Source organism: Trichomonas vaginalis, chromosome I, assembly GCF_026262505.1.
Source record: "Trichomonas vaginalis G3 chromosome I, whole genome shotgun sequence".
Lineage (NCBI taxonomy): Eukaryota > Parabasalia > Trichomonadida > Trichomonadidae > Trichomonas > Trichomonas vaginalis.
The window spans coordinates 22,596,355-23,647,269 of NC_067203.1; the positions used below are offsets into that span (position 1 = coordinate 22,596,355).

The window sequence follows — 1,050,915 nt, forward strand, 5'->3', positions numbered from 1 at the left end:
TCTATCGCGAAAAACTTACCGATTTCAATGACTCCCAAATGAAGATGTGAAACAAATAGTTCAAGATACGTTACCTCAAACACACTATGATATTAAAGGTTGTACAATACTTAACATTCAAAGAAGACTTAACAGTTACTGGAAGAAGAATATAAGCAGTCAAGTCATTTCTTTGTACATCCTATCAACTAACAAGTGTATGAGTGGTAGATGCCACTCCTTTTTTTTCAAGTCTTGACATTTACAATTGAAACTTTGTTCGCATAGATATGAATTCTGAAGAAGTATGTAGGGTCTTGGTATGACTTTGTCACTCCTCCATAGTTCATGTCTGTCAAACTTATTCCTGCCATGGACTCTTTCATAAGTTCCATGAAATCGTCTTCGACAATCCGGGGAAAAGTATTATGTCAGTAAGTATTTGTTTACATCCTTACTATAAACTCTTTGCTGTCTGTAACCAATATTACGACGAGATGTTAAAGTGTCTGAGCTTCTTAAGAATTCGACACATATCTTGTTCTCTTTTCTTTAAACAAAGGATGAAGAAGGCAAATCATCTAAAGATAGAAGACATCTATGAGGGTAAGTCTTCCTTCGTAAGATTGCAATTTCTTCGAAATGTATTCTATCTCTTTTCTGTTTGTTTCTGAAGTGTTTTCTTTCTCTAATATTCTCTGCATTTCCTCATTTTAGGTCTTTAAAACTTAGAATTTATATACTCATTTATAGCATTACTACTTCAAAACTCTTCTTTGGTACTTCTTTATCCAATCTAAACATCAGTAATCCTTATATACATACTAAACTCGACTTCTTTATAATATCTTTGAACGAATTGACGGTTGGTCAATTGACCGGAAGTACTAAAAGTACATACTAACTCATGAATGGGTTCTTCTCATCTAGTTCTTGTTGTTGTGCAGCATTTTAAGATAAAGTGAAAGTCTTACCAGACCCAGGTGGTGGCAATTAGACCTGTTATACCATTTCTGAGCAAATAAGAACTGTGTCTGTTATAGGCTTTATCTGAGCATTTTTCTAACTTCACCTTGTTCTTCTTTCAAAACATTCTCAATTTTGTCATGTCAGCAAACTTTTTTCTAACATTATTTTTAGAAAAATTAAAATTTTTTTCTTTAGAAAAATGTCTAGCGATTCGCTATCTATATTCGAGACAAACTTTTGACAGCAAACCATCTGTCGACACATAAATCTTACATAGTGTAAACAAGAAAGGTGAATTTGTTCTAAAGTTCTTGTTTCTGGGGAATATGACAAGACATAAACCATTACAGAGAGAGTCTTAAAATTTGTCAATGACAGACTTGTTGACAGAGATGACGCGCATCTGGAAAGATGAAGTCCAACAAAATTCTTAGAATGCAAAGAAGACACATGCCTGTTCTTGAAGATGAAATAGAAACAGGAATAGATGAGCTATTAAAGGAACAAAGAACTTTTACACAAATATGGTTCTGAGAAATTTGACGTACTCCACCAGAAAAGAAGAAGAAAGAAAAGAAAGAGAAAAAAAGAAGAGAGAGAAAGAACCTGAACCAGTTCCAGAGAAGGGGAGATATGGACATGTAAAAATAAAATTTATTTTAGAACATTTCTGGGTCAATGTCAATGTTTCTCTTCCTCTTTAGGAGTAATACACTGGCTTAGACTCTAAAATCTTTTACCCAATTTACCTTGAACTTCACAACTTTAGACTCATAATATTCATGTCGTCTGTCTTCTTTGGTTCATAAGGTTATAACAAGTTTGTATGCTTTGCCTTCTTTAAGGTTTGAGAACCTTCTGTCAAAACTTTCTTTGACTGTAACAAACCTTCTATGTTAAGTCTTCAATTTCGCCACCATTTTTAGTCACAATAGCAAACTTAACTAGGTTCGATGTTCCAAACTTGCTGAATGAAGACTTTTCAAATGGTAGAACGTAAAACATTCAAATATGTGAATGGGTCTAGTTCTTCTTTAAGTCCTGACATGTACTTGTTACTGAGATGAATTTGTCATCTTTTCATATCGGATAAAAAAATATTTTTTTTTAAATTTACTCAGAAAAATTTTCTTTGTATATACACCATTCCTGTAACGTCTAAAAGACTTTGACATTTGCCAAGAATGTTCGTTTAGAACTGCATATAACCATATCTTTGACAATATTGTTTTATATCCAAATGACTTTTCATCTAAAAACAAAGTCAGTTTCATCTATGAACAGTTCATATACACTCTTGGTTTGCTTTCTAACAATGTTTGTCTCTCTTCGGTATGTGGAATTTGTCTTGGATTGAACTTTGAAAATATCTAATGTCATGAAATATGAGAACAAGTGGTTGTAAAAGTCAGATGTCAAAGTTTCTGCTAAGTCGTCAAAATTTCTGTATCTTGCATATGAGAATCTGACGTTCTGACAACTACATATCTTTCTGTCAGAACTTCTAACTTCATCGGAACAGCATTGTTTTGAACCATAATGAAATTTTGCAACATTTTCCAAATCTTTTGTCTTTATATTTCTTTAACAACTCCAACTTTGTCTGTTATAAGGACTCTCTTCAAAGCATCTGAGTTTCAAAACTTTTGTTGTATCTATACTTTGAAGTTCATTGCAAACTATAAGTTTCATATTCTCTATTGAAGAGTTAAATTTTACCGCAGATGTTTTCTAAGTTTGTCATATTAGGGTTCGATAACCTTCTAACAGTTTGCACAAAATATCTGTAAAGAAGTATTCTTACCTGTTCCTTGTTTTCCAATTATAATGAGAGCAGTTTCATTTTTAGCACATTGGATGTTGTAAGATGTTTGCAAACCAACATAAGATATACTCATAAACCTTTTCGTTTCCATTGCATATAATTTCTTTGACATGGTCTAACAAGCTTCTATAATACTTGTTCCATTCTCTTGTTCGTTATTTATATCCAGTGAAGATAGAATAGAAGTTTGGAGAAGGTGTATAGAACGTTTATACCTCGAACTGAAAAATCTTCTAACTTTGGACAATAAGATATCCCAGAGCAATCTAACATCTTGCATTCCAAACTTGAACACTTTTATTTTCTTAAGTTTGTCTACATTCTTGTTCAGAACTATTGTTGCTCTTGGTGTTGTTAAGACAACATCCCATTCTTCATGACATAACATTCTGGGGCAAGAGTCAACATAAATGACTACCGTTTCAAATTCTCGACTGCTTTGTTAATGTCTCGAAATGGACACATATTTCTGAAATGTTTGGAAGTCATAAAAATTGAAACATCTATTCTGTACATTTTTATAAAAATAAAAAAATATTTTTTTTTTCTTGAGCTATTTGTTGCATTTGTTTGGCATTTGTTGTTCTTGAGCTATTGTTGTTGAAGTTGTTCTTGTAATACAATACTTTCACCAGTTGCATCTTCCAATTCGAAACTTTCTGCCGTCATTGACAAATACATAGGACATAAAAGTTTTACAGGAACAAAGTTTGCGTCAACTATGTCCAACGTTATACTTGCCAAAGTGTTTGAGTTCACTAAGGTTGAAAAATTCCGCATCGATGAACAATAGGCAAACCAGCAGAGAAAGTATTGTTTATACGCATAAGTATCTTTTGGTCATAATAGTTTTTCTGTCGCATTCGAATAAACACTTTGAACCTAAGTCATGAAAATATATAAGATTGAGGTGTGCTTAATTGTCAATGGAATAGACATTCCTTGTATGAACCTTTTTCCCCTGTTATAGGAACTGTGTGTAAAGAAACCAGAAATAAGTTTGTATTATAGCTCATATCTGTTTATAATAAACTTCAGTCGGACATTCCAAACATAATGAAACCTGGCTCTAGTTGCAGCACATGTTACACCCGTCCTTAAAGTAATTAAATAAGTCAAGCATAAACCGTTGGTGGTATATCTGAGTAAGTATCTTCAAAGAGATAATTTTTTACATTCACAACATAAAATCTTTGGATGTCAAAAACGAGCAAAACCCTTTAGTCGTCATTAGTGTTTAAGGTTTAGTTTACCAATATCGTCCTTGGAGGATTTCGTTAAGTTTGTTGTTTATAAGAATATATGCTCAGGTGTTAGTTCGTAATAGTATATACATTATATTTCTGCCATTACTTAGCAAAATAAATTTTAATGAAATGTTGTGAGTCGCCAAATATTTTTATAACGTCTGGGAACTATATTTAAGTTCAACGTTTCAACCATCCTTTTTTTTCATAACGTATATCTTGTTCAAGTTGACATTAATATAACACGACAGCAACAATGTCTGAAGTTCTATTTTCTTTGATGTTTATATCGTCTGCCTCTGTCAAAAGTTTTCCAATAGTTCTTTTCAAAACTTCATGAGGTGCAATACATTATGAGTTCACTTTTACAGGGTTGTTTCGATCGCAAGTTTAACATTATAACTTTAAAGCTTGACAAAATCTTCTCCTGAGTTTGAAGTCTTGTCTTTTCAGTTGTTGGTAGATGTCCTTTCGAATAATCTTGGCAACAGAAATTAAGTTCCTGTCTAACATTCAAGGATATGTTGTGTTCTTTACAGGAACAATTGTTATACCATCCTTCGTCTTCGTATTGGTTTTCCCCATCCTTCAACATCTCTTCCCTTTGACCATTGACAATAACACTTTGCTGTTTCTTTGAGTTGGTTGAAATTTAACTTCACTCTGCACACGCCATTAAACCTTTTTGAAAACACTGTACGTTCTATTTTTCGGAAAGAACATTTTTATTAGCATAAAAAGATGGACGTATTCGGATATCTTTCGAATTGGAAAGGCAAGAACAAAGTTTAAATCCCACCAAAACAATAAAATAAATTGACAGATAATAGTTCTTTAAACAAACAAATGGAAATATGTTATAGAATAGCAGTCTTTGCTGAAACTAAAAATATTTTCAAAGCAAAGAAAGTTGGTATAACTGAAATGGTGAAAGTTCTTGGAAGCAAGACAAAACTATAACAAAAACTTACAGCATTTTCTAAAGGAAAGTTATAATACAATTTATGTCAAAACTGCGTACTGCACATCAATTTGACGGAGAGAAGTCAGTTCAAGAACTTACTGACCTGCTGGCCACAATCTGCTCGATGGAAGTCTGTCGTTTTGCCAATCTGAAGCGCCCCAGCAGGTTTCATCGAAACGAATCTTCAAAAGAGCATCTTCCGTGAAAATCTATATTGTTTTTGTAAACTTCTTTGCTCTCATTCAATCTGAACGTCAGTCTTGTCACCAGTATATTGTAATTTGAGCGTACCAACAGTTTGAAATCACCCCATAAAGTCTTCTGAGTCAGAAATGGAATGCCAGCCAAAAGTTTAGAACGGTCTCCATTTGGATATGAGTTTTTTGACCTCTCCTGTATGAGCCATACTTTCACATTTGGCATAATAAGAAATTTGCATTTCAGGGTTAATGGTTGTTAGTGAGTTGTTGTTTAAAGTTCATAGCATCTAATGATCAAGTTGTAATGATCCTCATATCCTCACTGTAGAAATATTCTTTCCTTGGATAATATTTGCCATCTAATGTTTAATGAAGTTTAATACCAGGGTGTGTAGAAACAAGAATAGTCATTTTATAGTTCGGTCTGAACAGTACAAACATAGTATTCTGCGATGTTTCATTGCAGTTGTTAACAAATATCTGGTTCTTGCACTACGCGGTACCTGGATTTTGGTTTCCAACTTCACCTGCAAGTTTTGAACAGATATTTGGTTGTATTAGGGAACATAAGTGGACTGCATATAATTTGGCAGTAAAGCATTTGAAATATCTGGGTCCAACATATAAGACTGTAAGTCTGTTTTATTCTCTGTCATTCAACTGTTCGCAAATGTAAACTTTAACTGTGTCCCCAAGCAAGTTCAGCAGCATTGAAAATAATAGTTTACTATCATTGTTGAAGTTTGAGAAACCAAAAGTCTAAGTCAACTTTGTCTTTGCAAAATTCGGCGAATGACGTTTGATTTGTTCCTTACGTCTGTAATAGTGGACAAAAAAAAAAAATTTGGGGGTTTTTTCTTGTGTTGGGGGTTTTGGCAATGACTAAGTTATTTTTGCTTAGTAAGTTCAATAGAAATTTTTCCTGCCCAGTTTGCAAGTATCTTAAAAACCTGAGAATGAGGAAAGATGACAAAGGAACTATAAGTTTCAGTTTTACTTTGGTTACTGCTGCTGCAGTTTGTCCAGAAAAGGTTAACATACTCCTGGAACGTTAGGGTCAAGTCTTCTTAATTTTTCTCAATGGTGGGCAATACTGGTCTGTTTTTGTTCTCTAGCTTGTGGTTTTTACTGAGTTTCCTCAAAGCGAACCATTCATAAGTTTGCCCATGTTATGTTTGAACTAAGTCAGAGTTAGATATATCTTATATTCCCATGAAAACTTCTGGAGCATATTGGTATCCGACATAAGAAAATTCTATTGCACCTTTCTTGTCAGAACAACTTGCAGAAGGTTTTTTATTTCAATGGTCTTGTTCCACTAATAAGACTGAGTTGTCAAATAGATAATAATATGAACCTTCGCAAGCAATATCTACTGTTGTTGAAAACTTCTCGCAAACTCACCTACGTTTTCCATAAGAAACAGCGAGTTTGTATATTCGTAAAAGTTCCAGGAACTATTTTCTGGACCTTCATAATAGGGCAATTGGTCCGCAAAATTCGTTATACCATTCGGAACATTTCGTTCATGGCATCCAAAACTGTTTGGCGTTATATTCTGAGGGCGTACATTTCATAATGGTAAAAATATAGAATAGTGGATTTTAATATGTCAAAATAGAACCGCACTCGCCCAAGCTTTACTTTCTTCCTGACCTGAGTTTTTAACTGAATCTTTAAACTCTTCTTTTTCCTTCATTGCCCACTACTTTCACTAGATGAAGTTACTTCTTCACTACTTTCACTTTGTTTCACTCTTCTCTTCCTTCTTTGGTGTCGCTTTTGGTAACTTGCCCCTCTTGCTTCAAGTTGTAGCATCTTTGCCTCATGTTCACGCTAGTCAGTTGTATTAATTCCCATTGTCCTTTTGCCTTTGGGCTCTGGTCGCCCGATCTTCAGGTTTTTAACCTATATCCTAGAAGATTTTGGTCATAGTTTTGTTTTGAGTCTTCGCTTATTGTTTGCATGACTCTTTCCTGAGTTTCCCGGTTCAAGTCTTCAAACAGAGCTTGTCCATATGGATAAGCTCGTTTCCAAATATATGTTTTGGGTAGCATTCTGGTTTTCTTTCCACTGTAAACCAATAATATCTTTTGTGAATGGGAAAGCTTTCCCAACGTTTTGTCATGTCTTGGCCGTCGATTTTATTTCTGTAGTGGTTTTATTTGTCATGGAAACATGTTTTTCATACTAACATTTCATTTGGTACTGTCCATTTGAGTTTTTTCTTAAATAATTCATCCCTTCTCAGTCATTGTCTGCAAAGTAAGTTTTTATGAATTTTGCAAACTTTCGTTTTGCAAGGTCATGTTACATAGGTTCTCTTCTCTCTCTGCCCTAACTTTTTCTCTAAACTCTTCAACCAAATATACCATCTCTATGGTTCTCTGTGTAGTTCTTTTGAGATAAAATGTTCTAGAACGTCAGGTGTTATATTTTCCCTCAGCCATGTTCATTTCATACCGTCCAAAATATCTGCATCTTCATATCTTTCATGGCATTAAGCCGCGCTGAAAAATACCAGCTATATCTGGGGTTCACCATTCAATTCCATTGCGTCTAACAACTTCTTGGATTGAGGTTGGTAAAGTTTATGAACCACCTATCCGGATTAGCTTTTATGCCCATCTCATTGTATTCATAGTCTGCAGAAACAAAAGTAGGTTTGTTTCGCATATTGGTTTAGGTCTGGAATGAACCTTAACCAAATGTTTCATTTTCTTATAATGTTTTTGTTGATTAACCTTTTATTTTCACGAGGTTCAGCCAAGTTGAACGTTATATGGTCGTTAAGTAAAAAGGATTATTGGTATTGCGTCATTTTCTTTCAGTACTTCCATTCTATGCTGAATATTTTCAATCTGATGTTGGAGTCTTTTGTATGTCGGTGAACATTTCATTCGATATCCTTCTACTATGTCAGCCGGAATTTTTCTTAGATCTTGGAAAGATTCCAATATTCACCTCATACTCTTTGTTGAGGGTCAATGATTTTTCGGCTGTTCCAAATCTTCATCTAGTTTCTGTGCAGTTAGTTTTTCCCAAAGGGAGGGACTTGGTTTTGTTTCCTTCAGGCTCTTTCTTTGCTGTTTGTGCTGAACCTATTTCTTCCATGTCGGTTGGTATCCTGAACTTCTTTCCTGTTGAGTTTTTTCTTGTATTTCCTCATCTGCTGGTATTTCATATATTCCGAGAACCGTTTTTAACAAAAGTTCCTATCTAAGGTCATCCGGACTCATAACCTTTCTTCTTTTCGTTCCGTCTCTATTTTTTTACGGGCGTTTCATGAAGAGAGTTGAATTTATCATTTACTCTGACATCAAATATTCGGAGTAAATCAATACCATGTCATTTGGATGATATGCTATTAAATCATATCACTTTGCGAGTTTGTATTTTCCAGTTGAAGACTTTATATCCGTTTTATCTGAACCATAAAAGCTAAATAGGTTCGGGTTCAGTTATTTCTTTCCTTGAAGCTTTCTAATAGCTTCTATATATCTGTCACTAAAAGTCAAGAGTACTGGGTAACATAATCTTCCTTTAAGCATTTTTAAGAATTCTTTGGTTTCCTTTTTCTCTACTTCTTTTATGTCTTGCTCTGTTGTAGTGCTGTGGCAGGGTTTTGAACTGTTGGTTGCTGTGCAGGGTTTTTGAACTGTTTGGTTGCTGTGGCAGGGTTTTGAACTGTTTGGTTGCTGTGCAGGGTTTTGAACTGTTGGTTTGCTAAGGCTGGATTTTGAAACTGTTGTTGTTGTGCAGGGTTTTTGAACTGTTGGTTTTGGTTGTTGTGCAGGGTTTGAACTGTTGGTTTTTGGGTTGTTGTTGTTGTGCAGGGTATTTGAAACTGTTGGTTTTGGTTGTTGTTTGTGGTGCTGGATTTTGAACTGTTGTTGTTGTGGTTGGTTTTGGTGCATGCCCTGTGGTCTATGTCCATGTGCACGATGTAAATGTTTTAGGTAGTCTGGTGCAGGTGCCTTTCTCTTGGAGGGTTTGGTGGTATATAAGTTCCCACCAGCTGGCAACATATGTTCCATCTGCAGCATAGTGTCCCTACCTGAACTTTTCGGTCTTAAAGAAAGCCCAATTACTAGGTCTGTTTTGGTCTTGTTGTAAACTCTTTTTCTGACTTTCCACAACAGTTGCTGCTCTTAACGGCGTCATAGGCAACTTTGAAACTGCCTGTCTCGTTGCTGCATCTGTTATTTTCGTCATATTTTGTGCTACTTCTCTTAACTCTTTGTGAAACCTTACAGACTTCAAGTTTCCTTTCCCAGATGAGAAGTCGTTCAACTAGTTTCACCTTCTATGAAGAGCTTCGAAGGCAATTCTTAAAGTCAGCATTCATTAAAGCTTCATTTTGAACTGTCCTTCATCCGCTTGTATTTTTGTCCTTATTGACCCTAATAAAGTTGGGCTGCTTTAGCGTTGGGCTTGTGGCATTAACCAGTCATTATTAGCTTTTATATATATCTGCGCTTTTCATTGCCATTTTGCATGGCTGCCGGTCGTTTAATTTTTTAAACTTGTTCCTTGTGCTAAGTTTTCATAACTGTACGGTTTTGGTTTTGCAACTGTAAAAGTTTTTCTGCCTTTACATTTGCTTCAACTTCTTTTTATACTCAATCGCTATCCATATATGTCCTTCAGGGCTTTTTTGTTTTATCTCTTCATCTTTCAAGGTACTTTAATCATTGAGTAGTTATGGTTTTTCCCAAATTTATGACATCTTGTCATTTTTGCTACTTCTGCTGCTTTTCCCCTGACACTTTTTTCGCACCATATTCCTTCTGTACTTAGTTCTTTCAGTTTGTTCTTCTTTCTTTCTTTTCTTACGTTTAACTCAATTGAGTTTTCTTTGTCTGTCTGGTCCATATTCAACATAGTTTCTTTTCGTTTCACTTATTTGTTTCTGTATGTCTTATGTTTTGACTTTTTTGCAGCATCTGTTTTAATTTTTGATTTTTGGAGTGAACTCAAATCATTTGACTTTGAGGTTATAGAGAAAACCTTTCAACAAAGTTGTCGACCTTCTCATAATGTTTTACTCTTCATCTCTTGAGGTTTCTTAATGGAATATCCCATGTCGAATTCATAAGCAATTTGGGTGTGCATTGCAAGTTTGGGGTTTGAAGCTTTCCTAATATCATACAGTTGTTGTATGACTTTTCCAACTGTATAGTTTCCTTCCGGGAACTCACCATCTTCGTTTGGAATTCCAGTCGGATATATTGGACAAACCTCATGTATGCAGCGTTAAGGTCGACATAGTATATCTTTCATCTGAGTCGAACTTGTCGCAACAATTGGTCCAGTTTGTGGAAATTCAAGTGAGTCTTTATCTTCTGAGAAACTTCTCCTGTTATCTCATAAACAGTCGAAGGCAACCTGTTTCATATAAAACCTTCTGACCTAACTCAGATGCTCTCCAATACAATTTGACGTCAATTGGATGTCTCAATGGAAGTTTGTTTATAGCATCTTGAAGTTCTTTGCAACCTCATTGGAAGTTCTTCTGGTTCAGGTTGGTATCCGAACATACCAACCCTTGTGGAACTGTGTACTTCTTTTGTACTAGAACTTTGTCTGGAACAACTTTTGGTCTTGCTAACAATGAAAGTTTGTTTCGTCTTTTGGTACAAAAGTTTCTGTCAGCTTGTCATCTGGAATTGGTTCCAACAAACCTTTCTCGAAAAGAATGTTTACAGCTCTGACAATGTTGCACTTACTTTTACCAAAGAATGGGTTTGTAAGACTTTCGTTCAACATGAAGTGGTTGTGGACAATTACAATCTTCAACCATGGTAAGTCTTTGTCAACAACATAGTCGTCATGTGAAGAACCTTTAGCTGTAGGTATGTTGACTCGGATATTGACATTTGCCAACGGTGCAATTTTTGCCAATTGACCTCTGAGAATGTACCTTGTCTTCACACATGACTCAAGATACTTCATCTTCTCTTCTGAACAAGACCAGAGTTCCTGAGACATGTAAGAATGCAAGGTTCGTTGACAATTGTTTCAATTGAATTGTAAATTCCATACCTTGTCAAGTCAATGTCAGACTTATTTATGAACGGGAAGTATCCAGCATGTTGTCTGACTGCTTGAGGGTTAGGTTGGTACCATTCGAACTTGACACTTGCAATTCCTTCAATTGCATTCAAAATGTCTGAGTCGGAGTCAACCATTTGTTCTCTCTTTGTAGTCTTGAAAGCGTCAAGAAGTTTTGCGGCTGTTTGTTCATTGCCATGTGCATAGTAAATGTGACCATCCAAATACATTCTGTTTCTCCTCTGGTAGAAAACATATTCTGGGTCAACTCCTGTGTTCGCGTCATCTGCATAAAGTTGTTTATATCCCACTTCAGGGTTTGTATAAAACTCTTTCCATCTCATATTTGCATACCATGGTGGCAAACCTAACGCAGCGTCATTTGACATGGCAGTTTGCATTTGTACATCTGTTGGCACTTGACCATAGTTTGCCATTGCAGTTTGTATTCTAACTTCATTTGGAATATTCTCTGGGTTTGGTTGTCCAGGTTGCTGTGCATTCGCTAAGTTCTGTGCGTCCATTTAATATTAGATAAAAATATCTCTTACGAGTACATATGCTGAACATTTGCAGGCATTGGTTCATCTTCATATTCTCTGTACTTTTCTGCCACGTCAAATAAATAAATGACACAATGGAAAAAACTAAAACAAGTAGTCCTATTTCAAACCACATTTACTTACTAATAAAATTTCTTTATTGTGACACTTTCTCCAGTTTATAGGACCTTTCTCATATTCTATCTTGTCATATATAAACTCATAGTCATGTATGTCCTCTAACCATCTCATAACGGTTTCCAAACCACTTTTATCGATGTAAAGTAAAAGCATGGATGGTTATGTATAACGTCTAAAGTTTCTAAAGAGTCTCTCAAAGTCCAGTCTACTTGGTATTGAAAATCCATGTGTTATAGAACGGCGGTCCACTATAAAGAAAACATTTTCCTTGTCTTTATATTTTTCATACAACTCTGTCCAATGACATCTCACAAACTCTATACCCTCAATATATTTTTCTATGTCCTCTTTGAAAAACATTTGTATAGTTAAGATATAAAACTTTTGACATAAGTGTTTCAATGTCATGAACTCTTATAGCACCACTATATAATAGTCTAGCAGATATACTATCCCAGTCTATATATTCTGCTTTTTTTCAAAACCTCTCTCACAATATTTTTCTTATCTAATGGTATACGTTCCATCTTACCTATAGGTATCTTTTCTTTTAACTCTTTCAATATATTGTTTGTGTCTGGAATATGTTTGAGACGGTCCATATAGTTGTCGAAGTCATTGCATATAATCTTTGAGTCAGGAAATACGGTATGACATAAATGGGATATATAGAAACTTCCACCGAACAATCTCCAAATGTTAGACATTCGGTAGTTTTCTTAAGTTCTCTCAATATAATATCTTTACATCTACTCTTATTTCCAAAGAACGGTAACGGTGGTTTTGTAAAATTCATTTATATATAATAATAAAAATTTTACCCGAAAAGTGACAAAACATGAAAACATATATAATTTGTGAAAAGTGACACAAAAAGTGACGCCATTAATATGATGTAAATAACAACGGTTTTTGGTTTTGTCACCGGCTGGTCGGCTGGGGTTCGGTCCTCCTCTTGGGTCTTGGGCAAAATTTCTTATGGCTAGAGGGGCAACGCCCCTGGAAGCCCCACTCACGTGACTCATTTAGCATTCAGAATATCGTTATGGAGTATTATTGATAAACCCTAAGGTCAGGTATGTGGGGCCTCCAGGCACTTCGTGCCTCTAGCCCTGAAGATGTTTAGTATAACTTTTGTCCGGACAAGTAAGGGTCTATCGTCGCTACAGGAAAAGTTACAGGCGTTTCCAAGGAAGTATACTTTGAGAAGCTTCTTCTGGGTCGAAAACATTATATAATGTGTCGCTTTTCACAAATTATATATGTTTTCATGTTTTGTCACTTTTCTGTCACTTTTCAGGAAAAAACATTTTTATTATTATATATAAATGAATTTTACAAAAACCACCGTTACCGTTCTTTGGAAATAAGAGTAGATGTAAAGATATTATATTGAGAGAACTTAAGAAACTACCGAATGGTCTAACATTTGTAGATTTGTTCGGTGGAAGTTTCTATATATCCCATTTGTGCCATACAATATTCCCAGACTCAAAGATTATATGCAATGACTTCGACAACTATATGGACCGTCTCAAACATATACAGACACAAACAATATATTGAAAGAGTTAAAAGAAAAGATACCTATAGGTAAGATGGAACGTATACATTAGATAAGAAAAATATTGTGAGAGAGGTTTTGAAAAAAGCAGAATATATAGACTGGGATAGTATATCTGCTAGACTATTATATAGTGGTGCTATAAGAGTTCATGACATTGAAACACTTATGTCAAAAGTTTTATATCTCAACTATACAAATGTTTTCAAAGAGGACATAGAAAATATATTGAGGGTATAGAGTTTGTGAGATGTCATTGGACAGAGTTGTATGAAAAATATAAAGACAAGGAAAATGTTTTCTTTATAGTGGACCCGCCGTTCTATAAACATGGGATTTTCATACCAAGTAGACTGGACTTTGAGAGACTCTTTAGAAACTTTAGACGTTATACATAACCATCCATGCTTTTACTTTACATCCGATAAAAGTGGTTTGGAAACCGTTATGAGATGGTTAGAGGACATACATGACTATGAGTTTAGATATGACAAGATAGAATATGAGAGAGGTCCTATAAACTGGAGAAAGTGTCATAACAAAGAAATTTTACTAGTAAGTAAATGTGGTTTGAAATAGGACTACTTGTTTTTAGGTTTTTTTCCATTGTGTCATTTATTTATTTGACGTGGCAGAAAAGTACAGAGAATATGAAGATGAACCAATGCCTGCAAATGTCCAGTATATGTACTCGTAAGAGATATTTTTATCTAATATTAAATGGACGCACAGAACTTAGCGAATGCACAGCAACCTGGACAACCAAACCCAGAGAATATTCAAATGAAGTTAGAATACAAACTGCAATGGCAAACTATGGTCAAGTGCCAACAGATGTACAAATGCAAACTGCCATGTCAAATGACGCTGCGTTAGGTTTGCCACATGGTATGCAAATATGAGATGGAAAGAGTTTTATACAAACCCTGAAGTGGGATATAAACAACTTTATGCAGATGACGCGAACAACAGGAGTTGACCCAGAATATGTTTTCTACCAGAGGAGAAACAGAATGTATGAGCTCCAGTTAAAGAATGCTATGGAACTCAACAGGAAACGTAAGAGACTAGGCGGACATTAGATTTTTACATATAGTAAAATGGGTTTCTTTGGAAGAATAGGAAACTTCTTTCGAAATGTTGGAAGAGGTATATGGAATGGAATAAAAACCGTAGGAAGAGGAATTTGGAACGGTGTCAAAAATATTGGTAAAAGAGTAGGTCAGTTCGTTGGTATTATACCTAAAGACCCTGAACCAGAAGAACAAGCCCCTGTTATACAACAGCCTGAACCTGCACCACAGTCTAGTTGGCAACCAAATCCAACACCTCAACCGTATTAAAAAATTATATTTTTACCGTTCGATAGTAGTTGTATATGAAACTAAGTTCTAAGTAAAACGCATGGTATAATGGAACTATTCTCTTTCTTCCATCTGTTGTAAACCATACTTGAAAGTCTGAAATACTTCCACTTGGTGGTTCGTATAACTTTGTAGGTTTTTCGTAAAAGTCATTTGCCAAGCATAAAAAAGAGTTTTGTGCACCAGAAAATGAAGCATGAACTATAATAGCATCTGAGTCGAAAACATTTTCATATGTTCATTAGGGTTTTCGACTTCATAAAAGTCCGGGTGTACTGGATATTCTGCAGGCTGATTTAACATCCTCATAAATCTATACCATGCCAAGTTGTTATATTTTGTAGAAATATAAACGTTTTTCCAAGGTCTTCTATTCTTATTGATTTTAACAGTTGCATTTTTCCTGTCATATATAATATCGAGATGGTACTCTCCCTCGTCAATGTTATACTGGTTTGCATATTCGATATAGATGTCGTTTATTTTTTCTTGAAAAGCTTGAAGAGTTGTTTCTAAGTTTACAAGCAAATTCACTTGTAAAAGTTTTCCCCGTTCAAATTTCTCATACGTACGTTTTTCTTTGTTATAGTATCGAACTTCAAAACCGACTGTAAATGGGAAACCATGTATGGCTTCTGAAATGAACTTCATTCTACGAAAGCCAATAGCTTTTGTGACAGATGGGTCTCTTAACCATCTTAACGGGTAGTCAAAACGATAGCCTTCATGCTTTACGGTCTCTGTCTCAAACTTTTGACCGACATTCGTAAAAAGTTCATCTAATGGTTTAGTTGTAGCAACTCTTGAATTTTCTTTTTCTATTGAAAGCATATTTTATCTAGAATAAAAATGTCAAATGAAACAGCGTCTATGAGAGAAATACAACACAACCGACAACTCATTATACAAGCTCTAAATAAGAACACAACAAACTTTTCAAACTATTCTAAGATATCTGAGTCATTGAAAGAAGGAAACTTAAAACTGACTTTAAACCCAATGACAGATGAGTTTCTGTTTCAAGACAATAAGAACCATACTGTTTGTATAAATCCAACAAAAGGAACTTTAAACGAGAAACCTATATCTGAACTTCTTTTGAAAGCAGATGTTGACAACAAAGCAGACAAAACATATGTAGACGATGCAATAGCAAAAGAAGAAGAAAGAGCTGACAAAGCTTATGCAACAAAAGAACATACTCATCCTGAACTAGCAGACAAAACATATGTTGACAATAAAATGTCAAGTGAAGTGACAAGAGCTGAAAACGAATATTCTAAAAAGACTCATACACATACCATTGCAAATATTGCAAACTTACAAGAAACCTTAAACAGGAAAAGTGCCGTTGGACATACACATACCATTGCAAATATTACAAACTTACAACTAACTTTAAACAGGAAAAGTGACGTTGGACATACACATACCATTGCAAATATTGCAAACTTACAAGAAACCTTAAACAGGAAAAGTGCCGTTGGACATACACATACCATTGCAAATATTGCAAACTTACAAGAAACCTTAAACAGGAAAAGTGCCGTTGGACATACACATACCATTGCAAATATTGCAAACTTACAACTAACTTTAAACAGGAAAAGTGACGTTGGACATACACATACCATTGCAAATATTGCAAACTTACAAGAAACCTTAAACAGGAAAAGTGACGTTGGACATACACATACCATTGCAAATATTGCAAACTTACAAGAAACCTTAAACAGGAAAAGTGCCGTTGGACATACACATACATCTTCTGAAATAACAGACTTAAACGTTAGCCTTGAAAATAAAGCAGATAAAACATATGTCAATGAAATATACCAAAGTTTAGTTGGAACAAAAAATATTGAAACTATTGTTGGTGACTTTTCTTTCAATGAAGAAAACAAATATTTTAGATGGCAGTTTGTACATTCCTTAAAAATGGTATACGGTATAAACTCATTCCGAAAAATAACAATGAAATGTATGTAAGCTATAAAAAGAACGATGGTACACAAGTTAAAGTTCCATTAGACAACAACTGCTACTTAAACTTATATGGAGACGAACAAAAGAAATATTTCCGAGTTTATGAAATGACAGATATGACATTGCCTGACCCAGCTCCAGCACCATACTATTATGACTATGGAGATGACAACAGAACACCACATGTAGATGAACAAAAGCTAACATTATATTTAGATTTTTATAGATATAAAAGATATAATGCAATAGAAAAAACGAGAATAGTATACTATTATATAGATGACAGAAATAAATATTATAGTCAAGATTTTACCTACCCTGAAAACATAAGATTATATTATAAAAAATATTCTGACACAAACCAGAAGAAACCTGAAATAGTTGCACTATATTTTAAGTTCAAAAGAGACAATCCTGTAATGTCTCATATGTTTGATTTAATGAACCAGTAGGTTCTATTTATACATCTATGGAAGCAAGAGGTCCTCAAGTAATGTTTGGTGTTGGTGCATGGGAACAAATAGTCGACAGGTTTTTGTATTGTGCAAACTCTTCAAAGGAAACAGGTGGAAGTAAAACGATTTCAGGTGAAAATTTACCTGCACAAGTCACTACATAGATTTAAGTACATCTCAAGCAGGTTGGCATAAGCATAGATATTGGGATTGGTCAGGAATGACAAAGGTAAAGGATATGATGTTAAAGACGACGTTAAGTTTGCTATAAATTGTTACTGGAGTGACACTCAGGGAGAAGGAAACCATACACATTTCGTTTCAGGATATACGCAAACAACGGGACAAAGTAAAGACTACATGCCACCTTACATGACAGTTTACGCATGGTATAGAATTGCTTAGTCGTCATTTTCAACTTCTTTAGCATATTCGTCAGGAGTTGTCTTATATTTGTTAGGAACTGTCTTTGAAAGTATACCACCTTGAACTTTGACAAGTTTGAAACGAGGTCTGACAATAGTAGTTTTATCTTCTGCTTGCAGTCTGTACATTTTGCCATGTTTGCCTAAAACTTCATAATATTCTCTTGTATACTTTCTTCTATTTTTACGAACACGAACGTGAGTACCTGTCGAGTTCCCATTGTTGTCATAGTCAATAGTATTTTCATATGGGTCGCGTTTAGGTATTTCTATTTTTACTTTGTCACCTTTCTGAAGTTTGAAGCCCGGCATTCTTTCTTGTTTGTCTCTTTTGACTAAATTATTAAATATATAGTCTTTCTCTAAGTCAGGGTTGTTTTTCATTTCTTCGGGGAGTGGTTTCCCAAACCTTTTTGTTTACGGTTATTGTAAATATTTAAAACTTGTCTCATCTTTGCCTGGGAGAAGTGTCTATATTTGTCGTCATATGACATTTCATTTGCTTCACCACCTTGTGGTTGGTTTAAGTCTCTTAACATTTTTATACATCCGTCAATGACACCAAGAGCAGAATGGTTTTGGTCGACAATGAAATATTGGTTTACATTTTTTGAACGCAGATAGTTTTTTACATCGTCTGATTTGAAAGAACTTTCACAGTCAGATGTCAGTTTTGTTGGATGGTATTTGTCAACAAATATTGTCAAAGCTGCTAAGATATCTAAATATTTTTGGACTGTAATGGTATGGCTTCACAGTATCTTGTGTTTTGACCGACAAATATTAGCCAGTATGGTGGTCCATCTTCTCTATACCTCGGAATGTTTTCCAAGATATCCATAAACCAAGCATTTGGTGTTGAACTAAAGATTTTTACCATGAGTGCTTTCTTTGTCGCTTTAGAAACATAGGGGTCCTTGTTTGGATTCGTCATTTTTTAACCCATAAGAAATGGGTTTATTTGGCGCGTTAGCAGGAGTTGCATCTAGATTTTTGCCCGCAGTGGGAACAATAGCCAGAGGTGTATTTGGAGTTGGAAGGAAGATTTTGAGTACATTAGGTATACTTAAAGAGAAAGCACAACCTATTATACAAACTGTACAGAAAGGTTGGATGTAGCACGAGATGCAACAAATCTTATTCCAAATCCTGAAACAAGAGGAAAAGTTCAAGGATGGATGGACAATGTAGGAAGACAAGCAGGAAACTATTATAACAAAGCAAATGACTACTATAACCAAGCAGGACACTATATGGACCAAGGTGAAAGATTCTTTAACAGAGGATATAACCATGCACAACAGTGGGTAAACAATAACCAACCTCAACCGCCTCAAACGTGGGGAATGTAAAGTTTTTTATTGAGATGAAATGAACAATACAGCATTGAGACAAATGGGTTCAAGATGGATTTGTCGACTTCCAGCAGTTACACAACGTGTTTGTCAAGTTCTTCCTATACCTCAGGAAGTTTTAGACCGACTTAAAAACAACAACAACCAGTTGAAAACAAACAAACTAAAATTTTTACTGAGATGAAATGACCGAAGAAGTTGAAACGGTAGATTTGACACCACAAACAAAAAGTTCAGAACCATTGTCAAAACCTGTCAAAGAACTTACAGATGAAGAGAAAAATTCAATAATAGAAAGTGCCAGGTCTGGAAATACAAACCCTAACTACAAAGTCACTTTTCATAAAAATGGAACGGCTAGTATCTCAAAAAAGAAACAGACTCTCACAAATAAAATATTGAAGTCTGAAGGAGCTTTCGAGACAACAGATGGAAAAGTTTACTTCACTGACCAACAGTTCATTATAGAACATCTCATTGACTTAGAGTCGAAATATTCTAAACTTTACAACAAACACAAAAAGTTGAAAGGAAAACAAAAACAAATGGCATATGATATTTATGAAGATGTTGACGACACAACTATTCCTGCAGGTGAGGTAAAGTCAGCGGAACCGAAAAGTGACGAAAAACCGATAGAAGAAGAAAAACCAAAAACTGAAGATAAACCAAAACCAAAGTTTAGTTTCCAAACTAAACCAAGTCAACCTTCATTAGCTGGTATGGGTTGGCGTCAAAGACTTATGGCTTCAGGCGGTTATGTAAAGTAAAGAGAAAAAAAATATTTTTTTATTTTTATTTGAAATGTACGCTGAGTTTGTTGGAGAAGACCGTCAGACAACATGTTTGTTAGATGAGAAATATGAAGTAAAAACGTTTTTTAAACCATATATTTTTACATATATTAAATGCTTCAGGTTGAAAAACAAAGAACAAAAGTAGCAGATACAAAACCGTTAGACTATATCTTTACAAATGCTGGTATGACTATTTCAGATGAAGAAATTTCATCCCGAACATACAGGTTTGACTATCCAGTTCGTTGGCTTCAAAGTCCTTCAGATGCAAAGGCAATAGGATTTAGAAGAGTTTTGTTTTCAAATAGAACTAACGCGTTTATGTTCGCAGTATATTTTCATGGGCAGTATAAAGGTTCTGATGGTCTTATAGACAAATTTGATGAAATGAGGATCTTTACAGTTCGTTCAGACGAAAGTCTTGAGAAAACTCTAAATGACTTTCAAACTCAAATGAACAAATACTATTGGGAATTTCAAGAAAAATACGACTCTTTACTAAATGGAACACTTATATCTGAAACTAGAATATGACAAGATGAACTCCACCGTTTCATTTCAAAAGATTGAAATTAACCCTCCAAGAGATACAGAGTTTTTATTTTGGCAAGTAGACAAACGTTCTTGGGCACAATTTCTTCGGTTACTAAACCAGAACGAACCATTACCACCAGATGGTCCATTTAAATTTATACTTCCACCAGCAGATTTGACAGTTTATAGAACGTGTTTGACCCTCAAAATGTTATGTGTCATGCAAGTTTCAGTTCAAGCAACAATAGTTTTCTATGTATCGGTAAGGACTTTTATGACTTTGCTTCTAAATTCTACGAACCACCTAGTAACAGTTTCTCTGACTTTCAAGTTTGGTTCACAACAAATGGTGTGCAGCATATAATACCATTGTACTATGACTTTTATCTCGAATTGTCTTTCATATACAACTACGGAAAAGTGCTGAAAAAGTATTGAAAAATATATTTTAGGTGAAGTGGTGAGATCTCACCTCTTTTTTCACCTGTTTTTTCACCCGTTGAATTTTCATGAATTTCCTTAAGATAGAAAAAAAGTGAGTTAAAATGAGATGTTTACTGAGGGGTCCTCGGTCCTCGGTCCCTCGTCAACTAACATCTTTTTGAAAATGGTGACAACATGACATTTTGACAACAGTCGGGAAAATGTCAAGACTTCTTCATCGTAACGAGTGTAAATGAACCAAAAATATATTTTAGGTGAAGAGGTGAGATCTCACCTGTTTTCTCACCTAATTTTTCACCCGTTGAATTTTGTATAAAAACCAACCGCCGGAATTCCGGCGGTTGCTATATTCTTCACAAAATGCTTGTTTTGAGGTCGAGCCACTTTTGGCTCCACCTGTTTTTTCAACCAAAACTCTTGAGTTTTGTTCTGAATTCGGCAAAAATATATTTTAGGTGAAGAGGTGAGATCTCACCTCTTTTTTCACCTGTTTTTTCACCCGTTGAATTTTCATGAATTTTCCCGAAATAAAATAAAAAGTTGGTTTTTTAAAAAAAATATTTTTTATTTTGTATGTAAGAACAGAAATGTCAGTCGAAGCAAAAACGTTCACGAACAAATCTAATGGCGAAACATTCACAAAAGGCACTTACAACGGTATTGAAGTCTTACGTAGAGACAAGGATGGTTATATAAATGTAACAAATATGTGTCAGCAGTTTAGGAAAGACTTTAGAAAGTTGTTGGAAAATAAGTCCTGGGAAGAGTATTATAAGGCATTTTGTGAAGAATATAGCAACCGCCGGAATTCCGGCGGTTGGTTTTTATACAAAATTCATGCAGGAATTCCAGATGAAATCAAACAGGTTAGAGGAACGTATGTAGACCCAAGACTTATAAACTATATAGCAATGTGGGCTTCTCCAAAATATTGCATAGCAGTTGGAAAAATTATGGACTCCATAGACAAGAAAGTTCATGAGAAATTAGATGAAGAAGAACTCGAAGATACAGTAGAGAATGCTAACCTTTGTTCGAACAAGAAGTTAGAAAAATGCATGAAAAACAAATAGAACATGAACATGAGATGTGTTATGGTTATAAAGATTCTCCATACGAACTAGACCAATGGGAACAAGAAGATTTAAAGAGAGAATTTAGAGAATATGAACTCGCTAAGATAGCATTTGAAGCTGCAGAAAAGAAGTTAAAAGTTTGGGGTCGTTTTGTACAAAAATATTGTGAGTAAATGAACCATTTATTTTTATTGAATTCGGCAAAAATATATTTTAGGGTAGATGGTTTTTAGGTGTCACCAGGTCCCTCGGTTAAACGAACTTCTCTGAAAAAGTGTGACAACATGACATTTTGACAACAACACAGGAAATAAACTTCTTCGTATATGTTTTGTCAAGACTTCTTCGTAAATGTTTTGTCACCCGTTGAATTTTGTATAAAAAGCAACCGCCGGAATTCCGGCGGTTGGTATATTCTTCACAAAATGCTTGTTTTGTCAAGACTTCATCGTATATGTTTTGAAGAACTGAAGGTGTCACCAGGTCCCTCGGTCCCTCGGTCATTTTAACTTCTCTGAAAAAGTGTGACAACATGACATTTTGACAACAGTCCAGGAAATAAACTTCTTCTTCGTAAATGTTTTGTCATGACTTCTTCGTAAATGTTTTGTCAAGACTTCTTCGTAAATGTTTTGTCAAGGTTTCATCGTAAATGTTTTGTCAAGACTTCTTCGTATATGTTTTTGTCAAGGTTTCATCGTATATGTTTTGTCAAGGTTTCATCGTATATGTTTTGTCAAGGTTTCATCGTAAATGTTTTGTCAAGACTTCTTCATCGTAATGAGCGTAAAGGACCCAAAAATAAAGTTTAGGTGAAGAGGTGCGATCTCACCTCCTTTTTCACCTGTTTTTTCACCTGTTGAATTTTCATGACTTCTTCTTCGTAAATGTTTTGTCAAGGTTTCATCGTACATGTTTTGTCAAGGTTTCTTCGTATATGTTTTGTCAAGGTTTCATCGTACATGTTTTGTCATGACTTCATCGTATATGTTTTGTCAAGGTTTCATCGTACATGTTTTGTCATGACTTCATCGTATATGTTTTGTCACCCGTTGAATTTTGTATAAAAAGCAACCGCCGGAATTCCGGCGGTTGGTATATTCTTCACAAAATGCTTGTTTTGAGGTCGAGCCACTTTTGGCTCCACCGTATTTTTCAACCAAAACTCATGAATTTTCCCGAAATAAAAAATAAAGTTAGTTTTTTTAAAAAAATATTTTTTATTTTTATTGTAAGAACATGTTAGCAACAACAGCACCAAACTCGTTAGTCATGAACCCAACTTCAATGTTAGTAGAGATGAAAAGCTTCATTCCTTCTTCATATACTTTCGAAACAGAAATCCAGAAGATAAAGCAGGAACTTCTCCAAGGAGATTTAGATTGCACTGCAAAAGATGAAACAAATGAAGAATATCTTTATGAAATGCAGGATATTATTGACCATCTACCTAAACTTCCTGAAATACAACAACAAAAGCTCACTATTCCTGAATTCGATGAAATAGAAGTCAGACCAACCGACTCGGTAGAAATAAAGAAGTTCATACGAAAGGTAAACTATGAGTTTCTTGGATTTCATTGCAACCACAAAGTCATGGACAAAGACTGCGACATGGTATATAAGAACATCTCTGACATATATAAATCTGAAGAATTTAAGACCTACGACAACTTTGTTTCGTTAGTTGCTGAATGTGTATGGCAGATAAGAGATAAAGATAGAAGATGTAAAATATGGAACGAACAAATAAAACCCGCAACTTTTGAGTTAAAGAAAACCATTGACGCTATAGTTGTACTTGCAGGTCAAATTTCAATGTACAATGCTAAAATGAACCCACAATGTTCTAAATGTAAAGCAGCAATGAGGAAATATAACTACTCCGTCAAAGAGATAGAACGTATGCGAAACGACTATGCAGACTTAAAGACAGAAGCAGAGAAGCCAGCAGAAGATAAAATGGACATATTGGCATTTCTAAACAAAAACTATCCAACTGCTGACGATTTCCTTCTTTCAGATGTCAAGAAGAAATATAAAGATACATTCAATATTGTGAAAACTTTTGACATACTGACAGAAGAAATAGAAGCCACAAAATTGTTTAGAATTTCAAATATACATCGTACAATTCATGTAAAACGCTTATAAAAAAAAGAGGTGAAAAAACAGGTGAAAAAACAGGTGAGATCGCACCTCTTCACCTAAAATATATTTTTGGTTCATTTACGCTCATTTCGATGAAGTCTTGACAAAACATGTACGATGAAGTCTTGACAAAACATTTACGAAGAAGTCATGAAAATTCAAGAGGTGAGAAAACAGGTGAAAAAACAGGTGAGATCTCACCTCTTCACCTAAAATATATTTTTGTCTGATTTACGCTCATGTTTGACAAAACATTTACACTCATTTCGATGAAATCATGACAAAACATATACGAAGAAGTCTTGACAAAACATGTACGAAGAAGTTTTGACAAAACATGTACGATGAAATCATGAAAATTCAAGAGGTGAGAAAACAGGTGAGAAAACGGGTGAGATCTCACCTCTTCACCTAAAATATATTTTTGGTTCATTTACACTCATTACGATGAAATCATGACAAAACATATACACTCATTTCGATGAAGTTTTGACAAAACATATACGAAGAAGTTTATTTCCTGTGTTGTTGTCAAAATGTCATGTTGTCACCATTTTCAAAAAGATGTTAGTTGACCGAGGGACCGAGGGACCTGGTGACACCTAAAAACCATCTACCCTAAAATCGTGAAAAAATGACCAAATTTCATTATATAACTGTTATATTTTTACCAAGTGAACTTTAACACTTCGTAAAAAAATCCCTGAAATCATATCTTTTATACATGAAAATCGTAAAAAATTGCGATTTAGACTTTTTTTGGTCTTGCATAAAACACATGAAAATCGTGAAAAAATGACTAATTTCATTATATAACTTTTTTTTTACCAAGTGAACTTTAACACTTCGTAAAAAAATCCCTGAAATCATATCTTTTATACATGAAAATCGTAAAAAATTGCGAGTAGGGAAAAAAACCTGGTCTTGCATAAACTCATGAAAATCGTGAAAAAATGACCAAATTTCATGAATTTCCTCATATGTTTGCTTCCCTCGGAAAACCGAGGATAGAGATTCCATACGAAAATCGTGAAAAAATGACCAAATTTCATGAATTTCCTCATATGTTTGCGACCCGAGGAAAACCGAGGAACGAGATTCCATACGAAAATCGTAAAAAATTGCGAGTAGGGAAAAAAACCTGGTCGCCTAAAACACATGAAAATCGTGAATTTCCTTAAGATAGAAAAAAAAATAAAGTTAGTTTTTTTAAAAATATTTTTTTTATTTTGTATGTAAGAAACAGAAAATGACAAACACTGAGTTTGAAACAGTTAGAAAGATAGACAATGACACCAAAATGGTTAGAATTGGTGATTTAAACGTAAGATACTCAAAGAAATACAAGAAATATTCTTTGTCAGACATTTTATCTCCATCTGGAAAGAGAGCAATCGACTGGGTTAGAATTGCTTCTAGTCAGAAAATTTTGACAAGAAATCCTGAGCTTATGATATCAGTAGCATTCTATGGAACAAGAGCATATCTTATAGACAAAAGTCTTATACCAATAGTTTTGTTATGGTTAGACCCAGTTGTTGATATAACTTCATAACATATGGTTCATTCGATACTGAACGTTGCAGTGAAGGCTTACTTTACATCGTTCAGAAACCGAAGGACTTCAACACAAAAAGATATAAGATAGGAAGAACATAAATATAACTCAAAGATATGACAGATAGTCAATAGAGTTAAGGTTGTGTTTGTGAATGATATGAGAGCTGCTGAAACAGAACTACTTGAAAAGTTTGAGAAAATGTATGGTGCTCCCACGAAAGGTAAAGAAACGTTTGAAGTAGATGAGATAGATAAAGCTATAAAATTATTTGACGAAGTTGCTGAAAAATACATGTAAAAATAACGTTTATTTTTGGTCTTTTGTGAAAGTCAGGAAATAACGCTAGTTTTTTATAAAATATTTTTTTTATTTTGTATGTAAGAACAGATATGTCAACATCAGAGAACACAACAACTGCTATCGTTCATGAAGCCATAAATGAAGAATATGAGTGGGTTCAGTATAACAAACAGTTACGTCTCATTCGTTCGGTCAAAGACGATATGTACCAAGTGCAAAGTATTTTGAATGCTCTTCGTTCTACAAAGCAAGCATTCATTGGTTTGAAACCAGACAAAGAACTTTTAGAAGAATTTCCTCATATGTTTGCGACCCTCGGAAAACCGAGGGTCGAGATTCCGTACGAAAATCGTGAAAAATTGCCAAACGGTTTGAGAGGATATTATGTTCATAGGCTTCTTGTAAATGCTGTAGCAATGTGGGCTTCACCTCGTTACGCTTGTTATATTTTCATGATGTTAGATGAAATTCATAGACAAGAACGTGAAGAGATGGAAAAGAAACTTCAAGCAAAAGATGAAGTCATTGAAGCAAAGACAAAAACATACAGAAAAGAATACCACGTTCGGTACCAAAAGGAAAGGAAAAGACTATAAGTATATGATTTATACTGAAGAGTTGGAGAAAGAAGAAGATAAAGATATGGTTATGTTGCATTTAGTCAGAAGAAACAACAAAAGCTTTTACGACCTTGCTAAATTTACAAATCTGACAGAAATTGGTTCTATCGCGAAAACTTACCGATTTCAATGACACCAAATGAAGATGTGAAACAAATAGTTCAAGATACTTTACCTCAAACACACTATGATATTAAAGGTTGTACAATACTTACCTTCAAAGAAGATTTGCCGCTACTGAAAGAAAAAATAACAGAGTATTTTGACAACTTCAAACAAGTAGAGTAAATGAACCATTTATTTTTACGCTTGACTTCAGATGGCTCAGGTAGCTCTAGATGGTAAATTGTCTTGTCAAATCCTTCTGGCATTCCGAGTCCTTCCATCCGACATTCCGAGTCCTTCCATCCGACAAGAAAAAAATTTCCCGACAACTGGAAAAAAATTTCCCGACAACTGGAAAAAAATTTCCTGACAACTGGAAAAAAATTTCCTGTTGTTCGTCCGTAAACCATTCAAATTTTCGAAAATTGAGAACTTTTTGGTCGAACGACAGAAAAAATTTTTCCTTCAGACAGGAAAAAAATTTCCCGACAACTGGAAAAGTCCTTCCTTCCGACAGAAAAAGTTCTTCCTTCCGACAGGACACAAACGAATGTCCGACGTACCCCCAACCGAGTCCATTCCAAAGCCAGAAGAACCGACAGCCCCAGCACCACAACAGACTAAGACTAAACACTTACATTTTTCAAGCTTGACTTTTTACAATTTGAACTTTGTTTGCGTAGATATGAATTCTGAAAGAAGTATGAGGGTCTTGTATGACTTTGTACTTCTCCCATAGTTCATGTCTGTCAAACTTACCTGCCATGGACTCTTTCATAAGTTCCATGAAATCGTCTTCGGACAATCCGGGGAAAAGTACAATGTCAGTAAGTATTCTCTTTACATCCTTACTTAAACTCTTGGCTGTCTGTACACAAATGACAACTGAGATGTTAAAGTGTCTGAGCTTCTTAAGAATTCGACACATGTCTTGTTCTCTGTTCTTTAACAAAGGATGAGAGGCGAAATCATCTAAGATAAGAAGACATCTATGAGGGTAAGTCTTCCAATCGTAAGATTGCAATTTCTTCGAAATGTATTCTATCTCTTTCTGTTTGTTTCTGAAGTGTTTCTTCTCTAATATTCTCTGCATTTCCTCATTTGGGTCTTTAAACTTCGAATTTATATACTCATTTATAGCATTATACTTCAAAACTCTTCTTTGGTACTTCTTATCCAATCTAACAACTCAGAGTCTTTTATACATACTAACTTAGACTTTTTTTATAATATCTTTGAACGAATTGACGGTTTGGTCAAATTGACCAGAAGTACTACAAATGACAACTAACTCATAGAATGGGTTCTTCTCATCTAGTTCTTGTTGTTGTGCAGCCATTTTAAGATAAGTGAAAGTCTTACCAGACCCAGGTGGTGCAATTAGACCTGTTATACCATTCTGAGCAAATAAGAACTTGTCATGTATAGGCTTTATCTGAGCATTTTCCAACTTCCTTTGTTCTTATTTAAAACATTCTCAAATTTTTTGTCAATGTCAGCAAACTTTTTTTCTAACATATTTTTAGAAAAATTAAAATTTTTATCTTTTAGAAAATGTCTAGCGATTTCGCTATCTATATTCGAGACAAACTTTTTGACAGCAAAACATCTGTCGACCATAAAATCTTACATAGTGTAAACAAGAAGGTGAATTTGTTCTAAAGTTCTGTTTCTGGGAATATGACAAGAACCATAAAACATTAAGCAGAGAAGTCTTAAAATTTGTCAATGACAGACTTGTTGACAGAGATGACGCCTCTTGGAGAGATGAAGTCCAAAAACTTCTTAGAATGCAAAGAAGACACATGCACTGTTCTTGAAGATGAAATAGAAAACAGAATAGAAGAGCTATTAAAGGACAAAGAACTTTTACAAAAATATGGTTCTGAGAAATTTGACATAACTCCACCAGAAAAGAAGAAGAGAGAAAAGAAAGAAAAGAAAGTAGAAGAAGAGAAGAAAGAACCTGAACCAGTTCCAGAGAAAAAGAAATTTGACATGTAAAAATAAAATTTTATTTTTAGAACATTTCTGGGTCAATGTCAATGTTCTCTTCCTCTTTAGGAGCAAACACTGGCTTAGACTCTAAAATCTTTTTACCCAATTTACCTTGAACTTCTACAACTTTAGACTCATAATATTCATAGTCGTCTGCTTTCTTTGGTTCATAAGGTATAACAAGTTTGTATGCTTTGCCTTCTTTAAGGTTTGAAAACCTTCTGTCAAAACTTTCTTTGACTGCTAACAAACCTTCTATGTCTAAGTCTTCAAATTTCGCACCATTTTTAGTCACAATAGCAAACTTAACTGGTTCGATGTTCCAAACTTTGCTGAATGAAGACTTTTCAAAATGGTAGAAGTAAACATTCAAATATGTGAATGGGTCTAGTTCTTCTTTAAGTCCTGACATGTACTTGTTTACTGAGATGAATTTTGCCATCTTTTCTATCGGATAAAAAAAATATTTTTTTTTAAATTTACTCAGAAAAATTTTTCTTTGTATATACACCATTCTGTACGTCTAAAAGACTTTTGACATTTGCCAAGAATGTTCGTTTAGACGCTGTCATATAACCATACTCTTGACAATATTGTTTATACGAGTCGTACAATGACCTTTCATCTAAACACTCAAAGTCAGTTTCATCTATGAACAGTTCATATACACTCTTGTTTGCTTCTAACAATGTTTGTCTCTCTTCGGTATGTGGAATTTGTCTTGGATTGAACTTTGAAATATCTAATGTCATAAAATATGAGAACAAGTGGTTGTAAAAGTCAGATGTCAAAGTTTCTGCTAAGTCGTCAAAATATTCTGTATCTTGCATATGAGAATCTGACGTTCTGACAACTACATATCTTCTGTCAGAACTTTCTAACTTCATCGGAACAACATTGTTTGAAACCATAACGAAGTTTGCAACATTTTCACAAAACTCTTTGGTCTTTATATTTTCTTTCAACAACTCCAACTTTGTCTGTTATAAGACTCTTCAAAGCATCTGAGTTCAAAACTTTTGTTGTATCTATACTTTGAAGTTCGTTACATACTATAAGTTTCATATTCTCTATTGAAGAGTTAAATTTACCGCAGATGTTTTCTAAGTTTGTCATATTCGGATTCGAATAACCTTCTAACAGTTTGCACAAAATATCTGTAAAGAATGTGTTCTTACCTGTTCCTTGTTTTCCAATTATAATGAGAGCAGTTTCATTTTTAGCACTTGGATGTTGTAAGATGTTTGCAAACCAACATAAGATATACTCATAGACTCTTTCGTTTCCATTGCATATAATTTCTTTGACATGGTCTAACCAAGCTTCTATAATATTTTCTTTCCATTCTACTTGTTCGTATTTATATCCAGTGAAGATAGAATAGAAGTTTGGAGAAGGTGTATAGAACTTTATACCTCGAACTGAAAAATCTTCAAGTTTTGACAATAAGATATCCCAAGCATCTAACATCTTCATGCCAACTTGTACGACTTTTATTTTCTTAAGTTTCTGTCTACATTCTTGTTCTGAAACTATTGTTGCTCTTGGTTTGTTAAAGACTACATCCCATTCTTTCATAACATAACATTCTGGGGCAGAGTCGACATAAATGACTAAACGTTTCAAATTCTCGACTGCTTTGTTATAGTCTCTAAATGGACACATATTTCTGAATGTTTGGAAGTCATAAAATCTGAAACATCTATTCTGTACATTTTTATAAAAATAAAAAAAATATTTTTTTTTATTCTTGAGCTATTTGTTGCATTTGTTGCATTTGTTGCATTTGTTGTTCTTGAGCTATTTGTTGTTGAAGTTGTTCTTGTAATACAATACTTTCACCAGTTGCATCTTCCAATTCGAAACTTTCTGCCGTCATTGACAAATACATAGGACATAAAAGTTTTACAGGAACAAAGTTTGCGTCAACTAATGTCAACGTTATACTTGCCAAAGTGTTTGAGTTCACTAAGGTTGAAAATTCTGCATTCGAATGAACAATAGGCAAACCAGCAGAGAAAGTATTGTTTATACGCATAAGTATCTTTTGGTCATAGTAGTTTCTGTCGACATTCGAATAGCACTTTGAACCTAAGTTTGAAAAAATATATAAAATAGGTGTGCTTAATGTCAATGGAATAGACATTCCTTGTATGACACCTTTTCCTGTTATAGGAAACTGTTGGTAGTAAAAACCAGATATAAGTTTTGTATTATAGCTCATATTGTTTATAGTAAACTCAGTCGGACATCCAAACATAATGAAACCTGCTCTAGTTGCAGCACATGTTACACTCGTCCTTAAAGTATTAAATAAGTCAACAAAACCTGTTGGTGGTATATCTGAGTAAGTATCTTCAAAGGAGTATTTTTTACCATTCACAACAATAAAATCTTCTGGTGTCAAAAGAGCAAAACAAGCTTTAGTCGTCATTGTGTTTAAGGTTAGTTTACAATATCGTCCTTGAGGACTTTGTAAGTTTGTTGTTATAGAATTATATGACTCAGGGTTTTTAGTCGTAATAGTATAAACCATTATATCTTCTGCCATTTACTTAGCAAATAAATTTTAATGAAATGTTGTGGTCGTCAAATATTTTTATAACGTCTGGGAAACTATACTTTAAGTTCAACGTTTCACCTCCTTTCATAACGTATATCTTGTCAATGACATTATATGAAACACCACAGCAACTAATGTCGGGTTCTATTTCTTTGATGTTTATATCGTCTGCCTCTGTCAAAGTTTCAATAGTTCTTTTCAAAACTTCATGAGGTGCAATGACATATGAGTTCACTTTTACAGGGTTGTGTTCGACCAAGTTTAACATTATACCTAAAGCTTGACAAATCTTCTCCTGAGTTTGAAGTTTGTTTTCAGTTGTTGGTAGTCATTTCGAATATCTGCAACAAACTTAAGTCTCTGCTAACTTCAGGGTATGTTGGTTGTTCTTTTACAGGAACAATTGTTATACCATCTTCGTCTTCGTATGGTTTCCCCACTTCAACATCTCTTTCTTTGACATTGACAATAACACTTTGACTGTTTGTTTGAGTTGGTGAATTTAACTTCACATCTGCCACCGCCATTAAACCTTTTGAAACACTTACGCTTCTATTTTTCGGAAATGACATTTTACTTAGAATAAAAAGATGGACGTATTCGGATATCTCTTCGAATTGAAGCAGAACAAAGTTTACACACACAAACAATACAAATACATTGACAGAATAGTTCTTTATACAAACAATGGTAAATGTTATAGAATAGCAGTCTTTGCTGAACCAAAATATTTTCATAAAGCAAAGAAAGTTGGTATAACTGAAATGGTGAAAGTTCTTGAAGCAGACAAAAATATAACAACAAAACTTACAGATATTTCTAAAGGAAAGTTTATAATACAATTTTATGTCAAAACTGGCGTACTGTCAATATTTGACGGAGAGAAGTCAGTTCAAGAACAACTTACTGACCTGCTGCCAAAATCTGCTCGATGGAAGCTGTCGTTATGCCAATCTGAGGAGCCCCAGCAGGTTTCATCGAACGAATCTTCAAAGAGCATCTTCCGTGAAAAGTGCTATTGGTTTTGTAAACTTCTTTGCTCTCAGTTCATATGGACCGTCTCTGTCACCAGTATATTGTATTTGTACAGTACCAACAGTTGAAAATACCACCCATAAAGTCTTCTGAGTCAGCAAATGGAATGCCAAGCCAAAAGTTTGAACGGTCTCCATTTGTATATTGAGTTTTTTGACTTCCTGTATGAGTCCATACTTTCACATATGGCATAATAGAACTTTGCATTTCAGGGTTAATGGTTGTTGTGAAGTTGTTGTTAAAGTTCATAGCATCTAATGTCAAGTTGTATGACCTCATATCCTCAACTGTAGAATATTCTTCTCTTGGATAATATTTGCCATCTATGTTTATATGATATTTAATACCAGGGTTGTAGAAACAAGAATAGTCATTTATAGTTCGTCTGAACAGTACAAACATAGTATCTGCATGTTTCATTGCAGTTGTTAAAGCAATATCTGTTCTTGCACCTGCGGTTCCTGGATTTTGGTTTCCAACTTCACCTGCAAAGTCTTTGACAGATATTTGGTGTATAGGGAACATAAGTGGAACTGCAATATATTTGGCAGCTAAAGCATTTGAAATATCTGGGTCCAACATATAGACTGCAAGTCTGCTTTCTATTCTCTTGCATTCAAACTGTTCGCATGTAAACCTAACTGGGTCCCAAGCAGTTCCAGCAGCATTGAAATAATACTTTACTTCAGTGTTGAGGTTTGAGAAACCAAAGTCTAAGTCAACTTTGTCTTTGCAAAAGTCACAGAACTTGGCTCCACCAGTTCCAGCTACAGTAAGAGTGAATGGGTCTTGCGTTGGTGCAATGACTAAGTTATTTTTGCTTGGAGTAAGTTCAATAGAAATTTTTCCTGCCCAGTTTGGCAAGTATCTTAAAAACCTGAAGATGATGAAAGATGACAAAGGAACTCTAAGTTTCAGTTTTACTTTAGTGACAGCATTTCCATCTGAACCAGAAAGGTTAACATAAACTCCTGGAACGTTAGGGTCAAGTCTTCTTATTTTCTCAATAGTTGCATACTGGTCTGTTTGTTCTCTAGCTTGTGGTTGTACTGAGTTTCTCAAAGCGAACCATTCATAGTTTGCCCATGTTACTGTTTGAACTAAGTCAGAGTTAGAATATATCTTATATCCCATGAAAACTTCTGGAGCATATTGGTATCCGACATAGAAAATTCCATTGCAACCTTTCTTGTCAGACAACTTGGCAGAAGGTTTTATTTCAATGTCTTGTTCCACGTATAAGAATGAGTTGTCAATAGAAATTATATGAAACCTGTCGCAAGCAATATCTACTGTTGTTGAAGAACCTTCTCCAAACTCACCTACATTTCCATAAGAAACAGCAGTTGTATATTCGTAAGTTCCAGGAACTATTTCTGACCTTCTAATGGCATTGTCGCATTCGTTATACCATTCGGAAACATTTCCATTCATGGCATCCAAAACTGTTGGCGTTATATTCTGAGCGGCGTACATTTCATATGGGTAAAAATATAGAATAGTTGGATTTATATATCATAATAGAACCCACTCGTACCAAGCTTTACTTTCTTCCTGACTGAGTTTTTAACTCTTCTTTTTCCTTCATTGCCACTACTTTCACTTTGTTCTTCACTACTTTCACTTTGTTCTACTCTTCTCTTCTTCTTTGGTAACATGCCCTCTGCTTCAAGTTGTTGCATCTTTGCATCATGTTCACCTAGTATGTTGTAAATTTCCCATGTCCTTTTTGCCTTTAGGCTCTGGTCGCCCATCTCAGGTATCCTATATCCTAGAAAGATTTCGTCATAGTTTGTATTTGAGTCTTCGCTTATTGTTTGCATGACTCTTTCCTGAGTTTCCGGTTCAAGCTCTTCAAATATAGCTTGTCCATATGGAATAAGCTTGTTTCCAAATATATGTTTTTGTAGCCATTCTGGTTTTCTTTCCATGTTACCAACAATATCTTTTGTGAATGGGAAAGCTTTTACCCAACGTTTCAGTCTTGCGTCATTTATTTCTGTAGTTGGTTTTATTTTGTCAAGGAACATGTTTTTCAATACTAACATTTCATTTGGTACTGTCCATTTGAGTTTTCTTAAATATTCATCCCTTCTCAGTTCATTGTCTGCAAAGTAAGTTTTTATGACATTTTGTAAACTTTCGTTTGCAAGGTCATGTACAATAGGTTCTCTTCCTTCTCTCTCCCTAACTTTCTTTCTAAACTCTTCACCAAATATACCATCTCTATGGTTCTGTGTAGTTCTTTGAGATAAATGTTCTAGAACGTCAGGTGTTATATTTCCATCAGCCATGTTCATTTCATACTGGTTCAAAATATCTGCATCTTTCATATCTTTCAATGGCATTAAAGCCGCGCTGAAAATACCAGCTAAATCTGGTTCACCATTCACTTCCATTGCGTCTACAACTTCTTGGAATTGTGGTTGTAAGTTTATGAACCACCTATCCGGGTTAGCTTTATGACCCCATCTCATTGTAGTTCCATAGTCTGCAGAAACAAAAGTAGGTTTGTTTCCATATTGGTTAGGTTCTGAATGAACTTTAAACAATGTTTCATTTCTATATGTTTTGTTGAAATTTAACCTTTTATTTTCACCGAGTTCATCCAAAGATTGAACGTTATATGCTCGTAAGTAAAAAGGGTTGTTGTATTTGTGTACATTTTCTTTCAGTTCTTCCATTCTATGATGAATATTTTCATCTGATGTTGGAGTCTTTTGTATGTCGGCGAACATTTTTCGATATTCTTCTACTCTGTCAGCCGAATTTTTCTTAAACTCTTGGAAAGATTCCATATTCACCTCATACTCTTGTTGAGGGTCAAGATTTTTCGGCTGTTCCAAATCTTCATCTAGTTCTGTGAAGTTAGTTTCCAAAGGAGGGACTTGTTCGTTTCCTTCAGGCTCTTCTAGCTGTTGTTGCTGAACTATTTCTTCCATGTCTGGTTGTATCTGAACTTCTTCCTGTGGAGTTTCTTGTACCTCATCTGCTGGCATTTCATATATTCCGAGACCGTTTTTAACAAGTTCCCTATTTAAGTCATCCGCATTCATAACCCTTTCTTCTTTCGTTCCGTCTTTATTTTTTACGCGTTTCATGAAGATAGTTGAATTGTCATTTAGCTCTGACACCAAATATCTCGGAGTAAATTCGTTCATGTCATTTGGATGATATGCTATTAAATCATATCCCTTAGCGAGCTTGTATTTTCCAGGTTTGAAATTATATCCCATTTGGTGCTGAACCATAAAGCTAAATAGGTTCGGGTCAGTATTTCCTTCCTTGAACTTTCTAATAGCTTCTTTATATCTGTCACTAAAGTCAAGAGTATCTGGGTAACCATAGTCTTCTTTAAGCATTTTTAAGAAATCTTGGTTTCCTTGTTCTCTACTTCTTTTATGTCCTTGCTCTGTTTGTGGTTGTTGTTGTGCAGGGTTTTGAACTGTTGGTTGTGGTGCTGGTTGTGGAGGTGGTTGTTGTGGTGCAGTGTTTTGAACTGTTGGTTGTGGTGCAGGGTTTTGAACTGTTGGTTGTTGTGTTGGTTTTGGTGCAGGGTTTTGAACTGTTGGTTGTGGTGCATGCCTGTGTCTGTGTCCATGTGACGATGTAAATGTTTTAGGTAGTCCTGGTGCAGGTGCTTCTCTTGGAGGGTTTGGTGGTATATAGGTTCCACTAGCTAGTATATAAGTTCCACCAGCTGGTATATAAGTTCCACCAGCTGGCACATATGTTCCATCTGCAGCATAATGTCCTACCTGACTTTTCGTTTTTAAGAAAGCATTTACTAGGTCTGTTTTGGTCTGTTGTAACTCTTTTTCTTGACTTTCCACAACAGTTGCTCTAACGGCGTCATAGGCACTTTGAACTGCCTGTCTCGTTGCTGCATCTGTTATTTTCGTCATATTTTGTGCTACTTCTTTTAACTCTTTGTCGAAACCTTCAGACTTCAGTTTCTTTCCAGATGAGAAGTCGTTCACTTGTTTCACCTTACTATGAAGAGCTTCGAAGGCGTTCTTAAAGTCAGCATTTGTTAAAGCTTCATTTGAACTGTCTTCATCCGCTTGTATTTTTGTCCTTATTGACCCTATAAGCTGGGCTGCTTTAGCGTTGGCTTGGGCATCTAACCAGTCATTGTTAGCTTTTATATATTCTGCGCTTTTCATTGCCTTTTGCATGGCTGCGTCGTTATTTTTACTTTCTTGTGCTAAGTTTTCATACTGTACGGTTTGGTTTTGCAACTGTAAAAGTTTTTCTGCCTTTACATTTGCTTCAACTTCTTTTTTATACTCATCGCTATCCATATATGTCTTCAGGGCTTTTTGTTTTATCTCTTCATCTTTCAGTACTTTATATTGAGTAGTATGGTTTTTCAAATTTATAACATCTTGTTCCATTTTTGCTACTTCTGCTGCTTTTTCTGACACTTTTTTCGCATATTCCTCTGTACTTAGTTCTTTCAGTTGTTCTTCTTTCTTCTTTTTCTCTACGTTTAACTCATTGAGTTTCTTTGTGTGTCTGTCATATTCTAGTTTCTTTTCGTTTTCACTTATTTGTTTCTGTATGTCTATGTTTGACTTTTTGACATCTGATATTTGATTTTTGAGTGAACTCAAATTCATTTGACTTTGAGGGTTATAAGCTGTTCCGTCTGCAGCTCCACCATAGCCTGCCATTTTCGCTAAAAGTGCCGCTCTTAAACCTCCACTCTGTGCACCAAGAACTCGGTTTAAGAGCATAGGGTTGCTTGACATTTGTTGCAACATAGTGGGGTCATTCAGCATTTGTTGTTGCAACTGTTGTTGTGGTGTCAGTTTTACTATTGGATGTTTCAATGCTCTCTTCCTCTTACGTATATTCTTACGTAGCTTACGTGGCATTTTAAGTGAAGTTAAAAAGCGGTTTTTGACAGATGTTTATATGACACTTTTTGTTCAGCTCAAAAAACTACTCGGTCAAAGTGTTGTCAGTTTTGTAAAATAACGGTCCTATCTCATTCTATAAGGGGGAAAGTCTTCTCAAAGTATACTTCCTTGGAACGCCCGTAACTTTTCCTGTAGCGACGATAGATCCTTACTTGTCCGGACAAAGTTATACTATTTTGAGTGCTCTACAAAAAAAGTCAACGGCGACGACTCTCAAAAATTTTTTATGGGCTAGAGGGCGCAACGCGCCTGGAAGCCCATCCCAAGAAAAAAAAACTTCAGGGCTAGAGGGCGCAACGCGCCTGGAGGCCCCACTTCCTTTTTTTTTTTTTTTTTTTTTTTTTCCCTAAGTTAGAATCAAGTACGAAAAATTTTTTTGACAAAAAATTTCATAACCCTAATAGCAATTTGAGAAAGAAATGGGGGAAATTCATTTAAATGTTATGCAGACATTGAAATGCTCAATTAGAATTCATAGTGATTCGTATTCAGAGAAATGTAATCACCTTATTCAAATGAAATATTTTGATAATAAGATCTGATGAGCCAATTTTTCAATTTTATCTCTCAAACTACTGTAATAATATGTTGAAGTTCATGAAAAAAAATTCAATATTTACAGACTTTATATTCTTTCTCAAAAATGTTTTGAATGAATATATTGGTAACTAAGTATTTATCAATAATTTGTATAAAATTTTGATTTTAAAAAGAGCGTAAATTTTCAGAAGTTTTTCAATTTTAGAGGTAGGGCAACGATAGAAAATTTTTGGAAAAAAAGTTCGGAGATCTTAAACGTATCATATTCCCTGCATGGTTTGGTATCTTCCGCCATGCGTTGTGCCAAACATATTGACACTTTCCAATAATTAATTTATGGTATGAGTCACAGAGTTAGATTATAAAAAGAAAGTAAATAATTGCAATTAGAAATCATATATGTCGGAAATCAAATGTTGATGAGCAGAAACCTTTTACTCATCATAAAAGAGATAAATCACTAAAGATTTGTATACATTAAAATTTGATATTTGGTGCTCGAAAACTGTCTGATGGGACTCCTCCAAAATGAACCAATCTATCGCTGAGGACCAAATTAGATGATGTGGATGGTGTATTCTCTAATTCTAACTTAGGAAGAATGGGAACAAAACGAATGACGACAACAACATGTCAAACATAGATTAAATATCTATGAATCAATAAAGTATACGTGCATTGAAGGTGATAACGATCACTTGAGGCTTATAACTCTTTGACTAAATTATGCAATAATTAAATATAATCATTTTTATATTTTTATACTGATAGTAATTAATATACTATCCTGCTTAATAAATGATTTCGAAAAAAATTTGGAAAATCAAAGTATTTGATAATTAGTCAAATAATCAATTTACATCGTTTTTACTCATAAAAAACAACTAATTTTTGATTTTGATATCATATTTGATAAATACTCATTCCAGAGTTGACGTAATGTATTAATTATTGTTAGAGATATTGCTTTCGCAGCAAAATTCTTATTTCATGAAAGAAAAAAAAAATGATTTTATTCCAACAAAAACAAGTAAACAGATGAATGGAAACGTACTATATTTTCATAAATGTAGTAATCAGCGTGTCAGCTTTTGTTTATCATGTTCGAGTCAAAATGTATTAACTTGTAATAAGAAATATTCGAAGATTATATGAAGTATTGAGCATTCTTTGTAGAAATATTTGTAATTCATTACTAACATATATAATAAAGTTGTTTTTTTTTCCCTTATTGCAATAATTTTGTCTGATTTTAATAACTTTTCATGTATACGAGTTGTGTGAATATGCATCATAGTATGCGTAAATATACTTATTTGCGACGAATAATGTGGTTGCATAATGGAGGTGCTAAATTTTGATTTTTAATATGGGGCTTTGGTATGTATAATCATGTTCTTATCTCAACGTAGGAGTATTGGTGCAATATGATTAAAATTTACGAGGTTGATCTTAAATTGAATAATTCTGGAGTATAAATCACAATGCAGCTAATTCTATGTTAAAGATAGATACAGATTGTAGTAATCAATTAGGGAGTACAAATTCATTCTTTCATTTCTGTCGTATTGAGCAGAAAGGAAGAGATCATAACCCTAGGAAAAAAAGCCCAAATTTGTCACTTTTCATAATACGTTAAACTCAATTCGCTCGGCGAATGCCGAGCACACGTACTCATCATTCAACATAATATTCTCATTCTTTGGTTATTATAGTGCCAGACAACACAAGATTTCAAAGAATTACTTGAGTTTTCAATTAATCTTAATCCGATTTTAGATTTATCGAGAACTCCATCATCACAATCACATACTTCAGTGCGGTAACTACAATTATCCATATACAGAAGGAAGTTCTTTTCGAACAACTCATTTGGAGTCTGTTTTGGAAAGAACTTCTTTCTGTCCGACTTAATTTCATAGTTCCTGATCAACCAAAAGACAGAAACCACACACTATCTACTTAGGAAAGGAGTTCTTTCTAAATCTTCCTTAAATTGAGATTTTATGAGAGATAACCCTTCTATTGCACTTAAAAATGAACATTTTGATATCTTTAGTATCACACATGGTCATATATAGTATTTCATCTACATGAATACATTCATCTTTCGAAGTCTCTCATTAAATGGGAGGCTTCGAAAGATGAATCGTTTTATTCATACAACTTTAAATCTCGAACACATTTAGAGAGTGAGTATATCATTTTATTCTTGTTTTGAGTTTATTCTGATTCAAAATTGCAGTGAAAACAGAAGTTCACACATCATATCTGAATGTGAGCTCATCTATACTTATACGATCTCAATACCTCTACTCTAAGCATAAGGGGTGAAGTTATATAAAAATTATCAGATGCGTTGAAGTCTCAAAAGTATTGCCTGAATGCTTGTTTCATATTTGTCCAAGTAGTTTCAATGAATAAATGTATTGTTTTTTATAATTTCGATTTATTTTTAGAAAATATTCAATATAAACCTTTATTGTGTTATTTACATCTCATAAATTCTCTGTCTAAATCATATAAAAGCGCGTTTTACCCCTATGAATCAAGAAATTCATTCAATATTCATGGTATATTTATTAAATTTATACGATTTACTAATAATCAATATTATATCCTCATAAATAGCAATATATTTTGGTAATCTATGATAATCATATACAATATTTGAAATCAAATTTTCATTAGTTTAGGTTCCTTGTTAATAGTAAACCATTATATTTATTACTAATAATAAAATCTATGTGTCGTATTGAAATTCAATAAAATTACTTATTCAGTCCAAAAAAACAAATTAGATAAAATTTTTCTTTTTTTATGTAATTTTTGTTTTTCATTTTTCTCAAGATCCTAAGTTATGTTCTAACTTTTGACATCATATCCTATCATGCTAGGCTATATATTATAGCATATCCAAAAGGCAAGGAAATCTATCAGAGAAGCCTTTTTTAAAAAAATTGAATAAGCACAATTAAAATGAAGAAATTTTTGCTTTAACTGTTTCTACATATAATTTTTGAGATTTTTTATTTCATCTTTCTCTGAGCTATTCAATTATTTGATAAGAACTTCAAAAAAAAATAATTATTTTTCAAATGAATATCTTCATACATTCACCCGCCGGGACTGTTTTAAAGCTAATGTTTGAGCACACTGATATTATAAGAAGTATAGAAGATAGATTGAAATGCCAAGACCCTATAATATGCTTCCATAATAATATTATCCTTGAAAAACACTTCTCGTTTGACTTTTACGAAGTCAAAGATGGAGATCATATATATACAACATGCGAAAATGGAAGGTCAATTCTCAGGCTTTGTCAAGAATTGACAAAATCGATTACAATTACAAATCAACATGATAGATTTTCTCTTGAAAATTCATGTTTAAGGATCATTGATATGACATTTGTGAAAGCAGAAGGGTCCTTTAGTGCCAATCTTAAGCTTTCAAATTGGTATAAGAGCCTGCAAAAGAATGATAGCGGAATTTATCAAGTTATTCCAACAGTGATGCCTAAACGAGCAAAGAAACCTTGCTCAAAGCCTCTTCCTTCCTTTTGGTAAGAATTTTATTGATTTCATTTCTTTAGATAGTCGTTTGTATCTGTAATCTTGAAACATCAATTTTTAATTTTTTTCTTGTTTGATAAATAAACTTGTTGTTTTTTCTCAATAATCGAAACGATTTGCGAAAAGCAAAAGGAAATAACATATATCAACTTACAAAAGCTATAGTTAATTTAGAACATATTTAATGTTTCTATAGAACTATGTGAGATTCCATATTTGGTATTTCTTTTATATTATTTCTTGCAATGTCAAAAAATATAAAGCAATAGGAGAAAAATCATTATTCAAGCTAATGAAATGGTACTTTAGTATATTGTTTCTGCTTTATTAGATCATCGAAATGAAATTGATCTACTATATTAGAATAAAGCAATAAAGTACTAGGGACTAAAGTTCCTCCTTATTTTAAATTATATATGAAGCATATTTTTCCTAGATTTGCTCACTGAAAATATGATTAAGCCTAAAAAGGAGTTTGTGTTAGGCAGATGGAAAAAAATTTTCAGATACGGGGAGTCGAACCCCGCTCCAGCAGATGAGAACCGCTTATCCTAACCGATGAACGATGTCGGATTTAGATTAAACTTGAATTAAATAGTATAAAATAATAAATGACCTTATAGATTCAGATGGCAAAATTGAATTAATTTTATAAACTCAAAAATTATAATAAAAAGATGGTTGATATCATTGATACTTTAGCTTATAAAATATTTTTTTCAATTCAAATTTGGATGATCAAGTGTCACATTTCATAAAAAATTTTGAACAATTAATCATAAGATATTTTCCTTGATATTTTATTTTATTTTTTCTTCGATTTTTGTATGAATTCAGAGACATCTAACAATAATTTCAATTCAATCTATTGGCTTTTTTCAAAAAACCGAAAATATGAATTCAAAACAAAATTTCATTTTAAATGCTGCGATTTTCTGATAGTGAAGACGAAAACAGTGGAATCGTTATTGCCAAGCGACCAAGATTTGTTAGAACCCCTCCAGCTAAGCATCAAAGAAACACCCGTATGAGACGTTCAAATTCAATCTCCGAGAAAAAAAATGCAAATCCTGTCATAATTGATAGCAACACTGGATGCAGCGATGACGAACTCAAGAATGAGCAATCATCTTCATCCGAATCTGTTCATGATTGCTTTGTTATCGAGTTTTCTGATTCATCTACAACAGATTCCATCAAAGGAGAATTCCATTATACATCAAACATGATTCACCAAATTGAAGCCCATAATTTTAAGCACTTAGTTCATAGTAATTACCAAATTGATATTTCCGAGCCAAAGTATTCCAGCCAACCGTGCTGTGGATCCTTCTTCCTTGTTAGAGAAAAACGTTTCCACTTAAGATCGATGAGGAAATATGTACTCCAAACTTCAGAAAAAATTTTAATGTCCGCTAAAGATCATGGATTTTTAAATCCTGATATCTATATCAATGAAGGTGATGATGTTCATATCAAAGCCAAAGACTATAAATACAAAATAACCCCTGGCGAATCGAAAAGTGATTTTTTAGTTTACGATCATAATGAATCAATCGGATCATTGACCTTAGGTCAGGTGAGTGGGGCTTCCAGGCGCGTTGCGCCCTCTAGCCCCGAAGATGTTTAGTATAAATGAAGTTTTTATTCGGAAAATTGTTAGTCTTCTGGTGTGAATTCGGCAATTCTCGTGTCGAATGACCGTTGGATGTAACGAGGAAGATTTTGACGAACTTGGTATAAAGTTCTCAACATTATAAGGGCGTGGTGAGTGGGGCTTCCAGGCGCGTTGCGCCCTCTAGCCCCGAAGATGTTTAGTATAAATGAAGTTTTTATTCGGAAAATTGTTAGTCTTCTGGTGTGAATTCGGCAATTCTCGTGTCGAATGACCGTTGGATGTAACGAGGAAGATTTTGACGAACTTGGTATAAAGTTCTCAACATTATAAGGGCGTGGTGAGTGGGGCTTCCAGGCGCGTTGCGCCCTCTAGCCCCGAAGATGTTTAGTATAAATGAAGTTTTTATTTGGAAAATTGTTAGTCTTCTGGTGTGAATTCAGAGGACTCTTCTTGGATAGAGTCTTGTATTTCCTCCTCCTCTTCTTCCTCCTCCATTGCTTCTGGGAAGAAGCCTTCTTCTGGGTCGAAAACATTATATAATGTGTCACTTTTCACAAATTATATATGTTTTCATGTTTTGTCACTTTTCTGTCACTTTTCGGGTAAAAAATTTTTATTATTATATATAAATGAATTTTACAAAACCACCGTTACCGTTCTTTGGAAATAAGAGTAGATGTAAAGATATTATATTGAGAGAACTTAAGAAACTACCGAATGGTCTAACATTTGGAGATTTGTTCGGTGGAAGTTTCTATATATCCCATTTATGTCATACCGTATTTCCTGACTCAAAGATTATATGCAATGACTTCGACAACTATATGGACCGTCTCAAACATATTCCAGACACAAACAATATATTGAAAGAGTTAAAAGAAAAGATACCTATAGGTAAGATGGAACGTATACCATTAGATAAGAAAAATATTGTGAGAGAGGTTTTGAAAAAAGCAGAATATATAGACTGGGATAGTATATCTGCTAGACTATTATATAGTGGTGCTATAAGAGTTCATGACATTGAAACACTTATGTCAAAAGTTTTATATCTTAACTATACAAATGTTTTCAAAGAGGACATAGAAAAATATATTGAGGGTATAGAGTTTGTGAGATGTCATTGGACAGAGTTGTATGAAAAATATAAAGACAAGGAAAATGTTTTCTTTATAGTGGACCCGCCGTTCTATAACACATGGGATTTTCAATACCAAGTAGACTGGACTTTGAGAGACTCTTTAGAAACTTTAGACGTTATATACATAACCATCCATGCTTTTACTTTACATTCCGATAAAAGTGGTTTGGAAACTGTTATGAGATGGTTAGAGGACATACATGACTATGAGTTTATATATGACAAGATAGAATATGAGAAAGGTCCTATAAACTGGAGAAAGTGTCACAATAAAGAAATTTTATTAGTAAGTATAATGTGGTTTGAAATAGGACTACTTGTTTTAGGTTTTTTCCATTGTGTCATTTTATTTATTTGACGTGGCAGAAAAGTACAGAGAATATGAAGATGAACCAATGCCTGCAAATGTTCAGCATATGTACTCGTAAGAGATATTTTTATCTAATATTAAATGGACGCACAGAACTTAGCGAATGCACAGCAACCTGGACAACCAAACCCAGAGAATATTCCAAATGAAGTTAGAATACAAACTGCAATGGCAAACTATGGTCAAGTGCCAACAGATGTACAAATGCAAACTGCCATGTCAAATGACGCTGCGTTAGGTTTGCCACCATGGTATGCAAATATGAGATGGAAAGAGTTTTATACAAACCCTGAAGTGGGATATAAACGACTTTATGCAGATGACGCGAACACAGGAGTTGACCCAGAATATGTTTTCTACCAGAGGAGAAACAAAATGTATGAGCTCCAGTTAAAGAATGCTATGGAACTCAACAGGAAACGTAAGAGACTAGGCGGACATTAGATTTTTACATATAGTTAAAATGGGTTTCTTCAGTAAGATAGGAAACTTCTTTCGAAATGTTGGAAGAGGTATATGGAATGGAATAAAATCTGTCGGAAGAGGAGTATGGAACGGTGTCAAAAATATTGGTAAAAGAGTAGGTCAATTTGTTGGTATTATACCTAAAGACCCTGAACCAGAAGAACAAGCTCCTGTTATACAACAGCCTGAACCTGCACCACAGTCAAGTTGGCAACCACAACCGGTATATTAAAAAATTATATTTTTACCGTTCGATAGTAGTTGTATATGAAACTAAGTTCTAAGTAAAACGCATGGTATAATGGAATTATTCTTTTCTTCCATCTGTAGTAAACCATACTTGAAAGTCTGAAATACTTCCACTTGGTGGTTCGTATAACTTTGTAGGTTTTTCGTAAAAGTCATTTGCCAAGCATAAGAAAGAGTTTGGGCGCCAGAAAATGAAGCATGAACTATCACAGCATCTTGGTCGAAAACATCTTTAAATAAATATGGTTCATCTCTTGCATATCGACTGTAGATATTTGCTAAAGGAGGTTCAACTTTCTGATTTAACATTCTTTGCAAATAATACCATGACATTGCAGTGAATTCTGTATATATTTGTTCGTCTTTATTTGGATTGTCTTCGTAGATTTGAAATGACACTTGTGAATTTTGTTTGTCATATACAATTCTCACATAAAGTGTGCTATCGGTATTCGCATATTCATCAGCATATTTTGCATAACATGAATTTATTTTATCTTCTATATTTTTAATGCAGTCTGTAGAGAAGATGAGAGGTCAACTTGTATTAGCTCAATTTCTTCCCACATTTTTCGTTGCCCTTCAGATGTATAATCTATATGAAACCTTACAATAAATGGAAAACTTTTATCTTCTACAGACACAAACTTTATTCTTCGAAAGCCAATAGCTTTTGTGACAGATGGGTCTCTTAACCATCTTAATGGGTAGTCAAAACGATAGCCTTCATGCTTTACGGTATCTGTCTCAAACTTTTGACCGACATTAGTAAAAAGTTCATCTAATGGTTTAGTTGTAGCAACTCTAGAATTTTCTTTTTCTATTGGAAGCATATTTTATCTATAATAAAAATGTCAAATGAAACAGCGTCTATGAGAGAAATACAACACAACCGACAACTCATTATGCAAGCTCTAAATAAGAACACAACAAACTTTTCAAACTATTCTAAGATATCTGAGTCATTGAAATAGGGTGACTTAAAACTGACAATAAACCCAATGACAGATGAGTTTCTGTTTCAAGACAATAAGAACCATACTGTCTGTATAAATCCAACAAAAGGAACTTTAAACGAGAAACCTATAAATGAACTTCTTTTGAAAGCAGATGTTGACAACAAAGCTGACAAAGAATATGTAGACGATGCAATAGCAAAAGAAGAAGAAAGAGCTAACAATGCTTATGCAACAAAAGAACATACTCATCCTGAACTAGCAGACAAAACATATGTTGACAATAAAATGTCAAGTGAAGTGACAAGAGCTGAAAACGAATATTCTAAAAAGACTCATATACATTATATTAACCAAATACCAAGTCTTAAGGAAACATTAGAGACAAAAGCAGGTAAGACTCATACACATTCTATATCTGATATTACAAACTTACAAGAAACCTTAAACAGGAAAAGTGACGTTGGACATACACATACCATTGCAAATATTACAAACTTACAAGAAACCTTAAACAGGAAAAGTGACGTTGGACATACACATACATCTTCTGAAATAACAGACTTAAACGTTAGCCTTGAAAATAAAGCAGATAAAACATATGTCAATGAAATATACCAAAGTTTGATAGGAACAAAAAATATTGAAACTATTGTTGGTGACTTTTCTGTCAATGAAGAAAATAAATATTTTAGATGGCAGTTGGTACAGTCCTTAAAAAATGGTACACGGCATAAACTCATTCCGAAAAATAACAATGAAATGTATGTAAGCTATAAAAAGAATGATGGTACACAAGTTAAAGTTCCATTAGACAACAACTGCTACTTAAACTTATATGGAGACGAACAAAAGAAATATTTAAGAGTTTATGAAATGGTGGATATGATATTACCTGACCCAGCTCCGGCACCACATTATTATGACTATGGAGATGACGACAGAACACCACATGTAGATGAACAAAAGCTAACATTATATTTAGATTATTATAGATATAAAAGATATAATGCAATAGAAAAAACGAGAATAGTATATTATTATACAGATGACAGAAATAAATATTATAGTCAAGACTTTACTTACCCTGAAAACATAAGATTATATTATAAAAAATATTCTGACACAAACCAGAAGAAACCTGAAATAGTTGCACTATATTTTAAGTTCAAAAGAGACAATCCTATAATATCTCATATGTTTGATTTAATGAACCCAGTAGGTTCTATTTATACATCTATGGATGCAAGAGGTCCTCAAGTAATGTTTGGTGTTGGTGCATGGGAAAAATAGTCGACAGGTTTTTGTATTGTGCAAACTCTTCAAAGGAAACAGGTGGAAGTAAAACGATTTCAGGTGAAAATTTACCTGCACACAGTCATTACATAGATTTAAGTACATCTCAAGCAGGTTGGCATAGTCATAGATATTGGGATTGGTCAGGAATGACAAAAGGTAAAGGATATGATGTTAAAGACGACGTTAAGTTTGCTATAAATTGTTACTGGAATAACACGCAGGGAGAAGGAAACCATACACATTTCGTTTCAGGATATACGCAAACAACGGGACAAAGTAAAGAATACATGCCACCTTACATGACAGTTTACGCATGGTATAGAATTGCTTAGTCGTCATTTTCAACTTCTTTAGCATATTCGTCAGGAGTTGTCTTATATTTGTTAGGAACTGTCTTTGAAAGTATACCACCTTGAACTTTGACAAGTTTGAAACGAGGTCTGACAATAGTAGTTTTATCTTCTGCTTGCAGTGTGTACATTTTGCCATGTTTGCCTAAAACTTCATAATATTCTCTTGTATACTTTCTTCTATTTTTACGAACACGAATGTGAGTACCTGTCGAGTTCCCATTGTTGTCATAGTCAATAGTATTTTCATATGGGTCGCGTTTAGGTATTTCTATTTTTACTTTGTCACCTTTCTGAAGTTTGAAGCCCGACATTCTTTCTTGCTTGTCTCTTTTGACTAAATTATTAAATATATAGTCTTTCTCTAAGTCAGGGTTGTTTTTCATTTCTTCGGGGGAGTGGTTTCCCAAACCTTTTTGTTTACGGTTATTGTAAATATTTAAAACTTGTCTCATCTTTGCCATGGAGAAGTGTCTATACTTGTCGTCATATGACATTTCATTTGCTTCACCACCTTGTGGTTGGTTTAAGTCTCTTAACATTTTTATACATCCGTCAATGACACCAAGAGCAGAATGGTTTTGGTCGACAATGAAATATTGGTTTACATTTTTTGAACGCAGATAGTTTTTTACATCATCTGATTTGAAAGAACTTTCACAGTCAGATGTCGGTTTTGTTGGATGGTATTTGTCAACGAATATTGTCAAAGCTGCTAAGATATCTAAAATAGCTTTGGACTGTAATGGTATGGCTTCACAGTATCTTGTGTTTTGACCAACAAATATTAACCAGTATGGAGGTCCATCTGTTCTAACTCTCGGAATGTTTTCCAAGATATCCATAAACCAAGCATTTGGTGTTGAACTAAAGATTTTTATCATGAGTGCTTTCTTTGTCGCTTTAGAAACATAGGGGTCCTTGTTCGGATTCGTCATTTTTTACCCTATAAGAAATGGGTTTATTTGGCGCATTAGCAGGAGTCGCATCTAGATTTTTACCCGCAGTGGGAACAATAGCCAGAGGTGCATTTGGAATTGGAAGGAAGATTTTGAGTACATTAGGTATACTGAAAGACAAAGCTCAGCCTATTATACAAACTGTACAGAAAGGTTGAGATGTAGCACGAGATGCAACAAATCTTATTCCAAATCCTGAAACAAGAGGAAAAGTTCAAGGATGGATGGACAATGTAGGAAGACAAGCAGGAAACTATTATAACAAAGCAAAAGACTACTATAACCAAGCAGGACACTATATGGACCAAGGTGAAAGATTCTTTAACAGAGGATATAACCATGCACAACAATGGGTAAGCAATAACCAACCGCAACCACCTCAAACTTGGGAAATGTAAGGTTTTTAACTAGGATGAAATGAACAATGCAGCATTGAGACAAATGAGTTCAAGATGGATTTGTCGGCTTCCAGCATTTAAACCGATACCATATAGTCAGGCTCAGCATGTGAAACTGAATGATATTATTAAAGGAACCATCCCACCTCCACAACAACAACCAGTTGAAAACAAACCAAACTAAAATTTTTTACTGAGATGAAATGACCGAAGAAGTTGAAACGGTAGATTTGACACCACAAACAAAAAGTTCAGAACCATTGTCAAAACCTGTCAAAGAACTTACAGATGAAGAGAAAAATTCAATAATAGAAAGTGCCAGGTCTGGAAATACAAACCCTAACTATAAAGTCACTTTTCATAGAAATAGAACAGCTAGTATCTCAAAAAAGAAACAGACTCTCACAAATAAAATATTGAAGTCTGAAGGAGCTTTCGAGACAACAGATGGAAAAGTTTACTTCACTGACCAACAGTTCATTATAGAACATCTCATTGACTTAGAGTCGAAATATTCTAAACTTTATAACAAACACAAAAAGTTGAAAGGAAAACAAAAATAAATGGCATATGATATTTATGAAGATGTTGACGACACAACTGTTCCTGCAAGTGAAGTAAAGTCAGAGGAACCGAAAAGTGACGAAAAACCGATAGAAGAAGAAAAACCAAAGTTTAGTTTCCAAACTAAACCAAGTCAACCTTCATTAGCTGGTATGGTTTGGCGTCAAAGACTTATGGCAGCAGGCGGTTATGTAAAGTAAAGAAAAAAATATTTTTTTATTTTTATAAAAATGCCCCCATATAGAATGGACAGAAAGTCTGCTAGAATAAAAGCAGAGTTGCAAAGATATGGTTGGAGAGTTTCGAAGAAGTTTAAATATAAGAAAGGAAGCCCCATAAAAGTCTATGACAAACTGGCTGGTCTGACCTACGAATTAGATTTGGAAACAGCACGTGCCAATTATCCAAACAGACTAGAGAGGTTAGAAGAAGAACGTCTTATGGACATGCCTTTCGATGTTAGTGAACCTCAAGTTGAAGGACACGACGGTTTGACACATGCCCTATGTCATTTTACTCAGAATTTTGTGCTGAATTCAGCAAAAATAATTTTTAGGGTAGATGGGTATATCTAACCTAATTTCTACCACGAATTCTACCCTCATTATTTATAACCGTTTTACATGGTAACCGTTATGAATTCGTGAGATTCTAAACAGCTTCGTAGCTTCTATTTCTTCGCTGAGGATATCAAAAGTTTTAACAATGCCGAAGGTTTCTTTATACTTCTTCTTGACGTCAGATAGAAGGAAATCGTCAGCAGTTGGATAGTTTTTGTTTAGAAATGCTAACATGTCCATTTTATTTTCTGCTGGTTTCTCTGCTTCTTTCTTTAAGTCAGCATAGTCGTTTCTCATTCGTTCTATCTCTTTGACGGAGTAGTTATATTTCCTCATTGCTGCTTTACATTTAGAACATTGCGGATTCATTTTTGCGTTATACATTGAAATTTGACCTGCTAGAACAACTAAGGCGTCAATGGTTTTCTTTAACTCAAAAGCTGCTGGTTTTATTTGTCCATTCCATACTTTACCTCTTCTATCTTTATCTCTTATCTGCCATACACATTTTGCAACTAATGAAACAAAGTTGTCGTATGTCTTAAACTCCTCCGATTTATATATGTCAGAGATGTTCTTATATACCATGTCGCAATCTTTGTCCATAACTTTATGGTTGCAATGATATCCTAGAAACTCATAGTTTACTTTACGTATGAACTTCTTTATTTCTACTGAGTCAGTTGGTTTCACTTCTATTTCATCGAATTCAGGAATAGTGAGCTTTTGTTGCTGGATTTCAGGCAATTTGGGTAAATGGTCAATAATGTCCTGCATGTCATAAAGATATTCTTCATTTTCTTCATCCTGTGCGGTACAGTCTAAATTACTTGTTAAAAGTTCTTGCTTTATTCTTTGTATTTCTGTTCCAAAACTATATGAAGAAGGAATGAAGTTTTTCATCTCTACTAACATAGATGTTGGATTCATGACTAACGAGTTTGGTGCTGTTGTTGTTTGAATTGTTGTTGTGCCGATTGTTGAAATCATATCTTTTATACCAAATAAAAAAATAAATAAAAATAAAACTAACTTTATTTTTTCTATCTTAAGGAAATTCATGAAAATTCATGAGGGTAGAAATGAGGGTATAAATACCCATCTACCCTAAAAATTATTTTTGTTCATGGGCTATGCCCCGCCGCTTTGCGTCTTTATGTTAAAATAAATGGTACCATTAATGATATCATGACTGTTCTCGTTCATGTCTGATTTACATCTAATGAAAAAGTTTAGAAGAATTTTCTTATTCTTTCTGGCATATTTTTGTCTTTCCAGTACTCCCGCTCTAATGGTCCCAGATGTGTTGGCTTCGACTCTCTCAAGTTCTTAGATGGTATAACATCTTCAACGCCTCCTTCATATCTTACTTTATAAGTGTCATTGTTTGTGTTATAGCCAAGTATTTCAATAACCACTCCTCGCTTTGCTTCGTCAATGGTTTCAGCAAGTTTGCCATTACTACTTTCAACTAACTTATGTCGAGGGTAAAATGCTATGGAGTCGTCAGCAGCTTTTATAAGATATCCATTACCTTGCGTTGAATCTACTATATAATAGTTTCGACTTAACCTTAAACGTTTCTTTGTCAATGGTTTGTCGTCAAGAACTACACGAACTTTTGTTCCAGGAATGAGAGTAAATTGTGTTGAATTTCTGATATTTTGTGTTTGGCTTCGGTGCTTGTTCGGACATCGAAAAAATGAAGTGGTTTGAGAATGACGGTTTTACTTCAAAAAGCTGGTTATGACAGTTAAGTCATACAACAAGTTTAAAATAATATCTTGCTCTTCTTCTGAACGTTTGTTGTCTCTTCCGATAAAAGTTTCGAACATGAGAACCAAAAAACGTTTTTTGAGGAACCGAAAGAGTTCAGGCAAATTTTCATATTCTGGATATGTTGGGAGCAGTTCAAAACATCTGAGCTGACTTTCGGACAAAATTGGGACAATGTCAGAAAATTCATCTTTGGTCGGACTGCTTGAAGGTAAGTCCCTTACATGTAAGTAGCTCTGGTAAAGTCTTCTCATTTCTGCTAACTTTTGGAGTATAGCTTCGTAGTTTAGAAGTTTCAATTTTAATTGTCTTATTCCACTCTTTACTTCTAAACGGTAAGTATCCATGAGGTCAAGAGTAGCTTTGGTAGCTTTAAGTGGAGCTATCTCTTCTTTGACTTGTGCAATTTTGGTTGCAATTGTGGTTTGAGCTCCTTCAAGTTCGCCGTCTATGTCGTTCTCAACGCCTTCAACCATGGCTTGAAACTCTTCATCGGTCCATTGAGATTGGTGTGGGACGAATTTAACTTGCTTCATTCAAAAAATGAAAAAAAATGTTTTTACTCTAAACGTGCCATATAGATGGCTATAAGTGCTTTGTTATATGACTTCTTCTTCACATGAGTCTTTGGCAACTTGAGAGTTCTTGTTGGAGTTGGGTCTGGAATTTCAATTCTCTCTCGAGCGCAACAACAGATGTCAGAATAACATTCCCCACTGTCCTTCTTGCCACCATAAACTGTGTATTGACCGAACTTGCATTTGCAGGAAGACCGGTCACTACAAGGTTCACAGTTGAAATAGTTGTACTCATACCTGGTGAGTACGAGTGTGAGTAAAAACATAAAAAAAGTGAGTTAAAATGAGATGTTTACTGAACTGGCTGAATGTCGCCTTCTGTAGTTATAAAGAATGGTTGACCAGAGAAGTGAAGGAGAGACTGAATTGCCAATTTCATATGGGGTAGGGGGTTCTCCTTGTTTGGTATTTTTATCCAAGGACGTTTGTTTAGGAACTTAACAAGAGCTTCTCTTTTGGCGTCCTTTATGCCATCGTAGGCTGTCCCGTCTGGTATTTGAATTGGAATTCCAGTCGAAGTCTCGAGCTGAAGTGTAGACCTTCCAGAAATAGTGGTGAACTTGACCTTGGGCTTCATTACCTTGCGCAAGTAGTCTTTTACGCAGTCGTTAAGTTCAATGAGGTAAATTGCCTCGTCAAGTCTTTCTTGCATTCCAAGTTCTTCCATCCGACAGGAAAATATTTTCCCGACAAAGGGAAAAATTTTTCCCGACGACAAGAAGAACTCTTCCAGTTGTCCGTCCGTAAACCATTCAAATTTTCGAAAATTGAGAACTTTTTGGTCGAACTTCAGAAAAAGTTCTTCCATCCGACAGGAAAAATTTTTCCTTCCGACAGGACACAAACGGATGACTGACGTTCCTCTTCCTGAATGCCTTCCAAAGCCAGAAGAACCGAAAGCTGCAGAACCACAACAGTCTCCTCAGCAACTTCAGTTCCAGCAAGTACCTCCGAATTACTACCAATTTCCACCTCAAGGTTACTACCCACCACAAGGCTTCCCGAACTACCCTCCTCAGCCTATGCCTTACTTCCCCAACCCTTGGTTGTTCCAGCAAGCTCCACCCCAGCAATTCCAATTCCAATCTCAATCGAAGAGAGACCAAGACTTCGAAGAAGGTCTGAACCGCTTACGCAAAGAGTATGCTACAGCTCCAATGGAAGACGACAGGCTTTCAGTCCCTTCCCTCAAATCGACCGATTCGACTCGTACCACAGATTCGGTTCGTGACCGTGAAGACTACCTCAAGCAGTCTGAGACTCTTCATCCTACAACCATTTACAGTTGGAGCTCTCAAGAACATGCGCAATTACGAAGGTCAGACACCAGCTGGAGACCGCAAAACAGACGTACTCGCAAGAGCCGTCCAGCTCGTCAAAACAAAGACGGAGATAGTCGACTTCATACTTGCAGCTTGCCCTTACAAGTAAAAAAATAAACAATTACGAATTAAACTTTTTACTCTTTCTTTTCTGAGTTGTTTAGAGCTGGTTTCTCTTGTAGAAACCTTTCGTACTCTTCCATGGTCATGTAATTGCGAATTTGGTACGCAATTCCAGGTTCGTTGTTTTTGAACCTGATGTATGTAACGCTTCCATCCTCCTCAGGGAAGTAAGCTGCTAACATCTGACCAAGTTTTCTCGGTGACTCGGAGCTCATAAAAATGTTACTTTTTAAACGTTAAGTTTTTAGTCTTAATTTACCCTTTGTTTTTCAAGGTAGTATTGGAGTGCAATTTCTCCAAATTCTCTGTGTCGGAGTTCTTCAGCATTTTCCAAGGTGTACCTGGAGAACTCAAAGAAGTTGTCAAGAACATACTGCCATGCTGCTCTTCTGAGTTCGTCGGGATTTTGGAAGTGTTGCACCTTCGAGTCTTCGGACATGAAAAAAATGACACTTTTTCTATTAAACCGTTTTGGCGTTTCTCATGAGTGAGTATAGTTCTGCCGAACCATTGGAAGAGAAGAAGTACTCTTGCTGGCAAAAGACAAAAATAGTTGCCTTAGTTGTCATTGCAATTGTACTCGTAATTGAATTCATTGTACTTCTCTTCACGTACATAAAACTCAGCAATGGTATTTGCTTCGCGAAGAGATATCCTTACTAAGACTAAACACTTACATTTTTCAAGCTTGACTTTTTACAATTTGAACTTTGTTTGCGTAGATATGAATTCTGAAAGAAGTATGAGGGTCTTGTATGACTTTGTACTTCTCCCATAGTTCATGTCTGTCAAACTTACCTGCCATGGACTCTTTCATAAGTTCCATGAAATCGTCTTCGGACAATCCGGGGAAAAGTATTATGTCAGTAAGTATTCTTTTAACATCCTTACTTAAACTCTTTGCTGTCTGTACACAAATGACAACAGAGATGTTAAAGTGTCTGAGCTTCTTAAGAATTCGACACATATCTTGTTCTCTGTTCTTTAACAAAGGATGAGAAGCAAAGTCATCTAAGATAAGAAGACATCTATGAGGGTAAGTCTTCCAATCGTAAGATTGCAATTTCTTCGAAATGTATTCTATCTCTTTCTGTTTGTTTCTGAAGTGGTGTTTGTCTAATATTCTCTGCATTTCCTCATTAGGTTCTTTAAACTTAGAATTTATATACTCATTTATAGCATTATACTTCAAAACTCTTCTTTGGTACTTTTTTATCCAATCTAACAACTTAGTATCCTTTATACATACTAACTTAGACTTCTTTATAATATCTTTGAACGAATTGACGGTTTGGTCAAATTGACAAGAAGTCGAACAAATAACAACTAACTCATAAAATGGGTTCTTCTCATCTAGTTCTTGTTGTTGTGCAGCCATTTTAAGATAAGTGAAAGTCTTACCCGACCCAGGTGGTGCAATTAGACCTGTTATACCATTCTGAGCAAATAAGAACTTGTCATGTATAGGCTTTATCTGAGCATTTTCTAACTTCCTCTTGTTCTTGTTTAAAACATTCTCAAATTTCTTGTCAATGTCAGCAAACTTTTTTTCTAACATATTTTTAGAAAAATTAAAATTTTTATCTTTTAGAAAATGTCTAGCGATTTCGCTATCTATATTCGAGACAAACTTTTTGACAGCAAAACATCTGTCGACCATAAAATCTTACATAGTGTAAACAAGAAAGGTGAATTTGTTCTAAAGTTCTGTTTCTGGGAATATGACAAGAACCATAAACCATTACAAAGAGCAGTCTTAAAATTTGTCAATGACAGACTTGTTGACAGAGATGACGCCGATTGGAAAGATGAAGTCCAACAAAAGTTCTTAGAATGCAAAGAAGACACATGCGCTGTTCTTGAAGATGAAATAGAAAACAGAATAGAAGAGCTATTAAAGGACAAAGAACTTTTACATAGATATGGTTCTGAGAAATTTGACATATCTCCACCAGAGAAGAAGAAAGAAAGGAAAGAGAAAAAAGTAGAAGAGAAGAAAGAACCTGAACCAGTTCCAGAGAAAAAGAAATTTGACATGTAAAAATAAAATTTTATTTTTAGAACATTTCTGGGTCAATGTCAATGTTCTCTTCCTCTTTAGGAGTAAACACTGGCTTAGACTCTAAAATCTTTTTACCCAATTTACCTTGAACTTCTACAACTTTAGACTCATAATATTCATAGTCGTCTGTCTTCTTTGGTTCATAAGGTATAACAAGTTTGTATGCTTTGCCTTCTTTAAGGTTTGAGAACCTTCTGTCAAAACTTTCTTTGACTGTTAACAAACCTTCTATGTCTAAGTCTTCAAATTTCGCACCATTTTTAGTCACAATAGCAAACTTAACTGGTTCGATGTTCCAAACTTTGCTGAATGAAGACTTTTCAAAATGGTAGAAGTAAACATTCAAATATGTGAATGGGTCTAGTTCTTCTTTAAGTCCTGACATGTACTTGTTTACTGAAATATATTTCGTCATCTTTTCTATCGGATAAAAATTTTTTTTAAATTTACTCAGAAAAAATTTTCTTTGTATATACACCATTCTGAACATCTAAAAGACTTTTGACATTTGCCAAGAATGTTCGTTTAGACGCTGGCATATAACCATACTCTTGACAATATTGTTTATATTCATCATATAAAGACTTTTCATCTAAACACTCAAAGTCGCTTTCTTCTATGAACAGTTCATATACACTCTTGTTTGCTTCTAACAATGTTTGTCTCTCTTCGGTATGTGGAATTTGTCTTGGATTGAACTTAGAAATATCTAATGTCATGAAATATGAGAACAGGTGGTTGTAAAAGTCAGATGTCAAACATTCTGACAAAGCGTCAAAATATTCTGTATCTTGCATATGAGCTTCTGACGTTCTGACAACTAATATCTTCTGTCAGAACTTTCTAACTTCATCGGAAAGCATTGTTTGAAACCATAATGAAGTTTGCAACATTTTCACAAACTCTTTGGTCTTTATACTTTCTTTCAACAACTCCAACTTTGTCTGTTATAGACTCTTCAAAGCATCTGAGTTCAAAACTTTTGTTGTATCTATACTTTGAAGTTCATTGCAAACTATAAGTTTCATATTCTCTATTGAGGAGTTAAACTTGCCACAGATTTTTCTAAGTTTGTCATATTCGGATTCGAATAACCTTCTAACAGTTTGCACAAAATATCTGTAAAGAAAGTATTCTTACCTGTTCCTTGTTTTCCAATTATAATGAGAGCAGTTTCATTTTTAGCACTTGGATGTTGTAAGATGTTTGCAAACCAACATAAGATATACTCATAAACCTTTTCGTTTCCATTGCATATAATTTCTTTGACATGGTCTAACCAAGCTTCTATAATACTGTGTTTCCATTCTACTTTCGTATTTATATCCAGTGAAGATAGAAATAGAAGTTTGGAGAAGGTGTATAGAACTTTATACCTCGAACTGAAAAATCTTCTAACTTTGACAATAAGATATCCCAAGCATCTAAACATCTTCATTCCAACTTGTACAACTTTTATTTTCTTAAGTTTCTGTCTACATTCTTGTTCAGACACTATTGTTGCTCTTGGTTTGTTAAAGACAACATCCCATTCTTTCATGACATAACATTCTGGGGCAGAGTCAACATAAATGACTAAACGTTTCAAATTCTCGACTGCTTTGTTATAGTCTCTAAATGGACACTTTTTGAATGCTTGGAAGTCATAAAAATCTGAAACATCTATTCTGTACATTTTATAAAAATAAAAAAAATATTTTTTTTATTCTTGACTTTGTTGTTCCATTTGTTGCATTTGTTGTTCTTGAGCTATTTGTTGTTGAAGTTGTTCTTGTAATACAATACTTTCACCAGTTGCATCTTCCAATTCGAACTTTCTGCCGTCATTGACAAATACATAGGACATAAAAGTTTTACAGGAACAAAGTTTGCGTCAACTAATGTCAACGTTATACTTGCCAAAGTGTTTGAGTTCACTAAGGTTGAAAATTCTGCATTCGAATGAAACAATAGGCAAACCAGCAGAGAAAGTATTGTTTATACGCATAAGTATCTTTTGGTCATAATAGTTTCTGTCGACATTCGAATAACACTTTGAACCTAAGTCAGAAACAATATATAAGATTGGTGTGCTTAATGTCAATGGAATAGACATTCCTTGTATGACACCTTTTCCTGTTATAGGAAACTGTTGGTAGTAAAAACCAGAAATAAGTTTTGTATTATAGCTCATATCGTTTATAGTAAACTCAGTCGGACATCCAAACATAATGAAACCTGCTCTAGTTTGCAGCACATGTTACACCCGTACTTAAAGTATTAAATAAGTCAACAAAACCCGTTGGTGGTATATCTGAGTAAGTATCTTCAAAGGAGTATTTTTTACCATTCACAAACAATAAAGTCTTCTGGTGTCAAAAGAGCAAAACAGGCTTTAGTCGTCATTGTGTTTAAGGTTAGTTTACAATATCGTCCTTGAGGACTTTGTAAGTTTGTTGTTATAGAATTATATGACTCGGGGTTTTTAGTCGTAATAGTATAAACCATTATGTCTTCTGCATTTACTTAGCAATAAATTTTAATGAAATGTTGTGGTCGTCAAATATTTTATAACGTCTGGGAAACTATATTTTAAGTTCAACGTTTCACCTCCTTTCATAACGTATATCTTGTCAATGACATTATATGAAACACCACAGCAACCAATGTCGAGTTCTATTTCTTTGATGTTTATATCGTCTGCCTCTGTCAAAAGTTTCAATAGTTCTTTTCAAAACTTCATGAGGTGCAATGACATATGAGTTCACTTTTACAGGGTTGTTGTTCGACCAAGTTTAACATTATACTTAAAGCTTGACAAATCTTCTCCTGAGTTTGAAGTTTGTCTTTCAGTTGTTGGTAGTCGTTTCGAATATCTGCAACAGAACTTAAGTCTCTGTTAACTTCAGGATATGTTGGTTCTTTTACAGGAACAATTGTTATACCATCTTCGTCTTCGTATGGTTTCCCCACTTCAACATCTCTGTCTTTGACATTGACAATAACACTTTGACTGTTTGTTTGAGTTGGTGAATTTAACTTCACATCTGCCACCGCCATTAAACCTTTTGAAACACTTACGCTTCTATTTTTCGGAAATGACATTTTACTTAGAATAAAAAGATGGACGTATTCGGATATCTTATTGAATTGAAGCAGAACAAAGTTTATACTCACAAACAATACAAATACATTGACAGAATAGTTCTTTACACAAACAATGGAAAATGTTATAGAATAGCAGTCTTTGCTGAACCTAAATATTTTCATAAAGCAAAGAAAGTTGGTATAACTGAAATGGTGAAAGTTCTTGAAGCAGACAAAAATATAACTTCAAAACTTACAGATATATTACTAAAGGAAAGTTTATAATACAATATTATGTCAAAACTGGCCGTACTGTCAATATTTGACGGAGAGAAGTCAGTTCAAGAAAACTTACTGACCTGCTGCCACAATCTGCTCGATGGAAGCTGTCGTATGCCAATCTGAGGAGCCCAGCAGGTTTCATCGAACGAATCTTCAAAAGAGCATCTTCCGTGAAAAGTGCTATTGGTTTTGTAAACTTCTTTGCTCTCAATTCATCTGGACCGTCTCTGTCACCAGTATATTGTATTTGAACTGTACCAATAGTTGAAATACCACCCATAAAGTCTTCTGAGTCAGCAAATGGAATGCCAAGCCAAAAGTTTGAACGGTCTCCATTTGTATATTGAGTTTTTTGACCTCCTGTATGAGTCCATACTTTCACATATGGCATAATAGAACTTTGCATTTCAGGGTTAATGGTTGTTGTGAAGTTGTTGTTAAAGTTCATTAGCATCTAATGTCAAGTTGTATGACCTCATATCCTCAACTGTAGAATATTCTTCTCTTGGATAATATTTGCCATCTATGTTTATATGATATTTAATACCAGGGTTGTAGAAACAAGAATAGTCATTTATAGTTCGTCTGAACAGTACAAACATAGTATCTGCATGTTTCATTGCAGTTGTTAAAGCAATATCTGTTCTTGCACCTGCGGCTCCTGGATTTTGGTTTCCAACTTCACCTGCAAAGTCTTTGACAGATATTTGGTGTATAGGGAACATAAGTGGAACTGCAATATATTTGGCAGCTAAAGCATTTGAAATATCTGGGTCCAACATATAGACTGCAAGTCTGCTTTCTATTCTCTTGCATTCAAACTTTTTGCATGTAAACTTAATAGGAACCCAAGCAGTATTGTTGTCTGCTGTTCCTGAGATGTAGTAATTTACTTCAGTGTTGAGGTTTGAGAAACCAAAGTCTAAGTCAACTTTCTCTTTGCACCATTTTCCAAATGGTATGCTGGCAGCTCCACCAGCTGTATCTGTAAGAGTGAATGGGTCTTGTGTTGGTGCAATGACTAAGTTATTTTTGCTTGGAGTAAGTTCGATAGAAATTTTTCCTGCCCAGTTTGGCAAGTATCTTAAAAACCTGAAGATGAGGAAAGATGACAAAGGAACTCTAAGTTTCAGTTTTACTTTAGTGGCAGCAGTTCCATCTGAACCAGAAAGGTTAACATAAACTCCTGGAACGTTAGGGTCAAGTCTTCTTATTTTCTCAGTAGTTGCATACTGGTCTGTTTGTTCTCTAGCTTGTGGTTGTACTGAGTTTCTTAAAGCGAACCATTCATAGTTTGCCCATGTTACTGTTTGAACTAAGTCAGAGTTAGAATATATAGGGTGTCCAAAGGTGCGTTTAGCACAGCGCTCTATATGAGACTATTAAAGGAGATATATGCTGATTATAAATATATAATAAAAAATATGAATATATGTATATGATGAGTATGTTGTATTTTGGCGCCATGCCGGGATATAAAATGAATTTTGAGACAAGAGGCGGTTTCGCGGGAAATTTTGGCGGGATTTTTTTCATTTTTTTAATGAATCATAAAGAAAACATCCTCGCTCTTGCAAAAAAATGCAAAGACTGTAAAAAAATCTACGAGACCTTGGTAAAATGCTTCGGTATGGATGCTCCTAGCTATTCCACTGTAACGTATCATGTTAGGATGTATCACTTCATGAACAAAAAGGCGCCCATCATAAAAATTGACAAAAAATCGCCGGATCAAAGAAAAATCAAAGCAATTCTTCAAGCGCTAGATGAAGACCCAAGAGCATCACTCAGAAGGATAGAGGAGATGACAAAGATACCACGTACAACAGTCAGTTATTATTTGCACAATTATTTGAACTACAAACTAGCGTATACACGTTGGGTTCCGCACAACCTTAATTCAGTTCAAAAAAAATCTAGAGTCCAATCTTCGAAAGAGCTCCTCTCTATATTGGGTGCGTATCAATCCAAGAAGTTTCGCTTTTTAGTAACAGGGGACGAGTCTTGGTTTCAATATGCAACAGAAGCCAAAATCATGTGGATCCCGAAGGATGAAAATCCGCAAACATTCCCGAAGAAAAAAATTGACACACCAATGATGATGTTGTCGGTTTTTTGGGCGTGAATGGCATCATCGCAATTGATATTCTTCAAAAACCTAATACGATGAATGCTCAGTATCTAATTGACAATGTTCTTACTCAAATTATCAATTCTGATGAGTTTGAGAAATCCAAACAACAAAAACAAAAGTTTGCAATTCATTTTGATAATTCAAGAGTTCACAAAAGTCATAAGGTAATGAATTACTTGTTGGAAAACAATGTCAAAGTTGTTCCAAACCCAATTTATTCACCTGATATTGCACCCTCTGACTTTTATTTATTCGGCACGCTAAAAAAGAGAGCTGAAGGACGCGAATTCGCGAGTCCAGATGATCTTGAAAATTTTGTAAGAGAGCAATTTGAGCAATTTTCTCATGATGATTTAAAGCGTGTCTTTCAAGCCTGGATCGATCGCTGCGAACGCGTGATTGAATCCAATGGTGATTATATTTAAATAAACTTTATACATATGTAACTTGTTTATTTCTATTCGCAGTATTCAGGTTTGTGCTAAACACACCTTTGGACACCCTATATCTTATATCCCATGAAAACTTCTGGAGCATATTGGTATCCGACATAGAAAATTCCATTGCAACCTTTCTTGTCAGACAACTTGGCAGAAGGTTTTATTTCAATGTCTTGTTCCACGTATAAGAATGAGTTGTCAATAGAAATAATATGAAACCTGTCGCAAGCAATATCTACTGTTGTTGAAGAACCTTCTCCAAACTCACCTACGTTTCCATAAGAAACAGCAGTTGTATATTCGTAAGTTCCAGGAACTATTTCTGACCTTCTAATGGCATTGTCGCATTCGTTATACCATTCGGAAACATTTCCGTTCATGGCATCCAAAACTGTTGGCGTTATATTCTGAGCGGCGTACATTTCATATGGGTAAAAATATAGAATAGTTGGATTTATATGTCATAATAGAACCCACTCGGACCAAGCTTTACTTTCTTCCTGACTGAGTTTTTAACTGAATCTTTAACTCTTCTTTTTTCCTTCATTGCCACTACTTTCACTAGATGAAGTTACTTCTTCACTACTTTCACTTTGTTCTACTCTTCTCTTCTTCTTTGGTGTCGCTTTTGGTAACTTGCCCTCTGCTTCAAGTTGTAGCATCTTTGCCTCATGTTCACCTAGTATGTTGTAAATTTCCCATGTCCTTTTTGCCTTTGGGCTTTGGTCGCCCATCTCAGGTAACCTATATCCTAGAAAGATTTTGTCATAGTTTGTATTTGAGTCTTCGCTTATTGTTTGCATGACTCTTTCCTGAGTTTCCGGTTCAAGCTCTTCAAACAGAGCTTGTCCATATGGAATAAGCTCGTTTCCAAATATATGTTTTTGTAGCCATTCTGGTTTTCTTTCCATGTAACCAATAATATCTTTTGTGAATGGGAAAGCTTTTACCCAATGTTTCAGTCTTGCGTCATTTATTTCTGTAGTTGGTTTTATTTTGTCATGGAACATGTTTTTCAATACTAACATTTCATTTGGTACTGTCCATTTGAGTTTTCTTAAATATTCATCCCTTCTCAGTTCATTGTCTGCAAAGTAAGTTTTTATGACATTTTGCAAACTTTCGTTTGCAAGGTCATGTACAATAGGTTTCTTCTTCCTTCTCTCTCCCTAACTTTCTTTCTAAACTCTTCACCAAATATACCATCTCTATGGTTCTGTGTAGTTCTTTGAGATAAATGTTCTAGAACGTCAGGTGTTATATTTCCCTCAGCCATGTTCATTTCATACCGGTCCAAAATATCTGCATCTTTCATATCTTTCAATGGCATTAAAGCCGCGCTGAAAATACCAGCTATATCTGGTTCACCATTCAATTCCATTGCGTCTACAACTTCTTGGAATTGAGGTTGTAAGTTTATGAACCACCTATCCGGATTAGCTTTATGACCCCATCTCATTGTAGTTCCATAGTCTGCAGAAACAAAAGTAGGTTTGTTTCCATATTGGTTAGGTTCTGAATGAACTTTAAACAATGTTTCATTTCTATATGTTTTGTTGAAATTTAACCTTTTATTTTCACCGAGTTCAGCCAAAGATTGAACGTTATATGGTCGTAAGTAAAAAGGATTATTGTATTTGCGTACATTTTCTTTCAGTACTTCCATTCTATGCTGAATATTTTCATCTGATGTTGGAGTCTTTTGTATGTCGGTGAACATTTTTCGATATCCTTCTACTATGTCAGCCGAATTTTTCTTAGACTCTTGGAAAGATTCCATATTCTCCTCATACTCTTGTTGAGGGTCAAGATTTTTCGGCTGTTCCAAATCTTCATCTAGTTCTGTGAAGTTAGTTTCCAAAGGAGGGACTTGTTCGTTTCCTTTAGGCTCTTCTAGCTGTTGTTGCTGAACTATTTCTTCCATGTCTGGTTGTATCTGAACTTCTTCCTGTGGAGTTTCTTGTACCTCATCTGGTGGCATTTCATATATTCCGAGACCGTTTTTAACAAGTTCCCTATCTAAGTCATCCGGACTCATAAACCTTTCTTCTTTCGTTCCGTCTCTATTTTTTACGCGTTTCATGAAGAGAGTTGAATTATCATTTAGCTCTGACATCAAATATCTCGGAGTAAATTCATTCATGTCATTTGGATGATATGCTATTAAATCATATCCCTTTGCGAGCTTGTATTTTCCAGGTTTGAGATTATATCCGATTTTATGCTGAACCATAAAGCTAAATAGGTTCGGGTCAGTATTTCCTTCCTTGAACTTTCTAATAGCTTCTTTATATCTGTCACTAAAGTCAAGTGTATCTGGGTAACCATAATCTTCCTTAAGCATTTTTAAGAATTCTTGGTTTCCTTTTTCTCTACTTCTTTTGTGTCTTTGCTCTGTTTGTGGTTGTTGTTGTGCAGGGTTTTGAACTGTTGGTTGCTGTGCTGGTTGTGGAGGTGGTTGTTGTGCTGGTTTTGGTTGTGGTGCAGGTGCTGGATTTTGAACTGTTGGTTGTTGTGCAGGGTTTTGAACTGTTGGTTTTGGTTGTTGTTGTCGTGCTGGATTTTGAACTGTTGGTTGTTGTTGTGGTGCATGCCTGTGTCTGTGTCCATGTGACGATGTAAATGTTTTAGGTAGTCCTGGTGCAGGTGCTTCTCTTGGAGGGTTTGGTGGTATATAAGTTCCACCAGCTGGCACATATGTTCCATCTGCAGCATAATGTCCTACCTGACTTTTCATTTTTAAGAAAGCATTTACTAGGTCTGTTTTGGTCTGTTGTAACTCTTTTTCTTGACTTTCCACAACAGCTGCTCTAACGGCGTCATAGGCACTTTGAACTGCCTGTCTCGTTGCTGCATCTGTTATTTTCGTCATATTTTGTGCTACTTCTCTTAACTCTTTGTCGAAACCTTCAGACTTCAGTTTCTTTCCAGATGAGAAGTCGTTCACTAGTTTCACCTTACTATGAAGAGCTTCGAAGGCATTCTTAAAGTCAGCATTCATTAAAGCTTCATTTGAACTGTCTTCATCCGCTTGTATTTTTGTCCTTATTGACCCTATAAGTTGGGCTGCTTTAGCGTTGGCTTGGGCATCTAACCAGTCATTATTAGCTTTTATAATATCTGCGCTTTTCATTGCCTTTTGCATGGATGCGTCGTTATTTTTACTTTCTTGTGCTAAGTTTTCATACTGTACGGTTTGGTTTTGCAACTGTAAAAGTTTTTCCGCCTTTACATTTGCTTCAACTTCTTTTTTATACTCATCGCTATCCATATATGTCTTCATGGCTTTTTGTTTTATCTCTTCATCTTTCAGTACTTTATATTGAGTAGTATGGTTTTTCAAATTTATAACATCTTGTTCCATTTTTGCTACTTCTGCTGCTTTTTCTGACACTTTTTTTGCATATTCCTCTGTACTTAGTTCTTTCGGTTGTTCTTCTTTCTTCTTTTTCTCTACGTTTAACTCATTTAGTTTCTTTGTGTGTCTGTCATATTCTAGTTTCTTTTCGTTTTCACTTATTTGTTTCTGTATGTCTATGTTTGACTTTTTGACATCTGTTATTTGATTTTTGAGTGAACTCAAATTCATTTGACTTTGAGGGTTATAAGCTGTTCCGTCTGCAGCTCCACCATAGCCTGCCATTTTCGCTAAAAGTGCCGCTCTTAAACCTCCACTCTGTGCACCAATAACTCGGTTTAAAAGCATAGGGTTGCTTGACATTTGTTGCAACATAGTGGGGTCATTCATCATTTGTTGTTGCAACTGTTGTTGTGGTGTCAGTTTTACTATTGGATGTTTCAATGCTCCCTTCCTCTTACGTATATTCTTACGTAGCTTACGTGGCATTTTAAGTGAAGTTAAAAAGCGGTTTTTGACAGATGTTTATATGACACTTTTTGTTCAGCACAAAAAACTACTCGGTCAAAGTGTTGTCAGTTTTGTAAAATAACCGTCTTATCTCATTCTATAAGGGGAAAAAGGCTTCTCAAAGTATACTTCCTTGGAACGCTTGTAACTTTTCCTGTAGCGACGATAGACCTTTACTTGTCCGGACAAAGTTATACTATTTTGAGTGCTCTACAAAAAAGTCAACGGCGACGACTCTCAAAAACCGTTGTGTAAAAAGTTTTACCGTTGGACAAAAAAGTATATATAGAAAACAAAAAACGTTTATAGTTCATTCAATATTTGAGATAAACCGTTTTTCCAACGGTAACTATTAAATAAAATAAAAAATAGAGGGGGTACCGTTGACGAAAACGGTTTATCTCAAATATTTAAATATCTGTCTTTTTTGGTCAGTTCATTTTTATCTAATGGAAGCCAACGCTGTTAACCACAATTCAAACATTAACAATTCTCAACCGCTAACCAAAGCCAAAGCCCCACAACCTCCAAGAACTGGCACAGCGGTTAGAATAACCACCAAAAAGTCTAACAGCGAATTAAGAGAAATTCTTCAACAAATTTGCTCTAAATATCTCAAAGACGCCGAAGAAAACACACAACCAGACGCTACATACAATACTCAGTTCTGTGAAGTTCTGAACAAAGCAATTACTAGTTCAGTTGAACTTACTAAGACAATTCCAAGTCCAATTGAGCTTAGCGATGTCTTAGTTCAGTATTTTCCAACATTTACTAAGCTTATAATGTTGAGAACTTTATACCAAGTTCGTCAAAATCTTCCTCGTTACATCCAACGGTCATTCGACAAGAGAATTGCCGAATTCCAAGTCTTTAGTTACGGATATGACGAAGATGAATACGTTGACGAGTTCGGAGACAACTGTACAAAATGGTTTGAATGTTATACGACAACACAATTTGAATTCGACTTTCTCGAATTCAACGCAGCAACCATTCATATCATTGCTCTTTACCTTTCCGAACAACAACAAGACCTCGCAGATGGAGATGTTGTTACTGTCGTCATGAAAACTCCTGAACAATTCGGAAAAAAGAAGTCTCTAATTGCCAAATTCGTTCCAGGACATCAGCTTTTCCAACGCACAGAAGTCTTCTGTATTCCTGGAACTAAGTTCTTTGTCAGGAGCGAACTCAAAGAAAGATATAATGTGTCATTCAATTACACATTATATAATGTTTTCGACCCAGAAGAAGGCTTCTTCCCAGAAGCAATGGAGGAGGAAGAAGAGGAGGAGGAAATACAAGACTCTATCCAAGAAGAGTCCTCCGAATTCACACCAGAAGACTAACAATTTTCCGAATAAAAACTTCATTTATACTAAACATCTTCGGGGCTAGAGGGCGCAACGCGCCTGGAAGCCCTCCGAATTCACACCAGAAGACTAACAATTTTCCGAATAAAAACTTCATTTATACTAAACATCTTCGGGGCTAGAGGGCGCAACGCGCCTGGAAGCCCTCCGAATAAAAACTTCATTTATACTAAACATCTTCGGGGCTAGAGGGCGCAACGCGCCTGGAAGCCCTCCGAATTCACACCAGAAGACTAACAATTTTCCGAATAAAAACTTCATTTATACTAAACATCTTCGGGGCTAGAGGGCGCAACGCGCCTGGAAGCCCTCCGAATAAAAACTTCATTTATACTAAACATCTTCGGGGCTAGAGGGCGCAACGCGCCTGGAAGCCCCACTACCTTTTTTTTACCTTTAATAGCGATTACGATGGAAATAAAGGTCCTAGAAAAATCAATCTTAAATTTGGAAACTTAGAATTACACTCAAAGGTTCCAATTAAATCCAAGAACGGAATTTGGCGACTTCCATTCAATGGACATTTCACTATCCTTTCATGTCGTAATATTATAATGCTTGATAATGAAGAACAAAAAGTTTTATCTATTAGAAAGATAAGTTCCAATGTTCTTCAGGTAGATGTTTCTAAGCCATTGCCACTTTACATTGTAATGGCCTTAGGTGTTTCAAACTATATTTATATCGAATAATTTTTACGAATTATTCATTGTATGTTTATTAAAAAGTACCTTATAGAATGTTTCAAAAACTCCCAAAACGTCTTTCTTTTATTGAGTTTTGCATATATATAAAATAATTTGATAATTCGATCTCTCAATTTAAAAACTGATGCCATTTTCCATAAAATATGGATTATCGTTCTTTAATTAATTGCATTTATGAAGGAATTTCATTATGATAAATCTAATTATCCTTCGTAAATTCGGTCAAAACGAAATAGGTGTTAGTTTAGCTCATGGGAATAGAATACATTAATATCTCATCAATGCCTAATGAATAATTTAAAATATTAATCGATCATGAACAGAATTTCAATCGAACACATTAAAAAATTCAATTAATGATCTGTTATTGATTATATATTTATACATAAACATATAATTAACTATTCTATATGGTTTATATGATCTGAATTCATTTTATTCCCAAGGAATGGCATAATTTTCCAAAAAGGTTCAAAAATTTGACGTGTAAATTGAAAGTAAACTATTGAATAAAAAGCAATAAATTAATTAGAAGATTTTCTTTCACATTATATTAAGATAATCAAATCCTAATCTAACGTTAGAAATTTGATTAGTATTGAATTTTTTTTATAAATTTATCGGAATGGATTACCAAGAAGATGTGGATGATATGGAGCTTATTGATATTGAAAATCCTGGAGGTTTTGATGAGCTTAGTAGAAACCTTGGTTTTTCATTTCGAAATACATCTGAAATCAGAAATTTTCTTCTTTCAAATACAATCCACAAAAACAACATTCAACGCCTATTTGCTTGGCTAATTACTTTCGGAATTCTTCCAATTGACTCAACTAAATGGAATGATTCTATTCATTCTCTCTTTTCAAACTATCAAATCTTGATCAGAACTAATTTGATTGATGCTGAAGAAGATCCTCTTAAATTACTCAACCCTGAAGATGTAGGCGTTATTACAGCTGATATTACAAGGATTTTAATCTGGTTTAATGAAATGGCCGCATTTTTGCAAATTCCTGAAACAGAATGCATTCGTGCCAAGGTTCATGCATATAGAGCTATTACTTTGTACTATCAAACAAAGAATTTTAAATATGCCCAAGGTCATGATCGTTATTTCTTCATTGCATACCTTCTATCCCTCTTCTTTACATCAAAGAATGGCCTTTCAAGCGAAGTTGCCGAGTGTCTTTCTTTTCATCTCGCATATGCCTTAATTGAAATGGGAAAGCTCTCCAGATTCTTAGATAACCCTAAACAAACTCAGAAGCACTTTGAACATCTCGATGAAATGATGGAAGACCAAACTCCGGATATTTACGACGAATTAAACAAAATGGGCCAGTCATCAATCCATTTTGCTCTCAGATGGGAAGTATTGATTTTCTCTGATGAATATGACATTGAATCCATTTTTTACATCTGGGATAACGTAATTATTCGAAGAAGCTTATTAGAGCCATTTATGTACGCTCTTTGTATATCTCATCTCAAACAAATACCTCAGCCTAAAAGAGATGAAATGATGATAGAAACAATCCAACATTTTCGTAATTTCGATGCGAAGAAAGCAGTTCGTGATGCTGTTTTAATATACGGAGGAGATCCCGTTCCTTATTCTCCAAAGGCTGCTATTATTGCTATTGTTATTCTTGTTTTATTACTTTGCTTATACGAATTCATCAAATAATTCCATTTTACATTTATTTGTTTAATGTTTGATTAAATGTCTTTTTCTATCTATTTACAACATACATTTTTTAATAATAGTGATATATTTCGAAAAATGATTAAGCAAACATAACATGTCAATTTAGAATTTTTCATTACATGAGTATTTCTGCAATATATGTTTGAACCAAGTAATAAAACCTTGAAATTGAATCCAAAACAATAATGAAATTATAATTGGATTGACTTTTTAAGAAATTTCTGATGTTAAGAAGATACCCAATAGATTAAAGCAATAATACTTAAAAATAGAAAACTGAAAGAAATTTTTTTCAAATGAGTTCTAAGCAACTTCCAGCCTTTCCTGCATCAAAGATCAAAGAAATCATTACGCAAGATCCGGACCTCAAGGATATTCCAAAGAAAGGAATTGATATGTTACGTGTTGCAGCTGAAGAATTTGCAAGATATACATTCAAAAAGATAAACGAAGAATCTAAGAAGAAAGGAAAAGCTAAAATGACTTCTCAACACTTCGTTGCTGCAATCAATAATGATCCAGCTCTAAAAGCAATTCTTGGTCAATTTATAGTTACCGAAGAACAACAAAATCAACCACACCAAGAGGAGCAAGTTGAAGAAAATGAAGCAGCTAATGAACAAGAAGAAAATGAGCCAGAAGCTGAAGAAAAAGAAGAAGAAAAACAACCAGAAGAAGAAGCTAATGAAAATGAAGAAAAAGATAGTGGGGAAGAAGATCCGCAACGTAGTGAGCAACCATCTGTTGAACAGAGTGAACAAGTTTCAGATCTTGAAGATGATATGTGATAAATGTACATAGAAACAAATAGAGAATTCATAATTTTTCATGATTTTGAAATTAAAACGATTTTCAATACCAAATAGTCGATTGATGCAAGTTTGTGCATGAATGGAAAAAATTCAATTCAATTAGTTAACATATTACGCACATTACAAGGCAGAATTATTTACTAACACAAATTGATTTCATTCATAACTATACAAGTTCTTAGATGAAAAAAATACATGAAAATTTTGAATTATACCTCACATGTTTCGGTTGTATGACTTATCACATTATTTTACAATATATTATGTTTGAATAAAAAATTTAAAACTATGTTTAGATTATTCTCCCTTTTATATATCATTGTGAATTACCAATTAATTATGTTGAATAAAATGATGTGAATAACTGGTCTTTCCAGAATATGAACATTGCATTTTTCCCAATTTTATAACTTATAATATAAATATAAAAATTAACAATAAAATTCCATAACAAATAGATATTTTAATGAAAAATATCAAATTTTCATATAAAATATTATAATTTTGTTGATTTAGTTTTAATATTTAATAGGGAATTTCTCTGAAAGGAACAATTTGAATAATAAAAATTCCAAAAAGAAATTCGAAATCTATTTTTTCAAGATCTAAAATGTTTTATTTCAACGCATTTTCAGGATTTGGAATTTTTTTTGGAAATCAATCGAAGCTTAATATCAAACAAGATGCATGATCTGATGTTGAACCTGCTATATAAAGTCTCATTTCCGAAATTATAAAAATAATTTTAATAATTCAAGTTAATTAAGTTCATCAGAATCAAGGCCAATAATTTAAAACATGAAATATAATGATATATTGTATTTAAATCAATTTTAAATATCGATTTTGAAAATTTCTCAATTGAAGAAGTATAAATTAATAAGTATATTCAAATAATATAAGAAGTATAATTGATACTTGTTTTTAATATCCATAATCAAAAAAAAGAAGCAATTTAGATAAAAGCAACAGCCCATATCTTAGCGGCGGCATCTTCACCGACTGTAAGTAAGTGGGTCTCATCGATCCAGTAAGCGTCGTTGATTCTCTGCTGGTGGGCGCGCTCTACTACGACGTAGCGTCTCTTCTTCTCGAGAGACCACTGGCGGATTGTGCGGTCAGCGGAGACTGTGATGAGGTGCTGTCCGTCCTTTGCGAACAAAATCTTTGTAACTGGAAGTGAGTGAAGTGACCATCCAGTGTGAATTTCCTCCTTGAGGTTGTCGCGTGCCCAAACTGTGATATCCTTGCGGGCGGCAGCTGTTGCGACCTTTGTTCCGTCAGCGGAGTAAGCGATTGCGACGACATCTGAATCGTGGCCCTTTGCCTCTCCAAGGACAGCTCCCTTTGGATCGATGAAGACTGTAGCACCCTTTGGTCCTCCGATGCAGATTTCCTTGAATTCTGGGTGAACAGCGACAGCTGTTGGGCTGAATGGTGTAGCGATCTTTGTGAACTCGCCGTCGTGGAGGAGGAGAAGTCCTTCCTGGTTGTGGACAAGGAAGTCATCGCCAAAGTTGTAAAGTCCCTTAATTGGAACCTTGGCATTGAGTGTCTTCTCCTGATTGCCATCGGCAACCTTGTAAACAGTGATTGTTGCATCAGCGCGTGCTGCGTAGAGGTGTTCTCCGTCCTTGGAAAGAGCGAGAGCAATAACGTGTGGTGTCTTGACTTCTACACCCTCTGGATTGGCAGAAGCGTATGGAGACTGTCCGAACTTGCGGAAGAGAATCATACCGCGTGTATCTGCTGTGACGAATCCTCCTGGGATGAGGCAAGCAGATGTGATAGCGGCAGAGTGGGCGCGCTCTACGCGGACTTGGCCGTTCTCGAGGTAGTTGAAATCACCGTTGAGTGAGAATGAAATCTTGTATTTCTTTGTCCAGAGTGTACCGGCTTGTTGCTGCCAGATTTCACTGCCGATCTTGTACTCCTCGGCGACAGATCCGTCGGCGATGTTGATGACAAGAGCACGGCCATCTGTCAAGGAGATCAAGCCTTGCTTGGAATCTGGGCTGAAGGAGATGCATGTTACGCCGCATGGGAACTGGAAGACGTTGATCTTGGTGGACTCCTTGCCGTCGTAGATGCAGACCTTGCCATCAAGGCCGGTTGTGGCATAGACAGATCCGTCTGGAGCGAAACGTGCGCAGAGGACAAACTTCTCGTGGTCCTTGCAGGAGTGGTCGAATTTGAATGGTGGGCCCTTGTAGAAGACGTGTGTGAAGTCATCACCTGCTGTAACGAATCTGAATGGACGTGTTGGCTTAAGGCAGCCTGTGTTGACGACCTTTGTGTGGCCCATGACTTCGCCTTGTGCAGAACCTGTCTGAGCAGCAACAACACAGCCGAATGAGTTGTTTTGGCCTTGGCCGACAACAGAGATACGCTCGTTATCGCCAGTCCATGAGATATCGAAAATTGGGCCGGAAATTGGTCTTGTTTCAAGAAGGAGACCTGTTTCCATGCACTTTGGTTCCCAAATCTTGACATTGCCTGCTTCATCAGCAGAAGCGACCCAACGGCCGTTTGGAGAATATGTAGCAGCTGTTGTCTTGCCTTGGTGTCCGACATAAACGTTAACGTCGAAGAGATTTTCTAAACCGACGATATAAACAAGGTTATCGATGCAATAAGCGCAAGTGTTTGTGTTATCGTTGGCGCTCATGAAGAAACCATGACCACGTTGTGGTGTTGGGTGTGGAGCATAGGTTGTTTCTGGAGTAACACTCATCCAAAAAGTGAATTCACAACCGTCACGTTTCAAAGGATTGCATTTTGAGATTGTCCAGATCATCCTCTCTGCTTCGAATATTGATACGCACTATGCTTATAGAGTGTTATTGAACTTTGTCCCAAAAAATATCAAATCAAATCATAAAAAGTTTTGAGTTCTCCACAAATCATCATTTTCTTCTGAAAATCGCGATCGACATATGAATATTTTGAATTGTTACTGATAGCAGATATCGTTTATGAAAATTTTCTTTCGATTCTTAGCGTTTTGAATTTCATTTTAATTCTTATTTGTCCTTTCAAGGATGTTTAACATTCGCATAACAAAATTTTACTAATCTCTTGTGAGTGCAATATTCCAAAATGAGTAAATATCCTTAAAATTTCCAAAATTGAACAAATTATGATAATCCGGAATATAATCTAGAATATCTAATAAATTCATATAGTAGCAACAGAATTCAAATCCGGAGTAAAAGTTTATGCAAAATTGAAGAAATTTTTGTTGAAATATTTGTTGAAATGTAATGTTGAAGATAAATATCCGCATGATAAGTCCAGGACTTTAACAGATTAGGTCATATGGTCTTATCTTTTATTTATTTCAAATTTTGAAATTTAAAATATGATTTTGATGCAGATATAGAAAAGAAAACACCAGATAAATATAGTATTATTTAATAATAAACAAAGAATATAACATAAAACAATTATATAAAAAATATATTTGGAAACTAACTTAGATGAACCCAAAAAAAATGAAATGTATCTCAATTATTGATACAAACAATAAATTACAAGATAGATTCGCTGATTGAATTGAGATATTCGTCGGCACCTGAAAAATTAAATTCTCTTTGGTCGGCCTGTAAAGTTTCTATATCAGAAACGTCATCGCTATCTTCTCGTACGTAATATAATTCTTGAGCGATGAAATCAGCGACAAGTGGGTCAGGATTACTTGGAGGAGCATCCTGTGTTAAGCTAAATGACAAATCCTTCAGAAGAATTTGCTTTCCGCATCGAGGACAAATTGGTAAATAAGTTGTACAAGCGCTTTCGAAAATGCTTGCGGCATCTATATGACAGGTCACGCCATTAACCGAATGCGATGCTGGAATTACGTCTCCAATCAAGGCAGGATTAAATTGTGGATCATTCTTGGATAAATTGGAAACTACGTCAACCCAGCTACGCCGCGTGACCATTTGTATTACGAAGAATGTTAATATATTAGAAACTTCCGGTGCGAGCTCAGTTAATATGTGGAATTTTCCTTGCATCGGTTCATTTGAATGGAGAACGAAACATTCGAACGTTTCTCCGAATTTAAATGGTTGTATTTCGCGTCTTTTGTCTTTATCGATTAATGCAACTTTTCCGCGAGCTGGAACGTTTTGTATTGTAAAAAAAGTTCCTATTATCATTTCATTTTGCTTTTTCTCTCTTGGAGATGGTATATACTCGAAACCATCCTTTTTCGTTCTATAACAAATAAAATATGAAGGATATGTTCCTTTTGTTCTTTGAAAAACAGCTGGTAAAGGCGGATCGCGAAATGCATTAATTGCTTCTGGTTTCATGAGCTGGTATTGAGAGATCATTTTAGCAGCATCAGGAAAACTTTGATTTAATTCAGTAATCATATCGATAAACATCGCAATTCTTTGGTCTTTCTTTTTCTGAGGTATGTTATATATTTTGAAGAATAAATCTGCTAACTCATCTGGTAATTTTGATAAAAGTCCTTTAATTATGTCTTGTGGCTGCTGTTGCTGCACCAAATATGGTTGATGATTAAATGCAAATTGCTGTGGAGGATATGGATGCTTTTGGGGTTGCTGTTTGGCTCGTTTTTTCGACTGTTGATTCTGTGGAGGCTGTTGTCCAGTGGGCATAACAGGCTGTGTCTGAGGAATTGGAGGTGGCTGTGCTGCCTGAGATTGTTGTTGGTTTTGTTGATACATTGCGTGATATTGATTAATCATATTTGGATTAAATTGCCTATATAGTTGAGATGCGTTCGTCATTTGCTGCCGAAACATTGGCTGGCCTTGGGGTATAGGAAATTTCGCATTTTGCATTGGCTGGTTTTCATTCGGCTGGTGGCCGTACAAATTCCCGCCATTCATGGAAATATTTTTGATTTGATATCATTAAGAATATGCATTAAATCTTGATGTGAAAGCTATATTGTAATAAACAGAAATTCATCAAAAGTGACGGCTCTCAATTTTTTGACATTTGTAAATTCTAAATTGAATGAGAAAAATGAAATAATACTAAGCATAATACAATATTCTAGATTTTATTATAATTAGGAAAAAGTTAGTTTTGAGAGTACTTTTCATAGGCATATAGAATGAAATCTTCTGAAAAATAATATCACATAAACTCATATTATTTTCTAATATATAACTATTTTATATAAAAATCAAATTCAATGATCTTAAAAGCGAATGATAAACCTCAAAATTTACGAATATAATGAGTGGGAATATAATGCTTATCTATCATAAACCATATGAAATATCAATTTTTGCTTTACGCCTAATTTTTGACGACAATAGCAAAAAATGTTAAATGTTAACACTCAGTCCATTTGAATATGAAAAAAAAATTGACTTTGATTAAAATGTTTTTATTATCATGCAATTCTTCTTGCGACCAAAGATTTGAATAAAATTTCAAAAAATAAGATAGCTTAAAAATAATATACGGTAGTGTTTACTAATAGATGAATAGTATATAAATTCTATTAAAATGGATTTGATCCAAAAAAATATATAAAATTTGATCATAAATAAAAATCGTTTTAAATTACTTCTTCATTTAAATTATAACAATTATTTTTGGTTTTATATTTTTTTGGATCAAATCCATTTTAATAGAATTTATATACTATTCATCTATTAGTAAACACTACCGTATATTATTTTTTAAGCTATCTTATTTTTTGAAATTTTATTCAAATCTTTGGTCGCAAGAAGAATTGCATGATAAATAAAAACATTTAATCAAAGTCAATTTTATTTTTCATATTCAAATGGACTGAGTGTTAACATTTAACATTTTTTGCTAATTGTCGTCAAAAATTAGGCGTAAAGCAAAAATTGATATTTCATATGGTTTTATGATAGATAAGCATTATATTCCCACTCATTATATTCGTAAATTTTGAGGTTTATCCTTCGCTTTTAAGATCATTGAATTTGATTTTTATATAAAATAGTTATATATTAGAAAATAATATGAGTTTATGTGATATTATTTTTCAGAAGATTTTGTGTTCTTCTTCAAAATTTTATTTTTTAATTAAAAAAAATCTTTACAAAATATACATTTACTTTAATTAATATTTAAAAACGTGCTCTATCAAAAGTTCCAAAAATTCAATATTTTAGCTTTTCTGAGGTGTCACTTTTGATGAATTTCTGTTTACAACAATATATAATACAAACACAGCTTTTTATTAAATTTTTCCAAAATCATAATAACTTCAAATTGTTTTGAGATCATGATTTAATAGAAGAAATTGATAAAAAGTTAGATATATGCATAATTTGTAATTCTCAATAGTTAATTAACAATATATTTTCATAAGAATTTTATTAAGCCAAAGATACTAATTTTTGTGGTGATTTCGAAATAGTTTGACATAGACTAGAATTTGCGAATAGCTATTGTTTTATAATTTTTATTTTTATCTTAATGAAATTATATTTCAAAGGATATTAGTCTTGATAAAGGAGAATTGATTAAAACCATACGAAACATAACAAAATATTTATTATAAATTCGAAAAAAATTCAAAATATAATAACAAACAATTGAATGAGTTAAAAAGTATACGAATAGTTAATGATTAAAATCATACGAAACATAACAAAATATTTATTATAAATTCGAAGGAAAAAAGAAAAATATTAAATTATTTTTCTTTTTTTTTATGAAAATATCAAATAAACATAAATATATTACTATTATAGGTTATTCTGCCATTCTTGGTGCTCAATTGCGTACATCACTGCTTCAATTGATTTAATTGCAGATTCATGAGGAAGAGAGCCTTTGTCTGCAGCGTGGTGTTTCATTCCAGGGACAGCAACCGTTATCATCCACTTATGTAACACTTTTGCGGCACATTCAGCTGGAGGATCGTTTAAATCGCCCAAACAACACACGATACCTGTGTTCTCAGCCATGAACATGCAGTTGATGATGCTAGAACCTGTTGGAGAGAAAAAGATTTTGATTGGAGAATATTGTTTCACGGCTTCTTCCAAACTCTTGTATTCTGCTAGTTCTCGGACATCTATATTCCCTTCGAAATGTTTTTGACATGCTTTGACGAGTTCTGGAAATTCCAAGATATGTCGATTTCTGTTCTTTGGACGATTGTAGAAGCCAAGGAATTCTGGTTTTACGTTTTCACATTTAAATTTCTTCCTTATTGTTTCTGAAACTTTTGGTAATCCTTCAACAAAACAACCGTGAATTGATTCTGATGAAATTATCGTATGAAATCGCGAAGCAAATATAAAGGATCTTCCAGGACATAATATTTTTGAATCTTCGATATCGAGTTGTGTAAGAAACTCTCTGTAAACACTTGAAGTTGATAATATTAAGAAATATGAGTTCTTTCTGACTTCTAATGGTATGTAAACGAGATAAGAAAGGACATCTAAGACAAAGTGAGCAAATACATAACACCATTCATTTCCTAGACATATTAAATCATCAACTCTTTGAGTAACGGGTCCACTCTTAGTATTAAATCGAGGTACTCCAACCGTTTGTGGATATTGGATAATTGAACGTCCATCTGACCATCCGCCAGCTGGATTTACATAAACGTTTTGTAAAACGTAATAAGTAATGTTTGTTCTGGATAGTGATGAAAGTTGCATGAAGACCCACGCTGTAATTTTCCTTCCACCGACATTATTAACGTATTTATCAATTTTTTCTTTATTTCCTTGAATTATGAAGGATTTTTTGGTTAATGCTGTTTCGGGATAAAATGGAGTTGTATCAATAAGATTTAAACTCTCTAAAACGACAAAATTCGTTAAACTTCCATCGAAAATAAATTCTATTCTAAGAATTATCGCAAAAGGAAACGCTAAACACGTCAAAAATAGAACCATTAAAGGCAAGACAACATTTTGCTTCCTTCTTCTCGGCGCGTCAATCACGATTCCTTTAAACATTTGAACAAAACCAAAAAAATTTCAGAAATCTTTATTTCAGAATTTTTTTTATGTTTTATTTCATTTATTATAACAAATTTAATTCATATTTGGAACAAAAATTTATGTTATTGTTTCTGGTATCATTTTTGATCAGGAAAATGAAATTATTTTTTCAAATCCATCGTTTCAGAACGAGTATTTGATGATATAGATTGCCTAAAGAATAGTATTTTGCTCTTCTACTTCTTTAGAAGATTTTACATATCAAGTTCATTCACCAGCACTTCACAAAAATAGAAGATATGCTAACTTCCGTTTCATAGCAGGAATTAGTTTTATTAGATGATTCAACTTATTCAAAAGCTATGATACCGCATAGTGATTGTTTTATAAGGTCGGTGAAAGATGAAAACCATGTAAAACATTTTCAAATTATACAAAAATTTAGATTCAAAATGATAACAAAAAAAGTCATTTTTATTTTTTCTTGCAGCAAAATGAAGGATAGTTAGAAAAACATTATGTTTAGAACGATACCAGAAAGGAGAGTGAGGAATGCTTCTATTTTATCATATCTTCTAGCTTTTGTGGAGTTGGAGAAATGTTTCAAGAAAAATATAACGATGGATTAAAACACTGACTTTTCTTGATTACCATTATCAATGCTGCCAGCTCAAACTCAGATACATACTTGTGAATTACATTTTTTCGACAATTGAGGATATTTCTCTGTTGTTTTATGATAAAAAAAAATTCCATCACATTTTTCATTTGCTTCATCAATGTTGAATCTTATCATTCAGAAATTACAAATGTATCAATGCTTTTTATGAAATGTTGTCAAGATAAAAGTCGTAACTGTTGGCAAATAATCTGAAATTTATCTGAATTATTTCTATTTTCAGAGTTTTTTACAACATGTTTATTAATGAAAATATGTGTAGGCCACATTGATATTGAATAAAGAATAATTTCTTATCGTTTTATTAAAATTTCTTTTTACAAAAGTATTTTTATAAAAAACAATAGTATTCGTATAACACTAGTACAGACAGTAATTATATCTCATCGAAATCGATTTTTAATTTTACGACTTTTCATAATTTTTGAGGTATGAACAACAACACTACCACAAAGACGCATTACAACTCAATAATGGGAACAATGAAGGAGTATTATGATACATTCAAAGCTTTACATCTGTCAAATCTTGATACTGATGAAGAAGTTAACAGACTTTATGAAATTATTGAAAATAACTTGATCAAAACAAATATTTTCCAACCATACCAGGTAATTAATTTATACTCAGTTCTATTTGTGTGTAAAAACAAAAATAATGGATTATATTTCAGAATTTTCAAAAAAGTTTACGATAAATATCCCGAAGTTCAAAATGAGCTTCTTTCATCACCATTTTGCTATTATTTACAAAAGGATTACGGAATTCATGCAAAATCAAATGATAATTATGTTGATAGGGTTTTGAATGCTCTAAATCCTCCTTTAGGTGTTTTCAAAGACAACACAATCATGAAGGCAATTATGAATGATGATATTGAATCATTTAAAGAATTTGCCAACAAAGAAAATTTTGATCCAAATGAAACAGTAACAAACCATTTTATGGTAGAAGAATGCAAATTCTCCTATCTCGAACTTTGCTGTTATTATGGATCTGTTGAATGTTTCATGCATTTGAGGTCTGAATTCAATTCCAAAGTCACTGAAAAATGTCTTAGGCTTTCATTTCTCAGCGGAAAAGATCAAATTATCAATGAATGTTTGTCTTATCAAGAACCAAATCAAAAATGCATGGAATACGCGATATTTTCATACAATAAAGATTTGATAATGCTTTTAGCCAACAATTACAAAATTCAAATTGATATAGATATTTGTGCAAGAAGTTATAATGTTGAAGCTCTTGCATTATTAATGGAACAAACAAGCGATTACGACAAAATTTTGCCATTTGCAATAAAATTCCGTTCACTCGAGCTCATGAAGTATTTATCTCCATTGGTTCGAAACATCAATGCACAAGATATTGGTGGATGGACTGCTCTTGGTTTAGCGACTTTTTACAATTGTTATGATATCTTGGAATATCTAATTTCAATAGGCGCAAATGTCAATATTAGTTAGTATGGGTTAGTTGGGTACTGTGGCACTGCGCACCTACTTACCCATTATATGTGAATTTGACACTTTACGAAACCGCTAACGTATATTTTACAACACAAACGACAACACTAACTTAACCTTAAATATTTACAAAGCTGCCAACCACTTCACCCCACTAACGAACTCACTAATGAAAAAATAAACGTTCTCATAAATTTTCTTCTATATCTTCATCGTCAATGTTAACTCTATTGTAGTCATACTTGAAGTCATAAAGTTTCTCAAGTTTTGAAATGCATAGTCTTGTTAACTTACCTTCATCATCATAAGTTTTTATAAAACTACCATGACAATCTTTATACACAGTCAATGTATAGTCAACTGGTCTAGGATGAAGTGTAAAGAACATGTTATGCTCAGGAAGGAAGAATAAATGTTTAAATGTATGTTTGTTATACTGTGGAATTCGAATGAGTTGCTTTTGTTCTGTCATTTACATCCAAATAAAAAATAAAATAAAAAATAAACTTAAAAATTAATGATATCACCACCCTCACACGTATGAAAACATAGCACAAAAATAAATTTAGGTGAAGTGGTGAGATCTAACCCGATTTCTAACCCGATTTCTAACCCGATTTCTAACCTGTTGAATTCATTGCTTTATAACTCACTGTCGTCTGCTTTCTCCAACTCTTCTAACTTCTTCTTAAGTTCAGCAATGTTGTCCTCATGAAGTTTAATCTTTCTCAAAATTCCTTCTTTATCTAATGGTTGCTTTATCTTTCTAAACTGAACTCTACCATCCTTCATAGTATGAATGTAAAACCTTCTGGAATAATTCCTGATTTAATGTATTCTACCAAAAACTTTTGTTTCATTGCTTCAGTGACTTTAGTCGTCATTTTACTCTAAGGTGAAGCTAGCACAGCGATAATGGATTTCATGACTTTTTAGTATTTCATGCAATCTTAACAGATAGCCTTACAAGTACTTCCAGTGTCCCTAGCTGTCCCTCCTTTTTATATAACTCCATGACATTTATAATCTCGCGAAACTTAACAGGTAGCATAACAGATTAAAATCAGATGAGGTTTTGAACCAAATTTTCTAAGCAACGTTGTCAAGGATTATTTTGAGGAACTAGGGACAGAGTGTGGCAAAGTCCAAGATTTAATTTATCTTCATCTGTTTCATCAGCTATCTCATCTAATATGCCAATATTTTATTCATAACTCGTGGCAAACCCACTAACTTTCGTTATGTTCATCTGCGTGCTTCATCTGATAGAAAGTATGACTTTCATTAACTCTGTGAGATAATGAAAACTACTAGGGACAGAGACCATGACAAAGTTTATGACTTTCATTATTTCCAGAACTTAATGAAAACTACTAGGGACAGAGACCATGGCAAAGTTCATGATTTAATTTATTCTCTCACTAACAACAAACACAAACTCCAACACTAACATCAAGTACTAACCTCAGCACAAATGACAAACACTAACAACAAACACAAACTCCAACACTAACGACAAGTACTAACCTCAGCACAAATGACAAACACTAACAACAAACACAAACTCCAACACTAACATCAAGTACTAACCTCAGCACAAATGACAAACACTAACAACAAACACAAACTCCAACACTAACATCAAGTACTAACCTCAGCACAAATGACAAACACTAACAACAAACACAAACTCCAACACTAACATCAAGTACTAACCTCAGCACAAATGACAAACACTAACAACAAACACAAACTCCAACACTAACATCAAGTACTAACCTCAGCACAAATGACAAACACTAACAACAAACACAAACTCCAACACTAACATCAAGTACTAACCTCAGCACAAATGACAAACACAAACTCCAACACTAACATCAAGTACTAACCTCAGCACAAATGACAAACACAAACTCCAACACTAACATCAAGTACTAACCTCAGCACAAATGACAAACACTAACAACAAACACAAACTCCAACACTAACGACAAGTACTAACCTCAGCACAAATGACAAACACTAACAACAAACACAAACTCCAACACTAACATCAAGTACTAACCTCAGCACAAATGACAAACACAAACTCCAACACTAACATCAAGTACTAACCTCAGCACAAATGACAAACACAAACTCCAACACTAACAACAAGTACTAACCTCAGCACAAATGACAAACACAAACTCCAACACTAACAACAAGTACTAACCTCAGCACAAATGACAAACACTAACAACAAACACAAACTCCAACACTAACGACAAGTACTAACCTCAGCACAAATGACAAACACTAACAACAAACACAAACTCCAACACTAACGACAAAAATAAATATCCTCACTTCTTAACAAAGTAATATGTGCTTCTTACACCACCATAGCTCAAACGTTTCTTTTCAAACATCGATTGAAACTTATTTTGAGCCATTGGCTTTAGTCTCTTTTTCTTCAAATACGCCAAGAAATCTTCTTCACATCTTTTCACTTCATAGCCTTCTTTAAACTCCTCCTTGTTAAGTTCTATGAAATCCTTTATCTCATTCTTTGTTGCAATGGCTTCTTCACGAACGACATCGTGAACTATTTCATCATTGCATTCATGTATGACCTCCTCACTGTTCTCATGAACTATTTCAACACTGTTCTCATGTATGACCTCCTCACTGTCTTTCATAAGCGTTTCAAAGTCTCCTTTACTCATTACTTCAATCTCATGCTGTTCACAGTAGTACTTAAACTCACTGTATATGTCTTTGTTGTATGTTATATTGCTTCCCATGTACTCCATGAATTTTTCAAGCACTTCCTCATAATTCACTGTTTCTTTCTTTCCACGACCTTCTAATATCATACTTGCTTCGTAAATATAACTTCGTGCAGAACCGTCTCGCTTTCTACTTCTCTTCACAAATTCTCTCATCTTGCCGCCAAATACATTTGAACTACATGCAAAGAATTCATTCTCCTTCGCAAATTCTTTATATCTTCTGTAGCACTCTGTACAATTCCATCCGGATACAAACTTTTCATAGAACTCCTCGTAAAACATTTGGTAAGGTGTTTTGTTCATTTCGATGAGTTCTTGTTTAGCCCTGGTGAATGGTATCTTCCTTACATCAAATTCACTTAAATCTTTCTTCATGAAGTACGTCAGTAAGTTTGAATAAAACTCTTCATTAAAGCTTTCAATGAGATTTGAGAAATATTCGTAATTTCCTTTGTATCTGCTGCTTACGTCAATGACAACAAATCTTCTGTCGTCTTTGTCAATCTTTACTGAGTTGAAGTTGTTAGATATCATGATGATATTACAAACATTCTCTATCTTTCTTACTGGCTGACACTTCTGATTTAAGTCCAACTGAGTCTCTGTTACTATTGACTTTAGTGCGTCGTGGTTCATGACCTTAGACGTATCGCATGAGCTTAGTTCATTGCATACGATGAGCTTCATGTTCTCAATAGCAGCATTGAATCTACCAACCACATTCTCTATTGCCGTTATATTATTGTTGGCGTACTTGCTAATGAGCTCGCATAGAACATTACTAAGTACATTCTTACCAGTTCCTTGCTTTCCTGTTAACAAAAGTACTGTTCCAGTCTTTCCACAAGGATTTTGAACGATGTAGGCGAACCAGTTCAAAACATACTCATAAAGCTCTTCATCCTCATTACATATGACATCGTGAACATGTTTCAAATATCCTTCAATAATGCTTTCATCTACTTCATTCAGTACCTCATACTCATATCCTCTGAAATAGCTGTAAATGTCATCTCTTTCGTCAAAGAATCTCATGCCTGACTTCATAAGATAGTTCTTGTTCTGACCCGCTTCATAAATCATCAGTGCGTTCACATCCTTCTCTTCAATACGTCCTACATAAACACTCTTCATGAGCTTATTGAATTCCTTGCTATCTACTGACACAAGTGTTGTTGTGTCTCGTATTCCATCATAATCTTTCACTAGATATGTCATACGTGCTCCGTCAATAACGACAACACATCTTCTTAAGTCATTTATAACACTAACTATGTCAATACCTTCTTCACTCATGTACTTATTTCTTCTCAAGTCCTTTAGTGTGAAAGTGTCTCTAAGTTCTATTTCAAGCAATTCATTTACATCCTTTGCAATACTTCTCTATAAAATATTTCTGTCGTTCTTTACTAAGTTTCTTAACAGCTCTGAAGAACCATGTGTTTTGACTCAAACATCCTTCACAACTTCTCTCATTCATTCCTAGTTCTTTCATGTCATTATCTTCAACCTCTATGGTCTCATTGACTAAGGTCAAAGGGTTCTTAGTCATTGCTGGTCTTATCTGAAACAATGTTTGTGCAACAGGTTTAACTAGTTCAGCAACGTCCTTCCTTAATATGAATAGCTGTTTCCACTCATCTTTGCTAACAGTTCTTTCATAACCACCGACAGTAATGATTTCATTTGCTGACCTTAGACGCTTATGTTCTATCATTTGTATTGCTTTTGTGTAAGGCTTTCGTGAGCATAGGTTGTATATGTCATTCCTGCAATGTTCATTCATGCCAATAGTACTAAATCCTTTCTTTGCTGTTGAGTGCATAATATCCATTAGTTCCTGTGTTCGTATTGCTGTCTCATAAAATACAACAAGACCTTTGTCATCTATGACGTACTTACCGAAAACATTGCTTATATTCTTTAACCATGAAATAACATCCTCATTCATGCTGTCAAACATGAAGTAAGGTCTTACATACTCTTCACTTATAAGATACTCCACAAAATACTTGTTAAACTCTATGTCCTCGTGAGCGATTTCATTAGGTTTGATATTAGTTCCTTTTGTCATTGCTGTCATGTACTTCACTCTCATAGTTCCTTTCAATAGCCTAAAAATACTTCATTGTTTCATAACTGCTCTAAATTCTGTTCAAAATTCGTACAACATAACTTTTAACATTAGTGAAAGAACATGAGCGAAACAACAACATCTAACATTACAGAAGAAGTCAATGACAATGCCGATGAAAACATTACAGAAGGAGCTAGTGAAAATATTGACGAGTTCAGTGAGGAAGAAGATATTGAGGACGTCAATGAGAACGTTAGTGGGGAACAAACTCAATGGGAAACATTGAGAAATCATGAAGATTATGAGATTTGTACGACATATCCTTTTACTATTCGTCGAAAGAAAGACAAACATATTATGAGTGAATACTTAAATAATTATGGTTATATTGTGCTTAGTTTAAACAACAAAATGTACTTAAAGCATAGAATTATTGCAGAACAGTGGATTGAAAATCCAAACAATTTGAAAGAAATAGACCATATAAATCATGATAGAACGGACAACAGAATCTCAAACCTTCGTTGGTGTTCTAGATCTGAAAACAATAGAAATAAAAGCAAGTATGGCGATATAGTTTATGAGTTCGTTGATGAAATATCTGACGAAGCTGTTGAAATAACCGATTATGGTAAGCATTCGTTTGAGTTCTACTACTATGTTGAGAATGAGGACGCATTCTATTATTATACAGGTCTTAACTATCGAAAACTTCATATAAACTTTACAAAAACAGGCGCTGCTTATGTTTGTATGATAGATACAGAAAACAAGAGTGTAATCTTATTCATAAACAAATTCAAACGCTTGTACGGCTTCATGTAGGACAAACATTATTTTTCAACACTAACGCCAACACGTAGGACAAACATTCATGACTAACATTACTGTATAACATAGACACTAACTTCATCGAAACTAAACGTAAATGTTTTGTCATGACTTCATCGTATATGTTTTGTCATAACTTCTTCGTAAATGTTTTGTCAAGACTTCATCGAACTTAAACGTAAATGTTTTCAGTGTCACCACGCCACCATGTGTCACCAGGTTATTTAACTTCTCTTAAAATTACTGACAACATGACATTTTGACAACAGTCCAGGAAATAAATTTTATCGTAAATGTTTACGTTAATGTTTTCATTAATGATTTCGTAAATGTTTTGTCATGATTTCATCGTATATGTTTTGTTATGACTTCATCGAAACTAAACGTAAATGTTTTGTCATGACTTCATCGTATATGTTTTGTCATGACTTCATCGTATATGTTTTGTCATGATTTCATCGTATATGTTTTGTCATGATTTCATCGAAACTAAACGTATATGATTTGTCATGACTTCATCGTATATGTTTTATCATGATTTCATCGTAAATGTTTTGTCATGATTTCATCGAAACTAAACGTAAATGTTTTGTCATGACTTCATCGTATATGATTTGTCATGATTTCATCGTAAATGTTTTGTCAAAATTTCATCGTAAATGTTTTGTCATGACTTCATCGTTTATGTTTTGTCATGACTTCTTCGTAAACACTTTGTCAAGACTTCTTCGTATATGTTTTGTCAAGATTTCATCGTATATGTTTTGTCATGACTTCATCGTAAATGCTTCATCGAACTTCATCGTAAATGTTTTGTCATGACTTCATCGTAAATGTTTTGTCATGACTTCATCGTAAACTAAACGTAAATGTTTTGTTATGACTTCATCGTAAATGTTTTGTCATGACTTCATCGTAAACACTTTGTCGAAACTTCATCGTAAATGTTTTGTCATGACTTTGTCAAGATTTCATCGAAACTTCTTCGTAAACACTTTGTCGAAACTTCATCGTAAATGTTTTGTCATGACTTTGTCAAGATTTCATCGAAAACTTCTTCGTATATGTTTTATCATGATTTCATCGTAAATGTTTTGTCATGATTTCATCGTATATGTTTTGTCAAGATTTCATCGTAAATGTTTTGTCATGATTTCATCGTAAATGTTTTGTCATGACTTCTTCGTAAACACTTTGTCATGACTTCTTCGTATATGTTTTGTCATGACTTCTTCGTATATGTTTTGTTATGACTTCTTCGTATATGTTTTGTCATGATTTCATCGTATATGTTTTGTCATGACTTCTTCGTATATGTTTTGTCATGACTTCATCGTAAACTAAATGTATATGTTTTGTCAAGATTTCATCGTATATGTTTTGTTATGATTTCATCGTAAATGTTTTGTCAAGATTTCATCGAAACTAAACGTAAATGTTTTGTTATGACTTCATCGTATATGTTTTGTTATGACTTTGTCAAGATTTCATCGTAAATGTTTTGTTATGACTTCATCGTAATGAGTGTAAATGACTCAAAAATAATGTTTAGGTGAAGAGGTGAGATCTCACCTGTTTTTTCACCTGTTTTTTCACCCTCGTGAATTTACACCAAAAATAATGATTTGTCATGATTTCATCGTAAATGTTTTGTCAAGATTTCATCGTAATGAGTGTAAATGACCCAAAAATAATGTTTAGGGTAGAAGGTTAGATCTAACCTGATATCTACCCTCATTTCTACCCTCATGAATTTTCATGACTTCATCGTAAACACTTTGTCAAAACTTCTTCGTATATGTTTTGTTATGACTTCATCGTAAATGTTTTGTCATGACTTCATCGTAAATGCTTCATCGAACTTCTTCGTATATGTTTTGTCAAAACTTTCTCATGATTTCATCGTAATGAGTGTAAATGACCCAAAAATAATGTTTAGGGTAGAAGGTTAGATCTAACCTGATATCTACCCTCATTTCTACCCTCATGAATTTTCATGACTTCATCGTAAACACTTTGTCAAAACTTCTTCGTATATGTTTTTGTTATGACTTCATCGTAAATGTTTTGTCATGACTTCATCGTAAATGCTTCATCGAACTTCTTCGTATATGTTTTGTCATGATTTCATCGTAATGAGTGTAAATGACCCAAAAATAATGTTTAGGGTAGAAGGTTAGATCTAACCTGATATCTACCCTCATTTCTACCCTCATGAATTTTCATGACTTCATCGTAAACACTTTGTCAAAACTTCTTCGTATATGTTTTGTTATGACTTCATCGTAAATGTTTTGTCAAGATTTCATCGTAAATGCTTCATCGAACTTCATCGTATATGTTTTGTCAAGATTTCATCGTATATGAATTTTCATGACTTCATCGTAAACACTTTGTCAAAACTTCTTCGTATATGTTTTGTTATGACTTCATCGTAAATGATTTGTCATGACTTCATCGTAAATGCTTCATCGAACTTCTTCGTATATGTTTTGTCAAAACTTTCTCATGATTTCATCGTAATGAGTGTAAATGACCCAAAAATAATGTTTAGGGTAGAAGGTTAGATCTAACCTGATATCTACCCTCATTTCTACCCTCATGAATTTTCATGACTTCATCGTAAACACTTTGTCAAAACTTCTTCGTATATGTTTTTGTTATGACTTCATCGTAAATGTTTTGTCATGACTTCATCGTAAATGCTTCATCGAACTTCTTCGTATATGTTTTGTCAAAACTTTCTCATGATTTCATCGTAATGAGTGTAAATGACCCAAAAATAATGTTTAGGGTAGAAGGTTAGATCTAACCTGATATCTACCCTCATTTCTACCTCATGAATTTTCATGACTTCATCGTAAACACTTTGTCAAAACTTCTTCGTATATGTTTTGTTATGACTTCATCGTAAATGTTTTGTCATGACTTCATCGTAAATGCTTCATCGAACTTCTTCGTATATGTTTTGTCATGATTTCATCGTAATGAGTGTAAATGACCCAAAAATAATGTTTAGGGTAGAAGGTTAGATCTAACCTGATATCTACCCTCATTTCTACCCTCATGAATTTTCATGACTTCATCGTAAACACTTTGTCAAAACTTCTTCGTATATGTTTTGTTATGACTTCATCGTAAATGTTTTGTCATGACTTCATCGTAAATGCTTCATCGAACTTCTTCGTATATGTTTTGTCAAAACTTTCTCATGATTTCATCGTAATGAGTGTAAATGACCCAAAAATAATGTTTAGGTAGAAGGTTAGATCTAACCTGATATCTACCCTCATTTCTACCCTCATGAATTTTCATGACTTCATCGTAAACACTTTGTCAAAACTTCTTCGTATATGTTTTGTTATGACTTCATCGTAAATGATTTGTCAAGATTTCATCGTAAATGCTTCATCGAACTTCATCGTATATGTTTTGTCAAGATTTCATCGTATATGAATTTTCATGACTTCATCGTAAACACTTTGTCAAAACTTCTTCGTATATGTTTTGTTATGACTTCATCGTAAATGATTTGTCAAGATTTCATCGTAAATGCTTCATCGAACTTCTTCGTATATGTTTTGTCAAAACTTTCTCATGATTTCATCGTAATGAGTGTAAATGACCCAAAAATAATGTTTAGGGTAGAAGGTTAGATCTAACCTGATATCTACCCTCATTTCTACCCTCATGAATTTTCATGACTTCATCGTAAACACTTTGTCAAAACTTCTTCGTATATGTTTTGTTATGACTTCATCGTAAATGTTTTGTCATGACTTCATCGTAAATGCTTCATCGAACTTCTTCGTATATGTTTTGTCAAAACTTTCTCATGATTTCATCGTAATGAGTGTAAATGACCCAAAAATAATGTTTAGGGTAGAAGGTTAGATCTAACCTGATATCTACCCTCATTTCTACCCTCATGAATTTTCATGACTTCATCGTAAACACTTTGTCAAACTTCTTCGTATATGTTTTGTTATGACTTCATCGTAAATGTTTTGTCATGACTTCATCGTAAATGCTTCATCGAACTTCTTCGTATATGTTTTGTCATGATTTCATCGTAATGAGTGTAAATGACCCAAAAATAATGTTTAGGGTAGAAGGTTAGATCTAACCTGATATCTACCCTCATTTCTACCCTCATGAATTTTCATGACTTCATCGTAAACACTTTGTCAAAACTTCTTCGTATATGTTTTGTTATGACTTCATCGTAAATGTTTTGTCAAAACTTCATCGTAAATGCTTCATCGAACTTCTTCGTATATGTTTTGTCATGATTTCATCGTAATGAGTGTAAATGACCCCCAAAAATAATGTTTAGGGTAGAAGGTTAGATCTAACCTGATATCTACCCCATTTCTACCCTCATGAATTTTCATGACTTCATCGTAAACACTTTGTCATGACTTCATCGTAAACTAAACGTAAATGTTTTGTCAAGACTTCATCGTATATGTTTTGTCAAAACTTCATCGTAAATGCTTTGTCAAGACTTCTTCGTATATGTTTTGTAAGATTTTCATCGTAAATGTTTGTCATGACTTCATCGTAAACTAAACGTAAATGCTTTGTCAAAACTTCATCGTATAGGCTTTGTCATGACTTCATCGTATGTTTTGTCATGACTTCTTCGTAAAATGCTTTTGTCATGATTTCTTCGTAAATGCTTTGTCATGACTTCATCGTAAATGTTTTTGTCATGATTTCATCGTATATGTTTTGTCATGACTTCTTCGTAAACACTTTGTCAAAACTTCATCGTAAACTAAACGTAATGTTTTGTCATAACTTCATCGTAAAAATGTTTTGTCATAACTTCATCGTAAATGTTTTGTCATGATTTCTTCGTAAATGCTTTGTCATGATTCATCGTATATGTTTTGTCAAGACTTTCTTCGTAAATGTTTTGTCATGATTCATCGTATATGTTTTTCATGATTTCATCGTAAACACTTTGTCAAAACTTCATCGTATAGGCTTTGTCATGACTTCATCGTATATGTTTTGTCATGATTTCATCGTATATGTTTTGTCATGACTTCTTCGTAAATGTTTTGTCATGATTTCTTCGTAAATGCTTTGTCATAACTTCATCGTAAACTAAACGTAAATGTTTTGTCATAACTTCATCGTAAATGTTTTGTCATAACTTCATCGTAAATGTTTTGTCATGATTTCTTCGTAAGTGTTTTGTCATGATTTCATCGTATATGTTTTGTCATGATTTCATCGTATATGTTTTGTCATGATTTCATCGTAAATGTTTTGTCATGATTTCTTCGTAAATGTTTTGTCATGATTTCATCGTATATGTTTTGTCATGATTTCATCGTATATGTTTTGTCATGATTTCTCGTAAATGCTTCGTTAAATGCTTTGTCATGATTTCTTCGTAAATGCTCGTAAATGCTTCGTTAATGCTTCGTAAATGCTTCGTAAATGCTTCGTAAATGTTGCTGAATTCAGCATAAAAATATTTTTAGGTGAAGAGGTGAGATCTCACATGTTTTTCACTTCTTTTTTCACCCTGTTGAATTTACACCAAAAATATATTTTCTTTGAAAAGGTTAGATCTAACCTCATTTCATTCTATACACAGTTTACATCATAGACGATTTAATAGATATAATACTTTACTGTTTCATCTGATATAAACATTATTTGGTGAAAGTATCCTAAAAATATTTGATGGACTTTAACTAAAATAATTTTTTATCGTAGATGGTTAGATCTAACCTCATTTCATTCTATACACAATTTACATCATAGACGATTTAATAGATATAATATAGGGTGTCCAAAGGTGTGTTTAGCACAAACCTGAATACTGCGAATAGAAATAAACAAGTTACATATATATAAAGTTTATTTAAATATAATCACCATTGGATTCAATCACGCGTTCGCAGCGATCGATCCAGGCTTGAAAGACACGCTTTAAATCATCATGAGAAAATTGCTCAAATTGCTCTCTTACAAAATTTTCAAGATCATCTGGACTCGCGAATTCGCGTCCTTCAACTCTCTTTTTTAGCGTGCCGAATAAATAAAAGTCAGAGGTGCAATATCAGGTGAATAAATTGGGTTTGGAACAACTTTGACATTGTTTTCCACAAGTAATTCATTACTTATGACTTTTGTGAACTCTTGAATTATCAAAATGAATTGCAAACTTTTGTTTTTGTTGTTTGGATTTCTCAAACTCATCAGAATTGATAATTTGAGTAAGAACATTGTCAATTAGATACTGAGCATTCATCGTATTAGGTTTTTGAAGAATATCAATTGCGATGATGCCATTCACGCCCCAAAAAACCGACAACATCATCATTGGTGTGTCAATTTTTTTCTTCGGGAATGTTTGCGGATTTTCATCCTTCGGGATCCACATTGATTTTGGCTTCTGTTGCATATTGAAAACCAAGACTCGTCCCCTGTTACTAAAAAGCGAAACTTCTTGGATTGATACGCACCCAATATAGAGAGGAGCTCTTTCGAAGATTGGACTCTAGATTTTTTTTGAGCTGAATTAAGGTTGTGCGGAACCCAACGTGTATACGCTAGTTTGTAGTTCAAATAATTGTGCAATAATAACTGACTGTTGTACGTGGTATCTTTGTCATCTCCTCTATCCTTCTGAGTGATGCGCTTGGGTCTTCATCTAGCGCTTGAAGAATTGCTTTGATTTTTCTTTGATCCGGCGATTTTTTTCAATTTTTATGATGGGCGCCTTTTTGTTCATGAAGTGATAACATCCTAACATGATACGTTACAGTGGAATAGCTAGGAGCATCCATACAGAAGCATTTTACCAATGTCTCGTAGATTTTTTTACAGTCTTTGCATTTTTTTGCAAGAGCGAGGATGTTTTCTTTATGATTCATTAAAAAAATGAAAAAAATCCCGCCAAAATTTCCCGCGAAACCGCCTCTTGTCTCAAAATTCATTTTATATCCCGGCATGGCGCCAAAATACAACATACTCATCATATACATATATTCATATTTTTTATTATATATTTATAATCAGCATATATCTCCTTTAATAGTCTCATATAGAGCGCTGTGCTAAACGCACCTTTGGACACCCTATACTTTACTGTTTCATCTGATATAAACATTATTTGGTGAAAGTATCCTAAAAATATTTGATGGACTTTAACTAAAATAATTTTTTATCGTAGATGGTTAGATCTAACCTTTTCAAAGAAAATATATTTTTGGTGTAAATTCAACAGGGTGAAAAAAGAGGTGAAAAAACATGTGAGATCTCACCTCTTCACCTAAAAATATTTTTATGCTGAATTCAGCAACATTTACGAAGCATTTACGAAGCATTTACGAAGCATTAACGAAGCATTTACGAAGCATTTACGAAGAAATCATGACAAAGCATTAACGAAGCATTTACGAAGAAATCATGACAAAACATATACGATGAAATCATGACAAAACATATACGATGAAATCATGACAAAACATTTACGAAGAAGTCTTGACAAAACATATACGATGAAATCATGACAAAGCATTTACGAAGAAATCATGACAAAACATTTACGTTTAGTTTACGATGAAGTTATGACAAAGCATTTACGAAGAAATCATGACAAAGCATTTACGAAGAAGTCATGACAAAACATATACGATGAAATCATGACAAAACATATACGATGAAGTCATGACAAAGCCTATACGATGAAGTTTTGACAAAGTGTTTACGATGAAATCATGACAAAACATATACGATGAAATCATGACAAAACATTTACGAAGAAGTCTTGACAAAACATATACGATGAAATCATGACAAAGCATTTACGAAGAAATCATGACAAAACATTTACGATGAAGTTATGACAAAACATTTACGATGAAGTTATGACAAAACATTTACGATGAAGTTATGACAAAACATTTACGTTTAGTTTACGATGAAGTTTTGACAAAGTGTTTACGAAGAAGTCATGACAAAACATATACGATGAAATCATGACAAAACATTTACGATGAAGTCATGACAAAGCATTTACGAAGAAATCATGACAAAGCCTATACGATGAAGTTTTGACAAAGCATTTACGTTTAGTTTACGATGAAGTCATGACAAAACATTTACGATGAAATCTTGACAAAACATATACGAAGAAGTCTTGACAAAGCATTTACGATGAAGTTTTGACAAAACATTTACGATGAAGTTATGACAAAACATTTACGTTTAGTTTACGATGAAGTTTGACAAAGTGTTTACGAAGAAGTCATGACAAAACATATACGATGAAATCATGACAAAGCATTTACGAAGAAGTCATGACAAAACATATACGATGAAGTCATGACAAAGCCTATACGATGAAGTTTTGACAAAGCATTTACGTTTAGTTTACGATGAAGTCATGACAAAACATTTACGATGAAATCTTGACAAAACATATACGAAGAAGTCTTGACAAAGCATTTACGATGAAGTTTTGACAAAACATATACGATGAAGTTATGACAAAACATTTACGATGAAGTTATGACAAAACATTTACGTTTAGTTTACGATGAAGTTTTGACAAAGTGTTTACGAAGAAGTCATGACAAAACATATACGATGAAATCATGACAAAACATTTACGATGAAGTCATGACAAAACATATACGATGAAGTCATGACAAAGCCTATACGATGAAGTTTTGACAAAGCATTTACGTTTAGTTTACGATGAAGTCATGACAAAACATTTACGATGAAATCTTGACAAAACATATACGAAGAAGTCTTGACAAAGCATTTACGATGAAGTTATGACAAAACATTTACGATGAAGTTATGACAAAACATTTACGTTTAGTTTACGATGAAGTTTTGACAAAGTGTTTACGAAGAAGTCATGACAAAACATATACGATGAAATCATGACAAAGCATTTACGAAGAAGTCATGACAAAACATATACGATGAAGTCATGACAAAGCCTATACGATGAAGTTTTGACAAAGCATTTACGTTTAGTTTACGATGAAGTCATGACAAAACATTTACGATGAAATCTTGACAAAACATATACGAAGAAGTCTTGACAAAGCATTTACGATGAAGTTTTGACAAAACATATACGATGAAGTCTTGACAAAACATATACGAAGAAGTCTTGACAAAGCATTTACGTTTAGTTTACGATGAAGTCATGACAAAGTGTTTACGATGAAGTCATGAAAATTCATGAGGGTAGATATCAGGTTAGATCTAACCTTCTACCCTAAACATTATTTTTGGGTCATTTACACTCATTACGATGAAATCATGACAAAACATATACGAAGAAGTTCGATGAAGCATTTACGATGAAGTTTTGACAAAACATTTACGATGAAGTCATGACAAAACATTTACGATGAAATCTTGACAAAACATTTACGATGAAGTCATGAAAATTCATGAGGGTAGAAATGAGGGTAGATATCAGGTTAGATCTAACCTTCTACCCTAAACATTATTTTTGGGTCATTTACACTCATTACGATGAATCATGAGAAAGTTTTGACAAAACATATACGATGAAGTTCGATGAAGCATTTACGATGAAATCTTGACAAAACATTTACGATGAAGTCATAACAAAACATATACGAAGAAGTTTTGACAAAGTGTTTACGATGAAGTCATGAAAATTCATGAGGGTAGAAATGAGGGTAGATATCAGGTTAGATCTAACCTTCTACCCTAAACATTATTTTTGGGTCATTTACACTCATTACGATGAAATCATGACAAAACATATACGAAGAAGTTCGATGAAGCATTTACGATGAAGTCATGACAAAACATTTACGATGAAGTCATAACAAAACATTTACGATGAAATCTTGACAAAACATTTACGATGAAGTTCGATGAAGCATTTACGATGAAGTTTTGACAAAACATTTACGATGAAGTCATAACAAAACATATACGAAGAAGTTTTGACAAAGTGTTTACGATGAAGTCATGAAAATTCATGAGGGTAGAAATGAGGGTAGATATCAGGTTAGATCTAACCTTCTACCCTAAACATTATTTTTGGGTCATTTACACTCATTACGATGAAATCATGAGAAAGTTTTGACAAAACATATACGAAGAAGTTCGATGAAGCATTTACGATGAAATCTTGACAAAACATTTACGATGAAGTCATAACAAAACATATACGAAGAAGTTTTGACAAAGTGTTTACGATGAAGTCATGAAAAATTCATGAGGGTAGAAATGAGGGTAGATATCAGGTTAGATCTAACCTTCTACCCTAAACATTATTTTTGGGTCATTTACACTCATTACGATGAAATCATGACAAACATATACGAAGAAGTTCGATGAAGCATTTACGATGAAGTCATGACAAAACATTTACGATGAAGTCATAACAAAACATATACGAAGAAGTTTTGACAAAGTGTTTACGATGAAGTCATGAAAATTCATGAGGGTAGAAATGAGGGTAGATATCAGGTTAGATCTAACCTTCTACCCTAAACATTATTTTTGGGTCATTTACACTCATTACGATGAAATCTTGAAAAACATTTACGATGAAATCATGACAAATCATTATTTTTGGTGTAAATTCACGAGGGTGAAAAAACAGGTGAAAAAACAGGTGAGATCTCACCTCTTCACCTAAACATTATTTTTGAGTCATTTACACTCATTACGATGAAGTCATAACAAAACATTTACGATGAAATCTTGACAAAGTCATAACAAAACATATACGATGAAGTCATAACAAAACATTTACGTTTAGTTTCGATGAAATCTTGACAAAACATTTACGATGAAATCATAACAAAACATATACGATGAAATCTTGACAAAACATATACGTTTAGTTTACGATGAAGTCATGACAAAACATATACGAAGAAGTCATGACAAAACATATACGATGAAATCATGACAAAACATATACGAAGAAGTCATAACAAAACATATACGAAGAAGTCATGACAAAACATATACGAAGAAGTCATGACAAAGTGTTTACGAAGAAGTCATGACAAAACATTTACGATGAAATCATGACAAAACATTTACGATGAAATCTTGACAAAACATTTACGATGAAATCATAACAAAACATATACGATGAAATCTTGACAAAACATTTACGTTTAGTTTACGATGAAGTCATGACAAAGTGTTTACGATGAAGTCATGAAAATTCATGAGGGTAGAAATGAGGGTAGATATCAGGTTAGATCTAACCTTCTACCCTAAACATTATTTTTGGGTCATTTACACTCATTACGATGAAATCATGACAAAACATATACGAAGAAGTTCGATGAAGCATTTACGATGAAGTTTTGACAAAACATTTACGATGAAGTCATGACAAAACATTTACGATGAAATCTTGACAAAACATTTACGATGAAGTCATGAAAATTCATGAGGGTAGAAATGAGGGTAGATATCAGGTTAGATCTAACCTTCTACCCTAAACATTATTTTTGGGTCATTTACACTCATTACGATGAAATCATGAGAAAGTTTTGACAAAACATATACGAAGAAGTTCGATGAAGCATTTACGATGAAATCTTGACAAAACATTTACGATGAAGTCATAACAAAAACATATACGAAGAAGTTTTGACAAAGTGTTTACGATGAAGTCATGAAAATTCATGAGGGTAGAAATGAGGGTAGATATCAGGTTAGATCTAACCTTCTACCCTAAACATTATTTTTGGGTCATTTACACTCATTACGATGAAATCATGACAAAACATATACGAAGAAGTTCGATGAAGCATTTACGATGAAGTCATGACAAAACATTTACGATGAAGTCATAACAAAACATATACGAAGAAGTTTTGACAAAGTGTTTACGATGAAGTCATGAAAATTCATATACGATGAAATCTTGACAAAACATATACGATGAAGTTCGATGAAGCATTTACGATGAAATCTTGACAAATCATTTACGATGAAGTCATAACAAAACATATACGAAGAAGTTTTTGACAAAGTGTTTTACGATGAAGTCATGAAAATTCATGAGGGTAGAAATGAGGGTAGATATCAGGTTAGATCTAACCTTCTACCCTAAACATTATTTTTTGGGTCATTTACACTCATTACGATGAAATCATGACAAAACATATACGAAGAAGTTCGATGAAGCATTTACGATGAAGTCATGACAAAACATTTACGATGAAGTCATAACAAAACATTTACGATGAAATCTTGACAAAACATTTACGATGAAGTTGATGAAGCATTTACGATGAAGTTTTGACAAAACATTTACGATGAAGTCATAACAAAACATATACGAAGAAGTTTTGACAAAGTGTTTACGATGAAGTCATGAAAATTCATGAGGGTAGAAATGAGGGTAGATATCAGGTTAGATCTAACCTTCTACCCTAAACATTATTTTTGGGTCATTTACACTCATTACGATGAAATCATGAGAAAGTTTTGACAAAACATATACGAAGAAGTTCGATGAAGCATTTACGATGAAATCTTGACAAAACATTTACGATGAAGTCAAACAAAACATATACGAAGAAGTTTTGACAAAGTGTTTACGATGAAGTCATGAAAATTCATGAGGGTAGAAATGAGGGTAGATATCAGGTTAGATCTAACCTTCTACCCTAAACATTATTTTTGGGTCATTTACACTCATTACGATGAAATCATGAGAAAGTTTTGACAAAACATATACGAAGAAGTTCGATGAAGCATTTACGATGAAATCTTGACAAAACATTTACGATGAAGTCATAACAAAACATATACGAAGAAGTTTTGACAAAGTGTTTACGATGAAGTCATGAAAATTCATGAGGGTAGAAATGAGGGTAGATATCAGGTTAGATCTAACCTTCTACCCTAAACATTATTTTTGGGTCATTTACACTCATTACGATGAAATCTTGACAAAACATTTACGATGAAATCATGACAAATCATTATTTTTGGTGTAAATTCACGAGGGTGAAAAAACAGGTGAAAAAACAGGTGAGATCTCACCTCTTCACCTAAACATTATTTTTGAGTCATTTACACTCATTACGATGAAGTCATAACAAAACATTTACGATGAAATCTTGACAAAGTCATAACAAAACATATACGATGAAGTCATAACAAAACATTTACGTTTAGTTTCGATGAAATCTTGACAAAACATTTACGATGAAATCATAACAAAACATATACGATGAAATCTTGACAAAACATATACGTTTAGTTTACGATGAAGTCATGACAAAAACATATACGAAGAAGTTTTGACAAAGCATATACGATGAAATCATGACAAAACATATACGAAGAAGTCATGACAAAACATATACGAAGAAGTCATGACAAAACATATACGAAGAAGTCATGACAAAGTGTTTACGAAGAAGTCATGACAAAACATTTACGATGAAATCATGACAAAACATTTACGATGAAATCTTGACAAAACATTTACGATGAAATCATAACAAAACATATACGATGAAATCTTGACAAAACATATACGTTTAGTTTACGATGAAGTCATGACAAAACATATACGAAGAAGTCATGACAAAACATATACGATGAAATCATGACAAAACATATACGAAGAAGTCATAACAAAACATATACGAAGAAGTCATGACAAAACATATACGAAGAAGTCATGACAAAGTGTTTACGAAGAAGTCATGACAAAACATTTACGATGAAATCATGACAAAACATTTACGATGAAATCTTGACAAAACATATACGATGAAATCATGACAAAACATTTACGATGAAATCATGATAAAACATATACGAAGAAGTTTCGATGAAATCTTGACAAAGTCATGACAAAACATTTACGATGAAGTTTCGACAAAGTGTTTACGAAGAAGTTTCGATGAAATCTTGACAAAGTCATGACAAAACATTTACGATGAAGTTTCGACAAAGTGTTTACGATGAAGTCATGACAAAACATTTACGATGAAGTCATAACAAAACATTTACGTTTAGTTTACAATGAAGTCATGACAAAACATTTACGATGAAGTCATGACAAAACATTTACGATGAAATCTTGACAAAGTCATAACAAAACATATACGATGAAGTCATAACAAAACATTTACGTTTAGTTTCGATGAAATCTTGACAAAACATTTACGATGAAATCATAACAAAACATATACGATGAAATCTTGACAAAACATATACGTTTAGTTTACGATGAAGTCATGACAAAACATATACGAAGAAGTCATGACAAAACATATACGATGAAATCATGACAAAACATATACGAAGAAGTCATAACAAAACATATACGAAGAAGTCATGACAAAACATATACGAAGAAGTCATGACAAAGTGTTTACGAAGAAGTCATGACAAAACATTTACGATGAAATCATGACAAAACATTTACGATGAAATCTTGACAAAACATTTACGATGAAATCATAACAAAACATATACGATGAAATCTTGACAAAACATATACGTTTAGTTTACGATGAAGTCATGACAAAACATATACGAAGAAGTCATGACAAAACATATACGATGAAATCATGACAAAACATATACGAAGAAGTCATAACAAAACATATACGAAGAAGTCATGACAAAACATATACGAAGAAGTCATGACAAAGTGTTTACGAAGAAGTCATGACAAAACATTTACGATGAAGTCATAACAAAACATTTACGTTTAGTTTACAATGAAGTCATGACAAAACATTTACGATGAAGTCATGACAAAACATTTACGATGAAATCTTGACAAAGTCATAACAAAACATATACGATGAAGTCATAACAAAACATTTACGTTTAGTTTCGATGAAATCTTGACAAAACATTTACGATGAAATCATAACAAAACATATACGATGAAATCTTGACAAAACATATACGTTTAGTTTACGATGAAGTCATGACAAAACATATACGAAGAAGTCATGACAAAACATATACGATGAAATCATGACAAAACATATACGAAGAAGTCATAACAAAACATATACGAAGAAGTCATGACAAAACATATACGAAGAAGTCATGACAAAGTGTTTACGAAGAAGTCATGACAAAACATTTACGATGAAATCATGACAAAACATTTACGATGAAATCTTGACAAAACATTTACGATGAAATCATAACAAAACATATACGATGAAATCTTGACAAAACATATACATTTAGTTTACGATGAAGTCATGACAAAACATATACGAAGAAGTCATGACAAAACATATACGATGAAATCATGACAAAACATATACGAAGAAGTCATAACAAAACATATACGAAGAAGTCATGACAAAACATATACGAAGAAGTCATGACAAAGTGTTTACGAAGAAGTCATGACAAAACATTTACGATGAAATCATGACAAAACATTTACGATGAAATCTTGACAAAACATATACGATGAAATCATGACAAAACATTTACGATGAAATCATGATAAAACATATACGAAGAAGTTTCGATGAAATCTTGACAAAGTCATGACAAAACATTTACGATGAAGTTTCGACAAAGTGTTTACGAAGAAGTTTCGATGAAATCTTGACAAAGTCATGACAAAACATTTACGATGAAGTTTCGACAAAGTGTTTACGATGAAGTCATGACAAAACATTTACGATGAAGTCATAACAAAACATTTACGTTTAGTTTACAATGAAGTCATGACAAAACATTTACGATGAAGTCATGACAAAACATTTACGATGAAGTCATGACAAAACATATACGATGAAATCTTGACAAAACATATACGAAGAAGTCTTGACAAAGTGTTTACGAAGAAGTCATGACAAAACATAAACGATGAAGTCATGACAAAACATTTACGATGAAATCATGACAAATCATATACGATGAAGTCATGACAAAACATTTACGTTTAGTTTCGATGAAATCATGACAAAACATTTACGATGAAATCATGATAAAACATATACGATGAAGTCATGACAAATCATATACGTTTAGTTTCGATGAAATCATGACAAAACATATACGATGAAATCATGACAAAACATATACGATGAAGTCATGACAAAACATATACGATGAAGTCATGACAAAACATTTACGTTTAGTTTCGATGAAGTCATAACAAAACATATACGATGAAATCATGACAAAACATTTACGAAATCATTAATGAAAACATTAACGTAAACATTTACGATAAAATTTATTTCCTGGACTGTTGTCAAAATGTCATGTTGTCAGTAATTTTAAGAGAAGTTAAATAACCTGGTGACACATGGTGGCGTGGTGACACTGAAAACATTTACGTTTAAGTTCGATGAAGTCTTGACAAAACATTTACGAAGAAGTTATGACAAAACATATACGATGAAGTCATGACAAAACATTTACGTTTAGTTTCGATGAAGTTAGTGTCTATGTTATACAGTAATGTTAGTCATGAATGTTTGTCCTACGTGTTGGCGTTAGTGTTGAAAAATAATGTTTGTCCTACATGAAGCCGTACAAGGTTTGAATTTGTTATGAATATAGATTACACTCTTGTTTTCTGTATCTATCATACAAACATAAGCAGCGCCTGTTTTTTGTAAAGTTTATATGAAGTTTTTCGATAGTTAAGACCTGTATAATAATAGAATGCGTCCTCATTCTCAACATAGTAGTAGAACTCAAACGAATGCTTACCATAATCGTTATTTCAACAGCTTCGTCAGATATTTCATCAACGAACTCATAAACTATATCGCCATACTTGCTTTTATTTCTATTGTTTTCAGATCTAGAACACCAACGAAGGTTGAGATTCTGTTGTCCGTTCTATCATGATTTATATGGTCTATTTCTTTCAAATTGTTTTGGATTTTCAATCCACTGTTCTGCAATAATTCTATGCTTTAAGTACATTTTGTGTTTAAACTAAGCACAATATAACCATAATTATTTAAGTATTCACTCAATAATATGTTTGTCTTTCTTTTCGACGAATAGTAAAAGGATATGTCGTACAAATCTCATAATCTTCATGATTTCTCAATGTTTCCCATTGAGTTTGTTCCCACTAACGTTCTCATTGACGTCCTCAATATCTTCTTCCTCACTGAACTCGTCAATATTTTCACTAGCTCCTTCTGTAATGTTTTCATCGGCATTGTCATTGACTTCTTCTGTAATGTTAGATGTTGTTGTTTCGCTCATGTTCTTTTCACTAATGTTAAAAGTTATGTTGTACGAATTTTGAAACAGAATTTAGAGCAGTTATGAAACAATGAAGTATTTTTAGCTATTGAAAGGAACTATGAGAGTGAAGTACATGACAGCAATGACAAAAGGAACTAATATCAAACCTAATGAAATCGCTCACGAGGACATAGAGTTTAACAAGTATTTTGTGGAGTATCTTATAAGTGAAGAGTATGTAAGACCTTACTTTCATGTTTGACAGCATGAATGAGGATGTTATTTCATGGTTAAAGAATATAAGCAATGTTTTCGGTAAGTACGTCATAGATGACAAAGGTCTTGTTGTATTTTTATGAGACAGCAATACGAACACAGGAACTAATGGATATTATGCACTCAACAGCAAAGAAAGGATTTAGTACTATTGGCATGAATGAACATTGCAGGAATGACATATACAACCTATGCTCACGAAAGCCTTACACAAAAGCAATACAAATGATAGAACATAAGCGTCTAAGGTCAGCAAATGAAATCATTACTGTCGGTGGTTATGAAAGAACTGTTAGCAAAGATGAGTGGAAACAGCTATTCATATTAAGGAAGGACGTTGCTGAACTAGTTAAACCTGTTGCACAAACATTGTTTCAGATAAGACCAGCAATGACTAAGAACCCTTTGACCTTAGTCAATGAGACCATAGAGGTTGAAGATAATGACATGAAAGAACTAGGAATGAATGAGAGAAGTTGTGAAGGATGTTTGAGTCAAAACACATGGTTCTTCAGAGCTGTTAAGAAACTTAGTAAAGAACGACAGAAATATTTTATAGAGAAGTATTGCAAAAGGACATGTAAATGAATTGCTTGAAATAGAACTTAGAGACACTTTCACACTAAAGGACTTGAGAAGAAATAAGTACATGAGTGAAAAGGTATTGACATAGTTAGTGTTATAAATGACTTAAGAAGATGTGTTGTCGTTATTGACGGAGCACGTATGACATATCTAGTGAAAGATTATGATGGAATACGAGACACAACAACACTTGTGTCAGTAGATAGCAAGGAATTCAATAAGCTCATGAAGAGTGTTTATGTAGGACGTATTGAAGAGAAGGATGTGAACGCACTGATGATTTATGAAGCGGGTCAGAACAAGAACTATCTTATGAAGTCAGGCATGAGATTCTTTGACGAAAGAGATGACATTTACAGCTATTTCAGAGGATATGAGTATGAGGTACTGAATGAAGTAGATGAAAGCATTATTGAAGGATATTTGAAACATGTTCACGATGTCATATGTAATGAGGATGAAGAGCTTTATGAGTATGTTTTGAACTGGTTCGCCTACATCGTTCAAAATCCTTGTGGAAAGACTGGAACAGTACTTTTTGTTAACAGGAAAGCAAGGAACTGGTAAGAATGTACTTAGTAATGTTCTATGCGAGCTCATTAGCAAGTACGCCAACAATAATATAACGGCAATAGAGAATGTGGTTGGTAGATTCAATGCTGCTATTGAGAACATGAAGCTCATCGTATGCAATGAACTAAGCTCATGCGATACGTCTAAGGTCATGAACCACGAACGCACTAAAGTCAATAGTAACAGAGACTCAGTTGGACTTAAATCAGAAGTGTCAGCCAGTAAGAAAGATAGAGAATGTTTGTAATATCATCATGATATCTAACAACTTCAACTCAGTAAAGATTGACAAAGACGACAGAAGATTTGTTGTCATTGACGTAAGCAGCAGATACAAAGGAAATTACGAATATTTCTCAAATCTCATTGAAAGCTTTAATGAAGAGTTTTATTCAAACTTACTGACGTACTTCATGAAGAAAGATTTAAGTGAATTTGATGTAAGGAAGATACCATTCACCAGGGCTAAACAAGAACTCATCGAAATGAACAAAACACCTTACCAAATGTTTTACGAGGAGTTCTATGAAAAGTTTGTATCCGGATGGAATTGTACAGAGTGCTACAGAAGATATAAAGAATTTGCGAAGGAGAATGAATTCTTTGCATGTAGTTCAAATGTATTTGGCGGCAAGATGAGAGAATTTGTGAAGAGAAGTAGAAAGCGAGACGGTTCTGCACGAAGTTATATTTACGAAGCAAGTATGATATTAGAAGGTCGTGGAAAGAAAGAAACAGTGAATTATGAGGAAGTGCTTGAAAAATTCATGGAGTACATGGGAAGCAATATAACATACAACAAAGACATATACAGTGAGTTTAAGTACTACTGTGAACAGCATGAGATTGAAGTAATGAGTAAAGGAGACTTTGAAACGCTTATGAAAGACAGTGAGGAGGTCATACATGAGAACAGTGTTGAAATAGTTCATGAGAACAGTGAGGAGGTCATATATGAATGCAATGATGAAATAGTTCACGATGTCGTTCGTGAAGAAGCCATTGCAACAAAGAATGAGATAAAGGATTTCATAGAACTTAACAAGGAGGAGTTTAAAGAAGGCTATGAAGTGAAAAGATGTGAAGAAGATTTCTTGGCGTATTTGAAGAAAAAGAGACTAAAGCCAATGGCTCAAAATAAGTTTCAATCGATGTTTGAAAAGAAACGTTTGAGCTATGGTGGTGTAAGAAGCACATATTACTTTGTTAAGAAGTGAGGATATTTATTTTTGTCGTTAGTGTTGGAGTTTGTGTTTGTTGTTAGTGTTTGTCATTTGTGCTGAAGTTAGTACTTGTCGTTAGTGTTGGAGTTTGTGTTTGTTGTTAGTGTTTGTCATTTGTGCTGAGGTTAGTACTTGATGTTAGTGTTGGAGTTTGTGTTTGTTGTTAGTGTTTGTCATTTGTGCTGAAGTTAGTACTTGTCGTTAGTGTTGGAGTTTGTGTTTGTTGTTAGTGTTTGTCATTTGTGCTGAGGTTAGTACTTGATGTTAGTGTTGGAGTTTGTGTTTGTCATTTGTGCTGAGGTTAGTACTTGATGTTAGTGTTGGAGTTTGTGTTTGTTGTTAGTGTTTGTCATTTGTGCTGAGGTTAGTACTTGATGTTAGTGTTGGAGTTTGTGTTTGTTGTTAGTGTTTGTCATTTGTGCTGAGGTTAGTACTTGATGTTAGTGTTGGAGTTTGTGTTTGTTGTTAGTGTTTGTCATTTGTGCTGAGGTTAGTACTTGATGTTAGTGTTGGAGTTTGTGTTTGTTGTTAGTGTTTGTCATTTGTGCTGAGGTTAGTACTTGATGTTAGTGTTGGAGTTTGTGTTTGTTGTTAGTGTTTGTCATTTGTGCTGAGGTTAGTACTTGATGTTAGTGTTGGAGTTTGTGTTTGTTGTTAGTGAGAGAATAAATTAAATCATGAACTTTGCCATGGTCTCTGTCCCTAGTAGTTTTCATTAAGTTCTGGAAATAATGAAAGTCATAAACTTTGCCATGGTCTCTGTCCCTAGTAGTTTTCATTATCTCACAGAGTTAATGAAAGTCATACTTTCTATCAGATGAAGCACGCAGATGAACATAACGAAAGTTAGTGGGTTTGCCACGAGTTATGAATAAAATATTGGCATATTAGATGAGATAGCTGATGAAACAGATGAAGATAAATTAAATCTTGGACTTTGCCACACTCTGTCCCTAGTTCCTCAAAAATCCTTGACAACGTTGCTTAGAAAATTTGGTTCAAAACCTCATCTGATTTTAATCTGTTATGCTACCTGTTAAGTTTCGCGAGATTATAAATGTCATGGAGTTATATAAAAAGGAGGGACAGCTAGGGACACTGGAAGTACTTGTAAGGCTATCTGTTAAGATTGCATGAAATACTAAAAAGTCATGAAATCCATTATCGCTGTGCTAGCTTCACCTTAGAGTAAAATGACGACTAAAGTCACTGAAGCAATGAAACAAAAGTTTTTGGTAGAATACATTAAATCAGGAATTATTCCAGAAGGTTTTTACATTCATACTATGAAGGATGGTAGAGTTCAGTTTAGAAAGATAAAGCAACCATTAGATAAAGAAGGAATTTTGAGAAAGATTAAACTTCATGAGGACAACATTGCTGAACTTAAGAAGAAGTTAGAAGAGTTGGAGAAAGCAGACGACAGTGAGTTATAAAGCAATGAATTCAACAGGTTAGAAATCGGGTTAGAAATCGGGTTAGATCTCACCACTTCACCTAAATTTATTTTTGTGCTATGTTTTCATACGTGTGAGGGTGGTGATATCATTAATTTTTAAGTTTATTTTTTATTTTATTTTTTATTTGGATGTAAATGACAGAACAAAAGCAACTCATTCGAATTCCACAGTATAACAAACATACATTTAAACATTTATTCTTCCTTCCTGAGCATAACATGTTCTTTCAAATACATCCGAGACCAGTTGACTTTTCATTGACTGTGTATAAAGATAGAAATAGTTATATCATTAAACCATACGATGACGAAGGTAAGTTATGTAAATTGTACGTTAAGAAGTTAGAGAAAGTTTATGGCTTCAAGTATGACTACAATAGGGTTAACACTGATGATGAAGATATTGAGGAAAATTTATGAGAACATTAGTGAAGTCGTTAGTGAGAACGATAGTGAGAACGTTTATTTTTACATTAGTGAGTTCGTTAGTGAAAATGTTAGTGAAGTCGTTAGTGAAGTCATTAGTGAAGTCAGACGGTTTTGTAAATATTTAAGGTTAAGTTGGGTAAGGTGGAACGCAGTGCCGCCGTACCCAAGATAACCATACTAACTATATTGCCAAAAACGATGGAAAAACACCCCTCATGGTTGCAGCTAACTTAAACAGATACGAGATGGTACAACTCCTTGTTGAAAATTCAGCAGACGTCAATGCTAAAGATAATACAGGTTTATGTCCACTCCATTACACTGTCAAAAGTAATAACTCAGCGATTTTCGATTATCTTATTTCACACAGTGCAAATATAGGGTGTCCAAAGGTGTGTTTAGCACAAACCTGAATACTGCGAATAGAAATAAACAAGTTACATATATATAAAGTTTATTTAAATATAATCACCATTGGATTCAATCACGCGTTCGCAGCGATCGATCCAGGCTTGAAAGACACGCTTTAAATCATCATGAGAAAATTGCTCAAATTGCTCTCTTACAAAATTTTCAAGATCATCTGGACTCGCGAATTCGCGTCCTTCAGCTCTCTTTTTTAGCGTGCCGAATAAATAAAAGTCAGAGGGTGCAATATCAGGTGAATAAATTGGGTTTGGAACAACTTTGACATTGTTTTCCACCAAGTAATTCATTACCTTATGACTTTTGTGAACTCTTGAATTATCTAAATGAATTGCAAACTTTTGTTTTTGTTGTTTGGATTTCTCAAACTCATCAGAATTGATAATTTGAGTAAGAACATTGTCAATTAGATACTGAGCATTCATCGTATTAGGTTTTTGAAGAATATCAATTGCGATGATGCCATTCACGCCCCAAAAAACCGACAACATCATCATTGGTGTGTCAATTTTTTTCTTCGGGAATGTTTGCGGATTTTCATCCTTCGGGATCCACATGATTTTGGCTTCTGTTGCATATTGAAACCAAGACTCGTCCCCTGTTACTAAAAAGCGAAACTTCTTGGATTGATACGCACCCAATATAGAGAGGAGCTCTTTCGAAGATTGGACTCTAGATTTTTTTTGAACTGAATTAAGGTTGTGCGGAACCCAACGTGTATACGCTAGTTTGTAGTTCAAATAATTGTGCAAATAATAACTGACTGTTGTACGTGGTATCTTTGTCATCTCCTCTATCCTTCTGAGTGATGCTCTTGGGTCTTCATCTAGCGCTTGAAGAATTGCTTTGATTTTTCTTTGATCCGGCGATTTTTTGTCAATTTTTATGATGGGCGCCTTTTTGTTCATGAAGTGATACATCCTAACATGATACGTTACAGTGGAATAGCTAGGAGCATCCATACCGAAGCATTTTACCAATGTCTCGTAGATTTTTTTACAGTCTTTGCATTTTTTTGCAAGAGCGAGGATGTTTTCTTTATGATTCATTAAAAAAATGAAAAAAATCCCGCCAAAATTTCCCGCGAAACTGCCTCTTGTCTCAAAATTCATTTTATATCCCGGCATGGCGCCAAAATACAACATACTCATCATATACATATATTCATATTTTTTATTATATATTTATAATCAGCATATATCTCCTTTAATAGTCTCATATAGAGCGCTGTGCTAAACGCACCTTTGGACACCCTATATTTATGTCGAAGATGTTCAAGGTCAAACTCCATATGATTTGGCATGCGAAATGGGCAAGAATGAAATAATAAATTATATCAAATCGAAGGGCTTCAACATCAATCGATTAGATCGTTTTTATAAAGCGATGAATGACAATACTGGCAAATCTCCTTTAATTCTTGCAATAATTAATAATCGTGTTGATGTTGCGAGAAATTTGTTATCTCGTGGAGCAAATGTAAACTATGTCGATCGGTATGGTTTGAGTCCAATTCATTATGCAATTAAGGCTTCCAATTATGAAATGCTCGAATTACTAGTAGAGTATGGCGCCAATATAAATTAGACCACTCTTTTTCAACCTTTTGGAACTTCAAAATTCTTTTTTTAATTGATTTATTCTAATGAATAAACTTAAATTATTAATTTTACTTTTTAATTTCACACACTTTCCTATATCTTCATCATCCTAAATCTAGATTTTAAGTTTTTTTTGCGATGTACTATTGGGAAGGAACTAGATTAGATAATAATTTTTTAAGGGTGCACTTTTCTGACATTCTCTAAATTTTTCTGACATAAAAGTTTATCTCCAAATTATGTTCTTTCACAAAATTTTATCCAAATGAACAAGAATTTTAGTTAAATAGCCACAAAATACGAAAATCAATTTATCTATTCCTTTGTAAGAATACAAGAAGCCTAAAATTTGAGCATTACATTAAGATGTGAAGAATTACAATGAGATAGTTTTTTGATATTTAATATCAAAAAATACCAATTTTGCCAGAAATTGAGAGGAGCCGATGAGAAAAAATTGCATACGATATGGAATGTTTATTCTGAAATAGTGCCGACATTACTATATCTTGTATCAATATAGAATCGAGCAACTAGAAAAAGAATTATTTGATATTCGTAGCACCATGTTCAACTAAGAAATTGACAATTTCTGTTGAATTAGCTTTGCTTGCAATACCAAATACCTTTATTTTTTCGAAATATTACAACAGTAGCAACCTTACGCATTGCCAATGATAGCCAGAGTACTATTTTGGCATAAAAAAATTAAAACGATATTAAGACAACAGATTGACTAGTCATTCTGGTATAGTATCATGCATACTACTAGTTGATAAAATCTCAAATATCTTATCTTAACTTCCGTTTGATTATGAGATACAGATCTAAAGTTGCTTGTTTTGTAGCCATAGTCACTAGACGATAACATTATTATGATAAGAAGACTAAATGTGCGAGTTTAATATACATTTGATTCAGATTTATTATCGAAAATCAAATCACAATATATATCTTGAACTCATCTGTTAATAAAATCATGATATTATTGATTGTTTTCTGGATTTTTACAATATTTTCTAAACATGTGAAGATAATCCTTAATTTGAACCAGAAATAATTTTAAATTACTAACAATGGATGGTTATCTATATAGAATAATATATTATTTTTGATAGTAAACTATGACTGATTTATAATTTAGGAATATATACTTTGTTTCTATATCTTTGAAAAATAGTTATATGATTTTGCTGTATAAGTGATATATTTTAATAGAAATATTATAGAATAACAAAAATAAAAAGGTTTATTTCTCTCTAAATTATAAATTTTCAAAAAAATTAACCTCATTTTTCCAAAAAAAAATCGAGAATTGAAAAAAACGTTATCATTTTCTAGAAAATTGCATAGGCTTTTTCTAAAATGGAAAAAATTTGGAGAAACTCACCAAGGAGAACTTCATTCTAGGTGTCAAAAGCAATTGCTATCAGTCAAACAAACCTCGAAAATTTTAAATATTGATATCGATTTTCATCAATCACTTAAAATCTATTGTTTGCAGTCGATGCTATCCCATATTATTAAATTCTAATATACTTGAACATACTACAAATCGTTTTTGAAACTTATCAACATTCCGCGCAATTTAACAATACTGCAACTCTCATACACAGTTCCCATTATCACAGTCGCATTTTAAGAAGAAATAGTTAATAAAATCTAAGATCTAACGATTTAATTACCCAATTCGAATAATTTTTTTAATTATAAATACTTATTTGTGCATGTTTTATATTCAAATGTAGAAAGAAAAACGAATAAAGTGTTCCTTCAGAAAAATACCTGAAAGCACCCTAATCAATAAACAATTTACTTTTTTAGCATCGAATTTTGCTCGTCTTGAGCCATATTTTTTCGTTTAATTTTCATAATACGATAATACATATGGGTTATCAAGTAAAATATGGATATTCTAGAAGATGATAATATATCTCGAAATCAAACGAAAGTCATTCTATGAGTCCATACACACTATTACTATACTTCATATGTCAAGCATAATGGGAACAATTTTGGTCGATACCTTAGTTGTCGACGAAGTTCCCCCCTTTTACTTGAATTATATGATTATTATGGTGGTAAAACTTTGGAGCTCTAGATCGCTTTCTATGTCGAGTTGAATGATTTTTAAATTTTCTATGAAATTCTGAAGAGTATTCAAAAGTGAAAAAATTTAAAAATAGAATAATGTTTTTCATTATTTCCACTAGGATAATCTTTAATTGCAAGTAACTATTATTATTTCATAATAATTATGATATTTTCTCTACTCACACTAGAATGCATAACACTTTTTTTGGATAGCCGTTACAATTTCCAATCAATGCAAGAATGGGCCACAGCAATGTATTTTATTAACTATATTGTTTGATCTATATTATATAAGAATAAGCCATTTGTGATAATGATCTGAAAGTTGTATTAGAGAAAAAGGAATTATAACAAATTTTGTTCCTTATCTGAGGTAGTTGATAAGGTATTGTACCTCAGATGAGGAACAAAGACTTCAAAAGCTCTTAAGAAAGATCTTTTAAGTCTTTTGTCTACAATCAGATGTTGATTGTTAAGGATAAATGAAATTTATTTTATTTTTTATTCGAAAAATAGAAAATTTTAACATGATAATTTATTAACAGGCATTCCACAAAATGTTGACTTTGGATAGTTACAAGATACCTTAACAATGAAAGCCACTTGCTTATAGTTATTAATTGTATCAGGGATTGATGGATCACTTGTACCATAATAGAACAAATTAATTGCCTTTGAAATTGTTCCAAATGCATTTCCTATAAACTTGACATTGTCATATGCTACCAATTCTTTTAATGCATAACATTTATAAAATGCATCTGGCCATATTATACATCCTTGTCCAATAGTAACCTTTTGAAAATTATAACAATCTTCAAATGCATTATTTGAAACATTACAATCGTTAGGCAGAACAACTTCTTCAACTAAACATGACATGAAAGCGAATTGATCAATTTGTACCAAAGTTGAAGGAATGACAATTCTTTTAACATAAGACATTGCAAAACAATATTCTTCAAGATCAGTAAGTCCGTTTTCAATTATGCATTGATTTACATGACAATCAGTAAAAGACCAGTTTGAAAATTTTTTCATACTTCCGGCAATTGTTAGTGTATCTATACTTGTTCCTCTAAAGACATGTTGATCAACGGATTCAGTATTTGCTGGAAATGTAAAGTTAGAGAAATCTAAGAAAGCAAATGCAAATTCTCCAATTTTAAGAGAATTTGATGTAAGAGGTAAAATCAGAGTTTCCAGTGAAATGTTATAAAAACAATAGCTACCAATACTTGATAGTGGTGGAGATAATTCAATATATTTTAGAACACTTCCAACGAAACAATGTGAACCTAAACTTACAATATGAGGGATTACAACCCTCTCACATGGCATATTACTAAATGCCCACGATCCAATAGATTGCAAAGTTGATGGGAATGAAATTTCCTCAATAACACTCCCAGAGAATCCAGAGGTATCAATATTTCTTAAGCCTTCTGGCAAAATTAATTTCTTTATTAATGTTCCACTGAAATCTCCTGAACCAATATTTGTTATTGAGTTATTTTGCATAATAAAATTCTGGCATCTGCACCCACAAAACAAATTATTTAAGTGTTTATAATTTGTTGTTAATATTATGTTCGTAATATTACAAGAAGCAAATACTTTTTGACACATCCCTTCGATCGACATCGGAAAAACAACCTCTTTTAATGATGTATTTGCAAATGCTTCAGTTTCTATCACAGTTAAATTAAATGGAAATTCAATTGATTTTAATGGTGTTGAATAAAATGCTTGATAACCAATGCTGTTTAATGTAGAAGGAAGAGAAACAGCTTCTAAGAAACTCCATTGAAAAGTCTGATAGTTAATAACTTTGATTCCCTCAGGAATAGTAATATTCCTAATGTAACAATATTGAAAAGCATGACGAACAATGGTCTCTACAGATGTGGGAATATATACATTGTCAACTTTACAGTACAGAAAAGAGTTTTCGTATATTATTTTGATTGAATTTGGAAGTATGATTTCTGAAATATTTGCTCTCTCAAATGTATTGTATGATATTTGTGTTGGTCCATATTGAATTGTCACATTTGGAATATTTGACCAAGTAAATGCATAGTCAGCAATATACGTTATAGTGGGAGGTAAAATAAGCAAATCTAAAGTCATATACTGTAACTCTCTATGATATATTACTGTTCGGTTAACAGGGATTTCATATTTCCTCATTGGAGTATATGCCCATGCACATCTTCCAATCGAAATCTTTGCAGACAAATTGATTGATTCAATTTGTGAAAGATAAAATGCATTATCTCCTATAAATGTTATAGAACTTGGAAGAACAAGATTGAAAACAATGATGTACAAGCGTAGTAAGTCCAGTATTTAAACTAATATTTGCTAATTTATGACAATTCGAAAAACAGTAACTTCCAATCATTTGAACGTTACCTGAAATATAAAATTCCTCAAGATTTGAACAATGCTGGAAAGCTGCAATGCCAATAGTAGTTACAGATCCTTGAATTGTTAAAGATTTTAATTTGGAACTGTGAAATGCATTATTATTAATAGAAGATAGACTACCAATAATAATAACATGAGTTAGACTATTCGTATTTTGAAAAGCATTGTATCCAATAGAATCAACGTTTGAAATCGTAGCATTAATGATTGAATTCCAACCATTGAATTGATAATTAGATATATATCCATCCCTAATGATGAAACTACCATTAATATCCTCATAAACTGCTTGCGGCATTATTCAAATTAGAATCACAAATATAAAAAAGTGACTTCATCAATATTCATTATACTTATTGTATATATGAAGCTTTCTAAATACAGATTCACTTATTTTTTTTGCTAGTTGTAAAATTGAATGTCCGAAAATTGAAAGATAATTATTTTTCAATATCAATTTGAATTATTAGAATCAAAATCACTAATTTAATATGCATCAAATCTATAAATGCAGCGTTTTTTTTAATTAGATTGGATGTTTTGAGAACAATTGAATTTAAATTTTACATTTTATAGCAATCGATTCAATGTTAATACTAAGTAAATGCAGAATTTTAATTATCATCGTTCCATCACTTTTTGAGAATAAATCAAAAGAACTTGGATAATTTTTGAAACATATTATATTCTTTGTATTAAGTATAATTATAGCAAAATAATTTCAATGGTCATTCAAAAAGAATTTTGAAGTTTGATGAATTTGAGAAGATGTCTAATTTTACTCAAAATTTATAGGAAAATAAAATCTTAATTCCTACTGTATGGCTAACAAAAAACATTTTGTTATGGTATCTACAGTAGTTATTTTTACAAAATGTATCCTCCTCAAAAATACATCAATTTCTTATAATTGAAATCATTACCACATACCATAACAAATTTTAAAATTTTCCCAATAACCTTTAACGGTAAACTTTTGCGGATTAAAATTTTATATTGAGCGACACTTAATGTTCTTTTAAAAACCAGGCTTTTGCTGAAGAATAATAAAAATAACCGCCGTGATTTTCAATGAACTTAGGAAATATTTGACAATTTTCCATTTCCACTTATTATCTGAGTGACTAATATATTGAATAATTATTCCGCTTAAAATGATTCACCAACGACATTTTCATAGAAAATTATCGTTTTATTTTATTTTTTCTGTACCATGCAGATTGTTTCTTCAAATGAATGGACAAATATATCGGGAGGGGATATTCCAGATTACCGATTTAGGTGGTGGACATATTTTACATTTGTTAACATAACCAAAGTTCCTAAAATCGGAAATAATGCATTTGCTGAAATGACATCTCTTCGTGAAGTTCATATTTATGACACCACAACAACAATCCTAAACTACGCATTCTATAATTGCTATAATCTTGAAAAAATTCAACTTCCAGATACGTTAAAGTACATTGGAAACTTTGCTTTTGCAAATTGTTCGAAACTTAACGATATATTAACACCCGATGGCATGGAATATATCGGTAATGATGCATTTTCTAAAACTTCAATGAAAAGGTTTAACTATGCTCCTACTATTAAATTCATTGGAGCTAATGCATTTTGGTCGTGCGGCTTGAATAACATAACTGTGCCTGATGGTATTACTCGTATCCATCACTATTCTTTTCAGCTTGCAGGATTAAATACGGTATTCTTATCACCATCAGTAGTAGTAATTGAAGCTGGTGCTTTTGCAAATAATCGTATCAAAAACTTCACATTAAATGAAGGTTTAACAATGCTGAATGCTTCGGTCTTTTCATACTGTGGAAGTCTTGAAGAATTAGGAGTTCCAAATACTTTAAAAGTCATTGGTTCCAGAGCACTTGAATTCACACCATTATTTAATCTTACTGTTCCTGATACATTCGAAGAAATAATGGATTATGGACTTGCATATACTAATATTCATCGGATTATATATCCACCAAACACAACAATGGGAAGATATGTATTTGAATGCAGTGCATTGCAATCATTGGTTATTCCTGATGGAGCAACATATATTGGAAATTATACATTTGCAAATAGTTATTTAGTATGGGTCAAATGCCCTGAATCAATTACACAAATAAGATCAAATGCATTTGAAGGATCTAGAATTTCTAAAGTCTATATTCCAAGTCATCCCATTGATATTGGACCTGCAATCTTCAATTTCTCAATGATAAGACATTTCTCAATCTTCGAAGATTTCACATTTATTCCAGAATCGATGTTCAGTTTTTCACGACTATCTGAATTCGAAGTTCCTAAATCAGTAACAAGGATAGAAAGATGGACATTTAGAGGATGCAAACTTACATCAATCATTACTCCAGAAGCAACTACTCAAATTCAAGCAGGAACATTCATGGAGTCGCAATTATCCACTATCAAATTATCATCAACTCTAAAATCTATTGATTATTATGCATTCTATCAAACTAACTTGCAATTCCTTGATCTTCCTGATGGTTTTAGGACAATAGGAGACAGAGCTTTTGGAAGAACACCAATGGGAAACATTACTCTTCCAGAAGGAATGACAACAATAGGCACAGGAGCATTCAGAGAATCAAATGTATCAATTATCAATCTTCCAAGTACAATAACATCTGTTGAAAGTTTTGCATTCTTCAATTCATCATTAATAGCATTCAATTTATCAGAAAGAATGGGTGTTGGAAATTATGCATTTTCATGGACTCCAATGTCAAATATAACAATACCAGAAGAAAGAACAAGAATATATGATTTTGAATTTGCATATACAAACTTTTCTTATTTAATTCTTCCTGATAAAATTAGATCTATTGGCCAGCGTGCATTTGCTGGATGTTCATTTAATGAAATTAGAGTTCCAGAAGGTATGACAACTATCGGATCAAATGCATTTGCAGATACATGCATTAAACATATTTATCTTCCATCAACATTGACATCAATCAGCTCTTATTGTTTTTATAATGCAAGTTGTTTATTAGTTGACATTCCTGAATCAGTTAAATATATTGATCAATTTTGTTTTTGTTACAGTTCAATGCCATCAATAGTAATTCCAAATAATGTAACTCAATTACGTTACCAATTATTTGCTCATAGTTTGATTTATAATATAACATTATCAAATGCAATTACTGTTATTGATTCACATGTATTTTATAACTCTTCAATTCTTCTAGGATTAGAACTTCCAGATACTGTTGAAACAATTGGTCAATATTGTTTCCAATATACAACATTCAAGAACATCACAATTCCACCAAAAGTTGACCGTCTCCAAACTGGACTTTTCCAACATTCAATGCTTGAAACAATTTATCTTCCAAGACATCTTAAAACTATTGAAAATAATGTATTTTCTAATTCATCTCTTAAAGAAGCAGAAATGCCAGAAGGACTTGTATCTATTGGCGAAAATGTCTTTTATAACACATCTCTTTCTTATTTGCATCTTAAAGAAAACTTCACAAAATTATATCAATATGCTTTAGCTTCAAGTAACATTTCCATCATCAATTAGAGAAATTCAACAATATGCATTTAAGAATACATCAATTCCAAACATTATCATTCCTGAAGGTCTAACTTTAATTGGAGATAATGTATTCTATGATACAGTTATATCATTTATGGATCTTCCTTCATCAATTCAATCAATTGGTAAATATGCATTTAGAAATTGTTCTCTCAAAAAGCTTGTTCTTAAAGAAGGACTCCAAACAATAAATGAATATGCATTTTATAACAGCAGTATCGTTGAAATCAATATTCCTTCAACGGTGACTTCAATTGGAAGTTATGCATTCTTTAATTTACCTTTTGAAAAATTAATATTCCCTGAAATTGCAAATATTAGTTATATTGGTCCATTTGCTTTTTCTTATCTTGAATATACGAATATAACAATTCCAATTGGAACAACATTTATTGCCGATCAATCATTTAGAGGTTCATTTATTACTAATTTAACAATTCCTATTACATTAAATGATATGGGAAACTGGTCATTTTCAGATTTTCAATCAGATAATTTTTCTATTCCAAAAGGGATTGCTAAAATAGATGAATACACATTTTCATCTAGCGATATAAAAAGAATAACAATTCCTGATACTGGAATATTTATAGACACTGGTTCTTTTATGTCTTCAATTATTAATGAAACATTTATCCCATGTTATTCAACTATAGGTGTCAGTGCTTTTGAAGATTGCGAAAATTTAACATTAATGAACATGAGTTCACATTCAACAATTAATCAAATGGCTTTTTATAATTGTTATTCATTAACTAATATAACAACTGAACCTGATATTATGTTCACAGGAAATGCTTTTTACAATGTTACAAATGTTACAATTGTACATTATGGATTGATTGATTTTTCAACTCCAGAAACGAGAAGAAACTTTAATTCAATAGTTAATAATGCATATGTTCAATGCTGCTATCGCCATAAGAGTATAGCATATATGAAACCAAAGAATTACACAGTTTGCAATGAATTTGTCAGTTGCTATTCGAACGAAAAAGTTAATTATAGAGCTAATTATGGATTTTATGCCGCAATGTCATTGGGATTGCTCTAAGTTCTGTAGATAGTATCAAGAAGAGTTTGAGACGGAAGCGGCTCTTTATTTAGATCATTAAAATTAATTGATAAGAATCAGCATCTTGCTGAAACTTTTATTCAGATTTCATTCAATTCTCAAAATTGCGGGGTTAGATAATTTTCATCTTTAAAAATCATTAATCATTGCCTCATATAACAAACAAATATGTATTGATGAAATATAATTTATTATTTATTTTGTTAGAAGAAAGTAAAGAATTAAATATCATGTTATGCGATTAAATGAATACCATTATTTTACCCAGATTTTCCTTACTTTTACCACTCCCCATGTAATTTCTGGGGAAAACGATAATTCATTTTTTTTATGGATGAATAGATCGTTTTCCTAGAAAGGACCTCATATCTCTGGCTAAAAAGAGTGTCAGATCCTAAATAGATTATTGATCTAGTGTACAAATCCAATAAAAAGCCTATTTTTTGGCTTTTTTGGTGCTCATTTTTTCGAAGATCTACATGAATATGGGGAAACCATCGGATTTTTTTGGTTAACCCACATCTTCATGTAGTCTGGACTATCTTTCCTCGAAGGACCTCTTTACGGGTGTAAAAACTCATAAAGTTCTCAAAAGATTCATTCTCGATCTCCATGCTGAAAGAATTTACAATAAAAAAGAGATCTACGCATCAAACTACAGCCATAAATGAACTGAACCCCTAAAGCTCAGCTCTTAGTTTATCAAAAACGTCGAAATCCTTCTCATTGCAATCAAATTTTCTCAATAACTCATAAGAAAAATTGAATTTTGATTAAGCCGATGTTATAGGTATCACAAATACTACAAACTTGAGCAATATCGAAATTGCCAGCAAAAGTTTGAAATTGCATTGCTCATATTTGTTTTGTAAACTAAAAATCTGCTTATATTATTCATTAATTTTTTATATATTATTCATATACTTTAATAAAAACAATACTATTTCACCTTAAAAATGAATTTCATAAGTCAATATTATTTTTTTGAAAATGTATCAATTTTCGATTAAAACAACATGAGAATAAAATTTACGCAAAATTATTTTAAAAAATGGTTTTAAAAATTTACAATTGATTAAGAATAAGATTGCAAGAAGTTTTGAAGTTTAATTTTAAGAAAAAAAATTCGGATATTATTCATGGATCTAAGTAATCTGATATTTGAGTATCGGCACTATGCATAAAACATATATTTATAGTTTTTTTGGAGTTTTATGATTTTAAATATATTCAAATTTGGCAATCCAATAGATTTTTAAAAAATAGGTAAATAAAAATAGATTACATATGCAGCAGATTTAGAACATGAAACAAATTTTATAGTGACCCAAAAAAAAATTCATGATCCAAAAAAGAAAAAATTTGGCTAAACGGAAATCAAACCTTGGCATAACAAATCATTATGTCAGATGTTTCCACTACACTACACCGGCAGTTCGAAAAATACCCTTGGTGGTTCTATTTAATAGCTACTCCCAACGATAGGCGGTGTCCCCAGCTTTAGAGAGGTGGTAAAAGTAAGGAAAATCTGGGTATCTAAAAATAAATTCCAATTGGCATTTCTCTGGAGTATATATACATAAAATTAAAATCTATTAAAGGTGTAAATATTCATTCATATCAGTAACAAACATTAATCGATAGGAAATAAAACGAACTCATTTACTAGAAGAATAGACATATTCATATTATATAATGGTAATCACAATCAATTCTAAACACAGTAAGCAAAAACAAAGAACAAAATGAAAAACGGATTGATTACAATTCATAATGCAAACCTAGATCTTCAAGTATATTGTGTCTACATTTACTCATAGAAGGAAGTAAAAACATTTTTAATCATTTATCAAATCACAATCGATTTAATATGCAGATACACTATGTCTAGTTACTAACAACGAATCTTCCGTTGAACATTATCTATATGTACAAACAAGTCTACTAATACATAATAAGCACATATTCTATTAGAAGAAAAATCATTAAATCACATTATGCTTTAGTTTCAAACGATGACCCTTCCTTTGTTCATTATCAATATGTATAAACAACTCAACCAATATGTATAAACACATAAACTATTATAAGAAAGATATATTCTAATTATTAGAAAGGTAACTAAACTCCTTTCGCCGATCCGATTTGCTCCATATTTAAAATATAGCTTGCATATGTAGAAGAAAAGCTAATTTTGAAGTACGCCCGAAATCCACCAACAGGATTTCGAGCTACTAAAAAGGTACTTTTAAATGTGATTTTTTTTATAAAAAATTAAATTTATTTTAAGATCAGACTAAAAACTAATTTTATGGAAAATCTATATCGACAAATTTATTACTTATTGGGTATATAGATTTTTTGATTATGGCGATTATGTCTGATATGCTTCCAATAAGCCAAAACACATTTCATACTGATTTCTATAAAAGGTATCTTTATTATAGAAGTGTAAGCTATATCTGTTTGTTTTTTTATTATAACAAATTCAAAATTCTCTTATAAGGACTAGATGAAATCTGTATTATTAAATCATTAGCTAAATGAAGGTTCAAATAGAAAGTAAATATCAATTTATATGATACTGAAACCAAATAGTTCTTTTAATAAAAGATAACACGCTGAAAATTATTGAGTATTTGCAAATCTCAAAAATCTATTGGTGAATTTGGCTCAACTTTTAAAATTATAACATCCATATCAAATCATAAAAGCAGACAAAAATTAAAGCCAAACCTATCGGCCAATTTTTTTTGATATTTTGATTTTTGAGGTATACTTTTAAAAGTGGATTTAAAGCACTTATGAAAAACATTAACTTCTGTCGTTATATTATGATTTAGACAATAATGATTTTAATCTTTGATTATCAAAACACTAAAGTCATCTTTTTAACATTTGCTTGGTAGCATTAACTCAAGTCTAAAGTACTATTTTATGTGGCACTCTTAGAATTTTTGTATTCATTGTACACGCTGAAATAGTACCATTAAAAGTTGTGGCGGACTTTCAAAAAATAGTTTGGTCACCTTTATTATTAGTTAAGGATACCCTTACATTGCGTAGTTAGAAAGAGAATATGATATTGTCATGATTGCTAAAGTTTTAGGCTCCAGAAATGAATATACATAAACTGAAACAATTGATAAATTGAATGAACTTTTGAGAGGTTCTCAAATAATAAAAAAAATTATCTAATTTTTTACAATATTACTATTATTTATCCACCTATGTATATATAGTAATTTGAGAAAACTTTTAGGAAAAAATAAGTTTAATAAATCTGAATTTTAATTGTTGTGGGATTGTTATTAATTGACACTCCAGACGTATTACTAATAGTTATGCGTATGCAATTAAAGTATTTCTGATGGACAAAATGTGAGATTTATATCAGATAATTCATTTCTACTATTAAGTTATTTCATTTATGAGTTTGCACTTATTCGCACTAAATAAATAACTATTAAAAATTGTTTTAATTAATTGACACCATATAATAGAGTGAATTTTGTTTGATCAACAACAATAGATGATAGATATAAAGCCAAGAAACTTGCTATTAATATGCTCTACTTGCTATTTCAATGTAAGTATGATATTTTCTAAATGTTTCGTTCAGATAACTTAGATATATTAGTCAAAATTTGAAATTTTAATAGCACATATATTAAAAATAATTATTATTCATAAAGATTAATGAAATAGTAAAAAAAATCAATCAAATTATAAAAATACAACATTTAGAAGAATTCTTATTATCCTTCAAAAAGTCAGTATTTCTGCTGTAATTTTCTACAACATTGTAGTTATTGCACTTTGTCTATGGATTTGTATATATGTTATATATAAATTATATATCTAAACTGCCCATAAGTGCAATTTTTATATAAATTGTTTATTTCTTTTAACAATTTCATATGAAATATGCTTTTTTAAGCGTATCAAAGCTGTGTTCTTAATGTGCATGGATATATCAAGAAAAATGTCGAAAAAAAATGTGAATTCACAAATTCACTGAATTTTCACCGTTTTTTGAATTTTGCTACAGCACTAATATTAAATAATACTAAAATCTTCTGTCTTTGTAAAAGAATAAATTCTGACAAAAAGTGCTCGTTTAAATTTAATGATCATCTGTATGACTAAGTGGTAAAAAGTGTTTATGACCAAAAAAGGGTTACATGCTTAGTCTATTTTTTGACAGGATACTCTAGATTTACATGATCTCTATTTCATATCTCCGTTTTTAGATTCTTCGACAGATTTTATGATAGAAAACCAAGATTAACAAATTTCCGGCATGTTAATGAAGAAATCTGCAGCTACCCTCAATATTATTTCAATAATCAGTATCGTTTCTCTTACAATTTATTTTTTTCTCAATAATTTAACAAGAAATAACAATACACACTTGGTTTTACGTATAAAAGCTAAGTGTCGAACTTAATCAACTTTACTTACTTAGCAAATGAATATTTTTGTGGTTGCGAGTTCTGAATGCTGAAGTTTTAGATTTCTCTATAAATGATATCATTGCACTTACAATGTTGTTCCAGCCTATCGCATAAATCATAGAAAATCCAAAAAAAAATAATATAAAGAAAATTCATGTCATGAAGTTCAAAAAATACCGTGTAACATTAAAATTTGTTATGCATAATACATTTTAGCTATTATTGATTTTTTTTAATTTTCGAGAAATTGAATGGTGAGTCCGATAGAGAAATTTTTAAAAATCCTAGTGCCTCATAGAAGTAATTTCCCTCGTCTCCCATACTTCCAAATGTATGCATATGACATAAACTTTTATGCATTACACAAGTGGCCAATAATATCTATAGAGTAAAAAATTAGAATTTAATTTTTTTATATGATAGTTATATTTCAGATTTGCGAGCGTAACTTTTTTCTCCATGGCATACTTGTTTTAAGAGCAAATGATCAAAATCGTCCTTCAATTATTGAAGGAGCTGATATCTTTTGAAAATTGAATTGAAAGGGTATTCAATTTTCAAATTTCCTCTCAATTTTGGAAACATATCAACTCTATGAATTAACAATTATGTGCCTTCACAGTTTATCAGTCATATAAGGTGCTTATAAAGAAAAAAAGTTACGCTCGCAAAATATGTTTTTATATAGATTTCACATAAAATAATTATGTAATTTTCTAAAAAGAATATTTTTGTTCTTGAATATTAAAGTGTATTGTAGTTTAAAAAGTTTTAAATATGTTGCTAAAATTTCAGGTTTATAGCTCATGTCTAGCATGACTTCTTCGTATGCGCAAAAAATCTGACACGTAAGGGTATCCTTAAAAAATATAATTTTTTATCTATATAAAAATCATTAAATCACATTATGTTTTAGTTTAGTTTCTGACAACGAATCTTCCGTTGAACATTATCAATATAGTAGTATATATAGCGGGTTGTGTGACTTTTTTTGTAAACGTAAGAATTCATACGATATTGAACGATTTTGTATCATTTTTTTAACATATGAAGTAAAAAATGTATGATTCTTACGGTTTTTATTCTTACGTTTTTGAATAAATCAAGATTTAAAAAGGATTTCAAATCGTAAGACATTTACACTCAGCCCATACATAATGAAATAAATCATTAAAAAAATTAACATTGATTTTAAAATAATTTATTTTTCATCATTTATAAAAGAAGTTATATATAGATGATGTCAGATATTCCACGATTAATTAAACATTGTTTAAAAATGAATGGAATCAATGGAGTCATAATCAAAGACCTCATAAACGGGTAAAAATAAATTGAAACTAATGTCTTACGAAAAATTAAAACTTAGTTATGTTTATTATTTTATTTTTTTTTATTTTGTATGAAATGAGCGTCAAAACTAACAACGTTAAAAAATTGGGATTCACAAACGGGGAAATAAAGAATATATTAGAGGAGGCGGGTTATGAAGTTGATAAATATTATTTAAGAAATTGTAAAAAATTCGCGGAGTTCTTAAATGATTTTGATTATGATGGAAAAATGAATAAAGATGATGTTATAAATTTCTTATATCCCGCATCTAAAAAAGAAAAACCTAAAGAACCTGATGTTTTCCCTGAATATTATGAAGAACGGATTAAAGATGATGAATATGATGAAATTGAAAGACTGGAAAAAATAAGAGATGAAATAGATGAAAAAATTAAGGAATTAAGAGAAGTTGAAAAATATAATGAAAATGAAGTAGAGGGTTTAATGAATATCCCAGCTTCAGAATCAGAAGTTCAGAAATCTCATGAAGAAAGATATAAAAATTATGTCTCAGAATCAACACAAAATTTATTAGATGGTGAAATAGACGAAACACTTTCAGCAGAAGGTACTAAATTTATTCGTAAACATAAGTTACAATTTATTGATAATGAAGAATACCCCTGTATCCTACTTTCACCACCTTTAGATTCCGAAAAATTCAAAAAAGCTCTTAAAAACGTGACATATGCAACTAATACGATTAAGAAAGAAGATCATGATATTTACACAAATTATTATTTAAATAAATGCACAGGTGTTGATAAAGTTTTTGATTTATTAGATAAAATATCAAAAGAAACCATTGGAACCTATAAAATTTTGTGTGATTGTGGTTTCATTATTGAAGATACCAATAATGTTTCATATGAAAGAACAGCACCGAAGGAAGATGAAGTGGAAAGGTCTATACCATTCGTTATTAAGAACATAAAAGATATGAAAACGTATAAGCATTATATTTATTCATTTATTTCAGAAAAAATGGAAGCAACCCATAAAACATCTTCTCATCATTTTATAGCTATTCATACATTCCTTTTCAAAGTTGTGAAATTAAATAAGACAGGAATTAGATTTAATGTATCAGGGTACACATTCTTGAGTAAATTAAAATGTATTCGTCACGTCGCGGATGATAAAAATTTATGTGTTCTTAATTCATTTTATGGGCTTTAATAAAAAAAACTTTATTTTTATTTATTTTTTGATATTTTATTCTTACATAAATGAACAAAAACGGAACAGCTAAAATGAATGATAATCAAATTAGAGCAGAAGGTAGAAGGTTATTTAAACGCTTCTATAACATTCCTGATGGTGTTAATCCTAAAACTCGTAGAAGCTATTTAAATGAAGCATTAGATGCATATGAAGGGTTTGACATTTCATCAGAAAGTGAGAGATTAGCGAGAATGTTAAATGTTAATATTGATTTCTATTATTGTGATCCTCAACCAGAAGACGTGGACATAAATAAGGTAGACTTTCCATTAGTGGAATCAATAATGATAGATCCAGAATTTGAAACAGTAAATATTTTATTAACACAGAGTCCATGTGGAAAACTTCACGCTGACAGAATAACAGACGTTGAAGCACTCACCGGCTATAAAGTTTGTCCATATTGTAAAGAAGAAGTTTATTCTATCCGTGATGATCCAGAAAGGAAAAACCAAAGAAGATTTTTAAAGCATTGTGAGAAATGTAAAGAAAATAATGGAAGATTAATTCAAGACGTTCAATTGCAAAAGACCCAGCAACCATATGCACCACATATTACGAAACAGAAGATATATCAGTGGTTATTAGCTCATAATTTGCAGGAATATTATCAACCGACAAGATATTATATTACTTTTGACTTTGAAACATTAGAGACTAAAGAAGAATTACAACTTTCTGAGTGTGCAACTTTGAACGCTTACTTAAAACCATTCATGGTATCATCAACGGTTAAATTAAATGATAAAACATATACGAGGAATTTTTGCTTAACTTCGAGTGATTCTTTTATTTCTGATTGGATTGAGTTTTTATTTTCAACCTGTTCATTAGTTGCTAAATCAAATATTGAACAATACAATGAATTAATGAAGCCGCAAACGGCGGGGACTTTGACTCATACATTAAATGAAAAACAGAAGGAAGCATTTAAAGAACTTCTAGATGAGGAATTCAATAAAGTGAATATCATAGGTTTTAATTCGGGAAAGTTTGATTTAAATTTAATTCTTCGTGATTTAAACACTGCAAAATGGAAAATAAAATCAATGCTGGGTTCATCTTCACAATTTAAGCAAATCATTGTAAAGAAAACAAACGTTCCATATGAATTGAGATTTATTGACATCAGAAATTATATAGCGGGTGGGACATTAGACCAATTCACTCAAGATTTCGGAAACAATAAATCACGTGTTAAATCCTTTTTCCCTTATCAATTCATCACATGGGAAAATTACGAAGAAGAATTATATAAAGTGGAACCATTCACGAAAGATTCATTTTATTCAGCATTAACTCAAGAAACTATATCAGATAGTGATTATCAAATATATCTCAATGATGCTAAAAATTTTAAGAATAGATTAGAATATTTTATTCATTATTGCAATAAAGATGTTGAAATTATGATTGACCCAATCGATAAAATTATTGAAGAAACATTTGTTTATAAAATTGACATGCTTCATAATCTTTCTTTATCATCGAATGCTTCAATGATTCGTTACGCTTTAGCATATAAAGACTTTAATCCTAATGAAAAATATCCTGAGGAAGAGATAGAATCAAGTTTTGAATTAACGAAAAAGTATTGGAAATATAAAATTGAATCATATAAGAAACAAGATGAAAAAGCAGAAAGAGATACTAAAAATAATGTTTCAATGGATGATTTTCAATACTATCACGATTTAATCCTTTCATCTAAATGCAAAATGTGTGGTAAAGCGTTTACATATGCAAATAAACCAACATTGGATAGAATCGATAATGAAAAACCACATACCAAAGAAAATTGTCAGTTAATGTGTTGTTTTAATGTCGTAAAATCAAATAAAGATGAAGATGTTCAACGTTTAAGAATCAATTTAAGAAATTATGCATTAAAAAATAATTTACCAATGACTTTAGATTCAGTTGAAGCTTATCACATTCTCCGTAATGGAATTACTGGTGGTCTATCAAATGTTCAACATAGAGTAAATCTTAAAGGAATCACGCACATTAATAAACTTTCATATAATCCAGAAACTAAAACTGTATCAAATGAGGACACCACCAACATTATGACTCATTTCGTTGGTGTTGATTTTAATTCATTATATCCTTCATCATTTTCATCTAATCCTCATGATTTCATTCAATATACTGACCATAAAATGTATATGCCGGGAAGATTGAATGGTGTTATCATTTGTGATACAGCAACAAAGAAAGCAAAAGCACTGGGAATAATTAAGAAGAAAAATACTTTATTCGTGGCTGAAGTAAAGGGTCACATTGATGAAAAATACATTAATGATTACATAAACTTTTTACCGATAATAAGAAACTTAGATATTATCACAGATGAAAAAACAATTGGTGGTTTTATGTATAATTACATGAAATCAAACAATCTACCAGTTGACCAGAAACAGAGAGAAAATTAACTCAGTTAGCATCAACACACAACCAATATCAACCATTTTCTTCTTATTATCTTTGGTATCTAATAGACAGATTTCATTTTATCATTGATGACATTCAATCAATTTTAACATTTACTAAAAACACTTGTTTTAATGAATTTGCGAATGAATTTATGAACGAAAGACAAAAGGCTGAATTAGAAGGAAATAAAGGAAAAAGTTTATTTTGCAAGATTTCACTTAATGGATCATATGGTTACGATGCAATGAATACACAAAATTACACAAAGACTAAAATAATGAATGCACAGAAGGCACGCGTTGCATGTATGTCAAATAAGTTTAAAAACATAAGAGAAATAGGTGAAAACGTATCAAGTGATGCTCAAAGATAGATTTTATAGATGTGATACATGTTTACAAGAGGCATTCTTCACTTTAGATAATGCTAAATACTGGTATTTGGTTTTCATTTATGATTTTATGTATAAATGCATGAATGTTAATCGTTTTCATTTCATTGAAGGTGATACTGATTCATCTTATTGGGCAATCGCTGGTGATCCAAATCTTCCTAACACTCAAGCATTTCAAGCAATTGTTACCGATAAACAATTTTATGATAAAAACATTTTCAAATTCGCACCATTTGATTTCTTCTGTTTTGATGAGAAATTTAAACCTAAATTAAAGAATAAAGCTGAAGAAAAAGCACAATGAGAAGAAGTTATTGGGTTTAGCAATTGAGAAACAAGGTGATAACATGGTTGCTTTATGCCCCAAGTGTTATACATCATTCAACGGTTCAATTGATGGAGGTGATTTTAAAAAGATTGCACAAAAAATGAAAGGTGTTAGTTTACGACAAAATAAACAATTAACACCTAAAAATTATTTGGATATAATAAATGATAAAGTGATATTTGATGGTCAGAATATTAATTTACAACTTAAAAACAGGATGATGACTCGCTTAACAATCGGTAAGACTGCATTAACAGGAGCACACACTAAGGCTGTATGTTGTGAAAATGGATGTTGTATGCCGTTTATTTAATACAATTTAAAATTTTAATAAAATGCCACAGAAGAGACAAAAGGAACCGTTAATGATGGTTTTGATTCTTGATCAAAGAGGTGGGCGCCCTTAAAACATTTATTTTATTTTTATATAAATGAATGATGTAGATTTAAAAATTTTAATTGATGATTTAGTATTTAATCAAAATTTTCATACTTATTATGAATTAAAAGCATATCTCCAAAAATATGATGAAAATATAACGGGTGATGATATGGATTATTATTATTCATATTATAAAAATGAAATTTTGAAATATCATGATAAAATAATTTCTAAAATTAAAGACAAAATTAAAAATAATGAATATACAAAGGGAAAAACTAAATCACAACTTAAACAATTGAAAGATTTCAAAAATAAAGTATTAACAGAAGAAGATATTGATGAATTATATAATTATATAATCCTGAGCTGCAAAAAACAAAGGAACAAAAGCTAAAAGTGCAAAACGCCCAGGTCATTCAGACCATAAATGAAGCACAAGCTTTAATTTATGATTCATTAGTTAAACCACATTCAGCCCGACTTTTAAATGAAGATCAACTTTTGGAATTCATCCTTCAACATAAACTCGAAGCGGGAAAGTATATCAAACCTTTATATACAGTATATTTAAAACAAATGAATAGAATACATCCGGAATTAATGAAAGGAGGAATGAATTCCAAAACTTCATCATCCAAAATCAAAGCAGATAAAATTAAACCACTTGCAACCCCAAAACCTCCAACAGTAGTACCTCCTCCTCCTTCAGTTAATCCTTCATCATTCACTTTATTATATCCATTTCAAACATTAAAGAAGCAAAAAGATTTTAAAAAGGATTTCAAGATATTAAATAAACCAATTGACCCAAAAATTCAACCGTTAAAGAAAAATTTGTCGCCCCTCATTTGCACCATATCCATATTCATACGAAATCGATCATTTTAGAATATTCAAAAGGAAATGTTACTTATTTATTTGTCATTAACATTAACACAAGATATTTATATTGCATTCCAGTGAAAGGGAAAACAGAACAGGAAACAAGAAGAGCTATACAATACTTACTAGATCATGAAAGAGTAGATAATATAAGGGGTGATGGTGATAAAGGATTTCAGGCAGCTATGGCTCATTATTTCCCACAAATTAATTTTTACTTTTCATCCTCTCCATATACGTTTCATAATAAAATAGTTGATGCAGTAATGAGAACTCTTAGAGATGCGTTAGGGGTTAACGGTCAGATATACTGGGATGGAAATCATGACTCCATCATACAGCAGTTAGTATATTATTACAATAATACATGGCATAGAACTATAAACATTGAAACCAGTGGAAATGAAAAATGATATTTCAAAAGAATGGGAATATATTAGAAAGCAAATGGAAAGGTTAAATGATGTTTAAACGTGAACAAATTAATTCGGGGCTCATGAATTTTAAAACAAGGGGATATAAGTTTTGATTCATCTCGATTATGGAAAAACTGATAAATCAATGACAAAAAGAAGACGAAGATTTGACACAATAGCTGAATTTGTTAGATATATTAACAGTAATGTATTAGTTGAGGTTAACAATAAATTAATAGAAATTCCGATTTATTTTATTACTCCATTATATTTAAATAACATTTAATTTTTTTATTTCGTAAGAAATGAGTGACAACGAAGCAGCCAAGAGTCCAGACGATGAATATAAAAAGAAACTAAACAAAATTAAAGCAAAAATATGCTATTGCAAAAAGAAGCAGCAATGTGGTGGGGTTGAAAACAATAAAGAAATAATCGAAAAATTAGAAACTTATCGTTCAATCCTTAAACTGAGTGAAGCAAAAATAAAAGAATTTAATAGAATAAATAAATTGATTGGAAGAGATGAATTTAATAAAGATGAATTTTTAAACTCAATCCAAAATTAATTTTTATTCCTCATCTTCTCGGTTTTCGTGGTTTGTTGTTTTTTAATTTTTCGATTATTTCTTTCCTCCCTTGTTATGATTCGTGGTAAATTTTGAGCTTGTGGGGTATTCATTTATATAAAAATAAAATTTTGTTATCAGTTATTTTATCGTTAATGGTTTCAGGTTATTCAATAATTAATTATTTTTGAATAACTGATGAAGTCACCGGGTCACCAGGTCACCAGGTTATTTAACTTCTCTGAAAAAATGAGACAATGACATTTTTGACAACAGGTATGAAAGGAGGATGGTATTTATTAATTATTTTTGAATAACTGATGAAGTCACCGGGTCACCAGGTCACCAGGTTATTTAACTTCTCTGAAAAAATGAGACAACATGACATTTTGACAACAGGTATGAAAGGAGGATGGTATTTATTAATTATTTTTGAATAACCTGAAACCATTAACGATAAAATAACTGATAACAAAATTTTATTTTTATTTATTAATAAATGAAACCGATTTTAAAAATAAATGAAACAGAGGAGGAAGAAATAAATGAGAGTGAAAATGTTCAACAAAAAATAAACATTGTTAAACCAATTACTGAAATAAAAATTTTTTCATCTGTTGAAGAATTTAATGACTATTATGCTAATAATAAAAAATTATTTGAAGAATTGACAACATGTAAATTGAATAAAATGTTTAAAGTTGATGGATTCAAAATTTCAAAAATAAAGGGGGTGGTTAGTTTGAAATCTATTCCTCAATCAAGAATCACCTCATTAATGAAAATAGATGATTTAACAAAAAGAATAGAAGAGATTGAAGAAAGAATGAATCAAATAATTGATTTCATAAATTCAAATAATCATTAGTTTCAATTTATTTTTACCCGTTTATGAGGTCTTTGATTATGACTCCATTGATTCCATTCATTTTTAAACAATGTTTAATTAATCGTGGAATATCTGACATCATCTATATATAACTTCTTTTATAAATGATGAAAAATAAATTATTTTAAAATCAATGTTAATTTTTTTAATGATTTATTTCATTATGTATGGGCTGAGTGTAAATGTCTTACGATTTGAAATCCTTTTTAAATCTTGATTTATTCAAAAACGTAAGAATAAAAACCGTAAGAATCATACATTTTTTACTTCATATGTTAAAAAAAATGATACAAAATCGTTCAATATCGTATGAATTCTTACGTTTACAAAAAAAGTCACACAACCCGCTATATATACTACTCAATATGTACAAACAAGTCTACTAATACATAATAAACACATATTCTATTAGAAGAAAGATCTATTCTTATTTATTATTTTATCTATATAAAAATCATTAAATCACATTATGCTTTAGTTTCTAACGATGACTCTTCCTTTGTTCATTATCAATATGCATTTACAAGTCAATTAATACCTAATAAACACATATATTATTTGAAGAAAGATCAAATTTTATTATGTTATAAAATATAATTTTTTATCTATATAAAAATCATTAAATCACATTACTTTTAGTTTCAAACGATGACCCTTCCTTTGTCCATTATCAATATGTATAAACAAGTCAACTAATATATAATAAACACATATACTATTAGAAGAAAGATCAATTATTATTTTAAAAAATATAATTTTTTATCTATATAAAAATCATTAAATCACATTATGTTTGGTTTCTAAAGATATTCTTCCTTTGTTCATTATCAATATGTATAAACAAGTCAACTAATATATAATAAACACATATACTATTAGAAGAAAGATCAATTATTATTTTAAAAAATATAATTTTTTATCTATATAAAAATCATTAAATCACATTATGTTTGGTTTCTAAAGATATTCTTCCTTTGTTCATTATCAATATGTATAAACAAGTCAACTAATATATAATAAACACATATACTATTAGAAGAAAGATCAATTATTATTTTAAAAAATATAATTTTTTATCTATATAAAAATCATTAAATCACATTATGTTTTAGTTTCTAACAACGAATCTTCCGTTGCTCATAATCAGGGCCTCACCAGTCTCAGTGTCAGTTGTTTCAGCGAAGTCCGTGAGAGTTAGTTCGACAGGGTCAGCCTCAGTCTCAGTTGCCTCCTGTTCTTCATTCGAGTCATCGTTAATTTTCTGTTCGATGAAGAAAGGCGAAACTCTGTTGTGAGGAGGAACAGGAACAGGAGGAGTGGTCAAATCCATGCCGTCATCCTCTTGTATGTCGACATTTCCAAGCAACATTGTTCCGTACGAGTTGAAACTGATGTCGTTTCCGCCCTGTGAATCTCTGAAAACTTTGTCAGGACTTGGCAAACTTTCGAGCAAATCCTGGAGAGAATGTGAAAGTGTTTGCTCTTCACCTGTAACGAGATCTGCTGATCCTCCTGTAGTTAACATCGATATGGCCTTGAGGGTCTTAGCTTTGGACGTCATTTTCTGTTTGCGACGTTTCCAAATCATATCGAGAAATGTTAATTTTTCTGTTTTCGGATCAAACATCGATTGTCTTCCTTCGAGTTTTTTGAGGTAGGAAAAGAGGGTTTGGTGCATTGTTTCGATGGATCTGTCGATGTTTCTGTTGTCTATCTTAGGAATAAGGTGTTCTGAAGCTCCTTTTGAAAGACTTGACTGAACAGATCTGATTGCATCGAAATTAGAGATGTATTTGTTCTGTCCTGGGTCTGTGGTCATGTATTTAGCACGGACAGCAAATCTCTGACGATGGAAATCCTCTTTCTTGATGTAAATAAGGAAAGGAACGACATTTGGAAATGATGAAACGACTTTCATCAAAACATTGACACTTAAGTGGACACCTTCAACAATAAGTGAGGATCTGGACTCAACGAAGCTGGCTACGACCTTCATAAGCTCTTCGCCGACTAAATCTGACTGAGCATTGTAACCTTTAATGCACTGCGTGTTAGTAAGTTAAAAATAAACTGCCAAAGGAAACGTATTGCTTCCAATGGCATTAAAAAGATACATACTCTCTCTTCTTCCGGTAATTTATGTTCCGGATCAACAATATCACCGCATTCGTAGGTTGAATAGTGTAAAATCGGATACTTGTCTTTAGGATATATCGTGCGCATTGCATGACGAATTGAATCTGTTGAAATAATATGAGATACAGACATACGGCTCGCAAGGAGTGAAGCAATCGTAGATTTTCCTGTACCAGGGGCACCAGAGAGGAGAATAATGAAGAATCTTCGCTCCTCAATGAAGTCCAATGCAAGACGGAAATCAACAGAATATCGAATTTTCCTAAATTGATGGACATAGAGCGATGCACATACGAGACGATGGAATTCATTTCGCGTGAGAATTATAAATTGATGAGAACACGAGCGTTTGTCTTGAAAAATTTTCTTTTCGGTATGTAATAATTCTTGTGCTTGTTCATCTGTGCTCCTTTCAAGGAAAGAAAAGATCCAGTCACTCAATGAAGCATCAAGTGGCATCTGACAGCCCATAATCCTAAACACATTCGCTATTTGTGTTCGTGTATAAGGTCTAAAGAAGTTCCTTTGATTTGGATCATGCGATGGAACCGGATCATTCTTGAAAAGGATTTCCAGATAACCATCGACGATTGTGTAAATCGTCTTGATCTCGCGGAATTTCGCTTGCATAGGGGGTGAATACATTTTTTTTTCTATCGTTGTTTTTTGCGTCAATTTTTTTTTGACACAAAAAAGAAAAGATTTGGGTTGATTGGTTTTTATATGGAAAACAAAAATGACATAACCACACACTTTAAATCACAATATATACAGTATAATATTGTTATCTTCTGATTATTCGCAAATTCACTTTTCGTTTGAATGATAATTTAAATGCATAAAATAACAGCACAGAAACTTTTATTTTAGCTCCTATCTAGTTAGAGCTCTATTCCATGGTGAAAAAATAAAAGTGAATTACATAATGACATATGATTAAAAAAGTATATTGACTTTATAGTATTAATGTAGAAAAATAAATAAGGAATAGTGAACAAACATTTTAGTCGACTAATAGGACAATTCATTTATTGTTGCTGAGAGAATCTATTGTTGCGTAAAGGTTATTAATCGTCTCCTTAAGGGTATTAATATTTTCGCGGATTTCTTCAACAGATTCCTCACTAGCTGGTATTTCATCGCATGGACATTTCGGCTTGCTTGGTTTGGTGAGATATTTGGCAATAAGAGTTTCTATAGGATCTAACTCTGCTTTGGTAAGCTTTTCTGCCAATTCATTATGATTATATAATTTTGCAAGTTCTGCTGGAGTTTGCTCTTTATCATTAAGTACATTCACATCAGGCATAACAGACATTAAGATCTGGCACATGTCCCAATCATTGCGGTATGTGGCGATATGGAGTGGAGTGTTGCCGCTGACTGTTTTATGAAGACAATCAGCAGGAAGTATGGAAGATTCATCAATGACTGGTGTATTTTTGAATAAAATTCTGTTTCCTTCTAAGTCAAATTCTGGTTGGATGAAATTTTGAGTTAAAAGTAAAGCTTGTCCATGTCTGCTATACGAAACTGCGATATTTAATGCAGTGAGACTAATATCTTTTGATAAAACTGATTGTATTGGAAAATCTACATTAGTTTGAACAAATTCAGTTTTAAGTAAGATTTGCATGCATCTCGGATCTTCAATAATTGCAGCATAATGTATAGGAGCCCATCCATTGCAGCATATTGATAAATCTGGATGAAGATTTTCGATGAAGTAATATAAAACATCGCTTTTTTCACATGCAATAGCAAAAATAACTGGTGTTGGATCAATTAATTCCGGAAATACTCTTTTCAAATGAATATTTTGAACAGGAACTTTATGATGAATCATTAATTTTCTATTAACATCAATTGACGTAAGTTGAAGCTGTTCTATCATTTTTAAATCACCTTCTTGTATTGCTTTAATTAAAGACTCTTCAAAAGCATATAAACTCATCGAAAGTTTTTTTAGAGAAAAAATGTGACAAAAATTGAACTCGAAAAAATTAAATTATCAAAAAATACTTTTTACAAAGTCCTTGATAACAAATCCTCTTGCTATTTAATTTATAAACGTTCACTTTTTTGCACAAATGGAAAACAATCAATTTGAAGATATGATTGAGTTTGCAAAGAAAATTTGCCAGACTACTATCATCGGTAACAATTTATCATTCCTTTACGAGAATATTACACCAGAATTCCGCGAAAAACTTACAATTGCAGAAATCGGTCGTCGCTTAGCTACAATGGAAGGTGAACATGGCACATTTACAAAAGTGGGAGATGCCACAACTCCAAATCCAAGTACAAAAGATGAAGGATTTTACATATTTGATGTTTCAGTATTTATCAACAAAAACGAATGGTTTGCAACATTTTCAATGAATATGGATCATAAAATTAACGGATTAGAGTTTAGTCGCCATCCATTTTACATTGCTGCTTCTTATTTCAATCCTCACAAGGTTTTGATTCAAGATCTATCAGAAACACCACTTATTAGATACGTTAAACCAGCTTTAAGAAATTCTTCCACATTACCAATGGCAATTCTCGTTCATACAGCAGTTTCTTTAGATGTCGACGGTCATTTAGGCATTAGATATCCATTCCGTGATTTTGAGTACATTGCACAGAAGAAGGTTGGTTTTATTAAGCCAGATTATCGCAATTTTAGCAGTAATGATCCAATTGTCGATATGGCCAAATTGTGCATCAATTTGACATCAGAATTACCAGAAACATCATCGATATTCTTGATTTTACACGGTTTCGCTTCTATTTTCCTTCCACAAATATTAAGTTCTTCTCCACATCCAATTGCCGGCGCTGTTTTAGTTAATCCTGCTTGGGAAGCTATTCCTGGCTCAGGACTCCAGAATATGACTCCTGAAAAAGTTCCTCAAAACTTACCAATGTTAATTATTGGCTGTGGAAGAGACCAAGTTATGATTCCTGACCATTGGAAGATGTGGAAAGATACAGCTAAGAATGGTGACTCAAAATGGGTCGAACTCGCTGATCATTTCTTGATGGACGCAGATATAATTCCAACAGCAGAGAATGACTTGTATATGAAGGTAGAAAAGCATGTTAATGAAGATGCCCTTGACCTTATTAATAGATGGATTTTAGAACACTCTCCATCTCAAGAAAATTGAATTTCCTAAAAATAGACTGTTAAATTATATTAAAATAAAAATATTTACTCATAACTTGTATTTTTAATGAAGGATAAGAGTTCTAAAACCCAAACATAAAGACGTTTATTTTTTGTGTCATTTTTTTTTGGACATTTAATTTCAAAAATAAGTTGTAAAACAATATCAACGAAAGACATATAAACAATATTTCCATAAATCTTAAAACTCTTTCGCAATTTCATCTCATTGACAAACAAAGACAATAAAGTAAGGCTATTTCATTTGTGGAAATTCATTGTATATGATTAGTAAAAGCGATAAATCAATAAATAGATATTTAGTAGAAAAAAAAAATCAATTCTAGCAACAACCTTTCTTCTTATCCTTTAGCTGAAGATGAACCTTTTCCTTAACTGGCTCGTTAGCCTGGAAAATTGTGGAGTAGCAATTAGCGGCAGATTCGAAAAGATTGCGAACGCCATTTCCTGTTTTCGCTGAAGTAACAAGGAAAGCCTTAGCATTTTGCTTGGCAACCATTTCATTACCGATATTATTGAGTTTTAATGTTTCTTCATTGTTGATTGTATCTCCTTTTGTAGCAACAATATATATAAGGCAATCTGGGACTTCCTGTCTAACTCTAGCAATCCAGTTATCAACATTTGTAATTCCAGATTCATAATTATCATTAGGTGTTGGTTCGAAGCATACGAAAGCAACTTGAGATTCTCTGTAAAACATTTGAGAAATAGTTTGGAATCTTTCCTGGCCAGCTGTATCCCAAATTTGAAGTTCTACCTTCTTTCCACCTCCGACTTCAATAGTGGCGTTGCAAGATGCTGGAGCAACGGTTGGTAAAGCTTGATTTTCGAAAGGATTATCGAAAAAAGCACTAACCAAGCTGGTCTTTCCGACACCACTTGATCCTACAAGAATAACTTTAATGGTATAATCAGCATCGCCTTCGATCTCCATTGTGAAAAAATCTTATGAATCGATGCTATCGTTATTTTGTAAATTCGCTTTTTTATCGTCGTGGCTCAATAACTTTGGTTTTCTTTATGGTATTGTTTTACGATTACGTTATTTGATTGTTGTTCCCGTTTCAAATCAAATTTTCCAGCTTTTTAACGAGATTTCAAGTTTTGACCGAGGAGTTTGGCCAAAATTCTTTGGTCATGTTTTTTGTTCGATGAAGTTTGATTAACAAAGTTTCCCACTTTCTGAATTCTCAAACCACTAATAAAATTTCGTAATAAAAATCCAACGGTTTTTTGAAAAAATAATCAAACTCATAATGATCGGGTTATTTAGCAATTTGAAGAGAACCATCGAAATAGAATACTTCATTGCCATTTACACACTTTAGTTTTCACGTAGATTTCCTAAGTTTATGAGAATTTAACTCAATTTCTTACAATTTTCAATTCAATCTTCTATTTTTACCATATTTTTCACCATGATAGGCAATCTATTGTTATACTGATCTTATTTGCAAGAACCATTCAATAATAAAATACTATATATTACTTAAATATCTCATATGAAAGTTATTTCATTAAAAATGCGAATGTAATCAGAGCACATGCCATAAAAAGTCAGTAATGCCTATGTATCATGTATATTTCTCAATTATAAAAGTTTTAAGCATGACCTTGATATATAGAATTTCCTTTAGGCTGATTTGAATCACCTATTAATTTTTCTTCATGTTGGTTTGAATCACAAATCATTTTCTTTTGCTTAACATGATATTAACATATAAATTTTATGTTCTGTTAGTTTTGAGAAATGTCATATATGAACTATGATGCTGAGATCCAGTTACACTATAAGTGCTTACATGATCTTCTTAAATATTATTTTCTCAATAAATTGAAAATTTTCAAATGAATTTTTTATTAAGTATTCCAAAATTTAAGAAGTTACATATGCGAGAGGTATAAATTTATATCTCAGAAAATCCCGAATCGGAAAATGCAAAAAAAGATTTCTTCATCGAAATTCATCTTGCTTATGTTCCTAATGCCATATAAAACAATGATATTATAATTGGACATATTTTTAGAGGTTTATTGTTTTACTTTTCAAAATAATCGATTATCCGGTAGATGAATATTTTGTTAACTTTTGACACGAAGTTTGAAATTATTACCTACACATATAGATAATACTTTCTCTCTCATTGACTTATCCATTCAATTTTCTGAGATTTACCGATTTCATAGAAAAATCGAAATCACGGTAGAGCATTACAATTTTTTCAAAATTTCTTCATAACAAAATTATGAGAAAGTTGCTGCACATATATCATTAAACATTTTAAACCACTTCTTTCTTAAAAATAAAAACTCATTGAAAAAAATAATTTTTAGCGCAATGATCTTTTACCTCTTCCTTTTTTCCTTATCAATAAATCCACTGAATGCAATGTTTTCTGGACTCTCAAGAACAGAACAAGAACTTCAGTTTGTTGATTATGACAATATTCAACAAGATCTTGAAGCTGATGGCAGAATTGATACAGCAATTTCATTCGAAACATTAGTAACTGGTACGAGAACATCCAGAAGTTACTGGAAATCACTAGTTAAAATCACAAATTCGAAGTTTCAGGATTGTTTTGCATTTGGCGTCGCTCTCACATTTGGCTCTGGTGGCGCAGTATATGCACAGCAATCATGCTTATATATCCTCGAATCATCTTTTAATTCAAATAAAGCCGCTACGGGCGGATCCATTGCCGTTGTTAACTCAAGAAGCGTTGTAGAACAAGCTACATTTACATTTGATATTGCATATCAAAGAGCTGGCTCATTCTACGCCATATCATCTGATCAACTTTCAGAGGTTGATTCCGATGATGCTGTTATTTCACCGATTAATGAGATCTCAATGATTGATTCCTCTTTCTTCATGTGCCAGTCCAACGAACTATACGGTGCGGCCTACATCTACGGATCCACAAATACATATTTGCATAATGTCAGGTTCGAGAAATGCACAGCCAAAGCTCCATGCGGTGCCATTGCCATTTCAGAGAGTACAGCTTTCATTGATAGCTGCAAGTTCTTAGGCAATGCTTGCAATGTTCTACCGGACATTCCAAATGAGATCAACACTTTCAAATCGAAGATGATTAACAAGCAAAAAGGTATCCCATCAGGTGGTGGTGCCATCATCTTCAGTTGCATTGACCAATCGAAACAGTTAGTTTCCCAAAATTGCTGTTTCAACGGAAATGTCGCAAACTATCCAAACTTAAACACATTCAATGGAGCTCCTTCTATTGGTAATGACATTCTCTTCCAAGGCGATGCAAAATGGCGTTCTTTCCAAGATATATTTTCAACAGATAAAGATAATGCAGTTGCTGTTGATACAACTAAGACATCATCTGTTACAATTGATCAATACGGAACAACTTTCCATACAGTTGATGGTGTTTGCGTGACAGAAAATGATGTTTTAGATTATCCAATTAATTCTTATGAATCAACATCAGTTGTTGAAGAGTCTTCCATTAGTTATGATCCAATTAGTTACGCTGACAACACGGAAATCAACCAGAAACCAGATCCAGCAACTAAATTCCCTAATACTCCTGTAATTATTGGATATGTAAGTTATACATTGCATCCACATTCACCAGAGATTCAATTTCCAACACCTGTTGAAACACCAGCATCAACTGCTTTTGAAACTCCATTTTCTACACAAGAAACAACACCATTTTTGACTGCTTTTGAAACTCCTTTTTCAACTGCATTTCAAACAGTTGGTGAAACTCCTTTTAACACTGCATTCAGCACTGCATTTGAAACACCATTTGAAACACCATTTGAAACTGCTCATGTAACTCCTTTCGAAACAGCTTTCCAAACTGCTGGTGAAACTCCTTTCATAACTGCATTCAAAACAGAGTTTGAAACTCCATTTGAAACAGCATTTTCGACTGCTTTCGAAACACCATTCGAAACTGCTTTTATTACAGCTTTCGAAACACCATTTTCTACAGCTTTTCAAACTGCTTTCGAAACACCATATATAAAAGCTTTTCAAACAGAATTTGAAACACCATTTAATACAGTATTTGAAACACCTTATATTACTGAGTTTGATACACCATTTGAAACTGCTTTTTCAACTGCATTCGAAACACCATTTTCTACAGCATTTGAAACAGCGTTTGAGACACCATTCATTACACCAGAAAGTTCTGCTTTGATTCCACAAACTCCATTTGAAACAGCCTTTGAAACAGCTGTTGAAACACCTTTCTCAACTGCTTTCTTAACTGAATTTGAAACTCCATTCTCAACAGCTTTCCAAACTGCTTATGAAACTCCTTTCGAAACAGCATTTTCTACTGCATTCGAAACTGCATTTGAAACTCCATTTTCTACAGTATTCCAGACACCATATATTACTGAATTTGAAACACCTTTCTCTACTGCATTTGAAACAGCATTTGAAACACCATTCATTACTCCAGAAAGTTCTGCTTTGATTCCAAGAACTCCTTTCGAAACAGCCTTTGAAACAGCTTACGAAACTCCTTTCTCTACTGCTTTCGAAACTGCTTTTGAGACTCCATTTTCAACAGCATTTCAAACAGCTTTTGAAACTCCTTTCTCCACTGCTTTCAAAACTGAATTCCAAACTCCTTTCGAAACTGCTTTTTCAACAGCACATATTACACCATTTGAAACAGCATTTTCTACTTCTCATGAAACACCGTTTGGAACTGCTTTTGAAACTCCATTTTCTACTGCTTTCGAAACTGCTTTTTCAACTGCTCATGAAACACCATTTGAAACATCACATGAAACACCTTTCTCAACAGCTTTTGAAACAGCATTTGAAACTCCATTTTCAACAGCACATATTACACCATTTGAAACAGCATTTTCAACACCATTAGTTAGTATACATATCAAGGGTACGGAGGCACTGCGCGCCTCCTTACCCATTATATGTGAATTTGACACTTTACAAAACCGTTAACGTATATTTTACAACACAAACGACAACACTAACTTAACCTTAAATATTTACAAAGCTGCCAACCACTTCACCTCACTAATGTAAAAAATAAACGTTCTCACTTACAAAAGTATTGCAACTCCTCCCATTGCTGTGCTTCATATAACAGCTCATAATCTTCTGACTCACTTTCTTCTTCATATAGGTCAAAATCACTGTCATAGTTTATACCTGTAAGTTTTGACAAAGCTAATGAAACACGCTTACCGTTTGTATCATATGCTTGTATAAACTTTCCATTATGCTTGTAGTCATAAACGCTCAAACTAACTTTACCTTTTCTCCCTCGTATCTGATAGAATGTATTTTCACGAGGAACGAAGAACAAGTTCTTGAACTCATGACTAGAGATGCGAGTTTCCGAATTTTTTTAGCCCTGGGATGTCATAACCGCTGCGGTTTTGTAAAATTTGGGATAAATTTTGACAATCCATTTTTTGTGGGATGTACGTTTATATTAATTTGCTCGGCGTTTGCCGAGCTATTGTACAATCCTACTCGAATTCATTACGCAGCCCTGGTCACTCAAAGGCCAGGGCATACAATTACAAAATAGTAGAGTGAGACTCTTCTAATTTCTTCCAATCACAAGGAAGATCTTAGAAGAGCCTCACTCTACTCGAACACATTACGCAGCCCTGGTCACTCAAAGGCCAGGGCATACAATTACAAAATAGTAGAGTGAGACTCTTCTAATTTCTTCCAATCACAAGGAAGATCTTAGAAGAGCCTCACTCTACTCGAATTCATTACGCAGCCCTGGTCACTCAAAGGCCAGGGCATACAATTACAAAATAGTAGAGTGAGACTCTTCTAATTTCTTCCAATCACAAGGAAGATCTTAGAAGAGCCTCACTCTACTCGAACACATTACGCAGCCCTGGTCACTCAAAGGCCAGGGCATACAATTACAAAATAGTAGAGTGAGACTCTTCTAATTTCTTCCAATCACAAGGAAGATCTTAGAAGAGCCTCACTCTACTCGAACACATTACGCAGCTCCTGCTCAACAATGAGCAGGTCTTACCACTTTGAGAGGCTTTCGTTCGAGTTCTGATGCAGATCCCAACGCGAGCGAGAGTCTCTCAAGCAAGCTTCTAATTCGTAGCTAGAGTTTCACTCTTATGAACTGGCAGCCAATTTGAGAGACTTTCGCTCGAGATCTAATGAAAAATCAGAACTCGGCCAAAAATTGCCCAAACAGGCTTGTAATTCGTAGCTATAGTATTGATCGTATGGATGTGTTGCCAATATGAGAGACTTTCGCTCGATGTCTGATATTGCATCAGACATCGAGCGAAAGTCACTCAAAACAGCTTAGACATGTCTATTTTGACGGCATTAAATGATTTCATAGGAAATGTCTCAGTTGTTAATTAAGTTCACGTGAGCTTTTATGAATGAAAATAAGTAAAAAAAAGAATTTTCTCAAAAAAAATTGTGTACGCATTGAAATTTTTATCTATAAATTTAGATATGTCATCAATAATATAATATAATTTTAAATTCGTGGAGTACACTTGGGATAATTGAATATGGGCTACCCCATCCCAACCTCTCAAACTTCCTCTGAATTTGGACAAGGTATCCCAATCCCAAAGACCTATCTGAATAAAATGAAATAAGTATATTATATATATTATTTATTTGCTAATAATGAGCATAAATCGCTAAAATTATGAAGAAATTAAAAATTAAAAATTAAAATTAGAAAAAAATGTTGATTTAATGAGAGAATATTGTATAAAAATAGAATTATTAGCTAAAATACGTATTAATTTTATGATATTTCAATCACATTAACGAAAATCGCCCATTTTTAATTCAAATGGGCGGGAAAAAAAATAAAATTCCAAAAAAAATTGAATTGGGGAAACGATAGGGGACGGGATATGAGAAACCCCATATGTTTGGGAATTTTTCGCATCACTACTCATGACCGTTGTAGTTTGTTATCTCAATAGTTTTCGTCATTTATATAAAAATAAAATAAAAAATAAACTTAAAAATTAATGATATCACCACTCCCACACGTATGAAAACATAGCACAAAAATAAATTTAGGTGAAGTGATGAAATCTCACCTCTTTTTTCACCCGGTTTTCTACCCTGTTGAATTCATTGCTTTATAACTCTCTTCCTTGGTTTCTTTTTAGTTGCTTTCTTCACGTCTGTGTCCAACTTGACTGTCTTTCTTCTTCGTCCATAATGATACCAGTTACTTCCACCAGTCAATGGGTCAAATGGTCTTTCGTAAGGGTTTCCATACATTCCATAGGGACCATACGGAAGAACTACTAGTGGAGAAGAAACATTTTCTTTAGTTCCATCGACTCTATTTAAATGCATTGTTTCACCTTTCATCTGGTCATTAAAGTCTTTTGCGTGTTTTGCAAACTCATCGTCCTTTCCTAAAGCATTTTCTGACTCAGTCGCAACCAAATTGGATGCTTTATTTATGAGCCCTATTTTATTTAATCTTAACTTCTTTGCAACCCAGCCTCCAATCTTCCCTTTATTTGCATCTAATGTCTTCGAAACCCTTCCTCCACTCATTTTATTTACTGCGTCATAAGCTCCAAGTGCTTTTGCTCCAAATGCTAATGCTTTTGTTCCCATTGCGCCTAAAGCTGCCCAAGCTACCATTTACACCATATTAAAATCATCTCTCTTCAATATTATCTCATAAAAGTTCTCGTTACTGGAGAAAATCAATGAAACATAAGCGTTCTCACGGGCTTCGCCCTCACCGCTTTGCGGTCTATCTAACTTATTTCTTATATCATCTATACGCTTCAAAATGTCTGAACAATTGCTAACATCTTCTACAACAATTATTTCATCATGAATGACCTTCAAAAACAAACTCATTTAATATGCTATTAAAATCATCTCAATAATGAGTCCATCCTTTCCGTCTTTAGGTAGCACAACATCTTTCATTGAAGAAGGTTCGACAAGTCTTATGTTAAACTTACTGACAAAGTTTGTTATACTATAATGCTTCGGTGGCGAATACATATAGTTTGAAAGACATAGTATAGATTCTTCAGCAAATTCACTTATACTGGATTTTATAACAATGTTCTCACGAGACCAAATACCACCAATTGACAATCTTGTAAGCAATCCTGCTGAACCTTCTACTGTAAACGTCGATGGTAACATTCCACGAAGGTCATCTATTGACATCGTTGAGTCACTGTATTTAAATATTTTCTTAAAGCAATCGTCATTATCTAACCATGCAATAGCTTTGATGTTTTCATTCGAATATACATCTGCTTCATTAAATGTAAAACCTGACTTCTTTGCAGAGACGACTTTAAAATCTATTGAGTTTGTTTCAAAATTATATGCTATGGTAACTTCTGAAGGTAATGGATGCCCTTCCGCAGTCAGTTGTTCTCTCACTACCGTTTGAAGCTTTGTATTAAAAACTTTCATGTCATCTCCTGTGTCTAGGTTCACATACACAGCAACAGGAAAACTATCTTGCTTCTTTGTTTCATCATTATACCTCAAAACATTAAAGTTCTTCAATAATATTGTTCTTCCTGCTGGAATACTTCTAACTTGTCTTATTTCAATAGCTTTCTCACCTCCTACATACTCTACCCAGTGTCTTGGATATTCATAAGTATACTGACTTTCTTGAATTTTGGTTGGTTTCATCATAACATGTTCATAGTATATCTTTATACTCTTGTCAGTTAGACTCGGTGCTATGTTCTGAATATTTCTGACTTGCATTTTTAATGGAGATAAAATGAAGCATTTAATACATGACGTAGATGAAGACATGAATGAAACTACAGACAAACTTAACTCTTCTCTCATTCTTCCTTTCAGTAAGGACTATGAGTTCTGTTCAAATGGTGTGTATTTCTATTGTGGAAAGATGGGTTCAGGTAAGACATTTAACCTCATTCGTCATATACTCATAACAGAGCGTTTAGGAAACGACTCTTACTATGACCAAATCATTATATCAGCAACTTCAGACTCTATGGACTCAACAGCGAAAACATTTATGTCAAAAGTTCAAGCCTCTGTCGTTAAAGTTCCAGACAGTGAACTCATTGAATTTCTTCAACGTTACATTCGACGTAAGAGGAAATATTATGCCATCGTAGAGTTCATACAGTCAGGAATGCAAAAGACTTCTGAGGAGATGGAAAGAATTATTGACAAACACCACTTACGTCAGTACTCAGGAGTTTACGATATGAAACGACTGACAAACTACATTCTATCAAAACTTTCAAAATACCCCTTCAAAAAATATCCTTCAAACACTCTGCTCGTTTGCGACGACTTCGCCGGAAAAGGTTTAGTTTCAAAGCCTGGCTCACCATTAGCTAACATCATTACTAAAGTCAGACATTACCACTTAACTGTAGCAATACTTATGCAAACATGGAGGTTTTTAGCTTTAAACATAAAACGTCTCATAACTGACTTCGTTATCTTTCAAGGTTTCTCACGTTATGATATTGAACTCATTTGGAAACAGTCAGGTATAACATTACCTTTTGAAGAAATTTGGGAAGCATATAAGTCTCTCATCTCTCCTCGTTCATACCTTGAGGTTCATATCATGACTAATACCATTAAAGTCAAAAATATTCCATGGGAACGACCAACATTGTTTTAAAGTTTAACCTTCAATTGACTGATGGTAAACAAATTCCATGCATCTCTGTCGCCATTTCTGTTAATATTTTTGCTGTCATTCATATCATCCACTTCTCCATCCGTTAGCTTTTGAGGATATGCGTTAGAATAGCTGTTCTTAAATGAAGGCTTTTCACCTTTGAGAGCATAAACTCTATAACTTTCTGCATACTTTATGTTTGAACCTCCTGAGCCATCATTGACATAAATTTTTATAGGCTTCCACCCTTTGTTCATGTTCCTGCTTCTTCCCTTAGCTCTTTTGTTCAGTAGTTCTACATCTTTATACACAGCACCTGTCTCAGTGAATTCAACAATATTTTCATTCGTTAGCTTTACATTCAAACCCTTGTCGAGTATATTGCTCATTTCATACATATAAAAGGTTTTTATTCTATATGAAATGAGAAGCAAATCCATCTTAGCTGGTGCCGTTAATGTTCCAATTGAACCAACATCAAATGTTGACTCACGAACGACAAACAATATTGTCATAAAGAACTATAGTTCAGAGTGTTTGAAAGAAAAAGAACCAGAACTTAAGTCGGTGAATTTAAACACAGCTTCAAACGCTAACGCTACATCAGATGTTAAGTTAGAGTATCCACCACTGGACCAAATTCTTTCAAGAGAAGCCAACGACAACCCTTACACAAATGTTCAAACAAATCCTTCAGATAACGTAGACCATTACCTTCTTCAGTTATACCAAACAATTTTACTCAAAGACGATAAGAAACTTTTGACAAATCTTATAAGTAAGAACCAAATAATTCTAACAAAGGAGGACCTTGAAAATGTTATATCACGAATAACAGGGAAACAATGTGTCATTGACTATCTCGACCCTGAAATCGAATGCTGTGGTCAAACTCCACTATTCATGAAAATAGGTAACATCCGCATCATTGAAACACCAGGAACTACAGGAGTTGAGTTTAAGTATAAATATTCGAATGAATATACAAAACTTTCAACAGAATATAAACTTTGTTTGAAATATGTTTTAGTAAATTAAAGCAATTTGTAATATCTGTCCAAAACTTCTTCAACACTATTGAACTCATCTTCATAATGCAAACCTAATCTTATTGACTTGGTGCAGTTTTCACTAACATAATATTTTTCTGTTCTCTTGACTGACATAACTAACTCATTTGTTTCATCAAACAGCAACAACCAAAGTTCATGACCTAATACATAACATTCATACTTTATATTTTTAGCTCTGAGTTCTCTTGTAAGCTGTTGCATTTAATATTTTCTAAAAAGTCAACTTCAACAGTCATTCGCACTGGTGCCTTCAGTTCTACAGGCTCTCCTTGAAAGTCAACAAGTCTGAATTGCATGTCTTTCAAATTATGAGGACTAATGCGAACCCATTTACCTAAATGAGTTGCTATGACAGGAACGTTTGGAATGAACATTGAATTTACTTCATAACAGAAAGACTTATATTCTACTGAACCTTTACTATTAACTCCTGAAATACCCGTGACATTAGCTATTTTTGACTCAATGTACAAACAATTGCCATAACATACGTATGGAACAGATTTCATCTCAATCGTTTTGTCAACACCTTTCAAAGGAAATGTCATATGGTATGCTCCCAGAAGCAATTGAACTCTATGACTCATTCGTGTTATCTTAAACTCCTTCGCATAACTGAACTTCAATGTTCCCTCAGAAGAGAGTTCGACATCTATGTTGTCAATAGTTTCTTCATTTATGAGAGTATCTATGACTCCAGCAATTTTATCTATTCTATACCCAGCTCTGTTAGGAAATGTTACAACACTTCTTTTGTCATCTATTTCAATCTCTATGAAATCTGTTTCATCTGTTATGACAAAAGTTGCGATAGTATTGAAGTCAACAACTCTGAAAGCAAGTGCTTCATTCTGAAGACCTAAGTTTGTTTGTAGCTTTACTATTCCGTATTCGTTTGGGTCTGTACTTTGCAAATAGAACAACATTTTATTCTCATTAAAATATGACTATTGCTGCATATGCGTATGAAACAAATGAAGCAAGAAGAGCACATGAACTAGTAAACGAAAACTCAACTTTAACCATTGAAGGCAATGATTTAGTCATTGACGATGGAAAAACTAAAAAAGTCATTGATTTCGATACTTTTAACACGTATGACCCATTCATTACAACAAGCAAGGTTCCTATCATAAATGATGGAACGGTGCAATATATAAATTCTACAGTAGATGCCTCATTAGTGAAAGTATTAAATGTTCTCATTGAATTGTTAAAGAGCTTTCGATTTGACGACAACATTAAATGCCTAAAGAATTTAGTCATGAATGAGAAACAAATTCTCGGCGTTGCTGGTAACAGTAATGATGTACACCTTATGACATTAGAATATTATAACGAACATAAAGATGAACTGAAAGGAGAGAAGGGTGACACCGGACCACAAGGAATACAAGGAATACAAGGACCACAAGGAATACAAGGAATACAAGGACCTCAAGGCGAAAACGGTTTGGATGGTGAAGATGGAAAGGATGGAAAAACTGCTAAATCATGTATATGGAACCTTATAAATACTGGTTTAACAGCTGCTTCATATGGAGTTCTTCAATACCAAATCGGAAAGATATGGGCAGTACTTGGTGAAGAAGTTTTAGATGACGTTAAAAATGCTTTGAACTTCATTTCAAATGGTTCGGATACTATTAAAACTTTATCTGGTTGGATGCAAGAAACAAGGAGTCAAATAGATACTGTAAGACGTATAGCAAACAATGCACGTACGGGATTGGATACTTTACGAGAAGCACAAAATACACTAAAGGAAGCAAATGATATTCTTGGCTCAGTATCAGACATGCATGAAGATTGGCTTAAAGGTATTGACAAATCTTTAAAAAATCACAGTCAGTCTATTGCTGACTACAAGAAAAGTATAGATTTTTTACATAGTGCTATGGACGTACATGATGGAAGCATAAGGAACTTACTTAATGCTAACAATAACTTACCAGGAACTATTAAAGCATTTATAAAGTCCTTTGTAAAACCTGGTGCTCTAACATTTAGGTCTTTGAGAGCAAGAGCATTGAAGTCAAGAGATGCAGAAACTCCAACAGAACCTACAGAAGGAACTGAAACAACAGAAACTCCAGAAGAACCACCAAAACCAACAGCTAATGAAATATTGTTCGAATATTTTCCAAGGTACTCTGTTCTCATTGCATACATTCAAGAAATACTTAAGAAAGCAGACTTGACTTTAGGAGATGATGAAAGTTCTGTATATCTTTCGTTCCAGTTTCAAATAGCAGAACTTTTGAGACAGATATGCTTAATGTATGACAACATCTCTGATTTCACAAGATATGATGACGACCATGACCCCGAACACGGTGAAGAAGAAGTTTTACAAACATCCATTAAGACAGGAAAGGTTTTAACTCAAAGTCTCATTATTGACACCAAAGATGGCGAAGTGGACGTTCTTCAAGAGCTGAAGAAAAATACTTCTGAAGGAGGTGGTGGTAGGCATGAACTTGAAATAAATGAGATAGAAGAGAAATTAGCCGAAAAAGCAGATAAAAACCATGTTCATTATATAAGTTCAGACGAACAGATTATAACGGACTACCATGGATATTTAACACAGGATGAACAAATAAGCACTGAAGATGTTAATGAAAGAAGATATAAATTCATTCGTGCTAAAGGTTATGACATACACTGTACTGTACAGTATGACACAGGTAAACCACCAGAAGCATTTGGTTATAACGATGAAATTTATGCTTCATACTTCTTTGTTAACGGTGTATTAGTTGAACCAAGATTTACTTTGAGAGTTAAGGCAAAAATAACTTTTGAAGATGCTATTAAAAGTAAAGCTGACAAAGATGAACTTGACGCAACGAACAAAGTTTTGAAATCTCATAAACACAATATCTCCGATATAAATGAACTTCAAGCTACATTAAATAGTAAAGCTGACAAGAACCATACACATGAATCCTTCACTACTGTTAGAGCAGACGACATAATATTGAACTATACCCTTGGTTCAAGTGCACCTTTAGAGAATCCAAGTACAAGCGTAAAAGATACACTAAACAATTTAGATAACAGATGTATGAACATTGAAGGTCATGCCAGAAACTTTGAAGCATACGAACTACCAGCAATGTTAGATAAGAAAGCCGACAAAACTTATGTAGATGAAAATTATGCAAAGAAGTCGGAAGTAAATGCTGCGCTTAATGGAAAAGCCGATAAAGAGCACGTGCATGAAGAATTTCAAACAATCAGGATTAAAGAAATTAAGGCATGCATCGAAATATAGGGTGTCCAAAGGTGTGTTTAGCACAAACCTGAATACTGCGAATAGAAATAAACAAGTTACATATATATAAAGTTTATTTAAATATAATCACCATTGGATTCAATCACGCGTTCGCAGCGATCGATCCAGGCTTGAAAGACACGCTTTAAATCATCATGAGAAAATTGCTCAAATTGCTCTCTTACAAAATTTTCAAGATCATCTGGACTCGCGAATTCGCGTCCTTCAGCTCTCTTTTTTAGCGTGCCGAATAAATAAAAGTCAGAGGGTGCAATATCAGGTGAATAAATTGGGTTTGGAACAACTTTGACATTGTTTTCCACCAAGTAATTCATTACCTTATGACTTTTGTGAACTCTTGAATTATCAAAATGAATTGCAAACTTTTGTTTTTGTTGTTTGGATTTCTCAAACTCATCAGAATTGATAATTTGAGTAAGAACATTGTCAATTAGATACTGAGCATTCATCGTATTAGGTTTTTGAAGAATATCAATTGCGATGATGCCATTCACGCCCCAAAAAACCGACAACATCATCATTGGTGTGTCAATTTTTTTCTTCGGGAATGTTTGCGGATTTTCATCCTTCGGAATCCACATGATTTTGGCTTCTGTTGCATATTGAAACCAAGACTCGTCCCCTGTTACTAAAAAGCGAAACTTCTTGGATTGATACGCACCCAATATAGAGAGGAGCTCTTTCGAAGATTGGACTCTAGATTTTTTTTGAACTGAATTAAGGTTGTGCGGAACCCAACGTGTATACGCTAGTTTGTAGTTCAAATAATTGTGCAGATAATAACTGACTGTTGTACGTGGTATCTTTGTCATCTCCTCTATCCTTCTGAGTGATGCTCTTGGGTCTTCATCTAGCGCTTGAAGAATTGCTTTGATTTTTCTTTGATCCGGCGATTTTTTGTCAATTTTTATGATGGGCGCCTTTTTGTTCATGAAGTGATACATCCTAACATGATACGTTACAGTGGAATAGCTAGGAGCATCCATACCGAAGCATTTTACCAATGTCTCGTAGATTTTTTTACAGTCTTTGCATTTTTTTGCAAGAGCGAGGATGTTTTCTTTATGATTCATTAAAAAAATGAAAAAAATCCCGCCAAAATTTCCCGCGAAACCGCCTCTTGTCTCAAAATTCATTTTATATCCCGGCATGGCGCCAAAATACAACTTACTCATCATATACATATATTCATATTTTTTATTATATATTTATAATCAGCATATATCTCCTTTAATAGTCTGATATAGAGCGTTGTGCTAAACGCACCTTTGGACACCCTATAGTAACAAAAACAGGAAGAAACGGTGCAACTGTACATGAACAAAGAATTTATCCTCCTACTTTTCCTAATGGTTTAATAACAAACAATATAAATATTGTAGATGGCAAAGGATTTATAAATGTTAAACATGAACTTCAAACAATGAAGGCTCAGATTCTTCAAACATTATATCCTATAGGCTCTATTTATACGTCAATGAACTCAACAAATCCAGCAACAGTTTTAGGTTTTGGTACGTGGAAGCAGATTGTAGATAAATTCTTATACTGTGCTAACTATTCAAAGCAAACAGGAGGTTCGAAGAAAATTAAAGAAGCAAACTTACCTGCGCATACTCATACAGGAACGACAAACTTTTCTGGCGACCATAGCCACTCATTAAGAGACCACCCATTATACAACTCAGAGTATGAAGCTGGCAATGACGTTTTATCTCCATCTTATAACAATGCAGCAAAAAAGATTTTTCGACCAACTGAACCGGGAGGTAATCATTCACACACTTTCACAACAAATCCAACAGGCTCGGGTGCAGATTATATGCCACCATTTGTGACTGTATTCGCATGGTACCGCGTTCATTGAACGCGCTTGAGCCTAGAATAAAATCTTTAACTTTACATAAATGAGCTTGAAAGAAGTATTCGAATCATCACCATGGAGGTCATTTAAGAAATTCAATGAAGCTGCAAAGAGTTGGGGATTTACTAACAGAGCTGAAGTGAAAAGGTTCTTTGACAAAAATGTTGTACATCAAACAAAAATAAACCCTTACGACTACTTTTTACCAATTTACTCCAACGCTCCTGACGCATACCAATTTGACACTCTCATTCAAAGCAGAAAAGGAGGACATAAACCATTCCTCATCTTCATTAATGTTAACACTCGCAAAGCATATGCATATCCAATGAGGAATAAAGGAACTCATGAAGTTTTAAGAGTTTTGCAGACGTTCGTGGCAGAACATCATCCCACTTCATTAACATCAGACCAAGACGGTGCATACCTCAGCAATGAAATCACAGAATTTCTCATTAAGCATAACATAACTCACTACACTACTGAAGACCATAACCATAACATACTCGGCATCATAAACCGCTTCATAAGAACGCTCAGAGATTTAAACCAAGAGCGAGACTTTACCGAAGAAACAATGAAACACTTTCTCGAAGTATATAATTCCTCAACACATTCTACAACAGGACATACACCAAATTCAATGACACAACAACAAGAAGAAAAGTATATACAAAAGAAACGAAGTCAAACACAAAATATCAGAAATTCAACACAATTTACCCTCATTCCTGGTACAAAAGTTCGTGTAGTTCTTGACGACAAACCGTTGACAAAGAAACGTTTAAGGTTAAGTAGAAACTATTATATCGTAGACTCTACGCAATGGTAATGGATATCTTATAAAAGCTGCTGACGACTCCATTGCGTTTTATCCTCGTCATAAATTAGTTGAAAGTAGTAATGGCAAACTTGCTGAAACCATTGACGAAGCAAAGCGAGGAGTGGTTATTGAAATACTTGGCTACAACATAAACGATGACACTTAAAGTAAGATATGAAGGAGGCGTTGAAGATGTTATACCATCTAAGAACTTGAGAGAGTCAAAGCCAACACATCTGGGACCATTAGAGCGGAGTACTGGAAAGACAAAAATAAGCCAGAAAGAATAAAAAATTCTTCTAAACTTTTTCATTTTGTTGCTGAAAAATGACCAAATTTCATGAATTTTCATAAAAGATAAAAATAAAGTTAGTTTTATTTTTATTTATTTTTTTATCTCATATGTAAAGACAGTGATGTCAAACATTGAGTTTGAAACAGTTAGAAAGATTGACAATGACACCAAAGTGGTTAGAATTGGTGATTTAAACGTAAGATACTGTAAGAAATACAACAAATATTCTTTGTCAGACATTATAACACCATCTGGAAAGAAAACAAAGGACTGGGTTAGAATTGCTTCTACTCAGAAAATTTTGACAAGAAATCCTGAGCTCATGATATCGGTAAGATTCTATGGAACTACAGCATATCTCATTGACAAAAGTCTTATACCAATAATTCTTCTATGGATTGACCCAGTTGTTGGATATAACTTCATAACTTATGGTTCATTCGATACGGAACGTTGCAGTGAAGGCTTACTTTACATCGTTCAGAAACCGAAGGACTTCAATACAAAGAGATATAAGATAGGAAGAACATATAATATAACTCAAAGATATGACAGTACAGTCAATAGAGTCAAGGTTGTGTTCGTTAATGATATGAGAGCTACAGAAACAGAACTACTTGAAAAGTTTGAGAAAATGTATGGTGCTCCCATGAAAGGTAAAGAAACGTTTGAAGTAGATGAGATAGATAAAGCTATAAAATTATTTGACGAAGTTGCTGAAAAATACATGTAAAGCGTTTATTTTTGGTCTTTTGTGAAAGTCAGAAAATAACACTAATTTTTTTCTAACAAAAATTTTTATCTCGTATGTAAAGACAGTAATGACAACATCAGAGAACACAACAACAGTTATCGTTCATGAAGCCATAAATGAAGAATACGAGTACATACAGTATAACAAACAGTTACGTCTCATTCGTTCAGTCAAAGATGACATGTACCAAATGCAAAGTATTTTGACAGCATGTTTTGCTCCAGAGAATAAAACACCAAATGAATGGTTTGAATTAAATAGCACTCATGAACTCCTCAGTGAGTTTGAACATGTAGAACTTAAAAAGATGTACCAAGACAGACAAAACTTACCATCACATCTAAAAGGTATATATGTTCATAAGTTCCTAGTTAGTTCAATAGCAATATGGGCTTGGCCCCGTTATGCAATCTACATACTTATGCTACTTGACGAACTTTGTACAAAGCAGAGAGAAGATATGATGAAAGAAGACAAAAGCATACAGAAAAGAATACCACGTTCGGTACCAAAAGGAAAGGAGAAGAGCTATAAGTATATGATTTACACTGAAGAGTTGGAGAAAGAAGAAGATAAAGATATGGTTATGTTACATTTAGTCAGAAGAAACAACAAGAGCTTTTATGACCTCGCTAAAATATATAAATCTGACAGAAACTGGTTCTATCGTGAAAACTTACCGATTTCAATGACACCGAATGAGCAAATAAAGGAAATTGTCAAAAATACTCTTCCTCAAACACACTATGACATCAAAGGTTGTACAATACTTACATTCAAAGAAGACTTAACATTACTGAAGGAAAAAATAACAGAATATTTCGACAACTTCAAAGAGGAAGAATGAAAAAAAAATCTCGTCGGGTGCCACGTTAGGACCATAGTGGAGAAAACCATGATAAAAAACAAAACCCTTCGTCAAGTTTATTTTGTTTTTACCATTTAATTGTTTCCATAAACGCTCCATGTCGAACATAATTGACGAAGAGAGAATCGTCTGATCGTCAATTATGTTCGACACTGATAACATTAACGATAACATAAACGATAACATTAACGATAACATAAATGCTCCATGTCAATTATGTTCGACACTGATAACATTAACGATAACATAAACGATAACATTAACGATAACATTAACAATAACATTAACGATAACATAAACGATAACATAAACGATAACATTAACGATAACATTAACGATAACATAAACGATAACATTAACGATATAAACGATACATAAACGATAACGATAACATAAACGATAACATTAACGATAACATTAAGATACATTAACGATAACATTAACGATAACATAAATGCTCCATGTCAATTATGTTCGACACTGATAACATTAACGATAACATAAACGATAACATTAACAATAACATTAACGATAACATAAACGATAACATAAACGATAACATAAACGATAACATTAACGATAACATTAACGATAACATAAACGATAACATTAACGATAACATAAACGATAACATTAACGATATCATAAACGATATCATAAACGATAACATAAACGATAACATTAACGATAACATAAACGATAACATAAATGCTCCATGTCAATTATGTTCGACACTGATAACATTAACGATAACATAAACGATAACATTAACGATAACATTAACAATAACATTAACGATAACATAAACGATAACATTAACGATAACATTAACGATAACATTAACGATAACATTAACGATAACATTAACGATAACATAAACGATAACATTCATTTTTGCATTAATCCTGCTGTGTTGTCAAAATGTCATGTTGTCATCATTTTTAAGAGAAGTTAATTAACCTAGTGACACATGGTGACGTGGTGACATAGTGACGTGGTGACATGGTGACGTAGTGACACCATCAATTATTCAAAAATAAATTTTCTTATAAAGCTTCGGGGTCAATTTCTTCAACCATTTCACTTCCTTCGTCAATGTCAATAGAAGCTTCTTCAACCTTTGGTAAGAATTTCTGTATAACATCTTTGTTCGTTATTGTCTTCAGAGATGAAGGATAATATTTCACATTTGTTTCACCTTTCTTATATTCTTTCTGTTCGGAAAGATTTAAAGCAATACTGAAGAAGTCAACGTTAGAGTTCTTTATGACAGTATAATGAGTATCTTTGACATTCACGAAGAAACTCTTTTGTTTCAAAACTACTGCTAACTCTTGTGAAGTATAACGTTTGCGGTCAATGACGATAGCTAATGGTCTGACATACTGACCAAACTTAGATTCTTTCACAAACTTCTTGTTAAAGATAACATTAACATTTGAAGCATTATTGAACTCATTCTTGATGGCAGTAGCGAGAGCATTGTATGAAAAGAACTTGCAATCTTGCATGTGTTTCATTAAAATAAAAATATTAAATTATTTTGAAAAATAACTTAAAAAATCTAATCTAATTTTTTCAAAAAATATTTTTTAATTTCCTACTAAAGATGTATCGGAAGTTGTCTAAGTTAGAACACTCGGAAATAAAACAACTTCTTACAGAAGCTAATATAGATGTTGCAAAGCATTACGCAACAAACAAAAAAGCACTCACTGACTTCATTAAAGACTATAATGGTGCAATAAGTTATGATAGAATTCATGAGTTCATAAAGCCGCAACGCGGCGAGGACGAAGTCCATGCAAGAGCATTTCCTTTAAATGACGTTGCTATTGACTTATATCATAGACGTTCAGTACCTCATGAAGTAAGAAGAGAAATGTATGACATAACAAATGCAAACGTTGGTGAAACAAGAAGAAGAGACGACACACTGAAACAACAGAGAAGAGAGATGTTTAAGAGCGCTATAGAACAAGTTCGCAAAGCTAACGATGTCATTCGTTCCATTGACGACAAACCAAAAGAAGGTGAGAGATGGTTAAAGAAAGATGAAGAGAATAGGAAGAGAAATGTGAAGTCAGGCAATAGACTCATTGACTTTAACATCGAAGCTTTAGATGAACCAAACAGAGACTACTTACACAAACATTTCGGTAAGGTTTTCATGAGACTCTTAGAGAAAATTAAAATAAACTCCCAACAAAGATGGATGGTATGTTATAAACTTGGTGGAAAGTATGAATGTTCTACGTTAAACCTCAATAATATTGGAACATTACTACATCAGCTCTTGAAGGAGAACTTTATATCAGAGATAGAAGCAAATGCTGCAGGTATTGTTGAAATGCACTATGACTTCTTCTTGACAAACATAAAGAATCTTACTGAAATAAAGATGTATGATTTAACTGAATATGAAGGCTTAACGATGTCAGATGTAAAGAAAGGCAAACCAAAAAAGACCATATAGAGATAAAGCACACTGACAAATGACCAGAAGCCATTTTGGAAGCTCTTAAGCAAACAGGAAACCCAGCACTTATAGAAAGCTTTTGGAAAGATAATGGTGAAAAGAATTTTATAAGAAGAGAAGCGGTCAGTTCTGGAAGTATCTTTGCACATTACCTATAAATCTTGAACGCTACCAAATCTTCAATGAACTGAACAAAAGAACTGCAACACTTATGACAGAAGATAACTGCTTCGTTTATGCTTGCATTCAGGCTGGAGTAAATGAAGAAACTATTGACCACATGAGAGAAGTCATTCGTGTTAGAGACTTTCCTCAAAGTAAAGTACAAGAAATTTCTGACGCAACAGGTATAGCATTTAATGTTACCATTGGTTACTTCAATGACTCAAGACATAATGAAATAAAGAGATACATACCAAAAGAATGTAAAACTATTCGAACTATTGACTTACTTCTTGTTGAAGACCACTACATGCTAAACGAAAGATTACCAATGACAACATATTTCATTCGCAACTATATAGAAATCTTGAAGGAGTGTGGTGGAATGAACATTGAGAAACAGATGAAGATTTATACAAAGAGAGAGAACAAATATTAGTTCGTTATGATAGAACAACACCGTTATGGAATGTTATGAAAACATTGTGGGAGTGCAAATATTTCGAACCTATTTCTTATGGAGAACTTTTCACATATACTACTGACTTATATAAACAGAACCTTGCACCATTTAAAGATTTGACATATGCTCCAAAGTATTGTGTACAACTGAAGAAGAAAGCCGAGTCAAAAGAAGTAAATAAAGCTAAATGTAAGTTCATTCCTGAGCACGTTTTCTTTGCTGACTTGAGTGTAGCACAGACGGCTTTCATAAAGCCTTTAACATTTGTTATGAAGTGAAGATGGTTCAGTGAGTGAAAGCATTTGGGGTCAGAACTGTGCAACAGAATTTTTGGAACGACTTCCTGACAAGAGTTTAATATATTTCCATAACCTCAGTTATGATATAAACTTCATCTTAAGACACATGACAGAAGTGAAAGGAACTCCCATCATTAAAGGTTCACGAACAATGCAGATAACTGGCTTATATAAAGGAAGGGCAATTATTATAAAAAACTCTTACAGTGTTATAAATAAGAAGCTTAAACTATTTCCTGCTATGTTTAACTTACAAACAGGACCGAAAGAAGTATTTCCATACAACTACTACAGCAGTGTTTTGTTAGCAAATGATAACAGAACTGGTGTCATTTCTGAAGCGTGTAAGTTTATCCATGATGCGGATACGTTCATGAAAAACATAGATTTAATCGAAAACTGCAGAATAGATGAAAACCATTTCGATTTAGAAAAATATAGCACATTTTATTGCAAACAGGACGTAAGGATTTTAAGAGAAGGTTTTGTTAAGTTCAGAAATGATATATTAAAAGAATTTGATTTAAACGTTTATGACTACGTTAGTATTTGTTCTATTGCTAACAAATTGTTTGAGAACAGAGTGTACTTCCCGAATGGAAATTTATATGACCTCTCAAATAAACCAAGAGAATTTATTTCACGCTGTATTCAAGGTGGAAGATGTATGCTGTCAGATAACATTAAACAAAAGAGCGAAAAGAAACTCATTGCTGATTTCGACGCTGTTTCATTATATCCATCCGCTATAGCAAGACTTTATACTTTAGAAGGTATTCCAAAGGTTATGAAGAAAGAAATGTTAAGCACAGAGTATCTCATGAGATATTTATTCGATGACGACCAAAAGGAACCCATTGGTGAAAAGTTTATGTCTGGCTTTTTTGTTCTCATTAAGATAACAGAGATTGGAATACATAGACACTTTCCTTTAATAGTTTGTGACCCTGAACTAAATCCAGAACTTAACGTTCCCAGAAGTTCAAACACTTGCTGTTTAATGTATGTTGACCATATAACATTACAAGACCTCATAAAATATCAAGGTGTCAAATGTGAAGTGTTGCAAGGATACTATTACGATGGAAACAGAGATATTAGAATAAGAGATGAAGTAAAGAAGTTGTTTGAGTTAAGGTTAAAGTATAAGAAAGAAGGAAATCCTTTGCAAGAAAATATAAAGCTCATTCTGAACAGTATTTATGGCAAAACTATTCTATCTCCTATTGAGTCAAAAATAACCATAGTAAATGACAAAGATGCTATAAGATATGCCATCAGAAACTACAACCATATAGTGAAGTTCGAAGGTTTGGATGGTTCAGATAAAACTATTTTGAAGCTAACGAAAAGTATTTGCAGACACTTTAACTTTTGCCCCTTAGGTGTTAACATTCTGTCCATGTCGAAGAGAATAATGTGTGAAGTATTCTGTACTGCTGAAGATATGGGACTTCAAATATTTTACCAGGACTGTGATAGCATGCATATTTTCAATGAAGACATACCAAAGCTTGCAGCAGAGTTTAAGAAGAGATACGGTCGCGAACTTATAGGAAAGAACCTTGGTCAATTTCATTCTGACTTCGCAGAAATAACACCTGGAAAACAAAGTTTAGCATACAAGTCAATATTTTGTGGAAAGAAGACCTACATAGACTTACTCACTAACGATTTAAATGAAGTTGCATTCCATGCACGTTGCAAAGGTGTCAAACAAGACGTCCTTGCTTTAACAGCTAATGAAATGTTTCCTGAAGCTATACAATGCTATTACAATGAAGATAAGAATTCACATACCTGTTGGAACATATGACAAAGACTCTGAGTTCAGTTTAATGAAACTTTACAAAGCACTTCATGATGGTCAAGAGATTGGATTTGACTTATGTAAGTCTTCTAGTCCTTGCTTTGCTGAAAAGTTTAACTTCTCAATAACGACTAAAACAAGCTTTATTCGTAAGTTGAAGTTCTGAGGTCATTTATTTTTGTCAGCAATGAGGTCATTCGTGATAAAAATAAAACTAGCGTAGATTTTACAATACTGCGATGGTAGAGTTTAAGAGTTGTGCTTCAATGTAGAGACAGTCCTTATGGTCTGGAGGTAAGAACACTGGGCAGTTATGGTCATGAGTGGAGAACATGTCTATCCAAAACTCACGATTGAAGCCAGTTAATTTATAGTATTTAGGGTTAGGAAGTGGTGAAGTTCTTGTATGACCAATGAACTCATTTTCAACTCCCTTACTTAAGTTTGAATATAATATAGCTTGCTTTCTATCCAAATGCCGGGTGTTACAATCTTTGAAAATTCATTTTTCCTCGAAGCATTGCATCATAATTTGAAAACATTCTTGAAATCATCACTTGGTTCAGAGATTTGAAATCTTATACGTAATGGATTTTCTTTCTTTTTTAGCTACTTCATTGAATGGTGAATATATAACAAACTGACAGTCATGAGTTCCATCTTCATTTTCATTAAATTCATAATGAAAGTCTATAAGTTGTGGCCGACTACCTTCTTCTTTCAGTTGTGCAAGAAACTCACGTAAAGGCTGTAAAGTTTGTACTTCAATGTTGAACTTTTTCTCGAACATCTCATTAAATGAAATCATACATTGTTGCAATGTTGTATCGTCTTTAAAGTATTTGTATATGTGAATGTTTTGGGCGTCTTAAGACTGTTCGTCATTTTCTATCTCGACTTGAAGTATAAAGTCAACCTTTCTGAAAGCATGTGTTATATACATATTTGTTATGCCAATGTACTTCTCTTCATTTATGTTCACAATCCAGTCTGTTGGAAACTTAAACGTTACTCTGTTCCCCTTTATTTTGACGTCAGGGTTTTCACTACTGAACGCAACAGATAAAGGTATTTGTCTATACATTTAGTTCCGATAAAAATAACACATTTACTCTTTCTTTGCTTCAGCTTCTTTAGCTTCTTCTCTAGCTTTCTTCGCCAGCAAACGTGGGTTCTTCTGTCTTCCAGCAGCTAATGCAGCAAGTTGTTTTTCACTAAGTTTTCTCTTTGGTCTCTCTGGCTTTTGTTCTTGTTTTTGTTCCTTCAGTTCGGATAAAATTTGCTCACGAATTTCTTTCTTCAATGCTTCAACATCTATGACCCCTTGGGTCTTGTCCGTAGGGCTTGTCTGAGTCATTTGACTGCAGATAAAAAACAAAATTAAAACTTTAACCGATGTAAAATGAGCTTGTCAAAATCAGAGCGAGAGTCTATTATATTAAATGACGAAAACTATTGAGATAACAAACTACAACGGTCATGAGTTCAAGAACTTGTTCTTCGTTCCTCGTGAAAATACATTCTATCAGATACGAGGGAGAAAAGGTAAAGTTAGTTTGAGCGTTTATGACTACAAGCATAATGGAAAGTTTATACAAGCATATGATACAAACGGTAAGCGTGTTTCATTAGCTTTGTCAAAACTTACAGGTATAAACTATGACAGTGATTTTGACCTATATGAAGAAGAAAGTGAGTCAGAAGATTATGAGCTGTTATATGAAGCACAGCAATGGGAGGAGTTGCAATACTTTTGTAAGTGAGAACGTTTATTTTTTACATTAGTGAGGTGAAGTGGTTGGCAGCTTTGTAAATATTTAAGGTTAAGTTAGTGTTGTCGTTTGTGTTGTAAAATATACGTTAACGGTTTTGTAAAGTGTCAAATTCACATATAATGGGTAAGGAGGCGCGCAGTGCCTCCGTACCCTTGATATGTATACTAACTCCATTCTCTACTGCTTTCGAAACTGTTTTTGAAACCCCATTTACTACTCCTCTATCATCAGCAGAAAAAGAGAGAACAGCTGTAGAAACACCATTCACAACTCCAGAACTAACTGCTAATATTCCTATAGTTATTCCATCACCAACAGTTCAAGCATCTCCTGCAAAGGAAGAAATTATTGATCCAAACACTTCTACAAAGAAGTCCGTAAATATTTGGCCAATTGTTGGAGGAATTGTTGCTGCAATTGTTCTTGCAGCTGTTTTATTGGCATTCTTCTTGATGAAGAAGAAAGAAAATAAAGATGACGTTGAATCAGATGTAGAAATCTCTGAACATGAAGGAACAGTTTTAACTGATTTCGATGATATTCCTATAACTACTGAGAATCCATTATGGGGTGCAAATATGATGGATGAAGGAGATCCGGATCCATTTAACAACGACTTCGATGAGGATACTCATATGGTGCCACAAAGTAACAAAGAAGATATGTTCTTCGTATAACAAAAAAAATAGTTATCATGTAATTTTTTGTTTGTTTAATTAGTTTTGTTGCATGCTAAGTTCGGTCAAAATGTAAACCTCTCAATTTTATCGTCGGGGGAAGTAACTCAATTCCTTCAAAATTATTCTTTAAATATTGAATTTAAAGTTATTTAATTTGGATTATAAATAAATAGGCTAATACAATATTTAAAAATGAAAAAAAAAATAACTTTTCAAAGAACTTTTCATAATCTCAAAGAAAATTTTTTATTCAATAATTATATAAATTAATTAACATTCATAATGGAATTGGATTTTTTTATAAAAAATTGGTCCTACTTAACTTTTTGAGAGAATTTGGCTTTTCATTTTTTATTATGAGTAGACCAACCATTCCTTCTTGGTGGTTAATTCAAACACGCGAAAAACTTGAATCTCGCGAACTCAATTATTTAATTGCGTGTAAGCGAGTTCCATACGAGGATGAAATGAAGTGTGAATTTAGATCAATTTCGAAAAACACACTTAAAGCAGCATACACAAATGCAAATTTAACGCCCCAAACGTTAAACCTGGTCCGGCACCAGATGATATTACTCCTGAAAATTTGCAATATGTTCTCCAAAAATTTCAGGAATATAAGTGCAGAATCCAAAAGATGTTTTGGCGTTTAAACATGGATCAAAATGTTTATTCAGTTTCCTACAATAAACTCAGAAGAATTTACAGTATTTTGGAGATCAAAGAACCAAAAAGTAACAGGCCCCCTCAAAAATATTATACGCCATATGAAGCAACAAAACCTGATACCATATGGCATGTAGATGTTCATTTTTTATACGGTTCACAGAGGTTACCTGTTTATGGTATAATAGACGATAAATCTCGGTTTTTGTTGGCTTTAAAAATTTTGCCAAATAAATCTTCCGAATCTACAACAAGAGTTGCCGAAGAAACGATTGGCTTATATCAAAAGCCATTTTGTTTCTGGTCCGACAACGGGGGAGAGAATATGGGCCAATTTTATAATTGGCTCATGCGAAACAACATTCAAATCCGCCACACTCTCCCCCATATGCCGCGCCAGAACGGCAAGATTGAAAGGCTCTGGCCGTCTCTTGAAAGAAATGTCGGCCGGTCTTCAAATGCAAAACAAATTCAAGAATTTCTTGATAAATTCAGGAAAAATTACAACTCAGTACCACATAAAACCCTTCCCAAAAAGGGTTTTCGCCCCATGACTCCAGAAGAGTGTTACAATGAGACACCACATTGGAAACAGGGTGAAACGCCATTTTGGAGAGTTATGATTGATGGACACTTCGAAATCAAAGAAATACCGAACCATTGAATACACAATTACGAATAAACGCTTAATTTTTATAAAAATCTTATTACATTTTTCCTGAATTTTTAAATTGTACAATAAAGATGGAAGGCTTTGGGGTACATATTAATATAATATACCTCAAAGCCTTCCATCTCCACTACAAATGGGAGAAACTTTGTCCGAATAGTTTAACATTCGGACAAAGTTTCTCCCATTTAAAGAAAGAATTGTTCCTTATGAGGTATATATTCATACTGTATACCTCATAAGGAACAATTCCCTCCTTAAACGAGAAAACTTGTTCGAAATTGTTTATCATTTCGAACAAGTTTTCTCGTTTTTAATAAGAAACTAAAGGCTATGAGGCACTGATTATATATTAGTGCCTCACAGCCTTTAATTTCTAATAGATAGCTGGGAAACTTTCTCCAAATGATAAGTTATTCAGAGAAAGTTTCCCAGCTATCAAGAGGGAATTGTTCCTTATGAGGTATATAGTTATAATGTATACCTCATAAGGAACAATTCCCTCATTAAAATCGTAGATATTTTTTACTTATTACTCATGCTTTCAAAATCACAATCCTCTGAAAAGTTATTTTTTATTAAGAATTTAGAATTTTGATAAATACCTTTTTTCAATTTGATATAATACTTATATATTTTCAAAAAGACATTTTGAAAAGATATCTCAAAAGTTCTCTAAAAACCTATTTTTGATTAATTTTGAGAAATATCCGTATTAAATTAATCAATAAATTCATTCAACACTACTTTAATTTTTAAATTCAAAAAATTATATGTGCTTCTTAAAATGTCTCACAAAAATTTTATTATAAAATTATATACAATATTAAAAATCCCACAACATTTTTTACTTTACATAATCGTACTTCCTCGACGATTAATTTTCCCTCAATTCCTATCGTTGACCGAACTTAGCATGCAACAGTTTTCGTTTTATTTCATAAAATTTTGTAATTTTAGTATGTTCAAACTAAGCAGATTTTTTTTCATAATTTCATACAAATGCATTCATAAGAATAAGTTACTGCTTTCAGATGAATACTGTGCAGATATATGATATTCGCTATTATGTTTTTAAAGCATATTCGGTTTTTCGAATTAATAATAGGTTAAATTAAATGAGTATCAAGAATTTGATAAATGTTGTGTATACTCCTACGACATGTACGAAATGTTATTCATAAATAGGGATAAAAATGAAGAAAAGTTTTTTCCATCTCATCTTATAATATGAAACAAGGAATTAAAGATATCTGTGAAACAATATAAAATCATTAATTAAGACAAATTTTTAAAGAACAAGAAAAAAAATCAACAAAAATCAAAGGTTAATTATTAAGTTAATTATAAGCTTCTCTATGTCTACGAACACGAAGTTCATGTCTAAGACGAGCTAGTTCTCGCTTCAAGCTTTCATTCCTAGTACGTGCTTCAGCAAGTCGATTTTCATCTTGCTCTCTCTTCTGGAAAAGCTGTTCTAACTTGCGAGTTTCGTCTTGCAATTCTGTATTTGTTTGTGCTTGAGTTTCTACTGCAATTGACTTTGGAACTGATGATAACAAACTTTGATTGTCAATTAAAATCGCATTAAGCTGAGTTTTCATATTATTGCTACTGGCATCAGATGCCTTCTTTACATCTGCGGCTCTTTTAAGCGTTTCTTGAAGCTTTTGGCGCATTTGCGTCAATTCTCTTTCTTGTTTATCTGTTTCTTTCTTGATTTTATCCTTATGATGAGTCTCCATTAAATCTAACTTAGATGTGAGCTCCTTAACCTTTAATTGATATGCATTCTCTTTTTCTTCAAGAACATTGATGCAATCTTGAAGTTGCTCTTGACATCTCGAAAGGTTTTCAAGCCTTTCTTTCGTTTTTTCCTTGAGTGTTGCTTCCAAACGTCTTAGTTGTTCATCATCAAATTCTTGACTTGCAGTAAGCTCCGCATAAGCCGATTTGATATCAACATCTTGTGATTGAACAACAGTATTCTTAACTCGCTCTATTTTTTCTTTTATTGCTGATATTTTTTGCTCAATTGGTGTTATTTCTTTTTCTATCTTTGTATTCATCCATGGTTCGACTTGAGAAAAGAACTCTTCAAATTCGTTATGTATAGTTTGAATTTGTTTCGTTTGTTCTTCACCAAGCTTAGCCATTTGACCGTAATAGTCTGATTTAATTTCATTTAGCAGAGCATTACGACTAACAATTGTTCGTGCTTCCTTTCCCTTTTGAAATTGGTCTCTTTGATCATATTTAACTGATAAGTTGTTATACTTATCTTGTGCGTCAATTATTTCTGCTTCAATGAATTGTAAGTGATTATTTAAGCGGACAATTTCATCATCCATTAAGTTTGTCTCTTCTTGGATACGAAATTGGAATGTTTCAAGCTGGCGTTCTCTCTCAATCGTCATTTTCTTTTTCTTATTTTTGAATGTAAACGTACAATATAAGTAGTAGGATATGACGGGTTTAGTGACCTTTTTTGTTACGTCTATATATAGACGATGCATTAAAATATATTTATTTATAAATCATTAAAATAATTTATTTTATCTTTTATAAAAGAAGCTATATATAGATGATGTCAGATATTCCGCGATTAATTAATTATTTTTGAAGAACTGACGGTGTCACTACGTCACCATGTCACTAGGTTAATTAACTTCTCTTAAAAATGATGACAACATGACATTTTGACAACAGGTACGAAAGGGGGTATAATGAATGGAATCAATGGAGTCATAATCAAAGACCTCATAAACGAGAAAAAGAAATTGATGAGTTCAACATTGAACTTTAAGAAACTAATGATTATTTGAATTTATGAAATCAATTATTTGATTCATTCTTTCTTCAATCTCTTCTATTCTTTTTGTTAAATCATTAATTTTCATTAATGGGGTGATTCTTGATTGAGGAATAGATTTCAAACTAATCACTCCTTTTATTTTTGAAATTTTGAATCCATCAACTTTAAACATTTTATTCAATTTACACGTTGTCAATTCTTCAAATAATTTTTTATTATTAGCATAATAGTCATTAAATTCTTCAACAGATGAAAAAATTTTTATTTCAGTAATTGGTTTAACAACGTTTATTTTTTGTTGAACATTTTCACTTTCATTTATTTCTTCCTCCTCTGTTTCATTTATTTTTAAAATCGGTTTCATTTATCATTAAATAAAAATTAGAATATAAAAGATGAAATATATTTTTTTAATTAATATTAAATCAGAAATGGCGGCAGGATTCTTTAAAAAATTATGGGATGGAATTAAGAAAGCTGCGGGTTGGGTTCATAAAAAGATTATTAAACCCGTTGCAAACTTTTTGGCACCAGTAGCGAAAACGGCAGGAACTATCATAGGTGGAGTATTAGGTACTAAAGCAGGTAATCCGGCGATGGGAGCACAAGCAGGTAACGCAGTTGGTGGAATTGCTGAAGGAATACTTAATAAAATAGGAGGTAGATAGTGGAAAAATAAATATGAGATCCTATGGATCATCTCGCCACTTAGCGGCTTAAAATTATTTTTATCTTAGTATCGGTTGAAGTCTTTGATAAACTTTTTCTCCTTTATTTAAAACTTCTCTTATTGGGGCAGCTTTTGGCGTTATTGATTCAGCAACGTCACTAATTGCTTCTTTATTCTTAAATATCCAATTTGCTCCTTTCTTCATTGTTTCCCAAACTTTATGCGCTCCTCTTTTTACTTTATCCCACAGTTTCTTAAAGAATCCTGCAGCCATAGTTGATTATTTCATTAAAATTAAAAATTCATTTTCATCTTTTAATTTTGATTTTTTATTTATTAATAAATGACGACTAACTATTTGGTGCCAAACACTAAACCGATTAATGGAAATGTGTTTCATTCATTCGAAAAGATAAATGAAATATTCGCAAAGAATGACGGTAGAAGATATTATAGAGAACTTGAAAGTTCATGCTATGACTCTGATGCTCCATATTTTGATGATAAACAAACTCATTTAAGAATTACAAATCCAGCTCATGATGTGAACCAATTAGGTGACACATATATTAAACGCAAAGTTAAAGCAACTCTAGTTTCAAATAAAGCTTTCACATGCGATGCCGCTTTTAAATGCATGCGTTTATTCGTTGGTTACAAATCATCAAATCAAAGCTTTAAACAATTAGAAGTAGAAACCGAAAGAGGTGATGCCGGTTATCTTCAAATGGATTGCGCCCGTGAATCTTTCGCATTTGCAACATATAAACCAAAATCAGAAAGGAAAGTTAAAAAGTTTGTTCATTCGTTATATAATAATGTTCAAAAATATGATAACTCAGTATGTGGTAAATATATTGACCCTTCAGAAGTTTTCAAGAAAGCAAATGAAGAAGTTGATGTCACTTTTGATATGATTATTCCGGTAAATGATTTGTTAGCATTTCAGGCGTTCAATGATTATCCTAAATCATTTGGTGATATCATTCTTAAATATTATGTTTTCAGGGATACTTTAGTATTTTGTCAGGTTGACCCGTTAAGAGTTGCTGATTTACAAAATTACGTTTATGAAAAGATAACTGATGAAAATTATGAAAAGATTATGAATCATGTTTATAAATATGATCGCAAATTCCAACAAATCGGACTTCCTGCCAAATTAATTACAAGCTTAGCCGCTACATCTGCTGAGGCAACAGTTGATGACGTTATTATTTCATGCACAAAGATGGAAGTTTTAGAGGATAAATGCATTACACCAGGATACGGTTTAATTGAAGAATCAGTTAAAGCAATACCACTTTTGTTCAGTAAGGAAGATCCATTCATGATTCCAGCTTAACATATTGACGTTCGTTCACTAAATGGAGGTTGCATCACTCCTGAAGGTATCAGCTCAGATTTCTCATACGCTCTTCATAATGTTACAGATGTTGTGTTAACATTTCCGAAGAATGCAATGCAAAGAACGGTTTTAGAAAATCCAATGCTTCGAGGTCTTCAGGTCACTATAGATTCCAGAAACTTCCCCGATCAAGCGATGACAACAGTGGGTGACATATTCTTTACACGTATGCTTCAAGCTTCTGATTTAGATGGAGTGAATGAATGCGCGGAAGAATACGAGGACTCATTAACTAGACCACTGAATGATGATGATGGCACGCCATTAGCTAGAAAATGGAAAGACCAAACTTCATTCTTATGCACTATTCCAGTTCAACGTGATGGAGCGGGTATATTCTTTGATGGATTAGAAACTTTCAACTCACAAGTTACAGTACAAGTGAAAGCTTATCCAATCATTCAGGGTGAAAATGACACTTACTGTTCAAAGGTGACAAATCCTCCTCAGGTTTGGTTTACTAGGACTACATATTGGACATGGACACCGGACGAAGGTTTGAAATATCATCCAACAGGTACACCACCACAGTATAGAAGTTCATATGATGAAATATTGATGAATAGAAATGTTTAAAATTATAAATTTATTTTTGATTAAATGGATTTAAATTCATCCACCCCTTATGAAGAATTAGCAGGAGTATATAATACATACATAGATGATATGATTAATGAAGCATTGAGTGATAATAGAAATGCTCTATCTAAGGAAAAATTAATGAAAATTCCATATTCTGAATGTTACTTAAATTCAATCACTGCAGCAATTGGTAAACAAAATAAAGGTAAAACATTAACGATATTAAAACAAATTATCATTATTGCTAACACTTCCCCCATTCACATGTGTTAATTTATATCAACCGTTCAGGTTCACCTTCAGATGATACATTTGAATCTTTAAAGCATTTAATCAAAATTCCAATTATTTATTTATCACAAGAAGAAGCAGAAGATTATTTAAAAAACTTTTTAATGTATAAAGAATTATATAATACAATCAAGAAGCAAGGATTAGAGGATAAAATTATTGATAAACAACGGGATGAATTATTTGAAACACTTTCTATTTCAAATTTTGATAGAGAATTTTTGCATTCACTCATTTTTCTAGATGATGCAGTGAAATCAAAACTAATAACAAATGAGAAATCATATTTTAATCAGTTATTAACTCAATGTCGACACATTCAGTGTTCATTCTTCATGGCTGTTCAATATTTCAAAGCATTAAGCACAAACATTAAATCAAATCTATCAACCCTTTTCATTTTCAGTGGGTTTAGTCGTCAACAGTTGAACGTTATGCTTTATCAAGTGAATTTACCAATGAGCATTAATGAACTTTACACACAATATCAGCAATTAGGTGAACATGGAAAAATAATAGTTGATTTAAATAAAGGAAGTGTTAAATTTGATTAACTTTTTATAATTAATTTTTATTTTTTATTTATAATTAAACATGACAGAAATAGCAAATCTTCTACAGGTTCCATTAAAACAAGGAACAAACAAAAAGGGTGCATATAATAGAACTATGAAAGTTCCTGATGGAATGAAAGAATTAGTTCATATTGTTGCTGGTCTTCAAAAAGATGTTAAACAAATGAGAAACGTTTTAACATTACCAGAAGCTCAAGCATATGCCAAACGTCAAGGTCCAAATTGGGAAGCACACGAAGCAGACATTACGGGTCCAAATGGAAAACCTGATGGTATAAATGAAGTTTTCATTACTGATGGTCAGGGTAATATTAAAGTCATAAATGGTTACAAATTAACTATATCTGATTATCCTAAACGTAAAGCATATAATGAACGTTATCCTATGCAATTTGATGAAAATGGAAAAGCTGTTAAACAATACATTGGAGAAGGTAAAAATGGTCCAATTAATTCATACCGTTATAATCCATATTCTTATTTCAATGAAGAATTAAATGCTATTGAAGAGGGACCGGATGGATTACCACGATATTCTAACCAGTTTGATGGTCAATATGCAAATATTAGACCTGAAATTTCAGCTAAGAAATTCTTTAAAGTTGCTTTATTCGATCCAGTTTTCGCAAATGTTAAAGATGAACTTAAACAGCAATTCCAACCAATTATAGTAGCAAGAATTGCATCAGGTGCTTTATCTCAAGCATTCAAAGATTTAATTAAGAAACCATTATATCAGCAACGAGGTTTAACTTATGATTTAGTTAAGGAATCAGATAAAAGAAAATTTGAGAAATCAGGTGATTATAAGAATGCAATTAATGAATATATTAGGTCTATTAATTACAATGAAACAGCTAAAAATCAACTTCAAGAACAAATACAGGGAATAATAGATTCAAAACTTCCGGCAAAATAAAAGTTTAAATATATTTTTTTATTCGATTATAAATGAGAAGACGTTTCACTAGTCAAAAGAACACTAACGCAAAAGCAGAGATTACGGTTGGTTATAACGTAAATGATGATAAATCACGAATTATTCAAAATGTTAAAGTTAATGTTAGCCCTGAATTAACAAGGTCAGCAACTCAACCAAATTTATTAACTCGTGACTTACCGAAGAATGAGGAGAATGAAGAAAACCATGAGAATGGAGACCCAATCATTTTATCTGAACCCGGTAAAGAACCTGTTGAAATTCCCACTTATCCAACATACCCCCCGCCTCTTTCATCAAACATCGAGAACCCATATAAAATAGACATTAATTCTGAATTAATGAAAATTTACCGTGATATAATAACTGATAATTATGATTCAATAATAAATTTAATTGACCAATCCGGTTTAATTATTTTACCTTATGAATCATTAATTCACATTATCGCCATTCTTTGTGATGTTCAAGATTCAGACGTTAAGATTCAATTTTTCATAGATGATGAGGTTTCATGCTGCGGAACAGTTGCAAAAATAAATCCTATAAAGGATATTAGCACAATTAAGATATCAAAGAACGGAACAACAACTGAACTTCATTTAACATATAATGATATTTATAATAAAATATTTGATGAATATAAAATATCACTTGAAAAATTCTTTGTTAAGACTATTTAATATTCAAGCATTAACATTATTGAATAATAATCCTTTGAATCATAATCAATAATAATTGACCTTTCACCAGTTTCTATCGTTTGTTTTATTTCTTTTGGTTCCCCACTATCCGAATCGGTCATTGTAATTGTTTTTGTTATAGTATCAGCTTTATCTTTAACTTCAATCTTTTTTCCATCGGGATATTTAAACCAAAATTCCAAAAATTCGATATTGTCAATCTGTTCATATTTTAATCTATCAATTACATTTTTAATACCATCTGAAAATCTTATGAAATGGTCATTATATGGGTTTGATTGAACTAAATTTGAATGAAGTGAAATATAACCTGTTGATGAATATGACACTGACTCATATTTTCTGAAAACACTAAAATTTATAACATGAATGAATTTCTTATTCGTTGAATTTATGAATTCTTGAGGTAATCTTATTCTAGTTTTATTTATCACTGGAAAATAACGCTTTACCATATTTTTAATCGTAATAAAAAATGTCAATTATCAATATTATTTTGAAAGGACTTCAGGGAACAGGTAAAAACAGATTTACAGACATTATTTCTGAACTTCTCGCCGGTTATTCATGTAAAAACATTACCGAAATAAGTGAGCTAACGGGTAATTTCAATTCAGTAGTTGAGAATAAAATGTTTCTTGTACTTAATGAACTCAAGAATGTAGGTGAAGACAGACTCGCAAACTTCAACGCTTTGAAATCAATTATTACGGATAATGAGATTAGAATTAATGAAAAGAATCAACCCAGAAGAACTGCACAGAACGTTGCAAACTTCATTTTCGTAACTAATAACGTCTACCCTGTCAAAATTGAAGTTGGAGACAGAAGATACGTAGTTTTAAGAGTTAATGGTAAATTCAAGGGTCAATTTGATTATTTCAAGAATTTAATGGATTCATGCACAAAGGAATTTTATGATAATTTACTGACGTATTTTATGCAATATGACCTTTCATCATTTAATGTACGAATCATACCGATGACTGAAGCCAAACAAGATTTAATTGAATTATCAACAAATCCTTTAGATGTATGGATAAATACACATTATGATGAATTGTGTGCAGGTATGACGTGTAAAAATGCTCTATTCTGCAAACCATCAGACATGAAAGACAAGAATTTCCAAATGAGCATTAAGGATAAATGTGATAGGAAACAAAGAAGAATAGATGGTAAACAAACATGGTGTTATGTTTTGAAAGAAGAAATGAAAGGATTATATAAACAGGTTGAACCAAACGATAATGAGGATTCATTTACTGATGATGAAATACCTGTAAATGAAGCTTTATAAAGTATGATTGGAATTTATTTTTGCATTAATCCTGCTGTGTTGTCAAAATGTCATGTTGTCTCATTTTTTCAGAGAAGTTAATTAACCTGGTGACATGGTGACGTAGTGACACCCTCAGTTCTTCAAAAATAATTCATAAATGCCTTCCTCCTTTCGTACCTGTGTTGTCAAAATGTCATGTTGTCATCATTTTTAAGAGAAGTTAAATAACCTGGTGACATGGTGACGTAGTGACACCCTCAGTTCTTCAAAAATAATTCATAAATGCCTTCCTCCTTTCGTACCTGTGTTGTCAAAATGTCATGTTGTCATCATTTTTAAGAGAAGTTAAATAACCTGGTGACATGGTGACGTAGTGACACCCTCAGTTCTTCAAAAATAATTCATAAATGCCTTCCTCCTTTCGTACCTGTGTTGTCAAAATGTCATGTTGTCATCATTTTTAAGAGAAGTTAAATAACCTGGTGACATGGTGACGTAGTGACACCCTCAGTTCTTCAAAAATAATTCATAAATGCCTTCCTCCTTTCGTACCTGTGTTGTCAAAATGTCATGTTGTCATCATTTTTAAGAGAAGTTAAATAACCTGGTGACATGGTGACGTAGTGACACCCTCAGTTCTTCAAAAATAATTCATAAATGCCTTCCTCCTTTCGTACCTGTGTTGTCAAAATGTCATGTTGTCTCATTTTTTCAGAGAAGTTAATTAACCTGGTGACATGGTGACGTAGTGACACCCTCAGTTCTTCAAAAATAATTCATAAATGCCTTCCTCCTTTCGTACCTGTGTTGTCAAAATGTCATGTTGTCATCATTTTTAAGAGAAGTTAAATAACCTGGTGACATGGTGACGTAGTGACACCCTCAGTTCTTCAAAAATAATTCATAAATGCCTTCCTCCTTTCGTACCTGTGTTGTCAAAATGTCATGTTGTCTCATTTTTTCAGAGAAGTTAATTAACCTGGTGACATGGTGACGTAGTGACACCCTCAGTTCTTCAAAAATAATTCATAAATGCCTTCCTCCTTTCGTACCTGTGTTGTCAAAATGTCATGTTGTCATCATTTTTAAGAGAAGTTAAATAACCTGGTGACATGGTGACGTAGTGACACCCTCAGTTCTTCAAAAATAATTCATAAATGCCTTCCTCCTTTCGTACCTGTGTTGTCAAAATGTCATGTTGTCATCATTTTTAAGAGAAGTTAAATAACCTGGTGACATGGTGACGTAGTGACACCCTCAGTTCTTCAAAAATAATTAATTATTGAATAACCTAAAAACCATTAACGATAAAATAACTGATAACAAAATTTTATTTTTATATAAATGGATACCCCACAAGCTCAAAATTTACCACGAATCATAACAAGGGAGGAAATGATAAAAATGATGCAAGAACGAATTAAAAACAACAAACCACGAAAACCGAGAAGATGCGGTTATGCAGTAATGATGGAAAGAAGAACCCAGAAGGGTTCGGGAAACCATTGACGGAAGAGGAATAAAAATTAAATTTGGATTGAGTTTAAAAATTCATCTTTATTAAATTCATCTCTTCCAATCAATTTATTTATTCTATTAAATTCTTTTATTTTTGCTTCACCCAGTTTAAGGATTGAACGGTAAGTTTCTAATTTTTCGATTATTTCTTTCCTCTCTTCATCGTTTTCAGTTCCATTAGTTTTATGGGCATCAGCCCCACCACATTGCGGCTTCTTTTTGTAATAGCATATTTTTGATTTAATTCTGTTTAGTTTCTTTTTATATTCATCGTCTGGACTCTGAATCTTAATTGAATCAGGACTCTTGGATGCTTCGTTGTCACCCATTTCTTACGAAATAAAAAAATTAAATAATATTTAAATATAATGGAGTAATAAAATAAATCGGAATTTCTATTAATTTATTGTCAACTTCAACTAATGCATTGCCGTTAATATATCTAACAAATTCAGCTATTGTGTCAAATCTTCGTCTTCTTTTTGTCATTGATTTATCAGTTTTTCCATAATCGAGATGAATCAAAACTTTATCCCCTTGTTTAAAATTCATGAGCCCCGAATTAATTTGTTCACGTTTAACATCATTTAACCTTTCCATTTGTTTTCTAATATATTCCCATTCTTTTGAAATATCATTTTTCATTTCCACTGGTTTCATGTTTATAGTTCTATGCCATGTATTATTGTAATAATATACTAACTGCTGTATGATGGAGTCATGATTTCCATCCCAATATATCTGACCCCCAACGCATCTCTAAGAGTTCTCATTACCGCATCAACTATTTTATTATGAAACGTATATGGAGAGGATGAGAAGTAAAAATTAATTTGTGGGAAATAATGAGTCATAGTTGCCTGAAATCCTTTATCACCATCACCCCTGATATTATCTACTCTTTCATGATCTAGTAAGTATTGAATAGCTCTTCTTGTTTCCTGTTCTGTTTTCCCTTTCACCGGAATGCAATATAAATATCTAGTGTTAATGTTAATGGCAAATAAATAAGTAACGTTTCCTTTTGAATATTCTAAATGATCGATTTCGTATGAATATGGATATGGGGCAAATGAAGGGCGACTAAATTTTTCCTTTAACAGTTGAATTTTTGGGTCAGTTGGTTTATTTAATATATTGAAACCCTTTTTAAAATCTTTTTGCTTCTTTAATGTTTGAAATGGATATAATAAAGTGAATGATGAAGGATTAACTGAAGGAGGAGGTACTACCGTTGGAGGTTTTGGTGTTGCAGGTGGTTTAATTTTATCTGCTTTGATTTTGGATTTCATTCCTCCCGTCATTAATTCTGGATGTATTCTATTCATTTGTTTTAAATATGTTGTATATAAAGGTTTGATATACTTTCCCGCTTCGAGTTTATGTTGAAGGATGAATTCCAAAAGTTGATCTTCATTTAAAAGTCGGGCTGAATATGGTTTAACTAATGAATCATAAATTAAAGCTTGTGCTTCATTTATGGTCTGAAGGACCTGGGCTTTTTGCACCTTTTGTTTTTGTTCCTTTGGTTTTTGCGGCTCAGGATTATATAATTTATATGATTCATCAATATCTTCTTCTGTTAATACTTTATTTTTGAAATCTTTCAACCGTTTAAGTTGTGATTTAGTTTTTCCCTTTGAATATCCATTATTTTTAATTTTGTCTTTAATTCTAGAAATTATTCTATCATGATATTTCAAAATTTCATTTTTATAATACGGATAATAATAATCCATATCATCACCCGTTATAGTGTTATCATATTTTTGGAGATATGCTTTTAAATCGTAATAATCAAGAAAATTTTGATTAAATATTAAATCATAAATTAAAATTTTTAAATTTGTGCTATCCATTTATATAAAAATAAAATAAGTGTTTTAGGGGTGCCCGCCTCTTTGAATCATAGTATCAAAACCATTATTTACATATTGAATCGCATCATTAACGGTTCCTTTTGTCTCTTCTGTGGCATTTTATTAAAAATAAAATTTTAAATTGTATTAAATAAATGGCATACAACATCCATTTTCACAACATACAGCCTTAGTGTGTGCTCCTGTTAATGCAGTCTTACCGATTGTTAAGCGAGTCATTGACCAGTTTTTAAGTTGTAAATTAATATTCTGACCATCGAAAATAACTTTATCATTTATTATATCCAAATAATTTTTAGGTGTTAATTGTTTATTTTGTCGTAAACTAACACCTTTCATTTTTTGTGCAATCTTTTTAAAATCACTTCCATCAATTGAACCGTTGAATGATGTATAACACTTAGGGCATAAAGCAACCATGTTATCACCTTGTTTCTCAATTGCTAAACCCAATAACTTCTTCTCATGTGCTTTTTCTTCAGCTTTATTCTTTAATTTAGGTTTAAATTTCTCATCAAAACAGAAGAAATCAAAAGGTGCGAATTTGAAAATGTTTTTATCATAAAATTGTTTATCGGTAACAATTGCTTGAAATGCTTGAGTGTTAGGAAGATTTGGGTCGCCAGCGATTGCCCAATAAGATGAATCAGTATCACCTTCAATGAAATGAAAACGATTAACATCCATGCATTTATACATAAAATCATAAATGAAAACTAAATACCAGTATTTTGCGTTATCTAAAGTGAAGAATGCCTCTTGTAAACATGTATCACATCTATAAAATCTATCTTTAAGCATCACTTGATATGTATCCTCTCCTATTTCTCTTATGTTTTTAAACTTATTTGACATACATGCAACGCGTGCCTTCTGTGCATTTATGATTTTAGTCTTTGCGTAATTTTGTGTATTCATTGCATCGTAACCATATGATCCATTAAGTGAAATCTTGCAAAATAAACTTTTTCCTTTATTTCCTCGTTTATGAATCCTAATTTTTTAACGTCGTTAGTCTTGACACCCATTTCATACAAAATAAAAAAATAAAATAATAAACATAACTAAGTTTTAATTTTTCGTAAGACATGAATTTTTAAAGTTTATTATTTCATTATGGTAGTGAATCTTTCATTCATGAAAATAATTATTTCTAATTTCTTTTACTCGTTTATGAGGTCTTTGATTATGACTCCATTGATTCCATGAAATTAAATATTCTTTATCATTATATTTATACCTCATTAGCTTATTTTGGCTTTCATATTCATTTAATAATTCACAATCTTCATTTTTAAATTGAAGTTTAACCCATTCAGGATTTAAACAATATTTAATTAATCGCGGAATATCTGACATCATCTATATATAGCTTCTTTTATAAAAGATAAAAAAATAAATTATTTTAATGATTTATAAATAAATATATTTTAATGCATCGTCTATATATAGACGTAACAAAAAAGGTCACTAAACCCGTCATATCCTACTACTAATATAATAAATTCTTACAACATCAATTTACAAGCAACTTCTATGATATTTGAGCGAAGAATGATCAACTGGAGAAGTTATAAAAACAAAAATACAATTTTCAAATTTAGAATTTACATATATCAATAATCTGATAAAGATGATGCTGTATATGATATCTATAGCAATAAGAAAAGCTTATCCTATTAATTCCAAGTAAAAAGGAATGAGATTTAAAATTTGATAAATATATTATTTATAAAATCTTTTAAATTTTAAAATCTTTTATATTTTTGAAATAATATTCAAAAATATAAAATTCTAAGTAAAAAGGAACACGATTGAAAATTTGATTAAACTCATTTTCCTAAGTAAAGTATCCCTAACGTTATTCTGCCTCAATATTGTGTGAAACTCTATCACAAATTTGAATAAGAGACTTTACGAAGAAAAATTTGATTAATTTTTTAAAGATTTATAGAAATAATATTCAAAAATATAAATTAATATTTATACATAAAACAAACATAATATTTATTGAACTGGAATTAAATTGAAAATCAAAAGAAGGTCTTTGAACATGTCATCGTTAGAATTGAGGTCAATATTACCTGATTTATATAAAAGGAATATTGATTGGAGCGAATCCGACTCTGCCATCGTTTGAAAAATGTATCTTTTCATTTCTTCTCCGAGTCTATCGACCATTTTCCTCATTTGAGAATAAGAACTCCTTACTTGATGCTCTGATGAGATGTGATCGGTTGAATCAGGTCCGAATTTCCTGCTTAGGTATGTTAAAAGCTGATTCAACCAATTACTTGAAATATTTGCAAGAACTGTAAGATATTGCTGTTGTATTTCAACATTATCATGGAAAAATTGATAAGCCTGGCATAATGCATCTGGACTACGGCATTTTAGAGCTGCATTAATCACACATTGTTTGAGCTCTGGCATTTGGCCCATTTTTGATATCAAAATGAAGACTTTCCTTGGATCAGTTGGCGCAACTTCTAACATATCAATGTATTTTGTTAAATCTGTTAAATTACGGTTTCTCATCGCTTGGCCAAGGACAGCGTTCAGTTGGAAGATAGTAGGGTTCGCCTTGAATGCTTCGTATTGTATTTTTTCGTAATAAACTCGTAAAGGAGGTATCATATTTTGAGAATAAACACCTTTAACGTCAACTTCAAGTAAAATTGAAAGACAATTATTCAAAGTTTCTTGGCAGTCAAAATTCATGATATTTTGGTTTAATATCGATGTGAAAATTTGCATGCAAGAAGTTTCGAAGGAATCACGTAAAGCATGGACTTGGCGAGGGATAGGTCTGACCCATTTAATCATTTGCATGATTTTGTAAAGGAAATGAAAAGCTTCCAAGAAATTAACGCAAATTTTGAAATCTTTTGCTCCTTGAGGGTTTAATCCGCTAAGCATCTGTACAAAAGATAGAATATCAAATATTTCACTTAGAACGGCGTTAAGACGCATATTGATTTCTTCATCTGAACGTCTATTTGGTGAAGTATCATTAATCATGTTGGTAATTTGCTGAATTCTGCGGTTGATTCTATCTGTTTTCATTGCCAAAGAAGTTTCTTTGAGTTCTTTGATAACTTTGGATAAAATATTTGTCTTTAATTTTTCAGAGTTGATATTCTTTGCGAGAATTGGCTTTAATATTGAAATAATCTCTTCAGAGTTAAATGTTGAATCTAAAGAATTGATATTTGTGTCATCTGTTGGCGTTGTTTGATACATTTTTTATTTTTGATTAATTTTAATTAAATCTACCTGAAATATTTTTTAGACCCTAAATATTTGAAACTTCAAAGAATCAGGATATCTCAATAATATCTATATGCAAGCTTATTGGTAGAAAATGGATTCCCGCAGAAAATTTCTCGAATTACTAAAATTTTCTTTGTGATATCCTCGATTAAGATACTTATGATGATGCCTATGATATGACAGAATATCTATTGGATACCAATGATAGGAATGAATAAAAAACATCCAAAATACAAAAAGTAGTAGGATAGGAAGGGGTGTGTGACTTTTTTTGTTACGTCTATATATAGATGAAGGTATATTTTCACATCTTCTATATATAGATGATATAAAAATTTTTTCTTACGTTTTTTAAGTCATGAATTCGTAAGAAAGCGCGACATTATTAAATAAATTAGTAATAAATATTATATACTAAACACATTTTAAAAAATTAACATTAATTTTAAAATAATTTATTTTTTTATCTTTTATAAAAGAAGCTATATATAGATGATGTCAGATATTCCGCGATTAATTAAACATTGTTTAAATCCTGAATGGAATCAATGGAGTCATAATCAAAGACCTCATAAACGAGTAAAAGAAATTAGAAATAATTATTTTCATGAATGAAAGATTCACTACCATAATAAAATAAAAAATAAAAAAATAAAATTTTTTTAAAAAATAAACTTTTAAAAGAATTTGATGAGTTCAACATTGAACTTTAAGAAACTAATGATTATTTGAATTTATGAAATCAATTATTTGATTCATTCTTTCTTCAATCTCTTCTATTCTTTTTGTTAAATCATTAATTTTCATTAATGAGGTGATTCTTGATTGAGGAATAGATTTCAAACTAACCACTCCTTTTATTTTTGAAATTTTGAATCCATCAACTTTAAACATTTTATTCAATTTACACGTTGTCAATTCTTCAAATAATTTTTTATTGTTAGCATAATAGTCATTAAATTCTTCAACAGATGAAAAAATTTTTATTTCAGTAATTGGTTTAACAACGTTTATTTTTTGTTGAACATTTTCACTTTCATTTATTTCTTCCTCCTCTGTTTCATTTATTTTTAAAATCGGTTTCATTTATCATTAAATAAAAATTAGAATATAAGTGATGAAATATATTTTTTAATTAATATTAAATCAGAAATGGCGGCAGGATTCTTTAAAAAATTATGGGATGGAATTAAGAAAGCTGCAGGTTGGGTTCATAAAAATATTATTAAACCCGTTGCAAACTTTTTGGCACCAGTAGCGAAAACGGCAGGAACTATCATAGGTGGAGTATTAGGTACTAAAGCAGGTAATCCGGCGATGGGAGCACAAGCAGGTAACGCAATTGGTGGAATAGCTGAAGGAATACTTAATAAAATAGGAGGTAGATAGTGGAAAAATAAATAAATATTATTTTTATCTTAGTATCGGTTGAAGTCTTTGATAAACTTTTTCTCCTTTATTTAATATTTCTCTTATTGGGGCAGCTTTTGGTGTTATTGATTCAGCAACGTCACTAATTGCTTCTTTATTCTTAAATATCCAATTTGCTCCTTTCTTCATTGTTTCCCAAACTTTATGCGCTCCTCTTTTTACTTTATCCCACAGTTTCTTAAAGAATCCTGCAGCCATAGTTGATTATTTCATTAAAATTAAAAATTCATTTTCATCTTTTAATTTTGATTTTTTATTTATTAATAAATGACGACTAACTATTTGGTGCCAAACACTAAACCGATTAATGGAAATGTGTTTCATTCATTCGAAAAGATAAATGAAATATTCGCAAAGAATGACGGTAGAAGATATTATAGAGAACTTGAAAGTTCATGCTATGACTCTGATGCTCCATATTTTGATGATAAACAAACTCATTTAAGAATTACAAATCCGGCTCATGATGTGAATCAATTAGGTGACACATATATTAAACGCAAAGTTAAAGCAACTCTAGTTTCAAATAAAGCTTTCACATGTGATGCCGCTTTTAAATGCATGCGTTTATTCGTTGGTTACAAATCCGGCTCATGATGTGAATCAATTAGGTGACACATATATTAAACGCAAAGTTAAAGCAACTCTAGTTTCAAATAAAGCTTTCACATGTGATGCCGCTTTTAAATGCATGCGTTTATTCGTTGGTTACAAATCATCAAATCAAAGCTTTAAACAATTAGAAGTAGAAACCGAAAGAGGTGATGCCGGTTATCTTCAAATGGATTGCGCCCGTGAATCTTTCGCATTTGCAACATATAAACCAAAATCAGAAAGGAAAGTTAAAAAGTTTGTTCATTCGTTATATAATAATGTTCAAAAATATGATAACTCAGTATGTGGTAAATATATTGACCCTTCGGAAGTTTTCAAGAACGCGAATAAAGAAGTTGATATCACTTTTGATATGATTATTCCGGTAAATGATTTGTTAGCATTTCAGGCGTTCGATGATTATCCTAAATCATTTGGTGATATCATTCTTAAATATTATGTTTTCAGGGATACTTTAGTATTTTGTCAGGTTGACCCGTTAAGAGTTGCTGATTTACAAAATTACGTTTATGAAAAGATAACTGATGAAAATTATGAAAAGATTATGAATCATGTTTATAAATATGATCGCAAATTCCAACAAATCGGACTTCCTGCCAAATTAATTACAAGCTTAGCCGCTACATCTGCTGAGGCAACAGTTGATGACGTTATTATTTCATGCGCAAAGATGGAAGTTTTAGAGGATAAATGCATTACACCAGGATATGGTTTAATTGAAGAATCAGTTAAAGCAATACCACGTTTATTCAGTAAGGAAGATCCATTCATGATTCCAGCTTAACATATTGACGTTCGTTCACTAAATGGAGGTTGCATCACTCCTGAAGGTATTAGCTCAGATTTCTCATACGCTCTTCATAATGTTACAGATGTTGTGTTAACATTTCCGAAGAATGCAATGCAAAGAACTGTTTTAGAAAATCCAATGCTTCGAGGTCTTCAGGTCACTATAGATTCCAGAAACTTTCCCGATCAAGCGATGACCACAGTGGGTGATATATTCTTTACACGTATGCTTCAAGCTTCTGATTTAGATGGAGTGAATGAATGCACGGAAGAATACGAGGACTCATTAACTAGACCACTGAATGATGATGATGGCACGCCATTAGCTAGAACATGGAAAGACCAAACTTCATTCTTATGCACTATTCCAGTTCAACGTGATGGAGCGGGTATATTCTTTGATGATTAGAAACTTTCAACTCACAAGTTACAGTACAAGTGAAAGCTTATCCAATCATTCAGGGTGTAAATGACACTTACTGTTCAAAGGTGACAAATCCTCCTCAGGTTTGGTTTACTAGGACTACGTATTGGACATGGACACCGGACGAAGGTTTGAAATATCATCCAACAGGTACACCACCACAGTATAGAAGTTCATATGATGAAATATTGATGAATAGAAATGTTTTAAAATTATAAATTTATTTTTGATTAAATGGATTTAAATTCATCCACCCCTTATGAAGAATTAGCAGGAGTATATAATACATACGTAGATGATATGATTAATGAAGCATTGAGTGATAATAGAAATGCTCTATCTAAGGAAAAATTAATGAAAATTCCATATTCTGAATGTTACTTAAATTCAATCACTGCAGCAATTGGTAAACAAAATAAAGGTAAAACATTAACGATATTAAAACAAATTATCATTATTGCTAACACTTCACCCTATTCACACGTGTTAATTTATATCAACCGTTCAGGTTCACCTTCAGATGATACATTTGAATCTTTAAAGCATTTAATCAAAATTCCAATTATTTATTTATCACAAGAAGAAGCAGAAGATTATTTAAAAAAACTTTTTAATGTATAAAGAATTATATAATACAATCAAGAAGCAAGGATTAGAGGATAAAATTATTGATAAACAACGGGATGAATTATTTGAAACACTTTCTATTTCAAATTTTGATAGAGAATTTTTGCATTCACTCATTTTTCTAGATGATGCAGTGAAATCAAAACTAATAACAAATGAGAAATCATATTTTAATCAGTTATTAACTCAATGTCGACACATTCAGTGTTCATTCTTTATGGCTGTTCAATATTTCAAAGCATTAAGCACAAACATTAAATCAAATCTATCAACCCTTTTCATTTTCAGTGGGTTTAGTCGTCAACAGTTGAACGTTATGCTTTATCAAGTGAATTTACCAATGAGCATTAATGAACTTTACACACAATATCAGCAATTAGGTGAACATGGAAAAATAATAGTTGATTTAAATAAAGGAAGTGTTAAATTTGATTAACTTTTTATAATTAATTTTTATTTTTTATTTATAATTAAACATGACAGAAATAGCAAATCTTCTACAGGTTCCATTAAAACAAGGAACAAACAAAAAGGGTGCATATAATAGAACTATGAAAGTTCCTGATGGAATGAAAGAATTAGTTCATATTGTTGCTGGTCTTCAAAAAGATGTTAAACAAATGAGAAACGTTTTAACATTACCAGAAGCTCAAGCATATGCCAAACGTCAAGGTCCAAATTGGGAAGCACACGAAGCAGACATTACGGGTCCAAATGGAAAACCTGATGGTATAAATGAAGTTTTCGTTACTGATGGTCAAGGTAATATTAAAGTCATAAATGGTTATAAATTAACTGTATCTGATTATCCTAAACGTAAAGTATATAATGAACGTTATCCTATACAATTTGATGAAAATGGAAAAGCTGTTAAACAATACATTGGAGAAGGTGAACATGGTCCAATTAATTCATACCGTTATAATCCATATTCTTATTTCAATGAAGAATTAAATGCTATTGAAGAGGGACCGGATGGATTACCACGATATTCTAACCAGTTTGATGGTCAATATGCAAATATTAGACCTGAAATTTCAGCTAAGAAATTCTTTAAAGTTGCTTTATTCGATCCAGTTTTCGCAAATGTTAAAGATGAACCTAAACATCAATTCCAACCAATTATAGTAGCAAGAATTGCATCAGGTGCTTTATCTCAAGCATTCAAAGATTTAATTAAGAAACCATTATATCAGCAACGAGGTTTAACTTATGATTTAGTTAAGGAATCAGATAAAAGAAAATTTGAGAAATCAGATGATTATAAGAATGCAATTAATGAATATATTCGGTCTATTAATTTCGATGAAAATGCTAAAAATCAACTTCATGAACAAATACAGGGAATAATAGATTCAAAACTTCCGGCAAAATAAAAGTTTAAATATATTTTTTTTATTCGATTATAAATGAGAAGACGTTTCACTAGTCAAAAGAACACTAACGCAAAAGCAGAGATTACGGTTGGTTATAACGTAAATGATGATAAATCACGAATTATTCAAAATGTTAAAGTTAATGTTAGCCCCGAATTAACAAGGTCAGCAACTCAACCAAATTATTAACTCGTGACTTACCGAAGAATGAGGAGGAGCAAAATAAAGAAGATGGAGACCCAATCATTTTATCTGAACCTGGTAAAGAACCTGTTGAAATTCCCACTTATCCAACATACCCCCCGCCTCTTTCATCAAACATCGAGAACCCATATAAAATAGACATTAATTCTGAATTAATGAAAATTTACCGTGATATAATAATTAATAATTATGATTCAATAATAAATTTAATTGACCAATCCGGTTTAATTATTTTACCTTATGAATCATTAATTCACATTATCGCCATTCTTTGTGATGTTCAAGATTCAGACGTTAAGATTCAATTTTTCATAGATGATGAGGTTTCATGCTGCGGAACAGTTGCAAAAATAAATCCTATAAAGGATATTAGCACAATTAAGATATCAAAGAACGGAACAACAACTGAACTTCATTTAACATATAATGATATTTATAATAAAATATTTGATGAATATAAAATATCACTTGAAAAATTCTTTGTTAAGACTATTTAATATTCAAGCATTAACATTATCGAATAATAATCCTTTGAATCATAATCAATAATAATTGACCTTTCACCAGTTTCTATCGTTTGTTTTATTTCTTTTTGTTCCCCACTATCCGGATCGGTCATTGTAATTGTTTTTGTTATAGTATCAGCTTTATCTTTAACTTCAATCTTTTTTCCATCGGGATATTTAAACCAAAATTCCAAAAATTCGATATTGTCAATCTGTTCATATTTTAATCTATCAATTACATTTTTAATACCATCTGAAAATCTTATGAAATGGTCATTATATGGGTTTGATTGAACTAAATTTGAATGAAGTGAAATATAACCTGTTGATGAATATGACACTGACTCATATTTTCTGAAAACACTAAAATTTATAACATGAATGAATTTCTTATTCGTTGAATTTATGAATTCTTGAGGTAATCTTATTCTAGTTTTATTTATCACTGGAAAATAACGCTTTACCATATTTTTAATCGTAATAAAAATGTCAATTATCAATATTATTTCGAATAATAGCTGTGAATTAAATTTAACAGTTAGCGGAATTTATAATGTTACTCTCGTTTCTGTGAGTGGTAAATTTAATCCCATTCTTTTAGACCCTTCAGATTATATATCATTTATTAAAGATGACCTTGAAAAAACGTATGATATGTATATAAATCATGTGATAGCGAAATGGATATTAACATGATTTTAAGTTATTTAAATGAATCATTTATCGTATGGTATGAAGAAAATTTTAAATCAAAACCTGATAAACTTTTTGAACTTGATGAAATAAATAACCTTATTAAATTTCCGCTGAAAATTAAATTTTGTACTCCTCATCTTCGTTCATTGTTGGGAATATTAAATTTTGAAAAAGATGTTGGGGATGTTTTGTATTCTGACACTGGTTCCAATTTCATTTTAATCAAATGTGATAAAGTTAATACCCAATGAGATTTTCACATCAAACATTAGACCCTAACTCTTACCCATCAATACAAAACATTTTATCCATCAACTTAAACACATTTTCTTTATCATATCTGTTTCAATTATCCGGGAATTCATTTATTCTTCATTCAAAAGATTTATCAAATATTAAATTTAGAATAACTGACCTATTTGATTGTGATTTAGAATTTATGAATGAAATATTATGGCAATTTCAAATAGAGAAAATAGCTGATGAGATAACGGATTAAATATTTATTTTTAAATCATAATAAATGATTAAACAACAGCAACTTAAGGCGCAAAGCACCCAGATCCTTCAGACCATTACATACGCCATATATGCATATAATTCAAAGACAGCAGAACAAACGCAAAGGTTGAAATATGGAGATTTGGAGATAGTATTGAAAAATGACCGTTTCGAATTCGTTTGCAAAGGTGGTGCAGTGATATCAAATATAAAAGAAATTTTATTTATGAATTCAAAAATTAAAGGAATAACGGATGATATAACATCAATTCCACCAGAAGAACAGAGATATTACGCATTAAATGCATTTCCTAAAGTTTTGAAGATTGGAAGATTTAATTTAAATGAGGAATTCATAGAAGGTTTCCTAAATGACATAATGAAGAAGGTGGATAAGGAATATGTGGATAGTGAATTAAATAAGAAGGCAAATTTGGTTTATGTTGATGAAAAAGATAATGAAATTAAAGAAAAGGTTGAATGGTATCATGAATGGACATCGGAGACTTTTAAAGTTAAAGCTGATACAGGATGGGTTTCAGGATGTTTAGACCTTAAAGCAGATAAAACATATGTTGATGAAAATTATGCAAAGAAGTCGGAAGTAAATGATGTGATTACAAGCATGAAAAATGAAATACTTCAAACATTATATCCTGTTGGTTCTATTTATACGTCAATGAATTCAACAAATCCAGCAACAGTTTTAGGTTTTGGTACGTGGAAGCAGATTGTAGATAAATTCTTATACTGTGCTAGATATTCAAAGCAAACAGGAGGTTCGAAGAAAATTAAAGAAGCAAACCTTCCACCGCACACTCATACAGGAACTACAAACACAACAGGAAATCATTCACATTCAATAACAAAAAGAGGTTATACAAATCTTGCAGCGGGTTCGGATAGATGGGGAATGAATAGATATGATATCACAACTGACCCAGTAGATTCAAGCACAGGTATTTTCTGTGGAACCGCAGGAAATCATTCACACACTTTCACAACAAATCCAACAGGCTCGGGTAAAGATTACATGCCACCATTTGTGACTGTATTCGCATGGTACCGCGTTCATTGAATGTGCTTGAGACTTGACCCAAAGGGTTTAGGCTTACCGAATGAACTAAATATATTTTATGTCTGTAATTAATTAGGTAACGAAGTAATGGATGCACTGCAGAAATAATGTTTACGTTAAGTGACTCAAAGAGTCCGGAGACAAAGTCTCATGTTTACGTTAATGGTTTTTAGGTTATTCAATAATTAATTATTTTTGAAGAACTGAAGGTGTCACTATGTCACCATGTCACTCGGTTATTTAACTTCTCTGAAAAAATGAGACAACATGACATTTAGACAACAACACAGGAAATTTGATGCAGTACAAAAATAAAGTTAGTTTTAAAATTATTTTTATTTATTTTTTATTTTGTATGTAAGAACAGTAATGTCGGTCGAAGCAAAAACATTCACGAACAAATCTAATGGTGAAACATTCACAAAAGGCACTTATAATGGTATTGAAGTCTTACGTAGAGACAAGGATGGTTACATTAATGCAACAAAGATGGCAAGAGAAGCAGGAAAGTTAAACCATTTAAACAGATTTCTCAATAGTGCTAAAATGCAGGAAATTCTTGAGTTTTGATGATGAACGAATACGGTGGAGCCAAAAGTGGCTCGACCTCAAAACAAGCATTTTATGAGCTTACAAAGGGTGTCATGAATGAATTCAAAGGTATTTACATACATCCTGACCTCGTTCATTTTGTTGCTGAATGATGCTCTGTAAAGTATGCATTTTATGTCAAAGATATTATGGACTCCATAGACAAGAAAGTTCATGAGAAATTAGATGAAGAAGAACTCGAAGATACAGTAGAGAATGCTAAACCTTTGTTCGAACAAGAAGTTAGAAAAATGCGCGAAAAACAATTAGAACATGAACGTGAGTTATGTTATGGTTATAGAGATTCTCCATTCGAACTAGACCAATGGGAACAAGAAAATTTAAAGAGAGAATTTAGAGAATATGAACTCGCTAAGATAGCATTAGAAGCTGCAGAAAAGAAGTTAAAAGCTTGGGGTCGTTTTGTACAAAAATATTGTGAGTAAATGAACCATTTATTTTTGTCATAAAGACGCAACGTGGCGGGGCATAGCCCATGACCCAAAAATATATTTTATCGTTAATGGTTTCAGGTTATTCAATAATTAATTATTTTTGAAGAACTGAGGGTGTCACTATGTCACCATGTCACTCGGTTATTTAACTTCTCTGAAAAAATGAGACAACATGACATTTTGACAACACAGCAGGATTAATGCAAAAATAAATTCCAATCATACTTTATAAAGCATCATTTACAGGTATTTCATCGTCAGTAAATGAATCCTCATTATCGTTTGGTTCAACCTGTTTATATAATCCTTTCATTTCTTCTTTCAAAACATAACACCATGTTTGTTTACCATCTATTCTTCTCTGTTTCTTATCACATTTATCCTTAATGCTCATTTGAAAGTTTTTGTCTTTCATGTCTGATGGTTTGCAGAATAGAGCATTTTGACATGTCATACCTGTACACAATTCATCATAATGTGTATTTATCCATACATCTAAAGGATTTGTTGATAATTCAATTAAATCTTGTTTGGCTTCAGTCATCGGTATGATTCGTACATTAAATGATGAAAGGTCATATTGCATAAAATACGTCAGTAAATTATCATAAAATTCCTTTGTGCATGAATCCATTAAATTCTTGAAATAATCAAATTGACCCTTGAATTTACCATTAACTCTTAAAACTACGTATCTTCTGTCTCCAACTTCAATTTTGACAGGGTAGACGTTATTAGTTACGAAAATGAAGTTTGCAACGTTCTGTGCAGTTCTTCTGGGTTGATTCTTTTCATTAATTCTAATCTCATTATCCGTAATAATTGATTTCAAAGCGTTGAAGTTTGCGAGTCTGTCTTCACCTACATTCTTGAGTTCATTAAGTACAAGAAACATTTTATTCTCAACTACTGAATTGAAATTACCCGTTAGCTCACTTATTTCAGTAATGTTTTTACATGAATAACCAGCGAGAAGTTCAGAAATAATGTCTGTGAATCTGTTTTTACCTGTTCCCTGAAGTCCTTTCAAAATAATTGCTGTTTCATTCTTGATTCCAGGATGTTGAATCATTGATGCAATCCAGCTGAGAAGGTATTTATACACTTCATCGTTATTATCACATATGGCTTCTTTAATGAAATCTATAAACATCTCAATTTTTGAGTAATCAAGCTTTTCGAGAATGTTGTATTTATAACCCTGAAACGTTGAGAAAACATCTGGGGAATCAGATTTAAAGCAAACACCCTTAACAGTTAATGAAGACAATTGATTTAGTAGTACATCACATGCTGTTATTGTTTTACCTTCTTCTTTAAATAATTTAATCATTTTAAGTGACTCTTTCATGTTTGATTGAAGAACGAATGATATTTGATTCATTTTGTCGTGTATGTTGTAATCTTTCTGAATGAAGTATTTGTTTCCACAATCTACAAAACGGATTACACGTGATAAATCCTCAATTACTTCAGAACTGTTTTTATACTGATGATTTTCAGCCTTGCGTCTAATATCTGTTATCAAAAACGAGTCATCAAGTTTGATATCAAATGTTATTTTTGGCTTACGTAATAAAGGCAAAACATATTCATCATAATATTCCTTTTGATATAGTTTTAGAATCTTCACTAAAACAAATGGAGAAGTCATTAAATGTGCATATCTACTACGTGCTTTTTCAAAATTACTTTTTGCATTTTCAGTTAAACTGCAGAAGTTATAAACGTTATCGTATGCTTCATTAATCAAATGATTAGGTAACGAATTAATTGCTTGAAACAGTGTGAATAATGTAACTTCTTTTTCTAAATTCATGTTTCCACCGTCATTATGTACTTCAAAATCACAGATGCCATCGACTATGCTCTGGGCAAGTTTATCGTCAATGTTTACATCTTTGTTTTCATTCATGATAGTCTTTATTTCTTCATTCTTTTGTTCAACTCTTACCTTAATATTCAAATCATTTAATATATCATTCACTGTTCTAGTTAATGTTGAATCATAACTTCCACGAATGAATGAGTATGTATTGATTGGTTCTGTTGCATTCTTGCGAACTCTTGAATCAGCCATAACCACTAATGAACGCTTTGAATCATCAATAGAAGTCATTATATCAATATCATAATCATTGCAAGAATAACATTTAATCATTCTGTTCGAGGTTGAATAGAAGAAATTAGTGTTGCAATAAATGTGAAGACCTCCTGAAGCGGTTTTAACGATAACATCTTTATCCGAAAGTTTTGATAAAATGTCTTTTCTAACTGTTTCTTTAAGTTCATCATTGTACGATTTATTGATATCAATATCTATAATCGTTAAATTTGAAATTTTATTTACTAATAAAGCCATACCAGTTTTCCTTCCTCTTCCTCCATCATGTTTGAGGTAGTTATGTAAATCAATCTTGTTTTCACCAATTCTTTCGTTGAGGGTTTTAGTTTCTGCCACAACTAATTCCTCAGCTAATGAATCAATAACTTTTTCATCAGAAATGATAAAGTTGCTGTTGTTGTTTGTTGCTGTCATTTATATAGGAATAAAAAAATAAAACTAACTTTAAAACTAACTTTATTTTTGGACTGCATCAAATTTCCGGGAATGTTGTCAAAATGTCATGTTGTCTCATTTTTTCAGAGAAGTTAAATAACCTGGTGACATGGTGACATAGTGACACCTTCAGTTCTTCAAAAATAATTCATAAATGCCTTCCTCATTAATCCTGCGTGAATTTTGTATAAAAAAACAACCGTCTGAATTTCGGCGGTTGCTATATTCTTCACAAAACATTTACGATGAAGTCATGACAAAGCATATACGATGAAATCATGACAAAGCATATACGATGAAATCATGACAAAGCATATACGATAACGTTTATTTCCTGTGTTGTTGTCAAAATGTCATGTTGTCTCATTTTTTCAGAGAAGTTAAATAACCGAGTGACATGGTGACATAGTGACACCTTCAGTTCTTCAAAAATAATTAATTATTGAATAACCTGATATATACCCTCATTTCTACCCTCTTGCGATTTTCATACGGAATCTCTTCTCTCGGTTTTCCGAGGGAAGCAATCATATGAGGAAATTCTTCTAAAAGTTTTTTTGTCTGTTGGTTTTCAAACCAATGATATGCTTGCTTTGTAGAACGAAGAGCATTCATTATACTTTGCATTTGGTACATATCATCTTTGACCGAACGAATGAGTCTCAATTGTTTGTTATACTGTATGTACTCGTATTCTTCATTAATGGCTTCATGAACGATAGCAGTTGTTGTGTTCTCTGATGTTGACATTACTGTTATTTCATACAAAATAAAAATAATTTTAAAACTAACTTTATTTTCTGACTTTCACAAAAGACCAAAAATAAACGCTTTACATGTATTTTTCAGCAACTTCGTCAAATAATTTTATAGCTTTATCTATCTCATCTACTTCAAACGTTTCTTTACCTTTCATGGGAGCACCATACCTTTTCTCAAACTTTTCAAGTAGTTCTGTTTCTGCAGCTCTCATATCATTAACGAACACAACCTTGACTCTATTGACTGTACTGTCATATCTTTGAGTTATATTATATGTTCTTCCTATCTTATATCTCTTTGTATTGAAGTCCTTCGGTTTCTGAACGATGTAAAGTAAGCCTTCACTGCAACGTTCCGTATCGAATGAACCATAAGTTATGAAGTTATATCCAACAACTGGGTCTAACCATAACAAAACTATTGGTATAAGACTTTTGTCAATGAGATATGCTGTAGTTCCATAGAATCTTACCGATATCATAAGCTCAGGATTTCTTGTCAAAATTTTCTGAGTTGAAGCATTTCTAACCCAGTCGTTTGTTTTCTTTCCAGATGGAGATATAATGTCTGACAAAGAATATTTGTTGTATTTCTTTGAGTATCTTACGTTTAAATCACCTATTCTAACCACTTTGGTGTCATTGTCTATCTTTCTAACTGTTTCAAACTCAATGTTTGTCATTTCTGTTCTTACATACAAAATAAAAAAATAAAACTAACTTTATTTTTCTAACTAATGAAATTCATTATTTTTGTTGCTGAATTCAATAAAAATATATTTTAGGTGAAGAGGTGAGATTTCACCTCCATTCTCACCTAATTTTTCACCCCAGTTATTTTATAAGCGTTTTACATGAATTGTACGATGTATATTTGAAATTCTAAACAATTTCGTAGCTTCTATTTCTTCTGTCAGTATGTCAAAAGTTTTAACAATGTCGAAAGTTTCTTTATACTTCTTCTTGACGTCAGATAGAAGGAAATCGTCAGCTGTTGGATAGTTTTTGTTCAGAAATGCTAACATGTCCATTTTATCTTCTGCTGGTTTCTCTACTTCTTTCTTTAAGTCAGCATAGTCGTTTCTCATACGTTCTATCTCTTTGACGGAGTAGTTATATTTCCTCATTGCTGCTTTACATTTTGAACATTGCGGATTCATTTTTGCGTTATACATTGAAATTTGACCTGCTAGAACAACTAAGGCGTCAATGGTTTTCTTTAACTCAAAAGTTGTTGGTTTTATTTGTCCATTCCATATTTTACATCTTTTATCTTTATCTCTTATCTGCCATACACATTCAGCAACTAATGAAACAAAGTTGTCGTATGTCTTAAACTCCCCAGATTTATATATGTCAGAGATGTTCTTATATACCATGTCGCAATCTTTGTCCATAACTTTATGGTTGCAATGAAAACCAAGGAATTCATAGTTTACTTTACGTATGAACTTCTTTATTTCTACTGAATCAGTTGGTTTCACTTCTATTTCATCGAATTCAGGAATAGTTAGTTTTTGCTGCTGAATTTCAGGCAATTTGGGTAAATAGTCAATAATGTCCTGCATGTCATAAAGATACTGTTCATTTGTTTCATCTTTCGCACTACAGTCTAAATTACTTGTTAAAAGTTCTTGCTTAATTCTTTGTATTTCTGTCTCAAAAGTATATGAAGAAGGAATAAAGCTTTTCATCTCTACCAACATTGACGTAGGATTCATGACTAGCGAGTTTGGTGCTGTAGTTGTTTGAATTGTTGTTGTGCCGATTGTTGAAATCATATTTTTATACAAAATAAAAATAAATAAAAATAAAACTAACTTTATTTTTTCTATCTTAAGGAAATTCATGAAAATTCACGAGAAAGCAAAAGCAATCTGAGCCGCTAAGCGGTGAGGGTGAGAAAACAGGTGAAAAAGGAGGTGAAAAAGGAGGTGAAATCTCACCTCTTCACCTAAAATATATTTTTGTCTGATTTACACTCATTACGATGAAGTCATGACAAATCATTTCCTATGTTGTTGTCAAAATGTCATGTTGTCTCATTTTTTCAGAGAAGTTAAATAACCTGGTGACATGGTGACATAGTGACACCCTCAGTTCTTCAAAAATAATTCATAAGTGCCTTCCTCCTGCTGTGTTGTCAAAATGTCATGTTGTCTCATTTTTTCAGAGAAGTTAAATAACCTGGTGACATGGTGACATAGTGACACTGAAAAAATTAAATTTGGATTGAGTTTAAAAATTCATATTTATTAAATTCATCTCTTCCAACCAATTTATTTATTCTATTAAATTCTTTTATTTTTGCTTCACTCAGTTTAATGATTGAACGATAAGTTTCTAATTTTTCGATTATTTCTTTATTGTTTTCAACCCCACCACATTGCGGCTTCTTTTTGTAATAGCATATTTTTGATTTAATTCTGTTTAGTTTCTTTTTATATTCATCGTCTGGACTCTTGGCTGCTTCGTTGTCACTCATTTCTTACGAATTAAAAAAATTAAATATTATTTAAATATAATGGGTAATAAAATAAATTGGAATTTCTATTAATTTATTGTCAACTTCAACTAATGCATTGCCGTTAATATATCTAACAAATTCAGCTATTGTGTCAAATCTTCGTCTTCTTTTTGTCATTGATTTATCAGTTTTTCCATAATCGAGATGAATCAAAACTTTATCCCCTTGTTTAAAATTCATGAGCCCCGAATTAATTTGTTCACGTTTAACATCATTCAACCTTTCCATTTGCTTTCTAATATATTCCCATTCTTTTGAAATATCATTTTTCATTTCCACTGGTTTCATGTTTATTGTTCTATGCCATGTATTATTGTAATAATATACTAACTGTTGTATGATGGAGTCATGATTTCCATCCCAGTATATCTGACCGTTAACCCCTAACGCATCTCTAAGAGTTCTCATTACCGCATCAACTATTTTATTATGAAACGTATATGGAGAGGATGAAAAGAAAAAATTAATTTGTGGGAAATAATGAGTCATAGTTGCCTGAAATCCTTTATCACCATCACCCCTGATATTATCTACTCTTTCATGATCTAGTAAGTATTGAATAGCTCTTCTTGTTTCCTGTTCTGTTTTCCCTTTCACTGGAATGCAATATAAATATCTAGTGTTAATGTTAATTGCGAATAAATAAGTAACGTTTCCTTTTGAATATTCTAAATGATCGATTTCGTATGAATATGGATATGGTGCAAATGAAGGGCGACTAAATTTTTCCTTTAACGGTTGAATTTTTGGGTCAGTTGGTTTATTTAATATTTTGAAATACTTTTTAAAATCTTTTTGCTTCTTTAATGTTTGAAATGGATATAATAAAGTGAATGATGAAGGATTAACTGAAGGAGGAGGCGGTACTGTCGTTGGAGGTTTTGGTGTTGCAAGTGGTTTAATTTTATCTGCTTTGATTTTGGATTTCATTCCCCCCTTCATTAATTCTGGATGTATTCTATTCATTTGTTTTAAATATGCTGTATATAAAGGTTTGATATACTTTCCCGCTTCGAGTTTATGTTGAAGGATGAATTCCAAAAGTTGATCTTCATTTAAAAGTCGGGCTGAATATGGTTTAACTAATGAATCATAAATTAAAGCTTGTGCTTCATTTATGGTCTGAAGGACCTGGGCGTTTTGCACCTTTAGCTGTTGAACATTTGGCTGTTGAACATTTGCTACTTTAGACCTCGGCTTTGGCTTTTGTGGCTCAGGATTATATAAATTATATAATCCATCAATATCTTCTTCTGTTAATACTTTATTTTTGAAATCTTTCAACTGTTTAAGTTGTGATTTAGTTTTTCCCTTTGTATATTCATTATTTTTAATTTTGTCTTTAATTTCAGAAATTATTTTATTATGATATTTCAAAATTTCATTTTTATAATATGGATAATAATATTCCATATCATCACCCGTTATATTATTATTATGTTTTTGGAGATATGATTTTAATTCATAATAACTAAGAAAATTTTGATTAAGTACTAAATCATCAATTAAAATTTTTAAATCTGTGTTATCCATTTATATAAAAAAAAATAAGTGTTTTAAGGGTGCCCACCTCTTTGAATCATAGTATCAAAACCATCATTAACGGTTCCTTTTGTCTCTTCTGTGGCATTTCATTAAAAATAAAATTTTAAATTGTATTAAATAAATGGCATACAACATCCATTTTCACAACATACAGCCTTAGTGTGTGCTCCTGTTAATGCAGTCTTACCGATTGTTAAGCGAGTCATTGACCCGTTTTTAAGTTGTAAATTAATATTCTGACCATCAAATATCAATTTATCATTTATTATATCCAAATAATTTTTAGGTGTTAATTGCTTATTTTGTCGTAAACTAACACCTTTCACTTTTTGTGCAATCTTTTTAAAATCACTTCCATCAATTGAACCGTTGAATGATGTATAACACTTAGGACATAAAGCAACCATGTTATCACCTTGTTTCTCAATTGCTAAACCAATAATTTTTTCTCATGTGCTTTTTCTTCAGCTTTATTCTTTAATTTAGGTTTAAATTTCTCATCAAAACAAAAGAAATCAAAAGGTGCGAATTTGAAAATGTTTTTATCATAAAATTGTTTATCGGTAACAATTGCTTGAAATGCTTGAGTGTTAGGAAGATTTGGGTCGCCAGCGATTGCCCAATAAGATGAATCAGTATCACCTTCAATGAAATGAAAACGATTAACATTCATGCATTTATACATAAAATCATAAATGAAAACCAAATACCAGTATTTAGCATTATCTAAAGTGAAGAATGCCTCTTGTAAACATGTATCACATCTATAAAATCTATCTTTAAGCATCACTTGATATGTATCTTCACCTATTTCTCTTATGTTTTAAACTTATTTGACATACATGCAACGCGTGCCTTCTGTGCATTCATTATTTTAGTCTTTGCGTAATTTTGTGTATTCATTGCATCGTAACCATATGATCCATTAAGTGAAATTTTGCAAAATAAACTTTTTCCTTTATTTCCTTCTAATTCAGCCTTTTGTCTTTCGTTCATAAATTCGTTCGCAAATTCATTAAAACAAGTGTTTTTCGTAAATGTTAAAATTGATTGAATATCATCAATGATAAAATGAAATCTGTCGATTAGATACCAAAGATAATAAGAAGAAAATGGTTGATATTGGTTGTGTGTTGATGCTAACTGAGTTAATTTCTCTGTTTCTGGTCAACTGGTAGATTGTTTGATTTCATGTAATTATACATAAAACTGCCAATTGTTTTTTCATCTGTGATAATATCTAAGTTTCTTATTATCGGTAAAAAGTTTATGTAATCATTAATGTATTTTTCATCAATGTGACCCTTTACTTCAGCCACGAATAAAGTATTTTTCTTCTTAATTATTCCCAGTGCTTTTGCTTTCTTTGTTGCTGTATCACAAATGATAACACCATTCAATCTTCCCGGCATATACATTTTATGGTCAGTATATTGAATGAAATCATGAGGATTAGATGAAAATGATGAAGGATATAATGAATTAAAATCAACACCAACGAAATGAGTCATAATGTTGGTGGTGTCCTCATTTGATACAGTTTTAGTTTCTGGATTATATGAAAGTTTATTAATGTGCGTGATTCCTTTAAGATTTACTCTATGTTGAACATTTGATAAACCACCAGTAATTCCATTACGGAGAATGTGATAAGCTTCAACTGAATCTAAAGTCATTGGTAAATTATTTTTTAATGCGTAATTTCTTAAATTGATTCTTAAACGTTGAACATCTTCATCTTTATTTGATTTTACGACATTGCAATAACAACACATTAACTGACAATTTTCTTTGGTATGTGGTTTTTCATTATCGATTCTATCCAATGTTGGTTTATTTGCATATGTAAACGCTTTACCACACATTTTACATTTAGATGAAAGGATTAAATCGTGATAGTATTGAAAATCATCCATTGAAACATTATTTTTAGTATCCCTTTCTGCTTTTTCATCTTGTTTCTTATATGATTCAATTTTATATTTCCAATACTTTTTCGTTAATTCAAAACTTGATTCTATCTCTTCCTCAGGATATTTTTCATTAGGATTAAAGTTTTTATATGCTAAAGCGTAACGAATCATTGAAGCATTCGATGATAAAGAAAGATTATGAAGCATGTCAATTTTATAAACAAATGTTTCTTCAATAATTTTATCAATTGGGTCAATCATAATTTCAACATCTTTATTGCAATAATGAATAAAATATTCTAATCTATTCTTAAAATTTTTAGCATCATTGAGATATATTTGATAATCAGTATCTGATATAGTTTCTTGGGTTAATGCTGAATAAAATGAATCTTTCGTGAATGGTTCCTCTTTATATAATTCTTCTTCGTAATTTTCCCACGTGATGAATTGATAAGGGAAAAAGGATTTAACACGTGATTTATTGTTTCCGAAATCTTGAGTGAATTGGTCTAATGTCCACCCGCTATATAATTTCTGATGTCAATAAATCTCAATTCATATGGAACGTTTGTTTTCTTTACAATGATTTGCTTAAATTGTGAAGATGAACACAGCATTGATTTTATTTTCCATTTTGCAGTGTTTAAATCACGAAGAATTAAATTTAAATCAAACTTTCCCGATTAAAACCTATGATATTCACTTTATTGAATTCCTCATCTAGAAGTTCTTTAAATGCTTCCTTCTGTTTTTCATTTAATGTATGAGACAAAGTCCCCGCCGTTTGCGGCTTCATTAATTCTTCATATTATTCAATATTTGATTTAGCAACTAATGAACAGGTTGAAAATAAAAACTCAATCCAATCAGAAATAAAAGAATCACTCGAAGTTAAGCAAAAATTCCTCGTATATGTTTTATCATTTAATTTAACCGTTGATGATACCATGAATGGTTTTAAGTAAGCGTTCAAAGTTGCACACTCAGAAAGTTGTAATTCTTCTTTAGTCTCTAATGTTTCAAAGTCAAAAGTAATATAATATCTTGTCGGTTGATAATATTCCTGCAAATTATGAGCTAATAACCACTGATATATCTTCTGTTTCGTAATATGTGGTGCATATGGTTGCTGGGTCTTTTGCAATTGAACGTCTTGAATTAATCTTCCATTATTTTCTTTACATTTCTCACAATGCTTTAAAAATCTTCTTTGGTTTTTCCTTTCTGGATCATCACGGATAGAATAAACTTCTTCTTTACAATATGGACAAACTCTATAGCCGGTGAGTGCTTCAACGTCTGTTATTCTGTCAGCGTGAAGTTTTCCACATGGACTCTGTGTTAATAAAATATTTACTGTTTCAAATTCTGGATCTATCATTATTGAATCCACTAATGGAAAGTCTACCTTATTTATGTCCACGTCTTCTGGTTGAGGATCACAATAATAGAAATCAATATTAACATTTAACATTCTCGCTAATCTCTCACTTTCTGATGAAATGTCAAACCCTTCATATGAATCTATTGCTTCATTTAAATAACTTCTACGAGTTTTAGGATTAACACCATCAGGAATGTTATAGAAGCGTTTAAATAACCTTCTACCTTCTGCTCTAATTTGATTATCATTCATTTTAGCTGTTCCGTTTTTGTTCATTTATGTAAGAATAAAAAATTAAAAAATAAATAAAAATAAAGTTTATTTTTTAAAGCCCATAAAATGAATTAAGAACACATAAATTTTTATCATCTGCGACGTGACGAATACATTTTAATTTACTCAAGAATGCGTACCCTGATACATTAAATCTAATTCCTGTCTTATTTAATTTCACAACTTTGAAAAGGAATGTATGAATAGCTATAAAATGATGAGAAGATGTTTTATGGGTTGCTTCCATTTTTTCTGAAATAAATGAATAAATATAATGTTTATAAGTTTTCATATCTTTTATGTTCTTAATAACGAATGGTATAGCCCTTTCCACTTCGTCTTCCTTCGGTGCTGTTCTTTCATATGAAACATTATTGGTATCTTCAATAATGAAACCACAATCACACAAAATTTTATAGGTTCCAGTGGTTTCTTTTGATATTTTATCTAATAAATCAAAAACTTTATCAACACCTGTGCATTTATTTAAATAATAATTTGTGTAAATATCATGATCTTCTTTCTTAATCGTATTAGTTGCATATGTCACATTTTAAGAGCTTTTTTGAATTTTTCGGAATCTAAAGGTGGTGAAAGTAGGATACAGGGGTATTCTTCATTATCAATAAATTGTAACTTATGTTTACGAATAAATTTAGTACCTTCTTCTGAAAGTGTTTCGTCTATTTCACCATCTAATAAATTTTGTGTTGATTCTGAGACATAATTTTTATATCTTTCTTCATGAGATTTCTGAACTTCTGATTCTGAAGCTGGGATATTCATTAAATCCTCTACTTCATTTTCATTATATTTTTCAACTTCTCTTAATTCCTTAATTTTTTCATCTATTTCATCTCTTATTTTTTTCAGTCTTTCAATTTCAATTTCATCGTATTCATCATCTTTAATCCGTTCTTCATAATATTCAGGGAAAACATCAGGTTCTTTTGGTTTTTCTTCTTCAGATGTAGGATATAAGAAATTTATAACATCATATCTATTCATTTTTCCATCATAATCTAAATCATTTAATAACTCAGCAAATTTTTGACAATTTCTTAAATAATATTTACTAACTTCATAACACATCTCATCTAATATATCCTTTATTTCCTCATTTGTGAATCCCAATTTTTTAACGTCGTTAGTCTTGACGCTCATTTCATACAAAATAAAAATAAATTATTCAAAAATGTAAGACATGAATTTTTAAAGTTTATTTTTTTATTTTTTATTTCATTCATGAAAATAATTATTTCTAATTTCTTTTATTCTCTCGTACATACTAGATTTGAAGAATTCGGAACTTTTACCATAATCTCCTAAATGTTTTCTTATCCCTAACGTGTGCCAGTTATTATATGAAACTGAATAAACTTTATCTTTATCTTTGCATCTTTCATCACTTCCAATATATTTATATCTCAGTTTTGATTTAGCATTTTCATATTCATTAGCGTTTAATAATTCACAGTCTTCCTTTTTAAATTGATGTTTAAGATATTCAGGATTTAATACTCTACGTTTATATGCTCCTAACTTAGTTCTAAAGGTTTTTCTACAAAATTTAGGAATTCCATCCTCTTTAATGTCATCAATGATTTCCATTTCATTATTTTCAATTTCTTCTTCTCGTTTATGAGGTCTTTGATTATGACTCCATTGATTCCATGAAATTAAATATTCTTTATCATTATATTTATACCTCATTAGCTTATTTTGGCTTTCATATTCATTTAATAATTCACAATCTTCATTTTTAAATTGAAGTTTAACCCATTCAGGATTTAAACAATGTTTAATTAATCGCGGAATATCTGACATCATCTATATATAGCTTCTTTTATAAAAGATAAAAAAATAAATTATTTTAAAATTAATGTTAATTTTTTAAAATGTGTTTAGTATATAATATTTATTACTAATTTATTTAATAATGTCGCGCTTTCTTACGAATTCATGACTTAAAAAACGTAAGAAAAAATTTTTATATCATCTATATATAGAAGATGTGAAAATATACCTTCATCTATATATAGACGTAACAAAAAAAGTCACACACCCCTTCCTATCCTACTACTACAAAATGAAATGAATTTTCAATTAACTTTCATATCAAAATATGTTCTTACAGTATATGAGCTGATTTTCTCGGCCAAAAGTTTAATAGAATCAAAACGCTCTCCCCTTTGAACATATTGCAAATTTTTCATAAAATTCTATTTTGTAACAGAAAACTCTCAGATGATACATATTAAAAAAAGATTATGAAGCTTATCCCTTATAATAGAACAATCGAAATGCAACATTTGTTCCGCTGCAACGATTTGTATAGTTAAATCAATATAAAATGGGATGTAAGCTTTATTTATCATTTATAACGATTCTATCTTCATGTGAGTTAAATAGAATAAACTTTATCCTAGGAATCATTTTGATTTAGAGACGGCGACCACGGCGACCACCCTTCCTGCGTGTAGAGTCGTGTGGGAGTGGTGTAACATCCTCGATACGGCCAATCTTAACGCCAGCACGAGCGAGGGCGCGGAGGGCGGATTGAGCGCCCTGGGCTGGGAGGCGGCGGGATGAGCCACCTTCACCGCGGAACTTGATGTGAACGCCATCAACGCCGAGCTCTTTAAGACGAGCAGCGACGGCCTGAGCGGCAAGCATAGCAGCGTATGGTGTAGCTTCATCACGCTGAGCACGAACAGCGATACCACCTGTGCAGCGAGCGAGTGTTTCAGAGCCAGAAAGATCTGTAACGTGAACAAATGTATCGTTCTTGGAAGCATAGATGTGAGCAACACCCATAACGATTTCGCCATCACGCTTAACTGGGCCGAGCTGGACATCCTTCTTGGATGTTGCGGCGGCTGCCTGTTCGGCTGCAGCTGCCTGTGGAGCTTGTTCTAGAGCAGACATTATAAAAGACCAGAACAAAAACCGCCGACGATAGAAATTCTTTGGCAGGCTTGAGTTTGAATTCAACGATTTTGTTGTTTTCATAATATAAACAACTAATATTTGCATTTAAAAAGTTGTTATCGAAAAATCATTTGGATATCTGTAAATCAACACGGACATACACTATTTAATTAATCAAACATATGAATTGAGATACAATGGAATTCAGTATTTCACTCAGAAGCCATTCTGTTCAGATAGTTTTGATATCAAAAATATCACTTACATGGCTTTATTAAACATATAAAAAACATCAAAACTCATAGTAGAAAAACATTCTAGTTTGTCAAACAGAGCCATATACCTTATTCAGATCAAAAAACGAAATTCTTGCAAATAACAAATGGAATAGTAATCAAAATTAATAACAAATGTTTAATAAAACAACAATACAATTAAATACTTTATTTGAGAGTCATTTTCTCAAATACACTTCCATACACATCATGAACTGCCAAATTTTTAACAATTCCAACGCGGTTGGCAAATTTAGCAGTTGTTTCCCACTTTTTACGATCTCGCTCGATATTAATCAGCTTAATTTTGAGTTTATTCTTTTCTTCATCGTATTTAGCTTTGAATGCTTCAACATCAAATTGCTTAGCCGATAATTTCGCAATTTCATCTCTGAGAAGAACATTAGTTGTTTCAAGATTATCATTTTTAGCTTGCTCTGCTTCGAGCTGACTTTGAAGTTCTTGAACTCTTCGCTTGAGCTTAGCATTTTCATCTGATAATCCTGAAACAGATTTTTGCAATGAACTTATTGTATCTTGAGCATGTGAATGATTGGATTGTGTTGATGCAATGGTTTCTTCTTTAGAAGCATTGTCTGATTGAAGAGTTTCAATCTGTTTCTTCTTCTTATCAAGCATTTCATTTGCAAAATCTAAAGATGCCCGAAGTTCCTGATTCTGCTTCTGAAATTCATTACATTTAGATGTGATTAGTTTATGCTGGTCCTTCAGGATTTTATGTTTTGAAAGCTTTTGTTGGATTCTATCATTCTCTGTTTGAATAGCTTCAATTCGGAACTCCATTTCTTTCAGCTGGATTTCAAGTTCTTTGTTTCTCTTCCTTGTAGCTTTGATCTTTTGTTTTTGCTTATATGCAATTTCTAATAAATCATTATATTTAGCTTTAACTTTTGACAATGATTCAATCTTTATTTTAGTCTGATTCCTTTCTTCAGAGAGCTCTTCTTTCATGGAATTGCATTTATCAACAACATTTTCATATTCAAGTCCTGCCTTTCTAATCATTTCATCTGCTTCCATATTTATCTTTGCATTTTCTGCTCTAATAGCTTCTATTTCTTCTTCAGTTTGTCTTCCAGTTAAGTTAAAAGCGCCAACTAAATCATCAAAGAAAATATTACGATTATTATTTGTCAATAATGCCAGGGCTGAAATAGCATCTGCTGTTGCTGACTTGTTTGATGATCTCAGTAATATGTGGGCTAAAAGAGCTGCAAAATGAGAATCAATAATGACTTTTGTAAGCCTAACGCTCCAGCTGTCAAACTGAGATGCGCAGCGCAGAATGAAGTGAAAGATTTGCAATGATAAGTATGCATTATTGCTTTCAATATTTCTCATCAATTGCATAAATATATTTTCTTCTTGTATTTGCAAGATTTCAGCCAGAACCGGAGATATTATCTTATTCATGAATAAGCAACGCATTATTACTAAAATTGTTTCAAGTTTTTCTGTCTCTTCAATATTCTTCTTTTCAATGAACTTTCTTAGACATCTCTTAAATATTTTATCATCAGCATCTAAATCAGTAAATATATTCGGGAAGGAAATCATAAGTTCTTGAACTAATTTCGAAGTTGCAATTGATAAGTATGGACTATCATCATTAATTGCAAATAATAGCAGCTTCTTGATCAGTTCTTTATTGTTAGTGAAAATACCATTCTCACATAGAGTAAGTGCAGTTTTCAATAATTCGTAAGCAGAAAATGAATCATAAATTAGCAATGAATTAAGTAAGCTATCAATTATATTTTGACAAGAGATCTTTTTCACAGACTTTGTTATTATGATGTTGACTAAATGTGGTAAAAGAGGGAATGGAACTTTTTCTTGAAGAACTTCCATCGCAGCTGAAACTACTGTTTCATAATCAACAGTATTTGGAAATAGTATAACTGACAATGCTAGTCCTGCTATCATAGCACATTGATCTGATGAAGTTATTAATGCTGTAACTTGATCTTTAAGCGATTTAAAGTGAGGACTTTGTCTGACGTAAGTTAAGAATGAGTCATTGGAAAATGCGATATTTGCCATTACAGTTGCCGCCCAAGCTGCAACTTGGGGGTTTGAAAGTAAACAATTAATGATGCCTATTAATAGCGAAGAAGCTTCTGCTGATGTAAATGCATTTCTTTGAGTGGAAAAAATATATGCTAAGAATTTCAATGGTAAGAACAAATGATTCATTGATTTACTAATTATTTTCGTATTGTCATAGTTTTTAGCAAAGAAAGCTGGTATTAAAAGGTTTAAATTTGAATTTAAAGATATGATATCAAGTAAAACCGGATGTTTTGAAGATAACGTGATTAAATATTTTAGAACGAGAGTGACAATTGATGGCATATCTCCATCTTTTGGATTTGGTATAGGATTATCGACGATCACTGCTGATAAATATTGACAAAGTTTGGGAAAATCTTTATTATCACATAATTCTTGAAGATTAATTGGATCATATTCGGAATTTTCAATGAATTGTTGTAGAGTTACTTCTAATACATCGATTTTCTGATTGTTTGCATTAATTGACTTAATCAGACTGCTCAAAGCTGTATTCATGAAGTGAACGTTTAAAATTTCTAAATTCTCAAGAATCTCAAAATCATTCTTGAAGTCTTATGGGAAAAAACAAGAATATCACATGAGTATTTAATGTATTTATAAAAATCTAAGTTTTCTTACAAATAAATTAATATTTTATTACAAGTATGGAAACAACAATAATAGGATAGTATACTACAAGAACAATGCTAGCATTGTCATGGTTAATCATCAAAGATCTTGAATGTCATAGCTCGAATTAGAGCTGTGCGATCATTATCTCTTTGTTCTACATGGAATGACATAAACATTCGAAGTGATGTCTTTGCTCCAAAATAAATCAGACCCGAAATAACAGTAACTGTATATGTTGGCTCTCCTGGGATTGTATGTGTATCATATGATGCTACTTCTGTCTTAAATAATGGGAATGTTTGCAAAAAATCGTATATTGCGTGTTTTCCATTGATTGTTGGAAAATCATTTTCTTTTGAGTTGGAAAAAATCATTTTTGCATCGATAGCAAAATATCTCATCGCTTCTGCAGGATTGACTGACATTAATGGGAGAAATTTATCAATCAAGACCTTTGAAATACCGAATGATTCTCGAGAAGTCATTGATCAAAAAATTTGACGCTTTACAAAAAAAAGAATTTGACGCTTTACAAAAGTCATATCCAATTTCTCCAAAGGCTTGCATGAAGAATTGCTGACTATGATGTACTACAACATAATCAGTACATTATGGCCAGCAATAGTTACTACAAATGTGAGAAACTTTGTCTGCAAATTAACGTATTCAGACAAGTTTTTCACATTTCTAATGGGAATGAAAGAGTAAGAGGCCTATGTTATAATTACATGCCTTTTACCATCTCATTCTCATTGGAAATAGTATAATTTTCTCCGAATCATATCTTTTTCTGAGAAAATTTCTTCCATTTATTATAGAAACTGTTATTTGTGAGATACCAAACTTGATTCAATGCTTCGCAAGCAACAATTCTTAGGCTAAAAAACTTATTTAACAAATTTGAACTCAGAAAATTAATTTTTATTTATAAACATAGCACTTAACAGATCCAAAGATCATATGTGTAAAGCACTTATTGCAGCCAATGCATTTGATGTTTTGTCCTTCCATTAAATGCTTAACAACGTGAGTATCAGCAATTGCTGCTCTGCTCATAGAAACTAAATCAGCTCCTTGCTTGATTGATTTGATCATTGAACCTTTAGAGCGCAATCCACCACAAACAGCAATTTTTGCGTCAGTTTTTGCGCGAATTGTTGGAACATAATCAAGGTTGTATCCAATCTTCTTCTCATAGCCTTTCTTTGTGAGCCATTTACTGTTGAATCTGCTTGTTAAACGTGGATCAAGCATTCCGCAAGAAACTTCCCAAAGATCAACATCTTTGATTGCGGCTGCTGTCTCTGCTGCATCGTTTGGTGTAAATCCGCCTTCAAGACAGTCAGATCCGTTGTATTTGACAGCAATTAAAAATTCTTTGCCGCATTCTTTACGAATAGCGTCGGCTAACTCAACGAGTATACGACGCCTATTCTCTGGGCTGCCACCATAGCGATCTTGGCGTTTGTTTGTATAAGGTGATAAAAATTGAGAAATAAGATAACCGTGAGCTGCATGAATTTGAATTCCATCGCCTCCTATGTTCTGTACACGCTTAGCAGCAAGTCTGAAATTATCAATAATTTCGGAAATTTCCATTTCAGATAAATATCTTCTGAAGATGAGACCTTTTTTGATAAAACGGCCATCTGCGAGCTGAAACATCATCTTGCTTCCTTGATCATGGACATATTTAACTATATATCTCCATGCTTCTGCTTGCTGATCAGTAGCTAAACCTCCTTGACCAGGTACAGCCTTTCCAGCCTTCTGAACATGAAAGTATCCTGGAACGATTAATCCCATCTTTCCATCAGCGAGGTTTTTATAATATTTTAACAGTTCTGGCTTCGGAAATCCATTAGAATCACATGCGTGCATAAATGTTGCTGAGCGCATGAATCTATTTTGGATTGTTGTGTGATTAATAGTTACTGGAGTAAAGAGCGAATCCATGAAATTGATTTTCAGAGTTGATTCAAACTCACAAAAATAACGATATGTTTTACATTTTTTAGGAGTAAAATGCACTAATATAGTTAAACATAATCTCCCAATTTTTGATGCATTCAATTTAGCAATTTTGGTGCGTTTTCAGAAAAATGCGAAGGGAGCGTCAACGACCGAGCATTTTTCTGAATATGCATCAAAATTCGCAATTTAAATTTCAATGGTGAATTGCAAAAATTTTGGTGCGTACGATAAATTTATCGTCAAAAAATAAAGATCATATACACATGATACATAATCTAAATTTCTAATTTTTAACCACCGAAAAAATAATCGTATGCACCAAAATTTTCGATTAACAATTGCATTTAAATTATTTTTTTCGCGATTGAAAAATTGTGATGAATGGGTAATTTCTTTGAAAAAATTCAATTTCTTGTTAAGGATGCCGTTTTGTCCCCCGGGGGTTGATTGCTTCCACCATGTGGAGACGCTGATGGTTAAAATTTCTTCAAAATAATTATTGATGAATGAAGTTCAAATATTATAATAGATATAACACTTTGTTAATACCCAAAATGCATTTATCTAGTTTTTGTTGAGTTTCTTGCATTTTCAGAGAATTGATATTTGAAAACATTATGTTGGTAAAATTGAAAACCAATAAGCTGTGATATTGGGAAAATCTGTCAGAAATCTTATGATGAATTTTAATCTTTTAATTATCTTTTTATTAAATTTTGAAATACACTCATATAGAGTTCTTGCTTTTGGTAGAGTTTCTATATGCCACATGATAGATAAATATTGATTACTAGACATGATTACACAAGTATATTCTACTTTTGTATAGACTGAAATCTAAGATTTGGATGTTATTGGCATTAAATTAAAATCCTTGTCCTATGGGTTAACCGAATGTTCGGATTATTACCAATTTTATTTCGTCTATAGATGATTTTGAAATAAAAGTCGATTAATTTTATACCTATCTAGCTTAAATTTTTCAATCAGCTCTTATGGAATAATGATACCTCAAAACATTGGACATTTCATCCACGATCAACCTGGCGAATTTTATATAACTATTCTATCAATATAAATCTATGGTTGTTAAAAATATCAAAAATTAGCGTTTTGAAGACACCATGGTGTCTTATAATTTTCCCTTCCTTATTGGCGTGTAGAAATAAATGCGCCAATAGATTGAAGAAGAAGAATTGTTTTTCTCTTAATGAACTTTAATCCTTTTGATATAAGAATATTAAAAACATTAATATAATTTCGATTTCGGAAATTAAATTTCCAAATTTTTTGTCGATTTCGGAAATAACAGGATCCCGCATCCAACACGCAACAACAAAACACAAAACACACTTTTTGGTTCTTTCATCGTTTTAATCGTAATTTATGTAATACATGATTTGGATAAATTTTACAAAAATAGAACCTATATTATATTCTTTTCAAAGATTCTTGCAAATCATCAAAAATAATTGTATTTTAAAAAACGATCAAATTATCCTTTCATTATTTTAAACTTAAATTAGTTTTTATGATTGACTAAAGCAATCATATTTATTCATCATTAAATAAACAAAAAAATAATATTTGAGAGTTATTTCAAAAAAAAACACATTGAATTTATTAATTTGTCTCAATTTCAGTATTATAAATTTTTATAATTTCAATATTTTAAATACACTTTTTAATATTTCAATATTTATGATATTTCAATGTATTAAGTGGTCTCAAATTGAGCTTCTCAAATATAAGTTGGCCTATTCAAATAATAAAATTAAATAATATTTAAAATAATAAATAAAAGTGATTGAGGTCATAGCAAAACGGCTGTTTCAGTCATTAATTCTTAAAAATAAAAAGGGTAAAAACTAAATAAAATGGGTAAAATTCAATAGTGTCTGTGCTATTGTTCAATTTGAAGGTGTCTTTTGAAATCGCAAGACACATTGAATTTTTGAATAGTGTATTATGGTTTGACAGACACCAATGAAAAAAATAAAATGATATTTATTTTAAATATATAAGATCCTTATATAAAATATAAATATTTTATCGTTTTATTTTCTTGTTTTAGAAATTTTTTTTATTCAAAAATCAATAAAACTAACTCCAAAATACAATTTTTGATTTAAAGACACTATGATGACACCAGGCAAATCTTCCAAGACACCTATCGTCGGGAATCTAACAACCCTATATAAATCTTTGTAATTGATTGAATTTTCAATGTCAATTTTATTCTATACAAAAATTGACTGATTTTTCAAAGAAACGATTTCACACAATTCTCTCAAAGCGTCAGACAATATTTACCGCCTTTATAACTAGCTCAACATATACCACTATGTGAATAAAAAGCTTTAGATTTGAGTATTGAATTAAAGACTTTTTTCGATCACATTTTATGCAGTGGATCTTTTTCCTCTCAGAGAGGGTTCCACAATTTTATTCAATTGAACGACAGTATATCGATGCACCTTCTGAGCCGAGTGGAGGGAGAAATATTGATTTTATCGACACAAAAATAAATTCTACCTTAGAGACATTCCTTTATAGTTCTCTTAATGTTCATAACAGTTATTTTGCTTATTTAACTTCGTTTGGCAGAGATATATTTCCGATAGGCGGTGGAGCGATCTTTGCATCTCATTCAAGAGTAGTTGTCAAAAATCATAATAAATCGAAAGATTTTGGATTTTATTACAATAAAGCTCCATTAGGAGGAGCATTGCTATTAACAAACTGTGAATCTTTCATAAATCAAGTAAATTTTATTCAAAATAAAGCGTTTTTAACTGGTGGTGCGATATATGCAGATAAGCTTGAGCCAAAGTTTACTGAATTACTCATTTTTGACAGTATTTTCGAAAATAATTCAGCAGATGATGTAGGTGGAGCAATAGCTTGCATGTTCATGAATGAATCATACATAGATTCCTGCTTCTTTATTGGAAATGATGCAAGAATGAGAGGTGGCGCAATTTTCATTCAATTGACAAAATCTTCCATTTTTGATTCGGTATTCAAATTAAATACTGCTGGAAATATAATAGACCCAGAAAGAGGAACTGCAAAATTCATAAATAAAGAAACAAACAAAAAGTATTTGCTTGATGATTCATATCATTTCAGAGGACGAGGGGGAGCAGCAATTTATTACATGGGTGATATATCAAATGAAAGTTCCCCAGTATTATATACGCAAAATACATGTTTCATGAATAATCAAGCTCATCGCGGAACAGATCTTGGAGAAAGAGCACAGAGAGCTGGACATCATATAATGTTTGATCTATGTTGCAAATGGGATTCATACCATGACTCATTCTTTGGCCCAAGTTTCGATCAAAACGTTGCACACGTCAACAGAGAATTTAGAAACAGTACTCTTATTGTTAACTATCTTCCACAAAACAATACTAATTGTCAAGGAGAAGTTATAGAACAAAAGCCACCAATACAAATTTCATTCGCTGAAAAAATTAATAAGGAAGATGATTCAAAGACTATAAGTGTTCCATCACCTTCAAAATATATTTATCAAGCAACGCCAATTACAAAACTTCCAAAGGAAACAGAAAGCTCACCTTCTGTTTTACCTTCTCTTCGTCCAATGACAAAGACAATTACTAAGAAATCTAATACAATTCCGCAACCAACAATTTCTTTGTCAATAGTAAAAGCTTATGCACAAACAGTCAAACATGGTTACATGGGTAAGACTTCATTATCTTCATTTATTACAAAGACTTCTACTATCACGCTCTTTGAAACTTTAACAGAAACATTGATAGAAACAATTAATACTAGAAATGAACAAACAATGTTTTGGACATTTGTTCATACAAGTATTCTTAGTGAAACAAAAATTGGAATTGAATTTATTTATGAATATATGAAAGGATTAGATACAAGAATAGTGATTGTGCTTGCTGTACTGGGCTGCTTGTTCATTATGTGTCTTGCAATAATTGTTCTTTTCCTTTATAGGAAAATGGTTCATGATAAATCAGCTGAAACAGAATCTCTTGAATCAGAAAAAGAACCAAATGATGAAAAGCAAACAATTGTAAATTATGAAGTGGATAATAATGATAATGTTAATGAAGGAAATAGCGAAGAAATTGTTGATGCAGGAAATCCCGAAGATGATGCCTACATGAATGGAGACTTTTAATTTTATAAACAATATGATAGATATTTTTTAATAAGTCAGAAATCTTAATCACTTTGATTTTGTTTCATGCATTAATGAAAGTAATTAGCGCATACATATATAGAGCATATCCTCATATGACCGAACTATAAATGATAGACTATATAACTGTGATGTCAGATTAATATGAATTTATTGAAGAAATACGATTATGTAAACTTATCGATATTAACATAAATTTGTTGAACCAAATGTTAATGAATATACTTAAGCATACAGATCATTTCATAATGTTTGTGAAAGACAGCATTCAACAATTGTTTCATTTACAAGTATTACTATTCACTATTTTAGATTTTACAAGCTAGAGCAATTTAATTGAAAGCAGAGAGAGTTTCCTTTTGTAGCTTATCTTGAGTATAATAAGAATATGGATTTGTTTTAACTTCAATTAGGTCATAAAAATATTGTTTGATATAAAAAATAACTGTTTTTTAGACTTAAAAAAATTGTTTGTCAATCCGAATTCAAAAAAAATATAAATACAAAAGTTATTCGAAGAGATTTCCAGTTATATCAATGCACATTCTGTTAATTTCTGCAATTGTTGGTGTGAATGTTGAAACAGGTACAACAAGTAATGATTGTTCTTCTACTTGTGGAATTCTTTCTTCACTTTCGGATGAAATCGATGCTCTCAATTTTTCAGAAGAAGAAGATAACAAATTCGTCTTCTTATTGACTTTAGTAATGAACTGTTTGATTGTCAATTCAGAGACTTCCGGAACAACACCAATTGCCATATCAGTGTTAGGACGCTGAGGAATTGCGTGGAAAGCGATATCATTCCATCTATCAAACAGATCCACTTTAATTTGAAGACATTCGTTTCTCAAATCTTCAATTGCATTAAAGTAGAAGAAAGTGCATTCTGTTGGATAATAAGGGAACTCTTCCTTCTCCCATTTGGCAACATCCTTGCAGATGTTCTCAACAGGGAAGGCAGAGCCGTAGAAGAGAGCAGGAAGTGCATCAAACAAACCAATCTTTGTTTGGTACAAAGGCAAAAACTTCTCAAGAGATTTCGATGATTTCGCTGATTTGTCTTTGATTGCGTGAGTTGCAATTCTCTTCAAGCTCAAGTTAATTGGATTCTGGTGCTTGTCAATCATTACAGCGCTTACTTTGTAAATCATCGGTGAATAATGCGTTGTATGGTTCATAATCAATGAATAAAGTTTTACAACAGCACCTGTCAAGTTATCTCCAGCTGTTTTCATCAATTCTTCAACCGTTTCTTCGAATCCATCTGTTGTATCTAAATGTTTGAAGCAGGAAATGTCAATTCCTAAAAGTTCCATTGCGGAAACCTTTATTGAATTGAATTCTTCATTAGATATTGTCTGGGATAAATAAGGAATCAAAAACAGAACAATTGTTGCTGCTGCCATTTCTTTTGTAACTTTATATTCTTTGCCAGCAGTTTTTTCATCAATTTGGTCAACAAAATCTGTCTTTGTTGGCATCAAACAATTAATGAATTTCCTTTCAAATAAAACACTTGTCATATGGAATAATCTGTCAATAATCTTCTTCGCTTTCTTCTTGTCCAAGAGGATGTTGTACTGTGCAATCTTCATGAGAATTCCGCCACTCTCTGTTGAATCTTTGATCTTGTCAGAAATTGTCAAAAATTCATTTGTAATTTTGACAAAATTGTCAAAAATCGGTTGGAATTCACTGTCACCGCACGAAGCGAATGAAATCACAGCGTTGAAAGCAGACTGTGGCACTGTGTTAAGTGATTTACAGATTTCTGCCAATAATTCAATTAAAAGTGACAAATGTTTGTAATAAATTTTGAGGTTGACTTCTTCATCACCTTGCAACAATTTTGCTAGATGTTTCTTTTGTCTTTTTTCGGAAGACGGAACAGAGTTTTCTCTCAAAACTTGTACTGTTATTCTTATTGTCTTCAAGACATGTTCCAGCATATGAATATTAGGAGCAGTTACTGTTTCAATTGCGTATTTGCAAGCTTGAACAGCTGTTTCTGTATCTCCACAAGTTGTTGACCACAAAAATGCTTCTCTGAAGAATTCAACTGTATTGTCTCCAATCAATGATTTGATGTCTTCTGAATCAGGAGATTCTACACCTGTTATCTTCTGGAAAGCCTGTGCAATCAAATCAGTTCTTTTATGTGAAATACAGAATGATAAAATTGTTGGTTTGAACTCATCTTCGTACAAATCAACTAATTCCAAACAAACTTCCAAAGCAAACATCGCATTTTCTTCTGCAACATTCGGATCAAGAGAAGAAGTTGTTTGTTGTTGGTCTTTCTCTGATTTCATCTCGTTGAGGAATTTGTCGAAATCGAAGAATCTATCGAAAGTTCTCAACTGAATCACAGAATAGAACCAATATCTGAACTGCAAATATGATAAAACATTCATTGCTATGTCTTTGTGCGACTTGCAAAGATGAATTAACAATGTCTTGCATTGTTCTTTGCATTCTGAATAAGCCGTGAAGCAGAAAATAAATGCAAATTCACAGGATTCTGGTGTTGATGTCACGTAATCAATTATGGAAATGGCAGACGGTTGTAAAGGTGACAAACAAACAACTCTTGTGAATTGTTGCATGAAAGACATGGCAGTGAATCTCTGGAATGCTGGTTGTGTTGACAATGAAATGGATGTAGCATCGGAAATCAAGTTTACGTGTTTGAACCATGGAAGAATGATGTTGGCAAATGTTGTCAAAAATCTGTCATTTAGTATTGAAAGTGATTGAGAAATGAACTGTTCAATGCACATTTCAAAAGCATTTGACAGAATTCCTGACAGTTTTGTCAATCCGACATATGATTTTTCGTGGATGAAATCGAGGGCTTCCGCGAAAAATGGAGAATCAATCAACAAAGAACCACTTAATATAATGTGATATAAAACTTTCTGTGCGTCTTCTTCGTAACCTTGTTTTTCGCCACTCAAGAAGAAAAAACACAAAGCGAGGAGATCTCCAATGTGAGAGAAAACAGAGTCAGAAAACTCTTGTTCGTTTGAAGATAATTGTTTTCTGGCTGCTGCGGCCAAAAGAATCGAATCAGCTTCGATTGTTTGTGGCTGCGGGAACTGCATTGCGATGCAAGAGAAGAAGTGTGGTTCGGAGAATGATTTGTTGATGAAATGTCCTAAAAAGAAAGAGAAAGAATGTGACAAAATGTAACTGCAAGCTGAAATGTTTTGTTGAGCAATTTTAAGGACATGGTCAATCAAATTCTCGAATAAATCATCAGGAATAGTATTGACAGAACAGAAAGCAGCGAAAGCGGATTTTGCGGCTATTTTCAGTTTATTAGGAATCTTTTGATCAGGTGTTGCCAAATTGAACATGAAATAGAACCAATTCGATCTATTCAAGGATTTCTGGATGAATGGTCTGTGAAGGAATGGTCCTGCTATTGGAGATGCGTTGCAATCTTTGAATTGCTGGCAAATAATTTCAATAACGTGCATAAGTGAAGTCAAGCATTCAAACATCAGTTCACTTAATTCACCAATTGGACTTAAACTGACTGTAGAAATTATTTTATTGTTCTCGCAGTATTTCACAACATTGTCCATGAGTTTAAGAACTTCTTCCATATGTTGTGGATCTCCAATGAATGAAGTGTTTTGGACATTTATTTGTGCAACAAATGTGAAACATCTCAGGAAAAGTTCGTTTGCATTTGCAAGGAGTTTGAGCATCATCATTGTATGTGATTTATGAATGGAAGAGGCAAATGAATACAATATAGCATTGAATGGATTGACCTTGATTTGGTCGCTGATAATTTGAATTGTTTTTTGCAAAATTTGTTGCAAATTTTTATCATTTGTTTCATTGTTATCAGCTGAACAAGCCAAGAATGTTGCGATATTGATAGCATGCAATGATGCATATTTATGTTTATCGCAATATCCAAATACTTGTTGAAGCATTGAATATATCTGTTGATTGGAATTTTGAATGTATTTGTATTCTTCCTTTTGAACAATCAAAGAGAAAACAACACTTAAATAGATATGATAAAATATCTCGTAGTGAGTAAGTGCGTATTCCTTGAATGATTGGAAAGGAAGCTGCTTCAAAACTCCTGGATCGCAATCGGAATTGAAAACTGAAGCGATTTTTTCCAAAGTTTTTTGTTGCAAAATTTTCTCATTTTGCTCAAAGAACTTGTTCAAAGGTGTCAATTCTATAACATCTAATGCAGCAGATCTCACTTCATATGATGGACATGATAAGCCACTAATAATGGTTGGAATAATCGTCTCTGTCACTTTTTCAAGAATTTCATCGTCGTGAATTTGTTCCAAAATCATTTGCATTGTTTGTAATTGGATGAAACACTGTTCTAAGTTCTGTGGAATCTGGTTAACAATGGACTTGATGATAGATACAACGTTATCCTTGTATTTGATTGATAAAACCATGAGACATCTCGCGGATAATGAACAAATAAATGATTGACCATCATAAATTCTTTGTGTAACAAAATTCACCAAATTTTCGTTGTATTCCAATAAAGGAATTAACGAAATACATCTCGCTAACGGTGAATCTACTTTACTTGAATCAGTAATGAATTTCAAGTCAAATTTCGGATCGTAAGAAAACGGTTTTTTGTTGTCCGGAGAAACAGTTTTTTGTAGCTTAGCAATATCGGATGACATGCGGTGCTGTGTGATGGAGGATGGTATAACAGGTATAGATGTCTCGAATAATTCGGTATCTGAGCAAGGAGTAGTTGGAATTCCACAGATTGTTGTTGCACGCTCTTCCAATGAACAGCTTTCGATGAATTTATCAACAAGCTCCGTATAACACTTAAGAAGCTTGTCATTACCGGTTGGAATGAGGTAACAACCAACTTGGAATAAGGCTATTCCATTTTGTTTGATAAATGTTGGATTTCCGAGGTCCTGGATGTAGCCATCGACGAAGGATTGCATTCCGTTGACAGCAATCATTGTAATGTAGTTGGCAAGTTCGAGTTTTGTATTATCGAAATTTTGGAATGAAGAAATGACTGAGAAGAAATCTGTAAGCTTAGAAACATCATGAGGATCTGCTTGCCATTGTAAGAAGTCCGTATTTGTGAATTCTACGCAATGTGGTTGGAAATTTTTGCCGCAAAGGATACGAGTAAGTCCGAAGAGAATTGGTTGTTGAGAATTTGCTGTTTGGCGTGCGATTCTTCTGGCGGTTGACATGATTTGGCCGAGATTTACAACGGATCTGCCATCTTCGCTTAAAGCGAATAAAGTGCAGACAATTGGGAAGGTAACTGGGTTCTGCTGGTTCGTTGTAGCAGAACTGTAGATAATTTGGACAAGGTGAACCGGACGATTATTTCCTTCTGTTGTTAAGGCATCTGCGGTCAAAGACGCGAAGAACAAGGCTGAGGCGATGGAAGAATCAACAATGGGCTGCGGCGTGGCGAAAGCGACTAAAGCGTTGTTTAATGCGCTTAAAGATTCACGAGATTCTGTATAATCAATTTTAGTGTTCTTGAAAGTGAAAGATCTCATCATCTTATAGAGGAAGATGTGGGAGCTGGATGAAATTTGCCTATCCTGAAGCACTCTCAGTAAAAATTGCCAACATTTTTCTGGAATCTTAAGGGAAAGGTAATAGAATAATTTCTCGAAGCCTTCTACCATAAGGGTATATGTGATATAGTGCGTGAAGTCAGAAACTGCGTCTTCAATGGAAGTTATATATTCCGATAAAAGGAACTCAATTTTATCACCTGAGCAGTTGTTTGCTAACTTGATGGCAATATCAGCGAGGTAGCGTTCTGAAAGATAGAATAAAGCAATACGGTAAGTTAATATTGATTGTTTTTTGTCACTCGCTCTTTGAATCCAATGGGCCGTTGGCAATTTGATTTTTGTAATTGGTTCTTGTGTATTTAATGATATTTGTGTAAAGAATTTGCGGATTTCTGCAAAGCTTTGTTTTGGATTCGAGTTTGAAAGCAAAGCAATCTTATTAAATGCATTCTCGATGGTTTCATTATAGATAACATACGATTTCAAGTATCGAAGTAAATCAGGATGGAGAGTATTGTCATTTGTATTGAAAGCTTCTGATTGTTGAACGATCGGCTTAGCGATAGTCAACAGAGCAGACTGAATTGAAGAAAAGATGGCTTCAATACCTGATGTAGGTGTTGAAGATGAGCTTCCTTTCTCCATTTTTTTTATTGTTTATTTATTCAATGTAAAACAAGAAAAAATATTCTGAACGACAAACAATCAAAAATAAACAATTTATAAGATAGATAGGTGAGTCTGTATAGTTAATAAATCTTGCAATTTTATTGTTTAATTATTACTTTTCACCGATATTGCAATGTTCAATTCAGATATCTGCTGACAATTTGTATGAGAAAAATATAAGCATATCATTTTCTAGGAGCCGATATCATGCGACTAGAGAATAATTGAGAATTTGAAAAATTATTTTTATTCCAAAAGCTATAGATGTACTTTAGGGAAGATACTCATAAAAATGAGCATATATTTACTTAATAGATTGATTTTGTTTTTATGCATTGAATGCTTGTGAATTGGAATGCAAATTTTTCAGAAATAACAAATTATTGGGTCTTAAGCGTGCAGACATCAATAGGCTATATAAACCTGCTAGTACCAAGCAGTTCAATTCAGATAGCAATTTCTCAAATAATTGTTGATTTTGGCATCTCTGTATTGTAGCATTATATATGCAATAATCCACATATTTGAAAGTAATGACAGCAACATTGTTTGGCATGATTTATTTAAATTTTTGCAAAATATTTCAAGGTGTTGAAAGGGATTAATGATGTGGAACTATGTGTGTCTGTGTGAGATTCGCAGCGAGCAATAACTCAGATTAAGCGATTGAAATCTGTCCCCAAGGACAGAAAATTTTGTAATCACTTCACATTCAAAATTTCGAAATACAAATGAAGCCTTTTCATGAGTTAGTTGAGATGTTCAAGGATTATATAAATACATACCATGAATTGTTTACTCTCTAATCAAAACAATTCTCATTGAAAAATACAAAATTCGGGCGCGTAAAGGGTTGGCGTCCTAAGGCGTCCTGATGTAAACTATTCAATTTTTGAGAAGTTTACACCATAATTGAATAGTTTATGGCGTCCTGAGAGGAGATTTCAATGGGTATGGCGTCCTAAAAAATAGAAGAAAATGATTTTTTCTCGATTTTTCTAGAAATTGAATTTTTTAAAAAAGAAAAAAATCAAAACATATACATTCAAGAAAGACTATAAATGAAGATTTTTCTATTTTTTTTCATTCTAAAACATCTTTTTTTGGATAATTTTTTTTTAATAAATATGTAAGAAAGATTGAAGAAAAAGTAAATTTACTTTAAGAAAATTCGTTTTACATGATGTAAGACCCATAACAACTATAAATATTCAATTATTTAAAATAAAAAAAAGAAAAACAGATTAAATGTATCTCACATCAAAATCCATTGACCTAAGGATGTTAAGTTTCTGTTTTTAAAAGTTGATATTTTTTTTTTAATTTTAAGAAAATTAATAGCATGTTATTAGACAATAGGAGTGTAATGATATTGACTAAACAGAAATGAGAGAATAGAGATATAATTTTGATAAGCAATATTGCGAACAAATTCTGAAGTAAAATCGCGATCAATAATTGAAAATTACGATCATGTACTGAAAAATGACGATCGAATTGAATGAATAGAATTATATCTAAGAAAAAATAAATTGTATTTAGAAGATGAACAAAGAAAGGTGTATGCTAAAAATCATTTAACAATAAATGGAAATAAAACGAAATTGTTAAAAGAAAAAAATGAAAATTGTTAAATAATATATTATTTTTTAGTCATAAGAATAAAAATATAGTAGTTATAAAAGGAATTAGACTTCATATATCAATTCTTTTTCTCTGTAGATGTGGAACGTTTGCTTTTCGATCTCTTTCGATGAACTTGAAAATATAAGTTATTATCGCTGAGAATCCTTTCCGAAATAGGAGCTTTACATTTAGGAGGATTGTCGGATGAATTTTGTTTTTTATTGTTTGATTTTGTTGTTATGGAAGATTTTTTCTTATTTTTTTCAGAATTTTGCTTGCTATAGTTAGTATCCCTAAGTTGCGTACTGTGGCACTGCGCACCTCCGTACACCACTTAGTGGTTTTGACACTTTACGAAACCGGTAACGTATATTTTACAACACAACCATAACACCAACTTAACCTTAAATATTTACAAAACCATCTGACACATAAACGACTTCACTAACGACTTCACTAACGAATTCACTACCGTCCTCACTAAATAAAAAATAACCTTATTTTTATTTTTTTAAATTTTTTATTTCATTACAAAGACATGTCCGACTACATTTACTATGACTCTTTCCCAGAACGTTTCCGTGAACTATTCAAAACTCAAGTAAAACTGAGAAACATGCATTTTAACAAAGACAGACCCATTGACGATGAAAGAAACCCTGAATATATTACAATCCCTTATGACGCAAAGTTCATTGCATACATTCCTTATGGTCGCAGAGGAACGAAAACTATTTCAACAAAGAACAAAAATTATTTCTGGAGCGATGAAGAAAATTGCCTTATCTACATAAATGCATACTTAAATAAAGCTACATATTGTACAAAAGAAGGTTGGACTGGATTTGAGCTCTACATATACGACGACGATGGAAACAGACGTTGTGTATACCCATACGATAATATGTACCATTGTTTTCATCAAGCATTAAACGAATACATAGTCAGTAAGGGTCTCATTCCTGCTGAGTAGAAATGTTATATTTTTGTTCTGTCATTTATAAAAAAATAAACTTAAAAATTAATGATATCACCACCCTCACACGTATGAAAACATAGCACAAAAATAAATTTAGGGTAGATGGTTAGATCTAACCCGATTTCTAACCTCATTTCTACCCTGTTGAATTCATTGCTTTATAACTCTCTTCCTTTCTCCAACTCTTCTAACTTCTTCTTAAGTTCAGCAATGTTGTCCTCATGAAGTTTAATCTTCCTTAATATACCTTCTCTATCTAATGGTATGCACCCAAAAGAAGTTGTACTCTATGACTCATTCTTGGTATCTTAAACTCTTTCGCATAACTGAACTTCAATGTTCCCTCAGAAGAGAGTTCGACATCTATGTTGTCAATAGTTTCTTCATTTATGAGAGTATCCATGACTCCAGCAATTTTATCTATTCTATACCCAGCTCTGTTAGGAAATGTTATAACACTTTTTTTGTCATCTATTTCAATCTCTATGAAATCTGTTTCATCTGTTATGACAAAAGTTGCGATAGTATTGAAGTCAACAACTCTGAAAGCAAGCGCTTCATTCTGAAGACCTAAGTTTGTTTGTAGCTTTACTGTCCCGTATTCATTCGGGTCTGTACTTTGCAAATAGAACAACATTTTATTCTCATTAAAATATGACTATTGCTGCATATGCGTATGAAACAAATGAAGCAAGAAGAGCACATGAACTAGTAAACGAAAACTCAACTTTAACCATTGAAGGCAATGATTTAGTCATTGACGATGGAAAAACTAAAAAAGTCATTGATTTCGATACTTTTAACACGTATGACCCATTCATTACAACAAGTAAAGTTCCTATCATAAATGATGGAACGGTGCAATATATAAATTCTACAGTAGATGCCTCATTAGTGAAAGTATTAAATGTTCTCATTGAATTGTTAAAGAGCTTTCGATTTGACGACAACATTAAATGCCTAAAGAATTTAGTCATGAATGAGAAACAAATTCTCGGCGTTGCTGGTAGCAGTAATGATGTACACCTTATGACATTAGAATATTATAACGAACATAAAGATGAACTGAAAGGAGAGAAGGGTGACACCGGACCTCAAGGACCACAAGGAATACAAGGAATACAAGGAATACAAGGACCTCAAGGCGAAAACGGTTTGGATGGTGAAGATGGAAAGGATGGAAAAACTGCTAAATCATGGATATGGAACCTTATAAATACTGGTTTAACAGCTGCTTCATATGGAGTTCTTCAATACCAAATCGGAAAGATATGGGCAGTACTTGGTGAAGAAGTTTTAGATGACGTTAAAAATGCTTTGAACTTCATTTCAAATGGTTCGGATACTATTAAAACTTTATCTGGTTGGATGCAAGAAACAAGGAGTCAAATAGATACTGTAAGACGTATAGCAAACAATGCACGTACGGGATTGGATACTTTACGAGAAGCACAAAATACACTAAAGGAAGCAAATGATATTCTTGGCTCAGTATCAGACATGCATGAAGATTGGCTTAAAGGTATTGACAAATCTTTAAAAAATCACAGTCAGTCTATTGCTGACTACAAGAAAAGTATAGATTTTTTACATAGTGCTATGGATGTACATGATGGAAGCATAAGGAACTTACTTAATGCTAACAATAACTTACCAGGAACTATTAAAGCATTTATAAAGTCCTTTGTAAAACCTGGTGCTCTAACATTTAGGTCTTTGAGAGCAAGAGCATTGAAGTCAAGAGATGCAGAAACTCCAACAGAACCTACAGAAGGAACTGAAACAACAGAAACTCCAGCAGAACCACCAAAACCAACAGCTAGTTCGAATATTTTCCAAGGTACTCTGTTCTCATTGCATACATTCAAGAAATACTTAAGAAAGCAGACTTGACTTTAGGAGATGATGAAAGTTCTGTATATCTTTCATTCCAGTTTCAAATAGCAGAACTTTTGAGACAGATATGCTTAATGTATGACAACATCTCTGATTTCACAAGATATGATGACGACCATGACCCCGAACACGGTGAAGAAGAAGTTTTACAAACATCCATTAAGACAGGAAAGGTTTTAACTCAAAGTCTCATTATTGACACCAAAGATGGCGAAGTAGACGTTCTTCAAGAGCTGAAGAAAAATACTTCTGAAGGAGGTGGTGGTAGGCATGAACTTGAAATAAATGAGATAGAAGAGAAATTAGCCGAAAAAGCAGATAAAAACCATGTTCATTATATAAGTTCAGACGAACAGATTATAACGGACTACCATGGATATTTAACACAGGATGAACAAATAAGCACCGAAGATGTTAATGAAAGAAGATATAAATTCATTCGTGCTAAAGGTTATGACATACACTGTACTGTACAGTATGACACAGGTAAAGCACCAGAAGCATTTGGTTATAACGATGAAATATATGCTTCATACTTCTCTGTTAACGGTGTATTAGTTGAACCAAGATTTACTTTGAGAGTTAAGGCAAAAATAACTTTTGAAGATGCTATTAAAAGTAAAGCTGACAAAGATGAACTTGACGCAACGAACAAAGTTTTGAAATCTCATAAACACAATATCTCCGATATAAATGAACTTCAAGCTACATTAAATAGTAAAGCCGACAAGAACCATACACATAAATCCTTCACTACTGTTAGAGCAGACGACATAATATTGAACTATGATTTGGGTTCAAGTGCACCTTTAGAGAATCCGAGTACAAGCGTAAAAGATACTCTTAACAATTTAGATAACAGATGTATGAACATTGAAGGTCATGCCAGAAACTTTGAAGCATACGAACTACCAGCAATGTTAGATAAGAAAGCCGACAAAACTTATGTAGATGAAAATTATGCAAAGAAGTCGGAAGTAAATGCTGCGCTTAATGGAAAAGCCGACAAGAACCATACACATGAAGAATTTCAAACAATCAAGATTAAAGAAATTAAGGCATGCATCGAAATAGTAACAAAAACAGGAAGAAACGGTGCAACTGTACAAGAACAAAGAATTTATCCTCCTACTTTTCCTAATGGTTTAATAACAAACAATATAAATATTGTAGGAGGCAATAAAGCTATAAACGTTAAACATGAACTTCTAACAATGAAGGCCCAGATTCTTCAAACCATATATCCTGTTGGTTCTATTTATACGTCAATGAATTCAACAAATCCAGCAACAGTTTTAGGTTTTGGTACGTGGAAGCAGATTGTAGATAAATTCTTATACTGTGCTAACTATTCAAAGCAAACAGGAGGTTCGAAGAAAATTAAAGAAGCAAACTTACCTGCGCACACTCATACAGGAACGACAAACTTTTCTGGCGACCATAGCCACTCATTAAGAGACCACCCATTATACAACTCAGAATATAGAGATGGCAATGATGTTTTATCTCCATCTTATAACAATGCAGCAAAAAAGATTTTGCGACCAACTGAACCAGGAGGAAATCATGTCCATACTTTCACAACAAATCCAACAGGCTCGGGTGCAGATTATATGCCACCATTTGTGACTATATTCGCATGGTACCGCGTTCAATGAACGCGCTTGAGCTTAGAATAAAATCTTTAACTTTACATAAATGAGCTTGAAAGAAGTATTCGAACAACATCCATGGAGGTCATTTAAGAAGTTCAATGAAGCTGCAAAGAGTTGGGGATTTACTAACAGAGCTGAAGTGAAAAGGTTCTTTGACAAAAATGTTGTACATCAAACAAAAATAAACTCTTACGACTACTTTTTACCAATTTACTCGAAAACCCATGACACATACCAATTTGACACTCTCATTCAAAGCAGAAAAGGAGGACATAAACCATTCCTCATCTTCATTAATGGTAATACACGTAAAGCTTTTGCGTATATAATGAAAAATAAAGGAACAAAAGAAGTTTTAAGAGTTTTACAAAAGTTCGTGGCAGAACATCATCCCACTTCATTAACATCAGACCAAGACAGTGCATACCTCAGCAATGAAATCACAGATTTTCTCATTAAGCATAACATAACTCACTACACTACTGAAGACCATAACCATAACATACTCGGCATCATAAACCGCTTCATAAGAACGCTCAGAGATTTAAACCAAGAGCGAGACTTTACCGAAGAAACAATGAAACATTTTCTCGAAGTATATAATTCCTCAACACATTCTACAACAGGACATACACCAAATTCAATGACACAACAACAAGAAGAAAAGTATATACAAAAGAAACGAAGCCAAACACAAAATATCAGAAATTCAACACAATTTACCCTCATTCCTGGTACAAAAGTTCGTGTAGTTCTTGACGACAAACCGTTGACAAAGAAACATTTAAGGTTAAGTAGAAACTATTATATCGTAGACTCTACGCAAGGTAATGGATATCTTATAAAAGCTGCTGACGACTCTATTGCGTTTTACCCTCGTCATAAATTAGTTGAAAGTAGTAATGGCAAACTTGCTGAAACCATTGACGAAGCAAAGCGAGGAGTGGTTATTGAAATACTTGGCTATAACATAAACGATGACACTTATAAAGTAAGATATGAAGGAGGCGTTGAAGATGTTATACCATCTAAGAACTTGAGAGAGTCGAAGCCAACACATCTGGGACCATTAGAGCGGGAGTACTGGAAAGATAAAAATAAGCCAGAAAGAATAAGAAAATTCTTCTAAACTTTTTCATTTTGTTGCTGAAAAATGACCAAATTTCATGAATTTTCATAAAAGATAAAAATAAAGTTAGTTTTATTTTTATTTATTTTTTTATCTCATATGTAAAGACAGTAATGTCAAACATTGAGTTTGAAACAGTAAGAAAGATTGACAATGACACCAAAGTGGTTAGAATTGGTGATTTAAACGTAAGATACTGTAAGAAATACAACAAATATTCTTTGTCAGACATTATAACACCTTCTGGAAAGAAAACAAAGGACTGGGTTAGAATTGCTTCTACTCAGAAAATTTTGACAAGAAATCCTGAGCTCATGATATCGGTAAGATTCTATGGAACTACAGCATATCTCATTGACAAAAGTCTTATACCAATAATTCTTCTGTGGATTGACCCTGTTGTTGGATATAACTTCATAACTTATGGTTCATTCGATACGGAACGTTGCAGTGAAGGCTTACTTTACATCGTTCAGAAACCGAAGGACTTCAATACAAAGAGATATAAGATAGGAAGAACATATAATATAACTCAAAGATATGATTGTACCGTCAATAGAGTCAAGGTTGTGTTCGTTAATGATATGAGAGCCGCAGAAACAGAACTACTCGAAAAGTTTGAGAAAATGTATGGTGCTCCCATAAAAGGTAAAGAAACGTTTGAAGTAGATGAGATAGATAAAGCTATAAAATTATTTGACGAAGTTGCTGAAAAATACATGTAAAGCGTTTATTTTTGTCTTTTGTGAAAGTCAGAAAATAACGCTAATTTTTTCCTAACAAAAATTTTTATCTTGTATGTAAAGACAGTAATGTCAACATCAGAGAACACAACAACTGCTATCGTTCATGAAGCCATAAATGAAGAATACGAGTACATACAGTATAACAAACAGTTACGTCTCATTCGTTCAGTCAAAGACGATATGTACCAAATGCAAAGTATAATGAATGCTCTTCGTTCTACAAAGCAAGCATATCATTGGTTTGAAAACCAACAGACAAAAGAACTTTTAGAAGAATTTCCTCATATGATTGCTTTGCAGAATGAAGAGATTCCGTATGAAAATCGCAAGAATTTGGCTCCTGGTTTGAAAGGTTATTATGTTCATAGACTTTTAGTAAACGCTGTAGCAATGTGGGCTTCACCTCGTTATGCTTGTTATATTTTCATGATGTTAGATGAACTATATAAAGCAAAAGATGAAGTCATTGAATCCAAAGACAAAAGCATACAGAAAAGAATACCGCGTTCAGTACCAAAAGGAAAGGAAAAGAGTTATAAGTATATGATATATACTGAAGAGTTGGAGAAAGAAGAAGACAGAGATATGGTTATGTTGCATTTAGTGAGAAGAAACAACAAGAGCTTTTACGACTTAGCTAAGATATATAAATCTGACAGAAACTGGTTCTATCGTGAAAACTTACCGATTTCAATGACACCGAATGAACAAATAAAGGAAATTGTCAAAAATACTCTTCCTCAAACACACTATGACATCAAAGGTTGCACAATACTTACATTCAAAGAAGACTTAACATTACTGAAGGAAAAAATAACAGAATATTTCGACAACTTCAAAGAGGAAGAATGAAAAAAAATCTCGTCGGGTGCCACGTTAGGACCATAGTGGAGAAAACCATGATAAAAAACAAAACCCTTCGTCAAGTTTATTTTGTTTTTACCATTTAATTGTTTCCATAAACGCTCCATGTCGAACATAATTGACGAAGAGAGAATCGTCTGATCGTCAAGTTTATTTTGTTTTTACCATTTAATTGTTTCCATAAACGATAACATTAACGATAACATAAACGATAACATTAACGATAACATAAACGATAACATTAACGATAACATAAACGATAACATAAACGATAACATTAACGATAACATAAACGATAACATTAACGATAACATAAACGATAACATAAACGATAACATAAACGATAACATTAACGATAACATAAACGATAACATTAACGATAACATTAACGATAACATTAACGATAACATAAACGATAACATTAACGATAACATTAACGATAACATAAACGATAACATTAACGATAACATAAATGCTCCATGTCAATTATGTTCGACACTGATAACATTAACGATAACATAAACGATAAAATTAACGATAACATTAACGATAACATTCATTTTTGCATTAATCCTGCTGTGTTGTCAAAATGTCATGTTGTCATCATTTTTAAGAGAAGTTAATTAACCTGGTGACACATGGTGACGTGGTGACATGGTGACGTGGTGACATGGTGACGTAGTGACACCATCAGTTATTCAAAAATAAATTTTCTTATAAAGCTTCAGGGTCTATTTCTTCAACCATTTCACTTCCTTCGTCAATGTCAATAGAAGCTTCTTCAACCTTTGGTAAGAATTTCTGTATAACATCTTTGTTCGTTATTGTCTTCAGAGATGAAGGATAATATTTCACATTTGTTTCACCTTTCTTATATTCTTTCTGTTCGGAAAGATTTAAAGCAATACTGAAGAAGTCAACGTTAGAGTTCTTTATGACAGTATAGTGTGTATCTTTGACATTCACGAAGAAACTCTTTTGTTTCAAAACTACTGCTAACTCTTGTGAAGTATAACGTTTGCGGTCAATGACGATAGCTAATGGTCTGACATACTGACCAAACTTAGATTCTTTCACAAACTTCTTGTTAAAGATAACATTAACATTTGAAGCATTATTGAACTCATTCTTGATGGCAGTAGCGAGAGCATTGTATGAAAAGAACTTGCAATCTTGCATGTGTTTCATTAAAATAAAAATATTAAATTATTTTGAAAAATAACTTAAAAAAATCTAATCTAATTTTTTCAAAAAATATTTTTTTATTTCCTACTAAAGATGTATCGGAAGTTGTCTAAGTTAGAACACTCGGAAATAAAACAACTTCTTACAGAAGCTAATATAGATGTTGCAAAGCATTACGCAACAAACAAAAAAGCACTCGCTGACATCCTCAATGACTATAATGGTGCAATAAGTTATGATAGAATTCATGAGTTCATAAAGCCGCAACGCGGCGAAGACGAAGTCCATGCAAGAGCATTTCCTTTAAATGACGTTGCTATTGACTTATATCATAGACGTTCAGTACCTCATGAAGTAAGAAGAGAAATGTTTGACATAACAAATGCAAACGTTGGTCATACTCGTAAAGCTCTTTCTCATGACGTTCGTCAAGAGATGTTTGAACTTACGAACTCAAACGTTGGTGAAACAAGAAGAGCTGTACCTCATGAAGTAAGAAGAGAAATGTATGACATAACAAATGCGAACGTTGGTGAAACAAGAAGAAGAGACGACACACTGAAACAACAGAGAAGAGAGATGTTTAAGAGCGCTATAGAACAAGTTCGCAAAGATAACGATGTCCTTCGTTCCATTGACGACAAACCAAAAGAAGGTGAGAGATGGTTAAAGAAAGATGAAGAGAATAGGAAGAGGAATGTTAAGACAGGCAATAGACTCATTGACTTTAACATCGAAGCTTTAGATGAACCAAACAGAGACTACTTACACAAACATTTCGGTAAGGTTTTCATGAGACTCTTAGAGAAAATTAAAATAAACTCCCAACAAAGATGGATGGTATGTTATAAACTTGGTGGAAAGTATGAATGTTCTACGTTAAACCTCAATAATATTGGAACATTACTACATCAGCTCTTGAAGGAGAACTTTATATCAGAGATAGAAGCAAATGCTGCAGGTATTGTTGAAATGCACTATGACTTCTTCTTGACAAACATAAAGAATCTTACTGAAATAAAGATGTATGATTTAACAGAATATGAAGGCTTAACGATGTCAGATGTAAAGAAAGGCAAACCAAAAAAGAGACCATATAGAGATGAAAGCACACTGACAAATGACCAGAAAGCCATTTTGGAAGCTCTTAAGCAAACAGGAAACCCAGCACTTATAGAAAGCTTTTGGAAAGATAATGGTGAAAAGAAGTTTTATAAGAAGAGAAGCGGTCAGTTCTGGAAGTATCTTTGCACATTACCTATAAATCTTGAGCGCTACCAAATCTTCAATGAACTGAACAAAAGAACTGCAACACTTATGACAGAAGATAACTGCTTCGTTTATGCTTGCATTCAGGCTGGAGTAAATGAAGAAACTATTGACCACATGAGAGAAGTCATTCGTGTTAGTACAAGGACAAGAAATTTCTGACGCAACAGGTATAGCATTTAATGTTACCATTGGTTACTTCAATGACTCAAAGTAAAGTACAAGAAATTTCTGACGCAACAGGTATAGCATTTAATGTTACCATTGGTTACTTCAATGACTCAAGACATAATGAAATAAAGAGATACATACCAAAAGAATGTAAAACTATTCGAACTATTGACTTACTTCTTGTTGAAGACCACTACATGCTAAACGAAAGATTACCAATGACAACATATTTCATTCGCAACTATATAGAAATCTTGAAGGAGTGTGGTGGAATGAACATTGAGAAACAGATGAAGATTTATACAAAGAGAGAGAACAAATATGTAGTTCGTTATGATAGAACAACACCGTTATGGGATGTTATGAAAACATTGTGGGAGTGCAAATATTTCGAACCTATTTCTTATGGAGAACTTTTCACATATACGACTGACTTATATAAACAGAACCTTGCACCATTTAAAGATTTGACATATGCTCCAAAGTATTGTGTACAACTGAAGAAGAAAGCCGAGTCAAAAGAAGTAAATAAAGCTAAATGTAAGTTCATTCCTGAGCACGTTTTCTTTGCTGACTTTGAATGTAGCACTGATGGCTTTCATAAAGCTTTTAACATATGTTACGACAGTGAAGATGGTTCAGTGAGTGAAAGCATTTGGGGTCAGAACTGTGCAACAGAATTTTTGGAACGACTTCCTGACAAGAGTTTAATATATAGGGTGTCCAAAGGTGTGTTTAGCCCAAACCTGAATACTGCGAATAGAAATAAACAAGTTACATATATATAAAGTTTATTTAAATATAATCACCATTGGATTCAATCACGCGTTCGCAGCGATCGATCCAGGCTTGAAAGACACGCTTTAAATCATCATGAGAAAATTGCTCAAATTGCTCTCTTACAAAATTTTCAAGATCATCTGGACTCGCGAATTCGCGTCCTTCAGCTCTCTTTTTTAGCGTGCCGAATAAATAAAAGTCAGAGGGTGCAATATCAGGTGAATAAATTGGGTTTGGAACAACTTTGACATTGTTTTCCAACAAGTAATTCATTACCTTATGACTTTTGTGAACTCTTGAATTATCAAAATGAATTGCAAACTTTTGTTTTTGTTGTTTGGATTTCTCAAACTCATCAGAATTGATAATTTGAATAAGAACATTGTCAATTAGATACTGAGCATTCATCGTATTAGGTTTTTGAAGAATATCAATTGCGATGATGCCATTCACGCCCCAAAAAACCGACAACATCATCATTGGTGTGTCAATTTTTTTCTTCGGGAATGTTTGCGGATTTTCAGCCTTCGGGATCCACATGATTTTGGCTTCTGTTGCATATTGAAACCAAGACTCGTCCCCTGTTACTAAAAAGCGAAACTTCTTGGATTGATACGCACTCAATATAGAGAGGAGCTCTTTCGAAGATTGGACTCTAGATTTTTTTTGAACTGAATTAAGGTTGTGCGGAACCCAACGTGTATACGCTAGTTTGTAGTTCAAATAATTGTGCAAATAATAACTGACTGTTGTACGTGGTATCTTTGTCATCTCCTCTATCCTTCTGAGTGATGCTCTTGGGTCTTCATCTAGCGCTTGAAGAATTGCTTTGATTTTTCTTTGATCCGGCGATTTTTTGTCAATTTTTATGATGGGCGCCTTTTTGTTCATGAAGTGATACATCCTAACATGATACGTTACAGTGGAATAGCTAGGAGCATCCATACCGAAGCATTTTACCAATGTCTCGTAGATTTTTTTACAGTCTTTGCATTTTTTTGCAAGAGCGAGGATGTTTTCTTTATGATTCATTAAAAAAATGAAAAAAATCCCGCCAAAATTTCCCGCGAAACCGCCTCTTGTCTCAAAATTCATTTTATATCCCGGCATGGCGCCAAAATACAACATACTCATCATATACATATATTCATATTTTTTATTATATATTTATAATCAGCATATATCTCCTTTAATAGTCTCATATAGAGCGCTGTGCTAAACGCACCTTTGGACACCCTATATTTCCATAACCTCAGTTATGATATAAACTTCATCTTAAGACACATGACAGAAGTGAAAGGAACTCCCATCATTAAAGGTTCACGAACAATGCAAATAACTGGCTTATATAAAGGAAGGGCAATTATTATAAAAGACTCTTACAGTGTTATAAATAAGAAGCTTAAACTATTTCCTGCTATGTTTAACTTACAAACAGGACCGAAAGAAGTATTTCCATACAACTACTACAGCAGTGTTTTGTTAGCAAATGATAACAGAACTGGTGTCATTTCTGAAGCATGTAAGTTTGTAAAAGATATTGAAACGTTCATGAAAAACATAGATTTAATCGAAAACTGCAGAATAGATGAAAACCATTTCGATTTAGAAAAATATAGCTCATTTTATTGCAAACAAGATGTAAGAATTTTAAGAGAAAGTTTTGTTAAGTTCCGCAATGATATATTGAAAGAGTTTGATTTAAACGTTTATGACTACGTTAGTATTTGTTCTATTGCTAACAAATTATTTGAGAACAGAGTGTACTTCCCGAATGGAAATCTTTATGACCTCTCAAATAAACCAAGAGAATTTATTTCGAGATGCATTCAAGGTGGAAGATGTATGCTGTCAGATAACATTAAACAAAAGAGCGAAAAGAAACTCATTGCTGATTTCGACGCTGTTTCATTATATCCATCCGCTATAGCAAGACTTTATACTTTAGAAGGTATTCCAAAGGTTATGAAGAAAGAAATGTTAAGCACAGAGTATCTCATGAGACATTTATTCGATGACGACCAAAAGGAACCCATTGGTGAAAAGTTTATGTCTGGCTTCTTTGTTCTCATTAAGATAACAGAGATTGGAATACATATACACTTTCCTTTAATAGTTTGTGACCCTGAACTAAATCCAGAACTTAACGTTCCCAGAAGTTCAAACACTTGCTGTTTAATGTATGTTGACCATATAACATTACAAGACCTCATAAAATATCAAGGTGTCAAATGTGAAGTGTTGCAAGGATACTATTACGATGGAAACAGAGATATTAGAATAAGAGATGAAGTAAAGAAGTTGTTTGAGTTAAGGTTAAAGTATAATAAAGAAGGAAATCCTTTGCAAGAAAATATAAAGCTCATTCTGAACAGTATTTATGGCAAAACTATTCTATCTCCTATTGAGTCAAAAATAACCATAGTAAATGACAAAGATGCTATAAGATATGCCATCAGAAACTACAACCATATAGTGAAGTTCGAAGGTTTGGATGGTTCAGATAAAACTATTTTCAAGCTAACGAAAAGCATTTGCAGACACTTTAACTTCTGTCCACTTGGTGTTAATATTCTGTCTATGTCGAAGAGAATAATGTGTGAAGTATTCTGTACTGCTGAAGATATGGGACTTCAAATATTTTACCAGGACTGTGATAGCATGCATATTTTCAATGAAGACATACCAAAGCTTGCAGCAGAGTTTAAGAAGAGATACGGTCGCGAACTTATAGGAAAGAACCTTGGTCAATTTCATTCTGACTTCGCAGAAATAACACCTGGAAAACAAAGTTTAGCATACAAGTCAATATTTTGTGGAAAGAAGACCTACATAGACTTACTCACGAATGATTTAAATGAAGTTGCATTCCATGCACGTTGTAAAGGTGTCAAACAAGACGTTCTTGCTTTAACAGCTAATGAAATGTTTCCTGAAGCTATACAATGCTATTACAATGAAGATAAGAACATTTACATACCTGTTGGAACATATGACAAAGACTCTGAGTTCAGTTTAATGAAACTTTACAAAGCACTTCATGATGGTCAAGAGATTGGATTTGACTTATGTAAGTCATGTCAACCTTGCTTTGCTGAAAAGTTTAACTTCTCAATAACGACTAAAACAAGCTTTATTCGTAAGTTGAAGTTCTGAGGTCATTTATTTTTGTCAGCAATGAGGTCATTCGTGATAAAAATAAAACTAGCGTAGATTTTACAATACTGCGATGGTAGAGTTTAAGAGTTGTGCTTCAATGTAGAGCCAGTCCTTATGGTCTGGAGGTAAGAACACTGGTGCTTTATGGTCATGAGTGGAGAACATGTCTATCCAAAACTCACGATTGAAGCCAGTTAATTTATAGTATTTAGGGTTAGGAAGTGGTGAAGTTCTTGTATGACCAATGAACTCATTTTCAACTCCCTTACTTAAGTTTGAATATAATATTGCTTGTTTTCTATCCCAAATACCTGGAAATCTAATTTCGGAAAATTCATTTTTCCTCGGAAGCATTGCATCATAATTGAAAACATTCTTGAAATCATCACTTGGTTCAGAGATTTGAAATCTTATACGTGATGGATTTTTTTTTCTCTTTAGCGACTTCATTGAATGGTGAGAATACAATGAATTGACAGTCATGTGTTCCATCTTCATTTGGTACAAACTCGTAATGAAAAGCTATTAATCTTTCTACAATTCCTTCTTCTTTCAGTTGTGCAAGAAACTCACGTAAAGGCTGTAAAGTTTGTACTTCAATGTTAAACTTCTTTTGAAAATTTTCGTAAAATGTAATTATACAGTCTTCTAACGTCGTACTGTTTTTAAAGTATTTGTATATGTGAATGTTTTGGACGCTTAAAGACTGTTCGTCATTTTCTATCTCGACTTGAAGTATAAAGTCAACCTTTCTGAAAGCACGTGTTATATACATATTTGTTATGCCAATGTACTTCTCTTCATTTATGTTCACAATCCAGTCTGTTGGAAACTTAAACGTTACTCTGTTCCCCTTTATTTTGACGTCAGGGTTTTCACTACTGAACGCAACAGATAAAGGTATTTGTCTATACATTTAATTCGGATAAAAATAAACCATTTACTCTTTCTTTGCTTCAGCTTCTTTAGCTTTTGCTTCAGCTTCTTCTCTAGCTTTTTTCGCCAGCAAACGTGGGTTCTTCTGTCTTCCAGCAGCTAATGCAGCAAGTTGTTTTTCACTAAGTTTTCTCTTTGGTCTCTCTGGCTTTTGTTCTTGTTTTTGTTCCTTCAGTTCGGATAAAATTTGCTCACGAATTTCTTTCTTCAATGCTTCAACATCTATGACCCCTTGGGTCTTGTCCGTAGGGCTTGTCTGAGTCATTTGACTGCAGATAAAAAACAAAATTAAAACTTTAACCGATGTAAAATGAGCTTGTCAAAATCAGAGCGAGAGTCTATTATATTAAATGACGCAAGAGGAATACAACATCCTTTCTATTACGTAAGTCAGAGTAAAGATGGTAAAATATACGTAAGAAAAAGAAAGGTTCCATTAGCGAATGCAGAAAGCGACAACATTAAGGTGTATGGCAAGGGTGAAGTCCACGAAGCCCATGTTAAGCCTTCTATTCAAACTGAAAAGTCAATAGAACCAGAAGAAAAGAAGCCAGATGTACTTTCAATAACGAACCAAGAGCTTATTGCAAAGTTCGTGAATTTCATTGAAAAACAAACCGAGTCAAAGAATCCTGACCCGCCAGTGAAAGAAGTTGAGACAAAAGAGAATGTACAGTTCATTGAAAATGTCAAGAAACAACTTCCACCACGAATGCCAAGAAGAAGAGTGAGAATAATGAAGTAAATAGATATTTTTATCTGAAGTAAATACATGCAGAACGAACAGCTAAACGAATTTACTCCAGCAGAGCATATTCATCAGATTCGCTCATATTTCGATATCATAGACAATGCAGTTCAAATTGGTGACACTAATAGAAAATATTGTGACGCAAAGATTCCATCACAACCTGGAACTGCTAAAGATAACACATGGGTAACATAGTTAGTATACATATCATGGGTACGGTGGCACTGCGCGCCTCCTTACCCCTGATATGTGAATTTGACACTTTACAAAACCGTTAACGTATATTTTACAACACTAATGACTTCACTAACGAATTCACTAATGTTTTCACAAACGACTTCACTAATGTAAAAATAAACGTTCTCACTTACAAAAGTATTGCAACTCCTCCCATTGCTGTGCTTCATATAACAGCTCATAATCTTCTGACTCACTTTCTTCTTCATATAGGTCAAAATCACTGTCATAGTTTATACCTGTAAGTTTTGACAAAGCTAATGAAACACGCTTACCGTTTGTATCGTATGCTTGTATAAACTTTCCATTATGCTTGTAGTCATAAACGCTCAAACTAACTTTACCCTTTCTCCCTCGTATCTGATAGAATGTATTTTCACGAGGAACGAAGAACAAATTCTTGAACTCATGACCGTTGTAGTTTGTTATCTCAATAGTTTTCGTCATTTATATAAAAATAAAATAAAAAATAAACTTAAAAATTAATGATATCACCACTCCCACACGTATGAAAACATCCATTTAAATTTAGGGTAGAAGGTTAGATCTAACCTCATTTCTACCCTCATTTCTACCCTGTTGAATTCATTGCTTTATAACTCTCTTCCTTGGTTTCTTTTTAGTTGCTTTCTTTACGTCCGTCTCCAACTTGACTGTCTTTCTTCTTCGGCCGTAATGATACCAATTACTTCCACCAGTCAATGGGTCAAATGGTCTTTCGTAAGGGTTTCCATACATTCCATAAGGTCCGTACGGAAAACTACTGGTGGAGAAGAAACATTTTCTTTAGTTCCATCGACTCTATTTAAATGCATTGTTTCACCTTTCATCTGGTCATTAAAGTCTTTTGCGTGTTTTGCAAACTCATCGTCCTTTCCTAAAGCATTTTCTGACTCAGTCGCAACCAAATTGGATGCTTTATTTATGAGCCCTATTTTATTTAATCTTAACTTCTTTGCAACCCAGCCTCCAATCTTTCCTTTATTTGCATCTAATGTCTTCGAAACCCTTCCTCCACTCATTTTATTTACTGCGTCATAAGCTCCAAGTGCTTTTGCTCCAAATGCTAATGCTTTTGTTCCCATTGCGCCTAAAGCTGCCCAAGCTACCATTTACACCATATTAAAATCATCTCTCTTCAATATTATCTCATAAAAGTTCTCGTTACTGGAGAAAGTCAATGAAACATAAACATTCTCACGCTTCGCCCTCACCGCTTTGCGGTCTATCTAACTTATTTCTTATATCATCTATACGCTTCAAAATGTCTGAACAATTGCTAACATCTTCTACAACAGTTATTTCATCATGAACGACCTTTAAGAACAAGCTCATTTAATATGCAATTAAAATCATCTCAATAATGAGTCCATCCTTTCCATCTTTAGGTAGCACAACATCTTTCATTGAAGAAGGTTCGACAAGTCTTATGTTAAACTTACTGACAAAGTTTGTTATACTATAATGCTTCGGCGGCGAATACATGTAGTTTGAAAGACATAATATAGATTCTTCAGCAAATTCACTTATACTGGATTTTATAACAATGTTCTCACGAGACCAAATACGCCAAATTGACAATCTTGTAAGCAATCCTGCTGAACCTTCAACTGTAAACGTCGATGGTAACATTCCACGAAGGTCATCTATTGACATCTTTGAGTCACTGAATTTAAATATTTTCTTAAAGCAATCGTCATTATCTAACCATGCAATAGCTTTGAAATTTTCATTCGAATATACATCTGCTTCATTAAATGTAAATCCTGACTTCTTTGCAGAGACGACTTTAAAATCTATTGAGTTTGTTTCAAAATTATATGCTATGGTAACTTCTGAAGGTAATGGATGTCCTTCCGCAGTCAGTTGTTCTCTCACTACCGTTTGAAGCTTTGTGTTAAAAACTTTCATGTCATCTCCTGTATCTAAGTTCACATACACAGCAACAGGGAAACTATCTTGCTTCTTTGTTTCATCATTATATCTCAAAACATTAAAGTTCTTCAATAATATTGTTCTTCCTGCTGGAATACTTCTAACTTGTCTTATTTCAATAGCTTTCTCACCTCCTACATACTCTACCCAGTGTCTTGGATATTCATAAGTATACTGACTTTCTTGAATTTTGGTTGGTTTCATCATAACATGTTCATAGTATATCTTTATACTCTTATCAGTTAGACTCGGTGCTATGTTCTGAATATTTCTGACTTGCATTTTTAATGGAGATAAAATGAAGCATTTAATACATGACGTAGATGAAGACATGAATGAAACTACAGACAAACTTAACTCTTCTCTTATTCTTCCTTTCAGCAAAGATTATGAGTTCTGTTCAAATGGTGTGTATTTCTATTGTGGAAAGATGGGTCAGGAAACATTCAACCTCATTCGTCATATACTCATAACAGAACGTTTAGGAAACGACTCTTACTATGACCAAATCATTATATCAGCAACTTCAGACTCTATGGATTCAACAGCGAAAACATTTATGTCAAAAGTTCAAGCCTCTGTCGTTAAAGTTCCAGACAGTGAACTCATTGAATTTCTTCAACGTTACATTCGACGTAAGAGAAAATATTATGCTATCGTTGAATTTATACAGTCAGGAATGCAAAAGACTTCTGAGGAGATGGAAAGAATTATTGACAAACACCACTTACGTCAATACTCAGGAGTTTACGATATGAAACGACTGACAAACTACATTCTCAAAACTTTCAAAATACCCCTTCAAAAATATCCTTCAAACTTTGTTAGTTTGCGACGACTTCGCCGGAAAAGGTTTAGTTCAAAGCCTGACTCACCATTAGCTAACATCATAACTAAAGTCAGACATTACCACTTAACTGTAGCAATACTTATGCAAACATGGAGGTTTTTAGCTTTAAACATAAAACGTCTCATAACTGACTTCGTTATCTTTCAAGGTTTCTCACGCTATGATATTGAACTCATTTGGAAACAGTCAGGTATAACATTACCTTTTGAAGAAATTTGGGAAGCATATAAGTCTCTCATCTCTCCTCGTTCATACCTTGAGATTCATATCATGACTAATACCATTAAAGTCAAAAATATTCCATGGGAACGACCAACATTGTTTTAAAGTTTAACCTTCAATTGACTGATGGTAAACAAATTCCATGCATCTCTGTCGCCATTTCTGTTAATATTTTTGCTGTCATTCATATCATCCACTTCCCCATCCGTTAGCTTTTGAGGATATGCGTTAGAATAGCTGTTCTTAAATGAAGGCTTTTCACCTTTGAGAGCATAAACTCTATAACTTTCTGCATACTTTATGTTTGAACCTCCTGAGCCATCATTGACATAAATTTTTATAGGCTTCCACCCTTTGTTCATGTTCCTGCTTCTTCCCTTAGCTCTTTTGTTCAGTAGTTCTACATCTTTATACACAGCTGTCTCAGTGAATTCAACAATATTTTCATTCGTTAGCTTTACATTCAAACCCTTGTCGAGTATATTGTTCATTTCATACATATAAAAGGTTTTTATTCTATATGAAATGAGAAGCAAATCCATCTTAGCTGGTGCCGTTAATGTTCCAATTGAACCAACATCAAATGTTGACTCACGAACGACAAACAATATTGTCATAAAGAACTATAGTTCAGAGTGTTTGAAAGAACCAGAACCAGAGCTGAAATCCGTGAATTTAAACACAGCTTCAAACGCTAACGCTACATCAGATGTTAAGTTAGAGTATCCACCACTGGACCAAATTCTTTCAAGAGAAGCCAACGACAACCCTTACACAAATGTTCAAACAAATCCTTCAGATAACGTAGACCATTACCTTCTTCAGTTATACCAAACAATTTTACTCAAAGACGATAAGAAGCTTTTGACAAATCTTATAAGTAAGAACCAAATAATTCTAACAAAGGAGGACCTTGAAAATGTTATCTCACGAATAACAGGGAAACAATGTGTCATTGACTATCTCGACCCTGAAATCGAATGCTGTGGTCAAACGCCACCATTCATGAAAATAGGTAACATCCGCATCATTGAAACACCAGGAACTACAGGAGTTGAGTTTAAGTATAAATATTCGAACGAGTATCAAAACTTTCAACAGAATACTTTGCTTGAAATATGTTTTAGTAAATTAAAGCAATTTGTAATATCTATCCAAAACTTCTTCAACAGTATCGAACTCATCTTCATAATGCAAACCTAATCTTATTGACTTGGTGCAGTTTTCACTAACACAATATTTTTCTGTTCTCTTGACTGACATAACTAACTCATTTGTTTCATCAAACAGCAACAACCAAAGTTCATGACCTAATACATAACATTCATACTTTATATTTTTAGCTCTGAGTTCTCTTGTAAGCTGTTGCATTTTATTTTCTAAAAAGTCAACTTCAACAGTCATTCGCACTGGTGCCTTCAGTTCTACAGGCTCGCCTTGAAAGTCAACAAGTCTGAATTGCATGTCTTTCAAATTATGAGGACTAATGCGAACCCATTTACCTAAATGAGTTGCTATGACAGGAACGTTTGGAATGAACATTGAATTTACTTCATAACAGAAAGATTTATACTCTACTGAACCTTTACTATTAACTCCTGAAATGCCTGTGACATTAGCTATTTTTAGACTCAATGTATAAACAATTGCCATAACATACGTATGGAACAGATTTCATCTCAATCGTTTTGTCAACACTTTTCAAAGGAAATGTCATATGTATGCTCCTAAAGAAGTTGAACTCTATGACTCATTCGTGTTATCTTGAACTCTTTCTTGCTACTGAACTTCAATGTTCCCTCAGAAGAGAGTTCGACATCTATGTTGTCAATAGTTTCTTCATTTATGAGAGTATCTATGACTCCAGCAATTTTATCTATTCTATACTCTGCTCTGTTAGGAAATGTTATAAACTTCTTTTGTCATCTATTTCAATCTCTATGAAATCTGTTTCATCTGTTATGACAAAAGTTGCGATAGTATTGAAGTCAACAACTCTGAAAGCAAGCGCTTCATTCTGAAGACCTAAGTTTGTTTGTAGCTTTACTGTCCCGTATTCGTTTGGGTCTGTACTTTGCAAATAGAACAACATTTTATTCTCATTAAAATATGACTATTGCTGCATATGCGTATGAAACAAATGAAGCAAGAAGAGCACATGAACTAGTAAACGAAACTCAACTTTAACCATTGAAGGCAATGATTTAGTCATTGACGATGGAAAAACTAAAAAAGTCATTGATTTCGATACTTTTAACACTTATGACCCATTCATTACAATAAGTAAAGTTCCTATCATAAATGATGGAACGGTGCAATATATAAATTCTACTGTAGATGCCTCATTAGTGAAAGTATTAAATGTTTCTCATTGAATTGTTAAAGAGCTTTCGATTTGACGACAACATTAAATGCCTAAAGAATTTAGTCATGAATGAGAAACAAATTCTTGGCGTTGCTGGTAGCAGTAATGATGTACACCTTATGACATTAGAATATTATATACGAACATAAAGATGAACTGAAAGGAGAGAAGGGTGACACCGGACCACAAGGACCACAAGGAATACAAGGAATACAAGGAATACAAGGACCTCAAGGCGAGAACGGTTTGGATGGTGAAGATGGAAAGGATGGAAAAAACTGCTAAATCATGGATATGGGACCTTATAAATACTGGTTTAACAGCTGCTTCATATGGAGTTCTTCAATACCAAATCGGAAAGATATGGGCAGTACTTGGTGAAGAAGTTTTAGATGACGTTAAAAATGCTTTGAACTTCATTTCAAATGGTTCGGATACTATTAAAACTTTATCTGGTTGGATGCAAGAAACAAGGAGTCAAATAGATACTGTAAGACGTATAGCAAACAATGCACGTACGGGATTGGATACTTTACGAGAAGCACAAAATACACTAAAGGAAGCAAATGATATTCTTGGCTCAGTATCAGACATGCATGAAGATTGGCTTAAAGGTATTGACAAATCTTTAAAAAATCACAGTCAGTCTATTGCTGACTACAAGAAAAGTATAGATTTTTTACATAGTGCTATGGACGTACATGATGGAAGCATAAGGAACTTACTTAATGCTAACAATAACTTACCAGGAACTATTAAAGCATTTATAAAGTCCTTTGTAAAACCTGGTGCTCTAACATTTAGGTCTTTGAGAGCAAAGAGCATTGAAGTCAAGAGATGCAGAAACTCCAACAGAACCTACAGAAGGAACTGAAACAACAGAAACTCCAAAAGAACCACCAAAACCAACAGCTAATGAAATATTGTTCGAATATTTTCCAAGGTACTCTGTTCTCATTGCATACATTCAAGAAATACTTAAGAAAGCAGACTTGACTTTAGGAGATGATGAAAGTTCTGTATATCTTTCGTTCCAGTTTCAAATAGCAGAACTTTTGAGACAGATATGCTTAATGTATGACAACATCTCTGATTTCACAAGATATGATGACGACCATGACCCCGAACACGGTGAAGAAGAAGTTTTACAAACATCCATTAAGACAGGAAAGGTTTTAACACAAAGTCTCATTATTGACACCAAAGATGGCGAAGTGGACGTTCTTCAAGAGCTGAAGAAAAATACTTCTTCGGGAGGTGGTGGTAGGCATGAACTTGAAATAAATGAGATAGAAGAGAAATTAGCCGAAAAAGCAGATAAAGAACATAAACACAATATCTCCGATATAAATGAACTTCAAGCTACATTAAATAGTAAAGCGGACAAAAATGAACTTGACGCAATGAACAAAGTTTTGAAATCTCATAAACACAATATCTCCGATATAAATGAACTTCAAGCTACATTAAATAGTAAAGCGGACAAGAACCACGTTCATTATATAAGTTCAGACGAACAGATTATAACGGACTATCATGGATATTTAACACGAAGTGATGAAGCGAAGACAAAAAATGTTAATGAAAGAAGATATAAATACATTCGTGCTAAAGGTTATGACATAAGCTGTACTGTACACTATGATGTAGCTAAAGCACCAGAAGCATTTGGTTATACCGGTGAAATTTATGCCTCTACTTTCAATGTTAACGGTGTATTAGTTGAACCAAGATTTATGTTAAGAGTTAAGGCAAAAATAACTTTTGAAGATGCTATTAAAAGTAAAGCTGACAAAAATGAACTTGAAGCAATGAACAAAGTTTTGAGATCTCATAAACACAATATCTCCGATATAAATGAACTTCAAACTTCTTTAGACAACAAAGCAGACAAAAACCATACACATGAATCCTTCACTACTGTTAGAGCTGATGACATAATACTGAACTTTGACCTTGGTTCAAGTGCACCTTTAGAGAATCCAAGTACAAGCGTAAAAGATACTCTTAACAATTTAGATAAGAGTTGCAGGAACATTGAAGGTCATGCCAGAAACTTTGAAGCACATGAACTACCAGCAATGTTAGATAAGAAAGCAGACAAAACTTATGTGGATGCAGAACTAACAAAGAAATTTTCGAAACCAGATACAATGACATTTACAACAGAAATTATAAATGGTGAACCAGCAACTCCATTTGAATTTGTTAGAGGTCTTCAACCAGATACTTTTGAATTTTTCTTGGATAATTCTATTGAACTAACATTACATTATAAAAGTGGAACAAATGCAACATTTCATCCGGGAGATACATTCCAAATGGTATTTAATGACATAAGTTCTTTAGAATATGTTTATAGAGTTATGAGCATATATGATTTAATATATCCTATAGGAGCTGTTTATACGTCTATGAATCCAATAAATCCAAACACTTTATTTGGTGGTAGATGGTATGAAATAGTTGACAGTTTTCCATTCTACACTAATACGCAGTCAATGAAGATGGGAGGTTCAAAGAAAATAGGTATTGAAAACCTTCCTTCACATATGCATAGGTTCAGTGGAAGAACATCTGTGGAAGGAAACCATTCACATTCAATAACAAAAAGAGGTTATATAAATCTTGCAGCGGGTTCGAATAGACAGGGAATGAACAGATATGATATCTCAGATGACCCCAAAGATGTTAGCACAGGTATTTTCTGTGGAACTGCAGGAAATCATACACATGTTGTAGCTGGTATTACAGACCCAGCAGTAATGGAAAAGATTATATGCTCCTTATATAACAATGCACGCTTGGATACGAGTTGGTTAAAATCTTTAACTTTACATAAATGAGCTTGAAAGAAGTATTCGAACAACATCCATGGAGGTCATTTAAGAAGTTCAATGAAGCTGCAAAGAGTTGGGGATTTACTAACAGAGCTGAAGTTAAAAGGTTCTTTGACAAAAATGTTGTACATCAAACAAAATAAACCCTTACGACTACTTTTTACCAATTTACTCCAACATCCCGACGCATACCAATTTGACACTCTCATTCAAAGCAGAAAAGGAGGACATAAACCATTCCTCATCTTCATTAATGTTAACACTCGTAAAGCATATGCATATCCAATGAAAAATAAAGGAACTCGTGAAGTGTTAAGAGTTTTACAAAAGTTTGTAGCAGAACATAGCCCAAGTACTTTAACATCAGACCAAGACAGTGCATACCTCAGCAATGAAATCACAGATTTTCTCATTAAGCATAACATAACTCACTACACTACTGAAGACCATAACCATAACATACTCGGCATCATAAACCGCTTCATAAGAACGCTCAGAGATTTAAATCAAGAGCGAGACTTTACCGAAGAAACAATGAAACATTTTCTCGAAGTATATAATTCCTCAAACACATTCTACAACAGGACATACACCAAATTCAATGACACAACAACAAGAAGAAAAGTATATACAAAAGAAACGAAGCCAAACACAAAATACCAGAAATTCAACACAATTTACCCTCATTCCTGGTACAAAAGTTCGTGTAGTTCTTGACGACAAACCGTTGACAAAGAAACGTTTAAGGTTAAGTAGAAACTATTATATCGTAGACTCTACGCAAGGTAATGGATATCTTATAAAAGCTGCTGACGACTCTATTGCGTTTTATCCTCGACATAAATTAGTCGAAAGTAGTAATGGCAAACTTGCTGAAACCATTGACGAAGCAAAGCGAGGAGTGGTTATTGAAATACTTGGCTACAACATAAACGATGACACTTATAAAGTAAGATATGAAGGAGGCGTTGAAGATGTTATACCATCTAAAAACTTGAGAGAGTCAAAGCCAACACATCTGGGACCATTAGAGCGGGAGTATTGGAAAGACAAAAACATGCCAGAAAGAATAAGAAAATTCTTCTAAACTTTTTCATTAGATGTAAATCAGACATGAATGAGAACAGTCATGTATTATTAATGGTACCATTTATTTTTGTCATAAATTTACACCAAAAAATAATGTTTAGGGTAGAAGGTTAGATCTAACCTGTTTTCTCACCTCTTTTCTACCCTCTTGAATTTTCCCGAAATAAAAAATAAAGTTAGTTTTATTTTATTTATTTTTTTTATTTTGTATAAAAGATATGATTTCAACAATCGGCACAACAACAATTCAAACAACAGCACCAAACTCGTTAGTCATGAATCCAACATCTATGTTAGTAGAAATGAAAAGCTTCATTCCTTCTTCATATACTTTCGAAACAAAAATCCAGAAGATAAAGCAAGAACTGTTAACAAGTAATTTAGACTGTAGTGCGAAAGATGAAACAAATGAAGAATATCTTTATGAAATGCAGGACATTATTGACCATTTGCCTAAACTACCTGAAATCCAACAACAAAAACTCACTATTCCTGAATTTGACGAAATTGAAGTGAAACCAACTGACTCAGTAGAAATAAAGAAGTTCATACGTAAAGTAAATTATGAATTCCTTGGTTTTCATTGCAACCATAAAGTTATGGACAAAGATTGCGACATGGTATATAAGAATGTTTCTGACATATATAAATCTGAAGAATTTAAGACCTACGACAACTTTGTTTCATTAGTTGCAGAATGTGTATGGCAGATAAGAGATGAAGATAGAAGAGATAAAGTATGGAATAAACAGATAAGACCCGCTATGTTTGAGATGAAGAGAGCAATTGACGCCTTGGTTGTTTTAGCTGGTTTTATTTCAATGTATAACGCAAAAATGAACCCGCAATGTTCAAAATGTAAGGCAGCAATGAGGAAATATAACTACTCAGTCAAAGAGATAGAAAGAATGAGAAACGACTATGCAGACTTAAAGAAAGAAGCAGAGAAGCCGGTAGAAAATAAAATGGACATGTTAGAATTTCTGAACAAAAACTATCCAACTGCTGACGATTTCCTATTATCTGACGTCAAGAAGAAGTATAAAGAAACTTTCGGTATCGTTAAAACATTCGATGTACTAAAAGAAGAAATAGAAGCTACGAAACTGTTTAGAGTCTCACGAATTCATAACGTTTACCATGTAAAACGCTTATAAAATAACTGGGGTAGAAAAGAGGTTAGAAAACAGGTTAGATCTAACCTTCTACCCTAAACATTATTTTTGAGGAAAAAAATGAAGGTTCTATACGGTTTCTAACCGTTAACAAGCTTGCCTTTTACATTCTGCCTGAGGAAGTCTTTAACAAGCTCGTTAATTTCAATTAGGTAAATTGCCTCGTCGGTAGGTTCGACTTCGACCATTGCTACTGACAGTAGCAGTACTTTTACTGACAGTAGCAGTACTTTTACTGACATTAGCAGTACTTTTACTGACAGTAGCAGTACTTTTACTGACAGTAGCAGTACTTTATCGTCGAAAACCCTCTCAAATTTTCCTTTTTACTGACATTAGCAGTACTTTTACTGACAGTAGCAGTACTTTTACTGACAGTAGCAGAGATTTTTATCGTCCAACTTTACAAATGTAAACTTATATCGTTCTATTTTCTTCACTAGGGTCTAACACCAAAGTAACCTTACAAATGTAAACTTATATCGTTCTATTTTCTTCACTAGGGTCTAACACCAAAGTAACCTATGTACATGAAATTTCACTGCATAAAAGGAAAAAAACCTGCGCGAATCAGGATTTGAACCGAGGTCTTCGACGCCTTTAACGAGGTAGCCCATACCACTGAGCTATGAGCCGCTTGCATATTTTTAAGTAAAATATAGTATATTTGTCATACCGTGAAGGATGACCAAACTTAAAAAAAAATAAAGTTAGTTTTATTTTTATTTATTTTTTTATTTTGTATGTAAAGACATATATGTCAAACATTGAGTTTGAAACAGTTAGAAAGATAGACAATGACACCAAATTGGTTAGAATAGGTGATTTAAACGTAAGATACTCAAAGAAATACAACAAATATTCTTTGTCAGACATTCTGACACCATCTGAAAAGAAAACAAACCACTGGGTTAGAAATGCTTCAACTCAGAAAATTTTGACAAGAAATCCTGAGCTTATGATATCAGTAAGATTCTATGGAACTACAGCATATCTTATAGACAAAAGTCTTTATACAATAGTTTTGTTATGGATTGACCCAGTTGTTGGATATAACTTCATAACTTATGGTTCATTCGATACGGAACGTTGCAGTGAAGGCTTACTTTACATCGTTCAGAAACCGAAGGACTTCAACACAAAAGATATAAGATAGGAAGGACATATAATATAACTCAAAGATATGACTCTACAGTCAATAGAGTCAAGGTTGTGTTCGTTAATGATATGAGAGCCGCAGAAACAGAACTACTCGAAAAGTTTGAGAAAATGTATGGTGCTCCCATAAAAGGTAAAGAAACGTTTGAAGTAGATGAGATAGATAAAGCTATAAAATTATTTGACGAAGTTGCTGAAAAATACATGTAAAAATAACGCTAATTTTTAATAAAATTTGACGAAGTGCAAATCTTCACTTCGTGTCATAATGTAAAAATAACGCTAATTTTTAATAAAATTTGACGAAGTGCAAATCTTCACTTCGTGTCATAATGTAAAAATAACGCTAATTTTTATAAAATTTGACGAAGTGCAAATCTTCACTTCGTGTCATAATGTAAAAATAACGCTAATTTTTAATAAAATTTGACGAAGTGCAAATCTTCACTTCGTGTCATAATGTAAAAATAACGCTAATTTTTTATAAAATTTGACGAAGTGCAAATCTTCACTTCGTGTCATAATGTAAAAATAACGCTAATTTTTAATAAAATTTGACGAAGTGCAAATCTTCACTTCGTGTCATAATGTAAAAATAACGCTAATTTTTAATAAAATTTGACGAAGTGCAAATCTTCACTTCGTGTCATAATGTAAAAATAACGCTAATTTTTAATAAAATTTGACGAAGTGCAAATCTTCACTTCGTGTCATAATGTAAAAAATAACGCTAATTTTTAATAAAATTTGACGAAGTGCAAATCTTCACTTCGTGTCATAATGTAAAAAAAGGCTAATTTTATTTTTATTTATTTTTTTATTTTGTATGTAAAGACAGTAATGTCAACATCAGAGAACACAACAACCGCTATCGTTCATGAAGCCATAAATGAAGAATACGAATACATACAGTTTAACAAACAACTCCGTCTCATTCGTTCAGTCAAAGATGATATGTACCAAATGCAAAGTATTTTGACAACATGTTATGCTCCAGATACTAAGCTTCCTAAAGACTGGTTTAGGAACCAAAGCACTATTGAACTATTAAATGAAGCACAGCGAGACATACTTTTTTCTGAAAACAGTGAAGAACAGCGAGTAGGTAAAAAACCCCAGTCGCCAAAAACTCTATGAAAATCGTGAAAAATTGCCAAACGGTTTGAGAGGATATTATGTACATAGACTTCTTGTAAATAATGTGGCACAATGGGCTTCAGCTCGTTATGCTTGGTATTTGTAAACTTCTTGACGAAATTCACAGACAAGAACGTGAAGAGCTGGAAAAGAAACTTCAAGCAAAAGATGAAGTCATTGAATCCAAAGACAAAAGCATTCAGAAAAGAATACCACGTTCGGTACCAAAAGGAAAGGAAAAGAGTTATAAGTATATGATTTATACTGAAGAGTTGGAGAAAGAAGAAGATAAAGATATGGTTATGTTACATTTAGTCAGAAGAAACAACAAAAGCTTTTACGACCTTGCTAAGATATATAAATCTGACAGAAACTGGTTCTATCGTGAAAACTTACCGATTTCAATGACACCGAATGAGCAAATAAAGGAAGTTGTCAAAAATACTCTTCCTCAAACACACTATGATATGAAAGGTTGTACAATACTTACATTCAAAGAAGACTTACTGCTACTGAAGGAAAAGATAACAGAATATTTCGACAACTTCAAAGAGGAAGAATAAAAAATCTAAGCTAATTTTCTTTTTTTATAAAATTTTATCTCATATGAAAGAACATGAATTTAGAATATTCGGAACTCATGACAGAAGAAAGAGAACGAACAACATGTAAAAGATTATGCAAAATTTCTGAAGACATACAAAGCATTTAAACAATATCTAAATGCTTCTAAAGATTATGCAAAATTTCTGAAGGTATATAAAGCTTATGAAAAAGCGTATGAAAAGTTTATACATTGGGGAATTGTTGTAAAATATCGATATGAAGACTAACCAAAAATATATTTTTGCTTAAATAGCTTCAGGGTCTATTTCTTCAACCATTTCACTTCCTTCGTCAATGTCAATAGAAGCTTCTTCAACCTTTGGTAAGAATTTCTGTATAACATCTTTGTTCGTTATTGTCTTCAGAGATGAAGGATAATATTTCACATTTGTTTCACCCTTCTTATATTCTTTCTGTTCGGAAAGATTCATAGCAATACTGAAGAAGTCAATGTTAGAGTTCTTTATAACAGTATAATGAGTATCTTTGACATTCACGAAGAAACTCTTTTGTTTCAAAACTACTGCTAACTCTTGTGAAGTATAACGTTTGCGGTCAATGACGATAGCTAATGGTCTGACATACTGACCAAACTTAGATTCTTTCACAAACTTCTTGTTAAAGAAACATTAACATTTGAAGCATTATTGAACTCATTCTTGATGGCAGTAGCGAGAGCATTGTATGAAAAGAACTTGCAATCTTGCATGTGTTTCATTAAAATAAAAATATTAAATTTTTTGAAAAATAACTTAAAAAATCTAATCTAATTTTTTCAAAAAATATTTTTTTATTTCCTACTAAAGATGTATCGGAAGTTGTCTAAGTTAGAACACTCGGAAATAAAACAACTTCTTACAGAAGCTAATATAGATGTTGCAAAGCATTACGCAACAAACAAAAAGGCACTCGCTGACATCCTCAATGACTACAATGGTGAAATAACTTATGATAGAATTCATGAGTTCATAAAGCCGCAACGCGGCGAGGACGAAGTCCATGCAAGAGCATTTCCTTTAAATGACGTTGCTATTGACTTATATCATAGACGTTCAGTACCTCATGAAGTAAGAAGAGAAATGTTTGACATAACAAATGCAAACGTTGGTCATACTCGTAAAGCTCTTTCGCATGATGTTCGTCAAGAGATGTTTGACATAACAAATGCAAACGTTGGTGAAACACGAAAGAGAGACGACACACTGAAACAACAGAGGAGAGAGAGATGTTTAAAAGTGCTATAGAACAAGTTCGCAAAGCTAATAATGTCATTCGTTCCATTGACGACAAACCAAAAGAAGGTGAGAGATGGTTAAAGAAAGATGAAGAGAATAGGAAGAGAAATGTGAAGTCAGGCAATAGACTCATTGACTTTAACATCGAAGCTTTAGATGAACCAAACAGAGACTACTTACACAAACATTTCGGTAAGGTTTTCATGAGACTCTTAGAGAAGATTAAAATAAACTCCCAACAAAGATGGATGGTATGTTATAAACTTGGTGGAAAGTATGAATGTTCTACGTTAAACCTCAATAATATTGGAACATTACTACATCAGCTCTTGAAGGAGAACTTTATATCAGAGATAGAAGCAAATGCTGCAGGTATTGTTGAAATGCACTATGACTTCTTCTTGACAAACATAAAGAATCTTACCGAAATAAAGATGTATGATTTAACAGAATATGAAGGCTTAACGATGTCAGATGTAAAGAAAGGCAAACCAAAAAAGAGACCATATAGAGATGAAAGCACACTGACAGAAAGACAGAAAAGATTATTGAACAGACTTAAACAAACAGGAGATAAACAAGATATAGATGACTTCTGGAATGAAATCCTTGGTGAAAAGAAGTTTTATAAGAAGAGAAGCGGTCAGTTCTGGAAGTATCTTTGCACATTACCTATAAATCTTGAACGCTACCAAATCTTCAATGAACTGAACAAAAGAACTGCAACACTTATGACAGAGGACAATTGTTTCGTTTATGCTTGCATTCAGGCTGGAGTAAATGAAGAAACTATTGACCACATGAGAGAAGTCATTCGTGTTAGAGACTTTCCTCAAAGTAAAGTACAAGAAATTTCTGACGCAACAGGTATAGCATTTAATGTTACCATTGGTTACTTCAATGACTCAAGACATAATGAAATAAAGAGATACATACCAAAAGAATGTGAAACTGTTCGAACTATTGACTTACTTCTTGTTGAAGACCACTACATGCTAAACGAAAGACTTCCAATGACAACATATTTCATTCGCAACTATATAGAAATCTTGAAGGAGTGTGGTGGAATGAACAATGAGAAACAGATGAAGATTTATACAAAGAGAGAAGATAAATATGTAGTTCGCATGGATAGAAACACCGCTATGGGATGTTATGAAAACATTGTGGGAGTGCAAATATTTCGAACCTATTTCTTATGGAGAACTTTTCACATATACGACTGACTTATATAAACAGAACCTTGCACCATTTAAAGATTTGACATATGCTCCAAAGTATTGTGTACAACTGAAGAAGAAAGCAGAGTCAAAAGAAGTAAATAAAAATAAGTGCAAGTTCATTCCTGAGCACGTTTTTGCTGACTTTGAGTGCAGTACCGATGGCTTTCATAAGCTTTTAACATCTGTTATGACAGTGAAGATGGTTCAGTGAGTGAAAGCATTTGGGGTCAGAACTGTGCAACAGAATTTTTGGAACGACTTCCTGACAAGAGTTTAATATATTTCCATAACCTCAGTTATGATATAAACTTCATCTTAAGACACATGACAGAAGTGAAAGGAACTCCCATCATTAAAGGTTCACGAACAATGCAAATAACTGGCTTATATAAAGGAAGGGCAATTATTATAAAAGACTCTTACAGTGTTATAAATAAGAAGCTTAAACTATTTCCTGCTATGTTTAACTTACAAACAGGACCGAAAGAAGTATTTCCATACAACTACTACAGCAGTACTTTGTTAGCAAATGACAACAGAACTGGTGTCATTTCTGAAGCATGTAAGTTTGTAAAAGATATTGATACATTCATGAAAAACATAGATTCCATCAAAGGTTGCAGAATAGATGAGAACCACTTCGACTTAGAAAAGTATAGCACATTTTATTGCAAACAAGATGTAAGAATTTTAAGAGAAGGTTTTGTTAAGTTCCGCAATGACATATTGAAAGAATTTGATTTAAACGTTTATGACTACGTTAGTATTTGTTCAATTGCTAACAAATTATTTGAGAACAGAGTGTACTTCCCGAATGGAAATTTATATGACCTCTCAAATAAACCAAGAGAGTTTATTTCACGCTGTATTCAAGGTGGAAGATGTATGTTGTCAGATAACATTAAACAAAAGAGCGAAAAGAAACTCATTGCTGACTTCGACGCTGTTTCATTATATCCATCCGCTATAGCAAGACTTTATACTTTAGAAGGTATTCCAAAAGTATTGAAGGAAGAAATGTTAAGCACAGAGTATCTCATGAGACATTTATTCAATGACGACCAAAAGGAACCCATTGGTGAAAAATTTATGTCCGGCTTCTTTGTTCTCATTAAGATAACAGAGATTGGAATACATAGACACTTTCCTTTAATAGTTTGTGACCCTGAACTAAATCCAGAACTTAACGTTCCCAGAAGTTCAAACACTTGCTGTCTCATGTATGTTGACCATATAACATTACAAGACCTCATAAAATATCAAGGTGTCAAATGTGAGGTGTTGCAAGGATACTATTACGATGGAAACAGAGATATTAGAATAAGAGATGAAGTAAAGAAGTTGTTTGAGTTAAGGTTAAAGTATAAGAAAGAAGGAAATCCTTTGCAAGAAAATATAAAGCTCATTCTGAACAGTATTTATGGCAAAACTATTCTATCTCCTATTGAGTCAAAAATAACCATAGTAAATGACAAAGATGCTATAAGATATGCCATCAGAAACTACAACCATATAGTGAAGTTCGAAGGTTTGGATGGTTCAGATAAAACTATTTTCAAGCTAACGAAAAGCATTTGCAGACACTTTAACTTCTGTCCACTTGGTGTTAACATTCTGTCTATGTCGAAGAGAATAATGTGTGAAGTATTCTGTACTGCTGAAGATATGGGACTTCAAATATTTTACCAGGACTGTGATAGCATGCATATTTTCAATGAAGACATACCAAAGCTTGCAGCAGAGTTTAAGAAGAGATACGGTCGCGAACTTATAGGAAAGAACCTTGGTCAATTTCATTCTGACTTCGCAGAAATAACACCTGGAAAACAAAGTTTAGCATACAAGTCAATATTTTGTGGAAAGAAGACTTACATAGACTTACTCACGAATGATTTAAATGAAGTTGCATTCCATGCACGTTGCAAAGGTGTCAAACAAGACGTCCTTGCTTTAACAGCAAATGAAATGTTTCCTGAATCTATACAATGCTATTACAATGAAGATAAGAACATTCACATACCTGTTGGAACATATGACAAAGACTCTGAGTTCAGTTTAATGAAACTTTACAAAGCACTTCATGATGGTCAAGAGATTGGATTTGACTTATGTAAGTCTTCTAGTCCTTGCTTTGCTGAAAAGTTTAACTTCTCAATAACGACTAAAACAAGCTTTATTCGTAAGTTGAAGTTCTGAGGTCATTTATTTTTGTCAGCAATGAGGTCATTCGTGATAAAAATAATGAGGTCATATATTTTTGTCATTTATGTATAACCATTGTCTCTCTTAAACTTTGCAATAGACAGCTTTGTTCTTCTTCCTTCTACATCTGTAATGTTTATATAATCTTTGTTATACTGTCTTAAGACATTCATTCGTCTGTATTGAGTTCCATGAAATAGTAAAAGGCATCTTCACTTGGGACATAGTAGTAGTTCTCTAACGCGTGATATGAGTATTGTATAATTTCAACAGCGTCTTCAGGAAGAGAGTCAACAATGTCAAACCAATAGCCATTTGAACCAGAAATATTTCTCATGTTTTCTCTTCTTGTCGTCCATCTTAAGTTCGAGATATGAAAGTCTCCTCTGTCTCTGTTTATATGGTCTACTTCACGAAGTCCTTCAGGGTTCGGAATGAAAGTTTCTGCAACTATTCTATGTTTCATCAGCTTGTGTTTGTTTAAATTTACACAAATATAACCATCTCCTTGGTCAAACTCACTAACAACTCTTTTATTGCTTATACGTCTAATTGGATAAGGGTACTCTGAAAAGATTTCATAGTCATTGTCATGTTCGAGTGTTTGCCAATGTCCTTCACCTTCCATGCCTTTCACTCAAATAAAAATTTTCAGAAAAAATAAAACTAGCGTAGATTTTACAATACTGCGATGGTAGAGTTTAAGAGTTGTGCTTCAATGTAGAGACTGTCCTTATGGTCTGGAGGTAAGAACACTGGACAGTTATGGTCATGAGTGGAGAACATGTCTATCCAAAACTCACGATTGAAGCCAGTTAATTTATAGTATTTAGGGTTAGGAAGTGGTGAAGTTCTTGTATGACCAATGAACTCATTTTCAACTCCCTTACTTAAGTTTGAATATAATATTGCTTGCTTTCTATCCCAAATGCCAGGTGTTACAATCTTTGAAAATTCATTTTTCCTCGGAAGCATTGCATCATAATTGAAAACATTCTTGAAGTCTTCATTGGGTTCAGAGATTTGAAATCTTATACGTAATGGATTTTCTTTCTTTTTAGCTACTTCATTGAATGGTGAATATATAACAAACTGACAGTCATGAGTTCCATCTTCATTTTCATTAAATTCATAATGAAAGTCTATAAGTTGTGGCTGACTACCTTCTTCTTTCAGTTGTGCAAGAAACTCACGTAAAGGCTGTAAAGTTTGTACTTCAATGTTAAACTTTTTCTCGAACATTTCATTAAATGAAATCATACATTGCAACAATGTTGTATCATCTTTAAAGTATTTGTATATGTGAATGTTTTGGGCACTTAAAGACTGTTCGTCATTTTCTATCTCGACTTGAAGTATAAAGTCAACCTTTCTGAAAGCATGTGTTATATACATAGATGTTATGCCAATGTACTTCTCTTCATTTATGTTCACAATCCAGTCTGTTGGAAACTTAAACGTTACTCTGTTCCCCTTTATTTTGACGTCAGGGTTTTCACTACTGAACGCAACAGATAAAGGTATTTGTCTATACATTTAATTCGGATAAAAATAAACCATTTACTCTTTCTTTGCTTCAGCTTCTTCTCTAGCTTTTTTCGCCAGTAGTCTTGGGTTCTTTTGTCTTCCAGCAGCTAATGCAGCAAGTTGTTTTTCACTAAGTTTTCTCTTTGGTCTCTCTGGCTTTTGTTCTTGTTTTTGTTCCTTCAGTTCGGATAAAATTTGCTCGCGATTTCTTTCTTCAATGCTTCAACATCTATGACCCCTTGGGTCTTGTCCGTAGGCTTGTCTGAGTCATTTGACTGCAGATAAAAACAAAATTAAAACTTTAACGATGTAAAATGAGCTTGTCAAAATCAGAGCGAGAGTCTATTATATTAAATGACGCAAGAGGAATACAACATCCTTTCTATTACGTAAGTCAGAGTAAAGATGGTAAAATATACGTAAGAAAAAGAAAGGTTCCATTAGCGAATGCAGAGAGCGACAACATTAAGGTGTATGGCAAGGGTGAAGTCCACGAAGCCATATAAAACCTTCTGTCAAACTGAAAAGTCAATAGAACAGAAGAAAAGAAGCCAGATGTACTTTCAATAACGAACCAAGAGCTTATTGCAAAGTTCGTGAATTTCATTGAAAACAAAAACCGAGTCAAAGAATCCTGACCGCCAGTGAAAGAAGTTGAGACAAAAGAGAATGTACAGTTCATTGAAAATGTCAAGAAACAACTTCCACCACGAATGCCAAGAAGAAGAGTGAGAATAATGAAGTAAATAGATATTTTTATCCGAAGTAAATACATGCAGAACGAACAGTTAAACGAATTTACTCCAGCAGAGCATATTCATCAGATTCGCTCATATTTCGATATCATAGACAATGCAGTTCAAATTGGTGACACTAATAGAAAATATTCTGACGCAAAGATTCCATCACAACCTGGAACTGCTAAAGATAACACATGGGTAACATTCAATCTCTCACCTCCTGGTGAAAATATATTGGACCTTTACAATACATTCATTACGTATAAAATGGAAGGTCAATTTATTGTAGATAAAGAAATTGGTTCAGGTTCCAATAAAACAAACCCACCAGGATTTTGGATTGGTTTCGATGACGCTTTCTATGCAGTTGCTGGATATCAAATCCTTGCAAATGGTCGTATCGTATATTCTCAAGACAACGCAAGAGAAGAAGCATATATAACTTCAAACTCACAAACTACCGAACAAATAAAGAAAGTAGATGTTTTCTCAAAGACTCGACATGAAGATGTATGGAGTCATTCGGGAACATGCAGAACAGGACAAATTGTTAGTGGTCCAATTACAGCAGGAAAATCATTTGATTTTAAGCTTCGTTTAAGAATTCCTGTTAGAAGATTCCTTCCATTAGAAGCTATTCGATTTATTCCAGCTTTTGCAGGAAACATTCAGCTTAAAGTAAAGTTCAGTAGCGACGCCTTACAATGCACATCTATATCTGTAAATGATATCATTGCTTTCAATCCAACTCTTAAAGTTGCATTTGCTTCAGATTCAAATCCACCGACAAATAAATTTGTTCCATGGAATGAACCATTCACTATGATAAAAAGGCAGTAGAAGCTAGTGGAACAGTTACTATTACAACTGTAACCCAGCAACTATTTCGAACAAAGATGGATTTTAATGAATGTTTCATTCATCCAAAGTCATTCTCTTTAGACCCTAACATTTATACAGAACTTGTAGAACATTATACAAACGAGGCTTTATGTTTTCCTGTTAAAGTTATGGATTGGATTCCTATGGATGGTTCATTCTCAAAGAATACAGATAGTTCAAGTGCAACATTTACAGCAGCTTATACGCCTATTAATGTTAAAAGTATTTGGCACTATTTAGAAAGAAAGACAACTATTATGTTAATTTTGAGAACCCTAAGTTTAAATATCTTCAGCTTTCCATGGGAGCTTATGGAAATATGCCTGCAGAACCCGAAAAATCATATGGACCTGTATTTTATGAAATGGTTGCGAACGCCTGCAATACAAACAATGATATGATAGGATTTAATGAAGATGTTATGAGGTCATTGGTGGATGATGGTAGTGTGGAACATAAATGGGATAGCTATGACAACACACATTTCTTATTGTGGTTTTCCAACAGAAGTGGACTTTTGCTTCCAGCAGGTCAAAATCTACTGCTCCAATAACATACAAATTGTCTGTTAAAGGACCTATTGAACTAGCAACTGAAATTGTACCAAAGCCACTTATTGGATTTATGAGGGATTGTTGCTTTGCCATTCAGGTGCGTGCTAATGGAATCCCAATAATAAGATTAGATGACTATAACTTAGCTACGGACGACAGTAGGATAAAGGATGAACGTTTATTTTTAAAGGCTTATAAATGAGTTCTTCATCAAGCTCTCGCGAACCTTCACCATCTATGAAACAAACTTTACCAAACGATTATGGAGCACCTATTGAATATTTCTTACGAGCTGCACAATGGCAAAGAGCAGTAGCACCAAGGTTAGGTGTTCCACCAGCTCCTGTCAAAAATAGCATTTGGTTCAAGTCCTTATATAAGATATGGTCTCCCACTAGGTTTGCTAGCTACAGCAGGAGCAGTTATGATGTTGAAAAGAAATAAAGCAAATGTTGTAAATAATACTGAAGTAGCTGAAGTTAAACAAACTCCAAACCTTCGCCAAAACCAACGCCTTCACAGCAAAACCTTTCAATGACTCCTGAACCTATGGAGAGTACAACTCCTGTTCAAAAGTCAACTCCTTAAACGACTCCAACATTTAACCAAACCTACTCCTCAAATAAATCGTAAAATCCTGCGTTTCCTTACTGAAAAAATAACGTTATTTTTATTTAATATTATAATTTTTATTTGATTGAAATGACAAATAAGTCACTGAAGCAATGAAACAAACGTTTTTGGTGAATACATTAAATCAGGAACTATTCCAGAAGGTTTTTAATTCATACTATGAAGGATGTGAGTTCAGTTTAGAAAGATAAGCAACCATTAGATAGAGAGGTATATTAAGGAAGATTAAACTTCATGAGGACAACATTGCTGAACTTAAGAAGAAGTTAAAGAGTTGGAGAAAGGAAGAGAGTATAAAGCAATGAATTCAAAGGGTAGAATGAGGTTAGAAATCGGGTTAGATCTAATCATCTACCCTAAATTTATTTTTGTGCTATTTTCATACGTGTGAGGTGTGATATCATTAATTTTAAGTTTATTTTTTTATAAATGACAGAACAAAAATATAACATTTCTACTCAGCAGGAATGAACCCTTACTGACTATGTATTCGTTTAATGCTTGATAAAACAATGGTACATATTATCGTATGGGTATACACAACGTCTGTTTCCATCGTCGTCGTATATGTAGAGCTCAAATCCAGTCCAACCTTCTTTTGTACAATATGTAGCTTTATTTAAGTATGCATTTATGTAGATAAGGCAATTTTCTTCATCGCTCCAGAAATAATTTTTGTTCTTTGTTGAAATAGTTTTCGTTCCTCTGCGACCATAAGGAATGTATGCAATGAACTTTGCGTCATAAGGATTGTAATATATTCAGGGTTTTTCATCGTCAATGGGTCTGTCTTTGTTAAAATGCATGTTTCTCAGTTTTACTTGAGTTTTGAATAGTTCACGGAAACGTTCTGGGAAAGAGTCATAGTAAATGTAGTCGGACATGTCTTTGTAATGAAATAAAAAATTTAAAAAAATAAAAATAAGGTTATTTTTTATTTAGTGAGGACGGTAGTGAATTCGTTAGTGAAGTCGTTAGTGAAGTCATTAGTGAAGTCGTTTATGTGTCAGACGGTTTTGTAAATATTTAAGGTTAAGTTGGTGTTATAGTTGTGTTGTAAAATATACGTTACCGGTTTCGTAAAGTGTCAAAACCACTAAGTGGTGTACGGAGGCGCGCAGTGCCACAGTACGCAACTTAGGGATACTAACTTGCTATTAACTGAAACTTGTTTTGACGGCCCAACAATAGCATTTGTAGTAGGAAGAATTCCCAATAACGAGCGCATTTTCGATAATTGTTTTTCAATATGATCAAGAAGGTCCAGCTTATGTTCTAGATTACTAGACATTTGATTTGTAGAAGGATGGTTTTGATTTTCTGGTTCTAAATCTGTAGAGTCTGCAATATTTGAATTTTCGGAGCGAATTGGAGCATCTGAACCTTGATTTGTATCGGCTTGCTCAAAATTAGTTTGAATTGGAGTGGATGAATTAAAATCTGGATGATTTAATGTTTCATTAAATAATGCCATAATTTTTTCTCTTTTTTCATTAATAAACTTAGTGATCATTGTATCTTTATCTGTTAGATCGATCGATTGAGTATATCTGCATCATGAACTGGAATATTTTCGAACAATGAACTCGATTCTATGGAACCATATGGAGAAATCTCGTTCTGAGCCAAAGAAAGATCACTTACGTTGTATTGTTTGATAGAAAAAATTGTTTTCTCAAGTTCTTTTTGAAAGCAGTCAAGAATATAATTTTTGTAGCTATCAGTGATAACGGTTTTTATATGGCGCTCGATCTTCTGGTTATTTTTGATGGCGTTATATTTATCTAATTGGATTTGAGATATCTTCTTAATAGCTTCATAAATGTTTGGATGTTTTAACGAAGAAAATTCTGAATGCATACTCTCGAGGCAATCATTAGTGAATATTGCAGTTGCATTATTATATTGAGATATTAAATTGTAGTGCGGCAACCATACTTTGTTGAAATAATCAATATAATCTTTGATCGAATCAACTTTATTTTGATTAATTATATGCATTGTAAGTACAAATTCTTCATGAGACATGAATGGAGTAATAGAATATAGCTTAAATAAAGAATTTTGTAAAGTATTGAAATTTTTTGTATAAAGTGCTACAAGTTTCCTGTGTAAAGCTTGTTTGAAATGAAATAGGCATCCAATTATACGGACTTTAGGGAAAATTTGTTGAAGTGCCTCTATCATTCCCTTTTCAAAATCACAATGAATTTGAATTAGCTTTGAAAATTGAATACCCTTGACAGTAAAAATATATTCAAATGCCTTCTTATAAGATTCAAATGTGCGGTTTTTCATGAATATAAATAAAAGTGGTAGATATTGATTTGTTGAAGGTTCACAAATCATAATTGTTAGCATCTGTCCTTTTTGAAAATGTTTTGGTGTAATTTTAAAAATTCCATCGCAAAATAAATCTGTGGCTTCTTTTGCAAATTGAATTGCCTTCTCAAAACCAAAAAACATCGTCTCACAATTTGATTGAAAATCATGGCCAATGAAAAACTGCTCGCCATTTATTAAACAAAAATTAGCAATTTCATGTCTGTAATTTTTTCTCCAACAGAAAATTTTCTGGACTTATTATAAACTTCCCTGACCAATGAATCTTTAATTAATGGGTTGTCATCAGTACCAACAGCAAGTTCTGTCATAAATTTTTTAATCTGCTGAAAAGTGCCGTTGTCTTCAGAAAATTTTGCCATTGCCTTATTGTATATTTCTGTCAGAGTCATTGATTTATGAAGATCATTTTTTTCATTTTGTAACTTTTTAAATTGTCTGCATTCGGGTATATGTTCCTTTTGTAAATCTTCGGAAACTGAACTGTTCTCAATTTTAACTAAATAACGTGCTTGACAAGAATGATCGATGCAATGGTAGTAACGTTCAATATTATTTGAATTAATAATATTTGTATGATCATGCGAATAAAGCATATCTTTGCGAACAATTGTATCAGGATATTTTCCAGTAACTGCGGGAATATTTTTAACTGCAATATAACTAAAATATCTTCTGACAGCTTTAGATTCATTTTCGGCGTATTTAATATTAAAATATTGAAGAACTTGTTTGATTATATTCGTTTTTTCATCTCTCGATGTTGATTTTTGGTATTTATCAGATTGTTCCCTGATAAATATTTTATTTTCGTCTGTAAAGTTTGCTCTTTTTTGATTAAATATAGATGATTTTCCCATTAAAAATGAAATGATGCAAAATTTACGAAAACCGTTCGAAAATTGAATCAAAAATGAAAAGTAATACTTAAATGAGGAATTCTTTGAGATATTGGTCTTAGATTGAATGTAGCGTCATTCTTATATAGAATATATATTCATATCATCGGAAATATGATAAAAAGCATATAATAAATGTCAAAAAAGTGAACAAATAAGCAAAGATATTTTTTAAAAAACAATGAAAAGTAATACTTAAATGAGGAATTCTTTGAGATATTGGTCTTAGATTGAATGTAGCGTCACAAATTTCACAAATATAATTTACTATACAATTTTATTCATTTTTTTAAAATGGCTGACGACAGTCTGTATCAACTAACTCAACTAGTCAAGCATAATGATTATTCTTCGGATTCATTAAATCAACTTTATCAATGCATAAGTACAATGACAGAAAGATCAATTGGATGCTTGAATTGGGATAAATTTTTCAAAAAAATCACAGTGACTGATGAAGTTCTTTTACATTTTTTAGCATCCGTTTTAAACATTGAAAAGATATCAGAATGTTTCAAGGATTCTATTTTTTATCACAATATTAATCTTGAAAAATTCAGTAATTTAACTGAAACAGAACAACAAACAATTTTAAATTCCTACAAAGCGGATAAATTTACATATTACATAATGTGCTCACAAATTGTAAAATCAAACTGGAACAATTTATCCCAAACTTTAGTTAATATTGCAAATCAATATTTGCCATTTTTAGATGAAGAAAAGCAAATATATATATTTACTGAAATAACTGGCAATTATCAAAATTTTGAAATTTCAGTTGCAAACTTGTTACTTTTTTATGAAAACAATGAAGAAAAATTAAGCAACTGTTTTAATTTAACATTGTTCCAGCAAATTTATTCCAAAAATGGAATCGAGCAAATGATATTTTTGCTGCAAATACAATTTGTTGCAATAACACTTCTATCAATTTTTACAATCTCCTTGAAATTGAAGAAATGAATCCATTTGATTTTTTTTATTTCTCAATTCAATATAAAGAGATATTAAATTGCGATGATTTTCCAAAAGTTACAGAAGTAATCACAGGTTTAATCTCAGCTTCAAATATTAATGCTATTATGCGAATTTGCCAAAAAATTTTGGATAAAATTACATTTTATAAATGTAATTATTGCCATATTACCTCAATATGGAATTTTATCACAAATGCAGCAATAATTCTTCCTGATGAAGATTTATTAATCAAATTATTAAAATTCATAGAAAAAACAGAAAAAGCAACAGATGAATTATTCGAACCGGAGAATGATTTGGGTTTCTATGAATATTTAAATTCGATTTTCTCAGATATTACATCTGCGAGAAATAAGCAATTTCTCTTGGAATTTCTAAATACCCATGAAGATGACTTCACTTATGATCAAACATTGTGAGGTCATTTTTGATCAACAAATTAATTGAAATTCCGATCAAAAAAAATTCACAAATTGGATCAAAAAAATCGAATCTCAAGTTAAAAATAAAAAATTTCTACATTTTTATCAAATTTAGATTTTTTTTTCAAATCATGCGAATTGATTGAATAATTGCATATTTTATCCCATGCATCTAGAAGTATGTGTAATATTTTTGCTTTCATCAAGAAATTGTCGAATTTGATCTTAATTTTTTTTGAAAAATATACTTTTAGAAAAAGAAATAGTGATTGAATAGCTGCCCATGCTGTAAAAGGGTTATTTTTACAAGTAAAAAAATTGTTATTTTTCGAGCAAGTCGAGGCTTTTTTACCATCTTATTTTTGAAAAATTTACGAAAAATTATATCTGAAAAAACACTTCATTTTGATATCTTACAATGATAAAATACCAATGTTGCTGGGATATAATAGCTACACCTGGACATCTACTACATTAATGCGTATGACAGGTAAAGTTGATTTCAAAGGTATAGCCTGGAAAGATTACAATAAATCAACGATAATTCAAAAAAATTTCTTATAAGTTAACATAATAAAAATTTAATTTTTATATTGCTTGTATTATACTTAAGTATATAATATATTTAAATCTTAGAATGGTGCTAATGTGAATGAAATTGATTCTAGTGGAAATACGCCTCTTCATGTTGCTGCATCAAACAACTTTCCTGAACTCGCAGAATTGTTTATAAAAGAAGGATGTAATATTGAAATACAAAATATTTCTAAAATGACAGCTTTAAATGTTGCTGCAATATTTAACTATGCTGAAGTCGCACGTGTTCTCTTAAAATATCATAATAATGGTCAGGCTATTAATATTGTCGTCTGGTAGTTTTAGACGGCAATGCCAATCTCAGGATTGGATTGCTTATTAACCAAATTATTTATATAGTTCATCTTTATTTTTTGTTCACAGTAAATTCTCATTCACCTTTGTCTCTATAATCTGATATTATTGTTTCAACCTTAATAATTGCAATATATTCCCATTCTTCAATTTATGAGATACATAATAAAACACAATAGTAATAGTATACAAACATCTGGTGTAGTTACATCAATATGTCTAAAAGCAAATTTTTCAGGAATAGCAAATTATTGAAACATAAACATATTGACACCAATAAGAAAGATTGCAAAAGATATGGAAATTTACAAATTGCCGAAGAAGAGTGCACCTTTAAAGATTTTTATTAGAGATCTAAACTTAAAATCATATTCTTCATCTCTGTCTCTCAAAATATGAGGTAATTGAAAGGTTTACACGGAAAAAATTTTCAAGTTTAAATGAAAAAGAAATTGATAAAAAAATTTTGGAAATAACTAGAAAAATTAGATAAAAAAGGTATATTTTAACATATTGATAGAGGTTTTGATGATATGGAGACTTAGACGATGTCAGCTGGTGTCTTATATCTGATAAATGGACTTTTATCGATTTTCTGCATTTTGAGGACCAAATTTCCAGATGTTTCTGAACGGAGAGCTTCAACATTGTCTATTGAAACTTCATTTGGCAAAATCAGCTGCAAAACCTTTCCTTTTGCTTCAATTCTGACCCAAGTTGGATTTACGTCAATCTGGATCTGCGAAGTATCTAAGTATCTATTGATTGCAACGTCTAAAATCAATAAATCCTTCTCATCTTTCCATTTGAAATTCCATTTTCCTTGATTACACTGAATAATCCTTCCAGAAGCATCAGGACCTGCTGGAGGTGCCTTAACCTTTAAGTTTGTTCCGTATTCATCGTGAGGATCCTTTGGAGGTGGTGGAGAATTCTTCTTCTTAGTTTCTTCGATGGATTTCCATGTCTCTAGACGTTCTTCTGGTGTGTAATTCTTTGGTTCGTACATGGCAATCTGATCAATCATCTTTTGCTTGAGAACTGCCAAGTTTCTCTTTGCCAAATTTCGTTCTGATGGTTTAACTTCAGCACCATCAAATACTTCTAGCTGAGGAAGTGTACCAATGACGAAATCTCTGTATCCTTCGAACTTATCGCATGGGTTACCGATCAAATAAAGTTCTTTAAGATTATAATTTCCTTGTAACGATTTAACTGAAGTAATATCAACGATAAAGTTGCATGTTAGATCGAGTTTGTTGAGTTTTTCGCATCCTTCAAGTCCTTCAACAATCTCAATGTTATTTAATGCGAGATTCAAATATTCAAGTTGTGTTAATTTGCTTAAGTATTCGATTTTTGGAATGTAGTTGTTCTGTAAGTAAATAATTTTGAGCTTTGGACAATTTACTTCAAGTACATTTGTTAATCCGAAAATTTCATCTTGATGCATTGCGACTTCTTCCAAAGTATAAAGGACGCCATCATTGTGTTCGGCTCGCTTTCTAACTTTCTCAACAGTAAGTTTCTCCTGCTTTGGTAATTGGACTGGATTCTCAGTCATTTTTAGAATTAAATAACGTTCTATAAGTGGTCGCGCAGCTATTGATACTTTTAGGAAGAAAATGAAATTAGAATTTATTTTGATTCTAATTTTACCGCAATATCCTAGCAGAAATTCAGTTCCAATCCCAGAATTATAAATTTCAAATTTCGAATTAGAAAAGTCTAATAGGAGTACGTATCTTCCATTAATAATACTCATAGAATATTCGTAGAATTTTGGTTAGTTTTATAAGAATACTTTAGAATTTATAGGAATTTCTGAATTTCACAGACTTGATATATGGCAACACTTCAGATGATCACCTTCAAAGTGTTAACTAGAATGGCAGTTACAATGTTCCGAAAACTATAAACTTTTTATTTCGATATATTTAAATGGTAATAGAATCCATTAATTTGGCTAAAATGAGCTTGCAAAAACGATATTGAAAAGGAAAATAAATGAAATAAAAGAGATAAATAACAACTTGACACTGTGTCAGGATTTTTATTTTTTGAGAGGTGTTTTTTAAAAATTGAATTGAAAAATGGTCACAAAATTATTGGAAATTTTAAAAAATCCGAATCTTTTATATAGTTTATTTGTCTGTTGGGATGCAAGCCATTGTAGCTTCACCGCACTGGTTGTTCTTGTCCTTGATCATGCGGATGTAGCCCTTTTCACCCCAAGATGTGCCCCAGGAGTTACGAACGATCCAGTAGTTCTTGGAACCTTCTGTGCCGTAGCCAACGCAGCCAACACCGTGGTCGAGGTTGTAAGAGGAGCAAGCGGATTCATCATAGATGCCAGAGGAGTAAAGCTGGAATGACCAAGCAGAAGCATCGATAGCGATAGCAGCTGGGCCGAGGGTGGAAACCTTTGTAGCAAGATCCTTCTCATCGCCTTCAACAACGTTAACGTAGCCTGTAACCTTTGATGTGCCCTTAGCAGCAGAGAACTTGCAGGAGCCATCCTGAGCTGTGTATGGGTAGTCAGCTTCTGTCATGAACTTGCCGCCCTGGTGCTTGACAACATAGTCGTAAGCAGCATCCATGAGACCACCATTGCAGCCATAGCATGTTGTAACGCAGTCAACAAGGTTCTGTTCAGAGAGGGATTGGAGGGTGCCTGTTGTGATAGCATACTGGGATTCCTGAGCCTGGATTGTAGAGAAAGCCCAGCAGGAGCCGCACTGGCCCTGATCCTTGATGCCGTTGACGACATTATGCTTACGCCAGTCGCAATCATCATTAGCGATAGCGTTGGACTTGACAGCCTTGTGCTCGGCCTTGTTCATGCGGAAACCAAGGAGGGACTTGTATTCAGCTGGTGTAAGGTGGGCGAGCTTGTTAAGAGCGACTGTGAAGCCGAGGTTAGCACGGTTGTGCTCCTGGACAAGGCGCTTGTTGGAGAGCCAGATGCCAAGGCGTGTCTGGTACTCTTCGCCTGTGAACATGTTGCCTGTCTCGCGCATCCAGCTGAGGAAGGCTTTCTGCTCATGTTGTTGAACGAACATTGCAAGAAAAGAACTAAAATTCTTGACATTTCAAAATTCTCCTGCTGCAGTTCACAATTGAATACTTGAGTTCACAAATATTTTTATCATGTAATGTATAAAATGTTATAAAAGTTAGAATAAACCCAACGATATTAGAATTAATCTTATTTTTCACAAAATTGAGAGAGATAAGGTTTTGAGATCTATTCGGTTCTGACCATTTTTTGCTATCCATGATAAACAGATGTACTATTTTTGTATATTCTTTTGTGCCGATTTTTGTTAAGACCAAACATAAATTGTCAAAAAAAATTGAATTGGCAGTTGAGAGATGAGATCACCATCGATCCGACGAAACCAAATTGATATTGGGGATTAAATAACGCAAAAATACTAAGCTGGATTCCAAATAAAGAAGAAAAGATACTCTTGCAAATAAAAGCTTTGTAATAACTAAGTTTTCATAATATCTAAAATTCAAACTAAAATTTATTGCAAATAAGAGATTAAGGATGTTTGAAATAGCATATTCATCAAATAAGACTTGAATATAAATATAATTAATTTAATTTTCTTTTGATGAAGGATCTTATCTATAGCAATATTTATTAGAGCATTGCATATTGAAGATCCTCAAAGTACAAACTCTCCAATTTTAATATTTATTGGATTTTGTGTTTGTTCAGATTATAAGTTGTCTTTGCTTATATCACTTTTGTGAGTATAAAAATCTTTATTCAAGCCTGAGGTAACTTGCATTTTAGTAAGAGGAAATCTGAATTTCATTCCCAATAAAATTATGTCAACTCTGAAAACTAACATAACAAATAAGCAACTGACCTGGTTTTAAGATTGTCTGGTTTGAAAATGATTTATCTCATCAATGGCAGAATCATGTCAAATATACTCTAATCCTAATATTGGTGTCATTAATATTGCTAAAAATGATAGAAAGCTCTCCTGTTTCATATTTCAAGGTGTCAACAATGGAATTTATAAAACAAAATTTCAAAGAGGAAAATATCGAGTTGAGCTTTGGGGAGCAAGCGCAGGAAATACAGTTGGCTCCGAATACAATTATCCTGGAGGTAAAGGTGGATATACTAGAGGTGATATTGAGCTGAGAGAAGAAACCTTCTTTACCTTTTATGTCGGAACGAAAGGAGGTAATACTGTTGCAGGATCATCGGCAGCAGGAACTGCAGGATTCAATGGCGGCTCTTCTGGTGCAAGGGATATAATACAAGGAGATAACCCATCTGCCGGATCAGGAGGATCCACTGATATGAGATTTAGAAAAAGTGCCACATACAATCCCACCGTTTATGATCGAATCATGGTAGCAGGCGGCGGTGGAAGCAGCGGTTCTTATATATATGCCGGCCTCGGTGGCCATGGTGGCGGAATTAAAGGTACACAAGGACAAGTTTCATCTGGCTCACCCCTTCCCTTAACTTCTAGGGCAACTCAGACTTCTGGTAACCAAATTTTCCAAGGAGGAAAAGGTCAGGAGTCTGCTTGTGCTGCAGGAAGTGGGGGAGGAGGGTACTATGGTGGGTTTGGCGGAGTTATTTCATCAAACTTGCAAATGAGCTCGGGTGGGAGCGGGGGTAGTTCTTTTATTAGTGGTCATCCTAGCTGCTTTGCAATGGATGCTCATGGAAGAGCACTCCAAACTAGTATCCATCCTTCTGGATTATTCTTTGAAAATACTGTTACAATTCAAGGAAATTCTGAAATTCCGTCCCCCAATACAATCAATGGTGTTGAGGATTTTGGGCATGTGGGAAATGGTTTTGCCCGAATTACTTTTCTGAGCTCTATTTATTCGAAATCTTGTAGCTTTTCTGTTTTTAGTTTAAGGCAATTTCTCTTCATCTTTGAATTTATATTGATATCTGAGTAAATGATCCTAATTCAAGTTGTATTTTGATATCTATGAAATCATTCTTTGAGATCTTTTAAGACTTATGGCTTTTTATTCTTCTGGCCTTGCATTGATGAGATATTTACGATGACATCGTAAACTATTATAGAGTTTGTGAATTTCTGTTTATATACAAAAAGTATTGATAATTTGAATATCAAATGAGCTAACTTGATGAAAGGTATATCAATTTCTCTCACTCCTTGAATTCGTTTTCATCAATTAATAAAGCTACATAATTCATGATATTTTTGTTCAATTTGTGATTAATTGAATATTCAAAAATGGATCTTTGAAGAGAATTAACTGATATTCATGCTTATTTATTTGTTTACAACGATGAGATACCTCTTCATTTCTTATTGCCACTATAGGCCTCTTTGAATATTTCGAATTTACATGTTTTTCTTTCGAAACTGTGTCTTTTATTCAAATATTATGTCAAAGTATAAAAACTAAAACAGAACTGATGTTTCTAATTGATTTGTTGATACAACATCTCAAATATGAAAGAATCGTGTTTAGAATACTCTGATCCTAGCAATGATACCATTTATGTAGCCAAATTTGATAAAAAGCGTTTATGTTTCACATTTCAAGGTGTTAACAATGGAATTTATAAAACATTATTCCTAAGTGGAAAATATCGAGTTGAGCTATGGGGAGCAAGTGCTGGAGATACAATTGGCCCTGGATACAATTATCCCGGTGGCAAAGGTGGATATACTAGAGGTGAGATTGAGTTGAGACAAGAAACCTTCTTTACTTTTTATGTTGGATCGAAAGGAGGTAACACTGCTGTAGGATCATCGGCTGTTGGAATTGCAGGGTTTAATGGAGGGTCTATTGAAGCATATGATACCAGCCATGGAGATAGTCCTTCTGCTGGATCAGGAGGATCCACTGATATAAGATTTAGAAAAAATTCTTCACACAACCCCACCATTTATGATCGAATCATGGTAGCAGGTGGTGGTGGGAGCAGTGGTAGTTATGTTCGTGCTGGTCTTGGTGGCCACGGGGGTGGAATCAATGGGACATTTGGAAATATATCATCTGATTCACCTCTTCCTTTGGTCAAAGGTGCAACACAAACAACCGGAAATCAAATTCTCCAAGGAGGAAAAGGACAAGATGGAGCTTCTGCAAGTGGGAGCGGAGGTGGAGGATATTATGGTGGACTAGGTGGTGCTATTTTTTATCCTGATGAATATACGTCAGGAGGGAGTGGAGGAAGTTCTTATATAAGTGGTCATCCAGGTTGTGTTGCAATGGATGATCAAGGAAGAGCATTGGGAACTAGCATACACCCTTCTGGTTTGTTCTTCAAAAATACGTTCACAATTCAAGGGAACTCTGAAATGCCTGCCTCGAACGTGATTGATGGTTTTGAAGAACTGGGACATGTCGGAAACGGTTTCGTTCGTATTACTATATTGAGTGATTTGAATAAGTGCTCTTGCAATACAATAGTATATAACATACGTCTATTTCTATCCCTTCTTGAATTCATTTTCATCAGTGAATAAAACTGCATTATTCATGATATTCTTGATCATTTCGAAAAAATCTCAATATCTTTAACAAAACATATGGTTATTGAGAACACACTGATTGTTATAATGAAATACTTTCCTCTTTTAATGTAGATAGACAACTAAAATATTTAATATCTTGAAGAAGTCCATCATTTTTGAAATAAAAGATGCATAAAGTCTAAGAATTGGCACATTATTACTTTGAAATATTAGGATATTAGATTAAAAAAAGATTTTCTTTCGGGATTGAGTGTTTTAGTCGAGTTTATAAACTGTTTTTGCGTCTTTTATACTATTGAGTATATAAGTCAAATTATGAACTGATGTGACACGTATTTTATAAGAATGAAATTTTGAATTTTATTCTCAGTGCATTTAATTCAATTCTTGAAACTAGTATAAGAAATGAATAGCATAATCCTTTTATTGATTGCCTGATTTATTAATGAATACATAAAATATGCAGGAATCATGTCAAATATATTATAGTCCCAGCAATGATGTCATTAATGTAACTAAAAATGATAAAAGGTTTTCTTGTTTCGCATTTCAAGGTATTAATAATGGAATTTATAAAACTAAATTTCATAGAGGAAAATATCGAGTTGAATTATGGGGAGCAAGTGCAGGGAATACAGTTGGTAGAGAGTATAGCTATCCCGGTGGAAAAGGCGGATATACTAGAGGTGATATTGAGTTGAGACAAGAAACATTTTTTACTTTTTATGTCGGAACGAAAGGAGGTAACACTGTAGCTGGGTCATCTACCGTTGGAACTGCGGGATTCAATGGAGGATCTAAAGGCGGATATGATAATTCAAATTATGACAATCCTACGGCTGGATCAGGAGGTTCTACAGATATGAGAATTCAAAAAAGTGACGTCACTGATGCGACAGTTTATGATCGAATAATGGTTGCGGGAGCTGGTGGAAGCAGTGGCGCTTGGACGTTTGGAGGTCTTGGTGGTCATGGAGGAGGTGTTAAAGGAACTCCTGGACTTATTTTCCCAGGACACGCTCTCCAGTATGTAAATGGTGGTAATCAAACGCATGGCTATAAAATACTCCAAGGAGAAAAGGGATCAGATGCGGCTGCGGCTGGTGGAAGCGGTGGTGGAGGATATTACGGAGGTTTCGGAGGGGTAATGGGAAATACTTACTCAACTTCGGGTGGTGGTGGAGGAAGCTCGTTTATTAGTGGACATATTGGATGTTTCGCAATGGATAGTAATGGGAAATCATTGAAAACCAGCATTCATCCTTCTGGCTACTTTTTCACTAACACAGTCACAATCGAAGGAAATAACTACATCCCTTCGACTTCCGATATTGATGAATTTGAAGAATTTGGACATGTTGGTGACGGATTTGTCCGTATTACTGTATTATCTCAAATATATGTTTGTTCAAAACCAATCACTAATTTTAATTGTCTCCAAATGTTATTCATTCTTGAATTTATTTTCATTAGTGAAAAAAATATCTTTAAAATGTAATGTTTAGATTCTGAAATCAGTAGTAGATCAAAATTGGAATCAGTTTGGATTAAAAAGGAAAAAATCGCGCCGTCCAGGACTTGAACCTGGACTCTACTGCTCCGTAGGCAGTCGCCTTATCCAATTGGGCCAACGGCGCTTCACGTCTACAGTTTATTTTTTAAAACCAACATGATCTTAGCTTATTCATGAAATAGAAGAGTGATTTCTTTTTTTGTTACATCAAAAATAAGTTAAATTAAATTAATTACTGAAAATAATAGTGTAAAAACCAAATAACTTTACTCACCAATTGTTCTGCTGTTCTCAACATCTTTGCAGAAGTCTTTCCATCTGATTTCGTCTGTGATTCCAACTCTGTACTTTCTGAACAAAGCGTTGAGTTGGCCGGCGCGGAGTACAATTCCTACGTCCTCAAGTCTCTTCTGGAATTCCTTAGATGGAATAGTTTCTCCTTCGATTCCAACGAAAGCAACAGCAATTCTTCTTCTCTTGCAAGCCAATCTGTCTCTGATCTGCAAGCATGTTGCCATTGCATCTCTGTTTACTTCTGCGCTGATTGGTTCTCCAGATAATCCAGCCTTTGCAGCTTCGGAGTCGATATCTTCTGCTTCTACAGCTCTTTCAAATAACCTGTAGTTGAAGATTTCCTTCTTTCTTGAGTCTCTGAATGCAGAGCACAAGTCTTCCATCTCAGCTCTCATCGCTGTGAACTGGACGTTGTTGAAAGCAGCAGCGACTTTGAAGACCTGGATGAATCCTGTGTGCTGTGGATCGTATGGCTCGAATATGTCTGTGACAGAGAGTCTTCTCATCCTTGAGAAGTTCTTGAATCTGCGGAGGAAGTTGTGGACAATTGGAGCGAAATCTGGAAGTGGTTTCTCTTGTTGGTATGATTTCTCTGGCTCTGGTTCTTCCTCTGGTGTTGCGTGGTTGATTGCGGAAATGAACTCTCTGTAGTTGACTTCTGGAGAGCCTGTGACTCTGAAGAAAGACATCAATCCGCGGATTTCGGATTGGTTCAACTGCATGTCAAGTAAGACATCGAGGAAAACTTGGTTTGGAACACATCCTCTACGGCGCTTGTCATTGCGCTCGAACTGTGACTGAAGGGAGTAAACGTTGGCGCTCTTCTGGATGTTGAGAAGAAGAAGATTGAGTGCTTTTGGCGGTTTTGCGGCCATTGATGGATCTCTTGCGGAAACTGCGCCTTCTTCGATTGGTTTGCGAGCGGAAAGGCGGAGTTCGGCATCTTCTGGATCAACGGACTTGCAGAGATCGCGCCAGGAGACAGTTGCGAACTTCTTGCCTGGATATTGTTGGCAAATGAGGTTCAAATCTTCGCGATTTGCCTCGAAACCGATCATTCCGAGTGCAGACTGTAATTGTTCGACTGTCATTTCGCCTGTATTTGCGCGGTCGAAGCGAGATGCGGATTGTGTAAGTGTTGTTGGGTTTGTTTCAAGGAACTGCTTGAGATTTCCAATAACATCCTTGATTGTTGTGGATGAGCGCATTGTCTGCTGTGGTTTGATGTCAGAAACGAATCTGTGGTAGTCAATTTCGCCATTTTGAAGTCTGTAGTTCTCTGCGATAGCGAAAATCTCATCGTTAGAGAGAGAAAGTTGCATTGAGGCAACAATTTGTCCGAAAACGCGGATTGGGCAGGAATCTGGGTTTCCATGTCTTGCAAGTGGATCGAAGTAGTCGCTAACATGAATTCTACGGCTAATGATGATAGCACGGATATCATCAAGAAGCTTGTCAACTGAAATTCTTGGTTTGGATTCAACTTTCTCCTGTTCGGCGGAATCATCAGCAACTCTTGGCTTGTAGGCTTCGATTGTTGCAATGAACTGCTTGTAATTGCAGTATCCTGTGTCTTCTTGGAAGAATGGATAAGCAATGTCACGAAGATCGACTGGAGAAAGGGAAACACCTGTTGATGAAACTGCGGAAATGAAAGTATCCATTGGGATCTTGCCACTGTTCGATGAATCTAAGCGGTTGAATGTTCCATACAAATCGACAGAACGAGACTTGATGTATCTCCATACTGCAACGAAGCAATCTGGGAGTTCATCGATAGGAGCATCTGGGTTAACTGGTTTGTTTGAAACAGTCTGGACATCATTTTGAAGTCTGAAATAATCGATGTAGCCTGTAACTGTATCGGCATAAACCTTAACAAGAGTTTTAGTAAGCGGGGAGCAGCCAAATGCTCTGTAGAAGTCATTAGGATTAACTTTGCCTCTGTTTGCTTGATCGAAAGGCTTCAAAAGTTCACGGATCGTTTGTCTGCGGACGGCAAGCTCACCACCGAAGCGGCGGAGTTCTTCTGTGCAGTTTGGTGTTCTTGAAGAAGGCTGATTGTTATAGCTCTTTGAGAGTTCAATTGATTGCTGAAGAGACTTCCAATCAACACCTTCTCCCTTCTTGAAAGCATCTGCAAGGGTTTGGACTTGCTGTGGTGTGAAGTTCAAACCAATTGATGAAATCCATCTATGAAGAGAGACTGGGGAGATGATACCGTTGTGCTTACGGTCATAGTTTGTGAGTTCTAATTCAATATCGACTGCATTTCTATCACAAATTTGTCTAATGCGTGCAATAAGTTGCTGAACAGCTTCCATTTCTTACGTTTACAATTTATTTTTTTATTACAAATGTGATATGAAATATTTATCATTCTAGATTATGATGCATCAAAGTAATATATGTGGTTGTTAATTTCGACCGTTCAGGGTTCATGGAAATCGTCATTACAAATCTATTTGACTTCGAAATTTGTCATGTTTTAATAATTCCTGGATAAACTAGCTCATTTATGAAATATACAATGTAAGTTTGAGAGAAGTCAAGCTCGATGTCTCTCATTAATGATTCTTTTGAAATGAATATTACTCTCTGACCTATAATAGCTTATTTCCAACCTTGTACAGGCTTAGATTGCTTAAAACTAAGCAATGTGCATCATTATATATGAAAATTTATTATAAAAATTCAATTCAATATTGAATAAATGTTGAAAAAAGATACCATGGATCCAAGGAGTTAATAATAAAATGTAAATATAGTAGAAAGTATTTATATTAAACAATTTTAATAATAATCAAACAAAATGAAATATTATCTCATTGAAATACTGTTGAGATTATTATTCTTGATGCATGATCGCTTTCCTGGTCATTGTTGAATCTTTCTTTGACGTTTACAGCAGGATCAATGTGTTTGCAAATCGGACAACAGTTTTTATCTGTTCCTGAGCAACTTTGGTGGACAATATGGCCACACTTAAATATTGCGCATGGATATGTAATCTTTCTTTGGCAAATTGAACAAATTAATGGATATTGAACTTCTTCTGATGTCTTTATTGAGTTTATTTGATCTTGGATGGCTTTCTGATCATGAACAACTCTCTTGTTTTCATTGTATAAGTTTGCAAGCGCCTTCTTTATATTATTATCTATGAATTTGAAGGTAACTAATGGATTCTTCAACAAAGTACTGAAAACAAAGTCAATATTTCTGACTTTGAGAGTATTTATGACAGCTTTTTGTATGAAATGAACGAAATTATCAAAACCTTGTAATTTAGCCCATTTTTGTTCACCTGTGTATATAGCAAATAGATTACTCCAATCTTTAGGATGTATTGATGCTTCTACTTCAAGACAATAATCAATTAATTTCTTGTCATCCAAATTATTATTCAAAGCATAAGTAATTGCATCATGGAATAATTGTTTTCTTGTCAAGATCCATACAACACCTAACACGTATTTGTTTTCCGCGCAAATTGAAAGGATTTGGTTTTCATTAAATTGAATATCTTTGTTTTTGATAATTGCAATGAACGCGGTCTCGTTTGAGATGTTGTCTGAGTTGAACATCGTTTTTGTTTTGGATGGCAGAATTAACTCTAAATACAAAGTAACCAAAAGCGGAGTCGGTTTCTCAGCAATGGCGTCCTTTAGGAAGGATGTCAAGTAAGCTGGATATCCCCAAAGTAGTTTAACGAACTCTGTTCCGTCGTTTTGGGCTTCTTTTCGATAATAAATCGAAGCTGCTTGAGAAATCAAGCGTCCTGATGCGCTATCAAGACTAAGTAATGTTGGTCCGAATTTCAGAAGTAAATGCTTTCCATTTGGATCCTGACTTGAGTTATGAATTTTTGTTGCGGCTTCGAGATAATTTTTCTGCTCAAAGATTAAGGCTTGGATGTCATAATCAGAAATTCTATTACTGATTCTAATACGTGAAGCTTCATTTTGATATCCGCATTGATTTAACATATCAATGATTGTATCAATATTAAGCGTAGGATAAAGAACCTTGTATTTAGACCACTTCGGATCTTCTGCTTCACTTATTTGTCCACTGTTAACTTTCTGTGCATTGTTTACAATTGTTACAAAGTTATGAACACTGTCGTTTAATTTGTATTTCGAAAGGATGGAAATCAGTAATTGAGTAATGTGAACTGTCGCTTGGCCACTCCAAAAAACTTTCATTAAATATTTTGGCAAATGCTTTTCCAATCCATAATTAAAGAACTTAACAATAACTAATTCTGGATCATATTGTGAAATTATTTGAGAATATTTCTCTAATGCGTCGTCATAGCGTCCTTCGATAAAATCATTCTCTGCATTGCGTTTAACTTCATCATAATCGATGATAATAAGTTGCTTAGGCATCATTTCTTCGAGTCTTACTTGACCTGATCCAGACGAATTTATTCTTCTAATTCCTTTCAATTTACCTTCTGTCATTTTTAATAAATGTTTGATTTTGCTTTAAATATATAATAACCAAAAGTATTCAAATAAGAGTTGCTATGAAATTAGTCGAAGAACTCTAACAAATGCTTCCAATATCTTTTGAATCTTATATTCATGATCTGTGAGCGATAGTTTTATTATCTTCTTGGATTTTGATTGTAACCTGAAGCATATGCAACAAATGAAGGAAAAATAAAAAAAATTATTTTAAAAGGTATATAACAATACATGATTTTATTTACAAAACTTCATCAAATAACGCTATATTTTATCTGATCAGAATCTTTTGGTTTGACTAATCAGAAGAAATATGTACAATGAGAAGAAAACAAGAATACATTGGTGCATTTCTACAATTAGTTCGCTATAAATTGAAATGGAACCAAAATATGAATAAATATGGATAAAATAATAGTTGTGACACTTTTTACGGGCTTATAAATAAGCCCGAAAAAGTATCAAGCAACTATTAAAATATATATATTCACTTTTTAATCGTCGTCCCTCCTCTCAAAAAGTGACTAATATATTTTGAATATATTTTGTGTTTTTTCATTGAAATAAGCAATCAATATGAGTAGTTCTGAGATATATCACTCTAATTCTATATAAATTTGTCTATGAATCCAATTCTTTGGCAAATTTCTCGTTGATATCTTTAAATAAGTCGTCAAGTTCCTTCCAATTGCATCCACGAGCACATTTAATATGATTTTCACTTGCTCTATGTGCAACAGCGTCAGTAAATCTTGTCTTGCATATTTCGCAGTAGTTAATTGCGATTGCTTCGTTTTCCACAGCATTTGGCTGAGCTTCTTGTTTCTTCTTCTGTTTCGCGATGTATTCTTCAGTGTTCGTAGGCGGGTTTTCGAAAGGAGAGATGTTCAAACCAGGAAATGACATCCAATGTATTTTTGGAGGTTCTTTGTTCCCAAATTCGGTGTAAAGAGGTCTAAACGAATTTCCCATTGCTGCGGCAACGCAACAGTTCTGTAGGGGCTTTTGAGGGGGTGCCTCCTTAGCAGATTTCTGATTAAGAGCGTTTCTTATGAAGTCATCTGTCATTTGTGGCCTTCCTGGAACTTTTTTGAGTGTTACATTGGAATATATTCCGTGATGGCGGATTCCTTGTAATGTACTTGGCGTCTTCATCTCTTGTATTGATAGTGGTGGAGGAATTAAACCCTGTTGTTGCTGTTTTTGAGAATTATGATGATGATGCTCCGAAGAATGTGGTTTTGGAGATGCTAGTTTAGCTGATGTTGGTGTTCTAACTTGTACTGATTGTAAATCTAAGTCTGATGTCGATGTTAAATGGCCTTCAAAATATCTTTCTTCCTCTTCTTCAAATTGAACAGGTTCTTCTATTTGAGGTGGTAAATCGAAGACTTCTGTTGTAGAATGTGTGTGATTTAAATGAATCTGTGGCTCTTGTTCGATTGATTTTTGAATATTTTCAATATAAATCTCAGGTTGAGATTGAATTATTTTCTCTCTTTCGATTTTCATCTGAGATATTTCAAAAGATGGATGGATTTCCATTTGAAAATTAGTTGGAGTTCTAATATTTTGCATTTTAAATAAATCTATATCATTAAGATCGAATGAATCTGAATCTGATGACGTCTCTATATTAATTGGCGAGTTTTGCTCGAAAATATTGTTAGTAATTGGAAATGATGGAATATGTGATGGTCGAGAATATACAGTATTAGTTGCATGATAATATGGCTCATATGGTTGTCTAAAAACTATAGGCTTTTCTTGCAAGCTATCTGTATTTGCGTTTTGATTAATTAAATTGTCATAATTTTGAGAAAAATCATTAATATCCTGATTTTTACGACCAAATTCATTAATAAACGCTGAGAGAGGATCTCCAGAATGGCCTGGATCCCCGTCGCCTCTCCGCATGCAATAAAAAGTGACAAATTTTTAATTTGCAACTGTAAAGATTCTTTGTATCTGCAAGAAACGCAAATAACGAAGTATAAGATAAACAGCTTAGTAATATTTTATTTAACAACAACAAATTATCAAAGAAGAGACAGAATATCAATAATTATTCTGTATTTCGAGATATCCTCTATAATGTATTATTTAGGCTTCTTTCCTTCAAGGCGCATTCTACGTTCCTTTGCTCTCTTTTCTCCATTTTCTTGAGATTCTTTCAATCTCTTTTCAAATTGCTTTACAGTATTTGCAATATCAATACCTTTACGAGATTGTGCGCTTCTTCTTGTCTTCATCTTTTCTAAATCTTCCTCTTCATGACGAATGTAAGCAGGAATTTCAGCTCTTTCTGCGGATTCTTTCTTAAATGCATCATCAATATTATCTTGGTTATTCTTTGATAACTCTTCAAGACGCTTCATGTGCTTTTCGAGAGTGCTAGCTTGTTCTTTGTGATTTGCGATTGTATTGTCATGATTTCGCTTAATTCTGAGTTCAGTTATACGAGAATTGAATGACGTTTTAGCCTCTGCTTTAGGTTCTATTTCATTTTTCATTGGTGGAATATTAACTATTGCATTTGTATCTTGTGATTGATCAAATTCATTAAGGAACAACTGAAATGACTTGGAAAAGAAAATGTTGTTCAAATCGTCTGTATTTTTTATGTAATTCTTATTCCTGTTATCCTGTTTAAGTGTTTTGCTCATTTTTGTTTTTTAAACGTACAGTAATTGCATTCAATTTGCGAAACAGTGTAAGAAGTCATATCAACATTTTCTTGCACATCAAGAATTATGCAATGTGTAGCTTGTGTATATGAATTATATTGAAAACACTGTTACTTTTTAGCAATTTGATAATTCATTTCAATTAGACGTTAATGATGATACTGTATTAACTCTTCAGGTAATTTGCTTCACTATGGGTAAAGATATTTTTACATAATTGTCATATTCTGTCGATTTTAGATCATATCTTTATTTATAGTGAAGCTTTCAGCTCTATCTAGCAGAAATCTCTTATAAATGGCTAAATTATTCCGAAACATGTGATTGTTTCTACATTTATGTCTGAGTTATAAGATGATTAACCTTCATAATAGATTATTATTGATAAATACTAACATTTAAAAGGGGTTTTGAAATTTAATGCGGTTTTATGCTAGTAATGCATATTAAGGTTTGTTACATGCATCCAATGAGTACAAGATAACTTACATCTAAGTATTCTAATTGCAATAATTACAATTCAACATAAAATATATTGTTAATTTCAAGTTTTATTGATAATTTTATTGGGGTTCACCTAATTTCCAACTTTTTTGAGTGAAATTATTTAATCGAAATTGATTAGTGGTTTTTATATGTTCATTTTATAGCATTTCATAAGGCATTACTACTGATCATTAAATATTTTGAGGTACTCATTCGTAAGAGGTAGGGCAACGATAGGTCCAAAAGGCTTCTCTGATAGATTTCCTTGCCTTTTGGATATGCTATAATATATAGCCTAGCATGATAGGATATGATGTCAAAAGTTAGAACATAACTTAGGATCTTGAGAAAAATGAAAAACAAAAATTACATAAAAAAAGAAAAATTTTATCTAATTTGTTTTTTTGGACCGAATAAGTAATTTTATTGAATTTCAATACGACACATAGATTTTATTATTAGTAATAAATATAATGGTTTACTATTAACAAGGAACCTAAACTAATGAAAATTTGATTTCAAATATTGTATATGATTATCATAGATTACCAAAATATATTGCTATTTATGAGGATATAATATTGATTATTAGTAAATCGTATAAATTTAATAAATATACCATGAATATTGAATGAATTTCTTGATTCATAGGGGTAAAACGCGCTTTTATATGATTTAGACAGAGAATTTATGAGATGTAAATATCACAATAAAGGTTTATATTGAATATTTTCTAAAAATAAATCGAAATTATAAAAAACAATACATTTATTCATTGAAACTACTTGGACAAATATGAAACAAGCATTCAGGCAATACTTTTGAGACTTCAACGCATCTGATAATTTTTATATAACTTCACCTCTTATGCTTAGAGTGGAGGTATTGAGATCGTATAAGTATAGATGAGCTCACATTCAGATATGATGTGTGAACTTCTGTTTTCACTGCAATTTTGAATCAGAATAAACTCAAAACAAGAATAAAATGATATACTCACTCTCTAAATGTGTTCGAGATTTAAAGTTGTATGAATAAAACGATTCATCTTTCGAAGCCTCCCATTTAATGAGAGACTTCGAAAGATGAATGTATTTATGTAGATGAAATACTATATATGACCATGTGTGATACTAAAGATATCAAAATGTTCATTTTTAAGTGCAATAGAAGGGTTATCTCTCGTAAAATCTCAATTTAAGGAAGATTTAGAAAGAACTCCTTTCCTAAGTAGATAGTGTGTGGTTTCTGTCTTTTGGTTGATCAGGAACTATGAAATTAAGTCGGACAGAAAGAAGTTCTTTCCAAAACAGACTCCAAATGAGTTGTTCGAAAAGAACTTCCTTCTGTATATGGATAATTGTAGTTACCGCACTGAAGTATGTGATTGTGATGATGGAGTTCTCGATAAATCTAAAATCGGATTAAGATTAATTGAAAACTCAAGTAATTCTTTGAAATCTTGTGTTGTCTGGCACTATAATAACCAAAGAATGAGAATATTATGTTGAATGATGAGTACGTGTGCTCGGCATTCGCCGAGCGAATTGAGTTTAACGTACTATGAAAAGTGACAAATTTGGGCTTTTTTTCCTAGGGTTATGATCTCTTCCTTTCTGCTCAATACGACAGAAATGAAAGAATGAATTTGTACTCCCTAATTGATTACTACAATCTGTAGCTATCTTTAACATAGAATTAGCTGCATTGTGATTTATACTCCAGAATTATTCAATTTAAGATCAACCTCGTAAATTTTAATCATATTGCACCAATACTCCTACGTTGAGATAAGAACATGATTATACATACCAAAGCCCCATATTAAAAATCAAAATTTTAGCACCTCCATTATGCAACCACATTATTCGTCGCAAATAAGTATATTTACGCATATTATGATGCATATTCACACAACTCGTATACATGAAAAGTTATTAAAATCAGACAAAATTATTGCAATAAGGAAAAAAAAACAACTTTATTATATATGTTAGTAATGAATTACAAATATTTCTACAAAGAATGCTCAATACTTCATATAATCTTCGAATATTTCTTATTACAAGTTAATACATTTTGACTCGAACATGATAAACAAAAGCTGACACGCTGATTACTACATTTATGAAAATATAGTACGTTTCCATTCATCTGTTTACTTGTTTTTGTTGGAATAAAATCATTTTTTTTTCTTTCATGAAATAAGAATTTTGCTGCGAAAGCAATATCTCTAACAATAATTAATACATTACGTCAACTCTGGAATGAGTATTTATCAAATATGATATCAAAATCAAAAATTAGTTGTTTTTTATGAGTAAAAACGATGTAAATTGATTATTTGACTAATTATCAAATACTTTGATTTTCCAAATTTTTTTTCGAAATTGATTTTTTCATGTGAAAATTCAAATTGTTTAATTTCATTTTTGAAATTTTAAATTTTTTTTGGAATTTTGAGTTGATCAATTCAGCAGAATTGATAATGCTATTGCTTTAGGGCATACCACAAGGTGATGAATAAAAGGTGAACATTAACAAATTATTTTAAATCACAAATATCATCCTCATCAACTTTAATTCTAAAAAGAACTGTACTGAATTATGAAAATGCATGATTTACATTATTAAAATCTTTGAATGAAAATAGTACAAGATAAGTTTTTATTCATTTTTAATTAGATTTAAACGAAAAACTACTCCATATTAAAATTTAAGTCGAGAAATCGTATTTTGTTCTTATTTGTTAGCATTTTGTAGACATTCTAATCTTGAATTAATTTGTTACATGATATTATTAACAAATTTAACTGAAAAAATATGTTAATATGGAATAAACCATGATTATATAAGCTATCAATGCTATATATACATATGTAAAAGATTCATATTAACTCAATTAACAAAAATGATAGATTTTCATAAAGGTTCAATCTAGGTTCGTCCGAAAATTTTGATTTTTATATAGAAGACATAGTTTCATATACATAATTAAATTTTCAAATAAATTTGATCATACCATTTATTAAGCAGGATAGTATATTAATTACTATCAGTATAAAAATATAAAAATGATTATATTTAATTATTGCATAATTTAGTCAAAGAGTTATAAACCTCAAGTGATTGTTATCACCTTCAATGCACGTATACTTTATTGATTCATAGATATTTAATCTATGTTTGACATGTTGTTGTCGTCAATCGTTTTGTTCCCATTCTTCCTAAGTTAGAATTAGAGAATACACCATCCACATCATCTAATTTGGTCCTCAGCGATAGATTGGTTCATTTTGGAGGAGTCCCATCGGACAGTTTTCGAGCACCAAATATCAAATTTTAATGTATACAAATCTTTAGTGATTTATCTCTTTTATGATGAGTAAAAGGTTTCTGCTCATCAACATTTGATTTCCGACATATATGATTTCTAATTGCAATTATTTACTTTCTTTTTATAATCTAACTCTGTGACTCATACCATAAATTAATTATTGGAAAGTGTCAATATGTTTGGCACAACGCATGGCGGAAGATACCAAACCATGCAGGGAATATGATACGTTTAAGATCTCCGAACTTTTTTTCCAAAAATTTTCTATCGTTGCCCTACCTCTCATTCGTATAGGGAAATAAAATATAATTTTTATTGAGAAAAAAAGTAAATTCTTATGTTATTAAATAGAACCATTTCCTCTCTTGCACTTGCAAAAATCTTCAATGGGTCACCATTTAGGACTACTCAGACTGGTGAAACACTTAAAGTTAGCAAATCAATCTTTTCAAAAACATTAGATCCATTATTTTTTGTCAAAAGAGGTTCACATTTAAGTTTATCTAATACAGAATTTAGGAATATTGGTTCTTCTATTGTGAAAATGGATGCATCTATTACTTATGAGAAATCACTTATAAATCAATCAATTAAAGAGAGTGTTGATGATGTCAATCACTCGAGTATAATAATTCAGAATTGTAAATTTATCAATGTGAAATTTTCGAGTAATTCACAATATTTAGCAATGATAACCTCCAGTCCAACATTAATATATAACAATACATTTGCATACATATCACTGAAAAAGGGCTTATTCTATATTATCGATTCCTCAATCAATATCACTCAAAATGTGATTACTAATTGTAATGGTGACTCAGCATCATTGTTCAATATCACGAGCTGTTCTGGAACAGTTACTGATAATAATATTACTCAAAGCAAAAAATCTACACTCATTTTAGTTGATGATGTAACAAATATTTCGTTCAACAAGTTACAGGTTGATTATAGCTATGATGAATCTATCTCAGCCCCTGTAATAGATATTCAGAACTCACTAGAGGTCACAATTGACTCTCTCGGAATTTCTACAAATTCTGCAGATTCAAATGCAATTATAAACATGAGCAATGTCACTAGGGCTACAATATTTGCTGCTGCTTTTATTAATATTAGTAAACCTGTTGAAGTATCTTCATTAACAGCATTAATATTGAAAAGATGGTGTACTAACGCTATAACTGATACTATAGGTAGTTCAGAGGACAGTATTATTGCAAATGTATCAGGTAAAGTAAATTTATCCACATGCTCATATGAAAATATTATTATACACCTTGCAACTGCAACTCCTCCTCTCTCGACTTCAGAAAAGATTGCAATGTATATAACAATTGCATTCTTTTGTTTATTCTTTATTTCAACATTTATTATCCTGATTTCTTTGATCTTTTGCAAAGTTGGTATGAGTCAGGAGATCCAATTCTCAGAAGAAATGGGAGAAGAGGAAGATTCGTTTGTTTCATTTGCCAATTAAACTTCATCAATAAAAATATCTAATATTTACTTCAGCATGATAAAAAATCTCTTTTCTAAGTTTATTTAGACGTTTTAATAAAGCAACTGATCTATGAAAAAGATGTAGAAATCTTGAAATGAGTCTGTTTTGGGAAGAAAGAAAATCTTTGAAATTTAGGGGAATAAAAGTGGTTTCCCCCAAAATTACAATGGATCAAAGTTCCATATTTCAACAAGCACTAGAAGAATGCAATATTGATGTTTTAACAGGCGTTTATGTCCCTACTCCAGCTCTAACTCTACGTATTCCAAAAAGTAAAATTATATCTGTAGAACCTACAGAAAGATTTCCTCTTGATGAACCTGATATCAAAGAACCTGTATTCGATGATTTGAAAGAAGCTTTTCTATCAGCATCTTTAGAAAAAATCGTTATGAGCCGAATGAAAGCAAAGAATTCTAAAAACTCGGGTCCATTATTGTATTCAGAAAAAATATCACCATTACCTAATGCTGAAGAGTTTGTTTTATACAAAAGGCAAAAAGCTACTCAATTGGCCAAAGAATGTAAAGATGACGATTTACCTGAGCCGATTCAGCTTTGTACTTTTCCTACGTGCCTAAATACGGCAATTCCAACATATAAATTCTGTATTAATCATCTTCCTTTGGATCCGAATTTTAATGACCAACCATTCTTTGTCAAATGTCCACAATGTGAGCGTATAGCGCAAGTCGGGGACGAAAAATGTGTGTTTCATAAAAAATAAATGTTTGTTTGTATCGAATTTTAATTATATTTTCTTCAAGCATTGAATTACAGCGTTCGTGAGTTACCGTTGTGAAATGCATTTAGTTTTGAACAAAATTAGCATCATGCCCAAGGAATGATAGCAAATAACGACAATTCGGAGCAATAAGTTTTAAAACCTCATTTTGAGGTAGAATTTGTTATTAACTTTTTATTGCTGTTCAGAATACATCACAATTCCATATTCCAAAACAATCAAGGCCGATTGATCTCTATCGTTCTTCATTTTTTCCAAATATGGGTGATTTTGATCTTGATGAGATCTTAGCCACAATTTGCCGTGGTGAGGCACTTGATGAAGAAGTACTTGTTAAATTGCTTATGAAACTTATGGAAGTTCTTTCCTGTGAAAGCAACTTAATCGAAATTTCTTCTCCGATTACAATATGTGGCGATGTACACGGCCAGCTTTATGATGTATTCGAATTGTTTAAAGCTGGTGGTGACCCCGCTACTACCAAATATCTCTTTATGGGAGATTATGTAGACCGTGGATACTATTCCGTTCTTACATTTTCATACTTAGCTGCTCTTAAGCTCCGCTATCCAGGAAATGTCTACCTTCTTCGTGGTAACCACGAGTGCCGCCAAGTTAACCAAATGTACGGTTTCTACGCCGAATGTGTTCAAACATATGGCCACATCGGAGTTTGGAACTTATGCAACGAAGTATTTGACCTTCTTCCATACTGCGCCCTTATCGATGGTGAAATCTTCTCAACACATGGTGGTCTTTCTCCACAGATCCCTCTCATCGACAAAATCAACTCTATATACCGTGTTGAAGATGTACCAGCTACAGGACCATTTGCAGACCTTACATGGAGTGATCCAGACGACTGCTGCTGGAGTCCAAATCCAAGAGGCGCTGGACACTTATTTGGCGAAAGACCAACACGCGAATTTTGTCACCTCAATGGCCTTCGCTTCGTAACACGTTCCCACCAGCTTGTTATGCAGGGTTACGAATGGTATTTCAATAAACTCCTTGTCAACGTTTGGTCTGCTCCGAACTACATGTATCGTAGTGGCAACCAAGCCAGTGTTATGAAATACGCTGGAAATGGCGAAAACGAATTAGTAATTTTCGGTCCATGCCCTACTTCAGAGGCAAAGGTCCCAGCGGAACTTCCAACATCTTCATATTTCTTGTGATTTGTTTTCTTCAGTGTATTATGGCAATTTACTTGAATTCTTCCAAAAAAATAGCACTATAATAATTTCAACAAAACAATAAGTAAGCAATGGATGAATTGTATTAACTAACTCGAAACTAACACTAAGCTTACACAACCGGTCTTTAAATCTTTAAAAACCGAGACAATTGCCACATATATTATAGTAATATTGATTCATAAAGGATAAAAATATGTTCGTTTTAATGAATTACTTTCTTTACCATTTAAGTTTTTCTGAACATGTGAAAAAAAGATATGAAGAAAATAATTTCACTTATTGAAGATTGTTCTTAAGTAACTGGATTGTCCATATGCAAATAAACCATTTGTCATGTGTTTTCAGGATAAAATTCAAAAATTGCAATTAAAATATTACAATATTTAGAAGAATAAGAATAACAATAGAGTGTTTATTTGTAAGTTACAAATGGAAAATTATTTAAACATAAGAAATCTTTGAAAATGATGGGCTGGGAGAATCATCAGAATCTGATGAAACAATCTGACGTCTTATCTTTTTATAATTCTTCCCGAGCCTATTAGTGACCTTAATTAAATCATTAATGTGGTTTCCAGCTTTGTTCCTTAATTCAGACATCTGATGAGATTTGTTGGTTTTAGAGAAGGATTTTGTCTTTGATTGGTAAGCCATTTCATCAACAATCCTCTCTGCTTCATCGGTCTCATACTTTCTGATGGATTTTCTTGATTTGGATGGTTTGACTTCAACAATTTCTTCTTCCTCCATTTCATCTTCTGATTCGGATGAATCTGAAAACATATTTTTATTTAGAATCTTTTGTTTGCTGAAGCTTTGTTTCGAATAATTCTTCGACTTTGAATAATTCTTGGATTTAGAAAATCTTTGGGGAATTTCGTCTTCTTCCTCTTCTTCCTCATAGCTATCATCACTAGAGCTGTCCTCAATGAGCCTGCGAGAGTACTTTGTCTGTGTTGTTGTCTTTTGCTTGCTTGCAGACTTCTGAACTTTAGATTTAGAACGCTTGACAGGAATTTCTTCTTCGTCATCATCTGAAGATGAATCTGTAGAGCTGCTGTCGTAGTGTCTACGCTTAAGCTTTGTTAAGGCTGCCTTTAAACTACTCTTTCTGTAGTTGCTTTCGTTAATCAATTCTTCTTCTTGCTTTAATTGCTGAGCTAAGATTTCACCTAGTTCATCAAGCTTCTGAGTAAACTTATCTTCGTTTGATTTGCTTGCCTTTGTGATTCTTTCGTTCAAAAGTTTTGAATTTGTATGAACTGTATTGACTAACTCAGCATATTTTGAGTTTAATACATGAAGATTCTTTTTAGCATGGTTGTATTTCTTCTTTAATGCTATATACTCCTCATTTTGGGAAGGATTTTGTACTCTGTCACAAAGTTGTGAAACTAAATCTACAAGAATGGTTCTTTTTTCTGCATCACTACGAGAAGGTGATGAAGGGAATGGAATGTATTTTGTAATCATGGAAATTAATCTTGTCCACATTTGATTCCATTGCTGTAATTCAATTGAATTAGAATCCTGATTGTATTGACCTGAGACTCCATCATTGTTGCCACTAACTGATGAACTTTCGCTCTGTTGCTCAGCTAATTTTAGTAACTTTTCATATTTTAACTTGATTTCATTGTATTCTTGCCTTGTCTGGTTTAAAGAATCAACAAGGCTCTTTGAACTGGTATGGTGTTTGGAGATCTCACTTGAAGATGAAAGAGAAAGTTGGCTCATTTATCTAAATTTAATTATTATTAAACGGTCACTTCTACAAATTTTCTACATGATAAAGGATTACAATAATGACGACGCAAATATATACATTATGAATTGTAAATTATTGAGTGGCATTGTTTTGAAGAATCTCTTTTTGAAATTTGATCAAAAAATTTCCCAATTTAACTAGAATTATACTAAAAATAGTCATTTGTAAAGAGCACCTTAAATATTGAATATTTTTGGGCTAGAATTGTTGAAATCAGGATGTCGAATTCTCCAAAAAAAAATTCAAAATTTAGAAAATGAAATAAAAAAATACATTTTTTATCATAGAAAATACTAAATCATAATTTTTTTGATAAATCCATAGTTCTATTTTTATGTAATATTTGATTTTTTAAAGGAAAATTTATATGAATTCATTACATTTGTGGAATATTTCAAATCTATGCCAGATAATTCTTGAAAATTCGCGAATATTGTGCATAATATAGACATATTATAAATGACTAATCATATTTGCAAGAATAAGCTTCAATTTATCTCATGACCTGTAATTTTTTAAAATCAAAAAAAGAGACCATTCATTTCAATTCCAATGATGCTCTAGGTTCAATAAAAAAGATTCTGTAAAAAACGTAAAATTGTATGGCAAAATTCAAAAGAGAGAACAAAAAGGAACATATTTAGTATGGAAGTTAAAAAGCATATTTACAAAATTTGTGAATATCAACAAATTCACTCACAATGTAAAAATTCAATATTTCGTCAAATTCATCATAAATGGGATGTATTATTTTGGATATGGTCATGCAATGTATGACTCATTTATTTAGTGGGTTCTGTAAAAAACACTTATTGAGGCATTCAATGATTTCTGAATTTATTTTAAGTTTTAAGTTGAAAATGTAAAGAATATTGCTGTCTAATGATTTTTTTTGATTGTTACAAGTCATTAAATAAAAATGTGGCATTAGGATAAGATAAAGTGAGTACAAAGTTAACTCAATGATCAATAAGTTGAAATTATGGATGATCAACTAATAGATTTCAATACATTAGCATTTAATCATCTTGTCACGTGAGTATTTGATCATTTGATTATATAATTATCAACAAATTATGATGTTGACATAAATTAGGAATGCAAAACTAATGTGGCGGTTATATTGAACTTTATTGGTATTAATAAAATATTTAACAATAAAGTTTTTAAATTGAATGGTCAGAAATTTGTATAGTGTTTCAATTTAAAAAAACGAAAAAGTAAAAAAGTTATATTTTGTAATCTAAAATATTTGCAGCAGCAATATTTGTTCGATAAATAGAAAATATACATTGAATTTATTTTCTGAATTTGAAAGCTAATTTGTCATTGTTATTCAATTGTATCATGTTATTATATCTTTTTATATTCATCCCAATATCTTAATATTGATTTTTTTTAGTTCTCAAAAGTTCGATATCGAAACTTTTTTTATTTTCATAATTAATAGTAATTATTAATGTATTAATATTGTAAGATACAGATGCACGTGAGAAATGAATTGAATTCAATTATAAAATGATTCTAGAAAAGCATTTATTAAAATGAAATTAATACCAAAATTTGAATAGTTTTTAATTTGAATAGTTAATTTTTGAAAATACCCTTTCTAATTGTTCGTATTGAATTTTTCAATACACACATTTCAAAAGCAAATGATAGTTTAAACATTCCTTATAATGATACCTCCATTAATTTTTGATAAAATGTCTCTTAACAAAACAATTTTTTACAATCTTTGAAAACTTCTAATTGTTTATGTCATCACCTAACTAACAAAACCTAATTTTAACTTAAAAAAATCCGCATTCAAATTTATGAATAGCATATTTTACACGAACCTGTATTTTTCCCTCAGTTATTATCTTCTCCAACATGTGCTTTTAATAATGCGGTTACCTCAAATTTGGTCCCAAAACCGAATAATTTCAATAAGAAACCATAAGAATAAGATGCACTTCCATAATCAATAATATTTTCTACTTTACATTTAATTTCTATAATTCGTTATCAAATATTCACAATTCGCAGCATTCAAATTTTTTCAATAAATATATAAATGCAATCAACTCAGCAGAGCTCGCAGAGTTTCGAACTTTCCTACTCTATGAGCAGTAAGCTCGAAGAGTTGATTGATGTTCCCATTTACAAAAAGATGATTGATTCATTTATCAGTCTTTTAACGTATTTAGATAATTATGCACCAAAAATCCCTGTTCTCTACCAGATCATTACAATTATCCGTGCTACACAGCTTATTGGTACTGCCCTCATGGCTTCCAACATTGACTTTTGGGATATGTCTACAATAACAGGTAAAGTTATGGGTATCATTTCAATTCCATTCCATATTGTTCCTACCCAATACAGAATTGATAACGAATGGATTATTTTGTATGTTTATGATGCTATAGCTTACTTCTTTGCCATATTTTGCTTTTCAGTATCTTACATCTACAAAACGACAACACGTATTGACAAGACTTCCACATATATTGTAAGCTTTTGGATGTCAATTGGTCCGTATTATACAGCTCCCATTGGTGTTCAGTATATTGGTCAACTCATTTCAGCGTGGATCAACGGAAGGCAGAAGATCGATGTAAAGTCAGGTATTGCTCTTGTTCTTGGTATTTGCGCCGTGTTACTTTGGTCCCTTATCATGATAAACATCTACTCAACAACCCTTAACTTCAGACCAACATCTTTCCTCGCAATCGAAGGCAAGCCACAAAACCTCCTTTTTGTTGATATTCTTTTGGTTACTCTTTTCACATCATTAACAAGTTATATCTCCTCGACTCCAACAATTATACTTATGGCATTAGCAGCAATTGTTTATGCATTCAATTGCACTACATGCTTCAACTGTGGTACTTATGTTAGTGAAATCAACCAAATCCTCTGCTTAGGTGGTTCTTTCTTTGGCGTTATCATCCTTGGTGTTTCACTTTACTCCGTCATCGTCAATTTCCGCTGGAGCGAATACATTTTCATCGTATACATCGGTTGTGGTATCATTTGCTTCGTTGCTGCCTTCTACATCATCAAGTTCAAGGCTCGTAAGAACCTTGCCGCTCTCGATACATTCCAGGATTCAAACGACATCGCAGCTTTCCATTCTCCAGGAAGATTCAAAGGCTGCCTTACAACAGGCTTCACATACTGCCATCCAGTATGCCTTAACTACTCAGTTTTCAAGGCTGCAGTTGACGAATGGCCAGAAAACTTGTCAATTTGGGGTTCATACGCTAAATTTGCGGCCATCTACTCCGAAAACAACCAAACCCTACTTCTCATTGGCCAAAACGTCGTTAAGATCAAAGCCAGAAGCAACATGAAAGATACAATTTTATCCAACATTGCTTCCATCATTAAGATGCGTGAAACGAACCTTTCTCCCAACCTCAAGAGTGGCATTTCAAATGTTACAAAGGTTACTCAAAAGGCAAAGAACAGATTAAGAAATATCTGGGATCTCGTACTTCAAGGCAAAGTTGCTGAAATGGGTAACGCCATTTCTGAAGCCATGGACAGAGTTGAAGAGACAGAGACAGAACTCAAGCACTTAGTTCTTGTATATCCAAACAACAGATTCGTTGCTAGACAATACGCCAGATTCCAGCACGAAATCAAAGCAGATACAGAACAGTACACGATATGGAACGACAATGTCCAGATTCTTCAACGTGGTGGCTAAATTAACCCAGATACAGTTCACGATCTTGGTCTTTCCGCATTTCCAAATATTCCAGACCACATTGAGACCAACGCCATACAAAGTGTTATCTCAATCGAAGCAGAAATGACAGCAGATGAACCAGGATCTGATGATGAAGGAAATGTCGACACAACAGATGTAATTGCCCTTACAATCAATCGCCATGTCATTCCTGCCATCAGATTCATCTACATTTCTACAGCTGCTCTTTACTTTGCTCTCATCGTTGTTCCAATTGTTGCAATGATGATCGGTTTCCCAATTTACACTGAAGGATTATTGACACCTGTCGATATGTTACACGGTATTGCTTACATGCGTAACCTTATTAACATGATGCCAGTTTTTGCCGCCAAATACGCTCTTGAAAACATTCCTGATCCAGACAACAGTGGTCAATCCATCATATCCACAACAACCATTGCAGATGACTTCCCCATGGATGCATTTGGTGATTTCAGGAAGTCAAATGAAATCATCGGTTATTTAATTTCACAAGTTCCTCTTGCTCTTGAGAAATTATCCACTGTTCTTTACTTCATGCCCGATGATGAGTACGTAACAAATGCCAGAGAAGCCATCTACACAAACGACCTTGTCTACAAATTCTTCCTCAACGAGACAACATATACAGCACAAGATGCAACAGCTACAGACATGTGCACACAGATATCCACACAAGTCCAGAAAGTCAAAGATGCAACTAACTTCACACAGGACTATGTCAAACAGTCCGAATTCCTCACAGCTATTAACAACAACGTTGCACCAACGAAGAGATTCAACAACGCTCTTTCTGATCTAACAGATTTCATCACACATTATAGCAAGAGAAACCAAATCATCTGTTACTCAATCATGGGTACATATATTGGCTTAGTTGTTATCTGCTATTTCGTTGTATTAATGGTACAGCAACACATGTACAGAAAGAACAAACGCGATATCTACAATTTGTTGACAATTCTTCCAAAGACAATCATTTCAACAATTTCTGCTAACTATGATTCTCTTAAGAAGAATTCTGTTTCTCAGACATCAGGTGCAGAAAACCATGAAGAAACAAATCCACAGGAAGAAAACATCATCAAAGTATTGAGCTCTATCACTGATGGAACAGGAACAGCTTCATTCCAACTCTTTGGTGCTGCTTGTTTTGTTATTATTGCTTTATGTGGTTGTTTGGCTTCTTATTTCCTTATGGATTCATATCAGATTGCTTCTACATCACTAGTTACATCATCACCACACGTCAACTATTTGATGGGTGCCTGCTCATTTATTTACGCTATTTTGGCTTCACTCTTCAAGATCTTGATGGATGGATATCCAGGAATGCACGGCATGATGCAGAACAAGACAGAAGAGTTCGAAATCATCACGGACATGCAGAAAGAAGAAGTAGAATACTTGAACCAACTCAGATTCGGTCGTCCTTCTGAAGGAAAGAAGCCTTTCATAGGAATGACAGACGCTTTGGCAAGAGCATCAACAATGCTCATGTGTCCTTCATACACAAAGCCACCGCAAACACTCACTGAGTCAGCTGTCTGCTTCTCTGCTGAATGGCAAATCTATCTCTGCCTCGCTTTCGTTAAGAAATTGAATCAACAGATTTTGTTGAATACAAGTCTTAACGCTAGAAATGATAAACTCAATGATATTTTCCAGGTCGGTCCTGTCCAGTTGTATCAGGCATTCTTCTTCCCAACAGGTGACGACATCGTTGAAACAACAAAGACAGAGATCAACCAACAGAATGAGACATTGATCATTAAGGGTATCATTTTCATTTTGATTGCTTTAGTATTCTCAATTGCATTGATTGTAATGACACATCATGAAGACAAACTCCTCAAGTTCTGTCTCAGATTGTTCCTCAAATGTCCACCTAAAGTAGTTCTTTCTAACCAAAGAATTATGGATGTTTTGAGTGGTGATTACAACACAATTGAAGAAGGAAAAGGAAAGGTTTCCAACTATTCATTCGAAGTTGTCAACAAACTGAATAATCCTGTTGTCATTCTCAAGGAACAAGACAACACAATCACAAACATCAACGAAGCATTCGCGAAAATGTTTGGAAAGTCAATTGATGACGTTCAAGGAAAGAAGTTCCATGATTTCATCGAAGAATTCCACTTACAGATGGCAAATGCTGATGATATCTTCAACAAAGAAACAGCAGAAGCAACAATGGCTGGTCCAGAAGGAGAGAAGATGTATTTGGGATTCTCAAACCTCACATCAAACGGAAACAAAATCATCACAATCAGAGATAAGACACAGAACGTCTTACACGAACAGATGAGAAGAAGAGAAGAAGAAGTCAGATACAATGCTCGCTTCTATCCTTCCTGCATCATTAGTTCCTCGTGTACAAGCTGGTGAAAAGAACATTTCATTCTCTGTTCAATCAGCATCAGTTTTGTTCTTGGATATTGTCGAATTCACACCATGGTGTGGTTCTCATGAAGCTCAGTATGTCATGAAGATGTTGAACATGCTCTTCAAGGAGTTCGACGCTTTGACAAACGAAAGAAAGACAATGACAAAGATCAAATGCATCGGTGATTGCTATGTCTGCGCTGGTGGTATCTTCGATGAAGTAAATCAGCCACAGACACACGCAAGAGAAGTTGTCGATTTCGGTTGCCACGCAATCAAGAAGATTTTGGATGTTAATGAGGCTCAGAATGAATCATTAAGAATCAGAGTTGGTGTAAATACTGGCGGTCCAATTGTCGCTGGTGTTTTGGGTACTGAGAAGCCAACATTCGAAATCCTTGGCCCAACAATCAATATCGCAGAACAGATGGAATCCAAGGGTGTTCCAATGCAGGTACAGATTTCTAGACCTGTTTACGAACTTATCTACGGTTCTCAATTCGTCATCAAAGAAAGAGGCGAAGTTGAACTTAAGCGTGGTAAGATGTTCTGTTACTTAGTTGAACCATAATTATAATAATAATCCATGTAAATTTTGTTACCATTATGTGTAAATTTTTGAAATAAATTTATTTATTTATCAAAAAAAATCGATAATTTTTTGTAAAGTTTTTGATTTTTTTGAGAGATCTCATTGAAATAATTTATCTGGTCATACTAAAATAACAAATGATTTTATTCGAAAGTTTCCTTAGTGAATGTAAATTCATGATCCTTGTACATATCTTAATATAGTTTCAAAGTTTATTTGGGAAGACGTTTGAAATTGCATCATTGTTACATTTTTACGCTCCCGATTTCCTGACAGGGACTTATAATTTGGTATTAACTTCTAAATTTAAAAATATCACACCTTGAACAATCCAACAATGTGTCAAATGTTGAACATCGGTTTTACGATTGTTATGTATAGTGAATCATTAAACCGATGGGTTGTTAGCATATTGAAAATTCAATTGTTTTTGATCAGTGTTAAGAACTCATATAACTTGTATTTGGGAAATGATAATTATTCAAATTTTGAAATTGAGGCAAAGGTTATCCAAAGGCCTGTTATTGCGTGTATTTACGAATATAGATAAATTGACGAATGAAAATCAAAAATTCAATGTTTATTTGTGATATTAATATGAGAAACATGTGATATGATTAAGTTTTAAAGAATGTACTCAGGAAGAGATCCAGCATGTTGTTGTTGAAGAAGATTAATTTTCGAATAAATTCATTCATGGTATTTTTGTTTGTTATAATAAAATGAAACATTTAATTTATGTAAAGTGTTTATATATTTATCATAGAATGCATATGAAGTCATTATATGTTGGTGAAAAAATAATTTTTGTACGAGAAAAAATAGTTTATTTCACTTATATTGGCACTTTGTTCAAGCTTAATGTAAATTCCTCCCTAACTCAGTTGGTTAGAGTGTCAGACTGTTAATCTGGAAGTCGTGTGTTCGATCCACACGGAGGAGCTTTTTTTCTTTTTCCATATCAATAAGAACTTGAGTAATTTCTGAAATTTCGAAATTTTTTGCGGCAAAAGTTAGTGGACTTCATTAGTTTTGGAGGCTGCTTCTTGCTGAGAATTAGTGAATGCTCATTTTTGTTTTGCTTTGATGGATTTTGATTAAAACTTTGAAAAAACGAAAGTATTTCGTTTGTTCATGTTTGGTATATGCCATTATTAGAATCTCCTTTGAGTGACTTAAGCTATCTTTATTTCTCTTTTAGTTTATTTGACTTGGAAATTTTGGATTGCATAAGTAATTGAATTACTCGTTGACCAAATTCCAAGGGTCAATTTAATGTAAGATGTTGTTCGTACGCTTCGGGAGATAAGCTTTTTTGTTGGCATCTTTTTTTGTTTTCGTTAGATTTCTTAATTCTAATAAAAGTTCTGTGTGATTTTTGTTTCATCCATCTTTAGCAGCAACATTTTGTGATCCCAGCTCATCACCCACACTAGAAGAAAAACTGAAAACTAGCCTCCAATAAATAAATAATTAAGTTTCCGTTAACTTCAGAAAAATTGAAAAAATTCTATAATTTACACGGAATTGTTTTAAAATAATTATCGTAACGTACTCAAAATATTTTTTTATTGGAGGCTGATTTCATGTCTTTCCTCTAGTAAGGATGATGAGCTGGGATCACAAAATGTTGCTGCTAAAGATGGATGAAACAAAAATCACACAGAACTTTTATTAGAATTAAGAAATCTAACGAAAACAAAAAAAGATGCCAACAAAAAAGCTTATCTCCCGAAGCGTACGAACAACATCTTACATTAAATTGACCCTTGGAATTTGGTCAACGAGTAATTCAATTACTTATGCAATCCAAAATTTCCAAGTCAAATAAACTAAAAGAGAAATAAAGATAGCTTAAGTCACTCAAAGGAGATTCTAATAATGGCATATACCAAACATGAACAAACGAAATACTTTCGTTTTTTCAAAGTTTTAATCAAAATCCATCAAAGCAAAACAAAAATGAGCATTCACTAATTCTCAGCAAGAAGCAGCCTCCAAAACTAATGAAGTCCACTAACTTTTGCCGCAAAAAATTTCGAAATTTCAGAAATTACTCAAGTTCTTATTGATATGGAAAAAGAAAAAAAGCTCCTCCCGTGTGGATCGAACACACGACTTCCAGATTAACAGTCTGACACTCTAACCAACTGAGTTAGGGAGGAATTTACATTAAGCTTGAACAAAGTGCCAATATAAGTGAAATAAACTATTTTTTCTCGTACAAAAATTATTTTTTCACCAACATATAATGACTTCATATGCATTCTATGATAAATATATAAACACTTTACATAAATTAAATGTTTCATTTTATTATAACAAACAAAAATACCATGAATGAATTTATTCGAAAATTAATCTTCTTCAACAACAACATGCTGGATCTCTTCTTGAGTACTTTCTTCCTCATATGAATATTGAACAATTACCTTCGGTTTCTTCTTTGGTTGTGGTTTTGCAGGTTCATCATCAGAATATTCGATGACAATTTCTTCTTCCTCTTGAATTTCCTCTTCTTCTTCAGGTTCATACTCCACGATAACCTTTGGCTTCTTCTTTGGTTGCGGTTTCTTCTTTGGCGGAGGTTTAGATTGTTTCTTCTTTGGCGCCGACTTCTTTGGTGGAGGAGGAGCAAGTTTCCTCTTAAGTGGAAGTGGACTGTTGTCTTCCTTTTCTTCATAAATTTCAATTCTTTCTTCTTCTTCCTCTTCCTCTTCGTAAATTGTGGTCATTTCATATCTGAGTGTTGGTGGAAGTTTCTTTCCTGTTTGGATTCTTCTTCTCCTTGGCTCATCTTGATCTTCATCATCTGAGTAGTATTCGTAAACATACTCAACTTGTTCGAAAGGAGCATACTTTGGCTTCGTTACCAATTTCTTCCTCTCTTGAACCTTGATTGTTTCAGACATATCTGGAGGATGAGAAGGATTAAGTCTCCTCTTTCTCTTTCCTAAGCTGCCATCTCTTTGTACGAAAAATTCGTAGTAATATTCCGTTGGTTTGGCTTTTCTCTTTCTCTGTTTCTTAATTTCAATCTGGCAACCAGGATGTTCTCTATCTTGAATATAGAAGTAAATAGTCTTTGAATCGCCTTTCTTTTTAGGCAACTTTTCTCTCTTGTAGCCTCTCTTGCTCTTATCTGGAATTGCTTTGATCCAATAATTACCATTATTACTAATTGTACTGATTTTTGTGCTGCTATCTGCATAAGTATAAGTAACGGTTGAGTAATTCTTTGTGTCTGAATATGGCTCATATTCAGATTTGAGTTCGTAGTTATCAATTGGAGGTGGAGGAGGAAGCATCGGTTCTGATGGAAGAAGTGTAGAAATCGTTTGAGTTGAGTTATCTTTCGTTGATTCTGTAGTTGGAGGCTTTTCATAACGGAATGTGGCCGAAGTTTCTGTTGGAAATGCGCCGTAGACATCTGGTTCTTCTCTATAGAAGTATGGCTCTTCGCGCTCATCGTCAAATGGAGCCACGTGCATTCTAAATTTACGAGGCATGAAAAGTTGAGGCTGCTCCTTGAATTTCTGTATCCATACAAATTTCTCTTCTTCCTCTTCTGTTTGCGGGTATCTGAAGCCAGCTTCGATGGTTGATGAAGAAGATGGGGGCGGAGGAGGATTTGCAAGCTGAGAACCATCAACATACAATACAGTAGAAGCAATCTGAAGATTAGGACGTTGTGCCGATTCTGTGAATTGTAGATCTCGAGAAACTATTGATCTATTTGAAGATTCAATTGTATCTGTAGTTCTTGATTCTATTGTAGAATGAGTGTATGTTGTATAATTGCTACCGAGGAAGCGACTGTTAGCAGGAATGTTAACTCTGAAATTTTCTGGAAATTCAACTTGTCCTTTTTTGCCTGACTTCTTTTTTGGTTGGACTGCATTCACAGATCCAATATGCTTGTAAGGGAGTGCATGATTAACTTTGAGATCTAACGGCTTGACATCATTTTCATCCAAAGGTTTTCCTGTTGGATTTGTGATGTCATGAACATAATGATCGATATCACGTGGTGGAGGGTTCTCATAATATCTATAATGAGGGTCGAGATCATCAAAATTAGGATTTGGTAATTTGCGCGACTTTGATTGGTGTTTTGATGGGCCAAGTATGATCTTTTTGCCATTTGCATTCCTATGAACGCGAACACGAATACGTGACTCTGTTGATTCAACTGGTGTTTTTTCTGAATCTTTTGAAAGTGTTACCGAAGTGCCGTATGTTGAATAGCTAAAACTTTTTGAAGTTTGATCAACAGGAAATTGTTGATTTACGACATAAGTGCTTTCTGTTTTTGCTGATTTTTCAGTATAAGATTTATTATTTGAATTTTTATCGCCTTCTGATCTGTGACGATGGTGGTGATGATGGGAACGTTTGCTCGATGATTGAATTGATTCATTTTTGTTTGGCGGGAAAGAATGTTGATCTGCTAAGTCAATACCTCGATCTTTGATAGGAATTCTATCTGATTCTGACTTAACACTTGGTATTTGAATGTTTACAGGAATTTGATCAGCTGATCCTAAAGCGTATTCAGTTTCAGATTGATATCCGTTTCTCTTAGGCGTATGAACTTTTATCGGCTCAATCTTAAGGATGTTTGAGCCAGGGAAGTTTGCTGTATTTCTCATATCATAATTATTCGCCATCCCTTGGCTTTTATCCATGTTTAAAAATTTCTAACGGAAGCAGTTTTTTTTTTATTCTGGGAATATACTCTATGATTGCGGAACTTTGAACGTCAAAAGTTCAATATACTCTCTTGTTGCTCGCAATGTGTGATTCCCAGGGAACATTATCTGTGCATTTCAATCATTGAGACCCGAATGAGTTTTGGAATTTGGATACTCCGGATATTTTAACAAACTTGGAGTTACATCTTTCAGCGTCATAGATTGTTGAATTTAAAGAACTTTTGAAAAATCAATCTCAATTTATCTATAACACATGAGATTATCTAACAGCTACAATCTGTTGAACAAATTCATCATAATAATTATATGTTTTAGCTCAAAATTCAAAAAATTATTTCTGTTTATAGAAGCTTTATATGATATCTCTATGTGTATCTTAATAATTTTTGTAATTTTGTTTTGGGAGGGTGTAATATATCAATAACGAGTTTAATAATATTCGAATTTTAATCTACTTTATGAAAAAAATGCTGTTTACTGATCAACAACCTTTGTTGTCTGGAGGCCATTAAAAGAAGCAACATTCTTGTAAGAAGCGATTGTGACCATCTTCTCAGCATCTTCCTCATCAGCCTTACGCTCGAAAACAACGCGAACGCGAGCTGGTGGGCAGTTCTTGCCGTGGATCCAGATGCGAGAGTTAAGTTCTGGGTCGATCTTAACAACATCTGTGTGCATCATCTTCTTAGCAGCTGCAGCGATGACCTTGATGGCTCTCTCAGCACGGAATCGGCGTGTTGTGTTGTGAACAGCCTTCTGAAGATGGATTGTTGTTTCAAGCTTAGCTGGAGCAAGTTCCTTCGGCATCAACAAAGGTCGGCCAGTTCAAACCAACCCAAAAGTGACAGTTCAAAATTTGAGGATTCAAAAAAGTAAAATAAAATACATAGATTAACTGTTTGCATTCTGAAAACCAAAACTAAACATAGTTATATCAAAAATCAACAACAAAATTCTTTGGAAAATTGTTTTTCCGAAAATCAGCACAAAATTTAAGGAGCAATGTTGGTGAGAACGCGATGTTTGAACATATCTTCCTTCACACTCCTCATATTTAGAATTTAGAAAGAAATTCAAATTATTACATATAAAGTGTTTGCATTTTGGGTTGAAATGAACATTCTAAGATCCATAGGGTAGATGGGTTCCAAGACATTGTTTGCAAAAATCAATAAGATTAAATCTATGATATTCAAGCAAACATATGTGCATTTGATAGTAATAAACAATGTCATAGATACCTTTCAAAAAGGAGATCAGATTGTTATGTTTCTTTATTCCTATATTCAATGGTATATGATCTAAAGAGATGATTTATGTTTATATATTCTGCAATTTCTAAACGATAATAAATTTTACCAATAGATTTTCCATGTTTTTGGATCATCCATCGGCGATTTTCGAACATTCGACCGATGGATTGACATTAAATATCTTGCTTTGCCCAAGACATAAATATTTTCTTACTGTTTCGCTTTCTTCTTTAAATTTATGGTCAGCAGAAGATTCACTGCGAACATTTATCACAAGCTATACACTTACCCAAAATTATATTGATCAGTATGGCCTATTCAATCAGGCAGCTTGGATAAATGGTGATGTTTTCGCGGCACTAACTATGCCAGGAAACGTATTATTCTTTCAGATACACAACGAAAATACAGAAATACGATTGATATCAGTTGCAGCATCAGATTCAAAAAGTATTTTTACATCTATCTCATCATTCGCAAATTATCTCGTTGCATCCACAAATAATGGAGAAATTGTTATAATTGCACCGAACTCGAAGTCTCATATACAGCATAAAGTAATTGATGACCATATCAAAAGCATATCTATAATAGGTAATCATGGCACTTTATTAGCGGGAAATCGATTAGCTTATCGCTTTACTATAAACAAAACCGTTTTAGTAGAGAAGAATTACGACCTAGGATTGCAAAAGATCGATATAAAAAGCGCAATTACAATTTCTCAAAGTCCGAATCGACTTTTCACAGCTATATTAAATCCCGCTGGATTCATATACGTAACGAATTTCACAGATTATACGAATTCATTTAAAATACCAAGCCAATTATCTGTTATATTTTTATGGTCACAAGATGGTAACACGTTAATAGCAATTTTCAGAGATGGAACAGTTTATATCATTTCTATGTTATTAAGAGTACCTCGTAGAATGAAAATTCCTGAACTAGAAGGTTGTAATGCTGCTGCATTAGGAAGAGGACATATTTTTGCATCAACTGCAGCTGGATTAGTCAACATTCCTATTTTGACATCACCTAGAAGCGGCTATCCTCTTATTTTCGGTCCAAATACTTTATATGCGTTTAGATGTGTCGATAGAAAGGCATTTTCTGTAAATTTTGTGTTACCAACACCAATAGAGAACACAATAAAGCAGATTGATTATGCTGCTGCAGATAATATTGAGAGATTTGTCGCATTTAGTGGAAGAGGACAGATTTTCTTATTAGACCAAGTATTAGGTAAATGGATATCACCTCAAACACCTAAAATTAACTGCAGAGGACTATGTTGGAGTGGTAGATTACTCTGTTGTCTCTCATTTAATTCAGAAACACTTCAATACTCATTGAATGTGTTTGAAATACATATGTATGAGTTCTTATCACTCATATTCACCTTTTCTTTGCCTTCTAGACCTATATCAATAACAGCAGATGAAAAATTAATAACAATAATTTTGACAAACAAAGTTTTGATGTTTAAAGACTTGAAATGCATTGGATCCATGTCATTTCCATCACAACCTATCAATGTTCAGCCAAATCATCAAAATTCTGCTATTTTTGTCCAACTTTTGGACAGAAAATTGCAAATGATCGATTTAAATACAATGCAAACACCAGTTGTCCATGATGATTGTGGTGATTTCATTGTAGATAGTGGGTTTGGCATCATATTTGTCCAAACAGGACTAAGAATTAAATTAAGTTCAATAAAAAACATCAAATTCGGACCATTTATTGAAACATCAGATATAACAGTAGGAGTATTCCCGCGCTGTACTTCAATATTGATGCTACAAAGCACAGCAAAGCCTCCTTTCACTCCAAATCTGAATCAGTTCTTTGATCTTTCAATTGTAAGGGAACTGAAAGATCCAGCAAATGCTGCAGCAATAGTTAAGCAGAGATTGCACCCTGGATATCTCTTTACTGCAGCTTTGAGACAGATTTCGGTTTTCAGTTTACGCGACAGGCTTGGAAACCTTCTTGTACCTTTCCTAGAGTATTTCCCTGAAGAAAGAAACACAGCTCTTGCATCAGCTTTAAGGGCCGTTGAATCTCCAGAGAGAAAAGGCGTTTTCCAAGTTCTTGGCCATGTTTCTTCAATTTTTGTTGAAATGGCCAATGCAGAAATGATGCAGACTGATGAGTATATAACATTTGTCGACAAAGAAGGCGATGGCAAACGTGATATAGAGAACGCAGCCCTTCTTTTACCTGTTGTCATGGAAGAAGATGGACCATTAATTGGCTTTCCTGCAGCAATTTATTCACTGACCAAATTACACACGAGAATTGATTTTGTTGAAAGTCTCGTGAGATTTTTGGATCCATTGCTGTCAGGAGGGAAACCAATAGGCAACGGAATGGTAGATTGTGTAGGCATGCAATTAACTGTTGCTCAGTACAAGAACTTGTACAATCGAACAATTAATGCATTTGAATTTTGTTTGGTTGACTTGATGAAGAAAATTTTGCCAAACATTGCTTTGCAATTTATCAATGCAACAAAAATAGATGCAATAGAGATTTTTAAGAAGAACATCGCCGAAGATGATGCATTTAACATAGCAACCATTCTTGATACTGTTGGACCTTTGATTACAAGTGGAGAATTCGAAAGATCTGATGCAACAAAATTTTCATCATTGACATTGAATGGAGGCTGGATGTGTTGGACTTGCGCTCTCCTGCTGTTGACTAGTAGAAGTTCAGATGCTATTCTGATATTGAATAGAACTCCTAAGTTGAAGAAACAAATTTTGAACTCGCAATGGAAACATCTAATTGAGATGTGATATTTTTTATTTATTTTTTGTATGTATAAATATTTAAGTTTGCTATAATATTTTGTTTTTAGAGTATTGTGTTAATCACAATCATTAACAATCTTCATATTATAGTTCATGATTTATAGTGCTTATGCGGACTGATTCTATTCATTGCACTTTCATTCAATATATTCTGTATATAGGACAATCTGATGCAATAATTTCCTTTTCCTACCTTTCAATGAAATTGAAAGAATTTTGTAGGAATATATATACATGTTTAGTAGGGATGATTGAAAGTTCATTTGCATACACATTTCAAGGATAGATTTCGAGAAAAATTGAAATCGTGTTTTTTTTGAGTGGTAATAATATTTTTAACTATATATAGTATCCAAATAATATATTATTGTGTATTCAGAATATCTAACATAACACAATGTTTGGTACTATACTTTTTATTGAATGAAACCTCAGTGGTATTCATTAAAAAATTTGAGACAGTGAGATTTAATACCAAACAAAAAGTTAGATTGATTCAAACAATAGGTTTAGATTAGCTGAAGTCGTATTTTTTTCGAAAAAAAACATACAAACGGCTTGGTCGGAGAATCCCCTTAAAATTTTTTCATGTCCGAACAAAGTACACAGCTAAACAAATTCCTTGAATTGCGAAGTATCTATAAATACCACATTGATTTATATATTGCATTGTATCAACTTAAAACTGAAAAAGAAGAAGAATTAAAAACAATTTACCAAATGATCAAAACAGAATTGATTGATTCAATGAAATATCTTCCCACAAATGTAATAAAAGATATTTTAAATATTATTCCATATAATAATCGCTATGCAAAGTCATATTTATCTCTTGCCAAACTCATATTTGATGAATATCATGTCAAAGAGGTCAATAATGTCATAAGTATTTCACACAACCTATTTTTCGAAGAATATGGAATTTTATTAGACAGTTTTTTTGATTTCAAAAAATTTAACTCAAAAAATCTCGAAATTCATACAGAAAATACAATTTACAGAGCAATTATGAATAATGACTTAGAACGATTCATCATTTTCACAGAAACAGAAGAGTTTTATGAAAAACAAAAACTTAAAAGCGAATTATATCCATATTCTATTAAAGGATATTCATTACTTGAATTATGCTGTTACCACGGTTCTGTTGATTGCTTCAAGTTATTAAGAACGAAATTTAACTCAGAAATCACTCAAAAATGTCTAGAATTATCATTTTTAGGAAGAAATGCAGAGATCATGAGTGAATGTTTGAAATATCAAAAACCAGATAAAGAATGCATGGAATATGCAATCATTTCACACAATATTGATTTTGTTACATTCTTGATGAATGAGTACAATATAGAGATCAGTTTAGATTATTGTGCAAAGTATAATAATCTTGAAGCATTTTTAGTTTATTTCGATCAAACTAATGATATTAATCAATGCTTTGTTTATTCAGTGATGTTTAATATTCCATCCCTTTTCGATCATTTCCTTTCACTTGATGCAAATATTAATGAGAAAAATAAAAATGGAGAAACCGTTCTTCATATCGCAGCTAAGACAAATAGTAAAGAAACGGCCGAACATCTTATATCGCATGGTGCAAATATTAATGAAAAAGATAAAAATGGAAAAACCGCTCTTCATTATGCAGCTAAGACAAATAGTAAAGAAACGGCCGAACATCTTATATCGCATGGTGCAAATATTAATGAAAAAGATAAAAATGGAAAAACCGCTCTTCATTATGCAGCAATGGCAAATAATAAAGAAACGGCCGAACATCTTATATCGCATGGTGCAAATATTAATGAAAAAGATAAATATGGGAAAGCCACTCTTTATTATGCAGTAATGGCAAATAATAAAAAAACGGCGGAACTTCTTATATCGCATGGTGCAAATATTAATGAAAAAGATAAATATGGGAAAGCCACTCTTCATTATGCAGTAATGGCAAATAATAAAAAAACGGCGGAACTTCTTATATCGCATGGTGCAAATATTAATGAAAAAGATAAATATGGAGAAACCGCACTTCATATGGCAGCAAAGGATAATTGTAAAAAAACGGCGGAACTTCTTATATCGCATGGTGCAAATATTAATGAAAAAGATAAATATGGAGAAACCGCACTTCATATGGCAGCAAAGGATAATTGTAAAAAAACGGCCGAACTTCTTATTTCACATGGTGCAAATATTAATGAAAAAAATGAAGATGGAGATACCGCTCTTCAAATCGCAGTTAGGAGAAATAGTAAAGAAACAGCCAAACTTCTGATTTCACACGGTGCAAAAAATGATGTTACTACATAATATTCATCACTTTCATCTTCCAAGATGAGTTTTATTACAAGTAAAAAATAATTTAGCTTTTCATGCTAGATTTAATCGTAAGAATGATTTTTACTACTTTTCCATACGTTTTGACAAATATATAACCATTTTACACCTAACTATATGGCAAATAAGCTTGTTATAAGCGGTGTGCGATACGGAAACAGAGAATCCCTTCCGGTTTCAATTGTGACCCACTGACGATAAATCAAACAACTTGAAGTCTTATATATTTCTAAGCATGCTCGATCAAAGCATCTCAGAATTGAACTATGTTTTGCGCTAAGGCCAAGGAAATTATGTCCAAATTTTGGAAATTTAAAATAAATTTATTGAAAGAAACTTGTGTCATATATTGAAGTTGATACTTAAGTAAATAAATTATTTTGACTCTAATAAATCAGTATAAGTCATATTGCTAAAAATATATATAGATTGAGCTTTGATCTACTCAATTCAAAAACAACATTATTATTTCACATATATAATTATAAGGATAAAATTTTGTATAGCATAAAATAAGTTTTAATCATAGTGATAAGAAGACAATGAATCTTGAGATTATTTTTGACATTAGAATGTTGATCTTAAGCAGACAAAATCATCGAAAAACTAATATTGTCTGAATATGAGTGTAATATAGGTCGCTTGTATTAATTAGTAAGTAAAATTCAATATAATTTTGTTGAAATAAGAGGTTTTAAAGATGAACAAAGCGATTAGCAGGTTATACTCTTCAATGAAATGCATAATTTTTGTGCCGCATAGCTATCCTTTCGAATTTGTTATAAAATGCCGCGACACGATTGTAAAACAATGAATTAATCGAGATAAAATTTATGGTAATTTTTGAACCAGATAGGTAATAGTTAATGAATTAAAAGCTTTTATACTAAAGGTACATTCACTATTTTTGACAAAATTTTAAATTTTCATGGGGTTGTAAATCTTATAATAACTAGATGAATAAGGAATAAATCCCAGTATGATGTGCATCATTATATTAAACACTATATGTAAGCCTTGTAATTCTATTACCACTTATGAAGATCTATAGTATTTGAGCAGATAAATTTGATAATTTCCAAAACTCTTATATTTCAAAATTAAAGTATGCGAATGCATTTAAATGAGAGCAAAAAGAGAATGATGCTGTTAAAACTAGGTGTTAATTTCCAATTATTTCGCATCACAAGAACTACCCAGTAAATTCGGCTATCTTTCTTTGCAATTATTTTCTATTTTACATATATTATAATGGTTAGGGTTTGAAGAAAAGTTACTAGAGAATTATTGATTTTTGAAATAATGCAGAATTTTACTTGAAGAAATCATTAATTTAGAAGCTCCAAATTGCTAACCATGACGAAGAATCATTAAATTTGCTACAATTAAATACATTTATTGCCGAATTAAGATTATTGAAATTAAAAGTTTGAAATATTGCCTTTTTGAATAAAAATTTAAATTTGATTATATAATCATGATAATATCTTATAGAAATTAAAAGAAAATATTTTAAACCATTCAAATATTTTGAATGTCTTATCAATTTAAAATATTAAAAGATTGCTTGATTTTATCATCATTAGTTGTTATCAAAGTTTTCTTCTTTTGATGAACAACAGTAAATGATTTGTTAATACATTGTCTTCCTTTTTCGCAGCAAAATCAAAAGTTATGATGATAATCTTGTACTCAATTTTGAAACTCTCTGATTTACAAGTAAGCATTCCTTTGGAAAAGCAGTCCTATTCTGTTTTCAAGATATTTTAAAGCCCCTATTTCATACAATGTGCAGATCTATTCGAAATTGCAAGAACTCTCAAGAAAAAATGCAGCAGCAAAGAAGATTCCAAAGTTTCTAGCATCAAAAATTTACAACCTTAATACAACAGTTAAAGAGAAGCTCGATAAGAAAATATTTAACCATAAAGCTGGAAACTATTCGATATCTACTATTGGATCTAATAAAAAGTTAATTGTAACATATTTTACATGCTATTTGCTGACTCTGTTCCATTATATTACCATATATATCTTTTTGAAATCTAAAAAAATTTTACGATTTTAACCATGTGTTGTTGAAATCATATATCAATCTTAGCTAAAGTATAGTTTATGAGTCTGTCACCAACTAATGTATGAATTTTCAAAAATGTCAAATATGTTCATTTTTTCTGTATATTCAGCCATAATTTCATATATTTATACTATTCAACTATTATTTAATATTTTTATCGATTTAAATATATGATAAGATGCTTAGTTCTCCCGGAAAACGATTTTTAATCACAATTTTAACTTTCCAAAAAAATTCGAAAATAAAAATTCCTCTCAATTTTCTAAATTTTCTAACTAGCCAAATCTCTAGCCAAATTTTTTTTGGCCCGTATAAATATTGTTAGGCACTATATAGGGATGCTATTTATCCTATTTTCATCCCATTTTACTGTTATCGCCTAGTGAATGTACCTTTTTTATACTGAAGAGTAGGCAGTCGAAGAAAAAAAAATTTTTTTTTGTCAATTTTCATCTAAACTTTTAAATGGAGAACTTAATTCCTGTTCTGAATAAGCTTCAAGATACATTCACTAAAATCGGAGAGAAATCTATTGATCTTCCACAAATCGTTGTCGTTGGTTGTCAGTCTTCAGGTAAATCTTCAGTTCTTGAATCTCTTGTCCAGAAGGACTTCCTTCCAAGAGGCTCTGGCATAGTCACAAGAAGACCGCTTAACTTGCAACTTATTCACTATGAATCTAAGACATCTCCAAGAGAGTATGGTGTCTTTCTTCATAAACCCGACGTAAAATACACACTTTTCGATGAAATATCAAAAGAAATTGTCGCCGAAACAGAAAGACTCTGTGGTGAGAACGGTATCAGCGATGATGCCATCGGCCTCAAGATTTATTCTCCGACAGTTCCAGATTTAACTCTTGTCGATCTTCCAGGTCTTACAAAAGTTGCCACTGAAGGTCAGCCACACGATCTTCCTCAAAAAATCAGAGCAATGGTAATGAAATACATCCAGCCAGAAAACTCCATTATTCTTGCTATTACACCTGCTAACATGGATCTTGCCAACTCAGATTCACTTGTTATTGCTCGTGAAGTCGATCCATCAGGCCAAAGAACAATTGGTGTCTTGACAAAGATTGATATCATGGATCAAGGCACAGATTGCATGGATATTCTCCAGAACAAGGTTTATCCATTGAAGCTCGGTTACATCGGTGTCATTAACCGTTCACAAAAGGATATTAATGATCATAAGCCAATGGAAAAGGTTATTGAGAGCGAAAGACGTTTCTTCGTTACATCACCCATCTACCGTGATATCGCCGAGTACTGCGGATACCCATACCTTTCCCTTACTTTGAATCGCATTTTGATTGAACATATCAAGAACAGACTTCCAAACGTTCACAGCCAGATCAGCGAACTTCTCCGCCGTAAGAACAACGAATTGGCTAACTACGGTGAGTCAATCGGTGCAACAACGAAGGAGAAACAGATTACTATCTACCATATCATCGAATCATACCTCGAAAGCTTCTCCAGAATACTTCTTGGTAAGGCCGACTTGCCAATGCAGAGCATAGAAGGAGGTGCAACTTTAATGACATATCTTACCATCGATTTCCCAAAGATTATCAAGTCTAGAGACCTTTCTTTACCATTCTCCAACGAGGAGATCGACAAGATTATCGAAATTAATACTGGTGTCCAGCCACCTTTGTTCTTCCCTGAATCTTCCTTCTTTATTTTACTCCGCGATACAATCGAGAAGCTCCGCTCTCCATGCCTCGACGCCTGCGAAATTATCCAGCACCGTATCGATGATATCCACTCTAAGATCGATATCCCAGAACTCAATCGTTTCCCAAAGGTCAAAGCAGCTCTTGCCGATGAACTTTCGAACATATCTAAGCAGCAGCTCGAAGCATGCCAGCAATACATCAATACTTACATCGACATCCAGAAATCTTGGGTTAATACAAGTAACCCTAAGCTTTCTAGGGCCAAGCTCGACTCCATCACAGAGGAATACAACCAAAAGGCTGAACTCCTCAGGAAACTCGCTGATAACTACCTCGGAACAATCAAAACTGAAGTTTCCGACGAAATTCCAAAGATCATCCACAAGATGATGATCAACAACGCTGTCGAGACATACAGAGTTACCCTCTTCAGATCCCTCGTCACTCATCCTGATGTTTCTGAAGATCCCGATATCGCACAGAGAAGAGCTAAGTGCGTCGCACTCATCAATGCCCTTAAGGAGGCTTACTCCACAATCAACGAAATCAGAATGATTCATGTTTAAGAGTCATAAATTTAATTCCTATTTTTTCCAATTTAATCTTAACTTTTTATTTCTTTGACAATGTTACACCCTCTGACTAATAAAAAAATATTAAACATTTATTTATCAAATTGAACTTCCAAATTTTTAAAATTTTTTTAGGCAATAATTTTTTTCTTCGATAACTAATTTACAATGATAGACTTTTCGATCGTTTAATTTAATTCATGACAATTTAATTTAATTCAGATTGGAGAAAATTTCTTCGATCATTATTGGAACTAGGAAGTTTCGATACGCCAGTTTGAAAATTATAGTGTATGAAGGTCAAATGCTAAAACAATTGATTTGAGAGATATTTTATCTTTACGATCAAATTTACAACATAATAGAGTACTCTACTTTGGATAAATGGATCTCTATCAATAATGGATTATGTTTCTATTGGATATTGAGAATGTTTTTGAGGAATAAAAAAATCGCCAAATATGTAAACAAAATAAACAACATTTTTATATATGAAACAAATAGTATTAGGTTTAAAAATGATAGGCATGATCAAGGAAGCTGCACATATATGCCATTGCTTGAAATAGTGAAAGAGGATGAGAAATGCTTACAGCAAACTCATCAACATGTATCTGCTTCATTCTAAGACAAACTTTTTCATCATGCTCGACTACAAATTCAAGAGCACCTTGTTCGAAGTTGATCGTAGATGTGTTGAAGATGATTTCTGTGGTTCCATCAGGTACTGTTCCATCTGCTAAATATGATTGTCCGTCAGGAGCAGGCATTGCGCAAGTCATAGTTTTATTTGCTTTATCTAAAACGATTTTTGAATTGGGAATGAACTGAGGCCCATTGAAATTTACAGAATAGGAACCTAAATAAGTATTTCTACCATGATATTTGAGCTTACCAACGAAAAAGAGACCAGTTTCTTCAACCTCGCGTGAACTTGTTGAAATAATAAAAGTATGTGAAGCTGAATACTTTCCTGCAGCTATTACTAGGTATTCTTCATCTTCTGTATACAAGCATATCTTATATGCTAATTTTCCATTGAATTTACGAATTGAAAGAACATAATTTATTACTTGTGTCTTAGGAAACATTTTCATTGACAATAGATTCCTTTGGGTCGATTGTTCCAATTGTTTTTGTCGCAATTCTGGATTTGTCATAAAATTTTGTTTCTGTACCGATATTATACAATAACCGGAATCCAATTTCTTAGATTTACAAAATGTAAACAAGAAATTGAATTTTATTTTTCAAGAACGACTCAACATTGTCTTTACATTTAGAGAGTTCGTTTTCGATTCAAAAATTTGGATACTCTTGACTTTCAAGAAATAATTGGAATGTTAAATATCTTGAAGAATGATAATAGTATTATAAAAAAAATTATATATATATATTAGTTAATTTCTAATGCATGAAATCTGTAAGTTTATTCAACGTAGCTTTAAAGTTGCCTTTTAATGGGCGAAGATTCCAGAGTTGAGGAGCTCTTGAATTGCAGTACTTGTCTTCTGTCTGGCATCATCGAGTCTCTTCTGGCGTTCAGCTGAAAGCGGCTTAGAAGTGTTGCGCTTTGCCTTAAGTTCTGCAATGCGCTTAAGATCGGCTTCGCGCTTAGCCTTTCTCTGTGCAGCCTGTTCTGCGAGAATCTGCTGGAGTTCTTCCTTGTTTGCAGCAAGGATCTTCTCCTTCTCTGCCTCACGCATCTTCTTGAGTTCTTCTCTTTGCTTCTCGTAGTTCTTGAGGGCTTCCTCACGCTTGGCCTTGCGATCAGCTTGTTCTACTTCAGCCTTCTTTTCTTCGGCTGGCTTAGCTTGTTCAACCTTCTTCTCCTCAGCCTTCTTTGGTTGTTCAGCTGGCTTGATTGTTTCAGCCTTCTTTTCTTCGGCTGGCTTAGCTGGCTGTGCTTGCTTAGCTGGTTCAGCCTTCTTCTCTTCAACCTTCTTTGGTTGTTCAGCTGGCTTAGCTTGCTCTGCCTTCTTCGGCTCAGCAGCTGGCTTAGCTTGTTCAACCTTCTTTTCTTCTACCTTCTTCTGTTCAGCTGGTTTAGCTTGTTCAACCTTCTTCTCTTCAGCCTTCTTAGGTTGTTCGGCTGGTTTAGTTGGTTGAGCTTGCTTCTGCTCAGCAGGCTTGGCTTGTTCAACCTTCTTCTGCTCAGCAGGCTTGGCTTGTTCAGCCTTCTTCTGTTCAGCTGGCTTGGCTTGTTCAGCCTTCTTCTGTTCAGCTGGCTTAGCTTGTTCAGCCTTCTTCTGCTCAGCTGGCTTGGCTTGTTCAGCCTTCTTCTGTTCAGCTGGCTTGGCTTGTTCAACCTTCTTCTGCTCAGCTGGCTTAGCTTGTTCAACCTTCTTCTGTTCAGCTGGCTTAGCTTGTTCAACCTTCTTCTGCTCAGCTGGCTTGGCTTGTTCAGCCTTCTTCTGCTCAGCTGGCTTAGCGGCAACTTCTGACTTGTTCTGTTGGGCCTTGGTTGGAACGACAACAACATCATCGTCATCTTCCTCGGCTTTCTGTTGAGTCTTCTTTTGTTGAGCTGGCTTAGCTGCTTCAGCCTTCTTTGGTTCAGACTTGGCTGAAACAACAACAATATCATCATCGTCTTCAGCAGCAGCATCGTCGTTCATTCCTTGTAAGTCTGCAGCATCGATATCACGTGTCTTGGCTTCTTGCATAGCCATAGCACGCTCGAGAGCTGCGTACATCTTTTCTTCTTGTTCTCTCTTTCTTTCTTCCTCAATGCGGCGCTGTTCTGCCTTCTTGTTAACCTTTCCTGTTGAAACATTAGCTTGTTCTGCCTTCTTTTCTGCGGCCTTCTTCTTCTCTTCTTCAGCGCGCTTTCTTTCCTCTTCCTTCCTCTTCTCCTCGCGCTGCTTCTTCTTTGCTTCAGCAGCTTCCTTGGCGAGTCTCTTCTCTTCGCGCTTCTTGAAGTTTTCGGCGTTTTCGCGCTGCTTTCTCTCTTCTTCGGCAGCTTTACGGACTTCTTCCTCAGCCTTTCTCTGTGCAGCTTCCTTGGCTTCCTTCTCTCTGAGCTCGTTCTCCTTCTGTTGATCCATCAATGACTTGATGAACTCTTTCTCGGCTTCCTTCTCTTGCTGGGCCTTCAACTCTTCTTCGTGCTTTCTCTGCTCTTCCTTTGTGTTCTTTGGTGTCTTGTTGTTAGAGTTTTCGATTTCCTTCTTGACAGCCTCTTCGAGTCTCTTCAACTGCTGGATCTTCTTCTGTTCCTTCTTGGCTCTCTTTTCAGCGGCCTTCTGCTCAGCAATTCTCTTCTTCTCGGCTCTTTCTGCTTCCATCTGAGCACGCTTTTCGTTGGAGATGATCTCCTCCTCAAGCTTGACAACATGCTGGGATTCCTGCTTGGCGCGCTCGAAAACAGCGGCTTCACTTGTGATGAAGTCCTTGACAAGTTCGATAAGGAATTGTTCTTCTTCGGAAACTTCTGGAGCAGCTTGCTGTTCTGTCTGCTTCTGGGCTTCGGATTGAGCAGCCTGTTGAAGTGACTCTGAGAGCTTCTTCTCGAGTTCTGCCTGCTTCTTTTCTTCCTCAGCCTTCTTCTGGGCAGCGAGACGCTTGGCTTGTTCCTTGGCTTCCTTTTGCTTCTGCTTCTCTTCTTCCTTGGCCTGGCGCTTTGCCTGTCTCTCCTGGAACTTTCTGTCAAGTTCTGCCTGGTGAGCCTTCCTTTCTTCTTCTGTGAATTCCTTCTTCTTTGGCTGTGGTGGTTGCTGCTTTGGCTGTGGTGCTGGCTGTTGCTTCTTTGATGGGAACTTTGGCTCAACTAATGGTTGAGCGAACTCTTCCTCAAGACACTTCTCTTCTTCAGCCTTCCTTTCTTCGGCAATTCTCTTCTGTTCTTCCTTGGCGTCGACAGGTTTGGCTTCTTCCTTGGCAGCAGCTGGCTTCTGTTCTTCGGCCTTCTTTTGTTGCTGTTGTTGCTGGCGCTTTTTGTTGTCCTTTTGTTGTTTCTCCTTCTTGGCCTGGCGCTTTGCCTGTCTCTCCTGGACCTTTCTGTCCTTCTCTGCTTGTTTCTCGTCAACAGCTGGTTTCTGTTCTTCAGCCTTTGGCTGTTCGACTGGCTTTTGCTCTTCAACCTTTGGTTGTTCAGCTGGTTTCTGTTCTTCGACTAGTTTGGCTGGTTGTTGTGCCTTGAGTTCTGCCATCATCTTCTCTTCTTCAGCAAGTTTCTTGGCTTCTTCCTCCTGGCGCTTCTTTTCTTGTTCGGCCTTCAACTTGTCTTCTTCAGCCTTCTTCTTTGCCTCTTCAGCAGCCTTCTTCTTGTCTTCCTCGGCCTTGATTGCCATGCGCTTAGCTTCTTCTTCCTGGCGCTTCTTCTCAGCACGAGCCTTCTTCTCTTCTAATTGAGCCTTTCTCTTCTCGCGCTCTGCCTGCTTTCTTGCCTGTTTCTCGGCTTCGCGTGCGAGTCTTTCCTGGCGGCGTTGTTCAGCCTCTTCCTTGCGCTTCTTCTCGGCTTCCTCTTCGGCTGCTTGTTGCTCGATTTCAGCCTGTGTTGGAGCTTCTGTCTTCTGTGGAGCTTTAACTTCCTCGACATCGACAGCACTTCCCTCTAAGAGGTCTGTTGGAACAGAGCGCTCCTTGAGTGTTGCCTGGATCTCCTTCTCTTGGACTTCGTCCTCTGGGAGCTCCATGTTGAGCTTGGCTGCGAGTTCCTTGAATTGGTTCTCGATGTCGTCCTCAAGCTGTTGCTTCTTTTCTTCAGCAATGCGCTTCTTATCCTCCTTTGTGAGCTTGGCTCTAGCTTCCTCGGCTTCGTTAGCCTTGTTTGCCTTGAGTTTCTGCTCTTCTTCAGCCTTCTTCTGAGCTTGCTTTCTCTTGGCTTCGATTTCAGCCTTCCTGCGGCGCTTCTCTTCTTCGCGTTCCTTCTGGGCTAAAGCTGCGGCCTTTCTCTTGGCTTCCATTCTGGCCTCTCTTTCCTGGCGCTTGGCCTCTTCGATACGGAGTTTCTCGAGATTTTCTCTGTTGATTCTTTCCTGTTCGGCCTTTCTTTCAGCAGCCTTTCTCTCTTCTTCCTTGCGCTTCTGTTCAGCACGCATTTGCTCTTCCTGGCGCTTGAGGGCAGCGATTCTTTCCTCTTCGCGCTTGATTTCAGCAAGGCGCTTGGCTTCCTCTTCAGCCTTTGCCTTCTCTTCGGCTTCCTTGACACGCTTCTCTTCGTTGGCAACTCTGTTTTCTTCGAGTGCCTTCTTCTCGGCTTCGGCCTTTGCGAGAATCTGCTTGATCTTCTCTTCGCAAGTATCTTCTGCTTCCTTCTTAGCAGCTTCGGATGCAGCGATTGTTGCGTTGAGATCGTCTTCAGCCTTCTTCATGAGTTCGACGTGTTCAGCCTTTTGCTTGTTGAGCTTGGAGACTTCGCTTTCTTCTTCAGCCTTCTTCAAAGCAGCGAGTTTCTCTTCCTCTTCTGCCTTCAACTCGGCGGCTTCTCTCTCAGCAGCTTGCTTGGCTTCTTCGTCGGCCTTGGCCTGCTCTGCCTTTCTTGCCTCGATCTCCTTGTTGATACGGGCGATGTCGTCAAGAAGGTTCTGAGGAACTTCCTTCCGTGCTTCCTTGAGAGCGTCGATCATGTCTTGTGTGAACTTGAGTTCATCAAGCTGTTCGCGCTCTTGCTGGTTGCGCTTCTGCTGTTCCTTCTGGGCTTCAGCCTTCTTTGCTTCGTTCTCGGCCTGTCTACGCTTCTGCTCTTCCATACGGCGGAAGCGTTCTTCCTCCATACGGAACTGCATGCGCTTCTGCTCTTCCTTGGCCTTCTTGTTTGCAGCCTTGATGTCGGCGATGATCTTCTTCTCTTCAGCGATGAGTGCGCTGTTCTGAGATTGCTTCTCGTGGACATCCTTGTTTGCCTTCTCGATCTTAGCATCTCTTTCGTCCTTGGCTTCTTGAATTTCCTTCTGGACGCGTGCATCGATCTCTTCTTCGGCCTTCATTTGCTTCTGGACTTCAGCAAGATCTGTGTTTTCTGTGATCTTGTACTTGCCATCCTTGTTATCAATGCCGAGGTGCTCGATGAGCTGCTTCTCGAATTCTAAAGCTCTCTGCTTCTGGCGCTCTTCATTAATACGGCGCTGTTCTTCCTTGAGAGCCTTCTGGCGCTCTTCCTCTTCTTGCTGAGCTTTAGCCTTGCGATCGGCTTCTTCCTGCTTGGCTTGCTGCTCCTTGAGGGCCTTCTCTTCTTCTTCCTTGCGCTGCTTCTCTTCCTTGGCCTTCTTAGCTGCGAGTTTCTCTTCGCGCTTCTTCTGCTTCTCGAGGCGCTTCTGCTCTTCACGAAGCTTTCTGTTGGAAACCTGTGTAGACTGTTGAGTGGCAGCTTGGTTCTTCTTGGCTTCCTCCTCAAGTCTTCTCTGTTCTTCCTGAGCAGCAGCAATCTTAGCAAGACGTGCTTCTTCGCGACGTTTGATCTCTTCTTGGCGTTTGCGTTCTTTCTCGCGACGCTCTTCTTGGATACGAGCTTGGAATTTTTCGTTCTCGAGAATGCGGTTCTTGCGAGCTTCTTCGGCTTCTTCTTCGGCACGCTTCTTCTCTTCTTCGGCTCTGATGGCGGCTAAGCGCTTCTCTTCTTCAGCACGCTTAGCATCCTCTTCAGCCTTCTTCCTGGCCTCTTCTTCTGCCTTCTTTGCATCTTCTTCGGCCTTCTTCTTATCCTGTTCGGCCTTGATCTTTGCCTCTTCAGCAGCCTTTCTCTTTCTTGCTTCTTCGGCTTGCTTCTTTTCTTCCTGGATGCGCTTTCTCTCGGCTTCCTTTCTTGCCTTTTCTTCGGCTTCAGCTCTCTCTTGAGCTTCGCGGCTCTTTCTGAGGAGTTCCTGCTCTAAGCGGACCTTCTCTTCGATGCGAATCTGAGCTTCAGTCTTGCCAGATCTCTTGGCGAGCTCTTCCTGGCGCTTTCTAATGACTTCGGCGTCTTCGACTTCGCGGATTTGAGCCTCGCGTTCCTTCTCTTGGCGGATAAGTTCAGCTGTGATTGCCTCTTGCTCGGCCTTCTTGCGAGCTTCTTCTTCGGCTTGCTTCTCAGCTTCTTCCTTCTCGTACTCCTCGAGGAACTTAATCTGTTCTTCTGTGAGCTTTTCTGGGTTGAATTCCTTGATAGACTTGATGAAATCTGCTTCCTCACGGCGTTCTTGTTCTCTCTTCTTCTGCTCTTCGAGCTTCTTCTGGAGTTCTGGATCTACTTGTTCGACCTTTTCCTCCTTGACTTGTTCAACCTTCTTAACTTCTGGCTTCTTTTCTTTCTTCTCCTTCTTCTGCTTGGCTGCCTTCTTCTCAGCTGCCTTGCGCTCCTTTTCGAGGCGCTTCTCTTCAGCCTTCTGCTTGCGAGCGGCTTCAGCAGCTAAGCGAGCTTCTTCCTGAGCACGCTTCTGGATGAGTTCTTCATTCTCCTTTCTCAACTCTTCCTGAGCAGCAGCAATCTTGGCAAGACGTGCTTCTTCGCGACGTTTGATCTCTTCTTGGCGTTTGCGTTCTTTCTCGCGACGCTCTTCTTGGATACGAGCTTGGAATTTTTCGTTCTCGAGAATGCGGTTCTTGCGAGCTTCTTCGGCTTCTTCTTCGGCACGCTTCTTCTCTTCTTCGGCTCTGATGGCGGCTAAGCGCTTCTCTTCTTCAGCACGCTTAGCATCCTCTTCAGCCTTCTTCCTGGCCTCTTCTTCTGCCTTCTTAGCGTCCTCTTCAGCCTTTTCTTGCTGGGCCTTTAGTCTTGTGAGGTAGTCTTGCTCGATCTTAGCGTTGTCTTGTTCAGCCTTAACTGTTGCGACCTTAGCACCTTTGCGCTTGGCAAGTTCTGCCTGGCGCTTCTTTTCTTGTTCGGCCTTTTCAGCTTCTTGTCTTCTTCTGGCTTCTTCCTCTTCTGCCTGGCGCTTGAGTTCCTCTTGGCGATGGAGTTCGCGTGTGGCAGCTTCGATTTCAGCCTTCTTTCTGGCTTCTTCCTGAGCAAGTTTTTCGGCTTGTTCCTTGTCGTAAGCTTCGAGGAATGCCTTTTGTTCTGGTGTAACGTTTTTTGGCTTGATTTCTAAAGCAGCTCTGATGAATTCTGCTTCTTCCTTTCTCTCTTGTTCGGCCTTTCTTTCTTCTTCAAGCTTCTGTTGCAATTCCTTCTGGTTAGCTGTTTCTTCTTCTGGAACTGGAGCCTTAACTTCTTCTTGAACGACTGGAGCTTGCTCGACTGGCTTTTCTTCCTTCTTTGGAGACTTTGCGCCTGACTTGTTCTTCTTTGCAGCCTCCTTTTCAGCCTTTCTCTTCAGTCTTTCCTGAAACTTGGCTTGGTCCTTCAAGTATTGAGCTTCCTTCTTCTTTCTTGAGTTTTCGGCTTCAATTGCGCGCTGTTTAGCAATTCTTTCTTGTTTCTCGCGCTCGGCAGCGGCCTTTTCTTCCTCTTCCTTGCGGCGTTTCTCTTCTTCTTCTCTTTGCTTAGCAATTTTCTCTAAGCGTTTTTGCTCTTCCTTCTTCTCAGCTTCCTCTGCTTCACGGCGCTGAGATTCGAGGGACTCTTGTACAGCACTGTTGAATGGTGAGAATGATGAGAATGTCATGTCTTGTGGCTGCATGACTTGGGCCTGCATTTGAGGAAGTGCAGCTTGTGGTTGCTGTTGAAGTAATTCGTTATTTTGAGCATTATCTCTCTTACCACGACGACCATTTTGTCTCTTGTTTTCCTTCCTTGGATTTTCTTGTTGATTTTGTTGTCTTGGTCTAGCTGGAGAACGAGGACCTCTAGCTGGTTGATGACCACTGCGCTGATTGTTAGCAGGCTTTGTAGTTTGTTCGATCTTTGGAGCTTGTTGTTCTGCAGCTAATTTCCTTTCCTGGGCTTCCTTTTCAGCTTTAGCCTTACGCTCTGCTTCAAGGCGCTTCTGTTCTTGCTCCTTACGAAGCTTCTCTTCCTGCTGCTTTTGCTGTTGAAGAGATTTTGCATCTAGAACATTTGACTTTTCTTGTTGCTTAGGAGCTTGGTTACGCTTCTTGGCTTGTTCACGCTTTTGCTGCTCGAGCAACTGGTCTTTTTCGAATTCTTCAAGGAGAAGACGCTCTGCTGCCCTTCTCTTCTCTTCAGCCTCGGAGATAGGAGCTTCCTCGTGCTTCTTCTCTTCTGTAACAGGGGCTGGAACCTCTTCTTGAGGTTCGGGCTTCTTTTCTTCTTTTACCGGTTTGGCCGGTTTAGAATTTTGTTGCTGCTTCTTGTTAGCCTCTTTCATCTCCTGCTGTTTCTTACGCTCGAGTTTCTGTTCTTTGTTGATACGAAGTTGTTCTTTCTTGCGTTGCTCTTCACGTAATTTTTGTTCTTTCTGATCTTGCAAAAGCTTCTCCTTCTCTTCTTCAGCTTTCTTTTTCTCAGCCAAGCGCTTTTCTTCAATAGCGCGTCTCTTTTCTTCAGCCTGTAGCTGGCGAAGGCGTTCAATCTCTGCATTTTTATCGCCATTTGCGGAAAGAATTTCGAGCTCGAAGATTCTATCCTCTATGGACATCTCTTCGTTAGCATCGTTATTGGCTCCTGTAGCTGATTGAGTTTGATTGTTCTGGTTTTGGGCCTCAACTTGGTTGTTTTGGTCCAAATTAGCTCCTGTCTGATGCTGCTGGTTTTGTTCTTGTTTACCTTCAGCATTAGCAGGACTGGATGTAGCTTGTTCAGACATCCTGTAAATTGTGTTAAAAAACCGCGGGTGAGATAATTTTTAGAAGATGGTCGAATAAGTCTTTAGAAATAATTTTGAGATTTGAGTGGAAATATCGTATTGCATTTGTTTTGGGTTTATATAGTTTTTATATGGAGCATAAAAATAATTTTGTATTTATTGAGGATTTTTTGAAAATGCATTGAATTTTGAAAGATTTCATTATATAATTTGATTGAAAATACAATACATGCATGAGTCTTTCTTAAATTGGGATTTGAAAATTAACAATTGAAAAGTGTTTACAATTGAAATTGTTGCAAAAAGCAATAGAATAATAATATATTTTAGAAAACACGATTCGCTGGTAGCAATAAAAAACCTGTGTTCCAAGTCTAACCGTTTAAGCCGATTATTGGGTTACAGATTGTTAAATGATTTATATAAAGTTTGGTTTTAATTATAATAAAATTTTTATGCAACTTTTGAAGGAAGATTTATGGATTTTCAGAACGTTTTTATCTTATTATTAAGCTTAATATTTAAGATCATTTTAAGAGTTATTTATAGTTCAAATTTTTGAGAAGAAACCGAAAACGATTGAAGCACTCTCGAATTTTTCGGATTTGAATGGCAATTTGTCTACTGCAAAAACGATGCGAATAAAATTAATGTAAATGTGTGTCCAGGCGGCATCGGAATTGATCGGGAAATCGGGATAAAAGTATTCAATTTTATCTCGATAAATCGGGATGAAAGTACTCAATTTTTAATCGGGACGGAATCACTACACATTTGATAGAAACATTATTTAAAAATCGTTTGAATATATAATATGCAACTACAGAAGATATAGGAGAATGTTGTGTATGTTTCATTGGATTTAATTTCATATTGGACGAAATTGCAAAAAGATTCTTTTGAATTTGGGTTTAATAAAAGTGCAAATGTCATATACTGTTAGTGTATGTAATAATAGATATGGTAATACTAATAAACATATATGATACCGATAATCATCAAAAGATCAGATATTACATTTTTATAAATATCAGGGATATTAATGTTTTATCGGTACTATTGCATACTTAGAGATATATTGAAATGTGGGAATAAAAGGTATTCGGAAAAAGAACAGGATATTCATAATATTAATTTATATGATTTTAAATTTGAAATGATTTGAATAGTTAGATGTGTTTGTGAAGTTTGGTAATAAGATACAGATTGATTCGTATAAGAATATAAGTGAATTTGTGATTTTTAAAAAGAAATTTTTAGTAAAGATATATTTGAATGGAGAAATATTTGAGAAGCATTGAAAATTTGAGAAGAAAATTGAAAAGGGTATAAAAATGAAAAAGTAAAAATTAATAACGTAATAACATGTTTTAATAAGTTGTAAATAAATTTATAATATAAAAATATATTAATGATAAAATAAATTTGAATAAGGTTTTGAAAATAAATTGAAAAGCAATTGAATAAATAATAAATGAAAAATATATTACAGTAGGTATTCAGAAAAAATATATATGAAAAAAAGTTAACAAACATAAATTGATGATGAATAGATAAATAGAACTAGAAGGAAAGTTAAAGATTTATTTAGTAAGGGAATGATAGAATAAACAAAAATTAAGTAAGTTTGTTTCTAAGATGTCTTATTGAAAAACAGATTTGTCTGATCACAAGCACTTAAGACTTTTATAACAATAGAAATGTGTTTATGATATTGAAATAGTCAAATTACAATTTTTTTTCTAAGATGTCTTATTGAAAAACAGATTTGTCTGACCACAAGCACTTAAGACTTTTATAACAATAGAAATGTGTTTATGATATTGAAATAGTCAAATTACAATTTTTTTTCTAAGATGTCTTATTGAAAAACAGATTTGTCTGACCACAAGCACTTAAGACTTTTATAACAATAGAAATGTGTTTATGATATTGAAATAGTCAAATTACAATTTTTTTTCTAAGATGTCTTATTGAAAAACAGATTTGTCTGATCACAAGCACTTAAGACTTTTATAACAATAGAAATGTGTTTATGATATTGAAATAGTCAAATTACAATTTTTTTTCTAAGATGTCTTATTGAAAAACAGATTTGTCTGATCACAAGCACTTAAGACTTTTATAACAATAGAAATGTGTTTATGATATTGAAATAGTCAAATTACAATTTTTTTTCTAAGATGTCTTATTGAAAAACAGATTTGTCTGATCACAAGCACTTATCAAGTTCCTCATTCTTTATATGATTTATTTCCACTCAAATATTTATTCATATTAAAAAATTATATCATTATAATTTGCTTATTTCATCTTCATTGCTGTAATTTTTAATCTTTCAATTAGTTCTTTTGGTACGTATTCTAAATATTCTTCTTTTGTATCTAAAATTGTTTTGATAACGAATTCTAATCTTTCGTTTTGCAAACTTTCGTCTGTAAAGTAAATCTTGATTGAAATCTCGAGTATCTTGTTTACAAAACGATGGATACTTAATGTGTGCATTGAAACTGAGAATTTATTAGAAATTCTGAATAAAAGTAATTTATTTGTTACTTGAGATGGCTCAAAGTTTTCCAAAACGTATTGCAGAATATCGCTTTTCCAAATACAATTCGTGAGTATTAGATTAGCTAACAAATCTGCATTTGTATTTCCAAATTCCGCGAAAAGGCGCTCTAAAATAACCGTTTTGTAATCTGACCTGAGAATCGTATAACCCATTAAATGAATTTTCTTTGATATTGCCTGTTTGTTTGAAAATATTTCTTGTATTGATTTTTCATTTTCAATTAGTAATTTGTCACATTCTCTCGTAAACATATTGTAAATATTAATAACGTTTTCTTCATTGTAACTTGTCTCATCACTAAGATTTGAAATAACGTTTATAAAAATTTCCGCAGCTCTTGATGGAAGCAAAAACTCCCTGTGTGTATTTATAAATGATAATAGTATTTCGGATATCACGCAATTTTTTGGTATTTCGTTAATAATTAGATTTATTATTTTGAATTTGTCTGATTCTTCTTTTATTTGTGAATTAAACGATTGAATTATTCCATTCTGAATATTAGTGTCAAATTTGTAGAATAAATTAAACGAAAAGTTATTGAGAAATGAGGAATTTATAAATTCGTCTAGAATTCTTTGATCATTGCATAAAAATCCAATGAATTCGAATTCATTATCGGTTTGAATATAACTTGATGGTAAATTATTAAAAAATTGAAGATATGAAAACTGATTGCATATATGAAATAAGACCTCAGCAGTTTGATCTTCTTTAATCTCCCAGATTGCATCCATAAATTGATTAAATTCTTCTTTAGAGAATGGTTGGGAAAGAATTTTCACAATAAATGGAAGAATATTATCCATTTTAAAAAAGTGACAGAATTGCTAAATTTAGATTTTCTCATATATCAGTTTAATTTCTAAAATAATATCGTAAATGCCTAAAATTTTATTCCACACCTTCAAAATATATGAATTGTTTCCTTAAATTATGAGATTTGCATCCTTCTTAGAAAATTTCAATTTTGACATTGTGAATAATCACCAAAATTTTTAAAAAATTTCAAAAATGAGCTTAATATCATTAATTTTTCAAGACAAATTCGGTTTTCTCTAATTTTTTTGGAGTTTTTCGAAAACAATTTTCATTTTTCTCGTCAAATAAAGGACATAGAACAAAATTAAATAATGAAACAAAGATCATATATTATGTTCTTTTATTATCAACTAAGGAATTGAAGTATAACATCCAATTATAATTAAATTTCAGAAAAAGTAAAGAAATCTGAAAAAAATAGTAATGAAAAAACTCCTCTTAATAGTGCAGATCACTATTATATAACTTATAAAATTTTGACAATCATATGCCTCCTCGTACTTTTCATTTTTCTCAGCCTCAGATCGATGAATTGAATGGAGCAGCTATCATATATCAAAAAGATGCTACGAATAAGCATGAATTTCTGAATCAATTTTTAAATTTACACTTTCCAAATTATTCAAAAAATTTAAGAAAGCACGTATGGAATTATTTAAAGCGTGCTTGCACAATTCAACTCAGAGATTGCGATAAAAACGTTTACACACAATATTATATTAGTCCTCCCTATAAATTTCACAAAATTGATTCATCCGGCACCGAACATTCATATTCAATCGTTTACAAATGCGAAGGAAGCTGCAATTACAAAATAAAAGTGACACTGTACCCAAATCAAATTCCAAAAATCGAACCTCTCAGTGATGATATCAATGGTAATGTTCAAAGGGCATTACGAGTTGTGAAGCTAACAAATGCCCCTTGATTTTTTAGAATTTAAAGTTAACATTGTCCGTACCATTGAATATGTGATTATCAAATTTTTCTATAAATCATATTCAAAAGGCCAAATTTCAACAATATGTAATGATTTGGTGAATTCAATTCTGCTTGTTGAGGCCATACAAAAATAAATTGTGTCAAAGAATGCCAAATTCCGACTTTGCAAAATTTTGAATTTTATTCTAACAAAATGATTCTATTCAATTCACGATTTTGAAAATTCTTTTAAAATCGTGATATACATTGAATATGCTCTTGAGTATATGGCTTAAATCCGGTCAGAAAAAAAGTGTCTGTACCTTTACATAATCAGGAAGTGAAAGATCTTAAGGGTCAACTCCGGCCAATTTGCCACCTGAGCATACATGTACCTTAAAAAGAAATCCCAAAAAACATGCCATTGTTCTATGGTATCATTACTATATAATTGATTCATTTCTATAATGTCTAGATAATAAATAAATTGAATTTTTGTATGTGAAAAATAACTTTTTTGTAAAAAATTTGCTCCAAAGAAAGAATCATAAGTATTCAGCTCAAAATGAAACTTGAATGAGATAGATACACAAGAACATATGGTTTTTATAAATTTGTGTATATATGAAATCTAAAGGACCTCAAAAATGTTATAATCCATTTATAAAAATAATATTTAAGATTTATCTCATCTAATACATCTATTGGTTATAATTTGAACACTGAATTTATACTTAAAATTGATGGTGAACTAATATATTTAAAAGTTATCAAAATTTGATATCTTATATTTTCTAGGTTATTTGATTTATTATAGATATCCCTATCGGAAAATCTCTACCAAAAAAAAAAATTAAATCTATGAAATATTTTTGAAACCATGCTTTCTCTATGAAAATCATGGAAATGAATTACATACAAATAATTGTATCTCAATTTCTTGAGAATCGAAAATTTTATCAATTTTGAATAATTTTTCTTTTGTCTATATATGGAATCGGGATGAATGTTTTCAATTTTATCGAGATTGAGTGCATTTAAAAATATAGAAATAATGATTTTTTTTAATTTTCATTTCTCATAATTTCCATCCAGATTCCAATTGAGAATATTTATCAAGATGAATCTGTGAGTTATTACCAAACTTTGTTCATGAATGAAAAATTGCCAATTTTTCTACATATACGCTTCTTAACAATCAATATTTAGAAAAAAATATGTTGATGACGCGAAAAAAATTCTTCGAAAGAATGATGCTTTTCTTATAATTTAAGAATAATTGTTACTCTTTTTTAATTTACTGCAGAAATTTATTTGATTTCTTGAAATGAGAGTTTTTTTTATCATTCATAAGAATGTAACCATTGCGATTTTACATGATGAAAAATTGAACATAATTGGTTAATCAACTATATATTCAAACCACATTTTATTTATCCAAATTATTAATAAGAGAATTAACAAGATTAATCAAGTTTGCATCAGGTTCAGGTACATCCGGCAGCTGGTAATCGGCTGCACCCGCTAGCCAAGGATGAGCTAATATCTCATCTGCATCAGGTCGAAATTCTGGATTGACCTGTAGCATCTGGGAAAGTAAATCTCTAAGTAATTCGCATTGTTTATCATCGTATTGGATTTCCCCACTGCATATTTGATTTTGTGTTTCTTCCCATACTTTTTCTGGGGGAATAGAGTCATCTACTGTCCATGGCAGATGATTGCAGGTCATTGCATATAAACAAATACCTGCAGACCATATATCTGCTTTAAGACCATCATACATCTGTTCTTCAAGAATTTCGGGTGGAACGTATACAAAAGTCCCGCATGTAGTTGTCAAATAAGAATTTTCGGGTTGGTGTTTGCAAAGACCAAAGTCAGAAAGCTTTGCAGACCCATTAGCTGAAACTAAAATATTTTTCAGTGTTACATCTCTATGCGCAACACCTCTTTCGTGAATATAAGAAATTGCCGACATAATTTGCTTGAAATATAAAACTGCTTCTGATTCATCTATGCCGCCGTTGGCTTGAACAAGCTGCTCAAGATTTCCGCTGTCGGAATATTCCATGATAATATAAATAAATTGTGAATCAATATGAACATCAATGAGCCGAATGATTCCGGGATGTGCCATTTGTGAATGTATCCGAAGTTCATTTTTGAAATTTTGAAGGAATTTTGGATCATCCTTAATATGAAGATCCACAATCTTGCAAGCGTATATTTGATTGGTAAATATATTTTTGCATTTATACACGTCACCGAATGATCCTGAATCTACAAAATCAGTTAGGACATATTGACCAATGTTATGCATTACAGTGACACTTTTTCAATACATATTTAAAATAAGGGTTTCGTTTTGCTAAAATTGTCACTTTTATAGCATATTTGTTTTTGGATGTTTTGCGAAACCAAAAAAAAACTATGATATACAATGTGTGTGTAAAGAAAATACTTTATTTACTAGTTAAAAAATCATTTGGTATTGATCAAGTTATTTTTTCTGGATAAGATATTATATGGATAATTGGATAGAAAATACAATTATATAATCTTGTACCTGGTTTAATTAAGCTAATTGTCATCAGAAACTTGTAATTTTTATGAATTTCAGATTTTCTTTTCATTACTGCTTTTCTTAATAGGTCAAGTTCTTATTTACGTTATAAAGTATGATATTTACAAATATCAAGTTATCATGTTTTTTGAGAAATTATGAGAAACAAACAAAAATGAAAAAGATAGGAATAGCAATGAATAGTGATGTGGGTATAGAAAATGTAAGAGATATGAATGCAAAGCAATCAGTATTTAGGACATTGACCATAGATTTCGAAAAAAAAATGCTGCATATTGAGCGAAAACTATGATTATATTATAAGGCTGTCATTTAAAGCATAATGAAACTATTCCCTTTTCATTTTAATCGAATAAGATAGTAAAGATTTTTGAATTAGCTAGAAACTGATGAGATGTTTTCACAAATCAGATTTTTAATCTCTATAATGCATAATTCACTCAATATCTCAATTTTGATATTGCGAGATATTTTTGCTATCGGTTTCGCAATTTTGACACAATAGCAAGAGGGTTCTATAAGCATTATTATCAACGTAGAATCTGAATATCATATCAGAAAATGTCGCAAATCTGACATTTCCCCGACCAAATAGCAAAAATAATTGAATACTTTTCGCAAAAACTTTAAAAATCGATAAAAATATGAAATATAGATATTAAAGAGACTTTTTATATAATATTCATAAAGATTTTCCAAAAATATGATACCGCAAAATTAAAAAAGTGACCTCTTGAGTGGAGTCAAATGTCGAAATTGCTAGCTAAATGTTTTTTTAGCGAAATTGCGTATTGTACGTTTTTTTCGCAAAACGAAACCCTTATTTAAAATTCACCGCTCCTTTATAAAAATGTAACAAATCGAAAAATTTAATACTAAAACTTTTATTACGCATAAAGATTTGTCACTTTTTCACATCAATCAACAAAAATCCCAGTAATCTGCGAACCACCCGTAAGGAATTAATAATAAATAATCGGTGAAGAATTCAAAAATACCAGATATCAATGCATATACACGAACATTTATTTTAAAATACATGATAAAAAAAATAACAAAAATTATAATTTCACACCTGCATCTATTAATGCTTTTCTAGTCATTACAACGAGTTGGTCTATATCAACCCATGCATCAGTGAAAAGGGTTTTGTCCAAACAGTCATATTTGAGTGGTTCTTCTTGCATACATTCCCATAACCTTTTATCCTTCTTGTTCTCTTCCTCAAAGCGGTTGAACGTTGGGGCATAGTACTGGTGATGAAGTCCATTGAGTAATGAAAGGTATTTGTACCAGTCTCTCGCTTCAATTCCGTATGGGAAAATTTCAATGACACTTTTTCCTGGTTTCATCCAAAGAACTTGGCAAAGGGCCATTCCATGGGCTGCTATAACTACATCAGCAGCTTCGAACAGACCCATTTGCTCTTCGTATTCGTACCATTCTGGTTCTATGAGCGTTATATTGACTTGAGGGAATTCTTTGACTAATCTCTCGTATGCTTCTTGTTGGTTGACTATTTTACGCTTAGAAGCTCTCCTAATGAATAAAACTAATGGCTTATTTTGTGGAAATGTTGGAGGATTGTATCTTTTCCAAAATAATTGTTTGAGAACTTTCCAATCTGTAATATTTTCGAAGTTAAACCATTCTAACTGATATTTAGGCGGATTTTTCTCTCTTTCTTTCGGAATGTGCCATTTTGTGTCAATTACTTTTGTCATTCCCATAAAAACTTCTTCGTAAGTGGCCCATTCTTCAAGAACTTCCGCAGGACTCATAAACATTGCTATATCTGAATATCTGACACTTTGAAGAAGTCCGCGTTTGACAAGCCAAACAGTATCTGGATCTCGATTCATATATGTGTACCATGTCTGCCATAAAGGTATTGTCTGTTCAATCATACCGTGCCACAATGAATATGTAAGATATCCAGGGTGATTATACATATATTTTCCTGGACGGTAAGAAAGGTTTTCATATGGAGGTCCTTTGTAGTTATTCATGTATACAGATCCTTCCCATGGTGCAATCGGGAGAGCACGGCAGGAAGCAATCATGATTGGAGAAGCCCATTTGATATCATATGGAGGGAAGAAGAAAAACTTATCGTGTGCGAAGGATAAGTTTGCAAATCTGCATAATCTACGATCCCATGTATCAGGTCCAAAGCATTCAAACTGGCCGTGAGTGTAATGTGCGTTTAAAGTGCGTACAATTGTATTTTCGTGCTTTATATAGATTTTTTGTGATCCATTGAAGAATAGAGGTAATGCACAGGTCATTTTGTCGCTAACATTACAAAATTTTCGAAGAGATCCGCTAGCATTTGCTGCCATGACAGGAATAAAGAATGTTAATTTGTTGTCTACGTCTTTGATAGTAAAATGGCATTTACCATCTTTGATAATACATTTATTGCTATAATTATCTTCGCCAATGAAGTGTTTGGAATAAACCATTGCACATGCAAATGAGATAAATGAGAATGTTAAAATTAACGAAGCCATTAAAAGAATATTCTTCCTTTTCAGAAGAATTTTCCTTCGCTTCAGCATTGTCACGTTTTGATATGAAACAAAAAAAATCCCTCTCTCTTTCAATGTAATTTGGTACCTGCTGGTAACTAGTTTATAATAAAAACTTCCTAAACAAGAGCATTTCAATTGAAATTGATCAATTGATCATTCTCTGAATTTGTATCAGAAAATCTCTAGGATCAGGACTTTTCAAAGAACAAACACAAAGAAAACGAAATATCTGTTTGCAATCCATGGCATAGTTAGATTCTTCAAGTGGATCTTGTTCAACGATAAATTGGATATCTCCATAGAAATATTAATAGTTGATAACCGTTTTGACAATTTTTCCAAATCAAAATTGTGAACAAAATTATTGATATGTAATGTCAGAATTTGTGTATCAGGGTCCTGGGAAGATGTATTCCCAGGATCAACATATGATGAAGCCCATATTAAAAATGGCACTGAATTTTCAAGGCAAAGTAACTTAAAATACTTTATTTCAAGCTGTTTTTTTCTTAAAATTACATTCAAAAGGTGCTGTTGGAATTACAACAAATAATAATGATGCTAAAGCATATGTCACAACAAATATATTCAATTCATGTTCCTCTACACACTTTGGAGGCTCATTATACTTTTTTGACAAAGGTGAATTCGTTCAAGCTAAAAATTCATACTTCAACTCAACAAGTACTGGAGAAGGAACATCTTTTTGGTTGTATGTTTCGGCTCAGCCAAATTTCAAAAATCATGCAAATGAAACTTCAGTTTGTAACTGCGGCAGTTTAGAAGAAAACTGTAGAATTACAACTGTCATGGTAAATGGTTTTTGTATAATGAATGAATTCAATGTTACGCAAAATCGAATCAAAAAAGATTTAGGAGGTTATGATGTTCAATCAATTATCTCTGATTCATTTATTACCTATGTAAATGTTGTTGAGAACAACCAATCGACAGGTAATTTTAACCATCACTCTTGCAATTCAACATATCCATCAATATTTAAAATTAATTTTTGCAATTATCTAAGAAACAAAGCTAACGCAGGTCAATTGATATATTCTAACACTGATCTTTTTATGAGTTATTGTTGTATTTTTAAGAATAAAGTCGATTTCATATTTAGAACTGTTTCAGGTACTGTAACCTTTGAAAACTCAACCACAGATAGCATCAGTTCGATGTATGCCTTTCCGACATTTAAATACACATATTATAAAAAATGTCCAAGCTTTTATAAAACTCAATTGAATGACCAAAATGAAGAAGAAGGAGAATATTTTCTCATTATGTTTGTCAAGCGAACTTATATTTTTGCATTTCTCTTTACAATTTGATCCTCGATATGTTGATGAATAAAAATTATATTCGTTTACAAATTTTTGAATGCATTGGAGTTCCGTTCTGCCTATTTTGGAATTGGTGTTCATTCAATTTTAAAGTATTCACTTAAGATTTCAATAATCAGGTAATCTCAAACTGTAAACAGAAAAAATATATTATGGTTAGGATAATAGCCATATTTTTAAATTGCGACATGCATATCCAAAGCATTAACACAGATGTTGAATTTGTTATACAATTTTTGGTATTTTAGTCAAATTTGCATGTAGATATCAAATACATAAGTCATCGGAATTAATGTCTCTACTTTAAATTAAAATAAATTTAAAAAAATGAAAATTATAGACAGAAAAACAATGTATAAAAGATTTAGTCATACAGATCATTAAGATAGAAAAGTACTTCTCGTACAAAGTCGTTAGGAGACTCAATATTTTGAGGTGAAATTGTGTGAGGAATATGATTATGTTCTTCTGGACTTCCGATGTTAAGAGCATGTTGGATTGTCATAACACTAATCTTAAGAACGGTTCTAGTAGCTAATTTAGTTGTGGCCTTTAAAACGTCAAATGCAAAGCCTGCAATGGACAATAAAGCATCAGTAGCACTTGGACTATGCTCTTCTTCATCTTGTTCAATTTTCTGGTGGAAGAATTGTTCAGCGTCTGTTATTATCGCTGACAAATCATAATCTGTAAAAGATTGGATATTTTCAACTACAGAATTGCCTAAATTGTTTTCATCAAGAGTAGCAACAACTTGCTTTATATGAGCTAAAGCCAATGAAACAAAATAGTTATTAATATTACGACTTGGTATAGAATGGAGTAAAAACCTATCCCATATTATTAAAACATTCAAAATTGGATGTACGTGTGTAAAGAACAGTAGTCGCCAACTTATGGCAAAATATAAAGAAGATATGCTGTATTCTTTCAAATTATCGTAGAGTTTTGGACTAATTGATTGAATTGAATTGTCTATCTCTGTAAACATTTCTTGGCCGTGTGGATTTTCCAAAATTTCATTAATATTTGCAATTTGTATAAATTTAACAACCAAGTCGAAGCATAAGCCTTCTGCGTAATGGTTATCTATTCCTAGTGATTGAACTATCTTCAATGCTAAGCCAAAGCACATTAAAGTATATCTGTCGTAGCCTTGAGTGTATGAAAGTTCTGGATAAATAAGTCCAATAACGGAATGAATTCTTTTAGTTGAAAGATGTCCGTATTCTTCATCAAGAAGCTGAACACCAAATGTGTGACAAATTTCAATGAAAAAGTTGTATCCGCGAGGTTCATCGGCTGCAATAACCTTAGATATATCTTGGCTTAAAACTTTTAGTGGTTCATTGTAAGAATCTCCAAGTAAACTTCTTGAAAAATCTTCGTAGTTGATAATTTTCTGATATAGTTCTTCGGCATAGTTTTCAAAGCTTACACACTTGAATTTCAAGCAGTATGCAAGAAAACGAAGCTCTAAATTTTTATTTGTATCAAATTCTTCAAGAAAATAGTTTAATGTGTCTTCATCGTGAATAATAGTCCCATATGTTGTCGTATTTACGTCTTTTATATGTTGTATAAATGCGTCATGATTGATTTCCATGATTTGAAAATTATGGCAAACAATTTTTTCTGACAAAATTTAAGATTGAATAGTTTACTTTTGATCAAGTTCACCGAGAAAATTGCACATATATTTTTCGTAATTTTTGGATAGATATTGCTCCCCCTGGGTGTAATCAAGCAAGAAATTTTGTCTATATTGTCATTTCATGTATTGTTTATGAAAAATCATTCAATAAGAATTAAATTTCATTATTTATGTAAAATAAGACTGTGATATGATTGTATTCGACATGTATATAATAAATGTTAACAAAGAAAAGCAGTGAACTATAAAATGTGTTCTTGAGAAAGTTCATGAAATTTTTAACGTATATTATTGATTTAAAATTTTGTTGTTGTGATGGCTGAAAATGGCGAGCCGCAAAAAACTCAGCCAGAAGAGCCACAACCGAAACAAGAGGAAGTAAAAGCGCAAGATTCGCCTGTCGAAAATGAAATGAAACAAGAAATTGTTCAACCAATTGCAATTCCAACAGAACAAAAACAAGATGATATAAATCCACCGCTTGTTGAACATTCTCCCCGGCCAAGCGTTGCTGAGCCGATAAAATCTCGACTAGGTTCTATAGTTTCTTTTTCACTACCTCCAAATCAAGATGGAAAACCACAGCCAATACTTATGGATGAACCAGAGCCAAGTGGAGAACCAAAACATATGGTTTCGCCTACAATGTCACCTGCCAACGAGACTAATTCAAAAGAAAAACAAGATAATCAACCAAAAACTCAAGATAATTCAGTTGATCTTCTTAGAAGATCTTCATTTGATGCTATTCCATTCTCTATGCCTACAGATAACATTAAATTACTACTCTCTGAAGCATTTGAAATTTCAAAATCGCCCGAACCAGAACCAGCTCCACCACCAAAGCCTGAAACTGTTGAGGAACAGAAAGAAAAGCCAGAAGAAGTTGTTCATAATGTCACTAGAGAAGAAAGCGCAGAAACTCTTCAACCTCCTTTATCAATTTCCCCAGAAATTCCTCCTGAAGAGTTTCATCCTGTTTCTCCACAATCTAATGAGAACTCACACCTTGATGTGCCAGCCCAGCCTCCATGCGAGTCTGATGAATTAAAGAAATCAGCAAGATCAACATTTGAAGCTATTGCATTTTCAGATGATGAAGAGGAAGATATGGAAGAGGAGGAATTACACAACTACGCTGAAGCATCTAATCAAACAGAACTACCTGCCGAAGAAACAATTCATATTCCTCTTTCAATGCAAATATCTGAACCTCAGTTCCATATATTCAATGATGACGAAGATGATGATTCAAAGTCAGTTGAAATTCCAACACTCACAGAAGCAGTTGAAGAGAAACTTTACGGCGAAAAAGGAATAAAAATTACTAAAAAGTCTCGACAGAATTCAAATGCATCACAAAACTCAAATCACAGCATGCAACAAGACTCTGCACGAAGTCATAATTCTCAACAAGGCTCGTCAAGAAGTGTTAACTCTCAACAGGATTCTTCAAGAAGTGTTAACTCTCAAAGAAGTCAAAATTCTGGAAGAAATAATGCTGAAACTGAGCAAAATGAAGCTAAAACTAATAATAGACAACATCAGAGACCACATATTTCTCGTCTTCCACTTGAAAGACTTTCAAATATAAGCAGTGCTGCCTCAGAAGAAGCTGTTCAGGAATTTTCCCAAACAGGACGAATTCCAAATTCACCACATTCTCAACGTAGAGTTGCAAGTCGAATTTGCCAAGAGAGAGAAGCTGCCATTGCTAATCAAGATTACACAAAAGCTGCTGAATATGATGATCTTTCCCGTAAAATGACCGAAGCTGTTGATAAACAGAAAACAGAACAATACAGACATGAACAGCTCGATATTTTGCAAGAGAAATTAGAATCAGCAAGGAATGATCACAAAATGTTTCTTCAAGACTGGGATGACAAAATCAAAGATGCTGAACAAATAATGAAAGACAGAATTCTAGAGCTTGGAGAAAGACAACAACAAGAACTGGATGATTTTGAAGCTTTATGGAATAATGAAGATTTTTTGAGAAGATTTTCAAAACCATCACCATATTTATTGCAACTCAAAGCACAAGAAAGATCTATGGTAATGACTAAATTATTTGATAGAGCGAAAGAATATAAGAGAATGGCTAAAGCTGTTGAAAAGAATGATACAGAACAGGCACAGAAAAGAGCAATGATTGAAATGAACTTCCAAAAGAAAACACTAATAGAAAAGCAAGATAAAGAATTGGAAGTTTTGCAAAAAAAGGTTACACAACAATTAGATGTTTTGAAAAGACAGAAAGATGTTGAAGAAGTACCATACATTGCAAGGGTTAAGAAACTTGAACATCTATATGAAACAATGAAGAATCAGGGTCCAACAGCAAATAAGAATCAGATCCTGATACAAACCGGTTATAACACAAAAACTGCTCAAGAAAGAGAATTGCCTTCTGTTAGGGCAACTCAAAGAATTCTTTTATCACGTAAAGAAGGTATGGCACCAAAACTTACTATAAAGCCACTCGGCAAGGTTCTGGCGACCGAAAGGAAGAAGAGAACCATACGAATCAAATCTGCTACATCATTAAAGTAAAAATATTTTGTTTGTTTTTTGATTTCTATGAAAAATTACTCCCCTTTTTATCTTACAGCAATGTTTTCACAAAATTGCATGAAGTTGTCAGCTTTGATAAATGGTATGTTGTTTGGAAATTACAAATCAATAGATGATCCATATGATGATCTATATTGGTTATTGATTGCAATTGATCCTATAAAAATTGATTTGAGCGAACTCATAGAATTAGAATTTGACAGAAATGAATCAACTTAGCTCGATTGCTGGCCAAGTTGCAACCAAAGAGCGTGATGATTCTTCGTTTTTCCATCACAGAAGGAAACTTGTGAATCTTAACTGGGATTCTGAGCCTACAAAAGTTTCAATTTTCATTCAGCCCGGTATTCCCAATATCGAAGAAAATGTTGATATGCTCATAGACTTTTTGAAAGAATTCAAGATTAAATTCGAAGTAGACAAGTTTACAAACAGTGATTTTATTATCCTTGTTGGAACTGATGGTATTAATCTTACTGTTTCATCACTATTCCAAGACCGTGAAACACCGCCAATTCTTTCTCTTACACCGACCCGCAAAGGTTTTATCTCTGTTTTAGATTTCTGCCAATATAATCTTATCATCCCTCAAATTCTTCGTGATAATTGTTGGTTGCTTCCTAGATGCAGATTAGTAGTTGATTACTATAGTCTTGAAGGACTCCAGCACTTTACTGTCTTAAATGACCTTGTCGTTAACAGAGATCATACATCTGGATCTCTGGCAATCAATTGCAGTTCATGTGGCTTCGGTTTTTCGCAAATTGTCGGTGATGGTGTCATCATTGCTACTCCAACTGGTTCAACTGCATATAACAAAGGCGCTGGTGGAGCTTTGGTACATCCTTTACTTCCTGTCTTCATGCTTACACCAATTGTTGCCCTCTCATTGAGTTGCCGTCCTATCTTATTCCCGCAATCTGCAGATCTTACCTTAGAATTAGATTACGATCACTCAAAAATGCAATCACATGTTGCATACCTAACTTTAGATGGCAGAGTACAAAGATTATTTAAGAAAGGTGAGAAATTAGTTGTTTCCATTTCCCCTCACTACTACAACTCAATTACGATGTCAAAGTCCATCGCAGAATGGCCTGTAAGACTTGCGGGACTCATGGGATGGAGTGAAAGAAAGCATCAGAAGGCTTTGCCAGCTCAAAATTCTCCAAAATGATTTTTATGATCATTTTACATTTATTTATATTTGTCACGCTCATTATGTAATTGCATGTTTATAAATTTTTCATATATAGACTTTAAATTTAAATTTCAAATTTATTGAATTCGATCGATCACAAATATGAGCCTTCGTGCTGCTCAAGAATCTTTTATCAAGATAAATATATAAATAACAACTTGATTTGATATCAAGAGGTTATCAAATGATTATAATATCGTAACCACTCGGATTTGAAATAACTAATCTTTCTGTTTCATTCCAGATATCAATATTTTATAACAATGAGCTGTTTCAATTTTATATAAAATTTACAAATCAAACAATGAGAGTGAAAATAATGCAAATCAAAGTAAAAAAGTTATATAGTAAATATATATTATCAATTTTTTACAAAATATAAATCTATTTATTACAATTTGCATGGAGAAGATAAAGAAATCTACTGTTGAGTCATATTGAGGACCGAGTTTGGATCAACAAGGTATGTGAACATCTTTCCACCTTTAACTTCGATCTCTCCACGTTCCTTGATCTGGAATTGTGCACCATAAATGAATTCGTAAACTGGTCTAGATATGTGGACCTGCATTGGTACACCGTGGTGTTCCATTTCGTGTGCGATGTTGATAGCAGGGCCAAGGATTTCGAATGTTGGTTTCTCTGTACCAATAACACCAGCGACGATTGGACCACCAGTGTTAATACCGACACGGATTCTCAAGTTTTCATTCTCGCGCTGGTCGATTTCGAGTAACTTGTTGATAGCAAGGCAACCGAAGTCGACAACTTCTCTTGCATGGACTTGTGGCTGATTTACTTCATCGAAAATGCCACCAGCAGCCATGTAACAGTCACCGATGCATTTGATCTTTGTCATTATCTTGTGAGCGTTTGTGATTGCATCCATTTCCTTGAATACAATGTTCAACATTCTCATGACATACTGAGCATCATGAGAACCACACCATGGAGTGAATTCGACGACATCGAAGAAGAGAACTGTAACTGATTGAACAGAGAAGGAAATGTTCTTTTCACCAGCCTGTACACGAGGAACTAATGATGCAGGAAGGATAGATGCGAGCATTGTATCAGACTTCTTCTTTTCTTCATCAATAAGCATTTCGTGAAGGATGTTCTGTGTCTTGTCACGGCCAGAGAGAATCTTTGTGCCTGAAACAATGACTGGTGTCCATTCCATGAAAACGGTGTTTCCATCCTTCTCGAACTTTGTGTCTGTGATTTGTGTGACAACACTCTCAAGTTTTCCGCGGACTTCGAATCTTTCTGGATTGAAGAATTCCATGACAGTCTTTCCAACTAAATCATCTGCTCTAACACCGAATGTTTCTTCAAGAGCTGTGTTGACTTGGACAACTTTGTGTGAGTCATCATCCTGAATAACAATGATGCAATTGTTAAGTTTGTTCATGACATCATTTGAGTATGCGAGGTGCTTTGCAGACTGGTCGCCATCTTTGTTTGAATAGTCACCAGCGAGCATGTCCATGATCTTCTTGTTAGAGACAATGATCTTTGGTGGGCAGAAAAGCAAGAGATGGAGTGTGAATCTGAGCATGTCATCTTCTGTCCTGTTGATGTATAAAGCAATGATTGTGAAAATCAATGGAATGATGATGAAGATGATACCGAGATATGTAACTTGCTTTGACTGCTTGTTAATATCTTCTTGGATCATGTTGACAAGTCTGTTGCCTGCACGGTAGAAGAAGGCTTCATATAACTCAATAGGGCCGATCTGCCAGAGTGTATCAATGCCATCTTCACGTGGTGTTGGATAAATTCTTTCATCTGGTTCAACATTAAGATTTGAGTATATCTTCTTTAACAAAGCTGTTGTGAGGTACATTTGTGAGGCAATCTGGAAGCAGTGAGCTGAGTGTGGAACTGTCTCAGGTGGTTCGAGTTTGTCTGTGCAAGCAGTGAGCTTTGAAGCATCGTTGAGTGTCTCTGTCATACCAATGAAAGGAACTTCGCCAGCAGCTGGGTAACCAAGTCTAATCTTGTGGAAGTAGTCGATCTGCTTTGGAATATAAATGCCAATGTACTTGATTTCATCTTCAGGATTGACAATTGTGCCCCAGAAAACTTCTGGGTTATATGTCTGGAGAATGATCTTGAAAATGCGTCCCATAACTTCATTGTGTTGGAAGCGTTGAGGAATCTGATGATTGTCAAGTAGTAACCAATAGATGCGCAGACAGCAATGATGAAGAAGCAGAACTGATTCTTCTGAGCGTTTGTAGCCTGTGAAGTACCATCGGAAATTGTGGAGAAGAGTTTCATGATTGATTCTTCCTGGCGAGACATTTCATCTTCATGGCGCTGTTGCTCTGTTTGTTCTGCGTTAGATGTATCATTCTTCTTGACATGGTTGAATGATGCTGAAACTGTTGAAATGACTGTCTTAGGAATTGTTGAGAAGATGCCCATGATGTCCATGTTGTTCTTTCTCAATTTCTTGATCTGAACATTGAACAAAATGATGTAGCCAAAGCAGCAAAGAATGATAAGAACAATCATCAATGATAAGAAGATCTTTTTATCTCTGGCATTGATATTGAGAATATATTCATTGACAATATCTAATGCCTTGCTCATTGCTTGTGTTGGAACAATGTTGTTGTTTCTGCATGTAAGTGCATCTGTTCCTCTTGCAATATCTGGTGACATCTCACCAATTTCTGCGAGTTTTCCAACGTGCAAAGAAACCATAATTGCGATCTGATCTGTTGAAGCATTGAAGTTCGTTGTTTGATTATAAGCAAGGAAGTAACTGAAATTGAGATTTGAAGTGAACAATGTTGTTCTGGCTCTCTCAATAAAGCTGTTTCCTGCTTTATAACTTCTGATCTTTGACATCAATTCGTTGGCATATGAAACTTGACTTGCAAGGTAATATATGATCATGTTTGTCTCTGTGTATCCACCGAACGCTGTCATAGGGAATCCTTTTTCTAGTTGATTCTTTTGCATGATCTTTTCACCTATTCTTTCATCATACATCTCTTCAAGAATGTACTTTCCGGCCATTGATGCCATGACGTTGATTAAGTTTCTGAGATAAGAAATACCATTGAGGAAAGTAAGTGGTTCTTGGAGATCGATGATATACTTAGGGAAGTAGATCATGATTGCAATAATAGGAACAGCAACGAAAATAACGAACATAGCGATAGTTGACCAATACATGAAAACAATTGCAGGAACTTTGTGTTTCTTAACTTGGTTATTAAGAACATCGATAAGTTCGATATCTGGGTTATCTTCAATTGGTTCATCAACAGCTTCACCTTCCATTTCATCTGTAACAGAGTATTTCATGTCTTCTTTGTTGAGTGAGTGTGCAGGAATGTTAGGGAAGATACCCATAGCAAGATCGTGAATGACATCTGGTTTGACTTTCTGTCCCATCTGGAGTTTTCTGATGTTTTCTGACCATTCCTTGAATTCTGCACCATCGGCGTGAATTTCAAGACAGTACTTAGCATATTGGCGTGCAACGAATCTGTTGTTTGAGTGAAGCATCATCATGTTATTGATATCGACTTCGCACTCTTTGATTGTTTTCATGGCGGATTTGATGGACTTGTTCATTTCAAGTAAGTTGTTCTGAAGAATTAAGTCCCAAATGTTACGAATTCTGTTCTTGGCTTTGTTGATGACCTTCTGGAACTTGGAAATCTTGCTCTTGATACGTGGTGTATAGTTTGTTTCACGTGTCTGAATGATTGTAGCAATGTTTGAAACAATAATGTCACGATACATTTTATTCGCTTTGATATTTGCGATATTTTGTACGATGTACATGAGCTGGTCTGTATGTTCTGGATAGATTGAGATGAATTTGGCATATGAGGACCATGGAGAAAGCTGATCTGGCCATTCATCGATTGATGCTTTGAAAATTGAGAAGCTCAAGCATGCTGGATGGCAGTAAGTGAAGCCAGTGCCTGTAGCTCTTCTGATCTTACGCATTGATCCGAAGATCTTGATGTCTTTTGTCTCATCGAACATATCCAATTTGGCAAGTTCTTTCTTTTCGAGTAATCTCATGAAAACGTATGTAAGGATGAAGACAACAATGCCGCAAGATATGTAAAGAACGAAGTAAATTGGCCCCATGGCTTGCCAGAGAGAATTGGATATAAGTTGGCCAAAATAACAATCATACTCAAAATAGAGCCACCCATAACCATGCAGAGATATGTGAACTTAACAGATGTTGAACAATTGAAGCAAGTTGAGCATGCATAAGCGTAAATGAAAATTGTAAGTACAGATAAGACGGCTGTTGCATTTTTGCTTGTATAAGTGGTAAGAGCAGTGAAGAATGTGACGCCTGTTGTGCAACCCATAAGCTTAATCTGTGCCATACCATCTGCAGCGAAGAATGATGACGGACGGAAAACAAGTGTAAGCGCGAATGAAGCAACCAATGACCAGAAATAAAGGGCAAGTGCAGCTATTGTAGAAATGATTGCCACTATACCAATAGCAGTTACTTTCAGCTCATTTGTAAAGTATGCAGATATAAGCTGGCCTGTAAATTGCGCTGAGACTGGAATGAAGTAGAGTGGGCCGAAGATCATGAAGAAGTTCAAAATGTACATTGATAGCTTTGGAAGATTGGTCGTTTTATGGTAAATCATAGCTGTCACAATTAAATAAGCACCGAAAGCGATAAGAATGCAGTTAATAATAAGGGCAATAGTGTCTTCATTACCAAAACGAACTTGTACTGGTATAACGTGATATTCAATGCTTAAAATACTCATTGCGGAGTAGGTCAATGTACCTTCTTGGAAAATTCTTCGGTTGGGAGCCATCATTGCAGCACCGAGTAGTTGAAAGAATCTTAAGTATGTAACAATTTCGTAAAAACTAGGAGTTTTTGGTGCGTAATTATCGAAATAATTAAACATTGCAATTAATGCATCTGAAGCTTGTTTTGTAATTGGAACCTCGATTAACCCTTCAAGTCTTGAACTCATTGACTGGCTTATATCAATTTTCGCTGACGAGGAGGTCCCAGTACTCTCCATCAGTTAAAATAATATATTTGAAATAGCACACACAAAAATTGAAAAGTCATTTAAAAAAGACAAAGTATACTGCATTATGAGTTAGCAATTTATATCAATAAAAATTTTGTATTGTAGCAATTAACGTTTTTTTGTAAGAATAACCAAAAGTAAGAAAAATTGAATAAAACAATCTTGTCAGTTTGAATGATTCGTAAAATGGTAGCCAGTAAAGAGACTGAGGGTCTGGATTAATTGAGAATTGAATTTTCACAATTTATCGAAAAGCTATTGATATTAGTATACTATCCAATAAATGAAAAATTATAATGATAGTTCGGTAATTAAATGTTATTGAATTGGATTTTGAAAAAATATTGAATATTAGTTTAATTCACAAAAATTGGATATTTGAATTAAAAGAGAAATTAACATTTAACATCATACTGCAACAAGAAAAAAAATAAGAGATTAGAAAATATACCAGTTTTGTGAGTGGTCTATTCAAAATAAATAGCCAGTATGCAAAAAAAAATTGATAAGAAGGATTAAAATTAAGCGCAAGCGTTAATATTCATTCAATAAGAATCACTTTTTTGTTTAGTATTTTCAATTACCCAGATTTTCCTTACTTTTACCACTCCCCATGTAATTTCTGGGGAAAACGATAATTCATTTTTTTTATGGATGAATAGATCGTTTTCCTAGAAAGGACCTCATATCTCTGGCTAAAAAGAGTGTCAGATCCTAAATAGATTATTGATCTAGTGTACAAATCCAATAAAAAGCCTATTTTTTTGGCTTTTTTGGTGCTCATTTTTTCGAAGATCTACATGAATATGGGGAAACCATCGGATTTTTTTGGTTAACCCACATCTTCATGTAGTCTGGACTATCTTTCCTCGAAGGACCTCTTTACGGGTGTAAAAACTCATAAAGTTCTCAAAAGATTCATTCTCGATCTCCATGCTGAAAGAATTTACAATAAAAAAGAGATCTACGCATCAAACTACAGCCATAAATGAACTGAACCCCTAAAGCTCAGCTCTTAGTTTATCAAAAACGTCGAAATCCTTCTCATTGCAATCAAATTTTCTCAATAACTCATAAGAAAAATCGAATTTTGATTAAGCCGATGTTATAGGTATCACAAATACTACAAACTTGAGCAATATCGAAATTGCCAGCAAAAGTTTGAAATTGCATTGCTCATATTTGTTTTGTAAACTAAAAATCTGCTTATATTATTCATTAATTTTTTATATATTATTCATATACTTTAATAAAATCAATACTATTTCACCTTAAAAATGAATTTCATAAGTCAATATTATTTTTTTGAAAATGTATCAATTTTCGATTAAAACAACATGAGAATAAAATTTACGCAAAATTATTTTAAAAAATGGTTTTAAAAATTTACAATTGATTAAGAATAAGAGTGCAAGAAGTTTTGAAGTTTAATTTTAAGAAAAAAAATTCGGATACTATTCATGGATCTAAGTAATCTGATATTTGAGTATCGGCACTATGCATAAAACATATATTTATAGTTTTTTTGGATTTTTATGATTTTAAATATATTCAAATTTGGCAATCCAATAGATTTTTAAAAAATAGGTAAATAAAAATAGATTACATATGCAGCAGATTTAGAACATGAAACAAATCTTATAGTGACCCAAAAAAAAATTCATGATCCAAAAAAGAAAAAAATTGGCTAAATGGGAATCAAACCTTGGCATAATGAATCGTTATGTAGGATATTTGAACTACACTACACCGGCAGTTCGAAAAATGCCCTTGGTGGTTCTATTTAATAGCTACTCCCAACGATAGGCGGTGTCCCCAGCTTTAGAGGGGTGGTAAAAGTAAGGAAAATCTGGGTATTTCAAAGAATAGAAGAAATTGATGTAAAGAATTGAATAAATGAACGGTTGAAATAGTACTATTTTCATTTGATAATTTTAAGATTATTAATTAATTTTGATTAATATAATATTCTTTCAATTTTTGTCAAGTATTCAAATTCTCGATAACTTTATCAATAATATTTTCTTAACCGATCTCATATAGTAATTTGGTTAATCTTTTCAATTCTTTTTCAATGCACTAATCACAAAAGTTTGTTTTCAATTGAAAAATAGCTTTTTCAACGAAAAATATGATAGAAATGCTTCTGGGAATTAGGTGCTATCAATGAATTACTAAAATATTATAAACTTATTCAATTTTATCTTGCCGAATTGATGTTTCCAAAGTAGCTTACAAAAATATGCAGATATGCTTATTGAATAGTTTCAAGTATAACTAGACACCTTAAATAGTATGCATTCAATAGCTTTTCAATACTATCAAAAATTTCTTTTTATTCTACTAAAAATAAAGTTGATCAGAACTGCATTGTTTGTTGGTAACATTCAGCAAGTTAAATTTCGAGAAAAATACTCTCTTCTCTTCTTCTAAATCACGTCCATTATTCAAAACCTTTTTTCAAATTTTTTATCAACAAATCTATACGACATTAGTCTAGTTAATACAATTTTCCTTTTCTTGAATTAAATCGAGTAAGTAATTTATGAATTTCACGTATTTTGAGCAATTAAAATCTTCTATGAATCATTATAAATGAGTTTTATAGCTGAAATTAAAGTTCTGAACTATTAATTATTTCTAACATTTGATATACGCATAAATCTTGCAATCGTATAACAATCTCAATTGTTTACGATTTCAAATGCTAAAATATTTCAAATTTTCCTATGAACTCTATTATCATATTGATTTGATTCACGAGAACCAAATAAGTTCATTCACTGATTTAATAGTGGTATCAGATCTGGCCTATTGTGACATTTGTTTTGTACACTCATATCAGGATATTTGTGCTATATACTCATTAGTGAAAAAGATAAAATTTGAAACATTCATATTACTAGTATATGTTCTCATTTCATAACCCCTAAATCGGTAATTTACACGTAAGCTAATCTATCTTTCATTACCTAACTGTATTGAATTTGTCACATATTCCAGAAAGGAATGGAAATTCAAATAATTTTGATAAAATCTTAGAAAATAATAGGTGTATGCTATCTTGAAAATGTCATCGGTTGGGGATCATGATTTACGATTAAGTATTTCAATTTTTGAGAGCTTTCAAAAATATTATTTTAAAATAGCGTGTATTTTATGGATGTGATGAAAATAATTTTCAGGCTGAATTGAATTTTACCTCAAATTTTCTGTGAAATTTGGATTTTATTTATTTATATTCTACTTCATAAGGATATTATTATTTTTGATTGTTATGCAAAATCAAATTTACAATAATCGTCACTTTCATTAAGATGAGCGCGATTGATGCTGACTCAATTATGAAGCACATCATGGATGGATGTGCGCCAACAGTTGATGAAATCAACTGGATTAACATCAAGGCAAAACAAATGTTCGAGAAACTTCCGAATGTCGTTTCTGTTCAACCACCTATCACAATCTGTGGTGATATTCATGGTCAGTTCAAAGATCTCATGGAACTTTTCAAAATTGGTGGCTCTGTTCCAATGACAAACTACTTATTCCTTGGTGATTATGTTGATAGAGGTTCACAATCAATCGAAACAGTCTCATATCTCTTCTGCCTTAAATTAAAGTATCCAAATAACATCACTCTCCTCCGTGGTAACCATGAAAGTGCTGGTATCTCTCAAATTTTTGGATTTCGTGATGAAGTTATTGCTAGATACGGTAACGATGATGTTTGGCAAACATATACAAATACATTCAACTTCCTCCCACTAGCTGCTATTGTTGGTGATAAAATACTTTGCGTTCACGCTGGTCTTTCACCAAGAATCAAAACAATCGACGATATTCAAAAACTCGATCGCTTCAGAGAAATTCCACATGAGGGCCCTATGTGCGATTTAATGTGGAGTGACCCTACACCAACTCCTGGTTTCCAGCCATCTGCCAGAGAAGCTGGCTATCAATTCGGCCCAGATATTACTGCAGGATGGAACAAGGAGAATGGTCTTGAACTTACAGCTCGTGGCCATCAATTAGTTATGTCTGGTCTTGAATATGGTCATAACAATCAAATTGTTACTATTTTCTCAGCTCCTGATTACTGCAGACGTTGCGGAAATTCTGCTGGTATCCTTGAGCTTGATGAGAATATGAAGCGTAAGGAAATTCGCTTCGAAACTCCAAAAGAAGTTGACGAAGAAGCTGACCAGATTCCAAAGTACTTTAGCTTTGACCTTCCAGAGGATGAGTAATTTCATTGTTAATTGATTATATATTTTTTTCATTCATGATAATAAAAAGACAGAAGTATTTTTCACCTTTTATTTCAATATGTCATCGAAAGGATCTAATATTTTTAATAATATTCATTATCTTGACGCAATATACCCCTGACAAATTATAAAATATATGAATTTCAATAAAATATAGTAAATCATGGTCGTAACAACACGAAACTAGACCATTGATGATCAAGTTTTATGAATTACTTAGCTTTCTAAAAAAAAAATGGATCATGATCTTTAAAAATCTCCAAATTTACAAATAAAAAACGATATTACATCAATTTTAAAGGTTTTTATATTTCAAAATTTTTTCGAAAATTCAAAATTTATTTAAAAAAATCTGATTTTCATACTCATTTTCAAATTTTTGAATTTTTTTTGGAAAACAGAATATAATAATCTAGCTCCCATCTTGATGGAGGGAGGGCTCAATTAACGTATGAAACTTGAACAAACATTTTCTTTTAATTTATGCACTTCAATATCTTTAATTTTATGCATTTTTCTTCAAATGAATGTTAAGTTGAAAATACATTTCAATAGCTTATATTTCAAATCGGAAATCGCTTATAGTTTTCACTAAGAATTTCAGAAGATAACTCGAATTCCAGCTACGAGTGTGTTCTCAATAATTCTATTATTCTTATATACGAAAAAAAGAGATCTGACATTGTGTCAGATCTCAGTAAAAGTGACATTTACATGTCAAAAAAATAGAATGAGTTTAAGTAATTAAAATTGAGGGTGAGAGTAGTATTGTATGAAATAATATCTCTCACCCTCCAATTCATCCTATGGCGCCGAAAAAATTTTGGTGAAATGCGACCACATTTCACCAAAATTTCTCGGCGCCATATAGAGAACTAGAGCCTGTGAGGTACTGATACTATCCATGTACCTCGCAGGCTCTAGTTCCAAGCCAAAATGGCTAAAAATTGCCCGCAATTGTTCACATTGCGGGCAATTTTTAGCCATTTTGGCTGGGAATTGGAGGGTGAGAGTAGTATTGTATGAAATAATATCTCTCACCCTCCAATTCATCCTATGGCGCCGAAAAAATTTTGGTGAAATGCGACCACATTTCACCAAAATTTCTCGGCGCCATATAGAGAACTAGAGCCTGTGAGGTACTGATACTATCCATGTACCTCGCAGGCTCTAGTTCCAAGCCAAAATGGCTAAAAATTGCCCGCAATTGTTCACATTGCGGGCAATTTTTAGCCATTTTGGCTGGGAATTGGAGGGTGAGAGTAGTATTGTATGAAATAATATCTCTCACCCTCCAATTCATCCTATGGCGCCGAAAAAATTTTGGTGAAATGCGACCACATTTCACCAAAATTTCTCGGCGCCATATAGAGAACTAGAGCCTGTGAGGTACTGATACTATCCATGTACCTCGCAGGCTCTAGTTCCAAGCCAAAATGGCTAAAAATTGCCCGCAATTGTTCACATTCCCATCTTTTGTTGGTAAGACGAAGAATATGAAATAAATTATGAAGAAGATAATGATGAATAAAATATCACTTTTTATATTTTTGACACGTAAAGTTGTCACTTTTCTGTCAAACTGTTTTTATCGTTTTCGTATATAACATTATAAAAGTACATGTTAATAGCATTTTTACATCGACATGCTTTAACTTATTTCTCACATTTTTTAATCAAAATTCCCAAAAATAAGATCGATAAATGAATACATTTTCTATAAAAATATGTGCACATCACATCACTTATAAAAAAATAATAATATGCTCATTATTATTTTTTTCTTCTTTTCTCTTCTTTTTTTTTCTTTTTCTCTTTTCTTTCTTCTTTTTCCCTTTTCCCTTCCTTTTTTTCTAGTTTTGGAAAGGAAAAAGTAAAAAATTTAATAATTAATTTTATTACTATGAAAATATACTTTTTAGCTTATATTGTAAGCTGTGAGGGTTTTAAGTGATGGAAAATATAAATCAAATTTGAAATTCAACAAATCTTGTTATGATTAAGTTGAATATTGTACTCTAATTAAGAGTTTTCAGTTATGAACTCAGGTATTATATAATAAAAGTATAACTCAAGATAATAAAGAGGTTTTTAAAATGTAGATCTGAAAATCAAACTACCATGTTTGATATGATTAAGTTGAATAATGTTATTTTATTAAATGGTTCAAATCTGTGAAATCGGCAATTACAAATTAAAGGCGTAGTTCAAAAAATTAAAGAGATTTTAAAAATTTAATATCAGAATTAAACTAAAAAAAGGATTTAGTTATTTCAGTAATTATCAGAAAAGGTTAAAAAGATAGGGTAAGTAATGAGACTTGAGTGAGATGTGAGAAATCATATGTAAATAATTAGATATCTGATGAGTAAGGTAGTAATGAGAGTTAAGATCTGGTTAGTAAGGTAGTAATGAGAGTTAAGATCTGGTTAGTAAGGTAGTAATGAGAGTTAAGATCTGGTTAGTAAGGTAGTAATGAGAGTTAAGATCTGGTTAGTAAGGTAGTAATGAGAGTTAAGATCTGGTTAGTAAGGTAGTAATGAGAGTTAAGATCTGGTTAGTAAGGTAGTAATGAGAGTTAAGATCTGGTTAGTAAGGTAGTAATGAGAGTTAAGATCTGGTTAGTAAGGTAGTAATGAGAGTTAAGATCTGGTTAGTAAGGTAGTAATGAGAGTTAAGATCTGGTTAGTAAGGTAGTAATGAGAGTTAAGATCTGGTTAGTAAGGTAGTAATGAGAGTTAAGATCTGGTTAGTAAGGTAGTAATGAGAGATCTGCGGGCAGTAATGATACATCTATGAGTACATAACTAAAACCTGAGTTCTATGAGCGAAATCTGAGAGCTAAAAGCCGAGAGATCTAAGGTAAGTAATGAGAGAAGAGAATTTGAAATTTTACAAAATACGTTTACTCATACAAAATAATTCGCATTCTTTTATAACGAATCTCAATGCCAATTAATACATAAAACAGATTTTAGCAATCAATTGCAAGATTTAGAAAGATTTTATTTATAATCTCAGCCAAATTAACAAATATTTTATTGATTTCGTAAAAAATAGCAATAAAACATAAAAATATGACATTCTATTTTTCCAAAAAAATTTCAAAAATCATTTTTTAACATGAAATTTATATTTTTTAATTTTTTTTTTAAATTTTGAATTTTTTTTTGGAATTTTCAACCATGTCAAAAGTCGGGATCTACAAATGTATTCTCTTTGACATAGGATAAAAACATCCTTTCTTATAATTTCATTGTAAAATAAAATTTTCTTAAATTTATTGAATCCAAACTCAACTTTGCAACATTTTATTATCATAAAAACTAAGAAATATCAGGTAAACTTCAATTTGGAGAGCTTAAAATCATATCTAAATTGAAAAATAAGGGGAAAAAAATTGTAAAAAAAATCTCATTAGATGGGGCAAAAAGTGACTTTTTTAATGTGTTTTTTAAAAAAATCGTGCCAGCTGGCCAAAAAAGGTGTGCCAGCAGGCGTGCCAGTTTGTACAACCCTATCCGTAAAGTATTGAAATCTATCCCGATTAATCGGGATAAAATTGAATGAGTTGATCCCAATTTCCCGATCAATCCCGATGCCAAAAGATAAGTCAATTTAAGGAAAAAGAATTAGAATATATTTGAGAATTTTGATGCAGAGTGTTAACTAACAAGTTTATTGGTTTTATTTTGTACAGCTTTCAATCTTGGTCAAGAATTTCAAAATTCGGTTCATCTGCTTACATATTGGACGAAATTGCAAAAACCTTCAATAAAGTTTAAAGTTATCTTTTTTTTTAACTGTAATGCATAAAAGTTTACGTCATGAATACACATTTGGCAATATGGAAAATAAGGGAAATTTCTATGGGGCCCTAGGATTTTTTTAATTTTCTCTATCAGACTTACTATTCAATTGCTCGAAAATTAAAAAAATCAATAAGTATCTAAAACATATTACTAATCATCGGATTGCCAGAAGTAAGATATTTTGGCTATCTTTAATTCTTTCTATTTTATTGTTTGAATATATAATAATAATAATTGATATGATTAATGATGTCGTATTGATGCAATTGTAATTTATTTACAATATCTTTATGGATATAATTGTTCCCATTTCATGCAATTCATCATGAATTAAATTTTATAATTATGGAATCTTTTAGATTTATAAACATCGTCATGATTTAACAAATAACAAATATATTTTGAACATATAATTTAACATATTATTTGCAAAATGATGTAATTTTTGATTGAAATTTGCTGGAAAGATAAAAAAAATTTTAATTGTTATATTGTATGGGGCTAATAGACTTTTTATTAATTTTAATATTAATGAAATATAAGTTAAAATTGAAGACATCAGGATGTATTAGTTTTTCTGAGAAAATAGAATGTTAAGTATTATGAAAGAGCGAATTTATTAATAGATTTTTAGTATGAAGGGCTATTGAAAAATTCGATTTAAAAAAAATATTTAAATCGGTCAAAATTTTTTTAAACAATGATTGTGATTTGAATAAATATCGAATTATCTATACTACAATTATTTTTCATTCAAATGCTGTTTGGCATTAATAATCATAATCAAGATAATTCCAATTTTATATACTTATTTACGGGCGCTTTAGCTAAAGCTTTAGCTAATTACAAATTGTATCTTTACGGATAATTCTAAAGCTTTAGCTAAAGCGCCCGTAAATAAGTATACAAAATTGTTAATTTTAGAATACGCTTACTGAAATAATTATTAGTTTAAGATAAAATATTACGCTGGCAATTAATAATTAATAATTTTAAAAATTTAAATGATATTTTTTCATCATTAATGTCTCAATTTCCTCTAGTTTTAAAAATATTTTTCAATAAAATTATTTAACAGGTATATATTATTATTTTGATTTTTTTATTAATTTCTCACATTTGATTAATCAAAACAAATTTAATCACATGTGATAAATCAAAATTTAATTCATAATAATAATCTTATCTAACTGTATCCATAAACAATATTGTTTGTGATATCAATAACATTCTCCTATGATCAAAATTATAACAAATTCGTGGAGTAATTATTTCACACTTTTCTGAGAATCTTCAAACATTTTATTTTTTTTAATAGATTCTGTTCTCCAGATGAAAAAATCATTAGCTCGTTAGAAAATGTAAAGTTAAATGACGATACAGCTGTTTGGCCTGAGAGCATCCTTAAATATGAGCTTTTTTTAGAATATTCTGAAATTTTACTTTAAGGATACCCTTACATTGCGTAGTTAGAAAGAGAATATGATATTGTCATGATTGCTAAAGTTTTAGGCTCCAGAAATGAATATACATCAAACTGAAACAATTGATAAATTGAATGAACTTTTGAGAGGTTCTCAAATAAAAAAAATTATCTAATTTTTTACAATATTACTATTATTTTATCCACATATGTATATATAGTAATTTGAGAAAACTTTTAGGAAAAAATAAGTTTAATAAAAATCTGAATTTTACTTGTTGTGGGATTGTTATTAATTGACACTCCAGACAAAAAAAAAAAAAAAAAAGGTAGTGGGGCTTCCAGGCACTTCGTGCCTTCTAGCCCTGATGATGTTTAGTAATAAATGAAGTTTTTATTCGGAAAATTGTTAGTCTTCTGGGTCGAAAACATTATATAATGTTTCACTTTTCACAAATTATATATGTTTTCATGTTTTGTCAAGACTTCTTCGTAAATGTTTTGTCAAGACTTCTTCGTAAATGTTTTGTCAAGACTTCTTCGTAAATGTTTTGTCAAGACTTCTTCGTAAATGTTTTGTCAAGACTTCTTCGTAAATGTTTTGTCATGATTTCATCGTAAATGTTTTGTCAAGACTTCTTCGTAAATGTTTTGTCAAGATTTCATCGTACATGTTTTGTCAAGACTTCTTCGTAAATGTTTTGTCAAGATTTCATCGTACATGTTTTGTCAAGATTTCTTCGTAAATGTTTTGTCAAGACTTCTTCGTAATGAGTGTAAATGACCAAAAATATAATTTAGGGTAGAAGGTTAGATCTAACCTCTTTTCTAACCTCTTTTCTACCCTCTTGAATTTGTCATGATTTCATCGTAAATGCTTTGTCAAGACTTCTTCATCGTAATGAGTGTAAAGGACCCAAAAATATAATTTAGGGTAGAAGGTTAGATCTAACCTCTTTTCTAACCTCTTTTCTACCCTCTTGAATTTGTCATGATTTCATCGTCATAGGCACGGAGATAGGACGGTTATTTTACAAAACCGACAACACTTTGACCGAGTAGTTTTTTGAGCTGAACAAATAGTGTCATATAAACATCTGTCAAAAACCGCTTTTTAACTTCACTTAAAATGCCACGTAAGCTACGTAAGAATATACGTAAGAGGAAGAGAGCATTGAAACATCCAATAGTAAAACTGACACCACAACAACAGTTGCAACAACAAATGATGAATGACCCCACTATGTTGCAACAAATGTCAAGCAACCCTATGCTTTTAAACCGAGTTATTGGTGCACAGAGTGGAGGTTTAAGAGCGGCACTTTAGCGAAAATGGCAGGCTATGGTGGAGCTGCAGACGGAACAGCTTATAACCCTCAAAGTCAAATGAATTTGAGTTCACTCAAAAATCAAATAACAGATGTCAAAAAGTCAAACATAGACATACAGAAACAAATAAGTGAAAACGAAAAGAAACTAGAATATGACAGACACACAAAGAAACTCAATGAGTTAAACGTAGAGAAAAAGAAGAAAGAAGAACAACTGAAAGAACTAAGTACAGAGGAATATGCGAAAAAAGTGTCAGAAAAAGCAGCAGAAGTAGCAAAAATGGAACAAGATTATAAATTTGAAAAACCATACTACTCAATATAAATACTGAAAGATGAAGAAATAAAACAAAAAACCCTGAAGACATATATGGATAGCGATGAGTATAAAAAAGAAGTTGAAGCAAATGTAAAGGCAGAAAACTTTTACAATTGCAAAACCAAACCGTACAGTATGAAAACTTAGCACAAGAAAGTCAAAATAACGACGCAGCCATGCAAAAGGCAATGAAAGCGCAGAATATATAAAAGCTAATAATGACTGGTTAGATGCCCAAGCCAACGCCAAAGCAGCCCAACTTATAGGGTCAATAAGGACAAAAATACAAGCGGATGAAGACAGTTCAAATGAAGCTTTAATGAATGCTGACTTTAAGAACGCCTTCGAAGCTCTTCATAGTAAGGTGAAACTAGTGAACGACTTCTCATCTGGAAAGAAACTGAAGTCTGAAGGTTTCGACAACGAGTTAAGAGAAGTAGCACAAAATATGACGAAAATAACAGATGCAGCAACGAGACAGGCAGTTCAAAGTGCTATGACGCCGTTAGAGCAACTGTTGTGGAAAGTCAAGAAAAAGAGTTACAACAGACCAAAACAGACCTAGTAAATGCTTTCTTAAAAACGAAAAGTCAGGTAGGACATTATGCTGCAGATGGAACATATGTGCCAGCTGGTGGAACTTATATACCAGCTGGTGGAACTATATACTAGCTAGTGGAACTTATATACCACCAAACCCTCCAAGAGAAGCACCTGCACCAGGACTACCTAAAACATTTACATCGTCACATGGACACAGACACAGGCATGCACCAAAACCAACACAACAACCAACAGTTCAAAACACTGCACCACAACCAACAGTTCAAAACACTGCACCACAACCAACAGTTCAAAACACTGCACCACAACCAACAGTTCAAAACACTGCACAGCAACAACCACAAACAGAGCAAGGACATAAAAGAAGTAGAGAACAAGGAAACCAAGAATTCTTAAAAATGCTTAAGGAAAATTATGGTTACCCAGATACTCTTGACTTTAGTGACAGATATAAAGAAGCTATTAGAAAGTTCAAGGAAGGAAATACTGACCCGAACCTATTTAGCTTTATGGTTCAGCACCAAATGGGATATAATTTCAAACCTGGAAAATACAAGCTCGCTAAGGGATATGATTTAATAGCATATCATCCAAATGACATGGATGAATTTACTCCAAGATATTTGGTGTCAGAGATAAATGATAATTCAACTATCTTCATGAAACGCGTAAAAAATAGGACGGAACGAAGAAGAAAGGGTTATGAATGCGGATGGCTTAAATAGGGAACTGTTTAAAAACGGTCTCGAATATATGAAATGCCAGCAGATGAGGTACAAGAAACTCCACAGGAAGAAGTTCAGATACAACCAGACATGGAAGAAATAGTTCAGCAACAACAGCTAGAAGACCAGAAGGAAACGAACAAGTCCCTCCTTTGGAAACTAACTTCACAGAACTAGATGAAGATTTGGAACAGCCGAAAAATCTTGACCCTCAACAAGAGTATGCGGAGAATATGGAATCTTTCCAAGAGTCTAAGAAAAATTCAGCTGACATAGTAGAAGAATATCGAAAAATGTTCGCCGACATACAAAAGCCTCCAACATCAGATGAAAATATTCAGCATAGAATGGAAGTACTGAAAGAAAATGTACGCAAATACAACAATCCTTTTTACTTACGACCATATAACGTTCAATCTTTGGCTGAACTCGGTGAAAATAAAAGGTTAAATTTCAACAAAACATATAAAATGAAACATTGTTTAAAGTTCATTCAGAACCTAACCAATATGGAAACAAACCTACTTTTGTTTCTGCAGACTATGGAACTACAATGAGATGGGGTCATAAAGCTAATCCGGATAGGTGGTTCATAAACTTACAACCACAATTCCAAGAAGTTGTAGACGCAATGGAAGTGAATGGTGAACCAGATATAGCTGGTATTTTCAGCGCGGCTTTAATGCCATTGAAAGATATGAAAGATGCAGATATTTTGGACCAGTATGAAATGAACATGGCTGATGGAAGTTAGTATACAAGTCTTGGGTACTGTGGCACTGCGCGGTTTTGACACTTTACGAAACCGTTAACGTAAATTTTACAACACAAACACAAACACCAACTTAACCTTAAATATTTACAAAACTATCTGACACATAAACGACTTCACTAACGAACTCACTAACGAATTCACTACCGTCCTCACTAAATAAAAAATAACCTTAAGTTAGTATGGTTAAGTTGGGTACTGTGGCACTGCGCGGTTTTGACACTTTACGAAACTGGTAACGTATATTTTACAACACAAACACAAACACCAACTTAACCTTAAATATTTACAAAACCATCTGACACATAAATGACTTCACTAACGAACTCACTAACGACTTCACTAACGAACTCACTAACGACTTCACTAACGAACTCACTAACGACTTCATAACGAACTCACTAACGACTTCACTAACGAACTCACTAACGACTTCACTAACGACTCACTAACGACTTCCTAACAACTCACTAACGACTTCACTAACGAACTCACTAACGACTTCACTAACGAACTCACTAACGACTTCACTAACGAACTCACTAACGACTTCACTAACGAACTCACTAACGACTTCACTAACGAACTCACTAATGTAAAAAATAAACGTTCTCACTATCGTTCTCACTAACGACTTCACTAATGTTCTCATAAATTTTCCTCAATATCTTCATCAGCAGTGTTAACCCTATTGTAGTCATACTTGAAGCCATAAACTTTCTCTAACTTCTTAACGTACAATTTACATAACTTACCTTCGTCATCATATGGTTTAATGATATAACTATTTCTATCTTTATACACAGTCAATGAAAAGTCAACTTGTCTCGGATGTATTTGAAAGAACATGTTATGCTCAGGAAGGAAGAATAAATGTTTAAATGTATGTTTGTTATATTTTTCGATTTGTATGAGTTGCTTTTGTTCTGTCATTTATATAAAAATAAACTTAAAAATTAATGATATCACCACCCTCACACGTATGAAAACATAGCGCAAAAATAAATTTAGGTGAAGTGGTGAGATCTCACCTGTTTTTTCACCTCTTTTTTCACCCGTTGAATTCATTACTTTATAACTCTCTTCCTTTCTCCAACTCTTCTAACTTCTTCTTAAGTTCAGCAATGTTGTCCTCATGAAGTTTAATCTTTCTCAAAATTCCTTCTTTTATCTAATGGTTGCTTTACTTTCTAAACTGAACTCTACCATCCTTCATAGTATGAATGTAAAAACCTTCTGGAATAGTTCCTGATTTAATGTATTCTACCAAAAACTTTTGTTTCATTGCTTCAGTGACTTTAGTCGTCATTTCAATCAAATAAAAATTTTAATATTAAATAAAAATAACGTTATTTTTTCAGTAAGGAAACGCAGGAGTTTTACGATTTATTTGAGGCGTGGGTTCTGGTTTAAATGTTGAGTCGGTTTAGGAGTTGACTTTTGAACAGGAGTTTGTACTTCCATAGGTTCAGGAGTTATTGAAGGTTTTGCTTGTGAAGGCTTGGTTTTGGCGAATGTGTTGGAGTTTGTTTAACTTCAGCTACTTCAGTATTATTTATAACATTTGCTTTATTTCTTTTCAACATCATAACTGCTCCTGCTGTAGCTAGCAAACCTAGTGGGAGACCATATCTTATATAAGGACTTGACCAAATGCTATTTTTGACAGGAGCTGGTGGAACACCTAACCTTGGTGAAACTGCTCCTTGCCATTGTGCAGCTCGTAAGAAATATTCAATAGGTGCTCCATAATCGTTTGGTAAAGTTTGTTCATAGATGGTGAAGGTTCGCGAGAGCTTGATGAAGAACTCATTTATAAGCTTTAAAAATAAACGTTCATCCTTTATTCCTCACTGTCGTCCGTGGCTAAGTTATAGTCATCTAATCTTATTATGGGGATGCCATTAGCACGCACCTGAATGGCAAAGCAACAATCCTCATAAATCCAATAAGTGGCTTTGGTACGTTTTCAGTTGCTAGTTCAATAGGTCCTTTAACAGACAATTTGTATGTTATTGGAGCAGTAGATGTTTGACCTTGTTGGAAGCAAAAGTCCACTTCTGTTGGAAAACCACATAAGAAATGTGTGTTGTCATAACTATCCCATTTATGTTCCACACTACCATCATCCACCAATGACCTCATAACATCTTCATTAAATCCTATCATATCATTGTTTGTATTGCAAGCGTTCGCAACCATTTCATAAAATACAGGTCCATATGATTTTTCAGGTTCTGCAGGCATATTTCCATAAGCTCCCATGGAAAGCTGAAGATATTTAAACTTAGGGTTCTCAAAATTAACATAATAGTTGTCTTTCTTTTCTAAATAGTGCCCAAATACTTTTAACATTAATAGGCGTATAAGCTGCTGTAAATGTTGCACTTGAACTATCTGTATTCTTTGAGAATGAACCGTCCATAGGAATCCAATCCATAACTTTAACAGGAAAACATAAAGCCTCGTTTGTATAATGTTCTACAAGTTCTGTATAAATGTTAGGGTCTAAAGAGAATGACTTTGGATGAATGAAACATTCATTAAAATCCATCTTTGTTCGAAATAGTTGCTGGGTTACAGTTGTAATAGTAACTGTTCACTAGCTTCTACTGCCTTCGTTATCATAGTGAATGGTTCATTCCATGGAACAAATTATTTTGTCGGTGGATTTGAATCTGAAGCAAATGCAACTTTAAGAGTTGGATTGAAAGCAATGATATCATTTACAGATATAGATGTGCATTGTAAGGCGTCGCTACTGAACTTTACTTTAAGCTGAATGTTTCCTGCAAAAGCTGGAATAAATCTTATAGCTTCTAATGGTAAAAACTTTCTAACAGGAATTCTTAAACGAAGCTTAAAATCAAATGATTTTCCTGCTGTAATTGGACCACTAACAATTTGTCCTGTTCTGCATGTCCCGAATGACTCCATACATCTTCATGTCGAGTCTTTGAGAAAACATCTACTTTCTTTATTTGTTCGGTAGTTTGTGAGTTTGAAGTTATATATGCTTCTTCTCTTGCGTTGTCTTGAGAATATACGATACGACCATTTGCAAGGATTTGATATCCAGCAACTGCATAGAAAGCGTCATCGAAACCAATCCAAAATCCTGGTGGGTTTGTTTTATTGGAACCTGAACCAATTTCTTTATCTACAATAAATTGACCTTCCATTTTATACGTAATGAATGTATTGTAAAGGTCCAACATATTTTCACCAGGAGGTGAGAGATTGAATGTTACCCATGTGTTATCTTTTAGCAGTTCCAGGTTGTGATGGAATCTTTGCGTCAGAATATTTTCTATTAGTGTCACCAATTTGAACTGCATTGTCTATGATATCGAAATATGAGCGAATCTGATGAATATGCTCTGCTGGAGTAAATTCGTTTAGCTGTTCGTTCTGCATGTATTTACTTCAGATAAAAATATCTATTTACTTCTTTTTCTCACTCTTCTTCTTGGCATTCGTGGTGGAAGTTGTTTCTTGACATTTTCAATGAACTGTACATTCTCTTTTGTCTCAACTTCTTTCACTGGCGGGTCAGGGTTCTTTGACTCGGTTTGTTTTTCAATGAAATTCACGAACTTTGCAAAAGCTCTTGGTTCGTTATTGAAAGTAACATCTGGCTTCTTTTCTTCTTGTTTCTTTGGTGCTCAGTTTGAACAGAAGGTTTTATATGGACTTCATGGACTTCACCCTTGCCATGCACCTTAATGTTGTCGCTCTCTGCATTCGCTAATGGTACCTTTCTTTTTCTTACGTATATTTTACCATCTTTACTCTGACTTACGTAATAGAAAGGATGTTGTATTCCTCTTGCGTCATTTAATATAATAGACTCTCGCTCTGATTTTGACAAGCTCATTTTACATCGGTTAAAGTTTTAATTTTGTTTTTTATCTGCAATCAAATGACTCAGACAAGCCCTACGGACAAGACCCCAAGGTGTCATAGATGTTGAAGCATTGAAGAAAGAAATTCGTGAGCAAATTTTATCCGAACTGAAGGAACAAAAACAAGAACAAAAGCCAGAGAGACCAAAGAGAAAACTTAGTGAAAAACAACTTGCTGCATTAGCTGCTGGAAGACAAAGAACCCACGTTTGCTGGCAAAGAAAGCTAGAGAAGAAGCTGAAGCAAAGAAAGAGTAAATGGTTTATTTTTATCCGAACTAAATGTATAGACAAATACCTTTATCTGTTGCGTTCAGTAGTGAAAACCCTGACGTCAAAATAAAGGGAACAGAGTAACGTTTAAGTTTCCAACAGACTGGATTGTGAACATAAATGAGAGAAGTACATTGGCATAACATCTATGTATATAACACGTGCTTTCAGAAAGGTTGACTTTATACTTCAAGTCGAGATAGAAAATGACGAACAGTCTTTAAGCGCCCAAAACATTCACATATACAAATACTTTAAAGACATACAACATTGTTGCAATGTATGATTTCATTTAATGAGATGTTCGAGAAAAAAGTTCAACATTGAAGTACAAACTTTACAGCCTTTACGTGAGTTTCTTGCACAACTGGAAAGAAGAAGGTAGTCAGCCACAACTTATAGACTTTCATTATGAATTTAATGAAAATGAAGATGGAACTCATGACTGTCAATTCATTGTATTCTCACCATTCAATGAAGTCGCTAAAGAGAAAAAAAATCCATTACGTATAAGATTTCAAATCTCCGAACCAAGTGATGATTTTAAGAATGTTTTCAATTATGATGCAATGCTTCCGAGGAAAAATGAATTTTCAAAATTGTAACCACCTGGCATTTGGGATAGAAAGCAAGCTATATTATATTCAAACTTAAGTAAAGGAGTTGAAAATGAGTTCATTTGGTCATACAAGAACTTCACCACTTCCTAACCCTAAATACTATAAATTAACTGGCTTCAATCGTGAGTTTTGGATAGGCATGTTCTCCACTCATGACCATAAATGTCCAGTGTTCTTGCCTCAGACCATAAGGACTGTCTCTACATTGAAGCACAACTCTTAAACTCTACCATCGCAGTATGTGTAAAATCTACGCTAGCTTTATTTTTATCACGAATGACCTCATTCATGACCTCATTGCTGACAAAAATAAATGACCTCAGAACTTCAACTTACAATAAAGCTTGTTTTAGTCGTTATTGAAAAGTTGAACTTTTCAGCAAAGCAAGGTTGACATGACTTACATAAGTCGAATGCAATCTCTTACCATCATGAAGTGCTTTGTAAAGTTTATTAAACTGAACTCAGAGTCTTTGTCATATGTTCCAACAGGTATGTGAATGTTCTTATCTTCATTTAATAGCATTGTTATAGCTTCAGGAAACATTTCATTAGCGGTTAAAGCAATAACATCTTGCTTCACGCCTTTCATTCTGCAGTGAAATGCCAACTTCATTTAAATCGTTAGTGAGTAAGTCTATGTAGGTTCTCTTTCACAAAAAATACTTTTTATAAGCTAAACTTTGTTTCCAGGTGTTATTTCTGCAAAGTCGCTATGAAATTGACCAAAGGTTCTTTCCTGATAAGTTCGCGACCATATCTCTCTTAAACTCTGCTGCAAGCTTTGGGATGTCTTCATTATATAAGTGCATTACTGTCGTATCCTGGTAAAATATTTTGAAGTCCCATATCTTCAGCAGTACAGAATACTTCATTCATAATACGTTTTGACATAGACAGAATATTAACAACCAAGTGGACAGAAGTTAAAGTGTCTGCAAATGCTTTTCGTTAGCTTGAAAATAGTTTTATCTGAACCATCCAACCTTCGAACTTCACTATATGGTTGTAATTTCTTATAGCATATCTTATAGCATCTTTGTCATTTACTATGGTTATTTTTGACTCAATAGGAGATAGAATAGTTTTGCCATAAAATGCTGTTCAGAATGAGTTTTATAATTTCTTGTAAGGGGTTTCTTCTTTCTTATACTTTAAACCTTAACTCAAACAACTTCTTTACTTCATCTCTTATTCTCATATCTCTGTTCCATCGTAATAGTATCCTTTGCAACACTTCACATTTGGACACCTTGATATTTATGAGTCTTGTAATGTTATATGGTCAACATACATGAGACACAGCAAGTGTTTGAACTTCTTGGAACGTTAATTCTGGATTTAGTTCAGGGTCGCAAACTATTTAAATGAAAGTGTCTGGGTATACCAATCTCTGTTATTCTTAATGAGAACAAAGAGAAGCCAGACATAAACTTTTCACCAATGGTTCCTTTTGGTCATCATCGAATAAATGTCTCATGAGATACTCTGTGCTTAACATCTCATCCTTCAATACTTTTGGAATACCTTCTAAAGTTATAAAAGTCTTGCTATAGCTGAAGGATATAATGAAAACAGTGTCCGAAGTCAGCAAGTGAGTTTCTTTTTTGCTTTTTGTTCATGTTTATCTGACAACATACATCTTCCACCTTGAATGCATCTCGAAATAAATTCTCTTGGTTTATTTGAGAGGTCATAAAGATTTCCATTCGGGAGTATACTCTGTTCTCAAACAATTTTTAGCAATAGAACAAATACTAACGTAGTCATTAAACGTGTTTAAATCAAACTCTTTCAATAAGTCATTTGCGGAACTTTACAAAACCTTCTCTTTAAAAATCTTACATCTTGTTTGCAGTAAAACGTGCTATATTTTTCTAAGTCGAAGTGGTTGCATCTATTCTGCAACCTTTTGATGGAATCTATGTCTTCATAAATGTATCTGCATCATGGATAAACTTACATGCTTCAGAAATAGACACCAGTTCTGTTGTCATTTGCTAACAAAACACTGCTGTAGTAGTTATTATGGAAATACTTCTTTCGTCCTGTTTGTTAAGTTAAACATAGCAGGAAATAGTTTAAGCTTCTTATTTATAACACTGTAAGAGTCTATTATTAATAATTGCCCGTCCTTTATATAAGCCAGTTATTTGCATTGTTCGTGAACCTTTAATGATGGGAGTTCCTTTTCACTTCTGTCATGTGTCTTAAGATGAAGTTTATGTCATAACTGAGGTTATGGAAATATATTAAACTCTTGTCAGGAAGTCTTTCCAAAAAATTCTGTTGCACAGTTTTTGACCCCAAATGCTTTCACTAACTGAAACCATCTTCACTTCATAAACAGTATGTTAAAAGCTTTATTGAAAAGCATTCCGTACTACACTCAAAGTCAGCAAAAGAAAAACGTGCTCAGGTATGAATTTACATTTAGCTTTTATTTACTTCTTTTGAATCTGCTTTTCTTCCTTCAGTTGTACACAATACTTTGGAGCATATGTCCAAATCTTTAAATGGTGCAAGGTTCTGTTTATATAAGTCGTAGTTATATGTGAAAAGTTCTCCATAAGAAATAGGTTCGAAATATTTGCACTCCCACAATGTTTTCATAACATCCCATAACGGTGTTTGTTCTATCATAACGAACTCACATATTTATCTTCTCTCTTTGTATAAATCTTCATCTGTTTCTCAATGTTCATTTCCACCACAAGCTTTGAGAATTTTCTTTTATAGTTTCGAATGAAGTATTGTTGTCATTGTAAATCTTATCATCTTTAGCATGTATGGTCTTCAACAAGAAGTAAGTCAAATTAGTTCTAACAGTTTCCATTCTTTTGCGTATATATCTCTTTACTTTCATTATCGCTCTATGACTCATTGAAATAACCAATGGTAACATTAAATGATATACCTGGGTTGCGTCAGAAATTTCTTTGTACTTTACTATTGAGGAAAGTCTCTAACACGAATGACTTCTCCTTCAGGTGGTCAATAGTTTCTTCATTATACTCCAGCACTGAATCAAGCAAAACGAACACAATTGTCCTCTGTATAAGTGTTTGCAGTTCTTTTGTTCAGTTCATTGAAGATTTGTAGCGTTCAAGATTTTTATAGGTAAGATATGTCAACAGATACTTCCAGAACTGACGCTTCTTCTTTTATAAAACTTCTTTTCACCATTATCTTTCCAAATAGCGTTTCTATAAGTGCTGGGTTCCTGTTTGCCTTAATAGCTTCCAAAATGGCTTTCTGTCATTTGTCAGTGTGCTTTCATCTCTATATGGGTCTCTTTTTTGTGGTTGCCTTTCTTACATCTGAATCGTTAAGACCTTATATTCTGTAAATCACACATCTTTATTCGGTAAGATTCTTTATGTTCTGTCAAGAAGAAGTCATAGTGCATTTTCAACAATACCTGCGGCATTGCTTCTATCTCTTGAATATTAAAGTGTCTCCTTCAAGCAGCTGATCGTAGATAATGTCCAATATTATTTGAGGTTTAACGTAACATTCATACTTTCCAACAAGTTTATAAGCATACCATCCATCTCTGTCGTGAGTTTAATTTTAATTGTTTCTAAGAGTTCTCATGAAAACTCTTACGAAATGTTTTGCTGTAAGAGTCTCTGTTTGGCTTCATCTAAAGCTTCGATGTTTTAAAGTCAATGAGTCTATTGCCTGACTTCACATTTCTCTTCCTATTTCTCTTATCTTCTTTAACCATCTCTCACCTTTCTTTTGGTTTCGTCGTCAATGGAACGAATGACAAATCGTTTAGCTTTGCGAACTTGTTCTATAGCGCTCTTAACATCTCTCTTCTCTGTTGTTTCAGTGTGTCGTCTCTTTCTTCTTGTTTCACCAACTTCGCATTTGTTATCGTCAAACATCTCCTCTTCTTACTTCATGAGTACTGAACGTCTAGATATAGTCAATAGCCAAAATCTTCTCTTAATGTTTGAAGCTCTGTTTTGTCTGCTTTCTTGTCAATAAATCTTGAGCAGTGAATTTAATATTATGTTCATCCTTCATGACATAAACATCTTTACATCTAATGTTTCTCATCGTCGTTATGTCGTCATCCGATGTTAAACCTTGTGGAAAGTTAGGAGGTTTACAATATAATACATCCCCACCAGTTTCTTCAACCGTTCCTTCAATACTTTCTATAGCAACAGTTGTAAAACTTGTATGTGTATGAGTCTTATTTGCTTTCTTCTCTAACTCATCGTTAACATAAGTTTTATCTGCTTTAAGGTCTAAACATCCTGAAACCCATCCTGTATCGGCTTTAGTTTTTAAAATCTTCGATGTCCGTTCATGGTACCAGTCAACCCTTTCTTTCATTTCGTTATCTTTTTCATCCACATATTCCTTATCCGCTTTCTTCTTCTAAACACTAGCCACATATTCCTTATCCGCTTTCTTTTCAAGGCTAACGTTTAAGTCTGTTATTTCAGATATAGAATGTGTATGAGTCTTTTTAGAATATTCGTTTTCAGCTCTTGTCACTTCACTTGACATTTTATTGTCAACATATGTTTTGTCTGCTAGTTCAGGATGAGTATGTTCTTTTGTTGCATAAGCATTGTTAGCTCTTTCTTCTTCTTTTGCTATTGCATCGTCTACATATTCTTTGTCAGCTTTGTTGTCAACATCTGCTTTCAAAAGAAGTTCATTTATAGGTTTCTCGTTTAAAGTTCCTTTTTGGATTTATACAGACAGTATTGTTCTTCTTGTCTTGAAACAGAAACTCATCTGTCATTGGGTTTAATGTCAGTTTTAAGTTTCCTTCTTTCAATGACTCAGATATCTTAGAGTAGTTTGAAAAGTTTGTTGTGTTCTTATTTAGAGCTTGCATAATGAGTTGTCGGTTGTGTTGTATTTCTCTTATGGAAGCAATATCTTTCGACATTTTTATTCTAGATAAAATATGCTTCCAATAGAAAAAGAAAATTCAAGAGTTGCTACAACTAAACCATTAGATGAACTTTTTACTAATGTCGGTCAAAAGTTTGAGACAGAGACCGTAAAGCATGAAGGCTATCGTTTTGACTACCCATTAAGATGGCTAAGAGACCCATCTGTCACAAAGCTATTGGCTTTCGTAGAATGAAGTTCATTTCAGAAGCCATACATGGTTTCCCATTTACGGTCGGTTTTGAAGTTCGATACTATAACAAAGAAAAACGTATGTATGAGAAATTTGAACAGGGAAAACTTTTACAAGTTAGTTTGCTTGTAAACTTAGAAACAACTCTTCAAGCTTTTCAAGAAAAATAAACGACATCTATCTCGAATATGCAAACCAGTATAACATTGACGAAGGAGAGTACCATCTCGATATTATTTATGACAGGAAAAATGCAACTGTTAAAATCAATAAAATAGAAGACCTTGGAGAAAACGTTTATATTTCTACAAAATATAACAACTTGGCATGGTATAGATTTATGAGGATGTTAAATCAGCCTGCAGCATATCCAGTACACCCGGACTATTATGAAGTCGAAAAACCTAATGGAACATATGAAAATATTTTCGACCCAGATGCTATTATTGTTCATGCTTCATTTTCTGGCGCCCAAAACTCTTTCTTATGCTTGGCAAATGACTTTTACGAAAAACCTACAAAGTTATACGAACCACCAAGTGGAAGTATTTCAGACTTTCAAGTATGGTTTACTACAGATGGAAGAAAAAGAATAATTCCATTATACCATGCGTTTTACTTAGAACTTAGTTTCATATACAACTACTATCGAACGATAAAAATATAACTTTTTAATATACCGGTTGTGGTGTTGGATTTGGTTGCCAACTAGACTGTGGTGCAGGTTCAGGCTGTTGTATAACAGGAGCTTGTTCTTCTGGTTCAGGGTCTTTAGGTATAATACCAACGAACTGACCTACCCTTTTACCAATATTTTTGACTCCGTTCCAAATTCCTCTTCCTACGGTTTTTATTCCATTCCATATACCTCTTCCAACATTTCGAAAGAAGTTTCCTATCTTACTGAAGAAACCCATTTTACTATATGTAAAAATCTAATGTCCGCCTAGTCTTTTGCGTTTCCTGTTGAGTTCCATAGCATTCTTTAACTGGAGCTCATACATTCTGTTTCTCCTCTGGTAGAAAACATATTCTGGGTCAACTCCTGTGTTCGCGTCATCTGCATAAAGTTGTTTATATCCCACTTCAGGGTTTGTATAAAACTCTTTCCATCTCATATTTGCATACCATGGTGGCAAACCTAACGCAGCGTCATTTGACATGGCAGTTTGCATTTGTACATCTGTTGGCACTTGACCATAGTTTGCCATTGCAGTTTGTATTCTAACTTCATTTGGAATATTCTCTGGGTTTGGTTGTCCAGGTTGCTGTGCATTTGCTAAGTTCTGTGCGTCCATTTAATATTAGATAAAAATATCACTTACGAGTACATATACTGAACATTTGCAGGCATTGGTTCATCTTCATATTCTCTGTACTTTTCTGCCACGTCAAATAAATAAATGACACAATGGAAAAAACCTAAAACAAGTAGTCCTATTTCAAACCACATTTACTTACTAGTAAAATTTCTTTGTTATGACACTTTCTCCGGTTTATAGGACCTCTCTCATATTCTATCTTGTCATATCTAAACTCATAGTCATGTATGTCCTCTAACCATCTCATAACGGTTTCCAAACCACTTTTATCGGATGTAAAGTAAAAGCATGGACAGTTATGTAAAACGTCTAAAGTTTCTAAAGAGTCTCTCAAAGTCCAGTCTACTTGGTATTGAAAATCCCATGTGTTATAGAACGGCGGGTCCACTATAAAGAAAACATTTTCCTTGTCTTTATATTTTTCATACAACTCTGTCCAATGACATCTCACAAACTCTATACCCTCAATATATTTTTCTATGTCCTCTTTGAAAACATTTGTATAGTTAAGATATAAAACTTTTGACATAAGTGTTTCAATGTCATGAACTCTTATAGAACCACTATATAATAGTCTAGCAGATATACTATCCCAGTCTATATATTCTGCTTTTTTCAAAACCTCTCTCACAATATTTTTGTTATCTAATGGTATACGTTCCATCTTACCTATCTGAATCTTTTCTTTTAACTCTTTCAATATATTGTTTGTGTCTGGAATATGTTTGAGACGGTCCATATAGTTGTCGAAGTCATTGCATATAATCTTTGAGTCTGGAATATTGTATGGCACAAATGGGATATATAGAAACTTCCACCGAACAAATCTACAAATGTTAGACCATTCGGTAGTTTCTTAAGTTCTCTCAATATAATATCTTTACATTTACTCTTATTTCCAAAGAACGGTAACGGTGGTTTTGTAAAATTCATTTATATATAATAATAAAAATGTTTTTCCCTGAAAAGTGACAGAAAAGTGACAAAACATTTACGATGAAATCATGACAAATTCATGAGGTGAGAAAAGAGGTGAGAAAACAGGTGAGATCTCACCTCTTCACCTAAATTATATTTTTGGGTCCTTTACACTCATTACGAAGAAGTCTTGACAAAACATTTACGTTCATGTTTGACAAAACATTTACGAAGAAGTCTTGACAAATTCAAGAGGGTAGAAAAGAGGTTAGAAAAGAGGTTAGATCTAACCTTCTACCCTAAATTATATTTTTGTCTGATTTTACGAAGAAGTCTTGACAAAACATTTACGAAGAAGTCTTGACAAAACATTTACGAAGAAGTCTTGACAAATTCAAGAGGGTAGAAAAGAGGTTAGAAAAGAGGTTAGATCTAACCTTCTACCCTAAATTATATTTTTGTCTGATTTTACGAAGAAGTCTTGACAAAACATTTACGAAGAAGTCTTGACAAAACATTTACGAAGAAGTCTTGACAAAACATGAAAACATATATAATTTGTGAAAAGTGAAACATTATATAATGTTTTCGACCCAGAAGACTAACAATTTTCCGAATAAAAACTTCATTTATTACTAAACATCATCAGGGCTAGAAGGCACGAAGTGCCTGGAAGCCCCACTACCTTTTTTTTTTTTTTTTTTTTTTTTTCAGACGTATTACTAATAGTTATGCGTATGCAATTAAAGTATTTCTGATGGACAAAATGTGAGATTTATATCAGATAATTCATTTCTACTATTAAGTTATTCATTTATGAGTTTGCACTTATTCGCACTAAATAAATAACTATTAAAAATTGTTTTAATTAATTGACACCATATAATAGAGTGAATTTTGTTTGATCAAACAACAATAGATGATAGATATAAAGCCAAGAAACTTGCTATTAATATGCTCTACTTGCTATTTCAATGTAAGTATGATATTTTCTAAATGTTTCGTTCAGATAACTTAGATATATTAGTCAAAATTTGAAATTTTAATAGCACATATATTAAAATAATTATTATTCATAAAAGATTAATGAAATAGTAAAAAAAATCAATCAAATTATAAAAATACAACATTTAGAAGAATTCTTATTATCCTTCAAAAAGTCAGTATTTCTGCTGTAATTTTCTACAACATTGTAGTTATTGCACTTTGTCTATGGATTTGTATATATGTTATATATAAATTATATATCTAAACTGCCCATAAGTGCAATTTTTATATAAATTGTTTATTTCTTTAACAATTTCATATGAAATATGCTTTTTTAAGCGTATCAAAGCTGTGTTCTTAATGTGCATGGATATATCAAGAAAAATGTCGAAAAAAATGTGAATTCACAAATTCACTGAATTTTCACCGTTTTTTGAATTTTGCTACAGCACTAATATTAAATAATACTAAAATCTTCTGTCTTTGTAAAAGAATAAATTCTGACAAAAAGTGCTCGTTTAAATTTAATGATCATCTGTATGACTAAGTGGTAAAAAGTGTTTATGACCAAAAAAGGTTACATGCTTAGTCTATTTTTCTGACAGGATACTCTAGATTTACATGATCTCTATTTCATATCTCCGTTTTTAGATTCTTCGACAGATTTTATGATAGAAAACCAAGATTAACAAATTTCCGGCATGTTAATGAAGAAATCTGCAGCTACCCTCAATATTATTTCAATAATCAGTATCGTTTCTCTTACAATTTATTTTTTTCTCAATAATTTAACAAGAAATAACAATACACACTTGGTTTTACGTATAAAAGCTAAGTGTCGAACTTAATCAACTTTACTTACTTAGCAAATGAATATTTTTGTGGTTGCGAGTTCTGAATGCTGAAGTTTTAGATTTCTCTATAAATGATATCATTGCACTTACAATGTTGTTCCAGCCTATCGCATAAATCATAGAAAATCCAAAAAAAAATAATATAAAGAAATTCATGTCATGAAGTTCAAAAAATACCGTGTAACATTAAAATTTGTTATGCATAATACATTTTAGCTATTATTGATTTTTTTTAATTTTCGAGAAATTGAATGGTGAGTCCGATAGAGAAATTTTTAAAAATCCTAGTGCCTCATAGAAGTAATTTCCCTCGTCTCCCATACTTCCAAATGTATGCATATGACATAAACTTTTATGCATTACACAAGTGGCCAATAATATCTATAGAGTAAAAAATTAGAAATTTAATTTTTTTATATGATAGTTATATTTCAGATTTGCGAGCGTAACTTTTTTCTCCATGGCATACTTGTTTTAAGAGCAAATGATCAAAATCGTCCTTCAATTATTGAAGGAGCTGATATCTTTTGAAAATTGAATTGAAAGGGTATTCAATTTTCAAATTTCCTCTCAATTTTGGAAACATATCAACTCTATGAATTAACAATTATGTGCCTTCACAGTTTATCAGTCATATAAGGTGCTTATAAAGAAAAAAGTTACGCTCGCAAAATATGTTTTTATATAGATTTCACATAAAATAATTATGTAATTTCTAAAAAGAATATTTTTGTTCTTGAATATTAAAGTGTATTGTAGTTTAAAAAGTTTTAAATATGTTGCTAAAATTTCAGGTTTATAGCTCATGTCTAGCATGACTTCTTCGTATGCGCAAAAAATCTGACACGTAAGGGTATCCTTAATCAGAATTTTGAAATTATATTAATTAAACAATTTCATTGTGATTTTAATGACAATAACAAAAATTTAAATCGAATTGATTACATAGCCACCCCTTCTTCTTCTATTTCCTTTTGTAGCAATTTTAATGGCTTGGAATAGACTATCATGGCTAGGTGAAGTTGTTGGACTTGGACTCATATTATGGAGTTGAGTTTCATATTTATGGCGAACTTCAATTGCGTATGGCCTAAGATCCATTTGCATGAGTGTAGGCTCTTTGATTGGAGCTTTATAAGGAGCTTGTTCTTTGGTAAGATGCAAATTTAGACGAATACCAATCGGAGCTGATTCATAGGATTGAGATGTTAATGGTAATACGTTCATTGTGACTGCATCCATAGGTAATATATTGAGAGGGATTTGAACTTTGCCTAAAAACTCGTCGTTAAAAACGCCTTTTCGGTACAACTCGACATCAATTTGACCTATATCAATGTCATCGCAGGAGATGTGGAAGGAACGAGAGATTGTGGAAGCTTCAGAATATTCAAAATTATATGCTTTGGAAACGTTTTTGATATGATTAACAATTTTGTAGCACAATGTCGAGCCAACATAGGAACTATCTGTAAAAACGAAGCCACTTACATGGAAGTAAAGGGTGTGAGACATTCCAATAAAACCTGTTTATTGAATAATAATATTTGAAATTGATAGAGAGCTTTTCAAATTTTATGTTTATGTAATTTTAAAATATTTACATATGATGAATTAGTATATATGGTCTATGCTTTTTAGTCATGAACAAACGTGCATATTCAGAAATTTTCTATATCATAACTTGATTAGTAATTTGTTATTTGGTTCTTATTTAATAGAACAAAATATGAATAAATTTTTTGAAAAAGGCCAAATTTCTTAAGGGTATAGTCCACTAAAAATTTTTAAGTTTTGACAATGAAAATAAGCTCTGTGACCATATAAATATATATCTATGCAAAACGAGAGGTTATGCCATAATTTTTTTTAGTTATCAAATTTTCCTTTTTTTGAGAGAAGTCTCTCAATAATTTGAGAAGAATCTTTGATATAAAGAGATACACATTTGTAGAACGAAGTAAGTGTTTTCCAAACATTTTATATGTTCATCCTGTATAACAATATAAAGCTGCATAGTGCCATCTTGTGCGTTTGCTATTTTATGTACTTTTCATTGAGATAATCCCTCTTCTCGGGTGATTTTAACAGTCAACTCAATTTTAAAATAAAGATTTCATCAAAATGATTTCGAAATTCGGATATTGATTATATAAATAGCACTGTTAACATATTTTGGATGAGTAAAAAATACCTTGTTTTGTATGCATTTAGTACACCTTTATTTTTGATTAAAACTATAAAATTTTTATTCCTTATATAATAAATAGTATATGTTACATAAACATGAAATTCAATAGCATTCAATTTTGGATTTTTTAGATTTGGTAAATTTTAGAAGAAATAAAATCAGCAATCAAAATAAAGAAACTTTTTTTGTATCTTCTATGATTACCTTTTGGTACTAAATTTTGCATTAATAAGTAAATTATCTGTATTATTCTGTGAGCACAAGCCCTCAGTTATGCTGGTAGTGAATGATGAATCGTCATTTTGCGAAGAGAACGCGATTATTAAGGTAATTTTGAGAATTGTCTTGAATTATTTAAAATTAAAGTTAATTGAATAGGTAGGATAACTAGCCTTTGCTAAATTTGTATAATTTGACCTTATTCTAGTTGGATCTGAGAATATTTTGCTGAAATAATAAATTATATCGCCGATTTATGAAAATTTCTCTGATGGGACCGACTCGCTGAAACGTATTAGTGTTAATGGTAACTTGTCTGAATTTTCAAATTTTTTTCGAAATCCAAAAAATCACAAACAAAAGCATCAAAATTAGATTTGCATTTAAGGTTTTCATTTTTTTTGGAAAATAAAAATATTTTTTCCCCAATAAAGTTTATTTTTACTTTTGAGAGGAATAGAAACGTTATTTTGGAATTTTGAAACGACAGAAATGTTCCATTTTTAATGTAGATTCTAAAATGGGGTCAAATTTTTGATTGAACCGTTATCCATTGAAAAACCTCGATTTTAAAATGTTATTCCAAAATATTCATCTAATGATATAGTATATATTTATTAATTATTACTTTTTATTCAATTTTCACTTTTGGCGGGATTTCATTTTTTTTTGTTGTATGGGCCATATTGTTCACCCAAAACGGAAAACAAAGGCAATGCATAACATTTTACTCCACGAACGTCGTCGACTCTCAGCGCGACAGATGCTTGGTGCTTGCATAATGACCGGAATGCCATATACAAAAGGTGCTCGCTTTCTTTCTCTTTGTGGAACTAAGCCCCCTGTGAAGAGTGGTGTCATGAGACAACAGAGATTTTGTGACGATAAGATTAGAAGACTTAAAAGTATTTCCCTAATGCTGTCGAGAAAGTCCTTCAGTGGTTACTTATCCATTGATGCAAGATGGGCGCACAGGCGAAACTCGCCAAGTTGTACAGTAACTGCGCTCGATGCTGTCACAAAAAGAGTTCTTGCATGCGTGAACATCAACCATATTGGTGGAAACAGACAGCATGCTCAGTATTCCGGAGCTTCCAACAATATGGAAAGTGCTGGAACTCGAATCATCTTGAAGCAATTAAAGAAATACAATATCTTGAAAGATGTTAAAGAGATTATTAAAGACCGAGATAACAAAAGTGTCTCTGTCTTTAAAGAATTTGGCGTCTCTCATCTTGAAAGATTCGATCCAGGTCATGTATCAAAAAATATCTCAAAAGATTTTACAAAGTTCTCAGCTTCTCATAAGACAGTTGAAGTTTTCAACGACAAGACTCAGAAGATTGAAAAAATAGAGAGACCTTTCTGGGGTCTGAATGCAAGCCTAAGTATGTGGCTTTGGTCATGTTTTGCCGAAGAAAATATTGACAAACGTACGAAAATGTGGGAGAATTGTGTCTACCATTACGTAGGCAATCATTCTTTTTGCGAACCGCACAATTACAAATGCTTTGAATGGCAAAAAGGTGTCAATTCGATCCAACTTCAATTCATGCTCTATGACTGGGTAGTTAGTAAGACTAAGTCGTGTACTGAGGCACTGCGCGCCTCCGTACACCACTTAGCGGTTTTGACACATAAACGACTTCACTAACGACTTCACTAACGAATTCACTACCGTCCTCACTAAATAAAAAATAACCTTATTTTTATTTTTTTTTAATTTTTTATTTCATTACAAAGACATGTCTGACTACATTTACTATGACTCTTTCCCAGAACGTTTCCGTGAACTATTCAAAACTCAAGTAAAACTGAGAAACATGCATTTTAACAAAGACAGACCCATTGACGATAAAAGAAACCCTGAATATATTATAATACCTTATGATGCTAAATTTATTGCATACATTCCTTATGGTCGCAGAGGAACGAAAACTATTTCAACAAAGAACAAAAATTATTTCTGGAGCGATGAAGAAAATTGCCTTATCTACATAAATGCATACTTAAATAAAGCTACATATTGTACAAAAGAAGGTTGGACTGGATTTGAGCTCTACATATACGACGACGATGGAAACAGACGTTGTGTATACCCATACGATAATATGTACCATTGTTTTCATCAAGCATTAAACGAATACATAGTCAGTAAGGGTCTCATTCCTGCTGAGTAGAAATGTTATATTTTTGTTCTGTCATTTATAAAAAAAATAAACTTAAAAATTAATGATATCACCACCCTCACACGTATGAAAACATAGCACAAAAATAAATTTAGGTGAAGTGGTGAGATCTCACCTCTTTTCTCACCTGTTTTTTCACCCTGTTGAATTCATTGCTTTATAACTCTCTTCCTTTATCCAACTCTTCTAACTTCTTCTTAAGTTCAGCAATGTTGTCCTCATGAAGTTTAATCTTCCTTAATATACCTTCTCTATCTAATGGTTGCTTTATCTTTCTAAACTGAACTCTACCATCCTTCATAGTATGAATGTAAAAACCTTCTGGAATAGTTCCTGATTTAATGTATTCTACCAAAAACTTTTGTTTCATTGCTTCAGTGACTTTATTTGTCATTTCAATCAAATAAAAATTATAATATTAAATAAAAATAACGTTATTTTTTCAGTAAGGAAACGCAGGAGTTTTACGATTTATTTGAGGAGTAGGTTCTGGTTTAAATGTTGGAGTCGGTTTAGGAGTTGACTTTTGAACAGGAGTTTGTACTTCCATAGGTTCAGGAGTCATTGAAGATTTTGCTTGTGAAGGCGTTGGTTTTGGCGAAGGTGTTGGAGTTTGTTTAACTTCAGCTACTTCAGTATTATTTACAACATTTGCTTTATTTCTTTTCAGCATCATAACTGCTCCTGCTGTAGCTAGCAAACCTAGTGGGAGACCATATCTTATATAAGGACTTGACCAAATGCTATTTTTGACAGGAGCTGGTGGAACACCTAACCTTGGTGAGACTGCTCTTTGCCATTGTGCAGCTCGTAAGAAATATTCAATAGGTGCTCCATAATCGTTTGGTAAAGTTTGTTTCATAGATGGTGAAGGTTCACGAGAGCTTGATGAAGAACTCATTTATAAGCTTTAAAAATAAACGTTCATCCTTTATTCCTCACTGTCGTCCGTAGCTAAGTTATAGTCATCTAATCTTATTATGGGGATGCCATTAGCACGCACCTGAATGGCAAAGCAACAATCCCTCATAAATCCAATAAGTGGCTTTGGTACATTTTCAGTTGCTAGTTCAATAGGTCCTTTAACAGACAATTTGTATGTTATTGGAGCAGTAGATGTTTGACCTTGCTGGAAGCAAAAGTCCACTTCTGTTGGAAAACCACATAAGAAATGTGTGTTTGTCATAGCTATCCCATTTATGTTCCACACTACCATCATCCACAATGACCTCATAACATCTTCATTAAATCCTATCATATCATTGTTTGTATTGCAAGCGTTCGCAACCATTTCATAAAATACAGGTCCATATGATTTTTCAGGTTCTGCAGGCATATATTCCATAAGCTCCCATGGAAAGCTGAAGATATTTAAACTTAGGGTTCTCAAAATTAACATAATAGTTGTCTTTCTTTCTAAATAGTGCCCAAATACTTTTAACATTAATAGGCGTATAAGCTGCTGTAAATGTTGCACTTGAACTATCTGTATTCTTTGAGAATGAACCGTCCATAGGAATCCAATCCATAACTTTAACAGGAAAACATAAAGCCTCGTTTGTATAATGTTCTACAAGTTCTGTATAAATGTTAGGGTCTAAAGAGAATGACTTTGGATGAATGAAACATTCATTAAAATCCATCTTTGTTCGAAATAATTGCTGGTTACAGTTGTAATAGTAACTGTTCCACTAGCTTCTACTGCCTTCGTTATCATAGTGAATGGTTCATTCCATGGAACAAATTTATTTGTCGGTGGATTTGAATCTGAAGCAAATGCAACTTTAAGAGTTGGATTGAAAGCAATGATATCATTTACAGATATAGATGTGCATTGTAAGGCGTCGCTACTGAACTTTACTTTAAGCTGAATGTTTCCTGCAAAAGCTGGAATAAATCGAATAGCTTCTAATGGAAGGAATCTTCTAACAGGAATTCTTAAACGAAGCTTAAAATCAAATGATTTTCCTGCTGTAATTGGACCACTAACAATTTGTCCTGTTCTGCATGTTCCCGAATGACTCCACACATCTTCATGTCGAGTCTTTGAGAAAACATCTACTTTCTTTATTTGTTCGGTAGTTTGTGAGTTTGAAGTTATATATGCTTCTTCTCTTGCGTTGTCTTGAGAATATACGATACGACCATTTGCAAGGATTTGATATCCAGCAACGCATAGAAAGCGTCATCGAAACCAATCCAAAATCCTGGTGGTTTGTTTTATTGGAACCTGAACCAATTTCTTTATCTACAATAAATTGACCTTCCATTTTATACGTAATGAATGTATTGTAAAGGTCCAACATATTTTCACCAGGAGGTGAGAGATTGAATGTTACCCATGTGTTATCTTTAGCAGTTCCAGGTTGTGATGGAATCTTTGCGTCAGAATATTTTCTATTAGTGTCACCAATTTGAACTGCATTGTCTATGATATCGAAATATGAGCGAATCTGATGAATATGCTCTGCTGGAGTAAATTCGTTTAGCTGTTCGTTCTGCATGTATTTACTTCAGATAAAAATATCTATTTACTTCATTATTCTCACTCTTCTTCTTGGCATTCGTGGTGGAAGTTGTTTCTTGACATTTTCAATGAACTGTACATTCTCTTTTGTCTCAACTTCTTTCACTGGCGGGTCAGGATTCTTTGACTCGGTTTGTTTTTCAATGAAATTCACGAACTTTGCAATAAGCTCTTGGTTCGTTATTGAAAGTACATCTGGCTTCTTTTCTTCTGGTTCTATTGACTTTTCAGTTTGAATAGAAGGCTTAACATGGACTTCGTGGACTTCACCCTTGCCATGCACCTTAATGTTGTCGCTTTCTGCATTCGCTAATGGAACCTTTCTTTTTCTTACGTATATTTTACCATCTTTACTCTGACTTACGTAATAGAAAGGATGTTGTATTCCTCTTGCGTCATTTAATATAATAGACTCTCGCTCTGATTTTGACAAGCTCATTTTACATCGGTTAAAGTTTTAATTTTGTTTTTTATCTGCAGTCAAATGACTCAGACAAGCCCTACGGACAAGACCCAGGGGTCATAGATGTTGAAGCATTGAAGAAAGAAATTCGTGAGCAAATTTTATCCGAACTGAAGGAACAAAAACAAGAACAAAAGCCAGAGAGACCAAAGAGAAAACTTAGTGAAAAACAACTTGCTGCATTAGCTGCTGGAAGACAAAAGAACCCAAGACTGCTGGCGAAGAAAGCTAGAGAAGAAGCTGAAGCAAAAGCTAAAGAAGCTGAAGCAAAGAAAGAGTAAATGGTTTATTTTTATCCGAATTAAATGTATAGACAAATACCTTTATCTGTTGCGTTCAGTAGTGAAAACCCTGACGTCAAAATAAAGGGGAACAGAGTAACGTTTAAGTTTCCAACAGACTGGATTGTGAACATAAATGAAGAGAAGTACATTGGCATAACATCTATGTATATAACACGTGCTTTCAGAAAGGTTGACTTTATACTTCAAGTCGAGATAGAAAATGACGAACAGTCTTTAAGCGCCCAAAACATTCACATATACAAATACTTTAAAGACGATACAACATTGCAACAATGTATGATTTCATTTAATGAGATGTTCGAGAAAAAGTTTAACATTGAAGTACAAACTTTACAGCCTTTACGTGAGTTTCTTGCACAACTGAAAGAAGAAGGTAGTCAGCCACAACTTATAGACTTTCATTATGAATTTAATGAAAATGCAGATGGAACTCATGACTGTCAATTCATTGTATTCTCACCATTCAATGAAGTAGCTAAAAAAAGAAGAAAATCCATTACGTATAAGATTTCAAATCTCTGAACCAAGTGATGATTTCAAGAATGTTTTCAATTATGATGCAATGCTTCCGAGGAAAAATGAATTTTCAATTAGATTTCCAGGTATTTGGGATAGAAAGCAAGCTATATTATATTCAAACTTAAGTAAAGGAGTTGAAAATGAGTTCATTGGTCATACAAGAACTTCACCACTTCCTAACCCTAAATACTATAAATTAACTGGCTTCAATTGTGAGTTTTGGATAGACATGTTCTCCACTCATGACCATAAAGCACCTGTTTTGCTACCTCCAGACCATAAGGACTGTCTCTACATTGAAGCACAACTCTTAAACTCTACCATCGCAGTATTGTAAATGACCACATGAGCTTATTTTTATCACGAATGACCTCATTGCTGACAAAAATAAATGACCTCAGAACTTCAACTTACGAATAAAGCTTGTTTTAGTCGTTATTGAGAAGTTAAACTTCTCTTCAAAGCAAGGTTGACATGACTTACATAAGTCAAATCCAATCTCTTGACCATCATGAAGTGCTTTGTAAAGTTTCATTAAACTGAGCTCAGAGTCTTTGTCATATGTTCCTTGCGGAACCATTAAACCTTTATCTTCATCATAGAAACACTGAACAGAGTCAGGAAACATTTCATTAGCGGTTAAAGCAATAACATCTTGCTTCACACCTTTCATTCTGCAGTGAAATGCAACTTCATTTAAATCATTCGTGAGTAAGTCTATGTAAGTCTTCTTTCCACAAAATATTGACTTGTATGCTAAACTTTGTTTTCCAGGTGTGATTTCTGCAAAGTCGCTATGAAATTGACCAAGGTTTTTACCAATGAGAACTCTTCCATAACGTTTCTCAAACTCTTCAGCTAAACGAGGGATATCTTCATTGTAGAGATGCATACTGTCCGTATCGCTATAAAAGATGTCCATTCCTAAGTCTTCAGCAGTACAGAATACTTCACACATTATTCTCTTCGACATAGACAGAATGTTAACACCAAGTGGACAGAAGTTAAAGTGTCTGCAAATGCTTTTCGTTAGCTTGAAAATAGTTTTATCTGAACCATCCAAACCTTCGAACTTCACTATATGGTTGTAGTTTCTGATGGCATATCTTATAGCATCTTTGTCATTTACTATGGTTATTTTTGACTCAATAGGAGATAGAATAGTTTTGCCATAAATACTGTTCAGAATGAGCTTTATATTTTCTTGCAAAGGATTTCCTTCTTTCTTATACTTTAACCTTAACTCAAACAACTTCTTTACTTCATCTCTTATTCTAATATCTCTGTTTCCATCGTAATAGTATCCTTGCAACACTTCACATTTGACACCTTGATATTTTATGAGGTCTTGTAATGTTATATGGTCAACATACATTAAACAGCAAGTGTTTGAACTTCTGGGAACGTTAAGTTCTGGATTTAGTTCAGGGTCACAAACTATTAAAGGAAAGTGTCTATGTATTCCAATCTCTGTTATCTTAATGAGAACAAAGAAGCCGGACATAAACTTTTCACCAATGGGTTCCTTTTGGTCGTCATCGAATAAATGTCTCATGAGATACTCTGTGCTTAACATTTCTTTTTTCATAACCTTTGGAATACCTTCTAAAGTATAAAGTCTTGCTATAGCTGATGGATATAATGAAACAGCGTCGAAATCAGCAATGAGTTTCTTTTCGCTCTTTTGTTTAATGTTATCTGACAGCATACATCTTCCACCTTGAATACAGCGTGAAATAAATTCTCTTGGTTTATTTGAGAGGTCATATAAATTTCCATTCGGGAAGTACACTCTGTTCTCAAATAATTTGTTAGCAATTGAACAAATACTAACGTAGTCATAAACGTTTAAATCAAATTCTTTCAATATGTCATTGCGGAACTTAACAAAACCTTCTCTTAAAATTCTTACATCTTGTTTGCAATAAAATGTGCTATACTTTTCTAAGTCGAAGTGGTTCTCATCTATTCTGCAACCTTTGATGGAATCTATGTTTTTCATGAATGTATCTGCATCCCGGATAAACTTACATGCTTCAGAAATGACACCAGTTCTGTTGTCATTTGCTAACAAAACACTGCTGTAGTAGTTGTATGGAAATACTTCTTTCGGTCCTGTTTGTAAGTTAAACATAGCAGGAAATAGTTTAAGCTTCTTATTTATAACACTGTAAGAGTCTTTTATAATAATTGCCCTTCCTTTATATAAGCCAGTTATTTGCATTGTTCGTGAACCTTTAATGATGGGAGTTCCTTTCACTTCTGTCATGTGTCTTAAGATGAAGTTTATATCATAACTGAGGTTATGGAAATATATTAAACTCTTGTCAGGAAGTCGCTCCAAAAATTCTGTTGCACAGTTCTGACCCCATATGCTTTCACTCACTGAACCATCTTCACTGTCATAACATATGTTAAAAGCTTTATGAAAGCCATCGGTACTGCACTCAAAGTCAGCAAAGAAAACGTGCTCAGGAATGAACTTGCACTTATTTTTATTTACTTCTTTTGACTCGGCTTTCTTCTTCAGTTGTACACAATACTTTGGAGCATATGTCAAATCTTTAAATGGTGCAAGGTTCTGTTTATATAAGTCAGTCGTATGTGAAAAGTTCTCCATAAGAAATAGGTTCGAAATATTTGCACTCCCATAATGTTTTCATAACATCCCATAACGGTGTTGTTCTATCATAACGAACTACATATTTATCTTCTCTCTTTGTATAAATCTTCATTTGTTTCTCAATGTTCATTCACCACAAGCTTTGAGAATTTCTTTGTAATTTCTGACGAAATATGTTGTCATTGGTAATCTTTCATTTAGCATGTAGTGGTCTTCAACAAGAAGTAAGTCAATAGTTCTAACAGTTTCACATTCTTTTGGTATGTATCTCTTTATTTCATTATGTCTTGAGTCATTGAAATAACCAATGGTAACATTAAATGCTATACCTGTTGCGTCAGAAATTTCTTGTACTTTACTTTGAGGAAAGTCTCTAACACGAATGACTTCTCTCATGTGGTCAATAGTTTCTTCATTTACTCCAGCCTGAATGCAAGCATAAACGAAGCAGTTGTCTTCTGTCATAAGTGTTGCAGTTCTTTTGTTCAGTTCATTGAAGATTTGGTAGCTCAAGATTTATAGGTAATGTGCAAAGATACTTCCAGAACTGACCGCTTCTCTTCTTATAAAACTTCTTTTCACCATTATCTTTCCAAAAGCTTTCTATAAGTGCTGGGTTTCCTGTTTGCTTAAGAGCTTCCAAATGGCTTTCTGGTCATTTGTCAGTGTGCTTTCATCTCTATATGGTCTCTTTTTTGGTTTGCCTTTCTTTACATCTGACATCGTTAAGCCTTCATATTCTGTTAAATCATACATCTTTATTTCAGTAAGATTCTTTATGTTTGTCAAGAAGAAGTCATAGTGCATTTCAACAATACCTGCAGCATTTGCTTCTATCTCTGATATAAAGTTCTCCTTCAAGAGCTGATGTAGTAATGTTCCAATATTATTGAGGTTTAACGTAGAACATTCATACTTTCCACCAAGTTTATAACATACCATCCATCTTTGTTGGGAGTTTATTTTAATTTCTCTAAGAGTCTCATGAAAACCTTACCGAAATGTTTGTGTAAGTAGTCTCTGTTTGGTTCATCTAAAGCTTCGATGTTAAAGTCAATGAGTCTATTGCCTGACTTCACATTTCTCTTCCTATTCTCTTCATCTTTCTTTAACCATCTCTCACCTTCTTTTGGTTTGTCGTCAATGGAACGAATGACATCGTTAGCTTTGCGAACTTGTTCTATAGCACTTTAAACATCTCTCTTCTCTGTTGTTTCAGTGTGTCGTCTCTTCTTCTTGTTTCACCAACGTTTGCATTTGTTATGTCAAACATTTCTCTTCTTACTTCATGAGGTACTGAACGTCTATGATATAAGTCAATAGCAATGTCATTTAAAGGAAATGCTCTTGCATGGACTTCGTCCTCGCCGCGTTGCGGCTTTATGAACTCATGAATTCTATCATAACTTATTGCACCATTATAGTCTTTAATGAAGTCAGCGAGTGCTTTTTTGTTTGTTGCGTAATGTTTTGCTACTTCTATGTTAGCTTCTGTAAGAAGTTGTTTTATTTCGAGTGTTCTAACTTAGACAACTTCCGATACATCTTTAGTAGGAAATAAAAAAAATATTTTTTTGAAAAAATTAGATTAGATTTTTTAAAGTTATTTTTCAAAATAATTTAATATTTTTATTTTAATGAAACACATGCAAGATTGCAAGTTCTTTTCATACAATGCTCTCGCTACTGCCATCAAGAATGAGTTCAATAATGCTTCAAATGTTAATGTTATCTTTAACAAGAAGTTTGTGAAAGAATCTAAGTTTGGTCAGTATGTCAGACCATTAGCTATCGTCATTGACCGCAAACATTATACTTCACAAGAGTTAGCAGTAGTTTTGAAACAAAAGGGTTTCTTCGTGAATGTCAAAGATACACACTATACTGTTATAAAGAACTCTAACATTGACTTCTTCAGTATTGCTTTAAATCTTTCCGAACAGAAAGAATATAAGAAGGGTGAAACAAATGTGAAATATTATCCTTCATCTCTGAAGACAATAACGAACAAAGATGTTATACAAAAATTCTTACCAAAGGTTGAAGAAGCTTCTATTGACATTGACGAAGGAAGTGAAATGGTTGAAGAAATAGACCCTGAAGCTATTTAAGCAAAAATATATTTTTGAATAACTGATGGTGTCACTACGTCACCATGTCACCAGGTTAATTAACTTCTTTTAAAAATGATGACAACATGACATTTTGACAACACAGCAGGATTAATGCAAAAATGAATGTTATCGTTTATGTTATCGTTAATGTTATCGTTTATGTTATCGTTAATGTTATCGTTAATGTTATCGGTGTCGAACATAATTGACATGGAGCATTTATGTTATCGTTTATGTTATCGTTAATGTTATCGTTTATGTTATCGTTAATGTTATCGTTAATGTTATCAGTGTCGAACATAATTGACATGGAGCATTTATGTTATCGTTTATGTTATCGTTAATGTTATCGTTTATGTTATTTAATGTTATCGTTAATGTTATCAGGTCGAACATAATTGACGTAGGATTCATGACTTCTTCGTAAATGAGTGTAAATATAGCACAAAAATATATTTTAGGTGAAGAGGTGAGATCTCACCCGTTTTTTCACCTCTTTTTCACCTCATTCTCTCTTCGTTAATGTTGTCGTGACTTCATTCTTCCTCTTTGAAGTTATCGAAATATTCTGTTATTTTTTCCTTCAGTAATGTTAAGTCTTCTTTGAATGTAAGTATTGTGCAACCTTTGATGTCATAGTGTGTTTGAGGAAGAGTATTTTTGACAATTTCCTTTATTTGCTCATTCGGTGTCATTGAAATCGGTAAGTTTTCACGATAGAACCAGTTTCTGTCAGATTTATATATTTTAGCTAAGTCATAAAAGCTCTTGTTGTTTCTTCTGACTAAATGCAACATAACCATATCTTTATCTTCTTCTTTCTCCAATTCTTCAGTATATATCATATACCTATAACTCTTTTCCTTTCCTTTTGGTACTGAACGCGGTATTCTTTTCTGTATGCTTTTGTCTTTGGATTCAATGACTTCATCTTTTGCTTTATATAGTTCATCTAACATCATGAAAAATATAACAAGCATAACGAGGTGAAGCCCACATTGCTACAGCGTTTACTAAAAGTCTATGAACATAATAACCTTTCAAACAAGGAGCCAAATTCTTGCGATTTTCATACGGAATCTCTTCATTCTGCCAAAGCAATTATATGAGGAAAATTCTTCTAAAAGTTCTTTTGTCTGTTGGTTTTCAAACCAATGATATGCTTGCTTTGTAGATCGAAGAGCATTCATTATACTTTGCATTTGGTACATATCGTCTTTGACTGAACGAATGAGACGTAACTGTTTGTTATACTGTATGTACTCGTATTCTTCATTTATGGCTTCATGAACGATAGCAGTTGTTGTGTTCTCTGATGTTGACATTACTGTCTTTACATACAAGATAAAAATTTTTGTTAGGAAAAAATTAGCGTTATTTTCTGACTTTCACAAAAGACAAAAATAAACGCTTTACATGTATTTTTCAGCAACTTCGTCAAATAATTTTATAGCTTTATCTATCTCATCTACTTCAAACGTTTCTTTACCTTTTATGGGAGCACCATACATTTTCTCAAAAACTTCAAGCAGTTCTGTTTCAGCAGCTCTCATATCATTAACGAACACAACCTTGACTCTATTGACTGTACTGTCATATCTTTGAGTTATATTATATGTTCTTCCTATCTTATATCTCTTTGTATTGAAGTCCTTCGGTTTCTGAACGATGTAAAGTAAGCCTTCACTGCAACGTTCTGAGTCGAATGAACCATAAGTTATGAAGTTATATCCAACAACAGGGTCAATCCACAGAAGAATTATTGGTATAAGACTTTTGTCAATGAGATATGCTGTAGTTCCATAGAATCTTACCGATATCATGAGCTCAGGATTTCTTGTCAAAATTTTCTGAGTAGAAGCAATTCTAACCCAGTCCTTTGTTTTCTTTCCAGAAGGTGTTATAATGTCTGACAAAGAATATTTGTTGTATTTCTTACAGTATCTTACGTTTAAATCACCAATTCTAACCACTTTGGTGTCATTGTCAATCTTTCTTACTGTTTCAAACTCAATGTTTGACATTACTGTCTTTACATACAAGATAAAAAATAAATAAAAATAAAACTAACTTTATTTTTATCTTTTATGAAAATTCATGAAATTTGGTCATTTTTCAGCAAAAATAATGTTGAGGTGAAGAGGTGAGATCTCACCCGTTTTCTCACCTGTTTTTTCACAAGCGTTTCACATGAATTGTACGATGTATATTTGAAATCCTAAACAGTTTCGTAGCTTCTATTTCTTCTTTTAGTACATCGAATGTTTTAACGATACCGAAAGTTTCTTTATACTTCTTCTTGACGTCAGACAGAAGGAAATCTTCTGCTGTTGAATAGTTTTTATTAAGAAATGTCAACATATCCATTTTATCTTCTGCTGGCTTTTCTGCTTCTTTCTTTAAGTCTGCATAGTCGTTTTGCATTCTTTCTATCTCTTTGACTGAGTAGTTATATTTTCTTATTGCTGCTTTACATTTTGAACATTGCGGCATCATTTTTGCGTTATACATTGAAATAAAACCAGCTAGAACAAATAAGGCGTCAATGGTTTTCTTTAACTCAAAAGCTGCTGGTTTTATCTGTTCATTCCATACTTTACCTCTTCTATCTTTATCTCTTATCTGCCATACACATTCTGCAATTAATGAAACAAAGTTGTCGTATGTCTTAAATTCTTCGGATTTGTAAAGGTCAGAAATATTTTTATAAACCATGTCGCAATCTTTGTCCATAACTTTATGGTTGCAATGATATCCTAGAAACTCATAGTTTACCTTTCGTATGAACTTCTTTATTTCTACTGAGTCAGTTGCTTTGACTTCAATTTCGTCAAATTCGGGAATGGTTAGTTTTTGTTGCTGAATTTCAGGTAGTTTAGGTAAATGGTCGATGAGGTCCTGCATGTCATAAAGATATTCTTCATTTTCTTCATCCTGTGCGGTACAGTCTAAATTACTTGTTAACAGTTCTTGCTTTATCTTCTGGATTTTTGTTTCGAAAGTATATGAAGAAGGAATGAAGTTTTTCATCTCTACCAACATTGACGTGACTAGGATTTTATACAAAATAAAAAAATAAATAAAAATAAAACTAACTTTATTTTTTCTATCTTAAGGAAATTCATGAAAATTCGTGAGGGTGAAAAAAGAGGTGAAAAAACGGGTGAGATCTCACCTCTTCACCTAAAATATATTTTTGGTGTAAATTTATGACAAAAATAAATGGTACCATTAATGATATCATGACTGTTGTCATTCATGTCTGATTTACATCTAATGAAAAAGTTTAGAAGAATTTTCTTATTCTTTCTGGCTTATTTTTGTCTTTCCAGTACTCCCGCTCTAATGGTCCCAGATGTGTTGACTTTGACTCTCTCAAGTTCTTAGATGGTATAACATCTTCAACGCCTCCTTCATATCTTACTTTATAAGTGTCATCGTTTATGTTATAGCCAAGTATTTCAATAACCACTCCTCGCTTTGCTTCGTCAATGGTTTCAGCAAGTTTGCCATTACTACTTTCAACTAATTTATGTCGAGGGTAAAACGCAATAGAGTCGTCAGCAGCTTTTATAAGATATCCATTACCTTGCGTAGAGTCTACGATATAATAGTTTCTACTTAACCTTAAACGTTTCTTTGTCAACGGTTTGTCGTCAAGAACTACACGAACTTTTGTACCAGGAATGAGGGTAAATTGTGTTGAATTTCTGATATTTTGTGTTTGGCTTCGTTTCTTTTGTATATACTTTTCTTCTTGTTGTTGTGTCATTGAATTTGGTGTATGTCCTGTTGTAGAATGTGTTGAGGAATTATATACTTCGAGAAAATGTTTCATTGTTTCTTCGGTAAAGTCTCGCTCTTGATTTAAATCTCTGAGCGTTCTTATGAAGCGGTTTATGATGCCGAGTATGTTATGGTTATGGTCTTCAGTAGTGTAGTGAGTTATGTTATGCTTAATGAGAAAATCTGTGATTTCATTGCTGAGGTATGCACTGTCTTGGTCTGATGTTAAAGTACTTGGGCTATGTTCTGCTACAAACTTTTGTAAAACTCTTAAAACTTCATGAGTTCCTTTATTTTTCATTATATACGCAAAAGCTTTACGAGTGTTAACATTAATGAAGATGAGGAATGGTTTATGTCCTCCTTTTCTGCTTTGAATGAGAGTGTCAAATTGGTATGCGTCAGGAGTGTTGGAGTAAATTGGTAAAAAGTAGTCGTAAGGGTTTATTTTTGTTTGATGTACAACATTTTTGTCAAAGAACCTTTTCACTTCAGCTCTGTTAGTAAATCCCCAACTCTTTGCGGCTTCATTGAACTTCTTAAATGACCTCCATGGATGTTGTTCAAATACTTCTTTCAAGCTCATTTATGTAAAGTTAAAGATTTTATTCTAGGCTCAAGCGCGTTCAATGAACGCGGTACCATGCGAATATAGTCACAAATGGTGGCATATAATCTGCACCCGAGCCTGTTGGATTTGTTGTGAAAGTGTGTGAATGATTTCCTGTGGTTCCACAGAAAATACCTGTGCTTGAATCTACTGGGTCACTTGAAATATCATATCTATGCATTCCCTGTCTATCCGAACCTGCTGCAAGATTTGTATAACCTCTTTTTGTTATTGAATGTGAATGATTACCTGTTGTGTTTGTAGTTCCTGTATGAGTGTGCGCGGGTAAGTTTGCTTCAGTAATTTTCTTCGAACCTCCTGTTTGTTTTGAAGAGTTAGCACAGTATAAGAATTTATCTACAATCTGCTTCCACGTACCAAAACCTAAAACACTTGCTGGATTTGTTGAATTCATTGACGTATAAATAGAACCAACAGGATATAATGTTTGAAGTATTTCAGTCTTCATTGTTAGAAGTTCATGTTTAACATTTATAAATCTTTTGCCATCTACAATATTTATATTGTTTGTTATTAAACCATTAGGAAAAGTAGGAGGATAAATTCTTTGTTCATGTACAGTTGCACCGTTTCTTCCTGTTTTTGTTACTTCTTCAATGCATGCCTTAATTTCTTTAATCCTGATTGTTTGAAATTCTTCATGTGTATGGTTCTTGTCGGCTTTCTTATCTAACATTGTTGGTAGTTCATATGCTTCAAAGTTTCTGGCATGATCTTCGATATTCATACATTTACTATTTAAGGAGTTTAGTGTATCTTTTACGCTTGTACTTGGATTCTCTAAAGGTGCACTTGAACCAAGGGTATAGTTCAATATTATGTCGTCTGCTCTAACAGTAGTGAAGGATTTATGTGTATGTTCTTTATCTGCTTTCTTATCTAACATTGCTGGTAGTTCATGTGTTTCAAAGTTTCTGACATGACCTTCAATGTTCATACATTTACTATTTAAGGAGTTTAGTATATCTTTTACGCTTGTACTCGGATTCTCTAAAGGTGCACTTGAACCAAGGGTATAGTTCAATATTATGTCGTCTGCTCTAACAGTAGTGAAGGATTTATGTGTATGGTTCTTGTCGGCTTTACTATTTAATGTAGCTTGAAGTTCATTTATATCGGAGATGTTGTGTTTATGAGATTTCAAAACTTTGTTCATTGCGTCAAGTTCAACTTTGTCAGCTTTACTTTTAATAGCATCTTCAAAAGTTATTTTTGACTTAACTCTCAAAGTAAATCTTGGTTCAACTAATACACCGTTAACATTGAAAGTAGAGGCATAAATTTCACCGGTATAACCAAATGCTTCTGGTGCTTTAGCTACATCATACTGTACAGTACAGCTTATGTCATAACCTTTAGCACGAATGTATTTATATCTTCTTTCATTAACATTTTTTGTCTTCGCTTCATCACTTCGTGTTAAATATCCATGGTAGTCCATTATAATCTGTTCGTCTGAAGTTATATAATGAACGTGGTTCTTGACTTTATCACTCAGAGCTAAAAGCTCATTTTTGTCTGCTTTTTCGGCTAATTTCTCATTAACATCATTCACTTCTAATTCAACTCTTCCGCCAGAACTCTTATTATCATTAATCTTTTTCATTAATTCGGTAATTACGTCATAAAGACTATATTCTGTTTTCGGTTTTGTAAATAATGAGTCAAAATTTCTTTTCATCATTACATCGCTGACATTAATGATATCACCAATTCCTTTTTCATTTATTCTCTTCATTAATTCTGCAATAATGACGAATATATAATCTGTTAATTTATTCTCTTCATCGAGGGTTATAGAATGTTTTGAAATTGAATCATTAACTCCTCTAAATAAATCAATAACTTCAGGATACACGTTTTTAATGTCTCGAATAACCCGACCAGTATCCTGTTGTTCATGTTCTTCGTTCCCGTCGTTACGTGGTTTTATATCTCTAACCATCATCAACGCAGCCATAACCGGAGGGTTTGTTGCTATCTGTTCGAAAATCCGTCCGTTATGTACGGTATATCTAAATAATTTCTTTGCGTTTGTTAAAACATTTGAAACAAGTCTTTTAAAACCATCTACAAAATTTCCTGTTTCACCTAATGTTCTTGCAGCATTTACAAGCTCATCCATTCCCGCTTTTGACCCCAAAAACGTCCATATTGCATTTATTTCACTCTGTATAGTTGTCCATTCAGCGAAACTAACACCCGCATTCGCTAAGCTGAAAATGAAATTCAGTGGATCGAACTTAATTCCACCTTCTTTTTCAATTTCAACGAACTCACTAACATGAGATTTTAAGTATTCTTTCGTTAAAATTGTTTTCCCCGATGTTATGTCATTAACGAAACTATCACCGTCAAAAGTTAACGAATTCAATTTCGTCGTTGATGCTTTTATTTCATACACCGCTTTATCGATAGTTTTTGGCTCACCTTCTTTAGAAGCATATGAAACATTAATGAATGAATTATATGTATTCGTGAATGAATTAAAATCAATGATTTTCATTAATGACGCCTTTAATGATTCATTTACTGTCGAATCCCTTAAAGTAATTAATGAACTGTCATTTATGAAAGGTACACTGCAAACCGTCGAGTTTGGATCAAATGCTGTAGTTGGTGCAGGAATATTAATGATATAAGTCATTAAATCATTAAGTGACGTAAATAATGTTGTCGTTTTTGATTTAATTTCTTTAGCATCTGTTATATACGGTAATTTTATTTCTGTAGTTTCTGAATTAAAGATATTCGCTAAAATGTTTTGTAAACTGTTTTGAACAGCTGTGTAAACCGTTGAATCCGGAACTCTTACGATTTCACCGTCCTTAATAAAAGGCATTGCACATGGTGTAGTGCTTGGGTCAAATCTTTTTGGGTTATGATTCAACATATATTCTAATGCTTCATAAACAGACCTATATACGGTTGTATTATCTTTTTCAATAATTTCACCGTCCTTTATAAACGGCATAGTACATGGAGTTAAAATAGGGTCAAACTTTTCATAGTCCTTCCATGTTATGTATTTCTCAGTATTTCCATCAGTGATAACAATATATTTGTCAGTAAGTGTGAGAGAGTATTGACCAAAATATAAACGTTTAGCTCTGTCAGCTTCATACGCATATGCAGCTATACTCATATTTTAATGAGAATAAAATGTTGTTCTATTTGCAAAGTACAGACCCAAACGAATACGGGACAGTAAAGCTACAAACAAACTTAGGTCTACAGAATGAGGCGCTTGCATTCAGAATGGTTGACTTCAATACTATCGCTTCATTCGTTATAACAGATGAAACAGATTTCATGGAGATTGAAATAGATGGAAAGAAGCACGAAATAAGATTTCACAATAATGTAGAATATAAGATGGAAACATTAGCTGGAGTGTTAAATGCTCTCATAAATACTACAAAAACAAGGATAACGAAGAAAACTTAATGAATGTTAAACTTATTGCAGGAGTTTTGAAGTTCAGTTATGCGAAGGAGTTTAAGATACCAAGAATGAGTCATAGAGTACAACTTCTTTTGGGTGCATACCATATGACATTTCCTTTGAAAAGTGTTGACAAAACGATTGAGATGAAATCTGTTCCATACGTATGTTATGGTAATTGTTTATACATTGAGTCTAAAATAGCTAATGTCACAGGCATTTCAGGAGTTAATAGTAAAGGTTCAGTAGAATATAAATCCTTCTGTTATGCAGTCAATTCAATGTTCATTCCAAACGTTCCTGTCATAGCAACTCATTTAGGTAAATGGGTTCGCATTAGTCCTCATAATTTGAAAGACATGCAATTCAGACTTGTTGACTTTCAAGGAGAGCCTGTAGAACTGAAGGCACCAGTGCGAATGACTGTTGAAGTTGACTTTTTAGAAAATATTAAATGCAACAGCTTACAGGAGAACTCAGAGCTAAAAATATAAAGTATGAATGTTATGTATTAGGTCATGAACTTTGGTTGTTGCTGTTTGATGAAACAAATGAATTAGTTATGTCAGTCAAGAGAACAGAAAAATATTGTGTTAGTGAAAACTGCACCAAGTCAATAAGATTAGGTTTGCATTATGAAGATGAGTTCGATACTGTTGAAGAAGTTTTGGATAGATATTACAAATTGCTTTAATTTACTAAAACATATTTCAAGCAAAGTTTATATTCTGTTGAAAGTTTTGTATACTCGTTCGAATATTTATACTTAAACTCAACTCCTGTAGTTCCTGGTGTTTCAATGACGCGGATGTTACCTATTTTCATGAATGGTGGCGTTTGACCACAGCATTCGATTTCAGGGTCGAGATAGTCAATGACACATTGTTTCCCTGTTATTCGTGATATAACATTTTCAAGGTCCTCCTTTGTTAGAATTATTTGGTTCTTGCTTATAAGATTTACCAAAAGCTTCTTATCGTCTTTGAGTAAAATTGTTTGGTATACTGAAGAAGGTAATGGTCTACGTTATCTGAAGGATTTGTTTGAACATTTGTGTAAGGGTTGTCGTTGGCTTCTCTTGAAAGAATTTGGTCCAGTGGTGGATACTCTAACTTAACATCTGATGTAGCGTTAGCGTTTGAAGCTGTGTTTAAATTCACCGACTTAAGTTCTGGTTCTTTTTCTTTCAAACACTCTGAACTATAGTTCTTTATGACAATATTGTTTGTCGTTCGTGAGTCAACATTTGATGTTGGTTCAATTGGAACATTAACGGCACCAGCTAAGATGGATTTGCTTCTCATTTCATATAGAATAAAACCTTTTATATGTATGAAATGAACAATATACTCGACAAGGGTTTGAATGTAAAGCTAACGAATGAAAATATTGTTGAATTCACTGAGACAGGTGCTGTGTATAAAGATGTAGAACTACTGAACAAAAGAGCTAAGGGAAGAAGCAGGAATATGAACAAAGGGTGGAAGCCTATAAAAATTTATGTCAATGATGGCTCAGGAGGTTCAAACATAAAGTATGCAGAAAGTTATAGAGTTTATGCTCTCAAGGGAGAGAAGCCTTCATTTAAGAACAGCTATTCTAACACATATCCTCAAAAGCTAACGGCTGGGGAAGTGGATGATATGAATGACAGCAAAAATATTAACAGAAATGGCGACAGAGATGCATGGAATTTGTTTACCATCAGTCAATTGAAGGTTAAACTTTAAAACAATGTTGGTCGTTCCCATGGAATATTTTTGACTTTAATGGTATTAGTCATGATATGAATCTCAAGGTATGAACGAGGAGAGATGAGAGACTTATATGCTTCCCAAATTTCTTCAAAAGGTAATGTTATACCTGACTGTTTCCAAATGAGTTCAATATCATAACGTGAGAAACCTTGAAAGATAACGAAGTCAGTTATGAGACGTTTTATGTTTAAAGCTAAAAACCTCCATGTTTGCATAAGTATTGCTACAGTTAAGTGGTAATGTCTGACTTTAGTAATGATGTTAGCTAATGGTGAGTCTGGTTTTGACACTAAACCTTTTCCGGCGAAGTCGTCGCAAACGAGCAGAGTGTTTGAAGGATATTTTTTGAAGGGGTATTTTGAAAGTTTTGACAGAATGTAGTTTGTAAGTCGTTTCATATCGTAAACTCCTGAGTATTGACGTAAGTGGTGTTTGTCAATAATTCTTTCCATCTCCTCAGAAGTCTTTTGCATTCCTGACTGTATAAATTCAACGATGGCATAATATTTTCTCTTACGTTGAATGTAACGTTGAAGAAATTCAATGAGTTCACTGTCTGGAACTTTAACGACAGAGGATTGAACTTTTGACATAAATGTTTTCGCTGTTGAGTCCATAGAGTCTGAAGTTGCTGATATAATGATTTGGTCATAGTAAGAGTCGTTTCCTAAACGCTCTGTTATGAGTATATGACGAATGAGAGTTAGTATGGCTAAGTCGTGTACTGAGGCACTGCGCGCCTCCGTACACCACTTAGCGGTTTTGACACTTTACAAAACCGGTAACGTATATTTTACAACACAAACGACAACACTAACTTAACCTTAAATATTTATAAAGCCACCAACCACTTCACCTCACTAATGTAAAAAATAAGCGTTCTCACTTACAAAAGTATTGCAACTCCTCCCATTGCTGTGCTTCACATAACAGCTCATAATCTTCTGACTCACTTTCTTCTTCATATAGGTCAAAATCACCGTCAAAATAAATGTTAGTAAGTTTTGACAAAGCTAATGAAACACGTTTACCGTTTGTATCGTATGCTTGTATAAACTTTCCATTCTTCATTCCTTCATAAACGCTCAAACTAACTTTACCCTTTCTCCCTCGTATCTGATAGAATGTATTTTCACGAGGAACGAAGAACAAATTCTTGAACTCATGACCGTTGTAGTTTGTTATCTCAATAGTTTTCGTCATTTACATCCAAATAAAATAAAAAAATAAACTTAAAAATAAATGATATCACCACCCTCACACGTATGAAAACATAGCACAAAAATAAATTTAGGTGAAGTGGTGAGATCTCACCTGTTTTCTCACCTCTTTTTTCACCCTGTTGAATTCATTGCTTTATTCCTCACTGTCGTCTGCTTTCTCCAACTCTTCTAACTTCTTCTTAAGTTCAGCAATGTTGTCCTCATGAAGTTTAATCTTTCTCAAAATTCCTTCTTTATCTAATGGTTGCTTTATCTTTCTAAACTGAACTCTACCATCCTTCATAGTATGAATGTAAAAACCTTCTGGAATAATTCCTGATTTAATGTATTCTACCAAAAACTTTTGTTTCATTGCTTCAGTGACTTTAGTCGTCATTTCAATCAAATAAAAATTTTAATATTAAATAAAAATAACGTTATTTTTTCAGTAAGGAAACGCAGGAGTTTTACGATTTATTTGTGGTGTAGGTTCTGGTTTAAATGTTGGAGTCGGTTTTGGAGTTGACTTTTGAACAGGAGTTTGTATTCCATAGGTTCAGGAGTCATTGAAGGGTTGTTTTTGTGAAGGCGTTGGTTTGGCGATGGTGTCGGAGTTTGTTTAACTTCAGCTACTTCAGTATTATTTACAACATTTGCTTTATTTCTTTTCAACATCATTACTGCTCCTGCTGTAGCTAGCAAACCTAGTGGGAGACCATATTTATATAAGGACTTGACCAAATGCTATTTTTGACAGGAGCTGGTGGAACACCTAACCTTGGTGAGACTGCTCTTTGCCATTGTGCAGCTCGTAAGAAATATTCAATAGGTGCTCCATAATCGTTTGGTAAAGTTTGTTTCATAGATGGTGAAGGTTCACGAGAGCTTGATGAAGAACTCATTTATAAGCTTTAAAAATAAACGTTCATCCTTTATTCCTCACTGTCGTCCGTAGCTAAGTTATAGTCATCTAATCTTATTATGGGATGCCATTAGCACGCACCTGAATGGCAAAGCAACAATCCCTCATAAATCCAATAAGTGGCTTTGGTACGTTTTCAGTTGCTAGTTCAATAGGTCCTTTAACAGACAATTTGTATGTTATTGGAGCAGTAGATGTTTGACCTTGCTGGAAGCAAAAGTCCACTTCTGTTGGAAAACCACATAAGAAATGTGTGTTGTCATAGCTATCCCATTTATGTTCCACACTACCATCATCCACCAATGACCTCATAACATCTTCATTAAATCCAATCATATCATTGTTTGTATTGCAAGCGTTCGCAACCATTTCATAAAATACAGGTCCATATGATTTTTCAGGTTCTGCAGGCATATTTCCATAAGCTCCCATGGAAAGCTGAAGATATTTAAACTTAGGGTTCTCAAAATTAACATAATAGTTGTCTTTCTTTCTAAATAGTGCCCAAATACTTTTAACATTAATAGGCGTATAAGCTGCTGTAAATGTTGCACTTGAACTATCTGTATTCTTTGAGAATGAACCGTCCATAGGAATCCAATCCATAACTTTAACAGGAAAACATAAAGCCTCGTTTGTATAATGTTCTACAAGTTCTGTATAAATGTTAGGGTCTAAAGAGAATGACTTTGGATGAATGAAACATTCATTAAAATCCATCTTTGTTCGAAATAGTTGCTGGGTTACAGTTGTAATAGTAACTGTTCCACTAGCTTCTACTGCCTTCGTTATCATAGTGAATGGTTCATTCCATGGAACAAATTTATTTGTCGGTGGATTTGAATCTGAAGCAAATGCAACTTTAAGAGTTGGATTGAAAGCAATGATATCATTTACAGATATAGATGTGCATTGTAAGGCGTCGCTACTGAACTTTACTTTAAGCTGAATGTTTCCTGCAAAAGCTGGAATAAATCGAATAGCTTCTAATGGAAGGAATCTTCTAACAGGAATTCTTAAACGAAGCTTAAAATCAAATGATTTTCCTGCTGTAATTGGACCACTAACAATTTGTCCTGTTCTGCATGTTCCCGAATGACTCCATACATCTTCATGTCGAGTCTTTGAGAAAACATCTACTTTCTTTATTTGTTCGGTAGTTTGTGAGTTTGAAGTTATATATGCTTCTTCTCTTGCGTTGTCTTGAGAATATACGATACGACCATTTGCAAGGATTTGATATCCAGCAACTGCATAGAAAGCGTCATCGAAACCAATCCAAAATCCTGGTGGGTTTGTTTTATTGGAACCTGAACCAATTTCTTTATCTACAATAAATTGACCTTCCATTTTATACGTAATGAATGTATTGTAAAGGTCCAACATATTTTCACCAGGAGGTGAGAGATTGAATGTTACCCATGTGTTATCTTTAGCAGTTCCAGGTTGTGATGGAATCTTTGCGTCAGAATATTTTCTATTAGTGTCACCAATTTGAACTGCATTGTCTATGATATCGAAATATGAGCGAATCTGATGAATATGCTCTGCTGGAGTAAATTCGTTTAACTGTTCGTTCTGCATGTATTTACTTCGGATAAAAATATCTATTTACTTCATTATTCTCACTCTTCTTCTTGGCATTCGTGGTGGAGGTTGTTTCTTGACATTTTCAATGAACTGTACATTCTCTTTTGTCTCAACTTCTTTCACTGGTGGGTCAGGGTTCTTTGACTCGGTTTGTTTTTCAATGAAATTCACGAACTTTGCAATAAGCTCTTGGTTCGTTATTGAAAGTACATCTGGCTTCTTTTCTTCTTGTTCTATTGACTTTTCAGTTTGAATAGAAGGTTTTATATGGACTTCACCCTTGCCATACACCTTAATGTTGTCGCTTTCTGCATTCGCTAATGGAACCTTTCTTTTTCTTACGTATATTTTACCATCTTTACTCTGACTTACGTAATAGAAAGGATGTTGTATTCCTCTTGCGTCATTTAATATAATAGACTCTCGTTCTGATTTTGACAAGCTCATTTTACATCGGTTAAAGTTTTAATTTTGTTTTTTTATCTGCAGTCAAATGACTCAGACAAGCCCTACGGACAAGACCCAAGGGGTCATAGATGTTGAAGCATTGAAGAAAGAAATTCGCGAGCAAATTTTATCCGAACTGAAGGAACAAAAACAAGAACAAAAGCCAGAGAGACCAAAGAGAAAACTTAGTGAAAAACAACTAGCTGCATTAGCTGCTGGAAGACAAAAGAACCCACTGCTGGCGAAAAAGCTAGAGAAGAAGCTGAAGCAAAAGCTAAAGAAGCTGAAGCAAAGAAAGAGTAAATGGTTTATTTTTATCCGAATTAAATGTATAGACAAATACCTTTATCTGTTGCGTTCAGTAGTGAAAACCCTGACGTCAAAATAAAGGGGAACAGAGTAACGTTTAAGTTTCCAACAGACTGGATTGTGAACATAAATGAAGAGAAGTACATTGGCATAACATCTATGTATATAACACGTGCTTTCAGAAAGGTTGACTTTATACTTCAAGTCGAGATAGAAAATGACGAACAGTCTTTAAGCGCCCAAAACATTCACATATACAAATACTTTAAAGACGATACAACATTGTTGCAATGTATGATTTCATTTAATGAAATGTTCGAGAAAAAGTTTAACATTGAAGTACAAACTTTACAGCCTTTACGTGAGTTTCTTGCACAACTGAAAGAAGAAGGTAGTCAGCCACAACTTATAGACTTTCATTATGAATTTAATGAAAATGAAGATGGAACTCATGACTGTCAGTTTGTTGTATTCTCACCATTCAATGAAGTAGCTAAAGAAAGAAAATCCATTACGTATAAGATTTCAAATCTCTGAACCAAGTGATGATTTCAAGAATGTTTTCAATTATGATGCAATGCTTCCGAGGAAAAATGAATTTTCAAAGATTGTAACACCTGGCATTTGGGATAGAAAGCAAGCTATATTATATTCAAACTTAAGTAAGGGAGTTGAAAATGAGTTCATTGGTCATACAAGAACTTCACCACTGCCAAATCCTAAATACTATAAATTAACTGGCTTCAATCGTGAGTTTTGGGTAGACATGTTCTCCACTCATGATCATAACTGCCCAGTGTTCTTACCTCCAGACCATAAGGACTGTCTCTACATTGAAGCACAACTCTTAAACTCTACCATCGCAGTATTGTAAATGACCACATGGGCTTCGCCCTTGCCGCTAGCGGCTTATTTTTATCATGAATGGTCTCATTGCTGACAAAAATAAATGACCTCAGAACTTCAACTTACGAATAAAGCTTGTTTTAGTCGTTATTGAGAAGTTAAACTTTTCAGCAAAGCAAGGACTAGAAGACTTACATAAGTCGAATGCAATCTCTTGACCATCATGAAGTGCTTTATATAACTTCATAACACTGAACTCAGAGTCTTTGTCAAATTTTCCTTGCGGAATCATTAAACCTTTATCTTCATCATAGAAACACTGAACAGAGTCAGGAAACATTTCATTAGCGGTTAAAGTAATAACATCTTGCTTCACGCCTTTCATTCTGCAGTGAAATGCAACTTCATTTAAATCATTCGTGAGTAAGTCTATGTAAGTCTTCTTTCCACAAAATATTGACTTGTATGCTAAACTTTGTTTTCCAGGTGTTATTTCTGCGAAGTCACTATGAAACTGACCAAGGTTTTTACCAATGAGAACTCTTCCATAACGTTTCTCAAACTCTTCAGCTAAACGAGGGATATCTTCATTGTAGAGATGCATACTGTCGGTGTCGCTATAAAAGATGTCCATTCCTAAGTCCTCAGCAGTACAGAATACTTCACACATTATTCTCTTCGACATTGATAGAATATTTACACCAAGTGGGCAAAAGTTAAAGTGTCTGCAAATGCTTTTCGTTAGCTTGAAAATAGTTTTATCTGAACCATCCAAACCTTCGAACTTCACTATATGGTTGTAGTTTCTGATGGCATATCTTATAGCATCTTTGTCATTTACTATGGTTATTTTTGACTCAATAGGAGATAGAATAGTTTTGCCATAAATACTGTTCAGAATGAGCTTTATATTTTCTTGCAAAGGATTTCCTTCTTTCTTATACTTTAACCTTAACTCAAACAACTTCTTTACTTCATCTCTTATTCTAATATCTCTGTTTCCATCGTAATAGTATCCTTGCAACACTTCACATTTGACACCTTGATATTTTATGAGGTCTTGTAATGTTATATGGTCAACATACATTAAACAGCAAGTGTTTGAACTTCTGGGAACGTTAAGTTCTGGATTTAGTTCAGGGTCACAAACTATTAAAGGAAAGTGTCTATGTATTCCAATCTCTGTTATCTTAATGAGAACAAAGAAGCCAGACATAAACTTTTCACCAATGGGTTCCTTTTGGTCGTCATCGAATAAATGTCTCATGAGATACTCTGTGCTTAACATCTCATCCTTCAATACTTTTGGAATTCCTTCTAAAGTATACAATCTTGCTATAGCTGATGGATATAATGAAACAGCATCGAAGTCAGCAATGAGTTTCTTTTCGCTCTTTTGTTTCATGTTATCTGACAGCATACATCTTCCACCTTGAATGCATCTCGAAATAAATTCTCTTGGTTTATTTGAGAGGTCATAAAGATTTCCATTCGGGAAGTACACTCTGTTCTCAAACAATTTGTTAGCAATAGAACAAATACTAACGTAGTCATAAACGTTTAAATCAAATTCTTTCAATATGTCATTGCGGAACTTTACAAAACCTTCTCTTAAAATTCTTACATCTTGTTTGCAATAAAATGTGCTATATTTTTCTAAGTCGAAGTGGTTTTCATCTATTCTGCAACCTTTGATGGAATCTATGTTCTTCATGAATGTATTTGCATCCTGGATAAACTTACATGCTTCAGAAATGACACCAGTTCTGTTGTCATTTGCTAACAAAACACTGCTGTAGTAGTTGTATGGAAATACTTCTTTCGGTCCTGTTTGTAAGTTAAACATAGCAGGAAATAGTTTAAGCTTCTTATTTATAACACTGTAAGAGTCTTTTATAATAATTGCCCTTCCTTTATATAAACCAGTTATTTGCATTGTTCGTGAACCTTTAATGATGGGAGTTCCTTTCACTTCTGTCATGTGTCTTAAGATGAAGTTTATATCATAACTGAGGTTATGGAAATATATTAAACTCTTGTCAGGAAGTCGCTCCAAAAATTCTGTTGCACAGTTCTGACCCCAAATGCTTTCACTCACTGAACCATCTTCATTGTCGTAACATATGTTAAAAGCTTTATGAAAGCCATCGGTACTACACTCAAAGTCAGCAAAGAAAACATGCTCAGGAATGAACTTGCACTTATTTTTATTTACTTCTTTTGACTCTGCTTTCTTCTTCAGTTGTACACAATACTTTGGAGCATATGTCAAATCTTTAAATGGTGCAAGGTTCTGTTTATATAAGTCAGTCGTATATGTGAAAAGTTCTCCATAAGAAATAGGTTCGAAATATTTGCACTCCCACAATGTTTTCATAACATCCCATAGCGGTGTTAGTTCTATCATGCGAACTAATATTTATCATCTCTCTTTGTATATATTTTCATCTGTTTTTCAATGTTCATTCCACCACACTCCTTCAAGATTTCTATATAGTTGCGAATGAAATATGTTGTCATTGGTAATCTTTCGTTTAGCATGTAGTGGTCTTCAACAAGAAGTAAGTCAATAGTTCGAACAGTTTACATTCTTTTGGTATGTATCTCTTTATTTCATTATGTCTTGAGTCATTGAAATAACCAATGGTAACATTAAATGCTATACCTGTTGCGTCAGAAATTTCTTGTACTTTACTTTGAGGAAAGTCTCTAACACGAATGACTTCTCTCATGTGGTCAATAGTCTTCATCTACTCCAGCCTGAATGCAAGCATAAACGAAACAATTGTCTTCTGTCATAAGTGTTGCAGTTCTTTTGTTCAGTTCATTGAAGATTTGGTAGCGTTCAAGATTTATAGGTAATGTGCAAAGATACTTCCAGAACTGACCGCTTCTCTTCTTATAAAACTTCTTTTCACCATTATCTTTCCAAAAGCTTTCTATAAGTGCTGGGTTTCCTGTTTGCTTAAGAGCTTCCAAAATGGCTTTCTGGTCATTTGTCAGTGTGCTTTCATCTCTATATGGTCTCTTTTTTGGTTTGCCTTTCTTTACATCTGACATCGTTAAGCCTTCATATTCTGTTAAATCATACATCTTTATTTCGGTAAGATTCTTTATGTTTGTCAAGAAGAAGTCATAGTGCATTTCAACAATACCTGCAGCATTTGCTTCTATCTCTGATATAAAGTTCTCCTTCAAGAGCTGATGTAGTAGTGTTCCAATATTATTGAGGTTTAACGTAGAACATTCATACTTTCCACCAAGTTTATAACATACCATCCATCTCTGTTGGGAGTTTATTTTAATCTTCTCTAAGAGTCTCATGAAAACCTTACCGAAATGTTTGTGTAAGTAGTCTCTGTTTGGTTCATCTAAAGCTTCGATGTTAAAGTCAATGAGTCTATTGCCTGACTTCACATTTCTCTTCCTATTCTCTTCATCTTTCTTTAACCATCTCTCACCTTCTTTTGGTTTGTCGTCAATGGAACGAATGACATCGTTAGCTTTACGAACTTGTTCTATAGCACTTTTAAACATCTCTCTTCTCTGTTGTTTCAGTGTGTCGTCTCTTCTTCTTGTTTCACCAACGTTTGCATTTGTTATGTCAAACATCTCTTGACGAACATCATGCGAAAGAGCTTTACGAGTATGACCAACGTTTGCATTTGTTATGTCAAACATTTCTCTTCTTACTTCATGAGGTACTGAACGTCTATGATATAAGTCAATAGCAACGTCATTTAAAGGAAATGCTATTGCATGGACTTCGTCCTCGCCGCGTTGCGGCTTTATGAACTCATGAATTCTATCATAATTTATTGCACCATTATAGTCTTTAATGAAGTCAGCGAGTGCTTTTTTGTTTGTTGCGTAATGCTTTGCAACATCTATGTTAGCTTCTGTAAGAAGTTGTTTTATTTCCGAGTGTTCTAACTTAGACAACTTCCGATACATCTTTAGTAGGAAATAAAAAAAATATTTTTGAAAAAATTAGATTAGATTTTTTTAAGTTATTTTTCAAAATAATTTAATATTTTTATTATAATGAAACACATGCAAGATTGCAAGTTCTTTTCATACAATGCTCTCGCTAATGCCATCAAGAATGAGTTCAATGGTGCTTCAAACGTTAATGTTATCTTTAACAAGAAGTTTGTGAAAGAATCTAAGTTTGGTCAGTATGTCAGACCATTAGCTATTGTCATTGACCGCAAACGTTATACTTCACAAGAGTTAGCAGTAGTTTTGAAACAAAAGAGTTTCTTCGTGAATGTCAAAGATACTCATTATACTGTCATAAAGAACTCTAACATTGACTTCTTCAGTATTGCTTTAAATCTTTCCGAACAGAAAGAATATAAGAAGGGTGAAACAAATGTGAAATATTATCCTTCATCTCTGAAGACAATAACGAACAAAAATGTTATACAGAAATTCTTACCAAAGGTTGAAGAAGCTTCTATTGACATTGACGAAGGAAGTGAAATGGTTGAAGAAATAGACCCTGAAGCTATTTAAGCAAAAATATATTTTTGGTTAGTATTCATATGGATATTTTACAACAATTCCCCAATGTATAAACTTTTCATACGCTTTTTCATAAGCTTTATATACCTTCAGAAATTTTGCATAATCTTTAGAAGCATTTAGATATTGTTTAAATGCTTTGTATGTCTTCAGAAATTTTGCATAATCTTTTACATGTTGTTCGTTCTCTTCTTCTGTCATGAGTTCCGAATATTCTAAATTCATGTTCTTTCATATGAGATAAAATTTTATAAAAAAAATAAAATTAGCTTAGATTTTCATTCTTCCTCTTTGAAGTTATCGAAATACTCTGTTATTTTTTCCTTTAACAATGGTAAGTCTTCTTTGAATGTAAGTATTGTGCAACCTTTGATGTCATAGTGTGTTTGAGGAAGAGTATTTTTGACAATTTCCTTTATTTGCTCATTCGGTGTCATTGAAATCGGTAAGTTTTCACAATAGAACCAGTTTCTGTCAGATTTGTAAATCTTAGCAAGGTCATAAAAGCTTTTGTTGTTTCTTCTGACTAAATGCAACATAATCATATCTCTGTCTTCTTCATTTTCCATCTCTTCAGTATAAATCATATACTTATAGTTCTTTTCCTTTCCTTTTGGTACTGAACGCGGTATTCTTTTCTGTATGCTTTTGTCTTTGGATTCAATGACTTCATCTTTTGCTTGAAGTTTCTTTTCCATCTGTTCGCGTTCTTGTCTGTGAATTTCGTCAAGAAGTTTACAAACATACCAAGCATAACGAGGTGAAGCCCACATTGCTACAGCATTTACAAGAAGTCTATGAACATAATATCCTCTCAAACCGTTTGGCAATTTTTCACGATTTTCATAGAGTTTTGGCGACTGGGGTTTTTTACCTACTCGCTGTTCTTCACTGTTTTCAGAAAAAAGTATGTCTCGCTGTGCTTCATTTAATAGTTCAATAGTGCTTTGGTTCCTAAACCAGTCTTTAGGAAGTTTAGTATCTGGAGCATAACATGCTGTCAAAATACTTTGCATTTGGTACATGTCATCTTTGACTGAACGAATGAGACGTAACTGTTTGTTATATTGTATGTACTCGTATTCTTCATTTATGGCTTCATGGACTATAACTGTTGTTGTGTTCTCTGATGTTGTCATTACTGTCTTTACATACAAAATAAAAAAATAAATAAAAATAAAATTAGCGTTATTTTTTCTGAGATAAACACTATTTCTTCACAACATTAAATTTTATCTGTATGAAATGACTTTAAAAAGATTATTGACTGACTTCGAATACTATCTCATTGACGCACTGACAGACCCTCAAAACTGTGTTGAAAGTTCTTTAAGCTTTAAGATTGAAGGTACGACGCATTTTGTCTTCACTTACGTATTGAAAGAATATGACCGTTATCATAACGAAGTGAATCAAACACTAATAAAATTTGTAGATAAAAATTGGTTAACAATGAATATTTTAAACGTGAAGACCCAAACACTGCTGGAGATGATGAAGAATACAGACAAGTTATTGAAAAAAATAACGCAAGATTAGATGCAATAGAAAAGAAGTTTAATGAATGTCTTACAAACACGTATGAATATCTTATGCGGTGGGAAGCTAGATGGAAATAAATTTACGTCAAATATGCAATTTATAAAATCTTATGTCGACAGGCTACGTAGCACAGTGGTCTAAGGTGGTGTTATGGAGGGGTCAGAGTCTGTGGTTCGAACCGCGACAGCGCCGTATTTTCTTATTTTCTTTGTTTGTCTTGTTTGTCGTGAATAAAAGTGTCATAAAAGTGCTCTATCTTCCACGGGAATAAATAAAAATTTACTTTATTTCTTCTTTATTTCTTTGTTCCCGTGGAAGAAGGGTTTTGCTGTTTTTTCTCAGCCGAAATCAATGATTTTTTCATTTTTGGAATCCTTAGCGAATGAGGAATCTTTTCTCTCGTGGAAGCTTTGAACAAAAATAATGTTTAGGTGAAGAGGTGAGATCTCACCTGTTTTTTCACCTGTTTTTTCACCCCAGTTTTTTCACAAGCGTTTTACATGAATTGTACGATGTATATTTGAAATCCTAAACAATTTCGTAGCTTCTATTTCTTCTGTCAGTATGTCAAAAGTTTTAACAATACCGAAGGTTTCTTTATACTTCTTCTTGACGTCAGATAGAAGGAAATCTTCTGCTGTTGGATAGTTTTTGTTCAGAAATTCTAACATGTTCATTTTATCTTCTGCTGGCTTTTCTGCTTCTTTCTTTAAGTCTGCATAGTCGTTTCTCATTCTTTCTATCTCTTTGACTGAGTAGTTATATTTCCTAATTGCTGCCTTACATTTTGAACATTGCGGGTTCATTTTTGCGTTATACATTGAAATAAAACCAGCTAAAACAACTAAGGCGTCAATTGCTCTCTTCATCTCAAACATAGTGGGTCTTATTTGTTCGTTCCATACTTTGCCTCTTCTATCTTTATCTCTTATTTCCCAAACACATTTTGCAACTAATGAAACAAAGTTATCGTAAGTCTTAAACTCCTCAGATTTATATATGTCAGAAATGTTTTTATAAACCATGTCGCAATCTTTGTCCATAACTTTATGGTTGCAATGAAAACCAAGGAATTCATAATTTACTTTACGTATGAACTTCTTTATTTCTACTGAATCAGTTGGTTTCACTTCTATTTCGTCGAATTCAGGAATAGTTAGTTTTTGCTGTTGGATTTCAGGCAATTTGGGTAAATGTTCAATAATGTCCTGCATTTCATAAAGATATTCTTCATTTGTTTCATCTTTCGCACTACAGTCTAAATTACTTGTTAAAAGTTCTTGCTTTATCTTCTGGATTTCTGTTTCAAAAGTATATGAAGAAGGAATGAAGCTTTTCATTTCTACTAACATAGATGTTGGATTCATGACTAACGAGTTTGGTGCTGTTGTTGTTTGAATTGTTGTTGTGCCGATTGTTGAAATCATATCTTTTATACAAAATAAAAAAATAAATAAAAATAAAACTAACTTTATTTTTTCTGTCTTAAGGAAATTCATGAAAATTCACGGGGGTGAAAAAACAGGTGAAAAAACAGGTGAGATCTCACCTCTTCACCTAAACATTATTTTTGGTCTTTTGTGAAAATTCATGAAAATTCACGGGGGTGAAAAACAGGTGAAAAAACAGGTGAGATCTCACCTCTTCACCTAAAATATATTTTGTCTGATTTACATCCAACGAAAAAGTTTAGAAGAATTTTCTTATTCTTTCTGGCATATTTTTGTCTTTCCAGTACTCCCGCTCTAATGGTCCCAGATGTGTTGGCTTTGACTCTCTCAAGTTCTTAGATGTTATAACATCTTCAACGCCTCCTTCATATCTTACTTTATAAGTGTCATCGTTTATGTTGTAGCCAAGTATTTCAATAACCACTCCTCGCTTTGCTTCGTCAATGGTTTCAGCAAGTTTGCCATTACTACTTTCGACTAATTTATGACGAGGATAAAACGCAATAGAGTCGTCGGCAGCTTTTATAAGATATCCATTACCTTGCGTAGAGTCTACGATATAATAATTTCGACTTAACCTTAAACGTTTCTTTGTCAACGGTTTGTCGTCAAGAACTACACGAACTTTTGTTCCAGGAATGAGGGTAAATTGTGTTGAATTTCTGATATTTTGTGTTTGACTTCGTTTCTTTTGTATATACTTTTCTTCTTGTTGTTGTGTCATTGAATTTGGTGTATGGCCTGTTGTAGAATGCGTTGAGGAATTATATACTTCGAGAAAATGTTTCATTGTTTCTTCGGTAAAGTCTCGCTCTTGGTTTAAATCTCTGAGCGTCCTTATGAAGCGGTTTATAATGCCGAGTATGTTATGGTTATGGTCTTCAGTAGTGTAGTGAGTTATGTTATGCTTAATGAGAAATTCTGTGATTTCGTTGCTGAGGTATGCACTGTCTTGGTCTGATGTTAAAGTACTTGGGTTATGTTCTGCCACGAACGTCTGCAAAACTCTTAAAACTTCACGAGTTCCTTTATTTTTCATTGGATATGCATATGCTTTACGAGTGTTAACATTTATGAAGATGAGGAATGGTTTATGTCCTCCTTTTCTGCTTTGAATGAGAGTGTCAAATTGGTATGCGTCAGGAGTGTTGGAGTAAATTGGTAAAAAGTAGTCGTAAGGGTTTATTTTTGTTTGATGTACAACATTTTTGTCAAAGAACCTTTTCACTTCAGCTCTGTTAGTAAATCCCCAACTCTTTGCAGCTTCATTGAACTTCTTAAATGACCTCCATGGATGTTGTTCGAATACTTTTCTTCAAGCTCATTTATGTAAAGTTAAAGATTTTATTCTAGGCTCAAGCGCGTTCATTGAACGCGGTACCATGCAAATACAGTCATAAATGGTGGCATATAATCTTCACCCGAACCTGTTGGATTTGTTGTGAAAGTGTGTGAATGATTTCCTGCGGTTCCACAGAAAATACCTGCGCTTGAATCTACTGGGTCACTTGAAATATCATATCTATGCATTCCCTGTCTATCCGAACCTGCTGCAAGATTTGTATAACCTCTTTTTGTTATTGAATGTGAATGACTACCTGTTGTGTTTGTAGTTCCTGTATGAGTGTGCGGTGGAAGGTTTGCTTCAGTAATTTTCTTCGAACCTCCTGTTTGCTTTGAAGAGTTAGCACAGTATAAGAATTTGTCTACAATCTGCTGCCATGTACCAAAACCTAAAACTGTTGCTGGATTTGTTGAGTTCATTGAAGTATAAATAGAGCCTATAGGATATAATGTTTGAAGAATCTGAGTCTTTAATGTTTGAAGCTCTGTTTTGTCTGCTTTCTTGTCATATAAATCTTGAGCAGTGAATTTAATATTATGTTCATCCTTCATGACATAAACATCTTTACATCTAATGTTTCTCATCGTCGTTATGTCGTCATCCGATGTTAAACCTTGTGGAAAGTTAGGAGGTTTACAATATAATACATCCCCACCAGTTCCTTCAACCGTTCCTTCAATACTTTCTATAGCAACAGTTGTGAAGAAATCATGTGTATGGTTCTTGTCTGCTTTTTTATCTAACATTGCTGGTAGTTCATGTGTTTCAAAGTTTCTGACATGACCTTCGATATTCATACATTTGTTATTTAAGGAGTTTAGTGTATCTTTTACGCTTGTACTTGGATTCTCTAAAGGTGCACTTGAACCAAGGGTATAGTTCAATATTATGTCGTCTGCTCTAACAGTTGAGAAGGAGTTATGTGTATGATTTTTGTCAGCTTTACTGTCTAATGTAGCTTGAAGTTCATTTATATCGGAGATGTTGTGTTTATGAGATTTCAAAACTTTGTTCATTGCTTCGAGTTCAACTTTGTCAGCTTTACTTTTAATAGCATCTTCAAACGTTATTTTTGACTTAACTCTCAAAGTAAATCTTGGTTCAACTAATACACCGTTAACATTGAAAGTAGAGGCATAAATTTCACCGGTATAACCAAATGCTTCTGGTGCTTTAGCTACATCATACTGTACAGTACAGCTTATGTCATAACCTTTAGCACGAATGTATTTATATCTTCTTTCATTAACATTTTTTGTCTTCGCTTCATCACTTCGTGTTAAATATCCATGGTAGTCCGTTATAATCTGTTCGTCTGAAGTTATATAATGAACATGGTTCTTGTCCGCTTTACTATTTAATGTAGCTTGAAGTTCATTTATATCGGAGATATTGTGTTTATGAGATTTCAAAACTTTGTTCATTGCGTCAAGTTCATTTTTATCTGCTTTACTATTTAATGTAGCTTGAAGTTCATTTATATCGGAGATATTGTGTTTATGTTCTTTATCTGCTTTTTCGGCTAATTTCTCTTCTATCTCATTTATTTCAAGTTCATGCCTACCACCACCTCCCGAAGAAGTATTTTTCTTCAGCTCTTGAAGAACGTCCACTTCGCCATCTTTGGTGTCAATAATGAGACTTTGTGTTAAAACCTTTCCTGTCTTAATGGATGTTTGTAAAACTTCTTCTTCACCGTGTTCGGGGTCATGGTCGTCATCATATCTTGTGAAATCAGAGATGTTGTCATATATTAAGCATATCTGTCTCAAAAGTTCTGCTATTTGAAACTGGAACGAAAGATATACAGAACTTTCATCATCTCCTAAAATCAAGTCTGCTTTCTTAAGTATTTCTTGAATGTATGCAATGAGAACAGAGTACCTTGGAAAATATTCGAACAATATTTCATTAGCTGTTGGTTTTGGTGGTTCTTCTGGAGTTTCTGTTGTTTCAGTTCCTTCTGTTGGAGTTTCTGCATCTCTTGACTTCAATGCTCTTGCTCTCAAAGACCTAAATGTTAGAGCACCAGGTTTTACAAAGGACTTTATAAATGCTTTAATAGTTCCTGGTAAGTTATTGTTAGCATTAAGTAAGTTCCTTATGCTTCCATCATGTACGTCCATAGCACTATGTAAAAAATCTATACTTTTCTTGTAGTCAGCAATAGACTGACTGTGATTTTTTAAAGATTTGTCAATACCTTTAAGCCAATCTTCATGCATGTCTGATACTGAGCCAAGAATATCATTTGCTTCCTTTAGTGTATTTTGTGCTTCTCGTAAAGTATCCAATCCCGTACGTGCATTGTTTGCTATACGTCTTACAGTATCTATTTGACTCCTTGTTTCTTGCATCCAACCAGATAAAGTTTTAATAGTATCCGAACCATTTGAAATGAAGTTCAAAGCATTTTTAACGTCATCTAAAGCTTCTTCACCAAGTACTGCCCATATCTTTCCGATTTGGTATTGAAGAACTCCATATGAAGCAGCTGTTAAACCAGTATTTATAAGGTCCCATATCCATGATTTAGCAGTTTTTCCATCCTTTCCATCCAAACCGTTCTCGCCTTGAGGTCCTTGTATTCCTTGTATTCCTTGTATTCCTTGTGGTCCTTGTGGTCCGGTGTCACCCTTCTCTCCTTTCAGTTCATCTTTATGTTCGTTATAATATTCTAATGTCATAAGGTGTACATCATTACTGCTACCAGCAACGCCGAGAATTTGTTTCTCATTCATGACTAAATTCTTTAGGCATTAATGTTGTCGTCAAATCGAAAGCTCTTTAACAATTCAATGAGAACATTCAGTACTTTCACTAATGAGGCATCTACTGTAGAATTTATATATTGCACCGTTCCATCATTTATGATGGAACCTTGCTTTGTAATGAATGGGTCATAAGTGTTAAAAGTATCGAAATCAATGACTTTTTTAGTTTTTCCATCGTCAATGACTAAATCATTGCCTTCAATGGTTAAAGTTGAGTTTTCGTTTACTAGTTCATGTGCTCTTCTTGCTTCATTTGTTTCATACGCATATGCAGCAATAGTCATATTTTAATGAGAATAAAATGTTGTTCTATTTGCAAAGTACAGACCCAAACGAATACGGGACAGTAAAGCTACAAACAAACTTAGGTCTTCAGAATGAAGCGCTTGCTTTCAGAGTTGTTGACTTCAATACTATCGCAACTTTTGTCATAACAGATGAAACAGATTTCATAGAGATTGAAATAGATGACAAAAGAAGTTTTATAACATTTCCTAACAGAGCAGAGTATAGAATAGATAAAATTGCTGGAGTCATAATACTCTCATAAATGAAGAAACTATTGACAACATAGATGTCGAACTCTCTTCTGAGGGAACATTGAAGTTCAGTAGCAAGAAAGAGTTCAAGATAACACGAATGAGTCATAGAGTTCAACTTCTTTTAGGAGCATACCATATGACATTTCCTTTGAAAAGTGTTGACAAAACGATTGAGATGAAATCTGTTCCATACGTATGTTATGGTAATTGTTTGTACATTGAGTCTAAAATAGCTAATGTCACAGGCATTTCAGGAGTTAATAGTAAAGGTTCAGTAGAATATAAATCCTTCTGTTATGCAGTCAATTCAATGTTCATTCCAAACGTTCCTGTCATAGCAACTCATTTAGGTAAATGGGTTCGCATTAGTCCTCATAATTTGAAAGACATGCAATTCAGACTTGTTGACTTTCAAGGAGAGCCTGTAGAACTGAAGGCACCAGTGCGAATGACTGTTGAAGTTGACTTTTTAGAAAATATTAAATGCAACAGCTTACAAGAGAACTCAGAGCTAAAAATATAAAGTATGAATGTTATGTATTAGGTCATGAACTTTGGTTGTTGCTGTTTGATGAAACAAATGAGTTAGTTATGTCAGTCAAGAGAACAGAAAAATATTGTGTTAGTGAAAACTGCACCAAGTCAATAAGATTAGGTTTGCATTATGAAGATGAGTTCGATACTGTTGAAGAAGTTTTGGATAGATATTACAAATTGCTTTAATTTACTAAAACATATTTCAAGCAAAGTTTATATTCTGTTGAAAGTTTTGTATACTCGTTCGAATATTTATACTTAAACTCAACTCCTGTAGTTCCTGGTGTTTCAATGATGCGGATGTTACCTATTTTCATGAATAGTGGAGTTTGACCACAGCATTCGATTTCAGGGTCGAGATAGTCAATGACACATTGTTTCCTGTTATTCGTGAGATAACATTTTCAAGGTCCTCCTTTGTTAGAATTATTTGGTTCTTGCTTATAAGATTTGTCAAAAGCTTCTTATCGTCTTTGAGTAAAATTGTTTGGTATAACTGAAGAAGGTAATGGTCTACGTTATCTGAAGGATTTGTTTGAACATTTGTGTAAGGGTTGTCGTTGGCTTCTCTTGAAAGAATTTGGTCCAGTGGTGGATACTCTAACTTAACATCTGATGTAGCGTTAGCGTTTGAAGCTGAGTTTAAATTCACGGATTTCAGTTCTGGTTCTTTTCTTTCAAACACTCTGAACTATAGTTCTTTATGACAATATTGTTTGTCGTTCGTGAGTCAACATTTGATGTTGGTTCAATTGGAACATTAACGGCACCAGCTAAGATGGATTTGCTTCTCATTTCATATAGAATAAAAACCTTTTATATGTATGAAATGAACAATATACTCGACAAGGGTTTGAATGTAAAGCTAACGAATGAAAATATTGTTGAATTCACTGAGACAGGTGCTGTGTATAAAGATGTAGAACTACTGAACAAAAGAGCTAAGGGAAGAAGCAGGAATATGAACAAAGGGTGGAAGCCTATAAAAATTTATGTCAATGATGGCTCAGGAGGTTCAAACATAAAGTATGCAGAAAGTTATAGAGTTTATGCTCTCAAAGGTGAAAAGCCTTCATTTAAGAACAGCTATTCTAACGCATATCCTCAAAAGCTAACGGATGGGGAAGTGGATGATATGAATGACAGCAAAAATATTAACAGAAATGGCGACAGAGATGCATGGAATTTGTTTACCATCAGTCAATTGAAGGTTAAACTTTAAAACAATGTTGGTCGTTCCCATGGAATATTTTTGACTTTAATGGTATTAGTCATGATATGAATCTCAAGGTATGAACGAGGAGAGATGAGAGACTTATATGCTTCCCCAAATTTCTTCAAAAGGTAATGTTATACCTGACTGTTTCCAAATGAGTTCAATATCATAACGTGAGAAACCTTGAAAGATAACGAAGTCAGTTATGAGACGTTTTATATTTAAAGCAAGGAAACGCCATGTTTGCATAAGTATTGCTACAGTTAATGGTAATGTCTGACTTTAGTTATGATGTTAGCTAATGGTGAGTCTGGTTTTGACACTAAACCTTTTCCGGCGAAGTCGTCGCAAACGAGCAGAGTGTTTGAAGGATACTTTTTGAAGGGGTATTTTGAAAGTTTTGATAGAATGTAGTTTGTCAGTCGTTTCGTTTCATATCGTAAACTCCTGAGTATTGACGTAAGTGGTGTTTGTCAATAATTCTTTCCATCTCCTCAGAAGTCTTTTGCATTCCTGACTGTATAAATTCAACGATGGCATAATATTTCCTCTTACGTCGAATGTAACGTTGAAGAAATTCAATGAGTTCACTGTCTGGAACTTTAACGACAGAGGCTTGAACTTTTGACATAAATGTTTTCGCTGTTGAGTCCATAGAGTCTGAAGTTGCTGATATAATGATTTGGTCATAGTAAGAGTCGTTTCCTAAACGCTCTGTTATGAGTATATGACGAATGAGGTTAAATGTCTTACCTGAACCCATCTTTCCACAATAGAAATACACACCATTTGAACAGAACTCATAATCTTTGCTGAAAGGAAGAATGAGAGAAGAGTTAAGTTTGTCTGTAGTTTCATTCATGTCTTCATCTACGTCATGTATTAAATGCTTCATTTTATCTCCATTAAAAATGCAAGTCAGAAATATTCAGAACATAGCACCGAGTCTAACTGACAAGAGTATAAAGATATACTATGAACACGTTATGATGAAACCAACCAAAATTCAAGAAAGTCAGTATACTTATGAATATCCAAGACACTGGGTAGAGTATGTAGGAGGTGAGAAAGCTATTGAAATCAGACAGGTTCGAAGTATTCCAGCAGGAAGAACAATATTATTGAAGAACTTTAATGTTTTGAGATATAATGATGAAACAAAGAAGCAAGATAGTTTCCCTGTTGCTGTGTATGTGAACTTAGATACAGGAGATGACATGAAAGTTTTTAATACAAAGCTTCAAACGGTAGTGAGAGAACAACTGACTGCGGAAGGGCATCCATTACCTTCAGAAGTTACCATAGCATATAATTTTGAAACAAACTCAATAGATTTTAAAGTCATCTCTGCAAAGAAGTCAGGTTTACATTTAATGAAGCAGATGTATATTCGAATGAAAACTTCAAAGCTATTGCATGGTTAGATAATGACGATTGCTTTAAGAAAATATTTAAATTCAGTGACTCAAAGATGTCAATAGATGACCTTCGTGGAATGTTACCATCGACGTTTACAGTAGAAGGTTCAGCAGGATTGCTTACAAGATTGTCAATTGGTGGTATTTGGTCTCGTGAGAACATTGTTATAAAATCCAGTATAAGTGAATTTGCTGAAGAATCTATATTATGTCTTTCAAACTATGTATTCGCCACCGAAGCATTATAGTATAACAAACTTTGTCAGTAAGTTTAACATAAGACTTGTCGAACCTTCTTCAATGAAAGATGTTGTGCTACCTAAAGATGGAAAGGATGGACTCATTATTGAGATGATTTTAATAGCATATTAAATGAGCTTGTTCTTGAAGGTCATTCATGATGAAATAACTGTTGTAGAAGATGTTAGCAATTGTTCAGACATTTTGAAGCGTATAGATGATATAAGAAATAAGTTAGATAGACCGCAAAGCGGTGAGGCGAAGCCCGTGAGAATGTTATGTTTCATTGACTTTCTCCAGTAACGAGAACTTTTATGAGATAATATTGAAGAGAGATGATTTTAATATGGTGTAAATGGTAGCTTGGGCAGCTTTAGGCGCAATGGGAACAAAAGCATTAGCATTTGGAGCAAAAGCACTTGGAGCTTATGACGCAGTAAATAAAATGAGTGGAGGAAGGGTTTCGAAGACATTAGATGCAAATAAAGGGAAGATTGGAGGCTGGGTTGCAAAGAAGTTAAGATTAAATAAAATAGGGCTCATAAATAAAGCATCCAATTTGGTTGCGACTGAGTCAGAAAATGCTTTAGGAAAGGACGATGAGTTTGCAAAACACGCAAAAGACTTTAATGACCAGATGAAAGGTGAAACAATGCATTTAAATAGAGTCGATGGAACTAAAGAAAATGTTTCTTCTCCACCCAGCGGTTTATCCATACGGACCTTATGGAATGTATGGAAACCCTTATGAACGACCATTTGACCCATTGACTGGTGGAAGTAATTGGTATCATTACGGACGAAGAAGAAAGACAGTCAAGTTGGAGACAGACGTGAAGAAAGCAACTAAAAAGAAACCAAGGAAGAGAGTTATAAAGCAATGAATTCAACAGGGTGAAAAAACAGGTGAAAAAGAGGTGAGATCTCACCACTTCACCTAAATTTATTTTTGTGCTATGTTTTCATACGTGTGAGGGTGGTGATATCATTAATTTTTAAGTTTATTTTTTTATAAATGACAGAACAAAAATATAACATTCTACTCAGCAGGAATGAGACCCTTACTGACTATGTATTCGTTTAATGCTTGATGAAAACAATGGTACATATTATCGTATGGGTATACACAACGTCTGTTTCCATCGTCGTCGTATATGTAGAGCTCAAATCCAGTCCAACCTTCTTTTGTACAATATGTAGCTTTATTTAAGTATGCATTTATGTAGATAAGGCAATTTTCTTCATCGCTCCAGAAATAATTTTTGTTCTTTGTTGAAATAGTTTTCGTTCCTCTGCGACCATAAGGAATGTATGCAATAAATTTAGCATCATAAGGTATTATAATATATTCAGGGTTTCTTTCATCGTCAATGGGTCTGTCTTTGTTAAAATGCATGTTTCTCAGTTTTACTTGAGTTTTGAATAGTTCACGGAAACGTTCTGGGAAAGAGTCATAGTAAATGTAGTCAGACATGTCTTTGTAATGAAATAAAAAATTAAAAAAATAAAAATAAGGTTATTTTTTATTTAGTGAGGACGGTAGTGAATTCGTTAGTGAAGTCGTTTATGTGTCAAAACCGCTAAGTGGTGTACGGAGGCGCGCAGTGCCTCAGTACACGACTTAGTCTTACTAACTTGGGTTCACAAATGGACACCCATAGTTTCCAAAGTTTCTTCCATTGGATCTACCTGCATGAATGAAGCGTTTAACTCCAAAATTGCATGCTATTTGGACAAATCAAGAGCCTGGAAGAACATTAACATTAGAGTTAACGTTGCAATCTTAGAATGGAATGATTCAGAGCATTTTCTCGGAGATATACAAAAAGCATTACATCTTCCCCACTTCCAGAAGATTGTGTCAAATCATTTGAAGAGAATTGTTACTCCAAAATGATATTGAAACAAAAAACTGTTACAAAAGGTTCTAAAAAACAGAACAAATACAAAAAATCCATTCAGAGTGTACCAGGAGGAGATTATCAAGTTTTCAAGTCCGAATGGGAATCAGAACACGAAGACATTGATGACTTTGATTAACGAAAATTACATTTTATTTATTGTTTTTGTTTTTAATTAAATTATTATTATGCTCATTTTCTTATTTTGATTTTTTCTCATTATGATATAAATAATTTATTAATGCATTTATCCAATAATTATGCTATGATATTTTTATGCCTTATTTCATTTCTCTTATATTTGATAATCTGGTAAAATATAGTTCAGACTATAATCATTTTAGATTATTGATATATTTATATAGGTTAGAATAAAATTAGTTTCATTTTCTACTTTTATTTTGAATTAATAATTTATAATATCAAATATTATGGCGTAACCTCTCCTTTAAAATATAGATATATATAGGCCTATAGTGTTTATTGGCACTCTCAAAACTCTAGAATTTTGAGTTTACTATACCCTTAAACCATTCTTTCATCATGTTTATTGAATTGCGCTTTGAATTTAATGAATAAGGATTTCGTGGTCAGAGGTAGGGCAACGATAGGTCAAAAAGGCTTCTCTGATAGATTTCCTTGCCTTTTGGATATGCTATAATATATAGCCTAGCATGATAGGATATGATGTCAAAAGTTAGAACATAACTTAGGATCTTGAGAAAAATGAAAAACAAAAATTACATAAAAAAAGAAAAAATTTATCTAATTTGTTTTTTTGGACCGAATAAGTAATTTTATTGAATTTCAATACGACACATAGATTTTATTATTAGTAATAAATATAATGGTTTACTATTAACAAGGAACCTAAACTAATGAAAATTTGATTTCAAATATTGTATATGATTATCATAGATTACCAAAATATATTGCTATTTATGAGGATATAATATTGATTATTAGTAAATCGTATAAATTTAATAAATATACCATGAATATTGAATGAATTTCTTGATTCATAGGGGTAAAACGCGCTTTTATATGATTTAGACAGAGAATTTATGAGATGTAAATAACACAATAAAGGTTTATATTGAATATTTTCTAAAAATAAATCGAAATTATAAAAAACAATACATTTATTCATTGAAACTACTTGGACAAATATGAAACAAGCATTCAGGCAATACTTTTGAGACTTCAACGCATCTGATAATTTTTATATAACTTCACCTCTTATGCTTAGAGTGGAGGTATTGAGATCGTATAAGTATAGATGAGCTCACATTCAGATATGATGTGTGAACTTCTGTTTTCACTGCAATTTTGAATCAGAATAAACTCAAAACAAGAATAAAATGATATACTCACTCTCTAAATGTGTTCGAGATTTAAAGTTGTATGAATAAAACGATTCATCTTTCGAAGCCTCCCATTTAATGAGAGACTTCGAAAGATGAATGTATTCATGTAGATGAAATACTATATATGACCATGTGTGATACTAAAGATATCAAAATGTTCATTTTTAAGTGCAATAGAAGGGTTATCTCTCGTAAAATCTCAATTGAAGGAAGATTTAGAAAGAACTCCTTTCCTAAGTAGATAGTGTGTGGTTTCTGTCTTTTGGTTGATCAGGAACTATGAAATTAAGTCGGACAGAAAGAAGTTCTTTCCAAAACAGACTCCAAATGAGTTGTTCGAAAAGAACTTCCTTCTGTATATGGATAATTGTAGTTACCGCACTGAAGTATGTGATTGTGATGATGGAGTTCTCGATAAATCTAAAATCGGATTAAGATTAATTGAAAACTCAAGTAATTCTTTGAAATCTTGTGTTGTCTGGCACTATAATAACCAAAGAATGAGAATATTATGTTGAATGATGAGTACGTGTGCTCGGCATTCGCCGAGCGAATTGAGTTTAACGTACTATGAAAAGTGACAAATTTGGGCTTTTTTTCCTAGGGTTATGATCTCTTCCTTTCTGCTCAATACGACAGAAATGAAAGAATGAATTTGTACTTCCTAATTGATTACTACAATCTGTATCTATCTTTAACATAGAATTAGCTGCATTGTGATTTATACTCCAGAATTATTCAATTTAAGATCAACCTCGTAAATTTTAATCATATTGCACCAATACTCCTACGTTGAGATAAGAACATGATTATACTGTTGTAAACAGAAATTCATCATGTTGTAAACAGAAATTCATCAAAAGTGACACCTCAGAAAAGCTAAAATATTGAATTTTTGGAACTTTTGATAGAGCACGTTTTTAAATATTAATTAAAGTAAATGTATATTTTGCAAAGATTCTTTTTAATAAAAAAATAAAATTTTGAAGAAGAACACAAAATCTTCTGAAAAATAATATCACATAAACTCATATTATTTTCTAATATATAACTATTTTATATAAAAATCAAATTCAATGATCTTAAAAGCGAAGGATAAACCTCAAAATTTACGAATATAATGAGTGGGAATATAATGCTTATCTATCATAAACCATATGAAATATCAATTTTTTGCTTTACGCCTAATTTTTGACGACAATTAGCAAAAAATGTTAAATGTTAACACTCAGTCCATTTGAATATGAAAAATAAAAATTGACTTTGATTAAATGTTTTTATTTATCATGCAATTCTTCTTGCGACCAAAGATTTGAATAAAATTTCAAAAAATAAGATAGCTTAAAAAATAATATACGGTAGTGTTTACTAATAGATGAATAGTATATAAATTCTATTAAAATGGATTTGATCCAAAAAAATATAAAACCAAAAAATAATTGTTATAATTTAAATGAAGAAGTAATTTAAAACGATTTTATTTATGATCAAATTTTATATATTTTTTTGGATCAAATCCATTTTAATAGAATTTATATACTATTCATCTATTAGTAAACACTACCGTATATTATTTTTTAAGCTATCTTATTTTTTGAACTTTTATTCAAATCTTTGGTCGCAAGAAGAATTGCATGATAAATAAAAACATTTAATCAAAGTCAATTTATTTTTCATATTCAAATGGACTGAGTGTTAACATTTAACATTTTTTGCTAATTGTCGTCAAAAATTAGGCGTAAAGCAAAAATTGATATTTCATATGGTTTTATGATAGATAAGCATTATATTCCCACTCATTATATTCGTAAATTTTGAGGTTTATCCTTCGCTTTTAAGATCATTGAATTTGATTTTTATATAAAATAGTTATATATTAGAAAATAATATGAGTTTATGTGATATTATTTTTCAGAAGATTTCATTCTATATGCCTATGAAAAGTACTCTCAAAACTAACTTTTTCCTAATTATAATTAAATCTAGAATATTGTATTATGCTTAGTATTATTTCATTTTTCTCATTCAATTTAGAATTTACAAATGTCAAAAAATTGAGAGCTGTCACTTTTGACGAATTTCTGTTTATTACAATACATACCAAAGCCCCATATTAAAAATCAAAATTTAGCACCTCCATTATGCAACCACATTATTTGTCGCAAATAAGTATATTTACGCATATTATGATGCATATTCACACAACTCGTATACATGAAAAGTTATTAAAATCAGACAAAATTATTGCAATAAGGAAAAAAAACTTTATTATATATGTTAGTAATGAATTACAAATATTTCTACAAAGAATGCTCAATACTTCATATAATCTTCGAATATTTCTTATTACAAGTTAATACATTTTGACTCGAACATGATAAACAAAAGCTGACACACTGATTACTACATTTATGAAAATATAGTACATTTCCATTCATCTGTTTACTTGTTTTTGTTGGAATAAAATCATTTTTTTTTCTTTCATGAAATAAGAATTTTGTTGCGAAAGCAATATCTCTAACAATAATTAATACATTACGTCAACTCTGGAATGAGTATTTATCAAATATGATATCAAAAATCAAAAATTAGTTGTTTTTTATGAGTAAAAACGATGTAAATTGATTATTTGACTAATTATCAAATACTTTGATTTTCCAAATTTTTTTCGAAATTGATTTTTTCATGTGAAAATTCAAATTGTTTAATTTCATTTTTGAAATTTTAAAATTTTTTTTGGAATTTTGAGTTGATCAATTCAGCAGAATTGATAATGCTATTGCTTTAGGGCATACCACAAGGTGATGAATAAAAGGTGAACATTAACAAATTATTTTAAATCACAAATATCATCCTCATCAACTTTAATTCTAAAAAGAACTGTACTGAATTATGAAAATGCATGATTTACATTATTAAAATCTTTGAATGAAAATAGTACAGATAAGTTTATTCATTTTTAATTAGATTTAAACGAAAACTACTCCATATTAAAATTTAAGTCGAGAAATCGTATTTTGTTCTTATTTGTTAGCATTTTGTAGACATTCTAATCTTGAATTAATTTGTTACATGATATTATTAACAAATTTAACTGAAAAAATATGTTAATATGGAATAAACCATGATTATATAAGCTATCAATGCTATATATACATATGTAAAAGATTCATATTAACTCAATTAACAAAAATGATAGATTTTCATAAAGGTTCAATCTAGGTTCGTCCGAAAATTTTGATTTTTATATAGAAGACATAGTTTCATATACATAATTAAATTTTCAAACAAATTTGATCATACCATTTATTAAGCAGATAGTATATTAATTACTATCAGTATAAAAATATAAAAATGATTATATTTAATATTCTGCATTTTAGTCAAAGAGTTATAAGCCTCAAGTGATCGTTATCACCTTCAATGCACGTATACTTTATTGATTCATAGATATTTAATCTATGTTTGACATGTTGTTGTCGTCATTCGTTTTGTTCCCATTCTTCCTAAGTTAGAATTAGAGAATACACCATCCACATCATCTAATTTGGTCCTCAGCGATAGATTGGTTCATTTTGGAGGAGTCCCATCAGACAGTTTTCGAGCACCAAATATCAAATTTTAATGTATACAAATCTTTAGTGATTTATCTCTTTTATGATGAGTAAAAGGTTTCTGCTCATCAACATTTGATTTCCGACATATATGATTTCTAATTGCAATTATTTACTTTCTTTTTATAATCTAACTCTGTGACTCATACCATAAATTAATTATTGGAAAGTGTCAATATGTTTGGCACAACGCATGGCGGAAGATACCAAACCATGCAGGGAATATGATACGTTTAAGATCTCCGAACTTTTTTTCCAAAAATTTTCTATCGTTGCCCTACCTCTTCGTGGTCTGATTTACAGTTGTATTGAAAAATATTCTTTTGAATTTGTTGATCCTAATGTGCTTCTTTCAATTGTATCAAGCTCAATACTCAACTTCTTTGAATTAAAACAAAAGCTATTTATTTTTCATTCAAATTGATCCCAAATTTTCATAATTGATAATGTTTATATTATCTTATTTTTACTATCTTTCTATGCATTATAATTTTTTTTAAAGTTTCACTAGTATTCAAAATATCAATTCAGAACGCAATTTACATCTCAGTTAGTGCAGTCAAAGAATAAATCAAAAAAGTATTTATAAAAAAAAGTTTATTTTTTACTTTTTCTTTTTGGGTGGAGTTTTCTCTGGCTTTTTCTTCTTTGTATCTTCTCCAGATGGCTTAGAAGGTGCCGGCTTAAAGAAATTATCCATTCTCATCTGAGTTCCTTTTCCACGTGCTTTAACAATCTTAGCACATGCAGCTTCAACTCGACTTTCTGCGAACATTCTGGAACCACATAAAAATTCTTTGACTTTTTCAACATCAGGCTTTTTCCATGTGAGATTGACATCTGTTGTAACTTCATGATTGAAGAAAAGTTCTCTGGCCCTAACATAGTCAAAATCCTCAGGCAATTCATATTTTTTATCAAGATTTTTGATAATTGTCTCGATGTTATGATATTTTTTGATTAATTCATAAGCATGCTTTTTTCCAATGCCTTTAATGGTGTCACAGTAGTCACAACCCATTAAAATGCAAAAATCCACAAATTCTTCCCGAGTGAGTCCTGATTTTTCCATCATAATCTTATAGTCAATTTGAAGTAAATCATCACCTTTTGCACCATATGACAAATGTCTAATAAGTTGTGGCGTTGCAAAAGCAAGTGAGTCCATATCTTCTGTAGCCATTGCATCAACAAGTCCTGCTTTATTTAATGCTGCGCATTCCGCTTCAGCTTCGCAAGGAGCATCCACGTAAGGAACTCCAAGACATTCCAAAAGCTGCTTGCATTCTTCAACTTGAGTTTTATCAAGGTGTACCGTTCTCCTGGAAAACTTATCAATTGCTTCTTGATCCCCAGATTCGATTGCCTTTTCAAGTTCCTTTTGAGCTTCCTCACGACGTTCAAGACGCTTTGCCAATTCAGCGCCTTTCATCTCTGGCGGCTTTCCATCAAATACGTAAACTGGTTTCACACCACTTTCAATAAGTCGAACTGTTCGACTCAATACACCTTGAAGATGAGATGTAGTATTGCCTTCAGAGTCAACGAGCTGCTGTCCAGTGTGTCTAACAGAAACGAGAAATTGATAAATTGATAACGAAGCATCAATAGCTATTTTTCTGCCAAACAATGACTCCAACTTGATTGTTTTAATTGCCTCTGGAGCAACTTGTTCTATCCATTTCATCAGATTCTTAATACCCATTTCGGAACCTGATTATAATTGTACGTTTAGTTACTTTTTTTTGTGAACGAAAAGATTTTGAGATCATATCAAACACTTTTGTTTAAGTTTAAACTATAGTCATCACTGTTATATAAAATATGATACTATAAATTAATGGAAATTCGAAATTAGTTACAAAAAATTAAATTCACTCTGATAACATAGTACAAGCACTGTATGACTTACAATATATAAATCTAAGTCATATATATGTATTGGATATTATCGATTGCTACAAAGATGTGGTTTTATTTAAAATATAATTAAAAGATTTAGATTTAATAATACAATCATTTAACAATTCAGTAGATAACCCACAAACGTTACTAAACGGAGAACGGATCAAATTATTAAGAAAATGAGAACGAAAAAGCAATTAACGAATTATCGCTCCTGCTTAATAAATATATTATTGTGGTAAATCGATGGAAATTAAAAAATACTAAAAAATTGAAGAATTATGTTGATATCAATTGATATTTTAATTTGTAGACTTCTTGCAGTCGACAATGAGGTTTTCACCGTTGGATGAAAGAACTGTAACAACAACCTGGTCGTTGGTGTTAACGCACTGATTGAAGAGGTCAATAACACGCTGGCGCATTTCATTGCCCTCTGGTGGAAGATCAACATCCTCGCGGAGTGTGCCATCAAGGGTAAGAAGCTGTGTGTGGTCATCATCAATGTTAATGAGACCATAATCGGAACGGTCAACAAATGGAACTTCGATTTCGTGAGATGTTGGAAGGTGAGTTTCATAACGACGGCCTGTGAAAAGATCTGTGCCGGCAATGCCTGCCTTGGCGTGTCCGTGCTTACCTGTCTTGGACTTTGTGATATCGACAACACGGCATGGACGGCCTTCGATGAGAACGTAGCCACCCTTCTTAAGCTTGTTGACTGGAATTGTAGCCTTTTCCTGAGAGCCAGCATCAACTTCTTGAATTTCTAAATCATGATGAACCTCTTCTTCGGCTGAAGACATGAGTTTAATGGCCCTAGTATTCAAAAATAGTCAAAATTCTGTAATTCAAAGAAAAAACGGTTTTGATACTGAAATGAGAGTTCATTTCAATGAATTCTAAAAAAATTATAATAAATGTGGAAATAAAAAGGGAAAGACATTTGAAAATCTTGCTAAAAATACGCGGTTATTACTCAAAATAAAGGATAATATCTGACAATTTTTATCACTTTTTTTGATGTGGCAAATATATGAAATTTATTTCATGATCTTTCTTTCATCACCAACGATTTTATTTACAATAAATATAATAAGTTGCAATGATTTCAAAATCTTATATGACTTTTCTTTGAAAGCATATATAATCGGAGCCACATATATCGGTATTTAAATTAAATCAAATAAACGTATCTAGATTTAAATTAGCAATGAATTTCCATCTGGAAATGAGATTGAATTGTGTATATGAGCGATATGACTCGGCTATTTGTTGTCGTTACCAGTGCTTGAACAAAGATTACTTTGAAACAGATAATTTTTCCTAACCATTGAAAAAAAAAATTCTTCTGGATTAATCGCTTTACATAAGTATAGGATAAACAAATTTACATAATTCGAGGAGAATTTTCCCAGATTTTTTTACCCGCAATAATTTTATTACTTAAAATCATATTACCATTTGTTATTGAAGAATAATTTCAAAATGTAAAATTGTGTTAAAAATATTTTACATTTTTATACAATTTTTGTGATATCTCTGAAAACAACCAATTTTTGAATTTCCCCAATGAGGTCAAGAGGCGTGGCCCTTCGTGAATTTCGCGAAATGTTTGCGCCTTATTGTTTTCTCAAAAAGGATACCATACCGATGCAAAAGCTTGAAACGGGAGATTATGGTTATTCCAACATTTCAAAATATTCTATCACGAATCGCAATATAGTAATAAAACAAATATATTATGCAGATAGTGATCAAGAAAAATTAAACAAATTATTTTCTCAATATATTTTGCTCATGAGAGCTACAAATAGGTATTTAAATCCCCCTATCGGATTTATATTTAACAATCCTATTATTATTGCTTCGAACTATATACCAAATGGAAATTTATATGAAGCCATTAAGAGCGGTAGGCTCAATCCAACAGACAAAACCAAAATTGCAATGGGAATTGCATACGCTTTGCGTAGATTACACAAAATGCACATCGTTCACGGTGACCTCAAATCTCGGAACATTATGCTTGGAGATGATATGCGCCCTCTTGTTTCTGACTTTGGATATGGAGCTATAGCTTTAGCTTTACAGGTACCTATTCAATATCGCATAAATGATCCTTACTGGTGTGCTCCAGAAGTCCTTACTGGAGCTGTCCCAACATCTGCATCAGATGTGTATTCATTCGGTACCTTAATTTCCGAACTTTACAATGAACAGGTTCCAGCTCAAGGAGCAGCAGTACTTGCACGTACTCATCAAGAGTTTATTCCGTCTTCTGCACCAAAAATTCTTCGTGCGCTTGTCCAATGTTGCACAATGGAAAATCCAGCACGGAGACCCGATTTTCGTCGAATTTACCGACTTTTCAAAAATGGTAATTGCTATTTCCCAGGAACCGATCTCACATCCGTCAAAAAGGAAGTTATAGCCATCAAAGCTGATATTCATAAATCTCATAACAGATTTACACCTCTAATTCCTTCTCCTTTGCCAAGCAGAGAGCAGATTCAAGACTTGATAAACAAAAACTCACAAAAAAATCAACAAAGAAGAGCTCAACGACTTGTAACAAGCAAATCTGCGTCAATTGGCGTGAAAGAAGCACGTGCTCTTCCAATTCAAGGTACATTAATCAACAATGCAACAGAAGGGAAGTTTGCTGCACTAAATGGAAAAATGTCTCTTAGTTTGAATGCAAAATTAAATATGCAAATTAAAGATTCAACAATTTCAAAATTAAGTTCTCCAAAAGCCGAAGACAACAATCCTATGTCTCTTGCAAATAAAACTGTTAACATCTCTCTTCCTAATCATGGAAACAAATTGCTATCTGATGGATCAAAATATTTACGATTACCACATAAATCACGTTATCCAAGAGTTCCAAACTCAATGAATGAAATTTGTGTTGTTGACAGGATCTTCAAAACAATTTCTGGAATTAAAATTGAGCGTTATAAAGGCTATGATGCAAAGGCAAAGATAACTCGATCCTTGTTAACAATAACAGCCCTATTAAAACAAGGTAATATATCAATACCATGCTTCCAGAAAGAAGATTCACCTTCAGGATTCAGTCTCTCCAAACAGGTAATGCCATTTTTGAGGCAAAGGCGAAGATTAACTAAATGAGGGTGAGAGATATTTTATGTATTTTTTTAATAAATGTTTATTATCGTTTTCCATCCAATTTTCTTTTTATTGCATTCGAAATAAATGATTTTTGACATTGAAGTGAGGTATATATATTTTAGAGACTTTTTATACAGATAAATTTGTATAGATATACAATCTTTCATGGATATTATTTAAGAATTTTTTAGCAATGAGTGTGAGTAAGCTTTATGATATGGTACCTAAACTAGGCCGAACAACATAGTTAACAAAAGGCATTGCTTTGGCACATACCTATACAACCTAAATATAGGTTTGAATAATATACACTACGAATATATGTTTCAATATCATTAATATCTTTACTTTCCGGCACCCTTAAATCAAACAAATATTGAAAAACTAGCTGTTTTAATTGAATTCAATATTTGAATCATTAAAAAATAATATAGAGTCGAATAAATGGTGAATTTTTTTTTTGAACAAATATTGAATGCTTCTTTATGTTGTTATTATTATATACCTGATATTAATTATTTCGTCAACAAAAAAAATTTTCAAATCGTTGAATAAAAAAATCTAAGTATTAAAATAGTCTTAAATAGATTTTTTTTGACAGAAGAAAAGTTGTGACGATAGACCACTCTCAGAAAAGAGCTTTTAAAGTTATTTTTGTTAAGCTTTTATCTCCTTGAATATTAGTCTTTTTTGGATTTTCATATATCATTGTTCTTAGCTATAATATGCGACTTATCTTTTGGCATCAGGATTGATCGGGAAATTGGGATCAACTCATTCAATTTTATCCCGATTAATCGGGATAGATTTCAATACTTTACGGATCGGAATGATTTTAGGTGAAATGAAAATTTAAAAAATTCATATCTTTCTTTATATTTGTTTCTAAGGGTATTCATTTATATAGCATTGAAGTATATATTATTAGCTATCATTACATATCGGTCAAGTTTGATTTGGACTTAGGATGTGTAATGCGAATGCAAATTATTATTTTAATTTATAATTAAAATAGCCCAACTTGTAGTATAGTCTCTAGCAATGTACCTGTCACACTATGGTAGGCTTTAAACTTGATTTTAAAGAACAAGCCAAATAATCAGATTTTAAATAATGAGAATTTAATGTAGTGAACACTTATTTAAGTTCGTGAATGAATCTATATCCTTTAGTAAAATACAATTGAATAGGTTTACACTCAAAATATATGAGTTTTTATCTTCTAGATATTTTATCGATTTCAAAATTAAAGTCAAAATCGATGTTATAGTGTTTATAATAATTGGGATTTGTCTGATTGCATTATGACATTATTAGAATGTTTGAAATCGATTTCTTAAATTTCAAAATAATCATATGTATCAAAAATTTAACATGTGGTAAGATTGTTATATGATTATTTTTTCGGCTAATGATATGTAAACTAGTAACAGCATGTAGAATGAATAAGAATAAAAAGAAAATGAGAAATTATTTAGTAAAAATTGAATAAGAAAAAATTGAGAAGTATTCAAAAAAATAATGAATTATAAAATATTGGTTTTATATAGTATATTAATATTTCACAATTTTATTTTTGAATGTGTTTGAAATGAATTGAGAAGATTTTATATGAAAATGTATTTATGAAAATTGCAGAATGAGATTATTATAAAGAGTTAACAATAGGTAATATTAAAAAGATGGTGAAAGATGAAATAAGATATTAGATGAAGAAGAAAATAATAAAGAAATAAAAAAGATAAAGATTAAAAAAATAAATTTATGATAAAAAGAAAGTGGTGGTTAAATGTAATGTACTGTGAAGTTGCGTTTAGAAATATTGAGAAAGGTGAAAGATAAAAGAATATGAAATTAATTGAAAATAAAATAGTAAAATTAAGTAGGGAAGGCATTGTTTGCTTTAATATTATATGTAAAAGAGATATTGATATAAGGTAGAGATATAATTTAAAGTTTTGAATCAGAATGTCTTATTGAAAAACAGATTTGTCTGATCACAAGCACTTAAGACTTTTATAACAATAGAAATGTGTTTATGATATTGAAATAGTCAAATTACAATTTTTTTTTCTAAGATGTCTTATTGAAAAACAGATTTGTCTGATCACAAGCACTTAAGACTTTTATAACAATAGAAATGTGTTTATGATATTGAAATAGTCAAATTACAATTTTTTTTTCTAAGATGTCTTATTGAAAAACAGATTTGTCTGATCACAAGCACTTAAGACTTTTATAACAATAGAAATGTGTTTATGATATTGAAATAGTCAAATTACAATTTTTTTTTCTAAGATGTCTTATTGAAAAACAGATTTGTCTGATCACAAGCACTTAAGACTTTTATAACAATAGAAATGTGTTTATGATATTGAAATAGTCAAATTACAATTTTTTTTTCTAAGATGTCTTATTGAAAAACAGATTTGTCTGATCACAAGCACTTAAGACTTTTATAACAATAGAAATGTGTTTATGATATTGAAATAGTCAAATTACAATTTTTTTTTCTAAGATGTCTTATTGAAAAACAGATTTGTCTGATCACAAGCACTTAAGACTTTTATAACAATAGAAATGTGTTTATGATATTGAAATAGTCAAATTACAATTTTTTTTCTAAGATGTCTTATTGAAAAAGATTTGTCTGATCACAAGCACTTAAGACTTTTATAACAATAGAAATGTGTTTATGATATTGAAATAGTCAAATTACAATTTTTTTTTCTAAGATGTCTTATTGAAAAACAGATTTGTCTGATCACAAGCACTTAAGACTTTTATAACAATAGAAATGTGTTTATGATATTGAAATAGTCAAATTACAATTTTTTTTTCTAAGATGTCTTATTGAAAAACAGATTTGTCTGATCACAAGCACTTAAGACTTTTATAACAATAGAAATGTGTTTATGATATTGAAATAGTCAAATTACAATTTTTTTTTCTAAGATGTCTTATTGAAAAACAGATTTGTCTGATCACAAGCACTTAAGACTTTTATAACAATAGAAATGTGTTTATGATATTGAAATAGTCAAATTACAATTTTTTTTTCTAAGATGTCTTATTGAAAAACAGATTTGTCTGATCACAAGCACTTAAGACTTTTATAACAATAGAAATGTGTTTATGATATTGAAATAGTCAAATTACAATTTTTTTTTCTAAGATGTCTTATTGAAAAACAGATTTGTCTGATCACAAGCACTTAAGACTTTTATAACAATAGAAATGTGTTTATGATATTGAAATAGTCAAATTACAATTTTTTTTCTAAGATGTCTTATTGAAAAACAGATTTGTCTGATCACAAGCACTTAAGACTTTTATAACAATAGAAATGTGTTTATGATATTGAAATAGTCAAATTACAATTTTTTTTCTAAGATGTCTTATTGAAAAACAGATTTATCTGATCACAAGCACTTAAGACTTTTATAACAATAGAAATGTGTTTATGATATTGAAATAGTCAAATTACAATTTTTTTTTCTAAGATGTCTTGTTGAAAAACAGATTTGTCTGATCACAAGCACTTAAGACTTTTATAACAATAGAAATGTGTTTATGATATTGAAGTGCTTGTGATCAGACAAATCTGTTTTTCAATAAGACATCTTAGAAAAAAAAATTGTAATTTGACTATTTCAATATCATAAACACATTTCTATTGTTATAAAAGTCTTAAGTGCTTGTGATCAGACAAATCTGTTTTTCAATAAGACATCTTAGAAAAAAAAATTGTAATTTGACTATTTCAATATCATAAACAATTTCTATTGTTATAAAAGTCTTAAGTGCTTGTGATCAGACAAATCTGTTTTTCAATAAGACATCTTAGAAAAAAAATTGTAATTTGACTATTTCAATATCATAAACACATTTCTATTGTTATAAAAGTCTTAAGTGCTTGTGATCAGACAAATCTGTTTTTCATTAAGACATCTTAGAAAAAAAATTGTAATTTGACTATTTCAATATCATAAACACATTTCTATTGTTATAAAAGTCTTAAGTGCTTGTGATCAGACAAATCTGTTTTTCAATAAGACATCTTAGAAAAAAATTGTAATTTGACTATTTCAATATCATAAACACATTTCTATTGTTATAAAAGTCTTAAGTGCTTGTGATCAGATAAATCTGTTTTTCAATAAGACAAGTAGTATATGTTGACGGGCTTTGTGACTTTTTTTGTAAACGTAAGAATTCATACAATATTGAACGATTTTGTATCATTATTTTTAACATATGAAGTAAAAAATGTAAGATTCTTACAGTTTTTATTCTTACGTTTTTGAATAAATCAAGATTTAAAAATTTTCAGAATCGTAAGAATTCATACAATATTGAACGATTTTGTATCATTATTTTTAACATATGAAGTAAAAAAATGTATGATTCTTACGGTTTTTATTCTTACGTTTTTGAATAAATCAAGATTTAAAAAATTTTCAAAATTGTAAGACATTTACACTCAGCCCATACATAATGAAATAAAAAATAAAATTTTTTAAAAAATAAACTTTAAAAATAAATTGAAACTAATGATTATTTGAATTTATGAAATCAATTATTTGATTCATTCTTTCTTCAATCTCTTCTATTCTTTTTGTTAAATCATCTATTTTCATTAATGAGGTGATTCTTGATTGAGGAATAGATTTCAAACTAACCACTCCTTTTATTTTTGAAATTTTGAATCCATCAACTTTAAACATTTTATTCAATTTACATGTTGTCAATTCTTCAAATAGTTTTTTATTATTAGCATAATAGTCATTAAATTCTTCAACAGAAGAAAAAATTTTTATTTCAGTAATTGGTTTAACAACGTTTATTTTTTGTTGAACATTTTCACTTTCATTTATTTCTTCCTCCTTTGTTTCATTTATTTTTAAAATTGGTTTCATTTATCATTAAATAAAAATTAGAATATAAGTGATGAAATATATTTTTTAATTAATATTAAATCAGAAATGGCGGCAGGATTCTTTAAAAAATTATGGGATGGAATTAAGAAAGCTGCGGGTTGGGTTTATAAAAAGGTTATTAAACCTGTTGCAAACTTTTTGGCACCAGTAGCGAAAACGGCAGGAACTATCATAGGTGGAGTATTAGGTACTAAAGCAGGTAATCCAGCGATGGGAGCACAAGCAGGTAACGCAATTGGTGGAATTGCTGAAGGAATACTTAATAAAATAGGGGGTAAATAGTGGAAAAATAAATATTATTTTTTCTTAGTATCGGTTGTAGTCTTTGATAAACTTTTTCTCCTTTATTTAAAATTTCTCTTATTGGGCAGCTTTTGGCGTTATTGATTCAGCAATGTCACTAATTGCTTCTTTATTCTTAATATCCAATTTGCTCCCTTCTTCATTGTTTCCCAAACTTTATGCGCTCCTCTTTTTACTTTATCCCATAATTTTTTAAAGAATCCTGCAGCCATAGTTGATTATTTCATTAAAATTAAAAATTCATTTTCATCTTTTAATTTTGATTTTTTATTTAATAATAAATGACGACTAACTATTTGGTGCCAAACACTAAACCGATTAATGGAAATGTGTTTCATTCATTCGAAAAGATAAATGAAATATTCGCAAAGAATGACGGTAGAAGATATTATAGAGAACTTGAAAGTTCATGCTATGACTCTGATGCTCCATATTTTGATGATAAACAAACTCATTTAAGAATTACAAATCCGGCTCATGATGTGAACCAATTAGGTGACACATATATTAAACGCAAAGTTAAAGCAACTCTAGTTTCAAATAAAGCTTTCACATGTGATACCGCTTTTAAATGCATGCGTTTATTCGTTGGTTACAAATCATCAAATCAAAGCTTTAAACAATTAGAAGTAGAAACCGAAAGAGGTGATGCCGGTTATCTTCAGATGGATTGCGCCCGTGAATCTTTCGCATTTGCAACATATAAACCAAAATCAGAAAGGAAAGTTAAAAAGTTTGTTCATTCGTTATATAATAATGTTCAAAAATATGATAACTCAGTATGTGGTAAATATATTGACCCTTCAGAAGTTTTCAAGAAAGCAAATGAAGAAGTTGATATCACTTTTGATATGATTATTCCGGTAAATGATTTGTTAGCATTTCAGGCGTTCGATGATTATCCTAAATCATTTGGTGAAATCATTCTTAAATATTATGTTTTCAGGGATACTTTAGTATTTTGTCAGGTTGACCCGTTAAGAGTTGCTGATTTACAAAATTACGTTTATGAAAAGATAACTGATGAAGATTATGAAAAGATTATGAATCATGTTTATAAATATGATCGCAAATTCCAACAAATCGGACTTCCTGCCAAATTAATTACAACCATAGCCGATACATCTGCTGACGCAACAGTTGATGATGTTATTATTTCATGCACAAAGATGGAAGTTTTAGAGGATAAATGCATTACACCAGGATACGGTTTAATTGAAGAATCAGTTAAAGCAATACCACGTTTATTCAGTAAGGAAGATCCATTCATGATTCCAGCTCAACATATTGACGTTCGTTCACTAAATGGAGGTTGCATCACTCCTGAAGGTATCAGCTCAGATTTCTCATACGCTCTTCATAATGTTACAGATGTTGTGTTAACATTTCCGAAGAATGCAATGCAAAGAACGGTTTTAGAAAATCCAATGCTTCGAGGTCTTCAGGTCACTATAGATTCCAGAAACTTCCCCGATCAAGCGATGACCACAATGGGCGACATATTCTTTACACGTATGCTTCAAGCTTCTGATTTAGATGGAGTGAATGAATGCACAGAAGAATACGAGGACTCATTAACTAGACCACTGAATGCAGATGATGGCAAGCCATTAGTTAGAACATGGAAAGACCAAACTTCATTCTTATGCACTATTCCAGTTCAACGTGATGGAGCGGGTATATTCTTTGATGGATTAGAAACTTTCAATTCACAAGTTACAGTACAAGTGAAAGCTTATCCAATCATTCAGGGTGAAAATGACACTTACTGTTCAAAAGTGACAAATCCTCCTCAGGTTTGGTTTACTAGGACTACGTATTGGACATGGACACCGGATGAAGGTTTGAAATATCATCCAACAGGTACACCACCACAGTATAGAAGTTCATATGATGAAATATTGATGAATAGAAATGTTTAAAATTATAAATTTATTTTTGATTAAATGGATTTCAATTCTGAAGAATTAACAGATGTATATAATACCTACATAGATGATATGATTAATGAAGCATTGAGTGATAATAGAAATGCTCTATCTAAGGAAAAATTAATGAAAATTCCATATTCTGAATGTTACTTAAATTCAATCACTGCAGCAATTGGTAAACAGAATAAAGGTAAAACATTAACGATATTAAAACAAATTATCATTATTGCTAACACTTCACCCCATTCACATGTGTTAATTTATATCAACCGTTCAGGTTCACCTTCAGATGATACATTTGAATCTTTAAAGCATTTAATCAAAATTCCAATTATTTATTTATCACAAGAAGAAGCAGAAGATTATTTAAAAAACTTTTTAATGTATAAAGAATTATATAATACAATCAAGAAGCAAGGATTAGAGGATAAAATTATTAATAAACAAAGGGATGAATTATTTGAAACACTTTCTATTTCAAATTTTGATAGAGAATTTTTGCATTCACTCATTTTTCTAGATGATGCAGTGAAATCAAAACTAATAACAAATGAGAAATCATATTTTAATCAATTATTAACTCAATGTCGACACATTCAGTGTTCATTCTTCATGGCTGTTCAATACTTCAAAGCATTAAGCACAAACATTAAATCAAATCTATCAACCCTTTTCATTTTCAGTGGGTTTAGTCGTCAACAGTTGAACGTTATGCTTTATCAAGTGAATTTACCAATGAGCATTAATGAACTTTACACACAATATCAACAATTAGGTGAACATGGAAAAATAATAGTTGATTTAAATAAAGGTTCCATTAAATTTGATTAACTTTTTATAATTAATTTTTATTTTTTATTTATAATTAAACATGACAGAAATAGCAAATCTTCTACAGGTTCCATTAAAACGAGGGACAAACAAAAAGGGTGCATATGATAGAACTATGAAAGTTCCTGATGGAATGAAAGAATTAGTCCACATTGTTGCCGGTCTTCAAAAGGATGTTAAACAAATGAGAAACGTTTTAACATTACCAGAAGCTCAAGCATATGCCAAACGTCATGGACCAAATTGGGAAGCACATGAAGCAGACATTACGGGTCCAAATGGAAAACCTGATGGTATAAATGAAGTTTTCGTTACTGATGGTCAAGGTAATATTAAAGTCATAAATGGGTATAAATTAACAATGACGGATTATCCTAAACGTAAAGCATATAATGAACGTTATCCTATGCAATTTGATGAAAATGGAAAAGCTGTTAAACAATACATTGGAGAAGGTGAACATGGTCCAATTAATTCATACCGTCATAATCCATATTCTTATTTCAATGAAGAATTAAACGCTATTGAAGAAGGACCGGATGGATTACCACGATATGTTAATCAGTTTGATGGTCAATATGCAAATTTGAGACCTGAAATTCCAGCTAAGAAATTCTTTAAAGTTGCTTTATTCGATCCAGTGTTCAATGAACAGAAAGAAGCAATGAAAGCAGAATTTAAACCAATTCAAGTGGCAAGAATTTCTTCATCTTCACTTTCAGAAGCGTTCAAGGAATTGATAAAGAAACCACTTTATTCTCAACAAGGTTATAACTTTGATTTAATTAAAGAAAGTGATAGACGTAAATTAGAAAAATCAGATGGTTTTAAGAATGCATGTAATGAAATGATTAAAGATATTGTAAATGATAAAATAAGACTGGAAGAAACTCAAAGCAATATCAATAACATAATTGGTGCAGTTACAAAGAAAGTATAAGCAAACAAGGATGAACCTTGGGATATTACCGTAACAACTAAATAAAACTTTAAATATATTTTTCTTTTTTTTATTCGATTATAAATGAGAAGACGTTTCACTAGTCAAAAGAACACAAACGCAAAAGCAGAGATTACGGTTGGTTATAACGTAAATGATGATAAATCACGAATTATTCAAAATGTTAAAGTTAATGTTAGCCCCGAATTAACAAGGTCAGCAACTCAACCAAATTTATTAACTCGTGACTTACCGAAGAATGAGGAGGAGCAAAATAAAGAAGATGAACCCGGTAAAGAACCCGTTGAAATCCCCACATATCCAACATACCTCCCACCTCTTTCATCAAACATCGAGAACCCAGGAATCTACGATTCCAGTCGCAATGCGCCATATAAAATAGACATTAATTCAGAATTAATGAAAATTTACCGTGATATAATAATTAATAATTATGATTCAATAATAAATTTAATTGACCAATCCGGTTTAATTATTTTACCTTATGAATCATTAATTCACATTATCGCCATTCTTTGTGATGTTCAAGATTCAGACGTTAAGATTCAATTTTTCATAGATGATGAGGTTTCATGCTGCGGAACAGTTGCAAAAATAAATCCTATAAAGGATATTAGCACAATTAAGATATCAAAGAACGGAACAACAACTGAACTTCATTTAACATATAATGATATTTATAATAAAATAGTTGATGAATATAAAATATCACTTGAAAAATTCTTTGTTAAGGCCATTTAATATTCAAGCATTAACATTATTGAATAATAATCCTTTGAATCATAATCGATAATAATTGACCTTTCACCAGTTTCTATCGTTTGTTTTATTTCTTTTTGTTCCCCACTATCTGGATCGGTCATTGTAATTGTTTTTGTTATAGTATCAGCTTTATCTTTAACTTCAATCTTTTTTCCATCAGGATATTTAAACCAAAATTCCAAAAATTCGATATTGTCAATCTGTTCATATTTTAATCTATCAATTACATTTTTAATACCATCTGAAAATCTTATGAAATGGTCATTATATGGGTTTGATTGAACTAAATTTGAATGAAGTGAAATATAACCCGATGATGAATATGACATTGACTCATATTTTCTGAAAAACTAAAATTTATAACATGAATGAATTTCTTATTCGTTGAATTTATGAATTCTTGAGGTAATCTTATTCTAGTTTTATTTATCACCGGAAAATAACGCTTTACCATATTTTTAATCGTAATAAAAATGTCAATTATCAATATTATTTCGAATAATAACTGTGAATTAAATTTAACAGTTAGCGGAATTTATAATGTTACTCTCGTTTCTGTGAGTGGTAAATTTAATCCCATTCTTTTAGACCCTTCAGATTATATATCATTTATTAAAGATGACCATGAAAAAACGTGTGATATGTATATAAATAATGTGATAACGAAATGGGATATTAACATGATTTTAAGTTATTTAAATGAATCATTTATCGTATGGTATGAAGAAAATTTTAAATCAAAACCTGATAAACTTTTTGAACTTGATGAAATAAATAACCTTATTAAATTCCCACTGAAAATTAAATTTTGTACTCCTCATCTTCGTTCATTGTTGGGGATATTAAATTTTGAAAAAGATGTTGGGGATGTTTTGTATTCTGACACTGGTTCCAATTTCATTTTAATCAAATGTGATAAAGTTAATACCCCAATGAGATTTTCACATCAAACATTAGACCCTAACTCTTACCCATCAATACAAAACATTTTATCCATCAACTTAAACACATTTTCTTTATCATATCCGTTTCAATTATCCGGGAATTCATTTATTCTTCATTCAAAAGATTTATCAAATATTAAATTAGAGTAACTGACCTATTTGATTGTGATTTAGAATTCATGAATGAAATATTATGGCAATTTCAAATAGAAAAAATAGGTGATGAGATAACGGATTAAATATTTATTTTTAAATCATAATAAATGATTAAACAACAGCAACCACAACAACTTAAGGCACAGACCATTACATACGCCATATATGCATATAATTCAAAGACGGCAGAACAAACGCAAAGGTTGAAATATGGAGATTTGGAGATAGTATTGAAAAATGACCATTTCGAATTCGTTTGCAAGGGTGGTGCAGTGATATCAAATATAAAAGAAATTTTATTTATGAATTCAAAAATTAAATATAACGGATGATATAACATCAATTCCACCAGAAGAACAAAGATATTACGCATTAAATGCATTTCCTAAAGTTTTGAAGATTGGAAGATTTAATTTAAATGAGGAATTCATAAAGGTTTCCTAAATGACATAATGAAGAAAGCAGATAAGGAATATGTCAACAGTGAGTTAATGAAGAAAGCGGATAAGGAATATGTGGTTAGTGAGTTAGAGGAGAAGGTAGATAAGGGACTTATGGCTAGTGAATTAATGAAGAAGGCAGATAAGGAATATGTTAATGAAAAAGATAATGAAATTATAGAAAGGGTTGAATGGTATCATGAATGGACATCAAAGATTTTAAAAACTAAAGCTGATACAGGATGGGTTTCAGGATGTTTAGACCTTAAAGCAGATAAAACTTATGTTAACAATGAGTTAGAGAAGAAAGCAGATAAGAACCATACACATACAAGTTTTACAACTGTTGCTATAGAAAGTATTGAAGGAACGGTTGAAGGAACTGGTGGGGATGCATTATATTGTAAACCTCCTAACTTTCCACAAGGTTTAACATCGGATGACAACATAACGACGATGAAAAACATTAGATGTAAAGATGTTTATGTCATGAAGGATGAACATAATATTAAATTCACTGCTCAAGATTTATATGACAAGAAAGCAGACAAAACAGAGCTTCAAACATTAAAGACAGAAATACTTCAAACATTATATCCTATAGGCTCTATTTATACGTCAATGAACTCTACCAGACCAGAAACAGTTCTGGGTTTTGGAACTTGGACTCAAATAGTCGACAGGTTTTTGTATTGTGCAAACTCTTCAAAGGAAACAGGTGGAAGTAAAACGATTTCAGGTGAAAATTTACCTGCACACAGTCACTACATAGATTTAAGTACATCTCAAGCAGGTTGGCATAAGCATAGATATTGGGATTGGTCAGCAATGATAAAAGGTAAAGGATATGATGTTAAAGACAACGTTAAGTTTGCTATAAATTGTTACTGGAGTAACACTGAGGGAGGAGGAAACCATACACATCGCGTTTCAGGATATACGCAAACAACGGGACAAAGTAAAGACTACATGCCACCTTACATGACTGTATTCGCATGGTATAGAGTTCAATGAATGTGCTTGACCCAAAGGTCTGGGCTTACCGAATGAACTAAATATATTTTATGTTTGTAATTAATTAGGTAATGAAGTAATGGATGAACTGCAGAAATATATTTTATCGTCAATGGTTTTGGGTTATTCAATAATTGTTTATTGAGTTTTGGATGAAAGAATACGGTCGAGCCAAAAGTGGCTCAACCTCAAAACGAGCATTTTATGAGCTTATTAATGGTGTTATGAATGAATTCAGTCCAAAAATAATTAATTTCATTAGTTTTAAAATTATTTTTATTTTTTATTTTGTATGTAAAGACAATAATGTCAGTCGAAGCAAAAACATTCACGAACAAATCTAATGGTGAAACATTCACAAAAGGCACTTATAACGGTATTGAAGTCTTACGTAGAGACAAGGATGGTTACATTAATGCAACAAATATGTGTCAGCAGTTTAGGAAAGACTTTAGAAAGTTGTTGGAAAATAAGTCCTGGGAAGAGTATTATAAGGCATTTTGTGAAGAATATAGCAACCGCCGGAATTCAGACGGTTGCTTTTTATACAAAATTCATGCCGGAATTCCTGATGAAATCAAACAGGTTAGAGGAACGTATGTAGACCCAAGACTTATAAACTATATAGCAATGTGGGCTTCTCCAAAATATTGCATAGCAGTTGGAAAAATTATGGACTCCATAGACAAGAAAGTTCATGAGAAATTAGATGAAGAAGAACTTGAAGATACAGTAGAGAATGCTAAACATTTGTTTGAAGAAGAAGTTGGAAAAATGTGTGAAAAACAATTAGAACATGAACGTGAGTTATGTTATGGTTATAGAGATTCTCCATACGAACTAGACCAATGGGAACAAGAAAATTTAAAGAGAGAATTTAGAGAATATGAACTCGCTAAGATAGCATTAGAAGCTGCAGAAAAGAAGTTAAAAGCTTGGGGTTGTTTTGTACAAAAATATTGTGAGTAAATGAACCATTTATTTTTATTGAATTCAGTAAAAATAATGTTTAGGGTAGAAGGTTAGATCTAACCTCTTTTTTCACCTGTTTTCTCACCCTCATGAATTTGTCATGACTTCTTCGTAAACTAAACGTAAATGTTTTGTGAAGAATATAGCAACCGCCGGAATTCAGACGGTTGCTTTTTATACAAAATTCATGCGGGAATTCCTGAGTTTTGGTTGAAAGAATACGGTGGAGCCAAAAGTGGCTCGACCTCAAAACAAGCATTTTATGAGCTTACAAAGGGTGTTATGAATGAATTCAAAGGTATTTGCATACATCCTGACCTCGTTCATTTTGTTGCTGAATTCAGTAAAAATATAATTTATGTTAACATGTTAGATCTAACACGTTTTCTAACCTGTTTTCTCACCTCATGAATTTTCATGATTTCATCGTAATGAGTGTAAATGATTTGTCATGATTTCATCGTAAATGTTTTGTCAAGACTTCTTCATCGTAATGAGTGTAAATGATTTGTCATGATTTCATCGTAAATGATTTGTCAAACATGAACGTAAATGTTTTGTCAAGACTTCTTCGTAAATGATTTGTCAAACATGAACGTAAATGTTTTGTCATGATTTCATCGTAAATGATTTGTCAAACATGAACGTAAATGTTTTGTCAAGACTTCTTCATCGTAATGAGCGTAAATCAGACAAAAATAATGTTTAGGGTAGATGGTTAGATCTCACCTGTTTTTTCACCTGTTTTTTCACCTCTTGAATTTTCATGAATTTTCCCGAAATAAAAAATAAAGTTAGTTTTATTTTATTTATTTTTTTATTTTGTATGTAAAGACAGACATGATTTCAACAATCGGCACAACAGCAATACAAACAACAGCACCAAACTCGTTAGTCATGAATCCTACGTCAATGTTAGTAGAAATGAAAAGCTTCATTCCTTCTTCATATACTTTCGAAACAAAAATCCAGAAGATAAAGCAAGAACTTTTAACAAGTAATTTAGACTGTAGTGCGAAAGATGAAACAAATGAAGAATATCTTTATGAAATGCAGGACATTATTGACCATTTACCCAAATTGCCTGAAATCCAACAACAAAAACTCACTATTCCTGAATTTGACGAAATTGAAGTGAAACCAACTGACTCAGTAGAAATAAAGAAGTTCATACGAAAGGTAAATTATGAATTCCTTGGTTTTCATTGCAACCATAAAGTTATGGACAAAGATTGCGACATGGTATATAAGAATGTTTCTGACATATATAAATCCGAAGAATTTAAGACATACGACAACTTTGTTTCGTTAGTTGCAGAATGTGTTTGGGAAATAAGAGATAAAGATAGAAGAGGTAAGGTATGGAATGAACAAATAAAACCAGCAACTTTTGAGTTAAAGAAAACCATTGACGCCTTAGTTGTTTTAGCAGGTAAGGTTTCAGAATATAACGCAAAAATGAACCCGCAATGTTCTAAATGTAAAGCAGCAATGAGGAAATATAACTACTCCGTCAAAGAGATAGAAAGAATGAGAAACGACTATGCAGACTTAAAGAAAGAAGCAGAGAAGCCAGCAGAAGATAAAATGAACATGTTAGAATTTCTGAACAAAAACTATCCAACAGCAGAAGATTTCCTTCTATCTGACGTCAAGAAGAAGTATAAAGAAACTTTCGGTATCGTTAAAACTTTTGACATACTGACAGAAGAAATAGAAGCTACGAAATTGTTTAGAATTTCAAATATACATCGTACAATTCATGTAAAACGCTTATAAAAAAACAGGTGAAAAAACAGGTGAAAAAACAGGTGAGATCTAACCATCTACCCTAAACATTATTTTTGAAGAACTGAAGGTGCTACCATGTTACCATGTGCTACCAGGTTAACTAACTTCTCTGAAAAAATGAGACAACATGACATTTTGACAACATCATGGGTTATTCAATAATTAATTATTTTTGAAGAACTGAAGGTGCTACCATGTTACCATGTGCTACCAGGTCATTTCACTTCTCTGAAAAAATGAGACAACATGACATTTTGACAACACAGCAGGGGAAGGCAGTTATGAATTATTTTTGAAGAACTGAAGGGGTCACCGGGTCACCAGGTCACCAGGTCATTTAACTTTTCTGAAAAAATGTGACAACATGACATTTTGACAACACAGCAGGGGAAGGCAGTTATGAATTATTTTTGAAGAACTGAAGGGGTCACCGGGTCACCAGGTCACCAGGTCATTTAACTTTTCTGAAAAAATGTGACAACATGACATTTAGACAACACAGCAGGGGAAGGCAGTTATGAATTATTTTTGAAGAACTGAAGGGGTCACCAGGTCACCAGGTCACCAGGTCATTTAACTTTTCTGAAAAAATGAGACAACATGACATTTAGACAACATCACAGAAAATTTGATGCAGTCCAAAAATAAAGTTAGTTTTAAAATTATTTTTATTTTTTTATTCCTATATAAATGACAGCAACAAACAACAACAGCAACTTTATCGTTTCTGATGAAAAAGTTATTGATTCATTAGTTGCGGAATTAGTTGTGGCAGAAACTAAAACCCTCAACGAAAGAATTGGTGAAAACATGATTGATTTACATAACTACCTCAAACATGATGGAGGAAGAGGAAGGAAAACTGGTACAGCTTTATTAGTAAATAAAATTTCAAATTTAACGATTATAGATGTTGATATCAATAAATCGTACAATGATGAACTTAAAGAAACAGTTAGAAAAGACATTTTATCAAAACTTTCGGATAAAGATGTTATCGTTAAAACCGCATCAGGAGGTCTTCACATTTATTGCAACACTAATTTCTTCTATGCAGTTTCGAACAGAATGATTAAATGTTATTCCTGCAATGATTATGATATCGACATAATGACTTCAATGGATGATTCAAAGCGTTCATTAGTAGTCATGGCTGATTCAAGAGTTCGCAAGAATGCAACAGAACCAATCAATACATACTCATTCATTCGTGGAAGTTATGATTCAACATTAACTAGAACAGTGAATGATATATTAAATGATTTGAATATTAAGGTAAGAGTTGAACAGAAGAGCGAAGAAATAAAGAGTATAATGAATGAAAACAAAGATGTAAACATTGACGATAAACTAGCTCAGAGCATAGTTGATGGCATCTGTGATTTTGAAGTACATAATGATGGTGGAAACATGAATTTAGAAAAAGAAATAACATTATTCACACTGTTTCAAGCTATTAATTCGTTACCTAATCATTTGATTAATGAAGCATACGATAACGTTTATAACTTCTGCAATTTAACTGAAAATGCAAAAAGTAATTTTGAAAAAGCACGTAGTAGATATGCACATTTAATGACTTCTCCATTTGTTTTGGTGAAGATTCTAAAACTTTATCAAAAGGAATATTATGATGAATATGTTTTACCTTTATTACGTAAGCCAAAAATAACATTTGATATCAAACTTGATGACTCGTTTTTGATAACAGATATTAGACGCAAGGCTGAAAATCATCAGTATAAAAACAGTTCTGAAGTAATTGAGGATTTATCACGTGTAATTCGTTTTGTAGATTGTGGAAACAAATACTTCATTCAGAAAGATTACAACATACACGACAAAATGAATCAAATATCATTTGTTCTTCAGTCAAACATGAAAGAGTCACTCAAAATGATTAAATTATTTAAAGAAGAAGGTAAAACCATAACAGCATGGGATGTACTACTAAATCAATTGTCTTCATTAACCGTTAAGGGTGTTTGCTTTAAATCTGATTCCCCAGATGTTTTCTCAACGTTTCAGGGTTATAAATACAACGTTCTCGAAAAACCAGATTACTCAAAAATTGAGATGTTTATGAATTTCATTAAAGAAGCCATTTGTGATAATAACGATGAAGTGTATAAATACCTTCTCGGCTGGATTGCATCAATGATTCAACATCCTGGAATCAAGAATGAAACAGCAATTATTTTGAAAGGACTTCAGGGAACAGGTAAAAACAGATTCACAGACATTATTTCTGAACTTCTCGCTGGTTATTCATGTAAAAACATTACCGAAATAGGTGAGCTAACGGGTAATTTCAACTCAGTAGTTGAAAATAAAATGTTTCTTGTACTTAATGAACTCAAGAATGTAGGTGAAGATAGACTCGCAAACTTCAACGCTTTGAAATCAATTATTACGGATAATGAGATTAGAATTAATGAAAAGAATCAACCCAGAAGAACTGCTCAGAACGTTGCAAACTTCATTTTCGTAACTAATAACGTTTACCCTGTCAAAATTGAAGTTGGAGACAGAAGATACGTAGTTTTAAGGGTTAATGGTAAATTCAAGGGTCAATTTGATTACTTCAAGAATTTAATGGATTCATGCACTAAGGAATTTTATGATAACCTTTTAACATATTTTATGCAATATGACATTTCATCATTTAATGTACGAATCATACCGATGACTGAAGCCAAACAAGATTTAATCGAGTTATCATCAAATCCTTTAGATGTATGGATAAATACACATTATGATGAATTGTGTGCAGGTATGATATGTAAAAATGCTCTATTCTGCAAACCATCAGACATGAAAGACAAGAATTTCCAAATGAGCATTAAGGATAAATGTGAAAGGAAACAAAGAAAAATAGATGGTAAACAGACATGGTATTATGTTTTGAAAGAAGAAATGAAAGGATTATATAAACAAATTGAACCAAACGATAATGAGGAATCATTTACTGACGATGAAATACCTGTGAATGAAGCTTTATAAAGTATGATTTGAATTTATTTTTGCATTAATCCCGCTGTGTTGTCAAAATGTCATGTTGTCACATTTTTTCAGAAAAGTTAAATGACCTGGTGACCTGGTGACCTGGTGACCCCTTCAGTTCTTCAAAAATAATTAATTATTGAATAACCCATGATGTTGTCAAAATGTCATGTTGTCTCATTTTTTCAGAAAAGTTAAATGACCTGGTGACCTGGTGACCTGGTGACCCCTTCAGTTCTTCAAAAATAATTCATAACTGCCTTCCCCTGCTGTGTTGTCTAAATGTCATGTTGTCTCATTTTTTCAGAGAAGTGAAATGACCTGGTGACCTGGTGACCTGGTGACCCCTTCAGTTCTTCAAAAATAATTAATTATTGAATAACCCATGATGTTGTCAAAATGTCATGTTGTCACAAACTTTAGAACGGCATAATTTAAATTTTTATTTTTATCATAAATGAATACCCCACAAGCTCAAAATTTACCACGAATCATAACAAGGGAGGAAATGATAAAAATGATGCAAGAACATGTTAAAAATAACAAACCACTAAAATTGAGAAAATGCGGTTATGCAGTAATGATGGAAAGAGAGATGTTGTCAAAGAGGAATAAAAATTAAATTTGGATTGAGTTTAAAAATTCATCTTTATTAAATTCATCTCTTCCAATCAATTTATTTATTCTATTAAATTCTTTTATTTTTGCTTCACTCAGTTTAATGATTGAACGATAAGTTTCTAATTTTTCGATTATTTCTTTATCGTTTTCAACCTCACTGCATTGTGGCTTCTTTTTGTAATAGCATATTTTTGATTTAATTCTGTTTAGTTTCTTTTTATATTCATCGTCTGGACTCTTGACTGCTTTGTTGTCACTCATTTCTTACGAAATAAAAAAAATTAAATATTATTTAAATATAACGGAGTAATAAAATAAATCGGAATTTCTATTAATTTCTTGTCAACTTCAACTAATGCATTGCCGTTAATATATCTAACAAATTCAGCTATTGTGTCAAATCTTCGTCTTCTTTTTGTCATTGATTTATCAGTTTTTCCATAATCGAGATGAATCAAAACTTTATCCCCTTGTTTAAAATTCATAAGCCCCGAATTAATTTGTTCACGTTTAACATCATTCAACCTTTCCATTTGCTTTCTAATATATTCCCATTCTTTTGAAATATCATTTTTCATTTCCACTGGTTTCATGTTTATAGTTCTATGCCATGTATTATTGTAATAATATACTAACTGTTGTATGATGGAGTCATGATTTCCATCCCAGTATATCTGACCGTTAACCCCTAACGCATCTCTAAGAGTTCTCATTACCGCATCAACTATTTTATTATGAAACGTATATGGAGAGGATGAAAAGAAAAAATTAATTTGTGGGAAATAATGAGTTATAGCTGCCTGAAATCCTTTATCACCATCACCCCTGATATTATCTACTCTTTCATGATCTAGTAAGTATTGTATAGCTCTTCTTGTTTCCTGTTCTGTTTTCCCTTTCACTGGAATGCAATATAAATATCTAGTGTTAATGTTAATGGCAAATAAATAAGTAACGTTTCCTTTTGAATATTCTAAATGATCTATTTCGTATGAATATGGATATGGAGCAAATGAAGGGCGACTAAATTTTTCCTTTAACGGTTGAATTTTCGGGTCAATTGGTTTATTTAATATCTTGAAACCCTTTTTAAAATCTTTTTGTTTCTTTAATGTTTGAAATGGATATAATAAAGTGAATGATGAAGGATTAACTGAAGGAGGAGGAGGTACTGTCGTTGGAGGTTTTGGTGTTGCAAGTGGTTTAATTTTATCTGCTTTGATTTTGGATTTCATTCCTTCCTTCATTAATTCTGGATGTATTCTATTCATTTGTTTTAAATATGCTGTATATAAAGGTTTGATATACTTTCCCGCTTCGAGTTTATGTTGAAGGATGAATTCCAAAAGTTGATCTTCATTTAAAAGTCGGGCTGAATATGGTTTAACTAATGAATCATAAATTAAAGCTTGTGCATCATTTATGGTCTGAAGTACCTGGGTGTTTTGTTCCTTTGGCTTTGGTTTTTGTGGCTCAGGATTATATAATTTATATAATTCATCAATATCTTCTTCTGTTAATACTTTATTTTTGAAATCTTTCAACTGTTTAAGTTGTGATTTAGTTTTTCCCTTTGAATATTCATTATTTTTAATTTTGTCTTTAATTTCAGAAATTATTTTATTATGATATTTCAAAATTTCATTTTTATAATATGGATAATAATATTCCATATCATCACCCGTTATATTGTTATCATATTTTTGGAGATATGCTTTTAAATCATAATAATTAAGAAAATTTTGATTAAGTACTAAATCAACAATTAAAATTTTTAAATCTGTGTTATCCATTTATATAAAAATAAAATCAATGTTTTAAGGGTACCCACCTCTTTGATCAAGAATCAAAACCATCATTAACGGTTCCTTTTGTCTCTTCTGTGGTATTTTATTAAATAAATGGCATACAACATCCATTTTCACAACATACAGCCTTAGTGTGTGCTCCTGTTAATGCAGTCTTACCAATTGTTAAGCGAGTCATTGACCCATTTTTAAGTTGTAAATTAATATTCTGACCATCAAATATCAATTTATCATTTATTATATCCAAATAATTTTTGGGTGTTAATTGTTTATTTTGTCGTAAACTAACACCTTTCATTTTTTGTGCAATCTTTTTAAAATCACTTCCATCAATTGAACCATTGAATGATGTATAACACTTAGGACATAAAGCAACCATGTGATCGCCTTGTTTCTCAATTGCTAAACCCAATAACTTCTTCTCATGTGCTTTTTCTTCAGCTTTATTCTTTAATTTAGGTTTAAATTTCTCATCAAAACAGAAGAAATCAAAAGGTGCGAATTTGAAAATGTTTTTATCATAAAATTGTTTATCGGTTACAATCGCTTGAAATGCTTGAGTGTTAGGAAGATTTGGGTCGCCAGCGATTGCCCAATAAGATGAATCAGTATCACCTTCAATGAAATGAAAACGATTAACATCCATGCATTTATACATAAAATCATAAATGAAAACCAAATACCAGTATTTAGCATTATCTAAAGTGAAGAATGCCTCTTGTAAACATGTATCACATCTATAAAATCTATCTTTGAGCATCAGTTGATATGTATCTTCACCTATTTCTCTTATGTTTTTAAACTTATTTGACATACATGCAACGCGTGCCTTCTGTGCATTCATTATTTTAGTCTTTGCGTAATTTTGTGTATTCATTGCATCGTAACCATATGATCCATTAAGTGAAATCTTGCAAAATAAACTTTTTCCTTTATTTCCTTCTAATTCAGCCTTTTGTCTTTCGTTCATAAATTTGTTCGCAAATTCATTAAAACAAGTGTTTTTCGTAAATGTTAAAATTGATTGAATGTCATCAATGATAAAATGAAATCTGTCTATTAGATACCAAAGATAATAAGAAGAAAATGGTTGATATTGGTTGTGTGTTGATGCTAACTGAGTTAATTTTCTCTGTTTCTGGTCAACTGGTAATTGTTTGATTTCATGTAATTATACATAAAACTGCCAATTGTTTTTTCATCTGTGATAATATCTAAGTTTCTTATTATCGGTAAAAATTTATGTAATCATTAATGTATTTTTCATCAATGACCCTTTACTTCAGCCACGAATAAAGTATTTTTCTTCTTAATTATTCCCAGTGCTTTTGCTTTCTTTGTTGCTGTATCACAAATGATAACACCATTCAATCTTCCCGGCATATACATTTTATGGTCAGTATATTGAATGAAATCATGAGGATTAGATGAAAATGATGAAGGATATAATGAATTAAAGTCAACACCAACGAAATGAGTCATAATGTTGGTGGTGTCCTCATTTGATACAGTTTTAGTTTCTGGACTATATGAAAGTTTATTAATGTGCGTGATTCCTTTAAGATTTACTCTATGTTGAACATTTGATAGACCACCAGTAATTCCATTACGGAGAATGTGATAAGCTTCAACTGAATCTAAAGTCATTGGTAAATTATTTTTTAATGCATAATTTCTTAAATTGATTCTTAAACGTTGAACATTTCATCTTTATTTGATTTTACGACATTGCAATAACAACACATTAACTGACAATTTTCTTTGGTATGTGGTTTTTCATTATCTATTCTATCCAATGTTGGTTTATTTGCATATGTAAACGCTTTACCACACATTTTGCATTTAGATGAAAGGATTAAATCGTGATAGTATTGATAGTCATCCATTGAAACATTGTTTTTAGTATCCCTTTCTGCTTTTTCATCTTGTTTCTTATATGATTCAATTTTATATTTCCAATACTTTTTCGTTAATTCAAAACTTGATTCCACATTTTCTTCTTCTGGATATGTTTCGTTAGGATTGAAGTTCTTATATGCTAACGCGTAACGAATCATTGATGCATTCGATGATAAAGAAAGATTATGAAGCATGTCAATTTTATAAACAAATGTTTCTTCAATAATTTTATCAATTGGGTCAATCATAATTTCAACGTCTTTATTGCAATAATGAAATAAAATTATTCTAATCTATTCTTAAAGTTTTTAGCATCATTGAGATATATTTGATAATCTGAATCGGATATTGTTTCTTGTGTTAATGCTGAATAAAATGAATCTTGAGTGAATGGTTCCTTTTTATATAATTCATCTTCGTAATTCTCCCATGTGATGAATTGATAAGGGAAAAAGGATTTAACACGTGATTTTATTGTTTCCGAAATTTGACGTGAATTGGTCTAATGTTCCACCCGCTATATAATTTCTGATGTCAATAAATCTTAATTCATATGGACAGTTTGTTTTCTTTACAATGATTTGCTTAAATTGTGAAGAAGAACCCAGCATTGATTTTATCTTCCATTTTGCAGTATTTAAATCACGAAGAATTAAATTTAAATCAAACTTTCCTGAATTAAAACCAATGATATTCACTTTATTAAATTCTTCATCTAAAAGCTCTTTCATTGCTTCCTTTTGTTTCTCATTTAATGTATTCATTAATTCTTCATATTGTTCAATATTTGATTTAGCAACTAATGAACAGGTTGAAAATAAAAACTCAATCCAATCAGAAATAAAAGAATCACTCGAAGTTAAGCAAAAATTCCTCGTATATGTTTTATCGTTTAATTTAACCGTTGATGATACCATGAATGGTTTTAAGTAAGCATTCAAAGTTGCACACTCAGAAAGTTGTAATTCTTCTTTAGTCTCTAATGTTTCGAAGTCAAAAGTAATATAATATCTTGTCGGTTTATAATATTTCTGCAAATTGTGAGCTAATAACCACTGATATATCTTCTGTTTCGTAATATGTGGTGCATATGGTTGCTGTGTCTTTTGCAACTGAACGTCTTGAATTAATCTTCCATTATTTTCTTTACATTTCTCACAATGTTTTAAAAATCTTCTTTGGTTTTTCCTTTCTGGATCATCACGGATAGAATAAACTTCTTCTTTGCAAAAGGGGCAAACTTTATATCCTGTGAGTGCTTCAACGTCTGTTATTCTGTCAGCGTGAAGTTTTCCACATGGACTCTGTGTTAATAAAATATTTACTGTTTCAAATTCTGGATCTATCATTATTGATTCCACTAATGGAAAGTCTACCTTATTTATGTCCACGTCTTCTGGTTGAGGATCACAATAATAGAAATCAATATTAACATTTAACATTCTCGCTAATCTCTCACTTTCTGATGAAATGTCAAACCCTTCATATGCATCTATTGCTTCATTTAAATAGCTTCTACGAGTTTTAGGATTAGCACCATCAGGAATGTTATAGAAGCGTTTAAATAACCTTCTACCTTCTGCTTAATTTGATTATCATTCATTTTAGCTGTTCCTTTTTGTTCATTTATGTAAGAATAAAAAATTAAAATAAATAAAAATAAAGTTTATTTTTTAAAGCCATAAAATGAATTAAGAACACATAAATTTTTATCATCTGCGACGTGACGAATACATTTTAATTTACTCAAGAATGCGTACCCTGATACATTAAATCTAATTCCTGTCTTATTTAATTTCACAACTTTGAAAAGGAATGTATGAATAGCTATAAAATGATGAGATTGATGTTTTATGGGTTGCTTCCATTTTTTCTGAAATAAATGAATAAATATAATGTTTATAAGTTTTCATATCTTTTATGTTCTTAATAACGAATGGTATAGACCTTTCCACTTCGTCTTCCTTCGGTGCTGTTCTTTCATATGAAACATTATTGGTATCTTCAATAATGAAACCACAATCACATAAAATTTTATAGGTTCCAATTGTTTCTTTTGATATTTTATCTAACAAATCAAAAACTTTATCAACACCTGTACATTTATTTAAATAATAATTTGTGTAAATATCATGGTCTTCTTTCTTAATCGTATTTGTTGCATATGTTACATTTTTCAGTGCTTTTTTGAATTTTCAGAATCAAGAGGAGGTGAAAGTAATATACATGGATAATCTCCATCGTCAATAAATTGTAACTTATGTTTATGAATAAATTTTGTGCCTTCTTCTGAAAGTGTTTCGTCAATATCACCATCTAATAAATTTTAGTAGATTCCAAAAAGTAATTTTTATATCTTTCCTCATGTGATTTTTGAACTTCTGATTCTGAAGCTGGGATATTCATTAAACCCTCTACTTCATTCTCAGCATTTCTCAATTCCTTAATTTTTTCATCTATTTCATTTCTTAATTGTTCCAATTTCTCAATCTCATCGTTATAATATTCATCTTGTTTAATTTTTTCTTCAAAATATTCAGGGGTGTTTCAAGGCTCTCTGAGCCCAGGTCCTCTGGACCATAAAGAGGAATATTCTCCTGTTTTTCAACTTTTTTGGGATATAAATATCTCATTATAGCCTTTTTAGTAATTGGTCCGTTATATTTAAATTCATTCAACAATCTGGAAAACTCTTTCACATTCTGCATATATGTTGGATAAGAACCGTCTCCAAAATTTTCTAAAATATTTTCTAATTCTGAATTAGTGAACTTTAAAGATTTCAATGAATTAGTTGTTATACTCATTTATCATTAAATAAAAAATAAAAAAAATAAATTTAACTTAGTTTTAATTTTACGTAAGAAGTCAATTTTTTAAATCTTGATTTATTCAAAAACGTAAGAATAAAAACCGTAAGAATCATACATTTTTTTTACTTCATATGTTAAAAATAATGATACAAAATCGTTCAATATTGTATGAATTCTTACGATTCTGAAAATTTTTAAATCTTGATTTATTCAAAAACGTAAGAATAAAAACTGTAAGAATCTTACATTTTTTACTTCATATGTTAAAAATAATGATACAAAATCGTTCAATATTGTATGAATTCTTACGTTTACAAAAAAAGTCACAAAGCCCGTCAACATATACTACTAAGACATCTTAGAAAAAAAAATTGTAATTTGACTATTTCAATATCATAAACACATTTCTATTGTTATAAAAGTCTTAAGTGCTTGTGATCAGACAAATCTGTTTTTCAATAAGACATCTTAGAAAAAAAATTGTAATTTGACTATTTCAATATCATAAACACATTTCTATTGTTATAAAAGTCTTAAGTGCTTGTGATCAGACAAATCTGTTTTTCAATAAGACATCTTAGAAAAAAAAATTGTAATTTGACTATTTCAATATCATAAACACATTTCTATTGTTATAAAAGTCTTAAGTGCTTGTGATCAGACAAATCTGTTTTTCAATAAGACATCTTAGAAAAAAAATTGTAATTTGACTATTTCAATATCATAAACACATTTCTATTGTTATAAAAGTCTTAAGTGCTTGTGATCAGACAAATCTGTTTTTCAATAAGACATCTTAGAAAAAAAATTGTAATTTGACTATTTCAATATCATAAACACATTTCTATTGTTATAAAAGTCTTAAGTGCTTGTGATCAGACAAATCTGTTTTTCAATAAGACATCTTAGAAAAAAAAATTGTAATTTGACTATTTCAATATCATAAACACATTTCTATTGTTATAAAAGTCTTAAGTGCTTGTGATCAGACAAATCTGTTTTTCAATAAGACATTCTGATTCAAAACTTTAAATTATATCTCTACCTTATATCAATATCTCTTTTACATATAATATTAAAGCAAACAATGCCTTCCCTACTTAATTTTACTATTTTATTTTCAATTAATTTCATATTCTTTTATCTTTCACCTTTCTCAATATTTCTAAACGCAACTTCACAGTACATTACATTTAACCACCACTTTCTTTTTATCATAAATTTATTTTTTTAATCTTTATCTTTTTTATTTCTTTATTATTTTCTTCTTCATCTAATATCTTATTTCATCTTTCACCATCTTTTTAATATTACCTATTGTTAACTCTTTATAATAATCTCATTCTGCAATTTTCATAAATACATTTTCATATAAAATCTTCTCAATTCATTTCAAACACATTCAAAAATAAAATTGTGAAATATTAATATACTATATAAAACCAATATTTTATAATTCATTATTTTTTTGAATACTTCTCAATTTTTTCTTATTCAATTTTTACTAAATAATTTCTCATTTTCTTTTTATTCTTATTCATTCTACATGCTGTTACTAGTTTACATATCATTAGCCGAAAAAATAATCATATAACAATCTTACCACATGTTAAATTTTTGATACATATGATTATTTTGAAATTTAAGAAATCGTTTTCAAACATTCTAATAATGTCATAATGCAATCAGACAAATCCCAATTATTATAAACACTATAACATCGATTTTGACTTTAATTTTGAAATCGATAAAATATCTAGAAGATAAAAACTCATATATTTTGAGTGTAAACCTATTCAATTGTATTTTACTAAAGGATATAGATTCATTCACGAACTTAAATAAGTGTTCACTACATTAAATTCTCATTATTTAAAATCTGATTATTTGGCTTGTTCTTTAAAATCACGTTTAAAGCCTACCATAGTGTGACAGGTACATTGCTAGAGACTATACTACAAGTTGGGCTATTTTAATTATAAATTAAAATAATAATTTGCATTCGCATTACACATCCTAAGTCCAAATCAAACTTGACCGATATGTAATGATAGCTAATAATATATACTTCAATGCTATATAAATGAATACCCTTAGAAACAAATATAAAGAAAGATATGAATTTTTTAAATTTTCATTTCACCTAAAATCATTCCGATCCGTAAAGTATTGAAATCTATCCCGATTAATCGGGATAAAATTGAATGAGTTGATCCCAATTTCCCGATCAATCCTGATGCCAAAAGATAAGTCTCTTCATCATCTTCAAAGTCTTTAGCGAAAGAATCATCTGAAATTTGAGTATTAAATAGAGCGGTAGTAATTGTGACTGAAGTAGTTCCCGATAAGAGAGTATCGATTTGTTCTTGGTTAAATTCAAATGTGGATTCTGAATCTTCTGATTCTTTTTGCTTGATGACAATCAATATGATAAGAGAAAGTATAAGAATAACTTCAACGATTGCGACAGCAATCAATATGATAATCAATAACGAAAGACTAGATGATTCATTAGGTTCACCGATTTCAAATGGGAATGCATTAGTTGTTGTTGTAGTAGTAGTAGTAGTATTAGTATTTTCATCGTTATCACTGGGTTGAGGATTCTCTGTTATTTCATCGTCATCACTGAATAGAAAAGATGGTATGTCCGGTATAGGAACTTCAAATATACAAACTCTGTCAATTTTCTTTGATGGAGTTAACTGCCCGTATTCTGTACTTTTCTTTGTTGGTGCATAATAGTCGCCTTTTGCATAATCTTCAAATGATGTTGATGAATCGCATTCGCCCTTAATAACTGGAATAAACTTTTCACGTTTAAACCAAAATGAACTAGTGAAATTATTAGTCACATAAATATTCTTCAATAAAGGTGAATCAAAATTAGAAGACTGGTAATATCCTCCGAAGCAAATATTTTGAAGATATAAAGGTAAAGTATCATATATGGGAAAGTTAGTAGAAGAAGATTCCCGCCATGGTTGATAATAATTATAGGTAACAAATTCAATGTTATGAGGAATGACTAATGTTGTTACTCCATAATCAAGAATCTTTCCATCTTCAGAATAAATTGGACATGATTGAATTGCATTTGGTAATACTACTGTAATAAAACTTGGAATAACATAAGTTGAAGGCATTTTTCCATATGTCAGAATAAGAATTGAATCATAAGCTATCTCATGCTCCCCAATAGTAATGATTGATAATATTACTCCATCACGGCACTTCTGATCAAATTTGATATTAAATGATCCATAAAACGCAGTAGGGTCTATAAAATCGTAATAAAAATCGTATGTAAATACAAAGTATGTGGATTTATTTATATGTGAAAAAGCATATGCTTCTATTTTTTGAAAATAGGGAATATCAAATGAAAGCAGTGATGTATACTCAAATGCGTATTTAGGAATACTTCGACTATATGTTGTTAGATCAAATGAAATTTTAATATATACTAAATCATAAGCATGAGAAAATGCTCCAATACCTTTATCAAAATCTAATATTATTTTCTCAATTGCAATAATTCCTGTGTATGCAAAACAATACTGATTTATTTGAACGCCATAGTCTGGAAACCTAACTTTGATAAGTTTGTTGCAATTATAAAAAGCCCGGTCATAGATAAAAACATTTTTCCCTTCTTTTAGATCCATGAATCTAATTGATTTTAACGAGAAGCAGTTCTCAAATGAAGAAGCTCCAAAAGAATTAAATTTTGACAAATTGATTTCTGAAAGGCTTTGGCAATTGTAAAAGGCATAATCTCCTATGATATATGTTTCAGGTTCAAGTAAAACCTTTTTGAGATTAGTACAATTACAAAATGCAAAAGAAGCAATTTCAATGATTTCTTTTGTAGTGAATACGACTTCTTCTAATGTTTTCGCTTCTGCAAATCCCCACTCAAAGTCGATTTTGTGATCGCATGTTATTGTTTTAACCTTTGAACTCTTGAATGCATATTTTTCTATCTTTTTAATTGATGATGGAATGTTATAGGCTGTATCTTCATTTGTAAATTCGATGAGTGTATCACCGGTAGGGGGTAATGAGCTATCAGAGGAGATGATTCGAACATTTGGACTGTCCTTAAAGATATCTTTATTATATATATTTGCGTCATTCTGAAGTTTAATCAACTTCAGATTTGTGCACCCAAGGAATGCTGTTTTATCAATTGTCATTTGTTTGTTGAATGTTAATGTCTCGATTTTGCTGTTCAGAAAAGCTTTTTTTGATATGTAATAAACATTTTTCAGATCAAGATTTGTCAGCAAAGTATTTTCAAATGCATAATCATAAATACTTGTGATTGAATCATCAAAGTTAACTGTGGTTAGTGATGTGCATCCTTTGAACATAAATGGTGAAACAACAGATTTTCCACCACTAACAAATGTAACTGTTGTTAAGCCAATACAGTCTTCGAAAATTGAAGCATCTTGTTTATAAGAATCCGCTTGGATTTTAAATTTGATATCAATTAATGAATTACATCCTGAAAATGTTGATTGTTTACCTGTTAATACAATATCATTTCCAACAGTAAGTGATGAGCAAAGACAGAATGCTCCTTCAGAAATTGTTTTTATCCTATCAATTGGAAATGTCTTTAATTTGGAACACCGAGAAAAACAGTACTTATCAAGTATTAGATCAGCTTGATTTATAGTGATCTCTTCCAACTCTTTACAATTGAAAAATGCATATTCTTTGAATGTATTTGCTTGAGGTATGTTCACCGTTCTAAGAGAAATACAGTTTTTAAATGACTTTGGTTGAACAACTTCTAAGTTTGTTATTAAAACTTCAGTTAATTTCATACATTCTGTGAAAAACAGTCCATTATATGTTGTTTCTATGGGTGTTTCAGATTCTGCTGAAACACGAGTTAAAGATGAGCACCTATAAAAGCAATTAGAACCGAATGAGATACCATTTGTAGTTGTGACTATTGTTAATGACTTTATTTTAGAATATGCAAAAGAATACGATTCAAAAGTAACACCTATTGTCGATATTTCAATGTCAAATGAACCACAGTAGTAAAATGAAAAAAATCTGAACTGTATTTGAGAATTTGATTTAAAATTAAAATTAATTGATACTATATTTGAGCAAAATGCAAAGGCATATTCTCCAATGGAATCTAAATTACTTATTTTAATCGAAGTTAATTGGGAACAATAATAACATAAATATTTTGGAACATTCATTTTAATATTTAATTCTTTGATACCTGATCTTGAAAATATAATTTTTGTTTTGCTTGTCTAACTTGACATTGGTTAAATGAGCACAGCCTTCAAAAGCATTTTTATAAATAGTGTCCACATTCTCTAAGTTGATTGTTTGTAAAGTTGAATTAGCAAAAGCACATTCACCAATTACTTTAATGTTAGATGTAAGAGAAACTTTTTTAATTTTCCCATTCAATCGAAAGGCAGATCTTGGTATAGATGATGAAGCTGTAACTTTAATTTCTAATTCTGAAATGTAATGAAATCCTTCAAAATTGGGGATTGAAACAGATGCTGAATCAATTATTATTTTGTTGTAATTTTCACTAATTATTAAATTAAGCGTATCACTACTAAAATCAGTTTGTTGAGTAATTGTTAACGTTTTAAGTTCTGGGTTTTCATTGTTAAATCGAACAGCTTTGTATATAAGGCTACAGAATAAAGTTTGCTTAAGCATCGGAACAGAGAAATCCGATAAAAATCTATGAACTTAAATTTCAATTCTTAACATTTGAATATAAACACTTTTTAAAAAAACGTTTGTATTCAAATGTTAAGAATGATTTTTTTAAAAAAAAAAGTTCAGAACATAAACAATAATATTTATGAATGAATTTATAATTTAAAAAAAATTCAGAACATAAACAAAAATTAAAAAATGAAAAACATTATAGAGTTGTATATGTTGTTGAATAAATATAGAAAGATAACTAAATTGTAAAAACAAACAAAAATTATATTTAAAAAATATATGTAAAAATTTCACTACGAGATCTCACATAATTATCTTTTAATATTACGAAAAAGTTTATCGATACATGATATTTTGGGATAATTCAAATTTCAGAATTATTATTTTTGAGAGCGCATTGAAATTCTTTCATGTATATATCACAAAAACATCCATAATGCTATAAAATGATGATAAATTAATAATAAAATATATCAGTATTATGATTTGTTCAAATTGCTTCATATTTGGCATTACTAAAGAGATCTCTAAAGCAATCAGTTCTATTTCCGGAATGTGATGCATATCTTAAACTCATTCAAATTGAATACTAATCCATTTTTGAGATAGCTCATTGAAAAATTGTCAAGTTTTTTAATATCGAATTTATGATATCAGATTGTGAGCGGCGCAAAATTTGCCTTGCAAATTTTGCGCCGCTCACAATCTGAATCATGAATTTCATATTATGAGCCAAATTGAAAACTGTTTCAATCCATTCAATTTTTCTCATAATATAACAAATTATGGACAAAATTGAATGAGTGAAACGGTTTTCAATTTTGTCCATAATTTGGATATCTTGTTCATTATTGAGAGCGAAACAAAATTTGCTTCGCAAATTTTGTAAAGCTCTCAATAATATACAAAATATGCTAATTTTTATTTTAAATTTATGTCTCAATCAAGCAATAGATGCGATTTTCTTGAACAAAACATTAAGCCGTTTTATACATTCAATTTCTTAATAACAACATATGCTTCATAAATTTTGTTTTTACTCATTATTAGATCTATGCATAAAGATCTCATTAGATCCTGTATATAAGGAAAGCGATCAATCATTAGAAATCACAAAACAACAAGATTTACTCCAAGACGTTCTTCTTCCGTATATTCAAAATCATTCTGTTCAGAGAATGATAATTAAAGGTGAAGAAATTTCCAAACTCTACAGACTCGACGTTTTTGATTTAATTCCAAAATTTGAATTTAATGCAAAAAACATTACTAAAATTCCGAATTATTGCTTTTCAAATCTTCTTAACTTAAACACGATCGTTTTAGGTACTCATGTCAAAGAAATTGGATTTTATTGTTTTGCAAATACTAGTTTGATATCAATAAATACAGAATCTATAATATCAATAGGCGAGTGTGCTTTTTACAAGTGTTCAAAACTTGAAAACATTGATTTAACTTCCGCACAGTTCATTGGTGATTTTGCTTTTTCCGAATCTGGTCTCACAGAAGTGAATGTTCCCAATCTACATAGTTTGGGTTACCAATTCTATAATTGTTCAAAATTAACGAAACTTGAAGGTTTTGATTTAATACCAGGTACACGCTTTACAGACAAATTGGACCTTACCTCAATTACATCTTTGCAGTTTGATCTAGTTACAGATGATTTTTATATGAGATCAATTGTTAATTTGACAGTTACTGGAAATATTCAAATCAAAAACCCTTGCCCAAATTTAGAAACAATAATCCTCACAGATACACATCGTGAATATTTAAGTGTTAAAAATCAACCAAAACTCAAAAGTATCATTATCAATGGCCAAAATGACCATAATCTTTTTCCAAATAATCCCTGCTTAGTAACCATTGAAGGTTCTAATATCATTAATGTTTTAGAGGAATATGCTTTTGCATCATGCACATCTTTAAGACGCATAGACCTTCCATTAATAAATGTATTCTGGGATTATTGCTTTTTTAATTGCATCAATTTGGAGGAAATTGGAGGCTTACTAGAACCACGAGATAGAGATCATAAAGTTATCCTAGGAAATCAAGTATTTAAGTATTGCTGGAAATTCCATCAAATAAAAGAATATAATAGTGATGTTTTTCAAACATACGCACCAGGACTCCCAGAAGTCAGTGAGTTTTGTTTTGCTTATAGTGGACTCACTACGATAAAATTTACTAGTTGGTATTTTTCCGCTGATTTTGATATGGATTCAATACATTTTGGCTTTTCTTTTATAGGCTGCAAAAATTTGCAAAGTGTTGATCTTACAAGTGTTGGAGATCTAGGAGAGAGTTATATGTTTAAAGACTGTGTAAGTCTTACTGAACTAAAATTAGAGCGTGAAATAGATTTCATTGGTTATTATGCATTTGAAAATAGTAAAATAAACGAATTAATAATAGGTAATAAATTTCAAATAAACTATTATTATCCTATTAATTTTGGTAAATATAACATAAATGAAAACGTAAACTTTAACATAATAGCTCCCAGTCAATATGATTATCCAGATGAACATTTTTCTGCTTATGTTACTCCTTTCTGGAATACAAAAATAACAAAAATTACTTTTAGAAATTATCTCAATTCTTTCTCTCTCAAATATTTCCCCAATTCAACAATTAATGAAATTCATTGTGATGATAGCAATTATTTTATATATGAAGATGGTATTCTTTATAACAATGGTAAAACTAAGATATTTGCGTTTCTAAAGCATGGTTCCAATTCCTTTACAATTCCAGAAAGCGTTAATGAAATACAGCCATTTGCTTTTGCCTGTAGTTCGTTAACTTCATTGACAATTCCAAGTCGAATAACAGTTGTTGATGGTATTTTTGCATTTTGTCATGAGTTAAAAGAAGTAACATTTGAGGGTTTAATAACAAAACTGGGAGATGATACATTTTCTCATTGTTATAAATTGGAAAAAATTAACTTTAATGGAGGAGCAAATCTCCTCTCCATCGGCAAATATTGTTTCTGTTGCTGTTATTCATTATCTAGTTTCCCTTCTTTCGAAAATGTCAATTCAATTGATGAATATTCATTCTCCTTTTGTCCTAAATTAAGCACATTTAATTCTCAAGTGATCACCGAGATTGGAGCATTCAGTTTCTGGAATTCAGGTTTACAATTAATAACAGCAAACAACTTGCAAACTATTAACGAAAATGCTTTTAACGGATCAATGATAGAAGAGTTCACATGTCCAAATGATTTGGTTTTAATTAAGAAATACGCATTTTCAAATTGTCGTCGTTTGACTAAATTTGTATTCAATGGCAAGATAACAGAGATTAATATTCTTACTTTCTTCAACACATCATTAGGAAGAATCAAAATCCCAAATAATATTGTTTCAATTAGTTCACATGCATTCGTATGCTCATTTGACATCGAATTTGAATTTGAAGAAGGTGGACATCCAATATTTGATGCGATCAATAATTCATTTTTTGAGAAAGATTCTGGAATATTATTATTCACTTATGGAACGATAACCGGAGCATATCGAATTCCAGACAAAATTGAATATATAGATCCTCGCACGCTTTATTCAGAAAGGCTTGTAACTTCTGATGGAATAGTCATCAAAAAAGGAGTTTCAGTATTAATTATTCCAAAATCTTATAAAGGTCCACACAGATTCAGTGATGACAACGCTGATATCTCTCAGGATCTTCAGACACATTTGAGTTATTTTTGTTCCGAATCAGAAAAACTATTTGAATTGCGTCAAAATGGTGTTGATGTCATTGAGAATACGGAGCTTAATAAAGATGGTGTTTGCAATGATAGTATTGATCAATCCCAAAAAGAAATCGTTTTTGAAGCTGAAGACGGAAATTATCCAAAGGGAGTTAAATACGCTGATGATATATATATCAATGACGCAGTTAGTGTATTTATCGAGCAACAAAAAGAATGGGAGTACAGATATTATTTTCCAATTAACCAAAAGAAGTTAGATTCCAAAATATCTTTTGATATCCATTCAAATTTAATTCAATATCTATTTGCTTTATTATTCATACTTACAGTTATTTTAATCGCTCTAATTATCATATTTGTTTCGTATATAAAAGAAAATTAATAAAAACATTAATGTTTACAATTAAAATCACATATTATCTTTCAGATATGGAGTGTTTGGACAGAAATTATCGATAGATAGGATGATATTATTAAATCTGTCATATTGATGAAGAATAGCTGGAACTCATAATTTCCAAAAGTTTCTGTTTCAAATGCTTGATTATGAGCAATACCGTATGCAATTATGGATGATCCAATAGAATTCTCATCCAAAGAATAGTTAAAAAGTGGATCGAAGATTTTTGAATAGACAAATATGTTCAAAAATGCTTGATCATCTCCGTATGCAGTGTAATTCGATAAGTAGCCTATATCTTTCATCACTCTATATAATTGTATCATTTATTCGATTCCGCCCGATTGAAAACCCCCGTTAATGAGGGGAAATTGTAGCATCGATTGATGTGACTTTATTTTGTCTGAGAGATGTGGTAGCATTTGTTTGACTATAGGAATTGATTCTCGAATTATTCTGTTGAAAATAAAATTTTTTTCTATTGTCACGATTTCTGAGTTAAAATATACTTTATTGTTTTTAAAGTATGTTGTAAATGGATCTCGCTGAAAGGCAGCATCGAATAAATCAATAACAATAACTCGACTTATATTTTTTCTATTTGTAACAAGAAAATCGTAAAATAATCTATGCCTAAAATAGTAAACACCTAAAGAATTTGGTGGATTTATTGGACCAACATTGATGAATTGAATTCCGCATTTTTTCATGTACGAAAAGTATCTTTTTGAGTATGATTGAAATATTATGTTGTTGCAAATGACAACAACGCGTGCTCTGCATCCTGTATGGCGAAGAGTTCGAATGAAGGTTGGTAAATTTGTTAATTTATTAAATGCTGAAGTGAGAATAACATCTTTTTCGCTGCTGTCTGGGATAAATCCGTTGTTGTTTATTTGAAAAGTGCATGAATCGCAGTTTTCAGATGTAAAAATATCATTTTTTAAAGAAAATATATCAGTATTGGATAAAATTGACATATTTATACCTGGGAAACTTATACCAATAGAGAAAAAGAAAAGTGTTAAAAATAAAATTTCGAGAAATAGAACATTAGCGCGTGATATGCCTTGTCTAACTTGGAAATATAATATTTTTTGGAAGATGTTACTGAAATAACTATTTTTGTTCAGTGACGCCCGATCAATGATGTGAAAAACTTTTATGTCACTTTTGAATTATCCTTTCATGAAATAGAATCATTAATATTCATACTTCAAGATCACTATGACTTTTCTAATGATATCTTTCAACTTGAGATTCAAAGGAAATTTGCTCTAAAATTTCTTTTTCCTATGATACAGCATTGCGTTTATTCCTTGTTATTATATTCTCTATGCGATCAAGTCAATGTAGGTGCATGCTGAAAAGCAGTATCCTTTAAAACTCTTCGAATAGCAAGATAGATGCACCAAATATCTCACAAATTCAAATAAGAAGTAATGAAAAAGATTTGAATCAAATAAAAGAATCAATTTTATAATCATAATAAAAAAATCAAATATAATAAAAAAAATCAAATCATTGTTCTAGAAGATTTTCTCGGAGAATTCGCTGTCAATGGTCTAATTATTGCAGGAACATCGAGAGGCTTTACATCCAGCTTGCTAAGTTCTGGCTGCTTCTTAAATGTAGCATATTGGCTCCTTGTTCTTGTTGAAACTAATCCAGAAGGAGTTGTTGCTCTCATATCTCTTGAAGTTACATCTGGAATAGTCACTCTTGGCTTCTTCATTCTATTTGTTGGTCTCTGAGAGAGCTGTTTTCTAGCATTCTCAAGAGAAGCAAGCTCTGCATCCCTCAAACTTTCTTGAACTCTTATCTTTCTTTCGCATTTTTCGTTGAAACACTCAAGTTGTCTTTGCTGTTGCTCAAGGAGTGTCTTATATTGTGTCTTCATTACTTCTGCGGCTTGTTTAGATCCAACGGCAGCTTCTTCCTTCTGCATTTCTTCTGCTTGTTGTTTGAATGCTTTGGCTTTGGCGAATTCGTGGTTCAACGCCATTGCTTTCTGCATCCTCTTCAATTGCAAAAGCTTTGAAGATGGTTTGGAGTAAGGAATAACTGCTTCTGGGGTCGACCACTTTTCTTCAAATTTCTTTCTTTCGTCATCTTGCTGTTGTTTGAGTTTCTCGAGGTTCTGTTTATCTTGCTCCTTCATCCTTGTGATTAACTCTTTGTATTTTTCTTCAACTATCTTCTTTTGTTTCTCAACTTCTTCGATTCTTTCTTTAATATTCTGTTTTTCAATCTCTGAGTTAGTGTTCGTCTTATCATCCTTCAGAGAGTTGAGTAAAACATTAACTGCCTCATCATCTGATGCTGCAGCGTCGTATTCTTCTGTCATGGTATGTTGTACGGACATTTTACGGCCATAATCGATTAAGGATGGTCGCATCTCCATAGGTGGTAATACTTTCTTCTCTTTCAGCTTTGCAAATGCTTGTTGAAGCTCTTGATCAGAATATAATTGAACTGGCTCTTGGATTCGAGGAATTTTCTGTTTGGATTTGACTCTTGTTACCATAACTTCATCTTCATCGTCATTGTTGTCCTCTTTATCTTCATTACCGTTGTCTCCGTCGTTACCATATTCAATTGTTGAAGATAATGATAATCCTTTAGCTTTTTGATCGTCCTCTTTCTCATCATCTGAACTTGACTTATCACTTTCTGACTTTTGCTTCTCTTCATGGTCAGATTTATCTGATTTCTCTTTTTCTTCGTCTTCTTTTTCCTTTTCATCATCAGATGAACTAGATGATGATGACTTATGTTCATCTTCTTTCTTTTCTTCTTGTTTCTCTTCTTCTTTATTCTCATTCTCATTTTCATTTGGTTGTTCTTGGTTCATTCCGCCTGAAAGCTTTCCGATAATGAAGTCCTTTGCATGTGTAATTGGTTCTTCTTCTTTCTTTTCTTGTTCTTCTTCTGGTTTTTTATTTTCAAAATCTCTTTCTTCTGCTTTAGGAGTTTCTTCCTTCTTTTCATCATCAGATGATGAGGAAGAGTCTTTAACAACAATATCCTTGTCTTTGACCTCTTCTGCTTTGACTAATGGAGGTAACATCGTATCTTTAAGAATAGATTGCGCCAAATCCTTGGAATATTGATTTATTTCTGGATCATCTGGCTCTTCCTCTGCTTGGAAGTCTCTTGCGCGTTGAACGGAGTCTTTAATTTGTGTAGTGATTAAAACTGAGCCAGGATTTTCTTCTTGAGCTGGTTGTTCTTTTTCTGGTTCTTTATGATTTTCTTCCTCATCACTAGATGATGAAGAGGAAGAGGAAGATTTCGATTTCTCTTTTTCTGACTCTTCTTTGCTTTCATCACTTGTATGATTTTCTTCTTTCTTTCCATCATCAAAATCTTCAAAATCAGAGTCTGATGATGATTTCTTTTCATTTTCTGGTTCATTTTCCTTAGTATCGTCTTTTGACTCTTGTGGTTGTTCATTTTCGACTTCTTTTGGTTCTTCATGTACTTCCTCGACTGGTTTTTCTGGTTCTTTCTCTTTTTCGTCTGAATTATTTTGTTCGTTATTTTCGGAATTATGAGATTCTGTAGAGATATTTGATAATTCATTTTTAATTACGCTAGACAAGCTCAAATCCTTATTCTCTTCAGATTCGACCTTATTTTCATTTGTAATATTATCTTTCGACTGTTTTTCTTCAGGTGTTTCGTTTTGTTGATCTTCGTTATCTGAAAGAATGTCGGTCTCTTTATCGTCCCCTAATTTTTCTTTTAAGGCATCGACGATTCCGAGTTTAACCGGAGGATTTTCTTGTTTTTCGTTTTCTTGATTTGTTTCTTCTGTCTTTTCGTTATTTTCAGGCGGCGGTGGATTATTTGATTCCAAGGCTGCTCCCAAATGAGATAATAAATTTAATTTCAAAGGACCTCCTTCAGTAGGTTGAACATCTTCCTTTTTCTCGGGTTCCTTTTCATTTTCTTTATTATCTTCTACAACAAAATCATCTGAGACCTCGTCATTTGGAGAACTCATGATGACGATTGAAAAAAAAAATTTTTCTCAGTGCTTTGAAAAAAAAACACAAAAGGTGACAAGATGTAAAAAAACGAGAATTTCAAAAATGATTCATTTCTCCCTCATTTATTGATATTCTTTGGACCAAAACAGGAAATATATTTATTGTAATAAACAGAAATTCATCAAAAGTGACAGCTCTCAATTTTTTGACATTTGTAAATTCTAAATTGAATGAGAAAAATGAAATAATACTAAGCATAATACAATATTCTAGATTTAATTATAATTAGGAAAAAGTTAGTTTTGAGAGTACTTTTCATAGGCATATAGAATGAAATCTTCTGAAAAATAATATTCCCACTCATTATATTCGTAAATTTTGAGGTTTATCCTTCGCTTTTAAGATCATTGAATTTGATTTTTATAGAAAATAGTTATATATTAGAAAATAGTATGAGTTTATGTGGTATTATTTTTCAGATGATTTTGTGTTCTTCTTCAAAATTTTATTTTTTATTAAAATGAATCTTTACAAAATATACATTTACTTTAATTAATATTTAAAAACGTGCTCTATCAAAAGTTCCAAAAATTCAATATTTTAGCTTTTCTGAGGTGTCACTTTTGATGAATTTCTGTTTACAACATTATAATTGAATATGTGCTATCTATTTATCCATTATAAACCGTATTTATAATTTTGAAAGCCATGCGGTTTGGCCTAGTAGAATGAGTACAAAGACTGAAATCTGCGGCTTCTCTGGACACATCTTCCATGCTGGTCACGGCCGTGTCCACATTCGTGAAGATAAGCACCTTATGGCTTTCGAATCCCGCAAGGCCTTCCGCATGTGGGAACGCAAGCGTAACCCACGTAAAATCGCCTGGACAGAGCACTACCGCCACGACCACAAGAAGTCTGTCGCTGATACAGCTGCTACAGAGAAGCGCGCCCAACGCAAGAAGGCCACACGCACATATGCTGGTGTAGCTATGGAAGGTAACCAACACCAGATGGTACAAATAGTTAAGAAGCGTGTAGCACGTAAGCCAGTTGCAAAGAAGAACTAAATTTTACTAGAATAAATGGTTGGCTAATATTTAGATTATATCTTAATTGGCACTCATAATTTTTTTGCCTACAGTCCTTTAAAATCTCTTGATATAACTCATTTACCTCTCAAACAATATAATAAAAATTGATATCTCAAAGCTTGGCATATATCTTAAATACAAAATATACGGGGTTTTTGGAAAGGAAATGATATAATCTTTGATGAGTCATAAAAACTGTTAATTAGCGAGATTGAGGAAACGACACATTTGTGTCACTTTTTTATATTGGCTCTATGGCTGATAGAGAGGATTCTGAATTAGAAGGTTTGTTATTAGCAAGAAAGCTTTCATCTCTTATACCTGTGTCTATATCCATTGATGAGTTAAAATTTAATGATTCGAAGAAGAAAATTACTGAAAATTCATTAAAGAAAATTTCTCCTGAAAAGGAATACATTCCTCCAAGTCCTGTTGTGCATTCAGTCGGAAACAATCAGCCACAAGAGACCCCTAAGCCGAATAAATTTACATTTTTGTTAAAATCCAAAAAGACACCTATAAAATCTCCTTCATTTACAAGAATGAAATATGAATTACCAAATATGCAAAAAATAGGTACTTCTGGTACAAATCTGAGACCTATTATGACTGTTTCTTTTTCCAGTTTAGACCTTTCAAATGCCGCCAAATCGGACAAGGATGTAAAGCAAGATGCAAAATCTGTTGTTCCTGAGGCCAGGCAGATTGAAAGTGATTGCGACTCTGAGTCATCTTCTCTCTAGATTTTTATAGTTATCTATTTGATAACTATCTATTGTTTGTATTACCATTAAAAATTCTTTAATAGTTACTTCTTTTACCCTTTATTTCCAAATTTTATCAAAAATATTCCTAAATATGCCATTGACATATAATTATATGATTGTGTAAAACAACATATATCGAATCACTAATTACTGTTTGTAATCGAATAAATAACGAATAATTAATAGATAAGCTTGTATGAAGTTACATATGGATATGAGTGCTGTTTAGGCAAGATACTATCACTACATTCCTCATTTTAGAAGACCTTCTATAGAATTAAAATATAAAAATTTTCTTTTGTTTTTACAATTTCTTATAATACCCTGTGAAACTTTTGTGTAAAAAAGTAATGTTGAATTAAATATAAAACAATTTTTTATAAGAAAATATTAATAAAAATATTTCTTTGAAGAAATCTGAATAAACAAGGTAATGTAGTTTCTTATGTCAAGAAATCTAAGATTCTAGGCTTGCATTTGATGTGAACTAAGCCACTGCCTTTGACGTATTCTGCATCGGTAAAAACAACATCGTGCATGACCATACCTTTTGTAAATGAACCGCCGCATACGCTGCAGCGCTTGTTTTCGTATTCTGGTGTGACTTTGAAATATTTTTGAGTTTTTGTTGATTCAACCTTTGATCTATCATCAACTTCGAGGTTTGATAAGTCTTCTGAATTTCCACGGCCCCAAACGGAAGCAGGAAGCATCCATGCGCGATATGCACGCGGTTTTTGTTCAACTGGTTCTTCTACTTCTTCAACTGTCTCTTTTGGAGCAACGATAACTTCTTCTATAGCTGGCTGTATTGTAACGTCGAAAGCTGGTCTAATCATTCCAAATTGTTGTACAGTAATCCATTGATTTTGAAAAGCATAATCAACAAGTTGTCTTAGCACAAGATCAGCTTCCATATCCCTTTGCCTAACAATAGCTTGTTCTAACTCTTGTATTTTGTTAATAAGAATAATTTCGCGCAAATGTGGATGATCAGATGCAACAAAGCCCAAAATTTGTACTAAAGGAAGAATTGGTTGAGATGTTTTGATTTTTTCTAAATATGGTGGATCAATGATTCTTTCGAAAACTCTCTGTAACATTTGTTCTTGGAATTGAGGAAAATCTTGGAAAATCCATCGAATGCTAAGCATGGGATCTTCTGAACTGCCTATTATTTGATCAAGACTTGTATTAAAAACTTCAAGCGCTCCGTCTAAATTCATATGTAAAATTGGGTCTGATTTTCACTCAATTTTTGCGCCCCTCAAATATTGATTGTTATATGAAATAATGATATCTACAAGATTTACAATCATAGAGAAGTAGTTTTATGATTTCAAATTTTCAATAAACATTGATTTTTCAATATTGTGATTTTTGAAAACATGAATATCGGAATGCCAATCACAGAATATATTGTATTACATACTGTGCTCATAAGGTCTTAATTCACATGGATAAATCAATACCTAAAAAAACTATAGTGTTATCAACGGATTACCTTAGAAATGCTTACTTTGGTTTATAATTATATTCATAATTACTGTATTTACAACCATAATATAATCAAATTTGGTAACTACAAATCAAGAACATAATTAACTACAAATAAAGAACAAATCCACAGTCAAATAAAGAACATAATTTAACTACAAATATGATAAGAAAAAAAAGAAGTATGTTAACAAATATTATAGATCCGTATTTTTCCCAAGTGAGCGGGGTATCTCCAATCCCAGCCCTATCGTCCTCCCAGTGTCAGTTTTCAATATAAAATCCAAATTTTTTTTGAAAATAAAAATTTCGAGAAATTTTTCTGATTTTTTTTCTTTGATTTCAATAATTCAAAATAAATTTGGGAGTAAAAAGACACTATTTAATGAAATTCATATGAGTGAATGTGGATAAATACTCTCAAAACATACAATTTATCTATTTTTTCTTTATATTATCAACTAATTAGTGATAATTTTTTTTGAATCAGATTTTTTTTCATTAAAAACATAATATATAACACAACAATGATGCACACATACGTATCTACACATCAAAATATAAAGCTTGTTTTGGTCTGGGCATCCCAACCCAAAATTCTTAAAAAATTGAATAAAATTGAATACTTGGGGCTGGGATGCCCATCCCAAAACCGAATTGAATTTTTTGAATTAAAGAATATATTTATGTATTTATAATATACATGTGATGTCTATAAAAAATACTAAATTCTAAAAAAAATTCAATTTATTCAAAACGTATACTAAGTGATCACTTCATTAGTAGGATCAGCAATCCTACTAAATGGTGAGAACGCCACTAACTAAAAAAGGAGTCCTTGGAGCTCTTGATCTCTTGTCATTAGAGTTCATAATGAGGCATGGCATCTACTGATTAGAGATCAGAGCAATCCTACCTTACCTTCAGGAGCTACAAAGCTCCTAATCGTTACGAGAGGGAGTCTTGGAGCTCCTGAAGCTCATCAGCAGAGGCTATTTACCATTTGGGCCTCTTCTGATGAAAGATGCGAAACACGTCTACGAACCAGGAGCTTCAAAGCTTCTAATCCTTACTAAAGGGAGCTTTGGAGCTCCTGAGTCTCCATCAACAAAGTCCCAGATGGTAAATGTCCTTTGCTGATGAAAGATGCGAAACACATCTCCGAACCAGGAGCTCCAAAGCTCCTAATCCTTACGAAAGGGAGCTTTGGAGCTCCTGAAACTCCTTTTACTATAAAATATGACAGTTTTCTTCTGAGGTTCTCATCAAATCTAAGACTTCAGAAGAAAGCTGTCCTATCAATGTATACTTACACTCTCATGGACTACAAGTGTACAATTTTAAAGCAGAGATTATCCGAGGCCCCTCATCAAATGAGGGACCTCGGATAATCTCTACCTTAAGTAGTCAAATAACTTTTCTCACTATTTAGGAACAAAAGAACAAGAGTTGGAGTACTTTAAGGCAAGATTCTTCCGAAATCTCTCATCGAATGAGAGACTTCGGAAGGACCTTGCCAAATCCTTGAACGCCAATATCCTTGGAACTGAGCTAGAACCAGGGAGAAGTAGCATACTATAGAGCACGATGGTAATCTCGGAAATACTTATATCGCCCCAAGCACAATATTTAAGAAGTCTAACTCATATATACAAGAAGTCAGGCTGAATAGATATTGTGCATATGGTTTGCAGAACTCTCATGATATTTAAAATTCATGTTATCCCAAAAAAGGTGACACTTTGGGTGTATCGTCCATCCCAGGGATGCAAAAATCACATCACCTTGGATCTATACAAATATTATTCAGATTTATTCAAACAAAAAAAATATACCCAGATTTTCCTTACTTTTACCACCTCTCTAAAGCTGGGGACACCACCTATCGTTGGGAGTAGCTATTAAATAGAACCACTAAGGGTATTTTTGGAACTGCAGGTGTAGTGTAGTGGAAACATCTGACATAATGATTCATTATGCCAAGGTTTGATTCCCATTTAGCTAATTTTTTTCTTTTTTGGATCATGAATTTTTTTTGGGTCACTATAAGATTTGTTTCATGTTCTAAATCTGCTGCATATGTAATCTATTTTTATTTACCTATTTTTTAAAAATCTATTGGATTGCCAAATTTGAATATATTTAAAATCATAAAACTCCAAAAAAACTATAAATATATGTTTTATGCATAGTGCCGATACTCAAATATCAGATTACTTAGATCCATGAATAATATCCGAATTTTTTTTCTTAAAATTAAACTTCAAAACTTCTTGCAATCTTATTCTTCATCAATTGTAAATTTTTAAAACCATTTTTTAAAATAATTTTGCGTAAATTTTATTCTCATGTTGTTTTAATCGAAAATTGATACATTTTCAAAAAAATAATATTGACTTATGAAATTCATTTTTAAGGTGAAATAGTATTGTTTTATTAAAGTATATGAATAATATATAAAAAATTAATGAATAATATAAGCAGATTTTTAGTTTACAAAACAAATATGAGCAATGCAATTTCAAACTTTTGCTGGCAATTTCGATATTGCTCAAGTTTGTAGTATTTGTGATACCTATAACATCGGCTTAATCAAAATTTGATTTTTCTTATGAGTTATTGAGAAAATTTGATTGCAATGAGAAGGATTTCGACGTTTTTGATAAACTAAGAGCTGAGCTTTAGGGGTTCAGTTCATTTATGGCTGTAGTTTGATGCGTAGATCTCTTTTTTATTGTAAATTCTTTCAGCATGGAGATCGAGAATGAATCTTTTGAGAACTTTATGAGTTTTTACACCCGTAAAGAGGTCCTTCGAGGAAAGATAGTCCAGACTACATGAAGATGTGGGTTAACCAAAAAAATCCGATGGTTTCCCATATTCATGTAGATCTTCGAAAAAATGAGCACCAAAAAAGCCAAAAAAATAGGCTTTTTATTGGATTTGTACACTAGATCAATAATCTATTTAGGATCTGACACTCTTTTTAGCCAGAGATATGAGGTCCTTTCTAGGAAAACGATCTATTCATCCATAAAAAAATGAATTATCGTTTTCCCCAGAAATTACATGGGGAGTGGTAAAAGTAAGGAAAATCTGGGTAAATTCGATTTGTTATTAAAGATATTGAGTGCAAATAGCTGTTTCTCTGTGATTGTATCTAATCATGATTGCTGCTATGAACCAACCCAAAGCACCTGAAGCGAAAAGGACAGCAGAAGTAAGGAATTTTGCGAGTTTTCCGATTGTTGAACCATCAATGATCAAATCAAAGATGTCGTACATTTCAGTCATTCTCTGAGCGAGGATAATCTTGTTAACTTTGAAAGTCTTGTTTTCATCCTGAGACATGTGTCTTGATTTATTGATGCTTTCGATCTGTTCCATTGTGATTGTTGTGTAATCTTCTGGGAGGAAATCGAGTTCATCAACATCCTGGAGATCAGCAAGTTGTATCATTGGTTGTTGTTGTTGCATTTGCATTTGTTGTTGTGGGTCAACCATGTTTGGTGGGTAATAATTCTGCTGATAATACTGTGGATACTGATTTCCTTGTGGATAACCTGGCTGAATGTATTGTGGCTGTTGCTGTTGTGGTTGAACATTTTCTTCAATGACAAATGGATCTTCTTTGACTTTCTTTCCTTTACGTGGTCTTCTTGCTCTTTTCTGAGCCTTGATTCTCATTTCTCTCTCCTCCAACTCTTCCTCTGAGAAGTGTCTGATAACTGTTGGATCGTCTTCAGATGGCTTACGGCACATTGAAGCAATGATGAAATATGCGATGGAGATGAATGGAATAACAAGAATGGCGAAGGAAACAGGTACTAAATACTTGGATGGAATAATTACCTTATTAAGTGCAAGAATTGGAACAAATGAGAAGAGGATGTTGAGGAAATAAAGGATAGCATCCAATACATTGTTGAATTTGTTCATGTGTGGACGTCTCTTCACAACAATTATGAACATAATAAGATAAATCACTGGCATGCAAGTAAAAATGTACTTGTTGACAGAAGATGTGAGTGTGGACATGGCCATGACTGTGAATTTGTAGAAAAGAACTCCAACAGACCAGAAAACGTTAATTGAAATGAATTCAGCGAAAAGGAAGATACCTGTTGTATGGAGTCTTGAAACACAGTTCTGCCATTTCTCCTTTTCATCGTTACCAAAGACCTTCATGTCCTTGATAATTGAGGAGTTATGCAAAATGAGGTGGGAATAAAGGAATGGAATGCCAAACATGATGAAGATGACAGTGAATAATATGGATCCGCCGTTAACTTGTATAACTTCCTTGAACCAGTACAATGATTGGTCGGCTTCTAAGAAAAGTGTCTTGTGGCCTGAACAAAGGTTGGAACACTTGTCTTTTTGAGCCTCAGTCATTGTTTGGTAATTGTAGTTGTTGGCTGATGTAATATATCCGTAAGTATAGTTAACAATGCCTGGATTTTGTTCAATGAAAGAAGAGATTGTTCCGTTGTGAACTGCATCGTAGTAGCCTTCGTATTGTTTGGAAATTTGGAATCCACATGGGATGCAGACGTGGGAATGGTTTTGGATAAGATCCCAGCGGCTTCCATCGTAGTTAACATGGAAACTTGTTCCGTATTCACATCCTGTCTTAATTGGGGTAATCTGGGAAACGAAAACTGTAAGAATTGGGATATAAAGAAGATCAAGGGCGAACATGAGCAATCTGAGGCCCCAGCGCTTGATGAACTTCTTGAGCTTGAATAAGAAGTTACGGGAGCATTGGAATGCCTTCAAGAAGAAGAGAATAAGGAGGAATGAACCCAAAATGTATAGAACGTACTGGCCAAAGAGAGCAACTAGCGGTGGGATGGTGACTCCTGGGATCTGATAAATTCCGCTGAACCAAAGGCCAGCAGCAATGAAAATGCAGCCAAAGATAAATTGGAAGAATAAAATCCACCACGGTGGCTTTACAGGGATAATTTCGATGACTCCGGAGTACTTTTGTAACTTCTTGTTAATTTCTTCTAGGTTATCAAGCTTTTCAATTCCTGGAATGATATCATGCAAAAAGTGATGAGTTAGATCTTCGGCGATTGATGTTAAGCTTTTGTCTTTCTTGCAAAACTTTTTACACTTGAAAAGCAATCTGACAAGTAGCCAGCCGCAAGAAACAGGAACAAGAATTGTGCATGTCATCGTAAACTTTTCCATTAGTCCATATGTTAAGAAATATCCTAAAATGCCAAATGCCGCCATATCGCCAACGTGAAGAAATGTTTGCCAAATTGGATTAACGAACCACATAATTGCAATATCGAGTACGAGAGTAAGGCCAAGAGATAATATAACAAGTTTGGCGCGATAATCGAACTTTGGAATTTCAGGTACAACATTGAAAATTATATCATTATAAAACGTTTGTAAAATTGTAAAGCATTTTTTAATTGGTGCAGGCATTGGTATTTCTGGGAAGTTGATGTTAATGCCTATGTTCTGCCAGAATGATGTCAAAGACATAAAAACACCAGACAGAGAAAGCATCGGCATGAGAAAAACTTTGAAAAAATTTTAAGGGGGTTTTTGTAGGAAATGAATTTTTGTTATTTTATTGTTAATTTATTTAAGGGTTTCGTTTTGCGAAAAAAATGTACAATACGCAATTTCGCTAAAAAAACATTTAGCTAGCAATTTCGACCTTTGACTCCACTCAAGACGTCACTTTTTTAATTTTGCGGTATCATATTTTTGGAAAATCTTTATGAATATTATATAAAAAGTCTCTTTAATATCTATATTTCATATTTTTATCGATTTTTAAAGTTTTTGCGAAAAGTATTCAATTATTTTTGCTATTTGGTCGGGTAAATGTCAGATTTGCGACATTTTCTGATATGATATTCAGATTCTACGTTGATAATAATGCTTATAGTGTTGTAAACAGAAATTCATCAAAAGTGACACCTCAGAAAAGCTAAAATATTGAATTTTTGGAACTTTTGATAGAGCACGTTTTTAAATATTAATTAAAGTAAATGTATATTTTGTAAAGATTCTTTTTAATAAAAAAATAAAATTTTGAAGAAGAACACAAAATCTTCTGAAAAATAATATCACATAAACTCATATTATTTTCTAATATATAACTATTTTATATAAAAATCAAATTCAATGATCTTAAAAGCGAAGGATAAACCTCAAAATTTACGAATATAATGAGTGGGAATATAATGCTTATCTATCATAAAACCATATGAAATATCAATTTTTGCTTTACGCCTAATTTTTGACGACAATTAGCAAAAAATGTTAAATGTTAACACTCAGTCCATTTGAATATGAAAAATAAAATTGACTTTGATTAAATGTTTTTATTTATCATGCAATTCTTCTTGCGACCAAAGATTTGAATAAAAGTTCAAAAAATAAGATAGCTTAAAAAATAATATACGGTAGTGTTTACTAATAGATGAATAGTATATAAATTCTATTAAAATGGATTTGATCCAAAAAAATATATAAAATTTGATCATAAATAAAATCGTTTTAAATTACTTCTTCATTTAAATTATAACAATTATTTTTGGTTTTATATTTTTTGGATCAAATCCATTTTAATAGAATTTATATACTATTCATCTATTAGTAAACACTACCGTATATTATTTTTTAAGCTATCTTATTTTTTGAACTTTTATTCAAATCTTTGGTCGCAAGAAGAATTGCATGATAAATAAAAACATTTAATCAAAGTCAATTTTATTTTTCATATTCAAATGGACTGAGTGTTAACATTTAACATTTTTTGCTAATTGTCGTCAAAAATTAGGCGTAAAGCAAAAATTGATATTTCATATGGTTTTATGATAGATAAGCATTATATTCCCACTCATTATATTCGTAAATTTTGAGGTTTATCCTTCGCTTTTAAGATCATTGAATTTGATTTTTATATAAAATAGTTATATATTAGAAAATAATATGAGTTTATGTGATATTATTTTTCAGAAGATTTCATTCTATATGCCTATGAAAAGTACTCTCAAAACTAACTTTTTCCTAATTATAATTAAATCTAGAATATTGTATTATGCTTAGTATTATTTCATTTTTCTCATTCAATTTAGAATTTACAAATGTCAAAAAATTGAGAGCTGTCACTTTTGATGAATTTCTGTTTATTACAATAGAACCCTCTTGCTATTGTGTCAAAATTGCGAAACCGATAGCAAAAATATCTCGCAATATCAAAATTGAGATATTGAGTGAATTATGCATTATAGAGATTAAAAATCTGATTTGTGAAAACATCTCATCAGTTTCTAGCTAATTCAAAAATCTTTACTATCTTATTCGATTAAAATGAAAAGGGAATAGTTTCATTATGCTTTAAATGACAGCCTTATAATATAATCATAGTTTTCGCTCAATATGCAGCATTTTTTTTCGAAATCTATGGTCAATGTCCTAAATACTGATTGCTTTGCATTCATATCTCTTACATTTTCTATACCCACATCACTATTCATTGCTATTCCTATCTTTTTCATTTTTGTTTGTTTCTCATAATTTCTCAAAAAACACGATAACTTGATATTTGTAAATATCATACTTTATAACGTAAATAAGAACTTGACCTATTAAGAAAAGCAGTAATGAAAAGAAAATCTGAAATTCATAAAAATTACAAGTTTCTGATGACAATTAGCTTAATTAAACCAGGTACAAGATTATATAATTGTATTTTCTATCCAATTATCCATATAATATCTTATCCAGAAAAAAAAAACTTGATCAATACCAAATGATTTTTTAACTAGTAAATAAAGTATTTTCTTTACACACACATTGTATATCATAGTTTTTTTTTGGTTTCGCAAAACATCCAAAAACAAATATGCTATAAAAGTGACAATTTTAGCAAAACGAAACCCTTAATTTATTTCTAATTAGTAATAGATTTTTGGATTGAGAATTCTTCTCAAAAATCTCACAATTGAAATTCTTTCTGAAGTGTATGCAGAAATTTTATTGTATTATTAAAATAAGATTCAATTAAACGAATATAACATACGACTCTGCTTTCAAGTGAAAAAATTCAATATGATTTTACAATTGAGACGTTTAATGAATGTAACAAAGCAGCAGGAAAGAAAATAAAATATTTAAAAAACAATAGTGTCGAAAGGTTATTTGTTGGAAGTGAAAATTTTTGTAAGAAATATCTATTCATCTGGATGCAATTTCGAAACAAATGTTCAATTGAAATTACGGAAATAGAATCAATGTTTTCAAAAGTTGCCGCCGTTTGCTTTAAATTATTTTCATTTTTGAATTGAAACGGGAATATTAATAAACATTAAAAAACATTCAGATACCATGGAAAACAAATTACTAGAATGCTTTTCAGAGTGTTTCGTTAAACAAAAAAGCAATAAAAATGCTAAAATGAATGAAGTGAATGAATTTCGACAACTAGATTTAAAATTGTACATTTTCAAGCAGTAAATGTCCTTGCATTCCTTATAATACAGAATAGTTTAATTGAAAGATTGAATTTAAATTGAATTCAATTAGAAATGAAATTTGATGAGACAACTCGGAGTTGATATCAACAGCGATAATATATGACTCATCTTGAGAAAAAAACAACTAATATACATGAATAGATATAGCAAGATATACATGAGATGATCACATTACTCTTTGAATTTGATGGATAAATGCTAAAATAAGGTGGCCAAAGTCGATTATTGCTAAACGATCATATGTAATCAATATCAAGATAGTCAATTAAAATCATTGTTTTACAGTATTATTGTGTGAAAAAAATCGATATCAATTTCAAAGCGCATTATTTTATAGCTATCAATAGTGTTTATTTTGTCCAAAATTAATGTACAGAATTTGAAAATTGAATAGATTATCTTTTATTAGATCAAAAATAAATAAGATAATGATTGGTATAAATTTTACAAAAGGAAAAATTGCAAATAATCAATATTTTTCATCAAGGGAAGCGATTTAAGCGCAAAATATAGTGTAAAGTAACCTCTATATGATGACCTATTTAGTTTCAATAGTTCAAATTTAAGAGAAGTGAAATAAGAGGAAAAAATGACAAATTAATTCATCAAAAAGATGCAAAATATATTTTGATTAAATACTATTTATAAATAAAATTATTTAAACATAATTTTGAAAGAAACTGATTATCGATATTTTTCACAAAAAATAAAAGGGTAAAAAATAATAATATTACATAAAGTATCTTAATAAATCGGAATTGTATCTTTTTTTATAATTATGACTTTTGTTAAGGTAAACAAAATTAGCCAATGTTTCTGAATTTCAAATGAAATCGAATTCAGGATTTATTGAATAAATCGATTACTTATACATAATATAGTAATTTTGCAAAATGAAACCAATGATTCCTTTCAACTACAAATTTAATTTTGCAAATTATCTCAGACTTTTCAGAGGATTGAGTGGCAACTCAATCCTCTGAAATAGTCTGTGGTAATTTTTAGTCTCTACACTATTTCAATATAAGCTCCATTTTTAAACAGTTTTTAAAAATCGAGCATTGAAAAGTGTGATGAGACTTTGCAAATTACCTCAGACTTTTCAGAGGATTGAGTGGCAACTCAATCCTCTGAAATAGTCTGTGGTAATTTTTAGTCTCTACACTATTTCAATATAAGCTCCATTTTTAAACAGTTTTTAAAAATCGAGCTTTGAAAAGTGTGATGAGACTTAAATTTTTAAAATGTTAGATATCAACCAGATAAATATATTATTCACAATGTTTTAAATTACTAGTCGGTTGCGTTATCTCTCAATTTTGAGAGAGATATCTCTCCACAGTTACGATAAAAAAAGTTCGTGAAGTATTCATCGATCTGATGAGCGGAACTTCACATTTTTCAGAACGCAAATCAGAACATGGAAAACGAAAATTTACAGAGGAAGAAGATAAAACTATTCTGGAAATGGTTGAAAAAAATGGAGTTCATTATTGGAAACAAATAGCAGCAGTATTGCAGGACCGAACTGCGAGGCAGGTTCGTGAAAGATGGAAACACTATCTTTCACAGGATATACAAAAAGCACCATGGACTCAAGAAGAAGATGATCTTTTAGAACGCCAATATAGAAAATACGGACCTAAATGGAGTTTAATCGCTGGAATGCTTCCTGGTAGAACCGACGTAAATATAAAGAATAGATGGGCTTTATTATGCAGAAAAAAAACAAAAGAAATTATTAATGCACAAAATAACATGACAATGCAGGATGCGCTAGCTTTGCAAGCAGTTCAACTCCCTATTATAGAAGAAAATGTAGCTTTTGAACGTTTATTGAAAGAATTTTCTAGTATTCAAGATAAAGTCAACGAAGATGTTGCTGACGATTTGTTTACCCACTTTAATTTTTAGATTATTTATTATATGAGTATAGAATTATTATTTTTTGTAATTATTTCTTAACTATCTATAAATATAAATGTTTTTATTTCAAATCTATAAATACATTTTCATCTGCTTATGGGCAATTCATATAGATAGGGTCTTTAGGACTAATAATTCAAAAGATAAATCCAATTTCGATTTGCAAAATATCAGAAAATTATAAATACAATACAAAAATTTGTAGAACTTCGGATGTTTTGAAAACTGCCTGAAATTAGCATCGGAAACATCAAATAAAAAATATAGACAATTTAAGAGCACTTACAAAAATACTAAAGTTATGTTCCAGATGACTCATTTTAAATCAATTTTAATATCAAGTGAGGATCTTGGACTTTTTAAGCCAAACTCCTTCATGAAGTGAATTGTATTACCTCAATTGCGCCATATAATACTTTATAATACAACCTTTCCCAAATGATTCTTAAATTTTGAAATTCATTAAATCATATGATTCTATATATATCTTATCAAAAACGCAGCGAAGTAAAATTGAATAAAAAGTGGTTTTAAATCGATAGAATGCTATTTTATATTTAAGATTTGTGATCAAAATTACATGTTAATTGAATTATTGTTGATAGCATTTTTTTACATGGTATTCAATTTATCTATTGTATTTTAACAAACATGATTGCTATTATATATAGTGACTAAAAAAGTTAAGATTAAATTTGAGAATGTATCAATTTATTTATTCTCAATTTTTATTCTACAAGTTTCTTTCGTTTTAATACGTTACAAATCATAAGCTAAATTTGAACCTTTACTTTTATTCAAAACGATAGTCAAATCAACCAAATATACAAGATCTTATGCTATGTTAAAATTTCTTATCGATTTTTGGCTGTAAATTTAAACTATCAAAATTAAAATTCTATACATAAAATTTCTCATCAATGTTCTTCTTCCTGTCGTTAGCATCGTGCAACAATATTATTGTAATAGATGCTGGTAGTACAGGATCTGGACTTTATATTTATTCATATGAAAACTCAGATGATCTTAATTCTTTCACAGCATTTCGTGATTCGCAAGGGCAACAAGCTTACTTTCGTTCGAATATTCCTTTCCATACCTCTATTAATGATACACAAAAATTAGATCAAGTTTTCACTGAACTAATCGTCAACGGGTCAAATATTTTTCTATCACCAGTCAATAGAACTTTAACACCCATTTTTATACTTTTAACAGGTGCAGTCCGAATCCTTCCGAAAACAGAGCAAGAGACAATTCGCACTGTTTTATATAAATATCTAAAATCACATTTTGATTATGAGATTAAATATAGTTATGTTCGGGTAGTCAGTGGCGATGAAGAAGGCTTATTTGCTTGGATATCCACTAATTTTATTTGTGGCTTTCTAAAATCTGGAAATACAATTGCCGTTGCAGAAATGAGCGGTACTTTTCTTCAATTTGCTGTAGAAGCTCCAAAAGATTATCCATCCGGTTTGAAAAAGTGTTTATATCGAATTAACGATGGAAACCACACTTACAAAGTTTTTTTCCATTCATGGAATGCATTCGGTGATAAAAGTGTTACTGATTACGTTGATCAATACATTTATAATACAACGGGAAAAACGGTTTCTCCCTGTTATTTCAATGAAAGTGTTCAAGAAATCGTTCTAAAGGATGGACCACATAACTTTACAGGCCAAACTAACTTTGATAAATGCCAAGAACTGATTGCAATGGTTTATTCCAAGCTACAATCAAATCTTTGCGGTAAAATTCCAGCATTTTTCATGGATGGTGACGAATGCATCCCATATCCAGGTGATGTAGAAAAAATACATACTTATGGAGTGTTTTTCTATTCATTAGATTTTTTGAATTATTCATCTTACGCGGATTTCCAAAACTACATCGACACCATATACAAACTAGGAAACCTGACATACCCAGAAGCTCAAAATTTGAATGTCTCCTATAAATACACAAAAAGATGTCTTATGCAAGCCCACATGGTCATAAGCTTCCTTATAAGAGGTCTGAATGGAGATTTTCACAGAATGTATAGATACAGACGTGATGAACTCGCAAGTTTATCTTTGGATTGGACATTTGGAGCTGCTATCTACATGTTTTTGTCTGTTTTGATGTTTGGATCTCCATGGTAGTATGCAGTGATAGGAATTATTTCAGGAGTTGCACTTGTTGAAATAATTCTTTTGATAATTATGTGTTTTTATGTTAGAAGACGTAAGTTCGGTTATAGAAGACCAAGTGAAGCTGTTGCAATCGATCCATGATTGCATATTTTATATAATAACAAAAAAAAATTATATTAATAATTATACGAATATATATGAATTTATATATGTTGTTTGTTATTCCATAGTTATTTTAGTAAAAATTTATCATGATATTCTTATCATCTTTTTATTTTTTTAAATCAAAATAATATTTCTATGTTTTTTCCTTCGTTGATAGTTCAAAATCAATGGAAACTTATCTATCGTTCTCTTTTTCTCATCTAACGATATATGTACCATTCCTTTCTATAAAATGTTAAATATTCCTTGTCTCATCTAATATTGATAATATTGCCGTGATTTCTTTTAAAATGATTGAAAAGCAGGATTCTCTTAATGTGATTTGCGCACAACGTAATGAAGTATATATTTACTCGAATTCATGAAAGTAAAAGATCAATAAAAAACATTCATTTCAATCTTTAAATAAAAATCAATCTAAAGAGTTCACTCAGTTGAGTTATGATAAAAAAATTACAAAAAAAAATTAAAACTTTTAATACAACAATAAAAAAAAACTTTAAAATTAAAGTTCCAAAACAGTATCAGTAATTCTAACTTTGAGTTGAGTAGCAACTTTCATTTGGATCTTCTTTGTCTTAGGCATATGGTATTCCTGCATGAAGTATACATTGTTTCCGCCTGTTCTTTCATCATGATCCTTTCCGTAAGTTCTTTTCAGTCTGTATTCAACTCTTTCCAACTGTCTGATCTTTCCCATCATTCCTCTTGTCATTCTTGTTGTTGATCCTTTCTTCTTATTCATGTTCAAGTCATTCTCCAAGTCAGCTTCCTTCTTTATATCATTAGATGTTGCGCAACACTTTGGACATGATGTATGTAATCCGCATTGAGGATTTGCGTGGAAACAATGTCCGCATTTATAAATTCTCATTCCAATTCCTCCGGCGCCAGTAATTGGCTGTCCGCAAGCAGCGCAAACAACTTCGAAAGCTGTATTCGCTTGGGAAGACATGAAACCAATGCCCTGTCTCAAACTCTTGCAGTCGACAATGAGCATGTCTTCGACATTGTTTGAAAGAACGTTTTGATAATTCAAGTATCTAAAAACGCTCTCGAAAATTAATCTGTTTTGATCAGTGTTCAAAAACTGGAAATCATTTGATAAAATGTCCAAAGCCAATTCAGGAGTTGATCTCGCGATGATCTGTACAATGAAGTAGCTGAAGAATAAAGAGATTCCTTGGCTTAATGACCTGTATTTCTCTTTCTGGCTGAGATACATCGGCAACTTAAATCCGAGGAACAAATTCTTCCAAATTTGATCCAAAGCAGCTCCTTGTCTTGGAGATTTCGCGAGTAACTGGAATGCCATGTCCAAATTGGCCAATGCCTTCTTTAACTTGGGTTCAGAAGGAACTCTATCAATTGATTTAATATTCATCTCTTTTCCACACTCTTTTTCCATCGTGATAAACAATTCTCTCTCGATTTCTTTCCCGAGTAATTCAATCGCGTGAGGAATATCAGTGTGAAGAGAATAAATGTGGATACAAGCATCGACAACATGGTTTTCTATGCAGATATCCAAATAAGAAGACTTTCCTTTGTTGAACTCTTCTTCGTTCTCCATAATTACGCCTTCTTTCAACAAACTGAGTGCGTTTTCTTTCTCGTAAATACAGACAGACTTGAAATAAACAGATTGGATTTGTGGATCACTGAATATTTCTCTGAAGATCTGGTATTTGTCTTTTAGTTTAGCAACAGCACTTAAGTATTTGTAGACAACAACATCAGGTTTATTACATTTGTTTGATATGATATTCCTGTGTATTTCTTTCCAGTTCTCTTTCTGTGTCAATAATTCAACACTTTGTATGTTATCAATTAATATCAATGCTCTGAAGATTTCTTCACTGAAAACAGCTTCAGACATTGCTTGTTTGTTTGAGGATTTGATGAACTCATTGATGGTATTGAAGACTTTCTTTCTATTGTCAGTGGACATGATATATGCTTCAATGATTTTCTTGCATTTTTCTGTGGTCATTTTCGCGTTCTTTACGTCTTCAATTCCTGAGTAAGCGTTGTTTGAATAAACTTTAAGAACAATGTCAATGAAACCACATCTTATGCAGTGAGGAATGAGAATAGAATCAACGGAATCGATGTTGATAATATCCCTGTAATTCGCTGACAATGTTCTCAACAATGTTTGTCTGGCATCGACATTTCCTTGGCTTGAGAAAATCCAGCGAACTAACATCTGTACAACGCAAAGAGGGAATGTTCTGACGTGGTCTGCTGTGTAACTCGCGATGTTATCTAAGATAGGACTGACGTATTTGTACTCGCAATCACTGAGAACGAGAATTGTCTGAGAAACAATGAGTTCTGGAGTTAAATTGCTTCCATCTCTGAATCTGACAATTCCAAATCCAATGATCAACATGATGATGTCACACATCTTTGAATCAGGTCTTTCTATCAATGGCTGGAGTCTGGAACACCTCTTCTCTTGCTTGCCTGGAACAGGGAGAGGTGTGTAAAGCCAAGCAATGATTAGTTTGATGTTCTTGGAGTCGAATTCGGAAGGATTCTCAATGAAAGCTTTGTAAATGAATTCGTAAAGTTTGTTTGCTTTCTGGAGATATGTACAGATTGCAATGACATCGTTGTAGCAGGAAACCCAGAGATATGAAAGTGTCTCCGCGTAATGGTTCTCTCTGGAATATTGGTAGATGTCGTAAGAAAGGTTTTTGACCATTTCGTATTGAGTTGCAAGTGTTTTTTGTGGAAATTGAGGTCCATTTTCTTCATAAAGTAATCTTTTGGCTTCTGTTATTATTGGATCTTCTTTTTCTTCCTCTTCCTCCTCTTCTTCATAATCTTCTTCTTCTTTTGATTCTTCTTTTTGTTGTTCTTGTTCTTCATTTTCTTGTTCTGATGATTTAGAAACTGGATCTTCTACAATAAATACTGATGGTTTGTTCTCTTCTTGTTTTTGCATTGTTTCTTCCTCTTCTTCCGGTGGAGGTTCTAATTCAATTGTTTTTTCTTCTTCTGACTCTATTTGTTTTTGTTCATTTTCTGTTTGTTTTTCTTCTGTTTCTGGTTGTGGAGGTTCAGGAATTTCTACTTGAGCATCAATGTCTATTTCAGGAACAACAATTTCATCTTCTTCTTTAGGAGGAACTTCGATATTTGCAAAAATGTCTCCATTTTCTTCAGTTTTCTCTTCTTCTTTTGGTTTTTCTGGAATTTCTTCTTGTTTTTGTTCTGTTTCTTCTTGTTTTTGTTCTGTTTCTTCTTGTTTTTGTTCTTCTGCATTTGGAGGAATTTCTTCTTTTGGTTTCTCTTGTTCGGATTCTTCTTCAGATGAAGAGTAATACTCTGGTCCACTTGAATAATTCGGATTTTCTTGATCAATTTTGATTTCTCTTGTTTGAACAATTTCATTCTTTGGCTCTATTTCATTAGTTTCTTCTTTTGGTTCTGATTCTTCATGTTTCTCTTCTTCTTCAACATTTTGTTCATTTTCTGCTGGTTTTTCTTCTTCTTTAACTGATTCTTCTTCTTTTGGTTTCTCTTCTTTCTTTGACTCTTCTTCTGTCTGAGGTTCTTTCTCATGTTTCTCTTCTTCAACAGATTCTTCTTCTTGTTTTTGTGTCTCCTCAGCTTTTTCTTCTTCTATTGGTTTCTCTTCAGTTTCTTGTGGTTTTTCTTGATTCTCTTCTTTAACTGATTCTTCTTCTTTGGGTTTTTCTTCAGTTTGTTCTGATGGTTTTTCTTCATCTTTTGGTTGGTCAGTTTCTTCAGTTTCCTCTTTTGGTTTCTCTTCTACTACTTCAGTTTCCTTTGGAGGTTCTTCTGATGGTTTCTCTTCTTGTTTTGGTTGATCAACTACTTCAGTTTCTTGTTTAGTTGAATCTTCCTTTGGTTCTTCAACTTTTTCTTCTGATTCCTTTGGTTTTTCCTCTGTTTCTTCTTTTGGTTTTTCTTCTTCAGTCTTTTGTTCAGTTTCTTTTTGAGGTTCTTCCTTTGGTTTCTCTTCTGTTTCTTTAGGTTTTTCTTTAGTTGACTGTTCCAATTTGATTGAAGATTCAGAGTAGTAATCAGTTGAGTAGTAACCATCACTGTCATCAGTTATATCTTGCTTTCCTGAATTCAACATTTGCTTTGGCTTTGCTTGTTCTTCTTCAACAATTTCTTTGTTTTCATTTTCTTCAACAATTTCTTTGTTTTCTTCAACAATTTCTTTTGGTTTTTCTTCTGTTTCTTTTGGAAGTCCTTCTGTTTTTTCTTTGTTTTCCTCAACAAATTCTTTGTTTTCATTTTCTTCAACAGTCTCTTTTGGTTTCTCTTCTGTTACTTTGTTATCATTTTGTTCAAGAACTAATTTGCTCTGAGACATGATTGACTCAGCTTCATCTTTTGCTTTGGAAATTTCTTCTTTTGTGATCTTTTTCTCTGGTTCATCACCTTTGATGTTCTTTCCAATGATTGATGCAGTGATTCCGCTCTTTATCATGTCCAAAAATGATCCTTTGTTGAATGTATTCGATGGTTCAATACTTCTCTGCTTTGTTTCAACATTTTTAGGTTCAATCAGTTTGATTTTCTGGTCAATTGCTTCTTTGTTAGCAATGTCAAGGAAATCTTTGATGGATTCGAAGTTCTGGATGGATTTTCCTGCCAATGTGATGATTTCTGGGAAAATATATTTATAATAAAAATCTAATCGGTCGTATCCCTTGTAGAGATCCTTTGTAGCCTTGCCAGTGATGAAGCGATTCATGTCCAGCTTGGAAGCAGTCTTGAAAATGCTGATTTGCTCTTCAACGGACCTTTGTATTTCTAATTGGTCGTCTCCTGGGTAAATGTTCTCAATGGACTCCTTCAACGCGGCTTCTAGGAATGGAAGAACTTCTTCCTGGACGGCTGTGCACCTTTCACGGGTGGAAATCGGAACATCGAAATATTGGATGTTACTTCCTTTGTAGACATTAATCGCGATGTTAAATATCTCATCGTATTGACGTTTGTCGCCATGGAAATGTATTAATTGCTTCCAACTGATGAATTTAAGACGATATAAAATTTTTGTGCTCATAAAGTAAAGTGTTTGGTTCTGTACGAAGCGTAAGAATGTTTCATTCAATGCTAAGTTGATTTCGTTGTTCTGAATGAGGCGTAGAGGATGTCCGAGCTTATTTAAAATTAATATCGAAGAATTCACATGATTCTTAAATACAACAGCGGCAATTCCTCCTCTGAACAGGAATGCATCCGTAATCTCTTGATCAAAATCACGATTGTAGCGAGCTTGGTTTTGATAATTTTTTCCAAGCATGTTGTCACCATTTAATGAGAATTCGTAAAGCCAAATAGTGGTTTTACTGTAAATTATGAATGTAACAACTTCGAAATTATTAATTGCACGTAATCTAAACGAATTTTGGCTTGCCTGGCCATAAGGATCGAGCAAAGTGATCTTCTTGGTTTCTGTAAATAATGTGCACCTCGAGTTTTCGACTAAAATGAAGAAAGAACGAAGTTTATTTGTGCAATAAATATCCGAAACACTGATATTCTTGGTTTCAGATAGTAATACGGCTTGTGTGCTTGATAGCGATGGTCTTAATTCAAGTTGGTAATAAGTATCTTCTGTAATTAAGAAAAATGATGATGAATCTTCGGAAAATACGATTGATTTGATGACTTTATCGGAATTCACTTTGTTATTTATGATTCTCATGCCTAACTTTGTATCATAGATCACGTATTTTCCTTTTTGATAGCCAATAATTAAGTGTAATCCATTTGGTGAAACAGCAAGTGCAGATGGATTATCATCGAGTTTATCTTTGGTTACAAATGGAGAAAATACACGTGGATGATACTCTGATTTCATTGGTTTCGCTTGTTCTGTTAAGATATAAATCGCATCTTTGCACAAAGATATGCCTTTCAGATTACTTTCAAATAGATAATGTGATTCGAACTTAAAATCATGAACAATGGACATGTTCAAGTAGGAAATGTTGATATCCTGCTTGACTCCCTCACTCATGAGTTATCTTTGATACGATATCGTCTTTCAAAATTTCACATGATACGGTGGAAATCACTTGAATTTGGATATGAATATGTTTTTGTAGTACTAGAACTGTATGAAACTAGATGAAATTATTCGCATTTCGTTGAAAAAATTATTATTTTCATATCGATCTACAAAAATTTTGTGTTATAGAAGTGATTTTTATGCTCCTCTTGTATTTAAACTAAGGTTACACTATTTAGTATTATAATAAACTCTAATATTAACTGTGAAATTTCGATTTTTTAATAAAAAAATCCAAAAAAATTTCAAAATCTGAATTTCAAATATAAAAAATGTTGAAATGAATATGAATTTTATAATTTTCGAAAAAATTTGGAAAACTAGCACTTCACAAAGACACATCAAACAGCTTCCTTTCACTATTTTTCATCATAAATCCCATTAATTCTTAGAATTCTTAATAAAAAAAGAATTTTTCTCTTCAAAAAGCCCTCTTTATCAATACAAACAAGATGCCTTTAGTATTTAAAAAGATATTCCGAAAGATTAGCCATTAATTCTAATATTTACTCAATAATAAAAACTTATCTCACTAATTTCAAGTTATCTATTCGTTACATCAGTATAAAAGAAAACAGTTTGTACAATGACTCCATGAGAAAGTATAAGAAACTGAGTTTACATCTAATTTCGACAATATTGACATTGAATTTTTTATTCATAATAGTCATTTGATACAAGTAGACCAGAACAATTGATACCAATATTCTTGGCAGTTGGCGATGGCTACTTACATAATAGGTAATATCAAAATTTGATTTACCAAGATTCGCGTGAAAACTATTGAGTTAATTCATTCGATCCTATCATTTACTTTAATTACATTACTTATTATTAAAAAAACAAACAAATATTTGAATAGTTAATAATCTTTTACTTTTTGTTACAGATATTAATGAAATAGATCCTTTATGCTCTGTAGCCGTTTGGATTATGGGACTGCCAGTTCCATGAATCGCGAACCATATCTTCGATTGTCTTTGTAGCAGTCCATCCAAGGACTTCCTTAGCGTATGATGGGTCAGCAACGACTGTTGGAAGGTCACCTGGTCTGCGGTCGACGATCTTGTATGGGATTTCGATTCCATTAACCTTTTCGAAGGCATGGACGAGTTCAAGGACGGAGCAGCCATTGCCTGTGCCAAGGTTAACGATGAGTGGTTTGCTGCCTGGATGAGCGTTCAAGTAATCCAAAGCCTTGACGTGGCCGATGGCAAGATCGACAACGTGGAGGTAATCTCTGACACCAGTGCCATCGCGTGTTGGGTAATCGTTACCGAAAACGTTTAAGTGTGGGCGCTTTCTGACAGCGACTTGGGAAATGTATGGCATTAAATTGTTTGGAATACCGCTTGAGTCTTCACCAATCATGCCTGACTCGTGAGCACCTACTGGGTTGAAGTATCTAAGGAGAACGATCTGCATCTTGTTATCGGCAACGTAGCAGTCTTGGAGAATTCTCTCGATGAAGTACTTGGATGTGCCGTATGGGTTTGTTGTGCCACCAACTGGGAAATCTTCCTTGATAAGTGGGGCATTTGGATTGCCGTAAACTGTAGCGGAACTTGAGAAGATGATCTTCTTGCAGTTGTATTCGCGCATAACATCAAGAAGAACGAGTGTTCCGTTGACGTTGTTGTCGTAGTATTCGATTGGCTTGACAACAGATTCACCGACAGCCTTTAAGCCAGCGAAATGGATAACTGAGTCTGGCTTGTACTGTTCGAAGCAGGCCTTTAAGGCAGCTCTGTCTCTGATGTCGCCCTTAACGAACTTGACGTCCTTGTTGATGAGCTTTGAAACTCTCTTCAATGATTCGTCGCATGAGTTGCTGAGGTTGTCGAAGACAACAAAGTCATATCCAACCTTGGAAAGTTCAATTAACGTGTGGCTTCCAATGTAGCCTGCACCGCCGGTGATGAGGATTGTCATTGAAAAAAATTATCCTTTTTTCTGAAGAAATTAAAATTGAGACCAGATAGGTGTTCAATTCATCTTTTTCATTGTTATAGACCGAAAATAGATTTTTTCGGTTTTCTCTTCAAATAATTGAAAGAATGATACTATTATAGGTTTATTATATTATATAGCATATAATCATGCTATAGCCGAAAATTATAAGTTTTGAGAAGATTGAATATAACACAAATAAATTTGAATGTAAGTTAAATTGCTTGTTGTTTTTAATAGCTATTTAATGGGAAATCCAATATTGCAAAATTCAAATTGAATGATTGAAAGAACAGAAAAAGTCATTCTTTTCAATTTCGAATATGTTTCATTGTATTTATAATTATATGGCAAATAAGATATTTAAACTTGATTTTTGAAGGAAAATTCACAAAATTGAATAAATTCAAATAATTTTTATTCAAAAATAAACTAGTTATTTGAGTTTAATACTAATTATCTATTCAAACTACAAAGTTTGTAATTTAAAATATTTTGTGAGATCAGATTGAATTAATTCAAGGTTCTTTTCAATTAATATTAATGACCATATTACGCATTTTCGAACATTCTAAACCAAATATATAAAAATTGGAGACGAATGTTAAATTTGCTAGACATGGGGGAGTTGTCTGCAAAGTTTTAGCTCTTATCTCTAACAAAAAATTAATTTTTAAAAAAATGACCGAATACGTTTCACAGCGAGAAAAAAATAAAAGGCAAGATAGAATTTTCTAGACATAAAGAAGTTGTTTACCGAGTTTTAGCTCTTATCTCTAACAAAAAATTAATTTTTAAAAAAATGACCGAATACGTTTCACAGCGAGAAAAAAATAAAAGGCAAGATAGAATTTTCTAGACATAAAGAAGTTGTTTACCGAGTTTTAGCTCTTATCTCTAACAAAAAATTAATTTTTAAAAAAATGACCGAATACGTTTCACAGCGAGAAAAAAATAAAAGGCAAGATAGAATTTTCTAGACATAAAGAAGTTGTTTACCGAGTTTTAGCTCTTATCTCTAACAAAAAATTAATTTTTAAAAAAATGACCGAATACGTTTCACAGCGAGAAAAAAATAAAACTGTACACTGATTTTAATTTTCATTTCCAGTCACTTTACTTATTATTTTTTATTTTTTTTCATTTTAATTATAAATTATTTCATAATACGTTTATTTACGTTACCATTTTCTTTATTCTTTTGAATTCCATATTAGACACTTATAGAATATTTTGATTGTTAACGTACTTCATTAGAATGAATCCTTACAAAGGGTATGTCGATCGAATTTACCTAATTGGTATTTCCAATCAGATTGAAGAAGGTAAAATGACATGGGAAGAAGCTTGCACCCATGTTCCCATCGCCCCAACCCTTCAATCAAATGATTTCAAATATTTAGATGTTTCAAAATCTTTTTTACAAAATCAATTTAGCTTACAGAATATCCCATTGCCTAAAGGCAAGAAAGGTCGTAGGGTCAATCCCTACGACCAAATCAAAGCTCTTGCTGTGATACATGACCACTGGGCCTTTCCCTGTGGTCAAACAAAACAATGGAAACGTTTGAAATTACAACAAATTGATGTATCTTATAGAGAAGTACGCAGATACTTCAAAGAAAATCATTTCACCAAGACGCGATTAGAGCATGCCGGGCCAGAAACAGCAGTAAGATATTGGGCGCTTTCACCCAATCTTATCTGGCACGCAGATGTTCATTATTTTAGGGGTGTTCGTGGCCAGTATATTTATGGCATAATCGACGATTTTAGCCGCAAAGTCCTAGCGTGTATACAAATACCAGATATGCTGGCAGCGACGGCAGCGAACGTTGCGGCTTCCGCCTTCATTGAATTTGGCGCCCCTTATTGTTTCTGGACCGACAACGGTTCAGAAAATAGGGGCGCCTTTCAAGATCTACTTGATCTTTGGGGCGTCCAATGGCGGCATACAGACTCTCATTCTCCCTACCAAAATGGGAAGATTGAGAGATTCTGGCCGACATTGGAGCGCTGCCAAAGCATTCAGGCTATTCCTGCCTTTATTTGGGAGTACAATAATAGTTAGTATACAAGTCTTGGGTATGGTGGCACTGCGTTCCACCTTACCCAATACTTGTGAATTTGACACTTTACAAAACCATTAACGTATATTTTACAACATGAACGCAAAAACTAACTTAACCTTAAATATTTACAAAGCCGCCAACAATTTCACCTCACTATCGTTCTCACTAACAACTTCACTAATGTTCTCATAAATTTTCCTCAATATCTTCATCATCAGTGTTAACCCTATTGTAGTCATACTTGAAGCCATAAACTTTCTCTAACTTCTTAACGTACAATTTACATAACTTACCTTCGTCATCGTATGGTTTAATGATATAACTATTTCTATCTTTATAAACAGTCAATGAAAAGTCAACTGGTCTCGGATGTATTTGAAAGAACATGTTATGCTCAGGAAGGAAGAATAAATGTTTAAATGTATGTTTGTTATATGTTTTGATTTGTATGAGTTGCTTTTGTTCTGTCATTACATCCAAATAAAATAAAAATAATTTTAAAAAATAAAATAAAAAATAAATGATCTCACCACCCTCACACGTATGAAAACATAGCACAAAAATAAATTTAGGTGAAGTGGTGAGATCTAACCCGATTTCTAACCCGATTTCTAACCTCATTTCTACCCTGTTGAATTCATTGCTTTATAACTCTCTTCCTTGGTTTCTTTTTAGTTGCTTTCTTCACGTCTGTCTCCAACTTGACTGTCTTTCTTCTTCGTCCATAATGATACCAATTACTTCCACCAGTCAATGGGTCAAATGGTCGTTCATAAGGGTTTCCATACATTCCATAAGGTCCGTATGGATAAACCGCTGGTGGAGAAGAAACATTTTCTTTAGTTCCATCGACTCTATTTAAATGCATTGTTTCACCTTTCATCTGGTCATTAAAGTCTTTTGCGTGTTTTGCAAACTCATCGTCCTTTCCTAAAGCATTTTCTGACTCAGTCGCAACCAAATTGGATGCTTTATTTATGAGCCCTATTTTATTTAATCTTAACTTCTTTGCAACCCAGCCTCCAATCTTTCCTTTATTTGCATCTAATGTCTTTGAAACCCTTCCTCCACTCATTTTATTTACTGCGTCATAAGCTCCAAGTGCTTTTGCTCCAAATGCTAATGCTTTTGTTCCCATTGCGCCTAAAGCTGCCCAAGCTACCATTTACCCCATATTAAAATCATCTCTCTTCAATATTATCTCATAAAAGTTCTCGTTACTGGAGAAAGTCAATGAAACATAAACATTCTCACGGGCTTCACCCTCACCGCTTTGCGGTCTATCTAACTTCTTTCTTATCTCATCTATTCGCTTCAAAATGTCTGAACAATTGCTAACATCTTCTACAACAGTTATTTCATCATGAACGACCTTTAAGAACAAGCTCATTTAATATGCAATTAAAATCATCTCAATAATGAGTCCATCCTTTCCATCTTTAGGTAGCACAACATCTTTCATTGAAGAAGGTTCGACAAGTCTTATGTTAAACTTACTGACAAAGTTTGTTATACTATAATGCTTCGGTGGCGAATACATGTAGTTTGAAAGACATAATATAGATTCTTCAGCAAATTCACTTATACTGGATTTTATAACAATGTTCTCACGAGACCAAACGCCACCAATTGACAATCTTGTAAGCAATCCTGCTGAGCCTTCAACTGTAAACGTCGATGGTAACATTCCACGAAGGTCATCTATTGACATCTTTGAGTCACTGAATTTAAATATTTTCTTAAAGCAATCGTCATTATCTAACCATGCAATAGCTTTGAAGTTTTCATTCGAATATACATCTGCTTCATTAAATGTAAAACCTGACTTCTTTGCAGAGACGACTTTAAAATCTATTGAGTTTGTTTCAAAATTATATGCTATGGTAACTTCTGAAGGTAATGGATGTCCTTCCGCAGTCAGTTGTTCTCTCACTACCGTTTGAAGCTTTGTATTAAAAACTTTCATGTCATCTCCTGTATCTAAGTTCACATACACAGCAACAGGAAAACTATCTTGCTTCTTTGTTTCATCATTATATCTCAAAACATTAAAGTTCTTCAATAATATTGTCCTTCCTGCTGGAATACTTCTAACTTGTCTTATTTCAATAGCTTTCTCACCTCCTACATACTCTACCCAGTGTCTTGGATATTCATAAGTATACTGACTTTCTTGAATTTTGGTTGGTTTCATCATAACGTGTTCATAGTATATCTTTATACTCTTGTCAGTTAGACTCGGTGCTATGTTCTGAATATTTCTGACTTGCATTTTTAATGGAGATAAAATGAAGCATTTAATACATGACGTAGATGAAGACATGAATGAAACTACAGACAAACTTAACTCTTCTCTTATTCTTCCTTTCAGCAAAGATTATGAATTCTGTTCAAATGGTGTGTATTTCTATTGTGGAAAGATGGGTTCAGGTAAGACATTTAACCTCATTCGTCATATACTCATAACAGAGCGTTTAGGAAACGACTCTTACTATGACCAAATCATTATATCAGCAACTTCAGACTCTATGGATTCAACAGCGAAAACATTCATGAGTAAAGTTCAAGCATCTGTCGTTAAAGTTCCAGATAGCGAACTCATTGAATTTCTTCAACGTTACATTCGACGTAAGAGAAAATATTATGCTATTGTAGAGTTCATACAGTCAGGAATGCAAAAGACTTCAGAAGAGATGGAAAGAATTATTGACAAACACCACTTACGTCAGTACTCAGGAGTTTACGATATGAAACGACTGACAAACTACATTCTATCAAAACTTTCAAAATACCCCTTCAAAAAGTATCCTTCAAACACTCTGCTCGTTTGTGACGACTTCGCCGGAAAAGGTTTAGTGTCAAAGCCTGACTCACCATTAGCTAACATCATTACTAAAGTCAGACATTACCATTTAACTGTAGCAATACTTATGCAAACATGGAGGTTTCTTGCTTTAAACATAAAACGTCTCATAACTGACTTCGTTATCTTTCAAGGTTTCTCACGTTATGATATTGAACTCATTTGGAAACAGTCAGGTATAACATTACCTTTTGAAGAAATTTGGGAAGCATATAAGTCTCTCATCTCTCCTCGTTCATACCTTGAGATTCATATCATGACTAATACCATTAAAGTCAAAAATATTCCATGGGAACGACCAACATTGTTTTAAATCTTATGCTTTAATTGACTGATGGTAAACAAATTCCATGCATCTCTGTCGCCATTTCTGTTAATATTTTTGCTGTCATTCATATCATCCACTTCCCCATCCGTTAGCTTTTGAGGATATGGGTTAGAATAGCTGTTCTTAAATGAAGGCTTTTCACCTTTGAGAGCATAAACTCTATAACTTTCTGCATACTTTATGTTTGAACCTCCTGAGCCATCATTGACATAAATTTTTATAGGCTTCCACCCTTTGTTCATATTCCTGCTTCTTCCCTTTGCTCTTTTGTTCAGTAGTTCTACATCTTTATACACAGCTCCTGTCTCAGTGAATTCAACAATATTTTCATTCGTTAGCTTTACATTCAAACCCTTGTCGAGTATATTGTTCATTTCATACATATAAAAGGTTTTTATTCTATATGAAATGAGAAGCAAATCCATCTTAGCTGGTGCCGTTAATGTTCCAATTGAACCAACATCAAATGTTGACTCACGAACGACAAACAATATTGTCATAAAGAACTATAGTTCGGAGTGTTTGAAAGAAAAAGAACCAGATCTTAAGTCGGTGAATTTAAACACAACTTCAAACGCTAACGCTACATCAGATGTTAAGTTAGAGTATCCACCACTGGACCAAGTTCTTTCAAGAGAAGCCAACGACAACCCTTACACAAATGTTCAAACAAATCCTTCAGATAACGTAGACCATTACCTTCTTCAGTTATACCAAACAATTTTACTCAAAGACGATAAGAAGCTTTTGACAAATCTTATAAGTAAGAACCAAATAATTCTAACAAAGGAGGACCTTGAAAATATTATATCACGAATAACAGGAAAGCAATGTGTCATTGACTATCTCGACCCTGAAATCGAATGCTGTGGTCAAACTCCAATATTCATGAAAATAGGTAACATCCGCATCATTGAAACACCAGGTACTCCAGGAGTTGAGTTTAAGTATAAATATTCGAACGAGTATACAAAACTATCTACTTACTATAAGCTTTGTTTGAAATATGTTTTAGTAAATTAAAGCAATTTGTAATATCTATCCAAAACTTCTTCAACAGTATCGAACTCATCTTCATAATGCAAACCTAATCTTATTGACTTGGTGCAGTTTTCACTAACACAATATTTTTCTGTTCTCTTGACTGACATTACTAACTCATTTGTTTCATCAAACAGCAACAACCAAAGTTCATGACCTAATACATAACATTCATACTTTATATTTTTAGCTCTGAGTTCTCTTGTAAGCTGTTGCATTTAATATTTTCTAAAAAGTCAACTTCAACAGTCATTCGCACTGGTGCCTTCAGTTCTACAGGCTCTCCTTGAAAGTCAACAAGTCTGAATTGCATGTCTTTCAAATTATGAGGACTAATGCGAACCCATTTACCTAAATGAGTTGCTATGACAGGAACGTTTGGAATGAACATTGAATTTACTTCATAACAGAAGGATTTATATTCTACTGAACCTTTACTATTAACTCCTGAAATACCTGTGACATTAGCTATTTTTGACTCAATGTACAAACAATTGCCATAACATACGTATGGAACAGATTTCATCTCAATCGTTTTGTCAACACTTTTCAAAGGAAATGTCATATGGTATGCTCCCAAAAGAAGTTGTACTCTATGACTCATTCTTGGTATCTTAAACTCTTTCGCATAACTGAACTTCAAAACTCCTGCAATAAGTTTAACATTCATTAAGTTTTCTCCGTTATCCTTGTTTATTGTAGTATTTATGAGAGCATTTAACACTCCAGCTAATGTTTCCATCTTATATTCTACATTATTGTGAAATCTTATTTCGTGCTTCTTTCCATCTATTTCAAGCTCCATGAAATCTGTTTCGTCAGTTATAACGAATGAAGCAATAGTATTAAAGTCAACCATTTCTGAATGCAAGTGGCTCATTCTGTAGACCTAAGTTTGTTTGTAGTTTTACTGTCCCGTATTCGTTTGGGTCTGTACTTTGCAAATAGAACAACATTTTATTCTCATTAAAATATGAGTATAGCTGCATATGCGTATGAAGCTGACAGAGCTAAACGTTTATATTTTGGTCAATACTCTCTCACACTTACTGACAAATATATTGTTATCAGTGATGGAAATACCGAGAAATACATAACATGGAAGGACTATGAAAAGTTTGACCCCATTTTAACTCCATGCACTATGCCATTCATTGTAAATGGTGAAGTTGTCATGAAGAACGACACAACAGTATATAAGTCTGTTCATGAAGCGTTAGAATATATGTTGAATTATAATCCCGAAAGATTTGACCCAAGCACTACGCCATGTACAATGCCTTTTATTAAGGATGGTGAAATCGTAAGAGTTCCGAATTCAACAGTTTACACAGCTGTTCAAAACAGTTTACAAAACATTTTAGCGAATATCTTTAATTCAGAAACTACAGAAATAAAATTACCATATATAACAGATGCTAAAGAAATTAAATCAAAAACGACAACATTATTTACGTCACTTAATGATTTAATGACTTATATCATTAATATCCTGCACCAACTATAGCATTTGATCCAAACTCGACGGTTTGCAGTGTACCTTTCATAAATGACAGTTCATTAATTACTTTAAGGGATTCGACAGTAAATGAATCATTAAAGGCGTCATTAATGAAAATCATTGATTTTAATTCATTCATGAATACATATAATTCATTCATTAATGTTTCATATGCTTCTAAAGAAGGTGAGCCAAAAACTATCGATAAAGCGGTGTATGAAATAAAAGCATCAACGACGAAATTGAATTCGTTAACTTTTGACGGTGATAATTTCGTTAATGACATAACATCGGGGAAAACAATTTTAACGAAAGAATATTTAAAATCTCATGTTAGTGAGTTCGTTGAAATTGAAAAAGAAGGTGGAATTAAGTTCGATCCACTGAATTTCATTTTCAGCTTAGCGAATGCGGGTATTAATTTTGCTGAATGGACAACAATACGGAGTGAAATAAATGCAATATGGACGTTTTTGGGGTCAAAAGCGGGAATGGGTGAGCTTGTAAATGCTGCAAGAACATTAGGTGAAACAGGAAATTTTGTAGATGGTTTTAAAAGACTTGTTTCAAATGTTTTAACAAACACAAAGAAATTATTTAGATATACCATACATAACGGTCAGATTTTCGAACAGGTAGCAACAAACCCTCCGGTTATGGCTGCGTTGATGATGGTTAGAGATATAAAACCACGTAACGACGGGAACGAAGAACATGAACAACAGGATACTGGTCGGGTTATTCGAGACATTAAAAACGTGTATCCTGAAGTTATTGATTTATTTAGAGGAGTTAATGATTCAATTTCAAAACATTCTATAACCCTCGATGAAGAGAATAAATTAACAGATTATATATTTGTCATTATTGCAGAATTAATGAAGAGAATAAATGAAAAAGGAATTGGTGATATCATTAATGTCAGCGATGTAATGATGAAAAGAAATTTTGACTCATTATTTACAAAACCGAAAACAGAATATAGTCTTTATGACGTAATTACCGAATTAATGAAAAAGATTAATGATAATAAGAGTTCTGGCGGAAGAGTTGAATTAGAAGTGAATGATGTTAATGAGAAATTAGCCGAAAAAGCAAACAAAAATGAGCTTTTAGCTCTGAGTGATAAAGTCAAGAACCACGTTCATTATATAACTTCAGACGAACAGATTATAACGGACTACCATGGATATTTAACACGAAGTGATGAAGCGAAGACAAAAAATGTTAATGAAAGAAGATATAAATACATTCGTGCTAAAGGTTATGACATAAGCTGTACTGTACAGTATGATGTAGCTAAAGCACCAGAAGCATTTGGTTATACCGGTGAAATTTATGCCTCTACTTTCTCTGTTAAAGGTGTATTAGTTGAACCAAGATTTACTTTGAGAGTTAAGTCAAAAATAACGTTTGAAGATGCTATTAAAAGTAAAGCTGACAAAGTTGAACTCGAAGCAATGAACAAAGTTTTGAAATCTCATAAACACAACATCTCCGATATAAATGAACTTCAAGCTACATTAGACAGTAAAGCCGACAAGAACCATACACATAAATCCTTCACTACTGTTAGAGCAGACGACATAATATTGAACTATACCCTTGGTTCAAATGCACCATTAGAGAATCCAAGTACAAGCGTAAAAGATACACTAAACAATTTAGATAACAGTTGCAGGAATATCGAAGATCATGCCAGAAACTTTGAAGCATACGAACTACCAGCAATGTTAGATAAGAAAGCCGACAAAAACCATACACATAAATCCTTCACTACTGTTAGAGCAGACGACATAATATTGAACTTTGACCTTGGTTCAAATGCACCATTAGAAAATCCAAGTACAAGCGTAAAAGATACTCTTAACAATTTAGATAACAGTTGCAGGAATATCGAAGATCATGCCAGAAACTTTGAAGCATATGAACTACCAACAATGTTAGATAAGAAAGCAGACAAAACAGAGCTTCAAACATTAAAGACTGAAATACTTCAAACATTATATCCTGTTGGTTCTTTATATACGTCAATGAACTCAACAAATCCGGCAAGTGTTTTAGGTTTTGGTACGTGGGAACAGATTGTAGATAAATTCCTCTATTGTGCTAATAGTTCAAAGGAAACAGGTGGTTCGAAGAAAATTACTGAAGCAAACCTTCCACCGCACACTCATACAGGAACTACAAACACAACAGGTAATCATTCACATTCAATAACAAAAAGAGGTTATAGAAATCTTGCAGCGGGTTCGGATAGACAGGGAATGGATAGATATGATATCACAACTGACCCAGTAGATTCAAGCGCAGGTATTTTCTGTGGAACCGCAGGAAATCATTCACACACTTTCACAACAAATCCAACAGGCTCGGGTGAAGATTATATGCCACCATTTGTGACTGTATTCGCATGGTATAGAGTTCAATGAACGCGCTTGAGCCTTGAATAAAATCTTTAACTTTACATAAATGAGCTTGAAAGAAGTATTCGAACAACATCCATGGAGGTCATTTAAGAAGTTCAATGAAGCTGCAAAGAGTTGGGGATTTACTAACAGAGCTGAAGTGAAAAGGTTCTTTGACAAAAATGTTGTACATCAAACAAAAATAAACCCTTACGACTACTTTTTACCAATTTACTCCAACACTCCTGACGCATACCAATTTGACACTCTCATTCAAAGCAGAAAAGGAGGACATAACCCATTCCTCATCTTCATAAATGTTAACACTCGCAAAGCATATGCATATCCAATGAGGAATAAAGGAACTCGTGAAGTGTTAAGAGTTTTACAAAAGTTTGTAGCAGAACATAGCCCAAGTACTTTAACATCAGACCAAGACAGTGCATACCTCAGCAATGAAATCACAGATTTCTCATTAAGCATAACATAACTCACTACACTACTGAAGACCATAACCATAACATACTCGGTATCATTAATCGCTTCATAAGAACGCTCAGAGATTTAAATCAAGAGCGAGACTTTACCGAAGAAACAATGAAACATTTTCTCGAAGTATATAATTCCTCAACACATTCTACAACAGGACATACACCAAATTCAATGACACAACAACAAGAAGAAAAGTATATACAAAAGAAACGAAGCCAAACACAAAATATCAGAAATTCAACACAATTTACCCTCATTCCTGGTACAAAAGTTCGTGTAGTTCTTGACGACAAACCGTTGACAAAGAAACGTTTAAGGTTAAGTCGAAATTATTATATAGTAGACTCTACGCAAGTAATGGATATCTTATAAAAACTGCCAACGACTCTATTGCGTTTTATCCTCGTCATAAATTAGTCGAAAGTAGTAATGGCAAACTTGCTGAAACCATTGACGAAGCAAAGCGAGGAGTGGTTATTGAAATACTTGGCTATAACACAAACGATGACACTTATAAAGTAAGATATGAAGGAGGCGTTGAAGATGTTATACCATCTAAGAACTTGAGAGAGTCGAAGCCAACACATCTGGGACCATTAGAGCGGGAGTACTGGAAAGACAAAAATATGCCAGAAAGAATAAGAAAATTCTTCTAAACTTTTTCATTAGATGTAAATCAGACAAAAATATAATTTAGGTGAAGAGGTGAGATCTCACCCGTTTTCTCACCTGTTTTTTCACCCTCATGAATTTTCATGAATTTCCTTAAGATAGAAAAATAAAGTTAGTTTTATTTTTATTTATTTTTTTATTTTGTATGTAAAGACAGTAATGTCAGTCGAAGCAAAAACATTCACTAACAAATCTAATGGCGAAACATTCACAAAAGGCACTTATAACGGTATTGAAGTCTTACGTAGAGACAAGGATGGTTACATTAATGCAACAAATATGTGTCAGCAGTTTAGGAAAGACTTTAGAAAGTTGTTGGAAAATAAGTCCTGGGAAGAGTATTATAAGGCATTTTGTGAAGAATATAGCAACCGTCTGAATTCCGGCGGTTGCTTTTTATACAAAATTCATGCAGGAATTCCTGATGAAATCAAACAGGTTAGAGGAACGTATGTAGACCCAAGACTTATAAACTATATAGCAATGTGGACTTCTCCAAAATATTGCATAGCAGTTGGAAAAATTATGGATTCCATAGACAAGAAAGTTCATGAGAAGTTAGATGAAGAAGAACTCGAAGATACAGTAGAGAATGCTAAACCTTTGTTCGAACAAGAAGTTAGAAAAATGCGCGAAAAACAATTAGAACATGAATGTGAGATATGTTATGGTTATAGAGATTCTTCATACGAACTAGACCAATGGGAACAAGAAGATTTAAAGAGAGAATTTAGAGAATATGAACTCGCTAAGATAGCATTAGAAGCTGCAGAAAAGAAGTTAAAAGTTTGGGGTCGTTTTGTACAAAAATATTGTGAGTAAAAATGAACCATTTATTTTTATCATAAACGACCAAAAATATATGTTTACGTTAATGTTTTTAGGTTATTCAATAATTAATTATTTTGAAGAACTGAAGGTGTCACTCGGTTAATTAACATCTCTGAAAAATGATGACAACATGACATCACATTTTGACGAAGTGCAAATCTTCACTTCGTGTCAAAATGCAAAAAAATAATGCTGAAAATGAAATATATTTTTGGTCAAAGCTTCCACGAGAGAAAAGATTCCCCATTCGCTAAGGATTCCAAAAATGAAAAAATCATTGATTTCGGCTGAGAAAAACAGCAAAACCTTCTTCCACGGGAACAAAGAAATAAAGAAGAAATAAAGTAAATTTTTTATTTATTCCCGTGGAAGATAGAGCACTTTTATGACACTTTTTATTCACGACAAACAAGACAAACAAAGAAAATAAGAAAATACGGCGCTGTCGCGGTTCGAACCACAGACCCTGACCCCTCCATAACACCACCTTAGACCACTGTGCTACGTAGCCTGTCGACATAAGATTTTATAAATTGCATATTTGACGTAAATTTATTTCCATCTAGCTTCCCACCGCATAAGATATTCATACGTGTTTGTAAGACATTCATTAAACTTCTTTTCTATTGCATCTAATCTTGCGTTATTTTTTTCAATAACTTGTCTGTATTCTTCATCATCTCCAGCAGTGTTTGGGTCTTCACGTTTAAAATATTCATTGTTAACCAATTTTTTATCTACAAATTTTATTAGTGTTTGATTCACTTCGTTATGATAACGGTCATATTCTTTCAATACGTAAGTGAAGACAAAATGCGTCGTACCTTCAATCTTAAAGCTTAAAGAACTTTCAACACAGTTTTGAGGGTCTGTCAGTGCGTCAATGAGATAGTATTCGAAGTCAGTCAATAATCTTTTTAAAGTCATTTCATACAGGATAAAATTTAATGTTGTGAAGAAATAGTGTTTATCTCAGAAAAAATAAAGTTAGTTTTATTTTTATTTATTTTTTTATTTTGTATGTAAAGACAGTAATGTCAACATCAGAGAACACAACAATTGCTATCGTTCATGAAGCCATAAATGAAGAATACGAGTACATACAGTATAACAAACAGTTACGTCTTATTCGTTCAGTCAAAGATGACATGTACCAAATGCAAAGTATTTTGAATGCTCTTCTTTCTACAAAGCAAGCATATCATTGGTTTGAAAACCAACAGGCAAAAGAACTTTTAGAAGAATTTCCTCATATGATTGCTTCCCTCGGAAAACCGAGGGAAGAGATTCCGTACGAAAATCGCAAGAATTTGGCTCCTGGTTTGAAAGGTTATTATGTTCATAGACTTTTAGTAAATGCTGTAGCAATGTGGGCTTCACCTCGTTATGCTTGTTATATTTTCATGATGTTAGATGAACTATATAAAGCAGAACGTGGAGAGATGGAAAAGAAACTTCAAGCAAAAGATGAAGTCATTGAATCCAAAGACAAAAGCATACAGAAAAGAATACCACGTTCAGTACCAAAAGGAAAGGAAAAAAGCTATAAGTATATGATTTACGCTGAAGAGTTGGAGAAAGAAGAAGATAGAGATATGGTTATGTTGCATTTAGTGAGAAGAAACAACAAGAGCTTTTATGACTTAGCTAAGATATATAAATCTGACAGAAACTGGTTCTATCGTGAAAACTTACCGATTTCAATGACACCGAATGAGCAAATAAAGGAAATTGTCAAAAATACTCTTCCTCAAACACACTATGACATCAAAGGTTGCACAATACTTACATTTAAAGAAGACTTAACATTACTGAAAGAAAAGATAACAGAATATTTCGACAACTTCAAAGAGGAAGAATGAAAACTTACCGATTTCAATGAAAAACATTAACTTTTTGACGAAGTGAAGATTTGCACTTTGTCAAAATTTAATGAAAAAACATTAACTTTTTTTGACGAAGTGAAGATTTGCACTTTGTCAAAATTTAATGAAAACTTACCGATTTCAATGAAAAAAACATTAACTTTTTGACGAAGTGAAGATTTGCACTTTGTCAAAATTTAATGAAAACTTACCGATTTCAATGAAAAAACATTAACTTTTTGACGAAGTGAAGATTTGCACTTTGTCAAAATTTAATGAAAAACATTAACGTAAACATTAACGATAAAATTTATTTCCTGGACTGTTGTCAAAATGTCATGTTGTCATCATTTTTAAAAGAAGTTAATTAACCTGGTAGCACATGGTGACGTGGTGACACCTTCAGTTCTTCAAAAATATATTTTTGTTCAAATAACGTCAGGGTCAATTTCTTCAACCATTTCACTTCCTTCGTCAATGTCAATAGAAGCTTCTTCAACCTTTGGTAAGAACTTTTGTATGACATCTTTGTTCGTTATTGTCTTCAGAGATGAAGGATAATATTTCACATTTGTTTCACCCTTCTTATATTCTTTCTGTTCGGAAAGATTCATAACAATACTGAAGAAGTCAATGTTAGAGTTCTTTATAACAGTATAATGAGTATCTTTGACATTCACGAAGAAACCCTTTTGTTTCAAAACTACTGCTAACTCTTGTGAAGTATAACGTTTGCGGTCAATGACGATAGCTAATGGTCTGACATACTGACCGAACTTAGATTCTTTCACAAACTTCTTGTTAAAGATAACATTAACGTTTGCAGCACCATTGAACTCATTCTTGATGGCATTAGCGAGAGCATTGTATGAAAAGAACTTGCAATCTTGCATGTGTTTCATTATAATAAAAATATTAAATTATTTTGAAAAATAACTTAAAAAAATCTAAGCTAATTTTTTCAAAAAAATATTTTTTTATTTCCTACTAAAGATGTATCGGAAGTTGTCTAAGTTAGAACACTCGGAAATAAAACAACTTCTTACAGAAGCTAACATAGATGTTGCAAAACATTACGCGACAAACAAAAAAGCACTCGCTGACATCCTCAATGACTATAATGGTGCAATAAGTTATGATAGAATTCATGAGTTCATAAAGCCGCAACGCGGCGAGGACGAAGTCCATGCAAGAGCATTTCCTTTAAATGACGTTGCTATTGACTTATATCATAGACGTTCAGTACCTCATGAAGTAAGGCGTGAGATGTTTGACATAACAAATGCAAACGTTGGTGAAACAAGAAGAAGAGACGACACACTGAAACAACAGAGAAGAGAGATGTTTAAAAGTGCTATAGAACAAGTTCGCAAAGCTAACGATGTCATTCGTTCCATTGACGACAAACCAAAAGAAGGTGAGAGATGGTTAAAGAAAGATGAAGAGAATAGGAAGAGAAATGTGAAGTCAGGCAATAGACTCATTGACTTTAACATCGAAGCTTTAGATGAACCAAACAGAGACTACTTACACAAACATTTCGGTAAGGTTTTCATGAGACTCTTAGAGAAGATTAAAATAAACTCACAACAGAGATGGATGGTATGTTATAAACTTGGTGGAAAGTATGAATGTTCTACGTTAAACCTCAATAATATTGGAACATTACTACATCAGCTCTTGAAGGAGAACTTTATATCAGAGATAGAAGCAAATGCTGCAGGTATTGTTGAAATGCACTATGACTTCTTCTTGACAAACATAAAGAATCTTACTGAAATAAAGATGTATGATTTAACAGAATATGAAGGCTTAACGATGTCAGATGTAAAGAGAGGAAAGCCACAGAAGCGACCATATAGAGATGAAAGCACACTGACAGAAAGACAGAAAAGATTATTGAACAGACTTAAACAAACAGGAGATAAACAAGATATAGATGACTTCTGGAATGAAATCCTTGGTGAAAAGAAGTTTTATAAGAAGAGAAGCGGTCAGTTCTGGAAGTATCTTTGCACATTACCTATAAATCTTGAACGCTACCAAATCTTCAATGAACTGAACAAAAGAACTGCAACACTTATGACAGAGGACAATTGTTTCGTTTATGCTTGCATTCAGGCTGGAGTAAATGAAGAAACTATTGACCACATGAGAGAAGTCATTCGTGTTAGAGACTTTCCTCAAAGTAAAGTACAAGAAATTTCCGATTCAACAGGTATAGCATTCAATGTTACCATTGGTTATTTCAATGACTCAAGACATAATGAAATAAAGAGATACATACCAAAAGAATGTAAAACTGTTCGAACTATTGACTTACTTCTTGTTGAAGACCACTACATGCTAAACGAAAGATTACCAATGACAACATATTTCATTCGCAACTATATAGAAATCTTGAAGGAGTGTGGTGGAATGAACATTGAAAAACAGATGAAAATATATACAATGAGAGATGATAAATACATTGTTCGCATGGATAGAACTACACCGCTATGGGATGTTATGAAAACATTGTGGGAGTGCAAATATTTCGAACCTATTTCTTATGGAGAACTTTTCACATATACGACTGACTTATATAAACAGAACCTTGCACCATTTAAAGATTTGACATATGCTCCAAAGTATTGTGTACAACTGAAGAAGAAAGCAGAGTCAAAAGAAGTAAATAAAAATAAGTGCAAGTTCATTCCTGAGCATGTTTTCTTTGCTGACTTTGAGTGTAGTACCGATGGCTTTCATAAAGCTTTTAACATCTGTTATGACAGTGAAGATGGTTCAGTGAGTGAAAGCATATGGGGTCAAAACTGTGCAACAGAATTTTTGGAGCGACTTCCTGACAAGAGTTTAATATATTTCCATAACCTCAGCTATGACATAAACTTCATCTTAAGACACATGACAGAAGTGAAAGGAACTCCCATCATTAAAGGTTCACGAACAATGCAAATAACTGGCTTATATAAAGGAAGGGCAATTATTATAAAAGACTCTTACAGTGTTATAAATAAGAAGCTTAAACTATTTCCTGCTATGTTTAACTTACAAACAGGACCGAAAGAAGTATTTCCATATAACTACTACAGCAGTGTTTTGTTAGCAAATGACAACAGAACTGGTGTCATTTCTGAAGCATGTAAGTTTGTAAAAGATATTGAAACGTTCATGAAGAACATAGATTCCATCAAAGGTTGCAGAATAGATGAAAACCACTTCGACTTAGAAAAATATAGCACGTTTTACTGCAAACAAGATGTAAGAATTTTAAGAGAAGGTTTTGTAAAGTTCCGCAATGACTTATTGAAAGAGTTTGATTTAAACGTTTATGACTACGTTAGTATTTGTTCTATTGCTAACAAATTGTTTGAGAACAGAGTGTACTTCCCGAATGGAAATCTTTATGACCTCTCAAATAAACCAAGAGAATTTATTTCGAGATGCATTCAAGGTGGAAGATGTATGTTGTCAGATAACATTAAACAAAAGAGCAAAAAGAAACTCATTGCTGACTTCGACGCTGTTTCATTATATCCATCAGCTATAGCAAGACTTTATACTTTAGAAGGAATTCCAAAAGTATTGAAGGATGAGATGTTAAGCACAGAGTATCTCATGAGACATTTATTCGATGACGACCAAAAGGAACCCATTGGTGAAAAGTTTATGTCTGGCTTCTTTGTTCTCATTAAGATAACAGAGATTGGAATACATAGACACTTTCCTTTAATAGTTTGTGACCCTGAACTAAATCCAGAACTTAACGTTCCCAGAAGTTCAAACACTTGCTGTTTAATGTATGTTGACCATATAACATTACAAGACCTCATAAAATATCAAGGTGTCAAATGTGAAGTGTTGCAAGGATACTATTACGATGGAAACAGAGATATTAGAATAAGAGATGAAGTAAAGAAGTTGTTTAAGGTTAAAGTATAAAGAAAGAAGAAAACCCATTACAAGAAATTATAAAACTCATTCTGAACAGCATTTATGGCAAAACTATTCTATCTCCTATTGAGTCAAAAATAACCATAGTAGATGACAAAGATGCTATAGATAAGATATGCCATCAGAAACTACAACCATATAGTGAAGTTCGAAGGTTTGGATGGTTCAGATAAAACTATTTTCAAGCTAACGAAAAGCATTTGCAGACACTTTAACTTTTGCCACTTGGTGTAAATATTCTATCAATGTCAAAACGTATTATGAATGAAGTGTTTTGCACGATTGAAGACTTAGGATTAAAAGCATTTTATCAGGATACAGATTCGATGCACATTTACAATGAAGACATACCACGTTTCTCATGAATTTAAGAAGAGATACGGTAGAGAACTTATTGGTAAAAACCTTGGTCAGTTTCATAGTGACTTCGCAGAAATAACACCTGGAAAACAAAGTTTAGCATACAAGTCAATATTTTGTGGAAAGAAGACTTACATAGACTTACTTACTAACGATTTAAATGAAGTTGCATTTCACTGCAGAATGAAAGGCGTGAAGCAAGATGTTATTGCTTTAACCGCTAATGAAATGTTTCCTGAAGCTATACAATGCTATTACAATGAAGATAAAGGTTTAATGGTTCCGCAAGGAAAATTTGACAAAGACTCTGAGTTCAGTGTCATGAAACTTTATAAAGCACTTTATGACGGTCAAGAGATTGGATTTGACTTATGTAAGTCTTCTAGTCCTTGCTTTGCTGAAAAGTTTAACTTCTCAATAACGACTAAAACAAGCTTTATTCGTAAGTTGAAGTTCTGAGGTCATTTATTTTTGTCAGCAATGAGGTCATGAATGAGGTCATTTATTTTTGTCAGCAATGAGGTCATTCATGATAAAAATAAGCCGCTAGCGGCAAGGGCGAAGCCCATGTGGTCATTTACAATACTGCGATGGTAGAGTTTAAGAGTTGTGCTTCAATGTAGAGACAGTCCTTATGGTCTGGAGGTAAGAACACTGGGCAGTTATGGTCATGAGTGGAGAACATGTCTATCCAAAACTCACGATTGAAGCCAGTTAATTTATAGTATTTAGGGTTAGGAAGTGGTGTAGTTCTTGTATGACCAATGAACTCATTTTCAACTCCCTTACTTAAGTTTGAATATAATATAGCTTGCTTTCTATCCCAAATGCCAGGTGTTACAATCTTTGAAAATTCATTTTTCCTCGGAAGCATTGCATCATAATTGAAAACATTCTTGAAATCATCACTTGGTTCAGAGATTTGAAATCTTATACGTAATGGATTTTCTTTCTCTTTAGCTACTTCATTGAATGGTGAGAATACAACAAACTGACAGTCATGAGTTCCATCTTCATTTTCATTAAATTCATAATGAAAGTCTATAAGTTGTGGCTGACTACCTTCTTCTTTCAGTTGTGCAAGAAACTCACGTAAAGGCTGTAAAGTTTGTACTTCAATGTTAAACTTTTTCTCGAACATTTCATTAAATGAAATCATACATTGCAACAATGTTGTATCGTCTTTAAAGTATTTGTATATGTGAATGTTTTGGGCGCTTAAAGACTGTTCGTCATTTTCTATCTCGACTTGAAGTATAAAGTCAACTTTCCTAAATGCACGTGTTATATACATAGATGTTATGCCAATGTACTTCTCTTCATTTATGTTCACAATCCAGTCTGTTGGAAACTTAAACGTTACTCTGTTCCCCTTTATTTTGACGTCAGGGTTTTCACTACTGAACGCAACAGATAAAGGTATTTGTCTATACATTTAGTTCCAATAAAAATAAACCATTTACTCTTTCTTCTTCAGCTTCTTTAGCTTTTGCTTCAGCTTCTTCTCTAGCTTTTTCGCGAGTGGGTTCTTCTGTCTTCCAGCAGCTAATGCAGCTAGTTGTTTTTCACTAAGTTTTCTCTTTGGTCTCTCTGGCTTTTGTTCTTGTTTTTGTTCCTTCAGTTCGGATAAAATTTGCTCGCGAATTTCTTTCTTCAATGCTTCAACATCTATGACCCCTTGGGTCTTGTCCGTAGGACTTGTCTGAGTCATTTGACTGCAGATAAAAAACAAAATTAAAACTTTAACCGATGTAAAATGAGCTTGTCAAAATCAGAACGAGAGTCTATTATATTAAATGACGCCAGAGGAATACAACATCCTTTCTATTACGTAAGTCAGAGTAAAGATGGTAAAATATATGTAAGAAAAAGAAAGGTTCCATTAGCGAATGCAGAAAGCGACAACATTAAGGTGCATGGCAAGGGTGAAGTCCACGAAGCCCATATAAAACCTTCTGTTCAAACTGAGCCACCAAAAGAACCAGAAGAAAAGAAGCCAGATGTACTTTCAATAACGAACCAAGAGCTTATTGCAAAGTTCGTGAATTTCATTGAAAAACAAACCGAGTCAAAGAACCCTGACCCGCCAGTGAAAGAAGTTGAGACAAAAGAGAATGTACAGTTCATTGAAAATGTCAAGAAACAACTTCCACCACGAATGCCAAGAAGAAGAGTGAGAATAATGAAGTAAATAGATATTTTTATCTGAAGTAAATACATGCAGAACGAACAGCTAAACGAATTTACTCCAGCAGAGCATATTCATCAGATTCGCTCATATTTCGATATCATAGACAATGCAGTTCAAATTGGTGACACTAATAGAAAATATTCTGACGCAAAGATTCCATCACAACCTGGAACTGCTAAAGATAACACATGGGTAACATTCAATCTCTCACCTCCTGGTGAAAATATGTTGGACCTTTACAATACATTCATTACGTATAAAATGGAAGGTCAATTTATTGTAGATAAAGAAATTGGTTCAGGTTCCAATAAAACAAACCCACCAGGATTTTGGATTGGTTTCGATGACGCTTTCTCTATGCAGTTGCTGGATATCAAATCCTTGCAAATGGTCGTATCGTATATTCTCAAGACAACGCAAGAGAAGAAGCATATATAACTTCAAACTCACAAACTACCGAACAAATAAAGAAAGTAGATGTTTTCTCAAAGACTCGACATGAAGATGTATGGAGTCATTCGGGAACATGCAGAACAGGACAAATTGTTAGTGGTCCAATTACAGCAGGAAAATCATTTGATTTTAAGCTTCGTTTAAGAATTCCTGTTAGAAGATTCCTTCCATTAGAAGCTATTCGATTTATTCCAGCTTTTGCAGGAAACATTCAGCTTAAAGTAAAGTTCAGTAGCGACGCCTTACAATGCACATCTATATCTGTAAATGATATCATTGCTTTCAATCCAACTCTTAAAGTTGCATTTGCTTCAGATTCAAATCCACCGACAAATAAATTTGTTCCATGGAATGAACCATTCACTATGATAACGAAGGCAGTAGAAGCTAGTGGAACAGTTACTATTACAACTGTAAACCAGCAACTATTTCGAACAAAGATGGATTTTAATGAATGTTTCATTCATCCAAAGTCATTCTCTTTAGACCCTAACATTTATACAGAACTTGTAGAACATTATACAAACGAGGCTTTATGTTTTCCTGTTAAAGTTATGGATTGGATTCCTATGGACGGTTCATTCTCAAAGAATACAGATAGTTCAAGTGCAACATTTACAGCAGCTTATACGCCTATTAATGTTAAAAGTATTTGGGCACTATTTAGAAAGAAAGACAACTATTATGTTAATTTTGAGAACCCTAAGTTTAAATATCTTCAGCTTTCCATGGGAGCTTATGGAAATATGCCTGCAGAACCTGAAAAATCATATGGACCTGTATTTTATGAAATGGTTGCGAACGCTTGCAATACAAACAATGATATGATTGGATTTAATGAAGATGTTATGAGGTCATTGGTGGATGATGGTAGTGTGGAACATAAATGGGATAGCTATGACAACACACATTTCTTATGTGGTTTTCCAACAGAAGTGGACTTTTGCTTCCAGCAAGGTCAAACATCTACTGCTCCAATAACATACAAATTGTCTGTTAAAGGACCTATTGAACTAGCAACTGAAAACGTACCAAAGCCACTTATTGGATTTATGAGGGATTGTTGCTTTGCCATTCAGGTGCGTGCTAATGGCATCCCCATAATAAGATTAGATGACTATAACTTAGCTACGGACGACAGTGAGGAATAAAGGATGAACGTTTATTTTTAAAGCTTATAAATGAGTTCTTCATCAAGCTCTCGTGAACCTTCACCATCTATGAAACAAACTTTACCAAACGATTATGGAGCACCTATTGAATATTTCTTACGAGCTGCACAATGGCAAAGAGCAGTCTCACCAAGGTTAGGTGTTCCACCAGCTCCTGTCAAAAATAGCATTTGGTCAAGTCCTTATATAAATATGGTCTCCCACTAGGTTTGCTAGCTACAGCAGGAGCAGTTATGATGTTGAAAAGAAATAAAGCAAATGTTGTAAATAATACTGAAGTAGCTGAAGTTAAACAAACTCCGACACCATCGCCAAAACCAACGCCTTCACAAACAACACCTTCAATGACTCCTGAACCTATGGAATTACAAACTCCTGTTCAAAAGTCAACTCCAAAACCGACTCCAACATTTAAACCAGAACCTACTCCTCAAATAAATCGTAAAACTCCTGCGTTTCCTTACTGAAAAAATAACGTTATTTTTATTTAATATTAAAATTTTTATTTGATTGAAATGACGACTAAAGTCACTGAAGCAATGAAACAAAAGTTTTTGGTAGAATACATTAAATCAGGAATTATTCCAGAAGGTTTTTACATTCATACTATGAAGGATGGTAGAGTTCAGTTTAGAAAGATAAAGCAACCATTAGATAAAGAAGGAATTTTGAGAAAGATTAAACTTCATGAGGACAACATTGCTGAACTTAAGAAGAAGTTAGAAGAGTTGGAGAAAGCAGACGACAGAGAGTTATAAAGCAATGAATTCAACAGGGTAGAAATGAGGTTAGAAATGAGGTTAGAAATCGGGTTAGATCTCACCACTTCACCTAAATTTATTTTTGTGCTATGTTTTCATACGTGTGAGGGTGGTGAGATCATTTATTTTTTATTTTATTTTTTAAAATTATTTTTATTTTATTTGGATGTAATGACAGAACAAAAGCAACTCATACAAATCAAAACATATAACAAACATACATTTAAACATTTATTCTTCCTTCCTGAGCATAACATGTTCTTTCAAATACATCCGAGACCAGTTGACTTTTCATTGACTGTTTATAAAGATAGAAATAGTTATATCATTAAACCATACGATGACGAAGGTAAGTTATGTAAATTGTACGTTAAGAAGTTAGAGAAAGTTTATGGCTTCAAGTATGACTACAATAGGGTTAACACTGATGATGAAGATATTGAGGAAAATTTATGAGAACATTAGTGAAGTTGTTAGTGAGAACGATAGTGAGGTGAAATTGTTGGCGGCTTTGTAAATATTTAAGGTTAAGTTAGTTTTTGCGTTCATGTTGTAAAATATACGTTAATGGTTTTGTAAAGTGTCAAATTCACAAGTATTGGGTAAGGTGGAACGCAGTGCCACCATACCCAAGACTTGTATACTAACTATAATAACACACCGCATGAAGATCTCCCAATTAATCCATTAACTGGAACAAATTACACGCCAAATCAAATGTATCAGCTGAAACCGAAATACACAAATGCAGATACAGAAAGGTTGTGGCAAATATGGGATACAGATACAGGCATGACCGCTGTTGACACATTCACAGCGTAATAATAAACATAATTTTTTAATTTCATTTTTAACAAGTTTTTTTAAATGTATGTAATGAATAATTCATTAGAGTATGATAATGCACATTGTAACAGAATAGAACAATCACCAAATTTTTTTTTTTGAAATTAAAAAATAAAAGTAAAAAGTATAAAGTAATCTAACCAAAAAAGATATTTAAAAGAATTTTGGAAAAAACAGAATAAGGATAATAATATTATTTTAGATACACAATCGATGTACTGAAGAATAATCCGGTAAAATGATGATATAAAATTAGATTATTTTACAAGTAGCTAAAAGAATAAAACTATAATATAAAATAAATGAAGTTTAATGAAACAATAAAGGTTAAATAAATAATAAAGATTTTTAATTTATATCAGTATTGAGAAGAAGTAACAGCTGACACTTGGTAGACAACTTCTTTATGTCTAGAAAATTCTATCTTGCCTTTTATTTTTTTCTCGCTGTGAAACGTATTCGGTCATTTTTTTAAAAATTAATTTTTTGTTAGAGATAAGAGCTAAAACTCGGTAAACAACTTCTTTATGTCTAGAAAATTCTATCTTGCCTTTTATTTTTTTCTCGCTGTGAAACGTATTCGGTCATTTTTTTAAAAATTAATTTTTTGTTAGAGATAAGAGCTAAAACTCGGTAAACAACTTCTTTATGTCTAGAAAATTCTATCTTGCCTTTTATTTTTTTCTCGCTGTGAAACGTATTCGGTCATTTTTTTAAAAATTAATTTTTTGTTAGAGATAAGAGCTAAAACTTTGCAGACAACTCCCCCATGTCTAGCAAATTTAACATTCGTCTCCAATTTTTATATATTTGGTTTAGAATGTTCGAAAATGCGTAATATGGTCATTAATATTAATTGAAAAGAACCTTGAATTAATTCAATCTGATCTCACAAAATATTTTAAATTACAAACTTTGTAGTTTGAATAGATAATTAGTATTAAACTCAAATAACTAGTTTATTTTTGAATAAAAATTATTTGAATTTATTCAATTTTGTGAATTTTCCTTCAAAAATCAAGTTTAAATATCTTATTTGCCATATAATTATAAATACAATGAAACATATTCGAAATTGAAAAGAATGACTTTTTCTGTTCTTTCAATCATTCAATTTGAATTTTGCAATATTGGATTTCCCATTAAATAGCTATTAAAAACAACAAGCAATTTAACTTACATTCAAATTTATTTGTGTTATATTCAATCTTCTCAAAACTTATAATTTTCGGCTATAGCATGATTATATGCTATATAATATAATAAACCTATAATAGTATCATTCTTTCAATTATTTGAAGAGAAAACCGAAAAAATCTATTTTCGCTCTATAACAATTCATCTTTTTCATCCAACCATACTAAAAAATTAGAAAATTTATAATATACGAATAGGTATTCATATATATACCTAATATGAATGAAGATTGACGGGGATGCCTTCAATCCGTTGACGGGTGATCACGGTTTGATCGAAAATTCTGTGAAAAAACCGTATCAATTTTTCTGAGTATATACAATTTTATTGAATTCATTTTGGGCCGACAAGTCATATTAATCAAATTTTAGGTATTTCCAGCTAATACTATCATTATAATAATCTCGATAATGTACTTTTCCCTTGGCGATATTAATTTTTTGGATTTTTCATATTGTCATTTTATTTATTACTGGATATCTTCTTTGACTATAGCAACAGACAGCACACATACTCGTTATTATAACTGTTTCAATTAGTGCCATATCAATATCTCCCTTCAAATTACAAACCAAAGAGAATATATATCTTTATTCCATGAGAAACCAAGTTACAGATAATCGGAAATTCATTGAATCAAAGAGTTCGAAGCAATCAACATAGTTATCTTACAATTCTTTATTTTTTGTCTGTAATAGCTTTAATTTTACCTACTATAGTCTAAATTCGAATTCCATGCTTCAATCTTAGAACTACAGAGAATGATTCAGCCTTATATATCTTTATATTAATGCATTTCATATATTAATTTCTTAATCGTTTTTTTTTGACTCTTATAAATGTTAAATCTCTTTCCTTTCATTAATTCTATTAAATACATACAATGACCTTACTTATATTTTCAAATGTCTCAATATTTGGCTTGATTTAACTTCCATAGGAAATAATTTTAATATTCGAAATATAAGCTACTGTGCAAAATGTGTAGGACCAACATAACTTTGTGAATTATTACCTACTTACTATTCAATGACTTTTTCTCAAATTACATTTTTATTCAACAAATAAATGAAAAAATATCATTACATAGCATGAATTATTTTGACGAATGAACATAATCTATACAATTAATTTCTGGTCAAAAGTGTTTGTGTTCATCTTTAGATCAGATTCCTCTTTCTTCTTCTTTTTAGCAAGAAGAACTACTGGAATTACTGCAATTATAATAACAATAATTGAAACTACAACAATCACAACTATTTTCTTCCCATGCTGATTAGGAGGGTTGGAAGTTGGTTCGGGTGTATTCGATGTTGGTGGATAAGAAAATTTGAAACCATACCATTTATAGTGGTTTGGTGAAATTTTTTTAGATTGAGGTATATAGTTTTTCCATGAGTCATACGATGGAACATCAATTTTTATGTCCTCAAACGAAATGTGAGAACTAAATGTTTTCGGAGGCATATTTCCAAAGTAAATATGTTTGAGATTTGAGCATAAAATAAATAAATATCCGTAACTTGAATTAACAATTTCCAAGCCTGTTAATATCAAAGTGTTTAAATTAGTACAACTTGAAAAGACTTCATCGCCCCTTATTTCTTTTACAGATGATAGATTTAATTTATATAATAATGAACATGAAGCGAAACTACTATCTGAAATAATTTCCAATGAATTTAGGTGAACATCCTCTAATGACTTGCAACCTTCGAAAGCTGATTTCCCAATATAAGTTAATTCTTTAAATTCGATTGTTTTTAGTGCAGAACACTTCATAAAGCCAAAATCACCTATAGATTTGAGATGAGGGATATTTATATTTTTAAGGGATACACAAAAATGAAAGGCAGAAACACCTATTGACGTTACTTCTTCAAAGCTGATTGTTTCAAGCCAAATACAACCATCAAATAAGAAGTTACTTATATTTGTGAGATGTGGGATATATACATTCTTGAGGGATTCACAGCTGAAAAATGCAAATGGGTCAATTGTTGTGACATTTTCAAGCCTAACCGTATCAAGAAATGCACAACAATAGAACACAGAATTAGCGAGATGTGACAGATGCGGTATATTTATACTCTTTAGATGCCTGCATTGATAGAATGCTAATTCATCAACCATTATCGCTTCTTCAATATTAATTGTTTCAAGAACTAAACAATTGAGGAATCCTGCACATTTTATAATTTTAATATGAGGCATATTCGCATTCATGAGAGATTCACAATAAGAAAAAGCAAAATTACCAATCGATATCGCATTTGGAATTGAAACTGATATAAGTTTACTGCAGTTATAAAATGCATGATCCCCAATTGTTGTTGGACCAATCAATGTTACATTTTGAATATTTGACGATGCATAGTCTTTATTAACAGTCTCATTTTTTAAGTTTGTGAAACAGATTTCTTCAATATTAGTACTATTTGATAAAAATTTATTTTCTGTTGTTATTTCGCTGTATATTCTAATAATTTTAAGAGAACTAGAATTTCCAAAATTATTGGTTGAAATTAGACCGCTATAACAGCCATTTTCGAGTTCAAATGATGTGAGATTTGAGTACTCTTTCGAAATAAATTCTTTCATGTCAAAATCACCTGATAGAACATGAATCGAATTTACTGAATTCTTCTCAATTCTATTATTATTCAGGATCTCATCAAGAGAAGAACCTTCATATTCGATGTCATTGATTGACACTTTCAGGGATATACAACATGCGCAGAAAAGGCTCAACATAAAAAAAAAAGAAAAAAATTTTGAGAGAGGTGGTTAAAAAAAACAATAAAATAGCTTTTAATAAGAATCGTTATTAACATTATGATTTATTTCCTAAAATTGAAATCCGATCAGATTTGACGGAGTTTTCCTATGAGAAGGTTATCTACTCAATAAATGGGATTGTTTTCCAATGTGCATCTAATAATCTAACTTGTTTTATATAAAGTACCGTCAACGGCTGTCCATACATAACTTCACTCACTTCATTTTTCTTTTTTAAAAGAGAAATTGCCTTAAAATGAAGGGTGCAACTATTTCTGACTTTTTTCACAATTTTTTTGACACAACTTCTCCTAGAAAGATATCCACTCATAGCTGTTTTAGCATTGATATTAGATATTCAACAATGACTAATAACACTAAATTTGCAACGCAAAATGTTCAATAATTATTGTAGAAAGCAACCTATTAGATGGACTTAACAATCATAACTCACATTCTTTAGTTAGTTGTCAATAAAATTATAAAGAATGTGAGTTTAAAAGCACAAATATAAGGAACAGATATCATAAGACTCACCTATGCATATTATAACTCTAAAATATTAAAAATTATAAAGAAATCATTCAATTAAGAAGTCATTATATATAAATAGATACTAAAAGAACTAATAAAAAGTATAATTATCATATAACTAACTTATGTTTATTATAACTCTATAAAATTATAAAGAAATTATTCAATTAAATTTTGGAGGAGTCATTATATATAAAGAGATACTAAAAGTACTAATAAAAAGTATAATTATCATATAACTAACTTATGTTTATTATAACTCTATAAAATTATAAAGAAATTATTCAATTAAATTTCGGAGGGGTTGGCAATAAGAATGTCAATCCCATAGCACAAAGGATACCAGCATTGACGGCGAATGACATCAAAAATCCGGCAAATTTCCTTTGTTCGAGGGTTAATTCGTCTGGATTTGATCCATAAATCATCTGGACAGTTCCGAAGTAACCATTACTTAATGCGAACGGAATCATCCATCCGAATGTCCACCATGGCTCAGCCTTGAACTTATGCTGAATGGAGACAATGAAAATTGGATAAGAAAGGAATCTCAAAACTATTGGGATCCAAGCGAATTTTCTCGGTGGCCAGATGAATAATCCAGGACCAGCTCTTCCGACCCAATCAAATACACAGAAAATCGTAACAACGATAACTGATGTCCAATCACCAATCTGCTTCGTAGCGCGAGTGTTGGCAACGTATCCAGGGAATATTGAAAGTGTAATGAGGAAGTTGGCAAAGACAGATAACCATGAAACCCAAATTGATTTAATAACAACGAGAGTTTCGCGGTTAAAGATAGCTACTTTCTCGGATTTGGATGCTGGAATCATTTTCAGACGTATTTCTGGCTTTTGCATCTTAAATAAGAAGAAAACTAAAGTTAAGAAAATTATACCTGCCGAAATAAAGAAATATGCACATGTTGAATACAAATTAGCACGATCTGTAACAGCGGCTGCTTTTGTAATGATTCTGAGAACAGATGCAATAACTCCGCAGCATCCACAACCGGATGAAGCCATTGCTGAAGAAATAGGACCAAACTGAGAAGCAAATGAGAAAATAGATGAGAAAAGTAAGCTAGAAACAATGCCTGTTAAACCAATAACAACAAGAGTCAAATATAAAAATGCATTTGCGTTTAAATGAATAATCAAGAAAATCGGAAGGAAACACATGATAAATGTAAGTGATGCAAGTGCAGAAATGAGGGAAATCTTGTAATTCGTTGGCTTGAAAATGCAAAGAAAAAGAGCCATCAAAGCGTTTGGAATATTATAAGATCTGTTCAATAAACTAGCCATATCTGACCTATTTGTCTTTTTGGCATAAATATCTATAGCGTTGATAATAATATTAAATGCAAGTAAAGAAGTATTGCCTAGGAAAAAGAACATCAGGCTCTCTGAATTTTCGTTCTTTGACGATGGCTTGTTAGGTGTTGATTCTGGAGTCAGAAGGGGATCTTCTTTCATATCAGCCATTTTTTTGTGAGTGAAGTATTTGAAATTTCATCGTTTTCATGTTCTTTCAATTTTTGAAATATTTACATTTTGTTTCTTCATCAAAATTATCGGTTGATTTATCCCATCCAATTGTTACATTAATTTACTCAATAGTAGACTTGTCGAAAGCAAATACCAAGAAGCGCAATTTAATTAATAGGAGTTTAACATTTGTTCCGAAAATCTGATCGTAGTTCACAATGAATAGAGAAGCCATGCTATCTTCTAATACACAACGATGTTTAACCACGTTATGCCCACATCAAATTATGTAAATTTCTATCTAAACTCGGCGGGGGAGGGATCATTGTGGAAATTTTTCTCGCTGTAAGAATTTTGTGATTAAAATTAATCAAAGAAAATTTAACCTTAATAAGTTCTATCAGTTTAATTGATCTATTTTTCAAATGTTCGTCAAATGGAGAATTAATTTTATTTAAATCCCTGGTTGAGCGCAGATTTGGCGTAGGGAAATACTATGCTTTCTTGATACACAACATTCTAAAACCAAGAATTATTGATTATAAACAATTTTCATTGAGGAATGAAATAAGGACTTTACAGACTTTGTTAGATATGTTCGCAAATGCATTCAATTTTTTAGTGTTGTAAATCTTTCCGAATCTAAATAGAGAATCATTCCTACATAATTTTTTTGGAATATTTATAGAATTTGTAGATTTCTCTATTCGAAACATTGAATTTGATTTATCTTAAAGGGATATGTGCTTTGAATGCATTGCAGTGTAAAGTTATAGCCTTTTCAATGAGAGAGGGTCAAAGTTGCTATTTGTCACTTTTCCACAAGAAAGATACTATTTATCACAAATGCTAAGATAAAATTCGGCAAGGTTATGACAGATTTGCATTTATCTAATTATACGATAAATAAAAGGCACAATTGATGGAAATTCTGACAGCAAGACGATAGATATAATAATGGCCCCGAAAATAGATTTCAGAATCAATTGAAATAACTCTGAAATCTATTTTGAGAAGTGATTCAATTAGAGGTAGGGCAACGATAGAAAATTTTTGGAAAAAAAGTTCGGAGATCTTAAACGTATCATATTCCCTGCATGGTTTGGTATCTTCCGCCATGCGTTGTGCCAAACATATTGACACTTTCCAATAATTAATTTATGGTATGAGTCACAGAGTTAGATTATAAAAAGAAAGTAAATAATTGCAATTAGAAATCATATATGTCGGAAATCAAATGTTGATGAGCAGAAACCTTTTACTCATCATAAAAGAGATAAATCACTAAAGATTTGTATACATTAAAATTTGATATTTGGTGCTCGAAAACTGTCTGATGGGACTCCTCCAAAATGAACCAATCTATCGCTGAGGACCAAATTAGATGATATGGATGGTGTATTCTCTAATTCTAACTTAGGAAGAATGGGAACAAAACGAATGACGACAACAACATGTCAAACATAGATTAAATATCTATGAATCAATAAAGTATACGTGCATTGAAGGTGATAACGATCACTTGAGGCTTATAACTCTTTGACTAAATTATGCAATAATTAAATATAATCATTTTTATATTTTTATACTGATAGTAATTAATATACTATCCTGCTTAATAAATGGTATGATCAAATTTGTTTGAAAATTTAATTATGTATATGAAACTATGTCTTCTATATAAAAATCAAAATTTTCTAACGAACCTAGATTGAACCTTTATGAAAATCTATCATTTTTGTTAATTGAGTTAATATGAATCTTTTACATATGTATATATAGCATTGATAGCTTATATAATCATGGTTTATTCCATATTAACATATTTTTTCAGTTAAATTTGTTAATAATATCATGTAACAAATTAATTCAAGATTAGAATGTCTACAAAATGCTAACAAATAAGAACAAAATACGATTTCTCGACTTAAATTTTAATATGGAGTAGTTTTTCGTTTAAATCTAATTAAAAATGAATAAAAACTTATCTTGTACTATTTTCATTCAAAGATTTTAATAATGTAAATCATGCATTTTCATAATTCAGTACAGTTCTTTTTAGAATTAAAGTTGATGAGGATGATATTTGTGATTTAAAATAATTTGTTAATGTTCACCTTTTATTCATCACATTGTGGTATGCCCTAAAGCAATAGCATTATCAATTCTGCTGAATTGATCAACTCAAAATTCCAAAAAAAATTCAAAATTTCAAAAATGAAATTAAACAATTTGAATTTTCACATGAAAAAATCAATTTCGAAAAAAATTTGGAAAATCAAAGTATTTGATAATTAGTCAAATAATCAATTTACATCGTTTTTACTCATAAAAAACAACTAATTTTTGATTTTGATATCATATTTGATAAATACTCATTCCAGAGTTGACGTAATGTATTAATTATTGTTAGAGATATTGCTTTCGCAGCAAAATTCTTATTTCATGAAAGAAAAAAAAAATGATTTTATTCCAACAAAAACAAGTAAACAGATGAATGGAAACGTACTATATTTTCATAAATGTAGTAATCAGCGTGTCAGCTTTTGTTTATCATGTTCGAGTCAAAATGTATTAACTTGTAATAAGAAATATTCGAAGATTATATGAAGTATTGAGCATTCTTTGTAGAAATATTTGTAATTCATTACTAACATATATAATAAAGTTGTTTTTTTTTCCTTATTGCAATAATTTTGTCTGATTTTAATAACTTTTCATGTATACGAGTTGTGTGAATATGCATCATAATATGCGTAAATATACTTATTTGCGACGAATAATGTGGTTGCATAATGGAGGTGCTAAATTTTGATTTTTAATATGGGGCTTTGGTATGTATAATCATGTTCTTATCTCAACGTAGGAGTATTGGTGCAATATGATTAAAATTTACGAGGTTGATCTTAAATTGAATAATTCTGGAGTATAAATCACAATGCAGCTAATTCTATGTTAAAGATAGATACAGATTGTAGTAATCAATTAGGGAGTACAAATTCATTCTTTCATTTCTGTCGTATTGAGCAGAAAGGAAGAGATCATAACCCTAGGAAAAAAAGCCCAAATTTGTCACTTTTCATAGTACGTTAAACTCAATTCGCTCGGCGAATGCCGAGCACACGTACTCATCATTCAACATAATATTCTCATTCTTTGGTTATTATAGTGCCAGACAACACAAGATTTCAAAGAATTACTTGAGTTTTCAATTAATCTTAATCCGATTTTAGATTTATCGAGAACTCCATCATCACAATCACATACTTCAGTGCGGTAACTACAATTATCCATATACAGAAGGAAGTTCTTTTCGAACAACTCATTTGGAGTCTGTTTTGGAAAGAACTTCTTTCTGTCCGACTTAATTTCATAGTTCCTGATCAACCAAAAGACAGAAACCACACACTATCTACTTAGGAAAGGAGTTCTTTCTAAATCTTCCTTAAATTGAGATTTTACGAGAGATAACCCTTCTATTGCACTTAAAAATGAACATTTTGATATCTTTAGTATCACACATGGTCATATATAGTATTTCATCTACATGAATACATTCATCTTTCGAAGTCTCTCATTAAATGGGAGGCTTCGAAAGATGAATCGTTTTATTCATACAACTTTAAATCTCGAACACATTTAGAGAGTGAGTATATCATTTTATTCTTGTTTTGAGTTTATTCTGATTCAAAATTGCAGTGAAAACAGAAGTTCACACATCATATCTGAATGTGAGCTCATCTATACTTATACGATCTCAATACCTCCACTCTAAGCATAAGAGGTGAAGTTATATAAAAATTATCAGATGCGTTGAAGTCTCAAAAGTATTGCCTGAATGCTTGTTTCATATTTGTCCAAGTAGTTTCAATGAATAAATGTATTGTTTTTTATAATTTCGATTTATTTTTAGAAAATATTCAATATAAACCTTTATTGTGTTATTTACATCTCATAAATTCTCTGTCTAAATCATATAAAAGCGCGTTTTACCCCTATGAATCAAGAAATTCATTCAATATTCATGGTATATTTATTAAATTTATACGATTTACTAATAATCAATATTATATCCTCATAAATAGCAATATATTTTGGTAATCTATGATAATCATATACAATATTTGAAATCAAATTTTCATTAGTTTAGGTTCCTTGTTAATAGTAAACCATTATATTTATTACTAATAATAAAATCTATGTTTCGTATTGAAATTCAATAAAATTACTTATTCGGTCCAAAAAAACAAATTAGATAAAATTTTTCTTTTTTTATGTAATTTTTGTTTTTCATTTTTCTCAAGATCCTAAGTTATGTTCTAACTTTTGACATCATATCCTATCATGCTAGGCTATATATTATAGCATATCCAAAAGGCAAGGAAATCTATCAGAGAAGCCTTTTTGACCTATCGTTGCCCTACCTCTATTCAATTTTAGTAAATCAAAATGACCACTAGGCTTTATGAGTACAAGGAAGAAATCGGCCATAAAGAGAAAGAAGATAATAATGATATGAAAGAAGATAGTAGTGATGAAAAAAAAAATTACAACTATTCGGCATGAATCTGACGTTGAACCTTTCTCTCTGATCCAGAAAACTTTCCTATTATTTTTCCGAAAATCAATTGGAATTCAATATTTTCATCAGAACACAACAGCACAACGTTGGAACTATTTTCAAACATTGCAGCAAATATACTTTTTAATAACAAAGAATACTTTTCTACTTTTGTTAACTCAGACCTTTTAGAATTTCTTATTAATTTGATGACAGAAGAACAAAACACCGCTACAAGAATATCAGCAGTAAAGTGTTTACAATATATTCTTGAGAATGGAGAAAATAGTCTACTTTCAGATGAGATGAAAGCTAAGCTCGCTAATTCAATTGTTCAATTACTTTCTTACAATCCATTCTTGGAAGGATTATCATTACTCCAAATGATCATAAATGGTGAATCTTTAAAGAATCAAATTGTTGAAATAATTTTAGAAGAAAACTCAGCCGACACTATTACTCAATGGATTGAAGTCCAGGGTCAGGATGTGATTGACGAGTTCCATGACTTATTATTGATTCAATCAAATAAAAGTGCCAATTCCCTGAATATGTTGAATAATGCTATTTGGGAAAGTCATTTTTGTAGAACCAGTTCGAAAACTCTGATTTTGTATTTCGAAATTTCAATAATCAATATAAATAATGATCTGATGTTCGGGATAATATTTATTTCTTGAACAAGAGGTGTACTGCTGATTTGAAAGGAAGTTCTTGAGTTTTTGGGAAATTAACTAAATTATTTTCCCAAATTTTTCTCATTCAATGAGAGGTTTCGTAAGAAACACTACCCCATTTGAATAAATTTACATCTCTGACTATTCTTGAATCAGAGAGTACAAGTGTCATGAGTGAGGATAATAAAGTATAACTAATATCAAAAGAAGCAAGATAATTACTCATCCTAGCTACTCTATACTAGAGTTTAGGCTGCATTAATGCCATGATTTTGACTTCCAGATTCTCATGGATTATTAATTTTAATTTCTTTGTCGAAATCACTTGTTGATATGGATGGTGTAGCACTATTATTGTCCAGATCAAAGGCTGCATAGCATTTCTTAATCATATCACCTGATTATTCACACATAAATTAATTTCACCAACATTTGTAAACCAACACACTTTTTGCACCCTTATAATATAAATATTACAAATACAAACAGTTTATTTTGCATGATAATACATATATTTTGAACAAAATAATAAATTAACTTAGAGAAAAAGAAGCACATCCACCAGCACCTTTAGTAATCGTGAAGCGCTTTTTTGGATCCCTTCTAAGCGTTTTTACCAGGTAATTTCGATTTTTAGATTCAATTAAATTTGATAATTCGAAATTTTGCTCTTTAATGAGAGCAGCAATCTGATTAGTAGTTAGTGGTGTATTTCCTCGTTGCATGAGCATTGATTTAACAAACTCTCTAATTAATTCGGCTTGTTTTAGATCATTTGTATGTGATTGGTTTTCTGATTTTTCAGGAAGATGTTTAATAGTCCATTCCTCTTGATTATAAACTTTTCCAACTATGCCAAAGTATGTAGCTGACTTTTTGTTTACTTCTGATTGAAATTTCAAAAATCTTTTTTGTGGATCTTCGACTAGCGATTTTGCCATGCATGATGTTGATTTGCGTTGATCAAGTAACTGAGCGAGCGATGGATGTGACTTTGATATGAGTTCATGGATACGACCTGTAGATAAAGGCGTATCTGAGTCAGTTAGAATACTAAAAGTAATAGATCTATATTGTTCTGCAAATGCTATCCCATCTGCACGTGATATATGATTTTCTGATGTTCTACTTTGAGAATTGACAAAATAATGTGCAAGTGCATTTAAAAAAGAATTTGGCTCTTCGGCTTTAGGATTAAAAGAAGAACCAGAAGCCCATGCATCACTCCCTACGCCTTCTCCATTCCCGATATTCCAATCGAGAGAATTAGGTTTCATAAATTTTGTTTAATATTTTCCCCGTGTAAATATATTAATTCTCACAATTTTTGAGAGCTGGACGCCAAGAATAAGAAATCGAATTTATGCATAAATTTTCCCAAAACAAAAGAAGGAGTACACAAGTAGGGTGAGCTGATCCTAAATCTTCATAGTCGCTCCTTAAATCGAACTCCATTGGGAATTTTAAAATTAGTGAAATCCAACAACAATCAAGGAAAAGTAAAGTTAATAGACAAAGACCATGAGTTCGTACCGTCTTTGTATACGAAAATGCCAAATCTATTAAATTGAAATTGATTCTAATGTTAAATGCATCGAATCAATAGAATCGAGGATTCTCTTGACTCATATTCAAATAAACTGTTGATTTAGAATCAGTATTTCAATAGTATACCACATATATCTATTATAAAAAAAAAAGAAATATAATTTTTCGTTATTTAAATATAACTTTTAGGATCAAAATTACATTAATATTATTACCCGCCATAATATGAGATATAAGGCTATAAAAAATTGGTATATTTGTTACTGTATATATTTTTAACATGAACAACCGTTATTTTCAGGCTGTGCTTGATCAAACCTTATTGAGGCACGTAGAGATTTCTTTTCACCAGAGTCACCGCCCTGGTTTTGGGACAAAAGTTGGTTAACAATTAAATCGCAAATCGAATTGAAAAGGGCTTCGATATTTTCAGCTGTTTTAGCAGAAGTTTCAAAGTATGGCGCATTGACGCTCTGCGCTATCCTTTGGGCGTCTGCAGGTGATATTTTTCTCTTATCAACCAAATCGACTTTATTACCTGCAACAACAATATGAATATTATCTCCTCTTGCCTTCTTAAGCTCTTCTATCCATTTTTCTGCGCGGGTGAATGATTCTTGATCGGTAAGATCGAAAACAACAATTCCTGCTTCAGCATCCCTATAAAATAAGGGAGAGAGTGCATTATAACGCTCCTGTCCAGCTGTATCCCAAATCTCCAAGGAAAGCTGGTGATCTCTATGAGTAATCTGCTTTTGAGCTAAACCAGGTTGTGTTGTTGAAATGGTATGCTGGGTAAACTTACCTAATACATATTTGTTAACAATTGATGTTTTTCCAGTATGCTGTGCTCCAACAAGAACAATCTTTACTTTCTTCATGAAATTTGTCAAAACCGTTTTTCACTCACATATTACAAAATAATCGTTTTTTTATTGATTTCTTTTTGGATTTTTTTGCTTCAACTTTTAACCAATTCATCAATGGCCATCAGGAATACATTGTACCTGAATTCTGCCTTTAAAATGTCACTTTGTATGATGAGTAAGGAATTTGCATAATAATTGAGTTACAATAGAATGACTCATCTCCAGATACATTTTAATATGCAATGAAAGCTTATGCTCAAAGGTTTCACATATCAAACTCATTTTGAAATCAATATTTGATTTCATATTTTTTGATACAGCCTTTGCAATTTTGAACTATAAATAATTTCTAAACATAACCTCATTTTTCATTCATATTTTAATGCATAACTATCACTTTTGAGAAATTACGTAATTCACATCTTTTCACACTAAATGGAGCTTGATCATCTGTTTAAACACTTGAGTTTTAACAAGATTACTGATGAATACCAACAAGTTCTGGAATTTGATAAATTTTTTTCTTCAAAATATATTATTTTGCCTAATTCTGCATTTTAATAGAAAGTAGTAACTACATTATGATTATTTCTTCATAGAATTATGCAAATTGATTCGAATCTCTCTTTAAAAGACGATAAGTAAATCTATCAAATTTTGAGTATAACTCTACGTTGCAATTCGAAGGAAAAAAAAGTTTTTAGCAACTCTTATTATCAGATCTATTTCTGCAACAATTACAGAAGCGGATCTTCCCTATTGCGATAAAACCGAGATCGTTGATCATTATCAATCAAGGATTATCCAGAAAAGAATATGGAATAATTACACGTATTGTATCAAAACCGTAGCAGCTAACGGCTATGATGGTACAGATTTAGCATTAGTATTTAATGAACTCAGTGATGCCAAAGTATCAATGTATTTAAAGGGAATTAATCAAGATACTTATACTCTCTACGAAATGCCTGAAAATCGAAATGCAGGAGCATATTTCCACAAGAACTCAGGTCTTATAACATTTAAGTCAGATAAAGAAGTATTGATTAGCGTAGGTTTTACCACATTTCAAGGATCATGCGAAGAAAGACTTATAACAAACGATCACAGATTTTCTAGAAATGTGAAGAGTGATACTAAAAAGGTGTATTGCATATTCAATTCTCTTCCAGGAACTCAACGCTACAGATTATATTCGAATTCCTCTTACATTGATTTCAATGCTCTTTTATACCCAAGATATCCAGAATATAGGGATGTCTATTGGCACCAATATGATTTTCTTCTTGAACATTCTTCTGCAATATTTATTCAATATTATGTTTCACACTATTACCGCAAAGCCACAGCTTATATTAAAATAAATGGAGATAAATACTCCAAACATTACTGCTATGAATGGGTAAACAATTTGAGCGAACCTCAGTTCTTGACGCCTAGTACCTATTTAGGTATATCCGTTGGCGCAATTGTTGGTATAATTTTCGGAGCGATAATAGGTGTAGGAGCAATCATCTTTTTGATAGTTTTCTTAGCCAAAGACCGATATCTTAGAGATAGTTTAATCAGTTGGTTCTTCGCTCCATGCCAGTGCGATTGTGAGAAACCAACTGGATTCGATACAATCGTCGAATATTCTTACTCCGAATAATTTTATAACTTTTTTTTCCCCTGTTTTTTTTATTTGCCCAATTTCGTAAATAATAACTTATATCAAATTGATTTAAAGTTTGCCATTCAAAATAAAGGTTATGCAACAAAAAACATATAAAAATTCATAAACTTCGCTTCCAATTCGATAATTGACCAGAAAGTTTCTCTCAATTTTATGGAGAGGATACGTAATGGGATTTTAACCATGAAAATGAGTTTAATATTTTTTTTTCCTAAGAAATGTATATTTTCATGTTTTCTCTATGAACACATGGTATTAGATTGACTTTTAACGAGTAAGATTAATATTACTTTTCAAAGGTACATTCACTAGGCGATAACAGTAAAATGGGATGAAAATAGGATAAATAGCATCCCTATATAGTGCCTAACAATATTTATACGGGCCAAAAAAATTTGGCTAGAGATTTGGCTAGTTATAAAAGTTAGAAAATTGAGAGGGATTTTTATTTTTGAATTTTTTTTGGAAAGTTAAAATTGCGATTAAAAATCGATTTCCAGGAGAAACTAAGCATCTCATCATATATTTAAATCGATAAAAATATTAAATAATAGTTGAATAGTATAACAACGTGAAATTATGCTGAATCTACAGAAAAAATGAACATATTTTGACATTTTTGAAAATTCATACGTTAGATGGTGACAGACTCATAAACATACTTTAGCTAAGATTGATATATGGTTTCAACAACACATGGTTAAATCGTAAAAAAATATTTTAGATTTCAAAAAGATATATATGGTAATATAATGGAACAAAGTCAACAAATAGCATGTTAAATATGTTATAATTAACTTTTTATTAGATCCAATAGTAGATATCGAATAGTTTCCAGCTTTATGGTTAAATATTTTCTTTTCGAGCTTCTCTTTAACTGTTGTATTAAGGTTGTAAATTTTTGATGCTAGAAACTATGGAATCTTCTTTGCTGCTGCATTTTTCTTGAGAGTTCTTGCAATTTCGAATAGATCTGCGCATTGTATGAAATTGGGGCTTTAAAATATCTTGAAAACAGAATAGGACTGCTTTTCCAAAGGAATGCTTACTTGTAAATCAGAGAGTTTCAAAATTGAGAGCAAGATTATCATCATAACTTTCGATTTTGCTGCGAAAAAGGAAGACAAGTAATTAACAAATCATTTACTGTTGTTCATTAAAAGAAGAAAACTTTGATAACAACTAATGATGATAAAATCAAGCTATCTTTTAATATTTTAAATTGATAAGACATTCAAAATATTTGAATGGTTTAAAATATTTTCTTTTAATTTCTATAAGATATTATCATGATTATATAATAAAATTTAAATTTTTATTCAAAAGGCAATATTTCAAACTTTTAATTTCAAAAATCTTAATTCTGCAATAAGTGTATTTAATTGTAGCAAATTTAATGATCCTTCGTCATGCTTAGCAATTTGGAACTCATAAATTAATGATTTCTTCAAGTAAAATTCTGCATTATTTCAAAAGTCAATAATTCTCTAGTAACTTTTCTTCAAACCCTAACCATTATATTATATGTATAATGGAGAATAATTGCAAAGAAAGATAGCCGAATTTACTGGGTAGTTCTTGTGATGCGAAATAATTGCAAATTAACACATAGTTTTAACAGCATCAATCTCTTTTTGCTCTCATTTAAATGCATTCGCACACTTTAATTTTGAAATATAAGAGTTTTGGAAATTATCAAATTTATCTGCTCAAATACTATAGATCTTCATAAGTGTTAATAGAATTACAAGGCTTACATATAGTGTTTAATATAATGATGCACATTATACTGGGATTCATTCCTTATTCATCTAGTTATTATAAGATTTACAACCCCATGAAAATTTAAAATTTTGTCAAAAATAGTGAATGTACCTTTTACTTTTCCAAATAAAAAGAATTATTTTATTATATTTTCCAAAAAATGATTTCAATGCAAATTACCATACAAAAAATCATTCCAAAAGCTTAAACAAGGATTTAAATACTCAATTTTGTAAATAATAATCTAAACTCAAATAAAAAAGATTTGACTTATATCTTGAACAGTAAAAGTATTTCTTTGTATGGCAAGATTGCAATTTTCAAATGTAACTCTAATAAAATAATTTAATTTGTTACCTGGAACAATTATCGAAAGCCACGAGACATCCGACAATCAAATCCGGTTTGTTGAACGTCTTTAGCAAATATGGCGTTAGGACCACCCAACGTCTTTAGCCAAAACAAATATCAACCGAAGTTGATATATGGCCGTCAAAAAGGGGTAAAAATATTACTCGAAGGGTAATTTTTACGAAATATGCTGATTTAATGTAGAACACTTCTTTATAACATACTGATGCTATTATCCAAACAAAAACGAATTTTAACGATATTCATTAACAAAACTCAGATTCGTGTTTCGGATAATTAATCACACGTTCGATTCATATAGTATTTTATTAAATAAGGCCAAATTTAATATTAATTAGGCAAAATCAAGACTAATTTCAAAATCCCGATTTCTCTTGAATTTTTTTAAACGAAATTTCAGAAATTATTATTGTATACATATTATAATGCTTAATTTTCAGACCAAATGTCAATTAAATTTTGAAAATCTCTTATCCACCTAAAGATAAAAATTAGTTCAATATCACTAAATGAACATTATTTGCAGAAGGAAAAAAGTTTACACACGAAATTGAATGCTGATAAATCAAAATATTCTCAAAACTTTCCGGTTATTTTCTGAAATTTTGTCAAAAGTTAAATGACTCACCGAATTGATTTACTTTTACCGAATGGGCGTACATTCTTTCTTCCTTTAGATCAGGATCTGAAAGGATGCGCTGTTCGCGACTTTTTAATGCATTTTGAACTCCAAAATTACGTATTTTGCAGAAATTCGCCCGTCCAAAACCAATTTGATATTCTTTATTCATCAGATACCGACAAAATCAAGGTCTCAGAGAATATTACTACAGATTTTATCGAGGCCCCTCTCACTTCTTTCTTTGTTTCTGATAGAAATGTTACATCCAAGCAACAAAGAATGCCTTTATTTGTTTTTGATATCGATGAGTTTATTGAGCAGAACGCAGTATTGTCGGCATCGATTCCGTTAACCAATTTTACTCGAAAACACCAAAGAGTTATTTTGAATGTCAAATTACCAACAGACTTATGCATCAACATCGAAGCAAAAATTTCAAAGACAGTATCTTCTATTCAGAAGCAAGTTTACGAGCAGCTTGCTTCCATTTATGGCCAAGATGCTGTTAGAGAGTCGAAAGCTTACCGCCTTGGCACAATGAAAGGCGAATATCCATCCCACAAGCTGAAACTTTCCGAGTCCCCTGAAATGATGACAGCAATCAAGCTCCAACAACAAGATATTACTAAACCACAATTTGTTATGATGCAAATCTCAGCAGAAACAGAATTTTCCAAGGCTGCTAAGCAATACATTAGTGATCTTGAGCTCAAAAATATTATCCAAACATCAGAAGTCTTAACATTCAATTCATCATTTTCCGAACTCCGTAAAGAGGTTGAATCCGCCAGAACATCTCGCTTAGAACAGGATCCATTACTTGCTCGCATGCGTCTTAACGCCAGCGATCCACCATTAACCACTTGCAGGAAAAAGAATGTTCCTATCAAAGTTGATACTCGTTATGTTGCATTATCTGGTGAAGCAACAGCTATTTCCTTAGCTATACAATTCGATACTACAGCATCTCAAGCCATTCGTGATCTTTTTGCTAAAATGCAAGAACATCAAGGTATTGGCAAAGATTTGAACCCAGACAACTACGCTTTGACCCTTCAAGGCACCGATGAAGTTGTTGCTGGTAATTTCCCTATCAAAGAGTTCGTTTGTGTCAGACAATTTTTGTTATCTGTTACTCCCTTCATGAATTTCCTTCTTGTAGACAAGAATCAGCTCATAGATCAGATCAAGTCCAAGGAGCTCTCATATTCTGCACTTCCCGAGCCAACTCCCGAGCAGCAATACAAACCAATTATTCTCAAAGAAATTGAGAAGCCATCTTTCGATATTATGGGTGGTTTCCCGCATTCTATTGCCAAAGAGAACTTCTCCATCTTCATTGGAGGCTGTTTTAACATTCCTCCATCTTTGGCCGCATCTATTTACATGATCCGTGCCGTCATAATTCACGGATCAAACGAACTCGGAGCACCAGTGATGACAAGACCAGCGCTAGGCGGAACAAGCGTTTCCTGGAACGAGATGTTGACAGTTTCCCTCCAAATCCAACAGCTTCCAAGGTCAGCGAGAGTTGCAATCACTCTCTACAACTACGAGAAGATTGGTTCAAAAGGAAGCGCTATTGCCACTATTAATATTCCAGTTTTTAATTTCGACGGCTGGTACAACTCCGGAGTCAACTTCCGCTCTATGTGGAATGGCAAGGACACAGATCCTCTCATCACAACTTGCCAATGCGAAGATGACGACGCCACCCGCATTTTGTTCGAAATTCCACAATATATCTTCCCAATTGCACATTTGAGTCCTCCTCCACAGCAATCAAGACAAGTCGGGTCATCAATGAGAGTCACAGCCCAACAAAAGGTCGCTGTCGACAATTTGAGAAAGAAAGTTTTCGATCCACTCAAAAAACTGACAATGGAAGAAAAGAACTTGATTTATCGTTACAGACATGATTTGTACGACATGTCATCTTTCCTTCCATTAGTTCTCAGCTCCATTGATTACACAGTTCCGACACAAGCGCACGAAATCGCTGGATTACTCCAACAATGGGAGAAACCGAAACCTGCAGAGGCATTGAGTCTTTTGGATTCAGAATTCGCTGATCAACGCGTTAGAGCATATGCTGTTGAATGTTTGGAGTCATTGTCTGATGATGAAATCATGCTTTACATGTTGCAATTAGTACAAGCATTGAAATACGAGATGTACGATGATTCTCCACTTTGTAGATTTTTGTTTAGAAGAGGTTTGGCAGAACCGAAATTTCTTGGTCACCAGCTCTTCTGGCAATTGATCTCTGAAGCTCACATCTCTCACATCAGACGTAGATTCTCTAGTTTCGTCGTAAACTTCTTGTACGGATCAGGAATTTACAGAGATGAACTGATCAAAGGTTACAAATTCACTCAAGAACTCGTCCAGCTGAATCACAAACTCTGCAAATTGTCACACACAGAAGCAACTGAACCTTTCAGAGAGGCACTCAAGAATTTTGACCTGCCAAACGAATTCCATCTGCCTATGGATCCAAGATTGGTCGTTGATGCTTTTATCGTTGAAAAATGTAAAGTTATGAATTCAAAGAAAAAACCGTTTTGGCTAACATTCCACAATGCCGCTCCATTTTCAACGGAACCCATCCGTGTTTTGTTCAAAGTTGGTGATGACTTGAGACAAGACCAATTAACACTACAAGTCATGCGTGTCATGGAGTATCTTTGGAGAAAGGAAGGAATAGATTTACACATGAGATGTTATGGTGTTTTGCCAACAGGTTTCAACCAAGGATTCATCGAAGTTGTTCCTAACGCTATCACAGAACAAGCTCTTCAACAAGAGAAAGGAACATTCGCGGGTGTTTGGGATAATAACACATTGACTGATTATTTATACAAAGTCAATACAACAGAACAAAACCAACAACTCGCGAGAGAGAATTTCATGTATTCATCTGCCGGTTACGCTGTTGCAACATGTGTTTTGGGTATCGCTGATAGACATCCAGGAAATATCATGTTGCAAACTGATGGCCACTTTTTACATATTGATTTTGGCCACTTTTTGGGCAATTTCAAGACAAAATTGGGCTATCAGAGAGAGAATGCTCCATTCCACTTCTCTCCTGCATGCGCAAATGTTCTTGGAGATGTAAATGGAGAGATGTTCAAGCAGTTCAGGAAATTATGTGGAGATGCATTGAACATTCTCAGACATAACTCAAAACTCCTCGTAACACTGTTGATGCTCATGCTTGGAACAGGAATTCCTGAGTTGCAAAAGGCAGAAGATATCAGATACATGACTGATATGATGTTCTTGGATAAGACTGACTCTGAAGCTAAAATTGAGTTCGACAAACTCACTGATATGTCTCTTGATTCAACAAGAACCAAACTTAATAACTTATTCCACAATATCGCAGTTTCAGACTAAAAAAATTTTAGATATATTTTAAATTTAAGTCTATATTTAAAATTTCGAATTTTTTTTATTGAGCTTGAAAATTAATTACATTCAAAAAAAAATCCAAGAATGATAGAATGCTATTGTAATTCATACTTAAGCATATTCTATCATTTTAGGACAGTTTTTATTGGATTTTCTAGGTCATCAGGATCACAACGTAACGTCTTTCAATACATCCATCCGTTTGCTAGTTGAGTTTAGTGCAAAGATTTTCATAAAACTAATTCACATATATCATCTCATCGTCGTTAATAAAGTTTCTATTTCTCATTAATGAGCTAAAGGAGTTTGTTTAGATTTCTGTTTTTTTTTTATACCAAGATTTAATATCTCCAATTTTATCAAGTTTATGCCAGAAATGTACTTAAAAACTCATAAAGATAATATTTATTAAGTATTTTGCAAATGTAGTGTAAATGACAAAATGAGATTTAAAATGATAAGTCTTCATCTCCATCATGTTCAATTTCTGGAGGCGTTATTTCAGATGGTATTTGTCCATTTTTATCTGCAATATTTGCATCAGCGCCATTGTCAATGAGTTTTTGTATCATCTCATCTGATTTAATATAATATGCATGATGTAAAGGAGTCCAACCATTAACATTTATAGCATTAATGTCTGCCCCATGAGAAATTAAAGTTGAAACAATATCAAGACTGTTGCTTTTTGCAGCAAAATGAAGAGGCGTTTCTTGATTTCCATCTTTTAGATTTGGATTTGCTCCGCAATTAAGTAAAATCTCTGCAGACATGACATAATTATTAATTGCTGCATCTGAAAGAGGTGAAAAAGCATTTCCATCAATATCTGCTTGATTTTCAATTAAAATTCTGACAGAATTTACAGAGTTCTTTTCTGCTGCATAATTAAGAGGTGTTTTATTAATGTAATCAAGTGAATTAACATCAGCACCATGCTTAATAAGAATTTGCACAATTTCTTGATAATCAAAACTTGCCGCAATGTGAAGGTATACTTGTAACTATTGTTATATGTTTTGGATAAATTGATATGTCCTCTGGTATTATTGATTTATTATCAAATATTAAAGTTCCATCTAAACACTTGATTTTAGGATGTAAAGAAATTGTGTCAGATATCATGGTTTCAATAGTAATCTCGGGAATATATATATCGGGATATGAAATGTTGAAAAAACTTAACGATGAAAGTTTAGTTTCACTGTCAATTCTTCCAAAACAAATATTATTCAATATGTAATGACTGTTTGTTTGTTCTGAACCATGAATCAAATGAACATTGTTATGGTTATCACCAAAAACAGAAACTGTGTAATTTGTGTTTGAATTTGATAAATTATCATATAGAACAAATGGACTGTCTTCATCATTGAAAATATAAATAGAAATATTTTCATTCAATGAACTGATTTCAGATGTTGAATTAATTTTCTTTGATCCAATTGGGCATTCCTTGGTAGAATTCCCTAAGTAACAAAATTCCTCTGAAGAAATGAGTCTTAGAAAGGCAGGTAAGAGCATCAATAATCTTGCTGGATAATGATTTTTATGACGATAATTTTTTATAGAAATTTCTGACAAAATCAATCTAAGAAAACATGATTAATGAAATGATTTAAGTCCATTTTTTAATTCAATTTTTCAGCTTTTGATCTGAAATTTGCTCTCAATCTCATAAAATGGTAAACAATATTGAAAACATTATCATTTTATATCCTCAATCAATCCAACGTCTAATACTTTTTATTGTATTATCTATTTGAGTTTTGTTTTCTTTCACCTTTAACTCGTTTAAATACCAATTTAAAATCGTATTGTTCTGAGAATTAATTAATTAATTAAAGCAAAATCCGAAATTTATTACAAAATAATATTATCCCTATGGGAACTATGAATTTTTTGCATATTATTTAATTAAATCGGATTTTTGTCGATATTTTGAGAATTTTGTTTATAACATAGGCATACACCATCCCCCAAATCAATAGATATAGTATTACTATTCTTTTATTGATATTAATACAATTTCAGCATATTATTATTTAATACTAATTCAAGAAATTTGTTAAACATTATTCAATTTCAATTAACAAAAAATCATTTATTTTTCGACTCTCCAGATGATATTTGGAGAGAATACTACGGTGACACAAATTCTCTTACAAAATATCGAATCGATGAAAATATTACATTTACGGACCATATATTAGTTTTTCATGTTTACTTTATCAATCTAGATGATCCCGTTCTCAACATTAGCGAAAATCCGAACAATAAAGTTTTTGTTTATAATACTATTTTTGACACGATTCAAAATGGAGAAAATTATCAATCAGGATGTGTTTATCAAGAAAAAGGTCAATGTGTCCAGTATAAAATCTGTAATATCAATTTAATTACAAGTTTTACATCATATATGAGCATGAAAACTACAATTTCTTGATTGATATATCTGATTGTGGAACCGACATAATACCAGAACATTATGGTGGAAATATTTCTGTTCAAAACACCAATATATCAAATCAAGAATCAATAGGTTATCCTGCAGGTTATGTATTTCGATATTCCGATACCGGCTTAATTTCTTTTTGTAGGTTTGTCAATAATACATCAGAAGTGTCAGCCTGTCTTTTAAATTATGCATTTGAAGGAATAATACATCATACTATTATATGCAATAATAAATGTTACAACTCCACTGATAATGACGTAAGCGGAATAATTTGCTGTTTATACACTTCTGTTAATATAACATCCTGTTCAATAATTGATAATGCATGAAGTTATTTATTTCATCTGGAATATTCAATAATGATTGTTGAATCATGCTTCATAAATATTAGTGCTGAAAACAACAAACACATATCTTCAGTTATATTTAGCAGTTTAAAACTTATTAAATATTCATTTATTTTGCCAGAATCTAATTAAAAAACTCAATGCTTTCCCTTCAAAATATAATCATTTTTCCCCACATATTTATTTGTTCTATAGATATCATTTAATCCAGTTGAGCAATCTTGGAAATTCATTTGTATACTCTGTTAATTTTGGTGAGGGAATCTTTCCATAAAAGATAATGATGGAAAAACTGCACTTGAGTTGACAGGAAAACAAAATTCATAACAAACAACAAATTATTTTATTCATGATTGTAAATATAGTAATTTGATAGCTTGAAAAGTTTGAATTTCTGAGTTTCGCCTCCCTTATTAGAAAATCTGTCATACAAAACGTTCCAATCATGCATCTGTCCTCAAATATAATAGTATTAATGTGTACATTCTCATTTTCTCATTAAACTTTGATTTAGAGGAAATATTTTTACACATTTAGGATAAAAACCAATATTCCAATATAAAACTTGCATATTATGTTACAAAAAATATAAATACAGAATTTAATTATCCTTGATTGCTAAAATGTAAAGTTTTGAGAAGGAAACTTTTGAATGGAAATTACAAAAAAATGACTCGATTTGATTTATATGCTCCGGGAAACAAACCAGTGTCTTTCACTCAGTTTGAGAAAGAAACTATAGAGTCTGCTTTCCCATCTGGTGAAGCTCCAATTCATTTTGCCTTCAGAACAGACATTCGAGTCAAAAAAGAAACTCATCGTAACGATATTTGTGCTGTTTCACCACATTTCATTGCGTGTTTCAAACAGAAGACATATGGAGAAAAGCCAGAACTCTATTATAAGCTTCACATATCCAAAATTCAGCTTATGTGTTATGCGGATGATCCGTTTGTATTCATTAAGACAGAGGAAGATAAACTAACAGTCACAGGACATCAGTGTCTTACGTTTGCACAAATTGTATATCGTAATTACCTCATATCTTTTCCTACAAAAACTCAAGATGAAATTTTCGAACTTCGTACATCGGATATTTCGCTATTTCCATTAATAAAACTTCCAATATCACTCTCCCAAACATTCCAATTTGCTTATTCTTCATTTGCTGCTGAACAAGAAGTTCCTTATCGTCAAGAAGTTGTTAGATACGTTCATAACATGATTGTAACAAAGAACCCAATTCTGGATCTTTCACAGTTACCAGCAGATCTCTTTGTAGACACAGGAAAGAAATCTGCTTTTGATCCAGTGTTTGACGCTTTACATCTTACAAAAATAGGTCCAGGAATATGTTGTGTGAACCAATCGAGACCGAAATTACTCTCTTCTCTTGCCGATTCTGTTGATAAAGGCTTACAATTTAATATTATTCATTTAGACAATTGTGGCATTATCGATGGCATGCAGCAACTCAAAGAAGCCATATTCAAGAAGGAAGATTTCCCTTGTTTGTACTGGAATTTAAATAATAACAAAATTAAGGGTTGGAATTACTTTTGTGAGATCCTTTCGAAGCAGAAGTCACCACTTAAGCATTTATCACTCTCAAATTGCGGTTTGACGTCAAAAGATTTAATTCTTTTGTTTAATACTTTATCTCAGAACAATAACCTCTGGGAACTACGCGATATATGCTTAGCAGGAACAACCTTTGATCCTAAATCAATGTCTGCTATCAGAGAATTCATTAAAGTTTTATCTGACAATAATACAATGAAAATCGTTAGTTTAGACTTATCCCATGGTCAGAAAATTAATAATTTTATGCAAATTCTCGCTTCCTCGCCAAACGGATTAAGAGATTTGAACATTTCAAATTGTATTTTAGATAAAAATTCACAAGAAGCTCTGATAACCATAGTTGATAACTCAAAGACACTCAAGAGACTTGACATCAGCTATTCGCATGTCTCCCCTGAGTTTGTTGCGAGATTAATCGTTTCATTTTCCAAAAACATCGATTTGAAGCTGATTGAACTCAATTTGAGCGGTCTACAATTGAATGGAACCAAACTTATACCAGTTATTACGGCTCTACTCAACAGCGACGAAGAAAAATTCGATTCAATTTTATTTAATGAGGAAAACATGACTTCAGAAGATGTTAAGAACCTTATTCCTGTACTGAAAGACTTTGTAAACCTAAGGTACGTCTCTTTCTCCAATAATTTCAATGAAAAAATGGTCGGTGTCGGAAATCTTCTCGGAGACCTTCTTAGTTTGCCAAATCTTAAGAGAATTGATATCTCCGGATCACAGGAATTCAGTATGAAGCAAGAACTGGTTCCTTTCCTTAGAAAAGCTTCAAAAGCCGGTCTGGAGCATTTAGACATCACCGGACAAGCAATTGGAGACAAGGATTACAGTACAATTGCTCAGTTCGTCAGGCAATGCACAAATCTTCAAACTCTTAAATTTGATAATAATAACGTTACATCTGTTGAATTACTGTTAGATTTAGTAGCCGCTCTTAACGCTAATAAGTCAGTTATACTCGCTTACTTCCCTACTAACGATGCAAGGGCAATTGTTCAAAAAGCGAAATCAAATCAGAAATCTAACTTGGCACAGAGGCTTGGCGACATCCAGATCAGTCTTATGCAGTATATAAATGAGCATAGATACAAAAAGAAGCTTGGAAGCGTATTACCTTTCGAGTCTACACCAGAAATTTCGGAAATTATCCAAGAAATCACCGAAAACTACGTCAAAATGCTTGAAAACTATCCAGAATTAAGAACACACTCAGCTGTCTGCAAAGAGCTCAATCTTCCTCTTCCTTTCCAAAGAATTGGCGATGTTGTTGAAGATGGTGGCCAAATCCATCAAAACTCTATCGGCGATTTGACAGTTTACATGACAGAATCCATGAAATTTACAATTCAAGAGGAAGTAACTAATTACGAGACATTTGCATTCACAACAGCCAATCCAAACTTCATATCTGTTGTAGAGGAACACAACCCAGAGCCCGGAAGAGTCTCTTTCGTCACAAAAGAGAGAGATCTCAAGGAAGAAGAGGAAATTAAAGAGGAAGAACCAAAAGAAAAGGTCAAAAGACCAAAGAAGAAGATCAACTACTATGAGGATGATGATTCCGATGACGAAGAGAAGCTAATTAAGTTTGAAAAAAGAAGATATAAAGAAGAAGTAGATAGTGATGACGAAAAACTTCCTCAATTCACTAAAAAGAGAGATTATAATGATATAGATGATGAAGGAAAGAGAAAGAGACTCTATGGTGCTTTGCCTCAGCCAAAGAAAGAAAAAAGAAGATTTGATAACGAAAATAGAAAGCAGAGAAGACCATTTGACACAATAAATGATAATGATGACGAAAGTGAGGAAGAAGAACTACCAAAGAAGGCTTCAAAGAGAAAATTAAAAATTTCTGATTCAGATTCTGAAGAAGAACCTCCAAAACCAAAGCAGAAGAGCGAAGAAAGTGACAAAAAGAAGAAAAACTCAAAGAGAAAGCTCCAATTATCTGATTCTGAAGAGGAAGAAGTTAAAAAACCTTCAAAACGTAAAAAACCTGTTGTAAAGGATTCTGAATCGGAAGATGATGAACCAAAGAAACCGTCGAAGAGAAAGAAACCTATTCTGAGTGATTCTGAAGATGATGACGAAATTCCTCAGAAAAAATCATCAAATTCTAAGAAATCTAATGGTTTCAAGCCATCAGAGATGCCAATAATACCAATAGATATTCCAGAACATGAATCTTTTGCGGATCTCGCTGAAGAATCAGATGATGACAAAATTGTCAAACCAATGAAGAACAAGAAGTCATCATCTGCTTCAAATAAGAAGAACTTTAAGTGGTCTGATGATTCTGATAGCGAAGAACCAGTTCCAAAGAAGAAATCAAAGAGAAATCCAGAACTTGATGATACTCCTATTCCTACACAATATCTTGCCCATAAAAAGAAAGGAAAGAAATGAAATCCTATCGTTTTAATTCATTTTGTTTATAATTTGTTATTTTTTGAGTAAAATTTATTTTAAATCGATTCAAAACTCTTTAATCAACGTAAATCAATAAGATCAAGATAGAAATATTAAGCTTGAGCAATATAAATTTACTCAATCAAGAATTATTTTTAAAATTTATTTCTTTTTATGATTTTTCCATTCATTAAATAAAGTATAAACTTGGGCTCAAGCAAAGAAGTCGATATTTAGGTATTTCAAATCTCAACGCTAGATTTCAGAACTCATATATGAAAAAAATAAAGTTTAGTAACAATTATCACAAAAAAGACCAAACGACTTTGCTCATATTTTATGCATATTATATTATAATCCGTAATTTGTAAAGATAAAACGAAAATTTATGAAAATTTTTATATTTTTATACGGAATTAGTAGAATTCAGTAATTGATTTTTTCTTGACTTCATATATGGTGAATAGATATGTAATAAGAGTTCAAAAATTCAATGATTATATAAAATATATGAAAGTAATTCGGAAATTATATCGCAATATTAAAGGAATGTAGTAAGATTTCGAACATATTTGTTGAAGTTGATGATTTAAAAAACTATTTGCTACATTTATTTTATCTTTGCAAGTTATAAAATTTAATTTCATTATTTTTATCGATAAGCATGTTGTTTGCGAAGTTTAGCGTAATTGCGGAATGCTGTTTTCAACAATTAACATAATATCTTTTCGAAAATAACATTATTTATATATTTTTTGTTATAAAATTGATTTAATGTCGATTTGTCCGAAAGATTTGCCGGGAATTATCTGTACAATAGACTGCTAATTAGATATTTCTTATGGTTCCTGTCAGATATAAATTCTGACCAACCAAAAAGGCATGAAAATCTTCGTCCATTTGAAAAAGTGACTAAAATGCCGAATGATTCATCGAATTCTAGGAAAGGCAAAAGCAATTTTGCCCCCAAAACCGGATATACCCACAAAAATCAACAGATTGACTTCGTTGATGAATACAGTTTTGCCCAAACACAGCTAGATTCTCAAGATTTACTCAAAGTTAATACATTCATTGCATGCTTCAATGCAGGAGAACGCATATCCATGTCTTCTAGGGTCAGCAATTTCAGTATTAGCACTTTTGGCTCATTTTGCGAGATATTAATAACGAAAAAAATTTACGGACCGTTTTTATTGATTCTTCCACCAGAATTAGTAAAAATGTGGTTTGATGCTATATCTCAAAGCAAAATCATTACAACAGTTCTCTATAACGCTCCTCCTGAAAAAAGAAATCAAATTTCGAATGACTTCTACAAAAAGGATGGCTCTTATACATTCCATCTCTTAATAACTACCTCTGACATTTATCGTGAGGATATCAACAAATTTAAATCCATGAATTTTGCGTTTTCATTGATTAACAGGAATGATGACCAACAACAGATAGAAGTCAATTCACATTCGATCATATTTAACCAATTCGAGTCATTCGGGCGATATACAATCGAAACTCATAAAATGATCTCCACAATTAACAGATTGACACTTCCATCTGAAGAAAAAGATAAAATATACTTCGTACAGAAGCAGTTTCAGCTTTTCTTTCCTTCTTACGATACAGAAAATTTATTATTGGAATCTCCAACGATAAAATACGTAAATTGTCCACTTACTCAAACCCAAAGAATGAGTATCAAAAATTTACTCTATCAGCATACAAATGATATCAAAGGAAACAATTTTAAGATTTTACGTCGAGAAATTGAAAGAGTTTGCCATCATCCTTACTTAATCTTTGGTAATGAACTCACATATAAGGAAAATATCATCGAAGCTTCGTCAAAAATCCAAACTCTTAACGAAATAATTGCAAATCATCATTCTCACGTTTTAATCGTCTCAGATTACATTAAAATGCTTGACATTGTCGAAGATTTTCTTTTGACAACAGATCATGCATATACTCGTGATAAATTTTCGAATGGAATTATTTTAATGCACATTCGCGACTTTTCTTTACAAGAAATGATTGAGAAATCAGAAACAATCATTTTTACAGATGTTTTCGTTGACGGAATCAAAGGAAACAAGCATTTGATCAGGCTAACATGCGATGATTTAACAGAATCAAATTGGGAACACATAAAAGATGAACAACTTTGCAAGTTTGCTTCTATCAAAGCTTTTATTAACATTGATTCCAAATCTAGCTTCACAGAGACCTCTCAACCGACAGAATTATCTGATTCGTTCTTATCCTTAGCCGAAATGGACAATTTCTGGGAAATTTTCTTAGAATCAGATTTAAACGACGAGAATACAGCAGAAGAACACCAACCAATCAAAAAATTGTCGATCAGACAGAGAAACCAATTTATTCGCTGCATTTTCAATTTCTATTGGAACAGATGGGAGTATGTCAGGAAATATACAGGATTAAACCTAAGCGATGATGATCTCCGAACTGTGGCTGATATAATAATTCGTAAGATTTATAATTTGTCACAACACCAAGGCAATTACTTCGCAGTTAGTGATATACTACGTAATGAAGCAACCGATGAGAGTTTAATCGACTTTGATGACAAAATTATTCCTTATTTAAGGTCGAACGCCGATAACTTCTTAAACCGACTCCAAATCCTTAGGTTCTTTGAAATAGCTTCTAAAGCTGAGATTACAACAGAGTTCCAAATCCCAGATGACATGAAAGAGGTTTGGTGGACAAAAGATCACAGTATGGCCATGGTCAAATTCGTTGCTAACCACGGATTTTCAGAATTTGATGATATTGATCTGGAAAATACTGATATTTATAATTATATCTCAGAAAATATCACAACAATCAAAGATGTAATAGATTTTGTTGTTCTCAATACAGACCAGGCATCTAAAATATGCGAAACACCATATGTTGTCGAGTATTTCTTCGTTAATGATGAATTTAAATCAAAATGGAACAAAGAAGACATTACGAAAGTCGTTAAGTTCCTATTCAATCATGGAATACCTATTGATAAAGATGGCTCGGAAGATTATAACGCTTTTCATGAAAAATTGAAGATTGAAAACAAATCTGCTGAAGATATTCAAGCGATTGTTAAGAATATGATTGATAATGCAACTGCAAAGAGCAACATCGAAATCTTCCATGACCACACTGAAGATTTCATTGAACATATCACAACAATGAAAGAGTTGCATTTCATCATTAATGGAAGAACTGATGAAGAAATATTGTTTATTCTGCATAGAACAAAGAAATGGTCCCAATTACCCAAGTTATTCAATTCTCAGATTGAAATGAAGTTCTTTAAGTTGCTTTTCCAAGGCGGATTTGATGCTTTACCAGAGATTTCCAGAGATCCAGATATTTTGGCCGCATTTGGTAAGACAAAACCATCAGCTCTCACTAAATTTACAAAAGTCTCTGCAAGAATCCACTTAATTGCAGGATCAATAAGACTCGGAAAGGAAATAACGGAAGATGTTGTCAACCAATATATCAAACGAAGCAGAAAAGGAACAAGTGACGATCAGAATTCAGCTCAAGAGCCAAATAGTTCTCCCAAACCGAAATCAAGATCAAAACCAAAGCCAAAACCAGAAGATAAGCCTCAAGAGCAACAAAAGGAGGAAGAAAAACAAAATCAATCAGATGATCACTCTCCAAAGCCGAATCAACAACAAAAATCATCAGCACCATCAACTCCAAGGCCAATCAAAGGCAAGCTTCTATCAGAAGTCACATTTCCTTTCGAAATTACAGCGACCACAAAAGTATTTTCTCTCGGAACCGTTGTTTACGACCGACCAGCTTATCATACAGAACGATATATTTATCCTGTTGGCTATAAGACATCACGAGTCGGAAAATCAACAACGGAACCGAACAAAACTGTTGTTTACATCAGTGAAGTTCTTGATAACGGCGATGCTCCATTATTCAGAGTTACAACAGAAGACGGCTCTGCTAAATTCGAAGGCGCAACACCGACAGCTCCATGGTCAACCATTCTTAAGACCAGTGCCAAGTTAAACAACATTCAAGGAAGGGCTTTGGCTGTTTCTGGACCCGAAATGTATCTGTTTTCCAATCAACAAGTCTATAATTTAATGATGCAGTTACCTGATATTGACAAATGCGAAGGATTTACACGCGTTGAGATCAAACCAAGGAATTCAGGACGAAGAAAACCGAAGGAAGAGAATCCTTCAGAAGAAAAGAAAGATGAGAAAACAGATGAAAAGAAGAAGAAAGAAGAGAAACCAGAAGATAAAAAGAAGAAAGAAACGAAATCTGAAGAAAAGAAACAATCAAGTGATGATGGAAAGAGAAAGAAACAGAAGAAACAAAAATCTAGTGATTATTATGAAGAGGAAGAGTCAGAGTCTTCAACAGAAAGCGACTCTAGCGACTCAGACTTTGTAAATTAACTAATTTATGATTTTTCTAATATATAAACTCACTATTTTTCACAATATAGTTTTTCTTAATGAATAATCATGGATTTCTAATTAGGTTTATAACAATACTCGTAATAGCAATGTTGGCCATTAATTTTCTATTTCAATAATTTTTCCGTGTAAAGATTTAAATTTAATTCAATTTTTGATATTTTGGCGGGTGTAATAAAAAACTAATGCTGAAATTAACAATTATTCTTAAAATTGATAAATATAATATTAGATACATATGTTATTAATACATATCAAGTTTTAGAATGATCCGGTTCGAATTACCATGTCAAAAATTTTTACGACAAGAGATCAAGATCTTGAACATTGAAGTTATTTGTATTTATGATATAGGTGCTTAAATGTGGGTTAAAAATGCTTCAAATTGATGCGGTAAGAAAAATAATTGAGGCATAGCTGGAATCCGCAGCATTCAATCTTTATATTATTATGTATTAGTTCTGAAAGATGTAGGGAACATGATATCTAACTTTAAGATGAATAAATAATGATGTTTGCAGTTTTTGCCAGATATGGTTATTATAGGATCACATATTTGTTATAGACCGAAAATAGATTTTTTCGGTTTTCTCTTCAAATAATTGAAAGAATGATACTATTATAGGTTTATTATATTATATAGCATATAATCATGCTATAGCCGAAAATTATAAGTTTTGAGAAGATTGAATATAACACAAATAAATTTGAATGTAAGTTAAATTGCTTGTTGTTTTTAATAGCTATCTAATGCGAAATCCAATATTGCAAAATTCAAATTGAATGATTGAAAGAACAGAAAAAGTCATTCTTTTCAATTTCGAATATGTTTCATTGTATTTATAATTATATGGCAAATAAGATATTTAAACTTGATTTTTGAAGGAAAATTCACAAAATTGAATAAATTCAAATAATTTTTATTCAAAAAGAAACTAGTTATTTGAGTTTAATACTAATTATCTATTCAAACTACAAAGTTTGTAATTTAAAATATTTTGTGAGATCAGATTGAATTAATTCAAGGTTCTTTTCAATTAATATTAATGACCATATTACGCATTTTCGAACATTCTAAACCAAATATATAAAAATGGGAGACGAATGTTAAATTTGCTAGACATGGGGGAGTTGTCTCCAAAGTTTTAGCTCTTATCTCTAACAAAAAATTAATTTTTAAAAAAAAGACCGAATACGTTTCACAGCGAGAAAAAAATAAAAGGCAAGATAGAATTTTCTAGACATATAGAAGTTGTTTACCGAGTTTTAGCTCTTATCTCTAACAAAAAATTAATTTTTAAAAAAAAGACCGAATACGTTTCACAGCGAGAAAAAAATAAAAGGCAAGATAGAATTTTCTAGACATAAAGAAGTTGTCTACCAAGTGTCAGCTGTTACTTCTTCTCAATACTGATATAAAATAAAAATCTTTATTATTTATTTAACCTTTATTGTTTCATTAAACTTTATTTATTTTATATTATAGTTTTATTCTTTTAGCTACTTGTAAAATAATCTAATTTTATATCATCATTTTACCGGATTATTCTTCAGTACATCGATTGTGTATCTAAAATAATATCATTATCCTTATTCTGTTTTTTCCAAAATTCTTTTAAATATCATTTTTGGTTAGATTACTTGATACTTTTTACTTTTATTTTTTAATTTCAAAAAAAAATTTGGTGATTGTTCTATTCTGTTACAATGTGCATTATCATATTCTAATGAATTATTCATTACATACATTTAAAAAAACTTGTTAAAAATGAAATTAAAAAATTATGTTTATTATTACGCTGTGAATGTGTCAACAGCGGTCATGCCTGTATCTGTATCCCATATTTGCCACAACCTTTCTGTATCTGCATTTGTGTATTTCGGTTTCAGCTGATACATTTGATTTGGCGTGTAATTTGTTCCAGTTAATGGATTAATTGGGAGATCTTCATGCGGTGTGTTATTATTGTACTCCCAAATAAAGGCAGGAATAGCCTGAATGCTTTGGCAGCGCTCCAATGTCGGCCAGAATCTCTCAATCTTCCCATTTTGGTAGGGAGAATGAGAGTCTGTATGCCGCCATTGGACGCCCCAAAGATCAAGTAGATCTTGAAAGGCGCCCCTATTTTCTGAACCGTTGTCGGTCCAGAAACAATAAGGGGCGCCAAATTCAATGAAGGCGGAAGCCGCAACGTTCGCTGTCGTCGCTGCCAGCATATCTGGTATTTGTATACACGCTAGGACTTTGCGGCTAAAATCGTCGATTATGCCATAAATATACTGGCCACGAACACCCCTAAAATAATGAACATCTGCGTGCCAGATAAGATTGGGTGAAAGCGCCCAATATCTTACTGCTGTTTCTGGCCCGGCATGCTCTAATCGCGTCTTGGTGAAATGATTTTCTTTGAAGTATCTGCGTACTTCTCTATAGGGTTGTTAAAAATATCAAAAATTAGCGTTTTGAAGACACCATGGTGTCTTATAATTTTCCCTTCCTTATTGGCGTGTAGAAATAAATGCGCCAATAGATTGAAGAAGAAGAATTGTTTTTCTCTTAATGAACTTTAATCCTTTTGATATAAGAATATTAAAAACATTAATATAATTTCGATTTCGGAAATTAAATTTCCAAATTTTTTGTCGATTTCGGAAATAACAGGATCCCGCATCCAACACGCAACAACAAAACACAAAACACACTTTTTGGTTCTTTCATCGTTTTAATCGTAATTTATGTAATACATGATTTGGATAAATTTTACAAAAATAGAACCTATATTATATTCTTTTCAAAGATTCTTGCAAATCATCAAAAATAATTGTATTTTAAAAAACAATCAAATTATCCTTTCATTATTTTAAACTTAAATTAGTTTTTATGATTGACTAAAGCAATCATATTTATTCATCATTAAATAAACAAAAAAATAATATTTGAGAGTTATTTCAAAAAAAAAACGCATTGAATTTATTAATTTGTCTCAATTTCAGTATTATAAATTTTTATAATTTCAATATTTTGAAATACACTTTTTAATATTTCAATATTGATGATATTTCAATGTATTAAGTGGTCTCAAATTGAGCTTCTCAAATAAAGTTCGATAATATTAAATAATAAAATTAAATAATATTTAAAATAATAAATAAAAGTGATTGAGGTCATAGCAAAACGGCTGTTTCAGTCATTAATTCTTAAAAATAAAAAGGGTAAAAACTAAATAAAATGGGTAAAATTCAATAGTGTCTGTGCTATCGTTCAATTTGAAGGTGTCTTTTGAAACCGCAAGACACATTGAATTTTTGAATAGTGTATTATGGTTTGACAGACACCAATAAAAAAATAAAATGATATTTATTTTAAATATATAAGATCCTTATATAAAATATAAATATTTTATCGTTTTATTTTCTTGTTTTAGAAATGTTTTTTATTGAAAAATCAATAAAACTAACTCCAAAATAAAATTTTTGATTTAAAGACACTATGATGACACCAGGCAAATCTTCCAAGACACCTATCGTCGGGAATCTAACAACCCTACTTCTCTATAAGATACATCAATTTGTTGTAATTTCAAACGTTTCCATTGTTTTGTTTGACCACAGGGAAAGGCCCAGTGGTCATGTATCACAGCAAGAGCTTTGATTTGGTCGTAGGGATTGACCCTACGACCTTTCTTGCCTTTAGGCAATGGGATATTCTGTAAGCTAAATTGATTTTGTAAAAAAGATTTTGAAACATCTAAATATTTGAAATCATTTGATTGAAGGGTTGGGGCGATGGGAACATGGGTGCAAGCTTCTTCCCATGTCATTTTACCTTCTTCAATCTGATTGGAAATACAAATTAGGTAAATTCAATCGACATACCCTTTGTAAGGATTCATTCTAATGAAGTACGTTAACAATCAAAATATTCTATAAGTGTCTAGTATGGAATTCAAAATAATAAAGAAAATGGTAACGTAAATAAACGTATTATGAAATACCCAGATTTGCTTTACTTTTACCACTCCCCATGTAATTTCTGGGGAAAACGATAATTCATTTTTTTTATGGATGAATAGATCGTTTTCCTAGAAAGGACCTCATATCTCTGGCTAAAAAGAGTGTCAGATCCTAAATAGATTATTGATCTAGTGTACAAATCCAATAAAAAGCCTATTTTTTTGGCTTTTTTGGTGCTCATTTTTTCGAAGATCTACATGAATATGGGGAAACCATCGGATTTTTTTGGTTAACCCACATCTTCATGTAGTCTGGACTATCTTTCCTCGAAGGACCTCTTTACGGGTGTAAAAACTCATAAAGTTCTCAAAAGATTCATTCTCGATCTCCATGCTGAAAGAATTTACAATAAAAAAGAGATCTACGCATCAAACTACAGCCATAAATGAACTGAACCCCTAAAGCTCAGCTCTTAGTTTATCAAAAACGTCGAAATCCTTCTCATTGCAAGTTAGTATACATATCTTGTGTACGGAGGCACTGCGAGCCTCCTTACCCATGATATGTGAATTTAACACTTTACAAAACCGTTAACGTATATTTTACAACACAAACGACAACACTAACTTAACCTTAAATATTTACAAAGCCGCCAACCACTTCACTTCACTACTGTAAAAAATAAACGTTCTCACTTACAAAAGTATTGCAACTCTTCCCATTGCTGTGCTTCACACAATAGTTCATATTCTTCAGTATCGCTGCTGTCGCTCCAATCGTCAGAGTCAAAGTCACTGTCAAAATGAATGTTAGTAAGTTTTGACAAAGCTAATGAAACACGTTTACCGTTTGTATCGTATGCTTGTATAAACTTTCCATTCTTCATTCCTTCATAAACGCTCAAACTAACTTTACCCTTTCTCCCTCGTATCTGATAGAATGTATTTTCACGAGGAACGAAGAACAAATTCTTGAACTCATGACCGTTGTAGTTTGTTATCTCAATAGTTTTCGTCATTTATATAAAAATAAAATAAAAAATAAACTTAAAAATAAACTTAAAAATTAATGATATCACCACCCTCACACGTATGAAAACATAGCACAAAAATAAATTTAGGTGAAGTGGTGAAATCTCACCTCTTTTTTCACCTCTTTTTTCACCCACTTGAATTCATTGCTTTATAACTCTCTTCCTTTCTCCAACTCTTCTAACTTCTTCTTAAGTTCAGCAATGTTGTCCATGAAGTTTAATCTTTCTCAAAATTCCTTCTTTATCTAATGTTGCTTTATCTTTCTAAACTGAACTCTACCATCCTTCATAGTATTGAACGTAAAAACCTTCTGGAACCGCTCCTGATTTAATGTATTCTACCAAAAATTTTTGTTTCATTGCTTCAGTGACTTTGTCGTCATTTTACTCTAAATAAAATGTTCAAATAAATAAATAACATTATTTTTTCAGTAAGGAAACGCAGGAGTTTTACGATTTATTTGAGGAGTAGGTTCTGGTTTAAATGTTGGAGTCGGTTTTGGAGTTGACTTTTGAACAGGAGTTTTGTACTTTCATAGGTTCAGGAGTCATTGAAGGTGTTGTTTGTGAAGGCGTTGGTTTTGACGTTGGTTTTGGCGATGGTGTCGGAGTTTGTTCAAATTCAGCTACTTCAGTATTATTTATAACATTTGCTTTATTTCTTTTCAACATCATAATGCTCCTGCTGTAGCTAGCAAACCTAGTGGGAGACCATATTTTATATAAGGACTTGACCAAATGCTATTTTTGACAGGAGCTGGTGGAACACCTAACTTGGTGAGACTGCTCTTTGCCATTGTGCAGCTCGTAAGAAATATTCAATAGGTGCTCCATAAATCGTTTGGTAAAGTTTGTTTCATAGATGGTGAAGGTTCACGAGAGCTTGATGAAGAACTCATTTATAAGCTTTAAAAATAAACGTTCATCCTTTATTCACTGTCGTCCGTAGCTAAGTTATAGTCATCTAATCTTATTATTGGATTCCATTAGCACGCACCTGAATGCAAAGCAACAATCCCTCATAAATCCAATAAGTGGCTTTGGTACGTTTTCAGTTGCTAGTTCAATAGGTCTTTAACAGACAATTTGTATGTTATTGGAGCAGTAGATGTTTTGACCTTGCTGGAAGCAAAAATCCACTTCTTTTGGAAAACCAATAAGAAATGTGTGTTGTCATAGCTATCCATTTATGTTCCACACTACATCATCCACCATGACCTCATACATCTTCATTAAATCCAATCATATCATTGTTTGTATTGCAGGCGTTCGCAACCATTTCATAAAATACAGTCCATATGATTTTTCAGGTTCTGCAGGCATATTTCCATAAGCTCCCATGGAAAGCTGAAGATATTTAAACTTAGGTTTTCAAATTAACATAATAGTTTGTCTTTCTTTCTAAATAGTGCCCAAATACTTTTAACATTAATAGGCGTATAAGGCTGTAATGTTGCACTTGAACTATTGTATCTTTGAGAATGAACCGTCCATAGGATCCAATCCATAACTTTAACAGGAAAACATAAAGCCTCGTTTGTATAATGTTCTACAAGTTTGTATAAATGTTAGGGTCTAAAGAGAATGACTTTGGATGAATGAAACATTCATTAAAACATCTTTGTTCGAAATAGTTGCTGGTTTACAGTTGTAATAGTAACTGTTCCACTAGCTTCTACTGCCTTCGTTATCATAGTGAATGGTCATTCCATGGAACAAATTTATTTGTCGGTGGATTTGAATCTGAAGCAAATGCAACTTTAAGAGTTGGATTGAAAGCAATGATATCATTTACAGATATAGATGTGCATTGTAAGGCGTCGCTACTGAACTTTACTTTAAGCTGAATGTTTCTGCAAAAGCTGGAATAAATCGAATAGCTTCTAATGGAAGGAATCTTCTAACAGGAATTCTTAACGAAGCTTAAAATCAAATGATTTTCCTGCTGTATTGGACCACTAACAATTTGTCCTGTTCTGCATGTTCCCGAATGACTCCATACATCTTCATGTCGAGTCTTTGAGAAAACATCTACTTTCTTTATTTGTTCGGTAGTTTGTGAGTTTGAAGTTATATATGCTTCTTCTCTTGCGTTGCTTGAGAATATACGATACGACCATTTGCAAGGATTTTATATCCAGCAACTGCATAGAAAGCGTCATCGAAACCAATCCAAAATCCTGGTGGGTTTGTTTTATTGGAACCTGAACAATTTCTTTATCTACAATAAATTGACCTTCCATTTTATACGTAATGAATGTATTGTAAAGGTCCAACATATTTTCACCAGGAGGCGAGAGATTGAATGTTACCCATGTGTTATCTTTAGCAGTTCCAGGTTGTGATGGAATCTTTGCGTCAGAATATTTTCTATTAGTGTCACCAATTTGAACTGCATTGTCTATGATATCGAAATATGAGCGAATCTGATGAATATGCTCTGCTGGAGTAAATTCGTTTAACTGTTCGTTCTGCATGTATTTACTTCAGATAAAAATATCTATTTACTTCATTATTCTCACTCTTCTTCTTGGTATTCGTGGTGGAAGTTGTTTCTTGACATTTTCAATGAACTGTACATTCTCTTTTGTCTCAACTTCTTTCACTGGCGGGTCAGGGTTCTTTGACTCGGTTTGTTTTTCAATGAAATTCACGAACTTTGCAATAAGCTCTTGGTTCGTTATTGAAAGTACATCTGGCTTCTTTTCTTCTTGTTCTTTTGGTGGCTCAGTTTGAACAGAAGGTTTTATATGGGCTTCGTGGACTTCACCCTTGTCATGCACCTTAATGTTGTCGCTCTCTGTATTCGCTAATGGAACCTTTCTTTTTCTTACGTATATTTTACCATCTTTACTCTGACTTACGTAATAGAAAGGATGTTGTATTCCTCTTGCGTCATTTAATATAATAGACTCTCGTTCTGATTTTGACAAGCTCATTTTACATCGGTTAAAGTTTTAATTTAGTTTTTTATCTACAGTCAAATGACTCAGACAAGCCCTACGGACAAGACCCAAGGTGTCATAGATGTTGAAGCATTGAAGAAAGAAATTCGTGAGCAAATTTTATCCGAACTGAAGGAACAAAAACAAGAACAAAAGCCAGAGAGACCAAAGAGAAAACTTAGTGAAAAACAACTAGCTGCATTAGCTGCTGGAAGACAGAAGAACCCACGTTTGCTGGCGAAAAAAGCTAGAGAAGAAGCAAAAGCAAAGGAAGAACAAAAAGCAAAGGAAGCTGAAGCAAAGAAAGAGTAAATGGTTTATTTTTATCCAAACTAAATGTATAGACAAATACCTTTATCTGTTGCGTTCAGTAGTGAAAACCCTGACGTCAAAATAAAGGGGAACAGAGTAACGTTTAAGTTTCCAACAGACTGGATTGTGAACATAAATGAAGAGAAGTACATTGGCATAACATCTATGTATATAACACGTGCTTTCAGAAAGGTTGACTTTATACTTCAAGTCGAGATAGAAAATGACGAACAGTCTTTAAGCGCCCAAAACATTCACATATACAAATACTTTAAAGACGATACAACATTGTTGCAATGTATGATTTCATTTAATGAGATGTTCGAGAAAAAGTTCAACATTGAAGTACAAACTTTACAGCCTTTACGTGAGTTTCTTGCACAACTGAAGGAAGAAGGTAGTCAGCCACAACTTATAGACTTTCATTATGAATTTAATGAAAATGAAGATGGAACACATGACTGTCAATTCATTGTATTCTCACCATTCAATGAAGTCGCTAAAAAGAAAGAAAATCCATTACGTATAAGGTTTCAAATCTCTGAACCCAATGATGATTTTAAGAATGTTTTCAATTATGATGCAATGCTTCCGAGGAAAAATGAATTTTCAAAGATTGTAACACCTGGCATTTGGGATAGAAAGCAAGCAATACTTTACTCTAATATAGCCAAAGGCGTTGAAAATGAGTTCATTGGTCATACAAGAACTTCACCACTTCCTAACCCTAAATACTATAAATTAACTGGCTTCAATCGTGAGTTTTGGATAGACATGTTCTCCACTCATGACCATAAATGTCCAGTGTTCTTGCCTCCAGATGGGAAGGACTGTCTCTACATTGAAGCACAACTCTTAAACTCTACCATCGCAGTATTGTAAAATCTACGCTAGCTTTATTTTTATCACGAATGACCTCATTGCTGACAAAAATAAGCCGCTAGCGGCAAGGGCGAAGCCCATGACCTCATTCATGACCTCATTGCTGACAAAAATAAGCCGCTAGCGGCAAGGGCGAAGCCCATGACCTCAGAACTTCAACTTACGAATAAAGCTTGTTTTAGTCGTTATTGAAAAGTTGAACTTTTCAGCAAAGCAAGGTTGACATGACTTACATAAGTCGAATGCAATCTCTTGACCATCATAAAGTGCTTTGTAAAGTTTCATTAAACTGAACTCAGAGTCTTTGTCATATGTTCCAACAGGTATGTGAATGTTCTTATCTTCATTGTAATAGCATTGTATAGCTTCAGGAAACATTTCATTAGCGGTTAAAGCAATAACATCTTGCTTCACGCCTTTCATTCTGCAGTGAAATGCAACTTCATTTAAATCGTTAGTGAGTAAGTCTATGTAGGTCTTCTTTCCACAGAAAATACTTTTATAAGCTAAACTTTGTTTTCCAGGTGTTATTTCTGCAAAGTCGCTATGAAATTGACCAAGGTTCTTTCCTATAAGTTCGCGACCATATCTCTTCTTAAACTCTGCTGCAAGCTTTGGTATGTCTTCATTATATAAGTGCATACTGTCGGTATCCTGGTAAAAGATTTGAAGACCCATATCTTCAGCAGTACAGAATACTTCATTCATAATACGTTTTGACATAGACAGAATATTAACACCAAGTGGACAGAAGTTAAAGTGTCTGCAAATGCTTTTCGTTAGCTTGAAAATAGTTTTATCTGAACCATCCAAACCTTCGAACTTCACTATATGGTTGTAATTTCTTATAGCATATCTTATAGCATCTTTGTCATTTACTATGGTTATTTTTGACTCAATAGGAGATAGAATAGTTTTGCCATAAATGCTGTTCAGAATGAGTTTTATAATTTCTTGTAATGGGTTTCCTTCTTTCTTATACTTTAACCTTAACTCAAACAACTTCTTTACTTCATCTCTTATTCTCATATCTCTGTTTCCATCGTAATAGTATCCTTGCAACACTTCACATTTGACACCTTGATATTTTATGAGGTCTTGTAATGTTATATGGTCAACATACATGAGACAGCAAGTGTTTGAACTTCTTGGAACGTTAAGTTCTGGATTTAGTTCAGGGTCGCAAACTATTAAATGAAAGTGTCTGGGTATACCAATCTCTGTTATCTTAATGAGAACAAAGAAGCCAGACATAAACTTTTCACCAATGGGTTCCTTTTGGTCATCATCGAATAAATGTCTCATGAGATACTCTGTGCTTAACATTTCTTCCTTCAATACTTTTGGAATACCTTCTAAAGTATAAAGTCTTGCTATAGCTGAAGGATATAATGAAACAGTGTCGAAGTCAGCAATGAGTTTCTTTTTGCTCTTTTGTTTCATGTTATCTGACAACATACATCTTCCACCTTGAATGCATCTCGAAATAAATTCTCTTGGTTTATTTGAGAGGTCATAAAGATTTCCATTCGGGAAGTATACTCTGTTCTCAAACAATTTGTTAGCAATAGAACAAATACTAACGTAGTCATAAACGTTTAAATCAAACTCTTTCAATAAGTCATTGCGGAACTTACAAAACCTTCTCTTAAAATTCTTACATCTTGTTTGCAGTAAATGTGCTATATTTTTCTAAGTCGAAGTGGTTTTCATCTATTCTGCAACCTTTGATGGAATCTATGTTTTTCATGAATGTATCTGCATCATGGATAAACTTACATGCTTCAGAAATGACACCAGTTCTGTTGTCATTTGCTAACAAAACACTGCTGTAGTAGTTATATGGAAATACTTCTTTCGGTCCTGTTTGTAAGTTAAACATAGCAGGAAATAGTTTAAGCTTCTTATTTATAACACTGTAAGAGTCTTTTATAATAATTGCCCGTCCTTTATATAAGCCAGTTATTTGCATTGTTCGTGAACCTTTAATGATGGGAGTTCCTTTCACTTCTGTCATGTGTCTTAAGATGAAGTTTATGTCATAACTGAGGTTATGGAAATATATTAAACTCTTGTCAGGAAGTCTTTCCAAAAATTCTGTTGCACAGTTTTGACCCCAAATGCTTTCACTCACTGAACCATCTTCACTGTCATAACAGATGTTAAAAGCTTTATGAAAGCCGTCTGTGCTACACTCAAAGTCAGCAAAGAAAACGTGCTCAGGAATGAATTTACATTTAGCTTTATTTACTTCTTTTGACTCTGCTTTCTTCTTCAGTTGTACACAATACTTTGGAGCATATGTCAAATCTTTAAATGGTGCAAGGTTCTGTTTATATAAGTCAGTAGTATATGTGAAAAGTTCTCCATAAGAAATAGGTTCGAAATATTTGCACCCACAATGTTTTCATAACATCCCATAGCGGTGTTGTTCTATCATAACGAACTACATATTTATCTTCTCTCTTTGTATAAATCTTCATCTGTTTCTCAATGTTCATTCCACCACACTCCTTCAAGATTTCTTTATAGTTTCGAATGAAGTATGTTGTCATTGGTAATCTTTCATTTAGCATGTAGTGGTCTTCAACAAGAAGTAAGTCAATAGTTCTAACAGTTTCGCATTCTTTTGGTATGTATCTCTTTATTTCATTATGTTTGAGTCATTGAAATAACCAATGGTAACATTAAATGCTATACCTGTTGCGTCAGAAATTTCTTGTACTTTACTTTGAGGAAAGTCTCTAACACGAATGACTTCTCTCATGTGGTCAATAGTTTCTTCATTTACTCCAGCCTGAATGCAAGCATAAACGAAACAATTGTCTTCTGTCATAAGTGTGCAGTTCTTTTGTTCAATTCATTGAAGATTTGGTAGCGTTCAAGATTTATAGGTAATGTGCAAAGATACTTCCATAACTGACCGCTTCTCTTCTTATAAAACTTCTTTTCACCATTATCTTTCCAAAAGCTTTCTATAAGTGCTGGGTTTCCTGTTTGCTTAAGAGCTTCCAAAATGGCTTTCTGGTCATTTGTCAGTGTGCTTTCATCTCTATATGGTCTCTTTTTTGGTTTGCCTTTCTTTACATCTGACATCGTTAAGCCTTCATATTCTGTTAAATCATACATCTTTATTTCAGTAAGATTCTTTATGTTTGTCAAGAAGAAGTCATAGTGCATTTCAACAATACCTGCAGCATTTGCTTCTATCTCTGATATAAAGTTCTCCTTCAAGAGCTGATGTAGTAATGTTCCAATATTATTGAGGTTTAACGTAGAACATTCATACTTTCCACCAAGTTTATAACATACCATCCATCTCTGTTGGAGTTTATTTTAATTTTCTCTAAGAGTCTCATGAAAACCTTACCAAAATGTTTGTGTAAGTAGTCTCTGTTTGGTTCATCTAAAGCTTCGATGTTAAAGTCAATGAGTCTATTGCCTGACTTCACATTTCTCTTCCTATTCTCTTCATCTTTCTTTAACCATCTCTCACCTTCTTTTGGTTTGTCGTCAATGGAACGAATGACATCGTTAGCTTTGCGAACTTGTTCTATAGCACTTTTAAACATCTCTCTTCTCTGTTGTTTCAGTGTGTCATCTCTCTTTCGTGTTTCACCAACGTTTGCATTTGTTATGTCAAACATTTCTCTTCTTACTTCATGTGGTACAGCTCTTCTTGTTTCACCAACGTTTGCATTTGTTATGTCAAACATTTCTCTTCTTACTTCATGAGGTACTGAACGTCTATGATATAAGTCAATAGCAATGTCATTTAAAGGAAATGCTCTTGCATGGACTTCGTCCTCGCCGCGTTGCGGCTTTATGAACTCATGAATTCTATCATAACTTATTGCACCATTATAGTCATTGAGGATGTCAGCGAGTGCTTTTTTGTTTGTTGCGTAATGCTTTGCAACATCTATATTAGCTTCTGTAAGAAGTTGTTTTATTTCCGAGTGTTCTAACTTAGACAACTTCCGATACATCTTTAGTAGGAAATAAAAAATATTTTTTGAAAAAATTAGATTAGATTTTTTTTAAGTTATTTTTCAAAATAATTTAATATTTTTATTTTAATGAAACACATGCAAGATTGCAAGTTCTTTTCATACAATGCTCTCGCTACTGCCATCAAGAATGAGTTCAATAATGCTTCAAACGTTAATGTTATCTTTAACAAGAAGTTTGTGAAAGAATCTAAGTTTGGTCAGTATGTCAGACCATTAGCTATCGTCATTGACCGCAAACGTTATACTTCACAAGAGTTAGCAGTAGTTTTGAAACAAAAGGGTTTCTTCGTGAATGTCAAAGATACTCATTATACTATTATAAAGAACTCCAACATTGACTTCTTCAGTATTGCTATGAATCTTTCCGAACAGAAAGAATATAAGAAGGGTGAAACAAATGTGAAATATTATCCTTCATCTCTGAAGACAATAACGAACAAAGATGTTATACAGAAATTCTTACCAAAGGTTGAAGAAGCTTCTATTGACATTGACGAAGGAAGTGAAATGGTTGAAGAAATTGACCCTGAAGCTATTTAACCAAAAATAATTATTTTGTATAAAATTTCAAAGCATTGAACAAAAAAAGTTTTTTTATTCTTCCTCTTTGAAGTTGTCGAAATATTCTGTTATTTTTTCCTTCAGTAATGGTAAGTCTTCTTTGAAGGTAAGTATTGTGCAACCTTTGATGTCATAGTGTGTTTGAGGAAGAGTATTTTTGACAATTTCTTTTATTTGCTCATTCGGTGTCATTGAAATCGGTAAGTTTTCACGATAGAACCAGTTTCTGTCAGATTTATATATTTTAGCAAGGTCGTAAAAGCTTTTGTTGTTTCTTCTGACTAAATGCAACATAACCATATCTTTATCTTCTTCATTCTCCAACTCTTCAGTATATATCATATACTTATAACTCTTTTCCTTTCCTTTTGGTACTGAACGTGGTATTCTTTTCTGTATGCTTTTGTCTTTGGATTCAATGACTTCATCTTTTGCTTGAAGTTTCTTTTCCATCTCTCCACGTTCTGCTTTATATAGTTCATCTAACATCATGAAAATATAACAAGCGTAACGAGGTGAAGCCCACATTGCTACAGCATTTACTAAAAGTCTATGAACATAATATCCTTTCAAACCAGGAGCCAAATTCTTGCGATTTTCGTACGGAATCTCTTCCCTCGGTTTTCCGAGGGTAGCAATCATATGAGGAAATTCTTCTAAAAGTTCTTTTGCCTGTTGGTTTTCAAACCAATGATATGCTTGCTTTGTAGAACGAAGAGCGTTCATTATACTTTGCATTTGATACATATCATCTTTGACTGAACGAATGAGACGTAACTGTTTGTTATACTGTATGTATTCGTATTCTTCATTTATGGCTTCATGAACGATAGAAGTTGTTGTGTTCTCTAATGTTGACATTACTGTTCTTACATACAGGATAAAAAAATAAATAAAAATAAAATTAGCGTTATTTTTCTATCTTAAGGAAATTCATGAAATTTGGTCATTTTTCAGCAAAAATATAATTTAGGTGAAGAGGTGAGATGTCACCTGTTTTTTCACCTGTTTTCTCACCCCAGTTATTTTATAAACGTTTTACATGGTAAACGTTATTTTTTTAAATTTTGTGAAAACTCAACGGTTTGACACAAGCCCTAAAAATTATTTTACTCAGAATTTTGTTGCTGAATTCAATAAAAATATAATTTAGGTGAAGAGGTGAGATGTCACCTGTTTTTTCACCTGTTATTTTATAAACGTTTTACATGAATTGTACGATGTATATTTGAAATCCTAAACAATTTCGTAGCTTCTATTTCTTCTGTCAGTATGTCAAAAGTTTTAACAATACCGAAAGTCTCTTTATATTTCTTCTTGACGTCAGATAGAAGGAAATCTTCTACTGTTGGATAGTTTTTGTTCAGAAATGCTAACATGTCCATTTTATCTTTGCTGGCTTTTTGCTTCTTTCTTTAAGTCTGCATAGTCGTTTCTCATTCTTTCTATCTCTTTGACTGAGTAGTTATATTTCCTAATTGCTGCCTTACATTTTGAACATTGTGGGTTCATTTTTGCGTTATATTCTGAAACCTTACCTGCTAAAACAACTAAGGCGTCAATTGCTCTCTTCATCTCAAACATAGCGGGTCTTATTTGTTCGTTCCATACTTTGCCTCTTCTATCTTTATCTCTTATCTGCCATACACATTCAGCAACTAACGAAACAAAGTTGTCGTAGGTCTTAAATTCTTCAGATTTATATATGTCAGAAATGTTTTTATATACCATGTCGCAATCTTTGTCCATAACTTTATGGTTGCAATGAAAACCAAGGAATTCATAATTTACCTTACGAATGAACTTCTTTATTTCTACTGAGTCAGTTGGTTTCACTTCTATTTCATCGAATTCAGGAATAGTGAGTTTTTGTTGTTGGATTTCAGGCAATTTGGGTAAATGGTCAATAATGTCCTGCATTTCATAAAGATACTGTTCATTTTGTTCATCTTTCGCACTACAGTCTAAATTATTTGTTAAAAGTTCTTGCTTTATCTTCTGGATTTTTGTTTCGAAAGTATATGAAGAAGGAATGAAGTTTTTCATCTCTACCAACATTGACGTAGGATTCATGACTAACGAGTTTGGTGCTGTTGTTGTGGACAGAGTCCCGCCGTTCGCGGCTTGAATTGTTGTAGAACCTATTGTTGAAATCATATCTTTTATACAAAATAAAAAAATAAATAAAAATAAAACTAGCGTTATTTTTGGTCTTTTGTGAAAATTCATGAAAATTCAAGAGGTGAGAAAAGAGGTGAGAAAACAGGTGACATCTCACCTCTTCACCTAAACATTATTTTTACTGAATTTAGCAACAAAATAAATGGTTCATTTACTCACAATATTTTTGTACAAAACGACCCCAAACTTTTAACTTCTTTTCTGCAGCTTCTAATGCTATCTTAGCGAGTTCATATTCTCTAAATTCTCTCTTTAAATCTTCTTGTTCCCATTGGTCTAGTTCGTATGGAGAATCTCTATAACCATAACATATCTCACGTTCATGTTCAAATTGTTTTTCGCACATTTTTCTAACTTCTTGTTCGAACAAAGGTTTAGCATTCTTTACTGTATCTTCAAGTTCTTCTTCATCTAATTTCTCATGAACTTTCTTGTCTATGGAGTCCATAATTTTTCCAACTGCTATGCAATATTTTGGAGAAGCCCACATTGCTATATAGTTTATAAGTCTTGGGTCTACATACGTTCCTCTAACCTGTTTGATTTCATCAGGAATTCCTGCATGAATTTTGTATAAAAAGCAACCGTCGGAATTCAGACGGTTGCTATATTCTTCACAAAATGCCTTATAATACTCTTCCCAGGACTTATTTTCCAACAACTTTCTAAAGTCTTTCCTAAACTGCTGACACATATTTGTTGCATTAATGTAACCATCCTTGTCTCTACGTAAGACTTCAATACCGTTATAAGTGCCTTTTGTGAATGTTTCGCCATTATATTTGTTAGTGAATGTTTTTGCTTCGACTGACATTTCTGTTCTTACATACCAAATAAAAAAATAAATAAAAATAAAAACTAACTTTATTTTTTCTATCTTAAGGAAATTCACGAAAATTCAAGAGGTGAAAAAACAGGTGAGAAAACAGGTGAAATCTCACCTCTTCACCTAAACATTATTTTTGGTGTAAATTTATGGTACCATTAATAATACATGACTGTTCTCATTCATGTCTGATTTACATCTAATGAAAAAGTTTAGATGAATTTTCTTATTCTTTCTGGCATATTTTTGTCTTTCCAATACTCCCGCTCTAATGGTCCCAGATGAGTTGGCTTTGACTCTCTCAAGTTCTTAGATGGTATAACATCTTCAACGCCTCCTTCGTATCTTACTTTATAAGTGTCATCGTTTGTGTTATAGTCAAGTATTTCAATAACCACTCCTCGCTTTGCTTCGTCAATGGTTTCAGCAAGTTTGCCATTACTACTTTCGACTAATTTATGACGAGGGTAAAATGCTATGGAGTCGTCAGCAGCTTTTATAAGATATCCATTACCTTGCGTAGAGTCTACGATATAATAATTTCGACTTAACCTTAAACGTTTCTTTGTCAACGGTTTGTCGTCAAGAATACACGAACTTTTGTACCAGGAATGAGGGTAAATTGTGTTGAATTTCTGATATTTTGTGTTTGGCTTCGTTTCTTTGTATATACTTTTCTTCTTGTTGTTGTGTCATTGAATTTGGTGTATGTCCTGTTGTAGAATGTGTTGAGGAATTATATACTTCGAGAAAATGTTTCATTGTTTCTTCGGTAAAGTCTCGCTCTTGATTTAAATCTCTGAGCGTTCTTATGAAGCGGTTAATGATACCGAGTATGTTATGGTTATGGTCTTCAGTAGTGTAGTGAGTTATGTTATGCTTAATGAGAAATTCTGTGATTTCATTGCTGAGGTATGCACTGTTTGGTCTGATGTTAAAATACTTGGGTTATGTTCTGCTACAAATTTTGTAAAACTCTTAACACTTCACGAGTTCCTTTATTTTTCATTGGATATGCATATGCTTTACGAGTGTTAACATTTATGAAGATGAGGAATGGTTTATGTCCTCCTTTTCTGCTTTGAATGAGAGTGTCAAATTGGTATGCGTCAGGAGTGTTGGAGTAAATTGGTAAAAAGTAGTCGTAAGGGTTTATTTTTGTTTGATGTACAACATTTTTGTCAAAGAACCTTTTCACTTCAGCTCTGTTAGTAAATCCCAACTCTTTGCAGCTTCATTGAATTTCTTAAATGACCTCCATGGATGTTGTTCGAATACTTCTTTCAAGCTCATTTATGTAAAAATAAAGATTTTATTCTAGGCTCAAGTGCGTTCATTGAACGCGGTACCATGCAATACAGTACAAATGGTCATGTAATCTGCAACCGAGCCTGTTGGATTTGTTGTGAAAGTATGGGCATGATTTCTGCGGTTCCACAGAAAATACCTGCGCTTGAATCTACTGGGTCACTTGAAATATCATATCTATGCATTCCCTGTCTATCCGAACCTGCTGCAAGATTTGTATAACCTCTTTTTGTTATTGAATGTGAATGACTACCTGTTGTGTTTGTAGTTCCTGTATGAGTGTGCGGTGGAAGGTTTGCTTCAGTAATTTTCTTCGAACCTCCTGTTTGCTTTGAAGAGTTAGCACAGTATAAGAATTTGTCTACAATCTGCTGCCATGTACCAAAACCTAAAACTGTTGCTGGATTTGTTGAGTTCATTGACGTATAAATAGAGCCTATAGGATATAATGTTTGAAGTATTTCTGTCTTTAATGTTTGAAGCTCTGTTTTGTCTGCTTTCTTGTCATATAAATCTTGAGCAGTGATTAATATTATGTTCATCCTTCATGACATAAACATCTTTACATCTAATGTTTTTCATCGTCGTTATGTCGTCATCCGATGTTAAACCTTGTGGAAAGTTAGGAGGTTTACAATATAATGCATCCCCACAGTTTCTTCAACCGTTCCTTCAATACTTTCTATAGCAACAGTTGTGAAGGATTTATGTGTATGGTTCTTGTCTGCTTTCTTATCTAACATTGCTGGTAGTTCATGTGCTTCAAAGTTTCTGACATGACCTTCGATATTCATACATTTGTTATTTAAGGAGTTTAGTGTATCTTTTACGCTTGTACTTGGATTCTCTAAAGGTGCACTTGAACCAAGGGTATAGTTCAATATTATGTCGTCTGCTCTAACAGTTGAGAAGATTTATGTGTTATGGTTCTTGTCTGCTTTACTGTCTAAAGAAGTTGAAGTTCATTTATATCGGAGATGTTGTGTTTATGAGATTTCAAAAACTTTGTTCGTTGCGTCAAGTTCAACTTTGTCAGCTTTACTTTTAATAGCATCTTCAAACGTTATTTTTGCCTTAACTCTTAACATAAATCTTGGTTCAACTAATACACCGTTAACATTGAAAGTAGAGGCATAAATTTCACCGGTATAACCAAATGCTTCTGGTGCTTTAGCTACATCATACTGTACAGTACAGCTTATGTCATAACCTTTAGCACGAATGTATTTATATCTTCTTTCATTAACATTTTTGTCTTCGCTTCATCACTTCGTGTTAAATATCCATGGTAGTCCGTTATAATCTGTTCGTCTGAAGTTATATAATGAACGTGGTTTTTATCTGCTTTTTCGGCTAATTTCTCATTAACATCATTCACTTCTAATTCAACTCTTCCGCCAGAACTCTTATTATCATTAATCTTTTTCATTAATTCGGTAATTACGTCATAAAGACTATATTCTGTTTTCGGTTTTGTAAATAATGAGTCAAAATTTCTTTTCATCATTACATCGCTGACATTAATGATATCACCAATTCCTTTTTCATTTATTCTCTTCATTAATTCTGCAATAATGACGAATATATAATCTGTTAATTTATTCTCTTCATCGAGGGTTATAGAATGTTTTGAAATTGAATCATTAACTCCTCTAAATAAATCAATAACTTCAGGATACACGTTTTTAATGTCTTGAATAACCCGACCAGTATCCTCGCCACTATGTGGCTCTGAGCCCGTTGGGCTCTGTTGTTCATGTTCTTCGTTCCCGTCGTTACGTGTTTTATATCTCTAACCATCATCAACGCAGCCATAACCGGAGGGTTTGTTGCTACCTGTTCGAAAATCCGTCCGTTATGTATGGTATATCTAAATAATTTCTTTGTGTTTGTTAAAACATTTGAAACAAGTCTTTTAAAAACCATCTACAAAATTTCCTGTTTCACCTAATGTTCTTGCAGCATTTACAAGCTCACCCATTCCCGCTTTTGACCCCAAAAACGTCCATATTGCATTTATTTCACTCTGTATTGTTGTCCATTCAGCGAAACTAACACCCGCATTCGCTAAGCTGAAAATGAAATTCAGTGGATCGAACTTAATTCCACCTTCTTTTTCAATTTCAACGAACTCACTAACATGAGATTTTAAGTATTCTTTCGTTAAAATTGTTTTCCCCGATGTTATGTCATTAACGAAACTATCACCGTCAAAAGTTAACGAATTCAATTTCGTCGTTGATGCTTTTATTTCATACACCGCTTTATCGATAGTTTTTGGCTCACCTTCTTTAGAAGCATATGAAACATTAATGAATGAATTATATGTATTCATGAATGAATTAAAATCAATGATTTTCATTAATGACGCCTTTTAATGATTCATTACTGTTGAATCCCTTAAAACAATTACTGAACTGTCCTTTATGAAAGGTACACTGCAAACCGTCGAGTTTGGATCAAATGCTGTAGTTGGTGCAGGAATATTAATGATATAAGTCATTAAATCATTAAGTGACGTAAATAATGTTGTCGTTTTTGATTTAATTTCTTTAGCATCTGTTATATATGGTAATTTTATTTCTGTAGTTTCTGATTAAAGATATTCGCTAAAATGTTTTGTAAACTGTTTTGAACAGCTGTGTAAACCGTTGAATTCGGAACTCTTACGATTTCACCATCCTTAATAAAAGGCATTGTACATGACGTAGTGCTTGGGTCAAATCTTTCGGGATTATAATTCAACATATATTCTAACGCTTCATATACAGACCTATAAACAGTTGTGTCGTTCTTCATGACAACTTCACCATTTACAATGAATGGCATAGTACATGGAGTTAAAATAGGTCAAACTTTTCATAGTCCTTCCATGTTATGTATTTCTCGGTATTTCCATCACTGATAACAATATATTGTCAGTAAGTGTGAGAGAGTATTGACCAAAATAAAACGTTTAGCTCTGTCAGCTTCATACGCATATGCAGCAATACTCATATTTTAATGAGAATAAAATGTTGTTCTATTTGCAAAGTACAGACCCAAACGAATACGGACAGTAAAGCTACAAACAAACTTAGGTCTTCAGAATGAAGCGCTTGCTTTCAAGTACTAGTTCGACTTCATAACTATCGCTTCATTCGTATAACAGATGAAACAGATTTCATGGAGCTTGAAATAGATGGAAAGAAGCACGAAATAAGATTTCACAATAATGTAGAATATAAGATGGAAACATTAGCTGGAGTGTTAAATGCGCTCATAAATACTACAATAAACAAGGAGAACGAAGAAAACTTAATGAATGTTAAACTTATTGCAGAGTTTTGAAGTTCAATTATGCGAAGGAGTTTAAGATACAACGAATGAGTCATAGAGTTCAATTGCTTCTGGGAGCATACCATATGACATGTCCTTTGAAAAGTGTTGACAAAACGATTGAGATGAAATCTGTTCCATACGTATGTTATGGTAATTGTTTATACGTTGAGTCAAAAATAGCTAATGTCACAGGTATTTCAGGAGTTAATAGTAAAGGTTCAGTAGAATATAAATCCTTCTGTTATGCAGTCAATTCAATGTTCATTCCAAACGTTCCTGTCATAGTAACTCATTTAGGTAAATGGGTTCGCATTAGTCCTCATAATTTGAAAGACATGCAATTCAGACTTGTTGACTTTCAAGGAGAGCCTGTAGAACTGAAGGCACCAGTGCGAATGACTGTTGAAGTTGACTTTTTAGAAAATATTAAATGCAACAGCTTACAAGAGAACTCAGAGCTAAAAATATAAAGTATGAATGTTATGTATTAGGTCATGAACTTTGGTTATTGCTGTTTGATGAAACAAATGAGTTAGTTATGTCAGTCAAGAGAACAGAAAAAGGCGTCAAAGGCGCCGAGCGCAAAGCGCTATATTGTGTTAGTGAAAACTGCACCAAGTCAATAAGATTAGGTTTGCATTATGAAGATGAGTTCGATACTGTTGAAGAAGTTTTGGATAGATATTACAAATTGCTTTAATTTACTAAAACATATTTCAAACAAAGCTTATATTCTGTTGAAAGTTTTGTATACTCGTTCGAATATTTATACTTAAACTCAACTCCTGTAGTTCCTGGTGTTTCAATGATGCGGATGTTACCTATTTTCATGAATGGTGGCGTTTGACCACAGCATTCGATTTCAGGGTCGAGATAGTCAATGACACATTGTTTCCCTGTTATTCGTGATATAACATTTTCAAGGTCCTCCTTTGTTAGAATTATTTGGTTCTTGCTTATAAGATTTGTCAAAAGCTTCTTATCGTCTTTGAGTAAAATTGTTTGGTATAACTGAAGAAGGTAATGGTCTACGTTATCTGAAGGATTTGTTTGAACATTTGTGTAAGGGTTGTCGTTGGCTTCTCTTGAAAGAATTTGGTCCAGTGGTGGATACTCTAACTTAACATCTGATGTAGCGTTAGCGTTTGAAGCTGAGTTTAAATTCACGGATTTCAGTTCTGGTTCTTTTTCTTTCAAACACTCTGAACTATAGTTCTTTATGACAATATTGTTTGTCGTTCGTGAGTCAACATTTGATGTTGGTTCAATTGGAACATTAACGGCACCAGCTAAGATGGATTTGCTTCTCATTTCATATAGAATAAAAACCTTTTATATGTATGAAATGAACAATATACTCGACAAGGGTTTGAATGTAAAGCTAACGAATGAAAATATTGTTGAATTCACTGAGACAGGTGCTGTGTATAAAGATGTAGAACTACTGAACAAAAGAGCTAAGGGAAGAAGCAGGAACATGAACAAAGGGTGGAAGCCTATAAAAATTTATGTCAATGATGGCTCAGGAGGTTCAAACATAAAGTATGCAGAAAGTTATAGAGTTTATGCTCTCAAAGGTGAAAAGCCTTCATTTAAGAACAGCTATTCTAACGCATATCCTCAAAAGCTAACGGATGGGGAAGTGGATGATATGAATGACAGCAAAAATATTAACAGAAATGGCGACAGAGATGCATGGAATTTGTTTACCATCAGTCAATTGAAGGTTAAACTTTAAAACAATGTTGGTCGTTCCCATGGAATATTTTTGACTTTAATGGTATTAGTCATGATATGAATCTCAAGGTATGAACGAGGAGAGATGAGAGACTTATATGCTTCCCAAATTTCTTCAAAAGGTAATGTTATACCTGACTGTTTCCAAATGAGTTCAATATCATAACGTGAGAAACCTTGAAAGATAACGAAGTCAGTTATGAGACGTTTTATGTTTAAAGCAAAAACCTCCATGTTTGCATAAGTATTGCTACAGTTAAGTGGTAATGTCTGACTTTAGTAATGATGTTAGCTAATGGTGAGTCAGGCTTTGACACTAAACCTTTTCCGGCGAAGTCGTCGCAAACGAGCAAGTGTTGAAGGATACTTTTTGAAGGGGTATTTTGAAAGTTTTGACAGAATGTAGTTTGTAAGTCGTTTCATATCGTAAACTCCTGAGTATTGACGTAAGTGGTGTTTGTCAATAATTCTTTCCATCTCTTCTGAAGTCTTTTGCATTCCTGACTGTATAAATTCAACGATGGCATAATATTTCCTCTTACGTCGAACGTAACGTTGAAGAAATTCAATGAGTTCGCTATCTGGAACTTTAACGACAGATGCTTGAACTTTTGACATAAATGTTTTCGCTGTTGAGTCCATAGAGTCTGAAGTTGCTGATATAATGATTTGGTCATAATATGAGTCATTTCCTAAACGTCTGTTATGAGTATATGACGAATGAAATTAAATGTCTTACCTGAACCCATCTTTCCACAATAGAAATACACACCATTTGAACAGAACTCATAGTCCTTACTGAAAGGAAGAATGAGAGAAGAGTTAAGTTTGTCTGTAGTTTCATTCATGTCTTCATCTACGTCATGTATTAAATGCTTCATTTTATCTCCATTAAAAATGCAAGTCAGAAATATTCAGAACATAGCACCGAGTCTAACTGACAAGAGTATAAAGATATACTATGAACACGTTATGATGAAACCAACCAAAATTCAAGAAAGTCAGTATACTTATGAATATCCAAGACACTGGGTAGAGTATGTAGGAGGTGAGAAAGCTATTGAAATCAGACAGGTTCGAAGTATTCCAGCAGGAAGAACAATATTATTGAAGAACTTTAATGTTTTGAGGTATAATGATGAAACAAAGAAGCAAGATAGTTTTCCCATTGCTGTGTATGTGAACCTAGACACAGGAGATGACATGAAAGTTTTTAACACAAAGCTTCAAACGGTAGTGAGAGAACAACTGACTGCGGAAGGGCATCCATTACCTTCAGAAGTTACCATAGCATATAATTTTGAAACAAACTCAATAGATTTTAAAGTCATCTCTGCAAAGAAGTCAGGTTTTACATTTAATGAAGCAGATGTATATTCGAATGAAAACTTCAAAGCTATTGCATGGTTAGATAATGACGATTGCTTTAAGAAAATATTTAAATTCAGTGACTCAACGATGTCAATAGATGACCTTCGTGGAATGTTACCATCGATGTTTACAGTAGAAGGTTCAGCAGGATTGCTTACAAGATTGTCAATTGGTGGTATTTGGTCTCGTGAGAACATTGTTATAAAATCCAGTATAAGTGAATTTGCTGAAGAATCTATATTATGTCTTTCAAACTACATGTATTCGCCACCGAAGCATTATAGTATAACAAACTTTGTCAGTAAGTTTAACATAAGACTTGTCGAACCTTCTTCAATGAAAGATGTTGTGCTACCTAAAGATGGAAAGGATGGACTCATTATTGAGATGATTTTAATTGCATATTAAATGAGCTTGTTCTTGAAGGTCATTCATGATGAAATAACTGTTGTAGAAGATGTTAGCAATTGTTCAGACATTTTGAAGCGAATAGATGAGATAAGAAAGAAGTTAGATAGACCGCAAAGCGGTGAGGAGGCGAGAAAGCGAGACGTCCATGAGAATGTTTATGTTTCATTGACTTTCTCCAGTAACGAGAACTTTTATGAGATAATATTGAAGAGAGATGATTTTAATATGGTGTAAATGGTAGCTTGGGCAGCTTTAGGCGCAATGGGAACAAAAGCATTAGCATTTGGAGCAAAAGCACTTGGAGCTTATGACGCAGTAAATAAAATGAGTGGAGGAAGGGTTTCGAAGACATTAGATGCAAATAAAGGAAAGATTGGAGGCTGGGTTGCAAAGAAGTTAAGATTAAATAAAATAGGGCTCATAAATAAAGCATCCAATTTGGTTGCGACTGAGTCGGAAAATGCTTTAGGAAAGGACGATGAGTTTTCAAAACATGCAAAAGACTTTAATGACCAGATGAAAGGTGAAACAATGCATTTAAATAGAGTCGATGGAACTCTTCCTCCACCAGTAGTTCTTCCGTATGGTCCCTATGGAATGTATGGAAACCCTTACGAAAGACATTTGACCCATTGACTGGTGGAAGTAACTGGTATCATTACGGACGAAGAAGAAAGACAGTCAAGTTGGAGACAGACGTGAAGAAAGCAACTAAAAAGAAACCAAGGAAGAGAGTTATAAAGCAATGAATTCAAGTGAGGTGAAAAAAGAGGTGAAAAAAGAGGTGAGATTTCACCACTTCACCTAAATTTATTTTTGTGCTATGTTTTCATACGTGTGAGGGTGGTGATATCATTAATTTTTAAGTTTATTTTATTATTTTACTGAAAATTTTTATTTTTATATAAATGACGAAAACTATTGAGATAACAAACTACAACGGTCATGAGTTCAAGAATTTGTTCTTCGTTCCTCGTGAAAATACATTCTATCAGATACGAGGGAGAAAGGGTAAAGTTAGTTTGAGCGTTTATGAAGGAATGAAGAATGGAAAGTTTATACAAGCATACGATACAAACGGTAAACGTGTTTCATTAGCTTTGTCAAAACTTACTAACATTCATATTTGACAGTGACTTTGACTCTGACGATTGGAGCGACAGCAGCGATACTGAAGAATATGAACTATTGTGTGAAGCACAGCAATGGGAAGAGTTGCAATACTTTTGTAAGTGAGAACGTTTATTTTTTACAGTAGTGAAGTGAAGTGGTTGGCGGCTTTGTAAATATTTAAGGTTAAGTTAGTGTTGTCGTTTGTGTTGTAAAATATACGTTAACGGTTTTGTAAAGTGTCAAATTCACATATCATGGGTAAGGAGGCTCGCAGTGCCTCCGTACACAAGATATGTATACTAACTTTGCAATCAAATTTTCTCAATAACTCATAAGAAAAATCGAATTTTGATTAAGCCGATGTTATAGGTATCACAAATACTACAAACTTGAGCAATATCGAAATTGCCAGCAAAAGTTTGAAATTGCATTGCTCATATTTGTTTTGTAAACTAAAAATCTGCTTATATTATTCATTAATTTTTTATATATTATTCATATACTTTAATAAAAACAATACTATTTCACCTTAAAAATGAATTTCATAAGTCAATATTATTTTTTTGAAAATGTATCAATTTTCGATTAAAACAACATGAGAATAAAATTTACGCAAAATTATTTTAAAAAATGGTTTTAAAAATTTACAATTGATTAAGAATAAGATTGGAAGAAGTTTTGAAGTTTAATTTTAAGAAAAAAAATTCGGATATTATTCATGGATCTAAGTAATCTGATATTTGAGTATCGGCACTATGCATAAAACATATATTTATAGTTTTTTTGGATTTTTATGATTTTAAATATATTCAAATTTGGCAATCCAATAGATTTTTAAAAAATAGGTAAATAAAAATAGATTACATATGCAGCAGATTTAGAACATGAAACAAATCTTATAGTGACCCAAAAAAAAATTCATGATCCAAAAAAGAAAAAAATTGGCTAAACGGGAATCAAACCTTAGCATAATGAATCATTATGTCAGATGTTTCCACTACACTACACCGGCAGTTCGAAAAATACCCTTGGTGGTTCTATTTAATAGCTACTCCCAACGATAGGCGGTGTCCCCAGCTTTCGAGAGGTGGTAAAAGTAAAGCAAATCTGGGTAATATATAATTAAAATGAAAAAAAGAAAAAAAAAATAAGTAAAGTGACTGGAAATGAAAATTAAAATCAGTGTACAGTTTTATTTTTTCTCGCTGTGAAACGTATTCGGTCTTTTTTTTAAAAATTAATTTTTTGTTAGAGATAAGAGCTAAAACTCGGTAAACAACTTCTATATGTCTAGAAAATTCTATCTTGCCTTTTATTTTTTTCTCGCTGTGAAACGTATTCGGTCTTTTTTTTAAAAATTAATTTTTTGTTAGAGATAAGAGCTAAAACTTTGGAGACAACTCCCCCATGTCTAGCAAATTTAACATTCGTCTCCCATTTTTATATATTTGGTTTAGAATGTTCGAAAATGCGTAATATGGTCATTAATATTAATTGAAAAGAACCTTGAATTAATTCAATCTGATCTCACAAAATATTTTAAATTACAAACTTTGTAGTTTGAATAGATAATTAGTATTAAACTCAAATAACTAGTTTCTTTTTGAATAAAAATTATTTGAATTTATTCAATTTTGTGAATTTTCCTTCAAAAATCAAGTTTAAATATCTTATTTGCCATATAATTATAAATACAATGAAACATATTCGAAATTGAAAAGAATGACTTTTTCTGTTCTTTCAATCATTCAATTTGAATTTTGCAATATTGGATTTCGCATTAGATAGCTATTAAAAACAACAAGCAATTTAACTTACATTCAAATTTATTTGTGTTATATTCAATCTTCTCAAAACTTATAATTTTCGGCTATAGCATGATTATATGCTATATAATATAATAAACCTATAATAGTATCATTCTTTCAATTATTTGAAGAGAAAACCGAAAAAATCTATTTTCGGTCTATAACAGGATAACAATGACATTCAATTTTCGTCGTCTAAAATTGTTCTTAATTAAATTAAACAAAAAAAATTGGCAAAAATAATTTTCATGTAGCTGAGAGTAAACGTATTCCATTTATCGATGAAATAATTTGATGATAATTTAATCTTCGGAATTGAATAGGCCGTCAAAATCTCACTCAAAATAAATTCAATAAAATTTTGTGGTTTTATCTTTATTTTAATACGATGAAGTTATGAATAACATGGGTCTGAAAGAGAACTATTTTTATAAAAAATCAAACTAAAATCATTGATAACTCGTTTGGTCTATCTTATCAAAATTCATCGGTTTGCTCTCCAATATGATTTTATCAATGGGATATATAAAATACAATTCCTAATAATATTTTCGCCATAAAACAATTAACCCATAATTTTCTCTCAAATGATGACCGACGTAACTCTCAAAATTTGGACAAATTGCTCTCAAAATTTGAGAACCAAACTAGCTACCAAAAACAATCATGTCTGATTGCAAATACATGCTCCCACCAATCGAATCCCTCATGCCAGCAATGGGTAACTTCCAGCCATTCATCATCATCCCACAGCAGCCAGTCCATTCAGATCCGGTTGAAGTTCCAAAGACTTCAAAGAAGATGAAATTTACACCAGAAGAAGATAAAAGACTTTGCTCTCTCATCAGACAGTACGGTTCCAATGATTGGATCCACATCTCTGAGATGATGAAGACAAGAAACCCAAGACAATGCAGAGAAAGATGGAACAATTATCTTAATCCAAACTTAAGAGACGATCCATGGACAATTGAAGAAGACAAGCTCCTCATCGCTAAGTACAGACAGTTCGGAACACACTGGTCTAAGATTTCAAAATTCTTCGCACACAGATCAGACAACGCCATCAGAAACAGATGGCAGATGCTTCTTAGACAATCTGAACGCCGTTATCTGAGCTCATCCTCTTCTTCAATGTCTGATGCATAAGTCCTGTAGCCCATATTTTTACGGAAACTCTTTTTTATACCATGTATTTATATTAGCTATATTATTAAACCCTTTCTATCCCTTTACATATTTTAAATTTTTACTCAAAATACCTTGCTAACAATAACATATTGTTTATAAAATTTTTAAATTAGGCTTATTTTCTTTAAATTTGATAACACTAGATACATGCACAAGTTTAACTTATAGAATCTATCATTAATTTATCTCAATTGCACTTGTTGCCCCTCAATTTAGCAAATTTCATAATTATTTTTAGAAATTAAAAATTCCCATTGTATACCTATAAACATTTTATCTTATCCATTTACGCAACTTTATGCTATTAAAAAATTCCTGATAAAATCATATTTATTTTTTTGGATAGAACGATTGACGCATTTTTTCAATTCCCAGTTTTTCAATAGAAATTAATCCTTCAAAACAAACATGATTCAAATATAATATACTTTAAGAATTCACTAGAGTTCATTAAAACCATTCATGATTGAATCTATTCTGAATTGTTCGTTTTTCAATAGACTTACGGATTCATTATTTAGATGATCATTTATTATTCCCAAATTGCAATAATTAATTACAAAACATTAAATAACCGTCAATGGCCAAATTTCAATATAAAATTTCATCCTCCCTCACAAAATAAATTTTATTTGATTTTATCTGATGATTTTAATAAACGGAATTGAATCACATGATGGGCTTTCATAAAACTCGATTATTCATGATGTCCAGGTTGTTCTATATCGATCTTGTTTTCATCCGACTTTTTTTTGAATTCCCATCATTATTTCCGATGTGTTTACAAAAATGATTATTCTTATATTAGTTAATTACTATTTTCTATTTTATTGGGTCAAAAATGAATTTATTTCAGTCAACAATTTTAATTCTCAACCGAAATAAGGTCTTTGCTATTTCACACACCCGAAATCGATATTTCATTATACAGTACCATCCAATATTTTCATTTCTTATATTAATTTTGATCATTAACTTAATTTCCAAATTCATCTTTTCCCAACACATAGTTAAATTTAATAATTTACATCCACATAATAATGATATCATATTTTGAAATAAATTTTCAAGAATTAGCATCAACCAACTAATTTTTGCTGTAAATCAACTGATTTCTCAATTTATTAAGAGTTTAGCATAAAAACAATAGAACACTATTATAATACCATATTCAAGTAGTGTATGTTACCGATTCTCATCAATATTTCTTCTAAAAAACAAAAGATCATTTTTAATATTTTATTAATAATAGAAATAGTACATTGGAATCTTCCCGGTACTATTGGTTTGGTAATAGTATAAGTTTTTTTAACATAATTTTTCAATTATTCATCAATGAGATTTGGTCCCAAGCTCTTTTCTTGTTTCTTGCATTTACAAATGCACTCAGAGTTATCATCTTTGGCAACTAGAGCAAAGATAAGGGCAACTCCACAAGATACAAGTCCGAATAACCATAATCCGTTTCTGTAACCTTGCCATTCGTACTTTGGAACACCAGATGGGGTTGGTTGTGATCCATTTAGTGGAATAATGGCTGCAGATATCTGCTGATAGATTGCGACGAAAATGAACAAAAAGAAGTTTGCAATTCCAACGGCAGATCCAGAAACTGTTGGTCCAAAGTATTCTGTAAGAAGAGGATAGTCTATATTTGTAAGCGTCAAAGACCAAAAGGCGAAGAAGAATAAAACAGACGCCAATGCAATTTTTGTGAATTTGTTACCCATCATATAAAGAAGTGCCATGACTGAGGTGTTAAACAATCCACCAAAGACCATGACCCACTTCTTTGTCTTCAGTAATTTGCTGATCCATGGAATAACAAGAGATCCAACGAACAATCCAACAGAATGGGCAATTAAAATATTGCCAATCTCAACAGGAGTGTAGTTGAAAACGTCTGTTAGGAATGGTCCGTTCCAGTAGGCTGATGCGTTCAAATATGGGCAAGAAAATGTAACATTGAAAACGACAATCACCCAAAAGTATGGATAAACAACGACATTTTTGATGTTTGAGAATAAATCTTTCACTCTTTCTTTGAATGTTAATTCGACATCTCCTTCATTCGTTGGTTCATTAACAGGATCGTAGCCAAGGGACTGTGGTTTGCCGCGAGCAAAGATTCCGATGCGGATAGAAAGGAGAGCACCTGTTCCACCGATTGAAAAGAAAGCAGTTCTCCAACCAAATTTTGCTGAAAAATAAGCTCATGGAGTCGCCGCCAAGATTCCTCCTAGACAGGAAATGGCAACAAGAACGCCTAGTAAAACTGCTAAATATTGCTTTTTGAACCAATATGTCATAATTCTGAGACTAGAAACATAAGTTGGACCGCATCCTAATCCAACCAAAATCAAATGTCAACACATATAATATGCTGGTGTGGTATCATTAAACATGTTTGTTCTTCAAATCTGATTGAAATATAATTATGCCAAATCAAAAATACACTTTTTTAAATCTTAATATATATGATTGTTTACTTGATCTGGTTTGTAGATCAGGTAATATATTCACATAGATAAATGCAAATTGCACAACTTAATATTTTCCTTAAAATTTCTCTTCAGGTTCATACCTAAATAAGCTCTTTTTTTGAAAATTCAGTTTTTTCCAAAAATGTATGAATTCAAAAGTTCAGATTATATCTAGTCATTTTCCAACATTAATTTTGTGTTTTAGTTTTTGAGATATTCATTTTATTATACGTATTATTCAGAAAATTAAAAGAATTTGTGAGGGGAAACGGAGGAGATAATAAATATGTAAAGATGGATGAATAGACAATTTGAAAAAAAAAGCAATAATTTTGAGTTGCATTTATCTCTTTATGTGATGCATATTTTCACGATCTGACAGCAGAAATCGAATCAGCGGAGCCAGAAGAATCAGATTACGTGTGGAAAATAGGTTTTGAACGCTTAGATAGGTGTAAAATGAGACTTTATGAGATGTGTTGTATAATTATAGTTTTTGCGATAATGTGTCATGAGATCAGAATATGAAGAGAGTAAATATGTATTATTGTCACGGGTTTATATGTGGGGATAGCTCGATAGAGTCCCTAAAAGAGATTAGTACGTGAGTAAGGCGATTTAATAAACAAAAGAAAGAAATAATTAATTTTTTTTTTAACTTCGAAAAGATTGTATGAAAGTGTCTTTGATTGTAAGATACATTTAGACCGACAAGAGTGCACAATACACTCTTGTCGGTCAAACTTCCGCATTCAAGTTATGAATGCGGAAGATTGTCTCATTCTGGGAGACATGCAGTGACAATGTCTCCCGGAATGAGACATGCAGACCGACAAGAGTGCACAATACACTCTTGTCGGTCAAAGTTTTGCAATCGCGTTGTGAGTGCAAAAGATTGTGCTATTCCTGCATATTTTCTATGAGCCTGCTTCATAAAATTGAATCCTTCTATCCAAATTAAATGCGATTTCGCTAATCTTTCATCTAAAATCACTAATCAGAAGCATATTGCAAGTTAACTTGAACCGGTATGTTCCTCCTATCCTGTCTTTCAGTTCTTTCTATCAGCCATGGTTCACAAGGAGGAGAGCTTTGCGCACAATCAGACATAAGATTGCGGCAGAGGAACCGGGAAGAGAGCAGCTTGAAGCGGTAAGATGTCCGAATGCTGTCTCCCAGGTGTATCTGTCAGGCAAAGTTCACAAGGAGGAGAGCTTTGCGCACAATCAAACAGAAGATTGCAGCAGAGGAACCGGGAAGAGAGCAGCTTGAAGCGGTAAGCTGTTTTCAAGTCTTTAGTTAACGAACTTTAACAAAAGACATCTAAAAAATTTGAAATAATTGCAAAATAATGCCGTCAGGTAATGCACACCTAAGGGAGGTGTTTTGCGGGAGCTGGGGGTATCTTGGTGAGTACTCAGGAGGCCAAGAAGGGCACCCCAACCGACATTTTGCTGACGCATTGTGTAAGCAACCATTCTGATCACCGCTCAAACCGTCAGGACAAAATAATTTATGAAATTATAAGTCATCTTTCTAATACATATTTTTGGAAGGGCGTAAGATACGCCAACTTAAATATATTATTAAATATGAGAAAATCACTCAACAAAAAAACAATTCTTTCAAAAAGTTTAAAATTTATCTTTCTAATACATATTTTTGGAAGGGCGTAAGATACGCCAACTTAAATATATTATTAAATATGAGAAAATCGCTCAACAAAAAAACAATTCTTTCAAAAAGTTTGACATTGATCTTTCTAATACATATCCTATGGAAGGAGTTTACATTCACAAAATAAAAACCAGTTCAAAATCTTATTACTCCTTGAATTAAAATCATTTAATTTCAAATCCATTCCAAATCCTTAAATCTGTATTAAAATCATTTTGCCAACAACCAACACAATACAAATTATATTTCCATATATCTTCTTGTCCATTTTAATTTTTTATCTCATTTTATTTAATTTTATTTAAAGCATATAGACATCGAGATCCTTTACACATAGTTATATAAAAGTCAAATACATAATAAATTCTTAATTCTAGAGATATCTCAAAATCTCAATTTTTTAATTTAAAATACCTTTCATTTTTCACAGTACTATCACAACAAACAAGCCATTTACTAATTAACACATATAAGAAAAATATCAAATTACAAAACAACTTTCAATATCATTCGCATCGAATTCTATTTTTTCATAATTATCAACTACATGTTATTATATAATATATGTCGGCGCATATTCCACTCTATACAAGTGTCAGACACACTCACACAAAGCTGTGAGATTCATACCTCTATCAGTAGGACTTCTCAAATCAAGAACACATATGTTTCACTATCGCACATCTGTGTAGGATCTAATCAACCCTTTGGACTGGTACTTCAAAATTTGATAATTTGATAATTTCATGTGATATCATCATTTGCCTTTAAAACAACTGTGCGTTAAACTAGACACGTTTCTCTATCATAATGCAAAATATCAAAGTTTGGGAGACTCCCAAAGTGTCTGAAACTGATCATAAGGGTGAAAACCGTTTTCCAGAAGTTGGGAACGTAGGGTATTGAATTCTTGAATTAAGTTGAAATAAAGATATGTTAAAGTGAAATAGATGCATAAAAACAATTTAATATTTATTCTATTTTTGGAATTGCAGCGTTGTAGTGTCCGCCATGAGAAGTAAAAGTGCTGTGGAATGTTAAATTAATAGAAGCAGCGAATTCACCATATTTCTGAGGTGGAACACCAACAGAATGTACTATAATGGAAACATGAAGTGCATTAGCCAAAGCGGAAACTTCGAGATTATCTCCCCATTCTGCAGTAGTTTCGATAAGCTTGCAGTGCTTCTCAAGTTCTTCAACAGTGCCGTAATTTGAAAATGGAAGATATTGATCTGGATGAGACATGATCTCGTTGGCTGCACTTTTTCGAAGATCAAGGTAAGAATCAGCATTGTAGCCGGATCTACCGAGTGCTGTCATAGCAGCAACAACAGCTCTGAATAAGCAATGGCCATCTCCTGTAACTTGACGAATAACTAAGCCAAGAGGCTCAATTTGTTTTGTTAATTTTTCTGTTTCAATTTGGCCAGGTGTAATTTCACTTGCAGCCTTAAGAGCAGCTGCTTCTAATTGATATTTGGCCTTTAATTTCTTTTCGCGTTGAGCTTTTGCGTTGGTTCGTTTTTTCTTTTGTGGTTCGGCTGGTTCTTCAACTTGTTCAGCAGGAGCGTTTGCTTTACTCATCTCTGCTATTGATGCGATACTGGAATCAACTTCTAATGATTGATATTTTTCAAATAATTCTTTTCTCATTTGCTCAGCTTCTTTATTGATTCTTTTTCTCTCATTTTTAGATTTGGCTCCAGCAAGCATCTCTTGAATCTTCTTTTCGAGTTCTTCAGATTCTTGCTTGTGCTGAGCACTGATGTCCATCAAGAAAAAATACTAAAGATTTATTAAAATCAGAAAAGAGGGAATACATCGATGAAGTATACTCTTTGAATTTTTAGTCTAATTCTTTACATAGGTGCTTTCCAATTGTTATTATATCAATAATGACTAGAACAGTTTCACATAGCGCTTTCATGATATATGACAAATCAGACAATTGATGTTCTTTGGAAATAAAGATTCTTGTACATTCTCAGATAAACATTTGAATCTCTCATAATTGATGAATACATTCTCTAGTATATAAGCATGTATTAAGAGTTTGAGCTAAGTTCAAAGGAATATGCCAATATAGAACAAATTCTTCGAATGAATGCTATATGAATGAAAATGACTTTATCAAAGTTCAATTTTTATAATTTTTGTTTGAGTTATAGCCTATTATGATAGATTCATGTTCTGAAACAGCAATTTTTTTCTATTATGAAAGCAATTTAGAGGTATTCAGATAAAATTCATATATGGGTAAATTCATGTATTATAGTACAGTCATGTTATCTCTGTTATGGTTGTTTTGACATCAAAATTATTGAAATTTCAGAATGTCAGTAATACTCTTGATCAAAGAATCCATTCTCTTTTACTTTCTGAGAATGAAGCAATATCCTTCCAATTCACGCACGTAGTTACCATGACTGCCATATACCAACATTCGCAAAGATCGAATCTTTTCGAATTTGAATGAAATAACGTTGAGATTCTAATTTCTAAATCAAATTCAATATCATATTTAGTACAGTAAAGTAGAATATCCAAATTTTATCTTCATTTCAAATTATAGCGGGTGTTTTTTTGACAAAAATGACCATCAAAATAAAAAATTGTTTTCTAGACCCAAATGTGATCTAAAAATTTTTGTTATTTAAAAATGTAAACTATAAAACCGTCAACTTTTTTGATGACATCGATATTTCGTTTAACAGTCAACTCCGGTCAAACAGTTCCGATCGAGTTTAAGGAATATATGATGGTCACAATCTCCAAGGGCATTTTGATGGTTCGCCCAGATCAAACAAGACCAGTTCTTGTTACAATCAAATATATGGATCTTCAAGACAATAAAGAGAAATCCGAGAAACTCTGCGTTTTCGATCCAGGACAGACAGATGTTGTCATCGAGAACCTCTACTACGATACACAACGCCCAACAATTACAGTTCCAGAGGGCGCCACCGTTAAGTTCGAAGGTGTATTTACATCATCCGAAGAATTTGCGGATCACGATGAGGAAGAAAATTCTTCATCCGAGGCACAGGATGATGAAGAAGATGATGACTTCCAGGCTGAAGAATCTGAGTAAATTATTATAATATTTATTTACAATTTTTTTAGTTTAGTTTACTACCCTGATATTTCTTTAATTTACAATATTTTTGATCGTTATAAGCTGAAATCTATGATTTGTTACTTATAGTATAATACCTATATTTAGTTGTAGGTATTACAATTATGATGAATCTAAATTTATGATTTGAATCCTCAATAATTCAAAATATTAGGTTTCATTATATATATTATGAATAGTTATGAGTTATCTTGTTTTTAATTAACCAGTACATTAATAATATAATATTTTTAGTCAGCTAACAATAAAAAGCAGATGACAATTAAATCTTGAGGGTAAAACCACCTGTTACAGCAACATTTAACAAAACATTTCCTTGTATCTTGAGTCCTGCTAAATGTTTTCCGTCTCTTGGAAGCAATGCACGAGGGAATGATGTGAAAATTTCGATTTTTTCAACCTTTTCAAAAACTTCTTGAAGTAAGAAGTCATAAACGGCATCAATTGTTTCGTTAATAGCAAATTGAGCCTCGACTGCGAATATGACCTTATTTGAACGAATGTCAAATTTAATTTTCGCAATTTTTGGAGAATATGTAGTTTTGCGAACGTCTGCAAATGTCTTTGGCTGACCATAATTCTTAAGATTCAAATCAGAAGATTTGACTTTGAAGAAATCATCTTTTTCCTCGCAAGGTTTAATGCCTTGGCCTTCTGGTGTTTTGGTTACACGCATGAATCTCTTTCCTGGACCTGGCATTTCCTCTGGTGGTGGTGCTGGCCTTTCTCCTGTAATTTCTGGTGGTAATTGCATTGGTCCTGAAGCTGGCTGAGGTGCTGCTGGCTGTGGAGCTTTTGGCTTATTCTCTGAATCTGCTATTGTTCTTCCTTTGCCCTTAAATAACCTGTTCATGAATGAAATTTAATGATAAATCAGAATTTAAATCAGACTCTCAGAATTTTTTTTCCTATAAATTTTCGCTCTCTAAAAGTTCGCTAATCCGTAAATTTTAACCTCACAGATGCAATAGCATACTTACATCGTAGACGATCTCTGAGCCACATGGAATCCTATAAATTTTTTTTGGTAATTTTTTATAAAAATTTTATATAATATTTTTCCGTGTAAATCATTCAATGCTCACATTTTTTGAATTTCAGACGGAATCATTTTGGTCAAACATCATCGAAAATCATCGTAATTTTCAGCTCACATCATGTAAAAGATGTCCACAATGTTCTTCTTTTAAGTGGATCAAAATTCAATGAAATTAGATATTAAGGAAAAAACCACGCTTCATCTTGCAGCATTCAACAATAGCAATGAATCATTTAACTATCTTATTTTTCATGGTGCTATATAATGTTTAAAATCAAAATGGATTTTGAAATCCGATTACTACATCTCTTTCATCAGAAAATGTTCTTGAAAGAAGATCAATTCGTTTTTTTTTTGTGTATTTAAAATTCTTTTGCTTGATACTGATATATTTGATAGCTGCATATACATTAATTTATAACATTCAATATTTACTTAACAATCATAAAATTCATAAAAATCATTTGAGATTTCGTTATCGCTTGAGTTGCTATATGAAGAACTGAAATCTATACAATCATTTTGAGGAATTATTGCAAGTGGATCAAACCTAAAGTACTCACAAAATCTAGATTGAGAGGCGGTCAATGACTTTTGAGGGGAAATTAACGCATGGAATTTAATATTATTTAGGTTGATATTCTTGCTTATTATTTCAGAAAAAAATCTTAAAAATTTCAATATGAAAATTGAAAGCAATTCAAAAAAATTGCTAACATGTAAATTTTAATATCCTATGCATAATTTCATATTTTGAACATTTTTTATTTTTGTTTAAAACTTAAAATTTTGCGAATTTAATATAATTTATAAAATATAATACGTATATATATTTAAAATACACTAAATTTAATTGTTAATTGACGTTTTTGGGAATGAATTTTATCAAAACATGCCTGAATCCGAAAATTTGAAAGAACGAATTACACAATCATATATGTAGAATTCAAAATACAAACTTAAAGATTGTATACGTTTAAAATTATTCAGATTGTGTTTGATTTCCACTCATTCTGTTTCTTTTGAACTCTAACACTAACATTTCATGATGATTACATGATCCATTTATACATGGTTGAATTGTTCCAGATTCTACCAGAAAATCAATCCAAATTTCTCAATGCATTCATGTTGATTGGACAAAATTTAAAATTTATCAGCCTGTTTCCAGAGAAACTCATATATTCCCTAATGAAATGTAATTTTTGCTACATTTATTTCAATCAAATTTCAAAAAATTGACTGCAGAGCTTGAAAAGGTGATGAATCATGTTGTTATTAGATGTACATATTAGATTTACTATTTCCAAAAAAATGCTCAAATTTGAATAGTTTTTAGAAAATTTGGAATTACACTCCTTACATTATATATAATTAAATGTTTAAATTTTATTTATTTTTCCCTTTTAATTTTATAACTTGCTCTATCAAAACTAACCTCTCAATTGAAGGCCACAAAATCTAAGTAGTGAGGGTACACAAATTTTGTATGGAGTACGGTTCAATTTTTGAGAGCCTCACTACTTAGATTTTGTGACTACCTTATTTGAATTATCATCTATAAAATTATTTCCATCCATGTTAGGATTTTCAAATAATTGATTATTTTGAATTGGACTTACATCTTCCATTGTTCTATTATCTACAATTCTATTGCTATTTACTGCTTGCTCATTTACAAGCATTGATTCATTGATTGAACGAATACTTTCAATTTCAACCATATTTTTTGTTCTTCCATCCTTTATAATTTGCGGGAGATTTTGACGAACATATTTATAAATGATTTCAGCTTCAGAATCATTTTCGAATCTATATTGTGCTACAATTCTACCTCTTTCTTTTGGATCTATAATCACTACTCTATTTTCATTGGCAGATTTGAATTTAATCGAGTGTAATGATGATTTAGGAAACATGAATATTGTGAAATATTGATCAACATAAAAATTTCAATAGCCTTTGAAATTTTAAAAAATCACTGTTTTATATCATTTCAGATTTCCAAGCAAATCAATCCTACTTTCGGATCTATTCGGTGATGTAAAGTTAAGAATTTTGTGTACGTACCCAACGTGCTATAGGTTCATTCAAAAAAATACTCCAATCAAATAAGATTATTCTGCCATTGCTATCAAAAAATATTTGCATTAAATAACAATACATGAAAGCGATAATTAAACGCAATAATTCTGACGTATTTTCTGAATCGGGGCACAATTTTTTTTGGAGGAGAATGGAATGTAAACCACTCAATATTTGATGGCATGGATCCGGATCCTGGAAAAAAATATATGTGCCAAGTCGTCTTGAGATCTAAACGTACAGCTTTTATGTGAAGCTATTGAAAGTGATGTATGATAGTGAGATTATAATACACACACATTGTCTCTTTCCATAACTAATATATTGTTAATTAAAGACATCTAATTCTTCAAAGTTTGTATATGAGATTATCGATTTCAAAAGTAATACAACCCCTTCATAAAAAAAAATCGAAATCTTTGAGGTCAATAATCATCACCGGGAACAATCTCCAGGAAAATGGCCAAAAGCCGATTATTTTCCAGGAAAAATATCAATTACACGTTTGATTTTAATACAGAATTTTGAAAATTTCTTCCGATTGGTATTATCACTTCCCTCAAATACATATATTTATTATAATTTTGTTCAGCTTGTGTTTCAAACATTTGTCTGTAACTTAAGTAAAAATATATTTTTGTAAAATAGGATATCAATTTTAGAAAAGCATCAACTTTATATATATTTTAAAGGTTAAAAATGTATATGATAAATACGTAAAAGTTAAGCTTTAATTAATAATGTATAAAATAAGTAACACATATTGAACTTAAAGATCACAGATCTTATCGCCTTCTGTTTCTTCAATGAATCTGTGCTGATTGACCAGACTATCAATAGTATTTTTAACAGATGTCTCAAAAACTTCACCGCCAAGGATCATTTCATCGAGGAGCATATAAACATAGTAAAAACTAAATATAATATCGATTTCGCAAGCATTTCCGAAGAATTGATCGAGAGCTTCGACGAAGAATTGAATGAGGTCAAGGACGAAAATTTCATTATCTGATGCATCTGCAGCGAAGAGGAAGTAAAGAGAGGCGTAGCGTGTATAAACAATTTTACTGTCTCTCCATTCGACAAATTGGCAATGATTTTGTGGTCTGCGAAGAACGAGACGAGTGACTTCTTTGGTGATTGCATTTTTCTCTCTTTGGCTGATAGCTGAGTACCATTTAGAAATACGGACTTTACCAGCCTTGTTGAACATGAGGACAAATTGGATCATCTCGAACCTAATGAATTTTGGTTGTCACTTTTATATATTCTTAAAAAAATCAACATCAGGAACCAATTCCTACATATTTTTATAAAACACAATACAAATATTTGAAATTTCTTGAAATTTATAACCTATTTTATTTTTATTCTAAAGATGATTATTTATCTCAAAATCCTAAGTTTTGTTCTTCACGAAAGTCATATAACACCCTTGTACTATTCCAGTATAACCTATCCTGAAAGTTTCAAGACCAACTTTTTGAGAAATTACCTCGTCGGACAACCTTTTTGAAAACATCATTTGACAATCAGTGCATACATCCTGTTTGCTTATAAAAGTTCTTTTCCCATCCAAAAATCTATCCAAAAATAATCATTTGGATTGAAATACCTTACATAATATTCAATTTAATTTATTCTTTAGAATAATACATTTGAAGAGGATCTTTAGTTTCAAATATATCTCCAGCAGCTTGAAATTCTCGATTTTATTCCATTTGATGATTCGATGAATTCATTGAATTTTTTTTTAAAGATTAGAGAGAAGAAAAAGGTAGGATTTGATTTCATATAACTAGTATAAAATAAAAACAATTTATTCGGCTTTAATTTCAGCTTGAGCTGCTGGAATTGTTGTCTGAGGCTGTTGTTCGACTTTTTCCGCAGTCTGAGGTATGTTTTCTTCTGGCTTTTTATCTTTATCGGTTTCAGCAGGTGGTTCTTGTGGAATTTGAGGTGGTGGAGGAGGAGGCAAAGGATCGTTTAATTCATCATCACTTTGTGTAGTAATCTTCAATTCACCTGTTGGATCAACCTCAGGTGGTGGATGTGCCGTAAGTTTAAATAATCTTTTAGAAACAGATAAAACTTTTTCTGTCCATTCCTGTTCGAGAGTATCTGGGAAATGTTTCATCTTTTTGTCAAACCAGTATTTGGCCTCTAAAGCCATGTCTGTAAACAAAGTTCCTTCACCATTATAAGCTCTTGCGTTTGCCCATATCAATTCAACATCATCTTTGAACTCTTGTACTGTTTTATACTTATCTTCGGATAATTTTCTTTTTACTTCTACTAAAGCCATTGGTTTTGATACAAATTGATAGTAATCAGGCGCTCCATCTCTCTCAGGGTCAATAAGTTGGAGAAATGGATAGCATATTGGAAAAGATATCAATTTGTTTATTATTTCTTCGCATCTTGTCTTTTTAAATCTATTCATTGTGTCACTTTTTAAAATTCTTGTCACTTTTCCAACACATCCATATGCTTCGAACTTATCATATAGAAAGAGACTTTGATCTTATTCCGATGAACTTTTTATGGATGAAATACCATCAGATTCGATTTGTCTCTTTTGGTATCTGGTTTTTAGGCCTATTTTTAACAGATTTCACCTCAATTGTTAACACACCATTGGATGGCTGGACTGATGTTCTCCAATACATCAAAATCATTTCAATTATCCATATTACATTCGTTCTCATCTTCTTGTTTTACCTTCTTTTCAGACATTTTACTGATATTGACGCAGATGCACCTAATTGGAAGATGTTCTTCCATTCAATGTTCGATTTAAGCATCCACTTAGATGTAGGAACACTTATTTTCGCTTCAAAATTCTTCAAAACAAATAATTCTTACAATTATAAATCTTTATACGTAGTCGAAGTGTTTGTCGTACTTGATGCAATAATGACATTCTTCCTGACACCATTCAAGAGATGGCGCTCAGCTGTTGACGTCATAGGAATCCTTCCTACAGTAATTCTTGCTCATGTCTCTGTTTATGTCAAGAATTTCAATTATATCTTCGTCTTTATCCCTATTACTGTTGTTCTCTTATGCCCTCTCATATTCACTGTCTTTACTCTTAGCTTTTCTTCAAGAATTTCAAAATTATCCAGAAAAATTATTGCTTTCTTCGATCCATCATTACTTCCAAACGCAATGATCGTTCCTACATCAGTCCCACAGCATGATTCCTTGATGGAGAACCTCAGTGCGAGTACAAGATCAGAAGCTCCTGCAATTACAGAAAGAGCAACAACTGGTGATGAAAACGACTACTTCGACTTCAAGTCTGTACCATTTGCATTCGCTGCTACGTTTTTCATCCACTTTGGATGCTTCTGCAAAGAAGTTCATAATAATACGATGGTTGTCATGGCCCATTACTTCCTAACACTCGCAATGATACTTATTAACACAAGAGTCGTAGCTTTCCCTGCAATTATCCTTACAAATGTCGTAGATACAGCAGTTACTTTTAATAGTGTTTGGCCGGAACTCAGTTTCGTTTAATTTGCTTTTTATACAATATTTTGATTATAAATTTCATGAAATAAATTATAGCTTTCGTATAAATTTTTTATATGATTTTTTTTCCCTCTTTTTTCTGAAGAGAATAAATACCGAAAACTTATATCCTCTCCACATCTAAAAGAAAATTGCTTAAAATAAAAAACTACATTGTCTAATTATTTCTTCTTTATTTCTGGTTCTCAAAATCTGAGCAAATTGAGGTATCTAGTAAACAAACATTTGATTAATACAACATTACTTTCCTATCTTAAATTTTGAAAAAATACCATTGATTCATCCTATGTGTATGTCTGTTTTATGATTCTTTGTTGTTATATCGAATTAGAATGTATAGTTTGTGCAGCTAGTCAAAAGACATTTTTTTGACTTGAAGTTTTGGTATTTTTTTTTTATATTTTTGTTTTCATGGATTTAGAGTCAATTAAACAATACGATGACTTTATTTCAGCGTATGACAAGCTATTTCACACGAAACCAAATGAATCTGATGGAGAATACTTGAAATTAATTAACGATTGCATAATTGATAAATATAAAACACCGAAACAACCATTGATCAAAAGTCTTTTTAATGCAATCATCTATAACTATCGTTCACTTCCTAAATATTCCAAAATTATCAACTATTTCTGCGAGAAGTTTAAAATAGATCCTTTTAACGAGTGGCACAAAATCTCAAATTATAGTACAAATATAGAAACCAGTTTTCCTAAAGAGGATAACGTTCGTTATCTAATCATGTATGATGACATTGAAAAATTCAAAGATTATGTTATTCAAAAACCTTTAGAAAACTTTTATTTTCATGTTGGTTCAATTGTGTTTGATTCGTTTATCGAATATTCTGCATATTTTGGCTCTGTTAACATTTTTAATTTCCTCCGTATGAATTTTCAAATGGAAATCACAGATCATTGTCTTGAAAAAGCTATAATTTGTGGAAATACAGATATTATCAATGAATGTATGAAGCACAATGAAATCGATGCAAATTGCGTCGCAGCAGCCATTGGCTCACACAACAATACATTTCTTCAATATATAATTGATCATGATCTTATGAAAACTTACAACATTAATGGAGAAGATATCATTGCTTCACAGAATTTGAAAGCTATGTTCATGTTATACAAGTATAATAATAATTCAATAATACCATGGTGTGCAGAGTTTCCACAATCGATTGAAATCCTTAAAAATGACAAAACTCTTGATTTTTCAAAATGTGATTCAAGCAAATGTAATATGTTGCATTATTCTGCACTTTATGGCAATGCTGATATTGCCAAGCTTTTATTAAGTTGTCCAGAGATATATCATATAAATATAAATCAAAAAGATAAATATTCGAATATCTATAAAGATGTTACAGATATTCTTCTTTCATATGGTGCAAAATATGATAATTCCATTATTGATATTATAGCACAAAATGATTGTATTGATGTATTAGAGGCATTCCTTTCACACGGCTTTGATGTTAATAAAAAAGAAAAAAAGGGAAATTATCCACTATATTATGCAATTACAAATTCTTCAAAATCTATTGCAGAACTTCTCATTTCACATGGTGCAGATGTAAATGCAATAGATCAATTTCACAATTCATTATTAGATTATGCTGTAAAGTTCGATTCGATTGATGGCGCAGAAGTTCTTCTTTCCCATGGAGCAAAACTCAATTTATCACTTCATGAAGCCATTCTTAATAGCCAATATGAAATGATAGATACATTAGTTCCCTATTTTCAAGATTTTACCTTACAAGATAAGAAAGGTAGAACCACTCTCCACTGTGCCATTGAAAGAAAAAACAAAGAAATTGCGGAGTTTCTTGTTTCACATGGTGCTGATGTTAATATCAAAGATAATCGCGGCCAAACTCCACTTCATTACGCAGTATTAGAGGAAGAAACAATACAATATTATCCTCTAGATAGTTTTCCTAACTTCAATGACCAGTTGGCAGATTTTCTACTAAAGAAAATTAATGAACTAAAAGAAGAGAAACAAGCTCAAATAAATCTACTTATTTCTCATGGAGCAGAAATAGATCTAAAAGATGAAAATGGTAATACCCCACTTCATATTGCATGTGAATACAAAAACAAGAATATTGTTGAATTCCTCCTTTCACACGGATCTAACACGAATTCTCAAAATCACAAAGGAAAAACACCCCTTCAAATTGCACTTGAAAACGGCGGTTATGAGATTGCAGATATTCTCAAGTCACACGATGCAAATAAGAAGGTTTAAAATGATAATGGAATAAATGATATCTATAAGGTCGCCAAAAAAGTGCGGAAATTAAAAACCGCAGTTTGAGTACTTTCTGAGGGTCTGTTTGTCAGAAAGTATACATTTTTAAACTTTCTGACACTAAAAAAATTTTGGTCCTTTCAAAGTTTTTGACAATGTCAAAAAGTATACATCGAGGTTCTCAATTTTCCTCTCAAACGGCGGTTTTTAAAAAACACTCAATTTTTCATCGACCTTATTTTTTTTTTTGGAAGATTTCATAATTTTACAGTGATGTTCAAGAAGTAATCATTCATTTAGTCCCATATCAATAATTTCTATTTCTTTTTGGTCGATATCTTTGTATACGAAGAGATTCAGCCAATTTTCTTATGTAATATGATATTACTATAAAACAATGATAAATGGTATATCAGATTTTGAAATTTATAAGAACAGCCATTTCAGCAAAAAGTGACAATAATGACAAATCATTCTTTGATTTTTAGATTTTTACTAGGAGAAATTTGCAGATTCTTTCTATTTTTCTGGCAACTAAAGCATAGACCAGGAAAGTACTCAAAAGTTACACGAAATTACATTCTTTTCGCTTTAATTGCTGCTTCAATACAATATCTTTTTAAATATTTAGAATATAAAATCACATTATTTTCACTAGGTGATGAGGCATATTCTATGTCCCGAATTTCGGTTTGGATTGGTCTTTTATTCCTAATATGTGGTTTTTGTTTGCGTTTTCGTGCTATTAACGTATTTTACAAATATACATCGGTTAGAAGTAACGAAACTGTTGATAAAAAGAAGGTATTAATAAGAAACGATGTTTACAAATATTTTAGACATCCAAATTACTTAGGAATGATAGTTTTTCTTATTGGCCAAGAACTGTTTATCCAAAATATTATCGTTGCTATTATTACTGTTTCAATTGCTTGGAAATATTACTTTGAAATTATCAAAGAAGAAGAAACAAATCTTGTAGCTGCATTCGGAAATGATTATATATCATATAGAAACTCTACTCCTTCACATATTCCGTACATTGATTAATTCAAATTTTATTTGCTAATTTAATCCAATATAATGCTTAGTTTGGCAAATCAAATACGTTCTGGATTTTTTTTATCATGTAATTTTAAGAAAATTATTTTTTGTATTATATAACTCAGTTTTATTCGATTTCAGTCATGCAGACACTCTTATTTCTGAATATTATTCAGAAATATTACTATAAAATCTTATGTTTGTTACTTCAAGATATAATAAAATTTTATTGTTTCTTAATACATTTAAAATTCACTTATATTTAGATATGTCTCAACAAAATAGATATAATGCTACTTCTATTGTCGTGTTTTCATCTAAAAAAATGTTGTAAAATCAAAATTGTTGCGATAACACCAATATTCATGGATTTTTCATGTTTTCATACAATGATATCACCAATGAAGCAATTTTAAATATCTAACTCCAGTGATTATCATTAATATACCCTTATCTTCATGATTTATCTAAGATATTTATATGGAAGATAGATTGGTATTTGCATATTCATTTTAGTATAGTGTAATCTCAAGAAAAGCATTCTAATAGTGCGAAAAAGCCATTTTACTGATATTTTTCATCAAATCTGACATGTAAAAATCAATTTGACAGTAAGTAAATGTCAAAATTTTGACAAGTAGTTCTGACGGTTTAACTCAAAATCAGTTGGAAATGGTCGATATTGGAGAGGACCAAGGTGCTATGAAGAAGATCTTGAAAGTCCTAGTTGTCGGCGAAATGGGTACAGGCAAGACTTCTTTAATCAGACAGTACGTTCAAGGTTTTTTCAGTGAATTTTATAAAACAACAATAGGCGTTGACTTTGCCACAAAAGAAATCGAATGGGATGAAAAAATTACTATTAGCCTACAGCTGTGGGATATTGCCGGTCAAGAGCGTTACGGCAATATGACACGCGTATATTACCAAGAAGCCGTTGCTGCTTGGGTTGTTTTTGATGTTACAAGATTACAGAGTTTAGAAATGGTCAAGGAATGGAAGAAGGATATAGAATCTAAAGTCTTTACCTCTACAGATCAACCTATCCCATGTTTATTATTAGGAAACAAGATAGATCTTGTCAGTGATGGCAAGTGGAACAAGACACCAGAGGAGATGGAAGAGTTTTGTAAAGAAAACCATTTCCTCAAGTTCTTCGAGACATCTGCCCGTTCTCGTACAAACGTCGAGGAAGCAGCAAGATACCTTGTTCAATATGTTATGGATAACAAGATCGAGCCAATGAGCGCGAAGATCCAATCTGTCGATCTTACTCAACCTGCTGATAATAAGCAGAATAAAGGCGGATGCTGCAACTAACTTTTTTATTATTCTTTCCTCTTCAGTAAAATTAATTACTAAGTTTTGACATATTACTTATATGAAAAAAATTTGTTAATTTTTTTTATAAAAAATTCTGAAATTTCTGAAATTATTTTTATTTTTTTACTTAATATATTTATTGCATATGACCTCTGTTGATAAGGATGTCAATTTGGAAGAAAAGTGAGAAAATTCCTAAAATGCTAAAAATGAATTTTCCAAACGTGCTTTTTTATCTCATTTTTTTGATTTTGAAAAAAATTTGGAGAGAAGAACTCTTCGTTTTTGAATTTTGTCACGATGGGTTTAAAGTATATTAGACACATGTATTGATATTACTATTTTTGTATATTTTGAGAGAAAATCCCTAAAAAGTGAGAAAATCTAAGACGGTTTGAGAAAATATATAAACTATTGAAAATTTGAATTAAACTTCTAATTTGGAAAAAAGAAATTTGGAAAGAAGAAAAATCAAAAATCGAGATTTAGACTCAGCATCAAATGGAGAACAAAATGTTTCTTCATATGAAGGGAAAAAATTTTCTTGTGAACAAATAGAGTTTTTAAAATTTTATTGTATGTAATGAAATAAACAAATATTAAAATTATTTTTTGATAACAAGAAAATTCCCAACAGAAAATATTTGAGACAAAGAAAAAAAGAAAATTGAAAAATATTACTCTCCTTTATATTTCATGAGATTTTAAATTTATTCTCATAAAATTGACAATTTTATACGTTTAGATGAAAATAATTGATTTTGCTTGAAATAAAAATTATTGTTTGCTTACAGCTATCAAATAGATTTTTGCTATTTTGATTAAAATTTGTTAATCAAATTAATAAATTTTTTGTAAATATCTTAAATATCTGGATCACTCACTGATACAATGAATTGAACGATAAAAATAATACAAACTCAACTAAGTTTCCTGTCTTTCAACTCAAAAAAATTATGCAAATTAAATTAAATTGTTTATTCAAATATTAAACAAAGATGAAGTAATTACAGTTATCATAAACTTTATGAATAACTCTGTAATTGGTTCAGATTTTCGTAAAAATATTTTTATTAATATCGATAAGAATACGTTTACCTACTATCACAACATATCGATAAACAAGAGTAGAGTGATTTTTATCATCGAAACTTTTTAAAAGCTGTAAGCTGGAAGTAAAAATCTTGTTTTTTCTGAGTTAGTTGTAGAACTATTGATGCACGAGTTATCATTGTGATGTAGAAGGATGTCAATGTACTGACTGAAGGATATGAAGTGAATTGAATTTCATTGCATTTCAATTTGATCAAAATTTGTTGAAATGATATGAATGTGTCAACATCTGTATCACTCTCTTTCACTCCTTCCCTATTTTTTCGAGAACGAAGCTAGCTCAGCTTTCGCTGAGCGAATTGACACTTTTGATGCCCTAAACGTACATACTCTCAAATTTATCGAAAAAAATTATACCACCTAAACTAGTATATTCTTATTTTAAATATGATATTATCCTTAGAATCCACACTAGAATATATTTAAATCAACTTTTAAAAAAGTTCGAATCCTGCGCGTCTCACTTTTTAAATTTTCCAAAAGGAAAATTATATTCTCCTAAAATGAAAACAATTTTCCGAATTGACATCCTTACTGTTGATGTAATATCATATTGAAAATGAAAGTTTGTAAAATCACAATGAAGATGAATTTTTATTTTAGTTCTTTGATTTGAAATATAATATTAGGAAATTGCATCTTGGAGATATATCCTATAACTGTGCAATTTAAATGTTGTAAGAAACTATTTAATAATTTTGGGGTCCATAACCTCTGAATTTTTTTTTTAATTTTGGATCCGAGATATTGTGAATAGTATACCCATTTTCATAAACATTGTCTCAACTTTCTGAATAAGAGCAAGTTCAGCAGACAAAACCCATGAAAATGATTCTATATATAAAAATACATGATCTTTAGAGATATTATATGTTAATTCAAATATCTTGATGACATCAAGCAAAGATATGCATTAGAAATCAATATGTGCACCATGTATAACAAGATAGTTTTCTATTTTTTTATGTCCTCTTTTTTTTTGCTATACAAAGAGGTGTTTGCCCTTTATTATCTTTTTCATTTATATTTGCGCCGTGTGAAAGAAGCATCCTTACTATTTCGATCTGGCCTCTTTCAACTGCCACAATAAGAGCTGTTTCTCCGAATCTATCCTTTACGTTAACATCAACACCATGCTTAATTATTAATTTTGCGGCTTCTATTCTATTATTATCCAATGCGATAAAAAGAGCTGTTCGATTATGATAATCTTTTTCATTTATATTAGCTCCATGTGAAAGAAGCATCTTTGCTGTTTCTATACTGCCTAAATACATTGCTTTAAAAAGAGGTGTTTTTTCATCTTCATCCTTTTCATTGATATCTGAACCCTGTGAAAGAAGAAACTCTGCTGTTTCTTTACTATTATAATATGCTGCATTGTGAAGGGCAGTTCTGCCAGCACAATCTCTTGAGTCAATATTTGCACCATGTGAAAGAAGAAACTCACAAAGTTCTTTACTATTTATTTCTGCAGATATATGAAGAGCTGTATTACGAGATCTACCTCTTGCATTAATATCTACTCCATTCGTAAGAAGATACTCACAAAGTTCTTTACTAAAATAATATGGTGAATAAACAAAGCATTTATTGATTTCATTTGTAACATCCAAATAAACCAAAAATGCTTGAAGATTATTCCAGATATTGCAACATACTAAATCGATTTCCAAGTTATATTCATTCATTAAAAATGCAACAAAGTCAATGTTATGTAAAAAAATTCCACATCTCATGCATTCTTCATCTGGTTTTTGATATTTCAAACATTCACTCATGATCTCTTGATTTCCTCCAAAAAATGATAATTTCAGACATTCTTGTGTTATTTTTGAGTTAAATTTGATACTCAGAAAATTTGAGAGGCAAAATTATATTTATCGTTTTCGCCTCAATTTGGAATGCCGTTGATATTTTTCATTTAATATTCATTTAAATGATTATTCAAATGTTGCTCCTATAATAATTATGTCCTACGGTTTTATTTTTAGAATTCTAAAAATTATTGTCGCATCACAATTGTTGGTATTTCGAGTACACTAGATTTGTTGCTCATGCTTTAAATATATTGCTCATTAGAAATATTCCACCTAGATAATTGTGTGTGATTATCTTCATTGGTATTAAATATTTGAAATGAATGCAAAACATCAACAATCGAATAAAAAAGAATTTGCAATGACATATTTTTTAGTTTAAATGTTATTCAACATAATAATAATTTATAAACTTCCATGATTGAGGGCTCACTATCTTAGTTTACAACAATTCAATTTTTAACACTTAAAGTTACTTTTTCCCTATGATAGAATTGATATTTTTATGAATAAACGTAAAAATAGCATACATTGTTAACTTTTAAAAGATACTTGAATCTAAAAAAGATCTCTAGATGAAGACTCAGTGATTAAATAACCTACATATTTGTAAACTAAGGCAGTCGCCCCTTAAAATAAATGAAATTTAACAATAATTAATACTACAGTATCGATATTTTAAACAAGATAACTTTTCTTGTTTTTCTTATCAGTTAATGGCCAATGAAACATATTTGAAGTAGCCTGTTTAAAAATAAAAAAAATTTATCAAGAATAATGTATCTTTAAATAAAACAAAACTATACATAATAAATAGAATCTAATATTAAAGATAGAAATCATACGTCAGATACAACAACGTTTTCTTGGTTGTAATTTCGCTCGCAAGTACTTCCACGAGGTGGAGAACCTGCTCTGATTTCAAATTCGTAGTCGTCATCGTACTTCTTTGGCTCTAAAACTGTAAAATTGCAGAAAAGATTCTCTTCAACGTGCATAATCGCGCCTTTGTTTTCGTACTCGTTGCAGTAGTTCGGGACTGAGAAAACAGTGACTATACTCTGCGATTCTGGGAAAGGAAACTCGAATCCGTCCATAATTGCTTGATGTGCGCGACAAACAAGGTCAAAACCGAATTTCGTAAGGAAGTCTTCAACTTGCTGAGGTCCAAAACACCATGAGACACCTCTTTCGTTGTTTTCCCAGTCTGTTGCATCGGCCGATGGATCTGACCACAAAAGATCGGCAATGAGGCCTTCTTCTGGGATTTCGAAAGGCCTCTGAACATCTCTGATCTGATCGAGAGAGTTTAGTTCAGGAGAAATGCCGCCATGAACACAGAAAATCTTGTCTTCAATAATAGCGGCAATAGGTAGACAGTTGAATACTTCTGAGAATGTAGTGTAGACGTCGATGTCGAAATTAGATATACATTCATCATAGAAGCCATATAATCTGTTGATATAAGTGCATTCGTGATTTCCTCTTAACATGAAGAAGTGATCTGGGTATTTAATTTTATATATGAATAACAAACATACTGTTTCGATGCTTTGTTTTCCTCTATCGACGTAATCACCTAAAAACAGAAAATTTGCGTTAGGAGGATATGCTTTTGATTCAAATATTCTAATAAGGTCGTGAAACTGTCCATGAACATCACCTACAATGGTTAAAGGAGCTTTAAGTTCCAGTAGAATTGGCTGTGATAAATAAATTTCTTTAACTGTTTGACATAAATAATTTATCTCTTCAACAGTGATCCCAGAAGGGGTGCCTAGTGGTTTATTGATCACTGTGAAGAGCTTTTGCTCTATCTGATCAAGATCCATTTTTTCGAATTTTTTTTTGAGAAAAATTTCAGTTTATTGAACAAAACTTCACTGACCAAGTATGTTTGATAGTGAACAAGAATTCATGGAAGATCTTATCCTTGGAATAAACAAAGGTACATTCACTATTTTTGACAAAATTTTAAATTTTCATGGGGTTGTAAATCTTATAATAACTAGATGAATAAGGAATAAATCCCAGTATGATGTGCATCATTATATTAAACACTATATGTAAGCCTTGTAGTTCTATTAACACTTATGAAGATCTATAGTATTTGAGCAGATAAATTTGATAATTTCCAAAACTCTTATATTTCAAAATTAAAGTGTGCGAATGCATTTAAATAAGAGCAAAAAGAGAATGATGCTGTTAAAACTAGGTGTTAATTTCCAATTATTTCGCATCACAAGAACTACCCAGTAAATTCGGCTATCTTTCTTTGCAATTATTTTCTATTTTACATATATTATAATGGTTAGGGTTTGAAGAAAAGTTACTAGAGAATTATTGACTTTTGAAATAATGCAGAATTTTACTTGAAGAAATCATTAATTTATGAGCTCCAAATTGCTAACCATGACGAAAAATCATTAAATTTGCTACAATTAAATACATTTATTGCCGAATTAAGATTTTTGAAATTAAAAGTTTGAAATATTGCCTTTTTGAATAAAAATTTAAATTTGATTATATAATCATGATAATATATTATTGAAATTAAAAGAAAATATTTTAAACCATTCAAATATTTTGAATGTCTTATCAATTTAAAATAGTAAAAGATAGCTTGATTTTATCATCATTAGTTGTTATCAAAGTTTTCTTCTTTTGATGAACAACAGTAAATGATTTGTTAATACATTGTCTTCCTTTTTCGCAGCAAAATCAAAAGTTATGATGATAATCTTGTACTCAATTTTGAAACTCTCTGATTTACAAGTAAGCATTCCTTTGGAAAAGCAGTCCTATTCTGTTTTCAAGATATTTTAAAGCCCCTATTTCATACAATGTGCAGATCTATTCGAAATTGCAAGAACTCTCAAGAAAAAATGCAGCAGCAAAGAAGATTCCAAAGTTTCTAGCATCAAAAATTTACAACCTTAATACAACAGTTAAAGAGAAGCTCGATAAGAAAATATTTAACCATAAAGCTGGAAACTATTCGATATCTACTATTGGATATAATAAAAAGTTAATTGTAACATATTTTATATGCTATTTGCTGACTCTGTTCCATTATATTACCATATATATCTTTTTGAAATCTAAAAAAATTTTACGATTTTAACCATGTGTTGTTGAAATCATATATCAATCTTAGCTAAAGTATAGTTTATGAGTCTGTCACCAACTAATGTATGAATTTTCAAAAATGTCAAATATGTTCATTTTTTCTGTATATTCAGCCATAATTTCATGTATTTATACTATTCAACTATTATTTAATATTTTTATCGATTTAAATATATGATGAGATGCTTAGTTCTCCCGGAAAACGATTTTTAATCACAATTTTAACTTTCCAAAAAAAATTCGAAAATAAAAATTCCTCCCAATTTTCTAAATTTTCTAACTAGCCAAATCTCTAGCCAAATTTTTTTTGGCCCGTATAAATATTGTTAGGCACTATATAGGGATGCTATTTATCCTATTTTCATCCCATTTTACTGTTATCGCCTAGTGAATGTACCTTTGAATAAACGAACCAAAATTTACATCCCTTCATTTTTTTGTTTACTTGGCAAAAATTTTCATAAAATTGTAAATCTCCTAGAAAATTATGTGAAATTGCTGGTTTCTGAAGAACGGCAATCGATATTATACCAAATGGAGTATATAGAATTTAGTTATCAAATACATTTACAGATTTACTCACTGAAATTACTTAGAATTTTTAATATTGAAAGAATAATATTATAGAAAAATGAGATCCCAACGTTTCTCTGCGATGTTTCTTCCTTAAAATGCTCGCCAAGCAAAGAGATCAGTCAATATACCATAACAATTTCAAAAACGTTCTAAATTTTATTATTTTTTCGATAAAAAGCAGTAGGCAAGAAGTATCTATGTCTATATTCACTTGAGAAATTACAAAGAATCATCCTCTATGTGATTTTTTAAACCAATTTTGATAAAAATTAAAAATATGAAAAATCATAAGTTTATAATAAATGAAATAAAATACTGATAAGCAACCTTTTATTAACAAAGTTGTAAAATATTATAAAGCCATTGATTAATAACCGAAATTTCGGTTATTAATATATATATTTTTTTGCTTTCTGAAGGGACTTGATTCATTGGAATAAATCTCCCACCGAAGAGGTGATAGAGTACACCCAGAAAAGTTGGCAAATAAAGATTAATTTGGTTGAGCTGGATTCTTGTTTTTCTTATTCTTCTTTTTGTTCTTTTTCTTCTTCTTAGGTGGTTCGGCGTTTGGAGCTTGGTCATTCTTATATTTATGATCTGTAAATTTAATATTGAATTGTTTGATGATCGCTTTGCTATTACTTTCTTGGACATCCTCGACTTTCTCCAAATCAAAAAGTTTGTCTGTTGGGATTTTCATTTTTTCCTTGTAACTAGCAGCAAAAGCAGTAAATTCTGGATCAGCTTCAATTGATGGAAGGTTTTTGTTAACACGTTTATTCCTATCAACTTTGGAAGTTATTGGAGCAAACTCTACTTGAGGATGGACCTGACCACCAAATGGAAGATCGAAAGTAAGATTTGATAAGCCTTCAACCATCTCTTGTGGGAAGTTACTACCGCTAATTATTGCAAAAGTTGTGCAAGGAGCTGAAGTATCTCCAACGATATCTGAAGAATAAACTTCAAGGGTTGCTTGTCTTTCATCAATAAAACGCTTGACAGCTGGTTGAGATACAAGAAGATTATAATCAACCGCCGGAGGCATCTTTCTCAATATTACCCTCTGGTAGCCTTGGGGAAACATTGAAAAGTGACATCACCTCCTTCATAGTCAGAAATGCTCAGCATAGTTTTCTTCATCAATGCGCTAAACAAAGTTAACATACATAAAATTTAACTTTAGAATCGCCAATACACTCATTTGATTTCAGATTCATCACAATTTTAATCAATCCGTTTGATATTTCTATTTTGTGAACAGTTAACACAGTTGTGTTTCGAGTTGTAACCCTGAGATTTCAAAATCGATCATATTCAATGTAGATCATTATGAATTTTGATATAAGCCTTATTTTATCCATATATTAGATCTTCATTATCAAAATTTCACAAAAATACAAACCAACATATGATTATATGGACTTAGACTTTCCAAACTAAAAATTCAATTTCTATTATTCAATATTGAGGGTAATTGCAATGGACAAATAATTGGATATACCAAGTATATATACTTTCTAAGTAAGATAGTTATAAATTGCATTTTTAATTTTTGAAAAATTTATTCCGCCTTAGATATCCTTATAACTCTAAAGTTATCAAAGATCAGTAATAAGTATTAATATTATCTAGAAATTATATTTGATTTTAGCAATATCGAGCAATAATTGTAACAAAACGTTAATTTGTAAATATATTTGGTCTACCCTATATATCAGCATTTTATATCATCATTCACATCTAAATTTTTATAAAAAATTAGAGCCATTTGAAAAAAAAATTTCAGCCATAACTAAAAATCTCCCGTTGATGTCTGCAGATCGGGAGGTTTTTTATCAAGAAAAGTATAAGCAACTTATTGAAAAATACGAAAAAATACCAAATCAGTCAATTTCCGTTCAACATAACTTAGCAATTCTCCATTATTTAGTCGATGGCACAAATCCTTTCCCAACTTTCATGGATATAACAAAGAAAATACAAGTGGAATGTGATTCTAACAATTTATGGTTAATTCATCCTTCTTGGGCTCTTGTAAATTATCATATCGCCTTATTTTACTATCAGCGCTGCCAATATGAGAACTGCAGTTATATTTTAAGTTCAATTTGGCTTCATGCTGACTTTGTCGATGACTTAACTATGCTTTTTGTTTCGTTATTATCAATAGACTTAGTTAGAACGGTAAACGATTGGAAATTCTTTGACAAAGCACGCGCATTTCTTGCTGAGAAGGTAATTAAAGGCGAACCCGTCCCCGCATTGAAGCAATTACTTGTAAAACACTTTGGAGATACTCCACGTTGCCATATTGTTGAAGATCAGATTAAAAATGTATCCATGCAAGTTAAAATTGCCAAATACATTACATCATCCGATGAACAATCGAAAAATGACGTACAAAAATTATTATTGCAGTATACGAACCAGAAAAGCTTATCTATTCATCAGGCTTTTCCATTACTATCAGCAGCAGTTTATGTGAATAATAATGCTGCTTACGGCAAAGTTCTTGATTTAATTCAAAATCAATTTCAAACAGACACTTCTATCATTAATAATCGCGGTGTATATGATATTCTCAAAGAGAAGTATTCATCAGCGTTATTATATTTCTCGAATGCCTTGAATACTCGTAGTAATGACGAAGTTACAAATCCATATCATCAAGTTTTGTATAATATTGGCCTTTCTCTTCTTTTTAAGCAAAAGCCACGCAAAGCTTTCGAAGTTTTCCACTCATTGATCCCTGTAATCCCTAAATTCCCGTACTTATGGCTAAGATTAGCTGAATGCTGCGTAATGTACTACAAGAAACACGTTTCGAAGCTCAGAGCGAAGACACAAATATCCCCAGTTATCGCTCGTCGCTTTTCTACCCCTACAAGGTCATTTACGATTCTTCCAGCGTCAAATGCGAAAATTTACAACCGTTTTCGGGACACAAAGAACGGCATTTTCGAGGATTTGAACCTAGAATTCGCCCAGCGTTGCGCCCTGAACGCAGTTCATCTCAGTGACAAAAAAAGCCAATTATTAATTTCGGCTTTACTCATTTGCACGTTTGTTTCGCTTGAGATGTCTGAATGGGAGCAAGCAGCGAACTACGTTAAGGAAATTATCTCAAATACTGACGCTGATTCCGCAATTAAGTTCACCGCGAGAGTTTACGGTGCACAGGCATTATGCATGCTTCATGATAAAGAAAAAGCCATTGAATACTTAAGGACACAGATTTTGGAGGTTGCAATTGGTCAATCTAAGAAATCTATTATGTTTTACCTTACGTATGCTCAGCTTTATATTCTTAATCAGGATTATGAATCAGCACGCGCTTATCTTTCGAAAGTGACTGAACAGGGTCAAAATGTTCCGGAATATGTTATCACGAGTGTTCAGTATTCGCTAAAGAAAGGAGATACCAACGATGGACTCAGAGTTCTTAGCGAATTCACTCAGAAAGAAGATGACTAAAGACATAATTTTTTCTTTTACAGATCTTCTTCAAGAAACGATCTGAGAATTATAATTTTACCATTTTTTGCTTTTTTATGTTTTGACTTACATACTAATTATTAAGCCATGACTTTTTGAATTTTTTTTTACATTTTCTTCAAGAAACGATCTGAGAATCATAATTACACTACGTTTTGATTTTTTGTGTTTTGGTTTACAGATAAAGGATCAAGAAATGTCTTAATTTCTAAATTTCCTTCAGGAAACGGTCAGTGATTACTCGTTATACTATTTTATGATTTGTTATTTTTGTTCTACAGATTAATCATTGAGAAATGCTTTTTTGGATCAAATTTTCTTAGATCTCCTTTAAGAAACAACCCAAGAATCACACTTATACTACATTTTGCTTTAGTATTTACTAGATTATACTCCAACAATATACAATCACGATTTGGGAAAAAAATAATTGATAAATTTTAACATTGTAATATGAAAGATCATCAACAATATTTCTTACTTGTACACAGTGTTATTTTTGCAAATAATCGTCTCAATAAACTATGTGCATTTTATCAATATGACAATGAAGAACCAACATACAAATTTGTTGGTATTTCTGATAAATGGACTCGAGAATGGGAGGAAAAGAATAGAAAACAAAATAAAAATAACATGATGCATTCAATTATCAAATGCATAATAGAAATACCATCCAAAATCTTTTCATATTTTAAAGGATACGAATCTATTGAAACCACACCAGCAAATCCATCTTTCACATATAAAGAGAATGATCCTTTCGTTCCACTCTGTTAATATGGACAGTCTTTAAAAAATTTATTGGAAAAGATTTGAATAAAGCTTCAATCTCATAATTTTTTATGATTAAAATCAAATCTATTAATTCCTAAAATAATGATTGCTTCAAATCCGCAATTTCATGTTTTTTATTTGCCTAATTTTTTTTCCTAAAAACTATTGTTCATCATGGTCTACAACACAAATACATGATTAGATTTTCATTTCTTTGTTTACAAATTTTAAATTTTTTTTATGGAACCTATAGAATTGCGTCCGTCTGTTCTATATTATGGTATTATACCAGTAGCAGACAGACCAATTTCCCAGGAAATTATTATAACAAATCGGAGTACAAGCTCAATGCTGATAAAATTTAATAAAGTTTCGTCAAATTTCTTCCGGTTTACACATTTTAATAAAATTGTAAAAGCGCAGCGTAAAACTGGATTTGATATCTTTTATAATGGACAAAAACTCGATAATCTGACTCTTCATCCACAACAATCTGTGGAAGTTAGTTGTGTTATTCTTCCATCTCAAATTAAGCAGTCATTACCAATAACAATTGATATTCCGATAGATGCATTTGAATTTGATGAAGAATATGCAGATTCTTCCGGTGATGGCGAATTTTTAGATGAAGAATCTGATACAGAACCGCTTTATTCAACAAAGGCGACTTTAACAATTAACGCTATTCTGTCTTCTGCATCGTATGCCATTGAACCAAACATTTTATACTTAAATAATTGCAAAATCAATCAGACACAAACGAGAAAAGTAACATTACGCAATTTATGCGACTCAACGCTTCCAATTATGATACATTCAGTTCCAGAAATTGAAGTTTTTACTCCATCTTTACAAAATTACATCTGTTTACCACCAATGAAGTCAGTAGAGATCACTTTGAACCATACACCAACGACTCTTGGCCTTTTTGAGCACATAATACCTTTCGATTGTTTGATCAAAAATGATACTCCTCAAGCTTTAAGGATAATGACAGCTGTTTCACCAGAAACGATTCCACATAATTTTCCAGTTATACATCCCTCTGAAGAATTAATAGATTTCGGTCAAGTTTACGCAGGAGAAGAATGTGAAACAGAATTATTCATAGAAAACAAAAGTGACATCACATATAAACTGCATATGTGTTCTCTTGTTGAATCGTATTTAGATTTGCCATCCAGCGTTCACGCGTCTTTGACAACGTCATTTCAACAAATTATCGATTCCTATTCGAAAAAGAGCCTTCCTACCTTGTTTTTCAAGACCACATCTATGTCAAAATCATCAGATGATATCGAAATTGTCTTAGATTCAAAGTCTACAACGTCAATAAAATTATATTACACTCCAACATTCAACAAACAAGCTCCTATTAATGAATTTCATCGCAGATCATTTATCATGATCTTAAAATTCATAGATACTGTTTCTGAAAAAAGTTATCGAAAATTTTTACTTTGCAGCGCTAATGTTTGCCATTCCCATGTTAGCATTAATCCAGGCAACATGGATTTCGGCGATACTGTCGTTGCAAATACGTTCAAATCAGCTACAGTGATGATTTCTAATTTATCTCCTCTCCCAACAACAGTAAAAGCCACGTCGAGCTCAAGAGCGATTGCTTGCTCGCCAATACCAGTCACAGTACCTCCTCTTTCTGAAGTTCCTTATAGTTTTAATTTTTATCCAAGAAAAGTTAACCCAGAATACACAGGACAGATCACATTTGTCAACGAAAGGAACCCAAACAACATAATCAACTTCTCAGTGTCAGCAATTGTCGTTGCTGGCCAGAAAGAGTCAATTCATTCAATTTCTTATTCACTTTCAATAGATAAGAACCCAATTAACTTCATTAATTTCAGGAATGTTGTTTCCTCGTTCCCTGCCATCAAAGAAGTAACAATTAAGAACAAAACTAAAGATCCTTTGACATTATTAATAAAATCGAACAACCCAGATGTTATATCCATCTGGATAGACCAATCTTCCAACCAGCCATCCACTCCAAGAGTCCCTAAAACCCTTCCTGCTGAGATTTCTAAATCTTCAAAGCTCCTCACAGACTTTACAAAACCGTCAAATTTCAGAGCACTTTACGAGTCAATGCGATTAAATTCAGACTTTTTCCACGACATGTATACACTATTTCCAGAGCATAAATCGTCCGAAATCGTCGACCATTTTACTTTACAAAAAGAATCTTTCAAAGATCTCACAAAAGACAACGATAAAACTAAGAACATTACCGGCAAACAAATTACTATTCCACCATCCTCCAAACTCCAGGTTTTCGTAGTTTGTATTGCAGATAAAGGAGAAAATCCGAATATGTTCATGCACAGAAGGTATTCTCTTAGTATTATCATGCCTAATGTTGTTGATTGTGAGCCATATTTGCTTCCTATCAGCTTAAATGTCGCTACAGCTTCGATTTTCCTAAATTCCAGATCATTAAATTTCGGAGCTTTCAAAGTAAACACGAAAACACAACATGACATCCTTGCATCCAATGAGTCATGTGTTCCTGCACCATTTAGAATCAAATGCGAGTCTCCTTTGAACATAGACAAGCATAACATTGGAATAATCATTCCTTTGTCAAATATCAGAGTTCCTTTCACTTTTGCACCGGTTGTTGATGGTTCTTTCCACAAGATTATCAAAGTAATTAACGTATTAAACGAAGACGAACAACTGGAAATAGCTGTGAAAGCGAATGTTGAGAGAGTAACCAATTTCATTATTCATCCTTCTGAAATTGATTTCGGAAAAGTGACAGCAGGAATTTGTTCTGTTTCCATTCCTATTTTTATCACAAATACAAGTCAGAACAACAACGAATTCACGTTCAGCCATGCCACTAAGGAATTCCAGTTCTGCAAGCCATTGATCATGTTTAAGATCAAAGAATTGAGTGAACGAGCATCAACAGACGCGATGAATCTTCAAGTTGAAAAACTGAAACGAAAACAGAAGATTTTATTACGAAAGAAGAAGATGGAACGTGTTGAAACCATCCAACACATGATTGATGATTTAATGTCATCACTTAAAATCCGCGAATCACAAACGAAACTTAAACAATTAGGTGCAAAATTCCTTGACTGCTTGTTAATTAATGCCGAACCATTACAAGTTTATTGCATTGAATTACAGTTAATTCCATCATTAGGTGTTGGTCGTCGTTTACCATTCGACGTTGGTATCAATGGTACGGTTATTGTATACGAGAAAGCTAAGACAGAGACGGAGATCATGATCAAATACAAAGCACACATTGTTCCACAACCACAACGTATCTTAGATGCCGTTTTAGTTCATTCAGTTAATGTTGAACCAAGTTCATTAGATTTTGGTCAAGTTTATGTTCACGAAGCGATCAAACGCAAACTCACCGTTACTAATGTTTCTAACACACAACAGAACATCTGGTTCAGTGCAAACAGTTCGAGTGATGCTATCATTACAACTAAGTTTGGTGAATATTTCTTGAAATACAACGAAAGTATTGAGATTCCATATGAAATCTTCTTCATCCAACCAGGTCGAATTGTTAAAGAGATCAACATCACAACACAGACATCATCCCAGAAGATCCAATTAACAGCACAATGTTGTTATCACGATGTTCTTTCATTCTCCGGTTTGATTGATGATACTATTGATTACCAAACTATTCCATTGACATCATTGCGTATTTTAGAAGAACGAAAAGTTTTCACCGTTACAAACATCACAGACAACAATGTTTATGTTTATATCCAAAACAAAAACACGAAGGATATCTTGATCTACGAGAAAGATCCTAAAGCTCCACTTATCAAACCATTCTGTTTGCAATCTAAACACAATGTTTTACTTAATGTTTTGTTGAAACCAGAAATCGACCGCGAAAGTTATCATAATTACAAATCAACTGTTATCGATGAACAGATCAACATCACATGTTTCGAAACCGAAGAAGAAGCATCTGCCTTCTCGGCACTGAACAGTGATGATCCCGATTGTATCTTCCAGAAAATTATCAAAATCAAAGCTATTATTGGTCGTATTGGTTTGTTGACATCCGACACATTTAGTTTGTTCAAATGTGTTAGTTCATCCAACGAACAAATCGACATGAAGATGACCATCAAGAACCGATCTACACACATTCCTATTACAGTCATTGCTAGTGCTGTTCAAGGCTTGAGTTTGTCGGATTATGTATTTAATTTGGAAGGTCGTAAATGTGGTACATATTCACACGAATTCAGTTTAACATATAGTCCAAGCAGTTTAGGTATTAACGAAGCTCAGATTCGATTCACGACTAATGGCAATCAAAGCTATTCTAAGTCAGTTACTATCTCAGCATTTGTTGATCCTAAGCTTATCAAAACTAATCTTGGTAAACACGATAATGGATCCGATTTGTTGAACATTGGTGGTATTTACGTCCAGAACGGTAAACCAATTTTCCAAGATCTTTCATTTGAAGTTACAAATATCTCTAATATTCCAATCCGCTTCGAGATCCAAGAACTCCAAAAGAAATTCTTTTTGCGACAAAAAGAAACAACTAAAGTTACATTCCAATTCCCATTTTCAACCGATTTTTATAATCCACAAGAACCAGATTTCTCATATCGAATGTTTGTCTACAATTTTTTGACGAAACAAGTGATCAAAGTCATTTATTTAGTTGGATACTTTTCCACATCCATTGGTATTTTAGATCACGATTCTATCAGTTTCGAACGCTTTGGTGAAGTTAATCATTGGATCCACAAGAAAGAATTCTGTTGTATTGTTAATCAGTCTAAGATTCCTCTTCATCTCCACTTAGTTTCCACACCAAATTATGTTGATGTTCCAACCGAAATCGGGCCTATCGAAAACAACGGTAAATATGAATTAGAGATCATTCCAAAAATCGACGAACTTCGTAATGTTGAAGGGGAAGTCAATACGCAAATCCGATATATCAACACTAACAACATCAGCAACATATTAATCATGAATGTTAGTTTCAACATTTCAGCTAGTTTCATCCGATTGGAACAAATTGATTCATTCAAATGGCTTAGCTTTTCTGCCCTTCCTTCTAAAGCTATCAAAGATTTCAAGGATATCGAAGGCGAACTTGTTAGTTCAACATGGTTTTCAGTTGTTTCTACTATGGATGTTGAAACTACAGTCAATCTTTGTATTGATCTTTTGCGTCAAGATGATTTAACTATCGAACTTTTTGGCCGTGCTAGTGGTCGTCCTCTTCAACAACTTGTTCTTCAACCTAATGAACGATTTGAGATCCGTATCAAAGTTACAATGAAACAAGGGAAGAAACTTGATGAGAAAGATCCATATTTAGGCGACATTGTCTTCGAACACGATGGCTCCGAATCATTATCTATGCCATTAGTTTATTCACCAACAGACGAAACTAACAATGAACAATCTAACAACCAACAACAGAATTCACAACAAAATATTCAAGTTAATAGTAATTCCCAAAATCAGAATCCAACTAATTCATCGGAACCGAAACCAGAACTTTTATAATTTCCTTTTCTTTTCTTTTTCTAAATTTGTTATTTTTTGTTTTATTTCATTTCTTTTTATATAAGTATATTATTAACATTTTATAGCTTGATTTCAGTTCCAGATATTAAATTGATTTTGGAGATTTTGTTTCAATTTTTGAAATTTGTATATGATATTGACCAGAGAATTTTCATTATTTTACAATGAAAGTTAAAAGTTCTGAAAAGCTGAAAATTCAATAGATTTTTTCCAATCTCAGATATTCTTTTATAGTAAAAAAGATTAGCAGCTCTATTAAGTACTATACAATGATTTAATGTAACTTTTTGCGAACAAAAAAAAAGATTATTGTCACTTTTATAAATTTTCGCCGAATCACCTCCATCGTGATTCGGCAAGAAATAGGTCATTTTTAAAGTATGACTGGAGTGATTCATATGATGGTATTGCTTCACCAACTGATAAAACATCACCTCTTCCTTCAGGGAACAACTATTACTTCAAAGAATGCCAAGTTTTTAATTCTCAATCCAGTGTCATATATCTTTCATCTAGCACAGATAATAGAAAAGTTCTTGCAGAAAATTCTATTTTTGTTAATTGTCGCAGTTCAAAAACTACAATTCTTTACCAAAATAAAGGACAAAGTGTCCAATCTCGAATTTGCTCTCGAAATAATGCATATAATGGCTTTGGTAGTCATTCATATACATATTGTACTAATCAAGCCGGTTTCAAAAATTTCATGAACGAAACAACAATTTTTGATATAAATATTGGTTCAGGCGGTACATCTATTGATCATAATAAAGGAGATATAATTGTAGATAAAACAAATTTTTCTTTTTCTACTTCACTAGTTCCTTCAATTTTAATCAGAAATGGAGTAAATGTTAGTAAAGTTTCTTTTAATTCGATTATTAACAACACAGCAACTAGTTGGATAGTTGCAGTACATCAATCTACAAATAGTATAGATTATAGATGCAATTTCATTGGGAATACTTGCAAAAATGTTATTGATCAAGAAGTAGATGGCTCACTACAAGTTATTGAATGCATAATCATTGATAATTCCATTTCTCAATCGATCTTTGGCATTTACGGAGGATCTCTTGAAGCTATTCATTGCTTTTGTGAAAATTCAAACAATAACTTTGGAGCAGTTACCACGTCATCAACCCCAACAATTCGATTTGAAAATGCATTAAGACATTTAAGTACCGCAATTTGTCAAGCGAATTTAAAACTTATCGATAAAAAAAGTCAAAATATTTCATCCAGATATGCTCAGTATGATACAGATCTTTTGTTAGGAATTATAATGATTATTAATCTTTATGATTATTCTAAATAAAATGAAAAATAACATTAATACAATTATTTTTCTTTAGGAGGTTGATAATCATATAATCATTTGTTATCCTAATTGATTAAATTTTGTGAAATAATTATTTTTGAAATTTATTCATTCCACAAAGGAATTCCAGTTCTGCAAGCCATTGATCATGTTTAAGATCAAAGAATTGAGTGAACGAGCATCAACAGACGCGATGAATCTTCAAGTTGAAAAACTGAAACGAAAACAGAAGATTTTATTACGAAAGAAGAAGATGGAACGTGTTGAAACCATCCAACACATGATTGATGATTTAATGTCATCACTTAAAATCCGCGAATCACAAACGAAACTTAAACAATTAGGTGCAAAATTCCTTGACTGCTTGTTAATTAATGCCGAACCATTACAAGTTTATTGCATTGAATTACAGTTAATTCCATCATTAGGTGTTGGTCGTCGTTTACCATTCGACGTTGGTATCAATGGTACGGTTATTGTATACGAGAAAGCTAAGACAGAGACGGAGATCATGATCAAATACAAAGCACACATTGTTCCACAACCACAACGTATCTTAGATGCCGTTTTAGTTCATTCAGTTAATGTTGAACCAAGTTCATTAGATTTTGGTCAAGTTTATGTTCACGAAGCGATCAAACGCAAACTCACCGTTACTAATGTTTCTAACACACAACAGAACATCTGGTTCAGTGCAAACAGTTCGAGTGATGCTATCATTACAACTAAGTTTGGTGAATATTTCTTGAAATACAACGAAAGTATTGAGATTCCATATGAAATCTTCTTCATCCAACCAGGTCGAATTGTTAAAGAGATCAAAGTTACAATATTTTTACTTAAGGCGAGTTATGATTTTCATTGATAATTTGCACCATGGGAAACAAGAATATCAATAATTTCTTTATTATTTTCATCAGAAGCAACTTGAAGAGGTGTTCTTCCTCTGCCATCTTTTTCATTGATATTTGCACCGTGTGAAATAAGAAACTCAACTATTTCTTTATTTTTGTTTTCTGTTTCAACATCACCAAATAATGATTTATAAAAAGCTATCTGATGGAGGGCTGTATCTTCATATTTATCTTTTTCATTGATATTTGCACCATATCTGAGAAGGAGTTTAACTATTTCTAAATTATGATAGGATACTGCATTTATTAGACATTTATGCCCACAATAGTCTCTGTAATTAACGGAGGATCCATGTGAAAGAAGTAGTTCAACTAATTCTGTATTATCAAGATATGTTGCAATCACAAGAGCAGTTTCTCCTTTTTCATCTTTTAAATTGACATTTGCACCATGTGAAATAAAAAGTTTGACTATTTCTTTGCTGCCATCGTGTACTGCTAGATGAAGAGCTGTACTTTCATTGATATTTGCACCATGTGAAAGAAGAATTTTAAAAATTTCCAGACTATCAATAAGAACTGCTTCATGAAGAGCTGTTACTTCATCATTATCTTTTTCATTGATATTTGCACCTCGTGAAATAAGAAACTCGACTGTTTCTTTACAATTAGAGCGTGCTGCTTTATGGAGTGCAGTGCTTCCAAATATATCCTTTGCGTTGATATTTGCACCAAGTGAAAGAAAATATTCACAAAGAGATGGAGTATTAAAAATAGATGAATAGACAAAACATTTGGTGATATCATTAGTTTGATCATAATAGACTAAGAATGCATCAAGATTATTGTAAAATCCACAGTATTCTAAATCGATATCTATATTGTATTCATTCATCAAGAATGTAACAAAATCAATGTTGTGTGAAATAATTGCATGTTTCATGCATTGATAATTTGGTTTTTGATATTTCAAACATTCACTCATGATCTCTTTGTTTCCTCCTAAAAATGATAATTCTAGACATGATTGTGTTATTTCTGAGTTAAATTTAGATCGTAATAACTTGAAACAATCAACTGCTCCATGATAACAACATAATTCAAGTAATGAATACTTATTGTATGAAAACGCTTGTATTGGATATAATTGGCTAGAAAGTTTTTGATTTTTATCAAATTCTTCTTGTTCTGTGAAAAAGATGAATTTTTCAAGATCGTTATACATAATTGCTCTGTAAATAGTATTTTCTGAATGAATATCGAGATTTCTAGTATTAAAATGTTTGACATAACGTGATTGGTTTAAAATAATTCCATATTCTTTATTAAATAAGTATGTTGAAATATCTGGAATGGGTTTGACCTCTTTTACTTGATATTCATCAGTGATGAGTTTAGCAAGTTTCAGGTATGACTTTGCATAGCGGTTATTATACGGAATTATTATTAAAATAGACTTCGCAATAGTTTTGGGAGATATATTCTGTGAATCAATCAAGTTTGTTTTGATCATTTTGTAAATCGAGTTTAATTCATCGTCATTATCGGTTTTTAACTGATATAATGCAGTGAATGAATCAATGTGGTATTTATAGATGCTTTTCAATTCACTGTATTTCTTTGGATTATTAATATCATCAGACATAAAAAAATAAGGAATTTCTCAGACCAAACAATATCTATCGTCATCAGGATGTTGAAACTACAGTTAATCTTTGTATTGATCTTTTGCGTCAAGATGATTTAACTATCGAACTTTTTGGTCGTGCTAGTGGTCGTCCTCTTCAACAACTTGTTCTTCAACCTAATGAACGATTTGAGATCCGTATCAAAGTTACAATGAAACAAGGGAAGAAACTTGATGAGAAAGATCCATATTTAGGCGACATTGTCTTCGAACACGATGGCTCCGAATCATTATCTATGCCATTAGTTTATTCACCAACAGACGAAACTAACAATGAACAATCTAACAACCAACAACAGAATAGTCAACAATAAGAGCTCTTACAAATGCAACAAATCCTTGTTTTAATAGTAAAAAAGTATTATTGAAGCGCATCAATTCGGCTATGTACTTATTCATATCCTGCTATATTTACTCTTGTGTTTGAATAAACATAATTTTTATTTTACATCATATCTTCCTGAAAATCTTCCCAAACTTAAATAATTTACTTCCGAAATAGAAATTAACTTCCAAATCGGCATCACTAGTTCTATATCATAATTTTCTTCATAAAAAAATTAAAAATTTTAGGTCCAAAAATAATTCATCTTTTGTTGCGAAATATATTTTATACCTGTTTTAGTTATGAAATCATCTATTTAATTTGTTTATATTTTAAAAAGGAAAAAATCCTAATCTCCTTATGCTACGGGCGTGGTGTAGTTCTTCACAAAAAATTTTTGATATTTATGTGTTCCCCGCCCAACACTGTTTGTACTTTTTAAAGTTTTTTTGTAGTTTAATAGTTACGTCTTATGCATTGCAAACCAAAAATTCTATTTATTTCTCTAATATAATTTTGGTGCGGTTTTGATAAAATCATCATCTTCATTAAATTGTTCTGCAAATATATTGTCACCCAAATTGTTTTATTTTTAATCAAAATAATAAATGTTTTATTTTTAATATAATCCTTCGCCGTTAAATTCATATTACATCATTTGCCTATTATTATTTCATTACAATCATTACAAAATACACATTATTAGATTTGGGAATTCAATAACTCAACTTATTCACAAGATGTAAATCAGATCTCAAAATCCTGCATTAGGTTTGAAATATCTCTATTATACAAATAAATCTTACAGGCTCAATATTATATTCTATCAGTATTAGCCAAATAGTATGAAAATTTATTAAATTATTTGAATTACAAAAAACCTATCCTTTTAACAGCATTGATCCTAAAATTTTCTCATTTTAGAGGTTTTTGATGTTAAAATCTGTAATTTAATCAACTTTCGTTACATTTGCAATTATTTCGATTATTACTGAAAACTGTTATATCATTCTATATAATAAACCATACTACTCGACTCGCTCTTGTTACCATTTGAAATATTTACTTTATATCTCTTGTAGATATTCTAGAAAAATGCTTTTAATACACGATGTTTTTTAACGTACATTTTAATCGTCGTGTCCATAGCTTTTACAGTTCACCTTAAGTGTGCACGGGAGACGATAAGTCGCCCTCAGAAAAGCACTTTTAAGATTAATATATTGGATGCTTCGAAACGTTCCATTCCACATATTGCAACACAATTAAGGTTAATTTTGAGTAGTTTACCTATCATCGCCCGGGCACCTTTAATTCAATTTTTAGAATTTAGAGTTGAGTGATGAAATATTAATATCGTAACTCGATGATTAAAGTAATTATAAATTATTTGTGTCACTTTTCTAAATTTTTACAAAATTTTAAAATTTTCAATGAATATATTCCGAGACTATCGAATCGTACAAAATCAAGTTCTTACCGATGAGTTTATCAAACGAAGCCTTATAGCACTCAAAGTTCAACTTGGCGTTTCTTCAAAACAAATTTATCCAAAAGGGTCTATTTCAGTTTCTGACGACTGTTTTATTATTGCTATCCTTAATAAACTTAATTCATTCATTATTGCAAAGGTTTATGTTGTTATGGATTATGAAATGCTCCCAGGAATGGTGAAATACCCACCAAGACATTATTTTACAGTTAGTGCCGTTGTCACAGTTGCAAAAGAGTTTACATCAGTTGTGCATATGCTCAATGCTGTTGCAGCCCAGAAAAAAATATCCCCCTAATTATGCAATTAGTGACGAAATTAAAGTTTTCAATGGTTATATTGGCTGTTACTATGATTCTTTTTCATATAAGAAGGATGTATTATTGACCCTACATGACAAAGATGATCCTGAAGAAATAATTTTAAGAAGTGTTTATTATATAAGCTACAATGATGATCCTAGAAATAGAATCACCGTATGCAAAAAATGCGGTACTCATACTACCAAATATCAGTACATTAAAGAGCTTCGTCGATTTGATTTAAGAGAATGGCAAAAACATGTTTATTATCCATTCGAAAAAATGCTCCAAATCTAGATGAACACATCCAATGTATAATAATTTTTTTATATTTGACCGTTCAAAAAAACTTATTTTGATTCTTATTTTTTCTTTTCTATAAAATAACCATGTGTTTTGAGTTGGTAAGTAAGAATAAATGATTTTAACATGCTTAGATATACAGGCTTGATATGATTGCGCTTACAATTATTTTGGAATAAATTTAATCTTTCAAAATAATTAATCATTTCTATTTTTTTATCTGAAATCAATCAATACTTTTTTAAAAGGCTACAACATCACTTGTTCGAGCTCTTCTGCAAAATAAAATAATATTATTAAAAAAATATTAAATTAAATATACAAACAAAAATTTAAAAATATAACAATAATATTCATGGTATGAAATAACCCTGACAAATGAAGAAAAATTATTATTAAATTAAAATAATTTTTCGACAGAAAAACTGGAAAAGGCCTAAAGAACAGGATCTAGAGGAGGGAAAGGCTTTCCGCTTGGCAATACGATGTCTCTGTGGAATAATTCGTTGAAACAAGGGTGAGCCATGGCTTGTTCCGCAGTAATTCGTTCATTTGGATTGTATATAAAGCATTTCTTGAGGAGATCAATCAAATCTGGAGGGGTATGACCAGGTAATACTTTTTCCAAAGTAGTTTCTTGTTGAACGTCAGTAGGAACTGAATTTCCATGCGCGTAATCTGCAAAATCTTCCGGATTTGGCTGTCCGAAGATCTTAATAATGGCGTTTATTTGGCCATTTGATGTTTCAGAGACAAACAAAGGGGAAGCTGAGTTTATAGCCTCAGCAATAACGCATCCTGACGCCCAAATATCTATTGGCGGCCCGTAAACTTGGCAGTCTAATATCAATTCCGGAGCTCGATAAAATCTCGACGCAATGTAAGAAACGGATTTATCGCCTGGCTTAATGATTTTAGCCGATCCGAAGTCGCAGATTTTAAGAACACCTGTCTCCTGGTTGACAAGCAAGTTTTGTGGCTTGATGTCGCGATGAACAATTCTACGCTTGTGGAGATACCTTAATCCCGCGAAAAGTTGATAGCTGAAGAGCTTGATGTATAGAATAGGTACATATAAGCGCTGATTTCTGTAATTTAATGTAAAATCGTAAAGAGTCATTGGATAATAATCCATTACAATATTTAAGAAAATTTCGCCTTTCTTTCGACCTTGTATTCTAAAAGAATCACGTAATGTTATGCAATTATGATGTTTGATTGTCGAAATTATATCAAGTTCTCTATTTTTGTATCTGGGGTCAATTAACACTTTTTTGATGGCTACAACATCACCTGTTGGAGCCCTGGCACAAAATACAACGCCAAAGGCTCCTTTGCCAATGATATTTAGAGGATTATAATGACCATTTGCGCGAGGAGAAGTTAAAGCGGTCGAGGACTTCTTTTTATTTTTAATCATCATTGCTCCTCTAACGCGAAAGGAACTCATACGATAACCACTCTTTATATCATTCATTAATTTTTTTTAGTTTCTGTTTTTAATTTGAAAGTAGAAAAAAATTTACTATCGTCACTTATTGAATTTTTTTGATTTTCAATAAATTTTTTTCGATGATTTATGAGTGATTTATAAATTATATGAGTACATCAATATTTTCCGATTTTTTCGTTTTTGAAATAATTATAGGTCGGAAGAGTAGTATATGATGCGGGTTGTGTGACTTTTTTTGTAATCGTAAGAATTCTCACATAATTGAATGATTTTTGAACATACTTCCGAATAGCAGATTTTAAAAATTTATGAATAATTTATAAAAAGTTTTTATTCCTACAATTCCTATATTACCATTAATAAAAAGAATATATTTTTGACGAAGTGAAGATTCGCACTTCGTCACAAAACTCCGAAAAAATAAAGTTAGATTTTGTTATTTAATATAAAATGTATGGAAAAAGAATAATATCTGATTTTGAACATTATTTGATTGATTTACTAATTGATCCACAAAGCTGTTGTAAAATTAATTTTGAATTTAAAATTAAAGGAACCGTAAATTTTGTATTTATTTATCACTTAAAAGAATATGACCGATATCATAATTTGATATATGAAACTAATATAATATTTGAAGATAACAAACTTACAAGCTTCGAACATGAAAATGATATAATATTCGAAGATGAAAAAAAGAAAGAGATTGAAAAGCAATTCAATGAATGCCTTTTAAATACATATGCGCACATTATAAGACATAAAATGAAATTAATTCCTTATTAATCAAAAATATTTTTATCTTTATATAAAGATGACAAATAGAAAAATAATTTTTATCTGATAGAAATAATACCTACAAATGACGGTATATAAAAAATTGACTTCTTACGTAAAATTAAAACTAAGTTAAATTTATTTTTTTTATTTTTTATTTTATAATAAATGAGTATAACAACTAATTCATTGAAATCTTTAAAGTTCACTAATTCAGAATTAGAAAATATTTTAGAAAATTTTGGAGACGGTTCTTATCCAACATATATGCAGAATGTGAAAGAGTTTTCCAGATTGTTGAATGAATTTAAATATAACGGACCAATTACTAAAAAGGCTATAATGAGATATTTATATCCCAAAAAAGTTGAAAAACAGGAGAATATTCCTCTTTATGGTCCAGAGGACCTGGGCTCAGAGAGCCTTGAAACACCTCCTGAATATTTTGAAGAAAAAATTAAACAAGATGAATATTATAACGATGAGATTGAGAAATTGGAACAATTAAGAAATGAAATAGATGAAAGAATTAGTGAATTGAGAAATGCTGAGAATGAAGTAGAGGGTTTAATGAATATCCCAGCTTCAGAATCAGAAGTTCAAAAATCACATGAGGAAAGATATAAAAATTACTTTTTGGAATCTACTAAAAATTTATTAGATGGTGATATTGACGAAACACTTTCAGAAGAAGGCACAAAATTTATTCATAAACATAAGCTTCAGTTTATTGACGATGGAGATTATCCATGTATATTACTTTCACCTCCTCTTGATTCTGAAAAATTCAAAAAAGCACTGAAAAATGTAACATATGCAATAAATACGATTAAGAAAGAAGACCATGATATTTACACAAATTATTATTTAAATAAATGTACAGGTGTTGATAAAGTTTTTGATTTGTTAGATAAAATATCAAAGAAACAATTGGTACATATAAAATTTTATGCGATTGTGGTTTCATTATTGAAGATACCAATAATGTTTCATATGAAAGAACAGCACCGAAGGAAGACGAAGTGGAAAGGTCTATACCATTCGTTATTAAGAACATAAAAGATATGAAAACTTATAAACATTATATTTATTCATTTATTTCAGAAAAAATGGAAGCAACCCATAAAACATCTTCTCATCATTTTATAGCTATTCATACATTCCTTTTCAAAGTTGTGAAATTAAATAAGACAGGAATTAGATTTAATGTATCAGGGTACGCATTCTTGAGTAAATTAAAATGTATTCGTCACGTCGCAGATGATAAAAATTTATGTGTTCTTAATTCATTTTATGGACTTTAGCCCTGGACTCTCTGAGTCTCGGACTTTAAAAAAAATAAACTTTATTTTTATTTATTTTTTAATTTTTATTCTTACATAAATGAACAAAAATGGAACAGCTAAAATGAATGATAATCAAATAAGAGCCGAAGGTAGAAGGTTATTTAAACGCTTCTATAACATTCCTGATGGTGTTAATCCTAAAACTCGTAGAAGTTATTTAAATGAAGCCATAGATGCATATGAAGGATTTGACATTTCATCAGAAAGTGAGAGGTTAGCAAGAATGTTAAACGTTAATATTGATTTTTATTATTGTGACCCTCAACCAGAAGACGTAGACATTAACAAGGTAGACTTTCCATTAGTGGAATCAATAATGATAGATCCAGAATTTGAAACAGTAAATATTTTATTAACACAGAGTCCATGTGGAAAACTTCACGCTGACAGAATTACAGACGTTGAAGCACTCACAGGATATAAAGTTTGCCCCTTTTGCAAAGAAGAAGTATATTCTATCCGTGATGATCCAGAAAGGAAAAACCAAAGAAGATTTTTAAAACATTGTGAGAAATGTAAAGAAAATAATGGAAGATTAATTCAAGACGTTCAATTGCAAAACACACAACAACCATATGCACCACATATCACGAAACAGAAGATATATCAATGGCTATTAGCACATAATTTGCAGGAATATTATAAACCAACAAGATATTATATTACTTTTGACTTCGAAACATTAGAGACTAAAGAAGAACTTCAACTTTCTGAATGTGCAACTTTGAACGCTTACTTAAAACCATTTATGGTATCATCAACTGTCAAAATAAAGCCGCAAAGCGGCGAGGTCGTAGACCGTGATAAAACATTTACGAGGAATTTTTGCTTAACATCAAGTGATTCGTTCATCTCTGATTGGATTGAATTTTTATTTTCAACCTGTTCATTAGTTGCTAAATCAAATATTGAACAATATGAAGAATTAATGAATACATTAAATGAGAAACAAAAGGAAGCAATGAAAGAGCTTTTAGATGAAGAATTTAATAAAGTGAATATCATTGGTTTTAATTCGGGAAAGTTTGATTTAAATTTAATTCTTCGTGATTTAAATACTGCAAAATGGAAGATAAAATCAATGCTGGGTTCTTCTTCTCAATTTAAGCAAGTCATAGTAAAGAAAACAAACTGTCCATATGAATTAAGATTTATTGACATCAGAAATTATATAGCGGGTGGAACATTAGACCAATTCACTCAAGATTTCGGAAACAATAAATCACGTGTTAAATCCTTTTTCCCTTATCAATTCATCACATGGGAGAATTACGAAGATGAATTATATAAAAAGGAACCATTCACTCAAGATTCATTTTATTCAGCATTAACACAAGAAACAATATCCGATTCAGATTATCAAATATATCTCAATGATGCTAAAAATTTTGAGAATAGATTAGAATATTTTATTCATTATTGCAATAAAGACGTTGAAATTATGATTGACCCAATTGATAAAATTATCGAAGAAACATTTGTTTATAAAATTGACATGCTTCATAATCTTTCTTTATCATCGAATGCATCAATGATTCGTTACGCGTTAGCATATAAGAACTTCAATCCTAACGAAACATATCCAGAAGAAGAAAATGTGGAATCAAGTTTTGAATTAACGAAAAAGTATTGGAAATATAAAATTGATCATATAAGAAACAAGATGAAAAGGCGAAAAGAGATACCAAAAACAATGTTTCAATGGATGACTATCAATACTATCACGATTTAATCCTTTCATCTAAATGCAAAATGTGTGGTAAAGCGTTTACATATGTAAATAAACCAACATTGGATAGAATCGATAATGAAAAACCACATACCAAAGAAAATTGTCAGTTAATGTGTTGTTATTGCAATGTCGTAAAATCAAATAAAGATGAAGATGTTCAACGTTTAAGAATCAATTTAAGAAATTATGCATTAAAAAATAATTTACCAATGACTTTAGATTCAGTTGAAGCTTATCACATTCTCCGTAATGGAATTACTGGTGGTCTATCAAATGTTCAACATCGTGTTAATCTTAAAGGAATCACGCACATTAATAAACTTTCATATAATCCAGAAACTAAAACTGTATCAAATGAGGACACCACCAACATTATGACTCATTTCGTTGGAGTTGACTTTAATTCATTATATCCTTCATCATTTTCATCTAATCCTCATGATTTCATTCAATATACTGACCATAAAATGTATATGCCGGGAAGATTGAATGGTGTTATCATTTGTGATACAGCAACAAAGAAAGCAAAAGCACTGGGAATAATTAAGAAGAAAAATACTTTATTCGTGGCTGAAGTAAAGGGTCACATTGATGAAAAATACATTAATGATTACATAAACTTTTTACCGATAATAAGAAACTTAGATATTATCACAGATGAAAAAACAATTGGCAGTTTTATGTATAATTACATGAAATCAAACAATCTACCAGTTGACCAGAAACAGAGAAAATTAACTCAGTTAGCATCAACACACAACCAATATCAACCATTTTCTTCTTATTATCTTTGGTATCTAATAGACAGATTTCATTTTATCATTGATGACATTCAATCAATTTTAACATTTACGAAAAACACTTGTTTTAATGAATTTGCGAACAAATTTATGAACGAAAGACAAAAGGCTGAATTAGAAGGAAATAAAGGAAAAAGTTTATTTTGCAAGATTTCACTTAATGGATCATATGGTTACGATGCAATGAATACACAAAATTACGCAAAGACTAAAATAATGAATGCACAGAAGGCACGCGTTGCATGTATGTCAAATAAGTTTAAAAACATAAGAGAAATAGGTGAGGATACATATCAAGTGATGCTTAAAGATAGATTTTATAGATGTGATACATGTTTACAAGAGGCATTCTTCACTTTAGATAATGCTAAATACTGGTATTTGGTTTTCATTTATGATTTTATGTATAAATGCATGAATGTTAATCGTTTTCATTTCATTGAAGGTGATACTGATTCATCTTATTGGGCAATCGCTGGCGACTCAAATCTTCCTAACACTCAAGCATTTCAAGCAATTGTTACCGATAAACAATTTTATGATAAAAACATTTTCAAATTCGCACCATTTGATTTCTTCTGTTTTGATGAGAAATTTAAACATAAATTAAAGAATAAAGCTGAAGAAAAAGCACATGAGAAAAAATTATTGGGTTTAGCAATTGAGAAACAAGGTGATAACATGGTTGCTTTATGTCCTAAATGTTATACATCATTCAACGGTTCAATTGATGGAAGTGATTTTAAAAAGATTGCACAAAAAATGAAAGGTGTTAGTTTACGACAAAATAAACAATTAACACCTAAAAATTATTTGGATATAATAAATGATAAAGTTATTTTGATGGTCAGAATATTAATTTACAACTTAAAAACGGGTCAATGACTCGCTTAACAATCGGTAAGACTGCATTAACAGGGGCACATACTAAGGCTGTATGTTGTGAAAATGGATGTTGTATGCCATTTATTTAAAAAATTTAATTTTATTTTTAATAAATGCCACAGAAGAGACAAAAGGAACCGTTAATGATACTATGATTCAAAGAGGTGGGCACCCTTAAAACATTGATTTTATTTTTATATAAATGGATAACGTAGATTTAAAAATTTTAATTGATGATTTAGTACTTAATCAAAATTTTCTTATTATTATGAATTAAAATCATATCTCCAAAAATATAATAATAATATAACGGGTGATGATATGGAATATTATTATCCATATTATAAAAATGAAATTTTGAAATATCATAAAAAATAATTTCTGAAATTAAAGACAAAATTAAAAATAATGAATATTCAAAGGGAAAAACTAAATCACAACTTAAACAGTTGAAAGATTTCAAAAATAAAGTATTAACAGAAGAAGATATTGATGAATTATATAAATTATATAATCCTGAGCCGCAAAAACAAAAGGCAAAACACCCAGGTCCTTCAGACCATAAATGATGCACAAGCTTTAATTTATGATTCATTAGTTAAACCATATTCAGCCCGACTTTTAAATGAAGATCAACTTTTGGAATTCATCCTTCAACATAAACTCGAAGCGGGAAAGTATATCAAACCTTTATATACAGCATATTTAAAACAAATGAATAGAATACATCCAGAATTAATGAAGGAAGGAATGAAATCCAAAATCAAAGCAGATAAAATTAAACCACTTGCAACACCAAAACCTCCAACGACAGTACCGCCTCCTCCTTCAGTTAATCCTTCATCATTCACTTTATTATATCCATTTCAAACATTAAAGAAGCAAAAAGATTTTAAAAAGGATTTCAAGATATTAAATAAACCAATTGACAAAAAATTCAACCGTTAAAGGAAAAATTTAGTCGCCCTTCATTTGCTCCATATCCATATTCATACGAAATCGATCATCTGGAATATTCAAAAGGAAACGTTACTTATTTATTTGCCATTAACATTAACACTAGATATTTATATTGCATTCCAGTGAAAGGGAAAACAGAACAGGAAACAAGAAGAGCTATTCAATACTTACTAGATCATGAAAGAGTAGATAATATCAGGGGTGATGGTGATAAAGGATTTCAGGCAGCTATGACTCATTATTTCCCACAAATTAATTTTTTCTTTTCATCCTCTCCATATACGTTTCATAATAAAATAGTTGATGCGGTAATGAGAACTCTTAGAGATGCGTTAGGGGTTAACGGTCAGATATACTGGGATGGAAATCATGACTCCATCATACAACAGTTAGTATATTATTATAATAATACATGGCATAGAACAATAAACATGAAACCGGTGGAAATGAAAAATGATATTTCAAAAGAATGGGAATATATTAGAAAGCAAATGGAAAGGTTGAATGATGTTAAACGTGAACAAATTAATTCGGGGCTCATGAATTTTAAACAAGGGGATAAAAGTTTTGATTCATCTCGATTATGGAAAAACTGATAAATCAATGACAAAAAGAAGACGAAGATTTGACACAATAGCTGAATTTGTTAGATATATTAACGGCAATGCATTAGTTGAAGTTGACAATAAATTAATAGAAATTCCGATTTATTTTATTACTCCATTATATTTAAATAATATTTAATTTTTTTTTTTCGTAAGAAATGAGTGACAACAAAGCAGTCAAGAGTCCAGACGATGAATATAAAAAGAAACTAAACAGAATTAAATCAAAAATATGCTATTACAAAAAGAAGCCGCAATGCGGTGGGGTTGAAAACGATAAAGAGAGGAAAGAAATAATCGAAAAATTAGAAACTTACCGTTCAATCCTTAAACTGAGTGAAGCAAAAATAAAAGAATTTAATAGAATAAATAAATTGATTGGAAGAGATGAATTTAATAAAGATGAATTTTTAAACTCAATCCAAATTTAATTTTTATTCCTCTTCGACAACGTCTCTCTTTCCATCATTACTGCATAACCACATTTTCTCAGTTTTAGTGGTTTGTTATTTTTAGCAAGTTCTCGCATCATTTTTATCGTTTCCTCCCTTGTTATGATTCGTGGTAAATTTTGAGCTTGTGGGGTATCCATTTATATAAAAATAAAATTTTGTTATCAGTTATTTTATCGTTAATATCAAACCAAAGTTGTTGATTAAATTAAAGTTATAACCTTGTTGAGAATAAAGTGGTTTCTTTATCAATTCCTTGAACGCTTCTGAAAGTGAAGATGAAGAAATTCTTGCCACTTGAATTGGTTTAAATTCTGCTTTCATTGCTTCTTTCTGTTCATTGAACACTGGATCGAATAAAGCAACTTTAAAGAATTTCTTAGCTGGAATTTCAGGTCTCAAATTTGCATATTGACCATCAAACTGGTTAGAATATCGTGGTAATCCATCCGGTCCCTCTTGAATAGCATTTAATTCTTCATTGAAATAAGAATATGGATTATGACGGTATGAATTAATTGGACCATTTTCACCTTCTCCGATATGTTGTTTAACAGCTTTTCCATTTTCATCAAATTTCATAGGATAACGTTCATTATATGCTTTACGTTTAGGATAATCAGTTATAGTTAATTTATACCCATTTATGACTTTAATATTACCTTGACCATCAGTAACGAAAACTTCATTTATACCATCAGGTTTTCCATTTGGACCCGTAATGTCTGCTTCGTGTGCTTCCCAATTTGGACCATGACGTTTGGCATATGCTTGAGCTTCTGGTAATGTTAAAACGTTTCTCATTTGTTTAACATCTTTTTGAAGACCAGCAACAATATGAACTAATTCTTTCATTCCATCAGGAACTTTCATAGTTCTATTATATGCACCCTTTTTGTTTGTCCCTTGTTTTAATGGAACCTGTAGAAGATTTGCTATTTCTGTCATGTTTAATTATAAATAAAAAATAAAAATTAATTATAAAAAGTTAATCAAATTTAACACTTCCTTTATTTAAATCAACTATTATTTTTCCATGTTCACCTAATTGCTGATATTGTGTGTAAAGTTCATTAATGCTCATTGGTAAATTCACTTGATAAAGCATAACGTTCAACTGTTGACGACTAAACCCACTGAAAATGAAAAGGGTTGATAGATTTGATTTAATGTTTGTGCTTAATGCTTTGAAGTATTGAACAGCCATAAAGAATGAACACTGAATGTGTCGACATTGAGTTAATAATTGATTAAAATATGATTTCTCATTAGTTATTAGTTTTGATTTCACTGCATCATCTAGAAAAATGAGTGAATGCAAAAATTCTCTATCAAAATTTGAAATAGAAAGTGTTTCAAATAATTCATCTCGTTGTTTATCAATAATTTTATCCTCTAATCCTTGCTTCTTGATTGTATTATATAATTCTTTATACATTAAAAAGTTTTTTAAATAATCTTCTGCTTCTTCTTGTGATAAATAAATAATTGGAATTTTGATTAAATGCTTTAAAGATTCAAATGTATCATCTGAAGGTGAACCTGAACGGTTGATATAAATTAACACATGTGAATAGGGGGAAGTGTTAGCAATAATGATAATTTGTTTTAATATCGTTAATGTTTTACCTTTATTTTGTTTACCAATTGCTGCAGTGATTGAATTTAAGTAACATTCAGAATATGGAATTTTCATTAATTTTTCCTTAGATAGAGCATTTCTATTATCACTCAATGCTTCATTAATCATATCATCTACGTATGTATTATATACTCCCGCTAATTCTTCATAAGGGGTGGATGAATTTAAATCCATTTAATCAAAAATAAATTTATAATTTTAAACATTTCTATTCATCAATATTTCATCATATGAACTTCTATACTGTGGTGGTGTGTACCTGTTGAATGATATTTCAAACCTTCATCCGGTGTCCATGTCCAATATGTAGTCCTAGTAAACCAAACCTGAGGAGGATTTGTCACCTTTGAACAGTAAGTGTCATTTACACCCTGAATGATTGGATAAGCTTTCACTTGTACTGTAACTTGTGAATTGAAAGTTTCTAATCCATCAAAGAATATACCCGCTCCATCACGTTGAACTGGAATAGTGCATAAGAATGAAGTTTGGTCTTTCCATGTTCTAGCTAATGGCGTGCCATTATCATCATTCAGTGGTCTAGTTAATGAGTCCTCATATTCTTCTGTGCATTCATTCACTCCATCTAAATCAGAAGCTTGAAGCATACGTGTAAAGAATATGTCGCCCACTGTGGTCATCGCTTGATCAGGGAAGTTTCTGGAATCTATAGTGACCTGAAGACCTCGAAGCATTGGATTTTCTAAAACTGTTCTTTGCATTGCATTCTTCGGAAATGTTAACACAACATCTGTAACATTATGAAGAGCGTATGAGAAATCTGAGCTGATACCTTCAGGAGTGATGCAACCTCCATTTAGTGAACGAACGTCAATATGTTGAGCTGGAATCATGAATGGATCTTCCTTACTGAATAAACGTGGTATTGCTTTAACTGATTCTTCAATTAAACCGTATCCTGGTGTAATGCATTTATCCTCTAAAACTTCCATCTTTGTGCATGAAATAATAACGTTATCAACTGTTGCGTCAGCAGATGTAGCGGCTAAGCTTGTAATTAATTTGGCAGGAAGTCCGATTTGTTGGAATTTGCGATCATATTTATAAACATGATTCATAATCTTTTCATAATTTTCATCAGTTATCTTTTCATAAACGTAATTTTGTAAATCAGCAACTCTTAACGGGTCAACCTGACAAAATACTAAAGTATCCCTGAAAAACATAATATTTAAGAATGATTTCACCAAATGATTTAGGATAATCATCGAACGCCTGAAATGCTAACAAATCATTTACCGGAATAATCATATCAAAAGTGACATCAACTTCTTCATTTGCGTTCTTGAAAACTTCTGAAGGGTCAATATATTTACCACATACTGAGTTATCATATTTTTTGAACATTATTATATAACGAATGAACAAACTTTTTAAACTTTCCTTTCTGATTTTGGTTTATATATGTTGCAAATGCGAAAGATTCACGGGCGCAATCCATTTGAAGATAACCGGCATACCTCTTTCAGTTTCTACTTCTAATGTTTAAAGCTTTGATTTGATGATTTGTAACCAACGAATAAACGCATGCATTTAAAAGCGGCATCGCATGTGAAAGCTTTTATTTGAAACTAGAGTTTGCTTTAACTTTGCGTTTAAATATATGTGTCACCTAATTGATCACATCATGAGCCGGATTTGTAATTCTTAAATGAGTTTGTTTATCATCAAAATATGGAGCATCAGAGTCATAGCATGAACTTTCAAGTTCTCTATAATATTTCTACCGTCATTCTTTGCGAATATTTCATTTATCTTTTCGAATGAATGAAATACATTTCCATTAATTGGTTTAGTGTTTGGCACCAAATAGTTAGTCGTCATTTATTAATAAATAAAAAATCAAAATTAAAAGATGAAAATGAATTTTTAATTTTAATGAAATAATCAACTATGGCTGCAGGATTCTTTAAAAAATTATGGGATAAAGTAAAAAGAGGAGCGCATAAAGTTTGGGAAACAATGAAGAAAGGAGCAAATTGGATATTTAAGAATAAAGAAGCAATTAGTGACGTTGCTGAATCAATAACGCCAAAAGCTGCCCCAATAAGAGAAATATTAAATAAAGGAGAAAAAGTTTATCAAAGACTTCAACCGATACTAAGATAAAAATAATATTTATTTATTTTTCCACTATTTACCTCCTATTTTATTAAGTATTCCTTCAGCAATTCCACCAATTGCGTTACCTGCTTGTGCTCCCATCGCCGGATTACCTGCTTTAGTACCTAATACTCCACCTATGATAGTTCCTGCCGTTTTCGCTACTGGTGCCAAAAAGTTTGCAACGGGTTTAATAATCTTTTTATGAACCCAACCTGCAGCTTTCTTAATTCCATCCCATAATTTTTTAAAGAATCCTGCCGCCATTTCTGATTTAATATTAATTAAAAAATATATTTCATCACTTATATTCTAATTTTTATTTAATGATAAATGAAACCGATTTTAAAAATAAATGAAACAGAGGAGGAAGAAATAAATGAAAGTGAAAATGTTCAACAAAAAATAAACGTTGTTAAACCAATTACTGAAATAAAAATTTTTTCATCTGTTGAAGAATTTAATGACTATTATGCTAATAATAAAAAATTATTTGAAGAATTGACAACGTGTAAATTGAATAAAATGTTTAAAGTTGATGGATTCAAAATTTCAAAAATAAAAGGGTGGTTAGTTTGAAATCTATTCCTCAATCAAGAATCACCTCATTAATGAAAATAGATGATTTAACAAAAAGAATAGAAATTATTGAAGAGCGAATAAATCAAATTATTGATTTCATAAATCATGACTCGTTGAGCCCGGGTCCTTAAAGCCCATCACTGAGTTCAAGGTTATATTCATCAAATATTTCATTATTAAATGCAACTTCTGCTAGTTTATTTATTTTTTCAATACGATCATTTGAAAGTCTATCGTTTAATTTTTTCTGAAGTTTTTCATTTTCTAGTTCTGAAACTTTATTTGGATGATATGTAAATTCATGAAATTCTTTGGCCTCGGTTTTGATCATTAATTTACAAAGAACTTTTGTGGTTGGAATTCGTTTGAACCATTTATTAGTTATATTCGTTATATATTCAATATCTGGAATTAATTCCCAAATTTTTGCATTTTCAATTAATTTATTATCAAATGCAAAAGCAATGGGTTTAATATTATGTTTACCTTTATAATATAAACTTTCTACATAATCATCGAAATAACATCTACTTGTTTAACATTTTAAGAATTGGTGAGAGCATCCATTAATTGATTGACGGTTACGAATCTTGATCCACTCATTTTCTTACGAATTAAAAAAATAAATTATTCAAAAATGTCAGAAGAAAATATTTAAATAAATTATTTAAATTTTTTTACTCTATTCAAGAATTTTATTTTTGATATAACTCATTGAATTCAAAATTTTTTAAAAAATTGACACCATATATAACCAGTAGAAATTCTGCCAGTAGAAGTTCTACCAGTAGAAACTTTACTAGTAGAAGTTCTGCCAGTATAAACTCTACCAGTAGAAGTTCTGCCAGTAGAAGTTCTGCCAGTATAAACTCTACCAGTAGAAGTTCTGCCAGTATAAACTCTACCAGTAGAAGTTCTGCTAAAGTATTCAATTTTGAGGGAAACAGTAGAAGTTCTGCCAGTATAAACTCTACCAGTAGAAGTTCTGCCAGTAGAAGTTCTGCCAGTATAAACTCTACCAGTAGAAGTTCTGCTAAAGTATTCATAAACACCTTTTTATATCTTATTTACATCTAACATGCACCAATTTATTTTATAACTTTATTAATACTAAATTTTATTTCATACAAAAAGTAAAAATTCATAAGTTATATATTAATTTAATAAATTATATTATCATTTATAATAAAATTTTTCGAAATGCAGATAAATTTTAACATGTTCGAAATGAAACTATTATAAAATATATTCTTTTTATTAATGGTAATATAGGAATTATAGGAATAAAAACTTTTTATAAATTATTCATAAATTTTTAAAATCTGCTATTCGGAAGTATGTTCAAAAATCATTCAATTATGTGAGAATTCTTACGATTACAAAAAAAGTCACACAACCCGCATCATATACTACTCGGAAGCGGATGAGTCAATATCATGTTTTTCCTAGAGATTTAATCACGATATAGTGAGTAATACAAATTTATAATGAAATTTGTCCGAATACTGTATATTTTCGCGAAATGAAATGCGAGAATGGATTTAGATATGATATTTTTATGAGAAACTTAATATACATCGGATGGAGATCAAAAGACTATGATATCAATGTTCATCCAAACAAAAATGAATTCTTCAAAAAGGTATGGAAACTCTTAACCTTAAATTTTTTTGGACACCAATGAAGTGTCCTGATAGACATATTGAACGCAAACGGGAAATATATTTATCACTTCAGAAACTATCATCTAGCTATGGTTTTGAATATAGGTTCTATGCAGTAAGAGAATAGGTCTCAGATTTGTAGGAATCAATATGGACTTATTTATTATAAAACACATGACAATTGGTATCATTTACTCATAAAATTCAGTAAACAGAGCAAAATATGATTAGAATATAAAAAAATTTTTAATGATAAAAGAAATTACAAACATAGTATAAAAAGATTAGAAAAACATTCATATATGTATAGTTAAGAATTCTTTGTTTCTTCTTTTTCCTGAACGACAGGTTTATTAGAAGATCTCAAATTTTGTTTACGGATTCCTTGGTAAATATAGCTAAGAAGCTGTGAAATGACTGATAGTACCCAAACAATCCATCCAAATGAATAAATAAATGTATTTTCTTGAGATTTATCGAGAGAATCCGCAAGTTCATTAAGAGCAGTCAGTTTTTGTGATACAACTTGAGCAGTTTGGTTTAGTATTTGTGATTTAATCATAACTTCTTCCATTTTATTATGAATTGTATTAATTTGCTCTTCTGCAGAAGCTGTAGTGTTTTCTAAGTCTTCAATTCGATCACTCGTACTATTAATGCCTAAAGTTGTTTGTAAACGAGCAGCATTGTATTCATTTATTGGCAAATTAATTTCCAGCCTTTGTCTTAAAGGCTGGGAAATGAGAGGTACAAATGTGGAAGGATCATCATTAATTGTAAACTCAATACTGGTGAGAGAATCGCTTTTCTTTACTGGTTCAAATTCAGGAACTTCTTTTCTATCGTTGCGCTTAAAATCATGGAAAATAATAGAACTTTTTACCATAGTACCTGATGAACCAGATGATTTATCGACTTGGCTTCCTGACTTATGATCATTTCCTGAATTTGGACCTGATTGACTGGAAGTATCGTTTTCTTTTGATTTAAAACTTCTATTTGATAAATACATACTCGTTCTTGTTTCTTTATCTGCACTTGTTAATTGATTATCATGTGAAGAAAATCTTCCTCGAGAATTTAAGTTCGCAGATGAGAAATCTTTTTCGTTTGCACTAGAATTTGATGCATCCAGCATATCATCATTATCGAATTTTTTCTTTTTTGGGATCCTTGCAAAAGATCCGAATATTTTGCCCGACATCATTTTCTTAAAATGAACAATTAACATGCTAAAACTAATAACACAGCTTTAAAAATGACATTCTGTAAACATAATCAATGATAATGTACAATTTAAATTTTTCAATTTACGATTTACACCTATTTCCTTAAAAACACATTAGATTTCGTTTGCTTTATTATGGGCTACCTGTTTCCATCCCAATAGCAGCATTTGCAATTCAAAATAAATTTTCCAAAAAGGTAACTAAACTCCTTTCGCCGATCCGATTTGCTCCATATTTAAAATATAGCTTGCATATGTAGAAGAAAAGCTAATTTTGAAGTACGCCCCAAATCCACCAACAGGATTTCGAGCTACTAAAAAGGTACTTTTAAATGTGATTTTTTTTATAAAAAATTAAATTTATTTTAAGATCAGACTAAAAACTAATTTTATGGAAAATCTATATCGACAAATTTATTACTTATTGGGTATATAGATTTTTTGATTATGGCGATTATGTCTGATATGCTTCCAATAAGCCAAAACACATTTCATACTGATTTCTATAAAAGGTATCTTTATTATAGAAGTGTAAGCTATATCTGTTTGTTTTTTTATTATAACAAATTCAAAATTCTCTTATAAGGACTAGATGAAATCTGTATTATTAAATCATTAGCTAAATGAAGGTTCAAATAGAAAGTAAATATCAATTTATATGATACTGAAACCAAATAGTTCTTTTAATAAAAGATAACACGCTGAAAATTATTGAGTATTTGCAAATCTCAAAAATCTATTGGTGAATTTGGCTCAACTTTTAAAATTATAACATCCATATCAAATCATAAAAGCAGACAAAAATTAAAGCCAAACCTATCGGCCAATTTTTTTTGATATTTTGATTTTTGAGGTATACTTTTAAAAGTGGATTTAAAGCACTGATGAAAAAACATTAACTTCTGTCGTTATGATTATTGATTTAGACAATAATGATTTTAATCTTTGATTATCAAAACACTAAAGTCATCTTTTTAACATTTGCTTGGTAGCATTAACTCAAGTCTAAAGTACTATTTTATGTGGCACTCTTAGAATTTTTGTATTCATTGTACACGCTGAAATAGTACCATTAAAGTTATGGCGGACTTTCAAAAAATAGTTTGGTCACCTTTTTTTCCAAAAATTAATCTAAAATTTTTCAAATTGTTTTTGAATATTTTTCATTTATGGATACCACAAAGCCAAATTTTCCTTTCCGGTAGGCTTGTTTCCTATTCAATTTTCGATATTTTGTAAAGTCCTTTGTCTAAAAATTGAGAGGAAAAATGATTTTTCTGAAGAAAAAATGTCGACTAAAAGAGTCAACTTTCGACCATTTGAGGCCGATACTGACTCTAGTCCTCTAGAACCGGAAGAGAAAGAGCCGATGGTTCTAAACAGTGAGGAATACAAAATAGAGCATCTTTGTAATCCAAATAACGACATATTTTCAAAACTAGAGCCTGAGCTTCCAGGTGAAGCGGAAAATAGTTCTCCGATGCGTTCTTTAACGATTGCACCGAAATTATCGAAATCAATGCCTATGCTTCAATATAAAAAACTTCATCTTAATAAAAACTTCTTAAGCATTACAGAGAGTACATTTCCGGATGCTTATCCAGAATGCCATTACGATATTGATTCACATCAAACTCAAGTCGAATTAATTTGTAAAATTCCTTCTTTCGTAAACAATGACAAAAGTTTGATGATTGCCATTAAGGAGCTTCTAGAAAACATCCCGTACAACGAAACAAATGTTATTGAGATCGTTCAGAAAGCTTATACTGAATCTGACCCTTTATTACTTGTTTATAACAGAGATATCCTTATCCAATTATATCTAGACTATATAGATGACTTGGAGATCTCGGATCTTCTCATCCAACCCTTAACAAAGCTATTATTATTCACATCTCATTTCATTTCAACAAAATTTTGTGTGCGCGATGTTGGATATCTCGCTTTACACGCTTCCGATAACGTTTCAACCCAATACAGAGAGTTTTTCGTCGAATTAAGCGAAACGTTAAGTTGTGACTTTATTGATGAAGGATTGCAGAGTATATTAATAGAAACGCTTAAGGTTTACCATGATAAGAATGTTTTAGATGTTCGCTGGGCTCTGATGAATTTGGAAAAAACTCAAATTATTTCATCAGATATGAATGAACCATCATATACATTTACGTTAATGAAACCTCAGTATGATATGCAACCAATTGTTGAGAACACAATTCCCGACCAAAAGAAAATTTTGAAAATTATTTACGAATCTGCAGGAAAAGCAGAAACAGTACTCAGATCCGTAGAGAACCATGAGATTGTTGCAAGCTGGGTTACTTATTTCCAAACAACTCATATGCTTTACAAACAATTATTTTTAGATTACTCGCCAGCAAAAATTACTCAAGCAGGATCGTTATTTGGCAAATCATTGTCAGCATTAACCAAGTTTGGCCCGATTTCCGGCAAATTACATCCAGATTTACCAGATCTTGTATCAAACATCGTTTTGAACGTTTCTATCATCGACGAATACATCGCTCATAACAGAACAGGCTTTATACTACTTACAAACTTGATGAACGCTCTCTCAAGTTCGATTACAAAATTACATGAGTATCATATGACGATACAAGACCCTTCTGAAGCCGGAATGTGTTCTATTCTATTCTGGAACTTAGTAAAAATCAGGTCATACCTCAATCATCCCCAAATTACCAAACAAAAAATTCATTCCATCGGACCATTCTTTATTTTGTTCGCGCAAGGGGCTTCCAGTTATTTGGCATCAATATGCGAGGTCACAGCCTTCGAGTTGTCCAATGTAAATGCTTCTCTCAACACTGTTCAGCTCGCATTTATCGAAGCAGACAGTTCCCTCCATAATTTGTCAAGCGCTTGTATCCGAGCTGAAAGGAGATTCAAAGATACACCTCAGAGAGCGTTTGCAAGACAATGGTCGACATATGCGAATAATCTTGCCAGTTGCATCAGATCTCTCTTCTCAGAACCATCGGTAGAGAAGTGTATATCACAACTGACAGACGTTATATCGATATTAAGCCAATTAAAGGCAAAAGCTAATATTCTTGCTATCGAAAACGAATACAACACTACAACTGAAGCTATTAACCATCTAAATTCAGTACTGCATACAGTTCGGTAGCTCAATTTTATATATTTTATATATGTTTTTTTGATGTTTTTGTTTTATTTTTATTTAAATAGAGATTAAACTGTTCTTTATTATATTGTTATATTTTGGAAAAGATGTTTATTTAATTAATATTCCGGTCAAAAGATCTTTTCAAGCTTAATTGATAGATTACTCGACCAAGATACCATAATTTCCGTATTACTAGGAATATCAAGGATTATTTGGAACTTTGCTCGAACCAAACAGAAGCTTTACAAGAATTCCGGATTGAAACTAAACATATAAAGCCTTGATAGCCTTGAAATGTATATTAATTTTACTAATTATAAGCATTATATTATATGCTAATGGACTTTTTGCAATCATCCCTATTAAACATGTATATATTTCTCCAAAGTTCTTTCAATTACATGGAAAGAGAGAAATTGATGATAACTCATAAATAAAATAACTTTATATACCAAATATATTTAGTTAAATTGTTTACATACAACAATATATCAATTTAAAAAAAAATCTCTATTACTGAGCATCATAAAAGGCATTCTTGAATTCGGCCATTTGAAGGTCTTTGAATGCGATGATTTCATCTGATTTTACATCAAATTTGTTTTCATTTCCGACAAATTTAATGATTGTTTCATTGTAACGAGGATAAATCTGTTCATTTTGTGGTCCATCAAAATAACAATTAGAAATCGTCAAAATTCCGTCAACATTTTCGACAGAAATTCCATGTGCAGATTTTTCGCAACGATTCTGGATGAAAACGCTATTTGCAACTGAAGCTCTATGTTTAATATGGAAAAACGTCATTCCGGCACCTCTAGAGACACATGAATTATTAATTGCAACAACTTGGCTGAAAAACTTGTGCGTCGGGTACCAAGCATAGTCCATGTAACCGGAAGCAACTAATGCATTGTTCTTGTGGAAAAATAATCTCTTAAGTTTTCCACCTCCGTGGTCAATTCGAAGGCCACCAGTCCATTTCGTGGCCACATTACTTGTAACGTTTATATCTGTAAATTCTGTTGTGTTTTGTTCGTTCATTGAATCGTAATGCATTCCTGCTGCATATTCTGCCCTGTTATCGGCAATACAAAGTCGGGTAAAGTTGCATTCCCAAGATCTCAAGATATGGGCACCACCTCCCATTTGGGCTGAGCATTTTTCAAATAATAAATCTTGGGCAGAGAAGTTTGCGCGGTTAGACTCGAGACCACCGCCAAGATCATTTGTTTTGCAATTAAGAAATTTAACTCTACTGATGAAATATGTCGCTTCATACCATGTTTGACGATCTTTGTAAATTTTATCATTAATGCCAAAAGCGTAATTGATTCTAATAGCACCACCAAGAATGTTACTGAATTCAGAGTCTGCTATATAGTTTTTTGCATTAGATGAAGATGAAAATATTGAATTCGTGATTTTATTGAAATGTGAATCTGTGACATGAAGTTTTGACCTCTTTGTATTAATATCGCTTCTTAAAAATTGACCGTCAAGATGTAGATTAGCCAATAAAATGTTAGAAAATGCTAAATTCATTTGTCAATTTTCTTCAGAAAAAAAAATGAAACCTTTAAAACTCAAGAATCTATGTGAAATGAAAGTTGGAACTTTAAGGGATGCATCAAGTTTAATAAAGTCCGGCGAATCTCTTGTTTACTCATTCCAATACCCACAAGCATTGTATTTAGGTTACATACCAAAAGAAGCAGTTGTAATATGGAGATATCCAAAAACGGAAAATCTTTATATACAAAAATGTGGCTGGACTTACTTCACTTGGTCTCATGCAACAGAATTAGTAATTTTGACAGGACTTGTTTCCCATGTTTATGAAATTGGTTCACTCAAAGTCCGACTAACCTTTTACATATACGATCCAATGAAATTTGCTTCATCATTACGCGCATCTGAATTAGATGAAAAATTTACTGAATATTTGGAAGCGATGTTTAAAGATAAAGGAAATGACGACTTCTCTGATCTTCAAAATATGCATTATATTTCGATAAAATTCATGGATATGAATCGTCAATTCCAAAAATTCGGAGTTGCAGTTACTGCAATAGATCCACCAGGATATAATGGATTTTAATGTTATTTTTTTGTATTCATAAAAATTAATATTTTTATAAGAAATGATTTAAAGTTTTTACTCAAAATAGCTTTCATTATTCTTAATTTACATTCATTAGATATAATTCTTGATAGTATCTAAATTAGATTCGATAAATATTGTTGATTATGGGCGATATTTACTCCAAATATGCACTTTGATTAGCAAGATATTCGGCTATTCTTTATTATTGCAATCTACAGCATCGTGATGTATTAATCTTTTGTTTATTTTTTACATTGATTTTTGAGTCATGTGAAACAAGAAATTCAATAATTTCTTTACTTTCATTACTAGTTGCAATATTAAGGGCCGTTCTCCCTTTGTTATCCTTTTCATTTACATTTGCACCATGTGAAACAAGAAGTTCGACTATCTCTTTATCATCGCCAATTGCTGCATAATGTAGAGCTGTTCTTCCTTCGTTGTCTTTTTCATTTACATTTGCACCATTTGAAAGAAGAAGTTCGACATTTTCTTTATCATTGTCAATTACTGCATAATGTAGAGCTGTTCTTCCTTCGTTGTCTTTTTCATTGACATTCGCGCAATGAGAAACAAGAAATTCCACAATGAACCTGTAAATGAAAAGTGCTCCATCTGCATCGTCTTCATCTTTAAATGCATTATGAAAATATAAATAATTAAACTTCTCTTCAATGTCTTGATATGTGGCAATGTGAAGCGCTGTTCTTCCTTTTTTATCTTTTTCATTTACATTTGCATCATATGATAAGAGAAGTTCGATTATTGTTTGATTATTTTCAATTGTCGCAATGTGAAGTGATGTTCTTCCTTCGTTGTCTTTTTCATTTACATTTGCACCATTTGAAAGAAGAAGTTCGACATTTTCTTTATCATTGTCAATTACTGCATAATGTAGAGCTGTTCTTCCTTCGTTGTCTTTTTCATTGACATTCGCGCAATGAGAAACAAGAAATTCCACAATGAACCTGTAAATGAAAAGTGCTCCATCTGCATCGTCTTCATCTTTAAATGCATTATGAAAATATAAATAATTAAACTTCTCTTCAATGTCTTGATATGTGGCAATGTGAAGCGCTGTTCTTCCTTTTTTATCTTTTTCATTTACATTTGCATCATATGATAAGAGAAGTTCGATTATTGTTTGATTATTTTCAATTGTCGCAATGTGAAGTGATGTTCTTCCTTCGTTATCTTTTTCATTTACATTTGCTCCATGTGAAAGAAGAAGTTCAATTATTTCTTTGTATCCTGAATCAAGTAAAAAATGGAGAACACTATTGATATGAGATATTGCAATGTGAAGCGATGTTCTTCCTTCGTTATCTTTTTCATTTACATTTGCTCCATGTGAAAGAAGAAGTTCAATTATTTCTTTGTATCCTGAATCAAGTGAAAAAAGGAGAGCATTATTGATATGAGATATTGCAATGTGAAGCGATGTTCTTCCTTCGTTATCTTTTTCATTTACATTTGCTCCATGTGAAAGAAGAAGTTCAATTATTTCTTTGTATCCTGAATCAAGTAAAAAATGGAGAACACTATTGATATGAGATGTGGCAATGTGAAGCGATGTTCTTCCTTTTTTATCTTTTTCATTTACATTTGCATCATATGATAAGAGAAGTTCGATTATTGTTTGATTATTTTCAATTGTCGCAATGGGAAGTGATGTTCTTCCTTCGTTATCTTTTTCATTTACATTTGCGCCATGTGAAAGAAGAAGTTCAACTATTGTTTCATCTTCATGATCGGTAGCAATATGAAGAGGGGTTGTTTCGTCTCTATCTTTTTCATTTATATTCGCACCATGTGAAAGAAGAAATTCAATTATTTCTTTGTATCCTGAATCAACTGAAAAATGGAGAGCTGTTCTCCCATATTCATCATTTGCGTTGATATTTGCACCAAGTGAAAGAAAATATTCACAAAGAGATAGATTATTGAAAACAGTTGAATGGATAAAGCATTTGTTGATATCATTAGTTTGATCATAATAAACTAATAATGCATCAAGATTATTATAAGTTCCACAGCAATCTAAATCAATATCTATATTGTATTCATTCATCAAAAATGTAACAAAATCAATGTTATGTGAAATAATTGCATATTCCATGCACTTCTCATTAGGCGTTTGTTGTTTCAAACATTCACTAATGATCTCTTGATTTCCTCCTAAAAATGATAATTCAAGACACTTTCCGTGATTTCTGAGTGAAATTTAGTCAATAATAACTTGAAACAATCAACTGAGCCGTGATAACAACATAATTCGAGTAATGTATAAAATTCTAATGATTGTCCATTCGATGGATATAACACATTAAAGAGTTCTTGGATTTCATTAAAGTCTTCTTGTTCTGTGAATGTGATGATTTTTTCGAGGTCATTGTACATAATAGCTCTGTAAATTGTATTCTCTGAATGAATGTCGAGATTTTCGATTTTTTCGAATTTGAAATCGGTTGATTCGCATAAATATGTTCCATATTCTTTATGAAATAGGTATCGAGAAATGTCTGGAATATATGTGACAACTTTGATTTGATATTCATCAACAAAAAATTTTGCAAGTCTCAAGTATGACTTTGTGTAGCGGTTATTATACGGAATAATATTAAAAATGTCTCGTATAACATCTTGTGCGTGACGTTTCTTAGAATCAATCAAATTTGTTTTGAGTGTTTTGTAAATCGAGGTTAATTCTTCATCATTATCGGCTTTTAATTGATACAATGCAATGTATGGATCGATATAACTTTTATATGTATCTCTCAGTTCACTGTATTTCTTTTGATCAGTGACTTGACCGGACATTAAAAAATTTTCAAAGTCGTAACTGTACAACTCAGTAACACAAACAAATATAAAGCTAATCATAAAACAAAGTATTGATATTCAATCTTCAGCCACTAACTATGGCAGTAAAGCTGAAATGCTCAAAAATATGAATAATCTTTTAGGATAAAATGCATAGATACAAAATGACTTATTGAACCTTATGAAGTCTAATGGAGTTTGATTTTCAATTCAGAGAAAAAAATTGCGAATTTATCAATAAGCATAAAATAAGAGATTTGGATCAGAGTTTTGCCCATTCAAATCTTAAACATATGTTAGCATTCAATTATTTTCCTCTTATAAGGTTCCAAAAATTGAGTTAAAAGCACATGATTAATCCAAAGTTTTGGAAAATTATAGTGAGAGTGCAAGGGCAAGGGATAGATTGTGAGAACTACATAACCCTTGCCTTTTCACTCTCACTGTAAATCTGAGAAATTAAATAATAAGCGATATAATTTTCCCCATTTATATGATAAATAGGAGGCTAAGAAGTGCTGGTTATATATCAGAGCCTCATAGCCTCCTATTCTTCTTATAAATTAATGTCACTTTTCTTCATTCAATGGCAGAAGAACAAGAAAATCTTTCTGCTAATATAGATTCTGTTAATGATTCAGATCATAATGAAGAAGAGCAGTTAACAGATGAACAAAATGATGAAAATCAAGAGCAAAATAACGAAAAAGAAATATCAACTGAAGAAGAAAAACAAAATGATGAGTTAGCTGAAAATCAGACTGTTCCAGAAGGACCACCAGAGTTAGTTTCAACAGAAGTTCAAACAGATTCAATCGTAATTGATTGCTCTACAATCACATTAGCTCCAGTTCCTCCACGACCATTTTTGATTGACGCACTAATTGCTATTCATGTATTTTTAATACTAGCCTTTGTATTGAAACTCAATGGTCTGAGTGTAAATGCAGCCATTAATTCGTTATTTAGCCCAGGAGGCGCATAGAAATCAATATGACTGAAATATATTTAGAATGTTTGTTTAATTGCTCACTTATTTACTGATTTTTCAAAAAAAAATTGTATTTTTCGATTAGTTGACGAGAAATTACTTCATATGTTCATTTGTTTGTCGTTTTTCGAATCAATGTAAAATATATTATATTATTTCAATAATTAAATTAATATTTATAGAGGCAAGTCTGATTGAAGAAGAAATTCTTCAAAGACTCTCTCAAGCAGTCTCAAATGTCTTTATTCCTCATCTGGGGTGCAATATCTCAACAAATACTTCGGATAAGAAACAATTACTTCAATCACCAAAAACATAAAATATTATGATATTTTTCATATTTCATTTATCTTATAAGATAACATATGAATAATTTTTTGCGTTTTTGTCAATGTCGACATCCTTGGCAACACATAACAGAATTCTCATTTATTAATGTGTTGCTAAGACTATTTATTTAGGTTTAAGCTATAGTTTTGGCTTCAAGAAACCTATGTGATACTTTAGAAATTTCAATGACTGACAAGAAAATTTACCACAAACAAATGTAATATCATGCATCAATATGATTTCAAAATATTTAAAATGACTTTAAATGTAAATCGGTCATAGTGTAATGGTTATCATGTAAGATTGTCGTTCTTTTGATCCGGGTTCGATTCCCGGTGACCGAGCTTTTTTTGGTTGAGATTAGATTGAAATGGTATTTCTTTTTATGCTTGAAACTTTGAAGATATATATTATTGCAGATTCTCTTTCTATGTTTCATAAAATTATTATAGCTCAGGAAAATTAATTTTGTTTTCTAATAAAGAAGGTATTTCTGGAAAACAATATCTCATTTGAATAGAATCCAATGAATTTAATTCCTTATTAGAAATCCATAACAAAAAGAATCAATTATATTCAAAAATACTCAATCAAAATAACAATTTAATGAATGCTCTGATAAACAAAACAAAGCAATATATCGATATACTAAGCAGCATATTGCTAGTACATATAATACAATAATAACAGAGATAACTGATTTGCTGAATGAATTTAACACAATTGGTCTATAATTTCCATCTTGTTCAACTATAAATAGTTCTATTGTCATAGGATCGAAGTTTTCCAGTCGATCAGTAGATGCAGGAGAAATTTGCAAATAAAATTTCTTTGTTGAAGGGATAATGTTAGAAATGTACTTATTTCCAACGTTTCTGATCCATTTTCTTGTTAAAATGGCCTTGCTTTCCGGAGAAAGAATGGTTGCAGCTGTAGATGTAGAATATCCATCGTAAAATATTCTTTCTAGCTGTAGAGCGTATTCAATATTCAAATCAGAGTCTTTTGTTGAGAACACGGTTCCATTCTTTGGGCGAATTATGCCTGGAGTCAAAAAAATTCTGTAATTCAACGAAACATTTGACGAATAAATGCATTTTGGATCCATCGAATCAACAATTAGTATCATTTCGAGTTGATCTTTGAATACGCTAGGTACATATGGCATTTCTATTTTCGTGAAATCAGAATTAAATTTTGCATCGATGAAAATTCTGTCATCACCATTTAATGATGATAGCCATATAGAGTAGTACGCTTTCTTAGCATCTTCACTCACTTCAACATCTATACTTGCTTTTTCTCCTGCAATTAAAGTGACTTTTTCTTCTTTAAATGTCACTTTTGATCGATTTGATTCGAATGGAGAGCTACATTTTCTTTGGCTGATCAAAGCCAAGTTAGGACTTATTTTGTTATAGAAGAACTTTAGTCATATATTCTCTATTGTTCCATGGTAAGCATCATCCGCTATTCTAAAAGAAACAGTCCATTTTCCTTTCGGATTTTCTCCTAAAAATTTATAACTCAATAATTCAACAGATCTTATTTTCGATGTTGTGTCGGCTTCTGTTATAAGTTTCACTTCGCACCTTGTTCCTTTGGGACTAATGATATGTGGATTCAATGATCCAAATGAAAGCTTCTTCGATTTGAAGAATAAACTAACACATAAAACTGATTTAGCTTCTTCTTCAGTAAAATCAAAAGTGACATTGTATTCTTTGTCTGGCATAATTAAATTGAGGGTCTTCTCAATCTTATATTCATAAAAATCTCCGGTTGAAGTCCAATTTAATGCAATATCAACGGCTCGACCGAGATTTAATCTTCCGAAACCCAATCTTCTATGGTAATTGAGATTTATGGCGTTTACATCCCAATTCATTAAGTTTGGATATACTTTATCCGCTGAAAATGCAGTTACATAAAAAAGATCAGATAAAGTTAAACTAGGATTAGCTTCCAGTAATACGGCAAGTCCACCAGCAAATATGGCTGCACTGGCATTGGCTGTTGTAAAGTTTTTGTTGATTGAATTTGATGATGAAGGTGATGCAGTGTAAATTGGCGCATTTCCGGCAACAGGAGCAGCCATAAAGACACTGGATCATTCAGAAGATTGATATAAAGGAAGTCCTCGGTTAGAAACTGCTCCAATTGTGAAAATTAAAGGCCATCCTCCTGGAGGACTCAAAACTGGATCAGATGCTGTTCTGTATCCTGTAGGAATGACTATGGGATGTGGCCAGTTCCCTTCAGATGGATTGTATAAGCAGTCATCAGCTATTTTATGTGGTAATACTTCTGGTTCAACGTAACGAACATATCCTTTTGGATATTCTAAGTATAGATACTGAAGTATTGATATGTTCCATTCAGTACTTCGATGGCAGATCACTGTTTGTAAGTGTTCTGCTTTTTTGGAATAATTTGTAAAAAAATATGACGCAACATTTGCACCAGGAGCAACTCCTTCAAATTTTGTACCTCTTTTCCCTGCAGCTAACGCTAAAGATGCAGTGGCAATTTTATTTGATGAATTTGTAGTTAGCATGATCTCATTTGTATAAATATTAATAAATTGATTCTCAATTGCTCCGTCACTATATGCTTCATGGTTGAAAAGTGCACTATCAGACATTACTGCGATTGTGATTCCTTTTCCTGTGTATTTTTCATAATATGAATGTCCGGACCAGTTAATATCTTCATCTTCTAGGCCACCATATTCATCATTTCCTGAATTCTTAAGCCACCAAGCAATGAATATGAAAAACATCACAAATATGAAAGCTTTCAAAAAAAAATCTTGATTAAATTTAATAGTATAAATAACATATTTCAAACCAATGTAATAAACAGAAATTCATCAAAAGTGACAGCTCTCAATTTTTTGACATTTGTAAATTCTAAATTGAATGAGAAAAATGAAATAATACTAAGCATAATACAATATTCTAGATTTAATTATAATTAGAAAAAAGTTGGTTTTGAGAGTACTTTTCATAGGCATATAGAATGAAATCTTCTGAAAAATAATATCACATAAACTCATATTATTTTCTAATATATAACTATTTTATATAAAAATCAAATTCAATGATCTTAAAAGCGAAGGATAAACCTCAAAATTTACGAATATAATGAGTGTGAATATAATGCTTATCTATCATAAAACCATATGAAATATCAATTTTTGCTTTACGCCTAATTTTTGACGACAATTAGCAAAAAATGTTAAATGTTAACACTCAGTCCATTTGAATATGAAAAATAAAATTGACTTTGATTGATATTTTGAAATTTAAATTATTTATCAAAATTAAAATTTAACTTGAAATTTATAATTATTTAGTCATATTTTGCATAATTCTAAGTAGATTTTGTAAAAAATCAAGAAAGAAAAATTTTAACGTGCTTCATTTTTTCTTTTTTATAATAATACATATTATTATATAATTAACATATTCATAATGTTTCACCCTTTCAAAAATATAATCCTCCTCCTCTCAAATAAACGTACATACGGGTGGCCTCTTTTTTCAAAAAATTAAAATTTGAAATTTTGGGCTCAAATATTAGAGATTTTTTCAACCTTCAACGATATATGTTGTCTATATCAGACCTCCTTTCTTTTTGATACTTAACATTGTTCCTAAATCTTAGCCGTTAAGGCTGTTCTGAAAATATTTTTTTTCGAAAAAATTCAAAAAAAATTCTTAAAATTCAAAACTCCCTTAATTCCTGAGGATTTTGGAAAAAAAATTTTACATGAACATGTGTATATTATATGAAGTATATTGATAAGGTAAAAATCAAATTTTATTGCATATTCATCGAGAAAATAAACTAACGAATCCCTCAAAATTGAGAGGGTAATCCTCCTCCTCTCAAATAAACGTACATACGGGTGCACCCTTAATAAAAAATTTAAAACTTAATTTTTTAGTCAAAACTCTTGAGATATTTCTCATTATGTTCAAGCCACCATCTGTTTCTGTGGACATTTGATTCGAGCTCTAATCTTCTCATTAGATTCTCTTGTGCCTTTGCCCTTTCTTCTGGCGACTTCTGAGAAGCAGCGGAAACTTTCTTTGTGACTTTGCTCTTTGCGATTGCTTTCTTAATTGTTTCCTCGAGTGATGTTGCTCCAGTTGCAACTTGTTTGATGGTGTTACTCATTGATTCTGTCTCCGCATTCTTCGCGGTGATTGTTGTGTTGAACTTGTCGAGTGCATCAGCAAATGGAGCTGTGATTTCGACAATTCCATCTGTGTTAACAACAGCTGCTGCTTTAAGTACTGCTTCAGCGACTTTCGCAGCGAGTTCGCACATTTCATCGGGAGAAGATGTTGTTCTTTCGCTGTCTTTCGCTTTGAGCAAAACAGTTGAAACAGCGTGGCAACCAGCCAAAGCGATGTTCAACATGTTTGTTGCCATCGTCTTGAACATTTCGTCCTGGTTGCTTTCGACTGCTTTGATTGCATCTTTCGCCTTCTGAGAAGCTTCTGTAATTGGTTTGAGAGCTTCGAGGAATTTGGCTTTTCTTGCATCTTTGTTCAGTTCGTGTTGTTCGTTAAATTCAACAGCCGCATCCAACAAACTCAAAGCGACATTCAACTCTGTTTCTATGCAAGACAAATCCTGTTCTGCATTTGCTGACCATGTTGGAACAGCAATCAAGAAATTCCTTGTGCTGTGGTTGATGTTATTTGCACAAGTACTTAATCTTGAAGCAACAGAAGTCAAATAACTTTGCATCTGCAAATTCGTTGTGATGATTGACAAAACAAAGATCTTTTGGATGAACTCAGACATGTCATTCTCAAATTCAAGTGTTGCATCAGTGAATTTGGTTGAATCTGGGTTGAATTGGCTGAAGTATTTCTTGAGAGTTTCTTTGTCAGAATCAAGTTTCGATTTCGCTGCAATGATTTCTTCTCTGACTTGTTGTATCTGGACAGAATCATCGACATCAGGAAGCTTCGGCATCTTGAACTTAATTGGAACTCTTGCGGAGTTAACTGGGTCGTATTTCAACTTAACTTCGTCTGTCATTTGAAGAGCAATTGAAGCCAAATTTTCGAATTTAGAAGTGATTTCTTGCTCCAAATTCGTCAACTCCATCAACTCAATGTTGTGTTTGATGTCGACGAGTTTAAGAATAACGTTAATAGCTTCAACCAACATTTCATTGAATCCTTCATTGAATTCAGAAATTGTGTTCTTTTCTGTGAGATTTTGAGCAGCAATCTTTAATTCTTCGATTTTAGATTTGAAGATTGGATTCTGTTCTGTGACAACTAAAGAGAATGACTGAGGAATCTTCGCTGTTGCAAATGCAGCATTGATCAAAGCAATTGATGCTTCGATTTCTGTTGAAACTCTGAAGAATTTTCTGATGATTTCTTCGAAATTCGTCAATTGAGAACTTGAAATTTCCAAGCTCAAATCATCATTCAAATCACCCAAGTTGTCTACGATTCTCTTGAAGATTCTGAGTCCTTTCTTTTGTTCCTTTGCGTCTTCCTTCAACAAAGTGTTGAATGAAGCGATCGACTGATCGAACAAAGAAAGATATTCTCTGTAGAATGTCAATGGTGTTTGAGGAGTAACTTCAAGACCTCTCTGTGACAACAACTGCATGTTTGCAGCGACATGCAACAAATGTTTTCTGGCATCGATGTTTGATGGATCGATTTGGCCAATTTGTGTCCTGGCAGAGAGATTCTTGTTGTTTCTGACATCCAAAATGGAATCGATATTTGATGATTTCTGGATTGATTCTGCAACATCCATAGTTGCTCCTGTGATCATAATAATGAACTTCCTCTTCATCTCTAACACTCCTTCCTTTGTCTTTTCGTCCAAGTTCGTTTCGTTCTTTGAAACTGTTTCTTCAATTCCAGCTTGGAATGTTGAGAAATTCTCAATGATTCCTGTGAGTAAATCGCTCTTTTCGTTTCTGTCGTTGACTACGCAGTTGAGAGCGATGAATTCCTGCATTGTCTTGTAGATCTGTTGTGGGTTCTCTGTATCGAGAGCTTCGATGATTTTGACTGTTGATTGAGTGATTTCGCTCTTGATCTTTTCGCCGTCGCTTTCGAGGAAACTCAAGTAAGTCTTCAACAGTTTCGTTGACTTAACAAGTCCTTCTGTTGATTTCACGAAGTTCTGTGGAATGATATCGAGTTTCTCGGCTGTTTCTTGTGGAACTGACGGCATAACTTTCAAAAGTGAAGCGATGAATTTCGGATAAATTTCTTCAATCTTAGATTCATCTTCTGTTATCATGTTGATGTAATCAATCAAATCTCTCTTTGCGTCATTCAAAGAAACGAAAACATATTTAGGAATATCAACTAAAATCTTCTTCAATTTCAGTGATTTCTTCAATGATTCCTCATCATCTTTTTCTTCGATTTCTTTGGCTTTTTCTGTAATTGCGTCACAGATTTCTTTAGCGTATTTGTAGAAATCATGTCTTTCTACACAAGTCAAAATAACTTCAACAACTCTTTGGACTTCTTTGTTCTTTAATGTTGGTAAATTTTCGTAATTTGGTTTATTATATTCTTCAACTTGCTCAAGTAGTTTAGAGAGATTGTAATTAGTCTGAGGAATAATCTCTTGCAATTCTAAATCAGCTAAATAAGCATCATCATTTGAGAACAACTGAATGTTGTCCTTCAAAATTGAGTAATAAGATTTCTCAATTTTTTCTTTGTAATCATTAAATTGATTGAATTTCGACATCAACAAAAGAGTCCTAGAAATGTAAGACAAAGGTGTTGCTGTAACGAAAGGAACACTCATTACATCATCACCCAATGTCTGTTCAATCTTCTTGAACTGGCCCTTGACAAGTGACAAATTACTCAAAATAGAATTCCTCAATTCATCATCAGTTAAATCAAATGCATTCGTCCAATATTTAAGGATATAATTAATCTCCATGACGGCATTCAAGCTCTTGATGAGTTTAGGATTCTGTAATTCATTGGCTAAATCTGTCAAATCGTTTTCAATTTCAATGAATTTTTGACACAATTCTGACAAATAAATCCATCTTTGTTGGATGTAAATTGAATTTTCTGTCAAATATTCATCGAATGATTTCATTTTCTCCCAAATCTGCTTTGCCTTTTCGTTGCTTTCTTGGATCTGGTTCATTTCACGCTTTATTAATTCCAAGTGATGGAAGAAATAAAGTTTCAAAGAAATGTCAAATTGATCAACAATTGACATCAATTCTTCACCATAAATTTTGATTTCGTCATCAATATCCATGGCAATGAGAATAGCAATGATATTTCTTATTTCTTTGAATGATTTATAAGTCATACAAATAGATGTGAATGTTACATAATTATTCAGCATCTCGTAATCGAATGTTTTAAGACAATTTCTCAACATTGTCAAATAAAACTTTGATTTCTTCGACCACATGTTTATATTACTTTGATCAACGAATTCCTTTAATTGGAGTAATTTCTTTGTCATTTCCTTTGCAAAGTAAAGTGTCAATATCTTTAACTGTTCTGACTTTTGATGCTCCGAATCTTGGTTTTCTATAATAAGACGCATTGTTTCATTAATTTTATTTTTGATGTTGACATTTGTCAAAACATTTGAAATATAAGCAGAAGGTTGATCCAAAGCAGAAATTTCCTTAGTTATTTCTGAATATATTTCTTGTAACTGTTTGACGTCAACATTATTATTAATGTAGTTATTAAAGATATCAGAAATATCTTGAGGATCAATTGTCATCGTGAAGAACATTGAACTAGAAATAATTCCACTTTGTCCGAGCTTCATCATTCCTGTATTTGTGAATTCACTTAATCCTGACTTCAAAGTGTTCATTTGTGCATTGAGTTCTATCAATTGCTGGTTCTGTCTGCATTCAGGAAGAATACTTAATATGTATTGATGCAATTCTTCACTCAAACTCTGTTGTTTGTTGATATCATTAGATTGAGCATCAGTCATCTTCTGAGAAATCATTTGTTTAAGTGTTCTGAGTTTCTCAGTTAAGTTCCTATCATCGGAAATTGTGTTTCCTGTTAAAACTCTCGAGATTTGAACTTCAAATTGGTTCAAAAGTGGCAAAACTTTTTCTTGGAATTTTGCAGAAGCTGATTTTCCAATTTGTGGCTGTTTGAGTTTTGTTATTATTAAGTCAATGTTACTAAAGAATGTATTCATTGCTTCAAGGAATTTAGAATCATTGACATACAAAATAATGTTCTTCGCAAATAATTTGATTTGTGAAGATTTCCTCAAAATGTCTTTCAAACGAGAAATCAAAGTGTTTTCATGTTGTTGCAAACCATCGATCATTGATGATTGTGTCTCGAAATAAGTGGCCCAATGATTGATATTGGCAGCCAATGTCTCGTTCTTCGAAATCAATTCGAATTTGAGTAAATCTTTGATATAATTCTTTATATCAGTGATTTCTTGTGTTAATTCTGATGTCATCTTCATTGCGTCTTTTCCTTGGAAGAATGGGAATAAAACTAATGGTTGTGGAGTGTATTTCTCGTCTAAAGGAACTTGCCACGCGCAATCCAAGAACTGCATGATTTGTGTGATGCATTTGATTGTTTCTGGATTTGGATCGTAACTTGATGTGTCTTTTACCCATGTAGATAACTTGTAAAGGGAAGGAAGATGATCCTCGTAACATGGATTCATAAACATCTTCTCGAATTCCATGATTAAGTCATTGTGGTTCTGTTCGTAAACAATTTGTTTTGATTGTGTCATCAAATCACGGTATTCATCAAAGGATGGTGTATGCAATGCCAATATATTGTCACAATGCTGCATAAGTTTGTTAATTTGATGAATTATGGATGCATTTCCGATTATTCTTGAAACTTCTTGCAAATTGGTCAGAAGCCATTTGGTATGTTCGTTTACCTTGGAAATGTTACTCATTGTGGCTCTGGAAACTTGTGAAACTTTAAGAGTAAGAGCTGTGTTGTTCATGGCTGTTTCTGTGTCTTTGAGGTGGAAAAGGAACTCTTGGTTGACATCACCAGCTTTGTTCGATGCATCAGTGAGTTTGGAACTGATATCTTCAAGCATTTCGACTGTTTGAAGGACAGTTTCTTTGGATGGAATAATTCGGTATGGAGAAATCCGGATTCCTTCAAAAGCGGTGATGGCTTTGTCAATCATGGTCGCTGAGTAGTTCAATCCTTGTGAATAAATGGGAACTCCCGCGATTTCGGATACCATATCAATATGAGGCTTAACGGAGAAGATGGAATGCTTCAGATCATTGAGGTTTTCGACCATTTTGTTGTTAAATATCATTGAAAATGGACGGCGGTTGAGATCTAAGCGTAATGTATTGATTTGGCAATACTTGTTGTAGTAATCTTCCGCGGATTTGGTGATTTTGTTCACTAAGTCGTTGTTATTCGCAACATATGGCTCGGAAAGACTCTTATTAATAAGGCCAATCGAAATTCCAACGTAGAAATTGGCATTGTATAAGGCAACGAGGTGTGGAATTGAATTATCTGGAAGATCTGGGATGATTGGTGTTGTAACTTTTTGTAATTTCAGAATAAATTGTTCGATAGCAACAATGTAAGAGTTGTCTGGAGCTAAATTGATAACAGATGAGATGAATGATGATAATCCAGCAATGTCTGCTGTTAATTGAATCAATTGGCTCTTAGCATTGTAAAGATAACTTCCAGAAGCTGGGCAAGACTTTAATTTCTTGCTTATGTCTTGGAATTTGGTTGCATGTTCTGTAAGAATATCCAACCATGTTGTAAGTTTCTTCTTTCTTGTTGATTCTAATCTTGTCATGATTTCAGCGCGAAGAAGCTTCTGATGCTCAATTAAGATGTTGATTCCCTCAATCATAGCATCAATTTGAGCTGGAATGATGTTCATTGTGCTCAAAGAAGCTAAAGCTTTCTTTGCTTTGATTTCATCCAAAAATTCATTATGTCCACGGACTTTAAGTAGATCAGAAATGACTCTGATGATTCTAAGGCGTGTTAAAACGTCTCCTTCGTTCTTGCTGAGTGCTTCATTTAATGATTTAAGTTTACGACCTGAATCTGGTTCACGGCCGCAGATGTCATCGATATCTCCGTAGAATTTCTTGAATTCTTGTGTAGATCCTGGGAAGAATGCGTATTGTCCGCTTTCATCAGCAGTATAATACGGTTTGAAGATAGCAGGATCAATCGTAGCTGTAGATGCGGCTTCGTCTTCTTTGGCGAAACCATCTGTAAGTAATTCAGCGCCGAGTGATTTAGTAATTGAAGAATATCCTGAAATTAAAGTATAAACGTCGAAAGCTTTCTTGACTTTTAAGGAAATTTCTGCTTCAGTGCCTTTGCGTTCCATGTACTTGATATCGACTGATGATGAGTGTAATTTTGCAGAAATAAATCTAAACCAAGGAGCAGACATATATTCATCGCCATTAGGTAAGTGGACGGCTATAGACTTCGGTCCGATGACGATTGAGCCATCTTGGCGTTGAACTTTTTCTTCGGAAATTGGCGCGAATTTTGTCTTAAAAACTTCGCAGCCAAAGTTCGGCAATTGATGGGAAATCGTAAGATATCTAGCAACGGCGGCTTCCCTTGTCAAAGGCTCTTGTTGGTTTAATTTATTGGCAATTTCTTGGGCATCTCCTTGTTGTGGAGGGCAAGTAGGTGGGAAAAGTGGTGCGATATCGGATGGTGCACCATTCTTCTTCGCTTCTTCTGTACTGTTCGCTACAACGTATAATGAAAGCAATGCCATTTCTACAGCTTGGTCATGAGTTACAGTAAGCTTCGATTGGAAGATGTGCAACTTAACATCGTTGTAGATGAATAGAGCTCCGCCTTTGTCGTCAAGGTGGCTCTTAAGGAAACAGAAATAGCGACGAGTAAAGAAGATATTTTCGTATTCTGATGACTGCTGAGGAAGTGTTAAGTCCAAATCTGTTGAATGGCGTACGCCTTCTTTGTCAATTGTGAAGATAGCGTAGCCATTCGAATGTTCAATTTTGAATTTATCAGCAATGAACTTAACTAACTCGCTGCACTTTTGAGTAATATCGACGAGCAGTTTCTTCTTGGCACCAGATGTTGTCTCAACCGAAATTGGTTGTTTTTCTTTTAACAAATACAAGTTGGATTTATCTTTTAGATGGTAATGGACGATGTTCTTCTTGGGATCAATCCAAGTAAGAGTCGTTCCTTTTCTTAAAGCAAGCGCGCGGTAATTTCCGGATGGTGGAATTCCGAGATTTGTAAGAGCTTGCTCAAGAAGCTGCTGTCCATTAATGTTATCAGCATATGAAAATTCTTTTCCGTCTACTCCTTGAATATTAGTGCATGTATTCAAAGTAATAGACATTTTTTTTCGATTTAAAATATTTAAAAGTGACATGATAATAACTTTTCTTAACGAATGAAATAAATGTAGATTATGATTGGTGATTAGAATGAGCAATATTCAATCCAACATCACAACCTTCTATCAATTTTTTGAATGATATGATTTAAAAATTTGAATTCGAAATAAAATTATAATACGACGATTTTTAATAAAAATTTAATTAGAATGCTCTGTATAATACTTGAAAAATTTTTTGTAAGCTGCCATAAAAAATATAAAAACTTCAGACAACCACTTTGCGAAACTTTACTTATGTGCATAGACTGAAGCAAAAAATGCAGTTGTTGCTAACGACTTAAAATAATATTCCCACTGGCGTCTCAAATCCTTTGAATGAGGTTTCCGATATTTAAATCGGAAAACAAAAATCATAAACTTATGTTACTTGCAAATATAAAGACATTAAATAAACTCTTTGGTTTGCAAACAAGAACACTTAAATACTACTTTTTAATTCATTTTGGATCGTAATTTAGAGTTTAATTTCTTAAATCATTAAAATTGATGTGTGCAAGGTAAGTTTGTGTTTAAATTAAGATGTATCTTCTATATCTCCTTAACCTCTTACCGGAAATCATATTGTTAAATTTAGGCAATTTAACGATCTGACAGATCCATCACTATTTGTCAGTCAATTGTTTAGTATAAATATTCAAAATTTCCTTGAAATTAAAAATTTCTCAAACGATTTGTTGTTAATTATTAAAAATTGTAATGCAATTTTCTGTGATATGGTCTAACTATTTGAATTTGAATGGTTTGAAGGTGATATTGACAGAACATTCAGAATTGAATCTGTAACTCTTTTAAAATCGGATATTTTAATGAGAAAATTACTAGCTTATGTAAACTTATTTAATATTGCTCATCGAAATGCTCAGATTCATCGTAAGCATTGAAACGATTATTGGAGCGTGTCAAATTGAGATCATGTATATCGCTGCTAGGTATGATATCTATATGAAAAACTATTGTTAGAGGTTATACCTTATATGAACAATTATGGAATATGCCAAAAAAATAATACATGAGGTAGGAATTTGAAGTAAAAAATGTTTAAATAGTCTTGTATAATTAATCAAGGTATTTATAATTTCTACCATTTGGATGAATGGTTCGAGAAACAAATAAATATGAAAAGCCAATGAACGCTTAGCAGAATTTGAAGAACTGTTCCATAACCTTAACGAACTCAGAAAGGTGGACAAAACCGTCCTTTTCGCCGTTCATTAATGAGAAGATCTGATTTAATTCTGTATCGTCTAATTCTCTGCCATTTAAGTCTTTAATGCAATCCTTTAATTGCTGGCGGTCAAGCTTTCCATTTTTATCAGTATCGTATTGGTTGAAAACTTCTGTAATGGCTTTTTGGTTTCTTGTTTCCATAAATTGGAAAGTGAAATGTGACGGAAAAGGATAGTGTAAACAAAAAAATATGATTAATTTCATCAAATATAAATCAAAAATCTTATTTTCGGAAGTCCCAGTAGTATATTGGTTAGAATAGATCCTTGACACGGATCAGAGGCCAGTTCGATTCTGGCCTGGGACATTTTTTTTCATTTCCTGAATTCTTAATCATATTCAGCTTTATTTTTGATCCATTTAATATGTTATGTGTAACTATCTCTTTTCTATATAAATTGTCCACAAATGATGTGTTTGAAGAAATATTGAATCTTAAAATTTGGAATTATAATGAAATATATAGATTATTCGATGAGACTTCAGTTATCTAGAATATTGGTTTCCTTTATTTTTATTGTATATCTATATTACCTCTATGAATTGACACAATCATGTTATATTTGGAAAAAGTGACAATATTAAAAATGAATTTATCCAAATTCCAAAGAGAAAAATGCCTCCAACTCATTGATAAGCTTATTTCGTGGGAAATTTGCCAGCCATTTAGAGAGCTTATTGATCCAGTTAGAGATGGCGCTCCAAATTATTTTGAAGTTATTAAAGAGCCAATGTCATTAAATGAAGTTAAAAAACGTTTAATGAATAGTCAATATCCAGATCTGAAAACTTTTATACATGATGTTAATTTAATTTGGGATAACGCAAGAAAATATAACGGTGATGATACGATATTTGCTATGATGGCAAAGGAAGCTCAATCATACTTTAACAGAAAGATGAATAATTTCCCTAGCAGCGTTGAAGAAGACTGGTTAATGAAAGTTCGAAAGATTGCAAATGAATTTCACGAAGCAATTACACATCCTCCTCATGATATTGACCCTAAAAAGCAGCGTGAAATTATTGCCGAAGCTACTGCTACTCAAACTAATGTTGTTTAAATTTCGTTATCATAAATATTTAATGTATTGTATAAAAATTACGAATGCTTGCATTTCATCTTACAATATATTATTGATCTCTTTGTTTTAGTCATATTTTATTAATAAAACTTACTTTCTATGGCCATTAAAACCTTCATTTAACAAAAAGCATGCACAAACTCTATGCATACAATAAGTAGAAGGATTTTGATATCATTTTTTTATAATGGATAATAAATACGTTGACATTGCAGAACATTTGATAGAACAAAGACAAACAATGAAACAATCTGCTTTCAATGCAAAAGTCAACAAACTCACAGCACTTTTAACTAACAAAATTGAAGAAATTCAAAATGAAATTAATAGAATTGAGCACAAATCTTCTGTTATTTCCAAAAAGGAAGAAACTGATGTTCAAAACATTGGAAAAGAGTACCAAATGCTTCAATTACTTACAGCTTTGGCAAATAAATATGAATCACAATTAAGAACATCAACATCTGAACAAAAAAGATTACAAGAGCTTAATGATTTTGAGAATGTTATAAAAGGAAAATACGCACATCAATCTTTGCGTTTGAAAAAAGTCAAACATCACATTGCAGTTAAAAAGAAACAATTAGAAGATGAATCAAGAATAGATATGCCAAAAAGAAAAGCTAGAATCGCCGAAGAAAAGGAAATACTCATAAAATACCAAAATTTCATCAAAGCTGAAAAAAGATTAGATTTTAACCTTAGAATATCGGAAACAGAGAATAATATAGCTAATATTCAGCAAGAAATCGACCGAATATCCAACGCAAATGTAGAACTTAAACATGAACTTGAAAATAAGCAAAACATGAAAGATGTCGTTGCAAATGATATATCCCAATTCGAGAATACGGTTAATTCCAATGTGCAACATATCAATGATACAAAGGAAATACTTGAAAAAGAAAATTTACAAATTGCCCAAAATATTTCAAACCTCAAAAGAGAAATATCAAATTTAGAAAAAGAAGCTGTTGAGCTCGACTCTATTTATAGTTTTACCATAAATATGAAGAATACTCTGGATAAAGGTCATAAACTAGCTGAAATCATTCAAGAACAGGCTTCTTTGGACTTAAAAACTTATTGTTGTTATTATATATTATGTTGAATTTTTTGTTTGTATAATAAATTTTTTCAAAATACTTTAAAAATAACTCATTGTTCAGAACATGCTATCGAAATCAGTAATAACGATAGGATATAACTTAGATGTGGCGTAAACAGGTCAATGTTTTCAAAATTGATGTAAAATTATGACTATCTTTGAATGCTATTGTAGTTTCAATGAGTTTTGCATTATTCATAAAATAAATATGATAATGGTAGGAGTAAAACTATAAAATCGCCAATATAACTTCATAAAAATTGAAAACGGAATGGATTATTTCTTCTTCTTCAATCTATTGGCGCATTTATTTCTAAACGCCAATAAGGAAGGGAAAATTATAAGACACCATGGTGTCTTCAAAACGCTAATTTTTGATATTTTTAACAACCCTAAACTAATTTTATGGAAAATCTATATCGACAAATTTATTAGTTATTGGGTATATAGATTTTTTGATTATGGCGATTATGTCTGATATGCTTCCAATTATAGATCCAAGGTGATGTGATTTTTGCATCCCTGGGATGGACGATACACCCAAAGTGTCACCTTTTTGGGATAACATGAATTTTAAATATCATGAGAGTTCTGCAAACCATATGCACAATATCTATTCAGCCTGACTTCTTGTATATATGAGTTAGACTTCTTAAATATTGTGCTTGGGGCGATATAAGCATTTCCGAGATTACCATCGTGCTCTATAGTATGCTACTTCTCCCTGGTTCTAGCTCAGTTCCAAGGATATTGGCGTTCAAGGATTTGGCAAGGTCCTTCCGAAGTCTCTCATTCGATGAGAGATTTCGGAAGAATCTTGCCTTAAAGTACTCCAACTCTTGTTCTTTTGTTCCTAAATAGTGAGAAAAGTTATTTGACTACTTAAGGTAGAGATTATCCGAGGTCCCTCATTTGATGAGAGGCCTCGTATAATCTCTGCCTTAAAATTGTACACTTGTAGTCCATGAGAGTGTAAGTATACATTGATAGGACAGCTTTCTTCTGAAGTCTTAGATTTGATAAGAACCTCAGAAGAAAACTGTCCTATTTTATAGTAAAAGGAGTTTCAGGAGCTCCAAAGCTCCCTTTCGTAAGGATTAGAAGCTTTGGAGCTCCTGGTTCGTAGATGTGTTTCGCATCTTTCATCAGCAAAGGACATTTACCATCTGGGACTCTGTTGATGGAGACTCAGGAGCTCCAAAGCTCCCTTTAGTAAGGATTAGAAGCTTTGAAGCTCCTGGTTCGTAGACGTGTTTCGCATCTTTGGGTCATTATTGATTTTGTAATTTAATCGTCATCGTTATCGATTTTGTAATTTAATCGTTATCGTCTTTTTCTAAACGTGCATTTTTTGCTTTCGGAGCTATTGAACATACATTGGCCCTTACCAGCAATTGAAAACTATTTTTCATTATCAACAATTACATTACTCCGAGTTATTCATCAATCAATGAAAATCGATATATAGTCCATACTTCAATTTACAATATTGGCAAGTCCAATTTCACTTGGCATATTTAACTCATATAGAAAAACCAGTTGGAATCGGCAAAATTATCTTTAATTCCATACATAAGAAAAAAAAATTATAAAGTTCTTCAATAATAGCAAACTAATAGTTTAAATAGATTTACAAGTATCGCCCATCTACTTTTGATATAATTCACATATTAAATGTAGAAAACTGGTTTAAAATAAATATTTCAAAAGTTCGAAAACGATTTATGAAAAAATAACGTGATGACATTTACTAAATTTGCTCTGTATTAAAGTATCGATGATAGAAAGAGCATATTTTGTAAATATTTCAAAAATATTTAAAAATCGGAGAAATTGTATTGTAATGTACTATAATTATGTTACAAATCCGATTCAATACTAATCCTTCGCTATTGAAGTTGTTTTGAGAAGGATATTCTCTAAATTCTTGATAAATCTTTAAAATCTAAAGTAATCGTTTTGTAAACTTAACAAAACTAAAATGTATACCAATAGATTGGCATTTTCTACGTTTTCAAAGTGAGAGAGTGTAAATTCTTTTTTTTTATCCTATTAAGGGTATAGTCCACTAAAAATTTTTAAGTTTTGACAATGAAAATAAGCTCTGTGACCATGTAAATATATATCTATGCAAAACGAGAGGTTATGCCATAATTTTTTTTAGTTATCAAATTTTCCTTTTTTTGAGAGAAGTCTCTCAATAATTTGAGAAGAATCTTTGATATAAAGAGATACACATTTGTAGAACGAAGTAAGTGTTTTCCAAACATGTTCTTAAAAATAAATAAAATAATACAAATCTTTATTCAATCTTTTGATATTGTTGGTCCTCTCTTTGTGAAAATACTTAACTTCAAAGAGTATTATGTTTTACCTAGTGAGGACCTTAAGTTTGCAAAAACATAATAAAAGTAAAATAAAAAAGATCGGATTTATCACAAAACTTTGAGTATTATAGGATTTAATATATTTTCTTAGTAGATTATATGATTTAGTTTCTTAAAATCTAAAGTATTTCTTGAGGAAAATATAAATTGAAATTCAAAAAGTAAAAAAAATGTAAACAAATCAAATTTTAAATGGACCAAATGTTGATTTTTCATTCGTTTTCTCATTATCGAAAAAAATTTGGAAAGCTAAGAAGTCAATAACAAGTTATATAATACAACAAAACCCACATCGGATATGTTTTCATCAAATAGTCTCCTAGATTTGTTATGAAATTAAAATATCATGATATTTTAAGGGCTTTTGATTTCAATATTAGAATTATTCAGTTATGTCGTGCTAATATCAATTGCTTTATACAATTAATCGTTTACAAGCTGCAAAAATCGAACAATAATTTGACTTTGTAAAAAAAGTGCGTCATTTTTATTCGTTATACTTACAAAATGTAAACATTACGAGAAACATTTACATTTGTAAATGTAACAAGTAAAGTTGTCTCGCATAATTTGACTTTGTAAAAAAAGTGCGTCATTTTTATTCGTTATACTTACAAAATGTAAACATTACGAGAAACATTTACATTTGTAAATGTAACAAGTAAATACATCAGATTTAAATTGTAAATGTAGTTTATCTCTCTCATCTCCTTTTTAAAAGGTATTACATACATACGAACGCATGGGTCACTCAATAATTAGCGTGATAATAATTGAGGATAGACTGTAATCGTAATTTTATTTTTGGACTTATATTTCGACATTTTGAAGTCGCTTGAAAGTCTTGCAAATGATTAAATTTGGAAAATTTGACCTAAGTCTGCATTATTTTGATGACTTAAACAATTCTATAAATCTGTTTTCCTAAAAATTTAAAAAGATATAATTTCAATTTCCCTAAATTTATGTAATTCATATATCACCAAAATATTTGGACTGCATTTCGTTTGTCTGCACCTAATTAAAGTCTAAATACCAATTAATTTTGGAGTTGCATTGCTTTTAATGTAAAAATGCACGTTTAGAAAAAGACGATAACGATTAAATTACAAAATCGATAACGACGACGATTAAATTACAAAATCGATAACCTCTCCGCATCTTTCATCAGAAGAGGCCCAAATGGTAAATAGCCTCTGCTGATGAGCTTCAGGAGCTCCAAGGCTCCCTCTCGTAACGATTAGGAGCTTTGTAGCTCCTGAAGGTAAGGTAGGATTGCTCTGATCTCTAATCAGTAGATGCCATGCCTCATTATGAACTCTACTGACAAGAGATCAAGAGCTCCAAGGACTCCCTTTTTAGTTAGTGGCGTTCTCACAATTTAGTAGGATTGCTGATCCTACTAATGAAGTGATCACTTAGTATACGTTTTGAATAAATTGAATTTTTTTTAGAATTTAGTATTTTTTATAGACATCACATGTATATTATAAATACATAAATATATTCTTTAATTCAAAAAATTCAATTCGGTTTTGGGATGGGTATCCCAGCCCCAAGTATTCAATTTTATTCAATTTTTTAGAATTTTGGGTTGGGATGCCCAGACCAAAACAAGCTTTATATTTTGATGTGTAGATACGTATGTGTGCATCATTGTTGTGTTATATATTATGTTTTTAATGAAAAAAAAATCTGATTCAAAAAAAATTATCACTAATTAGTTGATAATATAAAGAAAAAATAGATAAATTGTATGTTTTGAGAGTATTTATCCACATTCACTCATATGAATTTCATTAAATAGTGTCTTTTTACTCCCAAATTTATTTTGAATTATTGAAATCAAAGAAAAAAAATCAGAAAAATTTCTCGAAATTTTTATTTTCAAAAAAAATTTGGATTTTATATTGAAAACTGACACTGGGAGGACGATAGGGCTGGGATTGGAGATACCCCGCTCACTTGGGAAAAATACGGATCTATACTTCCAATAAGCCAAAACAGTGTTTTGGGAGTGATTAAATACAAAAAAATCTGGCGATGCTTTACGTGGCAAATGGTCGAATGGTTATTACCCCTTACTATTGGGTACCGGGGACGCTAGTTCGAAACTGATGCACTATATTTTTTTTACAAAATGCGTTTATTAGGACAGGGTAAAGAAAGGTTGCCAATATAATATATTTAAATAAATACAACTAATCTAGCATAAAAAAACTATTGAATATTTGAATTCAATAAAAATTTATATAAAATACATGTAAAGCATAAATTACTATATAAATCAAGCTGTATTTTGTTTTTATATAAATTATATCACACCGCTTCTAGTAATTTTTAGCTTAAGCATATCATCGGCTAATTTTCAAAAAAAAGAATTTCAAATTTTAATCCAAATTCTTTTCTTAAAATTCACAATCAAATTACAGCTTATCTTTAATAGTCTTATTCATTCTATGCTTTTTTTTCGGCTCCATAAAAGTCATAAATTTTTCCATCATAAATTTGTTAGAAATTGGGTTACCATTGCCAAACATTTGGATAGAAAAAGCCCAATAAATTATACCCAAAGCATCCAAACATGAAGATATCATATAAGAAATATAGTTTAATTCAGTAATTCCCTAAAATCTAAAATGTTTAAGAACGTTTGTTCAATATCTTACAATCTAATTCACAGATTTAGCATATGTACTACGTATCAAATATACAATGTGATCTCTCAATAAGCTTAGAAGGTTAATTATTAAAATTAAATAAAATTCTACAATTAGCGAAAAATAATACGGCAGATAATATGCTTATAGGTAAAGAAATTCAAAGAGCATTCCTTAAATTTTTTCGAAATTTATCATCGAGTGATATGCGAAAAAACTTTTTTATTCTATTAATGATAATAAATATATTAGCCATATTAAAACTTTTCATTTTTTAAAACTCATAGAAATACGTTTGATATTCTTCATTAAGAACATATAAAAACGAGTATAATTATCATAATCTGTTAATTTACAATATAAATGCTTTTCTGCTTGTAGTAAATATCAAATAAGAAAATAATAACATTATAAATTTTTCAAATAAGAATATATTATCTAGCATCTAAGCATGAAGATATTTAGAATTTGGATATCTAAATTCTGCTTAGATTACTTTCAAAATATAAGTCAATAATCTTTGATTTTATTAAACGCTAATATTGGATAGTATATTTTCACAATTTAATTGTAGTTAGATAAATGATAATTCATGTAACTCATTGATTTCGATCAAAAGTTATATTCACCTTGTTAAAAAAAATAAAAAAATAAAAAAACCAGGTGCTTACTGATTTGAACATATTGCCTTTGAACCCCACGACATAACCAGTAGGCTAAACGTACAGTGATTTTTTTATAAATTCTAGTATAAAATACTTCCCGCAGGGCATTTGTTTAATTATTTCACATTCTGATGACATAATTTTTAATATCATAGATAATGAAAGCGAAAAATATATAAAAATCGACAAACATGTTATAATGAATTGAGAGCTTTACGTGTCAAAAAACACATTTCATACTGATTTCTATAAAAGGTATCTTTATTATAGAAGTGTAAGCTATATCTGTTTGTTTTTTTATTATAACAAATTCAAAATTCTCTTATAAGGATTAGATGAAATCTGTATTATTAAATCATTAGCTAAATGAAGGTTCAAATAGAAAGTAAATATCAATTTATATGATACTGAAACCAAATAGTTCTTTTAATAAAAGATAACACGCTGAAAATTATTGAGTATTTGCAAATCTCAAAAATCTATTGGTGAATTTGGCTCAACTTTTAAAATTATAACATCCATATCAAATCATAAAAGCAGACAAAAATTAAAGCCAAACCTATCGGCCAATTTTTTTTTGATATTTTGATTTTTGAGGTATACTTTTAAAAGTGGATTTAAAGCACTGATGAAAAACATTAACTTCTGTCGTTATGATTATTGATTTAGACAATAATGATTTTAATCTTTGATTATCAAAACACTAAAGTCATCTTTTTAACATTTGCTTGGTAGCATTAACTCAAGTCTAAAGTACTATTTTATGTGGCACTCTTAGAATTTTTGTATTCATTGTACACGCTGAAATAGTACCATTAAAGTTATGGCGGACTTTCAAAAAATAGTTTGGTCACCTTTTTATTTTTTATAATTATAGTATTTATGAATTTGTACCTAAACCTATGTACATACCTATCTAGAGTATTCTCATTTTCATCCACAAAACTGAATATTTTATAATATTTACGATTGGATCGGAAATTATTTTCTGTTTTTACCTATATTGAGAATGGCATAAGGTTATTTTGAGCTAGATTTTTTGGACCGTAGTATTATAATTCATATTTAAAAGATATCAAGTTTGATAATCGAAATTTTTATGTTTTTATTAGTAGATATATCAAATATACTGAGGGAAAAAGAAGTAAAATTAGATGAATAAAATGAATAAATAAAATTTAAAAAAATATAAAAAATAATATATAAAAAAGTCAAATTAGTGAATAGGTATGTTAATTCCTGATCCAAAGATTGGTAAAGCAAACAATTCCTTGCAGAAATAGTAAGGCTTAACATCTATTAATTGGTCATTTGTCTGTTCGTAGTTACGGTTCTTGATGAAATCGACGAAATCATCGTAGTTCAAGTTTCTCCAGAACGAAGGTGGTCTGGCGGTCTTTTCTCTTTCTTGGACGTTTCGGCAAGCGAAATCTCCGTAAATTTGGGCGTAAGCGTGATAACCTATGAGAGCTGGTAAGTAGACGTTGAATTCGAATGCCTGTGGATAGTAATGGATTAATTGGCAGACGCAATCTATAAATTGAATAAATACCGGAGCCGATTCTTCGATTTTCTGGCTTGGACGATGGCAGCAACGAACACTGAACTGATGGCCAGCATCGCACCACTCTTTCTGAATAACGTTTTGGAAGCCTTTGATAGTTCTTGAATTTGGATCCATCATTAGCTGGACAACTGAGCAAATCTGAGCGGTTCGATCCCATCCATCTGTGCAATGGACGAGGGCTGCGCAGTTCGCGTTCATGGCAGAAATCGTTTGAGAAGAAGATGTAAGGATTTGGGTGATGAGAGCGCCCCATTCTTTCCACGGTTCGTTGTCAAATGACAAAGCAAGGGCTGTCGTCATTTCTGTGTATGTGTCTCGTACTTTATGAATATTTGGAATATTAAAGAATTTGAAAGTCGAATTAATATATCTTTCTGTTGATTCGTAGCCACCTCCTGTCAAAATATTAACAACGGCATTCAGTTTTGGCCTGCAATCAAAAATTGCCACATTCCTACCTTGAACAATGTTTGAAATATATCGCGCATCTTCGGGTGAGTCTTGATTACGTATTCCAGTTAATGGTTGGGATGATCTCATGAGAGGAGCGCCGTTAGCTGGATTTATGTAAGAAAGGAAAGGAAGACGGCCCTTTGATCGGAAGCTAGCGACTTTGCTTACAATGTCTAAGCTGACGTCAGGTGGGATAAGTATCTGCTTAGGGTATGTTGGGCAGAAATCGTTTTCAACAATTGCCCAATTTGAGTCCTTCTGGAGCTTTTGTATCCAGCTATGATTGGATTCATAGACTGTTGCGGGTAAAGACGTTGGATTTTTAAAGCTGTCTATTAATTGATGATAAAATGTTGGGCGATCGTTATTATCCTTGTCAAAAGGAATCTGGAAAATTCCAGTTGTTGTTAATAATATTTCTATTCCATAAAAACCAAAACGATGCTTGCCTCCTTTTTTATCTATGGAAATCATGCATTTAAAAGGAATTGAAAAATCTCTATAAAACTCGGTCCAATTTTGTAAGACTACTCGAAGACCCCATGTTGTTATGATAAAATCGCAAAGACCAAGTTTTGGATGGTTTGCTTGATGCAGAGAAACATACTGCTCTCCTGGTACAAAGCAGAATCTCTGTGTAACTCCATTCTCAAAATCTTCAACATTTGTGGATTTGCGCCTATCGGGATAAAATGGATGGGGCTCAGTCATATTTCGAGTTTGACTGTCACAAATATTGTGTATTACTTGAATTTGAGAATATCATATAAAAACCAAATCATACATTATTAGTCTATATCGGTATGTATGTTGGTTTTTGATATAATTAAATCCGAAAAACTGGCAAGCTTACAAAATCAAAAAGGATTCATTTAGAGAAGTTTTGGAATGTGTTTCTAATATGGAGATAAATCAAAGCTGTGGTTCATGAAAAAGTTTTAAAATCAAATTATGATACCGAGAATTCACTTTTTGAGAGCTCCTAATAATTTTTTATTAATGTGCAAGTTCCTTACTGATCAACTATAAATTGATTGTTAATGAGTGCTAATACTTATAGAATGGTCGATATTGGGCATCTAAAACAATGATATTTCGGATAACTAGCAAAAATAATTATTATCTTACTCTTTCCTTTATAATTACAAGATGAAATACTTTATGAATTATTTTTGTAGATAGGATATTGATTCTCTTATATCAGCATCTGAAAATACTTTCTTCTATTTAATTTTTTAATTAATCACCGTATAATTCTATAACATATAACAAACATAATGATATTTTCATTTCTCATAAGGATGATATTATGTCCTCTGCATAAACAACCTTTAAATCATGAATAATTCTTTATAATATAATTTTAACTCTTTAAGTAATTTTGCGAAGGTGTTTGTGCGTTCCATAAGATATATAATTGTAACACTATATTGTTTCTTTGATATATTATAACCTTGAGGCAAATTGTATTAAAATCTGTTCAAAGATCATTCTGCAACATTGTTACCAAGTGCAAATAGCAAATAACAAGAATTCATCAATAAAAATAGGAATTTTATCAAATTTAAGCTATTTTTATATGATAATATCTTTGTGGAGCTCAGATATATAAATTTTCGTAAAAATGCTCTAATAATGAAATTTAAATTATAACTGCGAGAGTCATAGATACTTAATGATAAGAAAATTGTGATTTTTCAACACTATGAATGAAAATAAACCTTCAGTTGTAAACAATAAGTATTTATTAATATATTAAACAATAAAGCGACTCACTTTAAAAATACATTGAGATTTTCAGCCCGTGAAACTCTCTCAATATCTTCAGGTTTGAATGGATAAAACAAATCAGCCGAATCATGGTAAAGCAGCTCCATAAGCTTGCGTAAAGATGCCTTAATAAGGCATTTCCTGGAATAGTCAGCTGATACAACTTTCGAAATTGAAAGTTTAATAACCTTCTTATCAAGGTAATTTTGGATTAACTGGCATATATCCTTATACAATGCGCAAAATGCTGGACATCCGCGGCAGTCTTCATAAGTTATTCTGATTGTTGGATCTTCAATACAAATATCTGGTTCATCTTTGCCTTTAATAATCCTTTCGCTTAATATAACTGTTGATGCATCAGTATTGAATACCTTGTAGAACTCTCTATCATTCTCAGAAGCGAGAATATATGAGTTTCCTTTGATTGAATCTGCTAAAATTTCGGAAAGAATGACAGATGACTTGGTTTTGACTTTTCCTTCTGTATTGTTTGCAAAAGCGAAGGCCGTTGTATCGAAATTATCATAAATATATAAAATTCTGTTATATCCGAACGCCTGAGCTAAGTTTGCAGGGAAATTAGCAACTTCTTGTATGTAACCTCTTGGATTTGACTTGTAATTGTTATAATGGTTCGATAATCTTGTTCCAACAACGGTAATATGATTAAATGGAAGATCTTTGTATTGTTGGAGTATTGGTGGGAAGGCAGGAAATACAGATTCTGATTGTGCTTTTGTTATCCATTGCTTGATTTGATCCAAAACTGGTTTGAATTGTGGTTTTGTTGCATTTAAAGCCTCAAAAGTTGCATCGCAAAGAATATCAAACAATTTATGGATATCACCAGAATATGGTTGATAATTCGACCAATTAACAATGATAGGAAGGATATTCTGGATTTCATTTGAAATTATTAACTTTTCTATGGTAAGAGAAGCAAGCATTGAGACAAGAGTTGTCTTTCCTGATCTTATAGGTCCTGTAACAGTTATATTTATATCTTCCGGCCTTTTTCCTTTTAATACATTCAAAGCATATTCCCAAGTCATTTTTCCGATATCATTATCATCTAATTGTAATGTAGGGCAAATAAAATGCTTAGACAGATATGTATCAAACAAATATTTCGCGTTTTGTTCGTTTAATTGTTTTAATGCCTCGGAACTTTCGAGCTGAGCTTTATGCTGAGGAGATAAGTTATTGTATAGTGATACTAATGAATTCCTAATTCCTTCTTTAACAGAAATGTTCCGAAAAGCTAAAGATTGTTGAATTTCTGCGTCGTCGCGTGGTGGTATAACATCTGGTTGCTTTGGTATAATGACTGGGCGTATTGATCGTCCAGTAGGCTGTCTAGACTTGTATTTTGGTTCTAACTCTGGATCAGGTAAAGGTTTTGTACAAGATATTAATAGCTTTTGTTTTGGTTGAATATCGTCAATGTTTGTAATAACATTTCCATCAGTATCAAAAACTTGTTGAGCATCTCTTGGTAAATCTAATGCATCTGTAGCGAGAGATAATAATTGGCTCTGTTTCTTAGGTAGAAAGATTTTCTTAGAAGGATCCTCTGGGAAATCGAATTTGTTGATGTAAACGATCTTTTTCTGTTTTGGCTGAGCATCATTACCGTTTTTCATTTCGTTTCTGAAGAAATTTCAAACGTGCACTTGAAAAAGTGACAATAATTTTTAGTCCATTATTCCTCCCTTTCAATGAATAAATATATACATGTTTAACTACTAACTTTGCAAAAAGTTCATTAGCATATAATATAATGAATATAATGTATACATTTCAAGGCTAACTTTAGAAATCGTGATTTTTTGAGTGACAATAATATATGTAACTATATAAAGTATTCAAATAATATATTATTGTGTATTCTGAAGTTATCAAAAATATTTCGCAATATCTTGCATAACATATTGTTTGGTACCATTTTTAATTGAATGAAACCTAGCAGTCATTCAATTTATTGTGTTAATAGTTCATAAATTTCGAGACAGTATTTCTGAAATAAGTCTTTTCCGGAAATAAGAGCCTTTGCAATTGTAAATAAATAAAAAAATAAGACGAACCACTCTTGAACCGTTTCAAATATGAAATTCTACATGACAGTCTTGTTTTGCTTATAAAAAGTAATATTTCTATTAATGCCATATTATCTAATTTCAAAGAATCAATTGATTTAGAGTGATTGGAAGAAAAATCATGAATAATATAAGTATCCGGATGACAATCCTATTGCTCTACACTTTCATATTGTTATAATGCCGTTTCTCATCAATGGATTTAATCAAAATTGATAAATTATATCAGAAACCTTTGCATTCACTGTTTTCCACATGTATAACATAGGATTTTTTTTCTTCTAATAAATTTAAGTGGTATTTTTTCTTCTAATATATTTAAGTGGTATTTATATGGTAAAATGCAAATGTGTCCTTTATAAAAAATTATTAATGTCCGACCAAGACGCTCATCCAAACAAATACAGCGAATTGCGAAGTAACTACAAATACTATATCGATATATGCAATACGTTATATCAGTTGAAAACCGAAAAAGAAGAAGATTTAAACTCGATTTTCAAAATGATCAAATCAGAATTGATTGATTCAAATGGGTATCCTCCTCAAAATATGATACGAGCTATTTTAAATCTTGTTCTGTATAATAATCGCTATGCCAAGTCATATTTATCTCTTGCTAAACAAATATCAGATGAATATCATGTCAAAGAGGTCAGCAACGTCATACTTATTTCAAACTTCCTATTTTATAAAGAATATGGAATTAAATTAGACAAATCTGATGACTTCGAAAAAGGTGATATTAAAAATCTGGATATTCATACAGAGAATACAATATACAAGGCAACTATGAATAACGACAAAGAAAATTTCATCATATTCACAGAAAGAGATGGATTTGATAAAGATCAAAAGCTTGAAAGCGATTTATATCCATATTCTAAGAAAGGATATTCATTACTTGAATTATGTTGTTACCATGGAGCAGTTGATTGTTTCAAGTTATTAAGATCGAAATTTAACTCAGAAATAACTAAAACATGTCTAGAATTTTCATTTTTAGGAGGAAATCCAGAGATCATGAGTGAATGTTTGAAATATCAAAAACCAGATGAAGAATGCATGGAATATGCAATTATTTCACACAACATTGATTTTGTCACATTCTTGATGAATGAATACAATATAGAGATCGATTTAGAATACTGTGGAATTTACAATAATCTTGAATCCTTTTTAGTTTATTTCGATCAAACTAATGATATAAACAAATGCTTTGTTTATTCTCCGATTTTTAATATTCCATCCTTTTTGGAATACTTCCTTTCACATGGTGCGAATATCAATGAAAAAGATGAAAATGGAGAAACTGCTCTTCATAAATCAGCATGGTATAATAGTAAAGAAGCTGCAGAAGTTCTTATTTCACATGGAGCGAATATCAATGAAAAAGATGAAAATGGAGAAACTGCTCTTCATAATGCAGCTCGGAATAATCATAAAGAAATTGCAGAAGTTCTCATTTCACATGGTGCGAATATCGACGAAAAAAATAAATATGGAGAAACCGCACTTCATAAATCAGCATGGTATAATAGTAAAGAAGCTGCTGAAATTCTCATTTCACATGGTGCGAATAACGATGAACAAGATGAAAATGGAGAAACTACACTTCATATTGCAGCAAATGAAAACCATACAGAAATTGCAGAAGTTCTCATTTCACATGGTGCAAATATCGATGAAAAAAAATTAATATGGAAAAACCGCACTTCATATTGCAGCAAATGAAAACCATACAGAAATTTCTGAAATTCTCCTTTCACATGGTGCAAATAATTGTTTTTCTGGTATTTACGAAGATGAGTTTTATTAGAAATAAAAAAAATAGTTAAGCTTTTCCACTTATTCTATACATAAAGCGATCTTTTCGCAACTCTCATTTTTTATGGCTATTCCATACTTTTTATTGCGTAATTCATATAATTAATTATATGAGTTGAATTTAAGGTAGACAAAATATTGTGAATTTTTTAAGGTTGCACTTACCACTTTATGACATTAGCTCAATTTTTTGACACTCAAGCTAAGTGATTAGAAAAAAAATTGATTGCTTCCTAAAACTGAAAATAAAAGTATCAATTGACCTTTTAATAGTAATTTAAGCAGTTTGTTTGGTGGCCATAGTATGTCAAATTAAGAACAAGGTGAATAGATATGAATTGGATCCAGATCCGGATTAAAAATTTTCCAAAAAAAGTGCTATTTACAACATTTTGAATGAAAATTTTAAATTTTTATTTTTTAATCATTTGTATAAAAATGGAAGAAGAACTTATACCAAACTTCGGTTACATTGCTGCACACATAAATGATTTCATTCAAGAGAATAAATTATTTAGTATTTTTGAAGTCAAGATATCAAAGAAATATTAAAAGAAGCAAAATTTAATTCATTTGATTTCATTTCTATTCTCAAACAGTCTTATCACGTGATTAGTGCAAAGAAATTCTATTTATGTACTCGAAATACAAACGTTTAAATAAGTAATTTTCAAGAAGCGATTTCAACTCTCAAGGCACTTAAAAAATACATGAAATTGCCGTTTTTAGATGGATTGATTAATTTTATGAATAAAATGAATGAAGAAGCTAATAGCTCAAACAACCTCATAAAAAATTTACGCCAGGATCTAAACAATGCTCGAAGTCTAAATCAGACATATGAGAATGAAATTCAATCTCATAGATCTCATTCTCTATTTATGAATAGAAATAAGAAAAAGTCAAAAGAAATCAAAGAAAAAGAAATCAAAGAAAAAGAAATCAAACCCATGGAAATAAATGAAGATCCTGAATCTAAAGAATTACTCAAAAAAATTGCTGCGTTTAATCATAATTATGATTTTAATGGTATCTACTCATTGCTTAATGAGCTTGCAGAAAAAGGAAATCATAAAATAATGTCCGTAGCCTGTAGATTTGGAATTTGTAAACCGCGTAACCAAAATCAGGATGTGCTTTGTGCCGCTTGCGAAAACGGAAATCTATTACTTGTTAAAACTTTAATTGAATGTGGATGTAACATTGAAGGGTCAAAGCATTTAAATCCTATTATTTGGGCGTCTGCAAAAGGTAAACTTGAGATTGTTAAATATTTAATCGCTGCCGGAGCAAATAAAAATGCAAATTGCTTTTATATTAATAATTTTCATAATGTATTCACCATTGCAGCTGCAAATGGACATCTTGAAGTTGTTAAATATCTTATCTCAATTGGGGTTAAAAAAGATGTGAAAACAATGTTCGGATACACTGCGCTAATGCTTGCATCACAGCAAAATCAACTCGAGATTGTTAAATATCTTGTTTCAATTGGGGCTGATCTAAAAGTTAAGGATCATAATGGGAATACAGCGGCACATTTTGCGACAGGAGAGTCTGCAGAGTATTTGTTATCTATAGGAATGATTTAATTAATTCAAAATAAACTGTTATATTTGTATTTTTATATATAGAGTCACTCGAAAATGGTGTTGAATGTGTGACAAAACCGTCGAAAGCACGCCAAATATGTCAAAGTATTAACATCTGATGGAATAATGATATACTGATTGATTGCAAAAAAATAAATGGGGATATTTTAAAGATTTCTTTAAAATTTACATCCTTCATGGCATTCTAACCATTTTCTGATATTCTCTCATAATATTATTTATCTTTGTTTTAATAGCAACAAAGTATATCAATCATTTTCCAACTAAAAATATAAACTTTTTGATATTTAAAATTGGGCTATAAAGCTAGAGTGTCAATAAAAATGATAAAAGCATTATAGTTTCAGAACTTCTGTTTCAATTCTTCATAAAAATTGTGAAGATTTTATGAAATACACTTAAGGCTGCACTTACTCCCATCTGACTTTAATTCAAATTTTTGACAACTGGTGTGAAGTGCCATTGAAAATTAACTTTAAACATCTGATTTGACGGCCGTGTCATAGGGGCGTAAGTGCACCCTTAAGGGTGCCCTTACCACTTTCTGACATTCTATGAAAAAATAAATATATCTTTATTTTAATAGCAGAAAAGTATAACGGCTATATTGGGTACTATGTAGTGATTTATATTTACTTTCTCCCGACCAAAAATATTAATTCTCGGACATACGATTATTTTTGATTCAAATGCTGTTCGGCATTAAAAGCAAAAATAATCATATACCCGAGAATTACACTTTTCCGATATTTTTGGGTCGCTTCGCGCCCCTGACAAAACGTCGGAAAAGTGTAAACTTTTGACCTTGGAAAATTGGGATAGAAAGCTTGTGTGTCAAAAAAATTGAGAGAATATTCGAAAGTGGTAAGTGCACCCTTAAATTGAAGATTATATTCAATTCAAAATAGTCAAATTTATAAACAAATAGATTTTGTCTTTTTATCAATAAATATAAACAAAAATAAAATAAAAAATAAAAAATGGTTATCTTAAAGATTTCTTTGAAGTAGCAGATTTCTTTTCATTTCCTTCTTGTATATTAGAGAAATCCAAAGAAGTTGGTGCCTTCATTGTTGCCATCTTTTTCACTTTCTTTGGCCTTGTTGTTTTCTGCGGAACATTTGTTGAAGGCGACTGATTCATATCCAGTGTTGTTGCGCCAGGAGCTTTCTTCTTCTTCAAAGATTTCCTTGGCGAACTTGTTTGTGGTCCATCAATTGTCTTTGCATTATTTGTCTCATTGGAAATCCTCCTCTTCTTTGTTCCCAATGATTTCTTCGTTGCTGGTGATGATTCATCAATTGTCGATGTCTTCAAAGATGTCTTCTTAGTTGTTCTCTTCTTTGTAGGGAGATTTCCTGATGGTGAACTAGATATTCCACCATCCATAGTCAATGCTGTTTTGGCTGCTCCTTTTCCTTTGGCTCTTCTCGTTGTCTTTGGCGATGGAGTTTGTGTTGTAAGTAGTTCCAAAGGTGCCAAACCGCTGTTATCCGTTGTTTTCGGACCTTGGCCTCTTCTTGTTGCGGGACGACGAGTTGTCTTAGGCTTGTTCGTGGTGAGAACAAGTTCTTCGATGGACATAAGTCCGTTGTCGACGCTTTTGGAGCGTTGGTTCCGTTTTGTCGTTGGTTTTGTACCTAATTTGGCCGTATCTGATAAATCTACGGATTTGCCGCCTCCGCCCCTTCTGCCTCTGGTCTTCTTCGATGGAGTAAGGCCTTCGTCGGCTGTAACGGCGCCTGGAGTTCCGGATTTCTTAGATTTCTTCGCAAGTTTGCCTCTGCGCTTCTTAGGAGTTGGATTAACTTCATCCAAAGTGTTTGTTTTGGTAGCTGGTTCAACGGTATTCGCACGTTTTTTGCCTTTTTTACATTTTTTGCCTGTTTTCTTGACAGCAGGCGTAGAATCGCCTCCAGCGTTGGCAGAGACTTCAACAGTGGCTGCGCGTTTACCTTTGCGACCTTTTCGGAGCGGTTTCTTCTTCATTGCGACTAATTCTTCAATTGAAGCAAGTTTTTCTTCTTGTGGTTCCTCTTTGATGGATACTTTGTCCAGTTCTGGTGCTGGAGGAAGATCTTGCTTCTGCGGACTTTCCTGGCTCAAATAAGGATCCATTGGAGGGTTTGTATTGGTTTGAGGGACATCTCCGATCTGTTTGGCATCAGCAATCATCGAATTGATGTTCGCTGATGAGGTTACGTTGTTGTTTGACTCAAATGCGTCAGGATTAAAGGCTTCAACGTCGTCAAAGCCTCCGAACGCGTTGTTTCCGCCTGAATTGTTCCTGTGGCGCATCTTTACAGCGTTCATGTTCTCTATAATGGCTGAATCGTCGTTTTGTTGCTTGAATACGTTGATTAAGGCTGAAGAAAGTGTCCATCCAGCAATGGAACTGAACTTGTAGCTGTTATCATCGAAGATTGCTCGGATATTGTTGCTGAATTGTCCGAAATTATCTGAGATGATATCAAGAATCTTTTCTAGAGCCTTGTCAAGGTCTTCAACCTCTGGGGCTGAGTATCTAGCATTGTTTGGCATATCGGAAATCTGGAACATGAACTTTTCAAGGGCAGGAAGAATATGAAATTCGATTCTTTCATCAAGAAAAGCGAATTCAGGCATCTTATCTTTCATAAGTTGGAATTTGGCCGTATTTGCTATCATACGAATCAATTTGTTCATTGTTTCTTGATGGGAAATATCCGTATTTTGGTCAAAACTGTAGGGATTGTCAAGAGCTTCGAGTAAATATAGTTCGAAGAACAATCTCGTGAGGTATCCCATTACAATCTTCTTCTCATTGAAGCAAACTGTTGCAAATGTTCTAATAACATTGGCAAGATGCGAAAATTGAGCAGAAACATGGGCGGCACTGGAAAGTATGTACTTGAATATCGTAGAAAATACCTTTTCGATTAGTTGTTTGTCCATTGTATCCGGATTAAAATCGATTTTTCCTTTTGAGTTGATATATCTAACGATTTTCGATATAACATGCTTGAAGTACTGTCTGCCTGTCTTTTGTATGACCTTCTTCGCGAGATAAGTGATTGCTGCGTCTTCATTCAACGGATTCTTTGGATCGACGTCTGGATTATCGAATTCATTAGCAGCTAACGACTTAAGGAATACGATGTAGTTGCCTGCATACGTAAATATCGTATAAAAAGCTTCTAACGCATCTTTTTGTTGTTTTATTGGTTTTCCAGGTGGAATCAGAGCTCTGAGAATGGATGCGTCAGGTGTAATGGTCGAACTGTAAAGGGCGATCTTCAGAGGCTTCGGATAAGGCAAATGTCCTTTACTCAAATAAAACGGGAATTCTGTCTGATGGGTCTTTCCTTTTGTACTGATGATTGCTTTCCAGAAGCCCAAGTGTTCCGAATCTTCTGGTTTGAAGCTGAGGACTTCAACATCCGTTGCGTCGTAACAAACGACCTTTCCGTCCTTCTCGTCAACGGTAATTGTAGCAATAAACTGTTTAGCTAACAATTTTAGGGTATTTTCAGGTGTAATTACATAGATGCAGATTCTAAAGTTGTTATCTAGGATCGCCCAGCATTTTGTTTGAGTTTGGTAAGTGCAATATGAAATAGCAATGACATGGTTGTTGTATTTGCAGAATTTTTGGCTCCAGAGCCTTGGAAAAATGAGTCGTGTCGCCCAATAAAGAAAATTATTGGGAGATTTGACTTTCTTTATAATGGAGAGCCATAAATGCGAAACCTCTTCGATTTTTGGTATTGGCTTTGGTATTATCGGAGGCCAGTTAAGAGCAATTCCAGTGCAAGTGATAATTGAAACATTGGAACGTGCTAATTCAATCATATTTTTGATCTTGTCGTGTGGTGGTTGGAATAGTGTTTGAGGAGTTAATTTGTCAAACTCTGTTATAAAAATTTTTACAAATTCATTGATTGGAATGGCTCCATCATGGCTGATTTCAGTGTATTTCTCTTTTTCTATGATAGGAGCAAATTCAGGAAGATACTCCTTGAAATCTACCACAGCCATACCATCAAACAACATTTGAACGCTTTTTTTTATTGAGGAGTTCTTAAAAATTTTTGACATCGAATATACAGGCTTACTTCTAATCTTGTTATAATAAAAATTATCGAAACAATAATGGAAAAAAAGAATTAGTCAAATTATGTCAATAATGGATAAATTAGTATCTATATTTGTCATTGTTTGCATACCTAGTGTATTGAGATTTGAATTTTATCTCAAAAAGTAGAAGACGCAGAAAGATCTTTATACGAAATTTGATATATTACATAGATTTCAATATACTTGAATAATGGAAATAAAAAGAGAAAAACGTTAAGATTCTCAATTGAAAACTTCCGAGAAAATTATAAATTATAAATCTGTTTGAATAAATTGTCTCAATAATTTTTATTCAATAATTTTTGAATTCAATAGTTATTTTTTTCTGAACTGAGTAAACCAGTCTTCTGAAAAGAGTAACTGTGGTTGAAAAGGCAGACTCGTGCTTATTTATGTGTTATTGGCGTTTTATTTCATATCGATCGATAGCTAAGGGAACTGTATTGATATTTGTAAATTGTTCTATCGTTCATATTGCCATTTTGGCTTATATGATTGTATTTTTACTATATATTGCGATATCTCGATCGAATGTCCATGTAATCAAATGCGTTGAAACGTATTTTAAAAATGTTTCCGTGAATTATAGAAAATTAAAAAGAATTTGAAAAGAATAACGGAAATATTTTAAATAAGAGTTTAATCCGAAATGTATCATAATTCATGCTGTTAGTTCCTAATCAAACACATCGTAATCGATCGAAATATAGACACTCTGACATAGGAAATTTTTCAAAAAAATTGGCAAAAATCTAATGTACAAATTTGGTAGATATTGAGGACTCGCAATAACTGAATACTAGATACAAATCTAATTAAACTTTGAATGCAGCCATTTCCGCTAGGAATTATAAACATTGTGTTAGTTTCCTGTTGAGAATTAGGAGAAGTCACTCAACTCAGGGTGCCCCATGGAGATTGAATGAAGGAGTAATAATGAAAATATAGATTATATTAGTTGAGCTTATATCATATGTGTGTGATAATGAGTGATTTATGATAAAGAATTCAATGTTATTATTACATATTAAGAAATTTAGCTATATTTGAATATGAATGAATTCCAAACGATTTGGTATTAGGGGATGCTTTCTATCAATGTCAAAACATAAAATTAAATTTAAAATGGAGAAATATAAGCCAGAATACTTGAATAGCTTGGTGAAATACCAAACAATGATATATAAAAATATGACTCTCCAATATAGAATGTTTCAAAGTAGGAAATGAGCTAAATAATTTGGTAAACTTTCCATGGGAAGGATTTGAAAGGATTTTGCTATAATAAGTGTATAGTATATGTGATGGGAAATTGATTAGAACATGAGTTTAAAAGATTAAACCTGGAAAAATAATTAGAATATATACTGAAATAAATGACATAATTTATATAAAAATAAAGGATTTAGCTAAAATATTTAAATAACACTCGATCCCAAAAATCAGAACGTAGTCAAAAGTTTCGAGAAATTTAATTTTTAATAAAATTTTCGAAATTTAATTTTTTCGAAAGTGTCAAATAACGTATTTTCTTTCAGAAATATTTTTCAAAATTTTCATGTTCTCCTTGATTATCAATGTACAATGAGTAATATTTTTTGGCGATGTCAGAAATTTTTTTGATTAGTTTACGATTTTATTTGAATAGTTTACGATTTTTTGCATAGATCAATTCCTAATATTATTATATATACATTTTAATTATTACAATTTTGGTCGCTTAAATTCAAAAACCATAAAGTTTTGAGAGTTGGAGTACTTCTGAATTAGCAAAATTTTGAAATAAAATTAAAAAGTGACATTATTTGTTACTCGAATTTTTCTGGGATCTATAAAAGATGGATTCAAAAGAATCGGCAGTAATTAGTCCTGCAAAATTCGAAAAATTGAAAGCTCTTGCCCATCTAGCATCAAGTCCTCAGCATAAAAGTAAAATCCCAATTCCAAAAAATAATAAGCAGAAACTTCCTCATTTAAATAAGAAAGTGGTAAAGAAGAGGAGTATAAATACTGAAAGGCCATCAAAAATTCCTCAATTTTCTCCAGATGCAAAAAAGAAACGTCAACAGAGCAGTCAACAGCAAGTTAAACCTCCAAATGTTGCGAATAAGGATTATACAAGTGAATTAAATGCAATTCGTGAGAGATCAATAATTTTGAGAAGTAAAATTGATATTCTTCGTGAAAAGCGGATCATGGAAGTTCGTAGTGCTCAACAAAACATGGAGCAAATAATGGATAATCAAACAGGAGATTATTACCAAGCTATGGCTAAAATCTTTTATAATTCAAAGCCAAATTAAGTGCTAATATGACATGATGAAATTTCATGAGTGTGCTATGATAAATCCATCCAAAAATTTATAATCCGGAAAGAAAACAAAAATTTTATTAATTTTTCTTTGTTTTTATTCTATCTGAATTATTGTAAATAGTTTCTATTTGTTTGTATTTTAATCTATTAAACTTTGGAAGTTATATCTCCGAAGATTTTTACAAAATGTTCCAATTTTTAATTTCAAGCTCAAATCGTTGAATTTGTACAATTTCAAAGAATTTGATTTATATTTAACCTATTTTATACCTTAAATTTTTTTATAAAAATAATATTTTTAATAACAACACTTGTAAATAAATCAAAACGACATATTACTATATAGTAAGTAGATCTATTATTATGGATACAATCTATGGGTATGATTGCGAAATTTTAATATTCTACTTTAAATTTTGCATCTTTGAATTTAATTCTTTGACCAATATAGCGCGTGTATCGGCAAGTTGTTGTGCAAGTTTGGTAACATTTAAGAGCCACTCGTTTTCACGAGTAGTTGGAATTCCATTGAAAGTTTTAAGAAATTCATCTTTGAGTGTTGAAGCTATGCTAACGTAGACATCGGCGGCTGGCTCTCTTTTTTCTTCTTTGGCTCTTCTGGTCCAATATTTTATGCAATTATCGAATACAAGCAATGTATCATTACGAAATTCATGGAGCGATTTAATTTTATGATCTAAAAGATTGGATTCTATCTCTGATAATGATAATTTCTTTTGAATGATAGTATCATAATCCGGAAGAACTGTAGTATCTATAGGAAGAATGAATGTTGAAGCAAGCTGATTTTCTTTAAGATTTGAAATGATTTGTCTGCATTTATCGCGTTGAAAATCATTCATTATTTAGATATTAAACAAAAAGTGACAAAATACCGATTATTGTAAATCAATTGATGTTGTGAATGAAAATCCCAACATGTCAATAGCGCTAAAAAGGCCAAAATCCTCACAAAACATCAATCCTAACCAAAACGAACTTGATTATAAGACAGTAACAGAAAAAATCAATGAATCATACAGCGAAATTGAACAAATTAAACCGATATTAGATTACATCCAAAGACATCCGATTTTCACAATGGCCGATATTAAAAATGAGATCGGGGGTGAACTTGGGAAGATTAGAATTGCTATAAATGTTCTTCTCTACTTTAATTTTCTTACTAAAAGCGGAGACAGGCCCAAAAAGTACTTTTGGTGTAATCAAACGCCAAGAGTTGTTCCAATTAATATCCCCTCTTTGTTCTCTGACGAAGATGCTTATGATTCTCTTATTATTGATTGATTTTTACGAAAATTATTTCATTTTTATAAGACTAAAGTACTTTTTATGCGTTTGATAACTTATCTTTTTTATAAACTCTTATTAAAAACGATATTTCCATACATTTACAATGGTAATTGAAAAATCAAAGAATTTCCATTGACTATTCAATACAATCAATGAGAATATCTTAGTTATTCGAAAAGGAATTTTTGAAAAAAGTGACATTTCTGATTTTCGAACTAAAATCCTTAGAACTGGGCTTATCCATAGAAAGAAAATTGTTTTAATTAGTCCTATCTTATTTGTTCATGAATCTCTTATATTTCATACTAGTTAAGTTAGCATATAACACGTTTTAAACTATAATTTTAAACAAAATCGAAAATTATGAAAACAAATACAATACAAATTTAAATTTCTTACAACGTAGAATTATAAGAAATCTAATGGTACAATTTTATTCCTCATTGACCACATGTTCCAAGTATATTCAGCAATCATATAGGACAGATGACTTAAGCCTTTTTTTTTTAATTTATGTATCACACAACTAGTGAGAGTGTTAATTCTGTTTCTGCTTGTTTCTCCTCGATATCATCTTGTTCCTTGCGTACAGATAAAAGAAATACGATATAAAGAGGAATAATATTCAATATAAAGCCCCAAAAACATTGATAAAACCAAAAAATATAGAAATAAGGATTTTTGAGTTCAGGAAAGCTTGAGTATATTTCATTTTCATTTAATCTCAAAATAGTATATCGTAGCCAATAGACAGATCCATAATAAAAGCTTTTTTGAATAACATCCAAAAAAATAAAGAATGGGAATATAAACAAAGCTATCTTCAGTTTTAATCTTCTGGATTTTAGGAGATAAGTTTGTATATCCGAGAAAATAAATGTGAAACATAGCATTACATATTCAATTGCATACACCGCATGTTTGACAAAAAATTTATAATATAAAAATGCGTCAGTCAGATTATAGTACCATTCATATTTGCTTTGAAAATCGAAGAAGGCAAAAATATATGAAACAAAAGCATATAATCCCAAAATGGAAATAAGAACATTTGATACATAGTATGGTATTTTGGCTGCTTTAAAACCAAATAATATCAGGATCTTAACAATTTCGTTAAAATAGATAAGAATGGGAAAAAGTTCAATATTACTGATTATTTCTTTTAACTGATATGCTTGTGAACTCCCATAATCTGTAAAAATATGCAGATTTGAAATATAAGAAAAGGCATTGATAATTAAATTCAATTGTATCATTATGCAAAAGATTATTCTTTTTTCATGCCTTGCACCACCAAGTATTCCCATCTGCCTGATTAATTTGACACAAATATAGGTTAAGATCAATGAAAAAATGATTAATATTAAAAACAATATGTAATTCATTGGTAATTTGCACTCGGGATAAGTAGATAAATAGCAGTTTGTCCGGAGGATTCCTGAAAAAAACAAATTAAATGAAACCATTAAAGCTTAAGTCCAATCTCTCAAGAAAAAATAAATTAGCCGATTAAAACCGTAAATTAATTGGTTGTAGAATTTTTTCTGGAAATATATCAAACACATATTGTCTCTTTAAAACGAGATTTTCAATATAAATTTTAATTGAATGGGATCTGCTTTTCATAGAAAAAAAAATGCTTCTATATCTATTCTCACTCACTCGTGCAGCTGAGATTGATGCCCAGTCAATCACTGAAATTTATAATGAAGTCCTTCAGCTCAGAAAAGAAGTCCGAGAGCTCAAAGCTCTCATTAAAACCAAACAAACAAATGCTTTAAGTCCCGATCGTCGTGGAAGCTTTAGATACTCTCGGAACGATGAACTTCCTTCAAACGTTATAAGCCCCGATCGTCTTAGTAGCTTTAGATACTCTCGGAACGATGAACTTCCTTCAAACGTTATAAGCCCCGATCGTCATAGCAGCTTTTCATACTCTCGGAACGATGAACTTCCTTCGGACGTTATAAACCCCGAACGTCGTAAAATTGTTTCATTAAATCTTGAAAGCAATAAAAAATGCAAAGGTAAAGAAATACTCCCTGGAGATAGATGTCCTAATCCTTAAATTTAAACCTATTTTGTTTTCGGAGTAAATAATCTTCATAGGTTTCAAAAAGTTTCGTATTTTAAGGGTGCACACGAGAGGATCATGTAAACTTCAGAATTTAGAACCTTATTTCTAGGCATTATCTTGGCTACCTATAGGGTTGTTAGATTCCCGACGATAGGTGTCTTGGAAGATTTGCCTGGTGTCATCATAGTGTCTTTAAATCAAAAATTTTATTTTGGAGTTAGTTTTATTGATTTTTCAATAAAAAACATTTCTAAAACAAGAAAATAAAACGATAAAATATTTATATTTTATATAAGGATCTTATATATTTAAAATAAATATCATTTTATTTTTTTCATTGGTGTCTGTCAAACCATAATATACTATTCAACAATTCAATGTGTCTTGCGGTTTCAAAAGACGCCTTCAAATTGAACGATAGCACAGACACTATTGAATTTTACCAATTGTATTTAGTTTTTACCCTTTTTATTTTTAAGAATTAATGACTGAAACAGCCGTTTTGCTATGACCTCAATCACTTTTATTTATTATTTTAAATATTATTTAATTTTATTATTTGAATAGGCCAACTTATATTTGAGAAGCTCAATTTGAGACCACTGAATACATTGAAATATCATAAATATTGAAATATTAAAAAGTGTATTTCAAAATATTGAAATTATAAAAATTTATAATACTGAAATTGAGACAAATTAATAAATTCAATGTGTTTTTTTTTTGAAATAACTCTCAAATATTATTTTTTTGTTTATTTAATGATGAATAAATATGATTGCTTTAGTCAATCATAAAAACTAATTTAAGTTTAAAATAATGAAAGGATAATTTGATCGTTTTTTAAAATACAATTATTTTTGATGATTTGCAAGAATCTTTGAAAAGAATATAATATAGGTTCTATTTTTGTAAAATTTATCCAAATCATGTATTACATAAATTACGATTAAAACGATGAAAGAACCAAAAAGTGTGTTTTGTGTTTTGTTGTTGCGTGTTGGATGCGGGATCCTGTTATTTCCGAAATCGACAAAAAATTTGGAAATTTAATTTCCGAAATCGAAATTATATTAATGATTTTAATATTCTTATATCAAAAGGATTAAAGTTCATTAAGAGAAAAACAATTCTTCTTCTTCAATCTATTGGCGCATTTATTTCTACACGCCAATAAGGAAGGGAAAATTATAAGACACCATGGTGTCTTCACAACGCTAATTTTTGATATTTTTAACAACCCTAGCTACCTATTTAGGCTCGAAAAGCAAAAAATATCAAAAAATACAACTTGAGTCCATTATGACCCTTTCATGGAGGTAGTTTTTATCCGCTAGTATTTTCCCTTTGAATCTCTTTACAATTCGAAATCAAATTCAAATCTCAGTAGAAGAAAGGAAGAATCGACTTACTACGGTTGTAATACGAATAAATACATATATTTAATTATTTTTATTTACATAATAATTGTTTGAAGCTCATATTCCAACAAATTTTTAAATAAAAACATTAAAATGTTGAAAATGTTCATATATTTTAATAGGTTTTTGGCACTTTATTGAGGAATTACTACATACATAGTCGAACTGAACTTGATATTTTGAAATTTAAATTATTTATCAAAATTAAAATTTAACTTGAAATTTATAATTATTTAGTCATATTTTGCATAATTCTAAGTAGATTTTGTAAAAAATCAAGAAAGAAAAATTTTAACGTGCTTTATTTTTTCTTTTTTATAATAATACATATTATTATATAATTAACATATTCATAATGTTTCACCCTTTCAAAAATATAATCCTCCTCCTCTCAAATAAACGTACATACGGGTGGCCTCTTTTTTCAAAAAATTAAAATTTGAAATTTTGGGCTCAAATATTAGAGATTTTTTCAACCTTCAACGATATATGTTGTCTATATCAGACCTCCTTTCTTTTTGATACTTAACATTGTTCCTAAATCTTAGCCGTTAAGGCTGTTCTGAAAATATTTTTTTTTTCGAAAAAATTCGAAAAAAATTCTTAAAATTCAAAAATCCCTTAATTCCTGAGGATTTTGGAAAAAAGTTTTTACATGAACATGTGTATATTATATGAAGTATATTGATAAGGTAAAAATCAAATTTTATTGCATATTCATCGAGAAAATAAACTAACGAATCCCTCAAAATTGAGAGGGTAATCCTCCTCCTCTCAAATAAACGTACATACGGGTGCACCCTTAAAAGAATTTATATATGAGTCAATTGTACACTTATAACTTTTTGACACACTCTCAATTTTTCTGTTAAAGATTTTAATTTCTGTGCATATTCACGCCTGTATTCCACTTTTTGACAGTTTTTCATATAGTAGTAAGTAAACTGGTGTATGCCTGAATGAACGGGGTCCTGCTTAAACTGTGGTGTAAAATGAATTCACTATGTCACTGAAGCCAAATGAGAAGTGTCAAATAAAATAAAAGCCACTTTCACTCATTGCAATTATGAAATACCAGACAAACATGCTGGTGATTTGAATACAAATTTTTAATTAATTTTGAAGATATAAAGCATTTTGTATATTTGGAGGTTGTATCATAAAGGGTACTGAATTGACGAATCACAAATTCTTTTTGACAATTTTCGTTCCCCGTACCTGAAAAATAATTTTGTTTTTATCCTCAATCATTCCCAAAACGAAATCCCTAATTGAGGATATGAATACTTATGTTAAGGGTATGGTCCATTTTGAAAGTGCCAACAGATAATACATTAACTTTAGTATGGTTACAGAGCTTATTTTCATTATCAAAACTTAAAAATTTTGGTGGGCTATATCCTTCAGGATTTTGTCCACATATCAATAGCAGCTGTTTGAATGTAATCGAAATTTAGATAAAACTGAAAAAAAAGATATTAAAAATGAATTTCTAATTATAGAATATCAATTTGTATCATTTATGCAGATATTCATCAATTTTTTTCATTTTTCATTCCGTTTGCGTTATCAATTTTATGAGTTCGAGTAGAAGAGCGCCTAGAACCGTCCAAGTTGACGGTTTCACGATCTTCCTTGGGCCTCAAAAGTCATGCCCTCCGTATATTAAGCCATGGATAAAGCAATTTTGCAGTCAACCTGTTAATAATTGGTTTGTTGAGATAGATCCTACTTGGGCAGCCGATTGGTTTAATCAATATGGTATAAAGGAGTTATTTGAAGACTTTGATGATGCAATTGAATTAATTACAGACAATAAAGGCAAAGAATGGGCAAGTTATAACGAAGAAGATGCGATTGCAATCAATCAACAGGCTCTCAGAATCTATGGTATGCTTCATGCTAGATGGATTTCACAACCAAAAGGCATGGAACTTATGAAACAGAAATATGATCAAGAAATATTCGGAAAATGCCCAAGAATGGGGTGCAATGACACGCCATTATTACCTATGGGAACGACATTTACATTACGTCGTCACTCTGTTAAATTATTTTGTCCATGTTGCCGAGATATTTACAAAGCGCCAACGTACCCTGTTATAGACGGTGCATATTTTGGACCAGCATTCCCTCATATGTTTTTAAGTGAATATACAAAATGCGATAAAACAAATAATTTCAAGCCTTTTATACAAAAAGCTTTCGGTTTTACTATTAGGCGTCCACCTAAATCAAAACCATTACCGCATCTTTCTAATATTCAAGAAGTTGATATATTAGAAACCCCTGAAGATGAAGAAGAATAAATGTATATTTTTTTGTTTTAATAATTAGATGAATGTTTAATTTTTGACTAATTTCCTACTAGTAGCATCTAGGATTTTATTATTCTAAAGCATTTTTAGTACAAAATAAAAATAAAAAAAAATTGAATTTCAAAATATGATTGTCAAACAATGAAAAATTCAAGTTTGGAGTAGAATTAATAGTTTCTTTGATGGGTCTGAATTTGTATTTTTAAAAAATATAAGCATAATTTTTGGAGAAGTAAAATCACAGTGGAATATGTACGTTGATTAGATGTTATGCTACCTTGTTCAACAAAAGTTGCTTTCACAGTTGCTACAGATAATATTAACAATATACATTATGAATCTTAAGGCTTAATGTTCATATAATGAAAATTTTTAGCTAATGGGGATGTATGGTATCAATTCAAATGGTTTTGAAACAGTTTAAAGAAAGAATTATTAAGATGAATTGAAAAAAAAATCATAATTATATAAAAATACATATTTATTAAACAACACACTAGCTTATTCAATGATGAAAGCCTTGTTATCTGTTGGGAAGAAGAAAGCAGCTGCATCTTTTGCAATTTTCGGAGCAGTTTTCGAATCACAGACGTGATTAAGTGTATTCAGTTCCCATCCTTTGTCTCCCTTCTCAAGATAAGCTACCAAGCAGCCGGAACAATCCGAATTTGGAATTGAAAATGAAAAACTGTCATTTCCATCAACAATTTTCAGTCTACTGCCAAAAGTGTCTTTTAGACTGCCAGTTTGCATTGAAATTGCGAAAACTAAATAAGATGCTGAATTTGACAGTCTACTGAGGTCAATTGACAATACGGAGCATGGGAATAGAGGTAAATTGTTTGTTTCGAAGCTTCCCCATTGCACTCTTTGATTGAAAAACAAAGTATCCGAAATTGAACCTGTATTTTTAATACAAGTAGCAGAAACATCAATGATTCCATTTCCTACAGTATATAGATATGCTTTTATCTGGTTTTGTTTGATTAGAACCGGTTTATCTGTTGTTATCTTATTTTGTGTATATTTCATGTACTTTTGATCGTATAACTCTCCAATCTTTTCATATGGAGACAATATATCAAATGTTATTGATAATGGTGCAATAACAATTCCTTTTTCTTGATCCATTTTAATATTCAAAGGAACAACAGTTTTATTTGCAATAATATCAACTGTTGCAGCATAGATTAAGTCAAATGATGATTCCGAAGTAGAATAAATTGAAAGTATCACTGATTCATTCGTGCAAGTTGAAAAAAGTAAATTAAGATCATTCCAGATACAAAATGTAGATGATACATCAAGAACTACTGAATTAAAAATAAATATATCGTATTTATTTTGGAAAAATGACGAATTGAAAAGAGAATTTTGCATTATCGAAGAAATATCTGCATATTCGTAAGTATTTGATCTATGAGAAATGCTTAAATTTAATTTTTGTTGAGATACAGTTGTAATAATTAGCTTTTCTGGACTTTTCGAAAATTCAATTTTTTCATTTTGTTCAAATTTGTATGTAGGTTGCAAAATCTTGAATTTCATTGATATGTCATTTTGATAATTAAGTGTTATTGCAGTATTTAATTGAATTTTTTCAAGATCAAAATCGAATTTTGCGAATAATTTCTCTCCTTCAATTGGAGCTAGTCTATATAAGTTTACATTGACTTTTAGTGTTGAAGGTACTTGAATTTTAATTGTTTCGTTAATTTGAATTTGTTTGGAATTTTTATATTGTTTTGAAGACCATAATAGCTTCCTATATGGTTTATTACATAATATTTTGATAACTATGGTGTCCTGGACCGTGTCAATTCTATTCTCAATTGTCTGTAACTCAATAGGAAACTCAAGCATTTCAAAGAAAAATTGAAATGATATCATGTGTTATAAGCAATTATCATACGTACAGAAAAATAATTGATATTTCATCGATAATGGGTGTGTGTATGCAATTTTGTTTAATATATTTTCATCAGTCATCAAATCATACGGAAGATTCATGTCGATAAACTTTTCTTACTCAATAGAATTTATTTTGAACCTTTAAGATATATCAATGGATAGTAAAATTCTCATTGCGTGATAAATTAGCTTTCTCATCAAAAGAATCTCTCAATAAATGAATCCATATCATATCTCTAAAAATAGAGAGGATACATTGAGAAAAGATATATTTATTTGTCCTTTAATTTTTTTATATTTTATGAAATCCTTTGAATGTGTTGAAAAAGTGTTGGCCCAAAGTGGAAATAGAAAGAGATGAATACACATCATATTTCTAACAACAATAGTTATAAAAAAATTATTTTATTCTATTTCATGAAGAAATTTGATTAAACAGGATGAATTCTAATAAAAAAGATGTTTTAGTCTTTTATCAATATTGGAAAATAAAATATTAAAAATATATTATAACAAAACTAAAAATGGCCAAGTCCAATGTTTACCATGGTTCATCTTGGACATTCCTAGAAACAGTAGAATGCGTGTCTGTAACATTGCTTCCTTTCAAGATATCTCTAACTTCGTCCAATTCTTCTGTTGTTGGAGCATCAACAGGTTCGTCGTGGATTTGCTGGTTTCCACCTCTTGGACCACGTCCGTCGAAGTTCTGTCGCCTGTCAGAATAATTTCTTCTGTCATTTTGGTTTCCGTGGTTGTTTCTATCGTTGTTGTAGCCTCTATTGTCATTGGAGTTGCCGTAGCCGTTTCTATCATTGCCGTAACCACCGCGATCGTTGAAGTTTCCATTTCCATTGAAATTATCGTTTCTTCTACCTTTGTCGTTTGGATCATTCCTTGGGCCGTTTGGTCCGTTGTATCCGCCACCGTTTGGACCGTTGAATCCGCCGTTCGGGCCTCCTCTTGGGCCATTATAGTTATTATCGTTGTAGCCGCCGTTTGGACTGTAGTTTCCTGGGCCACCACGTGGTCCATTATCATTGTAGCCACTATTTGGACCGTTTGGACCACCGTAGCCTGGTCCTCCTCTTGGGCCGTTGTAATTATTATCATTATAGCCTCCATTTGGTCCATAATTTCCTGGGCCGCCACGAGGACCATTGTAGCCTCGTCCGCCTTGGTTATAGTTATCACCGGGGTATCTTCCTCCCTGGTTGTAGTTTCTATTTGGTCCATTTGGTCCATTGAAGCGGCCACCCTGGTTGTAATTGCCTTGGTTTCCATTGGGTCCGTTGAAATTGCCATTATGTCCATCGTTATAGCGATTTCCTTGATTATAATTATCGTACTTATTGCCATTCTGATTATAATCTTGGTACCCTCCAGGTCCGTCGTTGCGTCCGTTGTAAGATCTGTCGTTATAAGACATTTAAATGGAATATATCGATGTCACTTTTATCTTTCACATGATGTGAGGAAGTTCCTCGATGAAAACACATGCATGAGATTTTCTACGAATATAACATTTTACATGTATGATGCTGATACTCTCTTGTGAGTCAAGTATAAAAATGCTCAAATTTTATAAAGATTTGGTTTAGCTTATTCAATATCCATAAAAATATATCATGATTCTCGATCATTTTATCTGATTTAGGTAGAAAATATCATCATTATGGAAGATATTCAAAAATGAGATATTTTATCAAAAAAAATCTTGTGAAATATTTGGATCCAAAGTCTGTTTAGATTATTTATAATACAATTTTTTGATAAAATGAGGAAAAATAATTGATGAGAATTAATGAAGAGATATCGGTGATTGTTACTATGTAAAAAGTTCTTGTGTGTAACTTTTAGAGGTATTCGGCATATTCTCATACAAATTTAATACATTTCTATTTGGGAATTGATAAAAATGAAAAGAGCCTGGTTGAGAAATACAAACAATTTTTATTCGCCAAAATAGATACATGTAAACAAAAAAAATCTCAATATTAAAATTATAATTTTTGTTCACTTATTTGTATGTAAGGTTGATAACTAAAACTGAAACGTTATCTTGTGTACTACGACTAACTGCTGTATCTTTAATCTTTCTTGCTGATTCTGCTGTATTATTTGAATTTCTAACTATTCTTGCCGCTTCTTCGTCGGTCATTACATCCCAGACTCCATCACATGCGATAATAAGCTGCATCCCGTCTTTCCTTTTAAGACGATTTAATGTAGGTTCGCGAATCAAGAAATCATTAAGCTCTCCATCACCTATGGCTCTTGTCAGAGCTAACATTCCACAAACGCGACCTCCAAAAACCGCAGCTCCAAGCCTGACCACTTTTGCAACTTCATCTGGATCAGTTGCCTTATGATCGTAGGATAATCTAGTTGTCTGGTCTCCATTAACTAAAACGATGCGAGTATCTCCTAAGTTTGCTGTGTAAATGATGTCTTTTATGATAATAGCTACGGCAAGTGTACAACCTTGGTCAGGCCATCTCTTTACTGCTACACTATTTATTTCAAGGATTGTTTCTTTAATAACCGTTTCGACATTAGCAGAAGTATGAAATTTGTTAGCAAAAACCCTATGAAAATTATTTGCACAGTATAATGCAACATCAACGCCTCCATGCCCATCGAATACACCATAGTATGATGTTCCTGGACCTGCAAAATCTCCAACAACAACTGCTGTATCTTCCATTGTTGGTCTGACGCCAATTGTATTTGAATGTCCGCATGAAAAAGCTTGTCTGCCTAATACTATGAATGTTGGATCTTTCGGAGGAGCTCCGAGTGTTTTGGAAAACATAGTTTTTTAATTATGACGGTTTTCCCTTCATGGATTAGTCTATAATATCTTAATATAATAACGAAATACATCTTACCAAAATGTTTTTCTTGTTCTGATGTAATTTTAAAAATCTCTTTCTTGTCTTGAGTTACCAAAAGAGATTTTTTAACTCTCTTAATAAAATATAGGGATTCAGCTTAATCATAACATATGTATATCCTTAGCTGAATAGCGTCATTTAAAAATTATATGAAATTATTTTAATTTTTGCATTTCTAGATTGAATTTCTTTGTAATAACCCTATTTAAATCCGTACGATATCTTTGCATTAATGGATTTGATAAAGATCAATGACTTCAGAACAATTTAACTCCATAATGATGATATGAACAAACAGCTCTTCATTATGCAGAAAAATGAAATTAAAAAGATACGGCTGAGCTTCTTCTTTCACATGGTTTAAATATCACCGAAAAAGATAAATTTGGGAACAGCTCTCATTACTGCAGTATTTCATAAAAGTAATGAAGTAGTCGAAGATCTTCTTTCTCATGGTACAAACATCAACGAAAAATGTCAATAATGGAACACCATTGGAAAGTATGTTTTAATATAATAGAAACAGCCGTAGTTCTTCTTTCACATGGTGCCGATATCAACGAAAAAGTTAAAGATGACCAAACCCCTCTTCATATTGCAGTAAAAATAATAGTATAAAAGCTGCCGAACTCCTTGTTACACATGGGGCAAATATCAATGAAAAGATGAATATTGCAAAATAGCTCTACATTATGTAGCAGAATATTATAAAAAAGAAATAGCCGGACTTTTTATTTCCCATGGTGCAGATATCAATGACAAAGATAATTATGGACAAATAGCTCTTAATTTTACAATATGGAACAATGGTAAAGAACTAACCCAACTTCTTATTTCACATGGCGTAAAATAAAATAATGGAGTTTGTGAATTTAGTTGTAAACGTCAAAATAAGTTATAATTATCGTATTTCTTCATTTCGATATAATCATTTATAAATTATGTTAATTCTGGGAAAAGCTGCTTCCGCTGTAAACTTATGGAATAATTAACTGATCTCAAAGTACGAAATTGTGCTGTTATTCATTAAGAAGGGAAACGTAAGTTGTTACCATTTAAAGTAAAAAACAATTAATACAAATCATGATAAATATTAAATTCATTATATTTACTGAAGAATTCCTATATTGGAGATCTGAAATGTTGACTTTATTCCCCATCTAAGGTATTTGTTTAGATGTTGTATCCCAAATGTGGAGCAAAGTCTTCAAAGACTACTTGAGAGATTCTTAGAAGACTTTCTTTTTCAACCAGATACTGATTGAAAACTTAGTTCCTAATCTGAAGTACTTTTACAAATGTTGTCCCCCCAGATACTGATATAGGAATGAATTTGAACAAAAAAAGTGGCATATAGATTTCCTATCATTACAGCGATCCATTAAATATTGGACCTTATTCGAATAAAAAAGTTTATTTGGATTAACCGGCTGTAATTCGAATAAAGTCCATATGTAATTATGATTACTTTTGTAATTAGGAATAATTGAGTTTCTCGGAATTGAAAATTGAATGGAAATTCCAACCTTAATTCGTAATTCCAACCTTAATTCCTTAGTAATCAATTCAATTTCAATTCGAATAAAGAAGGTCTTATTCCAACTGAAAATAATAATAGGAATTTGGAATAAACTCAATTATAAGAATTAGGAATAGGAATATCGAATTACGAAAATTGGATTGATTATAGGAATAAAGGTAGGGGGAAAATTTAGGAGAAAAAAGGTTGTGCCTTCAATAGGGTTGTACAAACTGGCACAATTTTGCGGGCCGCCTGCCAGGAGCTGGCACGCGGCCAAAATCAAAAAAGTGGCCAAAAATCGGGCCTCGTGGCGTGGAAAGGATGTCGCCCTTCGGGCTCCATCCTTTCCACGCCACTCGGCCTATGACCACAATTATATAATATGCTCATTATTATTTTTTCTTCTTTTCTCTTCTTTTTTTTTTTTTTCTCTCTTTCTTTCTTCTTTTTCCCTTTTCCCTTCCTTTTTTTCTAGTTTTGGAAAGGAAAAAGTAAAAAATTTAATAATTAATTTTATTACTATGAAAATATACTTTTTAGCTTATATTGTAAGCTGTGAGAGTTTTAAGTGATGGAAGATATAAATCAAATTTGAAATTCAACAAATCTTGTTATGATTAAGTTGAATATTGTACTCTAATTAAGAGTTTTCAGTTATGAACTCAGGTATTATATAATAAAAGTATAACTCAAGATAATAAAGAGGTTTTTAAAATGTAGATCTGAAAATCAAACTACCATGTTTGATATGATTAAGTTGAATAATGTTATTTTATTAAATGGTTCAAATCTGTGAAATCGGCAATTACAAATTAAAGGCGTAGTTCAAAAAATTAAAGAGATTTTAAAAATTTAATATCAGAATTAAACTAAAAAAAGGATTTAGTTATTTCAGTAATTATCATAAAAGGTTAAAAAGATAGGGTAAGTAATGAGACTTGAGTGAGATGTGAGAAATCATATGTAAATAATTAGATATCTGGTTAGTAAGGTAGTAATGAGAGTTAAGATCTGGTTAGTAAGGTAGTAATGAGAGTTAAGATCTGGTTAGTAAGGTAGTAATGAGAGTTAAGATCTGGTTAGTAAGGTAGTAATGAGAGTTAAGATCTGGTTAGTAAGGTAGTAATGAGAGTTAAGATCTGGTTAGTAAGGTAGTAATGAGAGTTAAGATCTGGTTAGTAAGGTAGTAATGAGAGTTAAGATCTGGTTAGTAAGGTAGTAATGAGAGTTAAGATCTGGTTAGTAAGGTAGTAATGAGAGTTAAGATCTGGTTAGTAAGGTAGTAATGAGAGTTAAGATCTGGTTAGTAAGGTAGTAATGAGAGTTAAGATCTGGTTAGTAAGGTAGTAATGAGAGTTAAGATCTGGTTAGTAAGGTAGTAATGAGAGTTAAGATCTGATGAGTAAGGTAGTAATGAGAGTTAAGATCTGATGAGTAAGGTAGTAATGAGAGTTAAGATCTGGTTAGTAAGGTAGTAATGAGAGTTAAGATCTGGTTAGTAAGGTAGTAATGAGAGATCTGCGGGCAGTAATGATACATCTATGAGTACATAACTAAAACCTGAGTTCTATGAGCGAAATCTGAGAGCTAAAAGCCGAGAGATCTAAGGTAAGTAATGAAAGAAGAGAATTTGAAATTTTACAAAATACGTTTACTCATACAAAATAATTCGCATTCTTTTATAACGAATCTCAATGCCAATTAATACATAAAACAGATTTTAGCAATCAATTGCAAGATTTAGAAAGATTTTATTTATAATCTCAGCCAAATTAACAAATATTTTATTGATTTCGTAAAAAATAGCAATAAAACATAAAAATATGACATTCTATTTTTCCAAAAAAATTTCAAAAATCATTTTTTAACATGAAATTTATATTTTTTAATTTTTTTTTAAATTTTGAATTTTTTTTTGGAATTTTCAACCATGTCAAAAGTCGGGATCTACAAATGTATTCTCTTTGACATAGGATAAAAACATCCTTTCTTATAATTTCATTGTAAAATAAAATTTTCTTAAATTTATTGAATCCAAACTCAACTTTGCAACATTTTATTATCATAAAAACTAAGAAACATCAGGTAAACTTCAATTTGGAGAGCTTAAAATCATATCTAAATTGAAAAATAAGGGGAAAAAAATTGTAAAAAAAATCTCATTAGATGGGGCAAAAAGTGACTTTTTTAATGTGTTTTTTAAAAAAATCGTGCCAGCTGGCCAAAAAAGGTGTGCCAGCAGGCGTGCCAGTTTGTACAACCCTAGCCTTCAACAGAATGACATTGCCTTCAATTCTGGTGTATGAGGTTAATTTTCAATGATGCTTCACCCCAGTGATCGGAAATTTGAATGGAAGTCAGCTTTAATTCTTATATCAATAAAATTCAATGATCTTATCATCTGCAATATGAAGAGCTGTTATTCCAGCAATATCTTTCTCATTGAAATTTACACTATGAAAAAAAATTCAACTCTTTCTTTATTATAATTCCATGCTGCCTAATGAAGAGCAGTTCTTCCTTCTTCATCTTTTTCATTGATATTTGCACCATGGTGCAGAAGAAACTAAATTAATAATTCTTTATTATTTTGTGCTGCAGTATGAAGAGCAGTTCCTCCAAAGTGATCCCTTTGATTGATATTTGCTCCAAGGGAGAAAAATATATACAAAGTGATGGAATATCAAACATCACTGAAAAAGCAAAACTTTATGTTAATATTACAAGTTTGATCGGAATAGATAAAAATGATTCAAGATTATTATCAGGATTAGACTAAAAAATCATCCTTCATGATTAATATGATCATTTTAAATAAGGAACCTAATTAATCTGCTATTTTATTTAGTCAATTCCTTAATCCATTTCCTAATTCCATTTTGGAAATGAATATTCCTAATTCTTATAATTGAGTTTATTCCAAATTCCTATTATTATTTTCAGTTGGAATAAGACCTTCTTTATTCGAATTGAAATTGAATTGATTACTAAGGAATTAAGGTTGGAATTACGAATTAAGGTTGGAATTTCCATTCAATTTTCAATTCCGAGAAACTCAATTATTCCTAATTACAAAAGTAATCATAATTACATATGGACTTTATTCGAATTACAGCCGGTTAATCCAAATAAACTTTTTTATTCGAATAAGGTCCGTTCTCTACATACTCATTGTTTCACACATGGTTATATTTTAAATGTCTTGCTAGTCTCACAAAAACAATACAAAATTATTGGGATTATCGTCTAGATAGGAAAGAATATTTTTCAGAATATGTTGAAAAACGATATTGATTCCCTGAAATGCGTAATAATCTTTAAATTTGTGTGTGTTAGTTCAATGAATTAGCATTAAATTATTATGAGATGTTTATTCTTAAATAATAACAACGTTACTATATCTTTTTTCAATATAAAATAATGCTTTTGGAAAAGGATTTATTAGACATTTATAGCACCATGTTCAACTAAGAAAGTGATAATATTTGTTGCTTTAATTTTGATTGCAATACTAAGAGGGCATTCATTAATATCCAAAGAATTTGATAAAATTATGATAAATATGAAGAGAAAAATAATGTTATAAAACAATGATAGATATGAAATCAAAGAGAATCTCATAAAACAATGTTAAATATGAAATGAAAGAGAATAAGTTTCATGTTAACATCTGCACCATGCTCCACTAGGAATTGGACAATTTCTATTGATTGCGATTTGATTGCAATACTAAGAGGGCATTCATTAATATCCAAAGAATTTGATAAAATTATGATAAATATGAAGAGAAAAATAATGTTATAAAACAATGATAAATATGAAGAGAAAGAGAATTCTATAAAACAATGATAGATATGAAAAGAAAGAGAATGATATAAAACAATGATAAATATGAAATGAAAGAGAATTCTATAAAACAATGATAAATATGAAAAGAAAGAGAATGTTATAAAATAATGATAGATATGAAAAGAAAGAGAATGGTATAAAACAATGATAAATATGAAATGAAAGAGAATCTCATAAAACAATGATAGATATGAAAAGAAAGAGAATGATATAAAACAATGTTAAATATGAAATGAAAGAGAATGTCATAAAACAATGTTAAATATGAAATGGAAGAGAATCTTATAAAACAATGTTAAATATGAAATGAAAGAGAATGATATAAAACAATGATAAATATGAAAAGAAAGAGAATGATATAAAACAATGTTAAATATGAAAAGAAAGAGAATTTCATAAAACAATGATAAATATGAAATGAAAGAGAATGATATAAAACAATGATAAATATGAAATGAAAGAGAATGATATAAAACAATGATAAATATGAAATGGAAGAGAATCATATAAAACAATGATAAATATCAAAAGAAAGAGAATCTCATAAAACAATGTTAAATATGAAATGAAAGAGAATAAGTTTCATGTTAACATCTGCACCATGCTCCACTAGGAATTGGACAATTTCTATTGATTGCGATTTGATTGCAATACTAAGAGGGCATTCATTAATATCCAAAGAATTTGATAAAATTATGATAAATATGAAGAGAAAAATAATGTTATAAAACAATGATAAATATGAAGAGAAAGAGAATTCTATAAAACAATGATAGATATGAAAAGAAAGAGAATGATATAAAACAATGATAAATATGAAATGAAAGAGAATGATATAAAACAATGATAAATATGAAGAGAAAGAGAATTCTATAAAACAATGATAAATATGAAAAGAAAGAGAATCTTATAAAACAATGATAAATATGAAATGAAAGAGAATGATATAAAACAATGATAAATATGAAAAGAAAGAGAATGGTATAAAACAATGTTAAATATGAAATGAAAGAGAATGATATAAAACAATGATAAATATGAAATGAAAGAGAATGTTATAAAACAATGATAAATATGAAATGAAAGAGAATCTTATAAAACAATGATAAATATGAAATGAAAGAGAATGATATAAAACAATGATAAATATGAAAAGAAAGAGAATGTAATAAAACAATGATAAATATGAAATGGAAGAGAATCATATAAAACAATGATAAATATCAAAAGAAAGAGAATCTCATAAAACAATGTTAAATATGAAATGAAAGAGAATAAGTTTCATGTTAACATCTGCACCATGCTCCACTAGGAATTGGACAATTTCTATTGATTGCGATTTGATTGCAATACTAAGAGGGCATTCATTAATATCCAAAGAATTTGATAAAATTATGATAAATATGAAGAGAAAAATAATGTTATAAAACAATGATAAATATGAAGAGAAAGAGAATTCTATAAAACAATGATAGATATGAAAAGAAAGAGAATGATATAAAACAATGATAAATATGAAATGAAAGAGAATGGTATAAAACAATGATAAATATGAAAAGAAAGAGAATGATATAAAACAATGATAAATATGAAATGAAAGAGAATGATATAAAACAATGATAAATATGAAAAGAAAGAGAATGTTATAAAACAATGTTAAATATGAAATGGAAGAGAATGGTATAAAACAATGATAAATATGAAAAGAAAGAGAATGTTATAAAACAATGATAAATATGAAATGAAAGAGAATGTTATAAAACAATGATAAATATGAAATGAAAGAGAATCTTATAAAACAATGATAAATATGAAAAGAAAGAGAATCTCATAAAACAATGTTAAATATGAAATGAAAGAGAATGATATAAAACAATGATAAATATGAAAAGAAAGAGAATGATATAAAACAATGTTAAATATGAAAAGAAAGAGAATTTCATAAAACAATGATAAATATGAAATGAAAGAGAATCTCATAAAACAATGTTAAATATGAAATGAAAGAGAATAAGTTTCATGTTAACATCTGCACCATGCTCCACTAGGAATTGGACAATTTCTATTGATTGCGATTTGATTGCAATACTAAGAGGGCATTCATTAATATCCAAAGAATTTGATAAAATTATGATAAATATGAAGAGAAAAATAATGTTATAAAACAATGATAAATATGAAGAGAAAGAGAATTCTATAAAACAATGATAGATATGAAAAGAAAGAGAATGATATAAAACAATGATAAATATGAAATGAAAGAGAATGATATAAAACAATGATAAATATGAAAAGAAAGAGAATGGTATAAAACAATGATAAATATGAAAAGAAAGAGAATGTAATAAAACAATGATAAATATGAAAAGAAAGAGAATGTTATAAAACAATGTTAAATATGAAATGGAAGAGAATGGTATAAAACAATGATAAATATGAAAAGAAAGAGAATTTCATAAAACAATGATAAATATGAAATGAAAGAGAATGTTATAAAACAATGATAAATATGAAATGAAAGAGAATCTTATAAAACAATGATAAATATGAAAAGAAAGAGAATCTCATAAAACAATGTTAAATATGAAATGAAAGAGAATGATATAAAACAATGATAAATATGAAAAGAAAGAGAATGATATAAAACAATGTTAAATATGAAAAGAAAGAGAATTTCATAAAACAATGATAAATATGAAATGAAAGAGAATGTTATAAAACAATGATAAATATGAAAAGAAAGAGAATTTCATAAAACAATGATAAATATGAAATGAAAGAGAATGTTATAAAACAATGATAAATATGAAATGAAAGAGAATAAGTTTCATGTTAACATCTGCACCATGCTCCACTAGGAATTGGACAATTTCTATTGATTGCGATTTGATTGCAATACTAAGAGGGCATTCATTAATATCCAAAGAATTTGATAAAATTATGATAGATATGAAAAGAAAGAGAATGGTATAAAACAATGTTAAATATGAAATGAAAGAGAATGTCATAAAACAATGATAAATATGAAAAGAAAGAGAATGATATAAAACAATGATAAATATGAAAAGAAAGAGAATTTCATAAAACAATGATAAATATGAAATGAAAGAGAATGGTATAAAATAATGATAAATATGAAATGAAAGAGAATCTCATAAAACAATGTTAAATATGAAATGAAAGAGAATGTAATAAAACAATGATAAATATGAAATGGAAGAGAATCTTATAAAACAATGATAAATATGAAATGAAACAGAATGTAATAAAACAATGATAGATATGAAATGAAAGAGAATGATATAAAATAATGATAAATATGAAATGAAAGAGAATCTCATAAAACAATGTTAAATATGAAATGAAAGAGAATCTTATAAAACAATGATAAATATGAAATGAAACAGAATGTAATAAAACAATGTTAAATATGAAATGAAAGAGAATAAGTTTCATGTTAACATCTGCACCATGCTCCACTAGGAATTGGACAATTTCTATTGATTGCGATTTGATTGCAATACTAAGAGGGCATTCATTAATATCCAAAGAATTTGATAAAATTATGATAAATATGAAGAGAAAAATAATGTTATAAAACAATGATAAATATGAAATGAAAGAGAATGATATAAAACAATGATAAATATGAAAAGAAAGAGAATTTCATAAAACAATGATAAATATGAAATGAAAGAGAATGGTATAAAACAATGTTAAATATGAAATGGAAGAGAATCTTATAAAACAATGTTAAATATGAAATGAAAGAGAATCTTATAAAACAATGATAAATATGAAATGAAAGAGAATGATATAAAACAATGTTAAATATGAAATGAAAGAGAATGTTATAAAACAATGATAGATATGAAATGAAAGAGAATGATATAAAATAATGATAAATATGAAATGAAAGAGAATCTCATAAAACAATGTTAAATATGAAATGAAAGAGAATGATATAAAACAATGATAGATATGAAATCAAAGAGAATCTCATAAAACAATGTTAAATATGAAATGAAAGAGAATAAGTTTCATGTTAACATCTGCACCATGCTCCACTAGGAATTGGACAATTTCTATTGATTGCGATTTGATTGCAATACTAAGAGGGCATTCATTAATATCCAAAGAATTTGATAAAATTATGATAAATATGAAGAGAAAAATAATGTTATAAAACAATGATAAATATGAAGAGAAAGAGAATTCTATAAAACAATGATAAATATGAAAAGAAAGAGAATGTTATAAAATAATGATAGATATGAAAAGAAAGAGAATGATATAAAACAATGATAAATATGAAATGAAAGAGAATGGTATAAAACAATGATAGATATGAAAAGAAAGAGAATGATATAAAACAATGTTAAATATGAAATGAAAGAGAATGTCATAAAACAATGTTAAATATGAAATGGAAGAGAATCTTATAAAACAATGTTAAATATGAAATGAAAGAGAATGTCATAAAACAATGATAAATATGAAAAGAAAGAGAATGATATAAAACAATGTTAAATATGAAAAGAAAGAGAATTTCATAAAACAATGATAAATATGAAATGAAAGAGAATGATATAAAACAATGATAAATATGAAAAGAAAGAGAATGTAATAAAACAATGATAAATATGAAATGGAAGAGAATCATATAAAACAATGATAAATATCAAAAGAAAGAGAATCTCATAAAACAATGTTAAATATGAAATGAAAGAGAATAAGTTTCATGTTAACATCTGCACCATGCTCCACTAGGAATTGGACAATTTCTATTGATTGCGATTTGATTGCAATACTAAGAGGGCATTCATTAATATCCAAAGAATTTGATAAAATTATGATAAATATGAAAAGATTGAGAATCTCATAAAATGATAATATATATGAAAAGAAAGATAAAGTAATGAAACAATGATAAATATGAAAAGAAAGAGAATTTCATAAAACAATGATAAATATGAAATGAAAGAGAATGGTATAAAACAATGATAAATATGAAAAGAAAGAGAATGTAATAAAACAATGTTAAATATGAAATGGAAGAGAATCTTATAAAACAATGTTAAATATGAAATGAAAGAGAATGTAATAAAACAATGTTAAATATGAAATGAAAGAGAATCTTATAAAACAATGATAAATATGAAAAGAAAGAGAATGTAATAAAACAATGTTAAATATGAAATGGAAGAGAATCTTATAAAACAATGTTAAATATGAAATGAAAGAGAATGTAATAAAACAATGTTAAATATGAAATGAAAGAGAATGATATAAAACAATGATAAATATGAAAAGAAAGAGATTATAAATTTTGTTGATATCTCCTTCATTAGTTAGTAAATAAGATGCAACATCATAATTTCCGAAATACATACTTTCTGCTATTGAATCAGGAGTTTGTCCAAAATTTGATTTAAGATACTCGGCAATTTCATAGTTTCGATAATCCAATGCTATATTAATCATGTTATCAAATGATTTACCATCTTCTATCATTTGCATAAAAATGTCATTATTTCCGCCTTTAACAGCATATTTTTCGGAGTATTTTGTGTATTCAGCTCCTAAATTTTTCAAGTAATTGAAACACAATTCTGATCCATATCTAATTGCACAGTCAAGTGGGGTGATATAATAATCTATTTCCTTATTAATATCAAGATTTGGGAATTTACTCTTAAGTTTATCAACTTTATCCCATGCAATATAGTATAAAGGAGATTCTGTTGAATACAAATTAAGAATTTGTTCTTCTTCCCATTCAGGATTGAAATTTTTGAATTTGAAACCTTGATAATGTAGAAGCGTCGCTAATTTCTTATTTTTCGGTTTATATATGTATGAAAATGCGTTTGATATCTTTTGATAAAGTTCCGAAAATAATTTAATTTCTTTAACACGAATTTGTGAAAAAATATTAATCAAACAAAGCGTCATTTGGATAGTTATTTTGTGATTTGCTATTAATTCGATAATTTGTGAAGATATTTCTATAATATTATTGGAATTGACGCCCCAAATAATTTTTGATGCTTGATCTGGGTATTCGAATACTTTAATTGGCTTAAGGTCACTGTAACTGCAAAAATTTTCGTTTTTTGGCTGCTCTGAACTTGTCATGCTTTGTAAAAATTTTAGATGTGACACTTTTGGTCTCAATAACAAAATCATGCGTGCTGGTTATAAATTTATGAATGAAGGATATTAACCAGCACGTTTTTAAATATTAATTACAGTAAATGTATATTTTGTAAAGATTCTTTTTAATAAAAAGTGACACCTCAGAAAAGCTAAAATATTGAATTTTTGGAACTTTTGATAGAGCACGTTTTTAAATATTAATTACAGTAAATGTATATTTTGTAAAGATTCTTTTTAATAAAAAAATAAAATTTTGAAGAAGAACACAAAATCTTCTGAAAAATAATATCACATAAACTCATATTATTTTCTAATATATAACTATTTTATATAAAAATCAAATTTAATGATCTTAAAAGCGAAGGATAAACCTCAAAATTTACGAATATAATGAGTGGGAATATAATGCTTATCTATCATAAAACCATATGAAATATCAATTTTTGCTTTACGCCTATTCCCACTCATTATATTCGTAAATTTTGAGGTTTATCCTTCGCTTTTAAGATCATTAAATTTGATTTTTATATAAAATAGTTATATATTAGAAAATAATATGAGTTTATGTGATATTATTTTTCAGAAGATTTCATTCTATATGCCTATGAAAAGTACTCACAAAACTAACTTTTTCCTAATTATAATTAAATCTAGAATATTGTATTATGCTTAGTATTATTTCATTTTTCTCATTCAATTTAGAATTTACAAATGTCAAAAAATTGAGAGCTGTCACTTTTGATGAATTTCTGTTTATTACATTACAAAGAATATGAGCAAATAATATTGAGAATTTAAAAAAAAAGCAAACAACAAAGTTTTATCATGATAAAAATATATTATTTTCCTTGCTTTTTAGCGTATTTCTGATATAAGTTAGCAAACATCTGTTGAACAGGACGTCCTTTGAATCTACTTGACTCAAAGTATTCTTCACTTGATGGAACAATCCAACTTTCATCGATTTCGGAGACAGTTCTTATGTATCCTTTATCAGTGAACACATATTCTGAGAACAGAACCCATTTCGGAGTCTTTCCCCATAAGCAGGAAGCTCTGTGTATTGGTGCTGCCTCCAAACACTCAGAAAACAAATATCCTGACTTATCATAAAAAGCAACATTTGTAAACAATCCAGTCAAAAGTGATTGTAAAATTAGTTTGTTTCTATTTGGATTAATCCTTGATGCGGACACAACAGGAATATTCATTTTCTGCATCATCTCTATTAGCTGTCCTTGAGATTTCAATGCACTTTCCAATGTCCGAAAATTCAGAAAATTTTCATTACAAAATTTTTCACTTTTGAAAATTGTAAAAGCTTCAAACGCAGTTAACAATGTTATGTGGTCACTTGTTTGGTTCTTGAACTGCATCTGCATTTGCAATGCCCGTTCGAGATCCTTCTTTGGCCTCAAAAACACTTGTCCTTGTTCAGAAAGCAAAGAAACTAAAGCTGCAACTTCTTTGTTGCATCCGAAATCTTTAGCTTGTATCAATGCACGACTTAATCCTGGTTCCAAAGGGAATTGGGACATCAAGCGCCCGATATCAGTCAATTGACAATTACTGTCAACAGCGCCCAAAAAGTGAAGTTCCTCGATGGCCGCACGAATTAAATGTCTGTGCGGCATGTCGATGAAAGGAAATCCTGGAATATCCTTGATGCCGACTGCAAGCATGAGCAAGAGAACACTTGATAGATTGCTGCGACTGATCTCTGGCTCCGTTTGGTCGGGAAGAACTTCATTAAAATCTTTTTCGGTGTATAATCTGAAGCATTTTCCTGGCCTTGTTCTTCCAGCACGTCCTGAACGTTGAATAGAGCTTGCTCGTGAGACATTAGTTACTTGGAGTGATGACATTCTTCGTTTCGGTACGTACATCGTTTGTTTGACCAATCCTGAGTCAATTACAAAGACAATTCCATCAATTGTCAATGATGTTTCAGCAATATTGGTTGCAACAATCACCTTTCGCACTGATTCCGATGGAGGAACAAAAACTTTTGTCTGTTCTATCAATGGCAAAGAAGAATATAAAGGAAATACTTTAATTTCGGAAATTCTCGCTCCTGTAGCTAGTTCTGGTTTAAGCTTTGATCTCAATACACTGCAGCAATGCTCAATTTCATCTTCACCAGTCAAAAATATCAAAATATCGCCTGATCCTTCTTTTTCATGAATAAAAATTGCTTTTTCAATGGCTTTTTCTACGTAATTGTCAACCTTCACAGTCTCATATTCAATTGTAACTGGGTGTAATCGGCCAGGAATAGATAGATGAGGAGGAATTTTTTCATTTATTGTGAAAAACTTTGTAAATTTAGTTGCTTCTAGAGTGGCAGACATAACAATAAGCTTTAAATCTTTTCTATGCGATAAAGCTTGATGTAAAAGGCCAAGAATGATGTCTGTATTTATTGTTCTTTCATGTGCTTCATCTATGATGATAACTCCATAATTTCTTAGGTACGGATCGAGAAGAAACTCTCTAAGAAGAAGTCCATCTGTCATATAAATTAATTTTGTTTGATCCGAAATGCATTTGTCAAATCTTACGTTGTAACCAACAATCCCACCAAGTTTGCAGTCTAGTTCTGCTGAAACACGAGTTGCTACATTGATTGCAGCGACTCTTCTTGGCTGAGAGCAAATCATTGATTGTTTTGGATTTAAAATTCCTGATTCAAGTATAAATTGTGGTATTTGAGTTGTTTTACCTGATCCTGTATTACCCTCGATAATGCAAACATTACTTTCTCTAACGATTTTTAAAATTTGATCTTTGTATTCGTAAACCGGAAGTTTTTTACGAGTTTCAAGTATTCTGTAATACTCTGTTGAATAAGGTTTGTTTTCGTATGGATTAATTTCATGATTTTTTCGATTATTTTCCTGATTTTCCAAATGCATTTATTCAAAAAATATGAAAAATAAACTTATTTAATAGAGAATTTAGGAGGGTACTCGATGGCTGTTAATGTTTAATAATTTATTCAGCAAATAATCTTGGCCGAAAAATTCAAATCTAAAATTGAGAAGAATATAATCGAATCAAAAAATATAAAAATTCATTTTGTATGGAACCACCTCCACCAATTACTGTTCTTCGTGCACATCAACAATCCGTTACATCTGTATGTTTTCACAAAGGAAAACTCATTTCAACATCAACAGGAAATGAATTATTTGTTTGGAATTTAGAAACTCGACGTGTTGAAAACATTTTAAGCAAATTCAAAGAAGGGGATGATGGTTTGTTGCGTGCTTGTGCCAACGATAACATTATTTGCGCAAATAGTCGACTTGGAAGACTTTTAATTTACGATATTAACACAATGAAGCAAATAACTGAAGTAGCCACAGATCAATCACATGGTTTTGCTGGTTGCAGACTTCATGATACTGATATTTACTTCGCAGATGCATTCAATGCGAAAATTTGTATTTATGATATGAATTCTTCGAATTGGTTCCCTATTTCTACACTCAAAGACCATGGTATGATCATGGATATATCATATTACGATAATTATATTGGTGTTTGCCTTGAAGATTCAAATGTCATTGTTATCGACAATCGAAACTCGATTGAACCTGTTTGGACAGCAACATTAGGTCGTACTGATCCATCAGTTTCCATTTGCATGCTTGGAGAAGAGCGTTGTCTCGTAGGAGGAAGCGAAAAAAGTGTTTACGATGTAACTCCATCCTCTCATGAATCTTTTTACGAAATGCCACACGCAGGCATCGATGATATCGCTGTTCGTAGTGATGGCCGCATCTGGGCCCTTTCTGGATGGGATGGAAGAGTCAGATTGTTTGATGCAAAGAAGAAGACTCCACTTGCTGTATTAAAACATCACCGTGGAGGTATTCATACTGTCGCTTTCGCCGAAAACGATATTTTCGCAAGTGCTGGCGATGATAGAGGAATTGCTGTTTGGGATCTGTACAAAAGGAAGAACCAGAAGTAATAACTTCTCATATTATATAGATTTGAATAGCTTTTGGCCCGTTTTTGTCAAGCTTTTTTCATATTATGTCAAAACTATGATTTTTGTTAATGAACCGTAGATAGGAGAAGTTGTACATTGAAATCATTTGATTTTCTTTCATCAAAACAAAGAAAAATGTTATCGTACCGATATCATCTCAAAAATCATTAATTAATTGTTCGTAGAACTCATTAAATATTAGATTTGTAATTGTTTTTCAAGTTAAATTGATCGTATTTTGCTTTCTGAGAATTTTTATATTAAATTTTTTGTTTTAATGCAGTTTTATATGGTAAAACATAGTTTACTAATGCTGAATATTATAATAATAATCATAATGGCCGTTTCTACACGATATGTAAACTCTCTTGATACGATTTCGTATTTATTTTGAGCGATCTTTACTTGAAAAATGATTTTTCCAGACTGCTAGATTGTATTCTTCAGATTTCATGCATATATACGTTACAAAATTTTCAAAGAGATTTTGGTCAATCTTATTTTGTTTCAAATTTAAAGGTTTTGCATTATTAAAGACTTATACAATAGTTTGATCTCAAAAACCTGATAAAATCATGGAACTCACAAATGAATAAATTCAGAGTGTTTTGAAAAAAACAAAAAGCAGATGGAATAGAATTCATTTGTTTATGAATATTTCTGCAAATGACGATTCCATGGTTTGTTTTTTTACATTCCTAAGAAAAAGAATGCAAGTGGCAATGTAATTTTCCAACTCTTGTATATTTTAATTAAAAGTTATATATATCAATATATAGACTTGGTTTTCTCAGGGACTTAGTTCTTTTTAGCCAAAACGCCACTCTTATTGAGAGCGATAAGAGCTGCTCCAGCAACAACAATAAACAGGAAAAGAAGGATATCGAAAGAATGCTTCTGCATGAAGGTCTTCTTTGTAGATTTCTTCTTGGTAATTGGTGTTGTAGCCTTCTTTGTAGCTTTCTTAGCTGGAGCCTTCTTTTCTTCCTTCTTTGGCTCTGGCTTCTTCTTCTCTTCTACCTTTGGTTCTGGCTTCTTTTCTTCCTTCTTTGGCTCTGGCTTCTTTTCTTCCTTCTTCTGTTGTGGCTTCTTTTCTTCCTTCTTCTGTTGTGGTTTCTTCTCTTCCTTCTTTGGCTCTGGCTTTGGTTCCTCTACTGGGGCTGGAGCTTCATCTTCATCTTCCTCTTCCATAAGAGCAGAGAATTTGTTCTTGCTTGTAGATTTCTTAACCTCTTCAGCAGCTTCATCTCTGATTTGTTCGACTGGAGTCTCCTGCTTCTTGGATGGAGATACAGATCTCTCTGCAGCGACCTTTTTCTCGTATCTTTCCTGCATTCTGGCTAAGCGAAGAAGCTGGCGTTCATCTGAGTTGTCGTCCTCGTAATATACGTTTTTCTTCTTCTTTGCAAACTTGGTGTTTTCTGGAACCTCGATGGCATTGGATCCGACGTCAACAGAGTTCCACTGTGACTGCTTGATTCCTACTTTAACTGGGAGAACTGGGGCTTCTTCGGTCATGCGAACAAATAAAAGTGTCAAGAGCCGTCAAATCCGTTCAATTTCTATGATTTCACTTTTACTGGCAACATGCATAAAATTGCACCGTGCTAGGAATTTAGGCACAGTTATTTATGAGTATTAGTATTGTAATTTGTTTAGTCGCATTTTTGAAAAGGTTCCACAAAATTTCCAAATTTGATTCTCCTCTCCAAGATTTCGGACTTTGTTGCACGTCGCACTATTTAAAGCATTAAACAATAATTATGGAAAATCGTATATTTTATGTTTTAAAACAAGAATACAAAACGAGACATATATTCATTCATAAAAATCAGGCCAAATATGGCAAGTATATGTTTATTCGGAAGATTTAGGCTGTTTAAGAATCAATTTATGCTGAAGAACGGAACAATAAATTGAGTTTGGCAATTGAAAATTCTTTTTGGCTTCTTCAAGTATTTTATTACTTATTTTAGTGGCATATGTGGATCTGCTAATGATTTCTTTGAATCGATGCGCTTTTAAAAGCGAAACGAAAAATCTGAGCATTAGCCATAAATGGTCGATCAATATTTGGAAAAGTTTTATGTATACTATCTCTCGGTGTGTTTTTTGTAATAGTTTTGTCTTTGGCATAGAAATCTAAAGCAAATTATGGTGATTGTCCAGACGAGATGGTTATCTAAGGAGTCAATGAGTTATAAGAATAATATGCTTGTATATGTGAGGCAGTATGGCCGATGGAAACTATCAGGTGTGTCTTCTGTTCAGAAATGACTTAATTATGCCAAAAATCCACTCTTTTTGTAAAGATTTCAGAAATCATCCATTAGGTCTTTGAGAAGTTGATTAGTTTTGATGGAGATGTGAGTCGTCATAGTGCATCTTGTTGTATAGAAATATATCAAAAATCATATTCATGATGATATTCATTCAAATAATCAGGGAAAAACTGTCAATTAATCCTTTATTTCAATGACCTAAATCTTGTCTGCATCAGCGTAAAAGCCATTTTGATTTGTGGTGCAATATGATCTTGTAATTTTTCAAAATATGGTCAATATATACTCGATATGACTGTTAATACATCCCATATGATATTATATCTGAATGTGATTTTCTTTTCGTTTGAATGATAGTGAAAAGAAGTAAAATTATTGAAAAAATTATATACACGATAAAAATTCCTTCTTCTCAGCGACAATAGATATTATATGAACTGGTTTGTAAGTTTCCATTAATTATCATGTCAAAAATAAGAAAATTAAGGGTGCACCCGTATGTACGTTTATTTGAGAGGAGGAGGATTACCCTCTCAATTTTGAGGGATTCGTTAGTTTATTTTCTCGATGAATATGCAATAAAATTTGATTTTTACCTTATCAATATACTTCATATAATATACACATGTTCATGTAAAAACTTTTTCTCAAAATCCTCAGGAATTAAGGGATTTTTGAATTTTAAGAATTTTTTTCGAATTTTTTCGAAAAAAAATATTTTCAGAACAGCCTTAACGGCTAAGATTTAGGAACAATGTTAAGTATCAAAAAGAAAGGAGGTCTGATATAGACAACATATATCGTTGAAGGTTGAAAAAATCTCTAATATTTGAGCCCAAAATTTCAAATTTTAATTTTTTGAAAAAAGAGGCCACCCGTATGTACGTTTATTTGAGAGGAGGAGGATTATATTTTTGAAAGGGTGAAACATTATGAATATGTTAATTATATAATAATATGTATTATTATAAAAAAGAAAAAATAAAGCACGTTAAAATTTTTCTTTCTTGATTTTTTACAAAATCTACTTAGAATTATGCAAAATATGACTAAATAATTATAAATTTCAAGTTAAATTAATTTTGATAAATAATTTAAATTTCAAAATATCAAGTTCAGTTCGACTATGTATGTAGTAATTCCTCAATAAAGTGCCAAAACCCTATTAAAATATATGAACATTTTCAACATTTTAATGTTTTTATTTAAAAATTTGATGGAATATGAGCTTCAAACAATTATTATGTAAATAAAAATAATTAAATATATGTATTTATTCGTATTACAACCGTAGTAAGTCGATTCTTCCTTTCTTCTACTGAGTTTTGAATTTGATTTCGAATTGTAAAGAGATTCAAAGGGAAAATACTAGCGGATAAAAACTACCTCCATGAAAGGGTCATAATGGACTCAAGTTGTATTTTTTGATATTTTTTGCTTTTCGAGCCTAAATAGGTAGCCAAGATAATGCCTAAAAATAAGGTTCTAAATTCTGAAGTTTACATGATCCTCTCGTGTGCACCCTTAAAATAAAATACAAAAACATTTAAAACAATAAACAAATAAAAAGCAAAAATGGCTGTTAGAAGATGAATAATTCGTCTTCATGCCAGCTGTAATCAAATAATATAAAAAATTCGATCGAAAATATGGAATGATCGAAAAGGATAAAGAATCGTTGATGAATCTATATAAACCATGCAAATGTTAATATATAAATGCAACTACTTATTTGACTTCTCTGAAAAAAAATTATGATTAAAAAATTTCGGTGTTTTCGGATCAAAATAATGAGAAAATCATGATCTTCATAATATAACTAGCTTTTGGATTGAATAAATTTTTGGTTGAAAAAAAAATACTCAAAAAAAAATAATTTTTTTGATCGGATTAGAAATCATTGATAATTAGTCTTATAACTGTTGATCTAACGGCATGGTAATAGTAGCAGCATGTAATTTTGAGTCTTTTTTGAATAAATATTATAAATTAAGTATTTTTGTTGATTTCATAGCCTAAACTCACGGGAAATACTCCAAACCAGCTTTTGCAAAGAGTCTCCTGTAAGTACGTTCGTCAATCCAATGTTGATCATATTTTTTCATCAAATAGCGCCAATCACGCATTTTTTCTGAAATGTAAGGATGCTGGAGAACCGGTAGAATTGATTCCATCTGTTCTTTCATAAAGAAATCCTTATGCCTTGAAATTATAACGAGTCCGAATGAAAGTAGAGCTTGTCCTTTGTGGGCAATGAATCTGTCGTATATGCTCATGCGTAAAATTGGTGAAAATGACTGATTCATAAAAGCCGATAAAAACCACTGAGGTAAGTACATAAAGTGGATTATTCCAAGTTTTTCAAAGCGCTGATATATTTTCTTGTATTGTCTTTCAAACACGATTTTCCAAAGTTTCGAGATTTCATTTAAACGAGGAAATCCTGGTAAAAAATAATTTCGAAGTCCGAAATTGGGAGACATCATCATCTCCTTGAAGCATGCATATGCACATTTCTCATCCATGTAAGACAAAAGCATAGCTGCGTGAAAAGCCATTCCTTGAGTGTAGCCTAGCTCTTTATCTAATAGAGAGTAGGCTCTAAGTATGTTTCTTAATGAGTTTCTAGTTATATCGCTTGAAAACATTGCGCAATCTGGCATCGTTCGATCCAGATCTAATTCAATTGTACTCCAGCATTCATATTCATCTACCCACTTGTCTTCTGAAATATTTGGAATTAGTGATTCAACTGTTGGCCATTCAGAAACCTTTAATGGATCTAAACAGTCTTTGCAAATAAGTCGTTTCCAGACTTCACCTCTATAAGTATCTGGTATTCCTTTCATTAATCGAGTTTCTAGCTTTGAAAAATCATTAGTTAAGAACATTCTTTGCCATTTCAATTCTCTCTCTGATTCTTTCCTAGAGTCAAATGCAGCCATCTCTTGCTCTTTCTTGGACGCAACTGTTTCGCCTTTAACACTGTATCCATATCTATCGAGCTTAGGTTTTTGAGTCATTGGAGAGAAAAAAAAAAGAGCAATAGATTGAAAAACAAATTGAAAGATATCGTTTGAACTTTAAATAAAAATTTTTGTTATATATGTTATCTAGATGTATTTTTAATTAAGTCTCTGTACTCAAAATCTTTTGAAAAAATCAATTGATCATGTAAGGGTTTCGTTTTGCGAAAAAAACGTACAATACGCAATTTCGCTAAAAAAACATTTAGCTAGCAATTTCGACCTTTGACTCCACTCAAGACGTTACTTTTTTAATTTTGCGGTATCATATTTTTGGAAAATCTTTATGAATATTATATAAAAAGTCTCTTTAATATCTATATTTCATATTTTTATCGATTTTTAAAGTTTTTGCGAAAAGTATTCAATTATTTTTGCTATTTGGTCGGGTAAATGTCAGATTTGCGACATGTTCTGATATGATATTCAGATTCTACGTTGATAATAATGCTTATAGAACCCTCTTGCTATTGTGTCAAAATTGCGAAACCGATAGCAAAAATATCTCGCAATATCAAAATTGAGATATTGAGTGAATTATGCATTATAGAGATTAAAAATCTGATTTGTGAAAACATCTCATCAGTTTCTAGCTAATTCAAAAATCTTTACTATCTTATTCGATTAAAATGAAAAGGGAATAGTTTCATTATGCTTTAAATGACATCCTTATAATATAATCATAGTTTTCGCTCAATATGCAGCATTTTTTTTTCGAAATCTATGGTCAATGTCCTAAATACTGATTGCTTTGCATTCATATCTCTTACATTTTCTATACCCACATCACTATTCATTGCTATTCCTATCTTTTTCATTTTTGTTTGTTTCTCATAATTTCTCAAAAAACACGATAACTTGATATTTGTAAATATCATACTTTATAACGTAAATAAGAACTTGACCTATTAAGAAAAGCAGTAATGAAAAGAAAATCTGAAATTCATAAAAATTACAAGTTTCTGATGACAATTAGCTTAATTAAACCAGGTACAAGATTATAGAATTGTATTTTCTATCCAATTATCCATATAATATCTTATCCAGAAAAAATAACTTGAGTAGTAGATGAGTGCGGGTTTAGTGACTTTTTTTGTTACATCTATATATAGACGATGCATTAAAATATATTTATTTATAAATCATTAAAAAATTAACATTAATTTTAAAATAATTTATTTTTTTATCTTTTATAAAAGAAGCTATATATAGATGATGTCAGATATTCCGCGATTAATTAAACATTGTTTAAATCCTGAATGGGTTAAACTTCAATTTAAAAATGAAGATTGTGAATTATTAAATGAATATGAAAGCCAAAATAAGCTAATGATGTATAAATATAATGATAAAGAATATTTAATTTCATGGAATCAATGGAGTCATAATCAAAGACCTCATAAACGAGAAGAAGAAATTGAAAATAACGAAATGGAAATCATTGATGACATTAAAGAGGATGGAATTCCTAAATTTTGTAGAAAAACCTTTAGAACTAAGTTAGGAGCATATAAACGTAGAGTATTAAATCCTGAATATCTTAAACATCAATTTAAAAGGAAGACTGTGAATTATTAAACGTTAATGAATATGAAAATGCTAAATCAAAACTGAGATATAAATATATTGGAAGTGATGAAAGGTGTAAAGATAAGATAAAGTTTATTCAGTTTCATATAATAACTGGCACACGTTGGGGATAAGAAAACATTTAGGAGATTATGGTAAAAGTTCCGAATTCTTCAAATCTAGTATGTATGAGAGAGTAAAAGAAATCAGATATAATTATCATTCATGAATGAAAAATAAACTTTAAAAATTCATGTCTTACATTTTTGAATAATTTATTTTTAATTCGTATGAAAATGAGTGGATCAAGATTCGTAACCGTCAATCAATTAATGGATGTTCTTTCACCAATTCTTGAAAATGTTAAACAAGTAGATGTTTATTTCGATGATTATGTAGAAAGTATATATTATAAAGGTAAGTTTAATATTAAAACCTATTGCTTTTGCATTTGATAATAAATTAATTGAAAATGCAAAAATTTGGGAATTAATTCCAGATATTGAATTTATAACAAATATTAATGATAAATGGTTTAAACGAATTCCAACCACAAAAGTTCTTTGTAAATTAATGATCAAAACTGAGGAAAAGAATTTAACGGGTTTAAATATCATCCAAATAAAGTTTCAGAACTAGAAAATGAAAAACTTCAAAAAATTAAACGATAGACTTTCAAATGATCGTATTGAAAAAATAAATAAACTAGCAGAAGTTGCATTTAATAATGAAATATTTGATGAATATAACCTTGAACTCAGTGATGGACTTTAAGGACCCGGGCTCAACGAGTCATGATTTATGAAATCAATAATTTGATTTATTCGCTCTTCAATAATTTCTATTCTTTTTGTTAAATCATCAATTTTCATTAATGAGGTGATTCTTGATTGAGGAATAGATTTTAAACTAACAACACCTTTTATTTTTGAAATTTTGAATCCATGACCCTCCGGGTCTTGGACTCTGTCCTCAACTTTAAACATTTTATTCAATTTACATGTTGTCAATTCTTCAAATAATTTTTTATTATTAGCATAATAGTCATTAAATTCATCAACAGATGAAAAAATTTTTATTTCAGTAATTGGTTTAACAACGTTTATTTTTTGTTGAACATTTTCACTTTCATTTATTTCTTCCTCCTCTGTTTCATTTATTTTTAAAATCGGTTTCATTTATCATTAAATAAAAATTAGAATATAAGTGATGAAATATATTTTTTAATTAATATTAAATCAGAGATGGCGGCAGGATTCTTTAAAAAATTATGGGAAGGAATTAAGAAAGCTGCAAGTTGGGTTCATCAAAAGATTATTAAACCCGTTGCAAACTTTTTGGCACCAGTAGCGAAAACGGCAGGAACTATCATAGGAGGAGTATTAGGTGCTAAAGCAGGTAATCCGGCGATGGGAGCACAAGCAGGTAACGCAGTTGGTGGAATTGCTGAAGGAATACTTAATAAAATAGGGGGTAGATAGTGGAAAAATAAATAAATATTATTTTTATCTTAGTATCGGTTGTAGTCGACGATAAACCTTATCTCCTTTATTTAATACTTCCCTTACCGGAACATTAGGTGCTATTTGTTCAGCAACGTCACTAATTGCTTCTTTATTCTTAAATATCCAATTTGCTCCTTTCTTAATCCCTTCCCAAACTTTATGCGCTCCTCTTTTTACTTTATCCCACAGTTTCTTAAAGAATCCTGCAGCCATAGTTGATTATTTCATTAAAATTAAAAATTCATTTTCATCTTTTAATTTTGATTTTTTATTTAATAATAAATGACGACTAACTATTTAGTGCCAAACACTAAACCGATTAATGGAAATGTATTTCATTCATTCGAAAAGATAAATGAAATATTCGCAAAGAATGATGGAAGAAGATATTATAGAGAACTTGAAAGTTCATGCTATGACTCTGATGCTCCATATTTTGATGATAAACAAACTCATTTAAGAATTACAAATCCGGCTCATGATGTGAACCAATTAGGTGACACATATATTAAACGCAAAGTTAAAGCAACTCTAGTTTCAAATAAAGCTTTCACATGTGATGCCGCTTTTAAATGCATGCGTTTATTCGTTGGTTACAAATCATCAAATCAAAGCTTTAAACAATTAGAAGCAGAAAGTGAAAGAGGTGATGTCGGTTATCTTCAGATGGATTGCGCCCGTGAATCTTTCGCATTTGCAACATATAAACCAAAATCAGAAAGGAAAGTTAAAAAGTTTGTTCATTCGTTATATAATAATGTTCAAAAATATGATAACTCAGTATGTGGTAAATATGTTGACCCTTCAGAAGTTTTCAAGAAAGCAAATGAAGAAGTTGATGTCATTTTTGATATGATTATTCCGATAAATGATTTGTTAGCATTTCAGGCGTTCGATGATTATCCTAAATCATTTGGTGATATCATTCTTAAATATTATGTTTTCAGGGATACTTTAGTATTTTGTCAGGTTGACCCGTTAAGAGTTGCTGATTTACAAAATTACGTTTATGAAAAGATAACTGATGAAAATTATGAAAAGATTATGAATCATGTTTATAAATATGATCGCAAATTCCAACAAATCGGACTTCCTGCCAAATTAATTACAGGCTTAGCCGCTACATCTGCTGACGCAACAGTTGAAGACGTTATTATTTCATGCACAAAGATGGAAGTTTTAGAGGATAAATGCATTACACCAGGATACGGTTTAATTGAAGAATCAGTTAAAGCAATACCACGTTTATTCAGTAAGGAAGATCCATTCATGATTCCAGCTCAACATATTGACGTTCGTTCACTAAATGGAGGTTGCATCACTCCTGAAGGTATTAGCTCAGATTTCTCATACGCTCTTCATAATGTTACAGATGTTGTGTTAGCATTTCCGAAGAATGCAATGCAAAGAACGGTTTTAGAAAATCCAATGCTTCGAGGTCTTCAGGTCACTATAGATTCCAGAAACTTCCCCGATCAAGCGATGACAACAGTGGGCGACATATTCTTTACACGTATGCTTCAAGCTTCTGATTTAGATGGAGTGAATGAATGCACGGAAGAATACGAGGACTCATTAACTAGACCACTGAATGATGATGATGGCGTGCCATTAGCTAGAACATGGAAAGACCAAACTTCATTCTTATGCACTATTCCAGTTCAACGTGATGGAGCGGGTATATTCTTTGATGGATTAGAAACTTTCAATTCACAAGTTACAGTACAAGTGAAAGCTTATCCAATCATTCAGGGTGTAAATGACACTTACTGTTCAAAGGTGACAAATCCTCCTCAGGTTTGGTTTACTAGGACTACATATTGGACATGGACACCGGATGAAGGTTTGAAATATCATCCAACAGGAACACCACCACAGTATAGAAGTTCATATGATGAAATATTGATGAATAGAAATGTTTAAAATTATAAATTTATTTTTGATTAAATGGATTTAAATTCATCCACCCCTTATGAAGAATTAGCAGGAGTATATAATACATACGTAGATGATATGATTAATGAAGCATTGAGTGATAATAGAAATGCTCTATCTAAGGAAAAATTAATGAAAATTCCATATTCTGAATGTTACTTAAATTCAATCACTGCAGCAATTGGTAAACAAAATAAAGGCAAAACATTAACGATATTAAAACAAATTATCATTATTGCTAACACTTCCCCCCATTCACATGTGTTAATTTATATCAACCGTTCAGGTTCACCTTCAGATGATACATTTGAATCTTTAAAGCATTTAATCAAAATTCCAATTATTTATTTATCTCAAGAAGAAGCAGAAGATTATTTAAAAAACTTTTTAATGTATAAAGAATTATATAATACAATCAAAAGCAAGGATTAGAGGATAAAATTATTGATAAACAACGGGATGAATTATTTGAAACACTTTCTATTTCAAATTTTGATAGAGAATTTTTGCATTCACTCATTTTTCTAGATGATGCAGTGAAATCAAAACTATAACAAATGAGAAATCATATTTTAATCAGTTATTAACTCAATGTCGACACATTCAGTGTTCATTTTTATGGCTGTTCAATACTTCAAAGCATTAAGCACAAACATTAAATCAAATATATCAACACTTTTCATTTTCAGTGGGTTTAGTCGTCAACAGTTGAACGTTATGCTTTATCAAGTGAATTTACCAATGAGCATTAATGAACTTTACACACAATATCAGCAATTAGGTGAACATGGAAAAATAATAGTTGATTTAAATAAAGGAAGTGTTAAATTTGATTAACTTTTTATAATTAATTTTTATTTTTTATTTATAATTAAACATGACAGAAATAGCAAATCTTCTACAGGTTCCATTAAAACAAGGAACAAACAAAAAGGGTGCATATAATAGAACTATGAAAGTTCCTGATGGAATGAAAGAACTAGTTCATATTGTTGCTGGTCTTCAAAAAGATGTTAAACAAATGAGAAACGTTTTAACATTACCAGAAGCTCAAGCATATGCCAAACGTCATGGTCCAAATTGGGAAGCACACGAAGCAGACATTACGGGTCCAAATGGAAAACCTGATGGTATAAATGAAGTTTTCGTTACTGATGGTCAAGGAAATATTAAAGTCATAAATGGTTATAAATTAACTATGTCTGATTATCCTAAACGTAAAGCATATAATGAACGTTATCCTATGCAATTTGATGAAAATGGAAAAGCTGTTAAACAATACATTGGAGAAGGTGAACATGGTCCAATTAATTTATACCGTCATAATCCATATTCTTATTTCAATGAAGAATTAAATGCTATTGAAGAGGGACCAGATGGATTACCACGATATTCTAACCAGTTTGATGGTCAATATGCAAATATTAGACCTGAAATTTCAGCTAAGAAATTCTTTAAAGTTTCTTTATTCGATCCAGTTTTCGCAAATGTTAAAGATGAACTTAAACAGCAATTCCAACCAATTATAGTAGCAAGAATTGCATCAGGTGCTTTATCTCAAGCATTCAAAGATTTAATTAAGAAACCATTTTATCAGCAACGAGGTTTAACTTATGATTTAGTTAAGGAATCAGATAAAAGAAAATTTGAGAAATCAGATGATTATAAGAATGCAATTAATGAATATATTAGGTCTTTTAATTACGATAATGAAGCAATAAATCATCTTCAAGAACAAATACAGGGAATAATAGATTCAAAAGTTCCGACAAAATAAAAGTTTAAATATATTTTTTTATTCGATTATAAATGAGAAGACGTTTCACTAATCAAAAGAACACTAACGCAAAAGCAGAGATTACGGTTGGTTATAACGTAAATGATGATAAATCACGAATTATTCAAAATGTTAAAGTTAATGTTAGCCCTGAATTAACAAGGTCAGCAACTCAACCAAATTTATTAACTCGTGACTTACCGAAGAATGAGGAGAATGAAGAAAACCATGAGAATGGAGACCCAATCATTTTATCTGAACCCGGTAAAGAACCTGTTGAAATTCCCACTTATCCAACATACCCCCCACCTCTTTCATCAAACATCGAGAACCCAGGAATCTACGATTCCAGTCGCAATGCGCCATATAAAATAGACATTAATTCTGAATTAATGAAAATTTACCGTGATATAATAACTGATAATTATGATTCAATAATAAATTTAATTGACCAATCCGGTTTAATTATTTTACCTTATGAATCATTAATTCACATTATTGCCATTCTTTGTGATGTTCAAGATTCAGACGTTAAGATTCAATTTTTCATAGATGATGAGGTTTCATGCTGCGGAACAGTTGCAAAAATAAATCCTATAAAGGATATTAGCACAATTAAGATATCAAAGAACGGAACAACAACTGAACTTCATTTAACTTATAATGATATTTATAATAAAATAGTTGATGAATATAAAATATCACTTGAAAAATTCTTTGTTAAGGCTATTTAATATTCAAGCATTAACATTATTGAATAATAATCCTTTGAATCATAATCAATAATAATTGACCTTTCACCAGTTTCTATCGTTTGTTTTATTTCTTTTTGTTCCCCACTATCTGGATCGGTCATTGTAATTGTTTTGTTATAGTATCTGCTTTATCTTTAACTTCAATCTTTTTTCCATCGGGATATTTAAACCAAAATTCCAAAATTCGATATTGTCAATCTGTTCATATTTTAATCTATCAATTACATTTTTAATACCATCTGAAAATCTTATGAAATGGTCATTATATGGGTTTGATTGAACTAAATTTGAATGAAGTGAAATATAACCTGATGATGAATATGACATCGACTCATATTTTCTGAAAACACTAAAATTTATAACATGAATGAATTTCTTATTCGTTGAATTTATGAATTCTTGAGGTAATCTTATTCTAGTTTTATTTATCACTGGAAAATAACGCTTTACCATATTTTTAATCGTAATAAAAAAATGTCAATTATCAATATTATTTCGAATAATAACTGTGAATTAAATTTAACAGTTAGCGGAATTTATAATGTTACTCTCGTTTCTGTGAGTGGTAAATTTAATCCCATTCTTTTAGACCCTTCAGATTATATATATTTATTAAAGATGACCATGAAAAAACGTATGATATGTATATAAATAATGTGATAACGAAATGGGATATTAACACGATTTTAAGTTATTTAAATGAATCATTTATCGTATGGTATGAAGAAAATTTTAAATCAAAACCTGATAAACTTTTGAACTTGATGAAATAAATAACCTTATTAAATTTCCGCTGAAAATTAAATTTTGTACTCCTCATCTTCGTTCATTGTTGGGGATATTAAATTTTGAAAAAGATGTTGGGGATGTTTTGTATTCTGACACCGGTTCCAATTTCATTTTAATCAAATGTGATAAGTTAATACCCCAATGAGATTTTCACATCAAAACATTAGACCTAACTCTTACCCATCAATACAAAACATTTTATCCATCAATTAAACACATTTTCTTTATCATATCCGTTTCAATTATCTGGGAATTCATTTATTCTTCATTCAAAAGATTTATCAAATATTAAATTTAGAATAACTGACCTATTTGATTGTGATTTAGAATTCATGAATGAAATATTATGGCAATTTCAAATAGAAAAAATAGCTGATGAGATAACAGATTAAATATTTATTTTTAAATCGTAATAAATGATTAAACAACAGCAACTACAACAACTAAGGCGCAGACCATTACATACGCCACATATGCATATAATTCAAAGACGGCAGAACAAACACAAAGGTTGAAATATGGAGATTTGGAGATAGTATTGAAAAATGACCATTTCGAATTCGTTTGCAAAGGTGGTGCAGTGATATCAAATATAAAAGAAATTTTATTTATGAATTCTAAAATTAAAGGTATAACAGATGATATAACATCAATTCCACCAGAAGAACAAAGATATTACGCATTAAATGCATTTCCCAAAGTTTTGAAGATTGGAAGATTTAATTTAAATGAGGAATTCATAGAAGGTTTCCTAAATGACATAATGAAGAAAGCAAATTTGGTTTATGTTGATGAAAAAGATAATGAAATTAAAGAAAGGGTTGATAGTGAATTAATGAAGAAAGCAAATTTGGTTTATGTTGATGAAAAAGATAATGAAATTAAAGAAAGGGTTGAATGGTATCATGAATGGACATCAAAGATTTTAAAAACAAAAGCCGATACAGGATGGGTTTCAGGATGTTTAGACCTTAAAGCGGATAAAACATATGTTAACGATGAGTTAAATAAGAAGGTGGATAAAACATATGTTAACGATGAGTTAAATAAGAAAGCAGATAAGGAATATGTTAACGATGAGTTAATGAAAAAGGCGGATAAGGAATATGTTAACGAAATATACCAAAGTTTGATAGGAACAAAAAATATTGAAACTATTGTTGGTGACTTTTCTGTCAATGAAGAAAATAAATATTTTAGATGGCAGTTTGTACAGTCCTTAAGAAATGGTATACGGTATAAACTCATTCCGAAAAATAACAATGAAATGTATGTAAGTTATAAAAAGAACGATGGTACACAAGTTAAAGTTCCATTAGACAACAACTGCTACTTAAACTTATATGGAGACGAACAAAAGAAATATTTAAGAGTTTATGAAATGGCAGGTATGACGTTGGCTGACCCAGCTCCAGCACCATACTATTATGACTATGGTGCTGACGCACGTGTAGACCCAAAAAAGCAAACATTATATTTAGAATATTATAGATATAAAAGATATAATGCAATAGAAAAAACGAGAATGGTATACTATTATGAAGATGACAGAAATAAATATTATAGTCAAGATTTTACCTACCCTGAAAACATAAGATTATATTATAAAAAATATTCTGACACAAACCAGAAGAAACCTGAAATAGTTACACTATATTTTAAGTTCAAAAGAGACAATCCTATAATATCTCATATGTTTGATTTAATGAACCCAGTAGGTTCTATTTATACATCTATGGATGCAAGAGGTCCTCAAGTAATGTTTGGTGTTGGTGCATGGGAACAAATAGTTGACAGGTTTTTGTATTGTGCAAACTCTTCAAAGGAAACAGGGGGAAGTAAAACGATTACAGGTGAAAATTTACCTGCACACAGTCACTACATAGATTTAAGCACATCTCAAGCGGGTTGGCATAAGCATAGATATTGGGATTGGTCAGGAATGACAAAAGGTAAAGGATATGATGTTAAAGACAACGTTAAGTTTGCTATAGATTGTTACTGGAGTAACACTGAGGGAGGAGGAAACCATACACATTTCGTTTCAGGATATACGCAAACAACGGGACAAAGTAAAGAATACATGCCACCTTACATGACAGTTTACGCATGGTATAGAGTTCAATGAATGAACTAAATATATTTTATGTCTGTAATTAATTTTTTTTCAGTGTCACTACGTCACCAGGTTAAATTAACTTCTTTTAAAAATGATGACAACATGACATTTACGAAAGGAGGAAGGCAAAAATATAATTTAGGGTAGAAGGTGAGATCTCACCTCATTCTCTCTTCGTTAATGTTGTTGTGACTTCTTCATTAATGTTGTTGTGACTTCATTCTTCCTCTTTGAAGTTATCGAAATATTCTGTTATTTTTTCCTTCAGTAATGGCAAATCTTCTTTGAATGTAAGTATTGTGCAACCTTTAATATCATAGTGTGTTTGAGGTAAAGTATCTTGAACTATTTGTTTAACTTGTTCATTTGGGGTCATTGAAATCGGTAAGTTTTCACGATAGAACCAGTTTCTGTCAGATTTGTAAATCTTAGCTAAGTCGTAAAAGCTTTTGTTGTTTCTTCTGACTAAATGCAACATAACCATATCTCTATCTTCTTCTTTCTCCATCTCTTCAGCGTAAATCATATACTTATAGTTCTTTTCCTTTCCTTTTGGTACCGAACGTGGTATTCTTTTCTGTATGTTTTTGTCTTTTGCTTCAATGACTTCATCTTTTGCATGAAGTTTCTTTTCCATCTCTTCACGTTCTTGTCTATGAATTTCATCTAACATCATGAAAATATAACAAGCATAGCGAGGTGAAGCCCACATTGCAACAGCATTTACAAGAAGTCTATGAACATAATATCCTTTCAAACCAGGAGCCAAATTCTTGCGATTTTCGTACGGAATCTCTACCCTCGGTTTTCCGAGGGAAGCAAACATATGAGGAAATTCTTCTAAAAGTTCTTTTGTCTGTTGGTTTTCAAACCAATGGTATGCTTGCTTTGTAGAACGAAGAGCATTCAAAATACTTTGCATTTGGTACATGTCATCTTTGACCGAACGAATGAGACGGAGTTGTTTGTTAAACTGTATGTACTCGTATTCTTCATTTATAGCTTCATGAACGATAACTGTTGTTGTGTTCTCTGTTGTTGTGTTCTCTGTTGTTGACATATCTGTCTTTATATACAAAATAAAAAAAATAAATAAAATAAAACTAACTTTATTTTTTCTATCTTAAGGAAATTCATGATTTTTGTTGCTGAATTCAATAAAAATAATGTTTAGGGTAGAAGGTTAGATCTAACCTCTTTTCTAACCTCTTTTCTAACCTCTTTTCTAACCTCATGAATTTTCATGAATTTTCATGAATTTTCATGAATTTTCATGATTTCTTCGTAAATGTTTTGTCAAAACTTCTTCGTAATGAGCGTAAATGACCCAAAAATAATGTTTAGGGTAGAAGGTTAGATCTAACCTCTTTTCTAACCTCTTTTCTACCCCAGTTATTTTATAAGCGTTTTACATGGTAAACGTTATGAATTCGTGAGACTTTAAACAGTTTCGTAGCTTCTATTTCTTCGCTGAGGATATCAAATGTTTTAACGATACCGAAAGTTTCTTTATACTTCTTCTTGACATCAGATAGAAGGAAATCGTCAACTGTTGGATAGTTTTTGTTCAGAAATTCTAACATGTTCATTTTATTTTCTGCTGGTTTCTCTACTTCTTTCTTTAAGTCAGCATAGTCGTTTCGCATACGTTCTATCTCTTTGACGGAGTAGTTATATTTCCTAATTGCTGCTTTACATTTAGAACATTGTGGGTTCATTTTTGCGTTATATTCTGAAACCTTACCTGCTAAAACAACTAAGGCGTCAATGGTTTTCTTTAACTCAAAAGCTGTTGGTTTTATTTGTTCGTTCCATATTTTACCCCTTCTATCTTTATCTCTTATCTGCCATACACATTTTGCAGCTAATGAAACAATGTTGTCGTATGTCTTAAATTCTTCAGATTTATATATGTCAGAGATGTTCTTATATACCATATCGCAATCTTTGTTCATAACTTTATGGTTGCAATGAAAACCAAGGAATTCATAATTTACCTTTCGTATGAACTTCTTTATTTCTACTGAGTCAGTTGGTTTCACTTCAATTTCGTCGAATTCAGGAATAGTTAGTTTTTGTTGTTGGATTTCAGGTAGTTTAGGCAAATGGTCAATAATGTCCTGCATTTCATAAAGATATTCTTCATTTGTTTCATCTTTCGCACTACAGTCTAAATTACTTGTTAACAGTTCTTGCTTTATCTTCTGGATTTTTGTTTCAAAAGTATATGAAGAAGGAATGAAGTTTTTCATCTCTACTAACATTGACGTAGGATTCATAACTAACGAGTTTGGTGCTGTAGTTGTGGACAGAGTCCCACCGTTCGTGGCTTGAATTGTTGTTGTGCCGATTGTTGTTGTGCTGATTGTTGACATTTCTGTTCTTACATACAAAATAAAAAAAATAAATAAAAATAAAACTAATTTTATTTATTCTATCTTAAGGAAATTTACGAAGAAATCATGAAAATTCATGAAAATTCATGAAAATTCATGAAAATTCATGAGGTTAGAAAAGAGGTTAGAAAAGAGGTTAGATCTAACCTTCTACCCTAAACATTATTTTTGGGTCATTTACGCTCATTACGAAGAAGTCTTAAGGAAATTTACGAAGAAATCATGAAAATTCATGAAAATTCATGAGGTTAGAAAAGAGGTTAGAAAAGAGGTTAGATCTAACCTTCTACCCTAAACATTATTTTTGGGTCATTTACGCTCATTACGAAGAAGTCTTAAGGAAATTTACGAAGAAATCATGAAAATTCATGAAAATTCATGAGGTTAGAAAAGAGGTTAGAAAAGAGGTTAGATCTAACCTTCTACCCTAAACATTATTTTTGGGTCATTTACGCTCATTACGAAGAAGTCTTAAGGAAATTTACGAAGAAATCATGAAAGTCCTGAGCTCCAAAAGAGCGAACGGCATAATTCAAATTTTTATTTTAGTATAAATGAAGATTCTACCATATGGTGTTATTGGAAGAGATAAAGATGGAAACCCAATATTTGATCCAAAGTTAAAATTAAAGTTACTGACAAGACAACAACTTGAAAAGTTGCTGAAACCAAAACAGGATGAGAAAATGAGAAAGAAAAAAATTTAAATTATGCAATTTTATTTTTATCATAAATGACCAAATTAATTAAGCCAACTATTTCTAAATTAATGATACCAATGAAATCATTTCATGGAGTACTTATCCCAGGTTCTTCACAATTAGCCGGGGCAGGTGTTGTGACTCAAGGTGGAACATTAGCGAATCCATTCAAATTATTAACTAAAGATGAACTTAATAAAATGATGATAAAATAACTGATAACAAAATTTTATTTCAGTGCTACCATAAAAACAGGTGAAATCTCACCTCTTCACCTAAACATGGGCTTCGCCCTTGCCGCTAGCGGCTTATTTTTGTTCAAAGCTTCCACGAGAGAAAAGATTCCTCATTCGCTAAGGATTCCAAAAATGAAAAAATCATTGATTTCGGCTGAGAAAAAACATCAAAACCCTTCTTCCACGGGAACAAAGAAATAAAGAAGAAATAAAGAAGAAATAAAGTAAATTTTTTATTTATTCCCGTGGAAGATAGAGCACTTTTATGACACTTTTTATTCACGACAAACAAGACAAACAAAGAAAATGAGAAAATACGGCGCTGTCGCGGTTCGAACCACAGACCTTGACCCCTCCATAACACCACCTTAGACCACTGTGCTACGTAGCCTGTCGACATAAGATTTTATAAATTGCATATTTGACGTAAATTTATTTCCCAGTTATTCAAAAATAATTAATTATTGAATAACCTAAAAACATTAACGATAAAATAACTGATAACAAATTTTTATTTTTATCATAAATGAATACCCCACAAGCTCAAAATTTACCACGAATCATAACAAGGGAGGAAATGATAAAAATGATGCAAGAACATGTTAAAAATAACAAACCACTAAAATTGAGAAAATGTGGTTATGCAGTAATGATGGAAAGAGAGATGTTGTCGAAGAGGAATAAAAATTAAATTTGGATTGAGTTTAAAAATTCATCTTTATTAAATTCATCTCTTCCAATCAATTTATTTATTCTATTAAATTCTTTTATTTTTGCTTCACCCAGTTTAAGGATTGAACGATAAGTTTCTAATTTTTCGATTATTTCTTTCCTCTCTTTATCGTTTTCAGCCCCACTGCATTGCGGCTTCTTTTTGTAATAGCATATTTTTGATTTAATTCTGTTTAGTTTCTTTTTATATTCATCGTCTGGACTCTTGGCTGCTTCGTTGTCACTCATTTCTTACGAAATAAAAAAAATTAAATATTATTTAAATATAATGGAGTAATAAAATAAATCGGAATTTCTATTAATTTATCACCAACTTCAACTAATGCATTACCGTTAATATATCTAACAAATTCGGCTATTGTGTCAAATCTTCGTCTTCTTTTTGTCATTAATTTATCAGTTTTTCCATAATCGAGATGAATCAAAACTTTATCCCCTTGTTTAAAATTCATGAGCCCCGAATTAATTTGTTCATGTTTAACATCATTCAACCTTTCCATTTGCTTTCTAATATATTCCCATTCTTTTGAAATATCATTTTTCATTTCCACTGGTTTCATGTTTATTGTTCTATGCCATGTATTATTGTAATAATATACTAACTGTTGTATGATGGAGTCATGATTTCCATCCCAGTATATCTGACCGTTAACCCCCAACGCATCTCTAAGAGTTCTCATTACCGCATCAACTATTTTATTATGAAACGTATATGGAGAAGATGAGAAGTAAAAATTAATTTGTGGGAAATAATGAGCCATAGCTGCCTGAAATCCTTTATCACCATCACCCCTGATATTATCTACTCTTTCATGATCTAGTAAGTATTGAATAGCTCTTCTTGTTTCCTGTTCTGTTTTCCCTTTCACTGGAATGCAATATAAATATCTAGTGTTAATGTTAATGGCAAATAAATAAGTAATGTTTCCTTTTGAATATTCCAGATGATCGATTTCGTATGAATATGGATATGGTGCAAATGAAGGGCGACTAAATTTTTCCTTTAACGGTTGAATTTTTGGGTCAATTGGTTTATTTAATATCTTGAAATCCTTTTTAAAATCTTTTTGCTTCTTTAATGTTTGAAATGGATATAATAAAGTGAATGATGAAGGATTAACTGAAGGGGGAGGAGGTACTGTCGTTGGAGGTTTTGGTGTTGTAAGTGGTTTAATTTTATCCGCTTTGATTTTGGATGATGAAGTTTTGGATTTGACACCCACTTTCATTAATTCTGGATGTATTCTATTCATTTGTTTTAAATATGCTGTATATAAAGGTTTGATATACTTTCCCGCTTCGAGTTTATGTTGAAGGATGAATTCCAAAAGTTGATCTTCATTTAAAAGTCGGGCTGAATATGGTTTAACTAATGAATCATAAATTAAAGCTTGTGCATCATTTATGGTCTGAAGGACCTGGGCGTTTTGCACCTTTAGCTGTTGAACATTTGCTACTTTCTCTTTTGGTGTTGTTTTCGGCTTTTTCTTCTTTGGCTTTTGCGGCTCAGGATTATATAATTTATATAATTCATCAATATCTTCTTCTGTTAATACTTTATTTTTGAAATCTTTCAACTGTTTAAGTTGTGGTTTAGATTTTCCCTTTGTATATTTATTATTTTTAATTTTGTCTTTAATTTTAGAAATTATTTTATCATGATATTTCAAAATTTCATTTTTATAATATGGATAATAATAATCCATATCATCACCCGTTATATTGTTATTATGTTTTTGGAGATATGCTTTTAAATCGTAATAATCAAGAAAATTTTGATTAAATACTAAATCATCAATTAAAATTTCTAAATCTACATTATCCATTTATATAAAAATAAAATAAATGTTTTAAGGGTGCCCACCTCTTTGAATCATAGTATCAAAACCATTATTTACATATTGAATCACATCATTAACGGTTCCTTTTGTCTCTTCTGTGGTATTTTATTAAAAATAAAATTTTAAATTCATGACTCAACCCCTACATTTTTAAATTGTATTAAATAAATGGCATACAACATCCATTTTCACAACATACAGCCTTAGTGTGTGCTCCTGTTAATGCAGTCTTACCGATTGTTAAGCGAGTCATTGACCCGTTTTTAAGTTGTAAATTAATATTCTGACCATCAAATATCACTTTATCATTTATTATATCCAAATAATTTTTAGGTGTTAATTGTTTATTTTGTCGTAAACTAACACCTTTCATTTTTTGTGCAATCTTTTTAAAATCACTTCCATCAATTGAACCGTTGAATGATGTATAACACTTGGGGCATAAAGCAACCATGTTATCACCTTGTTTCTCAATTGCTAAACCCAATAACTTCTTCTCATGTGCTTTTTCTTCAGCTTTATTCTTTAATTTAGGTTTAAATTTCTCATCAAAACAGAAGAAATCAAATGGTGCGAATTTGAAAATGTTTTTATCATAAAATTGTTTATCGGTAACAATTGCTTGAAATGCTTGAGTGTTAGGAAGATTTGGGTCGCCAGCGATTGCCCAATAAGATGAATCAGTATCACCTTCAATGAAATGAAAACGATTAACATCCAAGCATTTATACATAAAATCATAAATGAAAACCAAATACCAGTATTTTGCGTTATCTAAAGTAAAAAATGCCTCTTGTAAACATGTATCACATCTATAAAATCTATCTTTGAGCATCACTTGATACGTATCCTCTCCTATTTCTCTTATGTTTTTAAACTTATTTGACATACATGCAACGCGTGCCTTCTGTGCATTCATTATTTTAGTCTTTGCGTAATTTTGTGTATTCATTGCATCGTAACCATATGATCCATTAAGTGAAATTTTGCAAAATAAACTTTTTCCTTTATTTCCTTCTAATTCAGCCTTTTGTCTTTCGTTCATAAATTCGTTCGCAAATTCATTAAAACAAGTGTTTTTAGTAAATGTTAAAATTGATTGAATGTCATCAATGATAAAATGAAATCTGTCTATTAGATACCATAGATAATAAGAAGAAAATGGTTGATATTGGTTGTGTGTTGATGCTAACTGAGTTAATTTTCTCTGTTTCTGGTCAACTGGTAAATTGTTTGATTTCATGTAATTATACATAAAACTACCAATTGTTTTTTCATCTGTGATAATATCTAAGTTTCTTATTATCGGTAAAAAGTTTATGTAATCATTAATGTATTTTTCATCAATGTGACCCTTTACTTCAGCCACGAATAAAGTATTTTTCTTTCTAATTATTCCCAGTGCTTTTGCTTTCTTTGTTGCTGTATCACAAATGATAACTCCATTCAATCTTCCCGGCATATACATTTTATGGTCAGTATATTGAATAAAATCATGGGATTAGATGAAAATGATGAAGGATATAATGAATTAAAATCAACACCAACGAAATGAGTCATGATGTTGGAAGTGTCCTCATTTGATACAGTTTTAGTTTCTGGACTATATGAAAGTTTATTAATGTGCGTGATTCCTTTAAGATTTACTCTATGTTGAACATTTGATAACCCCAGTAATTCCATTACGGAGAATGTGATAAGCTTCAACTGAATCTAAAGTCATTGGTAAATTATTTTTTAATGCGTAATTTCTTAAATTGATTCTTAAACGTTGAACATCTTCATCTTTGTTTGATTTTACGACATTACAATAACAACACATTAACTGACAATTTTCTTTGGTATGTGGTTTTTCATTATCGATTCTATCCAATGTTGGTTTATTTGCATATGTAAACGCTTTACCACACATTTTGCATTTAGATGAAAGGATTAAATCGTGATAGTATTGAAAATCATCCATTGAAACATTATTTTTAGTATTCCTTTCTGCTTTTTCATCTTGTTTCTTATATGATTCAATTTTATATTTCCAATACTTTTTCGTTAATTCAAAACTTGATTCTATCTCTTCCTCAGGATATTTTTCATTAGGATTAAAGTCTTTATATGCTAAAGCGTAACGAATCATTGAAGCATTCGATGATAAAGAAAGATTATGAAGCATATCAATTTTATAAACAAATGTTTCTTCAATAATTTTATCAATTGGGTCAATCATAATTTCAACATCTTTATTGCAATAATGAATAAAATATTCTAATCTATTCTTAAAATTTTTAGCATCATTGAGATATATTTGATAATCACTCTGATATAGTTTCTTGAGTTAATGCTGAATAAAATGAATCTTGAGTGAATGGTTCTTTATATAATTCTTCTTCGTAATTCTCCCATGTGATGAATTGATAAGGGAAAAAGGATTTAACACGTGATTTTTGTTTCCGAAATCTTGAGTGAATTGGTCTAATGTCCCACCCGCTATATAATTTCTGATGTCAATAAATCTTAATTCATATGGAACGTTTGTTTTCTTTACAATGATTTGCTTAAATTGTGAAGATGAACCCAGCATTGATTTTATTTTCCATTTTGCAGTGTTTAAATCACGAAGAATTAAATTTAAATCAAACTTTCCTGAATTAAAACCTATGATATTCACTTTATTGAATTCCTCATCTAGAAGTTCTTTAAATGCTTCCTTCTGTTTTTCATTTAATGTATGGGACAAAGTCCCCGCCGTTTGGTCCGTTTGCGGCTTCATTAATTCTTCATATTGTTCAATATTTGATTTAGCAACTAATGAACAGGTTGAAAATAAAAATTCAATCCAATCAGAGATGAACGAATCACTTGATGTTAAGCAAAAATTCCTCGTAAATGTTTTATCACGGTCTACGACCTCGCCGCTTCGGTCTGAAAGACCTTCAGGACTCAAAGAGTCCGTTTGCGGCTTTATTTTGACAGTTGATGATACCATAAATGGTTTTAAGTAAGCGTTCAAAGTTGCACATTCAGAAAGTTGAAGTTCTTCTTTAGTCTCTAATGTTTCGAAGTCAAAAGTAATATAATATCTTGTTGGTTTATAATATTCCTGCAAATTATGTGCTAATAGCCATTGATATATCTTCTGTTTCGTGATATGTGGTGCATATGGTTGTTGTGTGTTTTGCAATTGAACGTCTTGAATTAATCTTCCATTATTTTCTTTACATTTCTCACAATGTTTAAAAATCTTCTTTGGTTTTTCCTTTCTGGGTCATCACGGATAGAATATACTTCTTCTTTGCAAAAGGGGCAAACTTTATATCCTGTGAGTGCTTCAACGTCTGTAATTCTGTCAGCGTGAAGTTTTCCACATGGACTCTGTGTTAATAAAATATTTACTGTTTCAAATTCTGGATCTATCATTATTGATTCCACTAATGGAAAGTCTACCTTATTTATGTCTACGTCTTCTGGTTGAGGGTCACAATAATAAAAATCAATATTAACGTTTAACATTCTTGCTAACCTCTCACTTTCTGATGAAATGTCAAATCCTTCATATGCATCTATGGCTTCATTTAAATAACTTCTACGAGTTTTAGGATTAACACCATCAGGAATGTTATAGAAGCGTTTAAATAACCTTCTACCTTCGGCTCTTATTTGATTATCATTCATTTTAGCTGTTCCGTTTTTGTTCATTTATGTAAGAATAAAAAATTAAAAAATAAATAAAAATAAAGTTTATTTTTTTTAAAGTCCAGGGCTAAAGTCCATAAAATGAATTAAGAACACATAAATTTTTATCATCTGCGACGTGACGAATACATTTTAATTTACTCAAGAATGCGTACCCTGATACATTAAATCTAATTCCTGTCTTATTTAATTTCACAACTTTGAAAAGGAATGTATGAATAGCTATAAAATGATGAGATGATGTTTTATGGGTTGCTTCCATTTTTTCTGAAATAAATGAATAAATATAATGTTTATAAGTTTTCATATCTTTTATATTCTTAATAACGAATGGTATAGACCTTTCAACTTCGTCTTCCTTCGGTGCTGTTCTTTCATATGAAACATTATTAGTATCTTCAATAATGAAACCACAATCGCATAAAATTTTATATGTACCAATTGTTTCTTTTGATATTTTATCTAACAAATCAAAAACTTTATCAACACCTGCACATTTATTTAAATAATAATTTGTGTAAATATCATGGTCTTCTTTCTTAATCGTATTTGTTGCATATGTTACATTTTTCAGTGCTTTTTTGAATTTTTCAGAATCAAGAGGAGGTGAAAGTAATATACATGGATAATCTCCATCGTCAATAAATTGTAACTTATGTTTATGAATAAATTTTGTGCCTTCTTCTGAAAGTGTTTCATCTATTTCACCATCTAATAAATTTTTAGTAGATTCCAAAAAGTAATTTTTATATCTTTCTTCATGAGATTTTTGAACTTCTGATTCTGAAGCTGGGATATTCATTAAACCCTCTACTTCATTCTCATTATATTTTTCAACTTCTCTTAATTCCTTAATTTTTTCATCTATTTCATCTCTTATTTTTTCCAGTCTTTCAATTTCATCATATTCATCATCTTTAATCCGTTCTTCATAATATTCAGGGAAAACATCAGGTTCTTTAGGTTTTTCTTCTTCAGATGTGGGATATAAGAAATTTATAACATCATCTTTATTCATTTTTCCATCATAATCTAAATCATTTAATAACTCAGCGAATTTTTGACAATTTCTTAAATAATATTTATTAACTTCATAACTCGCCTCCTCTAATATATCCTTTATTTCCTCGTTTGTGAATCCCAATTTTTTAACGTCGTTAGTCTTGACACTCATTTTCATACGAATTAAAAAAATAAATTATTCAAAAATGTAAGACATGAATTTTTAAAGTTTATTTTTCATTCATGAATGATAATTATATCTGATTTCTTTTACTCTCTCATACATACTAGATTTGAAGAATTCGGAACTTTTACCATAATCTCCTAAATGTTTTCTTATCCCCAACGTGTGCCAGTTATTATATGAAACTGAATAAACTTTATCTTTATCTTTACACCTTTCATCACTTCCAATATATTTATATCTCAGTTTTGATTTAGCATTTTCATATTCATTAACGTTTAATAATTCACAGTCTTCCTTTTTAAATTGATGTTTAAGATATTCAGGATTTAATACTCTACGTTTATATGCTCCTAACTTAGTTCTAAAGGTTTTTCTACAAAATTTAGGAATTCCATCCTCTTTAATGTCATCAATGATTTCCATTTCGTTATTTTCAATTTCTTCTTCTCGTTTATGAGGTCTTTGATTATGACTCCATTGATTCCATGAAATTAAATATTCTTTATCATTATATTTATACCTCATTAGCTTATTTTGGCTTTCATATTCATTTAATAATTCACAATCTTCATTTTTAAATTGAAGTTTAACCCATTCAGGATTTAAACAATGTTTAATTAATCGCGGAATATCTGACATCATCTATATATAGCTTCTTTTATAAAAGATAAAAAAATAAATTATTTTAAAATTAATGTTAATTTTTTAATGATTTATAAATAAATATATTTTAATGCATCGTCTATATATAGATGTAACAAAAAAAGTCACTAAACCCGCACTCATCTACTACTAACTTGATCAATACCAAATGATTTTTTAACTAGTAAATAAAGTATTTTCTTTACACACACATTGTATATCATAGTTTTTTTTTTGGTTTCGCAAAACATCCAAAAACAAATATGCTATAAAAGTGACAATTTTAGCAAAACGAAACCCTTAGATCATGAGAAATTCTATCTAATGAAGAAGTGCAGAGTAAAATTACAAATTTGACGTCAGTTTTACAATTTTGTCCAATCAAAAAGTGAGATAATTTTCCTTACATTTTGACTGAAATTTCTTATTCAGGTTATTACTCAAAAAGTAAAATCTGGATTTGAAAAATTATAAAAGAACTTTCACTAACAAACATAAATTTATTCATAATTTCTTTTCTATATGTAATTGAATCGATAATAATCAATACATATAAAAGTAAAGGTTGTATCGTAGTCGCAATGGAATCTTTTGGCTATTGCTATTAGAATTGCTGATGATAGAAGATTAAAAGTAGCCTGAATGAGGAGGCGATATATTTTCTTCGAATTTGGAATTAAAATCAATATGAGCTTCAATTTGAGCTCTAAGTGCTTCTGATTCTGTATAGCTTTGATCAGCATATGGCAGAAAATTTATCTCCGGTGATGTTTCACTTAAAATCTGAGTCATATTTTCAAGAGCCGAAGTTAAATGTTTTGTACATTTAATATTCTTTTCAAGAAGTATCTCTAATGGATGTTTTGCTGTTGAATTAATATCGACCGAGATTTGTGACAGCATTTCTTCAATAGGATCAAGGTCAGGATCAATACATTGATTTTGCATTAATCCTTCGATGGATCCATTGCTAGGATCATGACAAAATTCATGACAATTGCAATGATGATCCATATCGAAGAATAAAAATTTTATAATTTTAATTTTTATCAGATAGTAGTATTTAACATATCATAAATTTTACTAAAATCTTGATTTGTGTCCAATAAAAAATCTATGGAAGAGCAACAGTGGAGTTCCTTTCCAGAACTTCCACAGTTCTTAATAGAAAATCTTCAAAATAATGACTATAATGCTCCTTTCCCAGTTCAAGTTGCTGTTTTAGAGAAGTTCTTTGCATCTGATGTCGATTTAGCAATTGGATTTCCAACCGGCTCTGGTAAAACACTCGCATATTTAATTCCAATCATATCCTGTTTATATAAACGTATTGTTCAACGTCTGCGCGCAATCATTGTCGTTCCAAATCGTGAACTTGCAATTCAAGTTTATAACGTTGTCTGTGCATTGATTCAAAATTCAAAGCTTACATGTGCAATCTTATCCTCGAACTATTGGTGTGGTGAAAGTAGCTCATATACGAATGTTCCTGATATTTATATTTGTTCATCACTCAGTTTATCATCATATTTACTAGATGTCGACGACAAATTACTTTCTGATATAGAATACATCGTTCTTGATGAAGGTGATGTCATTTTAGAGCAACCTTTAGAAAATTGGCTTGATCACGTTCAAAGATCATTAAACAGCGATCCAATACCAGAAAAATTCACAATACCATTAGTTACAGCCCCTCCCAAAGACCGTAGAATACGTAAAATCCTTTGTTCGGCCACATTATCACGAAATTCGAAACAATCAGAAGATTTCAAGATGCAGTTTCCCGAAATTCTCATTTCCTCCGATAAATCGAGGTATGTCATTCCCAACCATCTTAAAGAAGAATTCATTATTGCAGAACGCCAAAACAAACCTGCGATTTTGCAATCGTTGACAACTCGTTTTCAATTTATTCTTTGCTTTGTTTCTACAACTAAAAGAGCTGTTGCTCTTGCGAATATCATGAGGACACTTCTTGCTAAAACTGATTTCCAAGTAATCGAGTTCGCCGCCAGTTTGAAATCAGATAAGAAGAACCAAGCATTCGAAAGTGTTGATCAGAATTCCTCGAGATTAATCATTTGTACAGATAGTCTTGCACGTGGTATAAACCTTCCTTACATTGATGCTGTTATTAATTTCGATGCCCCGGCATCAGCAAGAACGTATATCCATAGAATAGGAAGAACTGCAAGAGGTGGAAACAGCGGTACATGCGTTACTTTCTTGTTGGATTCTGAATTAATTTTGTTTAGAGATATTATTTCTAAAATTGATGGAGCAAATCCTCAAAAAACAGAACCAAAAATGGTAGGTTTGACAGGAAAATTCTACCGCGAAACTGTTAAAGGATTCGACTCTCTTAAACCAAGAAAGCTTCCTCAGAAGAAGATGGCGAAGTACCAAGAAATGGAGGAAGAAGAAATGAATGAAATTGAAGAAGAAGAGAAAAATGAAAATGGCGAAGAAGAAAGAAACGAAGGAGAATCTAATAATGATACCGAAGGAGATTACAATCAGAATGAAGAAGAGTAATTTATATATTTGATTTTTTTTATTTGATAAATGATAGAGATTTAGATTTACAAAAAAATGTAATTTTTCATTAATATTTATTGAGAAAGTTTAGTAATCATAGGTAATTTAGCAAAATATTGGTGTTTTAATGTAATTAAATCATTAATTTCATAATTTTCAATCTGAATTTTCTGAAATTACAATTATATTGGCAATATGTCCTTAAAAAGTATTTCTGTGTGATATGAAATTGGTAAATTCTTTTATTATTGATCGATTTTATGATAACGAATAAAATTATTTAGTAAAGGTTATTTAGTTTTTAAATATGAGTAAATTTTTTGCTAAAGTATTTGAATTGAAGAGTAAAAATGAAGACATAAACAGATAACGTAAGAAAATAAAGAAAAATTGTTTTTTGAAAAAGAAAAAGAGATAAATAATTACTGAGGATAATAAATAATTTACTTGCCGAAGACTAAAGCGATTTCACGAGCAGCTGTTTCTGGAGCATCAGAGCCGTGGCAAAGGTTCTCTGTTGTTGAGCGAGCATAGAGAGCGCGGAGGGAGTTTGGAGCCTTCTCGACAGCGACTTCCTTCTTTGTTGGGCCGATGATCTCACGCCACTTAGCGATAGCGTTTGGACCAGCGAGTTCGAGGGCGACGATTGTGCCTGATGTCATGTAGCCGGCGAGGTCGGCGAAGAAGCCCTTGCCAACGTGCTCAGCATAGAACTTGGAAGCGAAGTCCATGTCGAATCTCATTGTCTTCATCTGGACGATGTGGAGACCTTCCTCCTCGATGCGGTCGATGACCTTGCCCCAGTACTTTTCGTAACCTGGCTTGATCATAGCATAAGTATGTTGTTCCTCAGACATACTAACAAAAGTGAAGTGACCAAAATTCCGTCAATTTTTCGGTTTCTCCATGGGCCTATAATAAGGTATTGTATTCCTAAATATTCAGAAAAATCATGCAGGATGTGAACCGATTTTATTTGATGAAAAATGTGACATTCTCCAAATTTTGAGGAAAAAGTGGCCTGTATGATATATGATGGTATATGATATTGTATGAACAATTTATCCATTTGTAAACATTAACCGATTTTTATTGTTGTTTAGGTGGCCTGCAGAAGCGAATATTATTGGAAAAATTTTTCAGCAGGATAGTATATGTAACGATGAGGTTGAATGAAAGCATAATATGAATTATTTTCATATTTCTTAATCATTCAATTTCATTATCACAGTTCTATAATCGTATTCGTTTGATGCCTTATCTAGGAATATGATACAAGTGAATGATATGTCTTTATCATTAGGTTGCAAATACTAAATTGGCTTTTCAGAATTCTATTGAAACACTCTTTGAAATCTTTAGCCAACTTTCTTCCCTTATATTAGTTTTTGACAATGAATCATTGATCTGATCTATTTACACCTCAATCTTAAATGTGAATGAAATTTTCGTTAATAATTTAAATGTTTTATGTGAAAAAAATGTATTAAAAGATTATATTCATTATATCATGAGTAGTACTATTGGAAACCTAGCTTGTCGAAGATCTAAAACGGCAAACCCAAATTTTAGCTAAAAGTGACAGGAAAAAAAACGTTTAGTATTAAAAAAAAAAGACCGATGAGAGCTTCGTTCGAAATATAGAGGGAACTGAGAATGCGCAACCATTCTCAGGGAATATTGGATGCTATTCCCGTTCCCTCTGTATGGAAAATTGAGGTTTTCAAAGGGAGTTAAAATAATATCAAATTTATACTAATTTACTTCAAAATACAAAAGTATTTGACAGCTAAAATTAGTTACTTTAGCAAGCCTATCAATACCCTTTTACGATTATTGTTACTTTTTCGAAATAAAATAAATTTATTATCAAAAACCTTTTTTTCTTAGTAAAAATAAACGAAATTTTTTACCTTATGAACTTTTGATGGAAATATGCAAATTTAAAATAATAAAGAAAGCCGCGAGCGAATCGAGCGGCTTAGGTCTAAGATTTTGATTCAAATCTTTGCTTATATTCCTTAAATTCTTTATGAAACTCGCAACAGTTCCATAAAAAATTTTAAATTCTAAACTGTCGAAATTACCGATCGGTAATCACACCCTTCACGGGTGTGTCACTTTTTACAGGTGTGTCACTTTTAGCTAAAATTACCCCTACTCATTGAAAAAAAAATTGATTGTTTTGAATTCAAAAATTGAATATCGTGCAATGGTTTGAAAACTTTACATGATCGCAATAAGTAATCATGAAATTCCTTCGTGTTTTTGCTTTTATTTTCTCAATAATTTTCATTGGAGCTGCAGCATATGGCATAAAAGATTCATTTATTGTTACATCTGATATGTCTATTGATCATTTACCAGAAAAAATGTCAATTGGATTAAAAGTTATCAATTTCCACCTTAAACTCTTCAATTTCAAGAAACAATTAGAGAATGAATGCAAATCAAAGAAGTTTTGGATTAATCCTACCCCATTTCCGTTCTTCCTTAAGTGGAAATATGATTTTTCAGAAACAAAATTCCAAAACCGAAGCTACTGGACAGTCAAGCCAAAGAATGCTGAATCCAACAAGGTTTTCTTATACTTCCATGGTGGAGCATATATCAGAAACATCATCTTTTGGCAGTGGATGATGGTTGCAGATTTAATTTCAAGAACCAATGCAACCTTTATCGTTCCTAACTACCAAATTGCTCCATTCTGGAAATACAACGATACTTATGAGTTCATCAAAGCCAATTACTTGGAAATTTTAGAAAAATATCCCGGTAAAGAGATAGAATTCATCGGCGACTCAGCTGGTGGTGGATTTATTCTTAGCCTATCAATGTCATTACGAGATAGCAAAATTAAACAGCCAAAGCACCTATTTTTACTTTCTCCATGGATTGACGTCACAGGTAAGAATCCAGGCTACCATGGCATGGAATCCATTGATTTACTATCTGATTATGAGGGTGGAAGACTCGCTAGTGACCTCTATGTTGGAGATCTTGAGAAAACTGATCCAAGAATCAGTCCTATCTTTGGAGAATTCCATGACCTTCCAAGAATGACTATTTTCGTTGGCACTCATGATTGCTTAGTGGCTGATTGCAGAATTCTGCATAAGAAACTCAATGATGCAAAGATTGAACACGAATACCATGAATTTCCAAATATGTTCCACGTTTTCATGGCTATTACACCTCTCAAAGAGGCTCAAATTGCAAATCAAAGAGTTGCTGATGTAGTAAACAAGGCATAAACTGTTTTTTTATGAAAATTATTCAAAATTTTTGACAAAATTTTGAGATTGAGAATTGGTTTGTTATGCATATAATATAAGATTCAAAATACATTAAATCTATGCAGTTAAAATTTCGAAAAATTTCCAAATTTTTTAGAATTTTTGATTTTTAATTAAAAATTTCTAATATTTTATTTTCAAATTTTGATTTTCAAATTTTTTTTGGAAAAATAAAAGATGTTCAAAAGTATCTTCCAGATAGAGTAGATAAAGAATCAATAGACAAGAAAAACTTTTCATAAAATCAAATGATAAAATCTTTTATTCTTTACTCATTTAGGTCTCGTAAATTATTAAAATAATTTAAAATAAATAACAAGTTCTATTTAGTTACGTTCGCCGCGGATACGCTGAGCAAGTTGGACATCACGCTCCATGATTGTAACTCTGTTAGCATGGATGGCGCAAAGGTTTGTATCCTCGAAGAGACCGACGAGGTAAGCTTCAGAAGCTTCCTGAAGGGCAGCGATAGCGGAGGACTGGAAACGAAGATCGCCACGGAAGCCAGAAGCGATTTCTCTGACGAGACGCTGGAATGGAAGCTTACGGATAAGGAGATCTGTGCTCTTCTGGTACTTACGGATTTCACGAAGAGCGACTGTACCTGGGCGGAAACGGTGTTGCTTCTTAGCACCCTGGGAATCGATTGTTGGTGTTGACTTACGAGCGGCCTTAGCACCGAGGGACTTACGTGGTGTCTTGCCACCTGTGGACTTTCTAGCTGTCTGCTTTGTACGAGCCATACTAATAAATAATGGAAAACGGTTGCCCGCCTTTTTTTCTGAACGCAAAATTTTCATCCATGTCTTGCCATTTTATACCTCTCAATTTATAAAATCAAACCGTCATAATATATTCAATTTTACTAGACACAAAAAGACATCTGATAAAATCATGGCGGGCATTTTTGGAAGACATCCAAGAATCATTATTTATAATGTCCGGCCGTGGTAAAGGTGGTAAGGGTCTTGGTAAGGGTGGTGCTAAACGCCATCGTAAAGTAATGCGTGAGAACATTCAGGGTATCACAAAGCCAGCTATCCGTCGTCTTGCTCGTCGTGGTGGTGTCAAGCGTATCTCCGGTGATATCTACGAAGAAGTCCGTGGCGTCCTTCGTCACTTCCTCGAGAACGTTATCCGTGACTCCGTCACATACACAGAACACGCTCGTCGTAAAACAGTTACAGCTATGGATGTCGTCTATGCTCTCAAGAGACAGGGCAAGACACTCTATGGTTTCTAAGCTGTTAATAAAAAGTGTTGTTTTCTTTATAATTACATTAGTTTTTTTAATACTGTTTTTTACAAACGATCAGATTTGATTTTTAATATCATTGGCCAATTCCTTAAGTTATTGCAGTGATGAGTTAAAATCTTCATTTATATTATATTAGCTTATAAAAGAAATGTTATTTATTAATAAATAAAACTGAATTATATAAAATTATCATGTTAAAGCCAAACTCTTTCATAAACTGAAGGTTCTTCAGCAATTATTTAAAATGATTCACTCATATCTGTGAAAAAAACCTTAGATTTAGGATATAAAAAAACAATTTTTTAATTTGATGCTTCAGCTACTGAAACAATCTTTGCAGAGTAATTAGATGGCGAGTAGTCAAGCTTCAAAGCAACAGGTGTTGTTAAAGGTGGAAGATGATCGACAATCATTTGAGAAATCAATCCTCCGCAAATAGTATAACCGAGATTATCTGTTTTCTCAGATTCGGTATTAAAATGAAAGTCTCTTTGTTGGTAAACTAAATAAGCAGCGACACCGAAGCAAACAATTACAACTTTATCAGATTTTATAGCTTCTTCTATAGTATCTTCGTCTGAATCGAATAAACAAATAACATCATAGTTTGTAATTTCTGGTTGATAAGTAAATTCCATTTGAGTATTTGGATTTAAAGTTGAAAGGACCTGCAAATCAGTATTCTGTTTATTGCTTTCATCGAATATTACTATTTTTCCAACACCTGCGAGAATTAAATTTTTCATGCATTCTATTGAGGTCCAATTGATTCCTTTTACAAAAATTTTACTTGCCTGAAGCCTTCTCTGTGTTTCAAAGCCCCATGCACGAATTTGTCTGTCATATCTGTTCACATCAGATGTAGACATTTTAATTTAATAAATTTTCAAAGACCATGAGCACTGACAATATGAAAATCAGACTCTAAAAAATCCAAATTCAAAGATAAAAAGAGGGATTATGTAAAATAAAATTATAAAAATTAATAAGAAAAGGAAAAAGAAGTAGAAATAGAAATAATTATTAAACCACATAATGTTTAGTCATCTTTAAGCAACTCTTCGTTCTCTCTCTTTTCTTCTTCTTCGAGTTTCGATTGATAGAACGCGTGAGTTATTTGGTCGTATGTGTTTTGTGTCTCATTGGCAAGCTGTGTCTGCAGGAGCAGCTTTCCTCTATTGTAAATAACGAGACGGGGCAGTGGAGCTATGTCAACTTCTTCATCTCCACTCCAATCGTTAGCTGCAAGAGAAAACTGGACGAACTTGATTGGCTGACCTTCCATTTCCTTGGAAATCTGCTTCAATGGCCTTAAACAAGTATCATCAGAATAATAAATTCCGATAACTAATTTTCCAGCCTTTGCAATCTCATCTTGTAACTCGTAAGCGTTAATAGACTCAATTTCGCTCTTAGCTTTCTTCTTTCCTTTGCGAAGTTCTGACTTATACAATTTCTTTGCTTTTCCTGTTCTCCATTGTATGCAAAGGTCGATTGCAGAGGCAGAGTTGAGTTCGCCATCGACGCAGTAGTGCTTAGAATACTTACGGGAGTTGTCTATGATACACATTTGTGGTTCTTTGGAAGGCCAAATGCCAAGCTGGCCAGGAATAGGGTTAACACCTTGCTGGGAGTATGTAACATTCAATTCGCATTCGCTGGAGATGTAATCTGCTTCTCTTGCGCTAACTTCGTTGATATAAAATCCTTCATAAGCGTAATTCAAGATAATGTAGGGTTGCTTGTTGTTGTAGAACCAGTTAGCAATATCTCCGCTAAGATGGTGGGTCGTTGGGACTGATCTATCGACAATTAATTGAAGAATTTGCTCTGCATCGAAATGTTCGATATCTCCAAGTGTAAACATCATCTGATCTTCAAATCTGTAGAGATAGAAACCCATATCATCGAAAATTTGAGGGTTTGCAAAAGCAACTGTAATTTCATTGAAATGTTCACGATGCATTGTATTCATGAAGTCAATAATGTGCTGGCTGGGTACATCTACCGCGGCAATGAAGCCGAGAGCAGCTGTTTTCCTAAATTCGACGAGACCATCTTCAGTTGCGATATAAGGTATTGGAGAGAAGTTGTTTGAGTTGACAAAAGCGGTGATGAACTCTGGGCTGAAGTGTCCTTGATGGCTCTTGTAGAAAACACCGTCTTGGTAGAAAGATAAACAAGGAAATTCACTTGCGTTAAATTGGCTTGGAGCTAAATCTTGTTCATACAGATCAACAATTAAAAAGTGTCCATCAACATTAGAATCGTGAGCAACATTTGTAAAAGTATGAAGAATTAAGGGATAATTGTATGAATCTGAGTCAATTGCTAAAACAAAAACTTTACCACGTTTATGAGCATAAGTCATGGCTTCATCAAAGTCAGTGCGCTTAAGAATACTAAGTGATAAAGATAGGAAAAGTGAAATCATCAAAGAAAATTGTCACTTTTTATGAAAACAAAATCAACAAAATCAAACAATTCGAACATAAATATTCATAATATTAACTTTTATTATATATTTACCAATTAAAATTACAAAATACTGTAAAATTACCAAAAATTTTGCAAAATTCAAGTCTATTTTTTATCATATTTCAAATACAAGAATACCATATCAACTTGTAAGTAAATTTATTACTTTGGTTTTGTCATTCTAAAAGATGATTCCAAAAAAATTTGATTCAGATGAACATCAAGTAGATCTGGCTATTACAACAAAAGAAAAAGACGATGATTCACCTAAAGATGAAGGAATCCAAGAATTAACAGCTGAAGAAATTCAAAAAATTCCAGGACATTTTCTTGATCTTCTAAATTCAATTCCAAACTCAGATTTAGAAACATCATTACAATACCTTGATGAAATATACTCACTTTCTATACCACAAATTACTTTAAATAATCAAATCCTTGAAGCTCTTATTATTCTCGGGACTGACGCATCATTTCATCAGCAAATACAATTAAAAGCATTATATAACTTAGCTCATATGTTCTTACTCGATCCAAGATTAGCAATTTCCTTAGATAATCAATATGTTGTTCAATTATTTCAACTAATGGGGCCAAATATGTCAAAAACAGCAAAATTAGCCATTACAAATTACATTATGTCAGCACCGATTGTTATTGAAAAACTTAATCAAATTAATTTTATAAATGTTTGCATTCAACAGTTTTTCAACGACTCATTAAACATTTCTCAACTTACTAATCTTCGTGAAATACTTGATGTCTATATTTCTCAAGCCCCCGAAGATGATAATGAACTTGGCCGAACTTTTCTTCCTCTTCTACAAAAACTCAACGAATCGAACGATCCCGATGTATTCGTTCAATTAATTACCCTTTTGGTCACTATTTTGAATCAATGCAGCACTCCACAAGTTTTTGACTTCATTTTCGAACAAAACATCGACCATCGCTGTTTCGATTTATTTGGAAACTTGTTGACAGCAGCGAGACTTCAAATTTGCGAACTTTTTCAGATAATTACGGGAAAATCTTATTATTGCAAGCAAATTTGGGAGAGAAACCTTCTTGACAAGCTCCTTTATTTACGAGATTGCAATAACGAGCTGTATATGAGCAAATCAATCAGGATTTGGGGAAATATTATTTATTTAGGAATGGATTTCTTAAAAATAGCTGATGAGAACAAGATAATTGACCTTGCAATCCATATTTTAGACAATGGGTCGTTCAAATCTCGCAAGAAAGTCCTCAAATTCTTTAACATTTGCTGCAATTTCATAAATGATGAGTATATGCAACAAATTTTCATAGAAAAGAAGATCGCATCCTTCTTCGCATCATTCCTAGAGACACCTGCTAAGTCAGTTTGGCCTTATTGTCTCTCAAGTTTGAGAAAAATTGCCGAATTTATTTTACTCAATGAAGATACAGAACTTTTTGATCATCCACTTTTTGAAGGAGTTGATTCCGATGAATTATATGACAATTTGTTAGTTGTTTGTGAAGATTTTTCAGATCCACATGATATCACTTATGAAAACGCTTATTATTTCCTCAGCATGCTCGAAGAAGACCATGAAAACGCAATAGAACCAAGTGATGATTCCGAAGATTCATAATCAGAATTTTTTTTAAATTTTAGGGTCCCAATCGAATTTTCAATATACTATTCAAAAATTGAATGCCAAAATTTTAATTATCGTTATCGGCTCTTCGATAACGAAATTCACAAATTATTTCAAAGACAGAATATAAGTTTGGTATAGATTTAGGATCTACAATTAAATAGAAATTCTGGACTCCAACGATAGCCTTCGTTTGGCCGGATAACAGACCCTTAATTTATTAACTCCTTCAATCATCTTCGGATAGTATAAATCTATTTCTCTTATCATAAGAGCATTAACCGCATTGGAAACCTTGTCAAATTCGACAATTTTTTTTGAGCTCATTTTCCGTTACATTTTTTGGATATATTTTTTATTTTAAAATGCATGTATGCGTTTAACGAGCAAATCTGACTTTTAACCCTTGATTTCTCGATAAATTGACAAATTTGTCATCTTTGACAATTCAAAATTTCATGTCGCGGCGGAAGTCGAAAAAAACAGACAAGAAAGACTTTCTGCGAATGTCTGGGAATTTGGACTCCACGCCGTTCGACTGGGATCACTTAAATCAGAACTCTATAAACACAATTGTACAAATGTGCATTTTACTACAGATTCAGATCGATACGGAGACAATGAGCAAAAAAGAATTAATTACAAAGCTCAGCCAGTATCCTAAAATGATGAGTACTACGAATTGCGTTCCGAATTTCGTAAATTCATCTCGATTCTTGAATCTGAAGTATCCAAAATTACAAGAGGCCCATAGCAGTCCAATCCACAAGAAGAGTGGTGACAATTTCAGCCTCAAAAGCTCAGATGAAGCGAGTAATTCCAACAATGAATCCACAAACACAAATAATTCATCCCAGTGTTTATCAAAAGACGACTTACTGTTCCAAACTGAAATGAGCCTACACGGCAGTTTATTCTCCCATTTTTGGAGATATATTCTCCGAAAGAAATTACAAAGTAAGAAGGACTTCTTCTCAACGATGTTCTTCATTTACGTTATTATAGTATTTATAGCTATTGGATATTTCATATTTGGCTCTTCAAATGTAGATGTTGAAAACTAAATAGTGAAATGTCAGTTTTTATATGTTATATAAAGCTTTTCTGTCTTCTTATATGTTAATTAACACATATTTACAATTTATCCATGAAAATTTTCTTTGATTTTAATAATTCGAATTTTTCTAATGACTTTTTCTGGATTAAATTTTTATTTTCAATGATTCTGAAGTAGAAAAGAAATTAATTTTTATTTTCTGAACTTTTATTCGATTTCATTAATGATTGTCTGCATTTTTGCTAAATCTCATTAATCGTTTCTTAAAAAACGGTGGTAAGTATGAAAATGCTGTTTTTCCATCATTATCTTTTGCGTCTACATCAGCACCAACCGTGGGCAGATATAAAACTACTTGATATTTACGTTTTTCTGATGCACAAATAATTGGAGTTTTTCCACGATCATCCTTTGCTTCTTTATCAGCTCCAATGGAAATAAGATATTTAACTGTTTCAAGTTGACCTTTTTCTGACGCACAAATGAGAAGAGTTCTTCCATGATCATCTTTTGTTTCTTTATCAGTTCCATTAGAAATTAAATATTCAAGGGTTTTAGTGCTACCAGATTCTGCTACCTTCATGGGTAGAGTTTTCATTTGATCTTCCAATCCTTCTGTATTAGCTCCGATGGAAATAAGATATATAACGATTTCATATTTTTCATATTCAAACGCTTTCCAGAGTGTAGTTTCTCCATTATTATTCTTTTCTTCTTTATCAGCTCCAGCTGAGATTAGAAATTTAAGTACATCAAGTTGACCCCACATTGCCGCTACACTTGTAGCAGTTTCTCCGTCCATATCCTTTGCGTTGATGTCAGCGCCAATTGAAACGAGATATTTAACTATATCAAGGTTACCTCCATATGATGCATTATGCAGTAAAGTTCTTTTTGATGAATCTTTTGTTTCTATATTTGCTCCAACTGAGATAAGATATTTTACTATTTCAAAATGACTTTGTCTTGCTGCCTCAAAAAGTGGAGTAAATCCTAAACGATATTTTTTTATTTCTTTATCACATCCACATTCAATAAGAGATTTAACAAGCCTGAGATTTCCTTCAATTGATGCTTTATGAAGAATTGATTGTGAACGAGAATCATCTGTCTCCCAAAGTCCTTCTTCACAAGCTTTTGACATCAATTGTTGATATCCTTTCTGTGCAAGTTCATCAAGGAATTCATAAACAGCTTCAATATCACTTGAATTTTTAAATTCAGCAATTTTTGATAAAATTTCTTTTGATTCCAAATTTTCAAGATTTTGTCTGAGTTTTATGTTTTCTTCATTTAATTTAGCAATCTCTGATTCATTGCGTTCAAGTTGAGATCTGATTGTTTGTATCTCATTCTGATTTTCATTTTTAATCTCATTTTGATCCGAATTCTTTGACATATTCTTCTCATTTTGCTTTAGATTATCAATTATCCCATCTAAAAATCGGTAATGCTTGTGTTTTTTAAATGATGAAAGAATAGAAATGATATCTTGAGAAGTATTTACAGAAACACTTGTATTTAATGCATATTTGAAGAATTTGTTTGCATTACTAGTCATTTATACTTTATCAAGAACAATTTCGAATTCTGCCGAGGTTAAAGATTGCTTTGATGTCCTTTTGTTCAAAAATATCAAAAAACCTGTCATCGTCAAAATAATCCATAATGTGCGCCGCAATATACTCTAAATTATGAGTAAGTCCCTGCGACATATAAAGTTGTCAATTTTTTACCTTTAGCTAATAAATCGCCTATTTTTAAATGAATCTATAAGTCTAGCAGTTCATGACTTATCCTATACAACTATATTTGCTGTCTAATTACAACAATTTTGTTAATCTTCAGTAGAGAATATATAGATTGTTATCAAAAAATCTAAGATGAGATTCTGAAACGTCAATATGCTTTTTTGCTTTAGTTTTAGAATATATTTGAAGTATCAGCACCTTTGTAATTTTGGTGCAATCAAAATCTATAATATATAACAAAATAACCACAAGGGCACATCAACACAAGGGAACACATCAAAGTCATTCAAATAACTTAACTATCTAACAAGGAATTTCTTCAAAATGAGGATTAGTGCTAATGTTAACTGTTTAAATTTGGGAAATTCCAATCAAAATGACGAATTTGTCCAAAACTAACCACTGTATCAGAAGTTATAATAAGAATTCAGATACGAAATGATTTGATTATAAAAGTGACAAATTTATCCAATCAATTCATTTTACAAAATAAATTACTTTAGATCAAATTTCGTCATTATGGAATTTTCTGAACCGATTCATAAACCTCAGAAAAATTGAAACAAAAAAAGGAAAATGAAGAAAGAATTAAACATTCCTCTAATGAGTGATTCGATTAGTGATCAACTTCTTGAGGAAAGTGAGGCTAAAAAGAAGGCAATGCCAGCAAATCCAGAGAGTTTGATGTTTTTCTGCTTAGGAAACACCTCATTACTTTGTTTCAATATTATCATCAATGCCATCGATATTTACAACAAACTGACAGGACGTACTGATATGGCAGGAATTTTAAATCGTACTTACAACTTCCCGAACGCATTGATGGCTCTCTTATTATGTTTCTTTAAGCCGACGAACTACAAAATTTCAATCATTTTTGCACTCGGATCTCTTTCTTTTATCATGTGCTTCCTTCCGATTTTCATTTTAATCGATATTGATGACCGTGTAATGTTTTATTTAACACTTTCAATTATTGGACTTACAGGTGTTATTTCAAGTCTACTTTTCTCATCAGTATTCTCAATGGCATCCCAATTCAGTCCAGTTTCCTCTGCAATGGCATCATCTGGTTGTGGATGCTGCGGAGTACTTGCTTCCGTATTAAGAATCATTACAAAGGCTATCGCTGCTACAGGAAAAGCAAACCTCTACTCAACAGCTGCTTATTTCTTTATTTCTGCCGCTATAATTTTCTTTACTCTTATTTTCTTCATTGTTAAGATCAGGAACCCAGAAATCAAAGAAAAATTAGTTCCTAAGGTTGAAGAGAAGGTTTCCATCTTCAGCAGAGAAACAATCACCGTAATAAAATCAATTTGGGTTTCATGGCTTTCTGTATTCGCAAACTTCCTCATTACGTTATCTATATTCCCAGGATATGTTACTGGCACTTACACACCCCCTAAAATTAGAGATTGGACCCCAGTTATTGTTGTTGCAATTTTCTGCGTCTTTGATTGGGTAGGACGTGCAGGATCCGGCTTAAAAGTTTGGCCACCAAGGTTATTCGCTTGGATTCCCATCGTTTTGAGGTTCTTTTCATTCCCGATTTTTATTTTCTCAATTCAAAAAAGGTTTAAGGCGGAACCATGGTGGACATTCGCCTGGATGATACCATTTGCTATTAGCAATGGTTATTTCGGCACAGTTCAGATAATTTACGGTTCAAATCCTGATGAATTAAATTCTGAACAGAAAAAGTTCGCTGGATTCATAATTTCATTTGCAGTTAATGCAGGTATCCTTTGTGCTATGGGATTGACATTCCTTATGCCAAAACCACCAGAATATAACCAATAAATTATTTTAGAATAAAAAATTTATCTCTTTCTGTTTGAATTAACAAATAACTTTTTCATAGCATCATACTTTATGTAATGTATTTTCAATATTTTCAAAATTCGAAAAAATTTATCTTGTATTTTTGAAATTTTCACTATGATGCTATGAGCAAAATATCCGAAATAACACCTAGGAACATAGAGAAACTCAGAAATAGCGAACACTCACTATACAATTCTCAATATACGTTTGGTTTGAATCAAGTGAATATTGTCATGTAAATTAAAAACGTTCACATGAAAACAATTTTATATAATTTTTATTTAATTCGAATGCACATATGATTACCAACAAATTTACCAAATTCAAATAAAACGATGAAATTTCTATCTCCCACAAAATTTTGCGAAAACACTAAAAAATGGGTAATGATCAAAGCTCGCAAATGAGCAAGCCAAAGATGCTAGATAACTCATCTTACTTTCCAATGGCTATGCAGAGAGTTAATTCATACAATGGACCGAAGAGAAATGCAAGTACTACAGAACCAGATGAAAATCACCCAAGTTTACTGCTCAAAACAGCATATCATGGTGTCTGGTCGATGGCTTATGCCGATGGGGTTAGTCCCATAGCTCGAGTCGACCAATGTCACTGTCTTGATGAAGAAAATAATCGCTTAATCATCGCATATGGCTGTGATGAGAAAGGAAATGCATTAAACGACGTATGGGCACTTGACATCAAAGAAATGAAGTGGACAAACCTCCGTAGAGAGGCCTATGGTCCACGAACAGGTGCGTCATCAATTTTAATGGGCAGAGAGTTGTTCGTTTTCGGAGGATCTCGAGACCGACAATACTTTGCCGATCTACACTCAATCAATATCGATGATGGCAATATCAGGCCATTTGATTTCCCGAATTGTCCATCTCCAAGAGCCTTTCCTATTTTCTTTTCATGCAACGATTCATTTTACTTGTGGGGTGGATACGATGGCCAAACAGATGATACTGTCTATCGCCTCGATTTCCATACGAAAACTTGGAGTTCATATCCATCTCAAGAATCAGGAAGACCTCAAGCCGCTCACTGCTTCCACAAAGGCAAGCACTACGTATACGGATCAAGTAAAACGCATGGCCTCCTCGTTTTCGATCCAGATCAAAACAAATTTGTCGGAATCGAAACGAAAGGCTCCGAACCACCAACAGATTTGATGAATACATGTCTCATATCAGCCGACGAATTCATTTTCTTAGTCGGCGGAGAAAGTACCTCAAAATTTATGCATATTTACGCTTTGGAAGTCAGAAGGAACTGGTGGTTCTGCTTCCATATCAGACCAGATGGCGAAACATTTGTCGTTGAGGATGGTATTGTCAACAAAATGGGTTTGTTTATGATACCTCGCGAATTTGGCGCTACAGCTGTTTACGACAAAGCTAAAAGAGAGCTCATAAGTATCATGGGCTCAAGACTGCTCACTCCAGTTCCAGTTTTTACATTGGCCATTGGAGAAGCACTTGGCTTGATTCATCTACGTAGTGATATGCTTGAGATCTTCAATAGAGATGGTGGATATCAGCCATTGTAATAGTTCTAAATTGTATATAATTAGTTTGCTCTTTTTAACTTATAATTTTTTTTATTAGATTTTTTTTATTAGATTTTTTATAATTGAGATGATGAATAGCATTAATTTTAATAGCTCTTAATTGTTTATAATTAGTTTGCTCTTTTGAACTTACTATGGATAGAAATTGAGACACGAAAAATTCATTGAGAGATGTAATTGAATGGGTACTCAATATGGATTGGAAACCAAATCCAGCATGACGAAGACCAGAGGCGAGTTCTCAAATTTAGAACTTCTCTGAAAAATGTCAAGGTCATTGATGTTGAACCTAATAACGTTAATGTTATGAAATAATCATTTCTTATAAACAACACAAATTTGTAGGCTATGTTATTCCCAATATGATTTATCCAGGAATTGTAATTTGTAAGAACTGGCTAGGTGAAAAATACGATGATGAGAAAAATCTCCAAATTGAAATCAAAAAATTAAATCCAGAATATGAAAATATTTACAGAAAGGTTTTTACAAAATATTATCACAAATGGCAAAATGATAATAGTAAAGATGTGAATATTTTTCAACAGAAGTGGTTCCACACTGGATTTTTGGTGACAATCAATGGGGCAAGCAGGGTATAATGAATACTAGTATGACTAACTGAAACCGTGATTGGATCGAGAATTAAGCAAAGTTGTATGGATATCATATTCTAATTTCGATGATATTATAATATTATTAGTGTTTAGAGTATAAAACATTCTCTACTATCAGTATTACAATGTGTTTGATCTATCTTTCACAATAATGCTTAATATTTGGAGAAATCAATTGATAATCTTTTAATATAAATATGATTTTTCGTATAAAAGATTATTCACATGTATTTTTAACACTATTATAATCAAATATATCACTAATTTGTCTTTAACGATAGTTCTACATAAAGATATAAAATATTAGTTGTTACAATCGGTAAAAAATATGAAATCTGTTTTTAAATTTTTAAGATAGCAAATGTAGATAAAAGCTTCAATGCTTCAAATAAATTAAGATATTGAGTTAGATAGCATTGAAATATGGTGCATATACCAGCTCATATCTCAATATAATTGATAAGATAATATTGATTGTTGACTACATATATGATATTATCTCTCTGATGAGGATATACATTTTCATTTATAACCAAAATCGGCATTATTGTTGATTTAATAAAGTAAATATTTGTATTATGTATATTTATGGCGTTAACAAACTAGTAAGTATACATTCCAGATAAAATAATATTTCATATAATAAAAGTGAATTTTAGAAATTTATATAAATATATATCAATGAATATTAAAAATAACTACTTTTAGCCGATTTAGAATCTCCGTAATATGTTTAGAAAATGAAAAATTGAAACTCTTTTTAAAAATTGCAAATTTTCCGCGAAATTAATTTGAATTGGAATACAAATATTTCAGAGTCTGCCACCGTGCTCGATCAGAATTATTTTTGCGTTTTTTTATAAAAAAGTTATTTAATGTCATACGTAGATCTCAAAAAAGTGAGAGTGTCAGAAAATTTTCTGACAAAATTTTCGAAAATTTGGCTTAAATAAAAAGAGGATTTAGAAACTTCAATATATGACAAATCTAAATTTCCATTTATTTTGAGCTAAAACTCAAAATTGAGAGTGGAATCCCTTCTTTTTCAACTTATCATTTCACCAGAAAATAAACGTTATTATCCTTATGATGATAATAAAAATCAGGAAGTTTCGTCTGGTGAAATAAAGAACGCTTGCACATATTACAAAAGTCTGAAATTTTATGATAAAGAAGTGAATAATCTTATTCATAATGCAATGTTTAACTCTATTAAATCTGATAAAACTTCAACGCAAAATAGTTCACCAAAACCCCATAAACACCACAAGCACAAAGAAGATACCAAAGGTAAATCTAAAGAATCAGATAAATCTCCAAAGCACAGTGATTCATCAAAAAGTTCTACACAGAGTAAGAACAAAGAAGATACCAAAGGTAAATCTAAAGAATCAGATAAATCTCCAAAGCACAGTGATTCATCAAAAAGCTCTACACAGAGTAAGAACAAAGAAGATACCAAAGGTAAATCTAAAGAATCAGATAAATCTCCAAAGCACAGTGATTCATCAAAAAGCTCTACACAGAGTAAGAACAAAGAAGATACCAAAGGTAAATCTAAAGAATCAGATAAATCTCCAAAGCACAGTGATTCATCAAAAAGCTCTACACAGAGTAAGAACAAAGAAGATACCAAAGGTAAATCTAAAGAATCAGATAAATCTCCAAAGCACAGTGATTCATCAAAAAGCTCTACACAGAGTAAGAACAAAGAAGATACCAAAGGTAAATCTAAAGAATCAGATAAATCTCCAAAGCACAGTGATTCATCAAAAAGCTCTACACAGAGTAAGAACAAAGAAGATACCAAAGGTAAATCTAAAGAATCAGATAAATCTCCAAAGCACAGTGATTCATCAAAAAGCTCTACACAGAGTAAGAACAAAGAAGATACCAAAGGTAAATCTAAAGAATCAGATAAAAAATCGGAGAAAAAGCCAAAAAATTCAGACTCGTCTCATCAAAAAAGTCATAGAACTCCAATATAAGATTATTAATTAATTGGTCTGATCAAATGGGGTTATCTTAAGGGTGCATTGTAGTTGATTTGCCAAAGCCCTTAAGCCGCTAACAGCGCCATTAAGAACGCCTACAAAATAAATTGACTTTAATATTTTGTTTAACTTATATTATTCGCTTCTAGCTCTCCAAAATCGTTTTGAATTTTAAAATCATTTTTAAGGGTGCACCTACAACTTTCTGACATTCTCTCAATATTTTTGACATCCAAGCTTTATATCCCAATTTTCTACGGTTAGGAGTTAATATTTTTCATCGAGAAAAAGTTATTATAAATTAATATATAGTGCCTAATTTGAGTGTTATGCGTTTTTGCTATTCTAATAAAGTTATATTGATTTTGGAAGAGTATGTCAGAAAGTGGTAAGTGTACCCTTAAACTAATCAATTTAATATTAGAGTTTTTGATTAGTTTAAAGTTTTCTAAAATGAAATATAGAAGGGATCTTTTAGGATATTGGAAAGGTAATATTAATTCCTGAAACAAACAGACTTTTTTGTTAATATTAATTTTGGCATTTTTTAAATGAGAAACTTTTATGTTTCATTTAGAAGTAGTCCATGATGATATCTTTTTATATAAAAATTTCATATGATAATCGGAAAAACTTTTTTTTGTCGTGTAAAGGGTCAATTAATCTCTGGCTCTGTAAATTTTGGCACTTTTTATTTTAGTAGAATGGATTTTGTGGAGAATCCACAGATTCCTTCGTATAAAATCATTATGCTTGGTAATTCGACTGTCGGCAAAACAAGTATTCTTACTCAGCTCGATACAAATACATTCGATCCTGAGCCAAAAGCAACAATTGGTGGCTCTTTTATAGAAAAAACAATTGTTGGACAACAAGGGCCCGTTAAATTACAATTATGGGATACAGCAGGTCAAGAGCAATTCCGTTGCTTAGTTCCGATTTATTCTCGCGGTGCTGCAGCTGCTGTTATAGTACTTGATGTTTCAAGCCCCAAGTCATTTGAGTCATTCGATGAATGGTATGAGCTCGTCAATCGCGATAAAAACCAGGAATGCGAGATTTTCGTCGCAGCAAATAAAAATGACTTAGAATGCGTTGTTGATATGGAAGAAGTTCAGAAATGGGCTGAAAAACATAATGCACGTGTTTTCTCAACAAGTGCAAAAGATAGAAAATCAATCGACACTTTGTTTGATGCAATCGCGAGTACGAAGTTCAGAGATCACGAATTTACTACGGACTTCAAGGGTCCACAAGATCTTAACAGAAAATCAAAAGGATGCTGTTAATTTTTAATTTTATTGAAATTATAATTACATTGTGTTTTTATTACTCTTTGTATGTATAAATTATATCATTTAGAGAACAGTTCTGTTACAATATACTTTATTTGATAATATTTAAAAATTATGGTATCTTCTTTACCAAATTCAATAATGTTATCATTTGCCAAATGTGTTTTCATTCTGTATGATCGATTTTGACATTTTCATGAAATTTTGTATGATGAAAGAGAAAAAAGTGACAAATTTGACAAATGTTATCAAATCAACGTCCACAGAAAGATTATACAAAATCAAGTGTGCTTGTTATATCAAACATCCCGGACGGAAGTACATCTGATGATTTATGGCATCTTTTTTCAGTTCTTTGCGGATCAGCATTTCTTGCTGTTAAATTCAACAATTCAGAGTCATATATTGCAGTTTTTATCAATGTAGAGCAAGCGCGTTTAGCTCAAAAAGCTTTAGAATTCATCATATTTAAAAATCATATTTTAACTGCCAAAGGTTTGGATTTCCAGATCCCTCCCGACACCATTTTACACAACTACTTCCAGGTAGGAAATGCCAATAGAATTCAGAAAAGCGAACTCGTAAATAAAATTCCTGCAAACAAAACCATAGCTATTAGCTATAAGCAAATCACCGAGATTTCTAAAATGCGTAAATCACGCAAAATGCTCATGAATCAAGATAAATACGGCTCAGATAATGAAAATTACGAAATTATAGAATAAAATGTTTATATACTTTGTTTCAATTTAGCTTTTTTATATTTTTATATCAAATATATCATTCTTTATATATAACATTTCCTTAATCTCAATAATTTTTCGTGAAATATATAAAAACGTAAAGATCAGTATGAATTCATGAATTCAAATAAGCAATGTGACTAGAACACAGTTCTTGTTTATGGCTAGTAATTTTCAGAATATTTTTAAATGAAATATAGAAAATACATATGGTTTTTAGACTTAGATCTCTTGGGTTATTGGAGTGCCTCTTCAATCTATTTCAGTGCTATGTTGTTGCTCTTGAACTTTAGTCTTGATCATACTATTTTTTTCAAAACATTATTTGTAAAGTTGTAAAAGATTGATTTGATAAATGTGTCATCCGAGTAAATTTTAACAATTATGCTTTTTGGTATATGATGGTCATAGAAATCACGAAATTACAGTGAATCAAGGAAAAAAAAATTGTAATTTGGAGCCAAAAAAAATATTTTATCGTCCAAATCGTTATATGGATTTAGATCTTTATCTTGAGACAATTCGAAGTGGTAAGAGGCTTACTGAAGACCAAATAACATTGATCTTCAATAAATTAATGGAAGTTCTTTACCAAGAAGGCACTGTTCATCCTTTACCACTTCCAATCACAATTTGTGGAGATATTCACGGTCAGCTTTATGATTTATTCGAGCTTTTCGAAATATCAGGCGGTCCAGAAAATAACAGATACTTATTCCTTGGTGATTACGTAGACCGCGGTTATTATTCATTAGAAACGTTCACATATTTAGCATGCCTTAAACTCAAATATCCAGAGAAGATATATTTACTTAGAGGCAACCATGAATGCCGCCAGGTTAACCAACTTTACGGTTTTTACGACGAATGCATCAATGTTTATGGTCATGCAGGTATTTGGCGTCTTTGCAATGAAGTATTCGATCTTTTACCAATCGGATCTGTTATTGCTAACAGAGTTTTCGCAATTCATGGCGGTCTTAGCCCAGAAATCAAATTAATTGACCAAGTCTCACTAATCGAACGTCAGGACGAACTACCAAGTACAGGAGCTCTTGCAGATCTTACCTGGAGTGATCCTGATGATATCGAGTGCTGGGCAGTGAATCAAAGAGGCGCTGGCTGGCTTTTTGGCTCCAGACCAGTCCAAGAATTTACACACAACAACGAAATCGACTTAATAGTACGCGCTCATCAACTTGCAGTCAATGGTTACCAATGGCACTTCAAAGGAGAGCAGCTTGTTACTGTATGGTCTGCTCCTAACTACATGTACCGCGCAGGTAACCTCGCTTCTGTTATGAAGATCAACGAGAACTTTGAAAAACAATTTATCACATTTAGCGCTGTTCCAAAAGAAAAGAGAGTTATCCCAGACGAAACAACCTCTCAGTACTTTGCTTAATTTATTTATTAGTATCTATTGCATGAATTTCTTTTTTTTTACTAAACTTTTTTTGATATTATATTGAAATGTAAATAACTATATCTATTTTTACAATTTAGTGCTAAAATATCTTATTACATTCTTTAGTTTAGCAATCTCTTGAATTTGATCATTTTATTTCCTTCTCAATGAACTAGAATACGATTTTATGCTGGAATTCTGACTATATTATAATCAAAACCAAGCATATTGTTTTGTTGAGCACGCTTCTTCAAATCATCTATGACAAGTTGTTGAGATAGTTTCGAATTGATTCTTTTGTCACTTTTTTCATATCATGAAACAAATGAAAATAGATAGGGTTGTTAGATTCCCGACGATAGGTGTCTTGGAAGATTTGCCTGGTGTCATCATAGTGTCTTTAAATCAAAAATTTTATTTTGGAGTTAGTTTTATTGATTTTTCAATAAAAAACATTTCTAAAACAAGAAAATAAAACGATAAAATATTTATATTTTATATAAGGATCTTATATATTTAAAATAAATATCATTTTATTTTTTTCATTGGTGTCTGTCAAACCATAATACACTATTCAAAAATTCAATGTGTCTTGCGGTTTCAAAAGACACCTTCAAATTGAACGATAGCACAGACACTATTGAATTTTACCCATTGTATTTAGTTTTTACCCTTTTTATTTTTAAGAATTAATGACTGAAACAGCCGTTTTGTTATGACCTCAATCACTTTTATTTATTATTTTAAATATTATTTAATTTTATTATTTGAATAGGCCAACTTATATTTGAGAAGCTCAATTTGAGACCAGTTAATACATTGAAATATCATAAATATTGAAATATTAAAAAGTGTATTTCAAAATATTGAAATTATAAAAATTTATAATACTGAAATTGAGACAAATTAATAAATTCAATGTGTTTTTTTTGAAATAACTCTCAAATATTATTTTTTTGTTTATTTAATGATGAATAAATATGATTGCTTTAGTCAATCATAAAAACTAATTTAAGTTTAAAATAATGAAAGGATAATTTGATCGTTTTTTAAAATACAATTATTTTTGATGATTTGCAAGAATCTTTGAAAAGAATATAATATAGGTTCTATTTTTGTAAAATTTATCCAAATCATGTATTACATAAATTACGATTAAAACAATGAAAGAACCAAAAAGTGTGTTTTGTGTTTTGTTGTTGCGTGTTGGATGCGGGATCCTGTTATTTCCGAAATCGACAAAAAATTTGGAAATTTAATTTCCGAGATCGAAATTATATTAATGTTTTTAATATTCTTATATCAAAAGGATTAAAGTTCATTAAGAGAAAAACAATTCTTCTTCTTCAATCTATTGGCGCATTTATTTCTACACGCCAATAAGGAAGGGAAAATTATAAGACACCATGGTGTCTTCAAAACGCTAATTTTTGATATTTTTAACAACCCTAAAAATAGATGTAGGAGATTATAAGAGGCAATTTATCAATGAGTTATGAGAACGGAAGATCTCTCAACTTCTTCAATATCCAATCGAACCAGAAAGAAACAATTTTTTTGGATTACCATACCTCCCACCCCACTCATACAAATTGATTATTGGGAAAGGTGGGAGGGAGTGGGGTTTTCCTGTGATGGAATTGCGCTTGATGGATGTGTGGGTGGGTGCGTGATAGGGTATTTTCAAATTGTTATCAAAAAATGGTCTTTTAAAGAATTAAATACAAATTAAATCGGACTTCTTACGAAGTTAATTATATATTCTTTACAAATTTATGATTAAAAAAGATATTGCGAAAATATAATTAAACAGCAAAGATACATATTACCGAAAGATGGCAAGATATATAATATTGAAGTTAGTAAGCTAATAGAGTGTAAATTAAATCTCAACAACTATGTACAACATAAATTAGAGATCAATATTCATATTTTTTTAATTGAATGCCAATATAAGTCTTCTTGTGAAAATCAATGCAAAATTTTACTTAAAATAATACTGAGAAAATGGTATCTTGAAAGATCAACTTTTATTATGTCGTTAAAGAAAAATTATATGTTATTCTTTGAAAGTCCTATTTCTCTTTCAAAGATACAATAAATGTTCCAAAATTTTGGTTAATTCTATGCAAATAACCAAAATTTTGGAGACTTTAAGGAATGAATTGAAGGATGAGATGTATGTGTTCCCGCTTTTTACATCTTATCCTTCAAAATCTTAGGTGCTATAATTTTTCGAACAGAAATTGGAGACTATGAAATGCAGATTCTAAGCAATGCTTTATAGTCCAATTTCTTTCCTTATTAGGAGAATACAAAGGGGAAAATCATTCATCAAAAAATCTAATTAATTGGTTTGGTGTATTGCAGAAATTTATCCAAATCTCAAAAAATCTCAATAGAATTATTTGGAATATCTTAGCGATATGGTACAAGTTATGGTCGATTGTTGGATGTCTGAAAGAATCATCAAAGATTTACAAAACTAAAAATTTAGAGAAATGAATAGAATCAATGAGGAAAACTTAATTATTTTTTTATTTCTAATGAAATTCTTTTTCGAAAGTAGCAGAAAAATAAAGAACAATATCTTATACATGAGCATTATTTTTTGGCACCATGAGAAATAAGAACTTCGGTAATTTCTATACTATTATAAATCGCTGCAAAATGAAGGGCGGTTAGACCATCTTCATTTTTTTCATTGATATTCGCTCCATGTGAAATAAGAACTTCGGCAGTTTCTATACTATTATAAATCGCTGCAAAATGAAGGGTGGTTAGACCATCTTCATTTTTTTCATTGATATTCGCTCCATGTGAAATAAGAAATTATGTAATTTCTCTACGATGATTCCATGCTGCATTATGAAGGGCGGTTTCTCCTTTTTTATTTTTTTCATTGATATTCGCTCCATGTAAAAGAAGGACTTCGGTAATTTCTATACTATTATAAATTGCTGCAAAATGAAGGGCGGTTAGACCATCTTCATTTTTTTCATTGACATTCGCACCATGTGAAATGAAGAATTCCAAAAAGGATGGAATATTAAAAATCGGAGAATAAACAAAGCATTTGTTTATATCATTAGTTTGATCGAAATGAACTAAAAAGGATTCAAGATTATTGTAAATTCCACAGTATTCTAAATCGATCTCTATATTGTATTCATTCATCAAAAATGTAACAAAATCAATGTTGTGTGAAATAATTGCATATCTCATACAATATTTATCTGGTTCTTGATATTTCAAACATTCACTCATGATCTCTTGATTTCTGCCTAAAAATGAAAATTCTAGACATGTTTGAGTTATTTCTGAGTTAAATTTCGATCTTAATAACTTGAAACGATCAACTGCTCCATGGTAACAACATAATTCAAGTAATGAATATCCTTTCTTAGAATATGGATATAATTGGCTTTGAAGTATTTGATTTTTATCAAATCCATCTCTTTCGGTGAATGAAATGAATGTTTCTAAGTCATTATACATAATTGCTCTGTAAATTGTATTTTCTGAATGAATTTTGAGATTTTCAGATTTAATTCCTTTGAAATCTGTAGACTTGTCTAATTTGATTCCGTATTCTTTATAAAACAGGAAGTTTGAAATAAACATGACGTTGTTGACTTCTTTGACATGATATTCATCAGATAACAGTTTGGCCAGAAATAAATATGATTTTGCATAGCGATTATTATACGGAATGATACTTAAAATGTTTTCCATAATCGTTTTGATTGGATATTTCTTGGAATCAATCAATTCTGTTTTGATCATTTTGTAAATAGACTTTAATTCTTCTTCTTTTTCCGTTTTCAACTGATACAGCGGAAGATATGAATCAATATAGTATTTGTATTTACTTCGCAATTTGTTGTATTTGTCTGGATAAACGTCTTGTTCGGACATTAAATATTTTTTATAAAGTCTTATTTGCGTTTTACCATATCAAATACCCCTTAAACATATTGGTAGGAAAAAATACTGTGTAATACATGTGGAAAACAATGACCATAATGATTTCATATATAATTTATGAATTTTGCTTAAATCCAGAGATGTGAAATGATGCAGTAACAATGAAAAGCCGATGACAATAGAATTTTCATCAAAAAAAACTTGTTTTATTCAAGATTTTTTTGCCAATCACACTAATTCTATTGATTCTTTGAATATACATAAAGGGATATATATTTGATTAATACATTGATTTTTATTTTCAAAAAGATGCTCCAGATAAGACAAGCAATCCAGTATTTCAAAGTTTTTAATAGATTATTAAATATTTTATACATGTTTAAGTTTATTATTATTAGCAGATGCCAACGAAGTTAAAAGGGAGGGGAAAAAATGGAAATTCTTTGGTTGCATATGGATATGATATGGATGTGAGTGTTCTTAACGGAAATTAATGGTGCAGAGTTTTTAAATAGCAATACAAACCAAAATAATTTTGATTTCATTCGGAATTGAATTTAGAAGTTATTGGTTACTAGAGTACATCTGTGTTAATAATGTAATCAAAATATAAACAGTAATAATCTATGGTAAAACAATTATGAATCAGCAGAATGAGGGGAAAAAAAATTGATTCAAAGAAGAAAATGAAAAAGTGACAACAAAATGCAAACAACATTCAAACTTCCTGATTTTCAAAAAAAATTCATCGATAATATAATGAAAGAAATTGCTGAGCGCCCTATTTCACAGCCATTCTTTCAGCCGCTTGTAGATGATCAAAATTATCCAAAAATTTTTCCACCAGACAAGCAAATGGACTTTTCAAAGATTAAAGAAAAGCTGGAACAAGGACGTTATGAATCCCTTCCAGATTGGATCAAAGATGTTAATTTAATTTGGGCAAATGCTGCAACTCTACCAAAAGAAAGTTTAATTAGAGCTATGGCTGATGATTTGAAGTCATGGTTTAATGATAAAGGATTAAAGTTATCTAAGAAGTATGTTCCTAGAATACAAGAAGAATCTTGGCTAAAAGAATTTGAAAATATTCAATCAAAGTATAAAAGACTTATGGATACATGCCCTGTGAAATTGAATTTATTACCTCCAAAACCAGAGCAAGAAAAACCAAAAAATTGAAAATTTTATTTTTTCATCCTTTTATTATTACATATATTATGAAAGTCCTGTCATAGAAAGTAAATTGTTTAAAATTTAATACACATATTGGCCAATAATTTTTCTAAAAAATATTTTTCAATTCAAATTTTGCGTTTCAAGTAAAATTATCATTAAACCCTTGCAATAGATAGTTTAATCATTATCATGGTTTCATTAAATTCGAATTTTTCTAAAATAAATTTGATAAATTACAGTGAAATATGAATAACGGCTGAATGTGCAATCAGAAATTCTTCATAAAATTACATCCTGGTTTTATCTAACAAATCAAAGACTTTACTATAACAAAAGGATCTTCAAATGGTATTTTAATAAATTGAAATGATACAGTGAACCAAATATTCTTTCACATATTTGTATGTAGATAATATAAAGTTAAGATAATACTCTATAATTTGGCTTATCAGACTCATCTGTATTCATCATACGCATCAAGATTTACTTAATATTTTCTTCCTTATAGCTCCACATGAATTCTCTCTCTCATTTTGAATGGGCATCGAATATTTCAGCATCAATATCTTGCTATCCGAAGAGATTAAGAGGAAACTCTCTATAGAAATATGTACTTGTATAGACTGGTAAGCACATTGAATATATTTATATTGAATAAGAACAATATTATAACTACGGAAAAAAGGAATTTCAGAGCCTAAATACTACAGTATGAGATCGAAATTTGAATGATATTATTTGATAAATAAAGATTATTTGATAAAACAAAACATTACAAAAAACATTTTACATTAAAAAAAAACAACAATAAAAATATTAAATTCATACATAACCTAGAACATAATCCGTATGAGATTCTAAGATGCTATCAGCAATTCTCATAAGAATATCAATTCCTGTATTATCGCATTCGATTTCAGACTGTGCGTGAAGACTTGTTATATAATTTGGCTCCATTTCGATTGGTTCTGCTCCAAGAATGGCCTCCAAGTGGTCAAGGAACTGTTCATAGAACATTCCAACGATATCTTCCGTTTCTATGATTTCATTAACGAGATCTATCACTAAATCCAAATAATCCGGAGGATATTTGAATGGCCGACGTGCTGTATCAGGAATATGAATAAGAGGGATCGATTGGCCGAGAGATTTTCTGTTTTGGCAATTTTGGAAAACTTCAGCAGTAAAGAATTGCCTAAGGAAGGCTCTAATTTCGCTATCCTCCTTTGGTGGAGTAACAGGGATATCTCCTAATAATTCATCTAACGGTGGACTTGTAATTATCTGAGTATCATTAAAAGTTGGATCAGAGCCACTATGGACGGGCTCTTCATGCAATGGGATAGCAACGTTTTCGTCACTATCATATTGGCTATCTGTGGAATCAATGCTATCATCTGAAATTATCTCTTTATTTTGGTCATCCCCATTCTTTGTTGGGCTTGTTGGATGGTTCTGAGTAGGGGTAACAAGATCATCTATATCAACGTCGCTTAACGAGTCAGATAAAATTTCAATTGGAATTTCGCTATCATGAACATCAGCATTATCCTTTTCTTTGTCTTTTGGCTCCTCTTTCACCTCTTCTTTTGGTTTTGGTTTTTCGGTTTTGGCCGAAATTAATTCAAAATTTTTGTTGTCACTTTTTTCTTCAGGGTCTGATGAAAAGTCACTTGATAAAGAAGAGGCTGGAGAGAAGTCGAGTTGAGTGAAATTTGGGGACTGTGGTCTTCTAACCATGATAATTGGGTTTCTTCTCATTGTTGGCATAGAAGAAGAAGACGTCATCAAAGGAGATCCAATTGGAGAGGAAGAATTGCTTCCTGAAGGAGCTATGTTAACTGTTTCGCTAGTATTAAAGGTGAAATGGACCTTTGCTGACTTTTTAAGTGAAATTCCTTTCTCTTCGTCGTCAATTTCGATTTCACCATCAGAATTTTTAACATCTTCTTCGATATTTGATGGTTTTTGATTGGAATCTGGATCAGATATCCATTCTTCATTGTCTTCTTCGTTCAAATCTTCATTATTCGAGTTAGAAAATGAATCATATTCATTGTCAACGGAATAATTAGGTTTTTTCTTTGTAGAACCCTTAGGACTGTCAACAGAATATTGCCCTTTGTTCTGTTCTGGGCTAGTTAATGCAGGAGCGGCAACTTCTATGGGAGGTAAATTAATATCTTCGTCAGAACCGATTGTAAAGAGATTATCTGCATCTGCTGTAAGTATTGACTTATTTTCTGGTTTTTCTTTAGGCTCTGTTTGTTGATTCTTCTTTCTTATGGTTGTAGGAATATGAGAATTTGAATTTTCGTCATTAAACTTCAAAATATCATCTGAACTCGATTCCTTTTCGTATTCTTGCATATAATCTTGCGTATCTTTTTCATTCTCTTTGGAAAATACGAATGCTGGAGAGATATTTAAATAAATTTTAGAAGTTTGAGTATTCATTGTAGAATAATGATTGCTAGATGATTTAGTTTGTGATGATGTATCTTTGTATCTCGTAATATGAGTATTTATTGAAATATTTCGATAAAATATAACTTTTTTGTTTCTCTTGACACTTGGCGATTGCGCTCTTTTTGGACGTGCTTCAACTTGTCTAATAGTATCATTCATTGACGTTTTTTCGATATTTGATTGCTTTTTCTTTGGGTTCCAATTTTCTTGATTATCCGTTTGTTTTTGCTTTTGCGCAATGCTATCATTTTTGTTTTCATTATCTGTTGGACGATTTGTATTGATATCTTTCTTATCTCTTGTTTCATTTTCGTTGTCTAAATCTGATTTTTTCCTGTTTAACATTGCTTTCAGCAATCGTTTCGACCATTTATCAAATATAACCCGTTTTGCATACTTTCTCAGTTGTTTTCCTTTCGAAATGAGCAATTCTTTCTGCTCTTTGCTGACACCATCGCTCATCCGAGAAAGATTTTTATCGTCGGCAAAAAAGATTGTCATAAAAAAATCTTGGAAATTTAAAATCGAATTCTCCTAAATATGATGATTCTTTTCACTTATGGAGTATAGTGTCAAAGATGTAAAATGGTGTAAAAAAATCGATCTGATAATCGCAGAAAAAATAAGATTGCGATCTGTTAGATCTAAACATTTCGCTTATCTCGCTCCATATTAATATAATTATCTTATATAAAATGTGTAACAAAGAGACTTTCAAATTCATTTCAGTGAATTTCAAATAAAACTGACCATTTATTCGTCACATGATTTGAAATACATGGGTAAATATATTAACTAACAGTCAAAAGCGAATATGAAAAATTAAAAAAAAATGTTAAGATATATCTTGAATATAATCTGGTTAGAGCAAATTTACTTTGATATATCGTTATGAGATTGATAGTATTTGTATGTTTATGGATAATAAATGTTGTAATTTAGCGAATAAAAAAAAAATTATTAAAATAGATAGAAATTTTTATTAATGTAATATATAAACAAACATAAACGATCTGATTAGAAAATTGATGAGAAACTTGGGTGATCCCATAGAATTTCAACGTGATCATTATTAATATTCGTAATAACGCAACTGTTGTAGCCAAATGAACGCGAGTTAAGGAGTGAAATAATCAACAAAACAATTGGGAAGCATCCGATGATGTAATAGAAGCCAGGAATGACTTTGAAAGAATTTACAAAAGCCACAGCGACAAAAGCAATGAAAGCTACGTTGATTGTCAATGATGTAATGAATATTGGCTTTTCTATCATCGTATCTAGCTTGTAAAGTTGGAAATTCTCCTTCTTCGGGAATTTTTGTTCTTTTTTGTTTTGTATGTTAATAAGAGCGGTTGTATCTGGTGCGGTCCTTGAACTGGACATTTCATCGGAGCTGGAACTGTCATCGCTTTCGCTTCTCCTGCGAACCTGAGTGTTATCTCTCCAATAAGCCGCATTCCAGAAGCTTTCGTAATCATCGGACGCTATAAACTCAGCTTTGATCTCTGGGTCGGCCAAAAAGGAAACAGTCCTCGTACTGCATGTTTTGTTGCATTTTAATAAAGATAAAAGAATTGTAAGATATATGATGCCGTAAGCAAAGAAAGGAATGTAAACGGACCATACTGGTACTAATTTGACTGAATACAAGAGAACGAGAACAGAACAAGGGAATAAGGCCACGCATTGGAAAATTAATGTAATTTTGTGGGATCGAGCAGCGTAAAGTCCAAACATGATATCAAAAGCTAATGATGCTGTAGAAAATGAAGAAATCCAGAAGAGATTTAGATCATTTCCTCCAAAGTGGATAATTCCACATCCTACAAGTTCTATTAATGGATAAAGGCTATGATAATTGTAAATGAAGCTAATGCATGTCTTGAAAGATGCTTCTTCGAATTTGGCGAAGACAATATAAAAAGTGGTCATCAAAACATGTATTGAAGCTGTAAAAATGATAGGGAAGAACACGACTGCAAGCTCTAGTGGTGAAGATTCTTTGAAAACTTGAGGCCACATCAAATAAATTATGGCCAATGAGATAAAATAGAAAACAGTAACAACAGTTTTCGTTTGATGAAGAGAACATAATGGAATATTGGTATCAAGGAAATCAAATATTCGCTCGTTATTGAAATGCGTATCTTCTAAATATCGAATATCAATAGACGAATAATAACTCATGCAAAAATTTTGTTCAAAAAAACAAAGGGGGAGGAACACTAACAAAAAATGCATTTTTAGATTTTAATATTATGATTTAGATCTATGTTTAATGTTTGTTCTTTTTGTCCTAATAAGTTATCATTTTTTATTTTAGATTTTGATGATTTTTGATCCAAAACAAACAAAATGTCCAGAATTCGAAGCATTTGAATCGGAAATTGTAGGGCCTACTTCTCTTCCACCAAATAATACCTTTGAAATTGTTGTCGCTAAGAAATTAAAAGATATTGGAAATCTTATTTCAGTATTATCAATCAAGCCTAGATTATATCCACTTAAATATGCCGATCAAGCCGGTGAGCAACGTCTTCCAGGTAATGCTGCAGTAAATTTCACAACAGATAAAATTGGATTTCCTATTTCAATAGATGTATCAAGAGATTCTCCTATTTTATTCTCTGCTACAATGCCAATTATTGATTCACTAAATTTGGCAGTTAGTACAACTCTCGAGAAAAAAATGAAAATGAGTTTCACTCTCAATCATTTTAATCCATACACAAACTTATCATTCAATTACTCAGTAGCTGATTCCTTCAAGACTGCTCTGTATAACTTCAAGATTGCTTCAGGAGTTCCAAAAAAATTCTGCGTTGGTTTCAATGGAGCCATTTCATCCAAAGGAAACACAGAATATAGTTTAATTGGCTCAATTAAGGCCAATCAATTGAATTTAAGTACAATTCTCTCAAAATCTCAAAACTTAACGATTTCTTTTGTAGGAACACACCATCCATCCGACAAAACCGTTTCTAGTGCTGTTTTACAGTTTAATCCTTCAACACTTCAAACAGATATACTTTTCGGATTCCAAAGAGCTTTTATGAGCTCCAAGGTGTCCGCTGTAATGAATACAAAAGGATCTGTTGGATCAGTGTTCCAAAAAGATGTTAACGAAAAGTATTCAATTATTATTTCCTCATTTGCTGACCATTTCCAGAAATTGTACTCGCTCGGAATGGCTGTATCAGTTCGCGATACAAGTTCCGATTGAAATATCCCCTCAAAATAAAGATTATGTATTGTATTTTAAAAAATTAAATTATTTTGGTAAATGTGGACAAAAAATTATGAGCTTGTAATGGTCCGAACAATATAATAAAATTATATGTTAATCAGCAAACTCATATCAAGTATTATTTTATCATACTCAAAAAATAACGTTAAAAAATGGAAAATGTAGCTCCCAAGTAGAGATCCAATGGTTGCCCACATTCACACTACCCAGAGAGCATTTATATCTGCATTGTAACATTCTGGCCGACGACAGCGAGACATGACTCATACAGACTAAGAGACCATTTTTATCGTCTTTTGTCTAATTTGATATTTGTAAATTTTGATTTACGTGGCAAAAATATTTCTCAATAAATATAGATATCCTATTTGAGTTATATGTTCTAGTTTACTCGAAGTAGCAAAACGATTCAATTATGATATATGATCAAATGTTCAAAAATTAAATTTTTCATTTTCATTTTTTTATCAAAATGACTTGTAATTGAAACCACAAACAAGATGTATCTAATGAAGGAAGGAAATTAGAAAGTTGATTGCTAATTTATCTATATAAAGACAGTTTATACAATAAAATGACAATAATAGAGATGGAGTAGTGCAGAATTGTTTGGGATTGAAAAGATAGATACAGTGGGTATGTGTGAACAAATCATTTCAGTCAAACGAAAATATTCTTTCAGAAAGTATTGAATGAGTTTTGGAACTACTAGAATGTTGAGACACTTCAGCTGTAATGCAAGATGTCTGCATTGAAAATGTACCCAATAAGTACAAGTTTCTCTCTATTTGAGAATAAGAAAGATAAAAAGTGGCAAAAAATAATGGATGGACCTGAATTTACATCAATGGATTTGCAAATGCTTCTTAAAGAGCCGACTCGTCTTGAGAATTCTATAGCAGCTTTGCAAAGCCAGTTTGATGAAAGCATGGCTCGAAATTATGATTTTTTTATTAAAACTTGTATTGATGCTTCAACAATTACCGATGATTTAGAGAGCTGCACCAAAAATATTGGAGACTTAAGTTCTGATTTAGCGAAAGCAAATAATTTATGCAAAGATTTGTGTTTATTAGCAAATTCAACACGCGAATCGATGGCCAAAATATCATCTGCGTTTCTCAAACAATCAGAAATATCTGATATTTTAATTGCACCACAATTAATGAGAACTTGCAGAATTTCTAATCTTTATGACGAAGCTCTTCAAGTTTACAACATATTGGAGCAATTTACAAGACAGCACCCTAACACTACATCGTTAAAAAGCACATTAGAAGAAGCAAACAACGTTAAAAACGAGGTAACTCAATCATTACTTAATACTTTCTCAGGAGACCTCAAATTAGAAGATGCCATATCTAATGTCAACCTTCTCCGTACTGCAAAAGTCCATAGCGAAGCCGAAATTAGATTAGCTTTTATAAATGGACGTAGAATGGCTCTTCATCAGAAAATAAAGCACATATCTAAGGAAGATCCGAACAAATACATGCAAGAACTGACGAATAATTTCAGATCAGCTCTTTACGAAATTTCTACAACGTATAAAGCGATTTTAGCTTCAGAAGATGCAGAAGACGATATGACACTTCACTTGGTCATACAAAAAGAATGCGAAAAGTACTGTAAAGCACTAAAAAGATCCTTAGAAAAAGTTACAAAAGTCGATGATGCGAAAGAAATGGTTCTAAATGCTTTTACATTTGCATCATCGTTTGGAAGATTAGGTTTTGACTTCAGTCCTCTCATAGAAAATTGTTTTTACTCATCAAAATGGGCTGAATGAAATATCCAAAATATTATTAGATATTATTTGTATTTTTATCTATTGTGTGATATAATAAAACATTCTATTTATTGTTTTCGTTAAATATTTGTACATATTTTGAAAATTGATTTTCTAACGATTATACCCCATTTTCAGAATATAAGTTAAGCATTTATAAGATACTTAATACTTTCTGAACAACTTCTGGCTTTCAAGGGTGAAAAACTATTGTAAACTGGATAATTCGTCATTGTCAACGATATAAAACCTAAAACAATTGTTAGGATATATTTCATCTTAGTAATATTTTTGATATTTGAGTATAAACAGCCGTAAATCCTATGATAAGATGAGAATACAGGGGCGCGTAAAGGGTTGGCGTCCTAAGGCGTCCTGATGTAAACTATTCAATTTTTGAGAAGTTTACACCATAATTGAATAGTTTATGGCGTCCTGAGAGGAGATTTCAATGGGTATGGCGTCCTAAAAAATAGAAGAAAATGATTTTTTCTCGATTTTTCTAGAAATTGAATTTTTTAAAAAAGAAAAAAATCAAAACGTATACATTCAAGAAAGACTATAAATGAAGATTTTTCTATTTTTTTTCATTCTAAAACATCTTTTTTTGGATAATTTTTTTTTTTAATAAATATGTAAGAAAGATTGAAGAAAAAGTAAATTTACTTTAAGAAAATTCGTTTTACATGATGTAAGACCCATAACAACTATAAATATTCAATTATTTAAAATAAAAAAAGAAAAACAGATTAAATGTATCTCACATCAAAATCCATTGACCTAAGGATGTTAAGTTTCTGTTTTTAAAAGTTGATATTTTTTTTTTTAATTTTAAGAAAATTAATAGCATGTTATTAGACAATAGGAGTGTAATGATATTGACTAAACAGAAATGAGAGAATAGAGATATAATTTTGATAAGCAATATTGCGAACAAATTCTGAAGTAAAATCGCGATCAATAATTGAAAATTACGATCATGTACTGAAAAATGACGATCGAATTGAATGAATAGAATTATATCTAAGAAAAAATAAATTGTATTTAGAAGATGAACAAAGAAAGGTGTATGCTAAAAATCATTTAACAATAAATGGAAATAAAACGAAATTGTTAAAAGAAAAAAATGAAAATTGTTAAATAATATATTATTTTTTAGTCATAAGAATAAAAATATAGTAGTTATAAAAGGAATTAGACTTCATATATCAATTCTTTTTCTCTGTAGATGTGGAACGTTTGCTTTTCGATCTCTTTCGATGAACTTGAAAATATAAGTTATTATCGCTGAGAATCCTTTCCGAAATAGGAGCTTTACGTTTAGGAGGATTGTCGGATGAATTTTGTTTTTTATTGTTTGATTTTGTTGTTATGGAAGATTTTTTCTTATTTTTTTCAGAATTTTGCTTGCTATTAACTGAAACTTGTTTTGACGGCCCAACAATAGCATTTGTAGTAGGAAGAATTCCCAATAACGAGCGCATTTTCGATAATTGTTTTTCAATATGATCAAGAAGGTCCAGCTTATGTTCTAGATTACTAGACATTTGATTTGTAGAAGGATGGTTTTGATTTTCTGGTTCTAAATCTGTAGAGTCTGCAATATTTGAATTTTCGGAGCGAATTGGAGCATCTGAACCTTGATTTGTATCGGCTTGCTCAAAATTAGTTTGAATTGGAGTGGATGAATTAAAATCTGGATGATTTAATGTTTCATTAAATAATGCCATAATTTTTTCTCTTTTTTCATTAATAAACTTAGTGATCATTGTATCTTTATCTGTTAGATCGATCGATTTGAGTATATCTGCATCATGAACTGGAATATTTTCGAACAATGAACTCGATTCTATGGAACCATATGGAGAAATCTCGTTCTGAGCCAAAGAAAGATCACTTACGTTGTATTGTTTGATAGAAAAAATTGTTTTCTCAAGTTCTTTTTGAAAGCAGTCAAGAATATAATTTTTGTAGCTATCAGTGATAACGGTTTTTATATGGCGCTCGATCTTCTGGTTATTTTTGATGGCGTTATATTTATCTAATTGGATTTGAGATATCTTCTTAATAGCTTCATAAATGTTTGGATGTTTTAACGAAGAAAATTCTGAATGCATACTCTCGAGGCAATCATTAGTGAATATTGCAGTTGCATTATTATATTGAGATATTAAATTGTAGTGCGGCAACCAAACTTTGTTGAAATAATCAATATAATCTTTGATCGAATCAACTTTATTTTGATTAATTATATGCATTGTAAGTACAAATTCTTCATGAGACATGAATGGAGTAATAGAATATAGCTTAAATAAAGAATTTTGTAAAGTATTGAAATTTTTTGTATAAAGTGCTACAAGTTTCCTGTGTAAAGCTTGTTTGAAATGAAATAGGCATCCAATTATACGGACTTTAGGGAAAATTTGTTGAAGTGCCTCTATCATTCCCTTTTCAAAATCACAATGAATTTGAATTAGCTTTGAAAATTGAATACCCTTGACAGTAAAAATATATTCAAATGCCTTCTTATAAGATTCAAATGTGCGGTTTTTCATGAATATAAATAAAAGTGGTAGATATTGATTTGTTGAAGGTTCACAAATCATAATTGTTAGCATCTGTCCTTTTTGAAAATGTTTTGGTGTAATTTTAAAAGTTCCATCGCAAAATAAATCTGTGGCTTCTTTTGCAAATTGAATTGCCTTCTCAAAACCAAAAAACATCGTCTCACAATTTGCTTGAAAATCATGGCCAATGAAAAACTGCTCGCCATTTATTAAACAAAAATTAGCAATTTCATCGTCTGTAATTTTTTCTCCAACAGAAAATTTTCTGGACTTATTATAAACTTCCCTGACCAATGAATCTTTAATTAATGGGTTTTCATCAGTACCAACAGCAAGTTCTGTCATAAATTTTTTAATCTGCTGAAAAGTGCCGTTGTCTTCAGAAAATTTTGCCATTGCCTTATTGTATATTTCTGTCAGAGTCATTGATTTATGAAGATCATTTTTTTCATTTTGTAACTTTTTAAATTGTCTGCATTCGGGTATATGTTCCTTTTGTAAATCTTCGGAAACTGAACTGTTCTCAATTTTAACTAAATAACGTGCTTGACAAGAATGATCGATGCAACGGTAGTAACGTTCAATATTATTTGAATTAATAATATTTGTATGATCATGCGAATAAAGCATATCTTTGCGAACAATTGTATCAGGATATTTTCCAGTAACTGCGGGAATATTTTTAACTGCAATATAACTAAAATATCTTCTGACAGCTTTAGATTCATTTTCGGCGTATTTAATATTAAAATATTGAAGAACTTGTTTGATTATATTCGTTTTTTCATCTCTCGATGTTGATTTTTGGTATTTATCAGATTGTTCCCTGATAAATATTTTATTTTCGTCTGTAAAGTTTGCTCTTTTTTGATTAAATATAGATGATTTTCCCATTAAAAAATGAAATGATGCAAAATTTACGAAAACCGTTCGAAAATTGAATCAAAAATGAAAAGTAATACTTAAATGAGGAATTCTTTGAGATATTGGTCTTAGATTGAATGTAGCGTCATTCTTATATAGAATATATATTCATATCATTGGAAATATGATAAAAAGCATATAATAAATGTCAAAAAAGTGAACAAATAAGCAAAGATATTTTTTAAAAAACAATGAAAAGTAATACTTAAATGAGGAATTCTTTGAGATATTGGTCTTAGATTGAATGTAGCGTCACAAATTTCACAAATATAATTTACTATACAATTTTATTCATTTTTTTAAAATGGCTGACGACAGTCTGTATCAACTAACTCAACTAGTCAAGCATAATGATTATTCTTCGGATTCATTAAATCAACTTTATCAATGCATAAGTACAATGACAGAAAGATCAATTGGATGCTTGAATTGGGATAAATTTTTCAAAAAAATCACAGTGACTGATGAAGTTCTTTTACATTTTTTAGCATCCGTTTTAAACATTGAAAAGATATCAGAATGTTTCAAGGATTCTATTTTTTATCACAATATTAATCTTGAAAAATTCAGTAATTTAACTGAAACAGAACAACAAACAATTTTAAATTCCTACAAAGCGGATAAATTTACATATTACATAATGTGCTCACAAATTGTAAAATCAAACTGGAACAATTTATCCCAAACTTTAGTTAATATTGCAAATCAATATTTGCCATTTTTAGATGAAGAAAAGCAAATATATATATTTACTGAAATAACTGGCAATTATCAAAATTTTGAAATTTCAGTTGCAAACTTGTTACTTTTTTATGAAAACAATGAAGAAAAATTAAGCAACTGTTTTAATTTAACATTGTTCCAGTAAATTTATTCCAAAAATGGAATCGAGCAAATGATATTTTTTGAGTAGTATATGAGAGCGGGTTGTGTGACTTTTTTTGTAAACGTAAGAATTCATACAATATTGAACGATTTTGTATCATTTTTTTTAACATATGAAGTAAAAAATGTATGATTCTTACGGTTTTTATTCTTACGTTTTTGAATAAATCAAGATTTAAAAAATTTTCAAAATTGTAAGACATTTACACTCAGCCCATACATAATGAAATATATTTCATCTTTTATAAAAGAAGCTATATATATATAGATGATGTCAGATATTCCGCGATTAATTAAACATTGTTTAAATCCTGAATGGAATCAACGGAGTCATAATCAAAGACCTCATAAACGGTAAAAAAATTAGAAGCTAATGATTATTTGAATTTATGAAAGATTCAAATCTAAAAAAAAAATAAAAAAAAATAAACTTTAAAAATTCATGTCTTACGAAAAATTAAAACTTAGTTATGTTTATTATTTTATTTTTTTATTTTGTATGAAATGAGCGTCAAAACTAACAACGTTAAAAAATTAGGATTCACAAACGAGGAAATAAAGGATATATTAGAGGAGGTGGGTTATGAAGTTAGTAAATATTATTTAAGAAATTGTAAAAAATTCGCGGAGTTATTAAATGATTTAGATTATGATGGAAAAATGAATAAAGATGATGTTATAAATTTCTTATATCCCACATCTGAAGAAGAAAAACCTAAAGAACCTGATGTTTTCCCTGAATATTATGAAGAACGGATTAAAGATGATGAATACAATGAAATTGAAAGACTGAAAAAAATAAGAGATGAAATAGATGAAAAAATTAAGGAATTAAGAGAAGTTGAAAAATATAATGAAAATGAAGTAGAGGGTTTAATGAATATCCCAGCTTCAGAATCAGCAGTTCAGAAATCTCATGAAGAAAGATATAAAAATTATGTCTCAGAATCAACACAAAATTTATTAGATGGTGAAAGAGACGAAACACTTTCAGAAGAAGGTACTAAATTTATTCGTAAACATAAGTTACAATTTATTGATAATGAAGAATACCCCTGTATCTTACTTTCACCACCTTTAGATTCCGAAAAATTCAAAAAAGCTCTTAAAAACGTGACATATGCAACTAATACGATTAAGAAAGAAGATCATGATATTTACACAAATTATTATTTAAATAAATGCACAGGTGTTGATAAAGTTTTTGATTTATTAGATAAAATATCAAAAAGAAACCATTGGAACCTATAAAATTTTGTGTGATTGTGGTTTCATTGTTGAAGATACTAATAATGTTTCATATGAAAGAACAGCACCGAAGGAAGACGAAGTGGAAAGGTCTATACCATTCGTTATTAAGAATATAAAAGATATGAAAACGTATAAGCATTATATTATTCATTATTTCAGAAAAAATGGAAGCAACCCATAAAACATCTTCTCATCATTTTATAGCTATTCATACATTCCTTTTCAAAGTTGTGAAATTAAATAAGACAGGAATTAGATTTAATGTATCAGGGTACGCATTCTTGAGTAAATTAAAATGTATTCGTCACGTCGCAGATGATAAAAATTTATGTGTTCTTAATTCATTTTATGGGCTTTAAAAAATAAACTTTATTTTTTAATTTTTTATTCTTACATAAATGAACAAAAACGGAACAGCTAAAATGAATGATAATCAAATTAGAGCAGAAGGTAGAAGGTTATTTAAACGCTTCTATAACATTCCTGATGGTGTTAATCCTAAAACTCGTAGAAGCTATTTAAATGAAGCAATAGATGCATATGAAGGGTTTGACATTTCATCAGAAAGTGAGAGATTAGCGAGAATGTTAAATGTTAATATTGATTTCTATTATTGTGATCCTCAACCAGAAGACGTGGACATAAATAAGGTAGACTTTCCATTTGGAATCAATAATGATAGATCCAGAATTTGAAACAGTAAATATTTTATTAACACAGAGTCCATGTGGAAAACTTCACGCTGACAGAATAACAGACGTTGAAGCACTCACCGGCTATAAAGTTTGTCCATATTGTAAAGAAGAAGTTTATTCTATCCGTGATGATCCAGAAAGGAAAAACCAAAGAAGATTTTTAAAGCATTGTGAGAAATGTAAAGAAAATAATGGAAGATTAATTCAAGACGTTCAGTTGCAAAAGACACAGCAACCATATGCACCACATATTACGAAAAAGAAGATATATCAGTGTTATTAGCTCACAATTTGCAGAAATATTATAAACCGACAAGATATATATTACTTTTGACTTTGAAACATTAGAGACTAAAGAAGAATTACAACTTTCTGAGTGTGCAACTTTGAATGCTTACTTAAAACCATTCATGGTATCATCAACGGTTAAATTAAACGATAAAACATATACGAGGAATTTTTGCTTAACTTCGAGTGATTCTTTTATTTCTGATTGGATTGAGTTTTTATTTTCAACCTGTTCATTAGTTGTTGAATCAAATATGAGTCAATACAATGAATTATTGAAGTCGCAAACGGCGGGGACTTTGTCTCATACATTAAATGAAAAACAGAAGGAAGCATTTAAAGAACTTCTAGATGAGGAATTCAATAAAGTGAATATCATAGGTTTTAATTCGGGAAAGTTTGATTTAAATTTAATTCTTCGTGATTTAAACACTGCAAAATGGAAAATAAAATCAATGCTGGGTTCATCTTCACAATTTAAGCAAATCATTGTAAAGAAAACAAACGTTCCATATGAATTGAGATTTATTGACATCAGAAATTATATAAGCGGGTGGGACATTAGACCAATTCACTCAAGATTTCGGAAACAATAAATCACGTGTTAAATCCTTTTTCCCTTATCAATTCATCACGTGGGAAAATTACGAAGAAGAATTATATAAAGTGGAACCATTCACGAAAGATTCATTTTATTCAGCATTAACTCAAGAAACTATATCAGATAGTGATTATCAAATATATCTCAATGATGCTAAAAATTTTAAGAATAGATTAGAATATTTATTCATTATTGCAATAAAAGATGTTGAAATTATGATTGACCCAATTGATAAAATTATTGAAGAAACATTTGTTTATAAAATTGACATGCTTCATAATCTTTCTTATCATCGAATGCTTCAATGATTCGTTACGCTTTAGCATATAAAGACTTTAATCCTAATGAAAAATATCCTGAGGAAGAGATAGAATCAAGTTTTGAATTAACGAAAAAGTATTGGAAATATAAAATTGAATCATATAAGAAACAAGATGAAAAAGCAGAAAGAGATATTGAAAATAATGTTTCAATGGATGATTTTCAATACTATCACGATTTAATCCTTTCATCTAAATGCAAAATGTGTGGTAAAGCGTTTACATATGCAAATAAACCAACATTGGATAGAATCGATAATGAAAAACCACATACCAAAGAAAATTGTCAGTTAATGTGTTGTTATTGCAATGTCGTAAATCAAATAAAGATAAATGAAGATGTTCAACGTTTAAGAATCAATTTAAGAAATTATACATTAAAAAATAATTTACAATGACTTTAGATTCAGTTGAAGCTTATCACATTCTCCGTAATGGAATTACTGGTGGTTTATCAAATGTTCAACATAGAGTAAATCTTAAAGGAATCACGCACATTAATAAACTTTCATATAGTCCAGAAACTAAAACTGTATCAAATGAGGACACCACCAACATTATGACTCATTTCGTTGGTGTTGATTTTAATTCATTATATCCTTCATCATTTTCATCTAATCCCATGATTTCATTCAATATACTGACCATAAAATGTATATGCCGGGAAGATTGAATGGGTTATCATTTGTGATACAGCAACAAAGAAAGAAAAGCACTGGGAATAATTAAGAAGAAAAATACTTTATTCGTGGCTGAAGTAAAGGGTCACATTGATGAAAAATACATTAATGATTACATAAACTTTTTACCGATAATAAGAACTTAGATATTATCACAGATGAAAAACAATTGGCAGTTTTATGTATAATTACATGAAATCAAACAATCTACCGGTTGACCAGAAACAGAGGAAATTAACTCAGTTAGCATCAACATACAACCAATATCAACATTTTCTTCTTATTATCTTTGGTATCTAATAGACAGATTTCATTTTATCATTGATGACATTCAATCAATTTTAACATTTACTAAAAACACTTGTTTTAATGAATTTGCGAACAAATTTATGAACGAAAGACAAAAGGCTGAATTAGAAGGAAATAAAGGAAAAAGTTTATTTTGCAAGATTTCGCTTAATGGATCATATGGTTACGATGCAATGAATACACAAAATTACGCAAAGACTAAAATAATGAATGCACAGAAGGCACGCGTTGCATGTATGGCAAATAAGTTTAAAAACATAAGAGAAATAGGTGAAGATACGTATCAAATGATGCTCAAAGATAGATTTTATAGATGTGAAACATGTTTACAAGAGGCATTCTTCACTTTAGATAACGCAAAATACTGGTATTTGGTTTTCATTTATGATTTTATGTATAAATGCATGGATGTTAATCGTTTTCATTTCATTGAAGGTGATACTGATTCATCTTATTGGGCTATTGCTGGCGATCCAAGTCTTCCTAACACTCAAGCATTTCAAGCAATTGTTACTGATAAACAATTTTATGATAAAAATATTTTCAAATTCGCACCATTTGATTTCTTCTGTTTTGATGAGAAATTTAAACCTAAATTAAAGAATAAAGCTGAAGAAAAAGCACATGAGAAGAAGTTATTGGGTTTAGCAATTGAGAAACAAGGTGATAACATGGTTGCTTTATGCCCCAAGTGTTATACATCATTCAACGGTTCAATTGATGAAGGTGATTTTAAAAAGATTGCACAAAAAATGAAAGGTGTTAGTTTACGACAAAATAAACAATTAACACCTAAAAATTATTTGGATATAATAAATGATAAAGTGATATTTGATGGTCAGAATATTAATTTACAACTTAAAAACAGGACGATGACTCGCTTAACAATCGGTAAGACTGCATTAACAGGAGCACACACTAAGGCTGTATGTTGTGAAAATGGATGTTGTATGCCGTTTATTTAATACAATTTAAAATTTTATTTTTAATGAAATGCCACAGAAGAGACAAAAGGAACCGTTAATAATGGTTTTGATTCTTGATCAAAGAGGTGGGCGCCCTTAAAACATTTATTTTATTTTTATATAAATGGATAATGTAGATTTAAAAATTTTAATTGATGATTTAGTATTTAATCAAAATTTTCTTACTTATTATGAATTAAAAGCATATCTCCAAAAATATGATGAAAATATAACGGGTGATGATATGGATTATTATTATCATTATTATAAAAATGAAATTTTGAAATATCATGATAAAATAATTTCTAAAATTAAAGACAAAATTAAAAATAATGAATATGCAAAGGGAAAAACTAAATCACAACTTAAACAATTGAAAGATTTCAAAAATAAAGTATTAACAGAAGAAGATATTGATGAATTATATAAATTATATAATCCTGAGCTGCAAAAAACAAAGAAACAAAAGTTAAAAGTGCAAAACGCCCAGGTCATTCAGACCATAAATGAAGCACAAGCTTTAATTTATGATTCATTAGTTAAACCGTGTTCAACCCAACTTTTAAATGAAGATCAACTTTTGGAATTCATCCTTCAACATAAACTCGAAGCGGGAAAGTATATCAAACCTTTATATACAGCATATTTAAAACAAATGAATAAAATACATCCGGAATTAATGAAAGGGGGAATGAAATCCAAAATCAAAGCAGATAAAATTAAACCACTTGCAATACCAAAACCTCCAACAGTAGTACCTCCTCCTCCTTCAGTTAATCCTTCATCATTCACTTTATTATATCCATTTCAAACATTAAAGAAGCAAAAAGATTTTAAAAAGGATTTCAAGATATTAAATAAACCAATTGACCCAAAAATTCAACCGTTAAAGGAAAAATTTAGTCGCCCTTCATTTGCTCCATATCCATATTCATACGAAATCGATCATTTAGAATATTCAAAAGGAAATGTTACTTATTTATTCGCCATTAACATTAACACAAGATATTTATATTGCATTCCGGTGAAAGGGAAAACAGAACAGGAAACAAGAAGAGCTATTCAATACTTACTAGATCATGAAAGAGTAGATAATATCAGGGTGATGGTGATAAAGGATTTCAGGCAGCTATGGCTCATTATTTCCCACAAATTAATTTTTACTTTTCATCTTCTCCATATACGTTTCATAATAAAATAGTTGATGCGGTAATGAGAACTCTTAGAGATGCGTTAGGGTTAACGGTCAGATATACTGGGATGGAAATCATGACTCCATCATACAACAGTTAGTATATTATTACAATAATACATGGCATAGAACTATAAACATGAACCAGTGGAAATGAAAAATGATATTTCAAAGAATGGGAATATATTAGAAAACAAATGGAAAGGTTAAATGATGTTAAACGTGAACAAATTAATTTGGGGCTCATGAATTTTAAACAGGGGGATAAAGTTTTGATTCATCTCGATTATGGAAAAACTGATAAATCAATGACAAAAAGAAGACGAAGATTTGACACAATATAGGGTGTCCAAAGGTGCGTTTAGCACAGCGCTCTATATGAGACTATTAAAGGAGAATATTATATGCTGATTATAAATATAATAAAAAATATGAAAATATATGATGAGTAGTATGTATATTGGCGCCATGCCGGGATATAAAATGAATTTTGAGACAAGAGGCGGTTTCGCGGGAAATTTTGGCGGGATTTTTTCATTTTTTTAATGAATCATAAAGAAAACATCCTCGCTCTTGCAAAAAAATGCAAAGACTGTAAAAAAACTACGAGACATTGGTAAAATGCTTCGGTATGGATGCTCCTAGCTATTCCACTGTAACGTATCATGTTAGGATGTATCACTTCATGAACAAAAAGGCGCCCATCATAAAAATTGACAAAAAATCGCCGGATCAAAGAAAAATCAAAGCAATTCTTCAAGCGCTAGATGAAGACCCAAGAGCATCACTCAGAAGGATAGAGGAGATGACAAAGATACCACGTACAACAGTCAGTTATTATCTGCACAATTATTTGAACTACAAACTAGCGTATACACGTTGGGTTCCGCACAACCTTAATTCAGTTCAAAAAAAATCTAGAGTCCAATCTTCGAAAGAGCTCCTCTCTATATTGGGTGCGTATCAATCCAAAAAGTTTCGCTTTTTAGCAACAGGGGACGAGTCTTGGTTTTAATATGCAACAGAAGCCAAAATCATGTGGATCCCGAAGGATGAAAATCCGCAAACATTCCCGAAGAAAAAAATTGACACACCAATGATGATGTTGTCGGTTTTTTGGGGCGTGAATGGCATCATCGCAATTGATATTCTTCAAAAACCTAATACGGTGAATGCTCAGTATCTAATTGACAATGTTCTTACTCAAATTATCAATTCTGATGAGTTTGAGAATCCAAACAACAAAAAACAAAAGTTTCAATTCATTTTGATAATTCAAGAGTTCACAAAAGTCATAAGGTAATGAATTACTTGGTGGAAAACAATGTCAAAGTGTTCCAAACCCAATTTATTCACCTGATATTGCACCCTCTGACTTTTATTTATTCGGCACGCTAAAAAGAGAGCTGAAGGACGCGAATTCGCGAGTCCAGATGATCTTGAAAATTTTGTAAGAGAGCAATTTGAGCAATTTTCTCATGATGATTTAAAGCGTGTCTTTCAAGCCTGGATCGATCGCTGCGACCGCGTGATTGAATCCAATGTGATTATATTTAAATAAACTTTATATATATGTAACTTGTTTATTTCTATTCGCAGTATTCAGGTTTGTGCTAAACACACCTTTGGACACCCTATAGCTGAATTTGTTAGATATATTAACGGTAATGTATTAGTTGAGGTTAACAATACATTAATAGAAATTCCGATTTATTTTATTACTCCATTATATTTAAATAATATTTAATTTTTTTATTTCGTAAGAAATGAGTGACAACGAAGCAGCCAAGAGTCCGGACAATGAATATAAAAAGAAACTAAACAAAATTAAATCAAAAATATGCTATTACAAAAAGAAGCCGCAATGCGGTGTGGCTGAAAACGATAAAGAGAGGAAAGAAATAATCGAAAAATTAAAAACTTACCGTTCAATCCTTAAACTGAGTGAAGCAAAAATAAAAGAATTTAATAGAATAAATAAATTGATTGGAAGAGATGAATTTAATAAAGATGAATTTTTAAACTCAATCCAAATTTAATTTTTATTCCTCATCTTCTCTGTTTTTCGTGGTTTGTTGTTTTTAATTTTTCGATTATTTCTTTCTTCCCTTGTTATGATTCGTGGTAAATTTTGAGCTTGTGGGGTATTCATTCATATAAAAATAAAATTTGATGTTATCGTTATTTTATCATTAATGGTTTCAGGTTATTCAATAATGAATTATTTTTGAAGAACTGAAGGTGCTACCATGTTGTCATGTTGACGACATGACATTGTGTCAACAACACGAGAGGAAGGCAATAATGAATTATTTTTGAAGAACTGAAGGTGCTACCATGTTACCGGGTGCTACCAGGTCAATTAATTTCTTTTAAAAATAGTGACAACATGACATTTTGACAACAACACGAGAGGAAGGCAATAATGAATTATTTTTGAAGAACTGAAGGTGCTACCATGTTACCGGGTGCTACCAGGTCAATTAATTTCTTTTAAAAATAGTGACAACATGACATTTTGACAACAACACGAGAGGAAGGCAATAATGAATTATTTTTGAAGAACTGAAGGTGCTACCATGTGTCATGTTGACGACATGACATTGTGTCAACAACACGAGAGGAAGGCAATAATGAATTATTTTTGAAGAACTGAAGGTGCTACCATGTTACCGGGTGCTACCAGGTCAATTAATTTCTTTTAAAAATAGTGACAACATGACATTTTGACAACAACACGAGAGGAAGGCAATAATGAATTATTTTTGAAGAACTGAAGGTGCTACCATGTTGTCATGTTGACGACATGACATTGTGTCAACAACACGAGAGGAAGGCAATAATGAATTATTTTTGAAGAACTGAAGGTGCTACCATGTTACCGGGTGCTACCAGGTCAATTAATTTCTTTTAAAAATAGTGACAACATGACATTTTGACAACAACACGAGAGGAAGGCAATAATGAATTATTTTTGAAGAACTGAAGGTGCTACCATGTTGTCATGTTGACGACATGACATTGTGTCAACAACACGAGAGGAAGGCAATAATGAATTATTTTTGAAGAACTGAAGGTGCTACCATGTTACCGGGTGCTACCAGGTCAATTAATTTCTTTTAAAAATAGTGACAACATGACATTTTGACAACAACACGAGAGGAAGGCAATAATGAATTATTTTTGAAGAACTGAAGGTGCTACCATGTTGTCATGTTGACGACATGACATTGTGTCAACAACACGAGAGGAAGGCAATAATGAATTATTTTTGAAGAACTGAAGGTGCTACCATGTTACCGGGTGCTACCAGGTCAATTAATTTCTTTTAAAAATAGTGACAACATGACATTTTGACAACAACACGAGAGGAAGGCAATAATGAATTATTTTTGAAGAACTGAAGGTGCTACCATGTTGTCATGTTGACGACATGACATTGTGTCAACAACACGAGAGGAAGGCAATAATGAATTATTTTTGAAGAACTGAAGGTGCTACCATGTTACCGGGTGCTACCAGGTCAATTAATTTCTTTTAAAAATAGTGACAACATGACATTTTGACAACAACATAGGAAATTTGATACAGCCCAAAAATAAAGTTAGTTTTAAAATTATTTTTATTTTTTTATTCCTATATAAATGACGGCAACAAACAACAACAGCAACTATATCGTTTCTGATGAAAAAGTTATTGATTCATTAGTTGAGGAATTAGTTGTGGCAGAAACTAAAACCCTCAACGAAAGAATTGGTGAAAACATGATTGATTTACACAACTACCTCAAACATGATGGAGGAAGAGGAAGGAAAACTGGTATGGCTTTATTAGTAAATAAAATTCCAAATTTAACGATTATAGATGTTGATATCAATAAATCGTACAATGATGAACTTAAAGAAACGGTTAGAAAAGACATTTTATCAAAACTTTCGGATAAAGATGTTATCGTTAAAACCGCTTCTGGAGGTCTTCACATTTATTGCAACACTAATTTCTTCTATGCAGTTTCGAACAGAATGATTAAATGCTATTCCTGCAATGATTATGATATTGATATCATGACTTCTATTGATGATTCAAAGCGTTCTTTAGTAGTTATGGCTGATTCAAGAGTTCGCAAGAATGCAACAGAATCAATCAATACATACTCATTCATTCGTGGAAGTTATGATTCAACATTAACCAGAACAGTGAATGATATATTAAATGATTTGAATATTAAGGTAAAAGTTGAACAGAACGAAGAAATAAAGACTATCATGAATGAAAACAAAGATGTAAACATTGACGATAAACTTGCCCAGAGCATAGTTGATGGCATCTGTGATTTTGAAGTACATAATGACGGTGGAAACAGGAATTTAGAAAAAGAAATAACATTATTCACACTGTTTCAAGCAATTAATTCGTTACCTAATCATTTAATTAATGAAGCATACGATAACGTTTATAACTTCTGCAGTTTAACAGAAAATGCAAAAAGTAATTTTGATAAAGCACGTAATAGATATGCACATTTAATGACTTCTCCATTTGTTTTGGTGAAGATTCTAAAACTATATCAAAAGGAATATTATGATGAATACGTTTTACCTTTATTACGTAAGCCAAAAATAACATTTGATATAAAACTTGATGACTCGTTTTTGATAACAGATATTAGACGCAAGGCTGAAAATTATCAGTATAAAAACAGTTCTGAAGTAATTGAGGATTTATCACGTGTAATCCGTTTTGTAGATTGTGGAAATAAATACTTCATTCAGAAAGATTACAACATACACGATAAAATGAATCAAATATCATTCGTTCTTCAATCAAACATGAAAGAGTCACTTAAAATGATTAAATTATTTAAAGAAGAAGGTAAAACAATAACAGCATGGGATGTACTACTAAATCAATTGTCTTCATTAACCGTTAAGGGTGTTTGCTTTAAATCTGATTCTCCAGATGTTTTCTCAACGTTTCAGGGTTATAAATACAACGTTCTCGAAAAACCAGATTACTCAAAAATTGAGATGTTTATGAATTTCATTAAAGAAGCCATTTGTGATAATAACGATGAAGTGTATAAATACCTTCTCGGCTGGATTGCATCAATGATTCAACATCCTGGAATCAAGAATGAAACAGCAATTATTTTGAAAGGACTTCAGGGAACAGGTAAAAACAGATTCACAGACATTATTTCTGAACTTCTCGCTGGTTATTCATGCAAAAACATTACTGAAATAGGTGAGCTAACGGGTAATTTCAATTCAGTAGTTGAAAATAAAATGTTTCTTGTACTTAATGAACTCAAGAATGTAGGTGAAGACAGACTCGCAAACTTCAACGCTTTGAAATCAATTATAACGGATAATGAGATTAGAATTAATGAAAAGAATCAACCCAGAAGAACTGCCCAGAACGTTGCAAACTTCATTTTCGTAACTAATAACGTCTACCCTGTCAAAATTGAAGTTGGAGACAGAAGATATGTGGTTTTAAGGGTTAATGGTAAATTCAAGGGTCAATTTGATTACTTCAAGAATTTAATGGATTCATGCACAAAGGAATTTTATGATAATTTACTGACGTATTTTATGCAATATGACCTTTCATCATTTAATGTACGAATCATACCGATGACTGAAGCCAAACAAGATTTAATTGAATTATCAACAAATCCTTTAGATGTATGGATAAATACACATTATGATGAATTGTGTGCAGGTATGACGTGTGAAAATGCTCTATTCTGCAAACCATCAGACATGAAAGACAAGAATTTCCAAATGAGCATTAAGGATAAATGTGATAGGAAACATAGAAGAATAGATGGTAAACAAACATGGTGTTATGTTTTGAAAGAAGAAATGAAAGGATTATATAAACAGGTTGAACCAAACGATAATGAGGATTCATTTACTGATGATGAAATACCTGTAAATGAAGCTTTATAAAGTATGATTCGAATTCATTATTGCCTTCCTCTCGTGTTGTTGACACAATGTCATGTCGTCAACATGACAACATGGTAGCACCTTCAGTTCTTCAAAAATAATTCATTATTGCCTTTCTCTCGTGTTGTTGTCAAAATGTCATGTTGTCACTATTTTTAAAAGAAATTAATTGACCTGGTAGCACCCGGTAACATGGTAGCACCTTCAGTTCTTCAAAAATAATTCATTATTGCCTTCCTCTCGTGTTGTTGACACAATGTCATGTCGTCAACATGACAACATGGTAGCACCTTCAGTTCTTCAAAAATAATTCATTATTGCCTTCCTCTCGTGTTGTTGTCAAAATGTCATGTTGTCACTATTTTTAAAAGAAATTAATTGACCTGGTAGCACCCGGTAACATGGTAGCACCTTCAGTTCTTCAAAAATAATTCATTATTGCCTTCCTCTCGTGTTGTTGACACAATGTCATGTCGTCAACATGACAACATGGTAGCACCCGGTAACATGGTAGTAGTGAAATAAAATTTTGTTATCAGTTATTTTGCCATCATTTTATTAAGTTCATCTTTAGTTAATAATTTGAATGGATTCGCTAATGTTCCACCTTGAGTCACAACACTTGCCCCAGCTAATTGTGAAGAACCTGGGATAAGTACTCCACGAAATGATTTCATTGGTATCATTAATTTAGAAATAGTTGGCTTAATTAATTTTGTCATTTATGATAAAAATAAAAATTTAAATTATACCGTTCACTCTTTTGGAGCTCAGGACTTTCAGTCCGTTCTAAAGTTTGTTTCACAAACATTGAGCGTTCATTGAACTCTATACCATGCATAAACTGTCATGTAAGGTGGCATGTATTCTTTACTTTGTCCTGTTGTTTGTGTATATCCTGAAACGAAATGTGTATGGTTTCCTTCTCCCTGAGTGTCACTCCAGTAACAATTTATAGCAAACTTAACGTCGTCTTTAACATCATATCCTTTACCTTTTGTCATTCCTGACCAATCCCAATATCTATGCTTATGCCAACCTGCTTGAGATGTGCTTAAATCTATGTAGTGACTGTGTGCAGGTAAATTTTCACCTGAAATCGTTTTACTTCCACCTGTTTCCTTTGAAGAGTTTGCACAATACAAAAATTTGTCGACTATTTGTTCCCATGCACCAACACCAAACATTGCTTGAGGACCTCTTGCATCCATAGATGTATAAATAGAACCTACTGGGTTCATTAAATCAAACATATGAGATATTATAGGATTGTCTCTTTTGAACTTAAGATATAATGCAACTATTTCAGGTTTTTTTTGGTTTGTGTCAGAATATTTTTTATAATATAATCTTATGTTTTCAGGGTAGGTAAAATCTTGACTATAATATTTATTTCTGTCATCTGTATAATAATATACTATTCTCGTTTTTTCTATTGCATTATATCTTTTATATCTATAATAATCTAAATATAATGTTAGCTTTTGTTCATCTACATGTGGTGTTCTGTCGTCATCTCCATAGTCATAATAATATGGTGCTGGAGCTGGGTTAGGCAATGTCATATCTGCCATTTCATAAACTCTTAAATATTTCTTTTGTTCGTCTCCATATAAGTTTAAGTAACAGTTGTTATCTAATGGAACTTTAACTTGTGTACCATTATTCTTTTTATAGCTTACATATATTTCATTGTTATTTTTCGGAATGAGTTTACACCGTGTACCATTTTTTAAGGACTGTACAAACTGCCATCTAAAATATTTATTTTCTTCATTGACAGAAAAGTCACCAACAATAGTTTCAATATTTTTTGTTGTTCCTATCAAACTTTGGTATATTTCGTTAACATATTCCTTATCTGCCTTCTTCTCTAACTCATCGCTAACATAAGTTTTGTCGGCTTTCTTATCATATAAATCTTGAGCAGTGAATTTAACATTATTTTCACTACTCATGACATAAACATTTTTACAGCTAATTTTTTTATTCGTTGTTATGTTTTCATTCGATGTTAAACCTTGTGGAAAGTTAGGAGGTTTATAATATAATGCATCCCCATCAGTTCCCTCGACCGTTCCTTCAATATTTTCTATAGAAACAGTTGAGAAGAAGTTATGTGTATGTTCTTTATCCGCTTTCTTCATTAACTCATCATTAACATAAGTTTTATCCGCTTTAAGGTCTAAACATCCTGAAACCCATCCTTTATCAGCTTTAACTTTAAAAGTCTCCAATGTCCATTCATGATACCATTCAACCTTTTCTTTAATTTCATTATCTTTTTCATCCACATAAACCAAATTTGCCTTCTTATTTAACTCACTATCCACATATTCCTTATCTACTTTCTTCATTATGTCATTTAGGAAACCTTTTATGAATTCCTCATTTAAATTAAATCTTCCAATCTTCAAAACTTTAGGAAATGCATTTAATGCGTAATATCTTTGTTCTTCTGGTGGAATTGATGTTATATCATCCGTTATCCCTTTAATTTTTGAATTCATAAATAAAATTTCTTTTATATTTGATATCACTGCACCACCTTTGCAAACGAATTCGAAACGCTCATTTTTCAATACTATCTCCAAATCTCCATATTTCAACCTTTGTGTTTGTTCTGCCGTCTTTGAATTATATGCATATATGGCGTATGTAATGGTCTGAAGGACTTGGGCGCTTTGTGCCTTAAGTTGCTGTTGTTTAATCATTTATTACGATTTAAAAATAAATATTTAATCCGTTATCTCATCAGCTATTTTCTCTATTTGAAATTGCCATAATATTTCATTCATAAATTCTAAATCACAATCAAATAGGTCAGTTATTCTAAATTTAATATTTGATAAATCTTTTGAATGAAGAATAAATGAATTCCCGGATAATTGAAACGGATATGATAAAGAAAATGTGTTTAAGTTGATGGATAAAATGTTTTGTATTGATGGGTAAGAGTTAGGGTCTAATGTTTGATGTGAAAATCTCATTGGGGTATTAACTTTATCACATTTGATTAAAATGAAATTGGAACCAGTGTCAGAATACAAAACATCCCCAACATCTTTTTCAAAATTTAATATCCCCAACAATGAACGAAGATGAGGAGTACAAAATTTAATTTTCAGCGGGAATTTAATAAGGTTATTTATTTCATCAAGTTCAAAAAGTTTATCGGGTTTTGATTTAAAATTTTCTTCATACCATACGATAAATGATTCATTTAAATAACTTAAAATCATGTTAATATCCCATTTCGCTATCACATTATTTATATACATATCATACGTTTTTTCATGGTCATCTTTAATAAATGATATATAATCTGAATGGTCTAAAAGAATGGGATTAAATTTACCACTCACAGAAACGAGAGTAACATTATAAATTCCGCTAACTGTTAAATTTAATTCACAGCTATTATTCGAAATAATATTGATAATTGACATTTTTATTACGATTAAAAATATGGTAAAGCGTTATTTTCCAGTGATAAATAAAACTAGAATAAGATTACCTCAAGAATTCATAAATTCAACGAATAAGAAATTCATTCATGTTATAAATTTTAGTGTTTTCAGAAAATATGAGTCAATGTCATATTCATCAACAGGTTATATTTCACTTCATTCAAATTTAGTTCAATCAAACCCATATAATGACCATTTCATAAGATTTTCAGATGGTATTAAAAATGCAATTGATAGATTAAAATATGAACAGATTGACAATATCGAATTTTTGGAATTTTGGTTTAAATATCCCGATGGAAAAAAGATTGAAGTTAAAGATAAAGCTGATACTATAACAAAAACAATTACAATGACCGATCCGGATAGTGGGGAACAAAAAGAAATAAAACAAACGATAGAAACTGGTGAAAGGTCAATTATTATTGATTATGATTCAAAGGATTATTATTCAATAATGTTAATGCTTGAATATTAAATAGCCTTAACAAAGAATTTTTCAAGTGATATTTTATATTCATCAACTATTTTATTATAAATATCATTATATGTTAAATGAAGTTCTGTTGTTGTTCCATTCTTTGATATCTTAATTGTGCTAATATCCTTTATAGGATTTATTTTTGCAACTGTTCCGCAGCATGAAACCTCATCATCTATGAAAAATTGAATCTTAACGTCTGAATCTTGAACATCACAAAGAATGGCGATAATGTGAATTAATGATTCATAAGGTAAAATAATTAAACCGGATTGGTCAATTAAATTTATTATTGAATCATAATTATTAATTATTATATCACGGTAAATTTTCATTAATTCAGAATTAATGTCTATTTTATATGGGTTCTCGATGTTTGATGAAAGAGGTGGGGGGTATGTTGGATAAGTGGGAATTTCAACAGGTTCTTTACCAGGTTCAGATAAAACGATTGGGTCTCCATTCTCATGGTTTTCTTCATTCCCCTCATTCTTCGGTAAGTCACGAGTTAATAAATTTGGTTGAGCTGCTGACCTTGTTAATTCAGGGCTAACATTAACTTTAACATTTTGAATAATTCGTGATTTATCATCATTTACGTTATAACCAACCGTAATCTCTGCTTTTGCGTTAGTGTTCTTTTGACTAGTGAAACGTCTTCTCATTTATATTCGAATAAAAAAAATATATTTAAACTTTTATTTTGCTGGAACTTTTGAATCTATAGGGTGTCCAAAGGTGTGTTTAGCACAAACCTGAATACTGCGAATAGAAATAAACAAGTTACATATATATAAAGTTTATTTAAATATAATCACCATTGGATTCAATCACGCGGTCGCAGCGATCGATCCAGGCTTGAAAGACACGCTTTAAATCATCATGAGAAAATTGCTCAAATTGCTCTCTTACAAAATTTTCAAGATCATCTGGACTCGCGAATTCGCGTCCTTCAGCTCTCTTTTTTAGCGTGCCGAATAAATAAAAGTCAGAGGGTGCAATATCAGGTGAATAAATTGGGTTTGGAACAACTTTGACATTGTTTTCCACCAAGTAATTCATTACCTTATGACTTTTGTGAACTCTTGAATTATCACAATGAATTGCAAACTTTTGTTTTTGTTGTTTGGATTTCTCAAACTCATCAGAATTGATAATTTGAGTAAGAACATTGTCAATTAGGTACTGAGCATTCATCGTATTAGGTTTTTGAAGAATATCAATTGCGATGATGCCATTCACGCCCCAAAAAACCGACAACATCATCATTGGTGTGTCAATTTTTTTCTTCGGGAATGTTTGTGGATTTTCATCCTTCGCGATCCACATGATTTTGGCTTCTGTTGCATATTGAAACCAAAACTCGTCCCCTGTTACTAAAAAGCGAAACTTCTTGGATTGATACGCACCCAATATAGAGAGGAGCTCTTTCGAAGATTGGACTCTAGATTTTTTTTGAACTGAATTAAGGTTGTGCGGAACCCAACGTGTATACGCTAGTTTGTAGTTCAAATAATTGTGCAGATAATAACTGACTGTTGTACGTGGTATCTTTGTCATCTCCTCTATCCTTCTGAGTGATGCTCTTGGGTCTTCATCTAGCGCTTGAAGAATTGCTTTGATTTTTCTTTGATCCGGCGATTTTTTGTCAATTTTTATGATGGGCGCCTTTTTGTTCATGAAGTGATACATCCTAACATGATACGTTACAGTGGAATAGCTAGGAGCATCCATACCGAAGCATTTTACCAATGTCTCGTAGATTTTTTTACAGTCTTTGCATTTTTTTGCAAGAGCGAGGATGTTTTCTTTATGATTCATTAAAAAAATGAAAAAAATCCCGCCAAAATTTCCCGCGAAACCGCCTCTTGTCTCAAAATTCATTTTATATCCCGGCATGGCGCCAAAATACAACATACTCATCATATACATATATTCATATTTTTTTATTATATATTTATAATCAGCATATATCTCCTTTAATAGTCTCATATAGAGCGCTGTGCTAAATGCACCTTTGGACACCCTATATTATTCCCTGTATTTGTTCATGAAGTTGATTTTTAGCTGTTTCATCGAAATTAATAGACCGAATATATTCATTAATTGCATTCTTATAATCATCTGATTTCTCAAATTTTCTTTTATCTGATTCCTTAACTAAATCATAAGTTAAACCTCGTTGCTGATATAATGGTTTCTTAATTAAATCTTTGAATGCTTGAGATAAAGCACCTGATGCAATTCTTGCTACTATAATTGGTTGAAATTGCTGTTTAAGTTCATCTTTAACATTTGCGAAAACTGGATCAAATAAAGCAACTTTAAAGAATTTCTTAGCTGAAATTTCGGGTCTAATATTTGCATATTGACCATCAAACTGGTTAGAATATCGTGGTAATCCATCCGGTCCCTCTTCAATAGCATTTAATTCCTCATTGAAATAAGAATATGGATTATGACGGTATGAATTAATTGGACCATTTTCACCTTCTCCAATGTATTGTTTAACAGCTTTTCCATTTTCATCAAATTGCATAGGATAACGTTCATTATATGCTTTACGTTTAGGATAATCAGATATAGTTAATTTGTAACCATTTATGACTTTAATATTACCTTGACCATCAGTAACGAAAACTTCATTTATACCATCAGGTTTTCCATTTGGACCCGTAATGTCTGCTTCGTGTGCTTCCCAATTTGGACCATGACGTTTGGCATATGCTTGAGCTTCTGGTAATGTTAAAACGTTTCTCATTTGTTTAACATCTTTTTGAAGACCAGCAACAATATGAACTAATTCTTTCATTCCATCAGGAACTTTCATAGTTCTATTATATGCACCCCTTTTGTTTGTCCCTTGTTTTAATGGAACCTGTAGAAGATTTGCTATTTCTGTCATGTTTAATTATAAATAAAAAATAAAAATTAATTATAAAAAGTTAATCAAATTTAACACTTCCTTTATTTAAATCAACTATTATTTTTCCATGTTCACCTAATTGCTGATATTGTGTGTAAAGTTCATTAATGCTCATTGGTAAATTCACTTGATAAAGCATAACGTTCAACTGTTGACGACTAAACCACTGAAAATGAAAAGTGTTGATAGATTTGATTTAATGTTTGTGCTTAATGCTTTGAAATATTGAACAGCCATAAAGAATGAACACTGAATGTGTCGACATTGAGTTAATAACTGATTAAAATATGATTTCTCATTTGTTATTAGTTTTGATTTCACTGCATCATCTAGAAAAATGAGTGAATGCAAAAATTCTTTATCAAATTTGAAATAGAAAGTGTTTCAAATAATTCATCCCGTTGTTTATCAATAATTTTATCCTCTAATCCTTGCTTCTTGATTGTATTATATAATTCTTTATACATTAAAAAGTTTTTTAAATAATCTTCTGCTTCTTCTTGTGATAAATAAATAATTGGAATTTTGATTAAATGCTTTAAAGATTCAAATGTATCATCTGAAGGTGAACCTGAACGGTTGATATAAATTAACACATGTGAATGGGGGAAGTGTTAGCAATAATGATAATTTGTTTTAATATCGTTAATGTTTTACCTTTATTCTGTTTACCAATTGCTGCAGTGATTGAATTTAAGTAACATTCAGAATATGGAATTTTCATTAATTTTTCCTTAGATAGAGCATTTCTATTATCACTCAATGCTTCATTAATCATATCATCTACGTATGTATTATATACTCCTGCTAATTCTTCATAAGGGGTGGATGAATTTAAATCCATTTAATCAAAAATAAATTTATAATTTTAAACATTTCTATTCATCAATATTTCATCATATGAACTTCTATACTGTGGTGGTGTACCTGTTGGATGATATTTCAAACCTTCATCCGGTGTCCATGTCCAATATGTAGTCCTAGTAAACCAAACCTGAGGAGGATTTGTCACCTTTGAACAGTAAGTGTCATTTTCACCCTGAATGATTGGATAAGCTTTCACTTGTACTGTAACTTGTGAGTTGAAAGTTTCTAATCCATCAAAGAATATACCCGCTCCATCACGTTGAACTGGAATAGTGCATAAGAATGAAGTTTGGTCTTTCCATGTTCTAGCTAATGGGACGCCATCATCATTCAGCGGTCTAGTTAATGAGTCCTCGTATTCTTCCGTGCATTCATTCACTCCATCTAAATCAGAAGCTTGAAGCATACGTGTAAAGAATATGTCACCCACCGTGGTCATCGCTTGATCGGGGAAGTTTCTGGAATCTATAGTGACCTGAAGACCTCGAAGCATTGGATTTTCTAAAACCGTTCTTTGCATTGCATTCTTCGGAAATGTTAACACAACATCTGTAACATTATGAAGAGCATATGAGAAATCTGAGCTAATACCTTCAGGAGTTATGCAACCTCCATTTAGTGAACGAACGTCAATATGTTGAGCTGGAATCATGAATGGATCTTCCTTACTAAATAAACGTGGTATTGCTTTAACTGATTCTTCAATTAAACCATATCCTGGTGTAATACATTTATCCTCTAAAACTTCCATCTTTGTGCATGAAATAATAACACTATCAACTGTTGCGTCAGCAGATGTAGCAGCTAAGCTTGTAATTAATTTGGTAGGAAGTCCGATTTGTTGGAATTTGCGATCATATTTATAAACATGATTCATAATCTTTTCATAATTTTCATCAGTTATCTTTTCATAAACGTAATTTTGTAAATCAGCAACTCTTAACGGGTCAACCTGACAAAATACTAAAGTATCCCTGAAAACATAATATTTAAGAATGATATCACCAAATGATTTAGGATAATCATCGAACGCCTGAAATGCTAACAAATCATTTACCGGAATAATCATATCAAAAGTGACATTAACTTCTTCATTTGCTCTCTTGAAAACTTCTGAAGGGTCAATATATTTACCACATACTGAGTTATCATATTTTTGAACATTATTATATAACGAATGAACAAACTTTTTAACTTTCCTTTCTGATTTTGGTTTATATGTTGCAAATGCGAAGATTCACGGGCGCAATCCATCTGAAGATAACCGGCATCACCTCTTTCGGTTTCTACTTCTAATTGTTTAAAGCTTTGATTTGATGATTTGTAGCCAACGAATAAACGCATGCATTTAAAAGCGGCATCACATGTGAAAGCTTTATTTGAAACTAGAGTTGCTTTAACTTTGCGTTTAATATATGTGTCACCTAATTGGTTCACATCATGAGCCGGATTTGTAATTCTTAAATGAGTTTGTTTATCATCAAAATATGGAGCATCAGAGTCATAGCATGAACTTTCAAGTTCTCTATAATATCTTCTACCATCATTCTTTGCAAATATTTCATTTATCTTTTCGAATGAATGAAACACATTTCCATTAATTGGTTTAGTTTTTGGCACTAAATAGTTAGTCGTCATTTATTAATAAATAAAAAATCAAAATTAAAAGATGAAAATGAATTTTTAATTTTAATGAAATAATCAACTATGGCTGCAGGTATATTTAAGAAACTGTGGGATAGAGTAAAAAGAGGGGCGAGTAAAGTTTGGGAAACATTGAAGAAGGGAGCAAATTGGATATTTAAGAATAAAGAAGCAATTAGTGACGTTGCTGAATCAATAACGCCAAAAGCTGCCCCAATAAGAGAAATTTTAAATAAAGGAGAAAAAGTTTATCAAAGACTACAACCGATACTAAGATAAAAATAATATTTATTTATTTTTCCACTATCTACCCCCTATTTTATTAAGTATTCCTTCAGCTATTCCACCAATTGCGTTACCTGCTTGTGCTCCCATCGCCGGATTACCTGCTTTAGTACCTAATACTCCACCTATGATAGTTCCTGCCGTTTTCGCTACTGGTGCCAAAAAGTTTGCAACGGGTTTAATAATCTTTTTATAAACCCAACCCGCAGCTTTCTTAATTCCATCCCATAATTTTTTAAAGAATCCTGCCGCCATTTCTGATTTAATATTAATTAAAAAATATATTTCATCACTTATATTCTAATTTTTATTTAATGATAAATGAAACCGATTTTAAAAATAAATGAAACAGAGGTGGATGAAATAAGTGAAAGTGAAAATGTTCAACAAAAAATAAACGTTGTTAAACCAATTACTGAAATAAAAATTTTTTCATCTGTTGAAGAATTTAATGACTATTATGCTAATAATAAAAAATTATTTGAAGAATTGACAACATGTAAATTGAATAAAATGTTTAAAGTTGATGGATTCAAAATTTCAAAAATAAAAGGAGTGGTTAGTTTGAAATCTATTCCTCAATCAAGAATCACCTCATTAATGAAAATTGATGATTTAACAAAAAGAATAGAAGAGATTGAAGAAAGAATGAATCAAATAATTGATTTCATAAATTCAAATAATCATTAGCTTCTAATTTTTTTACCGTTTATGAGGTCTTTGATTATGACTCCGTTGATTCCATTCAGGATTTAAACAATGTTTAATTAATCGCGGAATATCTGACATCATCTATATATATATAGCTTCTTTTATAAAAGATGAAATATATTTCATTATGTATGGGCTGAGTGTAAATGTCTTACAATTTTGAAAATTTTTTAAATCTTGATTTATTCAAAAACGTAAGAATAAAAACCGTAAGAATCATACATTTTTTACTTCATATGTTAAAAAAAATGATACAAAATCGTTCAATATTGTATGAATTCTTACGTTTACAAAAAAAGTCACACAACCCGCTCTCATATACTACTTTTTTGCTGCAAATACAATTTGTTGCAATAACACTTCTATCAATTTTTACAATCTCCTTGAAATTGAAGAAATGAATCCATTTGATTTTTTTTATTTCTCAATTCAATATAAAGAGATATTAAATTGCGATGATTTTCCAAAAGTTACAGAAGTAATCACAGGTTTAATCTCAGCTTCAAATATTAATGCTATTATGCGAATTTGCCAAAAAATTTTGGATAAAATTACATTTTATAAATGTAATTATTGCCATATTACCTCAATATGGAATTTTATCACAAATGCAGCAATAATTCTTCCTGATGAAGATTTATTAATCAAATTATTAAAATTCATAGAAAAAACAGAAAAAGCAACAGATGAATTATTCGAACCGGAGAATGATTTGGGTTTCTATGAATATTTAAATTCGATTTTCTCAGATATTACATCTGCGAGAAATAAGCAATTTCTCTTGGAATTTCTAAATACCCATGAAGATGACTTCACTTATGATCAAACATTGTGAGGTCATTTTTGATCAACAAATTAATTGAAATTCCGATCAAAAAAAATTCACAAATTGGATCAAAAAAATCGAATCTCAAGTTAAAAATAAAAAATTTCTACATTTTTATCAAATTTAGATTTTTTTTTCAAATCATGCGAATTGATTGAATAATTGCATATTTTATCCCATGCATCTAGAAGTATGTGTAATATTTTTGCTTTCATCAAGAAATTGTCGAATTTGATCTTAATTTTTTTGAAAAATATACTTTTAGAAAAAGAAATAGTGATTGAATAGCTGCCCATGCTGTAAAAGGGTTATTTTTACAAGTAAAAAATTGTTATTTTTCGAGCAAGTCGAGGCTTTTTTACCATCTTATTTTTGAAAAATTTACGAAAAATTATATCTGAAAAAACGCTTCATTTTGATATCTTACAATGATAAAATACCAATGTTGCTGGGATATAATAGCTACACCTGGACATCTACTACATTAATGCGTATGACAGGTAAAGTTGATTTCAAAAGTATAGCCTGGAAAGATTACAATAAATCAACGATAATTCAAAAAAATTTCTTATAAGTTAACATAATAAAAATTTAATTTTTATATTGCTTGTATTATACTTAAGTATATAATGTTGCATGCTAAGATCAGTCATAATGTAAACCTCTCAATTTTATTGTCGTGGGAAGTATCTCAATTCCTTCAAAAAAATTGAAAAACTATTTAATTTTAAAAATATAATACTTTTAATTAGTTAATTAATTGGAGATATTTTTAAAAAATCACTTTTGATAATACTTTTGAGAACTTTAATTAAAAAAATATATTCAAAAATATCCAGGATATCAAGAGGGAATTGTTCCTTATGAGGTATATAGTTATGATGTATACCTCATAAGGAACAATTCCCTCCTTAAAACGAGAAAACTTGTTCGAAATTGTTTATCATTTCGAACAAGTTTTCTCGTTTTTAATAAGAAACTAAAGGCTATGAGGCACTGATTATATATTAGTGCCTCACAGCCTTTAGTTTCTAATAGATAGCTGGGAAACTTTCTCCAAATGATAAGTTATTCAGAGAAAGTTTTCCAGCTATCAAGAGGAATTGTTCCTTATGAGGTATATAGTTATGATGTATACCTCATAAGGAACAATTTCCTCCTTAAAATCGTAGACATTTTTATACTTATTAATCAACCATTCAAAATCATATTCCTCTGAAAAGTTATTTTATTAAAAATTTAGAATTTTAATAAATATAGAGTTTGAATTTCATACAATACCTATATATTTTCAATAATGGAATTTGAAAAATTCTCAAAAGTTCTCAGAAAACCTTTTTTTCATTAATTTTAAGAAATCTGAGTATTAAATTAAGTGATAAATTCGTTTGACACTACTTTAATTTTTAAATTCAAAAAATTATATGTGCTTCTTAAAATGACTCAAAAAAATTTTATTATAAAATAATATATAATATTAAAAATCCCACAACATTTTTTTACTTTACATAATCGTACTTCCTCGATGATTAATTTCCACTCAATTTCTATCGTTGACCGAACTTAGCATGCAGCAATAATATATTTAAATCTTAGAATGAAAATTCGGGACGCCCTAGCTATTCAATTTTCCCTTAGGACGCCCATAAACCTCTCAAAAATGTGATGTAAATATCACAATTTTGAGAAATTTACACTAGGACGCCTTAGGACGCCAACCCCCTTTTTTACCAGAATACAGTTTACATTATTCATATTTTCAGGATGTTATTAGTAAAAGTATTGGTCTTTCAGTGTAATGTATTCTTCCGTTCATTGATCGTGACGATGAAAAGGACGAACATAAAAAATATAATTCGAATAAAAAAGATATTGATAAATATGTATTATATAAACATTATAAAAGAAAGAATAAGCGTTTTTGCAATAAAAACATGTATTTTATTAGTATAAACTAAGTAAATAAAATTAATTAGTTCAAATCGCGGATTAAATCCTCTTCAAATTCCAATGTGTCGTTCATAAAATGCGGACCGAGGGTTCTATGAGTCTGTTGAACGTTATTAGGTACTACGACACTGTTTTTTCGGGCCAAGGAGAGAGCTCTTTCGCAAGACTCCATTGCCTCTTGATCTATATCGCTTTCGGGTGGACAAAGCTTGATCGGCTTGGAAATAATAATATTCATATCGCCCATTAACTTTCTTGTAAGGACTTCAAATAGTGCGGCGATATTGTAGTTAGTCGATGATGATATTTCAATATATGGGTAGTCGTGTTTCTGATGGAATAAAATTTTTTCAACTGGAAGAATTCGATTGGGAGCGTCAATCTTCGTTGCTGCGACGACAACGCATGCATCTGGACATAATTGTTTAACGAAGCGAATCCAGCGAGCTAAATGAACATATGAATCACGATTTGTTAAATCAATGAACAAAATAACAGCAGAAGCATCAAGATAATATGCATCTCTGAGAAGACCAAATCTCTCTTGTCCAAATGTGTCCCATATATTATATTCTATCATGCCAATTGATGTATATACTGGAAATGTATATTCTGTAATGCCAAGTCGTCTATATTTCTTCACTACCATGCCATCTACATTTATTCTTGATATAAATTTAGTTTTTCCGACTCCACCGTCGCCAAGAAGTATGACCTTTGGTTTGAAAACACAATCTTCCATTTACAAAAAAAAAATATTGGAATTTGAGAGTGGATGTCAGAAAATATACGACGATGAATTTTATGCTGAGTAGTAATGTATTATGATGAATATTTATGATATTGGTCTCAAATTTATTTGAGAAGATACCGGGAAAAATTTTGAAGCAACTTTTGGACGCTGATAAACTCCATTTTGAAGCAAACCTGATTAAGGGGTTGCGCAACTACAGGAGATGTTAATCATTTCTATTGCAGAAGAGTTTCGAGAAACCAATCAAGAAAATTTCAAAAAATGCTATTTGATTCATAATGCATCAGATGAAACTGTTGCTATGCAAGAATGTAATTCATTGTTCATCTGTAAATTGCATTAATAATGTTTTTATTGTGAGATTTATGAAAATTTATCGAAATTGCTTCAAATCAAGTGATATCCTTAGATCTCTGGATCATTCAGATGAGCTACTATTTTGTTTCTCCTAAAAATATGTGTTTCGTTATGAATTAATAAAAAAACTCTAACATATATTAACAATTCTTTGTGAATTTGTAGTGAATAACTTCTTTATCCGATATTATGTTAGTTCTGATCCTTCTTAAATTCCAAAATTTTTTTGAAAATCAAAAAATGAAGTTCAATTCTTCAAGATTGTTCTTGATATTTTTATTTTCAAATTTTTTTGGAGGTTTTGGAAATCTTTTTGTTTTTATTGCAATATATAAAAGTATTTATCTGAAAATAAATCTAGCAATATATCATTTTATTTGTATTTCATTGAATAATATATCGTATTTGAAATACGGAAAGATTTTAACAAATTATATTATCATTCCTGAGTTTAATGCAATTTATAAGTTCATATTTCTGCATATAAATTCTTTGGTTCCAAAATATTTAGTGATTGAGTTTCTTTTTTATTATGGAATACAAAGATGAAGATCCTACTCAATACCTCATTAACAAATACTCATCATCTAATGAAGAGATTCTAAGAAGCCTGTATAAAAGCAAATTTAATGGAGATAAAGACGCGAAAATCCAACATATTATAACAAAATCAGTTGATCTTTTTTCATCTGACCCGATTAAGTACATTAATACACTTTCTGAGTTAATATCGTTTTCAAAACAAATAGATTTCGATTTACAACCAGATGTTTTACAACGAATCATCGACCTTTCTGAAGATCCTACAATTCCACCAAGGATTCTTACACCGCCTGATCCAAATCATCCTCAAGTTAAAGCAATTGAATATTCTGAAGATATAATCGAAAATATTGAAAAACATAGTGACGAAATACAAGAATTAACATATGAAGCCATTGGAAATCTTTGCGGTTGTTCAAACCTAATTGAAACATTCTGCTTTTACGGTCTTTTAAACGTTTTCACTGAAAAATACATGTTTGACGGTATTTTATTAGCAATTGCAAACTACGCAAAATACTGCAAAGAGTACCGTGATAATGTTATTGGTTTTGGAATATTACAAAGCATTGTTGATCACATAGAATTTAATAATAATTTTAACTATGTTCGATTATGCAGACTTGCAAAATCTTTAGTCAATTATGATTTTAAGCATCCTTATATTGAGAATGGATTCGAAGAAGAGTTTTTCAAATTAACTTTCGATTTTATCGAAAAATTGTGGTTCTACTGGGAAATGAAGAATTACGATGAGCAGAGGCACTTAGTTAAAGCTCTTACAATGGCAATTTGCCAAGGAGTTATGGAAGATCAAAATACAATATTTCAATGGACAGAAAAATTCCTTAACGTGTCAGACTACACATACTCAAAATATAACAACAACCTTTCTCAGTTCTTTTTGGCAATTTTTTCAAATCTCGACGATGATTTTTGCTCAAGATTGTTACAACTTCCATTTTTCCAGTTTATAAATACAGCTTGCTTAGATGGAGACATACATACCAAATATACTAATGAACTATTAGTTTTATCATGCAAAAAATTCCGTAATTTTATTTTCTCAGAACAACTCTATTTGAATCTTATTAATGCTGTCCAAACATTGAAGTTTGAATTCAAACCCACAGTAATTGATGCATTGGCCGTTCTTGTCCTAGATTCAAATGATGAGCAAATTAAACTATTGGCAGAGTCACCAGATGCTTTTAATGCTATTTGGAGTATTGAAGCAGAGGTAGAGAATGGAACCTGCTTCTCCAGAGTCATGGCTCTTTGCAGAATTGCTGAAACTTCTCATATACTTAATAATACAGTAATAAAAGATATAGTATTTGAAAACGAAGATTTTGTTGATTGGATCAATGAAATCTACGACGTAACATCTGATCCAGAATTTGCTGCCAACAAAGATCCAGATATTGTTGACAAATTCAACATGACTTTATCAACATGGTTACTTATACCACCAGATGAAGAAGAATAAATATGTTTGTTTGTATTTTTAAAGAAATTTTGATATTGATATTTTTATTTTTCAAAAGGAATGCAATATTCACTTAGTTTCAGTTATTCTTACATCTACGTAAATTCATTTTAAGAGGATGTAACAAATTATTTGAATGATGTGAAATGTTTCTTTTTGATTTGCAATCTCTCATAAAATCTGATAGCAAACAATCTAATATAATCGAAATAACAGTTAAATCCAGAAGAAAATGTTTAGAAATTGATATTTTAAAAATTTCTTGGGTAATTATTGAGATTCAGGCTTCACTTATACAATAAATGGGAATGCCTTATGAATGATAGATCAATCAAATAGATATCAAGGAATAAAAAATATAATTCGTCACATTTATATAAAGGTGACAAAAACGTTTTAAAACATGGAAATTCAACCTCCTCCAGAAGCGCCAAAAGCCGGCCCAGCATTTGAAAACAAATTCAAAGTTCTTCAAGCACAGACTGTTATTAAAGAAACTCTTGCCGAAACTCTCGGAAAACAGACATATCAACCAGAATCTGCTTCTGAAACATCAAGACAGTTAGCAGAAGACATCAAAGCAAAGCTTAAACAAACATTACCACCTCATTATAAACTTATTGTTCAAGTTTTACTTGGCGAACAAAGAGGACAAGGAATTGCAATGGGATTCCGCGGATTTTGGGATAATGATACAGATAATGTTGCTCGTGAAACATTTTCAAATGATGCCATATTTGCTGTTGGAATTGCTTATGCTTTGTATTCATACTAAATATTTTTTTTAGAAATGTAATTAAATATCACGATATAAGCTAGTTATTTATGTTTAACATCATCAGGAATAATAATTTAATGATACAACAAATAATTGAACTAAGAAAAAGTAAAATAATAAAAATCATCTTTGATTCTTTCATGCAGAACTCTGATAATTGAAATGATTCTAAATAATTTTTGCTATCTCTTAATATTTGTTAATAATCTACATCATATTTATATAAAATCATAATCTTGAGCAAAGTATTGATAAATTTGTAGTCAGAATGACATATCTCTCTTATTTAAACATAGATCTAAGGATTTTGAATTTCATGAATTCCCATGATTTTTTTCATCTTCATTCTTGCTGAAATACCCTCCAAAAACTCAAAAAAATGAACTTTCACTTGTTTGAATAAGTGACATAAGTAGAATTAATTCATAGAATTTCAAGGTCTAAACTCGGATTTTTTTTGCAATATTCAAAATATCTGCGAACAAATGATGAATCATACCACTAAATTACTATGTTTTAAACATGTGCTAAACCATAGTTTTAAATAGATATCTAACTTAAAAAAAAGATTAAAAAAATTTAAATAAAGAGAAAGTTTTTTATCCTTTTGGTGTATTAGATCTGACTTCAACAACATTTGAAGGGAAATTTTCAACAATCTTACGGAAATCGTATAAGGACGAGAAACAACGATATCCTTTGATTTTTTGATCGTATTCCGAAATAGAAATCAAACCAAACTTCTTGAGCATCCTGAAAAGAACTTCGTGCTTTCCAGGAGGGAACTTAAGGAAGTTAAATTCTTGGAGATCGAACTCTGGGTTATTATAGTTATTATCACGAATAAATGATACAATTGGATTAATTTTCCTATCCTTATTGGCATCATTCTTTGTGTCGCTGCAAATTGAATCGACATCGTTACCGCGGAAGTCAGCCATTTTTCTGTAATACGCTCTATAGTCATCTTGCGAAGCAGAGATGGTAACACAAAGGAATGTGCCGTTCTCTTCGATGGAGAGGACTTTGAAATTGCAATATGAGTAGAGACTATCAAAAATATCACTGAAATTCGTAATTGCGGACTTTAATAAGAAAATCCTCTTTTTGTCTTCGTTATTATGCATTGGAACAAAGTAGACAATGTTATTTCCAATATGATAACATGCTCTTTCTAAATGTTGATATGAAAAATCTTCGAAATAAACGAAAATTTCAACGGAATTGTTATATTTTGTGGCTGAAATCATTGGTTTTGCATCGGGCTGCGATTTTTGATAGCATTCCATGATTTGAACAATTGGATTAAAATCTTTTGCAGAAATTTTTTCTTTGAAACGTAATTTCGGGACCATTTTATATAGAATATACTTTGAATCTAAGCTTATGACAGCTTTATCAATAAGAGATTCCTGTTCTTCATCTTCAAATTGGATTCTCATTCGAAAGAGTTTTAAGGCTTCTTCATTAAGGGCGGCGAACTGTAGATAAAACAAAATTTGACATTTGTAATTGTACGGATCGGCAATTGCTGTAAATTTCGGTGAATCATTGTTTTCTTCGTCTTCGTCTTCTTTATCTTCTTCTTGAGTGGTACCAACATTAAGGCTCTCGCAAAATTCATAGATTTGATAGAAAATTTCTGGAATTGCTGTAATACAATACGAGAATTTAGTAATACCTAAAATGTTTGTTAAAATATTCGTGTTTCTAATAGTAAAATAAAGAACCTTAAACCTCGCTGATAGCTTTATATCTTCTAAATATAAAATTTTGTTCCAATAAATAATTAAAAGAAATTTTCCTTCTGGAGTTTGAACTTTAAGATAACCTGCTGCCATCTTACTTATTTCAGCATCTGGAATATCTGCACCGGAAAGAATGACAGCTACGGTAAATCTAGAATCGCTCATTTAAAAATCCAGTCAAAATTATATGAAACTCAATCAGTCAAAAAAATATAAAATATTTTGTAATCTCGTTTTTAGCTTCAAATATGAAAACTCACTAAAAATACATTTTAATTATTAAGTTTGAGCAATAAGTATAAAAGTTCAAAATGAAAATAAATTGTTTCGAGAAAACCCTATTAAGGTAGTCACAAAATCTAAGTAGTGAGGCTCTCAAAAATTGAACCGTACTCCATACAAAATTTGTGTACCCTCACTACTTAGATTTTGTGGCCTTCAATTGAGAGGTTAGTTTTGATAGAGCACGTTATAAAATTAAAAGGGAAAAATAAATAAAATTGAAACATTTAATTATATATAATGTAAGGAGTGTAATTCCAAATTTCCTAAAAACTATTCAAATTTGAGCATTTTTTTGGAAATAGTAAATCTAATATGTACATCTAATAACAACATGATTCATCACCTTTTCAAGCTCTGCAGTCAATTTTTTGAAATTTGATTGAAATAAATGTAGCAAAAATTACATTTCATTAGGGAATATATGAGTTTCTCTGGAAACAGGCTGATAAATTTTAAATTTTGTCCAATCAACATGAATGCATTGAGAAATTTGGATTGATTTTCTGGTAGAATCTGGAACAATTCAACCATGTATAAATGGATCATGTAATCATCATGAAATGTTAGTGTTAGAGTTCAAAAGAAACAGAATGAGTGGAAATCAAACACAATCTGAATAATTTTAAACGTATACAATCTTTAAGTTTGTATTTTGAATTCAACATATATGATTGTGTAATTCGTTCTTTCAAATTTTCGGATTCAGGCATGTTTTGATAAAATTCATTCCCAAAAACGTCAATTAACAATTAAATTTAGTGTATTTTAAATATATATACGTATTATATTTTATAAATTATATTAAATTCGCAAAATTTTAAGTTTTAAACAAAAATAAAAAATGTTCAAAATATGAAATTATGCCTAGGATATTAAAATTTACATGTTAGCAATTTTTTTGAATTGCTTTCAATTTTCATATTGAAATTTTTAAGATTTTTTTCTGAAATAATAAGCAAGAATATCAACCTAAATAATATTAAATTCCATGCGTTAATTTCCCCTCAAAAGTCATTGACCGCCTCTCAATCTAGATTTTGTGAGTACTTTAGAAAGGGTTTGTTATGATATCGCTTGAGATATAGCATAAACACTGGTATGGCATCTATAGTGTTGATGTTTTGATGGACTGTAGTAAGTTCATTATTGTAAAAAATAACTCATTCAAGTAGAATTTTTTTACACATGGAAAATGTAAAAAAAAATCACTTTATTTTAGAGCAGCAAATTATATCATTTCCACAATCTACTATTAATATATATATACAACAAACAAACGAAATACTGAAATAAAGAACAATGACAGTCTTTTTTTTTTTCGAAAAAAAAATTACGCGAACAGGTAAAAATAAATGAATATTTATTAATTAACATGAAATAAAAGTTGAACATATACTATAGAATTATCCGTATGAGCATGGAATGGAACGACCACATGTCTGGAAAAAAAAATATTAAAGACCCATAACAGTTTTTCTGGAACGATACATAAATTATGTTATAATATTAACGAAAACAATATAATCCTCTTCAATAGAAGCCTGAATGCTTATTTTTGCTTGTCCATTTACATTTATCTAAATCTTCTTGAGTGGAATCCGAGCGGAAACATCCACTTTCATGCTGATAATACCGAACATTCTCCGAATTATTGAACATATATGATCCACCATCTTGTTTTACGATTTCTACGAAGCCGTGAGAAGGAAATGAGCCCTGAGGAGAACAAAGAGCAGATGTAGCTTTGGAGATACCCAATAGTTTGGCAAGAGTATTGACTTCTACTCGTATAACATCATTCGTTATCCATTCGACACCAATTACAGGTTTCAAGCTTGGGTATTTTTGCGTTAGAAGTAAAGCGTTCCATAACTTTTGTTCAAATCGAAGCTTTTTCGAAGATCGCTTTGGGAAATATACACTTTGTAGACTTGAAAACTCGACAGTTGGAACGTTCTCCCATCTTTCCGGAGGTATAAACCCTAATTCGTTCGGTTTTATAATTAGATTTCCGGAATTTGGAGCTAATGGGATTTCTGGTTCTTCTTGTACTGTATCATTTTCTTCTTCTTCGGAGCGAGTTTCTTCAGGAATCCTAACCTCTTCAGGTTTCTTCGGTTCAGGTGGGGGGCTGGCCGATTGAATTGATGGAAGCGAATCGAGTTTTGTTGATTTTGGCTTTTGCTGGGGCATCAGGAATGATTGCTCGCAATGAACAACTTCACCTCCATGATTTGAGCTCCAGCCAATAACTTTATTGTCTGTAGCGGTGGGAAAGTTTAGCATATTCATTAAGAAATAATTTTTCTTTGTCTCAAATATTCGTATAAATACAAATTCGGATGAATTTTGAATATATAGTTAACTATCCAATTCGTTAGTAAAAAATGATATCTCAAATTGACAACTATTTGAATCGGCTTTGAAAATTGAAAGACCATAATTCAATTTGAGATAATAACTTCTTTTATTTTCGATTTAAATGTTTTAAAAATGAAACATATGTTACTCGTTTAGTACATGAATCCATCGAAAACGATACTTACAAAATAATATCGTAAGAATGAAGGCATTCAAACTGATTTTCTAGGTCAAAACTTGTTATTTGAAACATAAAAGTTGCAAAATATTATCAAGATCTATACTGTCTGGTAGTTTCACATTTTATGATTTCACAAGTTTTTCATTTAACAAGATTTGGCTCGAATTAATATAATCAAAAAGTTATAAGTTGTACCTTATTTTTGGTATTTTCATCGGTTAGATTTTTCAATTTGAGTTTATATCGTCGTAAATTCAAATTATTTACGGTGAAAGGTGTTCTGGCAATAATTCATTTTTTAAGATTTTGATCTTCTTTAATTTTGTAAACTTTTCAAAACTTTTATAATCCTTCTATCAAATTTTAATTGATGACAGGAATTTTCGTCATTTTTTTTGATCACTTATCCTGAAATATTCTTTATTACAACCAACTGTAATAAGAATGCCACAAACAATTAACTCATTTTCTCCTAAAATTTGCCTCAAAATTGAAGATCAGATTGAAAATGAAAAAATTTTCAATAATATCACAACCTCAATCTTTTGAACAGCTCATCTACTCAGCAAAAGAATATTAATGACTGACAATTGATTCATGATATTTAATTAAAAATGTAAAAATAAATATACGATAATAGCAAAATAAATGTGGAACATATCCACCAAAAAAGGTACAAATAAACGCAGAGCAGATACCATTGATTAATTTTGAATTCAACAAAAAAATTAGATTTTTTTTTTTCTATTACTGATATCAAATAGTATTATTTCTAAACTAATCGATGGTATTTTTTTTTCATGAGTACGGGAGAATTTTCTTTGCTTTTGAAGATGGTAATATAATTATTTTAGTCTTTCTTGCGTTCAACACCAAGGGCACCACCACGGCGGCCAGTAGACTTTGTGCACTGACCACGGACCTTAAGGCCAAGACCGTGGCGGATACCACGTTTCATACGCATCTTCTTCATGCGCTCGATTTCTGCACGAATGTTAGCACCGAGATCTGTGGCAACCCAGTGAGTATTTTGACCTGTAGCGCGGTCGAAGCGGCGGTTGAGCATCCAAACTGGAATCTGGTGTTCTGTTGGGTTCTGGATGATAGAAACAATGAGCTCTTCCTCCTTTGGTGTAAGTGTACCAGCACGGCGGAGTGGGTCAAGGCCTGCACGGCGAACGACTGCGTAGGCAAATCTGCGGCCAATACCAGAAATGTTTGTAAGAGCAAGGTAGAGTGGGCGGCGGCCATCAACGTTTGTTGAGAGCATACGGACCATATCACGGAAGGCAGCTGGATCTGTTACTTCGATAGGCATCGTTCACAAAAGAGCAAGCCATGCAACTTTACAACTATTCAATAATAAATTTAGAAGATTTTGCAAATCAAAAGCAAAATATAGATAAACAACTCTAAGGTGTTTATAGAGATATCAATTAAATGAAAAATTATAAACATTTCTTAATAATTTTGCTCTAATTTGGCCGATACAACAGATGCGAGATCAGAATTATCTTAAGTCACAGTACTTACTATTAAAACTATAGCAGTTAGATCATTCTACTATCAGAATTGACGTGAATTTCTTAGCATAAGAATATGAATGATTGAAAATATCTTACAATGATATAGTATGCCGTCAAACAATAGATATTAAGAGATTTAGCTCAGAGGAAAAAAAAAATTTTGAATTTTAGATTTATGGAGTATCTATTTATCTTTTATTCTATTTTACATCTCGTCTTCGAGTTCAGCTTCCCAATCAATCTCAGGGAAATCTCCAACCTCTACCTTTTCAGCACGAACGAAAACGCCATATTTGTTTTCACATTCAAAGTAGCGTTTTCCATCGAGAGAACCATCATTCTTTCCATATGGCTCATCTAATTGAACGCCAATCCAATAGCCATTACTCTTTTCTACCTTTCCAACGTATCTGACGCAACCACGATGGTGTGAATGATCAGACATCTCTATTTGGCAGCGGTTTCCTACTTCAATACCTTGTGGAACGTCATCATACTTATGATGAACTTCTCCTTTAACAGGAATACCGGCCTTACGCTTCATTTCACGTATTGTGCCTGTACGGTGATCATAGTCTGCGTCGCTAATTTCATACTTTTTAACAGCATTTACATCATTCAAGTCACCAAACTCTGATTTACCAGAGATTTCAATTACAAGTGGTGATCCTGTTGCGTATGTACTTAAAGGCAATGATTCATCTTCAATAAGATTGCCATTTACTTTAATTTTCATTGAAGATGGTTCGTAGCCTGTCATTGCATAGAAACGAGGGCGTAGACTTGCAATAGTAACGTTAGCATCAAAGTTTGTGTTTGTTTCAACACCCATTGCGGCCTTGATAACACATTCAACGGACATGTCGATTATGAAATCGAAAATCTTCAAACGTTCGTTGTTGTCACTTTTGAATTACTGAGAAAAATTATAAAATGGAAAGAACAATCCAATTAGTACAATTATTTTTTACCGAGTCAATCATAAAAGTGAAGTTAAAAAAATTGAAATAATAAATTGGAATGCACTACTTATACACAACATTTTTTGAAAAAGAAGGATAAAAGATAAAAACGTGTTCTATTCAAAACTAATTTTTTAAAAAATGGGCTGCGGCAGTTCGTCGGCTGTGCGGGTTGCCCCAGAGCCAGAACCCGAACCTATTCTTATTCATGAAACAGAGGAAGAATCTTCCAGTGAGATGTATTTTGCGGCTAATGATCAGTTAATATTTACAACAGAGACTTCCCCAGTCATGTTTAATGAAAGCGTTTTCATGTATTCCACTTTGTTAACACTCGACACATTAACACTAACAGATTCCCCTAGTTTTTTCAATCCCGCTGTCAAACCAACAATCTTAGAATACGAATTTCAGTACCACATTGGGCATGGCTCGGCATCAGATGTATTTTTAGTTATCAATAATAAAACCAATCTTAAATATGCCGCCAAAGTATATGATCCCAATTATTTAGATAAAAAAATGGTTGGATCAGGTGTCCAGCCTATTGATAAAGTTTATAATGAAATTGAGATTATGACAAAGATTAATCATCCAAAGAGATGATGAACAGTCAAAATCTTTAATTTTAATTATTCCTTTTGCTGACAAAGGATCTCTGACCAATAGTTACTGGAAAGTTGATCCATTTAAAGAGGACGATGCAAGAATAGTCTTTAAGCAAATCGTTTACGGTTTAGAATATTTACATTCTATTAACATTGTCCACAGAGATTTGAAACCAGAAAACGCGCTTGTATTCGAGGATGGCCATGTAGCGATTTCAGATTTTTCGGTTTCGAAACAGTTAACCGACGAAAATGAATTATTAACAGATACGGAAGGAACACCAGTATTTTATTCACCAGAAATATGTAGCGGCGAACCATACTTAGGTAAACCAGCTGATTGCTGGGCAATTGGCGTTATTTTATACCTATTAATTTACGGAAAACTTCCATTCTTCGAACCAGATGATGAAAATGTATTGAAGACACACTTTTTTCGTATATCTCAGATTATTTGCGATTCAGAAATTATTTTTCCAGATAATGTTAAAATTTCGAGTCAATTGAGGGACTTTTTTACCCATGTGCTTGATAGGAATCCATCAACACGTTATACAGCTTCCCAAATGCTGTAACACCCTTGGCTTCGGAATTAGATTTTATTATAAATTGTTTGTATTATGTATGATAATCAAAACATTATTTTTACCATGTATGAGCTCAGATTGATACACTTTAATAAGTTATTATGAAAATAATTTATTTTATTTCTGAAAACAACAGCTTTATACATACAAGAAGAAATTAAACTACATATAAATATTGGAAGTTCAATTAAAAATCGTTGAAACTATGCATATATGAAAATTGGATCAATTTTCTATTCAAAAAACATCGAATAGTTAATGTCGACTCCTCATTATGAACTTTAATTGAATGCACTTTAATGTGTGGATTATATTCATCCGTCAGGAGAAAATAATTTTTGAGATATTTGATCGAAAAGCTCATGGACTTCTTTATTATCGGTACTATCAGACAGATCAGATAAAGATTCCATGATATTATTTTCTTCTACAAATCTCTGTGTAAATTCTATTCCATTCACAAATAACATCTTTTTAAGTAATAACATTGCTGCAATCGCAATCTCATCGGAAAAATCAGAGAAATCAGCATACTCTAGAAGTTCTTCTATTGCACCTGCGTTCATTAAATCATGTCTGATATCATCTGTACAAAATCTTGAAAACGCTGTTAGTATGTATATTACTTCTAACTTAATCTTTGAGTCATATTGATTGATATCAATTAGTTCTTCAATACTAAAAAATCTGTAAAATATGTTAGACAATTGATTGTGACAAAAAATAAGCTTACCAATAGCATACAATGCTGACTGTTGGATATTTTTAACTGAGCTTTTTGCAAATTTGTATATTTGTTCTACTTTTATTTCATTTGGTGAAACAGCTGATGAAGCTAATATTGCCAAGGCATAACAAGTGATTTCATATGGCATATTTTCTAGATTTTGATTCATAAATAATCCAAAATGATACTTTTCATCATATTCTTTGAATTGATCGAAATCGGTAAGTGTATTTAAAAGTCTGAAATAGTCAACCATTTGTGGATGATTAATATCAAAATACTTCATAACTTCATCAATGAGTTGGCAATATATTTCATAATAATTATTCAAAGGAATCAATCTTATTATTTTTTCAAGAAATATCACTTCATTGTTTATCAATAAGGTTGAGTTCAGCTCAGATGATAAACATGACTCTGAAATGACTATCGCTGCAAATATTATTTCATCTGGTGAAATATTACTGAAGATCCTTAAGGAGAATTCGATATCTTTATCAAGAATATTTGTTAAAATTTTGAATGCAAAGTTTGCATGATATATTCTACTCCTAAATATTTCTATCAGGATTTTTTCGACATTTTCAGGATCAAGACAGTGAAAATAATATGGTTCATTTGACGATATAATGTTAATAAGAAATAGCAAAGCGTGCGTTTCAATGCTTTCCTCTCCAATTGAAGCACAATTATATAATATTGAGGGAATATCATAGCCAACAAATGACTCGTCAATAAACACGTTAGCTCTAAAAGCGTTTGCTACATCTTGGAGTGATTTTGCTAATTTTGTTAATTTATTTTCTTCATAATTCTCTTTGATACTTAAAAACAACTGTGATAAGTTACTTATAGTATAACATGACATTGAAGATGATTCATTGTCGTAATCATCTAATGAATCATCTTCCTTCTTATACTCCATCAAATTTCAATAAAAATTATGTGATAATTGTTTAAGGATTGCTCACACATAGTTCGATAATATAGGATTTCCTTACCAATATCATTCCTTTGCGATCAAAATTATTTCTATTTTCATCATAAATGATAATATTCCAACAAATCATATCAATATTCACTTTATTCTAAGATTTATTCGATTGCTACATATAACCACAGGACCACATCTATTTGTTGATTCCAAGAAGAATCTAAATTCAAATCACAAATTAAATGAGATGAATTTATGCTTAAAAACTTATTAAAAAACCAATTCTTCAATTTAAACAATAATATATAGATTCACATTAAAAATTACAAATTATGATTTATATTTGGTTGCTATTAAGAGTGTGGCATCAAGGTACCGAATACAAGACTAAAATGAGAGATAAAAAGTTCTGCTTCATTTCATTCAATGAGATTTCACATTTACTTGAAATATTTTGATCCCCTAATTTCTTTGGAATAAAAAAATTCAGATTTTGAATGGATGAACAATCTAATCGGGAAACCCGCATGACACCCGAAAATCTACCCCCACCAATAGTAACAAAAACAACATTCACAACAGAAAATCTCACAATTTCAAGGGAAATAACACAACAATCAATTAAAGTATCAACTAGAACTACTCATCGAAGACGAGAGTCCTCCATTGCTAGGTTTTCAATGACAGAGACAGAAGAATCATATTCTATTATTTTTTACTTTATTATTCAATGTGATCTTAAAACGTTTGATATTAACTCAACGAATTATCAAGAAAAACAACCAGTTACAGAACTAGTAAACAATATTCTTAGCGAAATTAGAAAAAATGATGATCCTAACAATTTTTTTAGAAATTTTGGGAAAAATTGGGCTGCGAAACTCATTTCTCAGATGTTTTCACAATCAAACAGATTTGATCAACAATCAATTCTAACTTTAAAAGAAATAATCCAAATAATTTTTCAAAATTTAGTTGATTCTTCATTTTATTTACCGAACTTTTGTACTACACAAGATATACAAGCATGTTACGAAGATTTGTTCAGTCAAATACAGAATTTTACAAAAAATTATCAAAATTCTAATTTTAACAACATGTTTTCATCTTTTGATAGCATTACATCATTATTTCAACAGAATTTCGACATAGAAATACTAATTTCCAATCTAGAAGTGCTAATTAAAGCTCGAGATTCGTTAAATTATTCAATTCCAATTATAGCATCACAAGAGACCGACCAACAACCGATAAAACTTTACATAAGTAGTAGGATACTTGCCCTGATCGATCATATCATTTCTGAAGTCTATTCTTACCCCAGAGGACCATTTTCAGCCAAAGATTACAATTACGCGATCAGAGATGTTCTATATAATCTCAACAACTATGAAGAATCACCGAGATTCCCAAAAGATCTTGTTTTCGACAAAATAAAAATTCAAAATATTATTGAAACGGGAGACACGTCAGACATCGATAAAATATTCACAGAAATACTAGAAAGAGTTGATCAGATCCATAAGAAGTTCAAAACAGGAAAAATTGCTCAAAATGAAATTTTATTAAGAAGATCAATTCGACATTGCCAATGGATTGGTCTAAGAGTTACAGATACAACTCCTATACTTGCTGACAATGGATTTAACAATATCCCGAGTTTTCCAGATTTAGATCAAATTTATCCAATAGAATTACAAATAATCGATTTAGATTCCATCATTCCATCACCAATATCTCAAGTACAACCAAGTTCCAGGCTTCCTTTTAATGAATCTGTGAATTATATCACGAATACACTTGCTCCATGCAGAGATGGGCTTTTATCCATAGGCAACAACATCTATTCTAACATTATATTCGCTTACCAATGGAAAGAACCCCTTTACAACTCAGCATCTTTGATAAATTTTTTATATCAGTCGGGCCATGATGTCAACGAATACCTTTCTTTGTACGGCTGGATTGTAAACTCAATAAAAATCAGGTTGTCATCAGCGAAAGAAGAAAAAAATCTGGAAAATCGCTTTTCATCACCAATATTACTCATGAAACGGGTAATGTCATATTCCTCACAGTTATCTGCATGTCTTTCGTCTATAATATCACAGAATCCATCTAATATACAGTACTATGTTGGTTGGAAACCATTTTTTGACGAAACATACTTTCTTTTTTCGAAATTAGACGTTTTTCAATTGTTTTCTCTCATACAAGGCACTCTCCAGAACTTAGACTTATTTGTTGTCAACGCCAAAAACATTGACAAAGAATTTCCAGGGTTAAATGTATCACTTTTATCTCTTTCCCTTCAATTTTCAATGCAACAATTGAATCAATTTATTTTACAAATAAAAAGTGACACAAATCAAAGCATTACAGATCTAATAGAAGATTTCAAGCAGTTGAGGCATTATACGAAGAACACACAAACCATATTTTTACAGAATTCCAACAATTACTTTGTTTTGTATTCTATATCTGAATATGTCTTGTTTTTCAGCAGATTGATACTCAGTTTGGAAGGAATGAATGATTTGTCACAAACAACAGTCAATTTAATAATAGAAAAACTTGAAAAATTCTCTTTAGAAATGTCAAAAATTCCTTCAATTTTGTTGTCAATTTTTAACAAAAGTAACTGTCACTTTTTGATACAAAAGATATATTTAATATTATATAAAGTAAAACAGATGATTCCTCCAAAACCAATGACACCATGTGCAAATCTATTTCTACAAATAGAAAACGCTTTGTCAGCTTTGATTATTTCATGTCACATGTCTGAAGAACATGATTATTTTTTGTGTCAACGTGAAAAGATACAAGAAATGACTGTAAAATACAATAAAGTTGTCGATGAATCGGAAAATGATGGTCTCATTATAAGAAATTTAATAGATCATCTAAATAAACTTGAAAAAGATCCTTTACTAAATATTCATGCCAAAAAAGTGACACAACTTTGTAGGGAAGTTTTAAAAATTGTTTCTCCTTTGGATGGAATTCCCGTATCCCCTTTGATTGCAGCTGTTTCTTCTGATGACAGAATGTCCGAACAAAAGAAAAAATTTAAATTTGTCAAATCACCAAATAACCGCAAAAAACCGTTAATTCATTCAATGGGATCATTATCATCCATAGAATTAGACACCAGGAAGCCTATCCTCGTTGATCCGAATTCTCCTATCAAGTACAAACCATCAGGAAAACACGTTAATTGGACATTTAAGTGTCCGAACAGACCAACAACACCAATTCATTCTCCTTCTATGAATGAAATTGATTCTGATTTGATTCCTCCGCAAATCCCTGCTTCCCCGTTCTTCGGATGGTCCCTGAGACTCGTAAGTGATAATATAGAAGTAATTCCACCGCCTATTGTCAAATTCAACCGTTTACATAATTCAAATTCTGAAAAAAGTGTCGAATTTTTTGACTTCACTTTTCCTGAACCACAAACAAAAGAATACAACTCGGAAGATGAACATTCAGTTGATTCTTTAAGTCGACAATTGTCTGATATTGAAATGTCACCTTTAATTGACCGTTTACTATTTGCAGAACGACATTTCAACCGTTTGAGGTCAGAAATTCCTCATGTTCTGACAAATTCAAGCGGTTTGACAAGAATTTTTGCCTTTTTCAATAAATTGAAAAGTGAACTGACAAATCCTGACACTTTTACGACATTTTCAGAATTAGCGAGTGCTATTGACTTCAAGACAGACTTATTAGTCGCTGTTTTGGGTGAATACAAAATTCATAACAAGAAAAGTGACATAATTGATGTCATTGAACGATGGTTTTTTTATTTGATGAAGAACATCAACTATATACATAATTTGGCGCAAAGTAATGATGATACAGTGATTTTGCAAGCTTCTGATTTCTTTTACGGTTTCTATCGTTCTCTATCGGCCATGACAAGAGTTGTTAAAGATATTGATCAAAATTTGAATAGAAATTGTTTATCTATCGTCCACACTTCACTTTTGCCACTTTGTTCGAAATTAAATGGAATGTTACAGATGACAGAAATTCCATTTGAAATAAGAAGAAATGATTTGCAACTTTACATTCAAAAAGTGACAAATTTAAGTGAAAAAAGTAATTTCACTTTTTCGGAAGAAAATTATTTGAATTCACAAATAAATTCCATACAAAACAGTGGACAAAAAGACAAATTAAGTTACGAAATACATAATAAAATTTGTCTTAATTTGGTCGACCAATTAAAACGTGACACTTCAACAACAAAAGAAAATTTATACAGATCAATAGTTGTTTTGAGGTATTCGATAAGAATTCTTAAAATAATAAATAAGGTTAATGACGAAACCGATGATTTTCTGATAAATCTTTTAAAAAGAAACAAAGACAATCTAAATGAAATTTGTCTTTATCTCAATGAAAAAAGTGACACGAATAACCTTATTCCTTTAACACGTATTATTTCCAAATGGATTGAATTTTTACACCAAATTATCATTTCGCTTGATTTCTGTGTGAAAACGACGAAAAACATCAAAAGTTTTCCAGAAAGATACCATTTTATTTCTGATTATATTATTTCTGTAATTTCTTCTCTGAGTTTCCTTGAAAATGAAAAATTAAATGGAATTTTGGACCTCAAAAAATCATATAATACTTTGATAATTGGTTTGCAAGCAACAAGTGATTATTGCGACCAATCTTTAGTATCTAATAACTCAAGTGAAGATGAAAATTCTGATAGTGAAAGCGAAGTCTCCACGCCCGTAAAAATGGACAACTACGAAACACTTCAAAAAATTTCGCAGTTCGATTTCGGGTTTTGCCAAAATGGCTTAGAAAAAAACTTTACAAATTTGTCATGGCTGTCAGATTTATGCAAAACTCTTTCCGAGCACAAAAGACCTGACACGAATCGCTGTTTCTCTATTATAGAAGCAACTTATAATTCAATGAAGGGAAGTCCATTTAGCTTACATCAAATTAATCAAATCACTTCACCTACTGAATTTTCTCGGAAAAGATTAAGTTATTTTTGTTCTATTTGCGCTGTTTTAGGACAATTCTGCGAGATAAACTCTGAGTTCTTGAATGGAAAGAAGTTTTCAACAAGAAAACTCAAAAAACACTTATCTTCTATCAAACAAATTTCTTTTGACAAAAATTTGTCAGAATTTGATTTCAAAGATTTTTTCAGAAAAATCAGAATTTCTAGAAAAAATGATACGATCAAGTTCGAAGATTTGCTTGATATAGAAGCTGATTTCGTTCGGGTTTTCTATCATAACTCAAAGGATTTGATGAATCACGTGGAATTGCGATTAATCAAAGCAGAAAAAAGCGAAATCACAAAATTGAAAGAAATTTTGAATTTTTCTGAAATTTCAAATAAAAAGAAAGTCAAAATTTCGGAAGTACATAGGCGATGCTGCCTATTGATAGACTATTTCAGATCTAATATATCTGAATACAGTTTTTCGACCCATTCAGACAGAGATTGTATTAAATTCATAATCGAGTTCGGTGAGATGTCAAATGAGCTGAAAAATATTTGTTCCAGGTTAACAGAGAACCAATTGTTCGTTCAATGTTTAACAAATTTTGTTTTGAATTTTCATGGCTTCATTTCTAATTCAATAAAAGTTCTTGAAATAGGAACAACATCGTTCTTTTCATTTCCTATTCAAGCAACTGTTGTCGACAAGTCATTAAGGTCATTGTCGACAAAATTAATTTTATTGAAGCAATTTGATATTCCAGAGTCACTGAAATACGAAGAATCTATTGACGTGTTCTTGAGATATTCAAAACTGATCATGAAAAACGCTGAAATGATGAAAAGAAAAAGTCCATTGTTCTCAAATTTATTTATGACAGTTTCAAATGGACTTCTTGCCGTGAAAAATACATCTGTAATTACATTATCAAGAGCTTCCGATTTTAATTCTTTGATTTCTTTGCTGTTTATTGCCGATGATTTAATTAATTTCATTTCCCCAAAATGGGATGCTCTTATCGAAGAAAATCTATTTGAATTGGCTTCTAACTCTCAGAATATACTGAATAATGCTGAATTGTTCGCGAAAAATTTTCCATATTGCATTCAAAAATCGGCGAAAATCAAATTATCAATCAAAAAGGCTATTAAAATGATATCTTTATATTCCGAGCCTTTATAGAATTCTCTTATAATTATTATTTTGTTTGTTTGTTAATAAAATTACTTTATCTTTCATTTAATTCGGTGATTCTTTTGGGCCCTAAAAAGAGACTGGCAAAGATATTATTGTCAATGATTAAATAATGTATTTAAGAAGATAGACTTCAAGGTAATTTAATGAATAGAAGTATAATAAATCTTTATCAATGGTTAAAATTCGCAAGAAAATAGTATTATAAACAAACATATTGCTATAAAAAGTGAAATGATTTGGAAATATTTTGTCAGCATATGGCATTTTTAGTCAGCTTTTGGAACAAAAAAAAAAAAAAAAAAAAGGTAGTGGGGCCTCCAGGCACTTCGTGCCCTCTAGCCCTGAAGATGTTTAGTATAACTTTGTCCGGACAAGTAAGGGTCTATCGTCGCTACAGGAAAAGTTACAGGCGTTCCAAGGAAGTAAACTTTGAGAAGCCTTTTCCCCTTATAGAATGAGATAGGACGGTTATTTTACAAAACTGACAACACTTTGACCGAGTAGTTTTTTGTGCTGAACAAAAAGTGTCATATAAACATCTGTCAAAAACCGTTTTTTACTTCACTTAAAATGCCACGTAAGCTACGTAAGAATATACGTAAGAGGAAGGGAGCATTGAAACATCCAATAGTAAAACTGACACCACAACAACAGTTGCAACAACAAATGATGAATGACCCCACTATGTTGCAACAAATGTCAAGCAACCCTATGCTTTTAAACCGAGTTATTGGTGCACAGAGTGGAGGTTTAAGAGCGGCACTTTTAGCGAAAATGACAGGCTATGGTGGAGCTGCAGACGGAACAGCTTATAACCCTCAAAGTCAAATGAATTTGAGTTCACTCAAAAATCAAATAACAGATGTCAAAAAGTCAAACATAGACATACAGAAACAAATAAGTGAAAACGAAAAGAAACTAGAATATGACAGACACACAAAGAAACTCAATGAGTTAAACGTAGAGAAAAAGAAGAAAGAAGAACAACTGAAAGAACTAAGTACAGAGGAATATGCGAAAAAAGTGTCAGAAAAAGCAGCAGAAGTAGCAAAAATGGAACAAGATGTTATAAATTTGAAAAACCATACTACTCAATATAAAGTACTGAAAGATGAAGAAATAAAACAAAAAGCCCTGAAGACATATATGGATAGCGATGAGTATAAAAAAGAAGTTGAAGCAAATGTAAAGGCAGAAAAACTTTTACAGTTGCAAAACCAAACCGTACAGTATGAAAACTTAGCACAAGAAAGTAAAAATAACGACGCAGCCATGCAAAAGGCAATGAAAAGCGCAGAATATATAAAAGCTAATAATGACTGGTTAGATGCCCAAGCCAACGCCAAAGCAGCCCAACTTATAGGGTCAATAAGGACAAAAATACAAGCGGATGAAGACAGTTCAAATGAAGCTTTAATGAATGCTGACTTTAAGAACGCCTTCGAAGCTCTTCATAGTAAGGTGAAACTAGTGAACGACTTCTCATCTGGAAAGAAACTGAAGTCTGAAGGTTTCGACAACGAGTTAAGAGAAGTAGCACAAAATATGACGAAAATAACAGATGCAGCAACGAGACAGGCAGTTCAAAGTGCCTATGACGCCGTTAGAGCAACTGTTGTGGAAAGTCAAGAAAAAGAGTTACAACAGACCAAAACAGACCTAGTAAATGCTTTCTTAAAAACGAAAAGTCAGGTAGGACATTATGCTGCAGATGGAACATATGTGCCAGCTGGTGGAACTTATATACCACCAAACCCTCCAAGAGAAGCACCTGCACCAGGACTACCTAAAACATTTACATCGTCACATGGACACAGACACAGGCATGCACCAAAACCAATACAACAACCAACAGTTCAAAATCCAGCACAACAACCAACAGTTCAAAATCCAGCACAACAACAACAACCAAAACCAACAGTTCAAAATCCAGCACAACAACAACAACCAAAACCAACAGTTCAAAACCCTGCACCACAACCAAAACCAGCACAACAACCACCTCCACAACCAGCACAGCAACCAACAGTTCAAAATCCAACACAACAACCAACAGTTCAAAACCCTGCACCACAACCACAAACAGAGCAAGGACATAAAAGAAGTAGAGAACAAGGAAACCAAGAATTCTTAAAAATGCTTAAGGAAAATTATGGTTACCCAGATACTCTTGACTTTAGTGACAGATATAAAGAAGCTATTAGAAAGTTCAAGGAAGGAAATACTGACCCGAACCTATTTAGCTTTATGGTTCAGCACCAAATGGGATATAATTTCAAACCTGGAAAATACAAGCTCGCTAAGGGATATGATTTAATAGCATATCATCCAAATGACATGGATGAATTTACTCCGAGATATTTGGTGTCAGAGATAAATGATAATTCAACTATCTTCATGAAACGCGTAAAAAATAGAGACGGAACGAAAGAAGAAAGGGTTATGAATGCGGATGGCTTAAATAGGGAACTTGTTAAAAACGGTCTCGGAATATATGAAATGCCAGCAGATGAGGTACAAGAAACTCCACAGGAAGAAGTTCAGATACAACCAGACATGGAAGAAATAGTTCAGCAACAACAGCTAGAAGAGCCTGAAGGAAACGAACAAGTCCCTCCTTTGGAAACTAACTTCACAGAACTAGATGAAGATTTGGAACAGCCGAAAAATCTTGACCCTCAACAAGAGTATGCGGAGAATATGGAATCTTTCCAAGAGTCTAAGAAAAATTCGGCTGACATAGTAGAAGAATATCGAAAAATGTTCGCTGACATACAAAAGACTCCAACATCAGATGAAAATATTCAGCATAGAATGGAAGTACTGAAAGAAAATGTACGCAAATACAACAATCCTTTTTACTTACGACCATATAACGTTCAATCTTTGGCTGAACTCGGTGAAAATAAAAGGTTAAATTTCAACAAAACATATAGAAATGAAACATTGTTTAAAGTTCATTCAGAACCTAACCAATATGGAAACAAACCTACTTTTGTTTCTGCAGACTATGGAACTACAATGAGATGGGGTCATAAAGCTAATCCGGATAGGTGGTTCATAAACTTACAACCACAATTCCAAGAAGTTGTAGACGCAATGGAAGTGAATGGTGAACCAGATATAGCTGGTATTTTCAGCGCGGCTTTAATGCCATTGAAAGATATGAAACATGCAGATATTTTGGACCAGTATGAAATGAACATGGCTGATGGAAATATAACACCTGACGTTCTAGAACATTTATCTCAAAGAACTACACAGAACCATAGAGATGGTATATTTGGTGAAGAGTTTAGAAAGAAAGTTAGGGAGATAGAAGGAAGAGAACCTATTGTACATGACCTTGCAAACGAAAGTTTACAAAATGTCATAAAAACTTACTTTGCAGACAATGAACTGAGAAGGGATGAATATTTAAGAAAACTCAAATGGACAGTACCAAATGAAATGTTAGTATTGAAAAACATGTTCCTTGACAAAATAAAACCAACTACAGAAATAAATGACGCAAGCCTGAAACGTTGGGTAAAAGCTTTCCCATTCACAAAAGATATTATTGGTAACATGGAAAGAAAACCAGAATGGCTACAAAAACATATATTTGGAAACGAGCTTATTCCATATGGACAAGCTATATTTGAAGAGCTTGAACCGGAAACTCAGGAAAGAGTCATGCAAACAATACGCGAAGACTCAAATACAAACTATGACAAAATCTTTCTAGGATATAGGTTACCTGAGATGGGCGACCAGAGCCCAAAGGCAAAAAGGACATGGGAAATTTACAACATACTAGGTGAACATGAGGCAAAGATGCAACAACTTAAAGCAGAGGGCAAGTTACCAAAAGCGACACCAAAGAAGAAGAGAAGAGTAGAACAAAGTGAAAGTAGTGAAGAAGTAACTTCATCTAGTGAAAGTAGTGGCAATGAAGGAAAAAGAAGAGTTAAAAACTCAGTCAGGAAGAAAGTAAAGCTTGGTCCGAGTGGGTTCTATTATGACACATAAATCCAACTATTCTATATTTTTACCCATATGAAATGTACGCCGCTCAGAATATAACGCCAACAGTTTTGGATGCCATGAACGGAAATGTTTCCGAATGGTATAACGAATGCGACAATGCCATTAGAAGGTCAGAAATAGTTCCTGGAACTTACGAATATACAACTGCTGTTTCTTATGGAAACGTAGGTGAGTTTGGAGAAGGTTCTTCAACAACAGTAGATATTGCTTGCGACAGGTTTCATATTATTTCTATTGACAACTCATTCTTATACGTGGAACAAGACATTGAAATAAAACCTTCTGCCAAGTTGTCTGACAAGAAAGGTTGCAATGGAATTTTCTATGTCGGATACCAATATGCTCCAGAAGTTTTCATGGGATATAAGATATATTCTAACTCTGACTTAGTTCAAACAGTAACATGGGCAAACTATGAATGGTTCGCTTTGAGAAACTCAGTACAACCACAAGCTAGAGAACAAACAGACCAGTATGCAAATATTGAGAAAATAAGAAGACTTGACCCTAACGTTCCAGGAGTTTATGTTAACCTTTCTGGTTCAGATGGAACTGCTGCCACTAAAGTAAAACTGAAACTTAGAGTTCCTTTGTCATCTTTCCTCATCTTCAGGTTTTTAAGATACTTGCCAAACTGGGCAGGAAAAATTTCTATCGAACTTACTCCAAGCAAAAATAACTTAGTCATTGCACCAACACAAGACCCATTCACTATTACAGACGTAAAGGGAACAAATCAAACGTCATTCGCCGAATTTTGCAAAGACAAAGTTGACTTAGACTTTGGTTTCTCAAACTTCAACAATGAAGTAAACTATTATTTCAATGCTGCTGGAACTGCTTGGGACCCAGTTAAGTTTACATGCGAAAAGTTTGAATGCAAGAGAATAGAAAGCAGACTTGCAGTCTATATGTTGGACCCAGATATTTCAAATGCTTTAGCTGCCAAATATATTGCAGTTCCACTTATGTTCCCTATACACCAAATATCTGTCAAAGACTTTGCAGGTGAAGTTGGAAACCAAAGTGCTGACCCAGGTGCAAGAACAGATATTGCTTTAACAACTGCAATGAAACATGCAGATACTATGTTTGTACTGTTCAGACGAACTATAAATGACTATTCTTGTTTCTACAACCCTGGTATTAAATATCATATAAACATAGATGGCAAATATTATCCAAGAGAAGAATATTCTACAGTTGAGGATATGAGGTCATACAACTTGACATTAGATGCTATGAACTTTAACAACAATTTCACAACAACCATTAACCCTGAAATGCAAAGTTCTATTATGCCATATGTGAAAGTATGGACTCATACAGGAGGTCAAAAAACTCAATATACAAATGGAGACCGTTCAAACTTTTGGCTTGGCATTCCATTTGCTGACTCAGAAGACTTTATGGGTGGTATTTCAACTGTTGGTACTGTACAAATACAATATACTGGTGACAGAGACGGTCCAGATGAACTGAGAGCAAAGAAGTTTACAAAACCAATAGCACTTTTCACGGAAGATGCTCTTTTGAAGATTCGTTCGATGAAACCTGCTGGGGCTCCTCAGATTGGCATAACGACAGCTTCCATCGAGCAGATTTTGGCAGCAGGTCAGTAAGTTGTTCTTGAACTGACTTCTCTCCGTCAAATATTGACAGTACGCCAGTTTTGACATAATATTGTAAGATAAACTTACCTTTAGAAATATCTGTAAGTTTTGTTGTTATATTTTTGTCAACGTCAAGAACTTTCACCATTTCAGTTATACCAACTTTCTTTGCTTTATGGAAATATTTAGGTTCAGCAAATATTGCTATTCTATAACATTTACCATTGTTTGTATAAAGAACTATTCTGTCAATGTATTTGTATTGTTTGTGTGTGTAAACTTTGTTCTGCTTCAATTCGAAGAGATACTCGAATACGTCCATCTTTTTATTCTAAGTAAAATGTCATTTCCGAAAAATAGAAGCGTGAGTGTTTCAAAAGGTTTAATGGCGGTGGCAGATGTGAAGTTAAATTCACCAACTCAAACAAACAGTCAAAGTGTTATTGTCAATGTCAAAGACAGAGATGTTGAAGTGGGGAAACCATACGAAGACGAAGATGGTATAACAATTGTTCCTGTAAAAGAACAACCAACATATCCTGAAGTTAGCAGAGACTTAAGTTCTGTTGCAGATATTCGAAACGACTACCAACAACTGAAAGACAAACTTCAAACTCAGGAGAAGATTTGTCAAGCTTTAGGTATAATGTTAAACTTGGTCGAACACAACCCTGTAAAAGTGAACTCATATGTCATTGCACCTCATGAAGTCTTGAAAGAACTATTGAAACTTTTGACAGAGGCAGACGATATAAACATCAAAGAAATAGAACCCGACATTAGTTGCTGTGGTGTTTCATATAATGTCATTGACAAGATATACGTTATGAAAGGAGGTGAAACGTTGAACTTAAAGTATAGTTTCCCAGACGTCATAAAAATATTTGACGACCACAACATTTCATTAAAATTTATTTGCTAAGTAAAAATGTCAAAACTTCTTGAAAGATGTTTGAAGAAAAATAATATAGACTTTATTTCATGTAAAGGACTTTACACACTTTTGAACGATATGAAAGACCCTGTTTTGTTTGTTCGTGTAGACAAAGGAAAGTTCTATGTCTTTACAAAATATTTGAACTTCTTAGACAGAGAACTTCAAGAAACGCCATGTGAAAGTTTAGATGAAGTTCTTCTCCACTTTCAGAAAAACTTTTAAATATATATAAATGGCAGAAGATATAATGGTTTATACTATTACGACTAAAAACCCTGAGTCATATAATTCTATAACAACAAACTTACAAAGTCCTCAAGGACGATATTGTAAACTAACCTTAAACACAATGACGACTAAAGCCTGTTTTGCTCTTTTGACACCAGAAGACTTTATTGTTGTGAATGGTAAAAAATACTCCTTTGAAGATACTTACTCAGATATACCACCAACAGGTTTTGTTGACTTATTTAATACTTTAAGGACGGGTGTAACATGTGCTGCAACTAGAGCAGGTTTCATTATGTTTGGATGTCCGACTGAGTTTACTATAAACGATATGAGCTATAATACAAAACTTATTTCTGGTTTTTACTACCAACAGTTTCCTATAACAGGAAAAGGTGTCATACAAGGTTTGTCTGTTCCGTTGACTTTAAGTACACCTATTTTATATATTGTTTCAAACTTAGGTTCAAAGTGTTATTCGAATGTCGACAGAAACTATTATGACCAAAAGATACTTATGCGTATAAACAATACTTTCTCTGCTGGTTTGCCTATTGTTCATTCGAATGCAGAATTTTCAACCTTAGTGAACTCAAACACTTTGGCAAGTATAACGTTGACATTAGTTGACGCAAACTTTGTTCCTGTAAAACTTTTATGTCCTATGTATTTGTCAATGACGGCAGAAAGTTTCGAATTGGAAGATGCAACTGGTGAAAGTATTGTATTACAAGAACAACTTCAACAACAAATAGCTCAAGAACAACAAATGCAACAAATGCAACAACAAAGTCAAGAATAAAAAAAATATTTTTTTTATTTTTATAAAAATGTACAGAATAGATGTTTCAGATTTTTATGACTTCCAAGCATTCAGAAATATGTGTCCATTTAGAGACTATAACAAAGCAGTCGAGAATTTGAAACGTTTAGTCATTTATGTCGATTCTGCCCCAGAATGTTATGTTATGAAAGAATGGGATGTTGTCTTTAACAAACCTAAAGCGACAATAGTTTCAGAACAAGAATGTAGACAGAAACTTAAGAAAATAAAAGTTGTACAAGTTGGCATGAAGATGTTAGATGCTTGGGATATCTTATTGTCAAAGTTAGAAGATTTTTCAGTTCGTGGTATAAAGTTTTATACACCTTCTCCAAACTTCTATTCTATCTTCACTGGATATAAATACGAACAAGTAGAATGGAAAGAAAATATTATAGAAGCTTGGTTAGACCATGTCAAAGAAATTATATGCAATGGAAACGAAAGAGTCTATGAGTATATCTTATGTTGGTTTGCAAACATCTTACAACATCCAAGTGCTAAAAATGAAACTGCTCTCATTATAATTGGAAAACAAGGAACTGGTAAGAACACATTCTTTACAGATATTTTGTGCAAACTGTTAGAAGGTTATTCGAATCCGAATATGACAAACTTAGAAAACATCTGTGGCAAGTTTAACTCCTCAATAGAGAATATGAAACTTATAGTTTGCAATGAACTTCAAAGTATAGATACAACAAAAGTTTTGAACTCAGATGCTTTGAAGAGTCTTATAACAGACAAAGTTGGAGTTGTTTGAAAGAAAATATAAAGACCAAAGAGTTTGTGAAAATGTTGCAAACTTCATTATGGTTTCAAACAATGCTGTTCCGATGAAGTTAGAAAGTTCTGAAGAAGATATGTAGTTGTCAGAACGTCAGAAGCTCATATGCAAGATACAGAATATTTTGACGACTTAGCAGAAACTTTGACATCTGACTTTTACAACCACTTGTTCTCATATTTTATGACATTAGATATTTCAAAGTTCAATCCAAGACAAATTCCACATACCGAAGAGAGACAAACATTGTTAGAAGCAAACAAGAGTGTATATGAACTGTTCATAGATGAAACTGACTTTGAGTGTTTAGATGAAAGGTCATTGTACGATTCGTATAAACAATATTGTCAAGAATATGGTTATATGACAGCGTCTAAACGAACATTCTTGGCAAATGTCAAAAGTCTTTTAGACGTACAGAATGGTGTATATACAAAGAAAATTTTTATGAGTAAATTTTAAAAAAAATATTTTTTTATCCGATAGAAAAGATGGCAAAATTCATCTCAGTAAACAAGTACATGTCAGGACTTAAAGAAGAACTAGACCCATTCACATATTTGAATGTTTACTTCTACCATTTTGAAAAGTCTTCATTCAGCAAAGTTTGGAACATCGAACCAGTTAAGTTTGCTATTGTGACTAAAATGGTGCGAAATTTGAAGACTTAGACATAGAAGGTTTGTTAGCAGTCAAAGAAAGTTTTGACAGAAGGTTTTCAAACCTTAAAGAAGGCAAAGCATACAAACTTGTTATACCTTATGAACCAAAGAAGACAGACGACTATGAATATTATGAGTCTAAGATAGTTGAAGTTCAAGGTAAATTGGGTAAAAAGATTTTAGAGTCTAAGCCAGTGTTTGCTCCTAAAGAGGAAGAGAACATTGACATTGACCCAGAAATGTTCTAAAAATAAAATTTTATTTTTACATGTCAAATTTCTTTTTCTCTGGAACTGGTTCAGATTCTTTCTTCTCTTCTTCTACTTTCTTTTCTTTCTTTTCTTTCTTCTTCTTTTCTGGTGGAGTTATGTCAAATTTGGCGCAACTATATTTATGTAAAAGTTCTTTGTCCTTTAATAGCTCATCTATTCTGTTTTCTATTTCATCTTCAAGAACAGCGCATGTGTCTTCTTTGCATTCTAAGAAGTTTTGTTGGACTTCATCTCTCCAAGAGGCGTCATCTCTGTCAACAAGTCTGTCATTGACAAATTTTAAGACTTCTCTGCCTAATGTTTTATGGTTCTTGTCATATTCCCAGAAACAGAACTTTAGAACAAATTCACCTTTCTTGTTTACACTATGTAAGATTTTATGGTCGACAGATGTTTTGCTGTCAAAAAGTTTGTCTCGAATATAGATAGCGAAATCGCTAGACATTTTCTAAAAGATAAAAATTTTAATTTTTCTAAAAATATGTTAGAAAAAATTTGCTGACATTGACAAGAAATTTGAGAAGTTTTAAAACAAGAAAAGAGGAAGTTAGAAAATGCTCAGATAAAACCCATACATGACAAGTTCTTATTTGCTCAGAATGGTATAACAGGTCTAATTGCACCACCTGGGTCGGGTAAGACTTTCACTTATCTTAAAATGGCTGCACAACAAACAAGAACTAGATGAGAAGAACCCATTCTATGAGTTAGTTGTTATTTGTTCGACTTCTGGTCAATTGACCAAACCGTCAATTCGTTCAAAGATATTATAAAGAAGTCTAAGTTAGTATGTATAAAAGACTCTGAGTTGTTAGATTGGATAAAGAAGTACCAAAGAAGAGTTTTGAAGTATAATGCTATAAATGAGTATATAAATTCTAAGTTTAAAGACCCAAATGAGGAAATGCAGAGAATATTAGAGAAGAAACACTTCAGAAACAAACAGAAAGAGATAGAATACATTTCGAAGAAATTGCAATCTTACGATTGGAAGACATACCCATAGGTGTCTTCTTATCTTAGATGACTTTGCTTCTCATCCTTTGCTTAAGAATAGAGAACAAGATATGTGTCGAATTCTTAAGAGCTCAGACACTTTAAACATCTCAGTCGTAAATGTGTACAGACAGCAAAGAGTTTAAGTAAGGATGTAAAGAGAATACTTACTGACATTGTACTTTTCCCCGGATTGTCCGAAGACGATTTCATGGAACTTATGAAAGAGTCCATGGCAGGTAAGTTTGACAGACATGAACTATGGGAGAAGTACAAAGTCATACAAGACCCTCATACTTCTTTCAGAATTCATATCTACGCAAACAAAGTTCAAATTGTAAAAAGTCAAGCTTGAAAAATCTAAGTGTTTAGTCTTAGTAAGTAAGTCTGTTGTGGTGCTGGGGCTGTCGGTTCTTCTGGCTTTGGAAGGCATTCAGGAAGAGGAACGTCAGTTATCCGTTTGTGTCCTGTCGGAAGGAAAAATTTTTCCTGTCGGATGGAAAATTTTTTCCTGTCGGATGGAAAATTTTTTTCTGAAGTTCGACCAAAAAGTTCTCAATTTTCGAAAATTTGAATGGTTTACGGACGGACAACTGGAAAAATTTTTCCTGTCGGATGGAAAATTTTTTCCTGTCGGATGGAAAATTTTTTCCTGTCGGATGGAAGAGTTCTTCCTGTCGGAAGGAAGAGTTCTTCCTGTCGGAAGGAAAATTTTTTCCTGTCGGAAGGAAGGACTCGGAATGCCAGAAGGATTTGACGAGGCAATTTACCTAATTGAGCTACTTGAGCCATCTGAAGTCAAGCGTAAAAATAAAGAGTTCATCTACCCTACTTGTTTGAAGTTGTCAAAATACTCTGTTATTTTTTCCTTCAGTAGCGGTAAGTCTTCTTTGAAGGTAAGAATTGTACAACCTTTCATATCATAGTGTGTTTGAGGTAACGTATCTTGAACTATTTGTTTCACATCTTCATTTGGGGTCATTGAAATCGGTAAGTTTTCGCGATAGAACCAATTTCTGTCAGATTTGTAAATCTTAGCAAGGTCGTAAAAGCTTTTGTTGTTTCTTCTGACTAAATGCAACATAACCATATCTCTGTCTTCTTCATTTTCCATCTCTTCAGTATAAATCATATACTTATAGTTCTTTTCCTTTCCTTTTGGTACCGAACGTGGTATTCTTTTCTGAATGCTTTTGTCTTTTGCTTCAATGACTTCATCTTTTGCTTGAAGTTTCTTTTCCATCTCTTCACGTTCTTGTCTATGAATTTCGTCAAGAAGTCTGTAAATATACCAAGCATAACGAGGCGAAGCCCACATTGCAATAGCATTTACAAGAAGTCTATGTACATACCAACCTCTCAAACCATTTGGCAAATTTTTACGATTTTCATGAGTTTTAGGCGACCCCGAAAAAAGTCGGTCTCGCTGTGCTTCGCTCAAAAGTTCTTGTGTGCTTTGGTTTTTGAACCAATCGTCTGTATGTTTGGTATCTGGAGCAAAACATGCTGTCAAAATACTTTGCATCTGGTACATATCGTCTTTGACCGAACGAATGAGACGGAGTTGTTTGTTAAACTGTATGTACTCGTATTCTTCATTTATGGCTTCATGGACTATAACTGTTGTTGTGTTCTCGGTTGTTGACATATCTGTCTTTACATACAAAATAAAAAAATAAATAAAAATAAAACTAACTTTATTTTTTCTATCTTAAGGAAATTCATGATTTTCATGTGTTTTAGGCTAGACCGATAAAATCCGGTCTAGAGAAATTTCACGATTTTCATAGAGTTTTAGGCGACTAAGTTTTTTTCCCTACTCGCTGTTCTTCACGATTTTCATGTGTTTTAGGCTAGACCGATAAAATCCGGTCTAGAGAAATTTCACGATTTTCATAGAGTTTTAGGCGACTAAGTTTTTTTCCCTACTCGCTGTTCTTCACGATTTTCATGAGTTTTAGGCGACTAAGTTTTTTTCCCTACTCGCTGTTCTTCACGATTTTCATAGAGTTTTAGGCTAGACCGATAAAATCCGGTCTAGAGAAATTTCACGATTTTCATACGGAATCTCTTCTCTCGGTTTTTCCGAGGGAAGCAATCTTATGCCATTTTACTCAGAATTTTGGTCATTTTTCAGTAAAAATAATGTTTAGGGTAGAAGGTTAGATCTAACCTGTTTTCTAACCTCATGAATTTTCATGATTTCATCGAAACTAAACGTATATGTTTTGTCAAGACTTCTTCGTATATGTTTTGTCAAGACTTCTTCGTATATGTTTTGTCAAGACTTCTTCGTATATGTTTTGTCAAGACTTCTTCGTATATGTTTTGTCAAGACTTCTTCGTATATGTTTTGTCAAGACTTCTTCGTATATGTTTTGTCAAACATGAACGTAAATGTTTTGTCAAGACTTCTTCGTAATGAGCGTAAATCAGACAAAAATAATGTTTAGGGTAGAAGGTTAGATCTAACCTCCTTTCTACCCTCTTTTCTACCCCAGTTATTTTATAAGCGTTTTACATGGTAAACGTTATTTTTTAAATTTTGTGAAAACTCAACGGTTTGACACATGCCCTAAAAATTATTTTACTCAGAATTTTGTTGCTGAATTCAGCAAAAATAATGTTTAGGGTAGAAGGTTAGATCTAACCTGTTTTCTACCCTCTTTTCTACCCCAGTTATTTTATAAGCGTTTTACATGGTAAACGTTATGAATTCGTGAGACTTTAAACAGTTTTGTAGCTTCTATTTCTTCTTTTAGTACATCGAATGTTTTAACTATGCCGAAAGTCTCTTTATACTTCTTCTTGACGTCAGATAGAAGGAAATCGTCAGCAGTTGGATAGTTTTTGTTCAGAAATTCTAACATGTCCATTTTATCTTCTGCTGGTTTTTCTGCTTCTTTCTTTAAGTCTGCATAGTCGTTTCTCATACGTTCTATCTCTTTGACGGAGTAGTTATATTTCCTCATTGCTGCTTTACATTTAGAACATTGCGGGTTCATTTTTGCGTTATATTCTGAAACCTTACCAGCTAGAACAACTAAGGCGTCAATGGTTTTCTTCATCTCAAACATAGCGGGTCTTATCTGTTCATTCCATACCTTGCCTCTTCTATCTTTATCTCTTATCTGCCATACACATTCAGCAACTAACGAAACAAAGTTGTCGTAGGTCTTAAATTCTTCAGATTTATATATGTCAGAGATGTTCTTATATACCATGTCGCAATCTTTGTCCATAACCTTATGGTTGCAATGAAATCCTAGAAACTCATAATTTACCTTTCGTATGAACTTCTTTATTTCTACTGAGTCAGTTGCTTTGACTTCTATTTCGTCGAATTCAGGAATAGTGAGTTTTTGTTGTTGGATTTCAGGTAGTTTAGGCAAATGGTCAATAATGTCCTGCATTTCATAAAGATATTCTTCATTTGTTTCATCTTTCGCACTACAGTCTAAATTACTTGTTAAAAGTTCTTGCTTTATCTTCTGGATTTCTGTTTCAAAAGTATATGAAGAAGGAATGAAGCTTTTCATCTCTACTAACATAGATGTTGGATTCATGACTAGCGAGTTTGGTGCTGTAGTTGTTTGAATTGTTGTTGTGCCGATTGTTGACATTTTTATTTTTTTATACAAAATAAAAAAAATAAAAAAAATAAAACTAACTTTATTTTTTATTTCGGGAAAATTCATGAAAATTCAAGAGGGTAGAAAAGAGGGTAGAAGACAGGTTAGATCTAACCTTCTACCCTAAATTATATTTTTTGGTCCGGGAACAACTTTCTCTCAATTGGAGCTGTGGCATACTCTTTGCGTAAACGGTTCAGACCTTCTTCGAACTCTTGGTCTCTCTTCGATTTGGATTGAGATTGGAATTGCTGAGGTGGAGCTTGCTGGAACATCCAAGGGTTGGGGCAGTAAGGCATAGGCAGAGGAGGGTAGTTCGGGAAGCCTTGTGGTGGGTAGTAACCTTGAGGTGGAAATTGGTAGTAATTTGGTGGAGGTACTTGCTGGAACTGAGCTTGCTGAGGAGACTGTTGTGGTTCTTTAGGTTCCTCTGGTTTGGGAATGGACTGGGTTGGTGGGACGTGGGACATTCGTTTGTGGCTTAACCGTCGGACCACAACGATAAAAATCTCTGCTACTAGCAGTACTTTTACTGACAGTAGCAGTACTTTTACTGACAGTAGCAGTACTTTTACTGACAGTAGCAGTACTTTTACTGACAGTAGCAGTACTTTTACTGACAGTAGCAGTACTTTTACTGACAGTAGCAGTACTTTATCGTCGAAAACCCTCTCAAATTTTCCTTTTTACTGACAGTAGCAGTACTTTTACTGACAGTAGCAGTACTTTTACTGACAGTAGCAGTACTTTTACTGACAGTAGCAGTACTTTTACTGACAGTAGCAGAGATTTTTATCGTCCAACTTTACAAATGTAAACTTATATCGTTCTATTTTCTTCACTAGGGTCTAACACCAAAGTAACCTTACAAATGTAAACTTATATCGTTCTATTTTCTTCACTAGGGTCTAACACCAAAGTAACCTATGTACATGAAATTTCACTGCATAAAAGGAAAAAACCTGCGCGAATCGGGATTTGAACCGAGGTCTTCGACGCCTTTAACGAGGTAGCCCATACCACTGAGCTATGAGCCGCTTGCATATTCACAAAAATAAATTGTTTTCATGAGTTTTCTACGATGTTAGAAAAAATGTTATTTTCTAATATCTTCACATTCAATACTTTTTCAGCACTTTTCCGTAGTTATATATGAAAGACAATTCGAGATAAAAGTCATAGTACAATGGAATAATATGTTGCACACATTTGTTGTGAACCAAACTTGAAAGTCAGAGAAAACTGTTACTAGGTGGTTCGTAGAATTTAGAAGCAAAGTCATAAAAGTCCTTACCAATACATAGAAAACTATTGTTGCTTGAACTGAAACTTGCATGACACATAACATTTTGAGGGTCAAACACGTTTCTATAAACTGTCAAATCTGCTGGTGGAAGTATAAAATTGAAATGGACCATCTGGTGGTAATGGTTCGTTCTGGTTTAGTAACCGAAGAAATTGTGCCCAAGAACGTTTGTCTACTTTCCAAAATAAAAACTCTGTATCTCTGGAGGGTTAATTTCAATCTTTTGAAATGAAACGGTGGAGTTCATCTTGTCATATTCTAGTTTCAGATAGTATGTTCCATTTAGTAAAGAGTCGTATTTTTTTTTGAAATTCCCAATAATATTTGTTCATTTGAGTTTGAAAGTCATTTAGAGTTTTCTCAAGACTTTCGTCTGAACGAACTGTAAAGATTCTCATTTCGTCAAATTTGTCTATTAGACCATCAGAACCTTTATACTGCCCATGAAAATATACTACGAACATAAGCGTTAGTTCTATTTGAAAACAAAACTCTTCTAAATCCTATTGCCTTTGCATCTGAAGGACTTTGAAGCCAACGAATTGGATAGTCAAACCTGTATGTTCGGGATGAAATTTCTTCATCTGATATTGTCCTACCAGCATTTGTAAAGATATAGTCTAACGGTTTTGTATCTGCTACTTTTGTTCTTTGTTTTTCAACCTGAAGCATTTAATATATGTAAAAATATATTGTTTTAAAATGGTATGCCATTTCATATTTCTCATCTAACAAACAAGTTTCCCAACGGTCTTCTCCAACAAACTCAGCGTACAGTTCAAATAAAATTTTAAAAATGTCACTTTTTTAAAATAAATTTTTACTTCATGCAATGTTTTATTTCTGTGCCGTCTTCAAGTATACCCCAATATTTCCTTTTCGATATTACATGAACTTCGGAAAATACCTTATCTAGCTTAAAAAGCCCATCTTTTCACTGACTAAACCATTTCAATGAGTTTGTTGTATCCTTCTTCGTTCGTCATGAGTGCGTCAATGTTCTCATAGTATACCACAACTTTCGATTTGACTTCGGAGAAGAATTTTTGTAGTTGTCAAGGACTGCCTTTGCGAACTGAGGGTAAGACCAATGTTCGACAATAGGTTTTAATGTGGTTACTAAGCCACTTTGACCTTGAGTGAATTCGTACTTCAAAACAAAAGGAGAAAACCTTTCAACAAAGTTGTCGACCTTCTCATAATGTTTACTCTTCATCTCTTGAGGTTTCTTAATGGAATATCCCCATGTCGAATTCATAAGCAATTTGAGTGTCATTGCAAGTTTGGGGTTTGAAGCTTTCCTAATATCATACAGTTGTTGTATGACTTTTCCAACTGTATAGTTCCTTCCGGGAACTCACCATCTCGTTTGGAATTCCAGTCGGAATATATTGGACAAACCTCATGTATGCAGCGTTAAGGTCGACATAGTATATCTTTTCATCTGAGTCGAACTTGTCGCAACCAATTGGTCCCAGTTTGTGGAAATTCAAGTGAGTCTCTTATCTTCTGAGAAACTTCTCCTGTTATCTCATAAACATCGTCGAAGCAACCTGTTTCATATAAAACCTTCTGACCTAACTCAGATGCTCTCAATACAATTTGACGTCAATTGGATGTCTCAATGGAAGTTTGTTTATAGCATCTTGAAGTTCTTGCAACCTCATTGGAAGTTCTTCTGGTTCAGGTTGGTATCCGAACAATCCAACTCCTTGTGGAATTGTGTACTTCTTTTTGTACTAGAACTTTGTCTGGAACAACTTTTGGTTTGCTAACAGTGAAAAGTTTGTTTCGTCTTTTGGTACAAAAGTTTCTGTCAGCTTGTCATCTGGAATTGGTTCCAACAAACCTTTCTCGAAAAGAATGTTTACAGCTCTGACAATGTTGCACTTGCCTTTTCCGAACAATGGGTTTGTAAGACTTTCGTTCAACATGAAGTGGTTGTGGACAATTACAATCTTCAACCATGGTAAATTGAACTCAACAACATAGTCGTCATGTGAAGAACCTTTAGCTGTAGGTATGTTGACTCGGATATTGACATTTGCCAACGGTGCAATTTTTGCCAATTGACCTCTGAGAATGTACCTTGTCTTCACACATGACTCAAGATACTTCATCTTCTCATCTGAAACAAGACCAGAGTTCCTGAGACATGTAAGAATGCAAGGTTCATTGACAAATTGTTTCAATTGAATTGTAAATTCCATACCTTGTCAAGTCAATGTCAGACTTATTTATGAACGGGAAGTATCCAGCATGTTGTCTGACTGCTTGAGGGTTAGGTTGGTACCATTCGAACTTGACACTTGCAATTCCTTCAATTGCATTCAAAATGTCTGAGTCGGAGTCAACCATTTGTCTCTCTTTGTAGTCTTGAAAGCGTCAAGAAGTTTTGCAGCTGTTTGTTCATTGCCATTTGCATAGTAAATGTGACCATCCAAATCTGTTATGGTCAATCTGAGATTGTGTCCTTTCTTATTTCCGTCTTGAATTGCAGCAAGTACTCCCATGAAGCCTTCTTTGTTCTTTCCTTCGTCAAAGTTTACTGTAAAGGTTCGACCAGATGTAATTTGACTTCTAACTTCACGGTACTTCTCATATGCATATCTTGTTCTTTCCATGGGAGCATGACCATCCTCTGCACTACCTTTTTTCCTTCTCAAAGGATGCAATTGTTCGTCATGTTTCCAGTAGAATCTGGCAAAGCCGTCGTGTCCTTCAACTTGAGGTTCACTAACATCGAAAGGCATGTTCATAAGACGTTCTTCTTCTAACCTCTCTAGTCTGTTTGGATAATTTGCACGTGCTGTTTCCAAATCCATTTCGTAGCGAAGACCAGACAATTTGTCATAGACTTTTATGGGTTCTTCCCTTCCTATATTTAAAATTCTTCGAAACTCTCCAACCATATCTTTGTAACTCTGCTTTTATTCTAGCAGATTTTCTATCCATTCTATATGGGGGCATTTTTATAAAAAATAAAAAAATATTTTTCTTTACTTTACATAACCGCCTGCTGCCATAAGTCTTTGACGCCAACCCATACCAGCTAATGAAGGTTGACTTGGTTTAGTTTGGAAACTAAACTTTGGTTTTGGTTTATCTTCAGTTTTTGGTTTTTCTTCTTCTATCGGTTTTTCGTCACTTTTCGGTTCCTCTGACTTTACTTCACTTGCAGGAACAGTTGTGTCGTCAACATCTTCATAAATATCATATGCCATTTGTTTTTGTTTTCCTTTCAACTTTTTGTGTTTGTTGTAAAGTTTAGAATATTTCGACTCTAAGTCAATGAGATGTTCTATAATGAACTGTTGGTCAGTGAAGTAAACTTTTCCATCTGTTGTCTCGAAAGCTCCTTCAGACTTCAATATTTTATTTGTGAGAGTCTGTTTCTTTTTTGAGATACTAGCCGTTCCATTTCTATGAAAAGTGACTTTGTAGTTAGGGTTTGTATTTCCAGACCTGGCACTTTCTATTATTGAATTTTTCTCTTCATCTGTAAGTTCTTTGACAGGTTTTTGACAATGGTTCTGAACTTTTTTGTTTGTGGTGTCAAATCTACCGTTTCAACTTCTTCGGTCATTTCATCTCAGTAAAAAAATTTTAGTTTGGTTTGTTTTCAACTGGTTGTTGTTGTTTTTTAAGTCGGTCTAAAACTTCCTGAGGTATAGGAAGAACTTGACAAACACGTTGTGTAACTGCTGGAAGCCGACAAATCCATCTTGAACCCATTTGTCTCAATGCTGTATTGTTCATTTCATCTCAGTAAAAAACTTTACATTCCCCACGTTTGAGGCGGTTGAGGTTGGTTATTGTTTCCCATTGTTGTGCATGGTTATATCCTCTGTTAAAGAATCTTTCACCTTGGTCCATATAGTGTCCTGCTTGGTTATAGTAGTCATTTGCTTTGTTATAATAGTTTCCTGCTTGTCTTCCTACATTGTCCATCCATCCTTGAACTTTTCCTCTTGTTTCAGGATTTGGAATAAGATTTGTTGCATCTCGTGCTACATCCCAACCTTTCTGTACAGTTTGTATAATAGGTTGTGCTTTCTCTTTAAGTATACCTAATGTACTCAAAATCTTCCTTCCAACTCCAAATACACCTCTGGCTATTGTTCCCACTGCGGGCAAAAATCTGGATGCAACTCCTGCTAATGCGCCAAATAAACCCATTTCTTATAGGATAAAAAATGACGAATCCAAACAAGGACCCCTATGTTTCTAAAGCGACAAAGAAAGCACTCATGATAAAAATCTTTAGTTCAACACCAAAATGCTTGGTTTATGGATATCTTGGAAAACATTCCGAGGTATAGAGAAGATGGACCACCATACTGGTTAATATTTGTTGGTCAAAACACAAGATACTGTGAAGCCATACCATTATGGTCCAAAAATATTTTAGATGTGAAAATGCTTTGACAATATTCGTTGACAAATAACCATCCCAAAACTGACATCTGACTGTGAAAGTTCTTTCAAATCAGATGATGTAAAAAACTATCTGCGTTCAAAAAATGTAAACCAATATTTCATTGTCGACCAAAACCATTCTGCTCTTGGTGTCATTGACGGTTGTATAAAAATGTTAAGAGACTTAAACCAACCACAAGGTGGTGAAGCAAATGAAATGTCATATGACGACAAATATAGACACTTCTCCATGGCAAAGATGAACAAGTTTTAAATATTTACAATAGCCGTAAACAAAAAGGTTTGGGAAACCACTCCCCCGAAGAAATGAAAAACAACCCTGACTTAGAGAAAGACTAATATATTTAATAATTTAGTCAAAAGAAGACAAACAAGAAAGAATGCCGGGCTTCAAACTTCAGAAAGGTGACAAAGTAAAAATAGAAATACCTAAACGCACCCATATGAAAATACTATTGACTATGACAACAATGGGAACCCGACAGGTACTCACATTCGTGTTCGTAAAAATAGAAGAAAGTATACAAGAGAATATTATGAAGTTTTAGGCAAACATGGCAAAATGTACAGACTGCAAGCAGAAGATAAAACTACTATTGTCAGACCTCGTTTCAAACTTGTCAAAGTTCAAGGTGGTATACTTTCAAAGACAGTTCCTAACAATATAAGACAACTCCTGACGAATATGCTAAAGAAGTTGAAAATGACGACTAAGCATTTCTATACCATGCGTAAACTGTCATGTAAGGTGGCATGTATTCTTTACTTTGTCCCGTTGTTTGCGTATATCCTGAAACGCGATGTGTATGGATTCCTCCTCCCTCAGTGTTATTCCAGTAACAATTTATAGCAACTTAACGTCCTCTTTAACATCATATCCTTTACCTTTTGTCATTCCTGACCAATCCAAAATCTATGACTATGCAAACCTGCTTGAGATGTACTTAAATCTATGTAGTGACTGTGTGCAGGTAAATTTGCACCTGAAATCGTTTTACTCCACCTGTTTCCTTTGAAGAGTTTGCACAATACAAAAACCTGTCGACTATTTGAGTCCAAGTTCCAAAACCCAGAACTGTTTCTGGTCTGGTAGAGTTCATTGACGTATAAATAGAGCCTATAGGATATAATGTTTGAAGTATTTCTGTCTTTAATGTTTGAAGCTCTGTTTTTGTCTGCTTTCTTGTCATATAAATCTTGAGCAGTGAATTTAATATATGTTCATCCTTCATGACATAAACATCTTTTACATCTAATGTTTCTCATCGTCGTTATGTCGTCATCCGATGTTAAACCTTGTGGAAAGTTAGGAGGTTTACAATATAATGCATCCCCACCAGTTTCTTCAACCGTTCCTTCAATACTTTCTATAGCAACAGTTGTAAAACTTGTATGTGTATGGTTCTTGTCTGCTTTCTTCTCTAACTCATCGTTAACATAAGTTTTATCTGCTTTAAGGTCTAAACATCCTGAAACCCATCCTGTATCGGCTTTAGTTTTTAAAATCTTCGATGTCCGTTCATGGTACCAGTCAACCCTTTCTATAATTTCTTTATCTTTTTATCCACATATTCCTTATCCGCTCTTCTCATAACACACTAGCCATAAGTCCCTTATCTACCTTATTTTCAAGGCTAACGTTTAAGTCTGTTATTTCAGATATAGAATGTGTATGAGTCTTTTTAGAATATTCGTTTTCAGCTCTTGTCACTTCACTTGAACATTTTATTGTCAACATATGTTTTTGTCTGCTAGTTCAGGATGAGTATGTTCTTTGTTGCATAAGCATTGTTAGCTCTTTCTTCTTCTTTTGCTATTTGCATCGTCTACATATTCTTTGTCAGCTTTGTTGTCAACATTGCTTTCAAAAGAAGTTCATTTATAGGTTTTCTCGTTTAAAGTTCCTTTTGTTGGATTTATACAGACAGTATGGTTCTTATTGTCTTGAATAGAAACTCATCTGTCATTGGGTTTAATGTCAGTTTTAAGTTTCCTTCTTTCAATGACTCAGATATCTTAGAATAGTTTGAAAAGTTTGTTGTGTTCTTATTTAGAGCTTGCATAATGAGTTGTCGGTTGTGTTGTATTTCTCTCATGGAAGCAATATCTTTCGACATTTTTATTCTAGATAAAATATGCTTCCAATAGAAAAAGAAAATTCAAGAGTTGCTACAACTAAACCATTAGATGAACTTTTTACTAATGTCGGTCAAAAGTTTGAGACAGAGACCGTAAAGCATGAAGGCTATCGTTTTGACTACCCATTAAGATGGCTAAGAGACCCATCTGTCACAAAAGCTATTGGCTTTCGTAGAATGAAGTTTGTGTCTGTAGAAGATAAAAGTTTTCCATTTATTGTAAGGTTTCATATAGATTATATATCTGAAGGGAAACGAAAAATGTGGGAAGAAATTGAGCTAATACAAGTTGACCTTTCATCTTCTCTACAGACTGCGTTAAAAAATATAGAAGATAAAATAAATTCATGTTATGCAAAATATGCTGATGAATATGCAAATACCGAGAGCACACTTTATGTGAGAATTGTATATGACAAACAAAATTCACAAGTGTCATTTCAAATCTACGAAGACAATCCAAAGAAAGACGAACAAATATATACAGAATTCACTGCAATGTCATGGTATTATTTGCAAAGAATGTTAAATCAGAAAGTCGAACTTCCTTTAGCAAATATTTACAGTCGATATGCAAGAGATGAACCATATTTATTTAAAGATGTTTTCGACCAAGATGCTATTATTGTTCATGCTTCATTTTCTGGCGCCCAAAACTCTTTCTTATGCTTGGCAAATGACTTTTACGAAAAACCTACAAAGTTATACGAACCACCAAGTGGAAGTATTTCAGACTTTCAAGTATGGTTTACTACAGATGGAAGAAAAAGAATAATTCCATTATACCATGCGTTTTACTTAGAACTTAGTTTCATATACAACTACTATCGAACGGTAAAATATAATTTTTTAATACGGTTGAGGTGTTGGATTTGGTTGCCAACTAGACTGTGGTGCAGGTTCAGGCTGTTGTATAACAGGAGCTTGTTCTTCTGGTTCAGGGTCTTTAGGTATAATACCAAACAAACTGACCTACTCTTTTACCAATATTTTTGACTCCGTTCCAAATTCCTCTTCCTACGGTTTTTATTCCATTCCATATACCTCTTCCAACATTTCGAAAGAAGTTTCCTATCTTACTGAAGAAACCCATTTTACTATATGTAAAAATCTAATGTCCACCTAGTCTCTTACGTTTCCTGTTGAGTTCCATAGCATTCTTTAACTGGAGCTCATACATTCTGTTTCTCCTCTGGTAGAAAACATTTCTGGGTCAACTCCTGTGTTCGCGTCATCTGCATAAAGTTGTTTATATCCCACTTCAGGGTTTGTATAAAACTCTTTCCATCTCATATTTGCATACCATGGTGGCAAACCTAACGCAGCGTCATTTGACATGGCAGTTTGCATTTGTACATCTGTTGGCACTTGACCATAGTTTGCCATTGCAGTTTGTATTCTAACTTCATTTGGAATATTCTCTGGGTTTGGTTGTCCAGGTTGCTGTGCATTCGCTAAGTTCTGTGCGTCCATTTAATATTAGATAAAAATATCTCTTACGAGTACATATACTGAACATTTGCAGGCATTGGTTCATCTTCATATTCTCTATATCTTTCTGCCACGTCAAAGAAATAAATGACACAATGGAAAAAACCTAAAACAAGTAGTCCTATTTCAAACCACATTTACTTACTAATAAAATTTCTTTGTTATGACACTTTCTCCGGTTTATAGGACCTCTCTCATATTCTATCTTGTCATATATAAACTCATAGTCATGTATGTCCTCTAACCATCTCATAACGGTTTCCAAACCACTTTTATCGGATGTAAAGTAAAAGCATGGACAGTTATGTAAAACGTCTAAAGTTTCTAAAGAGTCTCTCAAAGTCCAGTCTACTTGGTATTGAAAATCCCATGTGTTATAGAACGGTGGGTCCACTATAAAGAAAACATTTTCCTTGTCTTTATATTTTTCATACAACTCTGTCCAATGACATCTCACAAACTCTATACCCTCAATATATTTTTCTATGTCCTCTTTGAAAACATTTGTATAGTTAAGATATAAAACTTTTGACATAAGTGTTTCAATGTCATGAACTCTTATAGAACCACTATATAATAGTCTAGCAGATATACTATCCCAGTCTATATATTCTGCTTTTTTCAAAACCTCTCTCACAATATTTTTGTTATCTAATGGTATACGTTCCATCTTACCTATAGGTATCTTTTCTTTTAACTCTTTCAATATATTGTTTGTGTCTGGAATATGTTTGAGACGGTCCATATAGTTGTCGAAGTCATTGCATATAATCTTTGAGTCTGGGAATATTGTATGGCACAAATGGGATATATAGAAACTTCCACCGAACAAATCTACAAATGTTAGACCATTCGGTAGTTTCTTAAGTTCTCTCAATATAATATCTTTACATTTACTCTTATTTCCAAAGAACGGTAACGGTGGTTTTGTAAAATTCATTTATATATAATAATAAAAATGTTTTTACCCGAAAAGTGACAAAACATATACGATGAAGAAATCTTGACAAAACATTTACGAAGAAATCTTGACAAAACATTTACGAAGAAATCATGAAAATTCAAGAGGGTAGAAAAGAGGTTAGAAAAGAGGTTAGATCTAACCTTCTACCCTAAACATTATTTTTGGGTCCTTTACACTCATTACGAAGAAGTCTTGACAAAACATTTACGAAGAAGTCATGACAAAACATTTACGAAGAAATCTTGACAAAACATTTACGAAGAAATCATGAAAATTCAAGAGGGTAGAAAAGAGGTTAGAAAAGAGGTTAGATCTAACCTTCTACCCTAAACATTATTTTTGGGTCATTTACACTCATTACGAAGAAATCTTGACAAAACATTTACGAAGAAATCTTGACAAAACATTTACGAAGAAATCTTGACAAAACATTTACGAAGAAATCTTGACAAAACATTTACGAAGAAATCTTGACAAATTCATGAGGTTAGAAAACATGTTAGAAAACATGTTAGATCTAACATTCTACCCTAAACATTATTTTTGGGTCATTTACACTCATTACGAAGAAATCTTGACAAAACATGAAAACATATATAATTTGTGAAAAGTGAAACAAAAAAAAGTCAACGGCTGGTCGGCTGGGGCTCCGGTCCTCCTCTTGGGTCTTGTGCAAAATTTTTTATGGGCTAGAAGGCACGAAGTGCCTGGAAGGCCATCCCAAGAAAAAAAAATCATTTATAATAAACATCTTCAGGGCTAGAAGGCACGAAGTGCCTGGAGGCCCCACTACCTTTTTTTTTTTTTTTTTAAAACCAAGTTTAAGGCCATATATTATTAAAATTCAAGTTATAAAGCATTTGGATATCAATTTCACGGAAAAACGATAAAAACATTATTTTATAGTACTATTTTCCATCAAAAATGTATACTAGATTAGATAAGAAAATTATTTTCGAAATTTAGAGTTAAGGTTTACTTTTCAATACAAACTATAAAAAATTCTGCCAGCCTAATTATACTTAAAAAATATTAAATTAACTATTTGATTGGATGTAGAATGTATTTCAATCGAAAATATCATTTTAAACACCATGTTATGTTTTCAAAATTCTGACATGTTTTGGTACATTGTTAAAAACAATGATGATATATGTGAGAACATGTTAAACTCCTAAGTTATATCTTCTTGCTATAAAATTTTTCAGTAGTAGGATATGACGGGCTTTGTGACTTTTTTTGTAAACGTAAGAATTCATACAATATTGAACGATTTTGTATCATTATTTTTAACATTAATTTTAAACATAATTTATTTTTTTATTCTTACATAAATGACCCAACAAGTAAAACCAGATAAAATAGATTATCGAATTTTAGAGGATGGTGTTCCTGTTTATATTCAAAGATTTAAAGGGAAGCAATATTATAGAATTCTTAATCCTGAATACATAAAACATTTATTTAAAAAGGAAGACTGTGAATTATTAAACGCTAATGAATATGAAACCGATAAATCAAAATTGAAATATAAATATATTGGAAGTGATGAAAGATGCAAAAATAAAGATAAAGTTTATACAGTTTCATATAATGAATGGAAAACCAATAAGATAAGAAAACATTTAGGAGATTATGGGAAATGTTCTGAATTCTTCAAATCTAGTATGTATGAGAGAGTAAAAGAAATTAGAAATAATTATTTTCATGAGTAAAAGATTCACTACCATAATGAAATAAAAAATAAACTTTAAAAATTATGTCTTACATTTATGAATAATTTATTTTTTATTTAATGATAAATGAGTATAACAACTAATTCATTGAAATCTTTAAAGTTCACTAATTCAGAATTAGAAAATATTTTAGAAAATTTTGGAGACGGTTCTTATCCAACATATATGCAGAATGTGAAAGAGTTTTCCAGATTGTTGAATGAATTTAAATATAACGGACCAATTACTAAAAAGGCTATAATGAGATATTTATATCCCAAAAAAGTTGAAAAACAGGAGAATATTCCTCTTTATGGTCCAGAGGACCTGGGCTCAGAGAGCCTTGAAACACCTCCTGAATATTTTGAAGAAAAAATTAAACAAGATGAATATTATAACGATGAGATTGAGAAATTGGAACAATTAAGAAATGAAATAGATGAAAGAATTAGTGAATTGAGAAATGCTGAAAATGAAGTAGAGGGTTTAATGAATATCCCAGCTTCAGAATCAGAAGTTCAAAAATCACATGAGGAAAGATATAAAAATTACTTTTTGGAATCTACTAAAAATTTATTAGATGGTGATATTGACGAAACACTTTCAGAAGAAGGCACAAAATTTATTCATAAACATAAGCTTCAGTTTATTGACGATGGAGATTATCCATGTATATTACTTTCACCACCTTTAGATTCCGAAAAATTCAAAAAAGCACTGAAAAATGTAACATATGCAACAAATACGATTAAGAAAGAAGACCATGATATTTACACAAATTATTATTTAAATAAATGTACAGGTGTTGATAAAGTTTTTGATTTGTTAGATAAAATATCAAAAGAAACAATTGGAACCTATAAAATTTTATGTGATTGTGGTTTCATTATTGAAGATACCAATAATGTTTCATATGAAAGAACAGCACCGAAGGAAGACGAAGTGGAAAGGTCTATACCATTCGTTATTAAGAACATAAAAGATATGAAAACTTATAAGCATTATATTTATTCATTTATTTCAGAAAAAATGGAAGCAACCCATAAAACATCATCTCATCATTTTATAGCTATTCATACATTCCTTTTCAAAGTTGTGAAATTAAATAAGACAGGAATTAGATTTAATGTATCAGGGTACGCATTCTTGAGTAAATTAAAATGTATTCGTCACGTCGCAGATGATAAAAATTTATGTGTTCTTAATTCATTTTATGGACTTTAGCCCTGGACTTTAAAAAAATAAACTTTATTTTTTAATTTTTATTCTTACATAAATGAACAAAAATGGAACCGCTAAAATGAATGATAATCAAATAAGAGCCGAAGGTAGAAGGTTATTTAAACGCTTCTATAACATTCCTGATGGTGTTAATCCTAAAACTCGTAGAAGTTATTTAAACGAAGCCATAGATGCATATGAAGGATTTGACATTTCATCAGAAAGTGAGAGATTAGCGAGAATGTTAAATGTTAATATTGATTTTTATTATTGTGACCCTCAACCAGAAGATGTAGACATTAACAAGGTAGACTTTCCATTAGTGGAATCAATAATGATAGATCCAGAATTTGAAACAGTAAATATTTTATTAACACAGAGTCCATGTGGAAAACTTCACGCTGACAGAATAACAGACGTTGAAGCACTCACGGGATATAAAGTTTGCCCCTTTTGCAAAGAAGAAGTATATTCTATCCGTGATGATCCAGAAAGGAAAAACCAAAGAAGATTTTTAAAGCATTGTGAGAAATGTAAAGAAAATAATGGAAGATTAATTCAAGACGTTCAATTGCAAAAGACCCAGCAACCATATGCACCACATATTACGAAACAGAAGATATATCAGTGGTTATTAGCTCACAATTTGCAGGAATATTATCAACCGACAAGATATTATATTACTTTTGACTTCGAAACATTAGAGACTAAAGAAGAATTACAACTTTCTGAGTGTGCAACTTTGAACGCTTACTTAAAACCATTCATGGTATCATCAACGGTTAAATTAAATGATAAAACATATACGAGGAATTTTTGCTTAACTTCGAGTGATTCTGACATTTCATGTAACGATTTGTTTAAATGGTTTAACAGAATTTAAATGGTTTAACTTTCCTGCTTCTCTTGCCATCTTTGTTGCATTAATGTAACCATCCTTGTCTCTACGTAAGACTTCAATACCATTATAAGTGCCTTTTGTGAATGTTTCACCATTAGATTTGTTCGTGAATGTTTTTGCTTCGACTGACATTTCTGTTCTTACATACAAAATAAAAAAAATAAATAAAAATAATTTTAAAACTAACTTTATTTTTGGACTACATCATATTTCCAGTGATGTTGTCTAAATGTCATGTTGTCTCATTTTTTCATAGAAGTTAAATTACCTGGTGACCACCTGGTGACCCGGTGACCCCTTCAGTTCTTCAAAAATAAATAATTATTGAATAACCTGAAAACATTAGCGTAAACATATATTTCTGCAGTTCATCCATTACTTCATTACCTAATTAATTACAGACATAAAATATATTTAGTTCATTCAATAAATGCGGTACCATGCGAATACAGTCATAAATGGTGGCATATAATCTTCACCCAAGCCTGTTGGATTTGTTGTGAAAGTGTGTGAATGATTTCCTGCGGTTCCACAGAAAATACCTGTGCTTGAATCTACTGGGTCAGTTGAAATATCATATCTATCCATTCCCTGTCTATCCGAACCTGCCGCAAGATTTCTATAACCTCTTTTTGTTATTGAATGTGAATGACTACCTGTTGTGTTTGTAGTTCCTGTATGAGTGTGCGGGGGTAAGTTTGCTTCTTTAATTTTCTTCGAACCTCCTGTTTCCTTTGAAGAGTTTGCACAATACAAAAACCTGTCAACTATTTGTTCCCATGCACCAACACCAAACATTACTTGAGGACCTCTTGCTTCCATAGATGTATAAATAGAACCTACTGGGTTCATTAAATCAAACATATGAGATAATATAGGATTGTCTCTTTTGAACTTAAAATATAATGCAACTATTTCAGGTTTCTTCTGGTTTGTGTAAGAATATTTTTTATAATATAATCTTATGTTTTCAGGGTAAGTAAAATCTTGACTATAATATTTATTTTTGTCATCTATATAATAATATACTATTCTCGTTTTTTCTATTGCATTATATCTTTTATATCTATAATATTCTAAATATAATGTTTGCTTTTGTTCATCTGCATGTAGTGTTCCTTCGTCATCTACATAGTCATAATAATATGGTGCTGGAGCTGGGTTAGGCAATGTCATATCCGTCATTTCATAAACTCGGAAATATTTCTTTTGTTCGTCTCCATATAAGTTTAAGTAACAGTTGTTGTCTAATGGAACTTTAACTTGCGTGTCATCATTCTTTATATAACTTACATACATTTCATTGTTATTTTTCGGAATGAGTTTACACCGCATACCATTTTTTAAGGAATGTACCAATTGCCCTCTAAAATATTTATTTTCTTCATAGACGGAAAAGTCACCAACAATAGTTTCAATATTTTTTGTTGTTCCTATCAAACTTTGGTATATTTCGTTAACACATGTTTTATCTGCCTTCTTCATTAACTCACTGTTGACATATTCCTTATCTGCTTTCTTCTCTAACTCGTCGTTAACATATGTTTTATCCGCTTTAAGGTCTAAACATCCTGAAACCCATCCTGTATCAGCTTTAGTTTTTAAAATCTTCGATGTCCATTCATGATACCATTTAACCATTTCTTTAATTTCATTATCTTTTTCATTAACATATTCCTTATATGCTTTCTTCATTAACTCACTAGCCATAAGTCCCTTATCTACCTTCTCCTCTAACTCACTATCCACATATTCCTTATCTGCTTTCTTCATTAACTCACTGTTGACATATTCCTTATCTGCTTTCTTCTCTAACTCGTCGTTAACATATGTTTTATCCGCTTTAAGGTCTAAACATCCTGAAACCCATCCTGTATCAGCTTTAGTTTTTAAAATCTTCGATGTCCATTCATGATACCATTCAACCATTTCTTTAATTTCATTATCTTTTTCATTAACATATTCCTTATATGCTTTCTTCATTAACTCACTAGCCATAAGTCCCTTATCTACCTTCTCCTCTAACTCACTATCCACATATTCCTTATCTGCTTTCTTCATTAACTCACTGTTGACATATTCCTTATCTGCTTTCTTCTCTAACTCGTCGTTAACATATGTTTTATCCGCTTTAAGGTCTAAACATCCTGAAACCCATCCTGTATCAGCTTTAGTTTTTAAAATCTTCGATGTCCATTCATGATACCATTCAACCATTTCTTTAATTTCATTATCTTTTTCATTAACATATTCCTTATCTGCTTTCTTCATTAATTCACTAGCCATAAGTCCCTTATCTACCTTCTCCTCTAACTCACTATCCACATATTCCTTATCTGCTTTCTTCATTAACTCACTATCCACATATTCCTTATCTGCTTTCTTCATTAACTCACTGTTGACATATTCCTTATCTGCCTTCTTCATTATGTCATTTAGGAAACCTTTTATGAATTCCTCATTTAAATTAAATCTTCCAATCTTCAAAACTTTAGGAAATGCATTTAATGCGTAATATCTTTGTTCTTCTGGTGGAATTGATGTTATATCATCCGTTATACCTTTAATTTTTGAATTCATAAATAAAATTCCTTTTATATTTGATATCACTGCACCACCTTTGCAAACGAATTCGAAATGGTCATTTTTCAATACTATCTCCAAATCTCCATATTTCAACCTTTGTGTTTGTTCTGCCGTCTTTGAATTATATGCATATGTGGCGTATGTAATGGTCTGTGCCTTAAGTTGCTGTGGTTGTTGTTGTTTAATCATTTATTATGATTTAAAAATAAATATTTAATCTGTTATCTCATCACCTATTTTTTCTATTTGAAATTGCCATAATATTTCATTCATGAATTCTAAATCACAATCAAATAGGTCGGTTATTCTAAATTTAATATTTGATAAATCTTTTGAATGAAGAATAAATGAATTCCCGGATAATTGAAACGGATATGATAAAGAAAATATGTTTAAGTTGATGGATAAAATGTTTTGTATTGATGGGTAAGAGTTAGGGTCTAATGTTTGATGTGAAAATCTCATTGGGGTATTAACTTTATCACATTTGATTAAAATGAAATTGGAACCAGTGTCAGAATACAAAACATCCCCAACATCTTTTTCAAAATTTAATATCCCCAACAATGAACGAAGATGAGGAGTACAAAATTTAATTTTCAGCGGGAATTTAATAAGGTTATTTATTTCATCAAGTTCAAAAAGTTTATCAGGTTTTGATTTAAAATTTTCTTCATACCATATGATAAATGATTCGTTTAAATAACTTAAAATCGTGTTAATATCCCATTTCGTTATCACATTATTTATATGCATATCATACGTTTTTTCATGGTCACCTTTAATAAATGATATATAATCTGAAGGGTCTAAAAGAATGGGATTAAATTTACCACTCACAGAAACGAGAGTAACATTATAAATTCCGCTAACTGTTAAATTTAATTCACAGTTATTATTCGAAATAATATTGATAATTGACATTTTTATTACGATTAAAAATATGGTAAAGCGTTATTTTCCAGTGATAAATAAAACTAGAATAAGATTACCTCAAGAATTCATAAATTCAACGAATAAGAAATTCATTCATGTTATAAATTTTAGTGTTTTCAGAAAATATGAGTCAATGTCATATTCATCATCGGGTTATATTTCACTTCATTCAAATTTAGTTCAATCAAACCCATATAATGACCATTTCATAAGATTTTCAGATGGTATTAAAAATGTAATTGATAGATTAAAATATGAACAGATTGACAATATCGAATTTTTGGAATTTTGGTTTAAATATCCTGATGGAAAAAAGATTGAAGTTAAAGATAAAGCTGATACTATAACAAAAACAATTACAATGACCGATCCAGATAATGGGGAACAAAAAGAAATAAAACAAACGATAGAAACTGGTGAAAGGTCAATTATTATTGATTATGATTCAAAGGATTATTATTCAATAATGTTAATGCTTGAATATTAAATAGCCTTAACAAAGAATTTTTCAAGTGATATTTTATATTCATCAACTATTTTATTATAAATATCATTATATGTTAAATGAAGTTCAGTTGTTGTTCCGTTCTTTGATATCTTAATTGTGCTAATATCCTTTATAGGATTTATTTTTGCAACTGTTCCGCAGCATGAAACCTCATCATCTATGAAAAATTGAATCTTAACGTCTGAATCTTGAACATCACAAAGAATGGCGATAATGTGAATTAATGATTCATAAGGTAAAATAATTAAACCGGATTGGTCAATTAAATTTATTATTGAATCATAATTATCGGTTATTATATCACGGTAAATTTTCATTAATTCAGAATTAATGTCTATTTTATATGGCACATTGCGACTGGAATCGTAGATTCCTGGGTTCTCAATGTTTGATGAAAGAGGTGGGGGGTATGTTGGATATGTGGGGATTTCAACGGGTTCTTTACTGGGTTCATCTTCTTTATTTTGCTCCTCCTCATTCTTCGGTAAGTCACGAGTTAATAAATTTGGTTGAGTTGCTGACCTTGTTAATTCAGGACTAACATTAACTTTAACATTTTGAATAATTCGTGATTTATCATCATTTACGTTATAACCAACCGTAATCTCTGCTTTTGCGTTAGTGTTCTTTTGACTTGTGAAACGTCTTCTCATTTATAATTGAATAAAAAAAAGAAAAATATATTTAAAGTTTTATTTAGTTGTTACGGTAATATCCCAAGGTTCATCATTGTTTGCTTATACTTTCTTTGTAACTGCACCAATTATGTTATTGATATTGCTTTGAGTTTCTTCCAGTCTTATTTTATCATTTACAATATCTTTAATCATTTCATTACATGCATTCTTAAAACCATCTGATTTTTCTAATTTACGTCTATCACTTTCTTTAATTAAATCGAAGTTATAACCTTGTTGAGAATAAAGTGGTTTCTTTATCAATTCCTTGAACGCTTCTGAAAGTGAAGATGAAGAAATTCTTGCCACTTGAATTGGTTTAAATTCTGCTTTCATTGCTTCTTTCTGTTCATTGAACACTGGATCGAATAAAGCAACTTTAAAGAATTTCTTAGCTGGAATTTCAGGTCTCAAATATGCATATTGACCATCAAACTGATTAACATATCGTGGTAATCCATCCGGTCCTTCTTCAATAGCGTTTAATTCTTCATTGAAATAAGAATATGGATTATGACGGTATGAATTAATTGGACCATGTTCACCTTCTCCAATGTATTGTTTAACAGCTTTTCCATTTTCATCAAATTGCATAGGATAACGTTCATTATATGCTTTACGTTTAGGATAATCAGATACAGTTAATTTGTAACCATTTATGACTTTAATATTACCTTGACCATCAGTAACGAAAACTTCATTTATACCATCAGGTTTTCCATTTGGACCCGTAATGTCTGCTTCGTGTGCTTCCCAATTTGGACCTTGACGTTTGGCATATGCTTGAGCTTCTGGTAATGTTAAAACGTTTCTCATTTGTTTTACATCCTTTTGAAGACCAGCAACAATATGAACTAATTCTTTCATTCCATCTGGAACTTTCATAGTTCTATTATATGTACCCCCCCTTTTGTTTGCCCCTTGTTTTAATGGAACCTGTAGAAGATTTGCTATTTCAGTCATGTTTAATTATAAATAAAAAATAAAAATTAATTATAAAAAGTTAATCAAATTTAACACATCCTTTATTTAAATCAACTATTATTTTTCCATGTTCACCTAATTGCTGATATTGTGTGTAAAGTTCATTAATGCTCATTGGTAAATTCACTTGATAAAGCATAACGTTCAACTGTTGACGACTAAAACCACTGAAAATGAAAAGGGTTGATAGATTTGATTTAATGTTTGTGCTTAATGCTTTAAAGTATTGAACAGCCATGAAGAATGAACACTGAATGTGTCGACATTGAGTTAATAACTGATTAAAATATGATTTCTCATTTGTTATTAGTTTTGATTTCACAGCATCATCTAGAAAAATGAGTGAATGCAAAAATTCTTTATCAAAATTTGAAATAGAAAGTGTTTCAAATAATTCATCCCGTTGTTTATCAATAATTTTATCCTCTAATCCCTGCTTCTTGATTGTATTATATAATTCTTTATACATTAAAAAGTTTTTTAAATAATCTTCTGCTTCTTCTTGTGATAAATAAATAATTGGAATTTTGATTAAATGCTTTAAAGATTCAAATGTATCATCTGAAGGTGAACCTGAACGGTTGATATAAATTAACACATGTGAATAGGGGGAAGTGTTAGCAATAATGATAATTTGTTTTAATATCGTTAATGTTTTACCTTTATTTTGTTTACCAATTGCTGCAGTGATTGAATTTAAGTAACATTCAGAATATGGAATTTTCATTAATTTTTCCTTAGATAGAGCATTTCTATTATCACTCAATGCTTCATTAATCATATCATCTATGTATGTATTATATACTCCTGCTAATTCTTCAGAATTGAAATCCATTTAATCAAAAATAAATTTATAATTTTAAACATTTCTATTCATCAATATTTCATCATATGAACTTCTATACTGTGGCGGTGTACCTGTTGGATGATATTTCAAACCTTCATCCGGTGTCCATGTCCAATACGTAGTCCTAGTAAACCAAACCTGAGGAGGATTTGTCACCTTTGAACAGTAAGTGTCATTTTCACCCTGAATGATTGGATAAGCTTTCACTTGTACTGTAACTTGTGAGTTGAAAGTTTCTAATCCATCAAAGAATATACCCGCTCCATTACGTTGAACTGGAATAGTGCATAAGAATGAAGTTTGGTCTTTCCATGTTCTAGCTGATGGTGTGCCATCATCTGCATTTAATGGTCTAGTTAATGAGTCCTCGTATTCTTCTGTGCATTCATTCACTCCATCTAAATCAGAAGCTTGAAGCATACGTGTAAAGAATATGTCACCCACTGTGGTCATCGCTTGATCGGGGAAGTTTCTTGAATCTATAGTGACCTGAAGACCTCGAAGCATTGGATTTTCTAAAACTGTTCTTTGCATTGCATTCTTCGGAAATGTTAACACAACATCTGTAACATTATGAAGAGCGTATGAGAAATCTGAGCTGATACCTTCAGGAGTGATGCAACCTCCATTTAGTGAACGAACGTCAATATGTTGAGCTGGAATCATGAATGGATCTTCCTTACTGAATAAACGTGGTATTGCTTTAACTGATTCTTCAATTAAACCATATCCTGGTGTAATGCATTTATCCTCTAAAACTTCCATCTTTGTGCATGAAATAATAACGTCATCAACTGTTGCGTCAGCAGATGTAGCGGCTAAGCTTGTAATTAATTTGGCAGGAAGTCCGATTTGTTGGAATTTGCGATCATATTTATAAACATGATTCATAATCTTTTCATAATTTTCATCAGTTATCTTTTCATAAACGTAATTTTGTAAATCAGCAACTCTTAACGGGTCAACCTGACAAAATACTAGAGTATCCCTGAAAACATAATATTTAAGAATGATTTCACCAAATGATTTAGGATAATCATCGAACGCCTGAAATGCTAACAAATCATTTACCGGAATAATCATATCAAAAGTGATATCAACTTCTTCATTTGCTTTCTTGAAAACTTCTGAAGGGTCAATATATTTACCACATACTGAGTTATCATATTTTTGAACATTATTATATAACGAATGAACAAACTTTTTAACTTTCCTTTCTGATTTTGGTTTATATGTTGCAAATGCAAAAGATTCACGGGCGCAATCCATCTGAAGATAACCAGCATCACCTCTTTCAGTTTCTACTTCTAATTGTTTAAAGCTTTGATTTGATGATTTGTAACCAACGAATAAACGCATGCATTTAAAAGCGGCATCACATGTGAAAGCTTTATTTGAAACTAGAGTTGCTCTAACTTTGCGTTTAATATATGTGTCACCTAATTGGTTCACATCATGAGCCGGATTTGTAATTCTTAAATGAGTTTGTTTATCATCAAAATATGGAGTATCAGAGTCATAGCATGAACTTTCAAGTTCTCTATAATATCTTCTACCGTCATTCTTTGCGAATATTTCATTTATCTTTTCGAATGAATGAAACACATTTCCATTAATCGGTTTAGTGTTTGGCACCAAATAGTTAGTCGTCATTTATTATTAAATAAAAAATCAAAATTAAAATATGAAAATGAATTTTTAATTTTAATGAAATAATCAACTATGGCTGCAGGATTCTTTAAAAAATTATGGGATAAAGTAAAAAGAGGAGCGCATAGAGTTTGGGAAACAATGAAGAAAGGAGCAAATTGGATATTTAAGAATAAAGAAGCAATTAGTGACATTGCTGAATCAATAACGCCAAAAGCTGCCCCAATAAGAGAAATTTTAAATAAAGGAGAAAAAGTTTATCAAAGACTACAACCAATACTAAGATAAAAATAATATTTATTTATTTTTCCACTATTTACCTCCTATTTTATTAAGTATTCCTTCAGCAATTCCACCAATTGCGTTACCTGCTTGTGCTCCCATCGCCGGATTACCTGCTTTAGTACCTAATACTCCACCTATGATAGTTCCTGCCGTTTTCGCTACTGGTGCCAAAAAGTTTGCAACAGGTTTAATAACCTTTTTATAAACCCAACCTGCAGCTTTCTTAATTCCATCCCATAATTTTTTAAAGAATCCTGCCGCCATTTCTGATTTAATATAGGGTGTCCAAAGGTGCGTTTAGCACAGCGCTCTATATGAGACTATTAAAGGAGATATATGCTGATTATAAATATATAATAAAAAATATGAATATATGTATATGATGAGTATGTTGTATTTTGGCGCCATGCCGGGATATAAAATGAATTTTGAGACAAGAGGCGGTTTCGCGGGAAATTTTGGCGGGATTTTTTCATTTTTTTAATGAATCATAAAGAAAACATCCTCGCTCTTGCAAAAAAATGCAAAGACTGTAAAAAAATCTACGAGACATTGGTAAAATGCTTCGGTATGGATGCTCCTAGCTATTCCACTGTAACGTATCATGTTAGGATGTATCACTTCATGAACAAAAAGGCGCCCATCATAAAAATTGACAAAAAATCGCCGGATCAAAGAAAATCAAAGCAATTCTTCAAGCGCTAGATGAAGACCAAGAGCATCACTCAGAAGGATAGAGGAGATGACAAAGATACCACGTACAACAGTCAGTTATTATCTGCACAATTATTTGAACTACAAACTAGCGTATACACGTTGGGTTCCGCACAACCTTAATTCAGTTCAAAAAAATCTAGAGTCCAATCTTCGAAAGAGCTCCTCTCTATATTGGGTGCGTATCAATCCAAGAAGTTTCGCTTTTTAGTAACAGGGGACGAGTCTTGGTTTCACTATGCAACAGAAGCCAAAATCATGTGGATCCCGAAGGATGAAAATCCGCAAACATTCCCGAAGAAAAAAATTGACACACCAATGATGATGTTGTCGGTTTTTTGGGGCGTGAATGGCATCATCATCGCAATTGATATTCTTCAAAAACCTAATACGATGAATGCTCAGTATCTAATTGACAATGTTCTTACTCAAATTATCAATTCTGATGAGTTTGAGAAATCCAAACAACAAAAACAAAAGTTTGCAATTCATTTTGATAATTCAAGAGTTCACAAAAGTCATAAGGTAATGAATTACTTGGTGGAAAACAATGTCAAAGTTGTTCCAAACCCAATTTATTCACCTGATATTGCACCTCTGACTTTTATTTATTCGGCACGCTAAAAAAGAGAGCTGAAGGACGCGAATTCGCGAGTCCAGATGATCTTGAAAATTTTGTAAGAGAGCAATTTGAGCAATTTTCTCATGATGATTTAAAGCGTGTCTTTCAAGCCTGGATCGATCGCTGCGAACGCGTGATTGAATCCAATGGTGATTATATTTAAATAAACTTTATATATATGTAACTTGTTTATTTCTATTCGCAGTATTCAGGTTTGTGCTAAACACACCTTTGGACACCCTATATTAATTAAAAAATATATTTCATCACTTATATTCTAATTTTTATTTAATGATAAATGAAACCAATTTTAAAAATAAATGAAACAAAGGAGGATGAAATAAATGAAAGTGAAAATGTTCAACAAAAAATAAACGTTGTTGAACCAATTACTGAAATAAAAATTTTTTCATCTGTTGATGAATTTAATGACTATTATGCTAATAATAAAAAATTATTTGAAGAATTGACAACGTGTAAATTGAATAAAATGTTTAAAGTTGATGGATTCAAAATTTCAAAAATAAAAGGAGTGGTTAGTTTGAAATCTATTCCTCAATCAAGAATCACCTCATTAATGAAAATAGATGATTTAACAAAAAGAATGGAAATTATTGAAGAAAGAATGAATCAAATAATTGATTTCATAAATTCAAATAATCATTAGTTTCAATTTCTTTTTCTCGTTTATGAGGTTTTTGATTATGACTCCATTGATTCCATTCAGGATTTAAACAATTCTATAATATTGCTTCCCTTTAAATCTTTGAATATAAACAGGAACACCATCCTCTAAAATTCGATAATCTATTTTATCTGGTTTTACTTGTTGGGTCATTTATGTAAGAATAAAAAAATAAATTATTTTAAAATTAATGTTAAAAATAATGATACAAAATCGTTCAATATTGTATGAATTCTTACGTTTACAAAAAAAGTCACAAAGCCCGTCATATCCTACTACTTTTTTCATAGAAAAAAAAAACATTGATAGTTTTGTAAATGCATATTTACTAATAATAAGAAAAATAGATAAAAAACAGATGAAGATTTTTGTATGTATAAATATCAAAGATGAAGTGTCATGTGCATCTCAGAATTTTTTCTTAGCTCATAGTTTTATCTTGATCGATTACATTCTTATAATTCTTTATATTATACCTACATTCGCAAAAAATAAACTACTGTTCTTAAATGGCATAGATTACAAAATTCAATTAAAAATCTTATTGAGGGATTTCGATTTAAATATTAATTAACATCATATACACGGACATTTTAAATTTTTTTACTATCGGTAAAATTCATAAAGAATTCAATACTTTTAAAACATAAATTTGTCATATTTAAAATCATGATTATCAATTTGAGTATGATTAAATTTTGATTAAATCGTTTTCAATGAAATTTATGGACAAATATTTTTAAATGAATTTTAAATGGATATATAAAATTCATAATAATCCACTTTCTATATTTCAATAAATTCAAAATTTCAAAAGATATTCAATATTATTAATCATTTTATTATTTTAATACCATGCTCGCGTTCTCTTTGTTAACATTTATCCGCGGAGAAATGAAGATTGTTAATCCAGTAAAAATGCCACCGCTTACATCAGGCTATTTTAATATTCAATACAAATACAATGGACAAGATATACCATTCACATATATGGATATCGGAACAGAAGTCCAATTAATTGTCAATGATCAAAAGTATGAACCAAAAGATCAAAGCCATGGACCATTTGGGGGTGTCATTTTAGATCTCCAACTTGAAAAAGTCACACCTAATGATGGTTATCTTAAATTCGTTCTTACTAATACCAATAAAGAATCTGTCAAGGTCAAACTTGGAACATATACTGACATTGGATTTTGGAATTTCAATGGCAACAATAAGATTTATCCATACGATAGTAAACCAAAAACAGGAAAAGTTTCACCTGGAAAATTCTTATATGCAGTTGATGAATATGCAAATCCAGGTCAACAATTATCACATCCTGCTTATCAAAGATGCGTTTTTGATCATCTTCCAGTTCATGAAGGTCGCGATTTCATTGTACCAGACGGATTTTGGTACGGATTAACAGCCCAAGCTAATCCAAAATTCTTTAAGAAATTTGAAAACGAAAATCAAAAAGTCCAAAAGGATAAAGAGGGTGGTGATGATCTTTGCGCTGAATACTCATTTCCAGAACAAACCATCGGATCTGACCAAGTTATTACATATGGTATCCATATATTCTTCATCATGGAGACAGAATTAGACGTTATTGCTGAGAAGCTAAAAGTTGCCATTTCTGAATCTGAATCTCAAGCCACTATAACAACCTGGATGAGACTTCTCAATGTAGGTACATCTTATACACTTAATTGGCAAAAGAAAGGAGAGGCTTCAACCAAAAAATCCGCTACTTTTAATGCTGGATTTGCCACTGATAGATATGGCATTAATTACAACCCAACATCAAATAACGAAGTTGTTGAAATTTGGTTCACAGAAACAGCCAATACCAATAAGAAGTCCAATGTTCTTGAAGTAACAGTCACAAAGTCCTCAAAACCAAGCATTACTGTACAAACAGGAACAACAAATACAAATAAGTTGACTCAAAACTCTAAGATCCCATTAACAATGTCAATTACTTCCGAAAATCGTGTCACTGTTCACTTTGATTTATATCAACGTGGAATCAATATTCATACTGAGACAGAAACATATGACTTAGGAGAAACCAGAACAACAAAAGCTGATTTAAAGTATGACTTCAACTGCGCCAATTTAAGATCAGGCGAACACATTCTTAAAGTTTACGCAGTAAATTCCCAAGGTCTTTCCTCAGATGTTACAGAGATTCAGTTTACAATGGAATATCTAACACAATTTGATAGCCTTCAGTTTACAACTAAGTCAGCGGAACCAGGTGGCAATGTTGTATTAACAGGAAGATTCAGGGAAACAGATGTACAGCAAAAGGTCAGATTCCATGTACAGTTTGGAACAGATCAAAACATTGCACATGGAGATTTTCTCACTCCAACCGGTGATTTCCAAACTTTCTCGATGGATTGCAAAGTTCCAAATTTCGGTGAAGGTACATACAATTGCACAGCTTGGACAACTGTTGATGACTCTGAAGATAAAATTTCACCAACCAAATTAGAACTCATCATATCTAAGAAACCTGAATTGGTTATAAAGCTAAGGCCTAATGAAGTTTATGCAAGTAGTGATTTTCTTGTATGCAAGTTTACAATTAAAGATGAAAACACAGGAACTGTTCATTGGAAGATAGGAGATCTTTCTGGTGACCTAATTTATACAACAGACGGAACAAATCCATTCCCTCTTAATATTTCACTTCAACAATTGAAATATCGTAGCAGTAATTATGTACTTAAAGTATATGTCACAGATCACTTAGGAATTGATTCCGCTGAAGAATCATTCTCATTCAAAATACTTAATAAACCAATTATTCAAGACATTGTTGGGCTTAAAACATTGGGAGCACCAGGAACTAAAACACAATTCACATTGAAATTCAAAGATCTTGATGAAGACAAAATACTTTATCTATTCTATAGAAATGTTAAAACCGGTGTTAAAAAGTTTGTTCAAAGGGTTGAATCAAATAGTCAGTCACAGGATTATCCTATCGATGAATTCAGATATCCAAATACAGGTAGATATCCTATCCAGTTCTTCTTGTCTATATATATGGACGAAAACCATGAAGAAACAACAAACTCAGATTCTTTACTTTCTAAACAAATTGATCTTGTCTGCACATTAGAGCCTTCAGTTACAGCTCAATTCCCACCATCTAAAATCTACGGAAATGGAGAAAAAATCTCCTTCAAGTTAACCATCAAGGATGATTCTCAAGGTACAGTCCATTATTCTCTTAATAATAATGAGCTCTCAGGTGATAAAGATATTCCTCCTGGTTATACAATTGAAAATGGTGGTGAAGGTTATTTCGATATGTCATTTACAATTCCTTCCGGCACCAACTTCAAAGAAAATGGTGGCACACACAAATTCGAAATTTGGGTTGTTGATGAATTCAACAGACCATCAAATAAAGAACCTTTTGAATTCAGAATTGTGAACAAGCCAGAAATTCTTAACATCAAGGCAGAACCAGTAAATATCAGAAGTGATACAACTCAATCAAAGACAATAACAATCTCAGGCAACTATAAGGATTTAGATAGAAACAAAGATCTTTTCTTCTATGTTAGAGAAGGAAAATCCACAAGCCAACATGGAGTTCCTGTTGCCAAAACCATGAAGTCTGAGGGTAAACAAAGTGCCTCGTTCTCCTTCCAATACACAATTTCTGAAAACACAAAATCATACAAGAATCTTGAATTAGTTGCATGGGTAGAAGATGATAATAATCCAGATGAAGACGGCAAGAATGGCCAATCTGAGGAAGTATCAATTTTTGTCAATGTATCTTCTTCACCATCCTTATCTCAGGCATGTCCAAAGGGACCATTTGGCTTGAATGAAGTTATCCCACTCAAATTCAAGGTTAACGATGATACAAATGGCCACGTTACATTCCTTCTTGATAATGAAAACCTTAACATGGATCTTCCATATGCAGCAACTAATGGCCAAACAAGTGAAATGTCTAAGAATATCACGCTTTCCAAACCACTTTCACTTGGAAAACACGCAATAAAGTACTATCCAATTGATGAATTTGGATTGGCTGCTACATCCACCAACCAAATTACATGTGAATTCCAGTACATGTCACAACCAGTTCTTTCTGGTCTCTCCTTAAATCAAACCTCTGCTGATAACGATGAAACCGTTACTGTCAAAGGTACACTCACAGATTCAGATCAGAATAAATTACTCTATATTATGCAGCAGTTTGAAGGCGAAAATCCAATTGAAATTGGCCAAATTACAACTAATGGTGGATCTAAGCCATTCGAATTCCCACTCAAGAACTTGATCAATCAGAAATCTGGAGACAGAAAGATTTCATTCTATGCTACCGATAAGAAAGATGGAACTGCAATCAGACCTTCTGAGAAGACACAGCTTTCGATTAAAATGGAAAATGACCCATTAATTACATTGGATACAAGTGCATCAATAATCGGCATTGACGAAGAGCTGAAAATTATATTCCATTTCACAACAGACTACAGTTTCAGTTTAGATATATTTACTAGTAAGGAAGCATTAGAGAATGGTTCTCCAATTAAAGAACATTTAAATTATAACCCATCAACAGGAGGAAGTGATCAATACACAAGAACTTTCAGCTATAAATATCCTGGAGAACAAACAGTATACTTCAAGATGACAAGTCCTAAGCTTTCTAAACCTCATATCGCTCATTACACAGTTATTGTCAGAGATGCTCCAGTCTTGAATTCCATCACACTTCTTCAACCAACAGCTGAACCAGGTGGTTATGTAAATATCAAGTATTCTTTCGATCCAAAGTGAAACAATCAAGTATATTTCTTTGCAATTATTGATGGAATCGAACACAGATCTGATCTTATTACTGTTGGTCCATACGGAACATATGCACATATGTTCCAAATAGATCTTGATGAGAGAGAAAGACAAGTTAACGTAAAAACATGGATGCAATCAACTCCAGATCATGTTGAACCAGCAGAAAAGAACAGTAGATCAAAAATGATAGATACTACAGTAATGATCACAAAGACTCCAGAAGTTAGACTCGATCCACCAAATGATGATTTCTATGCCACAAGCGAAATAATGAGTATTGGATATAAAATTAAGGATGAAGGCGAATTTAACATTACATGTTATGTAGACAATAATTACAAGGCTTCAAAGAAAGATAACGCAAATGGCAATTGGAAGTTAGGTACACTTAATGTCCCACTTGATGGTGTCAATTATTATACAGAAGGTGGAATTATCTCATCTACAACACACAAATTAAGAATAGAAGTTACAGATCCATATGGTTCTAAAGTTACTAAAGAAAAAGTATTTTACATAAGGAACCCAACTGAAATTACAAATGTCGAAATTTCTAAATATTCATATGCTCAAGATGAAAATCTTCAAGTCAAAATTACATATAACGATGCAGATTCTGATAAATTCTTAAAATTCTTCTGCAAAGTTGGTGATAATATTCAATTATTAAATTCAAAGTCTTCCAGAGGAAGGAATGGACAATCAATTACATTTGGTTACAAGCCTACTTTTGCCATTCCACCAGAACAATATACATTTGAATTCTTCATTTCAGTCGTATCAAATCCAGATTTCAACAATCCACCAAAGAATGGCATTTCAAGAGTTTTCCCAGTGACAATTCAAAAGACATTCAAACCAACTTTGACTTTGAATGCAATTTCCCCACTCAAATATACACCTAATTCAGTGATTTCATTATCAGGACAGGTTTCCGGTGATGGCGATGTCACACTTAAATTCTACAAGGATGGTGTTGCAATGAAACAAACAGCTTCCATTGAAGACCAAACTGACGTAATGAAAGACTTCACAACTGATGAGTTTGTTATTCCATCAGATTATGCTTATGGATCATACACAATTACAGTCAAGGCCCAGACAAAGGCTCTAAAGAAGGAAGTTTATGAAAGTGAAGGAGTTGAGATACAATTCATGGTTATGAACAAACCATCAATTGGTAACTTCCAAATGTATGACGCAACAGTTGAAAGATATGGCTAATTTGCAATGACAGGCCAACTTACAGATCCAGATAAAGATAAACCAATTTACTTCTTCGGTCAATTTGAGGATGAACAACCATTTAGATTCAACTCATACACAACAAAGTCAAAAGGAGGTTCAGAACCACAAACAATTGTCATTTCAACTAATCTTGCGACACTAAAGGTTGGCAATGTTGATTTGAATGTCTGGGCTTCAAGTTCCGATAAGGCTTCTGGTTTAGAAAGATTCGAAGTATCTAATATCTACCCAGTTAAATTCTATATCAACAGCGCTCCAGTTTTCTATGTAACATTCACACCAAGTGAACAATATCAGTACATGACTAGAAACAGCAATATCCAAATGCAAGTTTACATCCAGGATGATAAGAATGTTGTTCTAAACTATTATCTTGACAGCAAGAAGTTCAAGACTCAAGACATCGATGTTTCTCAAGGATCATACAACAATATTCTTACATACACAATTCCAGCCGATGAATCATACGAATGGCATACATTGACATTAGAATGTCTTGATAATTATGGAACAAGAGCTGACATCACATTTAATCTTGTTTACTATGTCGAGGATCAGCCAAAGATCCTTAATGCTACATTTGAACCATCATTTGCTCTTCAGGGAGAAACAACTAAAATCAGGGTTCAATATGCCGATCTTGATACACACAAACCACTTTACTTCTGGGCTCAATTCGGAGATCAGTTACCAGAAACACCATTCTATTCAGAATTTTCTGCGGGTGGAACCGAAACACAAGAATTCGTAGCTGGTATCAAGATCCCAGCTAACCTTCCAGTTGGTCAAAGAACAATCAAGATTTGGTGCGATGATTATCAGGATCCAGAACAAACAGAAACTCCATTTGCCTCTGCTAAGTTCTCAGCTCAACTCCAAGTCACATACACTCCAACAATGGAAATCACACAGCCGACGAAGACTGTTTACAAGGATGGTGACCAGATAGTATTCTCTGGTGAAATCAATGCCAACAACAATGTTGTTCTCAAGTACTCCATCGGTGATAAGGAACTTTCTGAAACAACAACGATTCGTGTCGAAACAGCTCCACAGCCATTCACAGCTAAGGTCACAATCCCAGTTGACTACAAGTTTGGTGAATACAGCTTGAACATCTATGGTGTAGACACTAATGGACTCAAGACAAGCTTGAAGAAGATCGATTTCACACTCCGCAACCCACCAAGATTTATCACTTCTAACCTTGTCAATGATGTCATCAAGCAGGGTGACCCACTCCTCATCAGCTTGACAGTTCGTGACCCAGATGTTGGTGATGACATCAAGATCTACACAGCCATTGATGATCAGCCAGATCAACTCAGTACAACACTTCAATCCACAGGTGCTGATATAGGGTGTCCAAAGGTGTGTTTAGCACAAACCTGAATACTGCGAATAGAAATAAACAAGTTACATATATATAAAGTTTATTTAAATATAATCACCATTGGATTCAATCACGCGTTCGCAGCGATCGATCCAGGCTTGAAAGACACGCTTTAAATCATCATGAGAAAATTGTTCAAATTGCTCTCTTACAAAATTTTCAAGATCATCTGGACTCGCGAATTCGCGTCCTTCAGCTCTCTTTTTAGCGTGCCGAATAAATAAAAGTCAGAGGGTGCAATATCAGGTGAATAAATTGGGTTTGGAACAACTTTGACATTGTTTTCCACCAAGTAATTCATTACCTTATGACTTTTGTGAACTCTTGAATTATCAAAATGAATTGCAAACTTTTGTTTTTGTTGTTTGGATTTCTCAAACTCATCAGAATTGATAATTTGAGTAAGAACATTGTCAATTAGATACTGAGCATTCATCGTATTAGGTTTTTGAAGAATATCAATTGCGATGATGCCATTCACGCCCCAAAAAACCGACAACATCATCATTGGTGTGTCAATTTTTTTCTTCGGGAATGTTTGCGGATTTTCATCCTTCGGGATCCACATGATTTTGGCTTCTGTTGCATATTGAAACCAAGACTCGTCCCCTGTTACTAAAAAGCGAAACTTCTTGGATTGATACGCACCCAATATAGAGAGGAGCTCTTTCGAAGATTGGACTCTAGATTTTTTTTGAACTGAATTAAGGTTGTGCGGAACCCAACGTGTATACGCTAGTTTGTAGTTCAAATAATTGTGCAGATAATAACTGACTGTTGTACGTGGTATCTTTGTCATCTCCTCTATCCTTCTGAGTGATGCTCTTGGGTCTTCATCTAGCGCTTGAAGAATTGCTTTGATTTTTCTTTGATCCGGCGATTTTTTGTCAATTTTTATGATGGGCGCCTTTTTGTTCATGAAGTGATACATCCTAACATGATACGTTACAGTGGAATAGCTAGGAGCATCCATACCGAAGCATTTTACCAATGTCTCGTAGATTTTTTTACAGTCTTTGCATTTTTTTGCAAGAGCGAGGATGTTTTCTTTATGATTCATTAAAAAAATGAAAAAAAAACCCGCCAAAATTTCCCGCGAAACCGCCTCTTGTCTCAAAATTCATTTTATATCCCGGCATGGCGCCAAAATACAACATACTCATCATATACATATATTCATATTTTTTATTATATATTTATAATCAGCATATATCTCCTTTAATAGTCTCATATAGAGCGCTGTGCTAAACGCACCTTTGGACACCCTATATGACAACAACAGTTTCTGTTGTCCTTCCATACGATATCACAATCGGAGACCACAAGGTCAACATTCACCTCGAAGATCAGACAAAGGAGGCTTCATCCCAAGTTACAATTGCATTCACAGTCGCTTCTGCGATTGATAACAACGAGAAACCATCTAATGGAACAAGCAATGCTAACCAGAACAGCGCCCAGAAGACAAGTAAGGCTTCATTAGGCGGCATCTATGCAGGCATTGCCATCGTTTGCTTAGTATTAGTTGCACTTCTCGTTGTCGGTGCAGTCCTCCTTATCAAGAAGAAGGGATCTTCTCAGCCACAAGATTCCGTCAGTGATCACAGTGACCTTGAGGAAAGAGAAACTCAAGTATTAAGCACAGCAACATCTGTCACACCAGAGGAAGTTGCAACACATGATAACCCATTATTCAGCACAAACGAAATTGCACACGATAATGATCCATTCTCTGATGAATTTGAAGAACAACCAATTTAATTCATCAGTCAAGCGGTTTTTAAAGTAAAAATAATTTTTTAATAATTTTTTATCTCTTTTTTCTTATCAAATAAAGGTGACCAAACTATTTTTTGAAAGTCCGCCATAACTTTAATGGTACTATTTCAGCGTGTACAATGAATACAAAAATTCTAAGAGTGCCACATAAAATAGTACTTTAGACTTGAGTTAATGCTACCAAGCAAATGTTAAAAAGATGACTTTAGTGTTTTGATAATCAAAGATTAAAATCATTATTGTCTAAATCAATAATCATAACGACAGAAGTTAATGTTTTTTTTCATCAGTGCTTTAAATCCACTTTTAAAAGTATACCTCAAAAATCAAAATATCAAAAAAAATTGGCCGATAGGTTTGGCTTTAATTTTTGTCTGCTTTTATGATTTGAATATGGATGTTATATATTTTAAAAGTTGAGCCAAATTCACCAATAGATTTTTGAGATTTGCAAATACTCAATAATTTTCAGCGTGTTATCTTTTATTAAAAGAACTATTTGGTTTCAGTATCATATAAATTGATATTTACTTTCTATTTGAACCTTCATTTAGCTAATGATTTAATAATACAGATTTCATCTAGTCCTTATAAGAGAATTTTGAATTTGTTATAATAAAAAAACAAACAGATATAGCTTACACTTCTATAATAAAGATACCTTTTATAGAAATCAGTATGAAATGTGTTTTGGCTTATTGGAAGCATATCAGACATAATCGCCATAATCAAAAAATCTATATACCCAATAAGTAATAAATTTGTCGATATAGATTTTCCATAAAATTAGTTTTTAGTCTGATCTTAAAATAAATTTAATTTTTTATAAAAAAAATCACATTTAAAAGTACCTTTTTAGTAGCTCGAAATCCTGTTGGTGGATTTCGGGCGTACTTCAAAATTAGCTTTTCTTCTACATATGCAAGCTATATTTTAAATATGGAGCAAATCGGATCGGCGAAAGGAGTTTAGTTACCTTTTATCAAATACTCAATTATGAACTAACAAAGGAACAAATCTGATAAAACATTCAGTGATCATGGATTAAAACAAGATCAATACAGCTGATGTTTTGAAACAGATTTTTACAGAATATTATTACTCGAATCTAGATTGATTCATTATTGGGATATAAGAAATGATACATATTGTGGAGGTTCAATTAGTAAGCAAATGAAAGTTGCTTAATATTATCCTCTTGCAAATAAGAATTATATAATTGAGGGTCAAAACAAAATTTAAAGGTACCAACAATTTTTATGAGTGACAAAGATTTAATCATTGAAAAAGAACTTATTTTTAGCCACTTAGCACGTAGGCTTGCTAAACAGACGCAATTCAAAACACACCATTGGGAAATTTTCTTATACAGCCCAACTGGAGAAGATCTTTCGAAATGGATCGACTGTGTTACATTTCGCTTACATGAATCGTTTGAAAGACCTGAAAGACCAATGACTCATGAACCCTATCGTGTTTCAGAAGATGGATGGGGTGAATTTGAGGCAAGGATTGATATTGCACCAAAAAATGCCATACCAATAACTCTGGTTCATAACATCACATTTCCTCCTCAAAATTCAGTGAAACCATGTATAATTGAACGAAAAAGAATGAAAATCGTTTTTCGAAACCCTGCTCTATTACTTTACGAAGGACTCACCACTGCTCCATTCGCATGGAACAAAGTGAAGCGTCTTAAGAAGCATAACCCAGATTCAGACGCCGAAATTTTAGATCGGCCTTCCAGCGACTTATTTTTAGAAAAGAAGTGGATGGAAGAACTTGTTCGAGACAAATCAAAACAGATACGTGACGAAATTTCAGAATTAGCTCAGCAACAGAAAGAACAAAGAAATCGAATAATGTCGCTAATACAGAAGATAGAAGTGTTTGACCCTGACCTAGCGGATGCAGCTAAGCTGTTTGTTTAATATATTTTTTGTTATTATTTGTTAAATATTTTCAATAGAGGTTAAAATTTTTAAAAACTGCCTCAAGACGGGTTTCAAGATATGAAAAAACGATACCTATTACTTAGAGACAAATTAAAAAAGTTTTTCATAAAAAATTTTTAAAAATTAAAGAATTAAGATACAAAAAATAACTTTTATTACAAATATTAGACCTTTTCGCCTCTTCTATGGCCCATTTTATACTCTTCGAACAAAGTTGCAGCGTATTTTTCAAGATCAGCTGCGTGCTTCGAGTAAACGCTTGAATCACCATTATATTTAATACAATTGGTAAATATAAGCCACATATCGTCTCGAAATTGTTGAAGTGTTTGGTATTTTCCGGAATTTACATTCTTTTCTAGCGTAGAGAGGTCCATTGGCTTCTTAACGATATCCAGATAACGGGGTGCATCTGTTAAGTTGACTGGTTGAAGAAATGGCCAAGCTTTCGAATGTAATTTGGCTTTTTGAACGATAAGACGCATCTGATTAGCAACATCGAAGTGGGCTTCTTGGTCTATTACTATTCCTTGGACTCTTTTAATTGGCCATGATGTTGCGTGGTTTAATGGAAAATCTGGTAACAATTTCGACACGAAACGCTTTTGTTCATCTGTAATATCATGTAAGTATAAGTAATCTACGTCCTGTTGTATCTTACAATGAATTAAAGTCGCTCCAATATAATCTTTGATATATCTGCACCATCTTTCACGTGGGAAGCATATTTTTAGTGAAAACCCTTGGCGCTTGAAATAGTTGACAGCGGAATTGTCTGCATAAGTCAAGATGTTGTTGATTCCTTGTACTTGGAGACATCTTTTGACGCAGGCCATGACGTATGCACCATAGCCACGTACTTGCACGCGCGATGAGATAGCGCAAAATGCAATTTCTGCAAAGTCTCTGTCGAAAAACGGTCTGTAGCAAATTCCACCGAGAATATTGCCTTCCCTGATGAGAATAACTGTAAAGTGCTTTTTGTTGAAAACAAGCCTCGAGATGTAATGCTCAGGCATTTCACTAAGTTCAGCTTTGAATATGTTTCTCGCCATTGTAAGCCAAACTAAGGCTTGATTTGTACCATCATTGGTGATAAGTCTGACATTAAGATTTTCTAAATACTCACGAAAGTTCTTTGTCTTAAGCGAATCTTCAAGAGAAACATTTAAATCTTGAGCGCACATCCGATACATTCCTTCAGCTGGTGGATCTCGAACTGGATCATCCCATGATGGATATTGCGGTGGCTTCCGTTTCATAAATGGATGCGGAGGCCCAAAAAGACGCCTCATTTCAAATCTGCCATTTTGTTAGTTTACATTCCATATTTTAATTTTGGGAAAAGTTCAATTAAAATATATTCTCATATGTGAGAAAATGTAATTTGATATGCGTTTTGAAGTTCTAGAATTTTGACATATAAACTTTATTTTTGTCAAAAAATTATCATCAAAACAGACCATGATGAATATTTCATCGACCAATACTATCTTATTTGATATTAAGAATTCGAAAATTTGATACCTTACATGGAAATATTCATTAAATTTAAAAATATTTTTGAGATATTTAGATAATGTAAAATTTTGTAGTTTGAAAATATCAATATCAATGGATGCACCAATTCAATGATAATTCTACCATATATAATGTACTCATCAGAACAATTTTGCTTCTTTTCCTTCGAATATCTTATTTGCAATTTTAGGCTGTTCTGAACTATGTATCTAATATTTAGATCAGATACCAATTCAAAAAATCATAAAGACAAATCCAATTTTTTTCCCTCAAAAGTGCCACAGCCAAAAAAATTTTGCAAAGAATGTCAAGTTCTGAGCAATCAAAAAATGAAGCTGGATATTATTTTAATGATACCAAGCCAATGGAAATATTTGAATACCCTAGTCAAGCATCAAAACTTATTTGGGGTGTCAATACCAATAATATTTTACAAATATCTTCACAAATTATAGAATTCATTAAAACAAACAAATTATCTATCCAAATGCCACTTTACCTGATTGATGCTTTTTCACGAATTCGTGTTAAAGATCTTAAATTATTTGCAGAACTTTACCAAAAGATATTAAACGAATTCTCATGCATTATCGTACCTGAAAATGAGAAATTGATGGCACTACTACATTACAAAGGAATCAAATTTGAAAATTTCAATCCTGAATGGGAAGAAGAACAAATTCTTAATTTGTTTTCATCAGAATCTCCTTTATATTATATCGCATGGGATAAAGTTGATGATCTTAAAAGTAAATTCCCAAATCTTAAAATTAATGAGAGAATAGGTCGGATATTCACGCCACTTGATTGTGCAATTAGATATGGATCAGAATTGTGTTTCAATTACTTGAAAAATTTAGGAGCTGAATACACTGAATACTCCGAAAGTTTTGCTGTTCAAGGCGGAAATAAAAACATTTTTATGCAAATGATAGAAGATGGTAAATCATTTGATAACACGATAAATATTGCATTGGATTATCGAAACTATGAAATTGCCGAGTATCTTAAATCAAATTTTGGACAAACTCCTGATTCAATAGCAGAAAGTATGTATTTCGGAAATTATGATGTTGCATCTTATTTACTTACTAATGGAGGAGATATCAACAAAATTTATAATCTCTTTCTTTTCATATTTACCATTATTTTATAAGATTCGCTTTCTTTTCAAATTTATCATTGTTTTATATAATTCTCTTTCTTTTCATATTTATCATTGTTTTATATAATTCTCTTTCTTATCATATTTATCATTGTTTTATTACATCTTCTTTCTTTTCATATTTATCATTCTTTTATAGAATTTTAGTTCTTTTTATATTTATCATTGTTTTATGATGTTCTCTTTCTTATCATATTTATCATTGTTTTATATAATTCTCTTTCTTTTCATATTTATCATTGTTGTATTACATTCTCTTTCTTTTCATATTTATCATTGTTTAATACAATTCTCTTTCTTTTCATATTTATCATTGTTTTATAGAATTCTCTTTCTTTTCATATTTATTATTATTTTATGAATTTCTCTTTCTATTCATGTTTATCATTGTGTTGTATAATTCTCTTTCTTTTTATATTTATCATTATTTAATGAAATTCTTCCAATATTAGTGATTGTCCTCTTAGTATTGCAATCAAAGCAAATTCAATAGATATTGTCAAATTCTTAGTTGAACATGGTGCTGATGTTAACAAGGAACTTATTCTCTTTCTTTTCATTTTTATCATTTCTTTATGAATTTCTCTTACGATTCATTTTATCATTGTTTGATGATAATCCATTTCTTTTCATATTTATCATCACCTTATTACATTCTTTTTCTTTTCATATTTATCATTGCTTTATATAATTTTCTTTATTTTCTAATATCTCATCATTTCATGATATTCTATTTCTTTTCATATTTATCACTTGTTTATTTCATTCTCTTTCTTTTCATATTTATCAATATTTTATGAAATTCTCTTTCTATTTATATTTATCATTGTTTTGTTGCATCTTCTTTCTTTTCATATTTATCATTCTTTTATCACATTCTCTTTCTTTTCATATTTGTCATTGTTTTATGATATTCTCTTTCTTTTCATATTTGTCATTGTTTTATGATATTCTCTTTCTTTTCATATTTGTCATTGTTTTGTTGCATCTTCTTTCTTTTCATATTTATCATTCTTTTATGATATTATCTTTCTTTTCATATTTATCATTCTTTTATGATATTATCTTTCTTTTCATATTTATCATTCTTTTATGATATTATCTTTCTTTTCATATTTATCATTCTTTTATGATATTATCTTTCTTTTCATATTTATCATTCTTTTATCACATTCTCTTTCTTTTCATATTTATCATTTTTTCATGATATTATCTTTCTTTTCATATTTGTCATTGTTTTATGATATTCTCTTACTTTTCATATTTGTCATTGTTTTATTACATCTTCTTTCTTTTCATATTTATCATTCTTTTATGGAATTCTCTTTCTTTTCATATTTATCATTTTTTTCATGATATAGGGTGTCCAAAGGTGCGTTTAGCACAGCGCTCTATATGAGACTATTAAAGGAGATATATGCTGATTATAAATATATAATAAAAAATATGAATATATGTATATGATGAGTATGTTGTATTTTGGCGCCATGCCGGGATATAAAATGAATTTTGAGACAAGAGGCGGTTTCGCGGGAAATTTTGGCGGGTTTTTTTTTCATTTTTTTAATGAATCATAAAGAAAACATCCTCGCTCTTGCAAAAAAATGCAAAGACTGTAAAAAAATCTACGAGACATTGGTAAAATGCTTCGGTATGGATGCTCCTAACTATTCCACTGTAACGTATCATGTTAGGATGTATCACTTCATGAACAAAAAGGCGCCCATCATAAAAATTGACAAAAAATCGCCGGATCAAAGAAAAATCAAAGCAATTCTTCAAGCGCTAGATGAAGACCCAAGAGCATCACTCAGAAGGATAGAGGAGATGACAAAGATACCACGTACAACAGTCAGTTATTATCTGCACAATTATTTGAACTACAAACTAGCGTATACACGTTGGGTTCCGCACAACCTTAATTCAGTTCAAAAAAAATCTAGAGTCCAATCTTCGAAAGAGCTCCTCTCTATATTGGGTGCGTATCAATCCAAGAAGTTTCGCTTTTTAGTAACAGGGGACGAGTCTTGGTTTCAATATGCAACAGAAGCCAAAATCATGTGGATCCCGAAGGATGAAAATCCGCAAACATTCCCGAAGAAAAAAATTGACACACCAATGATGATGTTGTCGGTTTTTTGGGGCGTGAATGGCATCATCGCAATTGATATTCTTCAAAAACCTAATACGATGAATGCTCAGTATCTAATTGACAATGTTCTTACTCAAATTATCAATTCTGATGAGTTTGAGAAATCCAAACAACAAAAACAAAAGTTTGCAATTCATTTTGATAATTCAAGAGTTCACAAAAGTCATAAGGTAATGAATTACTTGGTGGAAAACAATGTCAAAGTTGTTCCAAACCCAATTTATTCACCTGATATTGCACCCTCTGACTTTTATTTATTCGGCACGCTAAAAAAGAGAGCTGAAGGACGCGAATTCGCGAGTCCAGATGATCTTGAAAATTTTGTAAGAGAGCAATTTGAACAATTTTCTCATGATGATTTAAAGCGTGTCTTTCAAGCCTGGATCGATCGCTGCGAACGCGTGATTGAATCCAATGGTGATTATATTTAAATAAACTTTATATATATGTAACTTGTTTATTTCTATTCGCAGTATTCAGGTTTGTGCTAAACACACCTTTGGACACCCTATATTATCTTTCTTTTTATATTTATCATTGTTGTATCACATTCAATTTCTTTTCACATTTATCAATATTTAATTGCATAATTTTTCTTTTCATATTTATCATTGTTTAATTCAATTCTCTTTCTATTCATATTTATCATTGTGTTGTATAGTTCTCCTTCTTTTTATATTTGTCATTATTTAATGAAATTCTTCCAATATTAATGATTGTCCTCTTAGTATTGCTATTAAATGGAATTTAACCGAAATTGCCAAATTCTTAGTTGAACATGGTGCTGATGTCAACATGAAACGCAATCTCTTTCTTTTCATATTTATCACTATTTTATAGAATTTTCTTTCTTTTCATATTTATCATTGTTGTATTACATCCTCTTTGTTTTCATATTTATCATTGTTTTATGGAATTCTCTTTCTTTTCATATTTATCATTGTTTTATAGAATTCTCTTTCTTTTCATATTTATCATTCTTTTATGGAATTCTCTTTCTTTTCATATTTATCATTGTTGTATTACATCCTCTTTCTTTTTATATTTATCATTCTTTTATGGAATTCTCTTTCTTTTCATATTTATCAATATTTTATGGAATTCTCTTTCTTTTCATATTTATCATTCTTTTATGGAATTCTCTTTCTTTTCATATTTATCATTGTTGTATTACATCCTCTTTCTTTTTATATTTATCATTCTTTTATGGAATTTTCTTTCTTTTCATATTTATCATTGTTGTATTACATCCTCTTTCTTTTTATATTTATCATTCTTTTATGGAATTCTCTTTCTTTTCATATTTATTATTATTTTATGGAATTCTCTTTCTTTTTATATTTATCATTCTTTTATGGAATTCTCTTTCTTTTCATATTTATCATTGTTGTATTACATCCTCTTTCTTTTTATATTTATCATTCTTTTATGGAATTTTCTTTCTTTTCATATTTATCATTGTTGTATTACATCCTCTTTCTTTTTATATTTATCATTCTTTTATGGAATTCTCTTTCTTTTCATATTTATCAATATTTTATAGAATTCTCTTTCTTTTCATATTTATCATTGTTTTATAACATTCTCACCATATTAATGAATGCCCTCTTAGTTATGCAATCCTAAATCATTCAATAGAAATTGTCAAATTCTTAGTTGAACATGGTGCTGATGTTAACAAAGAACTTTCTCTCTTTCTTTTCATATTTATCATTGTTTTATATAATTCTCTCTCTTTTCATATTTATCAATATTTTATAGAATTCTCTTTCTTTTCATATTTATCATTGTTTTATGAATTTTTCTTTCTTTTCATATTTATCATTGTTTTATAGAATTCTCTTACTCTTCATATTTATCATTGTTTTATTACATTCTCTTTCTTTTCATATTTATCATTCTTTTGTAGAATTCTCATTCTTTTCATATTTGTCATTGTTTTATAAAATTCTCATAATATTAATGAATGTCCTCTTAGTATTGCAATCAAAGATAATTCAGTAGAATTTGTCAAATTCTTAGTTGAACATGGTGCTGATGTTAACAAAGAACTTATTCTCTTTCTATTCATATTTATCATTTCTTTATGAATTTCTCTTTCTTTTCATATTTATCATTGTTTTATTACATTCTCTTTCTTTACATATTTATTATTATTTTATGGAATTCTCTTTCTTTTCATATTTATCATTGTTTTATTATATTCTCTTTCTTTACATATTTATTATTATTTTATAGAATTCTCTTTCTTTTCATATTTATCATTGTTTTATAAAATTCTCATAATATTAATGAATGCCCTCTTAGTATTGCAATCAAAGATAATTCATCAGAAATTGTCAAATTCTTAGTTGAACATGGTGCTACTAATACCAAATAATTCTTTATCTAAATGCGCGACTCAAAAGTATTTTCGAGAAGCTATTAACGAATTAAAATAAATAACATTTAATTTAATTTGGTTATTGAATTTTTTCCTTAAGGGTGCACTTATGCCCCTATGACACGGCTTTCAATTCGAATGTTTAAGGTTAATTTTAAATGACGCTTCACGCCGGTTATCAGAAATTTGAATTAAAATCAGATGAGTGTAAGTGCAGCCTTAAAATTTCAAAAATTCTTTGCATGAAATTGAGGGTTTTACATTGGGTGCAAAAAATACACAAAAACGATTATTTAAATATTAGTAAGGATACATTTAACTCTTTCTGACATGCTCTTACAAAGGTGAAGACAGTTTGTATTGCAAGAAATATAAACATGAAACATGTTTGTATTGCAAGAAATATAAACATGAAACATGTTTGTATTGCAAGAAATATAAACGTGAAACATGTTTGTATTGCAAGAAATATAAACGTGAAACATGTTTGTATTGCAAGAAAAATAAACATGAAACATGTTTGTATTACAAGAAATATAAACATGAAACATGTTTGTATTGCAAGAAATATAAACGTGAAACATGTTTGTATTGCAAGAAATATAAACGTGAAACATGTTTGTATTGCAAGAAAAATAAACATGAAACATGTTTGTATTACAAGAAATATAAACGTGAAACATGTTTGTATTGCAAGAAAAATAAACATGAAACATGTTTGTATTGCAAGAAATATAAACGTGAAACATGTTTGTATTGCAAGAAATATAAACATGAAACATGTTTGTATTACAAGAAATATAAACGTGAAACATGTTTGTATTGCAAGAAAAATAAACATGAAACATGTTTGTATTGCAAGAAATATAAACGTGAAACATGTTTGTATTGCAAGAAAAATAAACATGAAACATGTTTGTATTGCAAGAAATATAAACATGAAACATGTTTGTATTGCAAGAAATATAAACATGAAACATGTTTGTATTACAAGAAATATAAACGTGAAACATGTTTGTATTGCAAGAAAAATAAACATGAAACATGTTTGTATTGCAAGAAAAATAAACATGAAACATGTTTGTATTACAAGAAATATAAACGTGAAACATGTTTGTATTGCAAGAAAAATAAACATGAAACATGTTTGTATTGCAAGAAATATAAACATGAAACATGTTTGTATTGCAAGAAATATAAACATGAAACATGTTTGTATTACAAGAAATATAAACGTGAAACATGTTTGTATTGCAAGAAAAATAAACATGAAACATGTTTGTATTGCAAGAAATATAAACGTGAAACATGTTTGTATTGCAAGAAATATAAACATGAAACATGTTTGTATTACAAGAAATATAAACGTGAAACATGTTTGTATTGCAAGAAATATAAACATGATCCAACAAGGCTTTTTACACAATAAAGCAACATGCCTCCAAAATAAAATGAATAATTTCAATATTAAAAAAAATATATAATAAACATAATTTAAAACGTAATAAAATATAAACAAAAAAATATATACATAATAAAAAAATTACTCATCGTCTTCAAAAACGAAATCTTCTTCTTCAAAATCTTCATCTTCTTCCAAATCTTCGCATTCTATCAAATAATCATGGCCAAAAATCTTAATTGCGTCCTCTTTCGCATTTTCGTCAATGCTATTTTCCCTTGATTCGTAACAATCTTCGTCTTCTTCGAAAGCTTCAGCGGATGGCATTGGTCCACCATAAGGACTACGAATCAGCTCCTTTGTGTGCTTGTATTCGTTGTTTATGAAGGAATTCCAATCCGGAGTGGCCGTTCTTCCGTTTTTAGAGTCCTTCTTGTTGATAATATCAGCGAACTCGAGGAAGAAAGCTCTGTTGACGTTAAATGTCTCCGATCTGTAAGCATCTATTATGGCCTCTCTTAATTTGAGGTCTCTGATCAAATTGTAGAAGATATCTTCATCCTGCATCTTTTCTATTGAGTGCAGAATGGTCAAAAATACACTATGGACCTTGGAATGATTTGGATATTTTTGGAGTTGGCGGAAAGTGTATTTTGCGATCATAACAAGCTTGTTCGTGACATCTTCACCTGCTTTGGAGATGTTTGTAAGCAAATTTAGGGCTGGATCAAGATATATTTGGTAGATGGGCGCGGAAGTGATTCTTTCCACAATATTTGGTATGTTTTTAAGTATAATATACCATGTTGAATTGTAAATTTTGTTCTCTGATCGTGTTTCTTCATCATCATACATATATGTGTTAATAACGTCATTAATTATCTGAAATGAGTATCTGGAAATGCTGGGGTTCTGACTAAGAGCGAGTTGGAAGATTCTTTCAAAGATTCTCGAGTCTTCAAACAGTTGAAGTTGAGTAAAATTTTCAGGATTTATGATAATGTTGCGAAGAAGAAGGAGGGAATACTCACACAAAGGTCCCTCTGTGTCAGTAAAACTTGTTAGGAACTTGGCGGCTCCGACTTTACGAATGAAATTCGCTGTATGTTGTCGATGATCGTTTGTGATGAAAATAAGAAGGTCTAAGATAGCAGGATGTTGTACTTTTCTAAATAGCTCTTGAATTAAGTTGACCGTGGTGTCATAACGCTCAAGAACACCGCTATTTGTATTTCTTATTAAATAATAAAGAATTTTCGTAAAAGAAACGATTCCAAATTCGCAGTGATTGCCTTCTTGCCTAATGTACTGCATTAAATGTGTTATTACATCATTAAGCAATTCTGGACTATAGAATGAAAGTCTTGAAGTTAGACAGGATCTGGCTTTCTCTTTGACAACTTTAGGGTATCGATCTTTCGAATCAAATACGATATCGAAAAATTCTTGGATATGGTCGGAGAGATAATTTGTTATTTCACTTGCGCGTAATTGAATTGCCGGAATTAAATCTTCTTGTTGAAGAAGTGTAATAAGGGTGCATGTTGGATGTGTTAAAATAGCTTGTAGGTTATCAAACGACTTAGACTTCATAAATTTTTGCAATGGTTATTTTCCCGCGGACGGTTTTGGTTTGACACCGCTGTGAATAGAGTTATAAAATTTTGGAGCCGAATAAGAAAAAATATAATTTCTATAAGTAATAGCAGAAAATGGATTAATCAAATCTTAAAAATTTTGAAAAATTTTTAATTCTGAAGAAATCTTTATTTCAAAAGTTCATAAAAATCAATTTTGATATAATCATCTAGTTGTGCTTAGAATCTAATTTTAAACATGAAATTTATGCCGATAAAATCGATTTATTGAGCAGACGAGTAGGGGTAATTTTAGCTAAAAGTGACACACCTGTAAAAAGTGACACACCCATGAAGGGTGTGATTACCGATCGGTAATTTCGACAGTTTAGAATTTAAAATTTTTTATGGAACTGTTGCGAGTTTCATAAAGAATTTAAGGAATATAAGCAAAGATTTGAATCAAAATCTTAGACCTAAGCCGCTCGATTCGCTCGCGGCTTCCGCGAATTACAGATCAGCAAAGATTTGAATCAAAATCTTCGAACTAAGCCGATCGCTTCGCTCGCGGCTTTCTTTATTATTTTAAATTTGCATATTTCCATCAAAAGTTCATAAGGTAAAAAATTTCGTTTATATTATTGCAAAATAAAATCTTCATTATCAAAATAATATTAAATAATAATATAATATAATTTATAAACAACTATTATTTAATAAAGTTTAATTGCCAAGGTTCATCTAATTTTTTGATTTTTCATGTTTTATGAATTTTATTTATCATGTATATATCTAATGAAGATTATATATGTAGAAGATAAGTACCTTAATATGTACGTAAATTTTAATGAAATTTATACAACATTATAAAAATTTATGAATAAAAACTTGATATAAAATAACATTTTTATTTTTACTAAGAAAAAAAGGTTTTTGATAATAAATTTATTTTATTTCGAAAAAGTAGCAATAATCGTAAAAGGGTATTGATAGGCTTGCTAAAGTAACTAATTTTAGCTGTCAAATACTTTTGTATTTTGAAGTAAATTAGTATAAATTTGTTTTTACTTTTATTTCGAAAAAGTAACAATAATCGTAAAAGGGTATTGATAGGCTTGCTAAAGTAACTAATTTTAGCTGTCAAATACTTTTGTATTTTGAAGTAAATTAGTATAAATTTGATATTATTTTAACTCCCTTTGAAAACCTCAATTTTCCATACAGAGGGAACGGGAATAGCATCCAATATTCCCTGAGAATGGTTGCGCATTCTCAGTTCCCTCTATATTTCGAACGAAGCTCTCATCGGTCTTTTTTTTAATACTAAACGTTTTTTTTCCTGTCACTTTTAGCTAAAATTTGGGTTTGCCTTGAGCAAACTACTGAGTGGTCAAATCGTAAAAGTGATAATTCAAAAAAAATCCACATTTATCGAAATTGAGTAATCATAAAGTAATATTGAAATATAAATAAGCAATTATTTATAATTTGACCACAATTCCTAATTATCTTCCTAATTACTAATAATATTTAGCAATAAACTGAAAAGGATGTGTTTATTTGTGTTCCTCATTTCTTATATCAATGAAATCAACTACATGGCTTATGGCAGCACCCGCATACTTAGTCTCGTATAGGATATTTGTATCAGTATGGTAACGGGCGCGAAGCATAATTGAAAATTAACCTTAAGCAACAGAATTGAAGGTCATGTCATACGGGCGTAAACATTTAAATACAATCAAATTTTGATTTACAGACACAAAGTATATGATTTCAAGTTTATTGTGCTCTATTTTGAATAAGAAAATTCATGATTCTTTTTCATTTTGATTCCTTTGCATAGTCAAGTGGAGCATTACCTCCATTGTCTTTATCAATAAGAATAGCTCGAATTGAAACTAAATATTCAATAACTTCAAAATGGCCATCTTTTGTTTTTATCAGTTTTTCTTACATCCGAATTGAATTGAATATTTAACTACTTTTCTCTTGATGCAATACTTATTGAAGAAACACAACCTTTAGTTTTCTTATTAGAATGAACTCCAATTGGAGTGACATTTTTTATTCTATTTTGGATTTTTTTAATATGATGTCCTATATGATAAATTTGCAAAATTACATTGGACACAATTGATAAAATAGAAATGTGTCCGATGAAAAATAAGTTCGATTTATAAAAGATATTTATTCATTTTAACAAACAAAATTAGTATTGTGTCGTAAACGTATGATGGCCAAATGGATTCTTCTGCCAATTACCAAGTGGAGGACAAAGTTTTGGAAGATAATTTCTAATTGGAGTGATTCTGTTGTACTGGTGAATTGTTACAGGGTAAACTCCATTAGTTTTGAACATTCCAAACTTATTTGGTTCACGATCAAAGTACCAATGTGTTGCAGAGATCATAATACTCGCATCATAATCAGGAATGAAACATTTTGGAAGTCTTCCTTCTACATACATAATATTCATCATTGCTTGTTCCATTTTACCTCTTGAATAATTGAACCAAAAGTTATAATCAATATAACTTTCAAGAAAAGTAAGTGTTGACTTAATATCACCATATTGGAGTCCGCCATTGATAACTTTACGGCCTCGATACTTTTCATATGAGAAATTAGGATCATGTTGCGAGATCCACTGTCTATTTGGTGGACTTGATAAGATTTGTACATTTTCTGCAGTGGCATGGAAACCAGTTGTAAGTGAAAATGCCTTACAGAATGGATCTTGTTGGAAATATGTATCATATAAGTCAGCCATGATAACTCTATCAAAATCGGAAGAAAACTTATGGAGGAATGCAGAAAATAATACAAATCTGCTTGTTATCTCAGGAATATCCCTGTATTTAATAGTACTGCCGATATTAAATAAAATTACTCCGCATTTTTTCAATTCTTCTAGCTCTGAATAGGATAATGTACTTGAAAACATCGTATTATCAACAAATATTATGAATGTAGCTTTACTTGAAACAGTTCTCAGTGTTCGAGCCATTGTAATTAAATTGTATTGCTTATGTCCCATTGCAAAACCGAGTATTAAGTTTCGTTTGGTTGAATCCGAATCATTTTGTCTTGTGAGGGTATTGCAAAGAGAACATCGTGAATAATTAACTGAATCCAACTGTTTTCTCACATAATCTATATCAAGCCAATCTGTGAGAGTGCAATACTTTGGTAATTCGCGAAAGATAAAAGGCATATATTTGCCAATATAGTGAGATGTTGATTCAATTGAAACCATCTCTGGAAATGCATTTGTACCGATCATGTATCCTACATGTAAAATGAGAAATACGATCAAGCAATCCCATGTACCATTCCATAGGGAAGGCAATTCATTTGTATCTTCCTCTTCCATGAAAATTGAAAGTGGGAAATGTTATATTAAATTTAATTTTTGAGATATTTAATTAACACACATAAATCAAATGATAATTTGATACATTAAAAATTCGATACGCCTCAATTTTGAAAATCTTTCAAAGTTATATTGAAAATTGGTCCAAGTGACGATTAAAGGATTTTTTTGAAAAATAATGCGATGTTATGAAAAACAGAAGATTAGTAACTATCACTTTATCGGTTTCAAAAATTTGAATGCAAGGTTCTAAACAATGATTTGATTCACACTGTTTTTTGAATGAAAGGTTATATAAATGTTATATCATTGTTGTTATCTAATTCATTAGCAAATAACAACAATATGATTAAATAGTTGAAGAATATTAGCCAATTGGCAATAGCCATTTTGACTTCATCTATATCCTCAAGTCACCTAAGAGAAATCCTCATATTAGAAGGAAAAATAAATTCATTTTATTGATTAGCTCACAAAAGCGTATTGAGTTTGAGGAATATCATTGGTAATGTCCACATGTAAATTAGTTCTGTAATCTAATTAAAAAAGAAAGAAAATTTCCAAAAAAAATATTAATATTTTATAAATCTTTAAGCGTTTTCACGTTCATTGACAATAGTTAAAGCCTCATCAACTTTGACTTCCTTAGCAACAGAGTGATTCTTTTCCTGTACAATAGCAAACAATTTTTCACAGCTCTCCAACAGTTCTGGTTTGAACGATGTCAGAATAATCTGAGCTGGGGCCACGTCATCTTGCGGCTTTGATAGTTTTGTGATCAGATCTGCAACTGCCTTTCTGTGGTTTGGATCCAAAGCAGCATCTGATTCGTCCATGAGGTAGAAAGGAGCTGGTGAGAACTTCTGAATGGCGAATACAAGAGCCAATGCAACTAATGACTGTTGTCCACCACTCAACTGCATCATTGATGTTGCAGCGGTGCCGACTTCTTCAGTGTTGTCACCAAATCTGACTCTGATACCGATTCCGACAGCTTTATTGTCATCATCTGGATTCTTTAAGAGGGAAAGAACGCCTTGGCCGGTTGGCACGAGCTCCTGGAATATCTTTGCGAAGTTATCTGATATTTGGGCGAATGTATGTTCGATTGCGTCGTTCTTCTTGAAATCAAGATTTGCAATGAGAGAAGTAATTGAGTTTCCTGATGTTTCTATCTCTTCCTTTCTTCTCTCAAGCTCTTCCCTCTGGCTGCTGAAGGATTGGTACTGTTCTATGGCCTTCTTGTTAACAAATCTGAATGTTTGGAGAGATTCGTTAACTTCATGAAGCTGATTGTACAACTGGGACATGGAAAGGTCTTCGTACTCCTTTATTTCGTCCTCAGGATAAGCGCCAATGGACATCGACTCATTCTTGATATCTTCTTGGCGTTGTTCGAGTAAAGCAAGCCTCTGATGGATTTTATCTATTGTGCTTTGGTATTGTGAGATCTTTTTGTCCATTTTCGTCTGATCGTTTTTGAGACTCTCAATTTTGTTAGAGAGACGATTAATTTCCTCTGAAATTTCATTAAGTTTTTGATTGATTTTCTCCTGGCGCTGGTTGACCTGGTTGAGCTTCTTTTCAGAGTCCTTAGACTTCTGCTCGCTTTGCTTGAGCTTCTGCTTGATTCTAGATGGATCAAGTTCGGCAATTTGATCTGAAATCTGGCGCTGTTGAGGAACTAAGACGTCTCTCATTCTCTGTCTAAGAATGGAACGCAACTGGATTAGTTTCAGTCTTTGGGAGTCGATTTCGACTCTTTGATCTAATAATTCTCTGACTTTTGCACGAGTTTCGTCATCTGCTTCTCCTTTTGGTTCTTGGAGGGCTTGTAATCTCTGTTCTATACTGTTCAAGTGCAATTTCATGTCTGAGAACTGGTTTTGCTTGATTTCTAATTCTTTCTGTGCATTATCTACTTCTGTTCTTGCTTTTTCGACATCGCTCTTCACAGTTACCTCTCTGGCTCTGCATTCGGTCAACTGCTTCTCATTTCCGGCAATGTCTGTATCGCATTTCTTGATTTCGTCCTCAATTCCTTGGATTTTTTCATTCAATTCCTTCAAATCTTCCTTCACTTTTTGTAAATCTTTTGTTTTTGCGTTGATTTGAGTGGATAAGATCAAAGGAGATCTGTTTAGATTAGCGGATCCGCCGTTCATGATACCACTGCTCAAGATTGTTTCACCTTCGATTGTTACGCAGTTGACTTTCTTAGATTCTGAAATTTGATTTGCTTCAGTTAAACTAGAAGTCAATGCGTAGCCTCCGAAGATCAATTCCATGGCCTTCTGATACTCTTCGTCGTAGTGGATGTGGTTCAAAAGTGGATCTACGCCTTCAGGAAGTTCTTTGTTCGAAGGATTGACTTTTTCAAGGACAATTGTGGAGCAGCTGCAGTTCTTCTGTTCGGAAACCTTCTTTGTAAGCTTCTTGGCGTTCTCAACTGTATCAACAATAATATAATACAATCTTCTGCCTCCAATGACGCTTGCAGCGACTGTTGCTTCTTGGTCGACCTCTATTAAGTCGATTACAACACCAAGGAAGCCATCAAACTTGTTCTTCTTGATGTAATCAATGCCATTTGCAACATCGCTGTTTGCTGACCTTGTTGCCTTGACTTGGAGCTCGTTAAGATGCTTCTTGATGTCATGGTGCTCCTTTTCAAGCGAGTATTGCTTTGACCAGTTGAGTTTTCTCTCATCTAATAATTCATTTCTTTTTTCTGTCAACTTTTTCTGGCCTTCTTTGAGTTTCTTGAACTCATCTACAAAGGATGATCTCTGTTTGAGTGCCTGATCTAACTGATTCTTCGCTTTTGTGACAGATTTCTCTTGAGAAGTGACTTCTTTCTGGAATTTCTCGATTTCTTTCTTAGCAGCCTTGAGTTCGGCATTGACATTGTCGATATCTTCTAATTGGCCGGCGCAAAGTGACTGTAAAACTGATAATTGACCTTCAATTTCAGCTTTGTGTTGGGAAACTTCGTCAAACTCCTTTGTATACTCTTCTTCTTGGTTCTTGGCGTTGGAAATCTCTTCTTCAATCTTCTCAAGCTTAGATTTCTTATCTTGGATTTCGATTTCTGCTGTTTTCAGCTTTTCTTCGTATTTTGAGGCCTTGAGTTGGGCTCTTTCATGTTGTTTGATGAGATCTGTCTCTTGCTGTTGAAGATTGTTCCTGTCTTGGAGACAGAGTTTCTCTTTAATTTTGGTATTTGTTAATTCATCAGTAAGATTGTGGACTTCGGTCTGGTTTTCTGTATATTCAGTACGGATGGATGCCAAGGCTGTTGTTTGTACTTGGAGTTCTTCGTTTCTTGCTTCAATTTCAATTTGATTTTCGCGGGAAGAGCGATCTTGGATCAATATCTCAATAGCGCGACGCTTCTTGTCAAGTTCATTGAATTCCTCAAGTTCTGCTTTTTCTTCGTCAAGTTTTTTGAGACGGTTATTGATGTATTCCAAAGAATCTTCGATCTTCTTCTTACGTTCCATTGACTGAGCGATAATCTTAACGGATTCTTCACGCTGTGTATCATAAACTTTAACACCAGCAATATCCAAAAGTAAATCAAGGCGTTGAGCGTCAGTCATTGTTGTAAGCGATGTTACCTTGCTTTGCTTGATGATGTAGTAACCACTAGCTGGAGAAAATCCGCATTGCTCAAGGATATTTCTAACGTCTTGTCTTGTTGAATGCTTTCTATCAATGAAATACTCATCTTTCTGTAATGATATAGATCTGCGGATTGAAATCTCATCTTTTTCGATCGGAATTACTCTAGATTCATTCGAGAAAACTATTTCAACGAAAGCTGTTGGACTTGATACGCCCTGGCCTTCATGTAACAAGCTTTTCTTTACGCTTGGCCTAAGATGATCGAATTCGTCCAATAAAACGAACTCAATAGCATTATAAAAGTTAGACTTACCAGAACCGTTGAGGCCAACTACAGCATTTGTGCCTGGTGAGAAAGGTCCGAATGTAACTGTATCACTGTAAGATTTAAATCCATGAATCGTGACCCTCTTAATGTGAATCCCAGACATTCTACGGAATTTTTAGAGCCAAATCAATTTCACTTTTTGGCGCCAAATTTAGTTTCCCGCAATTATAATTGTTTGATTGGGATTACACATGGATTTAACTATGGTTCATAGTGTAGATGAATTCATTAATCCAACATCGTCCATCTGCGAAATGAAGTTGCCCGCCATTTCATCAAAATGGAGGATAGCCATTGCTTTTTGAAGGATCATGTATCATAATTTCGCACAGATGTTTATGTATTGAGTTGTATGATATGAGATATGAAAAATTACTCTAATAAATAAAAATACCAAATATTATTTTCTTTTTAATGAGCTGCTTTGTTACCACATATTTTGGATACTTAATAGAAAGTAATTTAAGTTTATTGTGAGATCAATAATAGTTACATTTCAAATAAAAAAATAGTAATTTATAAAATGGAAGGATTTTAACTATAGGCTTGATTTGTATCCTGGCTGAGAAGGATGATTGTGTTATAATTATTGTAATTCGTAAAAGAAATATAAAATTATAAAAAATAATATTGGAATAGATTTTATGTTTACACTAAAAATGAATTATTGGCTAACAATGTTTAACGTTGAAATATTGGTTGTTGTTATTTGAGTTTTAGCAGCCGCATGATTTTTGTTGAGGAGTTGTTTCTTCTAAATCGATATCTCCTGATGTCTGAATATTATCTTTTTCAGTTTTGATGGACAACAACTGGCGAGCGATCTCGGTAAAAAGTTCATTGACACCTACTCCGTTCAAAGCAGATGTTTCTATCATGAAAGCAAAGCCGTGGTTCTCTGCAAATTCTTTAATCTTTTCAGTACTAACTTTTCTGCTTTCAACTAAATCGATTTTGTTTGCAGCGCCAAAAATAAGAGCGTTTGGCATTCCTCTTTCTCTAAATTCGGCAATCCAATCTCTTGCTTCGACAAATGACTGTTCATTTGTTGTATCAAAAACTACGATTGCAGCTCTGGCATCACGGAAATACATTGGAACCAAGGATCTGTACTTTTCAGAGCCACCTGTATCCCAAATATCCAATTTGATATCAGTGTCGTCTACTTTGGTTATCTTTGAATTGAATGCAGCGCCAATTGTTGCTTCTTGATTCGGTGCGAATGTTCCATTGATAATTCTGTTAGCAATTGAGCTCTTTCCCGATGAAGGAGCGCCAATGAGAACAATTTTCTCTGATCGAATCTTCGATGTATTTGATGATCTCATAAATTGACAGATTTTTCTGAGCGTGCTGTTCTCAAATTTAGTTTAATCAACTATAATCTGCTTCCACATATGAAAATACGTCTAATTTATAAAATTAAGAAATAAAAACTTAAGATATGAAGGATCTTTCCATTAGATCAAGAATATGCGAAATTATTTATGATACAAAACAATTGCATTGGAAAAATAGAATTCAATCCTCAGATTCCGAGCTCTTGTATGTATATCATATTTGATAATTTCTTTTGATTTATAGTATGATGCTTTTTCGTTGCTATACTGTGAACTTTCCAACACAATGGTACTGATTGGATCGTAGTCCATCTAACTGAAATGTAAATAATAAAATTTCAAATGTTATAATTTCGATTATATCGTAGTAAAAGTCAATGTATTTAAACTATTTGAGTAGCAAAGTAAAGGGTTTAGTATATTAAGGAAATCTAATGTCTTGAAAATCACTCATTATCAACAATTTTGATTCAATAATCGCGTTCTTATAAATTTGATCGCATAAAACTAGCAATTAACTGTCAAGGAAAATATTTTTGATGCGTATGCAGAATAAAATACAGAGCAATCAAATGATTTGTCAAAAATTTTGCGTTCTCAAAAAATTTTATAAAGAAAATTTTATGTACGTTGAAATATAAAACTCAATGATAATGAATAAAATAGCTTATTGTGCATGTAAATAGCGTATATTTCGGAAAATTATTAATTTCAGTCTATATTTTTCATCAATTTGATGTCGCGCGTTCGCTATTCCATTAACTTGGAAGAAGACTTCGAGTTATATGGAATTGATCCGAACGAAGACCTCGATGATTGGTCCTTTTTGGATGCCAAACCTGAGCCAATTCCAGAAAAGACTGAAGATGAAAAAGAATTGTTTGAGCAATTACTAAAACCGACAATAGAAGCAGACTCTATAGATAAAGAGATACACGAACGATTAAAAAATCTTATAAATGAAACATCACAACTAATTGATGAAAATCAAAACGACCCAATTATCAAAGAAGCAAAAGCAGACAAAGTTGAAGAGCAATTACCTGATACTCCAGAGAATCTTGATGAAGAAAGAAAGCGTTTAAGCACTCCAGAATATGTTCAAGCAAATCGTGTCAAGAATATTGTTAAATCATTACTTAATACAACAGAAAAAGCGGAAGATATTTCACAATTCATTGAAGATATTACAAAATCTGATAGAATTGATCCAAATACAATTGAAATTCCAGAAGATCATGTATCTGTACCTGCGGTTAGACTGCTACCTCAAATCAAAATCACGCAAGCAGACATTCCAGAAGAAAAAGAAGAAGAAAATACCAAGAAATCAGATTCATCAAAACCATCATCGAGAATTAGTAACGAAAAACCTTTAATTCCAACTACCAAACAAGAAGAACCCCAAAAGAAATCGTTCTTTGGGCGTTACGTCAAGAAATTATCAGAGCCAAAGTCAGTTCTTAAGTCTTTAGACGAAACAGACAGATTATCAAACAAATTCCAAGAAGAAAGGAAGAAAAGAGAAGAAGAAGCAGCGAAAGAAGCAGAAAGGAAACAGAAAGAACTCGAAGAACAATCGAAACAATTTTTCGCAACTTTGCAGAAAGAACAAGAAAGAAGAGAAAAGATGCTTCAACAGATTTCTCAATTCCAGAAACAAATAGCCGATAAATTGGCCGAAATTGTCCCTCAAAAGAAACCAATCGTTGTTGTTGACTTAATTACGGAGAAATTAAAACTCACAAAAACGAAAACGCATGAATCAAAGACATTTATGTCTAATGTTAATAAATCATTCCAAAACAAGGTCAAAGAAGCTCTTAAACAGAAATTACAAATTAAAAAATCGAAATCTCTCATCAGACTTACATTATTCATCAAGTTAATGCTAGAAATAGCAAAACTAAAGAGAGTTAATATGGTTAAACAGGCTCTGAAGCTTCACAAATGGAAGAGGAAATTTGATATCAGAATGAAGAACAAACTTGCAGAACAGAAGCAAAAGGAAGAGGAAGAGAGAAGAAAGAAGAAGGAAAAGGAGGACAAAATGAAGCTAGAAAAGGCAAAGAAGGCTTATGCAGCATTAAAATTGCAATTTTATGTAAGAAAGTACTTAGCGGTCAAAGCAAAAGAGCAGATGATCAAAGAAGAAGCTCTTCGTAAGAAGAAAGAGGAAGAAATGCGGAAGAGAAGGCTTATGCAAGAAAGATTACCTGATGTTGCTGATATTGATACATCCTGGATTAATAAATATGAAGGTGTTAGTGATAGCGACTTCGATGAATTCTTGGATGGATTAGCTGACCCTCAACAAAGTTCCCAATTCGAAGAAAAAGTGACATCTCTACAAAAAGTGACAGAAGATATTGTTTTAGACGCTGGAACAGTACCTGTATCATCAGATTTCGATGTAGAAAAGCTTGGTGTCCAGAAATCGATAATAGGAGAGCCACAAGATGAAACAGCTCAAATGGCAAAGGTTAGAGCTGAAATTGAGAAGAGATTAAAGCAGAAAAGGCAAGAAGCGGCCAGGCAATCAACTAATTCTACTTCCTCATCAGCTTCTTCTAAGAGACAAGCTCCTTCTTCCCCTCAACAAACAAATAATAATAATCCTGCTCCAGAAACTCCTCCACAGCCAACAGAAGACGGAGGAGATAATCACCAGCTGGCTCCTGAGACTGTTGCTTTGATGAGAAGAGCTGCACAGCATAGAAAACATAACGGAAGTGGATCATCAGGAAGAAGTGGCCAAATTTCTGCAACAAGACAAAGTGGAGGAACTTCATGGGCCCCAAGAGCTGCAATTATGAGGCAAAACAACACAAGAGCTCAGAGATTGAAGAAACTTTCAAAGGTTTGGTTCGAAGGACATAGAAGAGAAGATGAGAATGCGGGTAATGCTCAGTAATTAATATGTTTATATTAATAAATTGTTTTTTTGTATTTGTATTTTAGTAAAATATAACTTTGTTTTCATGAGTAACTATAACATCATATTTCCATACATATGTGAGCAACAAATATACAATCAATGATCTGTAAAATTGAAGTTTATCAGATTATATTGAGATTTCATTTTACATGTCTTTAATCAATAGATAACATTAATTTATGCAAAATATTACGAATTGTTTATTATTTGTTCATTTTTGATGTTTGATGCGCCAGATAATGAAGGGAAGCAGTCAAATAATTCGAATTTCATGCCTTATACATTCGTAATTGGTGCTGTCTTAGCAGTACTGTTTTATTTGGTTGACCCTGGTTCGCCTTCTCCTCCATTTTATGAACCAATTAATACAGTCGACTGCACAGAAGTAGATTTAGCAAATTTTACAAATGATGATGGCAAAATATACATGTCTCTTACATACCATGAATCAATAGAGTTCATTCCAGAATATTTGCCGCATTTTATTCACGGAGATTTCTATAATAGGCGCCTAACATATAATTACACAGGTATTAACATTGACAACATCACAATGGATCATTCTTTCGTTAATTTTTCACTATATCTCCCAATGGCAGCTGAAGGCACTTTTCATATCAATTGCGGACAGAAACAGATAGCTAAATACGACTTGAATCTTTCCTACATACGCAATTTCAATTATAAATACAGTACAATTGCATTTCCTTACGGAAAACCAAATCATTTCCGAAATATATGCTACATCGAAGAAAAAACTCCATTTTTCATAGACACAATAGAAAATTTCAATCTCACAAACATATCTAACTACTTCCTAAACTTCACTTACTTCCAATGTCCGTTTAAACACTTTGCAGAACATTTTAAATCGAATAAAGTCAAAGGCGGTGTAATATTCCTATCAGATTTCAATATGCATCCATGGAAACAGCTTCTTTTCAACTACAATCCTATTTCTGAAGCGTTTTCAATGATGAATGCGATTGATTCAGGTGAAATTCAATTTGTTTACCTCCAAGAACCATCAGCTATGACTAAGAAGTTATTAAAGCCTTTCGGAAACCGTCCAATGGAGTTCTATACGAATAATACTTGTTATGAAAACGTATTTGTACCGAAAATGAAGACAAATATATCATTTTCGGAAGACCAACGACTTATTAATGAATGTATCAATTCAAATTTCTCGAATTTCCGACAAAGAATGAAAATTAATCCAATGATCGAAAATGTGATTGTTACAACAGAGAAATTCGAGTCATTTGCAAAAGAATACTTCCCTAACTACACTATTTCGAAGATAAACTACATCACTCCCGTTCAAGAAGCATCGAGTATCGCAAGCACAGCGAAAATTTTCATCAGTGACCACATTTCTACATTAGTTCACACTATTTTCATGAATGAAGGTTCTGTTGTTGTTGATTTGACTCCTCCTGAATACTCCTGCAACAGATGGCTAGACAAATACTCTAAAAATGTACCTGCAAAGATATATTCATATTCAAAGACAGATGAGTGTTTTTGCGGTGATTGGGAGTGCTATCCAGAGTGGTCTATGCAATCTAACTACACAATTGACTTCGAGAAAGTCGCAAAAGATGTCAAAGAACTTCTTTAAATATTTTTTTGTTTGTAATATAAATAAATAAAAAACTAAATATAAGACATTTTTAAGAGTGTGCTTATGTTCTCACAATATCAATACATCTTTTTTAGAATAGCAAAAAGTATAACAATCATACTAGGCACTATATAGTGACTTATAACTTTTTCAGACAAAATATATTAGCATTTTACCTTAGAAAATTGGGATATAAAGCTTATATCCCAAAAAAATTGAGAGAATATCAATAAAGCAAAACAGAAGAATCAAAAACTCCAAGAAGAACGAAAAAACATAAAAACAATGATCAAAAACCTCAACAACAAAACAAAGACCAAAACAATCAAACTGAAACAGATTTTACATTAGATCCGTATTAGGTTCAATACAATTAATTAATGTATCTTTTTTCTCACCAAAAATATTAACTTTATATATGATAATAACCCTTTGGTGACACCTTTGTCACGTGGTGACAGGTTTGTCATGCACCTATACATTCGAAAATCTATAAAGATTGGATCAAAAAAAAATTGAGTGAATGATGAAAAATGTAAAAGTTGCATGACCTAAATTGGATAATATTTACTTAGATAATGTACGCATAGATGCTAACAATCACTTTATAAGAAGATTGATTGAGAACATTCTAATATGCTACTAAAATCATGCATTATGACGTTTGATTTATTGTACAATGATAGGGGATAATTTTATTTGATTGGTCCTTTTCCTGAACCATTTGATATTATTTGGCGATTATTCTATTCTTTTTCATGTTAAAGACATTTTGGCATTATCTGTTTATGTATTGATCTACTGTTTATTAGGATCAACATCAGAATGGCTTATTGATTGAATTAAAAGTTAAAAAAAGTTTTTGATACATAATTATTGAGAAAATAAGTCAGTTATAAGAAGAACTTATTTACTTTGTCAGAGCAACTATACGTTCCTTTTCATAATTAAGATACAATCTACAAAATCCGTGTATTATTCAAGAATTATTGCTGTATAAATCATTATTAGTTAAATGAATGTTTAATGATTAATGAAAGAATTAAGGCCAATTATTTTAAACTCGTGCAAGAAGATGTTGCAGAAGAAAAAATGAAAATAAACACAATATATGAATTTGATTCAATTCTAAGTAGTAGATGAGTGCGGGTTTAGTGACTTTTTTTGTTTCATCTATATATAGACGATGCATTAAAATATATTTATTTATAAATCATTAAAAAAATTAACATTAATTTTAAAATAATTTATTTTTTTATCTTTTATAAAAGAAGCTATATATAGATGATGTCAGATATTCCGCGATTAATTAAACATTGTTTAAATCCTGAATGGGTTAAACTTCAATTTAAAAATGAAGATTGTGAATTATTAAATGAATATGAAAGCCAAAATAAGCTAATGAGGTATAAATATAATGATAAAGAATATTTAATTTCATGGAATCAATGGAGTCATAATCAAAGACCTCATAAACGAGAAGAAGAAATTGAAAATAATGAAATGGAAATCATTGATGACATTAAAGAGGATGGAATTCCTAAATTTTGTAGAAAAACCTTTAGAACTAAGTTAGGAGCATATAAACGTAGAGTATTAAATCCTGAATATCTTAAACATCAATTTAAAAAGGAAGACTGTGAATTATTAAACGTTAATGAATATGAAAATGCTAAATCAAAACTGAGATATAAATATATTGGAAGTGATGAAAGGTGTAAAGATAAAGATAAAGTTTATTCAGTTTCATATAATAACTGGCACACGTTGGGGATAAGAAAACATTTAGGAGATTATGGTAAAAGTTCCGAATTCTTCAAATCTAGTATGTATGAGAGAGTAAAAGAAATCAGATATAATTATCATTCATGAATGAAAAATAAACTTTAAAAATTCATGTCTTACATTTTTTGAATAATTTATTTTTTTAATTCGTATGAAAATGAGTGTCAAGACTAACGACGTTAAAAAATTGGGATTCACAAACGAGGAAATAAAGGATATATTAGAGGAGGCGAGTTATGAAGTTAATAAATATTATTTAAGAAATTGTCAAAAATTCGCGGAGTTATTAAATGATTTAGATTATGATGGAAAAATGAATAAAGATGATGTTATAAATTTCTTATATCCCACATCTGAAGAAAGAAAAACCTAAAGAACCTGATGTTTTCCCTGAATATTATGAAGAACGGATTAAATGATGATGAATATGATGAAATTGAAAGACTGGAAAAAATAAGAGATGAAATAGATGAAAATTAAGGAATTAAGAGAAGTTGAAAAATATAATGAGAATGAAGTAGAGGTTTAATGAATATCCCAGCTTCAGAATCAGAAGTTCAAAAATCTCATGAAGAAAGATATAAAAATTACTTTTTGGAATCTACTAAAAATTTATTAGATGGTGAAATAGATGAAACACTTTCAGAAGAAGGCACAAAATTTATTCATAAACATAAGTTACAATTTATTGACGATGGAGATTATCCATGTATATTACTTTCACCTCCTCTTGATTCTGAAAAATTAAAAAAGCACTGAAAAATGTAACATATGCAACAAATACGATTAAGAAAGAAGACCATGATATTTACACAAATTATTATTTTAAATAAATGTGCAGGTGTTGATAAAGTTTTTGATTTGTTAGATAAAATATCAAAAGAAACAATTGGTACATATAAAATTTTATGCGATTGTGGTTTCATTATTGAAGATACTAATAATGTTTCATATGAAAGAACAGCACCGAAGGAAGACGAAGTTGAAAGGTCTATACCATTCGTTATTAAGAATATAAAAGATATGAAAACTTATAAACATATATATTTATTCATTTATTTCAAAAAAATGGAAGCAACCCATAAAACATCATCTCATCATTTTATAGCTATTCATACATTCCTTTTCAAAGTTGTGAAATTAAATAAGACAGGAATTAGATTTAAATGTATCAGGGTACGCATTCTTGAGTAAATTAAAATGTATTCGTCACGTCGCAGATGATAAAAATTTATGTGTTCTTAATTCATTTTATGGACTTTAGCCCTGGACTTTAAAAAAAATAAAGTTTATTTTATTTATTTTTTAATTTTTATTCTTACATAAATGAACAAAAACGGAACAGCTAAAATGAATGATAATCAAATAAGAGCCGAAGGTAGAAGGTTATTTAAACGCTTCTATAACATTCCTGATGGTGTTAATCCTAAAACTCGTAGAAGTTATTTAAATGAAGCCATAGATGCATATGAAGGATTTGACATTTCATCAGAAAGTGAGAGGTTAGCAAGAATGTTAAACGTTAATATTGATTTTTATTATTGTGACCCTCAACCAGAAGACGTAGACAAAATAAGGTAGACTTTCCATTAGTGGAATCAATAATGATAGATCCAGAATTTGAAACAGTAAATATTTATTAACACAGAGTCCATGTGGAAAACTTCACGCTGACAGAATTACAGACGTTGAAGCACTCACAGGATATAAAGTTTGCCCCTTTTGCAAAGAAGAAGTATATTCTATCCGTGATGACCCAGAAAGGAAAAACCAAAGAAGTTTTTTAAAGCATTGTGAGAAATGTAAAGAAAATAATGGAAGATTAATTCAAGACTTCAATTGCAAAAACACACAACAACCATATGCACCACAATATCACGAAACAGAAGATATCAATGGCTATTAGCACATAATTTGCAGGAATATTATAAACCAACAAGATATATATTACTTTTACTTCGAAACATTAGAGACTAAAAAAACTTCAACTTTCTGAATGTGCAACTTTGAACGCTTATTAAAACCATTTATGGTATCATCAACTGTCAAAATAAAGCCGCAAACGGACTCTTTGAGTCCTGAAGGTCTTTCAGACGAGCGGCGAGGTCGTAGACCGTGAAATAAAACATTTACGAGAATTTTTGCTTAAATCAAGTGATTCGTTCATCTCTTATTGATTGAATTTTTATTTTCAACCTGTTCATTAGTTGCTAAATCAAATATTGAACAATATGAAGAATTAATGAAGCCGCAAACGGACCAAAACGGCGGGGACTTTGTCCCATACATTAATGAAAAACAGAAGGAAGCATTTAAAGAACTTAGATGAGGAATTCAATAAATGAATATCATAGGTTTTTAATTCGGGAAAGTTTGATTTAAATTTAATTCTTCGTGATTTAAACACTGCAAAATGGAAAATAAAATCAATGCTGGGTTCTTCTTCTCAATTTAAGCAAATCATTGTAAAGAAAACAAACTGTCCATATGAATTAAGATTTATTGACATCAGAAATTATATAGCGGGTGGAACATTAGACCAATTCACTCAAGATTTCGGAAACAATAAATCACGTGTTAAATCCTTTTTCCCTTATCAATTCATCACATGGGAGAATTACGAAGATGAATTATATAAAGTGGAACCATTCACTCAAGATTCATTTTATTCAGCATTAACTCAAGAAACAATATCCGATTCAGATTATCAAATATATCTCAATGATGCTAAAAATTTTGAGAATAGATTAGAATATTTTATTCATTATTGCAATAAAGACGTTGAAATTATGATTGACCCAATTGATAAAATTATTGAAGAAACATTTGTTTATAAAATTGACATGCTTCATAATCTTTCTTTATCATCGAATGCATCAATGATTCGTTACGCGTTAGCATATAAGAACTTCAATCCTAACGAAACATATCCAGAAGAAGAAAATGTGGAATCAAGTTTTGAATTAACAAAAAAGTATTGGAAATATAAAATTGATTCATATAAGAAACAAGATGAAAAAGCAGAAAGGGATACTAAAAACAATGTTTCAATGGATGACTATCAATACTATCACGATTTAATCCTTTCATCTAAATGCAAAATGTGTGGTAAAGCGTTTACATATGCTAATAAACCAACATTAGATAGAATCGATAATGAAAAACCACATACCAAAGAAAATTGTCAGTTAATGTGTTGTTATTGCAATGTCGTAAAATCAAATAAAGATGAAGATGTTCAACGTTTAAGAATCAATTTAAGAAATTATACATTAAAAAATAATTTACCAATGACTCTAGATTCAGTTGAAGCTTATCACATCCTCCGTAATGGAATTACTGGTGGTTTATCAAATGTTCAACATAGAGTAAATCTTAAAGGAATCACGCACATTAATAAACTTTCATATAATCCAGAAACTAAAACTGTATCAAATGAGGACACTTCCAACATTATGACTCATTTCGTTGGTGTTGACTTTAATTCATTATATCCTTCATCATTTTCATCTAATCCTCATGATTTCATTCAATATACTGACCATAAAATGTATATGCCGGGAAGATTGAATGGTGTTATCATTTGTGATACAGCAACAAAGAAAGCAAAAGCACTGGGAATAATTAAGAAGAAAAATACTTTATTCGTGGCTGAAGTAAAGGGTCACATTGATGAAAAATACATTAATGATTACATAAACTTTTTACCAATAATAAGAAACTTTGATATTATCACAGATGAAAAAACAATTGGTGGTTTTATGTATAATTACATGAAATCAAACAATCTACCAGTTGACCAGAAACAGAGGAAATTAACTCAGTTAGCATCAACACACAACCAATATCAACCATTTTCTTCTTATTATCTTTGGTATCTAATAGACAGATTTCATTTTATCATTGATGACATTCAATCAATTTTAACATTTACGAAAAATACTTGTTTTAATGAATTTGCGAATGAATTTATGAACGAAAGACAAAAGGCTGAATTAGAAGGAAATAAAGGAAAAAGTTTATTTTGCAAGATTTCACTTAATGGATCATATGGTTACGATGCAATGAATACACAAAATTACGCAAAGACTAAAATAATGAATGCACAGAAGGCACGCGTTGCATGTATGTCAAATAAGTTTAAAAACATAAGAGAAATAGGAGAGGATACGTATCAAGTGATGCTTAAAGATAGATTTTATAGATGTGATACATGTTTACAAGAGGCATTCTTCACTTTAGATAACGCAAAATACTGGTATTTGGTTTTCATTTATGATTTTATGTATAAATGCATGGATGTTAATCGTTTTCATTTCATTGAAGGTGATACTGATTCATCTTATTGGGCAATCGCTGGCGACCCAAATCTTCCTAACACTCAAGCATTTCAAGCAATTGTAACCGATAAAAAATTTTATGATAAAAACATTTACAAATTCGCACCTTTTGATTTCTTCTGTTTTAATGAGAAATTTAAACCTAAATTAAAGAATAAAGCTGAAGAAAAAGCACATGAGAAGAAGTTATTGGGTTTAGCAATTGAGAAACAAGGTGATAACATGGTTGCTTTATGTCCTAAGTGTTATACTTCATTCAACGGTTCAATTGATGGAAGTGATTTTAAAAAGATTGCACAAAAAATGAAAGGAGTTAGTTTACGACAAAATAAACAATTAACACCTAAAAATTATTTGGATATAATAAATGATAAAGTGATATTTGATGGTCAGAATATTAATTTACAACTTAAAAACGGGTCAATGACTCGCTTAACAATCGGTAAGACTGCATTAACAGGAGCACACACTAAGGCTGTATGTTGTGAAAATGGATGTTGTATGCCATTTATTTAATAAAATGCCACAGAAGAGACAAAAGGAACCGTAAATAATGGTTTTGATACTATGATTCAAAGAGGCGGGCACCCTTAAAACACTTATTTTATTTTTATATAAATGAATAGCGTAGATTTAAAAAATTTAATTGATGATTTAGTACTTAATCAAAATTTTCTTAATTATTATGAATTAAAATCATATCTCCAAAAACATGATAACAATATAACGGGTGATGATATGGATTATTATTATTCGTATTATAAAAATGAAGTTTTGAAATATCATGATAAAATAATTTCTAAAATTAAAGACAAAATTAAAAATAATGAATATTCAAAGGGAAAAAGTAAATCACAACTTAAACAATTGAAAGATTTCAAAAATAAAGTATTAACAGAAGAAGATATTGATGAATTATATAAATTATATAAATTATATAATCCTGAGCCGCAAAAACCAAAGGAACAAAAACAAAAGGTGCAAAACGCCCAGGTCCTTCAGACCATAAATGAAGCACAAGCTTTAATTTATGATTCATTAGTTAAACCATATTCAGCCCGACTTTTAAATGAAGATCAACTTTTGGAATTCATCCTTCAACATAAACTCGAAGCGGGAAAGTATATCAAACCTTTATATACAGCATATTTAAAACAAATGAATAGAATACATCCAGAATTAATGAAGGGGGGAATGAAATCCAAAATCAAAGCAGATAAAATTAAACCACCTGCAACACCAAACCCTCCAACGACAGTACCTCCTCCTCCTTCAGTTAATCCTTCATCATTCACTTTATTATATCCATTTCAAACATTAAAGAAGCAAAAAGATTTTAAAAAGGATTTCAAAATATTAAATAAACCAACTGACCCAAAAATTCAACCGTTAAAGGAAAAATTTAGTCGCCCTTCATTTGCACCATATCCATATTCATACGAAATCGATCATTTAGAATATTCAAGAGGAAACGTTACTTATTTATTTGCCATTAACATTAACACCAGATATTTATATTGCATTCCGGTGAAAGGGAAAACAGAACAGGAAACAAGAAGAGCTATTCAATACTTACTAGATCATGAAAGAGTAGATAATATAAGGGGTGATGGTGATAAAGGATTTCAGGCAGCTATGGCTCATTATTTCCCACAAATTAATTTTTACTTTTCATCCTCTCCATATACGTTTCATAATAAAATAGTTGATGCGGTAATGAGAACTCTTAGAGATGCGTTAGGGGTTAATGGTCAGATATACTGGGATGGAAATCATGACTCCATCATACAGCAGTTAGTATATTATTACAATAATACATGGCATAGAACAATAAACATGAAACCGGTGGAAATGAAAAATGATATTTCAAAAGAATGGGAATATATTAGAAAGCAAATGGAAAGGTTGAATGATGTTAAACGTGAACAAATTAATTCGGGGCTCATGAATTTTAAACAAGGGGATAAAGTTTTGATTCATCTCGATTATGGAAAAACTGATAAATCAATGACAAAAAGAAGACGAAGATTTGACACAATAGCTGAATTTGTTAGATATATTAACGGCAATGCATTAGTTGAAGTTGACAATAAATTAATAGAAATTCCGATTTATTTTATTACTCCATTATATTTAAATAATATTTAATTTTTTTATTTCGTAAGAAATGAGTAACAACGAAGCAGTCAAGAGTCCAGACGATGAATATAAAAAGAAACTAAACAGAATTAAATCAAAAATATGTTATTACAAAAAGAAGCCACAATGTGGTGGGGTTGAAAACGATAAAGAGAGGAAAGAAATAATCGAAAAATTAGAAACTTATCGTTCAATCCTTAAACTGAGTGAAGCAAAAATAAAAGAATTTAATAGAATAAATAAATTGATTGGAAGAGATGAATTTAATAAAGATGAATTTTTAAACTCTATCCAAATTTAATTTTTATTCCTCTTCGACAACATCTCTCTTTCCATCATTACCGCATAACCACATTTTCTCAATTTTAGTGGTTTGTTATTTTTAACATGTTCTTGCATCATTTTTATCATTTCCTCCCTTGTTATGATTCGTGGTAAATTTTGAGCTTGTGGGGTATTCATTTATGATAAAAATAAAAATTTGTTATCACTTATTTTATCGTTAAGTGACTCAAAGAGTCCGGAGACAAAGTCTCATGGTTTTTAGGTTATTCAATAATTAATTATTTTTGCACAACCGAAGGTGCTACCATGTTACCATGTGCTACCAGGTCATTTAACTTCTCTGAAAAAGTGTGACAACATGACATTTTGACAACAGTTCAGGAGGAAGGTAGTTATGAATTATTTTTGCACAACCGAAGGTGCTACCATGTTACCATGTGCTACCAGGTCATTTAACTTCTCTGAAAAAGTGTGACAACATGACATTTTGACAACAGTTCAGGAGGAAGGTAGTTATGAATTATTTTTGCACAACCGAAGGTGCTACCATGTTACCATGTGCTACCAGGTCATTTAACTTCTCTGAAAAAGTGTGACAACATGACATTTTGACAACAGTTCAGGAGGAAGGTAGTTATGAATTATTTTTGCACAACCGAAGGTGCTACCATGTTACCATGTGCTACCAGGTCATTTAACTTCTCTGAAAAAGTGTGACAACATGACATTTTGACAACAGTTCAGGAGGAAGGTAGTTATGAATTATTTTTTGCACAACCGAAGGTGCTACCATGTTACCATGTGCTACCAGGTCATTTAACTTCTCTGAAAAGTGTGACAACATGACATTTTGACAACAGTTCAGGAAATATGATGCAGCCCAAAAATAAAGTTAGTTTTAAAATTATTTTTATTTTTTTATTCCTATATAAATGACAGCAACAAACAACAACAGCAACTATATCGTTTCTGATGAAAAAGTTATTGATTCATTAGCTGAGAATTAGTTGTGGCAGAAACTAAAACCCTCAACGAAAGAATTGGTGAAAACAGGATTGATTTACATAACTACCTCAAACATGATGGAGGAAGAGGAAGGAAAACTGGTATGCTTATTAGTAAATAAAATATCAAATTTAACGATTATAGATGTTGATATCAATAAATCGTACAATGATGAACTTAAAGAAACAGTTAGAAAAGACATTTTATCAAAACTTTCGGATAAAGATGTATCGTTAAAACCGCTTTCAGGAGGTCTTCACATTTATTGCAACACTAATTTCTTCTATGCAGTTCGAACAGAATGATTAAATGTTATTCCTGCAATGATTATGATATTGATATCATGACTTCTATGGATGATTCAAAGCGTTCTTTAGTGGTTATGGCTGATTCAAGAGTTCGCAAGAATGCAACAGAACCAATCAATACATACTCATTCATTCGTGGAAGTTATGATTCAACATTAACTAGAACAGTGAATGATATATTAAATGATTTGAATATTAAGGTAAGAGTTGAACAGAAGAATGAAGAAATAAAGACTATCATGAATGAAAACAAAGATGTAAACATTGACGATAAACTAGCTCAGAGCATAGTTGATGGCATCTGTGATTTTGAAGTACATAATGACGGTGGAAACATGAATTTAGAAAAAGAAATAACATTATTCACACTGTTTCAAGCTATTAATTCGTTACCGGATCATCATTAATTAATGAAGCATACGATAACGTTTATAACTTCTGCAGTTTAACAGAAAATGCAAAAAGTAATTTTGAAAAAGCACGTAGTAGATATGCACATTTAAATGACTTCTCCATTTGTTTAGTGAAGATTCTAAAACTATATCAAAAGGAATATTATGATGAATATGTTTTACCTTTATTACGTAAGCCAAAAATAACATTTGATATCAAACTTGATGACTCGTTTTTGATAACAGATATTAGACGCAAGGCTGAAAATCATCAGTATAAAAACAGTTCTGAAGTAATTGAGGATTTATCACGTGTAATCCGTTTTGTAGATTGTGGAAAAAATATTTCATTCAAAAGGACTATAATATCCACGACAAAATGAATCAAATATCATTTGTTCTTCAGTCAAACATGAAAGAGTCACTCAAAATGATTAAATTATTTAAAGAAGAAGGTAAAACCATAACAGCATGGGATGTACTACTAAATCAATTGTCTTCATTAACCGTTAAGGGTGTTTGCTTTAAATCTGATTCCCCAGATGTTTTCTCAACGTTTCAAGGTTATAAATACAACGTTCTCGAAAAACCAGATTACTCAAAAATTGAGATGTTTATGAATTTCATTAAAGAAGCCATTTGTGATAATAACGATGAAGTGTATAAATACCTTCTCGGCTGGATTGCATCAATGATTCAACATCCGGAATCAAGAATGAAACAGCAATTATTTTGAAAGGACTTCAGGGAACAGGTAAAAACAGATTTACAGACATTATTTCTGAACTTCTCGCTGGTTATTCATGTAAAAACATTACCGAAATAAGTGAGCTAACGGGTAATTTCAATTCAGTAGTTGAAAATAAAATGTTTCTTGTACTTAATGAACTCAAGAATGTGGGTGAAGACAGACTCGCAAACTTCAACGCTTTGAAATCAATTATTACGGATAATGAGATAAGAATTAATGAAAAGAATCAACCAGAAGAACAGCTCAGAACGTTGCAAACTTCATTTTCGTAACTAACAACGTCTACCCTGTCAAAATTGAAGTTGGAGACAGAAGATACGTAGTTTTAAGAGTTAATGGTAAATTCAAGGGTCAATTTGATTACTTCAAGAATTTAATGGATTCATGCACAAGGAATTTTATGATAATTTACTGACGTATTTTATGCAATATGACCTTTCATCATTTAATGTACGAATCATACCGATGACTGAAGCCAAACAAGATTTAATTGAATTATCATCAAATCCTTTAGATGTATGGATAAATACACATTATGATGAATTGTGTGCAGGTATGACGTGTGAAAATGCTCTATTCTGCAAACCATCAGACATGAAAGACAAAAACTTTCAAATGAGTATTAAGGATAAATGTGATAGGAAACATAGAAGAATAGACGGTAAACAAACATGGTATTATGTTTTGAAAGAAGAAATGAAAGGATTATATAAACAGGTTGAACCAAACGATAATGAGGAATCATTTACTGATGATGAAATACCTGTAAATGAAGCTTTATAAAGTATGATTGGAATTTATTTTTGAATAACCCATGATGTTGTCAAAATGTCATGTTGTCACATTTTTTCATAGAAGTTAAATGACCTGGTAGCACATGGTAACATGGTAGCACCTTCGGTTATTCAATAATTAATTATTTTTGCATTAATCCTGAACTGTTGTCAAAATGTCATGTTGTCACATTTTTTCATAGAAGTTAAATGACCTGGTAGCACATGGTAACATGGTAGCACCTTCGGTTATTCAATAATTAATTATTTTTGCATTAATCCTGAACTGTTGTCAAAATGTCATGTTGTCACATTTTTTCATAGAAGTTAAATGACCTGGTAGCACATGGTAACATGGTAGCACCTTCGGTTATTCAATAATTAATTATTTTTGCATTAATCCTGAACTGTTGTCAAAATGTCATGTTGTCACATTTTTTCATAGAAGTTAAATGACCTGGTAGCACATGGTAACATGGTAGCACCTTCGGTTATTCAATAATTAATTATTTTTGAATAACTGGGAAATAAATTTACGTCAAATATGCAATTTATAAAATCTTATGTCGACAGGCTACGTAGCACAGTGGTCAAAGGTGGTGTTATGGAGGGGTCAAGGTCTGTGGTTCGAACCGCGACAGCGCCGTATTTTCTTATTTTCTTTGTTTGTCTTGTTTGTCGTGAATAAAAAGTGTCATAAAAGTGCTCTATCTTCCACGGGAATAAATAAAAAATTTACTTTATTTCTTCTTTATTTCTTCTTTATTTCTTTGTTCCCGTGGAAGAAGGGTTTTGCTGTTTTTTCTCAGCCGAAATCAATGATTTTTTCATTTTTGGTGAATTCAATAAAAATAAATGGTTCATTTACTCACAATATTTTTGTACAAAACGACCCCAAACTTTTAACTTCTTTTCTGCAGCTTCAAATGCTATCTTAGCGAGTTCATATTCTCTAAATTCTCTCTTTAAATCTTCTTGTTCCCATTGGTCTAGTTCGTATGGAGAATCTCTATAACCATAATATATCTCACGTTCATGTTCTAATTGTTTTTCACACATTTTTCCAACTTCTTCTTCGAACAAAGGTTTAGCATTCTCCACTGTATCTTCGAGTTCTTCTTCATCTAACTTCTCATGAACTTTCTTGTCTATGGAGTCCATAATATCTTTGACATAAAATGCATACTTTACAGAGCACCATTCAGCAACAAAATGAACGAGGTCAGCATGTATGTAAATACCTTTGAATTCATTCATGAACCCTTTGTAAGCTCATAAAATGCTTGTTTTGAGGTCGAGCCACTTTTGGCTCCACCGTATTCGTTCATCCAAAACTCAAGAATTTCCTGCATTTTAGTACTATTGAGAAATCTGTTTAAATGGTTTAACTTTCCTGCTTCTCTTCCATCTTTGTTGCATTAATGTAACCATCCTTGTCTCTACGTAAGACTTCAATACCATTATAAGTGCCTTTTGTGAATGTTTCGCCATTAGATTTGTTCGTGAACGTCTGTGCTTCGACCGACATTACTGTTCTTACATACAAAATAAAAAAATAAATAAAAATAATTTTAAAACTAATGAAATTAATTATTTTTGGACTGAATTCATTGAACTCTATACCATGCGAATACAGTCATATAGGGAGGCATGTAATCTTTACTCTGTCCCGTCGTTTGTGTATATCCTGAAACATTATGTGTATGATTACCTGAACCCTGTGTATCGCTCCAGTAACAATTAATAGCAAATTTAACTTCATCTTTAACATCATACCCTTTACCTTTTATCATTCCTGACCAATCCCAATATCTATGCTTATGCCATCCTGCTTCAGTTGTGTTTAAATTAACGTAATGACTATGAGCAGGTAAATTTTCGCCCGTAATTGTTTTACTTCCTCCTGTTTGTTTTGATGAGTTAGCACAATATAAGAAACGATCGGTTATTTGTTGCCATGTACCAAAACCTAAAACACTTGCCGGATTTGTTGAGTTCATTGACGTATATATTGAACCAATGGGGTAAATCATCTCAAGCATTGTATTTAATTTAGTATTAACCCATTCCTTATCTGCTTTCTCCTTTAACTCAGTATTAACGTATTCCTTATCTGCTTTCTTCTTTAACTCAGTATTAACATATTCCTTATCTGCTTTCTCCTTTAACTCAGTATTAACGTATTCCTTATCTGCTTTCTTCTTTAACTCAGTATTAACATATTCCTTATCTGCTTTCTTCTTTAATCCATTATGAATATTGAATTTATTATATAATATTGAAATCGTGTAAGAAGTTAAAATTGGTATTGTCATCAATATTAACATATTATTTTTGAAAATTGCTTTTTTAACATCTTGAAATTTTGTGATTTCAGACCAATTTTTTCCATCACTACTGATATTTACTAAATCACCACATCCAAAAGCAATGAAATACCCATCAATATAAAACAAATTTGTAAATCTATAATTTTGAGTAAATTTTGGAGTGAATGAATAAACCAATTTCCATCTTGGTGTTTTCTCTGGATCCTGTGAAAAATCTTGTGATAAATAAATATGTCTGTTATAACTTACAGGATATGAATACACCATACTACCTGAAACAAGAACACAAACATTTGAAGCATAACATAAAGCTTCGATGTCTCCATCAGCTTGAAAAATTTGTTCAAATTGACCTTGTGATATTGAAGATGATCTATAAATTTTATCATTTTGTAGGATAAAATACATGTTGTTAATGTAATACCACTTACTTGTATAATCAATTTTCAAATCTGATGACATCATACTAAACATATAATAATTTATCCCATCCTCACTAATGAAAATTTGATTGACTTCATAAATTAGTACCCATTTATTATTAACACATCTAATAGGATTATTTGGATATTTAAATTTAACATCTTGATTTAAATTACATTTGAACCATTGGATACAATCGAATGAATAACAAGGGCAAAAATCATTTCCAACCGTTATCATTCCCATAAATTTGCCGTTATTATATTCAACATAAAAAATTCTTGGATTAATGATTGGCTCTCGTGTATCAGGATTCAAAACGGATGGAGTAAATGATTCATAGTTTTTAAAATCATTTGTTTTAAAATAATAAAGCGCTCCACCTGTATAAAATAAATACATGGTCACTCCATCGAAACATATCCATTCAATATCTTCAAATGTTTTATCTGATGATTTCATAAAATTTAAAAATGATGGGGTAAAATAAACCTCTGATTGTTTTATTTCTTCATTAACAAATGATATATCAGCTTTCTTTGCTAACTCAGTATTAATGAATGAAATAACTTTTTCCTTATCTGCTTTCTTCATTAACTCATCGTTAACATAAGTTTTATCCGCTTTAAGGTCTAAACATCCTGAAACCCATCCTGTATCGGCTTTAGCTTTTAAAATCTTTGATGTCCGTTCATTATACCATTCAACTCTTTCTTTAATTTCATTATCTTTTTCGTCAACATATTCCTTATCCGCTTTCTTCACTAACGCAGCAGCAACACATTCCTTATCTGCTTTCTTCATTATGTCATTTAGGAAACCTTTTATGAATTCCTCATTTAAATTAAATCTTCCAATCTTCAAAACTTTAGGAAATGCATTTAATGCGTAATATCTCTGTTCTTCTGGTGGAATTGATGTTATATCATCCGTTATTCCTTTAATTTTTGAATTCATAAATAAAATTTCTTTTATATTTGATATCACTGCACCACCTTTGCAAACGAATTCGAAATGGTCATTTTTCAATACTATCTCCAAATCTCCATATTTCAACATTTGCGTTTGTTCTGCCGTCTTTGAATTATATGCATATATGGCGTATGTAATGGTCTGTGGTTGCTGTTGTTTAATCATTTATTACGATTTAAAAATAAATATTTAATCTGTTATCTCATCAGCTTTTTTCTATTTGAAATTGCCATAATATTTCATTCATAAATTCTAAATCACAATCAAATAGGTCAGTTATTCTAAATTTAATATTTGATAAATCTTTTGAATGAAGAATAAATGAATTCCCGGATAATTGAAACGGATATGATAAAGAAAATATGTTTAAGTTGATGGATAAAATGTTTTGTATTGATGGGTAAGAGTTAGGGTCTAATGTTTGATGTGAAAATCTCATTGGGGTATTAACTTTATCACATTTGATTAAAATGAAATTAGAACCAGTGTCAGAATACAAAACATCCCCAACATCTTTTTCAAAATTTAATATCCCCAACAATGAACGAAGACGAGGAGTACAAAATTTAATTTTCAGCGGAAATTTAATAAGGTTATTTATTTCATCAAGTTCAAAAAGTTTATCAGGTTTTGATTTAAAATTTTCTTCATACCATACGATAAATGATTCATTTAAATAACTTAAAATCATGTTAATATCCCATTTCGTTATCACATTATTTATATACATATCATACGTTTTTAGGTCTACGACCCGCCGCTATGCGGCTCATGGTCATCTTTAATAAATGATATATAATCTGAAGGGTCTAAAAGAATGGGATTAAATTTACCACTCACAGAAACGAGAGTAACATTATAAATTCCGCTAACTGTTAAATTTAATTCACAGTTATTATTCGAAATAATATTGATAATTGACATTTTTTTATTACGATTAAAAATATGGTAAAGCGTTATTTTCCAGTGATAAATAAAACTAGAATAAGATTACCTCAAGAATTCATAAATTCAACGAATAAGAAATTCATTCATGTTATAAATTTTAGTGTTTTCAGAAAATATGAGTCGATGTCATATTCATCATCAGGTTATATTTCACTTCATTCAAATTTAGTTCAATCAAACCCATATAATGACCATTTCATAAGATTTTCAGATGGTATTAAAATGTAATTGATAGATTAAAATATGAACAGATTGACAATATCGAATTTTTGGAATTTTGGTTTAAATATCCCGATGGAAAAAAGATTGAAGTTAAAGATAAAGCTGATACTATAACAAAAACAATTACAATGACCGATCCGGATAGTGGGGAACAAAAAGAAATAAAACAAACGATAGAAACTGGTGAAAGGTCAATTATTATCGATTATGATGCAAAGGATTATTATTCGATAATGTTAATGCTTGAATATTAAATAGCCTTAACAAAGAATTTTTCAAGTGATATTTTATATTCATCAACTATTTTATTATAAATATCATTATATGTAAATGAAGTTCAGTTGTTGTTCCGTTCTTTGATATCTTAATTGTGCTAATATCCTTTATAGGATTTATTTTTGCAACTGTTCCGCAGCATGAAACCTCATCATCTATGAAAAATTGAATCTTCACGTCTGAATCTTGAACATCACAAAGAATGGCGATAATGTGAATTAATGATTCATAAGGTAAAATAATTAACGGATTGGTCAATTAAATTTATTATTGAATCATAATTATCAGTTATGATATCACGGTAAATTTTCATTAATTCAGAATTAATGTCTATTTTATATGGCGCATTGCGACTGTAATCGTAGATTCCTGGGTTCTCGATGTTTGATGAAAGAGGTGGGGGGTATGTTGGATAAGTGGGAATTTCAACAGGTTCTTTACCAGGTTCAGATAAAATGATTGGGTCTCCATTCTCACGTTTTCTTCATTCTCCTCATTCTTCGGTAAGTCACGAGTTAATAAATTTGGTTGAGTTGCTGACCTTGTTAATTCAGGACTAACATTAACTTTAACATTTTGAATAATTCGTGATTTATCATCATTTACGTTATAACCAACCGTAATCTCTGCTTTTGCGTTAGTGTTCTTTTGACTAGTGAAACGTCTTCTCATTTATATTCGAATAAAAAAATATATTTAAACTTTTATTTTGCTGGAACTTTTGAATCTATTATTTCCTGTATTTGTTCATGAAGTTGATTTTTAGCATTTTCATCGAAATTAATAGACCGAATATATTCATTAATTGCATTCTTATAATCATCTGATTTCTCAAATTTTCTTTTATCTGATTCCTTAACTAAATCATAAGTTAAACCTCGTTGCTGATATAATGGTTTCTTAATTAAATCTTTGAATGCTTGAGATAAAGCACCTGATGCAATTCTTGCTACTATAATTGGTTGGAATTGCTGTTTAAGTTCATCTTTAACATTTGCGAAACTGGATCGAATAAAGCAACTTTAAAGAATTTCTTAGCTGGAATTTCAGGTCTTAAATTTGCATATTGACCATCAAACTGGTTAAATATCGTGGTAATCCATCCGGTCCCTCTTCAATAGCATTTAATTCTTCATTGAAATAAGAATATGGATTATGACGGTATGAATTAATTGGACCATTTTCACCTTCTCCAATGTATTGTTTAACAGCTTTTCCATTTTCATCAAATTGCATAGGATAACGTTCATTATATGCTTTACGTTTAGGATAATCCGTCATTGTTAATTTATACCCATTTATGACTTTAATATTTCCTTGACCATCAGTAACGAAAACTTCATTTATTCCATCAGGTTTTCCATTTGGACCCGTAATGTCTGCTTCGTGTGCTTCCCAATTTGGTCCATGACGTTTGGCATATGCTTGAGCTTCTGGTAATGTTAAAACGTTTCTCATTTGTTTAACATCCTTTTGAAGACCGGCAACAATGTGGACTAATTCTTTCATTCCGTCTGGAACTTTCATAGTTCTATTATATGCACCCTTTTTGTTTGTTCCTTGTTTTAATGGAACCTGTAGAAGATTTGCAATTTCTGTCATGTTTAATTATAAATAAAAAATAAAAATTAATTATAAAAAGTTATTCGAATTTAATGGAACCTTTATTTAAATCAACTATTATTTTTCCATGTTCTCCTAATTGTTGATATTGTGTGTAAAGTTCATTAATGCTCATTGGTAAATTCACTTGATAAAGCATAACGTTCAACTGTTGACGACTAAAACCACTGAAAATGAAAAGGGTGGACAGGTTTGATTTAATGTTTGTGCTTAATGCTTTAAAGTATTGAACAGCCATGAAGAATGAACACTGAATGTGTCGACATTGAGTTAATAATTGATTAAAATATGATTTCTCATTAGTTATTAGTTTTGATTTCACGCATCATCTAGAAAAATGAGTGAATGCAAAAATTCTCTATCAAAATTTGAAATAGAAAGTGTTTCAAATAATTCATCCCGTTGTTTATCAATAATTTTATCCTCTAATCCTTGCTTCTTGATTGTATTATATAATTCTTTATACATTAAAAAGTTTTTTAAATAATCTTCTGCTTCTTCTTGTGATAAATAAATAATTGGAATTTTGATTAAATGCTTTAAAGATTCAAATGTATCATCTGAAGGTGAACCTGAACGGTTGATATAAATTAACACATGTGAATAGGGTGAAGTGTTAGCAATAATGATAATTTGTTTTAATATCGTTAATGTTTTACCTTTATTTTGTTTACCAATTGCTGCAGTGATTGAATTTAAGTAACATTCAGAATATGGAATTTTCATTAATTTTTCCTTAGATAGAGCATTTCTATTATCACTCAATGCTTCATTAATCATATCATCTACGTATGTATTATATACTCCTGCTAATTCTTCATAAGGGTGGATGAATTTAAATCCATTTAATCAAAAATAAATTTATAATTTTAAACATTTCTATTCATCAATATTTCATCATATGAACTTCTATACTGTGGTGGTGTACCTGTTGGATGATATTTCAAACCTTCATCCGGTGTCCATGTCCAATATGTAGTCCTAGTAAACCAAACCTGAGGAGGATTTGTCACCTTTGAACAGTAAGTGTCATTTTCACCCTGAATGATTGGATAAGCTTTCACTTGTACTGTAACTTGTGAGTTGAAAGTTTCTAATCCATCAAAGAATATACCCGCTCCATCACGTTGAACTGGAATAGTGCATAAGAATGAAGTTTGGTCTTTCCATGTTCTAGCTAATGGCGTGCCATTATCATCATTCAGTGGTCTAGTTAATGAGTCCTCGTATTCTTCTGTGCATTCATTCACTCCATCTAAATCAGAAGCTTGAAGCATACGTGTAAAGAATATGTCACCCACTGTGGTCATCGCTTGATCGGGGAAGTTTCTGGAATCTATAGTGACCTGAAGACCTCGAAGCATTGGATTTTCTAAAACCGTTCTTTGCATTGCATTCTTCGGAAATGTTAACACAACATCTGTAACATTATGAAGAGCGTATGAGAAATCTGAGCTATACCTTCAGGAGTGATGCAACCTCCATTTAGTGAACGAACGTCAATATGTTGAGCTGGAATCATGAATGGATCTTCCTTACTGAATAAACGTGGTATTGCTTTAACTGATTCTTCAATTAAACCGTATCCTGGTGTAATGCATTTATCCTCTAAAACTTCCATCTTTGTGCATGAAATAATAACGTCTTCAACTGTTGCGTCAGCAGATGTAGCGGCTAAGCTTGTAATTAATTTGGCAGGAAGTCCGATTTGTTGGAATTTGCGATCATATTTATAAACATGATTCATAATCTTTTCATAATTTTCATCAGTTATCTTTTCATAAACGTAATTTTGTAAATCAGCAACTCTTAACGGGTCAACCTGACAAAATACTAAAGTATCCCTGAAAACATAATATTTAAGAATGATTTCACCAAATGATTTAGGATAATCATCGAACGCCTGAAATGCTAACAAATCATTTACCGGAATAATCATATCAAAAGTGACATCAACTTCTTCATTTGCTTTCTTGAAAACTTCTGAAGGGTCAATATATTTACCACATACTGAGTTATCATATTTTTGAACATTATTATATAACGAATGAACAAACTTTTTAACTTTCCTTTCTGATTTTGGTTTATATGTTGCAAATGCGAAAGATTCACGGGCGCAATCCATCTGAAGATAACCGGCATCACCTCTTTCGGTTTCTACTTCTAATTGTTTAAAGCTTTGATTTGATGATTTATAACCAACGAATAAACGCATGCATTTAAAAGCGGCATCACATGTGAAAGCTTTATTTGAAACTAGAGTTGCTTTAACTTTGCGTTTAATATATGTGTCACCTAATTGGTTCACATCATGAGCCGGATTTGTAATTCTTAAATGAGTTTGTTTATCATCAAAATATGGAGCATCAGAGTCATAGCATGAACTTTCAAGTTCTCTATAATATCTTCTACCGTCATTCTTTGCGAATATTTCATTTATCTTTTCGAATGAATGAAATACATTTCCATTAATCGGTTTAGTGTTTGGCACTAAATAGTTAGTCGTCATTTATTATTAAATAAAAAATCAAAATTAAAAGATGAAAATGAATTTTTAATTTTAATGAAATAATCAACTATGGCTGCAGGATTCTTTAAGAAACTGTGGGATAAAGTAAAAAGAGGAGCGCATAAAGTTTGGGAAATGAAGAAAGGAGCAAATTGGATATTTAAGAATAAAGAAGCAATTAGTGACGTTGCTGAACAAATAGCACCTAATGTTCCGGTAAGGGAAGTATTAAATAAAGGAGATAAAGTTTATCGTCGACTACAACCGATACTAAGATAAAAATAATATTTATTTATTTTTCCACTATCTACCCCTATTTTATTAAGTATTCCTTCAGCAATTCCACCAACTGCGTTACCTGCTTGTGCTCCCATCGCTGGATTACCTGCTTTAGCACCTAATACTCCACTATGATAGTTCCTGCCGTTTTCGCTACTGGTGCCAAAAAGTTTGCAACGGGTTTAATAATCTTTTGATGAACCCAACTTGCAGCTTTCTTAATTCCTTCCCATAATTTTTTAAAGAATCCTGCCGCCATTCTGATTTAATATTAATTAAAAAATATATTTCATCACTTATATTCTAATTTTTATTTAATGATAAATGAAACCGATTTTAAAAATAAATGAAACAGAGGAGGAAGAAATAAATGAAAGTGAAAATGTTCAACAAAAAATAAACGTTGTTAAACCAATTACTGAAATAAAAATTTTTTCATCTGTTGATGAATTTAATGACTATTATGCTAATAATAAAAAATTATTTGAAGAATTGACAACATGTAAATTGAATAAAATGTTTAAAGTTGAGGACAGAGTCCAAGACCCGGAGGGTCATGGATTCAAAATTTCAAAAATAAAAGGTGTTGTTAGTTTAAAATCTATTCCTCAATCAAGAATCACCTCATTAATGAAAATTGATGATTTAACAAAAAGAATAGAAATTATTGAAGAGCGAATAAATCAAATTATTGATTTCATAAATCATGACTCGTTGAGCCCGGGTCCTTAAAGCTCAAGGCACAAAGTGCCCAGGACTTAAAGTCCATCACTGAGTTCAAGGTTATATTCATCAAATATTTCATTATTAAATGCAACTTCTGCTAGTTTATTTATTTTTTCAATACGATCATTTGAAAGTCTATCGTTTAATTTTTTCTGAAGTTTTTCATTTTCTAGTTCTGAAACTTTATTTGGATGATATTTAAACCCGTTAAATTCTTTTTCCTCAGTTTTGATCATTAATTTACAAAGAACTTTTGTGGTTGGAATTCGTTTAAACCATTTATCATTAATATTTGTTATAAATTCAATATCTGGAATTAATTCCCAAATTTTTGCATTTTCAATTAATTTATTATCAAATGCAAAAGCAATAGGTTTAATATTAAACTTACCTTTATAATATATACTTTCTACATAATCATCGAAATAAACATCTACTTGTTTAACATTTTCAAGAATTGGTGAAAGAACATCCATTAATTGATTGACGGTTACGAATCTTGATCCACTCATTTTCATACGAATTAAAAAAATAAATTATTCAAAAAATGTAAGACATGAATTTTTAAAGTTTATTTTTCATTCATGAATGATAATTATATCTGATTTCTTTTACTCTCTCATACATACTAGATTTGAAGAATTCGGAACTTTTACCATAATCTCCTAAATGTTTTCTTATCCCCAACGTGTGCCAGTTATTATATGAAACTGAATAAACTTTATCTTTATCTTTACACCTTTCATCACTTCCAATATATTTATATCTCAGTTTTGATTTAGCATTTTCATATTCATTAACGTTTAATAATTCACAGTCTTCCTTTTTAAATTGATGTTTAAGATATTCAGGATTTAATACTCTACGTTTATATGCTCCTAACTTAGTTCTAAAGGTTTTTCTACAAAATTTAGGAATTCCATCCTCTTTAATGTCATCAATGATTTCCATTTCATTATTTTCAATTTCTTCTTCTCGTTTATGAGGTCTTTGATTATGACTCCATTGATTCCATGAAATTAAATATTCTTTATCATTATATTTATACCTCATTAGCTTATTTTGGCTTTCATATTCATTTAATAATTCACAATCTTCATTTTTAAATTGAAGTTTAACCCATTCAGGATTTAAACAATGTTTAATTAATCGCGGAATATCTGACATCATCTATATATAGCTTCTTTTATAAAAGATAAAAAAATAAATTATTTTAAAATTAATGTTAATTTTTTTAATGATTTATAAATAAATATATTTTAATGCATCGTCTATATATAGATGAAACAAAAAAAGTCACTAAACCCGCACTCATCTACTACTATTCTATATGATTTGATTCAATATTTGTATTTTCATGATCAATAAATAAAACCCTTGTTAGTACAGAATATCATGTCATGTTTATGAAATTCTTTCTTTCATAAATCCCATTATACTAGAATGTGAAAGAATGTGAAGATATAATGTGAATAATGGGACTCAAGATATTGCACATCATAAAAATATGTCAAATATTACTCACCTTTTCAAAATATAATGAATCGATACAACAATTGAGATTCTCCGATTATCTATTAGAAAGAGAATTTGATTTGTCAATAATACTAATATATTTTATGCCAAATTCATTTCATTCCCCTGTAATTATTGGATTTTTAATCATTTTGAATATATATTTATATTGTTTGACAGCGTAGTTTCGATTAAGTTTTAAAGAATATTAACATAGTGTAAGAGTAGAGCATTAGACCGTTGATATTGATAGATTGAAATATTTTAGTCTATATCACTCCAATTATAAAAAAGAGCGTATTGCAAAAGAAGGTATATCATAAAATTATAACAGATGGGCACTATTCAAAAATTTTACGTATCTGACTAAATTTTGTCCTACCAACTTAAATTTCAAATGGTGAAAATGCATTACCTGCTTAAATGCTATAATTATATCAGGAGAAATAATGAAATAATGATTGCTGACTTTTGAGAGAATTTTTACAACATATATTAATTTTATTATTTACATATAGGAATGATGTTGAAGATATTGTATTCATGTTTTTGTCAATTCAAATAATAAAAAGGATCTATTCAAAATATAAAAAGAACAATTGATTTGCGATAGATAATATGCTATCAAACATAGCATTTCGATTAATTTTCCAAGTTTTTTTGAACAGTTTGAATCATCGAAATCAAATCTCTGAAATTATTTTTCAATCTACAGTTCTGAAAATATGTAGTAACAATATAATTAATTTGTATATATGAACTTTTTTATTTACTCTTTTTTTATTCCAAAAATTGATTTGGGGCAGAAATGCGAGTTACTTTCCATAGTTGTTCATTGATTAAAACTTCCCATATTCTTCACAAATTTTTGCTATATTGAATCTATATATTTATGCATATAAGTCAATATTTATCCCTCGAATTGTTTTTTTATGGCTCTCAATTTTGGAAAGATGCTTTTGAATTTTTTTCAAACACCCATTCAATTATAAATGGCTCTACACATTCAATCTTCAGAAATATATTTTTCAATTTCATTATTTAATTCATGAATCCAGGAGAGATTGAATACTTCAAGCAGCATGATATTCAGATAATCAGCTCCATAGGTGAAGGCGGCTATGGCTCTGTCTATTATGTCTACTCTTCAACCTATAAAACCTATTTTGCTTTGAAGAAAATTCCCCAAAAGAACTTTAAACAAGCTGAAATAGACTGCCTGATGACATTAGATGATCCAAATATAGTTCGCCTTTATAAATATTATAAATATGAGGATAACTTTTACCTTTTAATGGAGTATTGTCCGAGTGACCTTAATAAGCTTTTAGCAAATAAGCAAAAGATGTCTAATCCTGCAGTAGTTCAGAAGATAATCAGTGATGTGATAAAAGCAGTTAAGGCTTGCCACCTTATTCAGATAGCTCATGGCGATATCAAGTCATCCAATTTCTTGATTGATTCCTATGGAAGAATTAAGATATGCGACTTTGGAATGTCCACAATGTACACTCAATCTAATTGTTCCACGTCTTTATTCAAGGGAACATTACATTTTATGGCCCCTGAGGTGTTTAGTATCGGCCATTATGATCCAATTCGTGCAGATATTTGGTCTCTTGGTGTTACTCTCTATGTAATCGCTACTGGATATTATCCATTTAATGGACTTGATCAGCACGCTTTGCAGGATAATATTACAAAGGGATTATATAATCAAGATGCTGTACATGATCCCTTTCTCAAAGATCTCATTGCTGGTTGCCTTGAAACAGATTTGACTTACCGTTCAACAATCAGCGAATTATCCACCCATCCTTACTTCTCTAAGACATTTGTAAATAGAGGAGAGAGAATTCCGCTCAAGAAAGGAGAAATTGTACGACCAAATGCTTCATCATCCCTCAGGATTTCAAAACATAGATCTACACCACTATTTTCCGGTCTTTCTGCTTCTAGAGTTCATTTGATTCAAGTTGAGTCACATCAATAAAAATTTTGTTTGTATTTTACTAATTAACATTAATTTTTATGCATGATAGAGTCTATTTCTCCATCTAATGAAGAATTACAGAACATTTAATGAAAATAATCGGTTCTTTTCGATTAGATTTCGGACAATAAGTCTTAAATTAACTTGTTTCTTATGTGCAATTAGCATATAGCTTGTGTATATTATTAAATAGATATCAAATGCATCAGATATCTATAATTATTTAGTGATGAATACGAATATGTTTTCCATTTTTTGGCGACAAGCATGAAAAGCTCTACACACTTGTGTGGATATATATTTTAGTTGAATCATTGAACATAAAACATTTGTCACTTTTAATGTCATCTTCTTCCTCATCAGATTATTCTTCTGGGGAACAAGAAAACGGCGAATTCACTGTTGAAGAAATCCTTGATGATATTAAAAAGGACGATGGAGAAATACTCTATCTAATTAAATGGAAAAACTATGGCGATGAATCAAATACATGGGAACCAACAGAATCCTTAGATAATTGTCCAGAAAAACTCAAAAAATATCTGGAAGAAAAGAAAGAAAAGGAAAAACTAACTAAATCAAAACTAAAATCAAAGAAAATACCTCATATTCAGCTTGGAAAATTAGCAAATTTGTATGATTCTATCAAAAAAGAGCAAATTGGACATCCTGTTAAAGAAGAACCGCCGGTTGTATCTGAACATGACCATAAAATGAGTTTATTAGAAGCAGAATTACAAAATTTAATTGCAGTAAGACCAAATATTGTCTATGCATGTAAAGAAGTAGATAACGAGAAGGTATATTATGTCAGTGCTCAAACAATAAATGGTGAGACTAACTTTCCTGTATCATCTACTGCATTAAAGTTGTATAAACCTGAATTAATAATCAATTACCTTGAAAACAAGATAAGATATGAATAAAACTATTGTTAGATATTATTTGTTAAAATCAACCTGTATTTTTATTAAATTTATTTTTCTTATATTTTATTTAACTTAAATAAGCTTTTAAACCGAACAACTATTATGGCTATGAGTTACAAAAGCCATCATCAAGCCCTAGATGTTCAAAGTGAAAAGAAATTTAAAAAATTCTTTTGGATTTAATTTATTAAACAAATAAAACATTTTATGATTTGAACAAATATATAAAAGAGTTAATTGGCTTGAATATTTCGAACAGGGTCAAAATAAGGATGCTTAAGCGCTTCAAAGGCTGTAATTCTTTCCTGGTGATCATATCTAAGGCACTTCTCGAGGAGATCAAGAGCTTCTGGCGAAACAAGGTCTTGATTTCCCAAATTAATATGTGAATTTAGTGGTTTTGGTTTCTTCTTGAAAATAGTCTTTGGGAGACCATCAGGAAGCGGAAGTCCGTATTTATCCATGTACTGCTTGAGCTTATCGCCACCCAACTCCGAAGAAATCTTCTTAACCATATCTAAGTCGTCGCTTCCTCTGAAAAATGGATCTTTCTTGAATATTAATGATGCCATTGTCACGCCGAAGCTCCATATATCAACAGAGTAATCGTAGCACTGATAATCTAACAATAATTCAATCGGTTTGAAATTACGTGAAGCAACGTGGATGCTGTAGCGAGTTTTTGGAATATAAAAGTCTGCTAATCCCCAGTCGATAAGTCTTAATTTTTTTTTAGATCTGTCGTATAGAACATTCAACGGTTTTACGTCACGATGCATAACTCCCTGAGAGTGGGAATAATGTATCGCTCTCATAAGTTGAAATAAGTAAAATCTGGAATCTTCATCGTTAGTAGTTTTAATCATTCTATCAAATCCAATTCCATTTACGTGTTCAAAAACAAAACTATATTGCTGGGTCTGTGGATTTTGGACGACTGATTTTAATTTGACTATATTTGGACCGTTCCATAGGTTTTCTAGGATTTTTGCCTCGCGATTATATTTTTGAAGACGAACAGGTTTCAAAACTTTAATTGCAACGATGGTATCGCCTTTTTTTGCCGTAAAAACGTCACTATATTTACCAGTGCCTATCCAGTCTACAAGGAGATATGGTTCCGGTGACTCCCGCGGGAGTTCGTAATTATCTACATCGTACCATTTAGGGCCTTTTTCGGTATTGACGTTGGCGTATACAAGAGAAACTGTCTCAATGTTGTACTTAGGGTTCTCGCGCTGAATTGCTCGTCCCCTATTCATTGGTAAGAAGTTCTCAAAATAGTAAACGATAAGAAAATTAATACAAAAGTGAGGCTGATGGGCTAATGGTTATGAAAATAGAATCGGAATTTGTTTTACGTATCAATACAAAGATAAAAAGTTACCGGATTTTTTTATTTCCTCTTTTTTTTCCCTTCGTCTCCCATAAAACTGATATTGAGAATTTTCAAATTAAATGTTTGAAATGGCTTGCTTATAAGTTAATTTATTTAGTTATTGATTCAAAGTCATGTTTAATAAAAGATATTTTTATGAAATGAATGATAACCAGATATTTAAACATTTATACCAGTGTGTATTCTATTTCTAGAGAAAACAAATTGATTGGTCATTTACTAACATTACATAGACGAATAGAAATTCAAAATGTTTGCTATTTCAATCAAAAATAATTAATTTTCAATATAATTTCTGGAAGTTAGTTATCATTCTTGAAAATAATCCTTTTATGAACAGAATTCATATACCGTTCTCTAATTGAAATATTTATTTCATGATCACTATTACATGAACTGTTAAAGCAAGTATCATAATATAATCCTAACCAATATATCAATTTGTGAAATGTTTTACTACGTTGGACATAACAGAAGGCGAATAACTCAAATAATTTCACGATTATTGAAAGGTTGAAGATAATTTGTACTGGGACATTATGTAGTTATCTGCAGATATGTTAGTACATATATAAAATAGATTTCGATATGAAATATAGAAATATAGAAATATAATATTTAATAAATACAATCCAACATAAAATCGCTTTATCTATTCATTTTCCTCCTCCTCTTCTTCAATAACAATAATAATTTCTTCCTCTTCTTCGTATTCTTCTTCTTCATCAACCTGTTTTGCTGGAACACGTTTTGAAGGTAGTTTTTGTGGCGCAGAAGCTGGTTGTTGTTTAGGTGGTGCAGCAACTGCAGGTTTTTGTGGAGCAGCTACTACTGGTTTTGGAGTATTTTTAATGGTATTTTGTACAGGTTTTGGTTTTGGTTCTGGCTCTGGTTCCTCTTCTTCCTCTTCTATTATCACGATTTCGATAATTTCTTCTTCCTCCTCATAATCCTCTTCTTCATCATCTTGATTATTTTTCTGAGAAGTTGTTGGCTGAACTACTTTTGTATCGGGTTTGCTTACTACAGGAGCTTTATTTGTAGTATTTTCTTTTGGTTTTTGTAATTCTTTGGGAGGATTTTGAGGAATTGGTTTTTGTACTGGTTTTTCTGGTTCCTCTTCTTCCTCTTCAACAACAATAATCTCGACTATTTCCTCCTCTTCCTCTTCTTCTTCCTCTTCGACGATTATGATCTGTTTCGGTTCTTTTTTAGCTTGTGTTGATTCTTTTGGATTTTCCTCTTCTTCCTCCTCTTCTTCAACGATTATAATTATCTCTTCTTCTTCGGCATAGTCCTCTTCCTCTTCGGCAATTTTTTTCTTACTACTCATTTGTCACCTTTTGACATCTATCAATCAGAATTGATGTCATACACAAAATCTGTGGCCATTTGTACTACTCTCAAAATATTGGATTTGTGGATGTGAAATGCACCTCGGAGAAAGAATAAAGAATCTTGTTCTTGACGATAATTTCGATGAGTGATTCTTTTCTCGCTTTCCTTATTAGGAGAATATAAAGGGGGGAAAAAAAATTCATCAAAAATTATAATTAATAGGTTTGATGTATGGAATGAGCTTGTTCATAGCACTGACAGATATTGAAGATATAATTTTTGAGATTTGGATAAATTTCTGCAATTTATATATATCGAATGATTGAGAATATCTTGATGATAGATAAAGTATAAGTTATGGTAGATTGTTGTAAGCTTGAAAATATCATCAAAGATTCACTAAACTAAAAATTTAGAGGAATACATAAAATCAGTGGGGAAAAAACTTAATTATTTTTTATTTCTAATGAAATTCTTCTTCGAGAGTAAAAGAAAAATGAGAACTTCGGCAGTTTCTTTTGCTATTAAAACAGGCTGTAATATGCAGTGTGGTTAATACACAGTAGCACCATGTGAAATAAGAATTTTGGCTGTTTCTTTACCATTTCTCATTAGTGCCATATGAAGGGCGGTTTCTCCAAATTTATCTTTTTCATTGATATTTATACCATGTGAAATAAGAACTTTGGCTGTTTCTTTACTATTAAAACTTGCTGCAATATGAAGTGGGGTTTCTCCTTTATCATTTTTTTCATTAACATTTGCACCATGTGAAATAAGAAATTCGGTAATTTCTTCATTATTATTCCATGCTGTAAAATAAAGTGCGGTTTCTCCCATTAAACCTTTTTTATTAACATTTGCACCATGTGAAATAAGAAGTTCCACTGTTTCTTTACTATTATTCATTGCTGCATTATGAAGAGCGTTTAATCCTTTATCATTTTTTCCATTGATATTCGCGCCATGTGAAAGGAAGTATTCCAAAATGGATGGAATATTAAACATCAATGAATAAACAAAGCATTTGTGCTTATCTTTAGTATAATCGAAGTATACTAAAAAGGATTCAAGATTATTGTAAATTCCACAGTATTCTAAATCGATCTCTATATTGTATTCATTCATCAAAAATGTAACAAAATCAATGTTGTATGAAATAATTGCATATCTCATACATTCTTCATCTGGTTCTTGATATTTCAAACATTCACTCATGATCTCTGGATTTCCTCCTAAAAATGAAAATTCTAGACATGTTTGAGTTATTTCTGAGTTAAATTTCGTTCTTAAGAACTTGAAACAATCAACTGCTCCATGGTAACAACATAATTCGAGTAATGAATATCCTTTCTTAGAATATGGATATAATTGGCTTTGAAGTGTTTGATCTTTATCAAATCCATTCCTTTCTGTGAAAGCAATGAAATTTTCTAAGTCATTATACACAATTGCTCTGTGAATTGTATTTTCTGTATGAATGTCGAGATTTTCTGAATTGAATTGTCTGAAATAGTTTATTTTGTCTAATTTAATTCCATATTCTTTACGAAACAGGAAATTTGAGATAGGTATGAGGTTTTTGACTTCTTTGACATGATATTCATCACATAACAATTTGGCAAGAAATAAATATGACTTTGTATAGCGATTATTATATGGAATGATATCTAAAATGTCTTTTATTACATTTGTGGGAAGAAATTTCATTGAATCAATCAATTCTGTTATAATCCTTTTACAAATTGACTTTAATTCTTCTTCTGTTTCCGTTTTCGGCTGATACAACGCAAGATATGAATCGGTATAGTTTTTGTATATACTTCGAAGTTCACTGTATTTGTTAGGATAAACGTCTGGCTTGAACATTATTTTAAAAATGCAGAATGAATAAAGCATGCAGTTTGGATAAGCAACTTACATATCTGATAGCATTATTGAAGCTAGAATTCTATGAAAACTTCAATAAATAAAAGTAACTAATCTATTTTATGGAATATTCGCGGTTAAATCATTTGAATATCTAAGGATCTCGTTTGGAGAAATAACGGCTGGGATCTCCAAATTCCAAAATATAAGCTTCTCCAATTTCGTAAATTTTAATGTAAAATTATACCCTATTTTTTACAAGAATGTCAGATTTTAACTTTACAAACCATGAGATTTGTAAAGTTTGAAATGTCAAAGCTCCCAATGAGTTCACCTCACATTTTCTCCATGGAGACGTGGAGAAAGTATTCAATTTTGAATTGGTGTAGAAGACAGACTAGTTCAATTTCTCCATGGAGATGGAGAAATGGAGAAGCTTTGGAGACGGGCATTGCCTTCGTTTTCACGGAAACTTCCTATGGGAAATATTTTTGGGATTTCAATGATCTACTGATCCCAAGAGATAGTTCCAATATTTATTTAGATATATTATTTAAATTTTTATTTCTTGAATATTAATCAGCATTTATGGCGAATTTATATTATATTTCATCAATAGATATTAGTCATTAACACAAAATATCATATTTCAGAATTTATATGCATTTTCAATTTAAACAATCTTTATTTGATAATATGAATGAAACCACAATACTTTTCATCTAATATATTAATGATCTCTCCTAGATCATCGATAAAATAAATCTAAACTCAATTTCATTGATACCCAATAAAACAAGTTTAGCCTAAGGAAGTTTGCTTTCACATTTCTATATGGATTACTTTTATTTATACTAATCATGATTTTACAAAAATATTCCTATATATAATTTGACAATTCTTAATTAAATGTTAAATACTTTCTCTATATTAAGTTTGAGCACAAAATGAGTTAAATTTAGGAATATGACTGATATTTATGTGTATATTTTGCCAATTTGAAGTTTACAATTTGTAAAGTTTCTCCATTCTGCATTTTAGAGTTGGAGAAGATTTTTCTCCATATGAGATCCTTAGAATATCAATTCCGTTTTTTATATAGCAGATACATAGTAATAAAATTGAAAAATCTTTCACCTAAAATTTACAAAAAATGATTTTTTTGCAAAAATCAGAAAATTTTTAATCATATTTTGCAGACAATTTCATTTTTTCGAAAATATTTAGAGAGAAAACATAATGGTCTTATTATTCGAATATGTTCTATTAAATAATTCTTTCAGAAATTGCTTTGAAATAAATCAAATTGAAAAATTTCATAGAAAAATAGGAGTTCATCAAGCAATGAAACACTATTAAATAAAAAATCCTATAAATATTAAATAGTCATAATAATAACTGCGTATTATTGCTAATCATTCAGATTTTGAAACAATTGAATCATATAAGCTCAGCGACTAAAATATTTGATACAGTGTTGGTTGGATGATAAGTTTCACCAACATATATATATTAATTTCTAGATTCTTATTAGCAATCAATGATTTTTATGGAAAATTTTACATTTTGAAGATATATTTAACAATATAGTAGAAGCGAATGTTTCATATCTGCCATTTTGAAATATTTTCAAAAAATTCAATATGAATCACAAATCCATTGAGCTTTTGAATTCAATTTGCTAGTTTTTTTTATTCATTATTTTCATAATTTTAAGCAATAGCATGGTATTATATGAGCATTTTATTATGTGGCCTTTCCGATAAATGAACGGTTATTGTTTTAAAGAAAAATGCTGGAACCATAGTAGCAATCAACATACGATCAAAATTTTTGCAGAGAAATTAATTGAATTACGATCAAATTATGTATTGAAATCAAAATAAATCAATGCTCAGTATTTTATGTGCTCTCTCTAGCTGCAACAAACCAATTGTCATTATTCCACCATTATATGGCTCAAATTTGTTCATCACATATCAGAATGTGAGCGGACTTCACTCATATTGCACAAGTAAAGTTTCTGACAAATTATTATGGGTTAACCCATCATATGCTATCCCTCCAGTTTACAACTGCCTCTTCCAGCTTTTAACCGTATATTGGGATAACGAAACCGAGAATTATATGTCCAGACCAAACACAACCATCTCAGTTCATGACTTTGGCGGCGATTCCACAGTCAAGTACATTGCCCATGGCTTAGGCGGTTGGCTCAGACTCATAGAATCCTTCAAATCCTTAATCCAGCATTTCAAACATAAGGGTTACGTTGTCAGGCGTGATATTTTCGCTGCACCTTTCGATTGGAGACTTGCCGTTGCTGGACTTGATCTCTTCTGGCCAAATCTCAAGAATCTCGTCGAACACGCTTATCGTGTAAATCGTGGTCAGAAAGTTACAATCTTCGGCTACTCCTGCGGCGGCTTCACACTTCAGCAGTTCCTTGCCGAGCACGTTGACCAGGAATGGAAGGACAAATACCTTGATAGAGCAATCTTTTTGGCTCCATCTTTCGGCGGCGCGGGCGCATCCCTTCCTTCCATATACACAAAGACATTCCCAATTGTTCCAATCATTAAGAACGATGATTTGGACGCAATGATCGAGTCAATGCCTGTAGTTCACCAACATTTCCCTAATTGGGAGATTTTCGGAGACAGAGAGGTCATCAGAACACCAGAGGATAATACTCTTTACGCTCGCGATGTCCCACAGTTCTTAATTGATCAGGGAAAGGTCAAAGGAGATAATATCAAGATTATGATGAAGGCTGCTAATATTTCAAGCAAGGCACCACGCTCACCAGGTTTACCAACTTACATCATCTACAACTCCGCTGTACCAACAGATTTCAACCTCAAATTCAAGAACGGATACAACAAAGACCCAATTGTTGAGAAAACAGGCGGTGATGGCACAGTCTTTGCTGCTGGCCCAGAATACGCTTGCAACCATTGGACAGCTCCAGTTAAATGCCTCGATCTTTACAAAGATTCAGAATTATTCGAACACCAGCCACTTGCTGCCAATCCATTCGTTCACGATATCATCTACCACTTACATACAACAGATAAATGGATGCATTCCAACACTACAAGAAAGATTATCCGTGCTCCACTTGTAGAGATTACTTCTAACAACTCTTATACTATCAGAAACGATATTAGACCAAAGAAGATCATCATGAAGAAGGTTGTATCAGAAGAAATCTAGAAATAACTTAAAAGTGCTATATCTCCATGATTTTTCAGTATTTTTATTAAAGATTTCACGCGTTTTTACTTTATTTAAATGGTTTATTATCTTTATCTTTGAAATTCAACTTATAATTTTTATAATCATTATGTGAATATGATATGTAGCTCATTGGAACAATAATGTGCCTCTACAATATCATCCAATCAATTTTATATGGCAAATTACTCGATATGCTAAAAAAATCTAACATTAAAGAATGCGTTAACAGATTAACAAATGTTAATCTTGAAAAAAGTTGGTTGTAATATATATTCTAGATCAGAGTGTTAAAAAAATTCTCATTATCATCATGATGTTATATTTTCACTTCAACAATCAACAAATAAGTATTACCTTGACTCAGAGATGTCACAATGTAAGCTATTCGTTGTATATCTTTACAATTCCAAATTGATTTTTTATTTGACTTATCAAAACGGTACAAATATGTCAAACCATTTTTTTGGATTAGCATGTTAATATTATATGCCACGGGGTATATGAATCGCTCATTTGATCTGTAAAATATCATGAAATATCAAAAACCATACAGGATTAATTTAAAGAAAATACACAGTGCTTCCCATAGTATCAATGATTGCATACAATATGGTTATGGAAATGAAATTAATTCAATATTGAGAAAGATGAGTTTAGAAATGATCGAATTAACAAATTATTTATAATATATTCAAAAGTAAGGTAACAGAAATCACATAAATAAAAAATTATTTGAAAAATAAAATAATTTTGAAATTTCTTTTTTTTTACTGGGAAAAGGAAATAAATGTTTTTGATTATATAAAAGGTTTACAGAGCGATGGTCATTATTTATTTTGTTTGCATTTGAATACATATAATATGTAGTTTTTATTTTGCTTTTGTAGATTCAATAAGAGCATCGAGAACTTCTTCGGCCATAATTTCCATTGTTCCACCGCGTTTCATATAAGCAACTTCTAAATTCTTGGAACCGTTCTCAACTACTTCAAGAAGAGCGCCAATTGCAAGTTTCTGAGCCTCTTCGTCAGTCATGTCATCCTTGTAATGCTTCTCAAGATACTCCATAACAGTTTGATCGTGGCGACCGATTGTGCGGGCTTTCCACTCAGCGTAAGTGCCGGAAGGAAGTGTTTCGTAGATATGTGGTTGGCTTGTCATATCATCGAATCCACAGATTAATGTAGAAACACCATATGGACGAGCACCACCAGATTGGGTATTCTTAAGTTGAAGAGTAGCAATATAGCGGGCAATATTTTCAATGGAGATTGGATCTTCATATGTTAAACGATGGGATTGGCATTGTCTTTGACCTGATTGAATAAGCCTACGAGCGTCAGCATGGAGGCCTGCAAAGGCACACATAACATGCTTATCCAATGAGCAAATTTTGCTGAATGTATGTGGGTCTTGAAGTTTAGCTACAGCTGTCTTTTCAACAGCGATGACTATCATGTCCTTGGAACGTGTTGCAACGACTGTAGTACCACGCTGAACGGCAGCATGTGCATGGTCAATTTGGAAAAGACGTCCATCTGGGCTGAATCTTGTGATTGATCTTGTATAATCCGACATCCTTTTTGATTGTCAATTTTCGAATAAAAGTGACAGAACGCCCCCGACCAATTAAACTATTTTGTGCGTAATTGGTCGATTAGTTTTCGTAACTAGATCCTTATTCAGCTAGTAATTCGAAGCAAACTTGTAATATATCATTACTCTAATTTTCAAATTATCACCGATTTATTCATTTAGTTTTCGTCATAATTACTGTTTGTTTAATATTTACATGGTAATTGTTAATCATTTTTCAGTCAATAATGACGTTTCAATGAGTTATCAGTGAAAATCGAGATATTGCAAATATTTAGATGAAATATTTATAAAAATATATTCGAAAATAAACACACATAACATTTCCTCCGAATTTTAAAAGAAAGTTATAGATTTCTGAATGGAGGATCTAACGATAGTAAACCAGGATTTTCTCCAATATACAATAACTAACTTTTAGTAACAAAAAACGTAGATCGAATAATACAACGATAATGGCTTAATAATTATTGTAAAATCATCTTTCAACATCTAATTGGTTGAAAAGAGAATACCATTGTGCATTAAAAGGGTCTTTATTATAAAAATTTGTTCAATAAAAAATAAAAAATGAAAATAAATTCAAGTTATCCTATTTAGAGTTGCTTAAGTTCACCAGCTGTATATTCATAGAAACCAACCTTTCCGTCAATAGCTGCCTGAGCGATCTTAGCACCGAGATCCTTTGTTGGCTTTCCATCGCAAGTAACGAAGTAAGCGAACTTTCCGCATTCCTTCTGGAAGATATCCTTAAGCTGTTCGAGGCCGTTGAATTTGAGGGCATCGAATAATACAACTAATGGGAGTTCACGAGCGAAGCAAGCAGCCATGATGTTGAGAACACTAACAATTGTCTCATCAATTTCCTTGCTTGTATCAACAGCCATGATAACACCGTACTTTGGACGTAATGCGACCATTTCGGTTTCGAAAGTATCACGGTAGATACCGTTTCCGCAGCAAAGGTGAACCTTAAGCTGCTTCTCTTCAAAGCTTTCGAAGAGTGGGAGAGCGATATCCTTTGATGGAGCAACAACTGCGAAATCAGCGTATGGAGCGATCTGTCTTCCGATTAATGGGTTCCTTGTACGTTCTCTGAGCTTCTCAATCATTGCTTCATCAAGCATTGGATTTCCGCGATCTTTTGGTGAAATTACGTAATCATCGGCATCAATTGGCTTTGGCCAGTCAACATTGACTGTCTTATCAAGGTAGTTAAGAGAGAAATCAAGCTCTGGAGCGAAGCAGCCACCCTGAAGATATAAGATAGCTGTATCGTCTTCGGAAGCGAAGAAACCATGAGCACAGAATGGTGGAATGAACATATGGTGTGTTCTATCAATCCAATGGCCATCCCATTGAAGGAATGTTGGTGAATCTGGTCTAAGATCAACAACAACATCAAAAGCCTTTCCTGTTGGGCATTGGACAAGCTTATGATGTGGGCTGCAATGAAGACCACGAATAACATTTTTCTGTGATCTTGAAACTGTAATCTGAGGCATTTGTGTTGCTGGTGGGGATTTTAAGCATTCAAAGCAGTCGACTGTAATGTCAAGATCCGAAACGTGCTCGGCAAGTGTAACAACGCCTGCATCTTTAACTTTAAGAGGGGTGAATGTATATCTCTCACAGCTCATTCTGAAAGTTTAAAAAAGTGATATGAAAAGCCATAGTTCAGTCTAGTCACTTTTTTCTATTTTCCAATTTTCATTTCATACATTGCAAACGAACCCGTTAAAATCCATACAAGATAAAATTTTAAAAACATGAACAAAAAGTCTTAAAATTATTACTAAATAAATTTTTGAAAATTAATAAGAAGCAATTGAATGTAATTCAAGTATGTACAAACTAGGATCCTTAGTACAAACATAGAAAAGAAAGTGATGGTTCATATTTAGCTTAGCAATTGATCAATATCTAACTTTGGAAAGAAATAGTTATAAATTTTAAGATTTCAGACTATATTATCAAATAAAGCAATTACATTATCAAATTCCTGATAAAATCAAATTATATTTTTTTTTTAATTTAAAATTGGGATATAAATTAGTAGATTATAATAAATATTATTAATCACAGTAATGTAATATATTGTAGAAATAATTCATGTTTTTTTTTTGGATTTTTTTTCCCCGAAAAAATATCAGATTACATTAAATATTATATTAATTTTTATATGAAAAAATAATGTTATATGCATATCAAATAATAAAAAGGCGTTTTATAACAAACTTGATTTTTGAAGAAAAATTCACAAAATTGAATAAATTCAAATAATTTTTATTCAAAAATAAACTAGTTATTTGAGTTTAATACTAATTATCTATTCAAACTACAAAGTTTGTAATTTAAAATATTTTGTGAGATCAGATTGAATTAATTCAAGGTTCTTTTCAATTAATATTAATGACCATATTACGCATTTTCGAACATTCTAAACCAAATATATAAAAATAGGAGACGAATGTTAAATTTGCTAGACATGGGGGAGTTGTCTGCAAAGTTTTAGCTCTTATCTCTAACAAAAAATTAATTTTTAAAAAAATGACCGAATACGTTTCACAGCGAGAAAAAAATAAAAGGCAAGATAGAATTTTCTAGACATAAAGAAGTTGTTTACCGAGTTTTAGCTCTTATCTCTAACAAAAAATTACTTTTTAAAAAAATGACCGAATACGTTTCACAGCGAGAAAAAAATAAAAGGCAAGATAGAATTTTCTAGACATAAAGAAGTTGTTTACCGAGTTTTAGCTCTTATCTCTAACAAAAAATTAATTTTTAAAAAAATGACCGAATACGTTTCACAGCGAGAAAAAAATAAAACTGTACACTGATTTTAATTTTCATTTCCAGTCACTTTACTTATTATTTTTTCTTTTTTTTCATTTTAATTATAAATTATTTCATAATACGTTTATTTACGTTACCATTTTCTTTATTCTTTTGAATTCCATACTAGACACTTATAGAATATTTTGATTGTTAACGTACTTCATTAGAATGAATCCTTACAAAGGGTATGTCGATCGAATTTACCTAATTGGTATTTCCAATCAGATTGAAGAAGGTAAAATGACATGGGAAGAAGCTTGCACCCATGTTCCCATCGCCCCAACCCTTCAATCAAATGATTTCAAATATTTAGATGTTTCAAAATCTTTTTTACAAAATCAATTTAGCTTACAGAATATCCCATTGCCTAAAGGCAAGAAAGGTCGTAGGGTCAATCCCTACGACCAAATCAAAGCTCTTGCTGTGATACATGACCACTGGGCCTTTCCCTGTGGTCAAACAAAACAATGGAAACGTTTGAAATTACAACAAATTGATGTATCTTATAGAGAAGTACGCAGATACTTCAAAGAAAATCATTTCACCAAGACGCGATTAGAGCATGCCGGGCCAGAAACAGCAGTAAGATATTGGGCGCTTTCACCCAATCTTATCTGGCACGCAGATGTTCATTATTTTAGGGGTGTTCGTGGCCAGTATATTTATGGCATAATCGACGATTTTAGCCGCAAAGTCCTAGCGTGTATACAAATACCAGATATGCTGGCAGCGACGACAGCGAACGTTGCGGCTTCCGCCTTCATTGAATTTGGCGCCCCTTATTGTTTCTGGACCGACAACGGTTCAGAAAATAGGGGCGCCTTTCAAGATCTACTTGATCTTTGGGGCGTCCAATGGCGGCATACAGACTCTCATTCTCCCTACCAAAATGGGAAGATTGAGAGATTCTGGCCGACATTGGAGCGCTGCCAAAGCATTCAGGCTATTCCTGCCTTTATTTGGGAGTACAATAATAACACACCGCATGAAGATCTCCCAATTAATCCATAATTAATATACCTATCAAGGGTACGGAGGCACTGCGCGCCTCCTTACTCATTATATGTGAATTTGACACTTTACAAAACCGCTAACGTATATTTTACAACACAAACACAATATTAACCTAACCTTAAATATTTACAAAACCACCAACCACTTCACCTCACTAATGTAAAAAATAAACGTTCTCACTTACAAAAGTATTGCAACTCCTCCCATTGCTGTGCTTCACATAACAGCTCATAATCTTCTGACTCACTTTCTTCTTCATATAGGTCAAAATTACTGTCAAAATAAATGTTAGTAAGTTTTGACAAAGCTAATGATATCACCACCCTCACACGTATAAAACATAGTGCAAAAATAAATTTAGGGTAGAAGGTTAGATCTAACCCGATATCTAACCCGATAACTAACCTTGTGAATTTACACCAAAAATAAATTTAGGGTAGAAGGTTAGATCTAACCCGATATCTAACCTCTTTTCTACCCTGTTGAATTCATTGCTTTATAACTCTCTTCCTTTCTCCAACTCTTCTAGCTTCTTCTTAAGTTCAGCAATGTTGTCCTCATGAAGTTTAATCTTTCTCAAAATTCCTTCTTTATCTAATGGTTGCTTTATCTTTCTAAACTGAACTCTACCATCTTTCATTTGATGAACGTAAAAACCTTCTGGAATAGTTCCTGATTTAATGTATTCTACCAAAAACTTTTGTTTCATTGCTTCAGTGACTTTAGTCGTCATTTTACTCTAAGGTGAAGCTAGCACAGCGATAATGGATTTCATGACTTTTTAGTATTTCATGCAATCTTAACAGATAGCCTTACAAGTACTTCCAGTGTCCCTAGCTGTCCCTCCTTTTTATATAACTCCATGACATTTATAATCTCGCGAAACTTAACAGGTAGCATAACAGATTAAAATCAGATGAGGTTTTGAACCAAAATTTCTAAGCAACGTTGTCAAGGATTTTGAGGAACTAGGGACAGAGTGTGGCAAAGTCCAAGATTTAATTTATCTTCATCTGTTTCATCAGCTATCTCATCTAATATGCCAATATTTTATTCATAACTCGTGGCAAACTCACTAACTTTCGTTATGTTCATCTGCATGCTTCATCTGATAGAAAGTATGACTTTCATTAACTCTGTGAGATAATGAAAACTACTAGGGACAGAGACCATGGCAAAGTTTATGACTTTCATTATTTCCAGAACTTAATGAAAACTACTAGGGACAGAGACCATGGCAAAGTTCATGATTTAATTTATTCTCTCACTAACAACAAACACAAACTCCAACACTAACATCAAGTACTAACTTCAGCACAAATGACAAACGCTAACAACAAACACAAACTCCAACACTAACATCAAGTACTAACTTCAGCACAAATGACAAACGCTAACAACAAACACAAACTCCAACACTAACGACAAAAATAAATGTCCTCACTTCTTAACAAAGTAATATGTGCTTCTTACACCACCATAGCTCAAACGTTTCTTTTCAAACATCGATTGAAACTTATTTTGAGCCATTGGCTTTAGTCTCTTTTTCTTCAAATACGCCAAGAAATCTTCTTCACATCTTTTCACTTCATAGCCTTCTTTAAACTCCTCCTTGTTAAGTTCTATGAAATTCTTTATATCATTCTTTGTTGCAATGGCTTCTTCACGAACGACATCGTGAACTATTTCATCATTGCATTCATGTATGACCTCCTCACTGTTCTCATGAACTATTTCAACACTGTTCTCATGAACGACCTCCTTACTGTCTTTCATAAGCGTTTCAAAGTCTCCTTTACTCATTACTTCAATCTCATGCTGTTCACAGTAGTACTTAAACTCACTGTATATGTCTTTGTTGTATGTTATATTGCTTCCCATGTACTCCATGAATTTTTCAAGCACTTCCTCATAATTCACTGTTTCTTTCTTTCCACGACCTTCTAATATCATACTTGCTTCGTAAATATAACTTCTTGCAGAACCGTCTCGCTTTCTACTTCTCTTCACAAATTCTCTCATCTTGCCGCCAAATACATTTGAACTACATGCAAAGAATTCATTCTCCTTCGCAAATTCTTTATATCTTCTGTAGCACTCTGTACAATTCCATCCGGATACAAACTTTTCATAGAACTCCTCGTAAAACATTTGGTAAGGTGTTTTGTTCATTTCGATGAGTTCTTGTTTAGCCCTGGTGAATGGTATCTTCCTTACATCAAATTCACTTAAATCTTTCTTCATGAAGTACGTCAGTAAGTTTGAATAAAACTCTTCATTAAAGCTTTCAATGAGATTTGAGAAATATTCGTAATTTCCTTTGTATCTGCTGCTTACGTCAATGACAACAAATCTTCTGTCGTCTTTGTCAATCTTTACTGAGTTGAAGTTGTTAGATATCATGATGATATTACAAACATTCTCTATCTTTCTTACTGGCTGACACTTCTGATTTAAGTCCAACTGAGTCTCTGTTACTATTGACTTTAGTGCGTCGTGGTTCATGACCTTAGACGTATCGCATGAGCTTAGTTCATTGCATACGATGAGCATCATGTTCTCAATAGCAGCATTGAATCTACCAACCACATTCTCTATTGACGTTATATAGGGTGTCCAAAGGTGCGTTTAGCACAGCGCTCTATATGAGACTATTAAAGGAGATATATGCTGATTATAAATATATAATAAAAAATATGAATATATGTATATGATGAGTATGTTGTATTTTGGCGCCATGCCGGGATATAAAATGAATTTTGAGACAAGAGGCGGTTTCGCGGGAAATTTTGGCGGGATTTTTTTCATTTTTTTAATGAATCATAAAGAAAACATCCTCGCTCTTGCAAAAAAATGCAAAGACTGTAAAAAAATCTACGAGACATTGGTAAAATGCTTCGGTATGGATGCTCCTAGCTATTCCACTGTAACGTATCATGTTAGGATGTATCACTTCATGAACAAAAAGGCGCCCATCATAAAAATTGACAAAAAATCGCCGGATCAAAGAAAAATCAAAGCAATTCTTCAAGTGCTAGATGAAGACCCAAGAGCATCACTCAGAAGGATAGAGGAGATGACAAAGATACCACGTACAACAGTCAGTTATTATCTGCACAATTATTTGAACTACAAACTAGCGTATACACGTTGGGTTCCGCACAACCTTAATTCAGTTCAAAAAAAATCTAGAGTCCAATCTTCGAAAGAGCTCCTCTCTATATTGGGTGCGTATCAATCCAAGAAGTTTCGCTTTTTAGTAACAGGGGACGAGTCTTGGTTTCAATATGCAACAGAAGCCAAAATCATGTGGATCCCGAAGGATGAAAATCCGCAAACATTCCCGAAGAAAAAAATTGACACACCAATGATGATGTTGTCGGTTTTTTGGGGCGTGAATGGCATCATCGCAATTGATATTCTTCAAAAACCTAATACGATGAATGCTCAGTATCTAATTGACAATGTTCTTACTCAAATTATCAATTCTGATGAGTTTGAGAAATCCAAACAACAAAAACAAAAGTTTGCAATTCATTTTGATAATTCAAGAGTTCACAAAAGTCATAAGGTAATGAATTACTTGGTGGAAAACAAAGTCAAAGTTGTTCCAAACCCAATTTATTCACCTGATATTGCACCCTCTGACTTTTATTTATTCGGCACGCTAAAAAAGAGAGCTGAAGGACGCGAATTCGCGAGTCCAGATGATCTTGAAAATTTTGTAAGAGAGCAATTTGAGCAATTTTCTCATGATGATTTAAAGCGTGTCTTTCAGGCCTGGATCGATCGCTGCGAACGCGTGATTGAATCCAATGGTGATTATATTTAAATAAACTTTATATATATGTAACTTGTTTATTTCTATTCGCAGTATTCAGGTTTGTGCTAAACACACCTTTGGACACCCTATATTATTGTTGGCGTACTTGCTAATGAGCTCGCATAGAACATTACTAAGTACATTCTTACCAGTTCCTTGCTTTCCTGTTAACAAAAGTACTGTTCCAGTCTTTCCACAAGGATTTTGAATGATGTAGGCGAACCAGTTCAAAACATACTCATAAAGCTCTTCATCCTCATTACATATGACATCGTGAACATGTTTCAAATATCCTTCAATAATGCTTTCATCTACTTCATTCAGTACCTCATACTCATATCCTCTGAAATAGCTGTAAATGTCATCTCTTTCGTCAAAGAATCTCATGCCTGACTTCATAAGATAGTTCTTGTTCTGACCCGCTTCATAAATCATCAGTGCGTTCACATCCTTCTCTTCAATACGTCCTACATAAACACTCTTCATGAGCTTATTGAATTCCTTGCTATCTACTGACACAAGTGTTGTTGTGTCTCGTATTCCATCATAATCTTTCACTAGATATGTCATACGTGCTCCGTCAATAACGACAACACATCTTCTTAAGTCATTTATAACACTAGCTATGTCAATACCTTCTTCACTCATGTACTTATTTCTCCTCAAGTCCTTTAGTGTGAAAGTGTCTCTAAGTTCTATTTCAAGCAATTCATTTACACATCCTTTGCAATACTTCTCTATAAAATATTTCTGTCGTTCTTTACTAAGTTTCTTAACAGCTCTGAAGAACCATGTGTTTTGACTCAAACATCCTTCACAACTTCTCTCATTCATTCCTAGTTCTTTCATGTCATTATCTTCAACCTCTATGGTCTCATTGACTAAGGTCAAAGGGTTCTTAGTCATTGCTGGTCTTATCTGAAACAATGTTTGTGCAACAGGTTTAACTAGTTCAGCAACGTCCTTCCTTAATATGAATAGCTGTTTCCACTCATCTTTGCTAACAGTTCTTTCATAACCACTGACAGTAATGATTTCATTTGCTGACTTTAGACACTTATGTTCTATCATTTGTATTGCTTTTGTGTAAGGCTTTCGTGAGCATAGGTTGTATATGTCATTCCTGCAATGTTCATTCATGCCAATAGTACTAAATCCTTTCTTTGCTGTTGAGTGCATAATATCCATTAGTTCCTGTGTTCGTATTGCTGTCTCATAAAATACAACAAGACCTTTGTCATCTATGACGTACTTACCGAAAACATTGCTTATATTCTTTAACCATGAAATAACATCTTCATTCATGCTGTCAAACATGAAGTAAGGTCTTACATACTCTTCACTTATAAGATACTCCACAAAATACTTGTTAAGCTCTATGTCCTCGTGAGCGATTTCATTAGGTTTGATATTAGTTCCTTTTGTCATTGCTGTCATGTACTTCACTCTCATAGTTCCTTTCAATAGCGTAAAAATACTTCATTGTTTCATAACTGCTCTAAATTCTGTTCAAAATTCGTACAACATAACTTTTAACATTAGTGAAAGAACATGAGCGAAACAACAACATCTAACATTACAGAAGAAGTCAATGACAATGCCGATGAAAACATTACAGAAGGAGCTAGTGAAAATATTGACGAGTTCAGTGAGGAAGAAGATATTGAAGACGTCAATGAGAACGTTAGTGGGGAACAAACTCAATGGGAAACATTGAGAAATCATGAAGATTATGAGATTTGTACGACATATCCTTTTACTATTCGTCGAAAGAAAGACAAACATATTATGAGTGAATGCTTAAATAATTATGGTTATATTGTGCTTAGTTTAAACAACAAAATGCATTTAAAGCATAGAATTATTGCAGAACAGTGGATTGAAAATCCAAACAATTTGAAAGAAATAGACCATATAAATCATGATAGAACGGACAACAGAATCTCAAACCTTCGTTGGTGTTCTAGATCTGAAAACAATAGAAATAAAAGCAAGTATGGCGATATAGTTTATGAGTTCGTTGATGAAATATCTGACGAAGCTGTTGAAATAACAGCTTATGGTAAGCATTCGTTTGAGTTCTACTACTATGTTGAGAATGAAGACGCATTCTATTATTATACAGGTCTTAACTATCGAAAACTTCATATAAACTTTACAAAAACAGGTGCTGCTTATGTTTGTATGATAGATACAGAAAACAAGAGTGTAATTTTATTCATAAACAAATTCAAACGCTTGTACGGCTTCATGTAGGACAAACATTATTATTCAACACTAACGCCAACACTTAGGACAAACATTCATGACTAACATTACTGTATAACATAGACACTAACTGCATCGAAACTAAACATAAACACCTTGTCAAAACTTCTTCGTATATGTTTTGTCAAAACTTCATCGTAAATGCTTTGTCATGACTTCATCGTAAATGCTTTGTCAAACTGCATCGAAACTAAACATAAACACTTTGTCATGATTTCATCGTAAATGTTTTGTCAAACTGCATCATAAATGCTTTGTCATGATTTCATCGTAATGAGTGTAAATGACCCAAAAATATATTTTAGGGTAGATGGGTAGATCTAACCCGATAACTACCCTCTTTTCTACCCTCTTGAATTTTCATGAATTTTCATGAATTTTATATATTAATGTTTTCGTTAAGCCACTTTGTGCCGTCAGTCAGTCAGTCAGGACCTTCGGTCTTGGCGCTTTGCGCCGTCAGTTTAGGAAAGACTTTAGAAAGTTGTTGGAAAATAAGTCCTGGGAAGAGTATTATAAGGCATTTTGTGAAGAATATAGCAACAGTCCGAATTCCGGCGGTTGTTTTTTATACAAAATTCATGCAGGAAATTCTTGAGTTTTGGTTGAAAGAATACGGTCGAGCCAAAAGTGGCTCAACCTCAAAACAAGCATTTTATGAGCTTACTAAGGGCGTTATGAATGAATTCAAAGGTATTTACATACATCCTGACCTCGTTCATTTTGTTGCTGAATTTACACCAAAAATAATGTTTAGGGTAGATGGTTAGATCTAACCCGATAACTACCCTCTTTTCTACCCTCACGAATTTACACCAAAAATATATTTTAGGGTAGATGGTTTTTAGGTTATTCAATAATTAATTATTTTTGAATAACTGAGGGTGTCACTACGTCACCATGTGTCACCAGGTTAATTAACTTCTCTTAAAATTACTGACAACATGACATTTTGACAACACAGCAGGATTAATGCAAAAATAAATTCCAATCATACTTTATAAAGCTTCATTTACAGGTATTTCATCGTATATGTTTTGTCATGATTTCATCGTAAACACTTTGTCAAAACTTCATCGTATATGCTTTGTCAAAACTTCTTCGTAAACACTTTGTCAAAACTTCATCGTAAATGTTTTGTCATGACTTTGTCAAAACTTCATCGTAAACACTTTGTCAAAACTTCTTCGTATATGTTTTGTCATGACTTCTTCGTAAATGTTTTGTCATGACTTCATCGTATATGTTTTGTCATGACTTCTTCGTAAATGTTTTGTCATGATTTCATCGTAAATGCTTTGTCATGATTTCTTCATCGTAAATGTTTTGTCATGATTTCATCGTATATGTTTTGTCAAAACTTCATCGTATATGTTTTGTCATGATTTCTTCGTATATGCTTTGTCATGATTTCTTCATCGTATATGTTTTGTCATGATTTCATCGTATATGTTTTGTCAAAACTTCATCGTATATGTTTTGTCATGATTTCATCGTATATGTTTTGTCAAAACTTCATCGTATATGTTTTGTCATGATTTCTTCGTATATGCTTTGTCATGATTTCTTCATCGTATATGTTTTGTCATGATTTCATCGTATATGTTTTGTCATGATTTCATCGTATATGTTTTGTCATGACTTCTTCGTAAATGTTTTATCATGATTTCATCGAAACTAAACATAAATGTTTTGTCATGACTTAATCGTATATGTTTTGTCATGATTTCATCGTAAATGCTTTGTTATGATTTCATCGTAAATGCTTTGTCATGATTTCTTCATCGTAAATGTTTTGTTATGATTTCTTCGTAAATGCTTTGTCAAAACTTCATCGTATATGTTTTGTCATGACTTCTTCGTAAATGTTTTGTCATGACTTCTTCGTAAATGTTTTATCATGATTTCATCGAAACTAAACATAAATGTTTTGTCATGACTTAATCGTATATGTTTTGTCATGATTTCATCGTAAATGCTTTGTTATGATTTCATCGTAAATGCTTTGTCATGATTTCTTCATCGTAAATGTTTTGTTATGATTTCTTCGTAAATGTTTTGTCAAAACTTCTTCGTAAATGTTTTGTCATGATTTCATCGTATATGTTTTGTCAAAACTTCATCGTAAATGTTTTGTCATGATTTCATCGAAACTAAACATAAATGCTTTGTCATGACTTCATCGAAACTAAACATAAACACTTTGTCAAAACTTCTTCGTAAACACTTTGTCAAAACTTCTTCGTAAACACTTTGTCAAAACTTCTTCGTAAACACTTTGTCAAAACTTCTTCGTAAACACTTTGTCAAAACTTCTTCGTAAATGTTTTGTCATGACTTCTTCGTAAATGTTTTGTCATGATTTCATCGAAACTAAACATAAATGTTTTGTCATGACTTCATCGAAACTAAACATAAATGCTTTGTCATGACTTTGTCATGACTTCATCGTAAATGTTTTGTCATGATTTCATCGAAACTAAACATAAATGCTTTGTCATGACTTCATCGAAACTAAACATAAACACTTTGTCAAAACTTCTTCGTAAACACTTTGTCAAAACTTCTTCGTAAACACTTTGTCAAAACTTCTTCGTAAACACTTTGTCAAAACTTCTTCGTAAACACTTTGTCAAAACTTCTTCGTAAATGTTTTGTCATGACTTCTTCGTAAATGTTTTGTCATGATTTCATCGAAACTAAACATAAATGTTTTGTCATGACTTCATCGAAACTAAACATAAATGCTTTGTCATGACTTTGTCATGACTTCATCGTAAATGTTTTGTCATGATTTCATCGAAACTAAACATAAATGCTTTGTCATGACTTCATCGAAACTAAACATAAACACTTTGTCAAAACTTCTTCGTAAACACTTTGTCAAAACTTCTTCGTAAACACTTTGTCAAAACTTCTTCGTTGCAGGTGAGACAAAAGAATATTATATGATGTTCCATGACAACGAGAAGTACCAACCACCTTATCTTACAGTTAACAAAAATGTCTTGAAGAAGGAGTACTCAAATAAAGAAAAGATCCATGCAGAGTTTACCTATCAAAAGAACGAAGCAAAATCTCTTCCAGTAACAGGTGCAGCTAAAATATTCCAAGTAGGAGCTAAAGTACCATTAAAATCTGAAACATTTAAGAATGCAGAAAATAATGGAGATATTAAAGTAGATTTAGATCCAGTTCCTCCAGGAGATTATGTTCTTGTACTTTCTGCAGAATATGGTTCAGAATATGATCAAAGTAATGAATACAGACATTACTTCACAGTTCCAGCCAATAAAAAGCCAATTGTAGAAATGGTAGATCAAGGTTATGAATATTACATTCCAAATACTGATGTCACATTCAAGGCCAAAATAACCGATCAAGACAAGGATGATACAAAGTTCACCACTCAAGTATTCTTCGATGGCAAGGTTGTTCAAGAAATCAATGATCTCCAAAATTCTGAAGATGTTAAGACATTTTCTTTCAAGATCCCACCAAGAACAAAGGCATATACATATGATGTCAAGCTTGTTGTCAGCGATGGAAAGGATTCAACAGAACACGAATTCAAGATCAAATTCAAGAGCAACTCCAAGCTCAGTGTCAGCTATGAATTGAAGGAAGAATTGACAGCTTACAACCCAGGTGACAAAGTTGAATTAACAGCTGTTGTCGTTGACCCAGACGTCAACTTTGACTCCAAGTTCACAATCTCAGTTCTTTATGGCGATACTCAGAAGCTCAAGGAAGAGAAGAAGAACGAAAATGGTATCATCAGAGTTCCAATCACAATCGAAATCCCAGCTGACGAAAAGTCTACTGCTGTCGATGTCAAGATCAAGGTTCAGAGCCAGAACGAACTTGATTGGATTGGATTAACTCTTAATATTAACCAGCCACAGCCAAATCAAGAAGGTGGTGATGGATCTGGTGGAGCTGATAAGGCTGAAGGAAAAGATACAAAGGTAGATAATAAGAATAATAACAAGGCATTAATTGCAGTACTTGTCGTTCTCATTGTCTGCTGCGTTGCGGTAGTTGCTTTTATTTTCTATATTCTCATCAAGATGAAATAAGAAAGCAATTTAGTTATTTTATTTTAGTAAAAAATTATTTTTTACAGCAAATTTCCTCTTATTTTTATAATATGTTTGAAGTGTATATGATAGTATTTATGGGTTTATTATTCAAAATTTTTTGATGATAAGATTTCGAAGGATTTTCATGTCAAACATAGTTCGGTTGACTTATACAACATGAGAGTAAGACAGAAATCAAAAGGATGGAGCTTCATGAATCTTGTTAACGAAATTAGACTGAATCTTACTATTTAGTGTAATCATATTGAGTAAGTAACATATTTACACATTAATTTGAGACAAATATTTGCCTCATTTCCTGAGTTTCTGAATCAGCAAATTGAAATTTATGTCACTTTTAATTACAGTTCAATTCTAATTAATGAGTTTTTCTTACTTATTAAACTTCAAATAAGAAAAATGTTCACTGTTATTGAATTTTTTGAATTCCTATCAATATTTTCAATACTCAAGAATTTGTGAATGCGTCGCGCTGTACGTCCAACAACAACAGCTACAGCCAATAGGCGTATGCAACTATCTTCAACAGAACTAGTAATGCCACAATCACGATCATCAAGTCGATCATCTTTGCCTGTTACTGAAAACAATAAACACCCTTTGTTCTTGCAGATGTGGGAAGCATTTGAATCATCGTCAGTTGAACTTATTGAAAATAACGCAAATCTGTTCGATAATATTGATAAATTGAAGATTTTGTTATCAAAATCTTCAACATCCTTCAGAACATTCTTTCAAACAGTAGCACGGCTATACGGAAACATATTTACGTTGAATAAAACCAGAAAACAAAGTCTTGTCACTGGATATTCATCAATACGATCATCATATACTCCATTTAGTACTAATTGGTCCAATTTCACACAATATATGGAGCAACAATATGTTTCTATATACAGGCAAGTCAGTGCAGAGCTTAATAATCATATTAATCCAATGATATCTTTTTTATCCCAAAGTATCAATCAGTTTAACGATGTTACAACCAATCTTGTTACTTTGTTTTCTGAAATCAAGAAATCTTTCGAACTTATCTTCCAAAACCAAAAGTTTCTGCATCAAGGAAGTCAAAATTTTGCAGAAGTTTTAAATAACATTTCGATTATGCTTTCTGCAGTAGAAGACATACAATTGGAGCAAAGGAATAACTTAATTAATACAATAAGCTACTTATTTAGGACTTCTTACGCTTTTTGCATGAATTATATTTCATTTTTGACATCTAAGAACCAATTTCAAGAAATTTTGGATGAATATGTAAGCAGATTGGATTTACAGGTAGATACATCAAGATCTTTACCTCTTTCTTCAATACATGAGGCGAAAAATGAAATTTCATCAAATGAAGTGAAATATCTCGGTGGAAATACATTTGATGAGATCATTGAGAGTGGTAAGAAGGTTATAGGATTGAATAACCCTTCAAACAAACTCTTTTTTGATGATTTACAGAAAATTTCTTCCGAATTTCGAAAAATCATCAAACAAAATGCGAAATTCAGAGAGATTTTCAAGTTTTTGTTCAATAAAGAGTATATATCTGATGAAGAAGCTGTTGCATTTAGAGAAACCATAAAAAAATCAGAATATAACGAAAATCAAATCCAAAATCTCGAAAAACAGATCCAAGAATTGAAAGTTCAGGTAGAAACTATTAATAATCCTCCAAATTCCCAAAATTTACCAAAAAATTCTGAAAATACCAAAAAATACCAAGATCAAAACGAAGAAAGCGATGGATTAATGATTACTCAATGTAATTCTGTTCTTAACCAGCTCCTATTCGGTGATAATCAAGAGAATTATCTTGATAATTTTGATTTTTTGTCAGAAAAGGTGATTTCATTTAGAAATGACTTAGTTAAGATATCTAGTTCTGATAATAACACTTCATTTGATCGAATTTTAGTTATTCTCAAAGAAAAAATTGAGATATTTAATAATTCAGAAAAAAATCCAAATGAAACACAAGAATCTGGTGGGAACCATAATGACCCAAGTAAAGACAAGGAATCTTCATCAGAAATACAGATTCAAGTTAAAAAAGATTTTTCAAGGCTAAAAAATTCAATAATTACGATGTTAAAGGATGCAAAGAAGCCAATAACACAGAACTCATCCATCAATGACATAATAGAGAGTCTTTCTCAAGTTTTTAAATCAAATGAAACAGAATATTCCCAAGAATACCTGAATAAAACGTTTTCAACTGTTCTAAGTATGGTAAATGTCAGTTCCAAAGTTGTTCCTTCCATGTATTTACCAGAAATATGTTACTTTTTCATGTTAATGTTCCAATCCATAAATTACTTGAATAAATTCACATCAGACATGGATGAAATCTTCGACAAGTTCGAGTTCAACATGCCTGAAAGAGATTCAGAAGAATTCAACCATTTGAAACACTGTTCTTCTCTTCTTTCGAAACATTTGAACGAAATTGAACCTTCCCAAATGCATTCTTCTGTTTTCCACTCTGTAAGTAGATTCATTATTCTTATACAGTCTCTTGTTTCTCATTTGTAATAAATTGTTGTTTATTTTTTCTGTTTGATTATGATAATTATCTATATTTTTGTTATTTACTTGATCGATGACAGTAAAATAAGTATATACAGGCTTACTAACATAAAAATAGATATAAAACAAGCACATCTTCGAAATTATTTAAAATTTTTCTCATCTTTCATATATATAGTTGAGTTTAAGATTGCGATACACGAAAACCAAAATATTGAAGAACAAATCTTCATTTGTCAAATCCAATATTCATATATTATTGATTATCAATAAATAATTTGAAATATCAGACAGAGATATCAAAACTCCTACATTGTAATAGGTCATTCAATGATAAACTGATAAGTATATAGCAATATAGTAGAGTTATGCATAAATAGATCAAGTTTAATCTCAATCACTTTAACATATTTCACAAATACAAAAATTATTGATTATGAGCACAAGTACTCCACATTAGACATTTATATTTCATATAAAATAACAATTTTAAGAATTTATAAAATATGAAATGATAAGGTAAAAGTAGTATTTATTAATACATCACAAAATGCAATATATTATCAGACTCTCAATAGAGGTGTAATTTATTTTAAGTTTCCGAACAATTCAATGTTTGCGAGAGTGAAACAATTAGAACCAAATGAGTTTTTGCCTGTCATTGTAAATCTAATGATACTATATAACCCTGTAGGTTGTACAGTCTTTGAAAATGTTTTATTTGGATTATTTAATTCATCAGTATTTTTAACTTGATCTGCTTCACGATAATCAAGACCATTATTAGAAACTTCAACTTTCCAAGATCTGGCATGTGTACTTCCTTTTCCACCTTGAAAAGTTTTAAGTGTATATCCAAATAATTCGACTTTCTTAGTAGCAAATGTAATTTCAATCCAAGAACTGTCTTCATTTTCTGATGTCCACTCGCTATCACTTGCAGGACCAACAACATCGATTGGATCAACAAAACATCTAACCGATTTTGAAGAAACTTTAACTTTGATTTCATTACCAATCTTTCCACCATTTGCCTTTCTTATTGCGGCGAAAATTCCGTTTAATGGCGCCTCTTTTCTCAGAGGATAAGCAATGGAATTTCCACCACCCATTTTTTGATAAAGAGATCAGAAATCTCACCTCCTTTCTGATCAATCTGATCTATAACTAGACACCACATTAAAGCATTGCTTCTATTGGCTGATTAGCTATAGTTCAAGTAGAATCAATGAAAAACATATCTATGTTTCGATAATTTAATTTTGGAAATCTGATTACGCTAATTACTTATGCTTCTATTATCTATATTTCATCTGGATATACCATATCTATTTGAGTAAATCCAATAAATCAATTATTTCACAGATATATTTTTTATTATTTTTATTATTGCTCAAATAATCAGGGAAACATCAATAAATATGCATAGGGTAATTCATTGTTAATGAGTTTTATTGGATTTATATTGAATCCAAATTTTTAATAATTTTTTATCATATAAATCGTTATATTTGTATGGACAATTAAGGTGTAAATCAGGAACAGATGAATTTTGTATTAAATCAACATCCGATGTAAGAACATAATTTTTTTTTCTGAAAATTAACGCCGCACTTTACATGTCAACGGGAGATCTCGTTCCTAAGCAAGAAGATATTGATGAAATGACGAAACAAGTTGTTGTTCAGAATGGTGGACACAACTATTTATATGCTGAATACCTTAGAATGACTGCAAATCTCGCATCAGAAAGTGATGAAACGTTTTTAAATCATTTTCAGCCAAATATTAACTACGACAAGTCTGATATTATTGAAGCACTCAAATACGTTATGGCATATCTTAAAGCAAACAAAATGAAAGAAACATTAAATACTCTCCGCATAGAATATCCAGATGCACCAACAAAGACAGGTTATAGTACAAGATCTGAAGTAGCTAAATCTTGGGATCATTTAAACGAAACAATTAGAACTAATAAGAGAAAGTCTCTCGACAAGAAAGTCAGACAATTCAGCGAAGAAATCGGTTTACCAGTACAAAAGCACTCAAGAAAGCCAACTCATTAATGTATTAAACAATAAAATTATTATTTTCTTTTTTAGTTTAAATTTTCATCAGTCTAGATTAATAATTACAGCCAAATATCCAAAATAAAGGATTTTGCATCATCTATTTCAATACATTTGATAAAATATTTTGTGAATTTGATTTTTGAATAATTGTCATATCATGGAGCATGAATCTACATATGATAAGTATGCGAAGTCCAAATTTAGATATATAATGTATATAATAAACTCTAATAAAATGCAAATTTAATTTGAATTTGAAATAGTTAAAAATATTCATATCGGAGCTAATCCTATGAATCAAAACTTATAAATTCAAATGGTGGATGAGATATGTTAACGATTCGAAAGATTTATTGTATTTATTGAGGCATTTTGCGAAAATGTTTAATAGGATAGATTCTAATCCAGATAAATAAGATATTTCAAAGATCCAAATTATGCAATATTAACAATTGACCACTTATCTTTTATTTTGGTGTAATGATAATTCTGATGTTTACAATGAGATATATTTTTTTTTTACATGAGTTCTGCTACCTGGCACGACCCAGGTACAGACAAGACATTTCACTTTGACGAACATGGAATGTTTGTCAGTGAAGATGGACTTGGTCCGCAAAAGGGTTTTAAAGATGATGATGAATTCAGCAATTGGGTTCATTCTTACGTTATTGAAGAGATGAAAAAGTTAGGATTAGTTGAGAAGTGTCATCCTGAGAATGGAGCACCAATTTATCATACGCAAAATGCATTTAACTCTCCAGAAAAACTGTTAATTTTAATTCAAGGCACAGGAAGAGTGCGAGCCGGAGTTTGGTCTGTAGGAGTTTGTGCTTATGCAGGATTGAATGCAGGTTCTGTATTACCAGACATTATTGAAGCCAAAAAACGGAATATGGAAGTAATAGTATTAAATCCAAACGATCCACGCTATTCAATGTTCATAGAAAGATACAAATCTAACATCGGAATGGTCAGACATACATTAGCAATTTTTGAAGATTTAATAATCAAAGGAAATCCAAAAAGAATCTACATTTTGTGCCATTCAATGGGTGGAGAATGTGCCATTGCATGCTTACGTAAATTCCCAGAGTGGATGCTACAACATTGCAGAGCTATTGCAATGACTGACGCTTGCGAAAGCAGAGTTGACATAGAAGGTCTAAAAATCAATACATGGTGCATGAAGCATATTATTAATTGGATTTGTTCTGAAGAAGAAGCTAATATCAAATTACCTGATGGAATTTCATCGCAACATTACTCTGCAGGCACAAAAGATCATCCATTAAGTACGGCCAAAGCATGGCCATTTATTTGGTCATTCTTTGATTAACAAGGTGCAAATACTGAAGTTGAAGAGCTCGTTGACATTAATGAATACAGAGGAACAGATGACCCAGATGAGTCTTTGTCTAAAGAAGACTCAAATTGCAGACCAGCTTAATTTATAATTATTTTTTTTTTTCATGTAATTTTTTTGTTGCTTTAAAATGTTCTTGTGTTTATATTACATAAATAAATCCTTGTTTAAATGTTTACAAACAAAATTTTTAAAAAATTAAAATTACCAAACAATTTCTATTAAAATTAATAAGACAATTGGTTATATCTCATGAACAATTCACTTTTTGCAACAATTTTGATCTAATATAATATAATTTTTGAAATATTTCAAAATTACCTTTGAGAATAGGAAAATTTGATTTTCTTATAACTTATTCGGCTTCTTGGTCATTTGAATCCGGAAAATTGATTTCTACTGAAATTAAATTTGCAATTTTAGCAATTTCTTCGTTGTCTCCTTCTTCAAGCTCTTCTAAAACATCCAATAAATTATCATCCAATAACATCTCAGCAAAAAATTGGGTAATTTTAGGATCATTTTTCGAACTTAATAATTGATGAACCCATTTCAAAATTTGAACTAGTTCCGAAGCATTTGCTGCTGATAGAACTTGAGCAATATAATTTGCAACTCCTGATAGAGCCAAAAAATTGAGATGATGAAAAGAAGCATAAGAAAAGAGTTTTCCTATAAGAATTGAAGCAGATATCTTAACATTTGTTGTAGAATCTCTTATACTATCGACACAAAGTGAAAGAAGATCAGAAATCTGGTCATTTGTGAAGGGATTTTGACAATCATCACAAATCTCAATAAATACCTTTAAAATAAGTTCAATAATACGTACATCATTGTCAAAATCAAGTAATCTTGTCAATTCTATCAAGTGAGTTTGATCAAGAAATTCATTTGTTTTGAAATGCCGAATAAACTCAATTAATAAGAACAAAACATATGGACAATACGTTCTTGAGTATTCATTTTCTGGAATTGTTGAAAGAATGGGGTTGAATTCTGTACCAATTTGCTGAATTTGATCTAAAACTTCTTTGTGACTTGATTGAATGTTATATAATAATTCAAATACAAATATTTTCGATTCTAATGTTAAATCTCCGTATGCTTCGAAACAAAACCCTATTAATTCTAGATAATTTTCAAAATTTGGCAGAAAAACGACACTTGCTAAGTATTTGAAGCAAAATATTTCTACAATTTTTTCTTCTATACTATGACATAATGTATTGACTTTTTGAATTGAAGCATATTGATAGATAAAATCTCGAAGATTTTGATCTAATCGAACTAAAACAGAAAGGAAGTTCAGGATTCTTTTAACAGAGAATGGATCTTCAGAATCAAGAAATCGCAAGAAAATAATCAGATTTTCTTCAGATAAAAAGTCATCAAGTTGATTTTCGCGTAATTCCTGAAAAAGAGGAATCATTATCTTAATTATACCAGACAAAACCGAATCTGGTGGATCTTGCGTAATAATTTTCATGAAGATCGGATGAATATTGTTTGTTATGTAAAAATTTATAATAAAGATCCTGTTTCGTTCAACGAATTGCCCAAGATACTCAATTGTATTGAATAATTCTTCTTGGCTTTGATCTTTATCAAGTCTAAGAACTTCTTTAATTAAATTTTTAAATTCTTTACGTAATTCTTCTATTTTTCCATCTATTTTCGTTATCTTAGATCTATTCTTTTGTTTAGTCTCTTCCAATTCTTCATCTTCATCAAATTCATCCATGAAATATCAATAACTTGATTTTTTTTTGACAATTGTCAAAAATCCATAAAATTATTTGTCACGTAAATTATTGAATTAATTTATAACGTTCTTTATAATAAATAATTTAGATGACTACATACGTTTCAATAATTGATGCAGGCCACCGCGAATACCTCAGACGAGAAAAGCGCCTGGGTATATTTTGCAATTCGCTCTCTCAAATCTCAGAAGTACGCTCTTCAAAAGATTCGATCACAAATGATCTTCTTAAAGGAGTTAACAGCATTTGGTTTATGGGTCCTCGCAATGATCTCAATAAGGACGAAGCATCCGTCCTTCAATCTTACCTCAAAAGCGGCGGAAACGTAATCATTGCTGGTGCTGAAAACTTCCCATCCGGATTTAACGCATTTATCAGCCAATACGGTGTTAAAGTTACTGAGCCAGTTATTTCTCCAGTATACATTAACTACATTGACCCTCATCAAGTCAGTATTCAACACGGTATTCTAAACCATGCAATTACAGAATTCATTAAGGATGACAAAGCCTCATTTGCATTTCCAAATGGTTACATTCTTGAGGTAAGTCGTCCATCTGTTCCAATCATTTCTTCCGGTTTATCCGCTTATCCATTAAACTGCCCAGTAATTTCATTCACAGCCGTAGAAAAAGGTACACTTACTGTTATCGGATCTCCACTTATGTTTGGCGATGAATGGTTCCGTAAAGAGCAAAACGAACAATTATTTAATTTCTTAATACAGCTTATCCTCGTAAGAAGCACACAACTCAATAAGATCGATGCCGACAACCCAGAAGTTACAGAAAGATGGTTTACTCCTGATACAATTAGTATGTCTGAGCGCCTTAGGCCTTGCATACAGGAATCAGAGAAATTGAAGCCTAATCTTATTGATAACTTCGATAAGGCTAAATTTAGCATGGATATGAGATTTGTTGCTGATATTGCAAATCTTGCTAATACATTAGGAGTTAAGAACGAGCAATTAGACATTGTTACACCAGTTTTCGATGTTGCATTACCTCCTCTTACACCAGCTGTTTTCCCTCCACAGATGAAAGAGCCAGAGCCACCTGTCCTCGAACTTTTCGACTTAAACGAAATATTCGCGTCTAAAACAGCAAGACTTGCTATGCTTGCACAAAAGACGCCACCAAAGAACATCGAGAAGTTCGTTATGCAGACTGCAAAGATATTAAACGTCGGACAGAAGTTACCACAGAACTATTCTGCAAAGGACGTCTTAGAATATGTATTTAAGTACGTTGTTAGATGTAAGAGACAGGCTCAAGATTAAATTCAAATTATTTATTGGAAATTTGTAAAAAAACAGAATATCAAATGAATTTCTTAGATTTTTTTAAACTAAATTTTATAAAGATCTCTCAAACAATGAGACACAATATTTATAAAATTCAAAATTCATGAATAAATAAGTCAAATAATATGTTTAAAAATAGCTCTGTGAATTTTTATTTAACGTCTATATAGATATCATTCAGCTTTAATTTTGTACATTGAATGTTTCATATTACAATTAATTTATGCCTTAAATATCATTTAGCACCACGTAAAATGCATTTTCTGTATAAGATCTATGAGTTATTTAAGTTTTATGGTCTATAATAAAAGATTATTTTTCAAAATTAATTTAATTATTGTCTATTTCATTAAAAAGAATTAAGTAATCTTATAAAAATATGAAATTTACAATATAAAACATAGATATACTATTAGACTTTATTTAGATTCCATTTCTCTTTTCTTCAAGCAATAATTTATTACGAGTTGAGGGAACATCTTGATCATCAACTCTAGAGGAACATCTTTATTATATTCTTTGCTTCCATCTGAGAAAACAGCAACAACAACTTTAATATTATCAACTTTTTTGTAATCAATGATTCCAGTAGGTTCTATACCATCTAGGAATGGATCTGTTTCGAATTTGTCATATAGTTCTTGATCAATATTATATAAGATAGCTCTATTTTGTTTTTTAGGGAGAAATCTTTTAATTGTTGGTTTTTGAATGCTTCCATAGAATTGGTAGAAATCTGGATTGTATTCTGGACCTTCTTCTTTCTTTTTGTTATTAGCTTGCCTTTTTCGGTCTGTTTCATTAACAATTTTTCTTTTTTCTGGTTCTTTTCGATTTGAGGAATCGCTATCATAAGTAGGTTTCTTCCTTTCTGGTTCCTTTCTATTTGAGACACTATTTTCTTGTATAAGTTTCCTTCTTTCTGGTTCTTTAGGTGGAGGCCTTTTTTCTACTTCAGAAACTGGCCTTTTTGGCTTATCAACAGGAGTAGGTTTAGGTGCAGTTGCTCGTGAACTTTCTTTTGGCTTGGAAATTTCTGTTTTTTGTTTAATTTGTTTTGGATTATCGGAATATTCTGAAGATAAACTATCTGAGTAATTTTTCGTTCGTTCTTTTTCATTTTTAGATGATTTTTCGTGTTCGAGATGAACTGATACTGCTTTTTGTTTTGCTTTTAATGCTGCTCTTTGTTTTTCCTTTTCTTTCTTTTTAGCTTCAAGTTTCGCATAGTACTCATTTAAAGTTTCTTGACAACCTTCAAGATTTTCCAATGGTTCCCATGTATCTTCGCTATCAGAATATCCTTTCCAGTGAACTCTATATTTAACGACTCCATCTATTATTCTATGGTCTCTAATTTCTTCGACTTCGTAAATTTCTTCTTCACCATCATTTGCTGAACTACTATCAACTTCAATCTCTTCTCTGCTCATTTAAATTTGAAAAGCTAAGAATGAAAATGTAGTATATCTAACGTCATTTAATATTATTTTTGTTGCCAAATAATCCTAATCTCAAAGATTGTTTTTGATTGAACTCGTTATTAATTTTAAATCAATTCATTATTTTATATTTATTCTTATAATCCTCATTCTCGTCATTTTGTTAGGACAAAATGACGAAACAAAAGAATATCTCAAAATAATTTTCAAATTCGTAAGTTTTAAACAATGCATTTTAATTAATGACCATGAGCATAGGAAAATAAGATATACAATACCTTTATTTATATTTTCAAACAATATCATTGAATAATATTACAAAAACTTAATAAATTTCATCAAAATCATCATCGATATCTGCAGAATCGGCGTCATCATCAGGATCGTCGTAGTCATCATTGTCGTCATCAGAATAATTTCGGCGGCCTCGGAAATTATTGAGTAATCCCATGAACATACTTAATGGATCATCGTGATCATTATCATGATGGTTGTTTCTTCGTTGTGATTCTAAAGTCTCTTGTAGCAAATCTCGGGCTTGCTGATCTCCACGGCAAATTCTGCGAAGTATATTGAATTGCTCTGCAGAAATATATCCATGTGGTGTAATTGGTTCGATTTCTTGTGGTAAATGTTTGTATCTTGCAAGAAAATTCTCTAAAATTGCTTTATTATCGTGTAATTTTTCTGTATATTCGGGATTAATTAATGAGGCAATGATGCCTTCAATGATATCTGGCTGTGTTATGAAGCATTCGATAAGTTGACCATTATTAGCGATATTTTCACTTCTTTCGTTTCTTTCTAGAGGAGACAATGTAACCATAACAGGATATTTCTTCGTTTCTTGGCCTCTATCAAGTATTTCTTGAATAGGACTATGTGAAAAATCTCTTTCTGTGACATCATCATCGTTATGCTCGCCATAACCATTAGAATCTGTATCTGTGGCTTCCTCTTCTTCTATAGGCTCTGTTGCGAATCCTTCTACTTCGAAAGTTTCATTTGATTCAACGAAAATTAATGCATCTTTGAAATATTCAATATCATTAAGGGTGCTATCCGGGTCTACTGGCTGGCCCATAAAAACTAATGTGATTTGTTCTTCATCTAATGAATAAGCAGTTGAAAGTTCCCGAAATGCATTGCGAATAGGTTCTGTCATGCTAAATCCGGTTATTATATGCTTTAAAAGAAAGCGATCGCAAAAAATAACATCAATTTTATCTTCGGTCATTTTTCTATAAAAATTGTCACTTTTTATTTGATGGAAATTCTAAAAGCATGAGTTTGAAGGAATTTGATCCTCACATTTGAACTTAGAGTCGTGTTTTATTATGAGATAAAAAAAAAAAAAAAAGGTAGTGGGGCTTCCAGGCACTTCGTGCCCTCTAGCCCCGAAGATGTTTAGTATAAATGAAGTTTTTATTCGGAAAATTGTTAGTCTTCTGGTGTGAATTCGGAGGACTCTTCTTCTTCCTCCATTGCTTCTGGGAAGAAGCCTTCTTCTGGGTCGAAACATTATATAATGTGTCGCTTTTCACAAATTATATATGTTTTCATGCTTTGTCACTTTTCTGTCACTTTTCGGGTAAAAACATTTTTATTATTATATATAAATGAATTTTACAAAACCACCGTTACCGTTCTTTGGAAATAAGAGTAGATGTAAAGATATTATATTGAGAGAACTTAAGAAACTACCGAATGGTCTAACATTTGTAGATTTGTTCGGTGGAAGTTTCTATATATCCCATTTGTGCCATACAATATTCCCAGACTCAAAGATTATATGCAATGACTTCGACAACTATATGGACCGTCTCAAACATATACCAGACACAAACAATATATTGAAAGAGTTAAAAGAAAAGATACCTATAGGTAAGATGGAACGTATACCATTAGATAAGAAAAATATTGTGAGAGAGGTTTTGAAAAAAGCAGAATATATAGACTGGGATAGCATATCTGCTAGACTATTATATAGTGGTTCTATAAGAGTTCATGACATTGAAACACTTATGTCAAAAGTTTTATATCTTAACTATACAAATGTTTTCAAAGAGGACATAGAAAAATATATTGAGGGTATAGAGTTTGTGAGATGTTATTGGACAGAGTTGTATGAAAAATATAAAGACAAGGAAAATGTTTTCTTTATAGTGGACCCGCCGTTCTTTAACACATGGGATTTTCAATACCAAGTAGACTGGACTTTGAGAGACTCTTTAGAAACTTTAGACGTTTTACATAACCATCCATGCTTTTACTTTACATCCGATAAAAGTGGTTTGGAAACCGTTATGAGATGGTTAGAGGACATACATGACTATGAGTTTAGATATGACAAGATAGAATATGAGAGAGGTCCTATAAACCGGAGAAAGTGTCATAACAAAGAAATTTTATTAGTAAGTAAATGTGGTTTGAAATAGGACTACTTGTTTTAGGTTTTTTCCATTGTGTCATTTATTTATTTGACGTGGCAGAAAAGTACAGAGAATATGAAGAAACCAATGCTGCAAATGTTCAGTATATGTACTCGTAAGAGATATTTTTATCTAATATTAAATGGACGCACAGAACTTAGCGAATGCACAGCAACCTGGACAACCAAACCCAGAGAATATTCCAAATGAAGTTAGAATACAAACTGCAATGGCAAACTATGGTCAAGTGCCAACAGATGTACAAATGCAAACTGCCATGTCAAATGACGCTGCGTTAGGTTTGCCACCATGGTATGCAAATATGAGATGGAAAGAGTTTTATACAAACCCTGAAGTGGATATAAACAACTTTATGCAGATGACGCGAAACAGGAGTTGACCCAGAATATGTTTTCTACCAGAGGAGAAACAGAATGTATGAGCTCAGTTAAAGAATGCTATGGAACTCAACAGGAAACGTAAGAGACTAGGCGGACATTAGATTTTTACATATAGTAAAATGGGTTTCTTCAGTAGTATTGGAAACTTCTTTCGAAATGTTGGAAGAGGTATATGGAATGGAAAAAATCTGTCGGAAGAGGAATTTGGAACGGTGTCAAAAATATTGGTAAAGAGTAGGTCAGTTCGTTGGTATTATACCTAAAGACCCTGAACCAGAAGAACAAGCTCCTGTTATACAACAGCCTGAACCTGCACCACAGTCTAGTTGGCAACCAAATCCAACACCTCAACCGTATTAAAAAATTATATTTTTACCGTTCGATAGTAGTTGTATATGAAACTAAGTTCTAAGTAAAACGCATGGTATAATGGAATTATTCTTTTTCTTCCATCTGTAGTAAACCATACTTGAAAGTCTGAAATACTTCCACTTGGTGGTTCGTATAACTTTGTAGGTTTTTCGTAAAAGTCATTTGCCAAGCATAAGAAAGAGTTTTGGGCGCCAGAAAATGAAGCATGAACAATAATAGCATCTTGGTCGAAAACATTTTCATATGTTCCATTAGGGTTTTCGACTTCATAAAAGTCTGGGTGTACTGGATATGCTGCAGGCTGATTTAACATCCTCATAAATCTATACCATGCCAAGTTGTTATATTTTGTAGAAATATAAACGTTTTCTCCAAGGTCTTCTATTTTATTGATTTTAACAGTTGCATTTTTCCTGTCATAAATAATATCGAGATGGTACTCTCCCTCGTCAATGTTATACTGGTTTGCATATTCGATATAGATATCGTTTATTTTTTCTTGAAAAGCTTGAAGAGTTGTTTCTAAGTTTACAAGCAAACTAACTTGTAAAAGTTTTCCCTGTTCAAATTTCTCATACATACGTTTTTCTTTGTTATAGTATCTAACTTCAAAACCGACCGTAAATGGGAAACCATGTATGGCTTCTGAAATGAACTTCATTCTACGAAAGCCAATAGCTTTTGACAGATGGGTCTCTAACCATCTAATGGGTAGTCAAAACGATAGCCTTCATGCTTTACGGTCTCTGTCTCAAACTTTTGACCGACATTAGTAAAAAGTTCATCTAATGGTTTAGTTGTAGCAACTCTTGAATTTTCTTTTTCTATTGAAAGCATATTTTATCTAGAATAAAAATGTCGAAAGATATTGCTTCCATGAGAGAAATACAACACAACCGACAACTCATTATGCAAGCTCTAAATAAGAACACAACAAACTTTTCAAACTATTCTAAGATATCTGAGTCATTGAAAGAAGGAAACTTAAAAACTGACATTAAACCAATGACAGATAGTTTCTATTCAAGACAAGAAGAACAATACTGTCTGTATAAATCCAACAAAAGGAACTTTAAACGAGAAACCTATAAATGAACTTCTTTTGAAAGCAGATGTTGACAACAAAGCTGACAAAGAATATGTAGACGATGCAATAGCAAAAGAAGAAGAAAGAGCTAACAATGCTTATGCAACAAAAGAACATACTCATCCTGAACTAGCAGACAAAACATATGTTGACAATAAAATGTCAAGTGAAGTGACAAGAGCTGAAAACGAATATTCTAAAAAGACTCATACACATTCTATATCTGAAATAACAGACTTAAACGTTAGCCTTGAAAATAAAGCAGATAAAGAACTTGTGGCTAGTGTGTTAGAGAAGAAAGCAGATAAGGAATATGTGGATGAAAAAGATAAAGAAATTATAGAAAGGGTTGACTGGTATCATGAACGGACATCGAAGATTTTAAAAACTAAAGCCGATACAGGATGGGTTTCAGGATGTTTAGACCTTAAAGCAGATAAAACTTATGTTAACGATGAGTTAGAGAAGAAAGCAGACAAGAACCATACACATACAAGTTTTACAACTGTTGCTATAGAAAGTATTGAAGGAACGGTTGAAGGAACTGGTGGGGATGCATTATATTGTAAACCTCCTAACTTTCCACAAGGTTTAACATCGGATGACGACATAACGACGATGAAAAACATTAGATGTAAAGATGTTTATGTCATGAAGGATGAACATAATATTAAATTCACTGCTCAAGATTTATATGACAAGAAAGCAGACAAAACAGAGCTTCAAACATTAAAGACAGAAATGCTTCAAACATTATATCCTATAGGCTCTATTTATACGTCAATGAATTCAACAAATCCAGCAACAGTTTTAGGTTTTGGAACTTGGACTCAAATAGTCGACAGGTTTTGTATTGTGCAAACTCTTCAAAGGAAACAGGTGGAAGTAAAACGATTTCAGGTGAAAATTTACCTGCACACAGTCACTACATAGATTTAAGTACATCTCAAGCAGGTTGGCATAAGCATAGATATTGGGATTGGTCAGCAATGACAAAAGGTAAAGGATATGATGTTAAAGACAACGTTAAGTTTGCTATAAATTGTTACTGGAGTAACACTGAGGGAGGAGGAAACCATACACATCGCGTTTCGGGATATACGCAAAACGGGACAAAGTAAAGACTACATGCCACCTTACATGACAGTTTACGCATGGTATAGAAATGCTTAGTCGTCATTTTCAACTTCTTTAGCATATTCGTCAGGAGTTGTCTTATATTTGTTAGGAACTGTCTTTGAAAGTATACCACCTTGAACTTTGACAAGTTTGAAACGAGGTCTGACAATAGTAGTTTTATCTTCTGCTTGCAGTGTGTACATTTTGCCATGTTTGCCTAAAACTTCATAATATTCTCTTGTATACTTTCTTCTATTTTTACGAACACGAATGTGAGTACCTGTCGGGTTCCCATTGTTGTCATAGTCAATAGTATTTTCATATGGGTCGCGTTTAGGTATTTCTATTTTTACTTTGTCACCTTTCTGAAGTTTGAAGCCCGGCATTCTTTCTTGTTTGTCTCTTTTGACTAAATTATTAAATATATAGTCTTTCTCTAAGTCAGGGTTGTTTTTCATTTCTTCGGGGGAGTGGTTTCCCAAACCTTTTTGTTTACGGCTATTGTAAATATTTAAAACTTGTCTCATCTTTGCCATGGAGAAGTGTCTATATTTGTCGTCATATGACATTTCATTTGCTTCACCACCTTGTGGTTGGTTTAAGTCTCTTAACATTTTTATACAACCGTCAATGACACCAAGAGCAGAATGGTTTTGGTCGACAATGAAATATTGGTTTACATTTTTTGAACGCAGATAGTTTTTTACATCATCTGATTTGAAAGAACTTTCACAGTCAGATGTCAGTTTTGTTGGATGGTATTTGTCAACGAATATTGTCAAAGCAGTTTTCACATCTAAAATATTTTTGGACCATAATGGTATGGCTTCACAGTATCTTGTGTTTTGACCAACAAATATTAACCAGTATGGTGGTCCATCTTCTCTATACCTCGGAATGTTTTCCAAGATATCCATAAACCAAGCATTTGTGTGTTGAACTAAAGATTTTTACCATGAGTGCTTTCTTTGTCGCTTTAGAAACATAGGGGTCCTTGTTTGGATTCGTCATTTTTATCCTATAAGAAATGGGTTTATTTGGCGCATTAGCAGGAGTCGCATCCAGATTTTTGCCCGCAGTGGGAACAATAGCTAGAGGTGTATTTGGAGTTGGAAGGAAGATTTTGAGTACATTAGGTATACTTAAAGAGAAAGCACAACCTATTATACAAACTGTACAGAAAGGTTGGGATGTAGCACGAGATGCAACAAATCTTATTCCAAATCCTGAAACAAGAGGAAAAGTTCAAGGATGGATGGACAATGTAGGAAGACAAGCAGGAAACTATTATAACAAAGCAAATGACTACTATAACCAAGCAGGACACTATATGGACCAAGGTGAAAGATTCTTTAACAGAGGATATAACCATGCACAACAGTGGGTAAACAATAACCAACCGCAACCACCTCAAACGTGGGGAATGTAAAATTTTTTACTGAGATGAAATGAACAATACAGCATTGAGACAAATGGGTTCAAGATGGATTTGTCGGCTTCCAGCAGTTACACAACGTGTTTGTCAAGTTCTTCCTATACCTCAGGAAGTTTTAGACCGACTTAAAAAACAACAACAACCAGTTTGAAAACAAACCAAACTAAAATTTTTTACTGAGATGAAATGACCGAAGAAGTTGAAACGGTAGATTTGACACCACAAACAAAAAGTTCAGAACCATTGTCAAAACCTGTCAAAGAACTTACAGATGAAGAGAAAATTCAATAATAGAAAGTGCCAGGTCTGGAAATACAAACCCTAACTACAAAGTCACTTTTCATAAAAATGGAACGGCTAGTATCTCAAAAAAGAAACAGACTCTCACAAAAAAATATTGAGTCTGAAGGAGCTTTCGAGACAACAGATGGAAAAGTTTACTTCACTGACCAACAGTTCATTATAGAACATCTCATTGACTTAGAGTCGAAATATTCTAAACTTTACAACAAACACAAAAAGTTGAAAGGAAAACAAAAACAAATGGCATATGATATTTATGAAGATGTTGACGACACAACTGTTCCTGCAAGTGAAGTAAAGTCAGAGAAACCGAAAAGTGACGAAAAACCGATAGAAGAAGAAAAACCAAAAACTGAAGATAAACCAAAACCAAAGTTTAGTTTGGAAACTAAACCAAGTCAACCTTCATTAGCTGGTATGGGTTGGCGTCAAAGACTTATGGCAGCAGGCGGTTATGTAAAGTAAAGAAAAAATATTTTTTTCTTTTTTATAAAAATGCCCCATATAGAATGGATAGAAAATCTGCTAGAATAAAAGCAGAGTTGCAAAGATATGGTTGGAGAGTTTCGAAGAAGTTTAAATATAGGAAGGGAAGACCCATAAAAGTCTATGACAAATTGTCTGGTCTTCGCTACGAAATGGATTTGGAAACAGCACGTGCAAATTATCCAACAGACTAGAGAGGTTAGAAGAAGAACGTCTTATGGACATGCCTTTCGATGTTAGTGAACCTCAAGTTGAAGGACACGACGGCTTTGCCAGATTCTACTGGAAACATGACGAACAATTGCATCCTTTGAGAAGGAAAAAAGGTAGTGCAGAGGATGGTCATGCTCCCATGGAAAGAACAAGATATGCATATGAAAAGTATCGTGAAGTTAGAAGTCAAATTACATCTGGTCGAACCTTTACAGTAAACTTTGACGAAGGAAAGAACAAAGAAGGCTTCATGGGTGTACTTGCTGCCATACAAGACGGAAATAGAAAGGACACAATCTCAGATTGACCATAACAGATTTGGATGGTCACATTTACTATGCAAATGGCAATGAACAAACAGCTGCAAAACTTCTTGACGCTTTCAAGACTACAAAGAGAGAACAAATGGTTGACTCCGACTCAGACATTTTGAATGCAATTGAAGGAATTGCAAGTGTCAAGTTCGAATGGTACCAACCTAACCCTCAAGCAGTCAACACATGCTGGATACTTCCCTTCATAAATAAGTCTGACATTGACTTGACAAGGTATGGAATTTACAATTCAATTGAAACAATTGTCAATGAACCTTGTATTCTTACATGTCTCAGGAACTCTGGTCTTGTTACAGATGAGAAGATGAAGTATCTTGAGTCATGTGTGAAGACAAGGTACATTCTCAGAGGTCAATTGGCAAAAATTGCACCGTTGGCAAATGTCAATATCCGAGTCAACATACCTACAGCTAAAGGTTCTTCACATGACGACTATGTTGTTGAGTTCAATTTACCATGGTTGAAGATTGTAATTGTCCACAACCACTTCATGTTGAACGAAAGTTACAAACCCATTGTTCGGAAAAGGCAAGTGCAACATTGTCAGAGCTGTAAACATTCTTTTCGAGAAAGGTTTGTTGGAACCAATTCCAGATGACAAGCTGACAGAAACTTTTGTACCAAAGACGAAACAAACTTTTCATTGTTAGCAAGACCAAAAGTTGTTCCAGACAAAGTTCTAGTACAAAAGAAGTACACAATTCCACAAGGAGTTGGATTGTTCGGATACCAACCTGAACCAGAAGAACTTCAATGAGGTTGCAAGAACTTCAAGATGCTATAAACAAACTTCCATTGAGACATCCAATTGACGTCAAATTGTATTGGAGAGCATCTGAGTTAGGTCAGAAGGTTTTATATGAAACAGGTTGCTTCGACGATGTTTATGAGATAACAGGAGAAGTTTCTCAGAAGATAAGAGACTCACTTGAATTTCCACAAACTGGACCAATTGGTTGCGACAAGTTCGACTCAGATGAAAAGATATACTATGTCGACCTTAACGCTGCATACATGAGGTTTGTCCAATATATTCCGACTGGAATTCCAAACGAAGATGGTGAGTTCCCGGGAAGGAACTTACAGTTGGAAAAGTCATACAACAACTGTATGATATTAGGAAAGCTTCAAACCCCAAACTTGCAATGACACTCAAATTGCTTATGAATTCGACATGGGATATTCCATTAAGAAACCTCAAGAGATGAAGAGTAAACATTATGAGAAGGTCGACAACTTTGTTGAAAGGTTTTCTCCTTTTGTTTTGAAGTACGAATTCACTCAAGGTCAAAGTGGCTTAGTACCACATTAAAACCTATTGTCGAACATTGGTCTTACCCTCAGTTCGCAAAGGCAGTCCTTGACAACTACAACAAATTCTTCTCCGAAGTCAAATCGAAAGTTGTGGTTTACTATGAGAACATTGACGCACTCATGACGAACGAAGAAGGCTATAACAAACTCATTGAAATGGGAATGGTCGGTGAAAAGATGGGTCAATTCAAATTGGACAAAATTTTCACCGAAGTTCATGTCCTCTCCAAGCGTAAGTACTGGGGCATACTTGAAGACGGCACAGAAATAAAACATTGCATGAAGTAAAAATTTATTTTAAAAAAGTGACATTTTTTATTTTATTTGAAATGTACGCTGAGTTTGTTGGAGAAGACCGTTGGGAAACTTGTTTGTTAGATGAGAAATATGAAATGGCATACCATTTTTAAAACAATATATTTTACATATATTAAATGCTTCAGGTTGAAAACAAAGAACAAAAGTAGCAGATACAAAACCGTTAGACTATATCTTTACAAATGCTGGTAGGACTATTTCAGATGAAGAAATTTCATCCCGAGTATACAGGTTTGACTATCCAATTCGTTGGCTTCAAAGTCCTTCAGATGCAAAGGCAATAGGATTTAGAAGAGTTTTGTTTCAAATAGAACTAACGCATTTATGTTCGCAGTATATTTTCATGGGCAGTATAAAGGTTCTGATGGTCTAATAGACAAATTTGACGAAATGAGAATCTTTACAGTTCGTTCAGACGAAAGTCTGAGAAAACTCTAAATGACTTTCAAACTCAAATGAACAAATTTATTGGAATTTCAAGAAAAATACGACTCTTTACTAAATGAACATACTATCTGAAACTAGAATATGACAAGATGAACTCCACCGTTTCATTTCAAAAGATTGAAATTAACCCTCCAAGAGATACAGAGTTTTTATTTTGGAAAGTAGACAAACGTTCTTGGGCACAATTTCTTCGGTTACTAAACCAGAACGAACCATTACCACCAGATGGTCCATTTAAATTTATACTTCCACCAGCAGATTTGACAGTTTATAGAAACGTGTTTGACCCTCAAAATGTTATGTGTCATGCAAGTTTCAGTTCAAGCAACAATAGTTTTCTATGTATTGGTAAGGACTTTTATGACTTTGCTTCTAAATTCTACGAACCACCTAGTAACAGTTTTCTCTGACTTTCAAGTTTGGTTCACAACAAATGGTGTGCAACATATATTCCATTGTACTATGACTTTTATCTCGAATTGTCTTTCATATATAACTACGGAAAAGTGCTGAAAAAGTATTGAATGTGAAGATATTAGAAAATAACATTTTTTCTAACATCGTAGAAAACTCATGAAAACAATTTATTTTTGACACTTTCACAAAAACATAAAAAAGTGAAGTTAAACGTTAAGGTTTACTGAACTGGTTGGATGTCGCCTTCACAGGTTATGTACGGCTGACCCGAGAAGTGGAACAGTGCTCTGAGAATTTGTATAATTCGTGGAATTGGACTCTCTCTGTTTGGAAGTAGTATCCAAGGACGCTTGGCAAAGAACTTGAGAAGAGCTTCTTTCTTTGCTTGCTTTATGCCATCGTAGGCTGTCCCGTCTGGTATTTGAATTGGAATTCCAGTCGAAATCTCGAGAGTCAAGGCAGCCCTTCCAAATAGTGGTGAACTTGACCTTGGCTTCATGACCTTGCGCAAGTACTGCTTAACAAGCTCGTTAATTTAAATTAGGTAAACTGCCTCATCTAATGGCTCGATGTTGTCCATTGCACTGCTTCAGAACAATACTTGTACTTTTTCAGAACAATACTTGCACTGCTTCAGAACAATACTTGTACTTTTTCAGAACAAGACTTGCACTGCTTCAGAACAATACTTGTACTTTTTCAGAACAATACTTGTACTTTTTCAGAACAAATTTCCCGTAAAAGCTCTCAATTTGTGAGAAAAATTTTCTGTTTCAGAACAATACTTGTACTTTTTTCAGAACAATACTTGTACTTTTCAGAACAATACTTGCACTGCTTCAGAACAATACTTGTACTTTTTCAGAAACAATACTTGCACTGCTTCAGAACAATACTTGTACTTTTTCAGAACAAGACTTGCACTGCTTCAGAACAATATTTGTACTGTTTCAAGACAATGTCCGGACGTACCACCAACCCAGTCCATTCCCAAACCAGAGGAACCTAAAGCACCACAACAGTCTCATCAGCCTATGCCTTACTTCCCCAACCCTTGGATGTTCCAGCAAGCTCCACCCCAGCAATTCCAATCTCAATCCAAATCGAAGAGAGACCAAGAGTTCGAAGAAGGTCTGAACCGTTTACGCAAAGAGTATGCTACAGCTCCAATTGAGAGAAAGTTGTTCCCGGACCAAAAATATAATTTAGGGTAGAAGGTGAGATCTCACCTGTTTTTTCACCTGTTTTCTACCCTCTTGAATTTTCATGAATTTCCTTAAGATAGAAAAAATATAATTTAGTTTTATTTTTTTATTTTGTATGTAAAGATATGATTTCAGGGATTTTTTTGACGAAGTGTCAATCTTCACTTCGTCAAAAAATAACAGTTATCTAATGAAAAAGTGTCATTTTTTGTATTTTTTTGTATAAAAGATATGATTTCAGGGATTTTTTTGACGAAGTGTAAACCTTCACTTCGTCAAAAAATAACAGTTATCTAATGAAAAAGTGTCATTTTTTTTGTATTTGACGAGAATGTCGGGTAAATGTTTTGTCATGATTTCATCGTAAATGTTTTGTCAAGACTTCTTCGTATATGTTTTGTCATGACTTCATCGTACATGTTTTGTCAAGACTTCTTCATCGTAATGAGCGTAAATGTTTTGTGAAGAATATAGCAACAGTCTGAATTCCGACGGTTGCTTTTTATACAAAATTCATGCAGGAAATTCTTGAGTTTTGGTTGAAAGAATACGGTGGAGCCAAAAGTGGCTCGACCTCAAAACAAGCATTTTATGAGCTTACTAAGGGTGTTATGAATGAATTCAAATGTATTTACATACATCCTGACCTCGTTCATTTTGTTGCTGAATTCAGCAAAAATAATGTTTAGGTGAAGAGGTGAGATCTCACCTGTTTTTTCACCTGCTTTTTCACCCTCTTGAATTTTCATGACTTCTTCGTAAATGTTTTGTCAAGACTTCTTCGTAAATGTTTTGTCAAGACTTCTTCGTAAATGTTTTGTCAAACATGAACGTACATGCTTTGTCAAACATGAACGTACATGCTTTGTCAAAACTTCTTCGTAAATGCTTTGTCAAGACTTCTTCATCGTAATGAGCGTAAATGTTTTGTCAAAACTTCTTCGTAAATGTTTTGTCAAAACTTCATCGTAATGAACGTACATGTTTTGTCAAGACTTCTTCGTAAATGTTTTGTCATGATTTCATCGTAAATGTTTTGTCAAAACTTCTTCGTAAATGTTTTGTCAAACATGAACGTAAATGTTTTGTCAAGACTTCTTCGTAATGAGTGTAAAGGACCCAAAAATATAATTTAGGGTAGATGGTTAGATCTAACCTGTTTTCTACCCTCTTTTCTATCCTCTTGAATTTTCATGAATTTTCCCGAAATAAAAAATAAAGTTAGTTTTATTTTTTTTATTTTTTTTATTTTGTATAAAAAAATAAAAATGTCAACAATCGGCACAACAACAATTCAAACAACAGCACCAAACTCTTTAGTCATGAATCCAACATCTATGTTAGTAGAGATGAAAAGCTTCATTCCTTCTTCATATACTTTTGAAACAGAAATCCAGAAGATAAAGCAAGAACTTTTAACATGTAATTTAGACTGTAGTGCGAAAGATGAAACAAATGAACAGTATCTTTGTGAAATGCAGGACATTATTGACCATTTACCCAAATTGCCTGAAATCCAACAACAAAAACTCACTATTCCTGAATTCGATGAAATAGAAGTCAAAGCAACTGACTCAGTAGAAATAAAGAAGTTCATTCGTAAGGTAAACTATGAGTTTCTAGGATTTCATTGCAACCATAAGTTATGGAAAAAGATTGCGACATGGTATATAAGAACATCTCTGACATATAAAATCTGAAGAATTTAAGACCTACGACAACTTTGTTTCGTTAGTTGCTGAATGTGTATGGCAGATAAGAGATGAAGATAGAAGAGGTAAAGTATGGAACAAAAAATAAGACCCGCTATGTTTGAGATGAAGAGAGCAATTGACGCTTTAGTTGTTTTAGCTGGTTTTATTTCAATGTATAACGAAAAATGAACCCGCAATGTTCTAAATGTAAAGCAGCAATGAGGAGATATAACTACTCCGTCAAAGAGATAGAACGTATGAGAAACGACTATGCAGACTTAAAGAAAAAGAAGCAGAAAAACCAGCAGAAAATAAAATGGACATGTTAGCATTTCTGAACAAAAACTATCCAACAGCAGAAGATTTCCTTCTATCTGACGTCAAGAAGAAATATAAAGAAACCTTCGGCATAGTTAAAACATTCGATGTACTAAAAGAAGAAATAGAAGCTACAAAACTGTTTAAAGTCATGAACCATCACAACATATACCATGTAAAACGCTTGTAAATAGTTATGTGAAAAATTAGGTGAAAAAACAGGTGAGATCTCACCTCTTCACCTAAACATTATTTTTGCTGAAAAATGACCAAATTTCATGAATTTCCTTAAGACAGAAAAATAAAGTTAGTTTTATTTTATTTATTTTTTATTTTGTATGTAAGAACAGAAATGACAAACATTGAGTTTGAAACAGTTAGAAATAGACAATGACACCAAAGTGGTTAGAATAGGTGATTTAAACGTAAGTACTCAAAGAAATACAACAAATATTCTTTGTCAGACATTATATCTCCATCTGAAAGAAACCGAAGGACTGGGTTAGAATTGCTTCTACTCAGAAAATTTTGACAGAAATCCTGAGCTTATGATATCGGTAAAATTCTATGGAACTGCAGCATATCTTATAGACAAAAGTCTTATACCAATAGTTTTGTTATGGTTAGACCCAGTTGTTGGATATAACTTCATAACATATGGTTCATTCGATACGGAACGTTGCAGTGAAGGCTTACTTTACATCGTTCAGAAACCGAAGGACTTCAATACAAAGAGATATAAGATAGGAAGAACATATAATATAACTCAAAGATATGACAGTACAGTCAATAGTCAAGGTTTGTGTTTGCTAATGATATGAGAGGCTGCAGAAACAGAACTACTTGAAAAGTTTGAGAAAATGTATGGTGCTCCCACGAAAGGTAAAGAAACGTTTGAAGTAGATGAGATAGATAAAGCTATAAAATTATTTGACGAAGTTGCTGAAAAATACATGTAAAGCGTTTATTTTTGGTCTTTTGTAAGATAGAAAAAATACGCTATTTTTTATAAAAATTTGACGAAGTGCAAATCTTCACTTCGTGTCTAATGTAAAAATAACGCTAATTTTGACGAAGTGCAAATCTCACTTCGTGTCATAATGTAAAAATAACGCTAATTTTTGACGAAGTGCAAATCTTACTTCGTGTCATAATGTAAAAAATAACGCTAATTTTTGACGAAGTGCAAATCTTCACTTCGTGTCATAATGTAAAAATAACGCTTACCATGTAAAACGGTTGTGAAAAAAAAGAGGTGAAAAATTAGGTGAGAAAACAGGTGAGATCTCACCTCTTCACCTAAACATTATTTTTGCTGAAAAATGACCAAATTTCATGAATTTCCTCATATGCTTGCTTCCCTCGGAAAACCGAGAGAAGAGATTCCGTACGAAAACAGTGAAGAACAGCGAGTAAGTAAAAAACCGCAGTCGCCAAAACTCTATGAAAACAGTGAAGAACAGCGAGACCGACTTTTTTCGGTCTTGCATAAAACTCATGAAAATCATGAATTTCCTTAAGACAGAAAAAATAAAGTTAGTTTTATTTTTATTTATTTTTTTATTTTGTATGTAAGGACAGATATGTCAACAACAGAGAACACAACAACTGCTATCGTTCATGAAGCCATAAATGAAGAATACGAGTACATACAGTATAACAAACAGTTACGTCTCATTCGTTCAGTCAAAGATGACATGTACCAAATGCAAAGTATTTTGAATGCTCTTCGTTCTACAAAGCAAACACATCATGGTTTTGAAAACCAACAGACAAAAGAACTTTTAGAAGAATTTCCTCATATGTTTGCGACCCGAGGAAAACCGCGAGTCGAGATTCCGTACGAAAATCGTAAAAATTTGCTAAATGGTTTGAGAGGCTGGTATGTACATAGACTTCTTGTAAATGCTGTTGCAATGTGGGCTTCACCTCGTTACGCTGTTATATTTTCATGATGTTAGATGAAATTCATAGACAAAAACGTGAAGAGCTAGAGAACAAGCTTGAAGCAAAAGACAAAAGCATTCAGAAAAAGAATACCACGTTCGGTACCAAAAGGAAAGGAAAAGAACTATAAGTATATGATTTATACTGAAGAGATGGAAAATGAAGAAGATAAAGATATGGTTATGTTGCATTTAGTCAGAAGAAACAACAAAAGCTTTTACGACCTTGCTAAGATTTACAAATCTGACAGAAATTGGTTCTATCGCGAAAACTTACGCGATTTCAATGACCCCAAATGAAGATGTGAAACAAATAGTTCAAGATACGTTACCTCAAACACACTATGATATTAAAGGTTGTACAATACTTACCTTCAAAGAAGATTTGCCATTGTTAAAGGAAAAAATAACAGAGTATTTTTGACAACTTCAAACAAGTAGAGTAAAATTGCACTCTTTATTTTTACGCTTGACTTTTTACAATTTGAACTTTGTTTGCGTAGATATGAATTCTGAAAGAAGTATGAGGGTCTTGTATGACTTTGTACTTCTCCCATAGTTCATATCTGTCAAACTTACCTGCCATGGACTCTTTTCATAAGTTCCATGAAATCGTCTTCGGACAATCCGGGGAAAAGTACAATGTCAGTAAGTATTCTCTTTACTCCTTACTTAAAACTCTTTGCTGTCTGTACACAAATGACAACTGAGATGTTAAAGTGTCTGAGCTTCTTAAGAATTCGACACATATCTTGTTCTCTATTCTTAAGCAAAGGATGAGAAGCAAAGTCATCTAAGATAAGAAGACATCTATGAGGGTAAGTCTTCCAATCGTAAGATTGCAATTTCTTCGAAATGTATTCTATCTCTTTCTGTTTGTTTCTGAAGTGGTGTTTGTCTAATATTCTCTGCATTTCCTCATTTGGGTCTTTAAACTTCGAATTTATATACTCATTTATAGCATTGTACTTCAAAACCCTTCTTTGGTACTTCTTTATCCAATCTAACAACTCAGTATCCTTTATACATACTAACTTAGACTTCTTTATAATATCTTTGAACGAATTGACGGTTTGGTCAAATTGACCAGAAGTACTACAAATGACAACTAACTCATTAGAATGGGTTCTTCTCATCTAGTTCTTGTTGTTGTGCAGCCATTTTAAGATAAGTGAAAGTCTTACCCGACCCAGGTGGTGCAATTAGACCTGTTATACCATTCTGAGCAAATAAGAACTTGTCATGTATAGGCTTTATCTGAGCATTTTCTAACTTCCTCTTGTTCTTGTTTAAAAAACATTCTCAAATTTCTTGTCAATGTCAGCAAACTTTTTTTTCTAACATATTTTTAGAAAAAATTAAAATTTTTATCTTTTAGAAAATGTCTAGCGATTTCGCTATCTATATTCGAGACAAACTTTTCGACAGAAAACTTCTGTCGACCATAAAATCTTACATAGTGAAACAAGAAAGGTGAATTTGTTCTAAAGTTCTGTTTCTGGGAATATGACAAGAACCATAAAACATTAAGCAGAGCAGTCTTAAAATTTGTCAATGACAGACTTTGTTGACAGAGATGACACCGATTGGAAAGATGAAGTCCAACAAAAGTTCTTAGAATGCAAAGAAGACACATGCGCTGTTCTTGAAGATGAAATAGAAAACAGAATAGAAGAGCTATTAAAGGACAAAGAACTTTTACATAAATATGGTTCTGAGAAAATTTGACATAACTCCACCAGAAAAGAAGAAGAGAGAAAAGAAAGAAAAGAAAGTAGAAGAAGAGAGAAAGAACCTGAACCAGTTCCAGAGAAAAAGAAATTGACATGTAAAAATAAAATTTTATTTTTAGAACATTTTCTGGGTCAATGTCAATGTTCTCTTCCTCTTTAGGAGTAAACACTGGCTTAGACTCTAAAATCTTTTTACCCAATTTACCTTGAACTTCAACTATCTTAGACTCATAATATTCATAGTCGTCTGCTTTCTTTGGTTCATAAGGTATAACAAGTTTGTATGCTTTGCCTTCTTTAAGGTTTGAAAACCTTCTGTCAAAACTTTCTTTGACTGCTAACAAACCTTCTATGTCTAAGTCTTCAAATTTCGCACCATTTTTAGTCACAATAGCAAACTTAACTGGTTCGATGTTCCAAACTTTGCTGAATGAAGACTTTTCAAATGGTAGAAGTAAACATTCAAATATGTGAATGGGTCTAGTTCTTCTTTTAAGTCCTGACATGTACTTGTTTACTGAGATGAATTTTGCCATCTTTTCTATCGGATAAAAAAATATTTTTTTTAAATTTACTCATAAAAATTTTTCTTTGTATATACACCATTCTGTACGTCTAAAAGACTTTTGACATTTGCCAAGAATGTTCGTTTAGAAGCTGTCATATAACCATATTCTTGACAATATTGTTTATACGAATCGTACAATGACCTTTCATCTAAACATCAAAGTCAGTTTCATCATGAACAGTTCATATACACTCTTGTTTGCTTCTAACAATGTTTGTCTCTCTTCGGTATGTGGAATTTGTCTTGGATTGAACTGAGAAATATCTAATGTCATAAAATATGAGAACAAGTGGTTGTAAAAGTCAGATGTCAAAGTTTCTGCTAAGTCGTCAAAATATTCTGTATCTTGCATATGAGCTTCTGACGTTCTGACAACTACATATCTTCTGTCAGAACTTTCTAACTTCATCGGAACAACATTGTTTGAAACCATAATGAAGTTTGCAACATTTTCACAAACTCTTTGGTCTTTATATTTTCTTTCAACAACTCCAACTTTCTGTTATAAGACTCTTCAAAGCATCTGAGTTCAAAACTTTTGTTGTATCTATACTTTGAAGTTCATTGCAAACTATAAGTTTCATATTCTCTATTGAGGAGTTAAACTTGCCACAGATGTTTTCTAAGTTTGTCATATTCGGATTCGAATAACCTTCTAACAGTTTGCACAAAATATCTGTAAAGAAAGTATTCTTACCAGTTCCTTATTTTCCAATTATAATGAGAGCAGTTTCATTTTTAGCACTTGGATGTTGTAAGATGTTTGCAAACCAACATAAGATATACTCATAGACTCTTTCGTTTCCATTGCATATAATTTCTTTGACATGGTCTAACCAAGCTTCTATAATATTTTCTTTCCATTCTACTTGTTCGTATTTATATCCAGTGAAGATAGAATAGAAGTTTGGAGAAGGTGTATAGAACTTTATACCTCGAACTGAAAAATCTTCTAACTTTGACAATAAGATATCCCAAGCATCTAACATCTTCATGCCAACTTGTACGACTTTTATTTTCTTAAGTTTCTGTCTACATTCTTGTTCTGAAACTATTGTTGCTCTTGGTTTGTTAAAGACAACATCCCATTCTTTCATAACATAACATTCTGGGGCAGAGTCGACATAAATGACTAAACGTTTCAAATTCTCGACTGCTTTGTTATAGTCTCTAAATGGACACATATTTCTGAATGCTTGGAAGTCATAAAAATCTGAAACATCTATTCTGTACATTTTTATAAAAATAAAAAAAAATATTTTTTTTTATTCTTGACTTTGTTGTTGCATTTGTTGTTCTTGAGCTATTTGTTGTTGAAGTTGTTCTTGTAATACAATACTTTCACCGTTGCATCTTCCAATTCGAAACTTTCTGCCGTCATTGACAAATACATAGGACATAAAAGTTTTACAGGAACAAGTTTGCGTCAACTAATGTCAACGTTATACTTGCCAATGTGTTTGAGTTCACTAAGGTTGAAAATTCTGCATTCGAATGAACAATAGGCAAACCAGCAGAGAAAGTATTGTTTATACGCATAAGTATCTTTTGGTCATAATAGTTTCTGTCGACATTCGAATAACACTTTGAACCTAAGTTTGAAACAATATATAAGATTGGTGTGCTTAATGTCAATGGAATAGACATTCCTTGTATGACACCTTTTTCCTGTTATAGGAAACTGTTGGTAGTAAAAACCAGAAATAAGTTTTTGTATTATAGCTCATATTGTTTATAGTAAACTCAGTCGGACATCCAAACATAACGAAACCTGCTCTAGTTGCAGCACATGTTACACCCGTACTTAAAGTATTAAATAAGTCAACAAAACCTGTTGGTGGTATATCTGAGTAAGTATCTTCAAAGGAGTATTTTTTACCATTCACAACAATAAAGTCTTCTGGTGTCAAAAGCAAAACAGGCTTTAGTCGTCATTGTGTTTAAAGTTAGTTTACAATATCGTCCTTAGGACTTTGTAAGTTTGTTGTTATAGAATTATATGACTCAGGGTTTTTAGTCGTAATAGTATAAACCATTATATCTTCTGCCATTTATATATATTTAAAAGTTTTTCTGAAAGTGGAGAAGAACTTCATCTAAACTTTCACATGGCGTTTCTTGAAGTTCTCTGTCTAAGAAGTTCAAATATTTTGTAAAGACATAGAACTTTCCTTTGTCTACACGAACAAACAAAACAGGGTCTTTCATATCGTTCAAAAGTGTGTAAAGTCCTTTACATGAAATAAAGTCTATATTATTTTTCTTCAAACATCTTTCAAGAAGTTTTGACATTTTTACTTAGCAAATAAATTTTAAATGAAATGTTGTGGTCGTCAAATATTTTTATGACGTCTGGGAAACTATACTTTAAGTTCAACGTTTCACCTCCTTTCATAACGTATATCTTGTCAATGACATTATATGAAACACCACAGCAAAATGTCGGGTTCTATTTCTTTGATGTTTATATCGTCTGCCTCTGTCAAAAAGTTTCAATAGTTCTTTCAAAACTTCATGAGGTGCAATGACATATGAGTTCACTTTTACAGGGTTGTGTTCGACCAAGTTTAACATTATACTTAAAGCCTGACAAATCTTTCCTGAGTTTGAAGTTTGTCTTTCAGTTGTTGGTAGTCGTTTCGAATATCTGCAACAGAACTTAAGTCTCTGCTAACTTCAGGATATGTTGGTTCTTTTACAGGAACAATTGTTATACCATCTTTGTCTTCGTATGGTTTCCCCACTTCAACATCTCTGTCTTTGACATTGACAACAACACTTTGACTGTTTGTTTTGAGTTTGGTGAATTTAACTTCACATCTGCCACCGCCATTAAACCTTTTGAAACACTCACGCTTCTATTGTTCCGGAAATGACATTTTACTTAGAATAAAAAGATGGACGTATTCGAGTATCTCTTCGAATTGAAGCAGAACAAAGTTTACACACACAAACAATACAAATTACATTGACAGAATAGTTCTTTATACAAACAATGGTAAATGTTATAGAATAGCAGTCTTTGCTGAACCTAAATATTTTCATAAAGCAAAGAAAGTTGGTATAACTGAAATGGTGAAAGTTCTTGAAGCAGACAAAAATATAACTTCAAAAAACTTACAGATATTTCTAAAGGAAGTTTATAATACAATATTATGTCAAAACTGGCGTACTGTCAATATTTGACGGAGAGAAGTCAGTTCAAGAACAACTTACTGACCTGCTGCCAAAATCTGCTCGATGGAAGCTGTCGTTATGCCAATCTGAGGAGCCCCAGCAGGTTTCATCGAACGAATCTTCAAAAGAGCATCTTCCGTGAAAAGTGCTATTGGTTTTGTAAACTTCTTTGCTTTCAATTCATCTGGACCGTCTCTGTCACCAGTATATTGTATTTGTACAGTACCAACAGTTGAAATACCACCCATAAAGTCTTCTGAGTCAGCAAATGGAATGCCAAGCCAAAAGTTTGAACGGTCTCCATTTGTATATTGAGTTTTTGACCTCCTGTATGAGTCCATACTTTCACATATGGCATAATAGAACTTTGCATTTCAGGGTTAATGGTCGTTGTGAAGTTGTTGTTAAAGTTCATAGCATCTAATGTCAAGTTGTATGACCTCATATCCTCAACTGTAGAATATTCTTCTCTTGGATAATATTTGCCATCTATGTTTATATGATATTTAATACCGGGTTGTAGAAACAAGAATAGTCATTTATAGTTCGTCTGAACAGTACAAACATAGTATCTGCATGTTTCATTGCAGTTGTTAAAGCAATATCTGTTCTTGCACCTGGGTCAGCACTTTGGTTTCCAACTTCACCTGCAAAGTCTTTGACAGATATTTGGTGTATAGGGAACATAAGTGGAACTGCAATATATTTGGCAGCTAAAGCATTTGAAATATCTGGGTCCAACATATAGACTGCAAGTCTGCTTTCTATTCTCTTGCATTCAAATTTTTCGCATGTAAACTTAACTGGGTCCCAAGCAGTTCCAGCAGCATTGAAATAATAGTTTACTTCATTGTTGAAGTTTGAGAAACCAAAGTCTAAGTCAACTTTGTCTTTGCAAAATTCGGCGAATGACGTTTGATTTGTTCCCTTTACGTCTGTAATAGTGAATGGGTCTTGTGTTGGTGCAATGACTAAGTTATTTTTGCTTGGAGTAAGTTCGATAGAAATTTTTCCTGCCCAGTTTGACAAGTATCTTAAAAACCTGAAGATGAGGAAAGATGACAAAGGAACTCTAAGTTTCAGTTTTACTTTGGTTACTGCTGCTGCGCAGTTTGTCCAGAAAGGTTAACATAAACTCCTGGAACTTAGGGTCAAGTCTTCTTATTTTCTCAATATTTGCATACTGGTCTGTTTGTTCTCTAGCTTGTGGTTGTACTGAGTTTCTCAAAGCGAACCATTCATAGTTTGCCCATGTTACTGTTTGAACTAAGTCAGAGTTAGAATATATCTTATATCCCATGAAAACTTCTGGAGCATATTGGTATCCGACATAGAAAATTCCATTGCAACCTTTCTTGTCAGACAACTTGGCAGAAGGTTTTTATTTCAATGTCTTGTTCCACGTATAAGAATGAGTTGTCAATAGAAATAATATGAAACCTGTCGCAAGCAATATCTACTGTTGTTGAAGAACCTTCTCCAAACTCACCTACGTTTCCATAAGAAACAGCAGTTGTATATTCGTAAGTTCCAGGAACTATTTCTGACCTTCTAATGGCATTGTCGCATTCGTTATACCATTCGGAAACATTTCCGTTCATGGCATCCAAAACTGTTGGCGTTATATTCTGAGCGGCGTACATTTATATGGGTAAAAATATAGAATAGTTGGATTTATTTGTCATAATTGTTTCGTACCCAAGCTTTACTTTCTTCCTGACTGAGTTTTTAACTCTTCTTTTTCCTTCATTGCCACTACTTTCACTAGATGAAGTTACTTCTTCACTACTTTCACTTTGTTCTACTCTTCTTCTTTGGTGTCGCTTTTGGTAACTTGCCCTCTGCTTCAAGTTGTTGCATCTTTGCCTCATGTTCACCTAGTATGTTGTAAATTTCCCATGTCCTTTTTGCCTTTGGGCTCTGGTCGCCCATCTCAGGTAACCTATATCTAGAAAGATTTTGTCATAGTTTGTATTTGAGTCTTCGCGTATTGTTTGCATGACTCTTTCCTGAGTTTCCGGTTCAAGCTCTTCAAACAGAGCTTGTCCATATGGAATAAGCTCGTTTCCAAATATATGTTTTTTGTAGCCATTCTGGTTTTCTTTCCATGTTACCAATAATATCTTTTGTGAATGGGAAAGCTTTTACCCAATGTTTCAGTCTTGCGTCCATTTATTTCTGTAGTTGGTTTTATTTTGTCAAGGAACATGTTTTTCAATACTAACATTTCATTTGGTACTGTCCATTTTGAGTTTTCTTAATATTCATCCTTCTCAGGTTCATTGTCTGCAAAGTAAGTTTTTATGACATTTTGCAAACTTTCGTTTGCAAGGTCATGTACAATAGGTTCTCTTCCTTCTCTCTCCCTAACTTTCTTTTAAACTCTTCACCAAATATACCATCTTATGGTTCTGTGTAGTTCTTTTGAGATAAATGTTTTAGAACGTCAGGTGTTATATTTCCATCAGCCATGTTCATTTCATACTGGTCCAAAATATCTGCATCTTTCATATCTTTCAATGGCATTAAAGCCGCGCTGAAAATACCAGCTATATCTGGTTCACCATTCACTTCCATTGCGTCTACAACTTCTTGGAATTGTGGTTGTAAGTTTATGAACCACCTATCCGGATTAGCTTTATGACCCCATCTCATTGTAGTTCCATAGTCTGCAGAAACAAAAGTAGGTTTGTTTCCATATTGGTTAGGTTCTGAATGAACTTTAAACAATGTTTCATTTCTATATGTTTTGTTGAAATTTAACCTTTTATTTTCACCGAGTTCAGCCAAAGATTGAACGTTATATGGTCGTAAGTAAAAAGGATTGTTGTATTTGCGTACACTTTCTTTCAGTTCTTCCATTCTATGCTGAATATTTTCATCTGATGTTGGAGTCTTTTGTATGTCGGCGAACATTTTTCGATATTCTTCTACTATGTCAGCCGAATTTTTTCTTAGACTCTTGGAAAGATTCCATATTCCCGCATACACTTGTTGAGGGTCAAGATTTTTCGGCTGTTCCAAATCTTCATCTAGTTCTGTGAAGTTAGTTTTCCAAAGGAGGGACTTGTTTGTTTCCTTCAGGCTCTTCTAGCTGTTGTTGCTGAACTATTTCTTCCATGTCTGGTTGTATCTGAACTTCTTCCTGTGGAGTTTCTTGTACCTCATCTGCTGGCATTTCATATATTCCGAGACCGTTTTTAAAAGTTTCCTATTTAAGCATCCGCACTCATAAACCTTTCTTCTTCTTTCGTTCCGTCTCTATTTTTTTACGCGTTTCATGAAGAGAGTTGAATTATCATTTTCTCTGACACCAAAATATCTCGGAGTAAATTCAGTCATGTCATTTGGATGATATGCTATTAAATCATATCCTTAGCGAGCTTGTATTTTCCAGGTTTGAAATTATATCCCATTTGGTGCTGAACCATAAAGCTAAATAGGTTCGGGTCAGTATTTCCTTCCTTGAACTTTCTAATAGCTTCTTTATATCTGTCACTAAAGTCAAGAGTATCTGGGTAACCATAGTCTTCCTTAAGCATTTTTAAGAATTCTTGGTTTCCTTGTTTCTCTACTTCTTTTATGTCTTGCTCTGTTTGTGGTTGTTGCTGTGCAGTTGTTTTTGAACTGTTGGTTGTGGTGCAGTGTTTTGAACTGTTGGTTGTGGTGCAGTGTTTTGAATGTTTTGGTTTGTGGTCAGTGTTTTGAACTGTTGGTTGTTGTGTTGGTTTTGGTGCATGCCTGTGTCTGTGTCCATGTGACGATGTAAATGTTTTAGGTAGTCCTGGTGCAGGTGCTTCTCTTGGAGGGTTTGGTGGTATATAAGTTCCACCAGCTGGCACATATGTTCCATCTGCAGCATAATGTCCTACCTGACTTTTCGTTCTTAAGAAAGCATTTACTAGGTCTGTTTTGGTCTGTTTGTAACTCTTTTTCTTGACTTTCCACAAACAACAGTTGTCTAACGGCGTCATAGGCATTTGAACTGCCTGTCTCGTTGCTGCATCTGTTATTTTCGTCATATTTTGTGCTACTTCTCTTAACTCTTTGTCGAAACCTTCAGACTTCAGTTTCTTTCCAGATGAGAAGTCGTTCACTAGTTTCACCTTACTATGAAGAGCTTCGAAGGCGTTCTTAAAGTCAGCATTCATTAAAGCTTCATTTGAACTGTCTTCATCCGCTTGTATTTTTGTCCTTATTGACCCTATAAGTTGGGCTGCTTTAGCGTTGGCTTGGGCATCTAACCAGTCATTATTAGCTTTTATATATTCTGCGCTTTTCATTGCCTTCTGCATGGCTGCGTCGTTATTTTTACTTTCTTGTGCTAAGTTTTCATACTGTACGGTTTGGTTTTGCAACTGTAAAAGTTTTTCTGCCTTTACATTTGCTTCAACTTCTTTTTTATACTCATCGCTATCCATATATGTCTTCAGGGCTTTTTGTTTTATTTCTTCATCTTTCAGTACTTTATATTGAGTAGTATGGTTTTTCAAATTTATAACATCTTGTTCCATTTTTGCTACTTCTGCTGCTTTTTCTGACACTTTTTTCGCATATTCCTCTGTACTTAGTTCTTTCAGTTGTTCTTCTTTCTTCTTTTTCTCTACGTTTAACTCATTGAGTTTCTTTGTGTGTCTGTCATATTCTAGTTTCTTTTCGTTTTCACTTATTTGTTTCTGTATGTCTATGTTTGACTTTTTGACATCTGTTATTTGATTTTTGAGTGAACTCAAATTCATTTGACTTTGAGGGTTATAAGCTGTTCCGTCTGCAGCTCCACCATAGCCTGCCATTTTCGCTAAAAGTGCCGCTCTTAAACCTCCACTCTGTGCACCAATAACTCGGTTTAAAAGCATAGGGTTGCTTGACATTTGTTGCAACATAGTGGGGTCATTCATAATTTGTTGTTGCAACTGTTGTTGTGGTGTTAGTTTTACTATTGGATGTTTCAATGCTCTCTTCCTCTTACGTATATTCTTACGTAGCTTACGTGGCATTTTAAGTGAAGTAAAAACGGTTTTTGACAGATGTTTATATGACACTTTTTGTTCAGCACAAAAAACTACTCGGTCAAAGTGTTGTCGGTTTTGTAAAATAACCGTCCTATCTTGTTTTAAAATGGAGAAAAGGCTTCTCAAAGTATACTTCCTTGGAACGCCTGTAACTTTTCCTGTAGCGACGTTAGACCCTTACTTGTCCGGACAAAGTTATACTAAACATCTTCAGGGCTAGAGGGCACGAAGTGCCTGGAGGCCCCACTACCTTTTTTTTTTTTTTTTTTTTTTTTGAGATACATGTATTTGTCCGGTACTACCTTGCATGACCATGTCCTGTATTTACAGCAAGCAATTATTGGTATCGCTGCTATTTATCAGATTTAAATCGCATCTAACCAATTTTTTGGCTTCAAACTTTGGATATTGAATATATAGATTAAATGCACTGATAAGGATGAGTAAAGTGAAGATAAGCTGCTGAAATATTGCAATAAAGCATTCATTTTATTTAATATTGAAATTATCTCGATTTGAAATGTTCTTTAAATTGTTCGAAGAGGAACAGACATAAATATCATTCTTTAATGGATTGTAATCCCAAGTAATAATATAATTCAACTATTTGAAGATTATGAATATATAAAATTAAATTTATGGTAAAACTCCTCTTCATATGGCATCAGAAGTAAAAAAAATCATAAAATATAAATATAAATAAAATTAAAGAATTTCAACATTATCCAGGTAAATGTTATAGTATGACTTGTATTTTTCAAGTAGTTTCATGTTACCTTTGAGATTACAACAATATTTGAAAGATCTATTCCAGAATATTTTATAATTATACCATTAAAGGTTGAATATCATTAAAAGTAATCAATTAAAAGAAGAAAAATCGGTATAATTATAAAAACAAAAAACGTTCATGTAGAATTGCATTTACAAACATAATTTGAAAAATCTCGTACATTATTGAGAGCGGAACAAAATTTGCTTCGCAAATTTTGTTCCGCTCTCAATAATGTACAAAATATAAAAATTAAAATATTTCAGAATCATTAACATGATACATATGTTAGGTAAGTTCTTCATACATTTGAAGAGAATTGATGTATTTATCACAGAATTTTCTGGATTTGAAAACAAGAATTGTGATTAGTAACATGAGACAATAATTAAGATCTTTGTCGTGAAGCTAATTTCTTTAGCATCTCCTTTATAAATGAATGAAGAAATAATGATTTCTGTTGCTTCTGAAGAATTATTGGATTCATTTGGTTGTGGTGATTCAATTGCTTTAACACCTTCAATCAAAAATATTTCTTCACGTTCTTCAATTTGTTTGTTGTTTTATGGTGGTAAATTTTGATATATTGTGTTAGAAGGATATGAATATGAATTGTTTTTAACAATATTCTCAAATGGTGTTATTGTATCGCAATTTTCGATTATTGGAGTTAGAAATCTGGACGGACCTTTATTTTCGTACTCTTTTGTAACAAAGAAACGGTCGAACGCATGAATTCCGATACGAAGTTTCTTGCGACCTCTGTAACAAATATTTATCACGAGCAACTTTCGACATTTCTAGTCAAAACGTTGAAACGCTGATCATTGAAGGATCATTTCGAAAATTTCCTATTTTTGATGGATTATATCAAAGGTCCGGACCATGGAAACAAAGAAAAATAGATGGTAAACAAACATGGTATTATGTTTTGAAAGAAGAAATGAAAGGATTATATAAACAAATTGAACCAAACGATAATGAGGAATCATTTACTGACGATGAAATACCTGTGAATGAAGCTTTATAAAGTATGACTGGAATTTATTTTTGCCTTCCTCCTGTGATGTTGTCAAAATGTCATGTTGTCTCATTTTTTCAGAGAAGTTAAATGACCTGGTGACCTGGTGACCTGGTGACCCCTTCAGTTCTTCAAAAATAATTAATTATTGAATAACCCATGATGTTGTCAAAATGTCATGTTGTCTCATTTTTTCAGAGAAGTTAAATGACCTGGTGACCTGGTGACCTGGTGACCCCTTCAGTTCTTCAAAAATAATTAATTATTGAATAACCTAAAAACCATTAATCCTGCGTGAATTTTGTATAAAAAAACAACCGCCGGAATTCAGACGGTTGCTATATTCTTCACAAAACATTAACGTAAACATTAACGATAAAATATATTTTTGTCTGATTTACACTCATTACGATGAAGTCATGACAAATCATTTCCTGTGTTGTTGTCAAAATGTCATGTTGTCTCATTTTTTCAGAGAAGTTCATTAACCTGGTAGCACATGGTAACATGGTAGCACCTTCAGTTCTTCAAAAATAATTAATTATTGAATAACCTAAAAACATGAGACTTTGTCTCCGGACTCTTTGAGTCACTTAACGTAAACATTTATTTCTGCAGTTCATCCATTACTTCATTACCTAATTAATTACAGACATAAAATATATTTAGTTCATTCGGTAAGCCTAAACCCTTTGGGTCAAGTCTCAAGCACATTCAATGAACGCGGTACCATGCGAATACAGTCACAAATGGTGGCATGTAATCTTTACCCGAGCCTGTTGGATTTGTTGTGAAAGTGTGTGAATGATTTCCTGCGGTTCCACAGAAAATACCTGTGCTTGAATCTACTGGGTCAGTTGTGATATCATATCTATCCATTCCCTGTCTATCCGAACCTGCTGCAAGATTTCTATAACCTCTTTTTGTTATTGAATGTGAATGATTACCTGTTGTGTTTGTCGTTCCTGTATGAGTGTGCGGTGGAAGGTTTGCTTCTTTAATTTTCTTCGAACCTCCTGTTTGCTTTGAATATCTAGCACAGTATAAGAATTTATCTACAATCTGCTTCCACATACCAAAACCTAAAACTTCTGAAGGATTTGTTGAGTTCATTGACGTATAAATAGAACCAATGGGGTAAATCATCTCAAGAATTGTATTTAATCCATTATGAATATTGAATTTATTATATAATATTGAATTTGGGTGAGTATTTAAAACTGGTCTTGTTATCAATATTAACGTATTATTTTTGAAAATTGCTTTTCTAACATCTTGAAATTTTGTGATTTCAGACCAGTTTCTTCCATCACTACTGATATTTACTAAATCACCACATCCTAAAGCAATGAAATACCCATCAATATAAAATAAATTTGTAAATCTATAATTTTGAGTAAGTTTTGGAGTGAATGAATAAACCAATTCCCAATTTGATAAATCCTGTGATAAATAAATATGTCTGTTATAACTTACAGGATATGAATAGACCATTTCACCTGAAACGAGAACATAAACATTTGATCCATAACATAAAGCTTCAATGTCTCCATCAGCTTGAAAAATTTGTTCAAATTGACCTTGTGATATTGAAGATGATCTATAAATTTTATCATTTTGTAGGATAAAATACATGTTGTTAATGTAATACCACTTACTTGTATAATCAATTTTCAAATCTGATGACATCATACTAAACATATAATAATTTATCCCATCCTCACTAATGAAAATTTGATTGACTTCATAAATTAGTACCCATTTATTATTAACACATCTAATAGGATTATTTGGATATTTAAATTTAGCATCTTGATTTAAATTACATTTGAACCATTGGATACAATCGAATGAATAACAAGGGCAAAAATCATCTTCAACCGTTATCATTCCCATAAATTTACCGTTATTATATTCAACATATAAAATTCTTGGATTAATGATTGGCTTTCGTGTATCAGGATTCAAAACAGATGGAGTAAATGATTCATAGTTTTAAAATCATTTGTTTTAAAATAATAAAGCACTCCAGCTGTATAAAATAAATACATGGTCACTCCATCGAAACATATCCATTCAAAAGAATCTATATCAAAGGTTTTATCTGATGATTTCATAAAATTTAAAAATGGTGGAGTAAAATAACCTCTGATTGTTTTATTTCTTCATTAACAAATGATATATTAGCTTTCTTATTTAACTCACTCTCCACATATTCCTTATCTGCTTTCTTATTTAACTCATCGTTAACATATTCCTTATCCGCTTTAAGGTCTAAACATCCTGAAACCCATCCTGTATCGGCTTTAGTTTTTAAAATCTTTGATGTCCATTCATGATACCATTCAACCCTTTCTTTAATTTCATTATCTTTTTCATCAACATAAACCAAATTTGCCTTCTTCATTAACTCACTATCCACATATTCCTTATCTGCTTCTTCATTATGTCATTTAGGAAACCTTCTATGAATTCCTCATTTAAATTAAATCTTCCAATCTTCAAAACTTTAGGAAATGCATTTAATGCGTAATATCTCTGTTCTTCTGGTGGAATTGATGTTATATCATCCGTTATACCTTTAATTTTTGAATTCATAAATAAAATTTCTTTTATATTTGATATCACTGCACCACCTTTGCAAACGAATTCGAAATGGTCATTTTTCAATACTATCTCCAAATCTCCATATTTCAACCTTTGCGTTTGTTCTGCCGTCTTTGAATTATATGCATATATGGCGTATGTAATGGTCTGAGGGACCTGGGTGCTTTGTGCCTTAAGTTGCTGTGGTTGCTGTTGTTTAATCATTTATTATGATTTAAAAATAAATATTTAATCTGTTATCTCATCAGCTATTTTTTCTATTTGAAATTGCCATAATATTTCATTCATGAATTCTAAATCACAATCAAATAGGTCAGTTATTCTAAATTTAATATTTGATAAATCTTTTGAATGAAGAATAAATGAATTCCCGGATAATTGAAACGGATATGATAAAGAAAATGTGTTTAAGTTGATGGATAAAATGTTTTGTATTGATGGGTAAGAGTTAGGGTCTAATGTTTGATGTGAAAATCTCATTGGGGTATTAACTTTATCACATTTGATTAAAATGAAATTGGAACCAGTGTCAGAATACAAAACATCCCCAACATCTTTTTCAAAATTTAATATCCCCAACAATGAACGAAGATGAGGAGTACAAAATTTAATTTTCAGCGGAAATTTAATAAGGTTATTTATTTCATCAAGTTCAAAAAGTTTATCAGGTTTTGATTTAAAATTTTCTTCATACCATACGATAAATGATTCATTTAAATAACTTAAAATCATGTTAATATCCCATTTCGCTATCACATTATTTATATACATATCATACGTTTTTTCAAGGTCATCTTTAATAAATGATATATAATCTGAAGGGTCTAAAAGAATGGGATTAAATTTACCACTCACAGAAACGAGAGTAACATTATAAATTCCGCTAACTGTTAAATTTAATTCACAGCTATTATTCGAAATAATATTGATAATTGACATTTTTATTACGATTAAAAATATGGTAAAGCGTTATTTTCCAGTGATAAATAAAACTAGAATAAGATTACCTCAAGAATTCATAAATTCAACGAATAAGAAATTCATTCATGTTATAAATTTTAGTGTTTTCAGAAAATATGAGTCAATGTCATATTCATCAACAGGTTATATTTCACTTCATTCAAATTTAGTTCAATCAAACCCATATAATGACCATTTCATAAGATTTTCAGATGGTATTAAAAATGTAATTGATAGATTAAAATATGAACAGATTGACAATATCGAATTTTTGGAATTTTGGTTTAAATATCCGATGGAAAAAAGATTGAAGTTAAAGATAAAGCTGATACTATAACAAAAACAATTACAATGACCGATCCAGATAGTGGGGAACAAAAAGAAATAAAACAAACGATAGAAACTGGTGAAAGGTCAATTATTATTGATTATGATTCAAAGGATTATTATTCGATAATGTTAATGCTTGAATATTAAATAGCCTTAACAAAGAATTTTTCAAGTGATATTTTATATTCATCAACTATTTTATTATAAATATCATTATATGTTAAATGAAGTTCAGTTGTTGTTCCGTTCTTTGATATCTTAATTGTGCTAATATCCTTTATAGGATTTATTTTTGCAACTGTTCCGCAGCATGAAACCTCATCATCTATGAAAAATTGAATCTTAACGTCTGAATCTTGAACATCACAAAGAATGGCGATAATGTGAATTAATGATTCATAAGGTAAAATAATTAAACCGGATTGGTCAATTAAATTTATTATTGAATCATAATTATTAATTATTATATCACGGTAAATTTTCATTAATTCAGAATTAATGTCTATTTTATATGGCGCATTGCGACTGGAATCGTAGATTCCTGGGTTCTCGATGTTTGATGAAAGAGGGGGGGGTATGTTGGATAAGTGGGAATTTCAACAGGTTCTTTACCGGGTTCAGATAAAATGATTGGGTCTCCATCTTCTTTATTTTGCTCCTCCTCTTCTTTTCGGTAAGTCACGAGTTAATAAATTTGGTTGAGTTGCTGACCTTGTTAATTCAGGCTAACATTAACTTTAACATTTTGAATAATTCGTGATTTATCATCATTTACGTTATAACCAACCGTAATCTCTGCTTTTGCGTTTGTGTTCTTTTGACTTGTGAAACGTCTTCTCATTTATAATTGAATAAAAAAAAGAAAAATATATTTAAAGTTTTATTTAGTTGTTACGGTAATATCCCAAGGTTCATCCTTGTTTGCTTATACTTTCTTTGTAACTGCACCAATTATGTTATTGATATTGCTTTGAGTTTCTTCCAGTCTTATTTTATCATTTACAATATCTTTAATCATTTCATTACATGCATTCTTAAAACCATCTGATTTTTCTAATTTACGTCTATCACTTTCTTTAATTAAATCAAAGTTATAACCTTGTTGAGAATAAAGTGGTTTCTTTATCAATTCCTTGAACGCTTCTGAAAGTGAAGATGAAGAAATTCTTGCCACTTGAATTGGTTTAAATTCTGCTTTCATTGCTTCTTTCTGTTCATTGAACACTGGATCGAATAAAGCAACTTTAAAGAATTTCTTAGCTGGAATTTCAGGTCTAAATTTGCATATTGACCATCAAACTGATTAACATATCGTGGTAATCCATCCGGTCCCTCTTCAATAGCATTTAATTCTTCATTGAAATAAGAATATGGATTATGACGGTATGAATTAATTGGACCATTTTCACCTTCTCCAATGTATTGTTTAACAGCTTTTCCATTTTCATCAAATTGCATAGGATAACGTTCATTATATGCTTTACGTTTAGGATAATCAGATATAGTTAATTTATAACCATTTATGACTTTAATATTACCTTGACCATCAGTAACGAAAACTTCATTTATACCATCAGGTTTTCCATTTGGACCCGTAATGTCTGCTTCGTGTGCTTCCCAATTTGGTCCATGACGTTTGGCATATGCTTGAGCTTCTGGTAATGTTAAAACGTTTCTCATTTGTTTAACATCCTTTTGAAGACCGGCAACAATGTGGACTAATTCTTTCATTCCGTCTGGAACTTTCATAGTTCTATTATATGCACCCTTTTTGTTTGTCCCTTGTTTTAATGGAACCTGTAGAAGATTTGCTATTTCTGTCATGTTTAATTATAAATAAAAAATAAAAATTAATTATAAAAAGTTAATCAAATTTAACACTTCCTTTATTTAAATCAACTATTATTTTTCCATGTTTCCTAATTGTTGATATTGTGTGTAAAGTTCATTAATGCTCATTGGTAAATTCACTTGATAAAGCATAACGTTCAACTGTTGACGACTAAAACCACTGAAAATGAAAAGTGATAGATTTGATTTAATGTTTGTGCTTAATGCTTTGAAAGTATTGAACAGCCATAAAGAATGAACACTGAATGTGTCGACATTGAGTTAATAATTGATTAAAATATGATTTCTCATTAGTTATTAGTTTTGATTTCACGGCATCATCTAGAAAAATTAGTGAATGCAAAAATTCTTTATCAAAATTTGAAATAGAAAGTGTTTCAAATAATTCATCCCGTTGTTTATCAATAATTTTATCCTCTAATCCTTGCTTCTTGATTGTATTATATAATTCTTTATACATTAAAAAGTTTTTTAAATAATCTTCTGCTTCTTCTTGTGATAAATAAATAATTGGAATTTTGATTAAATGCTTTAAAGATTCAAATGTATCATCTGAAGGTGAACCTGAACGGTTGATATAAATTAACACATGTGAATAGGGGGAAGTGTTAGCAATAATGATAATTTGTTTTAATATCGTTAATGTTTTACCTTTATTTTGTTTACCAATTGCTGCAGTGATTGAATTTAAGTAACATTCAGAATATGGAATTTTCATTAATTTTTCCTTAGATAGAGCATTTCTATTATCACTCAATGCTTCATTAATCATATCATCTATGTATGTATTATATACTGCTAATTCTTCAGAATTTAAATCCATTTAATCAAAAATAAATTTATAATTTTAAACATTTCTATTCATCAATATTTCATCATATGAACTTCTATACTGTGGTGGTGTACCTGTTGGATGATATTTCAAACCTTCATCCGGTGTCCATGTCCAATATGTAGTCCTAGTAAACCAAACCTGAGGAGGATTTGTCACCTTTGAACAGTAAGTGTCATTTTCACCCTGAATGATTGGATAAGCTTTCACTTGTACTGTAACTTGTGAGTTGAAAGTTTCTAATCCATCAAAGAATATACCCGCTCCATCACGTTGAACTGGAATAGTGCATAAGAATGAAGTTTGGTCTTTCCATGTTCTAGCTAATGGTGTGCCATTATCATCATTCAGTGGTCTAGTTAATGAGTCCTCGTATTCTTCTGTGCATTCATTCACTCCATCTAAATCAGAAGCTTGAAGCATACGTGTAAAGAATATGTCACCCACTGTGGTCATCGCTTGATCGGGGAAGTTTCTGGAATCTATAGTGACCTGAAGACCTCGAAGCATTGGATTTTCTAAAACTGTTCTTTGCATTGCATTCTTCGGAAATGTTAACACAACATCTGTAACATTATGAAGAGCGTATGAGAAATCTGAGCTAATACCTTCAGGAGTGATGCAACCTCCATTTAGTGAACGAACGTCAATATGTTGAGCTGGAATCATGAATGGATCTTCCTTACTGAATAAACGTGGTATTGCTTTAACTGATTCTTCAATTAAACCGTATCCTGGTGTAATGCATTTATCCTCTAAAACTTCCATCTTTGTGCATGAAATAATAACGTTATCAACTGTTGCGTCAGCAGATGTAGCGGCTAAGCTTGTAATTAATTTGGCAGGAAGTCCGATTTGTTGGAATTTGCGATCATATTTATAAACATGATTCATAATCTTTTCATAATTTTCATCAGTTATCTTTTCATAAACGTAATTTTGTAAATCAGCAACTCTTAACGGGTCAACCTGACAAAATACTAAAGTATCCCTGAAAACATAATATTTAAGAATGATTTCACCAAATGATTTAGGATAATCATCGAACGCCTGAAATGCTAACAAATCATTTACCGGAATAATCATATCAAAAGTGACATCAACTTCTTCATTTGCTTTCTTGAAAACTTCTGAAGGGTCAATATATTTACCACATACTGAGTTATCATATTTTTGAACATTATTATATAACGAATGAACAAACTTTTTAACTTTCCTTTCTGATTTTGGTTTATATGTTGCAAATGCGAAAGATTCACGGGCGCAATCCATCTGAAGATAACCGGCATCACCTCTTTCGGTTTCTACTTCTAATTGTTTAAAGCTTTGATTTGATGATTTGTAACCAACGAATAAACGCATGCATTTAAAAGCGGCATCACATGTGAAAGCTTTATTTGAAACTAGAGTTGCTTTAACTTTGCGTTTAATATATGTGTCACCTAATTGGTTCACATCATGAGCCGGATTTGTAATTCTTAAATGAGTTTGTTTATCATCAAAATATGGAGCATCAGAGTCATAGCATGAACTTTCAAGTTCTCTATAATATCTTCTACCGTCATTCTTTGCGAATATTTCATTTATCTTTTCGAATGAATGAAACACATTTCCATTAATCGGTTTAGTGTTTGGCACCAAATAGTTAGTCGTCATTTATTAATAAATAAAAAATCAAAATTAAAAGATGAAAATGAATTTTTAATTTTAATGAAATAATCAACTATGGCTGCAGGATTCTTTAAGAAACTGTGGGATAAAGTAAAAAGAGGAGCGCATAAAGTTTGGGAAACAATGAAGAAAGGAGCAAATTGGATATTTAAGAATAAAGAAGCAATTAGTGACGTTGCTGAATCAATAACGCCAAAAGCGCCCCAATAAGAGAAATATTAAATAAAGGAGAAAAAGTTTATCAAAGACTTCAACCGATACTAAGATAAAAATAATATTTATTTATTTTTCCACTATCTACCTCCTATTTTATTAAGTATTCCTTCAGCAATTCCACCAATTGCGTTACCTGCTTGTGCTCCCATGCCGGATTACCTGCTTTAGTACCTAATACTCCACCTATGATAGTTCCTGCCGTTTTCGCTACTGGTGCCAAAAAGTTTGCAACGGGTTTAATAATCTTTTATGAACCCAACCCGCAGCTTTCTTAATTCCATCCCATAATTTTTTAAAGAATCCTGCCGCCATTTCTGATTTAATATTAATTAAAAAATATATTTCATCACTTATATTCTAATTTTTATTTAATGATAAATGAAACCAATTTTAAAAATAAATGAAACAGAGGAGGAAGAAATAAATGAAAGTGAAAATGTTCAACAAAAAATAAACGTTGTTAAACCAATTACTGAAATAAAAATTTTTTCATCTGTTGAAGAATTTAATGACTATTATGCTAATAATAAAAAATTATTTGAAGAATTGACAACATGTAAATTGAATAAAATGTTTAAAGTTGATGGATTCAAAATTTCAAAAATAAAAGGAGTGGTTAGTTTGAAATCTATTCCTCAATCAAGAATCACCTCATTAATGAAAATAGATGATTTAACAAAAAGAATAGAAATTATTGAAGAGCGAATAAATCAAATTATTGATTTCATAAATCATGACTCGTTGAGCCCGGGTCCTTAAAGCCCATCACTGAGTTCAAGGTTATATTCATCAAATATTTCATTATTAAATGCAACTTCTGCTAGTTTATTTATTTTTTCAATACGATCATTTGAAAGTCTATCGTTTAATTTTTTCTGAAGTTTTTCATTTTCTAGTTCTGAAACTTTATTTGGATGATATGTAAATTCATGAAATTCTTTGGCCTCGGTTTTGATCATTAATTTACAAAGAACTTTTGTGGTTGGAATTCGTTTGAACCATTTATTAGTTATATTCGTTATATATTCAATATCTGGAATTAATTCCCAAATTTTTGCATTTTCAATTAATTTATTATCAAATGCAAAAGCAATGGGTTTAATATTATGTTTACCTTTATAATATAAACTTTCTACATAATCATCGAAATAAACATCTACTTGTTTAACATTTTCAAGAATTGGTGAAAGAGCATCCATTAATTGATTGACGGTTACGAATCTTGATCCACACATTTTCTTACGAATTAAAAAAATAAATTATTCAAAAATGTCAGAAGAAAATATTTAAATAAATTATTTAAATTTTTTTACTCTATTCAAGAATTTTATTTTTGATATAACTCATTGAATTCAAAATTTTTTAAAAAAATTGACACCATATATAACCAGTAGAAATTCTGCCAGTAGAAGTTCTACCAGTAGAAACTTTACTAGTAGAAGTTCTGCCAGTATAAACTCTACCAGTAGAAGTTCTGCCAGTATAAACTCTACCAGTAGAAGTTCTGCCAGTATAAACTCTACCAGTAGAAGTTCTGCTAAAGTATTCAATTTTGAGGGAAACAGTAGAAGTTCTGCCAGTATAAACTCTACCAGTAGAAGTTCTGCCAGTATAAACTCTACCAGTAGAAGTTCTGCCAGTATAAACTCTACCAGTAGAAGTTCTGCCAGTATAAACTCTACCAGTAGAAGTTCTGCTAAAGTATTCATAAACACCTTTTTTATATCTTATTTACATCTAACATGCACCAATTTATTTTATAACTTTATTAATACTAAATTTTATTTCATACAAAAAGTAAAAATTCATAAGTTATATATTAATTTAATAAATTATATTATCATTTATAATAAAATTTTTCGAAATGCAGATAAATTTTAACATGTTCGAAATGAAACTATTATAAAATATATTCTTTTTATTAATGGTAATATAGGAATTGTAGGAATAAAAACTTTTTATAAATTATTCATAAATTTTTAAAATCTGCTATTCGGAAGTATGTTCAAAAATCATTCAATTATGTGAGAATTCTTACGATTACAAAAAAAGTCACACAACCCGCATCATATACTACTGTAGCTCGCGATCTGTCATTTTGCAATACTATTATTAGTAATCATGACAATAATAAGATTCATTATTTAATAGTTCATTAAAAGAAAAAAAAATTAAGTTATATCAGTCTTACTAAAAATGATATTTTTATAACAAACTTAATTAAAATTAATATGAATCAATACTATCTGAATTTTCTTCTGGAGTATGGTAGAATCGATCATTGTCATCATCACTATCTGCAAAGTCTTCGGCGAAAGGATCATCAGTAGTTTTGGTATTAAATAGAGCTGGGGTAACTGTAACTGCGTTACTCATTAAGATATCATCAATTTGTTCTTGGTTGAATTCGAATGTGGATTCTGAATCCTCGGGTGCTTTTTGCTTGATTATAATCATAATGATAAGTGCAAGAATAATAATAACTTCAACAATAGTTGCAGCAATCAATATAATAATCATTGACGAAAGACCAGATGATTCATTAGGTTCGCCATCTTCAATCGAAAACGTAACTGTTGTAGTGTTAGTAAGATTTTCACTGTTAATATCTGAATCATCTGGAATTTCATCGTCATCACTGAAAATAAAAGATGGTAAATCTGGTATTGGAACATCAACTGGGCAACGAGTATTGTCAATAATCTTTGATTTAACTAATTGGCCTTCTTCAGTACTTTTCTTTGTTGGTGCATAATAGTTGCCTTTTGCCAAATCTTCAAATGATGTTGATGAATCACATTCGCCCTTGATAACTGGGATTCTTTTATCATTTTGATACCAAAAGCTGCTTTGGTATGTATTTGTAACATAAATGTTTTTCAATAAAGGTGCATTAATATCAACAGATTGAAAATCATTTCCATAACATATGTTTTGAAGATATAAAAGCATATTGTTATATCGCTCCGAATCATCATAAAAAGTTACTTGCGGATTATAATATGTATCTGAATCATAATCGATGAAAATAACACCACGTGGAACAACTAATGTTGTTACTCCGTAATCAATAACTTTTCCATCTTCTGAGTATTTTGGATAAGAATGAATTGAAGATTTACCTACCTGACTAACAAAACTTGGAATAACATAAGTTGATGGCAATTTTCCATATGTCAAAATAAGTCTCTTTGTTTTTGCTGCAACTAATTCATGCTCTCCAATTATAAAGTTGGGCCTTTTACACTGGTTCAAGAAAAATTTGACATTTTCTGAAAGATAAAATACATTACCTGATATATATTGGCATCCTGCTGGTATTACAAAATAAAACAAGTTGTCGATATGAGAAAAGGCATAATCATAAATTCTATATATATTAGGACAATTGATTGAATACAGGGATGTGTACTCAAATGCATAAGGAGGAATTGTTCCAGAAACATATGTTCCAAATGACATATTTATGTAAATTAAATTGCGAGCGTGCGAAAATATTCCAGGACCTGTTTCATCAAATATAACTATTTTTGGAATTGCAATAATTCCTGTGTATGCAAAACAGTAGCCAAGCAAAAATACATAATAGTCAGGAAACTTAACTTTAATAAGATTGCTGCAATTATAAAAAGCACGTGCACCAATTTGAATACTTACGTTTGTTTTTATATCCATGAATTTAATTGATTTTATTGATAAGCAGTTCTCAAATGAAGAAGTATCAAAAAAGTTAAAACGTGATAAATTGATATTTGAAAGACTTTGACAGTTGTAAAAGGCATGTGATTTCACAATATGCATTTGAGGATCAAGTACAACCTTTTTGAGATTGATACAATTATAAAATGCATAAGGAGGTATTTCAGTGATTTCATTTGAAGTGAATACTACTTCTTCTAATGTTTCAATTTCTGCAAATCACCATTCAAAATCGATTTTGTGATCGCATGTTATCTTTTTAACTTTGGAATTCTTGAATGCAAAATTGTTAATCTTATAAATTGATGATGGAATATTATAAGTTGTATCATTATTTGTAAATTTGATGAGTGTATCATCACTAATGGCAGCGCTATCCACAATCTCAATTTTAGCATATGGACTATCATTAAAGATATATTTGTTGGGAATATTTGCTCCAGCAGTAAGTTTAATCACCTTCAGATTAGTGCATCCGATGAATGATGTGTTATCGATCGTAGTATATCTGTTGATTGTCATTGTCTCAATTTTGCTGTTCATAAATGCTTTTGTTGATATTGTATCAACATTTTTGAGATCAATAGTTTTTATCATAGTGTTTGCAAATGCATATTTAGAAATTGCCGTGATTGTTTCATGTAAGTTAACTGTTGTTAGTGATGTACATCCTTTGAACATAAACGGTGGAATTTCTGCTTTTTCTCCACGAACAAATGTAACTGTTTTTAAATTAATACAGTTCTCAAAGACAGATGCTTTTGTATTATCATTATAATAAAGATTATGATTAAATTCGACAATTTTAACTGTAATATCAATTAATGAATTGCATCCTGAATATGTTGATTGTTGACCACTTAATACAACATCATTTCCTACAGTAAGAGATGAACAAAAGCAGAATGCACCTTGATCAATTAACTTTATTCTCTCAATTGGAAAAGATTTTAATTTGGAACATCCATTAGATCTAAGTTTATAGTGGTTAACTGAAGACAGCTGTCAAAAGCATTTTCTTTGATGATTAATACATTTTCTAAATTTATTTCTTGTAAAGTTGAATAAGCAAAGGCAAATTGGTCTATTTGTGTAATTTGAGGTGGAAGTATAACTTTTTTAATCTTGGAATTTCCTGAAAAGAGATTTTTTGGGATATTATTTGAAGATGACTCTGATATTTCAAATTCTGAAATGTAATTAAACCCTTCAAACTCTCTGAGTGAAACATCGTGAGAATTGATTAATATTTTGTTGTAATTTTGATTAATTATTTTATCAACTGTTTCCTGACTAAACCCGTTCGTTTGAGTAATTGTTAAGGTTCTAATTTCTTCGTTTTCAGTGTTTAAATGGATTGGTTTGAAAATCAAGCTGTTCCAGAAAATACTTTTGAACATAGGGAAAAAAAGTTTACGCCAACAAAAAAAATTTATTAAATTTACTTTAATTGTAAAATTCAAATTAGATATTATTTTGGACATATTTAGGTTGTTTTCAAAAAATAATTCAAAAGTTTTTCAAAAAAAAAATACTAGATTGAAATGGATAGAATCGTATTATGTCTAAATTTGACGATGAGATTATAATTTTAATTTGAGAAAATTCAAATTAAACTTATTGAATTTTTTGCAATAAGGTTATTTTTGAACGATAATATGGTTTATTGGTGATTACTTTAGAATATGGACCATTCTTGCACTTTTTGAATGCAATTCAAAAAGTGGGCGGATGATTTTATACCATTATATTTTGAAAACCAAATTCAATTCTATATTGCAGCTGATAGTATATATGTATAATTTTTAGTGTATATTTTCACTTTTAGATTTCAATAAGCTCACAAACAAATTTTGTATATCAATACATCTGTTATTAAATTGCTGTTAGATATATTTATTATGTCAAGTTATAATTTTCTCCCTCTCCGATTATGTGAGTGATTATAAAGAATTTTTATCACCAATCGTTACATAATTTAGCAGCAAAATATAATTTGATCTTTATGTTGTGGAAATGCATAAAACCGTTTTTCATTCAATTTTTGTCCTATAACTGTGAAATTAATGCTCCATCAATTTCGCATTTACTCATTACTAGATTTAATCGTAAAGATCTCCTCGGAACCAGTATATAAAGAAAGCGATCAATCACTAGAAATTACGAAGCAGCAAGATTTACGTGATAAAATTATTCTTCAATTTGTTAACACTCGATTTGTTCAAAAATTAACGATCAAAGGTGATGAGATTTACAGCCTCGACAGACTCGACGTGTTTGAACAAATTCCAAATTTTGAAATTAATGCAAAAAGTATTACGAATATCCCAAATTATTGCTTCTCCAATCTTTCTAACCTAAAAAAGGTTACTTTAGGTACTAATGTTCATGAAATTGGATATTATTCTTTTGCAAACTCTAGTTTAACGTCAATAAATGCGGAACGTATTGAAACTATTGGATCGTATGCATTTTACAAATGTTATATGCTCGAATCTATAGATTTAAGTCATGCTTACAGAATTGAAGATTATGCTTTTTCTGAATCAAGCATAACCGAAATAAATATTCCACAATTCGGGTATTTAACCTTTGCATTCTATAATTGTTCAAAATTAAATATGATTGATAACTCAAGACATGCTTTTGAATCAATGGGTGATCAATTGGATTTTACTTCAATTACATCTCTAACGCTGGATTATTGTCATTCGAATTTTTATATGAAATCAATTGTTAACCTAACAATTTTAAGTAGCATATCAATTGATCTCCCTTGTCCCAATTTAGAAATAATAGAACTTCATCAAGAAGTTTCTTATGTTAATATAAAAAATCAACCAAAACTCAAATCAGTCATTATTAAAGGTAGATTATGTTCCTGATGAACATTTTTGTGTTTATTCTACTCTTTTCTGGAATTCGAAAATAACAAAAGTAACATTTGGAAATGATCTCGACTCATTCTCTCTGAAATATTTTCCCAATTTAACAATAACTGAAATCAATTGTAATGGCAATCCAAACTTCAAATTTGAAGATGGTATTCTTTACAATTCAGATAAGTCTAAGATAATTGCATTCCTTAAACATGATTCTACATCTTTTACAATACCAGAAAATGTTAATGAAATCCAGCCATTTGCTTTTGCTTATAGCAAGTTAACATCGTTAACTATTCCAAGGAGAATAGCTTCAGTTGATGGTATTTTTGCATTTTGTCATGAATTGACAGAAGTTACGTTTGAAGGTTTAATAACCAAACTAGGAAATGATACATTTTCTCACTGTTACAAATTGGAAAAAATCAACTTTAATAGAGGATCAAATCTTGTATATATTGGGTCATATTGTTTCTGTTGCTGTTATTCATTATATAATTTCCCTTCTTTCAATGAAGTCTTAACTGTTTCTTCGTTTTCATTTGCATACTGTTCTAAGCTAACTACAATTAATTTGCCAAATGCTTACGAGATTGACGTGTTCAGTTTCTGGAATTCCGGTTTAGAATCAATCACTGCTGATAACTTACGATTAATTAAAGCAAATGCATTTAATGGAACAATGATAAAAGAATATAAGTGTCCAAATGAATTGCGCTCAATTGAGAAATGTGCATTTTCGAATTGTATTCAATTAACTAAATTTGAATTCAATGACAAAATAGAAGCAATTAATAGCTGTACATTCTTCAACACATCATTAAAGAAGATCAAAATTCCAAACATTATTACAGATATTATCCCGGATTCTTTCCTTTGTTCAAATGATATACAATTTGAATTTGAAGAAGGCGGACATCCTTTTTATGATGCTATCAATAATTTGTTTATCGAGAAAGATACAAAAGTATTATTGTTCACTTATGGAAAGATTTCTGGAACATATAGAGTTCCAGATAATATAGTATTTATGGACATGCAAACAATTTATTCAGATAGATTTGTTACTCATGATGGAATAGCCATCAAAAAAGGACTTACAAAGTTAATTGTTCCAGAGTCATATCAAGATCAATTTGTAGTTTATGATTATAATTCGTTGGATAGTACACCAATATACAAGGATCTTTATGCGAAATTTTACACTTTGTGTAGCGATGCAGCACCAAAAATTGAAATCCCATGGCAAAGAGCTGATAATATTAATTACTTTGCAACTGATAAGTTTATCCCAGGGTTTGCTGATCATTATTTTACAGTTAATTCTTGTAATGATAATAATGATCGAATTCAAAAAGATATTGTATTTGAAGCTAAAGATGGTAACTATCCAAAGGGACTTAAATATACTGGTGATATATATCAACAAGGTGAATATTATATCTTAGAATATGAAATTCAAAAAACTAATTTTGTTAGATATCTACAAACAAAATTAGATTCAAAAGTTTTGAATGGTATTCATGGAAATCTAATTATATATCTTCTCTCTTTAATAACGGTACTTTCAGTTATTATAGTAATGCTATCAGTTATATATTTTATTCAACTAAGAACAGATATTAATTATATCTAATGCAATTGTTAATTTTAGTAAAGTTTTGTATATTTGTTAATATGGTTTTAATATAGTGATGCCTTCAAATATAGTAATTTCAAAATCTCGTGTCCAAATCTTAAGAAAATTTATGAGATTTGACGAATTGTATAGAAACTTAGTTCTGAATTTAGTATTTGAGCATAAATTATTGACATATAGGATAATACTAATAAATATATCAAATTGACGAAGCTTAATTGGACATGTAAACAAGAAATGATATTTTCCAAATGTTTGAAATGCAAATACTCGATTATGAGTAATACTTTATGCTATCATGGATGATATAATTAAATTACCATCTAAAGAATAGTCTAAAAAAGTACATTTATCATAACATAACAATTACAATTTATTAATAATTTTAGTTTGATTAATTGAGTAATGAATTAGAAAGATTATTCCTCTAAGGAAGGATTTGTTGGTGATATTCATGCAAATTGTCTTTTATTGAAGACAAGTTTTTATGATTAAGATATCAAATTCATTTTAAGCCTAAAAAATACTGAATATTTTCTTAAATACTGCTAGGTATCATTGATCAAAAGTCTAAAGGATTTTCCTTAGGGAAGATCGGAAAAATCTTATTAAAATTTGATAAATATGAGAAAATACTCGTTTGAATTTATCAAACTGGTATCATGTAAACGAATTTTATTACTCACCTTTAATTTTTACCATTGTTGTTAAAGATGAAGCAAACCCTGAAAAAATTGAAAATGGTGCATCGATATCCAAAAGAAATTCGTCGGGATGTATTTGAACGAGAGATAAGCAGTGTTTGCCTTCGTATTTAAAGTAAATATTTTGCATTGACTGAATAAATTCTAAATCAGGATACAATTCTTTAATTTTATTAAATTCTTCTCTGTTTACTGGTATTGGTTCTTCATTATCTGAATATAACGTAATATCCATTTCTCGATCGTGGTTCGTTGTCTTATGGAATTTAAGTTCGAAGCGTGTTGTAGCTATTTTAATTTTGTTTTCAGATCCATCTTTTTTGAATATCGTATATTTATTACTCAGCTCCGAATGTTCGATTTTTCCAAGATAACTTTCTGATTCAGGGTTGAAATCGGATATGTTTTGGCTAATTCGGAAAGGTATTGTTGTATTTACATGGTATTCTGAGCATATTATTAAATTTTGATTGTCCATCGTATAAAGATAATATCGTGGCTTCCCACTCTTTGATTTCTTTCTTCTGGTCATAATTGCAGTAAATCTTTCTTTTCTAGGCTGAAACAGATCTTCTTTGGAAAATGAAATCTCACTCATTAAAATCTTTCAATAAATTATCCGTGTAAATCTCAGAAAATTGTCAATTTTTTGAATTGATAACGGAATTAATTTTGGAATTTCATTCATGAATTAAGGCATTAGAGTACCAATTATATTTCCTGCTATAGTCATTGCTCAGATTTCAATAATTTTCAATAAAAATAGATAGTTTTTTTACGAAATTAAAGAATGTAGATCTATAATCATTGTTTTCATGAAGACAGGAATTCACTTATTTGACATTTCATCTTACTTATCATTAAGTCTCTATGTATATATAAGTCTCAGATTAAAGCGCTTCATTTTCTTCATTAGTTAATCTAGCTGACACATTGACCTTTTATATCACCAGAGAGGTTAATTATATAGGAGATTTCTTTAAGTAATATGTTGTAATGTGTATAGCTACTATATTTATGCATTTCTGTGAATTATAAAGTACTCACAAAATCTAGATTGAGAGGCGGTCAATGACTTTTGAGGGGAAATTAACGCATGGAATTTAATATTATTTAGGTTGATATTCTTGCTTATTATTTCAGAAAAAAATCTTAAAAATTTCAATATGAAAATTGAAAGCAATTCAAAAAAATTGCTAACATGTAAATTTTAATATCCTATGCATAATTTCATATTTTGAACATTTTTATTTTTGTTTAAAACTTAAAATTTTGCGAATTTAATATAATTTATAAAATATAATACGTATATATATTTAAAATACACTAAGTTTAATTGTTAATTGACGTTTTTGGGAATGAATTTTATCAAAACATGCCTGAATCCGAAAATTTGAAAGAACGAATTACACAATCATATATGTAGAATTCAAAATACAAACTTAAAGATTGTATACGTTTAAAATTATTCAGATTGTGTTTGATTTCCACTCATTCTGTTTCTTTTGAACTCTAACACTAACATTTCATGATGATTACATGATCCATTTATACATGGTTGAATTGTTCCAGATTCTACCAGAAAATCAATCCAAATTTCTCAATGCATTCATGTTGATTGGACAAAATTTAAAATTTATCAGCCTGTTTCCAGAGAAACTCATATATTCCCTAATGAAATGTAATTTTTGCTACATTTATTTCAATCAAATTTCAAAAAATTGACTGCAGAGCTTGAAAAGGTGATGAATCATGTTGTTATTAGATGTACATATTAGATTTACTATTTCCAAAAAAATGCTCAAATTTGAATAGTTTTTAGAAAATTTGGAATTACACTCCTTACATTATATATAATTAAATGTTTAAATTTTATTTATTTTTCCCTTTTAATTTTATAACTTGCTCTATCAAAACTAACCTCTCAATTGAAGGCCACAAAATCTAAGTAGTGAGGGTACACAAATTTTGTATGGAGTACGGTTCAATTTTTGAGAGCCTCACTACTTAGATTTTGTAACTACCTTACAAATATAGAATCCACAAAGATTGGTTAATCAAAACAATAAAAAATATTTTTTTGTTTTCAATAATAAGTTACAATTTACAAAGAAATTTACTGAGCAGGAGCAGCCTGTTCTTCCTCATCTTCTTCATCATACATCTCCTCCTCATCACTGCTCTGGAACTCGTAGAGAAGTTCGTTCTTCTGTTCAGGCGGAAGAGTTTCTCCAATGTAGCATCCCAACATCTGTATTGGATCATCAGGCATCTCTTCGATCAAGTAGCAAAGTCCTCCAGCCAAAGCAGGTGCGATTGTCTGAACAAGCCATTCGCGCTGTGTCTTTGAGTACTTTGCAAGCAACCTTGTCTCTTCGTGCTCCACCATTTCCTGTTGTTTCAAGATTGCGAGTTCTTTTTCTCTCTTTTTGGATTCTTCCGCTTCTCTGAGTTGTGCTTCCATCTTTGCAAGTCTTTCCTGCTTAAGACGGCGCTGCTTCTCTTGCTCTTCACTGTCACGAAGAATAAGTGAAGGTGGTTTGCCAAAATTACGTGGTGTTCCGATGAATTTAATTGCAACATCAACTGGATCTGTCACTTTTTCTATCGGAATTGTAATTGCTTTCATTGTGTTGGAATCGAAAGCGAAATAGAGGTGGGATTCATCAGCGCCATTTGTTGCACGGTACTGGGAGAGCCTTGCTTCGAACTCATCTGTGTTTCCAATGCCAAGCATCATTGATGGATCTTGTTTTGCACGATTTCTGAGGAAAGTGTCACTTCCTTCAAGCTCAATGAAATACTGTGGTGAATTGGTGGAGTCCTGCCATAGAGCTTCTGCAAAATCGCTGTTAGATGGGATACCATCCAAAATGAAACCTTGATTCTTGCATGGAACGTCTTGGAGCTTCCATTTCATGAGGTCTAAGAGTAAAGGAGGTGATATTTCGCCTTGTAACTGTTGAGTAAACTGATTCCAGTATCCATTAACGTTTTTCTTTGCTTCTGAGACAAGACTGTCAACAGAAATGAGTGGCAATGCGTATTTGTATGAGATTTTGGCGCATAAAGTAGACTTTCCTGAAAGAGGTGGACCGCAAACGAGAATTCTTGTTGGTTTAACGTTTCTTGATTCAAGAAACTCTTTGCCGATATCTTCAAGAGATTGTAAGAATCCTCCTGCGCATGTCATTGGTACTCTTGCAAGTAATTCGTTAATTGCTTGAATATCTGCTGTTAAATAGTCAATTGCTGTTTCAGAGATCCACGGAACAGTAAGAGCCTGGTCGATCTGTATTGTTTCAACTTCGCCGTCTGAGAATAACTTTGAAATTCCTTCGATAATATCTTTAAGTTTTGAATTTGCTTTATCAACAGCCATAACGAACTTATCAATCATCTGTCCTTGTAGTGTTGATACCAACAATGCGGCAAGATCACGAACATGTATCATAGGAACAATGTTTTGTCCATCTCCAATAACTGGAAGTTTTTTTTGAACTTCGGCAAATCCGCCTTGTTCAACGTTCTTGTTGTTCCAAGCGAACTTGAAGAATGGGAAGAGGAGATCTTCGCCGTCACCATAAGGAACTCCGCAAGCAAGAACATAAACTTCTACAAGTGGGTTTTCACGGCTGAGTTTTGTAGCACGTAATTCAGCTTCGTATTGAGCACGGAAGTTTGGATGTGGTTTTCTCTTACGGAAATCATCGCCTGTTAAAGTTGTTGTCGAATTTGTCAACGCCCAGGTCATGAGAGTTGAAATGAGTACGATCTTGATGTTTGTTGTTGCGGCTTCAAATCTTGAGAAAGATTGAACGGCAAGTGAAGGGTCTTCGCGAATATCGAAAATGAAAGTGTTACATAAAGCAAATGCATCATCAATGCTATTGACAATTTCATACTTTGGAATTGGTGAAACATTTGGTGCTGCAAATTTCCTAATTGGCTTGCGATCACCATAAACTGAATATTTTGCGTTTAAAAGTGCAGAAACGACATGACGGCCAATATAAGAATTAGCGTGATGAACGAATACACTTAATTGCGATGGATCGGCTCCTTCTTCTTTTTGCTGTGGAGGAGCGTCGGACATTTTAACGTATAATTATCGTTGATAATCATCAAAAATAAATCTGATCTCAGAAATGCAAACACATATTCCTAATTGGCTTCATATAGTAAAAATATTAGGAAATCAATGAATAAACTGTTCAATTCATCAATTTATATCTTGATAATTAGATTCATAGTCGATACAATCATACCATAGCAGAGATTATTGCAGGGTATCCTTCTGAACCAATTCAAAACCCAAAGTTTATTCAGAATTTCAAAATTATTTTCATATTAGATATCAAGCACTAAGTGTTTAAAGACTTAGTGGATGACAATTATCTTTCATGTTAAATTATTTTCTTATTGTGTTATATTGGGGATAATTTTAAACTTTTGAATAAGCTTCTTCTAAGTTAAGGGATTCATTGGTTAACACTATCAATTAATTGATGCGGTGTACTTCAAAAATGAATGTTATTTCAAAAATTTATTTTTCTTGTTCAATATTTATTATTGTAATTAATAGGAAATGACAACTAACATGTCAAGTTATCAATAATTAGAAATGAATGAAAATATCTTGAATTGAATCTATTTATATTAAAATATTTGCCAAATTCATGTTCTATCATGCTTATCCTCGAGAAAAGACTTCTATAATTATGAAAATCTTTTCAATATAATAATCGAAATTATTGTTTAGCGTAATTTTGAATGGATCTTGTATGAAATAGATAAGCATCTGTTTTTATAAAAATCCTATTTAGATTAATGATTATTGCAGATAAATTATCTAACATTATTGATATTCTTATTATAATAGTAAATAAATGGAGAACAAAATCTAATCAAAATAATCGGATCAAACAAATTCTATGAGGATTTGAATCTGATTAAACCTGAAAATGAATTGAAATTGAATGTCAAACTGCTGATTTGATCATTTTTGATAATATGCTGACAAATATGCTAGGAGGTTGAAACTTTTATATTTAAAGATTTTAATGACTCCCGACTCTATCTTTTTAACGTTGCAGATCTGATAAGTGCGATACCTTTGTCTCCCTCTCAATTTGAACCGTCCACATCACTTTTGGTAAACAAAACGATTATTTAAAATTTTTCTCTTGGTATTTTTTTTAAAAAAAATCAAACATAATAACAAGTAAATTTATTACATTGAAAAAAAAATCAGATTCATTTTACTAATTGAGAGAAATTATGTTATAAAAGCATTAATTTGTTCATTATTCAAATAAAAATGGATATATTGGAATTAGTTAATCTATATTTTACATCATGATTGTTATTATTCACAAAATATTCTTAATACCGTACCTTGAATAACCGGCGAACCATTCAATTGGTCATAGACCAATTTGAGATACCCTTTTCAGAGGAATCTAAAATGTTGTTTATATGGTTATTTATATATTATTTAATCATTTTCTTAAATAAAAATCATAAGTTCTCAATTTTTCTTCATAACGATTCTTATAAATTTTAATGTTTTTACTATGAGTGCTAAATATTATTAATTACTAAATAATTTTAAAAAGAAAAAACATGTTTTTACTTTGTACGTTAACATACGTTAATATCACTTCGGCTATGGATAGAGGCCAACAGCGCCTTATTAATGAGAAAAACATTAGCCTCTTATCAATGAGATGGAAGTGTATTCGTGGATTACAATTGTGAATTCAGATACACTTCCATCTCAAAAAATGCAATCAAATTTGTATTGAATTGCATTTTTTGAATACATGCTATTGGCAGTTGGGTTTTTAGTGCATTTATATTACATTGGTACTAAGGCTTTTGGAAAATTTACAAAATAAATTTAATATTTTGTAAATGTTATCGGTTCTTACGCTTTTGGAAGGAGGGATGGTATTTTTGGAGCATTTATATTACATTGGTACTAAGGCTTTTGGAAAATTTACAAAATAAATTTAATATTTTGTAAATGTTATCGGTTCTTACGCTTTTGGAAGGAGGGATGGTATTTTTGGAGCATTTATATTACATTGGTACTAAGGCTTTTGGAAAATTTACAAAATAAATTTAATATTTTGTAAATGTTATCGGTTCTTACGCTTCCTCTCTTCATCAAGATGTTTCCTCACTCCATCATGCATCCATCATGCAGCTTACTCTCTTCATCAAGATGCTTCCTCTCTTGTTCAAAGTACTTCCTCTCTTGATCAAGATGCTTCCTCACTCCATCATGCAGCTTCCTCTCTTGATCAAGATGCTTCCTCTCTTGATCAAGGTGCTTCCTCTCTTCAACAAAGTACTTCCTCTCTTCTTCAAAGTACTTCCTCTCTTGATCAAGACGCTTCCTCTCTTCATCAAGATGCTTCCTCTCTTGATCAAGGTGCTTCCTCTATTCATCAAAGTGCTTCCTCTCTTGATCAAGGTGCTTCCTCTATTCATCAAAGTGCTTCCTCTCTTCAACAAACTGCTTCCTCTCTTCAACAAAGTACTTCCTCTCTTGATCAAGGTGCTTCCTCTCTTCAACAAAGTACTTCCTCTCTTGATCAAGATGCTTCCTCTCTTCATCAAAGTGCTTCCTCTCTTGCTCAAGATGCAGCTTCCTCTCTTCAACAAAGTGCTTCCTCTCTTGATCAAGATGCTTCCTCTCTTGATCAAGGTGCTTCCTCTCTTGATCAAGATGCTTCCTTTCTTCAACAAAGTACTTCCTCTCTTGATCAAGATGCTTCCTCTCTTCATCAAGATGCTTCCTCTCTTCAACAAAGTACTTCCTCTCTTGATCAAGATGCTTCCTCTCTTCAACAAAGTACTTCCTCTCTTGATCAAGATGCTTCCTCTCTTCATCAAGATGCTTCCTCTCTTGATCAAGATGCTTCCTTTCTTCAACAAAGTACTTCCTCTCTTGATCAAGATGCTTCCTCTCTTGATCAAGATGCTTCCTCTCTTCAACAAAGTACTTCCTCTCTTGATCAAGATGCTTCCTCTCTTCATCAAGATGCTTCCTCTCTTGATCAAGATGCTTCCTCTATTCATCAAAGTGCTTCCTCTCTTGATCAAGGTGCTTCCTCTATTCATCAAAGTGCTTCCTCTCTTGATCAACATGCTTCCTCTCTTCAACAAAGTACTTCCTCTCTTGATCAAGATGCTTCCTCTCTTCAACAAAGTACTTCCTCTCTTGATCAAGATGCTTCCTCTCTTCATCAAGGTGCTTCCTCTCTTCATCATGCAGCTTCCTCTCTTCTTCAAAGTGCTTCCTCTCTTCATCAAGATGCTTCCTCTCTTGATCAAGGTGCTTCCTCTCTTGATCAAGATGCTTCCTCTCTTCATCAAGATGCTTCCTCTCTTGATCAAGGTGCTTCCTCTATTCATCAAAGTGCTTCCTCTCTTGATCAAGGTGCTTCCTCTATTCATCAAAGTGCTTCCTCTCTTCAACAAACTGCTTCCTCTCTTCAACAAAGTACTTCCTCTCTTGATCAAGGTGCTTCCTCTCTTCAACAAAGTACTTCCTCTCTTGATCAAGATGCTTCCTCTCTTCATCAAGATGCTTCCTCTCTTGCTCAAGATGCAGCTTCCTCTCTTCAACAAAGTGCTTCCTCTCTTGATCAAGATGCTTCCTCTCTTCAACAAAGTACTTCCTCTCTTGATCAACATGCTTCCTCTCTTCTTCAAAGTGCTTCCTCTCTTCATCAAGATGCTTCCTCTCTTGATCAAGGTGCTTCCTCTCTTGATCAAGGTGCTTCCTCTATTCATCAAAGTGCTTCCTCTCTTGATCAAGGTGCTTCCTCTCTTCAACAAAGTGCTTCCTCTCTTGTTCAAAGTACTTCCTCTCTTGATCAAGGTGCTTCTTCTCTTCATCATGCAGCTTCCTCTCTTCTTCAAAGTGCTTCCTCTCTTGCTCAAGATGCAGCTTCCTCTCTTCAACAAAGTGCTTCCTCTCTTGATCAAGATGCTTACTCTCTTCATCAAGATGCTTCCTCTCTTCTTCAAAGTGCTTCCTCTCTTGCTCAAGATGCAGCTTCCTCTCTTGATCAAGATGCTTCCTCTCTTCTTCAAAGTACTTCCTCTCTTGATCAAGATGCTTCCTCTCTTCAACAAAGTACTTCCCCTCTTCATCAAGATGCTTCCTCTCTTGATCAAGGTGCTTCCTCTATTCATCAAGATGCTTCCTCTCTTGATCAAGGTGCTTCCTCTATTCATCAAAGTGCTTCCTCTCTTGATCAAGTGCTTCCTCTCTTCAACAAAGTAGCTTCCTCTCTTCCCATCAAATGCTTCCTCTCTTCATCAAATGCTTCCTCTCTTGCTCAAGATGCAGCTTCCTCTCTTCAACAAAGTGCTTCCTCTCTTCAACAAAGTACTTCCTCTCTTGATCAAGATGCTTCCTCTCTTCAACAAAGTGCTTCCTCTCTTGTTCAAAGTACTTCCTCTCTTGATCAAGGTGCTTCCTCTCTTCATCATGCAGCTTCCTCTCTTCTTCAAAGTGCTTCCTCTCTTCATCAAGATGCTTCCTCTCTTGATCAAGGTGCTTCCTCTCTTGATCAAGATGCTTCCTCTCTTGATCAAGATGCTTCCTCTCTTGATCAAGATGCTTCCTCTCTTCAACAAAGTGATTCCTCTCTTGTTCAAAGTACTTCCTCTCTTGATCAAGGTGCTTCCTCTCTTCATCAAGATGCTTCCTCTCTTCATCAAAGTGCTTCCTCTCTTGATCAAGATGCTTCCTCTCTTGATCAAGATGCTTCCTCTCTTGATCAAGGTGCTTCCTCTCTTGATCAAGATGCTTCCTCTCTTCATCAAAGTGCTTCCTCTCTTGATCAAGATGCTTCCTCTCTTCATCAAGATGCTTCCTCTCTTGCTCAAGATGCTTCCTCTCTTCAACAAAGTGATTCCTCTCTTTTCAAAGTACTTCCTCTCTTGATCAAGTGCTTCCTCTCTTCATCATGCAGCTTCCTCTCTTCTTCAAAGTGCTTCCTCTCTTCATCAAAGTGCTTCCTCTCTTGATCAAGTGCTTCCTCTCTTGATCAAGATGCTTCCTCTCTTCAACAAGTGCTTCCTCTCTTTCAAAGTACTTCCTCTCTTGATCAAATGCTTCCTCTCTTCAACAAAGTGCTTCCTTCTTCTTCAAAGTACTTCCTCTCTTCATCAAGTGCTTCCTCTCTTCAACAAAGTACTTCCTCTCTTCATCAAGTGCTTCCTCTCTTCATCAAAGTGCTTCCTCTCTTTCAATGCAAGCTTCCTCTCTTCTTCAAAGTACTTCCTCTCTTGATCAAGTGCTTCCTCTCTTCATCAGCAGCTTCCTCTCTTCTTCAAAGTGCTTCTCTTCTGATCAAGGTGCTTCCTCTCTTCTCAAATGCAGCTTCCTCTCTTCAACAAAGTGCTTCCTCTCTTCTTCAAAGTACTTCCTCTCTTCTGATCAAGGTGCTTCCTCTCTTCATCAAGATGCTTCCTCACTCCATTATGCAGCTGCTTCTTTTCTTCATCAATTCCTCTTCACCCTGGAGCTCCTCAGCTTTATATCATTTTAATTGGATTTTTTGAAATCCACCTGCAGTAGGATAAAGGAGATGTAACTCACGACTAAGAACCTGGCCATATGCTCCATTCCAGGCCAAAACAGATTGCATAGCCACAAACAGATTGAAATACCAATCCTGTTGCTGCATGGGGCGTCCATATTCCATTTGGAAGACTTGCATCATCACATTTGGATCTGTAAGGACTTTGTCGTTGACAAAATTGGGCCTTGCAGGAGGAACTCCATTTGCTACAATGTATCTGGAAGCAAGAGGTTTGTTCATATCCAATGGATAGATTCCTGTTGCTTTAAAAGCATTTTCGATGTTTGTAGCTGTGCAAGACACACTACATGCATCAAGGAAGCTGCGAATCATGATATAGCGCAGTTCTCTGGCGTTCCATACATAATTGATCACCATATGCCCTTGCTGATCGTACCGGATAGTCGCCATATCAAACAACTTCTTGAATTGGGCCTTCAAGGGAGAAAAAATCCCAACATCAAGAGGTTGTAAGATATGAGATGTATGGCCTGGGAGAACAAGAAGCTCGATATTGAAGGCGCTCAAGAGGCGAACGGCCAAAAAAGAGAGCCTGAATGGATGACCATCTACAATTAGGAGAAAAGGTACCTGGGCATCAAACACATTCATTTGAGACCTTTCCTCCTGTACTTTGCAGATGAACATGATACAGTATACCATAAAAAGGTATTTGTTCATCCATCCACTCTCGGAGCGAACAAAAAAGGCGTCCAGATCTTCCAATTCCGCATCAAGGGTCTTCTTTTGTGGAAGTATCACCATTGGCTTCATAGTTGTACCATCTGCAAAAATGGTACAGACCCCTGTAAGATGTGGAAGCTGAGACTTTTCAGCGCGAACTGGGCGATTCCGGCCAGCAGTAAGAACTTTATAGCGACGTTTGGAATAGAGCATTGTCTCGTCCATATTCGCAATAAACTTCTTCCTGCGGGCAAAGTATCTATGCTTGGAGAGGAAAAATTGGCGAATATGGTTTGCGTCACAGGTAGAGCGTCGGAGCATATCAATAGTTAGTTAGTATACATATCATGGGTACGACGGCACTGCGTTCCACCGTACCCCTGTTATGTGAATTTGACACTTTACGAAACCGTTAACGTATATTTTACAACACAAACGACAACACTAACTTAACCTTAAATATTTACAAAACCGTCTGACACATAAACGACTCCACTAACGACTTCACTAATGTTTTCACAAACGACTTCACTAATGTAAAAATAAACGTTCTCACTTACAAAAGTATTGCAACTCCTCCCATTGCTGTGCTTCATATAACAGCTCATAATCTTCTGACTCACTTTCTTCTTCATATAGGTCAAAATCACTGTCATAGTTTATACCTGTAAGTTTTGACAAAGCTAATGAAACACGCTTACCGTTTGTATCGTATGCTTGTATAAACTTTCCATTATGCTTGTAGTCATAAACGCTCAAACTAACTTTACCCTTTCTCCCTCGTATCTGATAGAATGTATTTTCACGAGGAACGAAGAACAAGTTCTTGAACTCATGACCGTTGTAGTTTGTTATCTCAATAGTTTTCGTCATTTATATAAAAATAAACTTAAAAATAAATGATATCACCACCCTCACACGTATGAAAACATAGCACAAAAATAAATTTAGGTGAAGTGGTGAGATCTCACCTCTTTTTTCACCTGTTTTTTCACCCTGTTGAATTCATTGCTTTATAACTCTCTTCCTTTCTCCAACTCTTCTAACTTCTTCTTAAGTTCAGCAATGTTGTCCTCATGAAGTTTAATCTTTCTCAAAATTCCTTCTTTATCTAATGGTTGCTTTATCTTTCTAAACTGAACTCTACCATCCTTCATAGTATGAATGTAAAAACCTTCTGGAATAGTTCCTGATTTAATGTATTCTACCAAAAACTTTGTTTCATTGCTTCAGTGACTTTAGTCGTCATTTCAATCAAATAAAAATTTTAATATTAAATAAAAATAACGTTATTTTTTCAGTAAGGAAACGCAGGAGTTTTACGATTTATTTGAGGAGTAGGTTCTGGTTTAAATGTTGGAGTCGGTTTAGGAGTTGACTTTTGAATAGGAGTTTGTACTTCCATAGGTTCAGGAGTCATTGAAGGTTTTGCTTGTGAAGGTGTTGGAGTTTGTTTAACTTCAGCTACTTCAGTATTATTTACAACATTTGCTTTATTTCTTTTCAACATCATAACTGCTCCTGTTGTAGCTAGCAAACCTAGTGGGAGACCATATCTTATATAAGGACTTGACCAAATGCTATTTTTGACAGGAGCTGGTGGAACACCTAACCTTGGTGATACTGCTCTTTGCCATTGTGCAGCTCGTAAGAAATATTCAATAGGTGCTCCATAATCGTTTGGTAAAGTTTGTTTCATAGATGGTGAAGGTTCACGAGAGCTTGATGAAGAACTCATTTATAAGCTTTAAAAATAAACGTTCATCCTTTATTCCTCACTGTCGTCCGTAGCTAAGTTATAGTCATCTAATCTTATTATGGGGATGCCATTAGCACGCACCTGAATGGCAAAGCAACAATCCCTCATAAATCCAATAAGTGGCTTTGGTACGTTTTCAGTTGCTAGTTCAATAGGTCCTTTAACAGACAATTTGTATGTTATTGGAGCAGTAGATGTTTGACCTTGCTGGAAGCAAAAGTCCACTTCTGTTGGAAAACCACATAAGAAATGTGTGTTGTCATAGCTATCCCATTTATGTTCCACACTACCATCATCCACCAATGACCTCATAACATCTTCATTAAATCCAATCATATCATTGTTTGTATTGCAAGCGTTCGCAACCATTTCATAAAATACAGGTCCATATGATTTTTCAGGTTCTGCAGGCATATTTCCATAAGCTCCCATGGAAAGCTGAAGATATTTAAACTTAGGGTTCTCAAAATTAACATAATAGTTGTCTTTCTTTCTAAATAGTGCCCAAATACTTTTAACATTAATAGGCGTATAAGCTGCTGTAAATGTTGCACTTGAACTATCTGTATTCTTTGAGAATGAACCGTCCATAGGAATCCAATCCATAACTTTAACAGGAAAACATAAAGCCTCGTTTGTATAATGTTCTACAAGTTCTGTATAAATGTTAGGGTCTAAAGAGAATGATTTTGGATGAATGAAACATTCATTAAAATCCATCTTTATTCGAAATAGTTGCTGGGTTACAGTTGTAATAGTAACTGTTCCACTAGCTTCTATTGCCTTCGTTATCATAGTGAATGGTTCATTCCATGGAACAAATTTATTTGTCGGTGGATTTGAATCTGAAGCAAATGCAACTTTAAGAGTTGGATTGAAAGCAATGATATCATTTACAGATATAGATGTGCATTGTAAGGCGTCGCTACTGAACTTTACTTTAAGCTGAATGTTTCCTGCAAAAGCTGGAATAAATCGAATAGCTTCTAATGGAAGGAATCTTCTAACAGGAATTCTTAAACGAAGCTTAAAATCAAATGATTTTCCTGCTGTAATTGGACCACTAATAATTTGTCCTGTTCTGCATGTTCCCGAATGACTCCATACATCTTCATGTCGAGTCTTTGAGAAAACATCTACTTTCTTTATTGTTCGGTAGTTTGTGAGTTTGAAGTTATATATGCTTCTTCTCTTGCGTTGTCTTGAGAATATACGATACGACCATTTGCAAGGATTTGATATCCAGCAACTGCATAGAAAGCGTCATCGAAACCAATCCAAAATCCTGGTGGGTTTGTTTTATTGGAACCTGAACCAATTTCTTTATCTGCAATAAATTGACCTTCCATTTTATACGTAATGAATGTATTGTAAAGGTCCAACATATTTTCACCAGGATGTGAGAGATTGAATGTTACCCATGTGTTATCTTTAGCAGTTCCAGGTTGTGATGGAATCTTTGCGTCAGAATATTTTCTATTAGTGTCACCAATTTGAACTGCATTGTCTATGATATTGAAATATGAGCGAATCTGATGAATATGCTCTGCTGGAGTAAATTCGTTTAACTGTTCGTTCTGCATGTATTTACTTCAGATAAAAATATCTATTTACTTCATTATTCTCACTCTTCTTCTTGGCATTCGTGGTGGAAGTTGTTTCTTGACATTTTCAATGAACTGTACATTCTCTTTTGTCTCAACTTCTTTCACTGGTGGGTCAGGGTTCTTTGACTCGGTTTGTTTTTCAATGAAATTCACGAACTTTGCAATAAGCTCTTGGTTCGTTATTGAAAGAACATCTGGCTTCTTTTTCTTCTGGTTCTATTGACTTTTCAGTTTGAATAGAAGGTTTTATATGGGCTTCGTGGACTTCACCCTTGCCATACACCTTAATGTTGTCGCTCTCTGTATTCGCTAATGGTACCTTTCTTTTTCTTACGTATATTTTACCATCTTTACTCTGACTTACGTAATAGAAAGGATGTTGTATTCCTCTTGCGTCATTTAATATAATAGACTCTCGCTCTGATTTTGACAAGCTCATTTTACATTGGTTAAAGTTTCAATTTTGTTTTTTATCTGCAGTCAAATGACTCAGACAAGCCCTACGGACAAGACCCAAGGGGTCATAGATGTTGAAGCATTGAAGAAAGAAATTCGTGAGCAAATTATATCCGAACTGAAGGAACAAAAACAAGAACAAAAGCCAGAGAGACCAAAGAGAAAGTTAAGTGAAAAACAACTTGCTGCATTAGCTGCTGGAAGACAAAAGAACCCACGTTTGCTGGCGAAGAAAGCTAGAGAAGAAGCTGAAGCAAAAGCTAAAGAAGCTGAAGCAAAGAAAGAGTAAATGGTTTATTTTTATCCGAATTAAATGTATAGACAAATACCTTTATCTGTTGCGTTCAGTAGTGAAAACCCTGACGTCAAAATAAAGGGGAACAGAGTAACGTTTAAGTTTTCCAACAGACTGGATTGTGAACATAAATGAAGAGAAGTACATTGGCATAACATCTATGTATATAACACGTGCTTTCAGAAAGGTTGACTTTATACTTCAAGTCGAGATAGAAAATGACGAACAGTCTTTAAGCGCCCAAAACATTCACACAATATACAATACTTTAAAACGATACAACATTGTTGCAATGTATGATTTCATTTAATGAGATGTTCGAGAAAAAGTTCAACATTGAAGTACAAACTTTACAGCCTTTACATGAGTTTCTTGCACAACTGAAAGAGAAGGTAGTCAGCCACAACTTATAGACTTTCATTATGAATTTAATGAAAATGAAGATGGAACTCATGACTGTCAGTTTGTTAATATTCACCATTCAATGAAGTAGTAACTAAAGAGAAAGAAAATCCATTACGTATAAGATTTCAAATCTCTGAACCAAGTGATGATTTCAAGAATGTTTTCAATTATGATGCAATGCTTCCGAGGAAAAATGAATTTTCAAAGATTGTAACACCTGGCATTTGGGATAGAAAGCAAGCTATATTATATTCAAACTTAAGTAAGGGAGTGAAAATGAGTTCATTGGTCATACAAGAACTTCACCACTTCCTAACCCTAAATACTATAAATTAAACTGGCTTCAATCGTGAGTTTTGGATAGACATGTACTCAACTCACGACCAAATGTCGAGTGTCTTGCCTCCAGATGGGAAGGACTGTCTCTACATTGAAGCACAACTCTTAAACTCTACCATCGCAGTATTGTAAAATCTACGCTAGCTTTATTTTTATCACGAATGACTTCATTTCTGACAAAAATAAATGACCTCATTCATGACCTCATTCATGACCTCATTGCTGACCTCATTCATGACCTCATTCATGACCTCATTGCTGACAAAAATAAATGACCTCAGAACTTCAACTTACGAATAAAGCTTGTTTTAGTCGTTATTGAGAAGTTAAACTTTTCAGCAAAGCAAGGACTAGAAGACTTACATAAGTCAAATCCAATCTCTTGACCGTCATAAAGTGCTTTGTAAAGTTTTATTAAACTGAAACTCAGAGTCTTTGTCAAATTTTCCTTGCGGAACCATTAAACCTTTATCTTCATCATAGAAACACTGAACAGAGTCAGGAAACATTTCATTAGCGGTTAAAGCCATAACATCTTGCTTCACGCCTTTCATTCTGCAGTGAAATGCAACTTCATTAAATCGTTAGTGAGTAAGTCTATGTAGGTCTTCTTTCCACAAAATATTGACTTGTATGCTAAACTTTGTTTTCCAGGTGTTATTTTGCGAAGTCACTATGAAACTGACCAAGGTTTTTACCAATGAGAACTCTTCCATAACGTTTCTCAAACTCTTCAGCTAAACGAGGGATATCTTCATTGTAGAGATGCATACTCGTCGGTATCGCTATAAAAGATGTCCATTCCTAAGTCTTCAGCAGTACAGAATACTTCACACATTATTCTCTTCGACATTGACAGAATGTTTAACACCAAGTGGACAGAGTTAAAGTGTTGCAAATGCTTTTCGTTAGCTTGAAAATAGTTTTATCTGAACCATCCAAACCTTCGAACTTCACTATATGGTTGTAGTTTCTGATGGTATATCTTATAGCATCTTTGTCATTTACTATGGTTATTTTTGACTCAATAGGAGATAAGAATAGTTTTGCCATAAATACTGTTCAGAATGAGCTTTATATTTTCTTGCAAAGGATTTCCTTCTTTCTTATACTTTAACCTTAACTCAAAACAACTTCTTTACTTCATCTCTTATTCTAATATCTCTGTTTCCATCGTAATAGTATCCTTGCAACACTTCACTTTGACACCTTGATATTTTATGAGGTCTTGTAATGTTATATGGTCAACATACATTAAACAGCAAGTGTTTGAACTTCTGGAACGTTAAGTTCTGGATTTAGTTCAGGTCACAAAACTATTAAAGGAAAGTGTCTATGTATACCAATCTCTGTTATCTTAATGAGAACAAAGAAGCCGGACATAAACTTTTCACCAATGGGTTCCTTTTGGTCGTCATCGAATAAATGTCTCATGAGATACTCTGTGCTTAGCATCTCATCCTTCATAACCTTTGGAATTCCTTCTAAAGTATAAAGTCTTGCTATAGCTGATGGATATAATGAAACAGCGTCGAAGTCAGCAATGAGTTTCTTTTCGCTCTTTTGTTTCATGTTATCTGACAGCATACATCTTCCACCTTGAATGCATCTCGAAATAAATTCTCTTGGTTTATTTGAGCGGTCATATAAATTTCCATTCGGGAAGTACACTCTGTTCTCAAAAATAATTTGTTAGCAATTGAACAAATACTAACGTAGTCATAAACGTTTAAATCAAACTCTTTCAATAAGTCATTGCGGAACTTAACAAAACCTTCTCTTAAAATTCTTACATCTTGTTTGCAATAAAATGTGCTATACTCTTTCTAAATCGAAATGGTTTTTCATCTATTCTGCAACCTTTGATGGAATCTATGTTTCATAAATGTATCTGCATCCTGGATAAACTTACATGCTTCAGAAATGACACCAGTTCTGTGTCATTTGCTAACAAAACACTGCTGTAGTAGTTGTATGGAAAACTTCTTTCGGTCCTGTTTGTAAGTTAAACATAGCAGGAAATAGTTTAAAGCTTCTTATTTATAACAACTGTAAGAGTCTTTTATAAATAATTGCCCGTCCTTTTATATAAACCAGTTATTTGCATTGTTCGTGAACCTTTAATGATGGAGTTCCTTTCACTTCTGTCATGTGTCTTAAGATGAAGTTTATATCATAACTGAGGTTATGGAAATATATTAAACTCTTGTCAGGAAGTCGTTCCAAAAATTCTGTTGCACAGTTCTGACCCCAAATGCTTTCACTCACTGAACCATCTTCACTGTCGTAACAGATGTTAAAAGCTTTATGAAAGCCGTCTGTGCTACACTCAAAGTCAGCAAAGAAAACATGCTCAGGAATGAACTTACATTTAGCTTTATTTACTTCTTTTGACTCTGCTTTCTTCTTCAGTTGTACACAATACTTTGGAGCATATGTCAAATCTTTAAATGGTGCAAGGTTCTGTTTATATAAGTCAGTCGTATATGTGAAAAGTTCTCCATAAGAAATAGGTTCGAAATATTTGCACTCCCACAATGTTTTCATAACATCCCATAGCGGTGTAGTTCTATCCATGCGAACTACATATTTATCTTCTCTCTTTGTATAAATCTTCATCTGTTTCTCAATGTTCATTCCACCACACTCCTTCAAGATTTCTATATAGTTGCGAATGAAATATTGTCATTGGAAGTCTTTCATTTAGCATGTAGTGGTCTTCAACAAGAAGTAAGTCAATAGTTCGAACAGTTTCACATTCTTTTGGTATATATCTCTTTATTTCATTATGTCTTGAGTCATTGAAATAACCAATGGTAACATTAAATGCTATACCAGTTGCGTCAGAAATTTCTTGTACTTTACTTTGAGGAAAGTCTCTAACACGAATGACTTCTCTCATGTGGTCAATAGTTTCTTCATTTACTCCAGCCTGAATGCAAGCATAAACGAAACAATTGTCTTCTGTCATAAGTGTTGCAGTTCTTTTGTTCAGTTCATTGAAGATTTGGTAGCGTTCAAGATTTATAGGTAATGTGCAAAGATACTTCCAGAACTGACCGCTTCTCTTCTTATAAAACTTCTTTTCACAAGGATTTCATTCCAGAAGTCATCTATATCTTGTTTATCTCCTGTTTGTTTAAGTCTGTTCAATAATCTTTTCTGTCTTTCTGTCAGTGTGCTTTCATCTCTATATGGTCGCTTCTGTGGCTTTCCTTTCTTAACATCTGACATCGTTAAGCCTTCATATTCTGTTAAATCATACATCTTTATTTCAGTAAGATTCTTTATGTTTGTCAAGAAGAAGTCATAGTGCATTTCAACAATACCTGCAGCATTTGCTTCTATCTCTGATATAAAGTTCTCCTTCAAGAGCTGATGTAGTAATGTTCCAATATTATTGAGGTTTAACGTAGAACATTCATACTTTCCACCAAGTTTATAACATACCATCCATCTTTGTTGGGAGTTTATTTTAATCTTCTCTAAGAGTCTCATGAAAACCTTACCGAAATGTTTGTGTAAGTAGTCTCTGTTTGGTTCATCTAAAGCTTCGATGTTAAAGTCAATGAGTCTATTGCCTGACTTCACATTTCTCTTCCTATTCTCTTCATCTTTCTTTAACCATCTCTCACCTTCTTTTGGTTTGTCGTCAATGGAACGAATGACATCGTTAGCTTTGCGAACTTGTTCTATAGCATTTTTAAACATCTCTCTTCTCTGTTGTTTCAGTGTGTCATCTCTCTTTCGTGTTTCACCAACGTTTGAGTTCGTAAGTTCAAACATCTCTTGACGAACATCATGAGAAAGAGCTTTACGAGTATGACCAACGTTCGCATTTGTTATGTCAAACATTTCTCCTTACTTCATGAGGTACTGAACGTCTATGATATAAGTCAATAGCAACGTCATTTAAAGGAAATGCTCTTGCATGGACTTCGTCCTCGCCGCGTTGCGGCTTTATGAACTCATGAATTCTATCATAACTTATTTCACCATTGTAGTCATTGAGGATGTCAGCGAGTGATTTTTTGTTTGTCGCGTAATGTTTGCAACTTCTATGTTAGCTTCTGTAAGAAGTTGTTTTATTTCCGAGTGTTCTAACTTAGACAACTTCCGATACATCTTTAGTAGGAAATAAAAAAATTTCTTAGAAAAAAATTAGCTTAGATTTTTTAAGGCTAGTTTTAAAATATTTCGAACTTTTTATTATAATGAAACACATGCAAGATTGCAAGTTCTTTTCATACAATGCTCTCGCTAATGCCATCAAGAATGAGTTCAATGGTGCTTCAAACGTAATGTTATCTTTAACAAGAAGTTTGTGAAAGAATCTAAGTTCGGTCAGTATGTCAGACCATTAGCTATGTCATTGACCGCAAACGTTATACTTCACAAGAGTTAGCAGTAGTTTTGAAACAAAAGGTTTCTTCGTGAATGTCAAAGATACTCATTATACTGTATAAAGAACTCTAACATTGACTTCTTCAGTATTGCTATGAATCTTTCCGAACAGAAAGAATATAAGAAGGGTGAAACAAATGTGAAATATTATCCTTCATCTCTGAAGACAATAACGAACAAAGATGTTATACAGAAATTCTTACCAAAGGTTGAAGAAGCTTCTATTGACATTGACGAAGGAAGTGAAATGGTTGAAGAAATTGACCCTGACGTCATTTAAGCAAAAATATATTTTTGGTTAGTCTTCATATCGACATTTTACAACACTTAAATGGTAAAAACAAAATAAACTTGACGAAGTGAAGATTTGCACTTCGTCGATTATGATCGACATGGAGCGTTTTGTTTTTATCATGGTTTTCTCCACTATGGTTCTAACGTGGCACCCGACGAGATTTTTTTTCATTCTTCCTCTTTGAAGTTGTCGAAATATTCTGTTATCTTTTCTTTCAGTAATGTTAAGTCTTCTTTGAATGTAAGTATTGTGCAACCTTTGATGTCATAGTGTGTTTGAGGTAACGTATCTTGAACTATTTGTTTCACATCTTCATTCGGTGTCATTGAAATCGGTAAGTTTTCACGATAGAACCAGTTTCTGTCAGATTTATATATTTTAGCTAAGTCATAAAAGCTCTTGTTGTTTCTTCTGACTAAATGCAACATAACCATATCTTTATCTTCTTCTTCTCCAACTCTTCAGTATATATCATATACTTATAACTCTTTTCCTTTCCTTTTGGTACTGAACGTGGTATTCTTTTCTGTATGCTTTTGTCTTTGGATTCAATGACTTCATCTTTTGCATGAAGTTTCTTTTCCATATCTTCGCGTTCTTGTCTGTGAAGTTCGTCAAGAAGTTTACAAACATACCATGAATAGCGAGCTGAAGCCCATTGTGCCACATTATTTACGAGAAGTCTATGAACATAATATCCTCTCAAACCGTTTGGCAATTTTTCACGGTTTTCATAGAGTTTTGGCGACTGGGATTTTTTACCTACTCGCTGTTCTTCACTGTTTTCAGAAAAAAGTATGTCTCGCTGTGCTTCGCTTAAGAGTTCAATGGTGCTTTGGTTCCTAAACCAGTCTTTAGGAAGCTTAGTGTCTGGAGCAAAACAAGCCGTCAAAATACTTTGCATCTGGTACATATCGTCTTTGACCGAACGAATGAGTCTCAATTGTTTGTTATACTGTATGTATTCATATTCTTCATTAATGGCTTCATGAACGATAGCAGTTGTTGTGTTCTCTGTTGTTGACATATCTGTCTTTATATTCCGGATAAAAAAAATATTTTATAAAAAACTAACTTTATTTTCTGACTTTCACAAAAGACCAAAAATAAACGCTTTACATGTATTTTTCAGCAACTTCGTCAAATAATTTTATAGCTTTATCTATCTCATCTACTTCAAACGTTTCTTTACCTTTCATGGGAGCACCATACCTTTTCTCAAACCTTTCAAGTAGTTCTGTTTCTGCAGCTCTCATATCATTAACGAACACAACCTTGACTCTATTGACTGTACTGTCATATCTTTGAGTTATATTATATGTTCCTATCTTATATCTCTTTGTATTGAAGTCCTTCGGTTTCTGAACGATGTAAAGTAAGCCTTCACTGCAACGTTCCGTATTGAATGAACCATATGTTATGAAGTTATATCCAACAACTGGGTCTAACCATAACAAAACTATTGGTATAAGACTTTTGTCAATGAGATATGCTGTAGTTCCATAGAATCTTACCGATATCATAAGCTCAGGATTTCTTGTCAAAATTTTCTGAGTTGAAGCATTTCTAACCCAATGGTTTGTTTTCTTTTCAGATGGAGATATAATGTCTGACAAAGAATATTTGTTGTATTTCTTTGAGTATCTTACGTTTAAATCACCTATTCTAACCACTTTGGTGTCATTGTCTATCTTTCTAACTGTTTCAAACTCAATGTTTGTCATTTCTGTCTTTACATACAAAATAAAAAAATAAATAAAAATAAAACTAACTTTATTTTTCTAACTAATGAAATTCATTATTTTTGTTGCTGAATTCAATAAAAATATATTTTAGGTGAAGAGGTGAGATTTCACCTGTTTTCTCACCTAATTTTTCACCCCAGTTATTTTATAAGTGTTTTACATGGTAAACGTTATTTTTTAAATTTTGTGAAAACTCAACGGTTTGACACATGCCCTAAAAATTATTTTACTCAGAATTTTGTTGCTGAATTCAATAAAAATATATTTTAGGTGAAGAGGTGAGATTTCACCAGTTTTCTCACCTAATTTTTCACCCCAGTTATTTTATAAGCGTTTTACATGAATTGTACGATGTATATTTGAAATTCTAAACAATTTCGTAGCTTCTATTTCTTCTGTCAGTATGTCAAAAGTTTTAACAATGCCGAAAGTTTCTTTATACTTCTTCTTGACGTCAGATAGAAGGAAATCGTCAGCTGTTGGATAGTTTTTGTTCAGAAATGCTAACATGTCCATTTTATCTTCTGCTGGTTTCTCTACTTCTTTCTTTAAGTCAGCATAGTCGTTTCTCATACGTTCTATCTCTTTGACGGAGTAGTTATATTTCCTCATTGCTGCTTTACATTTTGAACATTGCGGATTCATTTTTGCGTTATACATTGAAATTTGACCTGCTAGAACAACTAAGGCGTCAATGGTTTTCTTTAACTCAAAAGTTGTTGGTTTTATTTGTCCATTCCATATTTTACATCTTTTATCTTTATCTCTTATCTGCCATACACATTCAGCAACTAATGAAACAAAGTTGTCGTATGTCTTAAACTCCCCAGATTTATATATGTCAGAAATGTTTTTATAAACCATGTCGCAATCTTTGTTCATAACTTTATGGTTGCAATGAAAACCAAGGAATTCATAATTTACTTTACGTATGAACTTCTTTATTTCTACTGAATCAGTAACTTTAACTTCAATTTCATCGAATTCAGGAATAGTTAGTTTTTGCTGCTGAATTTCAGGCAATTTGGGTAAATGGTCAATAATGTCCTGCATGTCATAAAGATACTGTTCATTTGTTTCATCTTTCGCACTACAGTCTAAATTACTTGTTAAAAGTTCTTGCTTAATTCTTTGTATTTCTGTCTCAAAAGTATATGAAGAAGGAATAAAGCTTTTCATCTCTACCAACATTGACGTAGGATTCATGACTAGCGAGTTTGGTGCTGTAGTTGTTTGAATTGTTGTTGTGCCGATTGTTGAAATCATATCTTTTATACAAAATAAAAAATAAATAAAAATAAAACTAACTTTATTTTTTCTATCTTAAGGAAATTCATGAAAATTCACGAGAAAGCAAAAGCAATCTGAGCCGCTAAGCGGTGAGAAAGGAGGTGAGAAAACAGGTGAAAAAGGAGGTGAGAAAACAGGTGAAATCTCACCTCTTCACCTAAAATATATTTTTGTCTGATTTACATCCAACGAAAAAGTTTAGAAGAATTTTCTTATTCTTTCTGGCATGTTTTTATCTTTCCAGTACTCCCGCTCTAATGGACCCAGATGAGTTGGTTTAGATTCTCTCAAGTTCTTAGATGGTATAACATCTTCAACGCCTCCTTCATATCTTACTTTATAAGTGTCATCGTTTATGTTATAGCCAAGTATTTCAATAACCACTCCTCGCTTTGCTTCGTCAATGGTTTCAGCAAGTTTGCCATTACTACTTTCGACTAATTTATGACGAGGGTAAAATGCAATGGAGTCGTCAGCAGCTTTTATAAGATATCCATTACCTTGCGTAGAGTCTACGATATAATAGTTTCTACTTAACCTTAAACGTTTCTTTGTCAACGGTTTGTCGTCAAGAACTACACGAACTTTTGTACCAGGAATGAGGGTAAATTGTGTTGAATTTCTGATATTTTGTGTTTGGCTTCGTTTCTTTTGTATATACTTTTCTTCTTGTTGTTGTGTCATTGAATTTGGTGTATGTCCTGTTGTAGAATGTGTTGAGGAATTATATACTTCGAGAAAATGTTTCATTGTTTCTTCGGTAAAGTCTCGCTCTTGGTTTAAATCTCTGAGCGTCCTTATGAAGCGGTTTATGATGCCGAGTATGTTATGGTTATGGTCTTCAGTAGTGTAGTGAGTTATGTTATGCTTAATGAGAAAATCTGTGATTTCATTGCTGAGGTATGCTGAATCCTGGTCTGATGTTAAAGTACTTGGGTTATGTTCTGCTACAAACTTTTGTAAAACTCTTAACACTTCACGAGTTCCTTTATTTTCATTGGATATGCATATGCTTTGCGAGTGTTAACATTAATGAAGATGAGGAATGGTTTATGTCCTCCTTTTCTGCTTTGAATGAGAGTGTCAAATTGGTATGCGTCAGGAGTGTTGGAGTAAATTGGTAAAAAGTAGTCGTAAGGGTTTATTTTTGTTTGATGTACAACATTTTTGTCAAAGAACCTTTTCACTTCAGCTCTGTTAGTAAATCCCCAACTCTTTGCAGCTTCATTGAACTTCTTAAATGACCTCCATGGATGTTGTTCGAATACTTCTTTCAAGCTCATTTATGTAAAAATAAAGATTTTATTCTAGGCTCAAGCGAGTTCATTGAACGCGGTACCATGCGAATATAGTCACAAATGGTGGCATGTAATCTGCACCCGAACCAGTTGGATTTGTTGTGAAAGTGTGTGAATGATTTCCTGTGGTTCCACAGAAAATACCTGCGTTTGAATCTACTGGGTCAGTTGAAATATCATATCTATTCATTCCCTGTCTATCCGAACCTGCTGCAAGATTTGTATAACCTCTTTTTGTTATTGAATGTGAATGATTACCTGTTGTGTTTGTAGTTCCTGTATGAGTGTGTGGTGGAAGGTTTGCTTCTTTAATTTTCTTCGAACCTCCTGTTTGCTTTGAATATCTAGCACAGTATAAGAATTTATCTACAATCTGCTTCCACATACCAAAACCTAAAACTGTTGATGGATTTGTTGAGTTCATTGACGTATAAATAGAACCAACAGGATATAATGTTTGAAGTATTTCTGTCTTTAATGTTTGAAGCTCTGTTTTGTCTGCTTTCTTATCTAACATTGTTGGTAGTTCATATGCTTCAAAGTTTCTGGCATGATCTTCGATATTCCTGCAACTGTTATCTAAATTGTTAAGAGTATCTTTTACGCTTGTACTTGGATTTTCTAATGGTGCATTTGAACCAAGGGTATAGTTCAATATTATGTCGTCTGCTCTAACAGTAGTGAAGGATTCATGTGTATGGTTCTTGTCAGCTTTATTATCATATAAATCTTGAGCAGTGAATTTAACATTATTTTCATCATCCATGACATAAACATTTTTACAGCTAATTTTTTTCTTCGTTGTTATGTTTTCATTCGATGTTAAACCTTGTGGAAGTTAGGAGGTTTATAATATAAAGCAGCCGCGTGCGGCGGGGCTCCGCCCTCCCCACCAGTTCCTTCAACCGTTCCTTCAATACTTTCTATAGCAACAGTTGAGAAGGAGTTATGTGTATGGTTCTTATCTGCTTTCTTATCTAACATTGCTGGTAGTTCATGTGTTTCAAAGTTTCTGACATGACCTTCAATGTTCATACATTTACTATTTAAGGAGTTTAGTGTATCTTTTACACTAGTGCTTGGATTCTCTAAAGGTGCACTTGAACCAAGGGTATAGTTCAATATTATGTCGTCTGCTCTAACAGTAGTGAAGGATTTATGTGTATGGTTCTTGTCGGCTTTACTGTCTAATGTAGCTTGAAGTTCATTTATATCGGAGATGTTGTGTTTATGAGATTTCAAAACTTTGTTCATTGCGTCAAGTTCATCTTTGTCAGCTTTACTTTTAATAGCATCTTCAACGGTTATTTTTGTCTTAACTCTCAAAGTAAATCTTGGTTCAACTAATACACCGTTAACAGAGAAACTAGAAGCATAAATTTCATCGTTATAACCAAATGCTTCTGGTGCTTTACCTGTGTCATACTGTACAGTACAGCTTATGTCATAACCTTTAGCACGAATGTATTTATATCTTCTTTCATTAACATCTTCCGTCTTCACTTCATCACTTCGTGTTAAATATCCATGGTAGTCCGTTATAATCTGTTCGTCTGAAGTTATATAATGAACATGGTTTTTATCTGCCTTACTATCTAATTTCTCTTCTATCTCATTTATTTCAAGTTCAACTCTTCCTCCAGAACTCTTATTATCATTTATTTTCTTCATTAATTCCGTAATTACATCAGAAAGACTATATTCTGTTTTCGGTTTTGTAAATAATGAGTCAAAATTTCTTTTCATCATTACATCGCTTACATTAATGATATCAGCTATACCTTTTTCATTTATTCTCTTCATTAGTTCTGCAATAATGACGAATATATAATCTGTTAATTTATTCTCTTCATCGAGGGTTATAGAATGTTTTGAAATCGAATCATTAACGCCTCTAAATAAATCAATAACTTCAGGATACAAGTTTTTAATGTCTCGAATAACCCGACCCGTATCCTCTGGTTTCTTCTCTTCTTCATGTTCTTCGTTCCCGTCGTTACGCGGCTTTATGTCTCTAACCATCATCAACGCAGTCATAACCGGAGGGTTTGTTGCTACCTGTTCGAAAATCCGTCCGTTATGTACGGTATATCTAAATAATTTCTTTGTGTTTGTTAAAACATTTGAAACAAGTCTTTTAAAACCATCTACAAAATTTCCTGTTTCACCTAATGTTCTTGCAGCATTTACAAGCTCACCCATTCCCGCTTTTGACCCCAAAAACGTCCATATTGCGTTTATTTCACTCTGTATTGTTGTCCATTCAGCGAAACTAACACCCGCATTCGCTAAGTTGAAAATGAAATTCAGTGGATCGAACTTAATTCCGCCTTCTTTTTCAATTTCAACGAACTCACTAACATGAGATTTTAAATATTCTTTCGTTAAAATTGTTTTCCCCGATGTTATGTCATTAACGAAACTATCACCGTCAAAAGTTAACGAATTCAATTTCGTCGTTGATGCTTTTATTTCATACACCGCTTTATCTATAGTTTTTGGCTCACCTTCTTTAGAAATGTATGAAACATTAATGAATGAATTATATGTATTCATGAATGAGTTAAAATCAATGATTTTCATTAATGAAGCCTTTAATGATTCGTTAACTGTTGAATCCCTTAAAGCAATTAATGAACTGTCATTTATGAAAGGTACACTGCAAACCGTCGAGTTTGGATCAAATGCTGTAGTTGGTGCAGGAATATTAATGATATAAGTCATTAAATCATTAAGTGACGTAAATAATGTTGTCGTTTTTGATTTAATTTCTTTAGCATCTGTTATATATGGTAATTTTATTTCTGTAGTTTCTGAATTAAAGATATTCGCTAAAATGTTTTGTAAACTGTTTTGAACAGCTGTATAAACCGTTGAATTCGGAACCCTTACGATTTCACCATCCTTAATAAAGGGCATTGCACATGGCGTAGTGCTTGGGTCAAATCTTTCGGGATTATAATTCAACATATATTCTAACGCTTCATGAACAGACTTATATACTGTTGTGTCGTTCTTCATGACAACTTCACCATTTACAATGAATGGCATAGTGCATGGAGTTAAAATAGGGTCAAACTTTTCATAGTCCTTCCATGTTATGTATTTCTCGGTATTTCCATCACTGATAACAATATATTTGTCAGTAAGTGTGAGAGAGTATTGACCAAAATATAAACGTTTAGCTCTGTCAGCTTCATACGCATATGCAGCTATACTCATATTTTAATGAGAATAAAATGTTGTTCTATTTGCAAAGTACAGACCCAAACGAATACGGGACAGTAAAACTACAAACAAACTTAGGTCTACAGAATGAGGCACTTGCATTCAGAATGGTTGACTTTAATACTATCGCTTCATTCGTTATAACTGATGAAACAGATTTCATGGAGCTTGAAATAGATGGAAAGAAGCACGAAATAAGATTTCACAATAATGTAGAATATAAGATGGAAACATTAGCTGGAGTGTTAAACGCTCTCATAAATACTACAATAAACAAGGATAACGGAGAAAACTTAATGAATGTTAAACTTATTGCAGGAGTTTTGAAGTTCAGTTATGTGAAGGAGTTTAAGATAACACGAATGAGTCATAGAGTTCAATTGCTTCTGGGAGCATACCATATGACATTTCCTTTGAAAAGTGTTGACAAAACGATTGAGATGAAATCTGTTCCATACGTATGTTATGGCAATTGTTTGTACATTGAGTCAAAAATAGCTAATGTCACAGGTATTTCAGGAGTTAATAGTAAAGGTTCAGTAGAATATAAATCCTTCTGTTATGCAGTCAATTCAATGTTCATTCCAAACGTTCCTGTCATAGCAACTCATTTAGGTAAATGGGTTCGCATTAGTCCTCATAATTTGAAAGACATGCAATTCAGACTTGTTGACTTTCAAGGAGAGCCTGTAGAACTGAAGGCACCAGTGCGAATGACTGTTGAAGTTGACTTTTTAGAAAATATTAAATGCAACAGCTTACAAGAGAACTCAGAGCTAAAAATATAAAGTATGAATGTTATGTATTTAGGTCATGAACTTTGGTTGTTGCTGTTTGATGAAACAAATGAGTTAGTTATGTCAGTCAAGAGAACAGAAAAATATTGTGTTAGTGAAAACTGCACCAAGTCAATAAGATTAGGTTTGCATTATGAAGATGAGTTCGATACTGTTGAAGAAGTTTTGGATAGATATTACAAATTGCTAACTTGAAATTTTTTGACTGACGGCGCAAAGCGCCAAGATGGGCTCAAAGAGCCCTCCTGACTGCTTTAATTTACTAAAACATATTTCAAACAAAGCTTATAGTCAGTAGATAGTTTTGTATATACGTTCGAATATTTATACTTAAACTCAACTCCTGTAGTTCCTGGTGTTTCAATGATGCGGATGTTACCTATTTTCATGAATAGTGGAGTTTGACCACAGCATTCGATTTCAGGATCGAGATAGTCAATGACACATTGTTTCCCTGTTATTCGTGAGATAACATTTTCAAGGTCCTCCTTTGTTAGAATTATTTGGTTCTTACTTATAGGATTTGTCAAAAGCTTCTTATCGTCTTTGAGTAAAATTGTTTGGTATAACTGAAGAAGGTAATGGTCTACGTTATCTGAAGGATTTGTTTTGAACATTTGTGTAAGGGTTGTCGTTGGCTTCTCTTGAAAGAATTTGGTCCAGTGGTGGATACTCTAACTTAACATCTGATGTAGCGTTAGCGTTTGAAGCTGAGTTTAAATTCACGGCGTCATGCGCCAAGACGAAGGTCCCGACTTAAGTTCTGGTTCTTTTTCTTTCAAACACTCTGAACTATAGTTCTTTATGACAATATTGTTTGTCGTTCGTGAGTCAACATTTGATGTTGGTTCAATTGGAACATTAACGGCACCAGCTAAGATGGATTTGCTTCTCATTTCATATAGAATAAAAACCTTTTATATGTATGAAATGAACAATATACTCGACAAGGGTTTGAATGTAAAGCTAACGAATGAAAATATTGTTGAATTCACTGAGACAGGTGCTGTGTATAAAGATGTAGAACTACTGAACAAAAGAGCTAAGGGAAGAAGCAGGAACATGAACAAAGGGTGGAAGCCTATAAAAATTTATGTCAATGATAGCTCAGGAGGTTCAAACATAAAGTATGCAGAAAGTTATAGAGTTTATGTTCTCAAAGGTGAAAAGCCTTCATTTAAGAACAGCTATTCTAACGCATATCCTCAAAAGTTAACGGATGGGGAAGTGGATGATATGAATGACAGCAAAAATATTAACAGAAATGGCGACAGAGATGCATGGAATTTGTTTACCATCAGTCAATTGAAGGTTAAACTTTAAAACAATGTTGGTCGTTCCCATGGAATATTTTTGACTTTAATGGTATTAGTCATGATATGAATCTCAAGTATGAACGAGGAGAGATGGAGACTTATATGCTTCCCAAATTTCTTCAAAAGGTAATGTTATACCTGACTGTTTCCAAATGAGTTCAATATCATAACGTGAGAAACCTTGAAAGATAACGAAGTCAGTTATGAGACGTTTTATGTTTAAAGCAAGAAAACGCCATGTTTGCATAAGTATTGCTACAGTTAAGTGGTAATGTCTGACTTTAGTTATGATGTTAGCTAATGGTGAGTCAGGCTTTGACACTAAACCTTTACCAGCGAAATCATCACAACTAATAAAGTGTTTGATGGATATTTTTTGAAGGGGTATTTTGAAAGTTTTGACAGAATGTAGTTTGTAAGTCGTTTCATATCGTAAACTCCTGAGTATTGACGTAAGTGGTGTTTGTCAATAATTCTTTCCATCTCCTCAGAAGTCTTTTGCATTCCTGACTGTATAAATTCAAACGATGGCATAATATTTCCTCTTACGTCGAATGTAACGTTGAAGAAATTCAATGAGTTCACTGTCTGGAACTTTAACGACAGAGGCTTGAACTTTTGACATAAATGTTTTCGCTGTTGAGTCCATAGAGTCTGAAGTTGCTGATATAATGATTTGGTCATAGTAAGAGTCGTTTCCTAAACGTTCTGTTATGAGTATATGACGAATGAGGTTGAATGTCTTTCCTGACCCATCTTTCCACAATAGAAATAACACCATTTGAACAGAACTCATAGTCCTTACTGAAAGGAAGAATGAGAGAAGAGTTAAGTTTGTCTGTAGTTTCATTCATGTCTTCATCTACATCATGTATTAAATGCTTCATTTTATCTCCATTAAAAATGCAAGTCAGAAATATTCAGAACATAGCACCGAGTCTAACTGACAAGAGTATAAAGATATACTATGAACGTTATGATGAAACCAACCAAAATTCAAGAAAGTCAGTATACTTATGAATATCCAAGACACTGGGTAGAGTATGTAGGAGGTGAGAAAGCTATTGAAATCAGACAGGTTCGAAGTATTCCAGCAGGAAGAACAATATTATTGAAGAACTTTAATGTTTTGAGATATAATGATGAAACAAAGAAGCAAGATAGTTTCCCTGTTGCTGTGTATGTGAACCTAGACACAGGAGATGACATGAAAGTTTTTAACACAAAGCTTCAAACGGTAGTGAGAGAACAACTTACTGCGGAAGGACATCCATTACCTTCAGAAGTTACCATAGCATATAATTTTGAAACAAACTCAATAGATTTTAAAGTCATCTCTGCAAAGAAGTCAGGATTTACATTTAATGAAGCAGATGTATATTCGAATGAAAACTTCAAAGCTATTGCATGGTTAGATAATGACGATTGCTTTAAGAAAATCTTAAATTCAGTGACTCAACGATGTCAATAGATGACCTTCGTGGAATGTTACCATCGACGTTTACAGTAGAAGGTTCAGCAGGATTGCTTACAAGATTGTCAATTGGTGGTATTTGGTCTCGTGAGAACATTGTTATAAAATCCAGTATAAGTGAATTTGCTGAAGAATCTATATTATGTCTTTCAAAACTACATGTATTCGCCGCCGAAGCATTATAGTATAACAAAACTTTGTCCAGTAAGTTTAACATAAGACTTGTCGAACCTTCTTCAATGAAAGATGTTGTGCTACCTAAAGATGGAAAGGATGGACTCATTATTGAGATGATTTTAATAGCATATTAAATGAGCTTGTTCTTGAAGGTCATTCATGATGAAATAACTGTTGTAGAAGATGTTAGCAATTGTTCAGACATTTTTTGAAGAATAGATGAGATAAGAAAGAAGTTAGATAGACCGCAAAGCGGTGAGGGCGAAGCCCGTGAGAACGCTTATGTTTCATTGACTTTCTCCAGTAACGAGAACTTTTATGAGATAATATTGAAGAGAGATGATTTTAATATGGTGTAAATGGTAGCTTGGGCAGCTTTAGGCGCAATGGGAACAAAAGCATTAGCATTTGGAGCAAAAGCACTTGGAGCTTATGACGCAGTAAATAAAATGAGTGGAGGAAGGGTTTCGAAGACATTAGATGCAAATAAAGGGAAGATTGGAGGCTGGGTTGCAAAGAAGTTAAGATTAAATAAAATAGGGCTCATAAATAAAGCATCCAATTTGGTTGCGACTGAGTCAGAAAATGCTTTAGGAAAGGACGATGAGTTTGCAAAACACGCAAAAGACTTTAATGACCAGATGAAAGGTGAAACAATGCATTTAAATAGAGTCGATGGAACTAAAGAAAATGTTTCTTCTCCACCAGTAGTTCTTCCGTATGGTCCCTATGGAATGTATGGAAACCCTTACGAAAGACCATTTGACCCATTGACTGGTGGAAGTAACTGGTATCATTACGGCCGAAGAAGAAAGACAGTCAAGTTGGAGACAGACGTGAAGAAAGCAACTAAAAAGAAACCAAGGAAGAGAGTTATAAAGCAATGAATTCAACAGGGTGAAAAAAGAGGTGAGATCTCACCACTTCACCTAAATTTATTTTTGTGCTATGTTTTCATACGTGTGAGGGTGGTGATATCATTTATTTTTAAGTTTATTTTTATATAAATGACGAAAACTATTGAGATAACAAACTACAACGGTCATGAGTTCAAGAACTTGTTCTCCGTTCCTCGTGAAAATACATTCTATCAGATACGAGGGAGAAAGGGTAAAGTTAGTTTGAGCGTTTATGACTACAAGCATAATGGAAAGTTTATACAAGCATACGATACAAACGGTAAGCGTGTTTCATTAGCTTTGTCAAAACTTACAGGTATAAACTATGACAGTGATTTTGACCTATATGAAGAAGAAAGTGAGTCAGAAGATTATGAGCTGTTATATGAAGCACAGCAATGGGAGGAGTTGCAATACTTTTGTAAGTGAGAACGTTTATTTTTACATTAGTGAAGTCGTTTGTGAAAACATTAGTGAAGTCGTTAGTGGAGTCGTTTATGTGTCAGACGGTTTTGTAAATATTTAAGGTTAAGTTAGTGTTGTCGTTTGTGTTGTAAAATATACGTTAACGGTTTCGTAAAGTGTCAAATTCACATAACAGGGGTACGGTGGAACGCAGTGCCGTCGTACCCATGATATGTATACTAACTTAGTTTGGGAGCTCACAATCCGAATTGACAATCTTGTGGCGATATGATTAAGCCAGCCACGGGATGGCGATGGGCAGTAATCATCGAGCTTCGCTAGAAGATGCGGGCATCTTGCAGCGATTAGTACCCGCGCCGCAAATTTTAATCTCCTATTTTGTAATTCCGTACAGACAGCAATGGCCATTGATGTTGTAATACAGTTCAAGTCGTCTGCCATCTCTTGAACAAGTTTTTTGAACTGCATTTCATCTGGTAGTGACAAAAGGGTCATACCACCCCCTGACTGACCTTTTGTCCATGAACGACAAGTAGCAGTGCGCATGATTGCGCGTGCTACTGTCGTCTTTGAAATTGAGTAAACATTCCGTATTTGTTGATAAGACTCGCCATTTACTCTTCGATAGAGTAAATCGAGTTGCATCTGGGTCAATAGCCCAAGATTTTTATAGTTTTCTAATTCTGCAAACTCGGGAATTCGTGTTCTTGGTTGCATTTTTTTTAAACGGGAACTTCACAAATTTGGTTCATGACCATAAAAACTCATTCAATTTTTCTGAGATTTTTTTTCGTCACTCACTCAAAACGCAGAGGACCATTCTTCTCAAAATTGAATTATTTTCTCAAAGATTGAGTGAGTAAAATGGGCACGTTGTGTAAATTGATTCAAAATTTTTTATTGGTACACGACCTTTGAAATTGGTCTCGGGTTATTCAACCTACGGTATTTAGATTGAAAAAAAATATGTGGAATTAAAGAATATTATACTGTATAATGAATTATTCAATTTTTAATAGAAAATATTATTTTGATTTTCTTTGCAATTCTAGCGGTTGTGATGATGTAAACATCATAGACTCACCATGAATGTTCATCGTATTGTTGATTTAATAATGATTGTTGAGATATTGACACTGTCTGTCTTTTACATTTATTTCGGTGAAAATTATTGAAAATTTGACAGTGGCAATTTGAATTGGCAGTTTCAAATTGAAAGGAACGAAGAATACCTTCGGAATATTAACTATCATATTATTGATTAATATAAGGGTTTCGTTTTGCGAAAAAAACGTACAATACGCAATTTCGCTAAAAAAACATTTAGCTAGCAATTTCGACCTTTGACTCCACTCAAGACGTCACTTTTTTAATTTTGCGGTATCATATTTTTGGAAAATCTTTATGAATATTATATAAAAAGTCTCTTTAATATCTATATTAAAAAAAAAAAAAAAAAAAAAAAAAAGGTAGTGGGGCTTCCAGGGGCTGCGCCCCTTCTAGCCCCGAAGATGTTTAGTATAAAATGAGGTTTTTATTCGGAAAATTGTGAGTCTTGTGGTTCATCTTCTTGAGTAGAGTCTTCTTCTTCAACATCAAAGTCATCTGGTGTATCGAATTGAATGTATGAAAGCCAAATGTTGTATGTGTTTTCCAATTGGCTTTCAAACTTGAGATACATTCCATGCATGAGTGTTATTTCAGTTTCAACGTAGAGTTGCTGATGTGGCTTGAAGACATGCATGAGAATTGGTCCTCCAAATTCGTCCTTGAAAAATTGCAGTAGCAAACATAAACTGAGATAGAGTCTCCTTCTTCAATGTCTTCTGCTTGGTTAACGAAATGAATAGCAATTTTGCGTACTTGAATTGTGTTGTTGTCTGAGTAAAATAATGGTTTGAACTTGGGGTTGAGTGAGCTAAGACATTGCCATTTTGCTGTTTCTTGTCCGTACTCACGTTCTTCTTCGTCATCTTGATATCCGTAACTCTTTAATTTGAATTCGACACAAAACTGTTCGACTTTTTTTGCAGCTTTGGGTGGAAGACTTTCAATAAGCTGACATATAGTTCTGTCAAACACTATCTTTGTTATTGTTGGAAAATAGTTGACAATTGTGTCGCCTAATTCGAATGGGTCAGGTGTTTCTTTTTGTAGTTTGGTAAAGTCTGCAAGAACTTTGTTGAGTTGTTCACAATATTCTTTGTTAAAAGTTGCAGCAACTCTTTCTTCTGGCTTTGAATTGAAGTATTCTTCAGACAATCTGAGTAGTATTTTGCGTAGTTCAGCGTTGCTGTGGTTCTTTGTAATACGGAGCTCGTTTGGTATTGTTTTTGGTAGTGAAAGTGGCTTTGGATTGAGCGAATTGCAGGACAAATTTGAATTTGAATTGTCTGTTCTGCTTGGAGAATGTGTAGATGCTGCAGTTTGATATTGAGGCTCTAAACCTGTGGGCGCTGAAAGTCTGCAAGCAATTTCTTCAGGTGAATTTGGAGCGAACACGCTAGCGAATGCCATTAGACAAAAATAAACTGTTTTTTTCGGACTACTCATAGAAAAGTTTAAAATAAACCGTTTTCGTCAACGGTAACCCCCTCTATTTTTTTATTTTATTTAATAGTTACCGTTGGCAAACCGTTCCATCTCAAATATTGAATGAACTATAAACGTTTTTTGTTTTCTATATATACTTTTTTCACCATCGGACAAACTTTTGACAGAAAGGAGCTTACACATACTTTACACTTGTCAAAATATTTTTAACATACGATAGTATATATTTGCTCGAACAAATAATGGTCTATCGTCAACGCTCATAGAGATAGACCCACTTTTCTAAAGTATATATTTGAGTACTTTAAAAAAATATTATAGAACGATATAACAAATATTTTACAAAACTGACAACACTTTGACCGAGTAGTTTTTTGAGCTGAACAAAAAGTGTCATATAAACATCTGTCAAAAACCGCTTTTTAACTTCACTTAAAATGCCACGTAAGCTACGTAAGAATATACGTAAGAGGAAGAGAGCATTGAAACATCCAATAGTAAAACTGACACCACAACAACAGTTGCAACAACAAATGCTGAATGACCCCACTATGTTGCAACAAATGTCAAGCAATCCTATGCTTTTAAACCGAGTCATTGGTGCACAGAGTGGAGGTTTAAGAGCGGCACTTTTAGCGAAAATGGCAGGCTATGGTGGAGCTGCAGACGGAACAGCCTATAACCCTCAAAGTCAAATGAATTTGAGTTCACTCAAAAATCAAATAACAGATGTCAAAAAGTCAAACATAGACATACAGAAGCAAATAAGTGAAAACGAAAAGAAACTAGAATATGACAGACACACAAAGAAACTCAATGAGTTAAACGTAGAGAAAAAGAAGAAAGAAGAACAACTGAAAGAACTAAGTACAGAGGAATATGCGAAAAAAGTGTCAGAAAAAGCAGCAGAAGTAGCAAAAATGGAACAAGATGTCATAAATTTGAAAAACCATACTACTCAATATAAAGTACTGAAAGATGAAGAGATAAAACAAAAAGCCCTGAAGACATATATGGATAGCGATGAGTATAAAAAAGAAGTTGAAGCAAATGTAAAGGCAGAAAAACTTTTACAGTTGCAAAACCAAACCGTACAGTATGAAAACTTAGCACAAGAAAGTAAAAATAACGACGCGGCTATGCAAAAGGCAATGAAAAGCGCAGAATATATAAAAGCTAACAATGACTGGTTAGATGCCCAAGCCAACGCTAAAGCAGCCCAACTCATAGGGTCAATAAGGACAAAAATACAAGCGGATGAAGACAGTTCAAATGAAGCTTTAACAAATGCTGACTTTAAGAACGCCTTCGAAGCTCTTCATAGTAAGGTGAAACAAGTGAACGACTTCTCATCTGGAAAGAAACTGAAGTCTGAAGGTTTCGACAAAGAGTTAAAAGAAGTAGCACAAAATATGACGAAAATAACAGATGCAGCAACGAGACAGGCAGTTCAAAGTGCCTATGACGCCGTTAGAGCAACTGTTGTGAAAGTCAAGAAAAAGAGTTACAACAGACCAAAACAGACCTAGTAAATGCTTTCTTAAGAACGAAAAGTCAGGTAGGACATTACGCTGCAGATGGAACATATGTGCCAGCTGGTGGAACTTATATACCACCAAACCCTCCAAGAGAAGCACCTGCACCAGGACTACCTAAAACATTTACATCGTCACATGGACATAGACACAGGCATGCACCAAAACCAGCACAACAACCAACACAACAACCAACACAACAACCAGCACAGCAACCAACAGTTCAAAACCCTGCACAACAACAACCACAAACAGAGCAAGGACATAAAAGAAGTAGAGAACAAGGAAACCAAGAATTCTTAAAAATGCTTAAAGAAGAGTGTGGTTTCCCAGATACTGTTGACTTTAGTGACAGATATAAAGAAGCTATTGGAAAGTTCAAGGATGGAAATACTGACCCGAACCTATTTAGCTTTATGGCTCAGCACCAAAACGGATATAATCTCAAACCTGGAAAATACAAGCTCGCTAAGGGATATGATTTAATAGCATATCATCCAAATGACATGGATGAATTTACTCCGAGATATTTGATGTCAGAGCTAAATGACAATTCAACTTTCGTCATGAAACGCGTAAAAAATAGAGACGGAACGAAAGAACAAAAGCTTATGAATGCGGATGACGTAGATAGGGAAATTGTTAAAAACGGTCTCGGAATATATGAAATGCCAGCAGATGAGGTACAAGAAACTCCACAGGAAGAAGTTCAGATACAACCAGACATGGAAGAAATAGTTCAGCAACAACAGCTAGAAGAGCCTGAAGGAAACGAACAAGTCACTCCTTTGGAAACTAACTTCACAGAACTAGATGAAGATTTGGAACAGCCGAAAAATCTTGACCCTCAACAAGAGTATGCGGAGAATATGGAATATTTCCAAGAGTCTAAAAAAAATTCGGCTGACATAGTAGAAGAATATCGAAAAATGTTTGCCGACATACAAAAGACTCCAACACAGATGAAAATATTCAGCATAGAATGGAAGAACTGAAAAAAATGTACACAAATACAACAACCCTTTTTACTTACGAGCATTTAACGTTCAATCTTCGGATGAACTCGGTGAAAATAAAAGGTTAAATTTCAAGAAAACATATAGAAATGAAACATTGTTTAAAGTTCATTCAGAACCTAGCCAAGATGGAAACAAACCTACTTTTGTTTCTGCAGACGATGGAACTACAATGAGATGGGGTCATAAAGCTAATCCGGATAGGTGGTTCATAAACTTACAACCTCAATTCCAAGAAGTTGTAGACGCAATGGAAGTGAATGGTGAACCAGATATAGCTGGTATTTTCAGCGCGGCTTTAATGCCATTGAAAGATATGAAAGATGCAGATATTTTGAACCAGTATGAAATGAACATGGCTGATGGAAATATAACACCTGACGTTCTAGAACATTTATCTCAAAGAACTACACAGAACCATAGAGATGGTATATTTGGTGAAGAGTTTAGAAAGAAAGTTATGGACAGCGAAGGAAGAGAACCTATTGTACATGACCTTGCAAACGAAAGTTTACAAAATGTCATAAAAACTTACTTTGCAGACAATGAACTGAGAAGGGATGAATATTTAAGAAAACTCAAATGGACAGTACCAGATGAAATGTTAGTATTGAAAAACATGTTCCTTGACAAAATAAAACCAACTACAGAAATAAACGACGCAAGACTGAAAGATTGGGTAGAAGCTTTCCCATTCACAAAAGATATAGTTGGTAACATGGAAAGAAAACCAGAATGGCTACAAAAACATATATTTGGAAACGAGCATATTCCATATGGACAGGCACTGTTTGAAGAGCTTGAACCGGAAACTCAGGAAAGAGTCATGCAAACAATACGCGAAGACTCAAATACAGACTATGACAAACTCTTTCTAGGATATAGGTTACCTGAGATGGGCGACCAGAGCAAAAGGCAAAAAGGACATGGGAAATTTGCCAACATACTAGATGAACATAATGCAAAGATGCAACAACTTCAAGCAGAGGGCAATGAAGGAAAAAGAAGAGTTAAAAACTCAGTCAGGAAGAAAGTAAAGCTTGGTCCACGTGGGTTCTATTATGACACATAAATCCAACTATTCTATATTTTTACTCATATGAAATGTACGCCGCTCAGAATATAACGCCAACAGTTTTGGATGCTATGAATGGAAATGTTTCCGAATGGTATAACGAATGCGACAATGCATTAGAAGGTCAGAAATAGTTCCTGGAACTTACGAATATACAACTGCTGTTTCTTATGGAAACGTAGGTGAGTTTGGAGAAGGTTCTTCAACAACAGTAGATATTGCTTGCGACAGGTTTCATATTATTTCTATTGACAACTCTTTCTTATACGTGGAACAAGACATTGAAATAAAACCTTCTGCCAAGTTGTCTGACAAGAAAGGTTGCAATGGAATTTTCTATGTCGGATACCAATATGCTCCAGAAGTTTTCATGGGATATAAGATATATTCTAACTCTGACTTAGTTCAAACAGTAACATGGGCAAACTATGAATGGTTCGCTTGAAAACTCAGTACAACCACAAGCTAGAGAACAAACAGACCAGTATGCAACTATTGAGAAAATAAGAAGACTTGACCCTAACGTTCCAGGAGTTTATGTTGACCTTTCTGGACAAACTGCAGCAGCAGTAACCAAAGTAAAATTGAAACTTAGAGTTCCTTTGTCATCTTTCCTCATCTTCAGGTTTTTAAGATACTTGCCAAACTGGGCAGGAAAAATTTCTATCGAACTTACTCCAAGCAAAAATAACTTAGTCATTGCACCAACACAAGACCCATTCACTCTTACAGACGTAAAGGGAGCAAATCAAACGTCATTCGCCGAATTTTGCAAAGACAAAGTTGACTTAGACTTTGGTTTCTCAAACCTCAACACTGAAGTTAAACTACTACTTCAATGCTGCTGGAACTGCTTGGGACCCAGTTAAGTTCACATGCGAAAAGTTTGAATGCAAGAGAATAGAAAGCAGACTTGCAGTCTATATGTTGGACCCAGATATTTCAAATGCTTTAGCTGCCAAATATATTGCAGTTCCACTTATGTTCCCTATACACCAAATATCTGTCAAAGACTTTGCAGGTGAAGTTGGAAACCAAAGTGCTGACCCAGTGCAAGAACAGATATTGCTTTGACAACTGCAATGAAACATGCAGATACTATGTTTGTACTGTTCAGACGAACTATAAATGACTATTCTTGTTTCTACAACCCTGGTATTAAATACATATAAACATAGATGGCAAATACTATCCAAGAGAAGAATATTCTACAGTTGAGGATATGAGGTCATACAACTTGACATTAGATGCTATGAACTTTAACAACAACTTCACAACAACCATTAACCCTGAAATGCAAAGTTCTATTATGCCATATGTGAAAGTATGGACTCATACAGGAGGTCAAAAAACTCAATATACAAATGGAGACCGTTCAAACTTTTGGCTTGGCATTCCATTTGCTGACTCAGAAGACTTTATGGGTGGTATTTCAACTGTTGGTACAGTTCAAATACAATATACTGGTGACAGAGACGGTCCAGATGAATTGAGAGCAAAGAAGTTTACAAAACCAATAGCACTTTTCACGGAAGATGCTCTTTTGAAGATTCGTTCGATGAAACCTGCTGGGGCTCCTCAGATTGGCATAACGACAGCTTCCATCGAGCAGATTTTGGCAGCAGGTCAGTAAGTTGTTCTTGAACTGACTTCTCTCCGTCAAATATTGACAGTACGCCAGTTTTGACATAAATTGTATTATAAACTTACCTTTAGAAATATCGTCAGTTTTGTTGTTATATTTTTGTCTGCTTCAAGAACTTTCACCATCTTTCAGTTATACCAACTTTCTTTGCTTTATGAAAATATTTTGGTTCAGCAAATGCTATTCTATAACATTTTCCATTGTTTGTATAAAGAACTATTCTGTCAATGTATTTGTATTGTTTGTGTGTGTAAACTTTGTTCTGCTTCAATTCGAAGAGATACTCAATACGTCCATCTTTTTATTCTAAGTAAAATGTCATTTCCGAAAAATAGAAGCGTAAGTGTTTCAAAAGGTTTAATGGCGGTGGCAGATGTGAAGTTAAATTCACCAACTCAAACAAACAGTCAAAGTGTTGTTGTCAATGTCAAAGACAGAGATGTTGAAGTGGGGAAACCATACGAAGACGAAGATGGTATAACAATAGTTCCTGTAAAAGAACAACAACATATCCTGAAGTTAGCAGAGACTTAAGTTCTGTTGCAGATATTCGAAACGACTACCAACAACTTAAAGACAAACTTAAAACTCAGGAGAAGATTTGTCAGGCTTTGGGTATAATGTTAAACTTGGTTGAGCACAACCCTGTAAAAGTGAACTCATATGTCATCGCACCTCATGAAATTTTGAAAGAACTATTGAAACTTTTGACAGAGGCAGACGATATAAACATCAAAGAAATAGAACCCGACATTGCTTGCTGTGGTGTTTCATACAATGTCATTGACAAGATATACGTTATGAAAGGAGGTGAAACGTTGAACTTAAAATATAGTTTCCCAGACGTCATAAAAATATTTGACGACCACAACATTTCATTAAAATTTACTTGCTAAGTAAATGGCAGAAGACATAGTGGTTTATACTATTACGACTAAAAACCCTGAGTCATATAATTCTATAACAACAAACTTACAAAGTCCTCAAGGACGATATTGTAAACTGACCTTAAACACGATGACGACTAAAGCCTGTTTTGCTCTTTTGACACCAGAAGACTTTGTTGTTGTGAATGGTAAAAAATACTTCTTTGAAGATACTTACTCAGATATACCACCAACAGGTTTTGTTGACTTATTTAATACTTTAAGGACGGATGTAACATGTGCTGCAACTAGAGCAGGTTTCATTATGTTTGGATGTCCGACTGAGTTTACTATAAACGATATGAGCTATAATACAAAACTTATATCTGGTTTTTACTACCAACAGTTTCCTATAACAGGAAAAGGTGTCATACAAGGAATGTCTGTTCCATTGACTTTAAGTACACCTATTTTATATATTGTTTCAAACTTAGGTTCAAAGTGCTATTCGAATGTCGACAGAAACTACTATGACCAAAAGATACTCATGCGTATAAACAACACTTTCTCTGCTGGTTTGCCTATTGTTCATTCGAATGCAGAGTTTTCAGCTTTAGTGAACTCAAACACTTTAGCAAACATAAACTTAACCTTAGTTGACGCAAACTTTGTTCCTGTAAAACTTTTATGTCCTATGTATTTGTCAATGACGGCAGAAAGTTTCGAATTGGAAGATGCAACTGGTGAAAGTATTGTACTACAAGAACAACTTCAACAACAAATAGCTCAAGAACAACAAATGCAACAAATGGAACAAATGCAACAACAAAGTCAAGAATAAAAAAATATTTTTTTTTATTTTTATAAAAATGTACAGAATAGATGTTTCAGATTTTTATGACTTCCAAGCGTTCAGAAATATGTGTCCATTTAGAGACTATAACAAAGCAGTCGAGAATTTGAAACGTTTAGTCATTTATGTTGACTCTGCCCCAGAATGTTATGTCATGAAAGAATGGGATGTTGTCTTTAACAAACCAAGAGCAACAATAGTTTCAGAACAAGAATGTAGACAGAAACTTAAGAAAATAAAAGTCGTACAAGTTGGCATGAAGATGTTAGATGCTTGGGATATCTTATTGTCAAAGTTAGAAGATTTTTCAGTTCGTGGTATAAAGTTCTATACACCTTCTCCAAACTTCTATTCTATCTTCACTGGATATAAATACGAACAAGTAGAATGGAAAGAAAATATTATAGAAGCTTGGTTAGACCATGTCAAAGAAATTATATGCAATGGAAACGAAAAGTTATGAGTATATCTTATGTTGGTTTGCAAACATCTTACAACATCCAAGTGCTAAAAATGAAACTGCTCTCATTATAATTGGAAAACAAGGAACTGGTAAGAACACATTCTTTACAGATATTTTGTGCAAACTGTTAGAGGGCTATTCGAACCCGAATATGACAAACTTAGAAAACATCTGCGGTAAGTTTAACTCTCAATAGAGAATATGAAACTTATAGTTTGCAATGAACTTCAAAGTATAGATACAACAAAAGTTTTGAACTCAGATGCTTTGAAGAGTCTTATAACAGACAAAGTTGGAGTTGTTGAAAGAAAGTATAAAGACCAAAGAGTTTGTGAAAATGTTGCAAATTTCATTATGGTTTCAAACAATGTTGTTCCGATGAAGTTAGAAAGTTCTGACAGAAGATATGTAGTTGTCAGAACGTCAGATTCTCATATGCAAGATACAGAATATTTTGACGACTTAGCAGAAACTTTGACACCTAACTTTTACAACCACTTGTTCTCATATTTTATGACATTAGATATTTCTAAGTTCAATCCAAGACAAATTCCACATACCGAAGAAAGACAAACATTGTTAGAAGCAAACAAGAGTGTATATGAACTGTTTATAGATGAGACTAACTTTGAGTGTTTAGATGAAAGGTCATTGTACGATGAATATAAACAATATTGTCAAGAGTATGGTTATATGGCAGCGTCTAAACGAACATTCTTGGCAAATGTCAAAAATCTTTTAGACATACAGAACGGCGTATATACAAAGAAAAATTTTTCTGAGTAAATTTTATAAAAAATATATATTTTTATTTTATTTGAAATGTACGCTGAGTTTGTTGGAAAAGACCTAGATAACGAAAATAGATATGCGCTATTCTGGTTAGATTGTCCTTATGAAATGTATGAAAAAAAGGCTTTATATGAAGAATATAGAAAATATTGTCATGAAAACGATATAAGACTAAGCTCTAGAGAAAAATTCTATGCTGGTATAAAACATCTTTTCGAAGTTCGGAATGGCAAATATAGAAAGAAATAATTTTTCTGAGTAAATTTAAAAAAAATATTTTTTTATCCGATAGAAAAGATGACGAAATATATTTCAGTCAACAAATATATGACAGAAGTCAAAGATAAGTTAGCTCCATTCGCTTATTTGAATGTTTACTTCTACCATTTTGAAAAGTCTACATTTGACAAAGTTTGGAACATCGAACCAGTTAAGTTTGCTATTGTGACTAAAAATGGTGCGAAATTTGAAGACTTAGACATAGAAGGTTTGTTAGCAGTCAAAGAAAATTTTGACAGAAGGTTTTCAAACCTTAAAGAAGGCAAAGCATACAAACTTGTTATACCTTATGAACCAAAGAAAGCAGACGACTATGAATATTATGAGTCTAAGATAGTTGAAGTTCAAGGTAAATTGGGTAAAAAGATTTTAGAGTCTAAGCCAGTGTTTGCTCCTAAAGAGGAAGAGAACATTGACATTGACCCAGAAATGTTCTAAAAATAAAAGTTTATTTTTACATGTCAAATTTCTTCTTCTCTGGCTCTGGCTCTGGTTCTTTCTTCTCTTCTTCTACTTTCTTTTCTTCTACTTTCTTTTCTTTCTTTTCTCTCTTCTTCTTCTTCTCTGGTGGAGTTATGTCAAATTTGGCGCAACCATATTTATGTAAAAGTTCTTTGTCCTTTAATAGCTCTTCTATTCTGTTTTCTATTTCATCTTCAAGAACAGCGCATGTGCCTTCTTTGCATTCTAAGAACTTTTGTTGGACTTCATCTTTCCAATCGGCGTCATCTCTGTCAACAAGTCTGTCATTGACAAACTTAAAGACTTCTCTGCCTAATGTTTTATGGTTCTTGTCATATTCCCAGAAACAGAACTTTAGAACAAATTCACCTTTCTTGTTTACACTATGTAAGATTTTATGGTCGACAGATGTTTTGCTGTCGAAAAGCTTGTCTCGAATATAGATAGCGAAATCGCTAGACATTTTCAAAAAGATAAAAATTTTAATTTTTCTAAAAATATGTTAGAAAAAAAGTTTGCTGACATTGACAAGAAATTTGAGAATGTTTTAAATAAGAACAAGAGGAAGTTGGAAAATGCTCAGATAAAACCCATACATGACAAGTTCTTATTTGCTCAGAATGGTATAACAGGTCTAATCGCACCACCTGGGTCGGGTAAGACTTTCACTTATCTTAAAATGGCTGCACAACAACAAGAACTAGATGAGAAGAACCCATTCTATGAGTTAGTTGTTATTTGTAGTACTTCTGGTCAATTTGACCAAACCGTAAATTCGTTCAAAGATATTATAAAAAAGTCTAAGTTAGTATGTATAAAAGACTCTGAGTTGTTGGATTGGATAAAGAAGTACCAAAGAAGAGTTTTGAAGTACAATGCTATAAATGAGTATATAAATTCGAAGTTTAAAGACCAAATGAGGAAATGCAGAGAATATTAGAGAAGAAACACTTCAGAAACAAACAGAAAGAGATAGAATACATTTCGAAGAAATTGCAATCTTACGATTGGAAGACTTACCCTCACAGATGTCTTCTTATCTTAGATGATTTCGCCTCTCATCCTTTGTTAAAGAACAGAGAAACAAAGACATGTGTCGAATTCTTAAGAAGCTCAGGCACTTTAACATCTCTGTTGTCATTTGTGTACAGACAGCAAAGAGTTTAAGTAAGGATGTTAAAAGAATACTTACTGATATCATACTTTTCCCTGGATTGTCCGAAGACGATTTCATGGAACTTATGAAAGAGTCCATGGCAGGTAAGTTTGACAGACATGAACTATGGGAGAAGTACAAAGTCATACAAGACCCTCATACTTCTTTCAGAATTCACATCTACGCGAACAAAGTTCAAATTGTAAAAAGTCAATAAAAATAAAGAGTTTTGTGCTGAATTCAATAAAAATATATTTTTAGGGTAGATGGGTATATCTAACCCGATTTCTAACCTCATTTCTACCCCATATGTCCTTACTGAAAAAGTACGTGTTCCATATGTCATTTTACTCAGAATTTTACTCAGAATTCAATAAAAATATATTTTAGGGTAGAAGGGTATATCTACCCCGATATCTAACCTCTTTTCTACCCCAGTTATTTTATAAGCGTTTTACATGGTAAACATTGTGAATTCGTGAAATTCTAAACAATTTCGTAGCTTCTATTTTCTTCTGTCAGTACATCGAATGTTTTAACAATGCCGAAGGTTCTTTATATTTCTTCTTGACATCTGAAAGAAGGAAATCGTCAGCTGTTGGATAGTTTTTGTTCAGAAATGTCAACATGTCCATTTTATCTTCTGCTGGTTTCTCTACTTCTTTCTTTAAGTCAGCATAGTCGTTTCGCATACGTTCTATCTCTTTGACGGAGTAGTTATATTTCCTCATTGCTGCTTTACATTTTGAACATTGTGGGTTCATTTTAGCATTGTACATTGAAATCTTACCTGCTAGTATGACTAAGGCGTCAATGTTTTCTTCATCTCGAACATAGCGGGTTTTATTTGTTCGTTCCATACCTTACCCCTACTATCTTTATCTCTTATTTCCCAAACACATTTTGCAACTAACGAAACAAAGTTGTCGTAGGTCTTAAATTCTTCGGATTTGTAAAGGTCAGAAACATTCTTATATACCATGTCGCAATCTTTGTCCATAACCTTATGGTTGCAATGAAAACCAAGGAATTCATAATTTACTTTACGTATGAACTTCTTTATTTCTACTGAGTCAGTTGCTTTGACTTCTATTTCGTCGAATTCAGGAATAGTTAGTTTTTGTTGTTGGATTTCAGGCAATTTGGGTAAATGGTCAATAATGTCCTGCATTTCATAAAGATACTGTTCATTTGTTTCATCTTTCGCACTACAGTCTAAATTACTTGTTAAAAGTTCTTGCTTTATCTTCTGGATTTTTGTTTCGAAAGTATATGAAGAAGGAATGAAGCTTTTCATCTCTACTAACATTGAAGTTGGGTTCATGACTAAAGAGTTTGGTGCTGTTGTTGCTAACATGTTCTTACAATAAAAATAAAAAAATATTTTTTTAAAAAAACCAACTTTATTTTTTATTTCGGGAAAACTCATGACAAATTCAAGAGGGTAGAAAAGAGGTTAGAAAACAGGTTATATCTAACCTTCTACCCTAAAATATATTTTTGCCGAATTCATGAGTTTTGGTTGAAAGAATACGGTGGAGCCAAAAGTGGCTCGACCTCAAAACAAGCATTTTCTGTATAAAATTCATGAAAATTCATGAGGTTAGAAAAGAGGTTAGAAAAGAGGTTATATCTAACCTTCTACCCTAAAATATATTTTTGCCGAATTCAGCAACAAAATTCAAATTGTAAACGGTTTAATAGAAAAAGTGTTATTTTTTCATGTCCGAAGACTCGAAGGTGCAACACTTCCAAAATACCGACGAACTCAGAAGAGCAGCATGGCAGTATGTTCTTGACAACTTCTTTGAGTTCTCCAGGTACACCTTGGAAAATGCTGAAGAACTCCGACACAGAGAATTTGGAGAAATTGCACTCCAATACTACCTTGACAAACAAAGGGTAAACAAAGGGTAAAATAAGACTAAAAACTTAACGTTTAAAAAGTGACATTTTTATGAGCTCCGAGTCACCGAGAAAACTTGGTCAGATGTTAGCAGCTTACTTCCCTGAGGAGGATGGAAGCGTTACATACGTAAGGTTCAAAAACAACGAACCTGGAATTGCGTACCAAATTCGCAATTACATGACCATGGAAGAGTACGAAAGGTTTCTACAAGAGAAACCAGCTCTAAACAACTCAGAAAAGAAAGAATAAAAAGTTTAACTCGTACTTGTTTATTTTTTTACTTGTATGGGCAAGCTGCAAGAATGAAGTCGACTATCTCAGTCTTTGTCTTGACCAGTTGGACTGCTCTTGCGAGTACGTCTGTTTTGCGGTCTCCAGCTGGTGTCTGACCTTCGTAATTGCGCATGTTCTTGAGAGCTCCAGTTGTAAATGGTTGTAGGATGAAGAGTCTCTCAGACTGCTTGAGGTAGTCTTCACGGTCACGAACCGAATCTGTGGTACGAGTCGAATCGGTCGATTTGAGGGAAGAGAGTGAGAGCCTGTCTTCTTCCATAGGGGCTGTGGCATACTCTTTGCGTAAACGGTTCAGACCTTCTTCGAACTCTTGGTCTCTCTTGGACTGAGATTGGAATTTGAATTGGGGTGGAGGGTTTGACATGAACATCCAAGGGTTAGGGAAGTAAGGCATGGGTTGAGGAGGGTAGTTTGGAAAGCCTTGTGGTGGGTAGTTTGGAAAGCCTTGTGGTGGGTAGTAACCTTGAGGTGGAAATTGGTAGTAATTCGGAGGTCCTTGTTGGAACTGAGGTTGCTGTGGGGAGCCTTGTGGAGGTGGAACCTGTTGTGGTGCTGGAGCATGCTGTTCTTCTGGCTGTGGAACGGGTTCAGTAGGTGGGACGTCGGACATTCGTTTGTGTCTTAACCGTCTTTGTTCTGAAACAATATAATATTGTCTTGAAAAAGTACAATATTGTCTTGAAAAAGTACAATATTGTCTTGAAAAAGTACAACATTGTCTTGAAAAAGTACAACATTGTCTTGAAAAAGTACAACATTGTCTTGAAAAAGTACAACATTGTTCTGAAAAAGTACAACATTGTTCTGAAAAAGTTCAAGACTTGTTCTGAAAAAGTACAGCCGTACTCAAATTTGAGAGACATTGTACTGAATTTATACAACATTGTTCTGAAAAAGTACAACATTGTCTTGAAAAAGTACAACATTGTCTTGAAAAAGTACAACATTGTCTTGAAAAAGTACAACATTGTCTTGAAAAAGTACAATATTGTACTGACTCAGTATGGAGCTTGACCCCTTAGACGAAGCAATTTATCTAATTGAGGTAAATGAAACCGTGAAGGAATATCTCAGCAAGTGCAAACCAAGCAAGTCCATTGGCTTCTGGTTGTCCAAGAATAGTGTCTTAAAGTTGGAAATTGAAACAGGTGTTGCAATTCAAGTTCCAGAAGGCACTGCATTCGATGATATTAAGGATGTGAAGAAAGAAGCCCTCTTGAAGTTCTTCATGAAACGTCCTTGGATACTACTTCCATATCGTGAGAGCCCAATTCCACGAATTACACAAATTCTCAGAGCACTACTTCACTACTCTGGACAGCCGTTCTTCATAACCTCAGAAGGCGACATCCAAACCAATTCAGTAAACATCTCATTTTAACTTCACTTTTTTTATGTTTTTACTCACACTCGTACTCAACAGGTTTGTGTACAACTATTTCAACTGTGAACCTTGTATTGACCGGTCTTCCTGCAAATGCAAGTTCGGTCAATACACAATTTATGGTGGCAAGAAAGACAGTGGGGAATGTTATTTGACATCTGTTGTTGCGCTCGAGAGAGAATTGAAATTCCAGACCCAACTCCAACAAGAACTCTCAAGTTGCCGAAGACTCATGTGAAGAAGAAGCCTTCTGGTAAGTTTCTTATAGCCATCTATATGGCACGCTTTGAGTAAAAACATTTTTTTTTTCTTTTTTGAATGAAGCAAGTTAAATTCGTCCCACACCAAACTCAATGGACCGATGAAGAGTTTCAAGCTATGGTTGAAGGTGTTGAGAACGACATAGACGGCGAACTTGAAGGAGCTCAAACCACAATTGCAACCAAAATTGCACAAGTCAAAGAAGAGATAGCTCCACTTAAAGCTACCAAAGCTACTCTTGACCTCATGGATAGTTACCGTTTAGATGTCAAGAGAGGAATAAGACAATTAAAATTAAAACTCTTAAATTACGAAGCTATACTCCAGAAGTTAGCAGAGATGAGAAGACTTTACCAGAGCTACTTACATGTAAGGGACTTACCTTCAAGCAGTCCGACCAAAGATGAATTTTCTGACATTGTCCCAATTTTGTCCGAAAGTCAGCTCAGATGTTTCGAACTGCTCCCAACATATCCAGAATATGAACGTTTGCCTGAAACTCTTCCGCAATCTCAAAAAAACGTTTTTTGGTTCTCATGTTCGAAACTTTTATCGGAAGAGACAACAAACGTTCAGAAGAAGAACAAGATATTATTTTAAACTTGTTGTATGACTTAACCGTCATAACAAGCTTTTTGAAGTAAAACCGCCATTCTCAAACCACTTCATTTTTTCGATGTCCGAACAAGCACGAAGCCGAACACAATGGCAGATGTCCTTTCAATGTTGCCAGACAAGCGCCCAGTTCAAATTCAAATTTTGAATTTGAAAGCTCATCTGACAAAACACCGTTAAGACTCTCCAAAGTAGTCTTATGGAAGAGATGACCAAGCTCAAAGCCGATGTCCTCATGAACCAAGCTTCCAATGAGAAATGCCTGAATGATTTGACGGAAACCTTGCGCATTTACGAGAGAGAGAACCGAGACCTTGCCAGACTCATCTACCGTTTCTTCGAAGAGATAGACGCCATCTGGAAGGTACTCGGAAAGGACAGAACCTCCAACACCGTATTCGTGAACACAGAATTGAAGAAGGAATTGTCGAGGAAGAAGAGGAAGAAGAGGAAGAAGAAGAGGAAGAAGAGAAACACGAAGAAGAGGAAGTTTGGGCAACCCTTGTTGCCGATGACACTTACGAAATTTCCCAACCCTACCCATACCAAATCCGCAACAAGGAGACAGGCAAGGTTCTTACCCCAGTCCTCAACAACTTGGGACACTTGAACCTTACCCTTCGGAATCGCGGTTCAATCTCCATGGGCAAGCTTGTCGCAATTCAATGGGTTCCAAATCCAACAAGAAGACGAAGGTCAGACACATTGACGGTGACAAGCTCAACAACCGTAAGGAGAACCTCGAGTGGTTCTAAGAGTAAAAAAATTTTATTTTAGGGGGAAACCCCGAGTAAATTTAGGTGTTTATTTAGTTAAGTAGCTTAAATTAAGGGTAATTTGGACAAGTAGTTCCTGACCCTGAATTGGACTCTTTCGTCATCCCAGTTGCGTAGGAGGTCGTCCCAGAGGAGTTGGTAGAATTGCCAATCCAAGGACGATTTGTCCTCCCAGGCATTGAGGATGTACTGCTCGTAGAGTTCATGACCTCTGCCTTGCACCAGACACCCTCTCCCTTGGAACGTAAGGCTTCTTCGAAGTGCTCGAATGCGATTGGCTGCGACCATCTGAAATGACACTTTTTGTCCGTTTGGTCAATGTTCGTGTCTCGTGCCATAGTCGACGAAAATACAACAAACAGGTTATATATGAGTTTGAGACCAAGAATGGTGTAACTCGACCTGTCCGATTCAAATTCGAATAAAAATTTTTTATTTCATGCAATGTTTTATTTCTGTGCCGTCTTCAAGTATGCCCCAGTACTTACGCTTGGAGAGGACATGAACTTCGGTGAAAATTTTGTCCAATTTGAATTGACCCATCTTTTCACCGACCACCCATTTCAATGAGTTTGTTATAGCCTTCTTCGTTCGTCATGAGTGCGTCAATGTTCTCATAGTAAACCTTCACTTTGGATTTGACTTCGGAGAAGAATTTGTTGTAGTTGTCAAGGACTGCCTTTGCGAACTGAGGGTAAGACCAATGTTCGACAATAGGTTTTACTGTGGTTACTAAGCCACTTTGACCTTGAGTGAATTCGTACTTCAAAACAAAAGGAGAAAACCTTTCAACAAAGTTGTCGACCTTCTCATAATGTTTACTCTTCATCTCTTGAGGTTTCTTAATGGAATATCCCCATGTCGAATTCATAAGCAATTTGAGTGTCATTGCAAGTTTGGGGTTTGAAGCTTTCCTAATATCATACAGTTGTTGTATGACTTTTCCAACTGTATAGTTCCTTCCTGGGAACTCATCTTCGTTTGGAATTCCAGTCGGGATATATTGGACGAACCTCATGTACGCAGCGTTAAGGTCGACATAGTATATCTTTTCATCTGAGTCGAACTTGTCGCAACCAATGGGTCCAGTTCGTGGAAATTCAAGTGAGTCTCTTATCTTCTGAGAAACTTCGCCTGCTATCTCATAAACATCGTCGAAGCAACCTGTTTCATATAAAACCTTCTGACCTAACTCAGATGCTCTCCAATACAATTTGACGTCAATTGGATGTCTCAATGGAAGTTTGTTTATAGCATCTTGAAGTTCTTGCAACCTCATTGGAAGTTCTTCTGGTTCAGGTTGGTATCCGAACAATCCAACTCCTTTTGGAACTGTACTTCTTTTGTGCTATAACTTTGTCTGGAACAACTTTTGGTCTTGCTAACAATGAAAAGTTTGTTTCGTCTTTTGGTACAAAAGTTTCTGTCAGCTTGTCATCTGGAATTGGTTCCAACAAACCTTTCTCGAAAAGAATGTTTACAGCTCTGACAATGTTGCACTTGCCTTTTCCGAACAATGGGTTTGTAAGACTTTCGTTCAACATGAAGTGGTTGTGGACAATTACAATCTTCAACCATGGTAAGTCTTTGTCAACAACATAGTCGTCATGTGAAGAACCTTTAGCTGTAGGTATGTTGACTCGGATATTGACATTTGCCAACGGTGCAATTTTTGCCAATTGACCTCTGAGAATGTACCTTGTCTTCACACATGACTCAAGATACTTCATCTTCTCATCTGTAACAAGACCAGAGTTCCTGAGACATGTAAGAATACAAGGTTCATTGACAATTGTTTCAATTGAATTGTAAATTCCATACCTTGTCAAGTCAATGTCAGACTTATTTATGAACGGGAAGTATCCAGCATGTTGTCTGACTGCTTGAGGGTTAGGTTGGTACCATTCGAACTTACACTTGCAATTCCTTCAATTGCATTCAAAATGTCTGAGTCGGAGTCAACCATTTGTTCTCTCTTTGTAGTCTTGAAAGCGTCAAGAAGCATTGCAGCTGTTGTGACATTGCCATGTGCATAGTAAATGTGACCATCCAAATCTGTTATGGTATCTGAGATTGTATCCTTTCTTATTTCCGTCTTGAATTGCAGCAAGTACTCCCATGAAGCCTTCTTTGTTCTTTCCTTCGTCAAAGTTTACTGTAAAGGTTCGACCAGATGTAATTTGACTTCTAACTTCACGATACTTTCATATGCATATCTTGTTCTTTCCATGGGAGCATGTGCGTCTTCACCTTTTCCTTTTTTCCTTCTCAAAGGATGCAATTGTTCGTCATGTTTCCAGTAGAATCTGGCAAAGCCGTCGTGTCCTTCAACTTGAGGTTCACTAACATCGAAAGGCATGTCCATAAGACGTTCTTCTTCTAACCTCTCTAGTCTGTTTGGATAATTTGCGCGTGCTGTTTCCAAGTCCATTTCATAGCGAAGACCAGACAATTTGTCATAGACTTTTATGGGTCTTCCCTTCCTATATTTAAACTTCTTTGAAACTTTCCAACCATATCTTTCTAACTCTGCTTTTATTCTAGCAGACTTCTATCCATTCTATATGGGGGCATTTTTATAAAAATAAAAAAATATTTTTTTCTTTACTTTACATAACCGCCTGCTGCCATAAGTCTTTGACGCCAACCCATACCAGCTAATGAAGGTTGACTTGGTTTAGTTTGGAAACTAACTTTGGTTTTGGTTTATCTTCAGTTTTTGGTTTCTTCTTCTATCGGTTTTTCGTCACTTTTCGGTTCCTCTGACTTTACTCACTTGCAGGTATGGTTGTGTCGTCAACATCTTCATAAATATCATATGCCATTTGTTTT

At 32.3% G+C, this 1,050,915-nt stretch overlaps 427 protein-coding genes, 5 non-coding genes and 61 pseudogenes across 493 annotated transcripts, besides 160 other annotated features; 240 read left to right on the forward strand and 253 right to left on the reverse strand.

Annotated features, from left to right (window-relative positions):
• Positions 1-7,872: part of a mobile genetic element that runs on past the window's edge.
• A 3,366-nt stretch (positions 7,873-11,238) lies between these two features.
• TVAGG3_1032230 (uncharacterized protein) lies at positions 11,239-11,762 on the reverse strand (the record flags this gene model as incomplete). The annotated part of the gene is made up of 1 exon (XM_051255214.1): positions 11,239-11,762. A coding segment is annotated over one exon (524 nt), but the record flags the coding sequence as incomplete, so codon positions are not given.
• Positions 11,763-15,203: 3,441 nt separating this feature from the next.
• On the reverse strand, positions 15,204-15,680 carry TVAGG3_1032240 (uncharacterized protein; the record flags this gene model as incomplete). The annotated part of the gene is made up of 1 exon (XM_051255215.1): positions 15,204-15,680. A coding segment is annotated over one exon (477 nt), but the record flags the coding sequence as incomplete, so codon positions are not given.
• A 459-nt stretch (positions 15,681-16,139) lies between these two features.
• Positions 16,140-34,788: a mobile genetic element.
• TVAGG3_1032260 (uncharacterized protein) lies at positions 17,692-18,027 on the reverse strand (the record flags this gene model as incomplete). Its single annotated transcript, XM_051255216.1, has 1 exon — positions 17,692-18,027. The coding sequence occupies one exon, from the start codon at positions 18,025-18,027 to the stop codon at positions 17,692-17,694; it is 336 nt and encodes a 111-aa protein (XP_051080790.1).
• Positions 19,256-19,840, forward strand: TVAGG3_1032270 (phage tail repeat-like family; the record flags this gene model as incomplete). The annotated part of the gene is made up of 1 exon (XM_051255217.1): positions 19,256-19,840. The coding sequence occupies one exon, from the start codon at positions 19,256-19,258 to the stop codon at positions 19,838-19,840; it is 585 nt and encodes a 194-aa protein (XP_051080791.1).
• Positions 21,433-22,094, forward strand: TVAGG3_1032280 (annotated as a pseudogene). The gene has a single exon. A coding segment is annotated over exon 1 (662 nt).
• TVAGG3_1032290 (organellar and viral DNA polymerase type B) lies at positions 23,161-24,075 on the forward strand (the record flags this gene model as incomplete). The annotated part of the gene is made up of 1 exon (XM_051255218.1): positions 23,161-24,075. One exon carries the CDS (start codon positions 23,161-23,163, stop codon positions 24,073-24,075), a length of 915 nt encoding a protein of 304 aa, XP_051080792.1.
• On the forward strand, positions 26,389-26,841 carry TVAGG3_1032300 (annotated as a pseudogene). Its single transcript has one exon. A coding segment is annotated over exon 1 (453 nt).
• Positions 27,302-27,751, reverse strand: TVAGG3_1032310 (protein of unknown function, DUF4106 family; the record flags this gene model as incomplete). Its single annotated transcript, XM_051255219.1, has 1 exon — positions 27,302-27,751. The coding sequence occupies one exon, from the start codon at positions 27,749-27,751 to the stop codon at positions 27,302-27,304; it is 450 nt and encodes a 149-aa protein (XP_051080793.1).
• On the reverse strand, positions 28,679-29,098 carry TVAGG3_1032320 (protein of unknown function, DUF4108 family; the record flags this gene model as incomplete). Its single annotated transcript, XM_051255220.1, has 1 exon — positions 28,679-29,098. The coding sequence occupies one exon, from the start codon at positions 29,096-29,098 to the stop codon at positions 28,679-28,681; it is 420 nt and encodes a 139-aa protein (XP_051080794.1).
• Positions 29,596-30,234, reverse strand: TVAGG3_1032330 (uncharacterized protein; the record flags this gene model as incomplete). Its single annotated transcript, XM_051255221.1, has 1 exon — positions 29,596-30,234. A coding segment is annotated over one exon (639 nt), but the record flags the coding sequence as incomplete, so codon positions are not given.
• Positions 32,339-33,388, reverse strand: TVAGG3_1032340 (protein of unknown function, DUF4106 family; the record flags this gene model as incomplete). The annotated part of the gene is made up of 1 exon (XM_051255222.1): positions 32,339-33,388. A coding segment is annotated over one exon (1,050 nt), but the record flags the coding sequence as incomplete, so codon positions are not given.
• On the reverse strand, positions 33,763-34,548 carry TVAGG3_1032350 (protein of unknown function, DUF4106 family; the record flags this gene model as incomplete). The annotated part of the gene is made up of 1 exon (XM_051255223.1): positions 33,763-34,548. One exon carries the CDS (start codon positions 34,546-34,548, stop codon positions 33,763-33,765), a length of 786 nt encoding a protein of 261 aa, XP_051080797.1.
• A 300-nt stretch (positions 34,789-35,088) lies between the features above and the next one.
• Positions 35,089-37,134, reverse strand: TVAGG3_1032360 (protein of unknown function, DUF4106 family; the record flags this gene model as incomplete). Its single annotated transcript, XM_001311637.1, has 1 exon — positions 35,089-37,134. A coding segment is annotated over one exon (2,046 nt), but the record flags the coding sequence as incomplete, so codon positions are not given.
• Positions 37,135-39,362: 2,228 nt separating this feature from the next.
• Positions 39,363-39,397: a mobile genetic element.
• A 2,401-nt stretch (positions 39,398-41,798) lies between these two features.
• Positions 41,799-41,870, reverse strand: TVAGG3_1032380. Its single transcript has one exon. It is a non-coding gene; the product is annotated as a tRNA-Glu (tRNA).
• A 349-nt stretch (positions 41,871-42,219) lies between these two features.
• TVAGG3_1032390 (uncharacterized protein) lies at positions 42,220-43,245 on the forward strand (the record flags this gene model as incomplete). Its single annotated transcript, XM_001311636.1, has 1 exon — positions 42,220-42,927. The coding sequence occupies one exon, from the start codon at positions 42,220-42,222 to the stop codon at positions 42,925-42,927; it is 708 nt and encodes a 235-aa protein (XP_001311637.1).
• Positions 43,246-44,889: 1,644 nt separating this feature from the next.
• Positions 44,890-45,123, forward strand: TVAGG3_1032400 (serine threonine-protein phosphatase family; the record flags this gene model as incomplete). The annotated part of the gene is made up of 1 exon (XM_051255224.1): positions 44,890-45,123. One exon carries the CDS (start codon positions 44,890-44,892, stop codon positions 45,121-45,123), a length of 234 nt encoding a protein of 77 aa, XP_051080798.1.
• Positions 45,124-45,640: 517 nt separating this feature from the next.
• On the reverse strand, positions 45,641-45,973 carry TVAGG3_1032410 (uncharacterized protein; the record flags this gene model as incomplete). The annotated part of the gene is made up of 1 exon (XM_051255225.1): positions 45,641-45,973. One exon carries the CDS (start codon positions 45,971-45,973, stop codon positions 45,641-45,643), a length of 333 nt encoding a protein of 110 aa, XP_051080799.1.
• Positions 45,974-46,423: 450 nt separating this feature from the next.
• Positions 46,424-63,525: a mobile genetic element.
• On the forward strand, positions 47,336-47,727 carry TVAGG3_1032430 (annotated as a pseudogene). Its single transcript has one exon. A coding segment is annotated over exon 1 (392 nt).
• TVAGG3_1032440 (uncharacterized protein) lies at positions 47,729-48,590 on the reverse strand (the record flags this gene model as incomplete). Its single annotated transcript, XM_051255226.1, has 1 exon — positions 47,729-48,590. A coding segment is annotated over one exon (862 nt), but the record flags the coding sequence as incomplete, so codon positions are not given.
• On the forward strand, positions 49,122-49,286 carry TVAGG3_1032450 (uncharacterized protein; the record flags this gene model as incomplete). Its single annotated transcript, XM_001303760.1, has 1 exon — positions 49,122-49,286. One exon carries the CDS (start codon positions 49,122-49,124, stop codon positions 49,284-49,286), a length of 165 nt encoding a protein of 54 aa, XP_001303761.1.
• On the forward strand, positions 49,306-49,665 carry TVAGG3_1032460 (uncharacterized protein; the record flags this gene model as incomplete). The annotated part of the gene is made up of 1 exon (XM_051255227.1): positions 49,306-49,665. One exon carries the CDS (start codon positions 49,306-49,308, stop codon positions 49,663-49,665), a length of 360 nt encoding a protein of 119 aa, XP_051080801.1.
• On the forward strand, positions 49,666-49,866 carry TVAGG3_1032470 (phage tail repeat-like family; the record flags this gene model as incomplete). The annotated part of the gene is made up of 1 exon (XM_051255228.1): positions 49,666-49,866. The coding sequence occupies one exon, from the start codon at positions 49,666-49,668 to the stop codon at positions 49,864-49,866; it is 201 nt and encodes a 66-aa protein (XP_051080802.1).
• TVAGG3_1032480 (uncharacterized protein) lies at positions 49,912-50,146 on the forward strand (the record flags this gene model as incomplete). Its single annotated transcript, XM_051255229.1, has 1 exon — positions 49,912-50,146. A coding segment is annotated over one exon (235 nt), but the record flags the coding sequence as incomplete, so codon positions are not given.
• Positions 50,275-51,216, reverse strand: TVAGG3_1032490 (organellar and viral DNA polymerase type B; the record flags this gene model as incomplete). The annotated part of the gene is made up of 1 exon (XM_001301172.2): positions 50,275-51,216. The coding sequence occupies one exon, from the start codon at positions 51,214-51,216 to the stop codon at positions 50,275-50,277; it is 942 nt and encodes a 313-aa protein (XP_001301173.2).
• Positions 51,954-52,538, reverse strand: TVAGG3_1032500 (uncharacterized protein; the record flags this gene model as incomplete). Its single annotated transcript, XM_051255230.1, has 1 exon — positions 51,954-52,538. The coding sequence occupies one exon, from the start codon at positions 52,536-52,538 to the stop codon at positions 51,954-51,956; it is 585 nt and encodes a 194-aa protein (XP_051080804.1).
• TVAGG3_1032510 (uncharacterized protein) lies at positions 52,622-52,840 on the forward strand (the record flags this gene model as incomplete). Its single annotated transcript, XM_051255231.1, has 1 exon — positions 52,622-52,840. The coding sequence occupies one exon, from the start codon at positions 52,622-52,624 to the stop codon at positions 52,838-52,840; it is 219 nt and encodes a 72-aa protein (XP_051080805.1).
• On the reverse strand, positions 52,873-53,247 carry TVAGG3_1032520 (uncharacterized protein; the record flags this gene model as incomplete). Its single annotated transcript, XM_051255232.1, has 1 exon — positions 52,873-53,247. One exon carries the CDS (start codon positions 53,245-53,247, stop codon positions 52,873-52,875), a length of 375 nt encoding a protein of 124 aa, XP_051080806.1.
• On the forward strand, positions 53,429-54,011 carry TVAGG3_1032530 (uncharacterized protein; the record flags this gene model as incomplete). Its single annotated transcript, XM_051255233.1, has 1 exon — positions 53,429-54,011. A coding segment is annotated over one exon (583 nt), but the record flags the coding sequence as incomplete, so codon positions are not given.
• On the reverse strand, positions 54,040-54,240 carry TVAGG3_1032540 (uncharacterized protein; the record flags this gene model as incomplete). The annotated part of the gene is made up of 1 exon (XM_051255234.1): positions 54,040-54,240. One exon carries the CDS (start codon positions 54,238-54,240, stop codon positions 54,040-54,042), a length of 201 nt encoding a protein of 66 aa, XP_051080808.1.
• On the reverse strand, positions 54,708-55,583 carry TVAGG3_1032550 (protein of unknown function, DUF4106 family; the record flags this gene model as incomplete). The annotated part of the gene is made up of 1 exon (XM_051255235.1): positions 54,708-55,583. The coding sequence occupies one exon, from the start codon at positions 55,581-55,583 to the stop codon at positions 54,708-54,710; it is 876 nt and encodes a 291-aa protein (XP_051080809.1).
• Positions 55,620-56,066, forward strand: TVAGG3_1032560 (uncharacterized protein; the record flags this gene model as incomplete). Its single annotated transcript, XM_001311632.1, has 1 exon — positions 55,620-56,066. One exon carries the CDS (start codon positions 55,620-55,622, stop codon positions 56,064-56,066), a length of 447 nt encoding a protein of 148 aa, XP_001311633.1.
• On the reverse strand, positions 56,083-56,502 carry TVAGG3_1032570 (protein of unknown function, DUF4108 family; the record flags this gene model as incomplete). Its single annotated transcript, XM_001311631.1, has 1 exon — positions 56,083-56,502. The coding sequence occupies one exon, from the start codon at positions 56,500-56,502 to the stop codon at positions 56,083-56,085; it is 420 nt and encodes a 139-aa protein (XP_001311632.1).
• On the reverse strand, positions 56,534-57,762 carry TVAGG3_1032580 (annotated as a pseudogene). The gene has a single exon. A coding segment is annotated over exon 1 (1,229 nt).
• On the reverse strand, positions 59,505-60,217 carry TVAGG3_1032590 (annotated as a pseudogene). The gene has a single exon. A coding segment is annotated over exon 1 (713 nt).
• Positions 60,772-60,799: a terminal%2Cinverted (terminal inverted repeat of Mariner transposon ID:TVAGG3_1032600).
• Positions 60,772-62,074: a mobile genetic element.
• On the forward strand, positions 60,868-61,994 carry TVAGG3_1032610 (annotated as a pseudogene). The gene has a single exon. A coding segment is annotated over exon 1 (1,127 nt).
• Positions 62,047-62,074: a terminal%2Cinverted (terminal inverted repeat of Mariner transposon ID:TVAGG3_1032600).
• Positions 63,526-66,326: 2,801 nt separating the features above from the next.
• On the forward strand, positions 66,327-67,229 carry TVAGG3_1032620 (uncharacterized protein; the record flags this gene model as incomplete). Its single annotated transcript, XM_001311630.1, has 1 exon — positions 66,327-67,229. One exon carries the CDS (start codon positions 66,327-66,329, stop codon positions 67,227-67,229), a length of 903 nt encoding a protein of 300 aa, XP_001311631.1.
• A 1,356-nt stretch (positions 67,230-68,585) lies between these two features.
• Positions 68,586-69,694, forward strand: TVAGG3_1032630 (TBC domain-containing protein kinase-like protein family; the record flags this gene model as incomplete). The annotated part of the gene is made up of 1 exon (XM_001311629.1): positions 68,586-69,650. The coding sequence occupies one exon, from the start codon at positions 68,586-68,588 to the stop codon at positions 69,648-69,650; it is 1,065 nt and encodes a 354-aa protein (XP_001311630.1).
• Positions 69,695-69,967: 273 nt separating this feature from the next.
• TVAGG3_1032640 (histone, subunit A domain-containing protein) lies at positions 69,968-70,779 on the forward strand (the record flags this gene model as incomplete). The annotated part of the gene is made up of 1 exon (XM_001311628.1): positions 69,968-70,459. The coding sequence occupies one exon, from the start codon at positions 69,968-69,970 to the stop codon at positions 70,457-70,459; it is 492 nt and encodes a 163-aa protein (XP_001311629.1).
• A 604-nt stretch (positions 70,780-71,383) lies between these two features.
• On the reverse strand, positions 71,384-73,236 carry TVAGG3_1032650 (WD repeat-containing protein 1 family; the record flags this gene model as incomplete). Its single annotated transcript, XM_001311627.2, has 1 exon — positions 71,439-73,217. One exon carries the CDS (start codon positions 73,215-73,217, stop codon positions 71,439-71,441), a length of 1,779 nt encoding a protein of 592 aa, XP_001311628.1.
• Positions 73,237-73,905: 669 nt separating this feature from the next.
• Positions 73,906-75,415, reverse strand: TVAGG3_1032660 (uncharacterized protein; the record flags this gene model as incomplete). Its single annotated transcript, XM_001311626.1, has 1 exon — positions 74,014-75,351. One exon carries the CDS (start codon positions 75,349-75,351, stop codon positions 74,014-74,016), a length of 1,338 nt encoding a protein of 445 aa, XP_001311627.1.
• Positions 75,416-75,452: a mobile genetic element.
• A 1,175-nt stretch (positions 75,453-76,627) lies between these two features.
• Positions 76,628-76,665: a mobile genetic element.
• A 437-nt stretch (positions 76,666-77,102) lies between these two features.
• On the reverse strand, positions 77,103-78,435 carry TVAGG3_1032690 (glycosyltransferase family; the record flags this gene model as incomplete). The annotated part of the gene is made up of 1 exon (XM_001311625.1): positions 77,203-78,435. One exon carries the CDS (start codon positions 78,433-78,435, stop codon positions 77,203-77,205), a length of 1,233 nt encoding a protein of 410 aa, XP_001311626.1.
• A 1,095-nt stretch (positions 78,436-79,530) lies between these two features.
• TVAGG3_1032700 (nerve growth factor signaling pathway) lies at positions 79,531-80,565 on the forward strand (the record flags this gene model as incomplete). Its single annotated transcript, XM_001311624.1, has 1 exon — positions 79,531-80,565. One exon carries the CDS (start codon positions 79,531-79,533, stop codon positions 80,563-80,565), a length of 1,035 nt encoding a protein of 344 aa, XP_001311625.1.
• A 2,834-nt stretch (positions 80,566-83,399) lies between these two features.
• Positions 83,400-84,918: a mobile genetic element.
• A 621-nt stretch (positions 84,919-85,539) lies between these two features.
• Positions 85,540-86,244, forward strand: TVAGG3_1032720 (His-Me finger endonucleases family; the record flags this gene model as incomplete). Its single annotated transcript, XM_051255236.1, has 1 exon — positions 85,540-86,244. The coding sequence occupies one exon, from the start codon at positions 85,540-85,542 to the stop codon at positions 86,242-86,244; it is 705 nt and encodes a 234-aa protein (XP_051080810.1).
• A 5,810-nt stretch (positions 86,245-92,054) lies between these two features.
• Positions 92,055-92,082: a terminal%2Cinverted (terminal inverted repeat of Mariner transposon ID:TVAGG3_1032730).
• Positions 92,055-93,356: a mobile genetic element.
• TVAGG3_1032740 lies at positions 92,135-93,260 on the reverse strand (annotated as a pseudogene). The gene has a single exon. A coding segment is annotated over exon 1 (1,126 nt).
• Positions 93,329-93,356: a terminal%2Cinverted (terminal inverted repeat of Mariner transposon ID:TVAGG3_1032730).
• Positions 93,357-104,109: 10,753 nt separating this feature from the next.
• Positions 104,110-105,632: a mobile genetic element.
• Positions 105,633-105,668: 36 nt separating this feature from the next.
• Positions 105,669-106,118, forward strand: TVAGG3_1032760 (uncharacterized protein; the record flags this gene model as incomplete). Its single annotated transcript, XM_051255237.1, has 1 exon — positions 105,669-106,118. One exon carries the CDS (start codon positions 105,669-105,671, stop codon positions 106,116-106,118), a length of 450 nt encoding a protein of 149 aa, XP_051080811.1.
• A 1,199-nt stretch (positions 106,119-107,317) lies between these two features.
• TVAGG3_1032770 (uncharacterized protein) lies at positions 107,318-107,560 on the forward strand (the record flags this gene model as incomplete). Its single annotated transcript, XM_001311623.1, has 1 exon — positions 107,318-107,560. One exon carries the CDS (start codon positions 107,318-107,320, stop codon positions 107,558-107,560), a length of 243 nt encoding a protein of 80 aa, XP_001311624.1.
• Positions 107,561-108,390: 830 nt separating this feature from the next.
• Positions 108,391-108,418: a terminal%2Cinverted (terminal inverted repeat of Mariner transposon ID:TVAGG3_1032780).
• Positions 108,391-109,694: a mobile genetic element.
• TVAGG3_1032790 (Mariner transposase) lies at positions 108,471-109,598 on the reverse strand (the record flags this gene model as incomplete). Its single annotated transcript, XM_051255238.1, has 1 exon — positions 108,471-109,598. One exon carries the CDS (start codon positions 109,596-109,598, stop codon positions 108,471-108,473), a length of 1,128 nt encoding a protein of 375 aa, XP_051080812.1.
• Positions 109,667-109,694: a terminal%2Cinverted (terminal inverted repeat of Mariner transposon ID:TVAGG3_1032780).
• Positions 109,695-109,824: 130 nt separating this feature from the next.
• Positions 109,825-110,025, forward strand: TVAGG3_1032800 (spectrin binding; the record flags this gene model as incomplete). Its single annotated transcript, XM_001311621.1, has 1 exon — positions 109,825-110,025. One exon carries the CDS (start codon positions 109,825-109,827, stop codon positions 110,023-110,025), a length of 201 nt encoding a protein of 66 aa, XP_001311622.1.
• Positions 110,026-112,655: 2,630 nt separating this feature from the next.
• TVAGG3_1032810 (leucine-rich repeats (6 copies)-containing protein) lies at positions 112,656-114,266 on the reverse strand (the record flags this gene model as incomplete). Its single annotated transcript, XM_001311620.1, has 1 exon — positions 112,656-114,266. One exon carries the CDS (start codon positions 114,264-114,266, stop codon positions 112,656-112,658), a length of 1,611 nt encoding a protein of 536 aa, XP_001311621.1.
• Positions 114,267-115,779: 1,513 nt separating this feature from the next.
• Positions 115,780-118,128, forward strand: TVAGG3_1032820 (leucine-rich repeats (6 copies)-containing protein; the record flags this gene model as incomplete). Its single annotated transcript, XM_001311619.1, has 1 exon — positions 115,780-118,128. The coding sequence occupies one exon, from the start codon at positions 115,780-115,782 to the stop codon at positions 118,126-118,128; it is 2,349 nt and encodes a 782-aa protein (XP_001311620.1).
• A 109-nt stretch (positions 118,129-118,237) lies between these two features.
• Positions 118,238-119,197, forward strand: TVAGG3_1032830 (ribonuclease inhibitor domain-containing protein; the record flags this gene model as incomplete). The annotated part of the gene is made up of 1 exon (XM_001311618.1): positions 118,238-119,197. One exon carries the CDS (start codon positions 118,238-118,240, stop codon positions 119,195-119,197), a length of 960 nt encoding a protein of 319 aa, XP_001311619.1.
• Positions 119,198-121,331: 2,134 nt separating this feature from the next.
• Positions 121,332-122,251: a mobile genetic element.
• A 2,750-nt stretch (positions 122,252-125,001) lies between these two features.
• Positions 125,002-125,509: a mobile genetic element.
• Positions 125,125-125,274: a mobile genetic element.
• A 2,629-nt stretch (positions 125,510-128,138) lies between the features above and the next one.
• Positions 128,139-129,113, forward strand: TVAGG3_1032870 (annotated as a pseudogene). The gene has a single exon. A coding segment is annotated over exon 1 (975 nt).
• Positions 129,114-133,641: 4,528 nt separating this feature from the next.
• On the reverse strand, positions 133,642-134,529 carry TVAGG3_1032880 (myo-inositol hexakisphosphate metabolic process; the record flags this gene model as incomplete). Its single annotated transcript, XM_001304249.1, has 1 exon — positions 133,642-134,529. The coding sequence occupies one exon, from the start codon at positions 134,527-134,529 to the stop codon at positions 133,642-133,644; it is 888 nt and encodes a 295-aa protein (XP_001304250.1).
• Positions 134,530-134,543: 14 nt separating this feature from the next.
• TVAGG3_1032890 (uncharacterized protein) lies at positions 134,544-135,331 on the reverse strand (the record flags this gene model as incomplete). Its single annotated transcript, XM_001304248.1, has 1 exon — positions 134,544-135,299. The coding sequence occupies one exon, from the start codon at positions 135,297-135,299 to the stop codon at positions 134,544-134,546; it is 756 nt and encodes a 251-aa protein (XP_001304249.1).
• A 245-nt stretch (positions 135,332-135,576) lies between these two features.
• TVAGG3_1032900 (ankyrin repeat family protein family) lies at positions 135,577-136,624 on the reverse strand (the record flags this gene model as incomplete). The annotated part of the gene is made up of 1 exon (XM_001304247.1): positions 135,694-136,623. One exon carries the CDS (start codon positions 136,621-136,623, stop codon positions 135,694-135,696), a length of 930 nt encoding a protein of 309 aa, XP_001304248.1.
• Positions 136,625-136,759: 135 nt separating this feature from the next.
• TVAGG3_1032910 (alpha/beta-hydrolases family) lies at positions 136,760-137,830 on the forward strand (the record flags this gene model as incomplete). Its single annotated transcript, XM_001304246.1, has 1 exon — positions 136,760-137,830. One exon carries the CDS (start codon positions 136,760-136,762, stop codon positions 137,828-137,830), a length of 1,071 nt encoding a protein of 356 aa, XP_001304247.1.
• A 50-nt stretch (positions 137,831-137,880) lies between these two features.
• On the reverse strand, positions 137,881-138,787 carry TVAGG3_1032920 (GTPase protein; the record flags this gene model as incomplete). The annotated part of the gene is made up of 1 exon (XM_001304245.2): positions 138,173-138,787. The coding sequence occupies one exon, from the start codon at positions 138,785-138,787 to the stop codon at positions 138,173-138,175; it is 615 nt and encodes a 204-aa protein (XP_001304246.1).
• A 1,455-nt stretch (positions 138,788-140,242) lies between these two features.
• On the forward strand, positions 140,243-142,819 carry TVAGG3_1032930 (bifunctional inhibitor/lipid-transfer protein/seed storage 2s albumin superfamily protein family; the record flags this gene model as incomplete). The annotated part of the gene is made up of 1 exon (XM_001304244.1): positions 140,243-142,819. One exon carries the CDS (start codon positions 140,243-140,245, stop codon positions 142,817-142,819), a length of 2,577 nt encoding a protein of 858 aa, XP_001304245.1.
• Positions 142,820-144,789: 1,970 nt separating this feature from the next.
• Positions 144,790-145,002: a terminal%2Cinverted (terminal inverted repeat of Maverick-1B transposon ID:TVAGG3_1032940).
• Positions 144,790-163,651: a mobile genetic element.
• Positions 145,088-145,414, reverse strand: TVAGG3_1032950 (protein of unknown function, DUF4107 family; the record flags this gene model as incomplete). The annotated part of the gene is made up of 1 exon (XM_001304243.2): positions 145,088-145,414. A coding segment is annotated over one exon (327 nt), but the record flags the coding sequence as incomplete, so codon positions are not given.
• TVAGG3_1032960 (uncharacterized protein) lies at positions 145,730-146,611 on the reverse strand (the record flags this gene model as incomplete). The annotated part of the gene is made up of 1 exon (XM_001304242.1): positions 145,730-146,611. One exon carries the CDS (start codon positions 146,609-146,611, stop codon positions 145,730-145,732), a length of 882 nt encoding a protein of 293 aa, XP_001304243.1.
• Positions 146,661-147,515, forward strand: TVAGG3_1032970 (protein of unknown function, DUF4106 family; the record flags this gene model as incomplete). Its single annotated transcript, XM_001304241.1, has 1 exon — positions 146,661-147,515. One exon carries the CDS (start codon positions 146,661-146,663, stop codon positions 147,513-147,515), a length of 855 nt encoding a protein of 284 aa, XP_001304242.1.
• TVAGG3_1032980 (uncharacterized protein) lies at positions 147,512-147,913 on the reverse strand (the record flags this gene model as incomplete). Its single annotated transcript, XM_001304240.1, has 1 exon — positions 147,512-147,913. The coding sequence occupies one exon, from the start codon at positions 147,911-147,913 to the stop codon at positions 147,512-147,514; it is 402 nt and encodes a 133-aa protein (XP_001304241.1).
• TVAGG3_1032990 (uncharacterized protein) lies at positions 147,939-148,553 on the forward strand (the record flags this gene model as incomplete). Its single annotated transcript, XM_051255239.1, has 1 exon — positions 147,939-148,553. The coding sequence occupies one exon, from the start codon at positions 147,939-147,941 to the stop codon at positions 148,551-148,553; it is 615 nt and encodes a 204-aa protein (XP_051080813.1).
• TVAGG3_1033000 (uncharacterized protein) lies at positions 148,750-149,097 on the reverse strand (the record flags this gene model as incomplete). The annotated part of the gene is made up of 1 exon (XM_051255240.1): positions 148,750-149,097. One exon carries the CDS (start codon positions 149,095-149,097, stop codon positions 148,750-148,752), a length of 348 nt encoding a protein of 115 aa, XP_051080814.1.
• TVAGG3_1033010 (organellar and viral DNA polymerase type B) lies at positions 149,532-150,364 on the forward strand (the record flags this gene model as incomplete). The annotated part of the gene is made up of 1 exon (XM_001305434.2): positions 149,532-150,364. A coding segment is annotated over one exon (833 nt), but the record flags the coding sequence as incomplete, so codon positions are not given.
• TVAGG3_1033020 (keratin-associated protein family) lies at positions 150,867-151,856 on the forward strand (the record flags this gene model as incomplete). Its single annotated transcript, XM_051255241.1, has 1 exon — positions 150,867-151,856. A coding segment is annotated over one exon (990 nt), but the record flags the coding sequence as incomplete, so codon positions are not given.
• Positions 151,866-151,893: a terminal%2Cinverted (terminal inverted repeat of Mariner transposon ID:TVAGG3_1033030).
• Positions 151,866-153,169: a mobile genetic element.
• On the reverse strand, positions 151,946-153,073 carry TVAGG3_1033040 (Mariner transposase; the record flags this gene model as incomplete). The annotated part of the gene is made up of 1 exon (XM_051255242.1): positions 151,946-153,073. One exon carries the CDS (start codon positions 153,071-153,073, stop codon positions 151,946-151,948), a length of 1,128 nt encoding a protein of 375 aa, XP_051080816.1.
• Positions 153,142-153,169: a terminal%2Cinverted (terminal inverted repeat of Mariner transposon ID:TVAGG3_1033030).
• TVAGG3_1033050 (phage tail repeat-like family) lies at positions 153,313-153,756 on the forward strand (the record flags this gene model as incomplete). The annotated part of the gene is made up of 1 exon (XM_051255243.1): positions 153,313-153,756. The coding sequence occupies one exon, from the start codon at positions 153,313-153,315 to the stop codon at positions 153,754-153,756; it is 444 nt and encodes a 147-aa protein (XP_051080817.1).
• On the forward strand, positions 153,797-154,419 carry TVAGG3_1033060 (integrase core domain containing protein family; the record flags this gene model as incomplete). Its single annotated transcript, XM_051255244.1, has 1 exon — positions 153,797-154,419. A coding segment is annotated over one exon (623 nt), but the record flags the coding sequence as incomplete, so codon positions are not given.
• TVAGG3_1033070 (organellar and viral DNA polymerase type B) lies at positions 154,993-155,604 on the forward strand (the record flags this gene model as incomplete). The annotated part of the gene is made up of 1 exon (XM_001304239.1): positions 154,993-155,604. One exon carries the CDS (start codon positions 154,993-154,995, stop codon positions 155,602-155,604), a length of 612 nt encoding a protein of 203 aa, XP_001304240.1.
• Positions 155,693-156,472, forward strand: TVAGG3_1033080 (KilA, N-terminal/APSES-type HTH, DNA-binding family; the record flags this gene model as incomplete). The annotated part of the gene is made up of 1 exon (XM_001304238.1): positions 155,693-156,472. The coding sequence occupies one exon, from the start codon at positions 155,693-155,695 to the stop codon at positions 156,470-156,472; it is 780 nt and encodes a 259-aa protein (XP_001304239.1).
• On the forward strand, positions 157,218-157,448 carry TVAGG3_1033090 (uncharacterized protein; the record flags this gene model as incomplete). Its single annotated transcript, XM_001304236.1, has 1 exon — positions 157,218-157,448. The coding sequence occupies one exon, from the start codon at positions 157,218-157,220 to the stop codon at positions 157,446-157,448; it is 231 nt and encodes a 76-aa protein (XP_001304237.1).
• On the reverse strand, positions 157,540-158,013 carry TVAGG3_1033100 (uncharacterized protein; the record flags this gene model as incomplete). The annotated part of the gene is made up of 1 exon (XM_051255245.1): positions 157,540-158,013. One exon carries the CDS (start codon positions 158,011-158,013, stop codon positions 157,540-157,542), a length of 474 nt encoding a protein of 157 aa, XP_051080819.1.
• TVAGG3_1033110 (organellar and viral DNA polymerase type B) lies at positions 158,103-158,534 on the forward strand (the record flags this gene model as incomplete). Its single annotated transcript, XM_051255246.1, has 1 exon — positions 158,103-158,534. A coding segment is annotated over one exon (432 nt), but the record flags the coding sequence as incomplete, so codon positions are not given.
• On the forward strand, positions 161,299-161,872 carry TVAGG3_1033120 (annotated as a pseudogene). The gene has a single exon. A coding segment is annotated over exon 1 (574 nt).
• TVAGG3_1033130 lies at positions 162,330-162,790 on the reverse strand (annotated as a pseudogene). The gene has a single exon. A coding segment is annotated over exon 1 (461 nt).
• Positions 162,815-163,063, reverse strand: TVAGG3_1033140 (uncharacterized protein; the record flags this gene model as incomplete). The annotated part of the gene is made up of 1 exon (XM_001304233.1): positions 162,815-163,063. The coding sequence occupies one exon, from the start codon at positions 163,061-163,063 to the stop codon at positions 162,815-162,817; it is 249 nt and encodes an 82-aa protein (XP_001304234.1).
• A 3,155-nt stretch (positions 163,652-166,806) lies between the features above and the next one.
• Positions 166,807-167,920, reverse strand: TVAGG3_1033150 (uncharacterized protein; the record flags this gene model as incomplete). Its single annotated transcript, XM_001304230.1, has 1 exon — positions 166,838-167,914. One exon carries the CDS (start codon positions 167,912-167,914, stop codon positions 166,838-166,840), a length of 1,077 nt encoding a protein of 358 aa, XP_001304231.1.
• Positions 167,921-169,040: 1,120 nt separating this feature from the next.
• TVAGG3_1033160 (uncharacterized protein) lies at positions 169,041-169,256 on the reverse strand (the record flags this gene model as incomplete). Its single annotated transcript, XM_051255247.1, has 1 exon — positions 169,041-169,256. The coding sequence occupies one exon, from the start codon at positions 169,254-169,256 to the stop codon at positions 169,041-169,043; it is 216 nt and encodes a 71-aa protein (XP_051080821.1).
• Positions 169,257-169,938: 682 nt separating this feature from the next.
• On the forward strand, positions 169,939-170,327 carry TVAGG3_1033170 (annotated as a pseudogene). Its single transcript has one exon. A coding segment is annotated over exon 1 (389 nt).
• A 144-nt stretch (positions 170,328-170,471) lies between these two features.
• On the forward strand, positions 170,472-170,966 carry TVAGG3_1033180 (uncharacterized protein; the record flags this gene model as incomplete). Its single annotated transcript, XM_051255248.1, has 1 exon — positions 170,472-170,966. One exon carries the CDS (start codon positions 170,472-170,474, stop codon positions 170,964-170,966), a length of 495 nt encoding a protein of 164 aa, XP_051080822.1.
• Positions 170,967-171,116: 150 nt separating this feature from the next.
• Positions 171,117-177,361: a mobile genetic element.
• Positions 171,858-172,757, forward strand: TVAGG3_1033200 (uncharacterized protein; the record flags this gene model as incomplete). Its single annotated transcript, XM_051255249.1, has 1 exon — positions 171,858-172,757. The coding sequence occupies one exon, from the start codon at positions 171,858-171,860 to the stop codon at positions 172,755-172,757; it is 900 nt and encodes a 299-aa protein (XP_051080823.1).
• TVAGG3_1033210 (uncharacterized protein) lies at positions 172,790-173,461 on the forward strand (the record flags this gene model as incomplete). The annotated part of the gene is made up of 1 exon (XM_051255250.1): positions 172,790-173,461. One exon carries the CDS (start codon positions 172,790-172,792, stop codon positions 173,459-173,461), a length of 672 nt encoding a protein of 223 aa, XP_051080824.1.
• TVAGG3_1033220 (uncharacterized protein) lies at positions 173,958-174,782 on the forward strand (the record flags this gene model as incomplete). Its single annotated transcript, XM_051255251.1, has 1 exon — positions 173,958-174,782. One exon carries the CDS (start codon positions 173,958-173,960, stop codon positions 174,780-174,782), a length of 825 nt encoding a protein of 274 aa, XP_051080825.1.
• TVAGG3_1033230 (uncharacterized protein) lies at positions 176,291-176,611 on the reverse strand (the record flags this gene model as incomplete). Its single annotated transcript, XM_001304227.1, has 1 exon — positions 176,291-176,611. The coding sequence occupies one exon, from the start codon at positions 176,609-176,611 to the stop codon at positions 176,291-176,293; it is 321 nt and encodes a 106-aa protein (XP_001304228.1).
• A 927-nt stretch (positions 177,362-178,288) lies between the features above and the next one.
• On the reverse strand, positions 178,289-179,017 carry TVAGG3_1033240 (uncharacterized protein; the record flags this gene model as incomplete). The annotated part of the gene is made up of 1 exon (XM_051255252.1): positions 178,289-179,017. One exon carries the CDS (start codon positions 179,015-179,017, stop codon positions 178,289-178,291), a length of 729 nt encoding a protein of 242 aa, XP_051080826.1.
• Positions 179,018-180,026: 1,009 nt separating this feature from the next.
• On the reverse strand, positions 180,027-181,410 carry TVAGG3_1033250 (uncharacterized protein; the record flags this gene model as incomplete). Its single annotated transcript, XM_001298830.1, has 1 exon — positions 180,170-181,405. The coding sequence occupies one exon, from the start codon at positions 181,403-181,405 to the stop codon at positions 180,170-180,172; it is 1,236 nt and encodes a 411-aa protein (XP_001298831.1).
• Positions 181,411-182,587: 1,177 nt separating this feature from the next.
• On the forward strand, positions 182,588-182,824 carry TVAGG3_1033260 (N-acetylmuramoyl-l-alanine amidase family; the record flags this gene model as incomplete). The annotated part of the gene is made up of 1 exon (XM_051255253.1): positions 182,588-182,824. One exon carries the CDS (start codon positions 182,588-182,590, stop codon positions 182,822-182,824), a length of 237 nt encoding a protein of 78 aa, XP_051080827.1.
• A 24-nt stretch (positions 182,825-182,848) lies between these two features.
• Positions 182,849-183,064, reverse strand: TVAGG3_1033270 (uncharacterized protein; the record flags this gene model as incomplete). Its single annotated transcript, XM_001298829.1, has 1 exon — positions 182,849-183,064. The coding sequence occupies one exon, from the start codon at positions 183,062-183,064 to the stop codon at positions 182,849-182,851; it is 216 nt and encodes a 71-aa protein (XP_001298830.1).
• Positions 183,065-183,557: 493 nt separating this feature from the next.
• On the forward strand, positions 183,558-184,265 carry TVAGG3_1033280 (uncharacterized protein; the record flags this gene model as incomplete). Its single annotated transcript, XM_051255254.1, has 1 exon — positions 183,558-184,265. The coding sequence occupies one exon, from the start codon at positions 183,558-183,560 to the stop codon at positions 184,263-184,265; it is 708 nt and encodes a 235-aa protein (XP_051080828.1).
• A 789-nt stretch (positions 184,266-185,054) lies between these two features.
• Positions 185,055-202,627: a mobile genetic element.
• Positions 185,798-186,697, forward strand: TVAGG3_1033300 (uncharacterized protein; the record flags this gene model as incomplete). Its single annotated transcript, XM_051255255.1, has 1 exon — positions 185,798-186,697. One exon carries the CDS (start codon positions 185,798-185,800, stop codon positions 186,695-186,697), a length of 900 nt encoding a protein of 299 aa, XP_051080829.1.
• Positions 189,060-189,155, forward strand: TVAGG3_1033310 (uncharacterized protein; the record flags this gene model as incomplete). Its single annotated transcript, XM_051255256.1, has 1 exon — positions 189,060-189,155. A coding segment is annotated over one exon (96 nt), but the record flags the coding sequence as incomplete, so codon positions are not given.
• Positions 190,423-190,719, forward strand: TVAGG3_1033320 (uncharacterized protein; the record flags this gene model as incomplete). The annotated part of the gene is made up of 1 exon (XM_051255257.1): positions 190,423-190,719. One exon carries the CDS (start codon positions 190,423-190,425, stop codon positions 190,717-190,719), a length of 297 nt encoding a protein of 98 aa, XP_051080831.1.
• TVAGG3_1033330 (uncharacterized protein) lies at positions 190,955-193,267 on the reverse strand (the record flags this gene model as incomplete). Its single annotated transcript, XM_051255258.1, has 1 exon — positions 190,955-193,267. The coding sequence occupies one exon, from the start codon at positions 193,265-193,267 to the stop codon at positions 190,955-190,957; it is 2,313 nt and encodes a 770-aa protein (XP_051080832.1).
• TVAGG3_1033340 (organellar and viral DNA polymerase type B) lies at positions 194,889-195,830 on the reverse strand (the record flags this gene model as incomplete). Its single annotated transcript, XM_051255259.1, has 1 exon — positions 194,889-195,830. The coding sequence occupies one exon, from the start codon at positions 195,828-195,830 to the stop codon at positions 194,889-194,891; it is 942 nt and encodes a 313-aa protein (XP_051080833.1).
• Positions 198,235-199,117, reverse strand: TVAGG3_1033350 (annotated as a pseudogene). Its single transcript has one exon. A coding segment is annotated over exon 1 (883 nt).
• Positions 200,984-201,697, reverse strand: TVAGG3_1033360 (uncharacterized protein; the record flags this gene model as incomplete). The annotated part of the gene is made up of 1 exon (XM_051255260.1): positions 200,984-201,697. A coding segment is annotated over one exon (714 nt), but the record flags the coding sequence as incomplete, so codon positions are not given.
• A 1,148-nt stretch (positions 202,628-203,775) lies between the features above and the next one.
• TVAGG3_1033370 (ribosomal protein S14) lies at positions 203,776-204,623 on the reverse strand (the record flags this gene model as incomplete). The annotated part of the gene is made up of 1 exon (XM_001303634.2): positions 204,137-204,622. The coding sequence occupies one exon, from the start codon at positions 204,620-204,622 to the stop codon at positions 204,137-204,139; it is 486 nt and encodes a 161-aa protein (XP_001303635.1).
• Positions 204,624-205,068: 445 nt separating this feature from the next.
• On the reverse strand, positions 205,069-207,563 carry TVAGG3_1033380 (A-type inclusion protein-related family; the record flags this gene model as incomplete). The annotated part of the gene is made up of 1 exon (XM_001303633.1): positions 205,069-207,492. The coding sequence occupies one exon, from the start codon at positions 207,490-207,492 to the stop codon at positions 205,069-205,071; it is 2,424 nt and encodes an 807-aa protein (XP_001303634.1).
• Positions 207,564-207,635: 72 nt separating this feature from the next.
• On the reverse strand, positions 207,636-208,094 carry TVAGG3_1033390 (NTF2-like family; the record flags this gene model as incomplete). Its single annotated transcript, XM_001303632.2, has 1 exon — positions 207,699-208,094. The coding sequence occupies one exon, from the start codon at positions 208,092-208,094 to the stop codon at positions 207,699-207,701; it is 396 nt and encodes a 131-aa protein (XP_001303633.1).
• An 85-nt stretch (positions 208,095-208,179) lies between these two features.
• Positions 208,180-208,363: a mobile genetic element.
• A 167-nt stretch (positions 208,364-208,530) lies between these two features.
• Positions 208,531-209,565, reverse strand: TVAGG3_1033410 (FMN binding; the record flags this gene model as incomplete). The annotated part of the gene is made up of 1 exon (XM_001303631.2): positions 208,531-209,565. One exon carries the CDS (start codon positions 209,563-209,565, stop codon positions 208,531-208,533), a length of 1,035 nt encoding a protein of 344 aa, XP_001303632.1.
• Positions 209,566-211,986: 2,421 nt separating this feature from the next.
• Positions 211,987-214,213, forward strand: TVAGG3_1033420 (lipid binding; the record flags this gene model as incomplete). Its single annotated transcript, XM_001303630.2, has 1 exon — positions 211,988-213,760. The coding sequence occupies one exon, from the start codon at positions 211,988-211,990 to the stop codon at positions 213,758-213,760; it is 1,773 nt and encodes a 590-aa protein (XP_001303631.1).
• A 15-nt stretch (positions 214,214-214,228) lies between these two features.
• TVAGG3_1033430 (armadillo (ARM) repeat-containing protein family) lies at positions 214,229-220,010 on the reverse strand (the record flags this gene model as incomplete). The annotated part of the gene is made up of 1 exon (XM_001303629.1): positions 214,291-219,996. One exon carries the CDS (start codon positions 219,994-219,996, stop codon positions 214,291-214,293), a length of 5,706 nt encoding a protein of 1,901 aa, XP_001303630.1.
• Positions 220,011-220,859: 849 nt separating this feature from the next.
• Positions 220,860-221,928: a mobile genetic element.
• Positions 221,929-222,801: a terminal%2Cinverted (terminal inverted repeat of Maverick-2 transposon ID:TVAGG3_1033450).
• Positions 221,929-260,928: a mobile genetic element.
• Positions 222,882-223,262, reverse strand: TVAGG3_1033460 (uncharacterized protein; the record flags this gene model as incomplete). The annotated part of the gene is made up of 1 exon (XM_051255261.1): positions 222,882-223,262. One exon carries the CDS (start codon positions 223,260-223,262, stop codon positions 222,882-222,884), a length of 381 nt encoding a protein of 126 aa, XP_051080835.1.
• Positions 223,280-224,518, forward strand: TVAGG3_1033470 (organellar and viral DNA polymerase type B; the record flags this gene model as incomplete). Its single annotated transcript, XM_051255262.1, has 1 exon — positions 223,280-224,518. One exon carries the CDS (start codon positions 223,280-223,282, stop codon positions 224,516-224,518), a length of 1,239 nt encoding a protein of 412 aa, XP_051080836.1.
• Positions 224,596-225,234, forward strand: TVAGG3_1033480 (keratin-associated protein family; the record flags this gene model as incomplete). Its single annotated transcript, XM_051255263.1, has 1 exon — positions 224,596-225,234. A coding segment is annotated over one exon (639 nt), but the record flags the coding sequence as incomplete, so codon positions are not given.
• Positions 225,388-226,179, forward strand: TVAGG3_1033490 (keratin-associated protein family; the record flags this gene model as incomplete). Its single annotated transcript, XM_051255264.1, has 1 exon — positions 225,388-226,179. One exon carries the CDS (start codon positions 225,388-225,390, stop codon positions 226,177-226,179), a length of 792 nt encoding a protein of 263 aa, XP_051080838.1.
• Positions 226,220-227,305, forward strand: TVAGG3_1033500 (integrase core domain containing protein family; the record flags this gene model as incomplete). Its single annotated transcript, XM_051255265.1, has 1 exon — positions 226,220-227,305. One exon carries the CDS (start codon positions 226,220-226,222, stop codon positions 227,303-227,305), a length of 1,086 nt encoding a protein of 361 aa, XP_051080839.1.
• Positions 227,419-228,030, forward strand: TVAGG3_1033510 (organellar and viral DNA polymerase type B; the record flags this gene model as incomplete). The annotated part of the gene is made up of 1 exon (XM_051255266.1): positions 227,419-228,030. One exon carries the CDS (start codon positions 227,419-227,421, stop codon positions 228,028-228,030), a length of 612 nt encoding a protein of 203 aa, XP_051080840.1.
• Positions 228,118-228,903, forward strand: TVAGG3_1033520 (KilA, N-terminal/APSES-type HTH, DNA-binding family; the record flags this gene model as incomplete). The annotated part of the gene is made up of 1 exon (XM_051255267.1): positions 228,118-228,903. One exon carries the CDS (start codon positions 228,118-228,120, stop codon positions 228,901-228,903), a length of 786 nt encoding a protein of 261 aa, XP_051080841.1.
• Positions 229,630-230,103, reverse strand: TVAGG3_1033530 (uncharacterized protein; the record flags this gene model as incomplete). Its single annotated transcript, XM_051255268.1, has 1 exon — positions 229,630-230,103. The coding sequence occupies one exon, from the start codon at positions 230,101-230,103 to the stop codon at positions 229,630-229,632; it is 474 nt and encodes a 157-aa protein (XP_051080842.1).
• TVAGG3_1033540 (organellar and viral DNA polymerase type B) lies at positions 230,194-231,531 on the forward strand (the record flags this gene model as incomplete). Its single annotated transcript, XM_051255269.1, has 1 exon — positions 230,194-231,531. One exon carries the CDS (start codon positions 230,194-230,196, stop codon positions 231,529-231,531), a length of 1,338 nt encoding a protein of 445 aa, XP_051080843.1.
• Positions 232,256-232,283: a terminal%2Cinverted (terminal inverted repeat of Mariner transposon ID:TVAGG3_1033550).
• Positions 232,256-233,559: a mobile genetic element.
• On the reverse strand, positions 232,336-233,463 carry TVAGG3_1033560 (Mariner transposase; the record flags this gene model as incomplete). Its single annotated transcript, XM_051255270.1, has 1 exon — positions 232,336-233,463. The coding sequence occupies one exon, from the start codon at positions 233,461-233,463 to the stop codon at positions 232,336-232,338; it is 1,128 nt and encodes a 375-aa protein (XP_051080844.1).
• Positions 233,532-233,559: a terminal%2Cinverted (terminal inverted repeat of Mariner transposon ID:TVAGG3_1033550).
• On the forward strand, positions 234,901-235,476 carry TVAGG3_1033570 (organellar and viral DNA polymerase type B; the record flags this gene model as incomplete). The annotated part of the gene is made up of 1 exon (XM_001288485.1): positions 234,901-235,476. One exon carries the CDS (start codon positions 234,901-234,903, stop codon positions 235,474-235,476), a length of 576 nt encoding a protein of 191 aa, XP_001288486.1.
• Positions 235,537-235,977, reverse strand: TVAGG3_1033580 (uncharacterized protein; the record flags this gene model as incomplete). The annotated part of the gene is made up of 1 exon (XM_001288484.1): positions 235,537-235,977. One exon carries the CDS (start codon positions 235,975-235,977, stop codon positions 235,537-235,539), a length of 441 nt encoding a protein of 146 aa, XP_001288485.1.
• TVAGG3_1033590 (uncharacterized protein) lies at positions 236,420-236,680 on the reverse strand (the record flags this gene model as incomplete). The annotated part of the gene is made up of 1 exon (XM_051255271.1): positions 236,420-236,680. The coding sequence occupies one exon, from the start codon at positions 236,678-236,680 to the stop codon at positions 236,420-236,422; it is 261 nt and encodes an 86-aa protein (XP_051080845.1).
• TVAGG3_1033600 (uncharacterized protein) lies at positions 236,726-237,160 on the forward strand (the record flags this gene model as incomplete). The annotated part of the gene is made up of 1 exon (XM_051255272.1): positions 236,726-237,160. One exon carries the CDS (start codon positions 236,726-236,728, stop codon positions 237,158-237,160), a length of 435 nt encoding a protein of 144 aa, XP_051080846.1.
• Positions 237,360-259,794: a mobile genetic element.
• Positions 237,530-237,850, reverse strand: TVAGG3_1033620 (uncharacterized protein; the record flags this gene model as incomplete). Its single annotated transcript, XM_051255273.1, has 1 exon — positions 237,530-237,850. The coding sequence occupies one exon, from the start codon at positions 237,848-237,850 to the stop codon at positions 237,530-237,532; it is 321 nt and encodes a 106-aa protein (XP_051080847.1).
• On the forward strand, positions 240,936-241,474 carry TVAGG3_1033630 (uncharacterized protein; the record flags this gene model as incomplete). The annotated part of the gene is made up of 1 exon (XM_051255274.1): positions 240,936-241,474. A coding segment is annotated over one exon (539 nt), but the record flags the coding sequence as incomplete, so codon positions are not given.
• On the forward strand, positions 244,179-245,247 carry TVAGG3_1033640 (keratin-associated protein family; the record flags this gene model as incomplete). Its single annotated transcript, XM_051255275.1, has 1 exon — positions 244,179-245,247. A coding segment is annotated over one exon (1,069 nt), but the record flags the coding sequence as incomplete, so codon positions are not given.
• Positions 246,923-247,298, forward strand: TVAGG3_1033650 (organellar and viral DNA polymerase type B; the record flags this gene model as incomplete). Its single annotated transcript, XM_051255276.1, has 1 exon — positions 246,923-247,298. A coding segment is annotated over one exon (376 nt), but the record flags the coding sequence as incomplete, so codon positions are not given.
• On the forward strand, positions 247,526-247,861 carry TVAGG3_1033660 (organellar and viral DNA polymerase type B; the record flags this gene model as incomplete). The annotated part of the gene is made up of 1 exon (XM_051255277.1): positions 247,526-247,861. One exon carries the CDS (start codon positions 247,526-247,528, stop codon positions 247,859-247,861), a length of 336 nt encoding a protein of 111 aa, XP_051080851.1.
• TVAGG3_1033670 (uncharacterized protein) lies at positions 251,026-251,211 on the reverse strand (the record flags this gene model as incomplete). The annotated part of the gene is made up of 1 exon (XM_051255278.1): positions 251,026-251,211. One exon carries the CDS (start codon positions 251,209-251,211, stop codon positions 251,026-251,028), a length of 186 nt encoding a protein of 61 aa, XP_051080852.1.
• On the forward strand, positions 251,587-252,024 carry TVAGG3_1033680 (organellar and viral DNA polymerase type B; the record flags this gene model as incomplete). Its single annotated transcript, XM_051255279.1, has 1 exon — positions 251,587-252,024. One exon carries the CDS (start codon positions 251,587-251,589, stop codon positions 252,022-252,024), a length of 438 nt encoding a protein of 145 aa, XP_051080853.1.
• Positions 252,399-253,504, forward strand: TVAGG3_1033690 (annotated as a pseudogene). Its single transcript has one exon. A coding segment is annotated over exon 1 (1,106 nt).
• TVAGG3_1033700 (organellar and viral DNA polymerase type B) lies at positions 254,859-255,434 on the forward strand (the record flags this gene model as incomplete). The annotated part of the gene is made up of 1 exon (XM_051255280.1): positions 254,859-255,434. The coding sequence occupies one exon, from the start codon at positions 254,859-254,861 to the stop codon at positions 255,432-255,434; it is 576 nt and encodes a 191-aa protein (XP_051080854.1).
• On the reverse strand, positions 256,119-256,682 carry TVAGG3_1033710 (uncharacterized protein; the record flags this gene model as incomplete). The annotated part of the gene is made up of 1 exon (XM_051255281.1): positions 256,119-256,682. The coding sequence occupies one exon, from the start codon at positions 256,680-256,682 to the stop codon at positions 256,119-256,121; it is 564 nt and encodes a 187-aa protein (XP_051080855.1).
• TVAGG3_1033720 lies at positions 257,004-257,238 on the reverse strand (annotated as a pseudogene). The gene has a single exon. A coding segment is annotated over exon 1 (235 nt).
• Positions 260,927-265,061: a mobile genetic element.
• On the reverse strand, positions 262,357-262,979 carry TVAGG3_1033740 (MULE transposase domain-containing protein; the record flags this gene model as incomplete). The annotated part of the gene is made up of 1 exon (XM_051255282.1): positions 262,357-262,979. A coding segment is annotated over one exon (623 nt), but the record flags the coding sequence as incomplete, so codon positions are not given.
• A 749-nt stretch (positions 265,062-265,810) lies between the features above and the next one.
• Positions 265,811-267,135, reverse strand: TVAGG3_1033750 (uncharacterized protein; the record flags this gene model as incomplete). Its single annotated transcript, XM_001316378.1, has 1 exon — positions 265,854-266,876. One exon carries the CDS (start codon positions 266,874-266,876, stop codon positions 265,854-265,856), a length of 1,023 nt encoding a protein of 340 aa, XP_001316413.1.
• A 246-nt stretch (positions 267,136-267,381) lies between these two features.
• TVAGG3_1033760 (Clan CA, family C1, cathepsin L-like cysteine peptidase) lies at positions 267,382-268,408 on the reverse strand (the record flags this gene model as incomplete). Its single annotated transcript, XM_001316379.2, has 1 exon — positions 267,457-268,374. One exon carries the CDS (start codon positions 268,372-268,374, stop codon positions 267,457-267,459), a length of 918 nt encoding a protein of 305 aa, XP_001316414.1.
• A 651-nt stretch (positions 268,409-269,059) lies between these two features.
• TVAGG3_1033770 (glycine-rich protein family) lies at positions 269,060-270,344 on the forward strand (the record flags this gene model as incomplete). The annotated part of the gene is made up of 1 exon (XM_001316380.2): positions 269,240-270,262. The coding sequence occupies one exon, from the start codon at positions 269,240-269,242 to the stop codon at positions 270,260-270,262; it is 1,023 nt and encodes a 340-aa protein (XP_001316415.1).
• A 445-nt stretch (positions 270,345-270,789) lies between these two features.
• On the forward strand, positions 270,790-271,926 carry TVAGG3_1033780 (glycine-rich protein family; the record flags this gene model as incomplete). The annotated part of the gene is made up of 1 exon (XM_001316381.1): positions 270,790-271,812. One exon carries the CDS (start codon positions 270,790-270,792, stop codon positions 271,810-271,812), a length of 1,023 nt encoding a protein of 340 aa, XP_001316416.1.
• A 355-nt stretch (positions 271,927-272,281) lies between these two features.
• TVAGG3_1033790 (glycine-rich protein family) lies at positions 272,282-273,345 on the forward strand (the record flags this gene model as incomplete). The annotated part of the gene is made up of 1 exon (XM_001316382.1): positions 272,282-273,319. One exon carries the CDS (start codon positions 272,282-272,284, stop codon positions 273,317-273,319), a length of 1,038 nt encoding a protein of 345 aa, XP_001316417.1.
• Positions 273,346-273,576: 231 nt separating this feature from the next.
• Positions 273,577-276,231, reverse strand: TVAGG3_1033800 (EF-Hand calcium-binding domain-containing protein 6-related family; the record flags this gene model as incomplete). The annotated part of the gene is made up of 1 exon (XM_001316383.2): positions 273,601-275,952. One exon carries the CDS (start codon positions 275,950-275,952, stop codon positions 273,601-273,603), a length of 2,352 nt encoding a protein of 783 aa, XP_001316418.1.
• Positions 276,232-276,398: 167 nt separating this feature from the next.
• TVAGG3_1033810 (regulation of SNARE complex assembly) lies at positions 276,399-278,097 on the reverse strand (the record flags this gene model as incomplete). The annotated part of the gene is made up of 1 exon (XM_001316384.1): positions 276,454-278,097. The coding sequence occupies one exon, from the start codon at positions 278,095-278,097 to the stop codon at positions 276,454-276,456; it is 1,644 nt and encodes a 547-aa protein (XP_001316419.1).
• A 627-nt stretch (positions 278,098-278,724) lies between these two features.
• TVAGG3_1033820 (DBF zinc finger family) lies at positions 278,725-280,020 on the reverse strand (the record flags this gene model as incomplete). Its single annotated transcript, XM_001316385.1, has 1 exon — positions 278,725-280,020. The coding sequence occupies one exon, from the start codon at positions 280,018-280,020 to the stop codon at positions 278,725-278,727; it is 1,296 nt and encodes a 431-aa protein (XP_001316420.1).
• A 182-nt stretch (positions 280,021-280,202) lies between these two features.
• On the reverse strand, positions 280,203-280,769 carry TVAGG3_1033830 (uncharacterized protein; the record flags this gene model as incomplete). The annotated part of the gene is made up of 1 exon (XM_001316386.1): positions 280,203-280,769. The coding sequence occupies one exon, from the start codon at positions 280,767-280,769 to the stop codon at positions 280,203-280,205; it is 567 nt and encodes a 188-aa protein (XP_001316421.1).
• A 2,021-nt stretch (positions 280,770-282,790) lies between these two features.
• Positions 282,791-282,838: a mobile genetic element.
• A 2,096-nt stretch (positions 282,839-284,934) lies between these two features.
• On the forward strand, positions 284,935-286,126 carry TVAGG3_1033850 (uncharacterized protein; the record flags this gene model as incomplete). The annotated part of the gene is made up of 1 exon (XM_001316387.1): positions 284,951-286,096. One exon carries the CDS (start codon positions 284,951-284,953, stop codon positions 286,094-286,096), a length of 1,146 nt encoding a protein of 381 aa, XP_001316422.1.
• A 160-nt stretch (positions 286,127-286,286) lies between these two features.
• Positions 286,287-286,847, forward strand: TVAGG3_1033860 (uncharacterized protein; the record flags this gene model as incomplete). Its single annotated transcript, XM_001316388.1, has 1 exon — positions 286,287-286,847. The coding sequence occupies one exon, from the start codon at positions 286,287-286,289 to the stop codon at positions 286,845-286,847; it is 561 nt and encodes a 186-aa protein (XP_001316423.1).
• Positions 286,848-287,101: 254 nt separating this feature from the next.
• On the forward strand, positions 287,102-288,248 carry TVAGG3_1033870 (serine threonine-protein phosphatase family; the record flags this gene model as incomplete). The annotated part of the gene is made up of 1 exon (XM_001316389.1): positions 287,126-288,043. The coding sequence occupies one exon, from the start codon at positions 287,126-287,128 to the stop codon at positions 288,041-288,043; it is 918 nt and encodes a 305-aa protein (XP_001316424.1).
• A 201-nt stretch (positions 288,249-288,449) lies between these two features.
• Positions 288,450-289,801, reverse strand: TVAGG3_1033880 (uncharacterized protein; the record flags this gene model as incomplete). Its single annotated transcript, XM_001316390.2, has 1 exon — positions 288,506-289,801. One exon carries the CDS (start codon positions 289,799-289,801, stop codon positions 288,506-288,508), a length of 1,296 nt encoding a protein of 431 aa, XP_001316425.1.
• A 2,090-nt stretch (positions 289,802-291,891) lies between these two features.
• Positions 291,892-293,532, forward strand: TVAGG3_1033890 (guanylate cyclase protein; the record flags this gene model as incomplete). Its single annotated transcript, XM_001316391.1, has 1 exon — positions 291,892-293,532. The coding sequence occupies one exon, from the start codon at positions 291,892-291,894 to the stop codon at positions 293,530-293,532; it is 1,641 nt and encodes a 546-aa protein (XP_001316426.1).
• A 105-nt stretch (positions 293,533-293,637) lies between these two features.
• Positions 293,638-295,944, forward strand: TVAGG3_1033900 (guanylate cyclase protein; the record flags this gene model as incomplete). The annotated part of the gene is made up of 1 exon (XM_001316392.1): positions 293,638-295,944. One exon carries the CDS (start codon positions 293,638-293,640, stop codon positions 295,942-295,944), a length of 2,307 nt encoding a protein of 768 aa, XP_001316427.1.
• A 103-nt stretch (positions 295,945-296,047) lies between these two features.
• Positions 296,048-296,512, forward strand: TVAGG3_1033910 (guanylate cyclase protein; the record flags this gene model as incomplete). Its single annotated transcript, XM_001316393.1, has 1 exon — positions 296,048-296,512. One exon carries the CDS (start codon positions 296,048-296,050, stop codon positions 296,510-296,512), a length of 465 nt encoding a protein of 154 aa, XP_001316428.1.
• An 890-nt stretch (positions 296,513-297,402) lies between these two features.
• TVAGG3_1033920 lies at positions 297,403-297,475 on the forward strand. Its single transcript has one exon. It is a non-coding gene; the product is annotated as a tRNA-Asn (tRNA).
• A 1,149-nt stretch (positions 297,476-298,624) lies between these two features.
• Positions 298,625-298,698, reverse strand: TVAGG3_1033930. Its single transcript has one exon. It is a non-coding gene; the product is annotated as a tRNA-Asn (tRNA).
• Positions 298,699-298,890: 192 nt separating this feature from the next.
• TVAGG3_1033940 (uncharacterized protein) lies at positions 298,891-301,221 on the reverse strand (the record flags this gene model as incomplete). Its single annotated transcript, XM_001316394.1, has 1 exon — positions 298,891-301,221. The coding sequence occupies one exon, from the start codon at positions 301,219-301,221 to the stop codon at positions 298,891-298,893; it is 2,331 nt and encodes a 776-aa protein (XP_001316429.1).
• A 436-nt stretch (positions 301,222-301,657) lies between these two features.
• Positions 301,658-302,083, reverse strand: TVAGG3_1033950 (structural constituent of ribosome; the record flags this gene model as incomplete). Its single annotated transcript, XM_001316395.2, has 1 exon — positions 301,723-302,055. The coding sequence occupies one exon, from the start codon at positions 302,053-302,055 to the stop codon at positions 301,723-301,725; it is 333 nt and encodes a 110-aa protein (XP_001316430.1).
• Positions 302,084-302,620: 537 nt separating this feature from the next.
• On the forward strand, positions 302,621-305,308 carry TVAGG3_1033960 (quinoprotein alcohol dehydrogenase-like family; the record flags this gene model as incomplete). The annotated part of the gene is made up of 1 exon (XM_001316396.1): positions 302,621-305,308. One exon carries the CDS (start codon positions 302,621-302,623, stop codon positions 305,306-305,308), a length of 2,688 nt encoding a protein of 895 aa, XP_001316431.1.
• A 603-nt stretch (positions 305,309-305,911) lies between these two features.
• Positions 305,912-307,668, forward strand: TVAGG3_1033970 (ankyrin repeat and SOCS box-containing protein 4 family; the record flags this gene model as incomplete). Its single annotated transcript, XM_001316397.1, has 1 exon — positions 305,912-307,633. The coding sequence occupies one exon, from the start codon at positions 305,912-305,914 to the stop codon at positions 307,631-307,633; it is 1,722 nt and encodes a 573-aa protein (XP_001316432.1).
• An 880-nt stretch (positions 307,669-308,548) lies between these two features.
• Positions 308,549-310,137: a mobile genetic element.
• Positions 310,138-310,196: 59 nt separating this feature from the next.
• Positions 310,197-312,071, forward strand: TVAGG3_1033990 (dynamin family; the record flags this gene model as incomplete). The annotated part of the gene is made up of 1 exon (XM_001316398.1): positions 310,203-311,987. One exon carries the CDS (start codon positions 310,203-310,205, stop codon positions 311,985-311,987), a length of 1,785 nt encoding a protein of 594 aa, XP_001316433.1.
• Positions 312,072-312,480: 409 nt separating this feature from the next.
• On the reverse strand, positions 312,481-313,162 carry TVAGG3_1034000 (uncharacterized protein; the record flags this gene model as incomplete). Its single annotated transcript, XM_001316399.1, has 1 exon — positions 312,506-313,153. The coding sequence occupies one exon, from the start codon at positions 313,151-313,153 to the stop codon at positions 312,506-312,508; it is 648 nt and encodes a 215-aa protein (XP_001316434.1).
• Positions 313,163-313,389: 227 nt separating this feature from the next.
• TVAGG3_1034010 (uncharacterized protein) lies at positions 313,390-321,643 on the reverse strand (the record flags this gene model as incomplete). Its single annotated transcript, XM_001316400.2, has 1 exon — positions 313,451-321,619. The coding sequence occupies one exon, from the start codon at positions 321,617-321,619 to the stop codon at positions 313,451-313,453; it is 8,169 nt and encodes a 2,722-aa protein (XP_001316435.1).
• Positions 321,644-322,277: 634 nt separating this feature from the next.
• Positions 322,278-322,358: a mobile genetic element.
• An 884-nt stretch (positions 322,359-323,242) lies between these two features.
• Positions 323,243-323,299: a mobile genetic element.
• Positions 323,300-323,350: 51 nt separating this feature from the next.
• Positions 323,351-323,408: a mobile genetic element.
• A 51-nt stretch (positions 323,409-323,459) lies between these two features.
• Positions 323,460-323,517: a mobile genetic element.
• Positions 323,518-323,568: 51 nt separating this feature from the next.
• Positions 323,569-323,626: a mobile genetic element.
• A 51-nt stretch (positions 323,627-323,677) lies between these two features.
• Positions 323,678-323,735: a mobile genetic element.
• A 51-nt stretch (positions 323,736-323,786) lies between these two features.
• Positions 323,787-323,844: a mobile genetic element.
• Positions 323,845-323,923: 79 nt separating this feature from the next.
• Positions 323,924-324,928, reverse strand: TVAGG3_1034090 (uncharacterized protein; the record flags this gene model as incomplete). The annotated part of the gene is made up of 1 exon (XM_001316401.2): positions 323,924-324,928. The coding sequence occupies one exon, from the start codon at positions 324,926-324,928 to the stop codon at positions 323,924-323,926; it is 1,005 nt and encodes a 334-aa protein (XP_001316436.2).
• Positions 324,929-327,010: 2,082 nt separating this feature from the next.
• TVAGG3_1034100 (protein serine/threonine kinase protein) lies at positions 327,011-328,293 on the reverse strand (the record flags this gene model as incomplete). The annotated part of the gene is made up of 1 exon (XM_001316402.2): positions 327,364-328,008. One exon carries the CDS (start codon positions 328,006-328,008, stop codon positions 327,364-327,366), a length of 645 nt encoding a protein of 214 aa, XP_001316437.1.
• A 1,139-nt stretch (positions 328,294-329,432) lies between these two features.
• On the reverse strand, positions 329,433-331,079 carry TVAGG3_1034110 (protein of unknown function, DUF563 family; the record flags this gene model as incomplete). Its single annotated transcript, XM_001316403.1, has 1 exon — positions 329,583-331,034. One exon carries the CDS (start codon positions 331,032-331,034, stop codon positions 329,583-329,585), a length of 1,452 nt encoding a protein of 483 aa, XP_001316438.1.
• A 1,658-nt stretch (positions 331,080-332,737) lies between these two features.
• On the reverse strand, positions 332,738-334,007 carry TVAGG3_1034120 (TBC domain-containing protein kinase-like protein family; the record flags this gene model as incomplete). Its single annotated transcript, XM_001316404.2, has 1 exon — positions 332,766-334,007. The coding sequence occupies one exon, from the start codon at positions 334,005-334,007 to the stop codon at positions 332,766-332,768; it is 1,242 nt and encodes a 413-aa protein (XP_001316439.1).
• A 363-nt stretch (positions 334,008-334,370) lies between these two features.
• Positions 334,371-336,611, forward strand: TVAGG3_1034130 (uncharacterized protein; the record flags this gene model as incomplete). Its single annotated transcript, XM_001316405.1, has 1 exon — positions 334,371-336,611. The coding sequence occupies one exon, from the start codon at positions 334,371-334,373 to the stop codon at positions 336,609-336,611; it is 2,241 nt and encodes a 746-aa protein (XP_001316440.1).
• A 226-nt stretch (positions 336,612-336,837) lies between these two features.
• Positions 336,838-337,809, forward strand: TVAGG3_1034140 (NADP biosynthetic process; the record flags this gene model as incomplete). The annotated part of the gene is made up of 1 exon (XM_001316406.1): positions 336,838-337,809. The coding sequence occupies one exon, from the start codon at positions 336,838-336,840 to the stop codon at positions 337,807-337,809; it is 972 nt and encodes a 323-aa protein (XP_001316441.1).
• Positions 337,810-338,254: 445 nt separating this feature from the next.
• Positions 338,255-339,685, reverse strand: TVAGG3_1034150 (guanylate cyclase protein; the record flags this gene model as incomplete). Its single annotated transcript, XM_001316407.1, has 1 exon — positions 338,255-339,685. The coding sequence occupies one exon, from the start codon at positions 339,683-339,685 to the stop codon at positions 338,255-338,257; it is 1,431 nt and encodes a 476-aa protein (XP_001316442.1).
• Positions 339,686-339,789: 104 nt separating this feature from the next.
• On the reverse strand, positions 339,790-341,853 carry TVAGG3_1034160 (guanylate cyclase protein; the record flags this gene model as incomplete). The annotated part of the gene is made up of 1 exon (XM_001316408.1): positions 339,790-341,853. The coding sequence occupies one exon, from the start codon at positions 341,851-341,853 to the stop codon at positions 339,790-339,792; it is 2,064 nt and encodes a 687-aa protein (XP_001316443.1).
• A 35-nt stretch (positions 341,854-341,888) lies between these two features.
• On the reverse strand, positions 341,889-342,881 carry TVAGG3_1034170 (guanylate cyclase protein; the record flags this gene model as incomplete). The annotated part of the gene is made up of 1 exon (XM_001316409.1): positions 341,889-342,881. The coding sequence occupies one exon, from the start codon at positions 342,879-342,881 to the stop codon at positions 341,889-341,891; it is 993 nt and encodes a 330-aa protein (XP_001316444.1).
• A 3,319-nt stretch (positions 342,882-346,200) lies between these two features.
• Positions 346,201-347,573, forward strand: TVAGG3_1034180 (phosphoprotein phosphatase protein; the record flags this gene model as incomplete). Its single annotated transcript, XM_001316410.2, has 1 exon — positions 346,211-347,143. One exon carries the CDS (start codon positions 346,211-346,213, stop codon positions 347,141-347,143), a length of 933 nt encoding a protein of 310 aa, XP_001316445.1.
• Positions 347,574-347,982: 409 nt separating this feature from the next.
• Positions 347,983-348,091: a mobile genetic element.
• Positions 348,092-348,232: 141 nt separating this feature from the next.
• Positions 348,233-348,341: a mobile genetic element.
• A 141-nt stretch (positions 348,342-348,482) lies between these two features.
• Positions 348,483-348,591: a mobile genetic element.
• A 120-nt stretch (positions 348,592-348,711) lies between these two features.
• Positions 348,712-348,774: a mobile genetic element.
• Positions 348,775-350,701: 1,927 nt separating this feature from the next.
• Positions 350,702-350,767: a mobile genetic element.
• Positions 350,768-353,528: 2,761 nt separating this feature from the next.
• TVAGG3_1034240 lies at positions 353,529-355,411 on the forward strand (annotated as a pseudogene). The gene has a single exon. A coding segment is annotated over exon 1 (1,883 nt).
• Positions 355,412-356,126: 715 nt separating this feature from the next.
• Positions 356,127-356,269: a terminal%2Cinverted (terminal inverted repeat of Maverick transposon ID:TVAGG3_1034250).
• Positions 356,127-365,392: a mobile genetic element.
• TVAGG3_1034260 lies at positions 356,389-356,762 on the reverse strand (annotated as a pseudogene). Its single transcript has one exon. A coding segment is annotated over exon 1 (374 nt).
• Positions 365,393-366,363: 971 nt separating the features above from the next.
• Positions 366,364-366,690, forward strand: TVAGG3_1034270 (uncharacterized protein; the record flags this gene model as incomplete). Its single annotated transcript, XM_051255283.1, has 1 exon — positions 366,364-366,690. One exon carries the CDS (start codon positions 366,364-366,366, stop codon positions 366,688-366,690), a length of 327 nt encoding a protein of 108 aa, XP_051080857.1.
• A 4-nt stretch (positions 366,691-366,694) lies between these two features.
• Positions 366,695-366,940, reverse strand: TVAGG3_1034280 (serine threonine-protein phosphatase family; the record flags this gene model as incomplete). Its single annotated transcript, XM_051255284.1, has 1 exon — positions 366,695-366,940. One exon carries the CDS (start codon positions 366,938-366,940, stop codon positions 366,695-366,697), a length of 246 nt encoding a protein of 81 aa, XP_051080858.1.
• An 18-nt stretch (positions 366,941-366,958) lies between these two features.
• Positions 366,959-367,321, reverse strand: TVAGG3_1034290 (uncharacterized protein; the record flags this gene model as incomplete). The annotated part of the gene is made up of 1 exon (XM_051255285.1): positions 366,959-367,321. The coding sequence occupies one exon, from the start codon at positions 367,319-367,321 to the stop codon at positions 366,959-366,961; it is 363 nt and encodes a 120-aa protein (XP_051080859.1).
• A 3,710-nt stretch (positions 367,322-371,031) lies between these two features.
• On the reverse strand, positions 371,032-371,619 carry TVAGG3_1034300 (C2 domain (calcium/lipid-binding domain, CaLB) family; the record flags this gene model as incomplete). Its single annotated transcript, XM_001297362.1, has 1 exon — positions 371,032-371,619. The coding sequence occupies one exon, from the start codon at positions 371,617-371,619 to the stop codon at positions 371,032-371,034; it is 588 nt and encodes a 195-aa protein (XP_001297363.1).
• A 250-nt stretch (positions 371,620-371,869) lies between these two features.
• Positions 371,870-371,891: a mobile genetic element.
• A 2,263-nt stretch (positions 371,892-374,154) lies between these two features.
• Positions 374,155-374,878: a terminal%2Cinverted (terminal inverted repeat of Maverick-2 transposon ID:TVAGG3_1034320).
• Positions 374,155-415,345: a mobile genetic element.
• TVAGG3_1034330 lies at positions 375,635-375,875 on the reverse strand (annotated as a pseudogene). Its single transcript has one exon. A coding segment is annotated over exon 1 (241 nt).
• TVAGG3_1034340 (uncharacterized protein) lies at positions 377,235-377,669 on the reverse strand (the record flags this gene model as incomplete). Its single annotated transcript, XM_051255286.1, has 1 exon — positions 377,235-377,669. One exon carries the CDS (start codon positions 377,667-377,669, stop codon positions 377,235-377,237), a length of 435 nt encoding a protein of 144 aa, XP_051080860.1.
• Positions 377,810-377,974, forward strand: TVAGG3_1034350 (uncharacterized protein; the record flags this gene model as incomplete). Its single annotated transcript, XM_051255287.1, has 1 exon — positions 377,810-377,974. A coding segment is annotated over one exon (165 nt), but the record flags the coding sequence as incomplete, so codon positions are not given.
• Positions 377,999-378,854, forward strand: TVAGG3_1034360 (annotated as a pseudogene). The gene has a single exon. A coding segment is annotated over exon 1 (856 nt).
• On the reverse strand, positions 378,915-379,354 carry TVAGG3_1034370 (annotated as a pseudogene). Its single transcript has one exon. A coding segment is annotated over exon 1 (440 nt).
• On the reverse strand, positions 379,423-380,651 carry TVAGG3_1034380 (organellar and viral DNA polymerase type B; the record flags this gene model as incomplete). The annotated part of the gene is made up of 1 exon (XM_051255288.1): positions 379,423-380,651. A coding segment is annotated over one exon (1,229 nt), but the record flags the coding sequence as incomplete, so codon positions are not given.
• TVAGG3_1034390 lies at positions 381,249-382,256 on the reverse strand (annotated as a pseudogene). Its single transcript has one exon. A coding segment is annotated over exon 1 (1,008 nt).
• Positions 382,778-383,251, forward strand: TVAGG3_1034400 (uncharacterized protein; the record flags this gene model as incomplete). Its single annotated transcript, XM_051255289.1, has 1 exon — positions 382,778-383,251. One exon carries the CDS (start codon positions 382,778-382,780, stop codon positions 383,249-383,251), a length of 474 nt encoding a protein of 157 aa, XP_051080863.1.
• On the reverse strand, positions 383,791-384,213 carry TVAGG3_1034410 (uncharacterized protein; the record flags this gene model as incomplete). The annotated part of the gene is made up of 1 exon (XM_051255290.1): positions 383,791-384,213. The coding sequence occupies one exon, from the start codon at positions 384,211-384,213 to the stop codon at positions 383,791-383,793; it is 423 nt and encodes a 140-aa protein (XP_051080864.1).
• Positions 385,479-386,296, reverse strand: TVAGG3_1034420 (organellar and viral DNA polymerase type B; the record flags this gene model as incomplete). Its single annotated transcript, XM_051255291.1, has 1 exon — positions 385,479-386,296. A coding segment is annotated over one exon (818 nt), but the record flags the coding sequence as incomplete, so codon positions are not given.
• On the reverse strand, positions 386,541-387,341 carry TVAGG3_1034430 (integrase core domain containing protein family; the record flags this gene model as incomplete). The annotated part of the gene is made up of 1 exon (XM_051255292.1): positions 386,541-387,341. The coding sequence occupies one exon, from the start codon at positions 387,339-387,341 to the stop codon at positions 386,541-386,543; it is 801 nt and encodes a 266-aa protein (XP_051080866.1).
• TVAGG3_1034440 (phage tail repeat-like family) lies at positions 387,667-388,119 on the reverse strand (the record flags this gene model as incomplete). The annotated part of the gene is made up of 1 exon (XM_051255293.1): positions 387,667-388,119. One exon carries the CDS (start codon positions 388,117-388,119, stop codon positions 387,667-387,669), a length of 453 nt encoding a protein of 150 aa, XP_051080867.1.
• TVAGG3_1034450 (keratin-associated protein family) lies at positions 388,819-389,796 on the reverse strand (the record flags this gene model as incomplete). The annotated part of the gene is made up of 1 exon (XM_051255294.1): positions 388,819-389,796. A coding segment is annotated over one exon (978 nt), but the record flags the coding sequence as incomplete, so codon positions are not given.
• On the reverse strand, positions 389,948-390,816 carry TVAGG3_1034460 (organellar and viral DNA polymerase type B; the record flags this gene model as incomplete). Its single annotated transcript, XM_051255295.1, has 1 exon — positions 389,948-390,816. A coding segment is annotated over one exon (869 nt), but the record flags the coding sequence as incomplete, so codon positions are not given.
• On the forward strand, positions 391,494-391,606 carry TVAGG3_1034470 (annotated as a pseudogene). Its single transcript has one exon. A coding segment is annotated over exon 1 (113 nt).
• Positions 391,806-392,419, reverse strand: TVAGG3_1034480 (annotated as a pseudogene). The gene has a single exon. A coding segment is annotated over exon 1 (614 nt).
• TVAGG3_1034490 (uncharacterized protein) lies at positions 392,444-392,845 on the forward strand (the record flags this gene model as incomplete). Its single annotated transcript, XM_051255296.1, has 1 exon — positions 392,444-392,845. One exon carries the CDS (start codon positions 392,444-392,446, stop codon positions 392,843-392,845), a length of 402 nt encoding a protein of 133 aa, XP_051080870.1.
• TVAGG3_1034500 (protein of unknown function, DUF4106 family) lies at positions 392,842-393,465 on the reverse strand (the record flags this gene model as incomplete). Its single annotated transcript, XM_051255297.1, has 1 exon — positions 392,842-393,465. The coding sequence occupies one exon, from the start codon at positions 393,463-393,465 to the stop codon at positions 392,842-392,844; it is 624 nt and encodes a 207-aa protein (XP_051080871.1).
• Positions 393,594-413,489: a mobile genetic element.
• TVAGG3_1034520 (uncharacterized protein) lies at positions 393,755-394,075 on the reverse strand (the record flags this gene model as incomplete). The annotated part of the gene is made up of 1 exon (XM_051255298.1): positions 393,755-394,075. The coding sequence occupies one exon, from the start codon at positions 394,073-394,075 to the stop codon at positions 393,755-393,757; it is 321 nt and encodes a 106-aa protein (XP_051080872.1).
• On the reverse strand, positions 394,229-394,471 carry TVAGG3_1034530 (uncharacterized protein; the record flags this gene model as incomplete). Its single annotated transcript, XM_051255299.1, has 1 exon — positions 394,229-394,471. The coding sequence occupies one exon, from the start codon at positions 394,469-394,471 to the stop codon at positions 394,229-394,231; it is 243 nt and encodes an 80-aa protein (XP_051080873.1).
• On the reverse strand, positions 394,821-394,976 carry TVAGG3_1034540 (uncharacterized protein; the record flags this gene model as incomplete). The annotated part of the gene is made up of 1 exon (XM_051255300.1): positions 394,821-394,976. A coding segment is annotated over one exon (156 nt), but the record flags the coding sequence as incomplete, so codon positions are not given.
• TVAGG3_1034550 lies at positions 395,007-396,580 on the reverse strand (annotated as a pseudogene). Its single transcript has one exon. A coding segment is annotated over exon 1 (1,574 nt).
• Positions 396,608-397,033, reverse strand: TVAGG3_1034560 (uncharacterized protein; the record flags this gene model as incomplete). Its single annotated transcript, XM_051255301.1, has 1 exon — positions 396,608-397,033. The coding sequence occupies one exon, from the start codon at positions 397,031-397,033 to the stop codon at positions 396,608-396,610; it is 426 nt and encodes a 141-aa protein (XP_051080875.1).
• Positions 397,080-397,336, forward strand: TVAGG3_1034570 (uncharacterized protein; the record flags this gene model as incomplete). Its single annotated transcript, XM_051255302.1, has 1 exon — positions 397,080-397,336. A coding segment is annotated over one exon (257 nt), but the record flags the coding sequence as incomplete, so codon positions are not given.
• On the reverse strand, positions 398,298-398,873 carry TVAGG3_1034580 (organellar and viral DNA polymerase type B; the record flags this gene model as incomplete). Its single annotated transcript, XM_001279346.2, has 1 exon — positions 398,298-398,873. The coding sequence occupies one exon, from the start codon at positions 398,871-398,873 to the stop codon at positions 398,298-398,300; it is 576 nt and encodes a 191-aa protein (XP_001279347.2).
• TVAGG3_1034590 (organellar and viral DNA polymerase type B) lies at positions 398,974-400,595 on the reverse strand (the record flags this gene model as incomplete). The annotated part of the gene is made up of 1 exon (XM_051255303.1): positions 398,974-400,595. A coding segment is annotated over one exon (1,622 nt), but the record flags the coding sequence as incomplete, so codon positions are not given.
• Positions 401,064-402,142, reverse strand: TVAGG3_1034600 (organellar and viral DNA polymerase type B; the record flags this gene model as incomplete). Its single annotated transcript, XM_051255304.1, has 1 exon — positions 401,064-402,142. A coding segment is annotated over one exon (1,079 nt), but the record flags the coding sequence as incomplete, so codon positions are not given.
• Positions 402,233-402,706, forward strand: TVAGG3_1034610 (uncharacterized protein; the record flags this gene model as incomplete). The annotated part of the gene is made up of 1 exon (XM_051255305.1): positions 402,233-402,706. One exon carries the CDS (start codon positions 402,233-402,235, stop codon positions 402,704-402,706), a length of 474 nt encoding a protein of 157 aa, XP_051080879.1.
• Positions 402,994-403,284, reverse strand: TVAGG3_1034620 (uncharacterized protein; the record flags this gene model as incomplete). Its single annotated transcript, XM_051255306.1, has 1 exon — positions 402,994-403,284. One exon carries the CDS (start codon positions 403,282-403,284, stop codon positions 402,994-402,996), a length of 291 nt encoding a protein of 96 aa, XP_051080880.1.
• Positions 405,051-405,684, reverse strand: TVAGG3_1034630 (organellar and viral DNA polymerase type B; the record flags this gene model as incomplete). The annotated part of the gene is made up of 1 exon (XM_051255307.1): positions 405,051-405,684. A coding segment is annotated over one exon (634 nt), but the record flags the coding sequence as incomplete, so codon positions are not given.
• TVAGG3_1034640 (organellar and viral DNA polymerase type B) lies at positions 408,100-409,278 on the reverse strand (the record flags this gene model as incomplete). The annotated part of the gene is made up of 1 exon (XM_051255308.1): positions 408,100-409,278. A coding segment is annotated over one exon (1,179 nt), but the record flags the coding sequence as incomplete, so codon positions are not given.
• On the forward strand, positions 410,467-410,892 carry TVAGG3_1034650 (uncharacterized protein; the record flags this gene model as incomplete). Its single annotated transcript, XM_051255309.1, has 1 exon — positions 410,467-410,892. One exon carries the CDS (start codon positions 410,467-410,469, stop codon positions 410,890-410,892), a length of 426 nt encoding a protein of 141 aa, XP_051080883.1.
• TVAGG3_1034660 (uncharacterized protein) lies at positions 413,034-413,431 on the forward strand (the record flags this gene model as incomplete). The annotated part of the gene is made up of 1 exon (XM_051255310.1): positions 413,034-413,431. A coding segment is annotated over one exon (398 nt), but the record flags the coding sequence as incomplete, so codon positions are not given.
• TVAGG3_1034670 lies at positions 414,136-414,661 on the forward strand (annotated as a pseudogene). Its single transcript has one exon. A coding segment is annotated over exon 1 (526 nt).
• Positions 414,820-415,254, reverse strand: TVAGG3_1034680 (uncharacterized protein; the record flags this gene model as incomplete). The annotated part of the gene is made up of 1 exon (XM_001289710.1): positions 414,820-415,254. One exon carries the CDS (start codon positions 415,252-415,254, stop codon positions 414,820-414,822), a length of 435 nt encoding a protein of 144 aa, XP_001289711.1.
• Positions 415,346-416,184: 839 nt separating the features above from the next.
• Positions 416,185-416,206: a mobile genetic element.
• A 1,363-nt stretch (positions 416,207-417,569) lies between these two features.
• Positions 417,570-417,617: a mobile genetic element.
• A 268-nt stretch (positions 417,618-417,885) lies between these two features.
• Positions 417,886-417,923: a mobile genetic element.
• A 1,179-nt stretch (positions 417,924-419,102) lies between these two features.
• Positions 419,103-419,139: a mobile genetic element.
• Positions 419,140-421,264: 2,125 nt separating this feature from the next.
• On the reverse strand, positions 421,265-422,385 carry TVAGG3_1034730 (endonuclease protein; the record flags this gene model as incomplete). Its single annotated transcript, XM_001294156.2, has 1 exon — positions 421,267-422,367. One exon carries the CDS (start codon positions 422,365-422,367, stop codon positions 421,267-421,269), a length of 1,101 nt encoding a protein of 366 aa, XP_001294157.2.
• Positions 422,386-422,846: 461 nt separating this feature from the next.
• On the reverse strand, positions 422,847-423,386 carry TVAGG3_1034740 (initiation factor 5A; the record flags this gene model as incomplete). The annotated part of the gene is made up of 1 exon (XM_001296813.2): positions 422,870-423,373. One exon carries the CDS (start codon positions 423,371-423,373, stop codon positions 422,870-422,872), a length of 504 nt encoding a protein of 167 aa, XP_001296814.1.
• A 753-nt stretch (positions 423,387-424,139) lies between these two features.
• Positions 424,140-425,810, forward strand: TVAGG3_1034750 (protein kinase protein; the record flags this gene model as incomplete). The annotated part of the gene is made up of 1 exon (XM_001296812.1): positions 424,140-425,705. One exon carries the CDS (start codon positions 424,140-424,142, stop codon positions 425,703-425,705), a length of 1,566 nt encoding a protein of 521 aa, XP_001296813.1.
• Positions 425,811-426,446: 636 nt separating this feature from the next.
• Positions 426,447-426,512: a mobile genetic element.
• Positions 426,513-427,673: 1,161 nt separating this feature from the next.
• Positions 427,674-427,715: a mobile genetic element.
• Positions 427,716-427,766: 51 nt separating this feature from the next.
• Positions 427,767-427,825: a mobile genetic element.
• A 51-nt stretch (positions 427,826-427,876) lies between these two features.
• Positions 427,877-427,935: a mobile genetic element.
• Positions 427,936-427,986: 51 nt separating this feature from the next.
• Positions 427,987-428,045: a mobile genetic element.
• Positions 428,046-428,096: 51 nt separating this feature from the next.
• Positions 428,097-428,155: a mobile genetic element.
• Positions 428,156-428,206: 51 nt separating this feature from the next.
• Positions 428,207-428,265: a mobile genetic element.
• Positions 428,266-428,316: 51 nt separating this feature from the next.
• Positions 428,317-428,372: a mobile genetic element.
• Positions 428,373-428,423: 51 nt separating this feature from the next.
• Positions 428,424-428,482: a mobile genetic element.
• A 51-nt stretch (positions 428,483-428,533) lies between these two features.
• Positions 428,534-428,592: a mobile genetic element.
• A 51-nt stretch (positions 428,593-428,643) lies between these two features.
• Positions 428,644-428,702: a mobile genetic element.
• Positions 428,703-428,753: 51 nt separating this feature from the next.
• Positions 428,754-428,812: a mobile genetic element.
• A 51-nt stretch (positions 428,813-428,863) lies between these two features.
• Positions 428,864-428,922: a mobile genetic element.
• A 51-nt stretch (positions 428,923-428,973) lies between these two features.
• Positions 428,974-429,031: a mobile genetic element.
• Positions 429,032-429,082: 51 nt separating this feature from the next.
• Positions 429,083-429,140: a mobile genetic element.
• A 51-nt stretch (positions 429,141-429,191) lies between these two features.
• Positions 429,192-429,250: a mobile genetic element.
• Positions 429,251-429,287: 37 nt separating this feature from the next.
• Positions 429,288-429,345: a mobile genetic element.
• Positions 429,346-429,396: 51 nt separating this feature from the next.
• Positions 429,397-429,455: a mobile genetic element.
• Positions 429,456-429,505: 50 nt separating this feature from the next.
• Positions 429,506-429,563: a mobile genetic element.
• Positions 429,564-429,614: 51 nt separating this feature from the next.
• Positions 429,615-429,672: a mobile genetic element.
• A 51-nt stretch (positions 429,673-429,723) lies between these two features.
• Positions 429,724-429,777: a mobile genetic element.
• A 54-nt stretch (positions 429,778-429,831) lies between these two features.
• Positions 429,832-429,872: a mobile genetic element.
• Positions 429,873-430,690: 818 nt separating this feature from the next.
• TVAGG3_1034980 (N-acetylmuramoyl-l-alanine amidase family) lies at positions 430,691-430,927 on the forward strand (the record flags this gene model as incomplete). Its single annotated transcript, XM_051255311.1, has 1 exon — positions 430,691-430,927. One exon carries the CDS (start codon positions 430,691-430,693, stop codon positions 430,925-430,927), a length of 237 nt encoding a protein of 78 aa, XP_051080885.1.
• Positions 430,928-432,294: 1,367 nt separating this feature from the next.
• Positions 432,295-450,963: a mobile genetic element.
• TVAGG3_1035000 (uncharacterized protein) lies at positions 433,751-434,332 on the forward strand (the record flags this gene model as incomplete). The annotated part of the gene is made up of 1 exon (XM_051255312.1): positions 433,751-434,332. A coding segment is annotated over one exon (582 nt), but the record flags the coding sequence as incomplete, so codon positions are not given.
• Positions 434,735-435,412, forward strand: TVAGG3_1035010 (uncharacterized protein; the record flags this gene model as incomplete). Its single annotated transcript, XM_051255313.1, has 1 exon — positions 434,735-435,412. The coding sequence occupies one exon, from the start codon at positions 434,735-434,737 to the stop codon at positions 435,410-435,412; it is 678 nt and encodes a 225-aa protein (XP_051080887.1).
• On the forward strand, positions 436,744-437,987 carry TVAGG3_1035020 (annotated as a pseudogene). The gene has a single exon. A coding segment is annotated over exon 1 (1,244 nt).
• On the forward strand, positions 438,414-438,956 carry TVAGG3_1035030 (uncharacterized protein; the record flags this gene model as incomplete). Its single annotated transcript, XM_001297377.1, has 1 exon — positions 438,414-438,956. The coding sequence occupies one exon, from the start codon at positions 438,414-438,416 to the stop codon at positions 438,954-438,956; it is 543 nt and encodes a 180-aa protein (XP_001297378.1).
• TVAGG3_1035040 (organellar and viral DNA polymerase type B) lies at positions 439,800-440,738 on the forward strand (the record flags this gene model as incomplete). The annotated part of the gene is made up of 1 exon (XM_001297376.1): positions 439,800-440,738. One exon carries the CDS (start codon positions 439,800-439,802, stop codon positions 440,736-440,738), a length of 939 nt encoding a protein of 312 aa, XP_001297377.1.
• Positions 441,441-442,636, forward strand: TVAGG3_1035050 (Prim-pol domain family; the record flags this gene model as incomplete). Its single annotated transcript, XM_051255314.1, has 1 exon — positions 441,441-442,636. A coding segment is annotated over one exon (1,196 nt), but the record flags the coding sequence as incomplete, so codon positions are not given.
• Positions 442,710-443,753, forward strand: TVAGG3_1035060 (uncharacterized protein; the record flags this gene model as incomplete). Its single annotated transcript, XM_051255315.1, has 1 exon — positions 442,710-443,753. One exon carries the CDS (start codon positions 442,710-442,712, stop codon positions 443,751-443,753), a length of 1,044 nt encoding a protein of 347 aa, XP_051080889.1.
• On the reverse strand, positions 444,723-446,167 carry TVAGG3_1035070 (integrase core domain containing protein family; the record flags this gene model as incomplete). The annotated part of the gene is made up of 1 exon (XM_051255316.1): positions 444,723-446,167. A coding segment is annotated over one exon (1,445 nt), but the record flags the coding sequence as incomplete, so codon positions are not given.
• Positions 446,268-447,152, reverse strand: TVAGG3_1035080 (DNA/RNA polymerases family; the record flags this gene model as incomplete). The annotated part of the gene is made up of 1 exon (XM_051255317.1): positions 446,268-447,152. The coding sequence occupies one exon, from the start codon at positions 447,150-447,152 to the stop codon at positions 446,268-446,270; it is 885 nt and encodes a 294-aa protein (XP_051080891.1).
• Positions 450,258-450,888, reverse strand: TVAGG3_1035090 (annotated as a pseudogene). The gene has a single exon. A coding segment is annotated over exon 1 (631 nt).
• Positions 450,964-451,243: 280 nt separating the features above from the next.
• Positions 451,244-451,908: a mobile genetic element.
• Positions 451,909-453,069: 1,161 nt separating this feature from the next.
• Positions 453,070-453,135: a mobile genetic element.
• Positions 453,136-457,640: 4,505 nt separating this feature from the next.
• Positions 457,641-460,742, forward strand: TVAGG3_1035120 (antigen BSP-related family; the record flags this gene model as incomplete). Its single annotated transcript, XM_001580389.1, has 1 exon — positions 457,641-460,742. The coding sequence occupies one exon, from the start codon at positions 457,641-457,643 to the stop codon at positions 460,740-460,742; it is 3,102 nt and encodes a 1,033-aa protein (XP_001580439.1).
• Positions 460,743-460,746: 4 nt separating this feature from the next.
• Positions 460,747-464,770, reverse strand: TVAGG3_1035130 (uncharacterized protein; the record flags this gene model as incomplete). Its single annotated transcript, XM_001580388.1, has 1 exon — positions 462,277-464,769. One exon carries the CDS (start codon positions 464,767-464,769, stop codon positions 462,277-462,279), a length of 2,493 nt encoding a protein of 830 aa, XP_001580438.1.
• A 149-nt stretch (positions 464,771-464,919) lies between these two features.
• Positions 464,920-464,956: a mobile genetic element.
• A 407-nt stretch (positions 464,957-465,363) lies between these two features.
• Positions 465,364-465,401: a mobile genetic element.
• A 76-nt stretch (positions 465,402-465,477) lies between these two features.
• Positions 465,478-465,869, forward strand: TVAGG3_1035170 (assembly of large subunit precursor of preribosome; the record flags this gene model as incomplete). Its single annotated transcript, XM_001580387.2, has 1 exon — positions 465,484-465,825. One exon carries the CDS (start codon positions 465,484-465,486, stop codon positions 465,823-465,825), a length of 342 nt encoding a protein of 113 aa, XP_001580437.1.
• A 234-nt stretch (positions 465,870-466,103) lies between these two features.
• Positions 466,104-466,592, forward strand: TVAGG3_1035160 (uncharacterized protein; the record flags this gene model as incomplete). The annotated part of the gene is made up of 1 exon (XM_001580386.1): positions 466,104-466,592. The coding sequence occupies one exon, from the start codon at positions 466,104-466,106 to the stop codon at positions 466,590-466,592; it is 489 nt and encodes a 162-aa protein (XP_001580436.1).
• Positions 466,593-467,033: 441 nt separating this feature from the next.
• Positions 467,034-467,849, reverse strand: TVAGG3_1035180 (uncharacterized protein; the record flags this gene model as incomplete). The annotated part of the gene is made up of 1 exon (XM_001580385.1): positions 467,060-467,842. One exon carries the CDS (start codon positions 467,840-467,842, stop codon positions 467,060-467,062), a length of 783 nt encoding a protein of 260 aa, XP_001580435.1.
• A 462-nt stretch (positions 467,850-468,311) lies between these two features.
• Positions 468,312-469,909: a mobile genetic element.
• Positions 469,910-470,592: 683 nt separating this feature from the next.
• TVAGG3_1035200 (uncharacterized protein) lies at positions 470,593-473,766 on the reverse strand (the record flags this gene model as incomplete). Its single annotated transcript, XM_001580384.1, has 1 exon — positions 471,231-473,648. One exon carries the CDS (start codon positions 473,646-473,648, stop codon positions 471,231-471,233), a length of 2,418 nt encoding a protein of 805 aa, XP_001580434.1.
• Positions 473,767-474,030: 264 nt separating this feature from the next.
• Positions 474,031-474,068: a mobile genetic element.
• A 1,177-nt stretch (positions 474,069-475,245) lies between these two features.
• Positions 475,246-475,282: a mobile genetic element.
• Positions 475,283-477,976: 2,694 nt separating this feature from the next.
• Positions 477,977-479,097, forward strand: TVAGG3_1035230 (RNA polymerase II transcription regulator recruiting protein; the record flags this gene model as incomplete). The annotated part of the gene is made up of 1 exon (XM_001580383.1): positions 478,007-478,540. The coding sequence occupies one exon, from the start codon at positions 478,007-478,009 to the stop codon at positions 478,538-478,540; it is 534 nt and encodes a 177-aa protein (XP_001580433.1).
• A 150-nt stretch (positions 479,098-479,247) lies between these two features.
• TVAGG3_1035240 (8-oxo-dGTP phosphohydrolase protein) lies at positions 479,248-480,950 on the forward strand (the record flags this gene model as incomplete). The annotated part of the gene is made up of 1 exon (XM_001580382.1): positions 479,473-480,702. The coding sequence occupies one exon, from the start codon at positions 479,473-479,475 to the stop codon at positions 480,700-480,702; it is 1,230 nt and encodes a 409-aa protein (XP_001580432.1).
• A 381-nt stretch (positions 480,951-481,331) lies between these two features.
• TVAGG3_1035250 (VPS8 subunit of corvet complex family) lies at positions 481,332-486,877 on the reverse strand (the record flags this gene model as incomplete). The annotated part of the gene is made up of 1 exon (XM_001580381.1): positions 481,364-486,874. The coding sequence occupies one exon, from the start codon at positions 486,872-486,874 to the stop codon at positions 481,364-481,366; it is 5,511 nt and encodes a 1,836-aa protein (XP_001580431.1).
• Positions 486,878-487,778: 901 nt separating this feature from the next.
• Positions 487,779-488,865, reverse strand: TVAGG3_1035260 (UDP-glucose 4-epimerase family; the record flags this gene model as incomplete). The annotated part of the gene is made up of 1 exon (XM_001580380.2): positions 487,835-488,857. The coding sequence occupies one exon, from the start codon at positions 488,855-488,857 to the stop codon at positions 487,835-487,837; it is 1,023 nt and encodes a 340-aa protein (XP_001580430.1).
• A 66-nt stretch (positions 488,866-488,931) lies between these two features.
• Positions 488,932-489,769: a mobile genetic element.
• A 364-nt stretch (positions 489,770-490,133) lies between these two features.
• Positions 490,134-490,943: a mobile genetic element.
• Positions 490,941-491,606: a terminal%2Cinverted (terminal inverted repeat of Maverick-1C transposon ID:TVAGG3_1035290).
• Positions 490,941-512,488: a mobile genetic element.
• Positions 492,338-492,658, reverse strand: TVAGG3_1035300 (uncharacterized protein; the record flags this gene model as incomplete). The annotated part of the gene is made up of 1 exon (XM_001301682.2): positions 492,338-492,658. One exon carries the CDS (start codon positions 492,656-492,658, stop codon positions 492,338-492,340), a length of 321 nt encoding a protein of 106 aa, XP_001301683.2.
• On the reverse strand, positions 492,677-493,219 carry TVAGG3_1035310 (uncharacterized protein; the record flags this gene model as incomplete). The annotated part of the gene is made up of 1 exon (XM_051255318.1): positions 492,677-493,219. A coding segment is annotated over one exon (543 nt), but the record flags the coding sequence as incomplete, so codon positions are not given.
• Positions 493,269-494,123, forward strand: TVAGG3_1035320 (protein of unknown function, DUF4106 family; the record flags this gene model as incomplete). Its single annotated transcript, XM_051255319.1, has 1 exon — positions 493,269-494,123. The coding sequence occupies one exon, from the start codon at positions 493,269-493,271 to the stop codon at positions 494,121-494,123; it is 855 nt and encodes a 284-aa protein (XP_051080893.1).
• TVAGG3_1035330 (uncharacterized protein) lies at positions 494,120-494,638 on the reverse strand (the record flags this gene model as incomplete). Its single annotated transcript, XM_001301681.2, has 1 exon — positions 494,120-494,638. The coding sequence occupies one exon, from the start codon at positions 494,636-494,638 to the stop codon at positions 494,120-494,122; it is 519 nt and encodes a 172-aa protein (XP_001301682.2).
• TVAGG3_1035340 (uncharacterized protein) lies at positions 495,358-495,849 on the reverse strand (the record flags this gene model as incomplete). Its single annotated transcript, XM_051255320.1, has 1 exon — positions 495,358-495,849. One exon carries the CDS (start codon positions 495,847-495,849, stop codon positions 495,358-495,360), a length of 492 nt encoding a protein of 163 aa, XP_051080894.1.
• On the forward strand, positions 497,805-499,112 carry TVAGG3_1035350 (keratin-associated protein family; the record flags this gene model as incomplete). The annotated part of the gene is made up of 1 exon (XM_051255321.1): positions 497,805-499,112. A coding segment is annotated over one exon (1,308 nt), but the record flags the coding sequence as incomplete, so codon positions are not given.
• On the forward strand, positions 499,686-500,236 carry TVAGG3_1035360 (annotated as a pseudogene). Its single transcript has one exon. A coding segment is annotated over exon 1 (551 nt).
• On the forward strand, positions 500,412-501,008 carry TVAGG3_1035370 (uncharacterized protein; the record flags this gene model as incomplete). Its single annotated transcript, XM_051255322.1, has 1 exon — positions 500,412-501,008. A coding segment is annotated over one exon (597 nt), but the record flags the coding sequence as incomplete, so codon positions are not given.
• On the forward strand, positions 502,118-502,856 carry TVAGG3_1035380 (KilA, N-terminal/APSES-type HTH, DNA-binding family; the record flags this gene model as incomplete). The annotated part of the gene is made up of 1 exon (XM_051255323.1): positions 502,118-502,856. A coding segment is annotated over one exon (739 nt), but the record flags the coding sequence as incomplete, so codon positions are not given.
• Positions 503,377-503,850, reverse strand: TVAGG3_1035390 (uncharacterized protein; the record flags this gene model as incomplete). The annotated part of the gene is made up of 1 exon (XM_051255324.1): positions 503,377-503,850. The coding sequence occupies one exon, from the start codon at positions 503,848-503,850 to the stop codon at positions 503,377-503,379; it is 474 nt and encodes a 157-aa protein (XP_051080898.1).
• On the forward strand, positions 504,548-505,794 carry TVAGG3_1035400 (organellar and viral DNA polymerase type B; the record flags this gene model as incomplete). Its single annotated transcript, XM_051255325.1, has 1 exon — positions 504,548-505,794. A coding segment is annotated over one exon (1,247 nt), but the record flags the coding sequence as incomplete, so codon positions are not given.
• On the forward strand, positions 505,898-507,315 carry TVAGG3_1035410 (annotated as a pseudogene). The gene has a single exon. A coding segment is annotated over exon 1 (1,418 nt).
• On the reverse strand, positions 508,171-508,697 carry TVAGG3_1035420 (uncharacterized protein; the record flags this gene model as incomplete). Its single annotated transcript, XM_051255326.1, has 1 exon — positions 508,171-508,697. A coding segment is annotated over one exon (527 nt), but the record flags the coding sequence as incomplete, so codon positions are not given.
• On the forward strand, positions 509,019-509,453 carry TVAGG3_1035430 (uncharacterized protein; the record flags this gene model as incomplete). Its single annotated transcript, XM_051255327.1, has 1 exon — positions 509,019-509,453. The coding sequence occupies one exon, from the start codon at positions 509,019-509,021 to the stop codon at positions 509,451-509,453; it is 435 nt and encodes a 144-aa protein (XP_051080901.1).
• TVAGG3_1035440 (uncharacterized protein) lies at positions 510,074-511,057 on the forward strand (the record flags this gene model as incomplete). The annotated part of the gene is made up of 1 exon (XM_051255328.1): positions 510,074-511,057. A coding segment is annotated over one exon (984 nt), but the record flags the coding sequence as incomplete, so codon positions are not given.
• On the forward strand, positions 511,088-511,542 carry TVAGG3_1035450 (annotated as a pseudogene). Its single transcript has one exon. A coding segment is annotated over exon 1 (455 nt).
• TVAGG3_1035460 (uncharacterized protein) lies at positions 511,594-511,836 on the forward strand (the record flags this gene model as incomplete). Its single annotated transcript, XM_051255329.1, has 1 exon — positions 511,594-511,836. The coding sequence occupies one exon, from the start codon at positions 511,594-511,596 to the stop codon at positions 511,834-511,836; it is 243 nt and encodes an 80-aa protein (XP_051080903.1).
• A 691-nt stretch (positions 512,489-513,179) lies between the features above and the next one.
• Positions 513,180-514,020: a mobile genetic element.
• Positions 514,021-514,217: 197 nt separating this feature from the next.
• On the reverse strand, positions 514,218-517,283 carry TVAGG3_1035480 (antigen BSP-related family; the record flags this gene model as incomplete). The annotated part of the gene is made up of 1 exon (XM_001580370.1): positions 515,002-516,636. The coding sequence occupies one exon, from the start codon at positions 516,634-516,636 to the stop codon at positions 515,002-515,004; it is 1,635 nt and encodes a 544-aa protein (XP_001580420.1).
• A 96-nt stretch (positions 517,284-517,379) lies between these two features.
• TVAGG3_1035490 (nucleoside transmembrane transporter protein) lies at positions 517,380-518,690 on the reverse strand (the record flags this gene model as incomplete). The annotated part of the gene is made up of 1 exon (XM_001580369.1): positions 517,479-518,684. The coding sequence occupies one exon, from the start codon at positions 518,682-518,684 to the stop codon at positions 517,479-517,481; it is 1,206 nt and encodes a 401-aa protein (XP_001580419.1).
• A 3,081-nt stretch (positions 518,691-521,771) lies between these two features.
• Positions 521,772-521,819: a mobile genetic element.
• A 1,638-nt stretch (positions 521,820-523,457) lies between these two features.
• On the forward strand, positions 523,458-524,117 carry TVAGG3_1035510 (uncharacterized protein; the record flags this gene model as incomplete). Its single annotated transcript, XM_001580368.2, has 1 exon — positions 523,458-523,928. The coding sequence occupies one exon, from the start codon at positions 523,458-523,460 to the stop codon at positions 523,926-523,928; it is 471 nt and encodes a 156-aa protein (XP_001580418.1).
• Positions 524,118-524,458: 341 nt separating this feature from the next.
• Positions 524,459-525,202, reverse strand: TVAGG3_1035520 (uncharacterized protein; the record flags this gene model as incomplete). Its single annotated transcript, XM_001580367.1, has 1 exon — positions 524,459-525,202. One exon carries the CDS (start codon positions 525,200-525,202, stop codon positions 524,459-524,461), a length of 744 nt encoding a protein of 247 aa, XP_001580417.1.
• Positions 525,203-525,637: 435 nt separating this feature from the next.
• On the reverse strand, positions 525,638-526,354 carry TVAGG3_1035530 (small Rab GTPase RabF1; the record flags this gene model as incomplete). The annotated part of the gene is made up of 1 exon (XM_001580366.1): positions 525,749-526,354. The coding sequence occupies one exon, from the start codon at positions 526,352-526,354 to the stop codon at positions 525,749-525,751; it is 606 nt and encodes a 201-aa protein (XP_001580416.1).
• Positions 526,355-527,029: 675 nt separating this feature from the next.
• On the forward strand, positions 527,030-528,031 carry TVAGG3_1035540 (uncharacterized protein; the record flags this gene model as incomplete). Its single annotated transcript, XM_001580365.2, has 1 exon — positions 527,262-527,993. The coding sequence occupies one exon, from the start codon at positions 527,262-527,264 to the stop codon at positions 527,991-527,993; it is 732 nt and encodes a 243-aa protein (XP_001580415.1).
• Positions 528,032-528,311: 280 nt separating this feature from the next.
• Positions 528,312-529,897: a mobile genetic element.
• An 870-nt stretch (positions 529,898-530,767) lies between these two features.
• TVAGG3_1035560 (PHOSPHATIDYLINOSITOL KINASE family) lies at positions 530,768-534,488 on the forward strand (the record flags this gene model as incomplete). The annotated part of the gene is made up of 1 exon (XM_001580364.1): positions 530,773-534,177. One exon carries the CDS (start codon positions 530,773-530,775, stop codon positions 534,175-534,177), a length of 3,405 nt encoding a protein of 1,134 aa, XP_001580414.1.
• Positions 534,489-534,595: 107 nt separating this feature from the next.
• On the reverse strand, positions 534,596-534,966 carry TVAGG3_1035570 (protein ubiquitination; the record flags this gene model as incomplete). Its single annotated transcript, XM_001580363.1, has 1 exon — positions 534,642-534,965. One exon carries the CDS (start codon positions 534,963-534,965, stop codon positions 534,642-534,644), a length of 324 nt encoding a protein of 107 aa, XP_001580413.1.
• A 2,694-nt stretch (positions 534,967-537,660) lies between these two features.
• Positions 537,661-541,045, forward strand: TVAGG3_1035580 (uncharacterized protein; the record flags this gene model as incomplete). The annotated part of the gene is made up of 1 exon (XM_001580362.1): positions 537,667-541,005. The coding sequence occupies one exon, from the start codon at positions 537,667-537,669 to the stop codon at positions 541,003-541,005; it is 3,339 nt and encodes a 1,112-aa protein (XP_001580412.1).
• Positions 541,046-541,925: 880 nt separating this feature from the next.
• Positions 541,926-545,617, forward strand: TVAGG3_1035590 (histone methyltransferase activity (H3-K4 specific); the record flags this gene model as incomplete). The annotated part of the gene is made up of 1 exon (XM_001580361.1): positions 541,926-545,450. One exon carries the CDS (start codon positions 541,926-541,928, stop codon positions 545,448-545,450), a length of 3,525 nt encoding a protein of 1,174 aa, XP_001580411.1.
• A 413-nt stretch (positions 545,618-546,030) lies between these two features.
• Positions 546,031-546,869: a mobile genetic element.
• Positions 546,870-546,974: 105 nt separating this feature from the next.
• Positions 546,975-547,003: a mobile genetic element.
• Positions 547,004-547,265: 262 nt separating this feature from the next.
• TVAGG3_1035620 (gag-polypeptide of LTR copia-type retrotransposon (UBN2 2) family) lies at positions 547,266-547,688 on the reverse strand (the record flags this gene model as incomplete). Its single annotated transcript, XM_051255330.1, has 1 exon — positions 547,266-547,688. The coding sequence occupies one exon, from the start codon at positions 547,686-547,688 to the stop codon at positions 547,266-547,268; it is 423 nt and encodes a 140-aa protein (XP_051080904.1).
• A 2,246-nt stretch (positions 547,689-549,934) lies between these two features.
• Positions 549,935-550,624: a terminal%2Cinverted (terminal inverted repeat of Maverick-1A transposon ID:TVAGG3_1035630).
• Positions 549,935-571,744: a mobile genetic element.
• TVAGG3_1035640 (uncharacterized protein) lies at positions 552,963-553,397 on the reverse strand (the record flags this gene model as incomplete). The annotated part of the gene is made up of 1 exon (XM_051255331.1): positions 552,963-553,397. The coding sequence occupies one exon, from the start codon at positions 553,395-553,397 to the stop codon at positions 552,963-552,965; it is 435 nt and encodes a 144-aa protein (XP_051080905.1).
• On the forward strand, positions 553,443-553,715 carry TVAGG3_1035650 (uncharacterized protein; the record flags this gene model as incomplete). The annotated part of the gene is made up of 1 exon (XM_051255332.1): positions 553,443-553,715. One exon carries the CDS (start codon positions 553,443-553,445, stop codon positions 553,713-553,715), a length of 273 nt encoding a protein of 90 aa, XP_051080906.1.
• On the forward strand, positions 554,034-554,597 carry TVAGG3_1035660 (uncharacterized protein; the record flags this gene model as incomplete). Its single annotated transcript, XM_051255333.1, has 1 exon — positions 554,034-554,597. One exon carries the CDS (start codon positions 554,034-554,036, stop codon positions 554,595-554,597), a length of 564 nt encoding a protein of 187 aa, XP_051080907.1.
• Positions 555,039-555,902, reverse strand: TVAGG3_1035670 (organellar and viral DNA polymerase type B; the record flags this gene model as incomplete). The annotated part of the gene is made up of 1 exon (XM_051255334.1): positions 555,039-555,902. A coding segment is annotated over one exon (864 nt), but the record flags the coding sequence as incomplete, so codon positions are not given.
• Positions 556,311-557,364, reverse strand: TVAGG3_1035680 (annotated as a pseudogene). The gene has a single exon. A coding segment is annotated over exon 1 (1,054 nt).
• Positions 559,205-559,897, reverse strand: TVAGG3_1035690 (KilA, N-terminal/APSES-type HTH, DNA-binding family; the record flags this gene model as incomplete). The annotated part of the gene is made up of 1 exon (XM_051255335.1): positions 559,205-559,897. The coding sequence occupies one exon, from the start codon at positions 559,895-559,897 to the stop codon at positions 559,205-559,207; it is 693 nt and encodes a 230-aa protein (XP_051080909.1).
• TVAGG3_1035700 lies at positions 560,365-560,755 on the reverse strand (annotated as a pseudogene). The gene has a single exon. A coding segment is annotated over exon 1 (391 nt).
• On the reverse strand, positions 561,504-562,166 carry TVAGG3_1035710 (uncharacterized protein; the record flags this gene model as incomplete). The annotated part of the gene is made up of 1 exon (XM_001311459.2): positions 561,504-562,166. The coding sequence occupies one exon, from the start codon at positions 562,164-562,166 to the stop codon at positions 561,504-561,506; it is 663 nt and encodes a 220-aa protein (XP_001311460.2).
• TVAGG3_1035720 lies at positions 562,391-562,874 on the reverse strand (annotated as a pseudogene). Its single transcript has one exon. A coding segment is annotated over exon 1 (484 nt).
• TVAGG3_1035730 lies at positions 565,414-566,483 on the reverse strand (annotated as a pseudogene). Its single transcript has one exon. A coding segment is annotated over exon 1 (1,070 nt).
• TVAGG3_1035740 (uncharacterized protein) lies at positions 566,930-567,277 on the forward strand (the record flags this gene model as incomplete). Its single annotated transcript, XM_051255336.1, has 1 exon — positions 566,930-567,277. The coding sequence occupies one exon, from the start codon at positions 566,930-566,932 to the stop codon at positions 567,275-567,277; it is 348 nt and encodes a 115-aa protein (XP_051080910.1).
• Positions 570,003-570,323, forward strand: TVAGG3_1035750 (uncharacterized protein; the record flags this gene model as incomplete). The annotated part of the gene is made up of 1 exon (XM_001580358.2): positions 570,003-570,323. The coding sequence occupies one exon, from the start codon at positions 570,003-570,005 to the stop codon at positions 570,321-570,323; it is 321 nt and encodes a 106-aa protein (XP_001580408.2).
• An 885-nt stretch (positions 571,745-572,629) lies between the features above and the next one.
• Positions 572,630-573,412: a mobile genetic element.
• Positions 573,413-573,905: 493 nt separating this feature from the next.
• TVAGG3_1035770 (RNA polymerase II transcription regulator recruiting protein) lies at positions 573,906-574,479 on the forward strand (the record flags this gene model as incomplete). The annotated part of the gene is made up of 1 exon (XM_001580355.2): positions 573,914-574,396. One exon carries the CDS (start codon positions 573,914-573,916, stop codon positions 574,394-574,396), a length of 483 nt encoding a protein of 160 aa, XP_001580405.1.
• Positions 574,480-575,610: 1,131 nt separating this feature from the next.
• Positions 575,611-576,869, reverse strand: TVAGG3_1035780 (Major Facilitator Superfamily; the record flags this gene model as incomplete). The annotated part of the gene is made up of 1 exon (XM_001580354.1): positions 575,764-576,168. One exon carries the CDS (start codon positions 576,166-576,168, stop codon positions 575,764-575,766), a length of 405 nt encoding a protein of 134 aa, XP_001580404.1.
• Positions 576,870-579,336: 2,467 nt separating this feature from the next.
• TVAGG3_1035790 (ubiquitinyl hydrolase protein) lies at positions 579,337-580,391 on the reverse strand (the record flags this gene model as incomplete). The annotated part of the gene is made up of 1 exon (XM_001580353.1): positions 579,571-580,374. One exon carries the CDS (start codon positions 580,372-580,374, stop codon positions 579,571-579,573), a length of 804 nt encoding a protein of 267 aa, XP_001580403.1.
• An 895-nt stretch (positions 580,392-581,286) lies between these two features.
• On the forward strand, positions 581,287-581,715 carry TVAGG3_1035800 (uncharacterized protein; the record flags this gene model as incomplete). The annotated part of the gene is made up of 1 exon (XM_001580352.2): positions 581,291-581,692. The coding sequence occupies one exon, from the start codon at positions 581,291-581,293 to the stop codon at positions 581,690-581,692; it is 402 nt and encodes a 133-aa protein (XP_001580402.1).
• A 204-nt stretch (positions 581,716-581,919) lies between these two features.
• On the reverse strand, positions 581,920-582,590 carry TVAGG3_1035810 (ubiquitin-like family; the record flags this gene model as incomplete). The annotated part of the gene is made up of 1 exon (XM_001580351.2): positions 582,000-582,590. One exon carries the CDS (start codon positions 582,588-582,590, stop codon positions 582,000-582,002), a length of 591 nt encoding a protein of 196 aa, XP_001580401.1.
• Positions 582,591-584,296: 1,706 nt separating this feature from the next.
• Positions 584,297-584,695, reverse strand: TVAGG3_1035820 (uncharacterized protein; the record flags this gene model as incomplete). Its single annotated transcript, XM_001580350.1, has 1 exon — positions 584,297-584,695. One exon carries the CDS (start codon positions 584,693-584,695, stop codon positions 584,297-584,299), a length of 399 nt encoding a protein of 132 aa, XP_001580400.1.
• An 863-nt stretch (positions 584,696-585,558) lies between these two features.
• Positions 585,559-586,098, reverse strand: TVAGG3_1035830 (protein transport; the record flags this gene model as incomplete). The annotated part of the gene is made up of 1 exon (XM_001580349.1): positions 585,631-586,092. One exon carries the CDS (start codon positions 586,090-586,092, stop codon positions 585,631-585,633), a length of 462 nt encoding a protein of 153 aa, XP_001580399.1.
• A 554-nt stretch (positions 586,099-586,652) lies between these two features.
• On the reverse strand, positions 586,653-587,304 carry TVAGG3_1035840 (histone acetyltransferase protein; the record flags this gene model as incomplete). The annotated part of the gene is made up of 1 exon (XM_001580348.2): positions 586,681-587,304. One exon carries the CDS (start codon positions 587,302-587,304, stop codon positions 586,681-586,683), a length of 624 nt encoding a protein of 207 aa, XP_001580398.1.
• A 27-nt stretch (positions 587,305-587,331) lies between these two features.
• On the forward strand, positions 587,332-588,395 carry TVAGG3_1035850 (uncharacterized protein; the record flags this gene model as incomplete). The annotated part of the gene is made up of 1 exon (XM_001580347.1): positions 587,409-588,386. The coding sequence occupies one exon, from the start codon at positions 587,409-587,411 to the stop codon at positions 588,384-588,386; it is 978 nt and encodes a 325-aa protein (XP_001580397.1).
• Positions 588,396-588,812: 417 nt separating this feature from the next.
• Positions 588,813-590,702, forward strand: TVAGG3_1035860 (spectrin binding; the record flags this gene model as incomplete). Its single annotated transcript, XM_001580346.2, has 1 exon — positions 588,813-590,666. One exon carries the CDS (start codon positions 588,813-588,815, stop codon positions 590,664-590,666), a length of 1,854 nt encoding a protein of 617 aa, XP_001580396.1.
• An 825-nt stretch (positions 590,703-591,527) lies between these two features.
• On the forward strand, positions 591,528-591,719 carry TVAGG3_1035870 (protein C-terminal S-isoprenylcysteine carboxyl O-methyltransferase protein; the record flags this gene model as incomplete). Its single annotated transcript, XM_001580345.1, has 1 exon — positions 591,528-591,719. The coding sequence occupies one exon, from the start codon at positions 591,528-591,530 to the stop codon at positions 591,717-591,719; it is 192 nt and encodes a 63-aa protein (XP_001580395.1).
• A 622-nt stretch (positions 591,720-592,341) lies between these two features.
• On the forward strand, positions 592,342-593,410 carry TVAGG3_1035880 (BLOC-2 complex binding; the record flags this gene model as incomplete). Its single annotated transcript, XM_001580344.2, has 1 exon — positions 592,386-593,033. The coding sequence occupies one exon, from the start codon at positions 592,386-592,388 to the stop codon at positions 593,031-593,033; it is 648 nt and encodes a 215-aa protein (XP_001580394.1).
• Positions 593,411-594,712: 1,302 nt separating this feature from the next.
• On the reverse strand, positions 594,713-595,930 carry TVAGG3_1035890 (ankyrin repeat family protein family; the record flags this gene model as incomplete). The annotated part of the gene is made up of 1 exon (XM_001580343.1): positions 595,112-595,930. One exon carries the CDS (start codon positions 595,928-595,930, stop codon positions 595,112-595,114), a length of 819 nt encoding a protein of 272 aa, XP_001580393.1.
• A 766-nt stretch (positions 595,931-596,696) lies between these two features.
• TVAGG3_1035900 (protein phosphatase 2A family, catalytic domain family) lies at positions 596,697-597,828 on the reverse strand (the record flags this gene model as incomplete). The annotated part of the gene is made up of 1 exon (XM_001580342.1): positions 596,809-597,801. One exon carries the CDS (start codon positions 597,799-597,801, stop codon positions 596,809-596,811), a length of 993 nt encoding a protein of 330 aa, XP_001580392.1.
• Positions 597,829-597,910: 82 nt separating this feature from the next.
• Positions 597,911-599,500: a mobile genetic element.
• Positions 599,501-599,587: 87 nt separating this feature from the next.
• TVAGG3_1035920 (uncharacterized protein) lies at positions 599,588-600,762 on the reverse strand (the record flags this gene model as incomplete). The annotated part of the gene is made up of 1 exon (XM_001580341.1): positions 600,168-600,725. The coding sequence occupies one exon, from the start codon at positions 600,723-600,725 to the stop codon at positions 600,168-600,170; it is 558 nt and encodes a 185-aa protein (XP_001580391.1).
• Positions 600,763-601,465: 703 nt separating this feature from the next.
• Positions 601,466-603,201, forward strand: TVAGG3_1035930 (regulation of translation; the record flags this gene model as incomplete). The annotated part of the gene is made up of 1 exon (XM_001580340.2): positions 601,490-603,154. The coding sequence occupies one exon, from the start codon at positions 601,490-601,492 to the stop codon at positions 603,152-603,154; it is 1,665 nt and encodes a 554-aa protein (XP_001580390.1).
• Positions 603,202-604,192: 991 nt separating this feature from the next.
• On the forward strand, positions 604,193-609,627 carry TVAGG3_1035940 (immunoglobulin-like fold protein family; the record flags this gene model as incomplete). The annotated part of the gene is made up of 1 exon (XM_001580339.1): positions 604,193-609,502. One exon carries the CDS (start codon positions 604,193-604,195, stop codon positions 609,500-609,502), a length of 5,310 nt encoding a protein of 1,769 aa, XP_001580389.1.
• Positions 609,628-610,229: 602 nt separating this feature from the next.
• TVAGG3_1035950 (uncharacterized protein) lies at positions 610,230-611,169 on the forward strand (the record flags this gene model as incomplete). The annotated part of the gene is made up of 1 exon (XM_001580338.2): positions 610,230-610,841. The coding sequence occupies one exon, from the start codon at positions 610,230-610,232 to the stop codon at positions 610,839-610,841; it is 612 nt and encodes a 203-aa protein (XP_001580388.1).
• A 533-nt stretch (positions 611,170-611,702) lies between these two features.
• TVAGG3_1035960 (ankyrin repeat and SOCS box-containing protein 4 family) lies at positions 611,703-613,343 on the reverse strand (the record flags this gene model as incomplete). Its single annotated transcript, XM_001580337.1, has 1 exon — positions 611,703-613,343. The coding sequence occupies one exon, from the start codon at positions 613,341-613,343 to the stop codon at positions 611,703-611,705; it is 1,641 nt and encodes a 546-aa protein (XP_001580387.1).
• An 83-nt stretch (positions 613,344-613,426) lies between these two features.
• TVAGG3_1035970 (uncharacterized protein) lies at positions 613,427-613,699 on the forward strand (the record flags this gene model as incomplete). Its single annotated transcript, XM_001580336.2, has 1 exon — positions 613,427-613,699. The coding sequence occupies one exon, from the start codon at positions 613,427-613,429 to the stop codon at positions 613,697-613,699; it is 273 nt and encodes a 90-aa protein (XP_001580386.2).
• A 1,181-nt stretch (positions 613,700-614,880) lies between these two features.
• Positions 614,881-615,019: a mobile genetic element.
• Positions 615,020-615,143: 124 nt separating this feature from the next.
• On the forward strand, positions 615,144-615,500 carry TVAGG3_1035990 (uncharacterized protein; the record flags this gene model as incomplete). Its single annotated transcript, XM_001580335.1, has 1 exon — positions 615,144-615,500. One exon carries the CDS (start codon positions 615,144-615,146, stop codon positions 615,498-615,500), a length of 357 nt encoding a protein of 118 aa, XP_001580385.1.
• A 176-nt stretch (positions 615,501-615,676) lies between these two features.
• On the reverse strand, positions 615,677-617,478 carry TVAGG3_1036000 (STKc GSK3 domain-containing protein; the record flags this gene model as incomplete). The annotated part of the gene is made up of 1 exon (XM_001580334.1): positions 616,244-617,284. One exon carries the CDS (start codon positions 617,282-617,284, stop codon positions 616,244-616,246), a length of 1,041 nt encoding a protein of 346 aa, XP_001580384.1.
• A 232-nt stretch (positions 617,479-617,710) lies between these two features.
• Positions 617,711-627,235: a mobile genetic element.
• On the forward strand, positions 618,226-619,341 carry TVAGG3_1036020 (annotated as a pseudogene). The gene has a single exon. A coding segment is annotated over exon 1 (1,116 nt).
• Positions 620,879-621,365, forward strand: TVAGG3_1036030 (annotated as a pseudogene). The gene has a single exon. A coding segment is annotated over exon 1 (487 nt).
• Positions 621,589-622,567, forward strand: TVAGG3_1036040 (DNA/RNA polymerases family; the record flags this gene model as incomplete). Its single annotated transcript, XM_051255337.1, has 1 exon — positions 621,589-622,567. A coding segment is annotated over one exon (979 nt), but the record flags the coding sequence as incomplete, so codon positions are not given.
• On the forward strand, positions 624,524-624,796 carry TVAGG3_1036050 (uncharacterized protein; the record flags this gene model as incomplete). Its single annotated transcript, XM_051255338.1, has 1 exon — positions 624,524-624,796. The coding sequence occupies one exon, from the start codon at positions 624,524-624,526 to the stop codon at positions 624,794-624,796; it is 273 nt and encodes a 90-aa protein (XP_051080912.1).
• TVAGG3_1036060 (uncharacterized protein) lies at positions 625,480-625,765 on the reverse strand (the record flags this gene model as incomplete). Its single annotated transcript, XM_051255339.1, has 1 exon — positions 625,480-625,765. A coding segment is annotated over one exon (286 nt), but the record flags the coding sequence as incomplete, so codon positions are not given.
• On the reverse strand, positions 625,806-626,633 carry TVAGG3_1036070 (uncharacterized protein; the record flags this gene model as incomplete). The annotated part of the gene is made up of 1 exon (XM_001322969.2): positions 625,806-626,633. One exon carries the CDS (start codon positions 626,631-626,633, stop codon positions 625,806-625,808), a length of 828 nt encoding a protein of 275 aa, XP_001323004.2.
• Positions 627,236-628,373: 1,138 nt separating the features above from the next.
• On the forward strand, positions 628,374-628,589 carry TVAGG3_1036080 (uncharacterized protein; the record flags this gene model as incomplete). The annotated part of the gene is made up of 1 exon (XM_051255340.1): positions 628,374-628,589. One exon carries the CDS (start codon positions 628,374-628,376, stop codon positions 628,587-628,589), a length of 216 nt encoding a protein of 71 aa, XP_051080914.1.
• Positions 628,590-629,860: 1,271 nt separating this feature from the next.
• On the reverse strand, positions 629,861-630,232 carry TVAGG3_1036090 (uncharacterized protein; the record flags this gene model as incomplete). Its single annotated transcript, XM_001580332.1, has 1 exon — positions 629,861-630,211. One exon carries the CDS (start codon positions 630,209-630,211, stop codon positions 629,861-629,863), a length of 351 nt encoding a protein of 116 aa, XP_001580382.1.
• Positions 630,233-631,065: 833 nt separating this feature from the next.
• TVAGG3_1036100 (uncharacterized protein) lies at positions 631,066-632,033 on the reverse strand (the record flags this gene model as incomplete). Its single annotated transcript, XM_001580331.1, has 1 exon — positions 631,140-632,033. The coding sequence occupies one exon, from the start codon at positions 632,031-632,033 to the stop codon at positions 631,140-631,142; it is 894 nt and encodes a 297-aa protein (XP_001580381.1).
• Positions 632,034-632,250: 217 nt separating this feature from the next.
• Positions 632,251-633,172: a mobile genetic element.
• Positions 633,173-633,345: 173 nt separating this feature from the next.
• TVAGG3_1036120 (uncharacterized protein) lies at positions 633,346-635,243 on the forward strand (the record flags this gene model as incomplete). The annotated part of the gene is made up of 1 exon (XM_001580330.1): positions 633,346-635,211. The coding sequence occupies one exon, from the start codon at positions 633,346-633,348 to the stop codon at positions 635,209-635,211; it is 1,866 nt and encodes a 621-aa protein (XP_001580380.1).
• Positions 635,244-635,724: 481 nt separating this feature from the next.
• TVAGG3_1036130 (pectin lyase-like family) lies at positions 635,725-636,756 on the reverse strand (the record flags this gene model as incomplete). The annotated part of the gene is made up of 1 exon (XM_001580329.1): positions 635,725-636,756. The coding sequence occupies one exon, from the start codon at positions 636,754-636,756 to the stop codon at positions 635,725-635,727; it is 1,032 nt and encodes a 343-aa protein (XP_001580379.1).
• Positions 636,757-636,781: 25 nt separating this feature from the next.
• TVAGG3_1036140 (uncharacterized protein) lies at positions 636,782-637,312 on the forward strand (the record flags this gene model as incomplete). The annotated part of the gene is made up of 1 exon (XM_001580328.1): positions 636,782-637,312. One exon carries the CDS (start codon positions 636,782-636,784, stop codon positions 637,310-637,312), a length of 531 nt encoding a protein of 176 aa, XP_001580378.1.
• Positions 637,313-637,369: 57 nt separating this feature from the next.
• On the reverse strand, positions 637,370-639,437 carry TVAGG3_1036150 (cyclin-dependent kinase inhibitor 2C-related family; the record flags this gene model as incomplete). Its single annotated transcript, XM_001580327.1, has 1 exon — positions 637,521-639,437. The coding sequence occupies one exon, from the start codon at positions 639,435-639,437 to the stop codon at positions 637,521-637,523; it is 1,917 nt and encodes a 638-aa protein (XP_001580377.1).
• Positions 639,438-639,496: 59 nt separating this feature from the next.
• Positions 639,497-640,138, reverse strand: TVAGG3_1036160 (spectrin binding; the record flags this gene model as incomplete). Its single annotated transcript, XM_001580326.1, has 1 exon — positions 639,497-640,138. One exon carries the CDS (start codon positions 640,136-640,138, stop codon positions 639,497-639,499), a length of 642 nt encoding a protein of 213 aa, XP_001580376.1.
• A 315-nt stretch (positions 640,139-640,453) lies between these two features.
• Positions 640,454-640,535: a mobile genetic element.
• A 178-nt stretch (positions 640,536-640,713) lies between these two features.
• On the forward strand, positions 640,714-641,269 carry TVAGG3_1036180 (uncharacterized protein; the record flags this gene model as incomplete). The annotated part of the gene is made up of 1 exon (XM_001580325.2): positions 640,728-641,126. The coding sequence occupies one exon, from the start codon at positions 640,728-640,730 to the stop codon at positions 641,124-641,126; it is 399 nt and encodes a 132-aa protein (XP_001580375.1).
• Positions 641,270-641,734: 465 nt separating this feature from the next.
• TVAGG3_1036190 lies at positions 641,735-641,806 on the forward strand. The gene has a single exon. It is a non-coding gene; the product is annotated as a tRNA-Asp (tRNA).
• Positions 641,807-642,048: 242 nt separating this feature from the next.
• TVAGG3_1036200 (serine-type endopeptidase protein) lies at positions 642,049-642,630 on the reverse strand (the record flags this gene model as incomplete). Its single annotated transcript, XM_001580324.1, has 1 exon — positions 642,049-642,630. The coding sequence occupies one exon, from the start codon at positions 642,628-642,630 to the stop codon at positions 642,049-642,051; it is 582 nt and encodes a 193-aa protein (XP_001580374.1).
• A 264-nt stretch (positions 642,631-642,894) lies between these two features.
• Positions 642,895-643,560, reverse strand: TVAGG3_1036210 (islet amyloid polypeptide processing; the record flags this gene model as incomplete). The annotated part of the gene is made up of 1 exon (XM_001580323.2): positions 642,895-643,560. One exon carries the CDS (start codon positions 643,558-643,560, stop codon positions 642,895-642,897), a length of 666 nt encoding a protein of 221 aa, XP_001580373.1.
• Positions 643,561-644,317: 757 nt separating this feature from the next.
• Positions 644,318-644,354: a mobile genetic element.
• A 1,037-nt stretch (positions 644,355-645,391) lies between these two features.
• On the reverse strand, positions 645,392-652,863 carry TVAGG3_1036230 (Second domain of FERM family; the record flags this gene model as incomplete). Its single annotated transcript, XM_001580322.2, has 1 exon — positions 645,411-652,856. The coding sequence occupies one exon, from the start codon at positions 652,854-652,856 to the stop codon at positions 645,411-645,413; it is 7,446 nt and encodes a 2,481-aa protein (XP_001580372.1).
• Positions 652,864-653,915: 1,052 nt separating this feature from the next.
• Positions 653,916-654,290, reverse strand: TVAGG3_1036240 (EF-hand domain-containing protein; the record flags this gene model as incomplete). The annotated part of the gene is made up of 1 exon (XM_001580321.2): positions 654,051-654,284. One exon carries the CDS (start codon positions 654,282-654,284, stop codon positions 654,051-654,053), a length of 234 nt encoding a protein of 77 aa, XP_001580371.1.
• An 88-nt stretch (positions 654,291-654,378) lies between these two features.
• On the forward strand, positions 654,379-654,450 carry TVAGG3_1036250. The gene has a single exon. It is a non-coding gene; the product is annotated as a tRNA-Val (tRNA).
• Positions 654,451-654,730: 280 nt separating this feature from the next.
• Positions 654,731-655,276, forward strand: TVAGG3_1036260 (acetylation-dependent protein binding; the record flags this gene model as incomplete). The annotated part of the gene is made up of 1 exon (XM_001580320.2): positions 654,731-655,207. The coding sequence occupies one exon, from the start codon at positions 654,731-654,733 to the stop codon at positions 655,205-655,207; it is 477 nt and encodes a 158-aa protein (XP_001580370.1).
• Positions 655,277-655,415: 139 nt separating this feature from the next.
• On the forward strand, positions 655,416-656,339 carry TVAGG3_1036270 (uncharacterized protein; the record flags this gene model as incomplete). The annotated part of the gene is made up of 1 exon (XM_001580319.1): positions 655,416-656,339. One exon carries the CDS (start codon positions 655,416-655,418, stop codon positions 656,337-656,339), a length of 924 nt encoding a protein of 307 aa, XP_001580369.1.
• Positions 656,340-657,396: 1,057 nt separating this feature from the next.
• Positions 657,397-657,576: a mobile genetic element.
• Positions 657,577-657,601: 25 nt separating this feature from the next.
• Positions 657,602-657,819: a mobile genetic element.
• Positions 657,820-658,392: 573 nt separating this feature from the next.
• Positions 658,393-658,414: a mobile genetic element.
• A 1,253-nt stretch (positions 658,415-659,667) lies between these two features.
• Positions 659,668-659,874: a mobile genetic element.
• A 3,346-nt stretch (positions 659,875-663,220) lies between these two features.
• Positions 663,221-664,798, reverse strand: TVAGG3_1036320 (phosphatidylinositol-3,5-bisphosphate 3-phosphatase protein; the record flags this gene model as incomplete). Its single annotated transcript, XM_001580318.1, has 1 exon — positions 663,265-664,779. The coding sequence occupies one exon, from the start codon at positions 664,777-664,779 to the stop codon at positions 663,265-663,267; it is 1,515 nt and encodes a 504-aa protein (XP_001580368.1).
• Positions 664,799-665,825: 1,027 nt separating this feature from the next.
• Positions 665,826-667,533, reverse strand: TVAGG3_1036330 (P-loop containing nucleoside triphosphate hydrolases family; the record flags this gene model as incomplete). Its single annotated transcript, XM_001580317.1, has 1 exon — positions 665,841-667,484. The coding sequence occupies one exon, from the start codon at positions 667,482-667,484 to the stop codon at positions 665,841-665,843; it is 1,644 nt and encodes a 547-aa protein (XP_001580367.1).
• Positions 667,534-667,960: 427 nt separating this feature from the next.
• Positions 667,961-669,779, forward strand: TVAGG3_1036340 (protein ubiquitination; the record flags this gene model as incomplete). Its single annotated transcript, XM_001580316.1, has 1 exon — positions 668,310-669,671. The coding sequence occupies one exon, from the start codon at positions 668,310-668,312 to the stop codon at positions 669,669-669,671; it is 1,362 nt and encodes a 453-aa protein (XP_001580366.1).
• A 134-nt stretch (positions 669,780-669,913) lies between these two features.
• Positions 669,914-669,943: a mobile genetic element.
• Positions 669,944-670,474: 531 nt separating this feature from the next.
• TVAGG3_1036360 (EP4 subtype prostaglandin E2 receptor binding) lies at positions 670,475-671,410 on the forward strand (the record flags this gene model as incomplete). Its single annotated transcript, XM_001580315.2, has 1 exon — positions 670,475-671,356. One exon carries the CDS (start codon positions 670,475-670,477, stop codon positions 671,354-671,356), a length of 882 nt encoding a protein of 293 aa, XP_001580365.1.
• A 365-nt stretch (positions 671,411-671,775) lies between these two features.
• Positions 671,776-671,931: a mobile genetic element.
• A 293-nt stretch (positions 671,932-672,224) lies between these two features.
• Positions 672,225-672,257: a mobile genetic element.
• A 55-nt stretch (positions 672,258-672,312) lies between these two features.
• Positions 672,313-675,414, reverse strand: TVAGG3_1036390 (GTPase activation domain, GAP family; the record flags this gene model as incomplete). The annotated part of the gene is made up of 1 exon (XM_001580314.1): positions 672,362-675,394. The coding sequence occupies one exon, from the start codon at positions 675,392-675,394 to the stop codon at positions 672,362-672,364; it is 3,033 nt and encodes a 1,010-aa protein (XP_001580364.1).
• Positions 675,415-677,293: 1,879 nt separating this feature from the next.
• On the forward strand, positions 677,294-677,867 carry TVAGG3_1036400 (uncharacterized protein; the record flags this gene model as incomplete). The annotated part of the gene is made up of 1 exon (XM_001580313.1): positions 677,332-677,796. The coding sequence occupies one exon, from the start codon at positions 677,332-677,334 to the stop codon at positions 677,794-677,796; it is 465 nt and encodes a 154-aa protein (XP_001580363.1).
• Positions 677,868-678,128: 261 nt separating this feature from the next.
• On the reverse strand, positions 678,129-678,673 carry TVAGG3_1036410 (bromodomain family; the record flags this gene model as incomplete). Its single annotated transcript, XM_001580312.1, has 1 exon — positions 678,212-678,670. The coding sequence occupies one exon, from the start codon at positions 678,668-678,670 to the stop codon at positions 678,212-678,214; it is 459 nt and encodes a 152-aa protein (XP_001580362.1).
• Positions 678,674-680,753: 2,080 nt separating this feature from the next.
• TVAGG3_1036420 (uncharacterized protein) lies at positions 680,754-681,360 on the forward strand (the record flags this gene model as incomplete). Its single annotated transcript, XM_001580311.2, has 1 exon — positions 680,761-681,192. One exon carries the CDS (start codon positions 680,761-680,763, stop codon positions 681,190-681,192), a length of 432 nt encoding a protein of 143 aa, XP_001580361.1.
• A 1,086-nt stretch (positions 681,361-682,446) lies between these two features.
• Positions 682,447-683,424: a mobile genetic element.
• Positions 683,425-684,075: 651 nt separating this feature from the next.
• TVAGG3_1036440 (protein kinase regulator protein) lies at positions 684,076-685,026 on the forward strand (the record flags this gene model as incomplete). The annotated part of the gene is made up of 1 exon (XM_001580310.1): positions 684,200-684,931. The coding sequence occupies one exon, from the start codon at positions 684,200-684,202 to the stop codon at positions 684,929-684,931; it is 732 nt and encodes a 243-aa protein (XP_001580360.1).
• Positions 685,027-685,165: 139 nt separating this feature from the next.
• Positions 685,166-686,803, reverse strand: TVAGG3_1036450 (sav2460 like domains domain-containing protein; the record flags this gene model as incomplete). Its single annotated transcript, XM_001580309.1, has 1 exon — positions 685,442-686,803. One exon carries the CDS (start codon positions 686,801-686,803, stop codon positions 685,442-685,444), a length of 1,362 nt encoding a protein of 453 aa, XP_001580359.1.
• Positions 686,804-687,392: 589 nt separating this feature from the next.
• On the reverse strand, positions 687,393-688,280 carry TVAGG3_1036460 (uncharacterized protein; the record flags this gene model as incomplete). The annotated part of the gene is made up of 1 exon (XM_001580308.1): positions 687,393-688,280. The coding sequence occupies one exon, from the start codon at positions 688,278-688,280 to the stop codon at positions 687,393-687,395; it is 888 nt and encodes a 295-aa protein (XP_001580358.1).
• Positions 688,281-688,871: 591 nt separating this feature from the next.
• Positions 688,872-689,666, reverse strand: TVAGG3_1036470 (protein serine/threonine phosphatase protein; the record flags this gene model as incomplete). Its single annotated transcript, XM_001580307.1, has 1 exon — positions 688,872-689,666. One exon carries the CDS (start codon positions 689,664-689,666, stop codon positions 688,872-688,874), a length of 795 nt encoding a protein of 264 aa, XP_001580357.1.
• Positions 689,667-689,930: 264 nt separating this feature from the next.
• On the forward strand, positions 689,931-690,817 carry TVAGG3_1036480 (Ankyrin repeat family; the record flags this gene model as incomplete). Its single annotated transcript, XM_001580306.1, has 1 exon — positions 690,232-690,366. One exon carries the CDS (start codon positions 690,232-690,234, stop codon positions 690,364-690,366), a length of 135 nt encoding a protein of 44 aa, XP_001580356.1.
• An 11,183-nt stretch (positions 690,818-702,000) lies between these two features.
• Positions 702,001-702,037: a mobile genetic element.
• Positions 702,038-702,117: 80 nt separating this feature from the next.
• Positions 702,118-704,193, reverse strand: TVAGG3_1036500 (ATP-dependent RNA helicase family; the record flags this gene model as incomplete). Its single annotated transcript, XM_001580305.1, has 1 exon — positions 702,118-704,193. The coding sequence occupies one exon, from the start codon at positions 704,191-704,193 to the stop codon at positions 702,118-702,120; it is 2,076 nt and encodes a 691-aa protein (XP_001580355.1).
• A 143-nt stretch (positions 704,194-704,336) lies between these two features.
• TVAGG3_1036510 (chromatin organization) lies at positions 704,337-705,527 on the forward strand (the record flags this gene model as incomplete). Its single annotated transcript, XM_001580304.1, has 1 exon — positions 704,361-705,257. One exon carries the CDS (start codon positions 704,361-704,363, stop codon positions 705,255-705,257), a length of 897 nt encoding a protein of 298 aa, XP_001580354.1.
• A 422-nt stretch (positions 705,528-705,949) lies between these two features.
• Positions 705,950-706,869, reverse strand: TVAGG3_1036520 (uncharacterized protein; the record flags this gene model as incomplete). The annotated part of the gene is made up of 1 exon (XM_001580303.2): positions 706,077-706,796. One exon carries the CDS (start codon positions 706,794-706,796, stop codon positions 706,077-706,079), a length of 720 nt encoding a protein of 239 aa, XP_001580353.1.
• A 1,177-nt stretch (positions 706,870-708,046) lies between these two features.
• Positions 708,047-709,084: a mobile genetic element.
• A 497-nt stretch (positions 709,085-709,581) lies between these two features.
• On the reverse strand, positions 709,582-710,583 carry TVAGG3_1036540 (regulation of vesicle fusion; the record flags this gene model as incomplete). The annotated part of the gene is made up of 1 exon (XM_001580302.1): positions 709,582-710,583. The coding sequence occupies one exon, from the start codon at positions 710,581-710,583 to the stop codon at positions 709,582-709,584; it is 1,002 nt and encodes a 333-aa protein (XP_001580352.1).
• Positions 710,584-713,942: 3,359 nt separating this feature from the next.
• On the forward strand, positions 713,943-715,583 carry TVAGG3_1036550 (uncharacterized protein; the record flags this gene model as incomplete). The annotated part of the gene is made up of 1 exon (XM_051255341.1): positions 713,943-715,583. One exon carries the CDS (start codon positions 713,943-713,945, stop codon positions 715,581-715,583), a length of 1,641 nt encoding a protein of 546 aa, XP_051080915.1.
• Positions 715,584-715,733: 150 nt separating this feature from the next.
• Positions 715,734-731,770: a mobile genetic element.
• On the forward strand, positions 716,473-717,372 carry TVAGG3_1036570 (uncharacterized protein; the record flags this gene model as incomplete). Its single annotated transcript, XM_051255342.1, has 1 exon — positions 716,473-717,372. The coding sequence occupies one exon, from the start codon at positions 716,473-716,475 to the stop codon at positions 717,370-717,372; it is 900 nt and encodes a 299-aa protein (XP_051080916.1).
• On the forward strand, positions 717,405-718,106 carry TVAGG3_1036580 (uncharacterized protein; the record flags this gene model as incomplete). Its single annotated transcript, XM_051255343.1, has 1 exon — positions 717,405-718,106. The coding sequence occupies one exon, from the start codon at positions 717,405-717,407 to the stop codon at positions 718,104-718,106; it is 702 nt and encodes a 233-aa protein (XP_051080917.1).
• On the forward strand, positions 719,333-720,769 carry TVAGG3_1036590 (annotated as a pseudogene). The gene has a single exon. A coding segment is annotated over exon 1 (1,437 nt).
• On the reverse strand, positions 721,253-721,966 carry TVAGG3_1036600 (uncharacterized protein; the record flags this gene model as incomplete). Its single annotated transcript, XM_051255344.1, has 1 exon — positions 721,253-721,966. One exon carries the CDS (start codon positions 721,964-721,966, stop codon positions 721,253-721,255), a length of 714 nt encoding a protein of 237 aa, XP_051080918.1.
• Positions 722,433-723,299, reverse strand: TVAGG3_1036610 (organellar and viral DNA polymerase type B; the record flags this gene model as incomplete). The annotated part of the gene is made up of 1 exon (XM_001293220.2): positions 722,433-723,299. The coding sequence occupies one exon, from the start codon at positions 723,297-723,299 to the stop codon at positions 722,433-722,435; it is 867 nt and encodes a 288-aa protein (XP_001293221.2).
• TVAGG3_1036620 (uncharacterized protein) lies at positions 725,056-725,328 on the reverse strand (the record flags this gene model as incomplete). The annotated part of the gene is made up of 1 exon (XM_051255345.1): positions 725,056-725,328. One exon carries the CDS (start codon positions 725,326-725,328, stop codon positions 725,056-725,058), a length of 273 nt encoding a protein of 90 aa, XP_051080919.1.
• TVAGG3_1036630 (integrase core domain containing protein family) lies at positions 725,416-726,926 on the reverse strand (the record flags this gene model as incomplete). Its single annotated transcript, XM_051255346.1, has 1 exon — positions 725,416-726,926. A coding segment is annotated over one exon (1,511 nt), but the record flags the coding sequence as incomplete, so codon positions are not given.
• On the reverse strand, positions 727,102-727,860 carry TVAGG3_1036640 (uncharacterized protein; the record flags this gene model as incomplete). Its single annotated transcript, XM_051255347.1, has 1 exon — positions 727,102-727,860. One exon carries the CDS (start codon positions 727,858-727,860, stop codon positions 727,102-727,104), a length of 759 nt encoding a protein of 252 aa, XP_051080921.1.
• On the reverse strand, positions 728,650-729,516 carry TVAGG3_1036650 (annotated as a pseudogene). Its single transcript has one exon. A coding segment is annotated over exon 1 (867 nt).
• A 1,010-nt stretch (positions 731,771-732,780) lies between the features above and the next one.
• On the reverse strand, positions 732,781-733,509 carry TVAGG3_1036680 (uncharacterized protein; the record flags this gene model as incomplete). Its single annotated transcript, XM_001328434.1, has 1 exon — positions 733,087-733,473. One exon carries the CDS (start codon positions 733,471-733,473, stop codon positions 733,087-733,089), a length of 387 nt encoding a protein of 128 aa, XP_001328469.1.
• Positions 733,510-733,575: 66 nt separating this feature from the next.
• On the forward strand, positions 733,576-734,997 carry TVAGG3_1036670 (helicase protein; the record flags this gene model as incomplete). The annotated part of the gene is made up of 1 exon (XM_001328433.1): positions 733,576-734,997. One exon carries the CDS (start codon positions 733,576-733,578, stop codon positions 734,995-734,997), a length of 1,422 nt encoding a protein of 473 aa, XP_001328468.1.
• A 421-nt stretch (positions 734,998-735,418) lies between these two features.
• On the reverse strand, positions 735,419-735,874 carry TVAGG3_1036690 (nucleoside diphosphate kinase family; the record flags this gene model as incomplete). The annotated part of the gene is made up of 1 exon (XM_001328432.2): positions 735,444-735,857. One exon carries the CDS (start codon positions 735,855-735,857, stop codon positions 735,444-735,446), a length of 414 nt encoding a protein of 137 aa, XP_001328467.1.
• Positions 735,875-736,554: 680 nt separating this feature from the next.
• Positions 736,555-737,163: a mobile genetic element.
• Positions 737,164-737,218: 55 nt separating this feature from the next.
• Positions 737,219-738,255, forward strand: TVAGG3_1036710 (carboxylic ester hydrolase protein; the record flags this gene model as incomplete). The annotated part of the gene is made up of 1 exon (XM_001328431.1): positions 737,373-738,254. One exon carries the CDS (start codon positions 737,373-737,375, stop codon positions 738,252-738,254), a length of 882 nt encoding a protein of 293 aa, XP_001328466.1.
• A 136-nt stretch (positions 738,256-738,391) lies between these two features.
• TVAGG3_1036720 (histone H3/CENP-A) lies at positions 738,392-739,052 on the reverse strand (the record flags this gene model as incomplete). Its single annotated transcript, XM_001328430.2, has 1 exon — positions 738,623-739,039. The coding sequence occupies one exon, from the start codon at positions 739,037-739,039 to the stop codon at positions 738,623-738,625; it is 417 nt and encodes a 138-aa protein (XP_001328465.1).
• Positions 739,053-739,222: 170 nt separating this feature from the next.
• On the forward strand, positions 739,223-739,754 carry TVAGG3_1036730 (histone H4-2; the record flags this gene model as incomplete). The annotated part of the gene is made up of 1 exon (XM_001328429.2): positions 739,234-739,539. One exon carries the CDS (start codon positions 739,234-739,236, stop codon positions 739,537-739,539), a length of 306 nt encoding a protein of 101 aa, XP_001328464.1.
• Positions 739,755-739,856: 102 nt separating this feature from the next.
• TVAGG3_1036750 (SUMO activating enzyme protein) lies at positions 739,857-740,423 on the reverse strand (the record flags this gene model as incomplete). Its single annotated transcript, XM_001328428.1, has 1 exon — positions 739,857-740,423. One exon carries the CDS (start codon positions 740,421-740,423, stop codon positions 739,857-739,859), a length of 567 nt encoding a protein of 188 aa, XP_001328463.1.
• Positions 740,424-740,593: 170 nt separating this feature from the next.
• On the reverse strand, positions 740,594-741,988 carry TVAGG3_1036740 (thioredoxin-like family; the record flags this gene model as incomplete). The annotated part of the gene is made up of 1 exon (XM_001328427.2): positions 740,594-741,988. One exon carries the CDS (start codon positions 741,986-741,988, stop codon positions 740,594-740,596), a length of 1,395 nt encoding a protein of 464 aa, XP_001328462.1.
• A 232-nt stretch (positions 741,989-742,220) lies between these two features.
• Positions 742,221-743,654, forward strand: TVAGG3_1036760 (armadillo (ARM) repeat-containing protein family; the record flags this gene model as incomplete). The annotated part of the gene is made up of 1 exon (XM_001328426.1): positions 742,221-743,654. One exon carries the CDS (start codon positions 742,221-742,223, stop codon positions 743,652-743,654), a length of 1,434 nt encoding a protein of 477 aa, XP_001328461.1.
• Positions 743,655-744,109: 455 nt separating this feature from the next.
• Positions 744,110-744,783, forward strand: TVAGG3_1036770 (uncharacterized protein; the record flags this gene model as incomplete). Its single annotated transcript, XM_001328425.1, has 1 exon — positions 744,167-744,724. The coding sequence occupies one exon, from the start codon at positions 744,167-744,169 to the stop codon at positions 744,722-744,724; it is 558 nt and encodes a 185-aa protein (XP_001328460.1).
• Positions 744,784-744,841: 58 nt separating this feature from the next.
• TVAGG3_1036780 (protein ubiquitination) lies at positions 744,842-746,430 on the reverse strand (the record flags this gene model as incomplete). The annotated part of the gene is made up of 1 exon (XM_001328424.2): positions 744,938-746,278. The coding sequence occupies one exon, from the start codon at positions 746,276-746,278 to the stop codon at positions 744,938-744,940; it is 1,341 nt and encodes a 446-aa protein (XP_001328459.1).
• Positions 746,431-747,032: 602 nt separating this feature from the next.
• TVAGG3_1036790 (nucleoside transmembrane transporter protein) lies at positions 747,033-748,292 on the forward strand (the record flags this gene model as incomplete). The annotated part of the gene is made up of 1 exon (XM_001328423.1): positions 747,045-748,271. The coding sequence occupies one exon, from the start codon at positions 747,045-747,047 to the stop codon at positions 748,269-748,271; it is 1,227 nt and encodes a 408-aa protein (XP_001328458.1).
• Positions 748,293-748,453: 161 nt separating this feature from the next.
• Positions 748,454-749,880, forward strand: TVAGG3_1036800 (nitrile biosynthetic process; the record flags this gene model as incomplete). Its single annotated transcript, XM_001328422.1, has 1 exon — positions 748,675-749,850. One exon carries the CDS (start codon positions 748,675-748,677, stop codon positions 749,848-749,850), a length of 1,176 nt encoding a protein of 391 aa, XP_001328457.1.
• A 1,807-nt stretch (positions 749,881-751,687) lies between these two features.
• On the forward strand, positions 751,688-752,476 carry TVAGG3_1036810 (uncharacterized protein; the record flags this gene model as incomplete). The annotated part of the gene is made up of 1 exon (XM_001328421.1): positions 751,688-752,476. One exon carries the CDS (start codon positions 751,688-751,690, stop codon positions 752,474-752,476), a length of 789 nt encoding a protein of 262 aa, XP_001328456.1.
• A 189-nt stretch (positions 752,477-752,665) lies between these two features.
• Positions 752,666-752,698: a mobile genetic element.
• Positions 752,699-752,853: 155 nt separating this feature from the next.
• Positions 752,854-752,886: a mobile genetic element.
• A 300-nt stretch (positions 752,887-753,186) lies between these two features.
• Positions 753,187-753,845, forward strand: TVAGG3_1036840 (GTPase protein; the record flags this gene model as incomplete). The annotated part of the gene is made up of 1 exon (XM_001328420.2): positions 753,187-753,771. The coding sequence occupies one exon, from the start codon at positions 753,187-753,189 to the stop codon at positions 753,769-753,771; it is 585 nt and encodes a 194-aa protein (XP_001328455.1).
• Positions 753,846-754,019: 174 nt separating this feature from the next.
• On the forward strand, positions 754,020-754,502 carry TVAGG3_1036850 (RNA-binding domain, RBD family-containing protein; the record flags this gene model as incomplete). Its single annotated transcript, XM_001328419.1, has 1 exon — positions 754,020-754,502. One exon carries the CDS (start codon positions 754,020-754,022, stop codon positions 754,500-754,502), a length of 483 nt encoding a protein of 160 aa, XP_001328454.1.
• Positions 754,503-755,012: 510 nt separating this feature from the next.
• On the forward strand, positions 755,013-755,956 carry TVAGG3_1036860 (serine/threonine-protein phosphatase PPA2A-related family; the record flags this gene model as incomplete). Its single annotated transcript, XM_001328418.1, has 1 exon — positions 755,014-755,925. The coding sequence occupies one exon, from the start codon at positions 755,014-755,016 to the stop codon at positions 755,923-755,925; it is 912 nt and encodes a 303-aa protein (XP_001328453.1).
• A 1,083-nt stretch (positions 755,957-757,039) lies between these two features.
• Positions 757,040-759,851, reverse strand: TVAGG3_1036870 (proteasome regulatory particle assembly; the record flags this gene model as incomplete). Its single annotated transcript, XM_001328417.1, has 1 exon — positions 758,761-759,846. The coding sequence occupies one exon, from the start codon at positions 759,844-759,846 to the stop codon at positions 758,761-758,763; it is 1,086 nt and encodes a 361-aa protein (XP_001328452.1).
• A 684-nt stretch (positions 759,852-760,535) lies between these two features.
• On the forward strand, positions 760,536-761,131 carry TVAGG3_1036880 (bromodomain extra-terminal-containing protein; the record flags this gene model as incomplete). The annotated part of the gene is made up of 1 exon (XM_001328416.1): positions 760,615-761,037. One exon carries the CDS (start codon positions 760,615-760,617, stop codon positions 761,035-761,037), a length of 423 nt encoding a protein of 140 aa, XP_001328451.1.
• Positions 761,132-761,789: 658 nt separating this feature from the next.
• Positions 761,790-764,004, reverse strand: TVAGG3_1036890 (uncharacterized protein; the record flags this gene model as incomplete). The annotated part of the gene is made up of 1 exon (XM_001328415.1): positions 761,857-764,004. One exon carries the CDS (start codon positions 764,002-764,004, stop codon positions 761,857-761,859), a length of 2,148 nt encoding a protein of 715 aa, XP_001328450.1.
• A 516-nt stretch (positions 764,005-764,520) lies between these two features.
• Positions 764,521-765,693, reverse strand: TVAGG3_1036900 (uncharacterized protein; the record flags this gene model as incomplete). The annotated part of the gene is made up of 1 exon (XM_001328414.1): positions 764,521-765,693. One exon carries the CDS (start codon positions 765,691-765,693, stop codon positions 764,521-764,523), a length of 1,173 nt encoding a protein of 390 aa, XP_001328449.1.
• Positions 765,694-765,725: 32 nt separating this feature from the next.
• On the forward strand, positions 765,726-766,736 carry TVAGG3_1036910 (porin domain-containing protein; the record flags this gene model as incomplete). The annotated part of the gene is made up of 1 exon (XM_001328413.1): positions 765,836-766,729. The coding sequence occupies one exon, from the start codon at positions 765,836-765,838 to the stop codon at positions 766,727-766,729; it is 894 nt and encodes a 297-aa protein (XP_001328448.1).
• A 614-nt stretch (positions 766,737-767,350) lies between these two features.
• Positions 767,351-768,620, forward strand: TVAGG3_1036920 (intra-Golgi vesicle-mediated transport; the record flags this gene model as incomplete). The annotated part of the gene is made up of 1 exon (XM_001328412.1): positions 767,577-768,542. One exon carries the CDS (start codon positions 767,577-767,579, stop codon positions 768,540-768,542), a length of 966 nt encoding a protein of 321 aa, XP_001328447.1.
• A 265-nt stretch (positions 768,621-768,885) lies between these two features.
• Positions 768,886-772,941: a mobile genetic element.
• TVAGG3_1036940 (MULE transposase domain-containing protein) lies at positions 769,751-772,003 on the reverse strand (the record flags this gene model as incomplete). Its single annotated transcript, XM_001328411.2, has 1 exon — positions 769,751-772,003. One exon carries the CDS (start codon positions 772,001-772,003, stop codon positions 769,751-769,753), a length of 2,253 nt encoding a protein of 750 aa, XP_001328446.2.
• A 398-nt stretch (positions 772,942-773,339) lies between the features above and the next one.
• Positions 773,340-773,849: a mobile genetic element.
• Positions 773,850-776,022: 2,173 nt separating this feature from the next.
• Positions 776,023-776,650, forward strand: TVAGG3_1036960 (annotated as a pseudogene). The gene has a single exon. A coding segment is annotated over exon 1 (628 nt).
• An 80-nt stretch (positions 776,651-776,730) lies between these two features.
• On the forward strand, positions 776,731-778,027 carry TVAGG3_1036970 (annotated as a pseudogene). Its single transcript has one exon. A coding segment is annotated over exon 1 (1,297 nt).
• Positions 778,028-778,151: 124 nt separating this feature from the next.
• On the forward strand, positions 778,152-779,531 carry TVAGG3_1036980 (annotated as a pseudogene). Its single transcript has one exon. A coding segment is annotated over exon 1 (1,380 nt).
• Positions 779,532-779,560: 29 nt separating this feature from the next.
• Positions 779,561-779,588: a terminal%2Cinverted (terminal inverted repeat of Mariner transposon ID:TVAGG3_1036990).
• Positions 779,561-780,856: a mobile genetic element.
• Positions 779,673-780,776, forward strand: TVAGG3_1037000 (annotated as a pseudogene). The gene has a single exon. A coding segment is annotated over exon 1 (1,104 nt).
• Positions 780,829-780,856: a terminal%2Cinverted (terminal inverted repeat of Mariner transposon ID:TVAGG3_1036990).
• Positions 780,857-781,518: 662 nt separating this feature from the next.
• Positions 781,519-786,435: a mobile genetic element.
• Positions 782,864-783,728, forward strand: TVAGG3_1037030 (Prim-pol domain family; the record flags this gene model as incomplete). The annotated part of the gene is made up of 1 exon (XM_051255348.1): positions 782,864-783,728. A coding segment is annotated over one exon (865 nt), but the record flags the coding sequence as incomplete, so codon positions are not given.
• Positions 784,067-785,173, forward strand: TVAGG3_1037040 (uncharacterized protein; the record flags this gene model as incomplete). The annotated part of the gene is made up of 1 exon (XM_051255349.1): positions 784,067-785,173. One exon carries the CDS (start codon positions 784,067-784,069, stop codon positions 785,171-785,173), a length of 1,107 nt encoding a protein of 368 aa, XP_051080923.1.
• A 300-nt stretch (positions 786,436-786,735) lies between the features above and the next one.
• TVAGG3_1037050 (phage tail repeat-like family) lies at positions 786,736-787,683 on the reverse strand (the record flags this gene model as incomplete). Its single annotated transcript, XM_051255350.1, has 1 exon — positions 786,736-787,683. A coding segment is annotated over one exon (948 nt), but the record flags the coding sequence as incomplete, so codon positions are not given.
• A 1,434-nt stretch (positions 787,684-789,117) lies between these two features.
• Positions 789,118-789,789, reverse strand: TVAGG3_1037060 (uncharacterized protein; the record flags this gene model as incomplete). Its single annotated transcript, XM_051255351.1, has 1 exon — positions 789,118-789,789. One exon carries the CDS (start codon positions 789,787-789,789, stop codon positions 789,118-789,120), a length of 672 nt encoding a protein of 223 aa, XP_051080925.1.
• A 59-nt stretch (positions 789,790-789,848) lies between these two features.
• Positions 789,849-789,876: a terminal%2Cinverted (terminal inverted repeat of Mariner transposon ID:TVAGG3_1037070).
• Positions 789,849-791,153: a mobile genetic element.
• Positions 789,929-791,056, reverse strand: TVAGG3_1037080 (Mariner transposase; the record flags this gene model as incomplete). The annotated part of the gene is made up of 1 exon (XM_051255352.1): positions 789,929-791,056. One exon carries the CDS (start codon positions 791,054-791,056, stop codon positions 789,929-789,931), a length of 1,128 nt encoding a protein of 375 aa, XP_051080926.1.
• Positions 791,127-791,153: a terminal%2Cinverted (terminal inverted repeat of Mariner transposon ID:TVAGG3_1037070).
• A 973-nt stretch (positions 791,154-792,126) lies between these two features.
• Positions 792,127-792,768: a mobile genetic element.
• Positions 792,769-794,065: 1,297 nt separating this feature from the next.
• TVAGG3_1037100 (uncharacterized protein) lies at positions 794,066-794,555 on the reverse strand (the record flags this gene model as incomplete). The annotated part of the gene is made up of 1 exon (XM_051255353.1): positions 794,066-794,555. A coding segment is annotated over one exon (490 nt), but the record flags the coding sequence as incomplete, so codon positions are not given.
• Positions 794,556-794,624: 69 nt separating this feature from the next.
• On the forward strand, positions 794,625-794,840 carry TVAGG3_1037110 (uncharacterized protein; the record flags this gene model as incomplete). Its single annotated transcript, XM_001328409.1, has 1 exon — positions 794,625-794,840. The coding sequence occupies one exon, from the start codon at positions 794,625-794,627 to the stop codon at positions 794,838-794,840; it is 216 nt and encodes a 71-aa protein (XP_001328444.1).
• A 1,042-nt stretch (positions 794,841-795,882) lies between these two features.
• Positions 795,883-797,014: a mobile genetic element.
• Positions 797,015-797,229: 215 nt separating this feature from the next.
• Positions 797,230-797,527: a mobile genetic element.
• A 432-nt stretch (positions 797,528-797,959) lies between these two features.
• Positions 797,960-798,115: a mobile genetic element.
• Positions 798,116-798,355: 240 nt separating this feature from the next.
• TVAGG3_1037150 (ribosome localization) lies at positions 798,356-799,075 on the reverse strand (the record flags this gene model as incomplete). Its single annotated transcript, XM_001328408.1, has 1 exon — positions 798,356-799,075. The coding sequence occupies one exon, from the start codon at positions 799,073-799,075 to the stop codon at positions 798,356-798,358; it is 720 nt and encodes a 239-aa protein (XP_001328443.1).
• A 901-nt stretch (positions 799,076-799,976) lies between these two features.
• On the forward strand, positions 799,977-801,476 carry TVAGG3_1037160 (armadillo (ARM) repeat-containing protein family; the record flags this gene model as incomplete). Its single annotated transcript, XM_001328407.1, has 1 exon — positions 799,977-801,476. The coding sequence occupies one exon, from the start codon at positions 799,977-799,979 to the stop codon at positions 801,474-801,476; it is 1,500 nt and encodes a 499-aa protein (XP_001328442.1).
• Positions 801,477-801,872: 396 nt separating this feature from the next.
• Positions 801,873-802,291, forward strand: TVAGG3_1037170 (regulation of intraciliary retrograde transport; the record flags this gene model as incomplete). The annotated part of the gene is made up of 1 exon (XM_001328406.1): positions 801,880-802,251. One exon carries the CDS (start codon positions 801,880-801,882, stop codon positions 802,249-802,251), a length of 372 nt encoding a protein of 123 aa, XP_001328441.1.
• Positions 802,292-802,819: 528 nt separating this feature from the next.
• On the reverse strand, positions 802,820-804,178 carry TVAGG3_1037180 (uncharacterized protein; the record flags this gene model as incomplete). The annotated part of the gene is made up of 1 exon (XM_001328405.2): positions 802,854-804,167. One exon carries the CDS (start codon positions 804,165-804,167, stop codon positions 802,854-802,856), a length of 1,314 nt encoding a protein of 437 aa, XP_001328440.1.
• A 1,481-nt stretch (positions 804,179-805,659) lies between these two features.
• TVAGG3_1037190 (transcription-initiator DNA-binding domain ibd family) lies at positions 805,660-806,639 on the reverse strand (the record flags this gene model as incomplete). Its single annotated transcript, XM_001328404.1, has 1 exon — positions 805,818-806,579. One exon carries the CDS (start codon positions 806,577-806,579, stop codon positions 805,818-805,820), a length of 762 nt encoding a protein of 253 aa, XP_001328439.1.
• A 566-nt stretch (positions 806,640-807,205) lies between these two features.
• Positions 807,206-808,238, reverse strand: TVAGG3_1037200 (Chain S Ribosomal Protein S13p/s18e; the record flags this gene model as incomplete). Its single annotated transcript, XM_001328403.2, has 1 exon — positions 807,680-808,147. One exon carries the CDS (start codon positions 808,145-808,147, stop codon positions 807,680-807,682), a length of 468 nt encoding a protein of 155 aa, XP_001328438.1.
• A 119-nt stretch (positions 808,239-808,357) lies between these two features.
• On the reverse strand, positions 808,358-809,409 carry TVAGG3_1037210 (cell differentiation protein family; the record flags this gene model as incomplete). Its single annotated transcript, XM_001328402.1, has 1 exon — positions 808,561-809,217. The coding sequence occupies one exon, from the start codon at positions 809,215-809,217 to the stop codon at positions 808,561-808,563; it is 657 nt and encodes a 218-aa protein (XP_001328437.1).
• A 49-nt stretch (positions 809,410-809,458) lies between these two features.
• TVAGG3_1037220 (peptidyl-threonine phosphorylation) lies at positions 809,459-810,516 on the forward strand (the record flags this gene model as incomplete). The annotated part of the gene is made up of 1 exon (XM_001328401.1): positions 809,459-809,923. The coding sequence occupies one exon, from the start codon at positions 809,459-809,461 to the stop codon at positions 809,921-809,923; it is 465 nt and encodes a 154-aa protein (XP_001328436.1).
• A 119-nt stretch (positions 810,517-810,635) lies between these two features.
• Positions 810,636-812,164, reverse strand: TVAGG3_1037230 (armadillo (ARM) repeat-containing protein family; the record flags this gene model as incomplete). Its single annotated transcript, XM_001328400.1, has 1 exon — positions 810,827-812,164. The coding sequence occupies one exon, from the start codon at positions 812,162-812,164 to the stop codon at positions 810,827-810,829; it is 1,338 nt and encodes a 445-aa protein (XP_001328435.1).
• Positions 812,165-812,652: 488 nt separating this feature from the next.
• Positions 812,653-818,407, forward strand: TVAGG3_1037240 (uncharacterized protein; the record flags this gene model as incomplete). Its single annotated transcript, XM_001328399.1, has 1 exon — positions 812,671-818,346. The coding sequence occupies one exon, from the start codon at positions 812,671-812,673 to the stop codon at positions 818,344-818,346; it is 5,676 nt and encodes a 1,891-aa protein (XP_001328434.1).
• Positions 818,408-818,931: 524 nt separating this feature from the next.
• Positions 818,932-819,649, forward strand: TVAGG3_1037250 (protein of unknown function, DUF4106 family; the record flags this gene model as incomplete). The annotated part of the gene is made up of 1 exon (XM_001328398.2): positions 818,932-819,649. A coding segment is annotated over one exon (718 nt), but the record flags the coding sequence as incomplete, so codon positions are not given.
• A 1,676-nt stretch (positions 819,650-821,325) lies between these two features.
• Positions 821,326-839,767: a mobile genetic element.
• TVAGG3_1037270 (protein of unknown function, DUF4106 family) lies at positions 821,461-822,372 on the forward strand (the record flags this gene model as incomplete). The annotated part of the gene is made up of 1 exon (XM_051255354.1): positions 821,461-822,372. One exon carries the CDS (start codon positions 821,461-821,463, stop codon positions 822,370-822,372), a length of 912 nt encoding a protein of 303 aa, XP_051080928.1.
• Positions 824,389-824,925, forward strand: TVAGG3_1037280 (protein of unknown function, DUF4106 family; the record flags this gene model as incomplete). Its single annotated transcript, XM_051255355.1, has 1 exon — positions 824,389-824,925. One exon carries the CDS (start codon positions 824,389-824,391, stop codon positions 824,923-824,925), a length of 537 nt encoding a protein of 178 aa, XP_051080929.1.
• TVAGG3_1037290 (uncharacterized protein) lies at positions 825,173-825,970 on the forward strand (the record flags this gene model as incomplete). Its single annotated transcript, XM_051255356.1, has 1 exon — positions 825,173-825,970. One exon carries the CDS (start codon positions 825,173-825,175, stop codon positions 825,968-825,970), a length of 798 nt encoding a protein of 265 aa, XP_051080930.1.
• TVAGG3_1037300 lies at positions 825,999-827,233 on the forward strand (annotated as a pseudogene). Its single transcript has one exon. A coding segment is annotated over exon 1 (1,235 nt).
• On the reverse strand, positions 827,705-828,157 carry TVAGG3_1037310 (uncharacterized protein; the record flags this gene model as incomplete). The annotated part of the gene is made up of 1 exon (XM_001328397.2): positions 827,705-828,157. The coding sequence occupies one exon, from the start codon at positions 828,155-828,157 to the stop codon at positions 827,705-827,707; it is 453 nt and encodes a 150-aa protein (XP_001328432.1).
• Positions 829,532-830,356, reverse strand: TVAGG3_1037320 (KilA, N-terminal/APSES-type HTH, DNA-binding family; the record flags this gene model as incomplete). Its single annotated transcript, XM_001328395.1, has 1 exon — positions 829,532-830,356. The coding sequence occupies one exon, from the start codon at positions 830,354-830,356 to the stop codon at positions 829,532-829,534; it is 825 nt and encodes a 274-aa protein (XP_001328430.1).
• Positions 831,393-832,331, reverse strand: TVAGG3_1037330 (organellar and viral DNA polymerase type B; the record flags this gene model as incomplete). The annotated part of the gene is made up of 1 exon (XM_001328394.1): positions 831,393-832,331. One exon carries the CDS (start codon positions 832,329-832,331, stop codon positions 831,393-831,395), a length of 939 nt encoding a protein of 312 aa, XP_001328429.1.
• On the reverse strand, positions 832,469-832,810 carry TVAGG3_1037340 (uncharacterized protein; the record flags this gene model as incomplete). The annotated part of the gene is made up of 1 exon (XM_051255357.1): positions 832,469-832,810. The coding sequence occupies one exon, from the start codon at positions 832,808-832,810 to the stop codon at positions 832,469-832,471; it is 342 nt and encodes a 113-aa protein (XP_051080931.1).
• On the reverse strand, positions 834,467-835,376 carry TVAGG3_1037350 (annotated as a pseudogene). The gene has a single exon. A coding segment is annotated over exon 1 (910 nt).
• Positions 835,463-836,471, reverse strand: TVAGG3_1037360 (annotated as a pseudogene). The gene has a single exon. A coding segment is annotated over exon 1 (1,009 nt).
• Positions 839,768-841,836: 2,069 nt separating the features above from the next.
• Positions 841,837-842,655, reverse strand: TVAGG3_1037370 (phage tail repeat-like family; the record flags this gene model as incomplete). The annotated part of the gene is made up of 1 exon (XM_051255358.1): positions 841,837-842,655. One exon carries the CDS (start codon positions 842,653-842,655, stop codon positions 841,837-841,839), a length of 819 nt encoding a protein of 272 aa, XP_051080932.1.
• A 1,826-nt stretch (positions 842,656-844,481) lies between these two features.
• On the forward strand, positions 844,482-845,618 carry TVAGG3_1037380 (uncharacterized protein; the record flags this gene model as incomplete). The annotated part of the gene is made up of 1 exon (XM_051255359.1): positions 844,482-845,618. One exon carries the CDS (start codon positions 844,482-844,484, stop codon positions 845,616-845,618), a length of 1,137 nt encoding a protein of 378 aa, XP_051080933.1.
• A 76-nt stretch (positions 845,619-845,694) lies between these two features.
• Positions 845,695-846,498, forward strand: TVAGG3_1037390 (uncharacterized protein; the record flags this gene model as incomplete). Its single annotated transcript, XM_051255360.1, has 1 exon — positions 845,695-846,498. The coding sequence occupies one exon, from the start codon at positions 845,695-845,697 to the stop codon at positions 846,496-846,498; it is 804 nt and encodes a 267-aa protein (XP_051080934.1).
• A 447-nt stretch (positions 846,499-846,945) lies between these two features.
• Positions 846,946-853,642: a mobile genetic element.
• TVAGG3_1037410 (uncharacterized protein) lies at positions 850,522-851,199 on the reverse strand (the record flags this gene model as incomplete). The annotated part of the gene is made up of 1 exon (XM_001328391.1): positions 850,522-851,199. The coding sequence occupies one exon, from the start codon at positions 851,197-851,199 to the stop codon at positions 850,522-850,524; it is 678 nt and encodes a 225-aa protein (XP_001328426.1).
• On the reverse strand, positions 851,284-852,186 carry TVAGG3_1037420 (uncharacterized protein; the record flags this gene model as incomplete). The annotated part of the gene is made up of 1 exon (XM_051255361.1): positions 851,284-852,186. The coding sequence occupies one exon, from the start codon at positions 852,184-852,186 to the stop codon at positions 851,284-851,286; it is 903 nt and encodes a 300-aa protein (XP_051080935.1).
• Positions 853,643-855,016: 1,374 nt separating the features above from the next.
• On the reverse strand, positions 855,017-855,253 carry TVAGG3_1037430 (N-acetylmuramoyl-l-alanine amidase family; the record flags this gene model as incomplete). Its single annotated transcript, XM_051255362.1, has 1 exon — positions 855,017-855,253. The coding sequence occupies one exon, from the start codon at positions 855,251-855,253 to the stop codon at positions 855,017-855,019; it is 237 nt and encodes a 78-aa protein (XP_051080936.1).
• Positions 855,254-855,266: 13 nt separating this feature from the next.
• Positions 855,267-855,294: a terminal%2Cinverted (terminal inverted repeat of Mariner transposon ID:TVAGG3_1037440).
• Positions 855,267-856,568: a mobile genetic element.
• TVAGG3_1037450 lies at positions 855,363-856,488 on the forward strand (annotated as a pseudogene). Its single transcript has one exon. A coding segment is annotated over exon 1 (1,126 nt).
• Positions 856,541-856,568: a terminal%2Cinverted (terminal inverted repeat of Mariner transposon ID:TVAGG3_1037440).
• Positions 856,569-857,865: 1,297 nt separating this feature from the next.
• Positions 857,866-861,816, forward strand: TVAGG3_1037470 (uncharacterized protein; the record flags this gene model as incomplete). Its single annotated transcript, XM_001328390.1, has 1 exon — positions 857,866-861,816. One exon carries the CDS (start codon positions 857,866-857,868, stop codon positions 861,814-861,816), a length of 3,951 nt encoding a protein of 1,316 aa, XP_001328425.1.
• Positions 861,817-861,906: 90 nt separating this feature from the next.
• TVAGG3_1037480 (uncharacterized protein) lies at positions 861,907-863,055 on the forward strand (the record flags this gene model as incomplete). The annotated part of the gene is made up of 1 exon (XM_001328389.1): positions 861,907-863,055. The coding sequence occupies one exon, from the start codon at positions 861,907-861,909 to the stop codon at positions 863,053-863,055; it is 1,149 nt and encodes a 382-aa protein (XP_001328424.1).
• A 1,381-nt stretch (positions 863,056-864,436) lies between these two features.
• Positions 864,437-864,464: a terminal%2Cinverted (terminal inverted repeat of Mariner transposon ID:TVAGG3_1037490).
• Positions 864,437-865,740: a mobile genetic element.
• TVAGG3_1037500 lies at positions 864,517-865,644 on the reverse strand (annotated as a pseudogene). The gene has a single exon. A coding segment is annotated over exon 1 (1,128 nt).
• Positions 865,713-865,740: a terminal%2Cinverted (terminal inverted repeat of Mariner transposon ID:TVAGG3_1037490).
• Position 865,741: 1 nt separating this feature from the next.
• Positions 865,742-866,233, forward strand: TVAGG3_1037510 (uncharacterized protein; the record flags this gene model as incomplete). Its single annotated transcript, XM_001328387.1, has 1 exon — positions 865,742-866,233. One exon carries the CDS (start codon positions 865,742-865,744, stop codon positions 866,231-866,233), a length of 492 nt encoding a protein of 163 aa, XP_001328422.1.
• Positions 866,234-866,305: 72 nt separating this feature from the next.
• Positions 866,306-867,231: a mobile genetic element.
• A 273-nt stretch (positions 867,232-867,504) lies between these two features.
• On the forward strand, positions 867,505-868,272 carry TVAGG3_1037530 (chromatin organization; the record flags this gene model as incomplete). Its single annotated transcript, XM_001328386.1, has 1 exon — positions 867,511-868,185. One exon carries the CDS (start codon positions 867,511-867,513, stop codon positions 868,183-868,185), a length of 675 nt encoding a protein of 224 aa, XP_001328421.1.
• An 87-nt stretch (positions 868,273-868,359) lies between these two features.
• On the reverse strand, positions 868,360-869,524 carry TVAGG3_1037540 (histone acetyltransferase protein; the record flags this gene model as incomplete). Its single annotated transcript, XM_001328385.1, has 1 exon — positions 868,374-869,471. One exon carries the CDS (start codon positions 869,469-869,471, stop codon positions 868,374-868,376), a length of 1,098 nt encoding a protein of 365 aa, XP_001328420.1.
• A 510-nt stretch (positions 869,525-870,034) lies between these two features.
• On the forward strand, positions 870,035-870,886 carry TVAGG3_1037550 (protein ubiquitination; the record flags this gene model as incomplete). Its single annotated transcript, XM_001328384.1, has 1 exon — positions 870,035-870,886. One exon carries the CDS (start codon positions 870,035-870,037, stop codon positions 870,884-870,886), a length of 852 nt encoding a protein of 283 aa, XP_001328419.1.
• Positions 870,887-872,253: 1,367 nt separating this feature from the next.
• Positions 872,254-872,281: a terminal%2Cinverted (terminal inverted repeat of Mariner transposon ID:TVAGG3_1037560).
• Positions 872,254-873,558: a mobile genetic element.
• On the forward strand, positions 872,350-873,478 carry TVAGG3_1037570 (annotated as a pseudogene). The gene has a single exon. A coding segment is annotated over exon 1 (1,129 nt).
• Positions 873,531-873,558: a terminal%2Cinverted (terminal inverted repeat of Mariner transposon ID:TVAGG3_1037560).
• Positions 873,559-875,526: 1,968 nt separating this feature from the next.
• Positions 875,527-875,653: a mobile genetic element.
• A 1,244-nt stretch (positions 875,654-876,897) lies between these two features.
• TVAGG3_1037590 (armadillo (ARM) repeat-containing protein family) lies at positions 876,898-878,565 on the reverse strand (the record flags this gene model as incomplete). The annotated part of the gene is made up of 1 exon (XM_001328383.1): positions 876,974-878,425. One exon carries the CDS (start codon positions 878,423-878,425, stop codon positions 876,974-876,976), a length of 1,452 nt encoding a protein of 483 aa, XP_001328418.1.
• A 142-nt stretch (positions 878,566-878,707) lies between these two features.
• Positions 878,708-879,779: a mobile genetic element.
• Positions 879,780-880,466: 687 nt separating this feature from the next.
• Positions 880,467-881,785, reverse strand: TVAGG3_1037610 (nucleotide-diphospho-sugar transferases family; the record flags this gene model as incomplete). The annotated part of the gene is made up of 1 exon (XM_001328382.1): positions 880,622-881,785. The coding sequence occupies one exon, from the start codon at positions 881,783-881,785 to the stop codon at positions 880,622-880,624; it is 1,164 nt and encodes a 387-aa protein (XP_001328417.1).
• A 590-nt stretch (positions 881,786-882,375) lies between these two features.
• TVAGG3_1037620 (structural maintenance of chromosomes (SMC) protein family) lies at positions 882,376-885,846 on the reverse strand (the record flags this gene model as incomplete). The annotated part of the gene is made up of 1 exon (XM_001328381.1): positions 882,376-885,843. One exon carries the CDS (start codon positions 885,841-885,843, stop codon positions 882,376-882,378), a length of 3,468 nt encoding a protein of 1,155 aa, XP_001328416.1.
• Positions 885,847-886,407: 561 nt separating this feature from the next.
• Positions 886,408-887,068, reverse strand: TVAGG3_1037630 (GTPase protein; the record flags this gene model as incomplete). The annotated part of the gene is made up of 1 exon (XM_001328380.2): positions 886,457-887,068. The coding sequence occupies one exon, from the start codon at positions 887,066-887,068 to the stop codon at positions 886,457-886,459; it is 612 nt and encodes a 203-aa protein (XP_001328415.1).
• A 734-nt stretch (positions 887,069-887,802) lies between these two features.
• On the forward strand, positions 887,803-890,077 carry TVAGG3_1037640 (uncharacterized protein; the record flags this gene model as incomplete). Its single annotated transcript, XM_001328379.1, has 1 exon — positions 887,817-889,994. The coding sequence occupies one exon, from the start codon at positions 887,817-887,819 to the stop codon at positions 889,992-889,994; it is 2,178 nt and encodes a 725-aa protein (XP_001328414.1).
• Positions 890,078-890,156: 79 nt separating this feature from the next.
• Positions 890,157-891,718, forward strand: TVAGG3_1037650 (protein of unknown function, DUF563 family; the record flags this gene model as incomplete). The annotated part of the gene is made up of 1 exon (XM_001328378.1): positions 890,239-891,642. One exon carries the CDS (start codon positions 890,239-890,241, stop codon positions 891,640-891,642), a length of 1,404 nt encoding a protein of 467 aa, XP_001328413.1.
• Positions 891,719-893,619: 1,901 nt separating this feature from the next.
• Positions 893,620-911,662: a mobile genetic element.
• TVAGG3_1037670 (DNA/RNA polymerases family) lies at positions 896,481-898,286 on the forward strand (the record flags this gene model as incomplete). The annotated part of the gene is made up of 1 exon (XM_051255363.1): positions 896,481-898,286. One exon carries the CDS (start codon positions 896,481-896,483, stop codon positions 898,284-898,286), a length of 1,806 nt encoding a protein of 601 aa, XP_051080937.1.
• TVAGG3_1037680 (integrase core domain containing protein family) lies at positions 898,389-899,918 on the forward strand (the record flags this gene model as incomplete). The annotated part of the gene is made up of 1 exon (XM_051255364.1): positions 898,389-899,918. The coding sequence occupies one exon, from the start codon at positions 898,389-898,391 to the stop codon at positions 899,916-899,918; it is 1,530 nt and encodes a 509-aa protein (XP_051080938.1).
• TVAGG3_1037690 (uncharacterized protein) lies at positions 899,938-900,210 on the forward strand (the record flags this gene model as incomplete). Its single annotated transcript, XM_051255365.1, has 1 exon — positions 899,938-900,210. One exon carries the CDS (start codon positions 899,938-899,940, stop codon positions 900,208-900,210), a length of 273 nt encoding a protein of 90 aa, XP_051080939.1.
• TVAGG3_1037700 lies at positions 902,767-903,433 on the forward strand (annotated as a pseudogene). The gene has a single exon. A coding segment is annotated over exon 1 (667 nt).
• Positions 904,292-904,951, reverse strand: TVAGG3_1037710 (annotated as a pseudogene). Its single transcript has one exon. A coding segment is annotated over exon 1 (660 nt).
• Positions 905,031-907,313, reverse strand: TVAGG3_1037720 (keratin-associated protein family; the record flags this gene model as incomplete). The annotated part of the gene is made up of 1 exon (XM_001328376.1): positions 905,031-907,313. One exon carries the CDS (start codon positions 907,311-907,313, stop codon positions 905,031-905,033), a length of 2,283 nt encoding a protein of 760 aa, XP_001328411.1.
• Positions 911,663-913,763: 2,101 nt separating the features above from the next.
• On the reverse strand, positions 913,764-914,207 carry TVAGG3_1037730 (protein of unknown function, DUF4108 family; the record flags this gene model as incomplete). Its single annotated transcript, XM_001328375.2, has 1 exon — positions 913,764-914,207. The coding sequence occupies one exon, from the start codon at positions 914,205-914,207 to the stop codon at positions 913,764-913,766; it is 444 nt and encodes a 147-aa protein (XP_001328410.2).
• A 1,957-nt stretch (positions 914,208-916,164) lies between these two features.
• Positions 916,165-917,239, forward strand: TVAGG3_1037740 (protein serine/threonine kinase protein; the record flags this gene model as incomplete). Its single annotated transcript, XM_001328374.1, has 1 exon — positions 916,295-917,239. One exon carries the CDS (start codon positions 916,295-916,297, stop codon positions 917,237-917,239), a length of 945 nt encoding a protein of 314 aa, XP_001328409.1.
• Positions 917,240-917,580: 341 nt separating this feature from the next.
• TVAGG3_1037750 (chromo shadow domain-containing protein) lies at positions 917,581-918,165 on the forward strand (the record flags this gene model as incomplete). Its single annotated transcript, XM_001328373.1, has 1 exon — positions 917,581-918,165. One exon carries the CDS (start codon positions 917,581-917,583, stop codon positions 918,163-918,165), a length of 585 nt encoding a protein of 194 aa, XP_001328408.1.
• A 223-nt stretch (positions 918,166-918,388) lies between these two features.
• Positions 918,389-919,457, reverse strand: TVAGG3_1037760 (STKc CK2 alpha domain-containing protein; the record flags this gene model as incomplete). The annotated part of the gene is made up of 1 exon (XM_001328372.1): positions 918,402-919,430. The coding sequence occupies one exon, from the start codon at positions 919,428-919,430 to the stop codon at positions 918,402-918,404; it is 1,029 nt and encodes a 342-aa protein (XP_001328407.1).
• Positions 919,458-920,209: 752 nt separating this feature from the next.
• On the reverse strand, positions 920,210-920,901 carry TVAGG3_1037770 (uncharacterized protein; the record flags this gene model as incomplete). The annotated part of the gene is made up of 1 exon (XM_001328371.2): positions 920,220-920,900. The coding sequence occupies one exon, from the start codon at positions 920,898-920,900 to the stop codon at positions 920,220-920,222; it is 681 nt and encodes a 226-aa protein (XP_001328406.2).
• Positions 920,902-921,342: 441 nt separating this feature from the next.
• On the reverse strand, positions 921,343-923,140 carry TVAGG3_1037780 (proteasome regulatory particle assembly; the record flags this gene model as incomplete). Its single annotated transcript, XM_001328370.1, has 1 exon — positions 921,458-922,774. One exon carries the CDS (start codon positions 922,772-922,774, stop codon positions 921,458-921,460), a length of 1,317 nt encoding a protein of 438 aa, XP_001328405.1.
• A 1,522-nt stretch (positions 923,141-924,662) lies between these two features.
• Positions 924,663-926,075, forward strand: TVAGG3_1037790 (O-acyltransferase protein; the record flags this gene model as incomplete). Its single annotated transcript, XM_001328369.1, has 1 exon — positions 924,665-925,990. One exon carries the CDS (start codon positions 924,665-924,667, stop codon positions 925,988-925,990), a length of 1,326 nt encoding a protein of 441 aa, XP_001328404.1.
• Positions 926,076-926,563: 488 nt separating this feature from the next.
• On the reverse strand, positions 926,564-927,749 carry TVAGG3_1037800 (threonine-type endopeptidase protein; the record flags this gene model as incomplete). Its single annotated transcript, XM_001328368.2, has 1 exon — positions 926,885-927,592. The coding sequence occupies one exon, from the start codon at positions 927,590-927,592 to the stop codon at positions 926,885-926,887; it is 708 nt and encodes a 235-aa protein (XP_001328403.1).
• Positions 927,750-928,132: 383 nt separating this feature from the next.
• TVAGG3_1037810 (dTDP-4-dehydrorhamnose 3 5-epimerase) lies at positions 928,133-929,256 on the reverse strand (the record flags this gene model as incomplete). The annotated part of the gene is made up of 1 exon (XM_001328367.2): positions 928,207-929,250. The coding sequence occupies one exon, from the start codon at positions 929,248-929,250 to the stop codon at positions 928,207-928,209; it is 1,044 nt and encodes a 347-aa protein (XP_001328402.1).
• A 1,360-nt stretch (positions 929,257-930,616) lies between these two features.
• Positions 930,617-931,456: a mobile genetic element.
• Positions 931,457-931,958: 502 nt separating this feature from the next.
• Positions 931,959-932,195, reverse strand: TVAGG3_1037830 (uncharacterized protein; the record flags this gene model as incomplete). Its single annotated transcript, XM_001328366.1, has 1 exon — positions 931,959-932,195. One exon carries the CDS (start codon positions 932,193-932,195, stop codon positions 931,959-931,961), a length of 237 nt encoding a protein of 78 aa, XP_001328401.1.
• Positions 932,196-933,424: 1,229 nt separating this feature from the next.
• Positions 933,425-935,990: a mobile genetic element.
• Positions 934,071-934,098: a terminal%2Cinverted (terminal inverted repeat of Mariner transposon ID:TVAGG3_1037850).
• Positions 934,071-935,374: a mobile genetic element.
• Positions 934,167-935,294, forward strand: TVAGG3_1037860 (Mariner transposase; the record flags this gene model as incomplete). The annotated part of the gene is made up of 1 exon (XM_051255366.1): positions 934,167-935,294. One exon carries the CDS (start codon positions 934,167-934,169, stop codon positions 935,292-935,294), a length of 1,128 nt encoding a protein of 375 aa, XP_051080940.1.
• Positions 935,347-935,374: a terminal%2Cinverted (terminal inverted repeat of Mariner transposon ID:TVAGG3_1037850).
• Positions 935,991-936,836: 846 nt separating the features above from the next.
• TVAGG3_1037870 (His-Me finger endonucleases family) lies at positions 936,837-937,541 on the forward strand (the record flags this gene model as incomplete). Its single annotated transcript, XM_051255367.1, has 1 exon — positions 936,837-937,541. The coding sequence occupies one exon, from the start codon at positions 936,837-936,839 to the stop codon at positions 937,539-937,541; it is 705 nt and encodes a 234-aa protein (XP_051080941.1).
• A 2,960-nt stretch (positions 937,542-940,501) lies between these two features.
• Positions 940,502-941,632, forward strand: TVAGG3_1037880 (uncharacterized protein; the record flags this gene model as incomplete). Its single annotated transcript, XM_001328365.1, has 1 exon — positions 940,502-941,632. The coding sequence occupies one exon, from the start codon at positions 940,502-940,504 to the stop codon at positions 941,630-941,632; it is 1,131 nt and encodes a 376-aa protein (XP_001328400.1).
• A 483-nt stretch (positions 941,633-942,115) lies between these two features.
• Positions 942,116-944,269, forward strand: TVAGG3_1037890 (WD40 repeat-containing protein; the record flags this gene model as incomplete). Its single annotated transcript, XM_001328364.1, has 1 exon — positions 942,119-944,182. One exon carries the CDS (start codon positions 942,119-942,121, stop codon positions 944,180-944,182), a length of 2,064 nt encoding a protein of 687 aa, XP_001328399.1.
• A 450-nt stretch (positions 944,270-944,719) lies between these two features.
• TVAGG3_1037900 (galactose-binding domain-like family) lies at positions 944,720-945,288 on the reverse strand (the record flags this gene model as incomplete). The annotated part of the gene is made up of 1 exon (XM_001328363.1): positions 944,764-945,288. The coding sequence occupies one exon, from the start codon at positions 945,286-945,288 to the stop codon at positions 944,764-944,766; it is 525 nt and encodes a 174-aa protein (XP_001328398.1).
• Positions 945,289-945,779: 491 nt separating this feature from the next.
• TVAGG3_1037910 (uncharacterized protein) lies at positions 945,780-946,485 on the forward strand (the record flags this gene model as incomplete). Its single annotated transcript, XM_001328362.1, has 1 exon — positions 945,796-946,245. The coding sequence occupies one exon, from the start codon at positions 945,796-945,798 to the stop codon at positions 946,243-946,245; it is 450 nt and encodes a 149-aa protein (XP_001328397.1).
• Positions 946,486-946,774: 289 nt separating this feature from the next.
• Positions 946,775-947,590, forward strand: TVAGG3_1037920 (FAM172 family protein-like protein CG10038 family; the record flags this gene model as incomplete). Its single annotated transcript, XM_001328361.1, has 1 exon — positions 946,775-947,590. The coding sequence occupies one exon, from the start codon at positions 946,775-946,777 to the stop codon at positions 947,588-947,590; it is 816 nt and encodes a 271-aa protein (XP_001328396.1).
• Positions 947,591-947,972: 382 nt separating this feature from the next.
• Positions 947,973-949,361, reverse strand: TVAGG3_1037930 (armadillo (ARM) repeat-containing protein family; the record flags this gene model as incomplete). Its single annotated transcript, XM_001328360.1, has 1 exon — positions 947,973-949,361. The coding sequence occupies one exon, from the start codon at positions 949,359-949,361 to the stop codon at positions 947,973-947,975; it is 1,389 nt and encodes a 462-aa protein (XP_001328395.1).
• A 103-nt stretch (positions 949,362-949,464) lies between these two features.
• Positions 949,465-950,793, forward strand: TVAGG3_1037940 (intraciliary anterograde transport; the record flags this gene model as incomplete). Its single annotated transcript, XM_001328359.1, has 1 exon — positions 949,472-950,665. The coding sequence occupies one exon, from the start codon at positions 949,472-949,474 to the stop codon at positions 950,663-950,665; it is 1,194 nt and encodes a 397-aa protein (XP_001328394.1).
• A 60-nt stretch (positions 950,794-950,853) lies between these two features.
• TVAGG3_1037950 (methylated histone binding) lies at positions 950,854-952,122 on the reverse strand (the record flags this gene model as incomplete). The annotated part of the gene is made up of 1 exon (XM_001328358.1): positions 951,109-952,122. The coding sequence occupies one exon, from the start codon at positions 952,120-952,122 to the stop codon at positions 951,109-951,111; it is 1,014 nt and encodes a 337-aa protein (XP_001328393.1).
• A 266-nt stretch (positions 952,123-952,388) lies between these two features.
• Positions 952,389-953,368, reverse strand: TVAGG3_1037960 (uncharacterized protein; the record flags this gene model as incomplete). Its single annotated transcript, XM_001328357.1, has 1 exon — positions 952,457-953,368. The coding sequence occupies one exon, from the start codon at positions 953,366-953,368 to the stop codon at positions 952,457-952,459; it is 912 nt and encodes a 303-aa protein (XP_001328392.1).
• A 382-nt stretch (positions 953,369-953,750) lies between these two features.
• TVAGG3_1037970 (phage tail repeat-like family) lies at positions 953,751-954,569 on the forward strand (the record flags this gene model as incomplete). Its single annotated transcript, XM_051255368.1, has 1 exon — positions 953,751-954,569. One exon carries the CDS (start codon positions 953,751-953,753, stop codon positions 954,567-954,569), a length of 819 nt encoding a protein of 272 aa, XP_051080942.1.
• A 759-nt stretch (positions 954,570-955,328) lies between these two features.
• TVAGG3_1037980 (uncharacterized protein) lies at positions 955,329-955,916 on the reverse strand (the record flags this gene model as incomplete). The annotated part of the gene is made up of 1 exon (XM_051255369.1): positions 955,329-955,916. The coding sequence occupies one exon, from the start codon at positions 955,914-955,916 to the stop codon at positions 955,329-955,331; it is 588 nt and encodes a 195-aa protein (XP_051080943.1).
• Positions 955,917-956,624: 708 nt separating this feature from the next.
• Positions 956,625-976,163: a mobile genetic element.
• TVAGG3_1038000 (uncharacterized protein) lies at positions 957,593-958,156 on the reverse strand (the record flags this gene model as incomplete). The annotated part of the gene is made up of 1 exon (XM_051255370.1): positions 957,593-958,156. One exon carries the CDS (start codon positions 958,154-958,156, stop codon positions 957,593-957,595), a length of 564 nt encoding a protein of 187 aa, XP_051080944.1.
• Positions 958,570-958,971, forward strand: TVAGG3_1038010 (uncharacterized protein; the record flags this gene model as incomplete). Its single annotated transcript, XM_051255371.1, has 1 exon — positions 958,570-958,971. One exon carries the CDS (start codon positions 958,570-958,572, stop codon positions 958,969-958,971), a length of 402 nt encoding a protein of 133 aa, XP_051080945.1.
• Positions 959,521-959,745, forward strand: TVAGG3_1038020 (phage tail repeat-like family; the record flags this gene model as incomplete). The annotated part of the gene is made up of 1 exon (XM_051255372.1): positions 959,521-959,745. The coding sequence occupies one exon, from the start codon at positions 959,521-959,523 to the stop codon at positions 959,743-959,745; it is 225 nt and encodes a 74-aa protein (XP_051080946.1).
• TVAGG3_1038030 lies at positions 960,385-961,916 on the forward strand (annotated as a pseudogene). The gene has a single exon. A coding segment is annotated over exon 1 (1,532 nt).
• On the forward strand, positions 963,769-964,024 carry TVAGG3_1038040 (annotated as a pseudogene). Its single transcript has one exon. A coding segment is annotated over exon 1 (256 nt).
• TVAGG3_1038050 lies at positions 965,284-966,217 on the forward strand (annotated as a pseudogene). The gene has a single exon. A coding segment is annotated over exon 1 (934 nt).
• TVAGG3_1038060 lies at positions 967,611-968,230 on the forward strand (annotated as a pseudogene). The gene has a single exon. A coding segment is annotated over exon 1 (620 nt).
• On the reverse strand, positions 970,278-970,909 carry TVAGG3_1038070 (annotated as a pseudogene). The gene has a single exon. A coding segment is annotated over exon 1 (632 nt).
• TVAGG3_1038080 (uncharacterized protein) lies at positions 970,979-971,509 on the reverse strand (the record flags this gene model as incomplete). The annotated part of the gene is made up of 1 exon (XM_051255373.1): positions 970,979-971,509. One exon carries the CDS (start codon positions 971,507-971,509, stop codon positions 970,979-970,981), a length of 531 nt encoding a protein of 176 aa, XP_051080947.1.
• Positions 976,164-977,633: 1,470 nt separating the features above from the next.
• On the reverse strand, positions 977,634-978,448 carry TVAGG3_1038090 (protein of unknown function, DUF4106 family; the record flags this gene model as incomplete). Its single annotated transcript, XM_051255374.1, has 1 exon — positions 977,634-978,448. A coding segment is annotated over one exon (815 nt), but the record flags the coding sequence as incomplete, so codon positions are not given.
• A 1,676-nt stretch (positions 978,449-980,124) lies between these two features.
• Positions 980,125-987,427: a mobile genetic element.
• TVAGG3_1038110 lies at positions 980,971-983,067 on the reverse strand (annotated as a pseudogene). The gene has a single exon. A coding segment is annotated over exon 1 (2,097 nt).
• Positions 985,377-985,977, reverse strand: TVAGG3_1038120 (uncharacterized protein; the record flags this gene model as incomplete). Its single annotated transcript, XM_051255375.1, has 1 exon — positions 985,377-985,977. A coding segment is annotated over one exon (601 nt), but the record flags the coding sequence as incomplete, so codon positions are not given.
• A 3,522-nt stretch (positions 987,428-990,949) lies between the features above and the next one.
• Positions 990,950-992,398, reverse strand: TVAGG3_1038130 (leucine-rich repeats (6 copies)-containing protein; the record flags this gene model as incomplete). The annotated part of the gene is made up of 1 exon (XM_001302447.1): positions 990,950-992,398. The coding sequence occupies one exon, from the start codon at positions 992,396-992,398 to the stop codon at positions 990,950-990,952; it is 1,449 nt and encodes a 482-aa protein (XP_001302448.1).
• A 243-nt stretch (positions 992,399-992,641) lies between these two features.
• Positions 992,642-993,103, reverse strand: TVAGG3_1038140 (ribonuclease inhibitor domain-containing protein; the record flags this gene model as incomplete). The annotated part of the gene is made up of 1 exon (XM_001302448.1): positions 992,642-993,103. The coding sequence occupies one exon, from the start codon at positions 993,101-993,103 to the stop codon at positions 992,642-992,644; it is 462 nt and encodes a 153-aa protein (XP_001302449.1).
• A 168-nt stretch (positions 993,104-993,271) lies between these two features.
• TVAGG3_1038150 (ribonuclease inhibitor domain-containing protein) lies at positions 993,272-993,822 on the reverse strand (the record flags this gene model as incomplete). Its single annotated transcript, XM_001302449.1, has 1 exon — positions 993,373-993,822. The coding sequence occupies one exon, from the start codon at positions 993,820-993,822 to the stop codon at positions 993,373-993,375; it is 450 nt and encodes a 149-aa protein (XP_001302450.1).
• Positions 993,823-995,986: 2,164 nt separating this feature from the next.
• On the forward strand, positions 995,987-996,940 carry TVAGG3_1038160 (ribonuclease inhibitor domain-containing protein; the record flags this gene model as incomplete). The annotated part of the gene is made up of 1 exon (XM_001302450.1): positions 995,987-996,940. One exon carries the CDS (start codon positions 995,987-995,989, stop codon positions 996,938-996,940), a length of 954 nt encoding a protein of 317 aa, XP_001302451.1.
• Positions 996,941-997,357: 417 nt separating this feature from the next.
• TVAGG3_1038170 (tubby c-terminal domain-like family) lies at positions 997,358-998,245 on the reverse strand (the record flags this gene model as incomplete). The annotated part of the gene is made up of 1 exon (XM_001302451.1): positions 997,622-998,245. One exon carries the CDS (start codon positions 998,243-998,245, stop codon positions 997,622-997,624), a length of 624 nt encoding a protein of 207 aa, XP_001302452.1.
• A 1,362-nt stretch (positions 998,246-999,607) lies between these two features.
• On the reverse strand, positions 999,608-1,001,749 carry TVAGG3_1038180 (adenylate kinase protein; the record flags this gene model as incomplete). Its single annotated transcript, XM_001302452.1, has 1 exon — positions 999,764-1,001,743. The coding sequence occupies one exon, from the start codon at positions 1,001,741-1,001,743 to the stop codon at positions 999,764-999,766; it is 1,980 nt and encodes a 659-aa protein (XP_001302453.1).
• A 2,103-nt stretch (positions 1,001,750-1,003,852) lies between these two features.
• On the forward strand, positions 1,003,853-1,005,949 carry TVAGG3_1038190 (SLEI family protein family; the record flags this gene model as incomplete). Its single annotated transcript, XM_001302453.2, has 1 exon — positions 1,003,853-1,005,949. The coding sequence occupies one exon, from the start codon at positions 1,003,853-1,003,855 to the stop codon at positions 1,005,947-1,005,949; it is 2,097 nt and encodes a 698-aa protein (XP_001302454.2).
• Positions 1,005,950-1,007,043: 1,094 nt separating this feature from the next.
• Positions 1,007,044-1,007,666: a mobile genetic element.
• Positions 1,007,667-1,008,270: 604 nt separating this feature from the next.
• Positions 1,008,271-1,008,969: a terminal%2Cinverted (terminal inverted repeat of Maverick-1B transposon ID:TVAGG3_1038210).
• Positions 1,008,271-1,030,373: a mobile genetic element.
• On the reverse strand, positions 1,009,708-1,010,067 carry TVAGG3_1038220 (uncharacterized protein; the record flags this gene model as incomplete). Its single annotated transcript, XM_051255376.1, has 1 exon — positions 1,009,708-1,010,067. The coding sequence occupies one exon, from the start codon at positions 1,010,065-1,010,067 to the stop codon at positions 1,009,708-1,009,710; it is 360 nt and encodes a 119-aa protein (XP_051080950.1).
• Positions 1,012,371-1,012,932, forward strand: TVAGG3_1038230 (annotated as a pseudogene). Its single transcript has one exon. A coding segment is annotated over exon 1 (562 nt).
• Positions 1,014,981-1,016,298, reverse strand: TVAGG3_1038240 (annotated as a pseudogene). Its single transcript has one exon. A coding segment is annotated over exon 1 (1,318 nt).
• On the reverse strand, positions 1,019,569-1,019,889 carry TVAGG3_1038250 (organellar and viral DNA polymerase type B; the record flags this gene model as incomplete). Its single annotated transcript, XM_051255377.1, has 1 exon — positions 1,019,569-1,019,889. The coding sequence occupies one exon, from the start codon at positions 1,019,887-1,019,889 to the stop codon at positions 1,019,569-1,019,571; it is 321 nt and encodes a 106-aa protein (XP_051080951.1).
• On the reverse strand, positions 1,020,733-1,021,104 carry TVAGG3_1038260 (uncharacterized protein; the record flags this gene model as incomplete). The annotated part of the gene is made up of 1 exon (XM_051255378.1): positions 1,020,733-1,021,104. A coding segment is annotated over one exon (372 nt), but the record flags the coding sequence as incomplete, so codon positions are not given.
• TVAGG3_1038270 lies at positions 1,021,196-1,021,817 on the reverse strand (annotated as a pseudogene). The gene has a single exon. A coding segment is annotated over exon 1 (622 nt).
• Positions 1,021,858-1,022,598, reverse strand: TVAGG3_1038280 (keratin-associated protein family; the record flags this gene model as incomplete). The annotated part of the gene is made up of 1 exon (XM_051255379.1): positions 1,021,858-1,022,598. One exon carries the CDS (start codon positions 1,022,596-1,022,598, stop codon positions 1,021,858-1,021,860), a length of 741 nt encoding a protein of 246 aa, XP_051080953.1.
• Positions 1,022,655-1,024,388, reverse strand: TVAGG3_1038290 (keratin-associated protein family; the record flags this gene model as incomplete). Its single annotated transcript, XM_051255380.1, has 1 exon — positions 1,022,655-1,024,388. One exon carries the CDS (start codon positions 1,024,386-1,024,388, stop codon positions 1,022,655-1,022,657), a length of 1,734 nt encoding a protein of 577 aa, XP_051080954.1.
• TVAGG3_1038300 (uncharacterized protein) lies at positions 1,025,285-1,025,848 on the forward strand (the record flags this gene model as incomplete). The annotated part of the gene is made up of 1 exon (XM_051255381.1): positions 1,025,285-1,025,848. One exon carries the CDS (start codon positions 1,025,285-1,025,287, stop codon positions 1,025,846-1,025,848), a length of 564 nt encoding a protein of 187 aa, XP_051080955.1.
• TVAGG3_1038310 (protein of unknown function, DUF4107 family) lies at positions 1,029,184-1,029,711 on the forward strand (the record flags this gene model as incomplete). The annotated part of the gene is made up of 1 exon (XM_051255382.1): positions 1,029,184-1,029,711. The coding sequence occupies one exon, from the start codon at positions 1,029,184-1,029,186 to the stop codon at positions 1,029,709-1,029,711; it is 528 nt and encodes a 175-aa protein (XP_051080956.1).
• Positions 1,029,832-1,030,152, forward strand: TVAGG3_1038320 (uncharacterized protein; the record flags this gene model as incomplete). Its single annotated transcript, XM_051255383.1, has 1 exon — positions 1,029,832-1,030,152. One exon carries the CDS (start codon positions 1,029,832-1,029,834, stop codon positions 1,030,150-1,030,152), a length of 321 nt encoding a protein of 106 aa, XP_051080957.1.
• Positions 1,030,374-1,031,683: 1,310 nt separating the features above from the next.
• TVAGG3_1038330 (uncharacterized protein) lies at positions 1,031,684-1,031,893 on the reverse strand (the record flags this gene model as incomplete). Its single annotated transcript, XM_001298795.1, has 1 exon — positions 1,031,684-1,031,893. One exon carries the CDS (start codon positions 1,031,891-1,031,893, stop codon positions 1,031,684-1,031,686), a length of 210 nt encoding a protein of 69 aa, XP_001298796.1.
• A 434-nt stretch (positions 1,031,894-1,032,327) lies between these two features.
• Positions 1,032,328-1,032,666, reverse strand: TVAGG3_1038340 (uncharacterized protein; the record flags this gene model as incomplete). Its single annotated transcript, XM_051255384.1, has 1 exon — positions 1,032,328-1,032,666. A coding segment is annotated over one exon (339 nt), but the record flags the coding sequence as incomplete, so codon positions are not given.
• A 473-nt stretch (positions 1,032,667-1,033,139) lies between these two features.
• On the forward strand, positions 1,033,140-1,033,968 carry TVAGG3_1038350 (protein of unknown function, DUF4106 family; the record flags this gene model as incomplete). The annotated part of the gene is made up of 1 exon (XM_051255385.1): positions 1,033,140-1,033,968. A coding segment is annotated over one exon (829 nt), but the record flags the coding sequence as incomplete, so codon positions are not given.
• Positions 1,033,969-1,035,503: 1,535 nt separating this feature from the next.
• On the forward strand, positions 1,035,504-1,035,966 carry TVAGG3_1038360 (protein of unknown function, DUF4106 family; the record flags this gene model as incomplete). Its single annotated transcript, XM_051255386.1, has 1 exon — positions 1,035,504-1,035,966. A coding segment is annotated over one exon (463 nt), but the record flags the coding sequence as incomplete, so codon positions are not given.
• A 3,024-nt stretch (positions 1,035,967-1,038,990) lies between these two features.
• TVAGG3_1038370 (uncharacterized protein) lies at positions 1,038,991-1,039,680 on the forward strand (the record flags this gene model as incomplete). Its single annotated transcript, XM_051255387.1, has 1 exon — positions 1,038,991-1,039,680. One exon carries the CDS (start codon positions 1,038,991-1,038,993, stop codon positions 1,039,678-1,039,680), a length of 690 nt encoding a protein of 229 aa, XP_051080961.1.
• Positions 1,039,681-1,039,708: 28 nt separating this feature from the next.
• On the forward strand, positions 1,039,709-1,039,999 carry TVAGG3_1038380 (uncharacterized protein; the record flags this gene model as incomplete). The annotated part of the gene is made up of 1 exon (XM_051255388.1): positions 1,039,709-1,039,999. A coding segment is annotated over one exon (291 nt), but the record flags the coding sequence as incomplete, so codon positions are not given.
• A 357-nt stretch (positions 1,040,000-1,040,356) lies between these two features.
• TVAGG3_1038390 (uncharacterized protein) lies at positions 1,040,357-1,040,941 on the forward strand (the record flags this gene model as incomplete). The annotated part of the gene is made up of 1 exon (XM_051255389.1): positions 1,040,357-1,040,941. The coding sequence occupies one exon, from the start codon at positions 1,040,357-1,040,359 to the stop codon at positions 1,040,939-1,040,941; it is 585 nt and encodes a 194-aa protein (XP_051080963.1).
• A 333-nt stretch (positions 1,040,942-1,041,274) lies between these two features.
• On the forward strand, positions 1,041,275-1,041,664 carry TVAGG3_1038400 (protein of unknown function, DUF4108 family; the record flags this gene model as incomplete). Its single annotated transcript, XM_051255390.1, has 1 exon — positions 1,041,275-1,041,664. One exon carries the CDS (start codon positions 1,041,275-1,041,277, stop codon positions 1,041,662-1,041,664), a length of 390 nt encoding a protein of 129 aa, XP_051080964.1.
• Positions 1,041,665-1,041,680: 16 nt separating this feature from the next.
• TVAGG3_1038410 (uncharacterized protein) lies at positions 1,041,681-1,042,151 on the reverse strand (the record flags this gene model as incomplete). The annotated part of the gene is made up of 1 exon (XM_051255391.1): positions 1,041,681-1,042,151. The coding sequence occupies one exon, from the start codon at positions 1,042,149-1,042,151 to the stop codon at positions 1,041,681-1,041,683; it is 471 nt and encodes a 156-aa protein (XP_051080965.1).
• A 36-nt stretch (positions 1,042,152-1,042,187) lies between these two features.
• On the forward strand, positions 1,042,188-1,042,576 carry TVAGG3_1038420 (P-loop containing nucleoside triphosphate hydrolases family; the record flags this gene model as incomplete). The annotated part of the gene is made up of 1 exon (XM_051255392.1): positions 1,042,188-1,042,576. A coding segment is annotated over one exon (389 nt), but the record flags the coding sequence as incomplete, so codon positions are not given.
• An 895-nt stretch (positions 1,042,577-1,043,471) lies between these two features.
• Positions 1,043,472-1,044,201, reverse strand: TVAGG3_1038430 (annotated as a pseudogene). Its single transcript has one exon. A coding segment is annotated over exon 1 (730 nt).
• Positions 1,044,202-1,044,801: 600 nt separating this feature from the next.
• Positions 1,044,802-1,045,002, forward strand: TVAGG3_1038440 (uncharacterized protein; the record flags this gene model as incomplete). Its single annotated transcript, XM_051255393.1, has 1 exon — positions 1,044,802-1,045,002. The coding sequence occupies one exon, from the start codon at positions 1,044,802-1,044,804 to the stop codon at positions 1,045,000-1,045,002; it is 201 nt and encodes a 66-aa protein (XP_051080967.1).
• Positions 1,045,003-1,045,030: 28 nt separating this feature from the next.
• On the reverse strand, positions 1,045,031-1,045,657 carry TVAGG3_1038450 (uncharacterized protein; the record flags this gene model as incomplete). The annotated part of the gene is made up of 1 exon (XM_051255394.1): positions 1,045,031-1,045,657. The coding sequence occupies one exon, from the start codon at positions 1,045,655-1,045,657 to the stop codon at positions 1,045,031-1,045,033; it is 627 nt and encodes a 208-aa protein (XP_051080968.1).
• An 867-nt stretch (positions 1,045,658-1,046,524) lies between these two features.
• Positions 1,046,525-1,046,725, forward strand: TVAGG3_1038460 (uncharacterized protein; the record flags this gene model as incomplete). Its single annotated transcript, XM_051255395.1, has 1 exon — positions 1,046,525-1,046,725. One exon carries the CDS (start codon positions 1,046,525-1,046,527, stop codon positions 1,046,723-1,046,725), a length of 201 nt encoding a protein of 66 aa, XP_051080969.1.
• Positions 1,046,726-1,046,749: 24 nt separating this feature from the next.
• Positions 1,046,750-1,049,115, forward strand: TVAGG3_1038470 (annotated as a pseudogene). The gene has a single exon. A coding segment is annotated over exon 1 (2,366 nt).
• A 629-nt stretch (positions 1,049,116-1,049,744) lies between these two features.
• On the reverse strand, positions 1,049,745-1,050,642 carry TVAGG3_1038480 (annotated as a pseudogene). Its single transcript has one exon. A coding segment is annotated over exon 1 (898 nt).
• Positions 1,050,643-1,050,915: the final 273 nt, after the last annotated feature.